Source organism: Heliconius melpomene, chromosome 12, assembly GCF_056956725.1.
Source record: "Heliconius melpomene rosina isolate 202511_hmr_F chromosome 12, ASM5695672v1, whole genome shotgun sequence".
NCBI lineage: Eukaryota > Metazoa > Arthropoda > Insecta > Lepidoptera > Nymphalidae > Heliconius > Heliconius melpomene.
Genome location: NC_140400.1, coordinates 4,306,673 through 5,198,712, shown reverse-complemented (window position 1 = coordinate 5,198,712; position 892,040 = coordinate 4,306,673). Strand labels below are relative to the sequence as shown.

At 33.1% G+C, this 892,040-nt stretch overlaps 62 protein-coding genes, 3 long non-coding RNA genes and 7 other non-coding genes across 108 annotated transcripts; 37 read left to right on the top strand and 35 right to left on the bottom strand.

Moving 5' to 3' along the window:
- The first annotated feature begins 20,132 nt into the window (after nt 1-20,132).
- LOC146533568 (transient receptor potential cation channel subfamily A member 1-like) lies at nt 20,133-37,756 on the top strand. Of its 2 annotated transcripts, none has more exons than XM_085194327.1 (11): nt 20,133-20,294; nt 25,835-25,958; nt 26,746-26,937; nt 28,142-28,359; nt 32,788-32,969; nt 33,188-33,369; nt 33,475-33,700; nt 33,986-34,144; nt 34,380-35,495; nt 35,984-36,241; nt 36,753-37,756. In XM_085194327.1, the coding sequence occupies exons 1-11, from the start codon at nt 20,279-20,281 to the stop codon at nt 37,617-37,619; spliced, it is 3,540 nt and encodes a 1,179-aa protein (XP_085050453.1). In that variant the 5' UTR covers nt 20,133-20,278; the 3' UTR covers nt 37,620-37,756. The 2 variants fall into 2 exon arrangements, with proteins under 2 accessions (XP_085050453.1, XP_085050452.1); XM_085194326.1 differs by lacking the exon at nt 20,133-20,294 and adding an exon at nt 23,923-24,108.
- Nucleotides 28,927-32,164, bottom strand: LOC146533569 (dynein light chain roadblock-type 2-like). The gene is made up of 3 exons (XM_085194328.1): nt 31,840-32,164; nt 30,134-30,234; nt 28,927-29,057 (listed from the first exon to the last, which is right to left on the bottom strand). Exons 1-3 carry the CDS (start codon nt 31,895-31,897, stop codon nt 28,950-28,952), a joined length of 267 nt encoding a protein of 88 aa, XP_085050454.1. The 5' UTR covers nt 31,898-32,164; the 3' UTR covers nt 28,927-28,949.
- Nucleotides 37,757-43,312: 5,556 nt separating the features above from the next.
- Nucleotides 43,313-46,244, top strand: LOC146533567 (dynein light chain roadblock-type 1-like). Its single transcript, XM_085194763.1, has 7 exons — nt 43,313-43,966; nt 44,522-44,622; nt 44,921-45,060; nt 45,375-45,453; nt 45,623-45,710; nt 45,871-45,971; nt 46,078-46,244. The coding sequence occupies exons 4-7, from the start codon at nt 45,400-45,402 to the stop codon at nt 46,222-46,224; spliced, it is 390 nt and encodes a 129-aa protein (XP_085050889.1). The 5' UTR covers nt 43,313-43,966; nt 44,522-44,622; nt 44,921-45,060; nt 45,375-45,399; the 3' UTR covers nt 46,225-46,244.
- Nucleotides 46,245-46,521: 277 nt separating this feature from the next.
- Nucleotides 46,522-54,154, top strand: LOC146533566 (KH domain-containing, RNA-binding, signal transduction-associated protein 1-like). 3 transcript variants are annotated; one of them, XM_085194006.1, is made up of 8 exons: nt 46,522-46,860; nt 47,271-47,395; nt 48,356-48,465; nt 48,900-49,105; nt 50,874-50,978; nt 52,000-52,169; nt 52,800-52,993; nt 53,640-54,154. In XM_085194006.1, the coding sequence occupies exons 1-8, from the start codon at nt 46,644-46,646 to the stop codon at nt 53,665-53,667; spliced, it is 1,155 nt and encodes a 384-aa protein (XP_085050132.1). In that variant the 5' UTR covers nt 46,522-46,643; the 3' UTR covers nt 53,668-54,154. The 3 variants fall into 3 exon arrangements, with proteins under 3 accessions (XP_085050132.1, XP_085050133.1, XP_085050134.1); XM_085194007.1 differs by having other exon boundaries at nt 52,800-53,012; XM_085194008.1 differs by lacking the exon at nt 50,874-50,978.
- A 1,876-nt stretch (nt 54,155-56,030) lies between these two features.
- On the bottom strand, nt 56,031-57,317 carry LOC146533565 (dynein light chain roadblock-type 2-like). Its single transcript, XM_085194009.1, has 4 exons — nt 57,110-57,317; nt 56,965-57,043; nt 56,782-56,882; nt 56,031-56,490 (listed from the first exon to the last, which is right to left on the bottom strand). Exons 1-4 carry the CDS (start codon nt 57,110-57,112, stop codon nt 56,380-56,382), a joined length of 294 nt encoding a protein of 97 aa, XP_085050135.1. The 5' UTR covers nt 57,113-57,317; the 3' UTR covers nt 56,031-56,379.
- A 376-nt stretch (nt 57,318-57,693) lies between these two features.
- LOC146533564 (uncharacterized) lies at nt 57,694-73,483 on the top strand. The gene is made up of 9 exons (XM_085194842.1): nt 57,694-57,909; nt 58,276-58,467; nt 58,956-59,141; nt 60,783-60,904; nt 63,032-63,213; nt 63,962-64,137; nt 64,622-64,877; nt 65,269-65,401; nt 65,669-73,483. The coding sequence occupies exons 1-9, from the start codon at nt 57,859-57,861 to the stop codon at nt 65,811-65,813; spliced, it is 1,443 nt and encodes a 480-aa protein (XP_085050968.1). The 5' UTR covers nt 57,694-57,858; the 3' UTR covers nt 65,814-73,483.
- A 382-nt stretch (nt 73,484-73,865) lies between these two features.
- Nucleotides 73,866-90,614, bottom strand: Cse1 (chromosome segregation 1). Its single transcript, XM_085194839.1, has 19 exons — nt 90,401-90,614; nt 89,885-90,030; nt 88,365-88,557; nt 87,083-87,228; nt 86,169-86,369; nt 85,420-85,590; nt 85,025-85,154; nt 84,558-84,721; nt 80,730-80,919; nt 80,200-80,300; nt 79,061-79,247; nt 78,587-78,743; nt 78,381-78,472; nt 77,978-78,198; nt 77,499-77,596; nt 77,069-77,236; nt 76,349-76,511; nt 75,554-75,698; nt 73,866-75,400 (listed from the first exon to the last, which is right to left on the bottom strand). The coding sequence occupies exons 1-19, from the start codon at nt 90,483-90,485 to the stop codon at nt 75,246-75,248; spliced, it is 2,913 nt and encodes a 970-aa protein (XP_085050965.1). The 5' UTR covers nt 90,486-90,614; the 3' UTR covers nt 73,866-75,245.
- Nucleotides 90,615-90,845: 231 nt separating this feature from the next.
- Nucleotides 90,846-91,910, top strand: LOC146533562 (uncharacterized). Its single transcript, XR_014878580.1, has 2 exons — nt 90,846-91,643; nt 91,728-91,910. It is a non-coding gene; the product is annotated as an uncharacterized LOC146533562 (long non-coding RNA).
- A 29,036-nt stretch (nt 91,911-120,946) lies between these two features.
- LOC146533561 (uncharacterized) lies at nt 120,947-122,532 on the bottom strand. Its single transcript, XM_085195341.1, has 3 exons — nt 122,218-122,532; nt 121,716-122,014; nt 120,947-121,046 (listed from the first exon to the last, which is right to left on the bottom strand). The coding sequence occupies exons 1-3, from the start codon at nt 122,530-122,532 to the stop codon at nt 120,947-120,949; spliced, it is 714 nt and encodes a 237-aa protein (XP_085051467.1).
- A 21,024-nt stretch (nt 122,533-143,556) lies between these two features.
- LOC146533560 (uncharacterized) lies at nt 143,557-155,380 on the top strand. 2 transcript variants are annotated; one of them, XM_085194845.1, is made up of 6 exons: nt 145,577-148,835; nt 149,463-149,592; nt 149,666-152,923; nt 153,573-154,731; nt 154,828-154,960; nt 155,246-155,380. In XM_085194845.1, the coding sequence occupies exons 4-6, from the start codon at nt 154,290-154,292 to the stop codon at nt 155,256-155,258; spliced, it is 588 nt and encodes a 195-aa protein (XP_085050971.1). In that variant the 5' UTR covers nt 145,577-148,835; nt 149,463-149,592; nt 149,666-152,923; nt 153,573-154,289; the 3' UTR covers nt 155,259-155,380. The 2 variants fall into 2 exon arrangements, 1 of the variants encoding a protein (XP_085050971.1); XR_014878578.1 differs by lacking the exons at nt 149,463-149,592; nt 149,666-152,923; nt 153,573-154,731; nt 154,828-154,960; nt 155,246-155,380 and adding an exon at nt 149,228-149,284 and having other exon boundaries at nt 143,557-148,835.
- On the bottom strand, nt 149,855-173,257 carry LOC146533559 (uncharacterized). The gene is made up of 2 exons (XR_014878579.1): nt 172,243-173,257; nt 149,855-155,547 (listed from the first exon to the last, which is right to left on the bottom strand). It is a non-coding gene; the product is annotated as an uncharacterized LOC146533559 (long non-coding RNA).
- Nucleotides 173,258-178,494: 5,237 nt separating this feature from the next.
- LOC146533558 (glutathione synthetase-like) lies at nt 178,495-191,518 on the top strand. 2 transcript variants are annotated; one of them, XM_085194840.1, is made up of 12 exons: nt 178,495-178,836; nt 180,370-180,465; nt 181,313-181,429; nt 182,095-182,264; nt 186,289-186,331; nt 186,586-186,756; nt 187,197-187,264; nt 187,587-187,691; nt 188,613-188,819; nt 189,347-189,482; nt 189,861-189,952; nt 190,502-191,518. In XM_085194840.1, exons 1-12 carry the CDS (start codon nt 178,690-178,692, stop codon nt 190,629-190,631), a joined length of 1,482 nt encoding a protein of 493 aa, XP_085050966.1. In that variant the 5' UTR covers nt 178,495-178,689; the 3' UTR covers nt 190,632-191,518. The 2 variants fall into 2 exon arrangements, with proteins under 2 accessions (XP_085050966.1, XP_085050967.1); XM_085194841.1 differs by lacking the exon at nt 182,095-182,264 and adding an exon at nt 184,428-184,561 and having other exon boundaries at nt 178,503-178,836.
- A 529-nt stretch (nt 191,519-192,047) lies between these two features.
- Nucleotides 192,048-194,816, bottom strand: ND-42 (NADH dehydrogenase (ubiquinone) subunit ND-42). The gene is made up of 5 exons (XM_085194843.1): nt 194,671-194,816; nt 193,893-194,597; nt 193,214-193,387; nt 192,406-192,621; nt 192,048-192,208 (listed from the first exon to the last, which is right to left on the bottom strand). The coding sequence occupies exons 2-5, from the start codon at nt 194,583-194,585 to the stop codon at nt 192,107-192,109; spliced, it is 1,185 nt and encodes a 394-aa protein (XP_085050969.1). The 5' UTR covers nt 194,586-194,597; nt 194,671-194,816; the 3' UTR covers nt 192,048-192,106.
- Nucleotides 194,817-194,961: 145 nt separating this feature from the next.
- l(1)G0004 (RNA-binding protein pno1) lies at nt 194,962-196,846 on the top strand. The gene is made up of 3 exons (XM_085194846.1): nt 194,962-195,307; nt 195,576-195,738; nt 196,474-196,846. The coding sequence occupies exons 1-3, from the start codon at nt 195,075-195,077 to the stop codon at nt 196,816-196,818; spliced, it is 741 nt and encodes a 246-aa protein (XP_085050972.1). The 5' UTR covers nt 194,962-195,074; the 3' UTR covers nt 196,819-196,846.
- Nucleotides 196,847-196,918: 72 nt separating this feature from the next.
- LOC146533555 (EARP-interacting protein homolog) lies at nt 196,919-204,106 on the bottom strand. Its single transcript, XM_085194844.1, has 9 exons — nt 203,891-204,106; nt 203,501-203,635; nt 202,655-202,801; nt 202,203-202,289; nt 201,583-201,771; nt 199,999-200,123; nt 199,421-199,522; nt 198,641-198,769; nt 196,919-198,187 (listed from the first exon to the last, which is right to left on the bottom strand). The coding sequence occupies exons 1-9, from the start codon at nt 203,930-203,932 to the stop codon at nt 198,025-198,027; spliced, it is 1,119 nt and encodes a 372-aa protein (XP_085050970.1). The 5' UTR covers nt 203,933-204,106; the 3' UTR covers nt 196,919-198,024.
- Nucleotides 204,107-209,554: 5,448 nt separating this feature from the next.
- On the top strand, nt 209,555-230,132 carry LOC146533553 (uncharacterized). Of its 3 annotated transcripts, XM_085194834.1 has the most exons (13): nt 209,555-209,724; nt 221,724-221,780; nt 222,202-222,342; nt 222,667-222,795; nt 223,129-223,239; nt 223,796-223,909; nt 224,220-224,266; nt 226,614-226,778; nt 227,019-227,153; nt 227,699-227,737; nt 228,232-228,382; nt 228,539-228,694; nt 229,000-230,132. In XM_085194834.1, the coding sequence occupies exons 1-13, from the start codon at nt 209,664-209,666 to the stop codon at nt 229,134-229,136; spliced, it is 1,443 nt and encodes a 480-aa protein (XP_085050960.1). In that variant the 5' UTR covers nt 209,555-209,663; the 3' UTR covers nt 229,137-230,132. The 3 variants fall into 3 exon arrangements, with proteins under 3 accessions (XP_085050960.1, XP_085050961.1, XP_085050962.1); XM_085194835.1 differs by lacking the exon at nt 227,019-227,153 and having other exon boundaries at nt 209,558-209,724; XM_085194836.1 differs by lacking the exons at nt 226,614-226,778; nt 227,019-227,153 and having other exon boundaries at nt 209,564-209,724.
- Nucleotides 224,274-226,382, top strand: LOC146533554 (uncharacterized). 2 transcript variants are annotated; one of them, XR_014878576.1, is made up of 4 exons: nt 224,274-224,980; nt 225,170-225,370; nt 225,767-225,910; nt 226,285-226,382. It is a non-coding gene; the product is annotated as an uncharacterized LOC146533554 (long non-coding RNA). The 2 variants fall into 2 exon arrangements; XR_014878575.1 differs by lacking the exon at nt 224,274-224,980 and having other exon boundaries at nt 225,056-225,370.
- A 1,312-nt stretch (nt 230,133-231,444) lies between the features above and the next one.
- Nucleotides 231,445-235,869, top strand: LOC146533552 (uncharacterized; the record flags this gene model as incomplete). Its single annotated transcript, XM_085194838.1, has 6 exons — nt 231,445-231,583; nt 232,136-232,318; nt 232,694-233,074; nt 233,421-233,636; nt 234,359-234,548; nt 235,262-235,869. Coding segments are annotated over 6 exons (1,239 nt in total), but the record flags the coding sequence as incomplete, so codon positions are not given.
- Nucleotides 235,695-239,405, top strand: LOC146533551 (uncharacterized). The gene is made up of 5 exons (XM_085195340.1): nt 235,695-235,758; nt 236,068-237,761; nt 237,989-238,125; nt 238,601-238,725; nt 239,115-239,405. The coding sequence occupies exons 1-5, from the start codon at nt 235,695-235,697 to the stop codon at nt 239,342-239,344; spliced, it is 2,250 nt and encodes a 749-aa protein (XP_085051466.1). The 3' UTR covers nt 239,345-239,405.
- A 650-nt stretch (nt 239,406-240,055) lies between these two features.
- LOC146533550 (uncharacterized) lies at nt 240,056-241,429 on the top strand. Its single transcript, XM_085195338.1, has 2 exons — nt 240,056-240,062; nt 240,312-241,429. The coding sequence occupies exons 1-2, from the start codon at nt 240,056-240,058 to the stop codon at nt 241,289-241,291; spliced, it is 987 nt and encodes a 328-aa protein (XP_085051464.1). The 3' UTR covers nt 241,292-241,429.
- An 854-nt stretch (nt 241,430-242,283) lies between these two features.
- On the top strand, nt 242,284-244,296 carry LOC146533549 (uncharacterized). Its single transcript, XM_085195337.1, has 3 exons — nt 242,284-242,320; nt 242,365-242,511; nt 242,813-244,296. The coding sequence occupies exons 1-3, from the start codon at nt 242,284-242,286 to the stop codon at nt 244,159-244,161; spliced, it is 1,533 nt and encodes a 510-aa protein (XP_085051463.1). The 3' UTR covers nt 244,162-244,296.
- Nucleotides 244,297-244,732: 436 nt separating this feature from the next.
- Nucleotides 244,733-256,846, bottom strand: LOC146533548 (GMP reductase 1-like). The gene is made up of 8 exons (XM_085194833.1): nt 256,642-256,846; nt 250,039-250,158; nt 248,753-248,843; nt 248,191-248,357; nt 247,570-247,635; nt 247,323-247,445; nt 246,886-247,102; nt 244,733-246,734 (listed from the first exon to the last, which is right to left on the bottom strand). The coding sequence occupies exons 1-8, from the start codon at nt 256,726-256,728 to the stop codon at nt 246,565-246,567; spliced, it is 1,041 nt and encodes a 346-aa protein (XP_085050959.1). The 5' UTR covers nt 256,729-256,846; the 3' UTR covers nt 244,733-246,564.
- A 1,307-nt stretch (nt 256,847-258,153) lies between these two features.
- On the bottom strand, nt 258,154-273,400 carry LOC146533542 (uncharacterized). Its single transcript, XM_085195336.1, has 14 exons — nt 273,260-273,400; nt 272,904-273,096; nt 272,194-272,266; nt 270,320-270,447; nt 269,815-269,886; nt 269,064-269,147; nt 268,475-268,520; nt 267,362-267,531; nt 266,907-266,974; nt 266,472-266,604; nt 265,834-265,943; nt 265,179-265,272; nt 258,906-259,028; nt 258,154-258,224 (listed from the first exon to the last, which is right to left on the bottom strand). The coding sequence occupies exons 1-14, from the start codon at nt 273,398-273,400 to the stop codon at nt 258,154-258,156; spliced, it is 1,506 nt and encodes a 501-aa protein (XP_085051462.1).
- Nucleotides 268,115-268,187, top strand: TRNAK-CUU (transfer RNA lysine (anticodon CUU)). The gene has a single exon. It is a non-coding gene; the product is annotated as a tRNA-Lys (tRNA).
- On the bottom strand, nt 270,870-270,942 carry TRNAK-CUU (transfer RNA lysine (anticodon CUU)). The gene has a single exon. It is a non-coding gene; the product is annotated as a tRNA-Lys (tRNA).
- TRNAK-CUU (transfer RNA lysine (anticodon CUU)) lies at nt 271,266-271,338 on the bottom strand. The gene has a single exon. It is a non-coding gene; the product is annotated as a tRNA-Lys (tRNA).
- On the bottom strand, nt 271,662-271,734 carry TRNAK-CUU (transfer RNA lysine (anticodon CUU)). Its single transcript has one exon. It is a non-coding gene; the product is annotated as a tRNA-Lys (tRNA).
- On the bottom strand, nt 272,058-272,130 carry TRNAK-CUU (transfer RNA lysine (anticodon CUU)). Its single transcript has one exon. It is a non-coding gene; the product is annotated as a tRNA-Lys (tRNA).
- Nucleotides 273,401-274,748: 1,348 nt separating the features above from the next.
- Nucleotides 274,749-280,043, bottom strand: Erk7 (Extracellularly regulated kinase 7). Its single transcript, XM_085194397.1, has 8 exons — nt 279,865-280,043; nt 279,277-279,625; nt 278,471-278,677; nt 277,817-277,957; nt 277,208-277,347; nt 276,356-276,551; nt 275,785-275,943; nt 274,749-275,558 (listed from the first exon to the last, which is right to left on the bottom strand). The coding sequence occupies exons 2-8, from the start codon at nt 279,597-279,599 to the stop codon at nt 275,144-275,146; spliced, it is 1,581 nt and encodes a 526-aa protein (XP_085050523.1). The 5' UTR covers nt 279,600-279,625; nt 279,865-280,043; the 3' UTR covers nt 274,749-275,143.
- A 115-nt stretch (nt 280,044-280,158) lies between these two features.
- Nucleotides 280,159-282,596, bottom strand: LOC146533540 (plasminogen receptor (KT)). Its single transcript, XM_085194832.1, has 4 exons — nt 282,375-282,596; nt 281,956-282,086; nt 281,511-281,620; nt 280,159-281,042 (listed from the first exon to the last, which is right to left on the bottom strand). The coding sequence occupies exons 1-4, from the start codon at nt 282,453-282,455 to the stop codon at nt 280,909-280,911; spliced, it is 456 nt and encodes a 151-aa protein (XP_085050958.1). The 5' UTR covers nt 282,456-282,596; the 3' UTR covers nt 280,159-280,908.
- Nucleotides 282,597-283,003: 407 nt separating this feature from the next.
- Nucleotides 283,004-286,767, top strand: Fen1 (Flap structure-specific endonuclease 1). The gene is made up of 8 exons (XM_085194831.1): nt 283,004-283,274; nt 283,371-283,436; nt 283,518-283,721; nt 283,843-283,988; nt 284,468-284,635; nt 285,085-285,303; nt 285,754-285,903; nt 286,249-286,767. The coding sequence occupies exons 1-8, from the start codon at nt 283,193-283,195 to the stop codon at nt 286,351-286,353; spliced, it is 1,140 nt and encodes a 379-aa protein (XP_085050957.1). The 5' UTR covers nt 283,004-283,192; the 3' UTR covers nt 286,354-286,767.
- Nucleotides 286,768-287,100: 333 nt separating this feature from the next.
- Nucleotides 287,101-293,393, bottom strand: Pgi (glucose-6-phosphate isomerase). The gene is made up of 12 exons (XM_085194830.1): nt 293,147-293,393; nt 292,447-292,586; nt 291,788-291,956; nt 291,341-291,449; nt 290,939-291,103; nt 290,493-290,605; nt 290,036-290,162; nt 289,756-289,850; nt 289,290-289,448; nt 288,698-288,830; nt 288,269-288,410; nt 287,101-287,795 (listed from the first exon to the last, which is right to left on the bottom strand). The coding sequence occupies exons 1-12, from the start codon at nt 293,365-293,367 to the stop codon at nt 287,605-287,607; spliced, it is 1,764 nt and encodes a 587-aa protein (XP_085050956.1). The 5' UTR covers nt 293,368-293,393; the 3' UTR covers nt 287,101-287,604.
- Nucleotides 293,394-293,910: 517 nt separating this feature from the next.
- Nucleotides 293,911-302,786, bottom strand: LOC146533537 (heparan-alpha-glucosaminide N-acetyltransferase-like). Its single transcript, XM_085193765.1, has 10 exons — nt 302,410-302,786; nt 301,291-301,510; nt 300,531-300,654; nt 299,277-299,453; nt 298,956-299,127; nt 298,365-298,438; nt 297,963-298,096; nt 297,178-297,345; nt 296,578-296,801; nt 293,911-296,050 (listed from the first exon to the last, which is right to left on the bottom strand). The coding sequence occupies exons 1-10, from the start codon at nt 302,654-302,656 to the stop codon at nt 295,872-295,874; spliced, it is 1,719 nt and encodes a 572-aa protein (XP_085049891.1). The 5' UTR covers nt 302,657-302,786; the 3' UTR covers nt 293,911-295,871.
- Nucleotides 302,787-302,936: 150 nt separating this feature from the next.
- LOC146533536 (uncharacterized) lies at nt 302,937-305,564 on the bottom strand. Its single transcript, XM_085193767.1, has 4 exons — nt 304,710-305,564; nt 304,454-304,612; nt 304,305-304,371; nt 302,937-304,019 (listed from the first exon to the last, which is right to left on the bottom strand). The coding sequence occupies exons 1-4, from the start codon at nt 304,937-304,939 to the stop codon at nt 303,798-303,800; spliced, it is 678 nt and encodes a 225-aa protein (XP_085049893.1). The 5' UTR covers nt 304,940-305,564; the 3' UTR covers nt 302,937-303,797.
- Nucleotides 305,565-305,608: 44 nt separating this feature from the next.
- Nucleotides 305,609-308,182, bottom strand: Dpm1 (Dolichyl-phosphate mannosyltransferase subunit 1). The gene is made up of 5 exons (XM_085193766.1): nt 307,738-308,182; nt 307,430-307,640; nt 306,809-306,999; nt 306,446-306,529; nt 305,609-306,188 (listed from the first exon to the last, which is right to left on the bottom strand). The coding sequence occupies exons 1-5, from the start codon at nt 307,860-307,862 to the stop codon at nt 306,053-306,055; spliced, it is 747 nt and encodes a 248-aa protein (XP_085049892.1). The 5' UTR covers nt 307,863-308,182; the 3' UTR covers nt 305,609-306,052.
- Nucleotides 308,183-308,283: 101 nt separating this feature from the next.
- kappaB-Ras (NFKB inhibitor interacting Ras like 1) lies at nt 308,284-312,748 on the top strand. Of its 2 annotated transcripts, none has more exons than XM_085193769.1 (3): nt 308,284-308,735; nt 309,327-309,496; nt 310,130-312,748. In XM_085193769.1, exons 1-3 carry the CDS (start codon nt 308,513-308,515, stop codon nt 310,388-310,390), a joined length of 654 nt encoding a protein of 217 aa, XP_085049895.1. In that variant the 5' UTR covers nt 308,284-308,512; the 3' UTR covers nt 310,391-312,748. The 2 variants fall into 2 exon arrangements, with proteins under 2 accessions (XP_085049895.1, XP_085049896.1); XM_085193770.1 differs by having other exon boundaries at nt 308,287-308,723.
- A 3,040-nt stretch (nt 312,749-315,788) lies between these two features.
- LOC146533533 (trypsin-1-like) lies at nt 315,789-318,867 on the top strand. Its single transcript, XM_085194829.1, has 5 exons — nt 315,789-315,894; nt 316,546-316,702; nt 317,289-317,535; nt 317,823-317,957; nt 318,558-318,867. Exons 1-5 carry the CDS (start codon nt 315,840-315,842, stop codon nt 318,726-318,728), a joined length of 765 nt encoding a protein of 254 aa, XP_085050955.1. The 5' UTR covers nt 315,789-315,839; the 3' UTR covers nt 318,729-318,867.
- A 313-nt stretch (nt 318,868-319,180) lies between these two features.
- On the bottom strand, nt 319,181-354,015 carry LOC146533532 (sodium- and chloride-dependent transporter XTRP3). Of its 4 annotated transcripts, XM_085194827.1 has the most exons (14): nt 353,893-354,015; nt 338,112-338,900; nt 334,443-334,675; nt 332,469-332,699; nt 332,128-332,238; nt 331,534-331,775; nt 327,315-327,465; nt 326,606-326,807; nt 325,950-326,109; nt 325,427-325,589; nt 324,925-325,125; nt 324,000-324,077; nt 322,819-322,889; nt 319,181-322,090 (listed from the first exon to the last, which is right to left on the bottom strand). In XM_085194827.1, the coding sequence occupies exons 2-13, from the start codon at nt 338,371-338,373 to the stop codon at nt 322,821-322,823; spliced, it is 2,103 nt and encodes a 700-aa protein (XP_085050953.1). In that variant the 5' UTR covers nt 338,374-338,900; nt 353,893-354,015; the 3' UTR covers nt 319,181-322,090; nt 322,819-322,820. The 4 variants fall into 4 exon arrangements, with proteins under 4 accessions (XP_085050953.1, XP_085050954.1, XP_085050951.1 ...); XM_085194828.1 differs by lacking the exon at nt 324,000-324,077; XM_085194825.1 differs by lacking the exons at nt 322,819-322,889; nt 324,000-324,077.
- Nucleotides 354,016-361,807: 7,792 nt separating this feature from the next.
- On the bottom strand, nt 361,808-430,295 carry LOC146533531 (uncharacterized). 4 transcript variants are annotated; one of them, XM_085194821.1, is made up of 14 exons: nt 430,038-430,295; nt 395,213-395,414; nt 392,696-392,883; nt 391,839-391,934; nt 373,682-373,831; nt 372,387-372,482; nt 370,569-370,682; nt 369,492-369,658; nt 368,661-368,862; nt 367,666-367,821; nt 367,185-367,343; nt 366,643-366,713; nt 366,257-366,430; nt 361,808-365,762 (listed from the first exon to the last, which is right to left on the bottom strand). In XM_085194821.1, the coding sequence occupies exons 2-14, from the start codon at nt 395,382-395,384 to the stop codon at nt 365,582-365,584; spliced, it is 1,926 nt and encodes a 641-aa protein (XP_085050947.1). In that variant the 5' UTR covers nt 395,385-395,414; nt 430,038-430,295; the 3' UTR covers nt 361,808-365,581. The 4 variants fall into 4 exon arrangements, with proteins under 4 accessions (XP_085050947.1, XP_085050949.1, XP_085050948.1 ...); XM_085194823.1 differs by having other exon boundaries at nt 367,669-367,821; XM_085194822.1 differs by lacking the exon at nt 430,038-430,295 and adding an exon at nt 417,189-417,630.
- A 340-nt stretch (nt 430,296-430,635) lies between these two features.
- LOC146533530 (uncharacterized) lies at nt 430,636-432,195 on the top strand. Its single transcript, XM_085194323.1, has 4 exons — nt 430,636-430,853; nt 431,121-431,258; nt 431,452-431,616; nt 431,771-432,195. The coding sequence occupies exons 1-3, from the start codon at nt 430,728-430,730 to the stop codon at nt 431,530-431,532; spliced, it is 345 nt and encodes a 114-aa protein (XP_085050449.1). The 5' UTR covers nt 430,636-430,727; the 3' UTR covers nt 431,533-431,616; nt 431,771-432,195.
- A 474-nt stretch (nt 432,196-432,669) lies between these two features.
- LOC146533529 (cytochrome c oxidase subunit 5B, mitochondrial-like) lies at nt 432,670-435,768 on the top strand. Its single transcript, XM_085194321.1, has 4 exons — nt 432,670-432,829; nt 433,679-433,852; nt 434,864-434,907; nt 435,503-435,768. The coding sequence occupies exons 1-4, from the start codon at nt 432,742-432,744 to the stop codon at nt 435,563-435,565; spliced, it is 369 nt and encodes a 122-aa protein (XP_085050447.1). The 5' UTR covers nt 432,670-432,741; the 3' UTR covers nt 435,566-435,768.
- Nucleotides 435,769-436,156: 388 nt separating this feature from the next.
- On the top strand, nt 436,157-445,674 carry LOC146533528 (uncharacterized). Its single transcript, XM_085194053.1, has 8 exons — nt 436,157-436,352; nt 436,431-436,581; nt 436,738-436,831; nt 438,722-438,965; nt 439,837-439,968; nt 441,719-441,847; nt 442,199-442,304; nt 442,589-445,674. Exons 1-8 carry the CDS (start codon nt 436,346-436,348, stop codon nt 443,235-443,237), a joined length of 1,512 nt encoding a protein of 503 aa, XP_085050179.1. The 5' UTR covers nt 436,157-436,345; the 3' UTR covers nt 443,238-445,674.
- On the bottom strand, nt 445,671-449,251 carry LOC146533527 (coiled-coil domain-containing protein 102A-like). Its single transcript, XM_085194054.1, has one exon. It carries the CDS (start codon nt 449,249-449,251, stop codon nt 448,112-448,114), a length of 1,140 nt encoding a protein of 379 aa, XP_085050180.1. The 3' UTR covers nt 445,671-448,111.
- Nucleotides 449,252-449,264: 13 nt separating this feature from the next.
- On the top strand, nt 449,265-451,274 carry LOC146533526 (cytochrome c oxidase subunit 6C-like). Its single transcript, XM_085194055.1, has 2 exons — nt 449,265-449,998; nt 451,157-451,274. The coding sequence occupies exons 1-2, from the start codon at nt 449,778-449,780 to the stop codon at nt 451,242-451,244; spliced, it is 309 nt and encodes a 102-aa protein (XP_085050181.1). The 5' UTR covers nt 449,265-449,777; the 3' UTR covers nt 451,245-451,274.
- Nucleotides 451,275-451,867: 593 nt separating this feature from the next.
- LOC146533525 (uncharacterized) lies at nt 451,868-469,447 on the top strand. Of its 3 annotated transcripts, none has more exons than XM_085193932.1 (10): nt 451,868-452,088; nt 452,561-452,626; nt 454,992-455,181; nt 458,226-458,418; nt 458,752-459,000; nt 460,315-460,580; nt 461,092-461,472; nt 461,898-463,965; nt 464,468-466,057; nt 466,810-469,447. In XM_085193932.1, exons 3-10 carry the CDS (start codon nt 454,993-454,995, stop codon nt 466,890-466,892), a joined length of 5,019 nt encoding a protein of 1,672 aa, XP_085050058.1. In that variant the 5' UTR covers nt 451,868-452,088; nt 452,561-452,626; nt 454,992; the 3' UTR covers nt 466,893-469,447. The 3 variants fall into 3 exon arrangements, with proteins under 3 accessions (XP_085050058.1, XP_085050055.1, XP_085050057.1); XM_085193931.1 differs by having other exon boundaries at nt 451,869-452,028; XM_085193929.1 differs by having other exon boundaries at nt 451,868-452,626.
- Nucleotides 469,448-471,067: 1,620 nt separating this feature from the next.
- LOC146533524 (cytochrome c oxidase subunit 6C-like) lies at nt 471,068-472,420 on the top strand. Its single transcript, XM_085193997.1, has 3 exons — nt 471,068-471,227; nt 471,683-471,852; nt 472,280-472,420. Exons 2-3 carry the CDS (start codon nt 471,683-471,685, stop codon nt 472,341-472,343), a joined length of 234 nt encoding a protein of 77 aa, XP_085050123.1. The 5' UTR covers nt 471,068-471,227; the 3' UTR covers nt 472,344-472,420.
- Nucleotides 472,421-472,840: 420 nt separating this feature from the next.
- On the bottom strand, nt 472,841-511,064 carry LOC146533523 (NACHT domain- and WD repeat-containing protein 1). Of its 4 annotated transcripts, none has more exons than XM_085193992.1 (25): nt 510,857-511,064; nt 495,095-495,118; nt 487,341-487,486; nt 487,061-487,249; nt 486,379-486,546; nt 485,860-486,010; nt 485,269-485,425; nt 484,851-485,003; nt 484,558-484,730; nt 483,879-483,971; nt 483,573-483,701; nt 482,797-482,902; nt 482,049-482,211; nt 481,568-481,776; nt 480,878-481,136; nt 480,245-480,423; nt 479,884-479,960; nt 479,189-479,737; nt 478,574-478,691; nt 478,132-478,261; nt 477,551-477,623; nt 477,158-477,294; nt 476,689-476,889; nt 476,388-476,522; nt 472,841-475,947 (listed from the first exon to the last, which is right to left on the bottom strand). In XM_085193992.1, the coding sequence occupies exons 1-25, from the start codon at nt 510,922-510,924 to the stop codon at nt 475,709-475,711; spliced, it is 4,026 nt and encodes a 1,341-aa protein (XP_085050118.1). In that variant the 5' UTR covers nt 510,925-511,064; the 3' UTR covers nt 472,841-475,708. The 4 variants fall into 4 exon arrangements, with proteins under 4 accessions (XP_085050118.1, XP_085050121.1, XP_085050119.1 ...); XM_085193995.1 differs by having other exon boundaries at nt 487,341-487,507; nt 495,074-495,118; nt 510,857-510,914; XM_085193993.1 differs by lacking the exon at nt 495,095-495,118 and having other exon boundaries at nt 487,341-487,507.
- Nucleotides 511,065-511,642: 578 nt separating this feature from the next.
- Nucleotides 511,643-516,779, top strand: LOC146533522 (uncharacterized). 2 transcript variants are annotated; one of them, XM_085194819.1, is made up of 5 exons: nt 511,643-512,239; nt 513,201-513,779; nt 514,669-514,843; nt 516,276-516,407; nt 516,589-516,779. In XM_085194819.1, the coding sequence occupies exons 1-5, from the start codon at nt 512,179-512,181 to the stop codon at nt 516,728-516,730; spliced, it is 1,089 nt and encodes a 362-aa protein (XP_085050945.1). In that variant the 5' UTR covers nt 511,643-512,178; the 3' UTR covers nt 516,731-516,779. The 2 variants fall into 2 exon arrangements, with proteins under 2 accessions (XP_085050945.1, XP_085050944.1); XM_085194818.1 differs by lacking the exon at nt 511,643-512,239 and adding an exon at nt 512,261-512,384.
- A 414-nt stretch (nt 516,780-517,193) lies between these two features.
- Nucleotides 517,194-534,817, bottom strand: LOC146533521 (MTOR-associated protein MEAK7). 3 transcript variants are annotated; one of them, XM_085193761.1, is made up of 11 exons: nt 534,654-534,817; nt 534,004-534,133; nt 524,614-524,746; nt 524,210-524,301; nt 523,440-523,636; nt 522,886-523,022; nt 522,420-522,566; nt 521,884-522,110; nt 521,441-521,626; nt 519,895-520,006; nt 517,194-519,228 (listed from the first exon to the last, which is right to left on the bottom strand). In XM_085193761.1, the coding sequence occupies exons 2-10, from the start codon at nt 534,130-534,132 to the stop codon at nt 519,896-519,898; spliced, it is 1,359 nt and encodes a 452-aa protein (XP_085049887.1). In that variant the 5' UTR covers nt 534,133; nt 534,654-534,817; the 3' UTR covers nt 517,194-519,228; nt 519,895. The 3 variants fall into 3 exon arrangements, with proteins under 3 accessions (XP_085049887.1, XP_085049888.1, XP_085049886.1); XM_085193762.1 differs by having other exon boundaries at nt 533,971-534,133; nt 534,654-534,805; XM_085193760.1 differs by lacking the exon at nt 534,654-534,817 and adding an exon at nt 534,444-534,617 and having other exon boundaries at nt 533,971-534,133.
- A 615-nt stretch (nt 534,818-535,432) lies between these two features.
- On the top strand, nt 535,433-536,851 carry Rpt6 (26S proteasome regulatory subunit Rpt6). The gene has a single exon (XM_085193764.1). It carries the CDS (start codon nt 535,585-535,587, stop codon nt 536,791-536,793), a length of 1,209 nt encoding a protein of 402 aa, XP_085049890.1. The 5' UTR covers nt 535,433-535,584; the 3' UTR covers nt 536,794-536,851.
- A 63-nt stretch (nt 536,852-536,914) lies between these two features.
- LOC146533519 (vitellogenin receptor Yl-like) lies at nt 536,915-559,061 on the bottom strand. The gene is made up of 35 exons (XM_085193759.1): nt 558,902-559,061; nt 558,521-558,714; nt 557,721-557,881; nt 557,007-557,124; nt 556,136-556,300; nt 555,206-555,457; nt 554,673-554,878; nt 554,210-554,394; nt 553,611-553,803; nt 553,264-553,426; nt 552,568-552,714; nt 551,330-551,479; nt 550,921-551,046; nt 550,269-550,413; nt 550,077-550,186; nt 549,775-549,867; nt 549,474-549,626; nt 548,509-548,853; nt 547,993-548,091; nt 547,214-547,364; nt 544,981-545,066; nt 544,616-544,761; nt 544,123-544,196; nt 543,408-543,595; nt 542,936-543,082; nt 542,123-542,324; nt 541,493-541,639; nt 541,131-541,242; nt 540,589-540,717; nt 540,140-540,357; nt 539,598-539,919; nt 538,920-539,077; nt 538,451-538,534; nt 537,733-537,817; nt 536,915-537,206 (listed from the first exon to the last, which is right to left on the bottom strand). The coding sequence occupies exons 2-35, from the start codon at nt 558,711-558,713 to the stop codon at nt 537,111-537,113; spliced, it is 5,349 nt and encodes a 1,782-aa protein (XP_085049885.1). The 5' UTR covers nt 558,714; nt 558,902-559,061; the 3' UTR covers nt 536,915-537,110.
- Nucleotides 559,062-559,438: 377 nt separating this feature from the next.
- Mtpbeta (mitochondrial trifunctional protein beta subunit) lies at nt 559,439-565,717 on the top strand. Its single transcript, XM_085194987.1, has 11 exons — nt 559,439-559,640; nt 559,977-560,148; nt 561,294-561,481; nt 561,790-561,977; nt 562,171-562,345; nt 562,732-562,862; nt 563,232-563,333; nt 563,733-563,846; nt 564,190-564,264; nt 564,492-564,569; nt 564,922-565,717. The coding sequence occupies exons 1-11, from the start codon at nt 559,577-559,579 to the stop codon at nt 565,054-565,056; spliced, it is 1,422 nt and encodes a 473-aa protein (XP_085051113.1). The 5' UTR covers nt 559,439-559,576; the 3' UTR covers nt 565,057-565,717.
- A 1,067-nt stretch (nt 565,718-566,784) lies between these two features.
- Nucleotides 566,785-591,169, top strand: LOC146533516 (uncharacterized). Of its 5 annotated transcripts, none has more exons than XM_085194982.1 (16): nt 566,785-567,266; nt 568,870-569,130; nt 569,599-569,706; nt 570,661-570,888; nt 573,506-573,570; nt 573,938-574,144; nt 574,824-574,921; nt 575,128-575,278; nt 576,529-576,653; nt 582,165-582,348; nt 582,953-583,069; nt 585,938-586,083; nt 586,385-586,859; nt 587,054-587,149; nt 587,552-587,770; nt 588,382-591,169. In XM_085194982.1, exons 1-16 carry the CDS (start codon nt 567,107-567,109, stop codon nt 588,505-588,507), a joined length of 2,766 nt encoding a protein of 921 aa, XP_085051108.1. In that variant the 5' UTR covers nt 566,785-567,106; the 3' UTR covers nt 588,508-591,169. The 5 variants fall into 5 exon arrangements, with proteins under 5 accessions (XP_085051108.1, XP_085051109.1, XP_085051111.1 ...); XM_085194983.1 differs by having other exon boundaries at nt 566,970-567,266; nt 569,602-569,706; XM_085194985.1 differs by having other exon boundaries at nt 566,970-567,266; nt 570,661-570,768.
- On the top strand, nt 577,225-580,631 carry LOC146533517 (uncharacterized). Its single transcript, XM_085195168.1, has 6 exons — nt 577,225-577,229; nt 577,327-577,508; nt 578,407-578,547; nt 578,805-578,996; nt 579,309-579,463; nt 580,436-580,631. The coding sequence occupies exons 1-4, from the start codon at nt 577,225-577,227 to the stop codon at nt 578,813-578,815; spliced, it is 339 nt and encodes a 112-aa protein (XP_085051294.1). The 3' UTR covers nt 578,816-578,996; nt 579,309-579,463; nt 580,436-580,631.
- A 1,323-nt stretch (nt 591,170-592,492) lies between the features above and the next one.
- Nucleotides 592,493-601,093, bottom strand: Rs1 (Dead-box helicase Rs1). The gene is made up of 15 exons (XM_085194816.1): nt 600,872-601,093; nt 600,524-600,610; nt 600,025-600,163; nt 599,550-599,650; nt 599,044-599,239; nt 598,426-598,574; nt 597,712-597,795; nt 597,133-597,260; nt 596,633-596,830; nt 596,045-596,189; nt 595,293-595,475; nt 594,909-595,089; nt 594,077-594,271; nt 593,284-593,426; nt 592,493-592,830 (listed from the first exon to the last, which is right to left on the bottom strand). The coding sequence occupies exons 1-15, from the start codon at nt 600,962-600,964 to the stop codon at nt 592,504-592,506; spliced, it is 2,349 nt and encodes a 782-aa protein (XP_085050942.1). The 5' UTR covers nt 600,965-601,093; the 3' UTR covers nt 592,493-592,503.
- A 234-nt stretch (nt 601,094-601,327) lies between these two features.
- On the top strand, nt 601,328-612,044 carry Sac1 (phosphatidylinositol-3-phosphatase SAC1). The gene is made up of 14 exons (XM_085194817.1): nt 601,328-601,516; nt 601,837-601,931; nt 602,691-602,809; nt 603,679-603,771; nt 604,051-604,182; nt 604,588-604,696; nt 605,259-605,374; nt 606,206-606,430; nt 606,794-606,961; nt 607,522-607,728; nt 608,082-608,249; nt 608,666-608,767; nt 609,036-609,172; nt 609,621-612,044. The coding sequence occupies exons 1-14, from the start codon at nt 601,479-601,481 to the stop codon at nt 609,697-609,699; spliced, it is 1,788 nt and encodes a 595-aa protein (XP_085050943.1). The 5' UTR covers nt 601,328-601,478; the 3' UTR covers nt 609,700-612,044.
- A 763-nt stretch (nt 612,045-612,807) lies between these two features.
- On the top strand, nt 612,808-641,211 carry LOC146533513 (proton-coupled zinc antiporter SLC30A2-like). Of its 2 annotated transcripts, none has more exons than XM_085194411.1 (9): nt 612,808-613,151; nt 627,292-627,420; nt 628,842-629,004; nt 636,001-636,192; nt 636,642-636,819; nt 637,118-637,211; nt 637,379-637,503; nt 637,860-638,136; nt 638,384-641,211. In XM_085194411.1, exons 1-8 carry the CDS (start codon nt 613,020-613,022, stop codon nt 638,104-638,106), a joined length of 1,260 nt encoding a protein of 419 aa, XP_085050537.1. In that variant the 5' UTR covers nt 612,808-613,019; the 3' UTR covers nt 638,107-638,136; nt 638,384-641,211. The 2 variants fall into 2 exon arrangements, with proteins under 2 accessions (XP_085050537.1, XP_085050538.1); XM_085194412.1 differs by lacking the exon at nt 612,808-613,151 and adding an exon at nt 615,827-615,954.
- Nucleotides 641,212-641,846: 635 nt separating this feature from the next.
- On the bottom strand, nt 641,847-647,524 carry lolal (longitudinals lacking protein-like). Of its 3 annotated transcripts, none has more exons than XM_085194815.1 (5): nt 647,366-647,524; nt 647,004-647,120; nt 645,759-645,845; nt 645,147-645,293; nt 641,847-644,452 (listed from the first exon to the last, which is right to left on the bottom strand). In XM_085194815.1, the coding sequence occupies exons 2-5, from the start codon at nt 647,097-647,099 to the stop codon at nt 644,396-644,398; spliced, it is 387 nt and encodes a 128-aa protein (XP_085050941.1). In that variant the 5' UTR covers nt 647,100-647,120; nt 647,366-647,524; the 3' UTR covers nt 641,847-644,395. The 3 variants fall into 3 exon arrangements, with proteins under 3 accessions (XP_085050941.1, XP_085050939.1, XP_085050940.1); XM_085194813.1 differs by having other exon boundaries at nt 641,847-642,028; XM_085194814.1 differs by lacking the exon at nt 647,366-647,524 and adding an exon at nt 647,215-647,355 and having other exon boundaries at nt 641,847-642,028.
- Nucleotides 647,525-648,836: 1,312 nt separating this feature from the next.
- Nucleotides 648,837-670,243, bottom strand: peb (zinc finger protein pebbled). The gene is made up of 6 exons (XM_085194226.1): nt 670,009-670,243; nt 664,855-664,940; nt 652,576-655,255; nt 651,715-652,351; nt 651,287-651,492; nt 648,837-651,155 (listed from the first exon to the last, which is right to left on the bottom strand). Exons 2-6 carry the CDS (start codon nt 664,910-664,912, stop codon nt 650,894-650,896), a joined length of 3,843 nt encoding a protein of 1,280 aa, XP_085050352.1. The 5' UTR covers nt 664,913-664,940; nt 670,009-670,243; the 3' UTR covers nt 648,837-650,893.
- A 49,794-nt stretch (nt 670,244-720,037) lies between these two features.
- On the bottom strand, nt 720,038-721,069 carry LOC146533510 (protein lethal(2)essential for life-like). The gene is made up of 3 exons (XM_085195335.1): nt 720,936-721,069; nt 720,343-720,496; nt 720,038-720,250 (listed from the first exon to the last, which is right to left on the bottom strand). Exons 1-3 carry the CDS (start codon nt 721,067-721,069, stop codon nt 720,038-720,040), a joined length of 501 nt encoding a protein of 166 aa, XP_085051461.1.
- Nucleotides 721,070-762,781: 41,712 nt separating this feature from the next.
- On the top strand, nt 762,782-773,505 carry LOC146533508 (uncharacterized). The gene is made up of 7 exons (XM_085195184.1): nt 762,782-762,987; nt 763,640-763,836; nt 764,614-764,994; nt 765,667-765,814; nt 772,302-772,443; nt 772,698-772,831; nt 773,186-773,505. Exons 1-7 carry the CDS (start codon nt 762,861-762,863, stop codon nt 773,329-773,331), a joined length of 1,275 nt encoding a protein of 424 aa, XP_085051310.1. The 5' UTR covers nt 762,782-762,860; the 3' UTR covers nt 773,332-773,505.
- LOC146533509 (U2 spliceosomal RNA) lies at nt 766,598-766,790 on the top strand. Its single transcript, XR_014878611.1, has one exon. It is a non-coding gene; the product is annotated as a U2 spliceosomal RNA (small nuclear RNA).
- LOC146533507 (putative divalent cation/proton antiporter TMEM165) lies at nt 772,235-793,958 on the bottom strand. 2 transcript variants are annotated; one of them, XM_085195182.1, is made up of 5 exons: nt 793,786-793,958; nt 793,436-793,553; nt 779,248-779,601; nt 777,434-777,707; nt 772,235-776,221 (listed from the first exon to the last, which is right to left on the bottom strand). In XM_085195182.1, exons 2-5 carry the CDS (start codon nt 793,544-793,546, stop codon nt 776,151-776,153), a joined length of 810 nt encoding a protein of 269 aa, XP_085051308.1. In that variant the 5' UTR covers nt 793,547-793,553; nt 793,786-793,958; the 3' UTR covers nt 772,235-776,150. The 2 variants fall into 2 exon arrangements, with proteins under 2 accessions (XP_085051308.1, XP_085051307.1); XM_085195181.1 differs by lacking the exons at nt 793,436-793,553; nt 793,786-793,958 and adding an exon at nt 786,545-786,916.
- On the top strand, nt 786,956-796,233 carry LOC146533506 (exosome complex component MTR3-like). Of its 4 annotated transcripts, XM_085195180.1 has the most exons (6): nt 786,956-787,093; nt 791,694-791,870; nt 794,878-795,039; nt 795,125-795,242; nt 795,316-795,475; nt 795,741-796,233. In XM_085195180.1, exons 3-6 carry the CDS (start codon nt 795,027-795,029, stop codon nt 796,221-796,223), a joined length of 774 nt encoding a protein of 257 aa, XP_085051306.1. In that variant the 5' UTR covers nt 786,956-787,093; nt 791,694-791,870; nt 794,878-795,026; the 3' UTR covers nt 796,224-796,233. The 4 variants fall into 4 exon arrangements, with proteins under 4 accessions (XP_085051306.1, XP_085051305.1, XP_085051304.1 ...); XM_085195179.1 differs by lacking the exons at nt 786,956-787,093; nt 791,694-791,870 and adding an exon at nt 793,888-794,028; XM_085195178.1 differs by lacking the exons at nt 786,956-787,093; nt 791,694-791,870 and having other exon boundaries at nt 794,691-795,030.
- Nucleotides 796,234-796,791: 558 nt separating this feature from the next.
- Nucleotides 796,792-797,413, bottom strand: Sf3b5 (splicing factor 3b subunit 5). Its single transcript, XM_085195183.1, has 2 exons — nt 797,254-797,413; nt 796,792-797,120 (listed from the first exon to the last, which is right to left on the bottom strand). The coding sequence occupies exon 2, from the start codon at nt 797,115-797,117 to the stop codon at nt 796,860-796,862; it is 258 nt and encodes an 85-aa protein (XP_085051309.1). The 5' UTR covers nt 797,118-797,120; nt 797,254-797,413; the 3' UTR covers nt 796,792-796,859.
- Nucleotides 797,414-797,524: 111 nt separating this feature from the next.
- LOC146533504 (uncharacterized) lies at nt 797,525-799,123 on the top strand. The gene is made up of 6 exons (XM_085195185.1): nt 797,525-797,755; nt 797,842-798,147; nt 798,217-798,333; nt 798,403-798,520; nt 798,604-798,813; nt 798,933-799,123. Exons 1-6 carry the CDS (start codon nt 797,609-797,611, stop codon nt 799,121-799,123), a joined length of 1,089 nt encoding a protein of 362 aa, XP_085051311.1. The 5' UTR covers nt 797,525-797,608.
- A 365-nt stretch (nt 799,124-799,488) lies between these two features.
- Nucleotides 799,489-802,671, top strand: JMJD7 (Jumonji domain containing 7). The gene is made up of 6 exons (XM_085195175.1): nt 799,489-799,661; nt 799,740-799,890; nt 800,087-800,242; nt 800,951-801,117; nt 801,467-801,664; nt 801,990-802,671. The coding sequence occupies exons 1-6, from the start codon at nt 799,610-799,612 to the stop codon at nt 802,208-802,210; spliced, it is 945 nt and encodes a 314-aa protein (XP_085051301.1). The 5' UTR covers nt 799,489-799,609; the 3' UTR covers nt 802,211-802,671.
- An 896-nt stretch (nt 802,672-803,567) lies between these two features.
- LOC146533502 (disintegrin and metalloproteinase domain-containing protein 10-like) lies at nt 803,568-810,670 on the bottom strand. Its single transcript, XM_085195334.1, has 13 exons — nt 810,511-810,670; nt 810,030-810,221; nt 809,650-809,765; nt 808,970-809,098; nt 808,516-808,630; nt 808,067-808,262; nt 807,433-807,596; nt 806,340-806,534; nt 806,100-806,208; nt 805,573-805,684; nt 804,941-805,093; nt 804,069-804,231; nt 803,568-803,764 (listed from the first exon to the last, which is right to left on the bottom strand). Exons 1-13 carry the CDS (start codon nt 810,668-810,670, stop codon nt 803,568-803,570), a joined length of 2,001 nt encoding a protein of 666 aa, XP_085051460.1.
- Nucleotides 810,671-813,213: 2,543 nt separating this feature from the next.
- LOC146533501 (facilitated trehalose transporter Tret1-like) lies at nt 813,214-834,205 on the top strand. Its single transcript, XM_085195173.1, has 7 exons — nt 813,214-813,487; nt 824,343-824,572; nt 824,756-825,079; nt 825,682-825,817; nt 831,498-831,721; nt 832,203-832,388; nt 832,739-834,205. Exons 1-7 carry the CDS (start codon nt 813,415-813,417, stop codon nt 832,994-832,996), a joined length of 1,431 nt encoding a protein of 476 aa, XP_085051299.1. The 5' UTR covers nt 813,214-813,414; the 3' UTR covers nt 832,997-834,205.
- Nucleotides 834,206-834,724: 519 nt separating this feature from the next.
- LOC146533500 (U2 spliceosomal RNA) lies at nt 834,725-834,917 on the bottom strand. The gene has a single exon (XR_014878610.1). It is a non-coding gene; the product is annotated as a U2 spliceosomal RNA (small nuclear RNA).
- Nucleotides 834,918-835,490: 573 nt separating this feature from the next.
- Dyb (Dystrobrevin) lies at nt 835,491-857,645 on the bottom strand. 3 transcript variants are annotated; one of them, XM_085195171.1, is made up of 21 exons: nt 857,383-857,645; nt 856,766-856,946; nt 856,055-856,271; nt 855,756-855,841; nt 853,711-853,862; nt 853,051-853,159; nt 852,503-852,669; nt 851,908-852,035; nt 851,535-851,638; nt 851,152-851,243; nt 850,423-850,461; nt 849,953-850,065; nt 849,230-849,413; nt 848,795-848,895; nt 848,124-848,212; nt 845,598-845,660; nt 843,779-843,874; nt 842,123-842,176; nt 840,937-841,019; nt 840,206-840,245; nt 835,491-839,682 (listed from the first exon to the last, which is right to left on the bottom strand). In XM_085195171.1, exons 2-20 carry the CDS (start codon nt 856,938-856,940, stop codon nt 840,216-840,218), a joined length of 2,082 nt encoding a protein of 693 aa, XP_085051297.1. In that variant the 5' UTR covers nt 856,941-856,946; nt 857,383-857,645; the 3' UTR covers nt 835,491-839,682; nt 840,206-840,215. The 3 variants fall into 3 exon arrangements, with proteins under 3 accessions (XP_085051297.1, XP_085051298.1, XP_085051296.1); XM_085195172.1 differs by having other exon boundaries at nt 840,943-841,019; XM_085195170.1 differs by lacking the exon at nt 840,206-840,245.
- A 1,790-nt stretch (nt 857,646-859,435) lies between these two features.
- LOC146533498 (sodium-dependent noradrenaline transporter-like) lies at nt 859,436-891,468 on the bottom strand. Its single transcript, XM_085194612.1, has 21 exons — nt 891,333-891,468; nt 873,485-873,578; nt 870,637-870,698; nt 869,820-869,930; nt 869,231-869,390; nt 867,238-867,285; nt 866,973-867,056; nt 866,546-866,668; nt 866,131-866,262; nt 865,710-865,772; nt 864,846-865,023; nt 864,433-864,566; nt 863,842-863,981; nt 863,559-863,662; nt 863,066-863,190; nt 862,612-862,724; nt 862,336-862,473; nt 861,989-862,088; nt 861,704-861,804; nt 861,395-861,562; nt 859,436-860,897 (listed from the first exon to the last, which is right to left on the bottom strand). Exons 2-21 carry the CDS (start codon nt 873,537-873,539, stop codon nt 860,799-860,801), a joined length of 2,238 nt encoding a protein of 745 aa, XP_085050738.1. The 5' UTR covers nt 873,540-873,578; nt 891,333-891,468; the 3' UTR covers nt 859,436-860,798.
- Between the last annotated feature and the right edge of the window lie 572 nt (nt 891,469-892,040).

Here is an 892,040-nt window from a genome sequence, read left to right as displayed (position 1 = left end):
AAAGAAATTACTTATTTTTCCATAAATTGAACGTGCCCAGCTTACACGGTGAGGAGCTTTAAATAGTGTCTAGGACTTGCAACCCTAGCATATGTAAGTTTATGTGGCTGCTTTGAAATACACTCTGTCATTTTCACGATTTTTCAGTATTTTCCATGCTTTGTGACACACCTCGCCACTTTCCGCCCAATTTTCGAGGCATTGCGTCTTGAGTGGCGGAACTCTAAGCCAAAATTTTGCATTGGTGCCAGAGTCTTCTTTCCCCCAAATGGGGATCGAACTCACAACCGTCACGTTACAGTCTCCGATAGATACAATAATTCATTTAAATTTCCTTAAAAACAAAGTAAAAGTTACTCGTAAATACCATACTCGTATTGTTTATTCTCCACTGATCTTCAAAAGGCGGTCTCTTTGCTCATCTAAGTGCTCTTAAGTACTATCAAGCGTAAGATCTCATTTATTTCTAAATTGGTCGTTTAATGCATTTCAGGGGCCAGTCGTGGTGCATTGGCACAAGGACACGACTATTAAAAACGCGACAGGTTGTGGGTTCAATTCCCATTGGAGGAAATGATATTATTTTCATTTTCTTCGATCTGGTAACGAAGCAAAGCATGGCGTTGAATTCCGCCACTCAAGACGCAATACCTCCAGAATGCGACGGAGAGAGAGGAACGGAAGTTTTTAAATGGGAAGGGGTTCCCAGGTTAATTTTGCCTACTCTGTAATATGCGAGATACATCGTGAACAGTCTACATGAAAGTGCATTTCATTATATAAAATAAAAGCAACTTCACGCTTTTTCCACATAAAGAGGGTAAGCAGAGGGAACCTAGTGTTTAAACACTCCGATCTCAACTATCCAAACAATTTTGGGGACGTGTATTGAGTAGCGGAACTGGTGATCACAGCCAGGAAATGAAAATAATAAATTCCCGTGAGAAGAAATCAAGCTCACAAACGCGTTTACAGCCGAATGCAGAGCTGAACGCCGCACCGCGCCTCAAACCCTAGATCGCCAGAATGAATCTCAGAAATTGAAACCCTACATTCCACCGATTTATCGAGGCATTGCGTGTTGAGTGGCGGAACCAAACGCCGCGCTAGCCTCATTACCAGAGCAAGAAAATAATACATACATATATATAGTATGATTTAAATAGATATATAAACTGGAAGCATATACAAATACCTGTAGAGGTGCACGGTAACTAGCGCGCCGGTCGATAAGGCTCATCCGGCGTCGATCGTGGGACTACATCCGACCGTTATCGTTGCCAACCTGTTTATTTACCTTATGCATAGGATATTGTGCACCTACCTATATGGCTCGGTGAAAAGCTAGACTAAATTTACATATAGAGACGAATATGGCAAGTTTGAATCCTATTTTGATAGTTGCGTGATTTAAGTTTTGTTTTCTCAGCATATGGCAGGCTAGGCAGAGGGAACTTGGCAACTTACTATTAAGACACCTCTTTCGTTACCTTCCTCCCCATCAATTTTATGGCGGAACCCAAAGTCACGCTTTTGCTTTTATTCGACAGCCTCTACTTTTTTATTATTTAATTTTTATCTTGGCTCCATCATCAGACCAACTCGACAATACCATATTATAGTATTGCTACCTAAACTATGTATATTGGCGAAGCTTTACAATTATTATAAGCGCGACAAATTCAGTTTTTTATTTACCTTATGCATATGATGTCGTGCTATACCTGTATGACTCGGTGAAAAACTGAATTAATTTTATATTTAAAGGTGAATATAGCGAATTCAAATTCAGTTTTGGTAACAATGATATCTTTATGTAAATTATTGAATTATGTAACTTTTATTATTATAGCCTGCCATGCCTTAATTTTAATCGCACAATCTAAATAACTAAACATAAAGTTTAAGGCCGCGTCCAACTCCACAAATTTACAATAAAATTAAACACACCTAGCATCATTTACACTGAGTTATGAATAAATCATCATCATCATCATCATCATCATCAGCCTGTTCTCGTCCACTGCTGGACATAGGCCTCTCCAATGGCACGCCAAAGAGGTATGAATCAATGAAATTTTAATATATTTTTCAAATTAAATTTAATACTGAAATAAAAAAAAACATTTAACTCCAGGGTTCATTGAATAAATGAACAATTACTATGTGAACGATACAAAAACGCCTGCTTAGTAATTCTGTGGTCCCAATTTATGTGCACTGAGTAAAGGTAAATTAATTTCAGTCCCCGATACAAACAAAAGGGATAAATGGTGCAACTTATACGCGAAAAGAGTCTTGGCACAGTGGCAGAAGTGTGTTACTGTAAACGCAACTGGTTGTGGATTCGATGCCCACTCCTATAATGGAGACAAATGAAATATTTATTTAAATTTATAATTTCATTTCCTTGCTCTGGTATCGAGGTAAGCCGCGGCGCTGAGTTACGCTGTTCCGCTGTTCAACTCAACACGCACCTCTAGAAGTCTCTAGAAGTCAGCGGAAAATAAGAAACAAGATACTAGTGTTAAGGAACGCGGTTTTTGGACGCGCTAATCTCAAGAACTACTGATTCTATTTGAAAATATATTTTTGTACTGGAAACCATTTACGGAGATATTCTAAAGCTAATAGAACCAAATCTACAAAGAAAAATTTTGCAATCTTGAGAGCTTAACAGCTTCCGTTGCGGGTTCTGTAGGTTAGCTGTATATTTTCTTTTGGTTATGCGTGTGAATTTAAACCATTCCACTATTTACACTATTAATTTCAATAAAAATAGATATTTCCGCAGCACCCGCTCTCACTCATCACGCATACCAAACATTATACGATTTTAATCAGAAACGGCAGGAATATAAGTTTATTGCATACCAATAACACGGCTTTACTATTCGGGTCCTTTCCTATCTAGATTAAGGTTAACATAGCAATGACGATATCGTGTGATAGCACTTGACTGTAGCGCCGTGGTTGTGGTTTCAATCGTCAATCGGTAAAACAGAACGCGTCGTTAAACTCCGTCACTCTTTACGGAAGTTACCACCACCATACTTCGTCTGGAACGGAAAGTGGAGAACGGAATAATATTTTTAAAAAGTTACTAACCTATATTTATAATAAAATCGTAATGGACCAGTGTCTGTACGTGGAAGACATATAAGAAAAGATCTTATTGGTAGCATTTAATATAGTAATAGAACGACAAGCGGACGAAGCAACGAGCGGGTTTCTAGTTGTATATAAAACTTTTTCGTTGCTCAAAAACTGACTAACAGAAAACGCACAGAAACTACTGGACTTAAAGCTAAAATTTGGCATAAAAGTTAGGTTAGAATATTAAAATACTTTTTGAAATTCCATTTAAAAAAACGTGATTTTTCCGCAGTCAATCTTGACGGCAATGTAAATAAAGTTGCGGGAGACAACTAGTATCTGTGTATAATCTTAACTTATAACAAAATTTAAGCAAAATAAGATTTAATCTCTAAATTAAGGTAAGGTGACTGTTGGAGCCGCTACAAAGTTTCAGGCCTGTTGATAAAATATTAAAGCTATTATATAAGGAAAGTAAACTGTTGTGCGTAATGGTTGCCTTTGAAATATGTGAATTTATTTATTTTGATTTTTTTTATTAAGTGATAGCACTTAACGCCGCCCTTCTTATTATGAAATAAATTATTCTCCCTAATGAGAATCGAAGCAATAACCGTCGCGTTTTCAGTTAGATTCTGTACCGCTGCGCCATAACGGCCTAAATTAATAACATCAAATATTTCCTCTTGACTAAAAATATTCCCTCTTGATCTCAATTTATGATAGCCTATTTTTAATTACAACAACCTATTAATTAGCCTATATTTGCAAAGTTTGGTTTTATTAGAGCTTATTAAAAATTAGAGATGCGCTTGGAAATAAAAAGTTATATTTACATAATTATTATTTTATCAGCTTTTTTACTTGCATAGCAGGGACAAATCCTAGTGATAAGATCTTCATCCATTACCTCTCCACCTCTCGTAACAGAGTGGCCAAATTCATCTTCTTTTCAGAATAGAGAAATAAATCAATAACAACAATAAACCTAATTGTTCGGAAAAATTCACCTTAAAATAAAAAAAAACATATTAAAAAGTAAAAAAAAAGCGTAACTAACTATCTCTCGATAAGGCCCATCCGGCGCCGATCGCGGGAGGTTCGTGCTTCCGACCCTTATCTCTAATGTGCTTAGAAATGAGGTGCAAATTTTTTACATATATTTTTTTATATATTATAGGAACTTGCCTATATATATTATGTAAATGTAAGCGGGATGTAGGCATAAAACGTTTTAAAGCGACAGTTGCGGGTTCGATTCTCTCAGGGAATTAAATATTTAATATTTTCCCTAACTTGTAACGATAGGAAGCGCGACGTTAAACTCCGCCACTCAACACGCATGTCTCGAGAATTCGGCATAAAGTTGGTATCGGAAGTGTCTTAATGGGAGCGGATTGTCTAAAGACTATGTTCCCAGGTTCCCTTTACCTAACCTGCTATGTACGGGGTCCAGCGTAATGAAAAAAAGTATATTCAAAGCATCGCTCGCAATTTTATTTGCGTGGACTTTAACCGTAAAATAGATTTTTTTTCTATTCTTGCAGGAATTTCAATAAAACCTCTCTTGTTGCAATACCTAACCTACCTACATATTAAAATACAACTTTTTAAATGCAGAAGTTTCGTGTGTATGTGCATTGTCTGTCGGTCACTCAATAACAAAAAAGTTTTATATATGTAGATTTACAAAATCACCTCAGCTTTCGAGAACGAAAACAAATTATTTTATTTTCAGTATGAACAAAACAAAATAAAATACATAAATATTTGATCCCACTATCACCTAATTCCTTTCCCTAGCACAGGACATGTTCCTATTCCTCATTTTAACTCCACAAACGGCAGATGTTGGAAAATTTATGAACGTACATCATTATAGGATCCCAAGGCACTTGTAAATTTTACCTATCACTGTAGAGAATGGAAAATTCGCCAGTATCCTTTTAAAAAGGAACTCGGCTCATATTCTAAAGGCTAGTCTACTTCCACCTCTAAATATCCAATGTACTACAGGTTGATGCACGAAGTGCTAAGTTATTATTTATATGTGGAAGCATATGTATGTTGTTTTGTTTTTTGTTTTGTTTTAGCGTCACGCTGTATGTTGAATTCAGGGTAGGCAGAGAGAATCTAGTATTTAGACATTTCGTTAACCATTCGTCAGAATTGAAGACATCGTGTGCTAAATGGCGTAACGCAACGTAACAGTTTGTCTACTAAAGCCGGTAAATAAAGATAATTAAATCCCCTTAATGGGGATTGAGCCCCCAATCATCGCTCGCATTACATTCAGACGCTGTCCCACTGTGCCATTATCTTTTCTTATTATTTGCAATTTCACTTTCACAATTGAATATAAGTAATTAGAATATGTAAAACTCTCAAGAATGTATTCCTTGACTATACTAAGACATATTTCAATATCAACAATTGAACCCACTACTATATAAAAAAAATACAATTTATATCTATCCAGCTATAGAAAACCCAATTTATCTCAAGAAAAGGCTATTAATTTGACAAATAGGTGAAGCGAGTTAAGCGAACTTTTTCTATAAAAGCAACGGATGCTTCTAAAAACTTTTAAAAGTCTACAAATTATTCAATTAACAAAGCTGTATGGAGTTTTAAACTCAATAATCACTGTTTATACTTTCAATTTTGGCTATTAAGTAAATAATGTTTGCGTTTTATCACAATTTTCCCTACTAAGTATATCGTTAGATCCATCCGGTTCAAATGCTGTGCCATTATGCTCTGAGCCCAACATTTTGAAGGTGAAACCAAGGATTACTCACGTAAGTTTCATTTAGGGTAGACAGAAGTAACGTAGTGTTGGGACACTCGATTCATAATAAGAGAGATTAAAATAATGAAAATCTAGTGATCACAGATTACTCCAAAATATTTGAAATGTCAAATTAAAAAATTAACTGCTAAAACGTTTTCAAATATACAGTAGTTACAAAAGATAAGTCGGGCTTAAGATCGTGTAGAAAAACAGTCAATCGCAAGTCGGACTTGCCTATCGAGGGTTCCGTACCAATTTCAGAATTGTAAATCAACGGGAAGTACATTTTATTTGCTGCATCTGGTACGTATATGATATACAAAGGGAACCTAGTATTTAAATAATCACATAGTTTTCCGTAATCTCAAACAAGTTATAGTTATAGTAATAATAAAGATAGCAACACAAATTTTAATGGGAATGTTCTGTACATTAGCGATTAAGCTTAATTAGATGTGTACTCAACGCCATCGCGACGCAATAACCATGTGCGAATGCTAATTCCGCTCTACTTATGCTAAACCTATGTTTATAATATATATGACTTTGGGTGAGAACGGAGAAACAAAAATATTAAATACTAGCGGCCCGGCCGCGGCTTCGCCTGCGTGGACTACGTTATTATTAATTTCTGTCTCCATGAGTACCTACGTCCTATAAGTGACGTCCATGCAAAATTTGAGACTCCTAGCATTAGTAGTAACGAAGTTTCATACAAACTTTCAACACCAAAAACAACCCCTTAGAAGTCGAATATTGCAAATTCCTGTCTTAGCGAGCACCTACGTCCTATAAATAACTCCTATGCAAAATTTGGGATTCCTAGCACATGTAGTTTCTGAGATTTCGTGATGAGTGAGTGACCTTTCTATTTTATATATATAGATTTAAAATTATTGGTATTTTGAGATATTATTGAATTCTAAATTAAATGTAATCATCGCCACAATAGCCTCAAATTTTGCTTAGTTACTCATTAGTTTTTATGTAATTAAAGATTAAAATTCGAGGCCAGTCATCTTGCAGGGGTACAAAGTGTGACTGTTCAATTCCCACTCTCTGCTCTGGTAACGTAATGCCTCCAGAATTCAGCATTAAGTGGACACCGGAGGTATCTTAATTGGAACGGAATGTCTTATCACTAGATTGTCTACTGTTAGACAAAACGCGGCGATTATTTCACCAATAAACACATTATGTCTCGAACATTGGGCGACGCGTGAAGAGTGTCTAAAACTACAAAAAAAAATGTGAAAACTACAAAAGCTATATAATATACTAGCGACCCGCTCGCGGTTTTACCCGCGCGAACTGTTATTATTAATTTCTGTCTCCATGACTACGTCCTAGTGACGTCTATGCAAAATTTGAGACTCCTAGCATTTGGAGTAACGAAGTTTCATACAAACTTTTTCAACCCCAAAAACAACCCCTTAGAAGTCGAATATTGCGAATTCCCGTTTTAGCGAGCACATACGTCCTATAAGTAACTCCTATGCAAAATTTGAGACTCCTAGCACATGTTGTTTCTGAGATTTCGTGATGAGTGAGTGACCTTTCGATTTTATATATATAGATACTATAACTAGAGGTATATCCAAACCTCACTCATTCTAATCTCAAGTGTAGAATATTTCCCACTCCCATTACACCAAAATACAATATATCATTATTTCGGCAACGTACATCAACTATCAAGGATAGGACGGATGCTGTAAAGGTCGTTTTACACAAACTAAACGTTATGGCTTCCTTAATTATTTTTAATATAATAAAAATATATAAAAGAGCTTATTTAGTACCAAACATTCGTTTTGTCATTAGTCGTTCGTTACTAAAAATTAATGGGTAATTCATATTTTGTTGCACTGCCTTATGCGGGATACAGAGTGAAGCTTAAATTTGGACCTACGTTTCGTATTCTAACATGATTTTTTTTACTCTTATTTTATGATGCCTTTCTAAATTAAGGAAATTAAGTATAAAATAAGTATTTAAGAATCCTTTCATACAACTGATCCGACTTTATTGCCTTTTTTATACATAATGCATTTGTGAGTGAGTCTAACTCACACTAGGCTGGTTTTTTATTTATTTTTTCTTTATATTTAATTTTTAAATCGTTTTGTGTACCTATCTATATTTATCCGTGTTAAGTTATACTTGTTAAGGGACAGAGTGTATTAACACTAGGATCCTTCTGCCTAACCTGCAAAGCAGGAAAAATGGAATGGAAATGGATTTTTTTAAATATTTTAAACTCCAGATTAGTTACACAGTTCACAGCATAAAAACACTTACTATATATGTAAATTGTTATCGAGTTTTACGCACTCTATTTTCGCGGCGTAAATGGTGAAATAAAATATTAGTATTATTGCTTTGATACTTTTGTGTCAATGATTCTGTTTATTTCATCTAAAATAATACTTACAATGATTTTTCTTCATATATATTTAGTTTTTTTTGTATGTTTTTAGGAACCAGAAATGGTAATAAAAATTAGGAAACATACTCAGGATAACCTTATCCCTTTTTTAGCCGTCTCTCTGTCTGTCATGCCTATTTATCTCGAATGAATGTCATGCCTATAATATCATTTATTTAAGTTATTTAAGTATTAAGAAGTTAGATAAGGTTCCTTGAAGAACAGAAAAAATCAAGCTTCTAAATTAACACAATCAAAATATACGAGCTTTTATGCATCAATTTTAGTACATTTTATATGATACTACGTTGTACCTACAGTTATGAAGTTTGACATGAAGTTAGAACTTATAATTCAAATAAAGGAAAAAAAATGCAACAACTTTAAATTTTTAAGTATTTTAAAGAAAAAAAATTAAGATCTATATGCTCAAGCTCTTAATTTCACTCGGTAATTTTATAGGTTCAGGCTTTATTTTATTTGCAAATCACTTCTAGCTTGTACTGGATTATTAAGCTAATATTTGGCTTCGTGCGTGGTGGTAAAAAATTGCCAAGTCTAAAATACAAACTGCGCATTTCCTGCTTCTTATCTTGTCTTTCTATACCTGGTCCACAGATACATTTAATATTATCGTTAAATATAAACAAAAATTGTCACTATGAACAAAACCTAATAATAATAAATTGGACAATACTAGCATCATATCTGAACTACAGCTCCCGTTACAGTGGCCAGGAGTTCCGTCCGTTCACAATAGAAGTATGTTCTATTAGGTTTAACGGTAAGTTATTAGACTATACGTCAGGAGTGAGGTGGAAGTCTGAACTGGTGAACTGGTTTAGAGGTCCGAGAATCCGGTGTTGATTAGAGAAAAGTTTTGAAAGTGGAAATTTTATGTGATATTATTATCAGAACAATCAATATTACTATAAATGAATATTGTCCGGTACAACAATTACATAATTTAACGGTATTTAAAAAACGAGTCAAATATGTCAACGTATATATGGTATTATATATGTATATAAACTTTGATTACGTCTCCTGCATTTTTTCTAAGACCATAGAAAATCTCCAAATCAAAATTGCTATTGCAATACCAAAATCAGAAGATAATATTTCTAATATTGGCAGAAACCGAGAAGCAAGTTTTTTTAAAGTATAATTTAATTACTCTGGAAAATCTCTACCTACAGTGATGGAAAGTATATTTTATCTTCACAATGTATATAACCGGGGGAACCTATAGGTAAAACCAAGAACCTAGTGTTGTCTACACTAGGTTCCCTTTGTGTCCATTCTACTTTGCATAAAATTTTCGAAATTTTGCGTGTGGCAGGGATTGAAAATAATTAATTTGCCCATGTGGAAATAGAACCCGTCGTTTTTGCAGTCAAACGCTGTTCCAGTACGTCACGAAAACCTCCTAAAGGAAATCTATATAACATTCAATTTTTATAGAACAGAAGGCATTCAATCTTTTTTTTATGGATATTAAACCAATTTTAAAAGGCACCATGTCACTAGTCACTGTAGTCTTTCCATATCTCACCTTACACTGGTCGTAGCTCCTTTGATTACTCGCAATAAATCGTATTAACCATTATTATTAGATACTACAATATGATTTAGTTCCTTGCGAACTCCTTATTTGTAATTTTGTATGGTGCCTACTTTGTTTTCGCCATTTTCATGTAAACACGTTTGATTAATCGAATTTCATTATATTAGTTAGTAAAGTTTATTTGTTTCTTTCTTTTTATCGAATATTGAGGCCAAAGTGATGCAGAAGCATACGAAGGTGGGACCATAAACGTGGTAGTTCTGGATTCGATTCCTACTCGGAGGAATGAAATGTTTAATATTTTCATTTCTTCGTTCTGGTGACGAGACGAAGCTCTGAGTTTAGCCTAGGGAACGAAAGTGTCTTAATGGGAGCGGAGTTTCGTAATACTAGATTCGCAGGTTCACACACTTGTGCCACTGCGCCACGACTGGCCTCAGTATTTTTTTCTTCATTCATTTTCTGCATATGCTCAAACTATGCGGCCCTCTCTTCTCTTTTATATACTTTTACTTAAAAGCTGGACAAATAAAGAATCTACAGTATTAAAATACTCCACGGTTACTGTTAAACAATATTTATATTCTTTGTTACGTCACTAACAGTGTTAATTGCATGGCGTTAAGTTAGTCATTATAATAATTGTGTAATTGGGCTATTTATAGGATTGTAGTCACACAATAAAATTGCTTCTTTTTTTTTCAATTATAATCAATAATTAATACTGAAAACTTTCTTGTATCAAACAGTTTAGAGTAATTAATTGTTCATATACTCGTATTTCTTTCTGATTATGGATATACCAAAATTTGAGACTAGAAATTCATGGGGCCCTCGTGGTGGCGCCTGACGCGACAATTATGGATTCGATTCCCACTTGAAGAAATGACTTAATTTCATTTCTGCTTTAAGTGAAATAATATTAATAATTCATAACACCATTTTATAGCTGCAAATATATTTTAAAATTAAAAGTCACCTACCTCGTTGCTATCGCATAATAAGAATTTTACGTTCCACAATACTTCCTATCGGTCGGCAATTACTGGTATATTGAATTCCTTGGACAGGTCGAAGTAGATTAGGTCTCTTTTACACTATTTCTCTATTAAAAACTTTTTTTTTTCATAAAAAAAGAAATACAATAGAGAAATGAGAAAGAGTTTTATCATTATTTTGGCTATCTATTATTCATAAGCAGTTTATATGTGTTACTAAAAATAATATACATAAAGTTTTTTTTACGGTGAATTTCCGAGGCATTGTGTGTGGAGGAAAGGAGAACGCCGAACTCAACGCCGTGCTTCGCCTCCTTACCAGAGCGAGGAAATAAAAATGTTAAATATTTTATACCTCCGAATAGAAATCGAACCTCACAACCGTCGCGTTTACCTGAGCCATGACTGTTTAGTAGTATTTAATACTTTTTTATATTTCTATAACATATAGTATGATAAGGGACTAAGATGCCGCATTGTCCATAAGATCTCTATATCTCTCGTATTGTGTGCGCGTATGTTTATTATAATATAAAAATTCTCTTGAATCTATAAACTGCAAAGTATTTATTTAATGCATACAAATTTTCAACCACTTAAAGATGACATTTTGACTTTTGAATGAAAGACAGGAATAAGGTTATTGATAAATCACACCCTTCGTAGTAGGCATAGGCATATTTCAAATATCCCTTTTTCGTTCGACTGTAAACGCAATGGTTGTGGGTTCAATCCCAATCACAGGAAATAAATATTTAACATTTTCATTTCTTCGCTCGTGTGTCGTTGAGTTCCCCCACTCAACACGCAATGCCTCAAAAATTTGACAGACAGTTGAGCACGGAAGTGTCTTACACACACTAGGTTCCCAGGTTACCTCTGTCTACCATACTATGTGCGGGATATAGCGTGACGCTAAAAAAAATATCTCTTTAGTGGGAATAGAACCACACACCACCATATGTAATCAGACTTGTAACATCTACACCATAACCATAACCAAAACTCAATTTCGTCAATATTTGTTAAAAAGAAAAAAGAAACAAAACATAATTATCTCAACCTTTGTTTGAATCTGTGTCATTACGAATTTAATTTAAAAATAGGAGGCCAAAATTATTGTCGTTTTCCCGCGCTTTTTCAATGAAGAATAAAAATAAATGACAATCGAGATCGTGTTTGATGTTTTGTTATTACTTTCATATATAAGTAGAAATATTTCAATATACATAATTATATATTTATAGCTGCACACTGTATCCCGCGTATAGCAGAGATCATTTTCGATAAATTACGGTAGCGTTTGCTTCCCCATCGGAAAAATGTTACATTTTCATTTTTAAAAACTAACGCCCGAAAAAGAATTGATATTTTTTGTTAAAGGATACATAATAAAAACTTCTTACATGGATGTTATAATATTTAGATGGCTTACTTTAATAACTGTCGCAAATGTCACCTAAGAAAGAAACTTAGCAGCGTATCTCTTCATAATATATTTTATCTTGGCTTTCCCTTTTCGGCCCAACTTTTGACGTAACAAGTCATCTCAAAACACAGAATATGACTTACGCGAAACATAAGTTACTTAGTTAATAAATTTTATTGATGAAAAAAAAATAGTTAGAAAAGGCATTACAAACCGAATTGATCTACAAATACGTCGTAGCGTTTGGCGTTTGTTCTCACTGACTACCCCGCTAGGGATAAAGCGTGAAGCTACGGATGTATGTATGTTTAAGGCCGTCATGGTACAGCATCGTCGAGAGCGAGGAAATAAAAATAATTTCTCAGTGAGAATCGGACCCACAACCGTTATGACTGAGCGCGGAGATAAATTTCACTTCGGCTCTACAATCGGGTGGTTAGAGTGTCCTAACACTAGGTTCCCTCTGCGTCCCCTGTTATATGGGGTATATATACAATATGGAGTTAGAAAAAGAAAACATTTTTTCATTAACCATCAAATTTTATTTATAAATTATAATAGATTTACAATGGCGCATTTTTTTAATAACAAAGTTTAAATAAACACGAAAACGTCATATAATTTTCAACTGTAAACAAGATGGCGGTTGCACAGATTAAATATTATCCTTACTCAGCTTTTCATGTCGAACGTTACGTACGAGTATATTTATTTGCGCAATGAATATGTTGCTGGGATTCCGTCTTGCATTATGAAAAACTCATTAGTAGTAAATCTTCCCTTTACCTTTCGGCAGAATAGAGTAGATTAGGCATAATAACTGTGGGTCAACGTCAGATTAGGGCGCCTTTTTAGATGAGTGTGTATAATATATTAGCGCCGGAATATTAAAGTAGACAATAATGTCAGTGTCATGTATATATTTATATTTGAATAGTATTTATTTAATATTTTTAATATAATAATTATTAAATTTGGATTATAATTCTTTACTAATAAGATGGTATTCATAATATTCGTTTTTCGTTAGTGATTCTTAGTAGTAAGTATATAATGGCCATAATATAAAATATATTTTCAATACAAATAAGGAAAATTATATATCAGTGAAAGGGAAACAAATGTTAAGACATTTAAATACCTACTTTCCGCCGAATTGTCGAGTCACTACAAGGCGGAACTCAACACCGTTCCCTTGTTTCCAAAGCGAGGCTTCCGGTTTTTCCGAGTGAGAATCAAACCTACAACCATCGCGGTTACAGTCACATACTTGCGCCACTACGCCACGACGGAATTGATATAAGATACTTATATTTTTTATATTATATATTTTTAAATATTCAGAATCCATATATAGGGCGTATATCAAGTACTTTACCAGTTTTCATACGCTATCGGTATCAATCACTCCACCGCGTGGTCGGACGTGCTTGGAAATATAAAAAAAATCTATAAACATTCCATTTCAATTTAAATATATATGGAAAACACTTATGATAATGCAGAGGTACGTGGTTAATATCCTTTATATGCTCTCACATTTTGATATGCCTACTTGAAAAACATAATAAAAAATCACTACGTTCTACACTTTTTATATATAATACGAAAACAACGTAAAAAGAAAGTAAACTGAATTAACTGTTACCTACGTAAAGTGTTTTAATTAAAATATTGGAGACGATACGAGGCAATGGCATCGAAAACAGCATTTTCAGTGGTACTTCATTAATTAATATTTATTTTCTACTGACCTAAATATTTTACTTAATATGTATGTCGTCCAGTTGACGCAGTTGTGACGTAGGAGACTAACACGGTGGGTGTATATTGAAATCTCATTCTAGGTAATGATTATTTTCATAATGCCATTATGTCATTATGACAAAATTTTCATCTTATAAAATCTTATAAAATTTTCATTTTCAATCTTAACGGATTCTAATGAATCCGTCTGCTGGCCCTGCTATATGCGGGATACAGCGTGAAAATAGAAAAAAATATTGATTAGTTAAACTACTTACAATTTTTCTCTAACAAACATTACTCCTGGTTCATTTAAAACTGCTACGAAATATTTTTTAAAGAACACAATATGAATAATTCAAAATTTCATTACTGTAGAAACAAAGCGATTTAGAAAATAATATTTTTGTTCTTTCCTTGACAAAAATTACTCGCTTCGCTTAAGCCCGCGCTCAAAAATGCACCAAGCGAAACCCATACAATATGTAAGGGTGAAGATAAAGCAACATCAACCCAAATGTCTTAGCGCGACACTGTCGCCTATATACTGGTACATGTACAGACATACATTTTTTATTTAATGTGAGCATATGAAAAATTCTGTTGTATGCAAACGTGAGACTATTCTTAAATTTAAGATCTAAATATATGGATTCCCTTAGGAATTACATATCTATAGATAATTTTATTATGTCTCGTTCTTAGCTAAATTTAGCAGTAAAAGCTCATTTTTTTTGTTAAAAGTAGTTGTGAGTTTAAATTACACACTTACGAATATTTATATGAATAAATACACTTTTTGTCCATTAAGTTGCAGAAAATTTTGGAAAATAATTTAGATTTAAAGATTAGTAAACAGCTTATGGCATTATGCGGCATAGGATGCTACATACATTAAACATAGGCAGAGCCACTTCCCAGTGAGGTTATGATTTCAGTGAGGTTAGGATATTTTGAAAGACACAAGACACTAGATATATAATTAAAATATAATCAATACCCCGAATGAGATCGAGTCTACAACCATCATTCTTACAGTTTGCAGTCAGATGCTGTCCACTGCGCCACAACGTACTCAATATAGGCAAGAATTTATATGAAGCAGGGAATCTATCGAGATAGTGCAGCTGGCAGCTTCGTTATAAATAATGCACGAAACTAGGATCACATAATAAAATACACTTAGATAGGGCATGTTGGAAAATATGTACGAAGGCATGTCTAAATTATTTAAGTTGGAAATTTAGGCTGAATATCAGTATTCTGTACACATTTAGAGTGTGAGTGACTGATCACTATATTTTAATTCACAAAAACATTACTATTCACAAAAAAAAAACAACCCTTAAAGTTTTTTATTATATTTCCATATACATATTTCCTACAGTACTATTTATTCTACAGGTAACTTGACAAAGTGCTATTGTCTTTGAAGTCAAATCACGTTTCTACCTCTAGTTAAACGAATTTCCACAATTATGTTATCTACGACAGATGCTAGGTGACAAAGATTAAGCTTGGAAACCTAAAATTGCTGGTTTATTTGCCTATTAGTGTTGCCTGTATGGATGTTGATGATGGTTTTGATGAGAGGGAAAATGTGTTCTATATTTAAATTGTGAAGAAAATTACATTTATTGTCTATATTTTTATTATATATACATGTTATTTCAGCTTCAAGCTGTATCCCGTATGTAGCGTAAGCAGAGAGAGGAGCCTAGTGTTAAGACACTCCACTCCTCACTTTCCACTGAATTTTAGAGATATTGTATGTTGAGGGGCGGAACCCGACGTTGCACTTTGCCTCGACACTAAAGTGAACAAATGAAAGTATTATATATTTCACATATTCGAGTGGGAATCGAACCCACAATCAGTCTTGTTTACTGTTACAGGCTTGTGGCTTGTTGGCTTGTGTATTATTCACGTTTAAGTCTCAGTATTAATATATCTTATTATCAACAAAACAACCAATAATGTATATGCTTGATAAAATGTTATATATGTATTTACCAAGCATACAGGTATATAATATCTTTCGTAAATACGAATATCTAAAAGAGTTCGATGATAAAACTCAAGTGTCATACTCACATATAGTAAGGTTGAGAGAAGTTAGATTAAACTAGACAAGTCGAACTAACTTTGTACGGGCCTTGTTATAGCCGCAGCGCTACTAGTGTTTACAGAAGAATAAATTAAAATAAAGTATTTTTTTATCCGACTGCGGTGAAACCCAAATGTGGGTTATGTTTTTAACTTTTTAGCGCGTACGTACATACGAAGATACTCGGGGAAACTGGGGGAAATTAATTATTATAATTTTTTCGCACTGATAATAAGACAACGCACGGCGTTAAATTCCGCCATTTTACAAGCAATGTCTCTCAAATTAAGGGATGCGTAAGGAACGGAGAGTAATGGGTTTTTTTATTTAAATATTGTGAATTTGGATGAGTCTCAAAAACAGGGCTCAAAGCATTCGCTGAGCTTAATTACTTTTACCGTTTTGTTTTGCATTTTATTCGGTGGAAAGTCGAAAACTGAAGTGTCTTAATGGGAACGGAGTGTCTTATTACTACTAGGTTATCAGATTCCCTCGGTCTACCCTACTATGTGCTGGATATTAATGAGCTACAAAAATCTAGTTACTTCCAGTCAACAAAGCAACAAAACTATCGAACTTTACGATTACATCATTTCATTCAAAGTTCGAGTAACACTAGTAAAAGGTACATAAAGTTAAAGGGAAGGTCCGTGTTTGTCTTCTCAACAAATAAAATCGTGACCTGTGGTCTGTTTGCCAGCTCAGCCTATTCCGAGTTCTCGAGACAATATATACTATGCGAGTATGTACGTTATGTAATGCTTATTCTATCGGCTTGGGGAGTTTCTTTGTGAATAATTTGTGAAGTCGACACTAATAAATACGTGATTATTAAAATGTATCTAAAAAGTTTATTTATTTGGATTTCTTTTAATAGAAGACAAGACAAAATGATAATATCAAAAAAGATATGAATATACGGTTAACCTGCCACGGCGGAAATAAAGTGTGAAGCTAAAAGAAAGAAAGATTTTTTAAATTTTTATTTAGCTTTGCGCCGTATCCCGCACATGGTAGGCTGAGGGAACCTGGGAACCTAGTGTTAAAATATTTCGTTCCCATTAAAATACTTTCATTCCTCAAATTCCGTCGAATACTAGAAACAACGCCGCACTTTCGCTCGTTAACAGAGCTAAAATATTAAATATTTCATTTCCTCGAATGGGAATCGAATCCACATCTCAGTCTCATCATCAGTGGATTTTTTCACAAGATTTCGATCTTGTTACGCCAAAGAAGTATAACTTCTACCGTGCGTGCATAAGAATACACAGAAATGTTTTTATTTTTATTTTTTGTAAACAAGTAGGGGAGAGCGGGGCTAAAAGTTACCGAGGTAAGTTGTTCCGATGGAAATAATTTCGCGGAGAAAAGTGATAGGAATATTTAGTAAACATATAGTGAAATGCAATGTGATAGCGCACCCATGGCCAGCATATTGAACAATCCAGTGGCATCCGAAACCAATGGAATAGCACACGGGTGTCGTTGGTGCACGATTGTAAATATTTTTGCATTTCATATTTTTGGTCTATCTCACAAATTTTAACGATTAGCCTCGAGTATGTTAGTGTTTTTTTAACATTATATTACCTACTATTTCGGAACACTATTTGTAAATTATTTATGTTTTCTATATCTTATTTATATTTAATTTTTTTTCAACACGTGTTTTTGGGGCTAGATGTTCCCTTTGTTTGGGGCATGTTGTGACCTATTGTTGTGACGAAAAACTTTCGCCAATTCATTTGTACCAATAATGGAATGTAAATATTGTAATTTTTCATGCTAAAAAATATTGCAATTTAGTAACATGCGGACTTATGCTCGGAAATCAACTCGAGGTTATGTGTCATATGAGTTGATGCAAAAAGCAGCGGATGTAGTTTTCAAAAATTGCAGGAATAAGATAAAAACTGTTACCAAAGAATTACATATACATATTAAGTGCGAAAACCTGAAGGTATAAATTTTTTGTTTATTATTTTGGTTTAACAAAATCAAAATAAGTTTTATTTTATGTAAAATTATCTTTTACTTTTTACTTCCGTTGTTTTTCGGCTCGGTTTTTTTTTGTTCAAAATTAATTCTTTCACGATTTTAAGTGATAAATAACCTTAAAAGGATACTTCTTAAACGAGTGTTGGTTGTGGTGGTAGTAGTTGTTAACGAGTGGCATCTGTTGTGATATGTAAAATTTGACTCAATTAGGTATTATTTTTGTGGAAACTAACATTTTGGTATATTAACAAGAAAATGCATAAAAAATATTCGGGCGAATTGGGAACCTCTCTTTTTTTGAAGTCGGTTGAAAATGAAAACTTCTTTTTTTAAGGTTGGTTGAAAAGAAATGCAACGATGGGGAATCTTACTTCTGACAATAATTTTAACAAAGTTTTCCCTTGTAACTATTCCAGTATAAGTAATATTTACCAAAATAAAAACAAATTTTCTCAATTTTGACCGGATTTTATAATCAGAACCTAACCAAACTTTCATCAAACTATCCTTGAAGTGTATTCTTTCAAATAAGAAAAGAATTATTAGAATCGGTTGGCGCGATATTGAGTTATTCGTCATTTTGTCGCACACGTACCAATACATTTACATTAAATACTTATGTGATTTTCTTATAGATACCATTGTCAAAAATAGACCAAAAAAAATTGGTTCCCACATGGGAAGTACTACCTTTCAAATAAAAAAAAAATCATCAAAATCGGTTCACCTAATCAAAAGTTATGAAGTAACATACATAAAAAAAAGAAACAGTCGAATTGATAATCTTCTTTTCTTACAGAAGTCGGTTAAAAAAGATTTGTTTTTGCGCCTGGTAATTATTATGATACTGTTGATTATTCCTTAAATAAACAGGCTTTGTTCGATTATTTATTGTTTTTTATTTTGCAAATAATAGCTTTAAAAATATGGTAACAATTTACCCCGGTCTGTTAACAACTTGCCCCAAGTCGGGGTAAGTTGTTACTTTCCGACTTCAGTCATAAAAAAATTCATAATAAAAAAGTCTTACAAAGAATACCCCAAATTACTGTTTTAATTGCAAGTCTAGATATGTAAGTTTAATTTGATTATATTGTATAAATATTAAATCAAGTATTCGTAGCAATATTTGAGGTTAAAAAAAAATCGGAACTTTTGGCCCCGCTCTCCCCTAATCCGTTATCACAATTATACCTAAGTAATCTTTACCAATCTTCAAGTATCTGAGTCAATAATAATTGTTATTCAAATCTTTAAAAATTGTGTTGCAATATCTTTTTATCTACTGATACCACCATTTTAGACATAGATATAAAAAATAATAGAAATGGCGCGGAAATCTTCGCAGATCCTTGAACCAATTATTGAGGTGGGTTATACCCCCATTACTTTTGGATTGAAGAACAAATTTTATTGTATTTAAAGAAAAATATTTGCCGCTCAATAGAACAGTAATGGTAAAATCTCATTTTTTTTTAGGAGGACAGAGTGTCTTAATATTACTTAATGTGAAGTCTCTCTCTCTCTCTCTCTCTCTCTCTCTCTCTCTCTCTCTGTATCTGTATGTGAGATACGTGTTATATTTAAATTGAAATCCAACGGCTCCAGAAATCGGTGGAAAGTGGGGAACATAAGTGTCTTAACACTAGTTTTGCGGGATATAGCGTGAAACTATAACAAAAACAAAGAAGTATAGGAATCGAGAGAAACAAAAAATCTCATTACAGATTTATCTTATCACTTTAGATGATCACACTAAGTAAATCATTTTTTTACATACTTTAAATCATATTGCAAGTAGCAAACAATAAAATTACTCAAATATATTAATATAGCAATTTCCATAATTATAATGATTATAATAATTATAAAATCTAGTAACTTACTCCAGTAATCATTAGCTTTATCATATTAATGACAAAATAAATGGCATTTCTAGATATTATGCGCTCTACACACCTCGTTCTGTCGAAGGAAATTGATAAGAATAATCGTTCTTCGTGTTTCAATCGGTGCAAAGGTGTTTTTGTTTAACACTTGTGAAATGAGTGAAAAAATATAAAATATATGAAAAAAAATTATTAGAGAAGTTATAATGTGCTTATATGTAAAATGTCTAAGTATAGAGGTAATTTATTACTTTTGTATTTATTTAATTTTATTATTGTTCCAGATTACGTGAGATTTCTTTAATCGTATTTTATTTATAAATTTATTTTTAAGAGAAGCTCACAATGTTACTAGGACTAAATTATTTTATAATTTTAATATTAAGATTTTATATCTTGTTTTTAATTTGTTTTATCAAATCAGTTTGATTTATCATTATAATTAAATCTTTAGATATAATCAAGTAATTATATTTAAAAATTTATATATAGTACGTATATATACATAGTTGAGTATTTGAGTCATATACAAGTAAACACGTAATTCATGTAAATAAAATTGTAAACGTTAATAATAATATTTTTTTAATTTATTGCTTTCTAATTTCACGTTTTTTAACGTCACGTTTTTTTAACGTCACGTTTTTTTAACGTAATGGAAATAATGGGGGAATGGAATAAAATAGTTTTCGTGCATTTTTAGGATTTCTTCTACAAGATCAGTTTGTAGTTCATTCATCCGTTTGTCAAGGCCATTTGGAGGATGGAGGTATCAAGCTGAAATTATATATTAAACTAGCGGACGCGCGCAGCTTCGCTTGCGTATTTAAGGGTGAATTCTAATAACCCATGAAACATGTGTTCAATGAAATATTTTTAAGTCTAAATTTCAAATTTTATAAAAATCGGTGGCGATTTAAATTTTTTTCCATACAAACTTTCAACCCCTTATTTGCACCCGTAGGGGATGAATTCTAGAAAACCATGAAACCTATGTTTAATTAAATATTTTTAAGAGTATAAATATCAAATTTTATAAAAATCGGTGGCGATTTAAGAATTTTCCCATACAAACTTTCAACCCCTTATTTGCACCCTTAGGGTGTGAATTCTAGAAAACCATGAAACATGTGTTTAATTATATACGTTTAAGAGTCTGAATTTCAAATTTTATAAAAATTGGTGACGATTTAAAAAAAACCTATACAAACTTTCAACCCCTTATTTGCACCCTTAGGGAGAGAATTCTAGAAAACGATGAAACACGTGTTCAATGAAATACTTTTAAAAATCTAAATTTAAAATTTTATAAAAATCGGTGCCGATTTAAATTATTTTCCATACAAACTTTGAACCCCTATTTCACCCCTTTAGGGTTAAAATTTTTTAATATCCCTTCTTAGTGGATGTCCAGATTACGAAAGCAAACTTTTGTCCAAGTTTAACATTTCTACGCACAGCGGTTACAGCTGTGCGTGCGTCTTACCTCAGTCAGTGAGGACAAGTCCTTTTATATATATAGATATTCATATTAAATATTCAGGTTCAGTTCTAAGTCAACACCATTAAACATTATTATTATTTATTTATAGCTTTTGTTACGTTTTGTATGAAATTCGCAACGTAAACAAAACCTATAGGGTAATCTCAAATCCGTCCTTGACTTGAGAATGATTTGTAAATACGTGCTCTACTTATATGCATTCGACTAAGCGGGCGAAGCCGCCGGTAAAACAAAGTATAGTTGTAATAAGTACGTGGCGTTGATCTACACCACTGAAGGCGGGGAACAGAAGTGTCTTAATGGGAACTGAGTGTTTTAACACTAGGTTCCCTCTGTCTACCCTGCTAGCCTGCTGCCTGCGTGGTACAGCGTGAAGTTAAACTAAAACCTACCTCTAAATTCCACGTGGATAAAGCCTCAGAGATACTCATAAAATAAAACGTGACAACGTGAGTCAGTAAGAGCAATAGGTGTGTAAAAGGTACAGTGACTAAGATTTCTATTTCTAAGTTTATGATTAAGAAAAAAGATATAATATCGTTGTTTTGGGACTACAATGCACTTGTTTTGAAATTGTACTTGATTGCACTTTTTAAAATCTTGCAGGATAGTCATTGATATAACTGACTTATTTATTTTTAATTACAATTACGTCATTGTTCCCCCAAATAAGCGATATATCTAACTACTGCACTTATTTTAACTTATGTACATATATTCTAAGAAAATACATGAAATTATACCCAAGCTTTCAATTTTTGGTTAGAGTTACAAATGATTTGGAAAGTTTCCTGTTCAAATCCAGATTAGGGTACGTAGTATTATTTTTCTGCAAGGAGGAAATTATTAGACACACAGAAGGAAATTAGGTCAACAAATACGGAAAACCATGTAGTTATGGTTTCAAGGCCATAATGTAACGTTGCAGTAAATGGGTTATTAGATTTAGATACATATATTCATTTAATATTCATTCATGTCCTATCCCACGTATTACAGGGTAAGCAGAGGGAACCTAGTGTCAAACACTCTTTTCGAGACATTGCTTCATGGGTACAGAACTCAACGTTGTGCTTTGTCTCGTTACCAAAGCGAGAAAATAAAAAATAATTAATATGAAATCAAACTCGCAACCATCATGTTTACAGCCAGACGCCGCGCCGGTTGGCTGCGTTGCAATGTACTTTTTTTATTGTTCCGATCTTATAAAACAAATCATAAATAGAAACAGAGAGCAGAGTGTCTTAACACTAAATTTAAGATTTTTAGAGGTAGATGCCACTCTGCTATTGCCTGTAACTGCGTGATGCTTCCGACGTTGGATGTATCCCCTACATTCTTAGGCTCATGCTGTTGACATTCCATGGTGGCTGTAAAACCAAACTCGGTTCATAAAATACAGATAAATGAACATCATTTTTTCCCCTAAGAGAGAATCGAACCCACAACCATCACATTTAAATACATTTATTATTCTTTACACTAAATGCACCATTATGTTCTACTTCAATTATCTATAGCAATTAGTAAACACTTACGGCAATCGCCAGTTACAAATTTATTACTACTTAGCATAATCTCGTTTGTACAACGGTGAATAGGGCCGCTCCTTAGTTGAATGGAAAACTAGGGATCCTATATAAAAAAAATATTGTTATTTTTTTAGGGATGAAGTAAATATCTTATTTTTTTCTTTATTTTCTCTTAAAATTTTGAAATAAATAATTGATATATGTACCCCTAAGTAGATTTATAATACTCGTATGTCTATTGTTGATTATTATCGCTAACTGATAAACATTTTTTTAAATTAAGCAATTTTATTTTCACGAAAATCTTTGTAAATAATTTGGCTCAAAAGGTAGAAGAGAAAGAGATTATATGAATAATTTTTTATATACATTTTTATGACAATCGATATCCAAATAACTCGAGAGCTTCGCACACTGTCAATTTAAAAAAAATAAGACAATTTAAAAGACAGTGTTATTTTTTTATAGGTGCCTTTACTACCACTGCCACTCAACTCATAATGTCTCTAAAATTTTGCTTCCAATCGGGAGCAACGTATCTAACACTAGATTCCTTCTGCCTATACTGCTTTGTGAGAAGAAGCATTAAGCTGGTTTTTGTAAAACATTAAAATATTCATATAAGATTTATCCTCACATTGTACAAAAGTGCCTTCTCTATATGAAAAAATAAGCTAAAAAAAGGCATACAAACATCATCAATTACAGTATAAAGATAACGAGGTGGCTCTCACATGAATCATGATGCCTCTGCGCATCCAAACGGCCTTCGCCGGCGCTAAACGTATGTTTACACGAATCAGTCACACGTTGACATAGCTAGGATTATGTCGTCGAAAATCTTAAAAATAATATAGTGTTTTAACTTTTTAATTTAAAATTTTAACTATTAACTAAAAAAGGTGTGTTTTAATGAAAGTTTAAAGTTACAATGAGTTGTCTTTGAAAGTGCAAGTTTAATTAGATTTGTTTTATAAATGTGGACTAAAGGACCATTTGCGGGACTATTCTCTAAAGGTACAAGGTTAAATATTTCATTTTTTCGTTTTATAAAGTGAATTTGATCATAGATTTCTCGATACTCCTCATTTTAGGCGATGAGTACCACACTCCATGTCTTACTTCCGGCCTATGATATATATATATTTCGATTTTAAATATTATATTTCATATTTGAGGCAAAGCGCGGCGTTGAGCTCCGCCATATAATAAAAGCCTCCAGAATTAGGCAGAAAAAAGGAGAACGGAGTGTTTAACTCCAGATTCTCTCTTCCTACCCTGCTGTGTGCGGGATACAACGTGAAGATTACACCATTATAGCATAGTCGGCATAATATTATTAGAGAAAGAGTAAACATTATCTTCTATATTCCATTCATTAAACAAAGAACAAACAACTATGTAAGTTGTCGAGAAGTAAGGTATTCTAGGGATTCAAGATGCTACTACAGTATCAAATAAAAGAAACCACGTGTACGTATAGGAAATATTTTAAAGTGACAGGATATTAAATATGGATACAATCAGACCAGGGAAGTCGCTCACATCCTTTCACCAACTAGAAAGAGCTGATGATTTTCAAGCGGCTAAACATATTTTCTTGGATCTTGGCTAAGAATTTTCTCGTTTAAGTTACCTTTCGTAGTCACTTCTAGTTTTCTTGATTAAATTATAGGTTTATTTACTTGTATTACTGTTTTCTGTACCTGTCTACTATGTACTTTAAGATTAGAATATATTATACGAGGAAACCAGGTGGAGTCCTGAATTGACCTTTTAGAACAGTATCTGAGGTTAGAGAGAGAGATACTGAGGAAGATCACGTAAAAGGAGGACCCCTGGAGGACAAGATTGTCTGAGGAGGACGATGACATAAGTTTATATTTATTTCAAACTTTATTTTGATAGAATATTTGGCAATTATCATTTACATAACGGGTTCAAACGAGTTCAAGTTTCGAGATTCCAAAATTTGATAGCTTATCACCAACAGAAGAGTCTTATATATTGTAGATATATTAAATGTTTGCAAAAGGATGTTTGTATAATCAATATTTGTATTAGAATACATATATTTGTGTTGGCTCGATATTGGAAGAAATAATTTTGTAAGTACAGCAGAATGAATTTGGTAACGGGAAAAAGCGTGAAGCTGTAAAGAATAAATAAACATATAGTTACCTATTCCGACCACATGATGATATAATATTAACAAAATCAAGCTGTATGTCACACACAGCAGAGTAGGCAAAGGGAACCTAGTGTTAAAACACCCTGTTCCCAATTTTCCGCCCAATTCTGGGGGCAATGCCTGTTAGTCGCAGAACTCTACGACTTACTATGCCTCGATACCAGGCACCAATAATAAAATTAGGGGGTGATTATGCACCAGTAACTTATTCATTTAATATAAATAAATAGTTTTAAGGTATTATGGGAGTCAAAAGAGATTACAAGACAAACAAGTAAAGTAAGCGTCACGATGACTTGATAAAAAATGCTGCATATAAACGATAATTTTCGACACTTGTTACCGACGGCGTGAAAATCATCGCCGCTTTTTGTCTAATTACCAGAGCTAGGCATTAGAAATAATTCATTCCCCCGAATGGCATCCACAACCGACAATAAAACTAAAACAGGACTAAAAATAAATTTAAACTAAACTAAAAAAAATTCTGACTTAGCTTTACCTTCACGCTGTATGTGTTAAGAAACTACATAGATATTTCCTTATTACCAGATGTAGAACAAGGTATTCCAGAAGAGGATGAGAACTTAGCTCCCCTCCTGCCTCCTAACAATGAGCGTGCCCCGCGTCGATCTCCTGTTAGAACGAAGAAACCCAGCAGCAATAATGGACCACCGTAAGCGTAAATTTATTTTATAACACTATACTAATATAGGTATATTTACTTTAATGATGAACCTATTAAAACAAAACACTAAATGTTAAGCTAAATTTACCAAAGCATTAGTAAAAACTGCATTTAAATAAGCTAAGCCGTTTTTAGAATAGCGTGCACAAATGCACCAACAGAAAAATACAAAAAATAATTATTTTTTCATTATTTTAGATTCAATTACATTGAATATAGATAGGAATTATTAGTGCTCTCCCCTCGTCTCAATCCTTAGACTACCTCCATGTGAAATTCCAACTTTCTAAGTCCACTAGTTTGCCAGTCACTCCGAAACGAAAGAAAGAGTTTATAAAGATAGACAATTGGGTTTAAATAATTTGACGTTGGCGTAATTGAGATATGCTTGGTTGGCTCAACACAATGGAAACGTTGTTAAATGCCACTAAAGGAAAAATTTACATTTATTATTTTTACTTCCCTGATCTTATTGGACAAAGTGCATTATGTAACGGAGTAGTTCTTCTCAACCTTTTCTACTATTATGTCTAAAATGTATATGTAACCATAAAGAAAATATCACCATAATTTTTTTATTCCATTTTTTTACTTTACGCTGTTTCCCTCATATAGGGAACCTAGGTCTCCCTAGCCTTCTATAGGTACTTTATGACCTTCAATAACTTTCCACCTAATTTGAGACATAGTGTGTTAAGCAGTGAGACTCAAGGCCCCTAATAAGAATCGAACTCACAACTATCACGCTTACCTCTATTCATTTAAAAAATTCCAGCGCCTACAACCCGACCCTACAGAAACTACAACTGGAGCCGTATTCAGCTATATCCACTCCTGACAGCACGCCGGCCCCCGACACCGGGTACGACTACTCGAGGAAATGGCGACGCAGCGACAGACGCTTGAGGAGACTCAACACTGAACTGCTGGAGGCTATTGAGAAACATGATGTGGAGGAAGTTGAGAGGTTTGTGTGTTTGATAAGATAGTAGTAGTACGCTGATTATTTAAATAATTGTTACTAATAAATATATATTATTTTTTAAAATAATTGATTTCTAGATTGGGCCAGTCGTGGCGCAGGTTCACAAACTGACCCCCACCCCACCCGAGGAAATGAAATATTTATTTAAATTTATATAGTTTATTTAAATTTAAGTCCAATGCGCGGCGTCGACGCCACTCAGCACACAATGCCTCCAAAAATGCCGGCAGAAAGTAAGAACGAAGTGTCTTAACACTAGGTCCCTACCCTGCTGTGTGCGGGATACAGCGTGAAGCTGTTTACGGAACAAAAACGGACCTGTACGGGAAAAAAAACGCTAAAGCTAAAGAAAATATAATTTAGGACTGTGGTTTAGCATTGTTTAATATAGTACCCTCACTCTTACATTATTTAAAGGTGTCATTCTCAAAGCACTATGACGTCATACTATAGTACAGTAAATCGCCACCATTATTCTCACTGGAGTCGTCGCTTATTGAAATAGTTACAGTAAATCATGTCTCTAATGGCACCGCATCAAATAATAATTTATTATCTTCAAGATATAATACTGAGAATTATTGAGATCCCAAGTAATAGTTGCTAGTTCAAATTGATATTTGCTACTGGCAATAAAATCAATATTAATATCATAAACCTGAAGAATCTGTTTTGTGTTAGAGGCTATTTCTATGTTGATTTTTGCCTTAAGGAATCTTTACAGGCTAAATCTCCGCGAATACCTCATTTCTGCAGGAGAGGAAAGTTGAAGAGTCTGGTTGAACGCACTGATCTCAAAAACTACTGGTTCGGATTGAAAAAAAATGTATTGAATATAATCTGTTTATCACAAAAAGACTATATAGACTATAATTTAATCACGTTAATCGTTTCGATGTAACCCACTATACCAGCGGCCAGATTGTGTCATATGCCATACACATCTTTTATTTTCATTTGATTTAAAATTTAAAAACGCAATGAAGACTTCAGTTTGTAAACGCGATGATTGTGAGATCGGTTCCTATTTGGCGAATGAACTTTTCTCATTTCCTCGCAAATTCTCGAAATGTGGAGAGTACGTAGGGAAACGAAGTGTCTTAACACTAATTTCACTGTAACATGCTATGCGTAAAAAAGCGTGTAGTTGATAAAAATGAAGACAAAACAAATTTAATAATTCCAGATTATTAAAAGCAGGCGCAAACGCAAACGCAACATGTCGTCTAGACCTGGTATCAGCTTGCCACATGGCGGCCATGCTTGGAGGCGACACGTTAGACCTCTTAGTCAAATATGGAGCAGAAAAGAACAGGCAGGACAGGTTGGGACGAACGCCGCTACATCTCGCTGCCTACGCCGGAAATGCCAGGCAAATGGCTATATTATTGGATTTTCCCGAAGGTATATCATAAAATATTGTATATAAAATAGATATTTCTATTTTTTTTTATTTTTGTAAAGCGTGCAATCCCACGCTTCTTAATGTTAAAAAATCTTAATCTAGACTTCACGCACACAGCACGGTAGGCAAAGGGAACGCTTAAGATACTCCGTTCCCCACTTTCTTCAGAATTCTGGAGGCATTGCGTGTTGAGTGGCAGAACTCAACGCCGCGCTTTGCCTAGACACCAGAGCGAAGAAATGGAAATATAAACGTAAATAAATATTTCACTTCCTCGACTGGTGATCAAACCCACAACCGTCACGTTACAGTCACACCCTTATGCCACTGCTCCACGACGACCTCTTAATGTTAATTAAAAAATAAACATACTATTTTTGAAAATTTCATGAAGAATTTAACCTTAACAAATAACAATAATAAATATATCTATGTAGGATAAAGAATATTAAAAAGAATAATATTAAAAATACAGCAAATAAATAATAAATCAAACAATATAATCAGCATAATCATAATCAACCAGCATAATAATTTTAAAAATATAACCAACCATATGGACCACTCTCTAATTATACTGGTAGCATATTTAGGACCTTCTCATGACCACTATCAGATGGAACTCGTGGTCCGGAGCGACCACAGCCTCCGACTTCTTTGATACTAACCGGAGTACAACTAACGCGTCCGTAACGTCCTGAAATTAATGGTTAATTTTGATGTCTCGATGTCATTATGGTGCAATGGACGAGAAGTATTCTATTCTTTATGTATCCTTTATTGTACATAATATAAAAACATAATTATAAGAAAGAATTTTCTCCAGAATTTGGCGGAAAGTGGGCAACGGAAGTGTCTTAATGGGAACGGAGTGTCTTAACGCTAGGCTCTTAGGTTCCCTCTGCAAATGTGTCTAGCTTACACCATTTATTAAAAATAGCATTTTCCAAATTAAATATTCTATATAAAAAAAAGCTTTTAATTTGGATGTTAAACATACAACGAAACAGCGATAACAATCTCTGATAGAGATCGACTTTTTGCTGACGAGATTACATTTCACGGATCAACTGGATCGCGGCAATTAGCGGAGGATGAAACGTGTGAGTTCGCAAGTCGGAAACTAGGATCATCCCAATTTTTTACACGTTTCTTTTTTAGCTTTATGCTTACTTAAGGCGTAAAGGGGAGGAAAAAGTTGAGAATGTAATCAATAATTTATATAATGCGTAAAACCAGCTTCACGCTTCATCCCGCACACAGCAAGGTAGGCAGAAGTAACCTAGTGTTAAGACATTACGTTCTCCACTTTCCGCCGAATTCTGTAAGCATTACGTGATGAGTGGCGGAATTCAACGCCGCACTTTGCTTCGACACAAGAGAGAAGAAATGAAAATATAAATTTAAATATTTTTTTTTATACATAGATATATAAAAAAATTTAGATACAAAAAATATGGACAAAAAAGCGATAGCCGAACAATTACAAAGAAGATCAAAACAAATTATTAGCAGTTGAGAACATAAATAAAAAACGAAAAGTTTAATATAAGTAACCTATTCAATGTTCATTACTTCCCCTCCGCTGGGTCCATCAGGATCTTTCCCTTACAAGTTTCTAACTTCAAATATTTAATTATGTTAAACATTTTTTATTACAAAAAAAAAAACATTTCTTTTTATTTTTTACTAATTTATATCAGCGGCTTCAAAAATATTGTAACAAGGTAGCATCTTAGTACTAGGTTATTTGTGTAATTAAAAAATGCTTACAATTTCTTTTAATGCGTTCGAAGCGTGATGCGACAGATTTCTCATATGCGTAGAATAAGTGGCCGCCGTCAAGCTGTCCAAAGTAGTTGTTTCTGGAAAGCCTGCAAAATCATATCAATTATTCCTTAGATGAAACTGGTTTGAATCGCCACCATGGTGACTTATCTATATATATATAAAATCGAAAGGTCACTCACTCAGTCATCACGAAATCTCAGAAACTACATGTGCTAGGAATCTCAAATTTTGCATAGGAGTTATTTATAGGACGTAGGTGCTCGCTAAGACGGGAATTTGCAATATTCGACTTCTAAGTTAAATATTTCAAATATTTCAAAGGAAAACCAGTCAAATCAGGAAAAGGCTAAAAGGCTCAATAGATCATCTCGAGCCATATCGCATCTCCAATAATAATTCAAAAAGTTTTTGAAAAAAAATGTCATAATTGCATGAAAAGTGTTAACAATAAACCTGAGTAAGCCCTGGTATATACTGAAAATACGTGCAACCAAAACACTATTTTTTCCCCAAGATCTTGCGTAGATCGTAGAAAATTATATATTTATATTAATATATGTCACTAGACATTGCGATAGCTACGTAATAGTTTCTATAATTTCTCGAGAGACGCCATTATGACTGTAAGAAATAATCGTAGAAGTACTAGTGCTTTGCAAACTGTCAACCGCTCGCTATAAGTTCTGTACTATATCATATCATAAAATATGACTAAGAGCTTCCTCTGGCTCTGTCTTTTAATATAATTTATATATTAAATATATGTTTAAAAAATATAAAAAAACAAAAAAATGATTCCTTAAAATAAAATGACAAAACAAGTCCAATGGTTAATAAAATTAACAGTCGGGACCCATTTCAATTTTTCAGGGCGTTCGAGTAAAAAGAAGTTCCGTCTCAGATTTACTAAGTAATATGATATATCCTAGAACGTTTATTTATTTTTTTTTATCTTGGAACCCTCAATTGCGTTTAGAAGATAAGTTTTGCTTGTAAAAGCTATGTCAGAAATATTTCTAATTTAAACATAGGAATGACAAACAAACAGTAATATTTATCAGACACACACAGACAGGCACTTTAAATTTATTTATATGTAGAGATTTGTACCAAAGTTGTTTCTAGAGAAACATTTTAATAAATGCGACTGGTATTAAAACTGAACAAAGTAACTTATATTTAGACTACCAAGAAGAAAAGAATTAAATTTTATCATACCCATATGTATAACCTAACGCGATGGGGGGTTCTAACTTAAATTAATTTGCGTATCCTTTGTGTATTCTTTATATAAATAGGCATTCTCTACATTCATTTTACACACCAATTGGCAATTTTAAAATCATTCTTTTAGAGTCGCAATTTTACACATAAAATTCATCTCTTTTACACTAAACTCACCAAAACCGATTATAACCTCAAACCAAATACTTTAAAATTTTAAATTTTCAAATTTATCTAATTTGCAGAAAAGAGAGAATGAAAGATTTATTCTCAACACAATTATCCCAAATCAGCAACTCTACTTAGAATGTTTAGAAATAAATCTTTCTTATTCTTCACTCATTACCAAGTGTCTAAAGATGGTAATAAAAAACAAAAAACAATTTTGTTTTAGATAATTCAGTTGTTTTAGACAGTTAAGAAAAATGTAGAAAAAGAAAGATCTGCGTAGTTGTTATAATTACCTTCACAATTAACTATAATAGTACCAACTACGTTTCCGTTTTCGTTGATTCGAGTCATCGTGTTCGTGGCGAGTGGACCCTAAAATCATTTATTTTATAAAAATATTATTTTAATATAATACATATGTATGAGTATGTATGTGATTTTAATAAGCACTTGAATTAAGAAACATTAAAAGTAAAAAGTAAATTTAATTAATATTTTACCGATAACACCGATACAAAATCTTCTCAGTTCCAAATGTTTATACAACATTCTATATATACTTTATTTAATCCTAATAAAATAAATTATCTTTCTTGTTTCGATAGACAAGGATGAATCAAAGCGTGCTATTGTTAATTCTATTTAGTTATTTATACTATTAAAAATACACACTAAAATAATATGTAAAAAAATAAAGACTAAACTCAAATTAGAGTTAGCTGAGCTCGAAACGGAACAATAAAGGGAATTTGCTGTCTTAATTAAAGTGGATACTAAAAATTTTAATGCCCCAATAACATTTTACAATTTTAAATTTACGATACTCTTAAACCACGAAAAACGTTACACTTTTAAAGGTACTAACCATAAAATTCTGGGCTATCTCCATGATTTCACGCTGGAAAGCCTCCTAGGGGTTGTAAAAAATTGAGATCTCGTTTTCTTCTTTGTCAAAGCTGTTGTCAAAATACTGTCTATGTTTAAATTTAGAGAATGTGGATTTGGACGTCAAGTTCATATTACACATAAACTGTACTAAATAAAATAAGTATACACACATATTATGTTACTAGTAGTTTTTGTTGATTTCAATAAATTTAGAAAATCCTGTTTTTTCTTGTCCCCGTTAAAAATTTCGAGAAATCCTCTTTTAGTATTTTACGCCCAGTAGTTTCGTCAGTGAGTTCTCTATGAGTCGTTGAATAACGTCAACAATTATTATTTTTTTAAATTATTTTTAGACATGCAAATACGAGTGGACAACGACGACATGTCCTCAGAAGCGGAGGAAGACGTCCGAAAGATCAGCAAACTGACGAAGGAGATGGTTAACGTGAGGTGTGACTTGGGAGAAATCGACACGGTACTGCCCAAAACATGGAAAGACAACATCGACCACAACTGTATGGATATTAAAGGGAGTGTTAGTACAGTACTATGAAAGTATTTATATCGCTAAACTTTGTTATGAATTAAACATATAGAAAACATTCCTTACGAAAATATTTCTTAAAACTCTATGAGATATTTATATTCTTAGACATTAAGTGGTGTAATGTACATACATAATTTTAACTAATAAAAAATCCTTTTACCGTTTTAGTACTGCGTTATTACCTTACCTTTCACAATCTTCAACAGTTACCGTTACTTCGACCCGGCTGGACGCCTCTTCACGTGGCCGCGTCCTGCGCTCGTCGTCACTGCACCAGGTTACTCCTTGCAGCTGGTGCCAATCCCAACATTTGTGATATTCTAGGAAGAACTCCTCTTGATGTGGCTGGTTCAGGATATTATCATGACCAAGAAATTAATAGCAAAAAGTAAATTATATAACAAATCACAACAAACAAATCCCGTGACTTTTAACGTAAAGCCTCATCTGCCTTCACAAGCAAGCCTAACATATTTTCCATTTCATTTTCTAGTTTCACAGAAGTTATTAAAATGCTATTACAAGCTGGTAGCCAGTTCCACAGCATGAAGCCTGATTCAACAAATCTGGACACGCCGTTACACACAGCCGCAGAAATGTCTAATATTGATTGTATAAATGTATTACTGGGTGCAGGGGTATCAGTGACATGTTTCAATGAACCTGGAGAAACTCCTTTACATCTTTGTGTTAAGAAACAATTGGAATTGCCTCTTCAGGTTTTTATTTAGACTATTTTCTTATTAATAATTCGTATAAAAAAAAACCCAATTTTCCACATTCTGCCAAATTGCTTACCAGAGTGAGGAAATGCAATTATAAAAAAAATCTTATCTCCGAGTGGGAATCGAATCCATAATCGTTGCATTTACAGTCACACGCCTGTGCCCTGCGCAACGATGCGACGATGACCTCAACAGTCACTGTTAAGTAATCATCAATATAATTATAATATTAGTTCTTTAAGAAATGCCAAAAAGCCTTATAAATAAAATATGTTTTAGACATTAGCAAGCTACGCGTACAGGGACGCAGATCCGATGAGAGCAATAATAGACGTTAAAGATGTAGATGGTCATACAGTGTTACAGGCGGCTGTAGAAGCTGCGTGGGTGCCCGGTGTTTGTATTGCTTTGGAAGCAGGAGCTGATGTTACTATTAAGGTATCTAGCATATCTTATCTTAAATAGGGTACTATTGGTAAATTTTCGCAATTTTTTTGCCAGAGGTACAAAAGTTTACAGAATAGCTCTATAAGATTATAATCTTATCTTTTCGAAGTGTATATGAGTTTTTTTTAATGAATCGATTTTTTTAAAATAATTGAATTTCATATGAGAAATACATTTTAGTAAACAATATACTTTACTAAATTAAGGTTTACTAAATTAATTTTAGGCAAATGACGGTGAAACCCCTATTCATTCGGCAGCAACGCTAGGAAATTTAGACGTGCTTAACGAAATCTTGAGTTTGGCAAAACAAAAAGACTTTATTGATTACCAAAACGACGAGGGTGAGACACCATTAGTAAAAGCCATTAAACATGGTCACTTGTCATGTGTCCAAGTATTATTAGAAGAAGGGGCTTCGATAACAATTGTTATGCCCGGTGACGTAAATGTCTTCCACGTAGCAGCTGAATATGGGCATTTAGATATTCTAAAACTCTTGCTAGAATACAAAGATGGTATCGCAGAAGATATGATAAATGCTATAACATTATCGGATAGACGAGGCTTTGGTCCGATACATTTTGCTGTATATGAAAATAATTTAGAATGTGTAGAGTATTTAATCTCAAAACATGTAGATATAAGATTACGTACAACATCGATACCTCATCATAGTTCGACGCCGTTACATTTGGCTGCCTTGAAAAATTACGACAGCGTTGCTGAAGCTATTCTGAAATATGATAGAACTACGTTACAAGAAGTTAACAGTTTGGGCTGGTATCCTCTTCATACGGCCGGTCATCATGGCAGTAGAGACACTATAGCATTGTTTTTACGAGAAGGAGCTGATCTCTCTGCTTGTACAGATGGGCCGAAAAAATACAAACGTTCAGCCATAGATATGATTATTAATAATCTGTCGAAACCAACTGACTTTTTTGAAGAGATGTTCGACTCATACATTTGCTCTAATATCCAAAATTTCCAAGACTCCAAATGTCAAGTAACTGTAGATTATAGGATATTAATGCCAACAATATGCGAAATGGAGCAAATGAAAGTAATCCAAGCGTTACTTAAAACTGGTAACAGGCAATGTCAAAGACGTCTGTTGGTCCATCCCTTAGTGGAAAGTTTCCTATATCTAAAATGGAACGCGTTATTGCCATTTTTCTACACAATTATAGCTGTCTACGCCCTTTTCGTCAGCTCCTTGACTATTTATATAGTTTCCATATTTTTTTACAAAGACACAAACGCGAGTCCACCGGCGCCATTGAATCCTATTATTTGGGGATATATGATTTATTCGACAATATTTTTAATAATTGTAGAAGTAAGTATTGGTTTAAAAGTAGATACGCTTTTTTATATATTTAGAGGAAATTATATTATTTCAATCAGCCATTATGACACACATTTATTTATGATCATTTTGAATCAAGTATAATTGAATATTTTTCTGATCGTTTCTAATGGTGCATGCAAATGTAAATGCAAATGGTTAAATATTCAATATAGAAATAATTACTCACTCATCCAAAAACAGTTAAACGGATTGTGTGTGATAATTGGTGATCAGATAATTTATCTATTGGAATACTAAATTGAATTTAATCAAATAATAATTAACTGAAAATTCATTTTTTGAACTCGGTTCCAACAGTTTCGTTCGCTTCCAATACTTGTACGCTGTTCGCTTACTGAGAAGTAAGCTGTGGGCAATGCTATAGAAAAATTTTACTTTCTACTTCAGTTTTTGATGGTATACAAACAAAATATACATATGTATGTGCATAGTATATATGATTTTTTTTCTTGCAGGAAATATTCTATATGAACGTGAAAAGCACAAGATACTTCTTACAACTAGAGACTTGGATCAAATTCTTCTCAATAGTTCTCGCAGGGATTCTCCCTTTAAGTATAGCTTTTGTTTCATCATCAGCAGAATGGCCGCGACATATTGCTACTTGTGCTTTACTATTATCTTGGATAGAACTTATGTTTCTTCTTTCGAGATTTCCTAATTGGGGATATTATGTTCTGATGTTTGGGAAAGTGGCTGCAAATGTTGTAAAGGTAATATTTGTTTTATTTAATATTGTATATTTGGATTACTGAAATCGATGGTAAATTTCATATAGTAACAGTAATTAGTAATTTTGTTATATCAGTAATATTTATTTAAATTAGTTATAGAAAAATAGGTAAGACCATAAATAAATATATAATTTTACAAATTTATAAATAAAATATAAATATTGCTGTAACACTCATACAGTGCTGGTTTTTAATCCAAGTTCATTTCTTTTTCTATAAATAATAGATGTCACTTCGTTATAAATTGACTAAATTATATTAATGTTAATATTCCTACAATACCGAGTACATTGCCTTTGACAGGCAGAATACTAATGGAATGGCTCTAGAATAGAATCTGTCACGGCCACGGACATTTTTTATAATATCATTCATTAGCATAGCCTTGGCTTGCTATATTGTTAATAACTTATCGATTAAACGCTTTCAAATCTTATTTCCAATGCAAAATTTTTCTTGCAATATTTTAAAGATTTTTTTTTGCTTACAGATTCTACTTACATTCGCATTTTTAGTTATAGGCTTCTCTCTAAGCTTTATGATTCAGTTCCACTCAGAAATTCCTTTTGACGGTCCATGGGCTGCATTCGTAAAAACTATGGTGATGATGACGTCTGAATTCGATTACGTTGCCTTATTCGATGAAACTCATACCAAAGAACTGGCCACATCTCTCATTATAGTTAGACTTATTTTCGTCATTTTCCTGATTCTAGCTGCCATAGTTTTAATGAATCTGATGGTGGGTGTAGCTGTCAATGACATAAATGATCTAGAGATCTTAGGAAATATTCGAAGACTGGCCAAACAGGTAGAGTTTTTAGGCACTTTGGACAATTTAGTTTATAACAAATTCTTTAACATCGTGTTACCAAACAAGCTGAGTGCTCGGATCAGAAGTAGGAGGAAGGTCATGAGCGTCATATCCTTTTGTCCCGGCCAACCAAGATGGCGCTTCCACAAGACAATCCCATCGAGAATAAAAAATGCCATTTTGGACAAAGCTCAAGAACAAAAAAAGCAAATGGAAATGGAATCCAACATGGAATCATTTAGGACGATGATGTTTGAAATGCATGAAGCTATTACTAAAAAGGAAGTAAAAGCAGTTGAAAAAACTGAACCTGTTAAGTACGAACCGTCAGCAATGCCCAGAATGAAATATGACGAAATTATCAAACGCTTAAATAGTTTAGATGAAGGAGTATCAAAAGTGAAAGGGCAAGTAGGGGGATACGTTGAAGAAACGAAATCTCCGTTAGACAAGCTCAATGTTAAAATCGACCAAATATCCTTAGAAATTGAAGCGATAAAAGAATTTCTCACTAGATTGGAAAGTAAGCTGGGTAATCTATAACATTTGTACAGTTGGCAAATATATCGAAATTATATCAATTTTTTTTTAATTAATAAGGAAAATATATAAATATCACCTTTTATCATGTGTATACAATAAGAATAATAAATAAATAATTAAAAAAGTTTTATATTTAACATTGGCATTATTACTTTGTGATAAATTAATTATTAAATTAACTAGTATCTATTCTGACTCAAACCTAAGAAAATAAAGATTATAAATACAAAAATACAGAATTTGCTCTAACTACGTTTTTTCGTTATCTCTTTGCTAATGTTACAAGAATCTTACTACAATTACTACGAGCCTGTTTACATACGAGTACATACCTATGTATATACCCAGCAAATTCAAACTTATCGTCCATGAATATCAATTTGAATGTCGCTTAGGAAACCATATAAATATACCAATATAAGGTAAGTATATTCAATTCCCCAAAGGAAATAATAAAACTATTGGCAAATAAACATAGCAAAATACAGCCAAATAAACGTTGATAAAAATCAATATGAAATGGAATAGTACTAAATTATATATTTTAAGAGAGCTGACGAACTCTCATACATAATTCCTAGGTCCAGCCATCCTAAAGTCTGGCTAGATAGAGCTCGATTGATTTTAAAATTTTCATGCTTCGAAGTTTCCGGCTGCATTTTAATATTACATGACTCGCCTTTCCAAAGTTACGGAACGAACAATGAATTACTGAAACTGTTTATTTAGCAGCAATCTTGCAAAGCTACAACTTTACTACTTATTTACATAATAAAAGGCACTCGTTATGCATAAGCATAAGGATACATTCCCATGACGCCGCACTTGCACCTCGGGGAATCGAACAATAGTGTTTTAGTATTTTGATGATTTAACTGTTTTAAATTATATAAAATTTTAATAAAGATTCTCTGTCTTCAACTTGCTTTAAAACAGAAAGGTTGTTTATAAAATTAAATAAATAATTTTTAAAAAACCTTTTTCTCGCCTGAGTAATTTAACTCCCGTTATGCATAATTTTTGTAACAATCGCATGGATTTCGGTTACTGGTGCATAATAACTCTTTATATTGCTGTGAGCTCTGACTTCGACGTTTGAGAATTGTATATCTAAATGAATACAATAAAATAACAAATGAATTTTATTTTGGATCTGAAAATTTACGACGAATACTCTTGTGTGAAACAAACAAGTATTTGTCTGGAATTTTGTAAAATGTCAAAGCATAGTGAACAATGCAACTATATTTTTACAGGTTTTGAATTTTACTGTTCTATTTCATGATGATAATAAAAATAAAAATTACATCGCAAGTACCATAAGAAAAAACATTATTATGTATAAACGTTTCGTTAAATACAGTGAAATATAAAAACAGGGAAGATTTTTTTTATTTTCACATATATTTCATATATGTTAACAAATTATAAAAAACAAAGGAAAAAAAATACACTCGAATTGATAACCTCCTTTTCTTACAGAAGTCGGTTAAAAATAAAAATAATATACTGTTGATTTAGTGAAAAGTATGGAGTTTCATGTGTTTCCGTGCAATGCAACCGGCGTTCATCGATGTATAGACGTAATGATGTCAAAAAAATTAAGTGGGAAATTACTTAATTATAAACGTTTTAAGCAAAGGAATTCTCATATGAAATAAGCTATAAGCTCTTTAAAGGTTATATGTTTAACGAAAGCGGCGAAGCTCCAACACATCCAACTTCAGTACAAGTCATGAAAAACAGTATAAAAATACCACAAATTCCGTTCATCGTTCACGAGTAATGGTGCAAGTTTACCAGCAATAAACAGCAGCTCTTAGCCGAAGACATCGCGAACTGAAACTACCGCATTAAAACACTCATAAAATTGTATTAATTATGCTTCACACTTTGGAACTTCCTTTGATAGAACTTACTTACTTGTTATATGCCTACTTCAGATTTCTATAACTTGCACCCAGAAAACTACCTATGAATCTACACCTTAGTAGATTTTTCCTACTTGGTGGTGACTTATTTCAATTACGACATTTCTGTTACCATTTTACCAAAAAACTTGCAAACTATGAAACAATTCCAGAGCAAGAATCGAATTCACTTCCATTCCCTCAGCACACAAACTATGCCTTATATAAATAACTTGCATAGTACATATACCATATATATTATTTATTAATATTTCAGTTTCAAAAGGTAAGTTACAACAGATAAGACAGACAGATGATACATTAGATATATTTACATTAGTTATAAATGTACCCCATTCAGTAGTATGTTTAATTAAACAAAATGTACTTCCTTTAATGTCATAATAAACCTTAATGAGATAAGACGTAGAAGATAACTCCTTGTAAAACCACGGAGGCGACAAATTAACAATCTCATCAAACCAAATTACATATAATGCAAAGAAAGCATATTAAGGAGATAATTGGAAATGTGTGGTATAAGATCTTTAGATGATTCGTTTAGAAGTAAAATCTTTTAAAACAAATGTTTTATATTGATAAACATGGAAATTTATAGAGATTTATGTTTTTAAAAATAGAAAAAATGTTAGGAATCGAACCCACAATCATCACATGTGCTATCAGATCTCTGCTACGGCTAACTTAAGTTAAATAAATATTAATTGCAAAATTACAGTAAAAAATTAATCTCGTCTATCGTTTTCCGATATCGAAATATTCAGTTTTCAAATACAATATTTTGTCTTTATCCGTGTAATAGATGGATGGGAAACACAGCTGGTATCCATTATTGTAAGTGCTAAATGTAAGAGGAAGTAAAAAAGTTAAGTAAATGCTATCGTTCTACCTCTACGAGTACATACATAACGTTGAAATAAAATGAAAGAATGTTAAATTTTCTAATAGATTTACTTACATATGTATACGTAAATAAAAAGTGTACTTACATTAAAAGGGAAACAATCCAGTTAAAACACTCTGTTCTCATTAAATATTTCATTCTCATTCATCGGAATCGAGTGTGGTGGCGAGAATTGGGGAAGGCCTATGTCCAACTATGGACAAAAGATGGCTGTTGATGATGATGATGATGATGAATCGGAATCAAACCGTTTACATTTTCACCCTTGTGCCGCTACTCTATATGAAGCAAATACATAACCTTAAAATACCTTCTATCTATCCATTAAAGAAACGAAATGAAAAATCGATATTTCACAATTACTCTTCAATAATTGGTATATATTTTGCAACTAGCGGAAATGCACGCTCACTTGTTTCACGTTGAAATTTAAAAGGATTCAAGTGTCACTCGCAGTGACATTTTTAATTACTTATATAAAATAATTGGAACGTGATTAAATATTCGCGACTGTGATTGTTATGAGAGGAAAATCTGTACCAGTGGATGCTAGGCTTAATTTATTATAGTAATAGTCGCTTACTATTAATATCCCTTTATTTAGCTTTATATACTATTCCGCACAGGGTAGACAATTCGAATCAAATATCCGAATTCTTTCTGTTAATCTGTATATCAAATCTTTAATTGCAAAAAAATCTACCCTGTAAAAACTGGATCCCCTAATTAAAGTCCGAAATATATTCCATTAATATAAATGACGTAATGTGTTGTTTTAATCAGAAATTCCTTGTTTTTCTTTGGTTTTACATGGATAAAAGTTAAGCGGTATAATTAACCAAAATTTACCTTTTTTGTATTTTTTTTTTCAGCTTCAGGGGATACTTTGTTTTTTTATTAGAAAATAAAAATAATTCATTGGTTATTTTCAAAAAATCATTTCCCAGTCGGAATCGAATCCACAACCATCGAGTTTATTTATAGTTGACGCTCCCTATAATAGTGTTCACTGACAAGAACATTATATAAGTCAATATTGTTTTTTATGTTGAATCTATAGTTAATTTATTGAGATTGGCTGTAGTCTACATTAACTCACTGTACCTACGATCAGAATTATCTTAATCATATACAATGGGCTTTCATACATATCTCTAAGGCGTTTCATCCGTTTCACTGATATATCTATCTATATATATAAAATTGAAAGGTCACTCACTCATCACGAAATCTCAGAAACTACATGTGCTAGGAATCTGAAAGTTTGCATATGACGTAGGTGCTCGCTAAGACGGGAATTTGCAATATTCGATTTCTAAGGGGTTGTTTTTGGGGTCGAAAGTTTGTATGAAACTTCGTTACTATTTTGCATAGACGTCACTAGGACGTAGTCATGGAGACAGAAATTAATAATAACATAACGCGGGTGAAACCGCGAGCGGACCGCTAGTAATTTATAAATAAAAACGGCATCTCAAGATCAATCTCATACTTGAGAGCAGTTTACAAGCCACAGGTGAATGCTGGTATAAAATAAAATCAAAAAGTTAGCTTTATATCACAAAAGCGCATGGAACATCAGCTTAAAGTTCGGTGAATCCAATGACAACTTTCCAAGCCGCAGCGCGCCGATTAAAAGGAGCGAATATTAATTAAAAACTTTTATTTGAACAAAAATTAATGCTTACTAAACTTTGTTCGTCGTTTGTAATCTGCTGTGTTCCAGATAAAGCTTTTATAGTAGGTATGTATGTTTTGGTAGATTCATATTTCCCTAGCCAATTTCGCTGGTTTCCCGTAAATAACCAATTTTGGTAGTGAAGTTTAGTGTAGTCATAGGTTTTTTTTAAGATATTAAACTATTTAATTATTTATTCTATATTTAATTATTTAATAATTAAATTATATCTTCGTGTTACGTGAAATCCCGTTTTTTTGTTATCTTTTCCCTGAGCGTAGAGAAGTACTAAAGAAGATGACTTTTTCTTCTTTAACTTTAGAGAAAGAACCTTCCAGATTGCATCTTTTCATTTTCAACACACAGAAGTTGTCAGTCTGCCATTCATACGCAGTATCAATGATTCTGAACGAAGGTTACGCAAAAAGCATGTGAGACTCCCTGGTTCGTCCCTGCTAAGTATAAATCGTGAACTTAAAAAAAATCCTTTAGGCATATACCTACTACATATTTCATACATACATATCTCGTATTGGATCGTAACTCCTAGTATGAGCATAAGGTTTTCTACCAGACAATATTCAATTATTTTTAATAATTAATCTTTGATCTGCATGTCCATAGACCATTACTTGTTTCCCTATACATATTAAAAAATAATATTTTATTTATTATACGTATATATAGCATTTAATTAGCACATTCATAAAATATACGTATATATAGCACATTCATAAAATGGCCTATTTATTACTGCTATATGTATAAGCAAGTAAATTATAAAAAAAATATAAGCCTACGTGATTTTCACGTTTTATATGGCAAAATAATCATATTTTTAATTATATTTCAATGATTGATATAAATATATATTTTATACATTTAATTTAATTTTTATACATATTATAATGTCAGATTATAGAAAGAAATACAATAAAGACATGCATAAAGTAAGTTTTAACACTTGTATAATTTTTTGTATTTATTTAGAGGGTTGATTAGATATATATAAAATAATCATCCCTCGAAGCAAATGTTAGTTAAAAGTAGAAAGCAGGATGGCATAGCACTAAATTCCGTTAGCCTATCCTGCTAAGTCGTGAAACCCATTTCCTAATAATATCTGAACTGAAACTGAAAAAGACTAATAAACAAATTATAATTTTAAAAAGTTAAACATATCAATAGTCACCGTACGTAGTGCGTGTAAGAAAGCGTCACCCCATTGAATATAATTAGTCTTCAACTCCACTCAATGTGAATTGGACACGTGAAATACTTAGGTATAATCGATACTTGGTGCAGTTGAGACGTCCACTGAATTCTATGCTTGTAGCCCGGACTTGATAAACTTACCAGAGCGATTAAATAATAATAATTCATTCCATAAGTGGGAATCAAACCCAAAACAGCCGCGTTTTAAGATAGACGTTGTACCATTGCGCTCGATCTCCTTGTAAAGATACAAGATTTCTTTTCTATACAAGATTGGTTGATAGAACTTACTGTTAAGTCACTCCGTACTCCGCTTTCCTCTGAAATTCGAGACATTAAGTGTTCAGTGGCGGAACTCAACGCCCGACTGGCTTGAACCAATAACCATCGCGTTAGCTGTCCCACTGTAGAACGACAATGTCTCGGAAATAGCTAAATAAATAATTTGGTTAAGTGACGGCCTCAAAAACATATCTTCTATCTATCTCCGTTTTCGCCATTTACACACAAGTTTGTCAATTAATGAATTAGTTACAGAATTTTGATGAGAAAACAACTAACACAATATCAAGGATTGATCACAACCCTAATGTTATAGGCGTTTTATTTTTACACAAAGGTATTTATTAAAATTAAAACAAAATCAGCTTCACGCTGTATCCCGCACACAGCAGGGTAGGCAGAGGGAACCTAGTGTTTTTAAGACACTCTGTTCCTCACTTTTTGCCGAATTTTGGTGGCGCTTTGCCTCGACACCTGATCGAAGAAATGGAAATATAAATTTAAATGAATATTTCATCTCTTCGAGTAGGGATCGAACCCACAACCAAACGATTTTACAGTCACACTTTGTGCCCCTGTGCCACGACTGGCCTTTTTATTTCATACCCAAATTTAATTCTGTTTATTTTTTGATTATAAACATCTTATATTTTTTTTAGGGTAGGCAGAGGGAATCTGGTGCCAAGACTGTTCCTCATGTATCTCCCAAAGAAGGAAATGATGAAGATGTGAAGATAATTCAATGAGTGGGAATCGAACACACAACCGTCGTTTTTACAGTTAAACATTAAGTGTAAATAAGTAAATGATCATATCAACAATGACTATATCTATACTTATTTACTTTAAAACATGGACTTGGCCTCAGATAATTATATTTTGATTATTTCAGATCAGCTACAATTATGTACCGCGCCGGAGAGTATGTCGCAAATACTATCGAGAAACTTGACCCATCTAAGTTCTTTAGTACAACAAGCTATAGGAGAAATAGTATCTATATACCTTACTTATCATTTCAACTAAAATTTTATATTAATAATACTGCATTCTGCTTACCGCCTTTAAGCACATTTAGTAGAAAATTTCCCCTTTACTTTTTTAAGTAATTACAAGATAATTTTACCATCATAAACTTTAATTACGAATTTCATTTTTGATTCTTGTTATTATATAAAAAGAATTGAAAATAAAATTCGAATATTGGAAGAAAAAAAATAGAATTAAGTACAAATAGAATCACAGACTATAAATTTTAATTGTAATAGATTATTATTCATATATTATGCAGGATATTTTCGACGAGTTAGTCGCGTATAGGATTGAAACCAACGCGATTGAAATCATGGTGGCCGCTGGCAAAGAATTCAATGCTTGTGTAATTCACAGAATAAGCACACGTAAGAAGAAACGTGCGAAAAGGATAAATAAGTATGTATACAATTTTATATAAAATTCATTTTTTTTTGTTTTGTTAATTTGTAAATGCTTTAGAGTATCATCAAAATATTTATTCTGTATTATAAACTCATGTATCGTATTTTTATTGTCCCGACTGCACGTGATATGTGGACCTCGGTGTGCCAAAAGTTCACAGCAGCACCACAATTTTCCTTTTAAATAAATTTGTCGCTTAGGTTTCATATATTTTCATATATTTTTAGTTATGTTATAACATTATGTAGACAAATTAAGAATTAAATAAAATCTTTAATACATTTAATACATTATCTGATTCACAACAGGTTGCAATATTATTAGCTATTAATAATGCACATATCAAATTTGATAAAAGCATCACATGATGAATGGTTGGTCCAAACAGTGAGTAATCAACATTATATTTAATAATTAATAATATTGTATAAATATCCGTCTGAAATTAGCCACTACAGGGTTCTATTTTCGGAAAAAGCAACTATAATATAAATATTGTCATACCCTACATTTAAATGTTAAATGTTCCATTCAAACATTGAACTTAATCTTTCAGACTAAATCATTAAATAATGTCAATCCAATTGTAGATAGGATTATAGAAGATGACTCTGTTGAAGCTGTAATTATGACAAACGAAGAAGGTTCGTATATTAAATGAATGCTATCCTATTCCTTAAAATCATTGAATGGAGAGTGTGTTTACGATGAGCAGTTACATAGTATAATCAAACTACTATAGGTTATTAATGGATATTGGATATCCTTGAATACAAAATATATTTATATGTAGTATACTTGCAGGAGTGCCGGTATTTACTAATGTTAATGTAAACGGAGCGACTAACTACAGTCTTGGAATGAAACGTTTGGGTCAAATGGCCCAGAGAAGCGCTAAAGAAATTGTAATTTTATTTAAATAAGCATATGTTGTCATACGTAGTCATTATTTAGAAGCACACTGCATAAAATATGAATAAAGATAAAATAACAACAGTAATAAAATTTTAGGATCCATTCGATGAAGTTCTGATTTTTCGGCTCAAAACAAAAAAAGTTGAGATAATGGTGGCTCCACATCCTGAATTCAATATTATCGTAGTACAACATGCGAGAGAAAATAAAAAAAATACCATACCCAAAAAGAATAAAAAGTAGCTATACACATAATTGTATAATTTTACAGTAAATATATTATAGTTTTATTTAATTTAAATATATTGTCTCTTTATTTAATATATATAGCGTCTACCTTATAAATAACGTAGATAAATCACTGATAAAATTATTTTACAATAATTTTATCATGTAAATCTAATCTTTAAATAATAATTCTCTTAATATTATATTAATCAAAGATATTAAAAAACTCAAATGTCTGTTTAGCTACACGCTTAAAAGCTTTTTTAATCTATATTTTATTCATATTTGATATCGTACTATCTGTGGTTTAAGGAAACCATTTTCGAATTTCGTTCGGCGTCTCCCGTCCCGGCGGTCTGACAGACAGATTTAATGACGCATTGTTTGTAATAGCGTTAATAATAAACTTAGATCTGTGAATTAAGTTAATAAATATGTCTGACAAATACGATAAAAATGGTTATAACAGTAGTGATTTCAAGAGAAATTCTTCCCAAGATCTAAAACAAGATGAGGCTGATCACGAACAAGATGGCGAAGATGAGTCCAAATTGAACGAGAAAGCCGGAGAATATATGAGGGAATTACTTAGCGAAAAAATTAAGTTAAATAATGCAAAATTTCCTATATCATCCAGACTAATAGACCAAGGTATGCCAATTTGTTGTTTGCTCAAAATATTTTCATAATTGCTTTATGGGATTTCATATTGTAATCAACATAAATGCAGAAGGTTTACTAAGTAAACCTTACTACTTATTGATAATTCTGATTAATAACGTAGTTTTTTTATAAAATAACGTACATAAAGTACACACATTACGCTACGTACGTTGTACAGTTGCCTTTAAAAAAAACTCAGCCTCTATGATTCTTAATAAATTTTTCTGATTCATTATATTTTTAAATAACTACTTACTTGAAAAAATTATGTCGTAATCTATAATTTTCTGTATCTTTTCTCTATCTAGTATACAATTTTAGTTGTTATAACATATATATATACAAAAATGTTATGCAGTGTTTTTAAAAATGTACAACAAAATTGTACTTTTTTATAGAGGTTACAAAAGTCCAAGCATGTGGACAAATTCCGGCACAGGAGTACAAATACTTAGATGTATACAGAGAGAAAAGGATTAAAGTAACTGTCAAAGTTTTGGTTCCAGTCAAGGAACATCCTAAGGTAAATAAATATTATTAAATAATTTATCTTAATTTAGGGCATAATTCATTCATAACCAATATTTAATTAATTTCTACTTCAAAAAGTAAAAGAAAAAAGAAAGGTTTGTTTTAAAAATTGTATTAAATCTCTTTGTATTTATGAATTGAAAAAAGAAGAAAAAAATTCATATTATTAATTAATATAATTTTGTAAGATTTTTTATTCTATTAGTGGATAGACTCTAAAATCTTATTTGACAAAATAATAAATCTATAGCAACTTCACACTTTTCCCACACAGCATAGTAAACAGAAAATGAAACTATTTCAAGACACTGCTCCCCAATTCTTTTATTGAGTGGTGGAACTCAACACCACAGTCCGTTTAATATGGCTTTGCATTTAACAACGAAAAAAATTTAAAGACAACTAGAGGCATGTATATGGTTTCAATATAAGCTACTATAAAAGTACATCTACGACTTTTAATGATGAATTTTCCACAGTCATTTAGTTATAACTAGCAATGAGCATTGATGTGAAAATTACAGAATTTTTACACTAGACATTGGTTTGTTAGTTAAATGAAGTGTGTTTAGAATATAAAGGCTGATTTAATTGTGTATGTGTTTATTGATTGTTATCCATTCCTTTTTACTCTTACCATGTATCATGTGACAAATTAATATTTATATTTCAATGTTTATTTTTGTCTGGTCCTTAGTATGTATAAAATATTCATACACTGTTATATATGTGATTATTCAAAAATAAAAATTCATCAGATTGTTTGCTTAGTGTGACGTAACATTGTAATGTACGGGACATTCCATCATTTTAATTGGATTCTACTAATCATCATGATCATTCCCCAACTCATCTCACAAATTTATGTATTCTATACATATAACATAATATAGTTATATATTAGTAAATTATTTCCTTAAAAACTAAATTTTATAAATTGGTCTCTCTGTAGGTAAACTTTGTTGGAAAGCTGCTAGGTCCTAAAGGCAGCAAAATGAAGCAGTTGCAAGAGGAGACTATGTGTAAAATGGCCATACTCGGCAGGGGATCCATGAGGGACAGGTATATTTTTAAAAATAGCTTTAAATTAAACTGTTTATGCAAAAATTGCTATATTAATATGTATTTTTTAGCTTTGTATCCTGTATATACCAAGGAATAGCAGCAAACCTATTATGTTTATTAATTTACTCCATTCTTCATTTTTCATCTAATTTTCAAGTCATTGCTTGTTGAGTCGGGTAGCTCAATGATGCTGTCGAAATTTATTGGTCCCAGTGGGAATTAAAAATAATAACACTTGTGACACTGCAGCACTTGAACTCCAACACTGAAAATGATGAATCTTGTACTTATATAAATTGCCTGATAGTAAAAGTGATATGAATATTTTAAAAAACATATTAAGATAAAAAAAGTGGTAGCTTTTTTCTTCTGAGATACACCTCTAAAAATATATATTTTACATATTTCATTAAATATTTTTTCTGTTACAGACAAAAAGAAGAACAACTTCGTACCTCCCTCGATCCCAAGTATGCTCATCTATCAGATGAGCTCCACGTTGAGATATCGGCACTAGCTCCTCCTGCCGAAGCCCACGCTAGAATTGCGTATGCCCTCGCTGAAGTAAAGAAATATTTGATACCAGATGCTAATGATATGATGAGGCAGTCGCAGATGAGGGATATTATGGAGAGAGGTTAGTTTTGTATTGTATTTTATTTGTTAATTATTTTTAAATTGGTAGCAAATTCTTAAATGTTAAGTATTGATGGGGAATTTGAATTTGCTACTACTATTGAAACTATATAACTTCTGTCAAATTTGGTGAACTAGTGAACACATATTTTTTTCTGATTTTGGCAGTTTAAGCTTGTTTTTTATTCATTGGTACACTGTACACACAATGTATGATATTGATACGACTTTGTTATTTTTTAACATTGAATGTTATTATTATTTATTCTTTGTTATGTTTTTATTTATTATTACATTTCGTAACATAAGTAAAATACAAAGTAATTCTTTTTAAGCGTCCAGTAAAAGTACTTGAGCCCTATACTTAATTGCAATGAAACTTTATAATAGTTAATCAAATGATAACAATAAACAATTATTAATATTAAGAAAGTAAATTATGAATAAAAAATTAAAAATAAAAAGCCAAATAATGTCAAGGTTATTAAAACGTTTCTCAGCCTCCTAAACTTAATCAAAATATAAAACCTATTTAAAAACATACAAAATCAAAATACAATTAAGTGACTAAGTGCATACTTTAGATATTAAAATATTAATAAGTATAATAATGTATATTTAAATAACTACTAATAAATAATATTAAAATATTACATTTAGGTGCAACAACCATAATATAAAAATTATTTAAATGTTTAGTAGCAATAAGTATATTTTATTTCTGTAAAAATAAACTAAGCAATGACACAATTTCCTATTAAATCTACTTCTCTATATCAGTTTGCACTATTGAAAAAAAAAAAACTTATTTAAAATTTATATAAAAACTTAGACAAGAAAATAAATTATACCAAAAAAATGTCATTATATATTAATTTCATTAGACCAGTCGTGGTGCAGGGCCACAAGCATACGACTATAAACGTGACAGGTTGCGGGTTCGATTCCTACTCAAAGAAATGCGATATTTAATATTTTCCCTTTTTAGCTCTGAACGAGGCAAACCGCGGCATTAAATTAAATTCCGCCACTCAACACGCAATTCCTCCAGAAGTTGGAAAGTTGGGAACGGAAGTGACTTAACGAGAACAGTGTTTGAACACTAGGTTCCCAGGTTCACTCTGCTTACCCTGCTACATGCAAGATACCGTGTAAAGCATAGTAAATCTATATACAGTCCTTTCTTTGAAGAAAAATTAAGATATACAGATAAAAATAATTATTTTACAAAGAAATTATGGTTATGAAATGTCAAAATTTATACGCGATAGTTGTCGAGGCAATATTCGGAAAAAAATTTTTAATTATTTCTCCATTGGCATTAAATTCCGCCATACAACACGCTTTTAAGAATTTGGCGAAAAGAGTGTCTTCGTGGAGAACCTAGTGTCTCAACACCAAGTTTCCCAGGTTCCCTCTGCCTGCCCTGCTATGTACGGAACTTAAACTGTAGAGTGAATTATTATTAGATTCTTTCTGTTAAATATATATTAAAGTAATTACTACATTGATGCTAGATGATAAAAATGTAAATACTTAGTAAAGTATTGCTTATGAATGAATCGAATTTGAAAGGATTTATTCAAAAAATCTGTAATTAGGTCAAATATCTGTGGGCTTAGAATTAATTTTAATCATATATTGTTCCTTATAGACAGAAGGAATCTAGCGTTAAGACACTCCGTTCTCCACATTATAATAAAAAGCAGTAAAAACCAGACACATTATTCTACTATTACCACATACTAAAAAGGCGCATTTGTCGCCAGATACGCGGAAGGCTCTACTAGACACGCCAGAAACCAACGTTGAGTACAGTTGCGTCGTCACCACACGTTCCCTATCCTACCAGAATCCCATGCTTAGGAGTGCAGGTTCGATTCTATTAAGATACATTTTGATATACTAACCGACATTGGTACACAAAGCTTATAATAAAGGCGAAATTAATTATGATCATACAGAGTGTATCAACGCAACGCTTAAAAACTAGCAAAAATACTTTTAAATTTTTATTTTATCATTTGTTCAATATATTTTGTTGATTTAAGTTCCGTAATATATTTTAAATGATGAAATCTTTTAAATTACTTAATTAAAAACACACACCATATTGATAGATACATGATGCCTATCCTTAGAAATTTAAGTACAAATTCAATGTAATTCTATTTTTTTCTTTAACTTAAGTTGTAATTTGAAATTTAAACATTAAATAAAAATTGTTGTGTTACGTTGTAAACTTTACAATGTTACATTATGGTCGTGGGTTCAAATCCCACACCCTTCCGGTTATGCTGTTCAAATCACAATCTAGAATATATAAAACACTGGGCTCTCTGTATTCAATACATAATTGTGCAAATTTAAAACTTCGGCAATTATATCGTTGAGACAGCATCATCTGACTTACACTTGTGGGTTATATAAAACAAAGCGAGCCGTTGAATTATGCCACTTATTACGGAATATTTCGAAACGGATCTTAAATCTACTACTTCTCTGTTTATTCTACATTTCAAGAAGTGAAAAAAGGAACTTTTTTAGGTTCACGCTGTATCCTACATATAACAGAGTAGGCAAAGGCAACCTAATGTTAAATCATCCTGTGATGATCCTCACTTTACCTTAAATTTTCGAGACATTGCGTGTTTATTGGCGAAACTCAACGCCATGCTTTTTATTTTATCCTATTATTTTTTATCTTATCTTATTAGTAGGAATTGAATTCACTAACATCGCGTTTACTGTCACACGCTTGCTGGCCCTGCGCGACTACAACCTGTATTTTTAGTTAATAATTGAATTATATCAAAATATGAAAAACAACATTAACTACTTATACAAGAGAGAGGCTTAATGAAGAAGCGTTGCATCTAATTCTGGTGTCCCCAGGAGGCCCCCCTCCCCCGCAGCGCGCGCCACGCCCCCCGCCGCCGCACCACGCGCCTCCCCCGCGCCCTCCGCCAAAGGCCAAGGTGTACAGCATCCTGGACCGCGCGCGCACCGCCATGGAGGCGCCGTACCACTATGACGACCCGTACGCCGTCGTTGAGCCACCGCCGGTGAGTTATATAATTACATTACATATTAGTACAGAACGACGAGTCATAGCTGATCCAAAGTTACATTTTTTATAGTATTTGCTACTTTTGATTATTTTCTTAACTCGTCGAATGTACTTTCATCGTTAATTTAAGCAACAGCAGATTATTAGTCGTTAGCTTTACGCGTTTTCCCGCATAATATGCATTTTATTACTGCTATCAGAAACAAAGTTATCACCACCAAGCGGTCTTTATATACTCTGTAAGATAAACGTGTAGATGGCATTGTAATTATTATTAATTTTAATTATTTATAATTATTTAAACAAATTACATTAGTAATTTGTTTCCGTGGCACTCACGATGACTATACTAATAAAGTTAGTGCACCGTTTGGCCGTAAACGCAACGGTTGTGCTTTCGAATCCCACTCGGTGAAATGAATTATTTTCATTTCCACACTGGTAACAAGACAATACGGGACGATATAATTCCACCATTCGACGCGCGGCGGAATGTCTTATTAACCCTGGTGAAAGAAATGTCTTATTACTAGATTCCATTTACCTATATATACAGTAGCTATATGCAGCAGATACAGAATCAAGTCTCAAAAAAAAAAAACAAAATTTACATTCCTAATTCCAGATGCCCCGCGGCCCGCCCCGTGAACCGGACTACTACTACGAGCGTCCAGAGCGCTTCTACGAGGACGACGCTTACTACAAGAGCGAGGGGCGCGAGTACAAGACGACCGCGCGCGACGTCGGCACGAGGCGCCCCGGACCCTCGCACGCGCGCCACTACGCCCGCACTTCGCCCTACCCTCCGCATCGCGCCAAGTAGCCTATACATGCGTCTGTTCGTATTGTTTTAGCGTGTGGTGGCGGCTTTATATCATAATTTATGACTGTTGTGTTGCAACGTGGGCACGAGGCGTAACGAGCCCTTGGCTAACTTGTGGAGGCCGACATGGGACGCGAGTACTAAAGTGACTTGTGTGACGTGGGCACGCATTGATCCGGACCCGCGACCCTGAAGGGCGTAGGCGGCTTTATATTTTTTGAGTATATTGAGATAAGATTGTGATGATCATTTTGTGTTGGTCTGTCTGTTTTTTCCAATGAGCTTGAAATTACTACTAAAATTAAGTTGACTTTTGTTGTTCCGAGAAACTTAATGTAAATAGTTTTTTTTTAAACAATGTAGATAGGTTTAGGCCGTTTTTTAGATTGATATTACAAGTTGCGTATATTATTGATTGCGTGATATATACGTTAATAAAAATGTACGTCAATTACCCAAAGTTTATGTGACAAACATACAACGATATTTTTATAAAGCCTCCACCCACTCGCATTTTTTGTTTGCTTATTTCTATTTAACTACCTTTTTCTTTTTTTGCGGGTTATTTTTTTTCTTTAATTTCACATTTGCTTGTCTTATTTTAATGTAAACTATTTGTATTAATATTAAAGTTTGTTTCAGATCCGAACACAAAAAACGTTCACAATAATTGGTAAGTATAAAAAGGAATATAAAAAAAAAGAATGTCAAAACGAAGATAAATTATCTACAACAGATAATAAAATATTATTGGAAGCACAAAAACAAAATGGCGAAAACCCAATGACCGCAGAGAAAAAATAAATAAAATGATTTATCAATAAATAATAATATTTCAATATACTTACTACGAAAATTGTGAACTAAATTGATTTTTCATGTAAAATGACCACTTTTTAGAACAAATCAAATATATTAATTAGACTTATTATAATATATGTAATAGTAGTATACAGATTATTACAAATATACTTTACAGATAAATTGAAAAAAAAAATACATTGAATAAAAACTTAACCTAGATGTTAAAATATATAAGTATTAGGCTAATACTAAAATTGTTTTAAAATTTAAAACTTTATCAAGTTTCAAATATGTCTGGAGTGATTAAGTGTATCAAACTTTGTGTGACTTAGAAATAAAATTAATTCCAAAAATATAGTGATTTTTTAATTGATAAATAAATTTTTGTTGCAATAAAATTGGGCAAATCAGTATTATTTTTTCTACAAATATATGTTAAATATTAAAGAGAATCAATTCCTTTAATCAAATATTTAAAAATAAAACAAATAACGGTCTTGAGAAAATATATGGATATTTGTTATTTAACATACTAAAGGTTACAGGTTAAAGTAATCTTGCTATTTAAAAAAAATAATTATAAATTAGTATTAAAATTTATGTTTAATTTGATTACAAAAAGAAATGAATTAGATAGCTTCGAATGATAAAATAATAAAGCCATTTAAAAAAAATATTTTTATAATGTTAAAAATTATATGAAAATAATAGTACTGGCTATTTGCGAAGTCCCTTTCCTTTGTATTGATAATATGAAAACTATACTATTAACCCCGTTTATTTAATTTTTTTTCACTATAAATTATATATTTCTTTCACCATAAATATCATAAAAATTAAAAACATCATCAAGAAGGAGAACCAAAAAAATATACAAACAAGAGCATAGTTCTTACGATAAAGAGTATTAGAATATGACCCATCTTCTTGGAAATCTAATATTTTATTTTTCATTTACAATCATACTATAAATTATTTTGAAACGGTAATTAAATACCTGAAGAAAATTTAAAACAAATGTTTTTGTGGTACACAATACAACATACAAAATTTTTAAATTAATGTTCATTACTTTCTCAAATAATTTTGATCTCAACTTTAAATATATGACATAATATATATGTATAAAACAAAAGCAGATTTAGGTGTTCAAAATAAACTCAAGACAGGTAAGTGATGTGATGATTCTACAGAATAAAAATGCATGCCTCTGCCCACACTGTTTTGTGTCCACAATATTCAAATGTTGCAAGTTCGAATCCTGCACTACATTTTTACTAACATTAAAGTCATATGGCGTTGTCTTTGCTCAATATTAAATTTTTTTTTTTTTGTTAAAAATGCATATATTTAAATGCTTTTTATTTTAATTATTTCCTTGCTTCGGTAAAACAAAAGTCCAGCGTTATTCTGACACACAATGTCTTTACAATCGAAGAAAAATGAAGAATGGAATGTTTTAGCATTAGGTTCTCTCTGTGCCTCCCTTGTGTGAGAGAGTTATGTAGAAATCTAATAAGGTACGAGTAGTTGCCAAAAGCATGTTAGCTTGTTTAAATATATGCTTTCAGTGTTCTAATAAGAAATAAAGAATTTATGGAAATCAATTTGGGTTTTATTTTATTCTATTTAAAAAAACATAGAATTATGGATGACATTGTTAACTGTTGATGGTTTGATTGCACACTAAATGCCATTACTATGAATAGTTATTTTATGGTTAAGTATTTTAGGAAACCTAATGGTTTTCTCTGCCAAAGATCTGGAAACATAAAACAAATCCCCACTTTCTCGTCCTTTTATTGAACCTTACCTAATAAAAACAAAGTGTAGTTCTATCTGCCTGTATATTACATAAGATTTATACCTTCACGATATATCCTGCATATAGGGTATGCAGAAGGAATTTGAGAACCTTGTATTACGACAAGCCATTCCCATTAAGACACTACGCCGAATTGTAGCAGCGATGGGTATTGGAACGTAACGCCACACTTTGTCTCATTACCAGATTGAGGAAGTTAAAATAATAAATATTTCATATCCCCCTAGGGAATTCTACCCACAACCTGATCTGTCGCGTTTACAAGTCGCACACTTGTACACATACGCCACAATGCCTCTATTTATATAATAAACATATTCTTAAATCTAAGATTGTTTAATGCTCCTGTAAAATTATCACAACTGGCGTCATTATGATGGGTAATATAAGAAAAAAACTAGATGTATTTGAAATGGTTATCTTATTTACTAAATGAGTACACAAATTATTTGTTAACTAAATTAAAATATATTGTTATGTGTGGAATACATTTAATCCCTCATCAAGAACTTGATAAATAGGCCTACATTTACAATAAATAAATTATCTTTCCAAAAAATATATATTATAAAGTGCAATTAAAAGCAATTTCTTAATGCTACAGTTAAGTGATCTTAAAATGGTTTAAACTTTATATAAAATGCAAATAAATACACTTTTGGATAATAGAAAAGTGGCTAGACAAAAAGACATTGGATTATTGGATCAATTGAAAATTATAGCACATTTTACACTTAAAATTATGAAAAAGGACTAGTCTGATGTATTTTGAATGACTATAAGTATAAATTCACGATCTGGTGCAATCAATATCTCATGCCTTCTACTTCTCACTCTCAAAAATGTCAATTCATTTGTGGAGTCCTGTAAATGGAAAATCTTTTTAATATAAAGTAGTCTTTATACTACAGTTAATTTCAATATTTATTTTTTTCTAATTTCTTATTTGAGTAGATAAGATGAGAGAATATGGGGTTTGTTAGGCATTCTCCACTTTTATTTCAAACTTGAATGTCGGAACTTAACTTCGCGTAGTGAGGAACTGTTTAAATCACCCAAGTGGAGGTTGAACCCATAACCATCTTGTTCACATTTAAATGCTTTCCAATTGTACCACAATGGCCATAACATTACACTTTTAAAGTATTATTTTACCATTTCACGGACAACATTCTTTGCTTTTTCTGTGAGCTGTCCAATCAAACCAGCATACAACACTGATGTCGCGTTATCCAAAGAGCTTTTAATGGGAATACCTGAAAAATATAATATTTTTACTTCAAATTGGTGAAATCAATACATGAAATTCACATAGAAATAGTAAAAAATCGACCAAACCTTCGTGATTAACGATGACGACACCCATAACACCCTTATGAGCTTGTATTCTTTTGATAGTTTCTTCAACTTCAGTCGCCTGTAATATAAATAAAATTGGTACACAACTGCATTAATATAATAAAAAATAATTAACTTTCATTACCATTTCCGATTGTTGTGTATTTTTCTGTTTTAATCACTATCAAGTGAATTTCGACTTTCAAGCTACTTTCAATTAATTGAATGCAATGTTTATGGTACTTTCAATTTTATGACAACCAATTGTCACCTGTCATTAGCAAACTGCAAGATACTTATATATTACATTTCTCTTTATTTTGCATGAATCAAGAAATGCTATGATAGCATTGCTATCCCTACACCTTATTTATATCAATTAATCAAAATACAAAATATAATCTATTGTTAACTTTAAATACGAAAATTTTATATTACGATGTAAACTGAGTAATTTAAAAGTAGGAATATTTTTTAGCTTGATAGCATCACGCCACAAAATATACGCCAAAGATCAAGATTATAAATTTGTACAAGATTACATAATTAATAAAATTTAATTTAATAATCTATAAAAAATATTGTATTTACATAATATTTTTAAAACAAATGATATATGTACAAATTATAAAAATATACGAGGTGAATTTCATTTACTATATATGATATTTAACTTTATATAATCTATGTTTTGACATATATCATTGCTCTACCAAGTACCATAGACAATAAACAAAACCGCAGGCGGAACGAAGCTTTGTGTATTAATTTTCGTGCCCAATATTCGCCTTTTAGCGATGGCGATACGAAGTTCGGCAGGATACTAGCAATAACGCAATTAAACCTCCAAACTGAATGTAACATTGTTTAAAATGTATATGGTTTGATAATAAAATGAGCGATAGCGCAGCAGAATGCACAGAAACCTTAGATCCTCGAGTACAGGTAAATTAAATCGATAATAAAAACTGTAATATTATACGAACAATAGATCTTTTTCATATGGGTGAATGTCGTGATCAATTTAGACCCGGAAGACTATTTAAAACGGTTTTTAAGGCAAATGCGATACGATTTTTACTTATATAATATTTATTAAAATATATTACTAAAAGTCAGGAATTTTTTAAAATTATTTTTATATTTTTATTTAGCAATGAATACTTTCTTAAATGTACTTCTTAATTTTTAACACATTATCTAAACTACATAGTCATATATTTTTTTAATAGTATGTATTTTCTAATAAGACGCTTATAAGTCTTAATATTATAGTAAAAATATTTATGAAATAATTTACATGTTTACTAGATCGAACTAGAACGCTTAAACACAGCAACGGATGAGATCAACAGACTTGAAGTAGAATTAGACGAGGCCAGACTAGCTTTCCGTAGACTACTTGCTGAGGGGCATCTGCGAATACAGCAACTTACTAAAAAACTTGGTACAAGTGTGCATAAAGCTAGACCATATTATGAAGCAAGGTTTAGAGCTAATATTGTGAGTTATTTTTCAATTTTAAGCTTATTTTGTAATTTAAATTTAAAATAAATATTTTATTCTATTGTTGTTTTGTATATTGCTACTATATAATTATAATATAAAACTAACTAACTAGCAGACTAAAATGCTTAGTCATACCAATGTTTCATTGTGGGAAAGTTATTAATTGGCTAATTATTATACTTAACTGTTTTTTTTAAATACAACTAAAAAAAAAACTTAAGCATAAAATTAGTAATGAAAGAAATATTTTTATTTTTGAAATGTACTTTAATTTATTTTTTATATGAATCAAATATCTGTAAGGGATATAATTTATGTAGAGAAGACAGGAAACCTAAAATGTAAAAAAAAATATCTCCATTTACAACCATTTACCCACTTCCATTTTAAGAAAATATATAAAAATTTTAAAACAAATTTGTTTGCCTCTTGGCAACCGAATGTCTGCAAAAACAGTTTTAAAGTATTAATAAAATTTGTAGACTTCCCAAGAGCTCCAAGCGGCAAACCTTACATATGATAAAGCGAATAGTGCCCATGCTGCCGCTAGAGAGATGGTCTACTTGGCTGAACAAGGCCTGGCCCGGCTTGCTGATGGCTCAGGTGGCCTCACTCTGGACCCGGCCTGGCAGGAAATGCTTAACCATGCCACCCACAGAGTTAATCAGGTAAATTTAGTAATATTACTATATAAACTGTTAAGAGATTGAGATTCTCTGCGAGAACTAAGAATTTAAAGATGCAGTTGCTTCACAATTTGTTTACTATAATATTCTGTTTGTCCGTCAACATATACAATGTCGTAGTAAAAATAGTGATAGACATACAATAGGAACAAGAAATAAAGATAAGCTTATTATGCCAACTTTTCGTCTTCACCTGTAAAAAGTTAATAAATCTTTTATGGGTGTGAGTATATAATAAAATTCCGAAATGCATTCTAAGTTTGCTACTACAACAATATATAGACAAGCGACTGTAAACGCTACGGTTGTCGGTTCGATTCCAACTCGAGGGAAGGAAATATTTAATATTTTCAATAACTCGCTCTACTAACGAAGTAACGCGCGGTGTTGAGTTCCGTCACTCAACACGCAATTACTCGATTATTCGGCAGAAAGTGGGGAATAATATATTTATAGATTTTTTCCTCTCGAAAATGTTTCATGAGAAAATCTAAGACATGCGAGCAAAGCCATAAGCGGAAAGTTAGTTTTTAATATAAATTTTTCAAACTGAGTGGGTGATAAACCTTTTATAGTTTTATTGTACAGTTACTCATTTCCCAATAGAGCTATGATGTCATCAATCTAATACGAAAAGATATTTTTATTTGAAGCAGTAATCCCCGAGATTAGCTTATTCCATTAAACAAACTCTTCAGCTTTATAAGTACAGATTTTTTCCGCATAAGAGTTTTTCGCCTGTGTCCCAGGGTCTCGAAACATGCCAGCGGGACGTAGTAAATGTGTATTAATGTAAATTTAGTCGGTCGAAACAGTTTCTTCGTGATTATCGCTCTACGGTAGTTTTCAAAACGCGAAAGTGTTAAATTATTAATTAAAGTGTCAATGATAATTTAAAAAACGGAAGCGCCTTCACACGTCAATAAAAATTAAAGTTATTCTAAAAAAATATATCTAACAAAAAAAAGCAACCCATCCTAAAAAAACGAAAACGCGCTTGTGCCCCTGCTCAACGACGGGCTTTAATTTAATTGTTTTCTTCTGTTTTTGGTGTACAATAAAGTATAAATAAAATAAATAAATAAATATTCTTTGGCTTAATTATTTTATCGAAAGGTCACTCACTCATCACGAAATCTCGGAAACTACAAGTGCTAGGAATCTGAAATTTTGCATAGGAGTTACTTACAGGAAGTAAGTGCTTGCTAAGACAGGAATTTGCAATATTCGACTCCTAAGGGGATGAAATATGGATTGAAAGTTTGTACAGAAAAACTTTTTAAATCGCTACCGATTTTTATAAGATTAGAAATTTAGACTCTTAAAAATATTTCATTGAACACGTGTTTCATGGTTTATTAGGATTCACCCTCTAAACTGAAAATATTTTCATAAATATATTTAATAAATATTCGTATAGTTTAAGCGGGCGAAGCCGCCGAAGTCAACTAGTATAAAAAAAATGTAGGATGCAATTGTACTTCAGCTACGGTCATGCACGTTAAGGCGGCGTCATTTTTTAATGGATAGAAATTGTTATTGAAACTATTTTAATTTAATTTAGTATTTTATTTATCGAATATTTTTATTAGTTATATGTTTATATATAAATATAAAATATAGGCAGAAGCCGATCGAGCATCAGCTACGGTGACGCAACGCAGTAAGGCGGCGTCCCACCGTGCCGCTTCCACCCTCGTACAGCAGCTACAGAACGGGCTCAAACGACATATTGCCAAATCTAGGTTAGTTTTTATAAGGACACTAGCGGACGCGCGCAGCTTCGCTTGCGTAATTAGGGGTGAATTCTAATAAACCACGAAACATGTTTTCAATGAAATATGTTTAAGAGTCTAAATTTAAAATTTTATAAAAATCGGTGATGATTTAAACATTTTTCCATACAAACGTTCAACCCCTTATTTGCACCCTTAGGGGGTGAATTCTAGAAAACCATGAAACACATGTTCAATTAAATATTTTTAAGAGTATAAATTTCAAGTTTTAAAGATCCTTCCATACAAATTTTCAACCCCTTATTTGCACCCTTAAGGGAAGAATTCTAGAAAACCATGAAACATGTGTTTAATTAAATACTTTTAAGAGTCTGAATTTCAAATTTTATAAAAATTGGAGCCGATTTAAAAAAAATCTATACAAACTTTCAACCCCTTATTTGCACCCTTAAGGGGAGAATTCCAGAAAACGATAAAATACGTGTTCAATTAAATACTTTTATAAATCTAAATTTCAAATTTTATAAAAATCGGTGGCGATTTAAATTTTTTTCCATACAAACTTTCAACCCCTATTTCACCCCTTTAGGATTAAAATTTTACAAAATCCCTTCTTAGTGGATGTCCAGATTACGAAAGTAAACATTTGTCCAAATATCAAGTTTCTACCATTAGCGGTTACGGCTGTGCGTACGTCTTACCTCAGTCAGTGAGGACAAGTCCTTTTATATATATAGATTAGTTAAAATTATGTATATATATTATTTATTTTTATAATTCGATAATATATATTAAATATTCATTTCTTTTGTGTACAGTATGGTCGACGAGTTACCCTGAAGTTAATTATAGATGGCTGCGCAGCTTTGATTTTATGAACTTTTCTTACCTTTGATTGTTTTACTTTCCGAGTGAACAATGCGCAAAAGTTCAGAAAATCCAACTTCAGGGCAGCCTCCTTGACGCTGCTGTAATGCTGTTATTTTTTTTTGTAAAATAAAACTAATATTATTAATAAATTTGATAACTAAAATTAATATATTTCATGATTATTTTCATGAAAAAATTCTTTGTAAAATACTTATAAATTATTTTAGAATAAACATAAAGAATAAATTTAGACATAGTTTTAAATATACTGCTAGTTAGACTACCGTAGTTTTTAAGCTTCACAATCCCGCTTTAAAATCTAATTTTCGAATTGATTCTTATTTGTATAGCAAAAAGCTTTCTTTCTAAATAGCAAATTTATTTATATAAAACAAGCATGCAACAGTATCTCATGACGTCCCTTGTTTTTCTAAATATGTCGTATTATTTATTAATTGCCGTTGCCTTATAATAAGTTTTTGATTAAACGAAAATTATAATTACAGGCTTTTAACACTAGGTTCCCTCTGCCTACCCTGCTATGTATACAGCGTAAAGCTAAAAAAATAAAAATTGCGCCCATATTATAGATGTATAACGTAAAAAATATATTAAAATATAGAGACGAGTCTCTTATACAGTCTATAATCATTTCCTTATCCACATAAATAACAATAATAATCACAACATAAAACAACCATACAGCTTTTATCAATAACATTTTTCTTATTTATCAATTTTGAAACTTAATTTTCTTCAAAAATTTTCATTTTCTTACAAATACTTAGTGCGATTATTAATTATATCTTTTTATTTAAACGTAGTTTAGTGCTTGAAATTAAAAGCTAAATAAGCTTAATCTTAAGCTAATATATGCCCTGCTTTTTAGTTTGCACATCTCTTTACAGGCACGCTGATGCAGCATCATCACTTTTGGTACATGTTTTCCTTTTTTTCTTATTTCTTCTAAAAATTTACTTATTTTATTATAATTTCTTGCTAATTTATATTTAGTTTCGTATCTTTTAGTTTTATTTAGCTACCACCTTTTTTCCTTACATAAAGTAGATTGCACATGTATTTGTTTTGTTTAAAATTTTTGTATTTTATATTTTCTAAGCTTTTTCTTTATATTGTCACTTTAAATGCTCATAACAAATTAAATAGAACACATATTTGAATATAATTGTATTAACTTTTATGATGTAATTTTTGTATTTACTCTAAACTATAAATCGTAGAGCCTAGCCTTTAAAAAAATTTTAGGCCATATTTCGAAGAAAAAGCTCGTATCAATGCTGCGTTAGAAACCCAAAAGGCCAGAATCCAGACCTTGGAGGAGCAGGTAGCCGAGGCCAAACAGAAATATTCATCAGCTCTCAGGAACTTGGAGAGGATATCAGATGAAATACACAAACATCGATCTAGGCGGCAGTCGGCTAGGAATGGTGAGAAAAAAATATTGTTATTTGTGTGTAGACAGAATCTAGTGTCAAGACAAATGAGTTTTAAGACACTCCATTCTTCTTTACGACACGTCCGTCCCCCACTTTCCGCCGAATACTTGAAGCATTGCGTGTTGAGTGGTGGAACTGAACGCCGCGCATTTCTCGTTACCAAGCCGAGACAATAAAAATATTAAATATTTCATTTCCCTGAGTGAGAATCGAATCCACAACCCTTGCGTTTACCGTCGCACGCTTGTGCTTCAGCGCTACGACAGCCTCACTTATATGTTGAGTGGCGAAATTGAATTCTTTCATCAGGCAGATAGATAAAATCCAGTTCAAGACAATTAGAGACATTATATGTTGAGTGGACCGAACCCACAACCGTCGCGTTTATAGTCTGACCCTGATCTGCTACGCCACGATGGTCCCATGAAAATATAATTGAATTTTCTATATATAATTAAAAATCTAGTATCAAAGGTCCTTTTTACATATACAAATTAAATTAGTATATTTAAAAACTGTGAACGCTACGGTTGTGGGTTCGATTCCCACTCGGAGGAATTAATTATTTATTATTTTCATTTCCTCGCTCTGGTCAAAGACAAAGCAAAGACAAAGTGTCCAAAATTTGGTGGCAATTGTAAAAAGGCAGTTTTTCGACATTAGCCTTTGCCTACCTTGCTATATACGGGATATAGCATGAAGCTAAAAAACATCTATATCTGTCTCTCCTACATTCTAGATCTAGATCACTCAACAATAACGGACACAGCAAGCGAATCTAACGCAAGCGAGACACTGGAGGAGCTCTGCGCGCACAGCAACGATGAGAATGTCAGAGAATGGTTGCGTAGAGTGGACAGAAGCGATGTCGACACTTGGACCGAGATCGATCTAGATTACTCTAGCCCGGAGGAAGTGAGTTTTTTCTAGTTTTGGCTATTGAATGAAGAATGAGTGAATCTAGTGTTGAGACACTAAGAGTTTTGTTTGTATTTTTTCGTTTTTTAAGGATTTTGTGTATTTAGTAGTCTCACGCTTTATCTTATCAGACTGGGAAAAGGAAAATAATTCATTCAAATATAATCTTTCCTCCGAATGGGAATAGGATCGTTGTAGGTTTAGAATAGCAACAGCCAGTATTGTTAGGATTGATTATTAAAATAAAATTCATAAAGTATAAGTAGTATACCCTTTATACCCAAAGAATGAAGCATTTAGATTTTAAAAATGACTTATTTCCCTCAAAATATGCAGCAAAAGTTTCATTTGAAATAGAGCTTAATTTTAGTTGCTAAAACGATGTATCGTAAAAAAATGTATGTCTATAAATGAACTATATTTACATTTTGTTATTATCTTTCTAAATGTATGCTTATATCTTTTCTATTCCAAATCACAGATAAGCTTCGAAAAGTGCTCCCTCCGACCACGCTCTTCCCCTCAACATTCGTCCCCACCGAGTCCCTTAGACTCCAAAGGAACCAAGGAATTCAACCAGTTCAAGGAGTCGAAGGTATCAGCAGCATCTCCACGCCGCATCATCAGGTCAGGGGACAGGAGTGCAGCCATCAGGGCGGAACTGGAGCGTGGGAGACGGCAGAGCTTAGATGCTCTCATACACGATACTGGGGAAAAAGTAAAGGAAATGTTTCAAGGTGAGGTTATGAATATTTGACGTGACATTTTGTTTGGAGTTTCTCCATTCTTTAATTTAATTTCTCAAAGAGTGTAGTTGAAAGAGTTCAAGTAATTAAACTAATTTAAGGAAGAGAATGTCTTCCTTAAATTAGTTTAATTACTACTGCCAATTCAAGGCATCCAAAAATTTTCATCACTTTAAGGGAGTCCAAGAAATTTAAAGATTTGGACTAGACACTCTGATCTATGATACTGGGGCAAAAGTAAAGGAGATATTTCGGAATAAGTGAGTTAGATAAAAAATTTCGCCATTTATATGACATTCATCTGACTGAATAAATTATTTTTATTTAATCGCTGTTGTATAAAAAATCGTTAATATGATATCATTTTACCCTTTTCTCCTAGGTCTGTCTCTCTTTGGTGAAAGACGGGGTTCAGGCACTGGTTCAGCTCCTCGAACGCCGCGCCGTTCACCCGCGCCTGATGCTGCGTCTTCACAATCTGATGAAAGATACTCTGATACTGACAGTCTTGCCAGGTGTGTATACATATGTTCTTATTTATTTGTGTTTTTTTTTTGTATATTTTTATTTATTGGTTATGGTTGACTGCGTTGATCGAAAAAGTGTAATTGTTCCGCCACTTTACACGCAAAGCCTCCAGAATTCGGCAGAAAGTGGAAAACTAAATGCCTTATGAGTTCCCTCTGCCTACCCTTCTGTGTGCAGGCGTGCATACAGCGTGAAGCTGATTTACTTTGATTTTTTAATTTCTAATAATAATATTTTCCTACTTATAATTTCAGCGTGGAAATGCTAACCGACGATCAGATAGCCTCCCTAATGTTGGACGCGCAACTCGAGGCGGTGTGCGAACGGCTCGCGGGCGTTGTGTCCGTCCGCCCGCAACGCTCCCCCCACTCCCCACACTCCCCTGAAACTAGATACTGAATTGATTTGAAATCGACTATTGTTTGTGTGATTCGGATTGGAAATTTCTTTAAAGTTGTCGATTAAATATGGAGTGGAGTTGTTGGTTAATCTTGGTAGGTGGTTTCTAGGTAATTTGCAATAGACATCGATAGTAAAAACCACGGCATTCCAGAATATTCACAGGAAAGTATAAGTAGCTATAAACAAACGAAAATCGATTTCTGCAATGACTGATGAAATGAATCTTAATGAGGAAGAATTGTTGTAAAGTTGTTTAATACTAATATTGAAACTGTTACTTTAAAATAAAATGCAATTATTTACATAAAGTTACAATATTTTACATTTTATGTTATGTATGTTACATTATGTAAAATTTTTTTGGTAAATGAACGGTAATTTAAACAAAAAATATTAATATAAGAATTGAATTAAGGTAACGTTTCAGCAATAACATAAAATTAAATATAATTATTATTTTTATTGTAATATAATTAGATTACAATGAAAATAATAATTGTACAAGATTGAAATAACGATTACATTTCCATATGAAAATCGCCATTACCATTAAAACATTTAGAGTATTTTGTTATAATCAGTTTAAATCGATATATCTATTAAGGAATACGACAAAGAAGTCTTGAGTGAAAACAAGAACACTCATGATTTAAAGATATATTAAAACAATATATTTATTTATTTATTTATTGACTAATATTATATAAAAGTTTTTTCTCATTTAATAATTTGAGAATTTTCTAATTTTTTTTATCTGTGCTTATATATTTTTTTTACATATGTAACTTATATTTTTATGTATAATCTTACAACACAATTGTTTAAGAACACCTACATATATATTCATATTGTCTAATTATAGATAGTTAGGGTATGTATACAAGGAATTGATTGTTTATCACAAAAAAATCATTAGGTTTCGCTTAGCTTCCCTCGCAATAATTAAATATATTATACAAATATTATCCTTCTGTACGTCCAAATTAGCTTAGTCTTCTTCTTACAAAAATGATTTTTGTAGGAATAATTGAAAAGCAATACGTAATTTAGAATTTTTTGGTATAATAATTGGAATAATTAATATTATTGCATTGCAATGGTAATTCACATAATATACAAACTAAAATGGTTATTAAGGTAAACTAGTTTTACTAATTCAAACTAGTTATCTATCTTGTAATAAAGATTAAGCTTCAATTAATAATTTAACTGTTTACTTTGTCGGTAGTATATATTTTAGTAAAATAGCTTGGGATCTATTTTACAAGAGGCCTACACAAAGTAAATATAAAAAAAGCATTAGCACCTTTGAATTTCACAATATGTGCAGTTACGTGATCTCACTATATGTAGTTCATATTATATTTCTAATTATTGTCGGCACTCATTTATTCTGAAATATATCACTCTGGGGGAGGGACTTATTTACGATTTCTCCGCTGTGATAAGGAAAGAGCGGCACTTAGTTACGTCACACAACACTCATTAGGACAGAAGACAGAGGACATTCTGTGTTTGTGATAGTTATTATGTTTGATATCTATGGTAAAGCATAAAGAAAAAAATAATTTGATTTTGAAATTAAAATTTAATTTTAATAACGGTGAAACATTTGAAAATAACAAGCATAATATGAATTAGTTAATAATTTTAAGTAGCAAGCTCGATAAAACGCACAATAAAACTTTATATTTCAAATTTTAAAAAGTCACATAGTCGTAAAAATAACAATTACAAAGTGTACCCCTCGTGGCTTCGCTCGCTTAAAATACGTTAATATATAATGTATTATACATAGATTATGCTTAGATCATAACTGTGCGTATCAGAACACAAGTAAGGATCGGAATCATTCGAATCATTAAGGACCCAATGAGCTGTGAAAGGCGTGACAATTTGTCTCTGCGTAGAGACGTCTCCTCGCTGTGCGTTCTCTATCGCTTATTGTTACCTGCCGCAAATTTTTCTAACCGCATAGTACGTCACAAACTTAAATATCATCCACACCACCTGTATACGTGGCACTCCACTACTGTGCGGTTTCCTAGAAATTTCCCTCCACGCGCCACCAAACTGTGGAATGGCCTACCCGCGGCAGTGTTTCCAGGTCGGTACGATATGGGTACCTTCAAAATGCGCGTCTATCTCCACCTCAAAGGCCGGCAACGCACCTGTAGCTCCTCTGGTGTTGCACGGGGTCGTGGGTGGCGGTGATCACCATCAGGTGACCCGAAAGCTCGTTTGCCTTGTCCTTTTTCCATAAAAAAAAAGATCACGTGTGGATGTGAGATCACATGTGTGGATCGGACATACACGTGTCGATGTAAGATCACATGTGTGAATCTGAGGTCATATAAGTGGATCTGTGACCGTATGTGAATGTGAAATCACGTGTGGATGTGAGATCATGTTTCACGATCGTGATATGGTAATACTTACACACAAAAAAAAAATAACCGCTTAAGATGTTATAAACTGAGGTGGGGAGAAATTAAAAAATCAAGAAAAATGTTTCTTATTTTTAAAAAATTATTAGATATTTGCAGTATTGTATAAGTTGGTAAACTTTGAAATATTTTTTTGAAGTAAACGGATCTTATTATTAAATCAATTATTCGAGTACGTGACATTAATTATCTAAACGTAGGTAAAATTATATCAATTATAGTATTTTTTATTTTTTTTATAATTTTGTTAGAAAAAAGTACTAAACTATAAAAATTATGCCATTTACTCATTATTAAATGAAACTTGCTAATATTAATTGTTCGCCTATTTTAACAGTATTATTATTAATTTATTTATTTAATATAAAAAATCTTAGAATATTTTTTTTTATATAATATTTTCTTGCCACGTTACTGTTAATTCTGTTCTGTTCTGTTAATTTTTGCTCAGCTTTCTTATTTATTATGCAAGTACGACATGGTATCGGACCTCATTCAATGAAAGCAATATTTATTAGTCATTTGTATGTGAGTATACCAAATAATACTGCTGATTATTATAAATAAAAAATAGCATTAAAAAGTTCTATATGTTCTTTTCTACAAATTTTATTTATTTTTCCTCTTTTTAATTCTTTTGTATGTGGGACATTTTTATTTCTTTCTTTTTTTAAAAAGTAACCAATTTATATTCTCTTAGAAAGAGTTGTACCTTTAATGATAGTTGGTTGCTCTTTTCAACTGTGATATAATATTTTGGTGTTCCACATAACTAAACGATAAAATCATGTATGGTTGAAGTCTTGGGAATGAGGGGAAGCGTTTGATCTATGTCCCCTTCGAAAATATAGAATAATCATTCAGAATTCGGCGGAAAGTGGAGAACAGAGTGTCTTAAAGCTAGATTGCCTCTGCCTAGTAGGCAGTGTGCTGGATACAGCGTGAAGTTCATTTTTTATTTTAGAAATGGAATTACAATGTCTCTTTATATGTATATATGAATTTAAGCTTTATAATATTCATCATAATTTATATTTAAAATGAATTATTTTTGCAAATATAAATGAATTATTTATATTTTTTATTTTTTTATATATATAATTTACTGTCTTCCATTCAAACGTTAAAATTATGTTGTATCTCGACATCTCCTCTTCAAATGAATATTTATTAAATCGAAATCTTTATATATTAGAATTAATTACACTTTAGATATACTATAACGATATTTTTAAAAATGTCTCTTGAAGTAGCCATTTTTCTTTTTCATAAAAAAATATAAAATAAATATACGGTTTAAATGAAATTTCGTTTTGGTAAATTAAATTAATATTAACAGTTTTTTAAGGAGACATTTTTTGAAATAAATAAAAAAATAGGATATTTTTAAATAGTAATTATGTTATAGTTTATAGTATTAAAGTATAGTAATAGTGGTTCGCTTCATTATGCTTCGTTCAGCACAAACCGTGTTCATCTCATCAAAATAAAAAATATCTTCACACTAGGTTTCCTCCGCCTAGCCTGCTATAATTCTATATTTATTTTCTTTTTAATAAATTCAGATTTTACCAGCATTTGTAACATGATTACACTTAAAATTATTTCTTTATGCAATAGTTAATATTTAAAACTTTTTTATTTTTTTCTACACGTCGAACATATTTGCGTGTGAGACTTTTTAAAAATCTGGAGAAGTATATTTTTTGGTTTGTTTGCTATTACAATAATAATTTGTGTTTTAAAAAAAATGAAAATTGAAAGTTGATCGGTTTTGTAACGTTGATGTGTATTATTTTACTTTGGCTGTGTCCAGTGGCGGACTAACCCCGTCGGAGGCCCGGGGCGGTGTCGTTGAATGAGGCCCCTCGACAACCGACACCCCCCCCCCCCCCCCGTGTGAAAATTTGTTTTTCAAAATCACATTTTTTTACACATACAAAATTAAAATACTAAATATCAAAAGTACATGTAGTAGAATTTAGCAAAAAATTACATGTAGTAAATTTTAGTAAAGCTGAAATTTTGAAGATTACTAGTATAATAAGTAGGTAAGAGTGTATGCGTACTTACTAACTTGAAAGTGAGGCCCTTTCAAAGATAGCGCCAATTTAAGGTACACGCTCACCTACGTTAAAGTAAAAACGCTCGTATTTAAATATATTTTTGAGAAAAATGTTAAAAAAAATATTATAACCCTTTACGTAGGCTTTACTCTGGCCAGACGTCATAAAGATTGTTTAATATTGGGACAAAATACGTATACTTCTTCTACTTCTTCTTGGCATTAATCCCGTGCTGAGGGTTCTTTTGGAAGAACGTATTCGCGACGGCCAGATCAGACGCAATATAGGTTCTCAGAATATTTTCTCCCTCTGTATTACGAAGTCAGTATCTAAAACCCCCGTGAACATGTTCATACGGCCCAGCAGCCTTACTGACGTGATTGTTGAAATCTTCCCCAACAACAAACAACCATTTCGGTATAGCAAGTAGACGGTATAGCAAGTAGAACCTCTTCATTCTGCTTTCAGAATGACTCTTTTTTGGACACGCTACAGCCGGCCTGCGGCGTATAGGCACTAATTTAGTTTGTAGTTACGCCTTCAATCAGCACGCATTATACGCATCAAGCTATTGCAGCGACCATCAGCTTCAAGAAGCCAGTTCTGAAGCTCTTCAGAAAGAACTACTGCCACACAGTTTTTGCCTGAGGGTGACCCGGTATATAAGGCGGTAACCCTGTCCGTTATTGCGAGGCTTATTGCCCTTCCAGCAAGCTTCCTGGAGAAAAGCACACTGGACCCGAAGTCTTATAAGTACATCTGCGAGTTCTCTGCGTCGTCCGGTTAGAGAGCCAATATTCCACGTTGCAAAGCGGAGTTTCTGTCTGGGTACTAGCGTTTTAAGCAGTGTTCCTACTTGACACGTTGTTGCGTTCCATATTAGCGGCGGATGGCGGTTTTTAAATGGAGCAACTGCCATTTGACTTCCAAAACCACTTTGAAAAATTACGCTATAATTTTACATATATTATTTATGAACTATTTTAAGACCCCTTATAAGCACCCAAACCGATCTGATGGCTCAATCATCTTCCCAGATAGAGATGTACCTTTATTTTGCACTACTTCTGGAAGGGCCCCACTTTCAGGTTAGTGAGTACGCAAACTTTTATAAAATGACGTCGGTCTGGAGGCCCTAAGAACTTGAAGTAAAAAACTACGAAACTGGAATCACATGCAACCTAAATGGACATTAGAAAGATAAAAGTAATTTTAATTAATATAATGTAAACTACCGGTACAGGCTGCACTAATCCCTGCACTTATTTGTTTATTGGAGGTCCCCTCCAACCTCAAACTTCCTGTTAAGTAGATACTATGCGTTTTTTCAAGGGCTTATTTAGGATTTGATCAAGGGAATTTGCACCATTTGGAGGCCCCCCTGGACCCGAGGCCCGGGGCGGACCGCCCCCGCCGCCCCCCCCTTAGTCCGCCACTGGCTGTGTCACCTAAAGTATATTGCATTTTTTTCTATCCATTATTTTAGTTTGTATTTATATTTTCTATTATTATTTAATATCAGTGACGTCAACAATTAATGGTAGTTTTGCTTTGCTTTTATTTTTACGTCTTCCGTTTTTTTTTTCGTGCAATTTAAGTAGATTGTAATAATAAAAGGGAATAATAATAGCTCACCGATCAGGTTAAAATACACCGTTAGAAAATCTCGGAAAATTACATAAATTTATAATAATAATGTTAATAAAAATACAGCTTAAATATTTTAAACGCAAAATATTAATAAAGTAATTTAGACAACACATATCCTGTATTTTGTAAATCTAAAACAGATGTCACATAGTTTTGTAAATTAAAGTTAATGAAATAATGAATAATACAGTGTTAAGTGTAATTTCAAAGGATTTTTATGAAAATGTCGATTATTTATTGTTATAAGTTTTTAGTCTCTCTATCAGCTCCGTAAACGTAACCGAAACTATCGGATATCCATAATTTCGGAGTTTCGGATCATTACGGAAACTTGGATGGGATGGATGGTCACAATGTTACTGTAGATGGCGACACCATATTCCATTTTAGGATTTTTTCTTGCCTTTGTTTCCGTCTTATGGACCCTTAATGCCTAACTTTAGGGCGGCTACGACTCCTCGACCGCACTTTTAAAGAGACTTGTTATGTCAGGTTTTTCTAATTTTGCGTGGCCGACCCGATACACTAGCGCTTAGTACGAAATATGTAGTGATAAGAACGAAGAATATTTGTTACAAACTGTCAATAACAGTTTAGTGTTTTTTTTATGCGAAGGTAACGGATAATCCCGAATAATTCTATATCCGTATCATTATCTCTAGATCCCTGCTCTCTATATATTAATAACGTAACACTTAAGTTCTCCTTGCCTTGAATTTTACATCAAAATAATATATGTACAAAAAATACTGATACTCAATACACAATATCATTGTATTGTCCCGAAAGCCACCTATTTATAAGTTTTTTAGTTGCTCCTCCTTGTTTGTTAACGTGCAATATTGTAAGAAGCCTAGGATATTTTCAATTGTTATTTTTGTATGAAATAATTGTAATAATATTTTATTTTTCTGGGCTTTTTTTTATTTTCTATGTAATGCTTTAGCTTTAGTTGATTGTAATATTGTAAGGTTGTCATAGAAATTATTGTTTTATAGCCTTTATACTTTCTAAAAAATAATAATTTTTAAATCCCTTGGCAAATTCAGAATGAAAGTTAAAAGAAAATACGTTTTGAATTATGGATCACTGGTTGAAATTGTATTGTTTAGTTCCCTTGAAGATAAATACAAATATAAAATGGGAAGTATTGACTATTTTCAAATTAGTAATAAATTAGCTTAGTATTAAAAAAATATCAATGGCATGAATATTTACTTTGTTATTTTTACACATTAAAAAAAAACAAAAAATATGTTTATAATAATAAAGTTATAATTTCTATGATAACTTGCACATAATAAATACAAAACAATGAATAATTTCGCAAGAATACAGACTAATTAAGCATAATTTAGTTAGTGATACGCGAGAATAGCTTTAAAACGTGAATTATTTTCGCCGTTGTGATATTACTCTGTACAAAAATTAGCGTAACAATAGACTAGTGTGTACATACCGTGTTGGACGCCTTCAGATGAATAAATATAAGCGTGTAGTTAGATTATGGTGTTTTATTTTTTATACGTTTACATAAAATCTCTTCTGTTCATTTAGTTGTTCTGTGTATCAATTATATGTTCATTCAGTTATTCATTCGTTCGATTGTTTAATGTTAAGGTATTGAACAATCGAGCTAATGAATTATTATTATAGAACCAAATCAGCTTAACAGACAGCCTGTATGTACTTAGAAAAGGAAAATAAAAACAATAAATGTATATATAATACATTTATTAATCGCTTAGAAACTGAAAATAAACAAGTAAAAGTTTAAATCATGCATTTAACTAACAAGAATTGCAAAGAACATTATTAAACTAAGATTACTTAAAACAAGGTTATGATTTATTATTAGATACTATGAAAATTTAAACTCATTAATATGTATTGTGACAAAAACATTTTATTACGTTTTTAAACATTTTTTTATTGACATTATGTTCTAAAAAGTTAGAAATTCAAAAAATAGTATTACAGAAAGACCACTAAATCTTATTTTAACATGAAGAACGTTCAACGTTATACAACACAAGTCACCTATATAATAATAAGTTATACAACAATTATCACAATCATTCAAAATGTAACATACATTATCTTATTATTAATAGTTATTATCATTATTCAGTCCTTTCCGCACGAAATTATTTACAAAATTTCAGTTAAATCACAAATTTGATTATTTAACTTTTTTTTTTATATATATAATTCAGAGAATATTGAATATTATTATTTTTTACTGCAGTGAAATAACAAAAAAGCAAATATTTAAAATAAACTAAATAAAAATCATATTTTGAAAACTTAGTGCATTTTGTTACTTCTCATAAAACATGTATGTATAGATATATATACTAGTGTAAAACACTCCGTTTCTCTCTTCTGCTGAATTCTGGAGGTATTGCGTGTTGAGTGGCAGAACTCAACGCCGCGCTTTGCGATACCAGAGCGTAGAAATGGAAATATAAACGTAAATAAATATTTTACTTCCTGGCGAGCCTGGGATCGAGCCCACAACCATCGCGTTACAGTCACACCCTTGTGCCGCTGCGCCGCGACGGCCTCTACTAAAATATACTTTAAGTATTCTTATATTATTATTTTTCCACATAATACAATATAGTAATTTTATAACATATAAAGTACATTATTATAAATTTAAAAAAATAAATGGACAATTGAGTAAATGAATGAATTCTCTATTAATATGTAGAACAAATGAATTCAAATATAGACTGAATCAATATATGGTCTACGATCATTATTAAGAAAGTTTTGTCCATCCACAATCATTTATACACTCATGTATTCTAACATAAAACGAGCGAATGAATAATTACAAAACGATCAACGTGTCTTAGAATCCCCAAAGTAAGCTGTAGATGGCCGTGAGATTTGATTTTAGCTTTTTCTTATGTTTGATTTCTTTCTTCTCGAGTGCGCTAGAGTTCCAAAACAACTTAATTTTTTACTAATATAACTGCACTATAAGCATTAAGGTATCCCAGTAATGCGTTTATATGTAATTCGTCAGGTTGCGCACCTACGATAAGCTTTGAGCTAAATAAACGAGCGAATGAACTGCAATAGAAATCAAATCTAGAACTAATGAATGTACAAATGATCAAGAACAATTTAATTTTAATCATTAATAAAATCAAGTTTATTTATGATCATAATAAACTTGATTTTCAAAACAAATAATCATTAATTGTAATATAGACCGAGTGAATGAACAAAATACAATTGCATACACAATTTTTCTAATATAACTGTACACTGTAAGCATTGAGATATCCAAGTAACGCGATTCTATGCGGCTCGTCGAGTTGCGCCACGCGCGGCGGCAGCAGGCCGGGGTGTGCGCGGGACACCTCCGCTAGACTTTGTGCTAAATAGCGTTTAGGATCGTCTATACCTGTGGAAATATTAATTATCTATTATAATTTGCGAGGAAAAAAATATTTTTTGTTTTCTTCACGCCTTTTCACGCATAGTTTGACGCTCACGCTGTATGGGAAAAGCGTAAAAAAAAGTATTAAGAAAAAAAATTCAAAATTACTCCACTCACTGGCCAAGGGGTCGTCGGCGTTATTTTTAGCACATGCCAGTTGAGCGTATTGGGGCTGGTAACTTGGCGTGTCATCCACTTCTATAAAATGGTCTTCGGGTAGAGTGCTCTCATCAGGTGGTAGTTCAAACAGGGATATTAGGGCCTGTTAGAATGAAAAAAAAGACAAATATGAAATATACAAATTTAAAATAGTTATTTTCACACTTGGGAAGATAATTTCTTTTTTGGGAAACGTATATATTAAAACATAGCGGGATTTAAATTTGTGCGTCTTGGAACCTGCCATACATGCTTCTTAATTATTAAGTTAGTTTGCAATTTAGAGGCGCTTGTTACAACTTAAAATTTCTAATATGTATCAATATACATTTCTTCCTCTGCAGTCAGAAAGGGCAAACAGTGTCGGCTCCATGACCGTGAGGGTTTGCCTATTATGAGTCATGGGAGTGGGCCTGTAGATCCTTTATTTGAATCTAATACAGATGCTGGGGGGAGAAGAAGAATGAAAGGAAGGATACTCTACTGAGCATCCCTAGACGATAAAACTTTTGGGTTTCCAATGTGGGGGGGCTATCCCATATCTATCTAATAGGGGCAGAAGATAAGTGAATAGCTGGACAGTAGAAAGAAAGGGCGAAAAGGAATAGAATAGAATAGAATATGCTTTATTGCACACATAAAAGAAATATATAGAAAGAACAACACAAATAAAATTGAAAGAAAAACACGTATGCAAAGGCGGAGGGTGGAGAAAATAGGGCGACGGAGAGAAAGAGATAAATAATCGCATACCTGCATAACAGCGGGCCACAACGGGGCCAGCGCGCCGGCCCTGAATCGCTCACTATGCGCGAGGAGCCGCACGCAGCCCACGGCCGCCGCCTTGCGCTCCAGCGCGCCGCACACCTTCTGCGCGTCCGGCACCAGCACTCGCTGCACGTACATCGCGAACATGCTGCAACACGACACACTCTAATGATACACTACCTAAAGCATTATGGGCCCATGATGCACTCTATATCATACGCAGTACGCTCTATACAGTGCATAGATCCTGTATTTCGATCTGGTCTAGTATTTTTGACAGTATCCTAGTCTATATATCATCATAGGTGTGGGAGTGTGTACTCCCTAAAGCGACATAGTCTAGTTTGTTTTTGACAGTATGCTAGTCTATATAACATCATTGTAATGTCGAAAACAACTCTTACTGACGACGCCGTATTATGTACAAAAAATACTGAGGTGCGCCATATGTACAAGTGGTCTATTGATTTAATATACCATATATTATAAGATTTTGTTTGGTTTAATGCCTTAATCTTAAGAACTACTGGTTTAAGCTGATTTTGTAGTGCTATCCAGCACATCATTTATCAAGGAAGGCTATATTGAGTACATCACATGAATGATTGCTCCAAATGGAAATCGCATCCACAACAACCTCATTTACTTCCAGATCTCATATTATAAAGGTACTAAATAACAAAAATAATTTAAAAAATAACTTACTTAGCTTGAACAGAATCTATAATATCTATTAAAGGGTCTGCTCCAAAATGTGCTGAATAAAAACCGAAGAAGGCAATCAATCCTTTAACGTATTTAGTAGTTTTTGATGAAGACAGCCGTTGAAAGAGCAGTGTTATAATTTGTTTTGTGTACTGTTGCATAACTGGTCTGAAATAAATATAGAAAAACAAACAATAAATTATTATTTTTAAAAATAATAAATAATTGGAAGATTAAGGCATGGCCATTGCGATTTGAGTGGCGTAACTCAGCGCCGCGTTTCGTTTTTACAAATAGAATAGATTGATTCAAATATATTTTTTTTACTTCACACACTACATTCCTATCAAAAATTTCACTTTCTTAAGTGGGTTAACTAAATTTATAATGATTAATATACTCTACTTAACTACCTAAAAGTACTACTTACTCGCCAAATTTAAGAAGCATTGTCTGTATGAGATAAAAGCCCTCATGGTCATTTGTTTTTGAAGCTATCAATTTCTGGAACACTCCTAGCATTGCATTCTGTAAAAAAAATTGATTGAGCTTAATTAGTATTTGCATCAAAACATTTACATGCTTCATCATCAAGAATAGTGTTGTGTCAATTATATTTTTATACAATAAAAAAAAATATTTCCAAAAAATTATTTTTTAAACAAAATAAATAATAAGATTATCGCTTATTTATTAACGCTCGCACAAGCACGCATATAAATCTATCAAAGGGACTCCGCCGCACACGCCTCATTCCGAAGTCGAGTCATAGGTATTGGCGATAAAGTTTAAAGTTGTTTAACCTTTATTATATATACTATATAACACTTCTATACTTCTCTATTTGCTTGCTGCAATAGTATATATAGCGCGCCCAGCTTAATCTAATGTATGAAGACGCGTACTCACCAGCTTGCCTGACTCCAGAACAAGTTCTGGCCGCGTGAGGATGAACGCGCACAGTAGACGTACAAGAGGACGGACATTAGCCGCCCTCTCCCATAAAGGGGGCGCCACCAGGCAGGGAAGGAGGGCAGCGTAGGCCTCCACCCCTGTGGCCGGGGCAGATGTGCTAGACCCTCGCAGTTCCAGCAAGAGTGATAGCATTTGGAACACGTAAGGCATGAATTCTGGAAGGAATAATTAATATAATTTTAATTACGTATATTTATATGAAAAGAAATGAACACTGATTTGAAATTGTTAGTTTGATTTGGATGATTTAAAAGTGCTTATAATGTTTTTAAATAAAACATAATAATAATTTAAGATTAAATTTATATATTACAGAATAAATGAAATTTTACTGTACCTTGAATATCATTCTGCAGGATATCTTGGAAAATTGGGAACAAGGCATCTTCAAACGCTGTGATTGCACTCGGATTAGACTTCACTACCAATCTATATAAAAAAAATATTTTTAAAAAGTGATCTATTTTTATGTATACCAAAAATATAAAATTGATGTATTTTTTGAATACTCATTAACATATCTAAATATCTTCCAATACTCACTGAACAGCCAAGGACAAAGTTTCAAACAGATAATGATTGAAATGTGGTTTGCATGGATTCTTTGCCACCACTGCCAGCATGGCGGCCAATTTTGGTAAAGCTTCACCCAGGTAAGGTAAAGCAGCCTCCCGAAGACACGCTAGCGTTCTTAGTACGGCTGAAAATAACACATTTTTAATTAATATTGCTTTATTTGTTATTATTATGTTAAATCTTTACCAGAATGGGATTTTTTTTTTGAGTTTTTGCATCACGCAATGTATTGCGTTTCTGTAGAAACTTTAAATCAATTTCACATGAGATTGTTTTCTTGTTTGATACTTTTTAAAAAGTGATTATCAGTAGCCGAATTTTAGTGTTTGAACTTAATTTTTATTGATATCAAACTACCAAAAACAGAAAACAATCCTCACCGTCGTTGAGGCTGAGGAGGTTCAGCTTAAAAATATAAAAAAAAATAACAAACTCACATACCTTTCATAACATATTCATTATGATCGTTCGGATCATTTTGCTGCCCTAATGAAGCAAACAACGCTGACAGTAACACGGGGGCGTGGGGTTCGAGTGCCGCGCGGGGGACCATGCCACCGGCTATTAGCTTTTCTACGGCACACGCGCCGTATGTACATACTACACCACGACCAGTTATATGTTGTATCTGAAACAATAATAATATTATTTATTTATTTTCTATAAATTTTACATATATAATCAATGTATGTATAAGAATTTGTGTATGCATGTGTGTACATTAATTTATTTTTTATTTGTTTGTTTATTTAGTAATTTTTAGCGTCGCTTTGCACTTTTAGTTATATCCTTCTGGAATCTGGTTGCCTAGAAGAGATCACTTGTAGTGATAAGGCCGCGTTTGTGCATTTTGTCTCTATTGTATCTTTTGAAGTGTGGATTGGATTTGAACTCAATAAATCTTAAAGAACATAATAATAATAAGTATATAGACGCAAGTGACGCAAGGGCAACCCACCTGTGACTATTGACGCGACAGGTTATGGGTTCGATTCCCATTCGAAGAAATGAAATATTTATTTAATATATTCATTCATTCACTCTATGTCAAGACAACCAGCGTTGAGTTCCGCCACTCAACGCCTCCAGTATTCGGCGGAAAGTAGGGAGCAGAATGTCTTAACAAGGCTTCCTCTGACTACCATAAAACTAAACTCACAAAAATGATAATTATATAGTTATTATCATACAGTTCCTACGCATTATCTGGTAAACACCTCGGGGCTATTGCCTCTGGTTACTCAGTGATGGATACCGAGTGTGGCAAACATAATAATAATGAGAGTTTAAGAATAAATAGAAATTGATTTTAAACAAATACTAGTAGGTTCAAATTTTAATGGTCTCAACTATACAAATAGTAGTAGGTTCAAATTACAATGGAGAGTCAACTTGTACATTGAAAAAAAAGAGATAGGTATTTTGATTTCGATTTATCCAAACTAAAACATGAGATGTGAATGTATTAGTCAAATGTCATTAAAGTCATCTATACCAATAAATAACCAATTTTATTACTTTGTGTTTATAATCTTAGGTAAAGCTTAGAATAATAAATAATAAGAAGTCTTTCAACTCACCAAAAGTGGTAAAACTCTGGTCAACAGCTCACTGGGAAGCAAAGACCGGAACGTCATTATATATTTAATAGCATCCGCCTTTAGAACCGGAAGCTCGTTCACTAGAACAAATAAAAATAAATTTAAAATGTTCTTAAAAAAATATTTCTATATTAATGAGACTTCTCCATACAATATTTGTAGATATATGAAACTTGAGATTTGTGTGATTGTGCAATAGTTATAGGTCATTTTTTTATAGAAACGAAGAAAGGCGTTGAATGACACTACTTTTGATAAGTAAAGTCAATCATGTAATTGTACTTACATTTAGAAACCAATATTTTTTGAAAAAAAAAATTGAGCTCCAATGCACCATTAGGACTTTCTAGCTCCAGTAAAATATATTTAGAGAAAAAAAAGGCCTTAATGACTCCCGCTACTTGAGTGGCACAAGGGGATGCCAGTGATATTACTAGCAAGAGAGCAATGTTCGTTTCACACACACTGATTGCCGCAAATAAGATACTTTATCACAAAAAACCACCCACCATTAGGCCTCTCCAGCTCCGGTACAACATGTGTAGAGGCGAAAGAGGCCAAGTCCACAAGAGGCGAGGCCTTAGTGACTCCCGCCGCTTGAGTGGCACCACGGGAGGCCAGTGACGTCACTAAGAAGAGGGCAGTGTCTTTGCCCACCCACGCTGACCCCCCACTCTCTGTGTATTTGGCTAGCATCACCTGGACAGACAGAAAGAAAAATAAAAAAGTTAAAAAAAGTTAGCTTATACACACATATATGATCGATGAATAGTGGCCACCAGTTAGCTGTAGGAAAAACCATGTAGTAATGTTGCTAAAACCTATATATATAATTTTATGTTTAATATGTGTGTATGTATACAGATATGTTTATGTATAAATGTAATATATATTTTCTGTATACCTAACGCATTTCTCACACGATAAAGTTGGCTGCTAGAAAATGTTATAGAGTTCAGCTCTTTATTGTGCTATTATTTTGCTCTATTTTTGTTTAAATTATATATAACATATAAATAAGAGGGTGTCCAGACTAATATCTGTCCGATATTGGTTTGTGGGCATACGGGTACGCGACCCCGGATCCTCGAGCCGCCACTCTTATATGAGGATATAAGAGTGGCGGCTCGAGGATATCTGGATGAGGATCCAGTCCGTAAGAATGGTGTCCCCCCCCCCTCTCCTCCTTCCTTAGCTCCCTCCTTCCTTTTCCTATCCTACTCTTCTATTTTCCTCTCCCTTCGGTTTTCCCCACAAAGGGGTTTGGAGGTCAGACGGCAGTCGCTCCACGAAAACCACAAACAGCCACAATATGGAACGAACCAACAACAGACTGGGTACGGCTAGGGCGTCGCCGCGAAACGACGCGCAGGCACATCGCCCTACACCTGCGACAAGTGGGCGAGGGCTACCGTGTCAAGTACGGGCACGGTTAAAGACGCAAGTACCCAGAAGGAAACTCCGCTTTGCAACGTGGAATATTGGCTCTCTAACCGGACGATGCAGGGAACTCGCAGATGTACTCATGAGACGTCGGGTCCAGTGTGCTTTCCTCCAGGAAACTCGCTGGAAGGGCAATAAGTCCCGTAACATCGGACAGGGTTACCGGCTTATATACACTGGGTCACCTTCGGGTAGGAACGGTGTAGCGGTAGTGCTATCTGAAGAGCTACAGAATGGGCTCCTTGAAGTTGACCGTCGCTCCGACCGCTTGATGCGAGTGAGGGTACTGATTGAGGGCGTTATCACAAACTTAATCAGTGCCTATGCTCCCCAGGCGGGATGTAGCGCGGCCGAAAAGGAGACATTCTGGGAGCAGTATGAAGGGGTGCTACTTGCTGTGCCGTGTACTGAAGTGGTCTTAGTTGGGGGGGACTTGAACGGGCACGTCGGTAAGGCTGCTGAGCCGTATGAACGTGTTCACGGGGGTTTTGGGCACGGTCTTCGCAATACAGAGGGATAAAACATTCTGAGAACCTGTATTGCGTCTGATCTGGCCGTCGTGAATACGTTCTTCCAAAAGAATTCTCAGCACCTTATCACGTATAAGAGCGGGTCCCACTCAACTCAAATAGACTACTTATTGACCAGACGGTGTCATATGGGCAGGGTAACTAACTGTAAGGTCATTCCAGGCGAAAGCCTAACGGCCCAACATCGTCTTCTTGTCATGGACTTTAACGTCACTCCGAAGAAGAAAGTAGCCGAGAAACGTAGGCCTCGGATCAAGTGGTGGTTGCTGAATGGACCGATGCAGACCGACTTCCTGGCAGAGGTGAAAAGTCACGATATTTCGACGAACACCGAGACTGCTCAGGATGCTTGGGATCGGGCTCAGTCGGCAATCATTGCGGCGGGCAGGCGAGTTCTTGGCCTTTCTAGGGGAGGACGTGTCATCGACAAGGAGACATGGTGGTGGAATGACGAGGTGCAGGAGGTGACTCGTGAAAAGAAGGCTGCCTTTAAGAAGTGGCAGGAATCCAACTCTCCTGAAGACAGACTGGAGTACACAGTAGCTAAACGTGCCTGTAAAAGAGCTGTAGCCAGAGCCCGCAGTGAAAGTTTGTCACCATTGTATGATAAACTTGAAACTGTGGAGGGGCAGAAGCTCATTTACAAACTGGCACGTTCCCGGGATAAAGTGACGCAAGATATCGCAAAATGTCTGTGCGTCAAAGATTCCCAGGGCACGCTGCTCTGTAGTCGTGCCTCTGTGAAGGAGAGGTGGAGAAGCTACTTCCAGGAGTTGCTGAATACTCAGCACCCATGCAGTCTTCATCACGACCCACCGCCTAACCTCGGACTTATTGCCCCAATAACCCTTGACGAAACACGTAATTGCCTTCGACGCATGAAGAACGGAAAAGCGGTGGGACCTGACGACATTCCGATCGAAGCGTGGAAATCGTTGGGCTCTCTTGGTGTGATCATGCTTACTGACCTTTTTAACCATATCTTGAACACTGGTAAGATGCCGCATCAGTGGCGGCTTAGCTTCATTACCCCTATTTACAAAGGAAGGGGCAGTGTTCAAGATTGTGGTAGTTATAGGGGCATTAAGCTTATGAGTCATACCATGAAGCTCTTCGAGCGCATGATCGACCTCAGGCTCCGCCGAGAGTGTACTATCTCTGAGTCTCAATATGGATTTCAGCCAGGATCGGGCACCATGGACGCCATTTTCGCCCTCAGAACTTTGATGGAGGCATACAGGGAAAAAAGGAGAGCTCTGCATGTGGTCTTTTTAGATCTGCAGAAGGCCTTTGACTGTGTGCCTCGTCAGTGTATCTGGTGGGCATTGCGATCCAAAGGGATCCCTGAGGCCTATATTGAGATTATCAGAGACATGTACCACGATTCCGCTTCTATGGTTAGGACTGCTGTTGGCGACACTAGACCCTTCCCGATTACGGTGGGGGTTCACCAGGGCTCGGCTCTTAGTCCGTTCTTATTCAATGTAGTGCTCGATACTGTCTCGGCTCACATCCAGGACCAGCCTCCATGGCTGATGATGTATGCCGACGACATAGCACTCATTGCCGAGAACCGACTGACGCTGGAGCGTAAAGTGAACCTCTGGAAGGGTACGCTTGAGAACGGCGGTCTTAAACTAAATGTGTCGAAGACAGAGTACATGGCCTGCGGGAGCCGGGACTCGAGCACCATCCTTATAGGTCCTGAGCCAGCCGTTAAGTCGGAGAAGTTCAGGTACCTTGGATCCGTTATGCACGAGTCTGGAGGCATCGATCACGATGTCCATGGCCGGATAAGCGCTGCCTGGGCCAAATGGCGGGAGGTCACTGGTGTGGTCTGCGACCGCAGAATACCGCCCAAGCTCAAGGGGCTGATATACAAGAGCATCGTCCGACCGGTTCTTTTATACGGCAGCGAATGTTGGCCAGCACTATCTCGGCACACTCAGGAGCTTCACGTCACGGAAATGAAGATGCTGAGGTGGATGTGCGGCGTAACGCGGTCTGACCGCATACGCAACACATTCATTCGAGGTAGTCTTGGGGTCCGTGACGTAGCGGATAAGCTCCAAGAGAGTCGCTTGAGATGGTTTGGCCACGTTACGCGCCGGCCTAAGAACTATGTCGGACGCAAGTGCCTTGCTATACCAGTCCCTGGGGTGCGACCTCCCGGACGCCCAAGGAAGCGCTGGTTGATGTCGTGATGCAGGACATGAGAGCCAATGGTCTAACCACCGAGGATGCAAAAGATCGTGCAAAGTGGAGTAGGTTGTGTAGGAAGGCAGACCCTGGCAATAGCCGGGATTAATGCCAGGAGGAAGAAGAAGAAGAAATAAATTATAATAATATAAATAGTCAACTCACCTCCACATATTGCCCAAATATACTCATCATTTTATCTTCAAAATGCAACGCTAGTGTCCTGACGAGATCACAAGACGCTCTCCTCCTTGTATCCACATCTGATCCTTCTATATCCCTTCTAACATATTCTTCTGGATTATCCTCAAATAACTCCATATCTGATTCTGTGGATTTTTGTAAATCAATGCCTAAAGACTTGTTTACTGTGGCTACTGTAAAGTTTTTTCAACATCTACTCCTTAATTTCGCATGAAAATGAAACAAATATTCATCCATCCTCAGAAACATTCACATTTATAATATTAGTAGGATGGTCCAAGGTCAGTCAATACTGTACACAATTCCTCTAGAATTCGGCCGGAAAAGGGCAATGAAAATGTTTTAATCAGAACAGTAGGTTTTCGGGTTCCCTCTGCCTACCCTGCTATGTGCGGGATACAACGTTTAGGTAATAAAATATATTTTACCTCTAAATTCCATATTCGGTATGACAACTTTTTCACAAATACTGCTCAAAGTGGCCGGGTCTTCAAACAGATTTTTGTATGTGTTCTTCTCAGCTACTTTCGCTAAGAACGTCAGAGCGTTAGATACTAACTGTAAAATAACAAAAAATATATATTAGATTTAATTTTTTTATCAAGTAAAAGTTAAGGTTATTTGTATGCTTACTGGATCTTTAAATTCTGCCACTCAACATTGAATATTTCGAATTCAGACATAGTGAAGAATCCTTTCTTTACTCAGGAAGAAGAAATATTTCTTCCTGAGTGCCAAGTTGAAGTTCAGGAAGCCTAAGTTTACAGCTGCCATGGCTTGTGGACTGTACAATATATTAATAATAATAGAAAACATAACTCACAGCATCATATTTAGTCTTAGGCCCAGTGCTCAATAGAACATTCCAAACGGCGGTTACAAAAGATGGCGCGTGCGGACCAAACTCTTCTTCGTATTTGAGTGCATATAATGAAGCACACTCACACACTTCTGTTCTTAGTTGTTCTAAAACACCCGGCTTGTCATCGTCGTCCTGTAAATTATAAAATATTAATTTTTATTAAAATTAGGTAATTGAGGCTGTTGTAGCACAATATCAAAGTGTAAATGGGGGAGTGATTTTGAAAAACCATTCTATTATGTTGAGAAATATGCTATAATTACAATATTATAAAAAAACAAAAATCAGCTGCATGCTGCATCCCGCACACAGCAGGGTAGGCAGAAGGAACCTGTGTTATCACACTCTATTCCTCAGTTTCAGCTGTATTCTGGAGGCATTGAGTGTTGAGTGGCAGAACTCAACGCCGCGTTTTGCCTTGACACCTGAGCAAAAAAATTTAAATATAAACGTAAATAACTATTTCACTTCCTCGAGTAGGGATTGAACCCACAACCGTCGCGTTACAGTCACACCTTTGAGCCGCTGTGCGACGACGGCGATGACACTGAATATCATATTTCTGCAGAAAGTAAAGATTTAGTATTAAATATTTCATCTCCTCAAATGGGAATCGAACCCAAAACCTGTCGCGTTTATAGTCACACACTCATGCTCCTGCAACATGACTGGTCTCAACGATTACTAATAGAACTATTATAATAACTCACATCAGTTTCCAAACATGGCACTTTAACTTGTAACAAATTCAAAAGATTTGGCATCCATATGGGCATGTTATCTTCAAAGAACTCTGGCAAATCTTGACAATTGAGTGAGTAGAACACTTTACAGATTAGCACTAATGAACCATATATCACTTTTAGTGCTTGAGGATTGCCTGCATGCTTATTTGTTAGATCAATTGTTGCCTATAATAAACATGATTATGTTAAATCATAAAATAAATTTGTAAAATATGTCTAATAAAATATATGATTTTCACTCTGTTCCTTGTTTTTAAAATTTGAGACATCTGGTGCGGCAAGAGTCTAAATTAAAAATTGTCAATATATATTTTTTATTATAGCACTTATAATATTATTTTGTTTACATACTTTATTATAATTTGTATATATGATAAAAATACAAATTATAATAAAATGCGAAAGTTCTTGACATTATATTTTTTTTATCTTTTATCAGCTTCATGCTGTATCCTGCACACAGCAGGGTAGGCAAAGGTAACCTAGTGTTAAGACACGCCGGTCCCCAATTTCCGCCAAATTCTGGAGGCAGAACTCAACATCGCCCTTTGCCTCGACACCAGAGCGTAGAAATGAAAATATAAATTTAAATAAATATATCTTCCCTTAAGTGGGGATCGAACCCACAACCAATCGGCTTACAGTCACACTTTGTGCCCCTGCGCCACGACAGGGCTCTATATATATATATAATACATATATTATAATAGATTTATCATTACAATATGTTTAAATATACAAGAAATGTTGTTTATATAAAAAGTATTATTAGAGTTAAATATATAATATCCATCCATCAGCCTTTCAACGTCCACTGCTGGACATGGGCCTCCGCTAATTAATATATAATATAAAAATAAGAAAAAAATATTATTTACCACAAAAAGTTCAGTCAAAGGCTTAGCAAAGTTTTCTAACACATGCTTTATTTCCTCCCATAACTTTTGAGATTTAAATTCATAACGATATCTCTTGAACAAAGAGTGTGCAGTTCTTAAAACACCATTGATTACATGAAAATCTCCTGAAAGAAAATAAAAAATAATTAATAAAGTTAAAAAATATATTTTATTAAATTTAGCTCTTTCATTTTTTCGCTCTAATATCAAGACCGAGCGCGGTGTTGAATTCCGCCACTCAACAGTGCCTTAACACGAGGTTCTCTCTGCCTCCTGTGTGCGGGATACAGTGTGAAGCTGTTTTTTTTTTATTAAATATTTGTACAAGAATTTATTATCCGTTTCATTGCTAACAAACAAGACAAATCACAGTGTTGAATTTTGTCGCTCACGTCTCTTACGCAGAAAATGAGGAATGAAGTGTATTTATTCTACTAGTAATGAAGTGTGTGGTACTAAGCTCCTTTTTCTACTCTGCCATTAAAGAGAAAACATTTTTTTTTGACAATTTCTAACTTATTTTAAATATAGTAGTATTGAAATCGCGCCTCTTGTGGCTCTTTTAGCAATAAATAAATAATTAAATAACTCTTTCAGCAAGTAGTAATTTTGTCAAAATGCTTTAAATTGGTGCAATTTATTTATTTTTAAGCCAATTATAATACAACAAATACGCTAATTTAATATAAGAGGAGCTGGCCAGATAGTGAAAGTTGCATTTAAATTGCTTACGCCGTTTCTGAGATTAGCAGGAACAAACGCACAAACAAACAGATAAATATTTTAAAATCATTATTTTTGATTCTATTACGTTATTAATTGCCACCAATAACATCTTTTTCTTACTTAATATGTACAGACACTGTTTTGTTACGATTTTCTTATAAGTATAGGTTTTTTACTTTTTTAGTGTGTCTCATCTGATTAAAAACTTTTTTGTAATCATATAAATAAGTTTATAAAATTTATATTTTATCTTCATGCTGTATCCCGCATATGATAGGGTAGGCAGGAGGAATCTGGAAACTTAAAAGTTAAGACACTCCATTCCCGTTGACACTCTTCAGTTCCCCACTTTCCGTTGAATTCTGGAGACATTGTACATTGAGTGGCAGAACTCACACCGCGCTTTGCCTCGTTATTAGAGCGAGGAAATGAAGATTCCCTCTCAAGGAAGTGAATTATTCATTTTCTTGACTGGGAATTGAACCCACAACCTGTCGCGTTTATAGTCGCACGCATTTAAATAATACATTATTACCTGTTGCAAACTTTTCAACCATCTCGGCGATCAAGCCTGGCCATTTCTCTGGGAAATCAGATTTTCCTATAATGGAAACTGCATCGCTAAACTGCCTTTGAATGCTTTCAGGTGATTTCAACATAAGATTCACTATTAAAGTTTTGATTGTAGCTCGATCGGCTGCATGTATACGGTCTACTCCTTCTTCATCCTAAAATTAAGATTATTTTGCAAATGTTTAATAAATTGTATAAAAAAATATACATACAAATATTTTTCAATTCATTTATTTATTAGTGAGTTCGCTGCTTTGACTTGACCACTAGAACTATATAATTATTTTGAAGTTTTTTTAGCTTTGAACTGGTAAATCTATAAAAATGTTGGCTAAAAAAAGCATATATTTTTCACCTATAAGCTCTATCCTGCAATAGCAGAGTAGGCGGAGTGGGTAGAGTTAAGAGATTATTTTCCATCTGAATTCAAGACTGAATTGCAGGTTGGATGGCAGAAGTGTGGATTGAACGAACAACCATTATTGTAAGTCTTGTACAAAAAATATATATAAAAATTATGAATATTTAATAAACTTGATGTCCTTTCTTATTCACTTGAGTTATATAGGTTGGAAGAGTCAGCGCTCCTTTTACAGGAACAGTGTATAGGGTAAAATATTTCAAACCCATACCTAAAGAAATTAATCAAAATACCATTGTTGCAGTGTCTCTTTGATAGGTTTATGTGTGCATGCATAGTCCTTAACAGATGGTGTTTAGTTTTACAATAATAATTTTATTATTTATTTTGTTTAAAAAATTAACTTTTTCATTTTTGAGGGAAACAACTTTTTTAATTAGGCTTTTATAGATTATTTGAAACTGTGGTTTTATTTAAAGTGGTGCTGATAAAACCACTCTGTATAATTTAGGCTCTATTTCAAATTATTCTATACAAATAAACTACTATAAGCACTATTGAATCATTGAATGAACATATAAACCAAACACTACCACCGGTTCGGAAGGCAGTTCTGATAAGAGCCAGCAAGGAACTCAACAGTTGCTCTTTTCAGAGTCAATGGTATAATTCAATTTTATTACATTAGCCAGCAGCTATCCTGCATGACATTCAATAGACATAATTCCATATATGTTTATCCTCTAAATATTCATGAACAGTGTAATAAGCTTTACTTGTTAGAATTTTTTTTACAGATATTTTAAATTTTGGTAGTGGCAAGCTTAGAATACACTGCAGAATTTTATTACATACTCATATACTCAGACCCATAAAGGATTTATTAACTTTTTGGAGGCAAAAACTTCGTGTATCAATTTTATCTTTATTTCTCGTTCCTATCACATCTAATACCTGCATCTTTGAAAACATCTCTATTACTCCATTGATACACATTAGTTTCATCTATAGAAAAAACCTTGTAAAGTAGTGTAATTAGTCAATCCCAATAATTGAAACCCAAAATCTATACAAAAATTTAACAATAATACAAAATATTTTAAATAAACACAAAAACTTACCACTGCCCAATTTCTTTTGATATAATTTTTGAAGGTAACCGCCGCAGCAACTCTTATTGTCAGATCAGCAGAATCTTTGTCTATGAGGTGCAACAGCAGAATAGCATAATTCTGATTCACTTCCACACCTTCCAGAAATTTCTCAGCTATGAATATGACATACAGTTTACAATTTGGCATATTTGAAAATATTTAATTATGTATTTGATAAAGAACAATAACTAAAATATCAACAATTCAATACTAATGAGTAGTTTTTTTTAATGTGCTTCTTTGTTTTATGTGACAATTATACATATTTAAGTTAGTTTAACTTAGTAAGATTATAGATTTCAAAATTGATTTAATTTTAGGTTAGTATCATATACCTTGTACATTTAAACTATACTTAATGATATTTGTAAACTTAAAATAATTCAAGAATAGTGATCTTAAAATTAGTGATAGTCCCAATAATATTAAGTGAAAATGCCCATTATGTATGAATAACAATATTTGCGCAAAACTATTTCTTACCGGGTCTTCTTGTATTAGGATCTGGGTTAAGAGTCTGTTGTAAGTAATTTGCTAATGTGGCTAAATTCTCATCAGTCACTTCCATTTTTCTACTTTCAATTTAAAAATTGTAAGCGCAGGATTTTATTTCAAGAAATATACACAAATTTTCTAAATTAGTAACGACGAATGCGGTCAACGGTACAACCGTTTATTTGACAAATGAGCAATGACAGTTAAAAAGCACAGACAACGTCGCTCGTCTGTCGTACTTACTTATTAGTCCAAGATCCCAGGGCTTCCAGACTTACGTCATTTTAGCAAAGCTGAAATTTTAAAGACAATTAGTTTAATATGTAGTTAAGACAGTATGCATATTCACTAACTACTAAGACAGTATGCTGCAAATGCTGCGTATGCGTATAGCTGCAAAGTTTCATGAGGATACAATTATTTCAAGTGCTATATATTTCGTTACTGCAACTGCAACTATATTTCGTTTTTCATATATTTTTATTTCAAATTAAATTAAAGAAAAAACAATCGAAGTAAGGTTCCATGCTAAACAAGAAACTACGACACCTAGCGTAGGGGGCGGGGTAAACAAAAATTACTGTTTCGGTCAAGTAAACGTGCTCTGTGAGTTAATGTGTTCTTTGGTTCTGTGCCTTTGGGTATATGTGTTCTGTGGTACATTATAACCTTTATAATTATATTTATAATATATATATACTACTAATCACTACTAATGGCTACCGTTTTCTTATTATTAGTTAATATTTTATATCAAAAACAAAATAATCATAGGTAAAATGACAATATTCTTGCTTTTAATTAATTTGGTATAGTTTAGTTTAGTTCTTTAATTATGGCGTTTCGAGTCTGCCAGTTGAGAACCAAATCATTTCGTCAATGTAGTAATCTCACGGATAGAGAACACGAAATGCTATCAAGTCTGAGGTGCCACACGGGATAATGAGAGAATGGAGAATTAACCAAAGCCATGTTTGGTAAAAAAAAAACAGTGGATCTCCATCTAGGAGAGGATAACAAACGGTATGGAAGTTTCGTAAATTTCAGGAAAGTATTTGATAAATATGGCCAGAGTTTGCCACGAGGGATGAAGTTGACTAACTCAGATATAGCTACAGATACATAACACCATAAAGGATGAGAAGATAGCTGTATCATTTTACCTATGAACTGATCAGAATGCTAATGTCGGCAGACAAAAAGTGGAGGATCAAAACACTACCTACAGTGGGTTAGTGAGTAGTAATAAAAGAGGCTATTTTGATAGACTAATAATGGGAATTATTTTATTTACAATTTATTTTTCTTTTTCCAGATTTTTGAAAATGGTTGGATTGGATTTAAATTTGGGTTTTATAAATATTGTGTAAGTGAATATATTACAGGAATTGTTAGTCTTCTATTTTATTTTCCAAGGACAAAAAGTATATAATAATACACATAATCCAGTCTGATAGGTGGATGATATTTTTCACTGCAATAAATGCGAAAGTATTCAGTTGTTGTTTCCATTATGTATGTGTAAGTTTTTTTTTTATTTTTCTTGATTCTGGTTGTTTCCCTTTTTTTATTCTTTAATTCTTTTTCTTCCAAATTAAGTTTTTCTTGTGTGCTAGTGAAAATTTATCCTTGTTTTTTTGTATAAATGAGTTAGTACATTATTAATGTCACAAAATGGTACTGTTAAAGACTGGTTAATATAATTTGTACTATGTAAGCATCATTGATGATATAACTCTCTAATTTATCCTCAAGTATTATTTATTTAATATCATCAACATGTGCAACATTACTAGGCAGTTGAAATGGCTCTTGAAATAGAAGAATGATCTTGACTTAACCCTTAATTAGGCCCATTAAGAAAATCACCCAATTAGGTGCATGGGGTCTTCAGTGACCCCAAAAAACATTGCAAAAGGAGTATCAAAAAGAAATAAAACTTAATGGATTTCTATAAATAAAAATAGCCGTTATTCGCTGACCTTACTTACATACTAAAATACATTTAAGTGTACTACTGTATAGTACTAACTAATATTTGGATATGGTCAGGTTGTGCTGAGACATAGACCTCCTCCAACTTTCTCCTATGGTCTCTTTTGGGGAGCTTTCTCTAGTGTTTATGTAGGTTGTCTTCCCATCTCTTCACCTGCCTACCTATATTGAGTTTCAAGTATTTTTTTACCCGAAAGCCAATACCAAACATGCCTTGGTTAACACCTTTGTAATAAAATATAAACTTTTTACACTCTTCAATAATTTCTCCTAACTTTGCTCAGACCAATTATATCCCATTTGATGTTCGTTAGGGCTTCTTCTAATTCCGAAAATCTGGAGTCACTCATTAAAGTTCTAACATTCAGTTTTGCTAAGTATATTCTACCATTTATGTGCTTCTCTGTCCATCTAGAGTTTCGTTGGAGGGTGGTGGTCTATCAACCCTGCAGTGACCAGCTGTGTTGGGGCTGTTTCGCTTCCGGTTGTTAAACATTAATTGCTATTTTTCTTTATATTTCCTGGAGAGAGAGGAACTTGGGCTAGGTCTCTGTCTGCTGTTCTTCATAGAATTTGTTGAGTTAACTTGTTTTTTCGGATTGTTGTAAATGTTTAGTGAAGTTGATTGTTCTATTTTTCGTTTCTAATTATTTTTATTTTCACCACCGTTAACTACAAGTTTGTCGTATTTTATGTAGACAAATTTTAATATTCACTTTTTATTGTTCCTATCACATTAATATCTGTTAATATCACTATTTTTAAATTAATTCGCGGAGAGGTCTTTTACACGATATAACTGTTAGATAGCCGGAAGCGAGAAAAAAATGGATTTCTATACAAAATAATAAAGTTCATTAATATACTTAACTTTAAGAAACAAAAAAATTCCAAAATATATAATTAAATCATACAGTACAAAAATACACACATACAAATATAAATAGTTACGTTAGCTACAGCCAGAAGGTCGAAAAAAAACCAAAAACTGTTTTAAACTAATTTTAATTAATTAAAATAATTACATTTAAACTTATTACTAAAAGTGAAAGTATGACCTACTCGATGTAAGTTCTAACGATTAATGATTTAAAAAATACAATAAAATATATAATTCACAAATTGCAATTATGAATTCCCACACTGATGATGTCAACACTCAACACTGTTCCCCTTTTAAGGATTTCCTGCATCGGCGATCTTCTTGGAAAATACATATGTAACTCTTCCACCCTCGGATAAGTAACTATTTTAGGATATTGAGATAAAATGTTGCTGGCATCTTACTGTGCATCCCTGATGTCTCTGCTTCATCTTGCTGCTCACTTATATTATCATTTGAAGTTACGGTTGTATCTTCATTATGTTTTCGGCGAATGGGAGAATTACGATGGGTTGCGATGCCTATAATGAGTGCACCTGCACCTAATATGAAAACATATAAGGGTATTGTAGTATGATAAAATATACTTGAATGGAGCTTATCGAGTTGTAATGGTTTTTCCTGAATTATTTTCTCTCGAATGCTATGAAGTTCTTGTAAATCTATTGATTTAACATTGAGATGAGTAGGAACATTATTTTGTTTCCCTGCGCTGAATGGTATTTGCATCAATTTCAGTGGCTGTCCTTTTACTACATCACTGTCATTTATGATGGTGAATTCCGCTGTTTTCATATAGCATTTCATTGGAATACTGATTAAATAGCTGCCCTGGGGCGATGTAAATTCTTTTCTGTATCAGACTAACTGTACTTTGCTGAGATGCGAGAAGGATAAAACATGATGTTGATCATCCAGCTTTTCCATTGCCTCTTTTGCTAAAGTTACCGTTGTATGTTGACACAAATCATATAAAACTTGATTAACAATCAGTTGCTGCACGCAGTCAGAGTCCGTACGAACACGTTGATTTACTTCCTTTTCACACAGATACCAGTGTTTAACCTTTGGACATTTAGTCTCCATGTACATGAACGAGTTCTCGTTAATTGCTATGAAAGGATATGGAGGTATAATGATATTTTGGGCTTTGTTAGGTACAGGGTGGACCAACAGAGAGAAAGAGAAAATAAAACTAACTGTTTTTGTAAACAAAAATTTATTCTGTAAGAAAGAACACATCTCAGGGTTTTATTTTTGAATATGATATCTTGTAAATGTGAACCAATATTATTCTTACACTCCTGTAACCGGGACCGGAAATTTTCAATTACCGCCAGACAAGTGCTCGTGGAAATGTTCTGCATCTCATTGCAAATGTTTTCTTTTAACTTTTCAATAGATTGTGGGCTATTTATGTATTCCTTGCTTTTAAGATATCCCCAAAGGAAAAAGTCCATTGGGGATAAATCTGGGCTGCGGGGTGGCCAATTAATGTCACTTCTCTTGGATATCAATTTATTGCCGAAAATTTTACGTATTGCCGCTAAAGAATCATTTGAGGTGTGGCATGTTGCCCCGTCTTGTTGAAACCAGCTTCTTTGATTGAAGCCAGTGAAGTCCTTTAGCGCTGGTTCAAAAAAGCTCGGTATCATTCCAACGTATCGGTCTGTGTTAACTGTGAGAGGACGGCTTCTCTCATCTTCGTAAAAGAAGGACCAATAATTCCTCTACCAATAAGCATTATCAAATGCTGCCCACACGGTGACTTAGGGCGAGTATAATGGTTTTTCGTGTTTTAATTTTGGGTTGGTGTCATTCCAATACCTACAATTTTGTCGATTGACGTAGCCATTTAGGTGAAAATGTGCTTCATCTGAGAATGAAATGTTATTGAAGCTCGAAAACTTTTCCAGCATTTCGTCCGCAAATTTAAGCCTCTGAGCTTAGTCACTGGGTTTCAAAGCCTGTACAATTTGGATTTTGTAAAGGTGTAGATGTAGGTCCTTGTGTAAAATGCGATGTAGACATGTTCTAGGCAAATTCAAAACACTAGCTCTCTTACGCGTCGAGGTTGCTCCCGAATAGACTCTCGTAAAGTCTGGCCAACAAAAGCTGAACCCGGCAAAGCGCGTAAATTCAAATAAACTTATGCTGGTAATACAATGCATACTAGGAATTTTAAGTTTTGATACTATAAATTTATTTTTTTTATATTTCTGATGAATTTATATAACCCATGGTGTAGATATTAATCTTATTGACCGAGCGAAGCGAGGTCTCCGTTTCGACAAGATAGGCCGATTTTGCTTTCGTCAGTTTGTCCGTTTGTTTGTTTTGATCTAGAGACCACAGTTTTCAAGGGATTTGCACGAAAATTGGCACACGTGTTCCTTTTATAAAAACTTAGCGAATGTCATGGGCTTTTTTCGATTGGGGGAAAAATCGGGGCTTTTCCCGTAACGTCGAGTGATACCTCAAAAGACGCGTCTCTTTTAGTAGAACAAAGGTTACATTAAACACTTTTTGATTGGGGGGAAAATGGGGAACGGTGGTGGGAAATTTGAAAATATTTGGGACCACTAGTTTTGTAATTTATTAAATAACCCTCTAAATTAAGGATTCCAAAGTGGGGATGAAATTTTCACACGCTCTAGGGATACCGTTTTTTGCGTATGATGGCATGATAATTATATGTATAAAGGGGAAAAAAACACTTCTTTAGTATAAAACTGTTTATTTATGAATCATAGTCAAAATCTAATTCTAAATTATTCCACACCCATATTCGATTCTTGACTGGATTGACTATCATCCCCAACATTTATAATGAAAAGCTCCATATCTTCTGCTATACCATCTCTGGTTTTATATTGATCTTCAATGTGAAGCACATGGTCAGTATTTTTTTTCCAATCATCAGGAGTAATGTCATCTTGTTGTGAATGACGTGAACAGCGCATATTGAACTTTAGCTTGGTCAACTTGGAATTGACAAACTGAAGTAAGAAGTAGATTACATTATTAATTGTAAAGTATTAACATCACAAAGTTCAACTCACCTATGAACTCCGTAACGATGTCTAAACACTCCATTTTCTGCTTGAAAAAAGTATCCTTCTCCTCTTTCTTGTGTTCATATTTGTTTATCATCGTGAAAAGAAGCTTTCGCACATTACTTTTGATAGTTTTACTCATGATTGACAAATAATCTCGAAAAAAATACACTCAAAATACTACAACATCAAAAACAATCATAGACAAGTTGACAGATACGTCAAACTGAAATTTGTAACAGTGTTGCTGCTCAATACATAACGGGGTTCAGCTTTTGTTGGCCAGACTCTACTCGCTCTACGTTCATGGGTTCCCTGGATGTCCGGGGTCGACCGGAACGTGGTTTATTCAATGTTGATCCCGTCGCCTCAAACTTTTATACCCATTTCTGTATAGTTTGAATAGTTGGAGCATGTTTTGCATTGCGTATTTTGTAATGAGTACAAAACTTTCACCTTGCTTCGGCCGCAGAATCGTGGTTGCGATAATACTCGCGCACGCACAGAGCACGTTGCATTCCACTGAAAGACGCCATGGCACTAATTCCCTATTGACTGTGCATGTGTTTGGTACCCTCCCCGCCCCGCTGAACTCACCCGCGCCCAAGTAACGGCCATTTTATAAGTTAACTCTCTATTGGTCTACCCTGTACAATGGAAAGTTTATAGAGGTCGTAGATATCTGCAGTGATATCTTTATGATTAATAACATATTGCTGTAATAAATGTTGGGTGAAATCTATGTCATGACAGTCTCTTGGGTCGAAGTGTCTGCTCAGTAAGTCAAAGGGCCTGCATTTAGTAAAGCTGTGTATAAAGCTATTATAAGCATATGACATAAGATTAAGTAATAGCATATGACAAGATTAACCCTTTCAGACCTGAATTATTTTTTTGTGTCCTTGTTTGTTTTTTTGTATTGAATCTAAAAAAAAATTGTAACTAGAGTAGAATAAGCTAAGGAAAAATTTATGAAAAAAAAACCTGGTTGTCAGGTTTTTCAGAAAAAATAGTTTTTCTTTTTGTGTACAAATGTGCACATCCGTCTTACGTAATGATCAGACTACTGTTTAAGAGGTTTCATTGGAATTATAAAAAGTTTAATTTATCAATGTTTTTATTAGGAAATATAAAATTAACAAAACTTAAGTACAAATTCTTATAATTATTAGCAAAAAAAGATTTCTTCTTTGGGATAGGCAACTAATTGGCACATGGGTAAATCAGTCATTCGACCTATTCAAAAAGCATGTTTCATAAGTTTACGTATGAAATGCTAAGAAACAGTTTTTATCTTTGGTAAGGCAAAGGTGAACTTTGCATTTTATACATTTAATCCTGGTTCTTCCCTTGCATCCGACCATTTTGCACCGTGTCCCAAGTCCCTCATCATGCGCAGGGAAATGCCCAACACCGTCTCTTGCTATATCCGCTACAGGGCGAACCTCTCCTTGTCTTCTGGGAATAATTTGCGGTATTGGGCTACTGCCACTGGGCCGTCCTCTTTTACCGATGATAATTTTATTCCTCAACACCAGACTTTCAGCCACCTGACGACGAAAGTGAAGCAACGTGAGTTGTTTATTCTTTGCTATGTTTAGCAAGGCATTGTCAGTTTGGTATTCTCGGTACGCCTGCACTACAGCTAAATCAGAAGCATGAAATATCATCCGAAGAGTCCATTTTTTTTATTTTATGAAGGTTCTGTAGTAGCTCATGCATTGATCTAAAAGGTCAACTCCCCCCATTGCGTGATTGTATTTCCTGACCACTTCGGAACGTTCAACGTCAATAAATTTCTTGTCTTTATTACACCACCTCTTGACTAAGTCTTTTTCACCAATACCAACAAAATTAGAAGCAAGATGGGTAATCTTATTATCCAGCCACTTGACCACAGTTATATCTTCGTCAAAATTACTTACTTCTTGAGAAAATCCTCGAGGCTTTTTATTCATGTCTTTATCGCTTAGTAGCGATGGTTTGGAGAATCTATTTATACGAGCTGTGCATGCAGCCATAATGCCTTTTTGTTTCATAATTTGTAATATATGATATGACGAGAAGTAGTTGTCAAAGTACAGTTCGTGGCCCTTGCTTTCTCCAATTCTCTTAGTGAGATGAAGGACAATAGCTGCACCATATCCATTTTTTTTTCGTCAAATTATTATCAAGTTCTGGACTAGAGCTTTGATAAAGTAGAAAATCATAGGCTTGCCCATGTTTACCACATAAAAAAAATATCTTCAGTCCCCATGGACAAGGTTTACCTTTTATGTATTGTTTGGCAACATGTCTCCCAGTGACAGGAACCATCTGCTCATCAACACAAAGTTCTTTTTCAAGCGGTAACTCTAAACATCGATTCCTAACAGCATCAAATATTGGTCGAACTTAGAAAAATGCATCTTTGCAACCAGCTGGTATTATTGTATTATCAACAAGGTGTAAAGTATTACGTAATTCAAAAAAGCGATCCCGTGCCATATTCTCTAAGAACAAGGGTATGCTAATTCCAGTTTCCCAGTACATTTTCAAGCAAGGGTAGCTAAATATACCAGTAGCTAAATGTAACCCAAATAAAATTTCTATTTCTTGTGTAGTAGTAGGTTTATACCTGGGTTTATTCGAATGTATTGCGTATATGTTAGTCATTTCAGCCGTAATTTCAAATAATTGTTTTGGCACGTACCGAAAGTAATAATCAACTGGGGCTTCAACTGTAGGGTCAATTGATATTGGTGGAAACCAATCTGATGAGATTGTGTTTAGGAGTTCCCTATGTCTCCACCTAATGTTTTGTTTAGGCGTAATATTCTGAAGTATATTTTCATGAGAGGACTCTATTTCTGTTGTCGGTGGTACTTCGAGAACCACTTCATCGCAGGTGTCAGTAACTCCTGGATCATTCGTTCCAATCCACGATGAGCTGGGCCCTTCATCTTCGTCAGAGTCGGGTGGGAATACCTCTCGTTGGTTTTGATTGATGACATCTGCGCCAACTCGGACAGACTGCAACTCTCTTTCAGATGTAAATCTAAACGGCTCTTCGTCATCAGACGATAGCTCCATATCGGAAAGAGTTCCAGCCAATATGGCTTCCAAGGCGTCCGGTGAAAACATATCAGTGTTTTTTTTTTATCTGAAAATGTAAAAAAAAAATATCTCTACATACAACATATATTTTATATAGCATCAACAACAACCACAATAATAATATAGTTACAAACATATTCAAAATAGATTTTGCAAATACAGCTAGAATACTTCAGCAATCGTAAATACATCGTTTAGGCCTGATGTGTACATTTGGGTACAAATATAAAAATTGTGATAATTGAAACAAAAATAGAATAATAAACTCAAATTATATGTTACTTATGACCTTAGGAATATAACACATCAATTCATATTTTTGCAGTGCGTATATTTAGCTATTTCCTACTTTTTAGACATAAAAATGACGAGCTTACCTACAGAGCTCCAACTTCGGTCAGCCACTGATCAAACCATGTCGAAAAAGTCACAAAGAATGCCAAGAGATGACGTTAATAGTATACATTTTTGTAGTTTATAATGTGGACATATGAACAAGCGTTCTCAATTGCACTTTTAGCGAAATAAATACCAATTTTTTTTTATATTTTATGTGTACATTTGTGTACGCCAGGTCTGAAAGGATTAACTACAGATTCGTCTTTATGTTGTAGTTTGAAGATTCGAAGCTGTTCTAATACCGTTGAGTGGCAACGTTCAATATTACCGTTATCATTAGGGGAGTGGGCTAAAACTCTGTGATGATTAATTTTATGTAATCTTGTAAATTCAAGAAACAATTGATTAGTAAATTCCGCCCCTTTGTCAGTCACTTTTTTTTTTTTTCTTAAAAAAAGGACCCACTGATCCTCTGGCGTGACCAGAGCCATTTTTTATATTTAGTTTTTATTCAAACAAGTGGTTTTTTAATAGATAAGCTGTCTAGTTCTTTATTTTTTACAATTTTAATCTAACTTATGGATTACACTACTAAACTACTTTTACTTTACCTAAATTCTTATATTAACTTATCTAACTTATTACTTATACTTATATTTAATTTAGTTGCAAATTTATTGCTTTTCTTTTTCATACATATTACTACTGCTATTTTTAATTATACTAGGTAACTATAACTATCAGGTTATAGTTTCTATATATAGTTTCTTATTTCGATATTCATGCTTAGTCTAGTTTGGAGTACAGTTTTTTTTTGTATATATTAGGGTAGGGCGGGGCTAGTTGAGCAATTTTTCACTTGAACGGATATAGCTCTTCAATGATAAATCTCAATGAGTTCTTAAGCGGCTTGATGGATTTGTAATTTATCCCTTATCAAAAGTGTCCATAGTAATTCTTTTGTAAGATGTCGAATTTAAGAGCTACAGCCATTGATATGCAGGAAGTCAAGTATGCTCAATGTACCCCACTGGTGAGGTAAGTTGAGCAAGGGTATGGGGCAAATTGAGCACTAAGAATGTCTAACCAAAACATGGGTTCAATGTTGACTAGAGATGAAGTAAAATATGTGTTTGACAATCAGCTCTTTATTTATCGTCTTTTAGTGACAGAACAACAACACTTAAAGTAATTTTGAACAATTAAACAAAACTAGATTCAACAAAACATAAAGTATCTTAAGATTAACTTCAGCATTAGATTCAGTCTTTTTGTTTAGACTTGAATATCTTAAAAAAATATATTAATAAGATCTTAACAACTTAATCGTCGTTGTCACTGTTGCAATTGACACAAACGAAAGTAAGACCAGCACCTGGAACACAATTTGTATGTGCCCATTCCCTGCAAGCTTGACATTGGATCCAATTTTCTCCTGGTAAACTTTCAGCATAGCCTTCGCAACAAATCAGACAGGAATAATCATCGTCATCACTTTCCTCACTTGCACCGACGTTCCGCTTACCCTTGGCAGCTACAATTTTATTTGGCTTCAGCACAGTGGATACTCCTGTCTCATCTACATTCCAAATGTCTGCTGCAGTAAATCCATGTCTATCCATTACAACCGCTAATTTCTCAAAAAAAACTTTAACATTCTGCGCATTAAATGATGTTGCCCTACCAAGGCTAGTGGGTTCTGGTTTTCGGATGGATAGCTCGGCATTTCGTTTTAAAAACATCGTAAGCCATTCTTTTCCGGCCATCTTATTTGCAGTCCAGCTGGGTGGAATTTCAATGCCAAATTTAGCAGCACATTCATAGGCAAGGCGACGGACGTCTTTTGGAGAATATCCATAGAAGATTGATGCCATTTGTAGCAAGTATTTTTTCAGAGAGTCTTCCTGTGTAGGAGAAAATATGTACTTGCCTCGGTGTTGCATAGCCCATAGATGAATCACCACCTTCATTTAATTTTTTCAAAAATCTTGTTAAAGTCATCCGTTTGATGCCGAATTCTTTAGCAGCGGCATTAACACTTTTTTCTTCATCGTTGACAGCCTTTGCAGCATTTTTTAAATCTTCAGTAGTGTAAGAACATCTTGTAGTCTTCCTCTTGTAAGTCCGCATCCTAATAAACATAAACATTCATTACTTTAGTTGAGTCGTGGGGTAAGTTGAGCAAATAGTTAAATAGCTCAACTAACCCCAACCCGGAATTTTGAAACAAAAGCGAGGTTATAAAAAAGTCTTAAGAATTATACTCAGAACAACTCCACATATCAAAAGTACAATAATTCTCAGAAAGATTAACACTTACCTGATTGAAAACAAATGACAATTGACTAATACAGACGAAAACTTGCGATAAACGACGTTTTTACTTTTTGGTCACAAAAAAAACAAAACGCACGAGCGCTTCAATCGCTCGTTCAGCCGCTACTAGCGATCGCGTGCTGATTACCCCTCCCGCGACTCCTTTCCGCCATAAGATGTCTATGCGTAAGGTGAATAGTTTACGAGATATTTTGATTGCCCAACTTGCCCCTATGCTCAACTAGCCCCGCCCTACCTTAATATACTCTTGTTTTTTTTTGGGTATATTTTTGTCTTTATTTTTTTTATTTATTTTTTATTTGTTTATTTTTTTTATATATGTTACCTGTACTGCCATTATTTTTTAGGCTACATTTGGTAATATGTATACAAAAATCTAAGAAGTATTTGCATTTTTTCTTGTTCAGCATAATGTGAGGAATTGATTCCTCACTAATCTCATCCTCCATATAGTTCTCTGTTTCGGCGCGAGCTTTGGAGAATATCGGGCAATCTATTAATAAGTGCTTTATTGTTTCCTCCTGTGATGGGTCGCAAGTGCATCCCGGATCTGTTTTCAATTTAAATCTTGCCAGATATTCTCCAAAGCCCCCGTGACCCGTCAGTGCTTGTGTAATCGTTCGGTTTGTTGTGTTCGTTTTTTTAAATGTAAAGGCCGCGTAGAAGTTAGGAAAGTATAATTTAGTTGTGCTCCCTGTTTCTCCCGCGCGGTATCTTTTGTCCCATTCTTTTACCGTGTCCTCCCTAATCTTCCTCTTAATGAATGAGATAGGGCACTCATCATAGTCAGGGGCTTTTCTTCTGTTGGCAGCCGCGCACTTTGCCAGCTCGTCCGCTCTCTCGTTCCCTGGGACACCAACATGCGCCCTCACCCAAAAGAGTCTAACTTCTTTGTTCTTTCTGTTAACCCTTCTCAGGTTTTCTCTAATGAAGAAAACGATTGGGTGGTGCGCAAAGACAGTCTTTTTCATACTAATTGATTTGAAAGCTACACTAATGTCTGAATAATTTATATGACGGAAAACTAAACCATTATAATCAATAGAATCAGATCAATGGAATATTTTATAATAAATTAGAGCTAGAGGTTGCTACCTCTGTTGTCGGAGAAATTAATTTAAATGTTGAGAAATATCAACAGAGTGTAAATTATTAGGTATAATGTCATAATGAATTGCAATGTCAGTCTGCTCAATAGAAGCAGTTGAAATAGTAGCCAAGTTCTTGGCTGATAAGTCAAAATAATAGGATAGCACAGAAGCTATCTGTCTCTTTAACCTATGACTAAAATAATATTTACTTTGAGTCAAAAATAAAGTTTTACTAACTATTTTGTTAGTGTCAATTAAATGTAATTTGTCATTATATGTGCTTATGGTGTGCAGAGTAGAGTTTAGCTTAAATCTATCTGATTTTTACAATAAGGAAATGTTAACAAAATTATTTTACTTACGAGTATATCTAAGTTAAATAATGACTCACAATAGTCATTTAACTGTTGTTTGTTTAAATTTCCCCTATTACTTGACAATATTACAAGTTTATCACACTTATTAAATTTATAACTTAAAGTTTTTTGCATGAGAGCTTCAAAGGATGCTGACAGATAACAAAAACTAATAGCTGACTGTCCCGGTAAACAAGAATTCAAAATTGAACCCATATTCCTTCCAATATCATCACTAAATAAAACTATGTTTTGTGCATTAACTAATGAACTAGGTTCATGAATTGATGCACCAAATGACTGCTGTGACCTGAACCTACTACTGCTATTATGAAGGCTGTCACACAAGGGGTCGGTCAAGGGGGCACACACCGGAGTACTTGCAGGCGATTGCTGTGATGAACGGGCACAATCACAAGAGTGATTGTTGATTAAATAATCAAAACGTTCGTTGTTATTTGTTGACTGTGTAATGAGATTGTCCATCGCCTTGGAATACTCTTGTATGTCGTTCAATGAAGTGACATACTTTTTATTAAGTATATCAAGGGAGTCTTTTAAATAATTAATTTCACTTTGTAGTGTTTCTGTATCAATTTCATACTTTAACCTACACTTATTTAGTTTTATTGTGCACATTTCTAAATCATCATATAGTTCCAATTTCCCCTTACTTAATTTTGTACACCTGGACATATAACTATGCTGTTTTATTATTTTTTTGGTTTTAATATTGAACGTATTGATTTTTATGTATTTTTTTAGTTTGTTTCTACTGCAGTAAGGCAGACTTAATGCTTTTTAAGATTAAATAATGATGTGTCATCCTTGGTAAGATCAATAATTGAGTGATGTCTGTCCAACACAGGAGAAACCAACTGTGGGGCACTCTCAACTAACTCATTATATAAACTAATATTATGTAGCACAGTAGCTTTCTGAGCATCCTCCTGTAGCTGTGTGATGAGTGTGTGAGCAGCTCTCGCAGCTCCTTTTTTTTTTTTTTAATGGCCGCTGGGCAATGCATTTACGCAGACCGCCCATACGGAAGGCGTGCCTTACGGATGAGCGGCACTGTGGGACTCACCGGTGAGACCGATCCTACCCACTAAAACCCAGCGGAAACCCTCTCCACCAAAATGAGACGCCGCAGGATCGCTCGCGCATACTACGACGCCTCGGTGGAAGGCCCGCCTTTTGCAGGCCATCATCGCTTTCAGGGTGCCCTAGGGCATCCGCAATAATCTTGCAGGAAGATCAACCTGACCCTCCCGCGGTAGCTCCTCTAGGGTAGGGGGAGTAGAAGATGCGCATACCGCCTTCTTCTACCCCCTGGCCTACGGCGGCGGAGCGAGTCTCGCAGCTCCTGCTCCAAGGTAGTTATCCTAATAAGGGCCTGCTCATATTCATCGCTGCACTGGTCAAACTTATCTACTAAACTTTTTAAAGTATCCCGTTCCTCTACAATTGTTGTTAATTCTATGTGTATAGCAGTCATTTCTTTCTTAAGCTTAGTGTTATTATCTAATAACTGTAAAAGTTATATTTCATTATCTTGCCTTCCACACTGTAATTGGGTACACAAATCCTTAGAGTTTTTTAATTCTTGTAAAGTCAGTTGGAGTTTGGACTCCTCCTGACGAGATAGTGCTCTGCGAGTCATCATTTTGAATAAAAATTAAAAAGATATGAAAATAATGAAAGAGTAAGAGTTAAGGAATTGAATTATATGGCAATAACGGGTAGTTTTATGCACGACGGAAAAATAAACTTTAACTACTAATTTACGCAAGTAAACACAATTAAATCAACGTTATATGGTTTCTATAGCATCTAATAATTAAAACAATGTTAAAAACGCGTACTTACAGTAAAATATACCCAAATATTATGCCGGCACACTACCAGTCACTTACACAAAGAACACTTTACAAATCACAATAAAATCTATTTAAAACATAAAAACTATTATAATTACGTGAATAATACTATTTACTTAAGACCTGATTTTTTATTTTTTAGAATTTGTTTGAGCCGATTTTATTTCAGTTAGATATTCGCCTATTGAGCATGGAAAAACAAAAAAAAAATTGATTATTAGATTATTTTCCGAGAAAATTGATGTTTTCTTTATGTGATCAAATGTGGACATTCGGCCTAAGTGATTATAATAACTGATGTATGGGTATAATTGAACAAATAACAAATAGCTTGATTTTGGCCATTTTTATTATTACAAAAGTATGAAATTCAAACTAAAAATAATTAACCCTTAGTAGCCTGATTTACGCGAGTCTTCTTTTTTAAATATTACTGTATTTGCTTGAGGGTCTAGATGAAGGGAAAAATAGCTAAATAAATCACAATATTTATTTTACATATTTATTTAAAAAAAAAAACAGGTATCAATTTTGATACTTCAGGCATTATGGCCATAAAGAAATCTTAAATGACCTATGCATGAAATAATGCGAAACATCGATTGTTTTTATTATCGCATAACGATACTTTGCATTTTTTACAGAACCAGGAGGTAAGTTTCCTACAATTACTAAATTTACATTTATTCCTAGACTCCATAAATATTTTTTCATGGCCAATACAATCGGAACGCACGTCAGTTGGGGGTAGTACTTGTGCACCTGTCCGGGGTTTTTTAGAGGGTACTGTATTGTCTTGTTGACTGTTGGTACTGGGTCTGCCTCTTTTATTTTTTGAGTGACTTTGATATCTACATAAAGTATCGGCAAGCTCAGTTCGAAAATCTGCTAACTTCATAATATTCTTCTGAAGTTTTCCTTTCCTTGTGTTTACCTTTTTGTACAGTACCCAAGCATTGATGACAGTCATGTCTAACAAGTGGTAGAAGAGCCTCGTTGTCCACTTTCTCGACTTTATGCGGATGCGATATCGACCAATGAAGCTATCCATCAAATCAACGCCGCCCATGTGTGCATTATATTCTTTTATAACCCGAGGACATGATATTTGAATATTGGCCTTTAGTTTTTTTTCGTAGCGGGTTATAGTATCCGCTGGTTCAGCGCCAACATACGTGGATAGTAATAATACCTGTTTGTTGTCTTTCCAACTTGTGGCCGACAATTCTAGGCCTTCGTGAGAGGCCACATTTTCGTGATATGTTCCTCTGGGTACGTTGGATTTCATAATCTCCCGTTTCTCCGGCAACTTGCACGACTTTCCAAGCCTGTTTCTCTGTACTGTTCCAAGACAATAAATACCTTCGTTGGTCAAGTAATGTACCAGAGGAATATTCGTATAAAAATTGTCAAAGTAAATTATATGATTGACATGCCTTGGTACTGGTCGTAGCAATCGAATAACTGTATTTGACACAGCTCCGAGGTCTGGTTCGCCAGGTAAACGGTCCATGTCCTTAGCTCCCGAGTAAATCTCAAAACTGTAGGCATAACCAGACAGAGAGCATAACACGTATAATTTGAATCCCCACTTATGGGGCTTGTTGGGTAAATATTGTTTCATAAAATGTTTCATTTTTGTGGAACACATCTGCTCGTCTAGTGATAGACGATGCTCAAATGGTAAAGTAATAAATTTCTTGTTCAAATAGTCTATCACTGGTCTTACTTTATGCAGTCGGTCGTGCTGGGGGTGATCAATGGGCAAATGTTTAGAGTCGTCATTCATGTGAAAAATTTCTCTAATTTTATCAAATCTGTTGCGATTCATTGTTTGTACTATGGGTTCAAACTTTGTAATGTTTGACCAGTATGACCGGACACTAGGATAATGATATACACTAGTAAAAATAAGAATTCCAATAAATTTACGTAATTCTAAGACAGTTACAGGTTCTGTAAAGTTGGGATTCTTTTGGAAGGCATATTTATTTGACTCGTCCACTAGAAATCTCAAAATGTCTTCACCGAAAAAATAAGAAAAAAACTGAAATGGAGTGTCTAAGTTCATAATTTCTTGTGAATACTCAGTATTTCCAGCAAACTGGAAAGCATTTTGGACTAAATCCATATTTTTTACTCTCCACACTAAGTTTCTAGAGTTGAAAGGTGCCGTTTGCAGGTTGTTCTGGCTGCTGGTTGTAGGAGTTGGGTTTCGTTCAACAGTCTCTAAATTATGTTGCATGTCGGTATCTACGTTTGCTGCAGGCGGATCTGCATCCAAGTTTGGGTCAGTGGGAAAATTACCTACATCCTCTTCATCATCTAGCTCCATCAGACGATCTCTTTGGCTCGAATAATAGTCTATGTCATCTTCATTGTCGGTGGAATCGTCTTCCGAAATTTCACCATTTTCAAACCGCTTCAATATGTTCTCAATCTCTTCTGGCCGCATTTTGGATAAATTTCTATAATAAATAAAAACAAAAGTAATCCCCACACCAAGCTATGCAGAAAAAATATGAAACGAAAGTTCAAAAAGTTTTATAGCTAAAGAGTTAGTAGGTAGGTTTTATGTAGGGCGGAATGCCTGAAGTATCAATATTGATACCAAAAAAAAAGCACTAATTTCTTCAAGTAAAACATGCATTTGCTAAAAATAATTATATCATAGCGAAAATAATGTATTCACTTACCTCAAAAGTATTTATATTCTTCAGAAAAAGAAAATATATCAAATTTATATTCAACAAAACTTTTAGTAAAATGTGTTTACTTGTTCACTTTGCCGCGCAAGTAATATGTCACAGATAAAATAAAACAATAATGACATTTGTTTTTTTTTTAAATTTCGTTGGATAGAATACTATACAACAGTAAAATACATACAGCCAACATATAAAAAAAACTAATAGTAATGTGAATATTCGGTTTAAAATATTAGTATCAAAATTGAAACTCTAGGTTATTAAGGGTTAAACATCTTCAAAACAAAAATAAATCTTCTTACAAAATAAAACAACATAAAAAATCTTCTAAAAAGACAACAAAATAGTAGGAACTTTAGTTACTTAGGTATGAAAACTTAGGAAGCAATTTTTGTCTTTAGTCAGACATAAGTGCACTTTGCACTTTATGCATTTGATGCGGGATTTCCCTTTACACCCCGTTAACTTACAGCGCGTTCCACAACCATCGTCATGAGCTGGAAAGTGACCAATACCATCTCGAGCAATTTCAGTTGACGGACGTACTTCTCCTGGTCTTCTAGGAACAACTACTGGTAAAGGACTGCTCAAACTACTTGGACGACCCCTTTTAGCACCTGATATTTTGTTTCGAAGAACTAAACTTTCAGCTAAGCGTCGACGAAAGTGAAGAAGTGCGAGCCGTTTTGCTTTTGGTATCCCAAGCAAGTCACAATCCATATCATACTCGCGGTAGGCTTGAACAACTGCCAAATCTGATGCGTGGAATATCATACGCAAAGGCCACTTCTTTGACTTTATAAACGTTCTATAATAACTCATAAGTTGATCAAGGAGATCTACCCCTCCCATGGCGTGATTGTACTTTTTTACAATTTCAGGCCTCTCGACTTCTATAAATCTCTTCTCTGTTTTGGACCATCTTTTCACCATATCTTTTTCTCCTATACCAACGAAATTGGAAGCTAAGTTGGCTGGTTTGTTATCAAGCCATTTCACCATGGTGACATCTCCATCCGTACTACAAAGCTCTTCGGCAAAACCCCTTGGTTTCTTTTTTATATCTTTGTCACTAAGCAACGGTGGCCTTGTAAATCTATTGACACGCGCAGTGCAGGTAGCCATTATGCCTTTGTGTTTCAAAATTTGGAGCATGTAATAAGACGAGAAGTAATTATCGCAATATAACTCATGACCTCTACTGTCACCGACTCTTTTCATTAGATGTAATACTACCGCAGCTCCAAAGCCTACTTTCTTTATCAGTGACCTGTCTAATTCTGGAATAGAATTTTGATAAATAATAAAGTCATAGGCACGGCCATTTTTCCCACACAAAAAGAAAAGCTTGATTCCCCATGGACAAGGTTTTCCTTTGATGTACTGCTTAGCAGAATGTTTCCCTGTAAAAGGAACTATTTGTTCATCGACACACAATTCTTTTTCTAGCGGTATTTCTAAGCATCGGCTTCGGATCGCATTATAGATTGGTCTTACTTTATAAAACACGTCAGTGCAATTAGTAGGCTTTTTCATATTATCTACTAAATGGAGATTGTTACGAAGTTCAAAGAACCTATCTCTTGCCATATTGTTAGTGAAAAGTGGAATGCTAATATGATTTTCCCAGTACATTTTCAAAACTGGATAGTTGAAAACTCCCGTTGCCATGTGCAAACCAAATAAAATTTCAATTTCATAGCTGGACGTAGGCTTAAACCTGGTTTTTCCTGACTGTACTGCATATAAGTTTGTCATTTCGGCCATTTGTTCAAAAAGCTCTACAGGAACATATCTATTATAATAACAAATGGGATCTTGCACGATGGGTTCTAAAGCTATTGGTAGCAAGAAATCCGTTGGTATTGTGTTATTTATTTGTCTATGCCTCCACTTTATGTTCGGTTTTGGCGTAAGGTAATCGAAAAGTTCAGCATTCGGCGTAACTTGCTCCTCTTCGCCCTCCACAATATCCGGCTCTCTTGGCGCCTCAGGCTCGGACTCGTAATTGAAAGCTGACCTTTCTTCGTCTTCACTTTCGTCTTCTTGTTCGTCAGGGGGGTCAAGTGGGGTGTACTCTCTTTGATTCTGAGTTACTACATCGGCTCCCAACCTAACGTGTCTCGCAAATGGGACATTATTATTATTTCCCACATCCTCATCATCCGAAGATAGCTCAAATTCCGACTGGTTATCCTTTTCCAAAGCTCTCAAAGCATCCCTCGAAAACATGATTATAATTTGATCATAAATTTACCTGTAATAAACACAATTTAAGACTTTACCACGCAAATTTTATAATAAATTATAACATTTATTACCAGAAAATAACTTTATTTACTAACAGCAGCAAAGTACCTATTTTGAAAAAAATGTTTAACCAATACCTACTGTCCACGTTTGTGGACATAACGAATATTCGCGATTTATTGTACAAATAACTAAAAATTTTGATGTAAAATACTTTGTTCTTTGCCTATATAGTATAACTTATCCATTTATATTTATTTCAAAACATATCTAGCAGAAAAACTTGAAATTTCAATAAAATAAAAATGACTTACCTACTCAGTTCAAAGTTTCGCTGGTAACTGACCGAAAATGGCTTAGAAGTGCACACACGTATCAATAGATGCCGCTAGTTGTTTCATTTTTAATAATTTAGAATGTTCGCAAGCGATGACAACAGTTTTTATTTACGTAAAATTTAAATTTAGTAGTAAAAAGACTCAAAACTTTTATGTCCTCAATTGTGCACGCGAGGTCTGAAAGGGTTAATTAAATTAAGCAATTACTGTGGAAATGGGCTTCAAATTGAATTAAATTAAAATTCTCAGTCGGAATCAGCTGTTAGCTCCGGGGATGTCAGAAGCGAAAAAATGTTTCGCTAAACATTCATGAGAAAGTGCCAAAAGACTCAAGGACGGCCTAGGTGGCGTGCAACTTTGATTCACGCTACTCTGCTCAACTTCATTTACAAAAGTTTCTGGATTATTTTTATCACAGTAGCTTGGGACTTGATCGTCTTGTAGAGTCGCTTTATTCCGTCGACTTCGTACTAAATACATTACCTCGATCATATCAGATTCCTGAATGCGCACACGTAACGCAAGTTCTCCAGAAGAGCTTGGTACTTGGGTATCAAAAAGAAACACTGTCAACACGTCTAACATAGAGCATTTCAAATTGAGGCATGTATCCATCCGAGGGAACTATCCAGCTTTTGCCCTACTTGATCGACACAGTACAAATTTACTTGTACACTTTTCCACTTGAGTTTAGTCGAATCAGAAGAAGTTCATAATTGGAAATTAGTTTTAATTGTTTTCATCACTTAGATACACGCGCGGTGCCGCAACGAAAGCCGAGTCGGACCGTCTTATATGGCAGGGTCGCCATGTAAGTTGAGGCGTTCGGGACACCTAAAGAAACACTGTCCTTTAGGAATAGTAGTTTGTTACTAAATTAATAAAGATACAAGTTTATTACGCTGTACGCACACACACGAGTATGCACACACACTCATATATGCACTACAGTGTATATGTGTGTGTGTGCGTACGTGCGTGCTTGAAATGTGCTTGTATATTTATTTAAAATTTAAGTCTCATATTGTTAGGATACGGATAAGATTTTCTGTGTCATCATAATTTAATGTTAAAAACCAATTATTCAATTCGATTTTACTTCGTAAGGTTAGGCGGTAGGTTCTAAGTTTTTGTGTGAACTTTATTATATAGCCTTGGACTTAAATAAAAGTACTGTTTATTTGAGGAGGCTAAACGTCGATGTTCAATTGGACAGACTTTATCTTATCTGCGCTTCAAAGTTGCACTACTCGTATTCGTATATGACTAAAGCAGTATCAAAATAGTAGTAAATACTTTTACCTTTATAGATTTTTAAGTACTTTAATGTGGGTTGTTCTGCCCAATTAGTGGTAAAAGGTTTTTCTTTCAGTTGTATGAGAGGGGTATCATCGGAATCTGAGCTGTAACCTATGTTGTAAAAGCCTTTTGCTTGCTTTAGAGAAAAATTGCTTAAAGCGGACAGAAAACTGCTGTCGCAAATGAAAGGAGTTGTAGGAAAGAACTGTCATTGTTAACTTTTTCCTTCATAATAACACTGTTTAATTTTACTACATTTGGTTTTGAAGTTGACATACTACCATGTAAGCGGTAAAATCATATCATTGGGCAGTATTGTTAAACTAAGTGTCTGACTAATAGAAATGATTGGTGTGCAGTAAAATTTCTTTAGACTCCGCACTATGCATAGGAATCCATTTTTATATTCCATTTTTTTCTCCCAAGGATTGTATATACTTAAGGTTAGCTTGAGGTTCTGATTCTGGTGAAAGTATTTTTTCATTTAAAGAATTACCAGACGGGCGGATCTCGAATGAACGAGACGCTGACGTCCTGTACACTATAGGTTCCAGATCGTGGGGAACCTCGGAGAACAATTCACGATAAAATTTTACGAAAAAATTAAGAGACGGCTTCTTCAATCAACGCTGTGTTTTTCGAAGTAACATAATAATAATATTGAAATTATAAATTCAGATATAAGCTATCCTATCTTTAAAGTTGGATCAAACTGCACATAATGTGCAAATATGAATAAAATCGGTTCAGTAGTTTAGGAGTCCGTTATTTACTCATTGAATCGATTTGGACCCAATTTTGAATTTAAATATGTCAATTGAGACATTCTATTTGTTTTTAGTCGCGTGCGATGCTCATTTATCGCAACAATATTGCCATATTACTAAAACGGCTAGATTCAGATATAAATGACTATTTGACCACCACCAGTCCAACGGAGGATTAAACTTCCAGTTCTCGTCAAAGACTCGTCGAAAGTCATCATTAACGTAAGCGTCTACTTCTCTTATGGCATGTGACAACGGAGTGTCAGTCTGTTGCTGTTTGCCTATCAGAGTATCAAGTATTGACCATGGCGAAAATTTATCTTTGGTGACTGGATCTGCTGTAGGAGCCACCGACGGGTTGTCGGAATAGTTTCGCCTATTAATATTTGCCGCAACCATTTCTTCAACTTTGTTTTTTATTCTAGAAGCTTCTTGAGGATCTGAAAAAACATTATTTTTGTATCTGGGATCCAGAAACGTACAAATGGAAAACGTTCCACTCCTCCCCACCACCTCGAAGCGGGTTTGCAATCCAGAACAAAGCAACAAAATTACTGATTTCGTTCTGAAAAATTTTCAATCTTAACTCTTTCCACCCGGGGTAGTGATTTTTGACGAATTTCCGCTTTTCAACTTTATTATCATAATAAGGTAGGTAAAAGGAAACGCTCAGATTATTTTAAGATTTTTATTGTACCTAGAAGTATTATTTCCAAGATCTAGACTTAAAAGTACCGTCAGGAACTTTGTGTTATTACAATGTTAGGAACTATGATAGAAACTACAAAAATAATGAGATCCAATATTTACTTAGTTATAATTAAATAAATAGGTTTTTAATTACAAATTGACCTCGTGGTATTCAGCAAAACAATTTTTCTTTTCATTTACACACAAAAACACGTTGCAATGAGAACATTTACTATGAGGTTTCGACTGAATCTTTTTCAAACTACAAACCTCACACCTTCCCCTATTTTCTACGAAAGTAGGCCAATGGATGCCTCTATTACCCAAGCGAACGTCTTTTATAGTAGAGTAATCAGATTTGCGTCTTTTGGAAGGGCCAGCTTTCGCAGTATTATCAGTAGAAGTCTTTCTTTTCTGACTAACATCTTTCATTGTCATCAAGCCTTGAGTAACAGAGCGTCGAAAATCTTTTACAGTGGTTTATTTCATTATGAGTCCATGAATGACATATGAATTGACAAATGCGATGTCCAGAAGACCCCAAAACAACCTGTGCCACCATTTCGGAGATTTGCTATCTATACAGTAAAGGGCTCTCAAACGATCAGCTGTATCTACGCCGCCCATATAGCTATTATAATCTTTGACAGCCACAGGACATGTTTCTCTACAATTGTTGTTAATTCTATGTGTATAGCAGTCATTTCTTTCTTAAGCCTAGTGTTATTATCTAATAACTGTAAAAGTTATATTTCATTATCTTGCCTTCCACACTGTAATTGGGTACACAAATCCTTAGAGTTTTTTAATTCTTGTAAAGTCAGTTGGAGTTTGGACTCCTCCTGACGAGATAGTGCTCTGCGAGTCATCATTTTGAATAAAAATTAAAAAGATATGAAAATAATAAAAGAGTAAGAGTTAAGGATTTGAATTATATGGCAATAACGGGTAGTTTTATGCACGACGGAAAAATAAACTTTAACTACTAATTTACGCAAGTAAACACAATTAAATCAACGTTATATGGTTTCTATAGCACCTAATAATTAAAACAATGTTAAAAACGCGTACTTACAGTAAAATATACCCAAATATTATGCCGGCACACTACCAGTCACTTACACAAAGAACACTTTACAAATCACAATAAAATCTATTTAAAACATAAAAACTATTATAATTACGTGAATAATACTATTTACTTAATTAAATTAAGCAATTACTGTGGAAATGGGCTTCAAATTGAATTAAATTAAAATTCTCAGTCGGAATCAGCTGTTAGCTCCGGGGATGTCAGAAGCGAAAAAATGTTTCGCTAAACATTCATGAGAAAGTGCCAAAAGACTCAAGGACGGCCTAGGTGGCGTGCAACTTTGATTCACGCTACTCTGCTCAACTTCATTTACAAAAGTTTCTGGATTATTTTTATCACAGTAGCTTGGGACTTGATCGTCTTGTAGAGTCGCTTTATTCCGTCGACTTCGTACTAAATACATTACCTCGATCATATCAGATTCCTGAATGCGCACACGTAACGCAAGTTCTCCAGAAGAGCTTGGTACTTGGGTATCAAAAAGAAACACTGTCAACACGTCTAACATAGAGCATTTCAAATTGAGGCATGTATCCATCCGAGGGAACTATCCAGCTTTTGCCCTACTTGATCGACACAGTACAAATTTACTTGTACACTTTTCCACTTGAGTTTAGTCGAATCAGAAGAAGTTCATAATTGGAAATTAGTTTTAATTGTTTTCATCACTTAGATACTTTTCATCACTTAGATACACGCGCGGTGCCGCAACGAAAGCCGAGTCGGACCGTCTTATATGGCAGGGTCGCCATGTAAGTTGAGGCGTTCGGGACACCTAAAGAAACACTGTCCTTTAGGAATAGTAGTTTGTTACTAAATTAATAAAGATACAAGTTTATTACGCTGTACGCACACACACGAGTATGCACACACACTCATATATGCACTACAGTGTATATGTGTGTGTGTGCGTACGTGCGTGCTTGAAATGTGCTTGTATATTTATTTAAAATTTAAGTCTCATATTGTTAGGATACGGATAAGATTTTCTGTGTCATCATAATTTAATGTTAAAAACCAATTATTCAATTCGATTTTACTTCGTAAGGTTAGGCGGTAGATTCTAAGTTTTTTGTTAACTTTATTATATAGCCTTGGACTTAAATAAAAGTACTGTTTATTTGAGGAGGCTAAACGTCGATGTTCAATTGGACAGACTTTATCGTATCTGCGCTTCAAAGTTGCACTATTCGTATTCGTATATGACTAAAGCAGTATCAAAATAGTAGTAAATACTTTTACCTTTATAGATTTTTAAGTACTTTAATGTGGGTTGTTCTGCCCAATTAGTGGTAAAAGGTTTTTCTTTCAGTTGTATGAGAGGGGTATCATCGGAATCTGAGCTGTAACCTATGTTGTAAAAGCCTTTTGCTTGCTTTAGAGAAAAATTGCTTAAAGCGGACAGAAAACTGCTGTCGCAAATGAAAGGAGTTGTAGGAAAGAACTGTCATTGTTAACTTTTTCCTTCATAATAACACTGTTTAATTTTACTACATTTGGTTTTGAAGTTGACATACTACCATGTAAGCGGTAAAATCATATCATTGGGCAGTATTGTTAAACTAAGTGTCTGACTAATAGAAATGATTGGTGTGCAGTAAAATTTCTTTAGACTCCGCACTATGCATAGGAATCCATTTTTATATTCCATTTTTTTCTCCCAAGGATTGTATATACTTAAGGTTAGCTTGAGGTTCTGATTCTGGTGAAAGTATTTTTTCATTTAAAGAATTACCAGACGGGCGGATCTCGAATGAACGAGACGCTGACGTCCTGTACACTATAGGTTCCAGATCGTGGGGAACCTCGGAGAACAATTCACGATAAAATTTTACGAAAAAATTAAGAGACGGCTTCTTCAATCAACGCTGTGTTTTTCGAAGTAACATAATAATAATATTGAAATTATAAATTCAGATATAAGCTATCCTATCTTTAAAGTTGGATCAAACTGCACATAATGTGCAAATATGAATAAAATCGGTTCAGTAGTTTAGGAGTCCGTTATTTACTCATTGAATCGATTTGGACCCAATTTTGAATTTAAATATGTCAATTGAGACATTCTATTTGTTTTTAGTCGCGTGCGATGCTCATTTATCGCAACAATATTGCCATATTACTAAAACGGCTAGATTCAGATATAAATGACTATTTGACCACCACCAGTCCAACGGAGGATTAAACTTCCAGTTCTCGTCAAAGACTCGTCGAAAGTCATCATTAACGTAAGCGTCTACTTCTCTTATGGCATGTGACAACGGAGTGTCAGTCTGTTGCTGTTTGCCTATCAGAGTATCAAGTATTGACCATGGCGAAAATTTATCTTTGGTGACTGGATCTGCTGTAGGAGCCACCGACGGGTTGTCGGAATAGTTTCGCCTATTAATATTTGCCGCAACCATTTCTTCAACTTTGTTTTTTATTCTAGAAGCTTCTTGAGGATCTGAAAAAACATTATTTTTGTATCTGGGATCCAGAAACGTACAAATGGAAAACGTTCCACTCCTCCCCACCACCTCGAAGCGGGTTTGCAATCCAGAACAAAGCAACAAAATTACTGATTTCGTTCTGAAAAATTTTCAATCTTAAGTTGATCACACGATCCCTTAAATCATCTAGTCATAACGATGATGGAGCTAGCAGTGATATCATTTTCACCGCTCATCGCTTCATGAAATGATTTCAGCACTTTACAAAGTTGTGCGATCACGGTCCACTCTTCATTTGATATTATTGGCAAATCTTTTTTTAATACGACTATTGTTGCACGAATGTAGCTTTCGAGCTCCGCAAACTTCTCAATCATATGATATGTGGAACTCCATATGGTATGTGGAACTCCATCTGGTTGTAACATCTTGAATTAGGCACTTTGGTATTAGGTCCGGTTTGTCTTGGGTTTGAGTTTTCGAAAGCTTCTCTAAAGTACTGGTACTTGTTTTGAAGTGGCGATCTATGCATTTTACTTTATCTAGACTGTTTTCTATAATTTGTAGGCTATCTTGAACTATCAAATTAAGGATATGTCCGTAACACCCGAAATGCTTCCAGCCCAAGATTTTTAAGGCTTTTTTAATATTTGCGGCATTATCACTTATAACAAAATTCACGTTCTTGGTGACATTCCACTCTTCAGTAGTTTTCAGAAGTGAGTTTTGAATATTTGCACTACTATGTGGATACTACTGTTTGTACTACACATTTTAAAAGTATCATTTTCAACTGAAATCTACAGAAATATAATAGTGTCAATGTAACTATTAACTATAATATGGGTTTTTTTTTGGAATTTTCATAAATATTATTTATAGTTAAACTTCTTTCTGCGTTACATTTTAGAATCGCTTTTTTTTTCATTGCGTGTATAATACAAAACAGTACAATATGGCAATTACAACTAACTTTGTTGAAAATTTCAAACCACAAAGTGTTTTACTTGTGTTAGCTCGCCGAATATATGTCAAAGGACAACTTATTGAACATTGGTACTTTACTGGTGCAATGTGAGTTAAATAGTTGTTGTTCAATACTTGTCATGCAAGTCATTCTTTTTTGTAGTTAGTTGGTAAAAAATCTCAAAATATAATCTGGAATCTGTGCAAGTAGGCGGCGAAACCTCCGTGGCCTGTCAGTAGCTAGCACCACACTCCTGGCCTTACCCTAACCGACCCTGGTCAAAATTACACTTAATTTTTTAGGTCCTATAGCGGGTTTAAAATATTTAATCATTGTTGATTTTTGTTCTAAGTGTATCGAAGTTATAAATATGACACGGACAACTTCGCATGCCGTGATAGCCGTAAATAGTCGCCGCAGTAGTCGAAATATATGGGCGAGATTCGGTCTTCCCCATCATACTTGACGGATGAATAGCGTTATCGCTGACTTCAATAACTACTAAATAACGCTACCGTATTCTCAAATGGTATTGAACAATGGAGAATAATCACTAATTTTAAATTCTAGCTCATCGTATTGTCTTTTAAAAACAAAAAATACTTGTGAAAGAATTATGTTGATACGTCTATTAGTTTTTGAGATATTGTCCTTTAAAGTAAGCGCGCGACGCGAGATTCCGTCGGGCCATAACCGACTCGCGTGACGTCACAGGTCTTGCAAAACTCGCTCGCTCAGTTCCTCTTCGTTCACTCGCAGTTCGCGCTCTTCTTTAGCTGGCGTTCCACCACAAATTTAGTTTCGTTTAATAAATAATATATAGGTATATTTTTAAAATCTTTTTTTTTCACATACATAATGTAATATCGAGCATTGTATTTTAAGATATTAAAGTTTTGATAGTACATTGTCAAAAAAACAGTTCTATCCTGCTCGGTTTCATGACGTGTTGTACCAAAATTTTTAGCTTTGATTATTTTTATTGTAGTATCGATACTAGAAAGCTTGAATTTTTTCCAACAACACTTGGCTTGGCTTGGGCGTTACCACAAACTTAATCAGTACTTTAATGGAGAGACTACTCAGAACTTTCATGGAGGCATACAGGAAAAAAAGGAGAGCTCTGCATTAGATTTGCGGCCTTTTTAGATTTGCAGAAGGCCTTTAACTGTGTGCCTCGTCAATGTATTTGGAGGGCATTGCGATCCAAAGGGATCCCTGAGGCCTATATTGAGATTATCAGAGATATGTACCACGATCCCGCTTTGCTTTTTCGCGATGGTTAGGACTGCTGTTGGCGACACCAAACCCTTTAGATCACAGTAGGGGGTTCACCAAGGCTCGGGTCCTGGATGTGAGCCGTGACAGTACACTACAACTGTCACGGCTCACATCCAGGACCAGCCTCCATGGCTGATGATGTATGCCGATGACATTACACTCATTGAAGAGAAGCAACTAATGCTGGAGCGTAAAGTGAACCTCTGGAAGGGTGTGCTTGAGAACGGCGGTCTTAAACAAAATGTGTTGAAGACCGAATACATAGCCTGAGGGAGCCCGGACTCGATCACTGTCCTTATAGGTCCTGAGCCAGCCGTTAAGGTGGAAAAGTTTCAAGTACCTTGGATCCGTTATGCATGAGTCTGGAGGCATCGATCACGATGTCCATGGCTGGATAAGCGCTGCCTGGGTCAAATGGTGGGAGGTTATTGGTGTGGTCTGCGACCGCAGAATACCACCCAAGCTCAACGGGCTGATATATAAGAGCATCATCTGACTGGTTCTATTATACGGCAGCGAATATTGGCCAGCACTATCTCGGCACGCTGAGGAGCTTGACGTGACGGAAATGAAGATGCTGCGGTCTGACGCATTGGAGGTAGTCTTGGGGTCCATGACGTAGCGGATAAGCTCCAAGAGCGTGGCCTAAGATGGTATGGCAACGTTGCGCGCCGGCGTAGGAACTATGTCGGATGCAAGTTCCTTGCTATGTCTGTCTTGTCCCTGGAGCTAGACCTCCGAACGCCCAAGAATGCAGCGTTTGGATGTCGTGATGCAGGACATGAGTGCCAATGGTCGAACCACTCAGGACGTTACAGATCGTGTAAAGTGCAGTAGGTTAAGCAGGAAGGCAACGTACGCCGGGATTAATGCCAAGAAAAAGAAGACTTGGTTGCAGTTGCCGAAGACTCGTCGCTTCGACCCATTATAAATGCCATGGTATGTTTACAATCACCTCTGCTGGCGGCACAATCTTCGCAGATTACGTATAAACTTATTGCTTCTTTTCATTGCATTCTAAGCTGCAATAATATAGTTTAATACGTGCACGGTGTTCTGCTGTAATCTACATTTGGCAATACATACATAACCTACTCTTTTAACTTATACGTACGCAATAGCACGCATCATGACCATAACTCTCTCTTGCCGATCTTCAATAATCACAATAAAAATATTATTCAGATATACATATATAAAAATATTAAAAATCTACATTAAAAAAAAATTGTGCATGCTCAACTTACTGCATGAATTTAGTTATATTATTATTATATTATTTTCACTTATAAAACAATCTTACTACTTTGAACTTGAATAAAAAGTATGTTACTTTTAACGCAAATAGCGTTACCTACAATATGAAACTAGTTAGGTTGGGTTACATTAGAGTTTTAAATAAATAATTTCAAATAAATTAAGATAGTTATTATCTATACCCCAAATTGACATAATATTACTAGTTAGACAACAAAACTTACGTTCGCATTTTCACTCCTCGCATTTCTGCGGCGACGAAATCACTATTTTCCGATAAATAATCGGCAACCATAAATCCATTTATTACAGGTAGGTTATCCGATTGACCTTTTTCGAATCATTCATCCATTTTAATTAATTGTATTAACACTAAACACAAGCGAGTAACAAACAAACAAAGTACTGCGCGAGATCTCCTATAACCGTTGGCGACTAGTGAGTTCTGCCAGACCTGTGACGTCACCGCCGGCCGCGGGACTGTTAGCGGCATTTGAAATTTTTGCAAACTTCAAATGCCTGTAAAATCATAACTACTTGGTTATTTTTAATGAAACAAAAACTAGTGTATTTGTATACGAAAAGACTTTACTGTAACGAACTTTGAAGCATTATTTCATACCTATTACCATTCCTCATTATTCTCCGCACCTTATTATGCAGCTTCTAACGGAGCCGCAGAAAATGCCGTAAAAATTAGCAAACGCGTTATTTAAAAAGCTCTGTTACAGAAATTAAATCCTGATACAGCTTTGTGTAGATCCTTGTTATCTTACTTATCGGAATACAGAGCACTATACAACGGGCGAGAGTCCTGCAAAGATTTTACTAGGTAGAATAGGTAGGCTAGGTAAAATTAAGAATGAGATTAGACGTGTTAAAACCGGATCGGGAAGCGTGAGTTCAGAATCAACAGGCTCAAATCAAGAACGCATTAGGCGCATATTCATGTAAATGTGGTATTAATAAATACCATACCGTATGACATACGTCGAATTCCATCTTGTGGGACAGTCTTGCTTGAGCTTTAACTGTGGAATATTTAGTTGACTCTGCATTTCGTTTAATTTAGCCGATTACTGATCAAACAAGTTAGCAAACTTCCTTGTACTGATAAAACAAGTTAGCCAACTTCCTTGTAATACCAATTTTATGGTATGTGCAAAACAAGAAAACCAGTTAGTGCACCTCACCGCAGCTACTATTTTCGCTGCATTGTCTGTTATGATGGCTGACACTTTATTTTGAAGGTTCCATTTTGTTATTTCCTCCATCATAAAGGCAACAATATTTTGAGCTGTATGTCTTTCGTTATAAGGAAAACAGCCAATCACATATGACTGCAGCTCTGCAGCACTATCAATGAAATGGGCCGTTATTGCTATGTAACTTTGGTTGGTAATAGAAGTCCAACCATCTGTAGTTAAACAAACGGCTACCGCTTCTTGTAACTTTGTAAACACTTTATCTTTTGTGTCAGTGTAAAGCTGTGGGATAAAGTTTGCTGAGATCGTTTTTCGTGAAGGCAGTGCATAATTTGGATTAAGCATGAAAATATATTTTTTTAATTCTGGATGTTCTACTAAATTAAAAGTAAATATGCTTTAACGAGGAGCGTCATTAGTTGTTCGTTCAAGGATTTTGCCCTATTAATGGAAATTGGTTTTTTATCTATTAAAAAGTTACTCACATCACTTTGCTTATTTGTCGTAGCTGAGGTACTTGGTACAGCTATAGTTGTGATTATACACGGGGAAATATGTTGTTTTTGTTTCGGGGGAGAAATTGTAGTCATCTCTTTTTCTGTGACTCCAGCAACTCCATCTGTTCGAGTCACGGTATTTTTGGTAATTACTGTAGGATGTTTAAGTTTCAAATGTCGTGATAAATTACCCGCGGCACCACCAAGAAAACTTAGAGTATTTAAGCAATAAGTACATTTAGCTTTATTGTCGTCCACAAGCGTAAAGTGCATCCAGACTTCAATACGTTTTTTAGTCGGCATTGTATTAACGAATAATCTATGTTATTCACCAACCACTAGTTTTTAATAGATTTTTTTGTGTAAAGACTTTATTATTTGTTCATAAAGACCCTGACCATCCCATTCCTACGCCCATGCATATATTCTTGTTCATCCCTGTCGTGTAGGGTAGAAAGAGTTCGATGACAAATTTATTAATTTTCAACTTAATTATTTTTCGTAAAAAATATTTTAGATTATGCTAGATTCCGCCGTGCTTTATCTTATCACCCAGGAAAAGTGAACTACATTTTTCATATTTTGAGTGGGATAGAACCTACGACCAACCACAGTATTCAATACACAACAGCAACATATTGTGTCCCACAAGGAAAAGAGAGGGAGGGTGGTGAGGGATATAAATTGAAAGGAAGGAGATATTGAAAGCCCTCACAGCAATAGTATTAATCTGCTGGTTGTGAAGAGGGAAAGGGATAAGGGTATAAGGAGAGGAGTGCTGGATAAGTATAGCACAACCTACACATCCGTCACTTCTGTCCTCCCTTAAGGCGAAACCTGATACCCTAAAACGGGAGTCAGGCACCAACCATGTTCATCAGCGGTTTGGAAGATACTCACAAGGGTTTCAGTTAGTGCAACCAATAGATCTTTTCTAGATTCTATTGGAAACCATTAGGAAGGGAAGAAGGACAATTGGCAATTAAGGCTTTATGAGCTTGTCTATATATATCCCTTTGCTAAAGGAGCGCGGGGACGGGGAGACTGAAAAACTGTCTTTCGCTAAGAATTATACGGAGTAACCGGGGCAGATGATTTTGGGAATAGGGTGTTAGAATGAGCGGGTGGGAAGGATATTTCTTTAGCCATATCAGCATAGGATCAGCGGACAGGAGGGAAGCGAAAGCCTCTATATATAATATACACTCCTGAGACATTGTAATTTTGATGGACTTGCAAACTAAGGACAGTCCTTGTCTGAGGCAAAATGTTTGCTCTCACAATATAAACAAAAATAATTTTCCCTGCTTCTGTCACAGGCTTCACCGTTGTGGGATTATGAACACTTGTAGCACCTGCACTGTGATTTTACATGACCAAATCGACAACAATTTAAACGTTGGATAGTAGGGTATCTATAGGGTTCAACTGGATGGGATGAATGATACGAAAAGACCCTTTCAGGAAACATTTGACCACGGAATGTAACTACAACCGACTAAGTCGCGACCCATGTAGTCACACCCTCACTGACACACTTTCTGTTTAAACGCCTTACTTTCATCACCTGTACATCACTAGGTGGAAACTCCAATGAACTTACAAATTCATCTAGTGAAAAATCGACTGGGCCATCCCTTATAATACCCATTCTAGTAATATTGAAAGTTGGAATAACAGCAACATATTTTTTGGTTTTTAGAAAAACATGGTCAAGGCAGTTGTTATTTCTAGTTGATAAATTATGGGCGGCCATTAATCCATGCGACATAATAGTGTTTAAATAGTGATCATAACTTGGGTCAGTGTTATTGGGTGCAATGTTAATATTTATGTCACCCATAATGGCAATATTTTGGTAGTTTTTTAAAAGAGTTAATTTATCATCTAAAAATTCCATAAATTTATCAGTGTTTCTATGTGATGGCGAATGATATAGTGCTAGAAGAGCAAAAATGCCATTGTATTTGACTATCAAGCAATTGGCTTTCGACGGTACATTTTAAATCATGCCTAACGTAAACCACAACACCGTCGTTTTGGTTACAATGTTCCGAAGTATGAGACACGTAGCCCGCTAGAGTAGGTACATTAGGACATTTACTCAGCCAACACTCAGATAAAATAATTATGTATATCCATGTTGATTTGTATTCTTTGCAGGAGTATTTGTAGATTATCAAAGTTACAGTTAATACTTCTAATATTAATATGAATAATTTTCATGGAACTACCAGGCATATTTATGAACGAGATAATCTGTTCAGGCGAGCATGTAAGTGACTTTGAGACATTTATTTGTTCAATATCATTTACGAGGTCTACGTCATTCATTATGAGAATTCAGCAAATAACCAGAGACATTGTTTAGGGAGAACAATTTTAAAACGTTAAGTTTATTTTTCTTACTCATCCAGAAGAGGAATTGTCTACCAGAATTGTATATAAAATAGGGTTGCATTTCAGTGTTAAGATTTTGATTTATGTGTGTTGAGTAAGTAGCGTGTAGTGTTAAGAGTAGATATATTCGTAATGCATGCTGTATTAAAGTGTTTACAATTATTATAAATGGCACAAAGACAATTATCTTAAAACTAGTAGCGACACACTTGATAATATAGTAATAGCACAACATACAGGCAAAATGTTGTCGATATTTATTTGGAAAGTATATTATAACTAAACTTAGTCACTTTGGCACTTTTAAGTTAGACAGGTCAGTATAATTTTTTATTAAATAAGGTGGAGCACCTTCTACTTTTCGCAGATATATTTTGCCGTTCGTCACCCAGCAATATTTATAATCGTATACTCTCGAGAAATCACGACATAGATAGATAGAATAGTCGTTTCATTTTAGGTTATAAATTTTCGGAAATAAAGATCGGCTTACTAGGTTCACTTATTTTCAGGTGTTCAGTAGTCAGTCTTGAATTTTAAGCATATTGTTTATATTTGTGAATAAATTTTTCTTTCATAAGAACAGTAGTGAAGTCGACTATAATAGGTTTGTTTTCAGCTTCTTTAGAGTGTATGCGAAAGACATCACGCACTTCATGCGGCTGAATATGGAGGTCCAAGCATTTACCGGTCATAATAACTGTATCTAGTAGCCGACTCTTTGATTCCTGCTTTGTCGGAGGCAGGTTACGAATCTCCACACAGGAAGACCTGGCATGACGCTCAGTTTTCTCCAATTTATCCTCAAGTGCGTGGATATAATCCAGGTTCTCGACATGCTCCAATTTTAATTGATTTATTTGCTCCAGTAACGAGTCATAAGTCAGAAGACTTCGATACATAATCAACCGATGCACTTATATCGGAGTTTTGTTTTTTTATCTCTGCAATAGACTCATGAATTTTAATAAATTTAAGCTCCTGTTCAGTTTTAAAATCAAATAAAATTTGCTTAATTTCCATCATAAATTCCGACAATTTAACATTACATCCGTCTTCCGAGCGTTTTCGTTTTGTTCGCACCGCGATATTTACTGATTCCACGTTAAGCTGGATGTCACCTAAGCTTGGTTCCGAGTCGCTACGTTGACGCTGTGCCAAGCGCGCAGGCAGCGCAATTTGTTGTTATGGTGGCGACGGCGGCGGAGTGCGATCGACAGGCATCCTTATTGAAATACAACGCAGCGGTCAAGGTCAACAGGCCGAACAACCACAGACGCGTGCGCTTCCACAGCAAAAGTGAAGGGAGCTCAACCTAAACTGGTGGCTCGCGGCGATTACGTACAAGTGAGCTTTCCGTCAACTATAACATGATCTTTGGCCGCTCAGAGCATCTATCATTTTCTATCTTCTATATTACGGCACATGCGTAAGAGTGATGGATAGATTGCTTGAGTTGTACTCACGTGTTAGGTCAGCAGGCAGTGTTTATACAAAACAAGTCACTATGACAATTGCATAAGATTGTCTTTACGTCCACACTAATTCAACTGTTTTTATATTTTTAAATAATATTTGCACAAGGCGACGGCTAACCAAATACACGTCTGATCGGGTCACCTGTCCGGAGGGAAGGGACGGCGAATGCACGTTCCTTTTGCGCTTCTCACTAATCCCGTTAACCAATTATTGTATTGTGCTTTCTTTGTGTTCTAAATAAACTTTAACAGTATACCTATATCGTGGACTTATTATTTTAGTTCTAAACAATAGTTTAACTTAATAGCATACCATCTAAATCTATACTGGTGGCCCCGATAAAGAACACGTGTGCGCGTCGCGTATTTAAAAAATGCCGAACGAAACGAATGAAAATGGCGGCGGAGACCAAGTATGCAAAATTGGGCTCAAGAGCCTGCGCTGTGGTTCCTTCGAATCGAAGGGCAATTTATTATAACGGGAATTACATCGGATTCGACGAAATTCTACCACGTGGTCTCACAATTAGACCAACAATTTGCCGCTGAAGTGAAGGACGTAATTACAGATCCACCCTCAACGGGCAAATATGATAAATTAAAAATGGAATTGATAAACCGTTTATCCCAGTCGCAAGAAAAGAAAGTGAAGCAATTATTAGACCATGAAGAATTAGGAGACCGTAAACCATCACAATTTTTACGGCATCTACGGACATTAGCTGGCAAATCAATACCGGACACATTCTTAAGGACGCTGTGGTGAAATGGGTTACCTCATAGCATTGAGACGGTGATTGCGGCGCAGACGGGTTCCTTAGATGAAGAAGCAGAACTGGCTGATAGGGTCTATGAGATTGCATCTCCCACACCAGTAGTCTCGAGAGTAGATCCAGGTTCTAGCAGCAGCATGAGTGACATGGTTCAAAGCATTGACGAGCTGACTCGGCAGGTTGCTTCTTTAACAGGTCGGTTAAATCGTTCGCATTCCCGTAGCAGATATCGAAGTGCTAATCGTTCAAATACTCAAAGCAAAAATCTCAACCGTTCTAAATCAAGGCCACGAGTGGGCTACTGCTGCTACCACAGTAGATTTGGTGAACGGGGCAGCAAATGCCGTGCACTTACGACATTGGCGTTAAACCCCAACGGCAGCCGGAAGTAGTAGCACAACGGCTTTTGTGTTTGCAACTTTTTTTTATTTATATCGAAAATGTTGTTGGATACGGTCAAAAAATTTTCACACACACACACATGGGGCATTTTATCTTATTTATTTATTTGATTTTTTTTTGTATATATCATTGCTTTTTATACTTCGCATTTTTATTTTGTTATTTCTTTTTTTTTAAGATTTAAATATGATTCTTTTTATAATAATATGTTATTGATGTGTACCTCTGTACTTAGATAATATTTATAAGTAGAAAACTGTAATTGGCTTTATTTTTTTTGTACAAGTTTTTTTTTATTAGTAGTATTAAATATGCTGTTGTTTTCTGTATAATAAATAAATAAAAATAAATTATTAATTAGAAATATAAATTATCAATTATAAATAAAGATTAATCATTGTATAATCAGACAAGTATTATTTATTTATGAGTAGGCAAAGATCTTAATGGTTCGGCCAAGTCGACGATCCCGAGGTTGATAACATTCGGCCATCCTGGTTATGCCGCGTCCCGCGGCGGTCTGCTCCTACATCTGCACCACCTTTATTGCCGATGACGGACACCTGGAATTGAAATTTTAAACGAGTTATACTTTCTTATTTTATATAATAAAAATAAATTTTCTATTGCACATAGTTTATATATTTTCTATATTATATAACAGATTTACAATAAGGCACAAAGTTTTATTTATTTGAACCCACTAAACCCGACTACTTCTAACTCACACAGCCTCCTAACTGATAGTATTATTTATTATCGGCCGGTTTCTGAATTGAAAAAAGTACAAATTTTCAACTGAGAATTCTCGGGTGGTTGAGCACGCACTTAAGTTTTTTACGTTTCCACAGTTCAAAACGTACTTTCGTCAAACTGTAACGGCTGTTACGTCATACACGAGTCAACCTAGTCTAACATTGTTGTAACACATGGTTTAAATAAAAGATAATAAATATAAAACAAGTGCCCGACGTCATGTGGGCCCTTGATAGATTTATGACTTTGAGAGAATGTCCTTTAAAAGTATTACAAGAATCCAGGCGCACATGTAGGGGCACATGAACATTTGGATGTCGATGTCAATAGGCTGATAGAGTTACGACTTCGAGGGAATTTCATATAATAACTCCATGAGAAACAAAGCATCGTGGGAGACGAGCCACAGGGGTGGGGACACCCGAATTTGTATTAAAGCCGACCAACCTTAGGGATAAGGATATCGTCCTAGTCATCCTGGACCTCACCAACGAGGGAAAGGAAATATTCAACCTGCGGTCGGTGTGTTCCCTCACCGGCATCAGGGTTGAACCCCCACATTCGAGGAGTCTCATTGGGCAGTGCCATCGCTGCCAATTATACGGGCATTCAGCCCGCAATTGTTTCGCGCGGCCTAGGTGCGTGAAGTGCCTAGACGACCACGCGACCGCGGATTGTCCCTGCAAGGTCCCCGACCCCGCTGTGCCCCCTAGTTATGTGCTATGCGAAACGCAGGGCCATCCCGCGAACTATCGCGGATGTTCCCGTGCGCCTCGCAGACGCACTAGGCGCGGAGGCAAAAACCGTGCCTCAAACAAAAAGGAGCCGGCTCCTACTAAGTATGAGCCTGCCCCTCTTCCTAAGGAGAATGCGTGGTTTAAACCCGCGCCTCCGCCGGTCGTCGCCCTCGCTGCGGCACCGGTACAGGCGCCTACTGTTCAAGTAGCGGCTTCCCTTCCCGCGCTCGCGCCTTCCGCCCTCTTCTAACGCTAGCGACTTAGCACTAGTGCTAAGTTTCGCTAGATGTTTTGATTTCAAAGAAATCAAAGTTCTCGCGGCTAAACTTCGGAATACGAATGGTTCCGATGACCGCGCACAAGTCATCATAGATCATATTGATCTCATAGAAGCCATCCAGGGCTTCGTAGCTGTTTAGTTTTTCCAATGGCGGTCATCAATAGATTCACCCCATTGCCCGCTGACTCGCAACTCGCGCGTATTAAACCAAGAGCTCTGTCAATAGCGACTTTTAACGCAAACTGTGGCAAACGCCAAAAAGAGGCTTTGTGCGCCTTCGCGCACACCCATCACTTAGATATCTTATGTATACAGGAGTCTTTTCTAAAACCTGCGGTTCGTAGTCCGGGCATTGCGAACTACAGGATTGTAAGAAATGATAGAGCCACCCATGGCGGAGGCACTATGATTTATAACAAAAAGAATTTACACTGTATACCCTCGACTCGACCCTCCATCTCTTGAAGCAGCCGAAGCGTCGGTATGTCAGGTATTCCTCACAGGCTCATCATCAGCCTTTGATTATAGCTTCTGTTTATCCTTCACCGTCTAGGCAAATATTAGAAAACGACATTCTGGCGCTACTTAGTATGGGTGACTCGGTCCTTCTGATCGGAGATCTCAATTGCAAACATAGACTTTGGAATTCGTCGGTGACTCGTGTCAGCGGCAAGAGGCTTCTAGCCTTCACTGAAAAATATAACGCTTGTGTTAAAGGCCCGCCTTCTCAGACTCGCTTTCGTGCCCGCGGCACAGGCGAGGTACTCGATATTGCCATACTTTCGAACGTCGCTCTGTCGCAACTGTCTATGGATTCTATTCCCGACCTAGATTCGGACCATCGTCCTGTTATTCTCAAATTAGGTGATGAGCGCCCCTCAGGCCCTCCCACCAAAACAGTGATCGACTGGAGGAGATTTTCAAAGCTCCTCCGTTCAAATGAATCTCCTCTTAAGGAATTAATACCTGGCATCGCCGACTCCGCGGCGCTAGCAATAGACGCGGCGAACAAATTTACCGATTATATTCAAAATACAATCCAGAGTTGCTTGAAAGTGGAACCTACCCGACGGTAGGTTTGATATCTCAGATAAGCTCAGGCGATTGATTAGGCGTAGGAACGTAGCTATGCGACGACACGATACGTACCCGACTGACGACAATCGTAGGAAATTTTACAGATTAAAGAGGAGAGTTCGATTCGAATTCGAACTTCTGCGCGGTGAGTCGTGGGATAAAAAGCTCGAGGGGCTCGCTCCATCGCACCAGGCATTCTGGGCGCTATCGCGAGCTATTAGAGTCGATTGTCTCTCGACTATGCCTCCTCTCATTAGGTCAGATTTATCAATTGCCGCCGATGACACCGAAAAAGCGGAATGTCTCGCTGACAGTTTAGAGGCTCAGTGTACTCCGAGTACCGAGTCAGCCCTGCGACCCGAGCCACATTGCGCGCGTGGATTCCGCGGTCGTAGAATGGGCGCTGACGCCCCCGCAAGGAACCGCTCCGCCCGACCCAAAGTCATCATCAAAAACCTCAAAGATAGGAAGGCCCCGAGGCCCGATAAATTGTCAAATAGAACTCTCAAGTCCCTACCGGCTCAGCTCATATCTCTATTGGTCATTATTTTCAATTCCCTTCTTATGTCGTGCTCATTCCCCGACGAATGGAAGGAGGCCATAGTCATAGGCATTCCCAAGCCTAATAAGCCGCGGAATATCGCGTAAAATTTACGAGAGAATAATTCTCGTTAGACTCTCTGAGGTGGTAAAGACCAATTCTCTGCTCAGAAATGAGCAATTCGGTTTCAGAAAGAAGCATTCCGCCATACCAAGTCCACCGCGTTGTAGAGCATATCGCTCGACACAACGTAAGGACTCATCTCCGCAGCAATACAGCTGCTATTTTTCTCGATATAGCGAAAGCTTACGATAAGGTCTGGCATAACGGTTTGATTTTCAAGCTGCGCACCGTTTACGGCTTGCCAGACTGTCTCGTGCACATCCTGCGAGACTTTCTCACTAATATATACTTTCGCTATAAAGTCGAAGGCATTCTCTCTTCCCCCCGCCTCCTCCGCGCAGGCGTGCCCCAGGGCTCCACGCTCAGTCCTATCCTGTACTCGTTGTACTCCAGTGACATGCCGCTCACTCCGGGTGTTCACATGGTTATGTACGCCGACGATACAGCCCTCTTCACAACTTCATGTTGTACTCTCATATTAAAAGATCGACTCCAGGAAGCGGCCCGCGCACTCGGTGCGTGGTTCCGCCAATGGAGAATCGAGGTCAATCCCGAGAAGAGTAAAGCAAAACTCTTCCCTCTCAATAAAAATAGAAGAGTCTCTACCATCTATCTCTTAGATAAACCCATTCCCTGGGAAAGACAGGTCAAATATCTAGGTGTCACTCTAGACTCTAGATTCACTTTCAAACCCCACATTAAAAATGTCTGCAATAAAGCAAAGTATATTCTCAATAGATTGTGTTATCTCATAAACAAGAATAGTAAAATGGCACTTAGAAATAAGCTGACACTATACAAAATTTGTATTAGACCTGTCCTTACATACGCTTGCGTTGCGTTCGCGCACACCAAGCTTGTTCCCTTGCAAAAGGTACAAAATAAATTCTTACGTATCGCATCAGGTTCCCCCTGGTACGTGCGTAATGTCGACCTACATAGAGATTTTGAAATGGAATCGATTCACGAGCACTGCAAACGCTTAGCGAAGCGCTACTTTGAGCGCGTAGGCTCGCACGCGAATCCCCTCGTCACTGAGGCGTGTACACTCCTGACGCGCACCCTAATCGTAGACGCCCGCGTAGCGTCCTTTTAGATCCCGATGACGCCATTACCGTAGCAAATGCCCCGTACATAGGTAGGAAACACACTACACACGCACGACACACACACCGTCGTCGCCGGAACCGACGACGTAGTCTAGCTTATTCCACGGCCCGGCCGCATCTCGGCGCGGTTGGGCCCAGCGGTTAGGGACCGTTAGCTCCCTTAGATTAGTCTAATTTTATCCCCCAGTCGCGGCTTTTGTGTCGCGGCTGGCTTTGCTTAGAATGGGGAAACTCCCAGCCCGCTCGACGGTCGCAAGCCGATGTTCGATCCGCGCAGGGGTCGCCCTTGCGCCGTTGGCACTCCCACAGGCAGCCACACAGTGCCTGCATATTTTCAGGGACAGAGTACCCTGTTCCCTACCCACCCGGTGTCGCTGTAAAGGCCAATAGGGCTAACAGCATTAACCTCAAAACCGAAAAAAAAGGGATAAGGCGAGTCCACTACCAGCACTCTTATAGTTAAGAACTAGTTTTAATAAAAATTGTATTTTATTTTAACCCATTACCGCCCTCTGTACCTGCACAGGTACAACTACTTAATCGATAAATTATGTATTTTATCTGTGGTAAGTGTTGAAGGTAGTTAGAAATTACAAATCTAGATGACACTAGTTACCACATAATAAATAAAAATATGCGGTGGCGCGAAAACAAATGTCACTTATTTTGTAATAAAATACGGAGTCCAGACACGACATACAAGGTAAGATTATTTTGTTGGTTTTTATCAAAAATAGTGAAATATTTCAACTTCTTTTTTTATTTTTATGGAGACTATTTATTTGTGTTGATAATAATAACATAAGAATGAAAGTTTATTACAAAACTTGTAAAGTAGGGGTTGTTTCATTTGTTGTACACAGGCGGCTACAGCGTTCAGATTCGTACTAAAATTTTTTCGTTTTGTTTACTTATAAGTTGAAATGGCCAATCGGAACGTATTTACCAGCTATAAGAGACTGGAGGAAGCCTTGGAATCAATTTTGGCTGATGAAAGCAATGATGAAGAGTACGATATGGTATTAATGCCACCAGATCCGGCTGTGGTGAGTGATGAGGAAGAAGGTAATGAAGATAATTTGGCGGCTTCAAGTTTCCCTATGGACGTTCCAGGGACTATTGAGGTTGGTCGGCGTCGTCCTGACTACGATGTTTCGGAACAAAACGACAGTGATGATGAGCCGCTAAGACCTATGCCGGCAAAAGTACCAAAAAATGTGATGTAGATTTACCTGTATGGAGGAAAACTCAGCCAACCTATAGTTCTACGTATGAAATTACCGATATCGTACAAAAGAGACAAAAATACGTTGTTGAAAGCTTAGCAGACTGCAATCCCGTAATGTTGTTTGAAAAAATATTTGATTATGACGTAATGGATTTGATAACAACTAACAGTGTCTTGTACGCTAATCAAAATAATAGGCACGGTTTTGAACTTGATAGTGCATGTTTGAAAATTTTTTTGGTGTACTGATACTGACCGGTTACCATGAATGGAGGAGGAGGTTAGATGAAGACCTTGGTGTTCCATTGATTGCTAATTGCATGTCACGCAATAGGTTTTTGGAGATAAAAAGAAATCTTCATTTTAAGGATAACGGTCTAATAAATGGTTCGACAGATAAAATGATCAAACTCAGATCATCATGCGATTTGATTCAGCGAAACTCTAGTCAGTGGGGTGTATTTCATGAAAGCTTGTCTGTGGACGAGTCCATGATCAAATATTTTGGCCGTCATCCATCAAAACAATTTATACAAGGAAAACCTGTAAGATTTGGTTATCGCAATTGGGCTGCGACAAGTTCAGATCAGATCAGATCCAAATGGATCAGTCTATCAGCCTTTATCGGATTGCAATAAAAGGAAAAAAGTGGTGGTGGGTTATATTTACCTATTTGTTAGATATGGCGATATCAAATGCTAGGCGACTACATGTTTTGCTCAGTAAAACTAAACAAGGGGGATAACTTACATGGACCAGTTATCTTTCAGACGAATTATTGCACGGACTTATTTACGTCCAACGAAAACTAAGAGCCGTCCGTCATCCTCAGCGGCATTAGGGGGTCGGAACAATAATGGTCATAATCCTGAACGGATGGAAAACCCATTGCGATGTGTTATCTGTCACCAAAGAATTCGCTGGCGTTGCGAAATATGTTTGAAAACGCTATGTGTGGAACGACCTTGTTTCAAACAATTTCACTGCTAAAGCGCCCACTGTACACGAATGCTAAAAAAACACAATGTATTGAGTTTGCTTTACAAAATGTTAAAAAACATAATTTCAGTCTGCTAATTAAAGGAGAAACTCTCAATTTGTCGGAATCAGCTATTTTCTTAGGTGTAACTATAGATTCCAAACTCCAGTGGAACGCTCATCTGGAAGCACTTGCGGATAAACTCAGCTCTGCCGCGTTTGCAATTAAAAAAGTAAGACAAATGACGGACGTTGACACCGCCCGACTATTTCCATAGTATTTTATCTTATGGAATGCTGCTATGGGGCAGTGCTTCAGACATAAATTCAATATTTATCCTCCAAAAAAGAGCCGTGAGATATATTTATCAACTAAGAGCGCGAGATTCTCTGCGAGATGTTTTCAAAGATGCAGGTATTCTTACAGTTGCTTCTCAATTTATATACTATAATATTCTCTTTGTCCGACAAAATATACATTGTCATAGTAAACATAGTGACAATCATACGACAACGACAAAAAGTTAATAAATCTTTTATGGGTCTGAGCATACGTGTATATAATAAAATTCCACAGTGTATTCTAGATTTGCCACTTCCAAAATTTAAAATATCAGTAAAAAAAATTCTGACAAGTAAAGCTTATTACATTCAAGATTACTTAGAGGACAAACATGTATGGAATTAATGTCTATTGAATGTAATGCAGGATAGCTGCGAACTAATGTAATAGATTGTACCATTGATTTTGAAACTGTTGAGTTTCTTGCCGGCTCTTCTCAGCAGAACTGCCTTCCGAACCGGTGGTAGCTTTTTGTTCATATGTTCATTCGACGATTCAAAAGTGCTTACTATAAGTTTATTTGAATAAAGAATATTTTGAATTTGAATTTGAATTTGAGTACACCCCTAAAACTTGATACGTAATTTTTTTTTTTCATTTTATCTTCTTATATAGCATATTTTATCCCTTATGGACTAATAAATAGAAAAACAATAGAAAAATATACTGTAGTTTCATTTTGGGCGTTAATGGGTTAATTATTTTAATATACAAAAGTTGAAGATATTTTTACTGGCGTCCATCGGTGGGGCCTAGCTAAGTGAAAAAAGCGCAATCATAAGTAATTCCGCAAAAGTTTCGCGAAGTCTCTCAAGACTAAGGCTAGGCAACGAAACCAAATAAATAAGTTTTTGTTTTGTTTTTAAAATTCTTTATTAATTAATAAGTAGGATAACAAACATAACTTAAGCTAGAAAATATGTTGTTAACATTATTTAACCCTTAATCAAATATTGGGAAATTATTTCCCACATGCCACTACTGTAATTTTTTTGTTTTATTTCGTTTTTGGCAACTCTAATCAGTACCAACCTTAGGGAAAAATAATCGTACAGAATTTTTTAATTTTAATTATTTGCAACATTTTGTCTTAAGGCGCGAACTGTCATTGTATGTCAATGTCAAAAACACAGTTTGAAATATTTTGTAAAAAAACCGGTTCAAACGGAAGATAAAAGTTTTTGAAGAAAAAAATCTGGTAAGTGCATAAACACAATAATATTGTAAACTAGACTTGTTTTCTGAATGTTTCTTACGGTTTTTGGGCTCTCAGCATTGATATTTGTTGTATTTTCTTAGGTTTAATTATGTGGGAAATTATTTCCCATTGTTTGTTCCTGCATTTGAAAAATTTTTATATATACAATAAATAATTTGTCTGTTGCACTATATAAGTACCTAAACAGGTATAGTTACTTATAATTTTATCTAACTTACACAAAATTGTCAGCGAGTAACTCATATATGGAGCTTTCTCGAGAGTTATGACTGCGTTTGTGTGATTTCTCACTTGATTTTTATAACTATTATATTTTAGAACTATTTGTACTGCTCAGACTACCAAGTTAGTTTAGACTTCCTTTTATTTGTTTTAGCTATTTAAATATGGACGCTAAAAAGTTACAAAAAGTTCTACCAAAGAAAAAATTGGAGGAGGTGGTGCAAAATTTAGACAACTTGTCTGATTTATCAGCCTCAGATTCTGAAGATGACTCATGCTATATCAATAGCATTCATTCTCCATCCGATACTTACCTCAATCAGCTTGACGATAACCTAATTGAACAACGTCTTGAATATATCTTCGGCTTCGAATCGAATCAAGATAAACAAGAAACGCCTACTATACAAGCCCAACAGATTTCAACGGATGCCTTACTGACAGCCTTAGGAGAAACATCTCATATCACAAACTCACCAACAATAGACAGTCCTTTGCTAACTTACTTAGATACAGAAAATGACGAATGTAATATACAACTTCAAGACATTCACGCATTTGAAGTTCAGCAAGAATTAATAAATGTCATTGGCGTTCCCATGGAAGAGTTTTTGGCAGATGATGAACAGACTGAAACTAACAACGAAATACGCAGAGATCGTTCTAAGCCAAGAGTATGGGAGACAAAATCCGAAACCCATGATATTCCCGTTTTTGAAAAACGTTTTAAACCCAAGGCGAATGACACGCACAAAACTTCACAACTAAGTATTTTTGAACGGCTTTTTCCTGATGAACTGATTGTTATAATTGTGGAACAAACAAATAGATACGCATATCAGAAAAATAGCAACAATTGGCAACCAGTAACTCAACAAGATATTAAGGCGTATCTAGGAGTTTTAATCCTCATGGGCTTAAATCCTCTGCCGGACATGGAACTGTACTGGTCTTCAGATCCTTTTTATTACAACAAGGAAATTGCCCAGGTTTTCCCAATCACAAGATTTAAAAAAATTACGGAAAATCTCCACTTAAATGATAATGAAATGGAACCACCAAGAGGCTCTTCTGAATACGACAAATTATATAAACTGAGACCCCTCCTCACAGAACTGAACAAGGTTTATCAGAGAGAAGCATTTAATTCTGAAGTACAATCAAGGTGCGATGCAAAAACCGGGTACTTGTACCAATTTGAAGTTTATACTTAAAAATGCGACAGCACGGAAAATGAAGGATTAGGATACAATATTGTCATGAAACTCTGCAGTAGTGTACCAAAAAATACTTTAGTCGCATTTGATAACTTTTTTACAAGTTGTAATCTTATGGAAGATCTTTATGATAAAAAGATTTATGCAGTAGGGACAGTCAGATGCAATAGAAAATATCTACCTGATATAATAAAGAAAAAGCAACCAAAACCATTGCGATTGGAAAAACATCAGTTTGCAGCTGTTACTGCAGAGCCAATCACAGCCATTAAATGGCTTGATACGAAAGAAGTCGCTATACTTACGACAGCCCATCAGCCACTACGATACAATGCTTGTAAAGAGGACCCAAAAGGATGGTTCTAGAGCAGACATTCTTTGTCCGAAAGCAATTGCTTCGTATACACTTAGCATAGATGGAGTTGATCTCTTCGATCATTTTAGATCATCGTATCCAATAAGCCGTAAATCACGAAAATACTGGATGAGACTTTTCTTTTTTTTTATTCGATGCATCCATAATAAATGCATATATTACCTACAACTATACACATGTTGCGACCCTTCACGGACACCGAGAATTTAGGTTACGCTTAGCACGTGCCCTAATAGATAATCACACAACACGGAAAGGTAAAGCACAAACAGGTGTACTTTTTAAAAAAGATAAGAAAGGGGGTAGGTTTGGCGTGCCAGACGAAATTCGTTTATTGAATGTGGGCATACACTTGCCAGAAGAGACTAATACTTACAAAAGGTGTCGCTTTTGCAGTACCAAACAGAAAGAACAGAGAACAAAAATACAATGTTCAGTATAATAGTAAGTTTCAGTTTATATTAAAACTATATATCATTCCTAACGTTGTTGTTTCATTTTATAACTTTATTCACTCATATTACAGTATTTTTTTCAATTTTATTATATAAGACAAAAAAGAAACAAGTAAAGTAGGAGCAACTTACATGTATAGAACTTGTAGTAAAAATATATCAAAAGTTGAGAGCTATTCCGGATAATGGGAAATAATTTCCCACTTAATTATATTTTGCTTTGAAATACCGGATACTGGGAAATAATTTCCCACTGCAAAACCCCCATTTCCCCCCTTTTTATAAAAAAAGGAGTTGTTTTTCGAAATCTACGGCACCCACTTACCTAAAAGCCGTGACCAGATTTCAAATTACTCGAAAAATAAAGTTTGTTTGATTAAGGGTTAAAAGAAAGGTACTTTATCAGGCTAATAAGGCGCCTCCAAAAGTTTACAAACTGTAGGTTAAACAACTTATTAAACAACGTAATTAAGATTCAAACGAGTTGTATGTTATGTATTCAATTCATTATTTTGCGTAAAAATATCGTTCTAAAACTGACAATGAAGGTAATTAATAAATAAAAGCTTGTTAACAAAGTTACGCTCAGTTACGACCAGTAACGAAGCCGCGAGTAGACCTCTGCGTCCCCCTCGTACAGTCGTACTAGGGCGACAGCGGGGGACGCGTTTGAGACGCAGCGAGTCCGAAGGCTGGCTGCGCACTCGCTGGACCGGTTTTAATACACATTCGCACGGAAACAGAACGTGGTGATGGGGCAAGATAATTTGTAAAATTTATGCGTTAATTTAAATATGAATTCACGTAATGTAGGATAATTAAGTTTTTTATGTCATTTAATTAAATTAGTTTTAAGTGGCGTATTATAAGCTATTTTTAATGCTTTATTTTGGATGGTTTGGAGAAAATTTAGGTTAGTGAGACAAGTGCTACTCCATACAGGACAAGCATACGTAACGCGTGGGCGTACGCAACTAGTATAAATACGTAATTTTGTATGCGGACTGAGGTTACTCCTTCTATTTAGTACTGGGCTTAGTAAGCCAAGCGACTGTATCCCTTTGGTTCTAAGATACGCTATTTGTTTTGTCCAATTGAGTTTCCTATCCAATAGTACTCCCAAGTAACGTACATAACTGGACCATGGTATTTTATGGTTTAAAATTTGTAGCTTTCTCTGAGGACACGACCGTTGGCGGCTGAATAGTATGGCCTCTGTTTTGGTTTCGTTAAGCTTCAGTTTCCAGTTTGTGAAGTATTCATGCAACATATCCAGGGATAATTGTAAGCGACTTATTATAAGATCTAAATCCGAAGCGGAGGTGTATGAGGCAGTGTCGTCGGCAAAACAAGCCAGGTGAGTACGAACCTGGGTAGGTATGTCATTTAGGTAAATCAAAAAGAGATAAGGGCCAAGTATGGACCCCTGAGGCACGCCAGCTGGCACTGTCTGCCATGAGGATTTCGTATTTTGAATGTGGACCCGAAATTTGCGGTTGCTAAGGTAAGATTCAATTATCTTAATCAAGAAAAGTGGAATCTTAGCTGATATGAGTTTATGCAGTAGGCCCTCATGCCAGACAGTGTCAAAGGCTTTTTCAATATCCAATAGGAACATTTCAGTAGATTCACGGAGGTTTAGATGATGAGCTATATGTTCAGACACTCGAGCCAATTGTTGAGCAGTAGAGTGCTGAGCACGAAAGCCAAATTGCTCACCTATGAGCAAGTGACTCGAGGATGACAACAGCCGCCTATATATGATTTTCTCGAATACTTTACTCAGACCAGGGAGTAGGCTGATCGGCCGGTAGCTGGATGGTTAATTCCCTTCTTTACCTGGCTTTTTGATAGCAATCGTTTTTGCAAGTTTCCATCTATTTGGAAAATAACCAATATGAAAACATCCATTGAAGATCTTAGTTAAATATACTATAGTTTTAAGGGAGAGATTTTTTAGCAATACATTATGTATATTATCATCACCACACGATTTACGTGTTTTAAGTGTTCGGAGTACTAAACGCACCTCACGCGGGCTCGTAGGTCTATCCAAACTCGTTGAGCTTTTGCTTAGCAATGTCATCGAGCTACTAACATCGTTTTCAAAGCTGGGACTAACCCAGTCCCTAGTTAGGCACATATTATTATAAAAAGTTTTGGCTAGCAGATTACATTTTTCAAAGTCACAAATGGTATATAAACCATCGTCTGTTTTAAGGCTAGGTATGCTTTCAGTTTTAGATTTTAGCTGTTTTGTTACTTTAAAAATATCAGTACTAGGGTTATCCACTTTTTTTAGTTTACTGTCCCAGATCTCGTGGTGGCGGACAGAAATGTGAATTAGATATTGGGTAAAATTTATTTGGGATCTAAGTCGTTTTTTGAGTGCCAAATTGTTACATTGAGCCTCTATGCGACGAAGATAATTTTTATATCGTATAAGACTTTTTATTCGATATAGTAGCTTACTGAAAAGAGGTATTTGTAATGCCGTTGGAACGTTCGTATCACGAGCTTCGACGATAGCTGTATGGAGATGCTCAACAGCTGCATCAATTTGGGAAGTTGAGGAGTACGTACTAGAAGTTAAGGTAAGTTTTGTGTCCAGTGAGTATCTAAAGCCTTTCCAGTTTGCCTGGTGATATTTGAAAATCTTGGTAGGATTAAGTCGAGGTACATTTCCGCCAACGCTAAAAGTAACAGGTAGGTGGTTAGATGACAGTTTAAAAAGAGTTCGTACATCATCTTGTAACTGAATGTTTAGGGCTAAAACTAGGTCGGAGGTTGTATTCCTGCAATCAGGCCGATAATTTAATTGTGTGGGTTTATCAGGACCGTATATGATGTAATCGTTTTCTATCATATGGCGAAAGAGACATTTACCACGAGTATTATTGAAAGGGCTTTTCTATAACTGATGATTTGCATTAAAGTCACCCATAAAGAGTACTCGGTCTCCCAGGCTAAATAAGAGATTTAAATCGTCCACTAGCAATGGGAGATTAGGGGACTGGTAGACTGAGATTACACTAACGACTTTTCCTGAAAGGTTAATTTGAATACCGATTGCTTCAATGATTTTGGTGGTCGGAATGACAAGAGGAACATCCTGAAGGTCTTTTTTAACTATTAGAGCTACACCCTGTCCACGACCGCTACTATGCTTATCCTGCCTATAGCACACAAAACCGGGAAAGTCTAAATTAATTTTTGAAGTAAGCTTAGTTTCGCAAACGGCAATGATATCGATAGATACGGCACTCACCACGAGATCCATAAGTTCATGGGTTTTGCTCCGGAGACCGTCGGCGTTCCAGGATAGAAAGCTGAGTTTGTTATTTCTACACATAGTGACCAAGGTGAGAAATGACTAATATGATTTTTTCTAACATCGATGTGCAGGACATGAATTGGGTCTTTAGACTCTTGATTGATTTTAATATTTCAAGCATTTCGGTAGTACACGAGTCATTATTGATTTCTGGCGGGGCCGGTAAGATAACTTGCTGTCTTGCTTTCACGCTGGTCTCAGGTTCAGCAGATGTCATAGTTTTATTTTCGGAAACAATGCTAGCCCACGATTTCAGTGGAAACTTAGATGAAACAGGAAAGTTAAACAATTTTGGTGGATTTCGTTCTTAATCTTTTTTTAGTTGTAGTTTTTTTAGGTAATCAAGCCTCATGCTACATTGACGATAGTTAGCCGGGTGATCTTCCTTACAGTTACAGCAATGCGCGGGCATGCTGCGGTCCTTTTTTGGGCATTGTGCACTCAGGTGGTTTTCAGTACATTTCACGCACCGTGGCGTGAGGTTACAGTTTCTTGCAGCATGTCCAAATCTCTGGCACCTAAAGCACTGTGTACCAAGAGAATTGCGTGATTTGAACTTCTCAATACGAACTACGCAGTTGAAAAGATATTTTATGCGGCAGAACTTTGCGATATCGCAGTCAACTGGTAATTGAATTAGAAAGGGAGGGCAAGGTGAGTCCTGCGATTTATTGGAATGCAACATTTTAACCGTAGTACCATCAAACCCCAATTTTACGAGCTCCTCGGGTAAGTCTTTTTCCAAATAAGCTGGTAAGCCCTTGATTACTACTTTACGTACGTCCCTTCGGGTATACGTAAGGAAGGCCGCTCCTTTAGTTTTCATTCCTTCTTTGACTTTCTGGTGTGATTCAGAAGAATAGCATATTATGGCTACTTTGTTCCTACCTCTGTACTGTAGTTTAAAGCGTGTTGTGTATTGAGAAACCAAGTCTTTGATGGTCATGTGGGTCCAATCCTGCTGAATATCTAGGATAATGGGAGGTATATGACCACTTTTCTTGATTGTAGTTGAAGCTTCCTTGAACAAATTGGTGGTTTCATTATCTTGACTTACTGGTTCACCATCTAACGAGAGTACATTGAACTTGTTATGCACAGGCAGTTCACGGCTTTTGTCAAACTTCTTCGGGTCACGAAGTACCGCTATGCGTTTTGCAGTTCGCCATTGTGAATCTTCTGCTGATCTTTTAGAGCTTAAACTCTCAGTAGAGGAAGATTTTACTAAAAACCGATCTATAATATCGATAATTGGTCGATGAGGTTTTCATCGATGGCGTATCCATACATCACTAGACCAGTGAATAAGCGCTCTGGTAGGGATATAGCAAACGTACGTGCACCAACGTCGAACGCTGAACGCGGAATGAAATAAATAAGTAAACATACTCTTATAAGTGGAAGAAATTTTCAAGGAAGCTACCGTCTTGAACATTCTGTAAGTACCAAGTAGCTTTATCTTTGTCACCATTCCTTCGCATCTGAAACTCCCAACTTTTGTATATAATAGCTATAGGAATACTAGTAGTGTTATTCACTCTCCTTCTGATAGTGAGAGTAGTGAAAGTAGCGCGAGTCAGTCGTCCTACCATTTTTGAGTCCCGTGTTTACATTAAACAATGGAACCAAAAACCTTACTTTCGTTCGTCCCTTCGTATAATGGCGACGCTTTTACTTTATATAATTATATAAATTGTGCTAAGCAATGGCTACAGATAGCGGGTGGACATACGCCACAAAATGTTATGTTATTATTAAGTAAATTGGAATCTAAAGCTACTATTTCAATATCGGTGATTGAGCATGATTTCAAATGGAATAATATAGAATTAGCATTAAAAAGAGAATGCGGAGATAATAGAGAGCTAAATACGTTATTAATAGAGTTAGCAAATGTTAAGAGAAAAGGTTTATATAAAGATTTAATATTCGAATTAAAACAAAAGTTATTTTTTATTAGAAGTAAATTATTAGATAAATATAGTGAAAAACTTTTAGTAGATGAGGTAATGGAGCCGTACATAAATACCGCCCAGAATACCTTAAGAAATAGTTTACCGTATCATGACCAAATATATGTATCTAACTATAATTTTAATGAAACGGCAACCAGAATATTGCAATTAGAAGCAGAAGGGAGATATGACAACTTTAAACAAAATGTTTATAGCGTTTTACCGCCGCCGCGTAATGTACCTACATCAAAATGCGTATCCGCAATAGAAATCGAACTTTAATTATAACCAGAGACATGCTTATCCGTCTACATCCCGATCGAATCATTTTCCGATGCGACATAATTATAATAATATGATGTAAGATGTAAGATTGATTGATTATTATTATTATTGATTGTAAGATGGACGCAGACTGAGTTAGACTCCGTAGATCGCCAAATACGTAAATTGTTGACGACATACCGAATGCACCATCCGCGTTCGTCTGTAATGAGACTGTATATCCCGCGTAAGTGTGGAGGTCGTGGCTTTTTGAATGTCAAGAACCTCCATAACCACGAGGTATGCAGTCTTAGAGAATATTTTCTCAAGATTGACGTGGATATGCACAAGGATGTGGTAACAGTTGACAAAGGCCTTACTCCTCTTTCCTTGGGCAAAGAGAACTGGCGTCGGCCTGTAGTATTTACTACTTCTGATCGCATGGCTGTATGGAAGAGCAAGGAGCTGCATGGTAGATTCCATAGAGCCCTAGTGGGCCAGGACGTGGATACTGCTTCATCATTATCTTGGTTACAGTTCGGGGATCTTTTCGGAGAAACTGAAGGTTTTGTCTGTGCAATTATGGACGAAGTTATCAAGACACGGAACTACCAGAGACATATTATGAAAGATGGCACTATCGACATCTGCCGGGCGTGTCATCGACCTGGGGAGTCCCTCAGACATATTGTCTCTGGTTGTTCTCATCTTGCTAATGGTGAGTATTTGCATAGACACAATCAAGTAGCCAAGATAATACACCAGCAACTTGCTCTTCAATATGGCCTTGTAGAATTGGAGGTGCCTTACTACAGGTACAATCCCATGTCAGTTCTTGAAAATAGCTGTGCTTTGCTCTACTGGGATCGGTCTATTATTACTGACAGGTATATTGTTGCCAATAGACCTGATATAGTACTAGTAGACCGAGTGGCGCGCCGCGCAGTGATTGTTGACGTTACTATTCCACATGATGAAAATCTCGTGAAGGCCGAAAAAGAAAAACAATCTAAATATTTGGACCTAGCCCATGAGATTACCGCCATGTGGGATGTCAATGCGACTATCATTGTGCCGATAGTGGTTTCAGTTAACGGTTTAATAGCGAAAAGCCTCGACCAACACCTTAAGAGGCTATCGCTTAGCGGTTGGATCAAGAACCGGATACAGAAGGCAGTATTACTTGAGACGGCACGTATTGTGCGGAGGTTCCTCTCTCTGGAGCCCTAGCCACCGATGGCTTGGACCCTTGTCCCGCCCTCGGAAGAGTGGTTTTTTTATATTTTTAAATGTATCTTTTTTTTTTATAATAATTTATATTTAAAAATGTAAAAATAATTCGCTAATTTAATAAAAGTATATGCTGTTTTTTATAATAATAATAATTACAACCATCACAAAAATTAATGGACTCCGAATCTAAATAATGTTTTTACTAGGCCGCAGAATAGTTATTTTAAGCGAAATCAATATCGTCCTAATACAAATAGGATCCCGCAGATGGAGGATGTTTCAATGCAAACTGCGCCTTCATTACGTCCTGGTCAGGTCAATCTAGGGAAAGGTATTGTTGCTGAGGAAGTATTCCACCATGAAAATAATTTTGATAATATTAATTTAAATTTTCACGAAGTTGCCGACCGCGAAAAAACATCACATAGTATAGAACATGTGAAAGATAAAGAGAATCACGTAGCAGATGCGTTAAATGTAATTCAAATATTTCATACGAGCTCGGATTCATTACAAGCTGATTGTGGTGAGGAAATATCGTTAGACAGTACACCATGTGAAATGAAAATAGCAAAATCCTGTAAATACTGAGTCCAACTCACGGTTTTCAGACAATAAAACATTAAGTAATACAGTACATTCATGCCAACAAGACAGTGATAGTGGCATACCAATTATTCACAGTTATCCACCGAAACGTTAAAGACGTGTAGTGTTTGAAAGTGTGCCTAACGAAAGCGCGAAATATGAAAAAAGTATGTGGTATTTTTATATTCCACCAAATAATGAGGAAAAAGTTAGGTAATTTTAATTTTAAGATTTCGAATCAAAATCTTTGAAATATTATAGTTAAGTAGTAAGTTTATTTTTATTATTTCAAATCAAAATCTTTGAAATATTATAGTTAAGTAAAAGTTTAATTTTATTATTTCAAATCAAAATTTTTGAAATACCATAGTTAAGTAACATGTGTGATTTTATTATTTCGAATCAAAATCTTTGAAATATAATTATTACACATTTTATTTAAATTTTAAATAATTTAAATAATATTTTATTTTATTTTTTGGTAATATATTAAGAGTTAAAGATTTAATTAAGCATCATTTTTAATTTTACTTAGATATTTTATATAAATAAAAATGGAGCGATCGTGAGGATATTATTTCATGGTAGGAATTTAAGGATTTATTAATTCAACATTTTGGAGACCCGCGCAGAGAGGAGTGTATTGCGATAGAATTAGAAAATTAAAAAAAAAATAAAGTTAAAAAAATTATAGGAAATTTTATATAACAATTCAATTATGATATAACCGCGAAAGAGAATAATTTTGTTTATTCCACACATATTCTAAGTGTCTATAGTATATTCATTAATAATTTTCTTTCAATACATATAAAATTAAATGCAATTGAGACTTCTTTAGCTTTTGGTAAAATTTCTGTACTACATCAATCGATGCTAAATTCGACAGAATTGTTATAGGGGAAGGTGGGGTAAGATGGGGACCCTATGAAAACATATAATGCATGAAAACATATGTCACTACAAAATTTGTTTTTACGCCATTTGTTAGTATATAGTGATACTTGTTAGTGTCACAAAAAGTTTCGTCGGAGAAAATATGTTCCTACTTGGTATGCATGTTTTTTAAATTTAAAGTGGTTTTATCTAATTATTGACATATATAAAGTGCGTGACTGTTCATGATATACGATATACAAGATGCGTGACATATTTTTTTATTGATGTTTATTTATTTTATTTCTCTAAACTCATTAATTCGTTCCGGCTTGCTTTGATTAATACCCATAAAAAAAATTATACCACTTATAAGTCCAGTTTGGGAAAGATGGGGTACCTACTGCTTCTCCATAGATTTAGTGGATAGACAAAACTGTAAACCGTAACCAAAGCTAACAAACAAATAGAAACTAACAACACAAATAAGAGAGCCAAAAAAAGCCATGTAAGATGACGGAAGATCTAACATATCAGATGAGGAAGATACAGAATGCCTACTACTGCCACGGCTTGTTTTCTGAGTCTATTGAAGGATGGATAACTTGCCAGAGACGCGGTAAATGGGCGCATTGTGATTGTGCAGGAGTGGAAAATAAACGATGACGAAGCTGTCCATATTTGCCCTGTGAAGATGACGACGTTTAAGTATTCTATACCCCATCTTACCCAAGGGGGTACCCCGTCTTGCCCTATAGGTGGGGAGATTCACAATTTTTTTTAAGTTGATTTTGTTATAAGAAGAATTATATATTTTTTTGTTTTGACTCATCATAATTAAAGGAGAAAGTCTGGTTGTTTTTTTAAAAAAAGTTCCTACATTGTACAATTGAAAACAGAGGGTTTTATTTATGAAATACCTTAAGGTCCCCGTCTTACCCCACCTTCCCCTACATAATATTAGGTATAGAAAAAATTCATAGTTTAATATATCCTGTAACAGAAAGTAACTTGGTCAAAATAGCGCAAACTTTTATTGTTAAAGCATATGTAAAAGCAAATCAGATTATATTCATAATGGAAGTACCTCTCACAGATAATAATACATATAATTATTATAAAATTTATTCATTACCTATTTTTAATACATTTAGAAATTAAACTTCTATAGTTATCCCTGAACATCCCTTCCTTATAGTCAGGGCCGGTTTTAGCACTACCGGCGCCCTGGGCGAAATTTTTTCGGCGCCCCCTAACTACAGAAAATGAGTACAATGAAATAACCATGTATTTAAAGACGACGATGACTTTGTTTTTTTTTTTTTTTAGATATCAAAGACGACGGTGACTTTGTTTTTTTTTTATTTTAAATATTAAACAATTTTAAGATATCTTTGCGCAAAGCGCCCTAAACGGGCTTCTACGGCGCCCTTTTTATCCGGCGCCCCTGGGCGATCGCCCAGGCTCGCCCTACCCTAACGCCGCTAGTGCTTATAGTGAAAGGTTCTAAATACTTGTCGCGAACGGCGCCGTGTCAGCAACTTCCCGGCGGTAACCAGGTCTTATACACTGAACATGAGTTAGTGCCATATGCTACTACAACGTGTACGCAACAATTAATGCAGTTCCAAGAAAACTTATCACACTGTATACGTCGTGTTATACAAATTGAAGAAGTTAAAGCGCAACGTATATCACGCGCTCGTTGGATAATATATGCACAGCAGGGAATGGTAATGACCTATAATTGTAAAGAAGATATTTCTAAAAGAAAAGAAAAAGAAAGTAAAACAGAGCCAATTATAAAGATCAACAGTGTCAGTGTCGGTACCCTAGTTTTATATTTAATATTAATTATTATAGGTATAATTTTGATTGTTAATAGATTTAAAACTAAGAAGCCTCAGAATCCAAAATCTTCCGAAGGTTTCGAACTTAAGGAGGGAGGAGTTATGTTGGCTCATGGCATGAGAACGATACAGGTAAACGCTTGTTCAGCATTCGGAACGAATCCCGAACCGAATCCGAAATCCGAAAAAGCGAATCCCCTCATGCCATGGGAAACAAACGTTATGTTTTAGTATTAAATATTCTATATTTTATTTTTTAGTCGACTAGAGCATGCACTTCTGCTCGGTCGATTCACTAGTTAAGTTTAATTATAAGAACATACAACTTTGTTCTAGTTTTAATTAAAATAAATTTAAAATTAACTTGTTAGTTATTTTTTAAAAAATCCCACTCGCGCTCCCGTAAACTTGTCTCCCTTTATTTCTAATAAGCTCTAAAATGAATAATAAACAAAAAACTAAGCGGTCACCTAACTACACTTAAGAAGAAAAAAACACTCTGCTTTCAATAGTAGCAAAGTAAGTAAGTTAAATAACACTGTTCTCAATATATATGGCATTAATATTATTGTAATATTAGTTCTACTTTTATTACTATGCTTCAGATACCAAAACGTTATAGATTGTAAGAGGACAGGAGCATATTTTGTGCAACAGAAACAGGCAGTCTGGAAATCCGTTGTTATGGAATACAACAGCATATGTACGACTGGGCCAAGAGATATACACATGCTTAAACATTTTTATAATAATATTAAGCATCGCGCAAGAAAAGATTCTGCAATCAAAAATGTAAGTATTAATAATAAATTATCAGTATACCCATTTTCGCAAACGTTTGTATTTAATAGAAAAAACAACAAAAAAAATATAACTAATATTCCATAAATGTTTAGAAAAAACGATACTTGGAGCAATTGTCTGTTCAAAGAAATGAAGACTTTTCTTTACAACCATCGACTAGTAGCCAAGCCGAGCAAACTGTGGTTGCTGAAGTGACAATTATGAAAGTGTATATAGTCTTTAAAATGATTAAATAATTTACATTTTTTATAATATAACTCTATCTATAGTGTTACAATATATCTCATTTAAATGATAAAATAAACTTTAATAATGTCTAAACAGAACATTTTTTTAGAAGAGTTGTGGGAATTTTATGTTAATATTTTTTTTGTTTACAGATTATTATAAATGAAAATCTACTAAAAGATTTAAAGAAGAAGTGTGCTGATGAACAGGTTTAAAGTGTTATAGGAGAAAAATATATTTCGGGAAACATAAAATATCACCTCTTGTGGTGGTTGAACAGTTTCCAAAACAGTTCAAATCCTATTTTTATATGTTTTCCAAATAAATAGTAATACAAGCTTATAATTTATGTTAAAATAGTCTTTAACTCCCTCAATATTTTTTCAGAAAAATATTAAGAAAACAGGTGGATCGTTTACACCTACTGTAACGGAGAATGAATACCAAATACTCTCAGTTTTGGATAACCAAATACACCCCGATGTAAACCCATATGATGAAGCAGCTGAATATTTTGGTAGGCCTAGATCCTAAATTTTACAATTAACCAAAAAGTATATTGATATATTCATTAAAATTATTTTTTTCAGGTGAAAATGTTGAAGAAAATTCCAAAAAAGAGTTGGAACAAAAATCCAATCCATCTATACATAGGAAAAGGAAACGAAAACTGCAAAGAACTACCTTATTAAAAACACAATCAGCAGAAGCGCTAAAAACGATTTATTTAAAAAAAAAATTGAGTTGGCCTATTACCAAAAAAAAACTAAAATGCAAAGGTTTAGGTCTGAAAAAAAGAAAAATGAATTAGAAATTGAAATATTAAAGATTAAACTACAAAAGGCCAAAAAGGATATAATTTAAAGGAATACATCATACTTATAAATGTACATTTTTTTACTTTTTTTATTTTGTTTAGTTATTTTTCTTCAATTTTAGTGTGGACTGATATTATTATAGAAATATTTACAAATAACATGTTCCTAATTGTTAAATGAAAATGTTATGTTAAAATTTTATACTGTCCACTATTTACCAACAGATTTCTACCTATTTCTCAAAATGCGACTTTTTAAATCCACTGCAGTCCGGTTTTAGAACTGGCCACAATACTACTGCTGCTTTGTTGAGAGTTACTGAAGACACTCGATCTGCAATGAAAAAAAAGGCATTTAACAATGCTTAATTTCATTGATTTTAATAATGCATTAAATGCAGCAGATCATGAGCTTCTTATTCCTCTGTCATACAATACTAATGTATCCAGTACAGCTGTAGAGTGGTTTTCCTCATATCTTTGGGGACGTCATCAGTCGGTTTTCATGTAGGCCAGACTATTTCTGATTGGCATGATGTGACAGCTGAAAAGCTGTGAGCTTCAAGGCGTTATTCTATCTCCTCTAATTTTTTCAATATTTATTAACTTCATTACTTCCATTATAACTTCTCGATACCATCTTTATGCTGATGATTTGCAGCTTTATGAGCATTCTAGCTCATTCTAGCTATCACATAGACGTAGAATAGCAAGAATCAAAAAATATAATAAATCAACTGGCAGTAATTTGGAAGTTAAATTTAAGAACAACAGAGGAACCTCCTCTGTTCTGTTGTTAACAGAACACCAATTTACTCTGATATTGTGTATAATAGATCAGATGAATATAGAAGTGTCAATGAAATGTTGAAGCTACTACAGAATAGAATTAGCATGCTACAAGAATTAAATACTATTCTTACAAGAATAAGGAGTAGTATGATATCATCTAGAGGAATTGTGCCTGGATTAGTAATAACAACTACAATACCAACTGGAGTATATTCTTGTGACCAGATGTTGTACATAAAAGAAATGGCAGGATATGTCATGAAAATAAGTGTTATGACTTGTCAACATACTCATTGATGTTATCAGATGAGCAGAGTGCTTGTTTTAATTATATAAATAATGATAGGCTTAGAGGAGAAGGTGGGTAATGTGGCCCCTGCAGGTATTTTGGCCCACTTCAATATTTCGGTATTTAGGACAGTGACATCTAGTAAAAAATACTCGAACAAATGTATAATATCATTAACGTGATTGACACCCAAAGCCGCCGCTAGAGGGTTGTTTAACTTTTCATTATTGGAGCAAGTCGTAACGTGCACCGGCGAAAACTTTTTACGAGTGTCGAATTTATTAAATAATTGTGTAAAAAACTAATTATAGGTGCATCTGGCGCATTAATTCTACGTGTATCTAAGTTAACGACTTGGATTTAAGGTAATAATCACGAATTAAGTTGATTATATAAGATTTTTTTATCTAAGTGTAAAATGTCGCTATTTTCGTAATATGGCCCCCTAATAACGTAGGTATTATGATCCCTGGGGGCCATAATATATGTATGTATTCTGTAGATAACTACTTGTTTGTTGTTTTTAGTTTTAGATGCCACGAAAGAACTTGACACCCATTTCGAATAAAAATAGGAAGACCTGGGATCCTAAAGAAATGAAAAGAGCGATTGAAGCCGTCCGAAATAAAACTATTGGTTACAAAAAAGCAGTCAAAGAATTTGATGTACCGAGATCTACTTTAAAACGGCTAGTAAAAGATACCGAACAAACAATCTTTAGATATGATAGTGAATAAACCACTCGGAAGAAAGCCTATCCTGCCAACTGTTTTGGAGAAATGTTTACTGAAATATATTTTATTTATGGAGGCCAGGTTTTACGGGTTAACTAGACAAGATGTCAGGCGGGCTGCTTACAGATTTGCCTTAAAATATAACATAGCAAATAATTTCAGAAACAATATGGCAGGCAGAGCTTGGTTAGACCATTTTTTGAAAAAAGGAAAACGACAAATCGGAGCATTGACGACAGCTGAACGTGGTTCACTTATGACTATTGTGTGTTGTATGAGCGCATCAGGCATCTTTATACCACCTGTGATGATTTTTACACAGAAGAATTTTTCAGATATTTTAATGAAAGGTGCCCCACCGGGAGGCATTGGAAAAGTCTATCCATCAGGCTGGATTCTTGGATTGGTTCGTGCACTTTATTGAGAAGACAAACCCATCTGAGGCTAGCCCGGTGATGCTGATTTTAGATGGACATTACAGCCACACACGCAACGTAGACGTCATAGAGCTGGCCCGCGAGAACCACGTGACTATCATCAGTCTCCCACCTCACACAACCCATAAACTCCAACCTCTCGATAAAACATTCATGGATTCACTCAAAAGTCATTACAGCGAAGAAATCCGTCAGTTTATGTTACATTTCGAAAGAATGCTGAAACCACATGACATAGCAGAGCTTTTTGGTCGAGCCTATATGAAGAGCTGTACGGGAGAAATAGCAGTAAACGGCTTTCGTGCTACAGGTATATACCCTGTTCAGCCACAGATATTTACGGATGTTGAGTTTATAGCAGAAAATCAACAACAGTCAAAAAACCAACATCAGTTACACGCAAGCACTTCATCATCTGCATCTGACGCCGATCATCATACCAATGGAAAAGATTCGGCTGAAATTGTCCAAAGTCTGTCGAATGACTTAGATATCTTTCCAGTTCCTGGTCCTAAAAGAAGACCTCTAACAGAGGAAGAAAGGCAACGACTGCTAAAGTAATTACATCATCTCCTTATAATAACCAGTTGAGGGAATCCTTGCAATTAGCAGAAACTCGAAGAGGACGTGGACGAGGGCGTGGCCGTGGTCGTGGATGTGAAAACATCAGCCCTGATGGGAGTGACAGCTTGAGTGACCAGGAATTCGGGAGCAATAGCAATGAAAACTCAGATTTTGAAGACAACCTGCAAGCAAACAGTTCGGCTGTATATGCAGATGTGAGTTGTATTTTCTGCCATAATACCACCCCCATATCTCCATTAGTTGAATTTCTATTTTTTTTAAATAGTAATTATTTCTCAAATAATAATTTGTTTTAATTAAAACCATGTTCAAATATGATTAAACAGATAAATGCTGAATGTTTTTATGTTGCTGTTATTTCACAGACCCATTACTTCAAATGTTATAAGCTAAAATCAAAATGGGGGGCCACATTACCACCTCTTATCCTCCTCTATCTCCTCTACTATTAAATTGAAAACTATTACAAATACAGCTAGGTTTTTTTTTCTGGCATTGTTTAGGATCAGGAAAATGTTGGTATGGGAATAAAATAAAATTTAATATATTAGAAAAGAACACTACTAATCCACATGGCTATAATTGTCACACTGCCTCAATATCGTGTGAAAGAGCATGGTGTACACATGGAGTATCATGTGTATGGTATAGATAGGAAATTGAACCTGTAGGACCTAGAATACTATAATTTATTATCATAGATTTGGGAAGCAGAGATAGTAGTCATTTTTAGTGTTAGTTAGTTATTTCAAAACTGCGGCAAAAATCCTGGCTCTAATTATACCATAAACATTTTTCATCATTAAGTAATTTCATAAATCTATTTATGTGTGTTTTGTACAGTGAGCAATGCCAAGAAAACGCAAAGGAGCTGATTTGAGCCGTAATACAAGTAAATCTCGAAGCTTTGGAAATAGAAGATCCGAGAGAACCGAAGAACAAATGCAGCAACAAAATACTGATGCACGTGTCAGAATGGCGCAATTGCGTCAAGAAGAGTCAGAAGATACACGAGCTGAACACAATGAAGTAATAAGATTACAATAACGACAGTCACGCCGTTTCACAGTCAATAGACGCAGAACAAATGACCAACAACGACAACAGGTACATCGAACATTTACATCTGATTCTTTCCTGCGACTAGCATTCCGGTATGAGCCCGATATTGCTCAATATTATGCTCATTCAAAAGTGGTAATTGGTGCTATGGACTAGGAATGTCCGCATTGTCATGCTCTGAAATTCAAAAATAAGCCAGTTGGGATGTGTTGCGCGTCAGGAAAAGTGCAACTACCTGAAATTGAAACACCACCTGAACCATTGAACGGTTTACTTATCGGCACGGATCCAGATTCTAACGTGTTCCTGAAGTCAATTCGAACATTCAATTCATGCTTTCAAATGACATCGTTCGGAGCAAAAGAAATAGTTCGAAATACTAATGCAAATGGTCAACAATACAATTACAACATTCAAAAACAGAGGCCAAGTTTATCATAAAATGGGCTCACTGCTGCCAATGCCAAACGAACCACATACATTTTTCAAATCTACTTCATGGACGGCGAGGATTCCGGAAGCGCACTTGCCAATCGTGTGAAAGCACGTTGTGGTTATAATAACCTTGATTCATTTTGTGCCAGACATATCGTCAGCGAACTGGACGCTCTATTGAACGAGCACAATGAATTGTTGAAAATATTTAAATCACACATGCACAAATTACAAAGCGATAATCACGCTATCGTCATTAATCCTGATAAAACGCCAGCTGGAGAGCATATTCGTAGATTCAATGCACCTGTTGTTGATGACGTTGCTGGAATAATGGTTGGCAATGGCACAGGTGCACGAGAAATTGTGATTCGTAGAAGAAATAATAACCTTCAGTTCATTGCTGATACACATCGTTCATATGACGCTCTCCAATATCCGCTAATATTTTGGAAGGGACAAGACGGATATTGCACAAACATAAAACAACGAGATCCCGTGTCAGGTACTTAATTTATAATGAACTTGATCATTAATCATTTAACAAAACAATTATATTATTGAACGTAATTAATTTTATTTTTATGAAAAATTATTACAGGAGCTGAAACAAACAAGAACGTTAGCTCGAAGGATTATTATGCGTACCGATTAATGATTAGACGCGGCCTGGACGTCATTCTTATGAAGTATCTTATTATAAAAATGGTAGCTTTGATATTACTACTTAAAAGGTAATTTAAAAAAGTATATAAATTAATGCACATGATAAATATAATAGAGAGGCCATCGTGGCGCATGGGCACAAGGCTGACGACTGTAACGTGACCTTTGTAGGTTCGATCTCCACTTATGAAGGAAATAATTCAAAGATTACGAAAAATATATAACCTGGCTCTCTGATATAAATCTGTGTTTGCAACGTATTTACAACGGTTTTGCTTATTTTGTAACTTTTATAAAAAAAAACTATTTTTTTTTTAAATATTGTTAAATATTTTAATATTTTTTTGTTGCAGTTACGTAATCTGAGGATAAAATCGAGTCAGAGAAGGAAGATGATTCTACCGTTGAATCTTCGTCGTCAGATTCATAAAAAAATAATGATGAGATAAATAAATTTTAAAATATAACACTTGATAAAAAATCAATTATTTTCTTATAAACTTGTAATATTTCTACTTAAAACATACACTCTTTTATTTATATTCTATTTCTTGAGGTTTTCAATTGATTACGTATTGCTTGCCAATATTTTCCTAATTTTATTAAGTATGGACGTTTTAAAGTTATTAGTACACATGCTTCTAGCAGTCACCGTCTGAAACGAGTGAAACATCCAAATCAGACACAATTCATGTCTCTAATATCGAAGAATCGTTTAGTATACCAATATTACACGAAGCAATAGACAAAAAGTCAAATCAAATTCTAGTATATATATACATGGTATAAGAATGAAATACAAGTACACGATCTTCCTTTTTGTTTATTATGATGAGGCGACCAAGCTGCAGAACAGTATTCCAGCTTACAGCGCACCAGGTAATTGTAGAGGGATACTAAAGTTAGAGGATTTATGAGCACCCTGGAACACTTCAATACAAATCCTAATGTAAATGTAGCATAACTAATTATATCATTTACATGATTTAAAAAAGTCAACCTAGTATCAATAGTATCAGTATCAATGGTAACACCACGATCACGTATCTCAATGACTTCCTTTAAGGCTGGCTATTCCTGCAACTTTATATGTAGTCTCAAAAATATGTTTTTTTCTCGTCAGTTTAATATGGAAACATTTACTTACATTTAAAGATACTTTATATTTTCGTAATTAAATTACAGAAAAATACTTTTACGATGGATTCCGGCATAGTAAGGTAAGTATCGTATTCATACTTTTGCTTATGAAATTTAAATATGCATGCTTTTTGCAAGTATTAAAGTTAAGTTAAGTTTTTGAACGAAAGTTTTAGTTCTTAAGTTGGCCATCGGCGCCACTATCTTTGTAATAGAACGTGATTATACTAAATTGAATGTAATTGTTGTGGAGAAATAAAAGTTTTTCTTAAAAGAAATCTTACAGTTTATTTATAATAAACGCCTAAATCTAATAGGTTATGGGCCCAGGAACGTTATCGGCATATAATAAATTGTGAAGAGCAAATATTTACAACAATTTAACAAGAAAGTGTTCCGCTTGTGTAACCTCAAACAATGGAGGTTACAAATGCAATGCAAGTTGAAAAGTTTGAAGAAAGAAACTTTCGCCAATGGAAATTCCATGTAAACTGCGCATTGAAGGCAAAGGGCTTGGATATAAAAAAGGCAAAACCCGAAGGAAACACAACACAATGGTTAAAAGAAGATGGCATGGCAATGTTCATCATAACTTCATCTATGAAATTAAATCAAATATCATTGATTGAAAATTGTGAAACTGCATTGGAGATAATGAACAAATTGGAATCTATCTACTGTAAGACAATTGTCAGTGTGAGGGTATTTTACAGAAAATAAAATAATAATACCCACATAATTATTTATAAAAGAGGAAGGGAACGGCTATAAAAAGTGACGTTTTTGAAGGATTGAGTCAGTACGTCGTTATTCTGCCTGTCGTAAGGTGTAAAATTGTGACAGTGTTCAAGTATTTAAAATCAGTGTCATTGTTGGAACTATGCGTTTTAAAACGTGTATAAGTGTAAAGTGTTATATAGAAACAGTGTTAGAAGTGTGTATATGTAAAAGAGGAACAGTAAATTATGGTTATTTAAGTATTTTCTTATACTTACCACCTGACATTTTTACAAATGTCAGAAGTGGGATCCAACACCTAAAGATAACTGGTGTTGTTACTACGCCCAAAGCAGACCAACCGGCGCACGACGACCAACACGGTACGTCTGCGACGGTGATCGTAGACAGAATAGACGCGGAGATAATAAGCGGAAGCGATCACAGCAACCGGAATAACCAAAGTTGTAGTCAAAATCATAGTTATAGTCGCCATCCAAGTAGGAGAAGGTACAGTCGAAATCGCAGCAGACGTGAACGTGAGGAACAGGGACGTCTCAGCAGGCGTAGGTGCGTGGTAGCAGGCGTGCCCGTAGTAGTGTTCAACAAAGCAACAGCGACCATGTTTATAAACCGAAGCGTGAACAGTATGTTTGCCGCTAGCGTGACAGCCGTGCAGATGACTCTTCTAAAGAAGACAATGAAAATCGTCTTCCTTGAAGTAAGCATCGTTATGAAGGTACGAGCATTTTATTAATAGTAACAGTAATATTAATCAAGTAGAAGTGCAGAAGCCGCACAATATGGTAACAAAATTCTAATAAGATATTAAGATTCAAAGTCAAAGTAGTCGCTATAATTAAAGTCTCCTTTATAACAAATCTAACAGTGTGCTAAATGTCATCTTTTAGTTTACTTGGTTAAAGTCTGTAGAAAAGTGAATCGCGTAAATGAAGTGAAAATGTAATAAAAAAAAAAGTAATACAATTAACAGTGACGTGGTCTCGGTAAACGGCATTGTTTTAAATTCTTTCATTAAACTAGGAAGAACTTTAAGTGAAATAAAAGGTCAGTAGTATATTAAGTAAAATAAGGATAAAACGGAGCCTTCGATAGGTTTTGATAACTCGACAGTTACACACGTAGATAGTTATGATATTTAAATTATTATTAATAGCATTTTTGCAATAACGGAAGTGCTTAGTGTCTAATGAATATTTACTTAGGTTATGCTGTTACAGAACAAACATTTATAATGTTTATGACTTACGATACTTTTAAAATAATAGCTAAATAAAATTATAATACCCGCAGTATTATCATTTAGTAGAATTGAACAAAAATAAGTCTTATAAAGTCAAAGCATCAAACAACGGTTTATCAATGGTTAGTGTATAGCAATGGTAGATGTAATAAACTTATAGACGTGTAAAGAATATTTTGTTTTATAGGAATTAAATGAATTTAACGATAAAAATGGCAAACTTATTCTAAAATAATTTGTTGAAGACAAAAAGAAATAAGCTTTCAAAATATAGTTTAAAGATAGTTATAATGTGTTTCAAAAATTATAAAAGTAATAATAGTAATTTAAATAAGCAGACCAAAACTTAAAGTAACTAAGAAATAGAAAAGGAAAAAAAATGATAAGCGTTAATATAGATGTTTCATTAAAGGAATACATATTGAAATTGTTTTGCTTGTAATTCAAGAGAATTAGGCGGTGATCTAGCAAATTAAATTAATTGATATTAGTGCAGTAGTTTCTGCGTTACAGTGCTTTAGATTTTATTCACTCGTCTAAAGGTTAAAATGGTGACATATTGTATTCATTGCGGGCAACTTTTGAAAAACGTGATGTTAATTAAAAAACTCGAGGGAGTTACTCGCTGGTAGCGCCAGATTCCATAATGTAATTGGCACATTGAATAGTATGGCTAGTAAAATGAGCCACGCGGATGTTTTAAGTCTTAATCCAGTTTTAAATGATGAACAGAACACTGATGTAGTCATTTATGTTTCAAGTAAATTCAACAAAGTGCAAAAAATACGTACAGTTATGTTTATATTGTGTTTATCACAAAACTGATGCAAAACCTAAAAGATTAGTAATAAAAATAGTTAATTGTTGTGAATCATTGATATATTTTCCTAAACTATGAAATAATACAACCAGTTAAGAGGAACAGATGCTAATTATGTAAATACAATATAAAATGTTATATTTTATATTCACTACTTCAGTTAGACTGACCAGATAGTTGACTTATAAGACAGACATTTAAAAACACGAATTACGTGTTAAGTCTATTGTTACCGTTATCTCTACTCCACGATCTAATGAGCAGGTGGAGAGGATAATCGTATGTTCCAGTAGTGGTTTGAATATAGGAATAGTAAGGCGAGCAGCGTCATGTTCTGTTGGACTCTCATGGCTAAACAAATTGTTTATTTGTATATTTTCGAGCTTATTGTCAAATGAGCTACTTTTATATTTTAAATTTGTACAATATAGAAAGTAAATATATTTGTCACAGTATTATTTACTGAGTATTATGTCAGAATGTCATTAATTATTAGTTATAATTGAATTGAGTATAACAGACTGGTTAGAGGTTTTAGAATAAAAGTTATACAATAGGAAATAGAATAGTGTTGCTGGTGCTAGTTACAAGTGCTTTTTATATAGTAAATGAATCTACTTAATTTAAAGTGTCATTACTATTATAATAACAAACCCTTTTGATGTATAAAAAAGATAATAAATAGGAATATTCTATTTAGTATTGCTAGTGCTGTTTAATACGTACTTTAATTCAATCGTTAGCAATTGCAGACAATAATTGTGTTGTTAAATAATATTCATAATAAAGGAATCGGTTGAACGCCGACTGAGGTTTAAAAAATGAGTAGCAACTGTGAGAGTCTTATATTAAAGTCATTAAGCGTAGATGTAAAGAATAAAATAGAGAATCAATTCGTAATAAAATTATAAATGAAGTATTTAAAAAAAGGGGTCAAATATATAATAGCATAAAAGAACCGCCGTGTAGGTACCAAAATGAATTTGTCGTTAGAGTTTTTCGTAATAAAAAGGTTACAAGTTTGTAACAAAAAAACAAATGACATTTAAGATCTTCTTCCAATTACAAAAAGTGTACTGGTGTTTATAAAGCAATAATGACCATAGATAAAGTTAGAGCGTGGGTAGTGTTGACCATCTTTCAAACGATAGTGATTCTCGAGCCAAATCGGGTAGTCATGATGATAACGAATGTCAGTCTCGAATTATTTAATTTAATGAAGTCTTGTATAAGTTGATAAATAGTCTAGATAATATTTTAGTACTATTATGGATAGATAGATAGATAGATATATGTTAGGGAGGTATGTAGGGGCCCGTGGCGTTTGGCGCTCCTTTCTCTCTTGACTGCCCCGCTAGGAATAAAGCGTGGCGTTAAGTGAAGTTAAAAGTATAGTATACAGTGTATACTTATGTCACGTAGATAAAGTATACATGTATATGGATTTATTTACTTCTAAGTGAATTGTTATGTTTAATGTATAGTTTTAGATTTAGCTTTAGAGCAATTGCCCCAGCTCAAGAGTGGCAGATTGCCCCAGTTCAAGATGGGCAGATTGCCCCAGTTCAAGATGGGCAGATTGCCCCAGTAAAAGATGGGCAGATTGCCCCAGTAGATGATGGGCAGATTGCCCCAGTAGACGATAGGCAGATTGCCCCAGTAGAAGATGGGCAGATTGCCCCAGTAGGAGATGGGTAGATTGCACCAGTTTTAGTTGGGCTGATTGCCCTAGATTTAAGTTGGGCAGATTGCCTTCAGTTTCAGTTGGGCAGATTGCCTTCAGTATCAGTTGGGCGGATTGCCTTTAGTTTCAGTTGGGCGGATTGCCTTTAGTTTCAGTTGGGCGGATTGCCTACAGTTTCAGTTGGGCGGATTGCCTACAGTTTCAGTTGGGCGGATTTCCTTCAGTTTCAGTTGAGCAGATTGCCTTCAGTTTCAGTTGGGCGGATTGCCTCCAGTTTCAGTTGGGTAGATTGCCCTAGTTTCAGTTGGGCAGGATGCTGCCAGATTCGGTTGGGTAGATTGTGCCTAGTTTCGGTTAGGTAAATTGTACCAGTTTCATGTAGACAGATTGTCCCAGTTTCATGTGGACAGGTTGTGTCCAGTTTTGGTTAGGTAGATTGTACCAGTTTCATGTGGGCAGATTGCCCCAGCTTCATGTGGGCAGATTGCCCCAGTTCATGTGGGCAGATTGCCTCAGTTCATGTGGGCAGATTGCCTCAGTTCCAGGTTAACAAATTGCCGCAAAGCTGATCACCTACCAACTTGGGCCAAGTAGACGCGCAGGTAGCTGCTGCGAGCTACCTCGAGCAGACCATCAACGGTGACAACATCATCTTTGACTCCGTAAGGTGCCTAGCAGGCTTCTGCCGCCACGTTTCACGGAGGATTCTAATCTTCGCTGGCTCGCAGCCAGTGGGAGTCGAGGAGGAGCACTGTGAGGAGGGACATATTGCCGCAGGTTCAGGTTGGCAAATTGCCGCAGGTGAAGGTGAACAGATTTCCGCAGGTTAAGGTTAGTAGATTTTTTCAGGTTTAGGTGAGCAGATTGCCACAGATTAAAATGGGCAGATTGCTGCAGCTTAAAATGGGCAGATTGCTGCAGCTTAAAATGGGCTGATTGCCGCAACTTAAAATGGTCAGATTGCCGCAGTTTAAAATGGGCAGATTGCCGCAGCTTAAAATGGGCAGATTGCTACAGCTTAAAATGGGCAGATTGCCACAGCTTAAAATGGGCAGATTGTCAAAGCTTAAAACGGGCAGATTGTCGCAGTTTAATATGGGCATATTGCCGCAGGTTAAGGTTAGCAGATTACTCTAGGTTCAGGTGGGCAGATTGACCCAGGTTACGTAGGTAAAAATTGGCCCTAGTTTAACATGGCAGATTGCCTTTAAATATTGTTTGTGAAAGCTGTAAATTATTTTTGTAAGAGACATTGTTACAGTCAATTATGTAAGAGTTATGAACCATAGTTATTCTCTTTTTGTTTTGTTTTTTTGGAAACACGAGGTCGTGTTTCGGTGCAGGACGGCCGAACTGTAAGACAATTGTCAGTGTGAGGGTATTTTACAGAAAATAAAATAATAATACCCACATAATTATTTATAAAAGAGGAAGGGAACGGCTATAAAAAGTGACGTTTTTGAAGGATTGAGTCAGTACGTCGTTATTCTGCCTGTCGTAAGGTGTAAAATTGTGACAGTGTTCAAGTATTTAAAATCAGTGTCATTGTTGGAACTATGCGTTTTAAAACGTGTATAAGTGTAAAGTGTTATATAGAAACAGTGTTAGAAGTGTGTATATGTAAAAGAGGAACAGTAAATTATGGTTATTTAAGTATTTTCTTATACTTACCACCTGACATTTTTACACTACGAACAGAAATCAGAGTATAATAAAATGATGGTTCAAGAGAAATTTTACCAATACAAGATGTCACCAACGGACAACATTGCCCAACATATCTCAAAGGTGGAGAACTTGGCGAAACAGTTACGTGAAAGTGGAGAAACCGTGAGTGAAATGGCAGTAATGACTAAAATAATTTCAACTCTGCCAGCGAGTTACAGATCTCTCCGCCAAGCATGGTTATCCTTAGATCCAGCTAAGCAAACAATACATAATCTGACTTCGAGATTGTTAGATCAAGAGGCGAGTTTGACAACTGAAGAAGAAAGTGTAACTGCATTATTAGTTGCGAAGAAGCCTGTATCACAATACAACAAACAGAGTACCAATAGTAATAGAAGTTCTACAAGTCAAACACAACATAGATTTATATGTTATAACTGCAACAAACGGGGGCACTTTGCACGAGATTGCAAGGCACCAAAGAAATCTGGGAAGAAATCTCAAGAGCAGAAGAATATGTTAGCGTTTAGTGCAGAACATTGTTTACATTCTGTTACAGACACAGGTGTATGGATTCTTGATAGTGGGGCATCCGCTCATATAGGCGTCATATAGGCATGTCACATAGGCGTGATTTCTTTCATAAGTTGCAAGATTATAAAACTGACCCTTGTAATAACAGAAAAGTGCGGTTAGGAAATCAAAAGGAGATTGAAGTACAAGGAAAAGGCACTGTGATGATTAAGAAACATGTAAATGGACAGTGGGAAGAATCCATACTGACTGAAGTGCTGTTTGTGCCAGATTTGCGTCGAAATCTATTCTCTGAAGGAGCGGCCACAAAGAAAGGTTATGTTATAGTAAAAAAAAATAATAATGCTTTAATACTTAAAGATAACTCAGTAGTACTGACTGCAAGTATAAAAGAAAATAATCTTTATGAACTAGATGTCAAAACTGTTTGTCAAGAGAGCTGTAATGTGGTCCAAACAACTTTGAAGTTATGGCATGAGCGCCTAGGACACTTGAACATAAAAGAGGTAAAAAATATAGCTAAAAATGGTGAAATTACGCTCCCAATGACTGAAAATGATAAAGAGTTTATCTGTGAAGCTTGCCAATATGGTAAACAGAGCCGGCTGCCGTTCCAAAAATCAGATAGGAACCCCCATATACCTGGAGAAGTTGTATACAGTGATGTATGTGGACCTTTAGAACATGCATCTGTATCGGGCGCAAGATATTTTGTCTTGTTTAAGGATGGAGCAACAAGTTACAGGCACGTATATATTATAAAGTATAAAAGTGATGTGATCAGCTGTTTTAAGAAATACAACAAGATTGTAGAGAATACATTTCAGCATAGTATAAAGGTATTGCACACAGACAATGGCCGTGAATATGTAAATCAAGAGTTCAGGGATTATCTTGATGAAAACGGAATAATTCATGAATGCACTGCACCGTATACCCCTGAACAGAACGGCCGAGCTGAAAGGGAACTGCGCACTATCATGGAATGTGCACGATCCATGTTGCATGGAAAAGATATGCTACTATATCTGTGGGCTGAAGCTGTATGTTGTTCCGTGTACTTGCTTAACCCTTTCAGACCTCGCGTGCACAATTGAGGACATAAAAGTTTTGAGTCTTTTTACTACTAAATTTAAATTTTACGTAAATAAAAACTGTTGTCATCGCTTGCGAACATTCTAAATTATTAAAAATGAAACAACTAGCGGTATCTATTGATACGTGTGTGCACTTCTAAGCCATTTTCGGTCAGTTACCAGCGAAACTTTGAACTGAGTAGGTAAGTCATTTTTATTTTATTGAAATTTCAAGTTTTTCTGCTAGATATGTTTTGAAATAAATATAAATGGATAAGTTATACTATATAGGCAAAGAACAAAGTATTTTACATCAAAATTTTTAGTTATTTGTACAATAAATCGCGAATATTCGTTATGTCCACAAACGTGGACAGTAGGTATTGGTTAAACATTTTTTTCAAAATAGGTACTTTGCTGCTGTTAGTAAATAAAGTTATTTTCTGGTAATAAATGTTATAATTTATTATAAAATTTGCGTGGTAAAGTCTTAAATTGTGTTTATTACAGGTAAATTTATGATCAAATTATAATCATGTTTTCGAGGGATGCTTTGAGAGCTTTGGAAAAGGATAACCAGTCGGAATTTGAGCTATCTTCGGATGATGAGGATGTGGGAAATAATAATAATGTCCCATTTGCGAGACACGTTAGGTTGGGAGCCGATGTAGTAACTCAGAATCAAAGAGAGTACACCCCACTTGACCCCCCTGACGAACAAGAAGACGAAAGTGAAGACGAAGAAAGGTCAGCTTTCAATTACGAGTCCGAGCCTGAGGCGCCAAGAGAGCCGGATATTGTGGAGGGCGAAGAGGAGCAAGTTACGCCGAATGCTGAACTTTTCGATTACCTTACGCCAAAACCGAACATAAAGTGGAGGCATAGACAAATAAATAACACAATACCAACGGATTTCTTGCTACCAATAGCTTTAGAACCCATCGTGCAAGATCCCATTTGTTATTATAATAGATATGTTCCTGTAGAGCTTTTTGAACAAATGGCCGAAATGACAAACTTATATGCAGTACAGTCAGGAAAAACCAGGTTTAAGCCTACGTCCAGCTATGAAATTGAAATTTTATTTGGTTTGCACATGGCAACGGGAGTTTTCAACTATCCAGTTTTGAAAATGTACTGGGAAAATCATATTAGCATTCCACTTTTCACTAACAATATGGCAAGAGATAGGTTCTTTGAACTTCGTAACAATCTCCATTTAGTAGATAATATGAAAAAGCCTACTAATTGCACTGACGTGTTTTATAAAGTAAGACCAATCTATAATGCGATCCGAAGCCGATGCTTAGAAATACCGCTAGAAAAAGAATTGTGTGTCGATGAACAAATAGTTCCTTTTACAGGGAAACATTCTGCTAAGCAGTACATCAAAGGAAAACCTTGTCCATGGGGAATCAAGCTTTTCTTTTTGTGTGGGAAAAATGGCCGTGCCTATGACTTTATTATTTATCAAAATTCTATTCCAGAATTAGACAGGTCACTGATAAAGAAAGTAGGCTTTGGAGCTGCGGTAGTATTACATCTAATGAAAAGAGTCGGTGACAGTAGAGGTCATGAGTTATATTGCGATAATTACTTCTCGTCTTATTACATGCTCCAAATTTTGAAACACAAAGGCATAATGGCTACCTGCACTACGCGTGTCAATAGATTTACAAGGCCACCGTTGCTTAGTGACAAAGATATAAAAAAGAAACCAAGGGGTTTTGCCGAAGAGCTTTGTAGTACGGATGGAGATGTCACCATGGTGAAATGGCTTGATAACAAACCAGCCAACTTAGCTTCCAATTTCGTTGGTATAGGAGAAAAAGATATGGTGAAAAGATGGTCCAAAACAGAGAAGAGATTTATAGAAGTCGAGAGGCCTGAAATTGTAAAAAAGTACAATCACGCCATGGGAGGGGTAGATCTCCTTGATCAACTTATGAGTTATTATAGAACGTTTATAAAGTCAAAGAAGTGGCCTTTGCGTATGATATTCCACGCATCAGATTTGGCAGTTGTTCAAGCCTACCGCGAGTATGATATGGATTGTGACTTGCTTGGGATACCAAAAGCAAAACGGCTCGCACTTCTTCACTTTCGTCGACGCTTAGCTGAAAGTTTAGTTCTTCGAAACAAAATATCAGGTGCTAAAAGGGGTCGTCCAAGTAGTTTGAGCAGTCCTTTACCAGTAGTTGTTCCTAGAAGACCAGGAGAAGTACGTCCGTCAACTGAAATTGCTCGAGATGGTATTGGTCACTTTCCAGCTCATGACGATGGTTGTGGAACGCGCTGTAAGTTAACGGGGTGTAAAGGGAAATCCCGCATCAAATGCATAAAGTGCAAAGTGCACTTATGTCTGACTAAAGACAAAAATTGCTTCCTAAGTTTTCATACCTAAGTAACTAAAGTTCCTACTATTTTGTTGTCTTTTTAGAAGATTTTTTATGTTGTTTTATTTTGTAAGAAGATTTATTTTTGTTTTGAAGATGTTTAATTATTTTTAGTTTGAATTTCATACTTTTGTAATAATAAAAATGGCCAAAATCAAGCTATTTGTTATTTGTTCAATTATACCCATACATCAGTTATTATAATCACTTAGGCCGAATGTCCACATTTGATCACATAAAGAAAACATCAATTTTCTCGGAAAATAATCTAATAATCAATTTTTTTTTTGTTTTTCCATGCTCAATAGGCGAATATCTAACTGAAATAAAATCGGCTCAAACAAATTCTAAAAAATAAAAAATCAGGTCTGAAAGGGTTAATCGGAGCTCGTCTAGCCAGACTAAGAATGTATCACCACATGAACTATGGTATGGTAAAAAACCACGTCTTGATCATGTCAAAGTTTTTGGATCAGAAGGATATGTTCATGTCCCTGATAAAAAAAGAAAGAAACTGGATAAAAAGAGTAAAAAAATGATTTTAGTAGGATATGACCAGTATAATTATAGAATGTTTGATATTGAAACAAAGAAAATAACTATATCAAGAAATGTAAGATTCAATGAAAACAACATGAATGTAACTGAAAATGGTAAGAAAATCCAAATAATTTCTATTGAAGAACAACATGAAAATGGAACTACTCAAACTGAAGAGCCAATGAGCTCAGAACAGCAAATTTCAGTGGATCAGTCTAGTCCAAGAAGCTTAGAGCAAACTCAAAGTGATGACAGTTTGCAAAGTTGTTATGATGAGAATGATGAAACTTATGAGCCAAGTAGAACTTTGGAAGATATTGAAGAACGTAACATTACACTGAGACCAAGACGAAATAGAATTCATGAGGCAAACCTAGTAGAGTTCAATACTCCAATAACGTTTGAAGAAGCCATGCAGTGTAATGATAGTGATAAATGGAAAGAAACTATTTTAGAAGAGCTGCAATCCCATTATGAAAATAATACTTGGTCCATAATAAAAAGAGACAATCAGAAAGCTATCACCTCTAAATGGGTATTTTGTATAAAAAGAAATGAAGATGGAAGCATAGACAGATATAAAGCTAGGTTATGTGCTCGAGGATTTGCTCAGGTGAAAGATATTGATTACAAGGAGACATTCTCACCGACGGTAAGGTATGACTCCATTAGAATTTTATTAAGTATAGCAGCAAGAGAAAATTATGAAATAGAGCAGTTCGACGTGAAAACTGCCTTCCTGTATGGAGAGCTTGCTGAGGATGTGTATATGGAAGTCCCCGAGGGTGTCAAGGCTGCATCAGGAAGCATAATATGTAAGTTAAATAAATCATTATATGGTTTAAAGCAATCATCTCGTTGCTGGAACAAAACGTTCAAGTCGTTTTTATTAACTTATGGTTTTAAAATGTGCCATTCAGATAATTGCATCTTTGTTGGCAATTTCCAAAATTATAAAGTCATTTTGATATTATATGTTGATGATGCTTTATTATTTTCAAAAAACAAACCTGTTTTATCTGCTATAATAAATGATCTGAAAAATGTTTTTAAGATTAAAGTGTTGAACTTGTATTCTTTTGTTGGCATGGAAATAAGTAAATTGCCTGATTGCATAATTATTCATCAAAAACGGTATACAGAGCAAATAATAGAAAGATTTGGTATGTCACAGGCAAATCCATGTAATACTCCTACTGATAGTAATGTTATTTTGACTAAAAATGAAAACATTGACTTTGTCCCTGCTTTTCCTTATAGAGAAGCAGTGGGAGCATTACTGTTCCTGTCGTCTGTTAGTAGACCAGATATAGCTTATGCTATTAACATAGTAAGCCGGTACATAAACAATCCCAGTAAAGACCATGTTAATGCTGTAAAAAGAATAATTCGTTATCTAATAAAAAGTAAAGATATGTGTATAACTTATAATTATAGATCTGAATTAGTGGGTTTTTGTGATTCAGACTTTGCAGCAGATTTAGACTCGCGCAAGTCAAATACAGGATATGTGTTTATGTTCAATGGGGGGCCTATTACCTGGGCCAGTTGGAAACAAAATACTGTGGCATTGTCTACCACTGAATCTGAATATATGGCAGCTAGTGAAGCAGCCAAAGAAATTTTATGGCTTAGACAACTTTTGTATGATATTGAACAGCCACAAAATTCAGTTACTCTGTTTATTGATAACCAGAGTGCCATTAAGCTTATACATAATCCTGTCTATCACAAAAGGTCGAAACATATCGATGTACGATATAATTTTATAAGAGAAAAAGTTGAAGAAAATATAATACAAATAAAATATGTAAAAAGTGCATGTCAACTTGCTGACTTTCTCACAAAATCATTGCCTGCAGCAAAGTTTGAAATTAATAGAGATAGTATTTTAAATAAATTGTAACTTTTGAAGAAGTTTGTGTAAATTTTTATAGACTTTGTACTATAAAATTTAAGTGGGAGTATTAAAGTTAAGTTAAGTTTTTGAACGAAAGTTTTAGTTCTTAAGTTGGCCATCGGCGCCACTATCTTTGTAAGAGAACGTGATTATACTAAATTGAATGTAATTGTTGTGGAGAAATAAAAGTTTTTCTTAAAAGAAATCTTACAGTTTATTTATAATAAAAGCCTAAATCTAATAGCAAGTAACGCCTCTATATAATTTTTCGAATTCATAATAGTATTAATTAATATCGTTTTGTTCGGGTCATGTTTCATATTGTTTATTGTTACATTGGATAATAAAGAAAAAGATTCGATATTAAGTGCTAGATTATTATTTTAACTTATGTTGATGAATGCTTTACTGAATAATAAAGTTGGGCGTTATAATAAAGAGCAGATAATATAATTAAATAGGTGTACAAATAAGTTTTCACCGCTTTGTTGTAGATGGCGGTGCACACAGTCTCCGTTAGTTAAAGCTTAATAATTACTTTGGTCATTCAAGAACAACATAACCTATTAATATCATTGATTTCATATTGGTAAAATTTTATTTTTAAGCCAAGTAAGCGTCATTTGCGGGAAATATTAGATTACTTCTTTAATTTAAAGAAATCTTCTGCTGAGGCGTATATGGTGAGCATGCTTTGAGTGTGAGAACGTGTCGTGAGTGGTTTCATAAGTTTAAAAACGGTGATTTCGGAACTGTGAAGACAAAGATCGCAGTGGAAGGCCAAAAACTTACGAGGCTGCAGAATTGAAGAATTATTGGAGGAAGATTCATCTCAAACACAAAAAGAACTTGCTCTTACATTAAAAGTCACTCAGCAAGCAGTCTTACATCGTTTAAAATCATTAGGAATGATTCATAAACAAGGAAATTGGGTTCCGTACGAATTAAAGCTGAGAGATATTGAACGCCGATTATGCTTAAGTGAAATACTGCTAGCTAGACATAAGAAAAAGGGATTTTTACATCGTATCGTAACTGGTGATGAGAAATGGATACATTATGATAATCCAAAAAGAAGAAAATCGTGGGTCAAGAAAAAAGAAAAGCGTCAACATCGACAGCAAAACCGAATATTCACGGAAAAAACTCATGTTATGTATTTGGTGGGATCAGCTGGGTGTAGTGTATTATGAGTTGCTTAATCCGAGCGAAACAATTAACGGAACCCTCTATCGAACACAATTGATGAGATTGAACCGAGCTCTGAAGGATAAACGCCCTCAATACTATTCTAGACACGAAAAAAATATTCTTCTGCATCACAATGCTCGTCCACATGTTGTGGCTCCCGTGAAAAAGTATTTGGAAACACTTAATTGGGAAGTGTTATTCCACCCGCCGTATTCACCAGATATTGCACCGTCGGATTATCACCTGTTTCGGTCCATGGCGCATGCTCTGTCGGAGCAGCGGTTCACATCTTATGAAGATACCAAAAATTGGGTTGATTCGTAGATAGCCTCAAAAGACAAGAAGTTCTTCAGACGTGGGATCCGAATGTTGCCTGAAGGATTCCGGGTATACAAAGTCAAGCGTTAAATCCTGCGTATAAAATTCCAAGCCGAAAAACTTTGTCGAATATATTGTTAGCGGCAGAGTATGAAAATAAATTATCACAAGTTAAAAATAAATTATACAATTTCTGCCATTCTATTTTATTGTATTTTAGTCTATTCTATTGTATTTTATTCTATTCTATTAAAATGGAATCATTTTGGGTGCTACATTCACAAACTCGCGCATCAACTTTACGTCCTGTGCAGGAGTCATTCTTAAAACTAGTAGATTGTCCCAATCAACGCCTAATCAACAACGCTACCACCCTTTCAGCCAGTGCATCTTTTCCCAGTAATAATATTCTTTCTGTAAAAATTGTTAAATTGTTAAGTACCAGTACTGTACGGTTTACGTACAGATTTTCATAGAGCTGACGATGCGACCCCGTTTATGACGCATTAGATCGAAATATATTTAAATTAATTATTCGTACAATTAAAACGCAGTTGACGGCGGCTCTCACCGCGGATTGGCAACTTAAACTTTATGACTTACGTAATAAACTTTTTACTCGCTAATCCTGTGGTTTGGTTGTGGTTGACAACCGCCATTGAAAGCCTCCAGGATTGTACGAAACGGTGCTTTCGTTCTCCGACTCCAGGAACAGGCACAGATGCAACCTGGAGAAGGAACGCGCCAGACACGCGCAAGAAATAGTGCATGTCGAGCGAGCGCACACCAAAGTAATAGAACAAATCAGTCAGAAGATGATGTCGGAATTGAGTAGTGCTAGGAAGGAAATATCAGATAACCTGAAGGAGGCCCAAGCCATAAGAAGCTGACTGGGCTACGAGACCGAGCAACCCTTCAGAGAGATAGCGGAGATAAAAGAAGCACACTCATCACTATCGAAAGTCATCTGGGAGCTTGCCGTGACACAAACAAACACAGAGGCGACTCCTTCCACTCAGTGGGAGGAACTGCAACAAGCCACAAAAAGAATAGAAAGCCACCTGACATCTCTGGCTAACCGGTTTGAAATGTTTCGGCGGGACGTGGACAACCTGGCGTCCCGTGTGTCCGAAAACTTGCACAGGCCATCGGAGACACAAGCCCCCAATAACGACAAAGACACTGAAGATAGAGCGAGGCTGACGGACTCCCTGCAGGAGATAGAAACGACACTCACAGAAATAAAAGAAAAAATCAACATGCCACAACCCCCACCTCCCATACCCAAAGATATAACTCCAGACATATGCAGGATAAAAGAAAAATTAGAAATAATGTCCTCTGAGGTGCGAACCATTCGAGACCCGCGGCGGGGCGTGACAGCAGTCCTCCGAGACCGTCGATAGACACCGAGTTGGCGGTCCAGGAGGTAAAACAGACCTTGGCCACCATCAAAAAGGGGGTAACGGATCTCGCGAACTGCGAGAAACAACCAGTGGCAGCACCGAACACCTTCGGACAGACCGCTGCCAAGCCAAAGGCTCCCCACCCGAACCACACACTTATCATCGCGTCAAAATTGCCAACAGAGACGAGTGACAATGTCATAACGAGGATAAGAGACGCAGTCGATCTCTCTACGCATCCATCGGCGGACCAACCTTCTGGAACCTCATCATGGACTCGCTCTTGCACAAAATGGTGTCCAGAGGGATATACTGTCAGGCCTTTGCTGACGATGTGGTCCTCGCTTTCTCTAGCCATAGTACTAGTGAGTTACAAGCCCAAGCCGAGACCACCTTAGCCGAAGTGCAGGACTGGCGAAGGCTAAATAAACTGAGCTTCGCCGCGCATAAGACCCACGCGATGGTAATTACCAAGAAGCTCAAGTTTGAAACCCCCGAAGTCTACATGTCCGGCACTCGACTGAGTATTGACTCGGAAATAAAAGTCCTAGGACTCGTAATAGACTCCAAGCTGACTTTCAACGCGCACGCATCTGCAATATGCAAAAAAGCTGCAGACATTTACATTAAAAACAACTAGCGTGCGCGGCGAGGGTGACGTGGGGTCTTAATGGCGAGATAGTGAGAACCATATACCTGGCGGTGATAGAGCCAATCGTCCTCTACGCAGCAAGCGCGTGGTCTCCGGCAGCCGAGAAGCTGATGATAAGGAACCAACTAGCCTCGCTGCAAAGAGGATTCGCCCAAAAAATATGCAAGGCATACATGACCGTGTCTCCGACATCGGCACTGGTCCCTGCGATCCGCAATGTGAGGAAACGGTCACGCACGTAATCCTGGACTGCCCAACATACGGCTCAGATCGAGCGATGCTGGAGGTTACCATCAACCAAATCTAGACCAGCAATCATTCCACACACATTTTTGTATAAAAAAAAAATTATAAATTATGTAATTGTTTCTGCCATAAATGTTTTATATCTATTAGACCTCTCCCTCCGTGTTTTTTGTTTTATAGTTAATCTTTCAATTGCGGATTTAGGATGTAGATTGTTGTGTTTAGTGAGTGTAGTGCGTGTTAAGCGTTCTATTTGTTCTATATTGCTATTTGACCATTTTACGATTCCAAATGTGTAGCTTAAAATTGATATTGCGTATGTATTTAAGGCTTTTATTAGATGTTTACTTGATAGTTGACTTTTACAAATGGCATTAATTCTCTTTTTATATTCATTCGTTATTGTTTCTTTGATAGCTGTGTGGTTTAATCCTTTCAGTTGCTGAAGTCCTAGGTATTTATAAAATTCGTTGGGTTCCATTGAAGTTATTTTATCTACTTCATTAATCACGTAATCCCCGGCCGGATTTTACCTTTCACTATATGAACATTTCTACATTTGTATAGTCCACATTTGTATAGGCATATGTATATTTTCACTAAATTCTGTTGTAGTATCAATAAGTGTTTTCATCTCTTTATTATTTTTAGAATATAATTTTTATCATTATGCTTCTCTTTAAAAATATCTCTATATATCTCTTTCTTCTCTTTATTATTATTAGTATTATTTTTGTTTTTTGGTATTTTATATTATAGAATATATAGTACAAAAATAGATATAGTACAGGAATAGATATAATATATAAGATTTGTTAAGTGTATATGTTTTTTTTTTTCTTATTGTAAGGTATGTATGGTTAAATTATAATTGTGGGTATAGTAGTTTAGATTAATGTAGTAAAGTAAAGAGCGCACATTTTTTATATACATATTAAGAATGTAAAAAAAATAAATAAATAAAAAAATAAAAAACATACCGATCGAAGTCTAACAATGTCGACGAATTATCTTGTCAATGTACCTAAGCTAATGGGGCGTAATAATTACAGCGAATGGTGTTTTGCGGCAGAAAATTTCTTAATCCTAAAAGGCACGAAGCACTACGTGCAGCCAGAAGTTGGAAAAGAAATAAAAACTGCAGATGACGAAAAAACCAAAGCAAAATTAATAATGACCATTGACCCGTCTTTGTACGTACATTGTGACAATAAAGTAACTATTTTTCAAATATATATTTTTTGTAAGTTGGTAGCACTGTGCTGACCTCTGATACCAATTTTTAGCGCGATCTGGCAGCTAGTTTGTTGACAGCACACCTCAGTTAGTAAACACACCTCAGTAGTGCGCGGCGATTTTTATAATGAATCCAATAATTGAATAAAGAGTTTGCATTAAATTTTGTGTTACAAATAAAATTACGTTGAAAATGTTGGGAGAAGCTTACGGTGAATCAATTTTATCAAAGAGACAAGTTTATGATTGGTACAAAGCGTTCAAAAACGGCCGTACCTACGTTGAAGATTTGCCTCGTTCCGGACGACCTTCAACCTCTTCAACCGATGAAAACATTGAAATTGTGAAGAAAACTGTGCTCGAAAATCGTCATACCAGTGTTAGAGAGTTAGCACAAGACCTTAACATCTCTCGAGAGTCGGTTCGTTTGATTTAGGTTGACATTTTGGACATGAGAAAGTTCGCTGGCAGACTTGTTCCAAAAGAGCTGAATTTCATGCAAAAAAAGCATCATGAAGAAGCCTCTTTAGACACGCTGGAGCGTGCCAATGCTGATCCCTCATTCAAGGGACGCATCATAACTGGGACATGGGTCTACGAGTATGACATACCAACAAATCAACAATCATCGAAATGGCAGACCAAAAACGAGCCAAAACCGAAAAAACCGCGCCAAAGCAAGTCAAAAGTGAAAGTGATGCTCACTGTTTTCTTCGATATTCGAGGTGTGATCCACTATGAATTCCTTCCGGAGGGACAAACAGTCAATAAGGAATACTATTTAGCTGTATTGAGGCGTTTGCGCGAGAAAATCCGTAGGAAATGGCCGGAATTATGTAAGGAAAATTCGTGGATTTTGCATGACGATAATGCACCATCGCATCGAGCTCACGTCGTGACCGAATTTAAGACCAAAAACTCAATAAATACTATCGATCAACCACCGTACTACCAGACCTAGCTCCGGCCGATTTTTTCCTGTTCCCTAAACTCAAATTGGCACTCCGAGGACACCGTTATGAGTCAATTGAAGACATAAAAGAGAATTCGACGCGAGAGCTAAAGAAGATACCGGAAAGTGCTTACTTATAAAACATGTTTCGAAGATTGGAAGAAGCGTTGGCACATGTGTATTGCATCAAATTATGGGCCTATTTTGAAGGCGACAAAATAAATCTTCCAGTTGATCTTATTTCGTACTATCCTATAATGTTTCTAATAATTACCCTACATTTCATTTGTCAATGAAGCATAATATACTTAGTGTAATATACCCAACGAATTATTATTGTAGTATAATATTGCTTCATGTAAGTGAATTTTGTATTCTTATGAAAAATAAATATCTTAAACCATGTTTTCCACATTTTTCAGACGAAGGAAATGAAAGGGTCTTCGAAAACTGCGAAATACTGCACTTAAAATGCCGAACGTACTTTCTACAATTCAGCAAGCTCAGCTTAACCTATTGTTAAAAACTTGCCCTTTTGCCCAATGTCGATGAGCCGAGCGCCTTGAACTGTCGGCTGTACACTAAAGTGCTCATGTCGATAGCAGAAGTATCATAATTACAAAAGTGTTGATGTCCTTACCAGAAATCTACAAGCCCTTTGTATCTGCATGAGAGTCTGCACCAGATGTAAAACAAACCTATGATAACCTGGTAGCTCGTTTGTTGGTGGAGGAGCAAAGATTAAAGAGAAAAAGTGAAATTGTGTCATCATCATCTGCATTTATTGCAAAAAGAAATGCTACAAATAAAAGAAATATTAAATGTTGCAAGTGTAATAAAATGGGTCCATTATCAAACCGAATGTAATGTATATACAAATGTAATCATTTTGTAAACAGAAATGACAAAAAATGCTATTATTGTAATGAGGTTGGACATGTTAAAAGTGAGTGTTGGTAAAGGGAAAAGTAAGAAATGCTTTTGTAGTGCTACAAAGACTAAGTAAAATATATAAACAAACAAAATGGTTAGTGCGAGTGAGCACATGTATTATGACAAAAACTTATTTTCACCTTCTACACCAGTATCTAATAAATCAGTAATTTTAAGTGATGATACTGAAATAAGTTCCATTGGTTGTGGACAGACGGTGCTAGAAGTATTTAATGGATACATATGAATTGAATCAACTATAGACAATGTACTGTGTTTACCACCACAGTTGAGAAATAATTTGTTTTATGTGAATTGTGTGTCAGATAAGGATTATATCATGGTTACCGAAAAAGGCATTTGCAAATTTCTGAAGAAAAATGAAATACAACCAATTGCAATTGTTTGGGAAACATGTTCATAATAATGGATGTGAGATATAAAAATAGTTTGGCAAACATTACAGAAACATTAAAAAATGTTTTAGAGAAAAATAATGTTTAAGTATCAGGAGATAATAATTACCTGAAGGGGCATATAATGATTGTTCATACTTAAAAGTTTACCAAAATCTTGGAATGAAAGATTTAACTGGGAAATATGTAAAGCATGCTATGTAAAGTCAAATAGTGATCCGGGTTTATCTACTAAATACAGTAGAGAAAATCTAAAATATTTAGTAATATGTTGATGATCTTTTATTATTTAGTAATTCCTTTTCCTTGAATGTGTTAAAATAATTGCCGCTCTGAGGGTGGAGGAGTTACGCAACACTAGTACACATCGCTAGTATAGGTTGCCAATTTATTGTCAAATACCATATCTCAGAAAAACTGATGCAATTGTAGGGGCTATGTATGCGTAGGTGTGGTGTAATAATGTGAATAAGTATTTAGTGGCGCCAGTCTGCCGCAAGCCATGTATAGAGACACATGTGTTACATTATAATATAGATATACCAATAGGCTCAGTGGTTTTATTCAACACATAATGTGAGGTCCCCACACAACATTGCATCAGCAGAATTTTAGTTATTCATTAATAATTGGATCAATCACTCTTTGATCATATTTTCAATCGTAAAGTTAGATTTAATTAATTATAAGATAATTTGTAAAAGTATTAATTTTTAATAAAATTAATTATAATAAATCTTTTTTTTTTAACCTTCCGCTGCTACTAACATAATTTGGGTTTCATTTTTTGTTGTTTGTATTGATTTTTTGGCTCTTGGGGGTGTGAGCAAATTAAAATTTGACTGCTGCTTTGAGGTCTAGGGGTCTGAGATCTTTTCCTTTTCTCCGTCTCTTTTTTCTTTACATTGGTTTCTTAATTTGCTTTTTTCGCCAGTAATTTATGTTTTGGAAGATCATGTGTAATATAGGTGGTAGGTTTCATTTTCTTTTTGTTTCTAAGAGTTTCAATTTTTTTCTGCAAAGTTGTGGTAGCTAGTAGAATTGGCCTTCTTTTATTGTCATTGTCAACTTTTATTTCCTATTCTTTGCAGCCTGTCTATTTCGCTTGTTTCAATTTTTATTTTTATATATTTTAGTGTTAATGTTACAAAAGTGGACAAATGTTCGTACTTTTCTTGGTTAGCCTCCAGCAGTCCATGTATTATGATGTTATTTTTTCTGTTGTTCATCTCGAGATTCATTATTTTTTCATTTAAAACCTCCATATCATTCCCGCATTTTTCGTTCTCCGCTATAATAGGTTTAATTTTCTCAACCACTTGTTTTATTTAATATGGACGCCGTTATGTTTTTTGTTATTGTACTTGTTTGTAGGTTAGTTACTGTCATTTTGGATAAGAGCAGTGACATTTCGGGTGATAGTACAATATTCATTCTAACGTGACGTAACTTTTCTGAGCTTGCCACACTTGCTTTTTAAGGTTGGTAGTACTGTGGCTTCGGCACTTTGACAGCTTTTGCTATGATAAGTAATAACTTTTGATTACGAATTTTAACACTTTGAGATTATGTTTTAATATCACACTAATGTCCACGATTTTCTTGTGTCCTGATTAGTTCACTAGATGGCACAATTTTAGGCTACTTTCGCTATTTTCCACTAATTTTAACGAGCTCTAAACAACACGTCTGCCTTGTTGACATACCGGAAAGAGTAAATGTCAAGGAACATTATACTAGATGTGCAGCGGAACCGGAGTTTGTTTTTAATTTTTTATATATTGCAATTATATATTGCTCCGAATCAATGTTTTTGGAGTTCTGGTGGTGCAAATAAATATTCAAAATTTATTCATTTTTACTGCTACTAAGCAATAACACTAAATATATTAGCCCCATATCCTTAAAACCCTTTTACTTTGTTGTCAAATCAAATTAGAAGTCAAATTCAAATCCAAATAATTATGCCACTAAGCTACTTGGGACACTTAAAATTATTTAAAAATTTTAAAATTATTTAAAAACTTTAAAATATATATAATTTAAACTTATGAAATAAACTGAACTGAACTTAAAGTACTAAAGGCTTTACCTGCATATATACTTAATAGATTATATTGTACTTAGTATGAACTTTGTACTTAATTTAATATCAATTTTGTTTTATTTATAGCTATAAAACGTTGCAATTAAGTAGCTACAAATTACATAAATGTTACTCTGCAAATTGCATGGAAAACATTAAATAAGTAAAAAAGAAAAAAACAATCATTGGCAAGAAAGAGATCTATAAACAACAGAGCATTTATCTGTAACAAAAAAAAAACATTTAAAATATGTTCAGAATATAGTGAATAATAATAACAAACGTAAAAAACATAATTTACAATTAATGATTTATTTAAATAAAATTTATATCTTAAATGTAAAATATTTACAAATTACTTTAAAGTTTAATGTCAATTGTCTACTGTAAATTGATTAGTAATTCTAATTAGTTGATTGCTTTGCTATAAATATTTTAACTGTTCCTTGATTTTAACAGTCACTGCCAGACGTCAGTCGAAGTTATATATTTTGGATTTAGCTTTTCAACAGTCAGTTGTCTTTTACAAAAAAAGTTGTAGCCTAATTGTCAAGTTTTGAAATACAATTATTCTTTAAATTTTAATGTGAATTTAAGCTTTATTAGTTAGAGACGTTGCAAAATGACCCAAGCTAGACTAGCCTCATGTATACCATTGCCTGTGGAACAAAAGTTATTAGTAACTGTGATAGAGAAGGCCAAGGATTGGGCTCTAATGCACGGTGTTGGTATGAGAGATAAGAAAAACTTCACTAAAGATGCCATACAGGTAATTATAGTAAAAATAACACCACACACACAGCTACTTTTCGTTTCATTTTGCTCACATAGTTCGTTTGTAAGGTTTATTAAGTTATAGTATTAAAAATAAATTGGCCGGAAATCCTAAGTAAACATATAAATTTGTATTTAGAATCTACATTGTTTTTTACTATTGTATATATTAAAAAGACAAAATAAGTAGATGTTTCTGCAAATTTTTCAATGCATATAGCAGAGTAGACCAAGGGAACTTAGTGTTGAGACAAGGTGCTTACCATGCACACAATTTTTGAAACATTTCATGTTGAGTGAAGGAGGACTCAATATTAAACATTTTCTTGTTACTTAAGCAAGGAAATGAATCCAATTTTTATTCCTTTGGGAATCAAAACCACACTCATAGTACTTACAGTTGAACTCCAGTGTACCATAACAGCCTTGGATAAGATATTGTAATATTATAGAGTTTCATTAGCAAGGCCAAATATTTTCTAGTATTGCATAATTAGAAATTGGAAGTCAATGTTTTAATATTAACTTTGTTTTTTTTAACTATATGTGGGGGGAAAAGATGTGAAACTAACAACATCTATAATTATAATAATTTCAATTTGTAATATTATTTACAGGAAATTATTTAGGATATGAAATCAAATTAACTTTGTTTAGTGTAACTTTCATTAAACAAAGTTACTTAATGTTTAATAAATTATCTTTATTTCTTTATTTAACATTAAGTAATTTATTATTTGACAATACATTAAGTGATGCCATCCCTCATTAGGAGTTGGAATATAAATAAAATGTTAATTGTTTTCAATTTATTGAATTTGTGACATTCTAAATTAATGAAAATCATGTAGACATTTGTATAATTATTTTACATATAGATTATTATTTATGTTTCTTATTGTAATACATGGAATTAATTAAGTATCACCATCTGAAGAATAAGGTCCTATTTGCAAAGAAGTAACTTTACAACATACAAATAGGATGTTATTCTTCAATTGAGTTGATATATCCTATTATAACTCTTCTAAGATCTCTAAGCTAAGTGTGGGAAATATTGTGGGAAGCCTTGATCATTGATCTGGGTTGTGTAGTAATGTAACAGCAATGGACTATAGCTTTTATAAACTTAGTCATTTATTATGCCAACACTAAAAAATATATATTTCTGGTTTTAAATGTAATTTAATATTAGTCTAATGCAAATTGTAACCCACAACCTTTTAAATAATGATAAAAAACATCATCTTTTTATTATTATTTAAAGGGTTGCACTGCAACATATAAATGCAGAAGCCAAATGTACAACACAGCATCTGACTGTAAATGCGACTATTGTGAGTTCTGTTCCCACTTGGAGGAGAGAATTATTATTATTTCCTTGTTCTGGTAAGAAAAGAAACCAGTATTAAGTTCCACCACTTAACATGCTATGTTTCAGAAAATTGGATAATACTGTCTTACAAAATGAATAAAAAAAAATAAAGAAAAGATAATTTGAAAGATATTTTTTTACTTTTTATTTCAGATTGCACCGTTTGTCCTTCTTCCGTCGCCGTTTCCCCGCACAGAATTTAACAAAGCCGTAGAGCTGCAACCTGTATTGAATGAACTAATGCATAAGGTATGTGATTTTTTATCTATCTCATATAATATTATAGAGAGAACCTTATAGTACTATCTGCATTTTTTCATTTTACATCCGTTATTGCGCGTTGAGTGGCGGAACCTAATGCTGGGCATTATTTATCAATCCAGTTAATTTAAAATACTTTACCCAACGCACGGCTGACCGTAACTGTAACTGTTATGGTAGTAGCTTTGATGCTTACTCGGGGAATGGACTACTTTCTTTTCCACGCTTTTCAATATTGTTGTATTCCGCCACTCAACACGTCGACGTCCTCGACGGAAATCAAAAGATAAAATAATTTTGTCTCACTGCATATGTATTGGATTCTAGGTATGGTTAGTAAACAAAGAAGAAACACGTTGCTTTATATATAAATATATAAATCTTGACCTATTTGACAAATATAAATGTTTTATTAACATCCAAAGTCGCCTTCCATGTTGACACGAAATGGCGGTTATTGATACAGAGTGGTGACAAATACCAAACTTTTAATTGGAGATCGGAAATATAAATAAAAACATCGTGTAGTGTACGTCTGTTTACTAACAATATCCTTTACCTCAAAAAACATCGGAAACGATGATTTACAGGGCTTTATGATTACACCTATGTAGTTAGTAGAATGCCACTCATTAGAAGAAATGAAATATTTTGAGCAGCAGCAGGCAGGCAGCGAGCAGGCAACAGCGTCGATTTCCGCCACTCAACACGCAATGCCTCCAGCATTCAGCGGAAAGTGGGGAACGGAAATGCCTTAATGAGAACGGAGTGTTTTAATACTACGTTCCCATCCTGCTAGCTTGAAGTTATAAAAAAACTACACATCCTTTTGCAGGTAGCGCATGATGACGAATTTCTGGAAAATACACTACAAAATGCGCTTCAAGTTGATGAATTTACTGCAAAACTATTTGACATATGGGTGAAGGTCAGAAAAGAAGGCATTGCACAGGTAAAAATCTATTACATACACTATTGAGTATCCTTAAAAGTAATGGATATTTTGTAAGTTGATATTTTATTAATTTTATCACTATGTTAACATTTATTTTATTGAAATAAGTAATAATTATAATATTGAGAAAAAATACAAGATAAAATTGAAATGGTTTACTGCTATGAAACCTTACTATTAAAACGGACAATTCACAATACTGAACGAATTTACCATAGTCATGTTATGGATACATTTTACATATGTTGACCATTATATAAATTATCTAAACATATTAATAATTATATTAATAATATTTTTTATGATAACCCCATATTGTTTATTGTAACCCCTAAAAAAAAGGAATGTACAAGAGACGACGTATCGGTAACTGTTATCTCTTTCAGACAACCTTAACGCATAGGACGTAAAGGGTAAGGATAGGAATAGGGTGGCGAGTGTGGACAATAAATATAATATATATAAAAAAAATATATAATGCAATATATTAATAATACACATATATTAATAATACACATATATGTATGTAGGTATATAAATAAATACCTAACTGTAACACAAATGTACACACAAACTTATATACGTAATATAGATTATATAAGTATAGGCGTCAACGTAAAAATCTATAGATGTATAGTTCAGATATAAATCTGTCGTCTTAGCCGATATCACTAGGCATGCTGAGGTCGGACATCATGTTGGAGTCGAGATGTCCGCATACAGAGAACCAATGTGCCAAACATACGCCATATTGTTCATGGAAACAAGTGGAGATCAACAGTATAGCTTCCGGTTTCGGCCATCTTGGGCCTGTGTCGCGGGAAATACAGAGGTAGTCACATAGCATTGCATTCAAAATGGAGGCCAGATTTTGTTATGGAATTTTGATAGATCAATTGGCCTTTAAAAGGGAAGTTACAGTGTTTCGTAACAGTAACTGAAGCGTTTGTATATTCGAACCGTATTTGATATAAAATTTTCGGATAATTTCAGATATAACTTTGCCTGACCGAGTTTATCGGTGCTTAGTACGACATAGTGATAAGTGCGAAGATCTATTGTTAGTTGAAAAAAATAAACATCAAATATCACTAACTGTTTATATCAGACTAGCAGACGCGCGCAGCTTCGCATGCTTAGTTACACCCTTAGGGGTGAATTCTAATAAACGATGAAACACGTATTCAATGTAATGTTTTTAAGAATCTCAATTTTGAAATTTGATAAAAATCGGTGGTGATTTAAAGATTTTTCCATACAAACTTTTAACCCTTTATTCGTACGCTTAGGGGGTGAATTATAATGAACTACGAAACACGTGTTCAATGAATTTTTTTTAAGAGTATAAATTTAAATTTTTATAAAAATCGGTGGCGATTTAAAAATATTTCCACGCAAACTTTCAAGCTTTATTTCATCCCTTTAGGGTTAGGATTTTTTAAAATCCCTTCTTAGTGGATGCCCAGATTACAAAAAAACATCTATCCAAATTTCACGTTTTTATCATCAGAGGTTACGACTGTGAGTCCGTCTTACCTCAGTCAGTGGAAACAACTTTTATATATATAGATTAAAAAACGAATATTTATTTAATATCGAAATTCTCCGAAACCAATAAATTATCCTTCTTACTCAGATCCAAAATGTGACACCTGTAACATCCCTGGCGTAGATATTATTTTAATAAAAAAATTAGTTAAGCTTTTAATGGTAATTAAAAAATTTGGTCTACCATTTATGAGTTAAAAAATAAATATTAATTATTGCAATGTTATGTATTGTAATTCTATTCATTCTAAGGTAACATATAACATATAATTGTTGCCATATGAATGAAATGAAATTTAATATTTAGTAGCATATTATATGAAAGTTAATACTCACTTTGTGTAACTTAATTGCAAACTAAATAATAACAGATTTAAATAATAACAAATGGGTTATAAATATAAATAATGGTCATAGATAATGAATAAATGATTGCTACTAAAATATTTAGTGTTGATAGGTTAAGTTTATTATCTATTGTGTACAATGTTATATTTGCAATCCATTTGTCAAAGTAGATTGTGCGGATAATGTAAATTATTGCTTTTAAATAGAAGGAATTGTAATTAATTTATTATTTTTGCTTTTGCAAAGAAGTAGTGTCTTAATGATAAATAAACAGATAATATAATTACAGCAGTTTACATAATAGTATGTATAAAATTTTATTAAATTTAAATTTTAAAAATTAATATGTATAAAATATGCTTACATATACATTTGACTGGTGATAAATAATAGTTTTTTTTAGAGCAAATCGAGCAATTTGCTATATAATTATTTTTGACATTTAAACGCTAATAGGTATATTGAAATTATATTTTTTTATCTGTGAGTGAAGCGTGTGCATGTGCATTGTGTAAGTATTTCTTAAGGAATAATAGGTATATAATCTTTGTGCTGTTAACATGTAAAAAATGGCGGCAATTGTGATTTAAATTTTTTATTATTTATTTTGAAGTACAATGTTTTTAATAATTTTACATTGAAAAATTACTCACTATAATAAAATAAGAAAAAATGATTAATGATATGATTCTATAATTAAAAAAATAGGGACATGTTTTTTTTTACTTAAAAGTATGTATGTATTATGATTTACGTATATGTTTATAGTACATTTTAAAAAAGAGTGTTATATTATTAGACGTCAATGGTGTTGGAGAATTATATTTATTTGTACATACACAAAAATAAATTGTCACATAAACACAATTATTATATAGCAACATATTTGGTTTGGGATTATAAAGTATGTATTTAAAATCTTACTTAAAGTAAAATGTCTTCCCTTTATATTTATTCTTTAAATATTCTTTCTTTTTATATAATTTATTAACAACATAAATAAAATACCAAATATTTTAAAAAAAAATCAAAAATGATTTTAGCTACTTAAATATAACTTATAGTATTTTATAATTGGACAAAATTAATAATATTCCAGTCGCTCAGCCTTGGCCTCTTCAGATCGGACTACCTGATGCAAAAACCGGACTGCAATAAAATTAAACAAGTGGAGTTTAACACCGTGGCAGCGAGTTTCGGCGCCATGACGTCGAACCTTCCCGCCATGTTTCGGTACCGACACTGCGATGGGCTAAAACCTTTAAATTTCATTAACCGCAGATAACATAATATATAATGGATTGTTATTGTTTATCTGTTACTAATTATATAATTAGTGTTGAAATTCTAAATCTTTAAATGTATATATTTATTTATTCAAATAATATTATAATTATTTTTGGTGGGAACTAACGTGAGATCATTTCTCACTCGGTGTAATAGATTTTTTTATTTTCTCGTACTGGTAAGAGTGCGAAACGAACGAATGAAAGAGAACAAAGTGCGACTGAGTTTTACCAGTGGCAAACGGAGTGTGCTAACACTATGGTTCCTTCTGCTTGCCCTGCTATATTCGGGAAATATGTAGAGTAAAACTTTTTTTTTAGTTATGTTATATTTATTTATTATTATATTATATATAATATTCGTATATACATTATGTCCAAATAAACAAAGGTCATAGCCCATAACGGTTTCCGTGTAATCAGTCAACATCTCTCATGTGACTGCTTTATAACATCACGCGTTCATTTCTCACTAATGCTTGTTCTCTATGCACGCTTTTGCCATCTTGTTTGCACCAAATATATTATCTATGCATGCTTTTTGGGTAGATTTATAATCTGTGGCTCTTAAGGTTATTTAGATGTAAATACAGATTTGATTTTAAAATAGATTTTAAAAGTTTGGCGTGCATGTATATAAGCGATTTTAGTTTTGTTTTCCTACTTGAGAGATGTTCCCTGACCTTGGATTGTCGGTCGAAATTGTTTTTTTTTTATATTTGTTTAACTTTTTTAATAATAACTTTGTCCAATTATAGATTGATGAATGGATTAGGGTACACATCTTTCAAATGTTACATTACTTTTTTCTTTATGCATCTTGTGGTTCTATATTGACACATTACTTAATATATTATAGTATATTTGTTATAATAATATATTTATGTAACTCGGTTAGTTTAAAATATTTTTATATATATTAAAAGCTTTTCATACTATTAGGTTAACATAAAGAGAAAACATTGTTCATATATTTTATACATTTTCGTCAAACTTTTGCAATTCACAATAATTAGAGTGATAGGAAATTTTAATAATAAAAATAAATAAATTACTATTTAATTATTGATAAAAAATGACTGACGTATAATAAAATAGTCTTTTTCTTTGTATAATTTGAGAATTCAATTATAGTATAACATAATCGTTAAGGTAATCTCGAATCACTGGTAAAAATGCATGTACTTATTAAATTGTTTGTTGTAGTATGACATGTTGTATACATTATTATGATAATTTTATTATTGTATTTTTTAATATGGCTTTAATTTAGATCTGTATACACTGCTGTGAAAAAAAATTATTAAGGTGTATTTTTCAAAGAAATAAGATGAATTATTAAATTAATCCCAAAATCCCTTTTAATAATTATTGTCCTTATTTTTCCATGAAATAAAATTGTCATAATAAGCATTTTACCTTATATTTGAATATAGGTAGAAAAGTTATAGATATTTTGTATTGTGTTTTTAGCATGCATTGTGTACGTGGCATGTAGTGTATTGTTTGATTATGTATGAAATGTGTGTAATATTAATTGTCTATATAAAAAAAAGACTTGATCAGAAATTAATAATTATTATTTAATCTGTAGTATTAAAATAACAGTTATTATTTTCTGACGGGTTCTGACTTTCATTTTTTGATTAAACTTATTTTTGTTTTTTTTTTCAGCTATATTCTGCGTCAGTTGGGACATAACGAATTGATTAAAGATGTATGTATTTTTTGCTTATTTTTTTATTAGTATTTCTTAGAAAGTATTGCTTTATTTGGGAGAAAAACTAATAACCGTTGACTTTAATTAACTATGTTGCTATGTTTAATAGAGATAATAAATAAAATTAGTAAAATCATTAAAATGTCTATATTCTCTTTTTAAGCCCCCAATATATACAATTAAATACCAATTAATAATTCATGAACGACTCTGATAGCTGCTTTATTTTAAAATTACTTTATACTTATTAGATGCCAGAAAACCGTGCTCTAGCCGGTCTTTGCTCGGGCATAACGGAGGCATACGATTTATTCGGTGTACCGTCAGCCGTAATACTGTTTGTAGTGGAGGAAGTGTCTTACAATATATGCGATCAGAGGTTCCACGAGTTTGAAATATTCGAGAAGAGGCCCGATATTATGGTAAGCTATAATAATTATTGAGATTATGTGTGTGTGTGTGTGTGGGGTGTCTTTCTCAGGTTTTACGCTATTGTATTACGAAAAGTACAAAAAAAAGCCTATATATCCTGTATTCGAACTCCAGAAAGAGTGTTGTTTTGCAGTGGTGGAACTTAATGCTGCAAAATGAAAATAATTTATTCCCCCTGAGAGATCGACCTATTTTTGATTTCACAACTATTGCTGTTACAGGCGGATATTGTCGCACTGCGCCACGATGGTTTCAAATAATATTTTCATTATTATTCGTATGTCAAAAAATAAATTTCAGTTCTACACTTCTAAATTACCTTATATAGCATAAATTAAAAATATTTTTATTTACATCATAATATGGCATTTTGTTTGTTTTTAATGTCTATTTTTTAACTATGGTAACATGTATTGTTTTTAAATTGCAGATATACAGAAAGACTTTGAATGAAATTTATGAAGAAACTTGTTTGAATGATAAAAAACAACTCATGATGTAAGTTTAATTTAGCAAGTTCACGCTTAATCGTGCATATAGCTGGGGTAGGGAGATCGAACCTAGTGTTAAGTAGTCCATTACCCAGATACCGGCCAATTCTTCAAGACTTTGCATATTGAATGGTGAAACTCAACGACGCGCTTTTTTGCTTTCTCACTAGAGTGAGAAGATGAAAATTATTCTTCTTTTGAATTATCAAAACCACTATCATCGCACACTGTTACGTAGTACAATGTCATTGTACCTCGACGGCATAATCATTTATATATAGATATGTTTTTTTTAATAGAGATATATAATTTTGTTTTTCTTTTAATAGCGACGGTCATCCTATAGCTGTAGTGTACTACAGATCGGGATATGAACCTGCTCAATATCCGTCCAGTAAAGATTGGGATGCAAGACTAAGAGTGGAAAGATCTACGTAAGTTTGCAATTTTTTTTTAATTTCATTTTTTATTTTGTATGTGCGTTTGACTTTTTGTATGAAATTGTTATATAATTTTTATTATTTAAAGTAGTTCAATAATAATTTTGATAAATATAAGAATTACATATGATGGTTGATATTAGATTCAAACAAAATGTATTGTTTTAATTACAAAATTTATGATGTTTTTATCTTAAAGTGGATATGATTGCTTATCTTAAATGATCGTGAGTCACGTTTTATCATTATCTTTTTCTTATTTTTATTATAATAAATAAACATGGCTCTTTAAAAAGTCTACATTTTTGTTTTGAAACTATGCAAATGAAATAAATATACTGTCATTATTAAATTTAATTGTTCCTACTAAGTATACTTTTATGATTCAATTTTTTTTGATAACGCAATTAAGTGCCTCTTTCATCCACCGTTACAAAGAAAGTCTGTTAGAAAGTATGTTTGACACTCGAAGTCGATTTTGGCTCCAGAAACGCTTGTAGCTACGACCGTAACTTCACTTCTAAGTCAGATGTACTAATTTTGAGAAACTTTTAGAGTAATGAAATTTGCTCTATAAAATGCCCATCAATCCATGACTAATTGATGGTACAAAGGGAGTTTAGCAAGCTGTCGCGGAGCGTCCTTAGAAATTTGGGATATATTCACGGGGCTCTATTCTTTGGACGTTCGTGAAAGTGAAGAACCGACAACTGCCTCTAGCGTTATTTTTCCCCCATTATTCTTATGAATTTGAAATGTTTTTCCATTTTTTTTATTAATACATTGTTTTGTCTGATCTATCTTTAGAAACGTGACTTAAGACCGTAACGTAAAATCAAATCTACTAATTTTGAGTCATTATTGAGCAATTTAATTTACATTATATAACAACGTTTTTTTTTTGTGTTTTTATAGTGCAATAAAATGCCCCTCAATCCATTATCAACTGGCTGGTACAAAGAAAGTCCAGCAAGCACTAGCAGCTCCAGGTGTCCTGGAAAAGTTCATGGGCGCCGGCGCCTCCACTGGGAAAGTTAGGGATATATTCACGGGGCTTTATTCATTGGACTTTGATGAGAGTGGAGAAAAGGCGGTTGATATGGCGTTGGCTGATGCTGAACGGTGAGATATTTTGTTTGTTTAGCTTCACGACACTCCGTCTTCACGATGTCAGACGTCGTGTTTGTCTATTCCGTGAAATATCCGCATTTCGTGTTGAGTGGCGAAACTCAACGCCAGGCTTTGCCTCGTTACAAGAGCGAGAAAAATGAAAATATTCAATATGTCATTTCCTCGAGTGGGAATCGAATCTACAACCTGTCGCGTTGATAGAATTTAAACAATCTTGAGGTTTCCTTACGCTCATATGAGCATAACTTACACAAGATATGCTCTCAGAATCTTTGATCAATATACTAAGTGCTCTCAGATTAGCATTCCTCATACATTTTAACTAGTCATATTTAAAAAAATGTTTATTTTCCCATAAACATCACCTAATATTTCATTTCATTATTTAGGTTCCTTCTAAAGCTTAAGTATTGCCTACTACCATTTTCGTCATATTCATTTATGTCGTCGAATTTCTTAAAACTATATACTATCTACATACATATATATATTTCTATAAATAACTATTTCTGGGCCAGATTCGTTCTGAAGCCCCAAAGGGAAGGCGGTGGCAACAATCTATACGGGTCGGACGTGCGCGACGCTCTACTGCGCATGCGTCACAGTCGCGAGCGCGCCGCTTACATACTCATGGAGAGGATATTACCACCTTTGGTAGGGGTTTCTTAGTGTATATTTTTTACCTACTGTTGTTTTAGCTTAGCAATTTAAGAAACAGTATTTTTCCAAACGCACCATAATAGTTTTAAGAAACGCAATTTATCGACCAGATCGGGGAATTATTTTAATATATTCGCCCGAGTGGACATCGAAAACACAACTATTGCGTTTGTCTCATGTTTGTTTTTTAGGGCAGGTACGTTCTTAAGCCCCATAAAGAAAAAAGTTTAAAAACCTATACAACAATATATTACATGGGAAAGTATTAATCAGTTTATTTTTATATATTTAATAAAATAAGTTATTTATTCGACTAGTGATCGAACCCACAATCAGCACGCTTACAGCCAGAATTGTTTAATCTTTTATCAGGTATCAGGATACGTAGTGCGTCCCGGAGCGGCGGTTCCTCCGCCGATCACTGATCTTGTCTCAGAATTGGGCATTTTTGGAGTTATTATTGGGTAAATATACACCATATTTTTAGTTGTTTTTTTAATTGATGATAATTAAAAATCTCATCAATTTCTTTTAATTTTTTTCTTTTTATATATTTCTTATAATATACTAAAAATATATTTTATAAGTTACGTAATTTTTTAATGGGCTGGTTGAACATTTTTTTCCTCAAAGTAAAAGTTTATTTTAAATTAATTAAGAGCGATTAAGGAATTCATACGTCGCTAAGTTCACTCTTACTCTAAAATATGTAGTAAATTATATTACTATTTTTTAAATTAATGTTCAAAAGTTGCTTTATATTTCATGACATGAGACTGTCATGGCGCAGCAGTACAGCAGCGTCCAACTGAAATTCGTCTATTGTGTGTTCTTATTCGTGGGGACGAATTATTTTCATTTCCTCGCTTTGGGAACAAGACAAACACAGCGCTAAATTCCGCCACTCGCCACGCAACGCCTCGAAAATTGAGCAGTGCGTAGGGCCCGGAGTATCTTAATTATAGGTTCCCTACTATACATCGTAAAGTAAAAAAAAATGTTTTTATACTTAGGACAAAAGATAAAATCTACTGTAACCGTCAAGCTGGACACATGCTTAGAACTAAATTAGCGGACGCCAATGAAGGTGGAGTGGCAGCCGGCTTAGGTGCATTAGATTCACCATATTTATTAGATATGTAATAAATTAATGTATAAATAAACGATTTAATTCAATTTTTTTTTTGTGATTTTTTTAAATGTTGTTAGTTTTTGTTGTCTAAAGTAATTTCTTGAAGTAAGTCGTTTATTTATGTACTGTTTTATATGAAATGTTATTTTTAACATGTATACAGGTCATTCAATTTATTAGTAATGATATTATATTAGTATTTTTGTACTGAAATAAAATGTTGCTGACCTCTGGATTTTTGTAATGAAAAAAAATATATAAATATGAAATTTTTTTTAAAATAAAATTAATAAAGAATTGAATGAATAATAATTAAAAATATGAATATTTTATGAAAATTTAAACTCATTAGAAGCAATATTATTAAAATTACACTGAGAATTGAATTTTGATTTTTTTCATGTTTATTTTTAAACTATTAATACGTCAGTATAATTTTTTGGTATAAAGAATTATTAAACTTTTAGTTGAAGTAATGATAATATATGCATTATTTATGATATTATTTTTTATTGCCTATTTTTTGATTCAAATTATTTAATAAAATGATGATGAAACAGTTTTTATTAAATCTTTAAATTATATGCACATTCTGTGTAAACTGCATTTATAAATAATAAGCTAATTAACTGACTATGTAGTATTTTTTTATTTTTTTGCGACAATATTTTTATTTTTTCAATTTTGACATTCCATTAATTTTTAATAAAATATGCAAACATTAATAAAATAATGTCATTTTTTAAATTTTATAATTTTGAATAGATTATATGTATTGATTGGATATGTTTTTATTAATATAACTATTTTCTATTGTATAAGGCAGTAAGGTGCTGTGCTGTTATAAACACTTGAAGTTTTATATTTTTATTACAATAAAACGAAAGTTGTTACAAAATGTATTTTATTTTACTCCTTTTCTAATAATATTGTAATATATTTGCATAGACTAACATATTTATGTGATATTTCAATGCTTTTATGACAATGAGAAATTTTCTTACTTTTGATAATTATCTTCATAACATTACAATGCACAAAAGTTCAGAACACCTAAGTAACTCTATAGCGGCCACGACTCGTTGACCGTGATGTATTGTAGTGCGTATTATCTGGCTGGCGCTTAAAAAAATGAATATAATCTATAATAAATAACATGAATATAATCTCCCGATTTGGAATCGAATCCACATCCGTCGCGCTCACAGTCGCCCGCTCGTGCCGGGGCGGTTCCCAATCCCAATAAAAGGGAGAATAAGATATTTAATATTATCAATACCTCGTTCTGGTAGCAAGGTAAAGCACTGTTACGTTTCACCATTCAACACACAATGCGTCGAGATTTCGGGGAAAAGTGGAAAGCAAAGTCTTAACACTACGTTCTGACTGCCTATTTACAGCATGAAGCTGAAAAAAAAAACTGTATATTCCAACATAATAATTTTATTCATATCATACATATTTTTCTACATAACACTTTGTTTATTTAGATGTGTTCAGTGTATTTGGGCATTTTGTTTTTTAATAGATTTCCTTCTTGATCTTGGTAGCCCTCCACATAATGGAACGCGGGATGGTCATAGATAACCTAAAATAAACAAAAAATAGATAATAAAAATATACATTGTTTGCTTATAATATTTTTAAAAATAGTTATATTAAGATTTTTATGCATTTTATTTGGCAAAGAGAACTAGTCCTTACATAAAAGAGGACTTATATGAAATAAAAAATTATAAAAATCTCGATAGATATAGTTCTATAGACTGGTGTTTTCTTTTATACCTTATCCCTTGCGTAAGAATCGTCTGCATTAGTTATCAACTCTGGCACATCAAATCTTGGTAAATTGAATAGATTCATCAAGTAATTCTTGTAATTTGTGTAAAGTGCTCGCTGTTCAGCCCATTCCATCTCTCGTGGTAGACGCCAGTCCTTCATTTTGGGTTCTTCTCTTTCCGTGTACTGGTCAAAGTTTAAACGCTCAATATCTTCTACTACCTGAGAATTGATAAAAAATATTGCCATTATTATTAAGTATTTTTTAAAACAATAAAAAATTTCATTAATTTGTTTTGTGACAAACTCAATACTGAGCTTTGCTTTTCAAATAGAACAGCAGAATTTGCATCCGCGAATCTTGGAAATCATTCAAGCAATCTGACCGTAAGTTTTTACTCAGCTACATTGAGATGTTTATACCTGTAATTATGATTTACAATGGGGTCCATGAGTTGTGGCTGGGTGTGCAATTTGTTATTAGTATCTTTCTTACTATTGATTATTTTCTTCTCAAGTGGACATTGCGCAAAAGTTCAGAAAGCCTAACTTCAATCGGTCACGACATGTCGATTATATATATTAAATATAATATATATAAATAATATGTTCTCATCAAGCTACGTCGAAATTATTATATGCATGGTTACAACCAAACCAACTTGTTATATGGCTTAGTGGTTACAGCACTTGGACGGTTTCCAAGAGATGCAGGTTCAAATGCCGCTACATTAAATTTTTTATGTTTTTTAAGTATGGATTAACACTTTAAGAAATGTTAATAAAACAATACAACTCTAATTGTTATACTTACAACTTCAACTTCACCACCACCAGTCCAATCATAAACCAGAAGCTCTGCGTGTGTAGATATGTCTCGCAAATAATTGTTCTTGTATTGACGTTCTACTTCCATTAAATAAGGTTTGGATAGAGCTTTGCCCTCCAACTCATGTTTATGGCCACGGCGTTTTACGGCTTCTTGTACCTAGAGTATGCATATATATTTTTTTAATACCAACATGAATCTTAAGGAGCAATATATAGGCTTATTTTTATGCAAGAATTTCAGGATAAAAAGTATGTTACTTATCCTTTTTGCAAAGTAGTCAGCTTTTATTAATAAAAATGTTAATTAAAATAAATATTTTATGTAATGAAACTTAAAAAGAAATTAGGTTTTGTCATAAAGATTAGAAGATTTGTAAGATATATTTTTTTGTAGCTTCTTACTGTACCACATATAGACAGAGAGAACTCAGATAAGACTCTTCATTCCCCATTCTCTAACCCATTTTTAAGATATTGTATGGTAAATGGAATAACTCAACATTACACATTATCTTCCTAGTAAGCATTAGTCAGAGCAAGTGAAAATAATTCATTCCCATGAGAAAGAAACGAACCCGCAACTGTCCCATTCACAGTCATACATTACCACTGTACCATAACAACCTGATATAATCTAATAGTATAATATTGCAAATAGAAACCTTGTCCACTGGCACATCCAAGTAAATGACAAGATGGGGTCGCATCAACTCCTCAATTGTGTTTGCCTTCAGCTCATAATAAACTGATTTAACTCCCTTACTTATGTAATTTTGTGAGAGCATAGCTTCCAAAAACACAAAGTCGGAATATGGCGACCTTTCTAGAATGACTCCTTGTCCAGTATTCAAGAGATGAGCTAGGGCATCAATATATTGATGATATCTTGCAATGTACATCATAATCTGATAATTTCCAGCAAGACGATGGTTAGGAGCAAGGTTAAAGTTAACATGGTCAAAGGTCCTAGTGTCTTCGGGTATATCTTTGTCGAACATACGAATGTCGACGCCATTTGCGCGAAGATAGTGAATATCCATGTTAGCTTCAGGGAAATGTTTCATATCAAGATCTTCGGCCAGCTTTTTAGCGAATTCTGTTTTCCCAGCAGCCACTGGTCCCTCGACGACTAAAAGTTTCGTGTTTTCGTCAAACCTGTGGGTGGTACGGTCAAACAGACTGCGAAGCCAACCGTAGTTTTTGTTTTCGTAGTCAAATGGTGCAGGTTTCGGGGGACGTGGTGGCAGCGATTCTCGCAAAGCCTTTCCCATTATAGTCCTGTTCTGAACGATAGTACATCCTGCTATTTTAGCACCTTGGACGGGGATCTTCACAAATCTTATAAGTGTCGCCATTTTCAATAGGATCTATAAATTTAAGGTAAGACGTAGTTTATAATTTATTAAAATAAAATGTATATGGTTATTTAATTTTTCTTACCTTTATTTAGTTCATAATTATAAAAATTCAGCTAAGATATATGACATAACACCTCTATTGGGTATTTTGACATAAGCGTTCCATTATTTTTTACATTGATGTATTATCTCCATATTAAATAAAAGAAATTAAATAAACATTACAAGAAATATCATTTGTATTTCTATTCATTTTTGAATATTTAATAAATTTCTTTTTTATTTATCTTTAGTTAAAAATATTTAAATGATTATTATTTAGTACTATACGATGTCTGTATTAAGAATTACACATCTGACACATGCAAATATTCATCTTTCTTTTATCTATGGTCAACGTCAAAGACCATGTGAGAATTATTTAACAACAAGAAAATATTAATTTTAGCAGTATTTTTCCTTAAGATCTTTGTATATATTAACAAAATGGAAGTAGAAAATATCAATGTGGATGAATTTTTGCCTGCCAAGAACCCTATAAAATTAAAAAATGTTCAAAACAAAGTTGCTTCTGAATCGGGAGAAGGTATGGACGTAGAACAACAAAATGATGCGGGTAAAAAACGAAAACGTCGATCTAAGTTGAAGAAAATAAAAAAAAATGCAGAGCCCAATGAAAGCAAAGAAAATATGAGGAAAGTTGCAGTACCAGCACACAGGTATATATATGTATAACCTCAAAAAAAATTTTTTTAAATAAGTGAAATAATTTACTATTATTGTTATGTAAAATATTATAACAGTTATAGTATATACATATTTATTAAGTTTTCCGAGTTTTCATCATTATTTATTTACCATTTTTTTTAAGTGTTCTGCTAAACTGTGCAAAAAAGCTACAAGTTTAATAATTATTATTTTTTACTTTTTTTAAATCATTGCGAATTGCATTTAAATTTTCATTAAATAATCCCCTTTTTTTAACAGATACACTCCATTAAGAGAAAATTGGTTAAAAATATTCACACCAATTGTAGAACATCTTTTGCTCCAAGTGCGTTTTAACACAAAAAGTCGTAATGTTGAAATCAGAGTTGGGCCAGAAACTAAAGATATAGCTAATTTACAAAAAGCTGCTGATTTTGTTAAGGTAAGTAACTTTTTTTACTACACTAATTAAAATTGTCTAATAATTATGTATGTTGGGTACTATTGGTATTATGATGTGGTAGAACAGTATAATAGTGAAATATTTAATATTTTTATTTCTTCATTCTGGTTACTAAGCAAAGTGTGGCATTGAGTTCCACTACTCTAAGATACTTTTTTTTTTTATTATACTGTTCTTTTCTTATATTGTAGCAGCAGCTGCAATATAAGAAACGAATGGCAGCTATCCTGAATGTAATGCGTGTAATGCAATTGACTTTGAAAAAAGTAACTGTTGAGTTTCTTGCCGGTTCTTCTCAGCAGAACTGCCTTCCGAACCGGTGGTAGCTTTTTGTTTATATGTTCATTCGACAATTCAAAAGTGCTTATAATAAGTTTATTTGAATAAAGAATATTTTGAATTTGAATTATTCATGTTGCATATAGCAGAGTAGGCAGAAGTCTGGGAACCTACCTACTTTCATACCCCACTTTCTACTGAATTCTGGAGACATTGTATGTTGAGTGGTGCTCACAACTCAAATCATGCATTATTGGAAATGAAATTGCCTGTTTATGCCCCTGTAGCATAACCGAGTTCAACTGGTCTTAAAACTAGATTCACTCCACTTATCTTGCCATGAGGAAAGTGTGGATTTGCTTTTTTTTTAATAGGATACTACTGTTGAAAAATTCAGTTGTGGGAATATTTAGTTCATATCATAATATTTTTCAGGCATTTGTCTATGGATTTGATGTTGAAGATGCACTAGCTTTACTAAGATTAGATGACTTATTTGTGGAATCTTTTGAGATAAAAGATGTGAAGACTCTACAGGGCGATCACTTAGGCAGAGCTATAGGCAGATTGGCCGGTAAAGCAGGCCGCACTAAGTTTACTATAGAAAATGTAACGAAAACTAGAATAGTTTTGGCCGATTCAAAAATTCACATATTGGGCAGTTATCAAAATATTGCTTTAGCAAGAAGAGCTATTTGCAATTTGATCATGGGTTCACCACCTTCCAAAGTGTATGGGAATCTGAGGAATGTCGCCAAACGAGTAGCTGAGAGATTCTAAATGTAAATAAATATATATTTATACTGTTGTTTTTTGTATGTTTATTATTTATTTTCTTTATTGAGAAAAGATATTGACTTCAGTAATAAAAAAATTAGAGTAAATATTATTGTGTATTGATATAAAGCAAATAAAAATATAATAGGAATGTATATATTATAATTACTTATTTATATTTACACTGCAATAACTTCTACAGAAGACATTTTTGAAAATTAAAAGATAAACAAGTATAACTACTATATATATACCTACCAAATAGCATATATACCCTTGGGCTATTGGCTATTTCACAAGTGTAACAATAAAATATATTGTAAAATGCGAGGGTTGTGAGCTTGATTCCTATTGGGGAAAATATTTATTTTTATTTCTGCTCTCTGGTAATCAAAGCTTGTGGTTGAGCTCCTCCATACTACATGCCAATATTTCCAGTAATAGATAACAGAATCTTAACAGTATATCTTACCAATATAGCGGTTGAGATGTGATACCACTATTTAATATGATCTTATTTATTTTACACTAAATGAGTAAAATTAAAAATCCAAATTTTGTGGAGAAATTGTCCAAATTTATTTAACTCACAGATACGTGAAGAGAAAATAATCACAGAAGGAAATAAAGAAATTTAAATAAATACCAATAGAAAATACAAGGTAAACTAGCACGTAATAGCAAGAAGTTAAGGTTGAGAATTGAATGCAAGCTAAGAGAGCAATGGATACACAAGTGAATGTCGCAAGCGATTCTAGCCGACCCTTTAAACGTGGCGATGCTAGCTAGCAGCCTACGACACGCATAGCAAAAAAACTCGGAACAGGTTTGAATTGTTCCAATGCGCTGCGTGCGGATGATTATGGCATGAAGCTACAAAAAAAGAACTGATAATTCTTAAATATAATGTTACAGGTGTTTTTGTAATATCATTATAGTATTATTTATAATTAATGAATAAAAGATTTTTCAAATGGCATAAAATAAAGAATGCAAATTTTACAAGACTTCTGAAAACTCTCAAATAGTCAATTAATTTCATTATAAGTTATAATACCTTCGAGCAAAAAATAATAGCCTTATTTTTATAGATATCTATTTATCTATAAAAACGTTGACCATTTAGAACAATGATTACCTAATATTTTTAACATACTTTTTACTTGTAAAACATCAACTTAAACACAAAAGTAAATAAATAAAATATTATTATAATAAAATTCTATATTTAAAGTGTCTCGGTACTCTAGACAGCACGAGGCGCGCGTCGTAACTCAGGGACGCAAACGTCCAGGGCTCGGCGGCGCTCCACTCCGCGCAGTACACAGAGTCCTCGTGTTGTTCGTAGGATTGTAGAACACCATCTTCTAGACTGGAATTATTTTAGTTTTATTAGTTTTCTTTATATTTTATGGTTTTAGAGGCTTTTGTGGTGGGATTTGTTAAGTTGTTTAATTGAGTAGTTTATATAGTCAACTCAACTTACTCAAGTAATATGAATTCACTTCATTCACTCGGGATTAAAGCATATGGAATAAATATTTAATTTAATAGCAAAAATTACACTCATTATCACATGGTTTTAAAAGTAGCATATGTGGTAATAAGTGTTATTTGTATTATATAATCAAACACTTATAGTAAGCTTATATTTTTTTAAATACTTTTCATGGTTTCTTCAAAAAAAATACAACAATTCAATAGACCTTCAATATTTTCGGAAAGTAGAGACGCCATGTTCTCTTAACATATAGTTTTGTCTGTCTATCCTGCCATATATGAGAGATGCAAGAAAAAAATTTTAATATTTAAATGAAATACATACACCTGCCCCTTTCTCTCCTCGTCCTCAGGCTCACAGATGCTGGCGGCTGCTGTCAGTAAGGCTCTGGCATCAGAACTGCCTGTCAGTAACAATTGTTCGTGGTATGTATTGTATCTTACTGTCCATACCCTGTAAGGTGATAGAATAAGATATTTAAAACATGTAAATGCTCAATTATTAAAATTATTTCTATTACATTTTTAAACTTTTATATCACACTTAGGAAAGAAAAATTATTAAATACTTTATAAGTAAAAAAAACAATGATAAAATTTAAATATATATATTTTTTTTAATCAACTCATTCACACGTCATTTAAGAGTAACTCAGGGACAGAGTACCCTCTTCCCTACCCAACTGGCGTCGTTGTAAAAGCGGGCTAACAGCATTAACCTCAACACCGAAAAAAAATATAACTTAATATCAATTTACTTAATAGTTCCCTTTGCCTACCCTGCTACATGCGCAACTCAGCTTGGTACTAGAGAAAATTATACTTTTCTTAAAGTGTCTAATCGCGTTCAAAAAGTAGAGAAAGTAATTTATATTATTCTCTCTGCCTAGCTTACAAAAAAAAAAGCATATTAAAAAAAAACTCAATGTCGCCGTCGTGGCGTAAGTTCCGCTACTCTTCACGCCATGCCTTCAGATTTCGGCGAAAAGTGGGGAACGGAAATGTCTTAATGGAGAACGGAATATTTTACCATTACGTTCCCAGATTTCCTTTGCCTACCCTGCTATGTGCGGGATACAGCGTGAAGAAAAAATAAATATAATACCAATGTGAATGATCAGATCTACTAAATATAGGCTCCTTTCCGTTTCTATAGTCCCAAATGTTTAACGCTGCATCGTCACCTGCACTTGCCAAATGAAATTGTCTGCAAAAAAATAAATAAATCTATCAATAACATACTCAAAAGTTTAATCTAATTAATTGTTGTCGTACTTTTTTTTAAGCTGTAGTAAACTTTAAAAAAATACGACAACAATTCCGCTTATAGTAAGGTGGCAGAAGGAACCCAGTATTAAAACACTTCGTTTCCCACTTGCCGCCGAATTTTGAGCTCAAATCATGACTGCGCTTTTGCGTCTTATTGTCTATACTTATAATAAAGTCCTGACGGATCGATATCTGTACATGGAATATATACAGAGGGTAACTAGTAAAACACTTAATTCCCCAAGCATTGCGCAATTGTTGAGACATTGCGATATGAGTGGCAAAACTCAACGCCGTCGTCTACCAGCACGAGACAATTATTAATCATTCCCCCAAGTGGGAATAGAACAACAACAATTATTAGTCAGCCTCTAATAAATATTGTCTTTGAAAATATTTTGTTTATTTTCTTACCTATTAGGATTAAAATCTAAATCCCTAGCAAGTTGTCTGTGAGCGCCATCTACAGTCCACGCTGGTTTATTACAATCCGTCCGTATGTCAAAACATTTTATATGCGTATCTTGTAATACTGCAAACTGTAATGAAATTACATCTTTTACATTGAAATAAATGAACAATTCACAAAATAAAAAAAATTGACTTTTAACATTATTATTTTGTATTTTTGGTATGAATGGAAGTCTTCTTCTTCTTCCTCCTGGCATTAATCCCGGCTATTGCCAGAGTCTGCCTTCCTACACAACCTACTCCACTTTGCACGATCTTTTGCATCCTCGGTGGTTAGACCATTGGCTCTCATGTCCTGCATCACGACATCCAACCAGCGCTTCCTTGGGCGTCCGGGAGGTCGCACCCCAGGGACTGGTATAGCAAGGCACTTGCGTCCGACATAGTTCTTAGGCCGGCGCGTAACGTGGCCAAACCATCTCAAGCGACTCTCTTGGAGCTTATCCGCTACGTCACGGACCCCAAGACTACCTCGAATGAATGTGTTGCGTATGCGGTCAGACCGCGTTACGCCGCACATCCACCTCAGCATCTTCATTTCCGTGACGTGAAGCTCCTGAGTGTGCCGAGATAGTGCTGGCCAACATTCGCTGCCGTATAAAAGAACCGGTCGGACGATGCTCTTGTATATCAGCCCCTTGAGCTTGGGCGGTATTCTGCGGTCGCAGACCACACCAGTGACCTCCCGCCATTTGGCCCAGGCAGCGCTTATCCGGCCATGGACATCGTGATCGATGCCTCCAGACTCGTGCATAACGGATCCAAGGTACCTGAACTTCTCCGACTTAACGGCTGGCTCAGGACCTATAAGGATGGTGCTCGAGTCCCGGCTCCCGCAGGCCATGTACTCTGTCTTCGACACATTTAGTTTAAGACCGCCGTTCTCAAGCGTACCCTTCCAGAGGTTCACTTTACGCTCCAGCGTCAGTCGGTTCTCGGCAATGAGTGCTATGTCGTCGGCATACATCATCAGCCATGGAGGCTGGTCCTGGATGTGAGCCGAGACAGTATCGAGCACTACATTGAATAAGAACGGACTAAGAGCCAAGCCCTGGTGAACCCCCACCGTAATCGGGAAGGGTCTAGTGTCGCCAACAGCAGTCCTAACCATAGAAGCGGAATCGCGGTACATGTCTCTGATAATCTCAATATAGGCCTCAGGGATCCTTTTGGATCGCAATGCCCACCAGATACACTGACGAGGCACACAGTCAAAGGCCTTCTGCAGATCTAAAAAGGCCACATGCAGAGCTCTCCTTTTTTTTGTTATGAATGGAAGTAGTGGTATAAAAATGACCCCTTTCAAATATTAAATTTTTGTTTTCTGATTAAACGCGTGGGTTCCATTCCCACTCAAGGGAATCAATTATTCTCATTTTCTCTCTCTGGCTCAATAAGTCAAAGCGAGGAGTTTAGTTCCAACACTCAACACACAATGTATCAAAAATTTGATCGAACAACGAATCGCCCTGAACGCCAAACTTCAGAGTGGTCACAACTCGTAGATCATACTGTATATATAATTACTTGATTATGACTCTGGGAGCTCCATTTCCCACCAGTAAATTTCAACCTTGTCCTGCCTTCAGGTTCTATACAGGCCACTTGATCACCGGTGCCTATGTCTCGAATACTGACATAATTGTCCAAAACTATACCGATTTTGTTTGGGTCTGAGCAATGCCATTCAGCACATCTGATTTCTTCTTCAGGTTTCTGGAGAAAGAATGTTCTAACTTGTATATAATTATAATAAATAAAAAAATATAGAGTAGGGTATTTATAGGTTGTGGGTTTGATTCCCACCAGATGAATTAACTATTAATATTTCCTTGCCCTGGTAACAAGGTAAGGCGCGGCGTTGAGTTAAGTTAATAGACACATATTGACTCAAGTTTGGGATGAAAATGAACAACACTAGGCAATCTGCTGTGTGGCAAAAGCATGAAGATTCCATTCATATGTTAATCATTTGAAAGAAGTCTTATTAAATTTACTGACTGAACATAAATTATGGTTGTGGGTTCAATTTTATAGGACATTAGGTTTCAGAATTTTCCCTGCTATATGTAATATAAAGAATCAAACTTAAAAAAAAATTGCATATACATATATGTATCAGAAATGTTTAACAATATGAAACTCACATCTGGTGTGATTGTCTTCAGTACCTCCATTCCCTCTGCATTTCTATTCTGTACCGCACTTAAGTCATCTAAGTCTTTAGGAATCACCTAAAAAAAGAATTGAACATATTAAAGAGTCCTGAAATGTTGAAATTACATATTGTCTTGTATTTTAATAGAAAATATGGAGAGGCTTGTTACTTGTCAAAAAATATGTATTTGGTAGTATGGTCTGACTGTAAACACAATTGTTGTGGAATAAAATACCACTTGGTGAATAAATTATTTCCATTTTGCTACTCTGGCAAAACAACCTATGGTGTTGAGATTTACCCCTCAACAACCTAGATACAACTAAATTTCAGATGAGAATGGTGAATGGATTGTATTGATACTAGATTCTCTCTCCCAATCTTGCTGTATAAAGGACACATTGGGAAAATAATAAAAAGAAAAAAATATACATAACTCACATCGGTTGTAGGAAGCTTGAAGATAGAAACACCCATAGTACATTGACTAGTGTCTGGGTCGTAAGCACTGTGTGTAGTCATCAATATAGCAGCATCATGAGGCGAACAACGGAGATGCCATATTTCACCAATATCATGTTTGAATACCTAAAATATTATTTAATAAGTTATGTTTGTTTAAAATCTCTGGAATGAATAATCAGATTTTTTTTTGCTCAGGAGTACCATAAGCTATATACAGTTTCATTCTTAGTTAGCCTAAATAACAATAATTAGGAATGTCAACATATTGTTTTAATCATGTGCGCTGCAGAAGTAGTTAAATAAATTAATATGTAGTACATATTACATATAGTATTACAAAAACATTCAATTTCATTGACATGATGACACCATATATGTTTATCTTTTATAAATAAGTCACAAAAAGTTTTTTTACAAGAAAAGTTATTCCATCAAAAATTTTTTTTGAAGATAAGCTTTTAAAGCATGTAAATTGGATGTATACTTTTTGAGAAAATGTAAAATTAAAATAATTAACCAGTCTGTTAACAGCCGCAAGCCTAGGCTCTAGTGCACTTTGTCAGAATTATGAAAAATTATTAAATGTATAAATTATATAAAAAATATAGGTGGTATGCAGGCAAGGCTATGAGTGGGCCGCTAGTTAATAATATAAGGTCAATATTTAAATTATTTTTGTTTCCCCACTGTGTTAGATAAAGAGCTATGTTGAGTTTCACCATGCAATGTATATGGAATTATCTCCCATCTAGTAATAAGACACAGACTATCCTGCTATGAAGGAAAAGGTGTGAAGCTCCTTTTTATATAACATTATCTTACCTTTGTATGCAATGCTCCTGTATCTTCCTCTAATTCTACAACATGAACCTGATTTGTATTAGGTTTTAAACTCTGAGTTCCAATTAAAAATCTTATTGCATCACTTTCTCCATATTGTGGAGATAGGGCCCTCGTCTAAAACATACCTTTAACTTTATTTTTATACATTTCCTGTTATTTTTAACTTCTAGATGATTATTATTATATATTTATTATTAGATTTCTAGTTATTCGCCCAATGCTTAATTTTATAGCTTTAACTTTATATAAAAATATTCGGACGACGAAGATAAAAATTATAAAACAAATTTATAATTATTATCTTTTTATTTTTAAACTTTACTTAATTCAAAACATATTGAACAATATTGTCAATATAAATTTTATCACCTGGTTTTCTAGACCGTAAATGATTGAGTTGCCTTCTTCCATTGTTTAAAATGTATAACTAAGATATAATTCTACAGTGATATTTCTAATTAAAAAGTGTACATTTTAATTATAAATAAACTCAATTAATAAAGACAATAACAATCATTAAATAGCGAGTTTTTAACTTTTTTGTAATAAGACTTAGAAAATGTCACTTTTGGTTTTGATTATGACAAGTAATCTAAAGTGACATTAGTCAAGCGTTATAAAACAATAAATAACAAGAAACATTGGCGAAATGAATTGTGCTCAACTGGCACGCTCGAAACGCCATATATCAAGAATTCAATTCAATTCAATTCAATAACAAGAATTTATAACAAGACGTAATTTTAAAGATAATAATGTTATATATAATTAAATTTAAGAATTTCTATAATTATAATTAGTCTAATATATATTTATAATACATTTCATTTTTTTACCTTTCTAGTAGTCAATAATTATTGAGTATGAAATCCTTGGCCCTCTTCTTAATAAATCTTCTATTTTAAAGTTGATTAAAAAAGGATGTAGCCAAGAATAAAAAAAAATTGTATGTAGCATAATATGACTCGAAATTACATGAAAAATATGTTAAAAATATTTAACAACTTTAAAAGCTATACTTAAAAACGTTTATACAATATTATTTAGACAGACACGCTTCTATAATATTATAAAGATACGATATACGATTAGACAAAGACCAAAGTACTTACAAAACTTGACTTCAGAGTTCAGAAATCATCAACGCAAAATATATTAACGAAAAATTTTAAAAAACGTTTTAAAGTTTTTCGTTCATAAAACTATTTCTATAATATTTTATCGAATTCAACTCTTATTTCATTTATGATACATAATTTATAATAGACATTCTAAGTTTAATAATCAAATAATTATTGAATTATATAGGTATTAAATTATTATAGATAAGATTTAATATACTTTTATATTTATCGTCTTTGATTGAGGACTACACAACACCACAAATGAACAAGTTATATTTGTTTCGAACGGTAAATAAATTGTGTTTGAATTAAAATAGTCATTAAAAAAGTAATATTTCAATGCAAATATATTATTATTTTAGATGTTAACCTATGGTAGAATTTATTTCTAAAGCTACATTCTCGACTTTCCAATAAAGTAGATAGGGAGTAACCTACTTTATTCGTTGATGCCAATAATGATAATTCGAAGATGCGAATGTTCACACTATCTCTAGTAAGTAGATTTGGTTGAACGTTTGCATCTGCATTCGTAATTGCGGTAATTTTCAAATCTGCATTCGTAACCATATTTGCTTTTTGCAATACGAATATTTATTAAATACAGATGTGGTGCAGCGAGACATTATTATCACTACCCCCAGATGTCCAGTGAATGTTCTACGATGAAAAACGTTTTATGACGTTGGCTTAAGTAATTTGTGAATCTCTACCGGCCAGAATGGATTGTCAAAAAGCGACCATTTTCTCTTTTGGTATGCTTATATAGCTTCTTCTTTAACTTTTATAAATATCAATCAATGAAAACAACAAAAATTGTTCAAGTCATTTATTGTCAGATATGATTAAAACGTCTGAACCTGTTAACAATACAGTATTTACAAATCCTAAGCCTGATATTCTTGCCAGAAACATCAGAGTAACGAGATAATACTTTTACCAATTTTGAATGAATACTTAATTTATGATGCACTAAGTTTTGATACCTTCTAATATACACATGCTAAGGACCCGTTGGCAGCTTCGCCCGCTACACCGTGAATAATTTACTAATTTGCATTAGATACTTTCGTTTTCTAATAATAATATTTAAAAAAATATATCTAGCCAATGCAATAAAACAGATATATATTAAAATTTTGAACGAATACTATTCTTAAATTGGTATAACTTTTTTTATTTAAAAGCGGTTTAAAATAAATCACACACTAGATGTTAAGGGAAAATTTCCAACATACAACAGTGAAATGTGATTAAATTGGTTAAACCGTTTCTGAGATTAACGTGAAATAACACATAGACAAACAGACAACATTTTTAAAATGTATTGTTTTCGATTTACATTTTTTTCTTATATATCTGCCACAGACACCGATCTGTTACCATTTTATTATAAGTAGATCTGATAAATTGTTAGGTAATTTATCTTTTACTCTATTCTATTAGTAAATGTTGTTAAATGGTAACTAAAATCCAAATGCATATCTGTATCCGGCGAGATTTGTTTTTAAAAATCTACATCTGTATATGTGGATATGGTATCCGCAACAACCCTAGTACATAGGTACACTAAGTGGTTTTTCCTGAAAATGATTGGTATCGATTAGTAGATACAGATCTAGATTGTAGGTGCATTTAAAACGTACTTAAAATAAATTGCCAACCGATAAACACGCAAAAGTTAAACGTTAACAGAGAAAATTGCTAGAATTATCCTAGCAATTTTCTTAAAATAAGAAATAAAAACATCACGATTCTCAATGATTTATTGTTAAATAAGAGAATGCTACTCAATTTATACAACAATAACACTTAGATAGCGTATGATAACAATAATTATTATTTTACATTTTTCTTAACTTATACCAAATTATTTTTTTACTAGCAATATATTTTTTAAACAACAAACCAAAAAGTCTAAAGAAAAGCAAAATACTATTTAGGATTTATCGCAAAAAAATAAGTAATATTTTTGGAGATTTACCTACCCTTAATGATGTAGATTTTTTATTTTTCGCTTAGGTTGCTATTAAGCAATTAGCCACAGTCTATTTGGTAAGACCAAAAAAAACTTCGCGCCTTATATACTTAGTGGAATAGGCAAAGGGAATGCAATATCAAGTCGGTTTCCTACGCACCGCTTAATTTTCAATATATTTCATGCTTAATGACGGAATTCAACTCTGTACTTTGTTTTGTTAACAGTTTTGTTGACAAAAGTAATGAAACTAAAATTGCCCATAGTGGGAGTCGAATCCACAAACAAGGAGACGCTGCCCCATTGCATCACGACTGCTTCCATAATATTTTAAACATACAATTCTATTTATCAAAAAATATAAAGTAAAAGATATCTTATATTATACGTTATGAATCACAGGCGATTTACACATAAATATTAGGATTTGAACCAAAAGCGGATATAGCAGAGATATAAACCGGAACCCATTCAGATAGCTGTGGGAACATCCTGGGAAAACAGACGGCTACGATTAGCTATCTTCGCCTATGTTATATAATTATGTATGCGAAACGTTGGCGCCGGCCGATGACCAAACGTAAACGAAATCACGTGTGAAATTGTTGATAGATAATTGTTTTTTCGAATTATGGAGTCGATGGCGACCAAAACGCGGCTTCGCCCGCTCAAACTTATTGTTATATTATATCCAAATTACACAAAATCCTTACGCAAATTGTAGTCTGTGTTATTCTGATGTATAAGCTAAGTACTATAAAGTTTCATCCAAATTCGATCAGTGGTTTTTGCATGTAAGTGGCAAGCACAAACTTTTATATTTATAATAGATGCTATAGTAGGATAATGGGAATTGTAATGGATTTTGTGCACAATAAAATATATGTTAGCTTCATTCTGAAACAGCAGGGAAAAAAGTGTCAAGATGCTCTATCGGACTCAAAACTCAGACGCGTTTTTAACAGAATAGAGAAATGAAAATTATAAAACCCTGCAGTGAGAATCGAACCTACAACCTGCTGATGCTTTAATGCTGTGGATTCTAATTAACCAGTACACGCATACACACATATATTGATAGCAAATACAATACGAAATGTCAATAGGTTTTTTTCGTTATCATTTAAAAACTACCCTTCCCCCGCATTCAGAGGAACCCCAAAAACCATAAGGAACTTCTAAATATACCTGTAATTTAATATAAATGTTGAACAAGTCTTCTTCAGAAATTGTATCATGAATATTTGTATTTTCAAAACTACTGAACCGATTTTGTTGAAACTTGGATTGTTTCCTAAGTTGGAAAATTCCTCATGTAAACAGAGAGAATAATGTAGATATATCATTTAGATTTTGAAAAACATCGGGAAGACATACTAAGCATAACAATACATACCCTTAAGAATAGTATATTACTTAAACATAATCCAATCCAATTAAAAGTATTACATATGTATATGTCCCATTGACATCCTCCATTCTTTTGAAGTCGGTTAATAATATAACTACAGGCAGATAATGGTAGTAGACACATAGATATATCCTGAACGCGTTAGTTACGTTTTTAGAATATAAAACGATGTTTAAAAGTTCACTAATCCAATTTTAGATGTCTGCATCACTGATGTGTCTCAAATCACGACCGTGGCGGCGTCGTCAAAGGTTCCGCACTTTTGCTGTTCTTTTTAATGTGCGGGACGATTACGATGCGATTTTGTTCCTTTTTGGGAAATGTTTAGTATATATTATTTGATATGTATATATTATACTGAATATATGTATAATATGTAAATTATGTCATATTTATCATAAAAAAAAACTGTTTCACGCTGTATCCCACACACAGCAGGGTACCCAGAACATATCATACCTACCATATTTATTACGTTGTATATTTATTTATTATTATATAAAAAAACAGCTGAAAGCGTTTTCCCTATGGTAGGTTAGCCAGGGAACCTAATGTTAAGACACTCCATTCCCCACTTTCCACCACCCTTTTTCTTCTTTATAGACCAAGGAAATGAAAATAATTAAATTTCCCGAATGGGATCGAACCTGCAGCCGTTGCGCGTCGCATTTACAGTCATCAGACGGTGGTATCCACTAGCTTAAAATCTGTCTTAATAATTATATAGTAGGTAGTATAGGTAGGTAGGTAGGTTAATAATTATATATATTTGTCATTTGTACTCAATAATCAATATTAAAATTATAATAATCGAGATCAAGCAAAATCTTAATCGCGCCGCTTTATAAGCACAAATCTTTAACTTTACTGCGCTTTTTACGACAGTTCTTGTTCTCTTCGGAATGTAAGAGTTTATATTTAGAATTCGCATTTTCCCGCTTTTATTCTTGTTTTCAAACTGACCAGCCAGTTTGTTGCTAGCTGCAGTTTTATATTTTTTTTATTTCATCAGCCTTTGAAGCCTTCGACTGTAGGAAAAAGTTTTTTAAACAAATAAATAAAAAAAATCAAATTTAAATATAATTGGCGAAAGCTTTTAACGGAGGAATATTTATAAGAAGTCACAGTCTGAATATAAATATATTGCATCATTATAACATATTATAATAATTAAAACGACCCGGAATTAATTAATTTTGTTCTATAATTAGATACGTTATCTGTTTTTTTTTCTGCTCTAGTATCATGTTCTCAACTTCTCATGAACTAGTAAATATTGGAGTGGCATCAAATTAATAGTTCTATGAGGTCATTAATAACCACGCCCGCTGTCAGACCTCGATTAGATTCTTTATGAAATGGACTATTCAAATAAAAAAAATGTCTTTAAAAAATTTATTATTTATTTGTTAATTTAAAAAAAAAAAATAATACACCGTGTAATTACGTTTAATGCGGGATGATTAAAAACTCATTGGATGTTGGTATTCCATGGTTAGGATTATTAAGAAATAGGAAGGATCAGTATTCACTTATTCAGTAGAGTTCAGGCCGCGGCAGGAGGTGGTCGTGCGACCCGTACAGACTTATTTTATTTTTGTGTCGTGATTAATTTAAGGATTTTGTGAAATGAAGTGGATAGTGATAGCCAGCTTTATGGTGTACCTGGCGGCGTTTAGTGAAGGCAGCGGTAAGTTTAAACAATATACTTACAAATAATAAAATGCATCGGAAAATTGCATTTTTCACCTTTGCGGATAATTTATTAGTGATTTTATTTACCCATTGTTTAGTAATTAGAAAATATTTCATATTTTTTAAATAATTTTCTGTAAAGGACATAAGTTTGTTGAAATTGAAATTCTTAATAAATATTAACTTTTCGTTAAATATTTCCAAATAATACATTGTTCGATTATTTTACACTGTGACTGCTTAAAAATAAAATACTTATAAATCAATTTAGTAATCTTTAGTTCAACTCTAATTTAGAAATGTATATTCAAAACAAAAACGAAAAAAAATTTAAACATATAGCAAATATGTAAGGGAGTAGTTTTATATTGATTTATCTCTCATCAATATGCTAATTATAAAGAAATAATCAATAACAAAATAATAAAATAAAGATAACTGCAGTTGGCTGCAAAATAAAAGCACACATCGTATCACCTGGCTCGATAAAATGCTTTAAACACAAATATTTTTATAATCTGTACAATAATTTGAATATTTTCTTAATCTGTATAATAATAACATAGCTCTAATTCAGAACTTTCGAAGTATTTGAAAACAGCGTTCCCATAAAGACCAAATATCCTACCTTTTTTCAAATTGTTTCAATTTTTGCACATTTAAGGGATTTAATACGTATTACATTAACGATCGAAGCCACAACCTTCATATTTACAGCTAAATGCTGTCCTACTGCGCCACAATGGCCTCAGAAATAGATAAAATTTCAACATTATTTAGCATTTTTTATGAAATTATTATAATTATTATTTAATGAAATCCTATACAAATAGATTTGTATATTCTACTAACTAATGTATGAGGCCGTTGTGCTACAGCGGCAAAGCGTCCAGAGATAAACGCGAGGGGTTCCTCTCATATCCTTAGTTACAAAAGTGAAGACTATGGTCTTGACTCATGCAAGTAGTGATACGAGACAGTGTTGAGTAAGAAACTAAACACATAATATCTCAAAAATTGGGGGGAACATGGAGAATGCCGTATTTTAAACTAGTTTTGCTCTACCTACCCTATGCGAGAAAAAACTTAAAATTGCTTTTTGTTATATGTATTAGAAGTTATCAAGACAGTTATTTGAGATTTTTTAAAAGAAGCTTTTAATATCAAGTGCTTAAAAATACAAAACTCCAATGATGTTTTCGAACTCAACGCCATGCGCCATTTATAGGTATAAAGGGCTAATATTATAAAGCTGAAGAAGAGAAATTTGTTTGGACGCACTAATTTCAAGAACTACTGCTTCGAATTGAAAAACATCTTTTGTTTGGCATAGTTCAACTGGCTATATTACTGTCGTCGGCCGATTGACTCCCATTCGGGGGAATAAAATATTTAATATTTTCTTTTGCTCACTTCGGTAACGTGCGCGTTGTTGGGTTCCGCCACACAACACGCAATGCGTCGAGAATTCGGTGGAAAGTCTTAATGGGAACGTAGTCTTTTAACACTAGGTTTCTTCTGTGGTTTCTTCTTCTCGACACCTAAACGAACAAAATGAAAATATTAAATATTTCATTTCCTTTAATCGACCGACAATCTGTAGCGTTTACTGTTATTTTCCCTCGCTCTGGTCACATAATGACAGATCATTATGTTCCGCCAATGTCTCAAGAATTCGGACAATGGGACACGGAAATGTCTGTATAAGGAACGGAGTGACCTAACAAGGGGCACTCTGATCCCCTGTTAAGGGCGGGATTCAGCGTGAAGCGAAAAAAATGGCATAAACATGTACTTCTATCTACTTAAAGAAAACACTCATCTTAACAACTAACTGTTAATATATTCAAATTCAAATTCAAATTCAAATTCAAATTCAAATTCAAATTCAAATTCAAATTCAAATTCAAATTCAAATTCAAATTCAAATTCAAATTCAAATTCAAATTCAAATTCAAATTCAAATTCAAATTCAAATTCAAATTCAAATTCAAATTCAAATTCAAATTCAAATTCAAATTCAAATTCAAATTCAAATTCAAATTCAAATTCAAATTCAAATTCAAATTCAAATTCAAATTCAAATTCAAATTCAAATTCAAAATATTCTTTATTCAAATAGGCAATTATTATAAGCACTTTTGAATCATCGAATGAACATATGAACAAAAAGCTACCACCGGTTCGGAAGGCAGTTCTGCTGAGAAGAGCCGGCAAGAAACTCAACAGTTGCTCTTTTCAAAATCAATGGTACAATCTATTACATTAGTTGGCAGCTATCCTGCATTACATTCAATAGACATTAATTCCATACATATTTGTCCTCTAAGTATTCTTGAATAGAGTAATAGGCTTTACTTGTCAGAATTTTTTTTACTGATATTTTAAATTTTGGAAGTGGCAAATCTAGAATACACTGTGGAATTTTATTATATACACGTATGCTCAGACCCATAAAAGATTTATTAATTTTTTGGAGGCGAAAACTTGGAGTAACAATCTTATCTTTATTTCTCGTTTCTATCGTATGATTGTCACTATGTTTACTATATATAGCAAACAGTTTCATTTAAAGTTTCATTTAAAACGCTTTAACCACGTAAGGTTTCTCATTTACATTTATATAAGCGTGCGTGCTAATAACTACAGGTAATTAGGATGTGACAATGAAATAATGTAACTATGGGAGAGACAATTAAATGGTATCCTCGTTGCACCAGTTTTAATATAATTGCATTTTTAATACGGATGTAATTTCTATTATTATTATTATTATTTCTATTTTTAGGGCCACTGTAGGACAGTGTATATTTTTATTTATGTTTGTTGATGCCGTCATTTCGAGCTCCGTCATTTAACACAAGCCTCAAGACTTCAGTGGAAAGTGGGGAACAGAAATGAGCAACGGATTGTTTTAACTCTAGGTTGCTTTGTGCGAGATAAAACGTGCATAGCGTGGATCACATTAACCCTTGCAAATTTAAGCGAATTTTGTACTAGTTTACCTTACTTGATTTATATATACTATTTTTATTGTAAAATAAGCATAAATAAGCATTTTATAAGATTGAAATAATAATTACATATTGAAGTTTATACTATTGTACAGACTAAAGTATTTCTTAATCGAATACGTCAGTATCTAAGGTCGGGGTCGTCTTCATTCATACAGTGTTATCTGTCGTGATGTCACACGGGGTACGCCACATGTCTGAAATCTGTTAAAATTAGTTAACGTTATTTAATTTTAATGTGAATATTAAAACGCAATATCTTGAAAATAAGCGGGGGAAAGGAGTGTCTTAACTCTTTGCCGCTAGGTTCTGCTACGAGTATGTGCGTGAATACAGCGTGAAGCTGAAAAAAGGGAAATTGTCCCCTTTTTTGATTATTGTAACACCAAAAAATAAACAAAAATATTTTAAACATCATACAAATTCGGAATACCAAAAGAATTAAAAATATTACTCATTATTATCGCGGCTTCAGTAATTAAAGAGATTAATTTTCAAATAACACGTTTAAATACTTTTAATATATTTAAAGTTATTCCACACTTCGAAATAAATAAAAATAAAATGATAAAAAAGCTTAACACGTTTGTTTCTTTGAAATCGACAATATTTCATACCATACTTCAACCTCAATTTTGAACCTTTGGCAGTAGATTTTGTAACATTATTTCACATACTTAGGTACTCTCAACAATTTTCAAAATTGTATATTTGAAGAAATTTGGCGATTTCGGAGGTTGCAGACATCTAAAAATTTTTTTTAATTTATTTTAACTTCACTGCGTGATTGAGTGGCGGATTTCAACGCCGCGCTTTGATTTATAAGTAGAGCCAGGAAATTTAAATACTAAATATTTCATTTCCTCGAGTGGAAATCGAACCCATAACCTGTAGCATTTTCTGTGTGCGCATTCTTTTTTAAGCCAGAGAGAACGAAACACCAAATGCTATGGTCTCTGTATACATCTTTCGCCTCATTCAATGTCGTCAACCTCATCGTAGATGCCATCTGTGAGGTATTCGTGCTTTTCCCGTGACTTTCCTCCAATATCAATCAGGTCTCCTCTCATGCCTCTCTTACCACTCAGTCTAGCTTAATAAATTTTATATATTTTTAGGTAAAAAATCCTCATTTAGTGAAGGAAGATAATATTTATTTAAAAAGTTTTTAATATATTATTGAAATGTTATTCAATAACGTGTATTTCCAATATATTTACAATCTTAAGTGTAAGAATAACACTTATAAAATAATATAAAGTACTGATAGTATATATGCAGGTACTTTATATTATTTTGTATTTAAGTATTGAGGCTGTCATGGCGCAGTAGGTCCGTGTCTGTATTATATGTATAGATATAGTGGACCCGAACGCGGCTACGACCGCTTGAACTATACGAATATTTATTAAATATGTTTATGAAATTATTTTCAGTTTTCAATAGAGGAATGCGTTAAGCAAGCGCGGTTGTTATTAACATGGCGGATTAACATGGATAAATTGCATATCAAATTAATAAGTTTTTTAATATATTGGTATATATCGAAAATATTACAAATATGAGAAAAAAAGTATCCTATGTTCATCCCGAGACCCTCAAGTATCTCTGTATGTGTATTTTATCACAATTAAATTAGCGGTTTGGCCCCGATTGCATAAAAGACAGACAGACAGACAGACAGACAGAGTTACTTTCGAATTTATAATATAGGTATGGATGGATAAACACGATTATGTACCTGTGACCTACTTTGCTCATATGAAGTAAATGTTGTCCTAAAGCCATCACATGTTCTATAAGTTATATTGAATGCCCCCTTGTTCGCAGCTTTATGTATACCCTATACGAGTAGATGTGTCGGTGGCACACTTTAGTTTCTTCGAACTGTGGTTTTCCTTGTTCGATAAGTACTTCATAACTCTATAAATTTTTCACTTTTGGATATTTGGATTTATATTTGGATGAATGGAATGCAAAAACAGTATTTATTTACTGTAGATACTCGGGAACTACTCCTGAAGGATTCCTCCTTGGGATAAAAAACCCACGAACAAAGTTATCTCGGGCATTTGGCATGTGTCGCGGTGTCATATACAACTCTTAGTTACTCGTATACTTATATGCATTTAACCACGCGGGCAAAGTCGCAGTTAAAGGCTACTGTATTTAGATTTTTTCTTTGCACATGAATTTCAAATAATTCAATTTATATAATCTTATTCAGAAATTAAAATATTTCACTTAATAACATATATAGAAAGATATAGAAAGCTTGAATACATTAAGGGATCAATTTAGTCCAAACAAGATAATATAAATGAATGTACGGGTATTAACATAAGTATTGAGTTTCAATTATTCATATTGTTTAAGCCCTAAATCCATACTATGCAATATGCGGGATAGATAAGAGAATTTTGTGATATATGTATATATTTTATGTTAAATAGCACTCACTAGTAACACTATGTTAATTGTCTTAATTTTTAGGGTGCCGAAAAGGTAAAAAGAAAAGAATAAAATAAATATTTAAGAATTGCAATAAACGTAATTAATTTGCCGTTCTTACAGATAATGGTACGAAACCTTTCGTGCGTGAGTACGCACGAAAGGTTTCGTACCTAAACGCACTTGACCGGTTTTTAAAACGTATTTTCTTTTTCGTGGATCTTTTAAGAAATGTGTGAAAATTAGTGCTACCCTATATTCCATTTGGAACCTACATACAATATATTAGTGTTAAACGCCGTCTTTTTGAGTGTTCGTCGTCAGTAACAAAAGAGTTTTGTATACCTATGATGTACATGTATTAACTTATTTATTTATATGTGCATAAAAATAATGAATGAATTATTTTTTTAATTATGAGCGAGTAACAGTAAACTTATTTTATAACCTATACCGAGTGTTAAGACACTCTGCTCCCTACTTTCTGCGTAATTTTCTAGACCCCTTTTCTAGATAGAACTACCATATGGGGATAGAATCCACAACCACTGTGTTTACAATAAGATGCTGCTCCACTGTGCCATGACGGCCTACATATAGATCATATGCATATAAAATATATAAATACACGTACATACAACAATAAATAATTTATTAGTTCTCGAATATATTAAGATAAGGAAAAAAACAAGATAAAAGCAAAAGCAAACCGGTGTGAATCGATGTCGCCTGTACCGTTACTTGTACCGGCGAATTGGTTCGTAACTTCACCTCAGGTTAAAAGGATATTATGCGAGATGACACCAAAAAAAGTATGTATATGATATTTTTTTAGCTTCGCGCTGTGACTCTCATATAGCAGAGTAGGCAGAGGGAACCTGGGAATCTAGTGTTAAGATACTTCCGTTCCCTACTTCCTGCCAAATTCTGGTGGCATTCCATATTGAGTGGCGGATCTCAACGGCGTGCCATCTAGGGCGATGAAATTAATATTTAATTTCTTGGTGTGGGAATCGAACCTAACACAACCTGGTGCGTTTTCAGCTGCACGCTACTGTCTCTGCGTCATGTCTGGTCTCAAAATTAGCCACTTTTTGATTTTATAAAGCTATAATTTATTTATAGTGTCAACTAAAATTGCTTATTTATTCGAAAAATCATTTATATTTTTATATATATGAAATTTTTTGGTCAATGGCTTTCTCGATGGTTTTAAAAACATAATAAGACCGAATAGGGTGCGCCTCCGCAAATCTTATTTAGCGGATTCAGAATATTTTCTTGATATACGAAAAAAAATTAATATTCAGGAACAATTTTTGAAAGGAACTTACTGTTAAGACACTCAGCTCTCCACCTTCTCTTCTCTTTTTTCTCTTTGTTTCGTTTGGTAACGAATTCATTTTTTTTTGAATGAACATGAATGAAATGAAAATGAATGAATGAAAAATGAATGAAAATGAAACAAATGAATACGTTAATTTTATTAGGCTAGGTCAACTTTAATACCAGTTTGCAGGTAATGAAAATAATTAATTGCACCGAATAGAAATCGAACCCATAACCGTTTACAATAACATGCTATTTTAAATAAAGAATATATTGATTTTCACAATTACGACAAGTTGGTATAATATAATATCAAGCTCACAGTATTAATTTTATTAAAATATGACTAAAATAGTTATAATACAAAAATGTTCGTCATTGTTTATACTTATATAATGTCGTCGTATAAACAAAGCGATACAGCTTTTACGGTAATGTAACGAAGTCCGTTTTGAATCATTTATTTGTCATACTTAAGGTAAACAGGAGAGTTTTTATTTAACAACCAACTGGTGGTTTTGTAGTTGTTTGATTTTTTTTTTTTTTACAAAAAGAACAACAATATTTATGCAAACATAAATATTTACATTGAACAAGTATTTTTGTTATTTTATATTTTTTCTTATTTCTTCAATTTTTTTTTAAAGTTGTTTTTCTCTCCTTTTTATTTCTATAGCTAATAAAAATACCTACTTGGCTTTTCAATCTCCTATATTATACTACAAGTTTCATATAATCTACTTCAAACTCAGTGATACATTTACATAAAGGTAACCAAAAAAATTATTTAAAATATGACTATTTTATTGACTAAATAAAACTCTATTTAAGTTATAACTTAACGGAATATATTAGTCGGACCTCTGCTATGGGGAATAAATGCTGCATTCCACATAGCAGGATCCTGCGTTTTTTACCTGAATTCGAGACTGCGTGCTGAGTGACAGGAGGTGGAGCGGATAAATGAAAATAATTTATTTCACCGAGTAGGCATCGAACCGTTGTTATAATAGATCGCAAGACGTTTACAATCACTGCGCCACAGTGGTTTCTAATGTAATATATTGATTATTTAATTATTTTAACTAATAATATTAAAATTCCGATTTGTTCCATGATATAGTGGGATCCACTACCTCCTCTATTATCTAGTCCGTGCTGAATACGAGATCAGTGTTGAGGGCAATAGCCGGCCGTGTCCTCTCGGCTATCACGTTACCTGATTCTATTTACTTACCGATACAAATATCTAACTATTAAACTAAATAAATAAATCCCACACACAGCAGGGTAGGCAGAGGAAACCTAGTGTTAAGACACTCCGTTCCCCACTTTCTGCTGAATTCTGGAGGCATTGCGTATTGAGTGGCAGAACTCAACGCCGCGCTTTGCCTCGACACCAGAGCAAAGAAATGGAAATATAAACGTAAATAAATATTTCACTTCCCCGAGTGGGGATCGAACCCACAACCGTCGCGTTACAGTCACACCCTTGTGCCGCCGCTCTTTAAAAAAAATTAAGTATCTTTATAAAAATACTAACAAGTAAAGCTTATTACACTGTTCAAGAATATTTAGAGGATAAACATGTATGGAATTAATGTCTATTAAATATAATGCAGGATGACTGCCAGCTAATGTAATAAATAAATTATACTTTTGACTTTGAAAAGAGCAACTGTTGAGTTTCTTGCCTCTCTTCTCAGTAGAACTGTCTTCCGAACCGGTGGTAGTTTTTTTGTTTATAATGTTCATTCGATGATTCAAAAGTGCTTATATCTAGTGTATTTGAATAAAGAATATTTTGAATTTGAATTTTGTTTTTTTAGCTTTACTCTACAATAACAACTCATTGTCTCAAAAAAAAGAAAGTAAGGAACGGAGTGACTTAACACTAAGTTCTCTCTGCCTATTTTGCTACATGTGGGGTAAAGCATGAAACTACAAAAAGATAAGTTGTGGTGATATGTACCTAAATATAAGTTTGTCCTTGACTTGAGATACGGTCCATATCTAAAAACAACAAACAATATATCAAAATGAAAAACCACAAACAATTTTCCGTTCTAGGAAAGTTTCATAATCTGTAATCTGTATTAAACAAAACAGCGCCTGCGTGTGTATGGCTCAAACTGTTAAGCTGTAAACAAAGTTATAACTAGACAGCTTAAATGTTAATGATATCATACATTTATATACTCGTATATTAATATTAGCAATTCCTATAACAGTTATTGAATAATAAGGTCACTTCGATATGAATAATTATATGTATATCGATTACATACACGCATCGGCTGGACATGTCAGTGTGTCAATGCCGTAGAAAATATACGTCTATTAACCTTTTGTCAGAGAGATCGAGTATACTCTTTTTTTTTGGGAGTGATTGTACCTACTGTGCATGCTGTGTACTGTTGGAGCATTTCTAGTATTAAGTTAGATAAGTTTTAGTTAAATAATAGTGGCCATTCAATGAATTGCTATTTCATTTCTGTTAGGCGTTTTATATTGACATGTGTCACATTCATATGTTATTCTCTTCAATATCGAATGCAACGTGAGACTGCACGCTGATCTATCACTAACTTCGCCTTTTATTACAATTCCCTCAAATCTACTCCTCCATGGTCGGTACTGGTCGGTACAATTTCTTCGATAATGGTCCTTCGAGCCGGATATCTAATTATTATGGGTATAATCAAGAATAGAAGTGAATTGTGGGACTCAATAATTCTATCTTTATTACCAGACCGAGGAAATGAAATAATATTCCATAGTGGGAATTGAACATTCATTTCTTCGATCTCACACACTGTCCTAGTCCTAGTGGCTTGAATTGACTGATTTGATATATTTAAAAAAAAACAAATCAACTTCACGTTGTATTCCGCATATATGGTAGAGAGAACTTAGAGTTAAGACACTCTGTTGTGCGTGTTGAGTGGCGGACCCAGACCCTGTGTCCCTGGGCCACTACGGCCTCATTTAATATATTTAGTTTTAAATAACTTTTAACTATCTACTTGTGACTCGTAAATAGATCGGCGACGGAAGTCTCGCCACCAATTTGTTAAAATATTGCCGACAATTGGCAGCCCGTGTCTAAGAATTGCTTTATTAATGTAGTTATATAGCTTTCGTAATGGAATTCGTAGACGATTTTTTTTCTGTGTTTGACTTTTGATTGGTACAAGTTATGATGACGCCATTGAGTCGCGGATGGTAACTATGTGTCTGTTCAGCATCACGCTCTATTCACACATAGCAGGGTAGGTAGAGGGAACCTAGGGACCTAGTGTTCAGACACTGTGTTCCCATCAAGACTCTTCAGTTCTCCACTTTCCCAAAATCTTGGAGGCATTGCGTTTTCACACACAATGTCTCAAATTCACGCGGAAAGTGCCAAACGAAAGCTCCGCTCACCCTGTTGTATGCGAGGAACTGAAAAACAGAAACTAAATACTTTTTCTATCACCACGTGCAAACCCGAAGCAAGTTTCTAGAAAATATAATTATAACTTTACTTTATAAAATGATAAAAAAAATAATTAGTTTAAATAATAAAATTGAAAAAAACAAACAAAATACCTACATAAAAAAAACTTACAAAGCCTGAGCCCGACGGAAAAAAAAATAATCTAAATATGCCTAATAAGTTGCTTAATTAAAGTCTAAAAAAAAAATAAAAGTTTTCCTTTAAAATTCATTATCGTACTTCGTAGTTAATTTGTTAATGAGCTTATATCTAAAGTTATCGAGGGTCAGACTCACGCTGGATCCGACGGAACAATTATTTACTATGAAATGCACACACGCTCTAGATAACGATGCCGATTATAATTCTTTGAACTCGATTATATTATACGTATTTGTAATTAGGTGACCATGTTTGTGAAATATATGTAAATATGGCAAATTATAATTAATTCGATCAGCAAGGCCAGTCGAGGGGCAGCGGCACAAGGGTGTGACTGTAACGCGACTGGTTGTTGGTTCGGTTCTCATTTGAGGAAATGAAATATTTAAATTTATCGAATAAAAGCGCGGCGTTGAGTTACGTCATTCAACATGCAAAACCTCCAGAATTTGGCGGAAAATGGATTTCTTGCAGGTCAGGTCAAGAATGTTGACTGTAAATGCGACACTCGTGAGAATAAATTAATTGATCGCAGTACTCGTATCTTAAAACTATGACCACCTGCCCAAATTTTAAAAAAAGCTTTTATAAATATTTTAAACAAAAGACAACATCTCAACGTATAGAGCAACAACTCTACGACTTTAAATTAGTCTGCTAGTGTTGTTTAGTGCGAAATTTTCGACATTCCCGCCGACAAAGCTATCTTAGTCGTCGTGTAATTATTGAGTCAATTGTTGTGGCTATTAATAGAACTGCAATAATTGCGAGGCTAAAGGGCAATTTGAGGATCGGCTCGTCCACTATACGAGTAAGTCACGTGACTTTTGGCAGATAGAGACTGGTTCGAGGAAAATTCATTAGTTAACATTTAACTGAAATTTCAATTTTTCATGGTGTATCCCGCGCATAGCAGGGTAGGCAAAGGGAACCTAGTGTTAAGACAGTCCGTTCCCCACTTTGGCATGCGTGTTGAGTGGCGGGATTCAACGCCGGACTTTTAGTTTGGTGTCAGAGCAAAGATATAAAAATAGTAAATAAATAATAATTCATTTCCCCGAGTAGGGATCGAACCTACAACTGTCGCGTTACAGTCACACTGTTATGCCACTACGCCACAACGACGGCCTCTAAATAAATATCAATATATTGGTTAAATAATTGGTATAGTGCGAGACGGAGTGTTTCGTGTCATTATAAGTAAATTAAAAAACATTTATTTTAATCTGTTTTTAGTATAAATATGTTGTTATAGTGGCAATATTAATACATCACCTGTGACAATTTCAACTTTTAAAGATTTAATAAGAGGGTTCCTTATCCTTTTGATATGGAACCCTAAAAAAGAGCTTTTCTTCTTATATATTATGTATGGGGGCTTTACTTCCTGTAATAGTAAAAAATCACTTGAGAGGACAACAGTATTTTTTTTTATAGCGCTTATTGTTTTTCCGTCCATGATATTCTTGATTTCACATTACTACAGAATATTTTTCTTTGACATTTTTTTACATAATAAAGTTAAAGAAAAAAATTACAACATTATTTTTTATCTTTCAGCGTTAAGGTGCTCTCGAGGAACGAACAATGATTGCCATGCAGACAACACAGAAAAAGGTACATTTGAAAGGCTTATTAAGATTGTTTTTTTTGTTTTAATTTGTAACAAATATATCAAAACTTAGTCATTTGGATATACTTAACTTTGCTTTATTATTCGGATTTTCAACAATTGATAGAAAAACTACTTTTGAAAAAATAGAGGAACGATAATATACGAAATACAAAATATATTTATAGAGAGGCCGTTTTGGTACAGCGGCACCGTAGTTAGTCACTACGGTCTTGCTACGATTCCCACTTGGGGTATTTAACTATTTTCATTTTCACGCTTTGACGGCGAGACGTTTTCATATATTCGCATGACTGGATATAAATTAATCCGTTTCGATTGTATTTCAGCACGTTAACCATGAATTAGTTAAAATTAATAACAACTGATTAATAATTAATTATTATCAATTTCCATATTTAACAGAAGCTGAAAGTAATGTTGATAGTAAAAAGCCAGAATGCCTCGCCGGCAGCGAGTGGGAGAGCTTATGCCATAGATGTCGGTGTTCTGAGGACGGCCAGCCAGAGTGTGTGAGATTAGACAGTTGTAAAGATGAGTCGAACGGTAAGAATTGTTAATAAAGTAGCAATAACTATTTACTAAGTGTTGTGCTAATATTTAAACTTTTAACATAGTGCTATGATACTCCGATGCTTATTCCGACCAATTTACTGTGACCAGATGTGATGGAACAAAGTGGTTTAATTAAACATCGCAGTTCTTTTCTATTAGTATGGAAAACTGAAAATAATTAAAGATTATCATTTCTTCGAGGGATGATCGAACCCACAATTAACCCGTCTATAGTTGCGCTGGTCTTGCACCACATGTTTTTATCGGAGACGTTATCTAGAGAAAAATTGTATTATTCAAATTTAAATATTTTAGGCTCACCAATGGTTTGTAGGCCGCTCACAGAGTTCCGTAGAGACTGCAATATATGCATATGCCTCGAGAGCGGTCTGGGGAGCAGCTGTACCTCAATGGAATGTGCACCTAAAAGTGTTCTTTCAAATGGTTAGTTTTATATTCTACTCGGGTTAGTAGAGAGTATTTAGAATAGATTTTGTATGTCAACTGTACTTTTAATAAAACCGTAAAAAAAGTGAAGACCAGAGCGGGGAAAAAAGAAAATAATTCGTTCTCTCGAATGAGAATAATTTCCAAAGAGAAAATAAAAATGTGAAAATATTAAATATTTTATTTCCTCTAGTGGATCAAACCCACAACCTGTTGCGTTAACAGTCGCACGTTTCTTCCTCTACGCTACTGGCCTTTGTATGTATAACTTTTATAATATTATTTAAGTTATTATATTGTATACTCATTATAAATTTCAATTTGTTTCAGGCAAGGAATGTAAAGCAGGTACAGAATGGCAGAGCCAATGCAATCACTGTAGTTGCTCGAGCGACGGGATGCCTATGTGCACGGACATGGCATGTCCAGGACAAGAGAATGGTACTTATTACATATATTTGATTTCGAGAAATTCAAATTCGGGAAAAATTTGAAATCCCGTTTTTTTTGATTTTCTCAAGGAATCTATTCCAAATTTCAGCGAAAAGGAACGACGTAAAAAGAAATAGAACGAACGAGGCAATAAGCTCTTCACTAATATTGTTAAGCTGAAAGCTTGTTAAGTTGAATGCCTTAGAGAGTTATTAGATTACTCTCAAGAACTATTGATTCGAATTGAGAAACTGTTTTGTATTGGATAGTGCATTTATCGAAGGCTTTATTTCAGTCTACGTTTCGAAGTATGGAAGGATATGTACAGAAGTTCAGGATTTTGTGGAAGTTGGAGAATAGTAGTGTCTTATTGGAACGGAGATCTACTAGTAGGGTACTAGGTCCCCAGGTTCCCTCTGATTACCTTGCTATGTGCGGGATACAAACTTAGGCAAATCAAACTTATAACACACCTCTGCCGTCTAAAAGAAACCAACCCTTTACACAATTTTAATTAAAACAAGCAATTAAAACTTTATTTTATAAATTGAAAATTTTGTTATAGAGCCTGAACTGTTCTGCGATCCAGGCACGTCGTGGAAACTTGACTGTAATACTTGCTATTGCCCACCTACTGGACGTGCGGCTTGTACGAGGATAGGCTGTGGATTATTTCCTGGTAAGTAATTTTTCCAACTTCATGCATCATCGTCATTATTTTAAGAAGAAAAGATAGATAAATCTAGTGCCATACTGTTTTGGCGACAAGTAAACTTCCGAATTTACGACTTTGCATATTCTGTGGCGAAACTCAACGCCGTATTTTGTCTTGAGAATGGAGAAATAAAAATAAATAAATGAATTCTTCGTCACAAAAAACCACGATAAACTACTAAAACTTGTGTTTTTTAGCTTCACGCTGTATCCTGCATATAGCAGGATAAGGTTTAGTTTTCTCAAAATTTTGAATATTTGTTTTATTTTCTTAGTGACTGATTTCAATCCTGACAATGGCGACGACGATACACCAAAACCGGTAAGTGTTTAATGGCAATAAAACTTCTACTAGCTCATAATATAAATACTTTCATATAGAATTACAAAACAATGATAATGAATAACAAATGACATAATCAGGAAGATCTGTTAATTAAGAGCTTTTAGCTCTATTAACACAAATTACTTAAATTTTCGCACTTATGAGTTCAGGTACATGAGAGATCACTGATCATCAATTATATTGCACATTTATACTACTGTAGGAACATCATCGTAGTTTCTTAGTAGGTCACAGGTTTCTTAACACGGTCGAGCTGTAACTACGTTATAAAATCTAAGAATCTGAATTTGGAGTATTTGTAATAATTGTATCCTCATGAAACTTGGGAGTTATAAGTAGCTTATGTTACAATACAATATTATGGTAACAATGAGCTGGTGTGATGATGGAGCTCCATAGCTGGCCGGCCGGCCGGCGAAGCCTCCGCTAAAAGCTAGGAATTAATAATATTGTAAGAACAGTTTATGTTTATTAATGTTGAATACTTCAAATACACATTATTAAACTTATCCTAATTTGTAAAACTAGCATTTTTTAATACAATAACCATATTTCAATTTATCGTTTAAGACCGACATTTAAAAAGAATGTTCTTTTTTTTCAATTTGGTTTCGGGATGATCACACCACATTTTTATGTGATTTAACCTCAAGCACATTGGTTATGGAATGCACAAAAGTTCTTTAAAAGGTAAGTACATATTTAAAAATTAAATTTAATTGCGTCTTTACACTAGGTTCCCTCTTTTTGAAGGAGAGAAGAAGGAGTTTGAAGCTACTAAACTTTCTTACTGATGATATATAAGATAGGATAGATAATAAGCTTTTAACATATATTTTTTTGTAACAAATAAGAAAATAATTAAAATTTGTTTTTTAGGAAAACATATATTCACATAATAGAATCAAACGATCGCGTGTTTGTAAACCAAATACAATATACAAAGTTGAATGCAATTCATGCAAATGCGCTTCAGATAGCCAAAGCTACAGTTGCACTTTAAACGAATGTTCGGACGATGCTGATTTTAGTGCTGATATAAATGAGGATGTTGAAGTTTTCATTGAAAACGATACTAAGGTGAGAAATTATTAGATTTTAATCTATAGTAATATTATTTGCGAGTGGCCACTCGAGGCGCAGGGCCACAAAGTGTGCTCGATCCCCATTTAAGGAAATGAAATATTTATTTAAATGTCGTATATGTAGTTCTGCCACTCAACACGCAATGCCTCCAGAATTCGGCAGAAAATATGGGACGGAGTGTCTTAACACTAGGTTGTTTCATTGAACGTGGTTATCTCTGAAATTATTAGTCTGAATTGTTTTTTTTGTGTTGTATAATCCATTTATCAAGCACGGCTATAGACTATAGATCACGTTAAGCTTTGCCATTGTAAGCTCCAGTACCAGTTAGAGTTACCTCTTAAACAACAGTTAGTTACAAGTAACAAGTCAGTCAATGTTTCTTTATAGGATGTGGAACAAGTGTGCAAACCTCGTCGGACCTTCCGTATCCGATGTAACACTTGTCTCTGTACCGTCGACGGCACGGACTTCTCCTGCACTAACAACCCTTGCCCTTTGCCTGACGATGTTGAAATATTTAAAGAAATCAAAGTAATCACCATTGAATATATTCTACGGAATCTTAATTGGTTTTAACTTCTTGTATATTTTCACGCTGCTTTCCGAATTTGGCTGAGTAGGCTTAGGGAACTTAGCGTGTTCCTTACATTCTACCCAGTTTTCATGAGTAGCGTAAATCAACTCGGCCCTTGGCCTTGCACAAGGATTAGAAGAAAGTGAAAATAATTCATTCCCTAACTGGGAATCGAAATCACAACCGTCACGTTTACCAGACCTGGTGCAGCTCTGCCACGACAGCCTCGAGTTTTTGTAACGATATTGTGAATTTGTTATAGTTAACACATTGACTTGAACATTCTTTGATCTTGACTATATATTATATAATAATGAATTCTTTGTTACAGGACCTAAAACGTATAATACCATAAGGGACTCGAGCGTGGAGCTTGACATCTTTAATTCAAAATCTGTTTTTATTTTTATATTAAAATATACACCCCAATAACTGTTTTATTTTATTTTTAATGATTGTTTAAATTTACATGAAAATTATTATATAATCATACATACATACAATTTGGTTAGTTTTACCGCGCTTTATCTTATTTAAGGGGCGAGAAAAATGTTTCATTCCTCCCAATGAGAATCGAACCCACGTACTTCTTATCTACCCTCATAACTATGGATTTAATTCGTCCTTGGTGTTTTTTTGTCACGTCTCACTTTCTTATAGGTGTTAAGGACATCTTTAGGCGATAAATCGGTAGTATGCCCTGCTAATAGAATGTTCATCAAAGATTGTAACACTTGTTGGTGTAACGAGGACGGCACCAGTTATTTCTGTACGAGACGAGTTTGTGTTGGAGAATTACCTGAAGAGAACGAAGATAAACCAGAGGTACAATTGATCTACATGGATTATTGGTTGATGGGCTTGTTAAATTTTCAAGTTTTTTTCATTTGAAAAAACGTTCCAGTTCTTAATATGTTTCGCATCTTTAAAAAGCTTTTTTTTAGTAACTTTAATTGAACAATTTCTTTCGTTTTTGTTTTTATTGAACAAACAACCAATCTAATATATCAATTGGTTTTCCTTACTGAATTTTTCACCAAATATTATATTAAATTACAAATACAGAATCTTCAAGAAATAAAACGTAAATGTCGACCAGATGAGGTTTTCGAAGTGGACTGTAACATGTGTCGATGCTCTGTAGACGGGATGTCATTCTCTTGTACTCGTAGGGCTTGTGTACCTGAAGACGACGGGAAGGTGTGTTCTTATCTATGTCATTCGTGGTGGATCTGGTGGTGGTTCTGGTCTACTGGTTCAATTTTATTTATTTCTTGGACAGGTCTCGTAATTCGTCTCCTTCCTAGATTACGTTTATTATCTTTTTGGAGTTCTTCTTTTTTTTGGTTTTTCCTAGTTTATTTTAGCTCTATCTCTGGCCACAAACAACGAGGCCACAATCGCTACGATCTTTATCTACCTCTTTCGCCTCGTTATCAGCCAGTACTTTCATATCCTCGCAGTATCATCGATACTGTGTGTTTACTGTTGGTGAAGGTCATCCAAGGCATTCCCTTACTTTCTTACCACACACTCTTGTTCATTCTTGCTTTATAAATCTTTTTTAATTTGACAATTTCTTCTATTTTACTAATTTGGTGATGGTAATTTAATCTATTTTTTTTTATTATATATGTGAATAATAAATGAATATTCTTAAGGAAGCGGCCTAAAAATTCTATCCTAAAATTTATATTTATAGTAGGTACGTATAAACACTATATGTATTATTTTACTTTTCCCAGGTTGCATCTCTGCTCCGAAAAGCACGAGCAACATCGCAGGTACTGAAATAATTATATATTTTTTTAAATACTATCTCAAAAAATGGAATGAAATGTAAAATATTTTTAAACCTATACTTATAGTATAAAGCTGGAGAGTTTATTTCATTAAACGCACTCATCTCAGAAATTACTGATCCGAATTTTAAAAAATATTTTTGTGTTCATCGATTGAGGAAGACTATTCGCTGTGTTAAATCACGTTAATTGTTTCAATGTCACCCACTGACCACTCTATCTGCGGCCAGAGTTACTTCGGGAACTTCGAATATATTTTGTCATATATTTACTAACACTCGTTCACATTTAAGCTATACATGCTGGTAAAAGATGATATTTTCATAATAATATTTAATTAATTATTGTAAATAAACTATTTATTTCCACAATTAATTTAAAAATAACGTTTTATAATAAAGATTCATATTTTTTCTATGATATAATTATATAAAAAATTAACACAACGTAGATATAACGCATGTGATGTCCAGTAGGGGACGCTGAAGGCCTGCCAGCCGGGACAGGAGTTCAGGATGGACTGCAACAAGTGTCTGTGCAACAACGAGGGTCAGGATTACTCTTGTACGCGCATCAACTGCGCCGAGTTGAACAGTAATGGTAACAACGGTGCCAGAGCTAAGCGAGGTAATAAAAATATTTAGTAAATAGCATGATATCGTAAACATTAATAGAGTATATCACTCGACATGTGTCTTGGGCAGGTTATCTGTGTCACGAAATTTAATATTTATTTCCCTTTTACTTTCTTTATTTCTTTTAAATAAACTTATCCAATTATAGAAGTGGCAACCCAAGTGAAGGCAGACTGCGTGCCTGGCAGCGTGTTCAAGCAGGGCTGCAACACTTGTCAATGCACGGAAGACGGGAACCACGCGACGTGCACAATAAAACGATGCAAAGAGGACAACCCTGATGAGAATGAGGTTAACTTACCAGGTAAAAACTTAACTATAAGAGTAGATAGATTTTTTCATATTGAATAGTGACAATGCCTGTAGCTATAGAATAGTAGTAGTCGAGCTAGTTCTAAATTCAAACTTACATTTTTTATTAGCATTTCTGTAGATTAATTATTCCAAATACTGGAATTAAAGGTCGAAGGAGTCATACATAGGGTATGACTTCGTTGATAGTACAAGAAATAAGCAAATATATATGTGTGTCTATTACATTTACATATATAATTGCAATGATTATTGGCATATGGCAATATGATTGTTGTTTTTTTTTTTCATTTCCAGAGTCCGATCCAAGTTTCCGCTGTAACCCCGGAGAACAATTCAAGAGAGGTTGCAACGACTGCGCTTGTTCAGCCGACGGTAAAAGCGTGTTCTGCGCATTACGTCTATGCGACCAGGATATTACACTTACCATTTAAAAAAATACAAAAATAAAACTAATTATAAGACGCTTAAAAATCCCCCTTAAAATTCGAAAATATGTTAGATTACTGTATCAGGCAGCAGTTCTTCTTTATAACAATGCGTTTTAAAGTATTTTTCGTTCACTTAATTTGTTAATTTAGATTTTATTCATATGTGTTTATTATGTTTGTAGGTTAAGCCTAATAATTTTGGAATTTGGAAAAATTAACTATCAACCAACTAGCTTTGTAATAATAACATTATACTTTATATTAAATATAGATATGTTTTATTAAACTGTAATTGGATTTGAAGTCTCTTTGTCTCTTTCTTATTATATTCAAATATCCATTATGGGTTTCAAAGTAGCCTTTTCAGAAATGGTATTATTTTTTACCAGTAATTAATTAAGTTAGCTTGAGATAAAAACTATTCTTGATAATAAAAAAAACAAACAAAGTTAAAAAAAATCCTAATAAAAAACTCAAAATTGTATTTGAAATAACGTCATAAATTCAGTATTTTATATTTTCTATAATAATAAATTTGTAAACATATAAAAATAAGTTCGTTTTGTCCGTCACATTATATTATACTAATATCCTAAGAAATAATCTGGAATATTCCTTTAACCGATACTTAATTTAAACTATGTTTGTGTTATTTTTTTTTCTTAAGTTACTGTACCATCACTATCTGATAAGTTCATGTTAACTTACCAAACAGTTAAAAAGATGGCGTCCTTTTCTTTTTTAAACAAATAGAAAGTGACAGCATGATAGATATCTGTCTGTTAACGGGGACTTATCATATAGATGTTATATTAGTTTTTCATGGTATGGTTTAGTATTTTGATCGTACACGGTCATAGTAATTAATAAATAAGTAGCGAATTATTTTCGTCTTAAAATAGTTTTTGTACTTTAACGTATCCATGTATTAAATATAAATAATACATTATCAATGTGTGAATTTCATTATGAAATGAATAAAGAATTAAGATTTTAAAAGGTGTTTTATTTATTTCTATTTTTCACATGTTTCGTCTTAAAAATATGTATTGATTTTCATCTATACATTATACTATTGCCATTTTTTTTATATTTTCATTTCTTTCTGAGAAAGTAAGGCAACGTCTTATATAATTTTAACAAAACTCGAGTCAGCAGAAGTTGAAGTGTATTAAAATAGTGAGTGTCTTAAAATTATATTCTCAGTGACTGCTTCACACAAATCATTTCGTATTCCAATTATTTGCTATACCAATTATCTCCTAAATTAATTATCATTCTCAATACTATTCATGATTATCAAATACTATCTACATATTTTATTACCAACTAGTTTTGTTAAGTGAGGCCAGTTCTGTAAACGGTAGGTTCGATCCGCAATCGAGTTAATAAAAAAAAAATTAAATGTATATTTTCATTTCTTTGCTGTGGTGTCCAGGCAAAACGCGGCGGTGACTTCCGCCATACAATGCCTCCAAAATTCGGCGGAAAGTAGAGAACGAAGTGTATTAACACTAGGTCCCTCTGCTTACCTGGCTGTGTGCGGGATACAGCGTGAAGCTGATTTAATTTAATTATTATTTAATCTATTTTGTTTTGATTGCTGGAGTCGGAAAAGTTAATTAACTTTAAATATCTGAAATCCACTAATGCTTACATTAGAACAACTTTTATTACGTTTTTTTGAATGTAAAATCATCTACCGTATTTAATGGATTTAGAAATTAATTTCTTGCAATTAAATTCTTTTCACATTTTTTATTGTAACTATCAAATAGTGAGGCGTAAAATGCTTTCGCCATTTGTGTTGCTGATATTTTTTTCTTTAAGTGTAGACTTGTTGTTAAGTAAGTATGCAATTTAATTGATTTATAAAAAAAATATAAATCACGATTACAATTCCTTTTTATCGTAATGTAACTAGGAAATTTAATTAATGATGTGGTCATTATATTATCTGAATGATGTGCCCTGGTTCTGACACTAACTTTTATTGTAAGAGATTGAAGTGATAATTTCTTATGAGGGTAAACCGTTTCGTTACGTAACGCGTAACGGCGCCAGTCAATCATGCTACCCTTTCTCTCACGCAGTACGGCAGTACGTCTTCTCTCACTCAAACTCACAGTGCGTATTTCGGACAGACGCTACTCTCTCCTCTCTTCCTACGACTAAATGTTTTTTAATGTGCCATAGTCAACATATACTGTTGACAGTATACATATAGCCTAAATTCCATATAAGCTAGGAAAGAGTGAACTTTTAATTATCGTCTTACCAATGTCTTATATTTTTAAAAATAATTGAATAACATTTTTTTGGGGTCAAAGTAAATGTAAAAAAGTCGTGTGTGCCGTCACAAATTGCTAAGGGACCGTGTCATAAATGCGTGTGCAATATAGAAGGAATATTTAAATGTCGGGCAACGAAATGTCAGAATCAAACGCTTGGTGAGTCGAAATCTCATTATTTTAGCTTCACACTGTATCCCACCTAGCAGGCAGAAGGAACCAGGGAACCTAGTGCTAAGACACTCCGTTCCCATTAAGACATTTCCGTTCTCCACTTTTCGCCGGATTCTGGGGGCATTGCGTATCATGTTTACATTGAACAGAGGAAATAGAAAAAACATCTTAGCAGTCCACGTTTTCACCATGTGGGAGTCTAAGACGTTGTAAGGATGAAGCTGAGAATAGTGTTTGGAACTTGCGACCCAAGTGTGGGCTCCCTTAAAGTGTGTGTTACCACAAAACTAAAAAGTAACATAACTAACCTACGTTAGATTTTTTTGGCAAGTATGATTAATTAGAAATTGAAATACTTATAAAAAGCTGTTTAAATATTTTTTTACACGAGAAATCTCTAAATCTCACGAAAAAGAAACTCTCTGTATATAAGAAAGAAAGAAAGATGAGGAGAAATAAGTGGTAATTACTAACTAAATTAAAAAATGCATATCCACCTAAATATTTAATTTTAATTTTAAATATTTTTATTTTCAGGTAATCCTGGTAAAGGTAATATAGGGGAGTGTCAACCATTGATGACCTACCAATACGAAGATCTCTATTGCACATGCAACTATGAGGGGAAATGGATGTCTTATAATTGCAGGGCTTATTTTCAAAATATTACATTGGACGACAATAGCATTCATAACAAGAATTTAAGAATTGATGTTGTTTGTACGTGAGCGTTTTTTGTTTAAATAATGTATAATAATATCGTATTAGGTATATAATGTTATCAGAAAATTATGATTAGTTTGAAGTAAATATTGATAAATATCATTATAGCATGGCTTGCTATTCATAAGTATTTCATATTATTTTTTTGTGGATTTCTACTCTGGGAGTGGGAGAGCGTCTGTTACTATTGTCATTCAGGGATTGAAAAAATTGAGTTCTATTGACACTAAGGGAAATCAGTAATTAACACTCAACCCCCTTTGCCTAACCTGCTGTGTGGAACTCAACCCCCTCTGCCTAACCTGCTGTGTGGAAAAAAATGTTAATTAAGCTTATAAGTAATATATTTAAATTAATATTGTAATATTTCAGCCGAAAACCAATTCCCAAAGGGAGATATTGAACGAATCAAAGAAGGAGACAACTGTGTGCCGGGTAAACTTTATAAGTTGTCTTGCAATACTTGCCAATGTGTTCCTAACAATGCACTTATTTGCACCAAAGTGCTATGTCTCAATAGTACTATTCAACAGAAAATACAGAGTATAAAATATAAAAGAAATAAAACAATTGAATTTAAAAGACGAAATGTTCCTGAAAGAGAAACTTATAATAAAGTTAAGAAGTTCCCTAAAATAGTTCCTTCTAAAGAATGTGTTCCAGGAAGATTGTATAGAAATGGATGTTACAAATGTCTCTGTAGACACAACCAGGTGTTTACTTGCACGAAAAAGTGCAGTTGGTCTACATCAAGTGAGTGTACACTTCTACAAATATTTGTGAGACTCTATATACATATTTAAAAAAAAAAAAAAGTGTAATTCTAAATGTAGAAAAGAAAAATACTAATAGAAGTAGTAATTTGAATCCGAGCATCTTCGAAATCGTCCGATATGATGAGTAAGCCATAGTTTATCAAGCTACGTTTATATTCTTACACGCTTGTTACAATTTACATGTTGTTAGCATCTTTCCATATCTTTTTTAGAGAAACTACGTAACTAATTGGCGAAATACTTTATCTTTTGAAAAGTACTTTTCAGTAATTTTATCAATTTACATACATTTTAAAACAAACAATTTTAATTTTAAATTTTAGATCGCATAAGTGATTACGAAATATCACAACTAGAGACCCGCGCTGTCTCAGATATACCACGGTTACCTCATGTGGGGACCGAATGCGAGCCGGGAAGAACCTACGCGGTGGCGTGCAACGTTTGCTATTGTACAGATATGCGAGACCTCGTATGCACATTGAAATACTGCTTGAATGTCAGTAGCTATGCTGTTATTCAGGCGAAAAAACTCACAGGTAATTTTTTTTTAGCTTCACCTGTATTCGTTTGACACATAAGTAGAGGGAACCTAGAAACCTAGTGTTGAGACAATCCATTTCCATTAACACTTCTGTTACCCATGGTCAGCCGAATTCTTGAGGCTTTGCGTGTTGAGTGGCGGAAGTCAACAGTCAAAGTCAATTTTGCCTTGTTACGAGAAAGTGAAAATGTTAAATAAATATTTAATTCCCTCGCATGGGATCCAATCCACAACCGTAGCGTTTGTAATCACACGGTTGTGACCCTGTAGTATACGACAGTGTCTATAAATATTTCTCTTATTTCTATATTATCTATTGTTAATTTATTACTTTTTACAACTACACACTAATCATTTGAACGTAGCGGAATTCGAACCCGCGCCTCTTGGATCGGTGTCCTTTTCCACCAGAATTCAAAAACTGGCTTATACCGCTGAAATTGAATTACTGACTTTTGTGAATTAGTTCCCACTGATTATTTTGGGTAAATATTTTACGAGGATTATGTTTTACTACAAACTTACCTATGTAGATCTCGCCATTTTGGTCTGGCAAGTATGAGTTTGGTTAATTTTAATTTATTTTTAAAGTAAAGAGAACCCAGTGTTGATGAGTCACTTTTTCCGTTTCCCCTCCTAATTTTAGGCATTGGTTTTAGTGACATTCTATCTTTCATAATATATTAATACTCATATATTATTTCTTAACACCTATAGGTACACAGTGTACAAAAGACTTCATTAAACAATGTGCTAAATGTCAATGTGTGGATGGTAAAAGTGTATGTACAGAATTGAAAACTTGCGTCAGTGATATGGGCGGAAAATTGTTAACATCTGCTGGAAATAAAGTGAAACTGAGCTTAGATGCCACCAAGGACAAATGTGTGCCTCATGCAAATTATAAGTAATTTGATTATTTTAATTATAATATATGAATTTAATTGTATTAGTCGTCCTTAAAAAATATTTCACATAATAGATTCATGGTGTATCCTTCATAAAGTAGGGTAGATAGAGGCAATGCAGTGTTAAGACACTCTGTAGCTCATGTTCCACCAAATATTCGAGACATTTCGTTGTAAGTGGTGGAACACAAAGTCGCGCTTTGGCTTCTTACCGAGAAATAAAATTAAATAACGATCGATCGAATCAATTATATCATTCGGTTGTAAAAAATACTTAAATATTGCAAACTAGCAGCAACAAGTAGAAATGGGGTATACACTAAGCACTCCAAACTAAAGAAATTATTAAATGTAATTCTTTCTAATTATTTAAAGCTACCAGTCTGTAGTATATACCTACATATATTTTTTTATTTTAAAGGCGGAGCGGGCAGAGTGTCTTAACACTAGGCTCCCTCTGCGTACTACATGCGGAATAGCGAGAAGCTGAAAAAATAGAACAAACAGTACCATGTGCTAAAATCCAGTTCTTTGGTATCCACCTTGCGTTACCAGACGTACCAATATAATTTAAATATATAATCTTTTTTAAAATTATAATTGAATACATGAAAATTGTATATACAGCCAGGCGCGTCTCATTGCGCCATTATGGCTTTACCTAAATATTTTTCGTCATAGTAAAATATGTTTTATATTTAATGCCTTACAGAGTACATTGCAACGATTGCTTCTGTCAACCGGATGGTAGCTTGAGGTGTACACAAAAAACTTGCTTGACCCATTCTCAGGCCAAACAATTGAACGAAAGGCAAAATTATTTGGTAAAATACGGGATGTGACAGACAGCCGTGCTTATACAGATTAATATTTACTTGTTAAAAATAAAATAACTTAAAATGATTATAGATAGCTAGGTAAATGGAGTGTATTATCAAAATAAAAAAAAATATATATTGTCTAGCTACATAATAGAAATAAAAAGTTAATTACCTGTAAGAAATTATAAAGGTATGTTATAATTGAAAATAAAGAAATCTTTTCAAGAATGCATTTTATTGCTGAAACCTCCTGCTGAGCGTGAAATTAGTTTACTATTTTAATTATAATTTAGAATACTTTCTATTAGTTTTATGTTTAAGAAAATGCTCCAGGAAGGCATATCTTTAGCTTTATTAACACATCTAGTATACGAAATTAATGGTCTTCGTAAGTATCTTATTTAGTTATTCTTAATTATAAAATTTTCAAAACGGTTCACATTTTTATTTCCACTTATAGGTGCTTGCGTGCCAAACACATATTTTATACTGAATAATCGTCTTTGCTACTGTAACCACGAAGGTGCGTGGTCCGAGGCAAATTGTACCAACATAACTCGTAATCAACTCTGTCATTCGGGTCAGGTAATCTGGGAGGGCTGTAAGCGTTGTGTGTGCCAAGAAAACAAACGGCTTATATGCACTAATGTGTTCTGTAAAAACAATACGACAAATTATACAATATTTCCACAAACAGCGTTATTTGGGTACAGTCCAAATTGCTTGCCGTTTCAATCCTATTACGTCAACTGTAGCCTCTGCCTGTGTCCAGCTTCGGGTAAGAGTTTAGATGCCCAGTGTGTGTTTGATGCATCATGTTCTTTGCACTCGTACGTCATATCAGAAATAGCAACCGTTTTGAAAAGGAATCAGTGCATACCTAACGTAATGTATCTATATCCATGTATCCAGTGTTTTTGCTCGGAATATGGATTTTTCGATCTTGATAAATGCATACAAAGATGTGAGCATCCAAATCAGCTTGCACAAAAATGCAAACCAGGGACTTTATATAGAAACAATTGTGAGGTTTGTCGCTGTTCAGACAATGGGACTCGCGATAGGAATTTATGCATAAAATCCGATTGCACCAGAAATTCTCAAGATAAACATGCCTTAAGAAGTTCCTCGGTTCGATGCACGCCAAGAACTTTTACTAGTCCCAGGTGTTTGTTTTGTGAATGTAACTCTGAAGGCACAATCAATGAAACAGCTTGTCTTGAATTAAGTTGCTCAACGATGTCTTATTTAAGGTATGGTAAGACGGATAAATGCAGTCAAGGTGAATTAGTGTCCACTTGCATTGAATGCTTTTGCTTAAGCAATGGTTTTACAAATGAAAACTATTGTACGAGATCTTGTACTTATGCAAGTAAGATAAATATATTAGAAAAGATTTTATGTCAAACTCCCGTTGATATGTCAATTATTGATAAAACTAAAATTGACCACATTAAAAATAATGATCCATGTAAACCAAATTCTTTGTATATCAGCAATAATAGATACTGCTTATGTTCAAATAATGTGAAAGAACTATATTGTACTTCTCTATTCGAAGAAATTAAAACAAAACAAGTGGGCGCTATAAGCAACATAGACATAAATACAAACTGTGAACCAAATACTTTAGTTGATTTTGATTGTAATACATGTTATTGCTCTAAAAAAGGAAAAATTGATCCGAAATGGTGCACGTATGATGACTGTGAAGAGAAACGACTAATTCAAGAATCACACAAATCACACATTCTTCACCCATCCGACGAGGATGAAATTGGAGTTTGTACTTCTGGGTCTATATCCAAAGTTAAATGTAATTATTGTATATGCCCTGAAAGTGGAATTTTACAAGAACGAGCGTGTACCAAAAACAATTGTTTTAACAGTCTAGATGTTACTGACCACAAGTTTACTTGTGAACCTCTCGCATATTACGAAGTAGATTGCAATATTTGCTATTGTCCTCGCGATGGATTGAAGAATGTAGACAAATGTACAAAAAATCAATGTGAAAAGAGTTTTCTAAGAGTTGATTCATGTGTCCCCGGACATCTCTTCAGCGACATGTGCAACGTGTGTGTTTGTCCGCCAAACGGCGAAAAGGAGGATAAGGTGTGCACAAACCACACCTGTGGTGTACCACCATGGAATATGTTCAAATTTTCAGATAATTTATTAAACAATGAAATCCAAGACGACACGGTAAGGAGCTTGGACCGGTGCATACCAGGTGAAGAGTTTGTGATGGGCTGCGATCTATGTGTATGTTCAGATTTAGGTTTGAAGTCGTATTCAACGTGTGAACCGATACTATGCGAAAATAGTGAGGAGAGACAAGGGTTGAATGAGAATGCTTCGTTAGAGTACGAGAAAAACTTAAGAAAAAAAGTAAGTTTCGAAGCTTATATGTCATAGAATGATAAAAAGTAGTATTTATTATAGAAATTGATATAATATTTTTATATTTCATTTTTTTTATTATTGCAATAAAAAAAGGAAATGTACGTATCTACTAGAAAACACACGTACCTACGAATAAAATTTTTGACGTAGAATTCGAATATTTAATTTTAGATATCTTACTGGGTATACTTATAATAATTCTTCTTTTTCAGAATAATTATTATTCGACCGATTTTCCGCAAAAATCTAAACGGGTGCGCAGATACGTGGAGACTGATTGTTTCACATATAATATATCTCAAAGTGCAGAAAGACATGATTGTACCCCTGGGACTATGTATATAATAAGGTAGGTAATTGTTGATATTAACGTACAATGTATTAATTTTTTTCAATCACCAACACAACATAAACTAACAATTTTATAAAAAAAACAGAAAAACAAACACAATTTAAACATAAAAAAATATATAATATCGTCTTTCAAGAAATATAGTAAATAAGCGAGGTATATTATTTATTTTATTTTATTAATATTATAAACTTTAAGGGTAAGCTAAGTTGAATACGCTGATCTCAGGAACTACTGCTTGATATTGTAACAATCTGTTTAAACTGCATTCCTCATCTATTTGTTAATAATATTCTTCAAGTAATTGAGCAATTCGTGTAAACGCGCAATTTTTTTATTCTACTCTATGTAATGTACTCATTGATAGAAGGCCAATATTAATAATTATTGTTTTATTTTCTTTCTATTATTATACAGATACATTATTGCTGAGGAATATAGATACTTGTATATATATTTATTTTGTTTCCAGATGCAGAGAATGTATATGCCCATATATAGGCAATATAAATAATTTCTGCAGACCGTTGCCTAAAAACGTGTATTGCGAACAACCTCATCCAGGTTTCAATTTTCTTCCGATGGGGCGACGACATGGTATCCATTACTATTAATATTCTTTACTTAACTACTTACTATTTTTTCTATGATTTTATTTTAAAAAATAATAAATTCTTTAACAATTAGGGCAAATATGTCTTCACCAATAAAAATGGCAATAAAAAAATACCATTCCTTAATTCAATGCTAAATGAATGGAGATGATAATAATAGTTTCTTTGCTAAAAGCAGTAATAATAACTACCAAACGTTTTTTAATATCACGCTGTATCCCGCATGTAGCAGGGTAGAGAGAAGCTAGTCTTCATTCCACCCAATTTTTAAGACATTGCGTTGAGTGGCGCCTTTTATCATGTTACTGGAGTGAAGAAAATAAATTTTCAATATAAATTTTCTCCTTTTACTCATTAATATACTTTTTCTAGTTAACGATTCAACATTATCAACAAAATCAAACGCAACTATAACAGTATCAGTAAGACATTTAAAGCACACAGTATATCAATGTCGGACTCCAGGACAAGTCAAAGACGACTGTTTCATCTGTGAATGTAACAATGGTACTATCATATTGGAGCACTGCTACAAAAGTGATGCGGAGAGTTGTGTAAACAAGAAACCGATTTTTCTTTTCAATAAAGCTACTACTAATTGAGATTTTTTTTATATTTTGTAATTTTTCTTATAACTCTAAAAATTATTCCCATTTTTTTGCTGTGGTAGGGCAATTCGCAAATATTACGAATTGCCCTACCACGTTACGTAATATCTCGAAAATGATGTGAAAAGTAGGCAATGAAGTGTCTTAACACTAGGTTCCTTCTGCTTACCCTATTATACGAAGTGAAGGAAAAGTATGTAATTATGGGTATGTCATAAATATCTCCAAAAGAAACGAAAACTGGAGAACGCAATGTTCTGAGCACTATCTTCCTTCTGTTTGTCTATTCCTTAACTGCAGCTGAAAGGATTTAAACTTGGTACCTCGACGCGATCTTGATACATATACTTGATCAGATAGATGGACAACAAAATAATCCTATAATAGAAAAAATCTTTACAATATTCATTTTTATGTATTCTAAGAAAAACCACACACACATTCATAGAATTACTTATCAGCCTAATTAATTTTAGTTTGGTTAATAAAATTTTCAAAGAAATGAGAAAATCATCAATGAAAAAGTTATTCAATTTAAAAATTATGATATGACTTTCTATACTTTAGACGCACATACATACAAATAGCCAGCGTAAAATTTTATAAAATGTTGAATATTGTTGATTGAATTTACGGAAGGGAAAACATTCAATTTGTACCATGAGTGCTTTTATCATTTATTTATTTTTTTACATTGAAGTTATTATGGCAGGTACTTGTTTAATTTAATTTGTATTTTTCTATTTAAATAGTTGGCTCCCATATACTGTAGGGAGAGTTCGGTGCATTTATCGCTTTCCACCTGTAATCAAGGCACTTTGTTTGCAAGAGTGAGATAAAAAAAAATCTTTTCCCATGAATGGGGATCAAACCCACAACCGTCGCACTTGCGGTCAGATATTGTGCCTCTAATCCACGTTTCTTAACATCAATTATATATTTTTTATCAATTAAATTTTAGCTATTCCTTTATGGTTAAATAACGACTATAGCTTAAGATGTCAACCAAAGAAAATATATAGAAGTGAGCGTGGATATTGTACATGTACTGAAGACGGTGATTGGCCAAATTCATACTGTAGATCATACTTCGAACTTCAACAGTATGAAAAAGAATGTGATCCTAATGGGTATGTCTTAATAGATTGTAATATCTGTCGGTGTAGCTCTGATGGAAAGATAGACAAAAGTCAATGCACAAAACATGTATGTAGAAATAAATCTAAAATTATTCGAAGGTCTTATTCCTATAACACATGTCAACCTGGTATGTGGTACACGGTATCGCCATGCCGCGTGTGCTACTGTGTAGATAAAAATAAATTGTTATGTAATAATAATTTTGATAGTCCAAAAGTTCGAGTAGGCAAATACGATTTAAATATGTGTGGTGATAATTTACTAGACGATTTACTGGAGCTAATATCTAGTAATACGAAAAATACTAATTATAATGAAATAGAGGAGCAAAAAATTGCTAAAAAGACCGTAATGAAAGACAATATAAATAAAAAAACCAAGCCGAAAAAGGATAAGCGTATTAAGAAACACCCGACAAAAATAAATCATAATGATGCCAATTTAAAAATGATCGATTCAAGAACTAAATTTAATAAAAATGAAAATAATATCAATGAAGATACAGGTATAAATAATAATGTAAATATCAAAGATGAATCTCATAATCCAAATAATGCAGATATTTTTATTGGAACAGATGTTAAGTGGGGTGATGATGCTGAGGTGAACGGAACATCTAAAATAAAACTTAAAATACCAGACCTTTTAGGTAAATTCTTGAACCTTGTGATGAGAAAATCTATGGTTACTATTGATTCAGGAACTGACTGTACGCCAGGTGCTACCACCAAAGTAGACTGCAACACGTGCTTTTGTTTAATGAATCGAAATATAATATGTACAAAGAATATTTGTAATTAAATAATCTGATAAAAAATATTCCTTTTTTCACGCCATATCCTCACCCCGTTTCCACTTTCCGCCTAATTTCCGCCACGAAACTCAATGCCGAGTGGCAATCGAATCCACGACCGCCGCGTTAGCAGTTACTAAAGTAATTAATTTAAAAAAAAATACTGTATACGTTATGTAGCTGATAGATCTATTATAATATAGACGTCGGAGAAAAGCACAAGCATGTTTTGTTGCGGGTTTGATTCCCCCTTGAGGAGATGATATGTATATTTCCATTTCTTCACTCTAGTGTCGAGGCAAAGCGTGAAAGTATTTAGTACATGTAAAGAAATTCATTCAATATTATTTATTTCGGATTTGGCTATGTAGTTTGCGTATATGAGCCATTCTTGTTGTGGTCGTTGTTTCATCCGTCAACTCATAGTGTCTCGTGTTTAGGCGCAAAGCCAAGACCAATGGGTCCTAACACTAGATTCCCCTCCCAATCTTTCCTTTATTTTAAATTTATATAGTAGATCTACGAAAAATGTTCGATTACTTTAATTAACTTTAGAGTTAATTCGAACAAATTGCTAATTACCATTTTATTACTATTGGCAAAGTATACTGCTCTATCAGCAATTAAAAAAATAAAAAATTTGCTGCAGTATTTCGTTCTTTACTGCCTTAGCTTTATAGTTTAACTATGTTATGAGATATGAGGCATGAAATTCAAAATTAAAATTATAGAAGTACGTACATGATGTTAATGTTTATAATTTTATTATGTCTTTTAAATCAAATTTTAACATACAGGCATGAAAAGCGTAAGTTTTCAAAAAAATATTTTCATCATTTAGTGATATGGTGTTTTTAATAATATTTTTTAGCTTCAGGCTGTCTCCCATGTTTAAGAGGGAGATGAGTGTAAGGGACGGACAATGGAGGAACTCAACGTCACGCTTTGTCTTCTTAGCCATGGAATGACTTATCATTAAGTTTCCTAAATCATTCGGTAGATGCAGAAGAATCGAGAAGATGATAATGACGATGATGGTCATCGCGATATATGATTTCATCATTTATTATTCTTCTTTTAGCAATCGCTGAAAAGATATGGGATGAGCCATGCCAGAGTAAATCAGTTGTATTAAATGATTGCAACTGGTGTTACTGTGATCCAAATCAACGATATAAGTGTAAAGCTCGAGTATGTGAAGAGATAGACATGTTCGGTCATTTTAAAGGCAAGTTTACAGTCATTTTAATAGAACTTATAATCTATAATATTATTAAAAGTCATTCACTTTTAATCACACAAATGCTATTTATTATTATGCACGTATATTGTTTTTTTTCGAATATGGCAACAGTACGGTGTTGGGTTACGCAGTTAAGCGTATATATACTGAAAAGAAAGATGATTTTTTTCCGTTTATTTTGTTTTTTTCCTATGGCGTTTCAAGCTTGCCAGTTGAGCACTAATCATTTCATTAATGACGTTGTATGACGAACAGGAAACAGGTTGAGAATATTTTTTTTTTATAGATGCAATTCGTGACATTGATGTCGGAATGGAGGGCCATGGCTCTTGGCGATCAACACGGTCATCTTGCACACCAGCCGTTCACTATCAACGAGGAAACACTCTGTGTGTTTGTGATCAAGATGGCAATTGGCCCAACGCAGCTTGCAGAGACCTATTCAGAGTTCTTCACCCTGTAGAAGTGACTGGACTGTCAAACCTTACTGATACATATAAATGTGAACCAACTAAGCTTTATCTTGTCGGTTGTAATGTATGCTTTTGCCCCTCTCAATCTGTTTTGGATCCTGCCTTATGCACTAATAAAGAATGTGATGAAAAAGATCCTGCACTACAAGTGAAGGATGGCCCTGCACTAGTTACTCAAATTCCAGCTTCGAATAATGGTGACAATCTAGAAATCTATGCATCTTGTAATTCAAAATCTAAATATAAATTGGGTTGTATGGATTGTGAATGTCTTACAAATAATAGGTTACTATGTTTCAAAAGTACTGATAATCAATTAACAGTTAATTCTCATATAAAAAACAGTAAAACAAAAGAAAGGGTACGCCCAAATAAAAACAAAAAGAAACCAAAGCCAGAATTACGGTCGTTATGTGATGACAAAAAAACTAATGATTTATTTTTTGTTCGTTGTAATTCGTGTTACTGTGATTCAAGTAAAAACATATATTGTACGTCTAGAAAGTGCATCACAAGAAGGTTTGTTGTCAAAGATCATTTTAAAGTGAAGCACACGAAGTTAAAGCTGGTTAAAGCGCCTGCTCACGCTCTGAACTGCTTACCAGGAACTAAATTCAAGAAGGATTGCAACACTTGTCTATGTGTTAAAAACAATCGAGGTAAAATAGTAATTGATTGTACTTTAAAACAGTGCTTCTCTACAAACATACTTTATGAGGCTCTGAAATTAGAATGCATGGACGGGACAGCTTACGAAGTGGACTGTATGCTTTGTCTATGTTATGTTAAAAGTGGTGTAAAACGTGAGATGTGCGAAGTAAGCACAAATTGCTTCGACGTCACTGAAGGTGGTGAAAAACATCTCAAAGGAGTTCTGGTGAAGTCACTTGATAGCGTGCACGGTTATTGTGAACCACTTCACAGGTACAGGAATAATTGCAATCAATGTCGCTGCTTGACTGATGGGAAGACGCTGATGTGCACATCCAAAATTTGTGCTAAACGATCTTCGTCTAGTATATCTATTGATCTTGTCCCGGTGAACATGAAGACGAATGAAATCTGCCCAAAAGGATATTCATACAAATTAGATTGTAACGTATGTTTCTGTCTCTCAAATGGCAACGCTATTTGTACAACCACAAAATGTTCCAATAAATAATTACAATTTTTATCTTTTATTCTCCATACAATACTTTTTTAATAATTATGTTCCCGTTTCACGTAATTTTTTGACGTGATATCATCTGATCGATGATGATCGATGAATGCCGGCACCACGAACAGAAAAATATGACTCATTACCACGTTCCGCCAAAGCCGAGTATGTAAACGAGAGCGCGGAACGAGATAGAGTTCGGTTAATAGATACAAAAGTGTGCAATTTGATCAATATTTTCTTATGACGGAAAATAGGGAACGGAGTGTCTTAACACTAGGTTCCTATGTGATCTGCCGCTGTTATATGCGGGGTACAGCGTGAAGCTGATTCATGTGCCTCTAAAAGTTATGAATTGTATTTATCTTAATGTCCAGAATTATATTCCTTCTACCTCCTTGGGTTTTTAGTTTAGAGTTCTTAGAGTTGTCGTAACAGTTAAGAGCAATGAGAATTGTTTTCTGTCCTAACACTATATTCCCTCTGCCTACCTATAGCAGGTACCTACGTAGGATTGCGCTAAACTAAATTTGATTCTCAAGGTTTTTCTTCCATAAATAAAAATATTTCAAAGTAAATCATAAATGGTTTATTTTCACACACGTCTTTTTTCAGATAATATCTTATCAATTATTATTATACTAAAGATAATTACACTTAATTGTGCTTGAAGAATAAAATTATAAAACAAAAGATAAGTGTAAATATATTGTAACAAACAATATTTCTAAACAACAGAAAGTTGACATAAAAATTTAAGATAAATAACAAATAATAAGATTTTTTTTTTTTATTTCAATAAAGCTAGCTAAATTACCTAATTTAGATGAAAACCATACTTAGGCCGCCATTTTGTCATTGTTTTATTTTTATAATTGAATTCTTTAACAATAAATTTTAATTAAAAATAATAATTTATATTATTGTTTGTATGATAGAAAAATACAATGCAAGTCTATATTTTAGTATAAATTAAACATGTACCTATTTATGTATTCGTTACTTTCCACATTTCGTTGTTTGAATGAAATGTTGAAAGATTAAATAGTTACATATGAAAACCGTCAGAAGCCGCAACATTTTTTAATTATAACCATTATATGCAATAGGTTATTTTTAATTTAAAAATAATAATATTTTTGTGCTATTAATAGTAAGAGTGCGTCATTTTAACTAGTATTCACGTGTCGTTCTTCGTTCTCAACAGAGTAAAAATTATTTAAGCAACATTTATTAGCAATACAAGCTTTTTTCTATAGTAAATTATTTATTTTTTTATTTGTGACAATTATTAATCAACATGGCGTCTATTTCTATTTAATAAAGGTAGGTATTTTTTCTTTTTATAATTAGGATTAATAAAATAGATAAAATTACATATTTATTTATTTATAATTTACTTTGTTCAATATTTCAAGTTTAAAAGGACTAAGAATTTTGATTCAAAGCAGTCTTATCGGCTGGCTTAAGTTAGTTTTAAAATTTTTAAAATATTTTAAGTTTTACTATTCTTTCCAAATATCACAACATCAAAAAGATTCGATATTTATTCGAAATCATTAACGACCAACCATTAATTTTGAAAAAGCATTTTTTGTTTAAATTTTCTATCTAATCTTTTATTTTTAAGTGAAACATCATAAGCTTAATTGAAGAATTAACAAATTTCAATATATTTAAGCCATTAGCATATTTTTTTTACGTTTTGAAATAGAAGAAAACATCTATATATTTTTTGTATATTCTTATCTATATATTCTTTTCGAGTAGTCCTTCATAATAACTAAGTTCAAGGCGGCCAGGCCTCGGCGACCATACCGTAAGATGGAAAACGTAAGATTTAACAATGTTAACAATTTAAGCCACCCACAATTCTTCTATCAAATCTTCTATTTTAAAACTTGTCGGTACCAGGTTACCATAACTTAGGAGAAGACTAACAAGAGAAGAATATAATTAATGCCACGATTGATATTTTAACAATTTTGATTAAAGCCGGAAAGTAGTTTAAAAAATATCATCTATCTAGTCTTCTTTCTATATTTCAAAAATCACGGTATAGTACGCCCGAAAAGTCGTGGCCGCCCTGAACTTACCTGTAGTACGTAGATTTTTCTACTTTTGATTATTTTTATGCCAAGGGAACAATGCAAAGAAATTTAGGATTAGAAAACCTAACTCAGAGTGGCCACAGCTCATTGTCCGTAGTGTAACTTTTTATTTTAAGTCAGCTAGTAATTAAAAAAAATAAATCTATCTAGTCTTATATAGTACGTTCGATGAGTAATGACCGCCTTGAAGTTGGAATATTTCCTAAAATCAAATCAGCGCAGCTAACTTCAGAGCGGCCATGACTCATCGATCGTACCGTATAATTCCAACATCACGATAACAGGGCATCATAACTTAGGAGAAGACATCGTTAACTTGTCTACAGCATCTAATGAAGGTGGCCCGTCGCGGTAGTTCCCTCAGTCTCGCCGCCCCCACGTAAGTGCAGGCGGATCTGAGACCGCCTAGAATGTCTTTCACTGTTACATCTACGTCACCTCGATATTGAACTTCTACTGTTTTACCTGGAAAGAAGGATTTAGTTTTATTAATTTTAGTCAATTGAAATTTTAATTTGAATTTGTATGGATGTTTATATTACTCCAAAAATCGAAAACTAAATGCTTTTAGAAAATCTATAAAATCAAACTTATGTATATATCATACACAACCTACCTTCAGAAGACCGATACTCAGCCATGCCACCAGAATGCTTCAACATGGCGGTGGACGAGGACATGCCGTAGAACAGCTTGACCTGCTTCCCGTCGGGCTTGGTGACGACCTCGCCCCCGCACTGGTCGTGCCCCGCGAACATGCCGCCCGCCATCACGAAGTCAGCGCCCGCACCGAACGCCTTCGCCACGTCGCCGGGACACGTGCAGCCTCCGTCCTGGTGATGATAAAATGTTTATATATCGACAGTCCCTACGTATACTCGAAGATATCAAAAGAGAGAGTTTAGAGGAGAACGGAATAAAATAAAAAAGTCAACAGAGCGTGAAAATGAAAATATTAAATATTTTATTCCCCCAATTGGGAATCAAACCCACAAACGCCGCGTTTAGAGTCGGCCTCTAAACAGTGTAAAATAAAAATAAATATAAAAGTACCGATATAATATGTCCTTTTAATCCATGAGCGGCGTCCGCGCACTCTATAACGGCGGATAACTGTGGGTACCCTACGCCGGTCTTTATACGCGTCGTGCACACTGAACCAGGGCCGATACCCACCTGAAATTTGGGAAAAATAGCAATGTAAATAAATATATACAATTTTGGTTAAAAAAATTCCCGCGGGTCAAGGACCTAACTTAATAATAAAGTTTTAACATTAATGTAATCTTTAGAAATTAACCTTTATAATGTCTGCCCCAGACAGTATTAGCTCTTCTACCATTTCTCCGGTCACGACATTCCCCGCCTGGAACACGAATAAAATATTAAAGAAATTTTGCTTGAAACATAGCTGAAAGTAACTTTTAATATGAATAATCTTTAACGTTTTGGCTTACAATTTAGTTTGTTAGGAAATTATCAAAGAAATATGAAAATATTATGTTTCGAAGTTCGATCAATAAAAACTTTATTGTTTGTACCTTGAAAGCTTTGTAGCAGCGTATCGCGTTTATGTTCAATCGTTCAACATAAAATGACTTAGGTATAAAAACAGATTATTTAATAATGCAGAAAGAAATAATGCAAATAAAATGATTATATAACAACATATTTTTTATCAGCTTCACGCATTCTCCCATAGAATTTCCCCTGGATATAGCCACGCGTGAATTTAACATTAAGACACACTACTCTCTCTCGAGATATAGTGTTTAATGGCGGAACTCTACTCAGAGCAAGTGAATAATAATAACTTTTTTAATGCTAACACTAGTCATTACCGTCTATGAAAAAAAAAATATTACACTTACCAAAGAAATAAAATCAAAAACTTAATTATATTAAAAAGAAAATAACTTACAATAATAGTATGACTAGGGAACGCAGCTCGAACTTTCCTCACATATTCCACAAAATGCTGTGAATATCCGTTTGCAACGTCCAAACAAACGAATTTCAGATCTTTCACGTTATTTAGAATTTCTGAGAGACGATCGAAATCCGCTTCTGCAGTTCCCGAACTTGCCGCTACAATATAAAGTAAGCGAATATTTATTTAAAGCATTTTTAAATAATTTTATTTTAATGACATATTTATGACATATTATTCATACCTATTCATGGCAACAATACGAATATATGTACATTATAAACTCATTTAATTTAACATTAATTACAACTAATTTAGCCTCCCTTTGCTTCCTGGCTTCGCCCCCGTGGTCAAATGGAAATAACTAAAGATTGTGTATGACAGGTTCTATGTGCCTTATAGTGCTACCCTGGACTCCCAAAGGCCACCACCACATTTCTCTGCGCTGTCTAACAGTGTAAAATTCACAACTCTCAATCTCAATCTAGGGCCACGACTGGTCAACCGAACTATATATAAATATTTTCATTACGTAAAAACAAAAACATCATACCCATTTGTTCTAGACATCCCGGATTTTCTTCAGCGAATTTTTTCCAGTCGTCCAATGAGTAATATTTGTGTATGCAGGTGAAGAGACCGTGCTGAAAAGAAATTTTTCCTTAAAGACGACGTATACGACCTTTTTATATTTTCCTTTTGTTTCAAATATATTCTAAAGAATAAAGTATTGGCGCAGCAGCACGTATGGCTGTAAATGCGAAGGTTGCGGATTTGATTCCCACTCGTTTTAAATAATTATTTTTATCGCCTCCCTCTGGCAAGAAGAGTATCCATTCAACAAGCAATGAAAATGTAGGTAACGAAGTTTCTTAACGCTGGACATAGCATGTAGCTAAAAAATCATATAGGTAAAACAATTAAATCAGGCACACTCTGTATCCCGCACACAGCAGGATAGGCAGAGGAAACCTAGTGTTAAGACACTCCGTTCCCTACTTTTCGGTGAATTCTGGAGGCATTCATGGTTTGTGGCGAAACTCAACGCCGCGCTTTGCCTCGACAGCATAACGAAGAAATGAAAATATTAAATATCATTTCCTCGAGTGGGGTTAGAATTCACAACCATTTGCGTAAAAATTGTGCAAAATAGAAGTAGGTATGAGTGAAACGAATGACGTAAAACAACCAAATTTTAAATTTCAACATAACATACAAAATGCGATAAACTTTTTAAAATAAATCACTAAATAATGTATGTACTAGACAAAAAGGATATATAGCATCATTATTTACATTATGATCTCAATATTTTTAAATAAAGCTTACAATGTTTATACTTGTTCGCTAGACTGTTTATTATGGCGATAGCAAATACTTTGTAAGAAGTGATAGACTTATTTAGTTTATCACTTCTTAGAAAGGTGGTTGCGGTAGATTATTGCTAACAAAAAAACTATTTTATCGAGTATACAAAATGAGCTAAGCAAAAAATTGATACTGTCTTGACTTAATCGCATTCTTGACTATCTTGACTAATTCACAATTAAATAATTGCAAACTAACCTAGCGTTAAGACACTACGTTCCCATTAAAACACTTCTGTTTCCAACTTTCCGCCGAATTCTGGGGGCATTGCGTGTTGAATAATGAAACTCAAAGCAATTGGTCCAGAGCGAAAAAATAAATGGACATATAATATTTTAGAAATCTTAACTTAAAGCTCACAGCTCAGACCACTAGCCAACAGTAAAACAGTTTTTTATCATTAGTATGAAATAACGCTTTAGAAAGGTTAAAAATGATTGAATCTTCTTTAAGCATTTGGTTCACATTTACCTTTGACAATTCCTTCGCCATTTCAAACGTGCCAACGGTGTCCATGTTGCTCGCCATTACGGGGACTCCCCGATACGTCTGACCTGAATTGCGGAACGTAATCTCGCGGTACAGGTCTACCTACAAAGAGTAAAAGACAAAATGTTAAAAAGAATATATATAAATTATGAATTTACATCAAAACTAAAAATATTTTTATTTTATTTTTCTTTTTTTTCATTTCCTGCCTTAAATTTTTCCTTATCTATTATAATATAAAAAACATATTATGTACACCATATATAATTATTAACAAAGACAAAGTAGAATGCGATTCTATCTAATAAGTTTAAAATTGTCATATTAACAAGCGCCTAGTAGGAATTTTTGGCAGCATCCGACAACTATTTGCGTACCCATCACCTCGTGTTCTATTGAATGAAAATGTGTACGTTTTGAAAGCGTTGAGAAATTGCTTCACCGCCGCGTCGTCGTGCGGATTGTAGGTTTGATTCTCACTCAGAGAATTTATTTATTTTCATTTCCTCGCTCTCACGCAGTGTTAACTTCCGCCACTTCATTAGCCATTTCTTGCTTAGAATCAAGTAGCTGATGATACAAATGCAAATTCAAAATATTCTGTATTCCAATAGAACTTTACAAGCACTTATGAATCGAATGAACATCGAGATACCAGTGGCGCAAAAAGCAGTTCTGACGAGGAGACTTGGCAAGAATGACAAGAACAGTTGGATTTACGACATAAAGGTCACAATTTTATTGTTTCATAACAGAGAATAAGAAAAAAAGCATAGACTATTAATATTCTCGTAGTGTAATTAAAATTTATAACCGTGGTACACAGTCGAGTACGTCCCTTGTGAATTACGACAGCGCCTATTATCAGTACTAAGTTGATTTAAATGATGATAATATATCTTTATTATATTCTTTAATGCACGAAATACACATAAAAAATTAAATCCGCTTCACGTTGTAACCCGCACATAGCAGGGTAGGTAGATCAAACCTAGTGCTAAGACACTCCATTCCCGATATTCCGGCGAATTTTTTGTCTCGGTAAAGCGAAGAAATGAAAATATCAACAAATAATAATTCATTCCCCCGAGTGGGGATCGAACCCACAACCGTCGCGTTACAGTTACACTCTTGCACCCCTGCGCTACGAAGACCTCAAGTACAATAAAAAATATGGTTTACAATGGTGGACTTATCTTAGAAGTCTCTTCCAATTAAGAATAATATATATATATATACATAATTAATATATATTAGGATATAAAGTCAATAAAAATAAAAGCAGATCGTAAAAAAATCTTTGAAATTGCTAAGGTCATGCAAATCCTGGCAAATAAACGATAAACGCAATTCTATGTATTGTCTTTGTAAAGTTTGATTGCTTTTCATTTTGTGTAACCAGTTACAGATTATTGCAGCACGCCACCAATAAAAAGTTGTTATTGAGATTTCTAATTTTGCAAAACACGAAAAGATACAATATATCTATCTATGTATATATATATATCTATGATTCGACCTTGTCTTTTATTAGGCACTAATAAAATTATGAAAACATTTATGTTGTATTATGAAAATAATAAAATTACAATCGTGTTCAAAGAAACTTGAAGGTTCTGGTAGACGAATTGCGCCAAAGTTTTATTAAAACACAAAAAAAAAATTACAAAAAGTTTTATCAAATTCGTCGTGTAGTTTTTACGTGAGAAGTGAAAAAAACAAGCAAATAGATAAGCTGACAGACAATTATTAATTAAATATATGTTTTATTCTTCTGTTATTATCTTATCTATATATATAAAATCGAAAGGTCACTCACTCATCACGAAATCTCAGAAACTACATGTGCTAGGAATCTCAAATTTTGCATAGGAGTCACTTATAGGACGGAGGTGCTCGCTAAGACGGGAATTTGCAATATTCGACTTCTAAGGGATTGTTTTTGGGGTCGAAAGTTTGTATGAAACTTCGTTACTACAAATGCTAGGAGTCTCAAATTTTGCATAGACGTCACTAGGACGTAGTCATGGATACAGAAATTAATAATAACATAGTTCACGCGGGTGTAACCGCGAGCGGGCCGCTAGTAAAGTATATATATCCCTACAATTATTTATCTATTTTGTAAGTTTACGTTCAATGCACAGGATTGACAGATTCAGATACAAGTTAATCCCGGCAGAAATTTTTACAAGACAAGATTTATTTCTCTAAATGAGAATAGAGATATTTATCACTAAATTTTGCGAAATAAACTTAGAACTACTTTCATTTATTTAATATTTTTATGTTATAACTAAATTTTCTTTTATTCATGCTATATTTTCCCGACTAAATAGACGGTGCAGCTGACTGGGCTGTTTGCCAGAACGTCATATTTCCCGAAACAATGTCGGTTATCAAGGGTGAGCCCACATTGGGCTGAATCGATAATGTAAAACACGAATTATTTTAAATTTGGACTTTCTATCTATACTTTTCGCAAAATAACATTAAATCAAGGTTTTTTCCTATTTAAGTATTTAACCTAAAGTCCTAATAAGGGTGAAAGTCATTATTATTTTTAAATTGATATTATTTAACCAGTATTTACTACTTGTATATGGACTACAGCAAAGCTTACGAAAATTCGGGATTCCAAATATGTATAATGGTGGTTATATAGTTTTATTTAAAATTCTTGCCATTATAAAGTGTAGGTTCTACGAAAGCCTATAAATGTCTTATTGTTGAGAAGATTATATGTCTTAAGCTGGTAAGTTGTAATATTACAATACTATCAACTACTTAACGCCTAAAAGAATAAATAAAAGCGCGCCGATCAGTATTATTACCGTATCCATTTCAATATAAGGTAAAATTCATTTAAATAAATATTAATCATATTAAAAATTTTGGTGGATTCGATATCCACTCTGGGGAAGGATAGATTCCCACTCGGAATAATATTTATTATTTTCATTTTCTCGCTCCGGTAACGAGGCAAAGCGCGGCGTTAAGTTCCGCCACTCTACACACAATACCTCAAGTATTCGGTGGAAAGTGGATTACTTAATGGTTAGCTTTCCAGGTTCCCTCTGCCTACCCCGCTGCGTACGGGATACAGCGTGAAGCGCAAAACAGCGTTGGTTTCGTTATAAGTAACACACCAAAAGCGTATAATAGAGAATAAGTCGATAGAGTTCTCTTGTCCCGAATGACCATGAGTCATTTTGAATATATCTAAACTATCTTACAGCTATGAGTCATATGTCAACAGTAATAAAACTCGTGGCATATGAGGCGCGATATCGCGTGGCTTTTAGATCCTAATTAGCTTTATTCTATGTCAGCTAAATCCAATGAAGATCGTAGTACCGCAATGAAATGACTTGTCATTGGGAATCGAATCCACAATCGTCATGATTCGATTCCCGCTCATTAGAATGATTATGTTTAAATGACTTCCTTGCTCTGGTGATCAAAGCGTGGTATTGAGTTTTACCCAACATCTGCGCCCCTGCGCCACGAATGGCCTCTAAATATTTATTTTTGGTTGATAATATCGATAATATTGATTTGAGTTTTGTTTTGTTTTTCTTTTCGGTAATTCGGTATTGCAATATAAATAATTTTCCTTGTTTAAGTTAATTTATTATTTATTGTTCATTTTAATTACTTAGGCATTTTTTTTTAATTAAAAATTTCCATAATTTACGTTTACTTGTTGTTTTATATTTATTTTAATTAGTTAGGAATTTAATTTTTAATATTAAGAAGTTCCTTTAGTTACTTTAACTTATTTTGTTTATTCATTTCAGTTACTCAGGTGTTTAGTCTAATATAAAGAAATTAATTTACCACTTACTATTTTTTATCGATTTTCTTATTAATCCTATTGAAAATAATTTCATAAATATATTAAATAAATATTAGTATAGTTCAAGCGGGCGAAGCCGCGGACGGGTCGCCAGTATAAAATAATATCTTAATAGCCTCACGTTATGCCAATATTAGGTTCAATGATAGCTCATGTCAATTTAGAGAGCCGACACAACACCCACACTGATTAACAGATATTACCAGTATTATCTGGATTGCTGTTAGATGGGCGACGTCATGGTAATCGATGCACGTGAATCACTCACGCTATCATAATATGAAATGAGATAAAAGATAGAACAATATTTATAAATTAGATAATTAGATCCGTAGCATTAAAGGAAATGAAAAACTTACTTTCATTCGAATTCAATGAATTATTATTTCTTAATATTATTGCCTTGGTGCCAGCAACAAGCCCGGCGTTGAGTTACGCCTCTCAACTCACTGCCTACCGTCCCGTTTGCGGAATATATCGTGAAGATAATCATATCATATAGAAATCATAACCAATATGTTGCTGGTAGAAGTAAATATCACAACACCTGTATCGTTATAATACCGTTAAAATATATTTAATTTTAATTGCTTTATTATGTTTTTTTCTGTTATTTTTAATATGGGAACTTAATTGAATTATATATTATTTTATAAGAATTATAATGATTTTAAAATTTATATTCTATTTATTAAACTAAAAAAAATACGAAACTTATAAATCTAGAATACATTTACTAATGATCTTGTGAAGATAATCTTTGCTAATAATCAGAGATTTTTATCAAACTACTCGACCTACCCAACGTATACAACAAAGTAAAATGTAGAGCAAAGTTGAAGGCAATGGAAAATATACGACAAACTAAAAATGCTATTTCAGGCGATTGAGGTCGTAGTGGCTCAGTGGGTCATCCGACTGCAAACGAGTCGGCTTTGAGTTCGATTCCCGCTCCGGGGAGGGAATATATTTTATTTTTTTTTATTTTCTTGCTCTAGCAGACAAACGCGACGGTGAGTTCCGCCATATGATGTCTGGAAAATGCGCCAGAAAGTGAGGAATAGAGTGTCTCAGCGCTAGGTTTTTTCCCTATTATGCAGGCAAACGCGTAAAGCTACTTTGGCTATTTCAATAACTTTCCAAAAACCTTGGCTATAAAAAAGATAAATTTTAAATACAAGTCACAATTACAAATATTATCTTTACAATTATATAAAAACTAACTTTGCCTATGTTTCCGATTTTCTCTTAACATATTTACTCTTAACCAACGACCTTCATACTAACTGAGAGTTTAAATGATTATATAAGTGATTTTTCGAACATTAGGCTAATGCTTAACCTTACTGGCTTTTACAGTGGGGTTAACAAGACAACGGATAGGGAGCGAAGATAGATACTCTATCTATGAGAAATCGTAATTGAAGGAAGGAGTAAGTTAGGGCAGTTAAGGAAGGAAGAAGTTAGGCCTCCGCCCGTCAAACAGGCTGTACAGTACAGTAAAATTGATATTTTACAGACATTGGAAATAACAATTAATGTTATCACTAATATATTATTTCATATACTTGCGTATTTATTTAATATTCATATGCATTATTCATGCATATAATATGCATTTGCAGTCATTTTTAAATTAACTTAAATTGATACTAATACACGTTACGTACGTAGATAACAATGGCAATTTCTACGTTGATTATTAAAATAGAGAATATAATATCTTTATATACAGAGGCCAGTCGTTGCGTAGATTGTGGGTTCGATTCTTACTCGATGAATTGAAATATTTAATATTTTCATTCATTTTACTAGTTCTGGTAACGAGCCAATGCGCGGCATTGAGTTTTGCCACTCTACGCGCAATACCTCCAGAATCCTTCGACGGAAAGTAAGGAACGGAAGTGTCTTAATGGGAACAAAGTATTTTAACACTAGGATTCCTGGGATTCCTAGGATAGCTCTTCCTACTCTACTATATGCGAGACACACCTTACAGCTAAAAAAACATTTAACATAAACTAAATAGTAAACAGATAAGTGACAAAAATAATTTCAATTACATACATTTTATATTTTTCGCATAAATTTATGATATTGTATGTTCAGTGACCTCTGATTATCAGAGGAGAGAAATGAAAATAATTACTTCCCTCGAGTGGAGATCGAACCCCTGGCGTTAGCAGTCAGACGCTGTGCCACTGAGCTACGAGGATTAGAATTATCATAATTTAACGTGTTAAAAAGTATTTAGTCATAAATCTTAAGAGATTAATGTTTTATTAATCTCTTAAGATTTATGTTATATCACTTGTATTCAAGAATGTTATAAATTTTTAATACACTTTTTTAATTTTTTTTAAACATTGCATAGGCATTTTTATGATAAAATAATTAGCAATTTCTTTTACTTCATTGAAATTTATTATTTTAAATACAACTACAACAACTTATTCAATATCTATATAAACAAAGAATATTTTATTAATATTTCTTCAAAAAAGAATATATTTTATTATATTACAAACACAGTCTACACTGCAGTGAATATTATATTTATCTTAGCACTCGATAAAGAACCTCAAATGAATTACTCGTGCACTTTTTAAATGTTAACTAAAAAGAACCTTGAGAGAACATCTTAAGGCCTAAAATTAGCAACACGTTACATTTTGCACCTTGATCTTTCAGCAATTTCATTGAAGACATTAAAAGTCTAGACTTACATCGTTCCTGCTTTTTAGTGTGCTTCGTTTCGGCCTTAACAGTACGTCCTTAAAATCTAATTTAACTTCATTTATAATGTTAGGCATTATCACAGTCACTCAGTTGTGTGGTTAGTGTGAAAATTAAATAATTATATCTACGAAAGACGATGCGTCTTCCCGCGCGCCGTATGACGTATCGACTCTACTCTACTGTTCACTTTGTATACGGATTGCCAGAATGTTGGCTTACGCTCCTTAGTTTTATGAAATATTTATTATACACTCAACAAGGAAAAATAAATATTTCATATAATATACATTATATATAAGCCGATGTGGTAGATCAGGTCGTCGGGCAGGAGCACAAGAGTGTGTCTGTAAACGCGACGGTTGTGAGTTGAAATATCACTAATTTCCATAATAAGTAAATGTCATTTATGGTAATATAAATACACACCGGTAATATATACATCTTACTGATAATTATTATATTATTATTTAAGTATTTTATATAAAAATAATTTTTATAATATACAGACTTCATTATATATATAAACTAATTTTATTACTACTTGCAAAATTGCATAAAAGTTTTAATTAAGCAAAATAAGACAACAATTTTCCCGTAAATCCAAGCAATTCTCGCAATCTGGCAACACCATTATTACCGTAACGTGACACTGGCGTCACAAATGCGCACAGAAATACTCGCTTCAGCTGTTAGGTGAAGGTTATTAGAAAACTAACAATTTCACTTTCAAAATACAAAAGCTTCACTGAAAAAACAACAAATATTACAAAAATAGGTTATATTATTGATATAATAGTATCAGCTGTTGTAATTCGCAAAGCGCATGCGCGGAAATTATGAGGGGGAACGGCAGGCAAGACTTGCGGGTTCGAATCACGATATCATTCATAGCTTTTTTTATATTATTTATTAAATATTTTCCTTTCCTTAGTTATTTCATAAAATTGTAATAGATGTTAAAAATATTGGACAACTAGTATTCCATCTTGCCAAATGGACATTAGTAGCAAATATTTTTAGGCAACGTAAGTATTGAACATCTCTCTATAGAGATGCTAACAACGTAAATAAATTGTAACAAGCTTATCTAAGAATATTTTAGTGACATTGAAAAAAAAATTAGACGTAATGTATATTTCAATTTACAACTTAGCAGTATTTAAGAAAACCGCGCCTATAGGAAAATTTTCTTTTAAAATTAATTCTGATATTACAATAATAATCTGATATTCTTCTGCACAAGGTATAGTAAAATAATGAAAAATATTATCTGTACATATATACTTTAAATATTTTATAAAAATAAATATAATTAAGGATGATGATAAATTAACACGTGTCTATTCTACATTCAAATATTAAAACAAACTCACATATGTAATGAAACATCCACACACTACTATATTTACAAAAAAAAATGAACGAGAAATAAAACCACGACAGAAAAGATTATAATCTATTTTTTTTAGTTTTCCATATTTCGTTTCGTATTATTTTATTTAGAACATTGATTTAGTAGGCATTGCCGCTTCGTATCCAGTCCTTTGCACTCGATTTTGAGCGAAGGGTGCTGTAAAAAGTAAATATCAAAAATCTTTATTTTTAATTTGGCCTAGGTATTTGGTATTATTTTTTATTATGGGAAGTAAGTAGCGTGAAACTTCCCGATAAATGAAAATAATTCAATCCCCCCAAGTGAGGATAGAATCCGCAATCCATGTGTTTAGCCTGACACTGTTCCTTTATATATATGTATTACTTATCCCTGTATATTGATTGTTTGATGAAAATGTAGATTTACTAGATCAAATTGGATTTTCCAACACACCAACATAATCAAAGTGAACCATGTTTACGTTTCCTCGTGTAAACATGACTTTAGTTCACGAGTTGTTTAACAAGGTGTGATTTAACGTTTTCCATTGTCTAGTTAAAAGTAAAGAAGTGAATCTTCAAAATGAAAGAAAATTTAAATATAAATGTTTATTAGACGCGTCCGCCGTAACGCAGTGGTTGTGAAACTCGCAACATGGTTGTGAGTTCTCTCCACAATAGGAGGAATTATTTTAATTTCCTCTTTCTGGTAACAAGATCAAACGCGGCGTTGAGTTCTGCAACTCACCACGAAAAGCACTCGAATACAAACGGTATATGTATAGTATGCAAGAAAAACATGAACCAGAAAAGTGTATATTGATGTGTGTTCTGTTATATTCTGTGGATGTTTAAGATATATTATTATTAAGCATACTTCTGCCCATTTGAATATCAGCTTTTTGCCTGTCGTCGTGAGACGCGAACACCACTTCCTTATAGTTGCCGTATCCATCGCACTCTATATCTGAACCCGTGCGACATTTTTCCCGAACACAATCTTTATTAGAAAATATAATATTTAAATACAAAACTATATAAAAATTATGTTAAAAAGGGTGTCTGTAAACTAGTTATGGGTTCATTTCCAATCGGGAAAATAAATTAACTTCATAAAAACTCGGTGTTTTTTTTTTTTTTTTTTTTTTTTTAACGCTGGGAAATGCAGTTTACGCAGACCGACAGAGCGGTACTGTGGGGCTCACCGGAGAATGAACCCGATACTACCCACTAAAACCCAGCGAGACCTACCCACCTAAGCAAGACGCCGCAGGATCGCTCACGCATTCCACTACGGCGACTCGGTGGAAAGCCCGCCTGTAGCGGACCACCGTCATATTATAGGTGACTCTCTAGGGTAAGGGGAGTTGGAGATGAGCGTACTGCCTTCTCCTATTCCCTAACCTGCGACGACGGAGCGGGCCTGCATTTGCGCCGGACTCGCGCTCCCGCTCCGCGGCCTCCTTTAATGCCATCACAGAATCGCAAAAGGAGACCATGGTAGACCAGTGCCTCTCACTATCTAGCATGGCCCCCACCACACTTGACAGTGAGAGATCTCTACCGACTACATCCATCAGCACATGGCGCTGTGGGGCCCAAGCAGAGCATTCGGCCAGTGTGTGATGCGCCGAATCCACCGGCGCATTGCACTCGTAACACGCTGGTGATACCTCCCGACGTGCAATCTGGTGCAGGTATTTACCAAAGCAACCGTGCCCTGTTAGTACCTGCACCAGTCGGAATGTCAAAACCCCAAAGTTTCTTTGGACCCAGCGTTTAAGGTGGGGGCGAACAGCTTCCACCGTCACCAAACCTGCCGCCGGAGACCTCAAGTCCAACTCCCATCGCCGCATCAGGGCTTCATCGGCTCTTCTCCTGATCCGCACGATATCCTCTGTCGATGGTCGTTCACCTCGCGACCGCTCAGTTATACGGAATGCGTGAACTCTAGCCAGTACCTCCGCCTGTAACTCCCAAGGAGGATCGCCCGCCAGGAGAGTAGCCGCCGTCCATGACACAGTACGGTAACCCCGAATAGCTCTTACCGCTATGACCCGCTGCGCTTTTCGCAATTGGATCCTGTTGCGAGCGGTAAGAGATTCAGCCCACACAGGAGCACCGTATAGCGCCATAGACCTCAACACGCCAACATAAAGCTGTCGGCATGTGGCATCAGGTCCTCCGACATTCGGTAATAGCCTACCGAGGGCCCCGGCGGTGTTCACAAGCTTCGGCACAAGCTGAGCGAAGTGTGAAGCAAACGACCATCGACTATCCAGGGTCAGACCCAGATATTTCATCTGACCTCGAATTTCCACATCCTGCCCCTGTATACGTAGAGTGGCTCCACGGGGAGGCCCCTTGCGCGGTCCATGAAAAAGCAGAGCTTCCGTTTTTACACTGGAAATCCTCAGGCCCAGTGCTTTAATGCGATCGACGACGTGGTGGATGCCGACTTCAGCTAAACGTGCTGCCTCACTGTAATTCCCTCCCCGGGCGGTAACAAGTGTGTCATCGGCGTAACAGATGACGCCCATACCGGGGGGCAGGCGACAACGTAGGAGCCAGTCGTATCCGAGATTCCACAGTATCGGGCCTAAAACCGACCCCTGTGGCACTCCGCAACCCACCCTTCGACGACCGATTTGACCGTCACTATCCGTCCATAACACCACTCTATTTTGAAGGTAGTTATTTAATAACCGCCGGAGATAGAAAGGCACACCATGATAACGAAGCGCCTCTCGTAACGTCTCGAACGGCAAGCTATTAAAAGCATTGACCACATCTAAGGATACGGCGAGAAGAACGTCCCCTTCTGCCGTAGCAGCCAATGACCGTGCCTTCAGGGCGTTCAGGGCGTCAATTGTAGAACGACCGGCCCTGAACCCGAACTGAGCCTCTGAGAGGCCCGGTCCTACCTCCTTTAGATGCTGTGTAAGACGCGCGGCAACGATCTTTTCCAAGATCTTGCCCGTCTCATTAAGCAACACGATGGGCCTGTATGCGGAAGATGAATCAGGTGGGCGACCCTCTTTGCGCAACAAGCATAGCCCTCCCTCCTTCCAGATCTTCGGGAACTTCCCAGACAATAGGCAATGGTCAAACAGTACCCGAAGATTATTTCCTAGGTACTCCAGTGCAAGACTTAGTACTTTCCCTGGAACTCCATCAGGTCCTGGGGCTGTCTTTTTGGACCTCAATCTAACAAGCGCCATCTTCATTTCCTCTTCAGAAATGGCGGGTACTTCTATTTCTCCATCGTGGATTGAGACAGGAGCCATCCTCGGTGGAATAAATTCAGGCGGCTCCGGAAAGAGCTGCGCAACAATATACTGCAAGAAGGCTGGGGGTAGGGTCTCCGTCACTGGAGGGCCATGCACACGCAATTTTTTCCGCGCAGCGAGATATGGACGTCCCCATGGATTTCTGTTTAATCCTGTCAGCAACTCTTCACGCGCAAGACGCTTCGCTAGGTCAATGCTGAGCTGCAGAGACTTCTTCTTTTCCCTGTAAACGGTTTTTAGGTGACTTTCGAGCACAGGGTCCAAACCGTTTCTTCTTCTGCACCTAATGTATGCTCGTCGGGCTCGGTGACATGCCTTCCGCAGATTCGCAATTTCGGGCGTCCACCAGTATACTTGGCGACGGACTGGACCTCGTCGAGCCCTTGGCATGGCCGCATCGCACACAGTCTTCATGATGTCACACATTCGACCCGCTAATACATCGACACTGAAGTCAGTCTCTTCCATAGTACCCTGATAGCACCAATTTGCAACAATGGCCGCCTCTTTAACCATGTCTACGTTGAGCCGACTAAGAGCCCATCTCGGGCATCTTCGTATCGGACCTACTGGCCGGGATACTACTACTGGCTGAGGGGAGACCTCGAACCTGATATAACGATGGTCTGACAAGGTCTCCACCTCCTTCTCAACTCTCCAATTTGTTACATTACGCGCGACAGCTGGGGTGGCAAATGTAAGATCCACCACAGAACCTCCATTGTGTCGCACGCAAGTAAACGCTGACCCTATGTTGAGCAAGGACAGCCCGGAAAGCAAAGCCCACACCTGGACCGCTTCTCCCTTACTGTTAGAGGTGGGATTGCCCCACGCCCGAGCCTTGGCGTTGAAGTCGCCGAGGACCAAAATTTTTCCATGTGACTGTCGGCAGATTGCAGCTCTGACGGAGTCAAGAAATGTCTCAAATTCCGCCAAGCTTCGGTTCGGAGAGAAATATATACCAACGATGACATAATTACTCCACCCTGCAACAACGTATCCGGAACCCCTTTCTAGGGGTGTGAGGGTAGATCCGTTATTGCCACCGGAAACGACGGTGACGGAGCCATCTAGGTCACCGATCCAATTGGTATTATCAGGGACCAGGTATGGTTCACAGACTACGGCAATGTCGACAGACCACTCTGCTATGGATTGAACAAGTAAGTCCTGAGCTCCAGTAGAGTGATTGACGTTCGCCTGTAAGAAATGTACTCGTCGTCGGTCCATTATGACATGGCATTTTCTTCTTGGGCTTGACAGCCTCGGATTCCAGGGGAGACCTCAATGCTTGAAGCCTCTGTCCCTTTGATAGGTGGTGGGTGGCAATCTGCACTACCCATTATATGCCCTGCTGGCCTTTTTGCGTCGGAGCATACCACGCATCGCGGTGTGGCTCGACAAGTTTGTAGCTTGTGCCCCTCACAGCCGCAACGGAAGCATAAGTGCTCTCTCACAACTGCTGAGGGACACCGCGGCCTTGTGTGACCTAGCGATAGGCATCTAAAGCAGCGCATAGGCCGTTCCTCCAGAACTTGGACCTTAGCCGAGCTCCACCCCACCAAAATCCGTCCCTTCTCCACTACAGTTTTGGCTGACTCACATGGGCATCGCACCACAGCTGAAATCATTCCTCTAGGTCCACGGAGTAAGTCAGAGACAGTAACGGCTTGAACTGGGCAGCCGCCGGTACACGCAACTGCCTCCACCACCTTTTCTTTAGTAACCGAATCGTCTAGGCCCACTAATCTCATGGAAGCGATTTTTTGTGGCCTGGTGACTACAGCCACTCCTTCTAGCACTACTTTCAGTCGCTCAGCTAACATGTCCGCATGCTCTGCTGAGTGCGATGCAGACAGTTCCAATAACCGGGCTCCTGACATTGTCTGGCGCACCGTAAGGCCCTCGGTGATACCCAGCTGCACTAAATTGACACTCTGCTGCGCTCGCTCTAGGGCTTGAGCATAAGAAACTCCTTTCCGTATCGCGTCTGTGGTCAATGTAACCATAACTGCCTTGGTGCGCGGTTGTTTGGCTACCTTAGGCCTGGACAGCTGTTTCTTCGCAGTTGTTGATGTCGTCGTTTTAACCGCAGAGTGGTTGTTAGAGGAAGATTTCTTTCCTTTTCTACTTCTCTTAACTACAGTGGACCAAGACCCACCTTCCACCTCCATATCCTCGTCGGCTGTGACCCTTAAATCTGCCTCTGGGCCAGATATTGGCGCATCTTCCCTGACTGTAGTCGTCTGACGTGGTCTGCGTCTGACTTCAGCCTCCTCTTCCACTAGATTCGCCGTAGTTGCCTTGTTTGTCTCTCTTTGACGCCGCTCATGAGCTAGTGGAGGACGTAAAGGTCTTACCGGCAAAAGACGTTTTTCGATGCTGGCAAAACGCGCGTCGATTAAAGTTCCCACAGTAGTGACTATTGTACGCTTCAGCTCTTCAAGAACTTCCTCTCTGATACTGTGAATCGGCGTAGGGACCGCTTGGGGCGACTTTTGCTTATCCGTTGACCTCAAGCCTTGCACATCATTTCTTTGAGACTGGAGCTTCGTTCGAAGTTTCTCCACTTCCCCAGTGAGGCGCAAATTTTCCTCGCGCACACGGCGCATTTCTTCGCTCTCAGTACGAGAGATGAGTGCCTCGATTATGTCATTGAAGACTGCAGCAGCGTCCTTAAGTTTGCGCACATATGTGCCCTTAAGATGGCCAGACTTCGTCGCTACTTCCAGAACGGACGCCACACTTTGTCCCGCATACATGCGCAAGTCCTCAGCTGAACACAGGGAAGTATCCCTTCTACCTTCGACCGCCGAATCGCTCTCTGCATCCGTCGTCTGAGCAGACTTGTTTTGTCTAGTCCAGTCTGAGAGACTCCTTTCAAAATCGTAGCCTTTCTCCCGTGCTTTTTCTGCACGGTTCCTCTGTTCTTTTCGAGCACGAGCTGTTTCAACTCCGCGAGCTTTCGGAGGCCTGCCTCTCTTCGCCGTATGGCATTTGGCGCCAGGCGTTGCCTCGGTTTCCGAACCAGAGTTGTTTTTCGTGGTCTTGCGCTTGTACCGTATATTCCGTATAACTCTCGAGTCCGAAGCGGACTCTAAAACTCCCACGTTATCGTCGTTTGTTGGGTTTGATTTATTGCTTTCCATATAGTTCCCACGAGTATGGGGGAAAAACAGTCCATCCAAGTAGTGCCCCCTGTACTTGGATAAGCCTAATACGCCACGGGTTTCGGCAGGTACCCTGGCGGGACCAGCAGTAGCGACTGAACATCCCATCAGCCATGCACCCCTCGCGCTGCTTCGCCGCTTGGGTTGGGGTAATTTTTTATAGAGGTTTTCTTCCTCGCGGTCCGGCCGGTGAAGGCAAGACCTCGGTCCCATGCGTGGCCGCGAGACATGACCACAGACACCGCTCACGGGATTACGAAAAGGACGGAGAGCACTGCTCTGTCCGACGGCGGGATAAGCGCACGCCGAACCCGCCATACCTCCACAATGACCTAGCGCGTACGCGCGGAGCCATCATAGGGGTCCCTCCCTATATTGCGCTCACGGGACAACTCTTACAATACAGAGCGCCGGAGCGCATTCCCGCGTGTCGGTCTATTAGCCGCGACGAGCAGCAGCACCACGACTGTGATGCTGCTGCCCGTCCCGTTGCCCAGGGTGCTCCACGAGGAGGTAACCGACATAGCACCCCCGGTGTTGCGTCAACCGCAATGTCTAGCTATTTATGAAGTGCTGCCAAGTTTACCTTAAATAAGTAATTAACGTAAGTTTGACTCTTACGTAGGAAGAACTTTAGTAAGCAAGTAAAGTTTCTAATATTATATTGCACTATTAGTTTATAATTCTAACCACAATTCATGTTAGACACTTCCACTCTTGGTACTTTAATTCCTTGAATGAAGGAGCCATCTTCTAAAGCACAGTAACAAGCAAATCTTCGGCACTGCCAAATGAGATTATAAAAATTAAAAATATTTTTTTAGCTTCACGCTGCATCCCGCATATTGCAGGGTAGGCAATAGACATATAACTGATAAGAAAAAATGTTTTGTATCAACCCAAAAAAGGTAATACCATAGCATTCATGTATGACGCCATACGAAATTTCCTATAAAGCGAATTTTCCCCAAGGTTGTCATAACATTGAAAGTTTGCCAAACAATAAATGGATTGACGCAAAGACCGTACCTATAGGAAAATATCAAAAAATATTTTTAAACAGAAAGAATATCATTACACAAATCTATACTTCTGTACTTCTATCTATACTATAAAATACAAATCTGAAGAGTTTGTTGGGTTGAAAGAATTAATCATTCGTAATTTCATTTAGTGCTGGATAATCAATTAATCAATACTATATTACATCACCTTAATCGTTTAGATGAGAACCCTAGTAGGTACAATAAAGTGGTGCCCTAGACCACTTTATTTCATCGAGTGGGGATCGAACCCACAAAAAGAAAAAAACAAGAAAAAATAGGAAATAAGAAAGACTACAAACCTGTATAGGAGCATAAAGCCACAGCGGAGTACATTGAGGAGCGTTGTAATGAAGATGGCCGTCTTTGCCGTATTTCTTTTTGAAATACTTTAACTCCTTCTTACAAGGTTCTAGAAATAATTTAATTGATAATACATACACTTTGTACAAACAATATATTTATTATACATATACTTTATGATTATTAGATTTATTATGCATATATTTCGACTGGATGCGGAAGGCGGAGGATCGGGAGCTTTGGCGCACCCTGGGAGAGGCCTATGTCCAGCAGTGGACCCGAATAGGCTGACTTGACTTGATGATATACTTTAAAATGCTTGGATGACTTGGGAGAAATACCTTAAACTTTATTTTAGCTTCACACACCTCCTATGTACATTATAGCATACCCTGCTATAATGTAGGCGTTAAGAGTTAAGACACTCCCTGTGTGTGCTTGTCATAAAGTTTTTTAAAAATTGCATAAGCATAATATTCAGCCTTACTCCAATAGAGAAAGAGGAGATTGAGAGCACTAATTTTGCTGTGACAGAACCTAATCCCCTATTTTGTTTAATCATACTGTGAGAACAAAATTAATCATATTTTTGTTAGATGGTTATAATGGTTTTGTATGAAATATATTAAATAATAACCATATGGTTCTAGCCCTTCGTCCCTTTTCCTTCTCATTCCAGCGGGCATTTGTATCGAATGTATGTCTTGACAAATACCTTGTCTACATACGAGACCGTCATCGCATCCTGGCTCTAAGAATTCTTCTTCTACCTATAGGTAAAACATATTTTTGAGTTTAAGTTGTAACTCAAACTCAAAAATATCTATTAGTTAAGTAGTAGGTATTTGGGTAGCATACATTTTAATTATTATTGCTTTGGAGAATAGAGTCAACCCACATATTATTATAATTTTTTTAGCTTCTCGCTCTATCCCGCACATACCACGGTAGGCAGAGGGAATCTGGGAGTCTACGTTTGCATTTTATCTATAATGTTATTTGAATGATATCTTTCAAACTAAACGATATATTTTTTAGGAAAATGGTTAAAATATATTAATAAAAACCTTACTTCGATTTCTTTTGTTCCATTGGCAAAATGTACAGTCTTCTTAAACTCTGCACATTTCTGATTTAGTTCTATAATACATAATATATGACGTTACTTACAAGAAAAGAAACAATGTCAATACTACAAAAACTAATGATTTCTTTATCAAAAACTAACATTACGACAACGTAATAGGTTCTTTAGCGAGTATCGCGGTACTCAACAAACAACCTGCAGAATTTGGCAGAAGGTGAGGAGCGGAGTGTTTTAACACTAGGCTACCTCGGTCTACTCTGCTAAATGCGGGATAAAATATTTGTATTGGATTATCTTTTTAAAAAAGATTTTGGAAGGATTATTATTACCCACTGTAACTGTACGCAAAATTACCTCCAGCACTTAGAGTTAGAATATTTCATATACCTATCATACAAAATTCTTAATTCATTTTATATTAAATACTACAATATACTAACGTTGATAAGAACTACACTTTCCGCAACAATTACAGGTCTCTTTATCAGGTAAAAAAGCTCCCGGAAGGCATTCCCTCTCTTTGACGAGACCCCCTCGGCACTCGATACCGTTGCAGGAAATAGGACAGTCGTTGATATTTGAGGGTACTTCGTAGCGATAATTACGGCGACTAGAATTAATAATAATAAAAACAAGGAAATTTTAATTTAATTATTTTAATAATAAGGAGGAGAAGCCAGTCGTAACGAACGCGACTGGTTGCGGATTCGATTTCCACTCGAGCAAATGAAATATTTAATATTTTCATATTTTGACTTTGTTGTGCAGACAAATGGACGGCGTTGAATTCCACCAATGAACAAGCTACGTAATGTGTGCATTGCGTTAAAAAGAAAGAACAGAATGTCGACACACTATATTATCTCTGCTTAGTGTACGAAACTCTAAAACCATATCATACGAGAAGAAATATATTTGTAGCTACACACACTTGTGTATTTTTTTTGGGTTCATGGGAATCGAACCCACGACCTATAGCTTTTAGAGTCGCACGTTTGGCTGCTTGCCCCTGCACCACGACGGCTTCGAAGAAGAAGATTTAATTTATATTTTGCTTAAAAGTTTTGGTACAAATAGACTGCAAAGTTGTACCATTGTTAACTTTATAAAAATTAACGTTATTAAAAAAAACTAAGCTTGGATTACTTTGAATGAAAATGCTTGCAATAGTAACATTTAGAAAATATATAACAGCCCGGCTAGCTCAGTCGGTAGAGCATGAGACTCTTAATCTCAGGGTCGTGGGTTCGAGCCCCACGTTGGGCGACTGTTTTAATTTTATATACTTCTAGTTTTATTATTTTATTAAAAACTAATATATATACATAATTATATATTACAATAATTAATTAATACAATACACTATATATTTTCATGGTAACTGATATATTCTTATACAAGTAGGTCATTTGTCAACGCAACGACTCTCAAGAATTCGTCGGACAGTGAGGAATAGAATGGAAGTATCTCAATGGGAGATGGAGTATCTGAACACTAGGTTTCCCAGGTTCTTAAGTTCTTCGTACTAACTTGATAATTGAACACACACTCACGGACTCAATGTGTCTCTGGGAAGTGCGGGTACCGATACGGGAACACCTGGCAATGAAAAAATATATTGTTAAACTAGCTTTTCACTCGCGGCTTTGCCTGCGTGTTTTATTTATTATTATTTATACTAATTAAAAGTTTTATATTATTAAAGTTATATATTTTTCTCATGTTTTTAGTGAATGCAAATAAAATGTAATTTATCATATATTTTGGTGAAATCTGGAATTTGACTACCGAAATAAGCAGAAAGTGTAAAAAAGCGACAACTGTCTCGATGATTAGCACACTAGAAATATGCAAAGTAAGACACTAATTCTTAAAATTTAACAATATAATTTTTACAATTTATAGTTATAGTTACTGATTGTATCCCATATTTAGCCAGGTAGGCAGAGAGTACCTAGCGTCAAAACAATCCGTTCTCCGCTTTCCTCCCAAAGATGAAAAAGAAAGATGGAGATATAGCGTGTTGAAAGGATTGAACTTATTCATTTCCCCGAATAGTATCGAACCCACGACTAAACCGTTACAGTTAGTACAGTTTGTTGTCTTTATTGTTTTAGTTTTATTGAATTTAAAACCATTTACACCGTCGTAACACAGCGTCGCAACGTAGCGCCCTCTTCTCTTGTTCAGGGTGACCCCAATACGGATTGCAGCCAGCTCTAAAATCTAAGTAAAATAAAAGTATAATTGGGTAAATTTTACTTTTATAAGATATTTTTGTAATAATTGCAACGAAAATTCCTATTTTTCCAATTTTATTCCAATATTATTACTTTTTAAAGTATGTAAGAAAAAGAATTTATGTTGAAAAGATTTGGATAATAAATTTTAATAGTGTACTTATACAGTGTCGTTTACGTGGTAACGTGAGTTCGATAATAATAGTCATTTTGATTTAGCCTTGTTTTTAGTCAAATTTGACGTTTTCTATTATAACCAAGGCGAGTAATGTGGTGTCTTTCTCGAGGGGACTGATTTGAAAATAATTATATATTTTTTTAAATTACTTATATAAATTATATTGTTCTGTTTACAAATATAACTAACAGCATTAACATCAAGTCCGAAAAAAAATGTATGAGGCCAGTCGTGGCGTAGGGGCACAAGCGTATTTGGCTTTAAGCGCGACAAATTGTAAGTTCGACAGCCACTCGAGGAAATGAAATATTTAATATTATAATCTCGTTCTGGCTGCCGCGGCCAAGCGTGGTTTTCCGTTTTTGTCACGCAATGCCTCCAGAATTCGGGAGTAAGTGGCGAGAGCAGTGTTTTAACACTAGGCTCCCTCTGCGTAAAAGAAAAAAAAAATTATATAATGTCACCAAAATAATACCAATTGTTGTAAGAGGTAGATATTCTTCTGTATCAAAGTGATATTCATCTTCAATGCAAGATTGGTCTAACTCTATAAATAAAACAATATTAGAAAATATATATTATAGAAAACGTGAACATAGGGGGACTCGTCTTAGCACGCGGCTTCCTGTTGCGCTTCGTTAATTTTGTCGTTAATTAACACTTAAAAATGATTTATATTGAAATTATAAAATTAACTAAAAAATCCTTTCATTGGTATATATTTGATCGTTTAGATTAATTAAGACTGGTTCTAAATGTAGGTACATCCAATGAGCTAAAGCAATATTAAAGATATAACAAATGTTTATTGAATATAAGAAAATCTATGAAAAAATGTAGGGCATTGTTTGATATCTTTACCTGTATACCATGTAGCCTAATAAATAATAAAATAATGTGCGTAATCATTTTCTCAAGTGAGAATTGACCCCATAACCAACACGTGAAACAGACAGAAAAATAATAAATATAATAAAAACCTCTATAAAAGATGCATTCGTCGCAACATCTACACGCTTTATAGTCCGCTGGTAGGAACATCGCTCGCCATTTACCATATTTTTTATCACAATAAGTACGATATTCATTTGGTAAAACTTTTCGTTCTCTGTAAAAGTTATTGTGAAATATTTCAATTGATAATTTTAAAATATATATCAGGATAATGTTCCCTTTCATCGTTCCCACCTATGTTCCGCACTCCGTTCCCAGCGTATCACTGAATAAACGCGACATTGCGTGTTGAGTGGGGGATCAGAACGCCGCACTTTGTCTTATTACCAGAGCGAGGAAATTAAAATATTAAACAATTCATTCTCCCGAGTGAATATGGAAGCCACACTTTCGTGTTTATAGTCAGTCTCCATATCTCTCTTCGCCACAACGCGACGGCCACAAACAAGAAGAATAAGAAGCTTTTTCACTTTGCATAATATGATCTTAGAAATATTTCTGACGCAGAACTTAAAAGGTTATATCTAAATATTAAAAGCTCAATTTTATAAAATGTTAGAGAATAAAAAACGTGATCGCCCAACGTGGGGCTCGAACCCACGACCCTGAGATTAAGAGTCTCATGCTCTACCGACTGAGCTAGCCGGGCTGTGAGATATTAACTCAATTATCATGTTACTAAATATTAGAGTATTCTTTTTGATTTTTTATGTTGTTGAATGGTGGAACTCAACGCTGCGCTTTGACTGCCATGACGACAACAAGTGGGGATCGAACCCACACCCATCGCATTAACAGTCAAACGCTATCCCTTTGCGCTACGACGATTATAGCAATATTATCCTTATATCAACATTTCATCAATTTCCTTACAGTACGTACATAATTAAAAATATAGTATGTGCTGTATTCATTGCTAATTAATATTATATAATAATAATTAATATTATAATTTTATAAAAATAATACAGTCGCCCAACGTGGGGCTCGAACCCACGACCCTGTGATTAAGAGTCTCATGCTCTACCGACTGAGCTAGCCGGGCTGTGAGATATTAACTCAATTATCATGTTACTAAATATTAGAGTATTCTTTTTGATTTTTTATGTTGTTGAATGGTGGAACTCAACGCTGCGCTTTGACTGCCATGACGACAACAAGTGGGGATCGAACCCACACCCATCGCATTAACAGTCAAACGCTATCCCTTTGCGCTACGACGATTATAGCAATATTATCCTTATATCAACATTTCATCAATTTCCTTACAGTACGTACATAATTAAAAATATAGTATGTGCTGTATTCATTGCTAATTAATATTATATAATAATAATTAATATTATAATTTTATAAAAATAATACAGTCGCCCAACGTGGGGCTCGAACCCACGACCCTGAGATTAAGAGTCTCATGCTCTACCGACTGAGCTAGCCGGGCTGTGAGATATTAACTCAATTATCATGTTACTAAATATTAGAGTATTCTTTTTGATTTTTTATGTTGTTGAATGGTGGAACTCAACGCTGCGCTTTGACTGCCATGACGACAACAAGTGGGGATCGAACCCACACCCATCGCATTAACAGTCAAACGCTATCCCTTTGCGCTACGACGATTATAGCAATATTATCCTTATATCAACATTTCATCAATTTCCTTACAGTACGTACATAATTAAAAATATAGTATGTGCTGTATTCATTGCTAATTAATATTATATAATAATAATTAATATTATAATTTTATAAAAATAATACAGTCGCCCAACGTGGGGCTCGAACCCACGACCCTGAGATTAAGAGTCTCATGCTCTACCGACTGAGCTAGCCGGGCTGTTGATTTTTTTTTCTAAATTTGCAAATAGAAAAAGAACTATTAAAGTAAAACTACACTTACATACAAGAATCACGAAACAATTCGCACTCAGTAAAATTATTAAAGCGTGGACATTGAGGACATAATTGATAATCTAAAACATAAAGATTTCATGAGTACATGTTGTGAAATTACTATTATTTTTTAAGTATGTTTATATAAGTAACTTGATTGAATTATAATATTAAAGCTTCTCGACTTAGGACTTTGACCCATTTGAGACTTGCATACAAAATAGTGCTAGGTTTTGTCCAAATATAAACCAAGTAAAAAAATAATTATGATAAAAATAATTTAATGTAAATTTGCATTGAATTGAATTACAAAAAAAAGAGGAAAGAAAAGAACAAATAATAAACCTAAATTTCACAAAACTCTCGACAAAAATTTTACAGTATTGTACACAACATAATACGAAATGTAGAGTCACTTTCATTTTCATCCATAACAAAATATTTATTTACCTATTTCATGTTTAGTAAATAGATAAATAAATATTGTATGTATTAAGAATTACGTCACCGTTCTCTATTATAGCTTATGCCTTATTTCGTATTTCAGAGTAAGCAGAGCGAATATTAAGGCACACTATTCTCCATTTTCCGTTCGAATTCAAGGCATTGAGTGTAGAGTGACGGAACTTAACGCCGCTCTCTTCCTTGACGGAATAATGATGGCTAAAGTCATAAATGTAAATATTCAAATTCATATTATATTTAATGTAAGCTTACCATAAGTGCCTCTACAGATTGGTCTAACATTGCGCCTACTAGGAATATGTACTAAAGTTTTATCAGAGTTCTTCTCGCATTTCTCGTAATCTATATCGACGTCGATGTTTTTTACTAACGACAATATTTCAGTTTCCCGCCAATATTCGCTGGTGTCTTTGATTGGATTTATTAACATTATGAATGGAAGGAACTAAATAAAGAAGTGAATTATTTTATTTTTATACATTGTAGTTGTAAGATTCATTTAAATGTAATATCAAAAGAATTTAATATCATTGATATGTATTATATGAATTAGTTCTTCATTACTATTATACACGTACTAAATATTGCACAAAATATATGCATTATACCTTTAAAGAGTCGTTCAAAATATTCTTATTTTCATTAATTTTATGATTCATAGAAAGCACTGGTATTTGAGATATGGCTAGAATGTTTTTGAATCCGCAAGAACATAAAGTGGCGAATGAAAGTAAAAGTAATATCTTCATATTGTATGTACAAAATAAAAACGATTTTTTATTCTTCTGTCACAATGTTTTCCTTCTGTAATGTCTTGATTTGAGTTTTTTTTAATTTGCTGGCTTTGAAATAAACCTTTTCATAATCTTCTTTCTTTTTATAGGTTTTATTTCATATCAGTAATGATGTAAAAAAGTAGATTATACGGTGGTTATAAAATATATAATATTGAATTCATAAAATTCAAAAGATATATTTTACAATATACCGTTTTTTTTATTTTTATTCATCTTTGGAGACCGTCGTGCAAGTGACTGTATAGACGACGGCTATGGGTTCGATTCTCGGGAGGATGAAACAAAAAGCACTTTTATACTTTCATTTATTCGCTGTTGTATCGATTCAAAGCGCGGCGTTGAGTTTCACCACTGAACAAGGAATGCCTCAAGAATACGGCAGAAAGTAGGGAATGAAAGTATCTTAATATTAATGTGGAAAGAAGCGTCTTAACATCCCCATTCAGCCTATCCTGCTTAGTGTAAGGATACAGCGTGAAGTTAATTTTTTTTTTTTAAATTTTTTTTACTTGTATGCACGTACATATTAATATATTACATTTTTAAAAATATTATTATTATTTTTTGATTAAATACAAAATTTTTAAACGAGACTTTAGGAAAAACTGAAAATGCATGTTCAATCAAATCTTTATTAACATTGTTTCTAAGTATTACAAAAATTCTTTCTATGTAGTCTGTGGCAGTGTATAGAAAATCAAATCGATACATTTTATTAGACAAAAAACCTATTATAAAGTTATATAGTATAAGTACAATTTAAATACATTCAAGACTTTGATATTAAAAAAAGATAAGCAGAAGTGATACATCTACGAAAGATGGCGTTAATAATAAAAATGTTTTTTAAAAAAAACATGTTTCCTGATAGATTTTTGATAAATAACAAACTAAATTTAATCACTTCTGCTTTACGTAGATATAGAATAAGTATATTGATATATTAAATGTTATTGCTTAATTCATGACTAGGAACTATACTTGTATCTTTGAGCGACTAAGTAGAGTTAAAAAAAAATAAAATAAAATCTCAGAATAATAATGTATTTTATATTACATCATTTTAAATCTGACGAAAAAAAACTACTTATTCCGTTTGAAATTTTTAAAACACAATATAACTGTAATTAAATTTAAGATGCATTTTTCAATCAAGAAAAACAAGATAAAACAAACAAGATGGCGTACGTATAATTGTTTGGACGAAATTCTTTAAAAAATGTGTTGTAATTATAATTAATATATTATTATATTTTACTAAAAATAAGTTAAATTACAAAAAAATATATTTAAGGTGGCTTTTGTTTTTTTCGAAACTTAATCTAATAAGTATTATATAATTGAGTTTTAAATAAAACTACCAGACATATGACTAGAATATTAAAAACACATCACAAAAAGGAATACTATACTAATTAATTACTTTCTATGAGTCCCTGGAATAAGAAAATAATTTTAATTAATCAAAAAAATAATCAATGCAAGCTTACCTCTGTTTATTAGTAAAAGGAATATGTATTTTGTTTCAAATAAAAAATGATAAACGTGGAAAAACTTTCAACTTTTCTAACAACAATAATGCATGTAAGGTAAAAAAAAAACAAGACCAATTTCAGCAAAATCTTCGCAAAACATCCAAACCAAACATAATAGTCTATCAAAATCCAAAACCTAAAATCTAAATTCCAAAATTCCTTATCTCATACTGGTCCGAAGATCCATTAAGGCACTCGCCGTTATCACACCATGCCTTTCCCCATAGAAACTACCATCACCTATACTCATGTTAGAGAAAGATGTGGAGTTCCTTCTTTGTTGAAGATTTTTCTTTTCCATATTATAAACATTTGTATGATACTCCATATCAGAATAACCTGTTTTTTGATAATAATCACCAGATTCCAACCAATTTTGAGATTTACCCTCGAATATTTTGGTTGCTTTCATGGGTTTGATGCATTGGTCTGATTTATATTCTTTTATGGGTCTCTCCATGGGTTTCGGTTTCCTCATTTTTTGATCAGCGGAAACACTGTGTTTTGATTTTGAATATATTTTTGTTTCAGCCTCTTGGAAGCTTTTGCTTTTTGTGGTTAGTGTTTGAGATTTGCTGAAATTAAATATAATATGTACGTATTACTTAATAATTGGGGATCTTTCAACTATATAATTTATGTAGTATAAAAAATTGTCCTGACAGCGTGCGGCTGTAATCGCGATTGATGATTGTAGCCTATGTATGTGTTATTATGACGTATTTAAGCTATATTACTGTAAGCTCTCACATTTTTTATATCTGTAGGTTTATTAGGATAGAATATGTATCAACGACTAACCTCGATTGTGTTTTCCTCGGCTGGTTACCATTCTGAAACCCTTTCGCCATGATGCTGTACAGTTTATTCCTGTAATCATCTACGGACACTTGTTTGTCATCTCGTAAGGGGAGGAGTACGTCTGATAAGAGAATCGGTTCGTCTTTTTCTCGATGAAATCTATAATTAATTATTAATTTATGCTATTTCAATTTCAATTATAATCTTTTTTTATATTTTAGCGTATATGAAAAAAATATTATTCGTTTATGACTTCAAATTATTTTTCCGACACCAGAGCGAAGAAATGAAAATATTTAATATTTAATTTGCTCGAGTGGGAATCGAACACATAACCTTTCGCGTTTACGGTCATTTGCTTGTGCCCCTACGCCAAGACTGGCCTCAAAAAGCTCATATCTATTTTTTATAAATTTTCTACATAATTTTATATAAAAGACTAAAAAGCGTTTACTTAGCGACAACATATTCATGACTCAAACTTCTCTTGCCAACAGCTACTAGATTACATTAACCTTAAGCATTCAACGGCTAGGTGTAAACACAAAAAAATACCCAAGAAAACACTAACTTGGCTACATATTCATGGTGCAAGGCTCTTTCCGCGCTCAATCGTCTCGCAGGGTTAAACAGCAACAATTGCTGGACCAAATCTGATGCATCTCGTGCAGCGCACGACAAAATGGCGGTGAGCGTGCCGCACGTGCTTATTGACGCTTGTTCCCGGATTAAAGAAGAGCCGTAGCCGGTGCATACTGATGATATGTCTGTATAAGGGATTTAAGGAAATTGTATCAAACTTATAGAGATGTGCCATATAAATATAGAGTCGGTAAAATCGACTATTCGGCCGCTATTGTAGTCAGACTCTACCCTGCTTCTTACTTTGTATGTATTTCTCAATAAAAAGTTTGTAGAAGGTTTAATATTATTAATAATAATATAACTTATTAAGTATAACCATTAAGATTTAGATTGTTTCTTAATATCTTCAATATTTTATTGGCTTTCCTAACTTTCGAGCCGAAGTTTACTAATCGGCTAGTTAACTAATCGGCCAAAGTCACATCTCTGCAAATATTTTTTTCCACTCTCTTTCTTTCTTTCACTAGATTAAGAGACACTGTGTTCTGAGTACAAAACCACTCTTACTGTGTCTCCACAAGAAGGATATAATATCTTCTAAATGGGATTCAAACATAAAACAAGCCAGCCATTATTCACTTTCCGCTCGAATCTAAGACTTCGAGAAAAACGAGAAAATAAAAATATTACATTAATCCGAGAGAATCCAGCCAATAACCGTCAAGTTTACAGTAAAACGCAATTTCTCTGCACAACGCGAGTCCTAATATTCAAATATGATATTATAAGTAAATTAAAAATATCAATAAAGTAAAATCAAACAAATTTTCCACAATACCTTCAGCCGAGGGCCTCGGCAAGGCGGCCATGATCCTTTCAATCTGGTTCACAGTGGAGGTACCCGGAAATAAGGGCTTACCGGTCAACATCTCGCCCAATATGCAGCCGAGGGACCACATGTCTATGCCTTTTGTGTAGCTAGATGAGATAAAATAGGAATTTTGTAATATAACACTAATTCTTCAGATATTTAAACTACCTAAAAATTCTGCCATCACATCGTCAAGATATGTTCCAAATATAGGGAATTACTAATAAGCAGAGAAAACTTATTGTGAAAGACAATCACTATCCCAAAATCCGAACTATATTTGAGACAATGCGTGTCGTGTGTCGCTCTTTGTCTTGCTACCACAGCGTGGAAATTAAAGTAGATCATTGAACGAGTGGGAAAATCTCAACCTTCGCGTTTAAGACGGCCTCAAAAACAATAATATGAAACATATGTTATAACCATATAATAGAATTTTGTAAAATCATCTTAAAGAAGTAAGTAGAAAGATGTACATAACTCCGAAATTAAAATGACAGTCAAGTATTAAACCATATCAAAAGCGACACATATAATACCTATAAAAACATACATTTAAATGCATAATTAACGTACTTCTTACTAGCAATTAGTATTTCCGGTGCTCTGTACCAGCGTGTTGCGACGTAATCTGTTAAACACGGATCGGCCCCCTCCTCGCCGCCGGAGTACATCGATGACACCGATCTTGCTAGACCAAAGTCAGCTAGCTTCACCCTAAGAAGCAATTTGAATTTTACAGGTTATATACATATGTGTGAAATTTTAAAAAAGTCATTATCATCATTTTGAACTTCCAACACTTATTCGTGCCCACATAGCCGCCTTGTGTAGGTACAACGATGACACCGAACTGTCTAGTCTGAAGTCGCTACCTTATATTCCTTAAAAAAAGATAAAATTATTGAAAAACCATAATTTTCAACGTTCGAAACTAGTTCGTGACCTACTAACCGTCCGAGTATATAATCGATGCCACCGATCTAGCTAGGTATAAAGAGAAAGATGGAGAGTTTTGCCAAAAATATATATGGCTATAATATAAAAATAAGTTTAGGCGAGCGCAGCCGCGTTTGAATCTTTAACAATTTTTTTTCAGCTTCACGATCGGTTCCGCATATTAAACACAGACACATATTGAGTGGCGGAACTTAACGCCGAGTAAAATATAAAAATAACTCGCACATTTTCTTTATTTGTGTAATATAATAAGATTAAAAGTAAACTCACCTGCAAGCACTATCGATAAGAACATTACTGGGTTTCTGATCTCTGTGTATGACATTACCAGAATGAATATACTTAGTTGCTTTCAGCATTTGATACATTATGTATCTCTTGTGTATATCCTTTAATATATTGCCTCTTTTTATAACATTGTGCAAGTCCGTCTCCATGTATTCAAATCCGAGGTAGATATCGCGGTTGTTGAGGGCTCTACAATACATTTTTTATTGATTAAAACGCCATATTTTTTTGTAATAAAATTGAATTTTCAAAATAACAAATATACACGGAGTTAGAAAGTTAGACCACTACAGCGTAGATAATGAAAAAAATGCCACAAAATTGTAATAGGTATATCCATAACATTTTGATTAAAATTAAGGACTTTAATACGAAATGCGTTTCAGTATAAAAAAAGTAAAATAGAAAACTTATATTTGAAAACGAAATATTATTTAACATATTTCATTGAAAATCTAAATATGTTAGATTTTTAACGGCTACATTTATAGGACACCAAAATAAATAAATGAGGAAGATAACATTCTTTAATAAAAATAAAAAAATCTAAGTAAATCATGTTTATGACAATGTATTACTTGTATTATAAAATAATTTAAAATTTCACTCTTAAGACTATGAAAATATTTTTAATAAAGCTATTAAAGAAGACTGGTCAAACAAGTAGTAAGTAAGTATTCCTAATTTAATAGTGCATTAATAAATTAGGAATACTTAATTTGTGTGGTGAAAGTCTATACATACTTAACTGAAAAAAATTTTTTTTGATAAACGAAAACTTCTCTTACCTGTGAATGCTATGTAACTTCACAATATTTGGATGATTACGAAAAGATTGTAAAAAAATAATTTCGCGGAACGTCCTTTGAGCGTCGGTTTGGTTACGAAAAGCGTCAAAAATCTTTTTAATAGCAACCACATCTTTAGTCTTCTTGTCAACAGCCTTCCATACTATACCGTACGCGCCTTTACCCAATCTCTTCTTAATATCAAATCGTTTCAATATATGCTCATCTATTTCCGACATATTTTTCTCTGGGCTTTTTTTCGAAATTTTATTTGAAACTTCTTTCTTTTTCTCGTCGCGCTTAACATTTTGTGCTTGATTCATTTTTAACTGAGCGTCTGTACAAGCCGCTGTAAAGTTCGATTGTAAAACGCCAATAAATATTCATAAGGAATTCACTTTATTCAAAAATTCGGGCATCTAATATGCAAATTACAGTAAATATCGTACACTAATTTGAATACTGTAGCATGACTACCAAAATATTAAATAATATTGATTATATTTGGAGGAATACCGGGCAACCACGTCAATAACTAATACATAATCACTGTTTTGCTTAATTTAAAATATTATGAAATATACTTACAAGTAAAGTTAATTAAATAAAATTAAATATAAAGCCCATGATTAAATAGTATATTTTTATGAAAATTTTTAGCAGCACGTTTTATTGTTACACGTAATTCATTTGTTTACGGCGCCAAACAATTTTCGTTGTCATGGAAACTGGCATCTACAACTGTCAATTATAATAATGATGCCTTATGCTATTCATTCAATCGATACTAATTATAATAATCGATAATAAAAATTTAAGAAGCTTATGTATTTTGTGTATTTTACTACTTTATACAGTATAGATTGTAAATAAAAACAAATATATTTTTTAAAAATTTATTCGAAACAACATTGATAGGTAAATACGAAATATATAACAATGAAATAACTATCAAATCTAATAATACTTATTGTGTGAATGGATGAACATTAACATTTATATAAAATCCTTATATAGCTACCACAATCATAAAAATACTTTTAGTTTAAGTGAAAACATTATCACAATTTAAGTTGTTAGTTGAAAGTTCACCACACGTTTTACACAGATCAAATAAGTAAAAATATAACAAAATAAAAAATATCAAAAAGCTGCAATATAAAATATAATAATATATCACAAAAATATTTTTTAAACTTAATATAGATTTCGATGTTTTAATAAGCGTCATAAATAAATTTAAAGTAGATAATTATTTTTACTTACATGCTAGTTTGTTTTGGCCTACATTCAACTACTCTAAAGAAATGCAAAATAAATCTGATACAAATCAGTAAATATTACATAAAAAATGAAGATTTCATATAAATAAATTACTCATAGTGTTATAATAATATTATAATAATTGATTTTTTGCTTATATACGATCATTATTTCACTTGTAAAGTTTAAGATTAGAAGATCATACAATATTAAGATATTATATTAAAAGCTTACTTTACGATTTTAAACTTGAATTTTTAATAATATTTTTTATAAGACAAAAGCTTTCTAGCTGATACATTGAATATTCAATGCCTTCTAAAGTATATTGCAATGAAGGCACACTTCAGAGCACAAATTAAGTAATGTTTAAGGCATTGGAGGGTGTATTTTTTGCTTTTCTTCTTCATCTCTACGACCTTGGTCAATTGACGATGGAGTTGGTAGTCCACATGGTAGTAACAACATATCAGATTCATGGGTCATTATATGTTCTGCTTCCACTGAAATATTTAGTAAATATTGTAGATCCATCTTACTTTAACATAATATCGACAAATATCAGTTTTTACATTACTTTTGTAACAAGAATTGTTAAGTAAGGAAAAATTAAATTTTAACAAAAGAGGACACTTACTTACTTTAGAATGTAACAAATATCTTATTATAATTCAAAAGGTGGTCAGAAGTTATAGTGAAATTATATTTACATTGTGGGGCTTTGAGTTCTGCCACTCAACCCCTAATGTCTGAATGAAACTGAACACTAGTTTCCCTTTACCTACTGTATGTGGGAGTCTACCCTGCTGTATGTGGGATACAGAGTGTAGCTACAAAAAATATTTGAATTGTTTAACTATTCCTCATTTCTTCAAATCTTGTACTCTTTTCACCACAACCATAAATTTTATCAGTTCTGTAACTGTTGAAATTAATAAGTTGATACATTAAAAATAATTCAAATAACTTACATCTAAGACGGTGCATCTTATTGCCATATGCAAGATCCCAGTAATAAAGATTAACAAATGTCAGAGGCAAAAGAGGAAATAGGAAATAGGCCCGCTTTGTTCTTCTAAATCTGTAGAATAGAAATATTTCATCTGTATTATTTTTTAAAATATAAATTCAACACACACAAGCATGTGACTATAAACATGATGCCTGTGATTTTAATTCTCATTAGGGGTAGTGAAATATTTAATATATTCATTTTCTCCTTCTGGCAACATGGCAAAATGGGGCATGGAATTCCACCACTCAACATCATAATTCGAGAACTCAGTGGAAAATAGAGAATGGAGTTTCTTAACAGGTTCCCTCAGTCTCACATACTATAAGTGGATGTGTGAATCTAAATAATATTTCTTTTAATGCAAAATATATTTTAGCATTTTAAATACATCAATTAATTACCCAGTAAACAAGCCAGTTGCAGCAGCGAAATAAAATGTTGTGTACCAAAGAAATAAATCCCTATTTTTTGCCATTACCATAGCTCTTTGCCTCTCAGCCATTTGTTCTCTCAATTGAATTTGTCTCTCCATCTACAAAAATTAAATAAATGAGATAATAATTATGATTAGTTATTCACCTTACGGATTTAATAGTTTTTTTTATTAAATCAGCTTCACACTGTATCCTGCACCCGGCAGGGTAGACAGAAGGCAGTAAAGTAGCGAGGGCAAAATATTTTTTCAGTGCCCCCCAGACAAACCCATTTAATTTCAGATGCAAAATATACATAAAATATACAACAAATCGCGTTTACAGTCACACTTTATACTTCTGCGCCGACTATTATTTTTTTTACTTAAATTATTTTGCACACTTACATTAATTTCATTTAATGTTTGTAAAAATTTTTCGTTTTGTTTGTAATGTTCTTCCAAGTTGATTGAAAAATAGTTTCCCATTGTTAAAATATATCTTCTTCTTAATAAATTACACTAAAATCACAAGAGTATGTAATACTTATCAAATAAACAGGAGTTTTAATATTAGCGATCAATAAAAGTGTTTTCACTTTTAAAATATAATGTAATAACTTAAAACTTGTTTCAATATTTTGGAATATAAGAAATATAAATACAATATATTTAAATTGTATAAATAAGTGATTATTTGGTTAGTAACAAATTTCTTTCTTTAAATTAAAATATAACTGTTTGTTCTATAGCTTTAGTCTAAGTTTATCATTGACAATTTGACACATCTATATTCTATAAACTTAAAAGTAAAACTACGTTCCGATATTGCTTCCATTATATTTTATAGCGTTTTAAGGAAAAGTTGTTTTAATTTAGTCTTATAATAAACACAATTGTTTTATTAGTAGTTCTACGCCACAATTCAAGTACAATTTATTATTTTCTTAAAAATATTTTTGAACAATTTCGACATTAATGATGATAATGCCACATTGATTTCAAATTTTTCAATTTGTATGTTGCAAGCCCTAATATTTTAAGTCAATAAATTTAATAATCAATGTCATTTCCATTTTCCCGCGTTTCTGACGCTGGCTGTTTTTTATTTGAGTGCATGTTACGTTAAAATTTAAGTTTTTTAACGAAATAATTATACTGAAGTGATATATAAATGCTATAAATTTATGTTTGCATTGTAATTTGATAAGATCTAAATAAACAGTATGGGTATTATAGGTTTATCTAAATTAATAGCTGATATAGCACCGCAAGCCGTGAAAGAAATGGAAATCAAAAACTATTTTGGTATGTAAATATTTTATTTAATACACCAACTACTTTAAATAGAAGTTGTATTCTAATTAAAGTGGTTATTTACAAAAGATATTTTATCGTTGACAGGAAGAAAGGTGGCAATTGATGCATCCATGAGCTTGTATCAGTTCTTAATAGCCGTCAGAAGTGAAGGTAATTAATTTTCGTAACTATAATCGTCATAATCCTGTTAAAAATTATTAACAAAAATTATACTAATGTAATATTGTACAGGTGCTCAGTTAACGTCAGTTGATGGTGAAACTACATCACATTTAATGGGAACTTTCTATAGAACAATTCGTTTGGTAGATAATGGTATCAAACCAGTTTACGTATTCGATGGTAAACCACCAGACATGAAATCTCATCAATTAAACAAAAGAGCTGAAAGGAGGGAGGAAGCTGAAAAAGAACTGCAAAAAGCTACTGAAGCTGGTATGTATAAACTAATAATTCAATGAAACTTTATATTCATTCCCATTGACATAGTAAAGTGGGCCACAGAACAAGATAATAAAAAACATTCATACGTTTACATATTAATTCTATTTTGTAGGTGATAAGGCTTCAATAGAGAAATTTAACCGACGTCTAGTTAAAGTGACAAAGCAACATGGTGAAGAAGCTAGACAATTACTAAAATTAATGGGAGTTCCTGTAGTTGAAGCTCCATGTGAAGCTGAGGCACAGTGTGCGGCTTTGGTATGTTTTTCAACTTCATGTTGCCTTCCGCTTACATAAACAAAGACAACTTAGTGTTAAGTTCTTGGATTTCTGCCTGAATTTGGGTTATTACAAGTACCATCAGGTGACCCATACTCTTGTTTGTCTTTTCTTTTTCCATAAATAAAAAAGTACTTTAAAAATTAGCCAAATTTAGATAATGTTTAAAATACTAATAAAATATTTGTATAAGCTCAAGTTTTTAATTATATTTGTATGTTGGCTGTTAGGTGCAGCATAAGCATCTGACTATAAACAAGACATTTGTTGATTTTAAAATTAATTATTTTTGTCTCTTCACTCTGGTTAAAAGACTAAATGCCATGCTTTCTTGAAAAATTGATGCATGAGGAACAAAGTATTTTAACACTAGGTTCTCTCTGCATACCCTGCTGCATGCAAGATACAGCATGAAGCGTGAAGAAAAAATGTACTTAAATATTTATAAATATTTCTAGGTGAAAGCTGGTAAAGTATATGCAGTGGCCACAGAAGACATGGATGCCTTGACATTTGGTTCAAATGTTCTTTTAAGGCATTTGACATTTTCTGAAGCAAGGAAAATGCCAGTGCAAGAATTCCACTTAGATAATGTACTGAAAGGGTTAGAGTTGAATCATAATGAGGTTAGTATATACAGTGTTTTTATTTACACCACTTTAAGAGTAGTGTGTAGTGTTTAGGTTTATTATAGAAAATAGGTAATTGTGTTAAATAGAACGAGAGATATCCCTTTCTCAATCAGGTATGATTTTTGATAATGAAAAGTGGCAGATTGGCAATGTTTAGTAGTATTTTTGTAGTAGTAGTGTTATTATTTAATCCTATGTTTACACTGTTGACGAATCTTCTTTATTATTTTTTTTGAGGAAATGTTGTCATGTAAGAACTTCAACTTCTTTAGAGCACTTAGATGGTGTCTAGGAGGTTTTGTATAAAGTATTTTTCTATCTTAAGTGTGAAATAACACCGAACACTCTAGAAAATAAAATTTTAATATATTTTTTTAGGTTTATATAAAACTTATATTTGACTTTACATATTATAATTTAATATTTATTAAAATCACCCACAGTTCATCGACCTCTGCATACTCCTAGGCTGTGACTACTGTGAATCAATAAGAGGCATAGGCCCTAAGAGAGCAATAGAACTAATAAAGCAACACCGTTCAATTGAAGAAATACTACATAATATAGATGTTAAGAAATATCAGCCGCCCGAAAACTGGGCTTTTGAGAATGCTAGAAGACTGTTCATAGAACCTGAGGTTAATAATGGCGATGATATTGAAGTAAGTGCTTAATGATAAAATAATGTTTTTAATTGACGCTTTTTACTAATTTTAAGTTAAGTTTAAGTTGTTGAGTTCCTTTTTTTGTTCAACATTTTTTTATATTGCAATGTAAAAATTTACCAACAAAAATGACAATATTAAATATTTGTCTAATTCTAAGTAAATTACACAATTCAAGAGTAAATTCTAAGTAAATTGAAGACGTCGTCGCGCAGAGGCACAAACGTGTACTGTAACGCGACGGTTGTGGATTCGATTCTCACTCAGGGGAATGCATTATTATTTATTAAAAATTGTAATTTCTTGGCTCTGATACTAAGGCAAAAGTGCAGCGTTGAATTGTCTCACGCAATACTTGTAAATTCGGCCCACATTTCGTCTGCCCCACCTGCTATTTGAGGGGATACAGCGTGAAGCAGAAAATTGTAATATTTTATAATATTCTAGTTAAAATGGACGGATCCAGATGAAGAAGGGCTAGTGAAGTTCCTCTGTGGAGATAAACAGTTCAGCGAAGAGAGAGTTAGGAATGGGGCCAAGAAACTATTGAAAGCCCGTTCTGGTTCAGTTCAAGGGAGATTGGATGGATTCTTCAAGGTTTTATATTTTAACAACTTTTTTTGAAAACTTTGAAATTGTAATAACTAATATCTTAAAAAATTATAACTTTAATGTTTTGCTCGAAATACATTATTTTATGCATATAAAAAAATAAAAAGTGTATTTCTAGTTTTTTTGCCTCATGATGTATCCTGCATATCCAAGGAACAGGGCGTAGCAATTATGGGGTCAGGAGGGGCGTATCCACCCTGGAATATTTTTGTGCCTTGTGTGTGTGTGTGCCTGTGCCGCCAGCCACGAGGAGTCGTTTTTTTCTATTTTTGGTTAATAATTTTAGTAAATCACATTTTTTTAAATAATGTATATTATTATTTTTCACAGGTGTTATCAACAACACCGAATCCAAAACGTAAAGCTGAAGAAGATAAGAAGAATGCTAACAAAAAAGCCAAAACCGGCGGTGGAAAGGGAAGGAAACCTAAATAAATAAATACTAATAATGATGACTAATGTAATTGACATAAAAAATTGTAGTCGCTAAAATTATGCACTTTAATTTTTGAATAAATGTGAACTTATTGCTACTATTTTGAATTGAAGTAATAATTATAAATATTCTTTTGAACCCTTATAAGTTGGACGTGTCTTTGTATGTATGTCTGAGGCATCATAGCTCCCAAAGGGTCATCCGATTTTGATTTTGATTTTTTTTTAAATTTGGAGATTCTCTTTGTTTGTTCACTTTTTAGATCTTGTGCCGGGGTTTTTAATTATCAATTATTAAGTACAATTTCTTTCATGTAATTCTTATATGTCTTTGCTTACCTTCTGATTATGAATCATCATTTGTCGAACAAGTGCCAGCCAACTTTTTGTGTAAATATATCCATTATTAATATAGATATTTTTTTTATTTCGTACCTCATCGCCACTGATTATTTAGCTTCACGCTGTGTCCTGCTCGTAGTAGGATTGGCAGAGAGCTAGTAGTATTAAGATCCTGTTCCCCACGCACTTGGTTTCTCTAACTTTCTTAATTTTAGGGTCAAAATATAAATGTTAAATACAATTTTATATTATATTATTAATAGTGTCTGACTATGACTGACATTGCACGGAAAATCTAGTGTTAACATCAGTTTCCCTCTGCCTACCCAGTTGATAGCGAGATACAGCTCGAAGGTAAATAAATTGTACTTACTAAAAGGAACAGTTGACAAATTGAAACGCTAATTCTAACAATTATAGATTTATTCAATACAATTTCAATTCATATACACTTTCAAAATACAACATGAGTAATTGATTTTTTTAAAAACAATATAAATACAAAAACAAGCATTTCATAATATAAGATCTTTATCAAAAGATAGATAAGTAGTCAATTTTTTAATAATTTTTACAATAAATTATGAATTAATTTTTTTCTGAATTAAAAAAAAATGATAATAAAGTTTAAGTCAGTCATTTTTCATTATCTTCATGATATAAATTTTAGGTAAAATGTTTTTCAATATATTATCAAGGCATTATGAAGTCGTAGCCTGTCTCAAAAAAAATACTTGAGTATTTTTTTATAAAAAGTAATATATATATATGTATGTTTTTCACCAAACTGTAATACATGACCACTTCAAAAAAATCTCACAAACAAAATAAACCACCAAAATTTTTTTTTTCAATGTCTCTAACTGCTACTTTATTTATAATAATAATATTTCTAAATAAATATTATTCCTAAGCAAAATTTTCCTTCAAGAAGTTAATAAGCCCATTAGTGGATGCATCATGGCTTGACACAGGATTTGAACCTTGGAGTTCCGGCTCAATGGCTTTGGCCAACTGCTTTCCGAGTTCTACACCCCATTGATCGAAGGAATTGATGTCCCAGATTACACCTTGCGTGAAGATTTTGTGTTCGTACATAGCTGGAAATAAGAATTTTATATATAAGTATAGATACTAGGCCGCCGTGGCGCATCGGTTCTGGGATTCAATGCCCATTCAGAGTTCAATTATTATCAATTTAGATTAGATTAGATTTAGCTCTCGCCAAGTGATAATTCTGAGTAATTATCTTTGTATAGCGGAAATTTGTAAAAATCTTCCTACAAAGATGCTAGCAGTACAAATATGTTGTAATTAGCATATAAAAATTTCGACGTAGCCCGATGACAACGTATAGCTTAGTTGGTCAGAGCGCTTGGACGGTTTCCAAGAGACGCAGGTTCAAATCCCGCTACGTTAAAATTTATGTTTTCTAAAAAGTACTTTTCTTTCGTAAGTGTGGACTAACACTTTAAAAATATAAAAATGTGTTCTATAACCATCCCTAGAAACATTATAAAAATCGAAATACATTTTTTTATCTAATATCCTAATATAGAAATAATTTCCTTACCAATAAGAGCTCCCAATGTGAAAGGTGATATTTTCTTCACGACAATGGAGTTGGTGGGACGGTTGCCCTTGAACACTTTGTGTGGGAGTATCTTTTCAATGGCCTCGGGGGCCATGCCTGATTTGACGAGTTCTGATTTTGCCTGGAAGATTATAATTTTTTTAGTTATGATAAAATGTGTTACAATATCTAAATATTTTGAAATATAATTAGTTATTAGAGTAAAACATCTCTACAATACAAAGAACACAATAATTGGACTTTTAATGTATGAATATGAAGATATATCAAAATTCTTTGATAAATATGGAACTAACCTAATCGAGAGCAAAATTTCATTGCATTGTTTCAAATCAACAAAATGGCTTAAATTCGAAGTTGACAATCTCTTTCCTACAAATAAATTACAATTTACATAATCAAACTAACCTCTTCAGCAGACTTTCCTTTCATTAAGGCCTCAGTTTGAGCCAAAAAATTGGCAAGCAATATCTTATGATGGATGCCACCGGATATAGGATTGTGTGTTTGTGCCGGCGCTATAAAGTCGCATGGTATCAACCTAGAAAAGAAAGAAATATTTTGATTTTTATAAAATGCCCTTTAGATTTTTTAAATTCATAATAATACTCACGTATACACATGTACTGTTGTATCGATTTCCTCTCGGGGTATGTCCTCGTTCTGATAACAAGGTGAAGAGCGGCCTTGAGTTCCGCCACTCGCAATATTTTAAGAATTCAGAGGAAAATGGGGACCACCAAAAGTGTCTTAACGAGAACGGAGTGTCTAAACACTAGGTTCCCAGATTCCCTCTGCTTACCGTGGTATGTGTGGGATAAAGCGCGAAAAAAACGCAGCGCAAAATTATTTTTTTTATGTAGCAGGATTCTTATAGCATATATCTGATGCCGCTACAAAACAAAAACCTATTGTCATCTACTGTTTAATCATTTCTTATTATTTTTTGTATAATATTGTAAAATTAATATGCAATAAAGATATTTTAAATAGTTATTACCTAGTCCCTTGATGTATGAGCTGGTAGAAAGCATGTTGTCCATTAGTACCAGGCTCCCCCCATACTATAGGACCACTGTTATAAGATACTTGTTGACCGCTCCTCGTTACATATTTACCGTTGCTTTCCATATCGCCTTGTTGGAAATAGGCGGCGAATCTAAAGAAAAATATTATTTCACAGTCAAATAGCTAGCATTGAAAGTGGAAAAAAGTAAACTTTTGGTTGTTTAGGACTAATTTATGCTATATAGCAATTGGATTACTGGGATTTATTGTTTGAGCATAGATAAATTTGCAAATATCTTCGAGCTCGAGCTTATTTTACTTCAGTTACTATAATTATTGCATTCTACTATTCAAAATAAATAAGTTACACATTTCATTTTATAAACGTTAAATTATCCAAAGCCAGAAGGCTTGGCCCTACTGTTCTACTCTGGTTCTCTCTCGAATAGATTACTTACCTATGTAAGTACTGGTCGTAGGGCAGTAAAGCGTGAGTTTCGGCTCCGTAGAAGTTACCGTACCATATACCGAGTAACGCGAGAATAACAGGCGCCTGGAATTTGTAAATAAAATAAAATAATATAACATACTCTATAAGTAATTATACAACATACTCTATAAGTAAATAATACTATAAGTTAGTACCCACAGTATACGATACCTTTGGTTGGTACCCAGACCTAAAAAATATTACTCACATATATACTCACATAAAATATTTATTAAAATTATACTCACATTCTTTTCCAATGGAGCGGTAATAAAGTGATTATCCATGAAATTAGCTCCTTCCAGAAGTTTCTCGAAGTTGTCGAAGCCGATGTACAATGAGATAGACAAACCAATGGCCGACCATAGAGAATATCTATAAAAATACAAATAATAAAAAGAGGAAAGTTTTACGCATCTACCCTATAGGCGTTGAGTAGCAGAACTCAACTCCGCGTTTTGTTTTACAAGAACGAGGATATGAAAAATCATAGCTAAGTTATATGTGTTAACGTCCACTTTTAATTTTAAAAAATCAGCTTCACGGTGTATCCCGCAATAGCAGGGTCGGCAGAGGGAACCTAGCGGGGAAGCAGTGCTTTAAGACTAGATTTTCTCTGCCTACCCTGCTTTATCCTCCATATAGCAATATGAGAGATAGTGCGTGAAACTAAAAAAAAAAACAAATATAATACTAATACTCTACCTTCCTCCGACCCAGTCCCAGAAACCAAACATATTCTTCGGATCGATACCGAAGGCTGTAACTTTCTCTCCATTAGTGGATAACGCTACAAAGTGTTTTGATACTGCTGACGGCTGAAATGAAAAAAAAATATTTTTAAAGAAAAATTGTACGTAGCGGACTTGAAGACGCGCTTGGACGATAAATAAGTGGGTTCAAATCCCGCTACATTGATTTTTTTATATCTTTCAACACTATGTTGTGTAATTTGACTAACTTGAAAATTTTACATACCTTTAAGATACATATGCAAGTCCAATGACAATATAATATTTTCAAATTTGTAAACAAAAATTTTATTAAAACTTTCTTATTCCGCTACATACAATAGTAACAAGTTTTTTATATTTAGAAAGTTTTTTTTAAAGAAAAAAAAGTTTAATTTAATATTAATTAAATCTACTTACATCTTTAGCCACTTCCAAAAACCAATTCTTAGCTGAAGTGGCGTTAGTAATAGTTTCTTGAGTTGTGAACGTTTTAGAGGCAATTATAAACAAAGCTGTCTCAGGGTTCAAGCGTTTGAGGACTTCCGCTAAGTGGGTGCCGTCTATGTTTGATACGAAATGTACCTATTGAAAAGAAAATTAACTAAAAAGTTTGTAATTTTAAAAGTTTGTTATTGTGCTTTTTATTTTTATAAATAAATTTCTTTGATGAAATTTTAATTTCTTTGCTCTGGTAACCAGACAAAGCGCGTTTTGGACGGAACATTTGTAACACAGTCTCTTAGCATAAAGTTCCCTTGCATGCTCTGCAATACATGGGAATGCGAAGCTAAAAAAATTATAATAAACAGTATACAATACCTTAAGATGATTAGCATATGGCTTAAGAGCTTCAGTGACCATGAGAGGGCCCAAGTCGGAACCACCAATGCCAATATTTATAACATCAGTTATTGGTTTGCCTGTATATCTGTAAATATTATATGTAAATAAATAATTCAGACCATAATGGTATAATAGGGCAGTCTCATTGTAAACATGGTAGTTGTGGGTTTGATTCTAACTCGGGGAAATTATATTTAACTTTTTTAGCTCATAACGCCAAAAACAGTAGGCTGAGGGAACATGGGAACCTAGTGTTAAGACACGGTCCCGATTAAGACTATTTCCGTCCCCACTTCTTTCTGGAGGCTTTGTGTGTTGATTGGTGGAACTCAACCCCACACTTTGCCTCGTGTAGACGGTACATTGTTGTAATATGCGGTAGTTGAAATATCAATACTAATTAAGCTTAAGCTAAAATCTTACCCTTTCCAATTCCCACTAACAACTTGTTGAGAGAATTCCTTCATATGAGCGAGTACCGCATTCACATCCGGTGTTACGTCTTTCCCGTTAACCAGTATGGGCTTGTTCTGTCTGTTACGTAACGCTATGTGGAGTACTGCTCGGTCCTCAGTGAAATTGATCTTTTGACCTGATATGATTATAAAAAAATTGATTAGCAAAATGCAGCTTTACAATGTACCCTGCTAACAGTATGGTAGGCAAAGGGAACCTTGTGTCAAGACACTCCATTCTCAATAAGACATTTCCGAATTGTTCTATGTCATGATTCATAACAGCAGTAATGGTTCTACTATATTTAATAACATGTGTATTGTATAGGATACAATAGTATCATGATACAGCATTAAGTCCTTTCTTTCAAAATTAAACAATGTTAATAGCAAAATTTTTATATCACAAAAGACAAGTTACTAAAGTAAATAAAACTAAAATGCTGAAGTCTACATATAAGTAATTATCTTAATAATCCAGAATAAAATCAGACAAGCCTCTTGAATACCATAAATAGAAATGTGATTCCTTGCTGATAAGATATTAATATATCTTTAAATTAATTACAAAATCTGTCTAATCATTGCAAAATATACATTTTATATATTAAATAAATTATAATATACCTGAAAACATAGCATCTCTTGCTTGTTCTACATTACGACTCCGTGCCAATTGCAGGAGGAGTTGGATGGCAGCATCATCCACTCGGTTTTTGGAGTAATCCAGTAAGATATCTCCATCATTAGATGTTGGAATGCGAAGGCTGAAATTGTAAGAATGAATGTATATATGTATAAATAAATAATAAGTACACTTTATTTACTAACTAAAACTCTTAGAAAATTTAATTTCTTAAATAAGTATTTTGAAATAATTAGCAATTGAAAAAATATAATAATTATCTAATTATCATCATCACGCATCAGTCATCTGATTTATCTGTACAATTAAAAAAAATACAAGAAGTTGTAAAATCCGTACATGTGAATTCGTTATAGGAAAAAAAACAAATAAAAAAAAGCATTAGGTAATCTTTGAAATTGATATGTTTCTACTAATTTACAATTCTCTTTTTGAAATAAAATACTCAGCAATAAGATTTTTTTAAATATATTAAATATTTTTAAAAGTTCAAACTCGATGACATTGCTTCGTTACCGGTGACCTTTTCGAAACTAGAATGACTTAATAGTGTGAAATGAAATTAGAAAGGCATTGTGATCTAGTTTTATATCTAAAATATGTCAAATACCAAACTAATTACTCAAAACTAAATCAAAACCAAACTATTTTCATTTTATTGATTGAAATAAATGTGAATACCTGAATTTATTAAATCGGGCAGGATCCTGTTGGAATAATTGTTGAATATTTATTTTCTCAGCGTTTGCATTGTAGAATTCTTGTAGTTTTTTAAATGCTGGGTCTTCTTTTAAGTTAACTTTTGGTTCCATTTCGTACAAGGAAAGTTTTCGTGTTCTCGGTACAATTGTTTGCCGAAACTGTCGTATCAACAAGGTTGATAACGAACGTCGAAATGACATTTCAATGACATGTGAAGGTTATTCGCGTTTTGTTTATTCACTTGAATGTATTATTTAGCTAATATAATCGATATCAAAATATCGATATCATCATTAAAAAATAATTAAAAGATACATATTTATTTATTTTTGTATATTTTGTGAGTAACACTAAAGCATTTTTATTTTTTTTCTCGTATTTTCAGCTGACACCAGAACGATGAACTTAAAATATTTCATTTCGTATGAGGGTGGGAGCCAAACTCACAACCTGTCGCCACGACTGGCCTCAATTATTCCAATGATACACTTGATTATCTTAGAACAATAAATTAATTTATCTACTATACAACAGAAAACCTTTTATACATATCAATTTCTCGTTATATTTGCTTTATTTATAAATTTTAATTGATATTTTAATATTCATTCACATCTCGCACAATGTAGGAAAGGATACCAAAAAGAGACTTAATCTTTGCTTTACAATTCTAACGATACACCAAAATACCCAAAAATATTTAAATATATATATATTTCAATTTGAGTAAAACTACACTAAAATTTAATATAACTCATTTATTAAATGATACACAATGTATAAAACACTACAAAATGGCAACCTATATTAGCCACTTTATTGTTAATACCAATATATTTATAATTAAACACTACTAAAATTTATATCATAGAACTGCAAAAAATAAAAAACTTCCGTTTATACCAACAATTATATTGTTTTACAATGGTTTAAAATGTTACTTGGAGATAAAAAATATGTTATTATAAAAAATTATAATAATTTAGGATATTATTTAAGTCATATGTAACATAATTTGGTATGTATAATAATATTATACACACCAACTACATACATATTATGTGGTTGATTTATCATTATAACTAAGATAAAATTAAGTAATTGTTATTATAATTTTAATGAAAAACTTCTGAATTTAATATAATTTTTTAAACTCTTTTGCCTTATATAAATACTAAACAAAAAAATTATACATTATTTAAATGATTTACTATAATTTTAATAAAATACAGCGTGTCGTTAAAAAATATATATTTCGAGATTATTGAAATAAATACATAATTTTACTACAAATAAAAAAATAATCTTTTAAATAAGAAAAACACACTGATTGATATGACAAAAATAACATCAATTCATACTATTTCTATAAGGTATATATTTTTTCTTATGTTCAAAGCACCAAGGCCTTATAATATAATAACTAAATTCTACGTAATGCTAAACACCAACATAAGTCTTTAGTATTGATTTGTCATGCACAAATGAATGAATACCAATTCTTATTTATAATTCTAATTTTTCTAAAAATTTTCATGTCTATTACAGTCTATAATTTTATTTTCATAAATTTCTTAAAGACATGTGTTTAATTTAATAAAATAGTGCAATAATTTAACCTGATAATGTACTAAATATATATAGCATAGTAGCTTCACGCTTTATCCCCGATATTTTCTGTTTTAAGATTTTTTAAAGTAGATAGTAAAAATGCTAACAATAACTGGATATTATCTTATAAACAAAGATTTATAATCTCTGTCAATACTATATAATGCAGAAAGTGCTGCTAGGTCTTATTTTTTTTGGAAGAAAGAAAGATATCATAAAATATTAAAAATACTTATAGCATTAAATTATACTCTATTCTAATAAAATATTTTTGAAGTGTCTATATAGTTAGAAAATATGTGGTAAAGTAAATCTTTTTATATTATTAGAATGAGTGAGAGAAATTGTTAGAAAAAAATAATTTATCCTATTATTGACTAACAAATGATTAGTAAAACTACTTATATATAACTTTTACGATAATAATAAAAAACTGAAGAGAAATTTATAATATCATATCATACCAAAATTATGATTGATATTGAAACAATAAATAAAAAAAAACTAAGTAAAGTAATTTTATCTAAAATAAGGTTAAGCAAAAAAATAACAACCAATTACTTACGTTTTTCAAAAGGTAAGTAAATCAGAAAAATTATAAAATAGGGAATAGTAAAAGTACTCTAAATATAAAAACGGGAAGTATAATACGGTCAACGAGTCGTGACCCCCCCCCCCGAGTTTATCCTTTCAGAACTTTTGCGCATTGTTCACTCGAGAATAAATCAAAAGAAAAATGATAAAATTAAATCTGCGCAGCCGTCTACAGCTAACTTCAGGGCGGCCATGACTCGTCGATCGTATTATGAGAAACAGCGTTTGAGGAGCTGCTATGTACTGGAAGTAGGTTAGGAATGCATGGGGATGAATGGGAGGGGGAAGGGGAGGGAGTGTGATCCATAGAATAAACCGGTGACCACCTCAGAAATTTTATCAACAAAAAAATCAAGCATGAAAAATTTGAAAAAAACCTTTACTCATAAACATCAAGTCAAGCCCCTCTTTGAAAAATATCTCTAGAAATACTCATCGAGGAATCAGGAATAAAGAAGGAGGGAAGGGAAGGAAGTTACACAAGGAATAAACAAACAAATTACAAAGTAATAAATATCCGTCGTCTATGCAGCGCCACGGCGACGGCCAGCCACATAAGCATGGCGGCGGCGTGCGCGGCCAGCAGCTGGCCGTGCGCCGGCGCCACTAGCGCGTAGTAGAACGGGAAGTGGCGCTTGAGGAGCTCGCTGCCTATGTACAGGAATAGGGCATTTTGTCCTACAATTAAAGTAGATTTGTTTAATATTCAGACAATAATTTGGGGCCAGTCGTGGCATAGGCACAAAGCCACAACATGTGCGACAGCAAACGAGACATTGTGGGTTTGATCCCTACTCGAGGAAATTTAATATTTTAATTTCTTCACCCCGGTGTCGGGGCAAAGCGCGGCGTTGAATTCCGCCACTCAACATGCAATGCTTCGCAAATTGTGAAATGTCTAACAGAGTGTTTTAACATAGAACCCACATCCTCAATTATTATATGTTTCAGCTTCACGTTGTTATCCCTGTATAATATCCCATATATCACTCCATTCCTGCCTTTTTGGCCCATTTTTGAGATATTGCGTATTGAGTTGCGGAACTCAACATCGCGGTGTCTTGTTACCAGGGTTTCAACACACAAACGTCGTGTTTAAGCTGTATTGCTGCGTCACGACGGCCTTAATATTATAGCTATTTCTTTTTATGTAACCAAAAATACTTTTACTATATAAAAACACAAAAAATATATATAATACACACCTGCATAATACAAAGGCCGTCCACCCCACTTTGTTTTCAAGTCAACCAAGAAATACAACACAGCCTGTATAAAGAATGCCATGGCGGCAGTCACTAAGCAGTAAGAGAGTGACCACAGGTTCTTATTCACTGGTATAACACCGCCATTTTTGGAGAACATGCATAGAGCACCTCCGAATACACCGAATATTATCGACCAGAATATCCATCGCATTATTCTTGCTCTGTCAAATAAGGAATTTATTTTTCAATATTTTATGTAGTTAGTAAATAATAAAAAAATAAAGATTTTCTAAGATAGTATTTTTAAAAATGAAACTAGTTTAGAATGCAGTAATTAAATACAAATACAGGCAATAAGATTCAATTAATTGAAAAAGATTAGATTAAGAAAAAGATTTTGTAATAATGTGGTTTACATATAAAAATTACATAAATAAATTTTGAAAACAACAATAAGTAACCCAAAGTAACTAAATAAAATACGTGATTACAAACTACCTTTATCACAGTCACGTTTTTCGAAAAAAAAAAGACAATAAAACATTCCATTCCATTTTCAAATCCGGCATTATTTTTAGCATCAAACACTATACAAACCTAGCATGATTGTAAACCAGCATTATTCTGGTAGCATGAGCCCCCGCCTGGACGACAAGTACTCCAGATAAGATGCCCAGGATACCCTCAGGGTCATGGGGGAGGACAGTATGGTATATCTTGCGGAATGTACCACGTGTGTAGAGATGGGACTCGCCTAGGATTAGTCTGTAGGAAGAATAAGAAATTATTATTAGACAAGTTTGTTATATCTAAAATTATTACTATAATTTATTATTATAATCATATGGATATTATACTGGAAAAATCTCTTGGCAAGTAAATTAAATAAACTGGTAGGTCTTGCACATTACTTCAATAATACTTTTAAATAAATAAAAGTGATATTTTGATATGTAAAAAAATTGTTGTTCGTAACTTGTTTACCAACCAATAGATTGTTGCAAATTAAGACGAAATTCTTATATTTTGCATCTCTGTATATTTTTACAAATTGCCGTTACTTAAAGTTTGTTGAAATAAAAATAAAATTTATTCTTAAGAATGATTATAAGTAAAATAAAAAAATATGTCTCTAAATGTTTCTCTTTCCATAGTGTGTGAAGTATGTGTTATGAAGTTGATATCATTGTAAAATTAAGTGTTCTATTTGAACGAAATATTTGTTTTATTCAAATATTACTTGGGAAATATAAATATTTTCAACAAAATATTTATTGCATTTAAGCTGTAATACATTAAAAAAAAGTTTTTGAATTAGTTCAGAGAAAATTTAATAATCAAATCTTTAATAAAAACTACTCAAATCAATAATTGAAACTCACCTATCAATGTAACCAGTAATGCCCGCAGTACAGTTCTGTAGGGAGAAATCACCCAAAGCAGTACGATGTAGACCACCAGGTCCGGAGTAGCCCTTGGGACAGCCAGGAGCTGGCACTGTAAGAGTTATGATGACCTGGAAAGAAGAAGGAACGGACCTACAACCTTTATGTTTAAAAAAGTAAACGTTCCTACTGCGCCTCAACGGCCTTCCTAGTAAATCTATACATGTAATAAAATCGTAACTGATCACTGTTTATACAGGAAAGTAAACGGAAAAATCTATTATTGGGGATATTTATTAATATAATAGAAGAAGTAATATCAATTTAAATTATTTAATGCAAGCAAGCAAAACCGCGAGCGGATCGCTAGTTAATTATAACAATAATAAAATAAATTACCTGTATAGCTACAATAAGAATTGTAGCTAACCATTGTTGCCAACCGGCCGAGATACCGCGGAACAGGGAACGACCTTAATAAGAAGAAAAAATGTATTAAAATTCATAATTAATAAATGTATGAAATAGTATATTAGGTAACAATTATAAAACGTACATAGAATTGAACAATAAAGTTACGTAACAAAGATAATAATTATAAATAATAAAAAACATTTCCTTTATTACCAGGCCAGATCAGTCGTGGCGCAGGAGGACTGTAAAGTGTGACTGTAACACCGATTGGTTGTGGGTTCGATCCCTGCTCGAGGAGATGAAATTATTATTTCAATTTATATATCCATTTTTTTACATTCTGGTGTCGAGGCAAAAGCGCGGCGTTGAGTTCTGCCACTCAATACGCAATGCTCCCAGAATTCGGCAGAAAGTGGGGAACGGAGGTCTTAACACTAGGTTCCCTCTGCCTACCCTGCTATGTGTGGGATACAGCGTGAAGCTGATTTATTTATTACAAAATAATAAATTAGTATTTAAAAACCGAGAAGCCTAACTTCAGAGCGGCTACTACTCGTGAACCGTACAAATACAAACCTGGCGTTATGTTCTGACTGGTCCTCATAAATGCACATTCTAGGGCACCGACAATTAAATACATCGCGGCTAAACGCTGTAACACGCCCGGGAACCGAACGTTGATCCACGACACGTTGATAGATGATAGACATATACCGATAAGAGATAAAAGAAGAGACCGACGGGCTACCTGTAATGAAAAAAGGTGTTTCTTTTTGTTCCGTAGGTACCTCAAAAGAAAAAATTAAAACCTTATAGTATCTCTTTCCTAACAAAATTTGTCCCGAAAACATAAAAAAAAAACAATATTTACACGAACATACGTGTTCACCAACTCACCTGTCCAAAAGCTGTCCACCTAGGCATAGAAGTTCTAAGCCTAGCATTCAAAGACAGAACTAAGGCTTCCCCCATAGCGAAGGCGAACCATGGGAACACCACGTCGGCCACAGTGAGACCATTCCAGGTTGAATGGGAAAAGATCCTGTAACCACCGCCCCCAACGTTTACGAAGATCTGGTGGAAAGTAGGGAAAAAATATGTTCAATCAATATAATAATATGGTATCAATCATTAGAAAATTTAGTAATCATTTGGGGAAAAAAAGTATTGAATCAAACTGTTAAAATATATATAAGCAGTTGTAATAAGTTTATTTAAGTAATTATTTCGTTCTGGTAAGCGAGTTTTAACGTACTAACTCGTAAGTGGTTATGTAAAATGAATATGTTGAATATCGCATTATAACACAACTTTCACAGGCCTCAGCACTATTAATAGTAAGGATGTTTTTCTATATTTCAGTTCACCAAGTTCCCTGGCCTACCTAGTGGAATAATCCTACGATTTCATTTGTTTAACATGAATTAATGACAGTCGCCCATCCAACGCTAAGCCACAGTAGCGTTCATTTAAAATAATATAATATTATTTTAGTATTGCTATGACTAATTTTATTGAAAATAAAACTATGATGTGTGAGCGACAGCCTAGTTTAAATAACCATTCAATGATAGCCTAGCCTCTTTATTAATACTGACTTCATATATAATTAATATGCTTATTATATTACCGTAGACCAAGCGAGCGGAACACTAGTGTACATATCAATAAAATAATTATTACTAATAATCAATCCAGTAAGAGACTTATCGAATAAATTAAAATTTCGCCGAAATTTTCGATCTATGTATAGACATAGATCGAAAATTTCGATGTTGTTCGCAGTAAATAGTTACTTATCTAATATCGGAACCAATTCCGATATTTCAACTTCTAGGGATTGCCCCTAAACTGTAATGACACATCATCACATACAATTCATACCACTAGAAAAATTAGTTAAATAATAATTTGTTTTCTAGATAACATCGCTGTGGGAAGTCCCTGTTAGGTAATGGGAAGTAACTGTAATTTATATTATTTAACATGATAAAACAGAAGAGTTTGTTTGATTTATTTAATGCGCTAATCTCAAGAACTACTGGTTCGAATTGAATTCGTTAATTCGTTATGATCAGTTTTATATGATGGCTGTTCATCTTGGAAAAAATAAATAAATAAAAAAAATAGACAATATGTACATATACATACCATAAGAGCTATAGAGAATCCCCTAAATATATCCAAGGAGCGTAAACGTGAACGCGTGGGTGACCTCGGCACGCTTGCTTCAGTTGTAAGAACACGGGTTTCAGAACCCAATTCATTGTCTTCTCTATAATAAAAATTATATATATTATAGAATATTACATAAAATAAAGCTGATGCTGGTGGTTTAGTCCCCATCTGAGAGAATGATTATGTTTAAATTATTTGTATTTAGACAGACAATGTCCAGCATTTAATTCCATCACGATATGTGGGAAAAGGTGAAAAGCTGTTTTCTTGTATCATACTTAAATTGTAGTATGGTAAAGAAAATAAATGTATGCATATATTAGACAAATTATGACAGATGGTATATCGTTTTTTATCAATGTTAATTGCAGAAAGTTTTCTTGTTCAAAAAACAAATAATGGTTTCTTTTACTGGAGGACAGTTTCTATACGAGTATTCTCGTATTTGACCAAATTGGTATCCATGTGTACCAAACCATTGGTAACCAAATTTAGATGCATAAATTCTTATGCTGAATTTGACTAAATCACTCCAACTCAATGAAGGTTCTGATAAGCTCTATTGCACAAATGTTATATAACATAAAAAAAGTAGCTATACACTTTTCCCATATAGTTTGGGTTTAAAGTTTGGAACTTTATTTTATAATGCTCCTTTTCCCACACGTCACCCAATTTTCTGGGCCACAAAAACCTATGTGAGACCTCATATATATCATTGAAAAAATCTTACCTGGCAAAATAACGAGCGTAAAACCTGCCAGCAACAACTCTTTTGCCAATGCCCTTTACAATATACCATAGTGTTGCCATAGACAGTAGCACAACAACCGCAGTAAGTATTGGCAAATATGCAGCATCAGGTTCAGCTGTCATACGTGGGAGGCATATATCTTTAGTTATTTCAGTCACATTGATACTGTAGCGACCATATTCTCCAAATTCGTACGTGCCTATGGGTGTAAAATATTATATTCAATAATTGAATTTTAAAAAGACAGATATTTTTTAAGCTTCACACTTTATTCCGCATATATAGGACACTCTACTTTTGTCTGAAGTCAAGATTTTGAGTTTATATTAGTGAAACTAATTGCTGCAAAATTGTGCCGAAAATAAAATGAAGATACATTAATAAAGATATTTTTTTAACTTCACACTTCAATACAGTGTGAAGGTGGTCATCAGAAAGAACCTAGTGTTAAGTCATTTCATTCTCATTGAGACCATTTGTTTTCTACTTTTTGCCTAATTCTGGATGCATTACATGTTGCATGGTAGAACTCAATGCTGAGCTTTGCATCTTACCAGAGCAAAGAAATTAAAATAATAAATATTTAATTTCTTCGAGTGGGGATCAAACCCACAACCTGTGGTGGTTACAGTTAGATGCTTGTGCCTCTGCACCACAACATTGAAATTGTTCCATAGATCATTTTTATCTGGCAATTACAGTATCCATCAGGCATGTTTAAATTGTTTATCTAATACTTATCAAATGTTTATTTATTTATATACAAACTTTCAAGATAAAGATATATAGGAAATAAAATAATCAGTATTGGTCATGTGCATGTTAATAATGTAATATGATTAAGCATGGTCATAAAATAATCATAAAAGTATAAATGCAAATATATTAGATGCTGTAAAACAAGGACGATGATTCATATGACCTACTCAATAAAATGAAAATGCTAACAAACTTGTTTTATCATAAGTGCAACAGAAATTATTATATAGAATATATAGTTTATTATAGAATTATTCTAGTCATATATCATTATTTAATAACCGGTTCAAGGAGGCTTCATAACAAGATAATAAACAAAGAATTGTGTAAATTGCGTACCATTGCAAATTTCGCCATTTCCATTCTTTATAGCATATCGTAGTGGACTTAAAGTTTCTAAAACTATTCGCCTCGTAGATGGTACTTTAGCAGTTTCCAGTAGCATGCAATCCTCGCATTCTTCATATTGGCTCCAGAATGTAACAGATTCGTTTGTTATAATTTGCAAACAAGCTTGGTCATATCGCAGTATTACGTTATCACAATCTCGTCTAATTGCACCCACGTTTTCAAATTGTCTGAGCATTTTGCTAACTCTACATTAGCTTAAAATAAATTTGTTATTGTATCCCACACAAAGCAAAAGCAATGCACTTGCAAAATTGCAAAAACAACTTACACACTCAAAACTGACAATGTGAATTGTGAATCATTGAATGAATGAAAGTGAAATGTCAAATGACGTTTAAGAATGAATGAAAATCTGTCAGTAATCAATACTGCCAACTTATAGTTGATAATAAGTGATAATTTGTTTGTTTTCTTTTTAATGCTTATCTTTTGTATTCTCAATTTTTCATAGTCTAATATAGCAACACGTAATATTATCAATTATCATTATTCATTAGTATAAGATTAGGTTGGTACCTGGTAGTGATATTTCTCTCTATTTTAAAGTTATTACTTGTTATATGGCAAAATCGAATGCTGCATTTTTTGAACCATGCTGTAAAAATATATTATTTTTTGGAATATAAGCATTCCAGAATTGTAGCCACATTGTTGACATTCTAAGAATACAATTTTAGACATTTTAACAATATTAATACAAAATATGAGGCGGTTGTGGCGCAGTGGCATAAGCACAACAATTGTGGGTGGGTTCGGTTCCCACTCGGGATGATGTATTATTATTTATTAAAGTTTTAATTTCTTCGCTCGTATAATATAGCGAAGCATGATGTTACTCCACTCAACACATCACAAAAATCGGCGGAATGTGTGGAACGGAGTGTCTTAACACTAGGTTCTCTTTGCCTACCCTGTTGAAAGCTGAGAAAAATAGAAAGGTAGAAATTTAATAACTAATATTAGTACATGATTAAAATTTGAAAATTGATATGAGTCATACTCGCTCTAGGTAACGACATTTGTTTAGGTAAGTAATCATCATGTTTCACCACGCCATTCTATCAGTGCCAAATGCTCGCAAATATGTGATAAATAGTAAATAGTATTATCAGTTATTAATAAATCAATCTCCCACTGTAGTAAAATATTCTGTCGTTAATTACTTAGTATGATTTTTTAATACTGGGAAAATAATTTTACAGTTTAACCAAATACGCACCAAAGGAAACAAATTAAACACCATTTTGTTGCTGTACTAAGAATATTCAATAAAAACTTACTGAAACATAAACGTAAATTTCTTATTAATTACTTTATTAGACAGGAAAATTTAAAAAGTTCGTTAACAAATTTAATAGATTCCTTAAGAAGTCATTTTGAACATTTTTCGGGATATCTACGTATGTTTTATTTCCATATTCCAGCCTATGATATTCATAGAACCAGCTAGGGAGAGGTGATGGAGGATTTACAAAATATTGGTATCTTGTATTTCTGGATGTCAATATCAAAGATGTGTACGGTCCTATAAAATAAATCTGAGAAAAGAAAATTGTCACGATTAATGTTTTGGCTATCAAAGTATATATAATTGTAAATACTACATTTATATTTATACTTATATAAATGTAAATAGATTTAGGTGAATTATTAGTATATATACTTAAGTATTGTCAAGAAAGAAAACATGTAAAAATTTGTATGTAGCAGATCTCGAACCCGCACCTCATAAATAAATATTTCATTTCCTCGAGTGGGGATCGAACCCACAACCACCCGCGTTTGCAGTCAGTTTGTGAAAAACAATAAATATTATTTATTACCTTTAACTGTGGCTGTACCTTTGAATTTTCAATCAAATAAGACTCCGAGTTGTCTATATGTGTTATTCTAGAATTTAAAATTATAACTTAATTATAACAAAATTCAAAACGAAAGTAATAAATTGAACAGTCAATATTCCCGTACTTACAAAAATTTATTCATAATCTTTTTTATTTCTTTTTTTATATCTTTTAAATTTCCATATTTTTTATCTAGTTCCTTTGTTTTGAACGTTTGTTGTTCCTCTTCAGATAAAATTTTCATTGGATCATCTTTCTTAACTCTTCGTGATTTTTGCATTTTGTAACTGTAAAAAATATATTTAATATAAAAAATATACAAATAATTATATTTTTCTTAATAATAAAAAAAGACATTCAATAATGTTGAAAATAATCACTTACTTTTGAATTGCCGGTGCGATTATCTTTTCGAACATTTTTTCTTCATATTGATTGGCCATAAATAATTTATTGAAATTTAAATCATCGATATTTAAATTTAAAACCAACAATGTGTCATCTAAACCATTACTTTTAGTATTTTTTTCTGAAATATCAAGAAAATCCTTGTTTCTTTTAAGTTTAGCCGAAGTTAGGGATACGATAAACAATATACGAGCTAATTGGTACATGTTTACTTTCTATATCAATGTCGAATTAATTAGTTTTGGTCCGACCCCGATCGTTTTGCGTCTTATTTTCACCTGAATAAATAATGTGGCTCTCAAAGTTCTTGAAACTAATTTATTCATATCGCAAGACATTTTCACGGTTCTTGTGTGATCATTAGAATTGATAATAGGTAACTGAAAGATGACTGCGACTTGTGAGTTCGATATCTTAGCTGAAACATTTATGATACAGTTTAGTGTAACGTTAAGTATTGTTATCCAGCATGTAATACTTATTTCTCAAACGAAAACGAACGAAGCAAATGGCATTTTGAGTGCTCTAGTAGTCTAGTAGAGTACTCTGTAAAATGCGAAAGGCATGTAAAGATAAAACACCCATTTGAATGTCCTTTTCATCTAATAGTGAAATTTAAGTTTGACATTAGATGTACTTATAAACTATTTACATTTATGTAGGTATTGGAAAACATGGCGTTTCTAGTGGTATAATAGTGCTACCACTTGGTCTTTGATTGTGCTCAAGAGGCACGCTCGAAACGCCATAACTAAAGAACTGAAGTAGTATTAATATACAATAAAGTAAATGCACTATACCTAGAGCAAATTTTACCCATAACAACATAATTGACAGTTAATATATTGAATATTAAATAAAATAAAATTAGCAAAAACAGTTCTCATTAATTTTATTATAATAATTACATACAAAAATATATTTACTTACAATTTATTCGTTATAAACATCAAATTAACTGTGGATATAAATAATACAGATAAAAACATTGATAGGAATGCTTTGAAAAAGGAATTCTTATGAGTATATCTCATTAACAGATTATATTATTTAAATTATGCATATTTATTAAATGAAGTAATATACATGATTTGAAATAATTTTATACTTATTAAAAAAATATAAATATGAAAAATGACAGCGAAAGCTATACTGTAACTTGAACAACTTTTTTCTATATTGTTTTATTTTTGTACTTACAATATTTATTTTTGTTTTGACTTGTGGCCAAACAAAATAATATTAAAACATGGTCTGAATAATTAATCAATTATTATTTTATGGTATAATATTATAAACTTTATGTACAAATAAATATTTCAAGTAGTAGCAAACAAGTATAACAATGCTTTAGCAAATTGCACTATCTCCGATCCACCTAATTTAGATTCTCCGTACACTCTATCCACAAATGTTATTGGTACTTCACCGATTGTGTACTCTAATTGTCTTGCCCTGAACAAAATAAAAAAATAACAATGATATATATACACAAGTATTGTAAGTCTTATTGTATTAATAATTGATTAAAAAATATACTAAATAAATAATAAAAATTTTTGCTCAATAACAACACATAGCAGGGTAGGTAGAGGAAATCTAGTGTTAAGACACTATTCTGCTTTAATTCTAATTAATTATTTTTTATTGAGCAGTAAGTGTGATGCTGTTCTACTGTGTCACAATCGCTCAAAAATTAAGCTTAGATTTACCTTATAATCATTTCCATTTGAAAAACATAACCCTTAGATACACAGCTGTCTATTAATTTCTGCAAAATATCCTTTTTGTATAATCTGTAAACAAAACACATAAATATATGTTATGTTATTCTTTAGGTGCACATACTCTTCCAATGAAATAATTTGTAAAAACACAAGTTTTTAGGAACTTATTTAGTCTACTAGAGTTGGAAAATGAAAATAATTTAAAATTATGCCCATGAACAGGAATCAAACTGCCAACCATCCTGTATTACAGTCAGATGCAATTTTCACAGTGCAGGTGCACCATTACAACTGCAAAATTATATTAAGAACAATAAAGTAAATTGCATATTATTATTTATTTCTTACCTAAAAGATCCAGTTAAATCTGATGCTCCAGGTCTCAAAAGTAATTGTGTAATAAAATTAGCACCTCTTGAAATTAGTTTTCTTTTAAAATCCCACCCATAAACACCTCCATCCCCTTTATATCTAGTGCCAGATACAAGATCATAATCATTATTCTTTTGGAGTTCTATAAAACTTGGAATAAACTTGGGCTGCAGGATAAAAAATCAAATTACATTAAATACATAATCTTGAATATGAAGCAGTAGGGCAGCTTCTGACTCTGTAATGGTTATTATATGATTCCCACTTTGGGAATTGAATTATCTTAATATTACTTTGTAGCATTATGCAATGTCTTGATTTTAGGCAGAAATTAAAGAGAAGAGTATTTTGATGCTAGGTACTCTCGTTTATTCTGCTACACACATAAGAGATTAAATATGAAGTAAAACAAATCCAACACCAAGTCAATGGTGATGATGATGATGAGAATATAGTAGTATTATGGTTCTATATGGTTTATTAACCAAGTAAACATTTTACTGAAATATTTTACATAATCTATTAACAAACAAACTTACAGATTAAATTTGCAACTACTAAAATGTAAATATAATTTTAATGTATTATTTAACTTACATGGTGACTTAAATCAGCATCCATAATAATAATATAGTTGCCAGTTGCATGTTGAATGCCATGGATATAAGCTGTACCTAATCCTAATTTCTTTTCTCGAGGTCGTAACACTATTTTATTAGAACCATATATCTTTTGTAGTTGCTTTGCCACTTCCAGAGTTCCATCAGGGCTTCCATCATCGATGATTATCACTTCATAATCGTAACCGCTAATAATAACAAATGGGATTAAACAAAATAAGTCTATGATTAGAAAAGATAATTATGTACTTAATAATATGTGATAGCTTATAATTATTTTTTTACCTGTTGTCCAGATATTTTACAATAAGCCATATTATAATAGGCAAATTTTCTCTTTCATTGTATGTGGGCAATAGAATGGAATATTTATCACTTTTCGTAATTTCCGATTCTACTAGAGCCGCCATGCTGTCAAATGATATATCATAAAAGTCAAAACTCAAAATATGATGACAAAAACACTATTTTGATACAGAATATACTTAGAGTGTAAATAAATATGCTGAACACCGTAAATACATTTATAATATTTGTTCAGTAGGTAATATGTTTTCATATATTTTATTGAAGCATTATAATATCTTATCTACCAATTAATATGATTACAAAATGTACAATAAAATTTTACTCATTAATTCTATATTTCATTCGTGCTTAGAGTTATTGTCTGTCATTGTATCCGATTTCTAACGTTTCGTTTTACACTTTTGCAGTAAATAAATTGCGTAATATAAAAAGCTATATCAAAACGTATTCAATTCAAAACGAATATTTGACAGCCCTGTGAAATACGCATATTGCGTGAAACGGTATTTCTAACATTTACATTTTTTTACGTTCTATGAATTCAGAAATGATTTCCAATATGCTTGAGTCTTGACTAAATATTTAAAAAAATGCAACAAAATGATTTTAAGTGGTAAATAATATAAAAGAAAAAATTACTACACAAGTTTTAATATTTGTAATGTCCTGTACTTAACACATTTCCAAATTATGTCTGCTGAACAGTGAAAGTAAATCTAATTCAGTTATTAAAACTACAAAGTATTCAATAATGGGTAAAACAAGCAAAGTTGTTGTTTGTGGCATGAAAGGAGTAGGAAAAACAGCAGTATTAGAACAACTTATTTATGGAAATGTAAATTTGAAATCTTCGTTTTATCCAACAATTGAAGACATTTATGTGGCTAACATAGAAACAGATAGAGGTTCGAAGGAACGCGTATGTTTCTATGACACAGCAGGTCTGGAGCCTCCACTAACAGGCGAGTTCAAAGGTTTAGTTCAAATAATTTTATTACTGCCTGATGCTGATGCTTAAAGTATGCAACATAAATTAATATTATTTTTTAATTTGATTAAGTACAACTTAAACAAATAAGTAAAGTTCAATAAGCAAAATTTGATTAAGATTAAGCTATTATAAATCTATTCTTTTAGTATTATTGTAAATAATTTACATTTAAAGCTTTATTCAATTGCACACAGCTGCTGATATTGCACAGACAATCTAATTTTAATTGTATTGTTTATAGTAAATAAATGTTATAGAAATAAATATATAAATTATTTCAATTAATTGATGTAAAATTCTTTTACTACATTGCACAATAACAAATTAAAAACTTATGTTTTAATTTGCTTTCGTGCAATATACCCTTTCTGGTAAGACTTAACACATAATATCTTACATAAAAAAGTCTGGAACAGAGTGTCTTCACACTAGGTTCCCTCTGTATACCTTACATATGGAATACAGTGTGAAGCTGAAAAAATAAGGACACAACAGATGAAATGTGTGTTTTTAAGTTTTAACTTTTACATTATTGTTTTAAATTATTTTCTAAAATTATTATTTTGTATTATAGGACCACCTCAATCTCCAACTATGCAGCTAACAACTAACCAAGTACTCCAGCGTCATTACCTTGGTTTTGCAGAAGGCTTTGTAATGGTCTATGACACTACAAAACCTGAGTCGTTAGATGTATTAATGTACTTAAAGAAGGACATTGATAGGAATAAGGACAAGAAGGAGGTTAGTACTAAAAGACAAGATTTATTATATTTAATTATTAGATTTTAGGTTTATCATAAATAATATTTAATATTTCCACTCTGGCGTGACAAATGGTTGAGTTTTGCCATTCAATGTGCAATCTCTCCAATTTGGGCAGAACACTGACTATGTTCTTAATGTTTAAAAATAATATCAATATTTAAGGTTAAAGTAGCAGAAGAAAAATATCTAAATGTATCCATCTGTAGTATAGATGAGATACACCTACGTAATAAAAAAAGTATTGTATACTTAACATTTATTAAATTATTATTTTTTATATCAGTGCAATAACTTAAAATCAAAATATAAACCTGAATATATTGAAAAAAGTCAAATGGTAAAATAATTTAAACTGGAAGTGTATAATTATTTTGCCATGACTTTGTTGAATACACTTTTGCATCAATATGTTAATTGAAAATTTCTTTTAAAAAAATATTTTTAAAGCTGTGTTGCTACAATGAGACAAGAAACTGCCTGAGGACATGATCCTGCTATTCTCAACTTAGAGCAGGGATATGAAAATAAATAATTTCCTCTGAGATCAAACTCACCACCATTACTATTTACATTCAGTCCTTTAACTTATAATAGTTAATATTTTAACAGGTGGTGATGCTTGTAATAGGCAACAGAACCGGCCCAGATGACTTAAATAGCTTAGAAAATACATGTTCCAAAGCCTCCAACTGGTGCGCTCGTGAGAAAGTCAGACATTTTGAAGTTTCAGCCATGGATCGGCCATCCCTGTATGAGCCATTCATTTTTATGACAACCAAATTGAATCCTGTACAAAATAAAACGTCATTCCCACAATTGAGTACGTTAAGTAAATTGACACAGAAAAATAATCGCAGTGATGCAATGTAACATTACATTTTTAAACTATGCCCCTTTTGCTATCAGCCATGACCAAAAATATAAAGAAAGATGTAGAAATATATAAGAAAGTATTTAATGAAGGATGTTTAAAAATATATAATTGGTCATCTAATAGAGTATTTATAATAATATTCATTTTTGACTTCCAAGTCAAAAACAAGATCAAACATCAACAGATGGCAATTGCGATTGTTATGAAGAAAACGGGGAAATGTTTTTATTGTAAATCACCACATATGATATGAAGTGTGAAATGCTTAAAGTCATCCATTGTTAGAATGTTAGAATATATTGATTTCTATTTTGATGCAAATATAATATTATAAAATTAAATATTAATTAATATTTTTAATTTAAATAATAATTAAACAATTTGAATTATAATAATTATTTCTATAAATATATAATAAAAAGTACAATATATAACTGTAGTAAAATTCAAATTCATCTGTACTTATGAATATATATTTTTATTCTGTGAATCTCATATCTTTATTATAAAATAGGATAGTGTTAAATATATGTAATAGTATTATTTTTCTTCAGTATTACATTAATTTTATTATTATGTGACAATGATGATTTTTACCAGACATTGTTCTAATTAATGTATATTGACAATTTTTAAATGGCAAATGTACTTAATTTTTCTTATATAAATACAATATGTAAGTACAATTTCATTGCAATTGTGACTAACAACACAATGATTGTGGGTTCGATTCCCACTCAGAAGAATGAATTATTTGTATTTCCTGTCTCTGGTAAGTTTCACTTAAAAACATAAATATTATTAAATTGGTCAAATTTTATTTAAATTGTTGATCTAAAAAAAATATTATAGAAGTATTATTTCGACTTACATAATCTCTTTTACAGTATTATTTAATTTATTTCTTTTTGTTATTTTTATTGTATTTAATTTTTATTGTCTTGATAAATCGACGGCCCTGTAAAGGTCCGGGAAAGCATCGAAGGTGAAAAATTTCAAATGTCTTTTATTGTTGTTTTGAACTACTAATAAAATTAGTTTTCAATTTTATACACATTTTAGAAAACCAAAAATAACTATTTTATGTAAAATTGCAAAAATAATCACATTAAAACTACATTTGTTAGTAGTTCAAAGAAGCAATAAAAACATTTGCGATTTTTCACTTTCGATACTAGGTATAGTACGGACCATCAAAATTTATATTAGTCACAATTGATGCAATTACAGCCCCATTTTGTAACTTATTTTGCTATCATCTCATTAAATGACATGATAAGGGGCATATGTTTAAGAATATACTTTATTATAAGAATTAGAATATAAATGCTTGAAAGGTATTGGAATGTACGGAAATTATAAGTTATTACAGTAGACATTCGATTAACGAGACTAATGTTGATTGCTTTAGTACAACTATTAAGGCATTCAGATAAACGAATATCCGGATAACCAAATGTATGAAGATAAAATTTGACTAGATATATTAATATTATAAAGAATAGAATTACCTATAAAAAAGTGAGTCTTACTAATAGGGTCCATTTTTACCCTTATATTAAGATTATATTTGAACATATATAAAAAAGATCATATTTTGAAGAATATTACGCTTAAAGCATGTATATATTTTTCATATTATTAATATTCTTTACATTTTTCAATATTTACCATCAACCCAATGTAAAGTGCATATGCTGTACCCAGCTGGTAGTTCGGATAATCCGTATAACTGAGGCCCGGATAATCGAGTCTCTATTGTACTGAAATATTGATTTCACAATGAATGAATTGGGTAAAAAACGATTTAATTAATTTATTAGCAGCTTGACAATGTGTTTAAAAATGTATATGGACTTAAACATTTTATCAATAATTGTTTAAAATTAATTATAAACTAAATGTAACTTATGTATAAAGTTGCAAAAGTAAGACAAAAAGTAGTATTTATGAACTTATTAGGAATAGGTTTAAAGTAAATTTTACATATTTAATAAGTAAAAGTAGGAGCAAGAGATATAGCTCCCTATAGTTTGCCGCGTTCCCAGAGTGGGGAAACGAAAATATTAATATTAAGGGAAGAAATGTATTTAAATTATTTCTGCGAATAAACACGTAATGTCCCAAAAATACGGTGGTGAGGGGAGAGCGGAGTGTCTTAACACCGCTTATCCTGTGTTTTGTGGGAAAGTGTATACAGTTGCCTTTTAATGCACGGAAAATACAATACCGTTTGTTAAAGAAACGTAACAGTAGATTTTCTACGCCTACGCTATAATAGAACTATGATATGACAACAATATGTTTTTATTGACGTTTTAAAATTATACTTACGATAATGTACTTACTATAAATTTTTGTTTTATTCGTTTATCCGCCCCGGGCCTCGGGTCCAGGGGGGCCTCCAAATGGTGCAAATTCCCTTGATCAAATCCTAAATAAACCCTTGCAAAAACGCATAGTATCTACTTAAGAGGAAGTTTGAGGTTGGAGGGGGCCTCCAATAAACAAATAAGTACAGGGATTAGTGCAGCCTGTACCGGTAGTTTAAAGTTAGTTAAGTTAGTTTAATTATATTAATTAAAATTACTTTTATCTTTCTAATGTCCATTTAGGTTGCAAGTGGTTCCAGTTTCGTAGTTTTTTACTTCAAGTTCCTAGGGCCTCCAGACCGACGTCATTTTATAAAAGTTTGCGTACTCACTAACCTGAAAGTGGGGCCCTTCCAAAAGTAGCGCAAAATAAACGTACATCTCTATCTGGGAGGATGATTGAGCCATCAGATCGGTTTGGGAGATCGGTTTTTGTTCGTAATACAGAGGGAGAAAATATTCTGAGATCCTATATTGCGTCTGATCTGGCCGCGAATACGTTCTTCCAAAAGAACCCTCAGCACGGGATTAATGCCAAGAAGAAGAAGAAGAAGTATACGTATTTTGTCCCAATATTAAACAATCTTTAGGACGTCTGGCAAGAGTAAAGCCTACGTAAAGGGTTATACCAGGGTTATAATATTTTTTTTTTACATTTTTCTCAAAAATATATTTAAATACGAGCGTTTTTACTTTAACGTAGGTGAGCGTGTACCTTAAATTGGCGCTATTAATCAGGGCCTCACTAGTAATCTTCAAAATTTCAGCTTTACTAAAATGACGTAAGTCTACTAGGGTTCTGGGATCTCAGTCTATTTTATTTTATACGCTGAACTAATATTACTATAGCGTGTGAACTATTTCATGATGATAAATTATTATCTTTATTGGAACTAAGCTTATGATGGAAGCTTCAGATGACGCTCTGTCTGTAGTCCTAGATAATCTGGTAGAAATTTACAATGAATTTGAGAATGATCAGGTTTTACATCTAGAGCAGATGATCTGCCTCCACCTGTATCTATCTATCGAATGGTAGTAATAGAGAATATCAGTGCTCGTAACATTCTTATTTCGGTTTTGATACAAATTCCTCTTTTCTTCCATACGTTATTTACACGGATGATAGCTTCTTTTGTTATCCCAATTCGTCTTTTTATCTCGAGGACACGAGGATTTTTTTTGCTAAATTCTACTACATGTACTTTTGATATTTAGTATTTTAATTTTCTATGTGTATGCAAGTCTAACTCAAACATTAATTACAAGCTGTAAACTAAGTAAGCATACACACTAATTTATACATGAAAAAAAATGTGATATACAAAAATTTTTTTACACCGGGGAGGGGGGGTTCAAGGGGCCTCATTTAACGACACCGCCCTGGACCTCCGACGGGGTTAGTCCGCCACTGCCCTTCTACTTTTTACATTGCTAAAAATAACCTGAGGTTTCACGAGGTGCGAACTAAAGCTAGGGCAACAGGTCTGTTTTCCAATTGATTATTATTACTATCTAAAAACTTACTACTATATTATTTTGGTCGAAATAAAAATTATGCCTTAAAATATAACAATATAATTTTATGATGTACTTAATGAGAAAGATTATTATAATAATAAAATATAATGTATTTTAATAAATATATAGAAATAAAGGTTGCTACCTGAAACGCCTGTATGAGATAGCGCCCGTCTGTCAGTATGATGATTAGGGGTTTCTATATTTAGGCTAATGATTATATTGAAATTATTTTCATAGATTTCTTTGCTTAGCCTGTACTGGAAATTTCTTGCAAAATTTAAAAGCATGGACATTATTTATATATTTTCTTGACTTGTATGTATACTTATGAGCACACGAATCAATTATTAGGTGTTTTAGCTTCACTATAATCGATAACTAGTAACATTGTAATATTACCTATGTGTACTTCAAATAAAATATATTATTCGTTTTTGATGGTTTTATTTTAATACAAGCTCTTACCTGTGGGCTGGCTAACCGTGGTCAAGAGAAATAACTTCTCGTTGAATCAACACATTCTGGGCGACCTGATAGCGACACTCAACACGAAATGCCTTCCGAATTTTTCGGCGGAACATGGGGAATGGAGTATCTTAACACTATGTTCTGTGTGATTTTTTTTAAATAAGTGAAAAGCAAAAAAGAATGCTATAAGTATAATATATGAGTTCAACACTTATCTAAGTATATGAGTATTTTTAAAATATTTTAACATAAATACAATAAACTAATTTTTGTCGTTATATTTTATTATGAATTTCCATCTAATTACGCGATAGTTAAAGTGAGCAAGGTGAAATTTTTCTCATATTATTATTTATTTTTACAGCATTTCTTGTACATGCCTATGTTTATGTCATAAGGCGTTGATTGTAACCTTTCGGCTAAAATTTTATATAAATTTATAAAAAAATTAAACGATTTTTTCTGAAATATTAAAAAAGAGCCTAGGAGCAAAAAAGTCGAATTGATAGGTTATCAATTCGACTGCTTTTTTTGCTATCCTTTTCTTACAGAAGTCGGTTAAAAAACACCACACCTCGCTCACTTGCTATAATAACACCGTATTTGCCCTTAGTGAAAGATACGATAAATATCTGTAGTTACTATAGTATTTCTGCATACATTGACATATTTAACTTGTTTATAAGGAAATACATTTTCGTTATTGTTGTACCAAATGATGTTGAATAAATAATGTTTTTTTTAGCTTCGCGTCATAGTAGGCAGAGATAGCTAAGTTAACACTTAACAGGCACTCTCGTTTCCCGCTTTCGTACAATTTTCGAAACATTGTGTGTTAAGTGAAACAAGGCTGCACCTTGTCTTATTACCTAAGTGAGGAATTGCAAATACTCTTACCCTCCAATGAGAATCGAACCCAAATCACATTTCTACAACCAACATTTTTTATGCCATAAAAAAAATATTAACAAAAAAAATGTTTTAATAAATCAGTAGACGCGGCTGTAATAAAAAAGAAATAAGTATAAATAGTTCACAATGCAACTCGTAGACATCAGTTGCATTGATAATAACTGACAACATGTGGCTTACTTTTGTTTTTATAGCGATTTTCGCGGTAAACTGCGAAGGACTTGGTATGTAGCGTGGCTTTGAATATTTTTCTTTTTATTTCGTATTAAGTTTTATCCTAGAGTCTAGGATTTAGGACCTAGACCGCTATGGCGTAGTGGAATAATATTTAATTGTGAACGTAATGTTTGTGCGTTAGATTTGACTCGTAAAAGGAAATTATTTTTATTTTTCCGGAGTGACAAGACAAAGCATTTTCACTCTTGCCGCATTACAGAGTCCTACTCTACCCACAAGGGGTTTGATTCCCACAGATGGGAACCCCACGCCATCAACACCCGCCCATTCCGTGCCGAATTTAGGCAGGTGTGCAATGAAGTGTAATAATCGTGACAACCAAAGATCTTACTAATATTTTTTTCCAGTATCTCACAAACTGATAAAATAGCTCCATATAACGTTAGTTGTTAATACAAAACAAGCACAGTAAATCGACAAGTCCTAGGTCCTATCGTCTATTAAAAACTATTATAGCATATGAATATGAATAACATGTCTTGCGTGGACGGAAATCTCCTGCACCCGAATATGTGCTGTGTGTATGTCATTGAAAATGATAGAAAAAAATCTCAGACCAACTGAGAACGCTTCTTCCGCAATAAGGCCGCATTTACGATTTTTATGCAAAATCCTAATAATGTTTTATATTTTTTTAGAGAAGAACAAAGGTATAAAAAATCTGATATTCGGGGGATCTAATCGAAATGTAGTAGATGCGCCATATTTCGCGATCTTCTTAGTGTCAAACTCACCCGTTTGTGGCGCGAGCATTGTCAGCGACGAAATTCTTTTGACAGCAGCGCATTGTTATTTGTACGTAATAACTAATATGCTTATTTTTGTATCTTTTATTTATAATTGCTATTTGAGGCCGGAGGGGTGTCGATTGGCAGGCGTACAAGCGTGCGACTGTAAATGCGACACATTGTGTGTTCGATTCCCGTTCAAGGAAATGAAATATTTAATATATATTTTAATTTCTACGCTCTGATAATGAAGCAAAGCTCGGCCTTGATTTCATCAGCGACTCAACACGAAATACATACAGAATTCGGCGTAACGCGGGAAACGGAAGTGTCTTAATGGAACAGTGTCCTCGAAGAATGCTTAGAGCCCAGGTTCCCTCTGCCTATCCTGCTATACAGCGTGAAGCTTAAAAGCAACTACTTATTGTAAAGTAGGGAAATGAGTGTTTTAGCATTAAGTTCCCTTTGCTTCCCCTACTATGCGGAAAAACGCGAGAAGCTTCTATATTATAATTAAAATTGTAATTTTTTGCTCTTTCAGACATGTTTCAATTGTTGTCCAAAATCAATTTTTTTATATATCTATCTATATAATCATAAATTTAGTTGTTAAAAGAAATATGAGTCATAAACTATAATATTTGATATTTTAGCCCGAAATACAAACACTCCGTTGTAGTCGGCACAGACGTCCTAAAGGGAGGAGCAACGTTCGATGTAGAAAAGATAGTACTTCATCCACAATATAACTCTTCACACTTTCATAACGATATAGCAGTGGTTAAAATAGCAGGACGCTTCTTCTATGGAGATAAAATATTTCCCATACAATTGGCACCACGAGATATTGATTTGAAACTTGGTGATATGCTAACTACCATGGGCTTTGGGCAAACTGAGGTACCTATTTATAAAAAAATCCTTACTAGGCCATAGTTTCTTAAATATTATTTTAGTTATTGACACACTGGATGTCATTCTGGATGCATAACGGCAGAAGTAAGGGCTGGTTGAAGTTGCCGAGTAGGTACAGCCTTGGAGAGTCTCCAAAACTGATCTATTTCAGACCGGTGGCCCTCATCCAGTTCTGGCAATTTGCCATTTAAAGTACCTAGAGGCTTGGTTGTACTTCCTTCCTGTTTACCAACTTGTTACATGTCTATTATTAAAATATATTTTTATTACAGGCCAAAGAACAAGCAAGTCTTTTGCTCAGTGTAGACATTCCATACGTACAGAAAGACGTTTGCGAAAAACTCTTGCCCGATATAACGGATGGTGTTCTATGCGCGGGAGGCGATGTCGGCTACGATGCCTGTCTAGTAAGTCTAGTTTTTTAAGCTTTCCATTAATTTTCAACGTTTATTTATGGTATTGGGTCAATTTTTTATTTTTTTCATGGCTTTCATAATTAATGTCATTAATGTATACAATTATTAATGAGCTTCACATTACGGCCTACGAATAGCAGAGTTGGCAAATAGAATCCTTCTCCATGCCGGACTTTGTCTTGTTACCAAAACGGAAAAATCTAAATGCACAGATAAACTACGTCCCCCGATTTGTGCCACGATAATCTCTTCTAAATAAAAAATAAATATATCGCCTTCACGCTGTATCCCGCACACAGCAGGGTAGGCATAGGGAACCTAGTGTTAAGACCGTTCCCCACTTTCTGCCGAATTCTGGAGGCATTGCGTGTTGAGTGGCAGAACTCAACGCCGCGCTTTGCCTCGACAGCAGAGCGAAGGTATAGAAATATAAACACAAATAAATATTTCACTTCCTCGAGTGGGAATCGAACCCACAACTGTTGCGTTACAGTCACACCTTTGTGCCGCTGCGCCCCGACGGTCTCTATAATAACGGCCTTTATAATATATTTTTTTAATTTATAATAATATTAATTTGTGTATTTTCAGGGTGACAGTGGAGGTCCTCTGGTATATAAAAATCTGTTGGTTGGCCTAGTCTCATTTAGTTATGCAGATTGTGGTTTAGGACTACCCGCTGGTTACACTCGGATATCAGCAATGAGGGATTTCATTGATAGCACTATAAAGCAATTAGTAAAGGAAACAGATAAACATTAATTATGAAAATTATATCATTGAAGATGAAATAATTGTAATAATTGAAAATGTTATTTTATAAATAAATCGATCACAACAGCTTTATTTCGAAATGTATTCAAATTATTTGGATTAAAATTATTAAACAACATTACTTGAATTTCGTTTATTTTTATATATTCCAAGTATTTTATTAATTAATTTAATAGTATAGCATAAAGTGTTTTTTAATTAATAGTTTCTTCAGATAAAATAGCATGTATATGCAATAAAAAAACTATTCAAATTAGTTTGAGCTTACGTAAATAAATTAATTAAATCAATCTTTAAAAATCATTATCAGTAAATTCTTATAATAATTCGAATCCATAAAATGGATAGGGCCAGAACATGTTTGATTTACTAATTATTTTTAACAATACTAACGAGGAATATTAACGCTATGAAGGAAAAATAATAAAAAAAAACACAAATCGGTGGCAATATTTTTAATGTTGCATTTCAAAATGTATCTAACTTACATAAATCAGTTCTACACTAGGGGATGTCATCCCAAGCTATCTACGGAATAACACTTATATTTACGGCTCATTTGAGCGAATTTTCATCAGTTTTTGCTTTAATAATATGGAAATTAAAATATATATGTAAATGACTGTATTATATTTTAGCTGTGGAATATTTTTTTTTATAATTACCAGTATTACTATTATAAATAGATTTTTTTATCAAAGTTAATATGAATGTAAATTTATTAGATCGTCATCGTCAATAAACAATAAAATCAATGTATTTTTCTCACAATTATGGAATTTAACGATAGACATTTTTTCAAACCAATTCATTAAATGTTAAGTAAATTTAATATTGAATTAAAAACAAAAATAATAACAGCGACATTTTATGACATGATATAAATTTTCAAATAAAATTTTAGAAGTGGGAAGACTATTCATAGAAATATGTATTTAAAACTATATAGGTATATCATGGTTTTAATAATTATTATGTTGACTTCAAATAAATTAAGAACTAAGATGGCAACGTTAAGTAACAGTTGAGTCATTAGACACAAAAGATTACTTGTTAATTAAGTATTTGGTATAATATTTATGTATCGAGATATAAATTAATGATTATTATTTATATTCCATACACTTTATTAGTTAGATCTCGTTTCTTTAATAGAATCTTATTTGCAGATTAATTACTTTTAGTAAGTCAGATGAGGTTTTAATTTTTTTTGTTGTTAAATACATTTTTTTTAATAAACATCGTAATTGTCTAATGTCTTATATATATAACTCAGTTTTATATAAAACCACTGAATATTGTCCAAACGTATTTGTATTTAGTTAGAATAAAATTTTGGAATTACTTTGGCTAGCACGTTTGGCATAAATAATTTTAAATGGCGCTACCAAAAAATATTTTTTATTTGCAAATAAGTTGTATATTTCCAAATTCTTAATTTTAACTAAGAGTATCGACAATATTTATGAATGTAAGAATTCACTGTCTAAAGAAATAATATTTTTAATCATTTCTTTTAAATTACAGGCATTTGGTTTATATATAGTAGATCTATATATTTATGCCTTTTTGTTCAAAATACTTAGACCCTTTCGATCGAAATAGACTAACTTTTATTATATGCTATGTAAATTATTAAGAAATTGTCAAACAATGGTGAAATTTACTTTAATTACGTATAGTAAAAATATTTGATTATAAAAATAGTTATTATTACATAAACACAATCTTCATATTTTAATATTTTTGTAAATAATAATAACAATATGAAGGTTATAAATAGCGAGAGCTAGGTTACTTTATAATAATTTGGATAATTTATAAGTTCTGCTTTAATCTTATCTCTGTCAGCTGGTATTAATAATATTACAAATAGTAATTGAAATCTTATAATTAAAAAAAATAAGCACATCTAATAAAATAATATAATTATTATTTTTTAATTTGAATGAAAATTATCTAATGAAGTATACTGCATATAATTTGTTCAATTTATATATAAATAAATAAATATTAGGTTATAAAATATCGGCACGTGAATACTACTTCATCTAAACTATGACTAGCCGCAGTTTCTTATAAATTAATAACTAACCTATAACGTTTGACAGCTCATATCAACAATTATATTAATTTATACAAAATTAACAATGTTGATTGTTTTAGGCAAATATTTTAGAATTCAAGACTAAATGGCGTTATTAGAATAAAGAGCCGATTGATAATTTATTTTTTATTGTTATTGTGTAATAGGATGGATTGGAACATTAATGATATAATTTATTTTTTTTAAAAACATAAGCGAGGATATTTTTTTTGTCCTTATTTCTAAGGCTTATCTATAAGATGGTAGATCAAATGAGACATTCTAATAATTTAGAAATGGCAAAGCTAGGCTGTAGAAACGGTAACTTTTTGTTGTTTTTTTTATACATTTTTTTTTATCAATGGCGCTCTAATCCATACTATTAAATTTGAAAATTTATCTACATATGTATGTATGTGGCATAATGTTTTAGGATTATTTCGCTTATATGGAAACAATGAATATTAATATTAAATTTGGTTATACTTATTATTATTAAAAATTAAAAACTACGGATTCAAAGTGTAATTCTCAATTGTTTCAATTATTATGAATAAAAGATAAATTTTGAATTTAATGAATGTGAGGATAATATTCAATTGTAAATTTATCTAAGTGCTGATTTCTACAGTGAAAACGTCGGTTAAACCAGACCTAACTTTAAAATAATCTACGAGATTTCTTGAAGCTTATCAATACCTAATCCTTAATCTGCACTAATATTATGATCTCCCTATAATATAATATTTAACAATGTTGACTTTGTTCATAATTTCAGTCCCACGTTATGACATATTATGGCCATAATATAATCAATCAGAAATTCCTTGACACTTACCTTTATTCATTAAGTCTTTGCTATTATTAAGTAACATGTTAAACGATCCAAGAAACCATTTCGTTATTTACTTTTCATAAATTTATGTTCAAACAACAATTATATTTATTTTTAATAGGTATACGATATCTGGCTTAATTAGAATTTTTTATTTAACCATTTTTTTAATATCTTGAATAGCAATTGAGCGCTAAAAGAAACTCTACCCACGTTATTAAAATTGCTGTACTAAATAAATAATTAAATAGATCCTAATTAATTGATTTTCAGTATTTATCAATCGACAACGTCCATTTTGAACGTGTTACCATTAATTGGTTTCATTGCTAGTCTTGTTCCGGAGTATTTAGTGTTTAATACGTCTTCGTCGCTACTTGAATCCTCGTAACGATCGATCGGAGCTGGAGTCGGCTCAGAATCTGAAGACTAAATTGTATAATAACATTAATATTATGAATGTGTCATAATTTTTGTATTTTGTGAATGTAATGGTCAAATGATTATAAGCTAGTGTGATTATGATTAAGAATCTACGGGTGCGTATTACGAGTATGTACAAACTTAAGTCTACTCTACATGCTATATAATTATTAAATTAAAAAGACTAATAAAATGTTGTAAGTACCTTTAGTGCTTAATAATTCAATAATCATATATTAAATAAAAAATATTAATAAATATCGGAACTAGAGATGCTAAAATATTCGTATGTTCTTTATAGAATAATCAGCTTTACGCTGTATCCCGCCCACGGCCCACAGTATACCCTATACCGAGGAAAGCTAGTGTTAAGACACTCCGCTCCCACTTTCCGTTGAATTCTGGAAACCTATATTTCTACATATTTTCCTTTTGTATTGTATAAATAATAACTTTATAATTATTAAAATATGTGACATAATAATCAATCAGAATTTAGTATTTTATTATAATATAAATTTAAAAAAATATATAAAAGTAAAGTTGTCAGGAGTAAAATAAGTTAGTAATTTTTAATATATTTCAAACACACAACATGCATTATTCTATAATATACACATACTTATATATATAAAAAGCAGATACTTTATATACATACAGTTAAGAACATCTTTATACAGGTTGTTCCTTTTATATTAATTAATTAAAAAGCAAGACAATATATGGAAACAAACATTTATTTCTTGGGTCGTCGTACGATGCTGGTGGGGAGGCGCGTCGGTCTCTCGTCGCTGCTGTCCACACCCTATATATACCATATAAATACTATTTACATACACACGGGCAGACAAATTTTGCTTGAATTAGTGATAAAGTGGCCTAAGTTATTGTTTTTTCTATGGTATCTATTTGTTTAAAATAATTTAATTTCATATTATGTAAATAGTGTTTCCTTTTTGTAATTTTAATTTATATGTCTCTACTCTTTGTAGTCCATCTGTACCTACGTGTTTCCTTGAGATCAAGATAAAATTGATATTAAAGTCTACGGGCTTTTGGAGCACAAAAAAATTAAGCTCAATCAACAACACATCGTTTTTACTGCGTTTTGTATTGTATGAAATTTTCCATATAATTAAAATCTATAGAGTGGGCCTACAGATACGAAATTTGGCACGAAGTGACAATCAATACAAATGAAGGAAAAATTCGAAGAGGAGGAGAAGGAGAAAAAATCATTACAAACTTATATTTATATATTTTATTTTATAAAAAATAAGTGCATAAGCCACAAAACTTTAGTTGGTCAACGTTTATAAATAGTAACTACGGGTACTTAACCGTTGAACCGTAATCATGAAACTGGTATGGAACTTTCGGTTGGCGAGTCCGACTCGTTCTGGACCGGTTTTTTAAGGTTTGTTAGGCCACTTTTACACTAATTTCGTTTTACAAACAAGACAAACATATTTATAGTTATATAAGGCATGTGTATGTATTTATACATATGACAATGATTCTTTGTTATATTAGCGGACTTGGGTTAGTTAATAGTAGAAGAATACTAATAATATTTAAAATACTGGCATTTTTGTCGTCAATCGGGTTCTGTATAGAGGATTTTATTAAAGAAGATTTTAAATTGAGTTAATATAGTAATATTAGATAACAAAAAAAACATGAACTTCAATCTCTGTATGATATAAAAAAAATACATATTATTTTATTATATTTTCATTGAGTTTAAAACTTTGAGATAAGTTCTCATAAGGCAAAAATTGTATGAAACCTTCATACAATTTTCAAAAAAAATCAATTTGTATTAAATTCAATGAGAGAGATAAGGAAATCAGCATAAACAATAAGTAAAGCATGATTTTGTCTAATTTTGGGGGTATAATGATTATTATCTTACATCAAAGTCCCCGATGGTGAACCTGGCGGCGGCGTCGGGCAGCAGCTGCGCGGGCGGCGCGCTCTCCGGCGAGACCACCTTGTTAGTCACAACATGGGTGATACTTATGTGATATTCATTTTGGCTTTTTTCTTTTTTATTTAAAGGCTGTTTTATTTAAACACTCTACAGACATTCGGCCAGCACTCTCTTTCTCAATATTAATTTTTATGTCTCTCTTTAAGAATAAGATTAAATTTACTCTGTATATTTACTCTGTTACTAATACTGAGTGATGTCTAAACGATTTTTTTTCTTTTATATTGTTAATTTGATATGGAGAAACAGTTGAACTTTGTGAAATATATTTGGTAAAGTTTAAGTATAAGATTAATCGGTCAGGAATGATTTTTATATCTTTTTAAAAAATCCGGCTCGAAGGACCAATTTAGATCAATTCTTAGTTAAAAATTTATTTAGAATATCACACAATTATCAAACAGAACAGTTAAAACAGTCACATTTAAAAGAAATAAGAAATACCAATTTAGCGAAAGTTAGCTACAATTGTTAGCATTACAAGCATGTACTAATAAACATTGTACATAGCGCTAGTGGTTGATAGGAATGATGTAGTATGAAAATGTCAGAAATATCTACACAATATTAATTAATATATATAAACAAATATTATCAATAAATGTTTTTTTTATATTTATAGTTTTTTTCATGTATTTTTAATACCGATATAGTTATTTGCTATGATATTAGATATAATACTTATGAAACATTAATAACTGCGACACAGTTTAATATTGCTTGTTACTATGTTATAGTCGCCTTAATTATTATTTTCATGCACAAAATTTTAAAAAGTATTTATTTATTATCATTTAATATGAATTCATAATTTCCATTATAAAATAATTATAAAAAAATGACTCACATCCTGATCGCTCATCATTTCCTTAGTAGATACGGTAGTTTCAATCCTCCTGATAGATCCTTGATGTATATCCACATCGAGGGCCAAGCATTGGAATCTCCTCAGCAGTAAGACCACTGGTATTGGCAGAATACCAGCGAGGATCATGGCCACAGCGATACCTAGCACCCAGTTGGGATAGGGTGTTTTTTCTACACGACCCTACAGAGTGATTGAATAGAGAAATAAATGACAAATAGTAGTATAATATTTAATATTTTTTTTTTAAATTCACTCATTTCTATTAATTTGCAGGCAAGCAAAGTGAACATAACATTTAATTTGTAGAGGGAGGGAGGTTTCCATCTTCTTTTCTATAGAAATAACGTGTTGAGCGGCGGAACTCAATAATATAAATAATGAAATCCCTCGTCAGGGATTCGAGCCCATAACCATCCACGTTTATAGTCAAAATCTGCCAACAGAAAAAGTTATAAATAAGAAAAACATTGGCAATACAAACCTCTTCAGCATTCCAAGCGCCATAAGTAGGTGGGTTCAACAACATAAAGATGAGAGAGGACAGCAGGATGCAGGACACAATGAAGGGTCCGACGTACCGCCACGTGACCTGCCAGTACCAGCCCGGGCGGTAGCCGGTCATCTCGTAGATGTCGTTGGTGAATCTGATAACATTGAACATTATAAATAATTGGTATATTATATAAATTTCTACCATTTCTAACTGAGTGACTGACGAACAAAACAACGCATAGCCTAAGCTACTGGATTTAGAAATCCTTAAAAATATTTTTTGAAGAATGTGTCACAAAACTCTAACGGAACGGGAAAAGGAAATAATCTCCTCAGTTTTTCTATTTTACGTTCTAGGTTTTCAGGCAAACAAATTTGTGGGAAATTACTAGTATACAGAGTGTTTTTGTTATCACCACTTTAAATTAAACCACAGTTTTAACAACTCTATAAAAGGCTAATATAATAAACATTTAACACAAAAGAGATTTTGCCAAAAAAGGAAACGTTACTTCTCATGTCCGTATATGTATATAACAGCAATCATTTCCAGCAGCGCGACGACCACGAGGCCGATGGTGCCGGCGAAGGAGTCGAACATCTTGAGCCAGTACTCGCCGGCGCCCGTCGTGAAGATCAGGCCGACAAAGAAACAAACGGTGCATACGAAACCTACGATAGGTGGAAGTAGGTTTTATATTTACTATTTTTAGGGATCCGTTCCTCAAAAGGAAAAATTTACCAAGAGCGAGTTGGACTCGCACACCGAGAAATCCTTATAAATATTACGATTGTAGACCAGAGGTTAGTACAACTTATAGATGTTGGCAAACTTAAGGTTGCGGGCGTCATGCACTCACTTTCACGCACTTTCCGTTGACCAGTCCTGAAATTTGCTCCAAATCTTTGGTGGGCAAATTCGACGCGTATTTGACCATTTTTATTATATTTAGTTTCACGATTTCGCATCCTACTGATAAGATATACCTTTCAGTATATGTTGGGTAACGAAACTCAAGCTCGCACTTAATCACGGGATAATAGCGGGGATATGTACATGCAACTTTTTCAAATGTTATAGTATTGTAAAAAGTTAAAAACATCCAAATAAAACAATTTTTGATTTACATAAAATTAAAACAAAAATAAAACGTTTCATAATACTTACCAGTAATAACTGGTTTGCTGAACCTCTTAAAGAAGTCAATATCAAATATAGTACACAACATGCCTTCCATTATACCGATCTGGCTTCCAAGACCCAAAGAAAGAAGCATCAAGAAGAATATAATAGACCAGAAAGGCGCTGGCGTTAGTTTTAGTATAGCTTGTGTGAAGACGATGAAGGCCAGTCCTGTACCTTCTGCTGCCTGAAAAGAAGAATTATTTATGATAAAATTCTATTAGAAAAGAATATTTAGAGACATGAGTAGGTTTAAAATGTATTAGTTTAACTTCACGCTGTATCCCAGCATACCAGGGTAGGCAGAGGGAACCTAGTGTTAAGACACTTCGTTCCACACTTTCTGCCGTATTGTAGAGGCATTGCGTAGCAGAATGGCAGAACTCAACGCCGCGCTTTGCCTCGACACCAGAGCGAAGAAATGGTAACATAAACGTAAATAAATATTTCACTTCCTCGCGTGGGATCGAACCCACAACCGTCGCGTTACAGTCACGCCTTTGTGCCGCTACGACACGACGGCCTTAAATATCTCCAAAACTCCTGTAGTTCCTCTGGTGTTGCACGGGGTCGTGGGCGGCGATGATCACGATCTGGTGACCCGAACGCACGTTTGCCTTGTCCTTTTTCCATAAAAAAAATATATATCGAATCCACTATCCCCTAAAAGTAAATAATGTCTTTATATATTTACCTCCTCCAACTGTTTGCTCATAGCGCATCCGGTGAGATTGAGCGACGATACGGTCGTTATGTTTAGAGACGGAAAGTTCTCCTCGTAGTACTCCTGAGTGGAGTTCAACGTGAAACCTCCGATTTGGTGCAATGCTAATACTTTTATTTCCCTAAAAAAAAAGAAAATATACCAATTTTTTTAATTCAGTAAGATATTACTTATAAGTATTAGATTATAGTTAATTTATTCGGTCTTTATCTCGCTTATCTCGCACCTATAGGAAGAGAAAACCTAACAAGACACTCCGATCTTCATTTCTTTCTGCCTGTGACATCACCTATTGTCTCTAAGAATGATGTAAATTAATTTTGCAGAAACGCTATTTTTTTTGATATTTTGAATATTTTGTATGTAAAAGAAATAATATGTATAAGTATAAACAAATGGACTTATGTAACAAATATAAATAAAGATAGAGTATTATGAATGAAACATTAAATAGCATCATACTACGTCCTTATATCAATATAGCACGTTATATAAAATACACATAAACCATTTTATTATTATTCTTACACGTGGAATGTAATGTCCCGAATTATATAAGTAATTTTATTTTTATGTATTTTAGTTTCACATTATATCCTGTACATAGCAGAACCTAGCGTTAAGACACTCCGTTACCCTTAAGACAATCTATTACCATTAAGACGCTTCCGTTACCCACTTTCTGCCAAATTCTCGAGGCATTGCTTGTTTATGTGGCGAAACACAACGCCGCGTTTTGCCACGTTACTAGAGCAAAAAAATAAAAATATTAAATAATGAACTTCCCTTGAAGTTATATTATAATTAAATAATAATTATTATTACATATTCATTTATTTAATACTAGCGGACGCGCGCAGCGTCGCTTGCGTATTTAAGGGTGAATTCTAATGACCCATGAAACATGTGTTTAATTATATACTTTTAAGAGTCTGAATTTCAAATTTTATAAAAATTGGTGATGATTTAAAAAAAAACCTATACAAACTTTCAACCCCTTATTTGCACCTTTAGGGGGAGAATTCTAGAAAACGATGAAACACGTATTCAATTAAATACTTCTAAAAATCTAAATTTCAAATTTTATAAAAATCGGTGCCGATTAAAATTTTTTTCCATACAAACTTTGAACCCCTATTTCACCCCTTTAGGGTTAAAATTTTTCCAAATCCCTTCTTAGTGGATGTCCAGATTATGAAAGTAAACTTTTGTCCAAATTTAACGTTTCTACGCACAGCGGTTACGGCTGTGCGCGCGTCTTACCTCAGTCAGTGAGGACAAGTCCTTTTATATATATAGACCAGCGGACGCGCGCAGCTTCGCTAGCTTATTTAGGGCTGAATTGTAATAAATAAACCATGAAACATGTGTTCAATGAAATATTTTTAAGAGTCGAAATTTCAAATTTTATAAAAATCGGTGGCGATTTGAAGATTTTTCCATACAAACTTTCAACCCCTTATTTGCACCCTTAGGGGGTGAATTCTAAAGAACCATGAAACACATGTTTAATTAAATATTTTTAAGAGTCAAAATTTCAAATTTTAAAATAATCGGTGGCGTTTTAAAGATGTTTCCATACAAACTTTCAACCCCTTATTTGCACCCTTAGGGATAGAATTCTAGAAAACGATGAAACACGTATTCAATTAAATGCTTTTAAAAATCTAAATTTCAAATTTTATAAAAATCGGTGCCGATTTAATTTTTTTTCCATACAAACTTTCAACCCCTATTTCTCCCCTTTAGGGTTAAAATTTTTCAAAATCCCTTCTTAGTGGATGTCCAGATTACGAAAGTAAAGTTCAGCGGTTACGGCTGTGCGTGTGTCTTACCTCAGTCAGTGAGGACAAGTCCTTTTATATATATAGATCACTTAAGTGTATTTAGGAAAAAATAATTGCTATTTTATTACAGTTATCTATTACTGCTATAAAACGTCAAGAAATATAACGACATATCAAAGTCCAATTACCAATTCAACTATAAATATACTTATTATTGAATTCAATCAATACTAAACAAAGAAACTCGATCTTCAATATAGGTATTTGACTAAAAATAACATGCTGTATAATATTTCAAGCGATGCCCCCTACATTAGTCGGTCAACTGCGTGACCGGTTAATTGCTTGCATGATGGACGGTTATGAACGTTTTGTTGTGATATCGCTATAATAATACGCATTTTATCAATTTAGAAGCTAGTATGTGTTAATTTAAGATGTTTTTTGACTATCTATATACTATACTAATATTATAAAACTAAAGAGTTGGTTTGTTTAAGCGCGTCAATCTCAGAAACTACTGGTTCGAGTTGAAAAATATTTGTTTGTTGGATAGTTCGTTTATCTAGAAAAGCTATATAGCTTACTATATTACATCACTAGTTCGAAGTACCGAATTCGAGACATTCGTACATTGAAATTTACTTTTGCTTGCGGCTTCGCCCGCATATACAAATTTTAAATAACTAATAATTGAGTTTAACATGTGGTATAGTCCATTGACTAACTATTCACATTTGATGAGGTTTCATCGACGTACAACTTGATGTAATATAGCCTAATAGTCTAGAACACAGGTAGTTCATGAGATAAACGTGTTGAATTAAACAAACTCTTCACCCTTATAATATTAGTATCAGTACAGATATCGATATTTCAGACAACTTTTAAAGTTCTCATTCGTTATAAATAAGCCGACATGTGCCACTCGGAACTAGGCCGAACTCGCCTGGAAGCCTACTGAAATATTCATAACGTTACGACTCTTACCTAGTTGTACGACCATTAAAATTGTCTTAACAATTTATATATTACCAGCTTTTACTTACTGTTCCAACTCCAGTGGAACGTGGAACGTGCCAATAACTACTAAAGGAATCAGTAGTTCTTGAGATTGACTTGTTATATCAAACAAATTCTTTAGTTTGTATAAAATATACACATGGTATATACTGATATTGAAATATATATTTTTTGTTTTAAATAAAATCTCAATACATTATGAGCCTCATATTGCCGTCGTAGTACGTTACGTGCGTTAGCGTTATGGTTTCAATTCCCAGTCATAGAATTAATTGTTTTATAATTCTTCGCTCTGATAACAAGACAAAGCGCTGCGTTTAGTTTCGCTACTCAACACGTAATGTTTCGAAAATTGGGCCGAGCGTGATGAATGGAGTATCTTGAGAATCCCTCTATCTATCTGCACACAGCAGATAACAGCGTGAAATAAAAAAATATATTATAGTAAGCACGTATATAACTATTAAAAGAGAATACGTTATATACTCGTAGCTTTACATTTGAGTATCAGTCGTAATGCACGAGGCGCCCTATTAGCTACTACAAATAAAATCACACACGTACTGACGTAACGACGCAATATACGACCGGGCAACTATGTTGCTTTTTTATTGTACTTCCTGAGAATTTTATAAGAACTAATAATAAAAATGTTTTCACGCTTTTCACTCACATGTCAGAATAGGCAAAGAAAACCTAGTATTGAGACACACCGTTCCCCACTTTCCACCCAATTTTCGAGAGATTGTATATCGAGTAGTGGAACTCAACCCCCCATTGTCTTTCAGAGTGTGGACATAAAAAAAAACTTAAATAATATCATTCCCCGAGTGGGGATTGAAACCGTTACCATTGCGTTTAAGTTGCATCCCTCTACGCCATGATGGCCGGTCTAATGATATATTTCCATAAAAACGTCATACTGTAATTATTTGGATTCATGATTTCATAGAATCGATGTATACTAGCAATTAGTTGACTTAAAATAGAACTAAATGCCGTTATAAGGATGACTCATGTTAGTTTTTCATTGAAAAACCCGTGAAACGTTTTTACTTTTCATTGGATCATAACAAATAATAAATATATTATATTTTTTATTCGTAATTGTAATTATTGTTATATTACTATTTTATATTGTGTTTTTTTTTGCATTTTAGCTTCACGCTTATTCCTGACTTCTGTTTTCAACTTTCATAGAAATTAATTAATAATGAGTAAGAGACTAAAGTGCTTAAATACTTGTGCCTATAATCTGTAATTTTGCTATTTTTAGATTCACTTATTCTCACTATTTCTTAATCAAACAGAACAGACGATTGTACTGTCAGACAGTTTACCTGTAAAAACATTACAAAAAAGAGAAATAACCCACTTACTTGCCAATACATTTCTCCACCATAGTGTACGCCTTGAAGCCCAGGATACTAAATATGACGACCGACGCGTATATAGCAGTCAGCGCGTTGCACACGGACACCAGCAGCACGTCCCTAACGCAGTTGTTGTTGGGTGTGTTGTAGGAACCGAAGGCGATGAGGGAGCCGAACGCTAGACCGAAGGAGTAGAACACTTGCGTAGCCGCATCTAACCAGACGGTTGGATCTAGAAGTTTTGCTAGCTGTAACAATTGTAAGGTCGGTTTTAATAAAGATTGTAGATACACGTTTTTTTTCCGCAAAGGCAAAGGGAAAATTTGTGTTAAAATACTTTTAATTTTCCATTTTCCGCTAAATCTTCCAAATATTATACGTTTAGTTACAGAACTGGTGTCGCAGGGGCAGTTCGATTCCTACTCGGGGAACTGAAACATTTAATATTTTCATTTCCTCGGTCTGGTTATACGAAAAAAAGGGGCGTTGAATTTCGCCACTCAACACGCAATGCCTCAAGAATTATATATTTAAGTGAATCTGTTATAAATTTAGAAAAAAGGTGTATTAAATTATATATTAGTTTCAATGGTAACTTACCTTCGGTTTGTACATGTGTATAATTCCGTCAGTAGAACCAGGTAAAGTTATGCCGCGAACGAAAAATATTGTAAGCACCACATATGGGAACAGAGACGTGAAATATACCACCTGAAACAGAATAAATATTATATCATAAATATATTCACTTTTTTATTTTTTAATTTACGATTTAAATCCACAGTCAGACTAGTAGTTAAACACTTCCAATTCTACCTTACTAAAATACATAATAAATATGAATTCTGAAATTTTGGAAAAACATAAAGAAAATGTTCCTTAAACCAACCAAAGAAAACTTATTATATAATTTTTCAGCCAATTCCTAAATGACAACTTACCTTACCACTGCTCTGAATACCCTTCATAACGATGAAAAACACAATAATCCAAGCGAGCAGCAAGTAGCACACTATCCACCACCGAGGAGTGCCAGGTTCTTCAATATTTGGTGACGCATCCAGAGCTTCTCTGTACCAGTAGTAGACGGTCGCTGAGGCCTTGTTACATTCTATTTCGGCCGAACCGTTGTCTCTGGGACAATGGGCCCAGGGCAGTTGGTCAGCGCTGAGCTGATGAGAGAGATAAAAGGAGTCTTTGATATTACTGTTTTCTTTGCATTTAGCTAATTTTAGTCATTTTCATTTGACCGTACAGACAAAGCCGGGGTAAAAACTACTGTGTGTTAATATAAAATGTTAACTCTATAAGGAATTATACTAAGAGTTTAGTTTACTAGTTTTTTATGCAAACTTTTATTATTCATATAGCGTAATCATTTCAGATTTTTTTAAGGTTGCAAATAAGTGTGTCATAAATAAACTGTATTTTACTAAATACATTCTATTTAATATAAGTTTACAAACATTATAAAATAGAAAATAGAAAAAGTTTCATTATAGATTAACACTAATATCAATGTATATAGATAGATATTGCCACGGTTTGCCATCTTACTAGAGTGAAGAAATGAAAATATTAAATATTTCAATTCCCCAAAGTGGGAATCGATTCCACAACCGTTGTGCCCGTCCGCCATGACGGCCTCTAAAATATCAGGAGATAAAATATTGATACTACAGAAAAAATAAAACTCCAAATAAAAATATTTTTATAGTCGTTCTAACCCGACATTTTATTCGAGATATCCCTGGAGTCGCGTATGACCAATTACGTAACTGTGTACCCAATTATATAGAACATATTTATGCAATATAAGCACATAAAAGAGTCGTGTTCTTTCAAAGCTAAACAATTTTATATAATGGTCCATATAAAATGACAAATATAAGAACAAAAGAAATCCAATTCGAACTAGTAACCTTTGATTAGCGCGTTCAACGAAACAACGTTTACAGCTTTATAATATTTAAAAGGTACATAGTTAAATAAAATATAGTTATTTATTCTGTTATTTATATCTGAAATATTTATTTTCTTTATAATTTTCATTACCAATTATCATATAGTATATAGTAACAATATTATTACGCCATGTTTGTTTGTATGTTAAATTTTTTAATTAATCAGGTGTCAAGATTAGCATAGCCAATATATCCAATCGAACTAGTAATCCAATTCGAACTAGTAACCTTTGATTAGCGCGTTCAACGAAACAACGTTTACAGCTTTATAATATTTAAAAGGTACATAGTTAAATAAAATATAGTTATTTATTCTGTTATTTATATCTGAAATATTTATTTTCTTTATAATTTTCATTACCAATTATCATATAGTATATAGTAACAATATTATTACGCCATGTTTGTTTGTATGTTAAATTTTTTAATTAATCAGGTGTCAAGATTAGCATAGCCAATATTTATCTAAGGCCAAACGTCATGATTACCCAAGTCTCTATAAACCACGTGCAAAATGTACACAAGATGAGATTTATAACGAATTGCTTTCTTCATAATAACTTATAAATACTAGCAACGGAAAAACTTTTAAGGGCTCTATAAAAACATTAGATTTTTATTTTTTATATATTTTTTAGCTTACTTCGCTTAGTTTAAAAGTTATAGCGACTTACTTAATTTTTTTATTAATTTGGCAAAAACAATAACATAAAATTTTGTAAACTAGACACTGAATCTAAAGCCTTTGCATGTTTATTAATATGTACGATACGGCCAATGTAACACAGCCGCCTCGAAATTAGATTCTATGAACTTTCGCACGAGAACATTAATGAAAAGAAAGAACAAATCGTAAAATCAAATATTAGCCATCTACAGTTAACTTCAGGGCGGCCACAACTGATCGACCGTACTGTAGACGTACATACATGCCATACAAATAATACTCACCCTAATACTATTAAACAAATAGAAGAAAACCCAAGTTATAATAACATTGTAGTACAAAGCGACGAACAGCGTGACCACACAGCTGGCGATCCCAATGCCACCGAGCCAAGGATGTATGGTGTTCCATACGCCGAGAGATCCCAGCCTCATCTTCTGACCTATAGCCATCTCGATGAGGAAGAGAGGCACGCCTTCTAGTACCAACATTATAAGGAACGGGATGAGGAAGGCACCTGGAAAATATTATTTGTTTTAATCTATATATATAAAATCGAAAGGTCACTCACTCATCACGAAATCTCAGAAACTACATGTGCTAGGAATCTCAAATTTTGCATAGGAGTTACTTATAAGACGTAGGTGCTCGCTAAGACGGGAATTGGTAATATTCGACTTCTAAGGGGTTGTTTTTGGGGTTGAAAGTTTGTATGAAACTACGTTACTACAAATGTTAGGAGTCTCAAATTTTGCATAGACGTCACTAGGTAGTCATGGAGACAGAAATTAATAATAACATAGTTCACGCGGGTGAAACCGCGAGCGGGCCGCTAGTTTTCTTATATTCATAAGTAGAGATAGCAAAGTCAACGTCATCAGTCGCGATGGTTGGGGTAACGTGTATAACGGAGTATCTTAACACTGCCGCGCCATCTATATATATGCGGATATAGTGAAGCTAAAAAAATAATTTTGTGTTAAAATACTCCTTGAAAGTAAAGATTTTCAGCAATATTTCAGTCCTAACCCATAATGGATGAAAAAGATTTGAGCCTAAACTTTAATGGCAGTTTGAAAATATTTTATACGATTTATATAGAAACATTACTAAACACAATTACAGCATAATTATTATTTTAATAAATTTTAGAAACGTCGTCTGGAAAAAACGCTTTTTTACCTCAAATTTTAATATTCAAGTATCATACATATGTAATGTAATTGAGATTATACATATGTAATGTAATCTCAGCAAACGTAATAAAAAACATTTTTTGTACTTTAAATTAAAAACTCCGAGTCCGCCAAACTTTCATTACGAATAATGCAACCGTTTGTAAGTAACAACGATATAATTTACAAAGGCCGCGTGGGTTGTTCATTCCGCTTTGAATTTAGCTGGAGCTAGTCCTGTTTTATTAAGCTTGGACACGTACTGCAAATACAGTGGAGCTTCGAAGATTAGGCTGTGCCGGAATATCTTTTTAAATAAAAGTATTATTTATTATAATAGCACTAAATATCCTTTTTTCTTCCTCGAAATCGGAAATCATTAAATTATTTAAAATTCCTTGTTCTAGTCGAGAGAGTGCGGTGTTTAGATCCGCCGCTTAATGCACATATAAAGATGATGAAAAGTAGTGTTAGTTGTTATCCTCTCACTATACGAATATTTTATAATTAAAAAATCCCTACGAAAAAAGCTTTTAAAAGCAAACAAGGAACTAAATAAGAGCTGATAATCTTCTAACAATAGAAGTATTTTGTTAAATCATGGCTAAGAACATTCTCAATTCAGTCAAAAAAAACAAGATCAAAATTAGTTTATCAGTTTGTGAGCTACGATTCCACAGCAGACATACAGATACACATACATATGTTAAACTTGTAACTTAAAAATTTCACAATATTGTTTACTTTGCATGACTAGCTATTTTTATGTTTTTTACGACTTGTACGAATTCCAAAAGACACAGGGTTAAACCCCTGCGACGGTCTTAAAAGTGGTATTAAATTTATATAAGACCGACGACCCAGCTTACGAGGTTCTCTTTGTATAAGTAAATTACAATGATGCACACTAGGTCTAATGTCATTGAATTGAGTCAAGAAGAAGTAAAGCGAAACGATTAGACAAGAAAAATCGTAATTTCAACAAAAAACCAAAAAATAAATCTACAAAACTTTTAGAGTTAATAACAGAGTTAATGACAGAAAGACTTATAAGCTGTGGGTTGACTCTATTCAGTACAAAAGCGAGCTCTACACATATAAAATGTAAACAGTAACTTGTGTCTCAGAGTCTGTCATAATAGTAGAACTAAGCAAATCTCGCAGTAGTTTTTTATTTCTGATCACTATAGAAAAGTAGCAGTAAGCCGCAAATAAACAAGAAATTAAAATATAAGAGAGTAAATAAATAAATTTGTATGAATCTGCATGAATAAAAATGTAATATGACATGCCTTAATTAATAATAGAATGACCGTATATACAAATAAATAAATTTAAAAAAAGGAAAGTGTACATTGCACATATTTAATTCCTTTGCTGTTATAGAATAAAAAGCAATGCACGTAGCAGGTCTACGGCGTAGACCCGTAGCATCAAAATCAATACGGCGCCACTCCGCGCTAGTACTGTCTAAATTTAGAAAGATTTTATCCACAAATCTTATTAAACATTCTTTTTTTATGTTTCGATTCCTTTGGTATCAAAATTAAATATCAATGCTTTTACTATCATTCTCCGCCGATGACGTTACAGTGACGCATTATTACGTAATTGTTCAATTGTTCATTCTTTTTTTTTAGCGTCTCGCTGTATACCACCCAGCATGGTAGGAAGAAGAAATATAGTTTGAGAACATTGCGTGTTGAGCGGCGGAACTCAACGCCGCGCTTCGTTTCGACACTAGAGCGAAAAAATGAAAATATCAATTGGAATAAATATTTCATTTTCTCAAGTAGGGTTCGAACCCACAAAAGTTCAAATTACATGCGTACTTGTTACATAATAACAATGAGACCATAGAAAACGCTAAACTTGTTTTTATTTGCAACCATACTCTAAATTTATATTCTTTTAATGGAAAAAGTTCTATAAATGTTTTTAAAATTACAGTTTCACCTAAATTGTTTATGGTAAAAAAGTAACGTGAAGTGAAAGGGAATACGTTTCTTTCTACTCTTCGCTGTTACTCTTTTTAAGTGAATAGCTCTTTTATTCCGCAATTTATTCAACGTTTTATTCCACATTACTAGGCACGATTTAAACGCGACGTTTGTAGGTTCGATTCCCAATCGAGGAAATATTTTACTTTTGCTTTTACTTTAATCTACTTAATGTCTCGAAAATTTATTAAAAACTATGGTACGAATTCTCCTTAGCTATTGGTTCCCTCTGCCTTAGCGAAAAACCGTAAAGCTATTTTGGTTTTAGATTTTTTGTCGATGAACAGCGGGATTTTTTAACATTTTAAGTAAAAAAGCGGGACTCGTTCGCCAAAAGCGGGATAAAATTTTTTTGTAATAATGATTTGATTTATCATTTATCGATTTGAACAGAGCATGATAGGAGCAACCCGCGGTATGATGTTGGCTGTTGGATTCAAGAGATTTGAGTCCCACTACGTTCAATTTTTTATACGTTTTCTAAAATATTTTATTACACATAATATTATCAATTGAATGGATAGTAGTATAAATCCATAGTTTGTATAATATACCAATAATTTGATATGTCCATTAAATCATCTAATGACATCGTACTCATGTTATGTTTTAGGGCGAAAACTATAATTACTTTGATGCATGATGGCTCGATACAAATATAAACCTGCCATTTCATTAGGTATATCGATTTTATTCTACTATAAAAGATTACTTTCCCAGATAACTCTTTGTGTTATTTAAAAAAAAAATTGTAGCAGTAATAAAAGTAATAACTCACCTCCGCCATTTTGTTGACACAAATATGGAAACCGCCAAATGTTACCCAGACCTACCGAGTAACCGATAATTGACAGGAAGAATTGAAGTTTCCCTGACCACGCCGCTCTGTCCTCATCAGGCGCGTCTCTTTGCAGAGAGTTTCTGGACCCTTGAAGCACTATGGTCACCCCATGTGGTCTTTCAGTACCATCAGCTCGAGTATTCAACGGCGCCAACTCATGTCCATTTCGTGGACCAATCGGCTCTGCTTTTGCCGCCATTTTACTTGTCAACAGTCACTTTTTCTATTTTTCTATCAGTCAACTTGATAAAGCTTAAGCTCTTACGCGTAAGAACAAGAAATTACTAAACTTAATTATAAATTAAGCTTAAAAAAAGTTATTGTCAATATTTAAATGTGTGTAAGAGTGTGTGCAAAAATCAAATAGCTGTTTTCAATTTGACAAGATTCTTCGAATGATAATCGTTACCTATAAATATGTTCATAATATTTAATATTAGGTTTGATGTATCTCGTAGTCGTATGTGAAGTACCGTATGGCGTCTTTCTTCACGAACTCTACGACTTTAAAATATGTCGTTGTCCTTTGTAACAGTTTTTGTCTTAGTTTTAATGAATCCCGAAATACGTACGATGCCTCTCTGTGCATATGAGTTGGTTTCTGTTACTTAAATATGTAACTAGAATAACATGACTTTCCAGTTCCCACTGTACGAGCTAGTGCGGGTAGTTCGCTATTAGGCCCATCTTGAATTAAGATAAGATAAAACGAATCCAACTGGAGATCTGTGGACAAAAGAAATATTTAAATTACAAATTTGAAAAATATATTATACATTTTATATAATACAAAAACCCTAATTCCGGACGTTCAAATTTTTATACTTATTTTCCAAAATATTTTTGTTTCTTTAATAAGGAATTTGGTAGCAAGATATAAAATAAGTAAAAAACATAATCTGTGTATAGTAAATGAAATGTTTTTAGTAGAAACGGAAGATATGGTATTCATGTACATACGAGTATAGCAGTATTGGTACCTGCATAAGAGTTGGCGGTACCTACTGCCTGCCTGCAAATCTGCAGTACTAAACCAGCAAGCCGTATAGAAGTGCAGCACGTATGACGATTAATGACATGATGTTACTTAAGCCGTATAAGCTAATGAGGATATGAGAAAAGAAAAAAAGGAAGCAAATACAAAATACACGGCGTCGTTTACATAATTGGCACATAGAGACTACAAAGAAGAATTTTATAGAAGAGTTCTTGTAGAGATTAATATGTACGTACATAGTTTGTTTAGATGCATTGAAAAGAGATTGATGAATAGTGAAAAAGATTTGGTAGATAAAATAACTATAAGAACGTTCAGTGCAAACCGGACTCGCCTACCGAGGGTTCCGTACCAATTTCACAATTGTAGACCCACGGGAAGTAACCAATAGGTTCGATTATTCCGCTACTCATTACGCAAAATCTATGTTATTAAAAAAACCGTACAAATATTGGAAGCTTCGAGCTTTTTCTGAAATTCAGACTTAGCTTAGCCAGAGTCCTTTCATCTGATACCTCACTTGAACTAGCGGCTTTAATATAAAATGTTGCCCCTACGAACGAACTACGGACCCTAAAAATGAAGTGAAAAACGTGTCTTAGTTTTCTTATATGGGTCATAATCAGAAAAGTGGACATTTTCGAATTCGTAACGTAACTGATAAGTAACAACACTGATAATGTTTGTTACGAAACTGATGACATAAGGCATTATACACAACAAAATAAGAATATTATATCAATAAAACCATTGTTGTTTTTATTTAATGAGAAACAAATTAAAATTTTAAAGATTCAATCGTTGATTTAACAGATTATAAATGTAAGAAAACAACAAAGTGACAATATTAACAATATAATAATGCTAGTTCGTAACGTAATAAACTTATATTTCTAAAGATCACAAAGTTAATGATAAAATTAAATCCACTTTAAAATATATCAAAATTTGAGTTGTTATCACTGGAATTAAGTTTAATTCTTTGTAAGTGTTTATTCCGCATATCTTTATATTTAATAGGATTGGTCTGTTTAAGACGTTCTCTATATATTTTATGTGTTTCAGCATTTGACATAGGAGCCATAACGCTTACTGAAAATAAAAAAATATTTATCAATAGGTATTTAATAATATTTTATGTTTATTGTTTAGATCTTTAACAACGCTAGTACAGAACGTTTTTGTTTTTAAATAAAAGCCTCACCCGCTTGACCTACATATTTATTAATTCACTATCTCCAGAGAAAAAAATAGTAATTACAAAATCACAATTAATTTAAGGAAGAATAAAAAAATGTTTTTAAGTAAATCGGTTAAGCCGTTTCTGAGATAAGCGTGCACAAACACATTAGACCAACAAGCAAACAGGCAAAAAACTTAAAAATCATTATTTTTAGTTACTTTACGTCATCAAAAGTCACCAATTATTTTTTTCATATGCCAGCAATTTTTTTTTATATACGTATCTTCCGATGGTAACGTAATTGTGAACTAGGCTTCATATTTTCTCAGTTTCGTTACGTAACGAAATGTAACAAAATTGAGAATGAAGTCTGAGAAATTCTAACCTTTTTAAATATTTGCTCATAACCCACGTGTTGCATGTGCAAGCACTGAAGTTCTTTTTTGAGATTTTGTAAAAAGAAGCAAATAACATAAACAAGAAAACGAAATTATAGAATACTTACCAAAATAAAAGCCGTTTATAACCCTGAGATATAATTTCACGCATTCCCTTTAAAACATTTGAACCCCTCTACTGCTGCGAGAACACTACTGGTTGTAGCTACGACAGCATTGACTTTTAGAATAATGGTGCCACAATAAAAACTAATATTAAATACCATTCAAAATAATTGCGTTCATATTTTAATTGTACGTTACTAGCCCTGAGTAACAAAAAAACAATATTTTGGGACAAATTTACTTAATTCATATATATTATTTATTAAATAATGTATCAATAAAAGTAATTCTACTTAATATTATGCATAAAGTAAAGTAATATAAACATACCTGAAATCAAATAAAACCATAAATATTCGTAACAAATCAATTTTTTAAAAAGTAAAGTGGTGAATGGGACACGAAAAATTGTATGGAAGCATTTTGAAAAGTTTTTTGCAACTAACAAAAAATACTATTATTAGCCATAATACATTTAAAATATTACAAAAATCCTTAAGTTAATAAGTAAATTTATCTTAAATGGCAAAATATTTAAATTATCTTTAAAATTGTATTTTTAAAACGCATTCAAAGTAGCGGGACAAGAAAAGACACAAAATGTACACTTTTTCTGATTATGACCCATATATATTTTATGTTTAGCTCGACAAAATCTCCAAATATGCGTTATATAAAAGCGTTCGTCATTGTAAATGCTACAACTCCTTTAGTACGTAATTTTGTAATCTTATTGTCGGTCTTCATGTTACAGCCGACCGACAAGGCGTTACGAATACGTAATATATTGATTTACTATTGGGCGACGAGTTAATGTAATTTGTTATGGGAGGTAGAAAATATCTCCATTGTGACGCAAAATGAACCAAAATTAAAATAAACCACTGATAACCATCCACTGATGGAAATTATGTAATTTTCAAAAATATATATAAAACTTAACTTAATCCAAATATCTAATTCCAAAAATATCATCTACGTGTCATTTATATGAAGTCGGTTAAAGCAGTAAAGCAAACAACCTTAATATACTTGAAGCTGATTTTTACTATATACGTAGTAATATATATAACATTATATACTGAGCTAAAAAATAGGTTAACCATATAAAAGGTTTTTAACAACTTATCCGCGGCCATTGCTGGCACCGTGCCAACCTTTATATTGAATTCTATCAGCAAACGCAAACACTCAGCGCAGTTTTCCAATCTCACTTGTAAATTGTGAACTTAATTATATAAACTGTATATCGTTGAATGAAAAAGTAAGTGGTACAGTGTCAGTATGTAAATAGTTTGCCACTCGCGGTAATGGGTTATTTTCATTTCATTTAATGCGGTGTTAAGTTCCGCTACTCAACAAGTAATGTCCCCAAAATCAGGCCGAACTTCTTGCTGTATCTAGTTTTAATACACTCCGTTCATTACATTACATTGCTAATTGAGCGGCGGAATTCTACGCCGTTAACTGAGAGGCACAATGGAAATATATGAATGAATCCTCCCACAGAGAATCAAATCCACAACCAAAGTCAACTTCACCGCTATGCTACGATGGCCTCATATTTCTTGGTTATTACGGAAAAAGAAATACCAAGTCAGTTTATATGTAAATGTCATTACATATGAAAATAGTAATACCTTTAACAATAAATAGATTATGTATATAAACCTTCTTTTATAAATATATATTTTTGGAAATATCGTTATAATATCTTGTATAACATATAAAATTATTTAATGTATGAAGTGGAGTCGGTAAGCGTCACTAGTTCAAATAAAACAATGAGAATGAACTTGAAAAAATAGGCGCAGTTATAGCTTAAGCTAATGTTGTCATTAGCAATATACTTTATATTGAGGACACTCCTTCATTTTGGGGTAAAATGTTTGGTCGCTTTCTGTTGAACCTATTTTATTCCATTACGTAAAGTATGAAAGAATGAAAGATGCCTTCGTGGCGCAGAGGTCCGTTGGTCTGTAAAATGCGATGTATGTGGGGTCAATCCATTTCGAAAAATACATTATTATTTTCTGCTCTAACATGATCGAGCGCGGCGTTGAGCTACGCACTTTTTTTACGTTAACTCAACACACAGTGACGGTTTGTGGGTTCTATCTGCCTGCTGATGAATTTAACTTTGAGATTAAAAAAAGAGGTAATTTTAGTTAATTTATTAATATTTTTGTTGTTGTTATATTATCTCAGATTTAATGTAGCAAATTTTATTGACCATGTTTTCAATTTAATCAATACATTTTATTATATTAAAGGAATAAACTTGTTATTTATGCATTGAAAAATGTTATTACTTAAAAATTCTAATATATTTTTAAACTTTTCAGTAAAAATTATGAAAATGAGCGTTCAACATGCTATTTCAGTCATAACCCTTAATTTAACTACATACTTGACTCGATGTATGCTCGTTAAAGTGCACCAACGTTTGCCAACATTCTTGCATAATTAAAAAACTTTAATTAAAACTATAGGTAATTTGTAAAGTAGTTTCATAACAGCCCCGAGTTAGAAAACTAGGATGAAAATTTGTATAGGAATAGTCTTTGTCTAGATAAGTGATGTCAGTAATTGTTAATAGGACTTTAGTTAGTTTAGTTTAGTTTTCTATGCGATGAGTATAGCTTGAAATCCTTATGAATGAATGTTTACTTTTTAAGTGAATTTAATTTATCTATATAATAAATATTATTAAGCTGAATAATTGTTTTGGTTGAACGCACTAACCTCAGGAACTACTTGAAACCGTATAATGCGTATTAATAAGCGGTAAATGGAAAAAGAGTGAAAATAAGCGAATACCTGGTCGAAATTCGAGATATATTCGTATTGAATGGCGGAACTCAACGACGGCCCTAAATCTTATATAATTTGTCGAGCAAAATTTCAACCCCTTACCATCGTGGGCTTTGACCGAGTATTAACTTGCCTACTGTGCCTATTTAGTTGACCTTTTAGTAGGTTATTGATTCAACAATGAAAACCAAGTGGGCCAGCTGCTAATATCCCGTATAGCGTGCACAACAGCGATTACGTTTTTAAAACTGCATGGAAATGTTCAAACAAATCATGGTCACGGTGAATTGTAGTTCAGTGAATGTGCAAAGCTATGATAAGATATAGCGTGATATATTCATGGAATTAAAGTACTTCTTGCATAGTTTATTGCGTATTTTGTTTTTTTTTGCAGAGGAAAGTTTTTTTGCGTTTAGACACAACTTTTCTTTTTTCTTTTTGTTTTAGTCTAATTTTTCCAGATTTTGCATTCTGAATGGTGGAATAGGAAGTCAAAAACATTTTTTTTATATTATTTATACTAATAAGTCTATAATAATGATTGATGTTTGCATTAGGTATATGTAAATAATATATGTAATTTAACGCAATAATATCCGTGAAAACTAATTTTGTATAATGCGTGAAACAAACCTTTTTTTATGTCTAATAGCATTGTTTGAAAAGGCATTGTTTGAAAAGATAATAAATAATAAATATACCTAGTTATAAAAAGTTATAACTCTGAAATTTTCATTTCAAGACTAATGTTTATTTTGCATCAGCATGGTGTGTGGCTGCAGTCGAGAACTGAGAATAATTTATTTCCCCGGTTGGGGATGCACCCACAACCATTGCGTTTAGGCTATTCCCTATACCACGATTCTACGTTCTACTAATAATTAATATATATTTTATTCATTCATTATTTTTGTATTTAGAGCATTAAAAAAAAGACATGATTTGCTGAAAATATTTTACGAAATAAATTTCTTATAAAATATTCTCAAATTTAAAATGATTATTGTAAAAAAAGATTAATTTGTCATTTCCATTAAGTATTATAAATAAAAAAAAATTATAATGATTTATCACAACCTAATTAAGATGATCAAAGAGATTTTAATGCAACAGTAAAGAATAACATATTTCAGTCAGTGTCAGAACTTTAAAATTTTGCCTTTTATTTGAAGTATCTCGCTTTAAATTAAAAAACAATTTTATATTGAAAAAAAGCTAGTGTTAAGACGAGAAGAAAATTCAAGATCTTAAGGGGATAGGCAGGGAGATGATGAATAGAAGATAAACTCATGACCAGAGTAATAATGTAGATTAGAATTACATGCCGCTTCGCCTGCTTGGTTAAATGAAAACAATTATTGAACTACAACCCAATGAGGATAATGAAGATATAGATTATAGATTGTCCAACACTAACATTTTTTTTCAATTCGAATTTCGAACCCGTAGTTCCTGAGATTATCGCGTTCAATCACACAAATTCTCCAGCTTTATAACAATAGCATTGAAGGGTACATTTGTGTCTATATAACGTTATCACTATATAACATTATTATTACTACTCACAATAAAATACTTCTACACGTGTACATTGATATTTCTTACGTCTCCTGTAGCGGAGGGTAGGATCAGTGTCAAGGACGGCGGGTCAGAGCATTGTTGGCTCAGAAACTGGTTCCAAGGTTCGCCACAAAGGGGTTAGGGCTTTGTGAGCAAAGAATGTTTTCCACTTTTAATGTATAGGGCTCTTTGAATGAATGAATTCTTAAGGAGATTCGTTAAAAGCCGTTTTAAATTAGGTTAAGCAGATGTCTGTTTGTACAATGTTGGGTACGTTGTGCGTCGCATGTTTTAAAGAGTTATTGTATTGCGATATCGTTTCTTATTCGTACTATGTATATATAAAAATCAAGCTTTATCCTAGATATATAGCAGGAACACAAAGGGACCCTTTTAAGATATTAACGTTACGGTCCCCATTTTTCGCCTAGTTTTCGAACCATTGTGAAATAGAATATAAATAGGTATTAAAACTTACTCAAGGCCTTCTAAGGATTCTTTGGTCCTGGCGGTATTATCTTCTCTATTTACTCACAGATACATTTTTTTCTGTTTAGTGTAATTTGGTACTCGTTATAGATAAGCGATGTGAAAGATTAAAAGTGAAAAATTGTGCACATAAATTTTAAAAATAGCAAGAAAATTGAAGCCGCATTCCTTTGGACGGCCAACCGTTTTTACTAACTGAGCTGTATACTCTATGGTTAAACGTGTCTTCAATGTTAGAGTGTACAATGTCAATGTTTATATTTGAAATAGGCGTTTCCTTGATCTGGTTTAGCGAAGTTCGGCGTCATTTTCCAGTAGCAACACGCAATGGAAGATTGAAGATATAATAAAATTGAAAATGATTTATTACAAGACGCTTATACCGAATATCTAAAAAGTTCTGAGAGAAAAATAATATGAAATGAATTATTTTCAATACACAATGTATCGAAAATTGAGATGAGTGATGAACGGAGTGCCTTTACACAAGCTCTGCCTGTCTTGCTATATGTGAGATAGAACGTGAAGCTAACATAAAATATAGAATATTCATAAAAATGCCCTTTACATTTAAGTAAAAATTATTTGACAAGTACGTAGCCTGTAATTTTCATGATATTTTCAAAAATAGAACAACACAATAAGTAAGAAAAATATTAATGAAGCTCGAGGAAATGAAATACACTATTTTCATTTCCTTGATGTGGTAATAAGGCAAAGTGTGGCGTTGGTTTTCACCAATTAATACGCAATACCTCAAAATTCAGTGGAAATACTTATGTTATTACTGTAAAGTTTCATCTAAATCCGTTCAGTAGTTTTTGCGTGGAAGTGAATAAAGAATCTTTCATGTTTATAATATTATAAATATAAATAAGATATGACTGCAAAATATAAATAACTATAGGTAGCTACGCGAACGTATATGTTTGGAAAGTGCCCATAGAAAAGATAAGATACGCAGTGCTAACAGTACCTTTATTTTAAAATCGTAAAAGCTTGTTTGTTGTACAGATTGCTAGCCTTGTCATTAACTTCTAGTTATCTATTTATAGCTATAATTAGTTCTTAATTGGTGATTTTCTTTACTTTATGTCTTTAAGATGAGATTTTGTTTGATTTAAGTATAATAAATTAGGTGTAATTTTTAAATTACTATATTTATCTCATATATTAAGCCGTCAGTAGTAATGCTGTCGTTGTACAGTAGAAAAGATTCATCAATTAGCATCAACGGATATGGATTTCTAAAAATATGAAGTGATAAAACATTTTCTCTGTTTACCACGGATTTAAAAAGAAAGTCATGTGAAAATTGATAAAGTAAGCCAAAGGGCTCTTCTCGGTTAAGAGCACAGTCTCTAGGTCACAGATCGATAGTGCTGTCCTTCCGCCCTAGTCAGTGTCTGCATATACAGTGCTTCTGGCGCCGCGCGAATTTTATTATGTAATTATTATTTTCTAAACAGAATGAGCACCTTTCTACTGTACCGTGATAACCTAAATTTATGGTTGTAAATTTTTTTTCACGCCGCTTCACGCTGCCATGGAAACTAGTGTTAAGACACTCCCGATCCAATTAAGATACTTCCGTTTCTCCTTTCCGTGAAATTCTCAAGGCGTTGCGGGTTTAGTAGTGGTACTCGCCGCTCTTTAATTTTAATATATTAATAAAAAAAAAATATTTAATTTCCTCTATTGCGAAACACCAGCAAATGCAGAAGCAACCTAATATAAGACACTTTGACCCCTACTTCCTGCCCAACTTTTGAGACATTGCGTGTTGAATGCTGGAAGTCAACGTGATGAAATTGACAATAATTAATTTCCCCGATTGAGAACAGAACCTACACTCGTAGAGTTTGCAGTCAGACGTTAGAACGTCTGTTAGGACATTTTTTAATTAATGACGACAAGAAAATAAGCAACCAAGAACATTACTTAAGTGCCAGATAAAATCTTCTATGTACAGTTGTATGGAAAATGACAGGCTATTGTTCTAAGCGTCCGTCAAAACGCCAACAGTGTTCAAAGTTTATGACAGTTTTCTAACTGTATAGGGTGTTCTATTTCATTATGTTCATACTAGACCCGTGACTTTGTTTGCGTAAATATTAAAAAAAATTTAAAAACTTAACATAAAAAAATCGCGTGTTTCTTACACCCTTAGAAATTACGAAAACCTTCTATACTGCCTAACTTTCATCATTGTTAAATTTCTGTTTTCTAAGTCCAGTAGTTTCGTATGTGGGATTATGTCAGTCGCTTTGTAATAAAAAAAAATATTTATGTAGTTTTGTACCATGTAGAGGAAAAAGAGGGAACAAAAATAAATTTGTAGCACTGATTCTGTCTGGACTCTATAAGGAATTCGAGCATCAATTTGTCTAAGACAATAAAATAAAAAGATATGAATTCATTATAATTACAAACATTCATTATAAATTAGAACTAAAGCAAAACATCTTCAAGTTATCTTCAGCAAAGCAGGCAAAAGAAACGTAGTGTTCAGACACTCCGTTTACGACTTTTCCCGCTTTGTGCGGGATAGAACGTGAAGTTAAAAAAAATATAAATTATATACTCATAAGTTCCTCTATTGTATCACTCAACTCAACAAAATTTAAGCTAAAGCAATAACAGTAATGGCTCTAATGGAAATCTGAGCATTTGACGGTTACTGGGTCACGGATCGATACGAATGCCCTCTTTTGGAGAACAAAATAGCTGAACGTTTGAGAAAACTCTTCAGTGTAATAACATTTTGGCACATTCAACGAATGTGGCTATTTCAAATGTTCTTGTTTAAAATATTTATTTATGTAATTAGATATTTTTATTATATACCTTCTGGGCCAGGAGTCTTGACACTACAGATATTTTTAATGTAGATCAAGTCAAGTTGACTTGATTTAAAAGTTCGTATGATGGCCAAATTGAATAAATAATATCTTGATTTTGATTCGAATTTGATTACTAGCTTTGCGATATCATCTTTGCTCGCGAGGTTTTCAATTTTCTCAAGAGTATTTTTTGGTCAAAAATTAATAAGCATCTTATTTTGGATAAGTAAGTCTTTTGACCTCTATAAAATAGAAGATAATATTTAGAGTAGATTTTTAAAAACTTTAAAAACTTTAGCTCTACGCTAGTTTACTCTACAAAAAAAATCTGCAAAATTTTTATAGTCTAGATTTTTAAATTCAGGCGTTTCGATTGTGCATGTTTCGATATCTGGATAGGTTAGTCGTCTTATATTTTTATATACAGTAGAATAAAATCTATTTACACACGATACTTTAATGAAATAATGTTTATGTTTAAATATTTTTCCCTTCCGAGTTCCGTTCACAACAAATTTCCGTCTCTCAACAAGTAATATTTTGAAATGAACACAAAACTATCCTGCTACGAGTATAAATATACGGCATATTATGCCGAGAAGACAATATCTTGTCTTTTTTTTTAAATATTCTAACAATTGCGCAGCTTTACTTTACGCGGTGACGGCGGTAGAGGAATAGGCGTCTGATAGATGTAAAGGAATTAAATACGGAATTCGCGATGTCTGTGTTCTTATTCTGCGATTATGATTTTCCAAAAAAAATATCTTAACTATCTGTAATTTTATTAGAATAAAAGCCCTGTTTCAAGCGGGATACAGCGTGAACTTAAAACTTTAAGGGGGATTCACACTATAGTGCTAATACTTGGGCAGTCGATCAGATCGGAGTCCTTTAAAAATATTTTTATATGAGAACAACAACAATGAGAAAATTCATACTATCGTCCCTAACTTACCCTGTTGACATGCCCTTTAAGTCCAAATAGTATTAAAGTATATTTTTTTCTAATTAAAAAAAAATCTAAGTTACATAGCCAGCACAATTTCATTAACGCTTTATCTTAGGCGGGTGCGGTCAAATTAGTGGAGGTCCGATAAGTATAGAGGGATTGCGGGTAGATTACGAAATGGAACCCGATGGCTGTTTAATTAATATAGCTTTACTCTGGTCTCTGAGAAGACGGTTTCTTTAACGAAAAATCTTAATTATTCGTAATTTTATCAAAATAGAATCCCTGGGCTTAAGTACTCTGCCGCAAGCCTTACAAATTTCACACTAATCTTAAGAGATCGATAAAGTAACGGTGGCGTGTATTTAAATGTAGAAGTGATGTAGGTACTAAATTCTCACTTTGACTTTAACCTACAGAGTATTTAAGAACACGGAATATCATAATTTAGAGAAAAAATTATAAAAAAACATACACACATATTATAACATTGCAAGATTTTAAATTTCAGTATTTAAAAAAAAATTAGGGTGACGAAAATTGAAAAAAAAAACACAAATAGATTTAAACAATTTTCTTTTCTGTTTGTTTCTACTCGCATATAGCACACGGTGTGTAAGGATATACACGGAATTAGACGGATTTGGATGAAACTTTTTTTATGTGTAGCTGTTAGTCCTGGGCAATATCTGGGTTAAATTGATTTTGAAGACTGCACTGCACATCTGATGTAGCACCATGAAGTCCAAATAGACCATAACAATTTATGAAATGGCTTAAGAAAAGATATTGTTTTTATTTTTACATTTGTTAACTAAGAAACTTAATTTTCCTGTTCTCTGAGTGATCGTAAAACTGAATATTTTTAATGTGAGCTTGCGCGACGCGATCTCGAGATAAATCTTCTTGACAGACGGACATGGTTGCACTTTTAGGGATCCGTACTTCAAAGGGTAAAAATGGTCCAAGCTAAAGTTACTAAAGTAACGTGTATGTATATATTGGTGGGCAATTTTAACTAACAAGTAAAAGTAATTTTGAATTCGATCTCCATTGCGAGACCTAATTTATATTAAAATTTAATTGATATAACGAATAAATTTGACACGTTGATAGAAATGTCTATAAAAAAAACTATTAAGAAGTTAAATACCGATAAAGTAGTGTAATTTTTAACGCTGTACCAGTAATTGTATTCAAAGTGTTACAAATTTTTGTCTTTCATTAGAAACGGCGTAGATAATGATATTTGGCCTCGGCAATAATTGGAAAGTTAGGTATGCTTGTATTAAAGATATATTCGCATTGTCATAAAACAAAAGTAGATCTATGGCACGTGTAAAACTCAAAAAACGACCTTAGCAAAACGTACGAGAAATACGATTTCATTATGGTGTCGATATTAAATAGCTTGAAAGTTCTAAAGTATAGTTGAACAGCAAAAAGTATTCCAGTGTTAAATCACTTCGATTTCCGAACTCCGTAAACATCGAAAACGGAAATAGTTTTAAATATATATACACACTCGTATGTACATGTCCTAAAGCATCAAATTCATGATAATCGCCATACAATTTGCTTCTTTTTAATTATGCTATACCTACTATAATGTTAGCCAAAGTTTTAAGCTTCCCACATAGCCACGGTTAACAAAGGTAACCTGGAAAGCTAGCGTTAAGACCGTTCCTCATTAACATACTTCCGTTCCCGAATTCTCGCGGCATTGCGTGTTGAGTGGCGGAGCTCAACGCTGCGCTATGTCTCGTTGCCAGAACAAGGAAATGAAAATACCTTTCATAGTACCACGGCCAATGTTTCTAATAAATCTTTATGTTTGAATTATTTTTTAGCTTTAATTTATACCCCTCTCATAGCAGGGTAGGCAAAGGGAACCTAAAATTAAGACACTCAGTTCTCTACTATTCTTTTCACCTAGTATTAGTGAAATTGTGTGTTGAGTGGGGAAAACCAGCACTGTACTTTGATTTATCAAAGCAAAAATATATTCTAATAATTTATTCTTTGGAGGGGGAATCGCCCCCAGTCATCGCGTTGACAGTCCACGCTTTGCCACTATCTCGGATCTCGTGAATATCTATATAAATAGTAACAAAAGGGATTTTCCCTTTCATATTACAAATAATTACACATATATAAAAAAATATTTACTGTGATTTAAAACGTAGATAATAAATAAGTATATATTATGTTGTTGTAAACGATGAAATTGTATGAAGTATTTAATTTCCTATTATAATATATTTTAGTTGAGAATATGACAACTAAACATTGATATTTTATTATTATAAGGAAAAAATAGTTTTAGTCTATTAGATAAAAACTGATTCCGTACATAAAATATGCTTTTATGAAAAAAATACAACGTTATGAAAAAATAATAAGATGTGGAAAAATAATAAAGTGATGAAAAATCTAATTTCAATGCATTTCAAACTCCCTTTTATGTAACTTAGATGTGACACGGCCAGCGTTGCCAGATTTTCTCTAGATGAAAAGCGGGATTTCTGGACATATCAAGTAAAAAAACAAGGTTCTTCCGCCAAAAGCGGGTTTATTAAAATTAATAATGAGGATAAATATCTTTATTATTTATCCATTTATTTGATTTTTAAATTACTTTCATTCAAAATAGATTTTAATATAAAATGTTTTTAATAGAAAAACGTCACTTCAATTAAAGATATTGTTCTGATGAACCACATGTCCATATGGTGAACCAGAACAATATCTTAATTATCGGTAAGTCTTCTAAATAATCACACGTAACTTACGAATATACCTATTTCTATGAAATTATTAGTAAGAGAAGATTAACATTTTAAAATATTAAAAATATCGTGAAAAGCAGGACTAAGCCTGCCCCGCCAAAGTCGGATCGTCTGGCAACGCTACTTATGTCATACAAAAATCTAAGTTACTTACATCCGACCATACGAAGTTTTTACTGAAAACCTTGTTCGATCCCCACTCGAGGAGATGAAATATTTATTTAAATTTATATTTCCATTTCTTCGCTCTGGTATCGAGGCAAAGCGCAGCGATAGTTCCGTCACTCAATACGCAATGCCTCCAGAATTCGGCGGAAAGTGGGGAACGGAGTGTCTTAACTCTAGGTTCCCTCTGACTACCCTGCTGCGTGCGGAATACAACGTGAAGCTGTATAAAAAAATAAGATTTTTATTTTATCAATATATTATTCATAATGGTATTATATTCTTTAAATGGTGTTATATATTAAATACCACTTTGTATCAATGAACAGTTTAAACTCTAAACACTTATCGGTTTCATTGAAAATGTTACATCAGACAACACACTATGTGGCTGTTGTGCGAGAATGTTTCTTTAGATTGAATAATTATATGTCGTCTTTATATCAATTAAGTCAATGATCTAGAATCTAGATTATTCTAAAACATATAATATATAACAAAATTTTAAAAAAATACTAACAATAATATACGTTTTTGTCAAACAACTTTTTATCTTCTGTATTTAAATTATGTTTGGAAAACTATTATTGTTGTAGTTAAAACAACTGTTGAGAATTGAAATTATAAAATATATCTACTAATAGTAGAGTTCGGAGCAATGCCTGAACCCCGGGCCAATGTCCATGATATATGAAGAACAAACTTATTTCTATATTATGAAAGACATTGTAAAAATTTTCAAAATTGAACCTGCGTCTTTTCGGTAACAGACATATTGGTTCGACCGTCACACCCTAACTTAAAGTGACTTCAGTTTGCTAACACGTAATAAAATATTAGGGAGATAACTTACTGTTCTTACAAAAGCAAAAAAATGATCTCCTATAAACATATCTTCTTTTTTACAAACAATGGTAAAATAATTTATGTTAAATACTTTTCATATTATATTATAAAATAATAAACAATTTAGCACGTGCACAATTCGCCACGTGATGAGCACTAGATGAAAGAACTCCCGACCTTCCTCATCCCCTTGTACGCCCTCCCGCCCCCCTTCGCCGCGCACAATCAATAATATACCTTCAGAATCGAACTTCCAATGCACCAAAATTTCTTCTTATGTTAGATGTTTATTAATAAATATTTTTTTATACTTCTTGAATGGAATAAACGTTAATTTATAATAATAGAGCTTAAAATGGATATTTAAACTATTAAAGTATAATTGATAATATATAAGAACTTCATGGTGTATTCATATGATATATTTGTGATTAAATTATTTTAGTTTTAAATGTAACAAGTGATATAACTATAAAAAATAATGTGATTCAGACGAAAATTATGAAAAAAAATTAAGCATACTTAAAAAATATATGACATAAATTACAGTAATAAATAAAAATAATATAAAACCTACTTTTAAATCACGTTTTAAGCACTGGCCATTCACAATATTTTTTTTACTGGAGTTTTCATTCAAAAATCGAAAATGGAACGCAATCGTTCGCGTCGGGCGCTACACTGACTGCTGTGCCGTGAGACGTAGAGAAGTAACACATTTATTAATATTGCATCGATAGTTATATAGGCGAATATTTTTTATTTACTTTGTTAGCTTAACATATTTAGGAGAACTATAGGGGAAGAAATCACTTAGTATTAAATCACTTCATCAAACAATTGATGCTTTTTTATATAATATAGTCACATTAGGTAATTTGTCACTTTTCTCTCAATTAAATGTACGTAATATGCAACAAATATACATTTTTTTTTCATTTAAATTTATACGTACGAAAATAGTAAAGTAGTAAATTTATACGAATCTAACTATAACATTCATCACTATATATTTTTTAATGAATATTACATGGCAATAATATACCCGTAATATTGTCTAACACGATAGTTTTCAAGAAGTATTATGTATTGTTTAAAAATATATTATAGTGATATTAGCATTTAATATGAAAATATTCTTCGAATAAGCGAAAAAAGAATATTATTACTGTTCGTCCCAAAAACTTATGTAAACGTCGCAAAAATTTACGCTTGAACTTGACATACTAAGACCAATATTTATTTTACTGCCAGTTTTAAAATGATCAATTATAGTCGTTTAGGTTACCTGTTTCATATTAAGATAAGGCTGCGATATGTGTGTCATGTGATATCTTTTTTAATATAAGTTTTTTACTTTTACATTACTTCTTTAATTGTGGTATTCTTGTGTCGCTAATAATATGCGACATTTGTAAAAAAAGTGTGTACTTAGATCAATCAAAAAGGTAATGAATACTGAAAAAACCTACAAAAAAATAATAATATTTATTCTGTCATTCGGAATCAACGGTATTCCACTTAAAATTACAATTGGTATCATCACTTGCTTGCGAATGTAGTTCTATTTCCTCGTTAACGTAAAAGGTTAATGTTAGGTATTTTTATGCCTCTTACTTTGCTCCACTAAGTTTAGAAGAGATGGACCTGAAAAAAAAACAGAAAAATACTGTCATCAAAAAATTATACGTATCAATTATAGAATATAACTATGGAAGGGATGAAAACGTATGCGCATCACTAGTACTGACGTCACTTTTGATTCAGCCAGGGCTGGGCATGCGCGGGAAACCCTTCGCTAGTTCCTCCCCTTCGGACATGTTCGTGTGCCGTCGGAAATTTTCGTACAGTACAGTCGTACATTTTGCTCTAAAATCTGCCTAAAAAACTTAAATTTACTAAATTATCTTACTATAGTATATATAAATAATTAAGCTTTAAGTCCTTTTGTAAGAAAATATTGTGAGAAATTGCTATAGAACTTCGTATAAATCAAATTGGAGGGATGCATCGGAAAATCAATAATGGTGGTTAGGTAACTAGATTGTCTTTTTGTTCTGTAACGAGATAACTCTTTTTCTTTGTTTACTGTATCCGAGTAGGTATACGTACATACATACTTTTTAGTAATAAAATGTATAATTTAAAAAAAATATAACAAGCAATACAGTATTTATGAAAAACATATTATTTAAATTTAAAAAAGGGCTATATTTTACAATGGCAATAAGAGTAGAAATAAATTATGCTCTCTTATTCTTTTTTTTGTTCATTTCTTCGCTCTGGTGTCGAGGCAAAGCGCAGCGTTGAGTTCTGCCCCTCAACACGCAATGCCTCTAAAATTCGGCAGAAAGTAGGGAACGCAGTGGCTTAACGCTGGGAACCTAGTGTTCTGCTTACCCTGCTGTGTGCGGGATACAGCGTGAAGCGGTTTACTGTTTACACTTGTTTAATTTATAAATAGTAAACATGTTATAAACAATGATATGAAACAATAAAAAAAAAATGAAAAGTAGAGCAACGGTAGAGCCATCAATCACACAACATGGAAATGTTAATCTCACACAGCCACAACAGACACATGACGGACATTTTACAGACGATTTGAAATTCATAAATCTAAGGTCAGGGTAGAGACAACATTTTAAAGTATTTGATTTAAAATTATGTTATATTTATTTATAAATGCTGAATTGTCAGCTCATTTTAATTAGAATAGATTATACTAGCCAAAATGTCGTGTCATGTATTGTATGTGTAGAAAACGAAACGAAAGAGGAAATCTGGGTCCCCAGTTTTAAGACACGTCTTCATATAAAAACACTTCCGTTCCCTCACTTATCGCCAATGTCAGGAGACATTGCGTGTTGAGCGGCGAAATTCAACACCGCGCTGACTCGTTACCTACTTATTTACGTAGATTATGTAAGTATACTTAAGTTTGCAACTCAAATGATTATTTGAACTCTTTTAAGGATAGATTGATATATGTATTTATATGGAAACTAGCGGATCTGCAAGGCTTTGCCCGCTTGTATTATAACAATATTAATTTAAAATATTTATAGAATTTTTTCAATAGGAATAAAAAGAAAATATAAACCTTTAATAATTTAAATCAACCGAAAAAGAATAATAACTAGATGAATGATGAATGAGAAGTAAGGAAAAAAAAAATAATATTAGAAAAAATACCTAACTATTTAAAATTAACAAAAAAATATAAGTAAACATAAACAAAGCAAATTATTAATATTAGAATAAATAGTAATAAAATAGAAAATGTATGAAAATTGACAAAACTGTCAACGTCGCCTCGTTTGCCCGTTCGAGTCGGTCATTCTCTAACCAAGCCCTGCACACCACGATTAGGTCATTCTACAACTGTGATATAAAGTATTCGTTGTAGTGATGTGCACTAAAGTATAATTTTACAAAAAAACAAATGAGATGAAGAGGTTGAGATAAAGTAGCCTGTGTTCATCCCAAGACTTTTTTGTATTATTATACATCGCAGACAGAGTTACTTTCGAATTTATTACATTAGTATGGATTATCTATGAAGTTATATAAATCTAGCTTTATCTAAAGTAATATTCTAATGTCTATAAATAAATATATTACGTAACAAAACATACAGACCACGTGTTTCTGAAGTAAAGTCCAGTCAATATATTTTCATACACGTGTTATACTTTTCTTTCCAAATAGCAGCAGAGGAAACCTAGTTTTGTAAGACACTTCGTTCCTCACTTTTCGCCAAAATATCGAGGCAATGTGAGGTAAGAGGCAGAAATCAACCCTGCATTTGGAACGGAGAAATTAAAATTAATCAATTATTATCATTCCTTCGAGTGGCGATCTACTTAACCCACAACTGTAAGGCACATTCCTGATGCAAAACGACCTGGAGATATAACATTTAACTGTTGTTCTCCGGAGTCGTATTAAAATAAAGTCCAGTATATTTCACTATTTATATATATATAGTATGTACATATATATTTATTTATATGTAGATGTCTAAACAATCATATGATTCACACGGCCCATGCAAAAACAAAAGTAGGTAATTAGTGACATTGGATAACGATTAATCAATTAATTTAATAACAAACAACTAACCGATAGTAGGTATCACAAAGTTCAAGAGTTAAATTGGCGGTGTTCATTATAAATATGAGTAATAGTTTCAATAATAATAAGAATAAAATGTATTAAGATAATCGTTATTAACAATGTATCAAATACGCGGATTAGAATTTCGAATTCAGGCTGTCGTAGACGGAAAACGCATAACACCTTATACCTATCTATTCTATCCTTCTATTTTTGCAGTTATCGAGGAAGGTAATAATAGTCTATATTAAATGGCGTTGATTGTTTCTATGCGTACACAATTTCCAGAAATTTTTATTTGACGACGCGGAAGAAGTCAAAAGAAAAACTTAATCTAACAATATTTTAAAATTTCAATATTAATTCAAATTCAATATTTTCGACTCTTATCACAATTGAAATTTAATTAACTTCAAATCTGTGAATAAAAATTTAAATTAGAAATGGCTTACACCATAAAAGGCGTAGGCGGTCAGCTTCATACAAACTAAATTACATTGAAAGGTTTTCTCAATGCATTCTGGCCTTCACCGGCGCGGAGGCGCGATGCTATTTTTAGAATCCGTTTCAAAACTCCCTCTGTATACGATTTAATCTATTAAAGGGGTGAGAAATGGCTATTGTTCAAACGTGAACTTTCTAGATTTATTTTAATTTTTTTCTGGAGGTTTACGTTAAGTAGGTTAACTCTAAACCGTATGTACGTAATCTAGATTTGTTAAGTACTGTATCAAAAAGGTATATTAGATTGTTTATAGGTGAATATGATTTATAGATTTATAGGCTTTATAACTTGATATGACAAAAATTAAAAATAGAAAATAGTACCTATTAACAATATTATTTAAAGGTAGAAAGGAAGTCGTTAGTGGGCATTTTATTGTATTTGTATCCTTAAAAGAATACCGTTTTTTGACCTACGGAATTGTAATTAACCGTATTACCCTCAACTGCGTGTGATTATTTGTGACTTTTGCCCATCTGCAATCTCTTTGAAAACACCTTTGTGCTTCTGTAGACTAAAATTGTTTGTGACATTAGGTTCCGCCATTCAGTACGTCTATATAGATGTTAATACGCAAATACTGCTGGAAAATATACTCACTAATTAAACAAAAGTGGAGAAATAAAAATAATCCTCGCAAAATCCGCAAATAATGCGAGGTAAAAGTGATGAAAAACAATTGATACTAAGAACAAATTTATGAAGTGAGGCCGTAAACGTCCCATAACAATACTCGTTATATCGCCACTGAGTTATTCGCCATAAGCTACGAAATTTATGCGACCTTCGCCTTGCCTTGGCTTAAAGCCAGAATAAAAAATCGATAATGTAAATACTCGTACACGAGATTTCATAGAAACACCATAAAACTGTCTAACTACAGATAAAATTACTTTTTTGTTATTTTAAAATGGACGCGCCATGGTCAATAGCGTAATATTTTGGGGGCGTCGTAGCGCAAGGCACAAGCGTGTGACTGTAACGCGACGGTTGTGTGTTCGATTCCCACTAGGGGTAATGAGTTGTTATTTATTAATATTTTATTTTTTTGATACCAGAGTACCAGGCAAAAGCACGGCGTTGAGTTCCGATGCTCAACACGGGTGCCTCGAATAAGTCGGCGGCAAGTGGGTAACGGAGTGTCGTTACACTAGGTTTCCTCTGCCTCTTGTTATATATATTGTATTTAAATTATTTTAGTAGGTAGGTTCTTTTTGCCCACCTCCTGCAAGTGGCAATAACAACGGGTGGTTAAATGGAAGTAGTATGGCAAGAATGAGGAATGGTAATAGGTATGAAATAATGCTTCAAAGTTCGTTACAGTAATGTTTTTACGTATACAAATACACTAGTTTTTGTTTCATTAAAAAAAACTAAGTAGTTATGATTTTACAGGCATTTGAAGTTTGCAAAAATTTTAAATGCCGCTTACAGTCCCGCGGTCGGCGGTGACGTCACAGGTCTTGCAACTCGCTAGTCGCCGGTGATAGTTAGGAGATCTCGCGCAGTACTTTGTTTGTTTGATTCTTACCTGTGCTAAAGTGTTAATCCAATTAATTAAAATGGATGAGGGATTCGAAAAAGGGCAATCGGATAACTTACCTGTAATATATGGATTTATGGTTGCCGATTATTTATCGAATAATAGTGATTTCATCGCCGCAGAAATGCAAGGAGTAAAAATGCGAAGATAAGTTTTGTTGTCTAACTAGTAATATTATGTCGATTTGGGGTAGTGATAGATAATATCTTATGTTATTTTGTTTGAAATTATTTATTTAAAACTGTAATGTAACCTAACCTAACTAGTTTCATATTGTAGGTAACGCTATTTGCGTTAAAAGTACCAAACCTTTTATTCCAGTTCAAAGTAGTAAGATTGTTTTATAAGTGAAAATAATATAATAATAATATAACTAAATACATGCAGTAAGTTGAGCAGATGTACATTTTCTTTGATGTAGATTTTTAATATTTCTATATATGTATATCAGAATAATATTTTTATTGTGATTATTGAAGATCGGCAAGAGAGAGTTATGGTCATGATGCTATTGCGTACGTATAAGTTAAAAGAGTAGGTAATGTATGTATTGCCAAATGTAGATTACAGCAGAACACCGCGCACGTATTAAACAATATTACTGCAGTTTAGAATGCAATGAAAAGAACCAATAAGTTTATACGTAATCTGCGAAGATTGTGCCGCCAGCAGAGGTCATTGTAAACATACCATGGCATTTATAATGGGCTACATCGTCGAAGCGACGAGTCTTCAACCATTGGTACCTGAGTGGTTCGACCATTGGTACTCATGTCCTGCATCACGACATCCAAACACCGCATCCTTGGGCGTTCGGAGGTCTAGCTCCAGGGACAGGATAGACATAGCAGGGCACCAGCATCCGACACAGTTCCTAACTGGCGCGCAACGTGGCCATACCATCTTAGGCCACACTCTTGGAGCTTATCCGCTACGTAATGGACCCCAAGACTACCTCGAATGAATGTGTAACGTATGCGTCAGACCGCGTTACGTCGCCCATTCATCTCAGCATCTTCATTTCCGTGATGTGAAGATTCTCAGCATGCCGAGATAGTGCTGGCCAACATTCGCTGCCGTATAAAAGAACCAGTCAGATGATGCTCTTATATATCAGCCCCTTGAGCTTGGGTGGTATTCTGCGGTCGCAGACCACACTAGTATCCTCCCACCATTTGGCCCAGGAAACTTTTCCAACTTAACGCCTGGTTCAGGACTTATAAGGACAGTGCTCGAGTCCGAGCTCCCTCAGGCTATGTATTCGGACTTCGACACATTTTGTTTAAGACTGCCGTTCTCAAGCGTACCCTTCCAGAGGTTCACTTTACGCTCCAGCATTAGTTGGTTCTCTTCAATGAGTGCAATGTCATCGGCATACATCATCAGCCATGGAGGCTGGTCCTGGATGTGAGCCGTGACAGTATTCAGCTCTACAATAAATAAGAACAAACTAAGAACCGTGCATTGGTGAACCCCCTACTGTGATCTAAAGGGTTTGGTGCCGCCAACAGCAGTCCTAACCATCGCGAATCGCAAAGCGGGATCGTGGTACATATACCTAATAATCTTAATATAGGCCTCAGGGATCCCTTTGGATCGCAATGCCCTCCAAATACATTGACAAGGCACACAGTTACAGGCCTTCTGCAAATCTAAAAAGGCCGCAAATCTAATGCAGAGCTCTTCTTTTTTTTCCTGTATGCCTCCATCGAAGTTCTGAGTAGTTTCTCCATTAAAGTACTGATTAAGTTTGTGGTAACACTCAAGCCAAGCCAAGTGTTGTTGGAAAAAATTCAAGCTTTCTAGTATCGATACTATAATAAAAATAATCAAAGCTAAAGATTTTGGTACAACACGCCATGAAACCGAGCAAGATAGAACTGTTTTTTTGACAAAGTACTATCAAAACTTCAATATCTTAAAATACAATGCTCGCTATTACATTATGTTTGTGAAAAAAAAAAAGATTTTAAATATATATCTACATATTATTTATTAAATGAAACTAAATTTGTGATGGAACGCCAGCTAAAGAAGAGCGCGAACTACGAGCGAACGAAGACGAACTGAGCGAGCGAGTTTTGCAAGACCTGTGACGTCACGCGAGTCGGTTACGGCCCGACGGAATCTCGCGTCGCGCGCTTACTTTAAAGGACAATATCTCAAAAACTAAAAAACGTATCAAAATAATTCTTTCACATGTATTTTTTATTTTTAAAAAACAATACGATGAACTAGAATTTAAATTTTGTGATTATTCTCCATTATGAAGTCCTCGCAAATATAGTCGCGGACGGTAACTGTGCTATAAATAAAACAAATAAAAATGATTTCCTTTCTCTTTATTTGTCGCCATTGAAATACTTCAATTACTTACACAAAAATACTGGAACAAGTTGTATATTATCAATACAAATCTACAATTTATAGAGTCCCATCATATATTCCTGTTAATAAACAATACATTTTAAGTAATAGGTATATTTTACCACAGTGTAAACCTTATATTTTGGAGAAATACAGAATAAATTGACTGGCAAATTATTGATAGTTGTTTCTATTTTTTTAGCTTCACTCACATAAATGGGTAGTCAGGGGGAACCTGGGAGCTTAGTGCTGAGACTCTCCGTTCCTTACTTTCCGCCAAATTCTTAAGGCAATGCGTGTAGAGTAGCGCAAATCAACGCTACGCTTTGCCTGGTTACCAGGTCGAGTGGGTATCGAACCCACAAGTGTCGCCTTTACAGTCACGCTTTTGCCCTGCGCCACGACAACCTTGATTGAAGTTTACTGGATGAATATCTATAGATTAATTATAAATATTGAACTATTTTTTTGTGAACGCTAGCGAACTAGGTACTACTATTCGACTACTTAATTCATAATATTCTATAATAATATGCTTTTTCTATACATATGTCAAAACTATTTTAATTATATTAATAGAATATATAAAAATATATGTTTTTATACATGTTATGTCAAAGGCTGTAAGTATAGTCCTTTAAAATTACTGTTTTGATTTTAAAAAAAAGTATATATTACAATAAAAAAAAATACAGATTACACATTTATAACAGATTTTAAAATCATTCCAAATTATCATTAAAATAAATGTTATAAAGGTAATAATTTTACCTGTTCATATATAAATACTTTAAATACAGTTATATTGTACGGTTATACATATAGTGGGATTTTAAAATGACTTAATTTTTATAAAGGTAAAGTTTAATTCAATTTCATTATTTGAATCTTCGCGAAAATCTTTTTTTGAGCTAAGTTAGGTTAATAGTTCATATTCATGTTGTAGATAATTGATTTCTGTCTTTTAATATGTGCCCATAAGTGAAAAAACCCTCTCTATATTAACACTTAAAATGCAAATTGGCACTGGCATATTGTGGTACAAATACATACATATACTTAAAAAAACCAATGAAAATACAACAATATTTGTCTAAAATAATGTTTATTAAATTTTGAAATTATATTACAATACATTATGTAAAGCCTCTTTTTTAAAAAAATTAAACAACTAGAAGATGCCAAAATATAACATTATACGGATAGTGGGAAATAAAAAAAACAATAATAATTTAAGAAAACAACATTTTTAACAAAACTAGTTTAAAAAGAAACAAAAAGGATGGATACGAAATTTTTTTATACTATTACTTAATAAATTTACCAAAGTTCTGTGTTATAAGGAAATTGAGGAAAATCTAACACTTTTCCATACTTGTGTACTCTAACATATCAATTTTAATTATTTTATATATATTTAGGTCTTTAACCAAAGAAAAAGAAACAGTATTAGTAAAAATATATAGATAGTAATTACTTTAGTTTTTTTTCTGTTTCACTGTAATTACATAAACATAGCACCTACTAATGTAGATAATTCGATGCCAGTTAAATATAGTATACGTCTCAGAGTGAATAATAAACTAACGTTTCAACTAAATCATAAATATTGTATCTCTTAAAATTTGAAATTTGATATTTTCTTCAAAAAATAACCATAATTTAGGTGTGTATAAATTAAATGTTGATCTAGATATCATTATTGTAATATAATGGATTTTTAATTTTAATCTATATTGCTTGTGTTTTTTACCTTAATAAAAAGCCCATTTAATTACCCATATTTTGTCCAATATTTTTTTAAATACAAAAAAAATATAAATATTAAAATATGTTTTCGAATTAAATAAAATCGCGGAGTTCGTACTGGGTAGTCCGCAAATTGAGAATAGATATAACTGAGGGTAGATATATTAAGTTTGTACTGTACATTTAAATAAATTGCAAATAAAAAACATAATATTTTGTTTATATATCTGAATGGCAAAAAAATTAAAAGGAATACAGGTAATTAAATTGACTTATAATATAACATTTATTCATTAAAACAATTTATGTTATGCTAACAAATTATAGATTGATTACACAATGTCTTTTCTATAAATAAGTACATACAAAATGGATACGGAAATAATGCCTGTAGCTTAATTATAAATCAGCTAATAAACATTTTTAAAATTTTCAATTATGGCTTAAGGCTTCACGCTGTATCCCGCATATTGCAGGGTAAGCAGAGACAACCTAATGTCAAGACTCGAATCGAATCTAAAAGAAAATCGAATGCGTTACTGTCCTCCTGAGACCGGAGAGATAAAAATTTATTTCCGTCGAGTATACATCAAGGAACCCACAACCAATGCACTTACAGTCATACGCTATTCAAAACTAAATGTCAATCTCCCAAATTTTTATACACACATACAAATAAATATTAAGATATTTTTTTAATCTATGACCTAAGGATCATACTGTATATAATTAGATATAGTTATTTATTACGGTATAGATGGAAAACGAAAATATTTTTATATATAATATTAGGATTTATTTTTTAAAGTAACAATACTCATAAAAATAAATAATAAAGATATGCAGCAGTAAATATTAATTATATAAAAGCGAATACAGCTATATACATTTTCTTTTCTAGTGAATAGCTGTATCTTATAAAGTTTTGTGGAAACAATAGTTTTTGTATTTTTTTTATATTTTATCATTAAAAAATTACTTTACTGTTTGTTTCCCATGAAAATAAAATTATTTTTTTTTTATTACCCAACACTACATAAGTATGTTCTAATGTCTCGTTTATTGACCAATAATATTTGATCAAATTTTACAGGAATTGTTATGAAAATATTTACAAAATGTTAATCTACATGGAAATTACTTTATTTGTTTTTATACGATTAATATAATTATTTTTCAGCTTCACGCTGTATACCGCCCACATCAGGGTAGGCAGACGGAAACCTTGGATTAAGACACTCCGTTCCCCACTCTCCGCTGAATTCTGGAGGCGTTGCGTATTGAGTGGCGGAACTCAACACTTTACATCGACACCAGCGCGAAGAAATGGAAATATAAATTTAAATAAATATTTAATTTCCTCGAGTGAGGATCGAACTCAAAATAAGTCGATTTTACAGTCACACTCTGTGCCCCTGCAATACGATTATTACTATATCTGGCCACAATTACTATTTCTTTTTAAATATAACGAAAGATAATTAAATATTATAATACTTAGACAGTACAACTTAAAAAAAAGTACTGAACAGAGCAATGGATACGTATTTACGTGTAAAAATTTAAATTTGGCAACAATTTTATTCTTATTTAAGACTCTTATATCTAAAAAATCCTTTTGTTTTAGCTGTTTTCTTTTTGTTATTGACCAGTTTTCAATCCACATGACAGTATTTGTACTAGCACATCACAACGCTTAAAATCTTGATAAATTTGTTTTTTTAAACTATTTTATTAAAAATTTATCATCACTTAGGTATAAATAATAAACTCACTGAGTATCGACTCGTAATTTCGAACGAAAAAAAAATATATCGTTTGATATGGCGATTTTATTTTATTAACACTTAAACCACAGACCACAGATAAAATTTGTAATGCCACAGACGTTTGTCACTTTGACGGTTACTTTTTTAATATAGTCTGGCTGTATGAATATAAGCTTTTGCATAGCACTGACACATTACTTTTCTTCTTATTTATCTATTTCTCGCCTTTTAGAGCTTGGTCTAATATAGCTTTAGATGCTATTTCAACGGTGACAGTTTTACTGATGGTTGACAGTTGACTTTGATCGGCGTTAAGCTCTAAGGGTTCTGTGATTATTTTGAGAGAGGATACTTTGGCACGTTGATATGCGGTCACAGTGTGCATACCGAGGAACCTGAATGTGAAAAAATATAGAATATTAGAAAAATAGTATGGATTTAAATAATAACAGCATGGAATTGAAGATAAATAAATTAGTGTATACTAAAGGTTGAACATGTGTGTAAATTTTGCACTGACATATGCCAAAATTTCAAAGCTAATATCAACATTACACCAGAGCTTAAGCTTTTCTTAAGTGCATCAAATTCTTTATTGTAATACTATTATTTTAGTTGCAGTTGTTTTTCATTACAAATTATGAAGTTTCTGTAATCGTCCTTCGCCCCTGTATCACATTTTTTTCACTCAGTGTAGAGGGGCCTCATCTCTTATCTCCTTTAACACTAATATGAAGAGGATCACAGGGAGGCCCGGATATTCATTCGAGTCCACGAGTGCCGGTTTGAACTAGGGTTGATGGACCAATAAAGGGGACCAAGGGGAGAGGACCGGACACTCACTCACGAATGTGAATGGTTTGAATTAGGGTTTATCTGAGTTGAATACCGTATAACGACATAGCACACGAGCAGCGCGGCGCCAGCGGCGAGCACGCGCGGCACGGGCGACGGGAACAGCTGCGCCAGCGCCCACGCCGCGCCCGCCGCCGCGCACGCGCACGCCACGCCCAGCACCGTGCGCACCCAGTGCGCCAGCGTGAACCCGCGCTCCCACTCCACTCTGGTAACACGTGGAACATATTATAAATTATTATTAATCCAGTATTAAAATGTATCCAAATATCATTACGAGCACTTTATTCGAGAAGTTATTCAGTTAAAACTAACACTTAAACAAAAAATAATAACACTCCAAATAAACATCTTAAGTAATTTAAATTTTAAAAGCTATAAAATATTATATACTACTTTAAACAAAAGAAAATCACTCGCCTATTAGTCTCTTGAACGATATATGGAGTATTGCACACTTTGCATTTTAAGCCATCAGGAGTAGACGCGCTCTGAAAAATTAAAGAAGACAAATATAATTATTGTTTACAAAGGCACTGGCAAAGGCAAAGGCACATGGCACCATAGTGCCATCGGAAAAAAGTAGATTCCAGACGCAATTATGAAAATGAAATAGAAATTTGACTATTCGTGACCCAGGGGCACAAAGTGTGACTGTAAATGTCACAGGTTGTGGGTTCGATTCCCACTTCCACAGGGAATGAAATTAAACATTTTCATTTCTTCGCTCTGGTCTAGCGCGGCATTAAGTTTAGCCACTTAGTACCCAATGCCTCCAGAATTCGGCTTAAAATAGGAACCGGAGTGTCTGAACACTAGGTTCCATCTACCTACATTTCTGTGTGCGGGATACAACTTGAAGATGGAAAAAAAAAATTATGCCCATTTGTCATATTGCTGAGCCGTGGCTCACGCTATTTAACAAATTTACTTTTAATGACAGTTTAGTTTTGTATACATACCTCAACAAGCCACCTCCTCAAACAATCATGATGTACGGCGGCGACATCGCCAGTACACCTACACGGTTTGATAAGAGGCTCAGGCCGCGTGTTGTCGTAGCATATCCAGCAATCGAGATTCGAACCCACACTGCCCACGAGGGAATCTGTTTCCACATTCTGAAAAATTATTATAAGTATTTACTAAAAAGGCTGGTTTAAGAAATATTTTATTCAAAGAAGATTTGTTTGTAGCTCCTGAACCGTTTCTAGTTAGAAGACAAAGTGACTATACGTTATAGTATGTGAGCAAGTCATATACGAGTACCTACATCAGATGAGAGGAGTTGGTTTTATCACTTTTTAATAAAAAAAATGGTTAATTTTGTTAGTACAATGAATATTTCGAAACATATACCATAAAACACATAAAAAGATATCTTCCTTCATGAAGATTATTTAAAATATTTAATAAATTAAGAACAAATTCTAAGACACTTACCACCTTCACATCGGAATCCTCAATAGCTTTTAAAGGTTTTGAATAAAGAAACTTCGCGATAAATATTTTCCATAGGGACCACTGAAGTTCCTTGTAGAGCTCCAGGAAAAATCGCACTTTTCTTGGCCAAGATAGATGGACCAAAACCCCCATGATCTGAGAAGACATATTCGCTTACTTGGCTGATGGGCCAAGATTAGCTAGACGTAGCCAGTGGACCAAGACATGCCAACATATTTTATACGGCCAAGGTTTGGCAAGATGAGGACAATACTAGTAAGCATAAGTTTTCAGAATTGGAAGCATGAAAGCTGAAGACAAGCGATCCTCATGATGATACATTACGGCACATAGTATAAATAGCACGTTTTACATAACGTTTTGGGATGGAACATATAACATAATAATATAAAAAAAAACAGCAGTCGTATACTGTTTTAGTGAATATAAATAAATTTGGCCTGTACCCTTTTGCATTCTGGCTGACACAAATACTATATCAACTGACACCAATGTAAACCATTATAAACTTTGTTGAATAAATAATTAATTACTTATTTATTCAACAACTTTGGTTAGGTAAAAAACTGCAAAAAAAAAACAAATATTTACTACGAAGGTTAAAAAAAATATTGAAATATGAGCAATTCCTATGAGCACTTTCACCTTTACACACCAAATATCGAGTGTAATATCGCTAGTAGATTTGTAAACATGCGATAAGAATGCTTGTTAGTTAAGTTGTTAGTTAAACGAAACAATTAAACTATTGTTAATGCGTCCTACTAGCTGAGGTGAGAGTTGCTAACCTACTACAGTAATTAAAATTTATTTGTATCATTATTCACACTAATGAACTAATTTATTCTTTTCTTAATTTTTTCTTACCATTAACTCCATCGTAGTTAAGAGACGCAAAGATAATTCGTATAGATTTTTTTGTCCCTGTTCATGTTCAGTATGTACTCTGCCTTGAGCCAGTATTTGTTCCTTACCTTATAATCAGCAGGTCTCTTCGAGAGTAGATCAGCTAGCCGCGCGTCGTCCAGCTGCCGCGCGAGCAGCCGCCGCGGGTTGAGCAGCCACAGCCGCTCCGGCGCCATGCAGTTCCACAGCACGCAGGGGAACCATAGCGCGACGCCGATCTCCGCGAGTCGGAACAGCAGGTCGTGCCAGTTGCGGGATACTACTGGCACTCTGAGTGAATGTGGAAGTTTTTGAAATTGATTTGGGTTTTGAGTTTTGTTTTTAACATGGTATAAAGGAGAAAATTAAACAGTAGCTAATCAAATGCTAAAACTTTGCTTTTTAGTTTTGTTTCTCGGCTTTGCGTGTTTTTCACATTTAATACGCCAAAAAGTGGATCTATAAATACCAATAGTTATTCAGTTTTCTCCTTTTACGTCCATACCAAGAACGCACATCTCATAATAATTTTCACGATAAATCCCGCAAACAGCAGGAAAGGCATATATAACCTAGAAAAGGCACTCATTACCTACCAAATTTTATCAAATTTTAAGTTTTAATTTATAAGTTTTATAATGCCACCTATAGTAGTATTTACTATTTAGTCTCTTCCATTACTATAATCTATACACGTAATAAAACTGTAACTGATCGTTTTCTGTGCACGAAAGATATAAGGAAAATATATTATGATTTTTAAAAAAATTGCCTGTTTATCTATACGTTACTGCACGCTAATCTCAGAAACGTTTTAGCCGATATAAATGCTGTTTGCAAAATCTCGCCTTTTAAACTACTTATTTTTATAATACAAAGACCTGATAGCAATATCAAATAGAAAAGAAAATACCACTTACTTTGTCTTCCAAAATTCACTTAACGTCTCAGAAGCCAGGAACCCAGCGATGAGTATCAGCATCAACGCCTGGCTGACCAGACCCAAGCGAGATTGGTGCAACTGCGAGTGGTTTACAGAGCGAGGATCTACCGTGCCATTGCAGTCGGCTAAATCTGTTTGGATACCCTAAAAATAAAGTTAAATATATAAAATTATTCTGATACTAGCTGACGAATGTCAAAGGAAAGTTGACGAAAATATTAGTTTGACATGTTTCAGAAGATTTACCGATTTGTTATCGTTTCTCCTGTCTACTAAAATTAAATTCTATTTCTGTCGACCCTGATAAAATGGGTACGAATTTTCTCTGAAATAAGTCATCCATAGATACCCATACTCATAGATGATGGTCATCCATAGAAACCCATAGATTAAAGATATAAGAACTAAGAAATAATTAGGACTAAATATAGTAGATTCGTTAAAATAATTAAAAAAAAACAGATATTTATATAATACAGAACATAGACATTTAAGTTGCAAGTACATGTGCACTTATATAACAAATAATAACTTCCTCCTATAAAACAATCAAGTGCACTCAGCACTCACACACCACAAAGCTTACAAAGCAAAACAATAATATAATTATAGGTTTCATTGCAACATCATAAACAATTGCCGTGACAACATCATTTTGAACTAAAGTGATATTTTAAACCATTACACCCTAGCAATTATCTTCGTTTAGAGAAAAATTAAGATAGATTTTTATGTTTTACTTTAATTACTTTAATAATAGTGTCAAAAGGGTAGATATTAAATATTATGTAATATTTTTTTTGTTAATAAGTTTCCTCGATTGGACTACCCTTACTCCTACGACTATGCACGTAATGTAAAAAAAATTAAAAAAAAAAACAGAATAAAGTACCTACCTACATATATGTAATTTTAATAGAACTGTTTCAAGCATATTGAATAGTCAAATAAACGAATCTCAAAAGCCCGGAAATAAACTCGACAATTCCTCTTTTCAAATAGAAACTTGTTCAAATAAAAATAAAAAAAAAAAAATTAAAACTAAGTTATTTACCTGCTTAGTGACCAAAGTGTCTTGCACATCGTCACCCTCGGCGGCGGTGGAAGGACCGGGCCTTGGAGATATTATCGTACATACTTTCGTCTCTTTCAGGAATTCACCACGAAGCTATAACAAATTGGAATAGTAAGGTACCTTATTAATATTTTTAATTAAGAGTGTTTATGAATTATTTATGTTGGACCAAATGGTTTAAATTAAAAGTAGCGGGTTCGATACCCATTCTTTTCATGGAAAACACAAGGCAAACGAGCGTGCAGATCACTTGATAGTAAGTGATTACCGCCGCCCGTTACCACGTGAATACAACGATGCACCTTGTCTTGACCGAGCACCTTGTCTATAGCAAGGAAATGAAGATAATTCGATTCAGTGAGTAAAGTCAAACCACAATGGCCTCAAATTAAAATAAAAACATGTCTATTTCGTTATGTTTTCTTTAATTAGGAAGAAATTGTATTGTATGCATATAATTACTCTTGCTTCTCAAAGTGTGATAGATACGCATAAAATATAAATAAAATTATATATACGCAGCTTACGACGGCTTTATCAAACTTACCCCACGTTGTTAATTAAATTCCCGTCTAGAACTCTAGATACTACAATAAACCATTATCAACTGAGAATAAATTTGTTCTGTCATACAGTATAGTAAACACAGAAACAATTTGACACAAATTCAAATTCAAATTCAAAATATTCTTTATTCAAATAGGCAATTATTATAAGCACTTTTGAATCGTCGAATGAACATATGAACAAAAAGCTACCACCGGTTTGGAAGGCAGTTCTGCTGAGAAGAGCCGGCAAGAAACTAAACAGTTGCTTTTTTCAAAATCAATGGTACAATCTATTACATTAGCTGGCAGCTATTCTGCATTACATTCAATAGACTTTAATTTCATACATGCTTATCCTCTAAATATTCTTGAACAGTGTAATACGCTTTACTTATTAGAATTTTTTTTACAGATATTTTAAATTTTTGTAGTGGCAAACTAAGAATACACTGCGGAATTTTATTATATACACGTATACTCAGACCCATAAAGGATTTATTAACTTTTTGGAGGCGAAAACTTGGTGTAAGAAGCTTATCTTTATTTCTCGTTCCTATCGTATGACTGTCACTATTTTTGCTATGACAATGTATATTATAGTAAAAGTAACCTAAATTTGAAAGCAATAAGTCTCAAAATGTTATGATTGTTGTACATAAATAAGGACCACACATTATTCGCGAACAATGATCGATTATCGTGACCTAAAGAAGGCCACAGATGGCACAAATGGTATAGTACTCTAATTGTTGCCATAAATAGCCTAGCGTTAGTGTTATTGTGTGGTCGTGTGACCTTATGCTTTATTGAAATGGATATATAACAAACTATTTTTTTAATACACAGTTACCCGACTGCGTCAGGAGGGTATGTACGAATGTATGTCCATTTAATTGATAAGCCCTACAGCCTTATAGGTCAAAAATGTCATGTCTACTAGTTTATGCTATAAATTTTTTTAAATTATAATTCGTTCGATCAGAATTGTGGCAACTGCACAGTTTTTCAAAATGGTGGCCGGAAATAAATTAGGGGTGTTTTTATTACACATTTATACATACATTTTTTTTTATAGAAAAAGGACAAGGCGAACGAGCTTATATATGTATTACATAGCTAATCAAAAAAAAATCTCTAATCCTCTAGCCACCCCTTTTTAGGCAGACAGCCTTCTTTAGTAAGCTATTAGATTTACGAGCAAAAAACTTTACTATAGAAGTTGTATTGATAAACAAAGTACAATAGTTACCTTGAAATACACTTCAACACCGTATATGAGGAAGAATATAACCACTATGAATAGCAGCACCGCGTAGCAGCCGTTGAAGATGTGTTGATAAAAGCTCTACAACAAAGCAATACAAACATGAAATAAAAAAATATCTAGGTGACGATCTTTAATTATTGAAGATTTGAAATGAAAAGAAAGTTTATATTATTTTAAATATTAAAATTTATGTTTTTCAGTTAAAATGTTGTTGCAAGTGCGGCGTCGGCCGCAACTCGACAAGTCAACGGAGTGTCGAGTATCACTAGATTATTTCTGTCTACCCTGCTAAATGCGGAATATGGAATTCTTGTGCTGGTGTATTCAAGACTTTTCCCTTCTGATTCAAAGTTTTTTACCTGGTAAATTTATAATTTCACCTATATAGAAAAGCCTTTCTTTGTTTTGGTAAATATGATTCACATACATATACAATCATAATTTACCACTGTATTGTATTTAAAACATAAATAATGGTTACCCTATTGTATAGAAATACCTTACCACTTATGTGACATTAACATAAATATTTTGTATGGGTGAATGTACAATATTAGTCATAATTTCTTTGTTATTGCAATGAACACCATGGTTTCGATCACCTGGCAAGACCGCAGGAGTCCGTAGTGCTTATGTAGTTACCTGCATATATCTTACATGGAAAATACATTCATTTGATAAAAATATCAAAGGAAAAACAGGAAGATCGTAACTAACATAAGTGCAAATGTTCAATAGAGCCTATAAACGTTTATAGGATATAGAAAAATATGAAATCTTTTATCACAAACACTTTTGTTCGTCGATTATTTTAGACACGGCGTGTCATGTTGCATTTTACCTAAACAACGCAGAAAACTATGTAGGAAAAACTGTTCAATAGAAGAAAATATTGTAACTTAAATATATTCCAGTAGTAGTATGCAAGTACAAAGGATAATGGATCACTGCCAACTGGGGTTAAGGACGTTACACAATTATACAATTGACAACACCCACACATAATCTGGCCATAAGGTCAAATGACCATAGTATACTAGGTGGTACCTCTCCTGTCTGATTACAGTGGCTCTCCTGTTTGTTGGGAGAGAGATTAAATAAAATTTATCTAGCATTAAGAAAAAATTGCACTTTCTTCATTTGTTGTCGTACTACATTAGAATAAAGATACAATTCCTCAAATTTATAAAGATTTACAACAGATCGAGACTATCTACGACACCTGATTTCATTTAGTTAATTTAGATTATACAAGAAGTGATACATAAATAAATTACCCTATTTTTAACAGAAGTATCAGCGACATTAGTGGTCAACACCTCGGCCGCCAGCAGAGAGTAACTGATCACGTTGAAGGTGACGAACGCGAGGAAAGACTTCGAGATGAACCGCGGCCTCTCCCACCGTATGTCGCGGAGATGGAACACCTGGGGACAATAGAAAAAGAAATGTATTATAACTTGGAAATAAAATTAGTTTTATTTGTACTGCTATAATTCATACTTGTTAATTTATTTATTGTTTAAAGTTTAATTAAAATTAACCTTCAAGAACCAGATAGTAAGGATAATTAATACCTTTGTCAACATATAATTAGGGAGAAAGTGGAAAACGATGTGTCTTAACACTAGGTTTCTTCTCTCTACATAGCAATGCAGGAAAAATATATTTTTTAAAGTACGTGTAATAACTCAAAAGATTGTAATATATAAGACTACATCTACATTCTTACTCGCTGTAACAAACAATTATCAACTGGATTCTTTATTTACATTTTAGATTATTATTTTCCTTAAACGCAAAAATGTTAACAACTTTAATCAAGACTGTCACATTAGTTCGTGATTAGAAAATATTTTACTTTAATTCAAATATTCGTTTTAATATTTCCTTATGTATGCCATTTTAAATTATTGAAATTGCACACATTTATTTACATAAATATTTAGATATTATTAACTTAATTGAGAGAAAAAGTACCTATGTATATATAAGTACATATATCTTTGGATATAGATAGATAGATTTGTATGTTCAATCAATTTCCTCGATTTGGTGCAGCGGTGGCAAAATGTAATATAATAGGTATTTTTTTTATTTTTATCTATACTAATATAATAAAGCGGAAGTATTTATTTGTTTGTTTGAACGATAAGATCTCTGGATCTACTGGTTCGATTTACTTTGTTTTTGTTTTGTATGAAAGCTGCATTCTTCAGAAGTGCTATAGACTATATAACATTACATTACACATACATACTAATAAATTAAAATACTTTCTAATTTGACATGCAATTTATTCTGCCATGTTAATAACAACCGTCGTCGCTACGCGACCGCGTTCGTTACCGCGTCATTTTGATATTCATCCTTATGAAAATAAATATAATAGTCACTTTAGCATTTCATCTGGATTGAAATTATATTTCTATATAAATTCTTATATTTCAAGCAGCCGTAGCCGCGTCCGGGTCCGCTAATTTAATATATAAAACATATATAAGTATAGAAACTATATCTATATTGTCACATAAGTTTTAAAAAAATGTGCAATATCTAAACGTTGCCTCTTTTACACGAGTAGAAAACACCATAAAAACCTTTTGAGTGAGTGATATTTTTGTAAACTGTAATAACGGGAAATACATTTTTTTTTATCATTCTAACGAGCGAGGCGACCGGAGCAGGCGAAGCGAGCAAGGGTGCAAAATTCTCTATATTATAAAACAAATAAATATTTTTCCTAGTGGGATTCGAATCCACAAGCATTACATTAGTTAAACTCATCAACGTTACGTTAATTAAATACAGTACAAAAACGAAATACGCATATAAATTGCATATAAACGATACATAAATGGAGATACAATTAATCGATTAATTTCAACGAGTTCTCTACTCGGCCAGTACAAGTGTACTTACTTAGCACGCGAATAGCTTAACACCGTATTAATATTGATTACGAATGCTAAAAAGAATGATGAATAGTCATTGTATATTATTATTAGTACATTTATATAAATATAATTACGTTACATTCATTCTTGACATATTTAGTCTTTATTTTTACTTTATTTACATTAATTTATCACCATTATCGACTTAATTACAAGATTTAAAGTAGTTGTAGATATAAAAAAATATCACATAATATTATGTACATTGCATTTATAATGAGAAAAAATATTTCTTTGTAGTAAATTCCATTATTCTTCGACAACTTCGTTTCTTATTTTTTAATTTTATTGATATAGAATATCTTCTTTTATTTTACTTTTATCAGTGGTAAAATTATGCAATATAATTCAAATTAATGTAATTAACCCATATGTAATTAATCGCATGGTATTTTCACCTTGAATGTAAAACTTAAACATAGCTATAGAGGTTTGAAAAAGTAATAATGTAATTAATTAAAAAAAATAATTAAAATCTTTTACGCAACCAGCTGGATCTAATTAACATCATTTACACTACGTGTATACGTCAATATGTTAAAATCAGAGAAGGGTGGCTTTTTATACCAAAAACCGAGTTTAATCCGTATATTTGGGAAAGCTAAAATTATTTGACTTAGCACCAGTTCAACACTTAAACAACAGTATCAGGCGTAGCCTAGTTTCATAAGCTATTTGATAAGCATCACTATATATTTGTCAAATATGAAACATAGTGTAAGCTCTCACTGCTCAAATACGTACTACCTCTTGTAAACGAGCTTTAAATAATTAAAACAACACATTATAATATTTACCTGATATGTGTAAATAAAATTGTGATCTTATGTAATGAATCATAAAGTCGAAACATTCCTCTTATATGAAATAACAATTGTTATAAACAACATAGTAAACAGTTGTTAATAACAACATGTTTGTTTGCATTAGGACTTTGTTGAATTAGAATACATTAACGAAATATGAAATCTCATGAAATATTCAAAGACTCATAAAATATTTTATATATCGCATAGTAGGATCGACGGAAAACCTAGTGTAGAAACACTCTGTTCCTCCTGACTCTACATCGAGAATTCGAGACACTGTCTATCATGCTTCGTCTTCTTAGAAATGTATATTTAACTATTAAAATCCCTGAAAAATTACTATACAATTACTGCCAGATAAAATCGCCTCTACATCATTTATGATAGTTTCTATAATAAGGCTTCACTTAGTTTTATTTAAAGTTAAAAGAAAAGGAAAACTCGCATTTACTAGATATACCGTATTCTATCTACATTTTTTAAAAACAACAACTAACACAAATAACAACTTACTTGTTACTCTTATTTAAAAAAATGTAAAGGATTCAAAAATACTTTTGAAACGCGATGCAACTCGTGAGCGCTAAATCACTATAGTCAAATAAAACTAACACTACAGTAAATAAAATGCAAATAAAAATATTGTATTATAAATTCTATTATTACAACATTTTCATATCCAATATTTTCTTTTAGGTAAGGTTATTACCGATTCTAGAATATTCTCAAATAGTTTTCTCTTGCCAAATCACAATTCTAAGCAATTATCTTTGGACAGCGGAAATTTGTAAAAATCTCCCTATAGAGATGCTAACAACATAAGTTGTAACAAACGTATAAGATCGGTCGATGCAGATTAATGAGAACATATGGCTTAATGGTCAAAGCGCTTCTACGGTTACCAAGAGCCGCGGGTTCAAAACCCTCTACGTTCAAATTTTTATACGTTTTCTAAACAAGTATATTAAATACATATATTAAATGGAAGTTCTCCCGGTTCGACATTGTATAAATTTAGTAAACTTTCGATAAAACATATTTATAGCGAAACAAAAAGAAAATACGAACCAGCAATTCTTGAGATTAGCACGTTCAATCTAAGAAAAACTATAGTCTTATAATATTAGTAAAGAAAGGTGGGCACTGGGCAGTGTTCGTAGTTAACCGGGTGAAGTCAGGTTACGTTATAGATAGTAGTTTGGTAGCGACAAGGCTTTTACCACGGCCGAACACAGCTGGACTTACATCCGATTTAGAGAAATAAATCTTTGTTTTGCATATTTCTATATACATATTAATCGAGGCCGCCATTAATTTAATGTAGAATTTAATTTATATGCATTAAAAATGTACGGCGCATATAATTTATTGCCTTATCATTATGTTGGCTTGTCTAAAAAAATAATAAACAAATAAATTTATTCGTTTATAAAATAGTTTTAAATTTTATAGTTTTAACGCAATATGTATGTGTATATAAACTTTTTCGTTGTGGTACTTATTAAGAAAAAGACATATTATGCAGTTTTCCCCGACTTAACAATAATCATACTATTATTTTTCTTCGAAGAAATAGAAATATAAAATATTACTGTAGTAACAACAAGTTATAAAATTCAAATAGAATTTTTCGTTGTAGACGTAATCTTCTCATATGTAAATAATAATTTATTTTTTTAGCTTTCTCTCCAGTATAGCAGGATAGGTTGTTTTAAGATATTTCGTTCTCCATTTTCTCCGATTTTCGAAACGTTGTGCACAGTTTGTGCACAGCACCGTGCTTTGTCTACCAAAGAGGAGAAATGCAAATAAAAAAACGATAATATTAAAAAAGAGAAGTATAAAAAGAAATATGATAAGTATATAATTTTTGTGTAGGGAATATCTAAATAAGGTAATTCATAGCAAATCATTATTATCAGAAGAGTTCAATGGGTCACGGTCAATTGCTTATCACGGTTGAGCTATTTTCATACAAATTGCAATAAACTTCTAAAAATAATTCATTTTAATAATTTTAATAAACAAACAACTAACAGCATGTCAACAATATATACCTAATGAATTTTCATCGAAATTTTATGCAGATAATTGAATGAATTTCAGTAAACATTATTTATCCGTGTCTAAATTACTATAATATCGAACCTTGAACATTCGTTCAAATCGCATATTATCCATATAAACGTTAATAAGAGCTAGGATCAAAGTTGGCATTGATTAAACGAAACCGATGAGTATCTTCAACATTAGGGCAATCGAGAATTAACATGTTAGCCTAGCTTGTAAATTAATTATGATTATTTTTTTAATAGCTTCACGCTTTTTGCCACATATAGTAGTTAAGCACTGTGGCCTCCGTTTTCCGCCCTATGTGCGTTGAGTGACGCAACTCAACACCGCGCTTTGCCTGCCTGAGGAAAGGGAAAGGAAAAAGGAATGGAAATAACAAAAACATTTTCTCCATTTCGCTAAACGCACCTCTCTCATTTAAATGAGATATCAGATTGTGAGAACCCGCAAGACCCGCAACCCGAACACGGAGTGTCTTGACTTTCTTCCCAAAAGAAATCAACATATTTTTAATTCACAACAGCTATTTACGTAACCATTAATATTTCTTTAGATTGTTTATTAAAAAGTAATAAGTTTAAAATTTTGTATGTATTATTTTATAGATAGACATAATATTCGAATGTAAAAAGTAAATGCATTTAGTTTCAGAAGTTAATAGACTTCTAATAGAGTTTACAAGGTCTAACTGAAATCATACACGGAAGGTATTTTATAGTGGACATGAATTTTCTTATCTTATACGCATATTATATTTGATAATTTTTTAATAAAAAAAATAAAAATCAACATCAAAACTAGGGCATGATATCTTAATTACTGTAAAGTAAAGTAAAAATTAGAAACAAAAAGATTACCTATTAATATTTATATTCTAATTTGCGATTTACATCCGCCATTTTGGTTATCGGTGCCAACTTGTGAATTTTTATTATTATTATTTTTTAGCTTTTGTTCGATGTATTGAGTTATCTATTAATTAATGCTACTTTTGTCTCACTCAATGTGCTCAAATAGGTGTTAATGTACAAATATTAAGTGGCCTTCAAGTACCTACCATTTTGTAACAAGCAGAAATTCCTTAGTACAATTTGAATAAACTAAAATGTCGTCTTTGTATACTTTTTGATGTCGGTTAGAAATAAAAGTTATTGTTTTACAATTTATTAGTTAACAAAATGACGCAGAAAACGAAGGACAGACATAAAGAATACAATTGTCGAATAAGGAATCCTCTTTTACATAATATTACAACTTTTTAAGTTCAAGCTTATAGCAATATAGTAAGCGAGAACCTAGTCTAAACACTCTGCTCTCCGTCTTCCACTCGTATTCGGTACACTGAGCTGTTAGTGGCGGAACTCAACACCACATTCATAGTGATTAATTGAAAAAAAAAAGTCCTCCGACTGGGAATCTAACCTACAACTATCGCGTTGGCGGTAAGATACTATTGCAGTTCGTCCCATTGTGCCACGATGGCCTCAATATTAATATTTATTTTTTGAAATATTTATATAAGCTGATAAAAACGCTTCAGTTCTAGGAAATAGAGACGGCAAGGTAAGCGTATAGCAACACAATTACAAATTACTCGTCTCTTTACCGTTTGACTACGAAATCTTGAGAACACAAAAAAATAAGAAACCGTTGGCATCGTACAGAAATATCTACTTTTATTATAAGTTTTTCTTTAGATAAACCGTTCAAGTGTACCTAGCACTGAACGTGATGATTTTGGATTTCAATTTTATTTGCGTCACTGTAATCATGATGATGATGGTGATAATCTTAAGATAGATCTTTTAGAAAATTGCTCTGATCCTCTTTCGATTCCGCGTCCATGCGCCCGAAGGTAGCTTACATAAATTTTTCACGAATTCTTGTAAATGATGGCTTTAAGACGTTGTAAAACAGTCAGTTAAGATAAAAAGTATTAAGTTCTGTTTCTTAACATTCAAAGTCTCTAAATCAGCGGAAACTGACAATATTCTCTACTGACACAGCAAAACGCTCAAAAAAGATGTAAGTAGGACATGAAAGATATAATATCTACTATATTTCTTGACCTGAAATACCAATCAAATTAACCAATTTTTATCTATGTTTTACAAATCCTCTAAGATACACTAACTAGAGTGTAAAAGTATCGCAAATTACTTTCTTTTTAATTTAATTAACCAGTTTTGGGATATTTTGCCTAATAAAAAATCAGTATTAGTTTTAATTTACGTATATTTTCATGATTTTTTAAATATTCACAAAAGGAACCTAGCGCTACATTCTACTACATTTTCACTTTCCAGCCATTTTTAGAAACGTCACCAAACAAACCTAGCCAAACCAGAAAATAAATAGTTTATATTCGCTCACCACTGACGTTAGCATTTGAAACATTACGTGAGTAGAGAAACTAAGCCCTTTAATAGTGCGAGGAAATAAAAAAAAGCATTATTTCCCTTTAGTGGAAATCGAACACACAACCGTCGCGCAGAGAAACGCAGCCTCACTGCACCACATACCCTTCATATATTTCATACTTAATATATTACATCCATACCTATATTATAAATTCGAAAGTAACTCTGTCTGTCTGTCTGTCTGTCTGTCTTTTCCGCAATCAGGGCCAAACCGCTAATTTAATTGTGATAAAATACTCATATAGAGATACTTGAGGGTCCCGGGATGAACATAGGATACTTTTTTTTCTCATATTTGTAATATTTTCGTTATATACCAATATATTAAAATAATTAATTTGACAAGGAATTTATTCCGCCATGTTAATAACAATCGTCGCTACGCGTTGCTAAGCAACAGCTTGCAAAGTTTGCTGTTTTAAGAAAACGTCACCCACAGTGAGTTTGCTTAATGCATACATGGTGCGCGCCGATATAGATTTATACAAATCTCTTTATACAAATCATTAACAAAAATTAGATGATTTCTATAATTTGATATTCATCCTTATGAAAATAAATATAATAGTCACTTTTAGCATTTCATCTAGATGGAAATTATAATTTACTGTATAACATTCTAATAAATAATTAAGATGTGACTGCTTCCAAATGACCTAGCCTTCGGGCGGCATAATATGAGTATGACCGACGCGAACGGGCGGATGACTTTGATGATTTTGTAAATTTTTATAGATTTTCGAATTACTATTATTTTTTATGTAATTATTTGCTGCTTATAATTAATTTATCTCAGTTCGGTTATCTATACCGATGTTATACACTTAAAATATCGTAATTTTAATCATTTGGGATTTTATTTAATATTGTTCGCAAAAATTAATAATTATTTAATATAGAAAAATGTTTAGTACGCGCGCACAGCAAACTTTAGGTTTTTTTTCTAATATTAAGAATTTCCTTTAGTTACTTTTACTTCTTTGGTTTGTTCATTTCGGTTACTCAGATATTTTTTCTAATAATAAATCTCCACTTATTATTATTTTTTAACTTATTTTAATGATTTAGGCTTATATTTTCGCGGGCGTAGCCGCGTCCGGGCCCACTAGTGTATTTATATAATATTTATAGTTTTTTATTTCTTAAACGCTGTATCCATAGCGCACATAGCGAGTAACCAGACCTGGAAACCTATTGTTAAGACACTCCATTCTCCATTCTCCGCTCAACTCTGGAGACACGCGTACTAAGTGGACGAAGACGAATAAAAAAATTAAACAATTTAATTTCCCTGAGTGCAAATCGAAGCCACTACGGTCGCCTAACCACATAACATGTTAATCACAATTTGAACCGGAAAGAACTGTCTCAATAATACAATAACATCTCCATTACGTCCAAAGAGACATACTCGTATACCTGCTGCCCGCACAATACCGTAATTGTTACCGCCTCACATGGCCACGCATTGGCGCATCGGTATTAGCACAATGCCGGCTTAATTGCGCCTTTGTCGCTGTTTTATTTATGTGGATTATATATTTATTTGTAGATGAATATTGTCTGAGCGTATGAACGATTCTAGAGCATAATATCTATATTCTATATGGTAAAATAGTTTATATTTTTGGATTTACTTGAGCTATATAACATTTTATGTCTAAATCTTGTTTGTGCATAGTAAAAAAACAATTTTAAAGTGATATTAACCACAAGAGATTGTAGCACACAAGAAAACCAGGAAAAGAACTTGCACACCCCATACTCTACTATAAGCTTAAAATGTATACAAGATAAACAAAATAATCCTCATATATACTAAATCCCACTACCAACGATTACTATGTTACTTACATTTGTCAACAGCGCTACTTAAGCCGCCATCAGATCAATAAACAAATAACGCTAAATAAATAGGCATTGGTTTAGACCTACCTATGACAGAACCTCCTAAGGAAACCCTTTTTTTAAGGTGACTTAAGGACAGTTTCAAGTTCAATTACATAGGAGTCAGATGTCATCAGACGTATTTCATGAACGTGATATCATGTGATAGTGAGATAGTTGAACTTTTTACAGATGATGTATATCTATCGCCGCTATAACAACAAAAACCAAACAAAATAAATATTTAAAAGAGCTGCCATACAATAAACGTCATTATTTTGCCGTTTTTATAGATAATGATAATAAAGCTTCGTGAGCGAATATGTACTTTAGTCTTTACACTAATATATATACTTTAGATAGAACGGTTTTTTTAGCCTGGCACTTTAGATAGGAAGAAATTTTATATTTACTTTTAATTTTTCTCAAATATTAAATATTTTTTAAATATTTCATCGCTTCAAGAGCAAATCGAACTCACATCCTGTAACCGGCGCCACGACTAGCTAATATTGAGATAATAGTATCTCCATAGGGATTATATATGCAATACTTAACTAGAGGTAGAGTAGGTCTACCTATACGTTGCCTGTGAGTCACATGGGACTGGTTTTAAAGATACAACGACCGCACTGCTATGTTACTTCACATTCTACATTAATCCTTCATGTTCTTTTAATTCATTGAAATATTGGATATATTATTGTTATTTAGCTTACTTTATTCTAACTTAACGCTATATCACGTACATATATGAGCAGAGAGTACTTAGTGTCGTATGAGTCAAGTAGGTATCTACTAGGTTTTCCGACTTCCACCGGAATTCAACACATTGCGTGTATTAGTGAGACTCAACGCCAAACTTTGTCCTAGAGCGGGGACAAAGAAATTTATAACCCAGAATCGATATCGATACAGCACAGAGTTTCGAACCTGAGCTCCTTATTAAGACACTTCCGTTTCCCACTTTCAGAGGTATTCTGAAAGCATTAAGTGTTTAGTGGCGGAACTAGAGCTAAGAAATGAAAATTTAAAATATTTCATTGCCCCGAGTGCGAATCGAACACACAACTGACGCGATTACAGTCGCACGCTCGTGCCGCTACGCCCCAACGACCTCAAATATTGCGTTATTACCAAAATTATATATTGCGTAAAGATATTTTAGATAATTAAGCATCTATTAATTTTATCTTCATACATAAATTATTACTATAATGAAAACCGGTTTACTTTGAATACTGTTCAATATCAAACGAATTAAATTATGAAATGACCGGATATTAATCATTTATTGTATTGTTTTACTATATGTTTTATCTTTATGTCAAGCTAACTTTCGCCTTTGTGAACAAATAAAAAGTTGTATATGACACAGGAGTCATATGACATGACACATGACACATTCTCTAAGACGGCCCAGGACAAACAATAATTATTATTCCATGTTTGGTGATGGTGTTAACTCTATGTTTTATCTAATCGAATTTAGTAATGTAAATATCTACAATACAATCGAAATTCCGAGTGGAAAACAAACCCGCAATTATCACCTTACAGCCAAACGCTTCTTAAATGCGCCATGATGACATCATAAGAACTATTGTTAATAGTTTTTTTTTAAGTTATCCTCAGTTAAATATTTGAACAATATATAACGTATTTAAATTTAATATTTACTTAAACTCTGTTCTCGAAACTAAAACCTAATCACTATACAAGTTACCATAATATATTCTGAAGTATTTAATTATTTTTGCATACACGCTCTATCCACCGCAGACGTTAGGATCGGCAGAGGGAACTAGCTAGTGTTAAGACACTCTGTTCCACGCATTGCCCAATTATCAAGATCGTGTTCGTGTTAAACACTCAACGCCGTGGTTTGTGTTGTTACCAGAGTAAAAGGAAATAAAAAAAACCCCCTGAATAGGAACCCACAACCGTCGCGTTTACTATATGGTATGGTAAACGCGAGAGCCTACGCTCGCCACGACAACAATTATTTACGCTATACAATTCACATATGACAAATTATAACATTTAACCCATCAAGGTTAGTCAAAATGACAATATTTAAAAATTTTCAAACCATTTTACTCGTAGTCATCAAAATATTTTGATGATAGTGTTAAATGACACTGTATAAACGATAAGTCGACATATTAAACACACAACTAGTACTGCTATTACTGAAAAACCTAACTTTTAAAAAAACCTAACCTTTTTTAAGCGGAATTTCTTGCGTAGTTTGTCAATAATAATATGTAAAATTGATTTTTATTTGACTTTCCAAATTTATGACTATAGATAGCCGCTATCTGTACGCCAGGAAATTCTTGAATCTATTTTAATATGATTTTTATAACAAATTATAGCTCATTAATTTAACAAAATTTTAGAAAAATATTTTAAAGGTTTCTTTAGACCTCGGGGTACCTACAAATGCTTAGCAGTAGGTGCAAGAAACGCTGAAAATGAAAGGTTTCATTGAACATTATTACATGTATATCTTTCATTTTTAAACTAAAAAGCCACACTAAAACGTATTCATAACTATATACTCTGCATTCATTACTAATAATGGCTTTAGAGCCATTTTTTTTTTTTAATTTCAAGTTTAATTAAGAGGAGCAATGGACCACGACCGACCTGAAATTACGATGTATTCATAATGGTACTTTCAAACATTTCTTACTAAACAATTTAAATGTTGTTTAAATTTAAAACAACATAAGAAATACAGTATATAACTAGTAAAAATATAATTTCCATTAAAAAGTAAAGCTATATTAATAAAAATAAATTACCAAAAAAAAACTTACATTCACCCGTGTCTAATTAACAAAGAACTCTTCACGGAAATCCATATTAAATAATAAAATAACACTAAATTTGTTTAGTTTAATTATTATATCAATTTTTTTATTTAAAAAAAAATATTTAAAATTATTCGTAATTCTATGTGAACAGGTTCCAAGAGACGCGCGCGCAATGTTTAAACGCTAGTTCAGCTATGCCTAAATGTGCGAAATGTTGGCACTTGGCTCCTAGGTGTAGAGAGAATAAGTAAATTGATACATTCATGAATATACGTGTAATTAAAAGTCTTAAATTTTCTTTTTTGATTTTGTTAAATTAATTTGAGAGAATATATTGACTCAACAGTCAGCTTTTCCTTTTTATGTGACTTTTTTTTTCACCCTGTACCCCGCACTTTTCCCCGTTTCTCACTTTCTGCCAAATTTAAATAAATATTTGATTTCCTCGAGACAAGATCTAACCCGCAACCGTCAAGTAAGACCTTTGTGGTTTAGGGGCCACGACGTTTTTAACTTATAATTTACAAACAAAAACTAATTTCGTCATATTATGAAATTATTAAAATAGTTTATAACACTTTAATTTCCTGGCAAAACAGAGTTCTCACGTTAGTATCCTATTAATAAAGAACCTCCAAAAGGTTAAAGGGCATTTCTATGGAAAGGTTGTGTTGTCACGCACACATACTATGTATCAAAAAAATTAAGTAGTTTGTAATTTAACACAAACTCATCATTTTAATGATATCAATTCATCTATATATAAAATCAATCTATATATAAAATCAAAAGGTATCTATATATAAAATCAAAACAGAAACTACATGTGCTAGGAATCTCAAATTTTGCATAGGAGTTATTTATAGGACGTAGGTGCTCGCTAAGACGGGAATTTGCGATATTCGACTCCTAAGGGTTTGTTTTTGGGGTCGAAAGTTTGTATGACACTTCGTTACTACAAATGCTAGGAGCCTCAAATTTTGCATAGACGTCACTAGGATGTAGTCATGGAGACAGAAAGTAATAATAGCATAGTTCACGCGGGTGAAACCGCGAGCGGGCCGCTAGTGGACTATATAATCGTAAATTAGACTATATAATTAAAAAATTCAAACAGACCTACATATGGTATTACATCTGATAAGAGGCCACAGAAGAACGCAAAAAGTGACGAAACCCAACACCGCCCTTTTTCTCCCAGGGCAGAGAAATTTTGACCTATGTTTATTTATGGTGCATAATTTCCGGAAGTATATGATAAGCTGCATATTCCGGATTGTTACTTAACCGTTTCATGTCTCGTACCTCTTCATACATAATGTACAAGGAAACTTTTATTATGGTAAATAATCTTTTTAAAAGCAATGTTATGAAATATCTTGTTCTATCAATTAAAAAAGCATGTTCACGCGTCCCATATCAGAGTAGGCAAAGGGTAAGGTTTAGGATATTACGCTCCCCACGTTGGAGCCATTTTACAAGAAACGCAGCGCTTTACGCGTTTTGTCTATAAACGTGAGAAAATTAAAAAAAAACTCAAATTAACTCAAAACCATCACGATTTAATTATCAAACTCTATACTTATATGAAGATATTTAATAAAATGTTATTTTAAGCACAACAATATTTCATTGCCTTACTAACAATATATATAAATACATACTTATACAAAACTCTAGTACTGAAACATTGATTTTTAATAAAAAAATTAAAACCTGGTGACAAACGTTCAGACAAACAGACAGACAAAAAGTTGTAGAAAGAATTTTGATCTAAAATGTGTAAAAAGAATTTTAAAAGTCCTACCTATCAACGTCAAAGGTTTAATGTTTGAAAATTTACCGAAGTGATTATTTATGGGACATATTTCACTAGAACAATATTTGCGGGAAAATACAAGTATATTTTTATTTTACCTTTACCTACTTAAATATGATAGACATGGTACATAAGACATTGAGCGTATTACCGAATAGGTCGCGTAAAGCGGGACTTTACCTGTGATAACGTTTTGTCTATACTTTCATGTCAATATATTTTATAATATTTTTTCTTAAACTTTTTATAAAAGCATGTAGACAGAAAAACTTAATGCTAAAATACTTTGTTATTTACTCTTCAGAACTCAACGCCGTACTCTGTCTACTAGAGATAATTAATTTCCTCGAATAATTATCATGCTTTAGAGTCATTATCTGTTCCAGTGCCTTGTATACACGTACCTACATAAAAATTTTACCTAGAACCGGTGAAAAAAAAAAAGATAGGACTGCATTTGCAGTTTACTAGTTTTTTTTTTTTTTTAATTATTTAATCTACCTTCTGTCATGTCTCCAAAGGGGCAAGGTACGCGCGTGAAATTACAAGTTGGCCGTATACCAATATCAATTACCTATTTCGACCATTTTTGCGCAATGCATATGTAAATTCTAGTATTTTAGAACAATGGAAGTTAACATACGTGAGCTCGCCAGAATAATATTTATATAAAGTTAAAAATCTTTTAGCATATAAAAAAATAATGACACCATGAATGGCACAAACTAAAATTACTATATAAATACTAGCTTATCGGATTTGGATGATTATTTAGTACTAATCAAATAATTGGTTGTCTGTAATGTCGGTCTAAGGACAATAACTTTACGGTATGTCTTAAGTAAACATTGATGAAAATACATTTTATGAATTGAATTGAATTATTATCTCATCGATAATGATTAATGATTATCATTATTTTGTACTATACAAAGGAGTCAAATAAAAACAATTTGTTCGATAAATTAACATTACTAATTCATTAAACTATTTTTTTACTTAAATTATGCAGATTATTTAAAACAATGAGCTATTTAATTACCAGTAACAATGTTCTATTTAATTCTTCTTAGACCGATCATACTTTTCTATCGTTTGTTCCGCGTTTTCCCTTGCAGGGACAGGGACAGAGGCCCTCAGGCACCCTCTGCCTACCGCATAGTAGGGTAGGCAGAGGGAACCTTGTGGTCAGGAAACTCCCGTTCCCACTTTCTGTCCAATTTTTAAGAAATTGTACGTTGAGTGGTAGAACTCAAAAATAAAAGCATTTAGTCTACCACAACGAGAAAATTAAAATAATTGAAATTTAATAATTCGCTCGCGGAAGGCTCGAACCATCACATCTACAATCAGACACTATCACGGCGACCACAACACGGCTGCCTGTTGATGTTGTAGAAAGAATTGTGTAATGAAGTATTTTAAAGATTGTAGAGTTACATCTCTCCTTCGCATTTAATATATTTCACAAAAACGTGTGATGAATAAGACCTTTAATATATGTAAAAATAATCAATTCGTAATACTAATCGTCTATTTAGTTTTCTGTGAGAGTAGAGACACTTTACGTGAAGTAAATATAGAATTTGTTGATTTTTATGGTAGTGACTTACTATGTATACTCAAATTAAGAGAAGCTAATATGCATGCATTTGCAACTTTTATGCATACATGCATCTTTATAGCAAATTTTGTCAGTCAGAAGGACTTTGAAATGTGTTGCACTCCACAACCAACAACTTAATACTAGCATTATTATTGATATTTTACTAATTACATATAAGGTGGTCATTACAGCTTGGATAATATTTTCACATTTGTATTTAAACAAAGTATTTGACTATAAACGTGATTCTGGATTTGTGCGTCTTCACGCTTTATCCCGCATACGTTGATACGTAGACAAAGGGAACCTAGTGTCAATTCCAATTTGAGTGGAAAGCGCGAGTGATACTCAACTCTTTCACTTGGCACACATCCCAGGGTGGTATCAAATATATATGTAAATTTTTTTTCAATGCACTTAAATATGTGTATTCATATACAAGCATTATACATCAATACAACAGGTCTGTTGGTATGCGAATTATTATTTTATTTGCAAAATAACCGCATCCATATTGTATTTCTCAGAAACACCACCGCAGCCGGCCGATGATGGTATTTTAAATGTCTGCTATTTTTGGTTTTATTTTTAAGTCAAAAAATGATATGGTAACTTTGATATAATTTTAAAACACTATTACTAATATGATGGCACATATACTTTAATATACATAGTCTACACAGAGTTACGCTATATAAATAAAGGAGGTGCCTTCATCAAGGGGTAACTTCTAAATAAGCATAAAAAACATTGATAATGTGTAAATTGTTAAAATAATGTTTTTATAATACATAATATGTTTCTGTGTTATGATTTTATAATATTTTAAATGCATAAAAGACAAAATGGTTTAGCAAGAACTAACATCGGCACCTTTTTGGGGAAGATAAAGATCCAGTATAAACAAGATAAAATGTATTTACTAATTTCCGGATCCAAGTCCGAGGTTTAGTAAGAGTTTGTACTTACTTAGTATGAGCTAATAATATAGCTATTAACGTATATTATGTTTACTAAACTAAATTATGTATATCTTAATAAACTTACAAGCTTAAAAAATTATTTAGCACCTACTTTATTCGTTTTAAATATGGGTACGTAGAAATATGAGTAAATTCATAGTACGCCAAGAGGTGATGTACCTTATAGAGAATCATACATCATAGAGACGAATTAGTTATTTATTATGGACTATTTGCGGTAAAGACGTTTCTCTGAAAATGTAAATAGATAAATCGCCATCGGGGTTTGACACTTGAAAAACAGAGTAAAAAAAAGAAGAATAGAAAAATAAATAATATATATTTTTAAGAAAAAATATATATTTCTTTTTCAATCAATCAATCAGCTTCACGAGTGAGGATCGAACCCACAACCAGTCGCTTTTCACAGTCACATCTTGCGCCCCTGCGCCTGAATCTTTGAAATATGAGCAATCTATTCTAATATAGCAGTAGCGCCATCTAGCGGACACGAAACAAACTAATTCAATAAATTTGTGTTGACTCAACGCAAGTTAATTCAATCATACCGAGCCTTTTAAAGATAGTTCTTATAGATCATAAGAGATGGCGCTAGTTCTATGACAAGTATAACAATATTAAAGAATTCTCATGACTCATATGCATTACACAATATACATTTCATGACGTTATTTACGTAGTGTTACGACAGAAGTTAATTTGTATACGACGATTTATTTCAGTTCAGAAGATACTCTTATATTAATTTACGGTATTGTACCGTACCGTTATATCAATGGAGATTCATCTCGTGTTTTTTCATTATGAATATTTTTAGTGTATATGGTATAGACATGTGTAGATTATAATATTAAACAATAAAGTATTTTAAGTTTATTTCAAATTAATAATTATTATATTATATACAAAATAGCACTGCGAGTACAATGGTCAAATGATATTTGGCGGCCAAAGGTCATAAAAAAACGCGCGCGAAAAATCGTATTGTATTCTTCTTATACAAAATTTAAGTAATTTTGTATAAGAATAATACAATACGATTTGAATTGCATTCCTATAAATTTCGTTTTAGTAAAAAAAGATAATATTTTATTGAATATACTAACTACAAACATATACGTACATTTCTTTAATTAGCGTATTCGTTAGTGGAACCCTACTCTGGGATATATATACTTAGATAACATATATGTTTTATAAAAATGAAACCTCGCACCATTTTCTGAATTACTCTCCTATGCGTCGCACAGTTGGGTAAAAAAGCGTAAAATGTTTTTACTTCACATATTAACAAACAGATAATTAAAGCTTCTCTAAACACATTAATATACACAAAAACACCAGCTTTTATAACTCCGCGTAGAAACAATTTAAATGCCAATTTTAATTAGGTCGCCGCGATAAATAACCAGATGTTAAACATTCTGTTTATCTGCCGAACAAAGAAAAAACTGTTATTCGTTACACACGTTGTATAAACAAATAATATATAACCAATTACGACTTTCTTTTAATGCTTCACGCTGGCACAGGAAACCTGGGAATCTAGTTTTAAGACACTCCGTTCCCATTAAGACACTTCCGTTTTCTACTTGCCACCGAATTCTGTCATTCACATTCCTGTGCCCCTGCTCCAGGACGGCTCTCAAATTTATATATGTTTTCTAAAATATTTTCCCTTCCTAAATATATTTTTAAGTAAACTAGATGACGAGACGAGCAAAATGGTTTCTTGTGGTAAACATCATGCCTAACCATAACAAACGATTAGAGAACAACAGTTTTCTCAACAAATAATCGGACTTTGAAATAACCCACAGACCATTTTTTTTTAATTCACAAACTTTATTAACACAATACTATGTTTTATGTTAAGAAAGTCATTTAAAAAAAAAACTTAAAAATAGCAAACAAAAGAAGATAAACTAAGAGAAGTTCTCTGCTTTCACCAACGCATATAGGTATTGCACATTTAAACCTTCCTACTAGTCTTGATATAACAATTCACATTTAACGCCTCAATTTACTTACTAATTTAAATTTAAAAAAATGACTAACCTCTGCCCAGAAGCATACAATCAGAGACGATCCCGACATCAGGAGAGGATAGTACGCTGATAGCAGACTCGTCGCCCAGCTCTCTTGGAATGCTGACTGTGGACAAATGAATGACATATAGAAAAAACTCGATTAATCAGATTAATTGTAGTCAGACTAGTTGTGAATCATATGGAAAACGAATAACTGGAAGAATTAGTGTTTTTTTTTTTTTAATTTACCACCACCACCTCTAGCACCACCGAAAACTTAGTGGCAACTGAACTTTTTTACTTCTACACTTATACAAACAAAAATAACCTAACTTCTAAACATTAATGAAAGTTAACCGATTGAAAGTAACAAGTGATTTTTACATAATACGCAAGAACAGGAAAATAGTTATACTTAAATTATTTTCTTCCCTTTTTCAACTTTGATAAGTAAAATTTCGACTTTGTGTATAACCATTCAACAACCAATGTCTCGGATTTGGGTAGTGAACGAAGTGTTTTAACACTAGTTTTTTTTATTGCCGTAGAATATGCAAGAAAAAGAGTGAAAGGCGTTGAATTATAAATAGAGTTGAATGTGACTTTGAGATAAGACCATTAGGGTTTGCGTGACAAAGTTCCTTTGATAACGATATACATATATAGAAAGAGTTATAAGAGAAAGTCATAGATTATATAAAATCTTATTAATAGTTTCAATGTAATCCACTCACTGTAGATGCTGTCAGAGTTACCTCGGGCACTTAGAATATACCAATATAATTATCATACATAATTCTCTGTTATCTCCATTCTACCTAACTTAGCACTAAAAAAGGTTTATTTTTAAACTATAACTTTAAATATAATTTAAACTATCCTTACCGGTGATACAAAGTAAGCACCGCGTATGAGCGCAGCGAGGAACGCGACGAAATACAGCATCTTTTGCGTAGTAACTTTGCAAGCCTTGAGGAACGTGGGAGCTTTCAGCCGCCTGTACTCTGTCACCACGCATATTGTTAGCTGTACGGCGCACACGAACGCCACCATAAGGAATACACCACCAATACCTAGAACAGATAAATAAACAAATAATTATTGCTCTCGTGGCGCAAACGCATAAGCGTGTGGTTTTTTATGGGTCGGCTGCGAGTCCGATTCCATTTCGGAGGAATCATTTTCATTTCCTCGCTCTGGTAACAAGACAAAGCGTGAGGTGCAGTTCAGCTCGAAATTTCGGCGGAAACCGGAGAAGGAGTATTTTAAAACTAGGTTCCCAGGTTTCACCTGCCTAAGGTGCTATGTATAGGTACCTTACATACACCTAGATAAGTCTCAATATATTAACCTTAATATTCGTGTATTATTGAAAGTACTTTTTATTTTCTTGGTTAATTGCCAAATCATATAATCGTTTATCTAAACTTTAAAATTATTATAAAAATAAAAAAAAATCAATTCTAAAGGAACGAGATATAATAAGATTGTCAACAGTTTATGCAGAAGGAACGATAACGATACTGTTAATATTTCTTATAACATTGTTCTCTACTAATCCTTATCATCTAGCTAAGCATGAAGGTATATAAAGTGAGCGTTTATCGTTTACCGCCATGGTAAAATTGTAATAAAAACTCCACCGTAATATCCGTTAACACAATCAAAATGCAAGACGTAAAGTTAACTCACGCTATATAATTACTATATAATAGCAAATAAACGTACAAAATTGAATAGTAGTTTATAAACTACTTTAGTTAACTAGAAAATTTCAAGTACTTGAATAAAGCTTAACTATTCTAACGAGTCAATGTCACAGACAAAATTCGTACTAAAATAACAAAAAAGGAATTCTTCTACAATTACGTTTTATTTTCTTTAATGCTTCTCAGGGTCAAGGTTGTTGGAAGACTAATGCTAGAAAACTGCTTAATACGAGAAAACTGTAGTAAAAATTATTCAACGTTGCTATAAGAATACTTGAACTAACGAAGAACTGACGATGAATATCTAATCGTAGAGTTAATTTGTACACGGTAGTAGTAATAGCGAGTTATCTAGATACTTATAATATATATTATCAATAATCCAGTATAATCAAACACTAATAACCCCTTATTTGAAGTCGGTTAGTCATAAAATATAAAAAAACACCTCGTGCGCATAATAAATTCTACTAGATCCAAACAGGCAGTAAACATTTTAACTATAACAACATCCCATTTACGAACGTGGTACGCAGTAGTAACACGAGAACATATTTATCGTTACATTCCATTGAACTGTATTATACAATATACATACATATACATACACGTCTATACATATATACATATACTACGTCTCTGATACCTTCATATATTTGACATTACTATATACAACAAATCATGTTTACGACGGCCAATTGATAAAAGATACGAGTTGGGTCGATTGATGTGTATGAATGACTCACGGCAACTTTTTTATTTATAAAAAGTGTTTATATAATGAACCATTTGTATAAACTTTTTTTAGCGTCACTCTATATAGGGTAGCCTGAGAGAACCTAGGGCTAAGACACTCCGTTCCCCATTTCCCCCCAGCAGGGTAGGTAGAGGGAACTTAATGTAACACTCCGTTCCCCGCTTTCTGACGAATTCTGGATCTGGATCATCTCCTCGAGTGGGGATCGAACCCACAACCAGTCGGTGTTACAGTCTCACTTTGTGCCCCTGGGCCACGACTGGCCTCAATAGATAGTATAGATTTATTTATCTAAACATTTATGAGATGAGACAGGTATTACTTGTTTAGGTATCACACCTGCGTATGTATTCATAACAAGCAGATAGATAAACTACAAATTCTTTTGTCCGCGTGGTTTTAGATTTTTCAATCATATAGCAACAACTTACAACTCGTTACTAGTTACCGTGAGAAATTATTAGAACGTCAAAATAATATTTTAATAATATTTTTTTAAGTAATAAATTACACGTTAATTTCCTTAAAACCGACGCTATTTCAAGGTGAAACTTTGCGAAACTGAAACTCTTATTTTAATCCCTTAGAGTTGGATTGTATATGATTACAAATGCTCATGGCGTTGAGTTCCGCCACTCATCACGCTATACGCTATGCGCTAAGAATTTGGCAGGAAATGGGTAATGAAGTGTCTTATCCCTAGGTTTCGTTAGCCTACAGGCTTAGGAACAGCGGGCAACGGGGGTTTCCCTGAATACCCCAGAATAGTGTTGTGTGCAACCCAAAAATAAACACGAACCACACTACACCGCCTCTCCCCAACCCCTGCAACCCCCAGAAAAAATCTGCGGATACTCCCATGCCTCTGCCTACTCTGCTGGGTGCGGGATCCGTGAAGCTCGAAAAAAACTATACGAAAACAGCCCTCAAACTTACACGCATGGTACGGCAGATTGGGTCCAGCGCACTCGTCGCCCGTGTACCGTATTTCGCACAGGCACGTGCCGTTCATACAGTCGCCGCGGCCGTTGCAGCCGCCCGCGCAGCCCGCCTCGCGCGCCACCGCCGACATCACCGCTTCCGCGTAGTACGCTAGCAACGAACGCATCTTACTAGCGGCGCACGCCGCTCCGGTGAACTGGAATGTGGAAAAATAACGTTAATATATTGATACGAATAATTAATAATATGTTTTACTTTTTTCAAAACGCGGCGTTAAGATCCGCCTTCCAATGAGTAATATTTCGAATTCGAGAGGAAAGCGGATAACGGAGCGTCTTCACCCTAGGTCTTTTTTACCCAGCTACACCACAAAAAGCAGGAATTTTTTTTATGCTTCACGCTGTATCCTGCACATAGCTGAGTAGGCAAAGAGAACATGGGAACCTAGTATTAAGACACTTCTGTTCCCCACTTTAACGGTTCCGTTTCCCATTGCCACGGAATTTAACGCCGCGGCTTGCTTCGTTACCAGAGCAAGGAAATGAAAATATTTAATACTTCAGTCACCCGAGTGAGAATCAAACCCAAAACTAACGCATTTACAGATAATTTTTTTATATTTTTTCAATCTTACATAAATCTCAGACAATCTATAGCGATATTTGTTTAAGCTCATCGGAACCGGAATTCGGATTACCGCGGAAATTCATCAATTTTCATGGCCGCCTTTCAAACGTAAACGGAAAAGACTTGAACACTACCTAATATATACAAATTATAAAACCGGTTTGAAATCTCTAGAAGTCTTATATTAATGCATGTATTAGAATGATAGGGACAATAATACATATATTATATGCGTGTTTTTTCCTACAAAGTATGCTGAGTGGCAACTTTGTGTTGAACGCGGAACTTAACTCCACCATTAGTCTTGCTAGAGCGGGAAAATGTAAATATTTTTTTACACCAATTGGTACAATTACTATAGAATGTTCTCGAAGTTATAAATGATGTAAGCCTAATCAAACAAGTGGTTTACTACGTTAGTTCAGGTCCTCACTCCATCATTAGAACACCTTGGACCACCATATTATCACCTAAGCTACGTATAGTATATACCTACGTAAAGTTTCATGATGATACAGGTATTACAAGTGTGCCAAATACATAAAGTTTATAATGTTGGCGTTAAAAAGATTATAAAAAAAAATCAAATCAGGTTCACGCTGTATCCCGCACACAGCAGGGTAGGCAGAGGGAACTTAGTGTTAAGACACTCCGTTCCCCATTATACCAAGTTATGTGTATATAAGTATTATTAATAATTATAATTATTAATAATATTTATATACTCTTAAAAAGAATCTTTTCAAAAGTAATAACGATGCAAACGCCATCGTAGTATAATACACTACAGTATATGCTGGGTATATAGGATAGGAAATATAGGTTAAACACATATGAGAGAGAAGGTCAAACAAACATACAAACTGTAGGTACGTACTAAGATACACATACACGTGGTCCATTAGAGCGTTTCACATAAACACAAACACGTGGAGCATTCACAAACGTGGATTGAATAAGTGTTATGATTTATGTACAAATACATTGTTTCAATAGAAAATATCTCGCTTTTTTGCTCTGAATAAATTATCATTACAAAGTTAGCAGTATAGTTAGCGCACATGGCAGTGTAATCTGAGGGAACCTAGTGTTAAGACATTCCATTCCCCACTTTTCACCGAATTTCGGAAGCATTGCGTGTTGAGTCGTGGAAATCAACGCCGCGCTTTGCCTCGACACCAGAGCAAAGAAATGAAAATATAAATTTAAATAAATATTTCAAGCGATGGCTGTGGGGATCAAACCCACCACCATCGCTATTACAATCAGACGCTGTTCTAATACGCCACAATGGTCTTCCATTATCAATAAAGAAATATTCTTTAAAGTTTTGGTTTTGCGAGTCATTAGTAATGTTCCCCTCGACGAGAAACGTGCGACAGGGACCCGTCGCATCCGTCCTAAATAAGTGCCGTAGATATTTACGCAACAATATCGGGGTCGACGCACTTGTATCTAAAATTATATACCGATGAGTTTCTGAGGACGCTATGTTCCTACATTTCAGAATACTTGATATATTGTGTATATTGGAAACCTCTATTTTCCCCCACATTCTAGACGTGGCGTTTTGAGTGGCGGAACTCTCCACGGCGCTTTGTCTTGTTACCAGAAAGAAAGAGGAAATTTATATAATTTAAATAAATACTTTTCCTCAAGTTCAACTTTAAAGGTTCATATAAATGATCACTTAGAAAAATATAAACGAGCAGTCGTTAAGGCACTTCAACTGACGAATAACCGAGATAAAAAATATCCTAAATCCCAACAATTTATATACCACCCCTACAGTAAATTACATTTAATTTCTTTCATCCGTCTTACGTGATTAGAATAAAAACAATAATTGAGATATTTCAGCTTTGCCATGCCGTGCATGCAGCATGGTCCGAGCACATTCTAGATAAGGGGGAAGTTAGTTTTAAGACAAGTATTCCCCACTTTCAATTCAATCCGCTTTTTGCGTTTTGTCTGTTTATTTTTCAATTACATATAAGTGAAATTTTAATAAGATTTTTGTTGAAATTGGGTTTTAAATATGTGTTTATTTATTTTATTTAAAAATATAAGGCCACTTTGTATTTCTTTATCCATACCTATATTATAAATTCGAAAGTAACTCTGTCTGTCTGTCTGTCTGTCTGTCTTTTACGCAATCAGGGCCAAACCGCTAATTTAATTGTGATAAAATACTGATATAGAGATACTTGAGGGTCCCGGGATGAACATAGGATACTTTTTTTTCTCATATTTGTAATATTTTGGATATATACCAATATATTAAAATAATTAATTTGACAAGCAATATATTCCGCCATGTTAATAACAATCGTCGCTACGCGTTGCTAAGCAACGGCTTGCAAAGTTTGTTGTTTTAAGAAAACGTCACCCAGAGTGAGTTTGCTTAATGCATACATGGCGCGCGCTGATATAGATTTGTATACATTAACAAAAATTAGATGATTTCTATAATTTGATATTCATCCTTATGAAAATAAATATAATACTCACTTTTAGCATTTCATCTAGATGGAAATTATAGTTTACTGTATAACATTCTAATAAATGATTAAGATGTCACTGATTCCAAATGACCTACCCTACGAGTCGTATAGTATGACCGACGCGAACGGGCAGATGACTTGGATGATTTTGTAAATTTTTATATATTTTCGAATTACTATTATTTTTTATGTAATTATTTGCTGCTTATAATTAATTTATCTCAGTTCGATTATCTATACCGATGTTATATACTTCAAATATCGTAATTTTAATCATTTGGGATTTTATTTAATATTGTTCGCAAAAATTAATAATTATTTAATATAGAAAAATGTTTAGTACGCGCGCACGGCAAACTTTAGGTACTTTTTCTAATATTTTTTTTTTTTTTTTTTTTATTTTAAAAAACTACATCCACGGGCTCATAGTTGCCCGTGCCTTTTTTTATTTTAAGAAAGTTTTTTTTTAATGTGGCGTACTTAATTTTGGGACAATTTAAACTGTACTTATATCTAGAGCTTATACTAGAGGGGTTGGATGAGACCCCTACCGACAATTTTTTTTTTTTTTTTGTTTTTTTTTAATTTTAAAAATATATATTATAATTATTAGAGAAATTATTAGAATAAAAATTATAATTATTAGAGTCTTTTGTATAATTATTATAGTCTTTTGAATAATTATTATGTATAGGTGTGGAATTTAAGATTTGGCCTGGCTTATGCAGAACGCCTTCCTTAAGTTTTTGGATCAGTGCCTCTATCACCCTATCGTCTCTTTGTGACATTGCCCCTTTTAGGTTCGCCTCCACCACCTCCGTAAATGAAGCGCCCACCGCTCGGCTGATGAAGTTGCCTATTGCGTCACCGCCATCGTCAGAGTAATAGACACAGGTGTTGGTGTGTCTCGTCACTGCGACGACTGCGTGAGAGACGCTCTCATGTACTCGGATCCGTGCGCGTCCGGTTCGGACGATGACGACGTCTGCGAAGGTCTGCCCCTGAGCCTCATGGATAGTCATGACTCGCGAACCTGCTCCAGCTCCATATCCCTGGTCTTTCAGCTGCCTCTTCTCCTCCTGCGTGTGGACCAGATATAGGGTGCCGTCGTTACAGTGTGGTATTCGCGCGTCGGTATATCCGAGAACCTTTAGGGAGTGGACAATGGGGCTTGCGGAGTAAATGCTGTTATATACTCCGGCGAGGGCATAGGCGACGTCCATTGGGCTCCGATGTGTGCAAGGCAACTCGCATGTGATGTTGGTTGTCAAGCTAGGCCTACAGTACCTTAATTCGAATAGATTTTGTCTGTCGATGTAAGGCAGCTGATTGATATCTCCGATGAGTGTGACCTCGTTCGCTCCTGACAGTCTGGCCGCCATAACAATGGCCCCGAAGTGGTTCATGAGGGCTTCGTCCACCGTTAGCCGGTTTATAGCTATTCCCTCATGAAAACCATTGACTAAGATCGAGGCCATTGTTCGCACTCTCTTTGTCGCTTTCGTGCCAAGGCGGTGCGCCAGCTTCTCTCTTAGATCTTTCGCGGCCTCTACTGTGGTTGTCGCTACTACTTCCGTGTCCTCATCGAAGTGCTTGATAATGTGAGTTGTCTTACCACACCCCGGAACCCCATTTACCCAGGAAAGTTTTGGTAGCTCCCAATTCACGAAGGCTGCGCCCGGCTCAGGATCGCTTGAAATGGCGTTTGCCATTCCGAGTATCCTATCGTCCAGCATCACCCTCGTGCATTCGGCCACTACTACCACTTGGTCGCTCTCTGATGTAAGGAATTTGGGGGGATCGTCTACTCTTTCACTTTCGACCAGGCCTATAAAGCCCTTGGTGCTGCTATAGGCCGCCATGTACTGTCCCGTCATGCTTCCGTGAATGACACGGGAGCTGACGTTGTCATAGATGGCGGCTTTGGCTTCATCGAGTTCTACTTCCAGGAGTTTGAAGTTCCCTCTCTGGAAAGTCTGAAGGATCTTTTTACAGATATTGGTGTTTACCTCGCGGGTTGCCTTTAATGTGGCTAAGAACTCGATGAACGCATTTATAGCATGTTCCTTTGGGCTTCTGGCTATTTTTAGGTCAGGTAGTGTTATGTTGCCTCTGCTGTGCTCTAGTACGCCTTCGCGGTGTCCTTTTTGTTCCCGTTGATTTCGGGTGTCGAAAAAGGCTTTGACCTCTCTCTCTTGCGTGCTAGTTTGGCGCGCAGCCTTAGAGGCAGAACATTTTGGAGTTTCTTCGACTCCCGGAATGTCCTCTCTTTCTTCGGTGCTGGTTTGGCGCGCAGCATTAGAGGCAGAGCATTTTGGGGTTTCTTTTTCCCTTGGAGCGACGACTCCCAGAATGGCCCTCGCCAAAGTCCTCGAGATGTTATGTTTGGGGGTGGGTGTGTTGGTCTTGCTTGTGGATGGCTCGGGGTACAGCTTCTCTTGCAGCCTCTCGGATCCGCTCTGCTTCGGCGTTTCGGTTGGAGCCTCTGTTGAGGGGGAAGGTAGATGTTTCTTTGCCTTTAGGAAGTCAAGGCATTCCCCCCTGTCTTCGTAGACGACTAGCTGGTGTTTGTGGGCGACCTTGAGGCATTCGTAGTAGTTTGCTATGCTGCCTCTATAAGGTTCTACCCTCATTGCGTCTACGCTTATGGTCTTAGGGGCTCCTTGCGGCGTGCATTCCCGAACTCTTCGGAGGATCGAGCCAAGTTGGGCAAAGGGAGATTTCTCCCCACATTCGAGCAATGCGATCACTTTGTTCTGTGACCGCAGTATTCGGCAGGGGGGTTCAGCCAGCCTTTGCCATGTCAGTGAGTCTATTTTTGCTGACCTCACCGATGTTTTACTCGTGCTTCCTTTGAGTAGGGCTGCTAGTCCTGGTGAAATTTGGACTCTATCCGGCGGTTCCGAGCGACTGAAAGCTATTCCCACCCTTTCTGATCCCTCGGCCATGAACAAGGCTACGCTCCTGACCCTTATTCCGGGTTGTCCGTCCGCTGCCTTCTCATTTAGCATTGCCATCACGTTGGTTGTGGCCAGTGTTGGTGGATTGTGCTGTGGCGGGTTTACTTTTGTGGTTAGTTTTTTCCACTTCTTTGGCAGGCCTCCTGTGGTCTTTTTGAGGGAGGCCAGTAGTTTATTTATTATTGATTTTGTTGGTATTGTTGGTGTGGGAGAAGCAGGTGTCGAGTGTGTTTGTTGGATTAGTACGGGGATTGGAAGTGGTGCGGAAGTTGGTATCTGGGGAGCTTGTGGAAGCGGTGCAGGTGTTGTTGGTGGTGTGGGTACTGGTGTTTGGGAATTTTGTGTGAGTGGTGCAGGGGTTTGTGATGGTGCAGGTGCTGGTGTTTGGGATGTTTGTGAGGGTGGCGCGGGTATTGGCGCGGAGGGGAGAGCCACTAGCGAGCTGTTGCGTTTCGTGGCTGTTAAGATGGCTTTACGTGCGAAGGTGAGGAAAGGTGTCCTGGTGGCTTCTGATTCTAAGATGGTGTGGAGTGATTGCTGGTCTAGGTTTTTGTTGATGGTGACCTCCAGCATCGCTCGATCTGAACCGTATCTTGGGCAGTCCAGGATTACGTGCGTGACCGTTTCCTCACATTGCGGATCGCAGAGACAAGATGGGCTGTCCTTTAAGTGGAATCTGTGCAAGTAGGCGGCGAAACCTCCGTGGCCAGTCAGTAGCTGGGTGTCTGTTGGTGTTATTTTTGTTTTCCTTACCAGAGTATATGCCTTTTTGACGTCTGGTAAGAACAGCTTTGTAACTGATCCGGTTTGGGAGGCTTCATATCTCGCTTGCCATGCCTTGACAGTCTCCTCGCGTATCTGCTTTCGGACGTATGATACTGGTACTTTGTCATAGTCCGGTGCCGTCTTCTTTTTTATTGCCGCCTTTTTCGCCAGCTCGTCTGCCCTTTCGTTGCCGGGTGTTCCAACGTGGGCCCTCAACCAGAAGAACCGCACTGTCCTGCCCTCGTTCTGGATGTCACGTATGCAGCTCTTCATTTGTAGGCCGAGAGGGTGAGTCGTCGATGGGGATCTTAGTAGATCCAAGGATGATCTCGAGTCGCTTAAGATGTTGGTAGCGCTCGTTTTCGACTTTTTCACCATCTCTATTGCCCTGAAGAGTGCATACATTTCCGACTGGAAGACGGTGTTGTGCGGCTCCAGGCGAAATGTGGAGAACTTCCTCTCCCTACCCTGGTCCCACAAGGTTAGGGCTGCTCCTACTTTACCCTCGATTTTGCTGCCGTCGGTGAAGATTAGGGGACCGGCTATTTGGTGTTTATCGAGGGTCTCCTGGTCGAGGCTCTCCAAGCGCATGTACTCAGTTGTTTTGAGTTGTGATGGGTGTGGATTTTGTAATGGTCCCACCCTGCGCTCTATTTCGCGTCCTGGTGGTAGGAGGTCCACGCAGTACCCCTTTTTGATCTTGTACAGATTGGCGGCTTCCTGGATTCGAAGGTCAAGGGGGATTAAGCCTGAGAGGACCAGTGCCGATGTCAGAGACACCGTCCTGTACGCCTTGCATATTTTTTGGGCAAATCCTCTTTGCAGCGAGTCTAGTTGTTTCCTTATCATCAGCTTCTCGGCTGCCGAAGACCACGCGCTTGCTGCGTAGAGGACTTTTTTTAATATTAAGAATTTCCTTTAGTTACTTTTACTTCTCTTGTTTGTTCATTTCGGTTACTCAGATATTTTTTCTAATAATATTCAAGCGGGCGTAGCCGCGTACGGGTGCACTAGTTAATATATATAATAATAAATTATATCTAACATGCCATAGAGCGACGTGAAAATGAAGCCCAGACATTGTCCTAAAATAGAATAATTAGTACCTGACTATAATTATTTGAAAATAGTTTGGGCTAATTAGTACAAAATCTATATTTACACACCAGCCGTCGCTCTGTGAAGTACCTACAGTGACACTTTTTTGGCGAATATTAATATTCTAAATGGAGAAACTTTGACGAAATACCATAAAGTCAAAATGGAGGAAAGCAGTCTTTTAAAAGCACTCTATGTGTAAAGTTTTAAAAAAGCTATATGCTTTTAGAAAAGAATCATTGAAATTGGTTAAAATAATTGTTTTGCGTCAAGATAGTCAATTTCTAAGCTAACTTTACTAAAATAAACACATAACATTTGTTACAATTGCAGTTGAGCACAGGTTAGCCATTAGATTTAAAATTTAAAATGTAATAAAATAAGTTTTTACTATCTGAAGATAACAATCTTAGCAAGTACTTACCAACTTGTTAAAAAAAAGTAATAAAAACACAATTTATCTTTTGAACGAAGCCACCAGATCATTATAGAGACGTAATATATCATTATAGTATGTATAAGTTTTTTCTTTCGTATTGGTTTTTGTTTTTTACTGGCCGCTGGTAAAATAGCCATGTCTTGTCCTCATTAAATATACTTTGAACTTTAAACAAAAGTTAATTTGAGCTATAATTGCATTCAGTAATGTATTTTAAATTTTAAACTACACAAATTAAGATTACCTAACTGTAAAAAGAACGTTATTTAGACTTATTATTATTACTATGTTCTGTTAAGAAATATTTCAAGGATAAAAATGTGGAAATTATAATCATTGCAATGGCATGCAGGATAAAGAGAGATTTTAATATGAATTTCAAAATTGAATATTAGTTCTCTCTGCCTACCTTACAATGCAAGATAGAACATGAAATATTAAAAATACATATTCTAGAAATACTAATTTAGTATTTCTAGAATATATATTTTTAATTTAAGTTATTATCTTCTTCTGCTTGCCCCCGTGGTCAGTGGAAATAACTAAGAGTATGATATTTGATATACATATATATAATTGTATATGTATGTCAAATGACACATTCCGAGTGCCCGAGGTGCCTGCCTACATGAACTAGGAGTTTCTTCGATTAGCGAGTTCGACTAAAGAAACTCTTCAGCTTTATAATATTAGTATAGAAGTATATTATATTCAAGACAGTAAACTTGTTTATTTATATATTTTTTTTTATTATTCAATAAATAACAAGAATGATCTACCAGCCCTTTTATCATTAGTTCACGGCCACCCATATTTGCTATAGTGCGACAACAACACCGACATGTACCTACGTCAGAGTGGTTAGCCTTGGTACATCGACTTAATCCACATCAACCTGTAGGGCTTTAATAATCTAATCATCAATTGGAAAAACTACTGTGAAATACAATACCACACATTTATCTGTGATTCGGTTAAAGTCAATTCATATTTTAACTTCAAGTAACAATAGCTATTAGTAAAATTTGTTTTCTTTAACTTAACTTCAAACTTTGTCCCACATAGAATAGAGTAGGGAATAAAAACATAAGGCGTTCATATCACTAACCGTTTTTTCAGACAAGTGTAATTTAGTGTTAAGGCACTCCTTGTTTTTCCGAATTTTCAAGATTTTACGTGTGTTTGGGGCGAAATTTAACGCCGCGCTTTCTCCAGCAGAACAGGCGAATTAAAATTATTTGAATATAATCGTTCCTCGGAGTGGGTCTATAGATCTCCCTCCAAATAATAACAACTCATGATTCTCGTTGTTTACAAAATTACATTATCAAGGCATTTGGTTTAATTTGAGTTTTGTCTATGCAAAGTAATCAACAGACCTCTGTGTGATTTGATAACCGCGCGTATTGATAAGGAAACATTGTCTGTAGACAAATATTATAAATTTATAATGTATGATGTTCATGTAATTATTTTGGTTATATACTGATAGAAGTCCGGCCAGCGGTCAAGAAATTGTTGACCGCCAGCGACAGTGAAATTGTAAGTTAATTTTCATATAATTTTTGTGATATGATTTTTTATTCCTATAGATTATAATTTTGTCTAAGGTTTTTATTTCTTTGTCACCAGAGCAAATAAAGGAAAATAATGTAATCAAATAATAATAAAATATATTAGTCCTCCGAGTGGGAATCGAACCCAAATCTTCGGAGCTACAATCGCATCTCTACGCTGCAGCGGCCTCAAGTGTTTCTACAAATACATATTGTATACGTAGCTACATAATATAAGATATTTACATTAAAAAAAAATGTAAAAATTACCTACAACTGCGTATATCTTCTTGGACGTTCGTTTAAAAAAATACATATAATTTTTGATATTTCCGCAATTAGGTATATAAGAGCTAATGACTAAGATTTACATAAAAGAGTTCAAATAAAAACGCAGCTTATGAAAAAAAAATTAAACAGCCAATTAATAACGGCACACGACAATCCCCACGACATGTGGGATACATTACCTTAATTAGAGTATAATCCATATCCAATCAAGATAATATGAAAATTTCCGTACGACTGTATACGTCATCTTAATCCTTTGTTTATTAAAAGAAATGTTATGAAATAGGAAACTCACCAAATTATTATAATTACTATACGCTTTTCACTATGTCATGAGACAAAATATACCTAATCAAAAAAATCTGTTTCTCAAAGTTACGTAGGTACTTACATATTTTTTTATTTCTATTTAATTCCGATTTGTGGTACCTAGACTAAGCGAAGCTAACGAGGCTTAGCAAGCAAAGTGGAGAACGAAAGTGTCTCAATGGGAAAGGGGGTGTCTTAACAGTCTGCTCAAGGCAGGTAGAGACAATGCGTGTTGGCAACCAGAGCGAGGGAATGAAAATAATTAATTCCCTCTATTGGAAATCAAACCCACACCCTTCGTGTTTACAATCACACGCTGTGCCGCTGAAAATATTTACATAATTTTAATGTTATATTTAATTTTTTTATACATCAAACGTTGTCATGATATCCTAGTTTCACGATGATACGAATGGTAAACATAAAGAATACACAAGATAAAACACAAAGGAATATGTTCCTAATTTATTATAAATATAATACATTGGATTATGTTGTAAAGATAAAATATACAATCTTATTAGTATATTCTAGCTTCTACAAGCTTCGAGACAGAATAATTGTCGACTAATGAACCGCTCGCGGCTTCGCCCGCAAGAAATACATAATACTTATGTGTTCTAATAACATTATCATTTTAAAAATCATATAACACATTAAACATGACAGGTTACTCTCTCTCTCTCTCTCTCTCTCTCTGCCTATTCTGCTTTACGGCTATTTTTTACTATAACGTACTTTTAGATACACGATATCGATAAAAGTTAGGTTCACCTGACATTTAGTTAAATGCCATCGCAATATATTTTTATGTTAAAATTATAAAGAAAATACGTATTATGTTTAAAATGCAAATGCAATACGTACGCATTGCATACGTACGTATTTTTGTTATTATCACTTGATTTTAAGGGTATTTTATCAGGGGACAACCTTGATTTTTTACTCCAAAAAATAATTTACACGGATATTTCGATTTATGGCATCACCATATACCCTGAGATCCGGCCGTTGAATCCTGCATAAACGAGTTTTCTTAATTAAACCTATATTAATGAATAATACATGATTAGTAGAACAGATTACACCTGGGTTGCCTGGAAGAATTCTGCCGCAATCACCTTTAATTACATTTTTTCGTAACTCGTTTTTGGAGAAAATTGCACCCATACGTTTTTTATATGAATCGCACATCATTTGAAAGATAATCGCATAAGGAATTGGAAAATTAAGGGTTGCCAGCTCTCAGTCTGCCGCAAGTCTAGGGTTGCCTGGTTTAAAGTTGTCACTAAATGTTAATAATTTGCACTCATGTGTTTTTTTAATGAATTATATATCAAATTAAAGCTTATTTTTTTCTGAACACTATAAAACAGGGTTGCCTGGAAAATTCCTGCCGCAAACAGGGGTTGCCAGCGTTTGAAATATTTTATTCCGGTTCCGTTTGACTATGAGAATAGACGATGAAATGCGCGGTCTGCCTTATGTTTTAAAGTAAAATATTATATAATAGAAGATCAATCTTAAAATCAATGTTTATTCTAATTGTTCACCTGTTAAATGATGATTTTAATCATATTAAGTACACGCAGAAAACTATTTAAAGATCATAGGGCAGAAGAAATCATCCTTATTTTTCAAGTAAAATAATGAATCTATAATATTGAGTCTTTGCAAAATCTATTTTCTAAATACTAATATTTATTTATTAATTTAAATAACCCTTTCAAAACAACTAAATTATCTAATTAAGTAAATGTTTACAAATATCGATCTACTATAAGTTGTAATTACAACATGTTTTCTTAATATAATGAGAGGTGACAATTATTGCGGATATTTTTTTTATTAATTAAGAAAATATGGAAAATTACATTTCAATAAACTATCTCTCTCTCTCTTTTCGCCCTCTGCTTGTTTGATTTGACAACGCCGTCCGTATCCGTAGAAAGAACTATGGCGCCCATCTTTTTGGTACGAATATTTACGTTTTTGCAAAGTAAATGAAAACTATTCAACTAATAAAAACTATTAAAAAATATAGATAAAAAAATGTCGCTAGCAAGAACTTGTCCGTCTATGCTGATAGTTTTTAAGGCATTTAGGTCTGAAAGAATTGTCCTTATAATTATAATAAAGCGTAATCACTCACTCACGTCCCTAACTTAGTGTAATCAAAACTGAGGCAATTCCCACGGCCACAATTGTCACATTTTATTAAACTATATAATATTAAACATTAAAGTATACTTACGTTTTGCATTAGAAAATAATTAAAAAATACTTCTTTATATTTTTGTTTTTAAACAATGAACTTTTTGTAACACTGTAAATGATAACCGTGCATTGTGTCACTATTTAAAAAAATGTCACTGTATTTAAAATTCATTTTTTGGCGAAACAATAAGATAATTTTACACTTTTGGAAAGTTTCCTTGTTAAATTCTATCACATTTTCACATCTTCATTTTTGTCAAGTAAAAACGTCTTTAGTCCAAAACGAAAGGTAAGTAACTAAGTAATATGCTCAAAAACAACTCATTTGGCCATCTGCACTTTTATTGCATTTAGAAACAATACATCTTCGAAAATAATTTTATTGCATTTGGTTTGCTTTGTATCGCGCCGCAAAATGTTTATCTATAGTAAAAAATAGCCAACTAATTGATATTTGCCGACTCTTGGTCATAAACCGTAAATAGCGTTTATTAGTCGGCATTACTGTCGGATTTTCTTCGAATTTATTTTGCTAACTTAGTTTTGTTTATTATAATTCTATTATATATATTTCTTTCCTATGCAAATTATTAAAAATTGCGTGAGAAAAAAAAATTGCGGCAAGCGTTGTCAAATCAAACAAGTAGAGGACGAAGAGAGAGAGAGAGAGAGAGAGAGTTCATTGAAATGTATTTTTCAATATAATTAATAAAAAAATATCCGCAATAATGGTCACCCTTCATTATATTAAGGGAACATGATGTATATGTATGTATATTAATACCTTATAGTAGATCGATATTTGTAAACATTTATTTAATTAGATAATTGAATTGTTTCAAAATGGTAATTTAAATTAATAAATAAATATTAGTATTTAGAAAATAGATTTTGCAAAGACTCAATATTATAGATTCATTATTTTACTTGAAAAATAAGGATGATTTCTTCTGCCCTATGATCTTTAAATAGTTTTCTGCGTGTACTTAATATGATTAAAATCACCATTTAACAGGTGAACAATTAGAATAAACATTGATTTTAAGATTGATCTTCTATTATATAATATTTTACTTGAAAACATAAGGCAGACCGCGCATTTCATCGTCTATTCTCATAGTCAAACGGAACCGGAATAAAATATTTCAAACGCTGGCAACCCCTGTTTGCGGCAGGAATTTTCCAGGCAACCCTGTTTTATAGTGTTCAGAAAAAAATAAGCTTTAATTTGATATATAATTCATTAAAAAAACACATGAGTGCAAATTATTAACATTTAGTGACAACTTTAAACCAGGCAACCCTAGACTTGCGGCAGACTGAGAGCTGGCAACCCTTAATTTTCCAATTCCTTATGCGATTATCTTTCAAATGATGTGCGATTCATATAAAAAACGTATGGGTGCAATTTTCTCCAAAAACGAGTTACGAAAAAATGTAATTAAAGGTGATTGCGGCAGGATTCTTCCAGGCAACCCAGGTGTAATCTGTTCTACTGATCATGTATTATTCATTAATATAGGTTTAATTAAGAAAACTCGTTTATGCAGGATTCAACGGTCGGATCCCAATCTAATATACCGTTCCTGTCTCATTCCTATTTTCCCAGAAATTACTTGTTGAGTTGTGGCACTTAACGCCCCTAATGAAAAAATAAAAATAATTAAAACTTATATATTAAAATCATAATATTTCCAAACATGTACATACATTTATCTGTTTTACGAGTCAAGGCACAGAATGAAGGCCCCTTTTGTTATCTTTCAAAACGGGATTAGTATCAGTACGTATGACAATATTAACATTATTAGTAACTATTGCGTAGTATTTGTTTGTGTCGCTTATGTTTTGTGCGGTGCAATGACCCATTGAACTACCATGATACCATAAATAATAAACAGGTTACCCTTTATTGACGCCATTACGAACCAGTTGCGCCTATTTGAATGGAGAAAAAAAAAATGTGCCAGCTATATTTTTATTAAGCAAAAATCAAAGATTTGAGATGAAAAGATACCTAAAGCATAATTTTGATTTCGAATCTTAACAGAAAAAAAATAGAAGGCATAGGCTTCCGTAGTTGTAAGCAAAGTTCGGCGCAGTACACAATAATTTCAGTAATGAATGGAGGAAAGCTCAAATAGCAAGGAAGGTGGAAGACAATCCTCACCTTGGGCTCCAACTTTTTGAGATATTTGCGTATTTTCCCCGGGTGATAAAATAAAAACATTTCACTCTCCCGAGCGGGAGTTGTACCTATAACAGTCGCATTTACAATCAGACGTTGTGCTGCTGCGCCATGATGGCCCTCATCGTAAAAGAATTATCATTGCTGAAGTAAGCATTATAAATATATGGACACAGCTGTTTAATTTTATAGTTACATCCATAACAACGATAAAATAAGAACAAGGCTATTCGCACAAACATTTTGTTTGCATTAGCAGCCTACAACTACTTTTGATAAGAAATGTGGACGGATGTAGTGTTATCGGACGGTAGCGACTTATAAATATAAAATGAATAGTCACTTATTTCAGGAAATTTAGTTGTTTAAAAAAAGTTTTTTAATAAGCATCCTTAAAAAAAGTGCTTAAGCGTGACTAATTATACATATTTATCATGGATCGAGAAATGCTTATATAATTATGTCAAAAAAAGATTTAAAACTTGTCAAACGTTAATATGTACATTAAAAAAAACGAAATAAGCAGAGGATAATTTGGATGGATAGACCAAAAATATCAGTAACTGTGACCGCGTACTCACAGAAAAATTAAAAAATTTCACACATAATCTATGATGTGATGATCGTAGGTTCGACCCAAAGTCGAGGAAGATGGTGAACAGAGAGTATCTTAACACTTTTGCTTGAAACTAAAAAAAACAGCATAAAACTAAAAAAAATATATTATATATCTATCCTTGAAACGCCCACACCAATATATGCCATACATAAACCATTATGATAAAATCGAGTTAAGGTACTCTACAGTGGCCTACTCCTATGTATTACTCCGAATAGTTGCCAATTACATTTGGTCCAGTAACAAAATATGGCCTACTGTCTATAAATAGACTAAATCGTAATCGACGTAATATATCATTATAGTATGTATAAGTTTTTTCTTTCGTGTTGGTTTTTGTTTTTTACTGGCCGCTGGTAAAATAGCCATGTCTTGTCCTCATTAAATATACTTTGAACTTTAAACAAAAGTTAATTTGAGCTATAATTGCATTCAGTAATGTATTTTAAATTTTAAACTACACAAATTAAGATTACCTAACTGTAAAAAGAACGTTATTTAGACTTATTATTATTACTATGTTCTGTTAAGAAATATTTCAAGGATAAAAATGTGGAAATTATAATCATTGCAATGGCATGCAGGATAAAGAGAGATTTTAATATGAATTTCAAAATTGAATATTAGTTCTCTCTGCCTACCTTACAATGCAAGATAGAACATGAAATATTAAAAATACATATTCTAGAAATACTAATTTAGTATTTCTAGAATATATATTTTTAATTTAAGTTATTATCTTCTTCTGCTTGCCCCCGTGGTCAGTGGAAATAACTAAGAGTATGATATTTGATATACATATATATAATTGTATATGTATGTCAAATGACACATTCCGAGTGCCCGAGGTGCCTGCCTACATGAACTAGGAGTTTCTTCGATTAGCGAGTTCGACTAAAGAAACTCTTCAGCTTTATAATATTAGTATAGAAGTATATTATATTCAAGACAGTAAACTTGTTTATTTATATATTTTTTTTTATTATTCAATAAATAACAAGAATGATCTACCAGCCCTTTTATCATTAGTTCACGGCCACCCATATTTGCTATAGTGCGACAACAACACCGACATGTACCTACGTCAGAGTGGTTAGCCTTGGTACATCGACTTAATCCACATCAACCTGTAGGGCTTTAATAATCTAATCATCAATTGGAAAAACTACTGTGAAATACAATACCACACATTTATCTGTGATTCGGTTAAAGTCAATTCATATTTTAACTTCAAGTAACAATAGCTATTAGTAAAATTTGTTTTCTTTAACTTAACTTCAAACTTTGTCCCACATAGAATAGAGTAGGGAATAAAAACATAAGGCGTTCATATCACTAACCGTTTTTTCAGACAAGTGTAATTTAGTGTTAAGGCACTCCTTGTTTTTCCGAATTTTCAAGATTTTACGTGTGTTTGGGGCGAAATTTAACGCCGCGCTTTCTCCAGCAGAACAGGCGAATTAAAATTATTTGAATATAATCGTTCCTCGGAGTGGGTCTATAGATCTCCCTCCAAATAATAACAACTCATGATTCTCGTTGTTTACAAAATTACATTATCAAGGCATTTGGTTTAATTTGAGTTTTGTCTATGCAAAGTAATCAACAGACCTCTGTGTGATTTGATAACCGCGCGTATTGATAAGGAAACATTGTCTGTAGACAAATATTATAAATTTATAATGTATGATGTTCATGTAATTATTTTGGTTATATACTGATAGAAGTCCGGCCAGCGGTCAAGAAATTGTTGACCGCCAGCGACAGTGAAATTGTAAGTTAATTTTCATATAATTTTTGTGATATGATTTTTTATTCCTATAGATTATAATTTTGTCTAAGGTTTTTATTTCTTTGTCACCAGAGCAAATAAAGGAAAATAATGTAATCAAATAATAATAAAATATATTAGTCCTCCGAGTGGGAATCGAACCCAAATCTTCGGAGCTACAATCGCATCTCTACGCTGCAGCGGCCTCAAGTGTTTCTACAAATACATATTGTATACGTAGCTACATAATATAAGATATTTACATTAAAAAAAAATGTAAAAATTACCTACAACTGCGTATATCTTCTTGGACGTTCGTTTAAAAAAATACATATAATTTTTGATATTTCCGCAATTAGGTATATAAGAGCTAATGACTAAGATTTACATAAAAGAGTTCAAATAAAAACGCAGCTTATGAAAAAAAAATTAAACAGCCAATTAATAACGGCACACGACAATCCCCACGACATGTGGGATACATTACCTTAATTAGAGTATAATCCATATCCAATCAAGATAATATGAAAATTTCCGTACGACTGTATACGTCATCTTAATCCTTTGTTTATTAAAAGAAATGTTATGAAATAGGAAACTCACCAAATTATTATAATTACTATACGCTTTTCACTATGTCATGAGACAAAATATACCTAATCAAAAAAATCTGTTTCTCAAAGTTACGTAGGTACTTACATATTTTTTTATTTCTATTTAATTCCGATTTGTGGTACCTAGACTAAGCGAAGCTAACGAGGCTTAGCAAGCAAAGTGGAGAACGAAAGTGTCTCAATGGGAAAGGGGGTGTCTTAACAGTCTGCTCAAGGCAGGTAGAGACAATGCGTGTTGGCAACCAGAGCGAGGGAATGAAAATAATTAATTCCCTCTATTGGAAATCAAACCCACACCCTTCGTGTTTACAATCACACGCTGTGCCGCTGAAAATATTTACATAATTTTAATGTTATATTTATTTTTTTTATACATCAAACGTTGTCATGTATCCTAGTTTCACGATGATACGAATGGTAAACATAAAGAATACACAAGATAAAACACAAAGGAATATGTTCCTAATTTATTATAAATATAATACATTGGATTATGTTGTAAAGATAAAATATACAATCTTATTAGTATATTCTAGCTTCTACAAGCTTCGAGACAGAATAATTGTCGACTAATGAACCGCTCGCGGCTTCGTCCGCAAGAAATACATAATACTTATGTGTTCTAATAACATTATCATTTTAAAAATCATATAACACATTAAACATGACAGGTTACGCTCTCTCTCTCTCTCTCTTTCTCTCTCCCTCTCTGCCTATTCTGCTTTACGGCTATTTTTTACTATAACGTACTTTTAGATACACGATATCGATAAAAGTTAGGTTCACCTGGCATTTAGTTAAATGCCATCGCAATATATTTTTATGTTAACCATAAAGAAAATACGTATTAATTCTTTGAATGCAAATGCAATACACACGCATTGCATACGTACGTATTTTCGTTATTATTACTTGATTTTAAGGGTATTTTATCAGGGCCCAATCTTGATTTTTTCTTTCATATACCATGCGCAAAAAATAATATACCATACGAGTATATCACCATATACCGTTCCTGTCTCAGTCCTATTTTCCCAGAAATTACTTGTTGAGTTGCGGCAATTAAAACTCATATATTAAAATCATAATATTTCCAAACTTGTACATACATTTATCTGTTTTACGAGTCAAGGCACAGAATGAAGGCCCCTTTTGTTATCTTTCAAAACGGGATTAGTATCAGTACGTATGACAATATTAATATTGTTAGTAACTATTGCGTAGTATTTGTTTGTGTCGCTTATGTTTTGTGCGGTGCAATGACCCATTGAACTACTATACCATAAATAATAAACAGGTTACCCTTTATTGACGCCATTACGAACAAGTTGCGCCTATTTGAATGGAAAAAAATTTGTGCCAGCAGCAATTTTTATTAAGCAAAAATCAAAGATTTGAGATGAAAAGATACCTGAAGCATGATTTTCATTTCGAATCTTAACAGAAAAAAAATAGAAGCTTCCGTAGTTGTAAGCAAAGTTCAGCCTAGTACACAATAATTTTAGTAATGAATGGACGAAAGCTCAAATAGCAAGGAAGGTGGAAGAGAATCCTCATCTTGGGCTCCAACTTTTAGAGATATTTGCGTGTGGAATGGCAGTAGTCAACGCCTCGCTGTATTTTCCCCGGGTGAGAAAATAAAAATATTTCACTCTTCCGAGCGAGACCTATAACGGATGCTATGCTATGCTATACTGTGCCGCTGCGCCATGATGTCCCTCATCGTATAAGAATTATCATTGCTGAAGTAAGCATTATAAATATATGTACACAGCTGTTTAATTTTATAGTTACATCCATAACAACGATAAAATAAGAACAAGGCTATTCGCACAAACATTTTGTTTGCATTAGCAGCTACAACTACTTTTGATAAGAAATGTGGACGGATGTAGTGTTATCAAACAGGGCAGCGACTTATAAATATAAAATGAATAGTCACTTATTTCAGGAAATTTAGTTGTTTAAAAAAAGTTTTTTAATAAGCATCCTTAAAAAAAATGCTTAAGCGTGACTAATTATAAATATTTATCATGGATCAAGAAATGCTTATATAATTATGTCAAAAAAAGATTTAAAACTTGTCAAACGTTAATATGCATTAAAAAATACGAAATAAGCAGAGGATAATTTTGATGGATAGACCAAAAATATCAGTAACTGTGACCGCGTACTCACAGAAAAATTAAAAAATTTCACACATAATCTATGATGTGATGATCGTAGGTTTGACCCAAAGTCGAGGAAGATGGTGAACAGAGAGTATCTTAACACTTTTGCTTGAAACTAAAAAAAACAGCATAAAACTAAAAAAAAAATATTATATATCTATCCTTGAAACGCCCACACCAATATATGCCATACATAAACCATTATGATAAAATCGAGTTAAGGTACTTTACAGTGGCCTACTCCTATGTATTACTCCGAATAGTTGCCAATTACATTTGGTCCAGTAACAAAATATGGCCTACTGTCTATAAATAGACTAAATCCACTAAACAACAATTGTGAGAAAAATAATTTTTTCCATAATTAACCTATTTAATTTTAAAGTTAATATCGTTCTTAGCTTTACGTTGTATCCTCTGTATAGCAGAATAGGCAGAACGGAACGGAACCTAACCTACGGAAACGGAGTTAAATACTCTGTTCTCGACTTATTGATTTGGCGGCAATGCGTGTTGAGTGGCGTAACTCAACGCCGGTATTCTCCTCGACACCAAAAACCTGTCGCGTACACGCCTGTGCCTCTGCGCCATGACGGCCTCTACTCAGTTAATTACTTATTGTATAAAATAAGAACTTTAAAATTGTTTACGGATTCGGTAATTTAAAGAGCGGATATTCGGCGTACACGTGTTTGGCTATGACTAACTCTTAATAAAAAAAAAACATAATGTATTCAAAATAAAGTAAAAATAACTAACAATTATCAGTACACGCCTGTAATAAATACTCGTATGTAATAAAATAATTAATAAGTAAATTTCCAGAGATATTTAAGTAGGGACGAATTCTTTTGTATAGGTATATCGATTTTTATATAATTTAATTTTATTTAATTAATTTGAATTAGTGATTTAAATTGCGATTAAAATCAATTGATTTTTTAAACGATTTTTGGTATCTACATACATATTATTCCTATTATGATTATTTAATTTCTTTTAATTGGTGGCAATATATATTAATACCTAATAATAGTAAATAATAATATTTTATGATACTATTAAAAATGATGAAGTTTATCGATAGTTATTTATAGCGGTAATTAGTGGCAGAAGTCAAAAGTCGTATTGCATATGTAGGGAATTAGATAAGGTAAGTACCCAATCATAAACGAAAGTGAGAGAAGAAAAAGAGTTCCGCCACTCTACGCCCAATGTCTTGAAAACTAGGCGGAAAGTAGAAACGGAGTGTCTTAATATTAGATTCTTCCTCCTGCCGAGCATGCTAGTAATGGAGAAAAAGCATCAAGCTACTCCTTTCCAATATAGCCCTTTACTAATTTATGCGTGTATACATATATCCTCTATGACAAATGAAGCATTAGCTCTTTTAAATCGAGGATAAGGAAAAACTATAATATTTTTTTTATAATTTTTAATTTTTCCGTACAAAATGTAGTTACAAATTATAATAAATTATATTCAATTTCATTTAATAATATTGAATACTTTACTTTAAAAAAAACGATTGGCGTCATACAAGTAAGCAGTACCTAAAGTTTCGAAACAGCAATCTATTGTATTGATTTAAAATATTCAAGGCTTACGATATATTCAAGAAGTTAATTATATGCCACCTTTAAAATATATGCAAAATATGTAAATTTCATTTAAAATGTGGTTACAGGTAATATTTTATTGAGAATATAAACAAACAGGGTGTTATTATAAGACCGCAATAAATTTGACTGTGATCTCTATTAAATGTAGAGATAATGTAAAAATATATATAATATACATATAGACTAAACAAAATGACATTGGAAAGAAAACGAACTTACTCGAACATATTTTCCAACGGCGAAAAATCAATTACTGCTGACAGAAAAATGGTACTGTTGCCAGAAAAACTTCGCCAAAATCACTGATGTATTACACTGTAGGGCATTCAAATACAAGAATCCACTACTTTACTCAAACCTTGGCCTTTATTCTTTTCACTAACACTAACACAAAAAGAACTTTTTATATAACCAATAAATAAAACTTTTATATAAAAACATATATAAAGTAAATATTCCGTATAGTTTTCCACTTACACTACACAAATATATATTCTTTCAGACCTCAATGGTAGCCATAAATTTAATTAAAAAATAATAATAACATCACTAGTGTGTTATAATTTTATTTTTATTTTTTTTTAAATCCCTACAAAACTAAATACGCGTACATGAATATATTTAAGCGGATAAACGGATAGGATAGACCGGTCCGAGTATCGGAGCGAGACTGCGCGCCAAACGTCCACGTTATCAAAAGGAGCAAATCATATATGTATTTATTCATGTCGTATGTTTGTCTTTGTTCTTTTATTTTTAGTGCGTTGACTTCTGACACTGGAATAGATGATGGGTGACAAAAAAAATACAGCAGACGACTTTTTTAAAGTTAAAAATGGCAAAATGTTTTTTAAATGTCATCTATTATTGTCATAGGTGAGTCTGGATTTATTTGTTTTAGTTTAAGCGTAAAGAAGAGTGTTTAAAAATAAGTTATAGAATAATGAACTTTTATTTCAGCTTCACGCTGCATCGCGCACACAGTATGGTAGGCAGAGGGATCCTAGTGTCAAGACATTCCGTTCCTCATTTCCCGCCTAATTCTGGATGGCGGAACCCCACGACGCGCTGTACTTTTCTATAATCGGGACACAGTGTAAAAAAAGATTTAAAAATTCTTAATTAGGTACAAATAATTATAAACGTTTAAATATAATGTAACTTCCTTTCTCCAATCTTATTCTTCCTGTATAAAATACTAACAACTGATTCATAGCATTTATTATTACCGACAATTGTGATATATTTGGAATATATCCAAAGTATCCGAATATTGCACATATTATAAAAACGTTTAAACGGCAAGGCATTTCATATCGAGGCCAAGATAAACTGACACAGCCACGGACAACCCTAAATCTAATAAATAATTGTATTAATTACATTAATATTGTCTTACTACGCAAGTCTAACTCGCCGGCCAAAAGATTGAAATATTTTCTCTTATGTTTTGGCAGCTGAGCAGACGCTACGTCAACTTACGTAATGTCGAATAATCGAAAGTAAAAGCAATTCCCTAATGGATGGCCCAATCGAAATTTGTATAGGGCGCAGTAGGGAACTACCTATTTAATTCATTATACACGTGATGATTGAGGGTTCAATTCTCGAGAAAATGTATAAAATTTAACAACATTTAAATTAAAACTAAGATACTCTTAGAGTCAATGACAACTATTTAAAAGTATTTTTTCACATAAGATTTCAAATTTAACTATGTCAGCATAGATTAGCAAATACAGAAAGAAAGTGACCATTGATTTCTTATAGATTATACTTATTAATAAAAGTATGTTATTTTTTCAAATTTACGTGATTGTCGCATTGAACGTAGTACTAGAAGTCAGAGGATAGTCTTAATAGTGTTAAGACTTTCATTGTGTTCTTTTACCGAAATTCAAGACACTACCTGTCAAGTGTTGGTACAGATAATAATTATTTATACCCTGGAGTGGAGATCAAATCCACCTAAAACTCACAAGCAAATAGCCAAATGGACAGAAAGTGAAAAACTGAAAAGAAAAATATAGCGTATTGAGTGGCAAAGGTCCCTGTCGTCTTCTTTGGATATAAACATGCAATTTTCAGATTTAGAAATAGTATGTCGGTTATCGTCATACATTTATTGCTACCGAAAATATACATTGCACTTTTAATATATGTGAACTCTATGCAAAATTGAAGCAAATATGACAACACAATGGGATATAAACTGCCTACAACATGTGATATCAATTACACTTTTAAATTTGAATATTTTTGACTTTCATAGACCTTATCGAAAAAGAAACAAAAAGAAATATACTAAATTATTCAAAGATATGGCATATTTTGTTTAAAATAACATAACAATTAGGACGTGACTAGCGAGGAAAGCGTCTCACAATAAAATTGATATTTGTGGATTCGATTCCCTCTCGAGGGAATAATTAGTTACATTTAAAGATTTTCGCCTCCTTGGTAGATACGTAACATGACCAGGTTTCGAAACACAACGGCTCTCAACAAATATTGTTTCAAAATTTAAATGAAAACTGGAGAATGTACTCTAGGTAGGTTAGGTTCCCTCACCCTACTCTACCAAACGGGAAAAGCGTTAAGCCGGTAATTATAACTGTTGCGTAATGGTTGCAAGTTCAAATACGATTAATTTTATTTAGTAAATTTCTGTATCTATTTATTATGTCGATCGATATTAAGCTGACTCAGCATATTGTAAGCATTTTTACCGGTATTAACATAGGATACTTTTTTTTCTCATATTTGTAATATTTTCGATATATACCAATATATTAAAATAATTAATTTGACAAGCAATTTATTCCGCCATGTTAATAACAATCGTCGCTACGCGTTGCTAAGCAACGGCTTGCAAAGTTTGTTGTTTTGAGAAAACGTCACCGAAAGTGAGTTTGCTTAATGCATACATGGCTTATTGCCCGATATAGATTTGTATACATTAACAAAAATTAGTTGATTTCTATAGTTTGATATTCAACCTTATGAAAATAAATATAATAGTCACTTTTAGCATTTTATCTAGATTGAAATTATAGTTTACTGTATAACATTCTAATAAATAATTAAGGAGATGTCACTGATTCGGAATGACCTAGCCTACGAGTGGTATAGTATGACCGACGTGAACGGGCAGATAACTTTGATGATTTTGTAAATGTTTATATATTTTCGAATTACTATTATTTTTTATGTAGTTATTTGCTGCTTATAATTAATTTATCTCAGTTCGGTTATCTATACCGATGTTACACACTTAAAATATCGTAATTTTAATCATTTGGGATTTTATTTAATATTGTTCGCAAAAAATAATAATTATTTAATATAGAAAAATGTTTAGTACGCGCGCACTGCAAACTTTAGGTACTTTTTCTAATATTAAGAATTTCCTTTAGTTACTTTTACTTCTTTTGTTTGTTCATTTCGGTTACTCAGATATTTTTTTTAATAATAAATCTCCACTTATTATTATTATTTAACTTATTTTAATTATTTAGGCTTATATTTTCGCGGGCGTAGCCGCGTCCGGGTCCACTAGTTAACTATAAAATTATTAAAATTCATTCAATAAAAGCGTTAATAAATCGTATATTAATATTTTTCCTAAACTATATTATCATAGGTTAGCAGATTTTATAAATCAATTGACGATAAGCAAAATAAAGAAAATCCGATAATAAAATATAAAAAAAAATATGAAAACAAAAAATATTTCTTTTGTAGTAGATAACATCGACCAGTTATCATATTCGCTATGATAAAACAAATAATGGTAGTCGTCGCAATTTTTTATCGCGAAGTAATATAATGTTATCTTTTTACGCGGCTATTAATATTCATTTTGTTATTCTCCTCCTGTGAAAATTAGACATGATTTTTGAGACGATAGAATTCCATTGGCATTTGGCTCTTTAACACCGCCTGATGTACATTTAATATCTTAATTTTCATGTTTATTTCTTTTTCCACATTTCTCACATATTATTTTAAATAAAACCTTTTAACATCTATTTAACTACTCCTAAAAGATTGCGTTGGAAGAGATCCCTTTCCTTTTCCACATTTCTAGAAACACTAGTCCGTGCAGTCCGTGGTCACGAGTAGACTGAGGTGGCGTAGATAAATCACATATAATTTATAGTATTTAACTATTACGCTTGGCAAACCCCAAATAACGTTCGTAGTACAAAATATGTTACATAATATGAAAGTTACAATTTCACACATTATACACATTCAACTACAAATTACAACCTTCTACATTATAAAATGAACCAGATGTCAAGATTGTAAGACTCTCTTGATACACCGACGGAACTAAACGCTGTAATTGATCTTCTTCCCAGATCGGAATCAAATTCACAACCACTACATTTACCATAAAATGTTTGTGATTGTTCACAATAAGAAAATACACTTCAGATTTACAATAAAGACATTAAAAAAACCCATGACAGTGTTTTATCAAGCTACAAGTGCAGAGCGATATAGACACTTATATCTACCGTGTGAATAAACTGATAATAAAAAAAACAAAGGTACGCAATTCTAGTTCTTAGAACCAAAAATATAAATAATTTAATTAGTCATACGATGCTTGACAAGAACCTGATACACCCAAGGTAAGTACATATAATTGGTACATGGTAATTTTACATTAAAACGTAGATTAATTAATAACAACTTCTATATATAATATAGATAAGAATACTAGAAACGCATTTAAATTACACAAGAAAATAATACATACAACAATTATGGAACATTAGGCATTATTTATTATTATTTATTACTATAAGAAATAGCAATAAATAATGCGTAATGTTCTTTTTCAATGAAACATGTAATAACCGTAGATTATATTATGTTTAGTACATTTGAGCTTGATGGGAAGATGTGGAAAAATCTGTCGTCAGGCAATCATCTTTTCTGTTTTTTTTTAAATTTGCGAATCCTATTTATTGAGAGAAATAGAAGAAATAAAGTATTGTTAAGACATTGAGTTTGTGGAGATCTTAAGCCTAATTCCCGTTGAAGTTGTAAACCCATGTTAATTTAACAATCATATTTAGTTAATACTACCATATTTAGTCAATAGTAAGTATGAAATTATATATATTATGAATTTATTATTAATCATCGTTCAATATTGATCTTAAGAGTCCACAGAAAATTTTATAACAAAAACGTAAAATTTAAACGATGGTAATTCATAAGAGAAATGTATGCACGACAATATAAACGTGCATAACATAATGTTACCGACAGTACTTACCAATTAAATACTTGCGTCAGAGTTTAAAGATGCACTTTTCTAAGCGAAGCATTTTTACTGCAGTTTTAATATTAATGGCATTCAAGTTGAAAATATACAAATAGGTACTTTATCTGTACATTCGTCAATAATCTATATATATAAAAGGACTTGTCCTCACTGACTGAGGTAAGACGCACGCACAGCCGTAACTGCTGATGGTAGAAACGTGAAATTTGGACAGATGTTTACTTTCGTAATCTGGACATCCACTAAGAAGGGATTGTAAAAAATTTTAACCCTAAAGGGGTGAAATAGGAGTTCAAAGTTTGTATGGCAAAAAATTTAAATAGGCACCGATTTTTATAAAATTTTAAATTTAGATTTTTAAAAGTATTTAATTGAACACGTGTTTCATCGTTTTCTAGAGTTCTCCCCCTAAGGGTGCAAATAAGGGGTTGAAAGTCTGTATAGAATGTTTTTTAAATCGGCACCAATTTTTATAAAATTTGAAATTCAGACTCTTAAAAGTAGTTAATTGAACATATGTTTCATGGTTTTCTAGAATTCACCCCCTAAGGGTGCAAATAAGGGGTAGGGGTTGAAAGTTTGTATGGAAAAATCTTTAAATCGCCACAGATTTTTATAAAATTAGAAATTTAGACTCTTAAAAATATTTCATTGAACACATGTTTTATGGTTTATTAGAATTCACCCCCAAAATAAGCAAGCGGAGCTGCGCGCGTCCGCTAGTCTATATATATAAAAGGACTTGTCCTCACTGACTGAGGTAAGACGCACGCACAGCCGTAACCGCTAATGGTAGAAACGTGAAATTTGGACAGATGTTTACTTTCGTAACCTGGACATCCACTAAGAAGGGATTTTGAAAAATTTTAACCCTAAAGGGGGGAAATAGGGGTTGAAAGTTTGTATGGAAATAAAATTAAATCAGCACCGATTTTTATAAAATTTGAAATTTAGACTCTTAAAAATATTTAATTGAACATTTGTTTCATGGTTTTTTAGAATTCACCCCCTAAGGGTGCAAATAAGGGATTGAAAGTTTGTATGAAAAAATCTTTAAATCGCCACCTATTTTTACAAAATTTGAAATTTAGACTCTTAAAAATATTCCATTGAACACATCGTGGTTTATTAGAATTCACCCCTAAGTACGCAAGCGAAGCTGCGCGCGTCCGCTAGTATAATATATGACCAAAATGTAGAAGGTAATAAAGAAAGAACACTATTTTAATTTTTTTTTTTAAATTGGTAATCTATGTAGCGGACAATTACTTATTATTATCGGTTCCAGTTCTGCATAAATTCGCTTATCAATAATTTCATAATCACAACACAAAATATACTTAGTTTGGCGAAAGAATATTTTTATGTTTCGGCTTCCAATATGCGATGTCTCTAATTCAAACGAAATGTAGAGAACGGAGTATCTTGGCACTAAAGGCACACTGTAGAGGAGAGTGTGAGCTTTTTACGCTAATAAAAACAACACAGGAAAACGTCACAATTAAAATTTTAGATAAGTGTTATCGAAATAAAATGTTTTATAAACAGATTTGTAATGGTTGTTCTGAACTATTAAAAGAAATATAATTAAATATTTATAAATTTATAACCTGTAAACATAAAAAATATACCTAACTTATTGTTATAGTAATTTATCCTATAACAATAAAACTCTCGTTTTGCTAGCGAGTAGCGACGAATGATCATCTGCATTGCAGAGTCAGTTGCATACGTAGTGTACCTAGATTTACCTATAGATATACTTTAAATTGTGTTTTCTTTTAGCTTCTCGCCGTATTCCGCATATAGCAGGAGAGACAGAGAAGACTTGACTTGACTGACAACTTACAGCCGCGTAGAACGCTAAAAGTTGGAATGCATGTTTCTCGGAGAGTATAGAGGAGCATATGGGAGCACTAAGAGATCCTCTATTGAAATTCCCATATAAATTTTACGTTTTATATTTCAAATAAACGGTAACTCCGTTGGGGGTGGCAACCAATATTAAAATATACCGTATAGTACAGTGACCATGAAATGGACCTTGTCGATACTACCCATGTGCTAATAACGTGTTGATATACAACGGTCATGGTATCGAGGACTTTTCCTGTACAATGTAAGTTTAAAAATAAAAAGGATTAGCTCAATTTAATACCCAACATTAACGTTATACAGTTCGAGATGAGTTCAAAATTCAAATCTTTTGTCTAGAAAATAAAAATAGGTAATAGATAATATTATATTAATCCAGAAACAAACGTATGCTAGATTATGTTAAATTTTATGCCGACACCAACCGAAAAGCATATAGACATGATCTTCCTTGATATATTTCAACTTACTGTTCCCAGTTCAAATTTTATCAAAATCAGTTCGGAATCATCAACCAATACGAATTTCTTGAGGCGCATTACATGCCGTATGTATTATTATTAGTAGAACCGTGTGTATTTTTGTATAGTTCTATTACTTTTATTGGACAAGTCAAAGAAGCTAGTGATCAGTCAATCCATACATCTTTCGATGACTTAAAGAACCTGAACCACAAAAAAAAATAATTTATGGAGTAACAAATTTTTTGTTTTACTTAATTGTATTATTAAATAATGAAAAAGTGAATTCGAAGTAAGAAAAAGAAAATTAAACATATCAAATAAGCACTTAAACTAGCTTAGTATACCAAATATAGTTAAAATATTATAGTTTTTATGTTAATTGGCCGCTTTCAAATAACCATTCTGACCTTTAGTACGTGTAATAAGGTTCCTTAATTGAATTGCGTTTATAGACCGTAACGTATACGGTTAGGTTAGATGTACATTGTATGAATTCAATAAGTTATACGCATTTTATTGAAATAAAACGCGAATCTAAAATGTCATTTATCGCAGGATAAGCAGAAAGAACCTAGTGTCCAATCACTTAATTCTCCGTTTTAACCTTAATTCGAGATATTTTATGAAATTGTACGGCAAGAACTATTACAACTTGTCCGGCCGAAGTCTAGTAGAAAGATGCAAGATGAGATATAAAGATAAGAATGTAATGTTGAAAGAGTAAGAAACGTGGAAAGTTGCTGAGGACTATAAGTTTGGAGTAAAATTATATAAACTGACCCCACCACATGTGAGGCATTGGTTAGCCCCACTTATTAGTATTAGCTATTAGCTTATAGCCTAGGAAGGGAAAAAAATAAATAAAACGCAGCCATTTTTCACGACTCCGTTAAATAGGCCAGTCGTGGAGCAGGGGCTTCGCTCGGGTGTCAAAACAAAGCACGGCGTTGAGTTCCGCCACTCAACACACAATGCCTTCAAAGCTCGGCGGAAAGTGGTGAACAGAGTGTCTAAACACGAGGTTCCCTCTGCCTACCCTGCTGTGTGGATACAGCGTGAAACTGATTTGATTTAACTTTTAATTTAAATAGTTTTCCCTATATACAGTAGGTAGAGATAAAACACTGTTCCGTACTTTACCCCCAATTTTTAAGGCATTGTGAATTAATGACGAAACTCAAATATAAGTAACATTAAATCGCTATAAACTATTACTTGTCCTTTCTGAGTATAATGCTAGTAGTAATAAGCCGACTTCAAGTTCAAGACCACATATAGATTTAATTTTCTCGCTATATTATTCATGTACCCTTCGCCTTAACCACTAGCAACGAGTACAAATGTACCGAATGCACCGAAGAAAACGGCCAGCTTGCATTTAAAAGGTAAATAGAAACTCTTCACACAAATATAGCTCTTATTACACTTAAAATTAAGTTTTATTTTCGATTATTATTTGCAAACGTGTGTCATATCTCGTATAGCCAGTTGAATTATAACAGTTATTGTTCGAGGCTTTATATGAAAGCGTGTAAATATTTTGTTGAATATACGCTGTGCACGATAAGGCTTTGTGGCTTATAAATAAGTGAATACGTAACATCATCATCACGAAAATGCGTGAAAAAATGTATACGGAAAGATTCTTAAGAACATATTTATTCTCCATATATCGCGCCCTAAAAAGAATTAAAAATGAAACAGGAATAAAGATAATATAAAAATAGGTCATTGGGGTTCAGTAACAGCCTCTCTGAAGTATGCGCGATGGTTGTGGTGTCGATCCCACTCTGGGAAATGAAAAACATCATTCAACACGTAGTACAAAATATCGTTAAACGATTACAAACTGCCTTATCAAAAGGCAAAGTTGAAATCCAGTGAATATCAAAGAAAAGTTAATGACTTTTCTTAGGCTAACAACAGCATTTTTTTAATTTACTATGGAATCTTTCAGATCAAAAAAAAAATAGCAGTCTCATGAACATAGATAATAAAGGTTTGTCCATTGACGTTCAATAACAAAGGCTGGTATAAACGAAAGAGAAATTAATCCGGTAGGTGTTTCTTCGCGCTCCACTGGCTCGACAAAAATACTGATTGAATGGATTTTTAATCTATTATCAAAGTGAAGTTTAAAAGTCAGCGAAATTTTGGGAGTTAAATGATTCATACTAAAAAATGATTAAAATTCCTTCAGTTTGGTACAATATATGTCGTCAAAACTAAATATAATACTTCAAGTTTCATTTATTGATGTATTTAAAAACTTACGGTCGCATCAGAGACGTCCATTAAACTTTAGGTAAATCGTTGCATTTGCATACATTTATAATGGTTTTAGTTATCTTTAGAATCTAATAAGGGTATGGTTTTTTGTCATAAAGCTACAAAAGACTATATTGATAGTATCTCGAAGTAACGTCTGCACTAAAATTTGCTAAAAACCCAACGAGGCTCACAAAAATGACGATCTAATGCCCCAAGGCAACTTGGAACAGATACCATAATATAAACATCAGTATTAAGAGTTAAGACCATTTCTGAACGAAGCTATAAATGCATAACATTTAATATTGAAAATATTAATTAGTATCTTTATTTATTCCTACAAAACTAACAATTAGCACTTAGATCATATGTCAACACTATACGTCTATCGCACACTAAGCAATGGGTCGTGCGAAGAGAGATGAGAGAAGGAGAATATCCGAAATACGGCTAGCGCTGTGGGTTAGAGCTGTCAGCGGACAGTAGGAGCCTGCCTGCCGCTGCTCTTAGCGTGAGAGAAAGGGAAGTCTGATAGGCTAACGCCGTAACACGATTTACTCTCCCATAAAAAATAGTTTCTAGAAATTTCCTTCTGATTTACCAAATTTATACATTATGATAAGGTCAAAATGCATAACAAACGTTATCAACTACATTAACATGATGTTTTTTATACGCTCATATTAATTACCCGTAATGAGGTCATTTTTGAGACCTGGTGATAGCATACTTATTATTTAATAGTTAATTTTTTCTCAATATTATTTTTCGAGAAATCGTTATCGCTATACTAACAAAAAATGTAAGTTAATAAGCTAATCTTTTAAAATTATGTAATATGAAAAATATATATTTTTTAATTATATTATATTTTTTTATCATATCGACTATCCTGATAGTGGAACAACGTCTGACTGTGCCTGTGTCTTTCGCAATAGTCGCAGGCTCTATACAATCGGGAGAATTCGAAGAGAATTAATTTCATTTCTTCACTAGAGACCCACGCAGTTTCTCCCTATTGAACTTTTTCTTATATTATAGTCAAATTGCACCAAAATTTTACATAAATTGTAGCCTATGCGTTATTCGGATGGAAAAATTGGTATTAACTAGAAAGTTTCATCTAAATTTGTTCAGTAGCTTGGCTTGAAAGTGTTACAAATATACATCCTCACAATTTTTGAATATTAGTAGAATAGAATACGATAAGATTTCTTGTGTTGAGATCCGGCTCTCAATACGCAATGCCGCCAATTCCAGAATTGACCGTAAAGCAGGAGACTAAGTTTATTATGCCCACCCTCCTATGCGGGATAGCGTAAAGCTGATAAAAATAATCACTAGATTATGGGTACTTATCCTATTAGATGGTACACACTAAGATTTTTTTTTATTTTAGGTAGGAACACGTGAAGCATACGACCTGACCTCATTGATAAACAGCAAAGCTCGCGACCCAATTGCGTTTACAAGATGAAAGTTCTATAAAAAAAACGTTAGAGACTTGTTTAAAAAACCTTTGTCTATCTTGGGTAACACATTAGGTGTTGTGAATGTTACATTTTCGTGAGTTAAGTTGAGACTATTTGTGGCGCAGAGACACGAGCGTGCGACCGTAAACGCGACAGGTTTTGGGTTCGATTCCTACTCAAAGTAATAAAATATTTTCTTTCCTCGCACTGATAACGACGAAAAGCGTGGCGTTGCTTTCCGCCAATCAACACACAATGCCTCCAGAGTTCCCTATGCCTACCCTGCTATGTGCGAGATACAATGTGAAGCTGATTTTTTTAAATTCCTGAGCATGTCCGATAAGTATATGGGCCTCTATTCCACTGAACAGATTTTTTAAATATTTTAAACATTACTATGCCTCAAAATGAAAAAAAAAACCTATTTATTTAGCAATATATTATTTTTTACATGTAAATGTTATCTAAGATTTTCTTATCAAAACAAATATGGAAAACATCTATGGTTAAATGCTGTCACAAATTTTATAATTTATTGATTATTAAAATGTACTGCAAATCAAATTCACTGAAATATTATATATAACTTAATATTATTTTATAAAAGAATGATTAAATATGAGAGTTTATATTTTTTTCCTCATAGATGGAAAATCTTTATTTTCTACATATATATATTTCAATATCAATAAATAAACTTATAATTGTCCTTGTAAATTAAAAACAAAGTAATACTGGTTAGCATTACATAATATATTAAATTAATCTGTAACAGAGTAAGTTTTTTAATTGCACTCCATAACGTGCAAATAACGGGGCCAGCAGGAAACTTTCCACTCAATTTTTAAATACTGCTCATAATGTGGCCAAGGAGCTGTTAAATTCCACCATATGGTACCAATAGTTTTTTTTATAACCTTATATACAATGTCTCCAATTTACGAGGAAGTGGAGAACTGATTCTGTTAACACTATGTTGTCTAATATAAATAGTTATGTAAAAAAATCCAAGTTTTGACATACTAAAAAATTATAACAAAAATAATTTTAAATGTTTTAATCTTGGAATTGCTTGATCACGAAATGTAGATGACTAACACACATAAAAGAAAATGATCTGAAGCAGAAAAAAGTAACACTTAAATAAGTTGCTACATAAACAAGGCTGTGTAAAATCATCTTTAACTCATGCTATTTAATAATAAGTTCGCTTGAATATTTCACATAACAATATAATATTTCACAGAAAGAAAGACTTAATAATTTACCAATACAGTATGAAATATAAAATTTACTATTTGACTTTCAGTACTCCTGGACCAAGTATGCACTTAAACTCAAGGGCTAGGCTCAAATATTTAGTAACAATATATAATATATTTTTTTAAATAAAGGTAAATCTTTTACATATTTCTTGATAGTAAATAATAAATAGTAGAAAATACCTAATTAAGTAATAAAAAAGGGAAAAAAGTGGTTTTAAATATAGTAATATCTGCAAACACCAAACAAATTTTAGTTTCATCTAAAATAATTAAATAAAATTTGTGTAGCTATTTATTATTTTCAAAAGCATGTTGCATTTTTAGTTACGTGGTTTTGCAAGTGGCATTTAACGATTCGGTTTATATAATCACATATTAAAATTACCAAAAATATATATTTAGTAAACAATACTTACAAAATCGGAGGAATCTTGATCTCTTACGCCACGAAGTTATAAAATAAATCCAAGTCTTCTTTTGAACACTACACACAATTCCGCAATTGAACAGACACTTGTAAACACAAAATCAAAGAGAGACCGCGAATATTTTGATGGATTTCTAAAAATATGTAAAATTTCTTACTGGAATTCACAAATTCTGCGGATGGATACCTATGCAAGCAGTAAGCAGCAATTGTTACATTTGGCAGAAAACATCAAATTTTGTTTGACATTTCTTATTTCATTCGATATTCATTATAGGGGTTGTACTAGTGATGTAAAAACCGATGCGTGCAGTTAAAATAGAAATGGAATTTTGATTTTACATAGGTTTATTCATTACTTAATTATGATTTTTTTGTATTGTAAATATACAAGTTATCATAAAAAGTTAAAACGATATCAATTGGGTCGTATAGTCAAATAGTCATATTAATAATATAATGTCCTTTATTTAGTTTATTTTATTTAATGAAAAGTTTGGATTGGACATTTTATAATATCAAAATATATTATAAAATATTTTCTTGGTAGCAATACTATTTGTATAGTCTTTTAGTGACATGCGCAGACTATGAACAATAAACCAACAAGTAATTATCGATTTTCAAACACTTTATTGTATTACTTTATTGTAACATAAATAACAAAGTATAAATAAAAATGACATTAATATCATTCTTGTTAAACTTTATTTTAGTGATAGGATTTTTGGAAAAATGTAATGGAGATAAAACAGGAGTTACATTTACTTTTAAGGAATATCAATATAAGGATTCACCTAAAAATGTACGTAAAATAAACTCAAACTACGAGGAAACTATTAATTTACGCACCAATTACATCGCTTTATGTATTTTAAATATACAATTTAAACATATTTATTACTTCTTATATATTTACTATTGTACAGTAAATCAAAATTTACATTTTAACTGAATATAACAAAAATATCGTTCTTGTTAAAGTTTATTTTAGTAGTAAGATTTTTGGAAAAAAGTTATGGAGATAAACCAGGAGTTACATTTACTTAGCATTAATTCAAAGTATTTTCAGGAAATGACTTTTCGTGAATATGAAACTGCATGCGAACAAAGCAGTGCATGCAATCAAATCAACGGCCTCGCTCAAACTCGATGTATCCGAGAATGTGTATCTCCATCATGTTATAGAGAAATATATCAATCAGACCCGGTAGAAATCTACTAAAATATCTAACTATTATTATCATATTTTAAAATAACATTACTCAGTTTCTAACACATTGCAGAGAATTGAATAATTTACTTGAAAATGTAAAACAAATAAATAAATCATAGATTTAATTGCAGCAATTTTGATATTCAGTACAATTATATGTATCAATCAATGATTTCGATAATTGCAGCTTGAAGAAGGTGAAATAGACGTGCGATTAAATTCTTTCAAAGGTTGCTTCATACAAAGAAGTGGTCGAACGAGAAATTGATTTCCTTCAAGTGTGATATCATCGTTTATATTATGCGTTAAAAAAATACATAAAGTTCGTCGGAAAATAAAATTTACAATACTAGTAAGTTTTCGCAACTATAACAATACTTATTTACAGATAATTTAACATATTGTTATTACAACCTAATAATTACGGTAAATCTGTCGCAATTTTTTTTAATCAATTATTAGCATCACTATGTCAATTTAACATAAGTCTCTCTTTTATTTTTCAGGCGTTAACAACGATGATGGCTAAAAGTGAAACCATTTTTAAAAAAATAACAACAAAGTACCAAGAAAAGTATTTAAAATGGTGATGACAAACAATACATTATATTAAAATTATAAATTCTATATCGTATTTAAAACAAATTTCGCTTTTCTTACGTTATTGTTAATCGTATACAGTCTTCTTGGTAATATTTATATGACACTTAATGTTTACTTATACGCACCTAATCAAAATAATGTGATTTTTGAAACTTACAAACTTTTAGATAAAATAGTGGCACTGTACATACAGCAATTATAGTAGTTTTTTGTAATATACATAATTTTTGATTATATTGAAATAAAAATGTTTGTAATGAATATAATTATAAAAATCCATAAAAAAATAATATAATATTATCAAAATAAAGGTTATTACAGTTTTAAAGTTGTAGTTATTAATTCTGTTAATATATTATATCACAATATATTGTTATGTATATGTATTGCTCAATCTGTTTTAACGGGAATAAAAACTTGAAAAGAAATCTAAGATTTTTATTTAATACTCATTGAAAATAATCTTTTTTCAAAATAATCTGACTGTTAAATAAGGCTGCTACGAACTAAATATAAGTGTACTTTAATATGGAAGTCATTAGGAAAACAAAAAAGAAAAATTACTTATATCGTGAATATGACTGGGCATTATCACAGGTTGATCTTATTCTATCATTTATATCAGTTTGTCTATCTACCAATCACCTCGTAAATTTATATTTCACGTTATTTAGTAAATAATAATTTAATTAATATACATTTTGCTAATTTTATAATTTCCAACATAATTTAACATTATGTTTAATAAACCACCAGTCTTTGGAAAAAACCGGTATTCATCGATGTTTCATGAAATTTTATTTCATATAACAACACTCACAATCTCTCAAACCCCACTTGCTATCGTGAGAAGCGGTCTAGTGAGAAAAGTGAAATGGCTTCCTTGTGCAGGCAAATTATCCGGGCAAATGCCTTTAAAAGTGCTCTTTTATCTACTGCCCGAAGGGGATTCGCAGACAAAAGTAAGAAATATATATATAATTTAAATACCTTGCCTTATCTGTCATTGTTTCGTTACGTAATGTCAAAAGAATCTTAAATTTTCCCTAAGTGCCTTAATAAACTTATTATACTATATTAAAATATTTAAAACTATCCTTCTATACTATAAGCATTTTCTTTCAAATATAAAAAATGTCATAACAATAATCTCTCCTGCGACTTTGAATGTCAATATAAAAGACACATTTATTGATTAAATAAATTAAAAACATATGACATACTTATGGATAACCGAATAATAAACCAGTAGTACGTTTAAATTTGTATTACTATCTTGAGACACTCTAAAATCTGTGTCATTTATCATATATTTATGATTTACTTAAAGAAGGTTTTAGGTTATAAAATATCTTATCCATATCAGTATATTTTGATAAAAATGTACATTTACTTGGTTCCTTTTTTTGTATAAATGTATAAAAAGAGTCTTATATACAGACATATTACAGAAATATTTTCTTAATAAATAACTTTGTTTTAACAAGTAACTGTAATTTATAACTAATTAATAAATGTTATGAAAATATTTAATTCATTATTTTTATGAAAAAATGGTAACTAAGTTGTTTCTCAAATAAAATGAAACAGGTGAATTATGAATCATTAAACATATTATGTTACCAAAATTTTACTGCTATGATACCATTCTTACTTAAAATCCGATACTTCAAAACCAATAATGTTTTTTTTTATTATTAAAAAAAACTGATGACACTACTGACATTTTTCGTCTATATTATTTTTGACTTAAATAATACCTTTAAATTATGTTATTTTAAACTTTTAATATTATTTATATTATTTAACAGTGATGTCAGATCCCCTGGAACATGCAACTGGTTTGGAAAAGAAGGAACTGTTAGCCATGCAAGCTGGCAATGATGATCCTTTCAACATGAAGGTATTAAAGAAAGCTGCTGGTACTCGCGAGAACCCCACACTAGTACCATCATGCTTTGATGCCCGTATAGTAGGTTGTATATGTAAGTAATGAAGGGATCAGCTTCACTGTAAATACATACACGGTACTTGGTAAACAGGCTTTCACATATAACAGCAGGCCACTTTTGGTCTCAATGTGATACAATGTGTGTTGAGTGAAAGAAATCAATGCTGTTCTGTTTTACTAGAACATGGAAACAAAAATAATTTATTCCTCCTTGTTGAATCCCCAACTACCAAATGGTTAGATGCTGTCCAACTGAGTCACTACAGCCTCCATCTGTATATATAATAAAACAGTAAAAATATTTTGTCTGTACATTTAGTATTTTTGACTGAAATGGATAGAGGGGCACTTAAAAATAATAATAGAAAGCAAAGTATGTTTATTTTTTTAATTTCTTGTCTGTCTGTATGTATTATGTCACATTTATATCCGAAAAATACTGAACTGATTTACTTAAACCTTTCACTAATTGCTTTGTTTTAACTCGGCTTAACATCTAAAGTTTGTTTCATCAAAATCTGAATGAACTCACAGCATGAGTTTGCCTGCAAATACAGGTGGGCCATTAAGTTATGCAAAGTTTAAAAAAATCATAGAAAAAAATTATAAGGCTTAGGAAAGATAATCTTCCATCCATCAATCCAAACGTACATACTCCTCGAATCTGAACTTCAAATTCGTAAAAACTTGCTGGCACATCGCTCGTGGGATAGTGGACATTTCCTCGCAAATGTTTTTCTTGAGCTGGGCAATTGTCGTCGGTTTTTTGGCATAAACGCGGCTCTTGAGGTACCCCCAGAGAAAAAATCCAGTGACGTGAGAAGTGGGTTCCGAGGAAGCCACGGAATGTCCCCTCGACGTGATATCATTGGCATCTGATTGATCAGTGACTCATTGGATGTATGAGATGTCGCGCCGTCTTGTTGAAACCAGGTCCTGCTGTTGCAGGCTTCAAAATTATGCAGTTGTGGGAAGAAAAAAGTTACGTAACATGTCTGTATAGCGATCAGAATTTACTGATTTTTAAAGTATTCTGTGTTTACAGGTGAAGAGCATGCCACAGCAGTCAATTGGCTTTGGGTACACAAGGTATTTTTTTAAGCTAAATATATTTTTGCTGGTACATAAAATAATTATATGATGTATCCCAAATATAGCAGAATCAGTATAGAGAATCTGGGAATCTAGTGTTAAGACACTCCACTCCACTCTTTCCATCGAATTCTGGAGGCATTTTGTGTAGTGTTGCAGAATAAAACGACGTACTTTGCTCCATTACTTTTGTATAAATAGGTTATACAGGAACTTAAAGACATAATAATCTAAAGCAGCCATTTTATATTTGAGTAATAAATAAATGACGTATTCTGATCATGAACAAGGAAAATATTTTCATAATATTGTAGCATAGTGACACAGTGTCCAACTATAAGCGCAACGGTGCTTGGATTCAATACTCAATTCGGAAAATGTATTGTTTTCATTTTCCTCACTCCCTTAAAGATTAAAGTGTGGTTGAATTCTGCCACTCAACTCCCAACTCGAAAATTAAGCGGAGAGTAGGGAATAATGTCTTAACGCTAGATTCCCTCTGCCGCCTGTCTTGCTTTATTACGAGATACCACGTGAAGTGAAAAAAAAAATTTAAAGTGGAAATTGTTAAATATGTTTTCTTTTTCAACAGGATCATCCCCGACGCTGTGAATGCGGACACTGGTACAAACTAATCGAGAAGACGCCCCTATAAACGCTGTCCTATTTAGTTTATCTGTTAGTAGTCATTACTGCATAACGCTATCGATTCCAATGTTCCTGCGAGCAGGAAGTGTTTAAGGAAAATCGTAATTAAATAATTGTAAGCCTTTAACAGTGTTTCATTGGTTACCTGCAGTGTTGTTTTGTTAACGGGATTTATTTTATGTAGATAATAAATAAATAATTAAATCGTGATCTGTGTTTTATTTAAAGTTCTGAAATAATTTTATAGTTTCCTTATCTAATGAGTGATGAGAAACCGGGAATTTTAAAAATGTTTACAAATTCTTATTTTATATGATCTCTCAAATCTATACATATTTTTTGAATATCATTTAAGGTATTTAATATATGAACCCAATTATTCCTGTATATTATACTGATACATTTATTTATAATATGATTTGTTATATACAGAATATTAATAAAATATTTGCTTAAAAGGTTCTCAATTTTACTAGAATAAAAAAAATATACTTTTAAATATTATATGTTAAAATAAAAAACGATTAAAATTGAATAGATTTTGGTTTTATAACGTAGTATTACTGTCAATCGTCATACTGTATTATTGCCATTTGAGTTTTGACATTTAGTTGTCCGTGAATCAAGGAACGTATATAATGCCGTGAATGAAAAGACGTTAATATTATTATTTTATTGTTGTACATTTAACAAATCAATATAATTAAAATTATCCATGCTTTTTCATAATAATCACAAGGTTCTACATTTTAACACTAAGGGTTAATAAAATTCTTCACTACTAAACATGTCTCGTAAGTTTCTAAAAAAAGTTAATTTTATGTAATAAATATAGTCTCTGATAACTTTTGTAAAACAAAAATTTATTTTAGGCTACTCTCATCATATTTTCAAAGTACATATAGCTGATGGATTTGAAAATGATTGTGACGAACTTATACATAAATGCTTACAGCTGCAGACTTTAGACTACCAGACCTTTTGCAATTTTTGGAAAGATTTTAACTTTGGTTTGATTTACATGTAAGTCATTAAATTTTCACCTATTAAATTTATATATTCTATAAGTTCTATAAATTACAAAAAAACTTATGACCTTTTTTTAAATTTTCTGTGTTGATTTTTTATGCAATCTTAATAAAAAATTGTAATGTTTTTTCATTCTATACACTACAATAGGGGGAGAACTTCTGGTCTAGAAATAGCTGAATTAACTGAGGAAGTAATACAAATAGCTAAACATTATATGGTTAAAGATACAAATAATATAGAGGTAAGAACCAAATAAAAATATTATAGAATTACAGTGTAGTATTTGGTCCAAGCCATTGGATTGGCTAGGGCTCCAGAGAGTGGAACCTCATCACCATATGCACCACATCAAGTAAAACTGCCTCCTGAATCCAGTTCTTGATCTAACAGATAAGCAACCAATAACCGCTTAAGATATTGGTCAAGGCTTTTCAATATTAAACTGCACACTTGCGACTTGTCTAGCCTAGGACATTTCCAGTTATTAACAGAGTGGATTGCACACCTCACATTAATTACGCTTATTTTTTCGATCTCATTGGTATTATATTGTCACAATTTTTTGCAACATTGTTAAACTCTTTACCCTCAGTGTTGTCAACTGGAGCCCACAATATACAATGCGAAAAGCCATCAATAGCATCTGGATTCTAGATCTCACAATTAACTACACTATCCTCAGAATGTTCCATTTTGCTGTATACACTCTGGTTGGCTTGGTTTTTTTAAAGTTACTATTTTGATTGTATCGAAACCAACTGTTCTCTATATCTTCTAATATGTTTTGCCAATGCATAGTGTTTGTGCTTCCGGATGTCAATACGGTTGGTCCAGCTAATGCTTCCGTCACAAATCGCATAACCATCCATCGATAACTACCCGACATGAAACTAATTAGCTTACTAATGAGGTTTCTAGTCAATTTTATACGCTTTTCAGTATCACACTGCCATGCTGTAACTGTATGCTTTGATGCCTTAAATAAAATAAATAAAAATGTTTATAAATTGAACAACCCATGATCCATAAATGTTAGTAAAATACAATAAACCCCTTAGTGCCCCCTTTATTTGGGAATTGTACATCAGCAACACGACATACTGCTACAGTGTAGTGAGTTACTGATACTGACGCATTCAGCGTATCAGAAAGATCAGTACGTTAGTTAAAATGACTTGGCAAGTATTGATGAAGTTATGTGTATGCATAGGCAAAGGAGGTAATTTTGGCCTGAGATTTATTGGTATAGAACCATACTCCAAAATAGCATCTTCTCAATCGCTCATCATCCTGGGCACTCAAAGACAACTCAATATTACCTTACGTCTCAATGTTGGCATGCTGGCACTGTGACTGATTATCACACATGTTGTTATTGGTAGTTTTGACTTACTGAAAACACAAGCGTAGCCTATCCAATACGGACCCATCCAGCATATGGCGACGCTGAATGATCCGCACCCTATCCAACAGTCGCTGTGCAGTAACGGTCAATTTTAGTTCAGGCTCTTGAAACATAGACTCCTCCCTCAGTTGCCCTATAGTATGCACGCATGACACTCTCATTTAATTGTTGAGAACATCTCATGCACCACACTCTACCACAGGTAACGGGAAACTCGTTTAAAATCCGTGAAACTCTTGGTACCGCCCGTTAAAATTTTTATGTTTTTTAAAAAGTATTTTTATTCCTTAGTGTCAATAACACTAAAAATTTAGAAAATATTTAATAAATAGCATTCTCTCCCGCCAAATGATAATTCTAAGCAATGATCTTGTGGTAGCGAAATTTAAAAATCTCCCTACAAAGATGCTAGCCACAAGCATATTCAATACACTACTACATTCAAATTTTTGATGGAAAATTCCATGTATGGAAATTCAATGTATGGAAATTGTCGTAATAATATACTTAAGTGTATCCATATTATACACAAGTAAAAATTGTTTTTTTAATGGATAAATTCTAGCAAATCATACAAAACCTTTACATAAATAATTAAGCCTACGTGTACCTAATTCTGATGTATAAATATATTACTGTAAAGTTTCACCTAAATCTGTTCAGTTGTTTTTGCATGAAAGTGAGTCACTAACTTTCACATTTATAATATTATATCAACACTTTCAGGAATCCATAGCAGGTCTTTTCCTAGTTTACGCCTTGATACAACTACAACCATACCCCGGTTACGCATGCCTTCGCATAATACCAGATGATTTAACTTCTATCAATAGAATTCAAGTGGTAGCGCGTAGAGAAAGAAGATTAGATGTATTATACATATTAGGAGACGTATTGATAACGTCCAGTCAGTATCATGCTGCAGAGAGGGAAAGAGGGTTTGAACCTGTTTTTAGGAAATATTTAGAAGGTGATATGCAGTTTGTTTTCCTGATTTTTGTTTGTAGTAAATGAAACAATTTTAGCTGGATTTATTACATATTTTTGTAACCCTACGAAGAGCTATCCTATATACCCTATACCCTATCGCATCTCCACAGCATTCATCTTTCTTTCATTCTTCTTAATAACCAAGTAGTACCCAAGTTTCGCTGCCGTATAACAGCGTCGGTACCAACACTGCGTCGTGTACGGCCAAAAGCGCAGCTGTGCTGACGTTTCGCCACTTTATCAATGCAGCTAAGGCACCGTTAGCCCTGTCCACATCCATTTCGTATCTTCCTTCTTTAGTAAACATAGTTCCCACTTCATTCTTTTGTTCCAATATCTGCCTGGTTAGCGCAGCGAGGAAATAAAATATTTCATGCTCCCCAAGTAGGAATCTAACCCACAACCATCGTAATTTCAGTCACACTCTGTGCCTCTACCTATTTTTATTCACTCCATACTATGTTCAAAAATTAAACGTCAGAGACTGAGTGATATAATAAAATTTATTTTTCTTCCAATAAAATTCATGAAAGGATATTACAAACCGTTAATAAAAAATTTGATGCCGTCGTCGCGCAGCGGCACAAGGGTGTAACTGCAACGCTACGGTTGTGGAGAAAGTGGGGAACGGAGTGTCTTAAAACTAGGTTCCCTCTGCCTACCCTGCTGTGTGCGGGATACAGCGTGAAGCTGATTTTTTGATTTTAATAAAAAAAATTGCTGTAGCTACAGAACGTATGACTTACTTGGCGACGAGGGCTTTTTATGGTGTCAGAATTGCGGGAAAGATTTTCACTAGCTTTTTAAAATAAAATAAAAGTATATTTTTATTAGAATTCAAAATGTTTTAGGATATACAAGTATAGATAAATTAGGAGTGCGTCCCAAGGGCGTGTTCTTTAGGCAGAATGAAGAACTCGATATCATCAGAGACCTGGGTGCAGTTACCAGACAATATATAAGGGCTAAGAGGTCAGTTATTGGTAAGTATTGATATTTTAAATCAACAAACAGAGCAAAGCATAAATATATACAATTAAAATATATTTCGATTTCTTACAAGAATAATAATTTGTCGTAAAGTAAATGATTTTCTCTCTAGTTGCTCTATGACATAATTGATCCATGAAAATTTTTAATAATAGCAATTAATCTATATATATATAATTTTAATTAATCTATATCTATACTTACAATAAAATCGTAAGAGGGTCGGTCTCTGTACTTGGAAGATATTTAAAAAAAATGTTATTGGGAACCTTTATTAACGTAATAGAACCTAAAACAATGATTTTTTAAATTTTTGTCTGTAGGTCCATTTGTCTGTGCATTTGTTATCGCTAATCTCAGAACCGAACCGATTTAGATGCGGTTTTTACTATTGGATTCTGGCAAGCTTCCGAAAACATATAGGGTTTATTTTATTACAATCGGTTCATAAATAAAAAAGTAATGTCAATTTAAAGTATATAGTTCGACAAATTTGCTAATTGCCGTAAAAGTTATTTTATACAACTGTTTTACTGAATTGATTGTATCTTTAGTTTTCAATTTCTTTATTAATATTTCTATTTCAAGCGGGCGTAGCCATGCACGGGCCCACTAGTATATAATAAAACAGTAAAAATATTTACTGTTTTATTATATACTAGTGGGCCCGTATATTTTTGACCTAAGTGGATAGAGGGACGCTTAAAAAGAGTAATAGAAAACAAAATATATTTTTTTAAATTTCTTGTCTGCCTGTCCGTATGTATGATCACGCTAATCTTCGAAAGTACTGAACCGATTTACTTCAAACTTTCACCAATGGCTTTGTTTTAACTCAACTCAACATCTAAAGTTTGTTTTATCAAAATCGGTTCATTAAAAAAAGTTATCGTCATTTGAATGAACTCAAGGCATGAATTTGCCTGCAAATATAAAGCAATCCATATCTATACTTATAACAACTCTGTATTTGTTTGTGATAAATCTGTATTTTTAACCGACTTTTAAAACAAGGAGGTTCTCAATTAAATATTTTCGATTCAAGATTCGATATTGGATTATTCGATTCGATTTGGGTATTTTTTTTGTAATATGCAATCGTTACAGTTATTTTACAAACAATATTATAAGTCCTTATCCAAATCAATAACATACATATGATACATTTAAGGCTGTTTCTGAACGAGTAAATTAAATTAGTCATTGACATCAACACATATGACAGTCAATTTTGTTTATTAAATAAAAAATTATGTAGGTCAAGCGGGCGAAACCGCTGGCAGGCCGCTAGTAAATAATATATTATTACATATAAAATGTTGGTATGTCGAATTATTTAATATCGATATATAATAAACTACCATACTACTTTAACTGCCATAATATTCCACCCCCATGAATGTCATGAAAATCTGCTTTTTTTCTAGATATAATAATGTTCAAAATTTTTTTTAAAGGATATACATGAAATTCCTTCCCCCGCACTTCTGTTGAATGTTCTCCACTTTCTACTCTAATTCGAAACATTACATGAGAGGCGCAACTCAACGCCGCGCTTTGCCTCCTTTACTACAGAGTGGAAATGAAAATATTAAATATTTATATAAATGGGTCCATAACCTGTCGCGTTTACAGTCGCACGCTTCGCATGGCCAGTCGTGGCGCAGAGACCCCTCGCGTTAACAATCAGATGCCGTCCGACTTAAGGACGTGATTTTTTATAAATAAATATGACTCTTACAGGAGACGGTAAATCGGATCCGAGTTTTGAATACATCAACGAGAATTTGTCAAACGAACTAAACACAACTCTAAAGAAAGTTATCAATGGATTAGTGGATGAAGACACGGATAGCAGTGATGATAATGATGGTATATTATTTGTTTTCTAGTATTATCTCCCATATCACCCTTTTTCATTATCCCCTTATATATATATATATATATATATATATATATATATATATATATATATATATAGTTTGTATCTCTGCTTAATTTTTTGACTCTGCGGAACCTAACGCCACGCAGAAAAATGAAAATAATTCAAACATATCACTCCCCGAAAAAATATTGTATATTTATTTTTTCCCTAAATTATTATTTAAAAATATTGTTTTATCAACTTATATCAATTATTACACTTTGCCAATACATGTATATATTTTGTTCTTTACACATGTTTTTGAATATTGCAATGACAGGATTTTTTTATCTTTTTAGATAATGAAGAAAAATATGATCATTTCAACAGTGTACAAACAATAAAACAAAAGGCCATGAGTAATACCGTCAATTCCATGAAACATTTAAGAGTGGTTAGCGACAGGTAATTTTTTTATTTTTTTAGCTTTAAAGCTATATCTGGCAAATAGCAAGGAGAGAGTAGTGTTAGTGTTACACTCGGTTTTCCACTTTACTTCCAAATTTGAGATATTACGCGTTTAATTTTTTCTTACTTATGATACTAGGACACAAAAGATACCTGGTGTATGCCATTTTGAACATATTAGTATTTAGTTTTCGAAGATGGAGGCGCAGATTCCGGTCCCGTTACATTAAAGTTTTCATACATATTTCATATATTTCTTTTATTAATAATTTTATTTACAGGGACGCATTACAATCTTCACCCATACCAAAAAGCGATCTTAAACAACCTGCACACAAAGTGAAAAGAGTTACTCCGACCAAACCAGTCACAAAGTCACTTAAAACACGAAAAGCACAAATGCGAAAAGGTAACAATAAAAGACAAAAAATTAAAAGAAATTCTCAATCAAATGATAGTGGAGATGAATTAAATTTGGACAATTTTGATAAAGTTAACGATAAAGGTAACAATGAACAGACCGTCAATATTAATTTAGAAGCAATACCAACCAATGAACTAGTAATAAATACAGATAATAACATACAAATTGAATTTATAGATAATAAGGCACCTAACTCTAATAATGATGAAGGAATAAGTGATAGTGCCAGTGATGTTGATAAAATTGAACAAATATTCACTAGTGAAGAGGTTAGGGAAATGGAACATGTGCAAACCAAAGCCGCCATAGATTTATTGAAAGTCAATAAAAAGTCTCGAAGAGATATACCCATAATTGAATCTAAACCCCTCGTGATGAAGAAAGAGAAGCAAGATTGCAAACGGAACAAAATAAAATCTAAGTTTAAGAGAATGGGAATGTTGCAAGTCGCTAATTTTAAAGAGGAAACCGAATGTAAAGTAAACTTAAAACAAAAATCAAAATAATAGATAAAATTATTTAACCCACAGAGTACCTACTAATAAATTATGGAAAAGATTGCTTTCTTAAAGTAATAACCAAATTGTAATTATTAATCATAAATTATGTATTATGAAAATGTTACGACCTACAACATAAGAAGTATGTTAGAAATATGATCTCAAGTATTAAGTATCATCAGCATTCAAGACTGCGATTAGTTCAAATTTTTTCCACATAGCAGGGTAGAAAAAGTACCTAGTGTCAAGACGAAATTCCGATTCTGGAATTTGAGATATTACGTGTTGAATAGCGTAACTCAACGCTGAGAATTGTTTTGCCCAGTGGCGTAGCGAGCTTAACTCGCGCCCAGGGCATAATACTTTTACAGGGCCCCCTAGGCGAACACAATATATTCTTATATGTATGTTTAAATAATTTTGCGGAACGGAATTTTCTTTCATCCAGCGCCGAGGCGCTGGGAATCAGTATCAGAGCGTTAGCCCTATGGCTGAGGTATCTAGCTGCACCCATTACGATGGATGCGTCATTTGGTGGGCCGACTCCGCGGATCAGGTGGACTTCTTGACGTGCGCCACCATATTCATCTTCCTGTGTATGGCGACTAGCTGGCCTTGGAGGGTCAGCGGAGGACGCTGTCGCATGTGATGCCCGAAGCAGATTGCTTAGTTTTCGCGATTTATAGCGAGCCTCCACTCCGCCAATCATTCCGGCAGCAGGTCGAGGCCACGTTGTACTTTTTCACGTGCTTCTTCGCGGCATGTGCGGGGATCAGAGACTTCGTGACCAACGCGACGACGTCGACGCGCGACGTCATCGGCGTAGAGCGCCTGGAGGGTGTCCTGCTGCACCGGGATGTCATCCGTGTACAAGATATACAAGGCCGGGGACAGTATACTGCCCTGGGGGACTCCTGAGGCGATCGAGAATGTTATTCTATTTTTTTTTAACAAAATAATATAAGTTTTATTTTATAAAAATAACATTTCAACATAATATTTGATACATTTTTGAAACATTTTAAATTTGAAAATTATATTTTATATCTTACAATATTTAATAATATTACCATATGCATTTATTAAATTATATATCAGTTTATTTTATTACATCGCCAAATTTATATTTTCGTTTAAAATCATTTTTTTCCAAAATCCTTTCACAAAATAATTCACAATAACTCAAACATTCATTTAACATAAAGTAAAATCATAATAATATGATAAGGAACTTAGATTTAAAAAAATATATAAGTAAATAATAAATTTCATATTTAAAAAAAAAATGTAAATATCTGATTCACATAAAATTAGATTAGTCAATCCGGGAACATTTTAAGTCAAATCATTTATCGTCCTTGTTGTATAACTAGTACTCAGTTAACTAGTTATTGATCATTTCACAAATATTTTCTACTTTATAAGTTTATAGTAGTTTCTCACATCTTATGTCATATAACCACTAAATTTACTTTTTATTAATTTATTTGGGGATTGTAACCTCTCCCATACCCTTTAAAGGTTCATTTAATTTTTAATTATTATTATTTTTTAACTTCTTGCACTATTAACCAACGTTCACATGGCCGCGCCGGTCACCTGTTCACATGACGGCGGCTTGCGCACGGCATTCTAGTGTATACATTCATCGAGAATGCTTCAACGAGAAAGAACATGGAGGAGGCTATTTGCTTTGATTTTTATACCGCAAACTACTACGTCGTCATCGAAAGCAAAGACGATACTGGATTCACCCTATTTTGAGTCAAAGACTTTCTTAAGCCTGCTTGTGACTATATTCCACACTAAGACTACACGAAAGTGGCGGTGGCGGGTTGGTTCCCTGGAGGCAGGTCTACAGCGTTGCGGTTACGGCGTCTCATACGTGAAGCGTGGGGAGCTACGAGCGGGGGTGGCGGGCATCACTATCGACTCGGCGCCCGAAGCGCCAGTAGCGCACGCCTCCGGTGTCCGGGAGATCGCCTCGTGTCTAGCGGGCGGGACGGTCAGTATCAGTCGCCTGAATAATCGCCTGAAGGAAGGAAGCGTCACAGCGCGGCAGCGCAGGCAAACTTGCTGATATATTTCCAAAGAAATACTAACAACTTTTGAAGACTCCAGGAAGACTCGTGCCGAGGTAAGATGGTTACACTTAGGCGGACGGGCCTATCCTAGTTTTGCGGACTATTTAGCGCCCCTTTATGAGCGGCGCCCGGGGCATGATGACCCTTGGCCCCCTCACTACGCCACTGGTCTTACCAAAATGAAAAAATGAAAAGAATCATTATTATTATTAATTCAGGTAGGGATCAACACATAACCATCTCACGCACAGTAATCGCTAAAAGTAAAATTAAAAATATTATTATAATTATAACTGTATAGTCTAAAAATTATGTTAAATAACGAAACGTGGAAACATAAAATAAATTATTTCAGTACACATGTTTTTTTATTTATAGCAACATTATCTCTATCGTCTTTTATACAGTTAAATTTTTAATAATAAACATAATTTTAGTATTTCTAAATTGTAAAATATACAGACTATTTAATTTATATATAAACAGAGCATTAAAGGCCATTTTATTCTAACAAAAAAATATTTGTAGTAAATATATGAATACTTAAAATGACAATTCTGATGGACTTAATTAATATATATATATATATATATTACTCGTGTTTTTTTTTCGTATTAATTATACAATAATCATGGCAACACTGGCATTATAAATTGGGCTGAGAAGCATTCAAGTGTTAATTACACATTCTTGATACAAATTTAATACTAAACAAGGCAAGTGAAGCAAAATAAATAGTGGAATTAACATAAAATAATATGTGAAATAATATTATAGTCATATCTGAGTTAGACAATTCATTAGGCCAGGTTCTAACTATACATCATTTTGTATAACATATAAACAAAGACTTTTATACTAAAGCTGATCTCAGATACGAAAAATCCGGTTTTTTTATTATTACAAAAATATAATTTATTCCATAACGGCCAATTAAATTATTTGAATAAATAATGAATTTGAAAAATGAAGTGTAGTAACAATAAGCTTTAACTATACACATATATTTAATACAATTATATATACCTATATAATACCAAAAGTGACTGAATAAATTTTATTAGTTGGAACTAAATAATAATATGAATAAAAAAAGGCAGCAATAACATAATTTAGTAAATGAGTTTTAACATTTAGTTAACAATATGATTTATCGAGATTTCAATTTAAATATTGTATACTTTATAATAATTTAATACAGATAAAGACGTCAAAAATTAGAAAAAGGATTTGTTTTTGACTAGTTAGATTTAAGATAAATGTATATAAAATAATACAAACAAGTCTTTAATATAAGGAAATTTAAGAAAAACATACACAGAGTTTGAAGACTAAGATATTTTGTAATATTATTTGTTTATTTTTTGAATTTTTTTGTTACTAATATAATGAAGAAACCTAAAATATTATCAAACTACAACAAATCCATTGTTTCTTATTTTAAGATTTTGTTTAATTAAATATATTTATAAGGGAATCTTTTACTTACTTATCTACACCTGTTACTTTAATTTACTCTAATCTATAAAGGTAAGGACGAATACGTTTTTTATATGAATCTGCAAATACACCAGACAATGTAAAACACTCCTAGGTATAACTTGCTTATCTGTGCATAAATTGGATAGGTTACAAAAATTCAAACCATTACATCTTGAGATTAGCACATTCAACCAAACAAACTCTGCAGCTTTATAGTATTACTATATAGCATAAAACAACTATTTTTACATTGCCTGTCATATTATTATGTTTTACAGAAAAAAATAGGGCGTACTAACAATTTGATAAATGAGCTTTCGACTCTACTGCTACATACATAATATAAGAATATTAAAACTAAACTATCACAATTGTTAACAACCACTAACAAATTTTATATAATTTTTGTTACTAGATTATTGTTATTACTGATTTTTAGTTAAATTATATTTATCTTTTTTAATTAATAATGGTTGTACATAAATGGCCTTCCGTAATATTTATTTTATTTTCATGTACATCTGTACATCATGTACATCATGTATTTTACATCTGTTCCCGACTTTCAAAACAAAAAACCGAGTATTTTAACATTAGGCTACCCGGGGGACTCCCCTGCTCTGCCATTTGACGCACAGCATTGAACTCCACTACTCAAAATTCAAAGTTTAAATTGTTTTCATTCATAACATCTCAAGATCTCTTAAGAGTTGAGCGCAATTTATAAATATGGACCTGTGTTATAACACACCTAGTTATATATCACTAGGTCCTCTCTGCCTCCTATCTATTACGAGGAAAGTCGTAAATTTCGCAAATAATGGTTGATTATTAACAATAATCTAACAACATATTATTTGTAATTCTGTAACACTCATTATTTACTATGCTTCTACCTAATATTCATTTACATATCAGAGTTTAGGCCATTTAAATATGTATTTGAAAGTTTACCCATTACCTATTTTGTATTTTTAAATTCGTCATGATTTAATACTTTGGGAATTTTTCTTTCTCGAAAATTCATTGTAAAAAAAATAACCACATAAAAACATTCCAATATCTTTTGTAATATCTGCCATAATCTATTATTTTCTCAATTCAAATAAACAAGGAATAAACTTGTGAAATGTTGCCTTTTTCAGTATAATAATAACTTTGTGATCTCTTTATTATATTAAAGTTTGTACTGATTCATATTGTATATTAATACTTCTTACTCTGATTTCTTTTTTTTTCTTGTCAATTGTATGTCAAATTTAATTATCATATTTTTCGTTATTTTAGATTAATTTGAATTAAGAGGTAAGTTTTCTAACTATTTTCGTTTTTCTCAACTATCGCTAGCTCATCATCTTCACCCGAGGTGTTAGTTTTGGCGTCACAGTGAGCTAAATTAGCTTCTGAAGATCCATTGCTCGACTCGTGGGACCTTGGACTGATACTGGTCTTCCTAACGTATAATACGTTTGAGTCCAACCTATTGTGATCATTGAATGGCACGCCGTATGCACTACCATCAGATATTCTATTTAATTTATGAATTTGCTCCCTTAACTCACAAACTTGACCATACAATTTCTTATTCTCTCGCAAAATGGCGATGTTTTCCGTCTCCAATAGCTCCCTTTTACTCCACTGTATATTATTCTCAGATTTCAGTCGTTCTATCTCCATCTTGTTTTCTGCTATCTTCTCTTCTAGAACCTGTTTTGCTGCTATTTCATCTTGCAGTTCATTTTGTAACCGCTCAACTTCGCTGTGACTAGAATCGGAACCCATTGTCCTGTCATTATGTGTATCCAACTTTGTATTATGAATGTATGTTTTTAACGACTCTATCTGTGACAGTAAGAAGGCTTCCCTATCTTTTTCTCTTTGCAAAATTTTGCAAGACTCGTCCAATTGTAACCGTAATTCAGTTATTTCATTGGCCTTTGCATTATCTATATTGGAAAGTTTGTGAGAATCGAGTGATGCCCTTTGCCGCATTGATGGTTCATTTGAAGCTATATATCCGATATTTTTCCTTCTTAACTCAACTCCATCGTCACCTGTAATATTACCTGACACGATTCTACTCTCGCCTATACTTAGTAGTTTCTCATTATCTTTTTTCAGTTCTACAACTTGTTGTTCAAAATCACATTTTTCCGTTCTCAAAGTGGCTAACTCTTTAGAAAGTATATCAACCTTATTTTTGAGCTGTTTGGCTTCTTCCCTAGCTTTGTTACGTTCGTTACGTACCTTGCTCCACTTCTCTCTCCAGTTTGCAGTACAGTCTGACCACCACCGCATAGTCTTTTCCATCTGTGTCGCCCGAGCTCGGGCTTCATCCAGTTCTCTTTGATAAAGAGCTTCTTTTGCCTCCCAGTCAGTATTGGTGTACCGCATTGATGTTGCATCATGGTCACGACTGCGGCGGTGACTGCCTCCATGAGAGCTTTGGGCCATTGTTTTTTTTTTACCAACTGAAAGTTTAAAGTTAGCATTCTAAAATGTTATTAAAATAATAGTATATAGTTTTACATTTAAGTGGGTCAGCATGAGACTATTAGCACAATGGTTGTGGAAGAGATTTCCACTCAGGGCAATGAATTATTTATTATTTTTATTAACTCAATGATAACAAGCAATATCTCAAAAATTCAGACAAAAGTGGTAAATAAAGTACACTGCTACTTACCCACTGCCTACCCTGCTCTATTGCAGGATCTACCATGAAGCTAAAAGTTTAATATAAAAAATAATATTTTAATATTTAATAATATTTTATTTTATATAAAAATATTATAAGCTAATAGCTTATAATATTTTTTATAAAACAGCTAGAATATTTTGACTGAAAGTCAAAATTCTAGTGAAATTGAAAGACAACACTAGAACTGAATTCCTAACATACAACAATTAATTAGTAATTTAACTAATATGAATTTTATAATTTGTTTATTAATATTGAGATCTAAATGTTTGCAGCATTATGGCTAGTTGTCCCCCTCAACCTCCAGCACCTTGCCCTCAAATATGTCCACCACCACCTCCTCCACCACCTTGCATTGCAAAACCCGTAATGAAAGGACTTCATTGGAGTCAAACAAAGAAAGTTTTAGCACAGGCTATAATAGTGTCAATTTTATCTGGGGCTTGTGTGTACTTTTTTATCGGGGCCCCAAGGAAAGCCAAGTATAAGGAATATTATGCGTATGTTCAAATGTTAATATTATGCAATTAGTGAAAAATACTATTTACTCTGTCAATCTAGTATTTTTTGTGCCATGTAGTGTCTTATTGGATATAAATACTTTATTTTTATTATATAACATAGTATAAGTTTATTTTGAGTAAAATATCTCACTTAGATTTCGCTATTTATAAAGATTGTTTATTATAAATATTATAGAATATTTTTATCTAATAGTCAATTAGTTTATTATTCATTTTAAGAGTAATTTTCTACAAATCATTCTATTTCTATAATGTTTCAAGTAATTTAACGGGTTCTTAGACACATCACGGTTTTTATGATTTTATCACAGAAGTTTGTTACTTTTTACAAATTTAAACAAAAACCAAGTTTAACAGTTCTTTTATTTGTTAGAAGGTTCTACAGACATAATTATAAATAAGCAAAGGAATTTTCTTTTAACATTTGTTTACATTAACTCGGTAGTGCTCCCACATAAACATTTTTTCACTCACCTGTAGTATAGCTTTTATTGCATTATCTAAATGCTATACGCCGATGTCAATTACTATATATTTATTTATTACAATATTTTTCCATTGTAGTGTTTTTTATAAATAAAATTATTTCACGATTATTGAACTTATTCAATTCTGTAAAATTGATAGATGCTTGCTTAATGCTTATTGCTTATGCTTTTTGCTTGACACTGTGTATTGATATTTTGAATCGAGTAACCATGATAGTTAACTATCGATATTATACATTATTAATAATATAATTGGCAATTATTCATTTTTGGCCTTAAGATGTCTTTTTTTAAATAGAAAAGATGATGATAATATAGATGAAAAGATATCAAATAATTATAGTGAAAGGGCTGAATAGACAAGCTGCTAATGCAGTGCCCATAAAATAATTTAGAAAGTATTATACAGAAACGTTATTTAAATATCTTTATTATCTGGTGTTTGAAAACTACAGATAAAAAAAACTTTTTTTAATTATTAAATTGATATTAGAAATTTAATACCGTTCTCGAAGAAGAGATATAATAACAAATTGGAATTTTATGTTGGGTTTAAAATTTAAAAAATCTTTATTTTAATAATGAATAAATATATAATTATAAAAAATATATAATTCTTTATTTTATTAATAAAATAATCTTGCAGGAGAGGAGAATTTGAAGATTGGGGAGACGAAATGGCTAGAAAAGGCTTATTTCAATCAATACCTAAGGAGTCCCTAAAAAACAAATAATTGCTCCATTTTATGTAATAAAAAATGACATATTTGTTATGTCATCACAAACATAATAATAAATATTTTTTTATGTGAATCGCCTTTGATTTTTATTAAATATTATTATATAATACACATTTATTAAAATATGTAATATTGTACAAAATATTTATAATGTTAATTAAATTTATATGATTAATTAATTGTAGAAAATTTAGGCAAAAAGTTTTATTCCAATTTTTATTCTATATCCAAAGTTGAAATTTTAATTTAATTCTTAATTAATTTTATATCAACAGGAAGTGATTCGTGTCCTCACGTTTCATGGCGGCAGCCAATTAAAACCCTCTATAATATTATATAAAAACATGGAGATTACATTCTCCGCCAATCAGAAAAGCCCTGCAGTGGAGCATGAAAGTTTAAATGTACAACTTTGTAAGGAAGTTATAACTAAACATAATATATTTTATAAAGAAAATAATCATAAAAGAATATACACATATAATTTATAACATTTTAAGAAATTATACACAAATTATATTTGATATTAAATAAAATACACATTTTTTAAATATATTTTACTCATCATAGGACTTCGTGTAAAGCTACGTCACGTATGTTTGTCTACTTCGAGTCAATGCGCATGTCAAGTTGAAAATTGCAAATGGCGTCCGTTGTTATTGTTCGTACCGAATAACTATTTGTAAAATATATACTAATCTTTTTAGCGATTTTTCTAATGAACTGTTATACTGATGCGATGCTTTAACTTCTTATGATTCGGCGCGACATGTTTTATGTACGTTTTTATGTGTTTTAAGTGTTTTTTTTCGAAATCTATGTGTGTCATGCAAATGGGGTAAGCTGGAATTATCGGATGTCGCTTAGGTTGTTTTGGATAGTTTCAATGAGAAAATGGAGTGAAGTTCTGTGATCTAAAGTGTTAAAATGAAGCCTGCATAAAGCTGATTAATGATCGCGTGGAGTTTAGAAGGAAGCGTGAGACGGGAACGAGTGTAATTTACTAATGTTCCATGCCGTGACTGCACTCCCCGTACATTTCAAAATGGCTGCTGCTCTTCACGATATATGAGCTTTGCGTCACTGAAACACAAATCAGTGATTTTGATTCGTGAAGAAATTCGCGTTTCGCTAGTCGGGTGATCCCATGTGAAAAGTCGAGTTTAACAAACAGACAGTGCCCCGGGAGAGCCTGGGGCGGGACAATAGTGGCGTATCATATGTTTTGGCAGTAGTGGACACTGAGTGACCATAGGACCGATATTGCCTTGCGTCCGAGCCCGATTGTAATGTTGCGCTTCATTTTACAGGATGATTTGGGACACGAGACAATAGAACTAGTGTGTTATTGAGCGGAATGTGACATTGTATGATAGGTGAGTTGATATATTTACGTTTATTTACATTCTGTGTGTTGCGAACAAAATGGACACATTGGGGGTGACAGGAGGTCGGCCGGCGGCGGCGGACGTGCCCCTTGTCGTGGTACATACGATCGCCTCGCATAAGTCGTCAAAATACTGAAATACATTATAAAAACGTTGTGTAACACGGTAACGATGTTTTGCCGACCTTGCTGGTCAATAAGGGACTGTTCCATGCATCAAACATCTAGTCCGCCTAATTAAGGCTCCCTACACAACTAACCCCCATTAATTAACTTTTTTACCTGTATATCGGAAAATGTTATTATTACCAGTCTTATTGGCATGGCAGTGTTTGTCAATAGAAGGTACTGTGAACCTAAAGCTAGGTTATACTGGGCAACTTATTTGCATAATTGTTCATATGTTATTCATATTATTATCTTTTATCTGTGTCATTCATTCACATATTTATTATTTACAATGTTGAATGTAATTGACAATAATTAATACATATAGAAATTATTAAGCTAAACAAATATTTGATATAAAGTTATTCTAAAGCATGAAATAATCAATAAAAAATTACTTATATGATTTTTTTGACATACTGTTTTGAAATATTGATCTTTTGAAATTATAGGTTAACAAGGTCAATCAAGGTAGAGGTTATTAAGATTTATTTTATGATGTAACTTATAAATGACATTAATATGAAAACAGGACTAGGTTTTATGTCAACTATATTTTGTTTATAAATCCATTTTTTTAATATTTTAGAAATATAGATATAATAGAAATATAGATACTTGAATTATAAGAATAATGACTTAGGGTTGGGAATCCATAACTATTGTTTTTGCAGTCAGACATTTTCAGTCAATTTAATTTCAGAACTTAAGATAAAATATAGAATAAGTAGTAATAATGGAGTAACTCTAAGTAAATACAAACAATGTTTTTTTTTGTTACAGTATTTTGTTTAAAGATACTGTAAAGCACGGATAACATGAGGAAAGGGACTCTCTGTAGGATAATTACAATAAAGAATAAATTAAATTAAATCAGCTTCACCCTGTATCCCGCAAACAGCAGGGTAGGCAGAGGGAACCTAGTGTTAAGACACTCCGTTTTTCCTTTAAGAAATATTTCATAATATTTGTTTTACCTGTGAATCATTAATTAGGCATGATTATGCAATTTTTTTATTTATTTTTATAACATTCATTAGAAATATTATAATATAAACTTAATTGTATTATAATTAATAACTTCCACTTCTTAAAAAACTTTTAATTACATCACTCTCCTTTGAGTTCACAATAAATATTGAAACTTGCAAAAAATATTATAAAGACTACTAAGACTAGTAGACTTATTTATCAACTATAGATTACCTACTTTTTAATTTTAGTTTTTTATTATAAACGTAATTAATATTATTAAATACACACTAGGCTCATGGTATGACCAGTATATGATTATAATAAATAAACTAAGTAATATAATAGCTAAATATACTTTTACTGATTACAATCTTGTCATTTATTGTGTGTGAATTTGCTACCTTCTAACTAAGTTGAGTTCACATTGCATGAACATTAACATGCTCAGTAGTACTGATTCAGTAGTCAGTCAGTTGATTAGTCTTCATATGACATCCACCATCCATACTAGGATTGATGAGTTGTGGCCGGCCTGAAGTTAACTGTAGATGGCTCATGGCATGTATGATTTTACAAATGCCAAACTATGTTATATTACCATGGCCAAGACTCGTTGACCATACTGCCACTCCAGAAAGACAATAGTTAAAGTAATAAAATCCTTGTTTCTTGTAATTTGTATACATTGGTTTTTAGAAATCTTATAAAACACAATGTATACAATTTATTTAATGAAACTCTTAACCAAGTTTCTTTTAAAATTATTAACATATATTTAAATAACAACAATAATTCTGAACATATAGTGGAAAACATAATGTTTTAACACTAGGTCCTTATAGTAACTTACAGTAAAAAATACAGCTTCACATTGTACCCTGCACACAGCAGGATAGGCAGAGGGAATCTAGTATTAAGACACTCTGCCCATAACCACTTTCCGCCGAATTCTGCAAGCATTGAGTGTTGAGTGGCGGAATTAAACGTCGCGCTTTGCCTCGATACTAGACCAAAGAAATGAAAATATAAAAAAACAACTATAGTTATTAGCTGTAAGCGCACGTAAAAGAATATTGAGGTAGCTTGATGAGAACGTATTGCTTAGTGGTCAGGGCGCTTGGATGGTTTCCAAGTGGCGCGGGTTGAAATTCCGCTATGTTCAAATTTTTATACCAAAAAAAAGTAAAATATAAATACGTTTTCAATTCCAGCATGGCAGCGGACAGTGATGGGCCAGGCTCACCTGGCGGCGGTGGCGGCGGCGGTGGCACCTGCGGTGTGATAGTGACCTGCGAGGGCGACCTGCGCGACCCCCGGTTCCCGGCGCGTCTTCGCCGCCTGTTGCGGGAGCTGCGCTCGCTACTCGCCGAGCCGCATCCGCACACGCTTAAAGTTAACAAGGTATGGGATGCTTTTTGATATCTGATGGTGCTTTCTTCTTATTTTTGTAATTTAGTCACGGACAAACTCTTTTATTCAAAATTTATTTTGTAATATTTTCTGTTGTTTTTTTTTCATAATTGTTTAATGATCTGGTCATTTTGTTATATTTAAATTTAACACAGTATATCACGATGTTATTATAGTGATGCCATAAACAAATACATTTATTTTGATGATATTTTAGTTTTGCGGTTATTTTAATTATTATTTTTTAAAAAAAGATTTTGATTAGATTTATTTCAATCATATAGCTATACTAGCGGCCCGCTCGCGGCTCCGCCTGCATGAACTACGTTATTATTAATTTCTGTCTCCATGAGTACCTACGTCCTATAAGTGACGACCATGCAAAATTTGAGACTCCTAGCATTTGTAGTAACGAAGTTTCATACAAACTTTCAACCCCAAAAGCAACCCCTTAGAAGTCGAATATTGCAAATTCCCGTCTCAGCGAGCACCTACGTCCTCTAAATAACTCGTATGCAAGATTTGAGATTCCTAGCACATGTAGTTTTTGAGATTTCGTGATGAGTGAGTGACCTGTCGATTTTATATATATAGACGTTTACTAATTAGCAAATGATGCTTGAGAGGTAATTTCATTATAATAAGATGATTGTAAATGTAGTATTAAATTTATCTATTAACAATTATAAGAATTAGATAATAAATATAAGAATTTCTTATTCTTGTGATATGTATAATTACCGCCGTATTATAAAATTATTTTCTTTATTTTAAAAAAAAATTGCTTTATATAGGTATAGATGATATCGACTGTACGAAAGTAATTTACAAAAATAGTATTAATATTTAAATAAACATTAATTTGGGGTGTATGATCTTGTAAAAAAAATTTACGTAAATTTCAACTATAAAGTTGCAGTTGAAGAACTAGGCATCGATAAATTTATGGCTCCTAAGTATAAGTCTCTATAATAGTATTCCACAATGTGTTTTAAATTTGCCAGTGCAGAAATTTAAAATTACTGTCGAACAATGTTAATAAAGGAAGCTTACTGTACTGTCCAAGAATATTTTAAAGATAAAAATGTTTTTCATTAAGAACATTTGAATTTCCTACAGGATAGCTACCATTGTATTATTGTGTTAAGCAAAAAAATTGTAACTTGAATATTGAAAACAGTAAGTGTTGAGTTTCTTGCCGGCTCTTCTCAGCAGAACTGCCTGCCTTCAAAAGTGCTTGTAATAGTCTAATTGAATAAAGAATATTTTGAATATGAATACTGACTAATCACCATCCTTATTATGCTCAAAATTTAAATTATTTTTCAATATTAAGATCAATTTCGAAGAAGTTTCGCATTCTGGCGGAAAGCGGAAAATGGAGAGTATTGATCTTGGTCGTCTTTGAAGTTAAAAAAAATAACATGTTTATGATTTAAAAAGCATTTTTTTTAATTCCATTATTTAGAGAGAAAGATTGTTAGTAACTAGTGATGAGCTAATTACGTTACAAACAATGATTCTTCTCCACTGTATAATTTGATTTTCTGTAATTTATTATGTTTTATTGTCGCTTTTAAGTAGTTTATTGCGTGTTTACGACACTTTCTATCGACTAGATAGAGTAAGGGAAAATGTATGACTGGACAAAGTTCTTGATATCAAAAGATAAGTAAGTTACCTACTTGACCGGCTTAATGACCCAAATTATATATAATCCTATCATTCAACTTAGGGTTCTATCGTTAAGTAAATATTTCAATATAAACATGTATGGAAAATGACGAAAACTTTCTGTTACTTATTGTATATTAACCGTGGCCTGCAGCTTTTGTTGAATGAAATCACGTTTTTTCCTGTTTCTATAGACTTTACAGACTTTTCTGTGTCTATATATTTACTTATTCCTTTACTTTTAACATGATTTTTGCTTGAAGCTAATATAGGTTTCACGCTGTATCCCTCGCACAGCTGGGTTGGCAGACGGAACCTAGTGTTAAGACACTCCTTTTCCCATTTTTCGCCGAATTCTGGAGGCATTGCGTGTTGAGTGGCGGAACTCAACGCCGCTCTTTGCCTCGATATCAGAGCGAAGAAATAAAAATATAAATGTAAATAAATATTTTATTTCCTCGAGTGGGAATCGAATCGAAGATACCTCTTCTTAAATATAGATAATTCGTAATTTCGTCTTGAGAAAACCCATTTATCGATATGGTGATAATGCACAACACTCTCTATACTTGACAGCCGTCTTCGACTTTGAACATTGTTACATATTTGTGTATAATATATTTGTAGCGCACTAAGAATTTTTCTTACGAATAGTACACTCGGGACTATTGGTTAATTCTTTTTCTATTGTAGATGTGCAAATTGTATGATTATTCCGTTGGTGGGCTTCTCCATTCATAAATCATTACAGCGTTTCTAAAGACGCAAAACGTCTGCGATATTTTATTATATATTTTCACGTACGGCTCGACGTATTTAGAGGGATAGGTTTAGTGATCGGATACTGTTTTTACATGCTTAGTATATTTATAAACTTTTTTTTTAAATATTAAATAGTATTTTTTAAGTGAAATATATTGTCTAATTTGTATTTTCTACCTTTTTATCGATTGAACTTGGTCGAATCTATTTATTTCTAGATTATCAACATAAAAACTTAGTTACCTTATGGAAAACACAAACGGAATGTTCAATCAGATGGCGGAACTCGACCCCACGTTTTGCCTCAGTACCAGAGTGAAGAAAATGGAAATATTAAATATTTCATATCACTGAGTCAACATGTCGCGTTTACAGTCACACTTTGTACCCCTGCGCCACGAGTGGCCTCATAATTATATGTATATTATTGTAACAAATTTATATAATTCTTAAACATTATAATTAATATGAACTATTGAATGTTCTACTGTGACAACGTCAACGTAATACAAAAAATAAATTAAAATACTAACGAAAACGGTTCCAATAATTTTCGATTGCATTTAAGAAAATGAATATATTTCAAAATATATTTCCAGGTGGAGCCCTGGAACTCAGTGCGTGTAACGCTCTCAGTGCCGCGGGCGGCGGCCGCGCGCCTGCGGGCCCTGGCCGCGGCCGGGGCGCCCCAGCTGAGGGCGCTCGGCATATTGTCCGTACAACTGGACGGCGACGCGGCCGTCTCGCTGCGACTGCAGCACGGCGCTGAGTTACGCATTAACACTGAGGATGGTGAGTTCACTTGGCATACTGTCCGTGCAATTAGATTATCTTATAGGAAAATAGATAGCTTATAGCTAGAAACCTAACATTTAACAGAAGAGTGATAATAATTGATTGAACCTATAGCTTATGTTTTAGAATATAACTTCATTAGTCCTGACTTAAAAAACGTTTAGATGTAATTTATGTTCACATTGGTGACCAATTTTATTTAACTAAACTATACTTTATGTATAAGTTAGAAGAAATATACATTAATTATTTATTTCTTATTATAAATATATTGCTCTAGTAATTAAACTATATTATATTTCATTGAATTTTTATTTCTTTTTATTCTAGACGCGACCACATCTCGTTCCCAGCCCACCGAGTTATTAGCTGGTCTTGGTGGCATAGCCCGCCTCATATCCGACGACGGTGCTTCCACCAGCTCGGAGCCCTCACAAAACTTTAAGTCTCCGAACACCGTGTGCCCAATGGACGGGAAGATACCGCAGAACATTCCCACGCCCACTACAGATAGATGCGAATATCCATTTGGAAGTATGACCCAAGCGAGGGTTATACATAGGAAGGAGAATACGTTAGGTAAGAATTAAAAATACATAAATAGAAAGAATATAGTGTAAAGACACTCTTTGGTACCATGTTAATTGCTGATAGATGTGAATACCCATTTGGTAGTATGACATGAACAAGTTACAATGGCGATATGAAGGAAGAAAAATATATAACGTAAACATATAAAAACATTTTTATCTTCATAGGAGGAGGAAGAATGTAGTGTTATGACTCTGCATTCTCTAATCAGTTTCAAATTTATATAAATATACAGAAAGAACAAAATGTTAAGACATTGTGTCTCTCTCTATATTCAGACGAATTTTTAATCCCACTAAACATTGCTTTTATGTGAATATCCACTTGGAAGTATGACACAAACAAGGATGATATGGAGGAAGGGAAATGAAATATGATTTAATTTTGTTATACACAGCGTTTTTGTCATCATCACTTTAAATGAAACCCCAGTTTTAACTACGCTATAAGAGCGTGATACAATAAAAACATAAGAGATTTTGCCAAAAATGAAAAAGTGATCTTTTTAAACAAAATAATTAATAAAATTATAATTGTAAAATAATATGGCATTTGTCAAGGATGGCGCACATCGCACGCCTCTCATTAAGGAAATCGAGTTGTAGGTATTGGCGGTGAAGTTGAATTGCGTAAAATAGAACGGGAGATATCCCTTTCTCGCTCTGGTATTTTTTTTTGAGGTATTAGTGGTAAGTGTTTACGTTATTGGTATCTATTCGTTACTGCGTCACACAATACAGTATGGATAAACATCGTGAAATGAAAAAAAATCCTACATCTGTCTAACTATTGACTAATCTTGATAAATTTTTACCATATATGCTGCATCCGTGAAAGGAGCGCAGACACTTCCAGCCGTATATTCTTAAATGACCATAAACATTTCTTAATTGAGTATTTTTGCAATTATACAAATCATTATGGCCAAGGAATTACAATCAAAGTGTGCAAAAAAATCTAAAAGTGATTTAAATAATATGCTAAGCACTAAATATTCTGATTCTAAAACAATAGAATGCACAAGAAAACTGCAACAATAATACTTGCTATTAACTCGTCATACGGCCCATTAAATATTATCGGAATAGTTTTACAAGTGTAAAACAGTAATTTACAATTTACAAATTCCGGCGGCAAGTGAGGAATGGAGTGTTTAATACTAGGTTCCCTCTGCCTACCCTGCTGTGTGCGGGATATAACGTGAAGCTGATTTTATTTGATAATTAACATCTACAAAAGTACATTACCGCCATATTAAAAAATTATATGAAAAAAAATCTCAATATTATAATTTCTTTACAGGCATAGGCGGTTGCGCAAATACGCTCCGGCCAACTTCCACAGAGCAGTTTCCCCGCCCCTCTACATCCTTCACTGGCCCCCCACCCCCGTACCCGGCGCCATCGCCCTCATCCTCCCCTTCGCCCTCTCAATCCCCTTCGATAGCACCCACAGTGGCCATGTCGTCGCCGCTGTTAGTAAACCTGCTGCAGAATGACGCACCAGCTCCTCAGCCGAGACAGAAGAGCAATGTGCCGGCCAAGTTGGATAGGTTGGAGGATTCACAGGTTTGTGGATGTTTTCTTTTTGAGCTGTATCCCGCATATAGTGGAATAGGCAAGAAACAGAGCAGGGTACATAACAATATAGTGTTGAGATTCTCTAAACAAACTGTCCAAATTTTTGAAATGTTGCATGTTGAGTGTCATAATTCAGCACTGTGTCTTATGTCTAGAGCGAAATTAATATATATATATTTTTCGCTTGAATGAGAATTGAGTTAGATTTAATCAACGAAAGGTTACGCAATTACAGCAGCCTTAAACAAAAACTTCAAATATCAATATTTACTCATACAATTTAACACACCTTTTCAGACATGTTGTTTCTTAATAAAAACCACTCTATATAGCAGTCTAAAAGGATAAGAGAACTTTGTTTATAACTTACTTATATTCATATTATCACAACCTAATGGCAATATTTCTATACAAAATAGCCAACTTATTTATCAAATTTACACTAATAGGTCCTTTCACAATTCCATTCTCAATATAATATTGTATTCCAACATTACAGGTTGAACTGGCAGTGGGTCGCGCTTTCGAATACCGCGGCGGTCGACCGTCTACGCCCCGACCTACCGTACCCGCGCCCTCCCCGTCCCCCCGTCCTCGTCCTCCATTCATACGAAGAGCGTTCCCGCCCCGTCCTCCACCAGTACAGAACACTCAGTACCGGGGACCGGTGGCCACTACGGTAGTGAATAGAGCAAGATTCCCCTCGCCCTCTCCGTCTCCGTACGGTACGGAGACGTTCCCCCCTCCCCCTCCTCCGCCGTACAGGCAACAGGCTATCCCCAGACCGAGAATGCAGCAAAGAGTCACACCAGAGGACCTGCAAGCCCTCCTGCCTCCGTCTACTACGTCGATGGATCAAAAAACGCAGTCGAGTTTTCAGGTAATATAGATTTTTACTAATGTCTCTGGGACGTAATTTTGAGATTGTATGATCCCCCATGCTGTGCTCAATTATGAATAGCTTAACCTGACGCGGAGCTTTCTCTTGCAAAAGCAGGAAAATGAAAATAATTATTTCCTCATAGATGGATTGGGGCCTATAAAAAACATTTCACAAACATTTTAATTTCATTTAATCTCTATAGGAAAAATGAACTTTTGTTTATTTTTTTAAGAATTAGCTGTATTTGTTTATTCTTCTCCAAACAACGCTTAGAACTAGACATAGTTATCTCTTGGTATTTACTACCTTTTAGTGTCCAATCATTTAGATAGTCTTTTTATACATAACAAAAAAAATATTCATATACACAATATTCCATGATATTTTCAGTTAACTATAATTGGTGTATGTTTCTATTTCAGGAGTTCCAGAGGTATCAGCAACAGTACATAGCGCGGCAGCGGGCGGCCTCGAGAGCCGCGTCGCAGCCTGACTGGAATGAGCCCTACCGGGACACCCTGGGAATGTCCATCCCGGACCTCTCCGATAACTGCGATCTGGACCAGCTGCTGCCCACGCTAGGAGCAGATCTAAATCTGGATGACTCCACATTGTCAGCCATATCAGACTTGGATACAAACACCAAGCTTGACCTCCTATATGACCACCAACAAGACTCTAATGCAGCAGAATCTACTCCTGATGCCCTTCTACAAGAAATAACTGGCGGTCAGTTTCCAGGTCCAACCCTAAACGGACCCTACAACCCCGAAATGACCCCGACAACGAGTCAAACAAATGTGAATAATGAAGTGCCTTCAAAACCTGCAGATACATTTGATTCGAATTCGGAGACGGCTTTCATGCCGCCGCCCCCCGTACCCCCGCAAACCAAATTTCATATAAATTCCCCTAATCATACAATAGTTACGCAGCATCCCCCTTTCAAGTCACCCCCGAATGCAACTTACACATCACCCAGTACAACTGCTGATAGGATGATGGAGAGGATAAACCAGTCGTCGTCGTCGTCGTCAATGCCGCCGCCCATGCGACTGCCAATAAGGCCCATGGCATCTGTCTCTACAGCCACTGTCGCATCTCAAGCGACCGCCCAAGAGATCGAGGAGCAGAGCAAGCAGTACCTGATCAAAACCCTTATGAGGGACGACGACACGCCACCGCCGCCGAAGGAAGAGAAACAAATCGAAGAAGTTACGGTAGCGCAGTGTAAAGTCAAAGAGAATTCCTCAGAAACTACACTGGAAATTTTCGGTATCGCAAAAGCTGTAGAGGATGACAGTAAGAAAGATGAAGACTTAAAAAAGAATAAGCTAATAAAGAAGGATGACAAACTACTGGCGCAGAAAGGGGGCAAGCCAAGGACGGGTGCAAAAGAGAAGCCCGCCACTCTTAAGGACAAGATAGTGAAGGATGGAAAATCAACCAAAGTTGCCTTACCGCGGCCGCACGTCGCGAAACCAGCTGCTCCCGCAATGGAAACGCCCAAATCGCCTTCAATGGAAAAAGAGTCATTGAAGCTAAGGTTAAAACTGGGCAAGAACGAGCCCACAGTACAGCCTGTGCACAAAGCTGACGTCAGCTTTATCCAACAAGCGAAAGGCGAAAAACCTATAGAAGGCGAGCTCAGAGTACCGCCCCTACATATCAGCCTTAGAGGTCGGAACTCGGCGGTAATAAAGAATTCTAAAAAGGAAAAGAAAAAGTTAATACCCGGGGATCTCCATTTGAAGAGAACTAAGATCAGAAAATTACTGGAGTCAGAGGAAAAGTCCCACAGGCGAGACTCGGAGGAGTCCCCCGCGTCCAAGTCGGGAGACAGCACTGAAAACTCAAAGACTGATGGAGTTTTACAAGTTAAAAACATAAAACTTAACAATCACTTTGGAGAAAGTGAAATTAAAACAGAGGTCACTGGCGACAACAACGTCGTGTACAGAATGAAGACGTTGTCCAAGAATGCCCACATAGTGACCAAGTCGCATGATTACAAGACAAACAACAAAATACAGAGCATAGAAACTCTGAAAATGAAGAAGAAGTCTAAAATGCTCAGCGGGAGCGGTAAAACTACGGAGCGATGTAAAGAGTGGAGGGACGCGCTGCTCGCACAGGACGGCAAGTACGCGCAGAACGAGGGCTACAGAGAGACGTCCAACAACCACGAACTCAAAAAGAAGTTACCTATTAAACTGGAGAAGGATGGTGCAAAATGTGATATTAAATCAAGTGAATGCGGTGCAATGGACGCGGAGTTTGGTGAAGTGAAATCTGGTGCTAGTGATTTAGACGGCAGGTTGTTAAAGTGTCATAAGAGTATCGAGAGAACGCTAAGTGTCGATGAGGAGAGCAAGTTCGACCGCGACGAAAATAAGCTGAAACGGACACATACGGACAGTACGGCTATCACGTCGCCCAACGGGCTCATCTCCGAGAAAAAGAGAAAAACAAGCCATAGTTCCTGTCCAGGTATGTATGTCAACTTGCAGGTGTAACATGTATATGCGGAATGTTGGAATTGAATGTGTTCAGACATTGTATGTCGACAAACTTAAAGTACAAAACTTTATTATGTATATAGTAACAGATGTTTGTGGACCAAATCATTTGATCATTACCATTTCTTTCCTATGTATGATATGTTATAGTGGCATCGGAGTTTTAGAAATATATCAAAGTTATTGTATGTACATTGTAAATTATTCATTTATATGGAGAAACAAAATAAACTTATATGACTCAACATTAGTAATCATTTTATTTTGAATCATTCAAAATTGATTTTTTCCAAAAACTGATTTTTTTTTATCCAAGTAAAAATGTAAAATATTATTATAGAATTTTAAAGAGATATCTTAAATTAAGATAGCTTTATTAGACAACTTCTTTTCCTCATCATCATTCACTATCTAAAGTCATGTCATTCCTTGAACCCTCTAAATGAAATAAGCAAGTTCCGTTTGCGTTCCAGATCCCCCTGGTTCGACAAACGTAGGGACAATAGGGCGCGCGGAGTCCCCTGCGCTCTCCCCGCGCCGCAAGGACCGCCCTAAGGACAAGACATACTGTAAGCTGGTTGCCGAACGGACCCGACCGGCCTCGCCTAACTCCCAAGCCCAGGGTGAGGATTCCGGCATCGAGTCCATGGACGCCCTGTCGGAGAAGTCACCCAATCAGGCCAGCCAGTCACCACCCGGACCTCAGAGGAAAGAGAGGCTAGACATGCCCCGTTCCACCAGCCCAACATCCGTGCAAAGGATAATAGGTGTTATAGATGCTCCGCCAGCCTCCGATGAGTTATTAGAAAGGTTGTCGTTAGCGACAGCTCAGCCCCGCTACGACCCCGATCCTCCCGATATCGACGTTATGGGCGATATAGAGGCGGAACTCGCAAAAATGCACGCCGACCATATAAATGGTGATGACGCACCCAGAAGACCGCCAGATGAGAACCAAACCAAAGAAGTCAAAAGGGAACCCACGCCTATACTCAGGGACGAGGATAAATCCGGTCAAAGCATAGACAGAGGGGACCATAAAGAAGAAACAAAAATAGACATAAAAATGGAAAGTATGGATACAAACGTCGAATCTAGTAATGCTCAAATCGAAGAAAGCAGTAAAGGTGATATCTTGTCGCCAAAAAAGGAGAAAGTTGTGGAAGACTTCGATCTGCCAAGCAGAGTGTCGCCTCCATTATATACTTATTCAAATCAGGAAAAAGTTAGTTCGGGTGATATTCTAGAACATAAAGACGAGAGACCATCTGTTCCTTCAGAAAATGGAGAAACAAAAGAAGGAGAGGTACAATTAAAAGAAAAACAGGAGCCGAAAATTGAAAGGCTACCCCTCAAAGCTGACTTTCCTGATAAGAGCTTACTAGAGCAATTACTAATAGAAATTCCTACACCTGACTATGTGGGCAAGAGGCCGGAGTCACCTTCACCATCCACGCTGGAGAGGGTGGCCAGGAGTAGTGTCCGAACAAGGTCGAGCAGTAAAATGAATAGTCCAGCAGATGCACCGAAAACACCGAGACTTAGCCCGGGGATAAATAAACTAGAGAGGTCAGACTCCCCAGCAATGCAACCCAGAAATTGTCTTCTAAGTGGTACTGACAAAACAAGTCCAAGGACGGCCAACACAGTGCCAACTCCTGCTAAGCCGGCGCCTGGCGCGAAACGGAAGCGGAGGGAATCAGAGAGTTCCTGTGCCTCCACTATTAGTTGCGAGGAAGGCATCTCACCCGGCAGACTAAAGAAGAAACCGAGAAGATTAGACCAAAAACCGGCGAACCCGGTCGCCATAGGAGGTAAAGTTAAGAAGGAGTCTGACAGTGATAGTGATGAACCATTAATATGCAAAGTACGGGGAAAAGGCGTTAAAGCAGTGAAGCCGGGAATGAAAGTAGTCAAGGGGGCAGAGGGGGTCGGTACGAGGAGGTCGGTGAGGCACGGGCCTACCCCGGCCCCCACTCCCGCTGTCACAGCCCCCGCCGCCGCACCCGCAACACCCGCGCCGCCCAACAGCACGCCGGTCAGACGAAAAACGAGGAGTGCGGGTGAGTTAATATATATATATATATATATTTAGTGACTTAATTTATTTATAAGTTTCTGGAGTCCTTGTGACATTTTTCATAAAACTTGATTCTTTTTCTATATCAAATGAATAATATTTGGTCTTGATTCTTTTTTATGTTCAATAGTTAACGTTTGTAACTATACCAAAAAAAAATCACATGCAATTTCTCCATGCTATCTACAGATTTCTATACTATGACATCGTACAAACAAACATTTGACACTATTAAATAAGCATTAACTCAAAAATTACACATTACAATAAGTATCTAAATCACTATAGTCTATTCATTTAGGCATGAGACAAAATGTAAACAAACCAAATATAACCTCTCAAGTTTTATAATGTAACATTTTGAGTTATCCGTATTGAAGATTTCTTTGATTGCTTTTACTTTAGCGGATAAAAGCGCTATCTTTACTCCGTTAAAGTTCGCTCAAGTGTGCTATTAACATATGTTACATACTACAAACATACAATTGTAAAACCATAGATTTTTTTATTTTTTTTATTAATTTAGTAACTCCATCGATTGTAACCTATAAATGAACCTTTTTTGTTTGGTTTACCTTTTATCTCATGGGTCCGTGAATAGGGTATAGAACGACTGACGATTGACTGTAATGGCAACGCGATATGGGTTCGATTCCTATTCGGGGATTCATTATTTCTTTTCTAGATTTTTCGATTTTCATAAAAAAGAATCTTACATTTCTTTATAATTTGCAGTAGGCGAAGGCCCACAAGGCACGGGCGCAGGCACGGGTGCTGGCACGGTGCGTCGACGGCGTGCCTCTCGTGACGGCAAGTGACGGCGGCGACGCGCGGCCTGCACCGCGCCCCCCATCTCCCTGCCCCCCCTCACGCCTCTGACGCCTCTGACCCAGCTGGCGCCCCTGCCCACCATGCTTTACCCCCTCGAGTGACAGTGATCAGTGACTAGTGACTGCGTGATGTCAGGAAACACCGTGGTGTACGACTTTTTGTGGTTTAAAATTTTATGAATCTCAAGTGTTTGTAAAATAATTGAATACATTGAATTGTGCAATATCGATCCTTTGAGGATGCTTACAGAGTTGGTATATGTGTGCTTTTTTATATTATAACGAAAGTGTTCAACGGTTCCTGACTGCGCTGCACTGCGGGACTCGCGCTTTGCCAGAACTATATATTTTTTAATTAGTGAACAAAATCATGTTACCATTCACTATTGTAAAACACTCGACGTTTTCTTTAATTGTAATTTTCGTTTCGTGTACGGAGTATTTTTTAAGATGGTCTTTTTACCAGGCTGGACTCGGTATCAGGAGTCGCGAGCCGAAGCCGGAGCCTTAGCTTAGTATAGAGTATCGTTGTACAAAAGAGCACTCGTCTTATAGGCACATTGTTATAGGATAAATAATTAAAATGCCCGAGATATATAAAATGCATAAAGTTTTAAAAAGATATTTTCATACGTTTTTGCACGTAACTCGTAGCGTCATCGAACTGCGTAGTTTTAAATCGTTTTTGGCGGGAGGCAGCCATGTTGCTTTGGAATGACCGTGATGGCTGTGGAGTGAACATCAGCATTCAGCATGGTCGCTCCCCGCGAACGCCGCTGTGACGATGCAAAGTTAGCGTTTTTTATATTGTATAAGTGAATTCACGACCAATAATTGTAATTTATATGTGACTTGCTATACTTGAATAATTTCTTAGTGAACTGATAATAATTATTGTGACTGAACGTTTCAACAGTTTGTCTGTTTGGGCTTCCAGTAAACTAAACAATTTTTTTATTTTACGCCCTTTCCCGAACATTTTTTTTATCATCACCACCTACCAGTTTTTTGACCACAATAATTGTTTGTCGACAAATTACGAAATATAATATAAAATTGAATCGCAAACCAGTGATCCTTATCCTTAGAGTTTGTAAGCTAGCTTTTCCTTTGCACTGTAAATAATAAAAAATAAATTGAAAATGTTAAAAATTAGTTGCCTAAGTAGATATTTAGTATTTATTATCACAAAAGTTTGCTAGTTATTGGTATAGTCAGAATGTTTTTGCTTCATACAATATTCTTTCACATCTATAATATGTAAATTTAGTTTGACACGGAACTTTTATATTGTATTTTAAACATTGTTTTTCTTAATAATAATAAGTAAAATATAGTTTTTTTGTACATTTCCTTTGCGGTTCCTACACCTGTGAGTAACAATTCAAAGCAATAATATGTGGATGTGAATTTTCTGTTAACATTTATAGATGATTGATAGTCGACTGCCTTATTCCTTAGCGTTTAGTGATTCACACATTTTCCCACTATCACCTGATCCCTCTGACGTTATTCACGTTGTTGTGGTTCTAGTTCGGACAGTGATAGCTCTACAATACAAAGTGTTAGATTGTATGTAGTATTTATAGAGAATATTTTATAATTAATTATATATTAAACGACATTGCCTGATAATTGTGCCCTAAAACGTGTGCCGTGAGTGGAGCTGTGTGAATGTCGATGTGATAGGGGGCGAACGGCAAGCCCTAGGAGTGTAAAGTAACCGTGGAGTTGATTATTATTAAATTATTTATCGGCCACCATGTCCGATTTATAATCTCTGTAAATTTTTGTGTATAGATGGGAAAATTAATATATGTTAATGCATAATTTGTTTGTTTTTTTATATAATTGTAGCTAGCGACGCCTTGTACTACACTGTAATGTAATGTAATATAGGGAAATGCAAGCTTGTAACATATAATTATAGAGAATGGACTCCTCAACTAGCTGTGTATATTGGGTGTATAGTTTACCTTTAGTTTGTTTTGTTTTATGATTAATGATAGTAATTTATGCTGATAAAATATATATATATATATATATACCTTTATATATATAAAAAGAGATAGATATAGATAATACACTATACATATAGGCTAGGGGTTACACCACACATGAGATAGCATATAGTTTTGGTATGTAAACATTTAATAATTGTAAATAGACAGCAAAAATAGTAAATAAATAAAGAATTGATACAATAAAATCTTAACTTTATGTTATTATTGTAATATTTTTTCTAGTTGGTGTTTTAGGTCAGTGATAGTGAAGACTGTCTGCCTGTACAGTTTAGTTGCAGTGGTCTGTCTATACGCAATTTATATCCCCCTTTTTTATTGTGCATTATTTTTTTTTCTGTAAGTTGCTTTCTCTGTCGTCCTTTCATTATTTTTAAATCATATATAATTACATTCGTAAAGTGCGATGAGTCATGGCGAATTATTATCATATTATTATGAATGAAAAGAAATAAGGAATATTATTGTTCTGCTATTATTAAATTTGTAAAGTTAGTTTATTAATAAATGAATAAAAAAATTTTTGGTTGTTTCTATTGGGTGATGTTTGATTGTAAAAAAAATATACATACCTAAACCTACATACTAAATATAGTATGTAGGTGGGTACTATAGGTAGGTAATAACACCTACTTATTACTTACCTACTGTATACCTAAACTTATCCAACAGAATGGGGCTTGAATCTATACTTTTAGGATAGGGACTTAGGGACTATCAGCATCAGCATTTATACATTACTATTAAGTCATATAATGAACTAGCGGACGCGCGCAGCTTCGCTTGCGTATTTAGGGGTGAATTCTAATAACCCATGAAACATGTGATAGATGAAATATTTTTAAACGTCTAAATTTCAAATTTTATGAAAATCAGTTGCGATTTAAAGATTTTTCCATACAAACTTTCAACCCCTTATTTGCACCCTTAGGGGGAGAATTCTAGAAAACGATGAAACACGTGTTCAATTAAATACTTTTAAAAATCTAAATTTCAAATTTTATAAAGATCGGTGCCGATTTAAAAATTTTTCCATACAAACTTTGAACCCCTATTTTACCCCTTTAAGGTTAAAAATTTTCAAAATCCCTTCTTAGTGGATGTCCAGATTACGAAAGTAAACATCTGTCCAAATTCCACGTTTCTACGCACAGCGGTTACGGCTGTGCGTGCGTCTTACCTCAGTCAGTGAGGACAAGTCCTTTTATATATATAGATAATCACAAATATCAATAATGGAATACTTATAAATATAATGATTATTTCGATATTGTCAAGAGCAAAAGGTGAGGAACCTATCTAAATATAAGGTAATATATAAATATCGGTAAAAATTTTAGGTCATACACATAATTTTTATCTTATAGTATTTTTTTCAATAAAAACATTTAAAGAAATAATGAAATACTGATATCTTGAATATTTATATTCTGGATCAGAGCGAAGAAATGAAAATATAAATTTAAATAAATATTTCAATTCTTCGAGTGGGGATTGAACCCACAACCAGTCGATTTTATAGTCTCACTTTGTGCCTCTGCGTCACAACTGGCCTCAAACAATAATGAAAGCCATACATTTATTTAAATATTTACATTAATTATATATGTAAGAAAGCTAATTAAAAATTGGAACAAAAAAATACAAAGTACAGTAAAACTGTAGAAGTCATTGTCATTTTCTTACCGTTATTTTGTAGTTTGTCACAACATGTTCTTTCTTTAGCTTATATTAAACAAAAAAACTGTACTTGAAATAATTAAATTAATCATTATATTTATAAAGGTAACTTCTTCATAATAACAAAATATTAGATAATCATGTCTGCTTTATTATATTGTATTTAGTTATTTTTTGTTCTGTTTTTTGAATTTTAATTATGATTTTCATTTTCACATAATGCATACAATATAATCTAGATACTTAGAGTGTGAGACATTGGATTAAATAGTAACATAGGTCACGTTATATCTACATATAATACGAAAAGCTTGTACGGTAGAGACTTAATCAAGAAGATAAAACCAAATCACCAGGTTTTCTCTATAACAAAATATGTAAAGGAGAAATAAAATGCATAGTTCACAAATGTTCGTTATCTGTGGTAATTATTGATTTTGTCACGGAAAACTGACATATTCCATCTGTGACATCTCAACAGGCATTGGTTGAAATTTATACAGCCTTGAAACGACCAATCGGATTTTGTCTCGCGTCCTGTGTCATCGAGGAAAACATTTATCGAACTACTTGCTGTGATTAGAACCACCTTGATTTTACGACTTGAATTTCCAATAGAAAGGTAAGTATTTTTTTAGAAAATTCTTCTATTTTCTTTACTTTATCCGTTAATATATAAAAATATTGAGTTTTCTAAAGTATGTGTCGTATTAAGATTAACAAAAAGTTAACTCTTATTGTTATGTAAGAACGTCAATATTCTTCATTTTCATTTCGTCTATTTTTATTATGATTTACTTCTGTAAGTTAAAGAGCATTGATGATTTTTTATTGAATTAAATGTATAAAACAGTCCTTATGTGTGTTCTTTACATTATATTTATTGATAAGATAACTATAACCTAAATGTGTATCTATTTCTACTTGATAAAATAATATATATATATATTTATTTTAAATATTACAATTTATAGGTACAAAATTTTTAATGTGATGTGTGATATTAAATAACAATTTAATATGACAAACTAGTCAATATAATACTGTAAATGTTTTGTTTCTTTTGTTTTCATAAAGATGGCTGATAAGGCAGTAGCAAATATCGCCAAGCCTGAGATGCGAGGTCTGCTCTTCAACGCGATCAAACGCAATTTAATTGTTGCTTTTGTCCTCGCTGGCACAAGTGGGTTTGCTTACAAATTTCTGGTTGGAAATGAGCGCAAGAGGAAGTATGCTGAATTTTACAGGTAAATTTTAAGTTATTAATTTGCTTTAGTAATGATTGTTAGCTCACTTATATGCAAAATTAGTACAAAAAAAAGGAGGTTCTCAATTCTCTTGACTGTAAGTTTTTTGGCCTATGTTGCTACCAACTGTAAGCACTATGAATGTGGATTCTACTACCACTTGGGGATTGAATTATTTTCATTTCTTCACTTTACTAGGAAGACAAAGCATGGTATTGGATTCTGCCTCATAACAGAATATATCAAAAATTGGACAGAATTGGTAATGTCTTAGCATTAGGTTCCCTCTACCCTTCTGGACTTCTCAACTTCTGGACTCTAATATATTATTAGTCAAAGTAATACTGCTGACGGAACTCTGCTATTATTAAACTAATATTTTAAAACTACATACCATAAATTTAATATAAGTATGTTTTTATTTCAGAACATATGATGCCGAAAAAGAATTCGAAGAAATGCGCAAAAAAGGACTTTTCCAATCCTGCTAATTTATCATTTGGTTATGTAGTTGTATTATTGCTGTGTATAATGTAATTTAAAAAAATAAAAATCCATTAAATTACAATTTTTTATTTGTAAAAAGTTTTATTTGTATCTTATTTTATATAGCAGTATAACTGCTAAATATTCACAACTGAGCAATAATTAAAAAAGTTTATCTTATTATTAACTTAATTTTTATGGATAAAGCAGAATCAAATTCGTAGCTATGCCTGAGCTGGGCTAATCTCATTGATGGGTGAGTGAGAATCGAATCCACAACTTTGTGTTTACAGTCCAGTCAGTCAGTCAGTGTTGACCCTTCACCATAGATTTATTGTTAATGAGATGTTTAAAGAGCCGAATAGATTATTTGTTTTCTTATAAGTAGTTAGAAAATGGCGATTTGCAGTATGAAATATTTATTGCCAAGAAATTACTAAGCGTTTGGAAAACGTGTTTAGCTTTCGTTTCCAAAGGGGCAAATAAATCAAAAACACACACATATAATTACGATAATTTAATCAGGACATCAATCTATACGTATCATTCCAGAATACAGAAATAATTTAACAATTCAATTGGTTACATCGTCACCGAATTTTAAATGTATTTTAGTATTAATTCTACACAACGGTTAACTTTACTTAAACATAGAAATATCGAGACAGGGACCAGCCTGCTGGAACGACTAAAACTTATATACTAAAAAATAATTATATAAAAGGATAAAATGGAAAGGCTGTTAAGAGTTAGGATAAGCCATTTCGTTCACCAAAAAAAAGTAAACGACTTTGACATTTCAAAGGAGGGAAATTTGAAATTTCTTAACACCTTAGTCGTATATTTAATATTATTTTTTAATATTATAACAATTCTAAAAGTTAGTAGATAATTTTTAATCATTTAATATTTTGGTCTTGTTATAGCTATATGATGATAAATAAAAAAAATCTTATTTGTAAATGAAGTAAAAGGAGTTCAAAGAAATAAAATCAAAAGAAATTATAGCCACGTTATTTTGTGCGTTATAAGTATTTGTTGTGCTGTACGGTTTTAATGAAAATCTAAATATTTTTAATGGATATATAAAATAATTCGAAAATATAATATAAAATATTTCTGTTTGTTGAACTATTTACATTTCAGTTGAGACTACATTAATTTTTAAACTTTATCAATAAAATGAACACAAAATAGTTTTAGTGCGATTAGATTGTTTTGTATCAATCAACGGAGAGAGAGTATTCAACATACAAGGTTAACATTCTTTAGTAACTTTGTTGTCATCACGTAATAACATTTAATTAAAATATATTTAAACATTTTATCAATATCTGTATTATTATTATTTCTGTATTTTATTGATTGAAATGTTGAAAATATACTAAATCTAGTAACAAAAGGTCAATTAACCCAGAATGGTCGTTATATTTGGGTATAACCGCCTTCTTGGATCAATTTGCGTAGCGAGTACTTTACAATATAATATATTTAAAATTCACGATGTTAACAATTAATTTAAGCTACTTTTAATGACGTCATCTCAAATGCCTATTGTGATATATTTTTGGTTCATCGACATAATATGTTTATATAATTGGTGCAGGGTGGACATGCTCATATAAATACTTCGTAAAAAGCGGGTCGGAATCATTTGATACATTTTGATTCTTAATCATCCTTCCTATAATGTTAATATATCTTTTAATTTTTTAGATACCGGGGTTGATAAAGCTTTCTCTGAAATGGGAGGGATATTTTATCTCTTTCCTGCACGTCAACAATGGCTTATGAACAATATATGTCGATGAACTTTTAACTTTATAATATTATTAAGTTAAAAAATCTAAACTAAAATTTGGATAAGAGACAATTTTAAGATCGGAGTTACGAGTCAATTTTGTTGTTGCTATTATCTTAGATGGATATATTATATATAATAGTCCGCCTCATACCTTTGAGGACAAATTCAGTCAAAAGCAAGAAACAAATTGAAAATTGTAAGGTAATTCTAAGGTCATAACTCAACGCTGCTTCTTGTTTTTGTTCTATTTATAAAGAAATATTAATGTATTTTTCTCGTATCTCTGAACCAAAAGTTGAAAACGAACGCACATTTTACCACTTACAATAATTATAATGTTATTCTATCAAAAGTTACAGTTACAGAGGATTCACTAAATACAATTAATATTTATTATAATTTAATTAATAAGCGTAATAGATTAAAAACATTAATGTTTTTATTTTTTTTATTTTCACTTAGTTATGGTGAGGAGTTGGGCGCAATTCGATATTACTTTAAAAGTTAAGAGGTTCACTTAATTTTTTTAATAAAAAAAATTCAAGAGGCAGTGACATCCCTGCGTGTGGTTTTATGTTGTAATTATTGTTTCACAGTGCTCTATAAATATATTTATTTGAAAAAAGGAAATAGCAAACTATATGAAGTTAAATATTATAATAGTTAAATTTGACGTATTAAAATGAAATGTGCTGTTAGTGTTTAATATACTATAAAGCAAGGCGGATAACAATAATGCCATTGTAAGAATGTCAGAAGTTCTTACATTACACTTATTCTCATTAATTTATTAAAATTGACATGTCACCAGTATATATTGTTTCGTAATTGACTAGTAACATATTAATTATACAAATAAATATACAAAGACTCAATGTTATGAAATGTATCTTTTTTTAAACATTAATTAACAATTATTATGTTATTTTATAATTCGCAATGAAACAAACCACTTTTAAATGTTAAAAAAATATGTTTTCAGATAACACACGCAGGGTACAAAACAACACGTGTACAATATTAAATTATTTTGTATCGTCTAGGCCTCAAAATTAAATAAAAGTAATTGAGCAAGCTAAAAAAAATATATATTATATTTTTATAGTTGATTAAAGAATCAAAATCAATGTTATTATGTATTATTTTTAATATACAGTATACATAATATTATTATACTCTATATTAAAAAAAAAACCCTAAATAAAACTTTAAGTAAAAAAAAATGCAAATGCAACACAACAAAAATATGTCTTTAAATACAAAACTAAAAAAAAAACAATAATTAAATAACAATTTAAATGACTTCAACAAAGGGCTTAAGCTCATACTATTTATATATACAGTATACACTATAAATAATAAGAAAACAAGCTAGCAACCCTAAAAAAAGTGTGACCAGCACACAACACTAACAACCAACAACAAAAAAAACAAAGTCAGATGTCAAACGCCAATCTTCCAATGTCAGTTTAAATCAAAAACAACGCTTTGTGGATAATGAAACCCGTTTCTAATACCCAACCACATATTATTGCTAGCTATTGTGAATCTGTTGACGGCGCGCGATCAAGTGCTCTCGGCGTTCCGGACGTCGAACGTGTTACCCTCGTTCTCTTCGTTGCCGTAACCGCTGTCGTCAAACTCGCATTCCTTACCGTTTCTTACCGAGTCCACGGATGGGCCGTGGAGTTTTACGCATAGGATTTCTTTGTAGTTTTCTAGGGCTAAGGCTAGGACTGAACCACCTAAGAGGACTTCGCATGATGTGATTCTTTCTGGTGGTGTGTAGACTGCTATCAGTTTACCTGAAAGAAAATATATTTGATTTTTGATATTTTCGGTTAAAAATTTGAAATTTATTTTCGAAATACAGGGTGGAAGCGACAGCGCTCCTTACGGGAATAGCGGTAAAATATTTTAAATCCATACCTAAAGAAATTAATCAGGATACCTCAACAATTTAGGCGTAGGATACCAATAACGTAAACACTTATACAAAGATACTACTAAAGGTAAAACAAAAATTACACAATTATCAAATAATACTCAAAAAGGCGGCTTTATCACTAAAAGTGATCTTTTTTGGGCAACCTAATGATATTCTTGGCTTAACTCTTGTATAATAACCATGTTTTATATATATAAATCTCTTGAATATCTATTCATGAGAACCACATTAAAAAACCACATTAACAACTTCGTTTTATAGTTTTTAAAAATATAGGTAAATAAACCAAAAACGTACCAGTATGCAAATCCCAGAGTCTTACAGAGAGGTCTCTGCACTCGCTGTCCGTCGAGAGAAGGACGGCGCCCGCTCTAGCTAGTCGTAGCAACGATGGTGCTGCTACATGACCTCGCAGGGTTAGTCTACAGTTACCTAGAAAAAAATGGAAGTATCTCTTTATCCTCGTGTTGCCTAGGGAGAGGGGGAATCTAGTGTAAAAAAAAAAGTTCTTTAATGCTTATACGTGTGAAAGAGAACGTGTGAAGTCAAAATAAGCTTATAAGGCAGAAAAAATAAATAATTTGAAATTTACACTAACCGGTAACCAAATCCCAGACCAGTATCCTAGTATCGGCGAGTCCGGACACCACGCAGCCATCCACGGAGCTGATGGCCAATGCCACTGTGTCGCAGCCAGGCTTCCACTTCTTGAACAGAGTGCCCGATTGTAAGTCGTATACGACTATGAAATTGGGACTGGGCTCATCTAGCTCGCGGGAAACTACGCAAACGTAGGAGCCTGGAAAACGTGAAAATAAAAAAAATGTTTAATAATTATTATCTGAAAAAAAAAAAAAACAAAAATTTTAAAAAAATATTTTTCAATTAATAATGCAAAAGTTTAGAAAGTCTAACTTTAGCTACAACTTGTCGACCGAACAGTAGGTTGTATAGGCTATGCGTGAGGGCCGTGGATAGTGGCCTCAACGTAAAGACGGAACTCGATGTACCTTAGTGGCAGACTAAAATTTTGGCAGGTTTTCTCAAATATATATTTTTATAAATACCTTCATATGTAATAGCCGCCTTGGAAGTGATGAAGTCGTGGTGAGGTATCCTGAGGTCGTACAACAACTTCCTGGACGTCAGCGACCAAACTAACAAAGGAAACGGTTTTTGCGTCTCATCACCGCACACTAATATTCTGTAAAATAAAAATGTAATAATATTTGAATGAATAAAATTTGTTATGTTCTGAGAAAGATATTATAAGTTGAATGTTAGTACATATTATGTTGTTAACTCATTACAGTAATGTCATGACATAATTATAAAATCTTTGAATATGATGTTATTAAAAATTCGGTGAAATGTTTCGAGGTAATATAAGATATGAATATAATATAAGATATATGAGGTTTTGAGGAAATATAAGATATGAATATAAAAAGAAGAAGTACCTTCCATCACCAGACACAAGCAAAGAGTTAAGAAATCTGTCTTCTCCAGCTTTGAAGGTAGTCACACAGTCACCTAAAAATAAAATATAATTTGTTTACATTTCTCAATAAGCAATATTTGTAACAAAATCAGATTTTTTTTTCTGTTTTAAAAATAACTGAAAATTGTAATTATCTAATTAGCAATGATATATGAATTATCAAATATCATTGCACAAATAAAAAAAATACGCTTAAAATAAAAAATATGCCTCATTTATACTAATACTTCAAGTTCACTAGCTTATGTTTGTTTGGTTGATGGCGTTAAAATAACGATTATTTTTGGTTGAAATTGAAAAAAAAAATATTTTTATGCTGAATAACCCACTTATACAGAAAAGCGATTAAATTTTATTAATCATGTCGATGGAACACGTACACGTACCAGCGCAGCGGTCTGAGTTCCCGAACTTAGAATGTGTCTTTTTCATAAATAACTTACAGTTATTTCCACTTAACCACGGGTGTAAAGACGGAGACGCGAAAAACCAGTAAATAATTATTGTAATATTACTTAAAATATTATTTAATAATCATACCAGTCTCAATATTCATCAGATTGACGTACATCCTGTTTCTAGAGAGCGCCACCAAGTGCTTAGCGTCGTGGAGGCCGTAGTACGGCATCTTTTGATTCATCACACCTTTCAGTGCTACTACGTATTTACCCTGTCCAAAATATGTATGTTATTTAGATATTTAAACAATAGTAATATAAATTTGATTAGGGGAAAAGTAATATACGTATATATAATACAATAATATCTCGACATAGCATGAAAAGCCAATGAACATAAAAGTTTTAATAATTTTATATATCATAAGGTAACGTTATTGACAAAACTCATAAAAAATTTAGAACTAGTAAACCAACGGTCGTGGGTTCGATTCCCACTCGGTTACCATTATGCATAAAAAGCATGTATTCAAGCAACATTCATAGATTAGGTTAAAAGAAACAATAAATATATATTAATTTACCTGATCCAAATCATACACTCTCAACTCTCTGCGGCACAACACTACACACCTGTACTCGTCTATGGGCACTAAGTTGATGGGATGCGTCACTCCCACTATTTTTCTAACTAGTTTACATCTGAAAACATTGTATATACAATATTTTACTGTAGATATTAAAGCTCAATTTCTTTTAGATAAAGTAAGGTAGGGTAAACCAACGTGTGATTACCTACCCATCAATGAGACATTGATAATGATTGCCTGATTTATGGAAAAAATTGCTAGTTGAGACGTTAACTTTGCTACATTTAAGTTCAATTATTTATAACTAGATGATTTTTTTATTAATTTATAATATAAACAGATTTGCAAAACTTATAAAAAACCGTATATGAGAAATTTTATCAAGACGATGAACGTATTACTCAAGCATAAAGATTTACTTAGTTGACACTAAAGGAATAGGATTTTTATATATTTTACCATATTTTGAATAATATACTTTTAGTTTTTAAAAAATATGTATAAAATTCGTAAGTACAAAAGCAAGAGCTACATGGTTTTATTAAAATGGTGTACCATAGTTGGTTGAATAAATTTTTCAAATATATTAGAAAAACACATATTTCTCACCTTAATACATCCCAAACACAGATTTCCTCTCTTTCCGTAGACACGGTAGCAACAAATTTCCCTCTTGTATCGAATCTAACTATCAAATCATACGACTTGCTGTCAAATCCTTCGACCATAGACAAATCTCTCTTTTCCCTACTCTCTGTAATCTTCCAGAAATCCTCGTTGGCCGGATAGAATGTTGGTACTGGAGGTTCCCAGACTATTTTAAACCACTCTTGGACTATATCACTATTTAAATCGATGTCATCACGATGTTTTTTCTCTAAAGTCCACCGTAAAAGACCGTAGAATTGTGAATGATCGTAGTCCAAGGCGTACGAATGAGTTTCGAATACTTCTTTAAGTAATTCCAAGTGTTCTGGAAGTGGGTCGATGTGGACTAGCGCTATGTCTTCTAGGAAATGACCGCAGTCAGTAGCTGCCAACTTGTCGTGAATCCAATCGAGTTTTGTGAAATAGGGCTTCATGGCAAACGCTTCTGGATCTTCCTTTAGTAGATGGTAGTGTTGGAATGGTAGCTCGTCGAATTTTCTAGTGTTGTACCTGAAAAGAAAAATATATGTATATAAATATGAATAAATTTATGATAGGAAATATATTGGTATATTTGTTTGTTGGTATCATTATTAAATTTGAATCTGAATAATTTTCTAAAAAGAAAAAGCAAATTAAAATTATATGATGCTTACCATTCTTCAGAAAACTTATTTTCCTGCGACACTAAACGACCAGTCATTTTTGGGTCGTTTTCGATGTACCACACGCCCTGTAAGTAAATGTAAATTCATATTTTCATTCAAAAATATGTAGAGCCCATCTACGCACTTTTTAGTAGGGGTATTTATTTTAAAATGTATAATATTGTTATTTATCATCGTTGTGATATTATCATATAAACATAGATTAACATTATTTGGTAAATAATTTAACAAAACACAGAATAAAATCATTCAATGTGTCAAACAGAGATTTTTTTTTAAATTTTCTCGTTTTTTGTTTCGTCACAGTAATTACGTACAAGACAATAGCAACAAGCGAGAGAGACGAGACCTCATAGTAGTCCAGGAGCGTGGCCCTGGCGGCCGCCACGTGTGCGTGGTAGCGGTCGGCGGCGGTGGCGGCGAGCGCGGCGTCGCGCCAGCGCGAGGCCCCGCGCGCGTCGCTTCGCAGCCACGGCGCCAGCAGCGCGCTCAGCTGCGGCCACAGCAGCGCGCCCGGAGCCCAAGGCACTAAGAACCGACACAGTAGTAGTTGAGAGAGAGAGAGAGAGAGAAACTTTGCACGTTTACATGTGCTTACTCATCCACATAATGTCTTCCCGCACATATGGTATGACTACACACATGTTCGTGTATACAAATAAATAAATTACAATTGAAGACGTTAACTCATTTATGTCTTTAGAAGAATAACTGACCTAAACAAAATTTGTACCCGTAACTTCGTGTGAGTACAATTTTTTTCACTTACGAGTATCATTGTTGAGGGTAGACTCTTAATGCTTTTACCACGTTATCGTTAAATACCATGTCCATATGTCATATAGACTTGAATTATTTTCATATATCTTAAATAAAAAGGGTATAATATTATCATAGAGTAGGTATAGATTTTAGATCTTAAATAATGAATAACTTAAAATAGGTCGTAACGGAGTAACACAAAAATATTTAAAAAACTCACAATAAGTCTCTTCACTCCGAAACAGCTCATCATGGGCCAACAAATCCAAGATCTCTGTATCATCCAATCCTCTCCTCGACGCTGTTAGTAAAGATAAAGCCGCTCTAACTCTCTCCTCCCCGAGTGCAGCTTCAGTGGTTATCAGGATCTGTTCCAGCTGACCTTCCAGGTCCTCGCAGATGACCAGCTCTGGTGTGGTCTCCGGCTCCGTTTGCTCGGTGAATGTCTCCGCTGATAGAGATATTTGCCAGGCTAGAATCTGGAATTTCATTATTTATTATGTACTTAGTTTTTTATTTATTTATTATGTACGTTATTATGTATGTATTGTAATTATATTAATAATTTGTAAGCGTACACCACAGAAATCAAAAGAACCATTCTAAGAAACTCCAATAATAAAATAAATGAGAGAAAGAGAGTGATAATGTCACGTGAGAATGAAGGGGAACGTGCTCAGCAGGTTGATGAAAGAATAGCAAAAAACGTTTATAGTGGAAAAGTGACCGGTAAGAGAGGGGTAACCTTGGTTGACCTTCGAAAATACAGCAGTAAAGATACTGGAAGATGGTCACGTAAAAAGCATGAAGACCCCCCGGAAGGCATGTATGAAGAAGTTGATGACAGTAGACGAGTTTTTTTAATTTTTGATTCAGGGGCTACATGAGGTGAGTTGAGGTGTCGGCGTACCTTGGCGTAGAGCGGCAGCGTGCACTTGAGTACGGCGTGCAGGGCACGCGCGGGCGGCGTGGCAGCGCCGGATCGGCTGTAGGCGGCGGCGCACGCGCAGAGCACCGCGCGCGCCTCCTCCGCGCCCGCGGCCGGAGCGCGTACCACGCGGGGGCCATCTTCAGAGGACAGCACCGCCATTATTGCTGAGCTGGACGGCTCGTCTTTTTCTGCCGACATAGTGTAAGAAAATATTTGAAATGTATTATAGCTTTAGAAAGTATTGGGCTTAAATTCTCCAAAAATAACTCAACAAAAGTAAAGGAGTTTCGACGTAGACCAAAAATTATCAATATCAAAATTAATGGTAATGACAAGAAAAATGATTGATTCAATCGCACAGGTCTAGGAAATATACAATAATTGAAAATTTTAAAGATAATTAATTCATTCAAATGTACGATAACTATGGTTACTTTTAAAATACTCAATGTCAACTAACCTTCAGTAACAGTAACAATCATCTTTACGTTATCCGGTAGTTTGGAAGGCAGCCATCTCGCTCCTCGCAAGGCGTCAGCGCCCGCTATGCACAGGAGTACTGGACGAGTGCGGCCGAGAGCTTCGAGGAGACGGGCGAGGGCTGATGATAGGGTTGTGGCTTCCTGGTTTAAATTAATTAATTTTATGTTTTTGGTTGTATTTTATTATTTAGAGAGTATGAACTCAACGAGTACGTGGGCTTGCTTCACAATCGGAAAAAATACTAAAAAATTAAACGGAAAGTGGAGAATGGAATGTCTTCACACTAGTTCCCTACCCAATATCAAGACAGTTTATTCTCTTTTTATTTGAATTCTAGATATTCTAATTATTTTAAATATCTATAAAAATGTTTATATGATGCAAAATGTAATCTTACAGAAATAACAATTGCATATTTAAAATTTGAATATTAATTTTGGTTTAGTCCATAATTATTAGATATACGAGTACAAAACTTTAACATCCATGGACGTCTTTTTTATTGTACAACTGTTTTTAAAAATATTCTACTTTTAAACTTAACTAGGGAAGTGACAATTCTTTACATAGTGCAGCTAGTGATGTGCCATTTTTTTCATAAATTTATATCTATATCATATCATATCATATCTATATATTTTTATTATTCAACATAATATTATATACACAAAAAAAAAAACTTATAAAAACAAAAATATAAAAAAAAAACAAATTAAAGTGCGTACGTTACGTCCCCGGTACACAGTGCCGTGCTGCAGTACGTGAAGCTGGTCGACGATGGACTTTAGAAGCTGGTGGGAACTGCTCGACTGTGGTGTTAAACCTACGAACCTAAGGAACGGTGGTTATGTCAGTGTTGCGGCTAATATACATGTGGGTATATACATACATACGTACATACTCGTATATGTATGTACGTTCGACGATTTGGCTAGCGTACTTTGGTATATCGTATATGTGTTGGGTGCCAAAGTTTTAGCAATTATTACTAAGATTTTTTAATTATAATGATGATGTTTTTTAGTTACCTTAAATATAAAAAAAATAACCTAATTTAGCGTAGAAGTCTTATTTATTGAACTTAGGTAAGTAGTATTGTATATTCACATGCGCGTTGATAACGCAACAAACGGTGCAAAAAATGCAACTTCATGACCGATTAATGTTTAGCTGGAAATATTGGCAAAAATGTTATGCTCATTGGTACGAGCAATTTTATACTGGTCACATCATATTATAGTCGGTCAAATGCGGCTGTTTCAAATAGTCAATTCAGCCATCAGTATTCTTTAATGCATCAAATTATTCTTTTCAATATAAAATAAAAACGCAAATTTGGAATGATAATTTATAGGCATAATTTAAAATATCGAAGTATAGTTACATATCTTAGGATTTAGCCCACAGCAGTTAAGGACACCTTCCAGAAATAATAATATTAAGTCAACGGACTTATATCTGGAATTAAGAACTTCTAAATGCTTCCTCTCGTATACAATACCTGAGTATGAGCGCGACATCCGGCAGCACGGTGGGCGCGAGGGCGGCGGCGCGCGCCAGCAGCGTGGCCTTGCCGCAGCCCGCGCCGCCGAGCAGCGCGAGCGGCACTGAGCTGTCACCACGGACATATCTGGACAAAATGCACAACATTTTCTCACATAAATGAAACTAAATAATTAACTAAACAATCTGTTAATATTTTAAAGCAACTCGATATTAATTTTTTTTTAAATATTTATTTGAATTATTATAATGAAATATGTGGTTTTTCGATTCTTATTTATTTGTAAGAAAAATCATAACTTACGTTTTAAGTTCGTTCAACGTTATTTCACGGTTGGAAGTGCATTGGGTCACCTTTTGACAGAACGAGAGATGTTCGCTGACTTCATCAAACAAGCTGTAATAAAATAAACTTTAATTATATATAATTCTTTTTATACAATTTTCCCGGGCTGGAATTTATTTTGTGGGTGCATAAGATAAAATAATTGTAATATGTTATAAATTACTTTCCCCACTTTCTTGAGAAAAGCTTCAAGAAAGCTAAAAAATTTATAGAAAACAGAGAACATAAATTAATATCGTTTTATTTTTCACAGGAATAGAGGGTAACATTGAATAATTATTAATCTAATGACTAATAAAATATAGCCTATAGTTTTCTATATAACATAAAAATAATTATTTAGAAGTCAGAAGGCAGGAACTGAGAACCACAACCTAACCTAAACTACTTACCACTAGCTAGACTAGATTATATCAGGTTAAACCAATGAAGTATACGGCATACCTATTATATCTCAGTAAACATTATTTTGGACAACATAATTCAACATTGATTCGACTTACTTATTGTCTACTTCCAGGTAAGCAGAGGATTTGGCCCTCAGATCTATCTAACTTCAAGTTACATAGTTCCATTTTTGACTCCCAGGTAAGAAGGGGTATGCAGAATCCGCAGCTACCTAGTAAAAACAAGTCACCTAGCAGGTATCCCGCAGTAGCCGGCTGGCGTCTCCGCCTCGCCGACCAGCGCGTCGAACAGCACGTCGAGGCGGTCGGACAACGCCGCCTTCACGCCGGCCGCGTACTCGTCGTCGGCGCCGGGTCGCCCGCGCACGCTCGCGCGTATTATGTTGCGCTCGCTCAGGTGCAGCTGTGGAGGTTAAACAAATAAAAAATATTTTCTTAAATAACAAATATCTTCTAAACTATCCACTATTCAATCTTAAACCTATATACTTTTACACTTTAGGCTCAAAAACAAAAAAGTAACCTTAAGATCCTTCTGCAGGTTGGCGAGGCGTCTCTGCAGCTCACGGTAGTGGTCCGCGTCGGCGTCGGGCGCATCGTGCGCGGCGCCGGCGCGGCACACCCACACGCAGCGCCGCGCCGCCTCCGAGCTCATCAGCACTGTGTGCTGCACTTCCTGTTGTAGACCAATAATCTTATTAATCTTAGTAGGAATTTAGGGATCATCTTTTTTAGTAATTCTCTATTGTATCGGTCTTTCGTTAAAAGTTTATACAGCACAAATGATGGACTTGTAGAGCATATGTGTATAAATTATAATAATGGAACTAAATCATAAAACGCTTTATAGTATGTATGTTTATAAAAACAGATAATTTTCTGTAGCTATTGATAAACAGTCACGTCAGGCATATCATGATTAACGAGCGAGGCGAGCTGACCTGCTCGAGTACCGTGGTGAGGTACGCGTCGCAGGCCTCCTGCGGCAGGGTGCGCACGAGCACGCCGAGTGCGCGCGCCATCTCGCGGCGCCAGCGCGCCGGCGCGCCGCGTGCCAGCCGGTAGCACGGCGGCGTCGTGCTGCTGTCCAGCGTGTACCTGCACGTAACACGTTATAGTTCGTTCGAGTGTACTACCGCGTCTTACCACGGTAGGTAAATAAAATTAAAATAAAAGAAACAAAATACTTATTAAAGATATTCGATTCTAATAGTAGGACAAAATCTAACCCTAAGTTCCGCCATTCGAAGAATAATATCTTTGCTATATCTCGACGCATAAGTCAATGGTTACGAGAAAATTGAATATCTTTACACTAAACTAAACTATTTACCGGTCACACATTACACACACTACTTATCGATAAAAATAAACGGGAAACTAAAAACATATAAGATAACGGTAATCTTCGTATCTTATAATAATTCTAGTACCTACCTATTAGTACTATATAAACAAAAAATTTAGTTTTCTTCTGAAATACATTTTGTTAAGCTTAGTCCATAATAAATAATTTGAATACTAATACATACCATTTGTTCAATAAAATTTTATCATTTTCATCCTCCGCTGTGTCTAACGCCGCCTTGAAATCCGCACACTCCAATGTATGCGGTAATAATGGCGTCCCGAGATTAGCGTTCAGGAATAGAACCGGTACTATGGCTGCTAGTTCTGATTGGCCTGTAATATATAGAAAAATAAATTAAAATAAAAGAAAGTAAAAATATATATATTAAAAAATAAAAGATCAACGTGACGTTTTTCTTTCAATAGCAGGGTCAGTTTACACTTTCCATCCAATTTTCGAGAAAATGCATGTTTCATCTACCAGAACGAGAAATCCAAATAAATTAAATTTTGTTATTCCACCAAGGTGAGATCCAACCTCCAACCATGACGTTGACAGACAGATGTTATCTCACAACACCACGTCCACTGAACCCAAATATACCTTTTACTCGTTTATAACGCGCATTAACGTTCACCTCCTCAGTGCACTCCGCTATATTTTTACTTTATCATCGATCATTTAAAAATAAAAAACTTACGAGCCAACTCAGCAATACAAAGCACTGGGAAACGGTGGTCCCTTTGCTGTTCCAGCGGCGACCGCCAGTGCAGGTCGGCCACGTGGACGCGCCACCCGCGCTTGCGGGCCCGCATGCGTAGGCGCGCCGCCACGCCGCAGTGCAGCGCGCCCTTCTCTGCACAGCAGTCTGGGGGAGAGAGATTTATGTATAGTACAGTCGACGAATCGTGGCCGCCCTGAGGTCAGCTGTGGATGACTGTACAGTTTTGATTATAGGATTTTTCTTACTTTTGTATATTTAGTTCCCGAGACGAGTATGTGCAAAAGTTCAGAAAGTTTAACAATTTGGCAGCTACGAATTGGCAAAATAGGCTTGTTTTTTTCTTTTGCTTAAAGATTTTTTTATTATCAACATGTCAATCGCATCGTTTTATTCTTTATCCTTAATTTTTCAGTTTCTATTTATTTAACATAATTATTATTGTTCAAAAAGTAGTGTTCTTTATTGCATTTAACGGCCTCGAAATTTTCAAATCCTAGTTTATTAATATGTTTATTTAGTTATATAACAAAAAAATATTAAGAATAGTAGTAATAAATCCGTCCAATTTTATTACAAAATTTCCTTTATTTCTATATTTGTATTCTGCAATATTATTGCTATTATATAAACAATTTTGCTGCACATATTCCAAACTTACCCTGTGAGTCCGCAGCACACACATATATGACCATAGCGCGTCGTCGCCTGGTCCTCTGCCCGGGCAGCCTGCCCAGCAGGTAAGACCTGTGCTCTTCGGGCAACGCGGCCACGTTGGCCGGCATCGGGGGGCCTTCGACATCCTCGCGTGGAGATGCGCACGCTACTGGAGACGAGAGGGAGATGGAATCTGGAATAGTAGTGGTAGAGTTTAAAGTATTCTTTCTTAAAATGTATGTATTTTTTTACGTAGCATTAAATTCACTTCAAACAAAACTTACCTGAAACACTAGACCCCACAGGCGGTCTTGGACCTTTCAGCTGCGGCTTCTTATCTTTGAACGAGGGCACCGGCTCCAGCAACTCTTGGGCAGGTTGCTCCGCGCTCGCATCGATCGACGGCTTCGTCACGCGGTACGACGGTGACCTGCGGGCGCAGCAATTAGGTCTACGATTTATTAATAAGCTAATTTTATTAGTAGTATATATGTAAATTTATTTATTATCAGAGTTGCATGTAATTATTGTCTAGAAACTCTTAAGGTACGTATTTTTTGTAAGCTTCACGCTTGGAACTAGATCTTATATATGTGTTATATATAAGATCGGGAAATGTGTATAATTTAAATATGATCATTGACCGCAATCCACTGAAACATTTAAATATTTCATTGAAGTTTCAGTGGATTTCGGGCATTGATCATATTTAAAGCTTAAAGCTTAAGCGGTAATCTTATCATTTGACAAATTACTTGACTGATTACTGTTCTGTTGTTTGGTTATTCTACAACAAAAGTAAATTAAGTAAGTTGCATAATAGTTCTTAAATATTGCTAATAAAAAAATATTAACAGCTTCGTTTTATCTTTAATGGAGTCATTAGAGTTGCGAGGTGGTCTACGTAAGCTCTACGCATATTCTACGCCGTAGCGTAAAATTAAGATGCATAACCAATGACTTGATATGGTAAAAAATAAAAAGTTAACAAAGTTGGTAAAAGTTATTCAATCATTTAATATAACAATTGCAGAGTTGATGGAATTCTACAATAAAATAAATAAATTCTAGAACAAAGAATATGAAATAAGAATAAGAATTATTCGATATCGGGATCGAAACTGTAATGCAGAAATTACTTAGAAACCTATTATAGCTTAAACAAAATATTTATATTATTCCTATACAAACGTTCAATCTGTCAAACAGCACTTCAATCAAGAATAACACAAGGCGTGTTACGTTTATAAATATTTACATAAATAATATATATGGAACGAGCTACGAGTATGACGATACTACATTGGATAAATAAGCGATATTAGTTTATCGCCATAGTGACGTCCTTGGTAAAGATACAAAAAAAAAATTAAAACACTAATATTACTAGGAGCGCGAACCGGACCACAATTTTGACTCGCTGCTCTCGCAAAATCTCAGTAGTGTTCACATGTTGAGCGAAGCGAGAAATGAATTTTTGAATTTTTAAATTTTTTTTTTCACCTAAAACCATCTACGTGGTCATATCTATATGTTTGCAAATTTTCATTTCAAAAATTATAAAACACTAATATTATAAAGCTGGCGACATTTTTTGGGACGCTCTTACTTCCAGAATTACTTTGAATTGATAAATGATTATTGTTTTAGATTTTCATCACGCTAATCGTTTCAATAACAATACACTTAACTAACAATATGATTCACATTTATATTAAAATAACATTAACGGCTGAGGTAAGCCGGAGCTTTATAACAAACAACTATTGTAAACTAAACTCATCCTTTACCCTTTCAAAGTAAAAAGTTCAAAGTGCAATATGAAAACAAATTGAATTGTATTCAGTTTTAGTTCTAAGTGGATCTATTTTAAACAAGAATAGCAAAGAGCTTTATACGAACTAATATAATGCTTTGAGAGGAATATTGAAACTTCTTTATTATTATGGCTGCGTTTTAAGAAGGTATTTTTTTATTTTTTTATATCTTATAATAATGTGTGGGTGGCTGATGGGATTATGGAATGGGATTATATAAAAGTAAAAAAAAATGCAAAACCATTTTCAATATTTAGATTGATCCTTTTAATTTTTTTTATAAATATATTTATATTAAGAAGAAAATATAAATGACATAAATTTAGTTGAAGCTACACTGACAAAGAAACAATTGAACAAGTCACGTACTTCCAAAGTACGGTTGTGTAACGAACGTGTCTTTACATTTGAAATTATTTATATCTCATTTATACATACATACCTACATAATTATATCTACTAATATTATTAAAGAGTTTGTTTGCCTAAACGAGGTAATCTCAGAACGTATTTACCAGGTGAAAATAATATTAGGTACTTTTTACAAAACATAAAAAAATTAAGGTAGCGGGATTTTAACTCGCGCTTCTTGGAAATCGTCCCCGACGCGCGGGTTCAAATCCCGCTATGTTTAAATTTTTATATGTTTTCATTCCTAAGTACGGAATAATATTTTAAAAAATTATTAAATAAATCATTATTAACTTGTATAGTCCATTTTTCAAGGCAGGCTATAGCCATAGGCTATATTATATTAAGGGCAATAGCTTCTATGTTATTTAGGATTAGCGATTTAACTCCGCGGGCGAAGCCGCAATTTTAAAGATAGTATGTATGTAATATATCTTCGGAACGCAACGACGCACTTTGTGCCATCCAGAGCTCCGAAATGATAATAATTACCTCATACTGGGATCGAACTCACGACCCTCGCAATAATACACTTTATAAGTTTAAATAGCGTGGTGACGAATTATTTTTTTTTTATAAATAACTAGCGGACGCGCGCAGCTTCGCTTGCGTATTTAGGGGTGAATTCTAATAACCCATGAAACATATATTCGATTAAATATTTTTAAGAGTCTAAATTTCAAATTTTATAAAAATCGGTAGCGATTTAAAGATTTTTCCATACAAACTTTCAACGCCTTATTTGCACCCTTAGGGGGTGAATTCTAGAAAACCATGAAACACATGTTCAATTAAATATTTTTAAAAAACTAAATTTCAAATTTTATAACAATCGGTGCCGATTTAAATTTTATTCCATACAAACTTTGAGCCCCTATTTTACCCCTTTAGGGTTAAAATTTTTCAAAATCCCTTCTTAGTGGATGTCCAGATTACAAAAGTAAACATCTGTCCAAATTTCACGTTTCTACGCACAGCGGTTACGGCTGTGCGTGCGTCTTACCTCAGTCAGTGAGGACAAGTCCTTTTATATATATAGATACTCAGTATTATTATTTTCCAACCATTTTTATCCTTTATTCCCATATAATAAATTTTAAAACGTTTAAACGGCGCATAAAAATAATAATCCAATAAGCTTAGATGAGTTTGTATCAGCTTGTAGCGATCCGATTAAAAAATCATATAGCTTTAAAAGCTTTCCGCCACGAGTATATTGATTACAAGCAAAGGTGTATTGAATTTGTTCGGGGTAAATGTATAATTTTTTTAAGAATAAAATAATATAATATATTTACGATATTCTGTATTATTTAGCGGTTTGGGTAAAGGGAACCTTATGTTAAAAACTCGGTTGCCAAATTTCCATATGTGCCATATGTGTGTTTCAACTAGAATAAACCAGAGCAGTTTCACGCCTTTTTTCACTGGCTCATAGCCAGACATAGGACAGATAGAGGGAACCAAATGTTCAGACACTCCGTTCCCCATTTTCCGCTGAATTCGAGATATTCCGTGTTGAGTGGCGGAACTCAACGCCGCGCTTTTGTCTTGGTACCATAGCGAAAAAATGAAAATTTTAATAAATAATAATTCATTTCCTGGAATCGAACCCACGACCGTCGCGTTACAGTCACACGCTTGCGTCCACTCGTCACGACGGTATACTATGTATACATATTTCTTATAAGACATTTAATATTCACATTGTTATTATAAATACGTTAGCATATCAAATCACCGACCTGATGAACAGTGTCCTATGTCGTATATGTTATAATATAATTTTAAATGTAGTCGGTGCGTAGCTGCACAGCGTTTGACAGAAGACGTGACGGTTGTGGGTTTGATTTCCATTCAAGGGAGTGAATTATTTTCTTACACGTAATATCCAACATGTAATGTCTCGAAAATAGGGTGATATGTTGAGAACGGAGAGTTTTAACACTAGGTTACATAAATGTTTTTGTAATTATCATTATAGCATGTACAATTTTATGTACATTACTTTCGAATATTACTAATATTGTAGGTACATATAAAACAATATGCCTGCCATCACACTTTAATGTAATGGATTCATTATTTTTAGCTCTTATGTGTTATTACAGAGTTATGGTTGTTTCACAATATTATTTGTTTTCTTGATTCACTGTAATAGATTAATGCTTATAGAAATTATATATACGAATTTTGTACTGTAGATACTTATAGCACATTTTCCGCCTAAGTATTTCTTCTTAACACGGAAAAAATATATTTCATGAAAAATCTACAAAGTTAAAGTAAAATATTTAACTAGATCATTTTATGATAAGTACTTAGTATAGACTTACCGGCTAACAGTATCACAAAGGTTTCAGTCAACCCTCGATCCCAACAATTTAATAAGCACCCTTTATTTTACAGCCGACATTTTTGGATAAATCTATTCAAAGGGAACACATTTATTAGAAAAGGTATTACGGGGGCACAATTTGAAGCATCGGCTGATCTTTGAATTTAAAAATACTTGACGTATTCCCCGCCCGCGGCTGTCAACTGTTGAATAACAGATTATAAAACAATATCTAATAGTCTTGCCACAGACTATTTACGACTTAGGTAAGAAATTTTACAAAATCAAATTGATATCAAATATACTGGAGGAAGGTCACGTAAAAACCATGAGGACCTCCCGGAGGGTATGAACATGTGTGTGGGTCGAGGTGAAAGATGTGTGCAGACACCCTAATGTTTCTTCGTTGTCTCTGGCTATCCTGCTAGGGGTAAATATAAAGCGTGAAATTTAAATGAGTTCAAATATACTATGATGAAGAAAATAGTGGCGCACATAAGTAAATTTTATTTCCTCGCTCTTGAACAAGTAAAGCGGGACGTTGAATTTCGCCAATCAACACGCAATGTTATACGCGGGATAGAGGGTGAAGCTAAAGAATAAAATACAGCATTCAATATCAAGGCAAACCAAGTTTATCCCTTGATCCCGCGGGATGGGCGTGGTTGAGGGAGGGGCGCTGACGTCACGCGTGACGTCGTCGTGACGCGCGCCCCAGATACGCCGCAAATATTTGAGCTTTTGCCTTACTTGCTTAGTAAAGTACAACAAAACATTTAAATATTTTGTTTCGTACTTTGTATACTTTGCCAGCTTTGTTTTGGTCCAGGTCAGCTAATAACAAAACAGAGCGTAACAATAATAAAAAAAATACTATTTGTTAATTACGGTGACTTTTTTCTTAATATGAACAAATAAAATGTTCTGCCGTTACCGAGTGATTGATAGACAACACAGACGAAACTAATGGACTTAGAAAGTTGATATTTGACATGTAGCTAAGGGATTATGTACAAAGTGCACAAAGAAATTAAGAAGGAGAAATTTGTAGGAGAACGGAGACACAAAATTTTCCATATTTTCGTAATTAATCAAAAAATCATATTTGTAAACTGAATGAAATAAAATATTTAGTATAAGATGATACATACGATCATACCAATTATTTTTCTTGATAAGAAATTGTCTTTTGCATGAGAATTCAGAAAAATAATTGTATAATTTGGATGTATTGTACAATGCTTCAGGCATAATAATCAAAAAAATATTTCGTTATTTTTTAAATCTTGCCTTAGCAAATTTGTTAGATTTTGTGTCAGAAAAATGAAGACAAGTCTTTAAGCACTCGTGTAAAGCTTCTTTCAGAAGTATTCACGGACCAATCTGTCTGAATTATGTTTACATCATGTTTTTATTGGATTAGTGTTTTTTTGACATTTTTGTGTGTTATTCCACACTTAGAAAAGAAAAGTACTTATTTAGAAAACGTATTAATCTCGCTACGTTCAAATTTTTATACGTTTTCTAAATAAATATGGATCAGTACGTGTTATAAAAACATAAATTAAATAAAAATATATTTATTAAACCGACTGGTTGTGGGTTCGATTCCTACTCGAGCAGATGAAATATTTATTTAAATTTCTTCTTTTTTTTTTTTCTTCGCTCTGGTTTCAAGTAGGTACCTGTGTACTGTTTAATAATGGCAACGAATAGATAATATGTCACAGGAGAATTTAGGTATCCTTTTGAAAATCAATTTTTTAATAAATGTTCATATTATTAAAATTCATTTAGAAAGGCGTGAAAATGGGAGTGGTTCAGACGTCACGTGACGTGGTCGTGACGCGCGTTCTAGATAGCACTGTAAATATTTAAGCTTCCTGCAATTGTTGCCGGGTCGACAGTGTCGCTACGGGATCATGGAAGCTCAGGGTTTGAAGTATTTCCTTTATAAATACAATCTGATATAAAACTTGTAATCTATATATATAAAAGGACTTGTCCTCACTGACTGAGGTAAGACGCGCGCACAGCTGTAACCGCTGTGCGTAGAAACGTTAAATTTGGACAGATGTTTACTTTCGTAATCTGGACATCCACTAAGAAGGGATTTTGAAAAATTTTAACCCTAAAGGGGTGAAATAGGGGTTCAAAGTTCGTATGGAAAAAAATTTAAATCGGCACCGATTTTTATAAAATTTGAAATTTAGATTTTTAAAAGTATTTAATTGAACACGTGTTTCATCGTTTTCTAGAATTCTCCCCCTAAGGGTGCAAATAAGGGGTTGAAAGTTTGTATAGGTTTTTTTTAAATCGTCACCAATTTTTATAAAATTTGAAATTCAGACTCTTAAACGTATATAATTAAACACATGTTTCATGGTTTTCTAGAATTCACCCCCTAAAGGTGCAAATAAGGGGTTGAAAGTTTGTATAGGATTTTTTTAAATCGTCACCAATTTTTATAAAATTTGAAATTCAGACTCTTAAACGTATATAATTAAACACATGTTTCATGGTTTTCTAGAATTCACCCCCTAAAGGTGCAAATAAGGGGTTGAAAGTTTGTATAGGATTTTTTTAAATCGTCACCAATTTTTATAAAATTTGAAATTCAGACTCTTAAACGTATATAATTAAACACATGTTTCATGGTTTTCTAGAATTCACCCCCTAAGGGTGCAAATAAGGGGTTGAAAGTTTGTATGGGAAAATTCTTAAATCGCCACCGATTTTTATAAAATTCGATATTTAGACTCTTAAAAGTATTTAATTGAACACATGTTTCATGGTTTATTAGAAGTCACCCCAAAATACGCAAGCGGAGCTGCGCGCGTCCGCTAGTGTTACATATAATGAGACCATACACGAGACAGATTGTTGGTTAACTTAAGTTCACTTAACACTAGGTTCCCTCTACCTAGCCTTCTGTAAGCGGGGAGCGGGGAAAAAAAAAAATTATAATAGATTTTCTCATTTATCTTTCTTACAGATGAACACGGCAGGGTATACGAGCGTTCACGTCGCGGTTGCCATCTCAATTAGTAACAGCTTCCAGCGATTGTGCACGCTCTTGTCTCATTTGCATTTTGAGTATATATTTATTATTTAGGTACGTAGTTAGCCATGTGAGGTGTCAGGTAACATATGATGTTATTCGTCGGTTACTATGAAATGTACAATTAAAGGTTACACCAAAATAATTAAGGTGTTGTTTTTTTATAGAATATAGCCTTCCTCAATAGATGAACTATCCAACACAAAAAGAATCTCTTCATTTAGCATTTAGTCAAGTAGTTCCCAAGTTATAAAATTAGTAAGGAAGTAGATATATTTTAAAATAATTCAGAGTATGAAACAATATGTATTTAAATGTGTTAGTTAAAATGTTAGCGTATAATATAATTATGAACAAAGAAGATAAAACTCAAAACAATATGCGACATACTGTCACGGCAATCTTGACAACCTTTTGTTCTCCGCCAGCGTATACCTGGATCAAAACATAAATAATACTTTATATATAAAATAAAAATACATACATATTTATTTATTTATATATACTTTATTGCACAAAATTACAAAAAAACAATGTACAAAAGGCGGGCTTAACGCTAAAAGCATCCTCTCCCAGCCAACTTTGTCATGTGGGATAATAAGTATGCAGGTGTGCAGAAGTAAAATATACATACATATACAACCAATAAATATATAAATATACATATAATAAATAGTTATACATATAATATATAATTGTAATAAAATATTACGGATATTCTAAATAAAAGAAATAAATAAAATACATAAAAATATAAACCATATAATAATATACATACACACGTATACATAATATAAAACATAAATATAAATTATACGTGTTCATTTATTACATAGTAAAATCGTTAGTTATAGTTGACATTTGAGAGCTCAATGTCGATGGTACTGGAGGTTGGAGGGCCGCTCCGCTACCCCGATAGGGATACAGCGTGAACATAAAAAAATAAATAGAGCTAAATTATAAAGGAGAGAATTAGAAAAAAAATATTTGGATTATTCCGCTTAAAGATGAACTTGAAACTTAACGATTGTGGTTATTTTTATTTGAAAACTTAGCCTAAATTATATTGTGTACCGTCGTGACGCAGGGACACAAGCGTGACTGTAATCGCGACTGGTTATGGGTTTGATCCCCACTCGAAGAAATGAAATATTTATTTAAATTTATATTTTCACTTCTTCGCTATAGTGTTGATACAAAAGCGCGCAGTTAGGTTCCACCATTCAGGCAATGCCTTCAGAACACGGTGGAAAATGAGGAGCCTAGTGTCTTAACACTAGGTTCCCTCTGACTACACTGCTGTGTGCGGAATATACAAATGTAATATAACATGTCCAAGTGTCACTATTAAATTCAGCTATACGCCTACAGCTATGATAGTAAAAAGGGGAAAAATAAATACTCCCACGCAGTACCCAGAGGCAGGTGTCCAGAGTAGATACAATTTTATATATTCATGACATTGTCGATTCCGTGCGATCCCATTGTTATTCCACATAAAGCTCATACGGGATAGACCTTACTAGCAATTTATAAGAAAAGGAAATAAAATAAAATACAATAATTTTATATACCTACGTATAAATAACTCTTCCGTTACTGAGTGACTGATAGAGAAACACAAACATGAAACTGTTGAAATTTGAAGTAGATAGGGTGGTTGGGAAGTGTAAGGAAGTACTAAGAGAAGCCTACGCTCAAATATGGACTATGGAGATTTAGATGAAGTGTACGAAGGATTCTTTCCTAGTATCTTTTGTTTCCGCTGTAACTATATATTATTATATGTATCAACATCAAATAATAATTATTTTAACGTGTGTTTTATCCCAAACATTATGTAAATAAAATGAGTGTATTTATATTTAATAAATATATAATATAATTTAACCATGCCTTCAAGCCGACCAAAGTGACGTCAAATATGAAAAATCATGAAAAAAAAAAACATAACTTTACGATAACTGCTGTTGGAAATGCCCGGAATGCGTATATAACATACGTGTACATAATTCACGAAATGAGCGCTATTAATTTTGAAACGATGATAAAAATGTTGGCAAGTGCTACGCATTTTTGGTGCCGTAAATTCTAAATTAATAGGCACTTAAATTTAGTATCGCAGGAAATTGTAATTTCAATGTAGCTAATTTGTACTATTTGCGGAAGGAGGCACGTGACGAAGCGGTATTCAGAAGTTACGGGTTCGATGATGTATCATGGTATTTTTTACATTTATAAACTTTTTTTAAAATGTTTTCCATACTTAAATAAAATACTAAGGCAGTAAGAGTTGAATCAGGGTCACTCTCCGCGGACAGTTCCCTGGAGGCACTAGTTCAAATCCCGTTTAAAATTTATACTTTTCCAAATGTAAAATAATTACAATTACATTCAGAAATGTAAAATATTTTTTTTTGGAAAAAAATATTCAAGGAAATATTTACGTATACTAAAGTACATAGCATAGCTCTAGTACTAGGATATGAAATAAGGGTGAGCACAAGTCGAACCCACTACCAACGTTTGCCACGTGTGTACGATGATGAACAGTGCTTACAGTCACACATACACACATACAGTGCTCCTGCACTCCTCAACTCCTGGTCTCAATACAAACATAGGAGTCAATTTAGCCAATGGCATTGAAGCGAATCATTGACACATTGTTAGTAACAGATTATATTATTATTCATGATGACACAGTGACGTAGTTGGCTTGCGAGTGCACGCGATGGTTATGGGTTCCTATCTCACTTAAAACATTAATTATTACAATCATTTTCCTTTTCCTTCAACTGAACCTCTTTTTGTGGTTCCTTAAAAGTAGGTACGGGCACCCATCATCCAATTTCTAGAGTAGCAAAATTAAAAAATATGCAATGTTCTAATAACTTTTCTCTTAAACGAATAAGACGGACGGATGCCATAGCGATCGTCGCGCATTTTGGTGGATTTTGACTTTGTTTGTTTTTGTTTTCATTTCTCCAGTCTAATCAGACTGCAATGTGGAGAGTTTCGCTATAGTAGGTTGACCGTACAATGTTTATAAAATGGGCTGAAAGTGGAAAACAATGTGATACAGTAGGTTCCAATCCCAAAGTAGGTAGGTCCTACTTTGGGATTTGCGTTGAGTTGAAATAGAACATCGATTATTATTTGACTATTATTTTTTACCGTTATTTGTTTGTTGCGTGGCGAGCATCGCCATTGCATGCCTATGATTAATTATTTGCTAATCATTCATGACTAAATAGAATTATCCACTTAGGAGATTTTATATTCATATTTGAAATATTATTCTGTTTAGATTAAGAAAGAGGCTATGGTGACGCAGTGGAAGAGGAAGGCAAAATGTCTTACCATTAGGTTCCAACTACCTAGACTTCTGTACGGGAAAAAATGAAAAGATCCTTTTTTATCCGAATACCGAGTTATATTTTTAACGTGTATTTTTTGTGTTCTTTATTATGAAGCTAATATCTGCGCCATGACGATCTCAAACTTTACTAGTAAGCCATATAATAAAAACACATATCCCATATATAAATATAATCACACAAAATCCAAATATAACCTATCGCAATCACCTCCAACATATTATAGTGTCATAATCATAATAGATTTATTATATTAAGCAAAATAGTAATCAGGGCTTCATCAAGAGCGATGCGTCGTTACGACCGCCGTGACCCACTTGCTGTGTGACGCACGCGTCACGTCACCGAGCCCCTCCACACCTGACGACACGGGTATTTTAAGTATTAGTCACATATTTTTTTTATGGCAGCCCGTAAAAGGTTGGGTAGAGACTGGAGAGCGTAGTGAAACGTCACTATACCTTTGTTGACTAAAGTTAAGGAAATATAGTTTTTGTTGTGTTTTAACACTAGCTTACCTCTGCCTACCCTGCTGTGTGCGGGATACAGCGTGTACATAAATGTGTGAATAATATCAAAATATAAAAAAAAAAATAACAGACACGTCTCAGTACACATACAGACAGCGGCTTTGGCATAATATTATACGAGTATGTATGACGTAAAAAACGTGGGTATTATCTTTATTAAGATGAAGCATTTCATAGCATAAAATTTCAAAGTATTATTCACTCTATTACTCTGCATATTATACAGCGTGTTCCAAAAGAAATGCTTAATAGTCATTAGTACATAACGAGTCATATAAAAATCCCAGTCCAGTATATTCGTGGCCTAGTTCCGTAATGACACACCGCTTTGTTCAACTTATGTATTGACTAAATGTATGTATGTATGTATGTATGTATGTACTGTTCAAGTCAAAATTCCCTTCAGCGGTATTACTCGTAAACTAACGTTAGGTCGCTTCGCTTGCACTCAAAGTTTGTTGAATAGCAATTCAGTAATATTAATACAATTGTACGGCGCGACCGAACAGGTTGTGCTTTATTCATATCATTGTTACAAGCTTAGTTCCTATTGTAATATCGAAGCCAACTATGTTCGACGTCATTGGAAGCTAACTTTTATAAAAGTTTGAGCAGCATGGAAATATGTATAATTTAATTAAATTTTAGCGGCACGCTGTAATCCCACTCACAGTAAGGTAGGCAGAGGGAATCTAATGTTACGAAACTCCGTCCCCCATTTTCTGACAAATTCTGGAGGCATAGCGTGTCGAGTGGCGCAAATCAACACCACGTTTCGTACATTATTAGAAAATATATAAGGGTCATAATCAGAAAAAGTGACCATTTTGTGTCTTTTCTTGTCCCGCTACTTTGAATGCGTTTTAAAAATACAATTTTAAAGATAGCTTAAATATTTTGCCATTTAAGATAAATTTACTTATTAACTTAAAGATTTTTGTAATATTTTAAATGTATTATGGCTAATAATAGTATTTTTTGTTAGTTGCAAAAATCCTTTCAAAATGCTTCCATACAATTTTTCGTGTCCCATTCACCACTTTACTTTTTAAAAATAGATTTGTTACGAATATTTATGGTTTTATTTGATTTCAGATGTGTTTATATTACTTTACATTATGCATAATATTAAATAGAACTACTTTTATTGATATATTATTTAGTAAATAGTATATATTAGTTAAGTAAATTTGTCCCAAAATATTGTCTTTTTGTTACTCAGGACTAGTAACGTACAATTAAATTATGAACGCAATTATTTTGAATGATATTTAATATTATTTTTTATTGTGGCACCATAATTCTTGAAGTCAATGCTGTCGTAACTACAACCAGTAGTGTTCTCGCAGCAGTTGAGGGGTTCAAATGTTTTAGAGGGAATGCGTGAAATTACATCTCAGGGTTATAAACGGCTTTTATTTTGGTAAGTATTCTATAATTTCGTTTTCTTGTTTATGTTATTTGCGTCTTTTTACAAAATCTCAAAAAAGAACTTCAGTGCTTGCACATGCAACACGTGGCTTATGAGCAAATATTTAAAAAGGTTAGAATTTCTCAGATTTTATTCTCAATTTTGTTATATTTCGTTACGTAACGGAACTGAGAAAATATGAAGCCTAGTTCATAATTACGTTACCATAGGAAGATTATGTATATAAAAAAAAATGCTGGCATATGAAAAAAATAATTAGTGACTTTTGATAACGTGAAGTAACCAAAAATAATGATTTTTAAGTTTTTTGTCTGTTTGCTTGTTTGTTTAATGTGTTTGTGCACGCTTATCTCAGAACGGCTTAACCGATTTAGTTAAAAACATTTTTTTATTCTTCCTGAAATTAGTTGTGATTTTGTAATTTTTTTTTTTCTCTGGAGATAGTGCATTAATAAATATGTAGCTCAAGCGGGTGAGGCTTTTATTTAAAAACAAATAGGTTCTGTACTAGACAATATACATGAAATATTATTAAATACCTATTGATAACTATTTTTTATTTTCAGTAAGCGTCATGGCTCCTATGTCAAATGCTGATAGACAAAAAAGATATAGAGAACGTCTTAAACAGACCAATCCTATTAATGAAGATATGCGAAATAAACACTTACAAAGAATTCAACTTAATTCCCGTGATAACGACTCAAATTTTGATATATTTTAAAGTGGGTTTAATTTTATCATTAACTTTGTGATTTCTAACTAGAAATATAAGTTTATTACGTTACGAACTAGCGTTATTATATAGTTAATATTGTCACTTTGTTATGTTTTCTTACATTTATAATCTATTAATTCAACGATTGAATCTTTAAAATTTTAATTTGTGTCTCATTAAATAAAAAAAACCAATAGTTTTATTCATATAATATTCTTATTTTGTTGTATATAATGCCTTATAACATCAGTTTCGTAACAAACATTATCAGTATTGTTACTTATCAGTTACGTTACGAATTCGAAAATGTCCACTTTTCTGATTATGACCCATAAAACATTGAACGTGGTGGGACTTAATCCGCACCTTTTGGAATAGGTCGACTCTACTATGTCGAAAATCTTTTACGCTAATTACAACATATTTGTTTTGTTAGTATCCCTATATTTATATTTTGTAGGGGTTTACGTTTTTAAAACGAATAGCAACGTAATTAAACAAAGAGAACAAATATATAAATGTTGCAGAAACTAAAATATTAAATTAATATAATAAAGTATAAATAAAATATATAAAATTAAATATTCAAATTAGAATAGTCATAAGGCAAACTTCACGCTTCTCAGTTTTGTCATGATTAAAGTAGAGTGTCGTTTCTCAGAAGAATATATTACCTTGTAAGGGCTTAAAGGTCGACCCGGAATTAAGTTGACACTTTGAGGTCAATGTGGGTGAAATAACCTTTGCTCCTGAGGTCCATCCATATAAGGAAAAGGAAATTGCTACCTCTTCTACGATTGAAGTTAAGTCATAGGGAGGTGGTAAGTAATCGTAGGTGTGTAAGAAAATATTTTTTGACATATATTTTTATAAGAAAGCTACTTCCATGTAACGCAGGCCAGTCGTGGCGCAGGCGTACAAACGTGCGGCTGTTAACACGACAAGTTATGGGATCAATTCCCATTCGAGGTCAAAAAATATTTCATTTTCTCGCTTTCGCAACACAACTGGCAATACCTTTGTTGGATGGAATTCAGTTGGATAAAAGTGGGGAACGGAAGTGTCCAATGGGAACAAAGTGCCTTAAAGTAAGGTTCCCAGGTGCCTTTTGCGTAAAAAAAAAATACTAATTAGCTTAGATTCATTAATATAAATTAATATTACAGCATTTTAGCCGTCATGCAGACGTCAGGCAGCATCAAATCTTTTAATTTCAAAGCCGCTGACGGAACAGATATACGCTGCCATTACGTAAATCCCGCTCGATTCATCTCACTATAGTGTGTAGTGACGCGTGATCACTTTTGTTATTTAACACGTAACACATATCTGCATAGTTACTACATAATAATAAAATAACATAACGGCAATGTAAACAAGTACATTTGTATATAATTATTCATGTACGAGTAATTAACGTGAGGATCAAGAAACTGTTCAAAGAAAGCTAAGCTTAGGTAGCGTGAGAAGGTAGGACAGATAGGTTCCCTATACCTACCCTGATATGCGGGAAAAAAGTGAGGGCCGTTGCTAAAATGTAATAATAGTACTCATTAAATAAAATCAGCGTCACGCTGTATCCCACATACAGCAGGATAGCATGATGGCAGAGGGAACATAGTGTTAAGATACTCCGTTCCCTACTTTCCGCCGAATTCTTCGAGGCATTGCACTCAACGCCGGGCTTTTGTCATGGTGCCAGAGAAAAGAAAAGAAATTCATTAACTCGAGTGGTGATTGAACCTACAACCGTCACGTTACAGTTACACCTTTATGCCTCTGTGCCAACTAGGAAATAAACTATTATAGTTACATTATAGAATTAAAAGTTAAATCTTAAAGGCCATATAAAATAACACTTAAAATAAATTATGCTATATCAATAATGGGATAATTATTTTAATAGCAACAGAAATAATAGCTTTAGAGAGCCAAGTTTATTTTCAAATTTCAAGTATATATTTCTACGTCTCTATTAAAGTTATTTTTTCAGGCAATTAAAATAATTTCAATTTCAAGTATCACACATAAAAGGCTAGGCACAGGGAACCTGAAAACCTGATATTGATATCATTAGATTATATTTAATGTAATAGTTATTTTATGGGCCAAAATATAAAGAAAAAACACTTAAAAAAATTAAAATATTAAAAATAAGATGTATTTTTTTAATCAAAATTAAATAATTTCCACATACATAGGTACTCTAATATTATTATGAGCAACACTGAAAGACATTCACATATTACAGCAAATATATGACACGACCATTATTTAAGTTCATTAACAAACTGTAAGTGGATCACAGGCAGCTATGGCGGTATAAATAGCATCGCCATCGTACTATTGACAAGTGTTTGGACGCAGAGAGTGAGCCAAGTGTTGCGTTGCCGACAATGTAACGGGCATTATGTTTATGAATATTTTATATTTTGTGATATAGGAGATAACTCTCCGCTTTCTACTTTCTTTTTTTGTCATATAATAAGTTTTTGTTTGCATACTAGCCGTCTTACTAAGCATGCCGGCTCTTCTCAGCAGAGCTGCCTTCCGAACCGGTGCCGGTGGTAGCTTTTTTTAGTTAGGGAGGCGAAGCAGCAAACTGTGGAGTCACTCGAGCGTCATGGAGACCTATTGGGTTGCGAAGCTTAGATGATAACAAGAAAAAAATGTCATATAAAAAAATTCGTTTCACCGGTGGGTTGAGGGGTTATATATTTTCAAAAATGTAAAAAAAAACTGTTCCATGGACATACTCGAGCGCGTCAGATATTGATATCATCAACTGCCTACGTCTTCTTAAGCATGAAAATATGTTAATCTGACAGTTTCCGTGGTGAAGGTGGTCGTACGTAAGAGTTAAAAATGGCAAAAAAAAAAATATTATCGAGCGCGTCAGATTTTCTAAGGGGGTGTTAAGTGAACCTAAAAAAAAGCTCTTATGTAATAATCTGACGATTTGGATGTGACGCAAGCTCGTAATCGTTGTTTGAAAATGCAAAAAAAAATCGTCATCTTGAAATACTCGAGCGCGTCAGATTAAGATATATATGGTTCATCTTCATGCCCTAGACGTGATATCTCAAAATCAGACGATTATCTGAAGGGACTTGCTTAATCTGACAATTATTAATATTTTTTTAAACCAATACAAGAAACAAGTCAGCTTTACGTTGTATCCCGCACACAGCAGGGTAGGCAGAGGGAACCTAAGGTTAAGACACTCTGTTCCCCACTTTCTGCCAAATTTTGAAGGCATTGAGTGTTGAGTAGCAGCACTTAACGTCACTGTTTTGCCTCGACACCAGAGCGAAGAAATGGAAATATAAATTTCAATAAATATTTCATCTCCTGGAATGGAGATTGAACTCACAACCAGTCTGTTTTACTGTCACACTTTGTGCCACTGCGCCACGACTGACCTCAATTTTTTTATTCATTGAAAGCAATCAATAGAAAAGCTCAAGAAATAGAATGTAACTAAAAGAATGTATGTTTGAAATAGAATACTTGTATTTATAAAAAAAAAGTACAAAAAAAATTTTTTTTTTCAAGTATTTTTTTTTAATTTATCATCTTCATTGATGAGTTAGGGACCAATAAATAAAAAAAGAGTGCGATAGGAATAGAAATACGGTGAGAGGAATCTATGCAATTCTTAGGTATATTAAACTTTATCAATCAATTTCTATTACTTCGGTTTGTGGAATTTGTCAGATTATATGTTTTTCGTAATCCTTGAATGATTCCCTTCAAAATAAAAAAAAAAATAGCCGCGCTCGAGAATGTCCAGATAACGTTTTTTTTTTACAACTTTGGAGCCCTCTCTCCTTTGCGTCACTCTCAAATTGTCAGATTAGTGGAATATACACGATTTAGCATGTAACTAACTTACCCTATTTTAATCTGACGCGCTCGAGAATGTCCGATGATCAATTTTTTTTTACTAATCTGATCCTTTATCCTAGACGCGCGGCCATACATAGGAAGCTCATATTTGGTGGAAGTACGTAACCGAGTACAAGGAATCCCCAGTATCTTAATCTGATGCGCTCGAATGACTCCACAAAGTCCCCTCTTCGCCGCCCCTACTATTTGTTTGTCAGTTCATTCGACGATTTAAAAGTGCTTATAATAGTCTATTTGAACAAATAATATTTTAAATTTGTATTTATGAAATAATTAAATTAGTACGTATATTAAGGCTGTCGTAGAATTAATTATATATTACTTATTATAAAAATTGCTTCAAAGCTGTGATCTATTATATTTTATCAGTATTCTCCTATTAAAAATAATAAAATCTCTATAATCCAATAAGATAGCACGAGGCTGTAATAAAATTTTAAAAAAACCGTTTGATCCGTCGCGTTTTCAGCAGAAATTGATTACTCAATCTGTTTACGGTGAACGGTCGTATATTCGGGGGAATTCCTTCAATCGACGCTCTAAATCCATCAGAACGTGTATTTCAATTAAATCTTGATTTAAGAAGGCTCAGAATTGTGATACTAATGCTTATTTTGCTACTTTGTCTTTGGTATGATAATATGTGTGAAACATAGTTTCTGATTATATTTTGACTTTTGAACCTTTCAATTTCACGCTTTTTCACATATCTGCTATGTGAGGTAGGCCGAGGAAAGCAGATATTAAAAGTTTTAACACACAAAAGACACTATTCTCCACTTTCCGCCCAATTTTCGGAATGCTGCCGAGCCGGCCTTTTCCAGTTTTTGTATTAAAGATAAACGGGCTTTTACAAGGTGCAACCCGAGTTGAATCGACCTGGAAATACTGTAGTGGAGAACCAAGTCACCAAATAGTATGGATGATATTTGAGTTTGTGACGTACTGTCCTACTGTGCAGCTAACACTCCCCATAATAAATAAGAACGCACAACGAGGTGACGTCTCTACGCAAACCCAAAGTGTCAAACCTTCCACAGATCATTGGGTCCCCAACGATTCGAAGAGCTCTACGTTGTATGCGAACAAATGGTACAAGCTGATATTGGGGTGCACCAGCCCAGAGATGAGAACAGAACACGAACCTGGACCCTACAAAGTGGTAATCGGTATATTAGTGTAAAGTACTGTCTAGTTTTGTCGATGATCCCCATTTTGTATGACCTTTAGATGGTAAGACTTTTGGAAATATATTAGAAATCCTAACGTATGTTTTTTTTTATTTCACGCTGTATTTTCACGCACCGCCCAATATTCGAGACATTGCGGGTTAAGTGGCGGAAGAGAACGCAGAGGCCCGAGCGAGTAAATAAAACTAACTTATTTCCACGAGTGGGAATCGAACTCACAGCCATTGCGTTTACAATCAGACCCTGTGCCGCCACACAAGTTTCTAAATAAATTTATATTACTAACTAAGTAGGTAATATAGACTTTATAATGCAAAGAAAAATAAACTTTTGGTCCAAATCTTGGCTTTCGGCCAGCGTCGCGTAAGATTCCTCAATTAAATTATGTATATATTTGTTACATTCGCACACTACTTTAATGTTTATTTTTTATTTTATTGATATCGCATGGCCGTGAGTCACCTGTGATTCTTATTAGCGTTGAAATTATCACTTTAAATTATAGCGCAGGTAATTTGTATTACGAATTAAATAAATAATATAAATATGTAAACATAAAATGATTGTGGATTTGATTCCCATTCAGGGGAATTAATGTTTCTCACTAGAGCGTAGCGAACTAGAATATTGGCGAAACTCTACGCTAAGTATGAGTTTCGGCACTCAACACGCAATGTTTTAAATTCGGACAAGATCGAAGAACGGAGTATTTAGACACTAGGTATTTCTTTAACTATTATAGGCTAAAATATGAAACCTAAAAAAATTAATGCTGCACCTATATAATTTTTTAGATTCACACTAAATCCCAGCAGGATAGGCAGTGGAAACCAGATAGATATTGCGTTTTCCGTATGTGTATTTTATCGATCATGTATTATAATCTTTACTATTCTTTTATATTTAAAAAAATATTTGTAGACCAAGTCAGGAAAATAACATATTATAATATTATAATCACTAAATTATTATTCCAAACGGGTCCTCTTTCCGATGAGACATAACTAAAACATTAACTTATACAACTTTATTCATTTGCAAAGTTTGCGCGGCGAAAATGTAAATAAAAAGTCATTATATTGGAAAAGGTCAGAATAAGACCTGAGCTTCACAGATAAACCGGAATGTGGCGTGGTTTTTATTAATTATATTTATTTTATGTGTTATTTGTTTATTCCATGTATAAAATATAATAATTGCAGTGTATTTTATAAAAAAAAGTTTTTCTCTATTTTTCTCTTAGCAGGTTAGTAGTTTTCCCTCGGATTTGAGACATTGCGTGGAACTCAAAAATCAAGAAAATTCATTCCCCCAGGGATTAAACCCATGACTATCACTTTTATAGTCAGACGTTATACCACTGTGCCACGTAACTCTTCGTTATTTAAAGCTAACTAAAACTCACATCCTAATGTTGTATACCCTATAGCACTCCTGAAGAAAGTAGCTCCAGAGATCCAGAGAAGAGAAAGTAGATCCAGAGATCTTAGCGTTTAAACAAACAAACAAACTCTTCCGCTTTATTATATTTGTATAGATATACGTAGTTCCGGATATATTCTGTGCCAAAACGAAATTCAACAAAACATTGAAACACCAAAGCCGTTCTGCACAAGGCATGCAAATGATTGATTGTGACAGAACGTTTATGATGTAACTGTTGGTAATTGGGACGATCACTTTAGAGGGTAACGCACTTTACGAGCCTTGTGTATTGTAATAGTTGTATTATAGAAGAGAAGAACTAAAATATTTTATTTATGGTAAAGATTTTTTTGCTTCACGCTGTAACCCGCACGTAGCTCGTAGGCAGGGTAGGCAGAGAGTAACTGCAAACCTAGTGTTAAGGCACTTTCTTTCCTTATTTCCGCTGTTTTGGAAGCATTGTGTGTTCAAGGCCGCGCTTTCCCTCGTTACCACAGTGAGGAAAATGAAAATATTAAATATTTCATTTTGCAGTGGCAGTGACTTAGTGTCTTTTCACTAAGTCACTGTCACTGCTAGCAATCTGACATTTTGCATGGCTTGGTCTTCATTAAATAATTTTTTTTATAATTTTCGCAAGAGAAATAGCCATATTGCAAAACCCCAAATGTAACAAATCACTATTCTCTCCTTCTTATAAAAAGACATAATAATAAAGTACAACAAACAGAACTATCACAAAGATTTTAATAACATGCAAAGCACTCCGCTCGTATAAATAGGGATGTTAAAAATAAAACAGTTTATATGTCAACCATTTTAAAATTCAAAGTGCTGCGTCTACAATGCAAATATGCGCGTGGGCGGAATTATGTTGGAAGTAATCTTTAAATTGTTCTATTAAATCTAATTACGCGGGTTGTTGTTTAATGTGCGCACGGTAGAACAGCGTAAAAAGTATGTAAAAATTATGGTTGTGGTTTCGATTCCTTCTCGGAGGATTGATTGGTTCTTAATTCGTCGCGCTGGTGGACAAGCGTTGGAATGTCGCGAATGGAGTGTTGTTTTATATTATCATCTGTAGCTTTTATCAGTGTAAGCAATTAAAGTTTTTTATAAAATTGAAATTCAAGTTCTCTTGAAATTGAAATTCAGGTAAATTGAAGTTCTCCGTTCTCCTCTTAACAGTTTAGTCGCCTTTAGTCACCGTAGCCCTTTAGGGGATGCACTTGTATGCGCTATACAGAAAAGCATGAGCGACAGAGAGTCTTTTCATTTTCCTAATATTTACATATTTTTTATTGTATTTAAATATTTATCACTAGGATGTGCCCGCAATTTCGTTCACGTCGACTCTGTGTCCCTTGCTATACTATTTCCATTTACCTCCTACATTTACCATATGAAGGAAATACCAGTATAGTTTTAGGATACTCTATTCTTCTAATTTGAATGAATATAAGTTAATAGTAGAGCAGCGGGTTCCACCACTCACCACGCAATGTCTCTACAATTGGGCGGAAATCGAAGAACGGAGAACTTAACACCAGGTTAAGAAAAGTAATATTAAGTGATTGAAACTAATATAATCTCTTAGTATCTCTATTTTTGTTAACCAATTTTCTTATATAAGATCCTACCATAACATAATTTCTTGTTTTTAAACCAACTCGAACGTGAATCATAAACATATTGGAACACAAAGAGAGCACTTAACTATCCGTGCGACGTACTCGTACCTGCATGTAAGCCACAATGGTTGCGTTACGTCACTCGTCATATTATTACGTTGAGACAACTGTCGATATAACATGTGATCTCGTACGTCATCATTGTTGGAAACGATTTAAAAAAATCACCTTCACGCTGTATCCCGCACACAGCTGGGTAGGCAGAGGGAACCTAGTGTTAAGACACTCGGTTCCCCACTTTCCCGACTGTTAATGCTGATCAGCTATTCCGCTTGTTTTTTGCTTCTTATATTAGTTTTATGCTTCTTCTTTTAAGTTTTTTTTACAATAAAAAAAATACAATATTTTTGTTATTTCACATTTTTTGCAACGATTTGCTAATTTCGAAACGAATCGTGGTGATTTGAATCCGCTTTCGCAACTCGCTGCTGGGCTACTGTTACTACCGTCGTCGCGTAATTAAAATTTCTACGGGAACGGTAAAATTATGATTTTCCATCTTACGTAAACTCTTCACCTACCTAAACCTACTCTTAAGACACTTTAGCGTCCTCTTAAGTAGTTTTGGATACATTTCGTTATAGATGGCGGAACTCAACACCGTAATTAACACAACTAAAACAAACCACAAAACTGCTAATGCGGACCTTAAATACGTTTCCTTTGACCCGTGAGCAGTGTCACGACCCTGACATGTTGCTTCGTCCCTACTAACGTTTTCTGTATTTTATACGCTTTCATGGTTTTTATGTCAAATGACATTCTTGAGTTAATAGCCTTTTCAAATTCAAGTTGGCAAAACTCCTTTAAAACATAAGTATATTTCAGATTTCTTGGTTAGAGAGTACATAGTGTTGAGATCTATATTTAAAACGAAGTAAAATTATTAATTAAATTAAATTAATAATATTATTACAGTCAATCCTGAGATAACCTATTATGTTTTTTCATGACACGCGATATCCTTGGTACTTTTAGTTAAAATTTATAATATATCACTAGCGAATCCGCTCCTGTTGAAAACCGGCCAAAACCGAAAAAGAACTGTCCACGAGTTCAAATTCTGGGTACCTACGTTCAAAATTTTTATGTTTTTTAAATAAATATTTTTCCTTTCTTTTCCTGAAAGTGGAATAACACTTAAAAAAATGTTCAAAATATAAAGCCGTACATGATAAACATGACCTACTTTTAATACCAAATATATGGATCATTATGAAAAATAATAATTAAATATATACATTCATAATAATAGAAGTATCTAAAAGCAAGATTTTCTAGAAATTTGTATGGGAGTAAATATTTATAAAATCGATAATAACGACGCCGGGAAACTTTACTATGCATATCGATTAAAAACTCGTAGTACTACGACTGGCTACGCTGCATGCTCATAATATATTACGTACACTTACACGTATATTTTGTTTTAAAGTTTCACGCATTTTCTTGCATAGCAAGATGGATAGAGACTCTTCTATCAGGCATCGCACAATTTTCTAGATATTTGAATGCTGAGTTACGGGACTCTACGCCGCACTTGTGTACCAGAGATAAACATTATTAATGCTTCAATAACTCTACGACATTTAATTTGAAAAACGACCATGGTTAAGACTAAAATAAAAAAAAAATACTCTTTCAATCAGAGATCAGAAGCAGAAAATTCAAAGTCAGTAATGTAATTGAGTTTTTACGTTAAAAATAATGAACATAACATTTTCTCATTGTTTTCGATACGTAAATAGTGTAATAAATCATCCGTGGGCACAACCTGTAGGCGATGTCAATGTATTGATTTATTTTCATCTCATTACGCTTATCTATATAACTAGCAATTAATATGTAAAATATTATTATAAATTATTAGTTTAATAATTTTAGGGTTGAACACTTACTCTTCTGAGTGCTGAGAGATGCTATCCTTGTCTTTGTGCGCCTGTCCTGAGCTACAGGAATTGCCCATGGCTGTAAAACACCATCCACTACCACATAAGTCTCCGAAATCACTTAACACAGTGTATTTTAGGAAAATAAACGCTTAAATAATATCATTGTTTTGCATCGTCCGGTAACGATACGCACGCAACACGTCCGACCACACCGTGCTCTCGGACACGAATAATCGATGCGATTTTCTTTGGGGCTGCCATAACTTTATGTTTTCCTTCGTTTTCAATATTATTATTAATATATTATGTTGAAAGCGGGACTTTTCCTTGTATATTTTTAAGGTTATGATGATATTATGACAAGATATAATATGTGACGTATAGTTCGTTATTTTATAATTTGTCTAATGTGACAAAAAAGTTTCAATTAGTACTCTAAGCAGTTTTTATAGATTGGCAGTCGAGAGCAATTACTTTTATACTTAGATTTTAATATACGATAGACGTGATAAGAATCTAATTCAGGAGATTAAAGATATGTTTAATTATTAGATAATAATGTAAAATTATATGTGCGTTTTCATAAAAAGTTATTTAAAATTATGTTTGATAGCAAAAAAATAAATTAGTAAAAACTTTTAAAAAAAACACTAGAACATAAAGATAATATGACTTTTATCATTTAAGTCATAAGCCTAGGTTCCATAGTAATATTATAAATTATTATATATTTCTACCTACTTTGTTGGTACAGTGTACGAGATGGCAACTCCGGTTTCCCTCTCCCAGATGTCCGCGCGTCATTTCCACGCTTTTCACGCTCAATCATTGAAAGCTTTAGGGCTAGCTTTTATGTTTTTAACAATTACAAAATAATGTGTTGACCTTCATTCATTATAACACAGACGATTTGTTCCGTAATGTGCACTGTACACAAAACACGCTATGACTTAAGCGTTTACTGCTGCGAAAATAGCAACGATAATATAGAAATATTTATATAAATGACGCATCAAAAAATATTAATTATTATATAGTAAATTAGAATGTCATTGTTATATATTAAAATGGAATAATTTACACATTATAACGTGACCTACATGTGTGGGGGTGGCATTAAAATGAAACACCATAAATCATCTGTGGCACTGGCAGGAGACGCCGCCACCGTTTAAAATTGGAATTCTTAAAAATAAGAATCTATTTTTCCTTGTTTCTATCTGTCGAATCTCAACAAGTGCTCCACTGTAGTATTATATTATGTTAGATTATGTTTTAAATATAAGCTATTTTTAACATTTCAGTTATTGTAATAACATTTTTTAATAATGCCTAAGTGTTATTTGAATTCTGTGAGACCTTACCGGGGATCGTTTAGTCATGAAACAGGTTTTTTAAATAATATAATCTCGTAGTAGTCCATATGGACATGTTATGTACAAAATTGTTATTTTTCATTTTGTAATTTAAAAAAGTGTAGTTTCCTATTAGCGTTCGTACATTTACATCATTATTATCTATATAAAGTTTTAAAGTAAGTAGATTTATATGTTTTTTACTTAAATATAGTTTTTAAGAAAATTATGTTTTACTTAAGTAAAAGTAGGTACGTATTTAAGCTAATATATATTATGTATAATATGCGAGTACGTTATCCTAAAATCTAATATTTAACAAAGAGCGCTTGTATCGTATACATATAATATCGATTTCCGTAGTGAAATGGTTTTCCCCTTTTACTCGGCTTACCGGAGCTTAGTCTTGATAAAGCTCGTGTATTAAACAATGTTGTACTAATTCAAACTACGACGGCGTTGAGGCGCAGTGGGACATCATTTTACTGCATATACGATGGTTGGGGATTCGACTCCCGCTCGGAAAAATGCAAACGGCGGCGTAGAGATTTATAATATCTTGAAAGTGAAGGATTGATACTATGTTCTCTCTTCCTGATACGGGCAAAAAGTGTGAAGCTGTAAAATATTTATAAAGTATGAACCATTACATTATGATTGAAATATTTTTATTCTACCTCATTCCTATAAATAAATTAAAGGCGAACGGACTCTACTCCTTAATCTGTATTTAAAAATATTTTTTGCATAAAATAACACTGTACCCCGTATATAGCAGGGTAGACAGAGGGAACCTAGTGATTGAGACACTCCATATCTCTGAGTAGGGATTGAACCCACAACCGTCGCGTTTACTATTTAGACGCTGTGCCGATGCATACCGCGACGGCAGCAAATATTTTTTACAGTAATATTTTTATATATAGTTCTATCGACAAGAACAGTTATTATATTTCTTTTGCACGTTATTTAACAAGTAAAAAAACAATTTTCAGAAGAAATTAGACCACCACGCGGCCCGAAAGCATTGAACAAGAAGCAAAAAATTCTATTGAAACTAAATGAAACCGTCTATCACGACAAAGTGCCTATTTCCACACGATTTTATCTTCAACTACTAAAAAAGAGTCAATTCATACAACATTTTATTGATACTGAAAATTATGATTACGCGTCGGAGAGTGAGAAACCAGTGAATTCACCAGAAATGAAACGAAATATATTCAAGCGAGATCATGATAAAGTCTACAATTTACGTTCAAACGAGGCTAAAACCGAACGCAAAGTTTTCACTAATAATAAACGTAAAAATAAAAAACAAAACTTGGACAGACTTAAAAAAGATAAAAGGGAGCCCCTAGCGCCTATTATCGAAGAAATCAAAAGCAAAGAAACTTTTAAAGTCAATAAAGGTTTAGAAATTGATAAGATAGCGGAAAAATTGAAAAGTCTGGTCAAAAGTAACGCGGAGGAGAAACTACATAAGGAGTTGTTGTTTTGTAAGGAGTCGTTCGATAAGGAGAATGATGATGCCACTAAAATAGAGACAGTAGTTGACCGTGACAAAGAAAATGGTATGTATTTTTGGTTTTTACAAGGTTCTGTGCCTTAAAAGAAAAGAATATAAGTATTTCTTTAGGATCTCTTTCTTATTAGTCTATCGGTTTGTCTGCTTGTTCGTCTATCCGTCTGTCGCACACGACATTTTTTTCTATGATTATATTTTTTTAAGCATCTTTTGTGTTTTATGGCGAAAGAGATAGAGGTACACGTGTATCTCGCACATAGCAGGGTAGGTAGAAGGAACCTATTATTAGGCGCTTTTATTTGCGCTTTATCTTTTTACCAGAGCAAGGAAATGAAAAGAACTCATTCCACAAATAGGGAGGAACTCACAACTGTTGCGCTTAGAGTCAGACGGATACCATTCTTAGTTATTATTAGCTCGATCGAACAGACGAAGTGGCACGTAAAAGCTAGTATAAAATAATGATATATAAGAATAAGAAATACATGTGATATACATTTGCATTTTGCAATTGTACGTCACACTTATAGTAGAAGTAAGTAAGACGACTAGGCATGTAATATTACGATAGGTCAATAGACGAATGACCTAGAGTGACCCAGGAAGATCTCTGATTCACCAATGACCCAGTGGTGACTCAGCCGTGATAACATTTATTTTACTGTAAATATTAATAACTTGTGTTAGGTACCTAGTTTGAAAAGTTTTATCTTAATTTATTTTCTTTTCTAGCTCAAATAGTATATATACATGTACATATGTAGTTAAAAACGATTTTTATTTCGATGTGAGGCTGTCATTTCATTTCCATGTGGCAAGATAAAGTGCGGCGTTGAGTTCAGCCACTCAACATACTATATTCCTAATTAGGGCGGAATGCGGAGAACGAAATATCTTAACACTAGGTTATGTCATCTTAATAATGTTGACACTAGTTCCAGAAGATAAAAAACCAGAATGGGAGCCTCGACCTCGTTCAAGCCACATCTGCTCCTACTGCGGCAAAGGCTTCGACAGGCCGTGGGTGTTGAAGGGACATTTGCGTCTTCACACCGGTGAGAGGCCTTTCCCGTGTCCACAACCGCTTTGTGGTAGGACTTTTGCTGATCGGTAAGTGCATGGTAGTACTAGGTTCGTTTTAAAAGTGTTTTTCGTAGTTATACTTATTATTTGTATAAATGTGTCTGTAATTGTTATTCTTGGATTATTAATAAAGTCAAAGTCAAAGTCAATTCAAAGTCAAAATATCTTTATTCCATAAAAATGCTTAACATTCACTTGGACATGTCATAAAAGATAAAAAAAATGCAAAACAAAATAACCAAAAAAAAAAATGTGCAACTTTGACTTGAAAAAAGCCCGTTCAAATGGTTGAGCTCATGAGAAGATACAGGCAAAGAAACTCATGGCCACTCTTTTTAAATGCCAACATTTGTTATAAATCACAATTAACAATTTTAACTTAGAAATAGAGCAACTCATTTCCAAACATCTTTATCGCGAACATAATCTTTAACAGTGTAATAAGCTTTTTGGCAGAGCCTGTGCTTTACCACTTTTTTAAATTTGTTCAGTGATAAATTAACCACGTCGTTTGGAAGTTTGTTATAAAAGTGTATACTTTGACCTACGAATGAGTGAGACACTTTATGGAGCCTAGAGAAGGGCACAGCAAGCTTATTTTTATTTCTTAAATAAAAATAGTATTACTAACAAAAATAACTATTGATTTAATATTTATATGTAGTCACTTTTTTTATTTTCGTATGCATTTAAAAGAAACTAAAATGGTATAATATAAATATATACCCCTGATTACAATTTTGAACTCGAAACCCAGACGCAACACATCAGACGTCTCTACAATAGAGAATACTAAATATAGAGAATATAGAGAATACTAAATATATTTTTTTTCTTTTTTTACCTTTACGCTATATCCCGCAAACTTACCAAAGTGAAGAACTGGACATTTCCTCGAGTGGGAATCGAACCCACAACCTGCAGGTTCTGATTATAAAAAGTAAAGTACTAAGTAATTATAAAAAGTAAAAACCGGTATTAGTTTTTTTGTGGTTTTAATAAATATTCTAATTATATCGATAATGATAAGTAAGTGATTAATGGACTTTGAAAAGCACTGTAGGCCATTACGTGTGATTTATTACAAAAACTATCAGATAATTATATACACACAATATATAAGAAATAGTTGTAAAAAGCTTATTAGGTATAGTAGTTTGTATAGTAACTAACTTTTTATTTAATAGATTGAATATTGAATTGAAATTTATACATGGTGTATATTGAAATTTGTAAATAAGTAGTTCTTAGCATTTGCCTTTTTATTAGAGCTAGGAAATGAAAATATTAAATATTTCATTTCCCGGAGTGGGAATCGAACCTACAACCAAAATCATATCATCCTATTCAAGAGAGATCCTATAAGGGTTCCGTGTTTTCCTTTTGATGTATAGAACCCTAAAAAGAGTTCAATATAATAATTTATTAAAACTGATCCTTATCCCTCTTTTCTCCGCAGTTCCAATCTCCGCGCCCACCAGCGCACCCGCGGCCATCACACATGGCAGTGGCGTTGTATGCAGTGCGGGAAGGCCTTCAGCCAACATCGATACTTGGAAAGGCATAGAGCTGATGCCTGCAGGAAATATAAGTACGAGATTTTTGTATATTAATATTTATTGGTTATTAATTTATTATTATAAATATTTTGCTGGTAAGATTGTAGTGTATGGAATTGTGGATCATGTGGACACTATTCAATTCAGTTGCTGTTTTATGATATTTTTTTTATCTAGTCAAATTAAATGTATGTAATTATCTTTGTTTTGTAGAATGCATACAAGACATAGTCAAGTCTCTTGCAATATCCAAGTGGCGGTGTCTCCGGTCCCGTTATACGGGTTTATCTGCCATAATCCCAAAACTAATGTTATGGAAGAACCCATTGATTTGTCCATGAAGAAACGAGAATAATGCTAATTTTGATTGTTGCTAAGAATAAAATGCATGCTGTATTTGTTAATGTGTGTTTTATTTTTAATTTATTATAAAATATTTTCATGAAAACCGGTAATGTATTAAAAGTATTCTTTTATATTTTCATGTTTCTGCCGATATTTTATATTGTATAATGATTAGAAAAGTGATTTTTTTTGCAGTCCAAATTGTGATAGGTACTACTAATGTCACAATTGGGACTGTGAAGAAATGTTGAAAAGGAAATATAATTTTGCAATGATAACTATTTACAAAACAATTTGTTTGAATATTAAAAAATGTTATAAATAGTAACTCCACACTCCGGAAAGGAAAAGATAACAGCGAATTCGAATTCCGCTACGTTTAAATTCTTATGTTTTTTAAAAATAAGTTATTCGAAATTACACAGAAGAAAGTTCATCTTTAGATAGGGGAAGCAGAAAATAAAACAAACGGCTATTTTATAAAATTATATTAAGCTAGTAAGGATTTCCAAAAACGTTCATGGCCACGTCACAATAAATTAAATAAATACTTTTTACAACTTACACTACCGACAACGAAATTGCACTTCATGAGAATATAATAGACATCCAATAAATACATTAGTATTATAAATATAGAGTAAAAATGGTTATCACAAAAGCTTTGACACAAGTGTTGCCAGGTCTTTTAATATCACCAACAAAAATACATCATCTTATAAACTTTCAATACTTAAATAGTCAAAAATGAAAGTAGTAATTTTTCAGATCATATTAAAAACACATACAAATAAGTAACATTAAGTTACATTAACTCATTGATAAATCTAAAAAAAAAAATTTCAGAACCTCAAACGATTTGGAACGGACTACGTCAGTGTTAGGCAAAAATATATATACATTTTAAACAATAAAAACTGGCAACACTGAAAATAACAGAGCTACACATGGATAAATAAAAGAAATTTCCAGACAATACAATATACAATCTATGTATAGCTCTGTAAATAGGAATGTAGCGACATCGAAACATTTGTGCGACAATATATTAATCTACAAAATACAAATATAAAGGGCCTCAATCCCTTGGCACTTTAAATTTACGACTAGTATTGTTAATAGATAATTTATTACTCTCTACAACACACATATATACGTATTGTGTATTCTTTAAGAATAATAATTCAAAATGACAATATTTAGAAATGTATTTTGACGTAGCGGGACCCGAACCCGCGCCTCTTGTTTATCGTCCAAGTGCTGGTCGCCAATTAATTCATAAGTTCTCATCGAATAACATCGGCTTATTATTTTTTGTTAATTTATTTTTGTTTTATTAAATTCAAGAAGTTAAATTACGTAAAGTTATTATATTGATGATTCTTCAAATGTTACAACATAAATTTTTCATTAAGTAACAAAACAGAAATAATCTTTAAAACATATATAAATATTACAAAAAAGTCTAAACTAAAATAACAATGTAAGATTATGTTATTTTAAAAACAAAAGAATAATATAAATTATATGTTTTATTCAATAAATAAATTAACTAGTTATAGTTATTAATTAAAAATTATTAATATATTTAAAAGCAACATATAAATTACAACATTTAGGTATAAAATATATGGACATTATTTAGTCATTTTAAAATATAATATACCCAATTTATCTTTTTTTACAATTATTTAACACTTTCATTCAATAATAAGAATGCTAAAGCATGTCCATATAAATGTATACATAATTACTAAAAAGCTCTAAAATATTTTACATATAACAGCTTTAATGATAAAATACATACTAATAATTTACTCAATTTAAAAAACTGACTTCAAAGGTTACAATATATATTTTAATATGATATACTTTACGTATTAAATAATATATTTTTTATATTCCAATAAAAACAAATAGAATAATTAAGATTCTTTTCAGTTTCATGCTTTTTTTCCGCATAATACTACCATAGATAGAGAGTGGGATCATGGGAGTATCTAGTTTTTTCTGTTGGTGGTACTTTAGGTTTGAACAGATGTGTTCGTATAGAGGTATTTTTTTCATTTTCAGGGCTATTTTTTCCACCCGGCCCTCTCTGCTCCTGCTATTCTCCATTCACAGTGACACTGCACTGCATCTAAGCCTTATGTTCTGTGACTATGTATCGTATGATTTTTGTCTTCTTCGATTTACATGTTATGTAATATATACATAAAGAAACCACCATATTTTCTTTTAACAAAATCCTATAGTAATTTAACAGCAATTTAACCAAAAAATATTTTATCCATAAATAAAAAAATATTATGATCAGATATAACTATATATGTTTTCCGAATCAAATTCTGACCACTTTAATTACAAATTACTAGTGATTTAATTATATAGAATATAGAAATATATATAAATGCATATAATTATAATAATGTGACATAAGGCGGGCGGTAGTAAGAACACTTGTACGTTGCTTAGATATTTTTATAATAGAGGTTGACTTGAAGATGCCTGGAAAAAATATATTTCATACATTACATATAATAAGTCAAGTGCCTGATTGCAGACAATTGTAGTGGGTCCAAATTTTTTTTTGCCCTTGTAACACCCAATACTTAATATAAATGTTTATCTAAAACAAGAATGGTTGAAATATATTTTCACTACTGAAATCAATTCAAAAACCGAAACATTTAGTAAACATAGTATGATTTCAAGCCTAAAGACGTGGAAAAAATGGACAGTATCTTGCTGTAAACGCGGCTGTGGGTTCTGTTCTTTTCTTGGGGGAACAAATAACATTTCATTTCTCTGCTCTGGTAGATAAAGCATGGCACGTGTTAACCACTCTATTCTACTTCATTTCGAATTCCAACGGAAAGTGAATAATTGAGTGAGTGCCTTAACACTAGTCGAAAAACTATTTGAGGAACCTACTCAGAATTTGTAAAAAAATACTTAATTTACAAATTAATTTATTATGAGACCTGATCTGGGGCATTGGCTGGCTGTAAGTGCGATGGTTTTGGCCTCAATTACTACTTAATACGGCGTTCAATTCTGCCACTCAGTGTTTACAGAGTGTCGCAATTTCAGACAGAAAGCTATACCTTAACACCCCTTACCCTATGTCTACTCCGCTATACGCGGGATAGAGCGTGAAATTTGTATACTCACATTATAAAGGTGGTGGTTCTCTAATACCCTCGCTGTGTCTCGTGCGTCCCGCCATGTCCAATATGGCTTTAGCTTCCGGATTCGTATCTAAGATACTTGTGTCGCGTTCATCCTGGAGGGAATGTTATTTTTAGATTATTATAAAAAACATAGTTTTGTCTTATATTCTTAAAAAACAATTATATACAGTAACAATAAATTTATATGTATATCAATTTATATGTCAAGTACTAAATATATAAAAAAATAAGTACTACTATGTTAAACTAGCACAATAACAACATCCAGGACTATTTATAAAAAAGAATCATGAAATTAATTCTAACTAAATACAAAGGTCTACGAAATCAAATCTTATCAAAGATTTTTTTTTATTTTTTGCTGATAAAATTTATATTTTTGTTACATTGGTTTGAGTAGTTACGAATAGTAGTTTAAAATTATAGAAAATAGATAAAAATTATAATAAAAAATTGGGATGTTTTTACATAAAATAAAGAAAAAGTATAATAACAACTGCAAACGACAGTGATTACAAATTTGGGGTCGATCACTATTATATATTTGAATTATTTTCATTTTCCCTCTGGTAAACAAAACGAAATCGTGTCTTTGGTGTGTCTCAACAATTCTACGGATAGTGAGCAACTGTACCACTCTGTTCCCTCGGCCTATCCTTGCTATACGAGAAAAGCGTGAAACTGATTTATTTCATATGAATATCATCAACAATTCTACATACAAAATAAGCTATAAAAATATGCGCGCTATAACCTATAAATCCATAGGTAAATCTTCAGTTAAACCATCATTGACTTGCGGTTTCGTCGCCAGTTTCAAGAACATACGTTCAGATCTACGTGTCTCTAGTACACTGCTGTTTTGGGACACGTCTAGGTCCTAGAGTGGGATAAGGATGTGGGATTGAAGTTAAATTGGATGAACTAATGTATATTAGTCAAGAGTTATTTTTATATTAATTTTATTTTATTCTAAAAATATTAATATCGTTATGCAAACAGACTGTATCAAAAATCTACAAATGAATTTATATTATGTTTAGAGTAAAATATACTACTTTATAGCTTATACAGTCATTTTTTTGTTTTAAAAATTATTAAACATAAAGCACTAAATTTCTAATTTAAATGAGTTAATTTAAACTTAATTTTACTTTTGATGAAAATGAAATATCAATCTATTTTTTCTTACATTTGTCATTTGTATATAAACATATTGCATGTACCATAGGATAAGTGTTTAGGGGAGGTGTACTAAGAATGTGGAGTACGTCCCAAAATATAGAACCATATGTTAAAATAAAACACAGGTTTTAGGACATGGTAAGGTAAGCAGTACCTATAAAAGTCAAATATTTCCATTATTATTTCATATGTTCGAATCGTGTTTCATCCGCCGTAATCTTTCTTAAAAATCCTCTAACACCAAAACCTTAGTTTTATTATGTACAACCATCACTCTCCACACCACACCACAACTCGACCACAACTCAGCTACTGTTCACCACCACTCAACTATCACTCACCAGGTCCTTGTCCAGCGCGGGCTTGTCTCCCACTCCCCACACCTCGAGGCTGCGGATTCGGAAGGAGGGCTCCTTGCTGAGGCGGCGGTACCCGCGGTAGGTGCTGCAGGATTCCGCTGAGGCGCCCTCGCCGAATGGCTCAGCGTTCACCCATATACCGCCAAAGTGGAACTGACCGCCCATTAGCTGTGAAAAAGAATTAATTACATTATTTGACTAACATGACGATTGTGGGTTCGTATTTTTTCTTATTCTGGTAATAAAAAACGCGTTGTAGAGTTCCGCCACTTAACTTGCTATGACTTGAAATTTTAACCCGTGCTTGGGGAACAGATTGTTTTCCCATGCGGAAAACGAAAGTGGTAAACGAAGCGTCTTACCATTAGGTTGCACAATGCAGCGTGAAACTACAAAAAAATATTTAAAAAAAAATCGCAACTCACCAATCCATTCGGCAGTGTCTTAGTATGGTGATTCATATACTGATAGTGATCATTATAATTAGTTGCTTGGTACACTCTCATTTTGGGTGCACATGTGAACAGGAAGGCCTCATCTGTCCCAGTAAAGTTCGGACCGAAGGCCCACGAGCAAGGGGCGAAGCCTCCAAAAATGTAACCGCTGGAGTCTTCGATTATTATTATTGAGGGCCCCTGGTCTATTATACGACCTGGAACAGATGATTGGTTTGTTTGTTGTTTATATAATGTATAATTATGTTTTAATATATTTAAAAATATTTAAAAAATCTATAATTTATACTTATTTATAGGTTTTTTCCTAGGTGTGGAATATTTAATTAAAAATGTTCAAAATTTTCTATAAGTAAGAAATGCATTTACAATATGGGAATCAATCAAATTGTAAAAAAATCTACTTTGTATATTATTATGAAAACTTTAGTTGTGTATTTAATAATCATATACTTACATTAATCCATAAACATTAAGAAAAGTAATTAAATATTAAAAAAGCGTACCAGTCATAGTGGAGAAAGATTCTCCATGGATATGAGTGGAGAATAAAAATCTCCACTTGTGTTGAAATTTCTGTGGCAAATGCGCGTTAATCCATACGATATGCGACATATCTATAAAGGCAGGATAGTCTGGCATTGGGTCTAGACCTAAGAAAAAAATAAAATAAAAAAGTTACAAAATATAAAAAATTGTAAAATATTATTCGATAAAAAATATATTTTATAATAAATTAAAATGAGTAAACATAACATTTTTAAGTTTTGGGTTTTTCTAACTTTATTAATTTTCCGCATATAACTGGGTGGGTAGAACAAATCTAGTGTTTACACTCCGTTACTTACTTATAGCCACATTTCATGATATAGTGTTATAAGTGAGAGAGCTTAACGTTGCAATTTTACTTTCCAGATGAAAAGAACGAGACAATTTCCATTATATTAAGTAATATTAAGTAACTTTTCTCACCGTCAGGTCCAGGCAGGAGGGACGGTGCGGCCGGGGGCAAAGGCGTAGGGCTCTCATCTCCAGATTTTTTATTAATACCGTATAAATTAACATATACTAACTCCGCTACTTGCTTGAGGAGTATGTTTGATTGTAGCCTGGAATGGTTCAAATTAAAAAAGCCTGTGTAATATAAGCTTTTATAACTATTGCAAGTATTAAAATAATTTCAATAACAAAACATTTGACTTGCGTCTTTTCTTTTGCACTTGTGCTTTTTCTTTTAAACCTGTCGTGACGCAGCAAAACAGTCTCTGACTGTAAATGAGATGGTTGTGGATGCGATTCCCACCCGGCAGAATGAATTAGTTTCATACAAACAAAAAAACTATTGTCAATAAAACCAGTGCAAATGGCGTTCTACTCCATTCTACTGCGTTATACTGTTCGGTCTAGTTAATACAATTATATCGTTAGATATAGAAATAGTTAATCAGCATACAATATAATACCTAAATGTAAGATATTAAACAGAACGGAGAGTAAAGGAGGAGATCATAAAACTAAATCACTACCATTTGGACAGCTGTGATGCTGTACAGTGGTGCTGTGGAGAATCCAGGTCTCCACCCACGCTGGCGGCCACAGCTTCCCCCAGGGCCTGAACGTGAGAAGCATTCGCTCGGAACCCCTTCTCTATCCATACCCTGGCTCGCTTGCTTGATGATGACTTGATTATTTTTATATATGTGGACACTATGCTTTCGCAATACTGTAGAAGAATAATAGATTTTTCTGAACACGTGTACGCTGTATCGCACATATAGCAGGGTAGGTAATGGGAACCTGGTGTTAACCTCCTGAATTTCCACTCTTCAAGACACAGCAAGTTGAATGGCTGAACTGCCGCGAAATGCCGCGCCTTGTTTTGTTATTAAAGCGAGAAAATTAAGATAATTCATTCCCCCGAGTGAGAACCCACAACCGAAGTGTTTCAAGTGAGACCAACGTCTCTAAATACAACTATTTACAAGGTAGAAGTAGAAGAATGTAGGTTTGAAATGTTACAATGACTTAAGAACAATAATTATGTCGATTTTAAAAGATCGAATAGAATTTCAAAAGTTTGATACCCTCTCGGGAGCATAAATCATTTTTTGAGCTGCGAAAACCGCCACTCTACGCCAATGACGTCACTCGACACAATGTCTCGAAAATTGGGAACCACACTACGTTTCCTTTGTCTATCCTGCTATATCCACGATACAGTGTGAAGTTAAAAAAATATTTTCCTAAAGATAATTAAAAAATAAAAAGAATAATTTAAAAAACATATTAATCATACCTCCTTTAGAAGTTGGTATGGCAATTCCACATCCTCATTGTAGTCCATGCCGAGGCAATTATATGTCACCATCATTCTTTCCTCTACTGTACCTGAAATTCACAAAAAACTTCTTTAAATATGTTTCTTGTGTATGTCTTACTAGTTAATGAAAAATATAGAGATAACTTTATCTTAACTTTTACTCAGATTTTGAGGAATGAGGGCTCATTTCTGCCTAACCTGCTCTATCATGTATTTAAGCATACCCAGTTCTCATATCTTGAAATGCGTATTTGTTATGTTCTATTCTTCTTTTTAACATAATATTATCATTGATTGAAATTCTACACACAGACAAATTTTATAATGAAACAAATGACAAGTTTAACATAGAATTACTAAAAAAATAATTGACCTCTCACCTCGTACATTGAATACATATAACTCAGCGAATCTATTAAAGTCCACCGCAGGAGTCTTGTCCTGACCGGAGCCAAACAAGTAGTTCGATAGATACTGCGCTAGTCGTGGATCTATTTGAGGACCCCAGAATTTCTAGAATAAAAAAATATTTCATTTACAAATTAATTTATCATGAAGCCATGTCAGGAACATTATTGATCCAAATTCGGGACAAAATAAATAAAATTTTGTGTCCCCGGTTTGATATGGTAAAGTGCGGCGTTAAGTTCCGCGACTCAATACGAAATGTCTGAAATTCAAATGGAAATCACAGGACGTTCAAATTCTAAGATTCTATCTGCTTAGTTAAAAAATATAGTACGTTTCTAAAAAAATTAAATCTGTTCTAAAAACCATGTAAATCTGTAATAACTGTCGAACATTTTATACGCTAGTTAAAATCGCACCAGTTACTAGGTCACAGTATATAAAAATCTTAGGCGATACATCCGTAAAGTAAATGCAAGTTTATGTATATTTTGATGGCGCACTAACTTTTATTTAAAGATTCATCTTGTATATATGAGATAATTTAGTTTCCATTACTAATAGCGATATTGAAGAGTAACGCTTACTTGGAACGACTTACTTGGTTGGTGAAATTTGACACATCTTCCACAATTTGGTCCGAGCAAATCAAAGAACTTCTATTAGTTCATTTACATACTAGTCGAATCGAAGGAAAATATGCTAGGCATATTTTTTCAGCCCCAGAATCTGTCAGTTGCCAGGTAGGCGCAAAAACCTAGTATCGAAACATTTTGTTCTCCACTTTCCATTCGAATTCGCAACTCAACCCTGTGCCTTACCAGGGCAGCGTATACGACAGTAAAGAGCGAATCTCAGACGCCCAACTCAAAGCTATCCGATTGATTGATTCATAGAACAATCAAATCAACATTATAACTAAAGTACAAAAATTATTGAAACTATTTATTAAAAGTAAGCTTTTACCAAGATTGTACAAAGCTTTTCTTTCGCTTCACGTAGGAGAAGAGAGAACTCAGTGTTAAGACACTCCGTTACCCACCTTCCGCGGAATTCTCGAGGCATAGCATATTGAGTAGATGAACTCAACGCCGCGCTTTCCCTCGTTACCAGCGTATGAAAATTAAAAATATAAATATTTCAATCCCTCGAGTAGGAATCGAACCCACAACCGTCGTTTATAGTCGCACGGTGGTGCCCCGGGACAACATGGCTCGAACAATATAACATACATGATATTGTAAAACGTTCTATAATTACTTGTTTGAACGCTATTAACGTATTTAGATCCTGTTTTCATAAATAACTTCGCAAACGACTGAAACATAGCGCTGAAAGATTAAAAAACAACGTAAGGTAAACTAACCTATATAATGTTAATTGTTATTATTAAAAATGTAGGTGACATCAATGTCCTGAATCAACATCAAAATAACCATACAAGTTTCAGTTTTTATGACCCGCCGATAAAACGACAAATAATAAGTACCTACATACGCAGCTGGAAAATTTGGTATGTGTACATAAAAAGTCCTTAAAAAATAAACTTCTGACTTTTTATAACTTATAATTTCCAAAAAAAATTCAAAAATATATATTATAATGAATCACAGTTACAGGGTAGCCACGGTAAGTTTAAATTTCATGAAGATATCAGCTTCACGGTGTATCCCGCACACAGCAGGGTAAGCAGAGGGAACCTAATGTAAGACACTCCGTTTCCCACTTTCTGCCGAATTCTGGAGGCATTGCGTGTAGAGTGGCAGAACTCAACGCCAACTACAACCATCAAGCTTGTGGCAGACGCTGTCCCACTGCACCATGACGGCCTCGATTGTATAAAATGCGAAAAAACGTAACACCCAACACAAATTCCAAAACCAGAACGATAAATAGCTACCATCGCACTAAACATATCTATCGTTTTAAACAAAAAGAAGAAGAAAAAAAACTAAAATAACGACTACAAATTTTTCAAAGCAAACGCAAACCATTAGGCTAAAAGTCTAAAATTGACTTATAAAATAGCGCTACTGAAGCAATCTTAATGCATTATTAAGATAAACAAATGATCACCACTTTACTGCCACATTATTTTTGCTCAAAAAAACAAATCAAAGACGTTCTGACGTAAAACTATTGAAAGTTATATCGAAGTTGGGATTTTTTTATTTTAACTGTATACAATTGAATATATCTAGTAGAAAGCCCTGACAACACCCCACGCTCCAATATTTACGTACGGAGCATGGTTTTCTTCAATGCGAGTCCATAACAATCGATTAGCTGTATTGTGTGGATGCGAGGCCACGAAAAATTGGTGAGTAAAAAAAAGATAATTTATGTAAGATCTTCGATATTATTTACAATATTCATTGTGGGAAATGTATTCATACGATAACAGCTTCAATACGATAAATTATACAAGTTGTTAATATAAAATAAATTAAGTCAATTAGAATTGTAGTAAATTACGCGAAAAAACTAAACACTGTTGCATTCGCTAAGCCAAAGATAAACTGATGTTGTAAATTTTCTTCTAACATTTATACAAAAATATTTTTTTCAGCATCACAAGTTATTTTGAATATATTTAGTATATAAGTATAAAAGATTATTTTGTAAGGAAGCCGTCCTTAATCCCTATTTTTTTAAACGATCAGAAAGTATTAAAAAAAGTCAAACTGCACCACAACAATATCTTTTTTGTGGACCATATCTTTTTTGTGGACCCTGGTAAGCAAAAGGAATTCAATATTAAAACACTCTGTTCCCCGCTTTGCGCTCGAACTCTATACTCTCACTGCTGAGTGACTGAACTGATTATTACACTGTGTCCACCAGAACATGAGAATTAAATTTATTCATTCCTCATTAGTATGAATCGTATCATACTTAGTAACACTTTCTCACTTCATTACGACAGTGTCACATGCTATACGAGTATGACACGAGTACCGATTGTGTGTAACATATACCTACATAAAAAATAGATAAAAAAATTATAATATTTAAATGCCGATCACGTAACTATCGCTAGCTCCAAGGCCCGCGCTAAAATTTTCCCGCCATTGTTTGATAAGAAAATAAACAATGTTTCCGAACTAAGGAGCAGGAGCTTGTTTACATCTGCTGGTTAATGTATGCTTCCATTAGTGATTTAACACTACATATACAATGAACATAAGTATAGTGATGGATGGACGGACGAAAGACAGATCAGAACAGTTAAACTGGTAACTTTAACACCTAGCAGTACCTATTCATTGAATAACTACATATTTTGTTTACCTGATAAATATTTTCAGTTACAAAATCATCATCATCAAACATCTTTCGTCGTCAGCATATCTTTTTACTCCTCACAGAGGTTCAGTTTTGAAAAAAAAAATTGACAAATGATTTTATTAGGTTTTAATAACGTTTATTACTGTTACTTACAATTATTTTATTAATTAATATTAATAATTTATATTAATAATTAATTTTATTAATCTAAGCACCCTCTGCATTAGAAGCTACCTACCCAGAGAAAAAAAAATGTCACCGTTGCTCAGCGAGAAGTTCTTAAAAACCAGATAAAAGAAAGTATGAGAAAACCAAAATCCAACACAAGGTTCTCTTACCTACCCTGCTATATTCGGAAAATACCCATAATTTTCCAATAAGCCCTATAAGACCAAATCCATTAATAAACCAAACCATTACAGCAACACCTACATTCGGTCGCGCCTGCTCCCGACGGATCTGTTAAATCAATCACGCTTCATTGCCTGTAGCAAGTCGACTTGACCGCACTGACGTCTAACTGTTTACGATTTGCTTACCATTTGTATATGGTGTGAGAAACAGATATTTAATCCATACCTATATTATAAATTCGAAAGTAACTCTGTATGTCTGTCTGTCTGTCTTTTACGCAATCAGGGCCAAACCGCTAATTTAATTAGGATAAAATACTCATATAGAGATACTTGAGGGTCCCGGGATGAACATAGGATATTTTTTTTTCTCATATTTGTAATATTTTCGATATATACCAATATATTAAAATATTTATAAATTGACATACAATTTATTTCGCCATGTTAATAACAACCGTCGTTGCTAAGCAACCATTTGCAAAGTTTGTTGTTAGAAAACGTCACCCAAAATAAGTTTTCTTAACGCATCTCTCTATTGAAAACTGTAAATAATTTCATAAATATATTTAATATATATTCTTATAGTTCAAGCGGGCGTAGCTGCGTTCGGGTCCACTAGTACATTATATACATAAGTATCTATTACAGAAATCGGGGGAGAATTGGGAGCGAAGTGTCTTAACACTCTTAACCCACCTTGTTTATACGACATAGCGTTACTAATTTGTGTGGTTCTCAAAGTTTTCGTGAAATATTTACTTGTGATTTGAAATGAAACTTTGAAAATTACGATATTTCATATGAACTTTTTAACCCCTATTCAAGGCGATTTGTTTTTAATGTTTTTGGTGGTCAAAATCACTTACACTCTACATAAAATCTAATTGCAAAATTTCACCATTCTGGGTACAGGACCTTAGGCTGTGCGTTGATTAATAATCTATGGGGATGTCAGCCATTTGAGTTTTATATCTATAGAGGATATTATCATTGTCTAATAATGTCCCAGCGTAGATAGAACTATACCTACAAACGATTATTGTTACTTTAATATCTAAATAAGTGAAATATTTTAATATACCAAAAATCGTTTGTTCGGAATAGTTAAAACCTGATGCGAATTGAGATCCATCACCCGGCATTTAATATCTCTAAAAACTGGAACTATTAAATTGTATGGTAGGTCTACTAAATCAAATATATTTGATTTTGATTGCCTGAAACAGACGGACTTGACCGCACTGACGTCTAACTGCGTTTACGATTTCGCCCATTTGTCGATAAATCATAAAAAAAACCTACAAAATAGTTAAAATGTCTATTAAATATGTCTAGTTTATAGTCATTTTCTAGGCAGGGCAGGGATAGATAAACATCAACAGGTATTGGATGTACGAGGTCGTAAGGGTGTGGCAAATAACTATCCCCTAGCGAGCTACACTGTGACAATGTAGTCGGTTTCGAGAAGCAATCACTTTGACTAATTGGTTTTTTTTTTCGAACATGAGGTTAGTGCTGCTAGCCCTATTGACTTTTACAGCGACACCGGTTGGGTAGAGAAGAGGGTACTCTGTCCTCGAAGAAATGCAAGCACTAAGTGGGCGACTGTAGGGCGCTCCCTGCGGGACTCGAACCTCGGCTTGCGGCCGTCGAGCGGACTGGGATTAATTGGTATAAAAAATAATTATGGTATGAAATATTGTCGTATTTTATAAGTTAGTATGTGACTAAAATGATGTCTTAGGGAAAATTGTTTAAATTTGGTTATCGCATGTAAATAAATGTACTCGTATGATATAAGAGACGATTCATAAATTAAGTCATACGAATTTAATTCTTTTTAAGGTTTCGTACCTTTTAGGAAAAAAGGAACCTTATAAGATCACTTTGTTGTCCCTCCGTCTGTATTTCTGTCAAGACCCTTTATCTCAAGAACGCTTGGAGATATCGAGTTGAAATTCAAACCATATACTCAGCTCTACGACCCATGATTTCCTAAAAAAAATCATATTTCTATACTTACTTTAAAAGAAAATATAGCCGTTTATATCACATACATATATATTATACATATATATTAAATTTAAGAAAAAGGGCCAATCCTCCAATTTTTTTAGAAATTCTCGGTGGGCGAGCCCGACTCAGTGTGTTGGTAGAATTAATTAAATTATATGTCACCGGATTTATGGAGGGTAGCTACCTTGAATCAGGTACTTTCGAACTTTAGTCAAAGCTTTATCGTAGGTAGTTATTAACTTAACAAATGATGAGAATCGATTGTAAAGCATCGCACTTATGCTTGTTTAATCAAAAAGGTTTTTATCTTATCTTATCGTAATGAATGTAAGGCTTGTAGTGCGATTGTAAACGTGACAGGTTGTGGTTTCGATTCCCACTCGATCAAATGAGTGAACAAAAGGAGGAAAGTTGGGAAAGAGGAGGAGGAGAAAGAGCAGGAGTGAGGAGTCTATGTTCCTGCTCTACCTGCTATGTGCAGTACATAAACATTTAATTTATTAATAGGAAATATTTTGAAAAAAATCTATCTCTATGAGGTATTTTTCTGACATAGAGGACGACGTATCGTACTTATACGTTTACATATAGCTGACTATAAGCGTGACGGTTGTGGGTTCCATCCCCATTACGAGGGAATAAATTATTTTCCTTTCCACGCTGTAGAAATAAGACAAAGCGCGGCCTGGAGTTCCGTCACTCATTACGCAATGTCTCATTAATAGGGTGGTGCGTGAGAAACGGAGACTTTTAATAAAAGGTTCCCGCTTTCTATATGCATACAGTGTGAGTAAGAAAATATTTATAATCATACTAAAAGACCATATTTCAAGACGCAGCAACTAAAACCAACAACAATCTTGTAATAAAATACAATTTTATCAACGAATCAATGTAGAGTAATTATAATTTCCAACTACCCACATATTTACTTCCCTCGTAAACATAGAAGCCATTGTTAAAAGCGAATTCCCGCATACCAAGTCTATTTTAACGCAGTTTACATCGCACGCCGATTTGGCGGCAGTAAATCAAAATACGCAAACAATTCCTGAATTGTAAACGGCCTGTATACGAACCACGAATAAATTGGAACATCGATCAAAAATTTACGAGACCAGCTATAAGCTGAGGGACAAATTGAGAAACGAATTTGATTGCGTTTTCGTGCTGTTACGTTTGTATTTGAAATTCTGCGAGATTAAAATTGTGAAACTTTTGTGCTAATTGCTTTAAGATTTATTATTGTGTGCGGAAGAACATATAAAATATTGTAAAATAATCTTATTCCAACTTGAAATGCGGTATTGGGTTGAGCAACTTTCGTTCTTAATTGAATCCTTGTGGAAAACGAAGAACGAAATGTCTGGGCACTGAAGCCTCAACTCTGAGATCGATCTTGAAAGCTATTTTGAGATGCCTTTTTCATTCATAGATTATTAAAACGGAATCTCAAGATTGCTCTCAAGATCGATCTTAGTGATGTTAAGCAGATAAGTCAGATTAATAAAACAGTTCGTGGAAGGATAATATAATTTATATTCATAGATTTCGATATATCTTAAAAGATAACTTTTGGAAATTCATTTAAAATATTGTTATTACGATAGCTAGAAACTGGAATTCCACAAAAAATCTATAATTAAATTAGGTGATGGATACATTTAAGTATAATCTGTATATTTATATTTCCCCATACAAGTTAGTTATAATGTTGCTTCCATAGCACATGAATATAATTTTGACGCAGCATAGTTTACGACTTGTAACCAATAATAGCAGTTCTACGAAACTAATTGCGATTTGTAAATTTAAGTATACTAGATGTATGTAGGTACCACTAAACTATGCAACTTTCAAATGCAAAAAAATTGAAAGTGTAATTTGTTTGTTTTTGAGATCGCATAGTGTTTAATATATATTATTTACATATGAAATAAACTAATGTATGTAATAGTGTATCTTAAGCAGATTACTAATAATCCTTACAAGTGCATATGAAAAAATAAATATAAATGCACAATTATAATTTTTTTGTAGGAAACTTCTAAACCTCAAAATACAGTTCTAAAACTGTTTAAAGGCCAAATATTTAATTCAAATAAGTAAAAATCGTAATATATATAAAAAATATATATATTATAACTTCAATTCAGACTACAGACAATTTGTTACCTTCGTGGCGCAGGTGCAAAAGCGTGCGACTGTAAACGTGAAAGTTGTGTGTTCGATTCCCACTAAAAAGTTGATATTTTAATTACCTCGCCCTGATAACGAAGCAAAGCGCGGCGTGGAGTTACGCTACTCAACACACAGTGCAAACAATTCATTGGAAAGTGGGAAAGGTGGCTTTTAATGTAAACCAAATATAACTAGAATGTTTTAACATTTGCTTCCCTCTGCTGTCTATAGGATACAGAGTGAATAAAAAAATTACTCCATGATTGTAACTCAGTTGAGATGTAACTCACAAGTCAGAATAATGTATATATATATATATATATATATATATATATATATATATATATATATATATATAAAATATTTGTATTTCCTTTTCCTTGTCTATTCAAGCAAAGTAGCAATGTGGTTTTTACCACTCTATAGGTAAAATCGATATTTTCATTGCATTGTGTAGTATAAATTGAATATTAAAGTTTCCTCACAAAAATTCACAAAGCTTTCCTAATCAAAAAAATTCTGGATAAATATAAAATGAACACAGTTATTGACAAAACAATCAAAAACATGAGGAAATAATTAACATATTTGAAAAAAATATTAAATAACCCATAACCAAACAAATAAAAAAAGTAAATGGACTTAAAACATAAGAAACAATGTGAAACATTATATACATTTTTTTATTAAAAATTATTTTTGTATTGATTTGGTAATACTGTATTTATTCACTTAAAAAGAAATTTTTGTTTTGTATAAGTTCACCAATGTCAATGTAACATAACTGGGGTGGCTAATAATAAAAGCTTTTAAAAAATGCAAATGTACTGTTCTTATCTCAATCAGAGACAAACATAATAGTTATAGGTTCATACCCACCCCAACGAGAGAATAATTTAATTTATACTTAATTATATAAATAAATAATTTATACTTATTTCCCCAATCTTGCAACTTGCACTTGATCTAGTGCAGCTTTGAGTTCCACCACTTAACATGTGTCTCTATAATTGTTACAGTGGATAAAGACAGTCTTATATTAACGGTATCAAAATCATCCCAATAAATTAAAATAATAACATTTGAAATATTATAAAAAAGCACATATCTTTATATATAATGTTTCTGGCTTGAACCTGTGACTGATATATTTCTTCGTGTTAATGAAGTAATAATTGGCACGAATAAAAAAAATATGCTACATGTTTTTTTTTACTGCAACAAATTTAATTTCAAGTTATGTATGTGAAAGATATTTTGTGGTTAAATAATTTATTGAAATGATAATTTACAATTATACTATTAATATTTATTCAAATTAAAAATATGTCTTTACAAATCAAGAATCATATAAAGTATTTGAACTATGAAATGGATAACTAAAAATTAAAAGCTTTCTCATAAGAAAAAAATAAACCACCTAAAAAGCCACTAGCCCAAGCCAATCAAAACAATAAACTAAATAGGAAAAACATAAAATTAACACACTTCTAATGACACTGCGTCAAGTTTGCCACTCACGATGAGATCCTCCTCTCTGATCTTCTCTGAGTTCTTGCTGGCTGCTCGGAATGTCGCTGCCACATATTTCTGCTCATCTTTTGTTAATAATGTACATTTTGCAGCCAGCTTTTTGCTGGTATTACCCATCCTGCAATATTGGAACTTTAGTAAAGATATTAATTTTTATTATAAATTCTTATTGGCAATTTATTTAAGTCACTTATTATAAAAGGCTTGTCGTAAAATCTTAATTATAGTAAAAATTAATTTATACGGTAATTGGTGTCATATGAATAGCTATGTCACGAGTGTTGACTTTCCTTGAATGTCGCACTTCAATATCTAAGTCAAACATTTTTTGTACTTGTGTAATAAAATATACTTAAAAAATTACTAAATGAATAATAAATGAAATCAAATTCACATTAAATAAATAATGAAAATTCTGTCATAAATACCTTAAATCACTACGTTAATGAGCAAAATTAATATTTATAAAAGTACTTTTTCTCAATTTAAGAACTTGAAAATACATTTTAAACAAGAACTTGATCAATATCAAAATAAAAATAGACAAAACACTAAATACAATACATTACAATAAAAAAACAAATAAATCAATACTATTATTATTACATCAAAATTGCAAATTACAGTGATAAGGTTACCTGTCAAATTTATTTTTTTTATTTATTTTCAACCACTGATAAGGATGGAAGCGCCACGGCCGCACTTCACGGAGCAACCTGTGATACGCGTCGCGTAAAAACGACTGCCTTGCTGCTTGCGTCTTTATCACGCTCACATTTTGTGTAAAAATAAACCACTACATAAAAGAAAGTAAATACGGATATCTCAAATTAGCAACTTTAAGCTTAAAGCGCATGATTATATTTCTATAGTTGCTTATATAGTTAAAAAATCATTTCATAATACTAATACGTATAATATTATATCATCATTATTATTGAAGTAGTGATTATTAGTCCTTCAATCGCAATATATTTAAAATTTATTAAGGACACATAGTTAAAAGCGATTTAGACATTAGAATATATTTATACATGTACTATAAAACCTAATTAATTAATGTTTTCTCATTCAATTATCAAAATGTTGTAACTTTGATAATATTATTATACAATCTCATGGATGATTAATCAATGTGTATTTTTTACCGTATTATTTAAGATGTACTTAAGAGTTAAGAGTAGTTTCGATGTTTTTTTAGATAAGTTGATTGTGATCTCACCCTTACTCAGCCAATATTTTGCATCAAAGTTGCTATCGTATTAATTAAAGATACAATAGTTTACTTGTTTTATTAACAAAAAATATCAACGAAAATATCAATTGTGTAATTTTTACCGTAAAGTACATTATATAATTTTTTACTGTATATTTGAACATAATTTAATTAAATAAAATAATTTATGGTATGGTATCCCAACGCCGTGACTTGGAAAATATTGTTGTCAACTATTAATTGTCATCTTCGAATTCATATTTTATTCTCCTTTTGTGATTTGCGTTATACAGATTTATTCTCATTAAGAATAATACACATTTTAAAGATTATATGAAATAAGTTAAAGCAATATGACGCTTACTAAAATGGAGGTAGACTCCGCTAAGGGCGAAGGCTTTCGACCCTACTATATAACCAAGATCGAAGAACTACAATTGATCGTTGCCGAAAAATCTCAAAATCTTCGTCGTCTTCAAGCCCAGCGAAATGAACTTAATGCAAAGGTACGCATGTTGCGTGAAGAATTGCAACTGCTTCAAGAACAAGGCTCCTATGTCGGCGAGGTCGTGAAACCCATGGATAAGAAAAAAGTTCTTGTAAAAGTGCACCCAGAAGGCAAGTTTGTAGTAGATCTGGACAAAAATGTTGATATCAACGACGTAACCGCTAACTGTCGTGTAGCACTTCGTAATGAAAGTTACACTCTTCACAAAATATTGCCTAACAAAGTTGACCCGTTAGTATCTCTTATGATGGTGGAGAAAGTCCCAGATTCTACATACGAGATGGTAGGCGGCTTAGATAAACAGATTAAGGAAATTAAGGAGGTTATTGAACTGCCTGTGAAACACCCTGAACTCTTTGATGCCTTGGGTATTGCTCAACCTAAGGGAGTACTGCTATATGGCCCTCCAGGTACTGGTAAGACCTTATTGGCTCGAGCTGTAGCACATCATACTGAATGCACTTTCATTAGAGTATCTGGGTCTGAATTAGTCCAGAAATTCATTGGTGAAGGAAGTAGAATGGTTAGAGAGCTTTTTGTTATGGCAAGGGAGCATGCCCCATCTATTATCTTCATGGATGAAATAGACTCCATAGGTTCTTCCCGTATTGAATCTGGCAGTGGAGGAGACTCAGAGGTACAGAGAACTATGTTGGAACTTCTAAACCAGCTTGATGGTTTTGAGGCAACTAAAAATATTAAAGTCATTATGGCAACTAACAGAATTGATATTCTTGATCCTGCACTGTTGAGACCTGGTCGTATTGATAGGAAGATTGAGTTCCCTCCGCCAAATGAGGAAGCTCGTTTGGATATTCTTAAAATCCACTCACGTAAAATGAATCTTACAAGAGGTATCAATTTAAGAAAAATAGCTGAGCTCATGCCTGGTGCATCGGGTGCTGAAGTTAAAGGTGTATGTACTGAAGCAGGCATGTATGCTCTTAGGGAACGTCGAGTGCATGTCACTCAGGAGGACTTTGAAATGGCCGTAGCCAAGGTCATGCAGAAGGACTCTGAAAAGAACATGTCCATCAAGAAATTATGGAAGTAATCACTTTTATTTGTATTCTTAATTTTTATGTATTAGAAAATAAATAACTTCTTTTAAACTAATGTTTTATTTTGAAAATATTTTAAAATTAGTCTGTTAATTTGGTAAATAAAACAAATAATTTTCAAAATTAGTATATTTCATACAAAAATATGGTACAAATACAAGAGTTGTAAATTATGCTTATTCATAATTAACTCAATATGAATTGAATCATACATAAATAAAATAAGTAGCCTAAGAAATTTAGAATAATAACAAATTCTGCAAGCAGATTAATTTCCAGCTATAAAAATTGTAATTATAAGTTTTGTAGACTACTCTCTGACCATTCTCCTTGTTTCTCTGACATCTAAGTCGGATTCTGTATCAGAGAGATCTTGTTGAGAGTCGAACATTAGGCCTGATATGTCCTGGAAAAAAATATATTTTTTAAATTTTAGTATTCATACAGATTATTACTGCTACGTTAACATGGGCCCCAATTTTTTTAGTTTAATTTAAAAGAAAAAACTTATTTTAACAACTGAGTATATAATCAATTACTAGGAGATAAAGTAGTGCTATATATATACACTTTTAAGAAAGAATTTAAAATATTTGAATTTGTGAACATTTTGATTGTCAAAAGGCACTTCTACTAAAAAGAGCGACCAACAAATTGAAGTCTTATTTTTTTAATAGAATACAATGTTGGCTATGCCACATGAATTTCAAATCATCTTAATTTCACACATTTTATGTGATTTATATAGTCTCGGACACAATAATTAAAATTTTTAAAAATGAAATCAGCTTCATATTGTATCCCACAGCAGGCATAGGGTACCTACTACCTAGTGCTATGACGCTCCTTCTCAAATTTCTATTATAATTTTGCTAGTCAATATTGCAGTAGGATAACTTGCTTATTAATTAAACAAAGACTTTATTACTTACAGCTGGCTTAGACCTTTTGTAGTAGGACTCTTGCCAAATATTTCTAGCAAACTGCAATGGATTCACAAATTCATGTCCCAATCCACTGAAATAAATTATTATTTAGTACTCTAATTATTTGTTTATTTTTCAGCTTCACATTCTATCCTACATGTAGCAAGTTAGTCAGAGGAAGCGTAGTGTTAAGATACTCCGCTCTCCACTCTATTTAAAAAAGTAATATTTTATTAGCAGGTGGTAGAGGGTTAATTTGGATTAGGTGCTGCGCTTTATCCTCAAACTGAAGTTATTGCTATATTATAAAGAGAAATTAAGTATCTAGAGATATTTTCTGAGGGTGTCTGGGTTTACGCTTTGCACCGATATGTTTGTTATGTGTAAATGTTATTTTTTTCTATTATTCAAGGCATTTTTTTTTTATTATATTTATACTACTTAGTGGACCCGAACGCGGCTACGCCCGCTTGAACTATACAAATATTTATTAAATATATTTATGAAATTATTTTCAGTTTTCAATAGAGAGATGCGTTAAGCATAGCGTTAGCTCATTTTGGATGACGTTTTCTAACAACAAACTTTGCAAATCGTTGCTTAGCAACGGTCGGTTGTTATTAACATGGCCGAATAAATTGCATGTCAAAAAACAGACAGACAGACAGACAGCGTAACTTTCGAATTTATAATATGGGTATGGATTATGGTTTTCGTAACTCACTCAATAACGTATCCAGCTTCAGGCATATCTATAATAGGATTGGCAAGTTGGGCCATGGATTCAGGTGTGTTTTGGTATCGGACCCTAGAAATATATATATATATTTAATTTAATATTATAAGTTAGATATTCAATATAAACAAAAGCTTTAATAGGTTGAGTTAACGTAACTCAACTGTTACCTGTGATGCAAAATATTATCTTTATACACATTCCTCATTTTCCGCCGCATCTTCATTGCACTTCCACTTCGACAATTTCCACGAGAAAGCTTGGCGAAATTAGACGAGCCAAAACCGGAGCCAAGAAATTAAAATATACATTTAAATATATTTATATTTCATTTACTGGAGTAGGGATCGAACCAACAACCAGTCGCTTTTACAGTCACAATGCTGCCCCCCTGCACGACGACTGGCACATTTATTAAATACCAGAAACAAAAAAATACATTTTTAAAAAAACTTACTGCATATAATCACCACTTTCCTTCCTCTTCCTCAGTATGTAGTAATATATAAATACCGCTATGTAAAGCGCGAATAGGACCAATATTGTCGATATCAAACCGACTGACACTGTGTTGCCTTTGTACTCTTGGTATATAACGCCGTTGAATTTCGGTAGCTAATAATGTTAAAGAGAAATAAATATAACTACCTATAGTTCAGCCGACGAGTCGTGGCCACGTGGCCTCCCTGAAGTTAAATGTAGATGAGTGTGCAGATTAGATTTTATTTTATTTATTATTTTTGATTATTTTGTAATCGAGTAAACAACGCGCAAAAGTTCAGAAAACTTAACTTCAGGGCGGGTACGACACATCGACCGTACTACATGCATTTATTTTATTTTCATTTATTATACCTAGATAAAGAGAGCTTAGCGAAGTCACTGCATTCTCTTTCGAATTTCACTCAATTTCGAAACATTACTTGTTGTTGCTTTACCAGAACGGGAAAATGCATTCCCCCGAATGAAGATCAAACTCATGAAGTTTAGTACCATTATTTTTACAGTCGGATGCTGTCTCACTGTACCACGATGGTCGATGACCTCATTACCTCCAGAGTCAGCGGAAAATGGAGAACGGAGTGTCTTAACATTGATATGTACGGGATACAACGTGAAGTTAAAAAAAGCTTACCTGAACAGCAGGTACATAGGGACAAACACCATCATCCGCAAATCCGCCATCTTGACATACACACGTACACGAAATGGCGTTGTGCACACGCACATTGTTACAATTAACATCTTTACATACATTTTCCATATAACTCTGTGCACTTTCGTGTTTTATTACAAAAGAAGTAATATTCGGTAGAAATGCATAATTTTCGCAAGTTTTGCTGTTGAATGTTAAACAGCGTTTGATGTGGGAATTGGTGATTGTGTAGATATAGTCTTCGAAAATGGAAAGATCGTGTAGGGAAGTTAGATTTGGATTGTGTGATACCAATGTGCTCCTGGAAGATAATATTTTTTTGATTATATATTGTTTTTAAAATGATATTGTTTTTAGGAAACGAAAGTCATGCACAACAGTAAATTAATAATTATGTCGTTCATAATTATTAATTTACTGTTGGGGGCAATTCCGCGATCGGGTTGCTAGAGCTAAATATATTCTATAATTTTATTTAAAATGGACTCTACGACGACATCGAAGGCACACTACATACTTACAAGCCACTTCCATCTAAACCTCCTCTCATGAGCGCATCAGGGTTGGTACTAGCCACATACAAGTGTTTGTAGTCCAACGCGATACCAGTACATTGCGACACTGCGGCCACCTCCGGCGTCGCGCGGCCCGTAAGAGTGGAGCTCCGCACCACTGAGTCTAAGGCACTTGTTACACAGTAGTATAGCTGGTGATTCGGTTGTAGGGTAAGAGCTGTCACCTGATTTTGGAAATGTATGTTTTTTTTAGCTCCACTTTGTTTTCCGATGCCCGCATCATAACAAATTAAGTATGGATAGGCTAGTGTCAACGAAAGTGAAAGTGGGAAACGGAGTGTCTTAACACGAGGTTTCCTCTGCCTACCCTGCTGTGTTCGAGATACACTTGAAGCTTTTGATTAAAAATAAAACTAAGTATCTTATATGCGATATGAAGATGTAGGTAGTCTCACCTCGGCTTCTGCAGGCAGCTTTTGTAGCCTTGCACATTTTTTCCTGTCAAAATTGCAAACTCTCATATAACTGGCACTGGGCGTACTGTCCACGAAATATACATTGCCAGTGACCCAATCTACTGCTACCTGGAAACAATGTTAGACTAATATATAATAGGTATATTAAGCTAATACTATATCATATAGTTAGTCTATATGTTAGAATAATAACAATAATTTATTGTACAAAATCTTAAAAATCATAATTTTGATACATGTATATCATGCTAACATTTCAAGTCAGTCTTTGCGCAGGGTCGCGGCGCGGTGCGCCCCAGTCGAGAAAATAATATATTTATTTATATTAACATTTTTATTTGTTCGCTCTGGTGTCGAGGCAAGGCGCGACATTCCACCATTTAACACGCAATGCCAGATGCCAGAAAATGGAGAACGAAGTGTCTTAACACCAGGTTGTCTCTGCTTATCCTGCTGAATGCGGGATTTGTCGTGAAACTAGGAAATTGCTTATATTAAAAACTTAACGCACAGTGGCTTACCTTACTTGGTTTTCCAATATTAGTAATTATATCAGGATTTGAATCGTTATTAGCCAAATTTAAGCGTATTAATTTACCATTCTTTGCTTGTACCAGGTACAATTTGTTTTTCCTTAAAAATATATCATCATTAATCATTATGAATAGCATAGTTGCAAAGATGTATTTGTAATACGAGTATGACAGTGCTTGTTAGAGACGTGTTCTGAGTATAAATTTAAGAAATCATGGAAGGTGGAACAAAATATTTTTTTGAAAAAAAAAAGTTATCATACCATAATCAATTATCATCATTATAAACCATTTTTAGGAAAAATAGGTTTCCACAAACTACTCGTTATGTGAGAAAAATCGTAACCTACCTAGAATCCACATCCAGATCACTTATTTCACCATCTCCCTGATATATCTGTTTTTGCACATGGCCTGTGCTGGACCATACTGTGTCACCTCTTATGTACAGTATGGAGGGGCGTCCGCCGAGGGCTTTGCAGGAGCGACGGTCTGACCTGGATTGATTTTGTATTTAAATTATTAATAGGTTAAGGTTTGTTTTGTTATAATATTATTTCAAATATATGTACGAGTACCTACATATGTACACACAATATAGTATTCATTAAATATGGTTTGGGAAGATGATGAAAAATTAAATACATAAGACCCTGTCCAGTGTGTTCTATTTAATTTAGTTACTGATAGATTTGACTACGTAAGACAAGGCTTAAATAACATAAGAACAATAAGAACGCTGCTGTGCGGGCTACACCATAATATACAAATACATAATATACAGAACGTATGGTGCAGCTTAGACTGCAGGAAGGATATGGAAAGACCTCTCACTCTATGATAGGTCCCTCATTTAAAGATTTTGGTGAAAGAATATGTGTATGGAACGGATGAACTATCTCCAACGCCTCCTGCCGGCTGCAAAGCTAGTGAGCGACATTGTAAAACTTTAGTCAGTTCACGTTTACAACACGACTTACCTGAGTCCGTAGCCCGGGTAGCACTTGCACACGAAGGAGCCGGGCAGGTTGAGGCACAGTTGCGAGCACGCGCCCGCCGCGCACTCGTCCACGTCGGCGCACGCGTGCCCGACCGGGACGAACCCGCGCGCGCACCCGCACTGCGGCCCGCGCGGCGTCTGCATGCACTCCTGTGCACACGTGCCCGGTGAGCACGGCGAGTCTGGTAGATAGATAGAAACACTGTATTGCATACAAAGCCAATGAAAAGTAAAATAAAAACAAGTAATCTTAAAAAAATATACAAAGAATGGTCTTATTAGTAATCTCTAACAAACAAGCGTTAAAGATACGAATTTAATCATAACAAAGTTAGTAAGCATATAGATTTTTTATTTCAGATTCACGCTGTTTTTTGCATGTAGGAGGGTAGGTGTGTGATTATGTTAAGATACTCCGCTCCTCACTTTCTGCTGAAATTAAATATATAATAGATAATTCATCGACTGAAAGATTTTTTTTATTACTTTATAGTTGTAAGAACCAAAGTGAGCTATTGGGTAGAGCCTAGAGGATATCCTCTCCACTATAATTGCGAGCTGGTTATAATATAAGAAAGAGCAAAGGTAGCGCTCCGCCCCTACACCGTGAATTCCTACCAGACTGCGGCTGCAACAGACGTGCTCTCCGGGACTTGTTTATGTGTGATGAAGGTATACCTTTCTGAAGGTACTTGTTATGCTTGTTTATATTAAGATTACATACTTACTAGATGTACTTACTAAAATACAAATAACTAAATAAATAGCTCACAAAATTTACGCCAATACTTACCACACATTCCATTTTCGTCAGTTTTGTCAGTACAATCGGGATGTTTATTGCAGACTTGTGTCCATTCCACACATTGTCCGTTATCACATTGGTAACCATTTATACAGTGAAGCGGCAGTAAATGGTTGATGGGGGCCGTTTTGTTTACTTAAAGACGGAAATATTATTATTTAAATAGATAAACACATTATTAAAAGTTAAATTTATATTATATGGCTACTGAAAGCGCAAAGGGTTCGATATATTCTTCTTAATATGATTCATAAATATCAGTAATCTATATATGAAAAACAAGACGGATAAATCCCTATTTCTTTAATTATTTAAAATTAAATCAACATAATATTTATTTTTATGAAAATAAGGTAAAATTTTTGTTTTAGGTATTAGATCAACAATTTAAGCTTATTAATTAAATAAGGTAAAATTGTTGTTTTTTACAGTGGGTTATTAAAAATATTATAATTTTTACCTTTAGCACAAGCTTCGATTGTCTCATCAGAGCCATCATTACAATCATTTTTCCCGTTACAAACAAGTCTCTTATTAATACAATAATATTCTTGTTTGCATGAGAACAGCGAACTATCCCGATTTTCACAGTGCATGTCGCACCCGTCCTCGTCCGTGTTACCGGGACAGTCTATTTTACCGTTGCATCTATAAAAAAATAAGTGTCACATTTCACCGTATTCCGTTTATAATTTTTTGGTTATCCACCATACAATGTCATCAAAAGGAAAAGAAATTTGTTTTCAAATTAGTTTTTTCAAATATTTACTTTAAATCAAAAACTCAATCAACTTCAAAAATACATAAAGATTTCATAAGAAATTAAATATTAATTAGTAATAATTATTAGTAGTAGTAAGAGATTAACACATTGTTAATAATATTAAATACATAAATACCCTCACCTAGAGGGTGCACCTACTACTCTTGTACCTACAACTAAATAAATTGTCAAGTAAAAGATATATGAATATTATTGAAAATTACATACAAATACAATATTATGTTATATGCTGCTATGTTATATATATGCTAGCTAAACTGCCGATAGTTTATACACGATTAACAAAGGAAATGTTAAGTTACAACAGCAACACACATTACAACAGATTTCTACATTAAACAATACACATTCACAATCAATATACAAAAATAATAAAGAAGCAATAGCTGACCGTGCGGTGTAAGGCAAGCATATACTCTTATTGTGCTCGCAAGCGTACTCCCACGAGGAACAGGAATGTAGCTCCTTTATTATATTATGTAAAGGAAATATTTTTATTTATTAAATTATTAACTGTGGCGTCGCACTTACAGTTCTATTGCGACACAATGATTGTGGGTTCGATCCCCACTCGGGGGAAGTATTAAATTTTTATTATTAACATTTCCCTGCGCCGGTTGACTCCGGTTGACAAAGCGCGGCGTTGAGTTCTGCCACTCAACGCTAAATATCTCTAAGTATTAACAATTTTAAATAATAATATGAATGTATTGAATTTAAATACTTTTCTTATATAAACTATAAACTATAGTTTATATAGTTTAAATATTGAACTGTATGTTGGTCTTATCACTTTTTCCTAAATGGAAATTGTACAATTGTATTCTAACAAAAACAGTATAATATAAACAATAAGTAAATAATTTCAAAAATTGAATACTTACAGCTTCAATAAACTCTGTAATATCACATTCGTCTTCGTCCTCGTGGTCGGGGCAGTCGTACTTGCCATCACAGCGTTTGTACAGCTTAATACAAGTGTCGTCGGCACATTGGAAATTATCTTCGGAACACGATTTACCATTTAAATCTGTATTTAGATGAACAAATAATTATATTATTTATTTTCAGCTTCAATCAGCAGGGAACAGCAAGGAACCTAGAGTCAAGCCATAGCGGTTTTTAAAGCTACATTTCATTCAATCGCGCTAGGTACCTAATAATTTACTAAAAATAAATAATACAAATAAATTGATTGATCAAAAGTATCGATTGAGTTGATAAAATTAAACTATCTCATTTATATTACCGCAGTTGATCTCGTCTGAACCGTCTGAACAGTCATTATTTCCATCACACTTCCATGACGACGGAATGCAATTGCCTGAAGTACACCTGAAATAATGAAAGTAAAAAAATATTGTCATATAATCATTAATAGTTAGGGAGGCGAAGCAGCAAACTGTGGAGTCACTCGAGCGTCATGGAGACCTATTGGGTTGCGAAGCTTAGATGATAACAAGGAAAAAATGTCATATAAAAAATTTCGTTTCACCGGTGGGTTGAGGGGTTATAGATTTTCAAAAATGTAAAAAAAAACTGTTCCATGGACATACTCGAGCGCGTCAGATATTGATATCATCAATTGCCTACGTCTTCTTAAGCATGAAAATATGTTAATCTGACAGTTTCCGTGGTGGAGGTGGTCGTACGTAAGAGTTAAAAATGGCAAAAAAAAAAATATTATCGAGCGCGTCAGATTTTCTAAGGGGGTGTTAAGTGAACCTAAAAAAAAGCTCTTATGTAATAATCTGACGATTTGGATGTGACGCAAGCTCGTAATCGTTGTTTGAAAATGCAAAAAAAAATCGTCATCTTGAAATACTCGAGCGCGTCAGATTAAGATATATATGGTTCATCTTCATGCCCTAGACGTGATATCTCAAAATCTGACGATTATCTGAAGGGACTTGCTTAATCTGACAATTATTAATATTTTTTTAAACCAATACAAGAAACAAGTCAGCTTTACGTTGTATCCCGCACACAGCAGGGTAGGCAGAGGGAACCTAAGGTTAAGACACTCTGTTCCCCACTTTCTGCCAAATTTTGAAGGCATTGAGTGTTGAGTAGCAGCACTTAACGTCACTATTTTGCCTCGACACCAGAGCGAAGAAATGGAATTATACATTTTAATAAATATTTCATCTCCTGGAATGGAGATTGAACCCACAACCAGTCTGTTTTACTGTCACACTTTGTGCCACTGCGCCACGACTGGCCTCAATTTTTTTATTCATTGAACGCAATCAATAGAAAAGCTCAAGAAATAGAATGTAACTAAAAGAATGTATGTTTGAAATAAAATACTAGAAGAATAATAATCTATAAACTAAAAGAATGTATATTTATAAAAAAAAAGTACAAAAAAAAATTTTTTTTTCAAGTATTTTTTTAAATTTATCATCTTCATTGATGAGTTAGGGACCAATAAATAAAAAAAGAGTGCGATAGGAATAGAAATACGGTGAGAGGAATATATGCAATTCTTAGGTATATTAAACTTTATCAATCAATTTCTATTACTTCGGTTTGTGGAATTTGTCAGATTATATGTTTTTCGTAATCCTTGAATGATTCCCTTCAAAATAAAAAAAAAATTAGCCGCGCTCGAGAATGTCCAGATAACGTTTTTTTTTTACAACTTTGGAGCCCTCTCCCTCCTTTGCGTCACTCTCAAATTGTCAGATTAGTGGAATATACACGATTTAGCATGTAACTAACTTACCCTATCTTAATCTGACGCGCTCGAGAATGTCCGATGATCAATTTTTTTTTACTAATCTGATCGTTTATCCTAGACGCGCGGCCATACATAGGAAGCTCATATTTGGTGGAAGTACGTAACCGAGTACAAGGAATCCCCAGTATCTTAATCTGATGCGCTCGAATGACTCCACAAAGTCCCCTCTTCGCCGCCCCTACTATAAGCATTATTACTAGGTAATCATATGAGATGTAAGCGAGCTTCTTTTCCCAGAATAAATTAAAATTATTATTTTTTCCACTAAGATTATTTGTAGTTATTCACAATTATGCCTTATTTAACCGGGTCGTTAAATGGATATAAAATTGTGCCACATAATACACTCTAAGGCCCGTATTTATAAACCGCTCTCAAATTTGACATCGATCTCGAGATGCAGTGTTCATTAGTAAATTATATATCTATGAATGAAAACAGCATCTCAAGATGAATCTCAGACTTGAGAGCGATTTATAGATACGGGCCTAAGTGCGGGAAGTAATATTGTATGCAGGTACAGCGTGATGCATCTAAAAGATTAAGTGACTTATAATTAAAGACGCCTTAAACATTTACTATCTGAAAAAAAAACCTATAGTTTCCTGAGATTACTGCTTTCAATTAAAATTAAAAACAGCATAATTTATGATAGGCTTCGTCTAAGTAAATGTTTTGCTCAAATTAAATCGAGATATTGCCTTCGTCTCATAGCACAGAACTGCTAACAACTGCTTACATAAACTCTGTTAAGAAGCACGACAGCGTGTCGCACGCGTCGGGGTGCTCGTCGGACGCGTCGGGGCAGTCCGCGCGCCCGTCGCACGCCAGCGACCTCTCCACGCACACTGAGTTGTCTTCGCATTTGAATTCATTGGAATTGCATGTTACTGTAAATTTGAGAACAAATTACTTTGCGTTCCATGGATTGACGGTGCAGGGGTATAGTACTGTGGACGAGTCGTGGCCTCCCTGAATTTGTTTTACTGAACTTATACATGTACATTGTACGAAAACTCAAAAGTCTAATCTGCGCAGCTATCATCATCAATAGCTTTCTTCAGGGCAGCCATGTCTCGTCTACTGTACTGTATGTTGGTGTCTATGTAGGATGAGGAGTTCAGAACAGTTTCTGGGACTGTCTGAGTTCCTCTGTACACTGACAAAAATACATCCTAGTAGTCTTGTTCGAAGTTCTTTCTTAGTTCTAGTAGTTCTTTCTAGAAATGAATTGATACAAAGTATTTCGAGATCATTTAGATATATAAAAACAGTACTATATACGTATGTATATATAACAATTAGTTAGCGTGTTCCTGGCGTAGTTGGTACAGTAGAAACTCGATATCTGAAAGTGAGAAACTCAATGGACATGGATGCGATTTTCCTTCAGGGAAATGGTCTATATATATTTTTATATAATAAGAAATAATTTTAAGTTTTATATGAAAACATTTGCTATTCATACAATCTAGATATATGTATATACGTGAAAAATATACAGTTAAATCGACTTACATGTAACATTTTCTTTGCAGATCTGATTTTTCGATATACAAGTTCCATAACAGTTCGACTGTTCCGAAGAACATGATAAAGGATTTTGACTTGAACTTGCTGAAATACATCAAAATATAAAATAGATGAATAATTTAATCATTTAAAATATTGGGGTTTCTTAACGGCTCAGTTCGAATGGAGCTGATTTATATTTTATTATTTTCATTAATTTTAGAAATATATTCATTTCCTGATTTTGGTAATAAGAAAAACAGTGACGTTGTATTCCGCCACTCAATGTCTAGAAGAATTAGATGGTGTGTAGAGTATGGAGTGACTTAAATCAGCTTCACGCTGTGAACTGTGTTCACGGAGTGTCTTAACACTAAGTTTTTTTTGTCTACCACGCTATATACTAAAATATATTATAATTTAAACGTGCAAAATAGAATGATGATTCCCCCTTGCACCAAAAAGTCAAAAATAAAAAAACAAAAAGAAATCTTAAGTACAAAAAAAAACAAAACAACTTACCAAGACAACCTTCCTCATCTTCTCCATGCCAGCAATCCTTAACCCCATCGCATCTTTTGCTTTCCATAAAACAATTGTTACTCTTATGACAATATAATTCATTACTCTTACATTTGACTACTTCGGAGCAAATTCCTTTGAATATCAAATTTCCAGGGGGGCAAAGGCATCTATATTCCGCGGAGTTAAGCCCCTTGGTTTGGTTTAAGGGATGGGATGATTGAACACAAATATGGGAACAAGGGGTAATGGGTTGATAGCATTTGTGTTTTACTAAAGGACTTTTGGAGTTCGGGGGTGGAGATGTGGATATAAGATGGAGGTCGGTATTACTTGGGAATATTGCTGAAAAACATTTTTAGGAGTTAATAAAATTGTTTACTTACAATAAAATTTGCACTGTACAATTTTTTGCTCATTGCTTGCTTTTGCTTAACTGACAGATTATTTTTATGTACACCGTATTTTTGTCGTGGCGCAGAGGCAGAGGCAAAGCAAGCAAACATTTCAAAGCATGTGAATATGACGTACGAGTATTGCTTTTCGAGATTCAACGCTCTGCTTACGGTCGTAAGTCTACACTTTTAAGCAGAAGTTTTGAAAGCCAAAACTTATCTTCACAAAATTTCCTTGATTATGGAATAACTTTCGCTTGTAAATTTCATAATCGTTATTTAATCAATTTCCAATAGTTTATTGACACAATATGCCATAATGTGTCTTATTTGTAAAAGATAGATATAGTGTCGAACTAATCGGCGTCCCAGGGGGTCGCCCTTGCCGCTGATTTCGTCCTCGCAAGCAGCCATGTGCTTGTGCTTGCACTTTCTCAGAGTTATGAAAAATTATTCAATGTACAAATTATATAATCAATCTGTTGGCAAATGCAGGACAATAAAAGAATTATAGGTCGCATGAGGGCGAAGCCGCGGGTGAGCCGCTATTATACATATAAAATTACTCACATAACTCAATCCTCCTTACATTATGAGTGGCTTCATGGACACCCGCCCAGTACAACCTGTGTGTGCGTCTGTCCGTCCAAAACACATGAGACTCGGAGGCGGACAAACTGGATATAGTAGTTAGTACTTCCCTAAATAACTCTCTGCCAGTACCTTTTGAAATTATTTTATTTTCAGTTTTACATAACAGAGCAGGAAGAGAGAATTTGGTGTCATGAGTGTTGAGTTACCAAATTTAACACAGTACACTCAAAGCAGAGACTCAATTCTCCTAATTTATAAGCTAATGCAAAAAAAATACCTTCAGGATGTACCACGTCGATAGTTCCACTACCCTCATCGGATATGTACACCACATTTATTTCTGAAGAATAACACACCCTCACGTTAGGACCTAGAAAATTAAAAACATTAAAAAAACCACAGGTCATCCTGTAATCCGGACTAACGGCAACGAAGGTTGCGTAAAGTCCCCAAGTGCAGCCTTGGAGAGGGCCCAAAACTGATGAGTTCCGGACGAGTAGTTCTCAAGCTTCTCATCGCCGACGACATGTGTCCAAATAATTACATATTATCATAACTAATTGTATACGAGTATACTACCTATAATATCAGCCAACACCAGATGTCGCCGGTCCTCGCCGTCCAACCCGATACTGTCAATGTGAATTTCATCATTGCTTTCTATTTCTAAAACGGCTACTAGCATCCGCCTAAAAGGATATTAATATAATTATTATATAATAATTAATTATTTATACCTTTTAGAAAGAAAAAAAATCACTCGTAACTCACCCATATTCCGGCAATATACAGAAACTGACAGGAATTTCCCCATTCTCAAAGAAATATACAAACGCGTTGCGATGAGTCCTCAACGATATGACTTCTATGAGACGACGACCCGCGTCGACGATGTACAGGGAGTCTGATACGAAATCTGATAAAAATATGAAAAAAAAAAACATAATTCTTTCATTAATTCGAGACAATAACGGTTTTTTCCCTATAGAGAAAGAGAGGGAGCGAGAATCTAGTATACACTCCGCTATCCACATACCAACCGAATTCGAGACATAGCGTGTAGAATGGCGCTACAATTTGTCTAGAAAGAAAATGAAATATTTTTTTACCGGAGTGGGGAATGAATACAGAACCATTGCATTTTGCAATTAGACTATGACTGTGATAAATATGTACTCGTATATTGATTATTATTAGTTAAAATCGATTATTATCCGAACCCGCATGTCCTAATTACTTTGAATAATATAGGGTATATTATATATTAGTATATTATATATAGGGTATATACTACTCAAATTTTTATCTTAAGAAAAATACTTTAATCTATACAACACTAAAAAATCTATGTCTCTACATTGAACATATTTGCGAAAAAATTGAAAAAAATCATTCCGTTAAAATAAACATTAAAAAATCTCACCATAATCCATGTCAACGACATTTTCTAATCCCTTGTGTTCCAGTAGGTGCGTCACACCGAGTGAGAATTCACTCATGTTGATTGCGTTGATGGATTTACGTTGACTGTCATATACGTAGAGAGTATCTAGATAAAAAAATTAAGAAATATTTTTATTAAAATATTAATATATAAATTTAATTTAAAATTATAATTAATATTAACTTAAAATGGCTTGTGAAGAGAAATATAGAGTCAATATAATCATAAAAAGAAATATAATGCATTTGGTTTAAAAATTCTGGCATTTGTCAAGACACTTCAGTTTTATTATATTACTAGTGTAGATAATATCTGTACCTAATGTATTCCTTAAATAGTGTGTGAATAGAAATTTTAGATAAATGGATTAAATTAATACTATATTCACCTCTAAAATTATCATATGCCATTGCCTGTACTCTTCCAATATCCAGATTAGTGCCATGAGTTTCAGGGTTGCCGATAGTATCATAGTGAACCCGAGTGAAGGACGATCCAGCACCCACTATTAGGTATTGTGGGTGATAACCGCTAGTGTCTGGTAAATAAAAGAGATTAAATAAAACAACATGCAGAGGTAAATAAAACATAGGAAAATTATTATTTTATTATGGTTTCAGTATCCATACCTATATTATAAATTCGAAAGTAACTCTGTCTGTCTGTCTGTCTGTCTGTCTGTCTGTCTGTCTGTCTGTCTGTCCTTTACGCAATCAGGGCCAAACCGCTAATTTAATTGTGATAAAATACTCATATAGAGATACTTGAGGGTCCCGGGATGAACATAGGATACTTTTTTTTTCTCATATTTGTAATATTTTCGTTATATACCAATATATTAAAATAATTAATTTGACAAGGAATTTATTCCGCCATGTTAATAACAATCGTCGCTACGCGTTGCTAAGCAACGGCTTGCAAAGTTTGCTGTTTTAAGAAAACGTCACCCAAAGTGAGTTTGCTTAATGCAAACATGGCGCGCGCCGATATAGATTTGTATACATTAACAAAAATTAGATGATTTCTATAATTTGATATTCATCCTTATGAAAATAAATTTAATAGTCACTTTTAGCATTTCATCTAGATGGAAATTATAGTTTACTGTATAACATTCTAATAAATAATTAAGATGTGACTGATTCCAAATGACCTAGCCTTCGGGCGGCATAGTATAAGTATGACCCACGCGAACGGGCAGATGTCTTTGATGATTTTGTAAATTTTTATAGATTTTCGAATTACTATTATTTTTTATGTAATTATTTGCTGCTTATAATTAATTTATCTCAGTTCGGTTATCTATACCGATGTTATACACTTAAAATATCGTAATTTTAATCATTTGAGATTTTATTTAATATTGTTCGCAAAAAATAATTATTATTTAATATAGAAAAATATTTAGTACGCGCGCTCAGCAAACTTTAAGTTTTTTTTCTAATATTAAGAATTTCCTTTAGTTACTTTTACTTCTTTTGTTTGTTCATTTCGGTTACTCAAATATTTTTTCTAATAATAAATCTCCACTTATTATTATTTTTTAATTTATTTTAATTATTTAGGCTTATATTTTCGCGGGCGTAGCCGCGTCCGGGCCCACTAGTTATTTAATAAAATACTTACGTTGACAATGATCGCCCACCATCTCCATTGTATCAGGACAGGCGCAGGTGTGCGTTTGATTGGAGGTGACGAGGCAGATCTGGCACTTGTGGTTATCACAGGGGTTGTGAGTTACATTCATTAGTACCGGGTGGTAGAGATGCATATCTATACGGAGATTAAAAAAATATTATACTAGCGACCCAAACGCTACTCGCCTATTTAAACTTATTGTTATACTAAGTACTTATACTCAAATTATACAATTTTTTTACATGAGTCTGATATATAAGCTGTATCCCATCAAAAACATAAATATGAAATGTGGGCCAAGTTAAATGTCAAGAAATGCGTCGTTCTTGAACTCATCAATAAAAAAATTGCAAACAAAATATCCATATTTATGCGGAAAGCTTCCCAATTTGTCAACAAAGTACAACGTTGGCATTATCAGACTCCAGTGATGGTTTGGTGGGTTGTTAACTATGTAGGAGTGGCTGAGCCATCATTTTGTGAAAAAGATACCAAAACATCGACAGAAGTACCGACATCGACATACTATTCTAAGGTAGTTATTCCACTTAACAGCACCATATTCAATAATCAAGAATTGGTCCTTTCAGAAAGACACGGCGCCGAGCCTTGATTAGAAACGAACGTTCCAGACCTCATCAGCTGAAGACTGGACATTTAAAAAAAATGCTAAAATAATCTTACCAAAAACCGGTTCATCCAGCGCCAACAATATATTCCGATTGACCGACGTGCCGTGTATTTTATCCGTAGTTTGTATTGTATGCGTGGTCCAGTCGCTCCAGAACACCGTGTTCTCGAACACCGAGAGAGTATACGGATGGTGGAATGGCTCTTCGAAAAATGACTATGACAATAGATATATTTATTTGTAAATCAAATTATATATGTATATATAAAATATCACATTTCAAAATGATATATCACTTTTCGTATGAATTCGACACATATGGGGGTCAGTGGCAGAATTAAAATTGATTACAATATTTTCATATTGTTATTATTATTATATTTATAAACAAAATACTTACATATACCATAGCATCTTGCAACCTAACGACTTTGATAGTCCTATCTACAAAATAAAGTCTTGCGTTCGGTGCATCCAAAGCTAGGCCGGTGGCAAATGAGCTTAACTTATCAGTGAGAATTTTTGATTTAGACCCGTCCATTTGTGATACCATTATAACTGGTCTACCGAACCAATCTGCCCAGTACATTTTGCTGAAAATTAATAGTCAATTTATAAATACTTATGTTATTTATTGTTGAAAATGGAATTTGTTTGATTATTTCACTCAATATAAGAAAAAAATAAAAAAGTCAATTGATATCGCTCATCATCAAAAAGGCAGCATGGCGTCCAGCGTTTCCATCATATTCGTGGAATATTTAAAAATGTAATAAGTAATTAATTTAATTTTTTGCGCGTATCGATTGAATAAATTATGATATTAAATCGATATGAGCGATACGACGTTAGGATTGGACGAAGACTTTTCACTTTCCAAAATATAATGGTAATTTTATTCTTATATAAAATTAAAATATCTATGATATAGTTACATATTATATTTGTTTACGTGAAGCATACAAAATAATATATTATATGTAATCCTTCAAACCGTACCCGTTCCTAGTATCCAAGGTAATAAATTTCGGAGATTTCGCGTTAGTTTTGAGCGTAGTACATAGTGACCCGTCACTTTTGCAAACTGATATAGTGCCTCTAGCTGCGTCACTAAAGTAGATGTTATCTCCGAGGTGATCTATCGCTATATCGCCAGGATCTTCTAGACCTAGAGCTGCTATTACCTGTGGAGTTCCATTATGAACTAACAATTTAAAGTAGTTGAAAATTGAATTATTATAAATAGTACTTTTCTCTGAAAGCCTAAAACAGTATAATGTTTCTGTAGAGGTTTATACAAAAACAACTAGAAACAGTATAATAAAGTATATATATTTAATAATTAATTTGCCAATAGTGAAAACTCTAATTATTATATTCATCTTCATACTCGCGATTCTCTAATCCTTAGGTACGACTTAAGTTACTTAAGTACGACTCCCGGCTTTCATCTGTGACCCACCTGCTTGGAATCCTCCACAGAGTGCAGCTGTGCCCTCATGATGGCCTGGTGTCCCTGCGCGGTCTCCACCCAGTACAGATGCCGCCCGTCGTAGGCCACGCCGTGCGCCTGCTTGACGCCGCTCAACACAGTGACCTGCTGCTTGGACTTCACTTTCACGTATCTTATGTCGTTACGCGTACTAAACAATAGTTGGGCTTCTGGATCTGATGTGGACAATATTGGTTGGTTAGTATTACACGAAGCCGAATACTTGCCTACTCTACTCAACCGATTATTATGAAACTTTGTATACAAATACTTAGAGATATTAGAAATAAGATAAGAATACTTTTTATTAAAAAAAAAGTATTTAAAATTAACGGTGCAAAACATAAATAACTTGCATAATCCAGGCAACACCCAACATCATAGAAGAACTACTACTCCTCACACATGCGGGAACATGTAGATATTTTTTCCAAGCTGTTGTCAGTTGATAACGTTTATTTGTACATAGCTATATATATAGCTTAAAAAACGTTCGTACTTACCCGGTGCAAAACATAAATAACTTGCATAATCCGGGAAGTACCCAGCATCGCAATAACACTTATAATAATCGCCTTTATCCTCACACATGTGGGAACATGTAGGTCTTTCTTCCAAACAGTTATCCGTCTCCTCGCATTTCCCTGTACTATTATTGTACATGTTGTACGAGTCGCAAATGCATGTTGCGCCAGTACGTTGCGGCTTGCAGAAGGCATGTTGTGGACAAGTTAAGTTCTTGCATCTTGTGTGCCCTGGAACGTTCATTGTTTATTCATTTTATTACAGTAAAAGAATTATTTTCTACTTACATATTTTTTTACAATTTCCGTTAAATGGTGACTTTTTATATTTAAAAACGTCAACGAAAAAATCATTTCATGATAGTAGTAACGTAAAAATTTAGTTTAATATTGTTTCTTTAGTGTAAAGAACTTCACCTCATTTTCCTTCATTTTTTTATGTGTGATGTCAGAAAATACTGGACCCTTACTTATTACACAAGGAACACAGAGAAAGAGAGAGGAAGGCCAGTAATGACGCAGGGGCACAAGCGGGAAGTGTGTGACCGTTACTGCTGCGGGTTTGATTCCCACTCGAGGAAATGAAATATTTATTTAAGTAAAGTTCGTAGAAAATAAAATACATAACAAAAATATAAACAGCACTACAGCTTTCTCCAAACCCCATTAAATAATCAGGTGAGTTTTTAATTTTAACAAATTAAAAACTTAAATAAATCGTGGTATACTGGCACAGCATCTGGGTGTAAATGCTGTGATTTCGATTTCTACTCGGTGTAAAGAGTTAATTTTCATTTCCTCGCTGTGATAAAAGACAACTTTGGCATATTTGGTGGTGAGAACGAAGTGTTTAACATTAGATTTCTTATGGCCTACCCTGCGGGATAAAAAAATATATGATATACTTACAATTGTCACAAAAAGGACCCTCATCGCTACCATCTCTGCAATCCACTAAGCCATCGCACATAGAATCTTTAGGTAAACAAAAGGATCTGTCCAAGCAGGAATGTCTATGGGATCTGAACTCGCAATCCATTATGGAGTCGTAACGCTGGGGATGGATTGCGTGGCCTGGAAATTATTATATATTAAAATAAGGTTTCTTTAAGCCAGTCGTAGTCGCGATAGGTTGTGGGTTTGATCTCTACTCGAGGAAACGAAAAAGTTAATTTATCCATTTTCATGGCATTGCGTTCTACCACCCGATACGCAAAGCCTCCAGAATTCGGCGGCAAATGAACGGAGTATTTTAACACTAGTTTCCCTCTGCCAACCAGGATACACCAAAAAACTACCTTTTACCTACGGCTTTGTGAGTGTGGTCAAATAGACATAACTAAGAGCTAGGTATGACACAATCACACAAGACATGTTCTAAGGGCGGAAGACAACTCTGATCTTTCACAGTGGGATACTTAGAAACAATTGAGGTGATGTAATTCCTATTCTATTCTAGCCTATTCTAGCATTGTAACTAACATAGGTACATTGATGTTTCTGGTAAATGGACTAAGTACACAACAAAAATAGTTTATTGATTCGAATCAGTAATTCCTGACATTAGTTCGATCATTACTTTAACTTAAATTGGAATGATTCTTATAAAAATGTAATTTAAAAAGTAATCTTGACCAATAAAGCGCGGCGTTAGTTTCCGCCATCCACCCAGGACTGCGGGTCCTAATCATTACCTATCTAATCTAATGTCTCTTACCATTCTATAGGTACCTATGTAACTATTACTTATATGTATATTATAAATTTATAAAACACTTACGGCAAGTTTTATTAATATTCTCATCAGACTTATCATCGCAGTCGTAATGACCATCACACGTCCAGAACTTGGATATGCATTTCTTATTATCATCACAGAGAAAACCAGCACATGTCGACTGAAATCATGAAACATATTTTGTCCTATACGGCCTAGACCGTCATGACTCAGGATAACAGCGTGTGACAGTAACGCGATTGTGGGTTCGATTCCACTTCCACTCAGGGGAATGAACTATTATTTATTAATATTTTCATTTCTTCGCTCTGATACAAAAGCAAAAAGGCCGACCTTGAGTTCCGTCACTCAATGCAAACGCAATGCCTCTAAAATTCCGCGAAAGGTGGGGAACGGAGTGTCTTGACACTAGATTCCCTCTGCTTACCCTCCTACAAGCGAGATTCAGCGTGAAGTTGTATAGGTTTATGGATATCGTACTATAGACACGTACATAACGAAAAACAAACAAACAAATTATTAGTAGGTTTTGCACTTTAAGTCTACGATATAATAGACTCGCTAGATTTCGGCCAGTCCTTTCGGTTAGTACCTTTAGCTCTACCTCTGTGCAACAATGGTTTTGGTAAGTGAAAATGTTGCTTGAAAATTTTTTTATAAATTCTCATTCTAAAAACATTAAATAGCTTTACTAACTTAAATATTTTTAAAAATATATAAGTTTATATTTTATATATTAACATAAAAAATACTTACATTATCATATTCTACGGGCATAGAACAATTAAATTCATCGCTACCATCATAGCAATCCGTTTCGTTGTTGCATATCCACACACTCGGCACGCACTTGCGACCGTCAATACATAGGAACTGATGCGTATCGTTGCATTGCTGCGCGTCGGGAGTGTGGTCCGCTATAATTTTGATAACAAATAATAATTACCGTTAATTTTTCAATATTCTAAGACTTTTTTTTATTAACCACCACCAACCATGAGAAGTGACCGCCCTGAAGTTAGATATTAAGCCCAGATTTAATTTAAGATTTTTTCCTACTTTTATTTTTTTTCTTCTCAAGTGTACAATGCTTAAAAGTTGAGAAAATTTAATTTCAGGGCGGCCACAACTAGTCGATCGTACTGAAGATATCTTGATAATGGATTTAGTATTACGTTGACGTTATCACGGTTAGACATTCAAGAGTGAATATTTGAGTGCATATGGGCATCTTAACACTAGGTTCCATCTGAATAAAAATCGTTGTTTAAAACATTTTTAACAAAAAACATCTTTTAGTTTTTATTGATTTGTTTACATTTTTTCTTGGTTTAAAACTAAGGTTTCTAATGTGATGTTAACGGAATTACAAAAAATATTTATTCTAAGTAGGTAGATAAATAAAATTAATTTACTCCAGTAGGTATATTTTAAAAAAAATTAAAGACTGATAAATAATAAAACAAATTCGCAATATTTATAGTATGTCCTACTGGGCTAGTACGCAACACTTATCATATAAGTATACATATTATATATCTATATAATGAACTTACTACAAAAGTTCTCATCGGTGCCATCTTTACAATCATACTTTCCATCGCAATAATATTCCAGAGGTACACAACTTCCATCTAAGCAATGAAATACACTCTCCTTGAGGCATTCAGGATCGAAAGACTGATATTCATCATGGAACTGCGCCGAACACGCCACTAGCCACGTCAGCAAAATAAACAGCACCACCATCCTAATTTATTTATCATTTTATTACTATAGAAAAGTATATAAGAACAATTATATTATATTTTTTTACTAAAATAGTCTAGCGACATCCTCAATGAGTAGTTGAACTGACGCGACAAACATCTATATTCGCTCTTATAAAATTGACATATTTCTACACATTATTCATTACTTACATTTAATTCACTTACCTAAAAATATAGTTTTCAAATGTTAACAATTGATTAAAACTTCTATTATATAAAGCTTTCTTTAGGCAAATTTTATCAAATTTATTTTTTTATTTTATTGGAAGTGCATTTAATATTGTTAGCAACGGTTTGTGAATTCAATAGAAAAGAATGGGTAAAGTTAAGCTTTTTTTTTTTCTACCCGCATTTAGTTATCATTTGTCGATACAACTATAGTAGGTATATCTCTTGTCTGTGCTAATTTTAAAATAAATATCACTTAACAATTAACGTTAAAACTTTTATATTAATTTAACAAAATACTATTTATTAAAAGTATAACGAAATCGCTCTGAAACAAAAAAAAAACAAGAATTTAATTTAATATATTTTTAATATTTATGTGTTAGTAATTATATTTAATAATAATGTGGTATACCTAATAAGTAAAAATATTAGACTCTTTTTTGCTCAAGATAAATTATTTCTAGATATAAAAAATTATGTCTATCATTTTTGAACGTTTATCAACATGTTCATCTAGCTGTCTTCCACTGACAGGTCAGAGTCCAACTTTTTGCTTAAATGAGACGAGTGAGACTTTCTATAGTTTTAATTATTTTAGATAAGTTTTATTTTATTTTACAGAAATAGTAATCAATCTTATTGTAAACTGGCACTTGTCTAAAAGAAATCATGGCATCACAAATCGCAAAAAGTTTGATTAAAGCAACTCGCCCTACTTCTTCAGTGAAATTTGGTAATTATAACTTTATTTTTAAAATTGTAATATTTCAATTTATAATTTTAACATGTATCAATACATATTATTGTCAATTAAAGGAAATGTTTTTCGATTAATTTATTAAGTTTTAACTATTAACATTGTATAGTAATACTTTTAGAGTAAACTTTGGACTTCGGAAGTTGGCATAGAATAGTATTGAATATTGAGTTACTATTTATTGAATAATTTAACAAAAAACAGATCATGCCATATTTATGTTTTGGGATTTTTATTGTTCCGACAAAGTAAATTTTTCCATAATAATTAAGATAAAAAAAAAATAACTATTTTTCTTATATCATCGTTTAGACACCACCAGACGCACTCTAAGTGTAGGAGCAGCATTACAGCAAAAGAAAAGTCTTCCAGATAAGACTGGCAAAAATGTTGTGTTGGTGGATGGAGTCCGGACACCTTTTCTTGTATCATTTACGGATTATGCCAAAATGATGCCACATGAACTTGCTAGACATTCATTATTGTGAGTATGAATATTCATACTCATTCAAAATAAAAGTATATAAGTTCAAATAAAAAAATTTTTGCAAAGATAAACAATTATTTTGAGTTTGTAGTGAAAAGCAGTGAATGATATTATAATTTGTATCATCAATAAAATCTGTTGTTTATGACATCTCTAAGTATTATTTACAGACTTTTGATTATAATTTAAAACTGATTCTGCTTGAAATTTAGAGAAACATAAAATGATTATATTCTTGATTCCAATTAGGGAGTTAAATGAATAAGTTTTTAAATTTCTAATTTTTTATACTTACAACTTACTGCTTTACATTTAAATAATAAAAAAAATTGTATAGCCAATATTTTTTAATCCATTTGCGTGAGAATATCTAGTGATACATTGTACATTACAACATTCTGTACAGTTCTTATGATTAGTATTTTTTTTTTTCTTATATTTTTGTCTAATGTATGGATATATGAATTTTATTTTCAAGGCTTACCTTTCAATATAATTTGATTCATACAATCAAAATTTTTTAACAATTTAAATATTACTATGAAGGATTAGCCAATTGACAAAAATAAAAATAACTATATACTGTAGTAGTAGTCACAAATGAAAGCATAAAATCTTCCTAATTAATATGACAATGATAGAGACTTGAATTTAAACTTTTTTATCTTTATTAAGGTATATATAGTTAAATATGAGGTTATAAAGTATGTTAACATTTCCATAATGAAATAATGTCAGATTATATGTCAGATAATTCAACATAATGTTGAAGTTTGCATAGTTATACTTTTTTGCAAATGTGGATAGCATTTAGCAATAATATATAATTATTTTATTACAGTAATTAACTAAATTATGTAATTTATAGCATGTAACTTTTAAGTAAGTTTATTATACATACTAAGTGAACATAAATTTTATGACAAAGCTCTTTTAATATATTAAATGTTCCTAAGAGACTAAGAGAGAGATTGGTCTTTCTCCAAGAAGACACTAACAAAAACAAATATATAATCCTATTATATAATCCTCTTTTTTATTTCTTAACATGTATCACATGTATTTTAAATAATTATATAAATATGGTTTTTACTTATCATGCTCCTTTGAATATTAACATATTTTAATTTTCTTATGTAAAGGGGCCTTCTCCAAAAAACTGGCATACCTAAGGATGTAGTAGACTACATAGTGTATGGCACAGTTATTCAAGAGGTGAAAACATCGAACATTGGTCGTGAGGCTGCTCTAGCGGCAGGCTTCAGTGATAAGACACCGGCTCATACTGTGACCATGGCCTGTATATCTTCAAACCAGGCTATTACTACAGGTGACCTACAAATTTGTTTAAATTTTTTATTGATACATTTGTTTTTAGCGGAAAGATGGAGTGGGAGTGGTGGATGGGTGGACTACACTAGTAGTGCTAAAGATATAATAAGGAATGTGCATAGAATATTGTATTAAAATCTTATTTATCTCAAGTATTGATATCTTATTTATCTGTATTAGAAATTAAAATGTTCAATAATGAACTGTAAAGTGTTGTTTAAAGCATAGCCGAATGTGTATTTAATCTTATGAGGAGCAAGGGATAAAAAAACCAGTATAACTAAATCAAACATGTCCGTTCCGCAGGCGTGGGCATGATTGCCGCGGGTGCTTACGACGTGATCGTGGCTGGCGGTGCGGAGTTCATGTCCGATGTGCCCATCCGTCATTCTAGGAAAATGAGATCTCTATTGCTGAGACTCAACCGTGCTAAGACACCAGCGCAGAGATTGTCCTTGTTGGCCTCTATTCGACCTGATTATTTTGCACCTGAGGTATGTAATTTATTCCGACCCTTCTATAGTATTTTCTGTTCGATTCCTGTTCGAGGCAAAAATGCTTAAATAACCCTTATTAGCTTAAGCGAAAGATTTGGCAGAGAGTAACCAACCTAGTCTCTGTCCCTGCGTAAACAAAATGTTGTCTACTGCTGCTCTGCTACTCTCTATATTAAATTTTCTTTTATAGCTGCCAGCGGTAGCAGAGTTCTCATCTGGTGAAACTATGGGTCACAGTGCCGACCGCTTGGCTGCGGCGTTCGGGGCGTCGCGCGCGGAGCAGGACGAGTATGCGCTACGATCACACACTCTGGCCGCAGAGGCGCAGAGCAAGGGCTATTTCACAGACCTCATACCTGTTAAGGGTGAGCTCCTTGTATGTTATGTTGTCCTGGGACCTCGTGGCGTGACAGTATGACATATATATTATATCAATCAGATCCCAGTTGTCGTAGTTTCTGTAGTACTATTTCAGATTTGAGGATGTATACCTGAGTATGTGTAGTATTGCGGAGTACTCTTGGACACTTTATTAACAAGAAATAGATTACATTGTTATAACAAAGTAAACAAAACAAAATAAAGGTTTTTTTCCTTATTTCTCATTTTTTTTGTCTTTTTTTATAATATTTAAATATTACAAGAATAAAATTATTTAAAGTTGTATGGACGTAATAACAAATACACCCCTTTTGTAACTTTGTTATTATTCATCCTTTTCGTCATTAGTGTTATTATAATTTTATTTCAGTGGAAGGCAAAGATGGCTTGGTGGAGAAGGACAATGGCATCCGTGTGTCCGCCCCGGAGAAGCTTGCTAAACTGAAACCAGCTTTCATCAAGCCCCATGGCACCGTCACTGCGGCTAATGCTTCGTTTTTGGTAACTATTGCTAAAATGCAGTCAAAAATTAACTAAGTAATTGTTAGAAAATTGTTTCAATTTCCTCTCTTTTCAATTTATGTTTGTATTATAAAAAGTAACTATTATTTTTCGCATACTGTGCTTACATTAAATTCTGTATGATATAGTCTGACCAATCTGTCCCAATTCGTGGTCGTGATATATTTTTTATGTGATAATCGTAATACGTTTTTATGTGACTCGACAAATAGGTATAATGTATACCTTAAAAAAGGTATAGCATATGTAGACATTGCGTGTTCTTGAGTGACGGAATTCAACGGTGCACTTGGTTTTACCAGTGCAGGACATGCTTCTGTGTATTTATTTTTATATGTAAACACACAGACGGACGGTGCATCAGCTTGTCTCATCATGTCGGAGGCGAAGGCCAAAGAGCTTGGTCTGAAGCCCAAAGCTTATCTACGAGATTTCACTTATGTTGCTCAGGTAGGCTTTTAAATTATTATTTTTGTTTATCATTAATATAATAAAAAGTACAAGTTTGAAATATCCTTATTATTACTGTTGGTTTTTTTTTATAATGTTGAGAACTATTAATTTAAGTTATGATCATAATATTTTTTAATTGTCCATAAAATATTAAACTCCTTTTAACTGTAATTGATACTTGTCTGTATTATAATAATCAGATTTGCTTATTTCCTACTAAATAATATAAATTACTTCATATTGCTTACATTTCAAGTTAATAAATAAACCTCTTGTCCACTTTTCTATGTTCACTACTTAATTATGGTCAAGAGTTATGTGTATAGAAGAGAATTACTCAATAACATTTATATGTTTATAATTTTATTTATTTCTTATACTATAAATTGTCTTTAGGACCCCGTGGACCAGCTGCTTCTTGGACCAGCCTATGGCATTCCCAAGATTCTGGACAAAGCTGGGCTCAAGCTCTCTGATATTGATTCTTGGGAGATACATGAAGCTTTTGCGGTATTTTTTTTTCTTTTTTTGCCCTCATACTATACCCCGCATATAGCAGAGGGAACCTAGTGTTAAACACACCGTTCTTCACTTTCCTCCGAATGTTCGAGATATTTCGCGTACTTGATGCCGCGCTTTGTCTTGTTACCAAAGTAAAGAATTCAATAATTACATAATTCATTCTCTCCAATGGAAATCAAACCCACAAAAGTCGTGTCTAAAGTCACATGTTGCGCCACTATTATTGTTGTAATTGTGTTTTACTATATTAATGTAATAGAAATTATGTTTTATAATTATTATATTTTTAACTTATTTTTATTAAAGAATTCATAAAGCTAACTTATTACAGGGACAAATTTTAGCCAACTTGAAGGCTCTGGACTCGGACTGGTTCGCACAAACCTATTTGGGACGTCAGGCTAAGGTAAATTCCAATATTTTACCCGTATTTTTATTTTATCAGATTGTGAAAATAAATTTATTTTGAATTCATGATATGTATTTAAAATTGAACTCAACCATCGCTCCTACAAGTACAAGCATATAGTGCTAATATATGCTCGTACACAGTGAATGATATTATATATATCTATATATATAGGAGTGAGGATGAGATATTATATATATAATATAGGAGTGAGGATATTACAGGTGGGTTCTCCGGATATGGCCAAGTGGAACAAGTGGGGAGGCTCTCTGTCCATCGGACATCCTTTCGCTGCTACTGGGGTAAGCTTATTTATAGATAGCTTCAAGCAATATCCCGCATATAGTATAGTCCGACGGAACCTAGTGTTAGAACAGCTCTTAACACACTTCAATGTTTAATGTGAGTTTCACCATTACTTTATTTTTTTTTTGTATAAAGAATTTTTTCTTACTTTTGCTTGCTTACTTTTTTCCGAGTGTACAATTCGCGAAAGTTCAGAAAGACCATGCGGCGACAACAAATCGACCGTTCTGTAATTTCTTATTACGAATAAAATTATTTGAAATTGATACAATACAGTTTCCGTTAACAATCATGACGATAAAACATGACGTTCTCAAAAAATATAAATTGAATGTGTCGTTTCCCCAGGTGCGCCTCGCGATGCATACAGCGCATCGCCTCGTGCGCGAGGACGGCCAGTTCGGGCTCATATCTGCATGCGCGGCCGGCGGGCAGGGCGTCGCCATGCTGCTCGAAAGACACCCCGATGCGGTCGCGCAATGAACCCGCTACCACCGGCGTGGGGTGTAGTGCTTCACAGTGACACCTGGTTCGTCAGGATCTCGAGGGAACAAGGATTTATTTTAATTCTCAATGATAGAAAATTCTCATTTATCTAGGTCCCACATAACCAGGTTTCAGTGTAGTACATATAACCGCAACCCTGATGTCACTGCTCAGTGAACCCGCTACCACTGGAATATAATAGTAGATTTATGCAAGTGTTAGATTATGTATTGCTCCTTATGAATGTATGTTTTCATATAATGTTGAACTAGCATAACTTGGTATGTAAAAATATTTAAAACTGTATTCAATTCACATTCAAAATAATCTTTATTTACTTACAAACACACATTATATACTAGAAATATTTTTTTTAAAAAACCTTAACAGTTAACTCTTTAGATTTTTTATTTACTCTTCTATATATTGTTACCACTAAGTGTTAAAATAATATACAAAATGTTTCATTTGTCTTTTTTTTTTAGTTTTACTTATATCCAATTCTCTTTAACTTAGGTTTTATATACAGCTGTTTTTTTTTTGTTTAGTATCAATATTAAAAATTACTTTTTAATTAGCATGTAAGAGAGAAAGCTATGTATTTTTGATGATTATTTATATGTAGAAATGTCTATTAAATAAAGATTATATAAAAATATATATTTTATTTTAATTATAAACAACAATATAGATCAGTTTTACATGGATAACACATCACATTTTTTTGCCATTTGGGACAGTTTGTGATCCCAATGGTAGTGGGATCTATCCCTATTTGGGGGAATTAAATATTATCGTTTCGCCGCTCTGGCAAGCCATAACGCGACATTGGGGTCTCCCGTTTCATGTGTAGTTTCTATTAGTAGGAAGAATCTAAGTAATTAAATCTACTGAAACATCCCATTATTCTCCAATTTCGCCGCTCCCCGATATTAATATTAGTAGGTAAACGTTTACAGATATTGAATTGACTGCTAAGGAAGGGTTATGTTTTTCGCGCGTATCTTACTACCGCTGACCGAATTTACATAATTGAGTTTTTAAAGTTTCAGAATTATCAATGTTTTAATATACAAATTTTTGCATATTAAAATATTGATCGGTTTAAGGCAAACTCTGGCCTTAAACCGACATTACAACCGAGATTTATTTGAACCTAAAAAGACTTGAATATTTTTTTATTTATTCTGAGTTTATAAATATTTAATACACTAAGAATAATGTTTATTTGTTTTTCATTATTACATTTACATTAAAATAAATCAATAGGTAGCCTAAATCATGAGTGAGACTGAATATGCGCCGACATGTAAACAAGTTACAAGCTTTTGCCACGAATTAAATCCGTGTTCAAAAATCGGCAAGTCCGGATTGGCGATAAGCTGTCACAAGCCCAATTACAATGAGTAAATGTGTTCTGTCCACAAGCCAAGCCAAACTTTCTTGGGCTTGTGGCAAGCGTCCGCTAACCTCGGCAAGCATGTGAACACTTAATAATAATTTCGCACAGATTATAAACTCTTATAAAACATAAAAAGAAATCTTAAAAGATAAAAATCCTGCTACTAATGTGTTTTAATACAAAACTAAAATAAAAAAAAAACCCTATATTAATATTCTAGCATAATTTTAATTTGCATTAAGTACATAGACAAAATAGTAGAACTAGATGAAGATCATAAAGAAAAGAAACAGTGTGGCGTCGTCCGAGCGGATGTTGTTTATGACCGACATTTTCCTTTGGAAATTGTATTTGGACATGAGTTCCATATACTTTGGCTGTTTTACCTAAATCCACATTTATTTTCGTAAAATTTAGGATAAAAATATGTTCTAAAAAAGTATTAGTGTAAATTTATTGTCTAGGTAATCATCTCAACGTATAATTAAGAAAAGTTTTTTTCCGAACAATATAGCGGGAAATCTACGTTGTGACGCGCACGAACTCTGATAATTTGTCGGGTGGAACAGTGAAGTGTCGTAACGTATTGTTATGTGGTTATTTACGCTCTGACAGTGGATCTCTGTAGTATATTTAGATTTGACAATGTCTGATGAAATGGCGGTGGGTGATAATAACGCATCTCATGATGATAGTAAAGTAATTAGTGAAGATACTGAAACTGAAGATATGGATACACCAAGTGTTTTAGAGCCTGTGGTGGAACCATCTGTTGAGGAAGAACCGATGCCACAAAGTAACGAAGGTAAAATGACTTTCACATAACCTCTTATCAATAGTGTTGACATTAAATATAAATATAACATGTATTTATATTCTCATCTCTTAGCCTGTATATTTTTAATAGGAACCTTACTATTACGCTTACTGCTTCTGAAATAATATATTCACATTATATGTACTCATCAAAGAATAGTTCTTCAAATTGCATTTACAGTGATAACATTAATCAAAATATGCTGCATAGAATGTGAATCAGATTATTAAAAAAAATGTTACTAATCTTCTTACTACAGTAATTATAAATTATTGCGACAAGCTCTTTATTATTTAATTTGCATAATATGTATGTCCTTTATTCAATATGGATCTATGCAACATCTGCGGTTTTTGTAATCTACTTAATAAAATTTTTACATATAGAAATATTCCTGCGAATTATATCTTTGTGAATTATATTTGCTTTGAAATTACCTTATATTAATCATATTTTGATCACACATATTCAAATAAGTTAATAGAAATTAAGTTACATTTTTCTTGTATATTTTAGCAAAGGTGTAGATGATCTAAGTCAGTTTTTGGCTTCACTCTATATCCTGCATATAATCTCTGTATGTCTGTTTTTATTTGATTTGATTTGTGTTGTAACATATTGTTACGTGGTTATTTACGGTTTGACAGTGGATCTCTGTAGTATATTTAGATTGGACAATGTCTAATGAAAGGCCTGGCTTTGTTTCAGCAAAGTGTTAAAGTAGTAAAGTTAAATACTTATTAGTAGGTTGCGCCTCCACCCATTACTTATTTTCATTTTCATTCTGCAGTGGAAATATTAAAAATATAAAACTTTTGTTAGTAAAAATGCAAACCTATTTTTTTTAAATGGAGTCCATTCAATCTAACATTACATACTTGTTATTCTTTCATGGTATAAAACAGACTTTGTATATGTATGTTATAAAATTTTAAAAATTAATAAAAAAATTGGATTTGGATTGAATTGGAAAACAGTATCTGATTGTATTTCGTATTTATGGGTTTCATTTATATTTGGGGGCATAAGCTATACTAAAATTATAAAGAAGAATACCTAATTTGCTACCTTAATCTCAGGATAATTCAATTCCATTGAAAAATTCCCATTTATCGAGGTAAGCAGTAGGTTATAGGTTAATATTTCTATTTTACTTGCTGTGCCTGAGGATCAAACTGGCTGGCTCGTGCTATTCAATGTATTTATAACAACAAATGGAAAATGAAAAATAGACTTAATAAACTGGCTTGAAGTTATTAAATAGATTTTGTGAAATAAGCTACATATCATAATTTTATTGTTATCCTAAAAGATAATTATAATATTGCTATAAATGTTATTATTGACAAATAGACATTAAAAATTTAAACTTAACTTAATTGTGTTTACAGTCATAATTTGAGATATTTTTCAACCCTAATAGAACAATCATTTGATTAATATTATTTGCCTTGACTGACTTAGATGACTTGTTTGAACTTGTTTTTTCCCTTATGAATTTTATGAATATTTAGAAGAAGAATAAGACAATTATTTGTTTTCTTTTTTTATCATATTACAAATATCTATTTTAATTGTATTTTTGTTTTAGACCAACCAGAAGAACCAGAAAAACCTGAAATAAGAGTGGAAATATCAGAATCTGGTGAGCCCCTCGAAGAAAAGCTTGAAATTGAAGAAGAAATGCTTAAACAGGAAGAGTCTGTTGTCAAACAGCCAAACCCTGCAACAGAAGTGGTCAGAGGTGTCAAGAGGAGAGCTTCAGTGGCATTTAGTGATGGTGATGCAGAAGATTTTAAAGGTTTTGATGGTACCGAGAAGAGTGATTTGGCTGATTATAGCCGAATTATTGGTGAGTTACTTTTATTTTTAATATATTCATATAACATACTAGCTTGCCTGAGGAACCGTTTGCATAGAAAAGTGAATTTATATAACTTTATTGATGAAATATAGCAAACACAAATGTTAAAGGAAATGTCCCAAAATACAAAAGCTGAAATTGCACCTAAATTAGTAAAACTGTTTTTAAGATCAGTGTGCACAAACTCATAGAAAAAGAGACAAAAATTTTAAGAAATGAATTGAATTGTGGGCCTTTGGACTTTGATAAATTCTTCAAATAATAGATTTTCTCACATGTCTTCCATGTACAGACAGTGTTCAATCACATTTTTATTATATGTATAAATGTATAAAAACCTTTTGAGTGACTATTGTAAAAAATATAATTGCTGTGAGTACTATTTAACAATATCAAAGTTAATAATATTTACTTGATTAAATGAAAATAGTGTTATTATTATTCCATGCATCCCAGAAGAGGACAGAAGGGTAAAACGGAGAACCTCCACGTCTAGTGACGGTGGTTTTAAAGGGTTTGATCTTGTTGAATGCAACAACTTGACTGGATATTGTCAAGTACTAGGTAAGCGTATGGGATTATTGCACTGTTTAACTATAGTCCAACCCATAGTATGATAGTATTTTTTTTGGGCTGTGTTCTGGTGTACTATTTTTAGTGGCATTTTTTGATACGGGAGTTTTATTAAATAGAAACTTTTTTATTACTTTTTATTATAATTTGGGAATTCTCGGGTGTTCTATTATTATTATTATGATTGTTTGGTTTATGTTAATTACTTTGTTTTTACACAGTTAATGTATTTTAATATTTTTAAATATGTACATGTTTGTTTTAGTTAGATCAAATTCTATGATCATGGGTGATCAAAAATTATTTGAAATAAAAATTAAAAATATTCCTTGGGTACATATTTGTTTTACTTAATAATGTACATTTTAATTAGTAACTAATTATAATATTATACACAAAAGATGATAATTGAACATGTTTGTTGTACATATTTAAGTTAAGGTAATGATATTTAAAATAGTTTGCTACTAACAGTTCTACCAAAAATATGATTAACCAGGGGCACTATAGTACCACCAGTACTTAATTAATAATTTATATTCAAAGTATGGTAAGCGTAACATTTGATTTATATAGTGTTGTATCTAACAAGAAAGCAGAGAGAAACTAGTGGTATATCATTTCCATTTTTTTGCATCCTTAAACAATCGTTGACATAACTTTGGCTGATGAAATTTGACGAAAAGCTTTAATTTTCAACTGTTTTAAAATATGAGTAATATGAGCTAAAGCTTTATAGCAATTCCTTATTATAAAATATAATTTGGAAAATATAATCCACAAGCAAACACGAATCAACACTAGCCCAGGTGGGTGACAAGTTTTTCCGGCAAGCTGTTCCAAGTCAAGCCAAAAACCCCGTTTAAACGTTTGTGTTTGTAGATTGCTACCGAGCCTTGACAAACGTGTAGATGCACCATAATATAAAATACTATTTAATTCCAGAACGTCTAGAGGCCGAAGTGTCAGCCGCCGTCAACACGCACACACCGATCCGCACCGTCATGGCGTCGCCCGCCGCGCCGTCGAGCAAGCGAGCGCGCCAAGACACAGGTGGGTATAGGGCGGAGAAGTGGTCTGAACACCTCGAGGCGGAGGTCTCCGCGGTGGTGAGGAGCTTCGCTGATGAAGAGCCTGGCGTCAGGCCTGCTAAAAGGCAGCGGCAACCCACGGGTGAGTATATAGGGTGTGTATGTTTTTTAAGTGTTTATGGGTATGTATTGTGAGGTTTTGCTTGAGATAGTAATACAGGTCATTCAAAGAAAGAGGTCTACAAACATCTACCTATGAATATCAGTAAAACGAAATTAAAAAACTTTCAAACATCTTAATAATCTGAATTGAAAATTAAGAAGCTTTATCTACAGTGGGTAAAAAAAGTATTTGCACACCCTAATTTTTTGATGTTACACCTACAAAAAAACAGAATGCTTTTAGTTAATTATTGTATTTAATAGCTTAATCTATATATATTTCGAATTGGTTAATAAAATTTCTCAGAAAATAGAAATTAGAGAATGAGACGGTATAAACACATATTTTAAAGTCAAATAAGTATTTGCACACCAACCGGCTTGTACGTATTTTGTAAAAAAAATCAATAATAAATGAAAGAAAAGACACTTAATATTTTGTGTGCATTCCATTAGCATCAATGATGGCTTGCAATCTCCTTGGCATCGATTCCAATAATTTGGACGTTGTTTAAATCGAGATTTGAGCCCATTTCTCCACCAAAGCACCCTTCAAATCATTTTTATTTAAAAATTTCATTTTCCTCAAAATATCGCGCAACACTTTACCGTAATCTACTGCTTTCATTATTCCTTCGATAAAAGCCAAGTTTCCCACACCATTTGCTGTCATGCAGCCTCAAACCATCACAAGACCACCGCCGTGTTTGACTGTACTATGCACATGTTTCGCCTGAAGTTCAGTATTTGGTTTGCGCCACACAAATGTTTGTCTGTCCGTTCCAAAAAGATAAAATTTGCTTTCGTCAGATAAAAATAAAATTGTACCAAAATTCTAAAGGGGTATTTAAGTATTCTTTCGCGAAAGTTAGTCTTTTTGCTATATTGGCCTCACTTACGAAAGAATTTTTCCTCGCTGTTCTGCTACGAAGACCACCATTACCCATTACGTTTCTTACAGTTTGGGCACAGACAACCTTACCTGAACTTGACGCGATATCATTTGCTAAGTTTTGAGCGCTTGTAAATGATTTATTTTGTACCACTTTTAAAATTTGTCTCCTTTCTCTCGTACTGAGCTTCTTCGGAAGAACGGACCTTTCCTTATTTTCAACACTACCCATTTCTTATCGGTTTTTTATAATTTACGAGTAATTTAAATTTAAATTTCACCCGATTTGGCGATAACTTCAACCTTCATTACGGAGTAAAATAATTTCTTCACGCGTCAATAACGACAGTTCAAATTCTTTTGGCATGTTGGCTTCAAGATTTTTTCTGAACACTAAACAAATGTCTCGTTATTAGAATACGTTTCCCGATGTTCACATGTATACATACAATGTTCACATTTTACCTAAAGTGACAAAATGTCGCGGGAATAACATTGTATCTAGGGAATGGTTGGTGTGCAAATACTTATTTGACTTTAAAAAAGGTGTTTTTACCATCTAATTTTTTTATTTCTGTTTTCTAAGAATTTTTAATAATCAATTCTAAATATATATAGATTAAGCTATTAAATACAATAATTAACTGAAATCATTCTGTGTTTCTCTAGGTGTAACTTCAAAAAAATTAGGTGTGCAAATACTTTTTTTACCCACTGTAATGTTGAAGCTAAGAAGCTTTATCTAAAGTGATACAGCTTTATATACCATTATCATCATGATTGATTGCATGATGCACTAAAAACAAAGATGTACTACTTTTTAAATTTCTTATTATGTACATATTCATATTAAAATATTGATCATGATGCTATTTTTATTTGGGATGTATGTTTGTGTCTGATTCTAGCTATGTACTGTATATGTACATACATTTGTATACATATATTGTGTAATATTAATTTTTAATAACTGTGATAGAAAAATGAATGGCAATTAACTGTTAATGACTATGATCAATAGAGATTTTAACTATGGTTGTTTTGAGAATGTGTGTGCTCATTAGGGAAGCTAATGATTGTAAGAACTTTATTGTAAAATTTAAAAAACCTTCCGAGCTGGTAGCTTCCTGTATGACTGACAGTAATGATAGGTAGCAGATAGCTATGCATATTTGATTTTAGTAATTTTCTTCCTAAGGGAAAAATTCACCATACTATACTTTATGATTAAATAGTGCTTGTAAAGGCTGTATTAAATACGACTGTGACAACTATGTAAGACTGAGCACTGTGTATGTCACTTTTTTAATAATTTAAGTACAGTGCGCTGACTCATTCATATTTTAAGGTATTGTATTGTAGTATTATTCAATTTTATTAGATATTTATTATTAAATTAGAATACAATATGTTTTTAAAGTGTTATGCCATACTTTAGTGTTTAGAAAGAGTATAAAAAATGTAATATAAAAAAACTTAAACACACGCTTTTTAGATTATTTTTTTAACTTGGATGGTCCAAGAGTTTTCTTAAAACTAGAAATAGAATATAATAAATGCTCTGCTATTGACTAATTGAAGACTTGTGGGTTCGCATCCTACTGTAAAAGAGTTTATTTTAAATATATTCTCTTTTTGGCTTCGTGAATTTATTTTTTTTTTATTTCGATAATTAGATGTTTTTTGTTATTTTTTTATTCCACAGATGGTTCAAGACCATCGTCGGCGCTGTCGTCTAGATCAGATGGGGAAGGCGCTTTATCTACAGACGTAAGATATCGTTGTGATTTTTAATTTAATTTTAAGGTTTAGCTGAAGTTAAATGTTAAAAAATATAACATATTAAAAAATTCCGTCCAAATTTATCTTGGCTGAGAAGAAAAATATATATTTTTCTGACGGTTTAGAAAAGTTAATTCATAGATCCAATAAATGTATTCAACTTAAGGGTAGATATTGAAAAGGAAAAATAGATTTATTGTTTCATTTAATTTAGAACTCTATCATTCCACGAACTTTTGGATCTCCCCTCGTTTGTCTTTAAATAAACTGTATTTCAGAAACTTTTGTTTGTATAAACAAATTAATTAGATGTATAAAATTTATATAATTTAAATAAAATATTTGATGTGAACAGGCATCATCATCCCCCGCAACACGAGGACGGCGCGCCACCATAGAGATATCCTCCCCCCTGCTCCGCATCCCGCTAGAGCGCGGGTGGCGCCGCGAGCTGGTATATCGCGCGTCTGCCCCCGCCGCCGGTCACGACGGGACTGCCAGGCGACACGCCGATATATACTACTATACTCCGGCTGGCAAGAAGCTGAGGTCTACTAGAGAGGTTTGTTGTACAATATGAGTTTTTTACTTTTGCGGCGTTAAACTCCGCTACTCACTGTAGATTGTCAGGTGGAAAGTAGAGAATTAAGTGTCTTGTTTCATTTCTTGTAAAGCGAAATTTCTTGACCAAGTTAAGCACATATTAAGTCATCTTTTTTAAATACATATTTTAAACATTTAATATATATTATTATCATAACTACAAATAAGCATTGTTTGGTCACGATGTTGAACTAAAGTGGCTTAAAACAACAGTGTTACGACGATTTTTAATCCTTTACTTTGATCATAATTTATTAATACGAGTTATTTATCACTCTTACATTCAAAGCGTAAAGTACCGTGAATGCCGTTAAAAATGTTATATAGATTTTTTTTACATTTCATGAATTACTTTAATTAATACAATTTTCAGTTTTAAGATTTCATAAAGTAGCATAAATTTGAATAGATCCATCACGCCTTTCTGTCTGTCGGTCAGTATATCGCAGCTACTTTATTAGAACCAAAGTCGAATTTATAGGTTCATTATAAATAATTTAGTCTCCTTCTTCTTATTCTTCTTCTTTATATGGAGCTCCATATAAAGAGATAATTAGCTTCAGCTGAAGCTGAACTGTTTTTCAGCAAACCTATATGTGTACGATTATAAAAAAAAATTATATCTAATATTTTTTCAGGTTGGTGAAAATTTGTCAGGCACTGGGTTAACATTAGAAAACTTCTCGTTCTTCAAAGAACCATTGGGCATGGATGATCCAGAGAAGGAAATAATTCGGTAAGATATTTTTAATGTATGTTTATGTCTAAAACCATTGTTTTGTGTACTTTATTATTGATACCCTAGTAATAATTTACTTAATAAATCGCTCTTGTTCCCTCCTCGCTTTGGGTCTGGTAACAAGGCAAAGTGCGATGATGCTTTTCTACATATATTCCAACTACAGAATGGAATTAGTTACATATTTATTATATATATTACAGTGATGCAAAAGTGATGCGTCGTGTAGAATCTCCGGTACCAGCGGCAGCTCCGCCGGTTATAGTGGATGGCAAGAGGACACCTAAACCGAAACCACCAAAAGGAGCCAGCCCCGAACCAGTTACACTTAAATCACCGCCGGCTAAGATTAAGGTAAATCAAGATGTTTTTTATTTAGCATTGTATAAGAGCATTGCGTTGGTTGTAGCAGTAATGGCGCATACCACCGCAGGTCTAGTGTCAACGTCACTGTGACAGTTACCACTACTGTTAACTCAACATATGCCATCCTGAAGTTGACTGTATATGACTATGTAGATTTGATTTTTAAAGGTTTCTTACATTTACTTTCCGAGTATATAATGCTTAAAAGTTTAGAAAGCCAAACGTGAGGGCGCCCACCCCACCCGTGCTCTTCAACCGTACGATAATTTACTTCACTTCACTTTCTAATTAAATTGATACATTGTGCGGTGGTGTGAGTCGTGTTACAGAATCTACCATTATAATGTTATTAGTCTCACTGTGATGTGATGACCTCAAAAAGACTTTCGGAAGACTCTTTTCTATATTGCCATTTTCTTATATTGAGTATCAAAACTTTTCATATTTCTTCAGGATGATATTTAGTATGGTTGATATTAGATGTATTGGGAAATTATAATAAAACTACTGGACGCGCGCAACTTCGCTTGCGTAATTAGGGGTGAATTCTAATAAACCACGAAACATGTGTTCAATGAAATATTTTTAGGAGTCTAAATTAAAATTTTTATAATAATCGGTGGCGTTTTAAAGATTTTTCCATACAAACTTTCAACCCCTTATTATATGAAACATGTGTTCAATTAAATACTTTTAAGAGTCTGAATTTCAAATTTTATTAAAATTGGTGCCGATTTAAAAAAAAATCTATACAAACTTTCAACCTCTTATTTGCACCCTTAAGGGAAGAATTCTAGAAAACGATGAAACACGTGTTCAATTAATAAATAAATACTTCAATTAATAAATACTTTTAAAAATCTAAATTTCAAATTTTATAAAAATCGGTGCCGATTTAATTTTTTTTCCATACAAACTTTAAACCCCTATTTCACCCCTTTAGGGTAAAAATTTTTCACAATCCCTTCTTAGTGGATGTCCAGATTACGAAAGTAAACATCTGTCCAAATTTCACGTTTCTACGCACAGCGGTTACGGCTGTGCGTGCGTCTTACCTCAGTCAGTGAGGTCAAATCCTTTTATATATATAGATATTTCCATACCATTGAGCCCTAAGGTTTTCCCTCAAGTTGGGATCAAACCCTTTTAGTTTCATAACATGTATAATAAATATGTAAATCCATGTATTTTGTTAAATATTTGAATTAACATATAAATAATATGTATGTCTTTATTAGGTCAAATCCATGGGATCACGTTTAAGCAGCAATGGTACAAGTACACCCAAGCCGATAAAAAAACCCCAAGCTCCGGTCTCAGCACCAGCAGATAATAACAACACTGCAGCTTGGAAAAAACCAAAGTGTGTAAATATGGAAATTCTTTGTAGTTATATATATATATATATATATATATATATATATATATATATATATATATATATATATATATATATATATATATATATATTTGTTATTTAATTAACTTAAATTGGTCCCTTTTGAGTGGTTCACAACTATAATTATTTTTTATAAGAAATATTTAGATATTTTTGTATATTCTATGACATATTACATATATGTTTGTTGTATATGTGATAGAATATACATTATATTCAATTTATTAAAAAAGTGCCTAAGAATGTCTTGGGTGTTTTTAAAAATGAAGATTTAAAATTTCATAAGTAAAAAATTAAGATTTTGTGACCTAAAAATATTTGTTTCTTGAAATTGTACTTTATCAGTACCAACCGTTTAGTTCTATAACAGTTAACAGTTAGTTTACATATAATTTTTAAATAATTATCGAAGATTTATTTTTGCACAAAAAAAATAAAAGAACGGTTTTAATTTCTTTTCGCATTTTTTAAAACATTAAGTTTATTCAAACAAAATTATAGTTACGAACCGTTTTGAAACTTGTATTTTAAAGCGATGTCGTAAGTATGAAATTATATTTTAAATTGTATGAAACTGGTCTCGTCGACCCCCAAAGAAATACAAATCCGGTCGCAACCGAGGGTTAATTGACAATAGAGCAATTAACCTTCGCGTGCGGGTACTGAGCGCGTGCGGCGCAGGTAATACTGTGGTACGGCAGGGGCCCGCTGAGACTACCCCACCACCACCCGGCGCCCTCACAACACCCCCCACACCTCCCGGCCGTGGGGGCAGGAATGCAGGACGGGAAACAACGGGACGACGTGATACATCATCAGGTGAGCTTTGATTGGCTTATTAATGTATTTATATATATAGCTAAAAAATATATTTGTTTTACAATACAGGCCTCTTTGATTGTTATATTTCCACACCATTAATGACGATTGTACCAATTACAAATGGTTATTTTTTTGACTTTTTGGTCCCTTCTGGAAAGATAGGCATAAAAATATAATAGTTAAATATTATTATAACCCATAAAGAACAAAGACGATTGTGGTGCAGTGGTAGAACGTGTGATCGATTTATTCGACTCAAATTCAAAATATTCTTTATTCAAATAGACTAGATATAAGCACTTTTTGATGAATGAACATATAAACAATAAAGCTACCACCGCTTCGGAAGGCAGGTCTGTTGAGAAGGGCTGCAAGAAAATCAACAGTTGTTCCTGTCAAAGTGAATAGTATAATTTAATTACTACATTAACTGGCACATATCCTTCATGACATTCAATAGACATTACTTCCATAAATGTTTATCCTCTAAATGTTTTTGAACAGTACAGTACAGTAATGTTTTTATACAGCTTTACTTGTTAGTATTTTTTTAAAGATACTATATATTGTGGTAGTGGCAAACTAACAATACACTGCGGGCAAGTATTATCTTTATTCTGTCGATCTAGTACAAAGCGCGGCGTTGAGTTCTGCCATAACACTTAATATCTTGAAAATTGGGGGGTGCGTCGTTGGAGTGTTCTAACGCTAAGTTCCATCTGCTTTTATATGCGATATAAAGCGTGAAGCAAAAAAAAGTTTCTTTGTTTTAATCGTAATGAAGTACAATATACATATAAATAAAGTGTTATTTGCTGATTGAGAGTGGGAAACAGTAATCTTCCGCCAGCAGGGATTACCAGGGATGCTATATAATATCGTTGTGCGTCTACAGCCGCGCCAGTCGCAGCAGCCGTGTTCTATGGCGTGCGGGCGCGGTGCGGTGCCCTCGCTGGCATGCGCCGCCTGCCTTTGCCTCTACCACCCCGCTTGCGCCGGCGTGGCGGGTGCCAGCCCCGAACGGTTCTTGTGCAAGGTGAGTTGTGTATGACTTACGAACGTAACGGGTTTCATTTGTAAGTTGGAATATTTATTTTTTTTATTCCAAAGTAAGATTTTGTATTTCAAGGTAAGACAAAGTCAAAGTCCAGAGTTGAATTCCGTGATATTTCAATATTATTATTTTATTAATCACGATTGAAAGTGAAAAGCGAAGTTTCTTAACAGTAGCAAAAAATATTGAAATTATGTATGTGTAGCGCCTCTAATAGAACAATTATTTGTTGAACACAGAACTGCCGTAAACCATCCCCCTCACCGCCACTAGATAATCCAGTGCACAAAGGATCACAGTCCACTATTCCTTCGTCTGCCAGTGGAGCCAATCTATCAAGGCGCTTGCCAATACCAGTGCCAGTACCAGTACCGGTGCCAGTGCCTGCCAAAGTGCCGAGGAATGATAAGCGAGTTTTATTGAGGATGAAGGTGAATATAGTTTATATTCTATTCTTTTTTTTCAGTATTTTTGACCTGATTGCGTTAAAAACAGGTAGAATTTTTATTTTATTTTTTGAAATGTGTATGTATGTTCAATTATTTGACACACTACAACTTAAACGGGTTGTGTGTTTTTTGACATGATTGATGTCGTTTTAGAATTATAAAAAGTTTATTATATTATTTTGTATATTCACAGGTATTTAAAAACGTTTTTTGACTTCTGTTAGCAGATTTACACTCTTATATGTAATTCTTACTTCTGTAACAATAATGCTTAATGATATTAATATGCAACAGGTAGCAGGTGGCGGTCCAGACGGAGAGCGTGTGTGGGCAGTGGCCAAACCGGCTGCAGCGCCCACAGCTCCCGCGCCGTGCAGGCCGGCACTGCCTCAGTCGCTGGCTGTGATCAATGGAAGGCGCTTCATAGTTGTGTCGAGGGCGACGCATCAGTAATGTGGATTTTTTAACTATCAAACTAAAAATTTAATTAATCAGCTTCACACTGTATACCGCTCACAGTAGGGTAAGCAGAGGAAACCTAGTGCTAAGACATTCCGTTCCCCACTGTCTGCCTAATTCTGGAGGCACTACGTGTTTAGTGGTTGTACTCAACGCAGAGCTTTGCCTCGACACCAGTGGAGAAATAAAAATATAAATTTTAATAAATATTTTATTTCCTTGAGTGGGGATCGAACTTACAACCATTCGCATTTACAGCCTCTGTGCTACGACTGGCCTAACTATCAGATAAAAAAATATCTAAAAGATAAGTAATTAAATATGGGATATGTCCTATAACTAAAACGGCTTAAGCTTCAAGTCTTTCAAATACTCTAACATCTATTAAACATTTATGAAGGGACTACTAGCCGTTCTTGCCTCCTCGCAATTGTAAAGTCTTTAAAAATATATATATGTTAAGCAGAAACTTAGGAGTGAGAGGCTGCATTCTTAGCTTCACATTTTGATATGCAGTATATGTATCTCGGCAGAGCGAGGACATTATATTAGTCCAAATATTGTTATTTCCCCAAATATAGTTCTTCCCCGCGGTGAAGTCCAACACCAAGTGGTGAATAAAAACTATTAATTTCAACTTTCTGGAAGAGACAAGGATGTTATGTTTTTAGTAAAAAAAAATTCATGTGCCTCTGAATAAAGTATACATATTATATAGTTTTATTTTAAGTAAAAAAGAATTTGTTTTTACTTAACATAAAAGGGTAGCAAAACCTCCACTTTTAGCCCAAACTCATTTGTGTTGAGTGACAGTTCTCAATCTCATCAAAGCAGTGAAAGTCATTTATTTCCCAGAGATGAAATCAAACTCACAACTATCGTGGCCTCCAATTTCAATAATACTAATAAAAACATATAAATAACGTTTCATTTAATGATTTTCAAATAATATATTTTTTCAGATGACCAGAAACTGAAAATGAAAACACAGACATATTGGATAGACAACTGTACATCACCATTATTGTAGCCATTATATTAGTTTATATTTACTTTGCATTTATTATGACTGATATCTAATAAAAGTTATTAAATGAATTTTGAATGAAAAAAATGAAGTGCAAAGGATTAAATTGTTAGAAAAAATAAGAAAAAAAATGCATGATGTCTGATATTGATGATAATGATAGTAAATGATGAGAAAAATTCGTTTTCGTATTCTGTTTATTGTTTTAAATATTATAATTAATATACTTCTCACTTATATATACAGGATGGAAGAGGCAGCGCTTCTTTTACTGAAACTGCATATAGGGTAAAATATTTCAAACCCAGAATTTAAAAAAATAATCAAGGTACCTCAACGGTTTGGACGTAAGATTTTTTTTTCATTTCACGATTTTTATCCATACCTGTATTTCGTGTCACGCACGCATACGTATGCGACGTTGCCGCTTTGACAGGTAAGTGTGTGCGTGCCTATGTTATACTTTACAAATGGCGTTTTATTTTAAAACGATAATTTTATTATTTATTTTGTTTGAAAAAAAAAACTTTTTCATTTTTGAGAATTATTTTTTTTCCGAATTATATTAGGCTTTTATAGAGTAGTTAAAACTGTGGTTTCATTTAAAGTGGCGCTGACAATTCCACCCTGTATATAAAAACTGTAAAGTTTACACAAAATGCGTTGACCTACAAAAAATCTAATTATTAATGAAATTAGTTTTTACGCTTATTTTGTACAGTAAATAATTCTCGAAAAATGTTTGAAATTTTAACCTTCCCTGTTAATTATCATTTGTCACACACACGTCCCAATTATGGTAGGGTCAAATTGCATTTTAAGTGAAATAATTATTTTGAATATAAGAAGGCAAATTATTTTATATAATATAGTATAGAAATACAGTATTTACTGCTGATTTATATTTAAACATAAATAACATATTTAAAATATTTTAAGGGTCTGTATGTTTGTATGTGCAAGATGTGGGAATCAAATCATTTAATAATTTTGTATTAGTTTCACACATTGTCCTGTATATTTCCTGACAGAGAAAACCTAGGCAGACTGTTCTCCACTTTCCATGTGAGATCAAGTAATTGTGTCTTGTGTTACGGAGCTCAACGCACGTCATCGTCTGTATTATTTAAATGATATTTACTGTTTTTTGGTAATTGTAGAATTTGTTTATCACTTTGCTTGTTACATTTATATTTTTGTTTATTATTGTACTCTAGAATTTATTGAGGCAGACAAATTATTCTCTGTCTACCTTTATCACCATATTTTGTGAAATTACACATGCATTTTGATTGAAAGTTGTACAAAAACAATGTAAAATTGTCATAGTGTTATTGAATAGTTACGTCATCAAGTAATAACCGCTATGTCCCCTTTATATACAGCTCTCATAAAAGTATTTTACGTTGTAAAAGAATGAAAAGAAACGATATAAAAATTATATTTTTTTATTACTATACAATTTGCCCAAAAGGAATGTTAAGGTAAGTGACCTTTATTTTTTTTTATTACGTCTAAAGGTAAGTGTATTTTAATGAACCACTCAAAAGATTAAGACCAATTATTAATAATGATTTAAAAAAAATAACAAAACAATACAAGAATATATTTTGTTTTGTCGTTCATATATAACATAATTAAAGAAAAAAAATTTTCCCTCACAGTGAGGCAAAGGCTGTACGCGGCCGTGCTTTAGCCAATGGTGCGGCATCCCCTCCCCCTGTACCAGCCGCATCCGCAGGGACTCCCCCCGTACCCTCGCCCCGCCGCCGGGGACGCCCCCGAGTGGACGACACGGACTATTTTACAGCTTTTTGTAATAAGTCGACACAGAATGTCGCTGTACAGGTATGTTTTACTTTTAATATTTTTATACATTTAAGTTTTTCTAATTTTATGTTATACGTAGAGAAAGTGTAAGAGAATTTAATCGTGAATATTTTTATTTTGTGTGTTAAGAAATGTAATACTGAGGTTTTTACTTAGTATTTCGACGTGTTCAAGTCAGTCTCTAGTCATAATAAATTTATCTTTTCTAAGTATGAAATTGCCGCCTTATTGTACTTTTTTATTATTTTTTAAAATTTTACATTGTGCAATAAAGTATATTATATTACTTAACACACTTTAAATTATAAAATAAGCTCTTATATCGTGAAGGCTATCGTCGACAGTGGAGACTGAACGCTGATCTGGCATATGTGTGATGTAACCAAGTATAGTATTAGTTATTACGTACTAACATTAGATATTAAGCTTTATTGTATTTTACTAAAATTTTTGGATCATTGGTTGTCCGATTAATAAACATTTTATTTTTTTATATGCCAGTACTTCAGTATTAGGGGTAACCCTAATACTTTTTCTCTGTATCAAAAATCCATTTAAGTTATGGTTGTATTTTTTTTATTAAATTAGTTGGTTGTGACATTATATATTATATTGTTGTCAGATATTCCAGTATCTGGGCATGCGCGACCTGGCGCGGTGCGCGCGCGTGTGCAAGCTGTGGCAGCGCCTCGCCGCCACGCCCGCGCTGTGGCGACACGTGCGGATGAAAAACTCACATGTAAGTGGTTTTAGCATCATTACCTATATATACAGGGTGCCCCAGGAGTCAACGATAAAACGAAACCAGGTGATAGACCAAGTCATGACAGTTATGAGAAAAATATAAAAAAAAATCTTTGTCATGTATTTTTCATATTATATTGATTTTAAAAAATATCGGAAAAACCGACACCCTGTGATGGTTTTTCAAGTCCCAGGACTACAAATATTACTCTTTCTTAATTTTTTTTTCTGTAATGTAATCATGAGTAATCCTTCTGTGAATTACAGTTTAAGATTGAAACATACCTGCATCAGTTTTCAATAAAATGTGGTGTTTTTGCCAAACATTAAATTCAAAATATTTATTACACCCAACTTTAACCGACTGTACTATAAAAAAAATGTACTACACTGTTTTTGCAAGTAACTTTAAAAGTTGGCGCATTTAATCTGGATTCCGAAATGGTACGACACTTGCTGGATTACTTCTTTGTTGAAGAGAGAAAAATAGAAATACACGATAATCGGGATGTCGTTCAGCTTTTTGGTATCTTTTCCGATACATTCTAGATGCAGCATTAGCGTTACATAACCATTCTCCATGAATGAAATGCATATTGGCAATGTGTCAAAGACCGAGTATACGGCCTGCGAGAGCCCGGACTCGAGCACTATCCTTATAATTCCTGGGCCATCCCCTAAGTTGGAAAAGTTCAGGTACCTTGGATCCGTCATGCACGAGTCTGGAGGCATCGATCACGATCTCCTTGGCTGGATAAGAGTTAGGACGGACGGATCACAGACCACACCAGTGACCTCCCGCCACTTAGTCCAGGCAACGCTTATCCGACTTAGGGGCTGGCCCAGGACTTATAAGGACAGTGCTCGAGTCCGGGTTCTCGCAGGCCTTATACTCGGTCTTTGACACATTGCCAATATGCTTTTCATTCATGGAGAATGGTTATGTAACGCAAATGCTGCAGCTAGAATGTATCGGAATAGATACCAAAAAGCTGAACGACATCCCGATTATCGTGTATTTCGATTTTTCTCTCTTCAACAAAGAAGTAATCCAGCAAGTGTCGTACCATTTCGGAATCCAGATTAAATGCGCCAACTTTTAAAGTTACTTGCAAAAACAGTGTAGTACATTTTTTTTATAGTACAGTCGGTTAAAGTTGGGTGTAATAAATATTTTGAATTTAATGTTTGGCAAAAACACCACATTTTATTGAAAACTGATGCAGGTATGTTTCAATCTTAAACTGTAATTCACAGAAGGATTACTCATGATTACATTACAGAAAAAAAAATTAAGAAAGAGTAATATTTGTAGTCCTGGGACTTGAAAAACCATCACAGGGTGTCGGTTTTTCCGATATTTTTTAAAATCAATATAATATGAAAAATACATGACAAAGATTTTTTTTTATATTTTTCTCATAACTGTCATGACTTGGTCTATCACCTGGTTTCGTTTTATCGTTGACTCCTGGGACACCCTGTATATATACTAGTGGGCCCGGACGCGGCTATGCCCGCGAAAATATAAGCATAAATAATTAAAATAAGTAAAAAAATAATAATAAGTGGAGATTTATTATTAGAAAAAATATCTGAGTAACCGAAATGAACAAACAAAAGAAGTAAAAGTAACTAAAGGAAATTCTTAATATTAGAAAAAGTACCTAAAGTTTGCCGTGCGCGCGTACTAAACATTTTTCTATATTAAATAATTATTAATTTTTGCGAACAATATTAAATAAAATGCCAAATGATTAAAATAACGATATTTTAAGTGTATAACATCGGTATAGATAACCGAACTGAGATAAATTAATTATAAGCAACAAATAATTACATAAAAATTAATAGTAATTCGAAAATATATAGAAATTTACAAAATCATCAAAGTCATCTGCCCGTTCGCGTCGGTCATACTATACCACTCCTAGGCTAGGTCATTTGGAATCAGTGACATCTCCTTATTTATTTATTAGTATATATATACAGTAAACTATAATTTCCATCTAGATAAAATGCTAAAAGTGACTATTATATTTATTTTCATAAGGATGAATATGAAATTATAGAAATCATCTAATTTTTGTTAATGAATACAAATCTATATCGGCGAGCACCATGTATGCATTAAGCAAACTCACTTTGGGTGACGTTTTCTTAAAACAACAAACTTTGCAAGCCGTTGCTTAGCAACGCGTAGCGACGATTGTTATTAACATGGCGGAATAAATTGCTTGTCAAATTAATTATTTTAATATATTGGTATATATCGAAAATATTACAAATATGAGAAAAAAAAGGATCCTATGTTCATCCCGCGGGACCCTCAAGTATCTCTATATGAGTATTTTATCACAATTAAATTAGCGGTTTGGCCCTGATTGCGTAAAAGACAGACAGACAGACAGAGTTACTTTCGAATTTATAATATAGGTATGGATATTTGCTATATGCTGTATTCCCCATATAGCAAGGTAGGTTGAGGGAACAGACACTCCGTTCCTCACGAATCACTTAATTTTGGAGACATTGCAAATCTCAAAGGTGGGTTTGCCTTGCTGCCGAATGAAATTGATTCATTCCTCTGAGTGGGCATCGAATCCAAAAGCGTGACGCTTACAGACAGAAACTGCAGTGCGCGCGGTCTCTCGGCCGATATTAAAATATTAGATAGCAAAATACTATAAAAAATTCAAATAGAACACTACGTTTTTGAAAAGCGTGGTGTTGAGTTCCGCGACACGAGCAGTAAGCTCGTGTCGCGGAACTCGATAGTCTTAACACTAGCTCTAGCGATAGTCTTAACACTAGCTCAAAAAATAAATAAATTTAAAAAAGTATTATATTACTTTTGCTGTAGGTAAGTGACTGGACGGGTCTCTGCGCTGCGTTAAAACGTCACGGCACTCGTTGGCTAGACTTACGCAAAATGCTGTTACCGCAGAACGACGCGGTGTTTTGGGAACAGTTTGTGGAGCACATTGGTTCTGTTGATACACTGGAACGGTGAGTAGCGGTTATATCTTATAATATTATAACACATTTTTTTCAGCGTGCAACTATAAATGCGACGGGTTGTGAGTTCGATTTACACTCGAGGAAATGATATACCTCTAGAAATCGGCGGTCTTAACACTCGGTTTCCAGATGCCTTCTGCATTCCCTGTGATGTGCGGAATAGAGCGTGAAGCTAAAAAAGTTACTCATACTTTGGGGTACATTGTTTGTGAATATTCATCAATGTAATAATATTCATAATTTGTGAATATTATCGTATTATAATATAAATTATTTATTTTGTTTATAGATTGGAACTATGTCGGTGTCCAGCTCGAGCAGTGGAAGCAGTATGTGCCCGTCTGCCCACACTCCGAGCCCTAGCGGCGCCTGCCATAAGAGACGCCCGATTAGATCCCGCACCCCTTGCCCTATTACCGAGACTAGAATTACTGCGCCTAAAGAGTCTCACAGGACTATCACTAACACGAGATCTAAGACCTATATCAGCATTGGACCGACTCCAGCATCTATCATTGACAAGTATAAAGGAATTGGGCTGGTGTGCTTGTGAAGTGGTCGGCCAGCTGGAACAGCTCGAGTCGTTAGAGCTCGGTGAGTGCTCGTTCGGAGCCTCTTTCGCTGAGGCCCTCAGTAAGCTGTCCAAGCTACGGAGATTGAGACTGGAGCGCGGCATGTCTCATTGTGCCGCCCCGCAGTTGTTGAGGGCGTTGGCGGCGTTGCCCAAGTTGACTAGGCTGGAGCTTGTTAATTTTGACGTTAAGGTAATTTATATATTTGTGTATTTTTTTTATTTTCACGCGAAAAAAAATATTGTTTTCATTTTATCGTGCAGAGATAGTTGAGGCGGCGTTGGGTCTTGGGTCAATTTAAAACGAATTAATTTGATAAAAATGCAGAACAATGTGAAACTGAAAACAAATATAAAACTTTGTGATCATTGACATATTTTTTATAGGTTGGCTTCGATGACGCACTCGCGGAGTGTAAAAACATTCAGAGACTGCTCATCATACCTACATATGTGTCCCAGTCTGCTACTACAAATAAACAGGTCAGTTTTTTAACCATCATGGCTGTACACCCGCGGCTCTGCTCGCATGGTCAAATGATAATAATTAAAAATTTTGTGTGACATTTGAACTATTAGTTCGATATTCGCGCGTTCAATAAAACAAACTTTTCAGCTTTATAATATTAGAATAGACAATTCTTAGCTTAGGTAAAAATATAGCTATAATCGTTTGTCTAAAACGTCATAAAAGGTATGGACTACATACACATAGTGATAAATAACCCAATAGAATACCCATCCACATAATAAACAGAAGGATTCAACATCCCATACAGATGGCAGGTAAAGTATGTAAATAATAAATTTATGATATATTATTGATGGTTTTCTTTCAATAAAACATTGTTTCATTATTATTAATAAACACATAATCCTACACAGGTGCTAAGCGGTGTACTCCGATTAAAGGAAACTCTAACCCATCTAATGTGGGGCGTGACCATCGAGCTGCTGCGCGTCACGGAGCTGTTCATAGACCAGTGCGAGGCGGGTGAGGGCGAGGGCAAGAGGCGGGACGTGGGCGAGTGCATCCCGGTGCTGAAGCCCGTACCTGGTTGTAGGCTGCCTGACGACCACCGCACTGTCGCTGGACCCCCGCAGGTAGTGTTGTTTTGTTTTTTTTAGTAATAAAATGCTGTGGAAAGATGAGATAGCGCTTTCTTGTTTTTATTATGTGATTTATTTATATATTTTTATTTTAAGTTTCGTTTAGAGATCCACTGTGTCATATTAATTTACATGTCATTAGAGAAAGAACAGGCTTAATATTAGGTTCTATTTTATATGTCAAATAGTTATTAAATGTATTTTTATCAGTTCTGGTTAACTAATACAGTGTTAGTTTAATCTAATCTAGCTTACGCTGTATCCTTGTTGGGATAGTCAGAGAGAATGGAGAACCAAATGTGTTAGTTTAATAAAATATAGAATAAAGTAAAATTATAATCATTTTTATCGTAATATACCTCCAGAGTTTTGTGGGTGCAAAAGATTCATATTTGCTACTTGAATTGAATACATTTTAAAATTTATGGCATAGTTTAAATTTAACTATTGTCGTAGCACAAAAGTTTAATGTCTTAAAGTAATATGTATCTGCTCGGAAATCTCGTTTATATTTTGATTTTACAATATTTATTTTTAAAAATAATTTATTTGCTTAAAATAAACAATATATTATATACAAAACTAAACAAACTGTTCAATATTAGGTGGAAATCCTCCCCATACCAACACTCCAACGGCTGCTATCAGCCCAATTACCAAACACCAAACTGAAGCTGCTCCGCATCCCCTTCCACGCGACATGGAGGCAGTCCCTGGCCGACTTCCAGTAGCATCGAGCATCGCCGCCGTCAGTTAGTCACGGCCGGCACTCATCAGTCATGACTGTGACACTAGCGTGACAGTGACCAAATACCATAAGACAAGTAATAGTGTCATAGTGTGAACTGTGACTATAGTGTGACAGTGACATGAGTAAAAGCAGGAATCGCGACTAATGTCATAGTGAATACAGATTGAAAGGACTGACTCTAGTGTGACAGTGACAAGATACTATATAATACTTATGACACTTGTCAGTATGGGTGAGTCATAATGTGGACAACACTAAAGGACTTCCAGTGGCACTATATATGTGATTGGACGTTTTCAAAAGGCGCAGACCCGCTACGTTCAAATTTTTATGTTTCTAAAATATTTTATATAATGTCAATCATGACTAACTTACTAGTACATTATAAAAGGGTTGCTGGATACACTAATATTTTTTTTCAATGCAACACAATATGATTTGGCAACTTTTAAATATTGCATTTAAATTTTATATTTTATAAAATTGTTTTTGTGTTTCTGGTTAATTCTAAAGAGTATTATTATATGGAGTTGTCAAAATATATCATATAAAATAAAATTAATGTTGATAGCCAAATTTGTGTATATGAGAGTTATTTTTGTTTATATTGTGATATAGATTCAACAATTTTTACTATAGATTATTATCAAAGTAGATATAGTGTCAAATTTACAAACTAATACTTATTGTATGGACGAATAAACATTTTTGTAAGAGACATTAAATTTCCTATTCACACCTTTTTAGAGTTCATTAAGAAGCTAAACTACCATGCATATGAAACAAAAAACATATATTAATCATGTATTAATATCATTATTAAATTAGTAATTTGTTCTGATTATATAGTGACTGTAAATGTTCAAATCTACGAACTAATATGAAACATATATCTTTATATATACAAGTAAATCCGCGGGTGTTCCGTAGTGTTAAGGTGTAGAGAGAGATATTTTTATTGAAGTTCATCCAAATGTATGCAATGAAATATGTAAATCTTTATATATAATTAGTTGTATGTAAATTTGTACATATATCTAGCGATCAGTGCCTACATTACTTCATTTGGCATAAGTTTTTATTTTATATTATAATAATTGAAGGAATGATTGAATGAAAGTGATATGTTGCATAATATTTTAGAGTGTAAACCCCCTAAATTAATATATTTTTTCGGTATGTGCATTTTGTACCATTAGATAATGTAAAAAAAAAATACAAATTTGTCTTATTTTATTTCAAATAATAGAGAATACAAATCAATTTTCGAAATTGTAAAAAACTTCTGATAGTATATACAATATATACAGTTTTTTAAAGGTGGTTTTGTCTCTCATGAGAATTTGTTTAATAGGGTACTAGCAGATTTACACTTTAATCCAAAGTAGTGTTTGTACTTTCTAAGAATTAAATATTAACTCTTTCAGCGAAAAAAAATAAATAATAACATTTTCTGCAAAATTAAAATTAATATTTTTCCACCCAATTAGTTAAAAAGTATAAGTTTATAATATTAAATATACCTAGAAAGCACTCTATAAATCACCTTCATACATATGTTCCTTCAGTTATAAATGCATATAGATTTTATATTAAGAAAATTTGGGTGAAATTTAAATTATTTAAAACAACAAATTTCCATTTCTTCTGTCTATGCCTTATACTATAATATACTTGCAACTTAAAAGAATTTTTTATATATCCTTCAGTTATAAATGCATATTCTCACTAACATATTATAGAAGTTATTAATAACTTTTTTGTATTTATTTTCATCAAGTCATTTCAAATTATGCATTTTCTTTACGAAATTAGGGACACATAGAGACTTATTTTAATATTGTTTAATAACATTTTATTTCATTTCGTGCGACTCAATACTTGATTTAATAATATGCATATGTCACTAAGAGCTCAAAATTATGATGTTATTTTGCTTTTCTTTCTTAATTTCACTATCCTTCTTTCTATGTAACTTTTAACCCCAAATCAGTTAACTAGTGTAAGTAAAGTTTGACTTTTTTAACTAATTAATTTTATCGTTTGACATATTATTGATATTGAAATTTATTTTAATATAGTATGTTAATTGAAATCCATAGTATAAATTCAATTAATATATTTTATAAGGTTAAACATACGAAATAAACTTGTTACACTTAATGTATACAGCCAATGTATATTAATTATGTAGTGGGTACACTCTAGTTTAGGAATTTAAAATTTCTACCACTTTTCAACGAGAGTGTGGACCTCGAAAAAATATATATAGCTATAATGTAGATTATAAAGAAATATATAATTTTCATATTTAGTTTTATAAAATATATTATGATAATAATAATGTCCTATAAATATTAACAAATAAGCAATATAAAATCACCAATATGAAATAGAACTGTGACTTAGAGTTTGACATTATGCATAAGTTGTATTGTTTGCCTCCGGTTGTATCTTAAATTATTTAAGTACAGAAAGCATAGCTTCGTCATCGACTTCGGTCTGTCTATTGTTTATAATCTCGTTTTAAAGATGCTTTGTATTTTTATCGTAGTTTTAGAGCCGGTGGTTTTCAAACTTCACCGGCGTTTAGGTTAATCGTATAAATAGTATGGCGACCCAATAAACTGTTGCCTTGTAAATGAGCGTTTTATTTCCTGCTAATGTGTTCTTATGAACTACCATGATAATATTGTTGATTTACTAACTTTTCTTGAGGCCAGTCGTGGTGCAGGGCACAAGGGTGCGGATGTAATTCTGATTGTTTGTAGGTTTGATTCCCATTCAAGGAAATATTTTTTCTTACGTCATTTTTTCGCCCTGGTATCGAGCCAAAGCGCGGCGTTGAGAACTCAAAACGCAATGCCTGCAGAAATCGGTTGAAAGTGGGGAGCGGAGTGTGTTATGACTGAGCTCCCTTTGGCTATCCTACTACATGCGGAATACAGCGTGAAGTTGAAAAAAAAAAAACTTCTATACTAATCAATTAGTGGCCAAATCTGTATAAAAATTAGGTTCGTTAGTTGACAAAAAATAGTGACTGGTGTTTTTTCCGTTTAGTTTATATTGGACCATAATAATTATAAAGATTATTTCAACAAAAAAACAACAAAGTTAATTCTATAATTAATTCTAATAGTTAATAGTTAATTCTTATACCAAAGTATTTGTTTTTGATATTTAAATAATTTTAGAATAAACCCTTCTGTTGCATAAACATTAATACAATTTTAAATGAAACTTAACCAGATTTATTAAATTTTGTTACATAAAGTTTCGATAACAAAAAACCAAGAATAATGACGACAATGATGTAAATCGAAATGTTTATTATGTTTTAATTTAAACTAATAAGATATCGGTGTATTGCCTACAATTTATCGTATTACATTAGATTGAATAGTTTAAAATAAACACTTATCCCAGATAATGCCACGCAAATAATAAAGACAATGTAACGGTTGTAAGGACATGTGGAATTTGTGTCACATATGCAATAATTGCAATGTCTTATGCCCGCTCAACAGATGGCGCCGTCATACAGTTCAGTAACGACTCTCGTTTTCCGGGACTTTTCTCGGCCTTCAGGCTGAGATCAATATGTGTAGCAATCAATGAGGTTGCTTAGAGAGACAGAAACCGCGGAAGTAGATTACACACTAATTCCGCCCGGATTCAACGTAGATTAAGCACTTAAGATCCGCAAAGTGTAGCAGTCAATAGAGATGCTTAGTGATAGAAGAATCACGAAATTGGACTTAAGCTCCGATCATCTCCGTTGAATCCGAGTGGAGTTAAGAAGTAATCCAGTTCCACAGTTTTTGTCTCCCTAAGCACCTCTTCGACTGCTATAGTTTCCTAGTGATCCTACTATTACTAGTTCCAATAAAGAATTTTTATTTTTATTATTTATTTTTTATTTATTTGTGACAAGTACAGGAAGGATGACAAAAAAGACAATCACAAATAATAAAAATTATTTATTTTTATTTTTAGGTGCTTGCGGCTTACCAAACGTTTTACCTTTAGGTTTACCCCTCATCGGCTTACCTTTACCTTTCTGCATATTTCTGCCATTTTGTATAGGCTTACCCTTTTGTACTCTGTTAGCGTCGTATCTTAAACGTTTGGTGGATGCTTTAGATGTATCAGTAAGATCATTGGCAAAGTTACTTTGCTTTTTCCGTTTATTTTGATTGTTTTTATTTCTATTTTGTGCGGGCCTATCGTCGTCGTCCTCCACAGCGCGGATTCTGCGTAACTTCTTTTTGCCTTTCGACATTCTTGATTGTAATAATGCAACCTGTACAAATAATATGTTATATTCACGCAATAATTTTAAAAATAATTTATGTATTCAATGTCTGGTTAATTTTTTTGTATAATTTACAGTAATCGAACCTAAAAGCTGGCCTAGGCGAAAGTGAATATTTTAATTACAATAAATAATTCAATACGTTTTTTTAAAAAAACAGCGTTGTTATTTGTGTTTTTGTATGTCTACTGTGGCGTCATAACTCCCAAATTTAAATTTATTGCTTTTTGTTCGAAAGGGGATTTAAACGAAAATGTTCTTAGCCATAATTAAAGAAAATATGTTTACCTATTTGAATATTATTAGCCCTTTTGAGTTCTTTGTTTACTTTGCGAAGTTTTTGTGTTGGAGACGTTCTAATTCGATATGGTCATAAATTTTATACTTTAAAATAATATTATTATATATATGTTTAGACAACTAAACACAATTTAAACTTACTTTCTCCATCTCCCGTTTAACTCTTTCCTCGGCCGAATCCTTCGGAGTGTGTTTAGTTTGCTTTTTCTTCTTTTTCTTGTTGTCATCGTCATCTGAATCGTCATCCTGTTTACGTTTCTTACCTTTACCCTTTTGGATTTTATCTGTTATAAAATAGGTTTTTTTATTAGATATAAATAAATATGATTATTATTTAAGGCTATCTCTGGTTTTTTTATTAATAATTTAAAATGTTCAATTTCTACTTTAAATGACAAAATAGTTGCAGGATTATTGAATTGAAGCCGTCGTGGCGCAGCGGCACAATGGTGTGACTGTAATACGACGGTTGTGGGTTCGAACTCCACTCGAGGAAGTGAAATATTTATTTACGTTTATATTTCCATTTCTTCGCTCTGGTGTTGAGGCAAAGCGCGGCGTTGAGTTCTGCCACTCAACACGCAAAGCCTCCAGAATTCGACAGAAAGTGGGGAACGGAGTGTCTTCACACTAGGTTCCCTTTGCCTATCCTGCTGTGTGCGGGATTCAGCGTGAAGCTGATTTATTTGATTAATTTTATTTAATATTTTCGTTTCTTTACTCTGACACCAAGGTAAAAGCTTGGTGAAAAATTCGGCGGAAAGTGGGAAACTGAGTATTTTAACACACCAGGTTCCCTCTGCCTGCCCTGCCATGTGTACAATGTAAAGATAAAAAAAAAGTTTTTCTCATATTACTTCCATGTACTGTTTACAGAGAACAATCAATTACAATTATTGTTATACATGTAGATAAAAAAATCTTCATAACCTACCTTTCCCTGGGTGTTTAGTCAAAGCTAATCTTTCTTTCTCCTCTCTCTTCTCCTTAGGTGTCTGGAACCATTCTTGTTGACGTTTGGTTTCGAACTTGGGACCATCCTCCTTTTTGATGGCACCTTCTAGTTTTCCAGTTTGTTTTTCCATTTTTTTTAGTTGTTTCTCTGCATATTCCTCGTCCAGGATTGCGGCTGTGGATATATTTATGTAATGTTTTTTTATTAGTGATTAATAACATTATTTACTTTCTTGAATAATGAATGGTTGTGAGGTTAGTTTTAGAATACCTTTGTATTGGTTCCAAAGAATGTTAGTAGTGTTCTGACAGAGATAGATATTTTTTTGCTTTATTATGAAGAATAATGTGACGTTTCTTTTTTATTTTCACGGTCTCTCACGTTTCCCTTAATATGCATGGTCAAATGGATTTTTTTGAGACATATTAAGACAAACTCACTTTCAAACTGCGACCTCAATATTATTACATTGAATTACAATCAACATTTTCAACTTAGACAAAGTACCTTACTTTTAATGCTTTCTCTCACCCAACAGGTATATTTTAGAACATAATACAATAGAAACTCAATTAACTAAAATAATTGTTATGGTTAAGCATAACAGTTACTATTACACTTGGAATAAAAAAATATATGAGAAGTGAAATACTTTTCATTTCTGTTCAAGGTTTGAAAAATACTGTAATAATGAAACAAAAAAAAATATTATTAATGTTCCCTTTTTTTTAAAATTACATGTACCCGGTTTTTAGTCCAGGTAATACCGAATCCATATAACTGAAGGCCGGATAATCGGGTCTCCACTTACCAATTTCCGTTTCAAGCTTGGCCAATTTCTCCCTATACTTGGCCACTATGTCTGGTGGAACTTGTCTGGACTTGACTGGTCGTCTCGCGCGTCTTACTATAGCTTTCACTAGGGCACGTTCTGCTTCACCTGCCAGGGACACTGATACGCCGGCTCGACCAGCTCGAGCCGTCCTACCTACCTATAAACGAAGATATTTTAAATTAATTTCTCATATAATATTTTCACATATGTCAAAAGTTATTTTGGTCAAATAATACATACATTTGTATATTTTGAACATGGCAGGTAAAGTTGATTATAGTTTTGTCCCCTAGTATGTCTACACCACGGACACCCACGTCTATTACCACTATTATCATCACATACTGCTCACCTACTTACCCTATGTATGTAATGTTCCAATGTAGCGGGTAAGGTAAAATTGAGGACAGTTTTGACGCCTGGTATGTCAAGACCTCGGGCAGCCACGTCCGTCGCCACTAACACGTCAACTTGTTCATCTTTAAATCTTTTTAGAGAGTCCAGGCGTTGAGGCTGGTTGAGAGCACCGTGGAGTTCTGCTACCTGGTATTTTAATTTTATATATTACTAACTTTTATGGGCAGCTTCGCCCGTGTAATTTATAACAAATCACTAAGAGTGGCGTATGATACATGAAACATTTTAAGGGCCCGAGGTAACTAATCATTACATCTAAATAATTAACGCAATGTAATACAGACTGTAGCATTTCTTGATAAACTATACAATGTAAAAAGATTTCTTAATTCTTGAGATTACTGCGTTCAACTAAATAAAATCTTCAACTTAATAATATTTGTATGTATGTGTTGTATTGTTATATAGATATTTCAAATAAAATTTTTCAAACATCCACAAAAATATTTTAAATGTCACTGTAGCAATACTTAGGTGCACACAAATTTATTGACTAAATCTGCGTGTGTTTTAGTAAAGCGTCTCTATACCCACTGTAATAATGTGACAACACCATGTTAAAGTGTTGCCACTGCGTTGGATGTGGGAGTAACATTAGATTTTTTTTTAAAATAAAATATAATTAGCTAGTAAGTACATTACTAACCTACCTGCTACATGCGGGATACAAATTAAGCTGAAAAAATATGACATACCTTTATGCCCAACAATCCTAAAGCGACGTGTAACCTGTGAGCCTGCTTCTTAGTCTGCACAAATATGACCGCTCTGTCCCTGAACGTACGACACACCAGCGCGGCTAGTATCGCTTCACGGTCCGATTCGCGCTCCTTACGTATTCTGTTAATAAATTATAATAGTTTATTTTAATGCAATGCAAACAAGGCAAGGCAAGGAGAATGGGGATCGGGATAACAATGAACTTTATAAAATCTTAATTAGAAGTTATAAAATCACTTTCAATGAAAATGAAAGTAATTTTTATGATAAATTTCAGGATTTTCATTAATATTAAGATATTATATATAAGAACATAATTATGATAAGTATAAAGTCAACAATATCTGGATTTCTATTTTTTTCTATTTTTTGTTTATAAAATTCTATCATCTATGTATTAAAACATTCACAATTCACCACCTCCATTTAACATTACCATGTTTCATTCACAGGTATACATTGAAATGAAAAAGATGTAACACAAAATTTTCCTGAAATCATGTTCTAGTAAAAAAAAACCCTAACAACATTCTCACTTTTAATTAAATAAACACTGAACTCACCTCACAAACTCCTGTCTAAGATTAAAAGCAACATCTTTATTAGAGTCCAAAAACAATTTCACTGGTTTATTAAGAGAAACGGCGGCCAAATCTTTGACTTCATCGCTCATTGTGGCAGAGAACAACATGGTTTGTCGTTTTGGTGAACACTGACGGATGATCTCTTTCATTTGTTCAGCAAAATATTCGTCCAGCATTCTGTAAAGAAAGCAATAGATTTTTTTTACGAATAGATAGTGCCTTATTAAGTTTATTATCATTTATTAACATATAATTCAAATCAGATTCACGCTGTATCCCGCGCACAGCAGGGTAGGCAATTCTGGAGGCGTTGCGTGTTGAGGGGCAAAACTCAACGACGCACTTTGCCTCAACACCAGAGCGAAGAAGGCAGTAATTAAAGAAAAAAAATAAACAATTTTTGAGCCCATCACATGGAATGATAAGACATTTTAGTGAAAAAAATGCCCATTAAAAAAATATTACATATATTGATTTACCTGTCAGCCTCATCCAGTACAAGAACTTCAATGGAATGCAGACCAAAAGACGGTGTGTTACGGATATGATCAATAAGTCGCCCCGGAGTAGCTATTACAATGTCGGGATTACGACGTAACACACTTTCCTATTTTAAACAAAAAAAAAATAAATTAAATATAATATACCTACTTCTACACACTATATGGTACCAGTGACAGATGATATAAAAAATGTATATATATATAAACAAAAAATATATGCAATTAAACAAATAGTGTTACGTTTAAAATTACTATATATTTAAAAATTGAAAGTCCGACGTAATTTCTGTAACTATATTGATTTTTAAACACAATATACCTATATCTAATCATTTGGAAACATTTTATTTTTAGTTGATTCCATATTTTACAACCATTTTTTTGCCAACCAAAATGCCATTAAAAAAAATAAAAAATCCCATAATTGCTAGGGGTCAAGGTAGATAAAGAAGCCTAAACCTTGTGTGTTAACATTATAATTTGCCTATACTTAAAAAAAATATTTCCCAAATAAGTCACATTTTTCCTTATTTATTTTTAGTTATAAGTACTAACCTGGTATTTGACGTCCAACCCTCCAACAGACAGACCAATAGTGACCGATGTGTTTTGGGATAGCTGTCTAGTCACAGTGTGTACCTTAAAAATATATGTATTTTATAATTCATTATATACTTCAGGTTTGTATGAATGAGTGTATTAAAAATGGAAGAGCTTGTCAAATTACATTTTTTTCCAAAGAAGAAAGATTTTCAAATAAACAATGTGCTCAATATAAACTGCTGGAAAAATATTATACATGTCTTTCTTACGGTATTTTTGTGTTGTCTAATATATGGCCCATTTAATGATTTAATATGGAGCCGTCTGAATGTTGTGTTGATTTTGTTTTCTCAAAATGTTATACCCAAAAAATATTTGCTTATATATTTTAAAAACATCCTCCCGTTGTTGTATACGAGAAAAAAATATTGAAAATGATCTCCGCTATCACCTGTATCAGTTTGTCCATCAATCTACTAATCATCGCGTATAATTAAAAAATAAAATCAAATCATCTTCACGCTGTATCTCGCACACAGCAGGGTAGGCAGAGGGAACTTAGTGTTTGGACACTCCGTTCCCCATTTTCAGCCGAATGCTGTAGGCATTGCATGTTGAGTAGCGGAACTTAACGCCGCGCTTTACCTCGACATCAGAACAAAGAAATGAAAATATAAATTTAAAATAATATTCCAATAATAATAAATTTTTAATTATAACATCTACCTGAGCTCCCAATTCACGTGTAGGGACTAAAACTAGTACTCTAGTGACACGGTCAGCCGCAGCCTTATACAAAAGTCTCTCTAATATAGGTAGCATGTATGCCGCTGTTTTACCTGTGCCCGTCGCTGCACAGGCACATATGTCTTTACCTATAAATATAGAAAAAAATATTGAAAACATTTATAAATTGTATGTCACCTTATATTCATGTAATAATTCTTTCAGTTTCACATCCTGCATATTGCAGTGAAGTTGCTTTGATCCCAGAACAAATGATTGAAAATATTAATAAATAAAAATTTATTTCCTCAATTGGGGATTGAACCCACAACTGTTGAGTTACAGTCACACCCTTGTACCCCTTGCGCCACTACGGCCTTGACTTTGATGTGTTATTTTAATGTTGTCATATTTAAGTATTACTGAAATTATAGTAGTTGAAGCCAGTTGTGGTGGAGAGGCACAAAATGTGTTTATAAACACAATTTTTTAAAGTCAGCAGAAAGCGGGGAACCAAGCGTCTTAACACTAGGTTCCCTCTGCCTACTCTGCTATATAGGGCAGTATACAGCGTGAATCTAAAAATAAATGAACTAATAATTTCATACTTATACATACCTAACAAAGCTATTGGTATAGTAGCAGCTTGTATAGGCGTAGGATGCACATAGTTTAGTGTACCAATAGCTTTTAACAACGGTCGTGATAAATTCATCATGTAAAATGAAGCCTGCTCATCATATGGTGGAGGCTCTTCAAAGAAGTCGGAATCATATTCTATTTTAGCACCTTCTGCTTCATCTTCTTTTAGTTCCTAAAATAATCTTGTTAATATTATATGTTTTATTATGTATTCAATACCAATGCTTTGAGTGGTGGAACAGAATGCAGCACTTAGTATTGCCAGAGCAAAGAAATTAGAAATAATTTATTCTCTCAAAAGGACATCGAACCTACTATCATTATGTTGAGCCTGCTTCTGCTACAGCATCACAATATCTTCTATTTGAGACATTAATAAGCTTTTAACTTATATTTAACAAATACAAATTCAAATACAGAATTATTATTATTTTAATTTAAAAAGGTTGATCATTCAATTACAATGCTCTGTGTCTACTTACATCTTCCAATTTTTGTTTTTTGGTTATTTTTTTTTCTTTAGTTTTAATTTCATCCTTCTTAAGTTCATCATCTGATATTTCTAATTCATCCACATCACTATCTAAAATATTACATATATTCACATTTTATTAAGACAATTGCAGTAGATGTAGTATTAAAATATTATCGATTATCAAATGTCTATCAAAAGAACTACTGCCTAATTATAGAAACATTGTGTTAATGGCAGAATTGAATGTGGAGTTTTAACTACCAAAGAAGTTGTTAACTCATAATGTATGACTTATACAGAGAATATTAATAGACTATGAAAGTTTTAGTTTTATTTCGAAAGTTACTTGCTAAGTAATGTTGATACTCCTCTGAATTCTAGTAACATTTTAATATTGCTGTAATAGCAACTTATACTAATAAATTCTATTTCTATTTATTATTATTTATTATTGTTATTTTTTTTTCATATATTTAACAAACCTTTTGCTTCTGCCTCAGAATCTGTGTCTACATCAATATTCCCCCTCACCTTGGCTTCAGCTCTTTTTTGTTCAATTTTTTGATCAAGAGTTCTTTTAACATTTCTTCTCACATATTTTTGTAAATCATCCCATGGATCCTATTGTTGAAAAATGTTTGTTAAACAAAAATATAAAATTAAAAACAAACCAAGGTAATTTTAACATTCTTAGTGTTATTCCACACTAGGAAAGCAGATCATTTTATAAAAAAAGGATAAAAAATTAAATTGTTAATATTTAAGCCATGCCTCTGGCCAGACTAAGCCATAAATTGTTATCTAACTACACATAAGAATTTCGACATTTGAGTGCTAGGTTTCTAGGAGGTACGGGTTCAAATGTGTTATACTTAACTTCAAAGTGAGGTATATTCAATTAAAGTTACATTACCTTTCTTCCTTTTCACAGTTAAAACTGAAAAATTTAATAATAATTATGCATCATTAATCATACAGTACCTTATTATACTCTTCAACAGAAGCAACAAATTTGAACTTTGGGTCAAAATCGGCTTTCCTTTTTATCTTTTGCTTTGTGGGCTGATACTAAAAATAAATTTATTATAAATTAGTTAGTGCATAATATCGTCACTAGATGTAATTCTTAAAAGCTTTTAACAAGTTTTAAGACGTATAGATTGTTTTTTATTTTTCGTTATTACTTGACATTGTCACAGAAAGAAAATAACTAATAGTGCATTTCTTCGATTTCAATATGGATGAAGAAAATGAACCGAACGATGGAGGTATTTAGCTAATTATGGATTTTGTAATGCAAGTTACATATTGTAGAACAACTAAACATACATCTTCTTCGACGTCTGATTCTTCTGAAAAATCTTCTACTTCTTCATCATCGTTTATTGTTTTTATGAGTCCTGGATAACCTTCCACCTCCATTTTATTTTAATAATGAAATTTCATGTACTAACTAATATTTAAATTTCTAATAAAAATGTCTAAATTCACATGGCATAATATGCGGGTTTAGAGGTTAGCTGTCAAACAAAACAAAACTTGTGCTGAACTTTAAAGTTTAATTTAAACATCAGAGACACATGTTTACAAGATTATATTATAAAATTTTATCTGTATTGTCCATTCAGTATCTTAATAGAATAATAAATTCATAGGAAGATACCTTTTTTTAAGAAATCAAATAAATAATTATCCTTAATTATTTTTTTTTAAATCTTGTTTAAAATAGTTAAATATAATTAATAAATCAATGCTTATCTTTCTAAGTTGTCATCCTGACATATTGACATTTAAAATCACAATTTTGTGTTGTAATCACCGATTTTAACTTAATTCTACCTCTAATGTCATCAATTTTACGCTAGGATCTGGTAGACCATACTGTAAATGTTATGATATAAGTAAACTAATATTACACAAGAAAAATAGTGTTAAAATGGCAGACCAACTACTGATTCACGATGATATTAAACTGTAAGTGAAATATCATAATTATTTTATAACTATGGTTGTTAATTTCATTAAGTTGTAATAAAGTTCATTTTATGTTTTTTAAATTTATTAATATTGCTAGTAATTATATGATATTTTATTAAGAATTATTTATCTTATAATTACAGAAAATTATTAAAAGTTCAGCATTTTGCTTTTGGGTAATACCCAAGTAAAATACCATAGCCACCTTTGTGTTCACAAGAGTTTTAGTTTTAATGCTTTAAATAAATCCTTAAATCAACACTTTGATTGATTCTATATAAAATTGGTTTGGTGTTATCAATATATATTTTTTATAGGTACACTACCTCAGACAAATTTTATTTGGAACCTACTATAAATCCTACAGAAATTCTGGTAATTGATAGAATCACTGGTGATGCAGCAGTCAAAGGTAAATTATAAAAAATAGTAAAAATGGTATATAAGAGATCATAATACTATTTTTTTAATTTATTTACATATTAAGATTTACTGTGTAAAAACAATACATGTATTCAATAAAGTGAATAAATTTAATCACTTAATTTTGTTCTCTCAATGTCATGTAAAGTTATTTACATATTACATTAATTTTAATACAATAACTTTATGAATGATATTGAGGTGTTTTGGTGCAGAGTAACATCTGATTCTTTAAAACTAACTATTTTTCTGTGATGTATTATTTTTGCGCCGGGTGTGGGAGCGGAAATGGGATGTCTGAACACTAGATTTCATCATTCTACCCTGCTGTGTGCAGAATAAAGTTGAGCTAAAAATCTCTGGTAACAAGACAAAAAATGGCATTTAATTCTGCTTTATAACATGAAATTGAATGTTGTGTTTAAGTATATTTTTAAGAATAATGTAAAAAAATGTATATTTATTATTACCAGACCCCTTGTTTATGATTGAGGCAAGGTATATAATACTAACAAGCCTAAATTTTACATATATTATTTAAGATAACAGAAGTGCCTTAACAAGAACAGAGTGTCTTAACACTAGATTCTCTAGTTCCCTCTGCCTATCATATGCTATGTGTGACATACAGTGTGAAGATAAAAAATAATTACATATATTTGTAATAATGATTTATATTAATAAAAAGAGATTGTTTGTCTTCAGGCCAGTCATGATGCAGGTTCACAAGTATTTGTCTTTATTACAGATTTTAAGTCAGTGAAAATCCCAATACCACTCCATGTGTACAAACCTGTGTGTGGATTCCTTGGTTCTATAAAACTTATATCAGGATTGTATTTAGTTGTTGCTAAGTATAGAATATTGGTAAGTTCTTATAATATTATTATAGATTTTTGGTTATCTTTATTTATATAATTTTAATTTGACATATAGGAAATTTACGAAGTTTATGATAATAATAAGAGTGAGAGACAGTGAAATCTCTCAATAGTTTGCATTAATATGTTTTACTAAGATCTTTGCTTATCTAGAAATATCATCAGTCCGTGCTCTGAGCTCCTCTCCCTGCAACACAGTGGGAATGAAATGCTAAGAAATGTATTTTCTTTAATTTTCCTGGCCTTATAAGACAAATGCAACATTGAGTTTAGATTTTCTATGTGTAATGCCTCAAAAATCATAAAATAATGAAGAGAGTAGAGTGTCTTTTGTAATAAGACATCGAGTTTTCTTTATCTATTATATACAACTAAGATGAGGCTTAAAACTACAGTGTTACAGTGTGTTAATGTTTATGTGGATACTAGTTGCCACTTGCAACTTTAGTTGCATGGACTTTAAGCCGTAAAATGGAAAATACCATTGTAGGGATTCTCCGAAATCGAGTCGTAGGTATTGGGGATAAAGTTCAAACTTGTTTAACCTTTAGTAGTATTTTTGTAGTGGTAAGTGTTTACGTTATTCTATCTATGCGTAACTGCGTCACCCGGAATACAGGTATAGATAAACATCGTGAAATGTATAAAAATCCTATGTCTAAACTGTTGAGGTACCTTGATTAATTTGTTTATATATGGGTTTCACATATTTTATCCTATATGCTGCTCCCGTAAAAGTAGCGCTGATGCTTCCACTTTGTATGAATATAGATTATATTCTAATTATTTTTACAATAATTAAATAAATATAATTTTATTTATAGTAAAATTGTATAAGATTCGTTTAAATTTTAGGTAGGTAAAATAAATGGCCAGGACATATATCAGTTAGCTGGTACAGACATCATCCCTTATTCAAGGTCTACAACACATATGACGAACAAACAGGCTAGTATTACTACATATATATAATATAAAAATTGTTGTTATTTAAAAAACATATTTATTTTGATAAATGCCCCCAATAATAGTATATCCCATATATCTTCCATGTACAGACAGCCATAATTCTCAATTAACTCAATCAATTTTCGTAATTTTTTAATCTCCAACGAAAACAGTAGTGCTGTTATAAATTTCACACGTCTGTGTATCCACGTGATCTGTGTGTCTGTCGGTGTTATCATAACTCCTATACAGATGAATTATTTAGTTGTATTATTACAGATTGAGGACAACAACACATATGAACGTATGCTCAAAGCTGCGTTGGACACACCCGGTATATACTTCTCGTATGGATATGATTTGACTCACACTATGCAAAGGTTGCATTCTGTGCCATCGGAATTTCATAAGGTATTTATAATTTCTGTTATTTATATGATATTGATAATTTACTTATTTTTCTTATATATATTGTATATATTTTTTACACCTTTTTAATAAGTATCATTTTTATACGATAAAAAAAAATTCTGACTGCATATTATTGTAAATACCATTTTTTACAGTGGTTTACCTATTGCCACGTACAAAAACCACATTTTTTCGGTTGACACTGTATTCTCCACTTCTCCACTTTCTACCCGAATTTGAGATATTGCTTGTTGATTGACGGAACGTAACACTGCTCTTGCTCTTGCCAGAAAGGGGGAAAAAAGAAATATATATTATTATACGTCATACCATGAGGATCGAACCCACAACCCTCCATGTAATATCTAAATAAATAATTGAACTTATTCTATGTTATTCTTTCAGAATTCGTTGGCAAATCGCGCTGATTCACGTTTTCTATGGAACGGTAATTTACTAAAGAACTATTCACATCAGCAGTTCGCGAGATTCACCCTACCGATAATTCAAGGCTGTATCCTTTTAAACATATTTAGTTATAGTAGGGGAGTTAAGCGGGTATTTTGCTCATTACTCAAAGTTGTAAAGAAAGTTATCTCGAAATACGATTGATTTCTTTTTATTTTGAAGGCAATCTCTTAAGAATTACGGAAAAATTGATTATCATACGGCAATGTAGCTAAAAATAAAGTATTAATTGTATAGCTGCTAAGAACTGTATTTCTAATCCTCCTCACTCTTTTTCTATCTCTCACTCTCGCACCATCCCCACATTTGACATTCCTGTCTGCCTCATAACGATTTCACAGCTGATCACAATAATGTGTCTGTTTTCGTAGACGTACGACTTTTTCATTTGTTGGTTGCGTGTTAAATCAAATTTAGCAATTGAATTTAATAAGTATTATGAAAATGAAAAAAAAATGTGTGAAATTAGAGTCGACTATTTCGCTGGTAACATGAACTTTACATTAGTATGACACATAAATTTAATTGACAAATAAATCCTTTTGAAAATTGAATTAAATAATTTAAAAATACCATTTAACATATAAGATTCCTTAATATTTTCGAAGTTGTCGCAATAAACAGAGTGACGGTGAACGGCCACCAGCTGTCCTGGTCGGTGGTGTCCCGGCGAAGTGTGAACAGAGCTGGCACTAGGTTGTTTATGAGAGGAATTGATGGACAGGTATGGGGAAATCTAAATAAAATTTAACACAGTACCGTCGACAAGTTGTGGCCACCTTGATGTCAGTTGGAGGTAGCTCAGATTTGATTTTAGGATTTTTCTGGCTTTTGATTCTTTCCGAGTGAACAATGAGAGACCACGAACTGTCGATCACACTAAAATATACATCTCGTAGAGCAGGATTGGCAAATAAAAACCTAATGTTAAGACACTTTATTCTACATCTTGAGTGGAGGGATTAAAGATAGCACTTTGCCTCGCCAAAGCCTCTGTATGTCTCCACATGAAAATAGTCTATTCCCGTAAGTAGGGGTCAAATCCAGAACTATCAAGTTTTCAGTCATATGCTGTCCCGCTGCACTACGATAGCCTGATATATATTATATGAACCTGCAAATATTGGATCCAAAGTACAACCCAGAGCACACATATCATAACATTTTTCAAATGTGCTTATGTGAGAGAACCTACCTACCTAGTTTTCTTGTTTTCGCTAATTTGAGAAACATTACGCGTTGAACGGATTTACCTGCGTTCTTCTTTCTTTTGCGTTTTACTAGAGCGAAAAAATAAATTAATTTAAAATACAGTTCTTAGATTAAACTCACAACCATTAATAATTAATACTGTCATACAATATATAGTAACTTACATGTCATTCTTTTCGCCATATAGCAGCGTTCGCAGGCGGAACCTAGTACGACACTTTGTTCCCCAGTATTTGTGGAAAATTTGCATATTCTACCAAAGCGAATACACAAACTAAAAATCCCCTAAATAAACGTTTTTACAATCAATTATATATTTTTTTGTATTTTAACTTACTTTCAGGGTAATGTAGCGAATTTTGTGGAGACCGAGCAAATAATAGAAAGGGGTGGGGAGAAATCTTCATTCGTACAAACACGGGGTTCGATCCCGCTATATTGGAACCAGTACCCCAATCTAAAGTATAAGCCAAGTATAGCATTGTCTCAAGAAGACCACGTCACAGCGTATACCAGTCATTTGAGAGATCAGGTGCTGAGATATGGGAATCAGGTTCTGTTGAATTTGGTATGTATTTTTTTCTGTTTTTATTCTCTACATTTAAAAAGTAGAGATTGGTTTGCACTAAGATATTGTACTGGTTACTGACAATATTCTCATGTTTATATAGAAGAGAGCAACTGTTGAGTCGGTTTTCATAGCAGAACTGGTGGTAGCTATATAAAGATCCGAAACATACTTGCAAGTTTATTTGAATTGTAAATAAAGATAATTACAAAAAAAAAATCATGTTCAATCATCGTGAATTTGCTTTTTATGACAAAATTGCTTATTATCTTTAGTACGATTTCATGAAAAAAAACCCACTCAATTGAACTATTTGCCTTTACACACCAATGGAAGATTTAAATTCTTCTTTTCTTTTCTCAGATCGATCAGCATGGTAAAGAAGAATCTTTAGAGCGTGGTTATCGTGCAGCGGTCGCAGCGGCTGCCTTACCCTCTGTCAGATATGAACCCTTTGACTTCCACGCTGAATGCAGGGGAATGAGATATGATAGACTTAACGTTTTGATGGATAGAATTGCTCATGAACAGGTAATTGTGTAAAAAGTAGGTTTAGATTTGAATCAAAAATATTAATAACTGAGGTAATGGTAAATAATAAGAGATAGTTAAGTAAGTCATTTTTAAATCATCTTTTTGACTATGCCTGCATCTTTTTGACATAGATACGAGCCTTTTGACTTTCACTTTACTAAAATTAAATTAAATCAGCTTCACGCTGGCCGAGATGACCTCAACTAACTAATTAAATTTTTAAGCCATATAGCAATAAGCCATTAAACTTAAATTAACATTTTGATGGACAGGTTTGCTCACGAAGCTAGTTAATTTAGTGTAGTAATGGTAGATATTTGTAGTTTTTTTTTTTGAAAAATAAATAAAACTTGTGTATGAGTAAAATTTTAACGAAAATAAATGAGCAACATAAAAAATACTGTGACATAAGAAGAAATGTTCGAAAACTAATAAGTATCTAAAAACAATTACAAGATGTATGAGTTGTTATATAACTTTGTTATGTCCGATAGTCTTTTATATATTTTCCAGCATAGCAGGGTAAGTTAATGTCAAATTCTTGTTTCTTTTCATAGACGGAATTTGGTTATTTCCTGTCTCGTGGAGGAACAATCTTACTCCGCCAAGTCGGCGTGTTCAGGACAAATTGTGTAGACTGTCTGGACAGAACCAATGTAGTCCAAAGCCTCCTCGCTAAGAGACAGCTACTGGCTGTACTGAAACTCCTGGCCGTGATCAGGGATGATGAACAGCATCCGCATCTGGACTCCTTGTTTAATACTGTAAGTGGCTCGAAAGACTAACTTTTAGTTTATTATTTTTAAAAATAACTACTACTAACTGCTTATAAGGTAAATGTAACTTCTAACTTATTACAGTATTCAGCAATATCTTAAAGTTAAAAATGTGTGAAGTTAGGATCTTTTGGACTGCAGTATATTGTTGTATTTAATTGAATGTAATAAAATAATTATAAATTTATATTGAAAAGGGTTACTGTTGAATTGGTTTCTGGCTCTTTTGAGAAAAATTGATTTCCAGGCCGTTTTAGCGAAATGTGTAATTTGGCGAGAGGGAAACCACACAAACTTTTAAATATCAAAATTTATTATTATCCTCTATATTTAATTAATAGATCTGGGCAGACCACGCGGACATGATATCAACCCAATATTCGGGTACTGGCGCCCTCAAAACGGATTTTACCCGAACTGGGAAGAGAACTCGCATGGGTCTCCTCAATGATGGAATCAATTCACTCACTAGATACTATAAGAACAACTTCAGTGATGGTTTTAGACAGGTAACGTTTGTTTTTCGCATATGTATGTTGTGCATATATAATAGCTTAAAGGAATCATATACTAAACAGATGCATTGTCACAGGGCTTGGCTATTATGAGTTCAAGTCTCACAAGGCAATAATGCCTATTATTTTCGTTTCATCCCTCTAGTAAAAGATCTCGAAATTTGGGCTAGGTGAGGAACGAAATGTCTTAAAACTAGGTCTTCTCTACCTACCCAGATAAGCACTCCACTCCAGGCTCTTCATCATCTAGATTCTAGACAAAGTCTAAATTATATATTTTTTTACTAAACTGTTCAGATCGATTTGTTTAGTGTTAATCAATGTTCAGAGTATATACATTATCACAGATTCACTTGACTTTTAACATTTGAGAAATAATTTAATTTAATGCTAGTTTTGCTTATTTCCAGGACTCAATAGATCTACTCCTTGGTAAGTACGTGATAGTGGACGGAGAGGGCAACACGGCACTATGTCCATTGCGTCAGGAACGTGATTGGAAGCATTTAGCGGTAAGTCCGGGACTCAAACCCGTGCCTTTTAGAAAATTAAATTCTTATAAGTTTGTAAGAACTTATTTGTGTTGTTAACAGCTAGGTTAATATTTTCATACATTTTCTAAAACATTTTCCTATGTTTAGTGAGAATTGAGTAGAGAACACGTACACATACATAAAGAAATTGAAACTGATAGTGTGTTTTTCTTATATATACGTATCCAGATCCTAAATGTTACTTTCGGATGTATCATTCATTTTAACTCATTTTTTTCCATTTTAGCTGCCGTCATTCCTGTTGGTAGCGATGTCGATGTTTTGCGCGAGCGCAGTCCTACCAACGCGCGGGGGCACTGACCTCCTTCTCTATTTAATGTTTTGGGGTGCCGCTGTCGGTGTCACATTGAACTTTATGTTTAAGTAAGTCATTTATTATGTTATATTTTTTTAGATTTTGTTAAGATATTCCGTTCCCTACTTTTCGCTGAATTCTCGAGGTATTGCATGTTGAGTGGTGGAACTCAACGCCGTGCTTTGCCTCGCCACCAGAACGAAGGAATGAAAATACTAAATATTTAATCCTCTTCTCTGTCTTACCTTGCTATATGCCCCCATATATGAAGGAGGAAGGCATGGAAGTACCAATCAATATATGTTATTCAGCAAATAAGTTTTCACTTTTTTTATTCTAACATTTTTAATTTAACAGATGTTTTTATGTAATTTTTCAATGTTAATTTTTCTTTGTAGTATTAATTCTATAGGCATAGCACACTCAGTTCTCCCACTTCTAACGCCAATTATTTCAGCTTAAAAATACTAAAAACACTATATAATATTTTATTAATGTTTATTTCTCGCTAAACAGAAATGGCAAACAATTTGTGGACTGGCCTCGCCTGGACTCTGCGCTGGCGTCCTCCCGCGCGCCTCCGCCGCACTTATGATTGCTGACCTGCCACTCGTTGTCGTCGTCTAACGTGCACATGTAATGGTTCAACATAACACAACATAAAACTACTATATTTCAACACAACATAATTCAATATAATACAACATGAAAGTACAGTATGATCTGCTAGTCGTGGCCAGATTTAATTTTAGGATTTTTCTTAATTTGATTATTTATTTACCGAGTGAACAATGGGCAATAGTTCAGAATGGCCACAACTCGACGAACCTAATGTATAATTGTTGTTGGACAAAATTGTATCAAACAGGTTGAAGTTTTGTGTTTCAAGCTACAGATATGTGTGGGTATTGGTATGTCTATATAGTTAGGTTTTGAATTTTCAATGCTTATTATAATAGATAATATTTAATGATTATTATTGTCAATGTTTTCAAAAAAATCGGTTTTTTGGCTATGGTTTTTACTCTGTCATCGTATTAGCTATTTGAGGTATTAAAATATTAAAGAACTGAAATGAATGACATATTTTAGTGATTTCCCGATTTTAATCTTAGTAGAGTAACAATTATTTGATTTAATTTTAATATGTCAAGTAGCCATGTGATGCGCATTATACTTTAAAGATATCTTATAATTATTCTCCTAAAAAAAACGTATTTTGATTACTTCAATTTTACATCGAATTAAATCAACCTGAATTTGAATTGACACATTATTACCTTTTTATAGAATAAGCAATAAGCAATTTTTTCTATAATATAGTTCTATAGTCAAATATTGTAACAAGCATATCGATATATTGCAGAATTTAAAAATTTTATTTTAAAAAATTACGAATAAATGTGAATACCTATATATCTTTTGAGTGTATTTTCCTACATTAAAAAAGGTCTTTAACTTTCATACTTAATGCATTACAGGCAGAAAAAACTAAGTGTTAAAACACTCAATAACCATTTTCCTACCTGTTGGTTATGGAACCTAACACCACACTTCAAGTAATTTTTTTACAGTCATATACTTCTCCACTGAGCTACGGTGGCTTTTCAATTACTGTAGAGATTATTTCTTGATTTCCACTTTATTGTGATAATTGTTGAAATCATTCCATTCACTTTTATAATATTTGGATCACTTTTTGATGTTTATAATTTTTTTTACTGGCAATTATTTTAATACTGGTTTTCGTATTTTTGAATGTGTGTATTTTATATAAAAAATATTTTATTATTATTATTTAACACAATAACTTTCAATATTCAAATTAACATTTTTGTCACATGATTTTTATAATTCTACATATCAATAATATAAAAGTTTGGTGCCAAATTAGCATTTCTTTCAAAAAGTGAACCAAATATTTGAGTGTGCTATACTAAGTTGACGCCATTTTCGCCAGAAGCTTTGTTTTTATAGAAATATTGCTTAGATTTTGAATTTATTTTTTGTTAAGTGACATTTGTAAAAGCCTAATATATTTAAATGTTTCACATAAATTTCTATTAAAACAAATAATATATAATTAATAATGGATAAAGCGATTAATTTTATAGTATTTAAATTTAATTATTTTTAATAATTAATAGTGATTTATAAATAAAAAGCAACAATGTTAAATATTTATGCTTGTATATTTGTGTCAATTTCTTTACTAAATTTACTTTATTACTTATAACTTAGAAGTAATTTCATCTTGAACTACTGTCTCATGAAGTATCATACACACATGCAATGCATAAATAATAAGACGTTTATGTGATACATTTTAAATTTTATATGACGACACGAGCTGGCAATTTTAAGTAAAGATATCTTTAGAAATAACATCCTCTGTACAATATTATAAAAATATCTATATTTATAATGTACACAAATTAAAAATAGGCTCGGAAATAAATCATATTATATGAAATTAAATGAAATTGTGAATAATATAATAACTCATTTCAATTTCAGCATATTAACTTTATATATTTACTATAGAAATTATAAATAACTTTATTCTTATATTTTGACGGATTCGATACTTACAACAATTTTCGTTGTTCGACTGTTTACCAAAACGGGTAAATTAAAATAATTTAAATATAATGTCATCTTGGCGAGATTCTAACACATAATCATCGCAATTACAGTCACACTGTCCCACTGAGTCATAATGATACTAAGTATTGTAACTGTTTTCTTACATTGACTTTGTTTTCTATATTTTTGTCTTAAATTGTGTGATTTTTATAGTAATGTTATTTCTTTTAAGATATCTTATTTGAAATATAAATTTATCTGCTCGATAGTTAGCAGTATTTTATGATTATGTAACTTTTATGTGTAATTTTATTAAGGTTTTTTATTATTGCAATAAACTATCTAAATGTGAAATTGTTTTATTGATTTACATCTAAAGTCCTTAACCAATATATTATTATATTATATACCTAATAAATATTTAAGAGTATTACATATTAATGCAGTAATTAATATTCAGATATTTTTTCTACTATAAAAGTGCCCCTATTAACATATTTCTTTTCTGAAGTAATATTATTCATTGAAATTACAATTTCACACTAGGGATATTACATTGAGAAACGCTCCAGTGTATCGAGCATTTCTTAGTTTTGCCATTTCGAACCTCTGTAAAATATTTATTATTTACAAGAAGCCTTTCGTGCACGAGTCTCATTCGCAATTGGACGACTTATTATAAAGAACAATATATATTGTAATAGATATTATATTTACTATTTTTTTAAAACGTTACAATATAATTTAAATTTCTAATCTAGATGCAATGTATATTTGAATGCATATTATTCAATAATATTATTATTTTTTCCGAAATTAAATTGACAGTTAATTTAATTACCTGGTATCATTAAATGAGTGACGTCATGATTTACTTTATACAATATCTGTGGATAGTTCGTTCTGTAATTAATGTTCAATTTTATACTTTGTATATTTAAATCAATTAATATAAAATATCTACGGTAAAGACATGACTAAGATAACATATTATATCTATTAGTACATTATATAATACTTCTAAAAATAAATAAAAATACTTTGTAAAAAAATCTAAGATAACAATTGTTGAACGTAAGTTTGTTATTTCAGTGCGATTTCCATTCATTTTCTTCAGTCGTCAATTTTAGCTAGTGAGGATTGGTGTTTTTACTGTTATTATAAACGTTCTATGTATTTTCTTATTAAGGACAAATTAACATAATATTATTTATTGTGTGCAATAGTATAAATCTAAAAGTTTATGCAAAGTTTTTCTCAAAGTTGTACTAATTTTAAGTTATAACAGAAAATGCGTTAAAGTTGTGTTTTTGCGATCACGGCGCCAGAATGTCTGATGAATTAGAGGCTAGAATGTGGGATGAGGGCGGTTCAAGATACGAATGCCGGGGCCGCAGTGCTTACTATGAATCGGCCTTCGCCTCTTCAGAACATTTGGACAGAGCCCCTTTGTTATCAGAGGTGAGATATAATGATAATAAGTAGTATAATTCACATATATTTGCGCAACGTATTGTCTGTTCAAACAACATTCGGTTTTATTTGTTGTACAACAAATGGTAATACAGTTATATTTTCTTTTTTAATGGATTCATGCAATATTGTGTTAGTATTATTTATTATCTTTAATTGTTTGAGTTTTTCTAGTCTTGATATATTTTTTACTGGAAAATATTTACTAGATCAAGGTGAATGATTAGATATTTTTATTCAACAAAATTTTTATGTTGGTTGCTTACTTTATAGCACACAAGAAAATGATTCAAGTCATGTTATGAAGATCTACTTTATTTTAATATGAATTAGTAGTAAGAAAGATACAACATTATTAATTGATAGCTTTTAATTATAATTATTTGTGATACATTATATAGTTTCTTTAGTGACAAATATTTCAAAATTTTAAGCCTTTGCATAATTACATAATGTATCTAATGTTACTTTAAGTAATTATAGATTCATATATATTATAAAAAATTTCATTTTCATTTTTCTTAATAAAATCAATTATTATTCTAGTATCATAAACTATTGCTCCATTAAATAATTGCAATATTTTATAAGGCCTTATGTATGTTTCAATAATAATATTTAATGCATTACATTAATATGTTATAGATATAAATTCAAATATAAATATATCCATAACCTTTACATATTTTAGTGACTAAAGACACTGTTGTAGCATCAAATCGAATTATTGTTTATTCAAATAGGATTTGCGGCCAGATGTAGTGTAAGTGCACGCTTGTGCACTGGTACTACTGTAACGGTTTTGGGTTCGATTCACATTTGAGGAAATTAAATATTTTCATTTGGTGGCTCTGGTGTCGAGGCAAAACGCGGCACTGAGCTGTCAAATAATTCATCGGAGGGTGGAGAGAGAGTGTCTTAACACTAGCCTATATGCGGGATATAGTGTGAAAAAAAACAAATAATAAATAAGTAAATAAATATAATCCTCCACATCACTTACCTAATCATAATAATAATTTTGCGATTGTGTATTTACCTGTAATACATATTGTCAATTAGGAATTTCCGTTTACGTATATAAATATGTAAATTGGCAACACTTACATGTAAAACTTGGCTAAGGCGTAAATAGTTATACTCTACACAAACATTATAATGTATATCACCAGGACAAATGTTTGACAAATATTATTGTTAAAACATAATATTAACAGATCTCAACTCCGCCACAAGTTTGATCTTCATGATATAATAAAAATATAGGCAGAGAGAACCTGGGAACGTAGTTTTAAGACACTTCTTTTCACCACTTTTCCCAGAGCAAGGAAATACTGAAAATATGAAATGACGTGTCGCGTTTATAGTCACAGGCCTGCGCCATCGCGAGATAATTAAAAGTAGCCATAAAAAGGTTTAGGTGCTTTTAGCAAGTATTCCTCGTTAAAATGACTGTCGAACCTATTATAATACTTACTTCCCTAATAAAGTAGTACTCAAACCTGTCTCGAATTCGCGTGGTAAGCAGAGTGTTTTGACACTAGGTTCTTTCTGTCTGCCCTAGTATACTATGTGGGACGAAATGTAACGCTAAAAATAAAATAAAAAAAAAATGAGTAGAGTAGCGTGAAATGTATTTAATTGAGATTGAGTTGAAATACATAAATTTCAAGTGAAGTGCTTTTTCTTAAGCTCACAAGCCGGACTCATTTAACAAACTTTGATTAAAGTAAAATCTTAATAAAAGTGCTTTTTGTGCTTCTTAAAAAAGAATTGAGACTTTCTATTAACAAAACAAATCTAAAAACTTCAGCTTTCTTAATTCTAAAAATTTATCGTATTTTTATTTCTAAAAGTGCCAGAGCAGAAAAATTTAAATATTAGTAACACTGGGGTGAAGATCGAACTCACAAACACCGGTCGAAGAATACGTCGCTTTCCCACTGCACTATGGTGGCCTTAAAGTATATAAGTAGGTACATATATGTATACCTAAGTATGATATCGTTCTTAGTTTTCAATAGTATAATTTGAGAACCGGTATTAAATAACTGAGACAATTGGTTCAATGAAATGAGGCTGTAAAGTGTAAATAATACTATGGGTACTAATACTAGTACCGGATTTACTCTAAAGATTTACGATGCTAGTCGTTTAGTTATGTACGGAAGATAAATGAGCACAATGTGTACAAAGGTGTTATTCATTATAAAGTAAATAAAATGTTATATTGCTTAAAGTTAATGAACATAAAAATGATAAATAGGTTTAATTTACATATTTTTCTTTATACCATTTAGCGTATGCCGTATGGAGTCGTCGTTTGATAAATATACCGGTATAATATATACAGGTATAATTATACCATTTTCATTTGCATTAGTTTTTTCTTATTAAAATAGCTTTGATAAATTACATTCTAACATTATATACTTTCTCATACACCATTTGTACACGAAAATAAATGTTTTGTTTTCAACTCTCTCTCAACTTTGTCTAAACTCTTTGGTAAAACTATTGGTTAGAGTGTAGGAGAGGATTAAGAAAAGTGTCATGAAAGCAATGCAAAATGATATGATATCCTCCCTTGCAACCCCCCGTCCCCCCTCTACGCGACTGTTCATTGGTGCACTTATGTAAATTAATCAATGACTACATACTTGTACAAGTACCCTCATTTATTTACACAAATGACATTACTAAAGCCGTAAAGTACTCACAGTGTATGAGCAACTCGTGTTAAGCCGCGGTCGCTGTTACCCGATAACGTGTTAACATGGACCAGTTAGAAGTAAGTGTTCTTTTTTTAAAATTATTGTTTTTGGAATTGAAATTGGAAGCTGCCATTGCGTAGACGTTCAGTGTTTCTGTTGAACTCGACGGTTGTGGCTTCAATTCCCACTGAAATGAGTTATTTTCATTTCTGCGCCCTGGTCACAGGACAAAACTCGGCGTTGAACGCACTGTCTCGGATTTGTTCGAGACAGTGGAAAACAATGATTATATTCTACCTACTTTGCGATAAATAAAGTTTATTAAACGGTTTTATTTAGCTCACCCCGTTTGTTTATTTGTTTGTTTGGGTCAAATTTAGTAATTGAAATTTAACCCTCTTCCCGTTAACCGATTGATCTGAAATTTGGTATACGCCTTTGATTCTGGTGACAATACAATTATCCATATTCAATATTATTGTGAATCCAAGATGGCCGCCGCTACAAGATGGCGGACAACTTAGTTTTTTTCAATCCCATCAATATGGATATCAAATGAAAGGGCTTGTCAAGTAGAATTCAGTGGACTATACAAAATCAAAATCCAAGATGGCCGCCACTATAAGATGGCGGACAAGTTAGTTTTTTTCAATCCTATCAATACGGGTATCAAATGAAAGGGCTTGTCAAGCAGAATTCAGTGGACTATACAAAATCAAAATCCAAGATGGCCGCCGCTACAAGATGGCGGACAAGTTAGTTTTTTCGATCCCATCAATATGGGTATCAAATGAAAGGGCTTGTCAAGTAGAATTCAGTGCACTATACAAAATCAAAATCAAAGATGGCCACTGCTACAAAATGGCGGATAATGTAGTTTTCAATCCCATCAATATGGGTATCAAAATAAAGGGCTTGGTAAGTATAATACAGTATACTATACACAATTACAATATGAATCTCCCACCTAAGTCAAGATCTGGTATCCTGTCGAGTACTGTGTGGCTATAGGGTGCCTAAAAATGATACGTCGCTAGGGGTACCACCCAAGGTAAAAGGTAAAAGCGCGCCGAGAACTGTATGGCACTAGGTGGATAAAAATGATATGTCGTTAGCGTTTTCCCCTCAAGATTCAGGCACATCTTGTTGTACATAGCCTTGTCCCTCTATTGGACCTCTGGGGGGGTCGTTCGTAACATTCTCCATTAACCTTGCAATAATGAGACATCGAGCCTCATTTCAACGAATTGAATAACATGAGAAATAAAAACTAAAAACTTAAAAATAAAAAAGTATAAAATTTTTTTTAAGTTAAACGGTTTTATATTGCAGATAAATGTACTAAAAGCTAAAAAATAATTTCATAGAAATTATGATTACTAAAATAAAATATTTCATTATATATCTAGGATTCTAGGGCGATGTCGTAGGGGCTATGTAAAAACTGCCGACTGTTACATAAACTTTGCCGTTATTGTATAAATTACAATACGTTTCATCTCCCACCTTGAGGCTGTGCCAAGTTGAATCAATTTTTATTTCTTCCAAGTTGTGTTATAACATTTTACATTAATAGTTTTGTTGCGGATATTTTGAATATATATTTTAGGTATGAATTCGGTTATATGCGTGATTTTCTTTGTGTGTTAACTAATTGACTGGGTTGATTTCTTCTTTTTTTTATGAATGTACCGCATATTCCTGCGTTGGCTAAAAAAATTGTGTCCAGACAATCCGTTAGGCGCTTTCTGCCCGATTTAGAGACATCGCCTATTGAATGGCGGAACTCAGTCGTTTTCACAACGATCCACTCCACTCCACTTTACCCCCCAATTTCCGAATCCGCCAAATTCTGGAGGAGTTGCGTGTTGAGTAGCGGAATTCAACTTAATTTCCCCGAGTGGGAATCGAACCTACAACCCATGTTAATAGTCACTCGCTTGTGCCTGACTGATTGAACAGATGATAATAGAACATAATAAAAATAATATTAAAGATAATATTGTATAATAACTTTTTAATATCAGTGTTGTATGAATTGTCTTTTGGAAATATATTTTTTTTATAAAGCATTACGAAAAGTTGATACGGATATGAACCTAAAATATAAATATTTATTATTTTTTTATCTTCATCCATTGTTTCCACTGAGTTAGACGGGCTTGGGTCACGTCATATCTCTTACGCTTGAACAACTATTATCAACCTCTTCATACATGCACCCCGGAAGTCCTTTTGGCATTGTATTTTTGGAGTCAATCGTGATTATTACAGAATTTAGTACCTAACTAAATACGAAACGAGGCTGCCCTGAAGTTAGAGGGTTGTGCAAATTTGAATGTGGGACTTTTCTTATTTTTAATTATTTATAGTATGTAGTAAGTAAGTAACCTGGATTATCCCGGCCGGATAAATTTATCGCGACGAAGTTGGGCAGAGATATTTTATATTTTGTCCCTGTGTCTATTCTTAAGATGGTTTTAATTTATTTCTATATATTTTTTTTAAAGTATTATTTCCCACTTAGAAAAGAAAAATACTTTTTAGAAAACACATGAACTTACTTTTGGAACCGTCTAAGAGGCGCGGTCTCAAATCCCACTACGTCCAAATTTTTATGTGTTTATTATTTAAGTAACTATTAATGTATAGTATTTCCAATACCTAATAATATATACAGTGTATAACGATATAAAATCGAATGAAATACTTATTTAAGCTTAATATATCAATCTACATATATGATTCAAAACAAAATGCTATTAAGGTAGAAAATTTCGAACTCATACAAGAACACATTTAAACAATAATTATTCATTGTTAACTTGAATAATTACAAAGTGCTACATAATAATTTATTCTCAGCTGATAGGTATTGTGCCGAGACGACGCCATTCCGAGTGACGACGCGACGTTGTACTTGTAACAATCAAATCATAATTAAAATTTACTCTACAGTAGTACTTTAAAGCCGGCCTAGTGGCACTGTTTGTAAACGCGACGGTTGTAGGTTCGATACATGAAATCTTCATTAAAAGTATGAAATTTACTTCTTTTTTATATAAAAATGCATATTGTTAATATATTTCCCCTTGTATAATCCAAAAAATACATTTATTTTTATGTAAAGGATTTCAAAGTAGCTCTTGCGCTTTTGATCTTCCACTTCTCAAAGAACCCACACTCGAGTGTGGGCTTTCTTTGACATTTTATGAGGAAAATATTATATAAAAATGTAGTGATTTGTAGTTCATACTAATCTGAATTTAATAACCAAAGGTGATATTGTTGATACATTATGAAGTAATACCTACCTATTAAAAGTAACTTAGCATAGTAAAGTAAGTAATAAGACAGCGTCGGACTTTACAGTCAGCAATGGTTATGAATTCGAATCCGATACGAAAAAAAATATTGTTTTTAAGATTCGGTATTTCAAAAGGAATAAACGAAATCTTTATAGGATCCGTTATCCGTCTGTAAAATATATAAACATGTCTTAGACAAAAAAATACAATTTCTAAGGTCCACAGTCATAGCACTTGTACAGCGTTGAAGTTGTTATAGAGGATTATGTTGGGATTCATGGAAATCCTTGCATTAATTAGTTTAACATGTAAATTATCTTATAATTAAACTAATGAACCATATTATATTATGTTTTAAGCCTTATATGAATACATTAATTTTCAATATTACATGTAAATCTCCTCCATCGGTCACTCCCTAAATGCGGTAACTACTTTTATTTAAGATTATCCAGTTTACCTGGTCTGGGTCTATAATATATATGTACTTATTTAGAATAATACTTAATAATTTTAATTTTGTTTGCCATGTGGAATCCGAGGCCTGATAAAAAAATACTTATAACTTATAGGTAAGACAATCTCTTTCCATCCATTTTAGAGAACCCTTTTCGGACAGGGAATTCAAAATATTTTAAATATGATCATTTGAATGAACCCATAACTATAGCGAGTACAGACACTACGCCAGAATTTGCTGTGTAATGTATATTACAGGTTTCAGAGAGACCCTGAGAGTGTAAAGACACTCCTTTCTTCGCTTTCCGGTCGATTTCGAAATAGAGAGAATTCAACACGATGTTTTATCTTAAATTTGAATTACATTTAGAACTAAAGTAATTCAATTTTATCGTCTAACGCCAATTGAAAACAATAAAGTTTTGATCGCATACATATTGATTGTTTCTTAGGAAACATAAGGAATTGGGTTAAGCTTATTTTCAATGCAGCTATTTTGTTTTATATGCAATGCGTACATCCATTTTATAAGGACTGGAGTACCTACTACATTTTTATATACGTAAATACTATTTCTACGAATCAATCAAAAAATTTTGAGATTATATTTAAAGATTTTTTGGAAGTATATGCATAATAAAAAATACTTAGGCCGTCGTGGTGTCTAACTGTAATCGAATAATTTTTATATCTCAACAAGACAAAGTTCGGCGTTGAGTTACGATATGTTACCCTTTTTTTACAATTTATTTTTTTAATGTTACTGTTGTCGCAGGGAAATTGTTAATCTATATTACATTAAGCCATTGTGTACATAAGCTCCTTAGAATAAATTACTTAACTGAACACCACTGGCACGTTATATGTTTATGGATATCTATATGTTTATAAAACATACACATTACACGGTAATGGCGCTTGATAGTGTCTATTATAAAAAAGTATTCGTTTAATTATTCTTTTTAAATCTGTTTCACGCTGTATAAAATTGTTTTATCTGTGGCATTGGCTTGTACAATTTTTTTCTTGTATAATATGGTCGTATAAATTAGTAGGTATATTAAATTGTACTACAGAAGTCTGATAGTTAACGCGATGTTAGTGGATTCATTTGGGGGTATGAAATATTTTCTTTTTATACGTTCCGGAAAAGCAAGGTAGTGAATTCCGCCATTCAACATGCAATATCTCGGAAAATAGAGCGGAAAGTGGGGAACAGAGGATCTTACCACTGAGTTTCCTCTGCCTATGATATACTGGAAAAAACCTAAAGGCTCTTTCCATCTCATATGACGCAACTGTGCCATGACGGTGTCAAGAAGTTGATATATTTCACTTTATTCATTCAATTCATCGCCAATGCCTATACGAGAGTTTATCTTTCCAGTTAACCTGTCGTTAACCATTGAAGCCATACAAAGATCAGTAGATAGTTTCAAACGATAGATAGTTTGCTATCAGATCGGTTACTAATTAATGGTCTGTATGTTGTTGCTTTATAATTTATGTATTTATGTATAGATTCCAATCATTATTTGTTTAGCATTTACCTTATCAGGACACGCGCTAGCGTATACAGCCAAGTTAAAGAGCAGGAAGCGTGCAATTTTTAAAATTGGATTCACTTTCCTCTATTCTTTATTTATTATTCTCTTCATATTCTCATGTGTATCCATTTGTATACTGTTACTTAGTGGTTTGGATAAGGACAATAAAACTAGTAGTGTATTGTTTCAAGTGTAATGTTACAGTTTCTTATTCTTTCGAAATAACAGTTTATATGTCTCTTTAAAGATAAAATTATTTCAACAAATTTTAATATGTTACATTTATACAGTACATAAAATTAATGAAAAAAAACTTATAATATTTGTAAGTAATAGTTAGTTGTGGAATTCTTAGTAGAATACATAGACTTTTACTTGGCTACAAATATACAAGAAATATAGTACGGACATAAAAGACAGCGACTATTCGCAATTTAGCTCTTATCCCAGTTTTTTACTACTTTTACGTAACAATGGCGCCACGACGGGGTAAATTACTCGGTGCGGCTGGATGGAAAATTTAGACTCAATTGGCCACTGGCCATGCTCAGCCAGCAGACCGGATTAAATGTGTGTAAGGGATTATGGATATAGAATTATATTTTTACTAGCTTTTATCTGTGACTTTGTTCGCCTGGTCATAATATGTGACACATTATTCTGACTAACTAACTAACTAATTGCTGAAAGTAACTCTGATATCTCTTTCGGTACCAAAGAGAGATATTTAATTTCCTCGTGTGAGAATGAAATAGTTTCCCTTCACTAAACACAGAACCGCTCAAAAAGCCTTCAAATTCCTCGTTCTGGTAACGAGGCAAACTACGGCGTTGAGTTCTGCCACTCAACACGAAATACCTCAAGGATTCGGCGAATAGCGGTGAACAGAAGTGTTTTAATACCAGGCCCCCAGGTTCCCTGCTATGAGCGGAATATAGCGTGAAACAACAAAAAATGTAAGGCTAAAGAGTAAAAATGCAATTTCAACCGACCGTCGCCAGGTCTATTCACATTCAGTAGTCACTTACTCGTATATACATATTTGCCTTTTATGTTCGTATCCATTAGTAACAAGTAGTTGCAAGCTTTTAATAAGTAGGCTTAATAATATTGCATAACAAGTCGTTAAAGTAGTAAGTAAAGTAGATATATAGTAAATTATTTATAGAGAAAGCAGTAATAATATTTATGGCAAAAAGACGTTAGTTACAACTTTTTATTATACAAGTGCTAACGAATATGCTCGGAGCTACTTAACTAAATGAGACTGGTTCACTAGTAAGAGTTTCATTATTGAGGTCCTGGCTCCATCATCAGACCAGCACGATGCTACTATATTATTGTATTAACAACTCAGCCTCGTATAACTGCTCAGATTCATATAGATACGATTATCACAAGTGGGTCAAATTCAGTTTCTTAGATTTTATTACATAGTTGCATAACCGCAAGTTGACCCAATAAATACGCTTCCCACTGGTTTGGTGACACTACATCAGTGTATGTAATAACCAATATAATATTATAAAAATCTTCAGTGGCCGATTGCCCTGAAATTTAGTACCGTACCGGTATATATTCCCTCTTTAAGATATACATAAATAAGAGTTTTGCTGACGGCTTTGCTTACGTGGATCGTGTGATCATGGATATTTTTTTATTTATCATTTCTTTTGGGTAAGCGCAAAAAACACTTTCATCATCATCATCATCAAATCATCAGCAAAAAATATGATAAAAATATGATTTTTTTTAAAATATTTAGTTCACTCATTCCAAATAATCGAGCCTGTTTTAGACTTTTTCTAGGCAGAGAGCGGAAAATTCATGAAAGTAACATTTTCAAAGTCAAGTTGATATGCTGTAGTAGTTCTTTGAAGTAGAGTCTGACATTGGCTCTTAAACGTTTGAGAGTGGAAAGCTCATCTAAAATTGCCTTTGGCGTTATATAGCTGGATAGTAAACATTATTATGTACATACATGTGCGAATATGCCTTTATTTGTATAGTTTATTTTTTAGTTTATCATTTTTAATGTATAAGCAAAATGGGTTGTAAAACAATACTTAAATATATTTTAATTCCTTAACATTAGGTTCCCAGGTTCCTTCTGAATACCCTGCTAAGTACGCTATGCAGCGTATACAAGTCCATAATCTAAATAGAAATGGACTTAGCAGCCGTCTTTACTTATTCTTAGGTCTTAGGTCTATTTCCTTACAGTTTAATATATTGCAACACGCGCCGTAAACATGCCAATAAAAACCCCCATAAAACTCACATCTATCGTCTACTGTAATAGATTTTGTAAGCTCAAATTGTGTGTGTATATTTTGTAAAGGATGTAAAATACGAGTAAATAGACATCAACCTGTGGGTTCGATTTAATGACTGCAATATATTATAGGTGTTATTCGCTGATTTTAAATGTTAAGCGAATGGGAAAAAAAGTATATTTTTGCTTATTAAAATTACTACCAAAGGCGCATAAGCATGTGACTGCAAAAGGTGACGAGTTATGGGTTCGATTTCCACTCGGGGAATGTAATATTTAATATTTTTATACAGAATTCGGGGGAAGGTGGGGAACGGAATGTCTTAATAATAGATTCCCGGGTTCCTTCTGCTGCTGCTGCTTTGTGCAGAACACAGTGTAAAAAAAATACTTAAAAAATGACACACATAATGATAAAAATAATGAAATAGATTTATATATTTTTTATTGTATTAACTGAGAAATAATTTTATTTAAAACGTGTAACAATCGCGAAACAAAAGATTCAATTAAATTAAAACTACAAGATTTAGGGGAAAAGAAACAATAATGTTGCCAGATTACCATTCTAAAAAACCGCCAAGTAATTGTACATAATAAATAGTAAGAAGTTGGACAGTTAGTGCGCACTCGACCGTAAAGGTTCAATGCTGTTTACAATGTTAGAGTTACAAATGACCTGGTAGAGCTTTCCTTTTGATATAGATATTTAATAATTGGAACTGATGTTTGTTTTTTTAATATGTCTTCTCGTTTTTGAGCTCAAAATATTTTATGTTTTACTTATGGTGGGATTAATAAATATGTATATTATATGAAAAGAAAACTCGTTTAGGCATTATATGTAATAATAAAAATTTTAAATGTTATAACATTTATAAAAATACTTATATATAAAACTATACATTATATTATAAAAATATATATATTATAAAATAAAATAATCACATGAATGATATAAACAAACGGACTAAATGTCTGTAGAGTTATAAGTTTTTGTCATAAAAAATATGTTTATTTTTATAAATAAGTAAATATAGTAGTTAAATTTATTGGATCATAACTTCAAATATTTATAAATTGTATTATAAAAAGAATAATATAGTATTTTGTTCATGTCCAGGTCATTACTGCAACAAAACACACATGGACGACAGCTAGGATTTAATTTACACAAAATTACTATTAAATTTATAATAGTTTAGTTATAACTCATAGTATATGCAAGTACAGTGCTAAAGCAACATTAGGTCTTATTAAATCTTACTTAATGACCCACTTGTTTCGTATTCTCGCATAGTAATAAATTTGTTAAGATAATTACTTGATGTTTAGATAATCATAGCTAAGACAATCGGTGACGGTATTCTCTGTAATAATAATTTGGTTCTCATATAGCAGGTAGATGCATTAACTTCTTCATTAGTATTTTGCTTTTAAAAAAATATATTTTGGGTTGTGGGTTCGATTCCTACTCAGGGAAATTATTATTTTTCATTTCTTCGCTCAGGTTAGATCTGGCAATGTGCGGTGTTGAGTTTCGATACGTCGCGTCGCGGTGCTTGGGCAACGGAGTGTTTTAGCACTTAGTTCCTTCTGTCTATTATGCTATATGCGGGTTAAACCGTGGTTCATATTGTAAAAAAAGATAAATAAAATTATTCCTCTCAAGTAGTGAAAAGTATAGCCTTGGAATCCTCCAACTAGAATGCGGAATAAGGGGCGTGCCTCAAGATCTTGTTTTTCCACTTGTAAATTTTCAGTTATTTTCATGTTCATTGTTTCGGATTGTTTTCTTCTTGAGGATTTTCTAAGAGAGTAATTTAAGACTTTTCGAAGGTTGAGGGTACAAATACTTCCACCACCATGGACGACGGGCAACCACTTACCATTAAGAAGTTGGGCCCTTTGCTTCCCTATTATATAAAAAGTAGAAAATCGATGTCCAAATTTAAGGCATTTTTAGCTTTTTATTCTATATACGGATGTATGTGATAGCCGATGGGCAAAAATAAAAATATGTAGGAAATAGCCAAGTATAAAATATTTTGTACATCCTTCAAAAACTAATAACGTCCAAAATTTTATACTCGTATCTACTGCCGATTAACTTTGCCAAAAGATAGATACTTCTCTCCCAACAAGTTTGCGGCCTTTGAAGCAAAAGAACCATTAAGGTATCGGACTTTCAAGATTGCTAAGTTTCCCTTTTTTCAAGAGTCTGTTTGTTGTGAATTACTTTTATCTCTTTATTTATGCTTTTATACCATCGCGACGTAGTCACGAGTTCTGTGTGCTTAAAGCGGTGGGTTTTGGTTCTCATCTCATATGGGGTATATTTATATGACACTAGTAAATAATATTACTGTACTCGCAAAATGTGACATTGGATCCAACCACAAAATTGGATGTAGGTATTTTAAATTTGACTAAAATGATTAATAAGGCACCAAATAAAAGCGAAATTAAGTTTAAAAGTATATACCTATTTTTGTATGTAGATGTGCCTAGGTTTGTTCCAACATTATCAATAAATTTGCCTCTCCCAAATTGCATTGAGTAATGGTTGTATCAATTAACATAAAGTGTTCGATTAAGATTCGGCGGTTACCAATAGATTTTACCTCAAACGCATTCTAAGTTTAAATATATTTAACGGAAGAAAGCACCCAATTTTTATTTTAAATGGATTCCATCAAAATGACAGGATATTATGCCTAAAATACACTAAAACACTAAAATTAATGCCTCTGACCTGGGAAGAGCCCGCGTAGGATTCAGCGGAAAAGAAATTCCATTTGTTTTTTTCTCTTTTCAAGTTAACAATTCATAAATTCTCACATTTTTTATATAGTCCCTAAAAATATATAATTTTGTTAGACAATATAATAATCTACTTGAACAAAAGTTAATAATACCATTGTTAAACGTCCATCTACCAATAAACCACTCGACATCTTATCGATTTGTTGTTCGTAATAATATTAAATATCTGAATCGATAACAATGTTACATTCGCTTCGGTGAACCGAAAGATGAACGGATTGTTGTTTGTGAAATAATTACGCCTGACGTGGCGACATGATGGGCGAACTAAATTTTGTACATGGATTTCAATTTTCACATCGAAACGAGAAAATCGATATTTCTTTTTTATTTTATGATTTTTTTTATGATTAATTAGTTTTCTGTATTGGCGTCTGTTAAATGTTTGCGTGGAACATACGAGTAATAGGTAGGTTCAGTTAGGGACGACTGGCGCAGTTGGATAGTGTGTAAATACAAACTTTGCGGGTTTGATTCTCACTCGCGGGAATTAATTATTGACATTACAAAACAAATTGCGATATTGATTGCCTTCATAATGTCAAAAAATCAGGTGGAAAATGGAGAACAGAGTATCTCGTCGCTGTTTTATTTGTGCTTACCCTGGTACATATATGCTGGTCACAGTGTGAAATAAAAAAAAACTTTTTGTTATTATTATTTTGAGTGGCAGACGGAGAGAATGTACTAAAAAAAATATTATCATCTTCTATCTCATTTGCTTATAGACGGTGTGTAAGGTAGCGGAATTAAATGGCATAATTCGTTTTATTGCGAATAATTCAACTGACATTAAAATTACAACGACCAATTCAATCAATGCTTACTATACTATATATAATACTATACTATACTATACTATACTTACTATACTATACATTTGGCTAGGGACAGGACTAAGTATGCGAAGTTGACTGCCAACCTTCACTAGTTGGAGAGGCACTTTAAGAAGAAGAAGAAGATACTATATATAACTATAATAATAATGTTTTGTTTCAGGAGAGCTACACAGAAGTACCAGTGACGGCGTCGGGTGAAAACGACGATCATTGCCACTGGACGAGACCTGAGCCTCCTAGTGCTGTTCCACAACTTCTCATTGCGCTTGTACTATGTGCTATATTTATGGTATGTTTTTCATTTATTCAATTTATCTTCACGCTGTATCCCGCAGAGGGAGCCTAGTGTTAGGGAACCCCGGTCCCCATTTTCCGCCGAATTTTTGAGGCATTGCGTGTTGAGTGGTGGAACTCAACGCCGCGCTTTGCCTCAACACCAAAATGAGCAAATGAAAATATTATTTCATTTCCTCGAGAGGGAATTGAACCTACGAGTACATCCTGTCGCGTTTTCAGTCAAACGGTTCTGACCCTTCAAAAATAAAGTTATTTAATTCTTTGGACAAATTACAGAGTTGCGTTTCATTGCTTTTTTAGTCCCCTTTTACATTTTTTATCCATTATTCTTCTATTTTTGGAGCACGCATTGTCTGTAAAATGAAGGTACATTGGAAAAAGGAAACATTTGAAGAATAATCTTTATTTCCCCTACAATTTACCTTGCGTTTAATTTATAAAGTACCTAATAAAACTCTGTCAATGTCGTCAAGGTCTAAGGTTAAAACTAATTAAATGTTAAAAGGTGTCGCAATTGTGTACTTTAATGGTGGTATTTGAATGTTTTTTTTTGTTTTTATTTTTTATTTTTTTATTTTATTTTAAAATTAATTACAACTTAATTAAAGTCTGTGTCTTGATTAAAAGTAAGTTTCTGAGTGAATTAAAAATGGGCTTCCATTTTATAATTGAGACCGTCGTGGCGTAGTAGCACAAGCTTGTAACTGTAAACGCGACGGTCGTAGGTTCGTTTCTCACTTGGGGGAACTTTTATCTGTCCACGGAGAAGGTTGAAGCTAAAAAGTTAATTATTTTCTTCACTCACCAACTTTCCGCTCACCACAAAAACCAGCAACGAGATAAATGAGATTTGACGTCACTCAAGCTTAAGAATAAATGCATTCAGTTGTTTACGTCCTTGCCATTGATTGCACCGACCTCCCCCCGTCGTCACACTCACAGACCACCCCTCGCAAAGATTTACCGATCGATCCCTACTACTAGGTATATGTGTATATATATATATATATATAGCTATATTTTATATATGTAAGTATGTATGTATGTATATATTAAATGAGTCTTTGTTGTCTCGACGTGCACATGCTCGGAATATTCTATTTGGCGATGAGAGCAAATTGCTGTGTAAAATTGATAATGTTATGTATGCTTGAGACAGTTTTGTGTCTCACTTGGGAAATGTATGACTTTATACGCAATGGTTGTCAATTCGTTCTCCGCTTTGTTATGCCGTTATGCCCAAATAAATATTAAACCAAGCAAAAACGTTCCTATAATATATATTTCTCAACACGGGTAAAGGAGTGTCTTAACCCTAGGTTCCCTCTGCCTACCCTGCTGTGTGCGGGATACAGCGGGAAACTGATTTTAATATTTATTTCATCTCATATCCACATCATATTACATTTTTAGATCTGCGAGCTCGTGGGCGGATATCTGGCGGGCAGCCTGTCAGTCATGAGCGACGCGGCGCACATGCTCAGCGATTGCGGGGGGTTCGCCCTCGCCTTGCTTGCGTTCCGGTGCGCCGCGAGATCCCCCACGGCTAGTATGACGTATGGATACCGAAGAGCTGGTGAGATATTTTTACTTGTATATGTTTGTAGATAAATGGTTTATTTATATAGATCTAGGTGTAATTTTATTATACGTTCACATATTGTTATTGTGGGATCGATTTCCACCTGGGGGCGAAGAATTCATTCATTTTCGTTCTTTTTGGTGACAAGATAAAGTGCGGCGTTAAATCACGCCGCTAAACACACGATGTGTGAGAGAAAGTAGAGAACGGAGTGTCATAACACTAGGTTTTTTCTTCCTATCGTCCTGAATTGTAATACAGTTCAATTTTTTATAGTGAATTACATATGTTGTAATTCACTACGCTTGTATGTATTATCTAAGAGGAAACGATACCAGATTGTGATATAGAACGCAAATATTATAAGAACTGTTTTTATAATACCTAATATTTATAATTAAAATAATTTTCTTTCATTTTTTTAGCTTCACGCTGTATCTCGCATATAGCAGGGTAGTGTGAAGGAACCTAATGTTAAGACACTCTGTTCCCCACGCACCTCTAAATATTCTTAACCCGTGTTGAATCTGTCTTGTGAACAGAACGAGGGAATAAAAATAACTCGTTCTCCCGAATTGAACCCACTACCTCCGCGTTTACAGGACCGTCCCACGACGGCCTCAAAATTAGAAATATTCTAAAAGTTTAAGATAACAAATATCCTCTAACATCGACACGTGTGGGTAATACATTCCTTAAAACTTTAAATGAAAGCTTTTATTTACACAAATGTGCTTTACCATTCACATATCTACAATGTAATCATGAAACTCTTTTATGTTAATAAACTGTTAACCGGTCAAGAGCTTACTCATGTTATTGTTTATTTATGATACAATACAATATGATAATGTACGAGTAAGTACAAATATAAATATAATTGAAATCATTTGTGATATCACAATTTGTTTTAAACGTTTTCCCTGTAGATATCACGATATAGGGAAACCATTAAAACAAATTAGATTAAATAATAATATGTCCATCAAATATTTAAGATGAAAATGTTATATTCTTCAAACACGGATTTTAAAAAGAAAAGTTTTTTGTAAACAGTGGCCAAAAGGCCTTAAGAATTTTATTTTTTTTTCTTCCATACTTAAAAAAGAAATATATATTTTTTTAGAAAACATTTATATAAATTTGAACGTAGCAGGATACGAGTACATGTACATTGTACATATATCCTATCCTATCCTATATCTTATAAAACAAAGTCGCTTTTCGTGTCTGTCTGAACTTTCTAACTCTTCTTCTTCTAAACCACCCAACGGATTTTGATGCGGTTTTCACCATTAGGTCGAGTATTTCTCAGGGAAGGTTTATATATAGTTTATTATTTGTACATTCTTATGTAAATTACCATAAATACGATAAATGTGTATAAAGTGCTACCCGTTGAGACACTTTCGCGCATGCGCTGCTTTAATGGTAAGTACTACATGAAAATAATGTACTGGAGTATTATTCCTCTTAATAAGATCTACAAAAAAGTCCGCGACAGCATATTCGATTTTTTTAAGGATAACGTGTAGTGATCATATTTCTGTCTAAAAATTGTAATTTCAATATATTTTTTATTGTGAGGGATATTTTTCCATAATGGTATTAATCCTTATCCTTTAAAATACTTTATTAAATTTCTGCGTTAAACGAAGATAAAATTTGCTTTTTACACAATTTCGAAATTGCGAATAGTTTTAGAGAAAAACGCATTTAATTGTTAACACATCACGCCGTTTACACATCAGCTGTATCGAGTCAAGTTTTACTTATCCCTTACTCACAGTATATAAATAAGTATATAAGTTACGTTGACCATTTAATGTACATCAAAACTGTCTTTTACTGTTTTTCATTTTAATAAGTACTTTAGAAGTTGTTACAATATCAAAATATCATTGCTGCGAAACGCGCCCCGCGACGTTTTGCTTATACAAGCGCGTCATGAGCAGTCATCGGTGGTTCAGTGGTAAAATGCTCGCCTGCCACGCGGGCGGCCCGGGTTCGATTCCCGGCCGATGCATTCTATTTAATTCCTCATAGGCAGCCACGTAGTGCCTACCCAACCGGTGTCGCTGTTTTAACAGCATTAACCACAAGCTCAAAAAAAAACCCGCCTGCCTCAGCGAAGAAGATTTAGATTGTGTTATTTATTTGTGTTTATTTTAAAACAATTGGAAAATCCTTATTGGAATTACGAAAATGCGGGTTGCATTAGGGTTTAATTAATTTTCACATTATCTTAAGTGCTTTGCAAACATACATTATATGAATAATTCAGTAGTTAAGGCGGGCGAAGCCGCGAGCAGGTCGCTAGTATCTTATAAAACAAAGTCGCTTTTTGTGTCTGTCTGAACTTTCTAACTCTTCTTCTTCTAAACCACCCAACGGATTTGGATGTGGTTTTCACCATTAGGTCGAGTATTTCTCAGGGAAGGTTTATATATAGTTTATTATTTGTACATTCTTATGTAAATTAACATAAATACGATAAATGTGTATAAAGTCCTACCCGCTGAGACACTTTGGCGCATGCGCTGCTTTAATGGTAAATACTACATGAAAAAAATGTACTGGAGTAATGTTCCTCTTAATAAGATCTACAAAAAAGTCCGCGATGGCATATTCGTATTTTTTAAAAATGACGTGTAGTAATCATATTTCTGTCTAAAAATAGTAATTTCAATATATTTTTTATTGTGAGGGATATTTCTCCATAATGGTATTAATCCTTATCCTTTAAAATACTTTATTAAATTTCTACGTTAAACGAAGATAAAATTTGCTTTTTAAACTATTTCGAAATTGCGAATAGTTTTAGAGAAAAACGCATTTAATTATTGACACATCACGCCGTTCACACATCAACTGTATCGAGTCAAGTTTCACTTATCCCTTACTCTCAGCATATAAATAAGTATATTAGTTACGTTGGCCATTTAATGTAGATCAAAACTGTCTCTTCTGTTTTTCATTTTAATAAGTACTTTAGAAGTTGTTACAATATCAAAAAATCCTTGCTGCGAAACGCGCCTCACGACGTTATGCTTATACAAGCGAGTCCGCCGCGCCCGCCTGCCTTACACGCATCGGTGGTTCAGTGGTAGAATGCTCGCCTGCCACGCGGGCAGCCCGGGTTCAATTCCCGGCCGATGCATTCTATTTAATTTTCGTCACAGGCAGCCACGTAGTGCTTGCTTTTCATCAGGGACAGAATACCCTCTTCAGCATTAACTACAAGCTCGAAAAAAAAAACCCGCCTGTCTTTATAGCTACGAAGATTTAGATGCGTTTGCACGTATTGGATAATTCGAGCTGAATGTATTATTTAATGTCATTTAACTATCTAAAAATAGCAATTTAAATATATTTTAATAAGTACTTGAAAAGATTAGTATCACAGATTTAAAATTACGGTACCTACTAAAAAATCCTTGCTGTGTAAAACAATTGGAAAATCCTTATTGAAACTACGAAAATGCGGGTTGCATTAGGGTTTAATTAATTTTCACATTATCTTAAGTGCTTTGCAAACATACATTATATGAATAATCCAGTAGTAAAAGCGGGCGAAGCCGCAATAGGGTCGCTAGTTATGTTATAAAAATTAATCCTTATCTAAGACATGCGGACGCCTTGATAAAATATTTTGTCGACGCGTGAGATAAATAAAAATTTTAAAAATAGTGTAAAATAATAAATAAGCAAAATTGTTCGAGTTTCCCTTCGACAACGGTAATAGAGGATAATAAATCTAGAATAAAAGTACAAGAAACTTTTAAGGAATTGATCAATTGAATATTAGTTTTAATTGTATAAAATATATAAAAATGTCAGGGCTGTTAAATAAAACTGGCATAGAATTTATTTTTACTATAGTTTACTATAAAATTGTTAATTTATATAAAATCCTATAATATACCGTAGTAAAGGGGGGTGAACCATGAAATATCAGTGGCCAATAAACCTCTTAGTAAAACGATACCTACGAGTATGCCATTATAGGTTGTTTACATGGATCGTTAGAGATTATAGTGTTAACATTGCCGATTTATTATGTTAACATGTTGGTAGTTAACGGTGTTTAGATACGTGAAAGATATTTTACAGGGAGGACGTTGACTTTAGCTTTGAACTGATTATTTTTTTGTGTAATGGGGTTTTTTTTGGCTTCATGGTTTTGTAAGTAATAGTTCTGGGGTACCAAACTATTTTGGGGCAGAAGGAAGAGAAGGAGTTTCTTTCCCGCATGGTTAATTAAAAAAAAATCTTGATTTCCATACTTTCAGAAGATTCCAACGTTGTCAAGTATGAAGTAGTAAAAAGTTGCCACAAAAACTTGATATGTAAATGGAAAATGTAATTAAAATATAGCATTGCATAACAATCTAGCTTTTCGATTAAAATTTATAATTAAAAATTTTGCTGCGAATTCGTAAAGGAATATTTCAAATCGCATTCTATTTCTACACCACGTTTCTAAACGAACGCAGAAAGTTTTGCTTGTTATTGAAACTTTTACAGGAGTTATTAATTATAAGTTGTCGTCGCTGTTGTAGTTTAGTTGCGAGTTATCCATATAGCTTCGCATGGAGTACACACTATTATATATAACTAGCGGACCCGGACGCGGCTACGCCTGCTTGAAATATAAGAATATAATTTTTATAGAAATATAACATCAATCTAGATGAAATGCTAAAAGTGACTATTATATTTATTTTCATAAGGATGAATATCAAAATGACGCGGTAACGAACGCGGTCGCGTAGCGACGACGGTTGTTATTAACATGGCAGAGTAAATTGCATGTCAATTTAGAAAGTATTTTAAATTATTAGAATATATGTGTAATATAATATTATATAGCCTATAGCACTTCTGAAGAATGCAGCTTTCATACAAAACAAAAACAAAGTAAATCGATCCAGTAGATCCAGAGATCATAGCGTTCAAACAAACAAACAAACAAACTCTTCCGCTTTATTATATTAGTATATATAGATTAACTAGTGGACCCGGACGCGGCTACGCCTGCTTGAACTATAAGAATATTTATTAAATATATTTATGAAATTATTTTCAGTTTTCAATAGAATTAGTAAGAAAATATAAGCTGAATAATCAAAAAGAATAATAAGTAGAGACGTATTATTAGAATATCTAAGTTATTGAAATGAATCAACAAAAGTAGTAAAAATAACTGAAGGATATTCTTAATATTAGAAAAAGTACCTAAAGTTTTCCGTGCGTGCGAACATAGGTACTCGTAGATATCGACTCTATGAAATAACTAAACATTTCTCCTTATTAAGTAGGATAATTTTAGCGGGCAATATCAAATAAAATAAGAAAAGAACCAAAGTGTAGCTTAAATTAATTATAAACAGCAAATAATTACATAAACATTTACAATAGTTCGAAAATTTATAAAACCGTCAACGTCATCTGCCCGTAAGCTAGGTCATTTGGAATCAGTGACATCTCCTTAATTATTTATTAGAATGCTATACAGTAAACTATAATTTCAATCTAGATAAAATGTTAAGAGTGACTATTCATAAGGATGAATATCAAAATGTCGCGGTAACGGTTGCGTAGCGACGCGACGGTTGTTATTAACATGGCAGAATAAATTGCATGTCAAATTAGAAAGTATTTTAAAATATATTAGTTTATATGTGTAATGTAATGTTATATAGCCTATAGCACTTCGGAAGAATGCAGCTTTCATACAAAACAAAAACAATGAAAATCGGCCCAGTAGATCCAGAGATCTTAGCGTTCAAACAAACAAACAAACAAACAAACAAACAAACAAACAAACTCTTTCGCTTTATTATATTAGTATAGATAGTATAGATAATTGTTGGCTTATATATGGGGAAATAAATATATTTTAGATAGGCCCTTATACTCAGACCCTTAGCACTTAGGCCTTTTGATCTGCTGAAGCTTGACAAACCTCATCACGTACATAGTACTACTATAGGAAGTGAAAATGTAGGGTAGAACTAGGATAGATTCTATATTATATTTCACCAGAAAAATAAAATAGTTCCATAATAGTATTCCAATTTTCATAATACGTATATGTAATCGGAGTTTAATAACGTAATTAAGCATTTTGGATGTGTCATATAATATTAATCCTTAGTTATTCAGCTTTTACTCAGACCATGAGGGCAATTGGTTAGAATATATAGTGATTTCTCACTATCATTTTTAAATTCTTTTCACCTACTTTACTGTACGTTTTCATCAAGGAATGTGGTATATTAATTAACAAACGTTATCGGAAATTAGGTTTAATAAGCGTCACGTGTTTAATTTTATCAGTGTGACAGTCACTAATGAAATATAGTTGATATAAATATTCTTATCAAATTAAACAGTTTGTGATAACGTAATATAGACATTAATCTTTTTAATGCTGATTATAAAACATTTCTTGTTATGAGTTACGGTTACCTACTGATCTAGTGACTAGTAGTAAATAAAATTTTGCTCCATTATTATTTTTTTATCTTCACATTGTATCCTGCACATAGGGGGTTGGCAGAGAAAAGCTGGGAACGTAGGGTTAAGAGTGAAGACACTTCCGTATTTTTCCATGTATCCCCACTTTAATATTCCGGAGAATTGCGTATTGAGTGGCAGAACTAGAGCGAGGAAATTAAAATATTAAATATTCCATTTCATCGAGTGGGAATCGAACCCACTACTTGCTGCGTTTACCGTCGCACGCGTGTGTCACTGCGCCTCGACTGCACGCGTGTGTCACGGCAGGTAGTGGGTTCGATTACTTGCATGTTACCAGAGCAGGGAAAATAATTCATTTTACCGAGTGATAATCGAACCAAAACCATTGCGCTTATATTCTGACGTTGCACCGCTGCACCAAGGCGGGGTTATTTTCTTATTACGAAAACAAAATATTTTATTAGGATAATAATTATTTCTTAAGGTATTTCTTCTTTCTTCCAGAGGTGCTAGGAGCGATGACATCGGTTCTCCTAATATGGGCATTGACTGGTATATTTGTATACGTAGCGGCACTGCGCATACGCACCGGCGAGTACAACATAGAGCCGGACATGATGATGCTGGTGTCCGGCTGTGGGGTAGTGTTTAATGTGATCCTGGCTTTAGTTTTACATGGATGTGCCTCAGATATTGGTAAGTACCTAATAGTATTTTTTAATTTTTAATATCTTTAATATTTGTGAGGTAAGGCTAAGGTTGCTCAACTTTCGGCCCATAAAATTAAAAAAATATTTCCCACTTATTATAAGAATAATTTCTTCAAGTACTATATATTTTGTATTTTTATTATCAAATATTCTATAAAATCCTTCTCAAAATAATAGCTCTAACTAATTAACAAATCCTAGAATTTGCACCTAAACATTCGTTGAATTATTTAATATTTTCATTTCCTGTAACAAGATAAAGAGCGATGTTGAATTCTGCCACTCAACACGCAGTCCCGAACATGCGGTAGGCGTGAGGAACGTAGTGTCTTAGCACTAAATTCCCTCTGCCTACTCTGCTATATGCGGGATACAGTGTGAAGCTAAACATACTTTTAACTTTATTTGAACCTAAATCCATAAAATATTATATAGCTCACCATCACACCCACGGTGGGGCAGCCTGTGCCCACTCCCATACGGAAACACCGCGGGGCTTCCGCTTCTTCAGGAAAAGAGAGCAAAAGCAAAGTAACGGCGCTTTAATTAATGGAGACTACACTATGAAGGACTTGTCCAGTACCGAAGCACATGTCTCAGGATCCACGGCTAGGTAATATATTCATTATTCTATATTTATATTCTATTCTATTCTAGTTCTCTGTGGAATCATCAACTTATATACAATAAAACATAATAGGATTTAAGTTGTTAAATGTTTGAGAAGCTGTAATTTTTCGAATTAAAATTGTATTTCGATATGGAAATGATTATGAATACTTTTACAATCCATGACTATGCTTATTGTTAGCTCTATTATAGAAACTTTTACTTTGACTTTAATAAATGTATATATTCCTATATTTATTTTGATATTGTTTGTATATTCAATATTATATTTTACATTTCAGAAATATAAATCTTCGAGCCGCTCTCATTCATGTGATAGGTGATTTAATACAAAGTTGTGGGGTACTGCTCGCCGCAGTTATAATAAAAATATACGTAAGTTAAATTTTGTATATAACAAAAACGGATTTTCCTAGATTTCGTTCAGATTCGAGATATTACGTGTTAAATGGCAGAAGTCATCGCCGCAAAATAAAAAGTTCATAGTTTTAGTAGTTAACGTTTTTTGACGCTTAAACTTTATAGTTTTGTTTGTATTTCAGCCTTCAGCAAAAGTGATAGATCCCATATGCACGTTCGTGTTCAGCGTGCTCGTGCTGATGACGTCGGCGCGCGTGGTGCGCGACGCGCTGTCCATGCTCATGCAGGCCGTGCCTAGGGATTTTAAGTATGATTGATATATTTTTATTGTTTATCATTTTCACGCTTTATCTCGCTTATAGTAGAGTAAGCAAAGAGATGAGAGTGTTAATCTAATTTATTGGCCACTTGCCATCCAGATTGAAAATGGAGTGCTGGGATATAAGTATAACGCCGTGTCTTTTTTTACAAACGTTTATTTACTGTCACCTGTCGGGTTTTCTGTTTGTAATCAAAACTTACAAGTTAATTTTTTATTTTAATTATATTATGCTGATTTACGTTTAATTCCTTAGAAATGGTTAGTTGTTTTGTTTAAGAATGTATTTAGGGCTTTCTACGTAATAAGGGATTAATTGAGTTTTGACACCTCTTTCACCGTAGATACCGCGAGTGCGTGTCGGCTTTGTCGGCAGTGCCGGGCGTGCGGCACGTGCACTCTGTGCACGCGTGGGCGCTGTCTACACAGCACACCGTGCTGACCGCGCACGTGGCCGTGGACGAGCTAGCGGACTGGCGCGCCGTACTAGCCGCGTGCCAGCGCGTGGCCCGACAGCGCGCCGCGCACGCCGCCCTGCAGGTGGAGCCCTACTCCGCGCGCGCCTCCTGCGCAGAGTGCGCGCCGCCCTGACGCCCGCCACCCGCCGCGGCGCCCCGCCCGGTACGTATTTAGGCGCGCGCCCTACAGGTGGAGCCCTACGCCGCGTGCGTTGCCTGCGCCGATCTAACTAGGTCACGACTGGCCTCATATTTCAGTTTAAGAAATTAATTTTAATATCTTAAAAGTAAATAGATTTATTATTATCTAGATTAATAGAAATTATTTAAGTATGTAAAATTTATATTTTTGAAATAAATTTCAAAAAATGTTAATATTTACTTAGTTTTACCAACTTTTTCTATTTCAGATTGCGGAGTAATGTGGCTGGCAACCAACACACGTGTATACAAATGGCAAAAGTGATAATTATTAAATATTATTATAGAAACAATGTGCTTGAGGACCTTTGAATGTCGTAGCAAACGAGTCATTTATTAAGACTTAGAAAATAATATTTAAAAAAAAACTTAATATGTACTTAATATATTTATTGTTAATTATATCAGTAAGGAACTATTTATTTAAATGAATGAAATTAATTATCTTTTAAAAGCTAGCAAAATGTAATTTTTACTTATAAAAATGAAATTCAGGTTTTCTTAAACGGTTTTAAATAATCATTTCGGAATATAAACTATGAGGTTTTTTTTTAAATATGAAGAATTTGTTTTTTATTTACTTTTTTCAAGTACAATATAGCTTTAGATTAGCAAAGATTAGTATTTATAGTGCCAAAGTTAAAAAAATATTGACATTTGTATTATTAAAAAAAATAAATAAGGGGTTTTGTGACAAGCTTTTTAAAAAATTATACTAAACACTTGTTGACCCGCATTGTAATGATATTAGATATGACTTATGATATTTTGTAATTATTTATTGTTAATATATGTGTATATGTAATTTAAATATACTGTTTTGTTTATTAATTTTACACATATGTATATTACTTTGGTCTGTTCACATTTTTTTTAATTTTATGAATTAACTCAGATTCACAAATACTATTTAATTTATTAAAATATTTTATTTTACACTTGACAATCTTTTCTACAGATCAATAAAATTTCAAATGGTTGGGGACTTGTATTTTTTTACATTCTTAATAAACAAAACAATATATTTATAATCGTTATAATATATAAGTGTAGTTGACGCTATGATAGTTAAGTAAATACAACTAATTACACAGACTGTCCGTTTGTTGAATATTTTTTGACTAATATATTTAAATGTGACTTAGTTGTTATTTTTTTTTATTTCGTAAGTGAAAAATGTTCTTTAATTTCTAGGATACAGGTTCAAGTCGAAGTATAGCTGTAAATATTATATGTATACGTTGAATAATATGACTTTGTAGTTGTAAATAGTATAGTTATATAATCAATTCTTGTATTCCCAAAGAGAAGTTGTTATATAGTTTTTTTTTGTCGCTGCCTTTTTAAAGTGCTTATGGAATATTGCATTTTTTTATAGCTTTAATAATACAAAAAAGTTTTTTTTGGTTATGGGTGATGGTTCTTGGTTGTAAGTGACAGATCTTATCAAGAGTTATTCTCTTCTTCTGTTCTGTTCTGTTCTTTCTAATATGGCGTTCCGAGCGTGCCAGTTGAGCACAAAATCACTTCGCCAGTGTCACGTTGAATGGAGAACTCACGAAAGAGGTATTCTCTTCTTAAGATTTTTTTAAATTGGATGAAAATGAAGTACTGTTTCAATTTCTTCTGTAGTCTATATCTATATTGTCGAAGCGTGAACCTACTGCCCTTGCCGGAAAGACAAGGATGACCAAAGAAATTAAGGGTTGTCTTATGTTTGCAATGTTTCACTAAGAATCCTTAATGCACTTTCTAATCATGTTCGAATAAAAACACTGAATGGCGTTGAAATATTGATATGTTCATACAATATTAAAAGATTTTAACATTTTGTGTTCTGTTACATGTCTTTTTATCTTTTGCCTAATTACAACTCCTATAAAATTCTTTCTTCTGAAATTTGAACCAATAGCCACAACATATACTCTACATGTTTTTTTTAAATAATAATAAAAAAATGCAATGTTTTATAACATTATTTAAATGTAAAATAAATGGATGAGTAAAATGCAATGATGTGCTCAAATAGTGAATTTATTGTGATAGTTTTGTAGATATTATTACTATATTTATTTTATATTGATGTATGGAGAATGATAAAGACATGCATCTAAAATAACTTCATTAAGAGCAGAAACTGGTTAGCATTCCATGGTTAGGTTTCAGTGTTCCATTGCAGAGTGAGGAGCTCAGAGTAGTGCCTGGGTCAAGTGTGGTTGTAAAGGGGCCGAGCCAGAATTAGACAAATTTTAATTGCAATTGACAATTAAATATTAGTAGTTCATTGTTTGATTGTCAACAAATCAATCGCAATTAAAATTTAATGAAAATAGTAATTTTTTTTGTCAAATGCAATAAAGTGTTTCCTAACTTTGAATTGAGTTCCTCCACCCATACTAAATTTAAAATTATGCTACTAATGCCGCCTTTCAAATATGTTCTAGAAATCTTTAATGTTATTATAAAGAGATTACTTACTATCGGTTATAAACTAGAATCTCCACTGTTCGAGCTCCTCTCTTAATGCTGTAAATAAATAATCTTCCAAAACTAGTATTGTATTTTCGATTCAGTTTAAAAAATTAAATGTATGATAATTAAGCTTAATGTTTATTTTAGAGGCACTGTTTAATAAGAGATATATTTTTGTTTATTTTTTGAGTAAAACTTCTATACCTAATTAATATATTAATATTGTTATTTGTTACATAGATTTTATGTTTGCCAAACTTTGTAGTGACTGATATTATTTAATTTTTTATGTCACTTATGAAATTTGTGAATGTACTTAATTTTGAATTATATTTTAATATATTGTTTGTTGTCTTTGGTTCATATATTTTGTTGTTTTTTTTTAAATTGTATGAAAATAATAAAAAAAATGTATATTTTAATGTTTCTCCTGCCAAAACATATTGTCTAACACTATTTTTGTAAATTATTTATTAAAGCTCAGTTATGTTGTATTATATGTGAATGTATTTGCCGTCCGCATAACCTTGTAACCATTGAAGTATCGAATAAACTGTAAAATATGGCTTTCTGTTTTTTTTCATTGACAATTTTTATCGACCCCCAGACAATATACAAATGATTAAAAAAATGCAATGTAATGAAAATGATAAAATCGCATAAGATCTTAGAGTAGGAATGATATTATCTTGGAACTGGACTTTAACTTTGAACTGGATAGGTTAGTCGAATTTTATATTCAGGACTATTATTTTTTTAGAAAAAATTCTGGCACAGGTCACCCACCTGCCGACACCATGCAAACTAGAATTTATTAACTATAAAATTAAATATTATTAGATTACAATTTTGTAGGTAGATTAATATCATCTATTCTTGCCGGGAACACTGACAAATCGTTCCATACTATACCTTTAGTGTTAATTATAAACGAATATTAAAAGATCACGATAATTGAGAGTTCAGATTAGTATAAAAATTACATGATAATAGTTGTTTCATAATACAAACTTGTCTTAAGTTCGGGTAGGGTTTTGTACTGCTCGAGGTCTATTTTCTATAACAATTAATTCACAGAATGCAATGTGTAGTTTCCCCAATTACTATAAAGAAGTTTAATTTTCGACTTTTATAAAGCCCTCTCCAGACCTCTCTCTCATAAAAACTTTGTACTATGAGATAAATTAAATAAAACTACTATTCTTATCATAATCTTTTTATTATTATATCTAAATTACAAATCTTTTATAATTTCCATCATTAAAAACTAGTTCACGTGATTATTCAGCATTCGTTATTTCGTCTAAAAATATTCGATTTACATTTTTACAATAACCACTATTACTTGGGTTGCGAAATGTTACCAGGTTTCGAAAACAATGCTGAAATAAAAAAATTAAAACCAATGTAATATGGAAAAATAAGAACTTACAATTAAGACGAAGAAAACTTAAATATTTAATAAAAATGAATTACTTTGTGTATGACATGTTACTTGATGTTTTGGAGGTTATAAAATATTTCAAAATAGCTTTTCTATAAATTTAATTTATTTAATTTATTAAATTAAATTTATGCAAAAAATCGCAGTTATTTTTGCTCAAACTGTTTAACATATGGAATATCAGAGATAAAAAAAAAAAATTATGAGAGAATATTTAACATTTTTTGACAATCAAATACAAAAAGTATATTATTGAAAGATATCCGAACTAATATTTATAGCCAATTTTAATTAGAAAAACATAATAAATTCATATATGCCCTCTCGTTTGTACTAAGTTGCATTCAAAACAATACTTAACCTAAGAAAAAAATATGGATAGCTGAATGAATTTTGACAAACAATTAAAAAAAGTAAAAAAAAAGTATTATGCGTATGTTGAGCACAAAATTAAAAAAGTTTAATGATGAAGTGAGTACTCTATGTACTATACAGTGACCTTACAATATAAACAAATATGTATTTATAACATTCCAATACTAAAATGTCGATTTGCAATAATTTTGAAGTGGTGAAACTTAATGTCGAAGTTTGTAATTAAAAATATTCCCAAATAGGAATCGAACCATCGCAGTTAGACACTGTCCCACTGCACCACGATGACCTCAACAACGGCAATAGCAATGTAATAAGCTCATTAAAATTAAAAATTTACTTATAAATAAAAAAAAGTGATTATATATGATAATAATATTAAAATAAAAATTCACAATCGACATATGTATTGGAAAGTATTATAAGGCATCTGTTGGTGGAATAGATCTATAAAAATATTGAAATGTTATTAATAACTAACTAATGTAACAATTTTCTAAAATAGTTTTATATAGTACTGTTGTAATATTTATTAAAGTATATTAGCGTCCATATAATATTTATTATATACTTGTAACTATAGACTTTCTAACAATAATATATTTAAAAAAAAGTTGCTATCAAAAAAATAATAGTTCCAAAAAGAAAAACATACAGTTATTAATAACATTTCAAGACATTTTGGTTGTTTTGATGTGATCGCAAAACAGACTTTAGTATTGGGAATAAAAGCTAAAACTTTGGTCGTTAGGTAACTAGTGGATGCTAAAGTGTGTCAGTGCCACCACATCAACGCAGTCACTATATCAAATACCATATTGCTTTTACGAATCGTTATTTTGATAAAATCGATTTTGTTATATTTATATATCGATTTTCATATATTTTTTTATAGATTCACTGTGTAAAATGCATATAGCAGGGTAGACACGAGGGAAAATAGTATTAGACATTCCTCAGTTCCCAGTTTTCGAGACATTGCGTTTTGAGTGGAGCTCAATACCGCGCTTTGTCTTGTTATCAGTTCGAGGAAACGAAAACAATTCATTCCCTCAAGTGAGAATCAAACCCACCACCGTCGCGTTTACGGTTTAATTATCGATTTTCATATCAAATAAATGACAAATGGTATATATATATATGTATGTATTACTAATTCTACTCAGCTTTTTATATTCTTAGTATAATCTATATTTTGTAAAACTATTTTTTTTAATATTCGTTAGTTATAACGATTCATTAAAGCGCTCACGATATAGTATTAAGTTATATATACCCTATTTATAATTTTTTATTGCATTCACATTTTACAAACACTAATATTTAATCTATATTGGAGGCAAAGGAACGGGTTAAATTTTCGAGATTCTATTACAAAATATTTTCAAATTAAATGAGAACCATATTTTTTTTTATACACGACAATCCAAAAAAAAACTAACAACAATAATTTGTCAAAATTTCACTTCTTATCGTCACTTTCAGCTGAGCCATAATTTTTATTCAAACAATAACTATAATTAAACGGCAAATTCAACTTAAAATCTACTACAAATGCTTCACTTAATTTAGAGCTTTAATATTGAAAAACGGCCAAAAAAATTCAAATGTCAATATGTTTTAGAGAAAAGGTGTCACATAAAATGTTTGTAAAGTATTGCCAGTTGAGAAATGAGTCAAGTAATATCACATTTATATAGCAACTTTCAACTCAATCATAATTTTTATTCAAAACAATAACTGAATAATTAAAAGGCAATAATTAAATTAACATTAAATCACTTTTGAATTAAAAAAATAATGTGTACAGTGTACATTTAAAAAAATACATAATGTTGCCAGTGGAAAAATGGAGTCGAGTGATAAATTGGCATATAAAAATATGTGTATTATGTTACATTGGTGTCACAGGTTTACTAGTCTATAATTGTTAGCCTTCCCGCTTGATGCTTGGCATTTGTGGTGGCGGCTCGGCCAGGCCTTTTACCTATTGACAAAGTAATCATAAATGTTATGTTTCATGCTATATATAAGTGTTAAAACTTTAATAAACATGAATCCTGTATATAATAGTGTATTTAAAGATGCTCTCATATGATACAACACTCTATTCTCCCATTTCCCTCCTAATCTCAGAGGTATTGCATTGTTATGTATCACACCTTGTCTTGTTACCAGAGTGAAGAAATTAAAATATTAAATATTTTATTCCCTTGAGTGGGAATCGAACCCACTACCGTCGTGTTTACAGTCAAATGATTATGCCATGACAACCTTATAATATATAAATATTATTCCATTCGGACGTCAAGTAAAAAAAAAAAAATTTTTCATTTGATTTAAAATATTTACTCTGGATATGAATTGATAATTATCTGACTATAAGTCTTATTTACTGACAAAATGACCAAATGTATTAATTTTGATCCCTTAATTTAGAGGAAGGGTAGGCATTGCACATGGAGTGCAATGCCTACCCTTTCTCTATGTATTCATATATCTGAGTATGGACTCAAAATACTGAATATTGAATAGTGGAACTCATCGTGGAACCTTTAAATCATTTTTAAAAAATTATAACCTTCAATGGATTTTTTGATACAATATTAAATAAAAATAGCTAAGTGACTGTAAACTATTAAAGTAATAAATAATAATTTAAAAAATCTATCAAAACCAACCTTAAGTCGTGCAGCTGTCTTGAGGAAGGCGGGCAACTGTTCCTGAGATACATTTACTTCACCAGCATACATAAATTCAAGTATTGCTTGAAGGTGTAAGTATGAGACATCTTTTAGAATTATTATTGGATGTTTCGAGGGGTTCTCCTAAAAATAATAATAGTAAAAGAAAGTTACAATTTAGAAATAAATTTTACAACAAATTTATCTATTTCAATTTTAAATTTGTTCATGTGTATAAAAAGTCTTATTTAAAAAATTTTTAGCAGTTTTGAAATACATAAATAATTGAAACATAATTATAGTTAATATAATTAACATAAAAGAAGATATATATATTGTACATATACAAAAAGCCATCATGGCACAGTGGCATAGCAAATAACTGTAAATGTTACAGTCGGGGCCTGATTTTCTCACTCTAATAATAGGATAAAGCTTGCTTGAAAGCATTGAGTTCTACTACTCAACATACTTGCTTCATCAATTCTGATGAAAATCGGGACAGGATTATATTAACATTAGGTTTTTTCTGTCTATCCTGCAATTTTATAATATCTGCTTCTTTATAAACATTTGAAGTTTAAAATAATATGACAAATTACAACATACCTCTAATAAGCTTTTAAAATATGGACTGCACGCTGACAGTACCATTTTGTGTGCTTTACAGGTTTGACCCTCACATGCTAGTGTTACCTGGAAATAACACACAAACACCTTATTCTATATTATAGCTATAGTTAGTTTTCCTCTCCTTTTACTTATTGTAAAAGATGAGTTTCACATATTACATACCTTGATAATTTTTAATCATGGCTTCATTCTCATGGCCAGATGAAATTAACTAAAAGTTGTGTATGACACATTCTAAAGATCATCAGGTACAGTGGGCTACATTGAAATGATTAGTATCATGTGATATAGTTTCTAGCCTGCTTCAATAAATGGACTATTGTATGAAAAACGAATATTTAATTTTCAGTAATTTCTGAGATTAGTGATTTCAACCAAAAACACTGTCTCTACTGCCTCCTTGCAGATGTAGAGACTTTGCAGTGTTTTTATTCCATCTTATTAAAATTTGTTTGACCTCAGTGAGTCATTGGAAATGCATTAAGATACAATTAACAGTCCTGGACAATCACGTTGCATTAGAAAGCACCATTTTAAAACAAATGGGAACAAAATACAAACTTCATGCATGATATATTTATTTGTCTTGCAGAATAAAGTATTTTATTATCTAAATTGACAGTCCCTACATATAAACCAACATGTCAAAAGAAGATTTACAGGAAAATAGAATAAAGGTTTATCTTTCTCTTTAAAAAATAAACTAAAATTGTAAACATATATTGTATAGTATTTATGTTAATAATTTTGACACAATAAAGATATTATTTTAAACTTTATATAGATTATCCTAACCCTATTTTATTAGATTGTTCTTCCATCATAAATTATTTTTGTAATTGTAGTCTTGACTGTAACTCAGAGCTACCTACCTCTGTCTTTCTTGTGTGGTGTAACAAACTTCACTAATCATTTTTAATTTTTATTCTTACAGTTGATAGTAACATTGAATGTATAATTTGATTGGATTTTCAGGATAGAGTCATAATTAACTCTCAAACAGAACTTAACTTTTATTGTGATTAATGATACTTTAAACAATACCAATATTTATTTTAAACTTTTTGTGATTTTAAACAACTTATTTACTACAGACCAGACGTATATTGACTATTAAAGAATAAAGTAAAAACATAATTTTACAAAACTAGTATAAGAAATCGAGGTTATAAAAAAATGTTGTTTACAAATATATAATTTTAAATATTACTAAGCACTTACATCGGTAAAACTTTTCTCATCCCGCAAATGTCTAAAGGAAGTCACCATATTCGTCTGGAAGTCGTTCCATTTCAGAAAAAATTGTTGGTCCCCCATATTGAACGTTTTTTTTGGATCCTGTAATTATATATACATGTAAATAAAAAACAATTTCAGTTAACGTAACTTTCAAAGCAATGTTCAAACGTTTAACTGTTATAATTAATGGTACCGTTAATCGTATCTATAAAATCGTAAATATTGTAAGTAGAAATAGTGCATTATAGTTTTCTTCCTACGTCACTATGTGGAATGCATCGCATAGAAAACAAGCTTAGCTACATATTCAATCATAATTTAAATAAATAAACAGTTAAGCATACCGTTTAATCACTTTTGTATAAATTCAAGGCCAATTGATAGTAATATATATATCACACTTAAAGTTAAGCTATCGAATCTGAAAATTAAGACGCCGTCTCGCATAAATTAGCGACTTCTTTCTATTTCTTCAAATTCCTTCATTCTTCTATTCAATGTTGCTAGCTTCTTAACAATTTTTACCAGTTTTGATTAATTAAAAATTAAAAAGCAATAGTTTATCTATCAATGTTAAAAAAGTGGTGGATTTTAGTTAAGGTAAATAGATGAGTTTTCACTATTTATCTTAAATATAGCCTGAATATATTGAAAAATCTAAGTTTTATTACTAATTATAAATATGAAGTATAAAAGCTTCAACATTAATTAATGTTTTATTGTTTATATGAAATTCTTATGTATTTCTTATTTAAAGTATAATTTCACTTATTTTTTTAAAAAAATCTTAAAATTACTTATTATTATTTTATTACTTCAAATTGAGGTCATTTAATGAAATGGTATCCCTAAGCACATAAGTTCTCATTCGGTAAAAGTGTCATACAGATGCGTTCAAGATAACAATTTCTTTGTAATGTAATATTATATGAAAATATAACAACTAAGAAGAATAAAATACATGTATCGGGCCAATAAAAATATATTTATAATAATTTAGTAATTACAATGACTATATAAATAATATTAAGATAATATAATTTTTAAATAAGCTTATATATCTTAAACAGTGACATCTGGTGCATGCAGCTTACATTACAACTTATAAGACAATAAATATTAAATGGGTCACCGCCATCTTGTTAAAAAGTGAGTAATTTAAAATTTAAAAATTTTTAATGACTAGGTATAAGTAAAATTGGTATAATGATTAATGAGTAAATAAGAAGACAGCAAATGTTGTAATTAATTATGAATTTATTACGTTTTACTTTTGAAACAAGAAGAAAACCAATTCTTAATTTTTTGGGTGTTTTGGGTTGACATATGCGTGATATTTAAAAAAAAAGATAAAATATTTTAAATAAAAAAAAAAGTTACAGATTTTAATGTTCTTTCTTAGTAGTAAGTACAAGATTGCCTAAGATTAATTTGCATTTTTGTTTTTATTGTAAGAACGGATCATCATTAGCGTCTCTGGTATTGGTCAAAGCAATTATCGATTATTAGATTAGTCCTTAATATTACTAAACATATTTTTTTGTATTACAACATATTTTTATCACAATAGTTATAATTGTATGTACACATACTTACTATTGCGTAATTTGATTTTAAGTATTTTTCTTACTTTTCATTATTCCCCCCCCCCCCTCCCAACGTCATATAGCTTAAGTCTAGTTTTTTTTTTTATTACTGGAATTATTAACAAGTTCTCCTACTTGTTATTTGGACCCGCAACCATCGCGCTCAGGCACGACCCAAATGCGCCCATTGGCTTATAATTTCTTAATTAGACAAATAAAACAACATATATTAAAAGCAGTACTCCTTTATTAATTCCACCATAATGTATTTCACAAAACGTTTTTAAAACGACACTCATATTGCAAATAAAGTAAGAGAGGCAAAAGTGAATAGTAAATACGGCTTACAGTATAGTAATAATTACCATAGAATCATGCATATTATGTATATAATATTCATTTTAACATTACTTTTCTTAAATAACAGTATAATATATTAAACACACAAACTACTTTGAAAGGCCAAGCGGTGTTGCCACATCTTATTTATATACTTATATCTAAATTTATTAACTATATAATTACGATAATTAATATCTAAAAGAAAACTTAATACGCTTAGTATTAAAACAGCAAATTATTACTAATACAGAAATGGAAATTTTATATAATTACAATTTTTTGATATTTCCACCCTGTCTATCTATAATTGACATGAAGCAGGAATTTAAAAATATATTCTTAATAATTTTGTATAGCGATTACATACTAGAGTGCAATTTTATATATTAATAATAAAATTTAATTGGTGCTCTAAATATTTTATAAACACTTTATAAATAATAATATTGCTTATAAAGTTAAATGTATAATAAAATTATATTATTATTATAATCAAATAAATTATAGCTATAGTTAAAATATACATCAATATAATTTGTATTTGGTATATACTTTAGCATCTTCTATAATACAAAGCGAATTCCAACTTAGGTATATTCTAGCGTATGATCGTCAATCCTTCATGGAGACTGATTTGTTAACCTAACTAAATACTACTGAGTTTATAACTCACTAATGCACCAAAATTACTTAAAATTCAAATAAAATTATACATCTGAATAATTAAAACAAAATTTTATAAAAAAATATCAAAAATTACTTAGTTCAGGTAAACAAAAGTCCACCAAAAGCCTTTGGTTATATAGCTATAAAGAGATCCTAGATTCTTACAAGCAAACTAAGTCTTTGTCAAGAAATGCCATGGATTTGAGCAAACAAAATATATTCTACACAATTCTAGAATACTTAAAAATAACTACAAATATATACAGATATTGAAAGATTATAAAAATCGTATTAGCGATTCTACTAAAGGATAAGATAGGAAAAAAGATAGCTATTACATAAAACACCCTAAGTACACATTATACCATAGCATAAAGATTATATCTATTCATTGGTTCATCTATTATGGGTTTATATAACTACATCTTACTCTTAATAAATGGTGAAACTGACATTTGGTTACATAGAAAGATTTAAGATAAATTGACTAGAAAATTTTGGATTTGCAAACACTATTTGGCTGATTCACAACAACTAACGAAATGGGAGTGTAAATGTGGAGGCGACTAGATGAAAATGCAAACGTGGTTGAGTTACACTTGAAACTTCTTAATGATTTTAAACTAGTTCTCATTGACGAAAATCAAAGGATAATAAACGTTTTAGAGAAAAAGAAAGAAATAGAAAAAAATAATAACGATATTTGCTATCAATATCGTAATATTTTTTTTTTACACAGTTTATAATAAAATTATTAAATAAAATAAAAATGGGTCATAAACAAGTTTGACCAAAAAAGAGGTTCAACTGTAACTTTCCTAATAACAAACACCAATGTACTTATAAACTGGCACTATAAAGAACTTCGTTGATCGTACCCACAAAATAATAATAATAATTAATATACAATAAGGCAGAATAGGACGGTTCACTCTATTTTAAGGCATCTGCGCTATATACAAAAAAAGTGCATAACTTTTATGCGAAAACACTAAAACTATTCGCCGATAGATGGCGCTGAAGCAAAACGTCCTAATAATTATATTATACCAATAATATATTAGACATGTGCAATGTATAGAAATATAATATAAAAACAAATCGTTGCCCACTAAAGTGTTTAAATATCATTAAAATTTACAACTTTAAAATAGCAATAATTAAGTACTATTCGTTGTTAGATGGCGTTGTATCATTTTTTTTATTGATAACAGGTATTTTTAGTCCTCGCGGGGCCAAAATCAGTCTGGCGGGAGTCACGAGGACTATTGCGTATTCTCATTTATTGACTCCCAAAAACTTGGCTGCCTCGTCGGGAGATGATAATAGTTTGTTGATAATAGTCTTATCAGGTATACCTAAGAGCTTTCCGATCAAGTCGCTGCCGTTTTCCGTATCGTTTTCCGTTTCGGTGGAATATTTACGTGACGTCATCTCCAATTTGAGTTTCTTGTCGTAGGGCGCGGAGGGTGGAGAGTTATTGTTGTTTACGTTGCTTGGGATCTCATTGCCGGAACCGTCGTCTTCTTGGTAACGATATCTATAATAAAAACGAATTTCTTAGTAATGAGGTAGGATGTTTGTTCAATTTTCGGGCAAATATTACTGAATGGAATTGGATCATTTATGTTAGCATTTAAAATATTTGGTTTATCAAAATTCAAAACTCACCCATTAGTGCCATCATCTCTCGGAGAAGATTCTTCATCATCAGTATCTTCTCTGTGCTTCTTTCTGTGCCGTAGCATACTGTGTTTCAAAGTGAATCTCCGTCTACAAAGGTCACAGGCGAACGGACGTTCACCAGAGTGAGTCCTCATGTGACGACGCAAGTCCTCTGCAGACCAAAAACGACGAATGCAAAATGCACATACAACCTGAAAGCAATATTATTTGTTACATATTTTTTTTAACTTTAAATTTGACCGCAATATTTTACACTTACTTGAAGAAAAATATATTAAACAGTAATTAAAAAGTATTTCATAACGGAAATTAAGTCTACATCGTCGTTCCAAACATATTTGTATGTATAAAAAAGTGCTAGTTATTTATTTATCCGTATAAATAATTTCGAAAATTAGTTTAAGTTAACTCACCTTTCTATTGGCATGATCAGGGAATTTTCCTCTATCGTCATCATCAGCACTTTCGCTGCGATCACTGGCTGCATCCAAAGCGCCTTTGCTTACAAGCTGTTCATACTCCGAAGAGTGAACAGAAGCCAAATGTCCCAACGCCCCACTCCGTTCACCAAACGAGGCCTCACAGAGATGACATTTAAAGACTAAACTGCCGTCTCCATCTTCTTCAGGGTTTGGAGAACTTGGTTGAGATTCTCCGTTCCCATGTCGCGATGTCATATGCTTCTTTAAGGTTTCTAATGACGAAAACGTACTGGTTGGACACGAAGCGCATTTAAACGGCCTCTCTGGTACACTTCTGCTGTCATTCGTTTGAGAAGTAATAGTATCTTGGATAGGCTCGGCAAGTATTGCTTTTGCGGATCCACCGTGTTTTCTCAACAAATGGCGATCGCAGTTAGATTTTGTGGTAAAGAGGAGAGGACAGTGAGGGCACTTGAAGGGCTTTTGTCCAGTATGTGTGAGCACGTGTCGTCGAAGGGACGAAGACCAAGGAAATTTACGATGGCAGTAGGGACAAGATACGCGGTTTGGTGCTAAACTGTAAGCAGATTTCTTCTTGGGTGGTTGTGTTCCTGTTTCCGATTCAGACCTAACGAACAAAACAAAAATATTACTACAATGTTTGTAAGATAAATACGTATTGCTCTATTAAGAAAACTTTGAACCGACAAAGAAATCCGGAGGAATTCTAGTGAACAGTTGATTGTGTTGTGAATGTTTAATTACGAATAACTTTTTACTCTCGATTTTAACAATTATTTTTGTATTGAATACGGTATTTAATAAAAGTGTATATTAAACTCATCAACTTACTTATTTTCATCGCTTCCAGAGTTATTTCCTTCACTAGTAGACGCTACTAAGCCTTCTTCATCTTCTTCTTCATCACTGCGGGTTGGCACTACAGGAATATTATCTTGATTTGGAATTGGATCTGTTCCCGTCTCCGTTTTGTCTTTAGTAATTGGTATCGGCTTGTTGATAAGGTTGCCTGCTATTTTAAGATCAAAATCTTTATTAAGTTCTTGTTGTCTTGTGGCCATTAAAATTTCCGCTGCGGCTCGATGGGCAGCTGTACGTTCATCTGCAGGTTTAAGATCCTCTGGTTCTTCATCAATAACCAAAGTATCATCTTCATCTTCTTCGTTGTCAGCTACTTCATCTGAATCTCTTCTTACAGGAGAACGATCAGCTTGCAAAGGTCTTTCTAAATGACGAGCAAGTAGTGCATATTTGACCCTATCAGCTAGAGTGTCAGGTGTAGGGTATGGTGGCGGTGCTCTCGGAGCGGGGCGTCTGACACTCCAGTGCTGGGGATGTTGTTGCTTGACGTGGCGTTCCATGTTGGATCTTAATGTAAATCGAGCTGAACATTGGGAGCACGAAAAGGGTCTTTCGGTTCGATAACGCCTTTGCTTTTGCTTTGGCATTAAAATGCCATTTTTAATTACCATTTTTACAGAATCGTTTGGAGAAATAAGATTGTTGGTTATAGGTCGAGGCGATTCGGAATGTGGAGGTGGTGTAGGTGTAGTAGGAAATGGTATGGGTTTTTGTTCCTCTTCCTCAGGTTCTTGTTTGGTTTGAGTTTCAGGTTGTTCAACTAATCTTCCACCAGACATACTCAGGCCACGTATTATCTCCTTTTGTATACGTTGTTTTATTTCCGCAATTTCTTGTGAATCAGTAGGGTGGGGAAAAAAAGAGGTTTGTAAAAAATAAGGATTAATAGGAAAAGAGGGTGGAAGCGGCAAACCAGGTAGACCTGGAACTGCACTAGCATACAGCTGAGATAATTGAGTTGCGTAGTACGTGGGATCTATTTTAGGCAATGAATTTTCAAAAAGTCTTTGTTGAGTGAGAAGCAATCTAGTTTTTTCAAAAGCAGCTGTAGCAGTAATTGACGCAGAAGTATCAAATGACGAACGTGATGAAATTTTTGTGTCCTCATTATCGGGATCGCGTTTTTTCTTGCTTAGATCAAGAACGTCGCAACTATTGTTGTCACTTGTACTAAGATCTACGGGAACTTCTTCATTATATGGATCTGATTGAATATCAGTTTTGAATGATATTTCTGGCGTTCTAAATTCTGGTATCTGTGTAAGTTGTCCGATACCCTTAACTTTTATTCTAGGCATTGGTTGCTCTGTTTCTCTAGGTGTTAATGTAGGCGTATCTGGTAGTGCCTTTGTGAGGGAGGTTACTGGATGCCTATCGCCTACGAAACTAGGATTATAGTGAGTTAATGGTGTAATGCGACCTGTAGGCTCAGTGCGTCTCTCAACTTCTGGCGTATTGAATGCAAGCGATCTTTTGACTTCATCGCGAGCAAGTTTTGAGTTGACTTCATCATTATTAGGATCCTCAGACGGGTGGTAAATAATTGAACGTTTTACATCTTCTCTTGTAACTTTAGCGTGTCTATTACGTAAATGTCGCTCGCAATTTGCTTTGGTGGTGAAAGCGTAGTTACAAACAGCACATTCATATGGCCTGTCACCATTATGTGTACGCATATGACGTACAAGGGCGGCTTTATCTAATGATGCATGAGGGCACATGTTGCATTGATAAGGGCCTGGTCCTGTTCCACTCAGATGGACTCTATTGTGACCTTTCAAAGCCCTCAAGTTGGGGAACTTAGCAGGACACAGTCTACATGGAAATTCCCCGCGAAGCTTCATTCGCCTAAATTCAGCTGCAAAGTTATCCTGTGTTTCTTCTTGTTCACGCTCTTTAACTATGGTATCAGGAGGAGTTAGTACAGTATTTTCTAGCGCAACTCTTGTTCCCGTTAATCTTTCCAAGAGACTTCCAGCTGACGTAACATTAAGAATTGATTGTATATCGGCTAAGTCTCTTGCCGCATCAATATGTCTAATGCCATTGGTGAGCCCATCGTCGAACTTCGGCGTAAATCGATCCATTGGTGGTGTCAGAGTTCCAGGTATGCCAAACGACCTATTTCTAAGATCAAGCTTAGCAAAAAAGTCTTCTCGTCTTTCCCGGTCCGGGCTCGATATTCTAGTGGTTGCTGAACATGTTTTTCTATGAATATCTAGGATTTGGCCTGAGGGGAAATCTCTAGAACAGTGCTCACATCTTTCCATTACAGATATATGGCGATTACGCAGCATTTCTGGGAATTTTTTGCTGGAATAATCTACATAATCGTCAAATCCAGTTCTGTTGTCATCACCATGGGCTGTAAATCGATGGAGATCGAAAGCGTTAATTGAATCAAATCTTTGGAAACACTTTGGACATTCAAAACGTGCAGTTCTTTTATCTAGAGGTAAAGGTGAAGGTGATGAAGAAGCTGCTCTTTTCCGGGACCTCCTACACTCCTCCTCTTCACTTTTATCAGAACGATTATCGCTATCTATGCTAGTAGTGCGCGTAGCACGAGTATCGTGCTGCTCAATCTTCATTTCCTCTTCCTGATTATCTGTTTCAACTTTAGCCTCACTGATGACTTCTGTTTTGATTTCTGCAACAATAAAGGAATGCGTTACGATCCATGGGTCATGTTTGAATAACGACTTTCATTTTACTATTCCAAGAAAACTCGACAATAGGTGAGTCAGATTCACTTGTACGAATGTAGTTTTAATACAATTATATAATGGGATGTGTTATTGTGAATCAGTTTTACAATCAGCTAATAGATTAGAAAATGGAAAATGATATGCAAGCGACTTTAACGTAATTAATTGCGTAAAAATCAGTGTCAGCAGTATTTCGAAGTTGAGTATTTAGAGATGAATATGCCGTGGCGCGGTCGCCTTAACCGCAGCTCGTATGAATCAGCGTCTATTGTCTTAAACATAGCAAACGTCAAGCACGTCTCAAAACTCAAAAAGGACGCCGATAACAATCCCTTAAGAATGGCCTCTTGAACAATGACTTTACCTAAATATTCAATCGTTTATTTTTAAATGATATAATATTTGTAAATGATATAATTAATTTCATTGCTTATCAAATTCTGTATATTATATATTAGGTAAGCATCATTTTCTATTTAATTTTATGGTAAAAACAAAAATTTCGACCATAAAGGTTCATTATAACTACGTCAGAGGTAGATCTAGGGTAGAGCTTGATAATATAAAAAATAGGCGAGTTCTTATAATTTTGGGCTTAAATCTTTCGATTATTTCATTCGTTTTTCATATCATTAGGCACTCATTGAAATAAATATTATATTAATACCTAATACATTGATTTTAAGCTTACATTTCACAAACTTCGTAAACATTGCGTCAGTGATCTTCAATTTGTGATTACTCACGTGACAGATTAGGATTCGCAATAATCGATAAACACGTTATTGATTTACAATGTTGTTGTTTTATCCTCAAAAAATGTCTTTTAGTATTTGTTTTAGTTAAACATTAAGACGAGATGAGTGGCTTAAGCCACGTGTAATCCTAACCGATTTAAATTTAATTTAATGTCAATTAACTTATGTATAATTTGGCTAAAATATAACAATAAGTTTAAGCGGGCGAAGCCGCGTTTGGGTGGCTCTCGCTAGTTAGAGGTATATACAACAAAAGTCCGAATACTTTCAGCGATGTCTCACTTGATCGCGTTAGTGAGGTGTTTTCGTCGGCCGCTGGTTGGCTAGCGGAAAATCAATACCGACATCTATGCGCATTGTATTGTACCTACAGTCTACCTACAGTCAACCTACAGCTACAGCTATAGTGCTATTGACTTTTATACCTTCTCGTTCTAGGTATCTTAGCTTTGTCTTAGTGCTAAGAACTACTGAATAAGTATTTGATGATATATTTTTTTCGTTTAAACTAATATAGGTATATGGGGAAAATGGATTATGAAAAAATGTAGTGTCTTGTAAAATACAATACCCATACATATAAAAATAACATTACCAGAAATCGAACCCGCGCGTCTTAAATATTGGCCAAGCGGCGAAGATCCGAGTCTTTTTACGTTAATATTTTCATGGGTTTTTGGTAAAAAAATAGTTTTTTAGTGTGAAATAACTAATTTTCTCAATTAATTGATCTGTCATACAAATTTCTAAGCTAATTTACACGTAAAAGACATTGTAATCGACCACAACCTACATATAGCTAGTGACGTGTGTACAGGCGAACGGCAAAACCGCTTTTCGTCATTGCAGAAGTAGGCGTTTCCTCGCGTCATTTCTGTCATAGTACAAAATATAGGGCGTCTAATCATACATTGCGTTTGCAGTCGTGACGTTGTGGGAAACGGCCAACGGGTTGGACGTAGCAGGTTGACGATTCCGTTGTTTAAAAGATGAAACCAGCTTAAAGATATTTAGATTGTTTGTTTCAGCAGTCTCAACCGATCGCGCTTATCTCAGGAACAAATGAACTGAAATATTTCTTTCGTTAGGTCAAGGTGTGGGTTCGATTTACACTCGGGGGAATGAGTTAATATTAATATTTTTAATTCTTCGCTGTGGTACAAAAACAAAACGCGGCGTTAAGTTTCACCACTCAACACGCAATCCGTCAACAAATTAGCGGAAAGTGGGGAACTGAGTGTGAACACTTGCTTGCTTCTGTAAGCGGGATACAGCGTAAAGCTGAAAACAAATTTAAATTTTTTTACAACTGTAATTTGATAATAAAATATTATTATTCGATATCTTTTACCTAACGTTATTTCTATCTAAGTCGTTGGTATAAGTATATTGTAGGGGAAAAACAATTATAATCTATACTGATAAGGCTTCTCATTCAGATGATGTGTTCATGATATTACGTTTATTTTAGGTATGTTTCCTTATATACTTATTGTTATTGTTTTATATATTTTATAGTACATTTATATTAATGTAAAAATAAGTAATAATGCAGTTTGTGGATGTTTGTGCATCGATATTAAATTAAGTACGCAGAAAGACAGATTTTTTTATTTAAAAAAGAATATTTTTGTCGGTCTCTCCTTCGCTCTAGTAACGAAGCCCTTGCCGTCTCCAGAATTTCGCGACAAGTGGGGGTTAATGAGAAAGGATAAAATTAACACTAGGTTCCCAGGTTTCCTCTGCCTACCTTGCTATGTGCAGGATACAGCTTAAAGCTTGAAAAAAAAGTCCAATATTTTTTTGTATGTAGGTAAGAGCAAAAATGTTCTTAAACATCATCTTATAGTCATTCATAGTTGCCGTAATGAGAAACTACCAAATACCCAATGTGATGTTTTGTAAATCCCGCGAATGATTCACACAGGCGTCAACGCTTATTGTTTATATACTATAGTAAGCTTTCTAATATAAACCTTATATGTAGAAAATATATAATGATTTTAAATCTATATATTACTATAATGGCTTAATAGATATTTAAAGAAAACGGAGTGCCATAACATTACGTTGTTTATTCCGTAAAATGTAGAAAAATGTGAATGGCATTATCATTTATCATCAATTCGATTTGTGTGAATTCTAAATGTCAGAATCATTCTATTTTCTACTTTACGCCGAATTCAGTAACATTCTTTGTGTGTTCTTTGGGTGGTAAAGCCAGGTGTTCAAATAAACCTGAGAATCGAACCCATAACCACGCGCTCATACATTTCAATCAACTAAACAAAAATAGCAAAAAAATATACAATTTTAAGTTGCAAATAAAATATGTAAAAATAATCTTCAACAGTATTTTTCCACTCGTTTCGATTTACGTTTACGTGTCACACCTCAGTTACTTATATTTATTTAATTATTACGAATCCGTATAGAAACACAAATGTCGCAAAAATACGTATCCATTTTCAGGGGTCTAGATAAAAACATCCGGTTTCGCGGAACGATCGAATTACTGCTGTACCTAATACACGTTTTACACTTCATTGATAGCGATATTATTAGATTACGAAATTAAAGAGAATATTATTAAGAATCGTTGTTATTTTAACATTTTTGGTTGAATATTTTTAGTACTTTCACGCGTTTTCCTGCATATCAGGGTAGGTAGTGTTCATAGTGGGTTTAGACATTAATTTTTCATTTTTCGCTCAATTTTCGAGAATTTTTGTATCGACGTCTGAGCACAGCTGTTAAAAAACATGTAGGTAGTTTTAAAAACCGAAATATATTTTTAGTTATTTACATATCATTGAAATGTATAAGTTAGTTATTTTTAACAAGATTTTTAGCTGAATTATCTTTATAGTTATATAATACTTAATATAGGTTTTAGCTTAGAAAGTACAAAGGCCATTGCAATAGTACAGTGTTTGATTGTATATAAGATGGGTGTGAATTCGATCACTGCTTGACGATATAAATTATTTTCTCCGATCAGGCAAGGTAAAGCATTTAACACACACTTTTTAAAATTCAGGTAAAGAGGAGGAGGAATTTTAACTCTGCCTACCCTGGCATAAAGAAAATAGAGTAGTTATTTTTTTAAACTAGAGTTAAATAATTAAAACATTAGTTAATAGTTAACCAAGTATCGATATTCACTAATCGATTAATTGATCAATGTGCCGTCCGTTTTGTGTTCCAAGAAGTTATCATATCACGCAATCTCGTGAAGTAATCCGATGCGTTAGATGTTTGTACGGTGTCTTACATAGTGTTGTAATTGCATTATTGGTTGCCAATAAAAACACTATTTTTCTGATGATTATTTTGACAGTATATTTTAATATTTAAAGAAAAATAGGACGGATTTTATGTGGCGCGGGTTTGAATTTCGCTGCGAAAAAAAAACAATTTTTTATCGATCTAAAGGTGAAAATTATAAAGTTAGTTAGTTAGTCTACAGTTTACTTTTGCATGATATTTACCAGTAGTCAGCATGAAGATTATAAGAGAAATCAAAATATGCAAAATAAAAATATTTCGATAATCAATTCGAGCAAATAGTTCCTGAGGTTATCGCGTTCAAACAAACGAACTCTTCACCTTCATTCTATTAATATAGACGTATATTTGTAGACATTTATTCTAATGCGATTTAAATAGCCATCGCTATGATAATAATAAAAAAAATATAACAAAAATCTGCATACAATATAGATAATTCACGTGTCTTTTAATTGTTGCAAATACTAGTTTTATAAATATTTAACATTTTAATACGAATGGATTTTTTTAAAAAATAAATAATTAAATATTTATTAAGGTTATAAGTGCGGAGTAAAAAGTCATCGCGGTACGGTGTGATGGAAGGAAACGTTTACGCAAACTAAGTAATTGTTGTAGATATACAAGTACCTATATATAGGTAGGTATATAATTGTACTGCACAGGGAAATTGCGAGTTTGACAAAATGTCGAAATTCGTCAGTGTTCCGTGAATTATCTTGAAATATAAATTCGGAAACGCATTCAAAGTAACTCTTTAGATTATACTCTGATATAAGCAAATCGTTTTTGAGAATTTAACAATAAACTGGCTTACGCGCGAATATGTAAAAAAGAGATGAAAATATTATGCTTTAAGAAAAAAATGTATTTAATAAAAAAGTAGACAAGTGAGGCCGGTCGTGGCGCAGGGACACGGAGTGTGACTGTAAATGCGACAGGCTATGGGTTCGATTCCCACTCGAGGATACGAAATATTTGAGATAGATAAAGATTTGAGGCTTTGATTTCCACCATTCAATACGCAATGTCTCCAGAATTCGTCGGAAAATGGAGTAGCGGACATCGAACCGTGCTACTATACCCACTTAAGTAAAATTATAAACCCCAATTTCAAACAGGTAAGTCCTACACATTCAAAATTCACAAAATACTATCATTATAAATTTTATTATCAATTTCACCCGTAGCCATGAATACAAATGCCCATCGAATTCTGTTAGGTTCACCAAGTTTATATACGGAGAAAAGGTGTCGCATAGATGCACGCGTGACTTCCTCTTTCCCGCTTATACGGAATTTAAATTGTCCACTGTCCAACTATATCCTGCGCTGCTTGGGTACTTTGGACCTTATTACTGTAATATATATATTTTTCAATATAAATATATCTTTTTTATCTTTGCTAAAGTTATTAATTAATTGTTTTTTTTTTTGGATTAACTGGGACTAAGGTGCTTTATGATCTATAGGCGGCCATTATAGATGAATGTGAGCAATAGTATAATAAAAAATATATATTATTTTACTTTTTTTAGTTATATTACCTTAATTTCGAAAGAAGAATAATTAATTTCGAAGAGTTAACTATGGACGTTTGTGTTTCAAGGTAATTTTTTGATAGAATACGAGTTTTTTGCCATATTTGAGCGATGTTTTTGTGCCCAAAATATTTAATTGAATGAAAGTATTAAAGTAAATGAAATAAAGTTAAAATTTTTCAACCAATTTCATAGGTCCAAGTTGGTCACTTTCGTCAAACGTAAAACTAGCTACCCAGTTACCGTAACGGTTGTCGCATATTATAATTTGATTGATATGGTCGGGACGTCGTCGATACCGCTTTCTGCCACACTACAACGAGCTCAACGGTACCTGAATTACACCGTGTATCTCTTAAGTCCTCATTTACGGTGTTGCCATAACTCTATTGAAGGTTTCAGTTTTTTAAACAAACCATTTGTTTACTTATGTGTTTTTACTTAGGATTATTTTTTCTATTAGAGCTGATAGCTGTTTGTGTGGAAATTGGTTTTTATTTGCTTACTTAGTTAGGTAACTTTATATTTTTATATTGAAAATAATTGTAAATTATTATAATTTATATTTAATCCGTTAACTGGTAATAACAATAGGATTATTTTACGTTGATTTTTAAAATCTTTCATCTTTTAACAAAGGTAACAGTTTCAAATAACAAATGCGAGTCAGGGACTTCCGCGACAATTTAACGGTTGTTTTGCTTCTGGTTATAATATTATCATATTGAGGCCCTCTTATAAAAGTGTATAAAGATTGTAAAATACGTATATATAGGTACGTCTATACGTATGTTTATTAAACCTAGGCCTTTATTGGCTAGATCGCTTGGAAGGCATCCAAGAGGTGTATGTACAAGCCCTGCTACAAAATCTTAAATTAATATTAATATAATACATATAGATACTATAAAATCTTATTTTTTATTTTATAATATCAAACTATATATTTGGTGAATCTTCCTTTACTTTTTTCGTATTATAATTTTCAATTGACTTTCGACCTGTGCATGCACGTGTCTTATTCCATACTGTACTTTTTAATAAATTCAGTTTTTTAATACGAATATTTATGCAGTGGAAAATAACATGTAACGGGTTTTTAAATAGCACCATGTTGTTTACAAATTACCAATAAATATAATTAATTAATCAGTAATTAAAATGTACCAATCGATTGTTTTTTTTTTGTAAATTACTGTTGCGTAATTATTGAGTTTTGCATTACTTTCTTTCTAGCTATATTTTTCGTACTGCGACATTTGCTCATAAATATGATCTTATGAGAAGAAATTTAGTTCCATGAATCGAACGTGCCCATTTCAGGATGAGGAGCTCAGAGCAGTGCCTTGTTCTTGTGTTTTTTTCTGTTTGAAATATGTATTACCTCTCCTCCACTGTCCAACATCCTATCTATAGCGACACCAAATTTGAAATGAAACTACTAATGGCGCCTTTAAAATACGTTCGATATCACTTATAATATATTTAATAAATTAGGACATTGAAATAAAGTTAGCCAAAAAAGCGAATTTAAGATATAAGTATATTCAAAGAAAACTCAAAATTTTAATAAACTGTTGACTACATTTAGCATATGCTATGTAAAAGCAACAGCACACATTTAATCTGTATTCACTAAATCTTCTCCAATCGATTACTTTCTCTTAACGGAAAATCGATTTAATTATCGTAGGCCTGAATTTTAATTCCCGATCAACTCGAGAGATGGCGTTAATAGGAATATTACGTGCTTGCGTAAAGCAACTGTAGGGTAACAATGTTTTGTTACGTACAATTGTGTGTTACGAAATATTGTTTATTTTTAGCAATTTGATTAACGTTTTATTTTAATTTAGATCATTAAATATTTTTCTTAAATGTTCGTTAGTATATTAGGTTGAATTGGTAAAATACTCCATAAATTCAGATAATAATCATTCAATTTCAAAAATGTTATGAATGCTGATTAAACTTTTAATATTTTACACAAAGGGCTAACTAATGGATCACAAGAAAAAAATCCAGTAGAGATAAGTAGAAATTTGTAACACATTAACAAACTCTACACGTATCCCGTACATTAAGTGAAGGTACACGTGTTAGGGAGGTTGTTTACCTTTCTTGGGTCAAATGGACTAACTTTAATTTATTCCAACCAAAGATTGAAATTTCGAATTCAAATATATAATTATATTTTATTTATTTGCTTTATTTATGAAAATTTACTATATGCTTTTTGAGGTTTCTAGGCCTCGATACACTTTATTTTACGTATAAAACATATGAATATTTGATTGAAAGAAAAAATCTAAAAGATTCCGAACAAGGATGTTCCAGAACTTTCCACAGCGGATGTTTCGTCATTTACACGAGTGAATAGCCTTTACTCATCTCGTCGCTTATCACCAATTGTCCAAATTTGCCGATCCAAATGTGGCCGGAACGCTTTATCTGATACCGTTACTTAATGATACGTTTCTTAGGATTACATTTGTCATTCAAAATGCACCTTTAAATGCCTTTCAATATATAACAATTCACTGATTTCAACAAACCAAAATAAAATTTTCCTCTAATCAATTAAATATTTCATCTGTCGTAAACTGATAAAATGTATTAATGTTGTGTGTTTTTCAAAAACTCATACACACGATAACAAAGCATACATATTTACATATTTTTAGCTTCACTTTACCTCTATTATATTAAGCTAGGATAAAATAATCCATAAACCAAAATATGATACATCTCCTAGCTGAATATTAATAATTTCTTAACTCATTCAAGATATTGTAGACACAAGTGTACTGAACACAAAAGGATGTTGCTCGCTCCTGAGAGATAGAGTCTCGGCTGAGTAAACTAAATTCCGACAATTGTCTTAATATGATTGTAATAAGTCTTTCACATTACAAAATAAATCGAATAATGTTTGTGTTCGAAGAATTCAAATTTATTAAGTACCTAAAACATTTTTTTTGAAGTCGCACATTATTACTGTAGTTTTAAATATTTCTTATCAGTTGCAGGCAAATTATTCCAATAATCTTAATTTTGTTAAATGTCTAAGATTTAATCACCAATAAAGTTGGTTACGATTTTATCTGTACATTTTATCATTCACTTATTTTAAAGAGAATTTTTAAAGATAAAACACTAATAAACATGACACATCAATTATGTTTGCCGTAAAAAATGTATTTTTCTATTTTACACGTCCAAGTGTCGATTGGTTATTGTATAATAAATTACTTATCGACAGGTGACTTCGATGTTTTAACTATTTTGAAATAATGATAGGGACTCACTGATTTATTCTTAATTTATATTATATCGCAACGCAACGATGATTATTTTATCTTTGTTGCCAATTAACTAATAGTCAATATAAATTATTATTCTAAATTATGTGCATATATTTTTAAATGTATTAAATCCTTTCCTTGATTAAAATTAAATTTCCAAATTTTTAAATGTCATTCATAATAATCTCTGAAATATAAAAAAAAACATAGCAGTATATCCTAATGTCCCAGTGTGTCTCAATGAAGGTAGCTGCAAATGACTAGTGTCGAGTGGTGCGCACGCGCAAAGCATTTACAAATTATGATCAGTCATCAAATTTCCGAGGCATTAATGGCACGAGTCATCTTACCAAGTTATTATAATGCTCAAGTTATCTGATGTTACTTCCTGCTGCTAATTGTACGATCTATTGACTTAACGGTGACAGGAGACGTATCTGATATATGAGTCTTATTTGTTTAATGATAGGAGATAGATCTTAATATCTTAAAACTGTGTTGGATTTATGGATGGATTATAAAAATATTATCGGTCTATTCAGTTTACACAGTGAAAACTTGTCTCATTTTATAAATGTTTTTCTTGTTTATTGTATTAGCAAGTAGAAATATGTAATTGTAGAAATATGTGTTTGCTAATACTTACGTTGCGACGACGGTGGTTCAGCCGCGGGGGGCGCTGGAGCGCCGGCTGCCCCCTGCATGGCCCGTGACGCGCGACCTCGGCGTCGCCTGGATGAAGACATATTGTTATTCAAGTTAATTCAAATTCAAGTTTATTTTCATTTATAGAAAATGTATGAATATGTATATAAGAGTCGCCTTCAATAGTATTTAATATGTTGACGTATGCAGATGTAAAATATATTATCTATATATGGTAATTACTTAAAGTATAGAAATTGTCCGTTATCATGTTTGGTAGGTATACAATATCGCGGATCAATAATTATTGTTATTCTTAGATAATTTGAAGAATATCAATGATTTCATTCGCACTTATTTCTACTTGACAATAATCGTGAATCCTTTGTGATAAAGTTATAGAGTGGTCGTTTCACCGATATTTATGTATTGTGATCCATAGTACAGTTTTATTAGACAAAGAGGCGCGTGAGTCACAAATCCTTCTGTTTATCGCTTCATTTCCTGCAAATGTGCTACAATCGATTCAATATACTTCTACTTTTACATACAAAAGTCTTTCTTGTATATTTTAATACACCCAACTAATACCTAAATACAGTAATATGGTACCACACCAGTAACATATAATTAATATTTCTAAAAATATCACGAAAAGTGTATTAGTATAATGAAATTCGTAGTCTTCTACCTATAAGTATGGTACGAAGTAAAATCAATAGTGTTGTATGATAATGCAGCAGTATGCTCTGCACTTTGAGTGACCTATTATAGAGACAATGCGTGGTAATAACCTGAGGTTGGTATGCGCTTACTAAGTATAAGTGCTCATGGACGCCATTTTGTCTAAAACTTTTAATTTATAATACATAATACTACCTATATTTAAAATATAATCTAGATTCAGATCTATACTTCTATAGAATATTTTATTTCAAGATTAAATTCTTATCTGAGTACAAAGAAAGTGAAGCGCAAATATAGTCGTAAAAATTAAAAGACTTCCTATACATATTTATATCAAACAACTTCTGTAACATTTGATAATGTGAATTAAATCAGGACGCCATTTTGTCTATAAAAAGCTTTAGGTATATTAAGCGATGAAATGACGAGATAGATAAGATATCCATCTCGAATATTCAAGTTTGGAACGAATATTTGTGAAAATAAAAACTATGGCTATTTGATTTTATGGCTTATTTACGTACATATGTAATTAAGATTTAAATTATAGTATTCGCTTAAAAAAATCTCTATCTATTAAGTCTCATCTATTGTAACAACCGAAACATATATTGCAATATCACAGAAATACAATAGTGGAAAGTATGAATCATTTCTTCACCGCGCCCTTAAAATGAAAATTGAAAACATATCCACAAAAGCTCGCCTATATGGTCAACCTATCATATCCATAAAAAAACCGACCTAATTTCTTTCAATACAATAATTATATACATTTTGAGACCTTATTACATTTAAAGCGTTTGAAACGTATCTTAGAAAGTTTTTCCGTCTCAGTTTTCGCAAAATCGCAAACAAAAGACAAAGAAGCCGCCCGTCGGTGCCTTTGAAGCCTTATATTACTTAGAAACGTGTAGAATTGTAATTCAATATTTATTACTATCTTAGTGTGCCGATAACACCGAGAGTTATATATGTATACGGTCATTAATGATCTCATACAATTAACAAGTACTAACTACATATATATAAAATTGAAAGTTTTAACTAATAGTAGAACCTAGCGTTGTATCATAGTCATCGCCTTCATGTGATGGACTCTTTATATGTAAAACGGAATATTCCGTTTTTTCTGTTCCCAATGAGAAATTCAAATCCTAAGGGAACTTCCCATAGGAATTTCGAGTAATGGTCTTTTAGTCCTTCCTTCACTTTTTAACCTATCTACTTGTTAAATTTGAATTTCCAAGTCCAGCAGCTTGCTGTTAAATAAATATATATTATTAATACAGAATAATTATAGAATAGTGTACTTATTAATTAAGAAACCATATTGTAAGTTCTCATTGTAGGTAAATTATACCTACTTAAGTAGTTTCGAATTATTACTTTGAATGTAAGTTTTAGTTACGATTATAAACTGAACAGAAAATTTAGTAATTATATAGTAATTTACTAATTACTGTATATTAAATAAGTGTTATTATTATTTAGAAGAAGTACATATTATAAAAAACGAGATATTAAATTGGGCAAATTCGCTTAAGATTAATATAGAATAGATTTTCCTTAAAAAACAGATTATATAAATAATTGCAAACGCAACAATTATTATTAAAGTTGACTATTGTAATTACCCACGTGGTGTAGTGGGAAACGTGTTCAGGTTATTAATTATTGTGCGAGTTAGCAGTTCAAAAGCAAAAGATATTGAAGATATCTATCCATATTGTTCCTAATAGCAAGGTAAGCAGAGGGAAGCTAGTGGTAAAACATTCCATTCTCCGCTTTCCGCCCAACGTTCAGTGTCGGAACTCAAGGCCGCGCCCTGTCTACCAGGGCAGGAAAAAGAAATTATATATAATCATTCTCCCCAGTGGTGATTTAAGCGAATAGACTGTCCCACAGTGCCAGGATGACCTCATATTAGAATTATCCTTTAATTATTTGAATTTTCAACCCTATCTTCTACAGAAGGTACTGTTTGTAACCTACGATAAAGTTCAAAATAATAAATACGTTTACAGAGTATCAATTATACTCATTATTATCACTGATAAGAGACAAGGATTTCACCTGTTATCAAAGAAGACGTGATCGGCTGACAATAGCTATTTGTAATAGGTAATCATATATGAATTTGTCAATAATTTAGCATCTTAGGAATAAGATATATCATTTTTTTCGTATTTATTGGTATTGGTGTTTTTGTATTATTATTTTTCATTATGAAAAAAAGTTTTTAACTATTTGCTGTTGTGACGCAGGTAGTAATTCTCTGACTTTGAACATTTTGTTTATAGGTTCGATTTCCACTATTTTAAATGCTTTTGCTTCCATTCGGATTAGACAGAAGGTAAATTCCGAAGAAAGTGAAGGATATTTAAAATGAGCATCTTCACGCTTCACGCTTTATCCTGCCTAACAACATAAGCAGAGAGACCTTAGTGTTAGGATATTCCGTTTCTCACTTTATGACCAATTTTCAAGACATTGCGTGTTGAGTAGCGGAACTCAATGCCGTTCTTTGAGTAGATTTAATTGTTATATGTCGAACATATCTTTTCAAAACAAAATGATGTTGTATATACTTTATATACAACATATTAAGTTGTGGTTCGTTACACGAGGAGGTGCTCACGCAAAGGGCGTGTCATTAAATATCTTATTGGAATCGTTAAGTGGAATCAATTTCTAAGTAGCACCTTCTAATATAACTGGAAAAATATTAATGAGATAGATTAATTTATTATCTGTGTATTTTTGTTAACCATTTATAATAATCCTTATCGTACTATAAAAATAGATGATGAATATAAATTATGATATTTATTTATTTTCTATAATTAATTTTGATGTATTTTTGTTTGATTTTATTTATAAATAAAAAATGTAAATAATCTGGAGCAAATAAAAATGTTGTTAATGCGCTAAAAAAAAAATTGTATAAACGTCAAATCTCAAGTGTAAGTGTAATAATTTATGAATCTTCATAAAAAGTGATAAACAATAATGCAGCGGCGTGTCTATAAAAATTAACATAAAGAATAGAATAGTATTAAACTAATTAAAATATAAGTGTAATAGCTATTTTATCTTAAATCCGTGACAGTTGTTTTACCATCTTGACTTTTTATTTCCATAGAGTAGGTACTTATAGGTAACATTATTTATAGTGTTCTTGTTCTTGTAAAACTATAGAAATTATTTAAATAAAATATTAGATTATTATTTTAGATTATTATTATTAGATTAAGAAAATATTAGATTACCCTTTCGATTTTAAGTTTTCTTGTTTATAATAAAAAAAAAACATTTAAATAATGCACTTTTGCTTGTTTTTTTTTCATTCAAATGTATATATTATATTTTTTTTTTAATTTGTATTCATTATTAACTTTAGTTAGCTGTTAATCAGAGAAATTATATTTCTTCTTACATATTTCAATTTTCATTACTTTTACAGCGTATCTTCTTCACGTGTTCATAATAATTGCATTTTTGAGAGGTTTTGACGTAATCAAGATAACTGAGATACACACACTTGAGATATACGTACAATTATGGTATATCTCGTGATGAAATTGAGATTTAATATCATTTATCGATTTCATTGTTATTTCGTTAATGTTTTATTGGGAATTACTTTTTGTAATCGTTTTTTTTGTTATGCGAATGAAAATTAAATTAATATACATTTAAATAACCAAAGTAATGTTAAAAGAATCTAATAAGAATAATTTAGAATTAATTTAAAATTATTAAAATAATTTTGACACACAATTATTTGCTGAAGCATATTTTTGATATTTTTTTAAATTTAAAAAAAAACTAATGGCATTGTTTTTTCTATAGAATAAGTATATGTACTAAAAAGAGTAATATTTTAATGTAAACTGAATGTTTTGTTAAATACTTATGATAACAAATTTATTATTAAGTAATATATTCATTAAAATAAATTTAAAATACGTTCACATTTTATTTTCGTGGTTTCCTAATTTTATTTGAAAGAATTTATTAAGTGAAAGCAAAAAAAGGCCGTCGGTGAAAATTCATTATTATCATTTAAATGTATATTATTCGAAATTTCTAAACTTATTTCCGCAAACACATAGGTATTTCTTAACACAAAATTATAGTTTTAACACAACTCAATGTGAGTTACGAACATTTTTAGTGAGAAATTAAAATTTCAACACTGAATAATTAGTTCTTATCACTTTTGAGGTACATGTACAGGTATATTTAATTAATAATTACAACAAAACCGGAATTATAGCGATATTTTGAAGTATATAGGGGATATCGCTAGTTACTCGGCGTTAGGGGTCAAGAGACGAAGACGACAAAGCATTCGACAGGCGCTGTGTGCACTGAGCCTACTCGATATTATAATATACCACTTAGTCTTTACATACGGCAACGGCAACGATAATTTGCATTGTAATCTAATCGGTATACTTACCCAATCGTGGATAATTTTTACGTTATCGGTCGTCCGTTTAAAATTAATAACGTCCAAAATAGATCCCCAGTCTCTCACTTATCACAATACACAGATTTCAGTCACATAAAAAAAATTTTAAACACTTATTTATTCTATAATTATGAATGTAATATACGGTCACTCGTGGTTGTGTATCATCTCCGCGGGAACGACAACCTCGCACGGCGAGATGTCGTCTCGTTGTGATCGTGATGAGAGTACGCACTGTCGCTCTGCTCTCGGGGGAGCAAGAGATGGCCGTTGATTGGTCGAGAGCGGTGCTCGGCCGCTCTGTTAGAGCGAGAGGGAACATCTTGGATGCAAGACGAAAGAGCGAGATAGATATCGCCAATCGTTTCCTCCTGTTACAGATTGTCGAGTTCAGGTGTATTGAGAGTGCGTAATAACATGGAGATGCCCAATGTTTTATTATCAAATATTTAGCGCATTTTTATATATTTTTTTTATCTTTATGTATTAAAATGTTCTGGACGTTTTAGATAATGATAATATTAGATATATTAAATCTAGTGAATATTTTTTTGAGTTTAAATTAATAACTGATTTGAGTAAAATTTAGATAGTACATTTTTTTAAAGACTCAAGTCTTTAAATGAGCTATATTTTAAGCAAGACATAAAAATATATTTTAAATATTTAATCTGTGTATTTTTCATTACTATCATCTAAGTTATATCAAACATTATAGAAAACTACACAAATACTACAATGGATATCGTATTTATTCAAAATGTTTATTGTTCGACAAACTGTAATATGAAAGAATTATTATTAAAAATAGATAATCGTTTTTTGATCGTGACCATCTCTGTGAGGTTGACCTTATGTAATCGGTCAAACGCTTTAAGTCAACATAACGCCCTTCGATCTGTAAACACGTGGTCACTGTGTTCGTGGCCATCTCGTATTTATATGTAAATAATAATAATAATAACAATTTTCTATAGGTACTTTATAATATTTTTAAAATCGTGGAGCAGGGGGACTATGTCTGAAGCGCGACTTTTAGTTCCGCTACTTAAGGCTCGATATCTGGTGAAAAGTAATATTAACGGAGTGTAAGAGATAATCCAATCCAAGATATTTCACGATTTTGTTTGGAAACCAAATTTTTGTGTAGATAAATAAAAATATTTTTTTTTCCAAATCTCCTTCAAAATAGATAAGATTAAAATAATTAATCATTATATATAATTACAGACATTCGCATTTGAATAGATATCAAATTCATGATACAATTGCGTGATAGGTGTAGAAATCCAACTCATCACTTTGTGTGACCACACCACACCACACCAAGGTAAAATTTATATAATGAATATTTCTACGTCATATACCTACACCTACAATCAATCATTGCATTTAGTCAGACCTAAAATGTTATATTTAATAGTTTTAAGCCTTTTCCTACAAAGCTGGATTAGAGGAACCTAATTTCAAATAGAGCCCATCGCCTTACACTTAAATTCCAAATATTGGTTGTTTTTTTGCGTAACTCAACGCCGTGCTTTGTTGAACCTAGAAAATGAAATTAAGTAATTTCACCGAGTGGAGATTGAACTCACAACTATTGCGTTTACAATTAGCCACTGTATCACTGCCGCCGCTACAACCTGTTATATTTAGATAAAGATCATAAATTATTATGACTAGGTACCTATAGATAAACAATTACAAAAGAGAAATATCAAACCGATCCTAGTTATCTGTTGCCATGACATTAATTGGTTCAGATACAGACATAGCTGTCTCCGGGTAGATTTTTTTTTATTTTCTTACAGATACCTTGTTTAAAATGGGAAAGACAGAGAAAATTTAGTTATACGTTATTCCGAATTATGAATTTCGTCTCACTTCACTAAAGAATCGAAGCCGCAACCAATACTTTTGCATTTGATTTTATCTCTTCGGAGTAAAGGGCATACATGTTTGTCAAAGCAAGATGGTACTAGTTAACGGTTCTATAGATATCGTGTTGGTAAAGGTGTTCGCTTGTATAGGAAACTATAATAATTATTATCTGATATGGTCGATATAGTGTAAACAACAAATGTGTACTCAATATTCCTAGGAAGGAATATTATCTTTACTCTCTACTCATATCTATTGGGGTCGTAAAAGTAATTATTTGGTAATAATTTGTGACATAAATTATAAAATAAAAATATGTATGATGGAAATTTATGCATCTCTAATAAGAGTATGGAGAAGATTGTGTGTTATATAAAAAGTAATATGTCTAAAAATGATATTTTTTATGTTATTGTTAATTCATCTATATAGTTAACCTCGAGACATTAGCTTCGTAGTAAGTATGTACTTATTTACATATAAAATTGTTAATTTGTTATGTTTATAATACAATAAAAATCCATAGCGTGTACCAATGCGTTAATTAATCGTAAATGATGATTAATTAAGTATAAACAAGTTCTCGTGCCAAATCGCGGAAACTGCGCGAAATTCATTCACTAACCGACAACGACATTTACAAACATGGCGGCATAACGGAAAAAATAGTTAAACGGGATGTCCAAGCAGTTAGTTTACAAAATATAGACTAGGGTGTATTAAGTTAAACATAACGGCTAATATCTAATAAAGTTATAATTGGAAATTGAGATTATTTCAGAATTATGGATGAATTTTCTTACATGATATATAGGTTATATTCTAATAAGATTTTCTAATTTATAATAATTTATCTAATATCTATAATATAAATATATTCACCATCCATACAATAATTAAGTATCGCGTAACGTAATCCAATACTCGCATGTTCACCAGTGAACTGTAATTGCACGACAATCTATTTTTTTCCAATGAAGCAACCAGTAACTGACACTGGCCGGCAGGAATGTCTTACGTTCGCTCGCGAGTAAGAAAAAAGTTGAGATTCTTTTTCGCGCTTAGCTTCCGCTATAGCGTTCGCGTGATGAAAATGATGTATTGGTCAAGCGACTTTCTTTCACTTTCGTTAGAGAATAAATTGAATTTTCTTCAATGATTCCGTTCTTCCTTGTTCATTCATGCTAGTATCAATTTGCTGAGTATTGAAACTGCTGACTATTACATAAATTACTCCAATTTAGAGTTTTCACTTGTAATCGTTGTACATATGTATGTCTATAAAGTAGTTCAGCATTTTCTAGACTTAGATTTTATTAAAATCTACATGTGTAAAATTTTTATATGTAAGAAAATTTTATTTTCTTCTGTTACTGAATAATTAACAGACAACGCATAGTCGTGACTATACGCCGCACGGTGTTCATCGCTGAAATTTGGCATTTATGTCTCTTGGGGAATTTATGGGAGCACTATGAAAGGTTTTCTTGAAATTTATACGGGAACGGAATTTTACTTTTATAGTTCAAGTAAAGTAGATTGCGAATATCAACTAGTATAGACTAAAGGAGTACGGAGTACCCAGGAAATTTTGCGTGCCTTAGAAAAATAAGAATATCTAGTTTTATATAGTACCTACCTATATTAAAATAAATAAAAAAAAAACTAAATCTAAGAGAGACATTAAATGACCAATTCGTCACATGTATCGTATTTGGCTACAATATTTGTATGCGGCGATATCTCCTCTTGCCAGTGTCAATATTGTTAGACGGGCCATCGACCTTTCTGCATCGTACATGATGAGAATAACGTCTCTCGTGTTAATACTCTATTTAAGAATGTTATCTTAGTTATATAGAAATATCTGAGGAAGTATTGTCGTATCAATACTATCCTTACGTTGTAAAATCGAAAAAGTCGTTACAAATATTGCTGTGGATACGTACCTACTCGGTGTTTAATTTTTATTATATTTTTTGTTTATATTTCCTTTTTTTTGGCCTGAAGCTGTGTCTCGCATATAGCAGGGCAGGCTCGTACTTCCCACTCAATTTTCAAGACATTGTATGTTAAGTGTCGGAACTCAACGCTGCACTTTGCCTTGTCTTAATGGGGATAGACTGCCTTAACACTAAGTTCCCAGGTTCCCTCTGTCTACCCAGGAGTGGCCAATCATTTTGATTGGCCACTCCTGGGTAGATGTGATGCTACGCAAGTGACGGTTACTGGATATGAGATTTGGAAAATTCCACGTGTTTTATTATTTACATTATAATCACAGTTTTTTTTCTTACAGAACATAAATTAGAGATGAGATTTAGCATAAAATAAACTAAATTTGTATAATATTAATAATTTACAGATATATTATGTTGTTAACATATTACGTATTTCTAGTTTCATTTTTGGCTTTTGCCTTAAAAACAATATTTATGTTTTAATTATTAAACATACTTATGCGTATTAAGGAAATTGTATATTTACTATACTGCCAGCGCGACGGTCGTGGCTTCGACTGCCACTTGCGGAAATGAATATTTTTTTTATTTCCTGGTGACAAGGACAAAAAACGACGATGAGCTTCGTCACTCAATACGCAATAACTTGAGAATTGGGCAGAAAGTGGAGAATGGAGTGTTTTATTATTGGTTTTTTCTGCCTACCTAGCTATACACGAGATATGATGTGATGCTGAAAAAATTATAAGAATTTAGAAAATATTTATATTCTATATACAGATCGAGAATTGCAAGTGTTCCACTATCAACACTTGTGTACATAATCTCTCATTTGATTATTTGTTTTGAATGTGGCGTCGTTAACCTAATAGTGTTGTAATTATTGTTTTAGTATAGAAATAAAAGTCACTTGTTTAAGATCGATTCAAAAAATCGATTTCATTTATAAATTAGTTAAGTGCCTATCTCTGGGTACAAATGATTGTTTTCATCTTACTCATTTTCTACATGATATTTATCTAATACTAGCGGATGCGCGCAGCTTCGCTTGCCTATTTAAGGGTGAATTCTAATAACCCATGACACATGTGTTCAATGAAATATTTTTAAGTGAAAATTTCAAATTTTATAAAAATCGGTGCCGATTTAATTTTTTTACATACAAACTTTGAACCCCTATTTCACCCATTTAGGGTTAAAATTTTTCAAAATCCCTTCTTAGTGGATGTCCAGATTACGAAAGTAAACTTTTGTAAAAATTTCACGTTTCTACCATCAGCGGTTAAGGCTGTGCGTGCGTCTTACCTCAGTCAGTGAGGACAAGTCCTTTTATATATATAGATTGTACAACATTTTTAATATAAAACATTTAAATATATAAACAACAAAAAAAATCATTTAGTTCTTTCATTGAAGTTCAGAGACCAAATAGTTAGGCATAACATTATTTTTTAATCTGTTACAAATTAAAACGTTCATGTTTGATATTTCATATAGTGTCGATTCGAATCTGATAGGAACTTCAAATTCGATATAATACTTACGTATGGATTTACGGAGCTTAACTCTGCGCTTTATACATATATTTTCAATACGTACACTATCTCGTTACGTTATATATAGTAACAAGACACAATAGGCACATTTCCTATATCGTTGGTACTCAAGCGGAAACATTTTAAAACGGCAAGCGTACCATTAGCGGCAATTATTAAAAATATCATACTAAAACTAAATTGCCGAAACTCAGATCTGAATATTTCATGTGTTACAAAATATTTTTATATTAGCGTAATCACGTCCCATCTAAACTATTTGCTTGAGAAACCACTTACCTAATTGTTTAAGTAATATTGAACGGTTCAGAAGGAGGTTACCAGCAACCCGCGATGTATGACATTCAGAAATTATAATAAGTTTGGTAAGCTGAGATGAGTTTGAAAATTAACATTTTTCTGTGCGGACCTTGGTAGTGTTATACGCAGCGGTGAGCAGAACAAAGAGATAGATAAATGCTACATGTGGCCATTATTTGTATGTTTTTTGAAAAATTAGTTTAAAAGCTTTATCGTTTGTTTTTTTAGCTTCACGCTGTAACCCGCATATAGCAGGGTAGGCAGAGGTAACCTACTATTAAAACACTCCGTTTTCTACTTTCCATCCAATTTCCGGAATTCGACGACGCGCATTTTCTTGTTAGCAAAGTGGGGAATTAATTATCTAACACAAACATATTTTTTTCAAATTGAACCAGTATTTTAGGAGATCAACGCCTTCAACCAAACAAATTCTTTAGTTTTACAATATTAGTAGATACCTATATCCTGTATGAAATATTTTTTAAGTATTCCTTTACAAAGTAACTAAAGGTGTCCATTACGAGATTAAGTAAGATTAGATGATTTATGGCATTACCACAAAGTGGCTGGTGTAGGTTGCACCGATTGACAATATATTTGTAGGTACTTTGTATTGTTAGTTGAAGCGTATTTGTCTGAATACATTATTTAAAAAATATAGGATTTAAATAATAAAATATATTATTACCTACTCGAAGTAACTATATAAACATTGACATTATCTGGAACATATTATACCTGTTTCCGCTCGTATTCGAGCAGTTATTGGCGCACTGTGGGAAAATGAAAACTTTTCATTCACCTAAATTTACTATATTTATTCCTTCGCTTTGGTACCGAAGCAAAGCGCGGTGTTAAGTTTCGCCACTCAACACGCAATGACATAAGAATTCAGCTGAAAGTGGTGAACGAAAGGGAAAGTAAATGAGTGAAAGTAATATCAAACGGTGTTTTAGCACTAGGTTCCCAGGTTCCCTCTGCTATATGCGAAAAAAAACAATAAATATCCACTTGTACCACATCTAGAAATAATATGAAAAAACATAACCGGAGGCAGCACATCGCAATCAAGTCGTTATAATTATAATTTAAACGTTTCGCAAGTTATCTATTACGCTATCTATCTATAGTGTAACACTGTATACGAGTAAGTTGTGGATGTGGTACACTCTCGCGGCGAGCAAGGAATCCATTTTGATTATTTACTTTTTAAAAATGCTAAATATTATTTCGTATTTAAAATTTAATCGCTTTTATGACCGATTTTTGTATTATTTCTTAATACTTTTTTTCGATTTGTAATTTGGTGGAATTTTGGTTTGAAGTGTAGGTAAATGAAGCTATAAATTAATTTTGTTATATTATTTAAAATAGAAAGGAAACGAATGCTAATTCTTCAAGTAAAGCCTTAGTTAAATAAATTAAAAATGATTTTTACAAAATAGAAATTTGTTAAGAAATTTTATAAATGTAATTTCCATTAAATAATGTTTTTTAAATTCACCTTCTTTCGCGTAGCAGGGTAGGGAGGTGACCTTCTGTCAAGACATTCAGTTCATCATTTTCTATCCGAATTCGAGACATTGTGTGTGTGAGTATCGGAGCTAAACAGCGTTTTTTACCAGACTGAGCAAGGAGAATGAAAATAATTTAAATATGTTGTTTATATATATTCCCAGTGGCGATCGATCCTTCTTCTGTTAAATAAATAATCTCCTCAATAAATGGACTATCCAACTAAAAAATATATTTTAAATTTAACAAGTAATTCTTGAGATTACCGCGCTCAACCAAACAAACTCTTCAGCTTTATAATATTAGTAGGTATATACGTACATTGTACTGAAAAATATATTGTAAAATACTCCAAGACTGTCATCCCAAGTATCGTTAAAACTTTATTACAATTCGAAGAATCGATTTACATGCTAATACGAGTGATAAACGTCGTCTCTTAATTTACATTTAAATGGCCGACTGTTTCAGTGCCTCGAGATAATGATTGTGAAAAGTTTCTTATAATTTTTGGTTGTTTTCGTCAAATTTTCACACGTTATAGCATTTTTTTAGAAAATTGTTTTTGTATTTCGATCCTGTTTTATCGTTTTTGTAATATTCTTGTATATGTAGCTTCACAGTTAGGCAAAGAACCTAGAACCTAGTGCTAAACAATTTTTTTTTTGTTTTACTTCCACTTACACTGTGAGTAAGATTACTATTATATTTTAATAGTAGATATTTTTTAATAAAATATAATATACCTACAACTTATACTTACACCCTATTTTTAATATTGGCTTTAAAAGCTGATGATGATGGTGATGATACAACTTATATTATTATTGTAAAAAATCTGCTTTCGTGCAATATGTGACTCTAAGCACAACTGGTAGTGTATCGTAATGCCTCCAGAATTCGGTAACAAATGGAGAACGGAGTGTTTTAACACTAGGTAGTTTCCCTCTGCCTACCCTGCTGTATGCGGGAGACAACGTGAAGCTCATAAAAAATTGTTCTGTTTTCAGTCAGAGTCAATTTTAAGTGAATACTCGCAAAGCGGTCATTGCCACATACGGATACCAGCGAAATTGAATGATTTTGCAATGTCATTGAAGCGATAACACGAGTCAATATTATGTGCATATATTATAACATTCCTTAATACATATTTCCATTTCAACTTCCTTAAAAAAAATGTATATGTTGACAGTTATGGGTTCGATTCCCGCTCAAAGAAATAATTATTTTCATAGTCTTCCACTGGCAACAAGGCGTTGAGTTTTACCACCTAACACGCAGTATCTCGGTTATTGGGGGGCACGTGAGGAACGGTGCATCTTTACTGAGTCCCCTCTACCTACGTGACTACCAAGCTATATGCGATTTACTGGATTTCCTCTGCCTATCCTGTGATATGCGGGTTACAGCGTGAAAGCAAAAAAAGAAGCAGTCACTCTAATATAAGTTATTGTTATCACCAAGCCGCTTTAGCTTGGGGCCGGACCTCCTCTCGTTGTCGCGAAAGTGGATGGCTGCGCGTACGCATCCCGCCACTCGCGTCGCATGCGTAATGCCCTGTCAAAACTTTTCTCTATAGGAATTTTCGATCAGTCATCTTTAGTATTGTTGCGGTCACTGATTCATATTTGTATTGTTTTGGTTTAAACTTTAGAGCGTAATTGTGATACGTTTGTTGACTACCTTTACCTTTAAAGGTGCGATTTAAATTTTTGTCTCTTTGTAGGTATTTTTTTTAGCTTCACGCTGTATCTCGCAAGTAGTAGGGTAGACAGGTGGAGCCTAGTGTTAGGACACTCCAGAGTGGCAAAACTCAACGCCGTGCTTTGCCTCGACACCAGAGCGGAGAAATTTAAAAAATTAAGTATTTCATTTCTTTAAGTGTGAAACTCATCACACAGCCTGCTCCTATGAAACAACTAGCCTCAATAATTTTTTATTTTTTTTCCTATTTTTTATTATTTTTTATATACTGTTTATATACTTAACAAAAAATATTAATGACATATTTTGACAGTATATTTCTTATCTTCATTCTTCTTCTTCCCTTCATTATTGCAAGACTAACATTACCTAAGCCCCTCGGTTCTCCATTCTTGGCCCAGTTTTAACACATTTGGTAACGAAAGCAGGAAAACAACGCCGTACTTTACCAAACCAGACTAAGGAAACACCTACGTTACAAATATAAACATTACTGTCTGTCGTGACGCGGCAGAGCGTCTGACTGTAAACGCAACTTGTGGTTTCATATGGGGAACGAATTATTTCATTATATTCATACAAGAGAAAGAGTGGCGTTGGATTCCCTCACTATGTCTTTAAAATGGGACGGTGCGTGAGGAACGGAATGTCTTAACACTAGGTTCCCTCTAAATACCTTGCTATATGCAGTACACAACCTAGAGCTTAAAAAATATTAAAATTTCATATCTATCGACTATTATTTTTCTTATTTTATTTTATTAAAAATTAAATATAAATAGATAAAAATGTTACACCTACTACAGTGTTCTTAACAGTATAAACGCTTATCAATAGTAATTAGTGAATATTAGTCAATTTAGTAATATTTTAATCACTTTTTTCAACAAAATCTCAAGTTCCCAAGAGAATTACGCAACCACGATTAACATTCCCGTCTCCGATCCATTACTTAAGTAGCTTTCTATACTTATCTAGTGATTTCATAATCATTTCTTTGGACATCCTCCGATTGTTATTACTCAGTACATTTGTAAATGATTTAAATGTTCGCAGAAATGTGACTGGCGCTCTTTAGCCCCGAGTGGTTCCTTCCACTTGTCAGAGTATACCTTTGTAAGACTCTTAAGAAGACAGAGAATTCTCACAATTTTTATATTACTTTCGATCTCACCCGGATTAAGTGTTAACTTAGAATTACACAAATAAAAAAATAAAATTGCGTGGTGCTGTGCTGATGTGGCAAAGCATGGCGTTGAGTTCCGCCACTCAACACGCTATAATTTTAGAATTCGGCGGAAAGTGAGGAGTGCAGTGTCCTAACACTAGGCTCCCTTTGCCTACCTAAAAAATCTTAGTGAAGCCGACTTTGAAATAATTACTTAAGGAAATAAAGTGATAACAGTTCTCTGTTCTAAACACAACGAGACAACATTAATTGAAATATCATACAACCTAAAGTAAGCCAAAAGTGCCAAAATATTTGAGATCTTATAATTTAGTTTTAGTTTAGTAAATAAGTACTTATTCAGGATTCTCATGAAAAATAAAACATTTAAAAGGATAAGTATAATGATGTGTCCTTTACGTGGAACGTAAGTACGTAATAAAGATTGCATATTCAAAGAGACCCGATCGACACCTTTGACTCTACATCCGTTGGTACCAATAACCAAAGAATATTGAAATTTTAGATCATTTATTTACAAAATAAGTGGCGGCGAATATAACTGACGTTTTTTTAAAGCTCACATTTTATCCATCATATTATCTCTATGATCGAGTGATCTAGACTTTGTTCTATGCTCTCCGCCCGAATGCGAGACAATGCGTCTTGAGTGGCGTACCTCTACGCCGCATATATGTTTACCGGTCAGAAACGTTTTAAAAGAAAAGAAATATCTTGTTTTATTTATTATTTAAAATGACTAGCTTTATATAAATTAGGCTCACTCTATTTATATGGATACTATAAATCTTAAAATATGTATTATTTCTTTAACAAAATAATCCAAATTCAATTACATAGGTATATTATGTATGTCACACTATCTAGGTAGGTATAGATAAAAAACTTCAATCCTTAAGTGTACCAAAGCGTTATCGAACCGATTAATCTACCTAAATCCCCGTCTGCGTAAATATATAAATAATCTTTGGCTGATCCCATCTAGTGTTTTTCTTGATTTTTTCCAATCGTCAGTGACCTTTATTGATCCCGTTCAGCATATTAATTAACAGTAAAAAGTAATATGTATAATATACTTTAGGTATGTTATAACCTTGTATTGTATAAAAGGATTACTTAACTTTTATTACTATATAAAAATAGCAGCTTCATGCTCTTCATAAGTAGGTAAGTTAAGACACTCCTTTCTCTACGCAGTGACCATTGGAGACGTGCGTGTTGAATGGCGAAACTCAATGCCGCGTTACATCCACCAGAACGAGGAAATAGAAATAAATTTATTATAATTATTCACCCGAATGGGAATGAAACCTACAACTGTCATGCTTACAGTCAGAAGTCGTTTCATTACACCACGACGTGTGCTATTTAGAAAAACTACTAAAAAAATCTATAAAGCACATATACATACTTAGATATGTATATAAAAACAATGCAAAGTTTATAAACAAATAAAACATAATAGAGCTCTAATAATGGTGTACAATTGACCGCACATTACTATTTACGGGGAGCCGAGACGATTTCCCACGATGTCGTTTACCAGAATCGGTGAGATGACTTGTACTAGGGTTGTTCATCTAAGGTATGGATCTTTTTTTATTTTTTTTTGGTTTGGTTTCTTGTTTTATCGGCAGCGGAATTTAACGCCGCACTTTGTATTGCTAAAGTACGGAAAAGAAAATGATTCCATGAATGGAGATCGAATAAACAATCAAATAAATAGATATCAGAAATATATTAATAATCTGCCGAATACGCAAACTATGCTTTGTATTTTATAATATTTTTTTAATTCTAATATTAAATATAGGTAAATTATAAATATTATATACTTATTATAACTTTCATAACATTTATAAATAATACCAAGATCGTAATGCGACAGGTTTAATTATGAAACTGATAAGCGTATAGAAATTAATATTTATAGGTAATTTTTTCTAGATTCATGCTGATTGCAGATATTAACTTTTCTGCAAATAAATCAAATGATTCAACGTTCTAACATAATAATATTATTTATTTAATTCTTTAATACCATGTTGAAATGTAATAATCTCTTAAGAGACGTAGAGGATTGTAGATTACATAGCATTGACTTAAGATTTCTTTTGTAAATTAAAATTATAAAAAAATGCGTCATTATTTTCGAGAAAAATTAAAAAATGTAAATAATTAAGGTGTAAAACTAAAATTCTGACAGCCCTGCCATAGTGCATTATCAAAACTCGGCACAGTTGAGATCACTTGAGCTTCTACCTGTAAACATCTCTGGGAACTTGATAATGGTTGCATGCGATCTCACTGATAATAATTAATTATTGTAATATTACTAGAACACGCGTCATAATGTGAACAAATATTGTAATTCATACATTTTAAAATGTATTTCTTTATATTATAATAAAATATTCTGTTTATCTTTTGGTAACGTTTATGTATTTATTATGTATCTTTGTTTAAAAAGTTAAATCTAAGTTTATTTTATTTCTTGTTATTTATAGATTAATGTAATTATGGTATTTTTAATAAATAATTTATTATTTAATTATAATGAATTAAAAAAAACTTATATTAAAAATAAAAATTATATACTGCTATAAATATATTACAGAATTTCTATCTGGGCCTTTTTATTTTTTTTTCCAAGGAATCTGTAATACTGAGTGTATCTGTAGTACTCATAATGACAATAGCGTCAACTACAGACTAAATAAGCCATAAGAACATTCCAAATGCCATTTTCAATTTCAAATCTCGTCACACCGTTCAGCGTTCCAATTTTAAAATCAAAATCGATTGGAACAAAGATGGATGACAGTGAAAGCGCGGTCATTGGTCGGCGAGCACGCATAGATTCAATTACAAAATTATTATTTCACACAAAATTATTTTATTCCATTGCAATAAAGTTCATATTGTAATAACTTCGTATTGTTGTAAAGTTTTTGTACACTACCGCCGTAGCGCGTGCGAAGACGCATCACAAGATGTAATTGCCCTTTTGTTTATTAGTGACTTAATTGTACTCTTTGTTTTAGATTTTTTTGCTTAATCTTATCTTAGAAGGAATTTAAAAGAAAAAACTGTGCGTTACAGCGACGTGATGCGTGCTGGTTAAAAGAATAGATTTGACAGTATCGTGATATTTGTCTGTAGCTTACAAGTTACGTGTAAACAGATTGTAATCGTTAGACTTATGTCATTTTCGCGTATATATAATCCCAGAAAGTAGCTTTTTAATTTTATATTTTATAACTTATGAAATGAATTAGTACTTTATTAAATGCATAATCTAAAATAATAATGAATATGCGGTAATAAGTATACCAAGGTGAAATATTTAGTTATATATTTTTTTAAATATTTATCGCTTACTATCATTGTGTTTTATATTTTCAAGGTAATGTTGCTAAAGAAAAGTCAAATCACTTCGCTTATACCTTAAGTTTGAAAGCTATAAACAATCGAGTCATGTAGTTTATGATTTCATATTCATTTGCCAACAATTGCCAACAATTTTCTAACAACATTCAGCAATTGCCAACGCCGATCTTACTTTGATCATTTTCTTCAGGTTCACGGTGTAATCCTGTATATAGAAGGGTAGGCAGAGGAAACTAGTGTCAAGTCACTCCAATAAATTTCCACAGATATTTCGAGGCTTTTGATGTTGAGTGGTGGAATTAAACGTCGCCCTTTGTCTCCAATCCAGAGCGAGGAAATAAAAATATAAAATATTACATTTCCTCAAGTGGGAATTGAACCCACAACCTGTGGGGTTTACAGTCAGACGCTTGTGCCCCTGCGTCATGAGGACCTCAAATCACATACACATAATCAAATTGCTAACGCATACACATAATAAATTTAATTATTTTGCTATAATGGATAACAGCAGTTGGTACAGTACGTTCGACGATGAGTCCCCTGAAGGTAGCTGAAGGTGCTGTGCAAATTTGAATTTAGAATTGTCCATACTTTTCAATATTTTCTAACCAGGTGCACAATGCGCAAAAGTTCAGGACGCCAATATCACGAGTCGTCAACAGTTCTGTAAATAAATAAATAGAAAGAAAAAAAGCATCGAACTATCGCTTTCATATAATAAAGCCAGCTGTCCGTGAATAAGTAAATACGTATATTACGCGTTACGTTACGTTACTTTAGTGTTCACATTATAATAGTATTTTCGATCTCAGTGCCGTTACCGTGACGGTGGTGCTTATTTTTTTTGTACTGTTTTAGTATACTCGTTTAATAACTATTTTTCACGGTTAAATATTTGTTTTGAGTATTTTCTTTTTTTCTTTTATATTAAAATTTAGTGACGACAGAAATGTGAAAGGAACATTAAGTTGAGGCTAACGTAGGGGCACAAGCGTGTAAACGCGATTGTAGGTTCGTTTCCTCTCGAGGCAATAAAATATTTAATATTTTCATTTCTTCGCTCTAGTGTCGATTAAAGCGCAGCTTTGAATTCCGCCACTCAACATGCAATGCCTTTAGAATTAGGTGGAAAGTGGTGAGCGAGTGAGGGGAGGGAAGAAAGGGAGGGATCCCTGTTATACGAGATACAGCGTGACCCTGAATGAAAAGAACATTAAATAACGAGGGTAGGCAGAGAAAACCAAGAGTCGGAGTGGCGGAACTCAACACAGCGTTTCGTTTCATTCCAGTGCGAGGGAATGAAAATAATTCATTTCTCCAAGTGAAAATCAAACAGATACCATATATATTATATATTTAAAATCGCCTTAAAACGTAACTAAAGATGCAGATTTCTAAACGCGCGATTGACGTCCTAATGAGGTGGGCAACTGGTTACTTCTGCGTATATATGCGTATAATAGGATTTTATAAAAATGTATAAATAAGTAACGAGGCCGTGGTAGCACAGTAGTAGGTACACCACGAGACTGTAATCGCAATGATTCCGAACTCGATTCCAATTTGGGGATGTGAATTATTTTATATTTTAATGTACCTCTTTTGAATTCTACCACTCAAAACGCATTTTCACGAAAATTGGAAGAAAAATTGGGAGAACGGAGTGTCTTACCACTAAGTTCCCTCTGTCCATACTGTTATAAGCGTGAAGCTAAAAAGAAAAAGGTAAAGTCTAGCAAGTGGCAGCAAAGATGTGCATGAATGCAGAACTGGCACGAGTGTGTCGCACGATTGCACGCGTTACCTGCCTAGCTGCACACGTCCACGTTCACGTGTCGATGGTAATATGTGTTATGTAACCGTTGACTAACGATAAGAGGCTTATTTTATATTTTAGTCATCTTTACATTTTTGTATTGATTTGTAGATAAAAATAATTTAGTTTTTTTTTTGTCTAGATATATACTCCTGGTGGACCTGGCCTCCAGTGGTTGGCACGATTTCAAAAGATCATATTGTTTTGTATGTTTAGAGCCCTAATGTTTTATTTTGCTACTGGCCCGCAACCATTACCAACCATAATAATTGAAGAATTACTCTTACTGTTAAAAACAAAACATACGTTCCACACTAGGATTCTCCTGCCGATATTAGTTTTTTTTAGTAGGTACTCGTAGGTACATGAAGTTACACAACCACGCTGTATCCCGAACGCAGAGTAGATAGACACAAGAAACTAGTGTCAAAACACTTTGAATAGTGGCACTCACCTGACTTGGTCTAATTCAATTCCCCGTGTGGGTAGGGAGTCCACTACCATCGCGTCTACAGATATACATTTTTAAGTTAATTTTGTACTCAACACGATATATTTCGAGAATTCAGCGGAAAGTATAGAATGGAAGTTTTTTCATTTAATTCTTACTGGGAATGGAGTCTTTTAACATTAGGTACCCAGGCCCCCTCTGCCCACCCTGCTAGCTAGCGTGGTAAATAAAATGGTTTTTATATACCAGTTCAGTATTTATTATACGGTACGTTCCTAGATTTATTTAGTCTATGAATAAATAATTGTCAGTTTATTATTGCTTGCGATAAAGATAATTAAATAACTATTTTATAACTAAGGATTAGTTACTGACTAAGGATTTTGACCTTTCATTGATGTTATTTAAAGTGATAAGACAAACTTATATATCGATAATTAATTGTTAGTTTTCCTTGAATTTAATTGTCCATGGTCAAAACATACGTGAAATAGATTATATTGGTAAAGATTAAATTTAAAAGTATAGTAAATGATATACAGATAAAAAACGTTTTGTAAAGAGTCGATATGGTTAATTTGGCGTAATGAAAGATTTTATTCACAAAAATAACTATTCGAAAGTACATACATTTCACATAGGATTGTATGTACTTTGGAATATTACATTTATTATAGAGTATTTTTTAAACGAGTTCTTTAAAATAATATGTCAATTTCAATGCAAAGTTTTTGCACTGGATCTAGTAACAATTTTTTTTTGTCATTTCAGAATTACGTTAGGTTTATTTATTAGCTTTATTTATTTCTCATCGTTACGCTTTGTTCCACATATAGCAGGATAGACAGGAAACTTAGTGTTAAGATACTCCGATCTCTGCTTTCGGACTGATTTCGAGACATTGCAACGGAACTAAACGCTGCACTTTTCATAATGGTGGCAAATCCATTCCATACAATGTAATATTCCAAAATTAATAAATGAATATTTAAGATACCTAGGAATCTAGTGCTACGACACTCCGTTTCCATTAGAACACTTCCGTTCCCCACTTTTCCTAATTCTCGAGGCGCATTGAGTAGCGGAACTCAACGCCGCGTCGCCCGCTACCAGAACGAGGAAATGATAATAAATTATGAAATATACGTGCACATATAGATTTCATTACAGTACAGTTAAAGTCTTAGCAGAAAGTTGTCGTTGACCACTCGTCTCGCCACCGCGGGGTCACTCATTTAAATACAATGAGCACCTACATACGTACGAACATACTCGCGAAAGAATTTCGGTTTCATATGTTGACTTTTGAGTGCATATTTCTTATGTTTGTACTTACAAATATAAGAATTCGTTTAAATCTGTAGAAAAAACAGCTTTAATTTTTTTTTCGTGAGAGAGAACCTAATGTTAAGATATTTTGTCCTCCTTTTATAACTGAATTCGAGATATTGAGATATTCTGTGTTGAGTGGTGGAGTTCAACGCCAATTTTTTTAAATTCATAATAAAAAAAATGTTTTTAAATCACTCCCATTGGGATATTTCTACTCCCATTTCTAGAGGCATTGCGTGTTGAGTAGAGGAATTCAACGCCGTGCTCGTTATAAATATTTAATTTCTTGGAATGAATCGAAGCAAACGAACCCACAACCTCTCACATTTACACTCGCACGAGGGCACCTGCGCCACGACCGGCCCCAAACCACTTGTATCTAGTTTACAAATATTTTCAGGCGTGAACGATCCCGATATAGCAATAGCGATCACTTGTCTTCACGCAAGATACAAGTATGTTACAACACGCTGAAACTGTAAGTCGGGTTCAGTATAAAAAACGCGTGTTGCGTACATCCTGCACGGCCACAATTATCACGTTCTGATAAACAATCGAAACCCTTGGTTGGTAAATCTATTGGAATTGATTGCAAAATTGTGATAAAAAAATTATATGGTTAATGCTTATTTAGTTATATTTAGGCACATATTATAGAAATATATAACATTAATTTATATATAGATGCCAGTCGTGGAGGATGGTGACAAGTGTGCTGGTTGTGGGTTCGATCCCCACTGAAGAAAATGATAAAATTATTTTATTCTTTGCTTTAGTATTGAGGCAGAGCGCGGCGTTAGGTTGCGCTGCTCAACACGTAAAAAAATGGCGTAAAATGGGGAACGGAGTGTCTTAACAATGGCTTCCCTCTGCCTATCCTGCAATGTGCAGGACTTAGTATGAAGCTGATTAAAGTTATAACATGACTTGATGTTTGACGTTGTGATGATGCAATGGGGCTATCGTGGCGTAGTGGGAGAGCACCGGACTGCTCTTGAAAATTCGGAGACAAGTGAATGCAAATTAGGAATATTTTAACACTATCTTCCCTCTGCCTATCTTCTCCGAATATGCTGCAAAATTGAAGCCCTATTAAGTATAATAAGTATTATGTAATAAAATCATACTTTTTCCTTCACCATTATATAGGTACCTATTAGTGGATTCATTTGAAATAAAAATATCAGCTACGTCTATAATTTTTTATTATTATTTTGTCTAATTTAATTTTTAATCTAGATTTGTATGTTGTTTCGCTGTATTTTTACATAATGATATGCGTCCGACGATTGATATCTTATCAATAATTCCAATTGAATAATTTATTTTTATTCAAATTGTCTGCTATTTTAATACTTTTATCTTTACAAATTTCTTGAAATTTGTCGTTTAAATAGATATTGAAGTGATACTGAAAATCACCTCGTATTTTAAATTTCATTCTACGTAGATATTAGTGATTGGTATTTGGGAGAAAACTCGAAAACAAAGAAAAACATCCCAGAAATTGGGACGCCTTGAAAATACCTAGTCTTAAAATCAAAAAGTCTTTTACTATAAATTGGTTCTTAAATGCATAATTTACTTAATGTTATAAAGCTACAGAATTTATTTGTTTGAAAGCGCTAATTTCATAAAAATACTGGTTCGAATTGAATCATTTTTTTGTGTTGGACAGTCCATTCATGGGGAAGACTATTATTTATATTAGGTTAATCATGGCAATCTTTTTGACATAAAAAAAGCTGTTTAAAAACTAGTCTTCTTATGGTAGGTATATGAGGAATAAAAAGAACAAATTTTCTTAAATGTCCGTCCATAATTGAAGCTAATCTTAAAAAAACATTAATTACTTTATATAATATGAATACAAATAAACTAAATTATACGAAACATATATGAAAGTTACACCCAGTAGTATACCGGAGATGTCCAGCCACACCCAAAGCTATCTAAAGGAAATCCACCCGCAGACGGCAAGATTAACGGAATGGCTTCCACACGATCAATAGCCTAATCTCTCACCCGTCCTTGTCTCTCCAGATGGGTGCCTCATCTGAACTCGAACACCCTACCACCTACGTGTTAAGGACTATATTCCCGCATATAAGCATCTCGCTCTTCACGCCTACGTAAAGTAAGGATTTGGTAAATGAATTTACTTGGGTATGTGTGAATTTTGTGTGTATTTTATATTTTATGTTCTATATATTATACTAATATTTAAATTAAATAAGGTCTGGAGGCTAGTCGTGGCGCAGGGGCAGAAGTGTGTGACTGTAATCGCTGGTTGTGGGTTTGATCCCTACTTAAGGTTATCAAATATTTATTTAAATTTATATTTTCATTTCTTCGCTCTGGTGTTGAGGCGATATCGAATAAAATACTTTATGTTGATATAATTTTTAATTTATAAAGTGATTCAAATAAAACAAAGACTAAATGTTAAGGGAAGTTTACAAAAAAATAATAGCAAAAACTACAATTAAATCGGTTAAACCGTTTCTGAGACTAACGTGCAGAAACGCACAAACAGAAAAAAAAACTTAAAAAATATTGTTTTGGTTTATATCTATGGATTTTCTCATATATTTTCCATGACCGCACAGCGATCAATTACAATTTTATTTTATGTATAGAGAAATAAAAAAATACTTACTATGAATCATCACTTTACACGTATTTATTTTTAATGATTAAGATTATATTTTATAACTACTATTATATTTACATCGTCCAATCAACCGATATTATAAACACAAAGAGCAGTTTTAAGTTCTGCCACTCAAGACTTTATGTCACGAATTTTGATACTTACTGCTTAAATATTATTAAATTTCTATCTTTAAGTTTTTTTCTATATCTAACTATATACAAACCAAGTTATAGTTATATAAACAATATATTTATAACCTATCTTTCAATCGTTTTTAAAGCAAATGTTAGTGTTGCCAGACAATAATATTTACTACAGGGTATATAAGAATACAGTCATTTAAATTAATAGCATAGAAGAGGAAAAGTCTTAACAAATGAATGTTATTATATGGGATTTTGTAAAAACCCACAAAGAAGGCACGGAAGCTAGCTGAAAGGTTCGAATATTAACTATACTCTCCCACCACCCCTGCACTGTCTCGCTAGTAGCGCCTGGTACCGAAATTTCGTAGTCTATGAGACGGCGACTAAATTTATAGTATAATTTTGTAATTAAAATACATACTTTGGTCTCTGAGCAGTAATGCCTTGTACTTTCTATATAAAATATTTGCTTTGCCAATGCGACGGTTGTGGATTTGATTGCCTCTTAATATCTCAATAATTGAATCAAAAGTGGTGACCGAAGAGTCAGAACACTACGTTACTAGGTAACGCAGCGACAAATCATTTCTTAAACTTCCACCCAAAAGATATTCGTAAAAGTAATGTAGGCAGCACGATAAACTGATATTTGTTTAACTGGAGATTAATTTATTTTATAAATATTACCTAATATTATTAAGTGTAAATATATAAAACAGTTATATCCACATAAATAAATACATCTACTCTAATCCCATTATTTATATTAATATTTTTTATTAAAAAACGTTTACAAACAAAATTTTCCAGCCACTTCCTAAGCCATTTTCCGAGATTTTAACAAAAGCTTTCTGAACAATGCCATCTGAAGGTGTTTGATGGCTTGTATTGTGTACGTAGGGCTTTATGTCCGTAGGGGGGAGTTGTTCCGTAGGGGGGTGGTTATTCAGTTAGAAATACTTTGTGAGATTGATGTGCACTGACAATGGTGTTTCGGTGACCTTTTTACAAAATTACATGAGTAATTTCAGAGTGTGCTTCTTACATAGGTACATATATTCTATAATATAGCAGCATATTTAAATTTGTTAGGTTAAGCGCACTAATAGCAGGAACTATAGGTTCGGTTCGCTTTTTTTGTGTTGGATAGTTCATTTATTGAAGAAGACTGGGCTATATTACGTTACGTTAGTCGTTTCTAACCCACTATACCTGCCAACAGAGTTACCTTGGTCCTTTAGTCTGGTGGCGATGTGACGACGAATGGGACGAATTTTAACGTAAAAGCTGGTAGGATATGGATTGGATAATTAGTTTGTAGGACATCATTCACATTATTTACCAGTACGAATTATTATAGTTACTTAGTATTTTAGTCTGGCCAATCGTGGCGAAGCTACAAGGGTGCGACTGGAAAAAAATAATTCATAGTTTATATTTTATTTAAAAGAACAAAATAATCTAACCTATATGATATAAAAATAAAACAATACAAAACAATAAAACTATAAGAAAATATAATTTTTATAAAGAAAATGATAAAAAATTTGAAATTAAATATATAAGAAATAAAATACACTTTATATATATTATTAATGTAAATTCTACCACATAACAATGTGAGTATCCCTCTTAAGTTGGAAAATCTCAACCAATGGGACCTCTGCATCAAATAGAATACAATCTCGAAATATTCGAGCCATACAACTTTACTCGCTGTGTTTCAAAATTGAAGCGATTTTTATTTTATTTTCTCATATTTATATCATTTTAAGATTCAATTTCTTTTAACTATATCTGATGTTACTTAAGCCCTTTTTGAGTTAGGCTAAAAACGAGATCGATTCTCTTAAAGTTGTATCTTTTAAGCAATTTTAAATTCTAATACAATAACATAGAGCTCTATTTCTTTTGTAAATAGCACAATGATAGACCAATTTAAATACGGAACAGTCAAAGATGGTTCTCTGGGGAAAAACTGGATTTCTATTCACGGAATTGTCGACTTAATGTCATCCAGTTTCTTAAGAGTTATAGTTGATTTTCGCTTGCTGAAACAACGTTAAGCCTTTTCGTTTCCAGAAAGTTCTAAAATCGATTTGCTCTGGGGAGACCGCCACGTCAGATAGTGGTGTTTCCAACATAAAGGCATATTACGTTAAGTAATACTGAAATAAATATATTTTTTGGGAATAAGACTTTAAATTTAGTTTTCATTTAAATTTTATGTTATTTTTATTATATTTAAATGTAAAATATACGTACATAGACATGTACGTGGTGTCAATGAAACGTACCCACCTAATTAAAAAGATTAGTTATCACTTCAAATCTTATTTGGTGACTGTTTGTACTTTATATCCATTGAATATTTTGGTTTCCCAATCTAAATAAGCAAGACCGCTATTAATTTATAATTTTAACATGAAGAATAGTACAGCGTATGTAATAGGTAAGTATTAATTAACTATTTTTACATTATGCATCTTTCAATTAAACAAAAATTAAAAAATTTAGAAAAGAAAATATATCTAAATATCCAAGCTTTCATCTCATTAGAACACGCCCTGTGTTTATTATACATATATACAAATATTATTATTTGTTGAGGGCGCCGCCCGCCCTACGCTGGGGAGTCTACTTGTACATTATATAGGCTGACAAAGGGGTGAGAATTGCGCAGAATGTCTCGTTTTCAGAGAATTTTAGAGGACGTCATAGGTCAAATAGTGTGAAATATCAAAGATTTCTGTTGGCGATAGTTACAAGTTCAAATATAACGAATCATTCGTTATATTTGAACTTGTGAATATACAAATAATGGAATTGTTTGAGTTTTAGCGGCCCGCTCGCGGTTTCACCCGCGTGAACTGTGTTTATATTCGCACGTCATGTTATTATTAATTTCTGTCTCCATGGCTACGTCCTAGTGACGTCTGTGCAAAATTTGTGACTCCTAGCATTTAGTAACGAATGACAAAGACAAATGTCATTAGTAACGAAGTTTCATACAAACTTTTACCCCAAAAACAACCCCTTACAAGTCGAATATTTGAAATTCCCATCTTAGCGAGCACCTACGTCCTATAAGCAACTCCTATGCTAAATTTCAGATTCCTAGCATATGTAGTTTCTGAGATTTCGTGATGAGTGAGTGACCTTTCGATTTTATATATATAGATGTGCTTGTGATAAATATAATCCAAAAAACTAGAAATATATGGAAATTTGACCGTTGATCCTTTTTTTAAATCTCTACTCGTTCAATTTTTCATTTCCTCGCTCTGATAAGAAAACAGAGCGGTGTTGAGCTCCACAATTCAACAGATGATGTCTTGAAAATTGACTGGAAAGTGAAGAACAGTGTCGATCACCAGGTTCCCTCTACCCTGCTATATAGGGGTACGACAGATATACATAGAGGAATACAACGTGAAGCTTAAAGAGTTAAATGGAGGAAATGGAGAAAAATGGAGTACATAGTGTCTTAACTCTAGCTTTTCCACATCTACATTAAACGTAAAAAGATAAAAAAAATATTAAATAGGACTTTAGACAGCCATGCGCCACGGTCATCATTGATTAGAAAAACAAATTCTGTTTGCGCATAGCCGCCTGCCCTCTCCTGGGCCTGCATGACACCACGCCATGCATTATGACTGACTACATGGGGATGAGGGTGAACTATATTGAATTATATATATCTTTATATACTCGTACCTATTCTAGCGACCTGAACGCAGCTCTGACTGCCTTAATTTATTGTTTTATTTTAGCTTATACAAAATCTTTACACAAATTACATGTGGCCTATGTATTTCTACTATTCTCATGTAAGAATGGAAAGTAGGAAACGGAGAATCTTAACACTACTATTTTCCTATTTTCTCTACCTACCCTGCCTATGTGCGAGAGATCTAGAACATGTAGACTCAGACTATAATGGAGGAATGAAAATAGAGATTGAAAGATGGTGTCAAATTTGTATCCTGATCTAGAAATTCGTTATCTTCATTTATAGTTAATCTTGTTATAAACATAAACAATAGAAAATTAATATTATGTTATCATCTAATTATGTGAATAGCAATGTGTTTCCTACAACATATGTTTTAATTCTCATTTTTATAATATCCAGGCTAATTGCCTTTATATATTAAATATGAGTAAAGAAATGAGAAACGTAATTCGTCTTACAGCTGAAAAGTGTTTGGTTATATGGTTACGGATTCTATTTTTAATTAGGACAGGAAAATGAAAAAACGACCTCCTTTCTCCGCTATGGCAGGTTAGGCGGAGTAAAGGGAACCGAGTCTAAGAATTCCTTTCCATACTTTCCGTAGAGATTTAGGCAGAGAATACCTAGGTTTAAATACTCCGTTCCCCACTTTTTTACTATATTTTTTTACACGCACTTATTCTAATGTAGTTATATCTCTCTACATATTTTGTATGATAAGACGAGTCTTGTTACCAGAGCAAGGAAGTTAAAATATCAAATGTCTCATTTCCTCGATTGGAAATCGAACCCACAACGATCGCGCGTACAGTCCATACGTTCCTAAATAAGACAATCGTTTTTTTCCTTAAACTATGCATATCTAATCATTTTTCAAAGTTAAATATAGGTTAGGTTAGATCGAGATTTAACTGTAAAGGCTGAACCGAACGTATGTTTAGATAACGGACTGAATACCCTATTGTAGCGTAAGCATTCTGATAAGGAAGGTGAGCTATTCTAAAACTTTTAATATATTTCATTTTATTTCGTTATTTTTTAAAATTCACATTATACAGGGGTAGGCTGAGGGAACCTAGTGTTGAGATACCCCGTTCCCCATTTTTTTTTAATATATTTTAAATGTACGTCTGCTTGTGTATTTTAAATTTAAGCGGTTGCTTAATTATTATTATATCTGTTGTTGTCAGAAGGAGACGAAAAAGAAAACATTATAAATCTTCTAACATAAAGTTTTCAAAACTACATTCCTTTTAAAATTGATCAATTAATGAAATTAGTTATTTTTTGCAGAATAGCGCAACTGATAAGGTGAGTCAGGGCCGCGCCCGAGTAATGCGGGTTCCGGTGTTTCAGGGAATCTGTGTTTTGGTTCAAGCTATTTTCTCCCATATCTAATATGAAATAAAGTTCAATATCAAATACTTTTATAAGATAATTGTTAAGAAATTATATCAATTTTGTTACAGTATTTTCGTTTTTATTTAAAAAGGCTTAGAGTTGATTTTAGAGTATATCTTCTTGATATATTATAAATAATAGCTTCATTGTCTGTCTGAAGTGTCAAACAAGTGCATGAAGGTGTTTTCAGGAGAATTTTCTTGTATTATGTCTTTGAAAATGTATATTATACGACATAAATCTATAAAAAAAGTTCTCGGCCTATCTACAACTACTTACAATTTCTAGAACGTATATCGATGGGAGCATTAGTCCGGCAGTTTCAAAGTTTGATTAAAGCTCCCCACTTTAATACGCAATATAAAGAGGCGAAGTCCCAGTCCTCCAAGCTCCTCATCCTGCAACATGATGGATCCAAGATATGCTATAGATTCCTGGCCCTACAAAGGTAGGTTTATTCGTAGTACTTGTAAGATGCAGCAGCTATTTAACACATGATGCTACAAAAATAATTTTTTCATTTTACAATCAAAAATATCACATTTTTACAGATTTCTTAATTAATTATTGAGATTGATAATAAATGAGATAAGATTCCTTTTTTACATGTTAATTAAATAATATTGATTGTGACGCTAAAAAAAATATTCCAATTAATCTTTTAAATGATATCTAATAATAAAGCTCGATCATGCATCACTGTCAATTAGTGAACTATGGAAAAGTTTTAATTTACGTCATTGAAATAATTGCACTATATTATGACACGAAGGTAAGCAGGTTCGATTTTTCCATATTGAACCTTTGTATATACATATATTTTTTTTGTTTGAGCCCCTAAATACCGGTAATGATTTAAGAAATGAGGAACGGAGTGTCTTAACTCTAGGGTCCCAAGTTCTCTGCCTGCTGCGGGATGCAGCTAAAAAGTTGTATCAAAACAACATCACGTTAATCAACTCTAGCCTTCTTTCATAAATTAACTGTACTATGAAAAGAAAACTATTCAATTCTGAACAAATAATATTTAATTTCTTTTTTCTATAAAATTTAAATAGTAATAAATAAGAATAGCTAAGCATTTTAAGCGATTTTTTGTGATAAAATTTTACAATGAAATGCAATTTATATATTTTTTTTATTTTCATGTCAGAATTTGTCCTAGATTATAGTAAACAGGTAGCAGTGATAGCTTATCTAGAAGATTCGGCAAATCCAACAAACTAAGTGGACCACTCGACCGTCTCAATTTCATATCACAATATGTGATAATGTGATATAAATTATAATTTATATCAATTTTGTGAGATATCAAATGGGATTTCATGTATGAAATTACTTATCTTGGACCTGATGTGATTAGCTGAAAAAAAAAAACAGTTGAATTGATAACCTCCTTTTCTTACAGAAGTCGGTTGAAAAACAGCTTAAAGCTGTTATGATAGAGTTTTGTATGATTGTTGACAACGAAAGGAGAGATGCATTTAGATCCTTTTATTAAAGTCTAAATTTAGTCGGCCTAAGTCTAAATTTGGTGAGATGACAACCCAAGATCATCATTAGATGATAATGATTGATTCATATTAATGAATCAATCATTATTTATATTTGTGAATACATATTAATGAATCAATCATTTACTATCTAAAGAAATTTCTTAGCATTTCATACATACACAGTGTACAACGTACAATTAATAATTAAGTTAATTTTGCATCCACTTTGTATGAATTGAGTTGCAAATTATTTTTTCTATGAAATACCTATAAATTCTAACGTTTTGGATTTTATAAGTAGGTCTACGGGAAGTAACCTATCGGTTTTGATTACCCCCGAATCCAGAACCCTGCGCCACGAAGGCTTCTTCAAGGGACCATCGACTTAAATATTTGATTTTAATTTCAACTTGATACATCCACGCGATCACGAGATAAATGGTATTGACAGACTGACAGCGGGGTGATCCTATAACTTAGTTCCATTATATAGTTCCATTTTCACATTTTCCATGTAATATAGTTCCATTTTCACATTTTGAGATACTTACGTAACCCTAAAAAATTTAGATTACGTTCGTTATATTGTTACGATACGTTAAATTATAACGTTTTCTAGATAAGTAAAATCGAACCAACACTTATAAATAAGCTTCAAGTGACTGTACTTAAGGAAAATCTACAATCTCTATACAGTGCCTTCAACGCCGCCCATTGTCCGGCGTTCCTTAATTCTATTGACGTGTCGGGTGAATAGATATCCGTTTTCCGAGTATCGATTATTTCTGTGAAGTCACATGACGAAAGTGTGTCATTTGTAGATTTTTATCTTTAGTGTTGCTGATTATCGATTTTTAAGTAACATCGAGTAATCTTATGTCGGATGCGATTGATGTTTCGAGTTCTAATGTATGTTTACTATTATATGCATATATTATTTTTGAGGTGCTATCTGGTTTAATAGCAGAATTAATTATATTTTTTTAACAGTTTCAAGGTGATAAAAAAGCAGGCATCTATGTCACTAGCGGCACATAGTGTTAAAACATTACGTTTCCCGCTTTCCACCTGAATTTAGAGATATTACTTGTTGCCTGTATCTATTCAGATATTACCGAATACACATTTTTCCCAAAACATAATGTTTAAGTTTAAATATTATTATCATAATAAAAATATTTAACATTGAATATAAAGGAAAGAATTTTCAAGGTTCAAGTCCTATTTTTGTGCCAAATTTCTAAATAGTCTTTGACATAAACTACATTTATATGTTTATTATCTATATAATTCAATTTTTAACACAAAAAACTCTAAATCAAAGTAAATATATCTAAGAAATACAAACTTCATTGCTAACGAATAAAACAACAGTTAATCGACATGACACATCTGTTAGAAGGGATTAGGATTCAGTGAGAGCTTCGTCTTAGAATTTCTTCTAAGAGATACGAAGGTACACATGAATGAATGAAAATTCAACGGGTACGTGATGAATACTTAAATTGAGTGCCAGTGTAATTGCTGGGACCACATACACACTTGTTTATGTTTATTTAATTAAATTGTGTTTAAATTACGAATAAAGTGTGTTTACTAATTAATTTGGGTGGGGTTAAAATTGAGCAATAAGTGTTTTTTAAACTCTAAACAGTAGAAGTAAAGAGAAAGTATGTATTGTTTATAATAAAAGGTCGAATCTTAATATATTTTCCATTAAAACTCAACCTCTAGCTTCATCAAATGATCGAACTTAAAGTAACGTTTAATATATGAAATTAAAATTTTCACATAAATTATTTTACAGACGGTGCAAGTGTAGTATTAAAGTAGTGTTAACATGAAGAATTTTCTGAGCCAGGGTTTAAGAATTTTCAACCCTTAAAGTACGAAAGTGGAATTTTGCAAAAAAAAATGTATTATACATTATATAATTTTTATTATAATATAATTTTTATTACCTTAAACAATATAATCAAGAAAATTTTGTAAAATGTGTGAAGATTTTTTAACCCTTAATTTGTTCTAAAAAATTCTGGAGTGAGAGCAGAGAGCGTTTCAGTCTTACTCAATTACATTTCGCGTATTTTACCGCATAGTTTTATGAAGTACCTACAAAATTTATATATGATAAAATCAAATAATTCGCGATAAAAATAAATAAAACCCGTGAATCATATTCAAAATATTTTATTTTCTTACTATCTATGATATAAGACGGTAGTCTTACTATCAATGATAAAACTTTCTATCTTCAGCTATTTATAGGGTTCCATACTTCGAAGCAAAAAACTTCCAAAAAAACTGAACCCTTATAGCGTCACTTTTGCCGTGGATAACTGCTATCGATTTGTTTCTCTATATATTCGTCTGTAAAAGCTCTTTTTGTCAAGAACGCCTTGAGGTTTCAAGCTGAAATTGGAACAAATACCCTACAATCTTTTCGAGGACAGAAAAAAACAGCTTGTGAATCTACATAAATAGCTAATAGGTACGGAACCTTCCTTTTGCGAATCCCACTCACAATTGACTGTTTTTTTAAGTCAACTGAAATTTAATTTACCGTTTACAGAGATAGATAGATATTGGGACACGTTCCGCATCTTAAGTGCTTGACAAACCTAACGAATTATCGGCATATTATCCTGATAACGTAACCTAGTTTAGATATGCCACATACTCGTACATAGGCGTGTTTGTTATTACGACATCGTTCCTAGGATTTCTAGTTCGTTGAAACCTGTATATGTGGAATGTCCTAATAAAAAATGGATTTATAGATTACATGATTTATTTCCAATAATCATGACAGTTATGATTTCGAATTTCGAATTATTATTATATTATCTATAATTTTTCAGCTTCAATATTTTTCCCTCTTAAATTAAGATGGAGGCAACCTCCTAATCTCCTAATTTTCGCCCAATTAATGAGATATGTGGTGGCGAATCTCAATGGCGTTCTAGTAATCTTTTAAGATTTTCAGTATTCATTTCCTGACTCCATCATCAGACCAGCTTGACGAAGCCATATTGTACTGTTATCTAAGCTACGTATCTATTATAACTAAGTTTTTTATAATATAGTAATAGTTATAAGTCAACCTACTAAAAATGTGTTAAAATACACAAATGAGACCATTCGTGGCAGGTGAGCGTGAAACTGTTAACGTGGCAGGTTGTGGGGCCGATTCCCACTCGAGGAAATGAAATATTTAATATTTTAATTTCTTCACTCTAGTGTCGAGGCAAAGCGCAGCGTTGAGTTCCGCCACTTAACACGCATTGCCTCCAGAATTCGGCGGAAAGTGAGGTGCGGAGTGACTTAACACTAGGCTCCAGAAGCAGCGCTATATGCAAAAAAATACACAAACAACGACTAAAAAAGAGCAGAAAATCAACAAAACGAAACAAATTTTCAAATGATCATCATTATACATACGATTCAAGCTTATTTTGTATTACGTACCCTTCGCGGAAGCCGCGGACGGTGTCTGAATCAAAATATCCTCTTATACTCCCCAACCTTACTCGACCTTCCTCCCCCCTTTCCCCATTAAGAAATCCAACGAAATCAGAAGTATGCATCACAATTTTATGGATCATTTTAATTTGGTTAGGAGTTATAGACAAGATATACCGTTAGAGCGGATCGGCATTTGACTGAATGAACACTGCCCATTCAATTGCTTCGTAGAACCACAGAGAATATATTGTTTTGATTGTAAAAGCGTTTGAATCTTCGTCGTGAATGGCATTCGGTAATTAATTAGTATGGAAGTTTTAGTTCATTTTGTATTCATAAGGTTTTTTAAAATTAACTGAGAGTTAGAGGCCGTCGTTTAATTATTATTTATTTATATTTTCATTTTTTTGCTCTGGTATCTGAGTGTCTTAACACTGGGTTCTCTCTGCCTACCCCTAAATGCGGGATACAGCGGGAAGCTGAAAAAAAACTGAAAGATATATTGAAATATTTATTTATTGATAATTGGGGAAAGCAATTTTATATACTTGGATCTTATTTAATTCGACGGTTGAGAGTCACTCAGGGGAATTAATTATTTTCTTTTTCTCGCTTTCGTAACAAGACAAATAAGTAAATTCTTAAAATCTTAGGCAACGCGCGGGGAACGGAGTGTTTTAACACTAGGTATGGGTTTTCCCTTTTTCTCGAATGCATTACTCAGTACACAATTAGGGCATTGTCTTATTAAGACGCATGCCTGTGGTTGTTGATTCACGTCGTCAATACTGTAATTAATTATAACATGTGATTTTTGCAATATTTTCCTTTATAATTTGTGGTCTAATATTTAACATGATTCCTCTGAATTAAATGTTGGTAAGTGCTGTTGCCTTTATTTTCTTCAGCTTCGTTGTATCCTGCTAATGGCAGGGTAGATAAAGGGAACCTAGTGTTAACCTAGTGCTATTATATCTCCACTCGTCACGTACTTTTCGAGAAATTACGTGCTGAGTGACTCAAGGCTTTGCTGTAAAACATCTTTTATCAGAGTAATGAAAAAAATAATTCCTAGAGTGGCAATTGAGTTCACAACCTTTGCATTTACGTCATACGCTATGCCTCTACGCCACGACGGCTTCAGTTATTCTTCAGCTATGCAAGTTGCATCCAGGATAGAGAAAAGAATCCCGCTGCTGATGATCGCGGAAGATTTTTTTAGCATCCGTAGCCTCGGGCGTGGCGTTCGAGGAGCAACGTAAGATTTTGGTGGATAATATAAATGACCTACATAATATGCTAGTCCATCAGCCCCTTAGACCTAGCATCACTATTCAGGCTGTGTACTCATAAAAGGATTTCCGTACGATAAAAAAAGGCAGAGAGAACCTTCTTAGAGAGAATCTTTTAAAAGACATTTTTTCTAAGATCAGAACACTGTTCGTCCCAATTCGAGATATTGTATGTTGAGTGCCCGAACTCAACTCAGCGGTTGTCAAAGAGCTGGATTTACTGATATATTTTACTATACTAGTTGATTAGTTAACGAAAGTTAAGTATGATTTTGTACAATCTGTAGATAATAAATTAATTTTTAACAAAAACAAAAACCGACTTCTAACAACGAACTAAAAAGGGAAAAATAATTATATAAAGATTTTATAATTTTGAAGTCGTTGTTTTTGTTAAAAATTAATTTATTTTACGATTTTTAGTGATGGGTAGATCTTAAAATGATGCTTCTTGAACGAGTGGTGATGGTGGTGGTAGTGGTTGTCAACGAGTGGTTGTGATTGTTCTATGTAAAACTTCATTTAATTAGCTATTATTTTTGTGCAAAGTTACATTTTGGTATATTGACAAGAACAAACACAAAAAGTATTCGGGTGAATTCGGAATCTCCCTTTTTTGAAGTTGGTTGAAAATGAGAACATCCTCTTTTTTGAGATTGGCTGAAAAGAAATGCAACGATCAGGAATCTCACTTCTGACATCAATTTAAAAAGTTTTTGCTTGTAACTATTACAGTATAATTAATTTTTGACCAAAAAAAACAAACTTTCTCACTTGTCAGACATGGACCAAAAAAAAATGGGACCATTCGGGAAGCTATACCTTTCAAATAAAAAAAAATTATCAAAATCGGTCCACCCAGTTAAAAGTTATGAGGTAACAAACATAAAAAAAAAAAAAAAATACAGTCGAATTGATAACCTCCTTTTCTTACAGAAGTCGGTTAAAAATAAAAAAAGGGATTATAACAATGACTCATTCTTACTGAAAATAGATAAAACAAAAATGGCCAGTCGGATATTTATGGATTTTTTAAAATTCTACTATCACACTCGATATCGCGGATTTATTGGGTAATAATAATAATTGCTTACATTGGTAGTAAAAATAACTTTATTATAGACTAGCGAGCCGCTCGCGGTTTCGTCTGCTTGAAGTACACATTTATTTGTTTACTTACCTGAATTACTTTCAGGTTGTTGTTTTCTGTAATACTATTGACTTTTTTAATTATTTAAATATTTATGCGTTGAAAAATAAATCTTCAGCCAATCCAATACACCCAATTGAGGCCAGTCGTGGCGCAGGGGCACAAAATGTGAATGTAAAATGGAAAGGAAAGTGAAGAGCTGATTGCCACTAGAGTGTTAATACTAGGTTCCCAGGTTCCCTCGTCCTACTCTGCTATGTCCGGGATGCAGAGAGAAGCCGAATATATAATAATAAAGAGGATGTAGAACTTAGTTCTAAACTATCAAATTGACATCTCAACACGAGAGGAAATTAAAGTGAGGTGCGGAAGCGGCGGCCGTTGGCTCTGGATGCGGTGCACATACTGATGGCTTGAGATGTTGTACTCCTATGTATCAACGTAGTGTTAGCGTATTTAGTAGTTTTTATGCTTTGCTTGTTTTATGAAGCTTCTGAATTCTTATATGCTCTAGGTTTAACGTAAATTAATGATGGAATTCGATTATTTTTGTCATTATCTATTATTTTTTTATTTTAAATATGAATGGTCGAAGAATCATTTAATTGAAGCCGTCGCGTCGTGGCGCAGCGTAGCGCCTGAATGTAAATGCGGTGGTCGTCGGTTCAATTTTCACTCGACGGCTATAATTTCCTATCCTTGCTCTCATACCATGACAAAGCTATTAGCTACGCTATTCAACAGGCAATATAATATAGATATAATAAAGCGTTTTGTTAAAAATATGTATTTATACATGGAAGATACATGAAAAAATCTAAATATTATCTATTGATGTCATCAGCGTAATGGAACCCAAAACCCCGACCATGGTTCCTTTTGCCATAAAGGTGCCACCTTAACACCCACAAATTTATTTTTTGCTTATCTAGACTTAGTATTCACTGTATATATTGAAATTACGAAATTTCTGTTGGTGTCAATAATAAAATGTAAAAATTAAAAGATCTGGCAGTACGGAAGCGTCGGCCATTGGCTCGGGATGCGTATTTCATACTTATGAGTACAACAGCTTACAACTAGGATCTGGTATCTCACTTTTAAAATTTAAAAAAATAAAAACAAAAAACAAATTAGTTTCACGCGGTATCCCGCACACAGTAAGGTAGGCAGAAGGAATCTAGTGTTAAGACACTCCGTTCCCCATCTGGTTCGATCTGTACTATTATTTCCATTTCCTTGCTCTGGTATGATAAAAGTACAACTCTATATTCTTATACATTTACTACTATTTTATACCTACCTAGCTTTTACTCGCGGCTTCGCCCTCGTGGTCAAATTTAAATAGCTAAGAGTCGTATATAACATAAAACTAATTTTATGTGATGTGGTATCTCTGGCAGCATATATTCAAATGATTATAATTACTGGTGAAGCAAATCGTAATAAAACCTACCTATAATAACTTACCTCCATAAATAAAATTTTAAATACAAAAAGAATTATTTAATTCTAACCAATAGTTTCTGAGATTATCGTATTAGCTTTATAATATTAGCATAGAAGTATAGATATAATACTCGTAATGTTTCCTCAGTAATAAATAAGCTTCAGGTATTTGTATAAGTAACTCAAGATGGACGATCTCCATCACAGGAGGGAGGAGGAGGAGGTAGGTCCTACTTAAGATGTGGATCACATTCTCTTAAATTCCAATGTAAGTTTGAGTGGTCACTCGGAGGCGATTTGAATGTACTTATCTTTAGTGAATGTTGACTATTCTGTAAATTTGTTTTTTTAATTTTATTCTATTTTAGTGTTTTACATTTGTATGTTAAACAATAAAATAGAATATATGGCCTTGGATATTTTTTTGTGTCTTTTCACTTTCAGCACCCATAATAAGGAAATGAAAATATTTTTTCCTCAGAGTGGATATCGAAACCACAATTGTCTCGTTTACAGCCAGACACTGCGCTGTTGCGCCATGACGCCCTCAATTGATGCAAAAAAAAAAAAATCTTTTCTTTATCTTCTTTTTTTTTAAGTTAGAATTTTTATTTTAACTTTAAAATTGTAGCTGTAAACATATCTGTATTCTTCTTAAAAATAAAAATACATAATAAATATCATATATTTTTTAACATCTTTTTAAAGCGTTCCATCTTTAGGATAATAACGCTTTATAAGATTTTCAAATCCAGGCTACATTTAAATTTTTATACGTAAGGGGAATTGAACCTTCGCGCTTACACTCCACACACTCCACTCTGTGCCACTGCCTGTCAACGGCCATTAAATAATTCGAAAAAAGAATAACAATAAAATTATTTAAATACCATCAGTTTGCAGAATAGCCTCTCAAGTCGGAATCCAGTGTCAGTTACACGACATCTCAGCTCGAGATACGATCTCAATTGAATCTTGTACTTCATAAAGCTTAGTATGTACCCAAGTACGCGATTTGAATATCAAATGCAAGAAAGGGCATTGTTTTATTAGTCTGTCTGTATATGTAGATTACTATAGATGACCGCTCAGAAGGTTCTCGAGAGGCGCGGGCTCGATTCCCGATATGCTTAATTAAAAAATATTTTTGCTTATTTATTAATTTATAGAAGAAGATTTATCTGATCCAATTACTGCTTCATGGATAGAAGCTAGTGTTAATACTCTCATTTTCTGCCGAATTCAAGACATTGCGTATTGAGAGGCGGTACTCAACGCTGTTGGTGTATTCACGAAAAATTGTTGACTACATTCACAATCATTGCGTTTAGTTTCATAACTAGATATTATCATTGAAATGAAAGACTGGATTTATTAAAAGTTTTTTGTTTCCAATTCTAGAAAATAACACTATAAAATAAATATGTATTAAAAAATAATTATTTTTTCTTTAGCAAGTAGAATCTCGTGGCTCTTGACCATCCATAAAAGATAAGAGATAGATAATGTATGCACTGTAAAAATCAATATTTGACGTATTGTAAAGTATTTTATGATCACCTTCAATCTGGTTTGCTCTGTTTAACACCGAATATTTTTTTAATTTTTTTTTGTATTAGTTAAAAAGAAAATAGCGTTAAGTATAATTTTTATAGTTATTATTATTTTTATAATATATTTTTTTCTATAATTAAACTGTCAATACAAGTATAAAATAGTGGTTATCAACAAAATAATTAAAAATTCAATAAAAATTGTATTTATAAGACTTTTTTTATTAATTATGGATTATCCTATTATTAATGGTTCTAGTGTCAAATGAATTAAGTTCTTAGTTAAAGTTCGTGGATTCGATGTTCGAATAATTGTATCAATAAAGTAATAGAAATATCGATAACTTGATTAAAAAAAATAACGTTGAGGACGTCTCCTTTTATACAATATTCTTGGAAAGTGTGCAGTCGGTTCTCGAGAGGAATATGAGAGTCACTATTGGACAATCGATTCTGATTATTTATCGGTTAAAATGTTGAGGCCGTCGTAACAAAGAGGTACAAGGCCCATGTGACTGTAACGTACCGGTTCGATGCCCACTCGGGGGGTGAAGCTGATTTTTTTTAATGTTAAGAAAATCGAGTTGGCGGAAGGAATTTACAAGAATCGATTTTTTTCCCAAAATGATAATAATATAATTCGTTCCTGAAATTGCTGAAGTGGGAATCGAATTCACAACCACTGTCCTCTGTTCCACTGCGCTACGATGGTCAAGAAATAATAAATCTTCATATCTTCAATCCTTGGACGTAAGTAGAGCACATTCAATACGACAATGTAAACATGATATTCTGAGTACAGCATAGTGTCTCATTGTTAGATCTCCCTTATCACCAGTGATAAATGGAATCATATTCATCTCATGTGAAGGTAAACTGAGTTGCAAATCCACACCAATATTAGCTTAGCTATTAAATTGTGAGCGAGTGTCGTTGTGCTTGTGTAATCTGTCTTTTATAGGTTTTAATATTTAGCGGTTATTTCTTCTTTTTTATGGTTCCGTATCTCAAAAGAATAAAATGATATCCTTATACGATCACTTTGTTGATCGTTTGTTTGTTTGTCTTTTGCCAAGAACATGTCAAATTTGAAATTTATATAAAAAAAAATGTACTTGGTACTGTCCTTTGGAGCTCATATATTTGTTTGACGTTTGTAGCGTAATTAAAAATTATAGGTTCTTTTCGCTGACCTAGAATGGCGAAATTGGTAGAGAACCCTCGAGTGCGAGAGTCAGAGTCACGCTTGTTATATTAATACGGATTTTCCTGCATATTGAGCCAATACATACATACTCGGAACGCGGTGATAAATAACTGTGTTGCATTTACACTTGTTTGATCTTTAGGTAATAAAATGAAATGCAGAGTTAGCCAGAACAAGGACGTAGATGTACATATGTTAATATTAAACTACTTTATAAATAAAAATTTAAATCATTTCTCAAGACGGATTTTAACTTACTACAATGCGTGGTGAGTTGCGCAACCCCGCACTGTCTATATCTATATCTTTTACCAGAGTGAGGAAATGATTCGTTTTATTGAATGGGAATCGAACCTACAACCGTCACATACAAAACGACAAATAATAAAAAGAAAAAATAAATACAAAAAGTTTTAGAGGAATGGAATCTTTATTTTTCATTTAACTACATAAATTTCGTTATAAAAAGTAAAAATTACAAAGAAAATCTTTGACACATTGTTACAAAAAACGTCATACATTGTTTACAGAATTTGCAATTCATATTGTAAGTAAGTTACCTGTGTTGACCTCAAATCTTTCTAGGAACGAGGAAAACGAGTGGGAATTACGCGGCCGCGGTAGATCACTTCCAAAAAGTAAAACTCATCGATTTTGTAATTTAAAATTTTTACCTTTTTTTTTTGAAAGGAAATTCAAAATTAATTATTATTTAAACAATTTGCACAGAGACGCTACAGAAAGAAGGTAAAATTAACGTTATTTTCCTATTTTAAATATAAGTCATCAATATAAAACTACCTCTGCTTAGTGTCAACTTGTCAAAATCAAATAAACTTATTATAAGCACTTTTGAATCGTCGAATGAACATATAAACAAAAAGCTACCACCGGTTCGGAAGGCAGTTCTGCTGAGAAGAGCCGGCGAGAAACTCAACAGTTGCTCTTTTCAAAATCAATGGTACAATTTATTACATTTGCTGGCAGCTATCCTGCATTACATTCAATAGACATTAATTCCATACATGGTCCAAAAGATTCCGTTCTCCACTTTCCTTCTCTACACACACTTGTCTTGCCGAGTGTAAATCGAACCTGTAACCATCACTTTTATAGCCACACTTTGCCACGATGGCTTCACTACTAAGAACAAAAAACAAAAAAAAATCTTTACGAGCATATCTAACGTATGTATGCCACCGATATAACATACCGCCTGTATAAGGACCCAGTGGATTGATTTCACCAACGCCCATTGTATGCGGATTCTGCGTATCGAAGATCATTGCGTGCGCCTGCGCATACAAATCAGTACCGGAGGCGAGGTATGTGTTAATTTGTTATTTGGCTATGCTTTGGAAAGTGTTGTATTGTTGATAGATTGAGTTAGGTAAGCAGAGAAAATCTAGTGTCAAGGCTCTCTGTTCTTTATCTACTGGTATTCGAGACGTTCTCAATGATTAGTCTCTTTAGTTGATCTTAAATTTAAAAATATTCCTAACCTAACAACATTACAATATTGAGGCCAGTAGTGGCGCAGGTGCAGTGTAAATGAAACAGGTTATGGGTTCGATTCCCACTCGAAGAAATGAAATATTTAATATTTTCATTTCTTCGTTCTGACAACCACTTTACTCGCAATGTCTCCAGAATTTCGGGGGGAAGTGGAGAACGAAAGTATCTTAATGAGAACAGAATGTTTTATTTCAGGTTCGCGGGCTCTGACTGACTATAGTTTAGTAGCAAGTTCAATTATAGAAAAACTGTTTTTTTTTTTGCAGAAGTGAATGTTTATTTGGTTGTCGTGACGCAGTGGCACAGAGAGTGTAATTACAAAAATTGTGGGTTTGATTTTCAATTGAGGCAATGATTAATTTCATTTCTTCGCTTTAGTAAAGACAAAATTTCACGTTGAGTTCCACCACTCAACCGGCAATGTCTCGAAATTTGGGTGAAAATTGAGTAACGGAGTGTCTTAATACTAGGTAGGTAATATTTACCTATATGGGATTATAACGTGAAACGAAAAAAAATTTAAGAAATAAGTTTATTAACTTAATTATAATATCTCTATACACAAATAAGATACGGTCCTAAATTATTAAAAGAACATACTTTTAAAATTATTTTATGATGATATTTGTTATATTTTTATGACTTTTAAAGCTCATTAAATAACATACAGTTTTCATAAAAGTTTTTTTTACCATCTATATTATAAGATCTAAATGACTCAAACGCATTCGACCCAAACAACTATAGCTTTTGTAACTTATACATACTATATTATCTCAAAGAGCGTTTCTCACGCGCGTATGTGCCTTCGTACTTAGCATGTATCTCAGATAAAAATTAAAATAACAATTGAATTTCAACTTTATTTATATCAAAATAAGATTGGTTTTGCATCGGGTAAGATTCAGTATTTAGTCGGCAATTTATTTCATGCTGATCCTCCACTGGTGATACGCAGCGATAAGTGATTCGTTGTGCTAAACTATCATAATGTTATACTTGAAAATAATTTGTAAAGATTATAGATTAACGCTAGATAATGATGATGAATCATTTCAGTGATTGTAAATGAAAGTAATATTATAAGTCATCGGCTTTTTAGATAATATCGGTTGCTTTTGGAAAAGAGCCACTATTTGAAACGTAAAAGATAAGTAGAAGATTTGGAATGTCTAAATTTTTTTCATTTACCTGATCCGGCGAGGCAAAGCGCAGAGCTACGTTCTGCCACTCAGCAATTAATGTATGGAGGTAAAATTATAAAACTGCTTTTTTATATGTTGGTATATGAAAAACTTAAGGTAAATTGAAAATGGATTAGTAATTATTGATTATCTAGAAAATAAAAACAATTTATTTCCTCTAGTGGGAATCATACCTACAAAGATGGCTCTTACAATCACACCCTGTGTTGCTGCACCACAACGGAGCATGCAAACAAATAAAAACCCAAAGCTCCCAGGTTATTGCTAGTGTTGCCAGGGTCTGCCTTCCTGCTTAACCTGCTCCACTTTGCACAGACTTTAACGTCCTCGGTAATTAGTCCAAATAAAAACCTAAAGCTATACAAAAATATAATCAGTGGAAACACATTCTGTGTAAGGATGTCCCTCCGTGTCTTCACGGTCGAGCGGCTCAGGTCTGGGCATGTCGAGACTCAGAAACAAGACAGGAGAAAAAACTAAATGCCCCCCCATCTTGTTCATTATTTTATGCGAAAACGTTGAAGTCATTAAACGTCGGTCGTCGAGTTATCTTTGAGCTGGTTTCCGTTTGAATATATTATGTGGTGACAATGATATATGTAAAATAAATATATGTACAAAAATCAATATATAAGTGCCAATGAAACATTGAAAAATGAATTATTTTCATTTCTTAGCACTATTAACAAGATAAAACGTGGCGTTAAGTTTCATCACTTAAAAAATAAGAAACAACAAATAAAAAAATAAAAATTACTTTATTAAGAGGATTCTAGTGATGATTATCTATTTTAATTATTTACTTTAACATTGTCAATATAAATCTAATTGTCTTTCTTACTCTATTTTAAAATACAAAATAACAAAATCAACAAGAAAAATATATAAAATAACTCTCTAAGCAAGATATTTTTTCCTCCCACAGACTTGTAATTACACCATGACACTTCCTCCGTCCGGACCTCAACGTATATAAGATGGTTACGGTCTACCAGCTACAGGAGCCCGTTGGAACTCGCAACTGGCAAACCCATTTTTTTCCTGCTTTTAAAGAACAAAGACCTATTTAATTATATATAGGTATATTAGACACAAGGATATGATGTCGGTTGTCGATGTCTTATTTAATATGTAATGTCTTAAAAATAAGGTTGTTCTCAGTTTGATCTCGGCATTTTTACATATTATTTAGATATTTATAAGGTAAATAATCTCCGATTTCCATTTAAATTCGAGATATTGTGTTCAATGGCATAACGCAACGCCGCTTTATGTCTCAGAGCGAAGAAGGGAAAATCAATTGAACCCATAACCCTCACGTTTACAATTAGGCTGTATCCCATGTTTCTCAGTTTAATTCTAGTCATTTTTAAATATCTATCTATATTTTCTTTCTTTATGATATAGTCACGTTAACTATGCTGTATTAATGATAAAATTGAGAAGCGTTATACATGTATTTAAGTATTTTACTAGTTTTTGGTAAAAATATGCAAAAGAAATCATATCATCAATTACAAATAACAACCTAAGTTTTAAATGTTATAAAAACAGCTCTTTTAAATAAAAATGGCAGATTCTATGAATTTAAATATTTAAATTTTCTAACAACGGAATCCTATAAAAAACGATACGAATAAATATATTCGATAATGTAACGATACGAATAAATATAACATAATAATGTTAAAGTGGTCTAAGACAAGATTCACTTAAAGCGGGTTTTTCATATTACGAGATAGGTAAAGGAAAAATTGTGATAAAACTCTCTTTTCTCCACCTTCAGCCAAAAAATAACTTACTTAATATCCCCTAGTAAAAGATGTGAACTTGAAACCATCCAATGAAATTTAAGAGTTAAGTAACCTTAAAAGAACTAGGTAACTGTCTCTATATTTACGGAGAGCATTTGTTTGATTTCCATTCGGGGAAATTTACCCGCTTTGGAAAAAAATGGTGTTCCGCCACTCAACTTACAATGTCTTCTTCTTCTTTTTCTTGAAATTAGTTCTTATTGACTATGGCAGGGATCATGCGGGAAAAGCGTGAAGCTATACGAGAAAGAGAGAGAATATTATTAACATATTTTAAAATATAAATTAGTACTCTTTTTCTTTGTGTAGGTACTGTAGAGGGAATATTTAAGATGTCTTCACAGTCCGTTGGCCGCAGGGTCCGGGTGACCTCATAAGGAGATGCATTCTTCTTTGTTTGAATTCATTTAGTATTTCATCATATTTAATACAAAAAAACCTGTTTCAAAAATACTTTTGGACATCGTTCAAGCGCTCTAGCCATTAATAAGAAGACGCAGGTTCGAATCCGATCGAATCGAGATTTTTTATACATTTCTTAATATTTTTCTTTTATTTTTATTATATTTTTATACAAAAATAAATAAAATAAGAAAGTAATTTTCCATGATTATTTTCCCTGGCCTCAGTAACCTGAGTGAGTACAATAAGTTTAATTTAACAATTAATGTAATTCAATGCCTTCAATAGATGGACTATCCAATATAAAAAAATGCTATTCGAAACAGTGATTGCTGAGGTTAGAGCGTACAACCACATAAACTCTTCACCTTTACGAGTATAATAATAAAATATTTGAGTAAAGATCTAACTTTTCTCTTTGTTTTTCAGATTCATGTACCGTATGTAGGAGGGTAGGCAGGAGGAGCCTTTTTGCCGAATTCTGAAGCTCTCCGCGTTGCGTGTGGAGTGGCGCGAAAGAAATGTGGAAATATTAAATATTCCACACTTACATAGATGTAGATACATATATATACTGTAATATAAGTATAGATGGAAATAAAAGAAACAGGCCAAGCATTCAGATAGCCGTCATGTAAATGCTAATCGCCTGCGGAAGCTGTTATCGGTACCTGCTCTCCGACACACTTCACTGCAGACGTTATCGTCCCTATATACGAGTGAGTACTTACTATATACTAAATACTGTATATACAAGTACATATATAGTAGTCTTGTTTGGTTTTGTTTTTCTTTCTTTTCAACTGATAAATGTGTATTTAAGCGAGGAAAGAAACGATTCTCGTCTTAGGGTATGGTTGCTAAAATCGAAAATAAATGTCGTTCATTAAAATTCATCATAATTTATTTAAAGTTTAGTAGAGGTCAGTTGTGGCGCAGGGTCATAAAGTGTGATTGTAAACGCGACTGGTTGTAGGTTCGGTCCCCACTAGACAAAGTGAAATATTTATCAAATTTATGTTTTCTTTTCTTGGTCTGGTGTAGAGGCAAAACGCGGCGTTGAACTCGGACTTATTTTTATTTTGTATAAAATGTTAACTATAAAAATAAAACGTATTTTCCTATAATAAGTCATATGGAAAATTGTTGTAAGTTATTTATTCATTTTTACATTTGAATTCAAATATATATCTACCTACATATCTTTGTTTGCTTCAAGAAATACCTATGGGTAAAACCTTGCTGACATTTTAATGGTTGGGAATATGTAAAAATGTTTTATATATATGAGAGAAAATGATTCATGAAAAAAGTTCTTAATAAACATTTTGAAATAATAAAATTATTATTGGTGAATTTTTAAAAAGCAATTCTTAATATGGAGACGTAGTAAACGATGTGAACAAGTACAGTGAGCGGCGTTTCGCGCTACGATTATCCTCCAAAAAGCCTCCAAAAAACTGAATTGTTGCATATATTAATTTTATTTCGATAGTTTAATATCCTCTCGCACAATAAACATATGGTCTTACATAGGTACATAGATAGAGAACTCTATTTTTTTATTTTCTCTATCCCGCACATAGCAGGGTAGGCAGAGGGAGCGTGGGAACCTAGTGTTAAGACAGTTTATTCTCCACTTTTGCCATATAACATACCAAACTACTACTGCATTAATAAAGACGAAGTTCTTTTTTTAAATTATTTTCGTCTATTCTATTTTAATAATGTTTATGAAAAATAACGCTTTCTTATTTCTTTATTTATTGTCATCGTGTATATTGAATGAATAAACATAACTTCCCTTTAATTTTTTTGACATAAAACCCAAATACCATTTTACTTTTGGGTACTAAAATATTATGGCCTTATTAAATTTGACGTGAACGCATTATAATGAAAGTTAACCTACATTTTAATAGGATCATTATGTCGTATTATTTGTCTATGAACGTCACGTCATTCTGTTTTTGGTAAGCGGAAGTGTTTATTTTTTTAAAATAGTAATAAATAAAATTTAATTACAATAAATAGTATATAATAATTATTAATCAATTATTTTATATTTATATTTGGTATTCACTTCGTTGTTGAGTTCCGCCACTCAATACGTCTAGAGACACGACATGTCTCGAAAATTAAGGCGGTAAGTGGGGAATGGAATGTCTTAATATTAGGTTCCCTTTGCCTACCTTGCTATATACCGGGATAAAGCGTGAAGCTAATTTATTTTTTTCATTCACATTTAAACAAATTTAACTGACAGTCCATACAATTCTTTGAATAATCATTTCAAAAAATAAAACTCAAATGTAAAAAAGATCGAACGTCCGGCGATTGGTGGACGCGACGTTGCCGCTCCGGTCCCCGTGGAGATGCGCATCTTCCCACCCTTTCACACACCATAAATATATATGTTTGTCTCTTTCACACATCCGCAGGATCGTCTCGCTTCAAGACGCAACTGAGATAATTTTATCTTTGAACTTCGAACGTGACTTTTTTTAATCGAAGAACCAATGAAATGAAAGCCATTTAGGTTTTCTTTTTATTAATATTTGTTTTAATTTGTGATGTAATTAATTAAACGTTTTTCATTACATATTATGTGATGTGATAAAATTATACTATAAAACTTAACCAATGGGTATCAGTCTACTTAAGACAAAATTATTTCAATAAAAAGATAAAAAATAATAATAAAAGAATAATTATTGTTTTATTTTATAACCTAGGGCTAGATATAAGAAAATTTGGCTTAAAATTTTATAAAATGCAGAAAATATATTCCTTCTGAGGTCAACGGGTCAAGGATGTACGCTAGTGCAACCAGCGAAAGCTTCTAACTAAAAGCTACGAAGCCTTGAGTCGTTGTATATAAAACCTGTGAAGTCATCACATATCATATATAATTCTTATAGATACGGTGAGTAGAGAAAGAAAGTAGAGAGGCAGAGAGTAATCTTGTAATTTATATAAAGTTAGCTTTTTTTAAACTTAGATATATTTATCTTCCACTATTAAATTCATGTTCACCAGCTAGCCATATTTCGGAACTAATTACTAATAACAGTGTGTCGCCTTCGACGGATACGTCTGGGAGGATCATCATCATATTTCGGAATTATGTAGTTAATAGATTATATAAATAATACTAAAAATAATAATAATAACTACTCTACACTCTCTATCTAATGTATTAATTGCTTAGTTACAAGCTCGCGTTAATAAATTATTAAACAATTTGTATAAATATCAAGGATAATAATAAAAATAATTTATGATTATTATCGATTTTCTTATAAACGGAACGGAGTGCCTAAACACTAGGTTCCTTGTGCCTAGGATAGACATTCTGCAGGGAAACAGCGTGAAACTATTTTTTTTTACCATGGGGTCGAAGCCATAAGTAAAAGAAAGTGAATATATAAAGGTCAGGATAAAATGGCTACCAATTAAATGATTTCGTGCACGCACAGAATTGAATACAGATAAAATAGGAAAATGTTAATACTCTCGAAGGGAATAATGTATTAAATAATAATTTAAACAGATAACTTACATCAACCGTCGCTGTCTGGAGAAAGGGTCGCGTGCGCAAACTGCAAGATCTAAGTATAAATAGATATGAATTATACTATTAAAATCATGCAGAATCTTATTATAAAATGTGATAAATTTAAATACTTTAATTTCTATTCATCATTTTTGTTTTTTGTTCAAGTATTTTTTTAAAGTAATCAGTGGGAAATTTATGTCGTTTACATAGTAGCATTATTCAATTTTATTAAAATATTTGTAAGTAAATTGGTTTATTAGAAGAATATTTTGTTTTTAACTTCACGTTGTGTACCGCATATAGCAGAGGAGACAGAGGGAACCAAGAGTTAAGACACTTCTTTCTTCTGCGCACTATGGTTTGCGTAACTATGTCTCAAATAAAAATAAAACGAAATTTAAAAAACAGAATTTAGCCATGTCTAAGTTTTAACAGTCTACGTGGCAGGTGCGCGGGCGTCACCTTTAAGAAAAAATAGCTTTCGTGGGGGAGCGACCCTATAAGTTTACTCTATAGATCGATGCGTGTTAAGGCGTCGCACTTTAACTTATAACATGTTGACCTTACGTTTTTTTTTATAAAAAAATATAAATATTACAACAAAGAAGATGTAATAGCATATTAAAGTTTTCGCAATTAATATAGGCATGTCGAGTAAAGTATTACTTTAAAAAATGGCGATAATAAATGTGTAACTTGCATCTTTAACAATATTTACATAATTACAACCTTGCAAGTTGCAATATGCTATTGAGTCGTACTTTCGATAAAAATGAATTTAAAACTTTTGTACGAGTTTCTACGCTAAATAGAAATATATCTGCTGTATTTCTTTTTCCAGAGCTTTGCCAGATTTTCTCTTGGCGAAAAGCGGGATTTTTAAGTTGAAGTGGCATTGGGCTGGCCACATGTGGCAGAAACTATGGCCGTTGAGGTATACGCATTCTAGAGTAAAGAGCGCGTCTCCAAATGTAATGTAGGACGTCCTCGGTGATGTGTCATTGGAGAGATCCATTTCCGGAATTGGACGAGGACGGGCTGATGATGATATAAAAAGCAGTTATCTTTTAGATATTAGGTATTCCATTTTTGTCTTTTGAGATACAGAACCCTTACAGGATCACTTTATTATACAAACACCCGGGAGTTCAAATTAGTCAACTTTTATAAGTTATGCTTGTTAAAATTGGTACTATACGGAAACCTCGGTGGCAGAGTTCGACTCACATATGACCGATTATTAAATGTCTCTGTTTTTTGAATAATTTACTGTTTCGCTCCTTAATCCAAATGAACGGAATATAAATGTCGGTTTGTTTACGAGTTAATTTTACTGGGTTATCGTGACCGACTCCGGCGGGTGACATCCGCCTATTGTGCACCAACGTAACGCTCCCCGATACTTTGGTGATTTCGAATAATGGATCAAATTAATTTAAGGAATTGTAACCATTTTTTTCGTCTGTAAGAAGAGGAAAATATTTTTAATTTCACGCTGTATCCTGCACATAGCAGAGTAGGCAGAGGTAACCTGGGAATAGAGTCACAGAATAAGACACTTTGTTCTCACTCTTGAGGCATTGCGAGTTGAGTGGCGGAACTCAACGAACGTTCCACGCTTTGCCTTGACTAGAGCGACGAAATTAAAAACCCACAACCTTTTGCCACTGATGAAAAACTAAGTTCTGCAAGACCTGTAGTTGATAAGTCTCTATATTCAAAGATTTATTCATATAAAATTAATATTTCTAGAATTAGGAGACTATTTAAACAAAATATTAATATTATCTTATTTATTGAACCCTTGAGCAAAAAGTTTTTTCATCTTATATCTCGCAAATAGAGGAAACTGAGTGTTAAGACACTAGCACCAAGCACCGCCCAATTTTTAAGCATTGTGCATTGTAAAGTCACACTTTCTAAAATAAACACAAAGTTTGGCATTGGCTTTGTTTTATAATAAATATTTTATATATTTCTGCTATTCTCATGTTCTGTCTATTTTCATATTCTGATTATCTTGAAACAGATAAAAAATACGTAAGAGATTTTAAAAGAATGGAGTATTATTCGTAAATATTTTCATATCTCGGTGTGTTTTGTCTTTAGCTCGTGCTGATTGTAACGAAGTTATTAAATTTTAATATAATATTATAAATCAAAGATCATTATTTCATAATAAAGTGATAAAACAACAAAAGATATTCCTTATTGACGCATACGCTATTGAATTGCTGGCGGCTTCGCCTGAGCGGACTTTTTACGTCCTAAATTTGAAACTTAAACCCCATTGTGGCACAACGGTATAACGTCCGACTGTAAAGGCGGCAGTTGTGGGTTCGATTCATTCATTCATTGGATAATTATATTTACTTTCTCGCTCTGGTGACGCGACTTAAAACTAGGTTCCCTCTATCTACCCTGCTATATGTGGACACATTAATATAAAATGAATAAAATTTGAAAATTAATTTAAATAATATTAAAGAATATACATTTTTTCAAATCAAAACCAAATCCAATATAACGAAAGCCATAAAAATAGGTATTGTCAAGATATAACCTATAGCCTATAGCTGAGTGTGAGGGTGCCATTACCATAGTAACTGTACACCGCGGAGCTCGGACCCTACGGAAGGGTACAGCGGAAATGAGGTTTATTCACCGGAAGTGGGGGTTCCCGATGGTTGTCTATCTCGCCGTGTAGCGTTCAATTTGTTTCTTCATACCTAATAACGTAAGAAATTTTATACTTGATGCGTTGTTAAGAGGATTAATATGTTCTTAACTTTGAACTTGTTTTTTTTAATATTTTTTTATCTTAGCGGCGTAGCGGCGGTGTTTGATTCCAAACGAGACTGTTGGGGGTTCGATTCTATCTGGAAGGAATGATTTTTATCCTTTCCTCGCTCTCTGCCAAAGAAAGCTGAACCATGGCCTAATTATACATATAAAGTGCGATATACGATTTTTTTTACAGAAATTTAATTTAGGAAAATATTGTGTTTTGTAGAGGGCGGAACCCAGCGCTGCACTTCATTTAGAAGACCAAAAATAAAATAACGCTATGTCCAATTTATATTATTTGTTCAAGATTAAAACTTTGAAATTCGAATTAAAACTTCGAAATTCAAATCTAAGCATATTACAAGTCATCTCATCACAACAAATTATAGTATTAACAGTTCATTTGTAAGATCCATTGTGAACCACACCCCCACCCCCACCCCCACAACCACCCTATCGCTTAAATCAAAATAATCACATCATTACGCATTAGTACGCATTACTGACTGGGGTGACTTTGACTTTTCCGATTCGCCACATCTGGAGCGCTTACAATGGTGAAGTCGACCCTCGATTATAATTACTACAGGTGGTAAGCCAAAATTTATTTCATTTGTGATTCATTGATTTTTGTGGAACACACTATACTAATGATAATTTTTAAAAATTCAGTTCATTTTAAGAATTAAGAATTAAGCCTGTTCCTCATGCTGCATGAACAGCGACTGATTGTAAACGTGACGGTTGTGAGTTCGAATCCCACTCGTGGGAATAAATTCCTTTAATTTTCCCCGCTCTGATAACAAGACAAAGGTTCAATGGCTATAGAGGTAAATAGCTTGGTGTATTCGATATAAATAGATAAAAATATAGGATCTCTTTTGTTTTCAAAGCATACAGCTCCAGAAAAAATATTTAATTTTTCTTTGTTGTCGCGTAAAAGATTATTATTAGCAATCGTTTTTATATTATTGGAAATAACTTATTTCATATAAAAAATAAAAGTAAATGTCACTATCTAAAATCAAACACAAATCAATAAATAATGAAAAAAAAAACCAACAATTATTTATATAAAAGCGCAAGTAATCTAGCATTCAGCTATCTAGCGTCCGCTCTTCTTGAAACTACGGCGGTCGCCATGGAGACGTGCCGCATCAACACACAGACACGTGTGAATATCCAGGTGACCTGATCCGGGGTACAATGAGAGATTTATTACATTTAATAATTTTGATAATTTTCATCCTGTTTATTTTGATGATGACTCTTTAATGGACAGAGCTCTAGGACAGTTTTCGCGGCCTCAAATCCTGCCATTTTAATTTTTGTGTAATGTTTTCTAAAAAAGTATTTAATCTTAAATGTAAAATATAAATATTTGGAAAATTTGAGACCGTAGTGGCGCAGCAGCACAAGGGTGCGACTGTAACGTGACGGTCGTGGGTTCGATCCCCACTCGAGGAAGTGAAATATTTATTTACGTTTATATTTCCATTTCTGCACACACAATGCCAGAATTAGGGGGAAAGTATGGGTTGTCTTATCACTAGGCTACCTCTACCCTACCTACCCTGCTATGTGCGGGATACAGCGTGAAACTGAAAAAAAAAATCTTGTTAGGTCTCAGTATGCTCCAATCTCGCAGCGTGACTCCATCCCCGCTGTTTATCCGCCACGTCACCGATGTCATATTCCGATAGGAGCCATTACCGCCACATTATCTGCACCACGCAAATGCCAATAAAAATGAAATGCATGGCCAACTAACCTTACAATGTTACAATTGAAATAAATTTAAAAAAACACGTAACTAAAATACAAAAATTGCTGTATAAACTATTTTTTGTACATATATTTTGGCATAGACAATTTGTTAATAATTGTTTAAGATTTGTTTTAATAACTCTGGAACCAAAATACATAAAAGTTCCAAAAAATATTTACATTTCGTGCACTCTTGAAAGAATTATTATTATTCATAATTAAGAAAAAACTATTACTATTAACTAAATTTGGAAAAATTAAAAAACATATTATTTGAAAATAATGAAAACTTCAAATAATTCAATTCAATTTATTGTTCCAAACTCTTGCTAGCAACCGCAGGTAAAGGCGCTTCAACAATCAACACGCCGTCCTTTGATAAGGAAGACACGATGGTGTCAGGGTCCACATCCTTAGGGAATTGGAACTCTCGGTGATACTTCCTAAATGTGGCGCTCGTGTCAGACTGTTCCTCGTGCACTGCTAACACCATTAGCTTATTGTCCAACATGCTGACGGTTACCTGAAGAAATATTGTTTTTATATATTGTTAATTAGTGTAATTGTATAAAGTAAAATAATAGTAGGTAATAGTGAAAAAAAATAACTTCTTACTTCAGTAGGATCAAATTGGCTAACGTCAAATTGCAGTTTCAGAGTTCTGTTTTCGCCTTCGCCATCGATGATTGGCGAATTAGTGAAATCGTAAGTCGCTTGGTCGTCTGTGGTCCCATCAAGTTGTAATACAGGCTGGCTATGGAGACCCAAGCTAGTATTATAAGAAGAAATGTGATGTCTGTCTTTAATACATGACTACGGTTGGGGTAGCGAAGTCTTCAAAGTAGCTATTATATAACAAATGATATATGCTAACGACAGAAATAAACAAACATATTAAGCAAACGTACATGTGATCATCATTTAAGCTATTTTATTTATTAGATATTAGATAACAACGTCACGTATATAGAAGAGTAGATAGAGAATATTAGGTGTCTACACTCTATTCCCCATTTTCAGCCCAAATTTTAGCTAATGAAAATAACTGATTTCAGTCACGATCGAATCCACAATCAACGCGTTGACAGCCAAACGCTGTTCCACTGCGTCATGACAGCGAATTACCTCATTCCCAATTTGTTAAATTTCAACATGTAAATATACGATACTTTTATATTAGATAATAAAATTTCTATTAATTTTAGTACCTAAATTTTGTTATCTCGTCATCAATTCGTTTCATCTCCGTCAGAAACTTTTCTCTCATAGAAGAAAATGCGGTGCCAAAAATTAAAGCATTAGTTATTTGAATTGGTAACTCCTGAAGCTGATGGTTCGACATTTTTTAATAGATTTTCTATTATTTTCTAAAATGTTTATTAATTTTTATTTTTACTTATTTTGACATTTTTATTTTAAATATAATTTTTAATTATTCTTTTATTTTGACACTATATAATTTCAAAAAGAAGTTTGTTCTTTTTTATTCTTATTTTCTATGTTTATTGTTTATTTTAGTCGCAGATAATTTTAGCCATTTTTATACGTGGTTGTTGGTCGATATAAATTACTCTAGGAATTTTTCCTTAATTATTTTGAGACGTTGCTTATTGAGCAACGGAACTCAATGACACGCTTTGCGTTGTTACCACAGCGATGAAATGAAAAAGTTAAATATTTCCTTGTCCGAGTGAAGATCGAACCCACAAGCATCGTGTTGACAGTTGCACGCTTGTGCCCCCGCGCCACCATTGCCTCAATAATATAGATAGATAAACGATAGAAAAAACCAAATAGGCATCTCCTTGATGGACTCAAGACAGTGCACGCGAATAAAAAATACAATTAGCAACTTGACATTTTCTTATAAATGTCAATGCGCAATGCTGCCAACATGAAATTCGAGCAATTCAATTAGCATTTGACATTTCATTTTTCTCGTCTAAATGTCAGACAGAGATAACCTAATGTCACCCCTGAGATGTGGTATTTAGGGGGCAGATTGTCAGTCACCCCGCCGCGGCGCCATGACGACCGAAGTCTAAACATCGCCCCCTATTAATCTCGATGCTAGGGCGTGTCGAATTGGAAGGGTAACCGAAAGCTTTAAAACGAAGAAGTAGGTAAGTCAGATAATTTACTTTACCTATTGTGTCGGGTAAATTACTTTTACATAATTATGTAATTACATTCTTACTTAAGAAACTTCCATATAAATCATTATAAATATTTAACAGTGTCAAGCGTCAAGTAAATTAATAAGCGATTAAATATTAATTTAATGAGCAAAATTATATTTTTTTACATTATATCATGGTCATTAATTATACATCACCTATACAGAATGCGAGGGCATAAATTCTAAATTGGCGGGAAAGCTGCCAGTTTGACAGATCATTTTTTATTTCGTTCGAAAATTTGGCAGCCATTGTTCCACAAATTACCAGGTGGCCAGGAAGTGAAATATATTCGCTTCGCCATCAAAGGTGTGCGTAATTTAAATTAATTTAATCAGATTTTGGTTGGCTTGTGATTATTTTGTACTTTAATGTTCTGGAACGGTAAAAAAAGTTTAAATGCAAATTGAAATATGAGACTGGCATTTTCTTATTTTTAAGAATTATATTTATACAAAGCAATTGCTTATTTCATCACACCTACACCTACATATATTTTCTAGTTGCTTCGAAATGGTCCTCTAAAAAAGTCGAGTTCACTATAAAAATAAAAACTTTTAATTATAATTGTAACAATATAATATTTTACAATTATAATTTATTATTTTTAAAGTTTTTAATTTATTGTTGCAACATTTTAAAACTACATGCAAATTACTTACCTATAAAATTAGAAACGTATGTAACATACCTAGAACTAATAATTTATTACAATTAAATTCTTATACAAAAAAAATATCTAAGGTTTCAAACGCGTTATTAATATTTCATCTGTGGTAGCATTATTAAATTAATCAATAACCTAAATTGGATCTATCGGTCTCGTATACCTCCAGTGTAATTTAATTTCTCTAATAGCATAATAGGATTTGCTTCTAAAAGTCTATCGTGCTAAACTCACTTTGAGTAACATTAAGATGATTTGTTTGACTTCGAATGTTACCTACTTATTAATTGTAATAAAGGAAGATTATTTTTTATATAACTTATATCTTAAAAATGAAATGTACAAAAGGATCTAATCATTATAATTTAGTGTTATATAGAAAATAACAGAAATTTGGCACAATCTTAAAACATATACCTGTATATGTTATGGAAGAGGCAGCGCTTCTTTTACTGAAACTACATGTAGGGTAAAATATTTCAAACCCAGAATTAAAAAAAATAATCAAGGTACCTCAACGGTTTGGACGTAGGATTTTTTTTTCATTTTACGATTTTTATCCATACCTGTATTTCGTGTGACGCACACATACGTAAGCGACGTTGCCGCTTTGACAGGTAAGTGTCTGCGTGCCTATGTTATATTTTACAAATGGCGTTTTATTTTAAAACGATTTTTAAACGAACGAGAACGAAATTTTATTATTTATTTTGTTTGAAAAAAAAACTTTTTCATTTTTGAGAATTATTTTTTTTCCGAATTATATTAGGCTTTTATAGAGTAGTTAAAACTGTGGTTTAATTTGAAGTGGCGCTGACAATTCCACCCTTTATATATTTTTATCTATAGGAAATAGTAAGAGTTAAGTCAATCTGTCGAATCATTTTAAATATCTAGCACACCCTCGGGACAATCTGCACGGTGATATCGTAAACATGTACGACAAGGGAAGAAGTATAATATATTCCATTTTAATTATTAATTACTATATATTAGTATGTTTGTAAACGCGATGGTTGTGGGTTCGATAATTATATTTAGGTTATGCTCATTAGCATTAAATATTTAGGTTTTCCGCTTTCATCTAAATTGTTCGACGAGCGAAGAAGAGAGTGTCTTAACACTATGTCCCATAGCTTACATATATGTAGGAAAAAGCGTCAAACTGCTTAGTATTAATTTAACTTTTACCACTTCGCAACGTCGTTAATACTTTCATTATTTATGTACAGTAAAATGAAATTTACCATGATTGATGAACGTTTGTTGCCGTGTTAAGTAGAATAAACACAATACTTATAAAGAAATATTGTACCTCGTATGTGTTAATTAATTGTTTGGATGAATTATTTTATTTTTAACTGTTTAATTTTCACATAAATATTTTATGAAGCCGCAACTGTACAGAGTTCAACTGTAACCGCAACGGTCGTGGTCGAATTTCCACTTGTTATAATAAATTATTTAGCTTTGATAAGAAGACAAAGTGCGGCGTTGAGTTTCACCACTCAACACGCAGTCTCGAAAGTGAGGTGGTGCTTTCAGAACGTAGTGGTTTAATACTAGGTTCCCTCTGTCCTGCACCTGTAAACCTTCTTAGTGATTTTGAATTTAATAACAATCGGTTGATTAATACATAAGAATCAAAACTCCGTTTGCCGAACGTATATTTCCGTTCGAACTGAACTTTCCGTTGAACTTGATTGAGGTCAGTAAAGCTATCTAGAAGTGTCAAATATCATATATTCAATACCATGCGCGTGCGCATCACGACCGCATTGTGTACGGCAGCGCGTGATGCGTCGCCGTGATGCAGCCATCACGGCGGGTTTAATTGTCTTCTTATATGCTTATAGTTGTTATACTTGTATATGGTTTTGTAATTATCTAAATTCAAATTCAAATTCAAATTCAAAATATTCTTTATTCAAATAAACTTATAATAAGCACTTTTGAATCGTCGAATGAACATATGAACAAAAAGCTACCACCGGTTCGGAAGGCAGTTCTGCTGAGAAGAGCCGGCAAGAAACTCAACAGTTGCTCTTTTCAAAATCAATGGTACAATCTATTACATTAGTTGGCAGCTATCCTGCATTACATTCAATAGACATTAATTCCATACATGTTTGTCCTCTAAGTATTCTTGAACAGTGTAATAAGCTTTACTTGTTAGAATTTTTTTTACTGATATTTTAAATTTTGGAAGTGGCAAATCTAGAATACACTGTGGAATTTTATTATAAAGCAGTCATTAAATAAGTATAGATATACTTATCTATACTTATTTAACGTTGTGGGTTCGATTCTCTCTCGAAGAAATTAAATATTTAAAATTTTAATTTCTTTGCTCTGGTGTCGAGGCAAAGCGGCGTTGTTCAGTAGACTAAGTTCCCTCTGCCTACCTTGCTGAGAGCGGGATACAGCATGAAATTGAAAAAAAAGTTCTTTTACACGCGTGGAATGGAATATCTAACACTTTTTCAATTTGAATCAACAGTTCCTGAGAATAATCCATTCATCTAAAAAAATATATTTTTTAGCTATTATAATACTAGTATACTTTAATTAATATTTAGTTAAATTTGTCAAATGTCAATTTTTGTGGAGACTCAAAATTTACTTACTAACTTTTAACATGTCGATAAAAAAAATAACTTTCCATTTGCCTAAATCTATTTGTTTATACACATCAAATAAACGTCCCCATCAAAAAGGCAGATGCAAATACAAAGTAATCATCGTAATGAAATAATGAAAATGCATTTAATCAGCCAATTTACCCCAAAAAAGTAATCTATATCCCGCACGCGCTCATTCCGCTTCTATCTCACGGTGATCGCGTGTCTGTACGCTGTTCACGGATGGTTTACTAGTGGAACTCGATTCTTTTGGAGTTTGTGAGTTTTTAATATTATCGTATTAAGAAATATTTAAATAATATATAAGATATGGCTTTAGAACTCATCGGTTTGCAAAAGCACGTGGACAACCACGTTTTGATATTTTAGATTACAAATCTAAAATATCAAAAATAATTATAAGAAGACAAAAAATCTAACAAAAACAAACAAAGCAAAGCTTAAAAAGAAATTAAAAAATACATCAAATAAAAAAGAATATACGGAGAGATGTTGGTTTTCTGTCGGTAACCTAACAATCTTTCTTCCACGTACGTTCTTCTCAGTTCTAAGACAGTAAATTTTAAGGTCTGTATCCAACCAAATAGAAGATCAGGAGCGAAGGTAAACTGATACAACTATTAGTTAGTGCATTCACTCATTGATCTTCTTTTTTTTAAAAAAAAAATATCTCATTTTATCAAACTGTAAAAGTAGTAGTTCCCACCATCTCACCCCCCAGTTCCAGTGTTTGTGTTTATGTATACCAATTAACTGATTGTTGCGAGGTAACGGCGCCGTGATACCCTAATCACGTTGCCGGTCCATATGCTTGGAGGGCAGGAGTTTAGGGGTTGATAATGATTGTATTGATAGATCTATGGATGTTTTATAACGTTATAAAAGATAACATAATATTTTTTTTACATTTTTTGGTAAAGTAAGATATTTTTTTGAAAACATATTGGAAACTTAGAAACCATCCAAACGCACGGGTTTAAATACCGCTACGAAAACGTATAACAGCTGTTTTACGTTTTCGCCCACATTATCGTTTATGACATTCGTTATATATATTCGTCTAACCTATTGTTAAGACGTTATGTCCAATGTTCAAAATAATGCGCGTTGAACGGTGGAACTTAACGCCACGTACACGATGTAATGGATTAATTAAAAACTATTTATTTTTACAACAAAAAAAAGTTATTTTACTTTTAATTTATAATATCCAGCTACCATCAACATTACTTAAGCCACTGTTCTTCATGAAAACAATCGTAGATTTTTTTTCAGTTTATGTATCACTTCACGTGTACAAAACACAAGGCCATCCTAGACGTATTTATCTATAGAGTTATTAAAAAAAATGTAATTAATTTAATCTTTATAATAATTGTTATTGTAAATAAAAAGTAAATAAACTAACAGATGAAGCAATGGATATCGTTAGATGACTATTGAATTGTGTAAAGAATTAATAATTATAATAATTAAAAGAAGTCTCATCTAATTAAGAAATATAATGTAATTATATAATATTATTTTATAAAAATAATATTTAAAAAATCGATGATAGGTACTACATTTTTTACTCCTGGCTCTATAAAAGGTTCGATTCTTGATCTTACCAGATAGAATTTCAAATAATTCGAAATTATTGTACTAATATTATAACTATTAAAAATTTTAGCTGATAACATTTATTACGATATCTGCGGCGTTGAGTTTCTGCACACAACTCGCAATGTCTCTCCTCCTTCCTTTAACTATACATACGTCAAGCTAGGAAAAGGGAATCTACATATATAACTAAATAAATAAATACACAAACACTAGATTCTCTGAGGAAACTCTTAGTTTTAAAAAATGTAATATAAAAGAAACATAATTCAAAATATCATACATAAATACTATATTAATAAAATACTGCTCATATTATATACATAGTGAATTTATAATGTTATAAAAAAAAACCTCTACGTCATATCAGTCTTATTCTAAAAATAACATTCGTTTGGTAAAATATTTCACAAAACTATAATATAAATTGTAGGTATTTGTTATTTACAATAACTCCCACGAGATACGTGCCGTTTTACGGAATTAAACCCACCGACCTTCCCCTTTGTGGCCACCGTAGACAAACTTCATGAATTATTTTTATATATCACTAATTTGGCGCAACAATGACGTCATTGTTTGAGGCTATTTGTGGCGCAGGGGTGGTAAACGCGGGTTCGATTTCGAGGAAATTAAATATTTAATGTTTTTATTTCTGTCTCTCTGGTAACCCGTTGAGTTACATTGCGCAACATGCAATTCCTCCAGAATTCGGCGGAAAGGGGAGAATGTAAGAAGTATCTTAATAGGAACAGTGTGTTTCTACACTAGGTTCCCATGTTCCCTCTCCGTACCCTAATATGTGCAGGTACAGTGTGAATCTAAAAAAAATCGATACATCGGTATTCAAAACAAATTTACAACACGATTGTAGGTGATAAATACTGTAGACAAAAAAATATAACTCATTCTATTAGCACTATGGCGGGCTATGGTGCGCATTAGAATATATTTATTAGTACACTGACACGAATACATACATACAATAGAAGCAATTTTAAATGTTTGTATGTTTATTTATGAGTAATAATGGTAAAAATATTTTAAGACATAGGAATAACATATTTTTGATAAGCCACAGTAAGAGCCCTAGTACAAGTTACTTCAATTTATTGATTATTTTTTGCCTGTTTACTATTTTATCTGTCTTCTACTGACAAGATAAAAAAATTATCTAAAGTAATTTTTATACACTAAGGAAAGTAAAATATTTAGAAATTATCTATAACTCCTCTAGGAAGTAATTTCGGTAAAGAAAATTGTTATAGTGTAAAATGTTATAGTAAACGTACCAACAAGAATTTCGATGTAGTTCTATACTTTAGGAGACAATAGGCGCTTGGTTTTCATTAGGCACGGATTCGATTCCCACCTTGTTCAAATTTTTATGTGTTTTTAAATAAAATGATAAAAACTCTTAAAAAGAGTGGCAAAGGTCATCACTAGAATTGATTGTCTTGTATTTCACCAATGTATAATTTATGGTTAAATGTTTAAATTTTTGACATTCTATCACTCAAAATTGTTTGAGATATTTTTGGTGGAATATGACTGTTTTAATTTTTTATGAGGCCGTCTTGGCGCAGGGGCAGAGAGAGCTGTAAACGCGACGGTTGGGACTAGGTTAGGGACGTTAGGTTAGGTTTCCAGGTTCCCTTAAATGACAATTTTTTTCTACAAAGTCAATTTTAAATTTCATACAAGCAAAGTCACGAGCAAAAGCTTTACATACGGGAATCTGTTATCTATTTTTATCTATATAAATTAGCAATACGGTACACATCGGACTCTTGCCAACTTAACCGCGGTTCATTATAATAATTGATATTTAAAATGATACGTAAATGGTGGAAGCCGTGTAGGGCACTTGTATTTAGGACGTGCGTGTTGATAAGAGTAGCTTCTATGCTTCTATAGTCCGCCGCTTACTTGCATATAGAAGAGTAGGCACCGGTAGGGCAACCTGGGAACTTGGGAACCTGGGAACTATTTATTTTCATTGACCAGATTGGGAATCGAACCCAATGTAGTGTTAAAACACTGCGTTTCACACGTACCGCTCAATTTTCAATTTTCAAGACAGGTCCAATACATCGCCGCGATCAGTCTTTATCTTTACCAGAGTGAAGAAATGAAAATAATTAAATTCCACCGAGTGGGAATCGAACCATGACCATCGCGTCGCCATGATGACTTCTAAGAAATATTAAAGAAATCAAATATTACCTTTTTTTCAATATTCATTAAAATTCTATACACGTAGGCTGTTGAGTGATCATTTCTGTGAACAAATCAGCAAATGATACGCGTCACTCCTGTTTTACATAGGATTTAGGCTGGGAGCAACGCACCACTTTGCTTATACAATACCTTTTTGACCTCTTTATACAAAATTGTATGATACCTAGTAGGCAGGTAGTGGGTACTATTAGAGCGAATGAGTTTATTAACTCGATATCCCTGTACACAAGTAGTAGTGTTGGGGCACAATAGTATGACTGTAAACGCGTCAGGTTGTGGGTTCGATTCCCACTCCAGGAAATTACATATTTAATATTTCATTTCCTCTCTCTGGTGTCGAGACAAACCGTGACTTTCACTTCCGCCAATGCCACCAGAATTCGGCGGAAAGTGGTTAACGGATTGCCTTAACAATAGGCTCCCTCTGTTTACCCTGCTACATGCGGGAAACAGCGTGAAGCTGACTGGACTCTAGGACCATTTTCAGTCATAGAGATATGAATCATTTTCATTTTCCCGCTCTAGAAGCGAAACTAAATAAACAGTGTCTTAAAATTGTATAGAATTACCGACCGACCTATTAGAATTTAAGACAGGAGCTAGTATTGTTTTAGATTTCTATACATTTTTTTTATAAAAATACCTCATCGCTTATCTCTATGTCGTCTCGTATTAAGAGCAAAAGGACAAAAGTATTACAGTCTCTGACTAAACGTATTTCAAAATCAAATAAGACCATATTTAGCAATACATTGATTGTTTTTAATGAATAAATCTTTAACTTCCCATGTAAAACCGTCAATGGATGTAGATAATAGAACAATTTACGAAATATTTATGGTGCTATAGTACAGAGTTGTTATCTCAAGGTGTGGACGAAACGTTTTAACGTTTATCGAGCAGTCTCTGATGAGTTTGTTGTAATCTACTGCGCACGCGCCGGTGCCGAGTAACAGGGTATCAGACAAGGCATTATTAAATCCTAAATAATTTATATATATTCAAAGTATATTGCTAGATAGATATATTTGACTTGTAGTTTATGTAAATTTATTAAAAAAAACAAATAATAATTATTTCTATTATTTATCATATAACATAAATGTTTAATAAAATAAAATTGTTAATACGCATTTCAAGAAAAATAGTTAAATATTTTTTGTAACCGTATTGTATAATCACGGCTTATACTATATTTTTATATTATCATATAACTTAACCTATTACTTTCTTAGTTCACTAAATAAAAATAACGACAAAATTATACCTAATGCTGTTAAAAATCCTTTTTACTTTTAATAGAATATAATACTTGGATGCCACTTCTATACTTTATTTAGGTCTGGCGGATGTTGGATTCATCTCATGAGCATTCGCCTCTTATCTCACGCAGTAAAACTGGAGGCAAGGAGCTTTAACTAATTTCACCTAAGTTCCTATGTTTTTAGAAAAAGCCACTGTCGAGACTTAAAAGGTCGCATTTTTGGAATATTTAGTTACTTTAAATGTTTTGTTGAAGATAAAATTGGCTGAGTGACAAATCTGGCGACGCTAATAGGACATTCTCTACAAGTTCATTTCTTGAAATATATCCATTAGGAGCTTCACGCTTTATCCCGCAAAGCAGTGTAGACAGAGGGAACCTAGTGTTAACACACTCCGTTCTCCCCTCAATTTTCGAGATGCGTGTTAAATAATTCATTTCTCCAAGTGAGAATCCACAACCACGGCGATATATTAGTAGCGAAATTATGTTTTTGGAAGTTATATTAAGACGGTCGTGTCGACGACTGGGTTCGATTCCCATTAGAGTGAATGTAGGTATGATTGTCATGTCCTCAATCTAGTAACTAATCCAACGCGCCATGTCTCAAGCATTGGTCAGTGCGTAGGGAAGGACTGTCTTAACACTAGGCTCCCTGCCTATACTACTATATGCGTGATACAGCGAGAAACTACAAAAAAAAAATACCTACTCCTTAACAATAATCTACGTAGAACCGTTTCTAAAATCGAAAGCTCTACAATCCCGTATTCACTATAGGTAAGTATAATTTGATATGTATTAGCGTAATAGCACAATTGGAGGCGGGCGTGGGACACTCTCCAGTCTTATTCCATTATCTTGCCGTTTCTAGGATTTCTCGACAGATTCATGGTATTTTGTGTAATTTGCCATATGTGACGACACAATTTGCATTGTTTTATATTTCTTTGCGCTTTTGATGGTGCGATGGTTGTGTTTGATTCACACATTAAGTATTGAGATGCGGCACTCATCCAGCAAAGCCCAAGGAAGTGGAGAACGGAGTGTCTTAACATTGGCCTCCATCTACCTACTCTATGTGAGAAAAAATGTAAAAAATAAAAACTACAAATATGTTTAGAATTAATATTCTTTTCTGCCACTATCATTAAGTAAACTGCAATATTTTTTTTTAGCTACACGCTGTATTCTCCACATATCACTGTAGGCAGAGGGAACCTAGTGTTAAGACAATTCCTTACCATTAAAATACTTCCGACCCCCACTTTCTGCCGAATTCTCGAGGTATTGCGTTTTGAGGGGCGTGAAAAAAATGAAAATATTAAATATTGCTAAGCCTCAAGTGGGAATCGAATTCACAACCTAGCTGTGAAAATGTGTACTTAGAAATCATGTCCTTTTCAAACACTACCCAGAACACAATAATTCTCTCCTCACATTAGCATAATAAACCTTTTAAGTATATCAAATTAAGAAAATAAAATATAAATAGCCAAACTAATTTCATAGAAATATTAACATTTTACGCAAAGTCTGATAAGAACTTCATTAATGTAAACGATTCCCTTGAATTAAGGTTTGTTACTGAATGCTTAAATCGAGTTAGGTCAAATAATAATGTGGTAAAAACAGGAAATTAGTAAAATTATTACTTTATTTAATTATAATAATAGAATTACTTTTATATATTACATTTTCATATCAAACTGACGTTCAAATATTTCTTATTTAATTCCGTAAAAAAAAAAACTATATTTAAACTGGTAGGAGAGAGAGTAAGAAAAAAAAACTACACAAATAAAATTAAAATAGTATATGTCAATATTAAAAATTGTATTTTATAATCGGAAACATTGGAAAACAACATCAAATGATCAGCTATTTTACGTAAGCTTAGCCGTCAGTGTGTCACCGCGACACACTATCATTCTTTTGTTGAAATTATGTCTTGAGAGAAAAACTAGCTAATATATAGTAGCGTATTCAATTATATACCTATACAGATTACAAATTTAAATTATAGTCATACTAGTGGACCCGAATGCGGCTGCGCCCGCTTGAACTATACGAATATTTATTAAATTATTTTCAGTTTTCAATAGAGAGATGCGTTAAACAAGCTCTTTTTGGGTGACGTTTTCTAGCAACAGACTTTGCAAATCGTTGCTTAGCAACGGCGGTTGTTATTAACATGGCGGAATAAATTGCATGTCAAATTAATAAGTACTTTAATATATTGGTATATATCGAAAATATTACAAATATGAGAAAAAAAAACACTTTTATTTTACAATTAAATTAGCGATTTGGCCCTGATTGCGTAAAAGACAGACTCTGTCTCTCTGTCTAGGCAGACAGACAGACAGAGTTACTTTCGAATTTATAATATAGGTATGGATTCTAAATTTGTAGGAAAATCAAGGTTGTCATGGCACAGTTGTTATAAAACAGGGGTTGACTATAAACGTGATCATTGTGAGTTCGAAAAATTGTGTTTATTTTCTTTTCTCGCTATGGTAAACATACAGCGTTTGAGAGAGTTTCGATTGAGTTCCGCAACTTAATACGCAATTACTCAAAAGTTGAGTGGAAAGTGGGGCAACGGAGATACTACTACTACTACTAGATTTTTAGCCTATCTATATCTGGCATTTAACAGGCCCAGGGTTTTGGCAGGATATAGCATGAACCTATAAAATAACATAATGATATATACATAACGTCCATACAATACCGCACAATAACATATACCTACCCTAGTTATACCTACACATGAAATACCCACCAAAACAATAGAAATCGAGAAATGACTTCCCCGTTCTCGGAAGCCAGGCCGCAGTTATCCGGCTTTTAGTTGCACATAAAAAGAGCAAGCCCCGCTCTCCCCATCACGCGGGAGGGCGAGCTCAATCGATATGCAAGTATAATGTACCTGGGGTACCATGATGCTAGTTGAATGTAGGACTTGAATGTAGTAACGATGTTTTAGATTAGTTTGTTTTTACAAACTGAAGGAATCTAGTTTTAAGACACTATAACCATTTTCCGCCGAATTTTGGAAACATTGCGTGTTGAGTGACGGAACTAAACGCCGCGTTTTGTCTTGTTACCAGAATGAAGAAATGAAACTATTAAATAATGCATTTCCCCTACCGGACCCATAGCATTCGCGTTTACAATAACAAACTAAAATAATATCCCATTTTCCATCCTCCCCCGCGCATGATGGTCACCGCACACACCCTCAGGTGAGGTATCTGTACCTGTGTGCGCGCTGCGCGTGTGTGCGCGAGACTCGCTGGCGTCGAGCTGTAGATGGGAAGTGTTGAGAATTGGCTCGAGTTTTACAAAATATAATTTCTTTTTAGATATTTCATTTTTTTATCACTACATGAAAAGAAACTCTAAATAGAAATTAATTGTTACTGTAGTGTATGACAATATAATATTATTATAGCTTTTTAGATAGATAGTTAAAACTCTTTTAATCGATTTGGAAGTATTTCTGACACTCCACGCAAAATATTTGGGATGTGCTAAGTCTAGTTATTAGAAAGGAAATTAAAATAATTTATTCTCTCGAGTGGAAAACGAACCTAAGCTATGTTACTTCCAAAAGCTAGCGTTTTACTGCACGCTTTCAAAAATTGAGAAGTGCGTTGGGAGCGGATTCTAAGCAATAGGTTCCCTCTGCCTACCCTGCTATATGCGGGATAGAGCGTGAAACTATAAAAATATCTGTTATACCATTTCTCCAACAATCGACTATACCGCAAACCAGGCGGGTTGTTTTTAATATTTCATCGTTTCAGCACGCGCCTCTCGTGGGAGCTACTATAAGATAAACTTAAGTTAATCTTACTTTATACTCTACGTTAAACAAAATAAGGTTCAAATTCATATAATATAAACTTTCAAAGTATGAGTGTCCAGTGACACACCCTTTATTTGGTTTGTCGTTTTATGGATTATTAAAAAAAAAATGCTATAACGATAGCATCTGGGGTTTTTGTTGGTTAGAAACATACATTTCATATTTGTCTTGTAAAAACATCAGCTACACGCTTTCTGTCGCATAGAAAGTCAGGCAGAGGGAACCTAATGTTAGGACACTTAGTTCCTCATACACTGACCATCTTTGGAGTCGCGAAACTCAACGCCGCCCTTATCTACCAGAGCAATGAATATAATACAATCCTTAGCGATGTCTATGTTGTTCTTATTAAAATTGTTTTAATTTCTCTCTGACGGCGCTTAATGCCGCGGTTTTTTTGCAAGAGTGAGAAATTAAAACAATTTTTTTTTTTTTTATGAAGCCATCGCTGCGCAGGGGCACAAGAGTGTGACTGTAAGCGCAACAGGTTGTAGGTTCGATTTCCACTCAAGGAAATGAAATATTTAATATAATTGACAAGTTGTGCCTTTGTAATTTTTTCAGAAAATGGGTAACGGAGTATATTAACACTACATTCTCTCTGCCTACCTTGCTGTCTGCGGGATACAGATAAAAAATAAAAAATAAACAGTTCTTCTTTTATTTTTACGTTTCCCTCATATTATAGAGGGAACCTAGTAAAAAAAACCTTAAATAAACAACATTCCCTTACATAACACCTGACCTGAAATTGCACAAGTTCATAATTCATAATGAGATACAAAAACATAATTTATATGCAAATGTGTTTACTCTCACTCGCTCTAGAGCACAGAGGCAGGTTCCCATATCACAATCATCACAACACAATGCTAATCAATATGCATATATACACATGCAGACGCAACAATTACATTTTATCTCAGTTATGTGATGCTTTTTACTCAACTCTCAAAGGTGGTGGTGTCGATTGTCAACCGTTTTGCCTCTTTTTGTAGAGTTCGTCTGTGAATTGTGAATTAAAGTTGTGGTAGGTGTGAGTTCGATACCCATTTGAGGGATTGATTCTATTTAAATTATTCTTATTAACGCGCTCTCAATACTTATCCTGAAAACGTGGGGAACGGAGTATCTTAACATTAGGTATCCTCGTTTCCTTGAATGAATCTTAGTATATCATGTACATAAATACATTTTATTAATTATTTTTGGGGTAAAAAATTATACTGTAGTAGAATCTAATTCATTGATCAATAGGTCAATAATCATTAGAAACCATCATCATCAACTCACAGCATAGTTTTTGAATGTCCAAACTCTATTTTAAAGTATAGTATATTTCTTATTTCATTTTTTAATTATTATATTCTGCTTAATAATAAATTACACAACTCACTACCTTCAAAAACAGCTTAACGATAGGAAGAACATAGTGGCAAAACATTACATTTACCTTCCGAAATCGACACATAATTTTCATATTACAGCGCTCAGGCTTTTTTACAAGAAAAAAATAAATTATTTTTATTTAAATAATTAAATTTTTTAGTCATTCTTCAATTAAAGATAGTAGGTACCTACCACTGCTCTACAACGGCCCCAATAATAGTTATGTATGTATATCTATAATATTTCTTAAAAACCAACACATAATTTCTATTAACAAAAAAAAATGGCGCCCAAAAAAAATCTCAACAAACACATTGTAAACAACCATAAAGAATATTAACAAATGCCATTCACAACTTATACGTTACACTAAACCCTTCAATAAGACCCTAAGATAAGGTCAAACTAGAATAAACGTATTCAAAAAACACCTTTTGTTATAGCACGCCAATCCCTATTTTTCAATCGTCCGCTTTTGTCCAGGGTGTGGTCCAGATGACCCTCAGGTTACTTACTGACCAAGGGTCAGTCCGGTCAGTCTGTGATTAAATTAATTATATGCTATATAATTCTCCTTAGTTGTACGAGTAATGTATGAGGCGTGCTCTTAAAATGACCGAAAGATTTATTATTAGCTCCCATTCGTGTTTGGTTATGATATCAAAATATTTGTAATTTATTCTTGTTTGTAGTTATTCAAAGATTACGATTTTTTTATAAAAAATACATATAAAGTATATTTAACAAATAAGATAAATATTATGAATTAAAAAATCAAAGCACTTTTTTTTCTTTTATAACCCGCCAATCCCTGTTTTCAATCGTTCTCTTTTGTTCGGGGTGTGGTCCAGATGACCCTAAGGTCGTCAAGGGTCAATCCGGTCAGTCTATGATTAAATTAATTATAAGCTATATAACTCTCTTTAGTTGTAATGTATAAAACGTTTTCTTAAAATGAAAAAAATATTATTAACACTCACTGGAGTTATGTTTTTTAGTATTCGTTAGTCGAAGTGTGTAGTTGTAGGAAAGATTTAACAATTTTATTCTATAAAAAATATATTTAAAAATCTATTTTTTTTTAATTATCACATGCCAATTCCTGTTTTTCAATCGTCTGCTTTTATTAGGGGTGTGGTCCACATGACTCTATGGTTGTTACTGTGTGACTACAAAGCGATGTTTTTCAAAAAACTCCGTTCCCCACTTTCCGCCGAATTTTTGAAAGCATTGCGCATTCAATAGCAGAACTGAACGGCGGGTTTATTGCCTTGATGCCAGAGCGAAGAAATGAAAATATTAATAAATAATAATTTATGCCCTAGAGTGGGAATCGAACCCACAACCGTCGCTTTTACACTGTCTCATTCGTTACTACCATATCTCAGGTAAAAATCTTAATGTAACAGACTCTGTTAGGGACCTTGGCGTAATATTTGATAGTAAATTGCGATTTGAAGAGCACGTTAACACTGTTGTGAAAGCTTCCCTCAAGTTACTCGGCTTCATTTTTAGGCAATCAAGGGATTTTAAAAATCCAGCAACAATTCTACGCCTTTACAATAGTTTAATTCGTAGTAAGCTTGAATACTGCTGCCAGGTGTGGTCTCCTGCTTACAGGAAGTATTCTGATAGGCTCGAAAGCGTTCAAAAAAGATTAATTAAATATTTAGTTTATAGGTTTAAGACTCTAAGTCATAGTGAACGATATGAAGACATAATTGGCAGCTTTAAATTGCAATTGCTTTCAAACCGTAGAGATCTCGTCGACATGAAGTTTCTACATAATTTATTCAAAGGAAAGATCGATGATAGTGAACTGTTGAGTAGATTTAATATTAAGATACCTCAGAGAACCCCTCGCAACCCATGTCGGTTTTTCAAGACGGAAAGAACTAGAACGAACCTTGGACAAAATAGTCCCATTAATCGCATCTCTCGTTCATTTAATGAGTACTTGAAAGAAGATGTAACGTTAGACATTGGTTGTGACGGGCTCTCAGATTTCTTAAGAAAATGCAACAATATTCTCAATAAAGTTAATTAATAGAATTAATTGTAAATGATTTTAACTATTATGTAATATTAAGTAATTTTATATTTTTGTTATTTAATTTTTTTTTTTCTATAGTGTAAATTAATCATTGTTATTATTGATGAGGAATGATGTGTTCTCCTATAATCAGTTGTACATAATAGTATTAGTATATCCTAAGAATGTATGTAATGTAAACCAATATGTACGACAGTTGGAGATCCGTATAAATAAATAAATAAATAAATAAATAAATAAATAAATTCCACCATGAGACAACAGCCTCATAGCATTTGTTATATTATAACAATAAGATGATATTAAGAGTTTTTCTTTTCTCCAATAACAAGAAGATATTAACAATTGAAAGTTATACAACTACTATAAATAGGCACTTATCGCATGAGGAATATGCCAGAATAAACTATATTAACGTAACAAGCATTATAAATCTTAACTCTTCTATTTCCGTGTATTTTTTTATATTTAATTAACTTTTTATATAAATAATATAATTATAAAAGAATTACATTTTTTTTCTTAATTTATCTTTTACATTTTGTTTTTACCTTTGTTAACATTGAACTTATAACTTGTTTAATACAAAAATACAAATAATGAGTTAATAATTATTATCTATTATAAAATAAGAGAAAAAATAAGGCCGTCGAGACGCAACGCAGGGGTTCGATTCTCACTTACGGAAATGAAATATTAAATATGTTTATTTCTTCACTCTGGTCTGGTCGTGGCGCAGGGGCAAAAGCCGGGCGTTGAGTTCCGCCACTCAACACGCAATTCATAAAAAAAATTTGCGAATGTGAATACAGCATGGAGATGTTTTTTTTCTTCACTCTCGTTTCGAGGCAAAACGCGGTGTTGAGTTCCTCCACGCTATTATAAAAATATCCTCTCTAGTCGCATATTCGCAACAATTAGCTGGTATTTGCAAAATGTTTACAAAGAAACAGTACAATTGGAATATTAAAAAATAATCCCTATCTCTTATATTTTTCTAAGTCCAGCTGCTAACAAACAATGGCATCGGCAAGGGCCGTTACGTGAAGAAACTTAATTGCTTATATTTGCATAAACACCTCGGGGGATGTTGCAAAAACCTAACAATGAGCTTTTATATGATATACGCTTTGGTGATTGATTGCGCCTGGTTACAGCGCTGAAGGGTTGAGTTGGTTGAGAATGTCTTGGGCTTTCGGTGCGTTAAACTGCTATCTGAAGATGGTAATAGTATTTTAAAAATAACTTTACTTAAATATTTTGTTGCGATTAAGAGAGGTGAGTCACTCGATTGTCTGTTGTCAAGATAATTAGATAAAAAATAGATTAAAGTAAGGCTTCACCAACAAAGTCTGCTGTATCCTTTTCTAACATTCTGTTAAAAATATATACATGTATGAGAAACATGTTTGAAATAACATTGTGGGCCATGTAAAGAAAAAATAGAAAATATTGTAAAAAAATAAAAAATCTCCAAAACTTATTGAATTGTTAATTTCTCATATCACAAGGAAATATCTGCATATTCTCCACGCATCTCACCTGAGATAAAAGATTTAACAGTATACACGCCACTAATCCTATCAAATACAGCATCCCACAAAAAAAACAAGACATACCGAAGCAAAATAAAGCTTAATTACCATAAACAACACATTACGAGATGGCGGTTGTAACCGGTTGCGACCGGTTCTGTCCGGAAATTGTCAGTTCCGACACTCAGTCCTTTGTTTTTTTTCGAGCCACAATAGACCCGGTAGTAGGGTCTTAAGCGATTAAGCTCAGGTCAAGAATGGGATGGACAAAAGGGATGCAAGAAGCATTTTGTTTGTTGTAATTGGTTTTGATCATAGCTGGGTGATATAGTTCCCATGGCGAGAGAAGGGTTAAATGTGCTTAATATTTATTTAAGAATAATTACGTATTGATCTCTAACAATAAATTTATATATTTTACTGAGAAAATAGTGGACAAAACAATGCTTATTAATAATTTACAGTTAAATCATTTTTGTGAATAAACTATTATATAGATTATTTTTATTGTTATGTAGGCAGCTTCATTTGTATACAAAATATAAGGTAATTTAGTAAAAGATGCTGTACCTACAATTAATTTAAAGAAAATGTGACGCCATCATGGTGAAGTTAGGGTCTAAGATGAGACACAGAGTTTCTTCAAAATATCTCTCTGTTTAATCTACTGGGCTAAAAAAGACCTAAAAGCTGCATTAATAGGACTAATTAATTGACTTGCCTATTCGCCAACGTATTGAAGGCATTGTGTGTGACGGAACTGAACGCCGCGCTTTGCCTCAACACCATAACAAAGAAATGGAAATATAAATTTAAATAAATATTACATTTCCGCGAGTAAGGATCGAACCCACAACCAGTCGCGTTTATAGTCACACTCTGTGCCATTTATCCAAAACAAAATTAACTGATTAAAGCATTTAACCATACAAACTCTTCAGATTTATAGTATTAGCATAGATTTAAGCAAAACAGTTAAACTTTATACGTTTATTATAAAAAAAGAGTCATAAAGACCGAGATAAAACAGCGGAGCAGCCTGGGAACGGTCAAAGGTCATATCTCGGCTACCGAGTCACTTTACTTGGAACACCAGTGTGAGAATTACATAATAAAGTCTAATCCTCATTACTTAGAAGTAATATAAAATCTTGTTGAGAAAACTTTGTTGTGGATAATCGTTTCTTTGAGATATTAAGTCAAAAAACAAAACGACGTTGTTACTAGTTTTATTTCACCATTAGCGACTTTAAAGCGGCTTCGTTTGCTTATACCATTTTTTAGCTTTATGCTGTATTCCGCCGCCGCCCGCATTCCATAGCACAACAAACAGAGGGACCTTGGGAACCTTTAGTTAAGATACTCCGTTCTCTTTAAATCACATTCCTACTTTCCGTCGAATCCTGGAGGCATTGCGTGTTGAGTGGCGGAACTCAACGTTGTGATTTGCTTAGACACCAATATTTCATTTCCTCGAGTGGGAACCTTGAGTGCGAACCTCGCGCTTGGAGTTACACGCGTGTGACACCTTGGTGTAGTGTGGCGCAGGGAGAGCTCAAGAGTGCTCCCTGCGCCGATCCACAACCGATATCATATAAGGAGTAAAATCTAATAAGATCTTACTTCTTATATGATATTATTGATTTAATAAGAATTTGCTATTTACATTATATTCTTACTATTCAGTATACCTTAGTATATAATATACATCTATATGTTTCCCAGATATATAAGATAATACATATCTCTGACGCAGCTTTCATTATGCCCATCCAGACGTAAGTCGTGTGTACGTGTACGTGAATCAGTATGTATCTAGTCATACAAACTGATTCATAATAAATCACGCAATATCTTGAATTTGAGTAGAAAATGGAATATAATATAACGGAAATGGAAATGGAAATGGAATAGAGCATGTCAATGTTAGAATTAAGGAAAGGTGTTGTTTATGAATAAGTTCGAATGCTATCAGTAATTGTTTTATTTTTTATTATTTTTCTATTACGAATTACAATTTAAATTATGTTATGCCCAAGTTTTCGAAACTCAGGCAACAATCGTATACAACCAACGAATTGTCACTCCGCCCCGAACGTCTTCAACAAATATGCAAAAACCATTAAGAATATTATATAAAAAGAAAACAAAATATAATAAACATTAAAACGTCTCAGCTCTCATCCGCTCATCTCATATCTAACGCTTCTCAGATACAAGGTCCATTGTTCCCCAATTTACATCAGGCGGTAAACAAAGAGAGTACATTTATCTTTCGCATACTAACTGACCCATTTCTACTCTGCAAACCCTTCCAAGCAAAATTTCCCACTGTCCATCCATACAATGACCAAAACCCTTTCGTTTCTTTGCTGCTTATGGGAAACTTTCTGCTCTAATTTTGCATTGTCCGAATTATATAATGGGGCAACGTATTCGCCACCGGCGTTTTTATATGCTTTTAATATAGATTATAATAACCTCACCTGAGTCCAGAGCCTACGTGGCCGTTAAATGTCATTTTAACATGTGACATTGGTCATAGCAAGTAATAAATAGTTTTTACAAGTTTTTATTACAAAATGGCGGCCGTTATTTTTTTAAGTATTTTTTATTTTACGTTTGGAAATATATTGAATGATATGATATTAAGATAAATAACAATTTCTAGGAAAACAATGTTATTTATTATTTTAAGACAATTATCAGAGATAGACACGGTCTAGACGATTGTGTTCTTGTAAAAAACGATTAAAGATATCTGTTTATCGAATAGAAATTTTATTAATAGAATTTTAAATATGTAAAAAACTCTTATAAATTATCTTTACAAATATTCTTTAAAAATTCTATACATTTTGAGCATGTTTGATTTAGTTTATATAAAATATATAACATAAAAAAAATAAAATTATATCCGATACACATTATACAAGACATAAAAGGGATCGAACAAAATTTTCACTTACAATTAACTTACAAATTGCTATCATTTAAATACGATAGTAATATCTTAAGGTTATCGCGATTTTCCATCAAACCGTTGATGCACCGGTCTCACTTTAATTGTCCTTTAAATTTCTAAGGGTCATTCGTACCCCGCTCAGGTAGCCAACCCGTGCTGACCTGCGAACACAATGGAGAGGTCACAACAACCCTTACGCCGGTTTAAACCTAAAATCGGTGCAGCGTGATTGATAGGGTCAACCCCGCGTCAAATGACCGAAGTGACCCGAGCCTTAGAAAACCACCCCTTTCTTACAAGGCATTATTTGTAATCCCTTTCGCGAATCTATTCTATTGTGCATCATCTATTCACTTTCTATCGGACGTTCGTTTATCGAAAATTCGCGTTCGTGAGAACGATCTAGTTTCTTTGCAAAACTGTAACGTCCGAAGGACAAAGACGTAAAAAGGATGGGAAAGTAGTCTACTACTGTCTACTAGACAAAGGAGTGGACTCTTTTTAATGATTTGCTTTGTTAGCGCGGCTTTGATACAGTTTTTGTGTGGTCATTTGTGACCGTTGGGCAACGGATTTGGCGATATTATATAAGTCTGCACGTAACGGTTGGGTGTTATAACGGTGATGCAATCGGTGCGGGAGGCTCATATGCACTAATGTATGAATTGTATGAAATTCAAGCCTTTTGTACTTCGAAAATTTTTATATTTGACAATTTTTTTAACCTTTCTTCTTTCTTTCTTCAGAAATTACTATTATGTGAGGTCCCCATAATACCAATAATTCAAAAAATATCTAATAGGTATGTTTACTTTTATAATAGTTTAAAATTTAATTTAACTTTTGAATATTTATTAACAATTAAATGTTTGCTTATATATTCGTATATATTGATACTGTAATATGGTCATAACGACCATTGTAACCAGAAAACACCAAAAGTAATAAGTAGATACATAAAAAATATAACAAATAATTATCATTGAGGCCGTTGTAGGGCTGCAATAAAGCGTCTGACCGTAAGCGAATCGGTTGAAGATTCAATTCCCATTCAGGAAAATTAACTGTTTTCATTTCAAGTGAGGGAAAGCCCTGCTATATGCGGGATAACAAAATAATTTTAGATGGCACCAAAAACATCTATGTAGTTTCTTAATTTTCATGCACGAGCATTAAGTGTTTAATAATAAAACTTCAATAAAAGACACGGCAGAGGAAACGGCGTGGGAGATAGGGGTGCGGCCGGCCACCTGTGGGTACGCCGCGTGACGCCTTTGATACTTTTACACATTATTATTATTGAAGTCGAATAAGGCTTGTAAGAATACGAAAGTATCCTTTCAAGTTTAAAGTTAGATGCCATCAACTTTACGATCGTTGTAAGGACCGTTTTGATTATGACGTCGTGCTACAGTGGTACAGAGTCTAAACGCGGTGAGTGTGGGTTCAATCCAAAATCGAGGGAATGATTACATTTGTTAAATATACGGATAATGGAAAACGAAAATGTCTTAATAGGGACGGAGTGTCATAACATTAAGTTCTCAGATTTCCTCTGCTTACCCTGCTATGTGCATACATATATTTTTAAAACTACGAGTAAGTATAGTTAAAAGCTAGTTACAATGTTGTGAAAATATTTCTTATACACTTAAATACCAGTTAATCTAAATGTTTACGTATTTAAAGAATCTATCTTTCACTTTTAATAATAGTAATAATAATTTTAAAATTAATGTGTTTTATTAAAGTCTTTTAAAGTTTTGAGTTTTTTTTCTACACTCAGAATAAAAATATATATTTTAGTGTTTAAATTGGTTTCCAAAATATTAAAAATAAATTCTAGAATATTTTATTAACAATTTAATATTTTTTTAATATTCATTTGTTAACTAAATTGGTTTGAACAGTCTTTAAAATGTTTACAAAATAAACAAACATAATAAGTATAATGAAATCGCTTCAAGGATATTATTAAAATAAATAAAAATATCAAAACCTGCCATTTGGTGCGGGCGATCGAACTTCTCTTGAGAGGAAGCTTCGGTGCAAAAAACCTTTTTTAAAATATATATATAATTTTAATATATATTATAACTTGAAAACAAATATGTTCATGAAATTATATATGAATGTTAATCAATATAATTATTAAACGAAACTATTCTTATTAGAGTTTATTAGCTTCACACCGTAATCTGCACATAGCAGAATAGACAGAGGGAATCTAGTCTTGAGACACTCCGTTCCCATAAAGACACTTCCGTTCACATTCAGCCGAGCTTTAGCTCGTTACTAGAGTGGGGAAATGAAAATATTCAATATTTCATTCCCTCGAGTGGGAATCGAAACAACGGTTCCGTCTTACAGTAGCACGCTTGTTCGCCTAAGCCGATGATGTCATCATTAGAATTCCGTTCATTTATTAGCAACAACAAGCAACAACTAGCTTGATACTAAGTTATCTGCCGACACTGCAATATCGGTAAAAAACGTAAATTCTTATAACATAACAAAATTTATATTTTTTATCAATTCTGTAGAAAAAATAGTATTCAAAGCATAAATCCATATATGGATTAAAACCTTTAAACTAAAACAGTATACCGCAGGTTGTTTTCATGCGCACATACATACATACATACATGCGCAGGCGCAAGCACCTGCCGGCGCACGTGCCAACTGCTACCCACCCCTGCATCCGGGGACCGCTGGACAGTTACGTTTTTTTACTTTTTAATGTTTTTACTTTTTAACCTTATTTCTATATCCTTGCGTTATTGAGGGCATGAACTTTCTTGTGTATCTTTATTTAATGATTTTGTATCTTTTTTCTCTATTCGATTATTTAGTATCTTTTGGCAGAATTAGATTTGATGAATGAGCGGGAATAGGGAGAACGGAACATCTTAATCCCGTTCCCGTCCCGTAATTCTTCTTATCCCGTTTTGGCAAGAGAATACGCGTCGTTGAATTCCACCAATGAATACGCAATTTTACAAATTCGGGCTGAAAGTAGAGAAATAAGTGTCTTGACACTACAGTCTCACTTCATGACCTGCAAGTTATATGTGATAAATTATAAGGCCTGTAGATTTAATAAAATAAACATATTTCCTTTTTTCTTGAAATTTCGAACTTAAGTAATAAGTAAAATAAGGTTAATTGAAATGTTTTTATATTACATTCTTTAATCATAATTTAAGTCGTAGTTTTTAACGTCTCGTATTACTGACTCAGTTCCGTTACAGTTGAAACGTGTGATACTGTGATATGTGATATGTATATAATCAAATTGATCGATTTAATTTGTTATTTTTTATTTACGCAAAACTTTATTTACTTATATGGAGCTGTATACTCCGAGTGGGAATAGAACCCAAAACCGCCGCGATTATCGCTAGCCGTCGTTTTTCACTAACAGCCGGTCAACGGCATCGATGATTATGATTATTTTAATTAAAACCTAGGTGTCATCACTTCTAAATTTATAATAGGCTTAAAAACTTGCTTAATAATAAAACTATACACGATGTACATATTTAACTATTATTTTTTGTAACGTAATTCGATAAAACAAGCCGCGAATAATAACGTGTTGTCTCAACTGTCATATAAGGTAAAGATCCAATATAGATTAGGTAATTTAGCCATGCTCTAGGAAAAGATAGAAAGATTACCTTTTTTGAAATTAATGTCATTTATAGCGAATTCAAAATCTTCTATTTTAACGGTTTCAAACGCTATATAAACAATAGCTAAAATTTTAGTTTTTTAAGTTAATTTAACCGCCAAATTGAACGGATAAGTAACGTCTTCCCAATATGGTGTAAGACGGTAAGTTATAAAATGCAAAAACTACCCCTTGCAAGTCGTTACGTAGGAACTGTACAATGCTGCCATGTGTTCGACCAGGTGAAAGAACTAAAGAATTAACGTTAATAATGAGTTAAAGTGATAATTTCAGGTGCAGGTAGGTGCATGTAAGCAATGTTTTAAGGAAATTATATTGAACGCGACGGTAGCGAGATTTGCAATTTTGATAGATAAAATTTTAAACACAATATCTCTACACTAGGTTCCCTCTGCTTACTTTGCTATATATGGGATACCTTGTACAAGCCTTTACCTTTACTTTACCTTCATAATACATACTTTTAAAATAAACTTAAAAACATGCTTTTCTACACCGAATGATACAAGTGCTATGAGCGTATGAGCCTAAACTCAAATGGTTTAAGTCTCTGAAGAGTTCCAATATTCAGGTCCTGGGTCCATCATCACTGGTCAAATTCAGATTGAGATTAAAATACTGTGCATAGCATATTTTTATTGGACCATTCTTCAACCAAATTATATGAAATCTTCCCAAGGAGTCATATAAAGTTTTAATGGATTCGGGCCCCAATGTTTTGTAATAAATGTTATTCCTCCTTTTCTGCATATAAATTTTAAATTGTTTAATTTTGATATAAAACTATTAGAATATTATAGTAGGTAATTGTTTAGTATTACTTTTGAAAAAAATCTAAATTATTGGGCTTGTTAGTGGGGTACGGAGTGTCTTCACAATAAGTTCCCAGGTTCCCACTGCCTAACCTGCTGGGTGCGGGATACAGCGTGAAGCTATTATGCTAGCTTTTATATTAGCTTTTTATAGTCGGATTTTTTAGTTATTCTGTTTTTATAATTATAAGCCTATCGTTTCACATAAAGTCTGCCTTTATTAGATGTAGAGATAACTACCAGAAGACATCTATTAACAGTAATATCATTACAAATTTGAACCCATAACTATTAACGACAAGGCAATGCCAATTAAAATGACCAACTAATTTGCATATTCAATAAAATATTTTTTATCAAGCCATACCACGCAGATACAAAGGCACGTGCGCGACAGGTGGCTGTGCCTACAGGTGCAAATTACGTAACTATACTAAAGTGAGATCACTTTGGTCCTTACTTATTAGCCTTGGGTTAATGTCCAGTGGAGGACCGTTTTCTCCAATTATCTGGACTAGCGTCGTCACCTGGCTTCTGCTCGCAACGAACGTCAAAAAATTGTATCGTTTTTTTATATTCTTCATAAAATGTCTAATATAAAATATTCTAAAATGTCAAGGAATAGGTACACACGCAAAATCCACCCAGTCTTTGTCTGATTGGAATACAGGGATTAGATTAACCGGAACCAAGTAAGGCTTAAAATATTAATCAAATTCTAGAAGAACAAAAGTAAATACTAGTTTATTCCTAAATATATACATATTTCTATATTAAGTAAATATAATAAAAATTAACAATAATATGTATATATCACAATTAAAGTTTTTTTTTTCAAAATTTCAAAAGTTTTTTCAGCACAATCTTCTTTACATAAAATAATAAACAAAAACCAAGAATTGCCTTATTACATTCCTAAAAGTTTGTTCACACAACGAATCCCGTAATCTTGTTGCCTTTAAAGGCGAAATGCTCGGGAGGTGAGTGTCCGCGAGGGGTGGCCAGCACCAGATGTGGGGACATCTGCCGCTCCGCTCCACTGGGTATAACGTCTTCTACTTAATATACCTGTACATGCATATGTCTTTTCTTATTAGATAATTCTAATGATGGTTAGTTCTAATAACTAGCTTTATTAATATTTTTTTTAGTTTCACATTACATCCCGTATATAGCAGGGTAGGCAGAGGGGATAGTGTTAAGTCACTCTATTTACTATTGCCATCCGAAATAAAATATTATGAAATATTATCTAGAGGCCGTTATGGATTCGATTCCCCCTTTAAAGAATAAAATATTTGGTATTTTCATCTGGGAACGTGGCACTCCACTATCTATGCAGTTTTATAGAAACTTCCTTTCTCGGGCCACGTGATTGTGGCATGGCCTACCTGCGGCAGTGATTCCAGGTTTATACCACATGGGTACATTCAAAAGGCGAGTCTATTTCCATCTTAAGGGTTGGCAACGCACCTGTAGCTCCTCTGCTCCTACATGGGGTCGTGACCTACGGTGATCACTTGCCATCAGGTACGCTCGTATGCCTTGTTTTTTCCGTAACTCAGCTTCACGCTGTCCCGCACACAGCAGGGTAGGCAGAGGGAACCTAGTGTTAAGACACACCGTTCCTCACTTTCTGCCGAATTCTGGAAGTATTGCGTGCAAAGTGGCAAAACTCAACGCCGCGCTTTGCCTCGACACCAGAGTGAAGAAATGAATATGTTAAATTTCCTCGAGTGGGAATCGAATCCACAACCTGTCGCATGTCCTATTTCACTTAATATTACACACTAACATTAAATACGTAAAAGTTATCCTCCATGTGAAATGACTCAATGTTAAATCAATAGTCGCTATAGATATCTGCCAAAGCACCGCAGTCGGTCGTCCGGTCGGAAGGTAACTCGAGAGGAAGCCTTACCACTTCCACCGTCTCTTTACTTATAGATTGTACACGTTTCAATTTTATTTTAAGGGATGTGTTTATAATTAATTGGAATTATTGTTTTATATATTTCTTTTTCTCGAAGAAACTGATGGCCGTTAGAGCAGCGGATTCCTTAAGTTGAGACTCGCAGGGTCTGAAGGTAGGCGGTAGATGGACTGACGAATTGAAGACGGTTCCTGGCTTTGACAGAATGTGGAAGAAATACTGGTATCTCTGACACAGTCTGAGGGAGATCTAGGAGGAGTGTTACAATTTTCGATGCGCCAGTTTGTTTGTATACTATCGTTTTATTTTTAAATTTTACACAAAAATATAAAAAAATAAAACTCCTGGAACTTAAGGCATATGTCAGAGTAGGCAGAGAGAATCTTACTTTAGTATACTCCGTTCACCACGTACCTAATTCCCGAGGCATTGAATGAGCGGCGAAACTAAGCGCCGCGGTTTGCCTTGTTGCAAGAGCTACGAAATGATTTAGTTTTCCAGAATGGGAATCAAACTCATTTTACGCGTTTACATTCTTCTTCTTCTCTCTACTATTAAAAAAAAATATTAAAAATAAATTTATCTGAGCATAAATTCAATGTGAATAGAGATACCTACATACTATCAGCTGTGGTACACCGCAGCTTCCCTTCCGCTGGGAATGGCAATCTCGTCGAGATAACTTATACAATGTACGAGTATGTAACATTGTGGTATATTGTTATTTTATAATTAAACTATTATTTTTATTAAATTGTATACATATTAATTATTTTTGTGTTTAATTAGAATCTACACTACTGAACCAATATTGTTAAAACTTGTGTTCTATAAGCTTCAGTATTCATATAATAAAAAATATAATGGTAATACCTAGGTAATAAAATAATTATTCTTAGAAATAGTTCTTGGGGTAGCAAAAATTTGTTAAAATCCTATAAGAATTTCGACGTATCTTATTCAAGATTTAATTTTTTTTTATGATTATATAGACGAATAGAAATTAGATAGAAAGTGGAGGAGTGTCTTAACGTCAGGTTCCCTTTGCCTACCTTGTTATGCGAGAAGGAGCCTAAAACTGATCTACATAAAAATGTAACACAAATACTCTACTAATTCGAAATGGATCTTTTCATTCGATATAAAAGTTATTATAAATAATATCACCATTTGTAAACATTTTTTTTACAATTTGAATAAAGGACCAAAATGATGACCTTTAAATACCTGATTTCAGATAGTTAGCAAATTTGCATATACTTCGATTTGAGGATATCCGTTATTACTGTTAATGATTTGGAATATTTTAGTAGGTAAATTAATTCTAAGGGACGCGTTCTGTATTACCTATATTATAATTAATATTGTTTTTGTGTTCAGGTATTTGTCTCTCAGGTAGGTGTTTTTTTTTAAATTTTTGTACATATAAAAAATAAAATTCATCACGCGTTAAGTTCTGCTTCTCAATACACAAGGCTTCATGCAGCGGAAAGTGAGGAACGGAGTGTCTTAGCACTATGTTCCCTCTGACTACTCTCCTGTGTGCAGAATACAGCGTAAACCTAAAAAAAGGTAAATCAAAATACTATCGATATAACAAAACTGAGTATTTTAAGCTCGACGCTGTCGTACATATAGGGCTGTCTTAAAATGTGGATTCAGTTTAAACTCGTTGAAATTAAATATTTAAAAAACCAATTAGAATCTACAATATTTTAATAACATTTAATTAAATTAACACGTAAAAATAACAACAAAATTTCTCTATCTAATCTTTAGGTAGTAGCTAGTATTAATTAATAATAATTCCTATTTACAAATGAAAACTTTCCCAAATGTGAAGCCAGATACGCTTTCCTTTCATTTCTAGACCCATTTTGCTGCGCTAAAACCCGGAGCTAGCGATTCGTAACATTGCTGGGTGCCTTGGCGATAAATTGCCACTCTTGTGTCTCTGTTTCCATTGTAGCCGAGGTTAAGATAAATGTTTCTGAAATTCCTTTTTTTTTTCTGATGTACATACAATATATGAAGCCTTTACGTTGTGGTGGCATAGCATCTGACTATTAACGGAGGAAGAAGAGGGATTTCATTTCTTCGCTCTGGTAGGAGAAAAAAGCGCAGCGTTGAGTTACAGTACTCAACACACAAATTTCAAAATTAGGCGAAAGGTGGGGGATGGAGTGTCTTAACGCTATGCGTGCAGCGTTATATAGCGAGAGGCTAAATAATATGTAAATGAAATGCCTACATATTTTAAGAATAAATTTCGAACGTAATACGTACATATGACAGAATGCGAAAAACTTATCTTCCCTGAGCGCTCTAATATGTACGGAGATAATTCATTCCTTCGCAAGGGATTCGAACCCACCATCGTCGCGTCACGGCTTTAAGCTAAATTGTAAATTTTTTACTGTACTTTATTAAGCTGTAAGTAATAAAAGCAAATTTCCACAAAAACCTCAAGGTCTCTGTCTTAGAAAAAGAATATTTTAACTTGCTTGCTGTATGTACGAGTATAATGGGAACATGTAAAGACAGTTTGAACCCGCGTCCAGCGTCACCTGTGCGAAACATCACATGTTGGTAACTGGTCATTTTCATTTAATCAATACCTTTTGTGAAAGTTTCCTTGCAAAATCTTGTTGTTTTTTTTTCACAGTTTATTTAGGCATTTATTTTTTAGCTACTATAGATTTGATTAGACACCAATTATATTCCGATAGAAAAATATTTAATTTTTTTATTTCAATATCACTTAATATTAACCAGTCATGGTGCAGGGGCGTGTAAATGTAAACGTAACTGGTTGCAGGTTCGATAGCCATTCGAGGAAATGAAATATTTAATCTTTACATTTTTCTCGTTCTGTTAACGAGAAATCAACTCGAAAAATGAGAATCTAAGCACGTAACGCTTTCCAGAATCCAGTGGAAATAGGCGAACGGAAGTGTTTTAATGGGAACGGAGTGTCTCCACACTAGATTCTCAGGTTCTCTCTGCTGACCCGGTTATGTGCGGGATAAAGAGTGAAGGTAAAAAAAACTTTTTCGTTGTGATATATATAAACTTGCAAAGTTTTTGTGCTAAAATATTATAATAAAAAACCAAACATAAATTAACCTTTAGTAATTACAAAAAAAATATAAATATGTAAATCGTGTACTTTTTTATTGAAATTATCTCAAAATGAATCGATTTCCGCTCTTTTCTCTTTCGCGGCCATTTTAATGTTACTTTTATGATAATGCAGCAATAAACATGGAAGAATAGTTTGGCGCCAATTTCAACACAGATAAAATAGCTCTGATACAGATAATTTATTATCTTTTTTATATTTATATTACTTAAAGATGTTTCTTATAAAATTTCAAAATGTAACTCATTCCACTTTAGTTTAATGACATTTTGTTTTTATATAAAATACAAAACGCGAAACAGTATGTCAAAGAGACAAAATAAAATTAAAATAGCTACCAGAGTATAATTAAACAAACAATCGATAATAATAAATCAATATATCAACAGAAATGATCTCAATAAATAGTTTTTAACTTTCATCCATTTAAAAATAATGAGCAAAAACTATTTGAATCCGCATCGCAGTGCATTGACACAGCAGGTGTGCGGCGCGTGCGCACCTTGGGCAAAGATTACGAGATTACCCACTCCGGTATAGGTAGGTATATTATAGAGCTCATTGATATTTAAAAATGACTCACATACTTTATATTTATGCCTCCATTTATTTATCATACATTCACATTGTGTAAATAACGATTTTTTGTGTGATCATAGCGTTAGGTTCCGCCACTCAACACGCCATATGTCAAAAATTTTGCGAAAAGTAGGGGACGGAGTGTCTTAATACTGGGCTCTCTCTGCTTACCCTGCTTGGCGAAAAATGTGCGAAGCTGCTTTGTTATCTTGAATAAAAGTCTTATTGGAATTCTGATTTTTCTTTCTGGCATAGGGATAGGATGGATGCGAGAATCTCAAGAGCGGGATCGTTGGCGCTCGATGAGGCAGGCCTGCGTTCAGCAATGGACGGCTGAGAAAAAAATGTAAATACCTATTTTATTTTTTATTTGACTTTAGACAATAATAATAAAATGCGAACACTTATTAAATATTGTTACCATAATTTGAGATTGGGTCTTACGAGTTTTATTATATCTCTGTGTCACCTAACCTACGAATTGGACCATCAAAGGAATCGATATTAATAACTGATAAAAAAAAGTATCGGGTTCATGCTTCAAGTTATTATTAACAAGTAACATTTAAGCTGTGCCTTTTTAAATACAACTCGGATAACAACAACGGACAGACTGTTTACAAATCAACAAAATTCGCAGCATTGAGTTCCGCCACTCACCCCTCTGACGTGGTATGATCTTCTTCTGCTTCCTGGCATTAATCCCGGCTATTACCAGGGTCTGCCTTCCTACTCAACCTGACAGGGTATGATATTCGGGAAAAACCATAATGTATGCAAATACCAATATTTCTTCTATGAACATAAAATACTCATATTACAATAAATTATTTATATATAATATACAATGATGAAACTTTTATGTCACGGTCATGACGACCGCGTAATCGATTTAACACATTCTATATGAATGTTTATTCATCTTAATATTTCAATTAACTTGTATTTTCTTTACTTATTATAATATCTTCGTTTCATACGTTAACGCAACTATTTACGGCTCTTTCCACTATTTAATCTTTTTGTTTTGCCAATGCGATCATTTTAGAGGCCTCTCGTGATGCAGGGTGCAGGTTAAGTTTTTTTTATATGGTGTTGTGTGGAATACAGGGTGGAGCTACTTTAATTCGTTTTTAGCTATATTATATTATGTTCGCGAGAGGGAATCATCAAATATTTATCCAAGATGAAATAACATGAGTCAACATACAAAAATATGAAATACAGCTATGGTAGACTGTGACGTCGGCAGACAGTGACTCACAGAACAATGCTTTGAATCATGTCTGGATTAAACAAAAGACTTAAGTATTTCTATTTGTATCAGTTGAATGTGGATTTTAAAAATACTAACATAAACTAAATCATAGCTTAGAAAAACAGCGGCGTTAAGTTTCGCCACTCAACTCGCAATGCCTCGAATTTGGACGGAAGGGGGAGAACTACTACTCTTGTTCTTTCTGCGTAGGTACCTGATAGAAAGTCGTTTTGCCTTTTTTGTCGCTTATATATAATACTAGCGGCCCGCCCGCGGCGTCGCCTGCGTGAACTATGTTATTATTAATTTCTGTCTCCATGAGTTAGGTACTCCTATAAGTGTCGACCATGCAAAATTTGATACTCCTAGAATTTGTAGTAACGAAGTTTCATACAAACTTTCAACCCCAAAAACGACCCCTTAGAAGTCGAATATTGCAAAAATTGCAATATTCGACTTCTAAGGGATTCAAAAAAATTTGAGATTCCTAGCACATGTAGTTTTTAAGATTTTCCTGATGAATGAGTGACCTTTCGATTTTATATATATAGATATAACTAATGCTAGGCTAATAGAAGTTATACTCTGTACTTAATATAAATTGATATAATAAAACTTTATATATAACATCAATTAACGTTATCATTATTACTTTTGCATATATTATATTTCAAAAGAAACGTCTAAATACAAGCTAAATCGTTTAATTGGCGTTGTTTATACGCATTCATATCTAGTAGTGGGGCTCCAGCTGCCTCACACCTGCCCCTCCTATAGGGATTTTCTGACCGATGACCTCCGATACTATAACAACAAATAAACTAACATATTTTAATAGTTTTATGTATATAGAAACGAAATTTGTTGCTGAATTAAAAATTAATGTTACAAATATATATAAAATGTAGTTTAAAATATTGTTCTTTTAGTTATTTTTTTTTATATTAATTTCTTAGGTGCCGTCGTGCCCCAGCGGCACAATGTCTATCTGTAAGCACAACGTTTGTGGGTTCAGCTCACTGCCGTGGGATTATTTTTCGACGTCGAGTTTTGCCACTCAACATGTATTTTCCGTAAATTAGCAGAGCGTGGAGAACGGAGTTTCTTAACTCTATATTCCCTCTGCCTACACTGCTAAATGCGGAAAGAGACCAGGAAAAAACCTAATATTAAGATATTCTGTTCATTAGGTACTTTCCATCATATTTTTGAGACATTTTGTCTAAAGTGGCGAAACTCGTCACCGAGCCTTGTCTTCTTACCAGAACGATGGAATCATACTCCCGATTAGGAATAGAACCTACAACCAGCGCGTATCAGTGCTGTTGCACCACGACGACCTCCATACACAAATTAATATATTTTTTAAAATTCCGAACTCTTTTTAAATAAAGTAAATCAATACATAAATATTGGATTCATTTCATTAGTTGATTGGTAATACTAATTAAAAAACAGCTGATGAGCAGCTGTCGCTCTGACCTACAGACCTGGCGAGCGCATTATTTGATCATCGAAAGTAAAAAGATTTGTGTAACACGTTACTATTACTTGATAAATATACATGTATAATATTTATATCTGGTGTTATGACATACTCGTAGATAGATCGCGGCTTCGATTCTTTCTTGATGTCCTTTCTGTTTCTTATAGGATTCTAATAGCAATAATTGCTTAAATTTTTACTGATATTTATTGAGAGGACAACTGATTTCATATATACATATGTATGTCTAATTGGAATTGTAAATAACTTGCGAGAACCATGTATATTTCATTTTAAATATCACTAGAATATTACAAAAGGTAAACAGTGAGAAGTCTAGTAACTCTTTCGCCTCGTTCACAGTCAACAACCTCTTCACATATAACGCATGGCCCAGGTGTCCTCATGCACTTTACGAGACCGGAGGAAGACCAGTATCATCGATGTAGTGTTCTCGAAGGTCAACTGAGGTCTCCCGCGGCCCCCCTTACTGGTATCAATATTTAACATTTAAATATTTTATTTGTTTCTGTATTTCTGCGCTTAATATTCAAAAGAATAGAATCGATATATTAATTTAAAAATTATCGATACAAAATTTTAAATTTAAGAATATGATATACTTAAAAATATAAAGTGTATATTAATTATTTTTAACATTTTTTAAGTGTTATCCGAAACTTAGAAGAAAAAACCCCTTTTAGAAAACTAAACAAACTAGAGTTGAGATGAATATCAATATATATTACAGCTATAGTATAAAAGAAAGCTACAGGTAGGTAGCAGGTTAGCGCGTGTGCGACCGACAGATGCTGCGGACATCTGCCGCGGCGCGTGCGCATCTATAGCGAGCGGTAGTCTTGATGCTTGGAATTATCTATATGAGGACGTAATAATTAAATATATATATCAAGGAGATATATAAATATTATAATAATAAATAATATAAATACCATTTACTCTAGATATTAACTTTTAAGTTCTATATCAAGTTGTAATTTTATCTTAAATCTCGATTTAACAAAGTTTTTTTAAAGCAAGGTTTACGACAATTTGTAATACATTGTTTGTTGGTTACTGGTTTCGTGTTTACAGGATATTTCTTTCTCTCTTCTCTCTGACTGAAATAATTTATATTTTTTTCATAGTGGGGAACGGAGTGACTTAACATGAGGTTCCCTCTGCCTACCCCGCTGTGTGGAGGATACATCGTGAAGCTGATTTTTTCATCGTTGTTACGTACATTAAAATTATAAAACAGTGTAGACACCTATCAAATAGGAAAAAAATTATATAGCAAATCTAGGTAATTTCAGAAATTTTACTTAGATTTATAATTTCAGTAAAACAAATAAATAGTATCAAAACTACTCATACTATGTAAAGTATCGGTCAGCTGCTCTGCGAGCATCTCGCGTCTGCCTGTCTATTCTGTGCGTCGAACTCTTGTGCGACGTATGGTGCAAACTGTTAAGATAAACATAATTAATTAATATTATTATTTAAATATTATTAAATATTAATAATAAGTATAAATAATATAAATCACTTTGTAAGTGTTATCTTAAATTAAGAAAAAAGTGACTTTTTGGTTGTAATTTGTTTTTATTTATAAGTGAAATTAAGCTTTTTAATTTATATCTAATTTCTTATGCAAAAATATACATAAAAACATATATTGAATCAAGTAATTATCGTGATTAGCTATGATTCTGAATTAAATAGATACTTTTTTGTTCATTATAAATTTGGGAAAAAACGATAACTACCTTTTACTATTCTGGTTTAATAAGACAAAGTGCAGCCTCAAATGGCTTAAGTGACTTGAAATTCTCTCGACACATTTATTATTATTTCCCGCACCGCAAAGAGTGCGGCGTTAAGTTCCGCAACTGAAGAGCACGAAATGTCTTGAAAATATGTACTACCTCCCTACCCTGCTATACTAAGAAAATATAATAATCTGCTTTTATTTATATTATTTTTGCGCTGCAACTTGCACCACACCCCGCGTGAGTCACACCGACATTGACCGTGTATCTTGCTTGTAATTATAATATGCAATTATTACTGCAGATAGGTATCTCTACGTCGTTATATAACACTCTCTGATTGTTAACTTGTCGTTATAACGACTAGTTCTACTTAGAAATACCTTAATTGTGTTTTTGGTGTACAATTTTAAAATTGTAGAGAATCGTAGATTCAATTTTGTAGGAATTGTATAATATTTATACTATTTGTCATTTTTTTTAATATTATGTTCAAATGTTTTGAATATTGAAATATTGAATTAGGTTACATAAATAGATATTGCAATCTATAACCAGAACCTCTTTCCAACTCGCATTCAAGCTTAGATCATTATTTTCACACCCTTCTTTAAGAGTGATGACTAATGCCTGCAACTCGTCTAAAAGTAATAGTACATGTTTACAACTACAAACATTTCTCCAATACATTTTGAGGTACCACCGACGAACAACCAGCACAGACAAAATGACGACACTAATGTTATTTTTACTAAGCAATAACATTTAATCAGAGATTAATCGTAGAAACCGTTAACGATTTACTAAGCACCAGCACCAGTCACCCATTGTTTCGATAAGCCCAGAATTCATCTGGCGTAACCTGTTCTATAAAATGAAATACCTACCTACTTGCGGCAAAAAATAGAAAATTGACCGCATAAAAACGAACGACAGATGCTGACAATAGATGTACAGTCGCTATGAGATTTGAAGGAAGATAAATAAATATTAAAAAGTAAAAAGTAGCATTTTTTTTAAGGAATAGAAGAATAGGGAATTTAGTGCTAAGAGTGCTCTCTTTTCTGCTTTCGGCCTTGATTGAAGATATCACGTGTTAAGTGATGGAACTCAACGCAATTGAAAATAATAGGTACTGTTTATTTAAATCTTATTATCCTTCTGTAGGTATGTATTTAAGGAAAACAGCATAGCGCCTCACTGTGAACAGGATGGTTGTGAGTTCGATTCTCACTCAGAGAAATAAATAAAAAAAATAATTAAATCAGCCTCACGCTGTATCCCGCACACAGCAGGGTAGACAGGCGGAACGTAGTATTAAGAAACTCCGTTCCCCACTTTCTCCCGAATACTGGAGGCATTGCGTGTTGAGTGGGAGAACTCAACGCCGCGCTTTGCCTCGACACCAGAGCGAAGAAATGGAAATATAATTGTAAATAAATATTTCTCTTCCTCGAGTGGGGATCGAACCCACAACCGTCGCGTCACACTCACACCCTTGTGCCGCTGCGCCACGACGGAGAATAAATAATTTTTATTTTCTCACTCTGGTGGCAAGACAAATTAAAGTTAAAGTTTAATTGGGACATTTAGAAGGAAAGTATGTTTTAATACTAGGTTCCCCTCACCCTACCATATGTGGGATACAATGTGAAGCTAAATAAAAATAATAAAAAAGAAGCATTTCCGTACACGAGCGTACAGGAAGGTACCTCCGGCACGAGCTATCTCGTAAAAAGCATTTATTGTCTCCTATTCACGGCTCTGCCACTTGTAAGGAACAATTGCACCGTGACATTGCAACTGTTTTGTTTTTACTTTGACGGACTGGTGGCAAGAAAGTGACTTATAGGGTCAAGGTAAAACATAAAGGTATTATTTATCCATACCTATATTATATATTCGAAAGTAACTCTGTCTGTCTATCTGTCTTTTACGCAATCAGGGCCAAACCGCTAATTTGATTGTGATAAAATACTCATATAGAGATACTTGAGGGTCTCGGGATGAACATAGGATACTTTCTTTTCTCGTATTTGTAATATTATCGATATGTACCAATATGTATTAAAATACTTATTAATTTGACATGCAATTTATTCCGCCATGTTAATAACAACCGTCGCTAAGCGACCGTTGCTAAGCAACGATTTGCAAAGTTTGTTGTTAGAAAACGTCACCCAAAATGAGCTTGCTTAACGCATCTCTCTATTGAAAACTGAAAATAATTTCATACATATATTTAATAAATATTCGTATAGTTCAAGCGGGCGTAGCCGCGTTCGGGTCCACTAGTATATTATAAATATATTTTATTATATTATTTAGATATTTACCACGACTGGCCTCACGAATATACCCACAAATATTATGACTAGCAATACCCAGCTACCTACCTGTAGGTAGGTATGTGACAGTGCGACGGCCAATGTATAATTTTGTGAAAGTAATAAATATAGCTCGCATCTGCCGACTTTCACTGCGCAGGTATTAAGGACGCACCTTATCGCGTCGTGTGCTTATTGAGTTTCGCAGTTATAATTTAATAAATACATTAATAATTTTAACAGCATCAATTACGACTATTTTTCGAGGAGATTAAAATATTAATTTAAATTTATATTTCCATTTCTTCGCTCTGGTGTCGATGCACAGCGTGACGTCACTCAATACGCAATGCCTCTAGAATTTAGCAGAATGTGGGGAACAATGTGTCTCAACACTAGGTTCCCTCTGCCTACCCTGCTGAATGCGGGATGCAGCGTAAAGCTAAAAAAAAAGAAACATTTTTCTTCTATCGTCACGCTGTATCCCGCACATAGCAGGGTACGCAGAAGGAACCTGGGAAGCTAGTGCTAAGGCAATCACAAGCTTGTGCCTCTGCGCCACAACCTCCGTTAAGAGATATTCATATGAATAATTTAAGAAGTACCTATTAACAATTATTAAGTATATATTTATATATTATATAGTATGACTTTACATTACCTCTATCTCCATCCGAAGCACGGGCATACAAATCGATAAAAATCATTTTTTTGTGGATTACCTACGTAGAGCCTCACGAGGAGTTCCATCTCTACCATACCATGGCTATTGGAGCCCGTGTCTAGGATCTTTGAAGCAACATAACGTGTAAGAATTTGTTACTTTCTAACTGGGCCCAAAATTCACCTGAGGCCGACAAGCATTGTATTAAGAACAGTATTATGCTCATTTGAGAAATTATAGGTTTTTTTTTTGGAGTAATCACACGTCACTGAGACGTCCGTGCTCTTTTCTTATTTTTTTTATGATTTTTCGTGATTACTTACTTTAACTCTGAGTCTACTTGCTTTTTAATGAAGAAAAATAACGTTAGATGCTGGAAGAACATGAAATTAAGAACCACTGGCGGATATAAGATTAAATATAATGCTTGCAAAAAAATTAGGTAGATAAATGAAAAATCATTAATTTAGATATCTTCTGTTTAACAAAGAGAGAAGATTGAGTTGAAGTGATAGAGGTATCCAGGGACCGTAGAGTTTAACGTTTTCTCAGATAAAAATAAATAAATATACACGTAAATGTTGTTAAGTAGGTATATTATTTATGATATTCTTTTAATTTTGTTATATATTTTAAAATTTTATACGTTTATGACTACATAAATGTTAAAATCCTTTTGTGTGTTGATAAAAAATGAATGAATGAAATTATCTTTAAAAGGAGACAATTCTTTACGGAGAGAAATCATGAAAATATCTATTCATTTATGTAATTAAGAACTTCATTAACGGGCGGTTTGAATACTGGCAACACTTTTAAAAATTATAGTTTTACATGATATTGGTTGGAGTTGGTCTTGCGCTCTTAGTTTAAATACTTTTTATTGTGATGAATAATAAGAAAAAATATTGGTTAAGTGTATCAATAATTATTATCTACCAACAATTCTCTTAAACTAAAGTAAGCCATAATTCGATATTTTTCAATCTGTTTTCTACTTAAAAAATTCAAAAAAAGAATCTTAAAATAAAAGTTTGTTTGTAAAACAACTTTTTACACTCTATATTTTATCTATATTTACATATGAATAAAAGACTAATCGCTTATACAATAAAAATATTTAATATTAAAACTTAATACTTATTAATATCTATAAAAGATATAACAAGAAACCGATACCTATCCCCAAATCTGTACCCTATCTTAACAAGATGAACTCCATTGGATGCTGTAGCCACGCCTCTCATCTCACAGCGGCCAATCAACGTAAAGAACAACGTTATATAAATATACTGATATGCTTGCGATCATTATCTAATGTTTTTATAGTGTAATATAATATGACATATAATTTTAATATTTATTTTATTTATGGTATTCTTAGTATAATATTTTGTATAGTTTAGTATGTGAGAAGATAGGTTTAAATTATGTCTTGGCTTTGGCTTTCACAAGAAAGAATATTGAGAGACAAAATTATCTACAAAACTTTTTTTATACCTACAGGTAAAAAAAATACATCGTATATAAGTAAAAATATATAAGTAAGTGCATAAAATTGGTGACTAAGAAATTGCTAGTAATTGTATATGTCTGTATTTAAATGTTATATACAATCAATTGATTCAACTTGTAAAAAAAATTACTGAATTTGAATTTTACCATTAACTAATAATTTGAATTTTACCATTAAATAAAAATTAGAATTTTACCATAATTTATAGGGTGTGCTTACATAGAATAGGGTTAAGGATATTTTGTGATGCCTATTCGTGATTTTTTTTAAATTTAGATCTTTAGTCACCAAATACTTGGGCTAGTATCTAAGTATATCTACATATACCTATCTAGTCTGGATGAAATTATCCACTTTAATCGACTGTGTTGGCATTAGCTAACAGGTTTTATATTATGTTACGTACTTACTCAATATCTAAATCTTAGTATCTATAATATTTAGGTACAGTATTATTTGGCAAAAAATATCTAGTTGATTTAATTAGTGAGGCCAGTAGGTAATAAATAGACAGTGCTATCAAGGTCAATATGTTATTATTAGTTGTATTGGCAATATATACATACCTAGTAGCCAAACTAAAAGAAAGCCACCGACGAACACATTCCTGTAAATACTTGATTGTTACAAATTATAAATTGTAATAAATACCAAAATTCTCAAGTAAAATTTGGCGAATGGAATTTGGCAAAAGCGAAAAATATAATACATATACAAGGGCGCGGTATCCCCTACGGCTCAATTTTAATATGTTTTATATTTTTATTTATTTCTATTGTACTTACAAAGCTGTACTATAAGCTTACAACCAACGCCATCTACGTGAAATTATAAAGTACTATATATGCGGTAAGTATATAGTATTTTTAAATTTTATTTAAAAGTAGCATGTAAACATTAATTATATTGTAATATTCAAATAAAAATAATTGTAATACAATAATACTTGTACTTTAAGCCATAAGCTTCAGTATTCTTAATACCTATACTTTTATATTTATACCTAGTGACATCTAGTAGTGAATAGCAAACTTTATAAATAATGTAAAGTTGTTACTTTTTATATCTTTATATAATTTGAAATATTTTCTAGCAATATTATAAAAAATATATTTATATATAAATAAGTATGTAAAGGTTTTAAATTAAATCTATAAATAAAAAATAAGATGTAGATTTAATTTTTCAATAAGATTTAGATCTTATTTTTCGATTACATTTCCGGTTCCATTATATTTTTGCTAGCTTTAATTTGTAATAAGTACTTTAGAAATAATTTCTAATTACAGGAGCTTAATAATAATTTGAAATAGTATATTCTTTTATTGTAGCTTTATATGATTTTTTTTACATAAGATTTATAATGTTTAACTCTTTTAACATTATAATTTTAAATATTAAAACAATTTGATTGACTCCAATATACCTACACACTTTGCTACCGGAAATTTTTACATATGGACGTTATTGAAATTGTTTAAAATTTTTTTTATAGAAAATAGTTTTATGAACATATACTAGTTTAATTGTTTTACGGCATGACTTCAACACCCGGCATATATCACTGGAAGTTGGGAGATATAGCTCTTGCTAGAATATCTAAAAGAGTTTACGCAAAAGTGCAAGTAGTAAAAAACGAAAAGGGATTATTTCACGATGAAAAAGGTAAAGAACAAAATTACTTACTAACTTAACTAACCAATGTTACAAAGCTGTAGATTTTGTTTGGCTGAACGCTCTAATCTCAGGATCTATTGATTCGAATTGAAAAAATATTTGTGTATTGGGTAGTCCATTTATAGAAAGCTATACGTACATTACGGTAATAATTTAAGTGTAACTTACTGTACCTGCGGTCAGAAATATTTTTGACCTTAGATTGTGTCATCTTTCTCTACCTATCGGCGCCCACTGCTGGATGTGAACCTCCCTCATCGAGCGCCAACCGTCCCGGTCGTCCAGATCATAACTCTAATTTATGTCCATACGTGGGGGAGAAGCCGAGTGCAAAAGCTTATTAATACAATTACCATTTTACACCATATAAGTATAAAAGTTATTTATTGAGTAGTTCATTTTTCGTCAATTAACTTTTAACATTAATTAATATAAATATGTACTTAAATCGTATATCTATTATCAATAGTGCTGGAAGAAGGTCAAGTAAAGAGCATGAATGCCCCTCGAAGGGCATGTATACAGATGATGATATTGGACGAGGCGAAAGAAGTATGGAGACACCGTACCGCTTGAACTCTCTTCTCTCTTGCTACACCGCTAAGGATAAAATGTGTAATTTATAAGTAATTCCTCTTAGTTCTAGGTATATCAGCAGACGAATCTGGTTTAATAATAACAAAGCAGCTCTGTTATTATGTAGAGATTATAAGAAAAAAACACAGGCTATGGCTGCCATACACCTGCATGCACTTGGCACAGCGTTCAAGGCCCTTTTATGGACCAACTATTAAGGAACCTGTACTAAAACCTACACCTAAGCCTGCTCCTAAAAAGGTAATATAATTTGATAAAGTATTTAGTTTAACATTTATTAAAATAATAATGTCAATGAGAAAAGACTACTATTAACAAATTTTAGTTATGCCTTAACTTTAGAAGTCTATTAATCTATATATATAAAATCGAAAGGTCACTCACTCATCACGAAATCTCAGAAACTACATGTGCTAGGAATCTCAAATTTTGCATAGGAGTTACTTATAGGACGTAGGTGCTCGCTAAAACGGGAATTTGCAATATTCGACTTCTAAGGGGTTGTTTTTGGGGTTGAAAGTTTGTATGAAACTTCGTTACTACAAATGCTAGGAGTCTCAAATTTTGCATGGACGTCACTAGGACGTAGTCATGGAGACAGAAATTAATGATAACATAGTTCATGCGAGTGCAACCGCGAGCGGGCCGCTAGTATAATATAAATGAAAGGCACAAAATTAAATACAAAAATATAATCAACAGCAAAAACATATTACAAATACTCTCAAGTAATGTTTAGTAAACTATTTATTTCTGTAAAATATATTTTTAGATCAATATTTCATAGCATCACAGCATTTGATTGTGGACAAGGTGGCTGTAGGTTCAATTTCCACTTGGAGGAATTAATTGTTTTCATTTTCTTATTCTGGTAATGAAACAAAGTATGGCATTGCACTCTGCTACTCAACACAAAATGTCTGGAAACTAGGGAGTAGGGAATATAATGTCCTTCTGCCTACACAGCTCTATGCCAGATACTGTGTAAAGTTAAATTTAATAAATATATTTTTAAAGAGAAAACTCAAAGAAGACCATATTCTTCCCCTAAATGTGAAACCATCAGGACATAAGGAGCCAGATCTAAATGTCTCATATGAACTCCGTCAAATACCCTCAAAGCAAGGAAAATATGAAAATAGTTTCAAAGAATTTGTTAGACTCGGAAAAGAGCAGATATTTGATTCCTTCTATGAAAACATTTGTCTCGAAAATAACTATGATATAATAGATTATTTGCAAAATGTGGATGCAAGTACAGAAGACAAATTTGAATTGGTAATAAAAAATATTGTTACCGAGAAGGAAATAGATAATTATTTGCATCAGTGTTGGCGATACAATTTTCTTCATAAACAAGTTGTGCCAAAAGATTTGAAAGAACCTTCAGAGTATTCTGTAAGTATTTTTGTGTCAATCTAATGTAGAGGCTGTTGTGCTGCAGCAGCACAGGGTAAACATGGCATTTGTAGGTTCAATTCCAATCCATGGAGATAAAATACATATCTTTGCTCTATCAAGAAAACATCACAAGTCATCACAGTAAGTTTAATATATTAACATATCATTTGTACACCAACCAATATTCATGTTTTTTTTATCTTTTGTATGGGTTGTCTGAAAGAGATCACCTGTGGTAATAAGGCTGCCTTTACACCATTTTTCATTTGTCTTATCTTGTTTCTGTTTTATGTTTAAGTAGGTGTATTAAAGTATTAAATAAATAAATAAAACTGTTATTAGGGACATTGTGGTACAATATAACAGTTGTATGCACAATGGTTGTTGGTTCAACTCTGCTCAGGAGAAAATTTTTCCTCATGAAATAATGAATTCTGTATTGATCAATATTGTTTTTTGTCATGTCGTTTTTCTTAATAACAAGACCTTTTTAATTGGGTCATGTCTATAATATAAACTTTTAAACTACACAATCATTTTCTAATTCTCTAACATAATCATTATCTTTTCTATATATTTTTTTTATAACTGACTCTTGTATGATGGTTCAATTAATACTATAAAGTAAGTTTTAGTTTTTTATAAACTAAATTATAACAATTTTTTTAGAAATCATGTTTGTCTAATAAGTTACCTATAACAGCCCACATAATGTGGTGCTTAGTTTGTGGTGAATCTGAGAAGCTGAGAGAATGTACCAACTGTCCATCATCTTTCCATCTTGCTTGCAGACGAGAGTGGCTTGTGTCTATAATACGTGAGTTTTTTTTTTCTTTTTCTTTTTTTTTACAATTTAACATTTACCATTTTTACAATTTATCCGCTTATTTTAAGTATTTGATATTAAAACAAATATTTATATATTTATTTATATTTTTATTAGGGAAACAAACAGAATATAAAATTCAGAAACATTACAAGTTTTAAAAATGACACACAATCTAAAAATTAAAATAATATCAAATATATGGAAAATCAATGTTTTATAGAATAAATACTAATTAATAAAAAAGTAAATTATACATGTTCATCCTCACCAAATAAAGATTCTTTATAACTTTTTTTAAAAAAAAATATAAATGTGAACTTATACAACCTATTTCACTGCACTTTCCATATTAATAGTTTATTAATGTAAAAATTGTATGCAAGCTATTTGATATAAAAAAATTTGTAAATAAATAAAACAAATGGTAAAGTTTACTTTAATTTCTTTTAACATTTTTTAATACAGGGTGTTTCATAAATAATATGATTATAAAAAATACTGGTATCAGTATAATACAAACTTGAGACATGTTTTGTTGTAATGCTATTTTTTAAGTAACTGATATCATTTTCGTAAATAATAGTACTACAAAACCATTAATAATATCGCCCTCAATTTTAATATCCGCCATCTACAGTTACCATGAGTAAATACTGGCCAGTTCTCCTATACTGTTGTTAGATGACGCTGTACATATTCAGTCGATTTTTGCATCGCGCTGGCAAGATGTTCCACATTTTAGTGACGACCCTCATTTTCCGGGCGTCAGTTATCGCTTCTCGGCCTTTTGGCTAAGATCAAAGTGTAGTATCTGTTCTTTTCAGCTTAATATCTGAAAGTTCCCGCACCGCGGGACCAGTATATTAAACTGATTTTTGTAAGCTGACGGGATGTTCGGGGCTCGCTCCACTCCTGTCACGGGTCGGCCCGTCATTGCAGTGCCGCCGGGATCGGCCCATATAATACTTATAAACTAGATATAATCTTAATTGTATTATTAACTTTTGTGGTGACAAAAGTTAGTAATATCAGAATAATTCATTGTCATAAGTAATAATCCAGGTCGAAGGTCATAGAATCATAGATCATATCTATAACGCTCCGAGCCGCTGAACGACCCTCCCAGTATTGACCGACTGGTGACGGATATCACGGTGACGATGCAGGACGCAATAGTGGAAGCTACTGCACCTCCTAACACTCGAAGACTCCCACCGATCCCAAGGCGAATTAAGGCCCTTATTGACAAAAATAGGAAGATGCGCATCGAATGGCAAAGGACACGAGAACCGGCTACCAAAACCAAGCTGAACGGCATGATCGAGCGGATTCGCTTGGAGCTGGAGTCGGCTGCCACAGACACCTGGGAAGCGAGGATTGACGAGGATCAACCCTCCTTGAATAGATTGTGTCGCCAGCTCACAAAGAAGGCCCCACCGGTCCGACCACTCTATCACCCCGACTCCCAGGACAGGGCCAACATATTGGCAGACCACCTAGAGGGTAAATTCCAACCCAACCCAAGCCAGCGCCCCGAGCGCCACGCCGTGATTGAGGACCAGGTGCTATACCAACTGGATTCACCACCAACACCACTACCGCCACCGCCATTTATGTCCCCATCGAGCGTCAGGAGGGCCATTTCTTCGCTCAAACCGAGGAAGGCTCCAGGGATCGATGGTGTGACCGACGGCGCGCTGCGACACGTCCCGTTGCGGACCATAGCAGCATTGACCAGGCTCTTCAACGCGATCCTGCGCCTGGGTTACTTCCCCCAGGCGTGGAAGGAAGGCCTGGTCGTTATGATTCCTAAACCAGGCAAGGACCAGAAAGCCGTCGGGCTATCGGCCCATCACTCTACTCAGTGCGATGTCCAAATTGTTTGAAAGGCTGCTACTCTCACTCATCCAGGCGCATTTCCACCCACGCCCTGAGCAATTTGGATTTCGCCCGGGCCACTCCACGACGCTGCAGATAGCGAGAGTGGTTCATTTTGTAGCTGCAGCAACTAATAGAAAAGAAAACGCGGCAGCCATATTCCTCGACGTTGCCAGCGCATTTGATTGCGTCTGGCATACCGGACTACTCTGGAAGATTGCTAGCGCCGGAGTCCCCTACCACATCCTCAGGATCCTCGCCGGTTTCCTCCGCGGCAGGACCTTTCGGGTGAGGGTAGACGGCGTTGTGTCCGAGGCCCATAACATCCAAGCAAGCGTTCCGCAAGGAAGTACACTTTCGCCTTCCCTATACTGCACATACACCGATGACATCCCACTCCACCAGGGCGCGGAATTGGCTCTCTACGCCGATGACATCGCGCTCCTGGTGAAATCATTGAATCCAATCCACGCTGCCATCAAGCTTCAGCGCGCCCTAGATATGCTTCCGGATTGGCTAGCGGAGTGGAGGTTGACGCTGAACGTGGCCAAGACTCAGGCCATGGTGTTTGGGTGCCACAGGCTCCCTCCTCCGCTAGTCCTCCAGGGTGAGCGCATCAGCTGGACTCCGAATGCCACATATCTGGGTGTCATAATAGACAAAGGTCTACGGATGACGGCCCAGGTCAAGAAAGCAAGAAATGCCGCAAGGGTAGCCCTCCATCTTCTGCGGCCGGTTCTTCGTTCCCGTTTGCCTCTCCGTACCAAACTTGCGATCTACAAAACATACGTCAGACCTCATCTGACGTATGCCTCACCGGCGTGGTACGCGCTTTGCAACGTGAACCAACGCCGCTTGCTACAGATAACCCAGAACGTGGCACTCCGGCATGTTGTCCAGGCCCCCCGATTTGTGAGAAACGCTGCCATACAGCGTGACCTCCGCGTCGAGAGGCTTGACGAACATATTATCCAACTCGCAGCCCGCGCCTCTTTCACCGTGCTGATGTCTCGGATTTCCCTCACATTCGAGACATCGCACCGTGGCACACCCGCCCACCGGATATACGCCGACTCCCGAGGGACATCCTTCCCCCTTCCGATTCCTGAGCTGCAGCTCCGGTCGCTGGTCGCCTAAGCTGGGCCTCCTCTGGGTTACCAAGGGTCTCACCCGGCTGGGCTGACCGCCCGAGCAGCATATAGCTCCTCCTCTCCCGCTCCACTTTCCCCCAGTCCCTAGGACACAACTACAGGGCCTTGGCCCACCCCAACGACGCGCCCAAGGTAATGGGCAGAGAAAGACCACCACAGTCTGAGGGCTCAGCCCTGGAACCGTCTCCCCTCTCCCTCCTAGGGGGGCTGAGAGAAGAATTTCACAGCAGCAGCTTCTCGGCCTTTTGGCTAAGATCAAAGTGTAGTGTACTAGTGTAGTGTAACATGTTCAAAGTAAATAAAGTGTAAAGTGTAAAATGTGAAGATCAAGTGAAAGTGAAGTGTTTACATCTAGTATCATGGGCGATCCCGTCATCCTTTGCGAGGATTCTTTCATCGTCGTTCGATCCCCTGTCCCCGAGAACACCGAGATCTCCTGCCCGCTGTGCATGGGAAGAAGAGGACACTACGCGGGTGCTAGACGTGTTGAGAACTTCATCAGACACTGCAAGGAACATCATCAAGGGAGGACGGTCAAGTACAGATGTACAGGATGTGGATACGAGCCTCCGGACCAATCCAAGTACCCAAGGAAGCTGGTCAACCAACACGCCACCACCTGTGGAGGTCTGGCAGCCACCGTACTACCACCACCGTCAGGGGTTGCCGATCAACAACGACGCAAAACATCCGGCGTAACCTGAGGACCAGACCTGAGGCTTCACTAACAGTGGAAGTGGAATCTGCTCCTGCAGTGGACGAGCCTACGCCTCCTTTGGCTGCTTGCTGCGCCGGCATCGCCGGCCTCTCACAGTAGTCAGCCCGAGCAAACACCGAATTCGGGGGTAAGCAGTCATCATTCACTACGGGCCGCAGCTGTAGTCTCCCGGGCGGCTTCGCCTTGTTCTCGCGACGAACCACTGGTCGCCCGCGGACCCACAGCCGAGCAGCAGCGCCTCATCGACACCATCGAGGCCGCTGCCAATCAACACCAGCTTGACGATGCATCGCAGGCGGTCGTTCGCTTCCTCCAGAAGCGTGTTGAACGTGCCGCCGCCCGGCACAGGCCGCAGAGACAAGCCCGTCGAACTGAACAACCGAGCAACCGAGTGCAGGAGGCAACTCGTCTGCAGGCCCTATATAGGAATAACCGTAAACGGGCCTTACAGCTGACTGGAAAGACTCCACGACATCTCTATTTAAAAAAGGGGTTTTCAACAACATCGACAACTGGAGGACCTCGCCGTTAGTGACACCTGCCCAAAGCTGTTCGCGGCCTTACTCGCGGACAGACTGAAGACCTGGGCTCGGATCAACGGCCGATTCAGTCCATCGCAGAAGGGCTTCCTGGACTATGAAGGCTGTTTCAAGCACAACTTTGTCCTGCAACAGGCCATACATCGGGTCAAAGAGGAGAAGAGAGAGCTGGTGGTGGTGTGGTTGGATTTCTCCGGTGCCTTTTCCTGGCTGCCGCACTCCTCCATCACACGCGCCCTCTGAGAGCACCAAGTGCTTCGTCGTGTGTGCGACGTCATCGAGCGCCTCTATATAGGGTCCAGAACGCATATTCGCGCAATCGACGGACCCACTGACATCATCAACATGGAGGCTGGCGTAAAACTAAGCCCAGACATCTTCAATCTCATCCTGAAAGATGTCCTGCGCCACGCAACATCCAGTGACGTGGGTTTCAAGTTGGACGATGAGATGCTCTTGAGCGTCCTGGCATATGCCGACGATCTGGTGCTGTTGGCATTCTTGGAGGAGGGCATGAGGCGACACTTGGAACCACCCGGGAGGCCGCTCGGGCGATTGGCCTTTCCTTCAACCCTGACAAGAGTGTATCTTTACACATTGGGCTGGACGGAGTGCGGAACACCAGATACTCTGTCCAGGACGCACTGATCGCAGTCCTTGGACCGGAGGATACCTATTCCCGCCTGGGAATACCTACAAGATACCAGGTCCATCAGACGCCCTGCAGCACACTCGCGGGCATTATCACCGACCTGAGAAAGATTGATGAGTCGCTGCTTGCCTCCTGGCAGAAGTTTGACGCAGACGGCACCTTCCTTCATCCTGCCAAGACTGGACTTTGCCATGCAGGGCCCCGAGATCAGCCGCGAAAATCTGGCGGAGGCAGATAGGGCCGTGAGGAAGTTGGCCAAGTGGTGGATGGCTCTCCCTCAGCGAGCCAGTCTGGAGCTTGCCTTTGTATCACCGTCGACGGGAGGGGGAGGCCTGCTGCCCCTCAACGATTTATATGAAGCCTATACACACACCTTCCAGATGCTGCACGCAAAGGACTTCGGTCTGCAGCATTTACTGTGTGACACCGTGTCAATTCGCCTGCGCAACGCTCCCAGCCACATCGACATGGCTAGCTACCTCTCGGGTGACTTGGATATCCCTCGGAGCTCCGCGACATCATTTTGGACCAGAGTAAGAAATGCGGCCAGGCGGGGAATAAAAGAATCGACTGCCGCTGGATCTGAGGTTAGCAACAGGCTCCAGGACGTAACTCCAGCTACGTCTCCGCGACGGCGCGTTCATAGGCGCTCGTGGTTGCAAGTTTAAAATTATATTGCCTTATACTGCCTTCTGGAACTTGGAGTGTTGACCCAGACTTTCTCTATCAGTATGATAATGACTCCAAACACTCATTTAAGCCATGTAAATAAATTTTAGAAGAAAAAGAAAGCAAAATAATTTGAACGACACACAATGGCCTTCCCAATCTCCAGATTTGAATCCAACAGAAATTTTGTGGGATTAAGTAAAGAAAGTCATTTTAATGATGGATTTTTTCTTCACAATATCCCGCAGGTAGGCAATGAAAATATTAAATACTTCTTCGAATAGCAATCGAACCCGCCACTCTCCCAAAAATGTATAATAAATCCTGAAATGAAAATAGAAATCCTACGTCTAAATTGTTGACGAATCTTGATTATTATTTTTAGGTATGGTATATATCGATATATTTTACCTTATATGCTGCTCCCACAAATTTCAAGTCGCTCAGCGCGCCATGGAACGGGTTATGCTCGGTGTATCTCTAAAGGATAAAATCCGAAATGAGGAAATCCGTAGGAAAACCAGAATTACCGACATAGCTCAAAGAATTGGTAAACTGAAATGGCAATGGACGGGGCATATTTCTCGAAGTCTTAGAGTGAAGACCCCGTACAAAACGTCCGGTGGGACGACCCCCTGCTAGATAGACAGACAACCTAAAGAGGTTGGCGGGAAGCGTATGGGTCCGAAGAGCTGAAGATCGAGTGTGTATAGAATAGTATAGAACCCAAAACAATTATTTTTAATTTTGTATCGGTTTGCCTGTGCGTTTGTTCACGCTAATCGAATAAAACCAAAACAATCAAATATAAACAATCTTTATTTTCATCATGTTAAAAATTATAAAGAAAATATCAACTTAATTTCAGATCGCAAAAAACCGCCAAATAAAACTCACGGAGTCACATTTGTTGAAAAGATATTATCTAGCACCAGAACAATTTGTAGCGTACAAAAAGATAAGGAAAATGTCGATCTTTGCCCAAGTTGTATGTGGGGACCAAAAGTTGGGTATGTATTTCGAAATTGTAAGACGTATTTCAAATAAATTAATAAAAAAAGTAATTGATATTACAATTTTCTACGATAAAGATCAATTTTACCCATGTCTATATTTCTGTGAGTTATCTACTCGTAGATATGGAATTTTCATCTGTAAATTCACCAGTAAAACAACAAAAAAAACATATATTTAGGTTATTTTTATTTTATTCTTTTTCCGATGAAGGTTATTTTAAAGTCTTTTTACTATTGCACCATTTTAGATATGATGACGTAGTGTGGCACAAGTTAGGAAGCTGCCCATGGTGGCCGGCCCGAGTCCTGACACCAGGTGGTTTACCTTCATGTCTTTTGAGTAGAACACATTCCCCACATCAATGGCCTCTCAAATATTATGGTAAGAAATGCTAATATAATTTATATTAGTAAACTCTTTAAAATTTTGAGATTTTTGTACATGTACCTATAAAAGATTTTTGCAAAGGATAAGAAAAATAAGTTTACTATAACAATTTATTCTTTTTTTATTATTATTATTATTTTGGAGCTTTGTGAATAACAAAAATTTGAAACGCGAGACTCAATATGATATAACATAAGATAGATTCCGTTTTATCTTAGAAAATCTATTTTATGAAAAGTAAAAAACTTAGAAAGAAATATGAATTTAGAGATTGACATGGTTATTCGAATGTTGTTAAACATTAATATCCATTTAATCGTTTAATCGGCAGATTGGGTTAAATTACAGGTACATTAAATTATTCATGGGGAGATTCAAGTCGTATGTGCTTGTTTTTACCGAAACACACTAGAGCACTGCAGTCTAAAGACGATACTCTTAAACAAGCGGTATTGGATGCTAGCGATGATTATATTTCTGTCTATCTTACTTAGGTCAATGATATCCTGATAAGAGATTGATAGTAGAATACGGAAAATTTTAATTGCATTTAACAGTTTAATATTCGCAATTGATTATTATTTATTTGTGAAAAAATCACAATTTACTTTTAACTGATTGTACCTAATAGTTACTAAACAATGCAACGATTTATATGTAACTGTTCCTTTCATTCTTTAAAAGAAACAAAAAGCACTGTAAGTACTTTAAGTCCTAAAATGATTTTAAATGTTAATAAATTAATTGGTAATTTTGTTTAATAAACAATCAAATGATTGTTAATATTTTAACAGAAATAACCAAGATATGGAGGTAACTTCTAAAATTATTTTTAATTATGTACGAAAATATTTTTTACAGATTTTATTTTCCCTTACTGTTATTTGATTTATATTGTTTTTCTTATTTCGTTCTTTGATCTCGTGTAGAGCTTTAATTAGGTTTAAGCTTTTTTTTTTTTTTTGACACTTGATATTATAAATCGTTAAGTAGCATTTTTAAGACTATATTTAAATTTATTATTCGAAGAATAGAATACTGGAATCACGTTTTAAATAATTAAATATGGAACCATTATATCTTTTTTTTTTCTAACCTACACTTATACTATATTCTACAATTCCTAAGCATAATTTACCTACTGCCGTCGCAATAATACCCAGGGAGTGAAACATTCTTTATTAATCAATTTTACATACAATATAATATTTTTTAAATATATAGCGCTAAGTATTATTTGATGTGACCTTTGTACCAAGAACATTTAAAAGGTTAAAAGTACGGACAGACACATATATAGGCACGATAATAATAATATACATATAAATAAATAATTATATCACAAATTCTGTATAAATTTACGTTTATATGTTGTACATATAAAAAATTAAAAAGATTATAAATTTCTTTTTCTATTAAATGTTGCCATATAAACGTAAATTTGTATAACATTTTTTTTTTTAAATATAACTATTGTAGAAAATGCTGATTGTATTTACATTATTATTTAGATAAGTGGTATCTGTTTATTCAATACTAGCGGGCCCGTCCGGGGCTACGCCCGCTTGAAATAGAAATATTAATAAAGAAATTGAAAACTAAAGATTCAGTCAATTCAATTGTATAAAATAACTGTTACGGCAATTAGCAAATTTGTCGAGCTAAATACTTTAAATTGACATTACTTTTTAAATTATGAACCAATTTTAATAAAATAAACCCTATATGTTTTCGAAAGCTAGCCAGAATCCAATAATGAAAACCGCATCTAAATCGGTTAAGTCGATTCTGAGATTAGCGATAACAAACGCACAGACAAACAGAAAAAGAATTAAAAATAATTGTTTTGGGTTCTATTAGGTTAACAAAGGTTCCCAATAAATTTTTTTTTAAATATCTTTCAAGTACAGACACCGACCCTCTTACGATTTTATTATAAGTATAGATTATCATTTTATATAAAATAGCATAAAATTACAACAAAAAAGATTTCAAGTTTTAGTTTACAAAATCAAATATTTCTACTTAAAGTCTACTCACACTTTTTTTAGATAAAATAAAGTACAATAATACATAGTGCATTATAAGTAAAGTTCTAAAACAATTGAAACTAATTACAAGATTAATTCTTGCTTGAAAAATTATTTAAATAAAATTACATATTATTTACTTCTAAATGTAATAATCTGATACACACGTAAATGCCGTGTCATCTGTTAAATAAATAAAAGCATTAATTAAAATTTTAAATATGAATATCAATGAACATTCAATGATTTAATCTCAGCTATTTAAGTCTCCAATTTCTAATACAGACCATTCCATTATGCCTTAGGCAAGGGTATGTCTGTCTTACAAATTATTACATCATTATTAACAGGTTCAAAATCAAACTAGTTCATATTATTTATTATTACTTGCATGTTACTTATTTATGAACAATATAAACTAATGTGCAAAACAGTTTTTTCACATGTACCCTCCATTATTGGTATCGATATAAATAAAAGGAACCTTTAGTTAATAACTCTATCGCATTACGATCGCACATTATTTTAAGCATTTATAAATCATCTTTCTATTAAATAAACATGTCAGAATTTTTGAATGTGCGTAAATGTTTTGTCAAATTAATTCAGTTTTATTTACGTCGATTCAAAATGAAGCTGATTATAGGTATCTTTTTTTTCTCTATATTACCCGTAAGAGCATCGTATCACTACATTAATAAATTAAATGGAAGTTACATTTGTCAATTATTTTTTGTTTGTTGCATTGCCACAGTTAAAAATGACAATTTTATTTAACTTAAAAAATCTCTTTTTCTTATTTTAAATTTTAAGGTCAAGACAACGTCAACATACTAGAATAAAAAAAAATATGCTTAAGTAGTCCAGTATTCAATTATTTGAAAGTTCATTGAATAAGTATAGTTTATTGAAATTAAAATGTAATTTGCCATTATTTAGTGACTAATGAAACTCACAAAATCATGCCTACTTAATATCAATAAATAATTGCCAAACATAGTTAATATGCTTTAATTTCAGAAAAATATGAAAATTTAATATCTCTTCTATGAATTAGATTTTTCAGCAGTTTTTTTTATATCAAACTCCTTAATACTTCAAATATTCAAGTACAAGGCATTGTAGTATAATTGACTTTGTTCAAAATAAAATTAGTTAGTACAAAACAAAATGAACCTAAGACGAGTTGATTTTTCAATTTGGCGTATAAAATATTCAACTACTCCCTTACTGACAACATAAAATACACTTACACACAATTACTTATATCTACAATAAACTCTTCATTCTCCCGGTCCGATCACTAACGCACTTATTGCGAAGAATATAAACACTAGACCTCCGATTATGGTAACTGAAATTAAGAAAAAATATTAATTTTAGTTGTGTTAATTACACAATCATTACCAAAATAGTAGCTTTACGCCTTTTCCCCATATAGCACGTTTAGCAGACAGACCCACAAATTTTCACCAAATTTTGCGTGTTTAGTAGCGGGACTCAACGCGGTTTATCTACCATAACGATGAAATTAAATTAATCTATTGCCCCATGTGGAAATCAAACCCACAACCATTGACATTGCGTTGTTCCACTGCCACTATGTCCTCGATGCATTATTTTATCAGAACTATAAAATTAAAATTCTCGTGTAAATAGAAGATGTGTCGTCGAATGTGGAAGTATAACGCAAATATTATTATTAACACAGGTATTAAGAAAGCAGAACGTCGCCTTGAATGGAATCTGTACTACAAATAAGTTTACAGATATTTAGATATACGAATGTAGATATTTAGATATGTATGTCTAATCTATATCAAGAAATTGAAAATTATGTTATAAGAACGGACCTAACATTGTCCTGCCCGGAAAAAACATATCTTTATAGTGATGCCTTTCTCCGGGAAGTTTCCGTATTGTACATGGCATATATATTTTCTTATAATTTGGGTGATCTTTTACAATACACATCGACTGGCGCGCCACATTACAAACCAATTGTAACCCACATAAAATTTCATTGAAGTCGATTCAATCCCTTAGAAAGAGTAAGATAAAAACACTTGTACAAAAAAATCATAATATATAGAATTTATCTATTTTTAGGTACATTATAGGTACGCATAATAAAACGTATCAATACGTGACTTTAAATATCAATGATAATATCTACAACATAAGGTATTATCTTTGGCAATAAATCTTACTTATCATTCATTCTTACTTAATCTTATTAAGTACTAAGATAATCAATTATCACTTTCATTGCATGAGTACCAAGTACCCACATAATGTCCAAACAAACTTAAAGCTTTTTATTCCTATAAAATTACAGCAATCTTGACTGAAATCGTAACCGCATATAATGCTGTATTCCAATAAGAAATTGTGACAAAACTAGAATTAAAATACTTATGTTTACTGAGCGTATTACTTTCATTTGAAGTGGTGAAGATAAAAACTATCTTCCCTTCTGATATCTTACCTGAACAAACACCGATCCATTACGATTTTATTATAAGTATAGATGTATATTAGTATGTGTACACATAAAATATCTCACCAGTTCTAACGGAAATCTTCTGCGCGACCATTCTCCCACCGATCACAGCCAAGCCCGTACAAAGGGCGTGTCCTAGCGACCCACCAAGCACGACTCCCACTGCGTTTTCACGAGTAGCCAGCACTACTGTCGCTAACTGCGATCGATCACCCCATTCCGCTATGAAAGTTAAAGATGCAGCTTGCAAAAGCACTTTAAGCATTGCATTTCGTTTCTTCCTACGATTTTCTGCTTGACCTTGTTCTAACATGTCCAAAGTTTCTTCTTTATCCTCCTGAAATATTTAAAAACAATGAATAGTTTCTATTCTAGAGATAGTAAAATAAACAACTAAAATAAAAATATGCCTCTATAAAAAACGTAACATGCAAAACATCGCCAACGACAAGGAAGCCAGCCATTCAAGGTCAAAATTTACGCAGATTCCAAAAATAATATTCGCCGAGAAAAATTGTGGTGGGATGTTGCAGTTTGCGTTGCCAGTTCTTTTCTATTTACGTAGGCAATAACTAAAAGAGATATTAATAATAAAAAATGTTTTGAGTGCACATTTCGTTACTGGATGATTATCTACTCTATAATTTTGTATGCGCATATCTAAACTAAAACAGAGGCGACAGCTAAATTGAATAATCTAATACTAATATATTATAATAGTAGTTTATTATTTAATTATAACTATGTAAAAATAAATAGATACGATAGATACGAATCATATAAAATAAGCTAAAAAAAGTTTGACCAGAACGGAATACATCATTTTTTATATGTTAAATAATCGTACAATTTGTGGCCAAATTTGAAAACCAAACAATAACATGATTCAAATGCTGAATTCCTTTGCAATAATTAAAATAAGCTCGAAATGCGGGTAAGGTGATCTGTGCATAACCTAAAAAAGCTAAGCTAAAAGAAAACAACTATTGTGTCATTCGTACTGCCAGGCATAATGACGTAAGATCACCCTCAACGGATCGGGTTGCGTAGAGGGGCCCGCTTGGGGCTCCTCGCTAGGCGAGGGTGTTGGGGGGCTACTGCGGACTTCTACTTCGGGTGTTCGAGTAGCCCCTGGGCTTTGAGATCGTTCAGACGTGGAACCCCCTTCAGGCGACCTTGGGCGCTCTTTTGGGGAGCCCTGTATAATATTAACGGCTTCATTCTTATTTAACCTTTTAGCTGATCTACCACATTAGAAAAGTATATTTTATTTCTTTATTGCTTTAAACTGAATTCCAGACATTTTAAATATAATGTGTGACGTAGAAACATTTGTCAATACGCAGCGGTAGCTAAAAGGTCAGTAAAATCTCTGAAAGGTTGATATTGATTTTTTTTCTTGTTTTGAATTTAACATGTAGTTTTAAAGGACATTAAGGTAACTACAGTAAAGGAATTCAACATTTGCTATTTATTTAAATCAATAATTTATTCATATCTTGCAAGGATAATCTTTTAAAAATAAATTAATTAACTTAATGAATACTATCTCTTTGGTCTCATTTGTCATATTTTTTAATCGACGACATGAGATTAGATAAAATAATAAACGTTCTATTTTAATCTTTATGATTGGCATCGTCTTCAGTACGACTTAGTGCGATATGTTGATAATAGATATTTTAATTACCATATTTACTTACATATCACTGATTTACAATTTATAATCTAAAAAAAATATACTATTGACGTCAGTAAAACTAAACACAAACAACAAACTGTATATAAAATTTTAAAAAAGCAAAAACAATAAAGATTTTAATATTCAAAGAATAAACAAGCCCAAAAATATTTATATTAGAACATAAACAATTTACCTGATCTTCTCTTCTCTTAAGTTCACTTTGTACTTCTTCTAATTCTTCTTGACCTTCATTGGGGTCCATTTTCCACCCGTCCCTTAACATTTTCAAACCAAATATTGCGAATAGTGCCGCACTAACATAGTGTATGTACACTCTCGGTATGATCGTGGCTATCCATCCGAAAGCTGCTGAAAGGATTGTCATAAAAACTAAGGCGGATATGGCTCCAGCAAACACTATAACTCGGGGATGTTTCATTGCCATTATGGCAGCAATGAAAAAAGTCTTATCTCCCAATTCGGAGACGATCACGACGGATATGGATGCAACGAAGCCTTGCCAGAAGCTGCCTTGCACCGCCGCCTTCTGAAATAAAGGAAAATATTTTTTTAAATAAAAAAACAGCTTTATTCACGTAAATTTTTTACAAGTTGAGTCGCTGAGTCTTCCCAGTAAGTAATCGAAGATACTTTTGTATTTTTTATATAAAATGCATTCAATATTTTAGTGCTAATAATTTTTATCCCAATCAAATGTAGGCCATGACAGATTGGCTGGTAGAAATGCTTCTTAGCGTTAAGCCCGCCTATTGTACATTTTTTTTCTTATTTTGTGCAATAAATAATATAAATAAATAAATAAATGTATTTTTGGCTGAAAAAACAACATAAGTAATCGTGCCACCAAGATAATATCTGTGTTATGATCAATTTTACTTGACACGGCCTCATATTTTATTTTATTAGTAATTAATTAGATTTTTTAATTAATTTAATTAACGATTAGATATAGAATAAATAAAAACTGAAATAATTGATGCCTCATGGTGCATGGAATAAATATGACGTTAATAAATAAAGTCAAACTCTTAAAAGTACTTATTATATATCCCTCTTATATATATACGTATGCTTATTTAATTTCCCCCTTTTATGAATCTGAAGGAAAGGACATCTTTATTATACTAAGGCTTAGGACAGAAGGCTCATACGAGTAAATGGAGTTGGATTATTTAGTATTTTAACAAGATTTACAAAACAAAAACACCGCATTGTTCTCATTAAAATGCCATTATGATGAACTTACGTAAGAGAGGAAATTGTTCAATTATCTTATGAGATAAAATTGCGTGACATAATAAATATATGTATACAAATAGTTACAGAACTTATTCACTATATAAACTTATCTTCATAACAACCAAATTAAAAATAGAAATTAAAAAAAAAAGCTTAATTTATATAAAATATTATATTGTATCGTAAGTAAAGAAATGGTATATATTCTATCGTAAGTAAAGAAATGAAGAAAAAATTAAAGAATGGTCTATTTCGTTTTAATTGTCTATGTCATGCATACATAAAGAGTAGTGTCAATATACTCAATGTATTGTTGTATAGTGCCGAGTGACAAAAGTCAACGCTCAGCTACCACAATCTTGGTGTTTACAGATGCTATCCCACAGGGCCAGGGTAGCGGCTGCATAGCATCTGTAAACAGTATAGATAAAAACTTCCAATTTAATTATTCGAACACCCAAATATTCCAATAACCGAAATGTCAAAAAATAATATTAAACTTTATATCTTAAATTTATCAGAACGACTATTTGATACTCACTTGCAGTCAATATATTTTCTAAATGTAGTGTACAGTTTTATTTAATTGAAAGTCGTATATGCTTCATATTTTCTAAAGAAGTCTCTTAGCATTCCATGACTTCGCCGTGCGTACCCATCACCATTGCAAGGAAAGGAGCTCGGAGTAGTGTTGCAACTTGCGACTCAAGCGTTGGGTTAAAGTCGCTATAAAATTTGTATTAACGCTTCCACACTCCGAGTTCCTCTCTCTACCTAACCAAATCCTAATAGATTTTACTAGGATTGACTTTAAGGTATGTTTAATTAACGTTTTGTTAGATATCAAATTATTTAGGAAAGAACTTAAATAACGTCAATATTGTAGATAACATAAATCTGGACACAATGGTGGTTTTTAACTTACTCTATTATTATATTGTAAAACTGTGAGAAACAAAAAAAAAGATTTAATTGTTTATTTATAATATCCTGTTTTTTATAATTAAGTGTGTGAATGAATCAAATGCCCTAATCAAATTAATTCCCAGACCAATCTACAGTGTGGCTTCCACAATATAATTCTAGTCGACATAATGTGTATTTTTCTCAAGGATCTTATTCGTTCTAAGATTAGGCTACTTCGTCTGGAATAGTCGTCTCGACGATGCGTCATTCGAGAAATGACACCTTGTATGTAATAATTTTAAAAATATCTATCTATTTTTTATAATTATTCCTAATTAACCGTAATACTAAATTTATTCTCAAAGCTATAAATATATCAATTAACAAATAGCGTTGTCGATTTATATGCTCTATTTATAATATTGGAGTTGTAATAAATTTATATTAAAATGTTTATAAAAAGACTACCTGGGCTATACGCAGACTAAATCTTTCGGAGTTACAAAAATTAAAGAAATCAGCTTCACGCTGCATGCCACACACGGCAGGGTAGGCAGAGGAAACCTAGTGTTAAGGCACTCCGTTCCCCAATTTCCACCAAAGTCTCGAAGCATTGCGTGTTTAGTGGCGGAACTCAACGCCGCTCTTTGCCTCGACACCAGAGCGAAGAAATGAAAATATAAATTTAAATAAATATATTATTTCCTCGAATTCCCACTCGGTCGAACCCAGAACCAGTCGCATTTACAGTCACACACTTGTGAACTTGTGCCACGACTGGCCTCTAAAAATTAAGAGATGTTCAATTTCACACATAACCTACATTTTTCACATATTTACATAAGATATAAAGTATGAATAATTTAAAAAGAGAACAATAACATGATAAACATTTATCTTTATGAAACGTACTCATTTATGTACTCGTATGTATGTAGGTAGGTAGTTGATACAAAGAGGTGTGATGATAGAAGTGTGTCGAACCTGGTTGGCTATTTGCGTTGTTCTAATACAATGCTAATAAACAAAGATATTCTTTGTTTTATATTATTTTATTAAAATTTATAAAAACAATTTGTTCCGTATTTTGCTATTGATTTGCCGACACTTAGATCTAGTTCAAAATTTGACTATTCTGTGTGTTTCTATAAAATTATCTTTTATTTTTCTTTTTTTTTTCAATTTTCAATTACAAATTTATATGTATTTTATTAAACATGTATTAAAAGTTCAACTATACATACGCAGTAGGTATGCTTAAACAACTAGCTCTTCGCCAGATAAGTGATACTGGTTTTGCATGTTGTAATGAGCACAGCTATGAATATATTTAAATCACGTTAGTTTTGAATAAAATGTTTTGACCAGTTAATTAACCGGTGCAGCATTATCAACATTTTTGTATATTCTAAATATGTAGTACATTTTTTATTGATTAAAGAAATATAGTACAAATTAATAATTTTAAAGCCGTCGTGGCGTAGCGGCTTAAGGGTGTGGGTTGTGGGTTCGATCCCCACTAGAGGAAGTGAAATATTTATTTACTTTTATATTTCCATTTCTTCGCTCTGGTGTCGAGGCAAAGCGCGGCGTTGAGTTTCGCAGCTGAACATACAATATCTCAAAAAATTGAGCGAAAAGTAGGAACAGTACGTTCCTTGTGCCTGTTTATCATGCCATAAAAGAGTCCAAGACACCATTCCCAATAAAATTAACTGACGCTATTATATATATATATGTAGGAGATTGCTCGCAAATGACTCTTATTGGACCTGTGGGCTCCATTGTGGGTTAATGCAAGCAGGAATAACGCAGCAGATTCGTGACACTCGTCACTAGTCCTTCCTTTCTCCAAAACATCAGAAGACTGAATCATTCTACGATCGTCAAAACATAAGAAAACTACACCATTCCACGATCGTCAACTTCCTCCTTATTTTAAAATCGAACTTCACCCTCACACGTCACGACTCTACTCAAGGCATAAGCCTCCGCGTTATTGGTCAAATTACCTCACTGGTCTAATAAAAGTCATATAGGAGTCTCTTTAATATAGGTCAGCCAATCGTAATTCTACAATAATCAATAATTAGTGTCCTTTCGATCACTTCCTCTGAAACTATACAAATGTGTTGACACATTGTCATTTTTTACATGAACACAGCCAGTCATATTATAAATAGTTGCTACAGATGATATTAAAGCTAATCATTAAACATCTAAGATAATATAATATCTGTTCTAATCTCTTCCTTCTACATATATATATAGTTACCCTACATATATACATAACTAGCGGCTCGCTCGCGGTTTCACCCGCGTGAACTATGTTATTATTAATTTCTGTCTCCATGACTATGTCCTAGTGACGTCTATGCAAAATTTGAGACTCCTAGCATTTGTAGTAACGAAGTTTCATACAAACTTTCGACCCCAAAAACAATCCCTTAGAAATCGAATATTGCAAATTCCCGTCTTAGCGAGCACCTACGTCCTATAAGTAACTCTTATGCAAAATTTGAGATTCCTAGCACTTGTAGTTTCTGAGATTTCGTGATGAGTGAGTGACCTTTCGATTTTATATATATACATAATAAGAAAAAATAAAGTTAAACCATTAATCTACTTTCATGTTTATTTTATAACTTTTAGTAACATTAAAGTGAAGGCTCCAATCAACTTTAAATAGATTGACAATAGATAATAAAATGACTTTGACATCGCGCTCGCTGTCATAGAATTTACCTTATCGTGGTACATCATTCGCTGATTACTATCAATGTCTTGTCGTCGTACTTCGCGAAAATAGACGGCAGCCTTGTGCGTATATACAATTTAATAAATAAAAGGAAGTCTGGCCTAAGTTTTCCTTTTTTACAATACTATTTTACTTTGATTAAATTATTATACTTAAGAAAATCTTTGCTCTAATTTGTATATTTTTCAACTATATTGATCTTCTGTAACAAAATCGTCCTAGGATAAGTCGGGGTCCTTAGGTACACGTGAATGTGAAATCTAGTTGCAAATCAATAAGCAACAAATTTTACACATTTTAGGTGTTTAAAAGTCATTCGCACTCCTGATGAGGTTAGGGGTCCTCAGCATTGGTCCAAATAAACTTTAGCACATACTGTAATAATGTTGGGTAAGTTAAGAAATTATGTAAATAGAGTTAGGTGCGAGTTGAAAATACGTTATCCTTTCTTCACATAGAAGTACAAGCAGCAAAAAGACTCAATTTACTTAACAAAAATAAAATTAACAGATTTAATAGTTCATACATAAAAATCTTGTTAAAAGTTTATTAATAGTCAGCGTGAATCAATAATTTCTGACGTTATGTAAAGTATGAAACACATTTAAATATCCTGAACAAAAGTATATGTATTCTTTGTGTACTTTGTATAATAAGGAATTGTTTAATCAGGATTAGGTGCACATACGTTAGTCACTAACTGATAATGACTAGGTCACCACATTTGCGAAAACTGAGTGACGTGTCACTGTGTTTCTGCAGAGTTAATAGCATAAGATTAATCATAAGACTATCAATAGTTTAGATCTCTACAATTTTTTTTTGTTGTCTTTCTTATCTCGTCTATTAGTAATAGTAAAGTTATTATGAAGGAAATTATTCGACGTTTGGCACTTCATGGTCTTTAGCAACAAAGCGGCGAAAAATGTACCTATATTAGTTTAACAGGTGTTAATTTCACACAAAATGACACAGCCAAGTTCACTATTTGGTGGGAACTTCCATACAACCAAAATTACGTAATCATGGTTCGGTTTCAAACTATAAAAATAGTGTATAAAATCGCCTGATGACGTCACTTTCTCCTATATTAAGTTTCTTTTAAGTATACTTTATGTGGGCGAGGTATAAGTAGTTAAAACACATCAAGATCATGAAAGTAAATATTCGTCGATAGTCAGTGTGTCATTTTATAATGTAAAAAGGTTTTAAGGGCCAGGAAAAAGGTATTAGTAGTTGGGGTTCGCCGCCTTGGTGAAAGCTGGTGTATAGAGGCGCCGTTCAGATGAACCGTACGGGTTTGCTCTCAGCCAGAGAAGTTACTCTCCGTGACTCTCCCGGCGCACTGTGACTCAATAATTTTTGCAGTCCGCGCGACGGCCGCAAACCGAGGTTCAAGTCCCGCAGGGGGGCGCCCTTACCACCGTCGGCATCCTCGCAAGCGGCCACATAGTGCTTGCAATTTTTTACCCTCTTCTCGACACCGGGGTGTTGCCATAAAAGTAGGGCTAACAGTATTAACCTCAAGTGGCGTAGATACTTGGCGTTGTATTTAACAAGAAAGAAACTCATTTGTATGTATTTTTAGTAAAAAGTTTCTTTGCTTTGAAAATATTTCTTAGTTTTAAAACTTTATACTTACAGTTTTATCTTAAAAGTGATTACATACAATAGAAGGCGGCCATCATTTTAACCCCGTTTCTAAATTCTATTAAATGTTAATTATATATCATAGTGTCATAGAAATGAGTATATTCAATATTAACACAATTCATATTTAACTAAACAGTATAAATTTAATTTATTGACGTCCTTCAGTATCTATAAACAAACATAAGGCAAATTTCGCGAGTATTATTTTGCTATCGTATCGCAAAGGGAGAGCGTCTGGCTGAAAAAGTGTTAGTTTTGGCTCGGTTATCATTCCCTAATTAAATATTTTCATTTCGCCGCTCTGGTAAAACAAACGGCGGCGTTGGATTCCATCACTACACCACGAAATGTCTCAAAACCTACAAAAATTGTAGAGCTGACAAACTACGAAGGATCTAGACATATATTTTAACGTTTATCTTCTTTCTATCTATAGAGAAACACTACGCTGTATTAACTACTTAAACTCTAAAGCGTCTATAAATATAAAGATCCTTCCATACACGAGTTTCAACCCGTAATCATCATATAAACGAAGCTATTTTTATTCAAAAGTGACGACTATTGAATTGGTTTTCTATTTAATACAATCCAATTAAAAGGGAAGTAAAAAAGAGGTAAAAAGTTCATAAAATATTATATCAGAGAAATAACGAAAATGCAAATTAAATTAATATAAAGTAGTAGTATATATTCTCAGGTTCAAAAAAATATAAAACTCTATTTATACCAATATATGGAACTAAATATTTACTTAAGTAATATACGGAAAAATGTTAACAATCGCAATAAATTACGACATCCATAATAAAGATTATACATTAAATATGTATTTTATAGTGTAGGTAAGCAACTACGTACTAATGGGTAAATACCTACATATATATAGAAACTGTCAAAATAACAAACTAACCTGCACAATCATATTCGTCAACCACGACCTAATATCCGTGGATTCCGTTGAAGGAGCCATCGTGGTGGTGGTTGGTGGTAGGATATCACTGAACATATAACTTGGTGACATAGTCGTTGGCACTATATCCGTCCACCCGTTGCCCGTAAAATCCGTTATATTCATTTTGGAATCAAATTTAAAGAAAGAAAAAAAATAAACACTAGATAATTATTTTAAAAAAAAAACGACACCACCTTTCGCGGGCATCGACCAACTGTCACTCGCGCCAGCAGACATCGCACAGATAAAGATATCTTAAAATATCTGATAATATAATTTCATTATGTTAGGACAGATACCGTACGACCAATCGTCAGTAGCTGCGCGAGCCAACTACACGCAATATACTCGTACTCGTACACTTTGAAGGAAAACTCGAGGAATAATTTAAATCAGTGAGTTAAGTCGAAGGCTGTTAGGAATTTAAAACTAAGCACTGGATCGTTTCGAAAGAGTATCTAGTCTGTGGAATTTAAACTAGTGTCACTGTGCATTAGATATCCTCATGTAGGTACCATATCAGACGCTTTCGTGGCACAATTTCTCGCTTAAACGTCTACCGCAGTGGCTTTGGGTTCAATTATATTGCCATTTTCTTTCTTTTACTTTCTTTCAGCTTTATCCCGCATATAACTATATATATGCGGAATAAAACAAACATTCAGCTGAATATATAACATTCGGTTATATGAGTTGTTTTATAAGGGCGGGGAAGATAATTCGTTTTCCCGAGCAGGGATCGAACTGCGACGTTGTGGCCTCTATATCGCTATTTGTTTTAATTAATTTAAATCTCAACGACTCGTTTACAGTCGCACGCTTGTGCTCAAATTTTTATCGAATAAGAAGAAAAGACGAAATTAATATCATTAGGTCCTCTTTATCTGCTTAGATATACAACATATCGCTATACTTGTTACTATTTGTGTATTTGAATCATCATATGTCTATAGGCTCAAAAATAATATACCTTTTACGCACTTTAATGACACTGGACGAAGAAATCAATACTCGTCACTTGCCAGAGCCGATATAGATTCAAGATATAGATAGATAGATAATACGTATTTGTATAATTATGAGAGTAAAACAGTAATTTGGTGAATTTTCTATCACCTAAACAAGATTAAATGTAATTTGCACCTTAATACTTATTATTTAGCACTAAATTATTATTATTATTATTATATATACTTCATTGCATAAAATTACAAAAAAAAACAATGTACAAAAGGCGGGCTTAACGCTAAACGCATTCTCTCCCAGCCGTAAAATTAGTTCGGTATTTTTCATCGCGACATCATTATATTATTGAGAAGTACCAACGGTATTGTTTTATCGCCGCCGAGTCACCCAGTATACAATACCGCCTTTGTTTTCATATGTTTCATTTTATTCTTGTATTCATTTAAAGAACTTAAAGAAATAAGTTTCACACATTTTTCCTCATACCTGCCGAGAGACACTCTTTTTCCTACTTTCTTACCAATTTTCGAAGCATTTACTGATTGTTGAGTCTATATGACATAGAGTTTGCGTAAAGTAAGTGTGAAGGTATAGAAAGAAAATTATTAAAAGAAAGAAAAGAATTTTATTAAAGATGTATTCACACAATAAAATTAGTGTTGTTTTAACCTTGTAATTACTACAATTAAATTTAAATACATGTCTATTTAAATATAAACCGGAAAGAAAATTCAAATTAATGAAAATTTAATATAAATTTGTTACTTTATTATCTTATCTTTGAGACGGCATTTGTTAATATAAGCATAACACTACATAAAGTGCTGGTAGAATTTAGCGTTTTTCATTTAGAGTCGTATTTTTCTATCGTACCTATATTTCAGTCTATAATAAAACTATTACATTAATTTTAATGATTAAAATATTCGTGGCGCGGCGGCTGACTGTAAACACGATTCTTATGTGGTCGATTCTCACATGGCTAAATAATCCCACCCTGGCAACTCCGTGCGGTGTTGAGTTCCGCGAGTTAACACAAAGTTTCCAATTCGGGCGGAAAGTGGAGAACCAGTGTCTTGAAACCTATTTCTCTCAGCCTCTACCTCTACCCTACTACATGCAATAAAAAGCTAGATGAATTAAATATCTCATCTATTTTTTATACTATAACTCACGTCGACGCCTATTATTTACAAATCAACGACGATAAAATATGATAATTCAATGCATTTAATGCAGCGACCTAGTAATCAAAGGAAAAATATTATTGGCATGATAGTTAGAGCTAATCGTCCTTGATTCTACATTTTTTATGAACATTATGTTAATATTAAGATATTAAAGAAGGTCAAGATAAATAAAAAAAAATATTGAGATAGTTTACGGAGTTTGTTATTACAGCTAGAATGGTGCTTGCTGTATAGCTTGCATATAGAACGGACGGTAGACAGAACCTGGCATGAACTGTCAAGACACTAAATTCTCCTCTCTCTCTTTCTCTCCACTTGAGATATTGAATGTTAAGTGGTGGAAATCAACGTCACATTGTCTTGTCATAGATGACAATAATTGATTCCTTCAAGTGGGGATCGAATCTACCTACAATCACCGCATCGAGTCACATATGTCCCACAATAACCTCTATTTGTGAGGTACAAATAAGCGATTTATCGCTAATTATGGATTGTAAATATTAAACCTAAATTAAAAAATAAAAAACTTAATTATAATATTTAAAAAAAAAATTTTTTTAAATATTATAATTAGATTTTGGATTTTTTTACAGAGCTCGTTCGGCCTAAAATCATCTAATGTAAATAAGATAGGTAAACGCGAAAAGAAATAACAAATATAAAAAATAACAATAAACAAATTAATGAAAGTACTTCTCCAAATCAAAAGCAATTATATAAGAGCTTTCCAAAATACGCATTCCCTTATTTCGATTAGAATCTGACCGTGAACTCCATAACGCTATGGCACGCCTAAAACAGAAATAGCGCACGCATTATAATTTGGGCCATTTACGTATCATTTGGTTACAAAATAAATGAAGGAATTATGTATATAATGTATATATTTACAAAAATATATTTGGAGCCGATTTTGGCGCAGAGGCACAGGATCGGACTAAAAACGACAATGACGATGGTTGTGACTTCGATTTCTACTCAGAAGAATGAATTATTTTCATTTGCTCACTCTGGAAACAAGGTAAAGTTTTAAGTTCAGCCACTCAACACTTAATGATTCGAAAATTGGGTGTAACATGGGGAACGGATTGTTTTGACACTTGGATCCATCCGCCTATTATTCCCATTTATATAAGAAGGTAGGCAAAGACAACATATAATCAAGACACTTCGTTCGCATTTTCTCGTTAGAGTCATCTGCCTGCTTTGTCTGGCTAGAAGAAGAAAATAAAAAACAGTTCATTTCCCCAAGTGGTGATCGAACTTACAACCATCGCTTTTACAGTCAGACGACGTTCCACTCAGGCACAATGCGATGTCCCTAAATACTACTTTCAACATAAAACTAAGTAACGCCGTTCTTTCAACAACCATTGAGACATTGCTGTACGCAACTGTCGTAGCTAAATTATTCAATTCAATGGAAATTATTTAAGTAATTCTCAATGGATTACAAGATGGTTGAGTCAGGGCTAAATAAGTTTGATTTCTCACACGATATCACTTTCTAGCTCAAATTTAAGTTGTAGCAGATTAAAAAAATGACACCTGGAAAGAGAATTGTACCCTTTATTATTTTAATGTCACAAATATATTTAACTACAATTGGCCCAAAAATATTTATATAAACCATGTTTTTTTTTTAATTGTAAAATTATTTACGGCCAATTTTATCCATGGCAATACCAGTACTTATGAACTACTATATTAAAATATGAGCGCTTAACCTTCGCTAGCCTTAAAGTCGAGCCGGACATCTGGCTTATCCAAAAATATTTCATGACTTTCAAAATATTTCTAAATACGTCAAAGTATGTTTATATCGCGATAAATTTCCAACGTAATCACGAGTTTCACTCGAAAAATATACACAAAAAATATTAAATTAAAGAAATAAAAATATATATTTGACTAACATGAAATAGATATTATAACGATTACATAATCAATTTGACGCCAGCTATAGCTTGCGGTTAGCTCAGTGGGAATTACCTTTCATTTCATTGTTATAACCCTACTCGTTATATTGTTTCTAGGGTTGTCCAAAAATCATTAGGTCAAAGGATACATAAATAAAAAGGTTTTCACTTATAGATAATATTGACAGGAATATTGAATTGTACATAATATTTAAGTGTTGGCTAAAGCTGCTTTAAACTTCTGAAATACGAACGTAAAAATAGCTGATGTTTAGAACCATAAACTAAGATATACAAGCGGCGTCAGTCAATCAATCGATCTGGTAGTGAAACAAAATTTCCACCAGACTTCAACCTTGAATGTTCTGAGAAACGTACGTTGTTGACTAACTTTTACCTGCGGATGCTCATCCCGCAATATCGTTAAAATATTTAAGAGTTATGTATGTACGACATATGACACATTCCAAGTGCCCGACGTAACTCCAACATTAATTATATCCGAACGATTATCGTGATTAACAAAAATAGCTATAGCGTTTAGACTATCCAACACAAAAAAAAACAATTCGAACTAATTCCTGAGATTACCGCCTTCAACCAAACGAATTGTTCAGCTATATAATATTAGTACATCGAAGCTTACATGTGCGAGTACCTATGTAGATAACATAAATTTGGTGATACACTAGCTTGACCAACCCTATAATTTATTTGTCCGCTGTCCATTAAATAGACATCGATAATAATACAAAAACACATCTGCAATTTGTGTCAAGTGAGTACACGCCTATGTTTTTGTTTTAATGAAAATGATACATAATATATTTAGTAATTTGATTCTAGTTCGAAGGCGGCATTACTAGTGTTTTTTTTTTTATTTTAGTTAGGTAGAAAAAGGAGCATGAATGAGAATGGGGTAGTTCTCAGGCACTGCTGAAAGGAGTTTATTTATTATCTTATTCATTTTGTGACTGGGTTGTGTCTGATTATACATAGTGTGTTTTAAACTCATCTTTTTGTTTATAGAAAAAGACAAGGAAAACGATGTCACAGGTACAGGTCACCTGATAGTAAGAGATCACCGCCACCCTCCACCCTGTGTAACACCAGAGAAGCTACAGGCGTGTTGCCGTCCTTTAACGTGGAGATAAACGTGCTTTTTGAAGGTACCCAGGGTGTATCGACCTGGAAACACTGTCGCAGGTAGGCCATTCCACACACGGCAATTAGTTGATTGACAGTTAATTGAGTTTCCACTCTACACATAAATTTTGAATAAATTAGAGTTATTGTTGTTAAATCATTGAAGTGTAACTTAAAGTACTTTTATTTATACTTTCATTAGCAAAAGGGCATTAGCAAAATTAAATTAAAAAATAATTTTATAACCACAGAAATAAATATGACTATAAAGAATACAAATATTCTGAAGTTTTTGTATAAAACTTTATCACAAATTTTAATTAAAATTAATAGCACTCATAAATTACCTAATTTGATAAAATTCTTATTATATGAAGGCCTTTATAATTTTGATAACTATCATAATAAATATATTTAGCTTGACCTGTTTCCTATACATATAATAAGTATAATATGGTGTATGGTTCTTTAAATCTGGTCTTACGAGCGTGCCAGTTGAGCACATATCACTTCGCCAATGACATGTTGTATGGAGAAGACCCGAAGGAGGTTGTATATAAGTATAATAACCTAACCTAATGAGGTAGACAATGAAAACTTAGTGTCAACATACTTTAATCCCTAACTTTCAAATTAGATACATATATTACATACATGTGTGGCAGAGTGCAATGCAGCTTAGTCTTGCCAAAGCAAGGAAATGCAAAAAAATATTCTGCCAATCCAAAACATAACATATTGGACTCAATTTTATATATGAGTATTAAATTAAATTGTTGTTAAATAATAAAATTATCTATTACTACTTCTAAACGATACAAAAAGAACATTTCAGTATCATCTACTTGACTCATTTAATACAATCAACAGAATTACTGTTATCTTTATTGTATTATTAAGTAACTTAAGCATTTGATAGCAGCACTTATATATGAATAATTGTTGTTTACTAATTATATACTAATAGTTTTAATACCATTGTGGTGCAGTGGAGTAGCATCTCACTGCAAAGGTGATGGAAATGGGTCCATTCTCCACTAAGGAAAATAAAATGTTTTGACTGCTCTGGTGCACAACATGGCATCAATGCGTCAGTGTAGAGAAAACTTCATTCCATTCTCCATTTTCCTTCTTAATTCAAGACATTACATGTTAAGTAGCAGTGGCTAATCTCCACATTATATTTTACCAGAACAACACAATGAGAATAATACACATATATGAATTAGGAAAGAACCCAAAACCATCACCTTTACAATCAATAGCTATTCTTCTGCACCAGAATATACCAGATTGAGAATTTCATACATTTTAAATGTTCAAGTGGCCTTTAAATGTATATAAGTATTTAATATTATTAACTATTATTTTGTATGGTTATTGCTGTATTTGTAAGAAATTATCTAAAATGGTTTTATCATTACTCAAATCTTGTTAATTACTTCTAAATAACATTTTTCATTATAATACAGCAAGAACGATTATATGTTTGTAGACAAACCTTATTATAATCTTCAAAAGGAATATATTAATTGTAAAAATTATTGAAAATAACTTCTATGACATTTAAAAAAATCCAATTTGGGAATAAAATATGTATAAATAATAATTTAAAAAAAACATACCTTTGTAGTGGGAGATGATGAAGAACTGGTTGATTGGTTTTGAGCCCAGGATATACTCCATGTTGTCAAAAACACAAGCAATGCCAAAATAACAGTTCTTAACCGTAACATCTTCAATCTAAAATAATATTTTACATCAAAACAATAAAATAACAATAGGTGCAGAGTTACTCTAAACACAATGACTGTGACTAATTTAAGATAATGATAACAATATAGCGAACGCCGTATTATTAGTGATTTATATAGCTTTTCATATAATAAATTAAAACATTACATGTTCCGAAACGTCACCCGGTCAAGTGAATGGTCAAATTGCCAACCCAACGAAGGCCAAAATTTTTACTTACGATTATAACTAGAAGCTAAGTTAAATATGTCGTAGTTTTAGGTATATTAATATTGAAACATTCTGTTTTAGCAGAATAACTTGAAATTATTAGAATTTTTAGGTGTAATTTTCATTTTAACAATAAAATCTAGTTGGGCTACGAATGACATTAAACTTGAACCGTCATCTGTCAAAAATACTGTCATCTGTGGCATGTGGCTTTCGACAATGTTACCAGATCGACGAGATTTGTAACTAAAAAGTAAGTAGGACAATAATATTATGGCCCGGAACGTTATCGTTCGTATGGTAGATGTAAGATGTTTTGTTATCAGCAATTTTGAGCTATTTTGTTTGATTTCATATATTATTTGCTTATCAGTAAGAACAAAAACTTTAAGTCGTTATCAAAGAGTACCTGTAAAATATTAAAGTACAAATACACACATTATTGCTCTAGTAATTCGATAAATATTGAAATTAATTTTCTAAATAAAATACAATGAAATGAATTAAAGTTATTGTTATAGACACTTTATTCACTGCAAAAGAACAATGTTCGCTTATATTGAGCTAAAATAGTAATATATAACTACTTAAACTTATCTTAAATAAACAATTTCCAGTGGTCGAATGTAACTTGTTACGTATTATTTTAATAATTAAAAAAATATTAATTAAGCAAGGAGTATAAATATAATTTGAGATTTTTCTTAAATTTCTTTAACTGTTGTACACGTATTTATACTATTTGGCAACTTATTAAATCTTGTATTCTAAATCGCTAGATCGATCAATTTTATTAAATATTTTATTTATCATTTGGAATGATAATATATTAAAAATTGATTTTGATACTTTTGGTACACTTCTGGTATCTTAATATATTATTTTGTACGGCGTCATACGGTAATCTTTTTTATCAATCCAAAACATCAGTGTATCGCATTTAGTATGTTTTATCGATATTTAGAAGCATTGAATGATTGACATCACTTGATAGTTGACAATTGACAATTTGACATCTTGTCTTTATTATAAAAAAAAAATAAACCAAGTAACTTATAAACTAACCCTAAAGAGTAAAGAGTAATATTACAAATGCCTTTAGATTACAGAAGATTCAATGGACCAGAGGATAGTATTCCATACCATCGATTTACGAAAGATTTCCTTAAAAGCTATGATGATTTATATAAAGATTTAATAGATGAAAATGGATCTCGGAAAGATGGGCGCGCTTTGGACGAGGCACGAACGATGTGTATGTTTTGTACGTGTTCATTAAACTATGCGTGTTTATTTATAATTTTCAAACTTATTTTAAGTGTATTTTAAACTTATTTCTTTATTTGAAGTTGCTCGAACCGACTTGATATCACAAGCAAAGGGATCGGCGTATTTAGAATTGAAAAAGACAAAAGTTGTGTGTTCAGTTTTTGATCCAAGAGAGATTATGCATCAAAATGAATATAGGTAAAACCTTAATTGATTTGCATACAAATTATTTATTATTTCGTTTTATTTTTTAAATTATTTAACATTACAGTACACTCGGACAATTATTTTGTGAAGTAAAATTTGCGCCATTTTCATGTACCCAAGTTCGAAGGCCTCACGCTCCTGATTCTGAAGAGAAAGCTTTATCAAATGCCCTTAGAAAGGCATTAGAATCAGCTGTATGTAGACATTTGTTTCCCAATTATCAGGTATGAATAAAATGCATATATACTAATATTTTTAATAAAGATGTTTTGTAATTCGACATGCCTGAGTAACAGGCTGCATTATAAATAAAAAATTAGGGATCTGTAATAAATAAAGCTTCATAAATGTAATCCGATCTGTAAAATAAAATATCCATAAAATGTTACAAAAAAAATACTCAAGCTATTGATGATAGAACAAAGTCTCCTAGTATTTTATATTTTTTATCTGTTTGCAAACAATAAAAATAGTTAAATTTTTTTTCAGATTGACATATTTGTATACATCTTGGAACATGATGGTGCTTGTTTGGCAGCCGCGATAAATGCAGCTGGCTTAGCATTAACAGATGCCGCAGTCCCAATGTATGATATAATTACTGCTTGCTCACTAGCAGTAATTGAAGATAAAGTGTTTGTTGACCCTACTGGAGCTGAGGAACACTTAGCCATGGATCCAGCACAAAGAGGAAATAACAATGGTGTAATAACAATATCTATGTTACCAGAATTAAGACAAATTTCAGATTTTCGTCAAATAGGGTCCATGGATATAGATTGTATCATGAAAGCTATGGAATTACTTCAAAAGGAATGTAAAAAAATTCTGCCAAATATACAACAAATATTAGTGTTAAATGTTGTGAAGAGTTTTGAACAGCAAAAAAGTTTGGCCAAGGAAGCTGAAGAACGAGAAGTAGCTTTAAACGCCAAATTGGATGAATGGAAAGCTTTATTAAATGCTGGATGAAATCAGAAAATATTTTTATTTCCTTATCCTACTACTATTTTCAAATAAATTAATAAAAAATTATATCAGTTTCATGCTGTATCCTGTACACAGCAGGGTAAGCAGAGGGAACTTAGTGTTAAATCACCCCATTCCCCATTTTCCGCCGAATTCTGGAGATATTGTGTGCTTAGTGGCACCAAAGCGAAGAAATGGAAATATAAATTTAAATATTTAATTTCCTCAAATGGGGATCGTATGTTTTTTATAAGCAGATTCACATTTTTTAATATAGCAAGGCAGGCAGATGAAATTTAGTGGCAAAACTCAATTCTCCACTTTAAAACCAATTTTTAAAACATTGCTTGGCAGATTGCACTTTATCATTACCAGAGTGGTGAAAATTAAAAATATTATTCTCACAAGTAGATCAAACACAAAACTGTTGCATTTAATTTTTGACATTGATGCTGTTCAATTAAATAATACTAGGCTTTGTATACCAGTACAAAGTTATAAAAAAAATAAGCTTATACACATTAAGTTTTAAAATACTTTTTAAAAGTCACATGTAGTTAAAAAGTCATAATATAATTTTATATTTTTATTTATATTTTCCTTAAAAGTAAAGTACAGAGAGATCTTATAATACAGAAGTTAGTCTTCAGGCTTTTCAGGTGGGGGTCCACAAGGCTGTAACATTCTTTCCATCAAATTGAATTTAACTCTAGCCTTAGATTCGTTTTCAACTATTGCAAAGTAACTGAGTAAATCAGGATGGCCCATATAACTGCAGCAAGAATCTCTGTGTTGATTGGTCAACCACTCATATTTTGTAGTGTCTGCATGGCCTGTTCCAATATATTTGCTTTGTAAATGCTCCAACTGGCTATGAATGTTGTATCTTTCACCCATTTTCTGAAAAGCAATAAATATTTTCGTGGAAATTATTGGCAATGTAAAATTTTTCAGTCACTGCTTACTTGAATTTTAGCGATGAAATTTGAATTAAGCAGATATTTTTTTTTGTAATATATAAAGTCTTAATTACCTAATCTAATCTCAATTTAAGCCCGTTGTTGATTTTTATATACAGCGACAGCGTTAGATTTCGCGATTTCTAGTACAAAACAAAAGTACAAACTACAAGACTACAAGTGACATTTAGTGCTTCAAGTTTTGACAGCATCTGTTGAGATTGTTGACCACAGAACACATTTACTCATACATGACTTATGTTGTTGATGATATTACATAAGTACTTAAATCAAATGTCAGTTGAATATAGAAAGGTAACGATTTAAAACTATGACAACCATTTGTTTATATTTAGGCATTTGAAATTATTTGATCGATTACTAATTTTAATTCGAGTTCCTTTTTATATTTCAACTAATTAAATTAAAATGGCTAATAAGAGTAACATAATACCTGATAGCTTGGACCAAAGTGATGAAAGTTTACGTAAGCAAGCAAAAAAGCTTGTAAAACAAAAAATCTCAAATAAAAGACTCACTCATCTGTTTATGCATGAAAAAAATATTACAGAAATCGTAAGCAATTAAACATAACTATATTGTAAATTCTCTACTAATTGTCTTTTTAAGAAATTGTCTCCAAAATTTTGCTTATTTTACAGCCCCAACCAAAACAATCAAATTATATTAGCTATGCATATTATCATAACAACTTTATAACAAAAATTGAAAATTTAAATATGTTACACAATCTAACTCACCTGCACTTACAATGGAATAAAATTACAAAAATTGATGGATTAGAAAATTTGACAAAATTAAAGAAGTTATATTTGAGCAACAATCGCATAAGTGTTGTTGAAAATTTAGAAGCACTAAGATATTTGGAAGAATTACACATTGAAAAACAAAATATTGATAATTCTGACGCATTGTGCTTCGATCCAAAAACTATGATAGCGATTGGGGTACTAAAGAATATTTTATTATATTTTTTTCTTTACTTTCTTTATGTTTAATTTTATAATATTTTTAAGGCGACACTAAGAATCCTTAATGTTTCGGAGAATAAAATAACAGAAATGAGTTGGACAAAGCCTCTTAGACGGCTGGAAGTTTTGATTGCGAAAAAAAACAAGCTAGATAATATTGAGGTATGTGAAAATATTCACATAATAAATAATCTGTGATGATACTTAATTATAACAACTATATGTTTTTAGGAAATTTCAAACGATCTTTGTCTTTTGGTTTCTCTTGTGGACGCAAACTTCAACGGAAATCCCATGACGAAAAAACATCGTTATAAAGAAATAATTATTGCAAGATGCGCACAATTACGTAATAATTTTATACCATATTGATTTTAATATTGATAAGTTTCATTTAGTTATTTGTTAAACCATAATTTAATAAATGTACAGGAGTTCTGGATACAGTAGCTATACATAATACTTCAAGAACATTTTTGCAAAATTTTGATAAAATTATACGCCTTCGTCAACTTAACGAAAGAAATAGAATTAATATGACACGTCAAGGTGTAGAAGACTTCTTCGATTTGAACATGTTATCTGGGCCGAGAGCATTAAGTGCAACGACTATATCGGAATTCTCAAATCAAAAACCTAAAAGTATGTACATATTTAACAAAAAAAGACTTTTATTATTAGATAGATATTTTGTTATTAATATGACGTACTAAACTTATGAAGATTTATGAAGATTAATTATATATTTTTATTTTGATTAGATTCAGCTGTAGATGCGTCTTACTCATTTATGCCTCGAGCATTTTGGAAAAACAAAACGGTGTCGTCACCTCGCGATAGTGCGAGACCTCCAACAGAGCCATTGCCAATGTTCAGAAAGACAAATGTCGAAAGCTACGAGCCACCTGTGAAAGGCATACTTAAGAAACCAATGCCTATGAAATATATTTAGTTTGTCATTTCACTTTCATAATACTTTTTTGTGTTATTTATTTAAATAAATATAATTTAAAATCAATTTAAAATTACTTCATCCCTCATGCCACTGATATTTTTTAAATGAGCCGCGGCCCGATTGGTAGAAAAAAAAATCATTTTTTAAATATTTTTTTTATTTTGCACAATTTAACACAATGTCTATAGATTTCGTGGTAATTTAATTTTACCACCTCTTTAGTTTACCTCTTTAATTTTATTAAAGGAGTAAACTAGCAAAACTAAAAAGAGCTTTCGTTTGCATTTTGAACCAGTTCTTTGGTATGACCATAGACCAAATTATTTTCAATATACAGCTTTTCAAAAAGTGAACTAGCAACACTTTAATGAATGTCAAAGTTATTTTTCAATTTTCTAATTTGTCAACCTATGAAATGAAGTTTATTGTAGGTTATGTTTATGATTGTTAATTAAACTGAAAAACTATACTTTTTACAAAATAATGTCATCAAATAGTACAAATGCTCTTCAAGTGCTTCATGAGGAATCATCAGGTATTAATTGTCTTTGTTCTACTTAAAATGATTCTATAATTTTTCTATCTATTTACATTGAATATTATTTTATTGCAGATTTATATTTAAGTAGTGATACAACAGAAACAAATGAATTGGGCCCATTGGAATTTCATAGGGAATTTGTGTCTAAAAATTTACCAGTTATTATAAGAGGTGGTTGCCAGAATTGGCCAGCAACTCACAAGTGGAATGCTGACTTCTTTAGGTAATTAAAATAAAAGGTAATTTAAATCTTTTTAACATACAATTAACACATTACCAAATGTATAAATATATAAGTAAATTAATATTTAATTCCTCGAGTTGGATCGAACCCACAACCAGTCGTAATTACAACCTGCCTCAATAATTGAGTACACAATTATAATTATTATATGCATATATATCTCTTATTTTTACAGGAAACATTTTTCAAATAAAAAAGTCACTGTTGCTTTGACTCCAAATGGGCTGGCCGATGGTATCACTCAGGATGATAATGGCACAGAATATTTTGTTATGCCTGAAGAAGTTGAAATGACTATGGGTAATTTTCTGGATATAATGAATTCTCAAAGGTACATAATACTATTAAATAAATAAATCTTGACTTAATTCATCTCATGATGTTATGGCAAAATTGGACTGCAACTACCATGAATTATTCCCAGACTTAATTATATTTTTCTTCCTCACTCTTAAGAAAAATGAGGCGTTGAGTTCTGTCTGACAATCAACATACTGTCTTGAATTCGAGAGCAAAATGGAAAATGGAAAATCTTGGCACTAGGTTAGTCCGCCTACATTGCATTGACATTTGTAGTGTAAAGTGCATGGATAGAATACCTAATTCAGCAGCAGAGTAATTGATAAAGTAAGATTTTGTTTATAGAAAAATTGGTATAAATAGATAGAATATAATATTTTTAGGCTAGATAGAATAGAATATAATATTTTTAGGTTGAAACGAACAAAGTAAATATTGTAGCAAAAGGGGATAGTCATTGGCTGAAAAAAAAACTTTTTTCATTTACCTGCTGTTAGATAAACAAATTTTGTTTTAGTAAAACAAAATGTGAAATTGAAATTTGACATTCAACACATTGTCTCAAATTTGAGCAGAAATAAGACATTGCATATTCCACTATTTTGAGGTATGAAACTGAAAAAATATAAGACCCAGTTGTTTATGTGTTTGTGAAACACCTGGTTTGTTCTTTTTCTTATTGATTTTCTATTCTATTAACAAGAAACAGTTTTTATTGCTTATTTTTTTTATTTTTCAGTGAAAAACTTATTCCATATATTCAAAGGCAAAATTCCAATCTCACAGAAGACTTTAGTGAATTAATGGATGATGTTCATCATCATGTTGGTTTCGCAACTGAAGCATTCAATAAAATGCCTGATGCCATCAATTTTTGGATGGGGGATGAGAGAGCTGTCACCTCAAGTATGTATGGTTTTGTTAGCTTCACACTATCTTCCTAATATAGAAGAGTAGGCAGAGAGCTCTAAAATTGTATGCTAGACATGTTGACAGGCATTATTTAGTATGGCACTTTATCAAAGGTCTCTCTTTGGATTTATTTTATTTGGATGGGGAGTTAAAATAATTTGTTCCCCTAAGTAAGGATTGTATCAACCATCATGACATTTGTCATCAAACTGTCACAGACTGGTGTTGGATTTAAATTTATTTCACAATTCAAAACATGGTTACAAAAGTCTATTTGCATTAAAAATATTTAAAATTTGAATGTTTAGAGCACTAATTTTATAATTAAATAATATTTCCTCAGTGCACAAAGATCCATATGAAAATATATACTGTGTGATAGATGGATATAAAGATTTCATACTCATACCACCAACTGATTTACCTTATGTGCCATATAAAAGATATCCTCAAGCTGAATTTAAGAGAATTGATGACACTTGGAATATAGTTCCTGTTGAAGCTGAATTAAATTGTAACGGATTACCTTGGATATGTATAGGTATGTTTTTTTAGCTTTACACATTATCCCACACTGCAGAGAGACCTCGAGAGTGACTCTCCATTCTCTACAGACCAAATATTTCAAAGGATTGTGTGTTAAATATATTTGTGCTATGAAATAATTTATTAAGAATATTATGCATAGTCCTTAGGTTGTTATTGAGTTTATTTATAGTATACACTTGACATAACAACACTATACAAGAGAGATGGCACTTATATGGCATGGATGGCATGCTCATTGGTAGAGCTTCATCATATAGTTCATTCGACAGTATTGGAATAAAGTATAATAGAATTTATATTTATTATAATAATTTCAGATCCTCTCAATCCAGATGTCACAAAATACCCAGAATATAAAAAAGCACATAAGTTTAAAGTGAGACTGAATAAAGGAGATTGTCTTTACTTGCCAAGCCTATGGTTCCATCACGTGACACAAAGTCATGGCTGTATTGCTGTAAATTATTGGTATGACATGGAATTCGACATAAAATACTGTTATTTCAAGATGTTAGAAGCTTTATGTCAAAATTATTAATATAGTAATAATACAAAATTAATAATATATACATTCGATCAGTCGTGACCACTCTTAGGGTAGTTGGGAATGGCGGCGAAGATTTGATTTTTAGGATTTACTTTTCTTTTTTATATCTCAAAAATTCAGAAAGCCCAATTTCAGGACGGCCGCGACTCGTGAACTATACTGTAATATTTATTTTTGTAAATTATGGTTATTGTATTAAAGTATTTGTTGAAATTATTTATAATATTTTTTTAAAATAAACAAATTGTTTGATTACACAATATTTATTGTATGCAATATAAATAAAATCCAAATGCATGAATTAACGCTCTTGGCCGAACTTCTGGAGAGCCGCATTACTTTAACTTTCTGTAATAAAAAAATAGGTATAATAAAAAATAATTTATTTATTTATGTAAACGAAACTAAAAAAACGAAATTTGTAATTTTGAAAAAAATTAAAGTAAAATAAATTAAATTCAGTCTCGTATTTATTAATCTGTGCAGATATAAAGCTTCTCAGTTTATTACTTTCCGTCCATTCACAATAATTGAAACCGGGAGCGCGGATTGGAGTCTCGCTAAGTAAAATTTTAAAGACCTTTAGCTAGACCAGTCCTTATGACTAGCAATTAATTACACGTAGATTTTTGATGACGTATTTTTGACGTCTTTACACTGATTTCAATAAAATTCGATAGGTACAGCAAATTTTAACGCTATTAGGTAGTTTTATACAAATTTTAAAAAAATCTACGCTAATAAAGCTAAAAAAGCTTCACGCCGTATTCCACATATGGCAGGGCCGCCTAGTGTCGAGACACTCCGGCTCCCACTTTCCGCCGATTACAAAGCTATTGTAACAATATTATCATACTAGCGGACGCGCGCAGCTTCGCTTACGTATTTAGGGGTGAATTCTAATAAACCATGAAACATGTGTTCAATTAAATATTTTTAAGAGTCTAAATTTAATTTTTTTTAAAAATCGGTGGCGATTTAAGAATTTTTCCATACAAACTTTCAACCCCTTATTTGCACCCTTATGGAAAGAATTCTAGAAAACTATGAAACACGTGTTCAATTAAATACTTTTAAGAGTCTGAATTTCAAATTTTATAAGAATCGGTGCCGATTTATTTTTTTTTCCATACTAACTTTCAACCCCTATTTCGCCCCTTTAGGGTTAAAATTTTTCAAAATCCCTTCTTAGTGGATGTCCAGATTATGAAAGTAAACATCTATCCAAATTTCACGTTTCTACCATCAGCGGTTACGGCTGTGCGTGCGTCTTACCTCAGTCAGTGAGGACAAGTCCTTTTATATATATAGATTATTATATGTAACAATTATAGACTCGTCTACCATACTATATAAAAAAACCACAACTAACTAAAAAATCCGGGTAAATATTAGACGAAGGCACACTGTTGACTATTTTACATATGCCGCGCGGCTCGCACACGCCCACCGTGTTCAAGACGACGCAGACATCGCCGGGCGACCATGCTCGTATGTGCGTGAACTGGCACGTCTTGTTGTTGCATACGTTTATTGTTATGTTGGCTATAACAAGTTTTAATAGATATTTTATAGGTGTAGTGCATTTGGGCATGGACGTATCCAGAGATATTTTCTGGTTCTGGATGTTTGCTTTGCACAGATATGTTCGTGTAAACGTTGTTGTAATTTTTCGAAGCAATATTTTGTTACTAAAATTATATCTCAAAAATTGGACACAACGTAGGGAATGGGAGTGTGTTAACACTAGGTTCCTTTTGCCTTGCGGGATACAGCCTAGCTAAAAAAAGAATAGAAAATAAACTCTAAGATTACATGTTACACAATAAATTAACGCAAAACCACTAACGTCCTTTATAATATTGATCTGGCCAGTCTACAGGCAGCTCGGAGTACATCATGGCTTCTCTTACCGCGTACTCCACACCTACGCACCGGTCCTCCTCCTCCTCGTTGGCTCTCTTCAACTGGCAACACACGCCACACTTTTTAACTTTATGTAGCTTACCGCCCTATAAATTATTAAATATTTATTTACTTAGAACTTATTTACTCAGTATTATATATTTTTTAGTTTAACGCCTATTTACGTATATGTAGTGTGTGTATACTCTATTTCTTATTAAGTGGCGGAAGTCAACGCCGCACTTGGTTCTATACCCCCACAACGGGAAAATGAAATTAACACAATCCCCCAAGTGGGAACTGAACCCACGACAATAATACTTGCTACGGAATTATAAAGAAAAAACTTAGGATAACAGTATTTTTATTTTTTTCTTTGTGTGGAAAAAGATTATATCATAGTTTCATAAAGTATGATATTTTATTTAAAGGAATATGTTAACCCTACTTGCATTTATTATTAGAAACATATTTATAAAAATAAACATAAGTTGAAACAGTCATAGCATAGTGTCTAGAACACAAAGGTTGAAGCACAAAAGTTGTTGGTTCGATTATTGATATCTGGAAAATTGGGCAGTGCGCATGGAACAGAGTGTCTTAACACTAGGTTCCCCCTGCTTACTCTACTATGTACAGATGGAATGAAATGTGTATTTAAAGTTATAATAAGTACATAAAGTTATTTTCGCTTATATGAATGGAACCTTCATAGCGCAGTTTCACAAGCGTGCAACCGTAAACGCGACGGTTGTAGATTCGATATCTGTTTAACCCCGGCATATGCTGGACAAAACAAAGCAATCAGCAACTAACAGGTCCCGTATCCGGACACGCACACTCGCGCAGCCCCAGCAGCGCGCACTCGGCCGCGTGGCAGCTGCCGTCGGGCAGGCAGCGCCCGCCCGCGCCGCAGCGACACGTGCGCTCCTCCTTACACGTGCACTGCAGGTCCAGCGTTGTGCAGTCCTATATCGATCAATGAATCAGGAGTAAATTAAAAACAATAATAAAAGAAAGTGTCGATATACAATATAATATACCAATACTAACATAATATAATAGAATAGTTTAAATGCAGCTTTATCCCTTAGGTATCATTAGACTATAATCATCCTGAAACCTTCCGTGGCGCAGTGATATAAGAGTATTGTGGGTTCGATTACCACTCGGAGTGATGAATCATTTCATATTTTCACTTCATCACTTTGATAACAATCTAAAACGCGGCAAAAGGCGACGTCGATTACTTAACGCGCAAATTCTTAAATCTAATCTTAATTCGAAATTGCCTACTTTGTTATATGCGCATACGCACAGCTATGAAAGTACTTTTTAGGTATCTTTTATACTAAACAACCAACAAAAACAATAAATAACATTTTAACATTATTAACAGCATCATTACAATAATAAACTAATTATATTTCTCAATTTAAAATACTAACGATGCCGCTTTTGGTGAGGTTAGCGTATTCACAGTTCGCCTTACAACACAGTCCTTGCGAGGGGTGACACATCGCGGACGGAGAAACCAAACAACCCTCTTTGTGTAAAGCACTGAAATTTTCATAATAATTATCATATTATAAATTGGATATGTTTATAATTATATTATTCTGGCGCAGTGATACAGCGACTGACTCTAAACGCGATGTTTGTAGGTTCGATCCCCGTTCGTCGAATCTTCGAGGAAGATATTTTTTTTCTTGCACCATGTCAGTAATAGATTTTTTTAAAACTTCACGCTGTACCCACACTTAGTAGGGTAGGCAGAGGGAATCTGGGAACTTAGTGTTGAGGCACTCCATTCTAATTAAGACATTTCCATACCCTTCTCTTCCCGCAGAATTCTGGAGGTGCGTGTTGAGTGGCGAAACTCAACGATGCATCACTATTAAATACTTAAACTCATATATACACAAACAACTTATAAAGGAGAAAAATGTCAATAAAACTAAAAGTCAAATCTAACCCTTCGTCAAACATAAGTGTACCCCCCGCCCGGGGCGTACAGCACGGGTCTTTGTAACTGCAGTGGGAGGGCAACCCGCAGTCACAGGCTTCACCATCCTCTACAATACCTAAAACAATGTTCATATTTTTTTAGCTTTACACTTCGTCTTGTATATAGCGCGATTAACAGAAAAGGCAAAGAAAACACTCTGCTCTAAAAAGCTCTGCTTTTAAAGCAAAAAAGCTTGAAAAACCATACCATTCCCACAATACGGTTGATCCACATCAGTCAAACAATAGCTCATGCTACTTAAAGTGGCAGAGACGAGGCGCTTGCTGCACATTGAGAACTCGAAGCGGTGGGGGGAGGATATTGAAGATTGGGATCCCATCAGATAGCCATTGCAATCGGGATTGGGGAAATTATCGTCGTGGTGCGCCCCGAAACTATGACCTGTGGAAAATAAATATTTAGCTTTATACATATACACGGTAAGCAGAGAAAAGCTAGTGTCAATACACTCCATTCGAGTGGTGGGACTACAGAATTATCAGAAGGTGGACATAAAAATAATACATCCCCACGAGTAAGTATCTGCAACTATCGGGTAAATGGTGACGGTACGGGTAGACTGTTCCGCTGTGCCACAATGGTCTCGAAAAACCCACTGCCTCTGCTACCTGCACCGCTATAAAAATTTTTTAGTGCTACACTTTCGTCTTGTAATAAACAACATTGTTTTGAATAGATACTTATATTTCCATAGGAACACTTTACAGTAAAATAAATAAAAGCAGGTACTAACCACAAGTTAAATAAATTTCAAATGGAAATCGAACTCCGAACAGTCGCAAGCAGTTAATAAATAACATCTAGTACTTATGATATACGATAAACCTCATACATAAGCACTCCTATATTTATTTAGAAACGTTAGATCGTTATTTTATTATGGAAATATGCCACCCACCAACTTTTTAACTTGGTCAAAAATGTTTTTTCATGTTCTTGCCTGATTTGTGTGCTATCGTTAAAAGTTAACATAAAATTTTATGTTACTTTTGGATGTATTTTGGTAAGTATATGGTGGAAAGCATGTTATATTTTATTGTAATTCTTAAATAAATTTATTCTTAGGAATAATTTTATTATTATATGTATATATGCAAATATTACATTTTAGATATAATACCTAAGTTCTATTTTCTTTAACAGATGGTCTAAAATAGCTCTAGGTTTATCATCGTCATTGCAATCTGCGTTTCGACATCCACTACTGGAAATTGGCCTCTCCTAAGGTTTTCACATTGCATAGATTTTCACATGCTCATACAAACAAACAAACACTAACCAATTTCATGTGAAAGAGTAAGTGCCGCAACTCCCTCCGGAACACGAACGTCCGTTTCAGCGGTGGCGTGCGCTATGGCGAGGGTGTTGAAGGACCTGCCGTACGCGCGCCGGTCGCAAAGACCGCCCGCCGCGCCGCCCATACCACCCCCCAGGGACGTGAAACTAAGTGGGAAAACAGTGTTAAACCCCTGTATTCTACATTTTCTACTAATTTAAAAGATATAAATAATATGTCTTTAGTATTCAAACTTCTGCGTTAAGAATAGTGTAAGCTATAGCGAGAGTATTAAAAAAATAAGCGCAGAAAGATAGTATTAAAACACTCTGTTTTTCTACTTCAGACTTATTGTATGTTGTTTAACTAGAATAAGACAAAATAATAGTTTTTTCAAGGGGATTTTTTTTTCTTTAACATCTAAAACTTAATTAAAAAGTGTATCTTTATGACGTTGTTAGATAAGAATTCTTCTACAATTAAAATATTCGTTAACATTTTAACTTTACTCATCTCTCGCATATTGCAATATGTAGGGTTACAAAAAAAGAATAAATATATTTTTCGGCGGCGGAGCTGAACGCCGTATTTTGTCGTATGCTTACTTAAAATATAATACAGTTAACACATTAAATACCTTAATCCCAAAGTTTTATTTTTAAAGGCATGCCCAGAAAAGGCAACGCCAAGACAAACTTCGGACAGCCTTCTCAGTCTTGCGAATCTCATTAAATAACTTCTACCATCTACAGTTCGATCTTTTGTAAGGTCTCCAAATACACGATAGTTTGTTTCATTTGACGTTAGAACTAGTATATATTTTACTGAAAAACCTAAAATAGTTAATGTTATTAACATTACCAAAAAAAATATTAATCTTTAAGAACTATCTTTGAATTTGGAAATTTCAAATTATGCCTGAGCCCTGAACCGAACAGTTAGTTTATACCCCGATTTAAAATATAACATATTTTTCCATTAATAATATAAGCCATCGTGGTATGATGGGATAGTGATTCTATTTTCACAAGTTGGAATAAATTAATATCAGGTACTGCCTATCACTACTACATTAAAAAAACTCACCAACATTATCAGGAATGCCATCTTCATTAAAATCAGTATTTCTAAATATAATATCAGCTTGAGCGACAGCATGCATCATCCTTCTTACAACATGGTTAAGACTAGAATTTGCATCCTGTAGAAAAAAATGAAATTATTCTTAAGAGTTGCTTTTGGTTATCCGCGCCAATATCAGGAAATACTGTTTCGAATAGAAAAAATAATTTTATTTTGGATGATCAATTTATTGAGGACACATAAAGTAAACCATTTCGCTTTCGATTTAATCCGCTATAGCTGCGTTCCAAATTAAAAGGTCTGAATTTTGCACAAAGTAATAGAAGCCTCGACACCAGAGCGAAGAAGTAAAAATATTAAACATTTCATTTCGTCTAGTCGGAATCGAACTGACGATCTGTCGCGTTTACAATCATACGCTTGCGCATTTTTATATAAGTGTGGAAACATAGCAAACTTTTTGAAAAAACTCCTTGTCAGCCAGCAAAAGCAAATCACAGATGCGAGCTCGTGCTATTCCCGGTTTTCTGGCGTGTTCTTCTATGTCGTATGGGAAGTACGGTAGCTGGTCGAAGCCGGCGGAGAGCTAGGAATATAAATATGAAATTAGTTTTTAAGATGTTAGTGAGGACGTCATGGAAAGTGGGGGATGGAGTATCTTAACACTAGATTCCCTCCTAAACTGCTGTGTGCGGAATACAGCGTGAAGCTGAGAAGATGACTTTATATAGCCTTCAGTAGGCAATTTGTCACTTTGCTGTGCTCTCATTTAAAAATAGATGATAGTAATCTATGATAAATACATAAATATTGTCTGTTATAACTGTTATAATTTACCCACTTATTATTATTACATACAAAAAATACAAAATAATATGGTAAAATCCGTTATTAATAAGACGAAAATAATACGTATCTCAAAAGTATATTGTAGGAATATTTTTTTATTTACTACTCCCCTAAGCTACTTGACCAATTTGGATAAATTATCGTATTTATATAAAAGGCCACACGTGTCAGATAGAAATCGTCAAACTACTTAACAACTAAAAAAATCTTATAAAAATACAAATTGAAAGATAACATATGCTTTGGAAGAGAATATATTTTATTGTATCACAGTAATCACCTGATCACCTGAGAATATTCGCGTCGAGGTCGCTCCGGCGCCGCCACGTGGTCGTTGGCGAAGCCTCCAAGAAAATTGTTAGGATCATCTGTGCCGTATGGATTGGCGTGCAAAGTACGATTACCTGTAGGAGAGGAAGAACTTATTTCTTTACCAGCTTTTAAATATGCCTTCTCTGTCGTGCCCGAATGGAAATAGTTGAAAGATATTAATTACATACTCTAACGAATTACACATAATAAGCAATATTAAGTAATATTGACTACACCCGTCCTTGATACACTATCAAATACAAAAAAAAATTTGAACCAAACAAACTCTTCAGCTTTGTAATACCTACCTACCCTGCCATGTATGAAATACAGCGTGAGGTTAAAAAATTATATACCTAAGTGAAGAACTCCATAAAATTGATGGTCATCTCCAATGTAGCCTTCGGCTGATCCAGCACTTGGATCTTCCACAGGGAAGCCGTATGCCATTGTCACATCGTTTAAAGAAAATTCATGTTTATTTCGTCCGCCTCTAGTTCCAGGATCTAGTAAGAGTGTGGGGGAAAGCGAAGTCAAGGGTGACGAACCTGTAAAAACTTCTATATTATACACTTTCTATTTTCTACAAAGCTTAACATGAAAATTCTTCAATTTAGATCGCAAACAGCTTAAGGAAGATCTGGACATGAAGTGAAGCTTAAAATAAACTAAAATATTATCTCTAAGTGAGATATCTCTAATCTTTCAATCACATACAGTTAGCAAAGCATAAGATGAGCTTAGAGTGAGAGATAGAGTGATAGAGTGCTCGAAACATTAAAACGAGAATAAAAAATAATTATTTAAAAATTTTACAAAATACCTTTAGGCACTTACCTATAGCTTGTGTCTTGAGACATAACCAATGTTTTTCCTGATTAAATTTTGCTTCTAAAAGTTTGTATCCGTAGGAAGTGCACATATGTGCTTTTTCAATATTACCAACACCATAACATTCAATAATATTTGGAATTATCAAGGCAATTATTAAAATCATTGTGAATTTTAATAATAAAATTGAATTTTGATTTTTAATAATGAAATTGAACCTCTTGATTGAGGCTTGTCAGAATGACATGTGTCTTTACTTTTTGTAGCAAATAAAACGGCTTAAAGACGTAATTAAACAGATATGGAGAGAATTCGATATTTCAAATTTGTTAATTAATAGGTGCTTGTTTAGGTATTTTTCAAAGAATATGATTATTTCAACTTAATACGCCTAGAACCACACTATTAGAGTATTTTTTAACCTAGCTACTTAGCATAATGAATCGATTTGAACCCATATCATTCGCGATGCATTTTAAGTCGTCATTCCCCGAAGATTGTCGCCAATGTCTACCGACAAACAAATTCTAGTTAAAAGGATACATATCAGGCAGTAAGAGTAAAAGTATACTAACCGATTAATTTGATTACAATATATTTAAAATATCAGTGTAATAACAAACAATTGTAGAACAAGAATCTGATAAATTTATTGCTTCTATTCTGAAAACAACATAAAAAAGTAAAAATCGACGTTTATATTTCAATATTGTACGTATTAAAGTAAATTCATATATTAACATAAAATGAAAGTGTTGTCGTGAAATTGAAATTTTTATTTGAATAATTTCGGGATACGGTCGATTAGTTTTCAGTGTAATCAAAATTAGATGGCTAAGAATGTTTTATGTATGAATTTCAAATATTTCAACCTCTAAGATTCGTAGCGTCAAACGTTAGTCAATGATAAATTATCATAGTAAAGTATATATTTTAGAGAACTACTAGCACCTAAGTAGTAACATCCAGACATTACATTGTTTCTGGTCCACCTGAATTTAAGACATTGAGTTGAAGGGCGGAATTTTACGTCGCGCTTTATCTAATAACAAGCGCCGTGGTGGCACAGAGGTAAAATGTGTGTGACTGTAAGCGCGCCTGGTTGTGGGTTCTATTACTACTCGAGGAAATTAAATATTTATTTAAATTTTTATTTCTCCGGAACGGTATGTCTCAACACTAGGATGCCTTTGTCTGCCCTGCTGTGTTCGGGATAGAGCGTGAAGGTGATAGGCCACTTTGCCACGGACCGGTAGATATTTAACAGTTTATTATAATCTCACACTAGCGCCGCGTAGTCCTGTTTAGACAAACACTACGTGATTAATTAGAGGATGGTCACTTCGTCAATTCGCTATTTGAATAGAATTCAGTCATTTATGCCAATTAGTCACGACTGCAGGTGAATGTACAATAACGACGTTATTAAATACTATAATAAAATTAACATATGCTTAATTTATTTTATTCGAGTCGTGAGGCAGACAGACAGACAGAAGACAGAACTAAACGCCGCGCTTTGCCTCGACACCAGAGCGAAGAAATGGAAATATAAATTTAAATAAATATTTCATCTCCTCGAGTGGGGATCGAAACCATAACCAGTCGGTTTTACGGTCACGCTTTGTGCCTTACGCCATGACTGGCCTCAACATTACTTATCTTATATTAGTAATCAATTGATAAACAATGTAAGGCGTTATGCAATAATTTATATATCCCGCATATAATATTGACAGAAACAAGTTAAGACATTTTATCCTAATGTTTCCGCCCGAATTCGGCGCATTGTCTGTCGAGCGGCGGAGCACAACGCCGTAATTTTTCTACTATAAGCGGAGAAATTATGTTGATATTTGATTGCACCTCACGGCGATCATTGTCACAGTGACCATAGCATACAATAGAATAAATTGATAAAAACGTCACACATGGCCTTAAATTTTTATATTATATAATTTTAGCAATTATATTTTAATTATAAATATTTTTTTCACTACGGCTGACAATAAAGAACCTATTAATAAATAATCTTCTGTTTCTTTGTAATTTTTGATTAATTAAAAAGTTAAATAAAAATTAAATCTGAACATGATTTAAAGAAAAATACGATTAAAATAATATGATTGGACATAAAAAACATGTAAATATTTTGTTTATCAAAAAAACATTAAAAATCTTATAAACACTTGTAAAGTATTACTGTATTAACGTAATGATGTAGGAATTATAAAAGCTACCTATAATTTACTTTTTACATGTTTAAGAAGTCACTGGGGTTGGAATTCCTAGCTGGAAAATGAAGATTAAGCCTTAAGTGTTGCTGTGTACATACCTCTTTGTTTCTTCCATTACCACAATTTTCTTCATGCACGTATGTTTTAAAATAAAGCTCAATAAAATATGGCAAAATATTGATAACTTTCAAATATTTTTTTTCTATATATTTATTATTTTCTATTTTCAAGTAACTTGCATAGAAATTATAAATAGAGTTTACTTTATGTCATATTATATTATAATTATAACGTTTATTTAGGTTTGAAAGAATTAAATATTTTTTCTAATGAAAAGAACTATTTTGCTTTAATAATTTACCTATAAATTGATGAAATACTAATATTATAATAATTTCAATACAATGGGTCGCCCGGAACATCTTAACAACTTTACAGTCTACTCATATCCACATGGGTGAAGACATGCTCATTTGAAATAAGAATACGGGCCTAGACGCGCGTTCCCGCGCAATTTCAAAACAGACTATATAAGTCGTAACTTCTTAAAGCATTTTATAAATTGCTTTTAAATAATTAAATAAAATCATATTGTTATTCATAATATAGAATTAGACATAATTAAATATTTAAAAAAATATATAAAATAGGCCGTGTTTAAAAAATCGTAAAAATGTTAAAGTATACAGTGAAAAAGTATTGCTCTGAGGGCAGCAAGGTTAATCAAATATTGGTGGCAATTTTAAGTAAGTACAATTTTCTTATTATAATTTAAAAAAAAAATCAATTCAATACTTATTTTAAAATTCAATTTAGCATTATATTAAAATAAAATTGAGCACAGGATTATATTTATTCTAAATTGAATAGAATTCCATGAAATTTACGTAAGCTGTATGAATATGTAGAATATATAATGGGGAACGGAGTGTCTTAACACTAGGTTCCCTCGGGCTACCTGTGTGCAGGATACAGCGTAAAGCTGATTTTTTTTTAAATTATAAAAATTCAAATGTAATACATTTTATTTATATAAATTTTTCCTCATATTAAAAAATTAAAGATGTTAAAAATAAAAAAAAAACAATCGAAAAAGCAATGCAATTTAGCTAGTCTCAAGTATGATACATGCACAATTGCACATAAGTTACTAGGTTATTACAAGCGGCTATTAAAGCTTCATTACGTGCTTTAAGCCTTACGAATGAAGCGTTGATTCAAATATAAGTGGTTCTGGAAATAAACTTTCTTGGTTTTTGCAATAGTTTAAATTGTTAGTTTTCATTTTATTGCGTACACTGGTTACCTTTTTTACTTTTGTTTTTTTTATTCTTTGTTATCTGTACTATTTTTATACACTTAAATAATAATTATAATATTGCTCGTAAAAATGATCGTATGTAATATGGAAAAATGTTTATTTATTTGAAAGTGCTCATCACATTTATCAATTTTTATAGACACATTTAATTATTATAGTTTAGCTGGACCCCTATAGTACTGTATCAGGTGTGGAAATCCTCAAAATCAAACATAGCTTAGATTCTGCCTTGAACTAATAACTACACAACAAGAAAAGTTTAATTCAAATCGGTCCAATAGTTCAGAAGATGTAAAAAAAAGAAAGACAAAATTTTTAAGTCCCCTTACATTGTTTTTTCGCAAATTTTATCAATGTACAGACATATTTTTTATAGTATAGATTAGTTACAAAAAGTTGTTTTTGAGAGTTTTAATTGAAAGCAACTCATTTACAAAGAACAGTGACAAATAAAACATATCTGTATTTTAAAAATAAATTGTCGCTCAGGGAAAAACTTGAAACGATTGCTTATGATTCATGTTTTAAGCTTGCTACGAAGCTACGCTGAAGTGCACCCTAGCACCCTGCTATATGGATATATAGGTAGATGGAACTTAGTGTTAAGACACTCTGTTGCCCACTTTTTTCGAATTTTTCGAGGCATTGCGTTTTAGTGGCGTAACTCAACGCCGGCCTTTTGCCTTAGTGCCAGTAAATAAACAATAAACATTCCCTCGAGTGGGGATCGAACCCACAATCGTTCCGTTACAGTTATACCTTGTAACCCTGCGACTACGCTAGTGTCGAAGATGAATTAATAAAAAAAATATATAATAAATTATATATTTTCCTTGATTTTATAATTTCATCAATAAAATATACATTTATTATAAAAGTGGTGTAAGTAAATTTAATAGTGTACCTGAAAATAAAATATAGCTTTTTATGCTCGATAATTAAATATTTTTATTTAAACAGTTATTAATATCAATTATTATTATTGTCGATCGTCATCTCGAATTAACAATAATTTTTTAATACACAAACAATCATTTTTTAAAAACTAATTACTGTAAATGTCACCAGAATATTTAATTAAGGTAAAACAAGACAAAGCACTTAACTTGAGCAAACAGTCTTTATAATACGATCCAAAATAAATCAGAAATTGAGATTTACTATTGCTATGTACTTTTTACAATATGTGCAAAAAATAAGAAGTTTTTGGTAGCGTGTCACTGTGCTGACTGCTGTGGGTTCGATTCCAACTCGAAGGAATTAAATATTTTTCATTTCCTCGCTATGGTAAGAAGGCAAAACATGGCGTTGAGGTCCGCCGCAAAGTCAGCAATATCTCGAAAATTGGACAGTCGAAATTGGAGACAGAGTGTCTTCACACTAGGTTCCCTCCGCACTTTTTTTCGCATAAACGTAAAAAAAAATCACTTACTATGTTTATATATGATGTTAAGTATTTTATAAGGAGTTTATAGTCATTTACTATAATGCTATGCAACATGAATTAGCTATATTTATACTTCTTACTAACATACAATTTTACAAAACGGGTTCCGCATACATAACTTCGTTGTGCTTTTCACTTCCTCCGGTACCATAATAATATAAAGCAAAATTAAACACTTATCCGTAGAGAGAATTAAGTGACGAATCACCTTGTAAGCTATTCAGTCTATTTCTTTAGACTATGTGTAACGTTTTTGAATCCACTATTAATTTTTTCTCCGCATATAGCTCGGTAGAGAGTGGGAGTCTAGTGTTAAGACACTTCGCTTCTCATTTTACGCCAAATTATAGAGGCATTGCGTGTTGAGTGGCGGAACTCAACGCCGCACTTTGCCTCGACACCTCGAGAAATGAAAAAAAAAAATAATTTCCTCAAATAGGAATCGAACCCACAACCAGTGGCGTTACACGCTTGTGCCCAGTGCCACGACTGGCTTCTGTTAATTTTCGCAAAATTATTCAATAAAGATATTTTTCAAAGCCTTTTTTCAACGTTGCACGCATTTATTTCACCTGAACAATCAGACGTAAGGTCAGTTAAATAAAGCCTTAACGTAAATCTGTTACCGGAACAGAATTACAGAAAAATTAGACCATTTATAATAATTGAATATTAATTAACATGTATATTATTCATTGAATACGCTAGATATTGTTATTGTTTTAACATTTTCAATGGATAGTTAGACAAAGAAAAACCTTTTAATAATAATTTGTGTGTAGATGTTGTTGTTTTTGAGGTTTCTTTAGAATTATAATTGAATAAGATGTAAATTGTGTTGTGAGGCTAGTAGTAGTACACGGGCATGAATGTGTGACTGTAAATGCGACAGGTTGGAAAATCTGTTACCCACTTGAGGAAATTAAATATTTCTTATTATTACTTTATTTTTTTTTGCTCTGGTATCGAGGCAAAGCGCAGCGTTTAACTCCGCCAATTAACACGCAATGCCTCCAAAATTCGGCGGAAAATGGAGAATGCTACCTTTGCCTATGATACAACGTGATGCATAAAAAAAATATTTATTTTGTTATAAGTAATTTATTAAAATGGTTAAAAAACAATGTGGCAAATGTTATAATGTAAATCATTTCGTAGAACATTTAAATAAAATGTACGCTTTGTCTTTCTATAGCGAAGTAGATAGACAGAATCTAGTGTATAGACTCACCGATTTCCATTTTTCGCGTGATTTTAAGACATTGCAAGTCAAGCTTTGATATTCCATTTATTTTTATTTAAATATATGCAAAGCCACGTTTAATACTACGAAAGGTGTTGTATGCAACACCACTCAAATATTTAAAGAACTGAAATAAAAATTAAATATGGAAATTTCCGCGAACTATTAATAACAATTATTATTTACATAGATTTTTATCTTTTATACAATATTTATTTTAATTGGTAACAAAAGTATTTTTTAACTTAGTTTAATAATACTTTAAATATTATTAATAAATATTATTTATTTTCTTTAATATTTGTCCATTATCCATACTAATATTATAAATTCGAAAGCAACTATGTCTGTCTGTCTGTCACGTGATCACGGTCAAACCAACCAGCTGATTTTGATAAAACTTCATATAGACATATTTGTGGATCTTGAGATGAACATAGGCTACTTTTTCTCCCATTTGTTTCTTTGGTGTTTCCAGTTACATGTTTGTCTCTGAAGATGAAGCGACAGTAAACATTTTAAATTTTAATCTATCTGGTTATTGTAAATGTATTTTCTATAATTTTGTATTAATCCTTATCAAAATAAATTGTAGCATTTTATTTAGATTGATATCGTACGGACTGTACATCATTATAATAAATACTTTACGAGCTATCATAGATTCAAAATGACCTAACCTATGAATAGTTTGGTTCTCTTTGTTTATTCCAATTTTTTTTTAATTTGTTAGTTTTGTTAGATAAGTAGTTTGTTTAATTTTATATAGAGTATGATATTATGTGTTACTTTTAATTTTGATACTTTTAAATATTTATTTTAGGTTTATAATATTGATAATAGGTACAGCTGGTTTCTGTTTAATTTTTTACAGTAATTACTATTTATTTCAATATGAATGAATAATCTCCTTTAGTAACGTTTACTTATTATTATTTATTTTAATTATTAGGTACTTTTTTTAAGAAGTTCCATAGTTTACGTTTACTTATTTTAGGGTTCCTTATCCTTTAAGGAAAAAAGGAACCCTTATAAGATCACTGTTGTCCGCCTGTCTGTCTATCTGACTGTCAACATCCTTTATCTCAGGAACGTTTGGAGACTCTAAAAAAATCATATTTCTACATTTACTAAAAAAAAGACATGGCCGCTTATATAGTAAAAACGCGTATTTCGACACTATAAACTACACTTCCAGTTGACCTAGAATTATTAAATTTAGCACCTAGCATCTAGTATTCTACAAACTATACATTTTTGGTTAAAACCTAAAAAAATAATAGCCTTAAAAAGAGGGCAAAAATATTTAAGCCGCTAGTTCAAGTGAGATGAAAGGGCTCTGGCTAAGCTAACCTTAAATTTCACTAAAAGCTCGAGACCTCCAATTTTTGTACTGATAACGGAATACATTCTGTGAGAAGAAACTTTGTTTTATTATATGTAAAAATTTAATACCAGACCAAAAATATCAATCGCTATCATAATCTTTTCCAAAATCATATTAAATTAAATAATATAAAAATGTAAATATTGCTGATTTATAAAGACTCCATCTAATAAAGTTTTAATATTATTAAAAGTTCATTAACACTTATGAGACATAAAAATCAATCAAATTATTATTGTTCTTTTCATCATTTATTTAAATTATCAACCAAAGGATTTATTAATTAAATGCAAAACCTGTTTCTATACGCGCCTTTCACGTCACGTCACGCGCCGACGTGACTGTGGTGTTATATAAAAAAATCTATAACTTTATGATCTGGGTAAATTTGTTATCCACCATTAGATTAAAATAATATAATTATATAAATAGATATTTGCAAACACGTTTTGGAAGGAGCTTAAAGCTGCCACCCGGCTTAGATGCCAGTTATAGTATTATGAATTATGATACCTAATGTGTGTTGGATTCCAAGCAAAAGAAAGTACTCGGTGCCGGTGGCATCTTCAGAAACAATTCTTTATAATTTTGTGAATGCGGGCGGAAGTTCATAGTATATAGGATTCAGATTGATAGACAAATATTTTTGAGCCATATATATGTAGTTTATCTTTATTAATAACAGTTACATCTTGGTTGTTGAGTAGATTTGTAACTAGATTAAGCCTGCATTTTTTTTAAAGTTTTATATTATATATAAGTAAACATTATATTATGTCAAATATATCCCACCATAGCATTGAAGGCAGAGGGTACCTAAGGACCAAGTGAAGTTAAGACACTTCATGTCCATTAACAGAGTTTCGTCCCAACTTTCCGGTGATTTTTAAAGACATTGTGAGCTGAATGGCGAAACTCAACGCCGCGCTTTGCCTCGTTACCAGAACGAGAAAATGAAAATATTAAATATTTCCTCGAGTGTTGAAGTCGGGCTTGTGCCTCTGCGCCATGGGTTCCATTCCCCCTTTAGGAAATCAAAAAATTCATATTTAATTTTTATTCGCTCTGATAACAAGGCAAAGTGTAATGTTGAGTTTAGTCACTCACGCAATGCCTCCAGAATATGGTGGAAATGTCTTAATAGGGACGAAGTGCCTTAACACCAGGTTCCCAGGTTCCTTCTGTTTGCCCTGCTAAATGAATGAACTGAGTAAACAAGTCAATATACAATACTTAGTATTTATACAACGCACTGTGCGTAAGATAATAAGAATAATTCAAATGTTGCCATTTTATTAGGCCGTATGGGCTGGGCAATTGTTTTGTTTACGACACGCACTTAACTTTTGCTCTGGTGAATGAGCGTGGTGAATTTTTGACCAACTATAATAACTTACTTAAGCTCTGAGGTCAACAATATAATGAAGTTGTTTAATCTATTTTTATTATTGTTTTTTTTATAGAAATGTATAATTGTATATCGCATGAAGTAGGGTAGGCAGAGAGCCCAGTGTTAAAGCACTCCGCTCCTCTCTTTCCGCCGAATTCTGGAGGCGTTGCGTGTTGAGTGGCAGAACTCAACGGTGGGCTTGCACCAAAGCGAAGAAATAAAATATTAATTACTTAATTTCTTAGAGTGAGAATCGAACCAACAACCTGACGCGTTTACAGCTTCAGATACGAGTCACACGCTTGTGCTCCTGCGCCAAGATTAGCCTCAATCATATCATTACATTATCAATTCTCATCAAGTCAAGTGCAAGCAAAATATTTAAAATTCAAACACCATCGAGCTTTTTCAAAGTGGTTGAAACCACTATTTTTGTCTTGTCACGAATTTTTGCCTGTTGCATAACAGAACTCAGCGGCGTGCTTCGTTTAATCGTTTAAATATAATCGTTCCCCTAGTGGATATGGAATCTACAATCATCGCGTATATATTTAGAGGTTGTTTCACTGAGCCATGGCGGCTTCAAAATATATTTGAAATAATTGAGGTCAGTCGTGGCGCCTGTACACAAGCGTGTAACTGTAAAAGCGACAGGTTGTGGGTTTGATTCCCACGCGAGAAAATTATATATTTAATATTTTTATTTCTTCGTTGTGGTGCCGAGGCAAAGTGCGCCATTGGATGGAGAGCGGAGTGACTTCACAATCTGCCTACTCTGCTATATGTGGGATATTGCTTGAAGCGGAAAAGAAACAATATGTGCTATATATTGCATTATTTAATAATTTTATTTCATTTATGGTTTCTCCCAAAAATGGACAACATGGAAAAAAATACAGACAAACTAAATTATCTTCGATATATGTGCCCATTATCAACACTCACGTTATGCTACACAAGTATGGTAAAAAAATGTAAATATCTCAAAGCATTCAGCTTAATTTTCTCATAAAATTGTCATTAATCATTAATTAACGACCCGTTATTGGACCGCGTCTAGACCTGGCGGAGTGACAGAGTAGCTTCATCATTTAACGCATCACTACAGATAAAGCTCCCATTAGTACGGTAATATATAATTAAGTTGCGTCCAGGTAATTAGTGGTACGACGAACTTAATAGGTTCATAATGTCAAAATTTATTGACATGAGGAATTCGATAACGTTAGGTTTTATTGTTTTAAAGAAAAATCGTTGTATTATAGCGGATTTCAGCTTGAGGATGTAACGGTTATAGATATACTTATGTTTTGTTTATTATTTTAATTATTATATCAATTACTTTATTATGGAAATAATGCAAAGAAAATCTAGCGAGAGATTCTAAGAAATCTAGATCTAATCAGAGCGAGAGAATGGAAATAATTAATTCAACCGAAAGGGAATCGAATCCACAACCGTCACGTTTACAGTCAGACATTGTCCTGCTACGCCACTAGGTTGGCCGACCTCAAGATTACGTAAAAATGTTTTATTGAATATTAGCGACCCGCTTGCGGCTTCGCCTGCTTGAACTACACAATTATTTATCTACTAACCTAAATTATTTATCTAAAAACCTAAATGTAATTTTCGTGTACTAATAATATTATCAATTTAAACTTTATTATAATATAACGAGCCACGCTGTGTCTCGCACATAGGTAGAGTAGCAGGATAGGTAGAGAGAACCTAGGAACCTAGTGTTAAGACACTTCCGTACCCCAGATTCCGCCAAATTGATGGCAATTGAGTGGCGGGAGTCATCATCATCATCATCAGATTGAGGAAATGAAAATATTAAATATTTCATTATATTTAAATATTATATAATATTTAACAAATTGTAACACAGTTAACAAGTCGGAGGAATAATGAAGACAATTGATTGAATTGTTTGTCGTCGTTAAACACTTGTTTAATGAACACATCTTGAATAATGAAACTATATATAATTACAGCGTATAAATGAAAAAAATCCATACTTTTCTTTTCATATTAATTAAAGTTTTTTTTTGTCACGGGCGATTTCACAATGTTTTATACTTAATTTTCGATGAGTTCATTAAAATATACTTATCAGGCTTTCAATACAATACAATGCAATTAGTTAATACTTCTAATAAAAAATATAAATTCTATTTAATAGAGATTTATTTAGATTTTTATATTATTTAAATATTTGCTACAATTAAAACATTGATATTTATAATAAATAAATTAGAATATTGGAATATATAAATGGCACATTAAATAAACGATAAATATAAATAATAATTATCTTCAACGTGATAATTCGAAAATTGGACGGAAGATGTGAAAAAAAGTGTTTTAAGACTAGGTTATCCACTCTGCCTACACTGTTATCCAAAGCTGCAAAAAAAAGGAAATTAAATTGGAACACGTATGAAAACCTAAATTTATTGGTTTTAAATTTATTTAAAATTTCACGTCATCGTCACAGATCATAGACTAAATCAGATCACTAAGTTCTCTTTTTCCAATTATTCCAATTATTATATAAGGGCCGTGGCAAAATTTTATGAATAGGCATTAATTATACGCGGGTGGTTTATTCAATATTTTTATTATTTTTTGCTATTCCCTGACTATTATAATTTCTATTACAATTTGGTACGAATTACGATATTGAAAATAAGATACTAATAATTAAAAGAAAATAATAATTGTTTATAAATAGTATAGATACCTAACTACTTAAATTTTATGTAACATAATTTTGACAATTCAGTCTTTATTCATATTATTATGTTAATGCGTCATTAATTTACCATAAACATATTATGATCTCATAAATTACCTGAAGTTATTCTTCTTTTGATTTATTAAAATATAATTTAGGCAACCGTGTAAGGTGAATATGTAAATTTTAAATATTTAAAACAAATATAATATAATAAAGTCATCTAGATTTTAATGAACACAGGAGGTATTTTTAGACACACGATGCAAAATGATGATAGGTTGCTAAGCGGCTCATCCTCTTTTTTTTTGATTAAGTGCATGTAAAGGTCTTGGCATTATTTGACATTGACATTTATGTTTGGTTAAGTTATTTCAAGAAAATTGTCTAAATATTTTACGATAAATCTAATATATATATACTTTATTATAATAATTAAATATTAATTAATATCCACTAAGAAAATATTTTCTAAGAAAAAATTATACACGATAAATAGTATCGACATTGGTTGGGATGAATTTCAGGAGAAAAAACGAAGTTATTATTTGCTATTCTTTATAATCTGTACAAAATCGATTAAATTCCTATCGTGTTTTTTTTATTTTGAGATGAAAAATGTGCCTAAAAATAGAAAGTGCTTAATTATAACTGAAATTTAATCTCGCATCTATTTGACGCGGCAGTGATAATTCTAGAAGCAATATGATATTACGGGCAACAAGTTACTAGAGTAAACAAAGTGCACCGTTGCCGACGACCCTTGAGACCAATTGATCTGGCAATCATACAATTCTCTGAACTTTCTTAACAAAGTAATATCTGTATCTGTATTTTTATGATTCTTTGTATTTTCTCTTTTAAGACATAGCGCATGGACGAAGCCATGCTAGGGGGTGTGCGGAAAGTCTAGAACAGACAGGAGGAACCTCAGCACAAGGTTCCCCCTGCCTACCTTGATGCACATTGAAACTGACAGCAACAATTAAGCTCACCAAGAGTCCATTTATAAATTAACATTAAACGATGACTTAATAGCAATATTTATTTAAACACGTGGAACATATTTAAGATGCTGATTCATTGTAGGTAATGCATACATATCAAATGTACTGAATGATTGTTACTGATCAAATTAATTATTGTACTGCAAATAGACCGAACAAACAAGCACATTACGCAACAACTTTTATTGTTAATTAAAAATCTATAATAATTAATAAAGACTGTACTTTCATATTGAAAACAAATACTCGTACATCTACATTAATTTATACGTTCATTAATAGATTTTTCTTCAGGTTCACGCTGTTATCCGCACATAGCTGGCTAGGCAGAGGGAACTTAAGATATTTCCGTTCCCCATTTTCGACGGAATTCTGGAGGCATTGCTTGTTAAGTGACGGAACTCAACGACGCGCTTTGCCTCGACTCCAGAGCGACGAAAGGAAAATATTAAATACTTCATTCCCTCATGGTTGTGGGGATCGAACCCACAACCTGCTGCGTTTACAGTCACACGCTTGTGCCCAAAGCAGCCGGCCTTTACCATAATATTGAATCCCTTATACATACAAAAGAATTTGTACAAAAAAAATGGTAGCTAAGTAAATATTTCTTTTGTCAGCCATTGCTGCTCGTTTACACATCATTATTATTATTGAATTACATCACATGTGAAAATATGTAATAATGATTTATGTTTATGGATTATTTTAGAGTACTATAGTCTATAAGCATTATTAAACAAAAATGATGTTGTTAAATATTTTTCCCTTTCTACGATAAAACGTTCTCGTTATTAAATTATGCTTAACTTTCAATTTAGCCAACACTTACTTTCTCTATTATAGGTGATCAATGCATAAATATCCGGTAAAATATATTTTTTTATTATAATATGTATGGTAAAAATAAAAAATCCTTCCTTTATTTTAGCCGTGCTTTTTTAACGTGTTGTATTAAAACACTAATTGTTCCTTAGATTAGCGCGTTCAATCAAACAAATAGTTCTTCTGTTTTATAATATTAGTACCTACAGATTTATTTACAATAGCTATTTATTTGCAGTGGTGTTGCCAGTTTTCTCATATGGCATGGGCATAGGATGGCTATCACCAATGGGTCCTCGTCTTATGTCCGAAGACACGCCAGCGGCAGAACCAGTACATCCTGAAGTCATATCTTGGATGGCATCAGTAGCTTACCTCGTCGGTACTCCCGCAGTGTTCCTCTTTGGTTATATTGTAGATAATTATGGGAGGAAGAAAGCTTTGATGCTCACGTCGTTTTCTATGGCGGTAAATATCGATATTGGAATATCTTGATACTATGTAGATCAATATCCCGTGTATTCTACAAGAAAATGCATGTTACTGAAAGAAAAATCTTTAGTAAAACAATATTATCTACAAATTTTGATATTTCTAAATATTTACTACTATGATGACGATGACTTCATCTAAAACAAGAATTATTTACAGATTTGCTGGGGCTTGAAATTATACTCCACCGAAACTTGGGCATTAATAACAGCAAGAGCTATAATAGGGCTGGGAGTGAGTGGATCGTACGTTGTGACGCCGTTATATATAAAGGAAATAAGCGAAGACTGTATACGAGGCACTCTGGGAAGTCTTGTGGTCCTGTCCCAGAACTTGGGCAACCTCCTAGTATATATTTTGGGGGAATATTTATGTTATCATGCGACTCTATGGATTTGCTTGGCGGTGCCTTTGATACATTTGCTGGTGTTCCCCGCTATGCCTGAAACGCCTTCGTATTTGCTGAAGAGTGGCAAAGTGGAGGTAAGTTTTTTTTTTGAGAATTTTATTAGATATTATTTAATATGGAAATATTAATTATATTTTTGTAAAGAAAATGAACAGTTCTTGGATAATTCTTAACTGTTCTACCATAATGTGTAACAGAATTTTAAATACAGCTTACTACATTTAGAATTTATATAGGCTTTGTTTCTGAAGCTTCGAAAATTTTGTTTTATTTTCAATTAACATATTATTAAATGAAAATAAAATTATATTTTCTGCAATAATTGAAAATAATGACTCGTCGTTTCGAAGAATTGACAAATTACACCTAAAAGTTAGATAATAAGTTGTGAATGAATCCAACCTTGAACACCACAAACGCCTTCCTGGCCAATCGATAACGAAGATATAATTAGTTTTGACAATATATTGATCTTTTTTTATTTGCACAATAACTCTAAAAGATTAAAAAGAAGCGTAGCGACAGAGTTAAACATAGCACTTAAAAATATTATTCCATTGTCACAAATATACGAAATTGCAATTAATTAATTATTAAAAAAATGTATCCAATTTATTATTATGTAATGAATTTGTTTAGGCATTTTATTTTATTTTATTTTATTGAAATTAAACAGGAGGCTAGAACGGCTTTGGCATGGCTCCGGTGTCGACAAACCGGCGACATGGCTGTGGACGCTGAACTGCAATCACTGCTTGTAGAACTAGAACAAAATAACACAGAGAACTTCTTCAGCACTTTGAAAACTCTCGGTAAGCCTTAAAATTTTATAACAAATCATATTTTTCTTTATACGACGAAAGTAAGGAGTAATTATTAATATATGACAACCGTTATATGGCTGGATCACTGGATCTTCCTACTAACATTATAAAATGTGAAAGCTTGTGAGAATGTTGGTTCCATTTTCACACAAAAACTATTAAACGGATTTAAAAGAAATTTACGTAAAGATTTTGTGTAATATAACAAAAAAATTAAGCGGAATAAGCCACGTTTGGGTCGTTAGTAACTAATAAATAATGTAAGTTTCGTCAAATAAGCTCGTTTTTAGACAAATGTTATTTTCTCGTACTTATACAGTAAACGCAAATAAACATAATCTAAAAGTCACGGACAAATATCATCAATAATTTTAAAATTTATTTCGATCTCATCTTAAAACAACTGTCTCTTACAACCAACTTGATGAGAAAAAAAAACAGAAAATCCGTTAAAAAATATATGTTATTATACAGTTAACGAGATTATTTGTGGGCAACAAAATATTTGTGCTTGTTAAGCAACTCGTAAGTTTTCCATTATAGCCCTTTGTTTCCAATCGCAACGGGCGGCGGTAACTAAGTAAACACCACTAGTACCACCGCAACGGGACTTGAAGTGGTCAAACAATACTCGCCGGGATAACGAGGCGATGCTTAGTGTTTAGCGAAGTGACGTTACACTGTTACACACTAACTTTTACATGTTATTATTATTATGTGTATTTTATGGTCTTATTTTCTCTTCTCAAGAAAGGGAGGTAGTTTCTCAAAGAATATTTTGTTTAATATATTGTTTTTTTTAATATAATGCTTAGTTCAAAGATTTTATCTGCGGCTTCGCTTGTGCGCAAATGAAAATTCGTAATAGAATATGTACCTAGTGTTCGTTTTGTTTAACGAACGAAGGTATAGTCTATATCTAGGAATAAGGCGTTTTTGGACATTTTAATATACAGTTTACATTATATCTATCTTTTGTATATAATCTACGAGGGCACTCAGAACGTTTCATACCCAACTCTTAAGTTAACTCTCCTTTTAACAACGAATAACGAGTACTAAATTGTTAGAAAATATCCAGAATATATATAAAATTTGAATATACCGTACAATCGTGTGTGCGCACTGCCTCTACGCGTTCGGAAGTAAGCTTTACCAATTTGTACTTAAACATAACTGTTGGACTGGTCAAGCCGGTCGCCGGTCGTCCTATTTTGGTAACGGTCTGTTAATTTGAACTATTTGATAATACTCATCTTAATATATTTACAAATTATTTATTTGGAAATAAATATCAAATTATTAACTATAATAATGGTTATTTTAATGCAGTTATTGTACTTAGAAGGTACTAGTTACATATGGTATAGGACTTTTTTTAACTTAATATATTTACTTAAAACAAAGTCACTTTCCATTGATAATTGCTTTCAAATCATTACGCTACGAATTTTAATGCAGTTTTCACTAATAAATAGAGTGGTTATAGGTATAATATATGTATTATATATTATATTACATTTAAGTCGAGAATATTTTTAAGGTAGAATATTGTACGCTTACCCGATAAAAATAGATATAGCGATAAAGCCACACAGTCTACGCGGGTGAAGCTGCGGGCAACACTAGTATTTTAAAAAGAATGCAGTTTTTTATCTTCAATTCTTGTAATCCAAGTCGTACATAATCAATCGGTTACTTATGTTATGTTCTTTTTAATAAATCAAGTTGCATCAGCAAGTAGATACAAGTTCGTTTCATATTTCATAGGAAACGAGTTTTGAAACCACAATGACTTCGGCTATTGGAAACGCTATTTATATGTGGAAAGTAAAGAATGGATTGTGCTGTCTATAAAAATAGTTTTAAATAGACCTCCTTTGCGCAGTACGACAGTGTGGCTGTACCTACACGGGTGGTAGTGGGTTCGATCTCTTCTGGTGAATTATTTTTTCATTTACACTCTCTGCCCAAACAAATCGTGGCGTTAAGTTCCACCACTCATCACGCAATGTCTTAAATTTGGAAATTCGATAGGTTCTCTCGCGGTTTATCCTATAAGCCAAAAAACATGTAGCTATAAATAAGTTAGCTATATATTAGGAAAAATATTGTGGCGATGAAAATAGCAGTGTTCTTGCGTTCAATTTACGAAATATCATAATTTACTTTATACTTTAGAACTTACATACAAGTTACTGAACGTCGATATTGTGTTTCTGAGCACGTTGGTTGTTGGTTCGATTCCCACTCAGGGGATTTGCTTGAGCTTACCATTTTGTTACTCTAGCTAGTACCATTTATTGATTAGATTAATATCTAAAAGAATTTCTGTGATTAAAGTGCTTAAGTGCACCTAACAATTAAAAATTATGGTGCGTCTCTTGTTATTTTATCTAAACTTCGAATTATTCCTAAGTTTCTCAAAATTCTTCTCGTATATAGTATGAGGCAAATATTTTTGCAAATTATGCCAATTATATGTAACACTAGATTTACCAGTAATTTAGATATACCTATTTCTACCTTAACCAGTCAATATGACTGGTTATAAGAAAAAATGCTCATCGTAATTCCAGTCTTTATTTACTTTCAAAAATTAGTAAAATGAATTCAAAAATAAAATATTTTTTTACACAAATTAATTAAGAATGTTGTCAAATAATAAAACATTTAATTTTTTTCGGTTTGTCGCTCACAATTTCTACATATGTAGATTTTGCTACGTGTACACTTTCCGCATAGACTTTTTTTGCATTTATTGCAAATATTTGTAGTCTTATTGTTATTGCAGTATCCTATTTGACACCATTTACGTACAGAAACCGTGTCATCTGTAGTTGGTATACATGCTTCATGTGTTTTTTGCCTTGAAGTCTGATATTCTGAAGCAAGTTCTTCTGCTAATCGAAACAAAAAATCCTGTTGTGTTTTTGTATAATATCCAGCTATTTATGCCGGCTATATCCAAAATATTGAAAAACACTTGAAGTGGCCACCTTCTGGAACCAGACTTCACCGTATATTTTCGTGCCATTTGATCAGTGACATCGACGCCAAATTTAGTTTTATTATAAAAAACGATACAGTTTCAGGTAATTTTTTAGCAGCTTTATCAATTTTGATGTGTTTATGTTTTGTACTTAGTATAAGTACTTTTTTTTTTGGTTTGCTCTTATAAACAGTAAGTGTGCATCCATTAGATTGGTACAACAACGTTGAGAAACGTGCCATGTTGTCTTTTTTCAATTTGCAATTTTTCGGCAGTTCCCTCTTGTTTGCACGTATTGTTCCAAGTAACGAAGTGTTTTTAGATCGTAATTTCAACGCCAAAGGAATACTTGTAAAAAAATTATCAGTTGTTACAGTTCTACCCTTCATTGTATACGGTTCAAGAAGTTTCATGACGACAAATTCGCTTAGGGGAGTTGACGCATTTCGAGTCTCGTCTTTTCCTAAATATGGAAAGCCATTTACCACGTATTTTGTTTCTACATCAGAGGCCAGCCAAAATTTGATGCCAAATTTTTGGGGTTTGTTTGGCATATACTGCGTAAATCTGCACCTAGCCTTCGTTGGAAAAAGTTGCTCATCTACGGTAATATAAGCTCCCGGTTTGAAGCAATTTTGACTATTTTCAATAAATTTATCCCAAATTGCCGAGACTAAAGCGAACTTGTCTGTTTGCAAACGTTGACTCCTCTGATTTCTTTTGTCAAACCGAATGTATCGTAAAATATCAGTAAAATCTCGTCTACTCATAGTGCTAGAAAAAAATGATGGTCCCCACTTGTTGTTCCACAAATATTGAAGTCTCAAATTATTTCCTTCGTATGCCCCACGTGCATATAATATTGCAAGAAATGCCTTCAATTTTTCTTGCGTAATTGTCCAGGATTTCCCCGAAACTCGAGAGCCTTCTAACTCTGTACAAATTCGTATATTTTCCAAGATATGATCGTCAATCAATAATAGGAACGCACTACTTACATTTCCCTTCATAATGTTTCTTTTAGCATGTGCTGTTGGCCCGTGTACGTCTTTGAAAGTACTATGAATTGGTAATCTACCAACAATACCTCCTTCTTCAATTCTCGTCCAAATAGTTCCGTCTGCAGCAATTTCAGTTTGCTGATTTGGTACGTTACTTTCACCTTCATCTTCAGAACTGGAAGAAATTCGCATGCATCGTCTCGTACGTTTGTTTGGAATATTTTCCCAATCACTATCACTTGAATGATCTATTTTGTGTTCATCAGAAACTTCCTCATCACTACTCAAGATAATAGCACTGTTTTCATCATTGCCTTGTGTATCTAATAATTCACCGTCACTATCATATAATTCACTTTCCACATCTGAACAATCCTGAGGTAAGCTGGTTGCATTTTCTAAATATGTAGAAACTTTATTTCGTTTTGACATTATTAGGAGCTCACAATATGCAGGCTACTTGCTGAAGAATATATTTTTGAATATTTTCAAATACACGTAGATGTTTCTTACTGTCACTGTATGAGTAAGATGAATGATTACGTTTGGAGATCGCTTGAAATAAGTACTCATAAAAAAATCGCAAAGACACCGTAATCACATAAATCGTCTCAATTACGATAAAGTAATGAACAAAAGACGCATAGGCACACTATTTCTATTTCCACGGTCTCATGATTCTCCCGAAATCATACATTTCTTCATAGAAACATGCACCAGTCATTTTGACTGGTACTGGTATAAATAGAATTGAATATACAGGGTGGAAGAAGCAGCGCTTCTTTTACTGAAACTGCATATAGGGTAAAATATTTCAAACCCAGAATTAAAAAAAATAATCAAGGTACCTCAACGGTTTGGACGTAGGATTTTTTTTTCATTTCACGATTTTTATCCATACCTGTATTTCGTGTGACGCACACATACATATGCGACGTTGCCGCTTTGACATGTAAGTGTGTGCGTGCCTATGTTATACTTTACAAATGGCGTTTTATTTTAAAACGATAATTTTATTATTTATTTTGTTTGAAAAAAAAAACTTTTTCATTTTTGAGAATTATTTTTTTTCCGAATTATATTAGGCTTTTATAGAGTAGTTAAAACTGTGGTTTCATTTAAAGTGGCGCTGACAATTCCACCCTGTATATATATTTGTTAATTACATATATAAAGTAAAATTAAGTTCATAAAATATATTCTCTACTTATAGCTACAAAAGTCATAACATCAATTTGGAAAGAAATTTTTAATGTCTCTAGTAATTTTGAATTGAAGTTGCACGACCAGTCAAAATGACTGGTCTGGTAAATCTAGTGGTAAGTATGTTTTGGCAAAGTTAAAGTAAACTTAGAGAATCCTAAACGTGGATACGACCGGTCGAGAACAAATATTTTAATAGCAAACGAATATTAAATAAGTAAATTAAAATTATAATAATAGAATGACTTATGCCAATATATTTATGTTTTAATGTGTATTTATACCACCTAAGTACTATATTGTAATATTGGGCTTTCGTTGTTTAAATTAAATTATATAATAGATTTTTATAGGGGATTTGTATTGAAACATCTAAGTATATAAATATAAGTGTAATTAATAGATAATATTTTTTTATTATTATCAGTAAAAAAAGCTCTTAATGAAATTAATAAAGCTCTTTCTTTTACAGTATCAGAACGCAGTACATTCCGAGCGTTCAGAATAACTCTAACGATTACTCTAGCCCGCGAGCTATGTGGGTGTCTCGCTGTGTTGCACTTCGCCTCGTTGATTTTCGAGCAGGCGAGTGGTGGGTGGGTGCTGACTCCCAACCAGCAAGCAGCTGTGCTGGGCTTCGTACAGTTGATAGGATCATGTACTGCTTCGAGTCTGGTTGAGAGGACTGGGAGGAAGGTGAGATTTGAAATAACAGCTTTTATAAATTAATAATTTGATTAAAATTAGATAAAATTGACAAATTTAGCGAAGCTAAAATCGTTGTGAAGCTAAGTTGGCTAAATACATTACTGTAATCTTAAATGCTATTTTAAGTAGCTAATACTACGCCGCAGGTGATACTGTAAAAAAATAAATATTATTTTTCTAGTTTTATGCTGTATCCCCTAGATAGCAAGGTAGGCAGATATGGAAACCTAGTGTTAAGACACTCCGCTAGCATATATACGCTTCCGTTCCTACTTTCTATAGAATTCTGAACAAATCGAGTGGCGAAACTCAACACCGCGCTTTGCCTCGTTATCAGAAGGAAATGAAAATATTAAATATTTCATTTCCCCTAGCGGGAATCGAACCCACAACATGTCGCGTTTACAATCGCACGCTTGTGACACCACTGGCCTCTACTCTAAATATTAAAGCTTTGAATTTATTTCAGCCGTTGCTGGGTACTACTTGTTTCCTGTCAGGCATCGCGCTGTCGGCGCTGGGCGCGTGGTTCGCCATCAGCTCGGGGGAACACGCGTGGTTGCCGGTGCTGGCGCTGTGTCTCTGCATCTACTGCGACGCGGCTGGGTTACAACCTGTGCCGTTCGTTATAATGACCGAAATGTTTTCTTTTAAGGTAACTTATTTTTTTGTTGATGGAAATAATTAAATACTTACTTATTACAATTATTTCTATTCTTTGTTGGTCTTGTAGTTAAAATATTTATAAAAAATTATTATAAAAATATTGTAATTCCAATTTACATTTAAAGGCTTTTTATTTAGGTACTTAAGTATATGTCCCGATTGTAAAAGTGCTTTTTTCAACATAACATTTCGAATGGTGGAATTTAACGTGAATACGAATTGAACCCAAAAACATTGTGTGCACACTCAGACGCTGGGACCGTTATGGGAATAACGGCCTCCGCAATTTTTAGTTTCCAATATTGATCCAAATATTAATTAAATATATATTTTCAACAGTACCGCGGCACGGTGACGTCAATAGTCATAGCGTTTGCGTGCGCCCTGGTCTCCGTCGAGCTTAGAGTGTTCCACCCCCTGGCCACCAACGTTGGACTATACTCAGTCTTCTGGATATTCGCATCAGTTTGCTTAGTCAGTACGGCATACATTGTACTATGCGTTCCCGAAACTAAACGACGGTCTATAGAAGAAATTTACTCAGAATTGGAAGGCAAGAAGGAGAAAGACCCAGAAGCTGTTGTGACGCGTCTCTAAATGTTATAGTAGTGTGGTTTGGAATACTCATGTAGTATATATAGTAAGAAATTTTTGAATTTGTTTGATGATTCTTGATGAAAATATGTATGTATAAGTTATATAGAAAAAGGTATTTTCCTATTATATAACCCGTTGGACGTGTACGTCTGAGCCCGTATTCTTATACCTGATACTTATGACACAAACGAAATATATTATTGAGATATTTTAAATATATCAATTTTTAAGCGACTAGAAAAGAAAATATATAATAGAGAGCTATCGTAATTAAGAATAGCTTAAAATAAGATTTTAGATCTACATATAGCCATATAAATAACTATGTATATATTCTGTATAGGTATAAAATACCAGTGACACAAAATTAAAGACTATTCAAAGAGCCAAATATTAAATCTTTCGATATACTTAGGTACCACTGTAGAAATAAACTGTTAAAATAAATTTATATTTCATAATTTTATGTAGGGTACCTATTTATTGTCAACCTATAGAAAAGCCATTTTAAGCCATAAATGCGTAATATTAGAAAAAAATAAGTAAAATTTAATTGTAGTCAAAATTGTAACAAAAAATAGTAGGTAAATACGTATAATTATTATAAGTATATACGGTATTTTATAGATTAATATTCATGAGATGTCATATTTAATCTATTTACAGTTAGTTGTAGATATTAAGTTTTAAGAAGTTATTTAAATACTAATATAGGTATAGAGAAGGCCGCCGTGGTACAGGGGCCCATGGATGCGACTATAAGCACGATGCTTGTGGTTCGATTCCGCTCGAGCTTTATGCGGTATACAGCGTGATGCTTAAAAACACCACTTAGCATTCCATGGATTCGCCGTGCGTATGCCCATCACTCTTCACCTCTACTATCAGAAATTCTCTATTTACCGCCATATATGCAATATACTACAGTCGACGAGTCATGAACGCCCTTTAGTTAGACTTTCATAACATTTGCGCATTTCTCACTGGGGAAGAAAATAATCAAAAATAATTAAATTTGAGCAGGCTACTTCGTGGTCAGGACTCGACGAATGCACGTTCTGGAGATAAACCGATGATAGTGCTAGATAGTTGTTATAGTATATAAAAAAATATAACAATTGTATTTTAACGTATGTTTATGATAACGAGATGGATGTGTCAGTATCCGATACTGTGAAGACTGTTTCATTAAAAAAGTATTTAATTATATCTATTTTATTTATTATTTTGCCTTTAAGTTGAAAATAACAAAAATGATTTATTTTTATTTAATTTATAATTACAAAAATAATGGTTGGCGCATGTGAGTATATTATTATCTACAAATTGTTTCGTATTCCCGCTCTGATGAGATGAGATACATCTCTATACTCTCTATAGAGAACGAAATTTTATTCCGTCATCTTATTCAATGTCCTTTAAATTTAAATGTAAGTTGTTTAAAACATTTAACCAAACACTAGTTTGGGGATAATTCTCAGAATGGGGCCTTTAACTTTGGGTTATTTTATTACTTTATGTTAATAGTAGAGTGGCAGTGGCGATACGAGTGTTTATAAAAAGAGCTAAATTTATGGATTTTATAAATAGCATTTTTTTAAGGTCAATTTTGATTTAAACTTATAATAAAGGATAGTTATTATTTATGACAATGAATTATTCTAATATTACTAACTTTTGGATCACAAAAGTTAATAATACAATAATGATTTTATCTAGTTTATAAGTATTATGTGGGCCGATCCCGGCGGCACTGCAATGCCGGGCCGACCCGTGACAGGAGTGGAGCGAGCCCCGAGCATCCCGTCAGCTTACAAAAATCAGTTTAATATACTGGTCCCGCGGTGCGGGAACTTTCAGATATTAAGCTGAAAAGAACAGATACTACACTTTGATCTTAGCCAAAAGGCCGAGAAGCGATAACTGACGCCCGGAAAATGAGGGTCGTCACTAAAATGTGGAACATTTTGCCAGCGCGATTCAAAAATCGACCGAATATGTACAGCGTCATCTAACAACAGCATAGGAGAACTGGCCACCTGGCCAGTATTATTACTGTTATTACTCATGGTAACTGTAGATGGCGGATATTAAAATTGAGGGCGATATTATTAATAGTTTTGTAGTACTATTATTTACGAAAATGATATCATTTACATAGAAATTTGCATTACAATAAAACACGTCTCAAGTTTGTATTATACTGATACCAGTATTTTTTATAATCATATTATTTATGAAACATCCCGTAGTAGTAATGTCCACAGTAGCCTGTTGCTAGTATTTATATTGTTTGGATAAATATAATATAGAATTGTGATTTGATTGATGTTTTTGAACCCACGACCAACGCTAAGCTACTGCTACTTTACAGTAACGACTCAAAGAAAATTACATTATGTTCTTTTTCCACACTTGGTATAAAAAATCATATTATCATTTAAAACTGATTTAATTGTAATTGGAGATAGGTAATAATAAATAAAAGACAACATTCACAAGCAATGGAATGTTTATAATTGCAATGACAGTCCTTATAATTTATACATGTCGGTTACAAACGTCATACCGAAAGACAGTCTCACTTTGTCACGTTTAAACATTACACAATATACAATAAATAATAATATATTTGGAAACCTATCAACCCTTTCGTTGAAATCACAACCTCGCAATACTCTCACACTAGGAATGACATTCGAAAAAAAAAACAACAGAATAGGCCTGACAGCTGTCAAAATCAGAGACACCTGTCACTTTTAAAAGCACAAAGCAAGACCACCCTTCTCCAGCCGCAGTCCGAAGCGTTTTTCTTTACACAAATACAAAAAACACTGCGTAAAATAGTTTATATTAATTAATTATATAATAAATATATATATAATGACGTGACTTAATGCATACATAATACATACAACACATAAAAATCGTAAATATGACGATATAGAAACAGTTTTTACTTTGTGCTTACTACGATAGTACTCTATTCTAGGTTATATGAAATCTATAGTATAAAACACTATATACTTACGTAATAGGGATGTAAAATGTTAGTTAAATATATTTGTGGGGGGAGGATATCGATATAAAATCTAACGCTTAAAATGTAATATGAAAAATTTAAGTATACAGTTAATATTAAGTACAGTACTTATATACTAATTAGTTGACTATATATATGACGTAGGAGTGTGAGGAGAAGGGGGAAGAGAGGACTTATTAATTTGTATGGAATAAAGTACGTCGTACTAACAATAATACACTTTGGATTGTATCTATATCGAAACATTATCTATCTATTATAGAAATAAATATATACTTATTTAATGGTATACCATCACACATCCGGCAAGACGTTTCCATCGTATATTGCACTTAACGTCATCTAAAACAAATGATATGCCAATAGCTAGCCTAATGTTAAAAATGAGATTCTATATCTAGTTTCTTTTTCTAAAATTAAACATTTTTTATGTATATTAAATTTTAAACTTAATTTTATATTACGACAGATAATATAGATTTTGGAATCCATCATTGTGCTTACACTAAAGGCTATACAGATCAATTCAATGGGAAGAATACTATAATAGGAGTGATACAATTTAGTAAAATAACAATATTTATATATTATACAAGTTGCCTATTTAATTAGCAATATCCATTAAGCTTGAAAAGTTGACTCAAATACTGGTTAAAAAAAATTTGTTACATTTTTGATTTTAATTGGTTAGTCCACTAATTTAATAACAACATTATTAAATTGGTTAGTCCAGTGCTTTATTTTATATTTGTAGATTGATAAAACGTTACAGATTTATTAAAAATAAGAGTATTTTTTGAAAATAAAGTTTGAATAAACTCATACTGAGTGGATTTGCCAGCCATAACTTTTAGCGGTGTAACTATAGTGTCAGTTAATAATACGCGAAATGAATGTCCGGTAATTAAGCAGGCATCCTGTATGTATTATCGTTTGATAACAAGAATATATAGCTTTTCTATTAAATATAACATTACAAAATGCATTTTTTGTTGAATAGACACGAAATAGATAATTAACGTGGATAAGTACAAAATGGTAAACTTAAAATAGATCTATGATTGGACGTCACAAAATAAATCAAATTAAAATTACGCTAAGCAATACTTAAGTATTTTTCTTAAATATACCAAAATATTATATAAATAAAGAAAGAAAAGTATTACATTCTCTAAGTTAATTTTGACTTAGTTAAAATCAACAAGGAAAGTTAACGTAAAAAAGTACAGTACATAATTAATTAAACCATATTTCGATGTAAATGGCGGCAACGATTTATTACAACGTAATAACACTACAATCAAGCAAAAAAAAACAAATATAAGTAAATTACTTAAACATACGCTAAAATAAATATAGCGTTTTTAAAACAAAATGTTAGATTCATTTTTGGGCGAAAAGAAGTTATTACTAAGATTTAAAAAACATATTTCAATGTTAATTATTAGTTACAATAATTTGGTTGGAAAATTTTGGCTTAAGCGGTGGTGGACTAAAAGTCAGTCTTTATTTTAAGTTATTTATCTGTGTAAATATAACAACAAAAAAATTAAATTTTTTTACAAGCCTGTCTCAAAAGTCACAATAATAAACGCTGAATTACCGTAATTAAGTATCATATAAGATTTTAATTATTTAAATATAAAAGTTGAATGGAATAGTGACTTAAGTGTACAGAATGTAAACTAAAAGAAATTAAAAAGTAGATTTTTTTATTGTACTTCTCAAAGCGAAATTGATAAAATAAAATACCGTAATGATATTATTTCATAGATATACTATTTATGAAAAGAATGTAGGTACAGATATGAAACGATGTATAATTTAAAACCTAAATAACTAATTTATCTTTTAGTTACATTAAACATATTTTTGGAATTATAGAATTTACACTATATGAGATTTAAAAAGGAATTCCGTTTCAATGAGTGATTTTAAAAGTTTTTCTTTTAGAAAGGGGCAAGATATGGTAAGGAAGTATAAAGAATTGACATTTTTGTACATTTGGAAGGAATTGACAAGTGGAAGACAGAAAGGGATAGAAGGGAAAAAGAAAACCAATCAAATTAGGAATTAATAGTCGTTTTGAGCTTTTTTTAAAATATAAAGCTTGAGACTAGATCCATACAACCAAATGTATACTTAAAAATAATAGTAATATGTTTTCCATTACAAAAGACATATTAGGATTTTAACTTAGATTTTTCAATTATTTAATTATTTTAAATCGACATGAAGAAATTCTACTATATATTTAATTAGTTATAAATTTTGAATTTCTATTATTATTTAAATAATCCGTTGCATTCAAAAGAAAACTACAAAAGTGGCGCCATCTTGTTTATCTTGCCAATACACACCGTTAGAAAATCTACACATCTAACATCTAAACTAAATGGTATATATTTTAATTGTATTTTTTTTATAAAAAAATAATCAGATTTTGTGATAAATGTGGTGATGTATGGGTTTAAATATCCGTAATCAATTAGTTATAATCAGTCTGTCCATTATATTCGACTATAATATTTTTAACACGGAAACTTTTATTTCTTATAGATATTCTATAATACTGAGACTAAAAAAGAGATATCGAGAAGAGTCCTGATCTTAATATTTTATAATTAATTTCATTTCTGTATGTAAATCGTAAATTGTAATGTATTGCCAGCCATTAATAAATGGGTTATTAAATAAATTTCTACATTAATTCTAATCATCCATAACCATACAAGTATCAGATAACACTTAGTTATATAAATTGCATATTATATTATAATATAATAATAAAGTAGTAATATAAAGGACGTCATAGAATATCTATAGAAAATACTCAAAACTTTTCATAGTAAAAACCAACCAAATTGTAAATGTTATTGAAAATTTTACCATATAATAACGGTAAAGTAAAAAATTTACCAAATAATTTTGCAAATTATGTTTTATTTCCATCTACATTACTCTATTATATATATTCTTTAATTTATTGTTTTCATGATGTCAGCTTGATGTCAAAGAATGAATGCTAAAAAGCTTATTTTCTATAATGAACAAAATGTGGAAAATAAATTAAAACTAGTAATTCCAGTCAAATTCCAACATTACATTATTATGATAACGATTATTTATATTGTAGAAATAGTTTAATATGATATAGTACGTAGTATGAGAGGTTTCTAAACTTTAACTATGAAAAACTTTGCCATTTTAAAGAATAAAAAGAAAATCAATATAATCATACTAATATTATAAATGTATAAGTTTGTGAGGATGGATGTTTGTTTCATAGAAATATTCTTTAATTTACACAACTTTACAGTAATAATATAGCCTACAAATCAGAATAACACATAGGCTACAATTTATGTAAAGTTCTTGTATAAATCATATATAAAACATGTTTAAGCGGGCGAAGCCGCGTTTGGGTCGCTAATGTAAAAAATTAAAAAAAAAAAAAAACAATATTATCTTTAACCGTTTGCTTTCTCTTGTAATAGATAAAGTGTAGAAACCCCTTACAGTATGTATGTATTACAATAATACATAGATTATAATATGTATAAAATAAGTTATATAACATAAGTTTAAACTATGTGCGTGGAAAGTAGTGTCCCGTACGTGCCGGTAGTGGCGGCGGAATATCCTGTAAAATATTCATTTGGATTAATGTAATATTTTTTTTATAATCAGCAAACCTTAAATTGTAGGTTTATTCTTAAATTGTCACCCACAACAATGCTGCCGTATACGAGACAGGCTACACACTCTGTTATTCGCTTTCGGCGTATCTTCGGGACATAGTGTGTTGAGCTAATGGCCGCACGTTATCTTACCAGAGCGGGAAAATTAAAATTAAAAACATTCTTAACTCAAATAGCCAATTGCAAGTAATTTTGAATCGTCGAATGAATATAGTGAAACGAATTTACTTCCCCGAGTGGGGGTCGAACCCAAGACCACCGCGTCTACAGCTGACACTGTCCCACTGCCCAAATATATATATAAAATACAACAATGATTTGTCACTACACTATAAAAGTGTAAAAAACAAATATTTTTTGTGTATATAAAATAAGTGCATATACCGTGTATTGCTTTTTAATAATAATATTTTAAAAAACAAATTTAAATAAATATTATGTACTGAAACTAAAAAAAAAACAAACCTCAAACTACTTATGACCGTATAGCACTAGGTGGTAAACTCTGCAATAAAATATGAAAATAAACAAAACCATGAAGAAACAACAAAAGTGGTAAATAAAAACGAAAATGAATACAAATAAAAAATAAATACTACTTTAAAAAAACTAAACATAATAAAAAAGGCAGTTCAAATTATTTCTCGTTATTTTTTTTGTTAACTACGCTACATAATTATAAAAACAAAACAAAATGACAAGCTAAACAATAAACTACAATAATAAAAAAATCTACTGAAAGCTATCTCATTTTTCAGCTTCACGCTGTATCCAGCAAATAGCAGGGTAGGCAGAAGGAACCTAATGTTAAGATGTTTTGTTTTTCGCTTTCCATCCGAATTTGTATCATCGCATGTTGAGTGGCAGAACTCAATGAATCCGTCATGGCGCAACGGCGAACTTATAACTATTAACGGCTAACTTATAACTTATAACTTATAACTATACGCGACAGTTGTGGGGTCTTGGCCGCTGACTTGGGGAAATAAATTATTTAAATTTTTTGTCGCCCTGCTAAGAAAACAAATTACCTACGACGTTGAGTTCCCCTGCTCAACAAACACGCAGTCTCAAAAAGTTAAGTGAAAACTGAGGAACGGAGTTACTCAATATATAAGTTCCTTTTACATATCCTGCTATATGCAGGATACAGCGTGGAGCTAAATAAGCCAAACAAATAATTATTATAAGAATACCTGTACATTGTTATCGTGCATATAGTGTCGGGGCAGTTGTGGTCGAGGCATCGGCTCATCGCTGTCTTCATCCTCTTCGAAATCTGTAAATTGTTTATTTATTTATATACAAATAAATAAAGTATTATTTATATATAAAAAGTAGGAAACGAAGTGTCTTGACACTAGAATTCCTATCCCCTGCTATAATATATCAGACAGAAAGTGCGAAGTTTCTTATGGAATATAAAAGCTAATTGGATTGGATTTTTTTATATATATTTCTATGTATTAGTACATTTATTTTAAAATTTCTAAAATCAATAACCAATGTCATGAAATTTTAGATTTATTAAGTGAATTACTTTTCATCTATATATAATAAAATTGTAAATGAAGAAAACATATTTAAATTTTGGTCTGTTTGTTTGTGTGTTTGTGCACGCTAATCTGAGAAACAGTTTAATCGACTTAAACACTCTTTTCAATATTGTACTTTAACAAATTATTTAGTGTTTATTTTATGTCAATTGATTCATAAATGAGAAAGTTATATGAAATTAAAATATTTTAATCGAAAGTTTGTAACTTTTCTTTTATGTATAGATATTAACTTTAAACTGATTTACCGATGTTATTAGAACTCGAAAGTAATTAGTAAATAAATAATTGTGTAGTTCAAGAGGGCAAAGTCGTAAATAATATAATCTGTGAACATTTCTTAATCTCGTAATAGAATTTACATAATTCATTTTAGACAGAATAGTGGAAAAAAGAAGAGAATAATAATAAAGAGTAACATATATAAATAAAACATGCAATATATTTAACGAGCATGCATAGATGAAATATAAATCAAAAATGGCAGCAAGGAGAAAAAAACATTTGATTTTTTAGTAGTAGTATCGTAGTTTCGATTATCCGGCCCTTTAGTGTTATCTAGATTTTTATTTAATATTATATTTTTCAACAATATATTAAATTTATCGTAAAAGAAATAAGGAAAACGTTAGGTTTAAATACAAATTTTGTTACATTATGCGTTTTTTTTTCAGTACTTTTTTTTTCAATATTTAAGAAATTTGTATAGAAGAATCATTAAAACTAAAACTATATAAATAATAATAAGAATGTGCGAACAAACAATAGTACTATCCCCCGAAAAGACTTATAAAAAGAATTAAAAAAAAAAAAAAAACTAACTTACCTCGTCTTTTCCTATCAATGCCGCCTTTCACCGTATCTTCAGTGTCTGAACCCTCTGTAAAACATTTAGTAACATAAAACCACTAAACACACATTCATAATGTCTAAATGATATGAATTACAGCGATAAAATGGCCTAACTTTGAAAATATTTAAATAATTCGTCAAAAAGAAATACTTATTTTGAAAATAATTATTTTTTCATAGGTTACCAAAAAGGTTTAAATTTTTTAATAATATAATATTTAAATAATAAATAATAAATAATAATTTTTAATAATTAAGATTATTTAAAATTTATTTTATATATTAGGCCATCTTTTCGATGATAAAAAATAATGTCTATGAATAATAAAAAATAATAATTGATAGAACAATATAAATAAAAAAAAAAACAAATTATGTATTTTCAATCAAAATTACGGTAAGATATATTATTGCCATTTAACTCTTTTATTATATCTTTTATTAAGTCTTTTATTTAAGTTTATTATATCTTTTATTTAGAAACAACTTATTCATATTAATTATTTGTTCTTATAATATTAATATTTATAAATAATATTAAGAGGTTAATGAAAAATGAAACATCACCTATGGGGGGTTATATCCAATAAATGTGTTGATCATGCACTAAACTTGAAAATAAATACAGTGGAGACTCGATTATCCGGACATAAATTATACGAATTCGGTATTATCCGGACTACCAACCAACCATTTGGATATTACGCTTTTATAAGTAACAATTGATTAAAAAAATTGAAAAAATGAGACATTAGTAATTTAGTTAAATTTTTAAAACTATAAGTCTTTTTATCGCCACCTTAGGTTAGGTTTTTTAAAAGCAGGGTTGGTTTTGTTAGTTATTTTTAATCAAAAACCGCCAAATCTGTACCTACAGTAGTGTTAATACAGAAAGAAGTTCCCAATAAATAATATTAGCTATATGTTTTGTTTCACAATTTTAGAACAGTATTTTTCAAACGTCTTTTCAACCAATACATTTGATTATCCGGATATTTATTTAGCCCAATGCTAGAGCACTACTATTAGTCCGGTTAATCGGGTTTTTCTACTGTACGTGCTAATCAACATTAGAAACATCATGCAAAAATACCTAGCCACTATTCAAAAAAATCCGACATGATGCCTAAACATTTAAAAAATAATAACAAAATCATAGAGTTCATGTACATAGAGTATATAAGCTATTTTCATTTTGTCTATGGATAAAGAGAAAATCTTTCAATATTATTATTAAATTTTTAACAACAAATATTCTTTAAAGAATAGCTTTTCATAAATTACATGTTTTATGTTCTATGAGTATGAGTTAAAATGAAAGATTTTAAATGAATAAAATATTATTACAAATTACAAATAAAACAAAGAAAGCAATTCTTATTAACAGATTTTATAAAAAGAAAAAATCGCAATGCCTTAGCCTTAACTGAGAGCAAATATTTAGACTAAAAAAAAGGACACATGGAGATATAAGGGCCGATATAAATGTCAGACATATATAAATTTATTAGTTTAAAATTATAAAAAAATGGTGTATAAGAATAGAAAACTTTAAGTATAGTCATAATAGCTTGTACACATTATGTAACTCTATGGAGATGTTCTTAATAATAATAATAATAATACATACCAGAATTCAATTCCCGTACCAGAGTGGACATCGCATTCGTCACTGAATCGGCGGCGTACAATAGATCACTTCTTAGATTTCTGTTGTCTATGCCCACTGGAATTTTTTTTTAATACTTTTATATATAGAAAAGAAAATTATAAACGAAGTGTAATGAGACGATGTCTGCATTGTAAACGCGATGACCGTGGCTGCGATTCCCATTCGAGGGAATGGATTAATTTCATATTCTGTTAATTTCATGTCTTACGGCCTATTACTTTGGGGCAGTGCCGCTGACATAGATACCATTTTTGTGCTCCAAAAACGGGCTGTCCGAGCAGTCTATAAAATGGGTCCACGAGAGTCACTAAGGAATAAATTCAAAGACTTTAATATCCTCACACTACACTCCCAATAAATTTACGACAACTTAGTATATGTGCATAAAAATATTAATAAATTGAATAAAAACAGTGACCTCCATCAACATAGTTTAAGAAATAAAAATAAGCTTGCTGTGCCCTTCTCTAGGCTCCATAAAGTGTCTCACTCATTCGTAGGTCAAAGTATACACTTTTATAACAAACTTCCAAACGACGTGGTTAATTTATCACTGAACAAATTTAAAAAAGTGGTAAAGCACAGGCTCTGCCAAAAAGCATATTACTCTGTTAAAGATTATGTTCGCGATAAAGATGTTTGGAAATGAGTTGCTCTATTTTTAAGTTAAAATTGTTAATTGTAATTGTAATTTGTAACAAATATTGGCAGTTAAAAAGAGTGGCCATGAGTTTCTTTGCCTGTATCTTCTCATGAGCTCAACCATTTGAACGGGCTTTTTTCAAGTCAAAATTGCACATTTTTTTTTGGTTATTTTGTTTTGCATTTTTTTTCTACTTTTATGACATGTCCAAGTAAATGTTAAGCATTTTTATGGAATAAAAATATTTTGACTTTGACTTTATTCTCGCTCTGGTATAAAGGCTAAGCGCGGCCTTGAGTTGGGCCACTCCAAACATAGTGCCTCGAGAATTCAGCGGAAAGCGGGGATTGGAGTGTCTTAACACTAGATTCCCTTTGCTTAATCTATATATATAAAAGGACTTGTCCTCACTGACTGAGGTAAGACGCACGCACAGCCGTAACCGCTGATGGTAGAAACGTTAAATTTGGACAAAAGTTTTCTTTCGTAATCTGGACATCCACTAAGAAGGGATTTTGAAAAATTTTAACCCTAAAGGGGTGAAATAGGGGTTCAAAGTTTGTATGGAAAAATTTTTAAATCGGCACCGATTTTTATAAAATTTAAAATTTACATTTTTAAAAGTATTTAATTGAACACGTGTTTCATCGTTTTCTAGGATTCTCCCCCTAAGGGTGCAAATAAGGGGTTGAAAGTTTGTATGGAAAAATCTTTAAAACGCCACCGATTATTATAAAATTTTAAATTTAGATTCTTAAAAATATTTAATTGAACATGTGTTTTATGGTTTTCTAGAATTCACCCTCTAAGGGTGTAAATAAGGGGATGAAAGTTTGTATGGAAAGTTCTTTAAATCGCCACCGATTTTTATAAAATTTGAAATTTAGACTCTTAAAAATATTTCATTGAAGACATGTTTCATGGGTTGTTAAAATTCACCCTTAAATACGCAAGCGAAGCTGCGCGCGTCCGCTAGTCAGCTATATGCGGGAGACTGCAATTGTGATAATTAGAAGGAATTTGGTGGTCCTTTTTCTATTTCTTACCTAAAGGGGATTCAAGCCTAATATTACTTTGTCCAGTTCAATACGTTTCTTGTTAATATGTTCAACCTTAATATATTGTACAACTTACTTGTCGTCGGTCGTTGGTTTTGATGAAAACTCCTGCCGTCTCCGCCCATGCTTTCCATCGCACCTGAGACAAATATTACTTTTTAATGATTTCAAATTCACATAGAATAATATATAACTAGAAGCAATTACAAATTACTACTAAATAATAATAAATGAATTTCATCCTATAACTCATTTCAAGATGTAAACATTTTTTTTATCAAGCATGCTAGCATTAATTTTTATTTAGAAAGGCATGAAAAAATTCAAATACTGTATGGAAACGAATTGTATCACTATCTAATTACAAGACAGAATATTTCTACTCTTTACGATACAAATCAGAAGATAAATAAAATTATAGTTAAGTATATATATTTTTTACATTATTACAATCTATTTTGTATATAGCAGGGTATAGTCTGGCAAATATGTTATTGATAATGGGAAGCACGCGCGGTAAATTGCGCAGTATACGTATGCGCAGAGAACGTTCGATCAGTGTTACCCTGTTATGTTGTTTTACCTCAGGCTTAGCAAATCACATTTACCTATACGATAATTAAAATATCTGATCATGTTTATGTTGTAGTAAATTATACAAAACGAAAATTTTATGAAGATATCTAAATATCGCAAAATAATCAGCTGTTCCATACATTGTTGTCGAGAATAAAATCAAGACTAGCCCGAAAAGTATAATAACATTTTTGAGTCAATAAATAATTAATTAATTCTAAGCTTCTGCTTATATAACTAATGGCACATGATATTTACGTATATGTGTATATACTATATACACACTTATGTACAACATAAACATTCAGTGTGCATAATACAAGCTTATAAACTATGCAATATGAATAAAGAAATATCTGGCAATATTTAAATTTATTAAAGACTAGCGGACGCGCGCAGCTTCACTTGCGTATTTTGGGGTGAATTCTAATAACCCATGAAACATGTGTTCAATTAAATATTTTTAAGAGTCTAAATTTCAAATTTTATAAAAATCGGTGGCGATTTAAGATTTTTTTCATACAAACTTTCAACCCCTTATTTGCACCCTTAGGGGGAGAATTCTAGAAAACGATGAAACACGTATTCAATTAAATACTTTTAAAAATTTAAATTGCAAATTTTATAAAAATCGGTGCCGATTTTATTTTTTTTCCATACAAACTTTGAACCCCTATTTCACCCCTTTAGGGTTAAAATTTTTCAAAATTCCTTCTTAGTGGATGTCCAGATTACAAAAGTAAACATCTGTCCAAATTTCAAGTTTCCACCATCAGCGGTTACGGCTGTGCGTGCGTCTTACCTCAGTCAGTGAGGACAAGTCCTTTTATATATATATATAGATTATATAAAAGAAAATAAAAATAAAAAATAAAAAGAAAATAATGTTAAATAAATTGGGTAAATTATTTCAATAAATTTTGAGGTACAAAAAATGAGAGTGCGGTATCCCTTTGCCATAGTTTGCCATTTGCGTCAGTGTGAGCGCTACGTCCGTCGTAGGAAATTCGCACCCACACATCTTTAAAGGTACAATCGAGCTCACACTATATTGTTCAAACAAGAATATAATTAATTGTAAACAAAAATGCCTTTTACCGTCTTGATTATTTGCTTTATTATTTGTCAATTTTTATTTTTTACTTTCTTGCATGCATTAATTAACGTTTTAAATAAAACGGTAATAAATTTTTGATTTAATTTGGAGATATAATTTATTAACATAATTTATTTGTTAAGACCTCTATTTCCATAATCAAAAAAATATTTACCTACCCATAAGTTGATTTTGCATGTTGCCTAACGCCAAAATCTTGTATTTGTTTGCATGTTTTATATATTAAATTTACTTTATAAATTTTACTTTTTTATTGAATTTGGATTGAGAAGATTTGTATGTGGCCTCATTATAATAATTTAATTCAGTTTTTTATTTAATTTTTCAATTTACCATATCTTCATTTTGCATGTTGCTTTGGTATTTTTTACTAATTTTTATAATATTACTAGATAAATATGCTCTACTACGCCATTCCGTATATATGATGTATCATATGATATTATATTCATATTTCATAGTAATGAACTGATAGCATTGCACTCGACTGTACCGTAGCCCGGTCACACCCCGCAACGATTCCCCGCGAGCCCTTACGGGGAATCGGTCCGGCGTGAGCGGGTGCAGACTTCAAAATACGCTTTCTGCGCAATTTGCCGCGCGTGCTTCCCATTATCAATAACATGTTTGCCAGACTATAGGTAAAAAGAACCTAGTGTTAATACGCTTTTCACCGAATTCTGGAGGCGTCGCGTTTTGAGTCAACGGCCTTACTAGATGCCAGATGCCTTACCAGAGCGAGGAAATGAAAATATTACATATTTTATTTCCTTGAGGGAGAATGGAACCAAAAACTGTCGCGTTTCCAGTCAGCCTTATATAACCCGATGACCTCAGAATATAATTTAATAAAATTTATTAAATATCAATTAAACTAGACTATATTAAAAAAATATATATATTTCAAACCTAAACTATGCGTCATATCAATTCGTTCCCTTTCTCCAAGGGACGGTGTTTGCGGTGCGCTACGTACTGTACCACGAGGGGGCGCCTCTCTGTAAAGAATAGTGAATTAATAAAGAGACATTAGTATTGACGGACAGACGGACTTTTATACCACATTCTAACACCCACTATCCCGCGAGCTCGATTACAAAAACCAAAGAACAGTAGAGCGTGACGCTAAGTTTTATTTACTGTGCCAGTTTGAAACAAATTGAAGCAGAACATACACATATTGAGTATTATACACAAGACTGTACATGAGCAAGTTTGATTCGAGCCTGTTTTCGCAATCTCCGTAAAGTTTCTGTTGGATTAAAACTAAATAAGCACAATAATATTATAGCAGTTTCAAGGTTTTTTCGGCAACGAAATAACATAGTGCAGAAAACGTATTGGGCTGTATTATCTAAGAGTGTATGACATGACACAGAGTGCGGGAGGTAAATCTGACCACACTCACACACAGTGAGTGACATCGAATCTTCCTCGATAAATAGACTATCTGATACTAAAAAAGAAGTTCTTGAGATTAAGGTGACTAACCAAACAAATTGTTCAGCTTTAAATAATAAATATAGTACACATTTTATATACTAGTGTATTATATAGTAAATATTATTGTAGGTCAATACCTTTCAGGAGCCGATGGCTGTGGCTGTGATCCCGGCAGCGGCGGGCTTTTGGTTGAGCGAGGGGACGAGTTGGGTGTTGATCGTGGACTGGACTGCTGAGTCTGAAGGTAATTATATTAAATTGAGTTTTACATTACGTTACTGTCAAATTTTGTACACTAAAATTAATAATATTAACTGACTGACATACCTTTATTATTAGTTAAATACCCATTGTAATATAAAATATATATATTTATAATATTATTTGTACAATCTCTCTGATTGTAAATGCAACGGTTGTGGGTTCGTTGGCTCCACCAATTGAGGGAAATATTTAAATTAATTCCGTTGTGTGTGTTCGAGTGTGTAAAAATTAGGCTCCAAACCTACCCTTCTATGCCAAATGTCATTAGATATAAATAGCTATCTATATTATAAATATCTTTAAAATACCTTCAACATCCTCATCAACCCTTCGAGCTGATGCATCAAGTGCTTGCGTGACTCCTGCAAAGAGGACAGGTGTCCCTCCAGCTCGTCTTTGCGTTGACGTAGCGCGCGCAACTCCGATACTAGCGGAGGGGCGGACCCTCCCTGACCTGAGGCACCTCCTGCTGCCTCTGCTTCTTGTTGACGTCTGGGGATGGGTGTACTAGGTAAGTAGCATATATTATTAGGAGTTTTTTAGCAGCTTACAAATATGAGTTATTTTGATGAACATGAGTCATAAACAGTAGTAGGCATAGAGAATAATTTATTCTTTGTATGTAACTAGATTAGCATAAACTATCAGGTGTAGAAGAAGTACACTACGGTTGACAAGTCGTGGGTAGAGTTCTGAAATGTTATTTTCTTAAAATAGCATTAAGCAACCCTAATCCAATTTTTTACCATGGCTGTCTCAATGCATCAACAAGGCATAAAAATTATCTAAATTTATCATGTACAAATAGCTTTACCAGCACCAGTCGTGACTTAGGGGTACAAATGTGTCACCGTAAACTCGACAGATTTTGAGTTCGATTCCCATTCGAGGCAATAAAATATTTAATATTTTCATTTTCTCCGCTTTGTCGAATCATGTCGAGACGAAACGCAGCGTTGAGTTCCGCCACTCAACACGCAATGTGCTAAGCTTCTACCCTGCTACATGCGGGATACTAAATGAAAACTTACCGAAGTCTAGCTATCTCTCGCATGATCTCCCTGTTCTTAGCTTCTAGCTGCGATATAAGTTCGCGTTGTTGTCTCGCCGCGTCGACTTCAGAGCCTTCTGATGATGAACGTCCCTGTACATAATGTCCATAATAAAAATTGAACGTAGCGACATTTAAGCCCGCGCTTCTTGGAAGCCGTCAAGCGCTATGACCAGAGTCATAGATTTTCATCAAGCTACGTTGTAATTCGTATAAGTAAAATTTTAAATGTTAAATCTCTATAATCTAATGTAAAAGAGTATATGAAGGATAAATTTATGAAGAGCAAGAAAAAAATCCCTAGAAGTATAATAATTTCTATAAATGCTTTCTAAAGAATTGTTCAAGTTATGCAAGAAGATATTTTTTTAATATCTTATATTTAAACGCGAATCTATAACAAAAAAATCTGCGACAATTTTAATTAATTAATATAAAAAAAACACCTACCAATTCTGGGGTAAGAGACGCTGATCTACCAGCTCTAGGCTGTAAAAAAAATAAGTCTAAAATTATTTAATGAAATACATTACTACTACTTAAAAAACTGCTACTTAAAAAAAAAACAAAGTTTTTTTGTGTTCTCAACTTATCTATATATATAAAAGGACTTGTCCTCACTAACTGAGGTAAGACGCATGCACAACCGTAACCGCTGTACGTAGAAACATGAAATTTGGACATTTGACTTTCGTAATCTGGACATCCACTAAGAAGGGATTTTGAAAAATTTTAACCCTAAAGGGATGAAATAGGGGTTGAAAGTTTGTATGGAAAAAAAATAAATCGACACCGATTTTTATAAAATTTGAAATTCAAACTCTTAAAAATATTTAATTGAACACATGTTTCACGGTTTTTTAGAATTTACCCCCTAAGGGTAACAATAAGGGGTTGAAGGTTTATATGGAAAAATCTTTAAATCGCTACAGATTTTTATAAAATTTGAAATTGAGACTCTTAAAGTTATTTCATTGATCACGTGTTTTATGGTTTATTAGAATTCACCCCTAAGCAATAAGCAGGCGAAGCTGCGCGCGTCCGCTAGTATATCTATAATACTACAAAACAACAGTATCGTAGTTGTTTTTAAACGTGGTTGTGTTTTCGCCCCCACTTGACACAATAAATTTTATTCATCATCCGTATGCATGTATGCATGCAAAGCATGCATCTTACCATAGTACGATTTTCATGAGCCAATCTCGCTGCATATCTGGCTATGAGACGATGCTCGTCGTCGACACCCCTCGATAGATGCTCAGCTATACCTGTGATAATTATGAAATAATATAAGTAGATACTCTACAAAATAATTACTACAAAAAATAAAATAAAATGTGTATTGAAATGTTTCAATTTCTTCGAATTACAAAGAGCTTGTGTTTTTAGAAAAAAAAAAATGCAACAATACACACAAAATTGAAACAAGGTAGTCAGTTTCAAGTCTATCATAAAATTCTATTAAAAAAGTTACTCAAAAATTTTACTACATAATTACATTCTAAGACCTAACATTTCAATCTCAAATAAATAAATAAATAAAATAAAATCAAACATACTACGATGAGTAGATCGCGAAGAACGACTGTCCAGTGAACCAGTATTGACATATCCACCCACATACTCCGGGAAGCCATTATGGGCCGGCACCGGCGATGGCGGCCTGAGGACGAAAATTATATTAAGATATCCATCCACACTATTAAATTAAACATTTTCTTATATGTGCAATAGAATCGGAACTTGACCGAAAAGACAAATCAAACCGAGAACGTACCGTGCCTATAGTATGAATTATATAAGCACTAGGAAAAAAATCCAATATAATAGCTTTAATATTTTATCTACTAAATTAAGTTAGATTAGAAAAAGTATATATTTTTATCATATAATGTAATAGATACACTATTTACATTCATACTATTTACTTACACAATATGACTTAAATTAAGTGTCCGCTCTGGCTGGTCGGGGTAGCGCGGCAGCTGCGGGCGAGCGCGCTCAGGCACGCAACGGAACGACTTGCGCAACGTCGCGCCTATTTGTTTTGATGGAGATTTCTGGAAAATACAACAATTTTTACATAGTGTATAACACAATTTGATCCTATAATTCATATATATCTTCAATACAGTTCAGCCAGTACAGTACTTTAAGTAAAGTACTTTCATTAGTCCAGTCCAATTTAAGAAAGCATTGCATGGCCCTCTAAATCAATATCTTAAAAATTGTGTTTAGTTTTCTATAAATATTTATATATTTTCTTAAAGTTCCGAGAGGAAAACCCAAAATAATATTAACATGAGTAGCATACTCTCTGACCTTATGATGCTTCTTGAGAGTGGAACCCCTCCAGAAGCAGTCCTGGCATATAATAAGCTTACAAAAAAAAAACCAAAATCCCTAAATAAACAAAACAATTTCATATTAGTAACATACTCCTTGACCTTGTCATCATTGGCATGAGAAAGTCACGTGTCCTCTCCATACACAGATACTAAACCAACTAAAAAATCAACAAACTCACATAAGTAGCGTATTCCTTGACCTCGTGGTCGTTGGCGTGTGGCGGGGTCACGTGTCCCCTCCAGAAGCAATCCTGGCACAGAGTGTACCCCGCGCAGCGAGTACACCGGTAGCGGAAACCCGTGAGGGATCCGCGCCTGCACACGCTGCAAGCTAGCGGATGTACCACTGGGGAAAATATTTTAACTTATTTTTTTAAGGTTCACGCTGTATCCCGCCCATAACAGGGTAGACAGAGGAAAACTAGGAAACTATAAGACACTGTTCCCCCAGTTGCTACGTGGATTCTTAAGGCATTGCGTGTTAAGAGGCACAACAAAATGCCGCGCTTTGCCTCGTAACGAGAGCGAGGAAATTCTAAAATCAAATATTTCAATCCCTAGAGTGGGAGAACCCTTAACTATCAATTTCATCATTGTATCTTGTGCTGCTGCATCGTGACAGCCTCCAGAGATGTAAATAATTAAAATATAAATATTGTGGCCAGTTGATGGCTTCTTTTTCTGTTTCTGTAAATTCAAATTATGTTTACAAGAAATATATATTTACCGTTTTCAACACTAGCGAGGCGATGCAGTAATGGCAGCCACACAAGGCAAGGCGGACCAGGATCAGACATTAGAGTATCTAAGAAATCATTTACGGTTATTTTCCCATTCTGTAACAAAATATATCAATATTAGGGTAAATATATTAAGGGTACGTATTAACCTAGTATTTAGAGACTCCGTTCTCCACTTTTAAATACCGAATTTTCGAGGCAATGCATGTTGAATGGCGCAACTCAACGTCGCGCTTTACTATGTTACCAAAAATGGAACGAGGACATAAAAATATTAAAATATTCATTTCCACATGTGGGAATCAAACACACGACTGTGTTCAGCGTTTTATTCAGTCCCACAGTGTGCTACCGCACCATGATGGCCTCAATATAAACAATTTTTTTATTCAGCTTCACACTGTATTTCAAATAGCATAATACTTCACATATAGCATAATGTCAACACGACACTATGTCCTCCATTTTGTCAGAGCAGGTAATTCGAAACAATTGATTCCCCAGAGCGCGATCGAACCCACAAAGATAGTGTGCACAGTTGGATACATTGACTATAGTAAAAATTAAATTTTAATTTATGGTTTACAATCCTTTCAAAATTTGTTTATTTTTCTTATTTAACACTCATTAAAAATTCAAAAAATAACCTGATTAAATATAGACATTGCCAGATTATCATTGTAACTGAACGAAGGTGATTCATACACAGCGGCAGGCAGCGCTAACACTTCACGCAGATAGTCCGAGAGCCTCTTCATTAGTAAGTGGCCATTGCCATCTGATAGCTGAGAAAATATGTCTAGAAGAAAATAATGTATATTAGAAGTTATTATACTTGAAAATATTCAAATTTATTATAGGTATATATATTTTGTTTGTTTCTAGCTTTATGCTATTCCCGACATTAAGATAGATAGATAGATAAAACTCTTTATTGCATACATAAACAAACACATAACTAAATAGTAAGACAGAAGACATAGAGTAGCATGCAAGGGTGACCTTATCACTATTAGTGATCTCTTACAGGTAACCTTAACTAACATAAACTTACGATAGAGCAGGATATAACAGTAGTGCATAAGTAATAAAGAGTGATATGAATACAAATAAATAACATAATAATTTTTGATATATTATACATAGACGATACTTATATTATATATACAAATTATAATATATGTACATATAATAATTATACATGTTAGATAATTAATAAAATACATATTTTATATATATACACACAATATACATATAGATAATAAATACACTCATATATACATACACTATAAAGTTTTTTGGTGTGCCAAATAATAACGCTTAAGGGATTTTTTAAATATACTAATTGATTCTGAATGTCGGATATATCGTGGAAGATCATTCCACAAGATAACACTTTTAACAGTGAAAGATTCCATATAACCTACACTGTTGCAGGTAGGTATCTTTAATTTGTTGTCACTTTTGGAGCGAAGATTGAGCTGAAGCGTGGAATCGGTGCCACAGAAAGTGAAGCGCTCTTTAAGGTAACGGGGAGTGTTGGGATGGAAAAGGATAGAATAAAGTGTGCATAGGACGTGGAGAGATCGACGATGCCGGACTGTTAGCCATTGAAGCTTATCACGAAAAGCTGATATATGATCGAATTTTTTCAACCCAAATATATATCTGATGCAGAGATTTTGTAGACGCTCAAGCTTATCTAGATGTTTTTGTGAAAGGTCAAGGTAACAAATGTCGGCATAGTCAATAATAGGAAGAAGAAGGGAAGTGGATAATAATATTTTTGTTTTGATAGGAAGGAAATTTTTCCATCTCTTGAGAGAACCCATCGTCGCAAATATTTTACGACTAACATGTGAAATTTGCGAAGCCCAAGATAAGGTGTTATCCATAATGATACCTAGGTTTTTAATGGAATTACTATAGGAGATAGGAGTACCATCATAAGTAACTGCTGGCAAATGTGTAATACTGAGTTTAGAAATTTGTTTTTGACTACCAATGATAATATACTGAGATTTACTTGTGTTTAAATTTAAGCCATGCGTTTTGCTCCATAGAAATATTGCTTGAAGATTACGATTAATCCGTTCAATAGCTTCTGATAAGGTGTCAATAGGTGACGATACATATATTAAGCAGTGTAGTCAGAGACAACCTTGTGTTAAGATGCTCCATAGTTGCATTTTTTCCCTTTTCATACAATATTCGAGACATTGCTCGCTCATTTGCAGAACTTAAAGCTGTGGTTAGTCTTGTTACAAGAGTGAGTAAATACAAATAATTTATACTTCAAGTGTGAATTGAAATAACCACTGCAATTGCAACAGAAAGCAATTGGTGAACCACTCAATGTCTTTTTCTTACTAAGCGCTATCTTAATTCTTAATCTAAATTACCTAACTTAGCAAAATAAAATATTCTTTTAATACATTTTGCAATATTATTATGTTAAGTTATTTAAAATAAAGCATAGGTACAAGTATTGGAAATAAAAAAAATATATAAATCATTATAAATTAAAAACATGCATATAAACAGTGATTATGTGACATTATTTCTAGTGCACAGCTTCTTTCAGGGCACTAGACAATTTTAAAGCATGTAGGTTTGTAAAACCCTAATTTAAAGAATAAAAATTAAAATATCCTTTATGTACCCTTTACCCAAATAAAATTGTAAAACTTACATCTTAACTTATCCATAAGTTTGCCAGCACACATGGTGGCCAGCGCTACTTTAATGGAAAACACTCGGATTTTTCCAACATTTTCTCTGTAAATTATAAAAGTCATCTGATATAATACATATTTATTTAAAAATACTATTAAAAAAGTCCTATTTAATCTTATTTTTTTAATATATTTATTTTAGTATTTGTTCCTTTAGTGGCAATTAAACCCACTAAATAAACAGACAATGTTTATTATCACTATGCAAAATTTTTATTAAAAAACGAAATAATAATTGTAGTCCATTTGATATTACCCAGTGCTATAAGCCGATAGTAACCAGTTCAATAATAAAGCTGAACATGCTTCCACCGAAACTTGATTTGCAGGTGGTAATCTTTTATTTAAATTATGATATAAAGAAGATACAAGTGTCTCCAAGCGTGTCACATTGACACAAGCAGTTGGTTCTAATGTATTGAGAGCATTCTCTCGGAAAGCCTCTATCACATTCCATATGTCAATTGCATGTACTGAAAGAAAAATATATTTTTTTAGCTCCATGCTGTATCTACATAGAGAGAAATATTATTTTCCCCTTCCACAGCTCAATTTTAGATTTCACTGTTAATTTATGAATAAGCATTCTGTTAAATTTTGTCCACTGTTTTCTCAGTAAGATATATAAATTTTATGTTAGATATCAATTCATAAGTATTCTTAAATAAATATTAAGAACATCTAATTTCTGCAAAACTCACTGCCATATTTTATGATGTAATGATACATTGTCTTGTAGTGTAACCAGAGCAAAGAAATGAAAATGAAAATGCCTTTTCTCACCTCTATATAAAATAACAATTAAATATTTCCTTATAATACAATATGTGTTTATAAATTTATAGTATTATTTTAATCCATTTATACTTTAATCAATAATGTTTACATTTATGCTATATAAATTTATAAAAATTGATATAAACAATTAAAGAAAGAAGTAGTTTTTATTTCTACAGTACACACTCACAATTGCACTTCTTTTGGACAAATCTTAGTTTACATGCAGTTCTGTAGGATGCAAATCTTATAAGGTCAAAGTTCTGATCTCTCATTTCTTGTATAAGTTGTGAACGAGGATCCAGTGGGCCACTACCCACAGGGATAGGGGGCATCACGCCCATACTCTCACGTTCTAAAGACATGATTACCTTAAACCATAAAAAAATTAAAATATTAAAACTATTTAACACATTAAAAATCATATGAATCTGTGAGACAAAATTCACATCTAATAAACAATTATACTTAATTATACGTATTTAATAAAATACTCAATTGTATTGTAAAATATACTTTTAATAAGCTTTTTTAATATTATTATACCTATTATAACACTTAAAAACATATAGATCTATGATAGAGATATATTTAATTTGTCATTGTTTGTATAGTCATTTTTTCATTAGTATGCAAACATTGTTAGTCATTCTTTCATAATTTGCTAAGGCGCCGCGTTTATCCTCAATATTATAACGTAATTGATGTACTTACAATATTTCTTACATTAAGATTAACATATGGATAACGAAGAAATATAAGTTTCTGATGGTTCAGAATTCGTAATTAAGAATGTTGAGCACTCACCTCTCGCTATCTCATTACTTTTTATGATATAATAACAAAATACTGCGAAATATAAAAGTTATTTACTTATATCGATTATATAGTAGACATACAGAAATGTCGTATTTTCCGGGTTAATACGCTTTGAATAATGATGATATAAATATTTTTTAATAAACTTATATACTTCTTAACTGTTTCACTTGCTTCTAATATTTATACAAAATATACAATGTTTAGTTTAATTAAATCGAAATGAAGTCTTAGTACGTTCTGTTAAATGACAAGTCTGCCATTGAACTAACGTTTTACGTGTCTATTAAGAACATTAGAAATCATGTGCTTAATTATTTAATAAATAATCATTAAAAATACTATAAATAAAATATATAAGTACTTTTTAGTTATAATTTTAAAAAAGTTATTCAAAATAGCTTTATTTTTTTCAATAACCATACATTTTACTAAATCTAAAGGAAGTAACTTGCGTAAACTGTACTGCATGCGTTAATTGGAACGCTTTCTAAAAATGCAAGTATCTGAAGCAAATATAAGTATAAAATATATATTTTTTACTTGTTAACAGTTAAGTTACTGAAGCTAAGAAAATATAAGTAGAAATTTTAGACATAAAATGGTCAATTAAATGTATATAACGACTAGGTTCGCTAAATTGATGTGCGGTGATTCTGGAAAGAATTCAATTTATAATATTGTATCAATTTATGTTAATATTAAAAAGAAATGATGAAGATATCGGTTTAATTCAAATTATATTTAACTAATCTATATATATAAAATCAAAAGGTCACTCACTCATCACGAAATCTCAGAAACTGCATATGCTAGGAATCTCAAATTTTGCATAGGAGTTACTTATAGGACGTAGGTGCTCGCTAAGACGGGAATTTGCAATATTCGATTTCTAAGGGGTTGTTTTTGGGGTCGAAAGTTTGTATGAAACTTCGTTACTACAAATGCTAGAAGTCACAAATTTTGCATAGACGTCACTAGGACGTAGTCATGGAGACAGAAATTAATAATAACATAGTTCACGCGGGTGAAACCGCGAGCGGGCCGCTAGTATATTATAATTATACGTAGCAAAAATATTTTGACTTATTTAGTTGATGCTATATTTAAAAATTATAGTGTGTGTGCGAAGAAATCAAATTTATTTATTCTCAAATATTAAAAATCTATTGGAATGAACATAAAAACAGTAATATTAAATAATATCGTTTTTCCAAGCAATGTCGTAAGTATTAAAATACATGTCGTATTTAGCCATCTGTCATCTATTCGCCATTCCAATCTATCATTCAAAGATTGTCCGACGAATAGCGGCAGACTATATAGACGAATGACGATAATAAGACAATGACGGATGAAAGGTTCGTCACCTTTCATCCTACGCCGAAAGTCGTAAACGTTTAAAAATAAAACGTAGCGAGATTTGAATCTCCGTCTGTTGGAAGCGTGTCCATGTGCTCTAACAGTAAGCCATACGTTCTTATCAAACTACGTCGAAATGATTATACACTAGATACAACTTATGTATGTTATTATATAGGTATGTCCAAGCGCTCTGACTCGACGGATTCCAAGAGGCGCGGGTTCAATCTCGCTACGTTCAAAATTTTATACGCTTTCTAAATAAGTATTTTTCTTTTCTAAGTGTGGAATAACATTTTAAAAATGTCAGAAATAAGTAATATCGAGTTTGAAAACATTTAATGTAGTCTGTAAATATCTATAATAGTATCTCTAATTACCACAACTGTATTAATTTATAAATTATAATTATTTATGTAAATTTGTTTTCTTTTAATATAAAAATGGACTCGTTAAAATATAAATAGTAATTATAAAAAAAAAATGGAACCCAAATTATCAGTGAGCCAATTTTTAAAGAATAGGACGTCATCAGCAAGTATGAATCTAACAAGTGTGCCAAAAAGGTATATTATGATATTTTTTTAACAAAAAATCGACTTAGACAATTTTTGCATCTTTATATCTATAATTATAACTTTATATCTACAATGTAAAAGCGGAGTGAATAATACAAAAATACAGTATCTAACACCTTTATTAATTATTAAATGAACACAGTTCACATTGATGTCTAAACACATTAAAATATCTTTCATACAGTAACTACGTACGGCGATATATTTACAATAATCACTCATAGCAATTCCACTACTTTATATACAAGTTATATTTTTTAACTCACCCGGAGCATCTTATCAAATATAGAGTTATAAACACGCTGTAATCTTGTAAAGGCTCGGCTAACTAAATAATTCACTGCAATAACAAACTGATTAAATAATTCAACATGTTTATTATTTTATAATATAACAATTTATAATGTCACCAACATTTAATTTTAATATATTTTTTAAATTAATGAAATTGGCATAGACACAGGTCTTTTTCGCTCACAATGATATTATTTTTTCTGTAACGGTTTTTCTTTTTAATTTTATAATAATAATAATAATATAGAGGTTTTTATACTTACATAGTATTTATAGGAAACTACTAAAACATTAATACATAATTATAACATATACACGCACTACTCTAATCTATATATTGCTAAAATATGTCATAATGGTTCAACTTTCCATATATATAGTTACATTTTTAGTAAACACACAATGGGAAGCATTATTAAAATAGATTTTATTTAAATTATTAATATAATACAAATCGATAAATATTGTGTACATAGCTCAGGCGTAATTATTTAAATAAAAATATCTGTAGGTATATGTATATGAATATTTACAAAATTATTGTGTTTGTCACAGATCTCATTAAACTTTCAGTCCATTTTGGACGATATACTAAACATAAATAACAACGATTTTAAATATATATATTCGTGAAGATTATAATTTGCTCTAATGCGAAGAATAGAATACGTTAAAGCAATCTACGTCACAATTAAAAGTTAATTTTTCACCATCGTGGGACCCGCCCCAAACATTAAGTACCTATTTAAAAAAAGATTTATCTACATTCATTTTATATGACAATTTTCTCAAACACCGCCATCAAAGACTATGCCATATGCTATATAATACCTAGGTACGTACTCATAATATTTTTCTCTACTAACAACTATTATATTTTTTACATTTTACAATGATTGTATAAGTATTCATACAATGCTAATGATCAGGAAGGAATATTTTAATAAGAGAAACCTATAGAAACACAAGCACGCAAAAATATATATAAGGCCGATATAACTGTAAAGACTTACATGATCTGAGCAGCAATTTTTAATGGCCTAATTTATATAGTCGTCCTTTTATCAAATTATAATTTAAATAAAAAAAAATATAGAAGACATTGTATTACCTACTCATGTATAAGTAGTATGTTTTGAAAAACAAACATTTTAATAATAACAAATTTATCTAAACGTAAAGCCAATGTCTCCAGCTGAAACGTGTGACCGGTGCCCCGCCACGGATTGCTTCATGTTCCGATTCAGGTGAAATACAGCACGCTAGGCGCTGAAATATCATTTTAAATTGTTATTGTATTGATATGTAAAAAATATTCTATATATCAACAAATACATTATGCTAATGTTCATAAACTTTATTGTTTTATATGTAGTAAGCAAAATATTTATATTATATCAAAATTCGATTGACTTATAGATCTAATGTCTAATTAAATAAATAGTGATAATTAAAGACTCATTTCAAATTTATAAATGAAGCCTCAAAATATCCTAATAATTATAATATAATCAGAGGCAATCGTTGCGCGATGGAACAGCGAACTGCAAATATTAATGTTCTCTACTCGGGAAAGTGATTAATTTTCATTTCCACGCTTTGGTAGACAAAGTGCGGCATTGAATCCTGCTACTCACAACGCAGTGCCTCAAGTTCGATAAGTGGAGAACAGAACTTCTCAACATGAGATTCTCTTCGCCTACTATGATATAATGCAGACATGAGTGTGAAGTTGGACAAATAATAATATATCACTGATTTCTTACTTGTCGGCAAGTCCCAGGTGTAGTAACAAGCTTATAAATAGCCACGATAGGAATCATCAAAATAGAAGAGCAAGCGAGACCCCACCCGAGGACGACAGCCCATGGCGGGTATGTGTAGTGTTGGTATTGCAGAGGTTGTTGATAAAGAAGTCCGAATACTACTACTCCCTGGAAAAATAAACATGATTATATAAAAATATGATTTCGTTTTCAGAATTCATTTATTTCTCATACAGAATATACAGTTTACTTACTGATATATACATTTTAACAAATCAATAAAGAAATAATTATGTCCTTTTAACTTACAATTATGAAAACGGGACTGACGAACTTCCAGCATATTCTCCAGTACAGGCCGGGTCTGAAGCCAAGCATTTCCTCTACGTCGTCGGAAAATCTTTTTAATCCTGTAGAAGTAATGAAAATTATATTATTTAGCATTTAGTTGCTATCAAAAACAGCTGACATTTTAATGGCGTAATTTTTAGTACTAATATGGTTATGACGCTAACAAAACAAATTGAAATCGATATGATGTATTCAGAAATGTAAAAATTATAAAATACTTATAGAAAAATGTTTAAAGATTACCATAAAACCAAGACACAGCAAGCGCCTCGAATAGAGCCGAGCAAAGTAGTGATATCCCTGCCGCGTAAGTATCCAGCAAGTGGAACATGTATATGCCACCCTGTAAAATGAAAAAGAAAAATATTTTTATCAAATAATTTACAGCTTCTTTCAATTCAAGTAATATACAGCTTACCCGTTATTTTAATTGATACAGTGATCTTACACAATTATAAAATTTATTATTAAGGCATTTTAATATAGCGATAGATAACAAATTAAATAACAAAATAATTTAATGATTAATAATCAAATCTAAAGCATAGTAATGTTATGTTATGTAGAACTTAATATTAAATGAAACGTACCGGTGTAATATTGATGCAGGCAACACAGAACGATACACACACTACGATCAGCGTGAAGTGTTCACGACGCAGCCAGTGCGCGCCGCAAGCTCGAGCTTGGTCCAAGAGACCGGTGATCACACACTCTAGACCGCCCATCTATAAATTTAGATAAAAATATATTGATTTTTATGATATAAAATCGATAGAATAATAATTATTATTGGTAATTATTGTAACGGAAAAAAATCTAATAATTTATATTTACACATTTTAATTAAATAATATTATACTTACACCAGAATCCAATCCAAGCATAATTAACATGAAAAAGAAGAGCATCGCCCATAAACTAGCTCCAGGTAGAGTCGCCACTGCCTCTGGGTACACTTGAAATACTAGTCCAGGACCTACAAATTCAAATTACAGGAAACGTTTAAATTTCATTGCTAAATTATAGTAATATAGTGGAATAAGAAACAAGTTGATGGTTGCATTTGAATATGGTGTTTGCTATAAAAACCAAAAGTATTTCTTAATTGTATTCTATTGAAATAATCAACATAAGGTACGAGTACGTACTTTCTAGTAAAGAATAAGAATTTATAGGTATATAATCTATCGGGGTAGGCAGAGAGAATTTAGTGTCACTTGATTCTCCACTTTTCGCCCGATTTCAAGACCTTCCCTGTTGGATACTAATTGTAATCCTGAAATTATATTTAATTTAATTCTTCTTCGTCAGTCTTACCTTCAGTAGCAACAGATGATATCGGCACACCTTGCTTATGAGACATGAAACCTAAATATGTGAAGATAACGAATCCAGAGAAGAATGATGTGAAGCAATTTACCAAAGTTGTAACGAGACAGTCCCTGAAATTATAATGAAATTGTAAAAATGGCCTACCTATATACATAACTACAGTATCCAATAAGGATTTTGTTTGGTATTAGAACATTTAATAATAGCTTTAGATTAATTGTAAACAGGCCAGTCGGCCAGGGGTAAACGCAACAGGTTGTGAGTTCGACTCCCACTCGAGGATTATTTTATATATTTAATATTTTTATTTCTTCGCTTTCGTGTTGGGGCAAAGTGCGGTGTAACGCTACTCAAGACAATGTCTTCAAAATTTGGCGGAAAGTGGGTAGCGGAGTGTCTTAACACTAGGCTTTCTATACTTAATATGCCCCATGCTGGATGGGGTGCTGTATGAAACTGAAAAAGAAAGATTAATTACCTGTAACAATTATTGTGAAACGTATTGTAGCTTGCATAAGACAAGTGTACGCCAAAACCTGCTCCCACTGAGTAGAATATTTGTACAGCAGCATCTACCCAAACCTGCATATAAAAATCTTTGTTATCTTAAAATAATAGGTCTTGGGAGAAACGTTTAAAATATTTTTTTAGTATCTTACCACTAGGTTCCCTCTGCCTACCCTGCTGTGTGCAGGATACAGCGTGAAGCTGATTTTGATTTTTTATCTTAACTTTGAACATAAATAATATCGATATCATACCTGTGTATCCTTTAGCCTATTGAGTTCTGGATGCAAATAGTAAGCAATGCCTCTAGTAGCGCCAGGTAGTAACAGTCCTCGTGCCAGAAGTATAGACAGAACCACATACGGCATAGTAGCCGTCATCCACACAACTTTGCCTGGAAAATAACATTAAGTAATAGAAGAAGAAGAGTTATTAATTTTATTTATTTTTCAGTTTTCCGTTTTATTATACAGTAAGGTAGGCAGAGAGAATCGATGGTCAAGGTACTCGGTTATCCATTCTTTGTTCGAGTTGGAGACATTATGATCAACACTCACGGAACTCAACGCCGCTCTTCTCTCTATCAGAACGGAGAAATGAATGTAATTCATTTCGCCGAGTAGACAGCTTTACAGTCTCACAGTCCCACAGTGGCTTGAGTCTCCTATAAATCTGTTTGCTTATATATTTAAAATAAACATTTTATAAAACCCCAAAACTATTACGTGCATGCATTTACACGAAATTTTTTTTTTTTTCGGAACAATATTTGAGTCTACAACCATAAAAGTAAATACTGGTAAATAGAACTAAAGTATCTACTTGTAATTTTGATTACAATTTACCTGAACTTTTGACTCCTTTAAATAAAGACAGGTAGAGAGTTATATAAACCACTCCGAGGCATAGAGCAAGTTGCCATTTAGGTAAGCCTAAGTCATTTAACCCTTCAGAATGCTGCATCTCGAGGACGGCTCGGCTGTAATACAAACGAATATGGTTAAATATTAAAAGGAGAGTTTTAACAATCAAGTGAGAAAATGTAGACTTTTTAAATTATATAATTAGCCCAAGTTAGCCCAAGCATCCATAGCTGATATTCTATGGTTAAATATAAAATAGTTTTAATATCAAAGATATATTTCGTTCAAAAGGAATTAATATAAATAAGAATCATATTATACATCATATTATACATAAAACTTAAAAGTTATTACAAAACAAAATAATGTAAATAAAACACTAGAAAAAAACTAACTGAAAAAACTCAGAAGCTGGTGTGAAATGCGACAAGGGTCCTTGGTAGGGGATGTCAGTTCGGTTTGTAGCGTTGAGCCTCGCCGCGTCCCAACACTGTTCGGTGTTCCAGGAGTTGTCGCAGTGCAGCCAAGGGAGTTCAGATCGAGCTGATGATACGAGGAAGTAGAATGCCCAGCCTGTTTATTATAATACATTATAGTTATAAAAAAGCAATATTTGAATATATTGCTAAATATTTTAATATTTTTTTCTACAAAAGCGGGTAAATTGATAATAATTCATTTTCCTGAGTGAGGATCGAACCGACAACCATCGCGATTGCAGGATGACGCTATTTCTTTATGACGCGATGACATCACACAATCCATAATAATAAATATATGTATATCTATAAGTAGCTTAAAAAATAAATAGAAATATATGTATATCAGCCAATTGAATACTTATACTACGCTGACAATATCCAAGTTATACCTAAGTAGCGCAGAGAGACGTCGGTATGCCAAGAATCCTGCTCCAAGATATGTGGAGTTGACACAACTTTCACAACTATCTATCACTAATTTAATATATAGTTACTATTAATTGAATCAAACAATAATGAATATTGTATGCGCTTGAAACAAAAAAACGAGATATTTTATTTTTGCGAAAAAAATCTTATCCCTACAGTTCTTATAAGGTTACTGAAAAGCAGCAGCTTCACTCTTTTTCCTGCCCCCGTAGGCGGGGGCAATATTATATTAAGGTACCCGGTTCCTCCAATTTTCGAGGCAAAAACGTTTTATCTACCAGAGTGGAGAAATAAAAATAATTTATTTTTTGAGTAAATAGATATGTACAATAGAAAAGAATTTCTTACCTATAATAACATTGTAGTAGAATGAGACGTAAAATGCAACCATCACCGCGCAGAAACCCACACCTATGTTAGTAAAAGTAGTCAAATGTAAAAATACCACTATAATACTTATATAATATTTTTTACTATAATACACTATAATACTTAAATAATATTTTTTAGCTCTATAGGTACAGTATGTAGAAAAGTAGGCAGAGGAACCTCGAGTTCAAAAAAACTGTTGCCCACATTCCGCCCAATTTTAGATACAGCGCGTTAAGTGGCGTAACTCAATGCAGCACTAAATATATTAACATTTTTGGAAAAAAAATCTCAAATATTAACTGAAGTGTAGGTTTTTGTAAAGTTTTTTGTAAGTTACAAATATTAAGTGAGGATGAGATTGATATTAAAATTACGTTTTTTAACTTTTTCCCCTTACCTTTAAAAAGTGGACAAATTTTCCACAAAGTAATAGGTCCTTGTCGATTATACTGACCAAGTATAAGTTCCATATAAAAAAGAGGGACCGCGCCAAATATCAACATAAGCATATATGGAATAAGAAATGCACCTAGAAAAAATATTATATGATAGAAATTATTTTTAAAAAATAATTTCGTTCAATGATGACGAAATATATAAGAGGTTAAATTTTTTATAACTAGTACAGCTTTTTGTAACTTATTTCTTAATAGAAAATAAATAAGTAAAAATTGTAAAACGGATCTTTATATCTTTTTATACAAATATTTTATTTTACACCCCATTTCCAGCACGCAAAGGTTCCTAGTGTCAAGACACTATTTTCGTCACTTTAGTGTGATAAATAATTTCATAATGATATTGTCACTTACCGCCTCCATTTCTATAGCAAAGGTAAGGAAACCTCCAAACATTCGCCAGATCCACAGCGAAACCAATGATAGATAGTAAAAAGTCTGCACCAGTGCCCCACGTTTCACGTCCATCATTTATTTCTAAAAATCGTAAAAGTAAACTATTTTTAGCTTTACGCTGTATTCCACAAAAGCAGTGTAAAGAGAGGGGAGCTTAATTAACATTAAAATCTCCGTTCTCTACTTTCCTTCATTTTTTTGCTGCTGAATGCTTAAAAAATAACTTTTATTTAATTAAACACTTTTCGATCATTTCTGTGATTAAAAGTTTCGTGTTGTGAAAATCAAAAAGGCTATTCCGAATTCTTCAGGATGTTACGTTTTCAGAATATTATATAGTTTTAATTATGTACAAATAAGTTAATATTATTTTCAAATTATATACCTGGCTTAACAACACTATTGCCTCTGACTCGTTTGGAAGATTCACTATAATACACCTCCTCTTCAATTTGAATTTTGGGTTCCTCTGTAAAATTATTAAATTTTATCAAAAAAAGTTAATATTAATAAAGATTTTAAACTTGTAGAAAACACCAAAAATGCTAAAATATTTAAATACTTAAACCATTTATAAACTTACTTATGTAAATTCCGAAATCATTTAAAAAAAAATAGTTAATAAAAATGATACAACACTCGTTACTTACTCTTGTAACATGACAACGTGACCACTGAACCTTTGGTAGATTTGTGTTCTGCAACAATTAAAGAACAATAAAGTAAGAAATATCTTAATATAGGGAAAACCTAGAGTCAAGACACTATTCTTCACGCACCGCCCAACGTGCCACATTGCGAGTTGAATGGCAGAACTCACTGCCTGTAATATCTTTTTCAATAATATACAGAATAATTCAAGAGGATATTTCTTTAGCTTTACGCTGTATCCCGTCATGTAGGCAGATGGAACTCATTGATAAGACACTCAGTTCGCATTAGGTAAGACATTTCCGTTCCCCATCGTTCGCTGAATTCTGATGTCATTGCCTGTTGAGTGACGAAACTCGACGCTGCGCTTTGAAAAGGACTTATTTCAAGAGGATATAATGTATGTATATTATATTAGAGTAGAATCTGAGAGCGAATATCAAAGAGTTCACAATGTTGTAGACCAAGCAAGCGGCCCCGCTCAGAACACTAGTAAAATCTATAGGAAAACCGATCAAAATATGAATACCTATATAAATAAATATAATAAATATATAATAATTTTATATATATATATAGATTCCCATAATCCACAGCCATTAACTTAAATCCCTATATCCCTATATTCCTATTCCTATCAGCATACCTGACCGTGGACGCCTCAATAGAAATACCAATTCATACACCACGATCTCAATATCATCGGCATCTTATAATGGCGTGCCGATGCGAAAAAATTCCACCCGAGGTGTTCAATGGCATTCGGATAATTAATATCTGATGGATTTTAATTATTTATTAATTGAAAAGCGTTTTAACAATAATACAATATTGCATTGCATTTTGTTTTGTAAAGGAAATAAGAACAAATAATTCCCTCGAGCGGGAATCGACCTGCAACCGTTGCTGTTATACTAATATTAATATATTATATTAATATGTTATAAATACCTATTTATTAAAATTTTATATCATACTAGTGGACCCGAACGCGACTATGGCCGCTTGAACTATACGAATATTTATTAAATATATTTACTTATGAAATTATTTTCAATTTTCAATAGAGAGATGCGTTAAGCAAGCTCATTTTGGGTGACGTTTTCTAGCAACAAACTTTGCAAATCGTTGCTTAGCAACGGTCGCTTAGCGACGGTTGTTATTAATATGGCAGAATAAATTGCATGACAAATTAATAAGTATCTTAATAATTATATTGGTATATATCGAAAATATTACAAATATGATAAAAAAAGTATCCTATGTTTATCCCGAGATCCTCAAGTATTTCTATATGAGTATTTTATCCCAATTAAATTAGCGGTTTGGCCCTGATTGCGTAAAAGACAGACAGACAGAGTTACTTTCGAATTTATAATATAAGTATGGATATCGGCCGGGCGCAGTGGTAGAGCGTCTCATTGTAAACGCGAGTTCGATACGATATCAAGGGTATGATTATATCATCAAATGATTTTAATTTTAAATTATATTCAGCTCTAATAAGCCAGATAAGTGACAAATTACGTAATTTCTTCCCAAGATGGTGAAGAAGTGAAGGTGAAGGAAACAACTTATTGCCACTTCAGTGTTCGCCGAGTTGTTTGCTTACCTTGAACGGTTGTTCAGTCGTTCATAACTTTATTTATTGTTCCAAGTTAAGATGCAATGGAAATTTCTTGGAATTTACTAACTATAAGTTTAGTTTCATTATTTTTTGCTAATCTTTTAAATATTATAATTTTTGTAAATACCTGCTCTTCTTATTTTATACCTGTTTTTCAAATATTTCATGTCTTCTTAGTACCTAGTTTTTTTAAACAAACAAAGTAACAGAATGTATTTTTTTTACTCTTTTAATCGTTGATGCAAGGAAGACAGAGGGAACCTACTCTAGGCGCTGATTCACTGCACCACGACGGATTTAATTTTTTATTTTCATTCTGAGAGGATCTTTTTTGGCGTTTTCGTTATTTTTATGTATATACTTACCAAAAGCCCTCGGTGTGCTACCAGCAGAGCAATATCCATCATCCCTTACGCTCCTACCGCCGGGAGTTCCAGTATTCCTGTTTAGAAGAGCTGGACTTGCTCGCTGCTCTTCATAGGACGGTGCTGTGTGAGTCACTACGCTTTTGCCACTTAGTGTTGCCTATTTAGAAGTAAATTAAAAATATGAAATTATAATACATAAACTCTCCAAGTGTAAGTTGGACTCGCGCACGAAGTATTCCTTAGCTTTATCTATAGAAAAGGCAAGAAGGGGCAATTTCCTATTAACATGAAACTCGATCAGGTTAAATTTGTAACTTTTTATTCAATAAAAAGGGATAACTATTTTACTACTCGTTGTAGGAAAATATTTTGTATTATATAATTATGTAATAATACAATATATTTTTAGTATACGAACATACGATCTTTGTGTGCATTGAAAAAAAAGTTTCGATTGCATTTGCTAACTTAATTATTTAAATATTCTAAAAATTAATTAAATTTGTTAAGAAATCTATTTATTAGAAAGAAAATTTTTACATTACATAGTTTTTTAATTAACATTAAAATTCATTTTATTAAATACCACAGTAGAAACTTTTTCATTATAATCTCGTTCATAGCTTGTAGGGCGAGGTCGAGACGGCAACGAGCTTGTAAGGTCCGGCCTGTGACAGCTTACGTCCACCTCTTGTTCCTGGTAAAGAAATAAATGTACATACTTATAATATACTTAATCTTAATTTTAAAATAATTCGAAAAATCTGCACCGGAATCTATAAATATAAATCCTTTTTAATTTCTCGCTAAATTGTACATATAGCAGGGTCTATATTATTTTCATTTATTTTAGTATATAGCTGGGTAGATAAATATAGAGAGCCTAATGATAAGATTAAAAGCGTATCCTTTTCACTTAAGATGATGGCATTTTATGTCAAGTTCCAAAAATGGATGCCACTTTATGTGTTACCAGGCAAATAAAGATAATTCATTCTTTCGAGTGGGAATTTTGAGCTAGATATGACTGTGTTACTGATAATATACACATTTAGAATTTTTTATTTTATTTTAATCTAAGCTATATTAAAATGAATTATCGTGTTAGAGCCAAATATCCGAAATAAATATCACAAAAACTCGGACGTCTAGACATTCTACAAAATAGTTTTTTTAAATCAGCTTCACGTAGTAAATATATTTTATTTATCAATAAATGGTGAGATACGTTAAGAAAAATAATTATAATATTTGAAATAAAATATAAAAAAATTATGCAATCTCCAAAAGGCAATGTGTTAATAGCGTGTAAATTGTGAAAAATGCATATACATATAATAAATTAAATATCATATAGATATAGTATTTTTTCTAATATTTTTTAGTAGGTAGAGTAAACTTACCTGCCCCCTTTGAGGGGAGGAGCCGCGTCGAGAGCCACTACTTGACGACCTGTTGCTGGCATCTGCGACAAACACATTCACATGATGTGTAGATACAAGGAACTTTGCTTTTACATGGATTGGTTGGTTTTAAAGTATTATTTGTTGTTATAATATTATACAATTTCAAATATTATAGGTAGGTATCTACACTATACATTTCCGTTCGGGAATTATTCATATCTACACTCATTTTTAATTAAATTTTGATTGTTCCTTAAGTAAGCATCATCTTGATATATTTTAATACATGTTTTTTTTATTATGCACACTTGTTTGGAAACCAAGTCAGATCACCATTCCAACAATATCACTAACATATTAACAATAACCTCCTTTTTTAGTCTTTTAATAAAACAGTATGAAAAGATCATCTTCTCTTAGAATTTGAACCAATAAACACAATATTTGTCTCAGTCACTAAGCGATAAATATTAAGACGTTTTTAAGATAACGTTTTACTTATCACTAAGAAGTTTAATTAAAACAATAAAGGGTGAATTATCTTAACTTCAAATCTCGGCCTATTGAAACCAAAACCACCGTTTAAAATACAGTATACCTATAGACATGAATTTATGTGATGTTTATATAAGAAAATATAATAAGAAGAATAGATGAAAAACCTTTCAAGTGCGAGTCGGATACTAAATATATTAAATTAGAGAAAGCTAAGTGTCAATCAATAAGTTTTTTTTAATTCTCCATAAACATTTATGTAAGTTCATCAAATACATTAGCCTGAGATGCGCCACCACCTGCAGTTAGATACACCCTGTATTTTCTACGATACAATTGCTTCTACTGTAAATGACGGGAACGTTAGAATAAATAACACTGTCTAAAGCAAAATAAGCTTCAAAGAAGCTACCGTAGCTATCTTATGTATTGCCGGCCTGCGTTGGTTATACTTATTTATTGCTATTCTATAATTTTAATTATGTTTAGGTACATCGTACGTAATTCTTTTAAATTTTGAACTAACTCCCCGCGTGGTTAACAAATAAGTACCACGACGTTCAAAAGAAGAAAATAATAATTTGAGAAACTACTTGTTGCGTGTATTAATTTAACGTTAACGTTTGAGCTCAAAGAATTTGCCTTTTTTGTCAATTATAAAAGTATTAAGCTTGTTTAACAAGACATGATACATTTACTTGAAAAGGTGTTTCTTTTAAAAAAAATCTTTTTATTTAATTTAAGTTATAAATCTATTTTAATAAAAAAAAATATTAAATCAGCTTCACGCTTTCCCGGCACACAGTAGGGTTGCCAAAGGGAATCTAGTGTTAAGACACTCCGTTCCCCACTTTCCGCCGAATTCTGGAGGCATTGCATGTTAAGTGGCGGATCTCAACGCCGCGCTTTGCCTCGCCAACAGAGAGAAGAAATGGAAATATAAATCTTAATAAATATTTCATTTCCTCGACTGTGGATCGAACCCACAACCAGTTGCGTTTACAGTCACACTTTGTGCTCCTGCGTCACGATAGAGATTGATAGTTCCATTAATGGGAACAGAACTCATAACCCATGGTGTATACTGTTTGATATTTACTAATTGAGTTACAACGGTGTTATTAATTAATACATTTTGAAATTCAACACCGACCACAGTATAATGTGAATATGACCGTAGTACCCAGATAATGAGCGGTGGATGAAAATTGAAAATACTGAGTTAAAAAAAAATCTTCATTTATTATTTAATTTAAAAAAGGGACCATCTTAACGTAAAAGATAGTTTGAGTTCGATTCCCTTTCAGGACAATAAATTTACGGATTTACTATATTAACATAAATACGCGGCGTTGAACTCCACCACTCAACAAGCTATGTGTTTAATTTTGCTCCCTTCTCAGCCATCTCCGTCCTAAATTAAATTTAAATTCACTTATAAATGACAATAAAATTATTGTAAAAATATTTCTTCCACAAGTAGAAACAAGATTAGTGCATAACCAGGCGAGGACTCGATGAAGGCTATAAATCAATTACAGCTCACGTAGAGTGGAACGATTTGATAAGTTTTGCAACTTATCCATATCCAACTTGTAAACAACTCAGGGCCAACGTAGATTCTAGAAGGTTGTGATTTTACTATACTGCATAACGGCACTTGTTCAACGGAAAGACAGCAGGGTAGGCAGAGGGAACCTAGTGTTAAGACATTTCGTTCCCCATTTTCCCACGAATTTTGGGGGCATTGCATGTTGAGTGGTGGAACTCTACGCCACGCTTTCGCCTCGTCATCAGATCCTCGAGTGGGGATCGAACCCACAACCAGCCATTTTTACATTCACATACTTGCACCCTGCGTCACGACTGGCCTTAACTGGAAACGGAACTACTAATTTCGCTAGAATTTCCCCTTGCTTTCCAACAAGGCAAAGCGTTGAGTTTCACCACTTAGCACGCAATGCCTCCAAAATTCGTTTAGTGGAAAGTAGGAAACGAAATAATAGGAGCAGAGTGTCATAAAACTAGATTCCTGGGTTCCCTCTGCCTACCCTGCTATGTGTGGAATACAGCCTGTAGCTAAAAAAAGTAATTATATTGCAGATCCGTAGCAGTTGTTGTCATCGTAGCAGCGGCGTAGCGATTACTTTTACGTACACACTTTTTTACGTAGCGTAGGTAGTTATAAATATAATATGTAGTGATATATACTAAATAATATAGTTTATTAAATTTACTTAATATTAAGTATACAAAAATATAATTAGAAATATTTTTTAAATGATAAAATTTAAAACATAACGTTATAAGTACTAATTTAATATATTTTTTAAAATATTAAATATCTCACCTTCCCTCAATTCGCCTGCACCCACGCTGTTGCCCAACACGGGCATGCCCGCCATGCCGTCCGCTAACCAAGATGTTCCATCATTCTGCCATTACTGTTGACCAAAATTTATTTTGTTATTATTATTTTTATAAATTTCTCTTTTATTAAGGCTCTCAAATTCAAAAGAAATCTTGGTTTTTGGAAGGCTTACATAGGAATATCCCAACACTCCCATTCCCACTTTCAGCTTCATTTTTGAAACATGGTGTAGATTGAGTCCTTTAATTCTATACTTTGTCTTGTTACCAAAGCGAAAATGAATTAATTCATTCATCCGACGGTTCTGGGTTCGATTCCCACTCCGGAAAATTCGATTCCCACATGACGTTTACAGTCAGATACTGTTCTGATGCGCCATAATGGCCTTATTAATTTTATTTTCCAAAAAATTTTTTTTATAACTAAACATATTTAATAAGAAAAGATGATATGAAGTTGTGTCTCTTGGAAACAGCCTTAGCTTAATTAAGCTACAAATATTAAATCAAATTCAAAATACACTTTATTCAAACAGTCTTTTACGAGGACCTTTGGACCATGACGGTGGCATATGTTATTGCCACATCGATTATCACAAGGAAATTCTTTAACAGTTTTTCCAACTTTCCTTGTTAAAGCATCTTAAGGAGACTCGAAGACCTTTCTTTGTAATAAACAATGGTAACTAAGCGGTACTTTTCAACTGATAATTTTAAACATTTAGAATTATTAGAACATAGAACAGCGTGTGTACTTAAGAATTATGAAATAATACTGATGAAAACTAAAATTGATCTTTTTCTACCGACTTCAAAAAAGGAGGTTATAAGTTGTATGTATGTGATATTGTTGGAATTGGATAATACTTGAGTATCATAATATATGTAGGCTTTGAATTACGTGGCAAAATTATAAAAATCTACTTATGTATGTATGTCTATCCACAAGTTGCTCGGTAACTAAAAGTCACATTGAAAACATCCTTTTTTTATTGAAATTTTAGGTTCAGTAGTCATTTCTTTTCTGTCAATAGATATTTGAAGTTGGTATATTTATTAAATTATTTTTTATTTAAACATCATTAATTTCAATCACCGCTCACGAGACCGGAGCCCTGATGTACGTGACATCGAAAGATAAAAAAGGCGTTCAGTTCAGTACAGTAAATAGGACATTACATGAATATGACGACAGGTTAATCGATCTTGGATGATGTACTTGCTTTTTTCTTATCATTTACTAATTATTTTTAGCTGTAAACTAATAAATTGATTTTAATTAAATAATGAAGTACTTAAAAGGTCAGTCGTAGCACAATTTTAGAATTAGTTATTAAATTTTAAAAGCGATAAAAACTTATAATTATTGTATATCTAATTACTGTAAAAGTGACGGATGTGGATTCGATTCCCTTAAGACAACAGTGTACGTAGTATCTTAACAGAGACTAAGATGAAAACGCCCAAGAACAATTTTTTGATTATATGCATAAAGAAAAAAATAAACAAATAAAAGTGTAAAAAAGAAATGTATATATGCTGCACTACTATGCATTGTATCCTTCGCGCCCCAACACGTGATGTGTAAAGTTCCTTTGAAATGTTTCACCTTTACACAGAAAATATTCATTTTTTGTCCTGAAAAGTTTAAGATTCTTTGAGTTTTAGAATAGTTAGATATAAGCGGCGTTGAGTTTCTCCGCTTGTTACGAAGTAGTAGTGAGGAGCGGAGTGTATCTCCTAACTTTAGGTTCCCTTTGCCTAGCTTGCATGTAAGTGCAAGACTTATTAGTCATACTTCTTTTACCAAATTACGAATTTTCATTATAAGTGATTATTATTTTTCATATTTCAAGGTTGAATCGTGTGTTTATCTAAGTGTGGTATGCTACTTAAAAAATATTAAAAACATCTCGTACATTGTGATCCACAAATCGAACCGACTACCTACTTGCCAAAGAAAGCGCAAAACAAAAAAAAAATTTTGGCCTTAATATACTTTACGAGGTCACATTTACTTAACCTCCATTAAATGACTATCACATTAAAATTACCTTATTTTTATATTTGTTTGAAGGACTCCAATAACATTTTCGTGTGAATCTAGTGTTAGTTATAATAGGCGGTGATTTTGTGTGTAATTTAAAATAGTTTTCTTTCATTGTACCTCAAATTAGTTTTACTTTATTAACTTTACACCTAAGTTTCAAACAAATAAGTTAGAAAAGGACAGGTAATTATTATACAACGACTAAAAGGTATAATTTTATTTGTTTATCTTCTATTAATCTTTGAATTAACTCCTATTAGAATACATTGAATAATTTTTTTATTTTTTGTTTTTTTTTTTTATTTTCAAAAGTTATTCTGTTATTTTATAATTTGTAATCAGTTCAAATCTCGTAAAAGGTAAGTTCTCTTGTATTAAGGTTTCACTGCATATCCTGCAGAATGTTTTAGATTAAAAATCGACGAACGAGTGTAGCCGTAGGTAAAAGTTAGTTTTTGACCACGCGAGCGAAGCTGTAGGTAAAAGCTAGTTTTTGTCATATAATTTTTCCTGTCATTTGTCCATCCCATTGACTATCCCGTAGCAAACATTCATTTTTATAGCTCGAGCGTAGCGTTCGGTTTATGTGGACTCCATATGTGGCATTATGATCAATAAAATGACAACCATTATTTATTAATATCCAATTTATGACATATTATTTTTATATTAAAATAATGGTTCAGATGTCTTCTTAATGTAGGTACATAATATATCTATGAAAGAAGAATTAAAAGAAACATTACTGAATCTGGCTTAGATTGAGTCAGCCCTAGCGCAGCACAGCGTGTGACTGACTGTACACGAGACGGTTGTGGATTCGATTCCCACTTGGAGGAAGGAAAGGAGGAAGTTATTTTTATTTTAGTTCTGGTTACAGGACAAAACGCGGCATCAGGCTGCATTACTTACACAGAATGTCTCAAAAACAGGACAGAAAGTGGAAAACGAAGTGATTTAGCACTAGATTCTCACTTACTCATCCTACTCTCACTAAAACTTAAAAAGTACGTCGGTGTTTTATTTACATTGTAACCATATTGCATAAAATAAAATTGTAAGAATTTTTACATTGGATTTGAATCCATAATCAGCCGGTATGAGTTACTCACGTCCACTATGCAGTACGACAGTATCGATATCTAATAAATATAATAAATTCAATATTTCAATACATTTTATACAATATCGGATAGCATATCAATATCAAAGTAAACAAACAACATCAAACAAAATACAAAATATTTTCAATTATTTTTTAGTAACACGCACACAAGAGCTGACATTGAAATTAATTTTCATTGGAAATCCGAATAAATCAATACACCGAAGTATATTTCACATGAGCTTATCCATTGCATATGAGTATCGGATTACTTGGTGCCTGCGCCTTGTTTTGACCAGACAATTATTATTCATATATAATAATACTATTGCTTTTTGTTTTTGATGAACGATGATGATGGACATGAAATGTGATGGAAAATGAAATAATTATTTCTTGATGTTCTTTCATAATAATTTTGTGCCGAAATTATGTTGTGTTAGTCGTTCCCCGCAACTTTGTTTACGTAATTTTTAAGATGTAAAATGAAAAATTATTTTATTTCTCGTTCCCGCTGGAACCCTACACTTCCCAGGAATCTATAATTAAATTTCAGCATTCTACGTCGCATAATTTCGGAAATAACAAAATGGGAATTTGCAAAAAACGTAATTTTCGAAGACAAAATTGCGGGCTTCAGCTTGTATAAATATATATTTCTTAGTTACATCATAATTATAAAATCGCTTCTTTCTTAGTTCGCCGTGACAAAGAACCACAAGCGCGGGACAGGTAGCTCTACAATTGTGGGCACGACTCCTATTCAGGGGATCAAAAACTTAATGTTTTAAGTTCATCATTGTGGTTTTTCTAAAAAAACTAAAATTCTTAAGTAATGTGTTATAAAAACAACACACCTATATACATATTTCTATAATATAATACGTACGAAATATTAACTTCTCATCATCGTGTTTAAGGTTGAGATGGGATAATTTGACAGATATCAAGCTAGGTTATCAGAGGTGCCACGAAAATGCCCACTTCGCGGGGGGTGAGAGCCCATTCAGCCTACTCGGTACTCGTACTACAGAATGTTTGTAAATTAATCATTTGTGAACCGAGTGAGACTGTACCATATATCCAACAGATATGGTTTTGTAATTTAATTTAGGTTTTTTATTTTAAACAGCAAAAAAACAATAGAATGGCCCAAAATTATTGCATAAAATGGACAAAACATATTAGAATCTATAAAAAAATAAAAAAACAAAATCCCGACGGCATAACACTAAAGAGAAAATAAACAAGCCCAGTAGTTCATTAGTATTAAAAGTCGTCGGCTGGTTGAAATCCTCGTATTGAGCTCAAGAATTTGATACCCATATTGTGGTATTTGAAACATCATTTTTTTCTTCACTAAGTCCAATGGCGTCCCACAGCAGCCATTATTTTTTTTAACGTCACCCATCCAAGAACTACACTTAAACTACGCTGCTAAAACCGTAAAAAATAAAAGAAAATCCTCAATTTTGTAAAGCCGTTCAGCGGTTCTGGAGATATGAGGTAATAAAGAATATTACGTACATACAAGATACGCCTGAAAAACATAACCCTTCCTTAGCAGTCGGGAAAAACATCGTATCATAAGCGCAGTTTTTAAAAGCTAACACGTCAAATTCCCCATTTAGCAACTTAGTATTCGGGCTATCTCTGACGCGCGTCGTGCCTAACGTACCGAGGTGATGATTTACTACGTGTGCATCCGATAAGTGAAACGTCCGAAATTGGACGGTCTAGCACTAGGGGTGGATTTTGACTTGCATTTTCTATTTTAGTGAATTAAATTTTAAAGAAATTATGAATGTTACTGAAATTATACTATATTATACTTACTACAATAGTAAGGTCGGTGTTGAGTTTTGCCATGTTCGATTTTCTTTTGGAAATTGTTTATTTTAGTTTCCATGTTCTGGTAACAAGATAAAACGCGGCGTTGATGTATCGAAAATTTTGTGAATTTGGGGAGCGGAGTGTCTTAACACTACGTTCTCTCTGCTCTATGCGAGATACGGCGTGAAGATAAAACAATTAAAACAATATGATACTTAATCATTCTCAGTTTATAAGAAATCGCTATTTGGTCTCAAATATATTCTAAAGTTCATATGTAGCGATGCACTAATTAACTAATGCATTCAAAGTGAACGTTCGTTTAATTAAAGGTTTACTCTTCATTGCCCTCAGTTCAGACACATTACAAAATATACTAGAATTAGAATATTTATATATAGTAGGTACTTAATGGAATCAAAATTCAAGAAAGGACATTGTGGCATCGCGCGACTGTAAACGTGGTTGTTATGAGTTTGATTCCCACTCAGAGAAATAAATTGATGTCGTTTTCTTACCATAGTAACAAGACAAAGCGTATCGTTGAGTTCCGCCTCTTAACACGCAATATCTGAAAATTGGGCGCAAAATGGAAAGCGGAATTTTAACACCAGGATCCATATATCTACACTGCTGTATGGGATACAGCATGAAGCTAAAATAAATTAAGATAAAAAATTGCTTATCAATGGCCAAATTGATATTAAATAAGGATGCCTCTGAAGATAGATCTCAAACTGAGAGTGGTTTTAAATATGGAACATAGTGATGTACAAAACAAAATCCACAAGCAATTAAATTAAATCAACTTCAAATTTTTGTCAATTACCTACTTTTTTATTTATGACAAATACTTATATTAAAATATTAGCATTTTATTTTATTAAATAACAAAAAGCATTTAGATAGAGCAAGTAGTAATTTAAATATTTTTATTTATTCCATAAAGCTAGCGGTCCTTGCGAATGCGGTTTCACTCAGCTTTGTGCGGGCGTTTACCTCGTTTTTATTAAACTATAGTTCTGTTTTGCGCTCATACAAAATATCAACTGATCTGTAATACTATGTTTTGTTATTACTATTAAAAACGACTTTAGGTTACATACTATAGAAAATAAAATAAAATATATAATAACGATAAAATATTCAACATACTGGTACCTAATACCTATGAGCCAAAGGTATAAACGTCTCGATATCACATCGGAAGCGTCTTGCTGTTGCCAAACGACCACGCCTTATCTCCTAAACCGCTTTGCTTAACTAATGCTTACAAAGATTAGGTTCTAGTGTTTAGGTTTGGTCAGCTATGTCGGACATGTTATATTTAAGCATTTGTTACAAATGAAACCCTTATAGGATCGTTTTCTTGTCTGTCTGTCAATGTATCTCCAGATCGCGTAGAGGTATCAAGCTGACATAAATTTTAAATTTTTAAGTCTACGGCAGAAAAAAATGAGCTTCTAAGGACCTTATAAGAATAAATATTACTTTTCAAAATAAAAATTAATATAAAAAATATAATTGAAAATATAAAAACACACTCTGCCAATGGAGGGACAAGGGTCCAAGCCATCGGTAGCTAGCTTTAGAGAGAGGAACCTCCTCAGCCTAGTAAAACTGTCTTCTGCTTCCGGTTTTTGATCCAAGAGCTATGCGATAATCTCTTAAGATGTTGGTTGGCTCTATGGAATCTACCAAGCTCCCTAGAAGATGGAAGAGCCATATAGCTATGCAATCAGAAGTAGTAAGTAGTACAGGCCTACGCATATCCACGTCAATTTGCAAAAAGAAAATGAAATTTATGTGATTATTAGAGGTGATAGATACCAAAATCTCCACGAAGTACATAAATCTCAAGTGACTAATAAAAAACTTCAAATTATTTACATGAATAACAAAATTTAATTGTAAAGAAAAACAAAATCAAATTCACATGTCATTTTACGATAAAGTTATTATAAATGAGGATAGTGTTGGTATATTGCCGTTCCCACCCCCACCTTGCCCTGACCTAGTGTACCCTTGACACCTAACTCTGTTAATACCCTCAGTAATCGTCATAATGATAAATCAACCCCCGTCCTTCGAAAAGGAAATTTAACTTTACGGACTGAATGCTACTACCGGTATATTGTAAACTAGAGTTACCCTGCATTTTTGTTTGATGGTAAACCGTCTTTTATATTTTCTTGATGTCGATACGTTTTCTTTTTATTTAGGTAGAGGAAAGAGTGTCTGAACTCTACGTTTTTTTCTATCTATGCTACTAACTGCATGAAGAAAAAAAAATATTGTTCATATCTTATGTTAGACGTCACAGCCTTGAGCCATCTCACATTGTCTAATATAGTTAGCGTCATTACTTACGAGTTACGACAGTATTAATTAATGGAGGCCTAAGTGTTCCTGTATAGTCTTTTAATATTTTTTAATATTTTCAAATTTGAAAGATCTTTTCTTAATTTAAAATAGAAAAGTAATTACAATTAATTAAAAATAATAATGGTTAAAAAATCGAAATCTCGAACAGAGAACAAAATAAATAATAAGTATTTGGATTTTTTCCACATAAATAGCAGATAAGACGGCGGGGACCAAGTGTGATAAGGAACTCCTTACTTTCTGCTCAATTTTTTATAATTTTTAAACAGTTTGTGGGGAGTGACCGAACTCAACGCTACGATTTGTGACTACAGCGGGACAATGAAAAGTTATTAATTCCCCAGAGTGAGAATCGAATCTACAACCATTGTGATTGAAATTAGACGCTTTTTCACTGCACGACAACTAACATAGAAAGAAACGACAATAACCGGTAACCGACATCTTAACAATTTACAAAATACTAATAAATAAAGTGAGAAACTTTACTTTAAATTAAAACGGAATGCCGTTGTCTGAAAAATATCTTTAAGGATAGCTCATTAAGCAAGACTTCAGCCTCAGTTCCATTGTTTACAAGCGATCTGAGCGCAGATAGTCGGCGGTGGAAACCTGTGAGTTATGGCCTTTACTCGATTATTCTAATGTCGAAAGTTACATCTTCACTTAAGAAATTGAAAAGCTTAATTCTTTTAGGTTTTAAGTTAAATTATACAGAGGGATAGAATTGAGGCCAATCGTAGCGCAGGGGTACAAGCGTATGACTGTAAATGCGACAGGTTGTTGATTCCATTCCCACTCCAGGAAATGAAATATTTATATAATATTTTAATTTTGTCACTCTGGTGTCGAAACGGAGTATCCTAACACTAGGTTCCCTGTGCCAGCAGTTGGTGGTTCCATCCATCCATCAGCCTTCAACATTCACTGCTAGGCATAGGCCTCCCTTAATTTTCGCCACTCTGTCCGGTCCTGCGCCCTTTGAATCCAGCGGATTCCCGCTGTCTTCTAAAGGTCGTCGGTCCACCTGGTTGGAGGGCGGCCTGTGCTTCTTTTGCCGAGACGGGGTCGCCATTCGAGGACCTTTCTTCCCCATCGGTTGTCGGCCCTCCTGACAATATGGCCTGCCCATTGCCACTTCAGCTTGCAGATTTTGAGTTGGTGGTTAGGTATTTATTTATTTATTTATTTATATATACTTTATTGCACAAAATTACAAAAAAACAATGTACAAAAGGCGGGCTTAACGCTAAAAGCATTCTCTCCCAGCCGACCTTGTCATGTGGGATAATAAGTATGCAGGTGTGCAGAAGTAAAATATACATACATATACATACATACACATCCAATAAATATATAAATATACATATAATAAATAGTTATACATATAATATATAATTATAATAAAATATTACGGATATTATAAATAAAAGAAATAAAAAAAAAATACATAAAAATATAAACCATATAATAATATAGCATACCATATATACTCCAATATATACAATTAATTAAATAGATGAATATTATATATTTATGTTATTTTTAAAAAAATACTCTTTTACCCGGCGCTTGAATACCTCACGAGAGGGAGCTTTTCTTATGGGCTCGGGTAGCTCATTCCATAGCCTGACACCGGCGACCGCAAAGGAGTCAGACATGAACCCTGACGTATGCCGGGATGTGGACAGCATAAAATTGGATTGGGAACGTAATGATCTATCGTGGAAAGAGGAAAGGAAGGAAAAATCAGAAGATAGATAAGTGGGAGACTGAGGATTGAAGAGGATGGAGTAAAGTAAACAAAGGACTCTAGACTTCCTGCGATCAGCCACAGAAAGCCAGCCAAGCTGCCTCCTATAAGATGATATACGGTCATACTTGCGGAGGTAATAAATAAAGCGTATACAAGTGTATTATGTAGTGGTATTGCTAAATTGAAATTGTCAGGCATTCAAGTTTGAGTTAGTCTCATTTGACTACGCAGGTGAAAGGCAGTGCTTCTAATATTCTTGCAGTCTGATAAGAGATAACGAAACTTCCATTACTTTGTATGTCTTAAATTCGATGAAAAGTGATTTACAAAATAATTCACCATTCACTCTACAAAAATAAAGAGCAAGAAACGTTTCTCCATTCAACGTGACACTGGCGAAGTGATTTTGTGCTCAACTGGCACCCTCGAACGCCATATTAGAAAGAACAGAACAGAACAGAGCAAGAAACGTAAAGATAATAAAAATAATATGACATTTATTCTGTAGTCTGTACTGCATATCAACTATTGCATAAATTAATTAGAATCCAATTATCGCTTCTGTTAGCTAATTGTATGCGATGTTCACACCCTTTTCAATTGTACCACATCAAACGGTCTCTAGAGGATAGATATTAATTTATTAGGATGTATGTAACTTGATCATAATTTTAATATTTTTTCACGATTAAAAAAATATCGCCATCACGCTATATCCCGCACACAGCAGGGTAGAGGGGGCCTAGTGTTAAGACACTCCGTTCCCCACTTTCTGCCGAATTTTTGACCCTGCGCCACGAATGGCCTCTTTTTTTGTGTAGACCAGGGTATACAAAGACGCCTAGTGTTAATACTTCTCCAATTTCAGTCCGAATTTGAGACATTTCGTGTTGAGTGGCAAAGTTCAATTCCGCATCTTGTTAGAATACAGAAATAATTAATTACCCCAAGCCGACATTACACCCTCGCACCTACAGCCAGACGCTGCTCCACTGCGTCACAATGGTTTCGAATTAATTTAATATTAAGCATTATTTTTCCAATGATAATATTTCGTCTACAATATGTCAATCATTGCAGCAATGATGTCGACATATGATTGTCATCCAGGGTACTCAATCAATTTTAATTCAACCACTAAACTTTGACGTGAGAATCGTTGATTTTACATTTATACTTTGCTTATGAGGTCCATTTAGATTCTTTCTATTATTAATTTTAAAATAACGCGATTTTTTTTATTGCAGTATTTTTAAAAACTAAGAGAGATCGCACACTATTTATACAATATAATATTTTTTTAACCTTCGTGCCATATCTCGCGTATTGCAGGCTAAGCAGAGGGAATCTAGGAGTGGTAAGACACTCCGTTCCCATTAAGACTCTCCCATTGCTCACTATTATATTATTTTTTCATATTTTTTAATCGTTTAACTATAAGAAGGACATTTTTTATTGTATTAAATAAATGTATAAAGAAAAGATCAAAACAGACAGGTGGGCCCAACCAAAGAGATGCCTCTTTAAAAAAAAACATGCTTACTTACCTACATACCTACTTAAAATAGAGAACCTGCTTGTACAAATTCTTTTTCTTAAATATATCTTTTATTTAACTATTAAGATATTTTTTGTTACAAGCAAGACCCCAATTAGAGAGGGATCGTGGGCGAAGATCCGCTTTATTTGTAGAACTTTTTTATTATTTTGGCCTTTTAAAAGGTGTATTTTCTCTTGAATATGTTAACAACATGTCATATTTTTCTAATAACTGTATAAGACAGGAGCAACATAAACGAGTGCGCGGAAATTAGAAACACGACGGATATTAGGATTCTAAACTGATTTTATTGCTTAGTATGTTATTAACTTATTTATTTCGGTCCTTTGAGAAGCTGTAGGGTACAAGATTTCATGTCTTACAAAAAAAGTAAATTAAAAAATTAGACACGATAGTTTTCAATTTTTTTTGCAATAGATGGGCTATAGATTTAAAAGCTTTTTTCCACGTAGCTGAGTGGACAGAAAGGAGTTTAATATGTATAATAAGTCACCGCTTTCTCTACTTTCAGCACATTTTTAGAAACATGGCGGATTTCAATGCCGCCCTTCATTTCCACCAGAGCGTGGAAATGAAAAGATATATATAGAAACGTTCCCCCGAGTTGGACTGGAACCTAAAACCTTCGCGTGTATAGTTAAACACTTTGCCACTTCGCCATAGGGGCTTTAAAACATTTTTTAAAAATGCAATAATTAATTGTAAGTTTGCCAATCAAAATATGCATACAATTTCAAACCAGTTATAAATAAATCAAACCAGTTGTAAATTAATTACAATGTAAATGAAGGTATTGGACAAATCTGATATTCCCGTGAAACAAAAAAAAATCTACTTTTACTGTTTAATTAAAGATTCAATATCCTGAACCTGATTGCACTTAAAAAGTCAAATAATGTCCTCAAACAGTTTTATTATTTGAATGTTAAATTCATAGGGTCGCCCTCATAGGGCAAACTCTATAAGAGAGGCTTTATGGTACATTTATTATAAATTTAAACATTTTTTAAGCTGTATGTATATGGGTTAGGCACAGGGAACCTCTGGCTCCACGGGAGTAGTCATAAAAAATGTAGCAAAAAGATGCATAAATCTTTTGATTCCATTGATATAGAAGCTTTATATTTTAAGTAGATTTAAATATTTGATATTAATTTCAACTTGATCCACGCAATCTCGATATAGATATTTTTAACAGACGCACAGACGGACAACAAAGTAATCCTATAAGAATTCCGTTTTTACTTTTTGAAGAATTACAGAACCCTAAAAATTAAATCTGTCCAATTTCATAAATCTATAATAAACTTATCTAAGCTAATGGAGTCCAAGTGCATTCTTATTGAAATTTGAAGTTGCTTTTCTTATTTCATGATATAACAAGGTAAAATTGTATAGAAGTAATATTGTAGACCTCCTTGAGTAAGTTTAATTTTCTCAGTTAAGCTTCAACTCGTTGTCTTATTCAATGTTTACTTTACAGAGTTTTGGCCTTGAGGATAGTATTTACTTCAATGAGATAGTGGTATATTGCAGGTATCAGTTTGTTTATCTTTTTATTTTCTCTAAGTTATTTTCTTAATTTTTTTTTCAAATAATTTTCGGCTTCATATAATTTTCCATCGATTTACTAAAGTAAAATATGAGAAGCCTCAAATATGAGAAGAACCGGCGAAAGAAATTCGATGAGCTTTTTTTTAAATTACAAATTTACAGATCATCAATTATTTACACGTTATTTTAATTTCAAATTTTTTTTTTTTTCAGAAGGACTTACTATATTTTCTATAATGTTGCTATATAATATATTTTTTAATTTAAAACTATAGCTAAATGGTACTGCCCGACATCAATGTCCCAATATATTGTAATAACAAAAACTTCAACTAACTATAAAAGAATTCTATCAATTCAACTAACTAAATAAAATTTTACACCCAGTTCCTGATCTGGATTCATTTATCAGACGTCAGCATGTCTCGAACTTACATGTTTCATTCATACTAAAAAGCACCTATGTCTGAGAGTGTATGATGAGGAGCAGGCTATCTTTAGGTTTATACGAGTATTGCCATTTAGTAGATGAATTTGAGTTACTAAAATCCATGTTAATGAAATTTAGAATATAATTATATTAAGCAAAGTAAATTAATATAAGTAAGTAATACCGGCATATTATAATAAAGTCCTTTCAAGGTATTATGTTGTGTATAACTCTTCGTTTATAGTTTTTTTTACGTTTTTATGTTTTTATAAATATTTTCTTTCATTGTAGGCTATCTAGAACTATAGCTATTAGAAGTTTGAAATATGATGAGGATTATGATTTTTATATTGACATTATGTGGAGATTGAGGGAACCTAGGAACCTGATGTTGAGATAATTTTTTCGCATTAGGATTCGACGGAAAGTGGAAAAGATAGTGCCTTTCCACTTTCCGCCGAATTCTGGACTCACTGCGTGTTAAATGGTGGAACCCAACGCCCCGCAAATATTTCACGATTGGGAATCGACGACAGTCGCACGCTCGTGCCCCTGCGCTACGATAGGTTAACTGCCCCGTTAACTTACCTGAAACTATTCATTTATATACACTTTTAGTAAATGTGAAATTTATATTACCGTATTAGTTGACATAAATGTGATTACGCCATATAATTACACGATAATATATTTATTAGACCTACACCACCCACGCAGTCACATATTGACCTTTAATACTAATTAATCATGTTTTAATGTTATTTTCACTCATTTTCTAGATTTCAAAGGAAAAAAATGTCAAAGTCGCTGTACAATTTTTTTCGTGCCCCTAAGAAGGTGGAATTAGTGTAACGAATTTTTTTAGCATTCCATGGAATTTAACTTGTGATTGCGCGTGGTGTTACAAGGAGAACACTCAGAACAGTACCTCAGGTACCTTAGGTACCTAGCACCTACCTACCACTTGCAACCTAAGTGTAAGCTTAAGGTGCCACTTTAAAATACGCCGTAACGCTCACTTCCGCTGTCCAAGATCCTCACTCTACTTAATCAAATCGCATTCGTTCTACTAGCACTGCTTATCATGTTATTTTACGCAGGTATGAAGTGGGAGACTATTGTTAAGATCTCAAAAATTCGCTGAAAAGTTGGGAGTGGTCTCCACTTTTCAGAGCGAGGAAATGAAAATATTAATCCTATATCTTATAAAACAAAGTCGCTTTTCGTGTCTGTCTGTTGTTTCTAACTCTTCTTCTTCTAAACCACCCAACGGATTTTGATGCGGTCTTCACCATTAAGTCTGGTGTCTTTCGTAGAAGGTTTATATATAGTTTATTATTTGTACATTCTTATGTAAATTAACATAAATACGATAAATGTGTATAAAGTCCTACCCGTTGAGACACTTTCGCGCATGCGCTGCTCTAATGGTAAGTACTACATGAAAAAAATGTACTGGAGTATTGTTCCTCTTAATAAGATCTACAAGAAGATAAAATTTGCTTTTTAAAATATTTCGAAATTGCGAATAGTTTTACAGAAAAACGCATTTAATTGTTGACACATCCCGCCGTTGACACATCAGCTGTATGTTACTCAAGTTTCACTTATCCCTTACTCTCAGCATATAAATAAGTACATTAGTTACGTTGGCCATTTAATGTAGACCAAGACTGTCTTTTACTGTTTTTCATTTTTAATAAGTACTTTAGAAGTTATTACAATATCAAAAAAATCCTTGCTGCGAAACGGCTCGCCACTCGCCAGGCGTACACCTCGGCCGCCTTACACGCGTCGGTGGTTCAGTGGTAGAATGCTCGCCTGCCACGCGGGCAGTCCGGGTTCGATTCCCGGCCCATGCATTCCATTTAATTTTCCTCACAGGCAGCCACGTGGTGCTTGCTTTTCATCAGGGACAGAATTCCCCTTCAGCATTAACCACAAGCTCGAAAAAAAAACCCACCTGCCTCTATAGCAACGAAGATTTAGTTAGATGCGTTTGCACGTATTGGATAATTGGAGTTGAATGTATTATTTAAGCGCAATATATTTGGTTTCACATTTTTTGTAGTAGTTATTAGTAGGTAGGTTTTTGTGTATAAATTCTTCCGTTTAAAAATAGTCATTTAACTATCTAAAAATAGTCATTGAAATATATTTTAATAAGTACTTGAAAAGATTAGTAGCACAGATTTAAAATTACGGTACCTACTAAAAAATCCTTGCTGTGTAAAACAATTGGAAAATCCTTATTGAAACTACAAAAATGCGGGTTGCATTAGGGTTTAATTAATTTTCACATTATCTTAAATGCTTTGCAAACATACATTACATGATTAATCCAGTAGTTAAAGCGGGCGAAGCCGCAAAAGGGTCGCTAGTAAATAATAATTCATTCCCCCGAATGCAAATTGAACCTACAGCCGTTCCGCTTATAGTCACACGTCTAAGCCACTACGGCGCAGTTATACTAATTAGGCTTACTTTATATTTTAAACATATCATAAAAGTATAGAAACAGGATACACTAACTAACACATATTAACAGGAAACTCCTACGCGTCGTTTTTTGTTTCAAAAAATCGCCCACATATACCTGTTAGCTACATAATTATTAAGTGGAAAACTTTATTAGCTTATATTTTATGGATTAATTATGTTAAAATACTGTTAACATTTTTTAATTTTTATTCCCTTACTAAGGATAGAAAATTGTTTTGAGAACTGTATAAAAGTATAATGTAAAAAGTGACTGCTAATTTTTAGTTTTATATATTTACTAAAATATATTATAATGCCATAGTTCGTTAAACAGAAAGAAATCGTTATTCATTAGTTATTATATGATTTAAGGCAATGGTTGAAACTTAAAAGTTCACAATCGACATGGAAAAAAGTTAACTTACAATTAAGGCATATTCACGTTGTATCCTATTACCCTGCTATAGCAGGGTAGACAGAAAAAACCTAATACATTATGTTCTTCATTTTCCGTCCAAATTCGAATTCCAACTGGTGGATTTCAACACCGCGCTTTGTCTTACTAAAGCGGGGAAGTGAAAAATTAATTCATTATTGATTTCCTTCTTTTAAGAATTATAAAAGCGAATTAAAGCAATTCACATGAGAAAGGTAACCGAGATTTAAGAGCTAGTTTCGAAAAATTTCGATATGTTGAGACAAATAAAGAGACGATACGAGATATAATACATTTCATGCATTAAAAATAATCCTACCAAAAACTCTTCCATGTAAAAAAAGAAGCTATCGGATCTTATGTAGAGACAGATTTCTAATTCTATAAAGCCTTGCTTTACAAGCTCTTTAATCAAATAGTGTGGATTGGTCGTTTCCGTTACTATAAGGAATATTAATTATAATATTCCTTATAGTGACTGAAAAACGGAATATTAATTATAATATTCCTTATAGTGACGGAAAAACAAGAAAAAATGTAATTGGACAACATACAGACATAGAAAAATATCAAACTCATCGTATAAAAGGTAGGTATTTATTATAGTTCCTGGAAACGAAGCTGCAAGCGGTTACTAGTTAATACTCACTAAAGATAGATCTTAGTTTAACGTGAAGTACCACATTTGCAATTTAAAACGTTAATACAGTCGTCGTTCCTTTTAAATCTTATTTGGGTATCTTTAATTATTCATGCTCCTGGCGGGATATTGAGTAATCTTACTATTTTTTCAGAAGCTAATTGTTACAACAAAAGGTGAGGCATTAGCATAATCCTTCAAGTAAAAGCAAACCACAAAATCCAATTGTTTATTATAAAAAGCTTGAAAAATACAATCTTGGGGTGAAAAAAGTTTTTTGTGTACATTTAATTTAAAGGCATCGCTGCGCAGTGAAAATTACGCGTCTTACTGTAGTCGCGATAGTTGGGAGTTCGATTCTCACTCACTCACCTATATTTAACTATATTCAAATAATACATAATTATATGTATAGTTTTTATATCATGTTATAGACGTTTTAAAGGGAAAAAATCTTTTTTTAATTCAGAACGATGAAGTCAAACCGCAAAAGTTCACTCGCCTTGAAGCGGTTTTTCTTCAGTTTAATGAGCTTTTGGCAATAACCCATAACCTTTACAGCGTAGTTTTTGTACGTATTTTGCTTATTTGTAACGGCAAACTAGGCAATTATTTGTATAGGTATGCTTATAAAATATAATCCACTATTATTTTTAAGTATTATTTTCTTAAATAAATTTAACTTAAAAAAATTATAGCTGCGCCACATTTGATGTTTTCTTGTTCTTCGTTGTCATCAGGACAAAGTTTGTTGAAAAAAAAAATGAAAATTAGTTATTAGTAAGCAAGTTTTGACTAAAATGTCGAATGAAATATTTTATATTTTCATTTCCTCGCTCTGATAACGTCTGGTAAAGTGCGGCGTTGAGTTGGGACACTCAACACAATGTCTCATATATGAGCAAAAAGTGTTAAAAAGAATATCGAAAAGGGTCTTGACACTAGGTTCCTTCTTTTGCCTTCTAATGCCTAAAGCTACAAAAAATATTTTCGAGTGCGAGTTGGAAGATTTCAAAGATTTGATTCATTTTGTATATTGCATTCATTTATTAAATGTAAATAAATAACCCAAGATTTAATACTCGTATGTACTCTATTTATTAATTTATTTATTTTATTTTCTTTAATTTATGTTTGTATTAAAATAAAATACAATCTTCAATACATCTTCATGTATTAATTGCAATGGCTTAAAGTAATTAAAAACACTAGAAGTGATCTAAGACTTGATTGTCTCTATTGCATTATATAGAAACCAAATGCCACTGCGCAATATACGATACATAGTAAACAATAGAATAGTAACAACCTGTATATGAAATATTTACTTAAAATCTATAATATTATTATTTTTTTAATTATGTAGGTAGTATATAATTTGTCTGTGAATTCAATAATTTCAAAGTTTTAAGAAGTTACAAAAGTTTCCACTAATGAGATCTTTTAGATCTCTTTAGAATAGTCCTATTTTGTACGTATAACAATTTTTTATTATAATATTTGAAATTACCAAATAAATTTTAAATTATATCATTATCCAAAAAAAAATAATAAATAAAATTACACAAATAATCTTAATTAAACATTCAAAACTTACCTCTAATCATTGATCTCGTACAATTATAGAATTAATTTAATTTATTAATGTTTAGTCCAGTATATAATTATAATTATTTATCACTTATATCTTCGTAGAAGTTTCAGGAGGGAGGCGCGAGCGTGCGTCCTGAAAGAGGCATAGCACGCGACTGAGGGATGTGTGGACAGTGGAAATGATCCTAGATGCTATTCAATGTCAGCCATTGCGCTCAAAGTTTTGAGAAAATAAACTTTTTTATTCCTATTTATGTTATTTTTACTTTTTATAATACTAGTGGCCCGCCCGCGGATTCGCCTGCGTGAACTACGTTATTATTAATTTCTGTCTCCATGAGTACCTACGTCCTATAAGTGACGCCCATGCAAAATTTGAGACTCCTAGCATTTGTAGTAACGAAGTTTCATACAAACTTTCGACCCCAAAAACAACCCCTTAGAAGTCGAATATTGCAAATTCCCGTCTTAGCGTGCACCTACGTCCTATAAGTAACTCCTATGCAAAATTTGAGATTCCTAGCACTTGTAGTTTCTGAGATTTCGTGATGAGTGAGTAACCTTTCGATTTTATATATATAGATTAATTTCATCTTATTGATACCTTTGCTATAATAGGTATACCGATATTATAATGCAAGAAGTGAAAAGGAAACAGTGAAAGACTTCCAATTAAAATACTTAAAAAAATATTCTATAAAGTAATTTAAGG

Coding starts and splice junctions, on each gene's coding strand:
- LOC146533568 (XM_085194326.1), top strand. CDS start 24,069: ATGTGGACTAAAGGACCATTTGCGGGACTATTCTCTAAAG. Junction 26,938..28,141: donor GATGTGGAGGAAGTTGAGAG/GTTTGTGTGTTT, acceptor TAATAATTCCAG/ATTATTAAAAGCAGGCGCAA. Junction 32,970..33,187: donor GTATGGATATTAAAGGGAGT/GTTAGTACAGTA, acceptor AATCTTCAACAG/TTACCGTTACTTCGACCCGG.
- LOC146533569 (XM_085194328.1), bottom strand. CDS start 31,897: ATGACTCGAATCAACGAAAACGGAAACGTAGTTGGTACTATTATAGTT. Junction 30,235..31,839: donor TATTATAGTTAATTGTGAAG/GTAATTATAACA, acceptor ATGATTTTGCAG/GCTTTCCAGAAACAACTACT. Junction 29,058..30,133: donor CGAACGCATTAAAAGAAATT/GTAAGCATTTTT, acceptor CATTAATTTCAG/GACGTTACGGACGCGTTAGT.
- LOC146533567 (XM_085194763.1), top strand. CDS start 45,400: ATGCACATATCAAATTTGATAAAAGCATCACATGATGAATGGTTGGTC. Junction 45,454..45,622: donor ATGAATGGTTGGTCCAAACA/GTGAGTAATCAA, acceptor TTAATCTTTCAG/ACTAAATCATTAAATAATGT. Junction 45,711..45,870: donor AATTATGACAAACGAAGAAG/GTTCGTATATTA, acceptor GTATACTTGCAG/GAGTGCCGGTATTTACTAAT.
- LOC146533566 (XM_085194006.1), top strand. CDS start 46,644: ATGTCTGACAAATACGATAAAAATGGTTATAACAGTAGTGATTTCAAG. Junction 47,396..48,355: donor CAGTCAAGGAACATCCTAAG/GTAAATAAATAT, acceptor GTCTCTCTGTAG/GTAAACTTTGTTGGAAAGCT. Junction 50,979..51,999: donor TCCCATGCTTAGGAGTGCAG/GTTCGATTCTAT, acceptor TGGTGTCCCCAG/GAGGCCCCCCTCCCCCGCAG.
- LOC146533565 (XM_085194009.1), bottom strand. Junction 56,883..56,964: donor CGTCATCGTTAATCACGAAG/GTTTGGTCGATT, acceptor TATATTTTTCAG/GTATTCCCATTAAAAGCTCT. Junction 56,491..56,781: donor AGAATGTTGTCCGTGAAATG/GTAAAATAATAC, acceptor TTCCATTTACAG/GACTCCACAAATGAATTGAC.
- LOC146533564 (XM_085194842.1), top strand. CDS start 57,859: ATGAGCGATAGCGCAGCAGAATGCACAGAAACCTTAGATCCTCGAGTA. Junction 58,468..58,955: donor CAAGGTTTAGAGCTAATATT/GTGAGTTATTTT, acceptor TAAAATTTGTAG/ACTTCCCAAGAGCTCCAAGC. Junction 63,214..63,961: donor GCGGCAGTCGGCTAGGAATG/GTGAGAAAAAAA, acceptor CCTACATTCTAG/ATCTAGATCACTCAACAATA.
- Cse1 (XM_085194839.1), bottom strand. CDS start 90,485: ATGGAAGTGACTGATGAGAATTTAGCCACATTAGCAAATTACTTACAA. Junction 85,591..86,168: donor TGCCATGTTTGGAAACTGAT/GTGAGTTATTAT, acceptor TATAATTTACAG/GACGACGATGACAAGCCGGG. Junction 80,301..80,729: donor GGAGCTGGAGAGGCCTAATG/GTGGGTGGTTTT, acceptor TATTTGTTCTAG/TGAACGAGCTTCCGGTTCTA.
- LOC146533561 (XM_085195341.1), bottom strand. CDS start 122,532: ATGCCGACTAAAAAACGTATTGAAGTCTGGATGCACTTTACGCTTGTG. Junction 122,015..122,217: donor CGACAAATAAGCAAAGTGAT/GTGAGTAACTTT, acceptor TTTATCCCACAG/CTTTACACTGACACAAAAGA. Junction 121,047..121,715: donor AAAATAGTAGCTGCGGTGAG/GTGCACTAACTG, acceptor ATGATTTTACAG/GCATTTGAAGTTTGCAAAAA.
- LOC146533560 (XM_085194845.1), top strand. CDS start 154,290: ATGGACGGCGAGGATTCCGGAAGCGCACTTGCCAATCGTGTGAAAGCA. Junction 154,732..154,827: donor ACAACGAGATCCCGTGTCAG/GTACTTAATTTA, acceptor AAATTATTACAG/GAGCTGAAACAAACAAGAAC.
- LOC146533558 (XM_085194840.1), top strand. CDS start 178,690: ATGACCCAAGCTAGACTAGCCTCATGTATACCATTGCCTGTGGAACAA. Junction 182,265..186,288: donor GTGTCGCGGGAAATACAGAG/GTAGTCACATAG, acceptor TTTTTTTTTCAG/CTATATTCTGCGTCAGTTGG. Junction 187,265..187,586: donor GATAAAAAACAACTCATGAT/GTAAGTTTAATT, acceptor TTCTTTTAATAG/CGACGGTCATCCTATAGCTG.
- ND-42 (XM_085194843.1), bottom strand. CDS start 194,585: ATGGCGACACTTATAAGATTTGTGAAGATCCCCGTCCAAGGTGCTAAA. Junction 193,388..193,892: donor TGGATGTGCCAGTGGACAAG/GTTTCTATTTGC, acceptor TGCATACTCTAG/GTACAAGAAGCCGTAAAACG. Junction 192,209..192,405: donor ATTCTTACGCAAGGGATAAG/GTATAAAAGAAA, acceptor TGTTTATTTTAG/GTTATCTATGACCATCCCGC.
- LOC146533555 (XM_085194844.1), bottom strand. CDS start 203,932: ATGGAAGAAGGCAACTCAATCATTTACGGTCTAGAAAACCAG. Junction 200,124..201,582: donor GCTCCCAGAGTCATAATCAA/GTAATTATATAT, acceptor ATTTCATTACAG/TTTGCAGTATTACAAGATAC. Junction 198,188..198,640: donor GAGGAGAGAAAGGGGCAGGT/GTATGTATTTCA, acceptor AAATAATTCCAG/TCTAGAAGATGGTGTTCTAC.
- LOC146533553 (XM_085194834.1), top strand. CDS start 209,664: ATGAAGTGGATAGTGATAGCCAGCTTTATGGTGTACCTGGCGGCGTTT. Junction 209,725..221,723: donor GGCGTTTAGTGAAGGCAGCG/GTAAGTTTAAAC, acceptor TTTATCTTTCAG/CGTTAAGGTGCTCTCGAGGA. Junction 226,779..227,018: donor AGAACGAAGATAAACCAGAG/GTACAATTGATC, acceptor TTACAAATACAG/AATCTTCAAGAAATAAAACG.
- LOC146533551 (XM_085195340.1), top strand. CDS start 235,695: ATGCTCCAGGAAGGCATATCTTTAGCTTTATTAACACATCTAGTATAC. Junction 238,126..238,600: donor GGGACTATGTATATAATAAG/GTAGGTAATTGT, acceptor TTTTGTTTCCAG/ATGCAGAGAATGTATATGCC. Junction 238,726..239,114: donor TCCGATGGGGCGACGACATG/GTATCCATTACT, acceptor TACTTTTTCTAG/TTAACGATTCAACATTATCA.
- LOC146533549 (XM_085195337.1), top strand. CDS start 242,284: ATGCAGAAGAATCGAGAAGATGATAATGACGATGATG. Junction 242,321..242,364: donor AGATGATAATGACGATGATG/GTCATCGCGATA, acceptor TTCTTCTTTTAG/CAATCGCTGAAAAGATATGG. Junction 242,512..242,812: donor CATGTTCGGTCATTTTAAAG/GCAAGTTTACAG, acceptor TTTTTTTTATAG/ATGCAATTCGTGACATTGAT.
- LOC146533548 (XM_085194833.1), bottom strand. CDS start 256,728: ATGCCTAACATTATAAATGAAGTTAAATTAGATTTTAAGGACGTACTG. Junction 248,358..248,752: donor GGGATGTCTAGAACAAATGG/GTATGATGTTTT, acceptor TTTATATTGTAG/CGGCAAGTTCGGGAACTGCA. Junction 246,735..246,885: donor TGAGTATCGGTCTTCTGAAG/GTAGGTTGTGTA, acceptor CCTTCTTTCCAG/GTAAAACAGTAGAAGTTCAA.
- LOC146533542 (XM_085195336.1), bottom strand. CDS start 273,400: ATGAAGATATTACTTTTACTTTCATTCGCCACTTTATGTTCTTGCGGA. Junction 268,521..269,063: donor CGACGCTGTGTTACGACGGT/GTAAATGGTTTT, acceptor TTTCATTGCCAG/GTGTTCCCGTATCGGTACCC. Junction 266,975..267,361: donor AAAGTGTAGTTCTTATCAAC/GTTAGTATATTG, acceptor TATGTATTATAG/AACTAAATCAGAAATGTGCA.
- Erk7 (XM_085194397.1), bottom strand. CDS start 279,599: ATGAATCAAGCACAAAATGTTAAGCGCGACGAGAAAAAGAAAGAAGTT. Junction 276,552..277,207: donor GCCGAGGCCCTCGGCTGAAG/GTATTGTGGAAA, acceptor TCCCTTATACAG/ACATATCATCAGTATGCACC. Junction 275,944..276,355: donor CACCATGAATATGTAGCCAA/GTTAGTGTTTTC, acceptor AATTAATTATAG/ATTTCATCGAGAAAAAGACG.
- LOC146533540 (XM_085194832.1), bottom strand. CDS start 282,455: ATGGGAAACTATTTTTCAATCAACTTGGAAGAACATTACAAACAAAAC. Junction 282,087..282,374: donor AAACATTAAATGAAATTAAT/GTAAGTGTGCAA, acceptor TAATTTTTGTAG/ATGGAGAGACAAATTCAATT. Junction 281,043..281,510: donor TAAGATGCACCGTCTTAGAT/GTAAGTTATTTG, acceptor TAAATATTTCAG/TGGAAGCAGAACATATAATG.
- Fen1 (XM_085194831.1), top strand. CDS start 283,193: ATGGGTATTATAGGTTTATCTAAATTAATAGCTGATATAGCACCGCAA. Junction 283,275..283,370: donor GGAAATCAAAAACTATTTTG/GTATGTAAATAT, acceptor TATCGTTGACAG/GAAGAAAGGTGGCAATTGAT. Junction 283,722..283,842: donor GCAAAAAGCTACTGAAGCTG/GTATGTATAAAC, acceptor TCTATTTTGTAG/GTGATAAGGCTTCAATAGAG.
- Pgi (XM_085194830.1), bottom strand. CDS start 293,367: ATGTCATTTCGACGTTCGTTATCAACCTTGTTGATACGACAGTTTCGG. Junction 290,163..290,492: donor TGGGACTGGGTCGGAGGAAG/GTAGAGTATTAG, acceptor GTATTTTTATAG/ATATTCTCTATGGTCGGCCA. Junction 288,831..289,289: donor CTCATACATCAAGGGACTAG/GTAATAACTATT, acceptor TTTCTTTTCTAG/GTTGATACCATGCGACTTTA.
- LOC146533537 (XM_085193765.1), bottom strand. CDS start 302,656: ATGCTCAGACAATTTGAAAACGTGGGTGCAATTAGACGAGATTGTGAT. Junction 299,128..299,276: donor GGTGGACAGCTTTTGGACAG/GTGAGTTGGTGA, acceptor TTTTCATTACAG/GTAGCCCGTCGGTCTCTTCT. Junction 297,346..297,962: donor ATTACTGGTTACATTGATAG/GTGAGTTTCAAT, acceptor TTCTTCCTACAG/ACTAATCCTAGGCGAGTCCC.
- LOC146533536 (XM_085193767.1), bottom strand. CDS start 304,939: ATGTACCAATTAGCTCGTATATTGTTTATCGTATCCCTAACTTCGGCT. Junction 304,372..304,453: donor AAGATTATGAATAAATTTTT/GTAAGTACGGGA, acceptor TTTAAATTCTAG/AATAACACATATAGACAACT. Junction 304,020..304,304: donor AGGTACAGCCACAGTTAAAG/GTAATAAATAAT, acceptor TTCTTTTCTCAG/ATTTATTTTATAGGACCGTA.
- Dpm1 (XM_085193766.1), bottom strand. CDS start 307,862: ATGGCGGCTCTAGTAGAATCGGAAATTACGAAAAGTGATAAATATTCC. Junction 307,000..307,429: donor ATGCTGATTTAAGTCACCAT/GTAAGTTAAATA, acceptor TTTATCCTGCAG/CCCAAGTTTATTCCAAGTTT. Junction 306,189..306,445: donor CAAATGGAAATGATTATAAG/GTAAATCTAAGC, acceptor TATTTTGTTCAG/GGCAAGACAATTAGAGTACA.
- kappaB-Ras (XM_085193769.1), top strand. CDS start 308,513: ATGGGTAAAACAAGCAAAGTTGTTGTTTGTGGCATGAAAGGAGTAGGA. Junction 308,736..309,326: donor ACTAACAGGCGAGTTCAAAG/GTTTAGTTCAAA, acceptor TTTGTATTATAG/GACCACCTCAATCTCCAACT. Junction 309,497..310,129: donor GGAATAAGGACAAGAAGGAG/GTTAGTACTAAA, acceptor ATATTTTAACAG/GTGGTGATGCTTGTAATAGG.
- LOC146533533 (XM_085194829.1), top strand. CDS start 315,840: ATGTGGCTTACTTTTGTTTTTATAGCGATTTTCGCGGTAAACTGCGAA. Junction 315,895..316,545: donor GGTAAACTGCGAAGGACTTG/GTATGTAGCGTG, acceptor ATATTTTTTTAG/AGAAGAACAAAGGTATAAAA. Junction 317,536..317,822: donor TGGGCTTTGGGCAAACTGAG/GTACCTATTTAT, acceptor TTTTTATTACAG/GCCAAAGAACAAGCAAGTCT.
- LOC146533532 (XM_085194825.1), bottom strand. CDS start 338,373: ATGGCGGCAAAAGCAGAGCCGATTGGTCCACGAAATGGACATGAGTTG. Junction 327,466..331,533: donor GTGGAGAAATGTATTGGCAA/GTAAGTGGGTTA, acceptor CTTTTTTTTTAG/GGAAATAAAAGTATTAGCAT. Junction 326,808..327,314: donor TGAGCAAACAGTTGGAGGAG/GTAAATATATAA, acceptor TCTTCTTTTCAG/GCAGCAGAAGGTACAGGACT.
- LOC146533531 (XM_085194821.1), bottom strand. CDS start 395,384: ATGCGTTCGTTGCTAGCGTACTACGCGGAAGCGGTGATGTCGGCGGTG. Junction 392,884..395,212: donor CAATCTGCCGTACCATGCGT/GTAAGTTTGAGG, acceptor TATCTGTTCTAG/GTATTGGTGGTGTATTCCTT. Junction 368,863..369,491: donor AGTGAATTTTGGAAGACAAA/GTAAGTGGTATT, acceptor ACATTCACTCAG/AGTGCCAGTAGTATCCCGCA.
- LOC146533530 (XM_085194323.1), top strand. CDS start 430,728: ATGACATTAATATCATTCTTGTTAAACTTTATTTTAGTGATAGGATTT. Junction 430,854..431,120: donor ATAAGGATTCACCTAAAAAT/GTACGTAAAATA, acceptor AAGTATTTTCAG/GAAATGACTTTTCGTGAATA. Junction 431,259..431,451: donor AAATATATCAATCAGACCCG/GTAGAAATCTAC, acceptor CGATAATTGCAG/CTTGAAGAAGGTGAAATAGA.
- LOC146533529 (XM_085194321.1), top strand. CDS start 432,742: ATGGCTTCCTTGTGCAGGCAAATTATCCGGGCAAATGCCTTTAAAAGT. Junction 432,830..433,678: donor AAGGGGATTCGCAGACAAAA/GTAAGAAATATA, acceptor ATTATTTAACAG/TGATGTCAGATCCCCTGGAA. Junction 434,908..435,502: donor ATTGGCTTTGGGTACACAAG/GTATTTTTTTAA, acceptor CTTTTTCAACAG/GATCATCCCCGACGCTGTGA.
- LOC146533528 (XM_085194053.1), top strand. Junction 441,848..442,198: donor TAGCAGTGATGATAATGATG/GTATATTATTTG, acceptor TTATCTTTTTAG/ATAATGAAGAAAAATATGAT. Junction 442,305..442,588: donor TTAAGAGTGGTTAGCGACAG/GTAATTTTTTTA, acceptor TTTTATTTACAG/GGACGCATTACAATCTTCAC.
- LOC146533527 (XM_085194054.1), bottom strand. CDS start 449,251: ATGGCCCAAAGCTCTCATGGAGGCAGTCACCGCCGCAGTCGTGACCAT.
- LOC146533526 (XM_085194055.1), top strand. CDS start 449,778: ATGGCTAGTTGTCCCCCTCAACCTCCAGCACCTTGCCCTCAAATATGT. Junction 449,999..451,156: donor AAGTATAAGGAATATTATGC/GTATGTTCAAAT, acceptor ATAATCTTGCAG/GAGAGGAGAATTTGAAGATT.
- LOC146533525 (XM_085193932.1), top strand. CDS start 454,993: ATGGCAGCGGACAGTGATGGGCCAGGCTCACCTGGCGGCGGTGGCGGC. Junction 458,419..458,751: donor ACGCATTAACACTGAGGATG/GTGAGTTCACTT, acceptor TTTTTATTCTAG/ACGCGACCACATCTCGTTCC. Junction 460,581..461,091: donor ATAGGTTGGAGGATTCACAG/GTTTGTGGATGT, acceptor CCAACATTACAG/GTTGAACTGGCAGTGGGTCG.
- LOC146533524 (XM_085193997.1), top strand. CDS start 471,683: ATGGCTGATAAGGCAGTAGCAAATATCGCCAAGCCTGAGATGCGAGGT. Junction 471,853..472,279: donor AAGTATGCTGAATTTTACAG/GTAAATTTTAAG, acceptor TTTTTATTTCAG/AACATATGATGCCGAAAAAG.
- LOC146533523 (XM_085193992.1), bottom strand. CDS start 510,924: ATGGGCAATTCCTGTAGCTCAGGACAGGCGCACAAAGACAAGGATAGC. Junction 482,903..483,572: donor GATGTCGCGCTCATACTCAG/GTATTGTATACG, acceptor ACCGTTCCTTAG/GTTCGTAGGTTTAACACCAC. Junction 480,424..480,877: donor TCGGAGTGAAGAGACTTATT/GTGAGTTTTTTA, acceptor GTCGGTTCTTAG/TGCCTTGGGCTCCGGGCGCG.
- LOC146533522 (XM_085194819.1), top strand. CDS start 512,179: ATGCCTAAGTGTTATTTGAATTCTGTGAGACCTTACCGGGGATCGTTT. Junction 513,780..514,668: donor TGACCGTGACAAAGAAAATG/GTATGTATTTTT, acceptor TGTTGACACTAG/TTCCAGAAGATAAAAAACCA. Junction 514,844..516,275: donor GGTAGGACTTTTGCTGATCG/GTAAGTGCATGG, acceptor TTTTCTCCGCAG/TTCCAATCTCCGCGCCCACC.
- LOC146533521 (XM_085193762.1), bottom strand. CDS start 534,132: ATGGGTAATACCAGCAAAAAGCTGGCTGCAAAATGTACATTATTAACA. Junction 522,567..522,885: donor CCTCCTGCCTGGACCTGACG/GTGAGAAAAGTT, acceptor TTTTTTTCTTAG/GTCTAGACCCAATGCCAGAC. Junction 520,007..521,440: donor CCGCGCTGGACAAGGACCTG/GTGAGTGATAGT, acceptor CATTCCCTCCAG/GATGAACGCGACACAAGTAT.
- Rpt6 (XM_085193764.1), top strand. CDS start 535,585: ATGACGCTTACTAAAATGGAGGTAGACTCCGCTAAGGGCGAAGGCTTT.
- LOC146533519 (XM_085193759.1), bottom strand. CDS start 558,713: ATGGTGGTGCTGTTTATTTTGCTGACGTGGCTAGTGGCGTGTTCGGCG. Junction 553,427..553,610: donor TGCAAGATGCTATGGTATAT/GTAAGTATTTTG, acceptor CTATTGTCATAG/TCATTTTTCGAAGAGCCATT. Junction 542,325..542,935: donor TGACGAAAATGGAATGTGTG/GTAAGTATTGGC, acceptor TCTATCTACCAG/ACTCGCCGTGCTCACCGGGC.
- Mtpbeta (XM_085194987.1), top strand. CDS start 559,577: ATGGCATCACAAATCGCAAAAAGTTTGATTAAAGCAACTCGCCCTACT. Junction 562,863..563,231: donor CGGCTAATGCTTCGTTTTTG/GTAACTATTGCT, acceptor GTAAACACACAG/ACGGACGGTGCATCAGCTTG. Junction 564,570..564,921: donor ATCCTTTCGCTGCTACTGGG/GTAAGCTTATTT, acceptor TCGTTTCCCCAG/GTGCGCCTCGCGATGCATAC.
- LOC146533516 (XM_085194982.1), top strand. CDS start 567,107: ATGTCTGATGAAATGGCGGTGGGTGATAATAACGCATCTCATGATGAT. Junction 573,571..573,937: donor AAGGCGCTTTATCTACAGAC/GTAAGATATCGT, acceptor TGATGTGAACAG/GCATCATCATCCCCCGCAAC. Junction 576,654..582,164: donor GCAGCTTGGAAAAAACCAAA/GTGTGTAAATAT, acceptor TTTCCCTCACAG/TGAGGCAAAGGCTGTACGCG.
- LOC146533517 (XM_085195168.1), top strand. Junction 577,509..578,406: donor ACGACGTGATACATCATCAG/GTGAGCTTTGAT, acceptor GTGCGTCTACAG/CCGCGCCAGTCGCAGCAGCC.
- Rs1 (XM_085194816.1), bottom strand. CDS start 600,964: ATGGAGGTGGAAGGTTATCCAGGACTCATAAAAACAATAAACGATGAT. Junction 600,164..600,523: donor CTGTTGAAGAGTATAATAAG/GTACTGTATGAT, acceptor TTTCAACAATAG/GATCCATGGGATGATTTACA. Junction 595,476..596,044: donor TAGGATTGTTGGGCATAAAG/GTATGTCATATT, acceptor TTAAAATACCAG/GTAGCAGAACTCCACGGTGC.
- Sac1 (XM_085194817.1), top strand. CDS start 601,479: ATGGCAGACCAACTACTGATTCACGATGATATTAAACT. Junction 605,375..606,205: donor TGAGAGGAATTGATGGACAG/GTATGGGGAAAT, acceptor ACTTACTTTCAG/GGTAATGTAGCGAATTTTGT. Junction 608,250..608,665: donor TCAGTGATGGTTTTAGACAG/GTAACGTTTGTT, acceptor GCTTATTTCCAG/GACTCAATAGATCTACTCCT.
- LOC146533513 (XM_085194411.1), top strand. CDS start 613,020: ATGTCTGATGAATTAGAGGCTAGAATGTGGGATGAGGGCGGTTCAAGA. Junction 629,005..636,000: donor GTATGGATACCGAAGAGCTG/GTGAGATATTTT, acceptor TCTTTCTTCCAG/AGGTGCTAGGAGCGATGACA. Junction 637,504..637,859: donor GCCGTGCCTAGGGATTTTAA/GTATGATTGATA, acceptor CTTTCACCGTAG/ATACCGCGAGTGCGTGTCGG.
- lolal (XM_085194813.1), bottom strand. CDS start 647,099: ATGGGGGACCAACAATTTTTTCTGAAATGGAACGACTTCCAGACGAAT. Junction 645,294..645,758: donor ATTTTAAAAGCTTATTAGAG/GTATGTTGTAAT, acceptor TATTATTTTTAG/GAGAACCCCTCGAAACATCC. Junction 642,029..645,146: donor AGACAGCTGCACGACTTAAG/GTTGGTTTTGAT, acceptor TTTTTATTTCAG/CATTGTTTTCGAAACCTGGT.
- peb (XM_085194226.1), bottom strand. CDS start 664,912: ATGCAGGGGGCAGCCGGCGCTCCAGCGCCCCCCGCGGCTGAACCACCG. Junction 651,493..651,714: donor CTGATCATGCCAATAGAAAG/GTGAGTTAACTT, acceptor TATTGCTTTCAG/GTTGTATGTGCATTTTGCAT. Junction 651,156..651,286: donor AGAGATGATGGCACTAATGG/GTGAGTTTTGAA, acceptor TTTTTATTATAG/ATATCGTTACCAAGAAGACG.
- LOC146533510 (XM_085195335.1), bottom strand. CDS start 721,069: ATGTCGAACCATCAGCTTCAGGAGTTACCAATTCAAATAACTAATGCT. Junction 720,497..720,935: donor GACGAGATAACAAAATTTAG/GTACTAAAATTA, acceptor TTATAATACTAG/CTTGGGTCTCCATAGCCAGC. Junction 720,251..720,342: donor GCCAATTTGATCCTACTGAA/GTAAGAAGTTAT, acceptor ATATTTCTTCAG/GTAACCGTCAGCATGTTGGA.
- LOC146533508 (XM_085195184.1), top strand. CDS start 762,861: ATGACTTCAACACCCGGCATATATCACTGGAAGTTGGGAGATATAGCT. Junction 762,988..763,639: donor ATTATTTCACGATGAAAAAG/GTAAAGAACAAA, acceptor AATTCCTCTTAG/TTCTAGGTATATCAGCAGAC. Junction 772,832..773,185: donor ATGGCCTCTCAAATATTATG/GTAAGAAATGCT, acceptor GTTAAATTACAG/GTACATTAAATTATTCATGG.
- LOC146533507 (XM_085195181.1), bottom strand. CDS start 786,709: ATGAATATAACGGATTTTACGGGCAACGGGTGGACGGATATAGTGCCA. Junction 777,708..779,247: donor TTAAGAGAAGAGAAGATCAG/GTAAATTGTTTA, acceptor TAAATATTTCAG/GAGGATAAAGAAGAAACTTT. Junction 776,222..777,433: donor GAAGATTTCCGTTAGAACTG/GTGAGATATTTT, acceptor TCTTAATTTCAG/TTACCATAATCGGAGGTCTA.
- LOC146533506 (XM_085195177.1), top strand. CDS start 794,868: ATGCCTTTAGATTACAGAAGATTCAATGGACCAGAGGATAGTATTCCA. Junction 795,040..795,124: donor ACGAACGATGTGTATGTTTT/GTACGTGTTCAT, acceptor CTTTATTTGAAG/TTGCTCGAACCGACTTGATA. Junction 795,476..795,740: donor ATTTGTTTCCCAATTATCAG/GTATGAATAAAA, acceptor ATTTTTTTTCAG/ATTGACATATTTGTATACAT.
- Sf3b5 (XM_085195183.1), bottom strand. CDS start 797,117: ATGGGTGAAAGATACAACATTCATAGCCAGTTGGAGCATTTACAAAGC.
- LOC146533504 (XM_085195185.1), top strand. CDS start 797,609: ATGGCTAATAAGAGTAACATAATACCTGATAGCTTGGACCAAAGTGAT. Junction 798,521..798,603: donor TGCAAGATGCGCACAATTAC/GTAATAATTTTA, acceptor ATAAATGTACAG/GAGTTCTGGATACAGTAGCT. Junction 798,814..798,932: donor CTCAAATCAAAAACCTAAAA/GTATGTACATAT, acceptor TATTTTGATTAG/ATTCAGCTGTAGATGCGTCT.
- JMJD7 (XM_085195175.1), top strand. CDS start 799,610: ATGTCATCAAATAGTACAAATGCTCTTCAAGTGCTTCATGAGGAATCA. Junction 800,243..800,950: donor GATATAATGAATTCTCAAAG/GTACATAATACT, acceptor TTTATTTTTCAG/TGAAAAACTTATTCCATATA. Junction 801,665..801,989: donor ATTACCTTGGATATGTATAG/GTATGTTTTTTT, acceptor TAATAATTTCAG/ATCCTCTCAATCCAGATGTC.
- LOC146533502 (XM_085195334.1), bottom strand. CDS start 810,670: ATGATTTTAATAATTGCCTTGATAATTCCAAATATTATTGAATGTTAT. Junction 809,766..810,029: donor TTATGGAGTTCTTCACTTAG/GTATATAATTTT, acceptor CCTCTCCTACAG/GTAATCGTACTTTGCACGCC. Junction 807,597..808,066: donor AATAAAACTTTGGGATTAAG/GTATTTAATGTG, acceptor TTTCCCACTTAG/TTTCACGTCCCTGGGGGGTG.
- LOC146533501 (XM_085195173.1), top strand. CDS start 813,415: ATGTTAAAGTATACAGTGAAAAAGTATTGCTCTGAGGGCAGCAAGGTT. Junction 831,722..832,202: donor TTGAGAGGACTGGGAGGAAG/GTGAGATTTGAA, acceptor AATTTATTTCAG/CCGTTGCTGGGTACTACTTG. Junction 832,389..832,738: donor CCGAAATGTTTTCTTTTAAG/GTAACTTATTTT, acceptor TATTTTCAACAG/TACCGCGGCACGGTGACGTC.
- Dyb (XM_085195170.1), bottom strand. CDS start 856,940: ATGTCTTTAGAACGTGAGAGTATGGGCGTGATGCCCCCTATCCCTGTG. Junction 850,066..850,422: donor CGTCTCTTACCCCAGAATTG/GTAGGTGTTTTT, acceptor CATTATGTACAG/GGACGTTCATCATCAGAAGG. Junction 848,896..849,229: donor GGTTGATGAGGATGTTGAAG/GTATTTTAAAGA, acceptor AATTACCTTCAG/ACTCAGCAGTCCAGTCCACG.
- LOC146533498 (XM_085194612.1), bottom strand. CDS start 873,539: ATGGCGGGCATGCCCGTGTTGGGCAACAGCGTGGGTGCAGGCGAATTG. Junction 870,699..873,484: donor TGCAGGCGAATTGAGGGAAG/GTGAGATATTTA, acceptor TGTTTGTCGCAG/ATGCCAGCAACAGGTCGTCA. Junction 863,982..864,432: donor TAAAGGAGTCAAAAGTTCAG/GTAAATTGTAAT, acceptor GTTATTTTCCAG/GCAAAGTTGTGTGGATGACG.